The sequence below is a fragment of the Hippoglossus stenolepis genome, chromosome 12 (assembly GCF_022539355.2).
Source record: "Hippoglossus stenolepis isolate QCI-W04-F060 chromosome 12, HSTE1.2, whole genome shotgun sequence".
Lineage (NCBI taxonomy): Eukaryota > Metazoa > Chordata > Actinopteri > Pleuronectiformes > Pleuronectidae > Hippoglossus > Hippoglossus stenolepis.
Window position 1 is genome coordinate 8871069 of NC_061494.1, and position 1097139 is coordinate 9968207.

General features: G+C 42.4%; 32 protein-coding genes and 1 pseudogene across 57 annotated transcripts; 20 read left to right on the forward strand and 13 right to left on the reverse strand.

The window, feature by feature from the left end:
* Positions 1-64591: 64591 nt before the first annotated feature.
* Positions 64592-79075, forward strand: LOC118118639. Its single transcript, XM_035171789.2, has 16 exons — positions 64592-65483; positions 66423-66473; positions 68417-68511; positions 68794-68917; positions 69019-69068; positions 70220-70325; positions 70987-71145; positions 71257-71374; positions 71454-71515; positions 72078-72203; positions 72299-72393; positions 72501-72659; positions 72793-72989; positions 73825-73948; positions 77154-77347; positions 78079-79075. The coding sequence occupies exons 1-16, from the start codon at positions 64634-64636 to the stop codon at positions 78302-78304; spliced, it is 2736 nt and encodes a 911-aa protein (XP_035027680.2). The 5' UTR covers positions 64592-64633; the 3' UTR covers positions 78305-79075.
* Positions 79076-109778: 30703 nt separating this feature from the next.
* Positions 109779-117108, forward strand: btbd3b (BTB (POZ) domain containing 3b). The gene is made up of 4 exons (XM_035171698.1): positions 109779-110789; positions 111968-112058; positions 113981-114099; positions 114725-117108. Exons 1-4 carry the CDS (start codon positions 110479-110481, stop codon positions 115755-115757), a joined length of 1554 nt encoding a protein of 517 aa, XP_035027589.1. The 5' UTR covers positions 109779-110478; the 3' UTR covers positions 115758-117108.
* Positions 117109-175095: 57987 nt separating this feature from the next.
* Positions 175096-197006, forward strand: sptlc3 (serine palmitoyltransferase, long chain base subunit 3). Its single transcript, XM_035173386.2, has 12 exons — positions 175096-175425; positions 178618-178809; positions 180389-180543; positions 181539-181687; positions 185235-185359; positions 187218-187311; positions 189320-189425; positions 190683-190902; positions 193272-193398; positions 195220-195355; positions 196397-196526; positions 196619-197006. The coding sequence occupies exons 1-12, from the start codon at positions 175297-175299 to the stop codon at positions 196730-196732; spliced, it is 1677 nt and encodes a 558-aa protein (XP_035029277.1). The 5' UTR covers positions 175096-175296; the 3' UTR covers positions 196733-197006.
* A 4670-nt stretch (positions 197007-201676) lies between these two features.
* ism1 (isthmin 1) lies at positions 201677-212742 on the forward strand. The gene is made up of 6 exons (XM_035173481.2): positions 201677-202601; positions 208203-208403; positions 209263-209524; positions 211113-211256; positions 211367-211456; positions 211769-212742. Exons 1-6 carry the CDS (start codon positions 202464-202466, stop codon positions 212284-212286), a joined length of 1353 nt encoding a protein of 450 aa, XP_035029372.1. The 5' UTR covers positions 201677-202463; the 3' UTR covers positions 212287-212742.
* Positions 212743-218352: 5610 nt separating this feature from the next.
* Positions 218353-244297, reverse strand: tasp1 (taspase, threonine aspartase, 1). Of its 2 annotated transcripts, none has more exons than XM_035173139.2 (14): positions 244110-244297; positions 242793-242997; positions 242268-242335; positions 241312-241380; positions 240861-240981; positions 240110-240194; positions 239956-240035; positions 239735-239841; positions 236545-236664; positions 235994-236072; positions 230974-231084; positions 228570-228677; positions 227529-227602; positions 218353-219729 (listed from the first exon to the last, which is right to left on the reverse strand). In XM_035173139.2, the coding sequence occupies exons 2-14, from the start codon at positions 242953-242955 to the stop codon at positions 219637-219639; spliced, it is 1278 nt and encodes a 425-aa protein (XP_035029030.1). In that variant the 5' UTR covers positions 242956-242997; positions 244110-244297; the 3' UTR covers positions 218353-219636. The 2 variants fall into 2 exon arrangements, with proteins under 2 accessions (XP_035029030.1, XP_035029029.1); XM_035173138.2 differs by having other exon boundaries at positions 239723-239841.
* A 9612-nt stretch (positions 244298-253909) lies between these two features.
* On the forward strand, positions 253910-667034 carry macrod2 (mono-ADP ribosylhydrolase 2). Of its 2 annotated transcripts, XM_035172644.2 has the most exons (19): positions 253910-254148; positions 259040-259141; positions 261387-261500; positions 377505-377534; positions 427438-427554; positions 539937-540058; positions 569538-569568; positions 580150-580223; positions 631707-631785; positions 638724-638762; positions 640386-640445; positions 645755-645793; positions 646219-646263; positions 646482-646526; positions 647514-647648; positions 649051-649116; positions 662665-662703; positions 663250-663321; positions 665718-667034. In XM_035172644.2, exons 1-19 carry the CDS (start codon positions 254112-254114, stop codon positions 665738-665740), a joined length of 1269 nt encoding a protein of 422 aa, XP_035028535.1. In that variant the 5' UTR covers positions 253910-254111; the 3' UTR covers positions 665741-667034. The 2 variants fall into 2 exon arrangements, with proteins under 2 accessions (XP_035028535.1, XP_035028536.1); XM_035172645.2 differs by lacking the exon at positions 638724-638762.
* Positions 324355-335501, reverse strand: flrt3 (fibronectin leucine rich transmembrane 3). Its single transcript, XM_035172643.2, has 3 exons — positions 335207-335501; positions 329352-330070; positions 324355-328359 (listed from the first exon to the last, which is right to left on the reverse strand). Exon 3 carries the CDS (start codon positions 328317-328319, stop codon positions 326367-326369), a length of 1953 nt encoding a protein of 650 aa, XP_035028534.1. The 5' UTR covers positions 328320-328359; positions 329352-330070; positions 335207-335501; the 3' UTR covers positions 324355-326366.
* A 23313-nt stretch (positions 667035-690347) lies between the features above and the next one.
* On the reverse strand, positions 690348-713662 carry LOC124854570 (kinesin-like protein KIF16B). Its single transcript, XM_047342391.1, has 17 exons — positions 713495-713662; positions 713294-713410; positions 711763-711860; positions 709781-709896; positions 709652-709695; positions 709042-709147; positions 708731-708900; positions 708550-708615; positions 708430-708468; positions 702213-702326; positions 701436-701496; positions 699030-699054; positions 697495-697584; positions 693984-694160; positions 692666-692756; positions 691349-691951; positions 690348-690530 (listed from the first exon to the last, which is right to left on the reverse strand). Exons 1-17 carry the CDS (start codon positions 713660-713662, stop codon positions 690348-690350), a joined length of 2268 nt encoding a protein of 755 aa, XP_047198347.1.
* Positions 713663-714905: 1243 nt separating this feature from the next.
* Positions 714906-719609, forward strand: LOC118118612 (MAD2L1 binding protein). The gene is made up of 3 exons (XM_035171752.1): positions 714906-715339; positions 716467-716753; positions 717414-719609. The coding sequence occupies exons 1-3, from the start codon at positions 714934-714936 to the stop codon at positions 717954-717956; spliced, it is 1236 nt and encodes a 411-aa protein (XP_035027643.1). The 5' UTR covers positions 714906-714933; the 3' UTR covers positions 717957-719609.
* Positions 719610-721105: 1496 nt separating this feature from the next.
* Positions 721106-722948, forward strand: LOC118118786 (cystatin-C). The gene is made up of 3 exons (XM_035172106.2): positions 721106-721424; positions 722218-722328; positions 722564-722948. The coding sequence occupies exons 1-3, from the start codon at positions 721224-721226 to the stop codon at positions 722636-722638; spliced, it is 387 nt and encodes a 128-aa protein (XP_035027997.1). The 5' UTR covers positions 721106-721223; the 3' UTR covers positions 722639-722948.
* Positions 722949-723094: 146 nt separating this feature from the next.
* Positions 723095-728070, forward strand: si:dkey-76k16.5 (uncharacterized protein LOC566887 homolog). The gene is made up of 8 exons (XM_035172105.2): positions 723095-723823; positions 724259-724331; positions 724623-724721; positions 725853-726018; positions 726103-726210; positions 726283-726403; positions 727127-727259; positions 727347-728070. The coding sequence occupies exons 4-8, from the start codon at positions 725944-725946 to the stop codon at positions 727744-727746; spliced, it is 837 nt and encodes a 278-aa protein (XP_035027996.1). The 5' UTR covers positions 723095-723823; positions 724259-724331; positions 724623-724721; positions 725853-725943; the 3' UTR covers positions 727747-728070.
* A 500-nt stretch (positions 728071-728570) lies between these two features.
* Positions 728571-730716, forward strand: si:dkey-76k16.6 (uncharacterized protein LOC566817 homolog). Its single transcript, XM_035172104.2, is given in 6 exon segments — positions 728571-728755; positions 728903-728928; positions 728930-729011; positions 729317-729425; positions 729967-730093; positions 730194-730716. Coding segments are annotated over 6 exon segments (828 nt in total). The 5' UTR covers positions 728571-728683; the 3' UTR covers positions 730606-730716.
* mgme1 (mitochondrial genome maintenance exonuclease 1) lies at positions 729911-732806 on the reverse strand. 2 transcript variants are annotated; one of them, XR_004698003.2, is made up of 6 exons: positions 731836-732806; positions 731487-731724; positions 731266-731398; positions 731015-731145; positions 730764-730861; positions 729911-730521 (listed from the first exon to the last, which is right to left on the reverse strand). XR_004698003.2 is itself a non-coding variant. In XM_035172103.2 (5 exons), exons 1-5 carry the CDS (start codon positions 732350-732352, stop codon positions 730822-730824), a joined length of 1059 nt encoding a protein of 352 aa, XP_035027994.1. In that variant the 5' UTR covers positions 732353-732806; the 3' UTR covers positions 729911-730821. The 2 variants fall into 2 exon arrangements, 1 of the variants encoding a protein (XP_035027994.1); XM_035172103.2 differs by having other exon boundaries at positions 729911-730861.
* Positions 732807-732920: 114 nt separating this feature from the next.
* snx5 (sorting nexin 5) lies at positions 732921-739997 on the forward strand. The gene is made up of 13 exons (XM_035172102.2): positions 732921-733082; positions 734170-734274; positions 734400-734510; positions 734789-734910; positions 735036-735159; positions 735537-735632; positions 735738-735843; positions 735949-736024; positions 736143-736182; positions 736291-736377; positions 736925-737084; positions 737183-737268; positions 738715-739997. Exons 1-13 carry the CDS (start codon positions 733047-733049, stop codon positions 738763-738765), a joined length of 1200 nt encoding a protein of 399 aa, XP_035027993.1. The 5' UTR covers positions 732921-733046; the 3' UTR covers positions 738766-739997.
* Positions 739998-744089: 4092 nt separating this feature from the next.
* rrbp1a (ribosome binding protein 1a) lies at positions 744090-758643 on the forward strand. 5 transcript variants are annotated; one of them, XM_035172774.2, is made up of 27 exons: positions 744090-744320; positions 746598-747501; positions 748564-748718; positions 748840-748962; positions 749735-749887; positions 750093-750211; positions 750410-750563; positions 751533-751671; positions 751908-752089; positions 752184-752218; positions 752307-752382; positions 752504-752541; positions 753017-753098; positions 753195-753232; positions 753337-753415; positions 753506-753604; positions 753710-753796; positions 753907-753996; positions 754600-754692; positions 754802-754852; positions 754944-755024; positions 755832-755915; positions 756157-756234; positions 756869-756952; positions 757059-757157; positions 757826-757969; positions 758127-758643. In XM_035172774.2, the coding sequence occupies exons 2-27, from the start codon at positions 746616-746618 to the stop codon at positions 758163-758165; spliced, it is 3288 nt and encodes a 1095-aa protein (XP_035028665.1). In that variant the 5' UTR covers positions 744090-744320; positions 746598-746615; the 3' UTR covers positions 758166-758643. The 5 variants fall into 5 exon arrangements, with proteins under 5 accessions (XP_035028665.1, XP_035028663.1, XP_035028666.1 ...); XM_035172772.2 differs by having other exon boundaries at positions 744091-744320; positions 753192-753232; XM_035172775.2 differs by having other exon boundaries at positions 744091-744320; positions 753509-753604.
* Positions 758644-762422: 3779 nt separating this feature from the next.
* cfl1l (cofilin 1 (non-muscle), like) lies at positions 762423-765475 on the reverse strand. Its single transcript, XM_035173324.2, has 4 exons — positions 765327-765475; positions 764082-764368; positions 763209-763285; positions 762423-763084 (listed from the first exon to the last, which is right to left on the reverse strand). The coding sequence occupies exons 1-4, from the start codon at positions 765327-765329 to the stop codon at positions 762966-762968; spliced, it is 486 nt and encodes a 161-aa protein (XP_035029215.1). The 5' UTR covers positions 765330-765475; the 3' UTR covers positions 762423-762965.
* A 3152-nt stretch (positions 765476-768627) lies between these two features.
* Positions 768628-769400, reverse strand: LOC118119144 (calpain-1 catalytic subunit-like). The gene is made up of 3 exons (XM_047342464.1): positions 769223-769400; positions 768984-769100; positions 768628-768887 (listed from the first exon to the last, which is right to left on the reverse strand). Exons 1-3 carry the CDS (start codon positions 769260-769262, stop codon positions 768811-768813), a joined length of 234 nt encoding a protein of 77 aa, XP_047198420.1. The 5' UTR covers positions 769263-769400; the 3' UTR covers positions 768628-768810.
* LOC124851131 lies at positions 769341-775374 on the reverse strand (annotated as a pseudogene).
* Positions 775375-775900: 526 nt separating this feature from the next.
* Positions 775901-782180, reverse strand: LOC118119434 (calpain-2 catalytic subunit). Its single transcript, XM_035173428.1, has 21 exons — positions 781798-782180; positions 781476-781545; positions 781152-781270; positions 780582-780715; positions 780326-780494; positions 780157-780240; positions 779993-780078; positions 779828-779902; positions 779453-779613; positions 779197-779366; positions 779086-779097; positions 778714-778925; positions 778489-778525; positions 778267-778332; positions 778123-778180; positions 777970-778034; positions 777334-777402; positions 777157-777235; positions 776447-776563; positions 776280-776338; positions 775901-776192 (listed from the first exon to the last, which is right to left on the reverse strand). Exons 1-21 carry the CDS (start codon positions 782032-782034, stop codon positions 776169-776171), a joined length of 2103 nt encoding a protein of 700 aa, XP_035029319.1. The 5' UTR covers positions 782035-782180; the 3' UTR covers positions 775901-776168.
* Positions 782181-785530: 3350 nt separating this feature from the next.
* On the forward strand, positions 785531-795294 carry LOC118119433 (calpain-1 catalytic subunit). 2 transcript variants are annotated; one of them, XM_035173426.2, is made up of 23 exons: positions 785535-785684; positions 786902-786919; positions 787759-788005; positions 788513-788582; positions 788671-788789; positions 789525-789658; positions 789779-789947; positions 790404-790487; positions 790581-790666; positions 790756-790830; positions 791657-791817; positions 791997-792166; positions 792274-792285; positions 792401-792612; positions 792699-792738; positions 792846-792911; positions 793156-793213; positions 793389-793453; positions 793587-793655; positions 793738-793816; positions 793915-794028; positions 794181-794239; positions 794319-795294. In XM_035173426.2, the coding sequence occupies exons 3-23, from the start codon at positions 787760-787762 to the stop codon at positions 794343-794345; spliced, it is 2115 nt and encodes a 704-aa protein (XP_035029317.1). In that variant the 5' UTR covers positions 785535-785684; positions 786902-786919; position 787759; the 3' UTR covers positions 794346-795294. The 2 variants fall into 2 exon arrangements, with proteins under 2 accessions (XP_035029318.1, XP_035029317.1); XM_035173427.2 differs by lacking the exon at positions 786902-786919 and having other exon boundaries at positions 785531-785684.
* A 247-nt stretch (positions 795295-795541) lies between these two features.
* mrpl14 (mitochondrial ribosomal protein L14) lies at positions 795542-797447 on the reverse strand. 2 transcript variants are annotated; one of them, XM_035173430.1, is made up of 3 exons: positions 797309-797447; positions 796757-796856; positions 795542-796000 (listed from the first exon to the last, which is right to left on the reverse strand). In XM_035173430.1, exons 2-3 carry the CDS (start codon positions 796834-796836, stop codon positions 795634-795636), a joined length of 447 nt encoding a protein of 148 aa, XP_035029321.1. In that variant the 5' UTR covers positions 796837-796856; positions 797309-797447; the 3' UTR covers positions 795542-795633. The 2 variants fall into 2 exon arrangements, with proteins under 2 accessions (XP_035029321.1, XP_035029320.1); XM_035173429.2 differs by lacking the exon at positions 797309-797447 and adding an exon at positions 797075-797245.
* A 68-nt stretch (positions 797448-797515) lies between these two features.
* On the forward strand, positions 797516-815768 carry LOC118119432 (CSC1-like protein 2). 4 transcript variants are annotated; one of them, XM_035173421.2, is made up of 25 exons: positions 797516-797813; positions 802460-802678; positions 802973-803052; positions 804586-804627; positions 804910-804972; positions 805744-805834; positions 805942-805979; positions 806103-806245; positions 806466-806517; positions 806645-806753; positions 806840-806910; positions 807518-807598; positions 807692-807815; positions 809114-809247; positions 809356-809493; positions 810296-810449; positions 810587-810693; positions 810802-810888; positions 811006-811071; positions 811707-811869; positions 812734-812839; positions 813007-813174; positions 813296-813411; positions 813525-813596; positions 813923-815768. In XM_035173421.2, exons 2-25 carry the CDS (start codon positions 802484-802486, stop codon positions 814100-814102), a joined length of 2580 nt encoding a protein of 859 aa, XP_035029312.1. In that variant the 5' UTR covers positions 797516-797813; positions 802460-802483; the 3' UTR covers positions 814103-815768. The 4 variants fall into 4 exon arrangements, with proteins under 4 accessions (XP_035029312.1, XP_035029315.1, XP_035029314.1 ...); XM_035173424.2 differs by lacking the exon at positions 804910-804972 and having other exon boundaries at positions 797517-797813; XM_035173423.2 differs by lacking the exon at positions 804586-804627 and having other exon boundaries at positions 797517-797813.
* Positions 815769-816745: 977 nt separating this feature from the next.
* Positions 816746-820101, forward strand: LOC118119203 (zinc transporter ZIP9). Its single transcript, XM_035172939.2, has 7 exons — positions 816746-816993; positions 817183-817288; positions 817527-817697; positions 817784-817852; positions 818669-818754; positions 818834-818968; positions 819063-820101. Exons 1-7 carry the CDS (start codon positions 816898-816900, stop codon positions 819330-819332), a joined length of 933 nt encoding a protein of 310 aa, XP_035028830.1. The 5' UTR covers positions 816746-816897; the 3' UTR covers positions 819333-820101.
* Positions 820102-820271: 170 nt separating this feature from the next.
* LOC118119201 (coiled-coil domain-containing protein 177) lies at positions 820272-824755 on the reverse strand. The gene is made up of 3 exons (XM_035172937.2): positions 824622-824755; positions 823349-823443; positions 820272-822984 (listed from the first exon to the last, which is right to left on the reverse strand). The coding sequence occupies exon 3, from the start codon at positions 822842-822844 to the stop codon at positions 821156-821158; it is 1689 nt and encodes a 562-aa protein (XP_035028828.2). The 5' UTR covers positions 822845-822984; positions 823349-823443; positions 824622-824755; the 3' UTR covers positions 820272-821155.
* nsmce4a (NSE4 homolog A, SMC5-SMC6 complex component) lies at positions 824024-828805 on the forward strand. Its single transcript, XM_035172938.2, has 10 exons — positions 824024-825048; positions 825140-825220; positions 825763-825893; positions 826706-826854; positions 827620-827719; positions 827839-827929; positions 828015-828109; positions 828202-828247; positions 828338-828423; positions 828525-828805. The coding sequence occupies exons 1-10, from the start codon at positions 824838-824840 to the stop codon at positions 828588-828590; spliced, it is 1056 nt and encodes a 351-aa protein (XP_035028829.2). The 5' UTR covers positions 824024-824837; the 3' UTR covers positions 828591-828805.
* A 1158-nt stretch (positions 828806-829963) lies between these two features.
* tacc2 (transforming, acidic coiled-coil containing protein 2) lies at positions 829964-883343 on the forward strand. Its single transcript, XM_047342346.1, has 24 exons — positions 829964-830306; positions 839055-839293; positions 840585-840674; positions 842465-848605; positions 850230-850808; positions 855411-855707; positions 867259-867365; positions 867888-869304; positions 869500-869535; positions 871105-871162; positions 871243-871450; positions 872249-872298; positions 872392-872501; positions 873303-873456; positions 873821-873967; positions 874285-874377; positions 875226-875285; positions 877476-877619; positions 877717-877793; positions 879301-879344; positions 881218-881378; positions 881475-881581; positions 881813-881933; positions 882380-883343. The coding sequence occupies exons 1-24, from the start codon at positions 830196-830198 to the stop codon at positions 882443-882445; spliced, it is 10617 nt and encodes a 3538-aa protein (XP_047198302.1). The 5' UTR covers positions 829964-830195; the 3' UTR covers positions 882446-883343.
* A 795-nt stretch (positions 883344-884138) lies between these two features.
* ly6pge (lymphocyte antigen 6 family member pge) lies at positions 884139-889271 on the forward strand. Of its 2 annotated transcripts, none has more exons than XM_035172851.2 (3): positions 884139-885088; positions 887191-887325; positions 887808-889271. In XM_035172851.2, the coding sequence occupies exons 1-3, from the start codon at positions 885028-885030 to the stop codon at positions 887999-888001; spliced, it is 390 nt and encodes a 129-aa protein (XP_035028742.1). In that variant the 5' UTR covers positions 884139-885027; the 3' UTR covers positions 888002-889271. The 2 variants fall into 2 exon arrangements, with proteins under 2 accessions (XP_035028742.1, XP_035028743.1); XM_035172852.2 differs by having other exon boundaries at positions 884150-885088; positions 887191-887307; positions 887808-889270.
* Positions 889272-972577: 83306 nt separating this feature from the next.
* On the forward strand, positions 972578-1022321 carry unc5b (unc-5 netrin receptor B). Of its 2 annotated transcripts, none has more exons than XM_047342455.1 (17): positions 972578-973407; positions 1005937-1006167; positions 1006569-1006712; positions 1007155-1007258; positions 1008239-1008419; positions 1008527-1008694; positions 1009079-1009243; positions 1011640-1011672; positions 1013955-1014149; positions 1014583-1014951; positions 1015060-1015147; positions 1015419-1015593; positions 1015677-1015916; positions 1017648-1017797; positions 1018506-1018670; positions 1018770-1018948; positions 1019579-1022321. In XM_047342455.1, the coding sequence occupies exons 1-17, from the start codon at positions 973320-973322 to the stop codon at positions 1019742-1019744; spliced, it is 2841 nt and encodes a 946-aa protein (XP_047198411.1). In that variant the 5' UTR covers positions 972578-973319; the 3' UTR covers positions 1019745-1022321. The 2 variants fall into 2 exon arrangements, with proteins under 2 accessions (XP_047198411.1, XP_047198412.1); XM_047342456.1 differs by having other exon boundaries at positions 1014610-1014951.
* Positions 1022322-1027952: 5631 nt separating this feature from the next.
* Positions 1027953-1034897, forward strand: slc29a3 (solute carrier family 29 member 3). Of its 2 annotated transcripts, none has more exons than XM_047342459.1 (7): positions 1027953-1028085; positions 1029039-1029149; positions 1029587-1030021; positions 1030588-1030670; positions 1031080-1031306; positions 1032776-1032938; positions 1033647-1034897. In XM_047342459.1, the coding sequence occupies exons 3-7, from the start codon at positions 1029698-1029700 to the stop codon at positions 1034272-1034274; spliced, it is 1425 nt and encodes a 474-aa protein (XP_047198415.1). In that variant the 5' UTR covers positions 1027953-1028085; positions 1029039-1029149; positions 1029587-1029697; the 3' UTR covers positions 1034275-1034897. The 2 variants fall into 2 exon arrangements, with proteins under 2 accessions (XP_047198415.1, XP_047198416.1); XM_047342460.1 differs by lacking the exon at positions 1027953-1028085 and adding an exon at positions 1028358-1028666.
* Positions 1034898-1035281: 384 nt separating this feature from the next.
* LOC124854584 (prosaposin) lies at positions 1035282-1043771 on the reverse strand. Of its 2 annotated transcripts, XM_047342457.1 has the most exons (15): positions 1043613-1043771; positions 1040742-1040875; positions 1040463-1040537; positions 1040224-1040349; positions 1039435-1039650; positions 1039205-1039348; positions 1039061-1039117; positions 1038692-1038697; positions 1037900-1038058; positions 1037697-1037789; positions 1037396-1037579; positions 1036740-1036903; positions 1036568-1036648; positions 1036207-1036314; positions 1035282-1036040 (listed from the first exon to the last, which is right to left on the reverse strand). In XM_047342457.1, the coding sequence occupies exons 1-15, from the start codon at positions 1043644-1043646 to the stop codon at positions 1036005-1036007; spliced, it is 1617 nt and encodes a 538-aa protein (XP_047198413.1). In that variant the 5' UTR covers positions 1043647-1043771; the 3' UTR covers positions 1035282-1036004. The 2 variants fall into 2 exon arrangements, with proteins under 2 accessions (XP_047198413.1, XP_047198414.1); XM_047342458.1 differs by lacking the exon at positions 1038692-1038697.
* Positions 1043772-1044853: 1082 nt separating this feature from the next.
* mrps6 (mitochondrial ribosomal protein S6) lies at positions 1044854-1046831 on the reverse strand. The gene is made up of 2 exons (XM_047342461.1): positions 1046335-1046831; positions 1044854-1044976 (listed from the first exon to the last, which is right to left on the reverse strand). The coding sequence occupies exon 1, from the start codon at positions 1046671-1046673 to the stop codon at positions 1046341-1046343; it is 333 nt and encodes a 110-aa protein (XP_047198417.1). The 5' UTR covers positions 1046674-1046831; the 3' UTR covers positions 1044854-1044976; positions 1046335-1046340.
* Positions 1046832-1048036: 1205 nt separating this feature from the next.
* On the forward strand, positions 1048037-1056609 carry nolc1 (nucleolar and coiled-body phosphoprotein 1). Of its 2 annotated transcripts, none has more exons than XM_047342453.1 (14): positions 1048037-1048193; positions 1048486-1048541; positions 1050683-1050861; positions 1050951-1051051; positions 1051158-1051308; positions 1051420-1051544; positions 1051694-1051805; positions 1052229-1052366; positions 1052444-1052521; positions 1052612-1053463; positions 1053652-1055112; positions 1055207-1055328; positions 1055425-1055508; positions 1055599-1056609. In XM_047342453.1, exons 1-14 carry the CDS (start codon positions 1048083-1048085, stop codon positions 1055755-1055757), a joined length of 3729 nt encoding a protein of 1242 aa, XP_047198409.1. In that variant the 5' UTR covers positions 1048037-1048082; the 3' UTR covers positions 1055758-1056609. The 2 variants fall into 2 exon arrangements, with proteins under 2 accessions (XP_047198409.1, XP_047198410.1); XM_047342454.1 differs by having other exon boundaries at positions 1055448-1055508; positions 1055599-1055741.
* Positions 1056610-1059687: 3078 nt separating this feature from the next.
* micu1 (mitochondrial calcium uptake 1) lies at positions 1059688-1093707 on the reverse strand. Of its 9 annotated transcripts, none has more exons than XM_047342283.1 (15): positions 1093568-1093707; positions 1088558-1088722; positions 1086695-1086890; positions 1082595-1082757; positions 1080000-1080043; positions 1077385-1077396; positions 1071695-1071700; positions 1071324-1071332; positions 1070852-1070966; positions 1069370-1069452; positions 1068274-1068474; positions 1066790-1066927; positions 1064739-1064847; positions 1060792-1060881; positions 1059688-1060583 (listed from the first exon to the last, which is right to left on the reverse strand). In XM_047342283.1, the coding sequence occupies exons 1-15, from the start codon at positions 1093690-1093692 to the stop codon at positions 1060423-1060425; spliced, it is 1617 nt and encodes a 538-aa protein (XP_047198239.1). In that variant the 5' UTR covers positions 1093693-1093707; the 3' UTR covers positions 1059688-1060422. The 9 variants fall into 9 exon arrangements, with proteins under 9 accessions (XP_047198239.1, XP_047198247.1, XP_047198242.1 ...); XM_047342291.1 differs by having other exon boundaries at positions 1088558-1088727; positions 1093568-1093699; XM_047342286.1 differs by lacking the exon at positions 1077385-1077396.
* Between the last annotated feature and the right edge of the window lie 3432 nt (positions 1093708-1097139).

The following is a 1097139-nucleotide window of genomic DNA, read 5'->3' on the forward strand; positions in this document are numbered from 1 at the left end:
ATTTATACTATTATTTTACCCCATAAAGATTTATGTCAGTTTAAAAAGGTGGGCAGAACCACTTCAGCTTTTATTCTCGTCTACATTTGTGCCAAAGGGGTAACGTACTAAATCACCTCGGATAATAAAAATGAGCTTGCATCAAGGCCAGTAGCTGAGTCAAGGGCATTTTGTTAAATGCACGGTATGATAGACATCTTTCAACATGTAATGAAAGCCTTGGAGAAAGAGCATTGGATTCCAGAGGCGTAAATATTCAACAGCCACACATTTCCAGCATGTTGTTTTTTTTCTTCTGATTAGATACATTTACATTTTGATCTTGTGAAATTCAGATGGAATCTTTGAGTGTGCAAGTTAACAACATGATGGTGTCAGGAGTGCACACAACAGTGCCCCAGAGTGGCAGCCCGGAAAGTTTTATGCCTACTTGAGGAATGTCCCACATTCCAAATGGCTTGCAGTGTAATTCTGCTTCCAACAATCAACCTCCAGTTTTATGATTAATACATAATAGTGTGAGTGAGGCCGTTGCGGACCAGACTGACAGACTGCTGAGGGACGTTCTTCCCCCATCCCTATGGTGTCGGAGGGCAACTGCGACCAGGTGTATCGCTGCGAGAAGGTAATCTGTGAAGTGGATCAGTGACTACCATGAGAAGATGAGAACCTCCGCCCACCCCCGACCCACAAACCACCCCGCGCCCCTGTGGTTAGTGATTTGTGTGGACCAATTACACAGGTCATTCAATGGGTCACAATCAAGGAAACACAGTTGGGAACCGCGGCATTGCAGAAAGAGGAGTGTTATCAATGAGTAACTGCACAACATTTCACCATCACACTTTATAGCCATTTATGAGGGTGTCACACATCTCACCTGTATGTGTTTTTCCACCTGATAAGCAGTGAGGCCTTTTCTTTACTATTTTTGTGGAAACTGTTCAAGTAGCTAAGGTCTAGCTGACTTTTTTTCCCCCTGAGGCTGCAAAGGTTATCTTATCTTTAGTTTGGATGCCTCAGAGACACAAAGACGTAACTTCTGCAGAGATAGTCCCAAACATCCTCCAGTATCGGGCTGGAAAGAGTTTAACAGGTGTAGTTGAAGGTTGCTTGGTTGGCTTGTATGCATTCACAGTCAAACAGGGACGTTTCTGTGTGCAACTTCCACCGTCTTAAATCCCCGCTGTCAATATTCAGACGTCACGTTTCCTGTGGTTGAACTTCAAGATGAAAGGTACGGCTTCCTCCCCGCCCGCCTCAGTCGCTGAACTGATAGACATCTCAGGTTACAGGGCTCGCTGAATTGCTCTCTCTGTGTAATTAGGGTTAATTGGAGACGTTTTTAACCTTAGGGAGCATTTCTCTTTTTTTTGCCTTGATGGCAAAAGCCAAAATAGAGATTTTAGATGGTTTGGGGTGAGGGGGTGTGGGTGAGACGCTCCCGTCTCCCGTGACCTCTTGACCTGCCCAGAGGTGATGCTTGTGTTGGGATGATGACTGAGGGGGGGAGCAGTCGTGATACTGAAGTTCATTGAAAAGCAACCATGAGATAAGTGAACCAATTGGATCGTTCTAATTGAGGGAACAATCACTTTGACATCAGGCTTTTGGGTTTGATGGAAAATGTTTGATGTTGCAGTTAGTTTCAACTTCAAAATGTATTTTATTAATTTTGTAAAGAAACATTCCAAAAATGTTTATACATATTTAAAAGTATATACTTTAATAAAGACATCCTGTCCCTTTCGCTGTGAAACGAAAACATGTTACCTTTTCAGAAAACAGAGTATTTAGGCAAATAAAACGATGTCTCCTTTCTGTCTGCATCTCTACTACTTGACTGCCACCTTCCATGCTAATCGCACAGCTAATAGGTATCCAAGCAGCGTGTTCTCTGTTGCCTATAAGCATGGTCTATAGTTGTCATGGAGTACAGACAGGGTTTCTCCTCTGAGGCCATGGTGCTAATCTCCTGCAGCCTTAATGTGATTATGGTAATGATCACACAAATGACCCCTGGGCTTTGGGGGATCCATGGTTCACACATTCTCACACACAGATTGCACAGGCACTCTGACTCCAACTGCCCACATGCAAGACCACCAGTCTGAGCCGGTCCTGGTGGCCTGCTCCTGTTCTTCTGTCCTCGTCGGGCTTGGAAGAGTGGAGTGAATGACCAAATAAATTCCAGCCGCCAACAAAAGAGCTGAACGGCCATGAGAGAGATGGATATCTTTTGTTGTCTGACACCCAATGCCGTATTCCAATCCAATTACCTCAGCCTTTTGCAACCCCTGCTTTCCCAGTGCATGGCATTGAAGCCTGCCTGAATTCAGACTCGGACCCCTAACAAGAATGTGGTGGATTAGTGAGCGCTCCCTTCCCCCCTACCTTTACTCAAATCTGTGGCGCACTCTCTCCTAAAAAGATTTAGAAGTACCAGCCATCTATTCTAAATTTCATCCCATTATTTTAATGTCATTACTGTCTGGTTCAGAACAGAATAATATCCCCCTGCATTCTTGTATGTGTTGCTTTAATAAGGACTTCATACAACATAACAGAGTGTTAGGCACCGTGTGACAGAATACAGGTGGATTTACTCTCGGTGGAAGTTACGTGTACGTCAGCTGCCACACCTCTTCAGAAATGTGCTAACACATCAGGGCTATGGTGGCTACTTGACACCACAAGACTGTGACGGGTCATCTGGGGCTACACGAGTATTCCTCTACTTGTTTATGCTCAGAGACTGTTGATTGTGAAGGCAATGGGGAGCAAGTCTGCCTCCACTTCACAGATTTGTGGTTTGCTTATTGCTGCTCCATCTCCATGTTTGTCCATTACTGTGCAGAATGACGTGTCCGCAAAGATTGATATTAAAAAGTCTGTTTTCAAATGTATCTGCCTCAGAGATAGTTTCTCTGTGCTCAACTTAAACCTTTCTAGTTGATCATGTAGACAATTTGATATTGATAATATTTAACTTACATGTGTGATGTGAAAACTGCACACACACTAAGTTGGGAACCACTGGTATAAACTACCTAACTGAGTACAGAAGTTAAAGCTTGCTTGAACTCCACCGACTACAGCAGGTAAATGGTGCTTACATGAGCTGCTTTCAGGCATGCACTGAACTCCGAATAACTGTGGACGGGCTGTATGTGAGAACGCAATTTTCTGAGTCAGAGGCTCCAGACATTCTCCAGAGTTTCTCCTGCCAGCACCCTGGTAAAAACTCTGGATAATGTCCGAGTGAGCACATATGAGAAAGCAGCAGGAGGTCTGACCCGAGGATCTGTATTGTTCACATGTGAAACGCAATTTCCAGAGAAAGTCCGGACCCAATTGTGTAAACATTCTCCGGAGAGAACATGTCTGGAAAATGCTATATTGATGAATCAATATAAATGATGTACTTTATACAACATAACAGTCACAGGGGATTATTTTCTGCAAAACAAAGTTTTATAACTATAAGCCAATTTAGCAGATAATATTTAAGTACTTTCACCTATGAAGGATTTTAAAAGCAAAATTTCTACGGAATAATTTTTTTTTTTTTAATACAATGTAGGAATATCATTTACAATGCAGCCTTGCTACTTTTACTGAAGTAAAGCATCTGAGTACTTCGAGCAATTTGTCTCTTTCTATCACAAAGTGATTGAAAGAATGTAAACACAATCACTTCAGGTTTACAGTGGATGAGCATGGCCTTGTGCAGTTCAGCTATGTGGTGCTGTGGTGGCGCCATTGACGATCAACAGCTAAATAGCCATAAAGCCAGAGACGTGTAAGCAGAAAGAAATATGGCGAGTTAATGAATTTACACAGCAAAGTTAGACTATCTGCGTGTGAGCGAAACCACTACAGAGCCAAAGAGGGAGGATCTCTCTGTGCTTCAGTGTTCGGCCCATTTAAAAGCATCACATTGTTTACACGGTGTGTTTATGGGAGCGGCTTTTACAGAAAGTGTTACAGATGGTATCGGCAATCGTCACTCAGATAAATATTATTTTCCACTGTTAAAGGTGGCCACTTTGTTACTTTCAACAGTTATTCGAGAGCCTGTCCTGTGAGGTGATGGTATTTTGATGTCGGAGTGTGTATGTGGTAAGTACCTCCCTGCGGTTAGTGCACAGGCAGTCCAGCTGTTGTGTGGAGGTTGAGTATAAATTGGATTACAGTGGGTTAGGTTGAAGACATGGGTTTTGATTTTCATTGGTTCAAACTGTGCCTAATTGCTGTGGTGATGCTGTGGGTGACTCATTTATGTCATGTTTATTCTAGTTGTCTTTCTTACATGTTTTTTTCTGCCTAAAGTGATGCTGCGTACGTTGGCCACACTGACGAGCTACAGGCATTTGGTTACTTTTCACATCAATCGCATCCCAAGAAACGACTGAGCAGGCGCACATGTGTCAGGTTAAGAAGCTGGGAAAGGATCATCAGTCTGTGTGTGTGTGTGTCCTCGCACATCTTTAATGGCCGGGGGGGGTGTATGATCCTCTGGGGAGAGGTGGAGGCCAGAGGGCTGCAGTCAGTGAAACAAATCAGATTATCCCTGCTTAGGCTAGTAGCCTACTACTCACCAGCGTAGCATTTCCACCTGGTTAACAACACCAGGTCTCTGCTGCTGACCCTTGTGATCATGTGATTAAGTGATTTGTGCGTGAGTGCGTAATATGTCATAGCTGTGGAGAGTCAAATCTGTGTTTGATTAGATTGGTCCCTGCGGTGAGAAAGGCAACCTGAGAGAAAAAAAACTGGAATGCAGAAGGAATGTTTACAGCTTAAATCATTGATCAACGACACAATGTCTCAGGTGGGAGGATGCAAGCTATTCAGGCAGGAAGATTAGATCCCCTGCCCCTCACACCGTCCGAGGTGGTCTCCCAAAGTGAGGAGGGCCTGTGTGTTTGTGTGTTGGCCTCAGGATCAGTGGGTTAGAACAGTGCTCTCTTCAAACAGGATATTGGCCCTCGCTTGAGGTGAGTGCGGCTAATTACCTGAACTTCCTATCTGGAGGAGGTGACGCTGATAAAACTCTTCCTCTCGTTTTGTTTGTCGATCCCATGGAACCCGGGATCAGAGTACAGAGAGAGAGAGACGGTTATTCTTCTCATGGCAAACTCTCAGAAAGAAACTACCTGCAGTCTTGTCGAGAGGAACTAGAACGAGTCCATAGGAAGACGTGCATTGCCAGCCTTGAAAGAAAATATTGATGCTGGCAAAGTCCTGACGTCCCTCGCACCATGACATAACAGTTTTTCCATGACATGTTTGATGATTGCTTCCAAATGGGCCTGTCAGTTCTAATATAGGCGACCCTGGCATTTCACTTTCCTCTAAAGTAAACACAATCCACCGGCTCTCCCACACATACAGAATGTATGATCACACACCAGCACTAGGTCTTGAGATAGACCAGGCCTTCGGGGGTTGATGTATGTTTTCATGTTCAATCGTCTCACTCTCAAATGAAGCAGTTTGAATTGATGTTGTTTTTGAAAGCCACAATGTTATTTCAGGAAACTGGATGTCCACAATATAACATTGAAAACTAGTATTTGGAGGTAGGAAGTGTAAAAAAAAAAAACACTTTGAGATTTAAATTCGATAGACGAGACATGTCAGAATGTTTACCTTACACTTTTCCTCACAGTAATAAATTAAAATACACTCCAAGTGTGCATAGTTAATTTGATATCACAATAAACTGATTTCTTGTCGTATTCGGTGCTGGGCTCGGACCCAATGCCAACATTTAGTGAGTCAACATACTGACAATTAGATTATACAGTGTCAACTAACAAGGGAAGGACGAGATTCAGTTTGTTTGTGGACGTGTGTGTGACTGCGCTGCAGGAGAAGTGGAGCAGTCACAGAGAGCATGGAAACATGTGGGAACAGACCACTCACAAGACACATGGCCAAGCTGAATATTGGAAGGGTCCACCTCACTGGAGCATGTCAACTACCTGTTAATGTTGAACTAATGAGCCCACTTGTGAATGTGCTGCTTTTTTAAAAAGATCTGACACACTGTGTAAATCACATTTTTCTTTTTAATTTCCTTTTATTTTGCGTGTGGAGAATTGAGCTATTAAACACACTTGCAGCTGAATAATACACAGCCTCGGCCAAGCTCTAGAAGCCGCAGCACGAACATGTGACCGTTTTTCTTTTAAACTTGAGCCGGCAGACTTTAACTTTATATGTTGTTCCCATGTCCTGATGCATTCTGGACAAATTACATCTTTTTCAGACAAACAAAGAAAATGTCACGCTTCTGTTCAGTCTGTCTCAGCAGTGACACATGATCAATGGTAAACCCCAGTATGGTTAAATTTCACTATGGTTTAATAGGCAACAGGAGCGTTTTATTGCCATCTCTTTTTTTTTCTTGGCCATGACTCTCGATATGCTGTGTGAAGTGGTCATAAAACTGTCAGTGGGAGCAATATTTTCCACACAGCATAATGACAAATAGCTTGTAGGCAATGTATGTGAATGGGTGTCATACAGACAACATACTGTGTAATACTTTTTCTAATTATCGGTTATGCTCGTTGGATTGAACTCTGAATGCTGCGTGTTTTGTTGGTTTATGAGAAAATAACTGGTTAGACAATATGGAGCATTACATTGCTGCAGTGTTCTCGCCGCTGCTTTCTTATTGGCTGAGCTAAACTTTAGAGGAGTCAAAGGTTTCAGTGATTTAATGATACACACGTTCAGTCCAAAAGGCATGTCCTTAAAGTAGTGATTAGAGGTTAATAGAACTGGATACACAGCAGAAACTGGGCAAAAACAATCTGCATGAAAACATAACCCACATTCTTCTATCTTGTTACCTGTTCAACTCTTCTTTATCCAAAAGAAATCCTCCATTTTGTCTTCAACTGAACACGTGATTTGGTTTCCTTTAGCACATAAAGGAGGGGAAACTCTGTGCACAACAGCGATGCATCCAAGAAAACACGAAAAGTGAGAAATGGGAATATCCAGGCTCATAATTTCCTCCTTCCTGTACCTCAGGGCATTCCAGTGGTTGAAGTGGGAAGAAATAGACACTCAGACAGAAAAAAAAAACGCTGCATAGATTTGGCTCTTATGATACACAGGTACAAAAAAAAGACAAAAGTGAAGAGCTGCAAATTTTGATAGTATCCTGCTCTTTATAGAATTAAGATATGTTTAGACACTTTAACATGTTTAAAAGCCTAAAACATGTTATTATTTATTTATCTATAGCACTGTCAGGCTAAGCATCAAATCAGCTTTGAGTGTGAGAACAAGTCTTGCCTTCTGAACTGAGGTCAGAAAGAGGATACCTCTGCATGGTTGGCAGACTCGCGGCCCTTTGAAGAGGTGTCGGTTTGCAACAACCTGGCATCTCTGCCTGGTTCTGTCCTCTCGTGGTTACTCCGCATTAAATGATCCAAAACACCAAAGCAAAGTGTTCCTTTTAGCACGGAGACACAGAGAAAAAAAAATCTTATTAAACCGTTGATAAGCAAAGATAATGATCGGCATAACGTGACAAGGCCGCGCATGTTAATAGAAGGACTCAAGGTTTCAAATAGCACGGATTAAAGTCTAAAGTGAAAGTAGTTTTGGACAGAGAGGCTAAAAGATGGGGGCTGTAGATTCCACAGAGGACGGTGCATGGAGCAGCGTCACAAACCATTAAAACAGAATTAAAATATGACTGTTGAACGGGCTTGGCCGCTTTGCTGCTTTACACTGATGAGACGTATTGCTCTTTTAATGCATTGCATATGTTTTCATGCAGCAGATTGTGTTGTTTGGTTGAGTATGCGACAATGAAACTGCGCCTCGCTGCGTGCGTGCTGTCTGGGGGCTGGCTATAGACTGGCAGAGGCAGACAGTGTTTTGACATGAAGGTGCCTGTCTGTCACTGGCCGAGTCGACTCGTGCTGAAAGAGAGCGAACCGCTGGCAAGTCTCACAGGATCCGTGAATCAAGGTCGGCGCAGCAGAAGGGGCCCAGTGTTTTCTTAATTCACTGACAGACACAGCTAACTCTGTTTATGACGATGGCTAAACAAAAACAGCCTGGAAACCATAGGCTCCAAACCTCGCTTTAATTATTTTCAGTTGATAATGCTCTTCACTCCGACCTAATCAGAAACCCTGAATGCCTTTTAATGTGGTGTGCAGATGCCTGAATGTCTCATCTCCCTCGGTGCTTTATGCTTTATGTAAATCACCGAGGAGAAAAAAAAGAGAGATCTTTTGTGTCAGCACATCTGACATTCCTTTGTGCTAAGTTAAAGGCTTGTCTTGGGAGATCATGCTTCACTGCTATTGTGGATGTGTGGTTTGTGCACGTTCATTACGAGGAGCTTGCGAGTGACATGATGTTAGTTCTTAGGGGTTGAAAGTGAGAGGTTTTGCTCATTAACTGAGAATGGGACCCAGTCCGTCCCTTACTTACACTTACTCTTCACAATAATGTCTGCTAGGCAAAGAAAAAAAGAACAACATGGACATGGTTAGAAGACGCTACCAGCAAGTTTCCATGCCAACTCGTAAAAAAACGCTAAAAACTTCATATTAATTCTGGCTCAATTAATACAGAGTGCATTCACGTTAACCAGCAATCATTACGCTTCAGTGATCTAAAGGCCATTGTCACAAAGGCACTTGAAGAAGTCTTTTGTGTAACAGAAGAATGGCAAAGTGACCCCCGGCGGAGCGAAGCAAAGCCAGGGAGACGTTTCTTCAGCCCCACCGCTCCCGCTCCTCTCAGCAGCCCGGAGTAAAATTTCAGGGTCCGAGTGGCCATGAGTGTTGCTGAGTGATAGGCAGGGAGAGGAGACCCTAAACCCAATAGCTTTGATGATTGAAACAAAACACAGAGTCCCCCCAGACCGCAGCCTGCAGGCCTGTGACTAAGCAGGCCGTCATGCTTGCATGAGAGTCGCAGCTCCCAAAGTCTGAGTGTATGTGGGCCTTTTTCTTACTGTATGTGTTTAGTCTAGTTGTGTGTACACCAACAACTCACCCCCAAAAGCTACAAACAAAAATTGAGCTAATGAAGCCGCAGTGAGGGAGCATAAAGCACAGAGCTATTACACTAGTGACTGCATGGGGCTAGCGCTGTGTATTCCATGTGCTGTTAAATTTAGACTATAGTTAAAAAGATCAGTCATGCCTCAAATCAGGGGTTGAATCTCTTTCTATTTAACGAAGATCATAATCTTTTCTCTGACCTTAACCAAGTGCTTAAACCTAATCATTAACATGTTAATGGGACCAAGTAGAGCACATACCTCCTCCAAGGCCCAACAGTCCCCTTAAATTCAATCAAGCTGCACCAAAGTTCACACACTCGCAGTAATCAGTTCCCTAAATGTGAATTATTCTCTGGGAAAATGTTGAAAAATGCCAATATTTTGGCAAGGTTAAAAATAGTGTGGGGGGGGGAGACCCACCCTCTAATCTGGATCCACAACAGATTTTATGGGGTTCTTTCCTGACCACTACTACATCTTCCCTCCAAGTTTCATGGACAACCGTGAGGGAGTTTTCTGTAATTTTGCTCACAAATAAAAAACACAAAACAACAGACAAACAGACAGGGGTGAAAACATAATCTCCTTGTTGGAGGTAATTAGGGAAAATTGACGTAACACACTTTGAAAACTTACTGTGAACATTTCACTACAAAGATACGGAAAAATAGGTCCCTTACAGGCTGCATGACATAATGTGTCCGCGTAAATAATTTCATGGAAGTGGAAAAATAAAGTATCAGAAAGAACAGAAAGAAACTCTCATGCTTTTCAATGCTCTTTTAATCATTTGACTGCAACTCCCTCTGAATTGAACTGTATAGTCGATGCATTCTTTTGGCCGGTGAAATATTTGTTTATGTAACACATGAATGTGAAATGATGTTTTCAATATTTTGAGGCATTAACCATGTCCTGTGGGTGTGTTGCCTCAAGGTGTGGCGACCGGCAGTCTGGTCAGCCGGTTGTGGCTGTTGAGGCTTGTGGCCACAACGTTGGGAAATCATAAAACAATAATAAAAGAAGTTGAAAAAAGTTGAGAATGTCTTTATCTCAGTCTCATGCTGCTGGATGTTGATTCAAAGTTGACAGCGTTTCAAGATAACTGTGTTGGGCTGACTCACAGTGAGAAGTTCAATATTTTTATCTTGAGCAGTCTCAAAAAAATCATTGTGTCTCCTTCAGAAAAATAAAACTTGTTTACTGCCAGTGTTTTCAATTTTTGGTAATTTAAGGTAACAAAACACACAACATAGAAACCACCTTGTTAGTGTGGCTGTTCCTCTGCTTACATGTAGAAGGACTTCTGAGACACTCCTCGTGAAGTCGGCCTGTGTCTCTCAAAATAGATGCGATCATTAAAAAATGATTTACATGACTGTTTAATGATCTTCTATTCTACCTAATCTATCTCTAGCTTTCTGTTATAACCCGACTTGATTAATATGAGTATTAGTAATTATCCTTATTGCCTATTTTAAGATTAGGGCGAAGGTTGGCTGTTAAAAATGATTGGTTGAAAATGTTTTGCAAATGAATGGTTGGCAGGTACGTTCAAGAAACATTGCTATGTTGATTAATAAACCTATGAGCTCAAAGGTATCATCAATTATAATGTTCTTTGTAATTATAATTATAATGTTCGTTTTTAAAATTGTAGCTTTTGTCTAATGTCTTCATGCACTGTTATTAAATGGCACATGCTCGACATCAAAGCCTCAACAAATCCAAATCTCTGTGGTGGCTTAAATAGAAAATAATTCCCCGGCACTTTCGACTCCGCTGCATGCCTCACGTCTCCAGGATGTGTGAGAGAGAGTAAACACTGAATGGCAAAAATGTTCCAGTTTCGTGGGATGTGTCTAAATCGGCTGTTGCTCAGTCAAACAGCAGACTCCTTCTCGTTTTATTACCCTTCAGAAACATACTCGAGAGTATTATGTGTGTAATACTGGGAAAAAGGGAGGGAGCGCACAGACAGCTGAACAAAGGCAATGCAAACAGCTGTGCCAGTGCAAACAACAGGCAGATTATTTGCGAGTGAAAAGTTAGGCAGGCCACACTAACATAATACTGCAATCAAATCGTAGCGGCCATAAAGTGCTCTTCAGCTGTGGCTGCATGAAAACCAGTTAAAGATTAGAAACATTCATCCAGTTTTTAATGAAATGTCAGCAGTTCCAGTCCAGAGAATATTCGTAAATGGGACAAAGCTTTGCAGCGAACTGTCCAAGATTAAAAAAACTCATGTAAATGTCATAGAAAACCGGCTTTTTTCAGGGATTAAGAAATTGGTAAACTTACACCTTTCTGTGCCCCAACTTTTGTCGATTTACAGACCCCTTCTGATGCAATATCAGGACAGTACTGTACTGCAGGAGGTAGTACAGTACTACTGTGTCAGAACAGTGAGAAATAGACACGTAACAGAGTAAGACAGGCTGGTTGGACAGAGATTCCTTCTACAGCAACACATTGACCCCAAACATTCTGCAAACTAAAACCTCATGGAGCCTGTTTGAGGTAAACTGGACAAAAGGTGAAAGCAAAGAAACTTGCAAGCGCAACTTTTCTTTGGAATTCCTGCAAACTTTCTCAACAATACTTGATTTCCATGTCAGAATTCAATTGGTTCCTTGTTTTTTCTGTAAATCCTTATCCTTATCATTTTTTTCTTCTTCTATGCTTTATTTAACAAACTTGGAGACACTGAATTATGCAAATTTAAAAAACAGCTGGAAAAATGTGGGTGTTCTCCTTATTCTCTCTGTCCTTCACAGCTGCATTGATTTGAAATCGGTCATTTTACAAGACCATAACTTTCCCACTTCGCCGAATGACAATGTCTTTTGCCTCACGTCTGCTCAGACGAATATGTCCGCGCAGATCCAGGGTTGCACTTTTTCACAGCCTCTTCTCCTCGTTCTCCTCCTGAAGAAGTATTTACATGCATGTTTCTTTACTACATCTGAAAGTGTCACATTTCCTAATGGAGAGGATCATCTCCAAACTTGTCACCTCGTCTTTAATCTTTAAATCTTAAAACCGAGCAGAAGCACCGCAATTACACACTATTATCCTCCTATGAGCTGCACGTGATGAGAGACGGTGGGTTTTATGAGGCTGCAATAACAACAGATATGAGCATTGCTGCCCACAGTGTTCTGGGCTTTATAGAACCGACACTACCTCAACACCCCGGAGGCGTTGAAAGAGTGCCAGCAACAGTGGAGAGCAGTAATTTTAGAGTTGCGTGCAAAAGACAATACGTTGCGGAGCTATTGAACACCCATGTGATGGTTTTCCCCTCAAGAAGGTTTGATTGGTATCTATCAGGGGGGGGGGGGCAACACGAAAATGAGTGAAAGCATTGTTCGATCCCCTTGGCAGGAGTCAAGGTAACGCTCTCTGTTGAACAACTCTCAGCAGACTAATGTTACAACCAGAGAAAACCTTGTTACATAGCACCGTGAGATGTATTTAGATGCAACAATAATCCAAGAATTGTGGTATTGTTATTGCTTTATGATTTTTTAGGACAAATTGCTCTTTGCGTGTACTCTAGCACAATGTGGTTTGGACATATAAGACATTATTCAGGTTAGGTTTTTGCATGTGGTTGAAGTAATGATATTACCTCAGTGGTACATGAGGCAATACTGTATTCCTCTACGTCTTTGGAGGGAGGGGGAAGTCCCCTCGTCTGTGTGCTGTTTGACTGGCCTGGTTGAGTAATGCAGCCTGGGATTAGGTGGAGCAGCCTCGCAGCAGCAAACCCTCCCTCACACTGATCTGTCTGGTCCCACACAAGTGAACGGCTGGATCAGAACCACAGCTGGTCTACGTCCTTCCACTGTGTCAAACCATTCACACACCAGTGTGGAACCTTACATGTTTTTCAAAAGTGGTTAAGAATGAACAAATAATCAGGATTTCACAATACATCATCAACCCTTGCTAAGTATATATTAGATGACGTGCATTTGCCATCACATGTATGTTCACTGGGTGTGGTTTGTTCTGATGCAGGAGGTGTAACATTCATATACGATAAATTTCATATATCATAATGGGCATCATAAATGGGAACCAGAAGTCGGTGGTTCGATCCCCAGCTACTCCAGTCCACATTCTGTGGAGCAGAATTGACATTAAGGGCCTGTGCCTCTGTGTTTCAGTGTAAACATTTCTAATTCCCCCGTTGGTCACAAAATGGCTCTTAAATGAGCAACTTTCCACCTGTTTTATGAGCATTATATATTATAGAGTGTAAGAAAACATGGTTAAAAATACCTGTCAGCTTGTGAGGACAAGAAACCTTCATGTTAGAGAGAAGCAAATTAGCAAAAACAAATATTTGGGAGATAAGTCCAGGTTATGTTGACAGAATGATTGAAGACACATTTGCACTGTTTGTACAATGCTCAAGAGAAAAGAGCTGCATCTAAGTACAAGGTAAACTTACAAAAACAAAGATTTGAAGAGCTGCAAGAGCTCTGTGCACTTGCTGCAAAAGCCTTTTGCAATATTTGTTTATCCAACACTGGGATGTGAATGATGTTTTCAATATTTTGAGGTACAAACCAAGTCCTGTGGCTGCACTTCCTATAGGTGTGGTGACCAGCAGCCAGATGGGTTGTGGCTGCTGAGGCTAGTGGCCATAGCGTTGGGAAATCATGAGCCAATAACACATGCAGAAAGCAGTGCATGGCAGAAAAAAAAGGAAACCTCAACTTAAGTCAAGGTTGACAGCTTATCAAGATAAGTAGGATGTCGGAGTGGGGAGAAGGAGGGGAGGCGCTAATGATAATAAGGATAAGGATCTTGCTGACAGTAAAAAAAAAAAAAACGTTCTTATATCTTACGCAATCTGACTTTTGCTTTTTGTCAATAAAAATTACATTCGCTTTTGTTTAGTAATTTAAATCCCAAAAACCAGCCGCTTTGTGTTACTGGGGTAGATTCCCATGCATATTTTAGTGGACTGACTTTCCAGGAACACGGAATGTGCCCGAAATTCGCCATATCAAATCTAATATGACATGGAGCACTAATTTGGTTAAGATGAATTACAACGCTTGGTTGCATCAAAGCATCGGAATATATCAGTGGCAGAAAAACAACTCGCTGTGTAACATGTCCACATTAAATCATTAGACAGATGTTGAGGGTGGCAGTTTAAAGGAACAGTTAAAAGATGATTAATGCCGGGACTTGACAGAATGAGAATTAATGAGCAATCCAATCATACACGTGGTTAAAAAGAACTGCCTAAGACAGAAAACGCCCGTCATTTCGTGTTGAAAGACAGCAGCAAATATGTGACACCCCCCTCCCATCGTCATTGAAATCTTGCAACATCTCAATGGGAAACGCTGTACTTTGAAAATGCAAAATTGATTTCAAACGAAACGTATTTGCCTAATTAAAATGGAAACAATGATCAGTCTGTGAGAAGTAGTGAGGGCGGGGGGGAGGAAAAAAATGCGGAGCGTCTCGATAAAGGCCCCATGATTTGATTGTTTATACTGCACCACTGGGACTTGTCACATAATTTTCACGAAGCATAGGTTGATCCTTCAGGAGGCATGAACTACTCCTCTAACTCTGCACCAATCAGCTGCATGCAACTGTGTGGAAATTGGCTGTATGTTATCAAAAGATTACAATCTAAGCTGTGCGGTGTGTGCATGTAATTCATGCCATATCCTGTGAGGGCCTCGGGTTAAACAGGCAAAGTAAAGCTACATGAACAAGACTTCAATCACTGTGAGGCCCCTGTCAGGATACAGGGGAACGTTCATGGCTGGCAGTCGATCTTAGAGTGACATTAGTTTAGATGGAAATGAAACAGCACTTATTGAGAAAACGTGTTAGGTACATTATGTGGGGTTTCAGGTTTGCGAGGTGTTTTGATTAACAAATCACATTTTCATCTGAGATCTCATTGTAGCAAAGACGGAGGTGATGGATTGTGTGTGTGTGGCACACAGGTGGTGAGTGTGTGTGTGTGTGTGTGTGTGTGTGTGTGTGTGTGTGTGTGTGTGTGTGTGTGTGTGTGTGTGTGTGTGTGTTTCCTGTGGCGGCAGTGGCAGCCTCCCTGGGGTGTCTGCAGTTCAGTGTCCTTGGAAAGGCTCAGCTGGACTCCCCCATTAAGGTCCAGGCTTTAGTCCCAGCATGCAGCAGTGTGGAGTGAAAGATTGAAACGCTGAGGGAAGTGTTTAACCTCTGCCACCCCTCCAATTAACCAACTTATGTCCCATTTCCTAAAGGATCTTGAGAACATATTCATTGGAGAGGGGCCTTATTTAGGCAAGAAAGGGTGGGATGTCCCTGTCTAGTCCCAGTGTTGTACTGGATGCTTTGGTTTAGCTTATTTTTAGTTCTTAGTACTTGGTTATAAAAGAGGGGTCTGGCAAGGAATTTAAAAGTTTAACTAACAGGATTGTCAAGTGCAAGACAATATAAGATGATAGTAAATGTATATATTTTTCTCATTTTCAAGAGAGTATTTGAATATATTCTTTAAACAGCTTGTAGGCTTAATGCCTCTGGATAGGCTTCCTATGGCTGTAGATGGCATCTGTTGCGTGGAGACACACTGTCTACGTCCATGTTGTGGTACTGACTGAACACTATATATACCCAGTGAAGGGATTATTCCAGCATGCACACATAAGCACTGCCTAAGAATGGTTAACAGTTCAAAATGTCTGTCCCTTCACGGTGTGAAACATCTATTATCTTCGTATATCACTTGCAAAGAGGAGGCCAGCAAGCTAGCATTCTCTCAGAAAGTGGAAGCTAATTAGCCTCGCTATTAACATTATCAATGATTGCCATAAGATATTAATCAACCCCCCGAGTTTGACCTTTTAATTCATGCTATTCCAACAGTTGTTGAATGATTAAATAGATCCTACACACTCCTATAGATAGAAGGGGGTCTAGTATTAGCTCTCCCTGATTCCCCGTTTCAGATAAGGTGATGGTTAATTACCAAACTAAAAATCTGGATAGTGGGAGGAAGTGGAGATGTGTCGTCCATAGGGTTGCAGGAACGATGGACTTAAATATGAAAATCTGACCTCAGCAGTTTCCTCTATGTGACAGTATGTTGGAGATGAGTATTGGTGGTTTCTGAATATATTTTTACTTTAGTGGAAATGGATGTAAAGTGCAAAGGGGAAGTAGTTTTACACATAAACGTCAGTTAATGGGGAAGTAGTTCACAGGTGTTAAAGTTCACAGGAGAAAGCGATGCTGATGACGTCATCGACCATGATCAACCATGATCTTGGTTGTTTTAACCAAGATCATGCTGCAAGATCTAGAATTGCTAACGTTAGCCACTTGCCAGCAAGACAATTTTGTTCCTGTGGACTATAAATACAGTCACCTGTTTGCGTTGTCAATCAATAATGGATACTGCGTGCTTTCTCGGACAAGAGGACTTCGGACTTTCATTTGACACATTTGATCATGTCGGGTTGAGAGAAAAATAAAACAATCCATTAATTCTGTCAATTTGGTTTACAATAGCTAGCTACATCCTTTTCAAAGAAACAGTGTGTGCTGCATTCCATACATCTTTAAAATAGAGTTTTGAATGACATTTTTATTGCTCAGCCTTTAATTTGCGGTAATTACTTTTATTTTTGATAAGTAGCCCAACTCGCGCTTTTTTGATGGACCCCAACAGCCGCGAGTAATCGAGGTGATGGTGTACTTTTGTGTGGACATACATACATCCTACTCTCACTGCTGTAAAAAGTTAGCCTACTGTATACAAATAAACTTGGTATTAAAATGAACATGGCTTCAATGTAACAAGTAATCAATATGCTAGGTAATGACAAAGACGTTCAAAAACAACAGAAAGTCATAGGTTTACGTTTCTGGCAGACAATGTTCCCAACTAGCTGCATCGAGGTTCCAGCTGAGCTAGGCTTGCCTAGTCTTGTTTTCAACTACATTTAAGTTACCTGTTATAAGCTACCGTTTGCAAAAAAAGTGTCAAAATTTCCAAAATTCCCGAGCTTAACTTCCCATGGAAAGTTTCCGGAAAGTTTCCGGAAATTTACCGGAAATTTTCCGCCCCTTTGCAACCCTAGTCGTCCATCAGTCTATGGCGCAACCCTCAAAGTGGATATTACATTGATCAAATTATATCTTCAGTTGAAACCAAAGTTATAATATAATATAATATAATATAATATAATATAATATAATGTTCTGCAAATTAAATATTTTGGTCACAACATGCACCTAGAATATAAATATTGATTTCTTGGTAATAATCTATTTTATTTCCGTTTTAATTTAAAGTAACCCAAAACAACGAATGACAGATGCACTTTCTGCCCATGGAAAAAAGAAGATAAAGATAAAACTACATCTTTAAGCTGATCCTTGTGCCGTCATTAACAGCAGTGATGAGGAAATGCAGCGGTGTTCAGGGATAATGACCCCTTTCTCACCAGGCTTTCAAACATCTTAAAGGCTCCCAAGCTGCCAATCAGCACCTGATTAACACCAAAGGCCTCTCCCCCTTTCCCTTCCCGGCTTTCATCTGTTCAGTGATCAACCCACTGAGTGAAATGGAGACTGTGGACTTGTCAAAACCAAGTCTGCGGACAGTCTGCATCTTGTTATTAGCACCTCAACAGGTTTTTACCAAAGCCAAGAAGGAATAAAACTTGGACGCGCTCAGTCGTCTGTGCTTTCTCGCCCCTTTAGTCCTCAAAGCTTGCAGCGGCAAGGAAATGATCATTATGCTTCATCACAGCCCCGCTGTGGTTCTTTTGAAAAACGTTCAAACCAGCTCTTAAATTTGGTTATTTTCTTGGACCTTTCTACCTACTCTACATAATTGCTTTGAACTTGAGTGTCAGAATAAGAGAAATTCAATCTAATCCCCTCGAACGCTTTTCACTGACGCCTGAAGAAAGTCATCTCAGGTTAAATATAGGTCAGTGCTGAATGGAGGACTTAGATAGTGGGTCCTGACAGAGGGGCTGTCAAATGGTCCATCTGGGGAGCAGGTATTGGACTGCGTCACAGGTGAGCCACACGTGGTATAAATGTAAATATATGTCAGTATGTCTAAATCTTTATTCATAAACTGCTGTTGGACGGCTGTGGGCCTTAAATTTTAACAGACAGCTCACAGTACTTAACTTGCTCATTTATTTTCACATGAGCCAGAAATTATTTTAAATTGTACTAGAGTTCCGGTTACTTTTCACATCATAATTGTGCAGGAGGAAAAAGTAAAACACATATGCAGATCTGAATGCAACACATTATGGTGCAAAATACTACAACTGCATCCAGAAAGTACATATCTCCGTCAAGGCCCAACAGTCCCCTTATGAAACCACAATTAAATTCACTAGATCAGGATTTTTATTTGGATCTGCAACAAATTACACACACTCATAAATATTATTCCCCTCAACATGCCAGATCATTTTTTCATCAAGATCTATGAATATTTCTCTGGGAAATAAACAAAAATGTCCTATCCCCCAATGTTACAGAAAAATAAATCCTGCATCTCTGCCCTGATCTGAATCCACACGAAAAATAAACGGGTTCTTCCTCATGTTTTCATTAGTAGATAGAAACTATTGATCTGAAATGGTCCTTGAATCGCAAATGTAACTTTGGCTAAAGAGCAGCCACAACAGTGACCAGTGACGATTAGGGGATAAAACCAACAACACCAGTAGCACAACATAGCTGAGCTGAGCTGAAAGTGATACCAGAAAAGGAGATTTTCATTTGCTCAGTATTAACTACAGGTTTAACTGTGCTGCTCCACGCTCCTAAAGTGACATACAAGTCCGTGTTTTTTTTATGTTGTCTCCATTGCGGTATTTCCGAACTTCATAAAAACCTCATCAAAGCGTGCGCAAGGACGGAGAACACAGAAAGTGTGTGATAATTCTGATGACAAGGCCCTTTCTGTAGGTTTACCACATTCTGCTCTATTAGGAGCGTGTTTATTTGAGTCCAGCTCCACAACACATGCATATAGTATTTTATTACTAAAGCATCGCCATAGGACTTTCAGGGGAGATTTGGGGTGTGCTGTCAGGAAAACACAACCACTTATTAAAGTCTAGACGCAACATAAAACCATCTGAAGTCCTGGAGTAAGCTTTCACAGGCTCTCATGGAGAGAGCTGTCAGTGTCTGCTCAACCACGCTGGTTTTGTGCTGCTGTCTGTGCAGTGTTAGCAGAGATTTAGTGCAAACATCAGTGGGTCGATGATAATGCATAGTGACAGAGCAAGAGGAAGCCGCTCCACAACGTGGACGATACAGTTATTGGACAACAAGAGCACAAACAAAACCTGGGGCATTGTTTTATCCACCAGCAATTTGTGGTGATACTCATACTGTAAATGACGTAGACATAAGTCTGGAAAACCTTCAGCCTGCAAACATGGAAACATAAAACTGTTTTTCTTGAAGGTTACCCAAGTTGACATGTGCTATTGACAACAGTTTTTTTTTACTGATGGTTTCCTCCACAGTAGAGCCAAGACATTCCACAATATCCAAAGGTCTCCCACCTGTGGCACAGCGAAGATATTTGGGCTAGATTTACAAGCTCTGATACTGCATTCTGGCGGCTGGACCTGTATGTGAAGGGAAGTAGACCTGATGGAAGGGCTCAAGGGAGTGAGATACTTTTGGTTTTAAAACAATTTCCTGCCCCACCATCTCCCACAGGTAAGGACACAGAGAGCTATATCCTCCACACAACGGATTCTCTCATAAAGATGGATGCAGAAGTCTAAACAGATCATCCTAACATCATTAGAATTAGTTAGGAGAGCAGGAACTTATTTTTGGAGTCTCAGCAGAGAGTGCAGTCATTTATTTGTGAGCGTCTTGCAACATAAACACTTAGGTGTCCTTTTAGGTGATGCTGACACATTCCAACCTTAACTTCACCTTAAGAAGAGCAGAAGAGATTATATTAAGTAAAGGGATGAGACTTTGAGTCTTGTCATTTCGAGCTGTGACTCACTATTGCAATGATAACCATGACTTAGCGACCTTCAACAAAAGGGGGCAGAAACGTTGAGGGCGGTTTGCCTCAGCCTTGACGAGTATCTTGACATTCAAAGAGAAAACCGTGAGCACTTTTGGAATGAAAGCATTTCTCTAATCTTTTAGCGGGACATTGAGATAGAGAACATAGCAAGGTGAAAGGAATGGGGCTGCCTGTGTCTGCGCACAGGAACGGGTCTCAGGAGTCCGGAGGTCTGGCCCACTCTTCAAATGGCACAGTGTTTGTTGGGGAATGTGCAATTATGGAGGCCAGGCCTTTGATCCAGGTTTTCCATCAGGGCTAAATTGTCCTCACATTGAGCGCTGCAGTGTATCCTTGGGCACTCCTTTATATTCTGCTGCTCTTTCATGTGCACCCCTCTGGAACTCAAAGCATCCCCTCTTGAAAAGTGAGCTTTGGCCTGTCCATGCTCCAGTGCGGCAGGGGGATATAAATGGCCATTACCTCTATGTGTATGTGTGCACAAATGGCCGTACACTATGCAGCGAGTCATCTCATGGGAGATGAGTGAGGAGTTTGTTTGTGTAAGAGGCGAGTTGTGTGGTGAAACAAGATGTACAGTAAACGCGCTGGTTTATGTGGTTGTTTGGACGGATTGAGTTTCACGTTGCATGTGTTTAAGTGTGTGGAAGAAGTGTTTGTGACAGGAAGTTTGTGCGCCTGCGTTTGCGTGAGTTTGACTCTGTGATTGTGATTCTTTCCACATGCTCTCGTGTGTTATCTGTCCCCCTCATAATAACTACCACCTCTGTCAGATTAACCAGGGGGACTTTCTCTGTTCCTTTTTCCCTCTAGTGACCTCAGTTACTCCTGGTTTCTAACATCATGGTTGAATGCTTCTAACGCTCTCCACTAAAGGTCTCTTTCACACGCTTAATGTACTATGAGTTCATATGAGCAACCGTCCAGGCTAATTATACCCTGTGGACACCTTAGATAATTCAATCTGTCCCCTGCTGTCCTCTCTGTGTGTCCTCATGTGACTTAAATCATTTGACATGACACCACAAGTAACGCTCTATAATAATCTACCGCAAAGTGAGACCAGATGCTTTATAAGAAAGTAAAATGATCGTACCCATAGAGGTGTTTCACTGGAATGCTCTTCATAATGCTAAGTGTTGTATGCTTTCATTTACAATCACTCGCAGTCTAAACCTGCTGTAACCATGTGTTTGTTGGCATACTTTAGTCTGAACTCTACGTGCATCTGCGGAGGGATAAAAACAGTTCCTCAGCCCATCAAGCCACGAGTGAGGCAGGATTTGATTCAAAGGGTCCCTGAGAGGAATGAAGCAATGGTGTCTCTGCTGCACAAAAAACACTTCAGAGGATGGATTGAGTCTTAGAGGGAACAATCGGGCCAAAAGTAATAGCTCTTTAAGCAAAAAGTGTCCCGTCTCCGGACTTGCATCATTTACATCACAGTACTAGCAACTACTCTTAAAACAAAATGTCATCCAACTGAAGAAATGTTAGGTCTTATATTTGACCCTTTTATCCATAGTGTTTTGGGTCTATGGGTGGCAGATTCACTACGTATTTATATTTGACGCATCGCTATGACATTTTTTTAGCCTCAGGTAAAAATCCGAATAGCCTTGGTGGTCCTCAAGTTTCCTTTTAGGAAGTTGACATTTTTGGTTTTTACTCAGCAACTTTCTCTGGATTGTCATTGAATTTGGTACGGACATTTACTCTTTTAGTTGTATCGTTGAAATGGTGACTGTGGTAAACATCTTACATTTTCCATGCTAGCATGGCTGTAGACTATCAATCTTGTGTCTTTCTTTACTTTTTGAATAATGAACAATATGTAAATCTATAAGCCTCTACAAAGCCTACTTGTAGGCTGAAGTAAAAGTACAAAGAAATAGACTAAATTGTGTTCAAGTAAAAAAATAAAGTGCCACATTAACTGTTCTACTATAGAGTAAAAGTAAGTAAGTACTTACTTTTAAATATACTCAAATATTAAAAGCAAAAGTAATTGTAGCGTGTAGCCTATTCCTAATGCAATGCTCGAATATATCATTATGTCAGTATCCTCTTCCAAATCCATTTTAGGTGTCTCTTTACCAGTGATACTGGTTTGCTCCTGTTAAAGGAGACTGGGTCTAATGTTACCTGCTCGCTCTGATTGGATGAGTCGAACCAGTAATTGATAAATTCAAACAAAACTTTAAAACTACAAAACCAATGTGACCATGTAAGGCAATGCACTGTAAAAAATGTAGTGGAGTAGAAGGAACAGATAATTGCTGATCCATGTTTTGTTAAAAGTGAAAAGTACCTGAAAATAAATCTATGTAAGTAAAGTGCAGATACATGAAAAATGAACCCAAGTACAGTAACGGAGTAAATGTACTTTGATACATTCCGCTACTGTCAGTTACGGAGCTGTATCCTTTTTTTTATTTTTTATGTACGGAACAATAAAGAGTGAATGATGATGTTTTTCTAAAGGTGTGTCAATAGTGTAGCTGCAAGCTGAGTACACATGGCTCCAAATGTGACAAGCTTCTACTTGTCACAGACATAAAAGTTTGATACCACCATATGCCTACCTCGGCAATTTCAAGGATGAGGACATCATGTGCCTTTGTTTGGGTGTCTTTTCCCGTGGGATGTTCCTGTGAAGCATTTGTAACGAGCTAACAGTGATGAGTAAGGGTGTCTTGACAAATATAAGTTAGAGAGAAGAGTTTGGCTTGAATGCCGATGCAGAAACGCACAACCTCAACAGGTTGTTGGGGGGGGGGGGAATTACCAGGTTTCACATTTCATCTATTTCCTGTGGTTAAGGTAATAGCTTAATCCCACAGCCCCCCACATTGTATATCAGCCTCCGACACCCCGACCCCAACCAGTTCAACTGCTCTCTGAGTTTGGAAGGCCCCAGCTGCCGAGCTGTGTTGAGCCACTGTGTTAAAGAGCTTCAGGAATGTGTTTTAAGTGGTCTCTGTGTTTTGAATGAGGCGAGGCCAGGCTCCGCACTTAAAACCTCCCCTCCTCCCCCCTCCTCCGCTGGCGAGGTGCCAGGCACTGCGGCAGGGTGGTGGGTCCCGTCTGAAGGTGAGGGTGTGAGAGTGCGGGTGCGTTACGAGCATGTTGGTGAGGCCGGGCCTTCGTTAGTGGCTCCCGCTGTGGTGAGGAGAGCTCTGACGTGATGTCTCCCGTCTGTGAAATGTGGTCCTTTGTGCCGTGCTCACTGTCACTCAACTCCAAAATAAACTGTATCCTCAGAGTCCACGGGTAACCTGCAACACGTCTGAGAATATCCATTAAGCTCTTCAATAGATTTTTTACTGCTTCATCCACCTCCAACTGCTCATTACACTCTCCAGACTGTGTGCCGCAACAGAGGAGTCAAGACAGAGAACTTAATGTTTTATCTCTCAGGGGAATGAACCACTATAGGTATTAAATAACAATTAAAGTCTGGCATCCGTTTTCATCACATAACTTGAGTCACCGAAGATGACAGTGAGACAGACTCATGTTGTTTCGATTTACCAACGTAGCCACACAGACCAAAAGAAATCCTCGACATCTTTGATGTTACATTGGAAGTTTTAGGAGGCATCCGTGGAAAGAGATGTTTCAATCCTATGAGACACATTCGCCTCTGGTAGAAATCTATAACCACAGACAAAGGGAGGTGCTTGGTAGAGTTAGATCGGACTGGGAATGGTGCCGATGAGAGCTTGGCTGGCTGCCCTGAAAAGCCACACATGAGCGTATTTAATTGCCAGACAGACCAGAATAATTCTTCCATAATCTGAATTTATACAGATACTTGAGTTGGGCCATAACACGCCGACAGTGTGTGTTGGATATCAAGACGGAGTGCCTGGTGTACATTAGTAGAGGCAGAGACAGAGAAAGATGCATAATGTGGGTATTGTCAAGCCGAAGGGCCCCATCACTGTACTAGGGACTGTAATCGCCACGAACAAGCGCTCCTTCAGAGACGACCTTCCACGTCTCCGTCAGACAGCGACAGGGAGACATAAAAACGTCCTTCAGCCCTGACAGAGCGCGTTTGTCTGGGGACAGCTTTTCAGTCTGGTTATCTTGTGAAACGCAGACGTGCGGGGGCGTCTCTATGCCCTGCAGAGTCAGTGGTGGGAGTGAGAGCGGCCTTGCTTCCTCTCATGGGTCTTCCGAGTATCACATTCATTAGAGACCCCCTGTCATGAAAAGAGGACAGACAAGTGTATGTGTGGGTTATTTCTTTGTGCACGTTCAAGCATCTGTACATACGTGTGTGCATGTGTGTGTTAAGGTGCCAACATCTTCAATGAATGATGGATACCTCCGGTAAGGTCAACTCCCCCGCCCCCAAAGCGTCCCTGTGTTTTTCCTTGACCCTTTCAAAAGGTCGCCTTGCCTTGTTGCATCTGTCCCACTCTGGAGACACTCAAGGAGAGCGAGTGCTTTTTAAAAGGCAGGGTGCAAGGCTAGGCTTCTCCTGCAGTTGTAGATCTTTCATGCCTGCATGGCTCCGGCCTTGAAGAGCCCTGAAGGATTATTCTGTGTGGTCCACAATTTCCCCTGATGACAAGTCTGTCAATGGAACCTTAATCTGCGAGTTCCTTCCAAGTGCATCTCGACATGATTCTTGGGGCAAAACTTAAAAAACAATTTCAAACTAATGGTTGGCAACAGGAACCTGTTCCTTATTTAGATTAGATGATATTCAGAGATAGTCAGACTCCCACCTTGTGGCACTTCCGAAATCCTGAAAGACTTCTCAGAGGACCTTGGAACCTTATTTCTTTTTCAGCTTCAGTTATTTGCATAAAGGGCTGCAGGAGGACATTTACATTTAACAGTAAACAGTTATTTCCTTATTCCAAGTTTAGTTTGTTATGAACTTCTTTTAGCAAACTGAAAGGAAACCAAAGTGCTTTGAATATTGCATTACTGTAATTTTGATTCCTGTTTCCACTGCATATATTTGAGCTGCAGGATAAGTTTTCAGCATAAATGTGGCCAGAGACTCTTCTCCTACTGTCTTTGGCTTAAGTGGATTTGTTTTATATCATTTTGCCCTGTCATTTTTCAAATGTAATTTTACTGAACGTAGGTTGCCTGACAGTGCAATTGAGAGTTTTGAATTTGTGGGTAAATCTTGTCATCTGGAAAGTCCATAATAGAGTTCCATCTGCAGTTCCATCTGCTATCTACATCCAGCCCCTGCACGACATTAGATATTATCTTCCGGATGAGGTGGATGTGTTTTTGGTTTTGAGGCGATCTGATGATTTTTTGACTTACTGAATGTATTCTCTCCTTGGCCAGGGGGTATGTTTTCAACCGTCTCTTTTCTTTGCGATGAGTGGTCTGGCCTCAAGTGTGCAGTAAACTCTTCATTGCTCAAGGCAGAGCACAGGACTTACTGCAAAGCCCAGTATAACGGCTTTTCCTCAACACCAGCTTTTCTACAAACTGTATGTTAAACTGAAACTGAAGGATACACAAACATGTGCACACCTCTGCCCTCGTGCAATTTCAGCACTAATCTCTCCCCTGAGTATGAGTCCTAATTAGAGCTCGCTACCTCAGGTGGCAAATCAGTAACATAATCCCATCTAAAATCACGGCTAATTGGAGGTGGGTGACCAGAGGTGACTCTCAAGATCAGCTTTTCCAATAGAAATTCATTTAGCCCACCATTAAGCAATCGCATAATAAGAAACCCAACCTGGCCAACTCAATAATGAATTAAATTGGGAGCTTTCTGCCTCCAAACACTAGAGATACAACTCTGAAAAGATCGACTATACTCGATTTGCTTATTATCGTGGTTATAGCCCTGAAACTGCAAAATGTAAAATCATTTTCCAGGGTTGTGCAGCTCTATGATAAATGTGGCTGACACATACAATAGCTTAGCTCTTGGAAACTTCCATGCAATATGGAGCAGAAAGCCGAGGCCTCAGTTGTGAAGTGATGGGCTGGACGCTGCAGAGGAACCCCCTGCTTGGAAACAATTTAGGCTGAAGAGATGCTCTCTAAATCATTTGTCTTTGGCCCGCCACACAGGAGAAATGGACGTAGCAGCGATAGCCCGTCACGCGTCTGTAGAAATGTTGCTGACTTTCTTTCTTAAGATAATAATAACACAGAAAGATTTTTCTTTCCAGTATACAGAGTCTGTCATGAGGCTGCGTTTAGTCTGTATGAGTCAGCAGAATCATTCAAGTCGCTCGATGCTACAGGGATTTACACAGAGAGTGATTTCCATCTACTGTGCGACTAATAGCCTCTATTTGATTTGTCGAATTGTACGAGAGTCGGGACAAGAGACGGCAGCACATGAAGGAAAAAAATGACACATAAAGGAATCGTGGAATGTTTTAATTACAGTAATTCGGATGAGGAATTACATGTGGCTGCCGTACTATGGGTGAAATGCATTGTATGTACTCCATGTCTGGGCTATCATTAGCGAATGTGTGGGAGGACCTTCACAGCACCGAGCTGACCTCATACTGTAATCAAATGGATCCATAGGTTAATAAAAATTCACTGCCTCGGAGCAAAACAAGGGCGGTTTGCGAGCCTCTAAAGACACTTAAAAATCCCCCGCTTTATCATTATGGAAACTGTTTGGCTTTGTCTGCTGTAATATTTTTGCCGCAGTGTCTTACAGCCCTGACGTGTTGAATGCGTCGGTGTCAGTGAAGAGTTTAAAATCGGTCACAGGAAGTCGGGCTGTGAGAAATCTGCGTACGAGAGAATACACGAAAGCAGAGCAGGGCACCGTGGTTGACAAAACTACATATTGTGATAGAGATTGAGAGAATGAGGACACGAGCGAGGAAACGGGAGAGAGGAGGGGAGAGTTCAACAGTGAGGGAGTTAGAGGGGAGGGCCGAGGGAGGGTGAAAAGCAGGAGGCCCAGACAGGCTAGAACAAGAAAGCAAAGAAAAATATCTAATTGGAATCAAGTGTCCTGACAGTGTGCGTGGGCGACTGGATTCCGCAAAGCGTGCTGCTTTTCCACTTCCAAAAGAGAAGTGCGAGAGTTGAAGAGAGAAAAAAATAATAATTGAAAATCCCCTTGCATTTCAGTAATTTTATTTCTGGGCGGGTTTGGTGAGGACAAATGATAGAAGGGTGTGGAGGTCGGCCACAACAGCATTTCCATTTCAAACTCCGTTCTGCTAACAGGCTTTACACACTGCACCAGCGCGGTTGCCGTTCACACGGAGGAAATGGAACCCGATGAAAAATTTAAACCACAAATTAAATTTCCAGTTTCTAATGAATCCTAATTGCTAATGAGATGAAGGAGTGTGCGTTTCTGTGTGCGTCGAGAAGGGTGTTCCTACGAGGAAGGATGGAGGGGGTCAAAGGGCACTGCTGCCTTTTAAAGGGTCAGTTTCTGAGAGCGTTTCCTCTAATTTTATGCAGTGTGTTGTTTATCTGGAAAAATTGCTGAGGAGGTTTGAACTGTAGAGATTTTCCTGAACGCATAGAGTATATTTTTTGGATGAAATTCTTAACTGCAAGTTTAAATGAAACTAACCTGTGCACTTAATGGAATAACAAAACCTTTTTTTTTTAAGAGTTGAACCAGAAAATGCTCCTTGTTTACTCCCATGTCACAATTTGTGACAAAGGGCTTTTGCTTATAGAGCCCCCACCCTTTTGCGCTCTCTGCCCACTGACCCGACGACCGTCTTTTAAATCTTGTTTTTATGAACATTTTGGGAATGTTTGATTTGCATTCACCCAAACTGATTCTATTTGTTTTATAATTTTTTGTTTTATTCATTTTTACTGCCTTATCTCTTACGTGGCCAATGCTCGTAGTTTGCCTCCAAGTGCTGAGGAGGGACTTGGGGGCCCGCAGACACTCTGCCTGACCACCAAGCAGAACCACAGGATATAGCTTTACACATGACATATCGCAAAGGAAGCTGTCCAGATTCAAGCATGATATGCATGTCAGTGTTTTTCTTTTTTTCCCTGGGTCTGTGTTATAACTGATGAAAATCAATCCGTGGATGTTTTCCCATCACACCAAACTGTACTGTTGCTCCTGCTGTGTGGGCTTCCCCTTTAGTCCTCTGGTGCAGCACCGCGAATTTCTGGTTTAGGAGGCGAGACACAACGCTCCCTCGCTTACTGTCTGCGTCTCATACTCTTTTTCCTCTCTTGTTCTCTAGAACACAAAGTTCCTTGAGAGGGGGGTTTGTGTTCTCCTTTGGTGGCTCGCTGCCCCCCCCTAAATAACACATGTACTACAGATGAGTGTGGAGATGGTGAAGGGTGGGTGGGTGGAAATTACTGTATGCACCCCAAAGAGACCCCCCCAAAGCAATATGTGGCCACCCAGACTAATTCCAACCGCAAGGTGACAGAAACTGAAAGTGTTTGAACTTCAGTTCAGGTGAAATGATTGTAAAGCTATTTATCATCTTTGACAACATTCGAGATAAGATCCAAAGCTTCAAAACATCGTGAAAATTAGCATCAGTCTTTCTACAGAGTTCTATATTTACAAGATAATGTGTGAAGTGCAATATAATGACAGCCAAGTGCATTCTTTGGTTATGTTATGTGTTAATTAGTCCCACTTCTCCTGTAATTAGTGGTTAGAGGAGCAGAGACTTTGTGAGTGTGGAGTGACGTTGGTGCAGTCAGGAGTCACATCTGCGGCTATAAAAAAATTCCAAACAAATATTCCTCAGAGTGGGTTTTTTCCCCCCACATATTTCTTAAATGGAACACCAGGTTTTTGCCCCTCCACAAATATCCCACCACCTGTGGCAGGGGGAGTGATCGGGGACCACTCTGAGAGTGTAATTGAAAACCTAAGCTTCTCTCTGCGGCAGACACGCAATTTGAGACTCACAGGGCTCAGAGGGAAACTTAACTCCAGTTATTGTTCACTGTATAACCATAATCAAGGGAACACCCATTCTTACTATAAAGTCAAAAATAGTAGAATGAAGTAAGAGTCCTCTGCTGATATAAAAAACTGCCTGATGTGCGAAATATAGCTATTTGAAGACCTTGTGGGTAGTACCAAACTGGAAATATCGTGTATTAGAGCAGCTCTGTGGGGCCACTGGTGCTCCAGCTGCACACAGGAGGACATTTTTCATTAGACACAATGTTGCTGCTGCATTGTTCTGCAGCATATGTACACTTGACATTCAGCTCTTGCCGTGAGCCAGGGTGTAACTCCCTTTCTTTCAAAGAATCTCAGCGAACACTCTTATCCTGACACACCCCTTAAAGTGTAAACATTAAGGGCTTCCAGCCTGATAGCTAGACAGTCCCCTCTGGAAAGGCCATCCTTCACAGTTCATTCATCCTGTTCAGCCAAAGGTCAAAGCAAAGCCTTTGGAGGCCGGGTGAAGGTCATGTTATTTTAGAAATCTCGATGTGATGTGTCTGCGAGATGAATATGGCACTTAACAACTCATTTACTCACCAACTCACCATTAATTGGTTTGAAAAAAAATATTATTATACCGTACTTGTACAATAGAGTTACTTTTGATCAACTATGTTATTTTCTCTCAGTCTCTGAACACCAATTATTTTGTCCTTATAAGCCCCAAAATATTTCATCTTTATTTGATACATGGATTTGTTTCCAAATTTTATTTCAAGCTGACATACCCACTGACCACAAAAGCTGACAGTTGTTATTCCATCCCCTCTGGTCTTCATACGTATATTTTTGATACACACACTTAAAGACTACTAGAAAACTATTTTAGTTTTAGGGACTAGGATCCATTTGTCCCATAATCTCAGAGTTATGCCATCAAGGGACTTATTTAATGCACCATACTAAACAATTTTGAAGATCTTTTTAGGCCTGTTGAAGTGGCCTGCACGCAGGACACCGCAGCTTGTCACAGTGCAAAAAGATGTCTCCTATCGTGTGATGGCCTGTCATTGACCTCGATAATTGTCTTCAAGAAACTCAAGCAAGTCCAATTGCCTATGTACGCTTGTACAACTTCTGAAAAAGACCTGAATGAAACTTGTGAATACTATTTTCTCTTATAAATAGAGACTTTGCCTCTAATCATTTATCTGTAGTATGCCTTTCTCATTTCTATTGGTTAATTATGATGTTTTTCGGTATGTTGTTGGAATTCCGATAATTAAGTTTAGTACAATATAGTGTTAAAACACCTTTAGGAACACCTTACAGTCTACATCTTTATTTCAGTGACTTTTGTGGCAGATTTTTTATTTGTGACTGAGGTAGGATTTGGGATTCACAGTTTATAAGCCACTGGTTCTACTATGTCATCATTGCTGCAAATGTAAAGCTCATTGACAGACCTGTTGCACAGCCTAATATACAATATAACTGAACATAAACACAACATTTTCTCACATACTCATTCTGTGGAAGCTCAACTATATGTTATAGGGGGAAAAAGCTTTTTAGACCATCTTCTACATTCAATACAACTTTGTGCAAGCTTATTAAACAGTCACGCATCACCTCTTGAAAATTGTTAACCAAGCTGTACTCATCGTGCCGTGGCACATAAACAAGAATAATGTTTGTTTTCTGACCTCTGAGGAGAGCTCACGGTGTCTGTTACTGTAACTAATGGCAAAGAACTTGCGCTGCCTTGCCCCTAACCCTGTCCAGATGGGGCGTCTGAACGTTGGTTTGGAAAAGTTAAAAATAGTCCACAAAGTAACACTTCATCTATCATTCTTGGCGCAGTGGCAGCCAGCTGAAAGAGAACAAACCACGTCACTTTTTCTCAACAAGGAAGGAGATGCTGGAAGAGCTTTGACATTTACAGAGATGTTTTCCTTTTTGTGGAGCAGAGAAAAGGGATTCTTCAAACATTTAATTCAGACCATACCTCTTTTAAAATGTCACATTCAAGCATGTAGAACACTGCGGCACTTTTTTTCCCCGGGCGCAGTACAGTGGACTAATTCATTAAATCCAACATGGAGCTGGGATTATTCTTCCTTGCTGTTAACACGGACAGCTTTTAGGGTAAAGCTCTACTGCCAAGCTTATTATATTTGAGTAACTGTTGAATTACATGATATTCTGTAAGGGAAAGTGAATCAGTAACATTTTGTCCTTGACTTGGCTTGTGAGAGGATTCAACGGGGGTGCTGCGTTCACAGGGGTTTTGCAGAGGCTCTGTTTTTGCTCACATGTTAAGGTGATATGCGCCTGGAGCCTGGAAGTATGCTACTTTCAACAGCATGCATGTCGTGACATATTTTTAGTACATGGCTGCTTGGATGTACATGCAAAACGTCTGCTGCAGGTGTGTATGTGTTTAAACGTGTTATCTCGTGAGAGCGAACAAGGGAGGAGAAAGGAGGAAGAGAAAAAAGGAAGTGAGAGAGGAAAAGCAAGAGTCGGATCAAGCTCAACACAGTTCGCCACAGATGGTTATTGTTTAGAATTCCAGGGTCATGATCTCATGCTGCGCTCTCCCTCTATCTCACAGACCCTGTAGGCTATGAATTAATCAAACGAAACACTAGCCTTGATATTGTAACTCTACTATCAGATTACCTACTACAGCCCCTGTCAACAGAAATCGGATTTCTCCAGCAATAGGTAGAGACACTTGTGATTACAGTCGTAGCCAGCAGTGCTTTGGAGTAGAATGCCAGCCCCGCCAAGGTTCAGGAACTTATCTTTTATACATCGAAGGACATCTGCAAGCACCTCACCTCCATTCTGTGTGATAGACGTAGACTTCCTTTCTCTCTCTTTCTACTCTGTTTACTTTGCTGTTAACCACAGGGGATATCCTGTCGGTGCACACTCGCTTTCTTCTTTCTCTGTCTCCTCAGCCAATCACAGCCACGGGTGCACAGGGGGATGTAAGCGGGAGAAGCCTCTGATAGATAACGCTCCAAAAAAGCCTCTTTGTTTGCACAAGGCGACCCACAAAAAGCCTTTGATGGGTTGAAGTGTCCTGCCTGTCACCCACTGCCTTACACCTCCCATTATCTCCATCTCCTTCTCCCTGCGTGTGATCCCGGTGCACAGCGACGCAGGACTGAAGCATTTAGCTGCTGTCAGTCAGCGAGAACACGGCTGTGGAAGACGACATAGAGGAGCTGTCTTGGCTGACTGCTGGCAAACGAGCCACAGAGGCCCCATTACTTTCCCTGCTTGTCAGGAAGGAGTTAACCCCAGGGGGGGAGGCCAAACATTAGGCTCAATGGTAACTGAGTGTGTAATTAATGCCGCAATGTGTCCAGTCCCCAGGACCTTCTCAACCTTGGGACCCTTTCTCAGAGTCTGGAAGAGAGAGAGAGGTCAGCAGGAGGAGAGGGGGGCATCCGGGCCCCCCTTATGCCACAGCATCTGTCCAGAGAGGGGATATAGTCTCCGCTGGGGCCTCAGGCGAATGACCCTTGTCAGCCATGAAGTTATGGGAGACAACAGATTGGTCTCTGATGACGGATGTGTGGAAGGAGAGGGCATTTCATAGTTCCATGATTTACATTGACTTTGTCCCCAAACTAGTGATGTTTGGAAAAAAAAGGGATTCAATAGCTCCACCACAGGGAAACTGACCCAATTACATCACTTTGGTAATTGTTTTCTTGCAGCTTTCGAAAGGATTGCCACATTCCAGCCTGTGTATTATTTGTGCTGGTATTTAATGAGTTTCAGAAAGCTATATTAAGGAATACGCATCATTCACTTGCAGAATGATTAATAGGTCAACATTTTGGCACAGTTGCTGAAGGTAACCAATTACTTTGGCTCTATTTCTCCGGACTATTACATATGAATAACTTGTAATATTAAACTAAACGACGGCCCAATCACTGCAACATTAATCAGGATGATTGTTTTTCTTGGTGGTGAGGAACCTGTTCCTGCTGTGCATCAATTAACACATCGTAGATTTTGTTAGTATCGTCAGACTTGGCCAGTTTGATGGAGTAAATGAGTTTGGACATGTTAAAGTCTGTTATGGCTGAGGGGGAACAGGGCATGTCCTGTCCAGTTACATCTGAGCACCTGAGGAGAGCAAACACATGAGGATTGTGTGCAGGTAGCTGGTGGGCATTATGTGTCTGAAGGGTGTGGTTAGTCTAGCTGGTTCTTGGGTTTGAAACGTCCGATTGATTAATGTTTTCACAGCTAAGACTGATTTAATCGTTTAGAATTACGAACTCATTCCGAAGCGTCCTAACGTGTTCACTTGGAAAAGATGGTTACGCCTCAGTTAACTTTGGCCTCACAGAGGCTGTGAGAGAATTTCTGAGTTGTATAAATAAATATGCAAAAACATTCATAGAATTGCACTTGATCTGGGAATTGTTGCCGTCAGCCATGTCGTTCCATGTTTGCTTCAGATGCTGGTAACCGGTGATTAAATGCATTTTTGGCCCCAACTGAGATCAGTCAGCCAGTAAACAATAGTGTAATTGGCTGGTTCATCGTAGGTCGGCGTAAACAAATAACACGCTTTAGTAAGAGACTTGAGCTAGAAAGGAAACTGGCATCGGCAACCACGGCCTCATGTCTTGAAGTCGAATGGCCTCCTATGTAGCGCTCCCCACCAGGAATCTTGATGAGCAAAAAGCCATCTAGCCCTCTTGTCAATGGTGGTGAGAGCCGCTGCACCACATGTGAGCATTCCTGGGGCACCACGGCCTCGCCACAAGATCATATTTATCGTGTGTGGTTGAAACGCCACAGTGGAACCCATAGCCAACACATAGCTCAAGGAACACACACACACAGTGTATACTGTCTGGCCTCGTTCTACAATGTCTGTCCAGCTCCTCTCCTCTGTGATATAGACAGAATCAGCAATATTGTCAATGTCAGCACTCCAGCTCACAGGCTCAGACGTCTGGCAGCTATGAAGTCATGATACGAGCCGCCTCCCATCAAGATCAGTGTGCTGGAAGTCGCTTAAAGGCTGACCTACCAGGATGGCACAGGGTAATTACTGCTCCTCTAAGTCTTTTGTATTTTAATTAACCCAAAGTTAATGGAGTTTAATCACTAACACCGAAAAAGTTCCCTCTCTTTACAATGCACGGAGTGTGTGTTATAGGAGATGTAACGACTGTCAGATAGGTCGTCTATGACACACACAGGCCATTAGCAGCCAGTAAGAAGTGCAGGGAGTCCTTCCTCTGGGCCCTTTGATTGTGGACTGTCTTAGTAGTTTTAGTGGTGCTCTGCTATTATCATCCTCCAAGGTAACATGCAACGGTGCTTTTATGTCTTCCATGAACTTTGGACCCAGCTGGATGTGTTTAGAACTGTTATAATGTAACAGAGGTTCAAAAGATTTCACTGCCTTCCATTTAGCTCTCCTGCTGACACTGTTGGGCCACTTTAATATGCTTCCACATAGGGTCTGGATCTCATCATGGCCATATGAGGGAAGGGAGAAAGGTGGGTGGGTTGACAGGGGGGCTGGCCTTACAGGGAGAATCAATGTGATAAAGTACGGATCCATTAGCCGCAGTGGTGGTGAAGCCTGACAGATACAACTGGTTTGTGGGTTGATTAGCACAAGTCAAGAGGGCAGCATTACATGTAGGGACATGATGTTACATTACGTTGGGATAATTGTTATCAAATGGGCCACAGTCCTTTGATTTGGCAGCACTTCAGCAGCTTACTGCTGCTTTTAAGGTGTCAGACATCGACATTTATCGAATATCGAAAAACCACACAGAGTTTGGAGATACCACACAGCCCCCGACTCTACCGCACGGCACAAGTGTCGGCCCAAGCATGAGTACAGAGTATTTTCCGAGGCTATGGCGTCACTTTCCCCTGGCCTCTCTGGAGAGCGTGGTGGGACGCTGTAAAACTTTACTGACGGGAGTAGTGCGACATGGGAGTGTCTCACCTCCATTAAAGTCCGTGCCAGGGTGCTGTGGCATTTTAACACTCATAAATAAATAACGGTGAGATCTAAAACCCCTAATGTGGAGTTCCCCACTCTGCGAGGGGTAGAGCAGAGAGAGAGAAGGGTCAGTGAAGGCATTGCTGGTCTAATACCAAACTGAATGATTCTGAAAAAAACTTTACAGAAACCACTAATACCCACTGGCCCTCTGCATTCGCACAGAGCCTCAGCCAAGCCTCCGCTCCCTGGGAGAACCAGGCCACCAATATAGTCATCATAACCAGGGTGTTTTTCTTTCTCTTGTTTTACAGGCGAGGGGTTAAGTCACCAGCATCTGGAGGCCCATGCTGCATTTGAGGGAAGGTCAGCGCAGGAGCAGGCTTTTTTTCAAAACTATGAAATAAATTGCTGCAGCAAAGAGTAACATTGTAGTGGGTGAGGGCAGCTTACAAAATATAAATTTCAGTCAGGTGTGACATTAATAGGCTATATCCTGCTCTTGGCAGCGCGAGCTTGTGCCTGTTGTAGGGAAAGTGATGAGTGTGTGGTGGGGAGCCATGTATTAATCTGCTGGCAGGACTTGGGAGAATTGGGAGAAAGTGGCAGAAAGCTGTTAGCACCAGAGCAGGCTGACATCACCAGAGCTGATACGATCAAAAGTTCTGGTTGTAAACGAGAGCCTCAAGTCCAGACCGGAGGGGCTGAGCTCTGTCAGCCTCCTGAGGTAATGCACACTGCTGCGAGCCCTGCTTGCTCTGACATGGGGAGGATTCGGAGGGATGTGGGGTGGGCCTTTTTTCGTCGTGGCGTCGCTCCGGTGTCTGGATGGACAGAGCTGGTGAAGTGAGATTGATCTGAGGTTGGAGCCGAGCCCTGGGAGCCTGACAGTGAGCAGAATGAAGGACGAAGACAAATGAAGGCTACAAAGGGCCCGGCACTGAGAGACAAGCGAAAGCGAACGGGACAAGAGCTAGAGCATAGTGTGTTTACCCAGGTGTGTGTTGTAGCTTGCCAGCTGCTGTGGAACAGTTCTGTAAGCAGAGCAAAAGCTTAGCTGTGTGTACAAACCTGAGCAAGAGTGTGTCCTTCACAGATATGACTCGGTTTATTATTATTTTCTGAAGGAAAATCAAAGCTGGGCCCTCCCCTGTCTTAAAACCCCTGAACTGTATTCCCACACACACGCACACATCTTATCTAGGAAAAGGATACTTTCTGGAACAGAGATGAGTTTGTTATGTATATGTCAAAACTAATTACGCAAACTAACACAGGTTCCTTTTAAAGTATTCACAGGGGTGATAAAGCTGCATTGAAATTACAGCTAACACAAGCACTTGGGCCTCTTTTGCAGTTGTCCCTTAACTGTGTGATACTTTTCCACAGAATGTGTATTAACACTTAAAGCTGAACAGTGACTTAAATAGGAACAGAGATGCAGAGGGGGTTTTGGAGAGAAGTTTCTGGCTTGCCTCCTTAGTGTATATCTGTAACACTGTGGATTCATATTCCCTGACCCAAATTTTCACTCTGCATGAGACAAGTATTGCAACAGCTATTGGCAATAGGGCCCGACTACAAGCTCTTTTTTTCACTTCAGTGTATGACAGTATTAGTATGGTAGTCATGCCAGGAAAAGTAAATCCTCCAAAGCTCCGTGCATGCACATACAAATGTGTGCATGTACGTTTGCACATGCACGACCGTGCACTTATGGATGTGTGTTTGCAGGCGGAGACAAAATCAATCTCATCAATTCAATGGGGTATTTCCAGCAAGTCCACTGCTTCTAATTACAACAGACCTTGCAGTCATTGTCTATGTTCTCTTTCTTTCATTTGTCTGCCATCAGCTTCATATGGTTGTAGTTTGCATTAATTCATATGTGGTCCACATTTGTGTTTGTATCCTCGGTAGTTTAATCTCAGCCCAATCACAACAGAAAGGTATGTTCCGGATGCTTCTAAGAGTGATCCCATCCCTGCCCCCTGGATATAAAACACTGGCTATATTCTCACATGCGATAAATAGCATTGCTAAACCATCACAAGAACCCCGTGCCCGAAAACACACACATGCACATACACACACGCTTGAGAAAAACAGAACACTTCAATATGACATTGTTTAAAATGCCAAGATGAGAACTTGAAATCAGAGCAGTTACGGTTTGCAAAGTGAAAAAAAATACATCCATATGGTACATGAATGCCGTCTTTATGTTAAAGGCAACAATGTACAGAATGTTTTGCATTGCAGGGGGTTATGAAAGCTGAACACATGGAAGGAGGTCATGCCATTTGCATTCAAAGGAACCTACAAATTGAAAACAAACTTTAGAGCAGACCGTTTATTCTAAAATATCATCGTTTTTACTGCACTTTACATACAGTATTTGTGTAACGTACTGTCCAAAGCAAGTAGATATCCCTGCACACATTACATGCGGTCCTGTTGTCCTTGTTCTATACCATAAACTCTCCGCATTAACTCTGTATATTGCCCATCTGCCTCTACAATAGGCGCTATGGTCTTCAAATTGTGCCAAACCAAATTTATTTCTGTACATTTATTTGAGCAAAGCCTCTTTATTCAGAAAGTGGAAGTCATTGCAGTGACGGCCAAAAATTGAATTAGTCCTCTGGCCAACAATCAAATTTGACAGCAAAAAATAATAATGTAATATCTCAATGATTAGCTGGATCACAGGGGAAAGGTCCATTATGTTGCTTTGGTAATGAGGGTCAATCAGGGCGCTAATGAATGGTCCTGGAGCTGGTGTGGTGCCACACGCTGCAAATGTGACAAATTGGCTCTTGTAATCAGTGTGGTTTTCCACAGAGCTGATCTGACTTGACATTTGAGGGGGTATTCCTCCTTTGGCAGGGCCTGTGGAAGATAATGGCAGCCATATTACATCAACATAGTGCCATGCCAACTACTCAACTGGTGACACATCCCATGATGCAAAGCCCTAATGCGCTTCCCGTCAAAGGTTGTCATACGACTCTCAGTACCGGTTATTTCTCAAGCTGTGTTTGCAACAGGCAAATGCACAAGGATTCTATTTAAAGTCCACAGAACAAGCTCCAAAAGGATTACAGAGACAGAGGCATTATATATTTGATATCTAATGATTTTGTCTTTGTTAAATTAGGTATCAAAATGAATATGTCAGTCGTCTAAATCTCCCATGACAGTGTCTGCATATCGAATTATCTCATGTGTGGTCCAACATGAAAAAGAAACTTCAGCAGTGACAGAACTAAAAGAACTCACATTTAGCTGAATAAACTGAGATCCATGTTGTTTAGGAAAGAATTTCTGTTTCGCTGCTGAGGTTCAATGAATCACTTCAGCCAGACAGCAAAGCATCAACATCAGGAGCAAGGCTATCATATAAGATATAGTGGTAAATGTATGAATTTTAAAGGAGGCGAATGACCCGCTTCTGTCTTTCATATAGTCCCACTTTATGGCTAGTTATGGGAGAAAGCGTTTATGCTCATGTGTATTGGCACAGATTCTTTGCCTGTATCTACTTCAAAGTCCTTGTCAGATAAAAAACTAAGCAGAAAAAGTCCTTTGCTCTAGTTCCCTTTGTGTACAGGAACTGCACTGCTGTAACGCTGGTAAACAGAATCAGTCCAGAAAGGTTTATTCAAGGTTTTGTTCCAAACCAGAAGAACTATGCAAGAAGATTATTCTATTTACTTAACCACATTAATCATCCCAGAGCCTTTTGTTGGAAACTGTCTGTCAATCAGCATCTTGCTTCTCTCATGAGCCAGACTGCCACGTATTGTTTGGTGTAGTTAGAGCAAAAATAATATCCCTCAACTTTTGCGGTCGGGTCTTCAATAGGTGTTCCGACTTTTCAAGAGTTTGTAAAAATCAAAAAGCAAATCCCTGTCCACTTAATGCCTGTTTTTTTCTATTGGATATTACTCTGGAGTGTCAGGAGTGGGTGGGCTTGGCTGTTCTTCAGCCTATTAGCTTCAAGCCACAGATTCTCATCTTGCCAGTTTATAAGTCACAGCCAGCCAAGACAAGGTGGTGGTCTACATTTCCAGAAATCAAAGCAGATTGTTGTAAATCGTGATCATCACTTCCTTTCTGCATCCAAGGAAAGCATTTTGGAGGTGGTAGGAGATTATTCTACCAGACGCTGGTGTAATGTAGTATGTTTGGCTTTACCTATTCATCTGGAACACATTACACAACACAAAGTACACACTGTCATGGCAACATGGGCAACATAGTCCCAGGACCACAGCCAGATCACTGAGGTCGACATTCAAAGAAAACAACTGATGTCACTCAAAGCATCGAGTGCAGACATCAGGTACATTTTATATTAGTGAAAAGATCAATAGTTGTGCACCATGTTATCCTATATGCTCATACAGTAGATGCATGAAGCCACTGCACAGTTGCATATACTGTATATTATTGACCACAGAGTCTTTTGGCTCAGTGGCTGTGGTGAGCAGACTCCCTGCTGGGTGCTGTTGGGAAGGGGCCACTCTGTGGTTAATTAGCGGGCACTGATTTGGCCCCAAGAGGGCCAGGTCGGCCCACCAGTGAGCTCACTTCCCCTCATCTTCACACTCACATGCACGGCCGCTCCCCAGCTATGAGTCAGCCCGTGGAGAGTGAGAGAGAGCGAGAGGGAGAGCGAGACACAGGAAGTCATTTTACCCGCACCGGGCCCATCTCCAGGCTCATCGCCTGCCAACTCCGAGTAGTGTGATTACAGGCGAAACTGATTAAAACAAAACAACTTAGCCTTGTACCCCCATCCTCCTCCACCCATATACAATAGACATGGACTGTGACACCCCCCCCCCCAACACACACACACATACACAAAAAGAATAAGGAGAAACAGGATGTTAGCAGGATCCTGGACGTGATCTTTTTAGACTCTAATGGCATCCTGATGGAACACAGGTGCCTCCTGGGAGTAGCAGCACTTGCATTGAATACACGAGATGACTCAGTGCTTGCTTTCCTGGTTTAATCATTTAATGATTATTATGTCTGTAGGTATTTCCTCATGCACATGCTTTGGTCCCGCTCAGGAGCTTCAGTCTGGTTTTCTTAAAGACGGACTTAAAAGACTTGATAATAAAGTGATGGGAATGCAGGTCTCCGCGGCAGCCACATAAACTGCCTCTGACTTTTAAAGGATTTTCCCTGAGACATCGGATGCAGGTGCTCCACCAAGATCAAAGGGCCAAGTAAAACCTACTTAGTTTAAGAATTCCAAGAGAGCTGATTAATTCAAGCGGTCCCACTGTAAAAAGGTCCTGTAGTTTGTTTGAGAGCGTACAGCTAATGATGTTGTATTCCTTCACAGCAAATAAACAGGATGGAAAAGAAAATTGCAATGCGGAATATGCGTCTTACCTGTGTTACATTGCACCATAATGTTTAGGATCAGATCAGAAGCCTTGTTTTGTCTTATATTGTTTTCTTCTTAAATACAGTGCACCGTGGCACGTATGAATTTAATTATAGGCTATGTGGTACTTGGAGAATGCATCAATATACTGCAGGACCTATCATGGCCATGTGTTCCAAGACCTTTGCATTTCGGAAAGTTAAAGGAATGCACCCAATGAACGCATAAATGTCCCATTATGTCTCCAGTGACCCTGCAACACAGCTAAAGTATGTTGTTTTTTAATATGGCATTCTAGCTTACACTGTAGACCAAAGAATTGGGTCAGAAATGGGCCGTTTCCAAAAGTGAACATTTGCTGTTCGCTCATCAAATCCACCAAATATGCGAGTCCAACCCAAGGCGGTGATCCAGTGAGGGTGAGGAAGTCATACGGAAAACAAATAGGGCTTTCTCTGCAGAGCCCCTCCATCGCTATGGAAACTGTATGTTTTACTGTGCAAATCAAACATAATAAAGTATAATGAAGTGGGTTAATACAAGTGTACAGTACTGCAGTGGATCAGAATGCATCAGAGCAGCAGAGAAGGGACAAGGGTTTGGGTTTAAACACAAAGTCAGAGCAACTTCACCCAAGCTGAGGATCATCCAACCGTGTCTGTGTCACTTTGGCCTAAAAGTGGACTGCAACATTTCTAATCAACCAACTATGTTGTAACCCTTTGTTATGGAAGTGACCAGACCTCACAAACTTCCTGTTACATGTGAAGTTTAACAACATCTGATGTCAACACGACATTTCTACGTAATCAATACTAGCCTGGTTTTCCACTGAATAGGTGGGTTGACTGTCTCATTGCATCATAGGCAGTTTAGCTTCAGCCAATAATGGCAGGCAGCCGCTTGGCTAAACTTTTATTTTGACCAGCCCACTGAAACTCAAAAAGCTAAAGGGGTGTTGACTGCCCCTTTGAATATTTCTATGCTCTCTACTTTAGTTTTCAACAACCTGCTCATTGACAAACTTTCTGTGTAATTCAACATTCCTTAAAATATTCCAAACCATGTCTCTCATTCTCTGCAAATGAGAAATCCTCTCACTGCAATGTTAAGCAGCCTTTTGAACTACGATTTATCATCTTGGTTTTGTTTATTCCAAGTACTAGGAGTTGGCTTCCGTGTGCTTAGTTCCTGTATGAGCATCTGTCAAAGTGGCCATAAATAATATTTATTCAGTACTGAAACAGTTTTTCCTCTCGGAGGCTTCCAGTCGGAGATAAATGCTTCTCACATACTCACTAAACAGTGGCATGTACAAACACAGATATGCACACATGCAAACAAACGTTTATTTCACCTGTTAGATCTCCACCCACACCACTGTGCGCTGGCATATTTCACTCACTCACAGATCTAGATACACCCTTCTTCTCATATCTGTATAGTAGCGATAATGATGCTGGACAGATTCCAGACACTCCTTCAACAATGCTCGATATTGTTCTCAGCGCTACTATAGTGCACATTTGAGAACATGAAAATCACAGAGTTAAACGGTGCAAACATAAATGCGATCAGTCCCTATGGATGACATGCACCCAGTCATTATGGAGCTTATGGATCAAAGCTTTGGCTTTGTTCCCCCGTCATGGTGTTTTAAGGCTGAAATCCTCAGGACCGTGAGTTGTGACTTCTGATGAGGCCTCCTCACCTCAAACACCACCCAGCCCTCATGCCAACATACCACATCTAATGGTCACCTCAGGGATGAGTGGATTTTCTGCCTGGTTTATCCCCAATGCAGCCTCCTGTAACCGCTTGTATCCCCGCTGAGTGATTGTTTCACAGACATCCTTACAGGGAGTTGACACGGGACGACACGGAGCTCGCACTACAACACTTGTTTTGCTTGGAAGGGCCAACCTGAGGTGAAGCGCTGCTGAGAGCAACAAAGCAGCAGCTAACAGTGTAAATATAGCGATGGGAAATAAAAGAAGCTCACAGGATCATTACCTGTGAGGATTGAACTTCTTGTTTTGACATGCACAACACAAGAAGGAAACATGAGGGCAATGGCAAAGGGTGGAGTGATAGAGCACCTCAGTGCTATGTACAGTGAGTCACCTGAATATACACTCAAAGCCAGAGTAAGCAGTAGCCATCTATTGACTGTCTATTGTCGGCCCTTTTCTGCTCATATTGCACAAGTTCATTAAGGTTACACAAGAGCAGCAATATTTGTTTTGAACAATGTTCATAAACTTTGAATAGATGTCTGCTACTGCTGAATACAACACATGAAGTACAACTCAAGAAAAGCTACTAATGGATATGAAATATGATTGTTGGTTCAGCGGTGGGTGGGGCAAAATGAGCACTGAAGCTCGACTTTTAAGGTACTGATCATTAACTTTTTGTTACCTGTCATTTCCTGTATCTCTCTCTCCTTTAACTTCCTGTCAGCTATTGGTGTTAAAAATGGTGTTAATCTCTCCTGCACAGTTCTAGAGACTGATGCTGTTCAGCCTTATGAAGACACTTTATGTTGTGTCTTATCCATAACCTTTTTCTTTGGAGGGTTGCAGGAGGCAGGGTACATCCTGGACAGGTTGCCATTCCATCACAGGGCTGACAGAGACAAACAACCAATCGGCAATTTATAGTCTCCAGTTCACCAAGGCTGCATGCCTTTGGACTGTGGGAGGAAGCTGGAGTACTCGGAGAAAACCCATGCAGCCATGGGGAGAACATCCAAACTCCACCCAAGCTGTTATCAGACATTAGTTTTTTTACATATGAAGAATGCAGCAGGAGATGGTCTGAGTCAGATACATTTGCAACAACAGTTAAAATAGCAGGAGCTTTCAGGTGAGGGGTGGCAGCTGCGTAGAGCATGCAAGGGGCAGGACATAAAATATAAATGAAAGTCACATATTTTAGTAAGTATATCAACACCGGCATTGATTGTTATCACCAAAAGCTCTTGAATCTTTCAAGTTGACATAGAAACAGCATCAACATGCCCACTTGGTCGCTGTGAGTTCTTCAGAAATTGTCCTGCTGTATTCTCACATGGGCACACAAACAACCACACAAAACACAGCATTGTACCTTTTAGGTGTAAGGTATTCCTGGGACTGCACTGTCGTTTTGGCCCTAATGCTCCTGTGCCAAGTACATGTGGTTTCTCATACACAGTATGTGTGTGTTTTTGTGCACTTTAACACAAGTCACATTGCTTGTAAACGGGTACTTGGCAGATAAAGGTGATGCATCAGACACAGATCCTGCATCTAATGAATTTCACTTACTCCATGGTTTAACCAGATTACCGTGATTCAGTTATAACTTCACAACCGTGAAGTGAATATGAATAAAGGGGACTTTATGGCCTGAATGACTAGCGGCCTCAAATGGGATGTAATGACCAACACTCAAGCATGTTTCTCAGTAGTGAAACACAGATCCTGAGGATGCAGACCAGGCCCTAATAGCTGAAGAGACTGGCTTGGCCACAGCCACTAATTTGTAGTATAGTGGTCATTACTGAGAGACAGCAGCCAGCTGTGGTGTACTGCTGCTTATCTGGAGGTAATGAGAGGTAACATGGGTGTAATGCGGTTCCATGTGCACATATTTGTCTCCACATCCAGAATGTCTCTTAACTCTCCCTCTCACTCTCGCTCTCTTTTCTCCCTCTGTCAAATAAATCCTCTGTGGCTGTTTTGAAAAATCCCTCCACCTTTTTTTTCTGCCAAACATTCTTTCTCCCTCTCGTTCTCCTATTCCTCATTAAACTCGCGAAGAAGAAAGCGTGTTAATGTGAGCCTAGGGGCCCCCCTGGCTCTGTTGTGGGAAGGGAACTGTAATGGTTAATGGAGGGAGGTCTCACCCAGGGAGAGAAAACACACACACACACACAATCAAGGACCAGCAATCTTTTTTTGGGTGATGTCAATGGCGGCAGATGAACAGAACATGTCAGCGGGACCCCTGATGGGACTCAGGTGATGGAGGGGAGAAGAGGGGAGGAATAGCCCAAGGAGAGGTGGCGCTTGTCTGGCCTGTTTCCCGGCCTCCCGTGTTGGAGCATGAAAAGGAGCAGGTCGTTTACACCCCAGTGAAAAAAGCCACCATGGCCACAGCAGCACCTGGATGTTATTTGGGCTAATGGACTTGGGGCTTACTCAATAGTAATCAACTTGGGGGGGCTTGTCGCTTTGTTTTTTTCGTGCACCACCTTTCTCCAGCACTCCCTTTCTTTGCCTTGCACAACTTTTCTCTCCACTTTTTTTTTGTTCTCCCTCCTACCTGCTCCCACCGGCTCCCTCCCTGTCCTTATCTCTCCCCACCCTCTCCTTTCTCCCTCTCGTGTGTTTATTTTATTTTGCGGGGAGCTGTGTTATGACAAAGACTTCACTCCCCGGATGTATGCAGTCAGTGCATGTGTCATGCCCTTATGAGGTATGGGGGCCCTCACAGCTTTGCCCAGCCCCACCCGGCCCGCTGCCCTGGGAGGAGGAGGTGCTGGGCAAGGGTGGAGGGGGTGATTCCCCTCCGCACCCTGTCATGTCCTGCCCGATGTTGATGGAAAGGCACACACACACACACACACACACACACACACACACACTCATAGACGATAGCTAGATTCAGGCAGCAAGAATTCATTTTTTTCTTTCTCTTGTTCTCATGGACAGTTGAAAATGCTGACATGGGACTTCCTGGCACAGTCCATTTTCCTCTCTCAGTTGGATTACCTCATTCATACAAGCTTCATATGGTTCAGGATTGTTTACCATCCATCACAAAGTCCCACGGGGCTGAAACCTTTAGCTGAAGTCACATAAGGCTCAATGGCCCTTTTCTTTCAAATCACCGGTGGATCATTTTTGAGCTAGGTTCACTCTCTCATGTCCATTTTCTTTCATCCCCCATAACAAGAATGACAAACACATTTCTTGCTTCACCACGAAAGTCACTTCATTTGTCACTTCATGTAAGAATCTCTCACCCTGAGCGGCAAAGGCAAGGGGGATTTTTGGTCTTTGAAAACAGTGGCACATGAACTGATTCAAATGGAAAGTTGTGGTGAAATAATGGTATATTGAAACTCGGCTGTAAAAATATTTTTGTTTCTCACATCCTCTTCACTTTACTGGTCAGACAACTGGTTGATGTCAAAACCAGAGATGACACCCAAGATGTACCACTGAATGTGGACTATGCGGAGAGCTGGTTAAGGGTTACATGGGAATAAACATTCAAAATAAGTTGTTGAATGTGTTTCCATCGGTCTCATCTTTTCTCCCTTTTCTAAAAAACTTGAATTTGAAAAAAAATGCCTAAAAGCTAAATGTTACATTTCATCATTTTTCCATTCTTTAATTTTCACCGCAAAGCCTGACATGTTTTAAGAGGTGCAACCTAATATTGCCTGAACTCCAGGACCTACCACAAAGATCTCTGGGTAAATGGGAGGGAAGGAAGTGCACAGACAGGAGGATGGGCGTGGATGGAAAAGTGCGCAGTAACTTGGCTGCAGCACACCCTTAAGTAACAACACATGGCAGTGGAGGAATTCCTCATACGCGGACACTCTGCATGAGCAAGGATGGGAAACGCTGTCCGGTGTGCTCGCACCGAGCGGCCGGCCGGTTCCGAAAGGGAAGCTGATAAGGCTCTGCCATACCTAATTCCTTTCCATGTTCTCATCTTGAGTAGGCATCACAATGGGCATGATTCATGGGGTAATTCCACCAGCTACTGACTTGGCTCCTGCCTGCATTTGGGAAGAATGTGACCTCACAATACGTCTCTTTCAGGCCCATCCCTGTCTGACTTCGACCAGCCTCTCCTTGAAGCCCTCTTCTGTTAAAGACTGCAGAGTGAGGACAAGGGAATGCAGCAGAGAGGCAGGGAAGAGAGGCTAAACTGAAGGGGGATCTATAGCTCCTCCTTCCCCATCGTCTCTCTTCGAACATCACTCTCCCGCCTTGTCTAATAACTAAATGATGTGCAGTGAGGAGGGGAACCTAAAACAATGAAATTGAAAGTCAACCACCGTGGCGACCACAGAGACGAGCCTTGATTGTGCCCGGGGAAGTCGTAGGTGTGATGCCTGTTTTATGTTTCCATATATCAGCCACAGGGACTACCACAAGTCTAGCCGAAGTGATGATCTGAACGAGAACACGTGACGCAAAACAGTGTTTTGTAACACGAGACCCCCGAAGCGCTCTCTATCTAGCGCTTAAACAAACTGCAATCATCATGGGTAATTATTTAGCCGTATTACGCCATTTGAAGCTCGGTTAATTCCCGGTTACATTCCATCTGTCACAGACACAAAGGCCCTTGTCTTTATCTGCAGTCAGTGCTGAAATATAAATTACACCGCGGAGTGGCTCAGGCAAAAGTGAGCTTACAATGGATGGAACATAGAGAGAATAATCACGATCACTGCCAATAGTTAGTTAAGAAAACATGTGGTATACAAATGCCTTTAAAACGACGAGGGTATTAGTGTTCTTTAATGGCCTGGACCAGCGCATTCTTCATTTGTAACAAGATGAATCGAGCAGCCAAAAGACCTGAATTGGAACAACGAATATATTTTGTCTCTGCGGGCTCTATGGCGTAATTTGAGGTAATCACAAGCAAACTAAATTACCCTGAAAAACGAAGGGTCAAGAATATATCTTAACGAGGGAAAGTTTTATCATCTACTCCAGAATGTATGTATTTCGCGAACACATTAGGCATGACCCCGGTCATCGACGGCCCTTGCTTGCACGTTGATCTCTTCTTAAATATGAGTTATTCTACCTCTTTAAAGAGTTCACAGAGAACAGAATAATGCCTCAGTGGTCCAATAAATCTCTTTTTTATTCAAGCAATTCACCTCTGCTCCATTTAACTTCACTCCAGAGGAAAACGACCGTACAGAGCTGCACCGTCATCAAACACTGAACACACATGATCATGAACACATTCAATTTGGCACATGAACCCGGCATGCCCGCACTGGCACACACACCCACACACACACTCTCACACCACACACATAAAAAGGGCGTTGTCATGTACACGTTCGCAAGCAGAGGTGGTTCTGTCATGTCACCCTCTTTAACATTGTGCTGCAGACTGCCTCCTAGGAGAAGAAAATATGGTGTGATGTCACCCCTGGCATGGCCGTGGCGTCTGAAAAACTTTTCATGCGCCGCCCCAATGAATGAGAGGCAGACATTACTCAGAATAAGAGTGGAGACTATCTGTTCTCCGCAGCTAAAGCTGGTATTTGTTAGCGTGGAGTGCTGCCAGAGCCGGGGCACTGCTGTTGACTGCAGATCAACACAATGCAGGATCAAATCATTCAGACCCCACAAAAACATCCTCAGTATGAAGCTGTGCCACTCACAAGTCTTGCCCCTGTCACTCACACTGGCAGGGCCACTCCGCTCCACCAGCCTTGCTCGCACCGTTGAAGCAGCCTGGCGGCACTGTCTGAAAACCACCAAGTGGGGTTAGTCATAATAGAGCTTCATCTGGCCATCAATCTTCATGCTCTCCCCCTGCGAGCAGCGAGGACCGCGTCTTGTGTTGCATTTAAAAGCTTTGGCACTAGCTCTACCGGGCCTGTGATAAATTGATTGCTCCACGAAGCCTGTGGAGAATGTTTGGAGATCCCGATCCATCCTCGCTGTTTGTCACTGTGCATTAGCAGTGAATGGGGGGGGATTCCTGAACCCTGACTCATAACTCTGTGGGCAAGCACCTTTAAAATACAATTTAGCGAGGAACAGTAAACTGGAAATGTAAATTGCAAACCCATTTAGAACCTTGGGCATTTTTTTCCAAACATTTTGAGTGAAAAACAAAAGCCAGATGCATTTTGGGCAAACAATGTGTCAGCAGTTAAATGAAATAGACTGTTAAAGGACCAATAAAATAATAGATTTTGGGCAATTCATCAAATGCATGCACTCCCTGCATTTCATCACCCTGACAAGCAAAGGAAAAATGCTTCCCCAAGTCTGCTCCTTTCTCTTGTTTCTGAAATCAGTTTTCTTCCAGCTATTGTTCTCCAAGTAAGTGATTTTCTTATTTGGCAAGAATACTTCCGAGTCAACACAGAAACTATTGTGGCGACATTACAGTTCTTTGTACGCGCAGGGCTCTCTGAAATGTCACAGCTTATTTTAAGTGTCCCACACAATCAAACACGTGAAGCCTTTATTTTTGTGTGAAGTTTTTCTCTGCTTGAATTTAAATGAACACCACTTTGTTGTCCTCAATAAATATCTGCATTCGGTGTTCCGTGCCTGCAAATCTAGATCAGATATCAATGTTATCTCACCTGTCCTTATGGCTGTGTCAACATTCCTGCTCCAGCTGACAGCTCTTTTGAACTGTAAAGTCAAACAACAGAATGAGGGAGAGCTTTTTTCCCCACTCATGAGAAAGTACGCTCATCGTGTGGGTAGGACAGAGTTGACACTCAGCTAAATCCATTCAAGTGTTTCTATTTTTGAGCGACGTCTAGACATAAAAACATTTTACTAGAGACCAAAAGCCACAGCTTGCTGCTGCAAATCTGGACTGGGCTCTGATTGGCCAGAAAGCACTGTACTACATATCGGGAGAAAGCAAGTGCACGCCACCGCTTTTCTGCCAGGCACCTTGCAGTGTGCGTATTTTAATTCCAGAGATAAAATATAAACGATGACGTCATGTGCTCACTTCCTATACTGCCTTTGTGCTGCGGAAAAGATTGTCTGCAGTCATAAAATGTTTATATTAGTGTCTTTTATGGGATGTTCCTTGTAAACATAACTGTTTGTAGCGTCATAAAAAATAAGGCCGACAAAGTGCAAATTAAGGAGTTTGTGGGGGTACTGACCACCTATTTTCTCACTCCAAGTCACAACATCTGCAAACAGAGTAAATGTGTTCAACCATCAGCACCCACCCAAACGCGTGACCACAAAATGATGTCATTCCAGGGTGATGGATAATTGGAGCCGAGAAACAAAGACTGCGCGTTCAATTAAACATATGTTTTCTTATTATTTCCATTTAAAACTTTTCCCTCCTTTAAATGTATTATTGGCGGAATAGACACAATAACTACGCAAACTACAGTAATTCAACTCGTAATTGTAGCATATAGGAGATTTTGAGTAGCATGCAATAGCTCATACTTGTGAAATACAAACAATCTCCAGCGGTAAGAGATTTTTTTGCACCTGCGCTATCACAAGGATCAGCAAACACTATTAAAGAAAAACAAACTCATTTACACAATTAAAAGCTGATCTCATCGTGATGATGAGATTGTTTAGGTGCTTTCTTTTTGTGTAACAGACTTTTGTGAATCATCAGCGTGATTATGCCGACTGCATCACTTCCCTTTTGGGGCTTCCTCTGCTTCCTGCAGCTGCTGAGTGGATCTCAAATGTCAGCATCTTCTGAGCCTTGACTGTAGACTTCATCATGAAGGCGTTCGTAGAGTTTGATATGGGCCATTACAGAAGGAGGAGCTTGGAACACGTCAGGGCCACAGTTTACTTCAAATTCATTTATACGCATGCACGCACGCACGCACGCACACACGCACGCACGCACGCACACACACACGTCTAACAATGAATTGCACTTCCTTTCTGAGCTCTATCTTTATACAACTACTTCCTTCACATTTTGCTCATATATCGAGGAGAAAAAAGAGAAGAGCATGCCTCCCCAGTTGTGAGGTAAGGCAGTTGGGAAGAGAGGGTGTGGCGTCAATGAAAACAAATCAGTGAATTGGAAAGAACAAAACATTATTTTGTTATTGTTCCATAGTGTCTACATTCTCAAGCACAAATACACACGGCCACACCTCCACACACCTCCGCACAGCCCTGCACAACCGAGCAGGGAGGTGCCGCATTGGTGCCAGATTTTGTGTGAAGGCAGCTGAGGCCACTGTGACCTCTTTTCTCTGCATGTGTGTGTGTATGTGTGTGTGTGTGTGTGTGTGTGTGTGTGTGTGTGTGTGTGTGTGTGTGTGTGTGTGTGTGTGTGTGTGTGTGTGTGTGTGTGTGTGTGTGTGTGTGTGTATGTGTTTGCGTGTAGCTCAGCTCAGTGTGCAGCCCCCTCATCCTGAAGGGTACACATGAATGTATTTATGTCTGTGCCAAATTTCAGAGCAATCCTTCCAATTGTTTTCAAGACACTCAACACTACATGGTGGCATTAGAGGAAAAGTCAGGAGATCACCAGATACGTCATCTGATAGTCGTGAATGTTTGCACAAAATATCAGAACAATCCATTCCACAGGTGTTGAGATATTTTAGTCTGAACTGACTGACAGATGGTCATACTGTATCTAACAGTTTTTAGCTGCTAACAAACAGACAAAACTATACTTCATATTATAAATTCACAGAATTTTTGCATCAAGGCTCGTCTAAATTTGGTTGATTCAGTGTCAGGGCCATTGTTCTTGTTCAAACTCTGGATATGGTAAATTAAACAAATTACTTGCAGCGCTACTTCTGTATTTAAAACTGAACACAATAAGCACTTTGACAGATTTTTTTCTAATCTTGCGGAAACATATTGGTGCCAGCAACCTGGCTGAGCAGAACAATCAGGACTGAAAGGCCCGTCTTGATTAAAAAAGACTAAATTAAGTCAAACCCTGATACCGTAAATGGGAACAAAAACACAAAGAGCCCGCAGGAGGAAAGAACCTCCATTAGCCTTCGCCGTAGCTGCTGATGATTGATATGATAGCAAGCCCATTCAAACTGCAAATTTTACACATGATTGAGGCTCTATTGGATGTAATGAAATGGCCTTCCTGAATATTGCACTTCACTGACTGTGTGACCACCGGCACAATAGCTGCCATTATAGCTTCGGGCGCTCTCCCCATTTCTTATTGTACCAGGCCCACCGAGTTATTATCGTAGAACTCACAGTGAACTCGCGGCTTTGGTTTCTAGCTCTTGCGGATGTAACCTTTTCCCCACTAGGAGCAATTCGGAGTGTTAATTGACCACCGCAATCACTCAGCAGATTTATGGAAAGTCTGCAGGGTCACAGGAGACTTCCAAGGGAGGCTGTCCAGCGCTGCGACTGGGGAATTTCTGGCTTTTGTAATTGCGCTACAGGTTCATAAACTCCCTGCCTTGCCACAATGACCTCAGAGGCAATGTAGACCCTGTAGAAAATAATATTTGATGGAGCTACAGAGGAAAACCAAATCATCTTGTGGGTGTCCTTGTGTTTTTTTTTTTTGCATTGATAAACTTCTGATCACATTCTACTAATTCCACAGCAATGATTACGATGTATAAATCTGAAAAAACACACCGTACACTCACAGATCTTGTCTATTATCCTTCAAAACATGACATGACCCAGTTTGTGTCTCTTTGTCAGCCACTCATACAGATGTGTCTCATCCACTGGGGGAGGAGTCGTAGCACAGAGAGAGAGAGAGTAGGCGTGGGCACTGGTGTCCATCTGGTCCCTTCTAATCAGCTTTAAACAACAGATCTACAGACAAACAAACGATTCAAGGCACGCATGTGTGAAAACAGAGATTAACTCTTAGCCACAGTAGCTAGTATGCAACTATCTATTTTCATATTCGTGGTTGGATAAGGTGCAGTATGCAAATATTCATATGACAGCCGCATGAGACGGGTGCCAAGTGATGAGATAACCATGATAACGGCTGAGATCACTGTTTAGCCTTCAGCGCAGTGTGTCAGTGTGTCACTGTATTAGTTTGAACAACGGCGCATGTGGCCCTGCATCTGGACACTCTTAATACTGTTTAATCCCCTTTTTGTCAGCCAGCCAGGCTTGTCCTCATGCCAACACACCATCTACAGCGTGTCACTTACCTTCAAACAGAGAAAGTGAGTATCCGACAGTACTTTAGCTCTATGGAATATTGACGCTCTAGGACATATTTTGTATCCAGGTGAGCAGGAACCTTCTTTTTCCCCGATGATGATTCATTCACCTTAAATTCAGCCATGACATGCACCATCGTTGACTATTGCGTGCTGTGAAAATAGGTCAAGGCAGTGCACTTATTCTTATAGTAATTTAAAAGTACTGGCCCGGTTTTGAACGTAATGGGCCATCGTTGTGGACAGATTGATTAAGAAATTACTCACATGGTTTAACCTGAAGCAGTTGAGAGTAATTGCCTTGGGCATGCCAATACTTTTACTATGATTATGTGATAAGTAGTATCATTATTGTTTAGAGAAAATATGTAACTGCCTGTTAGTGTGAGTTGCCAAGACCTTATAAGGGCTGTGAGACAGTGTTTTGCTGCATAAAATTTGCATAGTGCATGCAGTCTGCACGCCATGCTCACTTACACAGCAACAGAGCACTAATGGGTTTGTGTTACATTGCAAAATCAACTCGAGCTGTGAAGCGACTCCCAGCAAAACCTTTATGATCCATTAACCACCAGGCACAGTTTTGCCAGCGCGCCTGTGAAACTGACAAGGCTGTATCGCGAGCAGCCTCTGCCAGCGATAGCTTTAGTGAGGTTTGCAGAATTCCTCCCCCCGTTCTCTCAAGCTGATTACATTCATGTTGTTTTCTCATTAGCCGAGGCTCCTCGTGGCTCTGTCTCGTGGAAATGGTTGATGGAACGAAGGTAAAACGCAGTGTGTATAGTACGGTAGACTCGATGTCTGCAGGCAAGCTCGGGAAGAGAGACAAGTCTGTGGAGTGGTTTGAGTTTGGGTGGAGACAGCAGCATTTACTGTAGAACTGCAGACAAATATGCATGGACCCCACCCTAGGCTAGTGATCAACTCCTCTGTCATCAGTGTCTGTATCACGCAGACAGAGATTGATATCCAGGGATCAGATTCCACGGGATTCTTCTTGCAAAAGAAAGTCCCATTTTTCAAACATTTGGAAACTTGAAAGGGCTCTATAGTGCTGTTTGACTGTTTTATTGTGTTATTCATGACGGCTGGCAGAGCTCTGGAGTATCTACACACAAACAACCTCCCCATTTTCCATGTTGCCTCTCGACAGTTGTCAGTGCAAAGCTCATTTCTGAAAACGCACAATGAAATTTTTATGACGTTTGGTGCAACCGTGTTGTTATGGGGCTCTTATTGCTAAATAATACAGTAATATTTGCCAAGCTTTTATCCTAAGTACACTTGTAACTAAGCCCTTGGTGGATGAATGATTGTCTCGTGTTTCATTGCTCATGTGTAATGGGAGTGGAAATGTGAGGAGAAAAGACGACTATACTTCAAAAGGCATGTATGCAAAGAGCGAATCTATAGGATTTTCTTAAATTATATTATTTGGATTATATGTAATCCCACTTTTGTAGTATCTGATGCCTAAATCCTGTTTCCTCCCCTGAAGTGAATCTGACTTATTTTCACACCAGTGGTTTTCAGACTGCAACTGTCTTACTACTTTGCAGTCAGATGGATGAAAGGGAATTCTGAGCAGAGTTTCATCAGATTAAAAACAGTAGTGTGCCAGTATGAGGGTTGTTACATGTATTCATTGAGCGGACATTCTTATCTAGGTCACAGGTAGATGAGATAGGAAAAGGGGAATTTTACTCCTCCTCTAGAATGCGGCACTTTCACTGGGTCGGAGAGTAAGCAAGGTTTCAGGGGCGGAGGAGAGCAGAGGGTCATGGTGGGCATGAGCCATAGAGAGAGAGAGAGACTAAAAACAATAGTTCAAAGCCTCTTGGTTTGTATTTGATCCATTGTCCCCGTGGTCTTTGGAGACCACCACCAACAAGGCATCGTCTTACTCGGGTTGACAGGGTTTTGTATAGCTAAGATGCCCTGGGAGATTAGGTTCAGGTGAAGCCCAGGTTGAGAGAAGAGTGGGAGGAACGGTGCTTCATCATTGTTTTAGGCCGTTTGTGTGAAAATCGCAGACAGTTTGGACAAACTGCTCATGTTAAAGTGATAGATTTTCAGTTTAATCTGCAACCAAAAGTTTAATTATACATACGTCCGCATGTTAGATGGTTTGAAAAAAAGCAAGATAAGCAAATGGCTGTTTCTTTATCCAAAAGGGACTGTAAATCCCTCATCAAGCTTTATCACAATGGTCCATTTTATTCCTCACCAGATTTCCCTCCTGTGTAATTACCATTTCCCTGTATCTCGCTCGCAGTGGCAAAATTGATGGGTGGAATATCTTGAGAAATATGCAAGTAAAAGCCAAAGAGGGAAACATCGCAGAGGCACACCACAATGAATGAGAATTTAGAGGATGCTAATTAAACAATGTCATGATTTATTGTCTGTAACAAAACATTTACAGTTTCGGTCCCAGAGGCATGGCTTCCTGGAAAATGTATCATCTGGTCACAGCTCTGTAAACTTCAGCTCTTGTTGTAACTGAGAGTTTAGAAAGTCAGGACCTTCTATATTATTTGACCTTGACCGATGTATATTTATTTAAACAAAACCTGCAGTGTAAGATAGATTATAGTTCCAGGTGCGCTGTTGCCTTTTCACTATTAATAACTTTTATCCTCAGGCAGTGTTTGGATGATGAAAACTCTGCGAGGTAAGAGAATTAATCAGCAGCCACAAGAATCCAAACCAGTACAAACAGCCAATGAGTTCATTACAAGATGTCAATAGAGATTTCTAATCTTTCCAAACTCTGAACATGCTAACATTGGTAAAACCTTTGTTGAGTGGCACAGATTTAAATTGAAAAAACTTCCTAGAAAGCTTCTCTGCATCAACATGCGCTGCACTCCGACTGCAGGACACAGGCTTTTGGCCGGCTCATGAATGGACGGGACAGAGATGTTATCTGGCCTTAGGGAGGATGTTTGGAGAGTGGGAGTGGAAGGCAGTGGGGCTTCAGTGTGCTAATGCAGCTAACAGCCAGGAAGGCAGAGTGTTGACTCTGCAGATTTCAGCCAGCTACCGATCACGATGGGGCTAAATACTGACCCCATGGACTAATAAAGAAAATCACCTCAGGCACGAGCCGCGGGGGTCAGAGGTAAAGGCATGGCTGGGAAAAACACAGGCCGCGGCTTTCGATCACTCCTCTGCCTAATTGAAATGACAGTTGAAGACCAGTGGGGGTAACAGTGTTTATTTACGTCTTTGTTACATGGTGAGCAAGCACAAAGATATGCCTGGCCCGACCAGTGATGACATCGCTCCCATATGCTGTCTGGCTCCGGGATCTCTGCACTAGTACAATAAGGACTTCCTGTCTGCCATCAGATTCCGCTGAATTCCGCCCAAGCCCGGGATGAGGCGAGGGGGATGCTGGGGACATGGTCTTTTTGAAAGGGTCCTGATCAAACGGATAATATGGACCCGGTCCCTTCTTTTCACCACCGACCCTCGGTCTGAGCCGCTCAGGGGCTGGAACAGGCTGTGATTTGCTGAAGCTGTAGCGAGGTTTGTTTCCTGTGCTTAAACCGTGATGGCCTTAGGGAGACGCTGGGTCTGACTGTCAGCACCCTGCTTCACTGTGCTGATACCAGCTTTTTCTGTAAAGACTCTGCACCCGCTGTAGTTGCAGGTTTCTGTACGGCTCATAATACAAGTAACAAGTACAGCACGATGTTAAAGTACATTTAACAACAACTGAAATTACATTTTATGATTTTTTTTAATATTTAGCAGCAGGTCAACAAAATAATTATATTTTTTATTTTATTTTTTAGATCTAATTAATTGTAATTCAGTGTGGCACAAATAACATCAATATATTATAATTCATGTTCAAGTTAAACAATGTAATCTTTTCAAGGATAGATTTTGGTTGTCAGGAAATTACAGCGTTGGTGGTTTTTCTTGTCTGCCTGGTGATGAACACATGCTCCAGTAGCTCTTAATGATCCAGAAGTAGATTGCTAATACAACAAACAGTGGAATACAAGTAGACGACAGCGAGCCAGAGGCTTAACCCTGTATTGCCCTCAATAACAACCAGAGAAAACCGAGAGAAGAGGCAAAATATAAGAATGGAAAGAACAACAAATAATGGAAAATGACACATTTGCAGTTAATGTTATTTTAAGCTCTGCTGAACACACAGGAACAATTGCTTTCCGGTCGACTATAGTGGTGTTAAAAGAAAACCGTGATGTTGCTATTTGAAGAAATGGGGGAAGATGGTATTCAAGCTCTCCTGTTTCAGTCGGGGTCAAGGTGAGAGAGCAACCTTCAGCAACCTGAGTAACAAAACAGCCTGCTGCTGTCTGGCGTGACTAGACATTTGGCATTAATGGCCTCCTGAGAGGATCGTCAGCACAGGAGGAAAAGAACACAAATACTCCCCTCTTACAACCGAGCAGTACAGAGGACTGAGGAGATTATGTGTGTGTGTGTGTGTGTGACAGCAGTCTACAAGAATGTGGTTTAAAGGATTACACCGATTTTAGATCCAGTGCAAATTTATTCTTAAAATTAGAGCACAGACACGAAAGCGATCCACGTCTCCAAAGTAGATCCCTGACCTAGATGCTCCACACTGACTCTTTGACGGAAGCTATTATCTGCTCAATGTGTAGTGCACATGGATTCTGACACCAGCGATAAACATGAATGGGATAAGTCAATGGTGCTGAAGTAATAAACCACCAGATAATGTATTTACAGGGGTAGTAATTTCCTGTGTGAAATGACAGGAATGTCAAATTTAGAAAAAGAAGTTCCTAACAGGAACAGCCCTTTGTGTCATGCAAATTCCAATAATGGTAAGAAGATGAATAAGCCCGTGGTCAGCCTATTCAGAGCAGGAAATGAGCAACTATTGTTCCGTCTTTCCTCATTTAGCCAGTGAGAAGGCTCCGGTTTCTATCGACACCTCATTCTGTGAAATTAAAGGATCGCTTCCCTGGTTTCCTCCAATGTTGGTGACATGCATGAACTCTGACAGCCGTCACAGGTGATTAACAAGCATAGAGTGCATTCGAAGCCAATGCTCTTCCAGGTTTTTGTAAGAGACACTCTCTGTGCGGGTTACTTACTCAAAGGTCTTTGTGTCATCATGCATCAGCACTTCCAGAGCTTCATAAATAGTTTACAGTGAGAGATGGTGGGAAGAAAGAACAGTTGTGCGTGTGTGTGAGCGGCGGAGCCCCCTCCCTCCTCACTAACTTACCAAATACAGTTTTTGTCTAGGGCTTTGTTTGTTTTTCAGCCTCAAATGATTTCCATCACCCTGAGATACATAATACACAAATATGCAGACATTACAAATTGTGTATGTGTTTCCAATAATGCGCCCAAAGAAAGGGGGGAAAAAAAACTAAATAAGACATCAGCGCCACAGCGCCTTCTGCATTTAATCTTCACAGCATAAATCATATAGCACCAGTCAGACAGGTTGGTACAGTGACGTGGATAATCAGGCTCCCTTCCCTGACGTTTGAGCCTTTATTTTTAGATCTGGTCTGATTTCTCCTGTGAACAAAACAGTCTAATCAAAACAGACAGCCTATAGTTTACTCATCACTCCAACTGTAAACACTTCCTCCTCTCTCACACAGTTTTGTTAAGCACGCACACACGCACGCACACACGCACTCACGCACGCACGCACGAACGCACGCGCGCACACACACACACACACGCAAACACACACAAACACACACAGTTCAGATAGTAATTACCCGCACAATCCAAATCCAAATTATTTTAATCAGATTTTCCATACACTGCTTTTTCTAATTTAGATTAAGTAGGTAAAGTACAAAGGTTTATATATAGACTATATAGATGAATATCAGACAAGACTTAATATTTCCTATTAAGACATATACAGACAATATATAACCTTCTTAATGAAGGTGACTACCAATAAGAGTGGGGACAAATTAGAGGCCTTCTCTTTGACTTCCCTGCCATCTGCAAACCCCTCCCCACTAATCTACAAACGGTACATATGGCAGTGTAGCTACGTCACCGAATGATGACAATAATGAGTGATTATCCACAATAAGCACTCGACAGGGAACTGGTGCACGGGCTGCTGTTTATATTTCAGCCACTGTTTATCACTTAAAGTGTTGGCCTCATGTTAAAGAAATACCAAAAACAAAGGGAGCTATACAGTTACAGCAGGGATCAACGCAGTGTTGTTAATGAATCGTTCTTTTCTTCTTAGTCGATAAAACCATCAGGATTTCTTCCCGAGTCCCATCTGTTTAATTCATGGTCGTTTCCAAAAAGTAAACACATTCCCTTCTCATTCAGCCATGGCATGAGTCTAATTAGAAGTTTAGCCCGTGCTCCCAAAAAAGGGTCACCAACTTTCAAAAAGATCAGATTTATGTACCCTTACATGGAGGTGATTTATTTGTGTTAAAAAAGAAAAAAAAACTTGGTCATGATTCAAATATGGCTCTCACTCTGCTCCCATAGTGGCAGCCAGCAGACAAACTCAGACTTGCCTCCAAGTCTTTGTCGACACAAATTTCTCCCATGAACTGTTTAAACTACAAATTAGTCATCTCATGACCTGATCAAAACCAATCACAGACCCTGTGATACTTTTAAACGGTTTGCCAGTATTTACCTTCCCTTAGATTAGGATTCGTGGCATGACAGGGGATAATTTCCCCTGACTGACCGACATGTTGATAAGTATAAATGTTTGATGACCATGTCGATACTTGTCTAAGATGAAATGAAACGCAGTAAAGGAACTTAAAAGACATTAATCACATTTCCTGTACAAAACAAGAATCACTTTCTCCCCCAAGAATCAAACTGACAAAATGAAAGTAGACAAAGCAAATCTTTTACGGTGTCAGGAGGGGTTTGCGTAAAATATTCTAAAGCTTTGGACCTCTGTCATGTCTCTGATGCCATTGCATTGACCTGTTGGCAAGCGTCACCTCCTAGTGCAACACTTCAATGAAAACCTCATGAGGCCACGGTAAATTTATCCCAAAGAAAAGATGTCCGTGAACAGTGCTGATTGTGGTGAGGCCCGTGACCATTGTTGCCATCTGCTCGCTATTTCCTCATGCAAAGAAGATAATTGAATCTGAAATCACTTTTCTCTCTTGGTTTTTAGAGTGAGGGTCATGTTTGTCACTGAAGTCTCCGCCACAATAGTTTGGGCAGTTGTTTGTGTTCTTTATAGAGCTATTTCCCCCCGTGGTTGTGTCTTGCAACATCTGCCCCTGGCCCCTCCAGATCAATATGGACCATCTAATAACCTGCCACACTTAATTAAAACCCCATCACTGCCTTTATGAGAGGCATCAAAGGGCACCGTGCCCAAAGGGGGTCATGCAGATAAGACTTCAATGGTGTGCTTTGCAGGGCCTCTGCACAATAGAGGATGCTAAAAATCTTTAAGCTGGTTTGGTGAAAATAGGTCAATGTTGGCAGCTGTGGGTAATGTGTTTCAGGCCTGGCCTGTGGTCCAGCATGCTGCTCGCCATATTTAACACCCTTTGTGCCATCCTCTCGGCACTAATCTGTCTTTTCACTGAGTGTTAAAATTAATTTGCAGTGATTTCTATGAGGGCACAGGCATCGTTAGGAAACCTCAAAGGGGCTACCAAGTGGACAAGTTGCCAATAGTGGGCCTTTGTCTTTGGTCTGCCCCTTTCTAAATGCCCATGACAGCAGCTTTGAAATGCCTGATGAGGCTCAGATGCTCTGGCTGTGGACATCACAGTGACCATACTTGTCTGGCTGTGAAAAACATCTCATGACAAAGACAAACCCAGCACGGCAAACAATACCACGGACTGGATTCCAAAACTGCCCGAGTCAGAGTCCAGCCTGCATTGCTCAGCGATGTGTCATGATAATCCTTGTTGGCCCTGAAATTTAAGATAAACTTAATTTGATCTGACTTTATTTCCGCGCAGATATCTCAAGTCCCGACAGAGCACATCAGGGAAAAAGAGATAACCACATCACTCAAGAGTGCTTAGGCATCTACATAAAATGGTGTTCCCATGGGAAAATTGTAGACAAAAGTGTTTAGTCGAAGCTTTCCAGTGGTGCTCATGATTCCATTAATTGTGTGCGGGGACAGTCAGAGAAAGGACTAGCCACGGAGGAAGCCACATCTTGTAAAGCAGGTCTGTGTGAGCCCGCTGCAGTCTGCTGCGTTGTATGGAGTCAGAGCTATTGTGCCCGTGTCTCTCATATCTTGTCTTTTAATCCATCTCCCTCTTTTATCTTTCTTTATTTAATCTTTCTCTCCACGTATACATCTCTCACTCTCTCACACATAAACTGTCTGTCGCCGCCTTGCCCCTAACCATTAAACAAGAGGGAAGAATTAATGACACAAACATCTCTGACGTCTGCCGGAGAGTGCACCCCCCGCCCCCCACCCCCACTCTTTTTTCTCTGTCAGCCTCACTCTCACTCTATAAAAAAGATAAACCCATAAACTTAAAAGAGAGACACAGAGGAATCAGAGAGGGGGAGACAATCAGCAAAAGAATACAAGTTAAAGGAGGGCAGCTGTGGGTGGGTGGGTGGGTGGGTGGGGAAGGAGAGTTCCTCTCATCAAATTAAACTTCCAACACTGTCAAGTCAGATTCCAGCAAACCAATCAGCCAATCTAAGACAAATGATTTTGTTGAGCTTTCCTGCCACACTGGGCGTGGGAACGGCACAGACTCTCGTAAAAAAAAAAAAGAGCCAGTAAATTATTTCCCTCCTGCTTCAAAGATCTGAACAACAAAAAAGGTTTGTGTTTATGTGTAGCGTTTCTGTTTTGTTGTCTGAGCCCGTCGGCCTCGGCTGGTTTCTACTGTGCGTGTGCGGGTGTAAACAATATTTGGGATCTACAGTACAGCTGCCTGCTCACGGCTGACAGGCTGAGAGATCTTTCATTCTCATAGATAAATAAAACTGTTCAAGGGTCATTTAAACCAGGGGGGGTCCCTGTTGCGCTTTGCTTTTCTCTAGGCGGCGTTTTTGATCAAAGTCCTCTGTAGGGCCGCTTTCCTCTCCCTTCCTCCACGCGCCACCCTTTCAGCCTCCCCTATCCCCCACTGCAACCCCCAAACCACGTCTGCCTTGCTGCTGCTAATCATTGGTGGTCTCCTGACTGCCAACAGTAATTGATTAGGGAGCGGAGGACTGGCGGGTGAGGGAGGGCTGGAGGGGAAAGTTCAACGCATAAGTTCTCAAGGTCACTGCCCTCTCCTTCCCCCCCCAGCCAAACTCCTTTTCTCATGCTATTAGGTATCAGCCACAGGGTAACTGCAAATATTTGGTGCACTTGGACTTCCAAGGGGTTTGGTGGTGGAGAGTGCAAACAGGAAGGCATGTGTAAGAAAAATGGACGCATCTGTGCAGGAGAAACTCGGCGGTGAGGAGAAGACTCCACTCCCGATGTGTTGATTACTCTGTTGAATGAGGAGATCAACATCCTCGGTTGAACATGCTTATTTTTGCAGACCCCCCCTCGCTGCCCTGAGAATGCCGCCACCGCCACGTTGTTTGGCCCTCTGCGGTCGCTCAACATCCTTGACAATATGAAGAGAGTTGTGGATGTTATTTTGAAGTAATAACTCCCTCCGTTCCCCCTAGTTTCACAGGAAGAGGTGACATTCCTTGCCTCCATGGAAAGTGACTCATGCTGCTGTCTTGTTTAGCATTATCCTCTTCTGTGAATTGAAGCAGAGAAGAAAAAAAAAAAGCCTCCATTTCTTTCTTCTTTTTTTTTTTTTGTGAGTGCAAGTTCTCTGTATGGCCAAACAGGGTCATGTTCACAACAGGACTTCTGACTAGCCCGGCCCATTGCCTGAGCATGGACCCAGATTCTCGATGCCTACGGAAACATGACTGTCGCAGGAAATGTTCAACATGTTTCACGGTGCAGCAACTGAGCGAGAGGTGCCGGTGTTTTTAGGAGCCCTCCCAGGCTGGTGTTGACGTTGGCTGCACAGCCGTCTGGGGGCTGTCCAGAATGGACCACTCTCTGGGTGTGAGAGCAGTAAAAACACACTCGGAGCATGCTCAGATACTCACAGACCTATGCCTGGACATGTACACCAACGTGCAAGGAAATCCAGTGATGCAACTTCGTGAGTGCGCAGAAAACTCAAACCAAATAGGCAAAGTTACAGATAAATGATTTGAATAGAGTGGGAAATATACCTCGTCACTAAGTGAGTGGAGACTAGTGGGTTTCCATGTCTGCCTCAGTCACTTCTCCCTCAAATGGCCCCTGGCTATGGCAGCTGTGAAGCATTCATCTTTGTCTGCTCCGTCACTTACACTGTCTCTCAGCATTTATCACAAGGAACTCGTTTTTTTTCATAAATCTGCCAGTGAGGTCACAGATTTTCAGCAAATTTCCAACACAACCCCTGTGAAGAAGGAGACGGAACATTAATCCTACAAGCATCTTTTCCTTCCCCTGCAGCTTACGTGTATTCAAACAGCATGTAAAAAGGATTAGGACAAAACCTGATATTCTTGCAAATTCAAGATCAAGATATCTTGAAAGCTCGACTCACTAGGCTGCGAATGAAAAGCACTTGTGTGGTTTAACTTTATCCAGACTTGTGAATACCAGAGGAGGTTGATCTAAGAAGTGGTGGTTTCTGTTTTATGTCCTTTTGGTGTTGTGCATCTACTCTCTGCTGCCTCCCTTTGTTGGGCATGCAGTATTGACCAGATGATGTCAAAGACCCATACTGCACAATGATTTAGTAATGAACAAGTAAAACCATTCAGCCTGCACACATAATATACGCCATTTTAAATGTATTGAAGTTCATTTGGTTTACAGTTGTTTCTAATTGGAAGTTTGGTTTCCTTTTTGGTTTTGCTATGTCACGCTCAAATCCAAGGTAAACTGAACCCAAATAGTTTCTCATCTGCCACACATTTTCTCCCAGTGGAAACCATCATGTGTGTCTCTGAATGGCATTGGTTTAGAAGCTCTTTGCATTCTACAACAAAGAGTCTTTAGCCGTGCACTACCAGTCTGTCAATAGTCAGCTGGACTCCCACTGGAAACACCTCGAGGTGCTGTAATTTGTGCCGAGCAACAAAATCTCCCTGGGACTACCTGAAGAGCCCAGTGCAGCTAAAAACACAGAATGATCTACTTCTCACTTAAATCGGTTGCCAGTGTGCTGAAATTAGGCTGCTGCACGCCAACAAATTGTTTAGCCTAATTTGAGATAGTTATTGTGTCTGAGGTCAGCTTTTATTTGGGAAAAAATAGTCAGTGTTGTTGTAACCCCCAATTAACACAACCTTTGTGGTAGGTTTTAATTAAAGCATAGAGCTGGGTTTTCCATATGAATGTGACACTTACTTTTATGGCAGAAGAAAGATATGTAGAATAACTTTAAACCCCTAGAAACTTAATCTGCCAGGTAAACGCCTTGCTTTTGAAAACTTGATTGTAAACACAGAAGCTAGAGGGGGAAAACAGGGGGGGTGGGGGGGTAGTAATGGAAGAAACGGAGGGAAGTAAAGTAATGGCAGAGTTAAACAAACAGAAGCGGCTCGTTTTTCACTCCAAAGAGACAATGCAATGTAAGATGGCGAATACTGCTGGAGGAGTAATTATTCCCGTCATTCTACTGTCACTTTTGGGTGTGAGAAGAAAAACATGGATATCATCTTTTTGTGTAAGCCCTCAATGTGGGTGGTGTGGTGAAATGGTTTCGAGCTTTTTCTGGATGACTTATCATGTAGCAGAGGACAGGACTGGGCCTGTGGAATGAAGGAAATGTCATCCGATGCCGTAGGGGTTGTATGAGCCAAGCATCCGCCAGCCCATATTCTCACCTGTTCCCAAACATGCTCTAAGTCCCTGACAGATGACCCGCAAAGGAACTGAGATCTGACTTGTAATAATATCATCATATGCCCTGACACGCACACACACACAACTAGTTTTTATAAGTGTTATTATTATTTATCATCATTTTGTTTTTTGTGTTGTGCCAAGATTGTATTTTGGCAGGGTATCACTGTCTTATTACAGCCCTTTGAAACCAGAGCTGTGATGGTAATGGTGCTGCTTACCATATCAAAGCATGCTGATTAAGCCCAGCATTCATTTCAAGTGTTCATCTGACCCTGCAAGCATGAATTGGTCCATTTTATTCACTCCTCTCCTAAGCAACGCATGTTGCAGATGAGTGTGAACCAAAGAGCGGTGTGTTCAGCAGTATAGCCGGTGTATGGTCGGGCAGCCGCTGCAATGGCGAGTGCAAACGCAGAGACGCTGCTGCATCGTAGACGCCCCTGGAGAGAGCGCACTCGTCGTCTTTCGTGCAGGCTGTTCTGCTGCTCGTGTTTGCCATGTGAGGAGAGGGATTCTCTGCGGGAGCAGGAAATGAAGATTAATGGGGGCCCTCAGCATCCACACTTGGATCAACGGGGATCAGGTGAGAAGGAGGCTATCCAGATTACAGTGGAGGATCTGGGGATAGTTAACACCAGCTTCAGCCTGCTTGACGAGGACCCCCTGACCTCGCGGAACAGCATGGCCCGCTCAGCGAGCTCTGTGTCTGTTTGCCCAAGGGCTCTGAAAAAGAAAGGGCTGAAGCCTCTGTCTTCACTCCCTATACAGCTTCAAAGTGAACCAGCCATGGCTTCTACTACTGGAGAAGATGATGAAGAAGATGAAGAAGACCCACTGCTGTATGACAGTGGCACTGACAGCACACCGGCCTCTGGAAGTCTCCTGACACCACCTGTCATTAATCTGATTCCACCCAGTCCCTCTGACGTCGTTGACGACGACCAGTTCTTTGACATCAACTCGGAGGAGAGTGTGGCACATACATCTGGCTGTGATGGGAGCTTTGCTGCTGGTGACCAGGAGAGTTATGAGGAGAAGATGGAGAGTGTGGAAGCAGAGGAGCCGAATGAAGGACTCCCAGTGGATGAGAATAAGGTCGGACTTGATAACGCAGCTGAGCCGGAAGAGGGCCCAAGTGGTCGGTTTGAAGAGGAAGGAGAGTCCGTGCCAACCAAAGAGGAAACAAAGACCAGGATCTTGCGTAGCGCCTACCAGGTGGCTCCACTCCCCGAGTACCCTCAGAGAAGTGAGTGTAACAGTGATAACATCTCCAGTGCTGGTTCACTGGAATTCACATGGTTGTTTACTCAAATTAGCTTCGGAGGTACCTTCCTAATGTTGAGCCAGGTTTATCAGCGGAAGAAGCAAGACTAGCTTTATCAGTACTTTCCAACATCTCCATCATGGTCCTGTTTACTGTTTGTGTGAAATAGAAAATCAGACGTTGTGGTTTACCGAGAAATTAGTAGCAGCTGTGCCTAATGACTGCATGCTGCAACTATTTTACTAATAATAAATTCTTGGGGATTCTTAAATGTATTAGCAGCGTCTAAAAAAAACACAATAACACATGTTAATTCAATTATTTTGATCTATCACAGAGAATATTTAGGACAGACACAAAAATAAAAAATAAAATCTCCCTGTGAAAAAGTAGTGACACACACGTGGAAGACACTGATGAAGATGTCAAGGTGTCACGATAGCGTCAGGGTGCTAAACAAAAATCACGTAATCTTCGCAGCAGAGTTAATACGTCACTTCCTGCCTCTGCCTGCTGCTCCCGGCCGCTCCACCTCTCGCCTGAATAACGTGGAGGATTTGATTCTGTTGTGAACGCGTCTGTGCAGAAAACCTCCCACTGTGTTGTGCATGTGTGAAAGGCCAACTCTGGGTAAACTTCTCCAGATTTTACCCGGAGGTCATGTCTGAAAACGGCTACACTGTCATGGCTTAGTGGGACAATGAAATCAACAGAGCCAATCTTAATGTTGACAAGTCCGCTGAAATGAAAAAGTCGTATCTCTTGACTTAAGGTACATTTGATATTGTATTCTCTGTCTAGCATCGGGTAAAAGAAATCAAGCATATTTACAAAAACGTCGAAGTATATGTTTGAAATTCTTTTATGTTTCAAAGTAAATTTTTGTCACAATGGTTTTCTTGGTTTCTTTCTCCGTCACAGGAAGCTTCAACACTGGAATAAATCTTCTGTCTTTTACTGAGCACAACTTGGGTGAGTTTTTTTGAAGTAAGACAAGATAAGATAAAATAATCCTTTACTTGTATCACAGTGGGGGAATTTGCAATATTACAGCAGCGAGAGGGAGGGCAGTCAAAACTGAGCAAACCATTATAATTTAAACCCTTGTTTCCATTTAGGCAAACTCCAGGTGAGAGGTAAATAGCACCAGACGATGGTTGGCTTTATCCAGCTCATGTTGAGCTCATGTGTTGGCTCTTCAGTTTGATCTCAGTCCCCATTCAGATAAAATTGCGGTCATTATGTGACATGGCTACAGTACCTCGAACGTCTCCGTTGGGAGTTGCAGAAGTTCCCCTTTGTTGGAATCCCTTTTTAGCCATTGTGTGTATTCCCAGTGCGTGGCTGGGCAGGCGGTTCCCAGGTTTTGGGTTCCTGTGACTCAGCATGCTCTCCTCTCTCGGTCGTCTCTCAAAGAGCTTACTTTCTTTTCAAACAGAAGGAGGACAATAATACTGGAAACGATAAGCATCGCATTTGCCTATCCATTACATAAATGTGCTGAAAAGTGCTGACTCTAAAGCTCTGCTTTGTCGTTAACCCTGTGTGTGTCGGTGTGTGAAGAGTTGTCAAACTTAGTCACGCACCAAACCGAGCAATCTCAGTTTGGTGCATGACAAACGTCTGTATGTGTGCGTGCCTGCAGGGATGAATGTTTGTGCTAACCAGTGAAGGGTGAGTAAACTCACTGACACTTTGAATTGTCCAGACTGAGTCGACTCAGACTGGGAACGATGTCCGTCTCTCCATTACTGGTGATTTCACCCTTTAAGGCAACACCAGACTGTGTCCCTCAGCCTGCCCTAAATGTCCTGTCGGTTTTTTTGTTTTGATTGGGCTTTTCCTGGAAGACTGTAGCAGTCTGAACATGGCTGTGACAAGGTAGGGTGGGAGTATTTCTGTACCGCCATTACCATTCTCAGACAGCTGTCCATCCTGTGTCCAATGAACGGAGGAAATAAGTCACAGGGGCGACTGGAAGGGATTTTCTCAGAATTTCTAAGACACAGTTATGTCTGAGGTCAGCTAGAGGAGGGTGCTCTGACATGTCCACACATCTAGCCAAGACGCATCACTTCTCTCACTTGGCTGTTCTAGTTGTATTTTACATGGAGAGTCTTCAGAGTTTGCTATCCGTACGCCAGACTTTATGATCCTCCACAGAGTGACTCACAGGGCAGCCAGGTGATGAAGAGAGTGCCAGCTCGCCGCCCCCCCTCCTCCTTGTTCTCCACTGTCTCTCCAGGACCCAGACAAGATTCCAATGCTGACACACATAAACCAATTACACTGTCTTATCTGATTCTGACTCCATCTAAACTCCCATCCATGTCAAACTGGCCTTTGAGAAACAGGCCCCTGAAATGAAAAACATGTGTTTAAGAAATTAGGCAGAATTTTTTTGTTTGTAAACTATTTGAAAAGACTACTGTTCTTTAAAGGGGGGCCCCTGATGCTTCAATTTGTGAAGGTATAAAAGTTAAAGTGGTTATAACTTAGAGCCACAAAACATTCCAGCATCTATCACGATCACATCACAGCGCTGTGTTGCCTGAGAAAGCTGGGGCCCAGCTCGGATGCCATATTCTCAGCCTCATTCGTCTTGCTTGTTATGATAGCAGTGAGAAAAAAAAAAGATATCTGCTCGCTGACCAAATGACATTTGGAAAATGTAAGAATATGTGCTTTCTGTGGGAAAGAACTTGGATTGTCAGAGAAGTATGTCATCAACCAGACAAGCGTTAGCGTGTCTGACAGGTTGCCAAGCAACCCGGTCCAGTATCAGCACCAGCTAATGTGCTGCGAATAGACCTGATGACCTCTACCCAGACAGAGGCAGATTAATTTGAACTAAAAGGAAACTATAGGATGTGTTCTAATGCCTTTGTTGACTTGTTTTCTCCATCACTGTGCAGATGACCCGAGCAACAGAGATGTGAGCTGCTCTGACGTGCTGAAGGCCGAACTTCGACCTCACGCTGCCAACATGGACACAGTCACTCACCGAAGGGTATAAAGACCACTCAATGGACCTTTTTTGTCCAAAAGGTTTTCTCATGATCTCACATATCACATGCTCCATCTATAGCAAACAAGGCCCACTCTTGCACTTTTAATGTATTTAAGAACTATCTCCAGCAAACTCACTACACATTCCTTGGTGCTTTATCTGATTTAGACTGTGACTGTGTATTGCAACTCATTAAGTTAAAAATACCGACGGACTGTAAATCGATTAGACCGGGCTGGATCCTGGTTCGAGTTTTTAACTGAAATGTGTGTTACGTGACAGAGACCAATAACTCGCTCCTGCAGTCTTGAGGACACAATAACCAGGAGCGCCACCTTCCATGCGTTCACCCATACCACGGAAAAGGATGAGGAGGGGTCGCCGCGACAACGACGCAGAACCATCGGTGAGTGTGGTCTTATGTTCCAAACACGGCTAGTCTAACATTTCTGATTATGGTTGAAGTATGATTCAAAAAACAATTTTACAACTCTGTTTTTCATGCAGCATCAGTTCTGCCTCAGTCAAAGGATCAGAATGGAAACTTCCCTGAGAAGGTACTGTAAACCATCAAAGCCGGGCCTTCAGGGTGGCATCAGCGCACAGCCCAGAGCTGCTGCAATTACTGAATATGCTCTGTTTATATTTCCCAGCTCCCTTGATCTGTCAAAGCAATGACTCTGCAAATAGTCTCAGGATTTTAGTCTTTTTGTCCAGGATTTGCCAAGCAAGATTGCTCGTATCCTTAGCAATCCAAGTGTTAGCTGAAACACAAAACGGAAAGAAAAATAACTTTCCTTTTCTTTTTTTTTAAAAGGCAAATTGCTCACGTCCTGCACTTATTATCTCCATGCATTATCAGCTGTCTTATTTTTCTTCTGGTACCCCATCAATTACATATGACTCATGTATGCAACATGTAGCTTATGCAGCAACGCCTGACTCCAGAGCCCCACACTGGGACCCCAAATTAGATGAAATGACTGAAACGAGGGATTATTGATGTCGTTTTTCTTGAATTATGATCTAACAGGGGTTTTTTTTCTCAGAGTCTCTGTCTAATAACACATAATAGTAAAACAATCTGTAAGACAAGGGAAACCTCTCACCCCAATTTATCTAATCACTCCAGAGTCACCTTGTAAAGCCTCCTCTGGCAGCGGGGATCTCTACTTTTCTTCCCATGAACACCATAAACAAAGAATCTGTGACTAAGGCAACAATTACATGGAAACCTGTGTTTAGGATCCCTACCAAGATAAACATGTCTTTGTATTTTTTAAACATTTGTTTACGGTTGTGCCGAAACATGGATATCCAACATAGTCATACTTTGAATGAATCAATGACGCAGACCAACTGCCTTGGAGTTAAACCATGTTATGTCTTGATGTCTTTCCGCCCACTAAATAGGTTTTTGCATGCAGGAGTTAGAGTCTGAATCATCTCCGTGCATCATGTTTCGCTCCCTTTGCAGTCTCCAACCGCCGCTTATGTTTTTGTGTTGAAAATACGTATCACATCTCTTAACAATGGTATAAAGAGCATGCTGCCTGTGTGTAGAGCGCTATGGTAAAACAATATCGGTCATGACACACGTTTCAGTGTAGTGTGGTGTGCAGAAAAGCTGTTATCCCCATGGCACTCCCTCCATGGCCGAGCGGAATGAGGTATAAGCAGCAGGTATGTAACCGCTCCTTCTCCCCAGGATGTGGACAGGCAAGTCGCCAAATGTCTCAGGGAGCTGAACACAGAAGAAGTCTGCCAGTGGTTTACCAATATTGGACTGCAGAAATGTCTCCCCTGCATCAAAGGTGAAACTCATTCTTCTCTCTCCTCTCCCAGCCCCGTGGCTGCCTATCTGATTCAGATTTATCTTTACCTCAAATCAAATAAACTGTTGTTTTCCCATGAAGTCAAAGGAAAACGTGATCGGGAAGAAATTAAAGCTGACACCTGCACAAGCATAAATCCATTTCAGTCTCAGTATGCCAGAGGTTTATGCAAATGTATTAGTCTTACTGTCTTTAATATCTCCTGCAGTCTGTGCTTTGGGTTAAAATATTCAGTTTTTCCTTCAGTTGCTTTCAGACGTTTCTAAATAGTCCAGATGTGTAAAATATCTGATAATATTTATTGCCTTAGTAATTCTGACACACTGAGTAACCTGAAAATCCTAATCCATCACAAACTGACACCATTTTGAAAAGCTGCTAAAAGCTAATAATATAACACAGTAAAACTTAATATATTTCTCTAAAAGCTAGCAGTTAAATTTTAATGTTCAGATTTTTTCGGCTTTCTGTTCATAAAAATGTCACCTGTATATTACTGCCAGTCCAGTTTCCACATGCTCTCAGACAAAAACTAGCTGTCAGGTCTTTTTCATTTGTTTTCTTTAGGAATTATCGTGCCTATACAGTACATGTCTTGATGTATGTGCTGCAGGTGTGTGACTAAATGTTTCCCTCTCAGACGCAAAGCTGTGTGGCGCAGACATAGCTTCGGTAGACGTGAACACTTTGGACATCCTCCACGTCACCTCACTCGAAGATAGAGAGCAGCTGCTGTCGGCTATTTACAATGAGCTGCATCCTCCCAGCACCATCACCCAGAGACTGGACTCTCTGCTGGGTACACCTCAATCTTTACAACACATACACATTACCCAGATATTGTGCAAATGAAGATTGTTAAAGAGATGACGAGTGTTTTTTTTCCTTTTATTTTGGGTAAAAAAAAAAGAATCCTCAGGTCCCAATAATGTTGAGACGTTCACTGCAACGTTGGTTTCAATGAGCAAGTCTACGTCTGCTCCTCACATGAGCTGCCTCAGCATGAATCGACGTTCCCTCAAACTCAGGTGCAGCCGCAGCTCTGACACACGTACATACCAAATGTATTACACAAATAATGACATCAGCTATTATTTCTCATTGCAGAAACAACAGCCAGAACTACATGGTGCAGAAGAATTCTCAGCTCATAGAGATCACTATTAATGGTGAGTAACATTTAACTAGAATGTCGCTAAGTAGAGGTGCATACCACCATCAAGGCCCAAACAGTCCATTTATGAAACCACATTGTAATTCACTGGATCCTGATTTGTATTTGGATCTGCACCAAATTCCAAACACTGATAAATATCAGACCCCTAAATATACCTTCAAGAAAGTGAAAACAAATCTAGGATCTGCCCCCTGATCCAGATCAACACCAAAATGTAATGGGTTCTTACTTCTGCCAAGTTTTGTGGTAATCCATTTAGTAGTTTTGGCATAATTCTTCTAACAAACAAACCCAGAGGAAAACATAATCTCCTTGGTGGAGGTAAATACATGCCTTGTATAATGAGCTGAGAGAATGTAAGAAAATGTGATCTATGGGATTTTATTGCATGTGGTGGATGTGAACATTCATGTGAATGCAATGGACTATGCAGACATTGTGTGTGCAGAAATCTGTCTGAACATATAGGTTTACATTGTATTTAAACTATCCCCTTGTGCATACGGTTACCTCATACATCATGGAGCCTAATGGATTGTCACGCTGTGTTGCAGCATCAGAGCGGATCGTTCATCTTAGAACCCCAAAGGAAACAGCGGTGGGGAAAATCATGGATTCCTGTATCAAAATGCTGGGCGTGACAGAAGATAAAAGTCTATTCGCACTGAAGGAAAAGCAAGGTGCTCGATACATGATTTACACAACATAATATAGTCTTTATCACACGAAAGACATTTACTCTTTATGTCTCCTGCATCTATTCCCTGATTTTAAGGCTCTTCAGAGGAGCTCCCACCAGATCAGCAGATCGGGAGTCTACTTACATCGACGTCAGAGAACAGACAGTTGGAGCTGCATTTGTGTAAAATGGTAGATTTCTATGATATAATACACAGTAGACAATTACACTGCCTGCTAAATACCAACCCACAAAAACAAAGAGAGCCTCCTCACAAAGTTATGCTTTTTCATTATAGGAGAAACCAACCGCTGCCTCCCCGAACAGCCCAGAAGTCGGCAACTCCAATGGAAATGGTAACACCAACAAAAACATCCAGGGGAACCAGCTGGCTAAAGAGGAGAGGATTAGAGAGCTAAACCAACAAGTGGACTCACTACAGAACGTCATCTTTCAGGTAAATATTTATGTTCTACTACAGCTACAGCTACAGCTACAGCTACAGCTACAGCATGAGCAATAGACTGCACCTAAAAACACTGTAGTCATGTAATAATAAGTATCATGACTTGAGTTCTTTGACCCCCAAGGTCCAGGAGCTCCACCACGGCCTGGTAGCGTTTTGTTCCGAGTTAAAGAACATGGATGGAGATGTGAATGTGGACAGGCTTGGCTCAGTCGAGCTGAAGCAGAGGCTGGAGTCGCTCAGAAGTAAACTGAACGACAAGAGGCAGAGTCTGCAGAACCTCAGAGACAACATTAATAACTCCGCCGCTCTTAAGAAGAAGTAGGTGGACCGTCTGTTATTTAGTAGCATGTTTGATAATACAGAAAACGTTATTAAAGAGTACGGTCTGGGTATTTTGTGGTTATTTGAGTTTCCCCTTAAATAATGAGCCATATCTGTTTTCAGGTGATATTTTTTACCACTGCTTTGTTGGTTGGTTTTTAGAATGCAGTGGGAGGATGCAGTATGGGTCAGTTAAGAACCCAATACGTTTTGGTGCGGATCTGGATGAGGGGGCCCATTCAGGAACCTTTTACCACTTTCTTTGACATCATGAGATCGGCTGTTTTGCCACATTTTCCTAGATTTTTTTATAAAAATCAGACATGTTGAGGGGGATGATATTTATCAGTTTGTGCATTTTGGTGTAGATCCAAATACAAATCAGGATCTAGTGAATTTAAATGCGGTTTCATAGGGGGACAGTTCTAGTTTGTTATATGGAATAGAAAATAAAAAGTTTGTCCATTACTGACGATCTAAAAGAAAAACTGCTGGGATTTCAATTTTACATTTATTATTTTCCAATAAAAACATCTAATAACCACACTTATTGCCTTTAACAACTTGTTTCAAAAGATAAAATTAAATGATCAAAAGATACACAGACTGATTACAGACCCCAAAATACCCATTGTTCTGAACATAATGTAAAATGTGACTCTTTGATGGTTTGTGTTACTTGTGTTTTATCTATCCATCCACGCTTAACAAGTTAAGGTGCTGTAAACATATAAAGTAATTGGCTGTAAACAAGTACACATGTAGCTACAAGTTTCATAAGCCACGTTATATGTTCTCAATCTTTTCTGAAAAGTGGCCTCTTGTCATTCAGACAGCTGGAGGTCCGTCTCTTGGAGAAGATGAAGCTGAACTGCCAAGTGTTCAAGGAGGAAATCTCCATGGTGCACCTCAACCGACAGGTGGCTCACCTGCAGAACGCTCTGCAGGAAAGCAAGGTACCGCTGATCCAAATGAAGCCACTAACATCTTTCCCACATTATTTGCACGGATGCCGAATTAACCTAACAAGCGAAGGGGTCTGGTGCTCAGTCAGCAGAGTGTGATCAACAGCATGTGAAACACAGTCACACCGAAATGTGGGAAAGCTGTTTGGTCTGAGTCAGAGAATGTTTTGACTGCTAAAAATAGACAATGAGAAACTGAGATTTGCACCAAAACAGCACGAGTTATCGAGAGAGGCATGTGTGGTATGGGATTCTAAAATCTTACTAAAAACCAGTTTGGTGTTTTTGGAACATAAATCCAAAGCAAATGCTGTTTAGATGATCTGTCTTTAGCCATATAAGAGCAACTTGTGTAATATAAACAGTACCACTAGTATTTCCCTGAGAAATAAAGTTCCCTTTCTAGAGGATGAAGAGAAGTATAGCATATATGTGCTCATTTAATTGTCCAGTGGTTCCTTCCTGATGTGTTGGGCCGTCACTTAACACTCACTCATCTTTGATCTTCTCTTCACTGTTCCCCTGATTGACAACACAATGCTCCTTTCAGCCCACTCTGTTCCGTTAAGCTGTGCCGTTGTGAGAGCGGGGCACACAAGAATGAGTGAAGTCCTTTGGATGAACACGCACTTTTTTCCGAGAAAATGATGTCTAGCGCCGACATCCGAGAGCCTGTGACCATACCAACAATGGAATGTGTGTGACAAAAGCCACTGGGGGAGCGCAACGGAGAAATGGGCCAGGGTGTGTAAAACTATCTGCATCTATCCCCGGAGGAGCCCACTTCTTTTTTAATGTGGCTCTTTTATCCCGTTGGAGAAGCCCTAACGAGGTGCCATGAAAGGACACACGCGGCTTCGGCTTTGAAAGGTGCCCCGTGTCACGTTGCCGCCCCAGGGCCACGCTTTTTTAGGTGCTGAGTTTGTGGGAAAAGCAGCAGCGCTAATGTTTATCATATGATCTAATCAGAGTTAACACACAGGTCAGAGCTGAAGAGCAGCCTGGGAACTGATGGAGCTGCTGCTCTAATAAGGAGCAGACCGCCCCGTGTTTGGTCTTGTAGGCCGCCCCGCATTACAGACAATAAGGAAATATTTCATCATCGGCAGACTAATCTCCGGGATCTATTGCAACTGGAGAGCATCAATAAAGCGGCCGAGAGGGAAGGAGAAAGAGAAACAGAGGGAGGGAGCAAAAAGGGAGGAGGGGAAGGACAACAAATGGAGGAAATGATTTAAAATAAGCAGTTTAGCTTGGACAACCCAAAAAACTTCAGACAGACTATTAAAGAGGGGAAATTGGAAGAATTACTGTTTCACCCACTTTTTAGTCTCACGTGTTCTTTGAGGATGGATTGTGGTTTAAGGGAAAAATCTGCCACCTCTTTGCCATGGCAGGCTCCTGTTAGGGTGTCTCCAGTTTTTATATAGAAACGATCATGATACGTGTTGCGGTTGATGGATGTGGTCAAAATTGTCTCCCGTTACTCCGTCCCCCATTTTCTACCCCGAGGTTCATTGTGTTTAAGATCCCTGCTGTCGGAGCAGCCAGTGCGTCTACATCCATTATGACAGCCCTGACTTTGTAACAACTAACACCCATCATCGTGAATGAAACGCAATCTCTTCCATTTAGAACTGATGGTGTCTGGCCTGTCAGAGAATCATTTCTCACACCGTCCTTCCAAATATCATGTTGTGGCTCTCTGTGATCGAGGGAAATTATTCTCTTTCAGAAATTTGCAATAAGGAAGTAACCAAACTCTTTTTCTGGTGAGCTTATATTTACTTTTCCCCTCCCGAGTTATTATTTCTGTCTTGTGTCACCTCTGTGATCCTCAGTGGTCGTGGTTTAATTGCCTAAAATCGGTCCACCAGGATATGTGCCCTGAGTCTGGCCCAGGTAGGTCAGGATTTGCTCGGATCTTGGGGATAAATAAGAAGAATATGAAGAGAAAATTCCTTGGGCTCTTGGCGTGTGTCCAACACTGAGGCAAACTAAAAGGGAAAATGTTGTGTATCAGAGCGGGCTTCTCAAGGGGCTTCGGACGCGTTTCCGTAGATATATCCTGTCTGGCCCACTTGTCTGAGCAGAGAGAAGCCTTCGCTTTGACCCCTGACCCCGGTGAGGCGGCATCTATTGCTGCGAGGCATTCACACGCCATCCAGGGAGAGGGGGGAGTATGCCAAGAGGCTGGATAAGGGAACACTGGAATTCAGTGGTCAGACTCACAAGTTTTTTCTGATCCCTGCAAGCTACTTGTGGTGTGATCTCTCCCAAAGCTAATCATTACATCTTGGTGGTCTCCTGGCTTCGACGCAGCCTCAGTCTCGTGGTCTATCGGGGACCTGAGGTATCTTTAATCTTTGAAGCTTCATTCTAAGAAGTATAGTTACAATTTTATCTCAAGAGAGTTTAAAAGGTCCTGGAACTTTGAAAGTTTTAAGGATCCTGACTCAATGGGGCACTGTTAAAAATAATAATATAACAGATTTCACTTGATTACTTTGTTTACGATTTGCCATTCACTATAAAGGAATCATTTGAGATTTTGGGGAAAAAAATGTTTTCTTGTTGATTGTTAGATGAGAAGATTCATATCACTCTCATCCAGTCTCATTTCGTGTTTCAGTATTTCATCTAATGCAGTGAGCTTGGCTCTGTCCCAAAACAAATGAATCTGCCTACCTGCACCTCTATAACTCACTAATTAGCATGTTTGCACATTTTGTTTAATCTGCATAAAAAAAGCCTATAAATAAATAACGTGTGGCCTTACTGGGAGTTAGTTAACATGTTGGAAACTCATGGTTCTGACTAGAATCCAAGAAGTCACTGGGTCACAACGTCACATTTGTACATTCCAGGTATTTTAAACATTAAACAAACAATGAATTAATTTTATTTTAGATTTTAGGTGAGTTTCTGATGTGCTGGTGGGTGGATATCTTTGGACTGAAAAACCAAACCGAAAAACTCATTGTAGGTACCATATTACAATATAGACTCTGTGTATCTGATTTCATTTCAGGCTCAATGAAAGCATGAAATTGGCCTATAAAAACACTAATTCGGTCACAGAGTATTTTCATGAAATCCACCACATATGGGAAACGTGTTAAGATCTGAAACATTTGCATTGTAGCTGTCTGTACCTCTGCATCTGTGAATGTGTGTGTGTGTGTGTTTCATTCAGGAGAAAACTCGGAAAAAGAGTGTGGCCATCGGCAGCCTGAGCCAGCTGGTGTCACAACAGTCTCCGGCCATGCTGCTGCTGGTGCAGGAGAACCAGGGCTCTGATGGACGTTATGGCTTCGCATGTGGCTACAGAGAAGGCAGCGGACTGGTGGTGGACAAGGTGGACAACACGCACCTTTGTGTAGATGACAGGTAAACACACTCTTTGAAAATCATTTCAAGCCAAGTAATTTATCCAGGCTTAATTTGATAGTGTTCACGGAGGCCACTTAGTGAAAGGCGTATTCGGTGTCTCACTCATCCCACCCATTTCTTTCATCGCTCCACTATTCTATGCTTGGTAGCTATGGAAACCCATCAGATACTGGCCCCAAAACAAACAAACACTGTAACGCAATACTTGAATGCAGAAGAGTGTGAAAACGAGCAGATAAAAGAACCTCATAAAATTGTGTGCACACAAACACACACACACACACTGTCAATACTAACCTCACTTATCACATCTGTGCCAATGCTCTTGACATCTTGACACAGCTGATGAAAAAATACAAAAAAGTTGCCATTAGCCTGTCACTTACTGTATATGTGAGTGCCTATGAATACAAACTAATGAGGGGATTCGTTTATTTATTGTGCTATGTGTAATTGTGATGTTTTTAATATTTCCCCAATGATTTGTTGCTTGTTGAATAAACATTAATAAGAGAATGCTGGCACAAGAAAGGAGTAAAGAGACAATCCTCCTTGTTGGCTTTTTAGTTACAAAGTTTAACACATTCTTTATGTTGTGTATGTTATGTGTGTGTGTGTGTGTGTGTGTGTGTGTGTGTGTGTGTGTGTGTGTGTGTGTGTGTGTGTGTGTGTGTGTGTGTGTGTGTGTGTGTGTGTGTGCGCGTGTGTGTGTGTGATTGGCCCCACAGACTGGTGGAGGTGAACGGTGTGCCGGTAGTCAACTTCACACAGGAAGAACTGACTGACCTCCTGCTGCAGGGACCCAGCGCTCAAATAGTCGTCCTCCGCCAGCCTCCGCCCACGCTCACCTGCCAGCCGCACCTGGTCCCCCCCGATCCAATGCAAACAGTCTGCCCAGAGAGCGATGTGGTCGCCATGGAAACCCCTCCACGACGAAAAGTGATGGCCATCTGATGACACAGCGGAGAGGAACGAACAGTCACGATGAGGATGTTAATGTTAAATTGTAAAAGTTAAACGGTTTAAATGAGTTGTCGTATTGTAAATGACATAATGTAAAATGCCATAGCATCTTTGTTGTTTACCTCCATATGTGAACTGGTTTATTGTATTGATGTTCTTCATAGATTGTTGCCAAATGTATTTTAGTAAGGGATGTCAAATAGTAATGCGGCAGTTTTGTGTGTTTTCTATCTTCCCCATATGTACATCACTTTGTTCTTGGTAGATAGTAATGTATAATCCACATTGGTTTAATGTATGTGCAGAGCAATGCCTATGAAAAACATGTTTTTGGAAAAAGAAAAGGAGGGAATTATATTCACTACTGCACTTTTTTCTATTTGGCTCTCTCCTGGCTCCACATCATATTTGTGGCATGAGGGAATATGAAAAGGAAAAAGAGGAAACACAGATGCAGATAGAGCTTCGCTCCCGTGGACATGTGATAAGCATCCAGCAGACTTCTTTTTAAGCATCCAGCAGACTTCTTCAACAACACCGCGAGCCTCTGCAACTTCTTAAAGAACTGGATAGAAACTATGTGACATACTGTAAAGACACGTCTGCAAAATCTGTATCATGTTTGCAAGCTCTCTCTTTGCAGAATAGACACCAAGATGGACTGGAGTGTTCGGAGTTGCGTCTCCCCCCTTTGCATGTTGTAATGTAATCCACAGTGCTGTCGGAATTAAACCCTTGGGCCCGGAAATGCCTCATTTCTCAGCCTTGTTCTCCCTCGTTAAGTGGCAGTGGATCATGCAAGTCTGACAGAAAAAACAGCACAGACGCTCCCAAACCCTGACCCAGACCCCGAGGTCCAAAGAGCCTGAGAGGAGAAGTGATGAGACCAGTTTGACTTGTCAGCTGATGAGAAAGGTCACAGATCAGTCAATACGTTTGCGAGTTAACGCTTTGTGCAATCGAAGGCAAAATAAGCTCCACATAATCCGCATGATGGGAGAGATGGTGTTTCCTAGTTGCCAAACAGACCCACTCAGAAAGAGGGCTATGATAATGGCAAGCTGCAGACTTAATTGCAGATATGTGAATTTCAGCCACGCCGCAACATTTTCTCATACCCACTGACACAGATGAACCATAATAACAAACCTCGGGAAGCGTGACAGTACAGGGAAGAGATATCCAAAACCACAAAATATTACAAAAGCAGGGTGTACACATGTGCAGGGAGAGAGGCATGGAGAGCGAGAGACGGAGACACATTTGAACAATGACGATCACGCTCATTGTCAGAATGACCATGCAGCAGGGACCGAGGTCAACCCGGGCTATTCATCCGGAGACCGGTTCACTCCCAATCCACAGCTCTGCAAAGTGGAGCCACACAGAGGCAGAAGGCAGAGGAGAGAATGTGTCATGGCTGCCTTTATGGAAATAAATTAACACTGGAGAAAATGAGACAAAATCCTATAAACACTGCTGCTGGCACGAGTAGAAAGACGCCGTGGGATTCCCGGTGACCAACACACACCAGAACACACACCAGCAGGGCTTTGATACTCCGGCTGTAAACCACTGCAAGCTGTCAATCTAAAAAGCAGAAGAAATCCGCCGGGGTGAGTAATTGCAGTGACACCATGCAACCTTCAAAAGCTTTCCTAAGATGCTGTCAAGTTTGAGAGGACCTACACTCTGCTGTACAGTGTGTTAGTCAGGAACATCTGCAGGGAGTTGAACTGTACACTGACCTCCTCCTACACTTCCAAGGCACCTCAGGTTGACTGGGGCTGTACCTGACACGTCGTGGCACAGAGCAACCGACGCTGCATCTGGTTTGCCTTAGCAGCCAGCAGCAAAGCTACATCTTGCAAAAGACTGATAAGCTCTGAGGCCGGCCCGGTGTGGCTGGATTTCTCTCTTCTTTTTATTTTTTTTGGGTCCTGTGAGCTCCAGCTTCTCACTGCTCCACCACTGACCCCCCCTCCTTCAACTCTCTAACCACCCCATGACATTTAAGGGTGCCTGGCATCCGTTTGAAGTGGGAGAGGGGGCATTAGCTCTGATTTCCTGCCCAAATCCCACACAAGCCAATAAAATGCATGCAGGTCAGAAGCAAACCAAAAGAATTCCTGTCCGCCGTACGTTAAACAAACAAGATTGGCATTTTGCCTTATTGCACAGACCACAAACTATCTTCCCGTTCCGTTCGGGTGTTTGCGACCATCTGCTCCACGAGACTCTAAAATGTAGTTAATAAGACGAAACAATCAATCGATCACATTTTTTGGGATGGCCCCTATTCATAAATCATTTGCCTTGTGGTGCTAAACAAGGTGCGACATCCTCAACAAGAGTGAGGAAAAACTAACAACAAAAACAGAAACCTCACAGAGAGAGTCACGAGTGAGAGATTCCTCTCCCGGGACGGACAGATGTGCAATAGATGTTGCATATAACGGAGCACAACAACAAACTAACTATATCTACAACACTAATGAGAAACAGACAGTGAAAGAGAATGTCTGACAAACGGTGAGGTGTTAATTAGAAGAGAATCCTTTTTAATATGTGTAAATCGCAGCACATTTGAATGTCCATGTAGCTCTGTGCTGTAAAGCATTATGTAGTTAACAGAGCCCCACACCTTCCAGCCTCTTGTGTTTCAGTAATCACTCAGCAGCGGTGAGGGCCAGGAAGGTCAGAGTCAAATCCCGGGGGGCTTCTGATTTCATTTTGCCGAGGTGGAAATGGGACTTCTGTCTTTTCCTCTGGAAAATCTCACTCTAAGTAGCAGCACTCTGCACTTGAGAAAGTCCCCAGAGATATCTACGTGTTGACCCTCTCCTGGTCAACGCCGCTGTGTTATTTGACCTTTGTCCCAGGTATATTCTCACTGCTGTTGCCAGTCAGCTCGGACAAGCTGAGGGAGTACTGCCATCTGCTGGAAGCCCAGCAAACTTCACACCATTGTCTAGTGCGTGCAGATGGATTTGCCTCTTGGGGTTGATTATGAAGCGAGTCTGATTAGATCAAACTATTCATAGCAGGCGATGTAAAGCAATTATCTTCCACGGATGGATTCCAAGGCTGGAGAAAATCACAGGCTCTGAAATACAATCAGTGATGTAATCATGTGGTAGATTAATGTGATTAATGTGCAAAACACACACGTCTTTCGTTTTCAGGGGCTGACCCACTGGAACTGTATTTTCTGCCTTTAAATGCTGTACTAAATACAGGAGAAGTACAATGTTCTGGTCTCAATAACGTTTCAATAAATCTGTGTTTAATCTCAAATCTTAATATGAAACATCTTCCTAGTCAACAAAGAACCATACGTCCAAAAATGAAACAGCTGATTGTATGTGATGTGTTTAAACAGCTTGTGCTTTCAAAATCCTGTTAATCTTAATGTAATTATATTTTGTCTCCCTCCAACCCTGATATACACACATGGCTATCATGTAAAATTGTAATCCAGAGCATTTTTCAATCAGCAGGTTATTTACATTGCAGCACAGATAGATTAAGAACAAAATGAGGAGAACATGTGTGATTGATGACAACCCACAGAGGTTGAGATGGGTTTAACGACCCGAAATGAATGTGCAAAGGTGGGATCTGACATGGAATTACTTTTTGAAAGCTGCTGAGAGACATTCTAACACTCCCCACGCAGCTCAATTAACAGGCCGATGAAAAGGCTATTAGGGTAAAGTCGAAAGTGCGCTTCGGATGAGATAAATATATTGGTGAAATTGCTCTTCGTAGCCTTGCCGGCGGGCAGCGATTGAGAAAGGTCAGCATAAGGTATTAGTCATTTTCGGATCCATTCTGTCTGAAACATAGAGAGCATAATGGCCCGTGTCTCTGTCCAACAAAGGCTTTAATTAAAACAAGATGAAAATGGTGATTAGAGGAATCAGCGTGGAACACAATCAGCACATAGTGGCAGGCAAATCATTGGATTGTGTGGTAGAGGCCCAGAGCAGGAAGGGAAATCCATAAGACAAGGAAGAAATCAAATGGAAAACATTAGATGGATAACACATGATAAGGGTTTTAAACCTCTGATGATCCTTGGCTTTCTCTCTTTTTTATGGAGCTGGTTTACTCATATAATAAAAAATCTTTCCACAGTCTGAATGACAGGTTGTTCATTTCTAGCGCTCTGGGCAATATCTGGCTCCAGAAACTCTTCTGGCATCATGTATGTGCAGCGTGGAGTCGGCTCGTCTAGGAAGGAGGTGGAGAAGCAAAAGCAAAGAAGGAAAAATCCACAAAACACAAAGAAAATAGACAAAAAATATTCGACTGATGAAGTGAACAGTATGAGGGAAATGGTGCCCCTCTAAGTTGTGACCTATGTTGTGCACATAGTTGAACCATATGATTCCATGCATTACATTCAAATCATCTTGTGATAGAAACCTCATCCGAGATCTCTAACCACACATCTTTCTCCCATGAACCACCTGCGATCACACTCTAGATGGCAGTATAAGTCTCAGCATTTCTCCCCGTCAGCTACACTCAACACTCCCGAAAGTCTCCCAGTGAAACCCAGCACTTGCAGAAAAAGATGTTTCACCAGTATCAACGTTTGAGAGCCTGCCATGCAGTTGCTCAGCCCGGGCTGATTATTTGCTCCTCGATGGTTTGGAAAGTAGGCCAAGGCACTGCTGACTCTCATTTTGCAATAAGGCTTTGATACAAGCAGCAGACATAAAATACAAACACAATCGTTCCCGTTCTGTTTTGGTGTTTCCTGTTTGGAGCTCCAGCTTGATCGCCTGATGGACAAGCACCTGTTCTGGCTTGCTCTGCTGACCCTATATAGACACGTCCTGTTTTCAGGTCTCTATCCTGATGCAGCAGCACCTTTGTGGTGCTTGGTATCTGCTTTTCATTCATGTTTCAATCTCTTTCAATAAACCTTACTGCAGTTAACCTCGACCCTAATGATGTGTCCATTATTATGTGTGGTGTCTGAGGCGACCGTAACACAGGAACAACACGTGGGTACAGAATATTAAATGCCACGTTCGCATGAGGAAAATGAGAACGAATGAGAATGTCACACGAAGCATGAGGCTCTTCATCCTCTTGCTCAGCTAATTTATTCCAGGGACAGTTAATGGAGCAGCTAAAGAGCGCAGTAAATGCTGTTTGCCCCCTGTTTGGGGAACATATTCAGGAGCACTCCAATTAGCAAACGATGCTAACGGCAGCGGAGGAAAAGTTGTCCGGAAAGAAATTCATGGTGGGGTTCGAGTGGCCTCCAGCACGTGATGTATGAAACAATAAATAAAACCATTATTTGCTGCAATGACATGATAATGTGCGAGTGTAGATATTTATTACTGAGCTCAGCTTATTGGAAACTAACATCACAACCTATTTTATTGCACAGTACACACTGCTTTACATGGTTTCTGTAAGATAGTGATAATATAGAGTCACGCTGACACATAAACACATAAACAAACAACATGTAGATGCAGGTGACATGTAAAAGTATGTATACCTGTATATATGCTGCAATAAATACTTCTGATTCTGATTCTGATTCTGATCTATCTTTGTACACTACAAACTGAGGCACAAACACACACTCGCCGACACAAATAAAAGGTTTTTACGGAGAATGGTTGATGCTGAGCGAACAAGCCAGAGGAGATAGAAGAAGCACACCGGGGGGAATGAGGAGAGGAAATGATGCGCATGATGACTGCTGAATGGTTGGCCAGTGGGACAGACCCTGTCAGACTGTCTGCTGAAGGGGTGGAAGACGGAGAGAGAGTTGAGTGCAGAGAGGACAAGAACGAGAGATAGAGCAGGAGAGAAATGATGATCAGTGTCAAAATACCGCGACCCCGTGACGACATGTGTTCTCCCTGTCTTGTGCTTCAAGTCCACGGAACTTCTGCACGGTTGTGCTGCGTCCATTCCACGCAGCCAAGGCCGACCAACGGATGATTCCTCACATGAAGAGCTCAGATATAGAAAAGCGGACCAGCAGCATGATTTATTCAGCCCTTATTACATAAATTGTGTGTTGCTGCTCTGATTCGTCCTTTTGCACGAGTATTTCTAAAGCCCATAAATGTCTACGGCTCCTGGTGCTGTATTGAGCATCGTTTGCTCCTCTTGTCTTCGAGCTTTTCATCTGCAGAGCGGGACCCTCACACAGAAACAATGATGACCCAGTTCTGAGTTTGTCTCTGTCTTACAGCCAGTTCTCTTCTGTCCTAATCATAGTCCCTCAGCTCCAAGAGCTGCCGCGCTACCAAGACAGGGGAGAGAGAGAGAGAGAGAGAAAGGGGGGGGAGGAGAAGACGAGGAGAGATAAAAAGAGAGAGACAGAGACAGGGAAAGAAAGTCAGCATGAGACGCAGGAAAGAGAGCTAATCTCTGAGGAGGAAGGAGAGAAAGGATGACAAAATATGAAGATGGATAGATACTGTACCTTCACAGATATAGATAGAAAGAGAGAAAGAGACAGAGAAGGTTAAACCACTGCACCCTCTTTGATTTGTTCCCTATGGAGAGCACATCTAAAGGCAGGATTGATTCCATGACAGGTTGCAGAAGAAGGGAAATAGAGTCCTGATGCACCGCACTCCTTCATCTGCACAGATGTCTCTGGAGATGCAGGAAATCAGGTCATTGTGTTCATCATCAGGTGTGACTATACATTTGTTGGCAGGGTTGAGGAACCCTGTTGTGCTTATGTAATATATATAGGTCCACACATTTCCATTAGCACGCCTGAATATTAAAAAGATACATCCAGGTAGCACACTGACTGCTGTTGTTTCTTTTCTTCTTCAGTTTTTTTTATCTCGAAATGGGTTACATTAATGGGTTACATACTGTAAGTCTTTGCTGATTTCAGTGACATATATTTCAATGTGGGTTGGAGCCGGGACACATAGTTAAAACTCCTCTATTCTAATGTGATCTATTGAAGCAAATCCACAGGTATAAATGACCAAACACTTTTAACTTGAGTCTCAAAGCTACGTTTGTAAAGTAATGGTGTTCTAGCTGTTCGGGGGTTACAATTTAGTTTTAGAATAAAATGAGTAGTTGAATATTATGGGAAATCCTCTTTGTGAATTTGCTTTCTTGCCCTGAGTTAATGAGAATCTAATTGACAAAGAAGTGGTCACAGTGGTGAATAAAAGAAGTAACTCAGTTGTCTGTAATTAAATATTTGAGTTTATACCCCCCCAAGGAGGTTATGTTTTTGTTTTGTTGTCTGTCTGTTAGTTATCGGGAAAAACCACGGGATGGATTACCACAAAGCTTGGTGGAGGGATGCTGTATGGGTCAGGAAAGAATCCAATCAAATTACAGCGGTTTCATATCAAGGGGGCCGATCCAGGAATTTGTCTTTAACATTACAAGATAGGGCGTATTTTTTAATTGAGTTCTTAGAGAATAATTCATGGATGATGAAACAAATTACACATGTTAAGGGGACGGATTTTTTGGAATGTGTGAAATTTGGTGCAGATAAAAATAAAAATCCAGATCTAGTGAGGTTTCATAAGGGGATTGATGGGCCTTAATAGAGGTATGTGCTCCGAGTTCCATTCTAACATAGATCTGTCGACAAGATTCTTGGTCGAAAGTGAATCCTAAACATCTCCAATCAAAGGGGAGGGGGCGGATAACAGTCTAGGTCACAAGAAAAGTTATGTCAGGATTTTTATTATCTTCTTGAGAATAAAGTCTCAAGGCACAAGCTTATCCCAATGTCAGGGTCAGGATTGCAATTTCTAGCACAAAACCTAAAACATGTTCATCTAATACATTCTTGCAGAGGTCTCCAAACCTCTCAACCACCTATGGAGACATCAGTTTGGTCAGGCATGATATACATAATACGTCAATATTTACTGCATAACACTCTCACGTGTGCTTTGCTTAGCTTAGCTTAGCATAAAGACTGGGGTGTAACTGGTCCAACATTCACCAATAACACCTATGTCATGTCTACACTACAAACATCATTCTGTGCTTTTATGTGTTGTCATGCGCTATAGGTGACTATTTTATGCCTGTGCTCCAGGATGTCACCACAGGTTATTAAGAAATAGTCATAAGACATAAGCCCTTGTAAAAATTCAACTTGTCACTGCATAATTTGACTTTGTTACAATACTGGGACACAGCCAAGCAAGCTGTTTCCCCCTGCTACCAGTCGTTAGGCTGAGCTAAGTGATCTCCTCATCTGACTTTCAAATGAGCATATTTAAAAAAGAACTAGTCCTTCAACAGGAAAAAAGGTTTAGGTTAAGACACAGTAGGGTTTAAGTTGGAGCGGTGATGAAAGGTCACACCGTAGCATATGTGAGGGTACGTGCTGGAGCTGTACATGCACATTGTGAAATCATGCACGCATTGTGTGCAGAATTTGGGAGTGGATTTCAGGGCTTGCCAAGAAAAAACTAAGCCGTGGCATTCTGCGACAGTGGCTTCATGTCGATGTCACTCAGGTCTGCTGTCAGTGATACAAATGGACAGGAGAGTAAACACTGGACCAATTGTGCATCCAGCCTGAAAACGTCTCCCTCTCCCAAACACCCTTGTCACTGGGGTTAGTGCCAGCATGGGGACTGTGGGGACGGGTTTGACCTTGCCTGTCTCCCCATATCTGGCACAGTATTCCGCAAAAGGATGATGATGATAGAGAAAATGTGGTTTACCGCAAACAAAAGAAAAAGGTTTAATATAATGTAACTCAGACCCCCTTTGCACAGCCCTGTCATCCATGTCATGTTACCAGTCAGGACAGTTGATGTCGAGGTGAACCATACACTGCCTCACTGTATGCCCCGTGTCTGGGGGAGGGGAAGGTGTGAAAGAGGGACAGCCAACGGTCAAGAGTGCCAAGGCTGGAGAGGCACAGATTTGGCATTGTGCTGGCAACTAGCCGTTATGCGGTGGGGGTGAGTCTTTGCCTGGCAGTGTCTGTGCGAGCGGAGGGACCACATCTCAATGGCTCCTAAGCTGTCTGTATTATGCTAAGACATGTATCCTTGAGGGAGCACGGCTCGGAGTTCAAAGTCACACAAGGATGGAGGTTTAGCAGGGGCCAATGAGAAGATACCAGCTCCATGTCCTGGATGACATACAGCGACGCATCTGCATAAATTAGCTCGTCCATATTGGCGGATAGTGCTTCATCGCTTTAACAAATCAATGCTAGGTGATGCGTGTGAAAAGGTAAATTCCCAACATAAGATTTACAGCAATAAACAGAATTGATGGTGTTTAAATGCCCGCTTTAATAGGCCCATAAATAAAGACATCTGCGCCGTGTTTGTGTTATCTGTGAGTTTAACTTCACACGTTTCGATTTCCACTATACGTGACATATATCGCTGACATGAAGAGATGAATTACACCCTCCGCTCATTTCCTCCTCCTTCCCAACCTTTACACAAGGTGACCTTGCATGTAACACAATTCACAACTGAATGACATGTTTGCTGTTCATGGGGCTGCCAGGCTGCATCAACAGTGCTAGTGTTGTGACACATTGCTTAGCCGCTCTGTAGAACTAAATGGTACGATTCGGGCGAAGGGTGGGAGGGAACCGTCTTTGCTTCCATATGCTTTCCATCTGCCTCGCTCACAGATCTTTTCTTTCTACAATGAGACTGCGAACCATTATGGCATGTATGGGTGGATAAACAAAACGCAGATGTCATTTCAGTGCGATCCGCAACCACACCAACTCATCTCCCTGTAAACTGTGAGCTGAACTGCCACAGAGCACAATGACCCGATGTGAGTGCAGCACTGAAAGAAGTGCACGGTATTTGGCTTTTGATTACCTCTGTATAATAAGTGCGCCATGCAGCCAGCACGCTCTATAAGTGGACTTCCTTGACTTCTCTTGCGGTCTAAATCACTGACAGTATTGGCCGCACCTCGTCACCCTGTCCCCCTGCTCCGCCAACCAGTGGCTGATGATGTAAAATATTGATTTGCATGTCCACCCATATCACCACGCCTTGGCTCTCGCTGTCAAGTTCATTTAGAAGAAGCCTCTTTAATGGCCCTTTGACGCCAAGCTTGTGGCAGTAGCCAGAGCAGTGGTGGAGAAAGACGAGGGAGGGGGGAGGGTCCCTCAGGGAAGAAAACACAATGCACACAACAAGGTAAAAAAAAAAGCATAATGCTGTGTAGAGAGTCTCGTAATCCAGCAGAGGGTTTGAAATGACCAAAACACAGGCTGAGGCGGTGTAAGAAGCTGCACACGAGTAAGGTATCTGGGGCATAAACCTGCAGTTATTCATGCAAAGGGAATAAGTTGCTTGGTGCATCAAATGAGGTTGTACACTATATTTCCCAATTAGTCATTTCAGCATGGATACACTCTTCTGCTTCATGTAAACAGCCAACAGCCTTGCCTGAACATAGACACACACAGAAACAGAGATACACGCACAAACCGAGACACACAGGCACACACACACACACACACACACAAACTCAGAGGGTAAGAAACACGGGTTTATGAGTTGCTTTAGAGACAGACTGGCCTTTGCAGAAAACAGGAGGTAAAAGGTTATTCTCCAATCACAGAGTGAGGGTCAGTGTTACGTCCCTGGTTCAGTGGTCTATGGACAGATTTCAGGCTGAAAACTAATGCCACAGGAGACCATGTGAGAGATAACGAGGTGACCTTTTCATGCACATGATCTACATGACAAATGTTAAAGCCTTGACTCAAACCCCCTTTAGTCCTCCTCCAAACAGCCAGGTCTCATTGGTCAGTTTCACTTCCCCTAACAAGAACGACTGCTGCGGCAGCCCACGCCGGACTGCTCAGGCTGTGAAAGTTTCACACAAATCAGCTGCTGTTGAGAGCTGATGGGTTTGTTTTTCCACTTTTTTTCTTTCCTCTCTCTCTTCTCCGCCTCTCGCGGGGAATTTCAGAGGGTGCTCCAGTCAGACATCGACAGTTCATCATGAAGGCGAGAGAATCCAGTGGCCTTTATTCTCACCGCGGCCGTCCCTGACACCGTCTGAATGGCAGAGTGGAGACGAAATCAACAGAGACAACAGAGAGAGGCAGAAAAAAACCCGAAGACAGACAGACATGAGTTGGGGACAGAATGAAGGAGAAAGGCCACGTCAGCGTCAATGAGACAAAGGCGCCGAAAGATGCCATGTGTCAGTGTTCTGGCACATGAAAAACACAGCAGCACATGAAAGCCAAGGCTCCCTCTGTGTCTGTGCCAGCCTGACGAGTGCAGAGAGGGGTGAGTCACAATATACACTTAAACTGGGAGTGGCCAGTTCAAACACAGCCGTGCTGGGGCTGATATTGCAGGCGACGTTGTGGGATGGACTGATTAAGGAGGACGAGGGAAGGAGTGGATGAGCAGACGAATAAGACAGGATGGGTCTCCATTACGCTCCCAGTGTGAAATCCAGAGTCTTTATTGTTATAATGTCATTAGCTCCTTCTGTGTCCCACTTCTGAAGATTTGCATCATCCTCCCTAAACCCCTGCTTATTTATTTATTTTCATGGAAAATATAGGTCACGCATTCATACAGACCATACATTTTTAATAGTTGTGCCGCTTTAATTCAAATGTCTGCAATCTGCCCCTGCGAGGCAATCTGCTGCAGACGCTGAGTACGATATTAAGCACAAACAACGCACAAGAGCCCGAGGTTTTCAGATATATACCCCTGCCAATACTTCTGGGGCGCGATTAAAAACATCCTCCCCAGAAATGCTTGGTGTGATATTTAAGGTGAACAGAGGACAGAAACCTCTGTTTATAACTGTGTCTGATGTGCAAGCCCGGGACTCTTACCCGGTGGTGGACATGTTTGTGCTTTGAGTGAGTCACTTTGGATGACAACATCAGACAAAGAAGAAAATAGACACAGAAAACACATATGGAGCTGTAGCAGACAAACCTGAGAATAACCCCGGGATCACCTGGACCAGAAGACATGGGTTTATATTTGAGACGCACAATTTTGGCACACAACCGGAGTGTTTGATCTGTGTTTGTGTTAATACGTCCAGCTCAGTTTCCAGGAGGCACAAGGGAGCCCAGAGGCTGAAACTGGCCTTTTCCCTCCCACAGCATGCTCTATCATTTTCACTCTTCTATCGCTGAAGAGAAACGGAGAAAGGGAACTGTCTGCATCTTTCAGTGCCAATCATCGCCACTGTGATTATACCAGTCTAACACGGATGCTCAGTCAAATAACCACTCTGAAATCGACCGAGCTAAAAACACTTCTGAAAGACAGTGTGAAGGACGAGCTATCTTTGAATGTGACTGCAAATTTCAAACTGGTATTAAAAGTCACGGAGACTTCCTCAGGCAAGGGGGTCTGCTTGGTCTATGTCAACCATAAAATGTGGGCAATGGCAAGAGGAGAAATTCACAAGCCATTTTCTTGCGGTAGATCAGACAGGATGACAGTTAGTGTTTCGAGCGTGAGCGTGAAGTTGGATGTTTGAAGCAATATCTCTGTGGTACTTCAGTGGAAAGAAAGGAACAGGGTGGATATTGTGTTTCCGCCGGTTCATTTTTACATCCATTTAAATCTGATTTGACTAATCTGTAGGCCTCTGTTCGACAAAGAAAGGGTCTTCAAAAGGGTTTCCTCTAGTAACTGCGTCTTGAATGATAACAGGAAATAAAACAACAGCGAGAGGAAGACGTTAAGAACTATTCGATTCCACTTCTCGCACATCAGCAGTTGGCCAAATGACACTGCATTTCAATTGCCACCATTTTCCCCTATGATTAAAGCCCATCGTCCTAAATGTGTGACAGATTGCCATTGTCTGCTTTTGTGTCTTGCTGTTGATGTCAGTGAACAGAAATTGCACCTGTGTCTATTGTCATCATTACTGATATTGAGCTGAAAATAAAGGGATGATAATGGGGCAATGCGAGCAAGCTGTTAAAGTCAAATATAATATATAATGCTTGTATGCACATTGATTAATTAATTCAAAAGTCTGTGTGGCATCTTTATGCTGCTGTTTTTAAGACAACCGTCATCCAACTGCAGCAACAATGCTCCAAATGAAATGTAAGCTGTTCTTTTATGCTTGATAAGAGAACGTTTGACAGGTTCCTCAGCTGCACGGAGCTTTAGCGTTATATCTCGAATGCATTAAATTTGCAAAATCAATAAATGTGTGCGCTGTCTGTCCGCCAGCCCGGAAAAAACACATTTTTTATTTCACGCTCTGTCTAAAAATGTAATTGCCAAGAAAACAGAAGTTAACCGTGGTTAAGACATTGGAAATAGTTTTTTCACCGGGTGGCCCTGCTCTCTGTCCAGCAGGCTTGTGATTATAACCTCTTGATTAAGTCTTTCAAGCACATAAGAGGATAAATATGAACACACAACATAAGACAGTTGCAATGGATTTCTTTGGGCGTTGGAAATTACAACTATAATAAATTCTGTATCCTATCGTACAGATATCTGGTTTGTTCGCTAAATATCTCTGGTACAGTTGCACAGTTTTTTTCAGTGTACAAAGATGGGAGGCATTAGCTGCTTCCGATTTTGTGCAGTTGAGGTACCACAGATAGTCTCAGTCACCATTGCATTAACTCATTTGATAACAGACACTGACTTAATTGACTTGTTGAATTGAAAATCGAGTGTATATTCACTTTAATGTAAGATACATGTCTCCGTTTGAAGACTCCACTATGTTGCATCACCATGTTTCTACAAGAGCAGAACAGAACGGACCAAACAAACACTGACCCTGGGGAGGGCCTTTCACATTTTATGTTCGCTGCACTCTTGAAACTGAAGTACAAATACAACACAGTACACCTTAATTTCTGACCATGGACTGTTCATGAAGATAGACAACATGGCTGCTTCCCAAAAGAGAGTTCGTATCACACTGATATGTGGATAAATGTTTCTTTGGCTGAGCATGTGTGTCGGTGGGACCTTGACACGGCAGCTCCATATTCTGCACAGACTCTGGCTCCAAATGTGCATTTTTGCTCCTGGATAGAGGGAGGAAGTGGAGATGCCTCAGCCATCTTTATGAGCAGTCTTTTATTCTGACAGATCATCCTAACACAAAACCCCTAAATTCTAACATTAATATGCAATGCTATGTTAGCATATTAGCCTACTTTAGCGTGACAGTGCTGTTAAAACTGTGAAGAAAGTACACCCTTGTGGTTTAGGTAACAACATAATTGTTCTTTTGCAAACTGCAGAATCTGAGGATAAATCTGTCCTGTCTCTGTTTTTCTCCCACCCAATAATTTAGTTTTGTATACTGGGAATGAATTACGGTGCCACAGGGCTCTGATCGTTGCCATAAACACTAAGTATTTACTAAATGGTTTGACACTATATTTACAGCTCATTTCAGTGGCATTAGTGAACGTGTCAATGTTTTAACAAAGGTGATTCCACTGGCGACCAAACAGCAGGAGCGTCTGTATCGTGCCCTCTTCACAAAACAGTACTCACATATTCAGTTTATAGCATCAAGTCGCAGCATCACTGGCAACTAGTAGGGAACATTTTGTACTGTGAGAGATCAGCATGTATCAGAGAACCAATGGGTTATTTACTCAAGAACATGCTTGACTCTCTTCTGGAAAAACCGTGTTATTAAATCCTTCTGTTATATTTTAAACATCAAACTACAGAAGAAGAACATATTTGATGTTGTTATCATCAACAACTAACTCAGGAGGGATGATACAGTTAATGTTTTCCTTTCACGCACATCACACATAGCATCCCAGCTGTTGTATGCAAAATCAAATTTAGCCCGCTGGGTTAACAATTCATCAGGCAATTGTATCATGTCATTATATCATAAGTTAGCAGGTGCAGCTGGAGAGGTAAGAACAGCAGAGCGAGAGACCTGCACTGATGTTTCGGTGAGTCAGTGTTCTGATTGTGTGCGCGCTCAGACTGAAAGAAGAACAGAGCACCATCTTGGCAAAGTCATTCACTGGAGAAGTTTCTAAGTCACTCAGCTAAAACTGTCTGTAACTTTCATATGCAACTTACACTTTAGGTTACAGGCAGTGAATTGGAGAAAAGGTATTGCTTAGCGCCCGTAATAAAAATGAAAGCAAACACTTGGGATGTAGAATTTGGGACTCTTATTATGAAACAGATTGTATGTATGGAGAATCATAAGTAAGATTGGGAATTAAAAGGTCTAGTGGAATGCAGAGCAGAAAGGGCAACATTTGGAATATTTTATATTATCTACACATGAAGCAATAACTGTATATGTCTTGTGTTATCACAAGAATATAATCATCATTTAGTGAATGTTCAAAGTCAAACCCAAGTGTTCATTTTTTTATTATTTTGGTTTTAATTGGGTATTTGACGCTATAAAAACATGATTGACAACTGAGACTGACTCGTATTTGGTCGAGTGTGTGTATCCGCGGGACCTCCATACCGCAGCTCCGCCCCCTGTTTGCTACTGTGCAGACTCTGGCTCCAGATGATGTCATTGGTGCAAGATGGCAGGGTTCGTATCCGGGATATTTTGGCTTCATTTCAGCAGGAAGTGGAGACACATTGTCCATCTGTACACACACTGTGTGGACTGGATCTTTGTCAGACACTGGTTAAGTAAAGTATTCTATGAGCTGGATGTATCAGAACATCTGGCAGTGACATAACCATAATAATCCATGGCCTGTCATTATCTCAGTAATTTATACTTGCAGCTGTACATTTACAAACCATAATTAACTTAAAACTCTCTCTCTCTCTTTTCAGGTATCTTTGACTCCAGAGCTGCAGGATAACAACTTTTATTTTTATTATTATTATCATTAATATTATTAACAATAATACTTATTATTATTAATTATTTATGAACTGTTGCTGCTATCATTAATAATCAATAACGTCTTTGACGAAAACTTGAAAAACAATGATGTATTTCATCTGGGGTTTTTTTTGTGTGTGGGAGCATACGTGTCAGCATATGTGATTGTGTGGGAAAATATATGTGTGTGTGTACATGTTCTCATCACTGCAGTAAAGCTGCTCAGCTGACAAGCACGCCATTGACCATCGGTGGCACATCAGGGACAGCTGGATGTTGTCATGCGGCCATAACGCTGATGGAAACGGGCTGATTGCGGCTCATGGGCCCCTCCCTCCAATAAATCACCTTCACAGCACTCAGGGGTGGAATACAGCAGCGGCAGGCTGCACCACACCTACTGTACAGTACAAGAAACCCTGCAGCAAACAGAATGTGCAAATGTTTACTGTGTAACTGCGTCATGGTAGTTTTAGTGGTGTAATTTGGCAGGAGGGAAAATTCCCTTGTCATGTTTAATGTTTTTAGCACCTTATAAATAAAAAAACAAACAAATAAGTAAATCCTATTCACATATTAATCCCTTTGAATTCCACCCCTTACTGTATGTGTGGCTCACATATTAAATCCCTTGTACAGTATCATTTAGTTACTATATAGTCATTTAAAACTGGATGAGCACGCTTTCAGCCTGGAGGATGAAATGTGGAGGTTATCGTGAAGGATTTAATCAACAGCATGACAAAAAAAACAAATACAAATCTTGTACCATCTTACACTGTGACAATGTTCCTCTCTTATAATAAGCATGTGCAGTCTTTTCTCTTGGCATGCTGAATGTGAGCTGCCAGGCTTTAACACCACCCACGTGGGCTGCACCACTGTCAGACAAATCTGAAATTAGACAGCAAAACTGCAGCATGCAGCTCTAAAAGGCAGTATCACTCTGATTTGCCAACCTTTGGCTCCTGTTTCAAAACAAATTAAGATGTGAAAAAGGTTGTTTGGGACTCATATTGCTGTTAGATTTAATTGACATAAGCACTTTAGAGAATATGAAGCTTTTATAGACCACAAATATGGCACCGCTTCAGGGTAAAATCACTTGTTATCCTGTGTACCTATGCATTACTTTGCAGTCAGGGGCATAAAAGAGTGTTTTAATGTGTATTGGTGCAGTCACTTATACCTCAGTGAGATGCATACAGCATAAGCAAATAGATCCATCCATCCGTTATAGCTATACAGCTTATCCTTGAGGGTGGTGAGGGGGCTGGAGTCAATCCCAGCTGACTCTGGCTAAGAGGCAGGGTACACCATCGACAGGACACCAGTCTATCACTGAGCTGACACAGAGAACAACAACCCGTCACACTCACATTCACACCTACATATATTGGAGTCACCTATTAGGCTGCACTGTTTCTTTACCCCTTATAAGTTAGAAAAACCAGAGTCTCCAACGACCAACAGAGTTATAGGGAGAACATGCACATTTCACACGGAGAATTTCCTCTAACCCAGAAGCTCAATGATTCTGTGACAAAACCACGTAATTAAATAGATCCAAATAGAGCCCGACATATTTATCCGTTGACCAAAAATATCTGCTAATGTGAGTCTTTCACAGACGTATCTGTATTTATGTTGCTGATATGAAAACTTGTATTTTACGTAAGAAACAATGCAAAAAAAGTTGTGCATTTAAATAGTTTTCTTTTTTTCTTTTCTTTATTCAAGTTCTATATATTTGGTTGTACTTTTTATATTTGATCTGTTTTATATACCTTTTTTCATTTTAATATCAAACCTCAATTGCATTCCTGTGTCATAGGGGTTTGAAAATATCATTTTAGGATTCATTCCCATCTAGTAAATCCCTTTAAGCATCAGCCCCTGAAAATCCATATCTGTCGGGCTTTAATCCAAACTATTAGAATATCTTGCCAGTCAAAAAGAAGATATTGAAAAGTATTTTTTGAATTTGCGTTGATTCTTTATCTCACATTGATCACAGAAAAAAATGTTTTAATCAAAACAAGTCATAATCCATCATTCACTGCTGACCTTTTAACAAAGTTTACGAAAAAATTAATTGTGCTGAGAAATTACCAGATGCCCCAGGCTCAGTACACACACACATGCACACACACACACACACACACACACACACACACACACACACACACACACACACACACATAAAAACAGAAGCAAAAACAACACAATCTCTAGTTGTCAGTGTAATTGGCACTCTGCATATGTTTGATTTGCATGCATGTAAAGGTTAGACTTCGACTTCCCACAGTGACATTGCTACTTCTGTTGTGGGCTTTTGGGTTTCTTGGGGCAGAAAACAACACAAGTGGGGCAAGGTGTGTACTGCGGTTGGATGCCTCCGCCAACCAGTGCAGTTTCCCTAACCTGTCCCACATTTGAGGGTGGCAGTTCAGAAAACACATATGGATCCTTTCTGTAGCAATGACATGTATTTTATAAAAACACAGACAAAAGATGTTGTCCTGTCCAATGAGGACACCAGATTGGAAGGAAATGACAATCACTTATTTTAGCATTTATCTGCAGGACGTGTTGGGAGTCGTTCTCCATCTGGGCACTTGGCCCTCAGGACAATTTAAGTGGCTTTGATAACCTCTGTTTCACCCCCTCCCTCTAGTACTCCACCAACTGTTCTGCTCTTAATAATCACATTTTTGTACTCTGCCTTGCACCGCCATTAAAACTGGCCAAAAACCTAGCAAGTCTTAGTTTAATAAATAAGATAATAACAGAAATCATTAAAAAACATTTTAAACCCGGGTGGTTTCTCTTCTTGTCACTTACCCTGGGTCTTTTTGTGAAATTGTCACGTATAGCATGACTCTCAAGGGCGCACAAGTACCCATTATTTTGTCTTTGCCAGGAGCAACAATCCAAAAGCTGTTTTAACTGCGAGGCTGGCTGGAGAGGACGAGTGAACAAAAGTGCACATACGCAGCAATCTCTGCAACAGGTTAAGTGCTTCAAATGTTCAATCCCAGTGAATATAGCACACGGGCCGGCTGACAGAGAATATGTTGAAGACAGAAAAAACTACCGCACAAAGAAAACATGTTTTGAAAACAAAGCCAAATATATGGTCCATTTTCATTATTGTCGTAATTTTTTTTAAAGATGCCAGCACATTATCCTTATTAGTGTCATTTTGCCTGTGTTGCTGATGATAAAATTGGAAAAGGTCAGATTTTCGCCCCATGGGGCTGCAGTGCAGCTTAGGAGAAATCATGAGAAATTAGCTGTGAGAAGGTTAAACCATCCACTCCCATCCCAGCAGTAGGTAATTAGTATAACTGAATAAATCTAGGTGGTCGTGGCGTACACTGGATTGGAATTGCTGTGAAAAATTTAAATGTTAATGCAGTGTCGGGGAGATTAAACTGGGGGAAGGAGAAGGGGGAGGTCTGGGGTACAAAAAGGATTAAGAATCAGCTTTGAAGGTCTTTTCCCATGTGCTCCACAGAACCATATCTCACTTTTTTGCTTTTCGTCAGCTTTCTATAGGGACTGTTTTCACTCAGTTCAGGAAACCCAATCTCCTCCCTGACCTTCTCTTGCCCAGCAGTTTCTGTTGATTAACACACACACACACACACACACACACACACACACACACACACACACACACACACACACACACACACACACTATTTAATGTTGCAATATGGAATACTGGGGTCACATGGCAGCGTCCACTTTGCAACAACCCACAGCAGCAGAATGCTAAAGCATCTCAATGTGAAACCAAATAACAAGCAGAGGTCTAGATTCTAACATGTTTATTGTATGTTTACATGTTATTTTTCTCCACTCACTCCCACTGTGTTTGTATAAATGCTGCGTGCTCTAGACGGCTGAGCACATCATCATTGTTATCCCACTGCCATTCTCCTCCTGCTTTGTTAAGACAGCAAGGAGACGTCCCCTCCTCTCTGTTGACAAAGGGACCCTCATTACAAACTGTCTCAGTATCTCTTTTGCATCTGTCTTCTCCTTCCCTCTCTCTCCCCCCTCTCTCTTTATTTCTCCATGCCTGTATGTGCCTGGTCAGCTCCTCTGGGGCTCCTTTAGTGCATATTTAACGCATAAGGATTCTGTTTAGATACTCATATACATAATCATCAAAATACAAGACAGCACAAGCCCTATGATCATATTTTGAAAAATGTAGAAGCTGAAGATACATTAAGGTGCACACTATTATGACACGGGCTTCTTGTGTAAATACACCGGTTCACACATCTGCCTGGGATGCAGACGTGTCAAGTCACATCCCAGGACGAACCATATGGCCGGCCTTATTTCCCAGCATCAGTGGGACTCCTGCCAACACTCAACCAGCCTCGTCAACACCTTGCTTTCCATATTCCAGGTACAGAGGAGCGTGGTGGTGTGCCGCTGGGATAGGTAACCATGTGTTGCGTGGGTCTCGGAGCACGCAGGCCTTCGCTAAAGATCACCAAACTGCTGATTTTATGTGACAGGCACCTCCTGTCCTGTCGACGTTGTGCTAATCAGTGGAATCGCCTGGTGTGGTTTGAATGAAAACCTCTGGTGAATATGATTCTGATCGCTTCATTGAATCAAACATTTTTTAAATTTAACAACTGAGTGATGCTGCGGATGAGGCAATGCAAGGGATGATTGGAAGTCAAATCTGAAACGAGATGATTGGAAGTCAAATCTGATGCTGAATCAGTCGATCTTGGACACTCGTGGGGGTGGGGACTTAGGTCTCACCAACTCCCCATCCCCCAATGGTGCGATGATAAGCATATAAGGACGGGGCATATAAATATTTGACAGGAAATGAGATGGAACTGGCAGCGACTTTGAATAAGCTCTACTGAAAAGCTGAATATTTTTGAAGCAGAGTGAAAAGAGCTGGACAGCCCCCCCTGTGGCCGCCCCGCCACACTTCAGTAGCATCTCCTCGTGGAGATCTCAGAGAGCACAGATCAAGCCAGACATCGAAAGTCATGTCAGCAGAAATGAATCCCTGCGGTAGAGTAGAAGAGCAGGGCAATCAATGTTGGTTATGTAATTTAGTACACTTCACGTGACTGATTTTAATGAACGACATGATCTCATAAACTCGAACTTTATTACTCTTCTAAATTAATTAAAAAAAGACATGCTGCTGCCAAAATTGTTTGTATTTTATGAATCACATGTTGATGGTAGGAGAATAAGAACGAATTAAAGAGAGACCCTGGTGTTTCCTGTGCGGGACTCCAATGTGTAATAATCATAAATAGCCTTGATCTTCACAGGACTGAACTCACTGAAAATCATTAATAAAAATCCAAACACCAAGATATTTCTGGTAGCACTAAATGCCATCCAGAGAGGACTCCAGGCTACAGCAGCTCCTATCGATTTTTCAAAGTGTGCATTTCGCCTTTTAAAAATGTCCCCCAAAGAAATTTCAGCACTTCCTCATCTCCACTGAGCAATATCCAACCGCCAACGGTTCGTTTCTCCTCTTTGAGGTTCAAAAATCAGAAACTAAAAATCATTTTCCATTGCCTCTCTGAACTCCTCCCACAGCTGAGCTGCCACCTTTGTAACAGCAGGTGCTCGGGTCTCTGTGGCCCGCCTGCTCCTGTGTGCTGATCCAACACAAACCAGAGTGAACAAGCCTCCATCCTCTGCTTGGCACTGGTGAGAGTCAGAGATGGCTGGAGTTTGTCTCAATAAAATAAAGAATATGAGATCAGATATTCTGAACAGTGGTTATTGTCACATGTAAAGCACACGTTTTGGGAGGCCACCGTGACCTTGACCTTTGACCTCCCAAATAGAATAATATAATCTATGATTCTAATTGAACAATTGTTCCAAATTTGTTCTAAGGTTAGTGCATTGATGAGGGAACATCGCAGCCTTGACCTTTGTTTATTTCCACTACCAGACTCTAATCAGTTTATATTTAAGTCCAAGTCAATATTTGTACCAACTTTGAAGAAATTCCCTCAAGGTATTTTTGAGATTTTGCATTCACAAGACAACTACAGCTTACATTGATCCAGAGAATCACACTTTCTTGTTCCTAACAGTTCATCTCTTGTGTTGTTGAATTTGAACGGCTAGAAAGCAGATTCAAACTGTTAATGATAGAGTATCACTCGTACTACAGCTCCCTGTACACCACTTCAGCATATTAAGAAATCCAAAGCTTGTCAGACCTGCCATTTCTAGTTACAGTTGTTAAGCTGTGGCTTTAGTGAGTTGTCAGTACTGATGACAAACGCTGGTGGATCTTCAATCTTCAGCCCAAGGTTTCCAATTTCTGAGTCATGAATGTGTGTTGCACCTGATTATATTGTTTGTTATGAGTGATATTTAAAATGATATTTTAACAAAGCTTGGGTACAGCTCCCAGTTTCCCAGCGGCCAATAGAGTAAATATTGTAATCTCACTGTAAATGCAGCATCCAACACAACTGGATACACCCCTGGTCCATTTCTCTGAAAAGTAAATATAAAACCAGCTTTATTTGATTTAAGCATGGCCCAAGAAATTCAAGCCAGTTAATTTGAGACACAGCAAAGTTTAGCAAATCCAGATTTTATCACCAACTCTGACAAATCAGTATACTCTTAATTAGTGACATTACATGTGGCTTTTTAAATGTAATTATCTGATATTTAAATTATAGATTCAAACATCTTGGGCCTGGACTACACAGGAGATGTTCCACCATTCTTCCAGAAGAAGAGTTGGTATTAATTTCACTTTGTTTGGGTCACCGTTTTCAATTGTTTTCTTCATGTGATTTTTACAGTGTTTGAGATGACTCTATATCCAGTTTTTGGATAAACAAACTTTTATTCTTCATGCCATTTATAAGTGTCATTTGTCCCTACTTTTGCTCTTAAGCGTCTTAATATCAGGACACCTCTACCTCCATGTTTAAAGGTCAACATTACGCAGTCACTGTCCGGGCCATGACCTGCCTTAACATGCTGCTCATCTGATCCCAGCTAATTTACTTTGGTGTCATCTGACCCAAGAGTGTTCTGCCAATATTCATCAAGGTTTTTTGATAATCCAATTTTAATCTTGTCGTTTTTTGCTGCTTTTTGAGTAATGATTTTTCTTCTTAGATTCAATCTTCTAGAGCTTAACTCCATGCAACGTCCTTCACACTTTCTGATCAGTCAATGAAAAATTAATTTCCGCATATGACCCTTGTGCCAAGTCGGAAGCACATACTCATCTATTTTTTAATGCAAGGTTACATAATTTAACCAACTATTATTGGAGCTCTGTTTAACCCTATATTCAATAGCTTAGAGATGCTCTCTCTCCCTTCTTTTTGAAGCTTTATTATCTGGTTTCTTATATGTCCAGACAAATCCTCACCATGTAAAGCTATGTTGCATGAATAGAATAGACGCTGGACTGTTCACGGCTTACTTTACACACTTGTTCATGCAATTAAACTGTACTGGAATAGCAATTGCAATCAAATCTGTTGCAGTGGTCAGAATTGTTCTCAGTTTTATTGCTAAGATCCAATTTCAACCTTACAAATAATACAGTTATTGTGAGATGGTGACATTGCTCAGACGTATTCTTAGTTTTGTTGTATAGTGTAAATGTGAAAGTAAAAGGTGAAATGGCCATTAGGTGTTATGCACATATACAAACCGAGACCAGGCTCAGACAACTCTCACAGTCAATGGTCAACACTCCACAGGGCAGATTATGTGATACATTTGCAAAGATCACCTCATACCACGAACAAAACATTTAATCACCCTGAAAATTACAGCTATCAAGTTGTATATGACGGCACAGAGAGGGCAATGAGTGAGCAGTGGTGGAAAGTGTGTAGGAGTCAGCGTGTGAGCATGTGGTGGGCCAGGGTTACAAGGTCTTCTCTACACTGTCATTACTGTGTCCACGCACTCTGCAGCACACACACATACACGCACGCAAGCTCGCATACGCACACAACGCACACACAGCTGCAAGATAGACAGATGCATCCTTACAAAAATAGACAGAAACTGTATGTGTGGGGTAAATGTGCCTATGTTAAAATGGCTACTCTTGTGCATGTAATCCAGAGGCTTGTGGCTCCTGCAGCCGTCCAACAGTCTTGTGCTTTTCTGTGCTCTTGAGGCAAGTAAAATTACCCCCATACATCTTCTGCCTGTGACATATTGATTGTAAACCAAAGGAGAGGCTATCGTCTCATCTATGGTGTTAGGCCATTTGTTGGACAAGACACAATTGGAAATTCATGTTGAACAAGACACGATTGTTGTTGGGTTATGTGTAAACATAAGTGCTTATCTCGATTACCTTACCTTGTTATTAAACTCCAATTTTTAACAAACGGAACGTGCAGAAAACACAGAGACACACTCAAGAGTCAGAAAGAGAGTCTGGCTAAAGTTTCAGTTTCCTAAACACATTCGCATGTTGAGAAAAGAAGAAGCTTAGTATTGGAGACAAGGGCGATTCTTTAATGACAGCAACAGCTATGGTGATCAGAGATACAGAACCAGAGAGGACGGAGTAGGAACCTGACGCCTGACACTGAATGTGCCTTATTAAAACTGGATAGAACACATTGTATTGATATCAAATGGTAAGTAGTTTCATTTTTCTAGTCTTGATGACCACTCAGAGCCCTTCACAGTACAACTTATGACATTCACCCATTCACAAACACATTGATACAGTGCATTTTTGTGCTGCACATTCACTGACACACATCCCTCAAACACCACTGGTACAGTAGCGTCATACACAACGGTTATTAACGAGGCCCCAGGTGTTTCAACATGCTTTAGTGAAGAATTGTTGAATATATGCAACCTGTGTAAATATTTCAATTACCTTTAAAATGTGTGTGTCTGGGGATCCCCACTTATCTGACTCTAAAGCTTTATTTTAAGTATACGAAGAAATCAAAAATGCATTTTTTTGTTGTTGTAAAAATGGAAAAACTGGAGCACCCAGGGTAAACCAATTCACTGACAGTGAGAAACTGCTCATCAACCTAGCATAAAAATAATAATAATAATAATAATAATAATACATTTGATTTATGGAGCGCTTTTCATAATACTCAAAGACACTTTACAAATGTTGAAATGTATATAAAAAAACTACACACACAAAAGAAACATAGAGCCCACAACATACATCAAACATTAAAAGCAGGTCTGAAAAGGTGAGTTTTGATTTGTGATTTGAACATTGTGAGATTGGAGCAGTCTCGGATGTTTTCGGGGAGAGAGTTCCAGAGGGAGGGGGCAGCTACGAAGAAGGCTCTGTCGCCCCAAGTCCAGTACTTGGTCCTGAGTGTATTGGACAGGAAGTTATCATCAGAGGAGCGGAGCCGACGGGATGGAGTGTGGTGGTGGAGTAAGTCGGTGAGGTAGGAGGGGGCCTGGTTATGGAGGGCTTTGTGAGTGAGGAGAAGGACTTTGTATTGGATGCGTTGCGGGATGGGGAGCCAGTGGAGATTCTGGAGAACAGGGGTGATGTGATCACGGGAGCAGGAGTGGGTGAGCAGGCGAGCAGCAGAGTTCTGGATGTACTGTAGTTTACTTAGGACTTTTGGATGATGTGCCATAGAGAATACTGTTGCAGTAGCCGATTCTGGAGGTGATGAAGGCATGGATCAGAATTTCAGCAGCAGAGGGAGAGAGTGATGGGCAGAGACGGGCTATGTCTTCTGGGTGGAAAAAGGCAGTTCTGGTGATTTGGTTAACGTGGTGTTCAAAGGAGAGGCTGCTGTCAAACATGACTCAGAGGTTGCGGATGTGTGGGGAAGGAGAAAGAGTGGAGTTGTCGATGGTGAGGCAGAAGTTGTGACTGGTTTTAGTGAGGGATTTGGGACCGATGATGATCATATCCGATTTGTCAGTTTGAGGAAGTTGATTTGCATACTTGATGTAATATCAGTGAAGCAGTTGGTCAGAGTGGAATGAGTAGCAATCGTGATGGATTTAGTGGAGATGTAGAGCTGGACGTCATCGGCGTAGCAGTGGAAGAGGAGACCATGTTGACATATAATATTACCTAGGGGGAGCAAGCAGAGGATGAACAGGAGAGGACCAAGCACCGAACCCTGGGGGACGCCTTGGAACAGAGGAGCAGTGGAGGAGGTGCAGTTGTTGATACTGATGAACTCTTGTCTTAGCTTCTCATTCCTTACGTGAAGTTGGATAGCTCCATCGGGGACACAGGGGACAACTGAGAAAGGTGGAGCGGGGGAGGTGTTCAGGTTGCTGTAAATGGTGTCAATTTTTGTTCGGAAAAATGAAAGGAAAGAGTTGCACTTGTTTACTGTGAAGGATTTGGAGGTGTTGTCTCTGGGTTTGAGGCGTTTGTTTATTGTGGAGAAGAGAGCCTTGGGGTTGGAGGAGTCAGGGTGTACGAGGTGTGAGTAGTAGGGGGACCGGGCTGAGATATGAGCATCTTTGTATTGTTGAAGGTAACCAAGCAATTGTGATATCTGTATTTGTGGTCTGTATTTATATAGCGCTTTCTAGTCTTGATGACCACTCAAAGTGCTTTACAGTACAGTGTTTTGCAATTTACCCATTCACACACACACACATTCCTACAGTGCAACATGGGCAGCCTTTTTTTTTTCTATGAGGGGAAATTTGGGGTTCAGTGTCTTTCCCAAGGACACTCCGGCATGCAGATGGGGAAGACTGGGATCGACCCGCTAAACTTTTGGTTGAAGAGCGACCACTATTCCTCCGTCAGCAACAGCTGCCCCTAATTGATCTAATTTACATACACTTCTGACAGAAGACACACAGGTTTTACAACCATATTATGCTACCGTAGAAAGCTGCCAAAACAAATATAAGCACAAATATTCCTGCAGCAATCCCTATATTGTCACGTAGGCGTCTATGATCAATGTAGTCCTTGATGTGGTTTTGAATATATGTAGCAATGGTGATCTCCAAAACTGGATCCTCTGACAAAATCCGATCCCTTCTTGTAAATGGATATTCCACCTCCAGGCGTTTCAGCACAGCTTTTGCAAAGGTTCTTGCTTTGTAAAACTTCATATGCCACGACCCAGTCCCTGAGAGTCCATCCATAATCTGGTCCACCATACGTAATGAATATTCCTTACACTTGTCCTTTCCCCAGACCTCCAGAGTGTGGCTTTCTTCCATCATCTTGAGTATCACCATGATGGCAAACAATCTGCACTGGCTCTCTTTCTGGTCTTTCGGATCATGGTCTTTCGGATCATGGTCTTTCGGATCATGGCCTGTTTCAGGCATACGCTGAATTCTTGAACTTAGTGACTTTATAGAAATCTTCATTGTTCGGTTTATTGGCTCTCTGTGTATGTACTTATACTTGTTCTTAGTTAGGTTTATTGGCGGGTGGCAAATTTAAACTCTAACCTATATAAGCTCAGATGCCTTTGATCTGAAATATCTTAGATGCCCTCCGTTTGGTCTTTGATGTTTCCTCTTCTTCTTCTTCTTCTTCTTCTTCTTCTTCTTCTTCAGATGCCAACCCAGTGAAACTGGACCCTGTGTATAAATACTGAAATGAATTCCAAGATTCTGCCTAGTAACTTGGTGTGGTGTGGCATAGCTCAACGGCAGAGTGTTGGCCTTGAAGTCACAACGTCTCTGGTTCGACTCCGAATACTAACCCCATACCAAATTACTAGGCAGAATCCTGGACTTATCCTCAGTACTTATACATAGGGTCCAGCATCAACGGCGGATAAGAAGATCCTGAAGAGACAATTGGGGAAATCTCACTACCCAATAACATTGGTTCCACACACAAACATCACACTGTTCTTGTGCATGACTGCCGGCTCTCTCCTGGACCCTGCTGATTAACAGCTCTCCTTTTCAGGAGTTCAGAGCCCCATCACTATGCAGGCGCCATTACCTCCGCCCCCTCCACCTGTCAGGTGTCCTTGCCTGCCTTAATTGTGGTGGAGGAGCATGCAGGTGGGTTTGGGTGGCACGTGGTGGGGGTGAATGCTGGATGAGCTGTTGGATGCTGTCCCTGCCTCAGTGTGCCAGACTTGCATCACAGCTCATTTCTCAGCCTCCTCTCTGCTCCACTGTGCTCAGCCAAGCCTCTCAGCAGGTGTCTCTCTCTGCAGAAGAGCACTGCCACTGCACAGGACGACATCTCCGCGCTCAGACTAGGAGAGGCAGCCAGTCACCTCCACAACATCACTACTGACTGTAGCGTTCAGTGGGATTCTTATGTCTGTTTATATCTTATCTATTTATTCAATATGTGTCATTTCGTTCAGTTGTGTTTAATATCCTAATGTCTGTTTGAACCATATGTTTACATCTATTCTTTTATACATTTTTGTAGGAACCGATAGCATTTTAAATTGCGTTCGTGAGCTGGATGCAACATAATTTAGTTTGACTGTGCACTTGTCGTATAATCTGCATGACAATAGAGTGAATTTGGAATCTTGATACCTGTGAGATTTGAAGAAGATGGCAACTTGACGGAGCCTGATCACTATTATGTTTGTTTTTTAAGACGAACAACACTTCACTTTTTTTTTCGAATTACAAATTGATTTAGTTTTGTGAGCACAGGCCAGGCCACATCCCATGTGGAATTTCTTGTACACAATATTTATTTAATTAAACTCCTTGAGCTTGTCACAGCTTGACAAACAGTGGAAACCACATTGGCATTTTGTTGATTGTTCCCTAGCGGTGGTGTTCACATGACTGACCATGATTAACACTTGAAAACCAACAATATAATCATGTATGTTCTCCCACGCTGCTAATGACTTCACCAATTAAATTTGAAGAAAGAAACTGCAACATAAAATATAGTATTTATTGGGCGATACAGTGGCCAGTGAATCTGGTTTAGCAGTGCCCACCCATTTGGGAATTGGGAATTCTGACAAGGTCATTTCACAAACATCCACTCAGGAAACAGAGCAGGAGTTTCGATATCACACACAAGCAGCCTGAGCGTGAGGAGCAGGACTCACTGTGAAGCAGCAACAGTTTTGAGCAGGAACAGAGTAAATCTGCACGCAAGCCGGGGCTATTTGAGAGAGACGACAGGGTTTTTTAGGTAAACGTTACAAAAACTGAACGTGAAATAAAGAAATAATGCTCTCAAAGTGCTCTTGAACTTAAATAGGAAACAGACTCCTTAAGATACGGGATAACTTTATATATTTGAGGTACCTGACTAATTCTATTTTATCAACTGTTATGGCTTTTATGTATTTCACTGTGACTACAGTTCCTTCTTAAGAGATGAAGGTGTCCTGGTGTAACTGCTTTCAAGATAAAGAGGCTGCACTGAGTACTGTCATCAAGAAGGAATCAACAAAGGCACAGCTGGAACTCTGCTGCTTCATCTTTTGAAGTTAACACGCTGAGGCTGGAGTTTTTCCGAGCAGTTATGAGGGAAATGTGTCATGTGTATTTGATGCAATATTTTATTTTGGTGTTCATGGTTCCAGAGCCAATAAGAAAAATAAAAAATAAAAAATATACTGTAATGAGCATTTCCAAATATTTCTGTAACTTTTGTGCACACATCAGCTTGTATTTGTGCTGATTTCTACATTATTTAATCATGAAAGATTAATTGAGGAGTAGCAGAGTTTGTCGACCGTAACGCTGATTGCTGTGCTACTACAGTCATGCTAATGTTTTCCTTTTCTGTGGAAATGTGTGACCACGCAATGACAAAGTGTGAGACAAAGGTGATGTTGACGCTGTGACAACACCATCATTACCCCCCTGCTCTCACTCCTACCTCTGATTGTGTGAATAACACATTACATTTTCTGCTGATAAATGGAGAGAGACTGTAATTAAAGAAAGCAGGAAGGCATTCGGGCTAATATAGAACGACATCCTATTTATCATATGGGCTGCTGGACCAGGATGGCAGATAAATCAGACAATTGTTGGTTTAACATGTGTGCTCTGTCACCAGTTGTCAATGTTGTTGTTTTTTTAACACAGCAGCTTCAGTCGAGTGCTTGGTAAACGCACTGGATGGCTTTGAAATAACAAAATATTCACAGCGTAAATGCAAATTAAATTTCCTCATAATTAATTGTTAAAAAATGTGGAGCAGCATTAGGACTTCTCTTGTACTTGTATCATCGTTTTTTTATGTCCATACACTAGATTTCTATCCCGCTGCTGCTTGTGGATGTGGTTACCAAGGTAACATCTCTAGTGGCCTGCAATTTGAGAGTATGGTGCCCTGTAATGTTGCCTCCATGTTACCATAGCAAATTTCTCTGTTCTACGGCACACACTGTATGTGGGGGCTTAGTGGTCCAGTGCTCCTCAGTGCAGCAAACACTAAGACAGTTAATTCAGGTTTATGGGAAAATCCATATTGTGGCAGTGGTTCAATGAAAGACTTTTTTGGCTATATTTATTTAATTCATTCAGCTGTTTTTGTCTTAAAATCTTTTCACTTATCAAAATATAATATGATGTTATACGCAAATTAATTATTGCTATTACTTTTTAAAGTAACAATAGTGCTACCTAAGAAAATACTGTTACTAATACAAGGTATACTCCAGCAATAGTAATGAAAACACCAACAAAACACCATAAAATAAGAGAACGAAAACTACCGTTGCATCTGACAGCATTTCATATCATTTGAAACTACTAGCAAAAAGCTAAATCATCCCAGCGCTTTAAATAGAATACCCACTGTGCACAGGCCCAACTAGACAAGGGGAGCAAAGGAACCGTATGCATTATACATTGTGCAAAGAGTGCATTACATTTATAGCCCCGTGTACTCTCCTGAAGAGATGACTTAACAAGAAAGCTTGTACAAGCATATATTCTTGGTTGGGAGTGAAAGCCGTTGGTTTTTCAAAAAGCGAGGCTCTGGGAAAACATCTCTGTTATTCTAAAGCAGTTTCACTAATTTGAAATGCAAAAATATGTATGTTAATTCAATCCGGAAATATTTGAAGATACAGGATTATCAGCTCATTGCAAAAAGCTACATTGTCGATTTGTAGTAGTATAAGAACAGCTGGTGTATTATGTGTTTGACATTCATGCTTTCGCTGTAGATCTTGCTTCCAAAAGGTTCCTTGAAACGCAAAACAGTCCCGAGGTCAGAAGTCCAATCAGAACGGAAAAGAGCAATGAATTGCAAATTCAACTGTGGGTATACATTTGTGCAAAGCTCATTAAAAAACGAAATATGACCGTCAGCAGATGCATGAATTAAGCAAATTCTGCCCTTAAAAAGAGCAATGCGACTTTGCATTGCCCTTTTGATTTAAAGCTCAGAGTCTATGTTTGCTGTGGTGCAAAGTGAATGCTGTGGTTTCAGGTAAAGCAAACAGAGGTAGTAAAACTGTGGATTAATATATCATTCCTTTGGAGCATGGCTGTCACTTTAATAGAGACGTTGACTATTGCATATTCAAGTATGTGCTGCACTAGGCTGCATTAGCCAATCACGAATGCTGCGTGCTGCCATTGGCTGAGCTTCAGAGAGAGAGCCGTGTACTGTGCTTTGGCTGACGGGTGGAGGAGGGGGACGGGGGTTCTGTATCGTCTCTGCACTCTCCCATTCAACCTCTGTAGTCAGCAGAACGAGCAGCTGAGCGGAGCGGCACAGCATCCACGGCTACAGCATCCTGGAGATGTCTGTGCTCAATGGAGGAGAGGGAGGGGGGAAAAAAGAACAAGTGCCAGAGAGAGAAGGGTAGATCCACACGTGAAGCAAGACTGAGAGAGGAACAGCAAGAACAAAAGTGGCACAGGAAAGGAATTGAGTAAACACGCGCTGCCCGAGTGAGGACCACTGCAGCTGCACTAAATCTGGGGCTGTCAGGCCAACCCTCAGCAGAGCAGTGAGTGAAAGAGAGAGAGAGAGAGAGCGAAGGAGAAGAACACAGGATTTGAAGAGAGCTGATCGCATCACTCTGGACAAGCAGGGATGGGAACCCTGAGAGCTTCTCCATCAGCAGATCAAACTTCACTCAGGAAAAGTGCCTTCGGATCACCAGTCTGAGCCTGTCCCTTCAGAAGACGGAAGAAAACAAGAGAGTTAGTTCCCCGAAAGGTGAAACCTCGCACAGGATCTCTGATCTACTGCTCTGCCAAGTTCAGCTCAACTCTCTGCCGTCCTCTTCCCAAGTCCCCCGTCGGTCCTCCCTCGCACCTGCCTGCTGCCGGTGAATGTCTTCTCTGCATGAACTCCCACTGCTCGGCAGTTGAACACACTCATGGTCGATGCCAAGGGAAGGAACATGAAATGTCTGACTTTCTTCTTAATGCTTCCCGAGTCAGTGAAAAGCAAGTCAAGTAAAAGCTCCAAGAAAGGGAATGCCAGCGGCAGCTCCAAGCTGCCTCCTGTCTGTTATGAGATAATCACTCTGAGGAGCAAGAAGAAGAAGAAGATGGCAGCAGACATTTTTCCCACCAAAAAGCCGGCATCCACCACCACGGTGCAACACTACCAGCAGCAGAACCTCAACAACAACAACACCATACAGAACTGTAACTGGCAGGGACTCTACTCCACTATAAGAGAGAGGTAGGTACAACAAACATCATTCTGCAGGCACTACAAAATAATTACTGTGGATCTGAATTGTTTTTTATCATCAAGAGTTAATTCAGTGGAGATGATTTTGAAATTGTAATCTGAAAAGTTCAAGCATATTTTAATTGCCAATTTTCTGATCAGAACATCCATTAAATCCAGAAAATGTACCACTAAACACTTAGTTAAGATAATTACTCACGTGTACTGAGTCTGTGTGAGATGTTGTGTGAATGTGTGTGTTTGTGGGAGAGTATGGGTGTGTGTGTCTGTGGGAGAGGATGGGTGTGTGTGTTTGTGGGAGAGTATGGGTGTGTGTGGGAGAGTATGGGTGTGTGTGTTTGTGGGAGAGTATGAGTGTGTGTGTGTCTGTGGGAGAGTATGGGTGTGTGGGGGAGAGTATGGGTGTGTGTGTCTGTGGGAGAGTATGGGTGTGTGTGTCTGTGGGAGAGTATGTGTGTGTGTGTGTGGGAGAGTATGGGTGGGTGTTCCCTCTGCCCTGCCCTCAATCTGCCGGGGGTATCTCTGTTTACACCCTCTCCCGCTCCTGCAGACGTTGCTGCTCTGACATAACAGAGGGCGGACAGGCACCGGGTGTGTTGGATGTGCACAACAGGCGGAGGCTGCTCTGTGCTAAAAGCAAAATATTTACCTTGGCCTATCAGTAAAAGACCCCAGCTGTCCAGAGTAAAATGTGTGCTCGCCGACCTGGCTTTGTTGTCTCTCCAGAACATCATGGGGCTGTTTACCCACCCTGTGACATGTTCCACCATTCAATAATATATGAACGCAGCTTTATTGTTGGTCCCATTCTTTCGCGGCGGGGATTTTCCGTTCAGTTCATTGTCTCGTTTGTCTGTCTTTATGGAGATATAAAAGATAAGGTTGAAAAATGATTTGGCTGCGCGCTCTGTGGGAGATTTATGAGCCAATAAAAAGTCTTTGGTCTTTAGGACACTTTGAAACAATCATGAAACTCTTGTCGTCAGAAAAGCAGGAAAAAGAATATGTATGTTTTTACACAAACAACATAAAATGTGTTTTATGGGCTTTGATCCTGCTTTAATCCCACCACACTATCTTCAAGATATGCTTTCTGCCTGTTGTCTTTTTCTCCTCTGAAGTAAATGTACACAATAATGGGTTTTTCTCTGTTTATCCCTTTGTAGAAACTCAGTAATGTTCAACAATGAGCTGATGGCAGATGTTCACTTTGTGGTGGGTCAGCCTGGAAGAACCCAGCGGCTGCCGGGACACAGAGTAAGATTTCCATCCACCTGTAAAATCACGGTGTAGCAGGGAGGAAATGCATGTTCATTAACAGCAACCACCCTACTACACCCTGCTCATATCATATCAGCAAAAAAATTTAAAAGAATCTAACTCACTGCCGGCAGTAATGAAACTGAAATCCTTTGTGCTCCGCTCTCACTTCCGCACCATGTGTCTTTTTTCGAGACAGTCCTCAATTATTTATGTAAATGAGGCTGAAAGATAGAGGCACAGAGTGAGCGAAGGAGGAAGGGATATCCTCTTCAGCAGTCAGCTCACAGAATGGATCGCCTTTGTCTGGGCTTTAGCTCAGCGTTTTAAAAACCACACCGCAATTACTCAACTTTTAAACACATCCGACAGAACCCATTCACATTAATAAGGTATAGAGCAGGGTTGCCTTAGCGCTGCATTTCACACTCTTGAAATACTGTGGTACTCATTTACTTGATTAGATTGTGAATTTTGAAATTAATGTACAGTGAATTCCACTATTAAAATCTTTGGTTATCATGATTGGGCCCATACTCACAGGTTGATACCCTCTTATACACTCCTTTGTCTCTTTGTCTAGTCCATCCTCTGACCTCATAACTCTTTCAAGATGATCACATTAATGATTGATCACGGTTTATTGTTGTGATGTGATGTCTTCTCTAATTGAATATGATCCTGACATTCACATTAAACCCGATGGATGATTTGGGAGCCTTGAATTGGGCTTGGACATCCATTCCAAAATCTGCACTGTATAGCTCATCGTCTTTTTGTTCTTTATATGGGATCCAAATTTATTGTCTGTGATTGGAAGCTGCAGTGCATTTATAGAATGCCGTTATGGAAGGTCATTCTGGATGACTCGACTGCACTTTATGCTGAGACATTATGCCAATGGGATATAATGGCATCCGGCGCAGCAATCTTTCTTGTGTCCACTTGGCAGGAAGTCAGATAACAAAGTTGCAGTATATCCTTCCAAAAAGGAGGATGCAGCCAGCAGCTAAAACCAGCGATATACTGTATATATATGTATATGTGTATAGCTGTAAAACGCAATGGGTCAAGAGGTGGGACTAATCTTACTCAAATATGTTTCATCTATATACTAGTCTCTTAATCCCAAATAAAAGAGGAACTGTCATTAAGAAAAGAAAAGAAACATGAATTTCAGTGAGTAACAACAACAACTGCATTGTTTTCAGACTAGAAAGCTTTAGAATGGATTCACTGCAATGCAATCACACAAGAGAAACTCTGTGTGCCTTTTTGAGAAAATATTTACCACCCACACACCCACCTACACATGCACATGCACACTCGTAGGCACACACACACACACACACAACCATATAAACTAGACATGCGCACAAAGACCTAAAACACCAAATGAGTACAATTACAGGAATCACAGTCTTGTATACAGGGCTTAATACTGAAATAATTAGGGTCCTTATGTTGCATCTGATTTCATCATGAATTCAGATTAGTCATTAATTTCTGTAAATTGAACTTTTGTTGGACCCGGTTTCGGTTGTGTTATTAAGATATCCAGTTTTTTTTCCCCCCTTTTCTTTTATCAGAGGCAATATTTTTTCATTAGAAATCCGCCTCCTCCTGCTCCTCGGGCGAAATAGTAACTGACAGAGCACTGCTCATTATGTGAGAGACTTAACAGGGTCAATCTCTCAAGTGATTAGAATTGAAGGGTTGTTCAATATTCATGAAGATATTAGTGTTTTTATGTTAAGAGACAGAGCTACATGTGAACTATTTGGATTTACTACCTACTTCAAACTACAAATGCTTTTGTTGAAATGTCCCAAATTTCTTATGGTTTCCATGCGATATTGGCACCTTTTGTTTTTCCTCTTTTCCCTCCGTCAGTTTGTTTTCTCTTCTTCTTCCAACAGTATGTTTTGGCTGTGGGCAGCTCAGTGTTCCATGCCATGTTTTATGGTGAATTGGCTGAAAACACGGATGAAATCCTTATTCCAGATGTGGAACCAGCAGCATTTCTGGCAATGCTTAAGTAAGGATTCGTCTGTCTTAGCTCTTTGGCTGGCCCCGTTCTTGTGATGTTACAGTGCTTTCTTCAAAAGCAGTTTTTTTTTTTTTACATTAATGCTCTTAAAATTCCATGTTAGTGAAAAAACAAACTTTGATAAAACCGGTCTAAATCTATCCCTAACATGTCTTGGATAAGTCCTTACCGACCTTGTCATGTAGTTTATTCCTGTTACTCAGAGATAGAATCTATTTTTGTCTATTTTCATTTCATTATACATTTAACTTTTCACACTGAATTTGTCCATATTGTTCTCCACCTCCTCCTTGCTGTTCGCCATCTCTTTTTTAAGTAGTGTTTCTCTGCGTCCTTGCAGACAAGCTACAGTAGGTGCTACACCATTCTGTTGGCTGCTCTGATTTGCAGTGATTTCACTTTTTATAACAACAAATTGTCTTCAACTTGGTTGTGACCAAATCCTGTAATTTGGTCAGTTATTACAGTTATTTCATATCGATATTATTATAAGAAATGTCAGCCAACATGCTCACACTATATCGCTCTGCATATGATATGTTTTTGCTTCTTGCTCTTTGGCGTTTAAACTGCTGTCAATAAAACTAAGAAAGTAAAAATTTTATGTCAACAGGTACATTTACTGTGATGAGATTGACCTGAGCGCCGACACAGTGTTGGCCACTCTTTATGCTGCCAAGAAGTACATTGTCCCTCACCTGGCACGTGCCTGCGTCAACTTCCTGGAGACCAGCCTGAGTGCCAAGAATGCATGCGTGTTACTCTCCCAGAGCTGCCTGTTCGAGGAGCCGGAGCTGACACAGCGCTGCTGGGAGGTGATTGATGCCCAGGCAGAGCTGGCGTTACGCTCGGAGGGCTTCTGTGACATCGACGCCCAGACCCTGGAGAGCATCCTACAGCGAGAGACGCTAAACGCTAAAGAGATAGTGGTATTCGAGGCGGCGCTCAGCTGGGCCGAAGCTGAGTGCCAGAGACAGGAACTCACTTCTTCAACAGACAACAAGCGCAAGGTTCTGGGCAAGGCCATGTTCCTGATACGTATACCTACAATGGCTTTGGATGATTTCGCCAATGGAGCAGCCCAGTCGGGCGTGTTGACGCTTAATGAGACTAACGACATCTTCTTGTGGTACACTGCAGCCAAGAAACCCGAGATGCAGTTTGCAAGCGAGCCCAGGATGGGCCTGACACCCCAGCGCTGCCACAGATTCCAGTCCTGTGCCTATAGAAGCAATCAGTGGCGATATCGGGGCCGCTGTGACAGTATACAGTTTGCAGTGGATAAAAGAGTTTTCATTGCTGGGTTTGGACTTTACGGATCTAGCTGTGGCTCAGCAGAGTACAGTGCCAAAATCGAGTTGAAACGTCAAGGAGTACTGTTGGGACAAAACCTCAGCAAGTACTTCTCCGACGGCTCCAGCAACACCTTCCCGGTGTGGTTTGAGTATCCAGTCCAGATTGAACCCGACACATTCTACACTGCCAGTGTGGTTCTGGATGGAAACGAGCTGAGCTACTTTGGACAGGAGGGGATGACAGAGGTGCAGTGTGGGAAAGTGACATTTCAGTTCCAGTGCTCCTCTGACAGTACTAACGGCACAGGGGTGCAGGGGGGACAGATTCCTGAGCTCATCTTCTATGCTTGACCAGACCTGTGCACATGTATGACTGATTTTCAATGCACTTATGGAAAATTGAAAACGATCACTTTGTGAAGCGTCACTTTCTGTTATTTATTTTTGGTCACTACTGTGCTTAAAAAAAACTAAAACTGATTTGAGAAGTGTGAAAGGGTCTTTGTTTGGTTTGGGATTTTGTAAACGGACCACTTGAGTAAGACCAGGTCTTTTTCAAGATGTGGGATTGCCGGATGAACAAAAGTTCTAAATGATGAAAAAAATATCTTGCACTAGACGTGCATGTACATATGAACATATGTAAATTCTGAAATGTATATGATGCCACAATTGAGGCCAACGCTGGCCACAAAGATATCTTATATGATGAATATGCTACAGTATGTTTATTATGTCTATGCTTGCATAGAATGCACATATAGAGCAGCAATACTTCACATTCTATAATCTTCAATGAGCATTTCCTGTCATGACTCAGTCTGGTCCATCAGTATAAAACAATAGAAGTCAAAAATGGCTGTATGATACTCAAAGCAACATTTCAAGGCCATGATTACAGTCAGAAACACTGTTTGTCCTGTTGTAGTGTGCAATACCCATTAGACATCTGTATTTGAGTGGTTTCAATTGAATCTGCAGCTTTTTGATACTTTGAATCTAGTAACAGGACACTTAGAGAGGGCTTGAGGGGTCTTAGAATAGGGAGCACTATATATAATGAGACACACAACCCCTACAGTATGTCTCTGTAGCATGTCGCTCTGCACTACACTCATCTCAGTCCACTCCAGTGAGGTATCATTTAGCTCAGTTTTATTATGTTAATGGCTATAGAATGAACTCAAAGTGACCATTCACCACGATGAGGTGGAGCGAAAGATTCCTTTGGTTTTCCGGCGTCTGTCTGCACTGCAGTACTTACGGCATGGGCAGATCAGTGCCGTTTCATCTGACGTGTGCTACTAATTGACATTGCGCCCCGGTTTTGTTTACAGCCAAAAGATCAAGGATTGATTTAATGTTAGATGCTTTTTATCTAATGAACATTCCTGACTCTGCTTTAAAAAACCCTGTGCACTCTGAACTGCTGAGCACTCCCTCCCAATGTGATCATACCGTGTCAGTATTTGCAGGAGCGTACTGCACATGCTACAGAATTGCACTGATGTTGGTTTCGTAATTGGATCAGTTTTGATTTCCTTTGTTATTTTCGAATTCATTTTTGATTCAATGTTGGCCGACGACAATAGATGGGCAAACTGAGTGTTCATGTCCCGTGTTTACGTGCTACAGTGCTGGGAGACCAACGAATGTGTATGATTGTTGATGATGCAAATAAAAAAAAACAATACAAGTGGTACATATTGGTTGTGTGCACCATCTGTAAAGCACAGTGCTACATACAGTGAAATTAGATGATGGGGACAGATGATGCCCTTCAGCACTGCAGTGATTTACAATGCCAAGGAGACCTGCCTGTTGATTGATGATTGCTGTCTCGATGCAACTTCTACAACATGAGTTTTGTCTCTCAAAAACTAACTCTATTTGCATCCCCCTGAACTATACAACCCGAACACACACCCCCCCCCCGCGCTCCCTAATAAGAATTTTTATAGGCTACAGCTTCAAAGAACGGCTTCTCGATGTGCAATCCCTTCTATGATAAACAAGCTTAGCAAACAATCGAATTGTTGAAACAACCTTGAGTTTTTACAGACTGCATTCATAAAGACCGGCTCCTAGACATGACCATCCAGTTTCAGGAGACAGAGAAAGAACGATATTAGGATCCCAAATGTCTAAAAAAAAAAAAAATTAAGTGGTGAATTCCCAAAATACCACACTGGTTGTTTGACTGGCTGTCTGACTGCTGATAAGAAAAAGACGGGAAAAAAAGAGAATTTCATATCTTTGTCTCACAGACACCACTTACAAGTTGTGCACTTGTGTTGCAGCCACAGTTAAAAATTCCAGTCACAGACACACTTGCCCAAAAAACGGACAAAACAATAAATTAAAAAAGCAACTTCATCGATTTTTTTAAGTTTTACCTTATCTCAGCGGCTGATGTGCTGCAAAACTCGTGAGCAGGACGAGTCATTAACTGAATCTCATATCTCTTCATGAACTGTATGTTCAAAAACATGATCACTCTTGAGAGTTTATGGCAGGTACTTGATTACAGAGGCACTCAATAAGGCTGAAACCAAGTTTGACATTGCCAATGAGCATGAAGCCCCTTGATGAATTGAACTCAGTATGTTGGGGGACTTGGTGCTAGAGCACGATTTTTCATGATTGTGGCGCTAATGTTGTAAGCAAGATCATTAATTGCACTGGAGGCAGCAAGGGACTAGAATATGCCAGGAGTTAGAGTCAGGCCTGTTTTCCACAGACACAGACACAGACACATGTTTTCATTTTGCAAATGTAACTGATCTATAGCGGGAAAAATTACAATTCAGGTAGAGCTCAGATACTGTGAAATGTAAAAGGACAAGACACTTTCCCTCAATTTGTTCCCTCAGAACAATTCCTACACACGTCTACCTGACCTGACATTGTTTTGGTTTTGGTCACGGTGAGTTCAGAGAGGAGGGGTGCCGCCAGAAGCTCACTGCCAGAGCCGAGGTGGGAGCAGCTCTGCTCTGGCAGTGAGCTGTACAACCCCCTTCCAAAAAATACTGTTGATATAATACTTAGATTTCATTCATCATATGTATAACCATTCATCACAAAGCAGTATTATTCTTCCAAAACACTCTAAGATATCAATCTATCATTGACTAAATATGTGATGAGGCTATATACTTAGTGAGAGATGACAATTATTGAGGGAAACCAATTTTTAATTGCGGTGATGGAATGCAACTGAATCCTACAGGGCTAAAATGCATGATTAGGTAACTAATTAGAATTACTTTGTCAAAATAAGGAAACAAAAGATTTTGTATAATGAATTAATAATATAATAATATCATTTTCCTGTTTCATTTTACCACTCAAACTAGCTTATAATTCAACTGTTTACAGTATTACAGCTGTTATATTCACAATTAATCTTAAATGTAAATGGATTCTTTGTACAGTATAGAAACCTTGGAATAAACATGAGGAGGGAATAGGGGGGAAATGGACATGGCGGATACTGACTCAGACCGGGAAAATATTGCACAGGAAAGTCTCATTGAGGATTTAATTACTGTTCAATAAGAATTAAGGATGAAAAGATTCAGTCAGACTTGAGGGAGGACTGTGGATTACCACTGATCATCATTCCTAATGTCCTCTGAGATTGATCGCTCCAAGTGCAGATGAGTCTGTGAGCAGAGCCAAGAGGTTATGGTATCTTAGAGGGATGGTGCGGTTTCCTTACCCTGTGGTTTACATACTTTACACTCACATCACTGACTGCTTTGTGGGGTGCAGGGTTGAATTAAAGGGAATACAAATTCACCAAACTCCACCAGCACAGCTCCAACAACAGGGGGGAAAATGAAATGGTGAGAGGAACCACGTTCTGTTTTTAACCATATTAGCCATCAGTCTGATCACTGCAGGCAATCCCAGATCCACTCCTCAACATCCCGATAATTTCCATCTGAGCAAAAATGTCAATGAATTAATAATGGCCGAAGAAAAGAGGAGGGAAACACAGCTGTGGGTTTAAAGAATTCATCAAAGAAAATAATTTAAAAACATGTTTTTTAATTCAACAAATCTCACAGGAAATCTCCAGGCCCTTTCCCCTTACTTCCCCTTAAACCATATGTTTCCTCTAAAGGTTTACATGTATCCGCATACTGTGCAGCGGCGATAAAAGTACAGGTTATGTTTCATACTGTACTGGGGCGTTCTAGGTGTAAACCCAGCCCATTAACCGTTACGAGAGCATCTGGCTCGGGCTGCTCAAGGTTAAAATGAATTGCTGTAATCCAGTCAGATGAAAAAAGGTATATCGGAGCCCCCCCACCACTCTTATGGCACTAACCTGAGCCCACTGGCAGCCAGTGCGGCAGGAAGAAGGCAGGGGGTGAGAGGAGAATGGGAAAGGGTAGGATGGGGGGAGCAGAGTTAAGTGGCAAGCCTGGCCTGACTAGAATTCAGACGACACGGCCATTCCCTTGATAATTATCACACAGGTGATTAGCGGACAGCCAGAGTCAGCCATTAATCACATGTGAGAATTGCAAAAAGGTCACAGGGATCAAATCCAAGGTGCAGGTGGAGACAGAGAGAAGACACGAGTTTGACTGATTACAGCGGCCCTCCCTTCCCTGTCATCCACCATTTTTTTAAACCTGCGCCGCTAAAAAAGACCTGCGAGATGTAAAGGATATTATTTCAAAATAATCTCCTGTCTCAAAGCTTCTGCCTCCAGTCACATGCACGGCTGGGATGCACTGCGGGGAATCGAGCCCGGGATTGTGCGTCTCATTTATCTATTTATTTATTCATTGCTACCAGGCAGAACTGAATCGTTTCAACAGGCTGGAGAATTGAGGGGGCCAGCTTTTATGTTAGATTAGCCTGTTTATGGCGATGTTGCTCGGCTGCAGATGGATCAATACGGCTGGGATTTCGGGAGGTAAGCGCTCCGAGTATCAGGTGAATTATGATTGCTGAAACGCAGGAGAAAATACGCTACTGGAGGACAATGGGTGCTGTAGAGCCTATTCAACCCCCCCAAAAAAAGTATTGGACACACACTAACCGTAAATTGTATTATCTTCCAGTTGTATAGAGGTAAACACCCTGTTTACATAATTGTGTGTTTGTCCTATGAAATACGATCCCAGGCGGTGTCTGAATGCCGCACTGAGGCAAAAAGTAGTTCTTTCACGCACTGTGAAAACTGAATTTGTTGGTGATGCATTATGCAAATCAAGCTATTTATTCCCACAACTACAGTCTTGTATATCTGTCACCCACAGCCAATACGGGCGAGGCTTGATCAAAACCTTGAGTGTTGGCAGCTCCCCACTGAGAGAGGTGATGGGGGCTGAGCATGCTACTTTTTGGATGTATCGGGAGCCTCTATTCATACTGAAGCATGTCCTCTAAGGCAGCACCGTGGCTTTGATAGTATGGAGAGAGAGGTCCTTTCTCTCCCCGGGGTCTGATATAATGAGAGTGAGCTTACTAAACATGAGCTGCAGCTCCAGCCTGAAACAGCACAACAAACAGCAGTGAGTCAGTCGTACACATGCTCTCACTCTCTCTGGGTGAGCTATGCTAGGGGGGCTAATGGGTTTTAATGTGTGATGGAGAGTGATACAGAGATGAAGAAAGAAAGCAGAGAGGGGAAAGGGCCGCGGTTTTTACGTCCATTCATTCAGAACTCCCAACACAGGACATCCTTCCAGTTTAATTATTTCCTGTCGGCTCGGACAAAAGTGACTGATTTGAAACGCTTGCATTCAACTGTTTGCATTTGTAGGAATTTGAATAGGAATGTATTATTTGGTCACTGCCGGAATAATGGTTCAACTGCGCCCATTTCTCATATTGAGTCATTATCTGCTTTGGGATCTTATCACATGGCAGCGAGGTAATCAACAGACAATGCTCGCAACAAGGTGTTCCTTTTGTCAAACAAATGAGCAATATCAACTGGACGGACAGTCAGCACAATTTAACAATGCGGCAGTACAGAAATGCATCCCCTGTCCCCGAATACACATTTACAAGAGGGAATTTCATTTGCCGAATGCCCATTTTCGCTCAGTTTAACCTTAAAGTGACCGAACAGTTCCCCACCCTGGCAATTTCTGTCTGAATTATTGAGAGGAGTATAATAGCATCTATAGCGGAGCACTACTGCACCTGAGTTCTTTGAAATCCGACTGAGCTCTAAGAGCCGGCGTTTCTGGCCTAATTTAAGAGGTGGAACGCTGTCTCCTGTTTTCTCTGCCCTTTTTTATGTCCTGCTTACCACAGGGGGAAACCAGCCCCTGTGTCTAAAAGTTCAAACAATTAGCATCGTTCCAGAAGGCATTACCTAGGCAACAAAGCGTAATGTAAAAGCGCCACACAATTAATTACATCTCTGAAGCAGAGGCTCTGTGTTCAGGATGGAGGATACAACACAGCTCCACATTTCTATGATCCGTCTACATGAACCACCCAACAGCTGCACGATGAAGGCCTAACTGTCAAGAGGATGAAAATGATGTTGGCGAAGCACATAGTTTCCTCTCGACTTACCATTAACTCAGATAATTAGCCACAGCCGCCTCAACTGTCAGAGCTAAAAATCGGTCTCAAAGTCATCCTGAAATGTCCAAAGTTATTTCTTTATGTTCAACCAGGTAAAGTAAAAAAAGGCAGTCCGGGTTTACACACGGTAACATGAAATGACTGCCCTTCAACATTAGAATATAGCACATATCTTCTCTAAATGGCAGGTGAGGGAGTGGACTCAATGCTCTGTAGCTTTAGATATTTTAGGAGATTTATAGGAGCTGCCATCAGTGTTCATCTAGCCTAACTAAAACTGTCTCTGCCTATGCTTTTTTTTCTGAGCCGGGCCACACTATTCCCTCACTGCCCTCAATAATGGCCTCAATTTAAGCTTTACTGTGCCTTACCGTCCCCTTATTTTCACTTCCCTTTTGAGATACCAAAGCTTTTTCTCTTGCTCTGAGCTGCTGGAAATAATCACAGGACACGACATGAATAAAAGTCCTGTGTTTTGGGGAAGATATCTTCGTTTGTTATTGTGTGTTTTTTTTAGAGTCTGGCTCTAACCTTTACCACGAGACCGTTACACATGCTTTGTACAGAAGAAAGCCAGGTGTCAGCTCTGATAAACGCTGCCAACTCTACTGTAGGTGCAATGAAAATAATGAAATTATGTGTGAATGATAGATAAAGCGAGCATCAGACATTTGTTTGAAGCGCTTGTGCCAAACAAACCTGCTATCTGTTTGGCTGTGAGTAATGTGTGTGTGTGTGTGTGTGTGTGTGTGTGTGTGACACTGGCAGGGAGTCATACATGTGCACAGGCGTGGGATAAACATTATGTAGTAATTCAGGGCAGGTAGAATATATACGCTTCATATGTTTTTTTCTTCACATGGCTGTGAAGGGAGGGGGAGTCTTTGATTGACAGTGTGTGGGCAGATGTCATTTCAGTGGCACTTCCACTGAACCCATCATGCTGTCATGTTTATCCGCTGAATGGTAGTGGTGGGATGAAAAGTGTTTGTAAACCACAACATAACATTTTTTTACATTTTTGCTTTTATGTATTTCATACTAAAATCCGGGCTTGAAGTATTTGTTGCTGACACATTTTGCTTTTCATTTTAGAGTAGGACCATTCGCAGGCTATACACAGTGACCAAAACTGAACCCGTTGGATTCTCTGACAGATAACAAGAGCCCGATCGTAGAATGTGTATGAAGATAACCGACATGACAGCTCCTCAAAAATGAAGCCAAAGTATCTGGGTTGGCTGCAGTTTAGGTGATAAACTCCGCCTCCTATTGGATGGGACGTGGACCAAACTAAAAAGACATAATACACGTCAAATACATTTTTCTCAGAGATGGTTTCTGTCATTTTAGGGGTTTCTTATCACGCTAAAGTATGTTTTTGTTTTTTTTCACAGTAAGTTTGATTTTATTAGTGATGATATATGATGATGTAAAAACAACGATCGATCTGGTCCGTGTATCCGCGGCTCCCCAATTTCACGGCTTCATTTCCCGGTCGCTCCTAGTTCTCCAAATGACTCTGCTCCAAAATAGCAGCGTTTGTATCTTGGGTATTTTGGCTTCATTTCTGGATAGTGGAAGGAAGTGGTGACATGTTGTCTATCTTTATTTACAGTCTACGAGGCTGAAAGATAAGCTGTGATTGACTCCAGTTGCCCCTGCAACCCTCAAAAGGATATACAGTATAGATAATGGATGGAAGTTCTATACATTTGGCTGTATTTGTTTTCTTTTTATTGTGATTTATAGTACATATTAAAGTAAAACTGCAAAATTTCAAGCCTCAATTACAAGGTTTGACAACAGCACCTAGGAATCATTGACAAATTTAATTTTTGTTTTATATATATGTCAGTCAGTCTGTAATTTTTTACTCCCTGGTGGTTTCTGCCTCGGCCCCAAAACATGGGTAAGGTTCCACAGATAACTTTTGTTCTTGAAGATCTTTACCACCCCCAAGGCAACTAGAGTCAAACGAGAGAGGTAATATTAACCAACCAGCAATGCTGGATAATTCTAACATAATTCCTTTTGCTATTAATTATTCTGTTGTCACCTAAGGCAACACAGAGCAGATAATGTAAGAATGGATTTGCAAGCAGCCCCTGCTAAAATACAACTGTTTGCAATTCTTGCAGAATTAGCATTCATGAATGGAAGGTAGAACAATAGAAGGTAGTTAAATATGCTCAAAATGTGCAAGGTCAGGAAATGTGCACCCGTACAGTTAGCAAGATACTATGTGAATAATTAATATCTTTCATCAAAGTACCAACAGTCGGTTCATTGAAAAGGCAAATCCTGTAGTTTCCTTCCTCTCTCACACATCTGCAGTATTCTCAGTTTACTGGGGAAATGAATTGGTTTGAACACAGGGTTGCCAGCTCTGAACAAGCCCCCGACCCCCCCCCCCACCCCCGCATCACCCTGCCCATCACTCTATTGCATAGAAGAGGCACATGAAATATCAAAAGGCCAAGTACGTCAGAGCTCAACAAGATTGGAGTGGAGGGGATTTTCCGCCCATGTGCAGAGCTGCACCTCCAGCAACACTCATGACCAAGGGGAGGAGGGGCAGCTGGAATCCCATTTCTCAATGATGAAATTCTTTTCATCATGCCTCTTTTGCATAACAAAAGGTGCATAAAATGCATTATATATTACAATGTGTAACTGCAAACCGCCGCAAGAACGCTGTCTTTTCAACGCAGCCCTCTGTTTCCAGGAATAGAAGTAAACTAGTCTGCACAATATCTGCCGCTGCCTTGGCGAGGTTCAAAATATCACCTCCCACCCCCGCCTCGACAACAAGTGTACACGAGTCTTTAACATTTAATGTGATTAGAATGCTCATGTAATTACAAAAGTAATTTATCCAATGACACATACAGTGTGAGGACTGCAGACAGTCTGCTGTTTCCTGATGTTGATAATTCCCATTTGAATGCATCCTTTCAAATTGCTGTAGCATTTAACTCTCATGAACCCATAACTTGTTTCTTCCAACCCCGCACACAGTTCAATGAAGCAGAGAGAAAGAGGGGAAAAAAGGGTTTGTAATATTTCATCAGAGGTCTATTATGCTGATAGAGGGGATGGGATGAAAAGAAGGGCCATTACAGCTGAGGATCCATGCCAGGTGTCACTCTAATTTAATCGAGCCGCTAAAGACAAAGAGGCGGCCTGAGGGAAGCCTCTCAATCACGGGCCTGAATGCAGATGACAAGTGGCACAGTAACCTGTGATTGAAGGGAGAGGAGGATTTCTGGCAGCATCACCCCGCACAAATTACTAGACCCAGTGGATTAAGGAGCTCAAAGACACCGAATGTGGTTTATTTTCCAGAATGACTAGAAATTAGAAATTAAATGTTCAGAGTAACACATTTGCACACGACAAAAGCATCAACTAAGAGAATGTAGATGTCATCTTCCCTCTGAAATCAGCACATGAAGTACCACAGCTTCTAAACAAAGAGAAGAGACACTTTGTTTTCATGATACATGTAAATTTAGGACTTTTTCTTATATTTACTGGTACAGCTTACAAACTGAAAGCTTTTATAGAGTACCTTTACTCAGGATTGCCCACTACTACTGTAAGGGTAGATATAGTATCAGTGTCATTCTCGGGATATGAGATTAAATAAATCTGGGTCACTGCATTAGTCTTTTACAAACATACCCAGATTGAAGTAATAGTTAGTTTCATTACTTCAGTTACCACAATCTTTACAGTGGGGCTGCACAATATATCTAAAATGTACAATCATCACGATATCAACATGTGGGATATACGTATTTGCATGTCAATATATTTGGCCAATCAGATGGAGCCCTACTGCCGTATAATAAATGTAAGATATTTAGATCACTGAAGTTCCTGTCCAGGGTTTTTCCTGCATAGAGAACTGTGAGCCGCCGGGCTGTGGAGCTGTCCATGGTCCCTTTTTTCAAAATCCATGCAAATAATGCTTCTCATTTGTTTTTGCAGTGTCTGCATAGGCTCCTCACTGTAGGCTCCTCACCCAAAGCAGAGAGACTTTAACACCGTATACTTAAGCATTTGTATATTTATCGCAAGTCATATCGTCATCGCAACATTCAACAACGTTATCACATGTTTTTCTAATATCGTGCAGCCCTAATATACAGCATGAAAGTAAGCTTTCCTTCACTGTTAAGAATACAAGCTCTGAAGAAGACTTGGAGAGACAGCTTCATGACTTAAGTGTCTCTTTGTGACAAAATATTTATGACTAAAGTTTCATCAGATATAGGGATGAGGACCCTCCTATAACCACTTTAACTCTATTGGCCTTGTAGATGCTGTGGCTCAGGAGGTAGAGAGGGCCATCCACTAACCAGAGGGTCTGTGGTTTGACCCTCAGCTCCCCCAGGCTGCATTTGGAAGCGTCCTTGGGTAAGATACTGAACCTCAAATGGCTCCTAACGGCCGTGATGAGAGCGTATGAATGGATGTGATACGTATATGAGCTGTGTATAGTAAGTGCCGTGAATGGGTTAACGCGACTTGCACTGTTAATGGTCAATACGACCGTAAAAGAGCTATATAAATACAGTCCATTCACCATTAGTAGATTGCAGCTCTTGAGTATTGAGATGGTTAGGCCACTATTGAGAAGAGGAGAAAGAGATTCTGCATTAAATGTGTTTACATACATGCAGGCCTCTGCTAAGGAGGTTATGTTTTCACCTCTGGTTTGTTGATTTGTTTAAGGAAAAAATAAGGAAAAACTACTATTTAAATTTCAATGGAAATGGGTGCAAGGATGGGACATAGGCCAAGAAAGAACCCATGAAATATTGGCGAGCATCCGGACAAAGCAAGAATTTTTTTAAAACTTCAATTTTCACCAATTCCCAGGTAATAATGTATGGATCTTGGTAAAAAGAATCAGGCACATTTAGGGAACTGATCTTGTTATTGTGTAGATAAACTGGTCAAATGTCTGTTTGTGTCAATAACATGAAACAATATATTTCTTCTCATGTCTGTTTTTCTTATATTTGTCTTATGATGTTGCTTTAATGATTTGTATCAGCTGTTTATTCATCCCTGCAGGTCCCTAGCTGCTATTTAATAAGGGTCACACCCACGTGTCTTAAAAGCACTGAATAAAACTAAAGACTGAAACACGTCCATTTCTTTCTATCGCTGTGCATCAGCCCATTGATAGTGTTATACACTTATCTGTGAGTGCAAGAATATTTCTGTTCTGTTTTCGATAGGTCTGTAGGAGGTAGAGCATCCGTGAAGGCTTCACTCAGCTCTTGATAAAGGAGACGTTATACTTTCTCTGTGCCATATTGGATTTATCAGTGGCTGAACCAGCTGTAATCAATCGCCTCAGATGTTTCTCTATCTGTAGCTGTGTATCGTTACTGTTTAGATCAAGCTAATCCCTGATAACGTCTGAGCAGATCAGAGGCTGCTGGAAACAATAGTCTCGGCGAGTAGCAGATAAAGAAACACGGGCTCCAAGTTTTTTGTGCCAAGGCTCCAGTGGTCACTGCAGCTAAATGTATCTTGATTGGAGAAAGGTCGGCTGATCTTGAAAAATTGCCGCGCACCGGTGAATGTGAGTGGAGTGAATGTACACACAGGCAGATACATTACATAAATTATGCTTAAGCAGTGCTATCCCAGTAATTCAGATATTCAATACAGCACTTCAGGACCTCAAGAAGATTTGCAGGATTAGAGGTTGTAAGCCGGGCCAGCTCGATATATCGATCCCCTCCCTCACTGAGAGCTGCATTCAATTTCCCAACAATTAGATGCACCTGAAGGTTAATATGGTGCTTTGTTAATCTCTTGTGTTGTGTTGTGTTGTCTAAAGCTAACTCCCTCTCTGTCCGTCTCTCCCTGTTTGTGTTTTTTGTTTTTTCTTCTTCTGCATATGCTGGTGCCACTCTTCCAATCTGTTTGGCTGAAAGGCTCGAAATCTCTGGCAAAGCACTATGATGCTGCTTCCACAGAGGTCATTTAGCAATCAGTAACGATACTAATGCATGAGAGGAGCGACTCTCTCCCTCAATATTGCTAGGTAAGTACTCTAGCACTCATTTCGAGGCAACATTACTGGCCTAAGTAAATTGCGTTGGTCTCCACTACGACCTTGTAACCACACTGGCTCCTCCCATGACCGCAGTATGCTTTTAATAGGGCTGCCTATTACACCCAGTGGCAATTTTGCTTCCATCCATTCCCGCTGGCGGAATTCATATTCTGAGGATGTTGCCGGACTTACGGCTGTGTGAGAATGAAATTTCCCCCATGGGATCTGGGGGATATTTCTCTGGCGTGGCATACATTGGGCTTCGAGAAGTAGAAATGACAGCAAAATTACATGGTTGAAATGAAAACCCCATAATGTTATCCATTTTTATTCATAAGACGCGGTGACATGCCTCTGAGTGGTTTCTGTGTATATGGATGCCGAACGGTGGAGGGGATTTCGTAGCAATTCTCACTTATAAATCATGGACAACTGAGAATTATGGGGTCAACAGAAATATAAAGTGATGGTGCATCCGTGGATGTGTAGCACACATGTCACGATACAGGGCTCACATGTTTTCATTTCAGAAAGCTACAGCCAGGCCAATGAATTTATACATCCTAATCTCGGCTGAGAATAAGCGGCACAGCAAGGAAGGGCCTGATACTGACCAACTAGGAAGGAGATTAGCTTCAGAGGATTTCGCTGCCGTCTGCTATTTTAGGGGGGAAACTACCGGCAACTGAAAAGGGAAACAATGCCTGCAGTTCTGGACTAAAAGTAGAGCAACATGGGGAGAGGAAAAATCCTCATTCAATCCTTTTCCAGGTGAAAACGTAAGATAATGCCTGTAGTTACTGTCAAAAATGCTCTTCTCTATAATTCCTGCACTGGATGCATTATTACCATTAAGCCAAGCACACCTAACTTTTCCATTAAAGAGTTCTTTTCCATCAAAGCTGATATTTCAGTCAGTAGGGACTAATCGAGTGTAATAATTGGCTGTTTTAAAACGGCACAGGAAAAGGGCTTCACACGGCAGCCGTACAGAGGAGACAGTCATCTGGAGTTCCCATGCTAGCCGTGCAAGCTTGGAAATAATGAAAAAGCCAGACCTGATGGAAAATCTATTTTAATACCTATCTTTTTTTTTGTTTGTTCTTAAAAGCCTCGTGGTGCGACTATTCATGCTCCCTCCATCTGCTCACACTCACACATCCAGTGGTCAAACATTTTCAACCGCTTCCCTCGCACGAAAGTCACAGTGCTGCATATTTGTGCGGTTGCTGTTCATGACGTTTTCCTCCTGAACAATATCAACCTTCGCTTCAATCAAGTGGGAAAAGGTGACACCAAATCCAAATCTCTGGTCGACTCCCCCCGGCCAAGGTTCCCTCATTTTCACCTGCCCCCCTCCTCCCCTCTGCGCCATCATATTGTCACCTCTACTGGAGCTGATTCTGCAAAACTGAGAAATGAGATAGGCTGTGGGGGCTTTACTGCACATGCGTACATCTGTGTGTGTGTACGTGGCAGCATCCTACCATGTGTGTATACAGCCGTGGACGTTACAAACTCAAATGTCTCTGATCCAATAATATTTCAATTAGATGGATTTTGCCATTTCAAGGCTGATGAGCGATAATCCATGATGTCGTCAATGACTCATGGAGAGAAGTGTAAATCCTACATGGATGTACAACATCTATACGTTCCCTCAAGGATGCTGATTCACACCATATCCTGCTTTAGTTGATGTCACACTGCCATTTTTAGGGAGCACAGTGAGACGTCCCTGAGGGAAAATATGTTCCGCAGCGTATGTTTGTCCGTGTGCATCAGGCTGGCAGAAGGAACAAGGGCAAACAAAAGCAAGCTCCCTCACCAACGCTGTGAAGTGCATATGGCAGAAACCACAATGCAGATATCCCTCACCTTCAATTTGACTCCATCCTGTAGAAGTGCTAATTTAAACCATTAGTTCAAACTCACACTGTTCTCGGAATTATTCCATCTCCTCTCACACACCCTCCCACTTTGCCTGCTGGTGGCGGTTGGAGAAGCGGTTGGGGGTACTGCCTCAGTAATTGGAGAAAGCTTCTGAAACATGCAGATGAAGCGGGGTGAGAAGGAGAGGAGTGAAAAGTGGAAAAGGAAAACGAACCAGATTCCTAATTATCCGCCCCTTTACTCCTATTCCCTCTTTCTTGCTCTGACAGGGTTGGAGCGGTGGAGGCTCCTTCTACTTCCCATTTTGGCCAAGACATAATTAGGTGTGGTGTACAGGGCTGAGCGGGGGGGGACCGATGCTCACATAAAGGCCTGAGTGAGCAGCGGGTTCAGAAGGAAGCCGGGGCTTTGAAGAGGGGGTTAAGAGCACTGTCAGCGCACTCAATCTTACACGTTATAGAGAAACACCCTGTCAGCTGACACACATGTAGCATCCTCACATGAGCCCTGTGTATACAAAACACGCAGCTCGCACAGAACATGGTGTGACGCATCACATGCATTTTTTGCATTTTGAGACCCGACGGTAAACAGCCTGCGCAGTTCAGTGCGTTTTCAAAATACGGGGGAAAGAGGAGGCAGCACCAAATAGCAAATATTCATCTGAAATAATAGAACTCCCCTGCTATGAAATAGAGCCAATTTCAATAAGGTGACATTCATTTCCTTTCAGGTGGTGAGAGGAGGATGAGATAGGCTGTCTGCTTTTAATATATCTAAAAGTGTCAGAGCCCCCTGTAGGAGAGGCAGCGGAGGCAGGCACATGGGGAGATATAACGTAGATGACGACTGTGTTGTTTTTTTTACACAGCACAGAAATTGTTTCCATTTGCATAAACATAAAGCCCACAGTTGATAAATATCACATTTTGGCCCAGGTGATTGTGTCTCAGCGAGTTGTGTTTCTCCCATTTGTGTGCTTGTCTCGGTGTGTGCAAGGTCTACGCATGCATATGTAAGTGAACGTTAAATTCAGGATGTAAATTTTCTTCTGCCTTATGAGACAACCAGCATGCAGCAGCTGTTGCTACAATTCAGTGAGTCGGAGGGGAGAGGGAGGGTTCTGCTTGCACTTCTGATTGTACATGAACGAAATGGATTCAGAAATGAATTGTGGGCATAAATAACCCAAAAGAGACTTTTAGGACAGCGGTTCTCTTTCTGAAAGTGAAAGTGTAAAGACCCCCTGACTGTGACATGGTTTCCAATAGGCTTCAATTGAACTCACCTTCCCTGATATGATATTAAATAGTCTTTTGTTTTAATAAATTAAATTGCAGTTCTGTTTTCCCTACAGATGTCACAGGACTATTTCTATTTCAATGTTTCTTATGTTACCAACGATTTGACAGCCACATCCTGGTTTATTTATCTCCAGGCAATTTCATCTTTAATAAACACACACACCTCTTTGCAAAAGCTAATTCTCACTGAAATGATGGGGGGCAAAAAGCTCTGTGGAGCATTCTTCCCCCGGTTAAACCACCTACCGCAGCTAAAGGAGGCTCAGCGCTACACCTCTTGCAGGATGCCGAGCTGCTCTTATCGCCCCACCACGAGGCTGTAGAGGGGGTAATAGGATTGTGACTCACGGAGGAAAGTGCCATGCTCACCGAGCAGGGGAGGGCTGAGGCACAAGTGTGAAGGGCCTCTGCGGCTGTCCAGCATCATGAAAGCAGAGAGGAGCAGGCAGGGAGGATGTGTTCTCCTCGCTCCATAAATAACCCTGCTAAATTGCAGGCTTTGGAGGGTCAGTGGGACACTGGTCTGCCACTGCCAGTGTATATGTGAAGGCCTGGATATAACCGGTAATCCTGTCGCCCCGGGAAAAAAAACGAACAGCACAGCAGTTATGGCAAAATGTCTTTTCTGCAAAATGGAAGCCTGGATGTTTATGAGCTTGGAGAAAGAGAGAGAAGAGTGTGAGAGAGGGTGGGGTGGAAGGACGGGGGTGATTTTATAGTTTGTAGTCAGTGTCTGAGTGGTAGACTCCTTCCTTGGCTGGCTGGGTCCCAGCAGCAGCACAGCATTCACTTTGTAGTCGGAGGAGGAAGATGAAAGCAGCACTGGGTCAAATAGGGATGGAAGGGGAGGGGGAGGGAAGGCAGATGCACGGGGCCAGATCACTTTGGTTTCGGATGCCGGCCGGGTGTGACTGTTACCATTCAGTGGGAACTCTCAGGCTGAGGCAAGCATTCAAAGATTAAATACTGACTTTAAAAGTGGCACTGATTGTCTGTGATGGCGGGAAATGAGAACACTGGGGCACCAAAGTGAAACAATGTTTTCCTGTTTGCCCCTCAACAGCGCTTTCAGGGCTGCAGGGAAAACCATTTCACCTGTCGGCAGTTAGGTAAGTGGATGTGTTTTTTTAGATACATCTGCGCCCCGGTGCTCATGGGGAAGGGCAGTAAAAGGCACTGCAGGTGGTGGAAGACCGAGGTGGCCGTGCTGGTTGTTTTGATAGAATATAAGTGGCCTGAGGCAGTGAGTGGTGGATGGAGGGCTACAATGAAGATTTAGGGTTGTTATTGCGAGGCAGAGGTGGTGTAACTCTGCAAGATGCAGACGGGCACAGGCCTGGTATCTCCATCAGACTGGTGAGATGGAAATGATTACTTCATCCAGAGGACCATAAAGCATGCAACAGGTAAAGACACTGCACACAATATAAATGTAAATATCGCCCACATGAAAATCAAAGGTGTCGTACATTTTTAATACAATTACTGCAAATAAAATCATGTTGGTTTACTCTTACCAGATAAGAATGAATGCACTGGAAAGATTGGAATTGATTGGCTGTCTGGCATCCACACAATTACTAGTGTGCAATCTTCATGCACACACAAGTATAAGTGAGATTTTGATTATGCTGTCCGCATTCTGCCATAAGCTGTCTTATTTAGTTTGATTGATGGTACTGTTTACAGCTCGCACTAGCGTCTGAGCAGTTTCATTCATATCACACACTCCTGGTGATGGTTGGTCACCAGCCGATGTTAGCTAGAGTCAATGTCTAGATACTCCTGTCTTCATGGATTCAAGTACATTTTTTTTTTTGCTTCTGAAGGACTGCACAAAACACACGTCCCTCACAGAGCAGCTGAATAAATAGGATTTGCAAAATGCAGAGAAGGAGAAAGCTAAAGAGTCTGTCACTGTGAGTTTAAGAGTTCAACTGTGTGGGTGTCCAGGTTTGCAGAGCTGTAGGAAAATGGCTGGAAGCTGCAGCGGTTGAAAGGAATCTGTAGATTACTGTACTGGAGAAATCTACAACAAAATCTTCAACAAATATCTTTGAGCACATAGAAGTTACATCCAGCACCTTCAGATATATTCAAGAACTGCACACTGTGAGCTGGGTTCAAACTGTAATTAATCTCAAAATGCACGTGCACGAAATAATCGAGGCATTCACGGCTGTCAGACTGTCAGCGAATGTCTCGTGTGCCACAAAGGGCACGGCTTCTGTTTTTCTCTGCATTTGCTATATTCCACTTTGTTTCTCGACAGGCTAGATGAGATAAAGCGATGAGTGGTAGGAGACGGTTGTCAGGAGGAGACGGGGGTCTTTCTTCTCTGGACGCCTTTTGGTGGCTATCGGGGGTTTGTGATCTGGCTGAGAGCACGCCTGCCACGTTGAGAGGGTCAATGGCCGTCACGCTGCAAACAAAACCTGTCTTTGTTCTGTGACTGACGCCCATTCAACACACATATGATTAATCTTAAGTGTGTAAATGTCTTAATGGAGGGGTGGGGGTAAATAATATATAATTATGTATTATATATAAGTATAACTGTGAGATGATGAACAATGGGACAACGGCGGGATGGGTAATATTAAAAGATACCGTCATGGCGACAGTGATTCAGATGCAGCACGTGAGCTTCCACCGTTATCAGTGAACACACGTGTAGCTCTGTGACAGGACCTCCAATACAGCGGAGGCAGGAAAACAAGACTTATGTTTATTACGTGTCACATCGAAAATGTACACTGCTACTGGTGGGATTTATTCATTCACACAATTACAAGTGAGCCTGCGAAAGCACAATGTGTCACTATGTATATTCTGCCATGTGTCATGTGGTAGCCACTGTCGCACTCGCACTTTTTTTCACAGTGTATCTTTGTTTGTAGTTTGTACATCTCACAGAAGATGTTGGTCATCTGACAGCGTGAGGTATATTTTTGTCTTCAAACGACGGTTTCCTTTGCACAAAGATTTTCCCCCCTCTGTTGTCATGTATGGATAACATTTTTCTCTTTTCATTTATGTCTCCTAACTTGTCACATGAAAGGACTTTATCTCTTCCTCCTCTAAAGTCTCCCACTGTCTGATGTCTGAATAATCCACTGGTCTGTTCCACAGGGTTACGGTATGACTTTGATATATTTTGTACAATCGGATATTTGCGCTTTATAGTGAGGTTCCTCTCAGCACGCTTTTCTCGTCGGCTCCCTCCGTTTCTCTTTCGTCTTCTATGTGCAAGAAGTCGAGTACATACTGTACTTTGTCACTGGGTGAGTTTATGCATCAAGACACACAATCCTGTTAGGAATTGGCACAGCTATGTCCATTTGATGCCAGTCAAAATATGACAGTCTGTTCAGCGATATAATGAGCTATGGGCATAATGCAGCCCATAATGAAGCTTGTTTATATGTCTACCTGATGCAGTAGCTATATTGGAACAATGCCATGTTGGTTAAGCACCCAAATCTGTTCATAGTGGCTCACGGTGCGTGCATGTGTGCATGTGCACGTGTGTTTGATCCTCAGCAGCGAGACGGGAATGCTACTGGGTCAAATTGATGGTTTTAACTAATTTGATCCAACGGTCTGATCAGGATTCAGCAGGTGTTCTGCGTGGAGGAGACCGACGTCTGCTCGGGACCATCCATCAGAGCTAAATGGCAGATGGTCCTCTCTGCGGCCAGGCAGGAAGTGCACTAACACAATCGCTGCAGAGACACAGGGAGCACTCTACCTGCTGATAATCCACTTATGCACGGACAAAGCTGCTTTAATCTCCCTGCTCCTTTCCTGCACAGCCCCTCGCCACACGACAAGGCCAGGCTCCATGCTGGTGAATCACCACTGATCCACTGCACACATGTACGCGACCTGAGCATTGATGTTCTAATGAATCCCCGATCACTCTCATATGTGAGGAGGAAGATCACGTACATTACGTTGAAATGCTCACGTTGTTGTTTATTGAAAACCGGTGTTGGTTCAAGGAATAAAAAAACTGACAGTAGATTTAGGGCTGGGAAATAAAACAATATCAATATTATTTTTATCAATGGCAATATAACAAAAGTCCAATACATATATTGATATTAGGCTTATACATTGCGTAAGCACAGTTATAAGGTATAACCATAGACTGTATGTAAAGATATATTATATATATTTAGGGTATAACACATAATTAATCTACTGTGTTATTTAGTGTTTGTCATTCTCTGCTCACAAAGAAGAGTTTCAAACCACAACCTTCACTCAGGGAATAAAATTAGTCTTTCAACTGACTAATTATCAATATTGACTGATATGGAAATTTTACTCTTGATATAATTTTGGGCCGTATCGTCCAGCCCTACCTGAGGTGGATTGTGTCAGTTCTGACCAACAAGAGATGAAGAAAAAAAAGTACAACCTACAGGAGTAATCAGGTACAACCCATATTGTGAATAAACCCTGAATTAAGTGGCCATCTGCTGTGTGCAAGCACTAGACCCCATTTCAGATCATTTGAAAACTACATTTACAAGGTTTCATGTAGAATCACAAAGGTTGATGCGCACTGTGTTTGTACACCAGCTACACAAAGCTTGTACTTGTGCGGTGCTTGTGGAACGAGCACAGAAAATAAAAACCATCGTCTGTGTAAAATTTCATGATTGAAATTTCATTATTTATAGCTGCAGATGACAAAGTTGAGTACTTGTGTGTAAATGTTGGAAGACTTGCCACTGAAATGTGTTGTAAACAGAATAAAACTTGGAATTATTTTTTTATGGATCACATATTTCATGTTTTTAATAACTGTTTGTTATATCCATTCAGTCAACTAACTAAGATGCTGATGCTGATGCTGCAGTTCATTCACGTGGGTCAGAGAAAAATCAACAGTTAGGTACAATTACACTACGAGCTGCCACACTATGTCCTAATTCAAACATCTGACAGTTTCTCTTTAATATATCTCGAAATATCATCCGAATCTTCTGTTAACAATCAATAATAATTTGCTAATCCTGAAATCAGACATTCAATACCAATACACAACAATGCAAAAACAACCACCCATCCATCCATTACCTGTTCATCCTTTGAGGGTCGCGGTGGGGGGGGGGCTGGAGCCAATCCGGACGGACATTGGGCGAGAGGCAGGGTACACCCCAATTAGGTCAATACAGAGACAAACAACCATTCATGCTCACATACACACCTACGGTCAATCAATAGTCTCCAATCAACCTAATACCAAGAACATGCAAACTCCACACAGACACTGGAAGAAGAACCTTCTCTTTGTGAGGTGACTGACTCCGTGAGTGCTTACCACCGTGCCACCCAGAAATTGAATAGGAGTATGATGTATGTATGAAGCATTTCACCAAACCCGTCTGATTTTGTGTCTTCTAATCAGTAGAGATTGCCACTTTACATATTGAGCCAGGATTATTATTAGAAAAAGGCAGTCCATGAGCCGGACTCCGAGGTGCATCAGGCCAGGAACCTGGAAGTCCCACAGGGAGTCATTAGATAAGAAAATGAAGTTTGATTGAAATCTTTAGCCAGGTTGTTCCTGCTGATTGGACTTCATTAAAGGACACAGACTTATTGAGGCTGAGCAGGAGGATGTTCTGTTTATCATCCTGGCATCAGAGAGGTCTGCTGTGCTGAAACCCTGCCCGGATCAAAAACAGATTTATAGTGGGTGTCACTGTTTCTTTATCCCGCGGTGCAGAGCCGCTCTTGCTTATGAACTCATCTGTTTAACAGTTTGAATACAGAGTTGTCCTCTTTTTCTCAAGGCGGGTGCACTGGAGCTCTACAGGGAGAAGGTGTCAGAGCGGAATAAGAAGGAGAGAGAGAATGAACAATTAGTGCGGAGTGGTGGAACGGCTCCACTACGAGGCAGAGACGAGGCGGGGAGTGGAGGGAGGGGGGGGGTGCCCTGAAAGAGGCCAGGTGCAATATCGCATCCTTCCTGTCAGAGGGCTTAAAAGGAGAGCGGAGGAAGAGCATTTAGCTCCGAGGGATGCATGCGGAATGCTGACCACAGGTTGTAAGAATCGACTATTCAGGGAGCGTCTCTTGCATGTGCCCTATCGGGTCGGGGGTATCTGCCAAGTAAAAACTGCTGCCAACGTCTTCTGAGGTGCCTGGAATACCGACAAGGAAAATCAGGTCTGGAGGATGAGAGCTGACCTTGATCACAGCAACGGTGATACTCTGCTGAGACTGCATGGTAGTAGAAAGAAGCTTAAGACAGCATGAATTTGTCTTTTAGCGCTTTGAAAATGTTTTTGAGCAGCAGTTTTGTCCTTCTGTCTTTTTTCCTACACTCATCTCATTTCTCTGTGTGACCGCTACTGCTTTATTTGCAATGTATTTCACAAAGATCGATACAAATTGCATTTCCTGTATGTCAGCAGACACGCTGTAAATATTTTTTTCGTGCCACACAAATAATGAGGTAAGTGCTGCTACGCTCGGCAACTGTGCGTCTCTGCTCCTGCTATCTGCCAGACTATTGTCATGCAACGGATATGAAATTGATTACATGAGGGAAATGTTATTGTTATTTCATACATGTCATAAAACGTGAATTGAATATCGATGTGATGCATTCAAGTAAACAGCTGTCAACATCTGGTGAGTCAGGCAAAAAAATTCAGATATTACTTGCCTGCAAATGTTTTCCTCATAATCTTTATCTCCTTCAGTTAAAGTCATCCTGTCGTTTCTTGTTTTTCATGCTTTGTTCATGTATTGTAAAAAAATATGACTTGCCCTCATTCAACTTTGGATGTCTGTCTTGCTTTTAGGGGGGGGCTCTATATACACGGTATCAATTTGTTTGGGATTACACATCAGACATTCGAGTATGGTACATAAATCAACAGAGAAGAAGCCATTTGACTGTTGAGCAGGAAACTTGACTTAAACATTCTCTACAACATTTCCCATAAAAATTGCACCTCACTGTTAAATTAAAAATCTCTCCCCCCAGCCAGTCTGCAATGGCTAAGAGTCCAAGTAAAGGCTGAACCTTAATGGTCTTTTAATTCCTGACTGCTCGTCTCTTTGATTGGCTTTAAGTGCCATCCAATCTACCTCCAATGGTGATTACTATCGGGACTTATTAGACTGGTTAATTGGTTCTATTAGTAGACTTTTTCTTGAAAGGGCTTCCTGTTTCTCCCAAGGGCAGCAGGTGTCGAAAGAACAACACTTCAGGCTCTTGATGTTTGAGGGACCGCTCCAAATTACTCTCATTACGGCAATTCAACCACAAGGACATTTACATAATTATGCGCTATCACAGAAGTCAAACAAATTTGACATTAGTTTAAAAAAAGACCAAGTCAGACTCACGGCTGCTGCAGAGTTTTGATTGCGCTCTCAAACTGGAAGACGAATTAAACGAGACAAAAGGAGCAATTTTGCCTTTTTATCTCTGTCAGTGTGCTGCAAAATGTATCTTTTGTTTCCGCTCAGACAGACCACAGGATGCCCTTGCTTGGTATTTTTCTGAAGCAGAGGAGAGTCCCTGCTGAGAACTCATGATGTTTGTCCATCATTGATTAGGAGGTCTGTTAACAGCATGCAGCAGCATCTCAATTCTCAGGCAAGATGAGTGCCAGATTCAATAACCACCGTCTGCTCTAAGTGTCCTTTTGCTTGTCACAAGTATGCAAAGCACAGTCTTCAGTCTTCATTGACATTTTTGTTCAAAAGTCAATATCAGCCACTTATTCACTCAGTCACAAGTACAGAAACAGCTCTGGTGGGTGCGGGGGAAAAAAGCAAGGACATAATGTTCTTTAAAAGTTTTGCCTTAAAGGCAGCTGAACAGTTCTTGTCATTTAAAAAAAAAGCTTTTCTCCTTCATAACAATCTCGGATAAGAAATAGAAAATACTGTTACTTTCTACAAAAGAAATGTCAGCGTCACGACACTGAACAGGAGAAATAAGAAAAAGAGGCCTGTACTGTACCTTCTAACACAGCTGCTTATCTTCAGAAAGACTGAAGACCGATGGAGGCGCGGGTGAAGTTTCTGAGTCCACAAAACACTTTTGGAGTTTCAGTGATAAACGGCGTTGCAGCCAAATCCAAATCCCAGTAACTAGGAGGATATCAGCGGACAGGGTGTCAATGAAGCTGCTTCGAGTCAAATTTGAATATCAGGGCTTACGGACAGTGGGATCACACCACAGGAGCAGTATGGAGGCATTTTATATTTTGTAACATTTGAAGAATCGTTCACCATTTACTTCAATTGTATTGGATTTGGCTGCGACGCTGTTTACCCTTGAAACTCCAAAAGTGTGTTGTGGACTCAAACACTTCACCCACCCCTCCATTGGCATAGCGGTGAGGAGATAATGAGAGGTTTTTCATTTTGGGGTGAACCATCCCTTTAATGTAGCTCATTAGGATACTACTTTAGACAACAAATGCACCTTCTGTGATGCCTGTTTCTCCTCACATTGGTTTTTACAACAAACTACTTTGAACTGTGGCCCATTAAATTCAATACGCCCATGATGGTAACAGGGCCATACAGACTAATGACCACACTGGCTTTAAGTGGGACAAAATCAAAGCCCGTTTTTTTTTTTTTACAATTGGATTCTATTTCGGAAGAAATCTTCTTGGATCCAAACCTTTACGAACATTTTTTGGAGAGCGCTGGACATATAGCTTGGACATACTATGGGTAAAAGAGCAGATGTGTTAAGTCCAATTATGCAGTTGTAGTGACTGAGTAGAAAGAGAGAGCACTTCATATCCTCCGCAGGTAGGCAGTTAAATGCCTTTTAGGACAACTGCAGCAAATGAGCTGTTGCTGTAGAACCTCAAGTGTGTGCGGTGAGCACTAAGGACCTTCGAGGAGAGGATCAGTAACACATATGGCACACTACAGAGCAGAAACTCACACTGCACTGTCCCTTACAATACAGCTTGTGTGTATGCAGCTATTCCACTATGAAACTCAAATATGTGAGACGACTCGAGTGTCATTCAGTAACTGCATTTAACGAGCGGGAAAACAAAAAGCAATTGAGGAGCCCACTGGTGTTCAATAGGGCTCTCTGATGAATGAATGGTCCGCCTTACAGAAGCCAAAAGTACAATGAATCACTGCTGAGGGGAATGATATTCCCTCTGTTAATTTATGGTCTCTCCACAACTGAGACCTTGAACTAACATCATGCCTCTCCGATTCTGTATACTGCAGCACTTAGCGCCAACAGCTCCTGAGGCACATCTTTAGCAAGTTTACACAGCAACAACAGGATGAGCTGTACATAAACAAGAAAATACAGTGTGGCTTTATATTAAAGTGCTTGAAGCTGTCAATCTGCTCTCCAGCCTTTTTTTTAATCCATCTATTTAGCCAAACTATCCTTTCCTTTACCTATTCAGAATCTAAAACTATATGTTTATATCTTTATTCAAGAGCGTGATCTTTTAATTTGAAAGCAGGACGAATGGATTACATAATCTTATTTTGTAATGTTTTCACTGACACTCACACAATGTCAATGTCAATTTTATTAATAAAGCACATTTAAAACAACTAGGTTGACCAAAGTGCTTCATAAGTATAAGACAGTAACACGCAATGAATCAGAGTAGAAGCAGTAAAATAAAATAAGATAGAAAGTAGAATCATTTAAATTAAAATACAATTAAATAAAATATAAGATATGCAATAATAAAATAAAATCTGCTGGGATACACTCAAATAGCTCTTGCTTGTGCTTAGTTTTGCTCTTCTTGTGCTCAAAATGTGTGAATATCTGCTCTCAAATTCCTCCTCTACTCACAGAATTCCTCCTCTGTCTTTAGTTCCTTTTGTAAAACAAGTCATGCAAGTTGTACTGTTGAGGAATGAAATGGTCCCGCCCTCATTGTAGGTAGCTGTGTGTGTAAATAGAACAGTAGAGGGCATGGAGGGCGGGAGTGCATGAACCTGGTTAAGGTTACCGCTTATATACGGGACTCTTAAAGAAATAAAGCAAACACACCCACAACAAGGGTTCTGTCCAATATCGGACTGCAGTTTGAGCACAAGCAGAGCAAATCTAAGCAAATCTAAGACTACGAGCGTAGGGTTTTGAGTGACAGCATTACCAAATCTGAGCGTGAAATCAATAAGTCCTGTTCTCAAACTGAAAGACCACATTTTAAAATAGAGCTAGATCCTAGAGAAAGGAAAGAACACAAGGTAAGAACTAGTTGGTCAATGTTGGCGTACGATAGAAAGACCAAAGGCCAGCATAGTATGACAGAATAAAGAGTGGTATATAGAACCAGCTTGGCACGGGGGAGAGACAGCTTTTAGTCAGGAGGCCCAGCAGAGGATCAAAGTGAGCAACGACTCCTCTTAGCCAGGTCTGATCTGGGAACAGGATAGTCAGCTCGCCTCGCAGTCTGAACATGACTCATGGTATGGTGAATATTTCATGGCAGGCATCACCAAGCTGACAGTGGTGCTGGCCACTGGGCAGCTCTGATAGACAGAAGAAAAGTGTGTACAGTGGGGTGTAGGCGGGGGGGCATTAGTATTCATACAGAGGAACCTGTGACATATAGAACCACGAGTGCTCACTATATAAACTGCAGATAGACACATTCAGCTATCACACATATAGTCATGCATAGAAGCTCAGATATCTTAGTTTCTCTCCCTGACTTTATAGCTCAGCTGGGAGGTTGTGCAGTGACTTGCTGATAAACAAAAATCCTCCCTTAGGCCTTTTAAAGGGGCTCCTCTTGAAAAAAATGTCTCTAGTGAAGCAGCGCATACATATTAACAGTGTATAACACAGAGATGTGCCATATGTATCCGGTTAATAAGCTCACTGGCTATGTACTATTTCAACGTGGCACATCCATTTCCTTTTCTTTTTTTTTTAAACAGAGCTTACATAACTGCACTAGACTAGACAAAACCATGAAATGCATTGATGCTCTTTCAATAGTTTTAGAGGGCAGAATTCTGCATTGACTGCTCTGTGACACGCTCTCTGGAGAAGTGAAATCATGTAGTCTCATTACGGAGGAGACAAATCATGTGTACCAAAACCCTTCCCTCCAGCCCTACTTTCTCAAGGTTATTTTCAAAGATAGCTCATGTCTTGGTACAGTATGTGGGTTGGGCTTTAAGTAAGCCCCGCCACTAGAGACATGCTGTAACCATATGAAGTAGAAGTGAGGGGGCTGCACAGACCACAGAGAGACATGGATGTGACTAATTTAAACCCATGGGAGGCCATGATGGGTGCTGGCTTTTGTCCCGGCAGAATAAAGTCAGGCCACTTCGGATCTGGGAGCGCTGCGCTTCGCACACAGCAAAGGCACCGATGACCTGCATATCAGCATTTCAGCACTTAAAGGTAATGAGATTTAGGCTTTCTGCCTCATAAAGTATGACCGCCTCTAGAAACCCTTGAGACAACGAGGCCCATGTTCTGCCTAGAAGCACAAAACAGACTTACATCATATCAGAATTGCCACACTCCACAGCGAAATATGATTATGGACTCCAGAGAGGCATATTCCTTCTGTCAGTGATATTGTAGCCATCCCACATATCTCTCCACAGCATGCTGACTAGCTCCGCCTGCAGGGAAGGACTGCCACTTTTACAAAATCCAAAGAGAGGGAACTCCACAAACACTCACATTAGGTTCTTCTTATTTACTTTATTCATGAGCATGCATCAGCAAAAGGCTATGGACGTGAAAGTGAGTACTTTACAGTGTTGCGTAACGAGCTAGGTCAGTTAGGAACACGTTACAATGCATTACTGTCTAACCACACTAAATGAAAGCTGTGCAGCCTTTCAGGAACTTGTATGCCTATTTAATGCCACCCCTACCCTAAATGACTACCTGCTGGAAAACCGGCTCAGTGGGCAAGCTGCCTGCCTTCGTTGGGCTCAGATGCTTCATCTCATGTGATCAATGTTCCTTCAGTTCTACTTTTCCTATTTGAGCATGTTAAATGAGCTATTTATAGAGGAAAGCGGTGATTAAGGGTGGCCCCTGACGGTAAGATGAATGTCCTGATTGCTACATTATATATAATATATATAAGTTTAGGGTCTGAGCCTGAGTCCTACAGTTGGAACATCTTTCCTCTGAACACAAAGCATTTTCCTGCAGCAGTATCAAAATGTCAAGACCTGAATATATTACCTTTTTCTTTCAATATAATTTATTGACAAATTATCATTCATGTTTACTTCCTCCTCTTCACTGAGTAGACATCATCTTCCTTTTTTTTTCTCTCCAACAAATGACTTCATCCAAGACTGGAGAGATGAAGTCACAAGAGTTGTAAGAGCTAGAAGACCAAATAAATGTGGCCTAGAAAACGATGCATGCATTAGCATGTCATCAAAGCAGGCAGCACAAGCTTGCCAAATCTGACTTATTGAGAACATGACTTGGTGCACAGCAGCTCCCTTTTCCCAGGTCTAGACTCGACTATAAATATTTGGATGGTTACACTTTTATTTTATCCTCAGGATCTGAAGAACATTACGTCTTGCTCCGAGTTGATGTGAGTTGCTATTTAGATTAAGAATGAAGATGATAATAATAAAGCAATTAGGCGACAATCTATCAGAGAGATATCAAAGGTAGTAGGTTTGACTGCCGCAGTGGCACTTGGTCTTGTGGATGGCCAGAGAATTATTTGCATAGTGAAGGTAAAGCCCCTCTACAACACCAGAGCGAGTCAATTGTGTTCTCTGAGGTGAGGTTTTCATGATTTCTTGTTAACAATCAAGAACAGACTTTATAATGATAACCTCACCACAAGATACAAACCCACGGTAAACATAGAAACTCCAGACTTCAGTTAACAGAAATATTTTTAACTGATGATGGACAGAGTTAATGACCTTCACCTACTGTTCTGTCATGGCTAGGGCCTGTATGGCTCCAATTGAACTCGCACAGTCAATCACCTGATCTCAAAATGAAGGAGCAGCATGTCACTGAAGACCAGAAGGCAGAGACACCCCACAACCTGGGAGACCTAAAGGTGGCTGCAGTAGAACTCTGGTAGAGCATCACCAGCAAATCTGGTGATGTCCGAGAGTCAATGTGTATCTATTCAACTTATGAACTGTGTTAACAGGGCTATGTCTCCTACACAGTTAGGGTCAGGATTTAATTAAACATATTTATATTTAAGCTTAGATTTGGGACTTTAGTGTTCTATCCACAGTCATATTTCTATTTGAATGTGCTGAAGTAGAGAAGAGTCAGGAGACCAGGGTGTCCAGGGTGTGTATTTGAGAAAAAGTAACTTCTCCTACATCGTGTGAACACATCAAAACTGAAAGTTCCAAACTGTGGAGGCAATAGGTTTATTGAGTACGTCTGTTGTGTAACTCTTACATAAAGAACAAAACCAAACTATACAGGATCTACGTAACAGCAGGGCAGCTCTTCACATCAGCCAATCCTGCCCGAGGCTGAGATAAGAAAACATCCAGATGCCAAGTCTCAATCTTTGTGTGTGTGTGTGTGTGTGTGTGTGTGTGTGTGTGTGTGTGTGTGTGTGTGTGTGTGTGTGTGTGTGTGTGTGTGCAGTGTGAACTTGTACAGATATCTTTGTGAGGACCATTTTGAGCCATGACCTTATGGAGTGAGGATATTTTGGGAAATTGAGGAAGTTTTGGCCGGTCTTCACTTTCTGGCCCACTTTCAAATGGCTGTTTGAGGGTTGAGATTTGATTTTTAGCGCTTTAGGCATTTAGTTGTGATGGTTATGGTTAAGGCAAGGGGCTAGGGAATGTGTAATGCCAATGTGTCCCCACTTAGATAGAAGTACAAGGTTTTGTGTGTGTGTGTGTTAGTGCGAGTGTGCTCACTGCTGTGCTCAGTGTCACACATTACTTCCACGATCGCACACCATTATTAGTATTTCGATAAGTCTATATATAGAAAAATAAATACATAACAACATGCTATGTTAAAACGGTATAACAGCATGTATAACAGCAGTTCAGTGGTTAATAATGTGTGTACACACACCGGTGCTGGGTTTAGCAGCAGATGCACTGGCCTCTTCACGTGTACGCACTAAGCAGGACTAAAGAATCATCATCCAGGCAGGTAATTGGCTGCTGTTTACATTGCCGTTGGCACACCCCTCCTCCCCTGCTTGACACATCTGTAGTGTTCATTAGAGCCGAGGAGCTCTGTGCTACACCGTGTTATCAAATCTGGCCTCTCAGGCTGTTCACTTTGGAAGTTTCCAGTTTTAGTCTTCAGATCAGTGCTCGGTGCTCACACTCATGTGGGGGGAATCAAACAGTAAACACACCTCGTTCCATAAAAGCAAACGTAGCGTAAATGTATTAAGATGTAACATATGGAGCTATTCAGATTTCTGTTAAACCCACAGAAATATGTGCTGGTGTTCATCAGAGTGCTCACGTTTTTTTACTGTTTGCTTTTGGTTGTTGCCGTTGTTCTTTTAATTATGTTAAGTGCGTGGTTGAAATCGACACACATGGTTGGGAAGTAGAAGACAGCGGAGAAGCAGATGAAGAAGGGGGGGAAAACAACAAAGCGTACAAAAATGGAAAATCTGTTTTACACAGGGAGAAGATGGAAAAGGCAGGGAAAGGCAGTTTGCAGAGGAAGGCTTACCCCAGGTGCTCCAATGCCAGATGGAGAAACAGCTGAATCAAGTCCTGGGAAATAGACTCGTCATCCGCTCCAGCCTCTTCATTAAAACCTAAGCCAAAGTGAGATAGACCACGTGAGGGAGAAGTGTAGATGTAAACTCCAACAACAGCTCCTGAAAGGACAAATTGAAATTCAAAGTGGTTTCACGGCAGAATGATTTGACTCTGAAATCCAAGGCTTAGTAGATTAAATCGCAGAATTATGTGCATGCCAACCTTTCTATTAATTACTGATTTCAGAACATATTAATTATACATCCACAGTTTATGTGCACACGGCAATTGGAGGAGAAAGGGATGAGTGCTCTTTATTATCTTCATTATGGAAGTTAGAATATTATTCAGCAAATGCATCCTTTTAATGAATTACAGTGTGTATATCATATCATTAGGGTAATTTGTCACACCACAGTTCCTCGTGCCTCTCTGAGAATGCAAATTACGCTGCTTTGGCCCCAGATGTGGCAGTAATTTACTCTGAGTTTTGTTTTAATCATATCTAGATTGTGCGCTTAGAAACATCATCATTTTGCTAGTTGGCTCCATTTGTAAAAGATATCAAAGGCTATTCTGTCCTGTCTTGCTTATTGTAGTTTATCTGAGCTGAGTAATTCACTGCGAAGGTAATTATTACCACAAAGGTGATGCAAAAGGTATGCAATGCAGACAAGTACTGTTAAATATATATTGTAGCTAATACAGTTATGGGAGAAGGTAAACTAGAAGGGCACTGAAGTGGACAAACTCATACATCTCAACACTATGAATATGTTTGTATTGTGTTGTTTTTTTCAGGTTTAAAACATTATCTTGAGAAATAAATGAAAATATTGAAAATGTCCTATCTTGAAATCCATTTATTATCGATACCGCTTAATCCTTCGAAGGTCAAAGGGGGTCCCACTGATATTGGGCGGGGTACATCCATGAACCGGTCTTCATTGTTTCACATGCAGAGACCAACAACCACTCACACTCACATTCACATCTAAGGTCATTTTAGAGTCTCCAATTAACCTAACCCCATCAGCATGTCTTTGGGCTGTGAGAGGAACACGGAGTCCCTGCAGAAAACCCACACAGTCAAGGGGAGAACATCCTTTCTCGAAATGTTGTAAGGAAATCATTTTTTAAAAATCCTGTATACCACCCCTTCAACTGGATAAGTGCCAAAATCGAATGCTTATTTAAAGGCTTGTTCTCAAGTGGAGGGATTTGGCTCGAATCTGTTCTGTAATTTTCTCGCAAACAAATAAACAAAGTTGAAAACATAACCTCATCTGTGAAGCTAATAAAAATGAAATGGGATCTAATATAGATCTCTCCACTTACCACAATTTAATGAGTGCATACTGCAGAGTGAGACTGACCCACGGTCGTACACGTATTTCTGCAGGAACTCAAATACAGACTCCAAATAAGCAAGATGGTAGCATTTGGGATATTTTGGGTTCATTTCTGGGTAGTGGGAGGAAGTGGAGATGCATTGTCAATCTATATATACAGCTATATTTACAAACTGAAAATTCTCCATCATACACGAGAACCCTTTAAACACAGCGCTATTTTTTTTTCATGTCATCCTTTTCCAGCGACAGTGACTACTTCGTTTGATTTGCTTCTCCTATATGCCAAGATTTATGAAAAGTACTTTCCACACTGGCTTGAACGTGACTCATTATGTACTGTTCGAAGGTTACGTGGTCCCCTTAACTTCTATGTCTCTTTTTACGCTTCTCTCCAATTTAAGCAAAAATTATATCCAACAGGCCAGTGGGAAATCATTTCACTTGTGCCTCTGGGAACACAAGAATGGACTGTAATAACACATGACCTGCAAGGTGTGAGGTGACAGCACAAACCCCTCTCTGAGGACAACCAGCAGCAGCCAAATCAGCAGGTGTGTGGGTGTGTGTGTGTGTGTGTGTGTAAGAGAGAGTGGGGGGTGCAGGAGAAAAAAGAGAGAGATTGTCAGTTTTAATTATAAACAGCACAGTTGCTTTCCTATTTAACTTTTTTCATAAAGATGCATCTTGAAGGCCTAACAAAGACATTTCCTACCTCACAAAGCAGAGATGTTTTAAATGCTCCAAACTCAGTCATTTGCACTTGCTTGCGGTCTTCTTCTCTTTTATGGGTGTGTTGCTACTTTTAGCAACCATTACTGTTAACACCCTTTGCAGTTGGAAGAAACGTCATCCGGTGCATCATCGTGTTGTGCAGAAGCATTCTGCTCTCTTGTAAAAGACTAGAAGAAGAAATGATTCAAACAATGAATTATTATGCTCTACGGCCACAGTAATGATCATGACGTCCATTGGGATCGATAAACTATTAATCTATTTAAAATGAAATTAACAAAAGTCAGATTAGCTTCTAAAGGGACAACCAACGCAAGTTTAAAAATATGTAAACAAATTATAGTGCTATTAAAGGATATATGCAGAGTAACTTATTGAATGCAGATTGTTTTAAACACAGCACCAGTAGTGAGTGGCTCAATAAGAATAGGAAGGATGTGAATCGTGTGTTATGGTCACAAGATCTCAACCCACTTAAAGGGTTTGGAGCTCTCCTCCATCACAATCACAAAGAAAAGCTGCCGTGAAGATGCATCTGTAGCCCGACACCTTACAAAGACAGATTAATCCCATCTGTCTCTGTTGTATCCAACCATCCAAAGTCCAGCCTTATATGTGAACAACTTTAGTAGATGCTGTTGTCACTCTCCACAGGTTTAACTGCACATTTTTCACTCCTATTCCTGCCAAGGATCTGCTCATTAGTGCGACCTGACCTCCACAGAAACCAGCATGTTATCGATGCCAGTATATTGTCACTTGCCAACAGACTGTCTTTATTCTATAATAAATAAATATAAGGTGTAACTAGTGCAAGTTCATTAATGATATATCTTACAGTCCTAATGAGAAGCATTTTGTGTGTTTTTTTAAAAAATAGGCTGATTTCTAGCACCATATATGCTGCTACTATGTAGACATAAGTTTAACCCATAAGTGTGTGAGATCATGTGAGAGGAGGCATCAGAGACTGTCCCTGAAAATGGGTCACAGTCTGGCCCCATCACTGCCATGTCAGGGCCGGGACAGCCCCACTCAGGGACCTTGCACTCATTCTATTGCCTCCCTGATTGCCGAGGGAGATTAGCTGACCCCAGGACCTGAGAGGAGCTAGTATTACTCACCTTGACCATCCCCTCTCTGCTCCGCAGGTTTCCTATCAGAACTGGTGCCGAGCTCCCATTTCCCCTGCAACCACACGTGGAGGTCACGGTTCTCTGAAACATCTGCTTGTGACAAATGGCTGCTGGAGAGTTGGTCCACAGAGACAACACTAGAGGGTCTGTGTAATGGAGACAGGCAGAAAAGGTACAGCAGTGAAGAGGACGGACCTGTGCAATGGAGACCCCCCCCCCGCCCCCAGGCAGGGGAACTATCCTTCAGGCAGTCATTGTACAAAGCGTCAGCAGAGAAATAACATATGCAGTTCTTAGAGAGAGAAAAGTAAAATGCAGGATGCAAATAAAGTTTCCCATTTTTCAAATAATATATTATGATATGATCGTTATTATATGTTTTGGGGAAGAAGCTTTAGAAACTAAAACACTGAATTTTACAAGCAAGTAGGTCTATAATTACATCATCAACAAGCGTTGAACGATGATGATGATCTTAAATCTCTTTAATCATGCATGCATCGCATATAGTCACTCCTGAGAATTACTGGTATAGTCCATTCTGATTAGCATCTTAGCATGTCTTACCTTCAGTTCACCTCAAAACTTTCAGAAAACACAATTATGGAAGTAGGCAGGGAGAATGTACGAGGGGGCGAGGGGGGTGAGAGAGAGAGATGGCAAGTCCAAAGATGTTTTAAACATGAGCGGGTTTTGTTGCCTGTTTTGCTCTCAACTATAATTAAATTCTTAATTAGCAAGCGCTCAGGAAGAAAGACATGATACTGGAATTCAATTTAGAGCCCTAACTCAACAGTAAAGGCGAAGGGAAGGGGGCGTGACAGCCTGGCGGTAGGGAACCCAGAGGGAACGAACGAGCACACGAGATTTATCTTGAACTTTCTATGTTTATGCTCCTGTTGCAAATAAACATGTTTCTGCTTTATCAGGGGTGGGGAAACCATTTCACGTTTTATCCTTTGCAGGACATGCATTTTTTAAGTCTCTGTAAAGTCTCTGTCCTTATTTTTGATGATTTTAATTATTATTTTGACCTTTGCCTTTATATCTTACTGTGTATTTATTTATTGATGTAAAGCATTTTGTGTTTTTGTATCTGTTAAAGGGGCTATACACCTTTTGGCCAGGTGTCTAATGTCAGATGCTGGTTTCAGCTGACATTAGTCTACTATTGTTATATATTGTTTCTGAGTTGCTTGCTTATTATTTATGAATTGTCTCATAGATGATGTACGACCCTGAGGGCCTGAGGTTCCCGACCCCTCTATTAAATGCTGATGAAGATCTCAGTGAGCCTCTGTTATCCATATTGGCTCCAACTGCACCAACCCAAACAGAGATAGAACACAGACTGAGGACGTTATTATTCAATCCTTGGTCTTATGTGTCATTACAGTGCTACATAGATGGACTACTTCCTGTGCACCGGGCCTGTTCTGGTGTACTTACTGGCCTGTCTGGTTACAGACTTCACAGACAGAGAACATGGTGAAGTAAAATCTTCAGAAAACTAACTTCAGGCACAAAAAAAGTAATCTGAAGAACTGTTGCACTTTAACTTCACACATCTACATTCTTATGATCCAGATCATCTCTCTTCCTTGACCCTCCGAGGTAACCATGCCACGCTCAACCAGGAAAGCATCACGCTCTGCCCACCGGCTGCACTGAATAACTTTAACTTATTGAAGTAGGAAATAGAGACTCCATTTTTTAATATGTCTGCTAAGGTCTTCAGTCATGCCTGGCCTCCCCCCCGCGCCTGTCTGGCCTGCGCCATGAACGGCTGTGACATAGCTGTGAGGCTCCAAGGAGGAGGGTGGATTTGCCGCAGCCCTTTGATGTGTCAGCAGTGCGTTGGCGGCACACCTCTGTGCAATATTGAAATGTGATGCAATGACGATAGGTGTGGGTAAAGAAACTGCCAGTGGCTAACTGAATATGCTCCCGCCTGTGTTCCTTGGTTCTAGGCAGGATTCATTCAAAGCACCCCTCCTTGAAATGGCAGATGTGCGTGCGTGTGTGTGTGTGTGTGTGTGTGCGTGTGTGTGTTTTCCTGGTCTAAAAATAGCTGATTAATCAAAATAGACACATATGTTTTGAAATATGCTCACTCCAGTCAGAAGGCCCGACTCCATGAACTGACGATGGGCAAGAGGGTCAACTCCCAGATGATCCTGTGTACACGGAGGCAAGCTGACAAAGTTACTCATGGTCCGACCTTTGCGGGCACGGCAGAGCTTTGCTGATCTGGAAGTAAGCGGGCGGCATCCTGGGAGAACGGAGGCCCCATGGCCGGTGGAGCTGCGAATGAGGGGGTGATTGTGCAGTCAGATCAGCTCTGCAGAGGCGAGGGTTTAGAGGCTTTAACATGTACGCAGAACATGTAATCCCCGAGCCCCAGGGTAGGACTGTGTGCAAGCAGGATTCGCAGCATCACAGCCATCGTGACAAGGACAGAGTAAAGATATTTTATCATAACTGTATTCACTTTTTTACTTGAATTATTCTGGGAAGCCCCAATCTTCTTCTTGTTGCTCTCGACAAATTCCAACAGGCAATGTTTTATTTTAGCTACATAATAAAAATACTTCTAGGCACAGTTTTCTAGTTGCATATTTTGTATGAGTTTGCTTGGATTCATTAAACTAAATCTAAGGTTTAATGAGCGTGTGGGGATCTGCATGATAACTCCATCATCTAATCAACTATTAAAAACACTATTGAGAACGTCACGGGTAATGGATTATTAATGCATCATCTCCTCCACAGAAAACTGGAAACTCTGAGCCACAGAACATGGAGATGAGAGCATTGTGTTTATTGAAGTTCAATACATTCTGCATTCCCTGCCTCCTCTTTTTCCTACGTCTCTTTCCTCCCGTTCTCTTGGTTTACACCTCCCAGAGGGAGGTTGGGGAAACTATGCATCAGCACTGCCACGCTGTGCAGGAGAAGAGCAGGAGGAAAAAAGGCTTTTTGCAGAACAATGCTGTCTCGTAAAGGCATAAGCTTGATAAGCGAAAGTCAGAATTTTGTGCAGAATCTATGACAAAAAAGAGACTAATCTGCTACTTAGTGCACTTGTTAAACTTAAAGCTTAGCTGAGAGGCCACAAAATGAAGCAAGAGGCCTGTTTCACTAAAAATAGGCAGGAGCTTGACCTTGACTTCAGTGCAATGCCGTTTCTGTTACATTCTGTACTTGGCCACAAAATTCACATTAAATTTCAGTACTTGAAATGAAACATGTCAGAATACCCGATGGTAATAGCCTATTTGTAAAAATCTGAACTTTTCCGCCCACTGTTAACACAAGAATATTGTTAAACTATTCTTAAACTTCCAAACAGCCCCCAAGTCGGATCCATTTTAACTTTGTTGTGTAAAAAAAAGAAAAAAAAGATAACTTGAGATGGATAATATCAACTGAGCTGTGCTGCTGGAAATCCTGTGAATTTTACCTTTGTAATTATGTTTAATCATTGTGAGGAGTTGATCATTTCCTTTTCTAAGTGGCATCACTTCTCTGCCTGTAATCACATCAGTCTTCATTTCATGTCCTTGAATTAATTTTCCCCTTTTCTGACTAAGCAGCCACTTCTCGACGTCTTGTGAGATCGAGCAACAGATGATCCATCTCATAATCTATGAAATTAGATTCACGCACGAGCTACTGAGAGGATCTTGATCTTCTGAGAAGTCCTCAGAGGAAAAATATCTCATGAGAATGTGAAAAACATGAACACTGAAAAATGACCGATCAGATCACGTAGGATAAAGAATACAAATGGGCTAATGTTGGCTTGTTATCATAATAACTACAGCATCCATGAGTCACCCTGCCATTTACACACACTGTATTCTATAGTGATATGCATGAACAAATGAACAATCAAATCAAATCAGATTATCATATTAAAGGCAAAGTGTAATCAGGTTCTCACGCGTTGCTGAAGATTCTTAGAAGCAGCATGTGATGTGCGTGTTCATTTAGCTCGAAGGAGATGAATGAAGCTGTTTAGCCAATGGAAAATCACTCCTTATGATTTCTTACAATGGTTCAGCAAGTAGAAATTAAATCTGAATCCCTCTCAAGCACCTTTGTGCTGCAGATGCAAAAGCTACGGTTCAGGGCATTAATTGTTTCTCTGCTCTTCAATAAGCGATTCCTGTGTTTTGCGTTAAGTATCTGTCAGACACGAGACTGCCTTGAGACAGGCTTACTCCTTCCATCACCTCTGAGCACCTGACTTGTGTGTTGACATACCGAGGGGAGTCCGATATCTCCCTCTGTACAAATAAACCCCTCAGTGCTGGGATACAGAACAGGCGCCGTGCTTCTGTTAAATACTGTTTTCTGTGAGTTTGAGGGGGTTAATTATATCTAGGTCACTGTTTTTTGATGAGATCTGAGAATGTGTACCAGCCAACTCCAGCAAAAAAAAAAGGAAAAAACCTGCATACAAGCAAAAACCCCCAAAAAGTGTTTGCATGCATGTGCAGGCAACATAAATACACTTGTGCACGAACACAAATACGTACATGGTGCATTGAGAATTCACAAATACAACATTCGGAAGCCTCCACAGCATCTGAGCCATTGGATGGATGCCTGGAAACTGGGTCATCCAAAAGCCTTAAATGCAGTCTTTTTTTAAATTCCAAGTAATTCTTTTAATCTTCAACATCTTACATTTGCGTCCGCCTTAGATGCTGGAGAATATGTTGAGCGGCGTAACAAGCAAAAAAAAAAAGACTGTCCCAGATTCCAGTCGGAGCAGAACTGCTGGTGGTCACGCTGTGTGACAGGACATTGTGACCAAGCAAAAATCTGATCAAAATGTTCCCAGTCAAGGGGAGCAACTGGACATCACACTGAACAGAACAGCCAAAAGGAAACAAGAGCATCTATTGTGTTAGCAAGCAGCCTTCGTCGTCCTCGCAGTACTGCAAAGAAATATAAAATATTTTACGTGGAGGTGGAGAACTCTTACTTTCTTCATTAATAAACTTAAATGCATCAGACAAGTCTATCCACATGGGTGTTTCATCTATAAAGAGGCAAACTGTGCAATCGGAGGTGGTGGTACGACCCCTCATGCTGTGGCCATCAAACATCTCAACCCCTCCTTGGTCAGTTAATTAGGTCATTCTCAGTGGGAGTTATTAATATAACCCCTTGATACTGTCATACAGTGTAAGCTTAATACTTGCAATCTGAGCTGTGCAACTGAGCTAAACCTGTCTAACGGCATCAACCGTGTTACATTGTGCTGAACTGTCCTCTTGAGGTTTACGTGTGCTCTTGAAAATACATGTTTGTTATTAGACTTTGTGGGTTATTGCTCCTGCACTGACGCCACCAAGGTGAAGCCAAGTGCATTAGTCATACTTAGCAAATGAATTCACATTCTGTTTAAAGCTAGGGTTGGTAATCCTGGAGCTAGCAAAACAATTTTTAACCTTTAATTAAAGTGAGCACTTTTATGTCCAACTGCATGATTTTATAGGAAATTCCTCCAGCTATAAGGACAGTAAGGACCAAAAAAGATCTGTCCTTTAAGACAGCCTGGTATCAAAGGTCATATTTTTTCACATGTTTTCACAATGATTCTTTTTCTTTTCACGTTATTTCATGTTTCAGGATTTTACAGCTAACCCTAATCCAAACACTGTTATATGACACATGCATGACACAAAGAGCATAAACGTGTAGACTAGAGGTCGGTGTGTTATTTATCCTGTGAGATTGTGTCCATTGGTGAAAATAGAAACCATCTAACTAAAACTTCACTGATATGAAACGCCTTCACCCATCAAATTGTGTGAGAGCTCTGTGCTAAAATATATTACTGACGGTGCTGTCAGTGGAGAAAATAAAAGTTGAAACAAAATGTTCTGGATAAGGGAAGTTGGTTCTGCTCGGAAGAACTTGCAGGAAGATTTTTTTCATTGTTCTCAGAACAAAGACAAAGAAGTCAGTGGTTCATTTTGTTATGAGTCCAAATCAGAACAATAAGTATATTGACTAATTAAGAGAAGCCTTTGTGCACAAGCTGTTGTGGATATTCTCAGACAACAGTAACTTCTTATGTTTGGAAAATGCACAATTACAAATACTGAAAATCACCCAGAGCCAACTATATATATATATATATATATATATATATATATATATATATATATATATATATAAATATATACAGAACAAGTCTAACAAGGGTTGTATTTGCAAACTCCCTCAAAATGCATAACTGCCACAAACACGACAGAAGGTTAATCGGGGGTGCAAACAAATCATTTTACTGCCTTTAACCACAGTCTGATCCAAAGACAAACAAACTCTAAGCATAATTCAGCCAACACAGAGAGGCACAGCCAAACACTTATTCTTCTCCTAACAGAAACATCTGAGAATTTAACTTCACAGCCACAGCAGCCGCTTCCCCAAATACTGATCACCAACTTCATCAGCTGGAACATCATTATGCAGATACCGTTCTGAACCCCAATCTGCAATTTGCAGACACACCCTGGAGTGTTGCATTATTAGGTTGCGGCTCTGATTTATTCTCACAGATGCTGTAGATCAATCTAAATGATGCCTTTCATTTCATGGGTTGTTTGGAATGATGCATGTTACCGCTTTCTAATTGAAATGTTCAGCCACTCCCCAGTGTCTCTGCCTGACATTTAGTGGGGGTTCCCATGAAAAGGGGAATTTGCATATCAAACACTGGTTAAACCATTCTCCCGGGAAATACCTTTTTTTCCCCCATATGGCTTAGTTATTTCCTCTGTTGTTTGTTTAGCTTATTTTTTTTTTTGCATCATGATTATTTGATTATTTGGAAATGAATGTGTCAGAAACATTTACTGCCTAAGATTAGGTGATGTGAGGAGCTGGGACGATCTGAGGGTGGCTGTTTTGAAGCTCACTACACAGTGTGCAACACATGTTTGGAAGGTGTCCCTGCCGGAGTCCAATGTTAAGAGGTTGAATTTAAAATCTGTATCATAATATTTGAAAGGACAGATTACAAACATTTCGGTGCCTCTGCGCCTTTACAGCTAAAAAAAGTCAAGCCGTTTCTCTTAAAATAAGAACGCCCCCTCGCATGTGGTAACACCCCCCCTCTCTCCTCCCATCACCACCACTATGGCCTTCATAAATAATTAAAGATTTAATCTGTGATATTTTCAAAGGTCAGATGCACAACAAAGAGAGAAATGCCATTCCTTCCTCTGCAGGAGCGCATTCAGTAATCACTCCGCACTGGGTTTGTGTTTTCACCTGAAACCTCTATCTATTGGGCGAGCAGATATGATGATGCGGTGTGGAGGGGCGTGGAGTGAAGTGAGGAAGACAAACGTGCGGAGGCCGCCACAACCAAACAATATTAAATCTACCATTGTTGTAAAAGACGTCTCATGAATATTTCGACGGATGTCCGGGGGAAGCTGCTGCGTCCCTGAGACCCGCAGCTACTGTACAAGGTGACGACCCGGAGAGGACCGTCCCCACTTAGCCTGTGGCCACATGTTTGGAACGAGAGGCCACGGGCACTTTCATGCATAAATGTGCTCCTGATGGATTTCTTTTTCTGATGCATTATCAATGAGAGCCACTCTCTGCATCACACCCCCCCAGTCCAGACAGAAGGGGCTCTATCATCTATTTCCCTCTTCACTGCTTCTGTCACCTAAGAAGTAATGGGACTTAGGGGAGCTGATGCGGCCTCGAGATGAGGTTTGAGTCTTTCAGTAGTAGAGATAGTTTAGGGTAGAGCTGGGCGACGTGGCCGAAAAATATATCAAGATAAAAATTTTGAGAGCAGTAGATATTCATAATTAGGATGATAAATGTCACCTTATTATTTCGTTTAAGTTTTACTTTCTCAGCAAGATATTGATATATATCGGACTTTTGTTGTATTGCTATATGCCAAGTCCTACTTTAGGGTCTTATATGTTCTGCAACTCCAATGTTTTGTGCAGTTTGAAAAATAACTGCCACTCATCATAATATAAAAAACACAAGAAGTTGCATCTGACCTCCAGAATCTTTTCCTCTTATTGTTGTTTCACTTCCTACAGTTTGACAGATATTGTGTTTAAGTTGCAAACTTGAGTGACCACTGAGGGAGTACGCAGGAGTTCTACAGAATATGAATATATAAAATCGTATTCACATGCCATCCACTGTGCAGCCGACTCATCAGCTCGTTCTTTCCCTCAGATTTTCAGCTCAGAGCCGAAGGTTTCATCTTGTCATGCCACCCCGGCAGTTAAATGTAGGACTTCAGTGGAGTAAAAGTTTCCCCACACTTCCATGGTGTTGAAGGCAGTTTAAGTCTCTCTCTCTCACACATATTGACACTTCATGACACACTTGACTGGTATTCCCTTTGTGCTGTCTCCATCATAAAGCTGGAAGAGTGGGACGCTGTCCGACAGATATGAGGAGCTGATTGTGTTTATCTGGCAAGCAGAGAGTAAAGGTCTGTTGTTTGTTCATTTATAGTCAAACAAGGCATCAGCAAACCGTTGGATGTGTTTTATTTAAATAAAAAAAATGTCTCACTATTTCATTTGAATCTCAGTTCGTTCTCAAACCCAATTATCTTTCCTATCTTTTAAGATTATCACTACGAACTACTTCTTGCTTCTGTCTTCCATTCTATTTATTTCAAGGTGTTTTATGAGTAGCGTACAAATGATTGTGGTAGTGGATTCAGACTATGGGCTCAACAAGTAATTCTCAACCCACACGGGTTTGCAAGATAACTCCTGGGGGGTCGTCAGATGGTTGTGGAAAAAAATATATAATATTCAGAACAAAATTAAATATTTTAGACTGAGATTTGTTATTTTAGGATAACATTTTCTGTACTGGTGAGAAGATCTGCTTTTAGATGGATGTTATTGAGTATTTTTGTTAGAGTCAAAGTCAGACCCGAAGCCAGAATCAGAAGGTCTAGAGTCAGGTTAAAGAAGAAGTTGTTGCTGTGCACCAGGTGCCTGGCGGTTCAAGGGAAGAAGATTTAAAAAAAGAAATAAGAGAATGCAACATGTTCCTACGGACTCATTTAGTCTGTACAGGAGAAAACCAGCCTGATTATACTGGAGGGTTGTGACTGAAAGGGTGAGAACCACTGGGCTGTGGAGAACACATTGTTGCGATGACACCTCCCCAGCAGAACATCCTGTTGTTCCTGTTCTCAATACAATGTCCCTCCCTCTCTCTCTCTGTCTGAGCTTGTTATTTGTCATTCCAGTTATCAAGCCTGTTATCTAGGTGGTGTTCTTCAGTGATATCTGATGGCATTAATTCATGGGTCGCAACGCCTCTAAAAGCTGAACAAGGCCACAGATCCCATTTCAATAGATAACATGTGAGAGGAAAATGTGCATGTGAGAGGGAGACAAAGTGAGAGTGGGGCTTTGTGCGTGCGTGTGTGTGCCTGCATAATTGCATACCGCCCACATCTGACACTTGCGTGCTTTCTGCGGGTCTAAGGGGTGTTTACTCGTCACAGGTTGTGTCTGGTGTCCTCTGGTTGTAGCAGCCCCTGTTTTTAACCTCCACTCTGCCTTGGAGTTAGCATGTTTCTGTCAGGCAGCAAACATAGCTTGGCAGGCCCCCAAAAAACAGCCTGCCTTTTCCATTAAACATTCATGAAATGCAGTGCAGTGGCACCAATGCAGAAAGGTCACTCAAGTATAATCGGTTTAGTCAGGTATAGCTCAGCGCATAAACACGCCTGCCTATAATAAATAAATTCATTCCCTACAGACGTGCACCTGGTAGCCTGCTCCTTTCGTGATGGAAAAAGAAAATCCCATTGTTGCATGTTGTTGCTATTGAATATGAGGCACATGATACAAAGCCAAATGCTACAGGGCAAGTAATGGCAGTAACTAAAGATATCATATTTCTCCCGTATTGGCGTCTCTGCATTGGCTCCTGTAAAATCCTGAGCAGAATTCAAAAACAGTCTCCTTCCACAAAGCCCTTAATAACCAAATTCGGTTCTATCATAAAGAGCTCATGGCTCCGTATTAGCCCATCTGAATGCTCTGTGCAGGTTGGTGGTTCCTAGAATCTCCATAAGTAAGGAGAGAGGCAGAGCCATCATCTACCAAGTTCCTCTCTGTGTATCCAGCTCCCAGTTTGGGTTCAGGAGGCAGACACCCTTTATACATTAAAGGTCAGGCTTAAAACAACTCTCCTCTTCCATAAAGCTTATAATTAGGGCCCTGAACCTATGCTGCTATAAGGCCTGGACAGCTGGGGAAGCTCACATGATGCACTGAGCACAAGGTCATGATTTTGAAACTAAAACTTTTATACAAATGTCAACACTCTTGTATTGCGACACAGCCTAATGGAACCATGACACCCCAACCTGCAGCCACCACTGCCAGCCTGTTGAGCTCTCATTCATTTCCTAATGTAACAAAAGAAGTTTTCGTTTTACACTTAAACACATGTAAATCCCAAGAATTAGGGTTTGGTAAAAATGACACATTAAACTTATCATAATTGTCCTCCAACAGTCTGGGTCGTGTATTTTTGTTTCAGTTATGATCAAGGGATCACACCAGTGGTTAAAGTTAGGGCAGTTTAACAAGCTCAAGCCCCAGGAAGGATGGGGAAAATGTTGGTAAAAAAAAAAAAGATTTATGGAAATCAAAAGTCTTAAAATATGGTTTTAGCTTCACTATCAAAACAGGTCTTGTTGAGGACAGATAGCAGGTATGATTGGTTGAAAACATTGTTGTATTTAAGAGATCACAATAACATCTGTGATTTACTTTGAGTAACTCTCATTACATTCGGACACAGACATGCAGGCGGACTTTTTCTATTCTAACTCTAAAGTACCTTAAGGGCTAAAAAATTACTTTATTCGACAATATCACCAAACTCTTCCAACAGCTCAGCGCATGACAGTGAGTTATGACCACAGGCATTTAATGAACTTTAACAGAGAACTCTCAGTGTATGTCCTTCAAGGAAAGGTTTCAGTGTGAACTTCTCACAAGCCGTTTGTTGATTGGTTCCTTACTTACACAACTTCACCTGCAACACTCAGTGGATCAAATTATTACATAAGCAAAACAAAAAAAGGATGGACATGCACAAGAAGCAAATGTTGTTATTGCAGCAGCATCGGCCCTTTGTCTTTGCATCTGCCTGAACAGGGTTCTTGTGTTTACAGACAGTTGTCTTAAAGGGGACATAGCATGCCCATTTTACCACAAGTTGATATGGTTCCTTGGGGTCTTAATGAAATGTCTGTAACATACTTTGGTCAAAATACCACAAGGATCATATAAAACAGCACCCTTTTTACCCTGTATAAAACAGCCCTCCACAGAGTGACCTGTTTTGAGTGCCTGTTCCTTTAAATGCTAATGAGCCAGCTCCCCCTCCCCATGATTTTAAACGATATAAATTACATATTTTATATGATATAAATTATCAAATATGCATCCCATACTTTGTATTCCCCTTCTGTTGTCCTGGAGTTTTAATTTTCCCAATCACATAATTAAATGTCCCCCTCTGCCCATCCACTACAAGCACACAAGCAGACAGACAGAGAGAGAAAGAGAGGTGGGGGGGCTATGAAGACTATCATTTACCCCGAACCCCGACATTCAACGGGTACAACAACAAGCGGAGAAAGCAGAATCGCGGGCTGACCTTATATATACAGTCTATGGGGCTGACCAGCGGAGAGAAATGCTCGTCCGCGTGAACAGCCAGGCGGCTGCGTGCTGGAGAACGGCGCTGCACTGCCTCGCAGCGGCGCTTCCGCGTCCGGTCGGCGTAACTACTGTAACCCAGCGTAACTACTGTAACCCGGCGGAACTACTGTAACCCGGCGGAACTACTGTACCCCGGAGGAACTACTGTACCCCGGCGTAACTACTGTAACCCGGCGTACAGTAGAGCTGAACACTGCGGAAGTCTTCCACACAGCTGGCAGTGTGGAAGACCGCTGCGAGGCAGCGCCGTTCTCAAGCGCGCAGCCGCCTGGCTGTTCACACGGGACGAGCATTTCTCCGCGCTGGTCAGCCCCATAGACTGTATATATAAGGTCAGCCCGCGATTCTGCTTTCTCCGCTTGTTGTTGTACCCGTTGAATGTCGGGGTTCGGGGGTTACAGTAGCGCTGAACACTGCGGAAGTCTTCCACACTGCTGGCTGTGTGGCGCTGACACAAATTCCAGCTCACGCACGGGAGAGCGAGCGGTCGCGCCCGAGCAGCTGCTGCAGCCTCCCAGTCCCAAATCCAGACAAATGCCACATGTGAGTGAATCGCGAGCTGACCAGCGGAGAAATGCTCGTCCCGTGTGAACAGCCCGGCTGCGTGCTTGGAACGCGCTGCGCTGCCCAGTCGCAGCCGCCGTGCCCTGGTGTAAACCCGGAAGAACGAGTGTGGGGGGGGAGACCATGTAGGAGACTTCCAGTTCCTTGTTACGACACAATACCCAGGAAGCGCAATCGAGTCGCTCAAGCATGACGTTTCTGACTTAGAGGAACTATAACAAAACGCGCGAGTGTTTTTTCCCCAGAGTTTTTGGGTTGGTAGACATGCCAGATACCCACATTAACCTGTAGAAGCACTAACAAAGTGGAATTTGCATGCTATGTCCCCTTTAAGTCCACTGCAGTGGTGCTGTGGACAGACTGTTTAAATTGTTATTCACTTTGCATAGTGTCATTGCAGCATTAACCTTATAATTTTATCTTCTGCAGTTGTGGGTTGTTTAAAGCACACAGACGTAACTGAGGCCATTAGAGAGTAATCGCAGGGGACCTGATTCAATGGACTGGAGAGGGCTGCGAGAAGGACCAGCAAAACAAATCACATTACACCTCAATTAACACCAGGGAGGCCTCTGGAGTCCACTTTCCATCTCAGCAATAAAAAACTCTCTGTCTCGCTCACAAATAACAACAAATACAAACATCATCTACACACTGGACACATGATGGAATCAGAGCTAGCGCAAACAGGCAGGAGAGGAGAGACACATTTGCTGTAAGTGTACGAGCGAGGCTGCTGCAGAGCTTGTTACAGCACTGTCTCTCTGACCCCGCTCATCTCACTCGGTTAATTATGAAAATGTTACATCTGGCACCGGGGGCAGCGAGCCCCGCTGAGCGGCCAGCGTCCCCATCACGAGACAAGGACAGTCCCACAGAGTTCTACTGTACAGCTCAGGGCCAATTACCCACCTGCTTCATGACGGGGGGTGTCAGGGGTGTCACTTCATGCTAAAACCAGTCCTATAATTGATGTTGTTTTCCCAGTTAGAAGGTTATGGAAATGAGATCTTAACCGGTCTTAAAAGCCATTTAAATTAGACCCTATAACGGGCTGGTTTTGTTCGGATCGTTAGATTCAAGAGCAGGAAATACCAACTGCCAGTAGTGAACAGTCATTAAAAGAGACTGGACATTTTTGGTAGAATATGAATCTAATTATATGGTAAATTAAGCTTAATTATACAAAGAAATGTTTAATTTATATTGGAAAAGAGTATAATTCATTATGTTAAATTAAATCATTGTGTCAACAAACTGCAATTATCAACCACAGCTACTGTGTTAGTTATTCCACTGTCAGGGAGGATTGCAAGAAAGAGCACCAACTACTTCATTACCTGCTTTGTTATCGCTGTCACTATCTGCTCTTCACATTGGCTAAGCAGCGCGGGATAACGGGTGTCCCATTAATTTCACAGTCAATTCCAGATGCAGGCTTCCTGCTCCCCCCCTCTTCAGCGTTATTTCCCTCAGGACGTCACATGAAGGGTTCTGAAAGAAGGGAACAACTCAAGGTCAGAGAGAAACTGTAGATGCCGGAAGGCCAAGATCTGTACTTTATTATGACCATCATGACAATCCATGACATTGTAATTATTACCGGAATGGTGCACTGATGGAAAAAGAAGAAAAACATATCAATCCAAGGATCCGGTCTCACAGGGTTGTGCTATGAATAAATGTACAGATGTTGAGTAATTAAAGCAGACAGCCTTGTGTTCAGCGGCACAGTGTGGTACCATCAGTACGAGCTACACCCAAAAAACATTTTTGGGTGGAAATGCATCCTTTCCCCCGACTCTTGACTAATCACTCAGCTCTATGCTTCAGCTGCCTTTTGCCTCCAAACACATTAGTGAAGATGATGATGATGACTGACATGAACTTTTACATCTCGCCCTAATTAGCGAGCCACGCATGTCCCCACCCCCCCTCAACATTTACTATAGGATTAGGGTTGACACATGCCCGTCAGTCACTCACCTCTCCTTCTTTTCCCCCTCCTTCCCCTAGCACTCCACCCTCCCCCCTTTGCCTCCAGACTCAGACAGACAGGCCTGTTGCCACCCGTGTCACAGCCAGCCGCCATCAGTCTCAATGTCTCTTGTCCTCTTTTCTTCACTGCAGACTGAAAGGCAGGGCAGAGAAATCAAGAGTGTAAAATCCAGCTCATGCAAGAATGCAATCAGCACTTATCAATACTGGAAAATATTGCATTCAATCGGTTGTTAACAATTGTTATTACGAAATCAATTCAGCCAACAGGTTGACCAAGTATCGGTCTGGCATGTCGATATTAAGCATTTTTAGGATTATTGGAATCCTTGCTTTTATCCGTCTGTGAGATCATCAAGAAAGTTGCTAAAAGAAGGAGCGGGCTATAAGTGCTTCTATAGGTGGTAGTCTGAGTTTAAATGAACAGCAGGTAATTAGCTGCTGTAATGAAAAAAAGAAGGTTAATTAACGGCACAGTTAGAGCAGCAATGTCACACAGAAAAACACCAGCAACAGGAAATGAGACAATACGCTCACTGCAGCGCCTCAGGATGTGAATCCTCACTCACTACTGTTACTCGACTGATATATTAGTCCAGTAGAAGTAAAAAAATACTAAAATAACAAAGTAAGTCAGATAAAATGAACTAAGAGTATGTTTTTAAATGGGGAAGAAGAGAGGTAAAAAAAAAACACAAGATGATACCATTCATATCTGATGAAACTATTAAAATCCATAGATATTTTAGATTACCATATATTTATTGTTATTTCAAAGCACATGGTCATTCCCAGGGGAGATCTGTCAATAAGTCAACCAATACATTCCAGAGAGATACTCTGCAGCCTTTGCTCATAATTACAAATATATACTCTAGGTGGTAATTCATTATTAGGTTCATCGCAATGACTATATGAAGATGAACGATGCAGCTCCACTTCCTCCCACTATACAAAAATGAAGCTGTGATTTCCCAGGTACTAGTGCTGCCATCTAGGGCAGGCGATGTCATTTGGAGCCAGTCTGTGCAGTTTATGATCTGGAGACCCAGTATAGAGGTCTCGCTAACCCTAACCCGACTGATTGGGACTCATTTGCGGATTCACCAGTGAGACAAGAGCTACCTAAAATTATAGAAAACATCATTGGGAAAAGTTTATTTGTTGTGTACTTATTTTGCCCATGTCTCATACATCAACATGAAGGACGTGGGGTTTATGACCAATACTGCAGCCAGCCGTTTTGGCTTCACTTTCAGGGAAGCTGTTAGGTCATCCATCTTTTTATATAGTCCTGAGTACATCCAGCTAAAACTAATTAAATGTAGTAAAACAATCTTGCAACACATCCTCCGGTAAGGTTACAGTGGTAAACTTTTATGTTGAACTGTATTGCCTTTGTGATTAAGCCGACCTTCAATGATATAAATGGGGTAAATAAAATAACAGAATCACCTGGACACAATAGCAGGTGTCCAAAGACTTTATAAAACAGTAGAGTTTGTGTTATTCTTAATTTTGACATCAAGATCTCACTTTTACAGCACGTACATACAAGTATATCAGTTTGATTCAACAGTTAACAGTCTAATTGATTACTAATAATTGGTATCAGTGATGAGATCAGATAAATGTATGTCAATCCCTAATTTAGTCTTCCCTGACCATTGAAAAGGTAGGAAAATTCTGAATTGGTGCTCATTTAAATTCACATTGTTTCCTGCTCGATATCAGTGCAAGGAATATAAATAACTTTAACCAGATGCCCCTGGTGATGTAACATGAGCAGTCATTTCTCAGATCTGAGCACAAAATGCGCCACTACCCAATCAATATGTGTGGTTTTAGCACTCCAGCTTTTAGCACCAAATCAGAGGCAAGAGAAAAATATCAATTGTGAGAGATTTTCATTCACGGCTTCACAGAAAACTGTTTTAATTGATTCAAATAGGTAAACATCAGGCCCATCTCCTATTAGTTTTTTTTAAAGGGCACGACAGACATTGGAGAAATACTGTATTGAATACATCCATGTGTTTTATTGATCCTTTCTTTCAAAGTCTTAAAGTAAACCATTAACGAATTTCCTTGCTTTGGGAGTTTCCTGTATTGACCCATTCTTCTCTGGGACTCTTCCAAACAGAAAGTACATTGAGGAAAGTGAACAGTAAACCTCAAAGACCACAGAGAACGTCATGTCTGTGTTCTAATAGGTCAAATAGACTATCTGTTGCTTTTAGGAGGACACGAGAGGAGCTGACTGGCCTTTATAGAGCTCAACATCAGCCACCATATTGGAACTATTTTACACTTACCACAAACTACGAGTTTACAACAAATAAGAACGTTATAACTGTAGAAGCCACAAGTTCATATGATATCTACTACGTTTTATACCAAGTCGAGGTACTACCCACAATCCTTAGGTAAAGTAGCAATGTCTCTGATTGGTGGAGGTCACTGTTACCATGGAAATGTTTACCACAATGAAATACTACAAACGTTTCAACATTTTATTTACAACAAGGTTAAATTCAACAAGAAACCTCTGGAAGTCGTTGGAAAGGGGTCATTTGCAATGGTTTATGGGATGTGTAGATCCTTTACTCACAAATAATTATGTACAGAGTCTTGTATCTTTGACTTTTTTCTCTTTTCCAATAAATTTTTTGCTGCAAATGTTTTATGGTTACGATTCATCTCGTAGCTTGTGGGCCTGGTTCCAGACTTGAAAACTCTCTTTACAAGGATTATCTGAAACATCAATTGAGAAATGAATGAGAAATTATACTTGCGGAACCAGAGCCTTTCTAAAAGTGGGCTGTCACTGTTCCGATCTATTGAAGCCCACCAGAACTCCTGCTGCTGATAGTGGTTCTAATAACAGAGCCATCCTGCTCCAGCCTCTTCCGCGCATTTTGTAAAATTGGAATAATTATTTGGTTTAAAGCCTGCGCCCCAACCTTGCACGACTAGTTGCATTTACACCCAGCTTTCGGAAAAATCAGAGGCCTGAGACTCGAGCTCCCACCAAGCATTGACTCACACAAGCCGGGATAAAACCTGCAGTGCAGTGACAAGGAGTTAAAGCCCTGCATGGCTTATAAAGCTTATTAGCATTCCTCTCCAGTGGAACCTGGAAGAATAACAAATATTGAATGTGAATTTTAAATACAGTAACTGTGATATTCCCATGTGAGGACTGGCAGCAAGCTGTAAATGAATGGAACAGCAGTGTGTCGTAATGTGGATTGATAATCTCATAACGACTGTGCTCGACTGAGCGGGGCTTTCAAGGAAGAAAAAAAAGCCCCTTCAGCGATCTGTCTCTCTTGTTCTTTTTTATTTCTCTTTCACTTTAAGTCGTAATGCCAATTTGACAGCATGGCAGACCAGCTCAAAGCACTACTGGTCCCACTTCTCTTGTGGGCTGACACGCCGATATGCATGGCGGTGGATGATTATACATAATGGATCTCACTGGGTATGATTTATCATGGTTTCATGTTTTTGCATGCTATGTTCATTGTCACTTTATTGTCACGTTTTAATTAACTTCTTCGAAATCCACAATGGTGGCATGTTGCGCAATTAACAACAATCTTCAAGCCTGTTCCGCTGATAAATGTCTGATTATTTCATCTTAGTTTCAAAAGCCACGGGTTGATTTGAGATGTTTTCAACTTATTTTTGGACAATAACCTAAAATAAAACACTAAAAGCCACTCAGGAAAGCAGCACCTGTCATCATCAGCCCTTCTCAGCCTGAGATGGTTTAAATCTCAGTCATGTCCTGTAAAAAAAAAAAAAAGACCTTTTCAAAAGAAAGCCAGAGACATCCAATGAACTGAAATGTTTGTTACTAAAATTCAACTATGCGCTCAGTCAGTCAGTCAGCCTTCTACATCACAACTAGATTTGTTAATGAACTGTAAACAACTAATTTAATGCCGCGTTACAGATAACCTGCATCCCGGATATTCCGACTTGAAATTTCTGAGTTCCGACTTCCAAGCGCTCCAATGCACGGTGATGGCACGACGTCAAACATAAACATAAACATGTCTGACCGTGAGAAGATGATGTTTATGTAGCTCATGATGAGAGAATTCAACTGTGACCAGTGCAGCCTCCGCTCATACTTAAACAAAGCAGAGGAGGGAAAAGGACGCATGAGGCAAGAGACACCATTATGCATTTCATTTTACAGCACTTTTATACTTGGAAACACCATTCCAATACATAACTGGGAGAGAACACATGCACAGTCACTGAATCTCACGAATGAGGAAACAAGAGTCCAACAGAGGGTAGACGGGCGCAACCGTATCATCTTCTCCATGAGTGCCGCCATTGTTGTGTGACGTCAGACAACTGCTTCTCTGTGAAGTCGGGGTAGATAGATTTTCCCAGAGTTCACAATTCGGAACTTGGACTTTGAGTAGCGTTTGCATTTTTTCAAGTAGGAGTTGTCTGGAACGCAGGAACAACCATCCACGTACCCATCGATCATGGTTTGTTATATACATTAAAATATGGTCAAAATTCACGACTTCTGGTGTCTTGTGCTGGGGTGATGCCACGCGGCCGGTTGGCATGCGGGTGGTTCACCGTGCCGCCTAACTCTTGGAAACGCCTGCTCAGACGACTGACTTGAATTGGATTGAATAATGGACATTCGACTCTGCCGACACTGCTTCTGTTGACCTTCCTGCAATCAGCATGCCGACCGCACGCCCCCGCACGGCTCACGGCATCTGTGGCATCTTGACGTTCGACAAATTTTGACATCTTGTTGTGGCTTTTTATTGTGACCACCAGCCCAGGGCCCACCTGTGCAATAATCACCCTGTATAATCAGCATCTTCTTACGCCACACCTGTCTGGGGGATGAATTATCTTGGCGAGAGGTGCTGCTTATTAACACGTTCAAACTTGAAAAAAGAAAATGTGAGAGAAAGTATTTTGTGTGCTTGGAGATATTATTAAATCATCAATTTGCAATGGGCAACTACAGGTGTTGGAGCTATATCGACAACATCTTCATGGCATAACAATCATGGATCAAACTAATAATAATATACATACAGCACCTGCACTCACCTCATCCGAGCTGTGACCAACAACTCCCTCCACATATCCTTGTTTACACCTTTTCATGACAGCCCTGAGTCTAGAAGCTCCGTGTCCCTCGTCAGCCGTGTGTCCAGAAAGCCGACATTTTCTCCACCCTATCGTGAACACGGCAAACTCCCATCTATTCTCCCCCGGACACGTTCGCCCTGCGTGACAATGACTTCAGAAGGCCCCCGGTGTGGGAGGCAAGACCATCCGTTAAAATCAGCCCATGTCGGTCCATATATCAAACACCCTGGAGAGGAGCTAGCTTCCAGGAGGCCCTGCCTTTTCCTGGCTGCCCAGCCACCTCCCTGGATGGCCGACTGACAACATCAAGGAGATTTAGTGCAGCGTCTCAGTGGGCCTGGTGGGGACAATCCCAGTAGATAGGAGATAGTAATTACAGCTGGGGGCGCTCACTGGGACCCATAGCCTTGCAGAGATGTGATGTCATAAGGCCAATAGATTCCCGGGTGCCTGGAACAAAAGGTTCCCTCAGTTGTCAAAGCAGAAAGAGCGAGCTACCGATTTGGTTAAATTTGACTGCAGAGGAGGTGATTTAGTGGTTTAGCTGTCTGCTTAGTGACAATAATTCTACCCCGATGGGAATATTAAGACTTCACACTCTGACTTATGTATGAGATATTCAACATTAATAATGCTTCAGAAAAAGCCCATTTCACTTGAACTGGTGATGCTAATAAACTCAGATACCTTTATTAGTTCTGCAGTATATAAATATTTCAGATTCTGCCATGGTATTAATAATCTGTTATTAGCATCAGCACGGTAAAGCAGATAGACTGGGAAGGTTATGACGCAGTCGGGGGAACAATGGGAATATAAATGCAGGACATACCCCAAGAAGATATTTTCTCCAGCCCTGCGGTGACTCATTCACAATATCTGCAGGACAATTAGGATCAGCACAGACAATAAAGAGCCAACCCGACCTACAGAGACACATAAATTTACGGCAGGGTCCACACAGCCTCTGGTAATGTCTGCAACATCATCTATTTCTGACTCCTCCCGCTTCATCTTTATTCTCCACCATCTCCCCGTCTCACACGACAACTCTGTCACTCTTCTTCCCTGTCATTCCGCCGCTCCCTCTTACTTTAACCTTTCAAGCCACAATCTCACTTTCTCCCACTCTCTCTATAAATATCTGTCTTGAGTCTGTCTTTTCTCTCCTCCCCACCCCTCGTCTTCGGCTCGCGTCTGAGGAGAACAGGGGAATCTTCCACCCCCATGTGGATGTGAACACCCACTCAAGGTTACGAGTGCTCAAACTCACTTATCAGCTAAAGGAACCTAAAGCTTAATTGAATTTTATGGTCTATAAGGCCCTAATACAAAAGATGTTTCAGTGTGTTCCGTCTTCCCTCAAAACTAATACAGTGAAACACAATTAAAGTTGTATATCCTATTTAGCTGAGGGACAATACTTTCTGTATTCTTATCACCAGCAAAGAAAAAGAAAAAAAGAAAAACATCAATTCAGCCATTTTATGCATCCGAATCCAAATGGTATGAGCGCTGTGCAGAGCCACACACACCCTAACACTTACACATGCATGTCGGAACACGTATTATGATGCACCTGTCACTCCAACATCAACACATAAAGAGTTTGTAAACGTCTCACAGGATCAGAATGTTTGAAAAGGGGCTCCAATGTAAAATGTAAATTTAAGATGGCACAGCAGATACAGAATTCAATATTCCTTTTCTAACATTTCTTCTTACAGCTGTCTGATGTGGTTATTAAAATGAGGTCAGCCAGGCCTGACGAAGAAATTACATGATTTAATGGCACCCCAGGGGAAGTTTAAATATAGCTCTGCATTACAACTGGCTTCAGCACAGCATGACATGAGTTCCCCCATAAGCACGAGTATTACAGTGAGCAAATTCTGCACGTCAATAAGGACCTGTCTGTCTCCTGAAGGACACATATTTGCTTCTAATCAAATATTTGGGCGAAGGCAAACCATGGGTGGGGTGAGGGAAGTGGGGATGGGGCCATGTAAGTGTGCTGTCCTTAGCACTGCCACTAGGTGGAGGGACAACCTGTACTTCTTGTAGGCCAGTCATAATAGACATGTAATTGGTGTGGGCCTTCTGGACTCTACTGAGAGTTTTCTAAACACACATAACCTTGTTTTAAATTCAATAAACATCCGAACACAGAAATCAAATATGCGGCACATAAATGCATACAATAATAATCATCTATAAACATGCAAGCAGATCACATATGGATTAGTATTCATCGTGAATTTAAGGAAAGTCCATTTTATATGACATTCACATGAAAGCAATGGAGATGGAGATGCCCCACTGAGAGCTGTGGGCAACTTATTCCCTGCATACACCGTTTCCCCATTCATCTGTATTCAAGGTAGGAAATGTCTTTCATGGAGACTTCAAAATAATTTCCCCCTCATATCTTAAAAGGGGAAACTGCATCTAATGATATCAAATTCAGAGGAGAGACGCTAAGGTGAGAAATACAGGGATTAATCCTGTTCGGAAATTAAAACATAAATCAATATCAAACAGGATGCATTTCAAGCAAAGGAATGAAGTCCCATCTTCAGTCGCGTTGAAAAAAACATGAAAGATGCTTGCCGAAATGTAAAATGGAGAATTTCCCTGTAGAGACAAGCCTGATTTTGTGATCCTCCTTAAATGACTGATCAAGTTTAGTTCAACTCATAAAGGATGGTTTTAACTTCAGTGCTGGGAACTTCAAATTGCAAAATCGCAATATGCCTGAAAACAGGCATTTGGAAAGAGGATTTAACAAAAATAAATAAATGGGAAGCTGCTATCCAGACTGACTTAGCTAATGAAGCCTGGCACATGTAGGTTACATCTGGTCCCATTGGCAGAAAGTAATCCTGCAGCGAAGGCAGGGGGACACGAGCCGCTGTGACAGCTCCATTCAAGACTCCGAGTTGAGCTATGAGGAGGTGAGAGCGGTGAATACCTTTAATTAACTAAGACTGCGGCATGCTCCCCTCCATTCAATCATTCTCCCGGTAACAGTTGGATGCGGGCCGACTATTCCACATTCACGATGCGTCGTTTTCTCTCTGTCTCTCTCCACACGTGATCTCCCCGCACTCGTCTGTCAGCCTTCCTAGGTTACCCTCGTGCAAGTGTCAGCCTGAGCTCCCCCTCCCTCTCTGACAAGGGTTTTGAGTTATTAGACAACACCAACCCTCATCAGTTAGTGTGAAGCGAAGGCAGCTCTGAAGTGATGTCAGATGACATGTGTCATCCCACAGGGCCCGAGTGTTTTCAGCCAAAACATCACACAATGCATTCAAAGAAGGCCTGATTCTACCAGCTTTGCAATTTAAATGAAGACTTAAGACCTCTAGACACATGTCAAAGAGACAGCACAATTTCCGATTCTGGTGGGCTGGGTAAGGAGGAAATGATGTCTGTCAAACGGTGAATGGTTGTGAGGGATAGTCTCGCACCTATAGTGATGAATGATTTGTGTTAAAATGACACGGAGACGGAAGATAACAGACGGGTTGTAAAATGTCCCACATTGCAGTTCTTCAATCAAATGCGCACATGGAGCAGCAGATCAGCCAAACCGAGAGTAAGTACACACTATATATAGTGAGGAAAGTACAGCTATTGAGCCAGATGTGGTCAAAGAGACAATTCATATTAAATACAAAAGCAGGTCACGGTCGGGGTGAACCTAAATGTAACGTGCATGTATCGGTTAATATCACCACAGATAAGAAAAGGAATTTAAAAGAAAAAAAGTAGATGTGGAATCTTGTGCTTTCCAAGAGAAAAAGAACAGATTTGTTTTTTGTTGACGTAAAACCTACGGTGCCAAGTTTACAGGATTTGCTGCACTGGCAGTGATAAAAAAAGTCTGCTCTTCAGTGTCATTGCAGCTGGACACAAGGGGCTAAACTGGATGAGCTGCAAGGACAAATACTCTTAGATAAGGTTAACGCTCTGTGGTGAAATTTAGATAAAGTTAATAATGCTGTTCTGTGAAGTTTGGGTGGCAGCTTTAATAAGATCTCATTCGGAAAGAGACAGAGGTGCACAGGAGCGTTTTGTGGTGAGAGTTAATGATGAAACTTCATTCAGATCGAGCCTGGTTGCTTCTGCGGAGCCGATTGAAGTGGACAAAGTACAATTGTTCCGAATTGTCGGTTTGTCTCAGAAGAGCTACAGCTGAGCAGTTTAATGATATGGCGCAAGATATTGAAAAAAAACATTGAAGGACACGGCAAGAAATCTCTTTTTCAGGGTTCGAGGGAGGAATCGCTGTCTTTGCAAAGCCAAGCAAGCTGTGGCAAGTGCAACAAGAGAGAGGGGGGGGGGGGAGAACAAAAGAGTTGCTATGACATCTGAAAATGCTGGCGAGTTTGCAAAATTCCTTCAGGCATTTAGCAAGAGGATTGTGTTTATGAAAAATAAACAAAAGGTATTGAACATATTTGTGGAGGCAACTGATGTAATGATGAGCTCGGAGTTAGGCACAACAATCTCATTCTGCTTGAGTTCTAAAGACATCCAGAGGAGACGTGCACTGTAGTTTGCATCTCTGTTTGGAACAACCTACTGGTTTGGGCAGTTCCTCTCAGAAGTGACTCCTCCAACCACACCTGCTAAAGACTGAGTGATCCAAACCGGTAAAACCAGTAAGTAGTATCATCATCATCCCTACCATCTGACGTCAGACACCTCACCAACCATACAAGTTCGATAACTTAGAATGGCCTTTCGAGGATCTTAATTTCAAATGACACTTACTAAGAAACATGTTCACCGACCCTGATATAACAGATGCTGTCCTCCAAAACATCCCCTAAACTCACAGCATTGTGTTCAGACATGCACTCGCATTCCGAACTTCAACTTCCCTGCAATATTCACATTTGGCTTATTCCATTAGTGCACGCCCACCAAGAGACAAGCTCTCCAAAACAGGAATAGGCCAAAGCCAATAAAAAAAAACGATTTACATTGAAACAACACCTTGCCTTCTCTGATTTGCTCTGCAACCACAAACTAAGTGCACCACAAGACCAATGAGCAGGCGTTGACCTTTTTACAAACGCACAACATCTTTGTGTTTGCCGAGAGGGGGAAATGTGAACAATGCAGCAGACGCCAAATTGTCAGCAGCCGGCATACAGAAGTAAGTTTACAGCTGACTTAACCTGTGCCATTAACAGTACCTCATTTATGGCGCTTGGGTAAATCATCAACTAGAAGGACTTAATACTACTACTGCACACTGTGCGCGCTTTTGTGCTCTAAACCAGGAGTGTGTCTGTGCCTGGCAGATACACGGCCACGGTGTGTACATAGAGGGACTCTCACACATCACTGCTTAAAGCTGGAACAATAAACGTAACCTATTGGGCCGCATGCATGTGTAGACATCTTTCTCTTTTTTAACTCACTGTGAATCTGGGACAGCAGTTCAGCACAGTGAACATGAGTTCAAGCCCCCACGTTAGTTCTCAGGATTCCCTCAGCCAGATACTGACACCTCCTCAGCTCCAGGTGGTAGCTGAGCCTGACCTCCGACCTGTGTGTGCCAAAAAACAAAGTTCAACATCAAGAGCAAGACAAGTAGATTAAATCAAATTATAGATCACAGTGTTCAGCTCTTCAATTACTTTTGTTTAAATAATGTAATCTAAATGCCATTTGAATGTAACTGATTTTCAGTATTAATTTGTAATCAGATTACTTCAGGAATCAAACCATGCACACTGCTGGTAAATGCACGGCACGAAACGACGTACACTGCTAATGTATCCCTGGTGGACTAACCATATCTAACATAAGATTAGATTATGTCTGCAATCAAATCATGAGTGCAATAGGTGTTTTTTTACACTCTCCAACTGGTGTATATATTAGTAGCAGTATTAAGTACACACACTCAAGTTTTATCAAAAACAAATATTTTAGGTATTAAAAGTCATATTTGCAAGAAACTAGCTCCTGTGATTGGCATGTTATCCTTTAACAGGGTTGTTGACAGTGATGCATTGATTCTGAGGTGTATCTGTTTCAACCCCCGACTGTGCATCAGATTTCATCAACTCAGTTTTTTAATGTTAAACAAGATCGTAATGAGTGAGCGACAAGTGACAAAAGGTGTCTGAGAATCTGCCTGTGAAGAAGTGAGGAGGAAGTTACAAAAAAAAGCATTCAATTGAAAATAAACCACTTTAGAAAAGCACAGTACTTGAGTTAAAGTAAAATGATGAAAATCAGAAAGACTAAATGTAAAAAATATATATATATATTACATCAAAACATATGATATTTTAAGGCTGAGAGTAGATGCACAGTAAAAGTGAAGTGGATCGTTTCCCTGTGCTCTAAAGTTTCACATGGGGGGGTCAACAAGCAGAGGAAGTTGGCCCATTTACACGATATCGAAACAGTGAAGTGTGACTTTCCCTTGAACTGTCGTTGACTGAGAGGCTGCGGGCGAAGCCGCCGCCGCAGCAGAAGAAGGAGGAAGTCACCTGTCAAGCTCAGCGCAGGACACACGCGCTTCACCTGACACCCAGACACACACACACACACACACGGAGCAGGTTGTCGCTGCTCCGCTTCCAGGAACATGGCAAGAGCCGCTGCTGCTAGTGCTGCTGGTGCTGCTGCTGCGAGCGGGAACTCACACACACTTCTCAACTGTAATGGACTGAGGAGCGAGGATGTGAAGAGGAGCGTCTGTCACTGCAACGGAGAGGTGGGTCTGCCAGCGAGCGGCCGGATTTATTTACAAACTCATTGTGAGCGTGTGTGTGTGTGACAGAGAGAGAGAGAGAGAGAGAGGGAGAGTGAGTGTATGTGTGTTTGTGTGGGCGCACGCTTCTTTCCGGTTCCTGCTCTCAGGTATTTCACCACTTTTAAACCACTTTTATTTTGAATGAAAACCGTTCAGGTGAACACAACCCTCACTGCCAAACCTGCCGCGTAATACATGTGTTTTATAATCTCCCACACCTCCGCTGCCAGGTTGGCAGGTTGGCAGGTTGCTATGAGGCAAACCCCTAAATTATAAATGCTAACAACACAAAGTGGAAGATGTCGTCACCCTTTTTAGAAGAGGTTTGGGTAATTTACCCAGAGCACATCGACGTGAACACCGGTAACGAATAAATCGCCGAGGACCCGCCCTGATATACTTCCTCTAAGTTATCTCTGCCTTCAGGCCACCGAGGTGAGGAAGGTGCGGTGCCTCTGTGCTTTTGTTTTGAAAATGTCTGTAGAATGTAGCCTGTGCACAGCTAGGTGGTTGGACTAGCTGGTTAGCTGGTTAGCTGGTCCAACCACGAACAGATTCATTTGATCGTTAAATGGACCTTTTATAATATTTACTAGCTGTGATAAAATGCAACCTGTAGCTACTTCAGTCAATCCAGCATTTAATTTCTGAAACATGCGATGGGTTTATTTATTATAAGCAAATGAGGCGGATATTTACTCAAATAATATGATAAAAAAAATAGTGGGTGAGTTTTCTCCATGTTGACCCCGTTCCACACTTCAGGCAACAACAATTCAATGACCAAGTTTTTTTTAATTAGATTTAGTAAGTACACAGCTAACTGTTAGAATGCTAGTCTTTGAAAGGGACATTTAAATGGTGACATTTTTTTTTTAAAGCCCTGACAGCTACTTGCAATAACACTCACCGCAGCTCAAAAGGTACAAGTCTTAGTACAAAGTAAACAATAAGTCAGTCTACAGCACCAACCGGTTCATTAACCAAACAAACATGGCTATCACAAGTGTCATGGTGGATGCTGCAATGCAACAGAACAAATCATGTACATGAAGGAATTGGACAAGCAATCAAACATGAGAAACATTGTGCTGAAGTTGCCCTTCAGGCTTCGAGAACATTTGAGAAGCTCTGCCTGTGATCTGCAAGAGCGCCGAGGGCAGACGGCCATGTTTTCCGACCTCGTCAGATTTATTAAAAAACAAGTCAAGATTGTATCAGATCCCCTGTTTGGCAACATTTATGATACACAACTTGTAACCTCAAACAAAGGTTTCACGCCAAAGCAAATAAAGGAAACAAAAGGGCACAAAGGGAGCAGTTATGCCACCAATGTAGCCAAAAGCATCTGGGAATTCTCCATATTGTGCATCAGGATAAAGGAACATCCCCAGAACAGCCAGCTAAATCAGCGGTGAGCACTGCAACTGCTGCAACACAGACATGTGGCCATTTTGGGGCCGGTTGTGAGGACCACTGCATCTTTTCAATTGTCCCAGTCAAAGAGAAAAGTCAAAAGGGTGACCAGTTATTGCAAACCTATGCTTTTTTTGACCCTTGCAGTTCTGGTACGTTTTGCACAAATAGTCTGGCGCAACGGTTGAATGCGAGTGGACGAAGAACCCACATTCTGCTACGAACAATGGGTCAAGAAAAGAGTGTGGACAGTCATGTTCTCATGCAAGAAGATGTTGATCAATGGCCATATTTGAGGGACTGAACTCCATGAAATTGACTCTGACATTGACTTGCTCATAGGAACAAACCCATCAAAAGAGATGGAACCGTGGGAGCTGGTTAATATCCAGGGAGGTGGACCCTATGCGGTGAGAACCAAAGTGGGATGGGTTCTTAATGGTCCACTTCGCGATGGAAACAACAGCAGGAAACAAACTGGCTGTTAAGCTGTAACTACCAATCAAATTTCCATTGCAAACATAGGTGAAATGCTGGTTAATCAATATAACCATGAATTCAGCTAGAGGTCGTCAAGAGAAGAGTTTCTGAATATTGCTGACAGCTTAGCAGTGCTGAAAGATGGCCATTACTGCCTTGACTTTGCTTTCAGACACAAATTCCATCTTACCAAACAACCGCTGTATTGGGGAGCAGCGCCTGATGAGCCTGAAGAGGAACTTTGGAAATAATGAAACCAGGCGTTTCCACACATTTGTTGCAAATAGAACAGCTGTCATAAGAGAAGCAACTGATGTTGAACAATGGAGATATATTGGTTCTAAGGAGAATCCAGCTGATGAATCATCCAGGGGAATGAGAGGGGATGATTTCCGGGCGAACATTTATGAACCAGAGTTTCTCTCTATCCAACATCGAAGAAAAGAAAATTCAGTCAAGCTTAAAAACATGAGACAAACTTTTGAGAATATGAGTTTATTCACTAAGCACTAGACCAGGTAGGTTTCACAATAAAGGTAGCAGGTGTGTTGATGAGGGGAAGCACCAGGAAGGGAAATGTTTTTTTTACCGGAGCATGAGGAGAAGCACATGTCTTTGTTTTCTAACGGGAAATAAATCTACCCAACCGTGAATTCAGCGTGGACAATGGACTTCTGTAATTGCCTGAGTACAACCCAACTAGACTGGTGGCTCAGTGGCCTTTTGTTAAGTTTATTTTGACAGAAACATCTTTTGGACAAATAGCCACTACAGTAATGTTAGCCAGAGGTTGCTCAAAGACATTTAGTCCTTTCACAATAGAAAGTACTTAACAATGGAACTGGCCATTTTACCATTGTAATATGATGCTCGTGGCATTTTCTATGAGATCTCTGCTTCCCAAAGACAAAAAATAAGTTTCAAGCACGAACTGGATTTTCTCAGGTACAGAGGGATTAGTTACGTTGGTTTATTCACTTAAAATTACCCCTCAATGTAAATATTCATTAATTTTCAAGTGTTTACAATGTAAAATGCTATTTACTGTGGATAGTCCTCCAGACTTTCTTGCTTTAGTGTTGAATAATATGTGTTAGTGACTTCTGAAGTCCACCAGCAGGCCACTTTCTGTCTCCTTCTTATTCAGGTTAATTGGTGTGTAAACTAAAACCCCTTGCCTTTATTCAGACAGCATTGTTTTCTCTTGTTTTCGTCATCTGCAATGTAAGACAGATTTTCTTTTTCCCTCTTGTACAGAAAAATGGCCCCCGGACTGGTGTTGCCTCCAGGCAGCACAGGCAGGAACCCTTTGAACAGGCACCCATGTACGTGGCTGTCATGACATACCTGGGCTTTGGCATCGTCACCCTGTTTGGCTACTTCCGAGATTTCCTCAGAGCTGTGGGCTTAGAGAAGTGCCACCAAGCTCAGGAAAGAGAGGAACAGAAGGTGGGTGAAACTCAGCAATCAGCACAAACATACGCATATTGTCAGGCATTTTTTGGGGGCGTGCACACATACTGCACACGCACATATGCAGCTGGGGGAGAAGAGCATGCTTGCCTTGGGTGTTAACACATTTTGTTTTCCCCTAATTATTTCCATTTCTGCTCCTAAGCTCTCCCTGTGCCTTCTTTCTTTGTGTTCTTCTGCACTAGAATGTTGCCATGGGTGAGACAGGACACCACAGAGAATATCTGTTGAGGACCTAATTAAATCTCAGAGGATTCAACTTCCTTCTTTGTTACTGTGCTTTAGATTCTAAATAAGGCCAGACACTGCCACATAAGAGCTGCGTTGCCATAGATTTTATTTCTTTTTTTAAAAAATTGCAGTTAAGATCACTTCGTTGTTAATTGTTTTTGTTTTGTGCAACTCATATTGGGAAAAAAAAGCTTAAACTGTGAAAACAGCAACGTTATCGCAATGTTCTGTCATTATTTTGATAAGTTAGTACTGTATGTCTGTCTGCAGACTAATACGAGATTAGTGTGATATCTTCTTGAGGTTTTATTGAAAAATACACAGTAATTGTAAGAGCTACAGTTCCTTTGATCCAACTCTCCTACCAAGGCAACAGCTGAATTGGCGTGAATGATTCTAAGTTAAATACAGAAGTCACCTACCTTGATGAAGTGCAGAGGTGGACACAATATAATGAGCACGTTTATGGTCTTAGAGGGCGTTCTGGAAGTTTTCTGGAAGCTGGTGAAAGGAGAACTCAGGCAGCAGCTGATGTCTTCTGCAGAAGATTTTAATGTAGACTCGATGCATCAAGGAGACCAGAAGGTGAAACAATATACAATCGCTAACAGAGTAATATGAGCAGTTGTCACCCCCGAGTCTGAAGATGTCTCCCACAGCCTCCCAGTATATCTCCCTCGTCACCCATTCCAACAGCACATCCATGAATGGCTAGAATTGCTGTCACTCTTCGTTACATGTAGGTGTTTACATTCCTATTGGTTAGTTAAGCCTGAAGCATGCATTCCTAAATCACATTGTGTACTTGCGTCTTGCCACTGGTGAAATTCGCTGAAGCGTTGAAGTTGGTGTCTCTCTGTCTGTAGCATCTGAGTTAGATATGAAAGTCAATGAGCGGAGACACAACAATGTACTGTTGCTTGGCCCTTTATCTATAACCTGACCTCGGGCACTGCGAAGAGAGACGGGAGTATCTGTGGAACTAGACAGGCACTATTCTCTTAATGGTGTACAGATATAATGTGTAATATACACTATGTACATAATATGTAGTGGAATTTACAGTAATGTGTGACAATAGTCAAAAATTGAAGTATATATCCAATGCCGCACAATAAGAATGCGCATTACAACTTAGTTTTAAAGACAATAGTTACCAAGGAGGTGAGATAATTTATCTAAACACAACATCTATTTGAGTTTGTTTGATTTGTTCTAGGTCTTGGCTGGTTTGTAGTGTGACTAATGGGATCAGAATTCTAGTTCTAGTGATCCATCACTCTGTGACATCCGAGTTAGTGAAGTTGTTTCTCTCTCCTTTCAGGATTTCGTACCGCTGTATCAAGATTTTGAGAACTTCTACAATCGAAACCTGTACATGAGGGTACGAGACAACTGGAACCGTCCAGTGTGCAGCCTGCCGGGACCCGTCTTTGACCTGATGGAGAGGGTGTCTGATGACTACAACTGGACATTCAGGTACCGTAATCGAGTATCTATGATACACTCATAATCATATATATATATATACACAATTCAACTTAACTGTTTTTCCAGCTTCAGACAGGCCAGCAAATGTTTTTTATATTCAATCATATCTCTTCTGGATTTAATTGGACAGATCCAGCTCCTCTCCAATGAGGTAACAGAGGAAGACAGGACCTTTTTTATTTGTTATTAGGAAGGGTATGTGAGAGCTGAGCTTCTGGACCACAGTTTAGATTCCTCTGTGCTACTCAGCGGGGTCAGGTGAATGTATTATAAACAGGAATGTAAACAAAGCCACAACGAGGGGAAAGGACATTATGAATCTGGAAAGAGCGGTAACCATGGATCACAGGCTCAATGATGTTTAAAGACTGGAAAAACTAGAAATGGGACAGTCAGTCAGGCTGCCTTTGCCGTCATTCCTGTTTACTTTGAAAACATTGATACCCCTGCCAAGCAGATTGCTGTCTGTGTGTTGGTTGGTTTTGGTTGTTTGTTGGCAAAATTACACAAAAAGAACTGAATGGATTTCCAGGAAACTTGCTGGAAGGATATGGTATGGCTCAGGGAAGAACTCATTTAGGTTTGGTGCGGATATGGATCAGGAGGCGGATGCAGGATTCATTTTTCACTTTCCTTACCTTTGCGAGTTAAGGCGTTTTTCACAGTTTTCTAAGGGAATAATAAATAGATCTTGATGAAACAAACTAATGAGTGTGTGAAATTTGGTGCAGCTTGATTGAATTTAAGGGAACTGTTGTGCCTTGGCAGAGGTATCCATTCTACTGAGTGCAGTTCTAGTTATGTATGCACTTGTTATGATCAGAGCTCCACTGATGAAGTTACAAGTTTAGAATGATCAGTGACATTTAATTGAATGTTGATTACATTTTTTTTACTTTTTTTAGAGCATCTACATAAGTAATTTTCAGTATGCGTACGTATAGAAAGGCTGATTGATTCCTAAAATGTGTTCATGCTTGCAGGTTCACAGGCAGGACTATACACAACGCCATCAACATGGGCTCCTACAACTACCTCGGTTTCGCTGAGAACAATGAGGATTTTCTGAAAACTGTGGCAGACAAAATAAGCCAGTATGGGGTCGGGGTTTGCAGCACAAGGAAGGAAATAGGTGAGTTCAGTGTTGTAATATACACGTGAAAAAATATCATTTGTGGCACTTGTCCTCTACAGCCAGTTTCAACAAGAGCAATCATTTGATGTCCACTTCACAATTGAAGTGAGTCGCATCGGCGGCGTCCCCTTTTAGTTCAACTGACAGCGCTTTGATTTGTTACATCTGCATCTCTTTTAAAAGTCTCTGGCAGGCCCCAGTAACACTGACAAGGCCGGGTATCGAACTGGAAATAAAACTCCATCTCCCTCATCTCAGATGCCATCATTTATTATCTTTTCTTGTGAATTATACTGCCCACATGTTTAATTATCTTTCAGTGGCTGCAATGCAAGATGAATAATTCAGCCTTTGTTAAATTATGTACCGTTTGGGCATAAGCTGAGATCATTACGTACCGGTCCACGCTGAGAAGTGCTGGAAACGATATCATAGTGGAATTCAACATTACGAAACACCCTGGACATTTGGAAGGATGCAAAACGAATATATGTGTGATGGAAGTGTTAGAACAGCAAGGATCCGACAGCGGGATCCCGGGCTTCAGATGAATTTTGAATGTGGTTTCATCCTCTGAACTTCAACCCTTCCTCTGATGGTGTTTAAGTGGTCGTGTATGTCAGGATCTCATGCTGCAGCATAGCAGTGGTGCAGGCAGCAGTGCAATCAGCTTTGTGCTTTTTTTATCAAAACCTAATGATGGGTTGATGTCACGGAGCTTATTGAACAGGCCACACTTGGAAAAGTTAACTCCACAAAAGTGCTTCCTCTCCTTGCTGTCAGTGATGTTTAGTTTAATGTATATTTATTCCTGACACCGGTATCTACAGCGTGCAGACGAGCAGAAGGTGAGCTGACACATAGGCTCAGTTCGAGGTGAGTCGCAGCGGCGTGTTGCATGATAACAGCAGTTTGACGAGAACTGAGGAAACCAGAGGAATTAAAAGGGCATGTGATCATTAGTTGTACGTTTGTTTGTCAGAAGTCAAGGCCCCCCCCCCACCACCACCACCACCACGCACACACAAACACGCACACACTCACCACTACACTCCACACCATCCATTATTCATTTGTTTCATTTATTTATATGTTTATTTCTCTTTCAAAATGGGACTGTTTTTCCCTGGGTTTGCAATCTGTGTTTCAGCTGCCTCACAAAGAGGGTTAAGGAATAACAAGCATTTCTCCCAGGAGACCTTATTAAGCATTCATTATTAAAGACCCAAGTGTCTCTGTTGTAGAGGTGACACCATCACCGCCAGTGTTTCAGTTCACACACAGCAATTTGTATCGGGTGGAAATCTTCAAAATCAAAATTTCCTGGAGGTTCTTTCCTTTTTATTTAGCAGCACTTAATCCCGTTTATTCAAAACAGAAATCGGACTTAAAAATCCCATTTTACACCGAAGTCTTCTATTTGCCGCTCACATCTTCCTATTGTAGATTTCAGTTTATCAAGGTCAAAAGTGACTGGAAACTTATAAATCATTCTCCCAGTGTAATTTGAGTTTTTTTTTATTATAAATGGGCAAGAGTAAGTAGATCCAAAGTTCACTGAAAGGAACACCTTGTTAATAAACACATGTCAAGTATTCATGGGTTTGTATGAATAGATAGCTCCCTGTTTCCACCTTTCCTCCAATCATTAATAGAACAGTAAATTAGAAAATGATTACACAATCAAATGGCGATGACAAATAACAAAGAAGTGTAGCCGCCAAGCATAGTAACCTTGTAAAAAATGACAAGGAAAGGAATGTGGTGCTTTTGTCTAATGATTAACTCTTAGCTCCTCTCCTGTTTTTGTTATGTTGTAAAGGCTTTGATAAAAACCCTCCGTCACACATTTACAATTATATTGATAAGTTTGAGCTGTGAGGTTTTCCTTATCTTTATTGTCTTTCCAACCCCGGCAATAGTTATTGAGTTATCGCGTCAACAAGCCGTGATGATTGTGGTGGCAGGAAGGTGACCTTGGGAATCCAGAGGACAGGTGACCACACTTGATGAGATGCATACACTCATGTAAGCAGAGTAAGAGATCTAAGAAGGACTCCGCTCTCTCTTACCTGAAGAGTATGCAGACGTACGGCAGCCAACATGAGGTTAGCATATCAATAAGAAGGCTGGGCACATGCCTGTGATTCCAGGGCTAAGTACAATGCTCTATGAAGAGAGAGCGAAATGCCAGTGCAGACTGATTAAAAAAACAACTGCACTGGCCAGCAGGGGCTGCGAGTGGTGGAGGACATGTATGAATCGATGGGACTTGGCGCGGGGCCTGATGGAAAGCACAGAACGGGGAATCACCATACAGACAAAGCTGCTTCACTGCATTACGGCTCCAAACACATCACTCAATGCGACTTTCCCTGTTGCTGCTGAAGCATTCAGTATGTTTGAACTGTCAGCTGTCATTGCTTAGTGACTGATTGTCATTGATTAGGATTACAACGGTAGGCAGAATCCCATGTGTATGAAATTCATGTTTCATTGTCTGATGAGGATTCCCTCATTTACATCACAAGACCTCAAGTCATTTTCATTTGCAATCAGGATGGTGTCTCAAATCATGTGTTTTCATCTCACAGATTTAAAAGTATTAGATATGAATGTGCGTAAATAGATGTACTTACTGACAATTTACTGTATTTCTTTTGTAATTTTGCAGTTGTATCTTAAAAGTAACAGCCACTGAAATAATAAGAATGAATGGGGTAGTTTATTGTATTATTAGTACACTCATTAGCAGTTATTAGCTGCATCATTAATGAGATGTAATTCTAGAGCAAGTTCAAGTCCACGCTACAGTAACTTACAACTCCTCTACTATAGTATTGTAAATAAGGGTAAAGTATATTAAAGTGTATTGAACCCATGTGTTATAGTATATTTCTACCATATATAACATTGCCAAGAGCCAGCAAAAATAAAATGCAGTATATGAGAACCTTTCACTGCGTCCTGCTCTGAAGCGCACAATTTTAACAGTAATTCTTTTTTCTTTCTTTTTTATCAGCGGACCAAAAAGGCATCGCTGAAAGCCCACCAGAGCTACCTGAAAATCCCATTTTATTACACAAAATAGAAAAACACAATGTCTGGTGTCAGATTACAGTCTGATAAATGTACTAAATGAATTCAGGTCCCTGCACCTGTCACGTTGGGTTACACAACCAACTGCCTCAGCCCCAAAATGTGCTGCAAAAGCATTTTACACCTTACAAGACAAGCGTTGATATTACCTGAGATGAAAAAGTGTAGTTGAACCAAATTACGAATTTACCGCACCTCGGAAATCTTTATAAACCCCTAAAATCCTCAGAGAGTGAGAGACGCTGACACTGTGCGTGCTGGAGGTCCAGGTATTTGTCTGGGGGTGTCTCGCTTTTTTATCAAGAGGCATTAATCTCTGTCGAAACTTGTGATTGAATGACAAGGACCCAGCGAAGCCCAGGGTCTGCAAGACAACCAGATAAATAAACAGTTAAGGCAACCTTGTCCCAGGGTGTGTAATCCTTTTATGATCCCTGTCTTGCAGGTAACCTGAGCATCCACGAAGATTTGGAGAAACTTGTGGCCACTTTCCTCGGAGTCGAGTCCTCCATGACGTTCGGGATGGGGTTCGCCACAAACTCCATGAACATTCCAGCACTCGTTGGCAAGGTGTGTGGTTTTCTTCTTTTTTTTTTACAAAACAAATGGCTTTAACTGTATGTGGGAAATCTACCAGATATGGGTGTAATTGTCACAGTGCAGCAGAAGTAAATCTAATTAGCTTAGCTTTGTTCCTTTTCTTAGACATGGCCTAATGAATGAAAAACAGTCGACTAAACTCGGCTACAAACAACTCCTGATCCACCCCCATTAATTAAAATCATAATTAAACATTACAGTCGCCTAGAGGACAAGGCTCTGGGCACACATAGCTGCTCTCAGACACATGGATAAGGAAGGGCAGGTTCTTGTTCAGAGCAACACTCAAGGGGATGATTACCCATGCGCTGGCCTGTCGGCAGACCAGCCGGATAACCAAAGGTTACCAGGGGCAACACGCAGCATGAATATCTGTGATTGGACTGGACAGGAGGAAGGGGAGGTTGATGGTTTAAGTGATAAGAATGGGGTCATCTATGCAGCTCAAGAGGTGCAGCAGCCCCCTCAGGCCACAGCGCCCCACAGTAGTCCTGCAGGGACTGGGGTCAGCCCATCCTGCCAACTCTGTCCTGCAGGGACAGGCTTTTCCAGGACAGGCCGTGCTGCGCTGGCAGACTGACAGCTGCTGGTAGACCAGGGACCGGGCCAAGCTGCACCCCGGGCCAAACCGAGGGTATCTGTCACCGAGACGGTGTCAACATACTCTCTACAATGGTTCATTCAAACTAATGCACTCAAATGCTCGGAGCTTGCGTGTTAAATATGTTAATGTTCCGCAGAACTGCTGAATTCATTTGCATGCTGATTTGAATGGAATGTGAGGCACCATATTCTCCATTATGAAAATTGGGATGTGTTTGGTTGAAACTTCATCAGACATGAGAGGAGAAAAAAATGACTAACATATGCATTACATACATCTATTTCCATACATAGAGGATCTACACAGAAGGGATTAGCATGAATGGGGGTGGGGCAAGGGGAACGGGCTGAGAGATAATTAGCTACTAGCATACAGCACATTAAGGAAACGGTCAAGGACAAAAGATCTGTGGAAAGACATTTAGAAAACAAATAAAATTGTATGGATGGGTCGCACACACTGATTTTCATCCACATCTGCCTTTTTCACTTTTTTGATATGTCACTGTAGGAAACGCCCAGGTCTTACAATCTGAACGGTCCCGATATCCATTAAAACCACAATTGGAGGTGGTCTGGGAAGTATACAGCCACAGTCTTATTGTGAACGCAAATCTATCCTGAGCCATATATGAAGTTACCTCCACTCCGCAGAATTCGGTCTTCACAAACAGAAATGTTGTACGGGTTTATTTGCATAGAGAGCGCGGAAGTGAGATCCGATGCTGTGAAGCACATATTTAACACGCTCCACTTGTTATCCGATCTCTCAGGACAAATGTTAATACCAGGTCTGAAGTTAAGTTCAAGTGTCCTAACAGGACATGACCGAGCAGCTAAATGGAATTCAGAGAACATTCGTGTTATTTGCATCTGTGTTCTTCCTCCTGTTACATGTTGAAATGTCAGCTGTGAAAAAAGCCCTTACTGTAGTACTGATGTTTGTGTTTACTGTTTACAAGCCAATTATTTTCTCCCTCTTTTTTTTTTTACCCATGGGAGAATCTAATTGGCCCTCTCATTAAACGCAGACCTTTAAATCCAAAACACCATCATACACTACCTATTCACATTTCACCCTCATATCCATAATTGAAGATTAATGCCAACTAGCCTGAAATGTTGTGGAGTTCCCCAGAAAAATTATGATTTTCAAGGATGCATGAATGTTAAAGCTTTCTCCAGGATGTGTGAACAAAGTTTTCTCTCTCTGCTGGTTTTTCAGGGTTGTTTGATATTGAGCGATGAGCTCAACCACACGTCTCTCATCTTAGGGGCCAGATTGTCAGGAGCGACCATCCGGGTGTACAAACACAACAGTAAGTCTCCGAACTGGTTCATTAGAGTCAAAGCTTCTGGTTAACAAATAAACAATACGCAGCATCGTTTATGTTATTAAAAATAAGAGCCGTGATGTTTTATCGCTTCAATATCCTGAGTTTATCGGTTGATTCAATTAGATTTTCTCTCTGTTATACTGCTGTTCACTATATTCAGTTTTTCTTCTATTCCTTCCAAACTGTTGCCACCGAGAGAAACACATAACTGTCTTTGCCTTAGGAAATACCTACTTAATATTCTGTGTTTAGAGCAGCAAATGTAAAAGCTTTAATGAAACGGGTTCAGTTTACAGTCACGACTGTTTTATCCAAAGGCAGCAGGGCATCAAGTTTTTTTTCTTTTTTAGATTAAAACGTCATCTTACTTTAACTTTCAGTTCTCTATTGAAGTATCAAATAACATATTTTGACTATAGTCTAAGGGAGGATTATCAGGCATGAAAGATACAGCATTCATTGTGCTTGCACAGGAAACATTCCCTGCTCTTTCAGGAGACAGGACAAATGAGCCGGTCCTCTGGCTGCAAATGTGTCCTGACAGGTACAAGCAGAGTCAGTTATGGGTCCTCTGAGCAGATCCCAGAGGCCCGTCTACAGGCAAAGAACCCTCAGGCACCTGAGCAGTTGACCCCTCCCTGTCTCTGTACCTCCACACTCAGACACTCTTTGATTAGTGCAAAGCCAATATTTGCTAAAAGGGTTATTCCAGTGAACTTAACCACTACAAAGGATGTGGGAACATTGAATACATTGTAGCTTCTGCAGCAAGGATTAGTGGTGGAGTCCCTCTAAAAGTTCTGTTTTATAATATGAAATGTTTTAGGTTTTTCTAGAGGCATATATTTAACAGAGTTGGAATGTTGTCTGGCTGCTATGTTGAAAACTATTCTCTGATAAAGGACACTCCTTTTTGAAGGTTTGCATTCTACATTCTTTCATATAATGACAACATTTTCCTTGAAGGTTATGCGTTGCTTATTAAGCAAGTAGCATTTTGTGCAAGCAGAGTGTCAGTGCAGAGATAGGATAATGACATCGTCCTTCCTCCTCACCACGGCGTCTTATCTCAAATCAGTGCTTAACTGTGGAACAATCTTTCCCTCGTTCTCGTCTGTACACACAGACCGAGCCACCGTGGGTTCCTTTGCTTGTCAAGTTGCCTCCTTGCTGATGGTAACATTAGATTTGCGGTGCTCTGCTGAGCTCTGGGTGTGTTTTTTATCAGAAGAGCATCTCCCGCCTCTTAAGCAAACCTGTTTTTGTGTCGAGGCAGCGATATCAATCAGCTATGACAGATTATTAGCTATGACAGATTTACCGGCTGCTCAGCTGGGAATGGTTGGATTGCAGCTGCTTATTAGCTAAAGCTATTCAATACTGCCATCTGCTGGTGTGCAAAGGGATCGTTCCTGTGACCCACTCTAAATGCCACTGGGAAATAATTTTTTGTTGAAGCCAAGATTTCAGTTATAATCTTAAGCAACCGTGCAGACTCTGCTGAGCAGACCTTTGGCCCAAACTATATTTAGCTCAGTTAGTAATCCTCTGCAGGTGCCCATTAGCATCAGAGTGCACAGCTATTCCCTGTGTGTAGTTTGTGGAAGGTGTTTCTCTCAGATAAAATAGTGCCTTGTTTACTCTTTGAACTGCCCTGCCCTGTGGAAATTAGTACTTTACTAAGTGTTGTTTGCTCGTAGTTGGTGTTCCTTGTATACTTAGATTTTTAGATTGTAACATTTAATATTAAATATATATATATATATTCTTTAGTTGCATATGATTTCTTAGTACAAACCTAAACTACTAGTTCAAGAGTTAATGTGCATGAAGTTCTTTTAGATTCGATTCTTGAATTCCTTTGTGTGTGTGTGTGTGTGTGTGTGTGTGTGTGTGTGTGTGTGTGTGTGTGTGTGTGTGTGTGTGTGTGTGTGTGTGTGTGTGTGTGTGTGTGTGTGTGTGTGTGTGTGTGTGTGTGTGTGTGTGTCAGACATGCACAGTCTGGAGAAGATGCTCAGAGAGGCGGTTTGCTCAGGGCAGCCTCGGACTCACAGGCCTTGGAAGAAGATCCTCATCATGGTGGAAGGCATCTATAGGTCAGCTGTCAACCTACACACACATTTGTATCGTCTCTCACTGTCTCTCTCTCTCTCTCTGACACTCACTCACTCACTCACACACACATACACACACACACATATCTCGGGCCAGTTGAGCTATCACTCTTTGTTAGTTCGGCCGTCCAGGAGGTTTTGAGTGTTGCCAAACTCAGGTAAGAAATCTTCATTTGTAACCCGAGGAGAGCGTTCAGCCTCGTGTTTAGTCGTCCCTGTAATGGTCTATTTTTCCGTTGTGTCCCTCTCCACCCTTGAATAATAGAGTGTGTGAGAGTGTGTGTGTGTGTGTGTGTGTGTGTAAGCATGTGTGGCCGGGTACCGTTTAATTACTGGAGAGAGGAGAAAGGTAGTGTGTGTCTCTCCCGGCAGTGAGCTGTCCCGAGTCCTAGTGACCCTCTCCATCTGCTCATTAGCTCCAAATCAAGGCCAAATGAAGCCACAGAGATTGACTTGGCTACACCCCCAACTCCTACTGTTTATCACGGCCATTTTCTTTTCTCCTTTCTTCTCTCGTCTTTTCTCTGGATCACACCTTACGTTTCAGGCCTTCTAAACTAAAACATGACATATTCACTGGGCTTTTTGCCAACTGTATTTTTTAATAAAAGAGGAAAAACCTTAAACATGGCCATCCGTTGCTATTAATGCACTAAGTTCCGCTGGTAATTTGAGAGACCACTGCATTGCACATTAGTACGGCACTGAAAGAACTAATGCTCCATCTATCATGTTCCGGTAACATCAAAAAGCCTGGATAAGGAGTGAGCATGCTTTAGCTGTACCCTGGGTCTGCTTTGATGTCCACAACGGCCCTGGTGAAACCCCCTGTCTTATGTCATTTGGGCTGCAGACGTTCTCAGCCATAGCGAGGATAGCAGGTCTGGGATTGCTCCGTTCCCCGGCCATTTACCCACCGAGGTTGTCTATTTGTAGCCTTAAAAGGCTTGCATCAGTGGGGAGGAAGACATTTAAGAGACGTGGGAGTAAAGTGAAAGAGGCCCGCAGAAAGATTCTTGGAAGATTGGGGCTTGTCAATTTATGTAATGTGAATTAACGGGAGTACAGATGCTCTTACGTGGATAAAGTGAGGTCGGGGTCACGTTCTGTTCCTTTTAAACTTTGTCATTATAAGAGTTTGTTGTATAACTGATGAAATATATAAATATATATATATATATATATGTGTGTGTGTGTGTGCCTAGTCGTTCCTTTGTAAGTGTATCCTCTTGTCATTAGCATGGAAGGCTCAGTGGTGCGACTACCAGAGATCATCGCTCTGAAGAAGAAGTATAAAGCGTATCTGTACCTGGACGAAGCCCACAGCATCGGAGCAGTGGGACCGACAGGCCGGGGCGTGACCGAGCTGTTTGATCTGAACCCAGTGGACGTGGACGTTATGATGGGCACCTTCACCAAGAGCTTCGGGGCTGCAGGAGGCTACATCGCGGGGAAAAAGGTTTCTGTGGCCCTTTTGGATTTTCTGTTTTCAGCTTTATCTGACTTCAATTCATCATTTGCAAAGGATAGTTAATACATGTATATCACGGTTTTATCATTATGAATGCATCCAAACATTTCCATTTGTTTTTTTTATTGTATCACTTTATATGTTCTGAGAAAATAATTTGTATTTATTATCAGGGGACGCCTTTTCTGGTTATATTTTATAGTCGGCAGTATAGAGTGAAAAGACGTTTGAGTAGATGAGCACTAGTTGGGGCTGACCTCCGGAGAGAGGAGGTGACCTGCACTAAAGGCCTTCAGCAGAACGCCATTAGGGGGAGTTGCAGCATGAAGGCCGCTGGCTTACAAGGAAATCCTCGACTTTTACAGATTTTAACACACAGGCTACTCTGAGAGGAAACAGCTACATGTCCTGTCATAGCACAATGTGATAGAAGAGGTGGTGAATTCCCTTGTTACACGACAACCACCCAGCTTTTCTGAAATCACAACACATCTATCATCACTGTTTTCCCATCGCTCTGGATCACCAGTTCATAGCTCACCTGTAAAAGACTGAACTTGTAAACACACTGCAGTAAACCAGTCGGGAACTAGTTGGTTGCTATGGAAAATGAATCCTCCTGGACCAAAATTGGGTCAAGATAAATTTGAAAGAAACATTGGTCGGGGAAATCACTATCAAACAATTCCAGAAGTCTTGAGTTGACTCTCTGAAATGCTTTTTTTAAAAACCTGGCAAAGCAGGTTAAAATACATTATACGCAATTATTCCCATGTCTGTTTTTTAAAGAGGTTTGGGACATCCCACCTCTCTCGTCGCTCTCATCTGTCTGACAAATGTTTCCCATGTGACTCCGGGCCTTTGTAATTCCTCTTTACTCCATTAAAAAGTACACTTTAGTACATAACCACATCGGTTTTGTGGCAGTTGATTAGAAAGCAACAGAGGAAACGGCCATGTTGTTTGAATTAGGTATCCAGTGAGGGACCCTTCCTGCTGCTGCCTCATGTTGGCTCAGCCCTGCTCCGCCATAATAAGAAGGTAAAGCTGGCAGAGGGCCAGCCCCTTCTTGTGGCAGGCGTCGGAACTGCGCTCCAGATTTAACGGGATGACTTTTAACAAGCATGATAATGTTTGAAGTATGAACACTCTGCCTGGTCTGACAGCTGGCTGTAGTAAACTCCTGGAAGAAGCGGGCCGGAAAAGAGAGAGAAAGCCTTTAGATTTGATGCATTTGTTGTTGTGGCGAATTCCCCAAATCTTACATTAAGTAGATTCGAGCTGACCAACAAAACGCTCCGCAGATGTGCTTCTGGAAAACAGTCATGTTGTAGCTATTTTATGAGAGCACCAAAAATAAATACCCCAGTAACTACACTCCAAGCTCCTTCTAATTCACTGCAACCTTGCATGAAGGAGACGTAATTAATTCACCCTTTACTTAAAGCTCGGATTGCACTGGAAAAGGTTATTAAATGCATCCAATGTGGAACCACGTGTGTGGAAGTGTGTGTGTGTGCTGCTCTGGCCCAGCCCCAGCTCTGTGGCGTTGTGGACATGTATCGCCACGTCAGTGTCGCAGCCACATTGTGGCTGAGGAAACACTGAACTGTCACTCCACGCCACGAGATGTGAAATGGATTTCGGACATGTTCTCTTAACTGGTTTATCTTGGTCTCACCGAAATCCTGCAGGGCCCTAAAGCGGTGAAAATCCCCCGCCTTAAACAAAAACAGATGTCAGGTTGTTTCAGGGTTCTTATCCTACATTCGAGCATTTCCCCTAAGATCCCTTCCCGTCATGTGTGTGAGGAAGCCGCAGCCGCCGCCCAGTGGGGACAGATGGCAGTAGAGTGGAAATGGTGACCAGACAGCATCTCCGGCTACGTGTCATCACCCTGCACCCGCTGGCCACCACGCAGCAGCCCATCACAGCTCCAGGCCCACTCCCAACCCCAGACCACTTACACACACATGCTCTTGGGACCCCGTGACCGAATCGGTTTCCTGAAATCCTGCTCTTCTCCTGACAACCACGAGCAGAATTAATCTCCTGCTGACATTTAGGAATAATGAGCATGACAGTCCTGATTCTGGCTCATTTCAGCACCGGCTCTTTCTCAAATTAGTGCAGTGGCTCCTTCAGAGCGGAGAGCAGGAAAGGATCCAGAGCTATTTTACAGTCCATGCCAAGGAGGATGACTTGAGGTACTTTAATTGACTCTCAGGTGTTAACTGTACATGAGTGCTCTCTAGTGGTGGGAAAAGAAAAGTGCAAGACCACAGGCTTCTGTTAATGTGTGTGCAAGTAACTGCACAATCTTTTAATTATCTGTGTGACACTCTGCCGTGTTGCAGGAGCTGGTGGACTACCTCCGCACTCACTCCCACAGTGCGGTGTACGCCTCGGCCATGTCCCCTCCCATCACTGAGCAGATCATACGTGCCATGAAGTGCATCATGGGAAAGGACGGGACCACAGAGGGTGAGTATCCGAGCCACACTGGGTCTCCATCAAGTAAATGTCGCCTCCAATCTCGGCCTCACCATCCACATACCCGTCGAGCCCTGATTTTTCAAATATTATGTCTGGCTTATAACATTTTTTACACCTTCATATAATCTTTATGGAAAGAACAGCAAACCAAATACAGAGGACAATACCAATGTTAACGTTAGGAGTAAGTCCAGACCTGCAGGGAAAGACAAACAGCTGCTTGGTCCGAAAATGTGGTAGCAATTAGAGTGGTCTGCAGCAGTAGAGAGAGAGGAGGGGGGGGCATGCAGTCCCTGAGCACACGTGACCCCAGCGGAGAGGAAATCATTCTCATGTGTGTGTTGTGAGGAACGCTGTACCTCTGAGAAGTTTCTGCTTTAATGACATCAGACACCAGGGCAGGGAAGTAGTCATTACCGGACTAGTGGCGATACCACCAGAGCAAATTCTTGAGTTATTGAAGTTGTAGTTGTGGAAGGAGCTGTGGTAGCCAGAGTGTTATTCAGAGCAATGTTGGTTCGTCTTATCCAAAATCTACGAGACTGGAACTGTGCCCCATAACACAGGAATAGGTGAAATTGTAAATTGTGTGACGTACATGAATCCCGAGCTGCCGCACGGTTCCTGGAATGGGTTAATCCCTCTCGCGGCTCAAAACCTGGGGAGCCGGTGTCTCATGGCTGAGGTGGATTGTAGTTTCACGCGGAGATGAGTAACTTTCTCGTCTGGCTCTGAACCAGACATGCCTTGGATCTGACGTAGCCCAGTGAAATAGCTGTTGTGGAAAAATCAGTCTTGACCTGTCTGATGGAGGAGAGGGAGCGCGCAGCAAACAGTGCAGCCTTTCAAAACATCGGCCCCAGCGTCCATCACAACGCTGCGGCAGCGCCACGGTGACTAGAAATGTCACATCATCCTGTTCGCAGATAGGCCTGAGAGGTTTTTAATTCCTCTTCTTTCCTCCGTTCCCTCTTAATCTTAAAAGAAACGCGACGGCAACTGCTCTGAGATTAGGAGAAACCCTGTGACATCTTCTCACCTACTCACGAGATTTGTGTCTGACAGCAGGTTTCTGACCTCCTCGCTCTCTATTTTAGCAGAGAGGAATAATTTGCGAAATGGGGGGCCTGTGCTTTTTGGCAGATGCCTGAATGTTATGGTTCATTTCTGTCTCCCTCTCTGCTGCGATAAGGAGATTTAAACTGCTCTCTTACATCCCTTTGAAGGAACTGCCAACCTGTTCCCAGGTAATCAAAGGGAAACAGAGCCGCCTTCCAAGGCTGCGCGGTGCCAAGCTCTGCCGTAGCCGCGGTATAACCAGGTTCCCCATCGATTCTCATTGCGAGGGAACACAGGGGTTTAGCACAACAGACCGACTCTGCTGACTTTGATTTGTTTTCTGGTGTGTTTACAATATCTGTAATACATGAGATGCGTAAAGCATTATTCGTTTTCGGTTTCAGTCAGGGCTGCGCTCCACTGACGGGCCGCAGTCACTCATTTTGTGCGAAATCCATGTGTAAACCCTCGATTTGGCACCGTGCATTTTGCATTTACCAGTCACTCTGACAAAACCCAACCATCTGCCGGTGCAGCCGAGTTTTAATCTCGAGCAAGTTCACAGTGGAGGCTGGAACGGCCCAGATGGAGCAGGCAAACACAAATAACACCTCACACTGCATTAGCTGCTACTGGCAGGTGACGTCCCTCCATGCAGGGGACAGCGGGAGAATGAGGGGAAACAGCAGTGAGTCGGTGCTTTACTCATGTACATCTGGTGCTTTCTCTTTTCCTTTTTGTTCATCGCAGGCATTAAACGGGTCCGCCAGCTGGCAGAGAACACCAGATACTTCAGGGCCAGACTGAAGGAGATGGGCTTCATCATCTACGGCGATGATGACTCGCCTGTGGTTCCGATCCTGCTCTACATGCCAGGCAAAGTGGTGTAAGCACATTCAAACTCTCACTGAAAGCACTTAGAGTTCAAGAGTTTGAGGTAATCAGAATATTTATAGTGTATAATCAATCAATATCCATAAATATTCACTTCATAAGTTGTTGTAACGAGTGATTTCAGGTCAGATCACTGTGTGTCGGAGCCATTTGGGCGGCTGCCATCTTACACACTAACGTTTCCATTAATCACTAGTGGAGATCTGTAACCACTTAGGAGGCAACATCAGGTATTGATCAGTTACAACCTGGGATTGTTAGAGCCACTCAGGTCTAATCAATTGGGTATAAAGTGTCTTTCAAAGCCGGTCACCATTGATATCCATGACGTGGCCGATTCAGCCCAGTAACCACCACAATCAGAAGCTACGAATATATATTTCACCGCCAAAGTAGCTTCTGGTTTTATATAACAAACATACACATCAGTATTCATGTGTGTTGGAATATACAAAACTGTACTTTTCAGAACACAGTGTTCAGCTTGACCTCTCCGAACTGTCGGCTTGGCCACAGAGCCAGGACTCATTCTTTGCTCGGCCTCAGTGACGTAGAAGGCATCACGGATGTCACTGCCTAAACCTCAGAGAATTGATAGTTATGTTTATGTTTTATTTATCGTGCTTTGCAGAAATTATCACAGGTCACTCGCGCCGCACATCACGACCACATGATTATGGATTTTGAAGAATGCGCAGAATTCTTAATGAGGTTCAATGTGATGAGGAGAAGCGGTGAATGCTCAATCACTCCGAGGTGGCTCGTGTGGTCTCTGCACATTTTGGAGGCTTCAAACCTCAGAAATGTAACATAAGTTGTTGGAATAGTTTTCTGGTCAGTTGCACTTTGCATCGTGGTTCGTGCAGATGAATTTTTTCAAGTCCAGGATACTTTAATGAAGTAATTTCAGGGAATATAGTCTTAACGATACTACAGGGGACTGTATTTCCTTTAATTGAATCCAGTATATTTGTGTACTAGATAACATATAAACAGAACGTGTTTTTTTTTTTTCATTTTTGTTTCTGAACAGGGCTTTCGCTCGAGAAATGCTGGAGAGGAAAATTGGCGTAGTGGTTGTAGGTTTCCCAGCCACACCGATCACAGAGGCCCGAGCTCGCTTCTGTTTGTCTGCATCACACACCAGAGCAATGCTGGACCAGGTACAGCTTTAGTGGCTTTAGTGAGTATATGTTGTGACGCTTCAGTGAGTATATGTTTTGAATCAAACCTACACTTTTCTCCTTCTCCTCAGGTGCTGCACCATCTGAACGAGGTGGGAGACGGCCTCTGTCTCAAGTTCTCACGGCGGAAATATTCCTCCCGGCCCGGCCTCTGCGACAGGCCAGACTTTGAGCTGGACAGCTGATGTGACCCTTGACACCTTCGCTCCACAGTGTCAAAACGAAGTCTTAAGTGTCCACGCCACAGCAGACCCTTAAACGCACGCAGCCGGCAACACCCGCGGCTCGCCGCAGGAAAAGGGGCCAAATGTTTGGCATCTGCGTTTGGAAATGTTTGTAAAAGATTGTGATTTAACAGGACACATATTTATGCTTCCCAAAAAACTATATGAACTCTTTAGATGCTTTATTTCTGAATGCGTTGATTTGTGAATACATAAATGAATTTATTTCAATGAATTTCAAAGAACTGCTGTATTTTTCTCAGAACTTGTTTATCTTTTTTTATATTGAGACAAAGTTTCTTCAGTTCAGGAGTTCAGTTCCTCTGCACGTTTGGAAACAGTTTTTAAATGTTTACATCAGTTGTTGATATTGTCTTTATTTAGTCGTTGAAATCTTTTTTGGTGGAGGCATTTTTTGTTTCTCATGAAATTTTTATCTGGCACCATATCTTTAAAAAGAAAAGCTGTTTGTTATTATTAGAGAGTGATGCACATTCTCAAAGAACTGAGAAGTAAGGATCCCATTTACTTCCTCAGCATGAAGTAGTAATAAAAGAGGCATGTGTAGTTCTCCTCTGGTCTACGACTGCATTGCTCAAATTTTAAATACCTAAATACCACACATGTAAACTTCCTTTATGTGTTTTGGAATAGGAAGGATGATAAATTATCCAAATGACAGACTTCAGAAAGTCCCGACCCTTCCCTCGTGGAATAGTGTACATTCCCGGCACGTGATTATTTACAAAAAATGACGAAGATGCCTTTACTGCGTTCCACAGTGAACTGTTTTCATAAAAAAAACATTCCTCAGTGTATTGCCTCTTTCATCTCCGGAGTAAATGATAACCTTCCTTTAACTAATGGATCATGCGGCAATTACTTCTTTGACGTGTCGATAAATCCCGACAACAAAAGAAAAGGTGCTCCGGCTCGTTTTGTGGAGAGTCTTCACAGTTTTTAATCGCTGATGTTTTTAAGACCTGCTGTTCTCGCTCACACACACAAACTGCAGAGCGGTTGTGAAGGTGAGAATGCAGCGGGAGAGCGGCACCTGAGCCAAAAGCCTAACCTAGCAATTAGCACTGAACTCTAAATTCTTGTGGTGTGGGGTAGTCATTTGATTATCGCACAGAGGATCATACACGGATGATAAATGTGCTTTTTGCAATGTGTCAGATTGGGTCTAGTCGACGCTTGTTCGCCGGGTGGATGTTACCATGTTTGTGTTTCTACCTCCTCGTCAACAATGCAGCATGTACATTTTGTATGATGGGATCAAAAATACAAAATGCAACCCTCTGGAAAAATATGGTAAATGAACTGCAGACACATGAAGAAAGTTATACGTTTTTTGTTTTTTTTAAAATGTATTTTCCCCTAAAGGAAAGAAAAACAATTGAAATCTACGCTCTATGGTGGATCACTTTGTTCTGTAAGTGAATATTCACATCTGGCTCCCATAGCCAGAAACAATACAAGCAGTTTCTTTAATCCTCAAATCTGTGATGTCATACCAGTGTTCTGTTCCATACAGATCTGGAGGAGACGGGGGAAAGGTGGCCTCAAATGTTGCACCGACGCCCTCAGGATGTCTGCTATTAATTTGTGTTTACTTTCACCTTTCGTCAAACTGCGAACATTGTGAAATTCATCACAGGTTTATGGCAGAGGACAGATGTGGGTGAAGAGGAACTCTGAACAACACGGCGTGTTACAGACGTGGTGTTTAAGTGCTGAACTCCACTGTGATTAAAGGCAAAGTCCAACTTGCTGAGATTTACCAGCGACATTGTTGTACAGTTGCATGGCAGGAAAAATGTTTAGGAAAACTCAGCTCTGAGGATGAGTTTCAAGAATGAAACTCATTTTGAAGAGGATATTATGTTGTTTTTGCTTTAGATGATATTCAGACTTTGCATTTACAGTAGGAAACTGAATTTGAATGCAGTCTGGAGGACAAAATTGTGTAGTAACACTGATGGAAGCTTTATGAAAACCTATAACAAAAGGTTCAAGAAAACTCAAACTTTCTCCAGTTCAGTGTGTATAATAAAAACATTTTAAATGACAGAACAAAGTGGTTGTCAGCAAAACAGAAAATTCACATTCACATATATCGTGATACATTCATATCCTGCACGTTACAAAATCCATGCTGGCACTCAACCCATTTCAATCTTTTAAGAAATAATGTCAGAAATGATTTAAAATATTTTCTCTGATGGATTATCAAAGCTGGAGTTATTGGAAAGAATAATGGAAACGCACGTTTGCTGTGGGGCAAGGTGGGGAGCACATGTCCTGCCAAAGCTCCCTCCAGTCACTCCTAACTGCCCTCGCTTTCAGCAGAAGTGGCAAATGGCCGGCGCTGGCATTCGAAACATCTGTGCGGCCAGACTACTGGTGGAAAGGCCCCAGAGACCTGCCTGCCTGCACCAGCCTCTTTTGAACTGCAGATCCAAATACACTGCGCTTATTGGAATGGCATGTAGCTGCTATTCTGAAGGGGGATCCTCCGCCACGACCCTTTGATGTCCACCACTGTGTCCAAAGCAGCCGAGGCCGTTCTCAGCGCTCTCTGTTTCCCATTTGGACAGAGATTTTTCTATTCTGCAGAGTGATTTTTGAAGTGAGGCAGACAAAAGACAGATTTACATGGTTTGGACAGCTATGCCCTGCTCGGAGTAGAAAGACTGTAACTGAAGACTGTGCACTGGGACATGCATGTTAACAGGGGGGCAGAATAAAGATGGCAAAGATAAACCACCTTTGATTCAAACAGAAAAAACGTCTCAGTGTGTTTGCCTGATCAGAAATCTGCGAGGAACCAAATTTACACCTGTCACATTTCCTTCTGCCAAGAGATGTTAGTGTTTATATAATAACAATAATGATTTAAACAAAGTTTGATGAGTATAGATGTGATGATTTTTGAGTTAGCTCTGGTACTTGATGGAGAAAATGAAGTGTAACAGATAATGGATAAATATAATGAATTAAGAGTCTCCATGTTAAAGGTTCAGTGTGTGGAATTTAGTGACATCTAGTGGTGAAGTTGCACGTTGCAGCTGAATACCCCTCACCTCACCCTCCCCTTCCAAACATGAAAGAAAACCTGTAGTAACCTTCAGTTGTCATTAAAACTCAAAAGGTGTTTAGTTTGTCCAGTCTGGGCTACTGTAAAAAACATGGCGGCCTCCGTAGAGAGGACCTGCTCCCAATGTAAATATAAAGTATTTAAATATAAAGGGCCCATTCTAGGGCAAAACAATTTGTTTTAGATGAAACACACCAGTGAAAACATTACTAGGATTATTTTATATTCAATTTCTGCCAAAAGATCATTTCACCTAAATCTTACACACTGAACCTTTGATATTTGGCTAACCAAAGAACAGTAATTTCTGAAGATGACCTGGTCGACTATGACCGAGATTGAGAAAATGCAACGAAATCATTAATTTGTATCTGTTTTTCACATGTAGAATTAAGCCTCATCAGATATGTGTTAGATGAACTGGTGAAGCTTTATTTACGACACAGAGGCTTTAAGGACTGAATGAAATATGAAATCTGGCAACATTTATCAAAAAATCTGCACCATCTGCTGCCAGTCACTGACTTTCTTCAGAGTACCAAAAAAAAACTAAGCTGCCACTCAGGCCAAGTTGGCTCACAGGACCTTCTGGAACACATGGGCATCAGATGGACTCATGGCAGTCACAGGCCATCTCGGTCAGAGGTGAACAAACTTGTCAGGATTATTCTGAAAGCTGCATTTCACTGAAAGTCGACATGTACGACACCTGGAGCTGTGCTGACTCTTAGCGGGGTTTTCTTTGGCTTGTATTCTACATGTTCAACACGCTCAGTTGATATTGATGCTAAGTGACGCAGCAAAAACGGCACCAAATGCAGAAATATCTCACATTCACTTTTAAGTTTATTTTTTGATGTAAATAGGCGACAGACGTGTAATTTGGACGATGCTCTGGCTCTGCTGCTGCCCCAGAGCTGTGCGTCATGCGTCATTTGGCTGTGACATGCGCAAAAACCAAATGATCAGTGTGTTTGAAACATCCCCTCCACTAATCCTTCAAGAGCAAACCGTTGGGACGCTGCAGAATCAGATATTGCGTGTCAGTGTCTCTGAACATTATTGTTCCACAAACGGAACGCGCTGACTTCAAAGGTGACAGATGATATTAAGAGGGCTGGGTGTTCTCCTCTTGGTTCAGTCTCCCCCAGCGGCAGCATCCCTGCTTGGTGCATAATTTGACACTGCAGCGATCTGCCCTTTGAAGAGCCGGGGCAACCATAAAAAACAAAAGTCTCACGAGGGCTTAATCACATTAGGCACCATTTGTCTTGCTTTAGTGGAGTGTCACAGCACCTTCCGCACTCCCGAGTGTTGTGGTCGCGGGCATGAGACGAGGCTGCTGCTGCTGCTGTACACATGTCAACAGGAGAGGCGGACCTCCTGGAACGCGCCTCCGGGTGTCTTCCTCTGCGCGGCGGCCTGTGCGCACAGTGCGCCGGAGGGGACCACCAAGGTTCGTTGAGTCCTTGGGGTCCTTATTGTGCCTAGTTGCTTTCTTTTATTTTTTTTTAAAATAATAACATGTGTAAGGATGAGTGGTTTACCACGAGTGATCTAACGCGGGTTTAAAATAGGGAAATAATGTCTCCCTAAGATATTTAATAAAAAGATCATGTCATTTTGGATCATTTGACTTTAAAATGACTTGAATGTGGAAGTGGAGCATTATCAACATTCGGAGTGTTCCTCACCACTTCAAGAGCAGTGAGGCGGACTCCAGCAGTTTAGGGAGGACTGGAGGAGGGGGTAACCAGGGGGAGGCGCTGGCAGGGGGGCGTGTGGTATAAAACCACCTCAAGAGCGCACAACAAGAGCAGCGTGTGTGTCTCATGAGCCGCGGGTTGGTGTGGTTTGACTGGTTTCCTCCTGCAGGACTTGTTGATTTCGGTGCGCTCTCAGCCAGCAGCAGAATGGATGAATACCGTTTTTGAATCACAACTCCACCGTGAAGTGAGATTCGTGTTGCTTTTTTTTTTTCCTGTTACCTGCACTTTCCCCCTTCTCAAGTTGAATCTCAGTCGAAAAAGCGCTCTGGTTGGATGGTGCAGAATGTGGACAGCCAAACAAGACGTGCGTAAAGCGCCTGAAGTGGACGCGAGGAAGAGCGTGGAGGTGTGGGGCTGCTGAGAATGTGGCGGGGACACCGCGGGGCGAGCGGGCTGCAACTTTCCTGAGCTTGGAGAGGTTTTTTGGGGGGGGGGCGCAACAAGAGCGGAACGTGTCCATGCTGTGCGTAAAGGTTCCGCACCATCCAGCGCATGAAGTCACATCATATGAATAATCATTAGAAGAGGACAAATCCACACTTATGACACAGTTTCAGAAAGAAAATCCACTGGATCCCATTTAATCCATCAATCTTCGCTCACATTATCTGACTTCCCCCCCCGCTCCGACCCTTTTCCCTTCTTCTCCTTTTTTTATTTTTTATTTTTATTTTTTGCAATTCTGATTCCCGAAGTGGCTCCGAAGTGGTGCTGCGGCTCCTCGTCCCCGGCGGATCCGGAGATCGGAGTCTCTGCACCGGGAGGAGGCGGAGTCGGAGCTCCGGCCACAGCGCACGCTCCCAAGAGCGGCCGCGTCAAGAGGATGGTGCGTCTGGCGGCGGAACTGCTGCTGCTCCTGGGACTCCTTCTCCTCACCTTGCACATCACGGTGCTGCGGAGCAGTCCGCTGCCGCAGGGAAATGTCACCCTGAGCCTGGATCAGGACACAGCACTTACAGAGGTGAGTCAGGGAAACACACCCGCACTGATGGGATCTCCTTTATTACTTCTTCAGGGGGGGGGGGGGATTTGTTGCGGTGTCTGTGATATCTGAGGGGTCTCATTCGGTCACAGATGGGCTTGATAAAAGTGCTCACATGAGCCATTGGCCCAGGTAACTTAAGTCCTCCATTCCTGGGAGCCTGTGGGGATTGTTGACATACACGGATGTGGTCTCCCTGGGGTGTCCCCCGGGGAATGGCAGGGAGCCGGCAGAGGGTTGGAAGATGCGGCAGGGTCAGAGATCAGCCCCCTTATACCAGACACACCTCCCTATTGTTGGGGGGGTTAAATGCTTATAGCTGCAGGCACTTCTCTGTCATCATTGGCTCATCACTGTCATCCAAGTGCTCATTTGAAGAGCTGAACCCCTGCCTGTGTGCACCCCCCTGACCACTAACACACATTCCCTGTAGACAATAAATAGAATCATATCAATAAAAAAAAACGTTTCGGATATCATTTCTCATCTGTGTTGTCTGGAGGTCCGGTTTAGAATGTGTCCCCCAAAGGAAATTAACAAGGGAGCCATTTGTCAACGTGACACCACTTAAGACAGGTTTAATAGTTTAACTGCCCATTTGAACATCAGCATAACGCACCCAGACTCCAGCAGAGCCCCCGATCCTGACCTGGGGGCTAAGACGGGTGCAGGATCAACAGGCCTCTTTAGAGAGTGTTAAGCATATCCTTCAGCTGCTTTTTGATGTATATTTAGCCTGCTACTGAAACACTGTCTTCATTTCCCTCTGTGATAAATGGGTATTTATATCAACTGGAATGGTGTCCCTTCATAAATGCTTTATTGGGGCTTGGTTGGGGGGCGAGTTGAATGGAAAGAATGTTTACCTCAACGGAGGGTGACGACGGGTAATTCTCTTAACTCCACTGTGGCGGCCCTCGCTGTCCACTGACCTGCAGCGAGCCCTGTGTCCGGTTGGATATCAGGACTATGCAGAGCTGAGGAAATATTCCAGGAATTCATCAAATGTCTGTCCCGCAGCCAAACGCTGGACGGGGACTGGCAGCATGAGAAGCGGGAGGCAGCTTCTCCCGAGGAACATTTACAGTCCAACGCAATACCGAACACATTCCATCCATTCCAACCTCACTTTTGTCATAAGTTCACAATTACATAGAGATCCTGGCTTGTGATGAAAGGGCCCCGACGCTGCCCACCACCCATGCCCCATGTCGAGGCAGGCGCTGAATGTCTTCTTGCTCATGAATGCTCTGACTATGAGCAGACATGCTTCGCTGGTCCGCCATTGAGCACGGTGATGTCATCTTTCAGTCATGGCTTGTCACGGCCCAGGGGGTGTATTGTCATCCCAAGGTGTCATATTCGAAATGCCATTCACAGAAACACACAGGACAGGATGCGGCTCCGTGCACCTGCAGTGTGCGGCAGAGGAGGAGACTCTCTGATCTGCGGCACGGGACCTGAGGTTCCTCCTCAGTCTGCAGTCGGTGTGATGTCAGACCAGAACTACTCAAAACAGATTGGATTAATAATGTGGTGAATAATTAATCCTGCTTTTCAACATTTCTCTTAACAGTTCCCCACCATGCTACGTCTTTGTTTGATGGGGCAAATGAACACATACACACAGCCAGTGTGAGGCGTGTGACAGGGGAAGGATAGTTTTCTCCTCCACCTACAGAAGTGCAGCGCTGAAAAGCATCTGGCACAATGTGCACTGCCTTCATTTCCTGCCAGCGTCCCCGGGGGGAAGGACCCCTGAGTTGCTCCCAATTGAAAAGGGAGTCATGCCCCTTTAAGCAGCCCTCACAAAGTGAAAAGGGGGAGCGGGAAAAGAAGAGGAGATACTGTGAGGAGGGAGGGGGGTGGCTTGTGTATGCAAGTGTTCATTCATGGCTTTTTGAGAGAGTGGGGGGGGGGACATCCTGGGAGGCCCCCAGATGAACTGAGGGATGGTGTGTCACTTTTGATCTCCAAATTAAAGCGTGCTCGTCGCTGAGGAAGATCTCAGATGAGTGATGGGGACTGTGGAGCGGCCGCCATCAAAGAGGAGCACTGCTGATTGTTTTAACATTTAAATGAGTTACAATCCGGAGTACTGTTTTCTCAGAAGGGACAGAAAGTGATGTTTATGTCGACATTATCCGGAACCGACTTTACACAACCGCCATTCCTTTCTGATGAGTAATTCCTGCATCGCCTGTGCATTCTTTCCATTATGTCCAACTCAACTCGATGTCCTCATCCGCTCCACTTGTGTACCGCTTGAGACAAAAACAAAGAGTCAGTAATGGACGTATGAAACACCACAGTTTGTCCCAAAAATATAGAAATAGAAATATAGATTATGAGAAATCTCAGCGCTCAAGGGAAGAAAAATCTGTTTTACTTTCCCTGGTTCTGTCCAGCTGATGGTTTATAGACCACACAATCTCACAATTTTACTATTTGCAATTCAGCTCAATTTACGCTTTATATTTTAGGCAGATATTGTTCTATATTTTGGCAAAATTGTGTTATATTTACTTCCAGTGAGAAAATTATCACATGTTAAAGAAAGTGTGAGAATAGCATGTGAACAATTAGACAATTCCTGTGGCAATTTCATTCGAGTGGCGGAAATGTATTTGACATAAAATATTGAGGAAATATAAAGATTAAGTTCAGTCTAAAGTTCTTTGCAAATAATGATCTAATATAGACTAGAAAAATAATCTCTAATTAAATAAAAGCTTCTAACTCAACAAATGTGCCTGTTATTGGCAGATGTCACATTTGGGTTTCGGACAAGTAAATGTGGAATACGGCCCGTTACAAAGTGACAACTGGCGATTGCATTTTCAGTTTTTTTCAAATCTTTTATGAATGTGATGAGACATTATTTATTTGCAGAGAACTGTCTATCAGACAACACAACCGAATATATACCTCAACATCTGAGTTTGTGTTGGGATGTGATTTTAACAGTTTTTAACTGCAAATACAAGTTAAATTTGATGTTGTTTTTCTAATTTCTTAGTTTTAACCCCAAAGCAGTTTCATATCAAATTATTACCACTCTGCCATATTCAATATATTTGTTTAAAACTGAACTCTTCCTCCCGCTATCTGCCTAATAATCTATGACCTACAAACAAATCAGATTTGTGCTCACAAACTGACGAATCCCTCGTGTTTACCAGCGGACTTCAGCTTTCCCCTCTGATTGAAATATCATCACAAAGCGACGCTCCGGGATTAATCAGAACACTTTGAAGTTTGACTTTGAATAAACCAAATTTGTGTCAGGATTAGATTATCGGCCCGCCATGTGTAATACAGCATAATATGACTCAACATAAGATTCAGATGGGATTAGTCGGGATAATGGGGGATTAATCTGGAAAATACTGTGACTGGGTTTTCCTGACAACGCAGCGCACATTCTGAACCGATTGTGGCGGCATCTGCTTTGCTTTTAATAGACCAACTCATGGAGAAAGTAGTAAATCGTTGCTCAATAACAGGGATTTTTTGTTTTTGTTTTAATCAGTAGCCAGAGCATCGTTGGATGAATTTCCTTAAATGTCAGCTGTTGTGGATGAAAACAAATGCCACTCTTGTAAAGGCCAAACAAGAGAAACGCTCTGTGTTCAGTGTGTCGTACTTACAGTGGATTGAAATCCCTATTTGCAGTATCAATATCATGAAGTAGGCAACTTGTGTGGGCTCTAATTAAATATAATCCAGGAAAAGAAGATCTAATCCACCCAGAGGAGGAGATCAACCACATCTGTTTACTCCATTTACAAGTGTATGTTTTTGTACGAATATATTTGCATTGTCACTGAAGCTGCAAGTGCTGTGTCGAGGCTGCTCCGTCGCTGGAGCTCAGTTACAGCCACCGAGTGACTTCTGAGGGCAGGGAACTTGAAAGGCGGGGGTTATCACATGGTCATCTCAAAGCCAAAGTACTTGCCATAGAACTATCGGGGTCGCGCGATGTTCAGATAGACGGATGATAGCTGATGCACAGTCAGTGCGGCTGAAAGCGATCTTTCCTGTGTCCTGACCTCTCAGCCATTATCATGCGGTTGCGGAAAAGACATTTGCGGTTTTAATTGGAATCAGTTTTTTCCCTCAAGTTTGAGGATTTTTTAAACATAAATTATCATAACAAAAAACATTATCTTATCTACAGTGACCTCCTCCTCTTTTTAGTTGGTGGCTACAGAAAAATTTCAGAACCGTCTGCTCTTCTTCCTCAAAATTATGGGCAATTGTGTAATCATTATAATTATGGCGGTTTGTTTTTTTAAATTCTTTGAAATGCATCATGTTATCACATTGACTCCATCTGGTCTCTGGGGTAGTAAAAAGTGAAATCCAAATGGACAGGGAGGTCTTTCTGTGCAGCCGGCCGCGGCCCCCCTCCCCAACTCTGTGGCTGAATTCAAGTTACATTGTACATTTATAATCCTTCCTCCCGTGCTGCGCTGCCCCATTTACAGCGCCTATATTGTCCCAGAGTGCACCTTGGCTGGACACAAACAGCTCCGCTGGGGGCTTTTATGCCCACCACAATGTGGCTGAGCTGACACTCTGCCTGTGACTGGCCACCGCAACTGTACAGCACTGCTGCCATATTCTCAGGCCTCAGCCCGGCCACAAAAACACTATGGAGGGAGAAAAAAGGGGACATGAAAAAAGAAAACAAGGAACATGATTGATGGTTCTGTTTGATCTTATTTTCTGCCACCCCTGAACGGATGATTGCTGACTACTTATGTCTACGTGTCCAATTGAGGAGTAATTGTTCCTTCTGTGCATACCTGACAGGGGACATATGGCTTAACTGTCCCTTTGGGACAAATGAACGACCCCCCTCCTCCCCTTTCAGAAGACCCAATGTTTTTCTGTCTATAAGAAGGCAGATGTGATTATTTTGCAATGTTTGCTTTGGTTTCTCCGCGAAAGAAAACCATCAGTCTTGCGGAGCTTCTTTTTTTCTCTCCCTGCCAGCCAGCACCAGAACATGCTATATATGCCCACATCATATTGCTATGGTAAAGAAGCAGCAGTTAAAAACGGAAAAAATATAAATACACTGTGGTGCTCGCTCTGAATGCAGCCTCGAGATGCATTGTATTTTGGAAAACGCAGACAGAAGTCAGGGCCATGTCTGTCCCGCTGTTTCAGTGGCTCCGTCTTTCTGGGCCCCAGAACTTGTCTGCCTGACAGGAAAGAAACAACATAAGAGATCAGTCTAATGTTGCTTGGTGGAAGGATGCGGTGGAGTTCAGAATAGAACCCATTCAATTTTCGGGGTAGATCCGGATCAGGGGGCGGATCCAGGAATTTTTCCCACTTTTAAATAGTGAGATAGGGCATTTTTTGACGTTTTCAATTTCCCAGGGAATAATTCGTGGATCTTGATGAAGAAAAACAGTCGTGCGTGCAATTTGGTGCTGCTGGGGGACTGGTGGAGTTATGATCTTTACTGAGTGCCATTTTAGTTTCATAGGCATTCTAATAATCCTTTATCGTGAATGCACAAACCAATGATGAATGAATAATAATTTTCCTTCCTCTCCTCTGCAGAACAACATCAACGTAAAAAGCAGCTCCTCGGCCCATCTGGCTCCTGAAGACCGGAGGTCCGGTCCAGAACACCGGTTGGCGCTGCCCTGGGCACAAGGCAGCAACGTACACAGGGACGGCGCTGGCACTTTCATCCTAGATCTGCATAATTTCCCCGACCTCTCCAAAGCCGACATCAATGGACAGAATCCCAACATACAGGTGATCATGTGTGTCTGTGCACCTGCCAGTCGGCTTTGATGCTTTTCACTCACTTGTAAGACATGGCTACTCAAGCACACAGGACAGGAAGAGCAAACAGGAAGAGAGAGAATAGTTTGGTGCACATCACTACCCCCTTTTTCTCCCACCCCTTCCTCCTTCCTTCTCCCCCTGTCTTCTTTCACACCTCCTGGCTCACAGTGAAGCCTAGAAGATACATACTGAGGTCTCGCGTCCATCATAATGACAGCTAAAAGGCAGATGCTAACCACCAATGCCTCACTACTGGTATGTGCAGGCAGTCTGACGACAGCTTATGTAAATGTGTGGCAAGCCCTTGCTCATAAGTCCCTTGGTGGTGCAGATGGTCGAGGGAGCCGATGCCATGTTTGAATCATTCTCCTGTCTAATCCAGCGAGGGGGTCTTTCCATCTATGAGAGCATCACTGCTAAATCCCAGCACGAACAAAGTGTATTAACATCTCAAGATGTGGGAAGAGAGCGGAGCAACCAATTGAGCAAGGGCGTGAGGCTGTGCAAGAAGGGGGGGGGGGTTGTCTTTGATCCCAGGATTCATCTGGCTTTCATGGTCTGGAGGAGGCCGAGTAGCCCTTTGAACTTTGTGTTTAGGTGGAGAGGGGCCGAGAGGTGGGAGGGTGGCTGTGGGGCAGGGGTGGTGGTCCCCCCCTCATCTGGGAGGCACATGTGTTAGGGCCGAAAGGGGGAAGGGGGTTAATATTGTGTGTGGGGGTATCAAAAAGTGTCACCTCACAGAAACCAATTGACCAATTCTGCCCTAAAATTATATTTAAGTATCTTCTTTGATGAATTTAAAAACGACTTCTGATCTTTAATACAGGTGACCATTGAAGTGGTGGATGGACTGGAGGGCCATGAGCCAGAGAAAGGCCTCCGCAAGGAAAGCAAACCCAACTGGGCTTCTCCTAACTGGAGAAACTGGTGGCCTCGTACTTCGTCTTCCACTACCACCACACATCAGGCCGAGGAGCACGAGCGCTCCTACGGGAGCAACAGCGAGGACAGTAACTTCCTCAGGCCGCCGGCAGACTGGGACAGGAGAGGAGGCACCGGGGGAGGAAGCAAAGCTCAAGCTGAATATGGTGAGAGTGGCAGGAGGGTGTGTTCCCGCATTTGCAAGGAAATGAGTGCACAATGCGTATCGCGGAATATTTAACAGGACCCACACGCCCTTATTTGAGCCCTGGTCGTTTCCACAGATGGTCATAGTCCGATGTGGAATCTGTAATTTGCAGATTTGCTGATTTAAGCTGTCACCATAATAAGTGCACTCATCCCAGGCGAGCCTTTGGGAGCCCCTGATTGAAGCCTTTAACACTCTTTTATGAGACAGATTCCTCTGTGGTGTGGAGCGAGCTACGTGACACAGTTTAAACGCATTGCGACATCAAAGTTCAGCGGCAGGAGTGGGGCCAGAAGTACTGTTAGGCTGCCACACTGTTCTCACAACACTCTCCAAAACGTAAGCCCACAGATAAATCTTCTGCGGAAGAATTTACACCCGCTGTCATACAGTGTGCGTCCGGCCCGTGTTGTAGCATGCCCAAACCAGCATGGTCGAACAGGAATGCGTGCGCTGTGGAAAATATCATTTTATCCACTTGCACTTGAACTCTCGCGGTTAGGAAGGCGATTTTATAATCTTTTTTTTTTTTTTTGCCCATGTTTCATGTTCCTGTCTTATCACTGCGGTCAGCGCTCATTCATCCTTTATTTCATACCACACTAATGGAAGAGGAAATATTTTATCATCATTACTGTCCTGGTTTTAAACCGAAAAGTCATAATTGTGGACAGGCAGTAAGGGTCATCCATCACAGCCCCCCCCTATGATGCATTCAGTTGTGGGCTGAGGGAAGGTTATTACAAAGTCTTCTTGAGGAGCCACCAGCTCTTTGGCTGTAATAAGCCATGAAAGGGGGACAGGGGCAGTGCTACACAACTATCTGGCTTGTATTCATATAAAATGTTTATAATGAGGGGCAGATGGCAGGAGGGGAGTAGGGGGGGGGTACTTCCAACCCAACCTGCCCACATATATTCTCCTCATTGATGGAGCGCTGCTTTCAAGATGCGCGTGTGTCTGCGTGTGGTGGCGACGGGTGACGGTGGCGGTTGGGCGAGGTGGTCAGAGAGCCTAGTGTTTCCATGTATACCCAATTACAGTGGTCTGCTCACAGATAATTGGAGTTAAGGAGGATTTCTCGCCATTTCACTTCCCATTTTCAAACCAATGAATCACGGTCAGAACGGGATGGCGGTGGGATGCTCGAGTGGCGCTGAAAGTTTTTCTATCTGCAAATTGCCTCCTGCTGGATCCGCAGTAGCTTTGTTGGAATTCTGCAAAACGCTTTCCTGTTACTTCACTTACAGAACACACGTACTGTGCTCTTAGCCTTGGACTCTTTGGCTCAACAACTATGTGTCAGCATGTAGAACAGAGTATCTATATGTGTGCATGTGTGCGGGTATGTGTGTGTGTGTATGCAGGCTTGCGTGGTATCTGCTTTGAGGGGCAAAGTCAAAGAGAACTTTGAGCCCTCCTACTTCCCCTTTCATGTACTCCCCCCACTTATTATTAGTGAGGCATGCTAATAGGCCTCAGTAAGTTGAGCATGTGGCCTGCATCCGAGCTGTGGATCCCTCGCTCACCCTTTCTCTCTGATCTAGACTATATGGAAGGAGAGGGTGACTGGAGTAACTGGTCGGCGTGCAGTGTGACCTGCGGAAACGGCAACCAGAAGAGGACCAGGTCCTGCGGTTACGCCTGCACGGCCACCGAATCCAGGACTTGCGACATGCCCAACTGTCCAGGTAAAGTCTTGATATGGGATCACAGAGCAAAACATTCCTCACCAGTAAAAAATAGCCATATGTGTAGTTTTCATCTTTTCACCTTTCACTGTTAATTCATCACTTTAAAGGTATCGAGGATGCCTTCAGGACAGCAGCGACTGAAGTCAGCCTGTTAGCCGGAACAGATGAGTTCAATGCCACAGAACTCTTTGGTGTCGGTAAGAATCTGCCTACTCTTGTCTTCTTGCAGACGATCCTTCATTCAGATGTTCTTACACTATCAAAGGTAGTTTATCCATCTGGCAGCAGACTTTCCCGCACACACTTAGCATTCCTCATGCTGCCCGGGCTGTGGTTCATTACTGTGCAGAGATGAAAATGAGCAACAGGGTTAGGAGGAGCACAGTGTGCCGCTGTCCACTCTGTCTTTATCTGTCTGCTCTCGATCAACCCAGTGAAAATGCGTCTTCTTTTCAAACATTACGCTGGTCAGGAGCTGTAGCATTAAATAGTGTCTTTGTTCCTTCCAGACACCGACAGCTGTGAGCGATGGATGAACTGCAAGAGCGAATTCCTGAAGAAGTACATGACCAAGGTGGCAAACGACCTTCCCAGCTGCCCTTGCTCTTACCCAACTGAGGTGGCTTACAGCGTAGCGGAAGTACACGATGCCCCCACCCGCAAAGATTTCCGTTGGAAAGACGCCAGCGGGCCGAAAGAGAAGCTGGAGATCTACAAACCCACTGCGCGTTACTGCATCCGCTCCATGCTGACGCTGGAGTCCACCACGCTGGCGGCGCAGCACTGCTGCTACGACGACAACATGAAGCTCATCACCCGCGGGAAAGGGGCCGGCGCGCCCAACCTCATCAGCACAGAGTTCTCAGCTGACCTGCACTATAAGGTGGACATCCTGCCCTGGATCATTTGCAAAGGGGACTGGAGCCGCTACAACCAGGCCAGGCCGCCAAACAACGGGCAGAAATGTCCCGACAACCCTCAGGATGAGGACTACTCCAAACAGTTTGAAGAAGCAAGGGAATTCTAACCCAATGAAGAGTGAAAGAAAAAAAAAACAAACACTGCTCAAATGTTCAGCTAAAATGGGGCTGAAGCCTTTTCTTTATTTTGTCTTAGGTCAAATAACAAATGAACTTTTAGGCTCTGAGGAACATGGCGTCACTGCCCTGATGAACCGAGAGGAATAAAAACACAACAGAGTCAGAAACCTTTACTTTGTCACAAGGAACTTTTCTTGACTTAACCAAAACAGGCACAAAATGTTGCTTTGTTTTTAACCTTTTTTTTAAGATAGTATGTCTCTGAAATTTTGCAAGTAATTGTGTTGCCAATTATAACTCAGATTTGGTCAATAAAAGGGAGAAGCGATTTTTGTATTCTTAAAAAAGGGAAGCGTATTATTCTAGGAATGTCCGTTTAGATTGTGTCCGTGTTTCGATGAATCTGAGAGGCTTGTGATTATAGAAAATTAGAGTGTGTCAGGAGTGTGTTGGGTTGGGAGGAGGGGGGGGGGTGGGAACAGAGAACAGGGTATGAAACTTATCCCCTTTTCCTCCTGTTTTTGTCAATAGCAATATCCAGGTTCTCATGTAAACTTGTGAGTATGTTTATTTAGCATGCACATTTTTTTAACAACCATGGCAGATCAGAGGCAGATCATTGTAAAAAGCCTGCATTATTTTTGTAAAGTATTTATTAAGCTGTAGCTGCGTCTACGACTGTGGTTTCGGATTCACACACCGTGTGGCCAAACGCCAACTTGAGATCTCTCGCTAGCCCAAACGTTGCCATCGATGTGCATATCCCCGTCTCAAGTTAGGATTAAACCGTGATTGACCGTAAAGAATGTGTGAATTCAACTGTATGGAAAGATTTTTTCAAAATATAAATCTATGAATAAAGATTTTTTTAAATGCCTATGAATATTTTTGCAAGAAGAAAATCTGTGTATGTGTGATCTTCAAGGTAAACATTGATAGTTCAAGCAGAAGTTGTATCAGCTGCTATCTGATTCCCCCTCCTGCTGCCAGAGGAAATTCATCTGCAGGGGAAAAAACACACCATCTCATTTCATCAATTAAACTCCTCTAACAGGCTTAAGCCAGCGCACAAGACTTCCATTAGTTCCATCCAGTGGGGCTTTCAGGCCTTTTGATGGGATTGTGATATTTCTTCAGAGGCATGGAGGGTAAGATTCCCTTGAATGCGACTCAAATTATTTGTCTTTGGCATGTATCCTCACATTCCTGAGTAATTTCTCAGTGTACGCACACCCACACACACACACACACACACACACACTGCTTCAATGCTGCCTGCCCATAGCGGGGGACCTCTGACCATTCCCTCTCCGCCGAGTGCTGGCAGTCATTGTCACACAGAGAAAGTCATTCATGATGCCCTCATTCCTGCAGTCTTGTATACGCCACAGCTGCCCGGGTGCAGGGATTGTCTTTACAATGAAGCAGGCCCCAGCATGTCCCACATCCCCGAGGTGCTTACATGCAACTGCCTGGTTGCTTCACTAGTCATACAAAATTCCTCCGCCCGCGTCATTCGGCCCATTTGTCCCCAAAAAGCGCCCTTTAATCAAGAAACCGCCCTCAAATGCTCACTGTAAATCCCTCAGGTGCCCTTTGTAGAATGTAGACGTGCGTCTCCCTCAGAACGCGAGTAAAGCTCCGTTTTCAAGTCTTGTGTCCGTCTCTTCAATAAAAGCATGGTTCCAGGCTAAGATTACAGTAACTGGCACGGATCGTTATCTAAGCGGACCGTCTGCTCAGCAGGCCACGAAGATCAAAGCAAGGTGTCCGTCTTTATTTTGAAACATTAAGGCCGAGCTCAAATTGATGACATACGTCCACCCCCCCCACCCCCGCCGTCGCTCGCTCCCTCCGAGCCCAGTATCTCTTCCCCAGACAGGCTCCACGTGTCTCGGGAGCAAGCAATTACTCGTATACCCTCCTCACTTTTCATCTCTCATTTCTTCTCCCCCTCCCTCGCAAACTCTGGCACGACTTGAAATGCGATTCCTGGGCCGGGGCGCAGGTAGGAATAAGGGCACGAGATTTTGAGTTCTGTGCATAATTGGTGTGAAAACGCACGAGAGGGCAGACCAGCGAGTACAGGGAGTACAGAGCAAAAACCAGTTTGGGTTGGCGGCTGGATGCCTATGAGGCCTCACTTTTGTGTTACTATTTCCAGGGCTCCACTCTGGTATGTTTCAAAGGATGCAAAGCACCATATTAGTGGTATATTGTCAAGGATCCGAAAGGGCTCATTAAGCATCACCAAGATATGATTGTTGGTATTTTGCCTCTATTTTTGTTATGAGAAGGAAATTGTGTCCAACGTCCTTACACTGTTTTAGACCGAGTTTGACAGGGCTGGCTCTGGGACTTCTCAAATCTACACACAAGAGCTAACTGTGGGAATAAGAAAACAAGAGGAGCTCAGAAGAGGAAGAACGCAGTGGAAACTTGGATTGGTTAATGTAGCAAATGAAGAGAAAGCTCAGTTGTTCTCCGGCTTATTTCACTTTTAAGAAAGTCCAGGTGGTTTGTCGTCCATGCTGGAGCTTGGTGTTCTAGTAAGTAAACAACCGGGGTTGCTTGGTGGCAATGAGGCATCTCTTTTGTTTTGTGGCGTACGCGGTCGCAGATGTGGCAGAACCATTTTTAGCCTCACACCCTCGCTTTCTGTCACTCGCTCACTCCCTCTCTCTCCTCCTTTTTGGGTGGTGGAGCACAATGCAGGAAGTGTCTGGGCCGCAAGACCACAGGGCCCTAACTGCACGGCAAAGCTAATTAAAAGGTTTTTCTTACGTCTTCTAATCTGGAATAGCTGACCTGGACCAGGAGGCTTCTTATCTAGCCGCACTGTCCCTCCCTCTCAACCGTCACCACCGCCCCCAAGGTCCTACCAGCAAAACAGGGGCGGGGCCCGCTGGCACTACTTCTGCCGCGGGCTTGCATCTTTGGCACAGCGAGTGAGGGGAGGAGGAGAGGGTAGCGGGGGTAAACATGTGCCTGGGTGTGCAGCTGAACAAACAGGTCAAGTAGCTGTGGAGCATCTGAGAGGGGCAGAGTGCCTTACTTAACCCCGGCTGCCAGGACATTGCTGAGATGCTGCAGGGACAAAGCACATGACTAAACGCTCTGATTCACTTCGACATTCAGATTTACCATGCGATGAACTTCAGTTTGTTAGATGGCCATCGAGTGCTGCGTGGTTGGATAATAAATGGATCATGGATAATAAAACAAAAACAATGCAGCCGCTCGTAAATTCATACACACAAAACTGTCGGATAAATGAAGACAACAGAGGGTAAAAAATCTGCTTCGCCTCCTCATAAAATAATTATAATATATTTAGTCATGCTTTTAACTGCGCTGAACATATGTTGACGGATGTACCACCGCGTTTTATATGCTCTGCTTGCATCATTTGCCAATAGAAGTGAGAGGAAATCAGTTTCACCCAAAAGAAAATGGACTTTTAAAAGAGGCAAACCTTATTTAAACAGATCATTACATGGTAAAGTACTATACATTTTGATTCCCCATTGAAATACATTGATTTCATGATGAGATACTAGAATGTCCCTCGGTAGAGCACAAACCTCCACCAAGGCACCAACAGTCCCCTTATGAAACCACAATTACATTTACTAGATCCAGATTTTGAGTTGGATCTGCACCAGATTGCACACACTCATAGATATAGGTCCCCTAAACAAGGGAAGTGAAAAAACCCCCCCTCCTGGATCTGACCCCTGATCCAGATCCACACCAAAATCTAATGGGTTCTTCTGTGGACCACCTTCCACCAAGTTTTGTGGAAATCCTTTTAGTCGTTCTTCTGTAATGCTGCTAACTAACAGAGGCAATGAAGCAAATGCAAAGGTGAAATTCTGCATCGTTCAAGACCAGAGAGAATGATCCACTACGTTACACACACGGAAAAGCTCAACAAATATATATATATATACACCCTGTCTTGTGTGTTTGTGTCTATTTGTTGTTAGACACTAGCACAGAGCGGGCTGTAACAGTGTGGAGGGGGTTGGTGGCTTGGGGAAATGGGGGTGTCAGCGTGAGCACGGAAGCTGCATGGCCGTGATTCACTGTGACAGCAGCGCTTGGCATGTGAGGACAGCAGGCCAGACAGGCAAGGCTGCTGCTTTGATCTTTATTTGCTCCACCGTCTGTTTTGCATTTAAGAGCCTTGCTGAGCGCGAGGCATTGGATACACCTTGAATGGCTCAGGACCCCATCCACTTTTTAAAGACCCGAGATTCTTTTTCAAAGCTCAGGGGGATCCAGGACAGAGAGCGGCGATGTTTAAAGGGGACGGTTCTGCAGCTGAATAGGGCCCAGGGTCTCCCAGCAACACAGATTAGCTCCAGAGTAGAGGGAGGAGGAAAGAGGAGAGTGCTCTGTAATAACACATAATCAAACTAATGGAGGATGGTGTGAGTGTGGGTGAGGGGGGGGGAGGTAAAATACATCTCCCTTCAGATGGACCCTCAAGATCAAACCGGGGGTCAGGCGGGCTGTGGAGCTAAAAAACAAACATGGCCAGCACCTCCCCTAGCAACGCTCGGCCACATCTTCTGACCTGTCAAATACATTTTGCACGTCAGGGATGTCAAAAGACCGTGACATCTTACACCTGAGAGCTAAACCAGCTGGATATCATCAATACTATCCCGCACGCAGACGTGATGCACTGACAGGGAGGCATCCCTCTCTTCAAACAGTGAATATATTTATCTTCCTCAACATCTCTATTGCACATTCCTCTCAAGACCCTGCAGTGGTCACGATCCAGAGCCAGCAGCTGGACTAACTCTTACTGCAGAGCTTGATATTAATAACTGCCCTCTCTCTAATCTGGAAACCTGTAAAAGTGTATTTACGAGGAGTCAGATCAACACAACTCACAAGAAGAGAGAATTCTGGACAGGAATTGAAAAAACAGTGGTTATGTAAGACACACATTTTAGGAGAAGAAAATCTGATGTCAAAAAACAGTAGCTCAGAAAAAAACCTTGTGTGAGTGTGAGTGTGAGAGAGAGAGAGAGAGAGAGAGAGAGAGAGAGAGAGAGAGAGAGAGCACACATTATTAATAGTCTCCAAAGTACCTAAAGAAACACAGTCCAACATTTCTCCTCTCGAGCTGAATGTTCACAAATCCTTCATCAGAATTCTTTCTCCACTTCAGTGACTGTCCAGTGCATCATTTATTCCCAGACTACACATCTTTGGCAGTACACAGTTCAGATTATGATATTTATGCCATCTGTTCAGGTTTACACTCACCACTCGTGTGTCAGCTGGAGGAATATGTCTCATGTTATGGACTTTAAGAGACTAAAGACAGACCCAGAAATGTAGTAACATAGATTTTATTTACTTTTTGAGCACTGTAGACAGCGGTGCACATCTTACCATTTCCATAGCTTATACTATTTTATATTAGTTGCATTTTCAAGTAAAGAATATTTGTTGAGACTGTATTTTTTGTTTATGGGTGAAACGGCAAACCAGTGAAACTGATTATCCAGACAGAAGAAGTCAATTTAGGCCATTTCTCCTTTCAAGTACAATTCTCAACAGCACCATTTCATGGGCTTGATGCATAAATTAGTTTAGCAAGAAAATACATGTCTCTGTCAGTGTGACTATACAAATATAAACTGTTATCTGATATAACTGATGACTAACAGTCATGTCTGACGGTGGGGTCAAATGCTGCTACCTGAGCACTATACATATGCACTACATACATACATATACCCACATACACACACACACACACACACACACACACACATATATATACACAGTGTGTGTGTGTGTATATATATATATATATATATAAATGTACTTTACAGTTTGTGTATATACACACACATGTATATATGTATACACACAATATATATACTACATATATATAGTGTATATATTCTGTACACACACATATATATTCATATATATATATATATATATATATATATGTACATACTGGTACACAAAGATGTGTGTATATATATATATATATATATATATATATGTATTTACACACAAACAGTATTCTGTATACATACACACACACACACACAAACATCCACACACATATGTGCGTGTGTGTGATATATATATATATATCCAATAGCTTCCTGCTTCTTCATCTGTCTCAGTTGCGTACTGTAGAATCCATACATGCTATACTTGACCTAAAATGCACATTATGCTACAGTATGGAGTAAAGCTGCAGGGTTAATAACAATATGCCTTCACGAGTACATGGAAGCTGGTCTGTACATGTTAACATTGTAAAAATGCTGTTATCATCACTAACTGTCGCAGCTACAAATGCTTCATTCGTAACAATTGTTTTGAGTAGCAGGCTTTCCACAAGGTGCAATCTGACATCTTTTTTTTAACCATGAAAAGTATTTTGAGAACAAAATACAATCTTGCTTTTGAAAATAGTCACATCTGCTCAGCGATACAAAATAAAACGAAAAAAATCCACCCTGTTTTCCTAAATCCTCATAGCTTATATACAAAAGGAAGGACGTCACTTTTAGTTGGAAAAGAGTAACAAAGAAAGACATGGTGCATCAAGTCTAATCCAGGTGACACTGAAGAGCCTGGGAGTAAGTTGGCATAGAGTACATGCTGGAGGCAGACAGTGGCAAAGGGAAGTCCCGTAAGTGCACTAAATAGAAGCTAACCCCCCTCCGTCCTTTCTAGACACCTGTTAGAACTAGAGCCCGACCGATACGTCGGTCAACAGATCTTATCAGCTGATATCGGCCTATCACAGATACTGTATCCTGGCAGACAGGGCGTCTGATATGTGCTAATGGGAAAATGTATTTTTACAAAATGTTATGCGGAAAAAGATGCTTTCGAAAATTTTGAAATAGTGATCTGAAAACTTTGAACACTTCTCATAATGACATAAAAGAGGAGCATTGCTCGCTCGCTCTTTCTGTCTGTCCGTCTGTCTCTATCTCTCTCTCTCTGACCATGTCGGTGATCGGTCAAAACAACCATAACGTTTTTACCCTCCTCTGCATAACATCTGTATCACTTTCACTCTTCGCGCTGCTGGGACAAGCGTCCGTTTGTCCAGCAAGGACCTCACACTCGTCCTACTGTATATATAAAGTGTATAGCATTTGTAGTTTCTGGGCAGGTGAAGAGAAACAATAAAACTGTATCAGTCTTAACATCCAGTATTGGTCATGCTCTAGTTAAAACAGCTAAAGCGGTGGGGGTGAGGGTTGTGTGTGCATGTGTGTGTGTGAAAGGGTATGTTTTGGAGTATTGCTGAAGAAGCCCAGGAGGGCGGATGTGGCTCACTCCACTACGCTCATCAGTCGGCACACACCTCCCTCGATGGCCAAAGACTGTCCAGGAACAGTCCCGGGTGGTAATCTGGATATGTGTGTCTGAAAAAGGAACACACACACACACACACACACACACACACACACACACACACACACACACACACACACACACACACACACACACACACACACACACACACACACACACACACACACACACACACACACACAATGAGAAACACATCCATAAAAGCTGTATATACAGAGGCAGGGCTACACAAGGGGAAGATAATGCAAACAGGATGGTGATCTGTTTTTTCACATTGTGTGTGGAGCTAAATTAAAAAAATGTGGATATGGATGATAGTGGAATATTTAACTAATATTTAACTTCATTATATGAAATAATTGATTGTACATGAAATATTCATCAGGTTCATCAGGTGCACGTCACAGCAGCTATCAGACAGGCTGTGGTTTCAGTGTAAACATTAGAATAATACTATTTAGAGTGGTGTTGTTCCAGCTATGGGCAGTTGAATGCTTAGCCATTCAGTAAGAAAGTGAGTCATGTTTGTGCCGCAGGAAAAGTTGAATCACATCTAGACTCCCTGCTTGTGGAATCTCACTGCTCCAACATGGTGGCACAATGGGGCTCTGTTTGTTAGTGTGTGTTATAGATAATGTCAATCAAACACAGCCTTACACGACTACTGTATGTATAGATGGATGTGTCAAAAAGGCTTTATAACAATTCTTACACACAACGCTAACGTTTAGTACAACTACTAACTTTTGGTCCAAAGTGCACGTGCCCTTGTCATCAGCCTTATGTCCAAGCACGGCTTAATGCTCACTCCATGGCAAGTACACAAAGTCTCATAAGAAACCTATGTTCAGGTTCTGATCAGGCAGGTTGTTCCTCTTAATAATCCTATGTCAGGGTTCAATGCCCTACGGAGTCCCACCTCCAGGACCCCACTCAAATAATCCAAGAGCAACCCCACAACCACAATGAATACCTAAGTATTCGTAAACAGATACTGTATGTTTTGTGTTTAAGGATGAATCCTGGTATTAAAACAATTGAAATCTCATTTAAATAATATCACAGATGAGGGTGATGAATACGATGCAACCAGAGACAACAAGGCCATACATAGGGACTGCTTCTGCTGCGTCTTGAGCATGTACTCCTGAAGTACCAAGATGCCATGTGAGTATTTATAGAGCGAGGGTGTCAGTGGAGAAAGGGAACACACTGCTAGTGTTTTGTGCTCGAGCAGAGACAGAGAGGAGTAAGATGAGGAGGGCGAGGGGCAAACACAGCTGTGAAGATGGGAGTGATACTTCCACTGGGGGATCAAAGGTGACTGACTCTCCCTGTGCCAATAATGGCTGTCATCCTCCTTCCTCTCTCCACTGAGGGTAACACAGACTCCAGCCTTGAGGGAAGAGTCCTTCCACTTATCCACCAGACCACTGAATTGGCCTGACATCACTCCTTCACATGCAGGAGCCTTCATCTCTACTGGACCTCTTTTTTTTTTTATTTCTTGAGGAGGCCTGAGCTATGGCCCCTGGCAGCCCAAGGGCAACTGCTGTCACTACAATGGGACAACAGCCAGACAAGGCCATGCACACATGGCAGCACTCTCGGGGGCTATTATGCCTCCAGAACCCCTTTCTGTGTTCATCCTCTCCCCTTCATCTTCTGAAGATGAGGTTAAAGAGAGGCCTTGTTTAATCTGTTTTGAGTGAAGCTCCATAGCTGGGTCATACTCGACTAATGGTGACGTCCTAAATGTTTTCCTTTTGATGTCCGCGGGTAAGAGCTATGCAATGTTCTTTCAAAATTCCGACCACACTGAATTCACAGCTGAAAATACACCACTAGGCACAATTAGCGTGGGGCTGTATGACTTCATATATTTTGCAAGAAAACTGTGCCTGTTAGTGACACCTACGTGCCCTGTACCTCACCCCTATATGAAACCTTGCACCATATGTTCAGACCTTAATTTTTTTCTTCCGGTCCGACAGAATTGACAACATGAGTGAGTAAGCAGGAAGAGTTAAGGGCTTACTAAGCCAAACAAGGGAGTAATTACACCACCACGGTGCTAAGAGCAGTGCGTGCCTTTCACAAACTGTGGCACAGGTTCATCACTCCAGGTTACTGGGGCACAGGAGTGAGAAAGTGCTTTAGGCTCCGAAGTCACACGACCGATGTCCTAATGTTTCTGTGGCACCACACACGCTGGAGCTGAGCCCATGGGTATATAAACTAAATAGCAAATCATTCATAGAGGTTTTTTGTGTATTTTATTTGATTCAAATGAAGAAAAAGCCTTTTAAAACCAATTCTGCTCAATGTGATCAGAAATAAAATATAGTCCTTAGTTTGAAACTTCTTGTTGTGTTCGTCCCAGTAAGTGAGCAAAGAGGATTATTACCATACCATTACAATCATCGTTTACCTATACTTGACAGTGGTGGGTTTGTTGACAGGCGTGCGTCTTACGTCGTCATGTCAATTCGGTTATTGTATTCGTAAAATGTTTGGATTAAGTACATAAAAAAGTAGTCTTTTCGTTTGAATAGAGAAAATAAATTAGCCAGTTAATTTAGTTATTTCCATTGCCACTGTAATATCGTCATTATTATCATTACTAACAGAATTACCAAGTTTAGTTCTAATGTGCCGTTCTGTTCTTGTCTTAAACCACTTCTGCTTCTTTTTGCTTCTCTCAAACTCCTGCAATTGGCCTGAAAGTCCAAACTACCAATAAAAGTGTTTTCACAATGTAAACAAACCGAATCAGTTTGATCTGGAGTGAGACCGCTTCTTTTGGTCTCAATAAATTTGGATCCATGTGCAGACCAATGGAACCAAAGCACTTTTCACACCTAAGATTTCGTAATTTCTTGGTGGTTTTATGAACATCTCATTCACAAAGTGCTGCAGCGTTACATGTGTTACTTGCTTAATGAATCTTTGTTGTGGAACCCGTGTTGACACAAGCAATTATACAGTCAGTGGGAAAAAGAGGGGAAATATAAAAAAGTTCAAATATATTATAACAGGGCTAGATGAACAGCAAAAAAAAAAGAAGACACGGAAACCTACAGTTGTCAGCTTGTTAACCCAGGGATTGAAGTGACCACATGACAGCAGTACAGCTGAGTCAAAACATAACGTGACAAACACAGTGCCATTGTATCTTCCGGAGAAAAACAACATTCTTTGGTGATATGAATGTGTTTAGGAGCTCGAGAAGCCACAGATTAACACCACAGTGTAGGCCAAAGAATAATTTTAGCTCCATGACTATGCTGCTGTTTTTCTGATGTGGTTTTGACATTCTTCCTGTTTAAATAAAAAAAAAAAAACAGTCATACGCTATTTATTCTCGAGGCGAGATTGGATAATAAAAACAAAATGTACCATAGTAAAAAGCATTTATCATGTAATAGACAAAGCAGACAATAACCAGGAGTTCTGAATTGCATGCCGTTTGATTCTCTCTGGCCTCACATGATTGGAGTGGCAAAAGCTTTGTAGTGGTAATGATGTCCAGGAGGCGGGAACTGAGCCGTGGTGGCAGTGCTGAGTATCCTACACTTCTCTTTCATCTGTCCAATCATGACAAACAATAAAACAATAGTCTCGCTGTACCAGAGGTGACAGAAAACACGGCTGGATGTTCTGATGTCCTATTCAGTGCAGACGCAGGTGAGCGTTTGAATAAAGCCAGATGCCCTCCCTCTGCAGCGCTGCTATATTACAGTGTGATGTCAAAATAATTACGATACAGACTAAACCTTCCCCAGAAACAGCGTCCTTTTAAAAAGTAAGAAAAACCTAAAAGGAGATGACTACAGTGTCTGAACAATGTACCTGACGTCCAACACATTTCGGACTGAGCTATAACAAGCGTCAGTGTCCTCCTGAACTTATGAAACTGTCACTTTTTGAAAAAATAAAATACATACAAGGCTGAGAATTAAAATGTGGGAGAGAAGAAATGGGCTTAAATACAGTATCCAGTCTGACCTCTGTCCTAAATACTGCTGCTGTGTATCGGCCCGTCTGTGTTCTTATCACAGAAAAGCAGTGGAAGATGGACTTGACTGGCTGGTTAGAAACGCCCAGTGGGATGCTGATAGGAATGAGAAGAATGTCTGTGGAATAGCAGCTGAGGCGGTGGATCCCTCTGCCTCTATATGCCTAACAGTCTCAGCCACTTAATGCACAGAACATTTTTTATATGTGCTTGAATATAGATGTATAATCATGCAAAATGAAAGTGCAACAGAAACAATACTCCTAGTTTGGTTTAAGAAGTATTTAAGACAACACAGTTCAGAAAGTCTTGTGGTTGCCATCTCCTTTTGATCTTTAAAAAAATACAGATGTTTCTCCTATGGCTTCCCCTCAGTAGACGTTAGGTTAGTCGTGCACGAGGTCCAACTCTGGGCCCAGCAGCGCAGCAATGGAAACCCTGTTGTGCACCCGGTCTGAAGACATGAAGGACAGAGCATCTAAGATTCTCTGGTATGCAGATGGTGAGAGGCACAGGAGGCACACGCATGCTTCGTAGCCTCTGCCCCACAACAACTAGCCACTGCTCCGTCTCTGATGGAGCAGTGTGAGGTTCGGTGGAGCAGCTGTGTTCTTGGCTGCACTCTTCAAAAATCACTGTGCTACCAGTGGCCCCCCTGGGAGGAAGTGATACCCACTCCCGGGAGATCCAGAAACCACAACTGACAGATGATAGTCCCGGATCAGCACCCAATGCGCACATTCATTTTATAAAGAACACTGTTCATGCGCATCCTGATGAAGTGATGCCGGGCAACAGTTTAACCAGAATAGATTTTTTAAAAGGTGCTTACTTTGATGCCCTTCGTGTTTCCCAGAACCCACACTTGAAATGTTAAGTGACAGACTGCGAGTGCTATAGTTTGCCGTCCTGCTCCTCCCTAGTTCTTTGCACTATTTCTGTGTTTGTCTGTGGACAAAGCAGCTTGAGCCCCTGTGGCAAACAGTACATTTGCAGAAGAGTGGAATAGCACAGAATTTGAATCTCCCTCTAATGACTTCTTCTCATCTAAACTGTCTAGTTCTATTTCTCCACTATCATCAAGTTAATATCACACAATCGTCTGCTGCACCAGTCACATCAGTGTGGTTCAAGTAATAATCCCATTTATTTCATGAAACGTTATTATCAGACATAATATTGTAACCAAGGTAGACATCCCACAAGCTACAAGATTAGGAAACAATGTTATATGTTCCTGTCGAAGTTCAACTGCATTTTAAGAAAAACATGTTTTGTTCGAAATGTCAAGGACAAATACTAAATTACCCACAATCCTCAGGTGTAATAGCAACATCTCTGATCGGTGAGGACATGGAAATGTTTACCATAACCGCGAAAATCGTGCAGACTACGATCAGCTCGTTCAGTGTGGACACCCGAGTGGTGATTGCAGTCCAGTTTCACTACCACACAAGGTTACAATTCAATACACTATATGAAAAGAAGACGAGCGCTGAAAGGGATCATTCGCAATGATTTATGTGATGCATAGTTCTGTTACTTTTGAAATAATTATGTACAATCTTGTACTTTTGGCTATTTTTTCATTTTCCAATCAAAAAATGTTTTCCCTCCAAATCAAATGTTTTATGGTCACAATTCATCATGTTGCTGGTCGACCTGGTTTCAGTTTAAAACTCTTTTTCTAAGGATTTTCTGAAACGTTAATGGAGAAAATAAATGTGAAATATACTTCCCGAACCAGAAGTGTTCTGAAAGTGGCCACTGTTACGCTCTCCAGTACATAGATACAGTGTGTGTGTGTATTTTCCACAGTGTAAATCATAATTTCAATTCCACACTGCAGGCACTAGGTTTAGAAGTTATACAACAGCAGACATAATGTAGAGAAACTCACTTCCAAGGCTTCTATCTATACCACCAGTAATATCACCTTTCACTAATGCCTGCTGAACCTTTGACTAAATTATATAAAACCTTTGAAACAAAAGCAGTGTCTGGTGATTAAAAAGTGCTGTACACAGTTCACTGTGCTCTGCTTTACACTGGCACAGGCGTGAAAGGAGAGCTTGCACGCTCACATTCCACCACAAAGCCCCAATACACAGAGCACATCTGACAAATATGCAGATTGATACTGATATCCCCAGTGGTACATGACTTTCAGTAAACTTTAGGATACTTTAGGACCAGGTAGGGGCAAAGAGGTGGGGGGGTGACGAGAGAGATAGACCAAGAGACGGAGGGAAAGAATGAGTGAGGAGAACGGGGAGGCTGGACGGAGGGCAAAGACTTTGAAATGTGAACCAGGCTTGAACAACAGTGCCCTCTCTTCATGCAGAGTGACAGCGATACATTAGCCAAACAAATCAGTCTGAGCAGTGACTCCACTTAGAGCCAGGAGACCAGAGCATTAAGCCCTGTTGCTTAAGAAGCCACACAGACCCCGACCAATCACACAATGTCTGTTGTTAAAGGTTTTCAGAAGAATTTCTGCTTCCTGCAGGAGGATGGCAAATCCAATCCCATAATCGAAAAGCCCAAAGTTACCAGCAGACTACATTGCAAGCACAGGTGGTGCAGGGGACAAATTCCTGCCAATGACCACAGGAGCCTTTAGTTTGGCTTGGTTGTGTCTTAGTGTGACACATCAACCCTCAGTGTTTGCAGGAGGGAAGGCAGTGATGGATTAAGTACCTTCTAGTTAGGAATAAGGAAGTGGGATCTGATGCAGATATAGTGTAAATCTGCACATCGCACCCCTGTGGGTAAAATCTAGTGCCATCAGGTGAAAAGCAGCAGGCACTTATCTACTTTTATATCAATACTCCCACCAGGTCACCAGTGGAGTTAGCTGGGGTAGGGTCTGTGGTTTAACAGGGCTTTGACCTTCCAAACTCAGAGGAATAATGGGGCAACTAACTACACAAAATCTGCAGGTGAAGAAAAGGGACACAAAAGACTAAATCGCTAAAGTAATAGGTGAATAAAGAACGAATAATTGGTAATCTACATCTTCAACGCCGGAGCAACACATTGGCAGCTTTTATCAGACATTATGTTATAAACCATGAACATGAAGTTCAAAAGTTATCACTAAACTGGATTTTAAAAGAATAAATCATGATTTTAGTATATATTAGGTGCATGACAGAAGTAAACAGGGGGAAAACGAATGCTAACATTCCTGAGGAGGAAAAAAGAGCTTCCTATTTCAAATATTGTGCCACGTGAATTTCCAAATTTCTTCCTAGTTACTGTTAAAGGGAGGGTTGGTAATCCTGGAAAAGCGACAAAAGCAGGCTACACCACCCCGTCCCATTGTCCCTCTCCTCCAAGCTACGCCCCCATTATACATGAACATGCACTGCCTGACAAATGCTATAAGACAACTTTTCCTTGACTAACTTCTGACTATGTACAGTATGTCTCTTCGGTTATCCCATTTATGGCCGTGTTTATTACAGTCCTGCGAGGGCCACACACAGAGTTTTTTATTTTTTTATTTCTTGATTTATTGATGGCTATCGGGAGATGAAGAGGATTTCAACAGTTAAGAAAAAGTCTGATCTATGGCTTTGACTGAAAATCAAAGGGGAGACAAAACTAGTGCTCAAAAGGAGAACATTCAAATTCAAACCACTGGCACTGATCAGTGAGGCATAAATATGAGACTGTACATCGTATGATCTCTATAATTGATAAAGACTCAGGAATTGTGTTAAAGTTTTGTTAATGAAATAGGGATGGTTACATTCCTGTATCATCTCAGTGTAATTGAAACTTAAAGCAAGACATTTTGCTCTTCAAGCTAGTCGGGAATCTCACCTTAGCTTTGCCATCTTGGGCCGACATGTAGCCAACACACATGCTCTCTGTGGTGTGACTCCATAGGAACTCCACTGTGGAAATAAACACATAAAAAGGTTCATTACAGAGTGAAGTTCAGCGTCACAAAATCTGAAATCAATAGATTTTTCTTCTGCCAGAGGAAAAGGGTTTGGCAGGTGACTCCATTTACTAAACTGCCGTAAACTCTGAGCTCTGACTTGCAGTTGAGACCACAGAGGAAGGTAGGACTTGTGAGTTGGATTAGAAACTCAAAAGGATGTGGTTGACAGAATGTTTATCCTTGCAAATCAACACAGATCCCTCTGCAGGCCACAGTAATCTGAGGTTGTCCACAGTCTGCTGAAACAGATTCAAACAGGACCCGTACACCACAGAATAAGTGGGACTTTTGGAACATTTAAGTACTCGAGCTGCCATAATGTATACAATATACAGCCCTTCACTTCATATTCGCCATCATGTTTCATTTGAGATTAAGATGTCATCTCCTCCGACACTGGAGAGACATCTTTTAAGTCAACCCCTTGTTCCCATAAAACTGAGGGTTCGATATCTTGTGCATCAGGTTTGAATTAACACAGAGGTCAAAAGATAGAAACCCACCAGCATTTCATAAGAGCTAAACTCAAGACAGAAGTCAAATTCCATGATGGCGGCTTTGGGAAGAGAAGGAGCATTCTCAGAAGCTCCAGGTAGAGAAACCAGATCCGCCACTACAATCAGCCAAGCTGGGCAGTGTTCAGACGGCCTCCGCTTGTCTGAAGATTAGTGGTTGATTCCATAGTGGGAGGTCTCTGTTTGAATCTGAGATGAAGGGTGTGAAACCAGAGACTGATTGTGCGAGTTAAAACGCAGACCACCCGCCAGGAAAGCCACAGCACCTCCTCCCCCTCCTCCTGAATATCAGAGGAGGGATTTTTAAATATTAACAGAATTTTTTTTTAGTTTTTATGCCTACTATCAGCTGTAGCCTGGATGTTCTGAGTAGGATGAGGCTTGAAACAATTAATGTCTTACCCAGTATACCCTGAATATTTGGAGATGGCTGGGTTTCCACACATCTGCAGCACCGCAGGACAATTACTCCTCCCAAAACACGGTCTTCACTGGCCAGAAAGGGGGAGCCTGGACGCACAAAGAAAACAACACTTGTGACATGACTAAAAATAGCATGAATATGGTCAAAATGACAATCAAACAAACCTCTTGTATACTTTTAATTCTAGGATAACACATGACAAGAACGGCAAAGATGATCTATGAGAAAGAAAATCCTCCCATTCAAGCTGTTTGCCTTTTTGCCCAAGTTAAACAACTGAAAGCAATTATTGTGTCCTGATGTATTTATTGTATTTAGCAGACTGTTGAATAGAAATATCAAATTCCATTTGTATGGGCATGTTTTAGGAAGAAATATGTCAATGACAGATGGTGTAAATTTGAACTCTCCACACTGAAAGCATTCTTGGAAAAACAAACTTTACCTCAGAAGAGGCGAACTTGAATGAGGTGTTGTGTGTATGAAAACACTTGGATTGTCTAACTAGTGAGGGCAGTAAAACAACAGAGGGCTCGGGTTGGAAAAGAACAAACTAAAAACAGCTACAGCGTGTTATGAAATGTCTCCTCACAAAGAAAAACACGACCAACTGATGAGCATGTTTTTGCGTCTGCCTGCCATTTGTTTCTTTGTTGTAGTTCAAACAGATTTGGGTTCCATGTTGTAAAGGTAGCTTCACTCTATAAAGCACTTTGTTTAATGTGTAGACGGGAAATTATCCACACAAAATCCTGGTATTCCTTCGACACTTCATAATACATAATAACTACCAAACACACAACAAGCACTTTATTAGGAACACCCAACATCACACTAATATTGGACAGAACCTCCATTTGCTCTAAAATGGAATGGATTCCACAAGATGTTGGATACAAATCGCACTTTAATGTTGCCAATCTCCTCTGACTGTGGAGGCCAGTTATGTTCACTGAACTCATCGTAATATTCCTGAATCCAGTGTGAGTCATTTGCTTTGTCACATGGTGCCTTATCATACTGAATGTAGCCTTTAGAAGATGCTAAACTGGGGCCATAGATTGAAGCACATGTGAACAACAATACTAAGATAGGCTGTGACTTGCAAACCATGACTGGTTGGTATTAAGGAATGGTTCATCAGACCAGTCTTCATTACTCTCAGTCTTCACCTGTTCCATTTTGGTGACTTAGCTTCTGTTCTTGTCTGACAAGAGTGAAACCAGACGTGGTCTTCTACTAAGTTGGACATGTGGTTTCTGAGATGCTTTTCTGCTCACCGCAGTTGTAAAGCGTGGTTATCTGAGTTACTTTCTGTCAGCTCTGCAGAGCTCCCGCTAACTATATGCTTTTTTTTTGTTTTTCAAAAATGGCTGAGATGATAATTTAAGAGGAGCATTAACTGAAGCTTCTGACCTTTATCTGTATGATTTAATTAATTGCACTGATGCGACTTGACTGGCTGATTGGATAATTGCATGAATAATCAAGTGTTCCTAGTAAAGTGCTTAGTGAAGTGGTAAACAGTTCAATTATTGTTTACCCATAACAAAGGAAGCAAACATTAATGGGATTAAACTCTTTGAGTACGCAGGGTGTATGTGAGAGTGTGAGTGTGTGTGTGTGAGTGTGAGTGTGTCTTGGAGTAGCCTACTGATGGTGTTTTCATTAAAAGAAATTCCATTTAGAGAACCTGACTCAAATGTGTCTTGGAAGCGGAGTGAGAGGCCTCCACATCACAGACGCTGTCATCATTGCTTCTGCTACAGCAGAATTTATGGAGCTTTGTTTAACTTAATGTGCACCTTGAAAGGAAACAACAGAAGAATTAACTTCAAATTGACTTCATTCAGCCTGTCCACATGTCTTGGTGCTACAGATGTCCATGACAAAGCCAGACTGGGACTGACTTCTAAAGGAGGCCAGGACAAGGCAGAAAAACCACCACATGTTTCCACATGTTTCTTCCTCCGCTGTCTTCTGAGCGATCCCAGTGTCCATTCACTGGCACAGCAAATATAGTTAACTAGACTTTCTAAAACTGACCACTTCTGAGAAAAAAAAAAATATGACATCTTCACATGAACTTTCAGCAAAACAAATATGTCTTCCAAAATGATCCGCGGCTGTCAGCTATGATGTGAGGAACATTTTGAAGTCGCTGTTTAAACAGTGACGAAGATCCATAAATCAAAGGCCGTCTCATCTGATTCTATTATTTCCAATGTTTTCCAGTTGTTAGCTCATTCCTCATGTTTTTCACCATCTGCTTGTCTAGTTTTGACTCTCTCTGTGCGCAACTGTTCGTACAAACACGTTCTTGACTGACAAATTCATGTGTGTAAGGAGTAGTATGAATGAGGCTCCATGCAGGTGACTCACTGATGAACTTGTTTTGCATAGCATCCAGCAGTGCTTGGTGGGCATCATCAGACTGCATGGCAGTGGAGCATTCCCGTGCCAGCATGGTGCGAATCAGATGCTCTCCGCAACCTGTCCAAAGACACAGAGACACAGCTGACCCTGTAACATTAACTTTGCAAAGTTACAAGATAAAGGTTGTTAGCGTGCATGTCTCAATCAGAACTGCCCCAGGTCTCCAGTGATTTACTTGGATAGAGTTGTAACACATGTACGGACCATTTAAGCTCAAGAATCTGAAGCACATAAAAAAACTTTTAAAACTCACATTTGATGTTTAAAAACTATTTTTAAGGGATCAGTGTTAACAAGCACCTCCAGATTATCATTTGTAGTTGATCTTATTAATAGCTTCCATGTTATTAAGTTACATAGTGGGAAATAATGAAAATGAAAGGATTGGTTTTTTCAGCTCATAAGAAACATTTTGTGCTACTGCAGATATTTTTCACTTATTCTTTTCGGTGTAATTGAGATTTAATATTTCATTTAAAGTTGACAGGCCCCTGAAGGCTGCCAAGTACAGCTGCTTTGCTCAAGGGCACACTGACAGTAATTGCTGAAGGAGGGTTTGAGTTTCTCTTTCAGTTTCCCTGCCCAGATTCCCAGCTGGTCTGGGAATTTGAAACAGCAACCATCCAGTATTAATTCCACTTCTGTACACTCTCGCTGGCTCACTGCAGAGTGTGCATGCATACCTGCAACATGTATCACCATGACACATTTATGAATCGATTTTACGGTAATAGGTTTTAGTTGTACACTTTACCATAATATGTATTTTTAGAAACAGGATTTTCTCTCCTGTGCTTTAATGGACAAACACCCAAAAAATAATGTTAAATTAAATGTGTAGGGCAAAGTAACAAGAATAAACTGTTTTCACGCTGACAGTAGGGAGTTAAGACATGAAACAGTGGTATCACACAAGTGACGGCAATCAAAATGAAACGCAAATATTTTTAACTGAACATTTTCTGCAGCACAGAGAAACAAAACTGCAACATCCAAGTTATCTATGTGTGATCATTATGTTCATGCAAAAAACTAATTCTCCAATTTCATTCAAATGCAATCAGAGAAGTACCAGCACACTTTGCTCCACTGGGCTTCGATTAGCACAAAGTCCAAGGAGTGGAGCGAAGCATTTTGTCAAAGCAGACCAGGAACCATAAAAGCTCGGGCAGCTTTTACAAATGTCTCACCTTGCCCCCTCAACCACTTTTAAGTCAAAACAAAGCAGGTGTGCTTTTTTGGATCTTAGATAACAAGCTGCATATTTTTCCTCAAGGACTACATTTAAAACCATTGTTGCTAAAGACAAGAGAGGTATTGAATGCACGCTGCACGTTTGCAATATGATCTTTCTGACAAGTAAACTCAGTCCATACTTAAGAAATCTTAAGGTGAAAACAAATCACATCTGGCACGAGTTCCTGTGAAAACCCATAAAGACTTAAGGATATAGCCTTGTTGTTTCTGTAAACACAAACGAAAGCCCCATAAAATATCAGGTAACTACAACAAAACTGAACGCAGGTCGGTAACTGTGGAGACCAGATGCCCGGAGCAATTTGAAGTTCTGTTTTAATGAGCGCAGAATGTCGGATTGGTCAGATACTGTGCCATTCTGTGCTGCGTTTGCCATAACATAATCTGCCTCCGGGGAACTGGACATTACGGCAGCATGAACACATTACAGCACAACGCCAAGACTGAAGCAGCAACGCAACAGTGGAGAAATGTAACAACGCAACGGAGATACGATATGTGACAGCCAAAAAACACCAAGAGTACATAGTGATGTACAAGAGCTGTTCTCTCATGGCCACAGCAAAGAAAAGGCCAGATGAAGCAGTCAACACGTATAAGACAAACATCCACATGAGTCGCATATGACAGAGGAGACGAGAATGAGGGGTGAAGAAAGAAAGAGGGACATATAGGGTGAGGATCATTCTCCTCATGTCAGAATGAAAATTTATGTTTTTCTGCTTCTTTTGATGGGGATGGCTTTCATGTTAGGAAATGAAAAACAGGTGTTGTACTGGAACACACATTATGCTCCCTATAAGGAAAGTAACATCAAAGGTAAAACCGCAATATAGAAAGACAGGATGAGGTGAAAGTACAAACAGAGCGAACACATACACATACACACAATAATTGATGAACATGTTGTTCTTCTACTGCCTGTTTAATGAAATGGATACACAATAGATCAAATGAGAGCAGGACAGACTACTTATCACTTTTAAGCTGTGAACTATACCATTAATACCAAACTGGCATCTTGTGTGGTCATAGATATAAATGTACAGAATTAAAGTCAGTACTTAAAACACGTTTTACTTCTGAGGCTGTGTCAAACACAGCATATACAGTAAAGTGATAGAAACCATCTGGACGTAAAGAATATATAAAAATGATTTGTGACTCTGTTTCAATGAAATGTGCCATAGAAAATAAATATATTGAGGCTCATAATGGTCGTTCTAACAAACACTGCACTGGTCATTTCAGGAATGCAGATGTGATTTTCAGTACAAAATCCTGAGAATATTTAAAGTAAAATAATAGGTTTGATATGACTCTTCTTATTGTTACACAAACCTATTTTTCTGAATGAAGCTTTTTTTTCAGACAAGAACTCGTGAAAATGTCTAGAAATTGGATCTGAACATCTTCCAGTGTTTGCTTTTTACATATGAAGCTAACTAAGAAGGAGAGTTTCTGGGTCAGACACGTTCACGACAACAGGAACATGTTCACGTGAGGGAATGATGTAGACATTCTGCTGCAGAAATCATGTGTTTTTGTTTACAGCCCCACTAGGCATCGACCATCGAAGTCTTTGTCTGCGTCTACAACATGGATTGATCCCGAGATATTTTGCGTCCATTACATTACGTCATCAGCAGGCCCACTTGCTCACAGTGGATGTGTCAGAAATGTTCCTGCTGTATTCTCACATGGGCTCACTCGGATATTTTCCAGACATTTCAACTCACTCAGACATTAGCATTAGAGTACTTAGAGCCACTCTGGGATACTTCAGGAAAATGTCCGGATTTCAATGCATATCTGAAAGCAGCTTGATTGTTCATCATAGAAACAGGTCTGCCGTACACTGCAAAATTCTGACTTTGTTACTGGACCAAGTCAAATTTCAGCCTGTCTGATCAAATCAGCTCATCTACACTGAGACGCATTAGGCTTCAGATCCACTTCAAAAGGTTTTTAATTTTCCCCAGAAGCTAAGTCGCAGATGTCCTCACGTCTGAAGGACGTGGGCTGATATACTATAGCCTCTCTACCTCACTTACAAAACAATGCAGCTCACAACCAGCGGTGTTGCTCTCAGCTGAAGGAGACATGCACTTTCATTTTTGGAAACACTGAGGTATGCCATGTACAAATATGTTCAAATATGTTGGTCTTGAAAGGAAATGAGGTCATTGTCCACTTGACTCAGCACATTGCCCATTCTCTCAACCCTCTGCTCAATCACTTACACTTGTCATTGCACCTACCTCAGTGAAAGCAGGTGGGAAATGTAGATTGCTTTTTTGGACCTCTCGTTTAATAAGACTAAGGATTGTAAAAAGGTCAGTTTGTCCAAATCACTCAGAATTTCTCAATTAACCCTTAGTGCTTTCTAGTCATATTTATTTCACTTTCATCGAACGTTATTTTTTACTTCCAAAGATGGTACTTACAGTCAGATATGTCTTACTACAGGTTTTGAGAATTTAAGTGTGACATCCGAATACAACAATGATGACTGAAATTCAATGCAGGAAACCAAAAACGCATTTTTCCTTTCAAGGGAAAACAATCTCTTGATAGCACAAAGACCAAGACCCTTCCCAGTTGAATATTTTGACATCAAACACCATCCACAATGAGCTCTTATTTCCTCATTCAACCTTAAACCTTGATGACCGCTCCCAATCACAATGGAAACGCAGCGAGATTGCCAGTTGGAGTAGTTCCTGTCGACCTCTGCATGAGGACAAACAATAGCAACCACCTACTTCCTACCACTCCTCCTCCTGACACTGCAGACACAGCAGAAAGAAAGAAAGGGAGGACAAGCAGGGTGTGACAGGTGAAAGCTATAAATCACCACCATGGCACAATGTGTGTGGGGTGGGAGGTGGTGGCGCGAGGGGCTGAAACGAGAGGCACGGCTGATGATCTGAGTTATGTACCAACTATATTTATGTCATACACAGTTAGATATAAGAGTTATTACAGACAGCAGTAAAGAAATGTATGTTGAGTGTAGATCGAAGTAGAGTAGAGAAAACTCCATGAATTCAACTCAAATTTAGAAGCTTAGTGAAAACTGTCTTTTTAAGTTCTACATTAATAGTTACTAATTAATGAGTGAGTGTGGCTCTCTTGCAAAACACCAATGTATCATTACTTGATTGCTTATGCTGGTGATTTTTTACCACAAGCTTTATTTGTAAGATATCTTAAAACATAAGGAATACAACTTTTTTAAAAACTGATGATGGCCTGACGATAAGAGGATAATATTTCAGATTTTTAACCATAAACATTAAGCACATATTGTGAGGCGATGTGAATTTGGTGACTCAGAGAGGAAGATTTAGCATGACTTACTAATCCCAGCAAAATGATGCCGCGAAACTCGATGACTGCACTTAAGGCACAGAATATACCATCTTTCTCCTGCACTCCGGGCAGTTCTCCTTCCATCATATTCACAGCAGGTGTCCCATGTCAAATGTCATTGCAAATCCAAAGAGCTTTGCGATGCACCTGGCCACGCAGCTGATGAACAAAGGAGCGGCAAACAATGACTCAATCATCTGAGGAAATGACTGATGAGGCTTTCTGAAGCTTGACTCACTGAGGCTAAATATGATGCTCACATCAAATATTAGTATTTGTATATATATTATATATTAGTATGATAGTATGTTGTAGAGAGCGCGTGGTGGTATACCTGAGGTACTCACTGCTGTGGAGTAAGGGTTCATATTACAGGCATTTTCAGCCCAGCAGCCACATCCGTAGTGGGCAGCCTGAGGAAAAAAAAGGAAAAAGAGGATGTTTCAGATAAAACATAGTTATACAGTTGTTGTAATTGTATACACTCAAATAATAATTTGGAGTAAGGGATGATAATACATGAATTTAAAAAAAAAGAAGAAAAGAAGCTATGCTAAGAGCTGGGAACGTTCCACAGGACATTCCAACACACGAACCAACAGCCATTCTAGCTACTCTATTGTTCTGAGCTACAGGTTTTTAAACATGTTTTTTTTTTTTTTGTTGAGCTGTTGTTATTTCAACCTCATAACTTCCTACAGCTGCCTCAAAGTAAAAGACTTCAATCAGAGAAGTGAACGGGGTCTGAACGGGGTCACACATTTGAACTGTGCTTGGGGCCCCCATCATGGCTCCAGCTGTCTCTAACTGTCTCTTCACTTGAGTTACATTCAAAATTACTATTTAATTAAGTTGTGGATAAAAAAAGGAAGAGAGTCCGACTACCTGGCCGACCCTGCCAGGGTGTTTCATCGCCAGGCCTCCACTCGACACTGCTGCTGCTACATTCCCTTCCAGGTCCACCACAACAGCTCCCACAGTGTCGAGACACCCAGAACCATTCTCCTACATCACAGTGAGTAGAGGAGTCACATCAACAGAAACACTCAAATATATATTTAAAATATACACAAATATATCCGCGTTTTCAAATGAGAAATTTAGGCAAAAAATACGATGAGAAATCCAAACATTCACATACTGAAGCAGAGACACAATCTTTGACTGAGGAGATTCCAAAAATTTGGAGCATGCTTACATATTTCATGAAAAACGTGCTTTTGTGATTTCAATCGGCTTCTTCCCTGATTGAGGTTTGTTTTAATAAGTGACTTGTAACCATCTGTTAATCAGAGTACATGATAAATTCAGTCCTGAAGCATAAATATGCAAAATGGCCTTATGATAGATGATCAGAGCTCCACTCCTACCAGAAACTGAACTTCATTGAACCCTGAAATAAAAAGGCAGAGTGAAAAAAAAGGAAATAGCTTTTCTCATCTGTCTTATGTTCTCCTAAATCAGCGCTGTCTCCAACAGTTTGGGGCCAAAATAACCAGAGCCAACAAGTTTAAAATCCGACTAAGACCATCATGTCACTGCTTATCAGTGTCCTTAAATGGAAACCCCACAATAGATAATGACTGCAAAACTTAGAGGAAATCTTTTGAATTATAATTATATCCTTTAGGTTTTTCCAAACAAATGTGGAACGATCGTGAGACAGGTGCCTTTGCAGCACTGGAAAAAAGATTAAAAAGAAGAGGCATAAGAAGAACAATGTATGAAAATCAAACCGTTGCTGCAATGAGGTTTATGTTCAACCTAAATGTCTTCAATGGCATTTTGGTGCGGATCCAATTAAATCTGCGAATCCAGTAATTTTGTTCACTTTCTCTGCAACGTTTGCCACAGAATTCATTCATTCTATGGCCGTAGTGGGGGAACGTCGTTTTAACGCACAACAAAGTGACATGTACACAAAATCTGACAGACAAAGTTTCGCCTGAGAGAGTGGAGAGTGCCACTTGTTGGTCTGTGCACAACTGCTGCTGAAACTATGAGGTCTACTTGCACGGATGGTCAAAACTTTATGGACGATAACGCAAGTAAGCACGCAGTAGCCATTAACAGCGCAGCCCACAAGTTAGAGTACCCTTGTGTTATTAATAGAAGTGTCATATATGACTATAGGACAAGATGGTGAATATCCATTGACAAAGTTTTGGTTCCAGGACAAATGAGAATATGGCTGCTGCCACAGTCTACATAATTAATGGCAAACACTGTTTTAACATTACGAGATAGGGCGTTAGCTTTGGCAGAGGAAAGCACTCAGAGCGCCCCTTCTAGTTTCCTCTTAATTGACTTAATATGTAAATGTCCAAGGTCCTGCAACATATAAAAGTCTGAACATGACATGCATGTGAACCGTCATAGTCTGAATATCAGTTATGTCCAAGTCCGTGGGAGATTAACTGCATGAATAGCTGCATTTTAATCATTAAAGGGTCAAGCAGTAAACATGTAGGAGACAGATGAGAACAGAGGGCAAGTCAAACCCTCAACTCTCGTGAGGTAAACTCGCAGAAATCCATCATTTATCACTTGAAGATGCGTAAGTCAACAAACAGTCCGTGTAGTTGTTTCTTTTGATGGATGTACCGTTAATACTAGTGAGAACTGATGTGACTCAACTAAATAAATAATAATGCTGATGAAAGCCAGCACCACTGAAGCATGCGGGCTGTGACCGTTTACACGTTTTACTCCATTTAACACATCTCACATCTGAACCAAGATAAACTCTCCCACCCTCCTCTGGGCTGCTGCCACTGCTGGTGACCGTGGAGCAGAGTGCGAGTCGGCTCTCGGCTGCTTTCAGCTCGGCTCATCGTCAGGCCTCTCGCTCTCCAGCTGTGCCGCTCAGGGCACTGAAACTTTGCCCTTCCTCTTGTCAACACTTTAATCGTTTCTTGGAACCGTCTGTGCAAACTGGTAAAGCCCTTTTCTTTGATGACCCTGTGAGAATGTGAGATCATAAACTGTCAAAACGGATCTTGACTTCTTGCTCATGGAAGATGATCTAGTTCTTCTCTTGTGTAAAATACCATATTCTACTTGATGTTGCTTGCCTTGTTTTAAATTCAGCTTGATCGCTTATATATATTTCCTCCTGGAGAAGAAACGGATCTGGTTTGGAATCGGCTGAATGGGCTGCAAGCTTGATAAAACTGAGGAGCATGTCGATTTCAGTACCAATAATAGACCAACTGATGCAGCCAGAGGCTCATGTGCCTCTTGTGCTAAGTATTTGCACTGTTGTTCCTTCGTATCTTTATACGCCTTAAATATTTGATATGTAACAAATTTTAAAAAGGCTAAAAACAACTAATCTTATATTACAGATTTTGTTGACTTGTGTAATTAAATTATCCAAAAGAAATCCCAAATTTTATTCAAGGTAACAGGACCTTTTTATTTTGCTATCCTTTTATTTTCTCTACTGTAACTTCCAGGGCAGACGACATACGAGGAAGGAAAACAACACTGTTAGCCAGTTAGCTGTTTTTTCCTTCCAGTGTTTCTATTGGTCCTTCTTAATGAATCACTTTGACGTTTGCAGCGTAACGTCGAGACAATTTTAATACATTACCCCATCCGTGAACATGATTTGCGCCTGAGTTGCAGATTTTCATCAGTGATGGTGGTGAAGACGTTCACTACTATGATCCCACACTGCTTCACAACGTCATCAAACTAGGTCCTTTGTTGTTGATTTGATTCAACACAACTTTCAGCTACATGTCTCCATGTCAAGGTATTTATTATCAGATGGAGTGGTTGTGCTACTTTTGTTGTGATTTACATGGATTTTCATTGTTTTATAAACAACACTTTTCTGAAAAGTTTTTAATGTTCTGATGAAGTTTCGGCCTGATTTGATCAACATATCACTTTATGCTGATTCCTCCGGTCACATGGTCAGATCTCAACCCGTTACAGCTCACGTACAACAAAGACAAAGCCTGATTTTCACTGTGAGAAACATGACTATAAAATCAGCAGGAAGAGGTGGGTCCACTCTGACTGATTTGAGTTTAAAATAGGTTTTCTTACTCACCACAGAACTCACATTTTCACTTGATTGTCTTCGTTTCTTTTTCGGATTCTCTCCTGTGTCCATTTTCTCTGCCAGCTCCATCTTCCGCTTGTTCCTCTTGTACGCAGACAAACTGAATTCTGTTTGAAGTTAAAGTTTATTTTAGTCTCAGAGTTCTGCTTCAGTTTCACAGCTACAGTTAATGCATTGCTTTTAGATGAAGAGCATTTGTGAACCACTGCAACAATACTCACTGGTGGCCATTTTCTCTGAGGGGCATGGTGGTATTCCATGGCTGACGGCCCAGTCGTGTGCGCCTCGCCCCACTAAAAAGCTGACAGGAGGAAAACATTTACAAGCCGAAATAGTGGCTTTAATACCGCATTAATTAATAACCATGATAATCACCAGGGTGGTATTCTGCCAGCTGAGAGTTTCCCTTTCTGTGCTTCAGTCATTAGACGGTTTGCAATCAAGACTGGGTTCTTAATACCTGAAGGAAAAGACAGAAGTATCACAGAGGTGGTACCTGATTCCACAGGGATGCAGGTAAAGAAATCATGATATCCAACTCATGGTTACATTTAGCAAAAACAGAAATACTAACATATTATTATAATTTACTTCAATTAGGAAAATTGGAGACACAAAACACCAAATTGTGTCCCTCGGTTTTTTTGCATGTCAAGTTATATACTTCAGGTGAACTGAATATGATTTTTATTTTCTATGTGGATTTAGTTTGTATTGCATGGGCGCAGTTTTGCACATTTTCCTCATAATGTCATTGTTACACATGCACACCTGAATGCTACGTTGCTTTTAGCCTATTTAAACACATCTTACTGAATTCAGAGACTTTATAAAAATTATACGTTTGTGAATACACATTTCATATCTAAACCAAAGTTTTTATTCAAACATAAATTATACACGTGTTTTGTGTACATATTCATATCATTTATTGGTTGTCACCCATTGTTCAGGTTCATTATATCAGTTCTCTCCATCAAATCTCTAAAAACTCTGAGATAATAAAATGTAAATCAGTAAAACATATGACGTTTGGCTTGTTATTATTACTTCCACGTGGCTGAACTTCACTGCTACATTATAGCAGTGCATGTGTATAAATATCAACACATATGTTCTCACTCACCACTAATAGCACCAACAGCTCCATAATGTAGCGACTTCCCATCCATGATACTTGCATCACATTCAATTTCCCCTGACAAGTTCAGGTTGGAGCCCATGCCCGCGTTTGTAAAAGGAGAATCCTAATATAAAAACACACAGGATCTCAAATTAAAAACTGTCATTGTTAATAGAAGAATAGAAGAAAAGGCATTCATTCTTTTCATGTAGTTTAACAAATACTAATTCACTCTTTGTTTTGGTCCTGAATGACGTTTTTTACAGACAATACAGAGTCAGTGCAGACATCAAACAACAACACAACACATGGTTATTGTATTATTATTAGAATACTGCACTTACAGCTACAAAGAGTTAATCAGAGTTGTTATTCTTTATTTCAACCCATTTCAACTCTGCCCTGAGGAATTGTGAAATCTTGAAATTGTGAAATTGGATCACAATCAGCTCACCTCAAGTTCAACCAGCGCTGCAGCCACTGCTTCCACTGCAAGAGCCCCAGCTTTGAGCTGGTCCACAGCCTGTAAGGGACAGATAGAGACACAACAGCTGTGATTTATACAATACTTCATTTCATACCTTCTTCAAAGTCAGATAAGTAACACTAGGATGTGATATGGAGAGAAATAAACTATTTTACTTTTTCTTTAGCACTTGTTTTTGTATACCCCCCAAATAGTCACACTACAGTGCATATACTGGAATATCTATATATTCTGCCACTAACTGACAGAAAATGTAATTGGGATTTAAGCCTCAACAAATGTTTAAACTGGTAAATTAAACTATTGTTAAGTACAAGTGATGACAACACCATGAGGTTGTTTTGCAGTTGTAATGGTGTGAAAGGAACTGGAAACAATGGAGGGAACAATGATTGAAAGTAAATATGAAGAAATTCTAGAGAAGAACCTGTCCGACTGCCAAAGAAAAAAAACTCCCTTTCCAAAGTCAAAATGATCTTAACAGACCCAAATGAAAACTGGAATTACATCAAAACTACAACACAAATAAAGTTTTATTCCATATTTACCTCATAAAGGAAAATACTCCTGTTAGATACATGGGTCTCAGCAGAATTATTTAGAACTGAGATGTTATTATTACCCAGACATCTTGAATATTTTTAAACTACATTTACATTTCAATATAATGGTAAAGCAACAATATAACATTATTTAAGGAAAGCTCTGAAATGCTACTTTAATTGGTGACTTGTGCCAATGTTCACAGATCAATTGCTGTGAAATGAATACGGTGAAGAGACAAAATATCAACACTGAATTAATAATTCCCTTTGCGAATTAGACAGAGTGAGACACACTGTGTGCACAAGCAAAACAAGGTTGTGTTGCCTGCTTGTAGACAGACACACATTACGATGGCAACATCCCTAAATTGAACTTACTCGCTGGCATGCTCTTTTGCACACATGCTTGTACTCCTTGGCCTTGGATTCAGAGTGGTATCCTGCTCCTGAAATCAGATGGGGGGGAAAAACGACAATTCATTAAAGGAAGAAAGGGATGCACTATTTCCAATCTGACATACCGTACGACAATAAAGTATGCTTACTTATTAAGAAATGATGCTTAGAATTTCTCTTAATTACTCCCATCAAGGAGGTTACGTTTTAACCCCTATGTGTTTGCCTCTATGAAACTTGGTGGAAGGATGAAGTAGAGATCAGGGAAGAACCCATTAAAAATTTGATCCAGATCAGGGGGCAGATACAGGAATTTCTTTCACTTTAACATTGTGAGACAAGGTGTTTTTCAAGATTTACCCAGAGAATAATTGATGGAAAAAATCGGGCACATTTGTGGAACTGATATATATGTGAGTGTGTGATATTTGGTAGAGTTTAAGGGGTTGTTGGGCCTTCACGGAGGCGGCCATTCTAGTTCTACTAGCGAACAGTGTGCACACTTACCTGCATGCACTAAAACAAATCCACCAACACCTTTTGGCTTTGGATGCTTGCTCGGTTCCTGCTTCTTTGACAATGCCTTGGCCAGGGGAGAGGAGGGTTGCTGCTCTTCAGCAGAATTCATTAGACTTTCCATAACCCCTGCATAACTCGACAAGCCTATCATGGCCTATCAGACAGTGGTGTGAGCGGCATTTCCATGGCACACCTGAGACAGAAGAGAGAAAAGAGACAACAATTCTCAGCGATTATAGAGGACATGATCATTTAACATCCACGGTGTTGATTCCACTTAACACCAGCACACTGTTGATGCAAACTTCATGTCGATTCAGAGTGAATCCGACGTGAGACTGTCTCCTACAGCAGTGACCCAAAGAAAACTTTATGTATTGTTGTCAGGAGATATTATTCCCCCTTTTCATATTGACAGCCACACCCCCACACACACACACACACAATCAGGCATGCATTTGAATTAATCGGCACACCCTTGATTTTGTATTGACACTAGTGTTGCTGGTTTATTTATTGGGCTATACATGTTATTGTTAATTAGCTGACTCTCATACTATTTTCTGCATGTGAACTTTGTATTGTCTAATTTTAACAGTATTCATGTAGAGGCTTCAAACTACACCCCTCTGTTTTCAGCTTCCCCCTGCACTGTGTTTTTTATGTATTTTGTTGTTTCGTGCTAAATAAATCTGATCTAATCCAAAAAATGCTAAAAATCCAAAATGAACTACTTGAGGAAAGAGAAAATGAAGCTTTTGGAACACACCTGAACCTCATTAGAAATATGTGGGTGGACCTTTAAACATGCTGTTTGTGCAAGATCACCTAAAATGATCTGAGCACCTTAAAGTGATCAGCAGTGGAGAGTGAGAGCAAATGGCCAAATGAAAAGCAGCATCTCTCCTGCAGAACCCAAAGTGATACCTGCCATAGTTACAGGCCTCGTTAATTTGCAAACAACATTTCATTTACTTAAAGTACTAACTAACAAGTGCACAAACTATACATCTAAGTCTAACTCGTAGCTAGTGTCACAAATCTATAGTCCTGATGCACAACTCTACATTTCAAAGCTTGTCCCCAACATTAAGAACTCACTCATCCCGTCAACTTTCCAAACAATCCTTTATAATGTATCGCTACACGTGTTATTTTAAACTGTATTCACCGGGCCCCCTTTTGATTTGCATTAAGTTTAATGGATAAATAATAGCAGCACAATAAAGACGACTTCAAGTCAAGCTAGCAGTCGTTAGCATGTTAGCTAACAGCTCGCTAACCATCCAAACGAGCTGCTCTTACAGTTTCCCCTCGTCTCCTCTCTGCGACGCAGCTTCCTGCTGAACACGACGTCCCCTCACGTGTGTTAGAAACACACACGAGGCCGCTGGACGCACAAATGTTCTCCGTGACAAAACTTTGCTGTCACACACTCTCACTGCTCTGCGCTATCCGGGGCTGTTAGCTGCAGCGAACCGAAAGTACTTCCTGGTTCAGATACACGTTGCTAAGGAAGTGCGCTCGGTGCAAACACTGGTACACGTGGGTGAGGCTGCACAAAATAAAACAGAGGAAAATAAAGCAGAATAAAATACATTTTTTTATTTGTTTTCTTTTGCTGGTATGCATGCACACACACAAAAAAACTGGATAGAAAATATGTAATCTCAAACTTGATGACATTTTCACTGAATTCTCACGTGGCCCTCATGTGATCGGCACACTCTTAGAAGAAAATTAAAAAAGAAAGGGTCAATCAAATTACAAAGAAATACATATTGTCCTGTTTCTCACACTGCATATATTAGTCTTGATTCTACTGATATTTTACCATATTTTGTATCTTCCATACACTTCAGTATGATTATCCTTGCACTTAAAGGTTCAGTGTGTAGAATTTAGTGACATCTAGTGGTGAAGTTGCATGTTGCAGCTGAATACCCCTCACCTCAACCTCCCCTTCCAAAGATGAAAGAGAACCTGTGGAAACCTTCAGGTGTCATAAAAAATTAAAAGGTGTTAAGTTTGTCCAGTCTGGGCTACTGTAAAAAAAAACATGGTGGCCTCCGTAAAGAGGACCTGCTCCTGATGTTAATACAAAGTATTTAAATATAAAGAGCCCATTCTAGGGTAAAGAGACAACAATTCATACAATTTAGATGATAAGACACTAGTGGGATTATTTTATATTCAATTTCTGCCAAAAGATCCCTTTCACCTAAATCTTACGCACTGAACCTTTAAGTATTGCATGTTACTTATTACTTACTGATGCCTATTTTGACTCTTGCTGCTGTAATATTGCTAAGTTCCCCATTGTGAAACTAATAAAGGATTATCTTATGTTATTATCTTACCTTTTTTCATTTGCCCAGGTTTTGATATATCTGTGTCTACGTTTTCTGCCTCCTATTAGGCCGCTGATTGCCATGAATGACTCAGTACTGTTTTAGACTCTGAGAAATACGCAGGCATTGTGTGTTAAAAGTAATTGCTATGCAGTTAGAAATCTCCAGCCATTTGCCTCTTTAAGGAAAACATGTTTCACCATCGTGGCCTGAGAAAACAGAGTAGGATACACAGCATTTCTCTATGTAAATATTGTTGCTCCTTTCATGAGATTCTTCAAGGACACAAAAGTACAAATTTAAGATATTTAGCTGACCTGTACTATACCCATTATTATATTTTCTATCTAAGACACTTCAAAACTTGGCTTTCTGTAGGTCTATGTTGTTTCACATTACAAAATGCAACAAAGTCATATAAATGTATATATTCAGCTCATGACTCCTGGTCATATAAATTCAAAACTATAATTTTTGATCTGAAACAGACGCTTTTTAAATTCGTGGTCCAAGCAGGAGTTGTATGGGTGGACCCGAACAAGCACAATCTTTAATCATAATATGCAGCGTAATGTTATTTGCTTTGGATCAAGTCAAAGGAGATGAAAGAGTGCTGTTGAGCAATTAAAGGAGTGAGAGAGAGAGAGAGAGAGAGCTGGGGCCGGGGTGCAGAGTGCACCCTGAGGGGCCAGCAAGCCTTCAGGGGGTGGCTTTAGTATCGCATACCATCAAATCTCTGTGGAAACAACTTCTTGCCGTTGTTAATGGTGTGCAAGAGGAAAGTTCAGTTTTAACAGACGTGTTATCTGCTATGACCACACAGACTGCAGAAATGATTCAGACCCTTTTTTCCCCTTCATCATCTGGAACCTATAGCAATAAAATGACCCCGTCATAACCTCTAAAATCAAGCGTCTTAACATTTCTTTTAAATGATACTGATATTTTGAGATCTGAGAAAATACATCCATAATCCTCCCACAAAGTAAAAGTGAGACCTGACATTTGTTTGAAGAATAATTTCATCTACGAGGGTCAGATTCCCGAAGCAGAGCCATTGTGTTGTAGGGTGAGCAATGTAGTTTCTGTGATTGCTTTTTTTCCCCTGTGGAATTTCATCTGGTCTCAAATTTTCTGCTCTGGCATCTAGCAGACATGGCAGTTGCTCATTTGGATGAGTAACTCTGTCTGGCAGTAATTGTAAAGTCGGAAGGGAACACGTGATAATTTGATGTGTTTCAGGACACGCCAGTATACACTGGATTAAAGAGTTTTCCACCTTTCTGTTATTCTGCTACACACAATAGAATCATACATAAAAGAATGATTGTGCTGAAAATGGAAAATGTAGTTCAACAGATCTTACATAATCAGAATCATCATTCAAAGAAAATTGATGATACATAGAAGCCAGGACCTTTTGATCACAGATTGTGGATACACTTTGAACATCTGAACGTCTATCGGCACCGAATCCATTCAACTTGAGTTCAGCCAGCGATCAGGAAGGAATTCCTGCTGCTGCGAGCAGGCAGCGAGCAGGCGTGCTCTGGTGTGAAGAGACATGCTGGATGGCTGCTTTATTAAATAGAGTAAAATAAACAGAGGGAGCCGTTGCAACACATTTTGCCAAAGCTACAACCCACAGGAATCCTGCAGGAAAAGAATACTCACAGTGTGATGCTTTTTTTAATCCAACCCCAGAGCTCATTCTGAGGACCCAGACTAAACAGAGCACCACTCAGTAAACCACCATTTTCACATCCATACATCACAATGCATCTCATGACAACTTGCTCATTAGGGTGAATAACAGACTAGTGGCGACTGTGATTAATAAAAATAGCTCATAATCAGGAATAAAAAGCCAAAGTCAGAAATAAGAGATGATGAGGAATTGGATATATTTTTAGTCTTGAATTATCAGATTACAGGACAGCAGCCAAAACAACAGAAGCAACAGGAAAACAGACCATAATATGATAAAACAACATATAACTGTGTAAAAATGCAAAAACACTCTTTCGTGCAACGTGTATCTTCATCAGCTGTTAGTTTAGTAAATGACTGGAGCTTTTGTTTCGTCTAAAATTGATTACATGAAATTGTATTCATTACTCCCTTTCTAGATGAGACAGAGCAAATGTGCATATACCTTAAAACACGCTGAAGCTTAGTTTTAACTTTGTAAAGTTGAATCTTACAAAACTTCAAGAAGAGAATGATACTTCCACAAAGGTCATTAATAAAAAGTTCAATTACTTTCATATACTCATTTGAAAGTATTATTTGTATTTTTATGGGAAACTGCACAGTAGATAATGAACTCTTAACAAGCCTGCAGACAGGTGTGCATCAGATTTAGTCCGTGCACACGTTCGCTGGTCTCTCTCTCTGTTCAGTGACTCGATGACAGTGTCGGGCTCTTTTTTGATCACAATAGCGAGTCGCCGCTCACATCTGTGGAGCATGTGAGCACAGTATATGGCCGGACACAGTGAGTAATCTGGGCAGACAAATGTTTGATTGAGAAGGTTGAAAAGAGCCCGCACAAACCACCACACTGTATAATGTTTTCATGTTGAGGGGAGGCAACGGCGTCAAAGGAGTCAAAGTGATCACAGCACATATTTTATTGATGGGAGTGCCACCAAACAATTTCCTCCTCTATTATTTTAGGTTCATTTATTTTTCCTTTGTAGTTTGCATTGAGATACAGTATCTCCTGTAACATAGAGTCATGCTCAACATACAATAATTAAGTGTATTTTCTAATTTAGTATGTTTATAGATTTATATGGGGGAAATAAAGTGATATGTCGACACACGTGTGAATGCAATTTGACAGAGGAATTGTTACGGCTCCCAGAAATCACCTTTAGAAATCCTGAACAGGCTTTGACATGCGTTTTATAGAGGCACACTGTCAAACCTTATCTAAGACTGTTTCCTGTAACACTTTTATTGTCATTGGCAAGTTATTAAAATGACGTATACAGCGAATATTTCAGGGCCTCGAGGACCAGTTGCAACAGGCACTGACTAAAAACAGACATTTATAAAACCATCATTACTCAAACCCATCACAGGGCTCACGGATATTGACATAAGAACACATATAAACAATTACCATTATTATAACCTCTATAGCCTCTGGAGACACTTAAAGTGAGGGATCGCTTTGTGTGTTTTTTCTGCAGATAATTGTCCCGCTTGCTGTAATTATGTTGCTGTGATCATAGGTGGAATATGAAAAACATACGTACCAAGCCAACAACAGATCAGACAATGCTGTGTTGTTGCCAGTGACTTTTAGGTACACAGCCATTGGCTTAATCTCCTTCTTCTGTAACCATGACAATAACAGTTGCCTACGCAGGCTTACACAAATAGATCCTCCTCTGTTTGCAGTTTACAGTTCGCCCCGCAGAAACAACCACTCACTGGAAATAGGAGGCCAAGTTTTATTTTTGTGCTGCTCATCAGACATCAGAACAATGACTAAGCCACAATGATTAAATAATAACATACAATATCTCGCGAATGACGCTGTATGTATGTATTTCAAATCAATCCCAATTGAAACACAGCCCAGATGACACACTATCATTGCAATCATTGTTAACTGAACCCAGGAATCCACAATATAACATTTAATGACATTTAATGACTGTGCCAAAATCTGACAAGGTTGGTCGAGCTCCATCGCAGATTTTGTTCAGACCATCAAAATCAAGGCCTGTTGAAATATTTCTGTTTAAATCCTATTTTCTCTCGTATATTCAACTCTTCAACATTTCATTTGTATTGCTACGAAAGCACCTTATCCGGTAAACACATGTTTGCATTAATATCTTGACAACTATTACTCTTTGCTCACCAAGGAACATGCAAATGTGTGTGAAATGTTGGTTTATAATACACATAATTCTTGTTAAGGCCTTTTGTTTGCACCTTTTCCCCCCAAATCTAGATTTGACCTGGAGTGACCCAACAGGATTAGACCTTTCACAGCCACACAGTGTTTTCAGTCACTCTGGATGGTTACACCTCTATGCGATGCCAAAGAAATCTATGGACCAATGCAAATGGTAGAAGGGTCATGACATCCCACCCCAACACGTGCAACAATGCTAACAGGAGAGTGAAGCAGGTCAATGAAGAATATAGTACACAGTCCCAAGAAAAGGTCTAATCAGGCAACATGTGTGAAAACATCTCTGTGAGACGACTATGAGTTTCGATACAGTAATCGCATGAAAAAATATATTTGAATTAATAGTCATCAAGATAAATATACGATTTTTCTCCTATAAAGGAGTTTGAACCTGGGTTCTCTGATTGGATTGGTGTCCAATCTCCCACTTAATATATCCCACATTACATTTACAATTATTTTATGGTATCTCATTGTCAGGATTATTATTTGCTTTGGCGTATTTTCGGCTCATCAGTCAAAATCAACATTAAGCTTTAGTAAACTGTATAAAATGAGCTATACAAATAATTTTATTGATTCAATTTTGAAAGGTTAATCTTTATAAGATTAGTTATGATTCACGAGCCTCTTCTAAGACTTTGTATGTCATGACTTTCCTCAGTGTCTAAACAAAATCACTCACACTGTAAAGTGCTCCGGATAATGTTGCAAGATTGACATCTAGTGGTTTGGTTTGAATAGTACAGATGGAAAACTGCAACTGTCACATTCAAATCAGACCCTTGTTTACAGGACCAGAGAAGGTGCTTCACAGTCTTATGGGCTCTGGCTATAAACAGAAAAAGACATGAAAAATTCTATTGTGGGTTTAATAAGAGCAAACCCACAAACTCTATTCTTATATTTTGTAAATCTTAATGAGGTTGTTCAATTGGAAGCTAATTAAAAAATGTAATTAATTAATTTAATTAAATATAATAAAAGGGCAAATTATGAATTTCTGTACAAGATAAGAGCTGATTACTAGTTTTAATTTCCTTAAAAGTGGCAGCCGCTCAATGAGATAAGAGATCTTTAATTTGACTATAATATGGGATGACTGGTGAACACTGTAGGAGAATTTCACCACAGTGGTCCAAAATGTAAATTCTGCCCTTTGAAATATAAGTTTGAGATATAATAAGCCCAATGAGCCCAAATGGAAAAGAGCATAGCTTCCACCTATACTGACAGTTTGCTGTTTAACTGTCCGTGGACATTGCACTGATGCCATCGTTGTTTTTCTTTCTTGTTTTTACTAGTGTTTTGATATGCTCGATGTGCCTTAGAATTGCCCTCTGGGGACAAATAAAGTTGTTTTGAATTGAATTGAATTGTTTAAGCTATAAATGTAATTATACAAACATTTTCTCTCAGTTGTAGTGGCTGAACTGTGTCAGTATCATTAATCTCCATTCTAAAAATCTGGATGTGGATCAGTGTACAGCTTGGATGAAATACATTTTCCACTCTGAGATAATGTCAGCGGTTTCAGGAGCAGATGGGTCTGAACCGGAGCAGGGCGAACACAACAGATGACAGACGGTGGTCTCTGGAACCAGACCCTCACATACGACAGCCTTACTGGCTTACTGGTCTGATCTGGTCCATTCAGCCAGATACTGTCTTCTGCCTTTAACATGGACAGGTTAACACGCCTCTGTGTCCATTTGTGTCTGTTAGAGTAAATTATTTTAAACGATTGTAAAAATAAAAATAAAAAAGTAGTCAAAACTGTCCATATGTGGCTAAAATCCAAACAATCACACAGCAATTATGAGCAGGGGTCACAATAAGTTGCAAGCATGACAATTACCTAGTCATAAAAATTTAAAGTCAAATCTCACCAAGTGAGATCCTGTTAGAACACTGAGAATGTTAGTTCTTATAACGAGTCAAAACATTTTATTTCAACTAAATGCCAACAATTCTTGGCAATTTCATATGAATGACCACCATATTTCTTTAATCCTATTTCAGATATAATTATAATAATAATAATAATAATAATAATAATAATAATAATAATAATACAATATTAATGTTATTATTGTTGTAATGAATATTTCTTTTTAGATACATTGTTTCATATTTCCTTGCGTTTACATTAAATGTTTATTTATCATTACTCCTATTTTTCGTCTGTCCTCCTTGCTGCTGTAGCACAGCACATTTCCCTGCTGTGGGACTTTTACTTATTTTGTATACCTTTTGCTAGTTTTATGTTTTTATTTTTATTGCTAACGTGTTCTAATTGATCTCATATTTCATGTCTTTGAATTTATTGTAAAGCACTTTGAGCTGCATTTTATGTATGAAAGGTGCTGTATAAATAAAATGTATTATTATTATAATTATTATAATTATTTTATTTATTATCATTATTATATAATGAAGGATTATCTTATCTCTTATTATCATGTGTCTTGTACTTTCCTCTGCATGAGGATCAAAACTCTTCTGCTGTATATCTACACACTGATTTCTATATAAACGCAGAGAACCGTTCCCTGTCTGGTTCTTGGTCTATGTCCACTTGCAGAAACAGAAAGTAAACCTGCAGCTCTGTGTGCAGACCTATGGTCTTCATCTGTGATTAAAGGAATCCTCCTTTGATAGGAATCCTCCTTTGATCAACTAGTCATACTAGTGTTGTAGAATGAAACAGATCATAGCAAATTAGCTCACCTATTTAAGAGAAACATTTGTCAGTGGAACCAGACACGACGACCGTGAGCCAACGTCAGACACACGAGAAACTTCTCTCCAGTGACTTTCGACCATCACAAGGCAAGCGAATACTCTGCAAAAACTTTTGTACACAGCTACAGAAGAAAGTACTCTACAGAAACCTTCTTGCTACACTGCAGCACCTGTTAATCGACATGGAGAGGATCAACAGCTCAGGAGATGAGCAACACAAGTGCAGCATGAAGAAAAGGCTCCGCCGAGCCCTCCAGGACTCGCAGAGGGAGATCCAGGTGCTGGCGGCTGAAAACGCCCGTCTGAAGGAGCTGGAGGCTGAAAGTGCCCGTCTGGAGGAGCTAGAGGCTGAAAACGCCTGGCTGAAGGAGCTGGAGGTACCAAACGGCCGACTAGAGGCTGAAAATGCCTTGCTGAAGGCTGAAAATGCCCGGGTGAAAGACCTGGAGGCTGAAAACCAACGGCTGGAGAAGCTGAGGGCTGAAAACGCTGCTCTCAAAAAGCAGATCACCATGGAAAATATTTCCTGGGGAGAAGAGAGGAAGAAGATGGTCGAGAAGTTGGAGTCTTCTGCCTCACTTCTGTTGAACTCCAGAGACGACCAGACCAGCTTGATTCAGCTCGTGGAGTCTGAAAAAGCCAAAAAGAAGGAGCTGCAGAAGGAGCTCAGAAACATGAACATGAGCTTTAAAGTAAAAGAGGAAGAGGTCGTCTCCCTGAATGCAGACCTGAAGCTCCAGCAGGACAAGCTGCAGCACTACATCCTCAAAAATGAGGGCAGGTCCGAGGAAATAGAGGAGCTGCAAAATAAAATTAGAGACTTAGATGAAAGGTGGGTCACCGAGCACAAGGAGTCCCTAGAAAAGGAAATCAAGCTGGAGGACGACATAAAACTCCTGATCCAGCAGAACATTGTGCTTCAGGTACGTTACACCAACTCATTCTGATTGAATAATATTGGATTGTTGATTTGTTTCCGATTCAGACTTTGAAAAAGAAAAGAGTGAAACTTATGTTGTCTCTGTCTTTTCAGGAACAGGCCTTGAGGACCGACAGCTACAAGGAGAGGGTCAAGAAGGAGAAAGAGGAGAAGAAAGAAAGGAAGAAGAGAGAGAAGGAGGAGAATGAGGGGACGACGAGGAGGAGGTTCCCCTGTTTTCTCTTCAACTTCTAACCCTCCTAATCTCCTCTCCCATCCTTTCTCTCCCTCTGCCCTGTCAATCATCCCCTCATCCCAGCTCCCCCCACTACCTTACACCTTAACCCCCTACCCTCCTTACCCTCTTCCCTCCCCTCCCCTCCTCACCCTCCATCTACCTGTATGTGTTAGAAAATGAAAAAGAACGATCTATCAATAACAGTGACCTTTCCTCTGTCTAGTGATTCCAGAAAGCTCTGTCAGTATGTGACTTGTATATCTCAAGAACTGTTCTTCTTATCAGCTACACACATGTTTATTCAAAGGCCGATTGAAGAGCAGTTTTTGTGACTGTTGTGATTTATTTTGATTAACCAGCGCTGTGGCTGATGTTTGGTCCACAATCAAAATGATGAAAACCAAACATTTATATGTAAAAAACCCCGAAATATCTATTTATATTTGATTCCTTTGTATTTTAGCTGGAAAACACACATTCTCCGCAGCACTATCCTTTTATTAGATTTAATGATATTATTTTGAAAGACACTGACAGACTATGTATCTACTTAACTAAGGTATGTTTACTTAGTTGTTCTGCTTATTATTCTGCGTCAAAATATACAGAGGCTGGACATCACGTAATAACTCCGCTGCAGAGATCACATGGTTTTGTTGACACCCCATCGACACCGGGTGTCGGCTGTCCTCACCACAAACTCTCTTTACGTCTTCACCCAGTCTGTGGCGCAGACCCGGCTCCACCAGCCTATCCCCGCACACGGCAGGAGGACGAACCGGCAGCGAACAACCAATCACGCCTCCGCTTTCTGTGGCTGCCGTGTGACTGACACCCTCTTCGGACCAACCGCACTCGCCCTCCCCCGTCCTCGCCAGCCAATCGCCGGGGCGGGACCTGTACACATAATGTACGGCGCCATCACGGTAGGTTGAGCCCGCCGAGGTTCCACAGAAGATTATCTGACAGGTGAGACCAGCGTCCGGAGGCTGTTTCACTTTCACATCTCCGGCTTCTCGCGGTTCTTTTTTTTTTGTCTCCTGGAGCACTACTCTCTGTGAGCCTGGGGTTGCCACAGTCAAAAAACAACCTCTCGAAGTCTAATCACTCCGGCAGCATGAGCAAAAAGAAAAAGGACTGGAAGACTGAGAGAGGTAAGGCTTGCTTCAGATGAGGAGGAGGAGGGGGGGATGAGTGGGGCTATCAGCATCTCCATGGCAGACAACATGCATGCTGTTTTAAACATGCCGGGAGACTGACAGCCTCCCTGACGCCCCTCACTCTGCACACTGTGACTGTGCACATGTTAACATCATGCTACCACTGTGCTTCCTGCTGTGCTGTCATGCTCCACATCCGCAACAACACAGGGATAACAGTCCACACTGCCCCCTGCTCGTTAGCTTGGACTCCTGTGTGGGGGGGTTCTACCTTCCTGCTGTCATTTACCTGTGGCAGCAGCAGCACACACGCACGCACACACACACACACACACACACACACACACACACACACACACACACACACACACAGTCCACCTGTGTGATACAACAACAGCAGCAGCAGAGTTGCAAACAACTACAGGATTCCTGTAGCCACATTGTCACACCTCGGTTTGATTAACAGAGGGAAAGGGTGGTAAGGCAGTGATCTCTTCTGAATCCCTTGTTTTATCAGAGAGCCTCTCCTGATTTTACGTGACATTTAATTTGATTTTCATTGAATTTTATTTAAAGAAAAACCATTTAAAAGAATTGTCTGTCTTTCAGAGCTCTTATAAATGAATATCGTCTTTTAATATTTGTGATTCCTTAATTTTTGCAGTGCTCATGATTTCATGACCTGTCTGTTTTATTTTGTAAAGCACCTTGTTACTTAGATTTTGACAAGTGCTCTATAAATAAAGGTATTATTGTTATTAATATGTCATCCATAGATCCATTCCATTAATTCCACCTCATCCATTTATGTCAGAGAGCCAACACACGCCACACAAGGGCCCTTGAACTTGTAAACCTAAATGGAACGCAGCCATCAGTGATGACGCTCAACACGCCTGTGCTTTTTGACATGCCAAAGTTTATTTCATTTTGGAGTGAGTCAAACAAACATGGCTGCCTGGGATTGCACTCCTCCTTATTGGCTGCAGGGGAGACCCACCAGCAGGGACCTTTCCTCAGTTAATGACTGAAACAAAGATGGTTTCTAATCACTCCTGACATCCTTGGCAAGTTGATAATCAGAATCTCAGGGTGGGTCAGTTTTTTTTGTGTGTGAAACGCCACAGTTAAGTCACGAAGCTCGCTGACTCACCACTTATTTTTCTGGAGAGAGTGGGGAACCTTTTTTTAATAATGGTTATTAAAATTCTCTGAGCAGAGGTAATAATTAATCTTAGCCTGTCATTTCCAGTTTTAGCCAGGTGCCAGCAATAGAAGGAACGCCACTAAATCACATTTCTTATTCTGAGCATACACCCCTCAAACTCAGATTGCTTTAAGAGGAGATCAAGGCAAGTTAAAAATGTGAAAAAAGACCTGTAGGCTGAAATCGTTATATGTTGCACCGCCAAAGAATCATTATTGTGAATCGTGTTGGCGAATATCACATGCAGAATTTGACGTGGTAGTGCTGTTGTTCGAAGTTGAGCTTTCTTAAAAAAATCCATCCATCCATTATCTATACCGCTTATACTTTAAGGAGGAGCTGGAGCCTGTCCCAGCTGATAATGGGCGAGAGGCAGGGTACATCCTGGACAGGTCGCGAGCGCCTCGCAGCGCCAACATACAGAGACAAACAACCATTCACACTCGCATTCACACCCACGGTCAAGTTAACATCTTGAAAAACCTAACCCCAATCTGCATGTCTTTTGTCAGTTGGAGGAAGCCAGAGTTCCCAGAGAAAACCCAAGCAAACACGGGGAGAACTTGAAAACTCCACACAGACCAAACCGTATTCTAACCAGGAACTTTCTTGCTGTGAGGGGACGGTGCTAACCACTGCCACACCGTGCCACATTCCTTTCTTGTACAAAAATGCAGTAGACAAGGAATTATGAAACAAGATTGTGGATGTCTGTGAAGATTCTCAGTCATCTAGGTCGTAGTATCTCCAGAAGTTGTACTAGTGTACATAGGCAACTGGACTTGCTCGTGTTCCTTGAAGACGTTTCACCTCTCATCCAAACACAAGCAAGTCCAGTTGCCTGTTTATACTTGAACAACCTCTGAAGAAAATCTTGTTAAAAAGGACTCAACAAAATGAGATTTTATGTGACAAGCAGTCGTATCTCCTTTCTACTTGTTATGAGTAGAACTTGGTCCAGGGAAATCCACAGCATAGCGAACTTGGCCTTCCCTTGCAAAAACTCTTCAAGTGGAGAAAAATCATATGGGACTTAGCATCAGTGATGTGGTGGCTCCAGTACAACACAGCCTTGCACACACACACACTCATTTTGAGTCCATCCTGTTCTCATGGCAATTAGGCTTAGCTTCGGGATTCTTCAGCGACTAAAGGTTCAGCAGAGTAACGAGGCGTTTTAGTGTAAGTCCGGAGAGCTTTGCTGTGGTCAACCTCAGAACCGCCTCTCGATTCATCCATGTAGAATAAAAGCAGCCTTGGGAATGGCAGGAGTGGGCAGGAGGGAGAGAGAACACATAAGGGATAGAATGGATATTCCCCCTCTGTAGAAATACCTTTTTTGATGTAAGTCTGACCTACAGTGGAAAGTTGCCAAACTGATGTCTGTATTTTTTTTTTAACAAAACATTGTCGGCCCCCGGCTGCCTGAATATTGAAAAAGTTTGTGTTCGAGCCAATTCCCATAACTTGTAAACACAGCACAGAGTTTCCTGTGATGTAGGTTTTTTGTTCTAAGTGAAGCATCAAAGCCTCGATCTCACCGTGTAGTAAGAAGACCCCAGTTTGACCTGGTCTTGTTAGCTGTTATTGTAGGTGCTGTATTTTGCTCTTGTGCGGCGTCATATCACATCCAGTTTACTCTAACTGTTCTACAGAGGAGATGTTTTCATTCACCTACACTCTGCGCTGTGTGCACTGGGGTATTATGTGGCAAAGAGAGCACATAATTAGGACGAAGCTTGTTTTGCAGAACAGCCCAGTGCTGTCTGGAGAAGCAGTAGAAAGCTGAGGTCCTTTTTTTTTTTTTCAGTCAGTGGAGCTGAACACAAGCTGTGAAGAGTGATTCCAGTGCAGAGGTGAAACATAGGACTGGACGATATAGACAAAAATTATACCACGATTAAAATAGATATCAATCAATAGTGATAATTATCACGACCAATGTCACATTTTAGTTTCCTTGAAGTTTAAAAAAGGATTTCTGCTCCTGAGTGAAGGTTTTGGTTTCTTTTTTTGAGCAGAGAATGACCAGCAGCGTAAAAATTTATGAATCTGAGGGAAATCAGTTACATGTATGTGTTACACCTCCTAACTGTCTTCACACTATGCATTTATATCGATATATATAAATTGAACCTTTATCATATTGCTATTGATGGAAGTGACATTGCAATAATTACTGTTATTGTTTTATTGCACAGCCCTAGTTAACCATCAGTTGTGTGATCTTCTAATGTAATGTAATGCAAACTAAAAACAAGAACAACTGAAACAGCACAGTTCAGTTCAGTTAACCAGGAGCGTAAATATACTTCATTATGACAAAGTAAGTTTCTCATTTTTCAGTCCTTGACAATGGGGGAGTGAGTCACTGCAAAACGATTTCAACAGCAGCCCATTAAAGTTCTTTTAGCAAACTATTTATAATAAAGTCACGTAAAACACCTGGTGCTGGGGCAGAGCAGTTGTAACAAGGAACGACAAACAGTTCAGAGTGCGCTGAAGCTCAAACACAGTGTAGTGCTTCTCAGCTGAGAGTCGCACAGATACAGTTTCACTCCAGCCAATCCAAACAGCCACTTCCACTAATTAACAGCCGCAGCCTAATGAGTGACACCAGCAGGGGGTGTCTGATTGGAAGGGGAACTTGTTTTGAGTCTGCGTGGCGGAGAACACTGATGTATACAGTGAGCCGGGGAGACGCACTGGTGTTCAAATGGTTCGGATGGAAAGCAGCTACCTTACTGATGTGTGTTTGTGTAGATCTTAGAATCCCATCAAGGATTGATGCACTGTCCACGTGTTTTGTAATTTGTTGTTGTGTTTTTTTTTCTCATGTCACTCTACTTGTACTATTTGCACTATTTCTAACAGATAATAACTATTGCACATTTGTGTCATCTGCACATCACAATATTTATGTACAGTTTTTCTACTTGCTCATCATCCTGTGCCACTGCACTTTACTTTATAACATTTCTATACAAACCACTACAGTGAAAGGTGTATATAATGTACATACTCATCATTTTTTATTACATATTTTATTCTTATTCTCTTATCTACCTCATTCTGACCTTCCTGCTTCTGTAACAACTGAATTTCTCCAGTGTGTGGGCCAATAAAGTTTTATCATATCTTATCTTATTTGCTGTTGTTTTTTCTTTTTCTTTGCCATTGTACTTTGTGGTTTGTTGTGTTTTTTTTATTTGCCATTGTTATTTGCAACTAAGGGCCACATTAGTCACATTATCAAAGATCACATTATTAAGGATAACATTTTTCATTTAGTAAATTTAAAGAGGTATGAAGAAGCGAGGAGCAGGACATGACAGATGATAGTGATGATGATGGTGGCAGTCCCTGTTCAGTGGAGCAGGATTGTGGGGACAGGACCAGTGAGTTGTACAGGTATGGATAGTGTGGATCAGTTAAAGTAAAGGAGAAACACTGAGAGACAGTTTGATGTGACATTAAGAGAAGAAATTGAACAATCATTCATTCAGGAAACGATTCAAGTGAAACGTTCGTGACCTTCACTGGAAAATGAAAGTTACACGTGTTATTACCCGTCTACCCCGGCACCAACTTTATTCCCACCTTTCTTTTCTCTTTTATACTTCACTTTAATATGCCAGCGTTATTCTTGCTAAAATTTATGGTTGCTCTCCTCCACAGAGAGACTGCTCCGTCTGGATCAGGAGGAGAGACGCAAGGAGTATCGTCGTCAAGATTATACATCTCTGGACAAGATTCCATCCTGGAGAGAGGAGAACACAGGTAAGGGAGACGGCTTATCTTTTCGGTTACTTGTCTCTAGATTAGTGTTAATGTCTCATCTTAAGTATTTTGTTCATTCTAGTGCCTGGCAAACCAAAAACCTCCAGGCTCTGATCTATGGAAGAGACATGTGTTCTGTATCAGAAAGGCTGAACGAGACTCGTATTAATGTGAGATCAGGGTCACATGGATATGGAGCGATTCCCCTAGTTGCAGAGGAAATGAGGCAATAGATACAGAGCAAAGGAGAAAAGGAAGTGTCACAAGACAGATCAATCTGAATAACGGCCCATGGCAAAAATGTAAAATATGTCTTTCTCATAAATATTTCTGTAGACAAAAAGAACTTAGTTACTTAAAAAAAACTATTTACTACAGAAAACAAACGTAACCTTTAACCTTAACGTTTTTAATGGCACAAAATTTGCATATTTCTACAACAGATGTTCAGTAGAAATAACCAATTATAAGTATTTATTTTTCTTAAAAAACATTGTGAAATGTGATGAGCAAGGTTTTAAGAAATATGATTTGGATGATGGGAAAAGATGAATTGTTGATGGTTGTAAAAAGTAGAATACGATCAGATAAATGATGTATTGCTCACAAACTGGTTTAAATTAATGGAGGAAATACCCTCAACCCTGTATATTCTAACCTGAATTAAAGCTAAGTGTTTTCATAAAGGAAGCCTGTGACAGAAAAGGGTCACAAAAAGTGTTATGAAAGCCATGAGCAGGGTTTGAAAACTCAAAACTGGTAGGTTACAGTATTATAGCAAGGTTACTTTCAGGGTACATTAAAAGTACATAGTATTTTTTACATTGTCATGTTTCTATTTGTAAAACATAAACAGTGATGCTACGAGGTTACTTCAACTTTAAGTCCGTTTTTTAAGGAGGACTGTCCAGTAACATTACAGCCTGTGCAGTAAGAGAGCTTCACGTCTTAAAACAATCATCTACACTTAAAATACTGGATTGGATTTTCTTCAGGTAGCAGCATGTTTTTGGTTTCGGCAAACACGTTTCAGTAAAAAATAACCTGAGAGCCTTCGATTTATTTGATCAGAATTCCTCTCACCCACTGTCCCCACACACATCTTGGCAGCAGATGTACTCACAGTTTTTCACAGCCTTACCTCTATACTCTTCTTAACATAACATGGTATTAGAACTGTGCACCTAATGCTGCAGGGAGATGATGTGTCGAAAAGAATGAGAGCTTTCAAAACATACGGCAGTTTATGGTTGTCGCAATTTGTGTGACTCATACAAAACCTGCCCAAGCTGGTTGCTGTTCAGTGGAATTAAGTAAAATGGAAAATTGTTTAGAATGATGTTGGTGTTGACACCTGCTGTTGTGTTTTTCTCTATTACATTAAACAGGATATGACAAGTTTTTGTGGCAGCTTGAGAGGCTCTGAGCTGACTGTCATTTTGACTCAGCTTTTCGAAGAAACGAAAGATGGTCAAAACAAAACTAACTTGGCTGGTTATCCACAGTTTTACTTTCACTTTTACGAAGGAGGGACTTAAAGGGATAGTTCCCCGGAAAATGAAAAGTCACTCATTATCTACTCACCACTATGCCGAGGGAGGGTTGGGTGAAGGGGTTTCAGGGGTAAACTTTGTTGCAGCCAAATCCAATACAATTAAAGTAACTGGTGACTCCCTCTTCAGATGTAATAAAACAGAAAGAAAAATACAAATGTTCGGAAGCCCTGACATTCAAATTCAACTCGAAACGGAGTCATTTACACCAAGTTTTTAGCCTGAATGTCCTCTGATGTCCTCCTCTGGAGCCGTGTTCACGTTCGCACTCACACACCGGGATCCCACACACACTGCACACCGGCTCGCGCCCAAAGGCACGCACGGGGTGTGTGTGTGTGTTGGCATCGCTACATCCACTAGCAACGACACTTCCAGTAGTGGACTTTTAGGTTTAAACCTGGTGTAAATGACGCTGTTTCGACTTGTATTTGGGCTTCAGGACACTTGTATGACACCACAGGAGCAGTATGGAGGCATTTTTTCTGTAGATTATTCTTGATCTCCATTGTCAGCATCTTCATCACATTTAACTGAAGACTTTGTCTTTCCGAGCACATGTCCGAACATTTCATGAACCCTCCGTCTATTCAAAGAAACATATATTGTGAATATGTGTTGAGAGACACCTCTTTATGTTTGTATTCTTTCTTAAATTAATGCTACAATCAAGTTAACTTTTTGTATTTCAGCCGATGACAAGGATGAAGGAAAGGAGCCGACGGGTGGAGGAGGGCTGAGTGATAAAGTATCTCTCTATAAAGGAGACATCACCGGCCTGGAGTTGGACGCCATCGTCAATGCTGGTAAGAACTTTACTTTGCTCTTTAACCAGCTTCAAGGCAGTTGAGCTGTTAAACTGTCCTTTGCTGCCCTCTGCTGTTAAGATTCAGAAAGTGCCGGTTCATGAGGCAACGAACCAATGTGTTAAACTGGCCGTGTGTTCTTGTTGCTCTGACTTCCCATCGACTGAAATCTATTGGATGTATAGATAAAATAGTTGTCTTATTAATTCTTAAACTTGTTTGCAGTCCCACATCTTTGTCCTACATTGAGCCAGAGGAGCACACGGTTAATGTCTGAATTCATTTGACTTTTCTTTGCAGTTCTGTTCATCTTGTTTGTCATTACCGTGGAATATGCGTGCCGTAAAAGATTGCTGGTCTCATATCCACTGCTGCTGTCGTCGAAACCCGGGGAAGGATGTAAGAGAGAGGGCTAACAGAACTGCCTTTTCCCAGAGATTTGTGCTGCAGTTATGTCATCTTCTGCAGTCGGCTCACAACCTACACACATAGTCAGAGGTGTTAAAAGATTGGTTTACCTGTTGCTCCTGCAGCCGATGCTCTGGACTGATCGACAATCCTACACCATAGCAGCAGTATATTAACACGGTCTACTTCTGCGGTTTTGTTTGAGAATTTTTCCTTCCTGCTGCAGGGTTTTGAAAAAGAAGGCACACACATTAGTCTACTAAGAACTGGGAATCTTATGTGAAATTGAGGCTCTGTAATTTATGCAAAATTAATAGATGTGAAAACCAGACTGCTCCGTCAGATGAGGCTATTTGAATTTATTCTATTATGTAAAAAACGCAACATGCTGAGGAAAGGGTGACATGACATTCTGATTCTTTGTAAGTGTTATGTAAAAAAAGACAAAGACGTGTGATGTAGGACACCGAAATGTCACGGCAATCATCTGACTTTATCACTTTGACCTTTTTTGCAAATGAAGCACTTGTAGCGGTTATTATGAATTTAATTAAGTTTGTTTGTACTGAGTTTTGTGATAACTGCTACGTGTCTTAACTGTATTGTTGTACGCTATTTAAGTATGCATGCACTATAGTCACAGGTTAATTCACTGTTTGTATTTTTTATGGCGGGAGTAATAGTGTGTGGCAGGTATGACCGACACCTTCTCCCTATATTATTGCAGACAAACAGTTTTAGTGCTTCTCCTTTTTAAAGTCAATGTTTTAAATCAAGGTTAAGGCACTGGTATAAGGCAAGCAGCGTTTTATATCAAGTTACTGGAGAACAGGGCGTCTTAGAATGCAAATTAGGTTCATGAGGGAGCATTGCAGGTTTTTGTTTAAACTGTTGAATACTATTGCAGCAGAGGCAGGTCCTTTACTTCAGCAGTTAATGCTGCCAGACGTCCAGGCTCTGATTGAGCCACGTATTAGCCGGGAGGCAATTCGTTCTCTTCAGCCGGCTGTCAGAGCGACTGAGAGCTTGGGATTTTAAGAAGGTTTTAGAAGGTTTCAGCAGTGGGCACAGCTCATGTCTTCAAACTGCAGGGTTAGTTGTCTTGGAGGAAAATTTTAATAAAAACATATATTGTCGGACTTTGTTTCCCTCTGTTGTGTTTGAATGTACATTTTAATGGGAATTAAATCATCTAGGCTGTGTTTTCTGGGTCACTGGTAACAAAAGACTTTGCAGCACGGCAGCGTGTAACATTAATTATGTTGCAAACTATTTGTTGAATAGGCTGGACATGCTCCGGCTGAAGTGGCTGTTGTCCAAATTTTTAGTGACTAACAGGTCTGAGCTGCATGTGAACAAACACTGCGGATGTTGAGCAATGCACTCGGATAAGATCTCTGGATGGCGTATTCAACTTCTTTCCTTTCATCTATTCACTGCTTGCAATCTCCAGCCTGCAGTACTTCCATTTTTCTCATGCTGTTTTCCATTTAGGTTTGGCGCACGCCACTAGGAGACTGCTGCGTACAAAGTGTGGGACTTTTTAAACACTGTGAAATTATTAGTTTTAACTTTAATAAACTGTCAGAACGTCTTTCTCTCACAAGTCATACCTGGAGTGCAGGGATACTAATTATGCAAATTGTAGGTAAATGTGAAGGTAGGTGTGAAAGATATATGGAGACTTTGAAGGAGTCTTTTCCACCGTTTTAGGTCATTGTTCCTTTTGTATGTTCAGTGGATATGATATGGACAAACACAGGGGGAGGTTAGGGCTTTAATCCTCCCTGGCAGGTTTTGATAATTCAGTATTTGTATAATAATAATATTGGAATTTGGTCATTATGTTTTATGGCACATATGAATTGTTTTCTTATCTTAAAGAATGTGTGAAGATCACTGCTTTTCAAATGAATTAAGCATAGCTCATTGTACAGAAGTAAGAAAATCTTTGTTTCTGCTTATTATAATTATCAAATGGCATTTTGAAAATATTCAATAAGAAAATTCTGGCCCATGGTTCTGTCACAGTAGTCGTATGCAGGTTGCAAAGGAGAAATGTCTGTGATGTTTAGGGGGAAATGGGCCAGCTTGGTTCTGCTGTAATGGGGCCTGCCTATAGCTTTTAGAGGGTGTCAAGTTGCTTTATGTCCCCCATTAAAGTTTAATTATTGGGCTCATTGAGTTTTTAATTCTTCCTTAATTCTGTTTGGCTGGAGGTTGGGCAGGAGGTGCTCAAACTGTCACCTGGGTGAGAGCCTTGAGAGAGCGGGACAGGAGAGGCTGTGGTGACAATCACTGATCTGCAGGGTTGCAGGGCAGGATGGCCATATCATGGGAGGGTGGTCTGGGCTGCAGCATCCACCCCCAGCAGATGGTTTAACTCACTGTCTGTACAGGTCTGCCATTACCCTGCATGAAATGTTAGACCCACTGTGCGTATTTTCCTGCTCTTCCTTCTGTTTTTAAAGGATGAAAGCAACAGGAAAATGGAAACTTTTTTTGTCTTTACATCTAAAAGACTTAGGATGCATTTCTATATTTTGAATAATAGCTGTAGTATGTTGAGTATGCAGATGACAATTTTGCATTGCTCTGTGCATCGACTGTATATAAAGATGGACCACACGTCTCCACTTCCTCCACTATCCAGAGATGCTGCCATCCTGAGCCGATGACTTTATTTGGAGCCAGAGTCCGCGCAGTAGCGATTGGCAGATGGAGGCTCGATAACAAGGTCCTGAAGATTCATGCACTTGACCGATTGCGAGTCAGTCTCAGCTGTCAATCATGACGTTTCACCCTGTTTTTTATATAACATTGAGATGAGGTTTATGAGCTTTACTTCAGTTAGCCACCAGGGGAGCAGTCACGTTGTCCATCTTTATATAAGGTCTGTGGTTCTGTGATATTGACAAATGCTCAGCAGTTTCAATTTGACTAGTATCTTTGGTAGGTTTTGTACAAGGGAAGATGGAAAGAGCTGATTAACATAGTCTGTTTCATCATAGATGTGTTTTATAGAAAATTGTAGGGTTCAATAAAAGTTGAAAGGGGACTCGAAGTGGGTTTTAAATTTGATGTATGCCTTTTACTGTTACTATAACATGGCAAACACTAGGTAATGTCCTCCATTTTTCACTCTGCGCGCCGAGTTCATGCGAGTGTCACCATCCCTCTCAGATCAGAATGAGGTTGTAAAGATACGGTGAGAAGTGGAGAGGTCTTCTCTTATCGTGATCACTATGGTAATTATGCAGATCGGTCGCCTCCTAATCCATTACCCACTGTAAACCTTTCCCATCTTTCGTTATTAGATCATTTTTTACAGGAGCCAATTTAGAGTCCACAGGGAATCTGGTTACGAACACTATAAAGAATCTGAGGGGGCTGAGTGTGAGAAAGGCAATTGGTATTCAGTCGAATGGAGTCACTTCTGCTGCAGTCATCACGGGTTTGATGAGAGTGGTGACCCTCGGAGGGCAGAACAACATGATCCAATGGAGATTAAGTTTGACTTTTATACGTTTTTTCTTTTTGATATGCAGTCGATTCAGACAATGTTTGCCTTTGGGGTTGATTGGCACACAGGCAGAATTGTTTACCTTTATGATCAGTCATGAATAATGTTCAGGTCAGACGTCAACATGCTCCGGTCTAGTCAATACTGATTAGAATAAAACATTATTCTGCGGTCAGAGCAAGGTGACATGTGGTGCAACTCTTGTTATGTTGTTATGGCTTGTAAGTGATGTCAATCATCATAAAACTCAAAGTTAAATCCTGACCAATTTGTTAGCCAACTATTGGACTGAACCCTTCTTATGTGTAATGGAGACATATTATACTTTTGCACTTTTTCTTTCCTATATATATCGGCATCATCGTGATTTCAGGTGTCTTCTGCATAATGCACGTCTAGTGGGAAGTCGAGCACAAACCTAACAAAGCCAGTGAGAGCAGAGACCGACATTTCCTGAAATGTGCTGGAAATAGATGACCATCATAACCAGCTAGCCAATCAGAGAAGACTGGGCTTTATTGGAAGTGGGCCTTAAAGAGACAGGAGCTAAAACCAAGCGTTTCAGACAGAGGCTGAAAAGAGGAGCTGCAGCAATGGACAGAATGAGGGAAGTGATGCTTTTTCTAAATATTAGCATTGGGCTGCTTTTAAAGCTCTACTTACTAATATGTGACAACGTATTCTCCTTTTTACACTGTGCAAGCCAATACTCACTTGTGAAATCGATTTGCAGGGGTCTAAAAGGTTGATGTGTTACTACATTAATGCTAAGATATTTGAAAAATGATTACTCACCAACCTATGTGCTAAAACTAGAATGTGACTTGACATGCAAAAGAATGCTGTGGAAATTTAAATGTACCTCCAACTTGTTCATTTCCTGTAGTGATTGATAGACTTTTTTTCTTTTTTTTTTTTCTCCATGTTTGGGGATCTTGTCAGCGTAGACTCTTTATTAGATTTTCTGTCAGGCCATGGATGTGCTGCACAAGCACTCAGTCCCTGGAGAGTCTGGCCTCGACGGGTCTATTTGTCTCTCTGCAGATTCACACCCTGTGCTATAACCTCCCTGAGTGATGCAGCCACGCTCGCAGCAATATGACTGCGATTCAGGGCCTCTCACTCTGTTCTCGCTTTCACTCGGCTGCCAGGTGTGCAAAGTACACACTGAGACTGATGCACACATCTTACCATAACCGTGACCATCACGACCTAACGCCTAACCACAACCCCTATCCTAATCGAAACCTAAATCTAGCCGTGGCCCTTAAACCAAGTCTTAGAATGTCCTCACAATGTCGGTTTCGAACAAAAATGTGTACACACACACACACACACACACACACACACACACACACACACACACACACACACACACACACACACACACACACACACACACACACACACACACACACACACACACACACACAGTACATTAGAAACCATGACATGAAGACTGTAACTTCTTGGGCAAACTTGTGATTGTTGCACTGTCACAGCAAGAATGAAAATCAATGCTCCTGGCTGAGAGAACTTGCTGCTCTGTTGAACAGTGAAATGACTCCGGTGAGTGGGCTGCATTGGGTCCTGCACTAAAAGGTCCAGTTAATCATATCAGGTCTGAGAGAGTTACAGCACAAGGACAGAGGTTTTTCCCCGTCATCAGTGTGCGAATGTGAACTGAGGTGACAAACCAGCTGGAGAGCCTCGTCCCAGTGTCCAGATTGTGTGCAGCCCCGCAGCCTGTCTCTGTTTGGTCAATGCCAATTCTGTTTGCCTCTTCTCTTTGGCCTATCTAACGCCAACATCACCAAAAGGAAATAATTTTTCACTATGTGTGACTAATGGAAAGTAATCATGGGATTATTATTGTCAGTGTGTATCCAGCTGGCACTTAGAAAAATGTCTCCCATTGCTTGGGCTACTTATAGTCTATGACCATACTGAGGGTTGGGGAGAATGAACCCCCCCTTCCTTCACAGTCACACATTCAGAACGCAGCTGACCCCCTCACTCTCCAATGCTCACACCTAAAACACAAACACAGCCGCACAAAGCGCCGTGTAGGTCGTGAAACCGACTTTGTGTCTTCAGAGACAATTGCCATTGCTCATGAGGAGGCCCGTCATTCAGGTCAGGTCCTCGCTCGTCTGCCCGGGCGACAGAGCCCTCCATTGTTGTCAAGGTCACAAAGTCTGTTTGCATCCGTGTTTCGCTTCCTGCCCCCTTCCTCCTACCACTGTTCCAGCACCCCCCCCTCTACCTGAAACAATAATTTCTAAACACCCTGCCCTACGCTGCACACGCCAGATCCCATCCATCACTCCTGTGAGTAATTGAGAGGGTATTCAGATGGGAAAGTGGAAAGAGTCTCTCACCACCTTCTCTTTTCTTTTTTCCCACACAAGTTGAGGAAATAAGCTGCAGAGGTCGTTTATACAACATGGAAAGGAAAGTAAGTAGTTAAAACAAAGTACAGACTGTGCCAGCGACAGGATGGGTTGTTGGTAGGCGGACCTTAAGGGAAATTCTTTTGGCACTCTAGGATGAACTGATGGATTTTGGAAGTCAAAGGTCAAGGTCACCATGACCTCACATCTGGCCAATTCTTTCAGATGCAATATCTCAGAATCTATTGGAGGAAATTTCATTACCAATACGATAAAATGATGACGTTATAGCATTTTATCCCCAAAAGGTGGAAGGTCATCTTTACTGTGACATCACAAGGCTCTGTAAAAACACTCTTCTGGTCATTATTCAACACAGTAATTAGATCGGATACTGAATTAGTGACCCTAAACTTCGGTGCCCCACTTGAAACTGTGGTGATTTTATAGAGCTTCTGCACTTGAATAATCTCCACTTTAGATTTTATAGTTTCTCTTCTGCAAAATCCACAGTTGAAGCTTTGTCTACCAAACTTTGTGTTCTCTCAGAATTAGATTTACTGGCCAATCATATGAACATGTAGGTATTTAACTTGCTTTTGCATCTCAGTGAACTGCAGGACTATATACAGAACAAAATTGCTGTATCACATATAACAAAAAATAATAACACTTGATAAATTTAGGTAGTCTTCAACTATATATTAGGATTCTGGAGAGAGAAATAGATGTGAGCTGCATCTTGACCGGTTGGTGGATGCATGCAATCATGAGGTGGTTTCAAAAAAATAAAAAGGGTAAAAATGTTACCCTAATAATTATGTTAGTGGTTTCAAAATGGCCATTATAAAAAATCTTTTCGAAAAACAAAGCAAGATAATGGTTTCTAAGTGGGTACTTAGTGGTGGTGGTTGCAAAATGAATCATGTCTTATACTGGTCTGCGTGCGTGCATGTGCGTGCGTGCGTGCGTGCGTGCGTGTGTGTGGAAATGGTTCACTGCTCTCAAGCAGAACTAATTTTTGTAGCAGTATAAAGCAGATAAAGCTTTAATTTAACAGGTTATATAGCAGGCAGACCTTTAGCTGAATCCAATGCATAAAGCTATTGTGTTGATTGACCTGTAGGGGGCACTGTGGCTCCACCCTAGTATCACTGACATGGCTCAGTTCAAGAAGCAGGATGACTGAGCTGGTTCTGCATTTCAGATGGATAAATCCTGTTTTTCTACTCCCTCTTTACAGATGTTTCTGCAGAGCTGTTTGCACCGACAACTGGAAATTCCAAAAAAAACCAAAATGTAAAAAAAAACGTGCTTCTTTTGGAGCTCAATTCATGGTTTTAGATGTTACAGTATTATTAGCATAGAGGACGTGAGACTGGCTGTGAGCTGCTTCTTTTTGAGTTGGAGATGTGCAGATATTGCAAGTGTGCAGTTGCATGCATAAAAGAGGGGGAGAGTTCTTTTATCTGTTGGAGATGCTGGTTGAGACGAGCTCTCCACTGACAGACTGGAGTGCGGGTGAGGGTTGTCGAAATCAACCCCTGACTGCTGACTGTGTCTCTGCACAATGCCGGGGCAGTGTGCTCTGCATGATCGTCAGCAGGCGATTCACTGGTCTTCACAATGCCCCACTTTGAACGCCAGTTCATTCACCCCGTTCCTGCCCCCACAACGTTTTTTACTTCAGCTCCGTCATTTCAGTTTCAGTCCGTCTCAGTTTATCTGTCGTCCTCTGAATACTGTAAACCTTAGCAGGAACAAACGAATGCAAGTCGTGTACACAGAGAGCCCAGGAAAAGTGTGCACCTTAGCAGAAATACTGATGAGCTGCTCGGTTACAGGCCTGCAGTGGCAAGGTTTTCTATAATGGCCTCCTATGTATAATGGCTAGGTAATGGTAATGGCGCAAGTAATGAACAACATAATGTTACAAGTAAGTACAGGAATACAAAGCACACATTTTGGCGTGGGCGTTTTCCTTGAGGGATGTCACTTTCTTTCACCAGACACTCGATTTGATAATTTTATGCTTTAGCGTCACAGTGCTCATAGCTTCAGAGGGGCTGCAGTGGTTAAAATGAATCCATAATTCTGGAATATGCGGTCTTGTTGCCGCAGAATTAAAATAATCCAGTGCAGCGTTACTGTGACTAAGTCTCTGTCACATTTTCACCTAGGACATTGCTTTATTGTGCCCCCCCAACCTATTTTTCCTGTGTACTAAACAGAAAAGTCACTCCAGAGAAGAAGGCCCCTAACCAAGTGAAATGAAAGACCGTGGTGTTTGCTGAGTAGCTTTAAATGAGAATACAATTCCTATAACCCAGGGCAGTTCATTCAATATTTGTGAGCATTCAAGTTTGTCTCAAAGCTCAGCAACCAGGGGCTGTGTTCATAAAAGCAGCTCTCAGCTGGCCATTTGAATGCGTTTTTAAAATAACTGATGTTTCTCCCCCAGTTTTAAAAGTTTTATTTCAGAGGAATTCTCAAAGGGACACGACGCGGTTACATTTCCAGAAGCTTATTCATAAGTACTTCCAAGGCGAAAGTTTGCTTCTAACTAAGCAATTAGGGAATAAACACGAAGAGGAGAAGCAAATTTTACCTCTAATATACAAAGTATTTCTCTCAAAAGACTTTTGAAGACGTTTTGCTGGAAGTATCCAAGCATATAGGGAACATCTTGGCAGTGTAATAATGTAATAACAACCATGATGCTCAGAAGCCTTTAAGTCAATATGGTGAATTTAAAAGAATCCACCAGTGTTTGTTCTTATTTCCTCTAATCCAAGACTCATCTCTTTAGAAAATCTATACAGGTATACAGCTTAGTGTTAATCAAAGAATTGTCTTTTGTGTTACAGATATTTTTTAAAACTGGAATGCATCTTATCACATACATATTCTTCTGTGTATGTTTTTTTTTATTTGTGTTTTAGGAATTTTACTTTACCGTCCTCAAGTAGTGAGAAACAAGTTCCAACAATTTCCTCCAAAAATATCCATCAAATTATAGTTGAAAGTAGTTTATATCGATCGATTTTCTGCTAAGTTAGCTGTGAATAAATACTAGATTCATAGATATTTAGATTCATTATATTATAACTGGTATATTTGTAACTCTAACTTTATTTTTATTTGTCACCATAGGTTTAAAATCATACAGACAAGCTGCATCTTTTAAAGAAAATATAAAATACAGAGTGGCTATCAATTATAGGACCTTTTAAAAAAATAAATATTAAGCTGGACATAATGTAGGTGTCGGCTGCTTGAAATGATATAATGTCAGACAGCCATCAGTGATCTGTTAAAATGTCCATCGTACTAGAGAAATTTATCGGCTCTGAATATTTTTACACTGTTTATATCCAAATTATGTTTTATAGCAGCAGTACCGAACCAGAAAACATACACATTATCCAAGGAAATCACCCTTAGGCCACATCACAGAGACCCTTTCCATCTCCTATAATGATCCTGGTTCACAGCAACAGCAGCATTTCCCATTAAAATAGAGAAGTCACGAATTAAAAACAAAACAACTTTTGCAATATTGTAATAATACAATAAATGTGAGGAGAACATTTTCTGTTTTGCCTTTTGGGGAAACAATCAGTCTAGTTGACAGTGACAAAGACATCCTAACTGTAATGGCCCTGACCTAAAAACAACTGCATTTTATACGTATACGTTTATTTCTTGATCTTAATTTCTGCCAATTAATGTGGATCTTTTATAAGACATGAGCCAGAGAAACCGGAGAGAAGTGTACCTCTCCACCACCTCCACTCTGAAACACCCTGCCAATGCTATGATGCAGTGTGTCATTGTGATGAACTGACCTGTGATGATGCTTTAATTGAGCATGCTCTATCTATTGTTGTAGTCATAATGAAAATACTCTCAGCAAACGCACTGACTGACAAATGTTCTCACCGAGGCTACGTGGCTGCACAGTTGTTGCCCTCGCGCATGGTAATGAAACACTGACTCGACATCCTGATGAAATGGATTTCCCTTCTGTTAACACAAGTGATTGTGTGGTTACTGTAGGGCTTGCGGAATGTGGTCTCATTACAAAGACCTGGGTTCAGCGGAATGGTTATAGAAAGGAGGCCGGGTCCTGTTGGCTATGATCAACGGAAAGCTGCATCTGAAATGCCTGAGATATGATTCTATTAGGCCTGATGGAGTTATTATTTTGACAGGTCTCACAGCTTTACAAGTCACTGTTTGATTCCAACTCCCCTGCAAATAGTGAGTACCAACGAACAAAACCCATTTGGGCTCATTTGTGACAAAATGATCTCAATAGTCTTTGCCTTACAGCAGGTACTGTACGCTGCAGGGTTTTATTAATTCAGTCGGTCCCTTTAAGACAGTTACTAGAGCAGCAAGGCCTCTCACACTGAGAAGTTTGACTTGTCACACTGTATAGCGCCAAATCACAACATACATTATCTCAAGGCACAGAGCTGTGACGAGAAAAAAACTCCAGAACCAGACTCGGCGTGGGCGGCCATCCGACTTGACGTGTTGGGCTGAGAGGAGAGACATTTGGGAGAGAGGAGAGGTGGGTGGAAAAGGGGGGGAGGGAGAAGAGCAACAGGTGAAGAGAGAAGAAAAGCAAGACCAGGAAGTTGCTCTGTCAGACTGGTTGTTATCATGGAAATAATAAGTGATACTTACAGATGTAACAATGTTATTAATGATAGCAGCACTGGTTAATAGCATAGACAACATGACAGCTCCCCAAAAGTGAAGCCAAAGCCACCTGGTGACTGGCTACACTAAAGGTCAGAAATCCTGCCTCCTCCATGTTAATAGATGGGATATGGACAAAGCGAAAAGTTTGGTCCCTGTCATTTTAGGTAATTCTTATCACACTGATGTGTGTTTTCTTGTAAGTTTGGTTTTAATTAGCTATTTAATGCAATAATAATGGGGTGAAACGTCATGATTGAAGTATGAGACCGACTTGTGATTGGTCGAGCGTGTGTATCGTGCGGGACTTCAATACCACAGCGTCATCCCCCAAAGTGTTTGTATCTGGAATATTTTAGCTTAGTTTCATGATAGTGTGGAGAAGTGGAGATGCATCGTCCATCTTTATATACAGTCTGTGGCTGGTAGTAATTATAATAAGAAGAATGATAATAGTAAGAGAACCGAGATTTATAGGTTGAACAAGACTTTAGACTGGTTTCGTTTCAATACTAATACATTGGACGAAAAGTACAAGAAGGCACTGAACACATGCCTTGGTTGGGTGAAGTGGTTGTTAATGCAGCAGGGTTCAGAGGGTTGCTTCTATAGAGCAGCTAAAGACAAGTTGATGATTTGTTGTGATGTAAAGGGGGAGACCTGCCTCGGAGATTGTGTGACCTCAAAACAAACTGCATTTGTTCAACCTCGCTCAGCTGTGGAGCCGTAATGGGATGATGGCCTCTGCCATTAGCATGATGAAATGGACAAATAAGTGACTTTAGCGAAACCCACTCAAGTAAGGGGCTGCAATTTGGTCGGCCTTTGATGCTTCAGTTGGCTATGGAAACAATTTAATCTCTTTAATAGAATCTTCGCCCACCGCTCCCACCCCCCCGTGCACAAACAAAGCAGATTATGGTTCCCAATAAGGAGGAGCCAATGTAGTCTGTGTGATGGAAACAGAATACCCAATGCTGTGGGTGGTATTGGGGGTTTTGTCCCCTGTGTTCCGACACCGGTGAGAGACGCCCTCAAGACAAAACCAATCCTCCAGATTTGCCGTAACAGGGTTATGATCTTGTATCTGTTTTACAAGGGTGACCCCACCACAAGAGCACATCACATATTACAGTAAGCCATTGAGAGAAAAGTCAAAATTATATGTGGCTTAGACAAAAGATAGCTGGGCTGACAGATAGAAAAGAAAGATGGAGAGGACATAAAATCCGTGATACTCAAAATAGATTCATACCCATTAAATTAGCTTGTCTGCAGTGCAGTGAAATCTCTGTGTATTATAAGCTATATCTAGGTTACTGCATTATTGTGTTGTGCTTTAACATGATGGTGAAGCTAATTTTATCTTGAGTGGCTGAAACGCAGTCCTGGCTTTTTGATATGAGCACTAAGGAAGTGATCTGCCATCCTCGCTTTCTTACCTCTCCTGCCACGAGCAGGTGTTGATTGATTTGTGCGAACATAATTTGCTGTGGCTGAATGTGGAAGATGAAAAAGTAAAGTAGCGTAAAGGAGAAAGTTCTGTGTTTGTCATCTTGAGTTTTTTTGTCATGGGGTGCGCCATTAAGACAAACATGAAGACAAGGTGCAAAGAGGATTGTATATTTATAGGTATACTTTGAAAAGCTGCCATGTTTGGGGGAAAGAATAGGACGGACGAGAGATGGGAGGAAGTTATAACAGGCAGGAGGCACAGAGAAGAATGCCGTGTACTCTCGGCAGATTTAATTTCCCATGTTCCCTGGATAATCAGGCACCACATGGCCATGCTCCAGCCACCGCAGTTCCCCAGAGGCTGTGCCGTGTTGTTGATGAAACACATCACATTACGGTTGATATAGGTGTGTTTATCATGGCTGGGTGTCTGGACGAGTGCTGGAAAAAAGATGGAACAGAAAAAGTTAGCTCCTCACTATATATCCAAAGGCTTGGAATCTTTTTCCCATTAGACATAATTACCCCTTTAATCATAGGGTATGTGTTGAGAATATAAGGACACAGGGAACAAAAGCATGTTCTCGTAACCCAAAAACACTGATTAAACATCTACCGATACTTACAAATAGAACATTTTTGATTTGAGCAGTGATTGTGATTATTTCATCAGCTGCTTTTACAACTAGACCACAATAAAAACGTACCACTGGTATTTTAAGAGTTTGTCCTTGTCTTGCTATCACTGTCACAGTTTTCTTTCATAGAGCAACAAGTTAAAGACTCATGGATAAAAAGCCTAAACAGAAAGGGACAAGGCAGCATTAATATTTGAACTTGATGTTGTTGGATCTCTGCTCAAATGAGCATCTTTATTTTCTCTCAGTAAATGTGACTTTATTTTGTATTATAGATAACTGTAGCTCATTGCAGTAACAGGGTTGGAGGGTCACATATGGACTCCTGCATTAAATGGTGGAATGAATTATTATACATTTCATTCAGTGTATTTTTCAACAACAGATTCATTTTTGAATGAAAACAATTTGTGTGCATGAATAATTTCAGTTTTAGTACCGTTAGATAATGTTATTACTTGCACTCAACTCTTTCCACATTAGTTGCTATTAGGGCACGGACATTTAATTTTTTTGGGACATTGGATTATTGTTGTGCACTCACTCATCAACTCCACTAAGACCAATAAAACAATTTATCAATAGGAGAGTGTATTCATAGAAAAGAGCAAGGTCTTCACTTTGCAATATATTTGACTACTGACTGACTCGCTGTTCCCTGTAATTTAATCATGAATTGCAAACTGTAGTAAAACTGTTGAAATAATGCAAAACACCAGGAAAGAAATTCTACTTTTGCATATGGAAAAATAACTTTTCAGACCGTATCATCTGATGCAAGGCCATTGCACATAGTTACAGAGCAGGTAAACATATAGGAGGGTATATGAAAGTTGAGTGGCCTTTGAGCTTGAATGTTAAAAATGACTCACATTGACATCTCCCCTCCCTCTCTTCCTTCATCCTTCTGGAGGTGCTCACTTAATTCACAAAAAGAACTACACATCATTCCGTCATTCTCTGCAACTCAGAGGATGATACCGGTGTGTGTGCACTACTGAGCACATCATACTGAAAGAAGAGTCGTCTCATCTCAGGAGCTGTTTAGCTTCTCACTGTAGGTGTAGTGGCCAAAAGCATTTATCCAAATGTGTCCTGTGGAATATCACTGCTACACCGGCTACACTGTTGTGTTTGATTGATTTTATACTGAAATGCATTTTCTAATATCACGTCCACTAATGCGTGTAAATGGGGGAGGAAAAGCAAACACCTCTCTTTATACTGCAATGCAAACAGCACCGTTAACTATATGGTTGGAAAAACAGCCATTGAGTTGAATCAGCACCTCTCTGACACATTGTCCACAACAACTGACCATTAAAAGTTTCACAAAGCTTTTATTACACCCTTCTTTTAGTGGACTGCCATGCACTGTTCAGAAGTACCCTAATAAAGTAACTCTGTGTACATACCACTGCATCTCTTAACTTTGTTGCCTTCGGGCTACGTGGGCTAAAACAGGTGAACAGATGAGTCACCCGACATTGCAGAATTGAAAGGGTAATGTGAATATAGTGACCTACGATAATTGTGTTTCGAAGGGTTTTCTATTACGCAGGACCACTAGCATGTTAATGGAGCACAGTCCTGAAAACGGCTACACAGTGATTTCCATTTAGAAGACAACTCAATTAACTGTTGGCCAATTAAAGCTGCCCGTGCTCCTGAAATTAATGAAGAGGCATGTCAGCGCAGACCAACAGGACGGAAAGAAGCAAAAGGTCAAACAGCGCTTTCATTGATGATCTTGTCTTGTGCGATTCTTCCACCAACACGACTATGACATTTTGATTACTTTTACTGGAGAAGAGATTGTAAAAGGGAAGCAAGTGACGTATAATGCTTGTGATACAGCAAAGTAATAAAAGTAGTTAAAGCAACTATTTTACCTTTAAAATAATTGCTGTAAAACCCAAAGAATTGGCTACAGAGTTTGCTTTTCACACATGCACAACACAGCGGGAGGTTTTCTGCAAAGACACGTTCACAACAGCATCAGATCCTCCACATTATTCAGGCGAGAGTTGGAGCAGCCGGGTGCAGCAGGCAGAGGCAGGAAGTGACGTTTTAACTCTGCTGTGTAGATCACGTGATTTAGATTTTTGCGTCTGTCGCGTGTTAGAACCGTCATCAACCCCCCACTCGCTCGTGGCGAATCCAGCGGGGGATCCCCTGCTGTGTTCAGACATCAACTTCGCCTGGATTTCTACCGACGTGCCTGAAAGCAGTGTCTAATGCTGCTTTAAGACATCTACTGAACTCCAGATAATATCCTGAAATTATCTGGAGGGGCTGTATGTGAGATAGCAAATGTCAGAGTCAGTTGCTGTGGAAATTCTGTGGAGTTTCTCCTGCTAGCCCCCTTGTAAAAACTCTGGATAATGTCCGAGGGAGCCCATGGAAACATGCACTGCTCGGCCATGTTTAATTTTAGGACTATGAATGCGATGCATTGTAAGGAAAAAGGCAGAATATATTAAACTTCCAACACAGAGGAAACAGACGGCATCGGGAAAGAATAATGAGAACAACATATAACTTGAAAACAAACACCACTTCTTTTACAGTGCTGAAATTTTACTTTTTGCTTTGTTCATATTGTAGGTGTGTGTGAAGAAACGGAATCCCATAGTTTGCCTGAGGCAGCTTATAGCTCAAAGACAGTATCTCACCGACTCTTCAGTGAGTTACTGTTCTGGGATTTACTGCTATGAAAAACCACAGATCTAGATTTTGTGTCCTGGGACTTTACAACTTTTAGGCATTTTGCTGATCTTGTAAATTCTTAATAACATCTTTCCGTAAGAAGCTTAGCGTTGACTGACTGGCAGGCGTCCTCCACCAAATGAGAGGCTTGGCTTTTGGGGCTGTGATGAGGTCGGAAATGAAATAGACCTGAAGTGGTGAAACGCAACACTTGAAAGCAAGTGAAGGTCGTCAGCAGGGAGAACAGTGATGTGAGGCAAAAAAAAATTCCACTGTCCCTTTTGTGGCAAGTTGGCACAGCCTATTGAAGTGTGAGTCGAGGGACACAGTCATTAAGAGCAGAGAGGAGCAGGGCATCATCATTTTAGAACAGATACTGTAATGGTTGCCATTAACCACAATAAGAAGATTTTAATTAATTTTTTTTAATTTTAACTGTCTTGGAACAGACTTTCTCCTCTGAAGAAGCAAGCCATCAACAAACAAACAAACAACTTCCAACAGAGCGAGGGCAAAATCATGTTTACCCATCCTCAGACAGTTTGGCACCGCGGATCGCAGATTGTTTTGGTCTTTTGTTTCCACTCATGCAAGTTGGCATCAAATCGTCAATCTTTTTTCTTGTTTTTTTGTTTCCTGTGCACTTTTCTCAAGCTGTGCAAACACAAACCAGTGCCACTTTGTTGCAGCGACCGGGGAGAGCTTGTGTTTCTCCCAAAAAATCCATGTGTGTATGTTTCAGGTTTGGAAGTGTTAACAAGCCAAGTAAAGCAGCGTGATACGAGGAGTGCAGCGCCTCCCTCTGAGAGCGTCATTATGGTAAACTAGGTTTAGGCTTTCACTCTAAACACCAGCTGGTGTCTCAATCACAACCGTCTGCTGTGGTATGTCAACATACTTCCATGTTAACGGTATCTTTTTTTTTTTTTTACATGAGGTTCTTTCAAGAGAAGAAATCCCTGCTTAGTCTAATTAATCTGATTTACCGTTATTTTACATTTTGTATTTTCAAACAATCAGTCAGTTACTTAAAACTCCAGACAGCATCACTGACAATATTTCTAATGCCTGAATCAGCCCAATTAGTCCTAGTGGTGAAGGCAATTACCTTGTGTGTCACTGAAGAAAAGCTGTTGCTCCATCCAATTTCAATTGATATCCCTATTTACTTTTCTGATGTTGACCCTGCTGAGTTCAGTATTGCTGTTGTTGGAATGAAACTACACCTCCATCTCGTATCCTGCTTTTCTTGAAGCCTCCCGCGATGACGGGGGGAAATGGAATTTTTATGGTTACTAACTTTGGCCATAGTATTTCTTAAGATACTATCACCTGAGTTAGTATCTCATCAAAACTTTCTCAAGCATTTAAAGCTGTGTTCCATATGTGATTTGTTTTCACTTTTACCCCCGTCTCTCCAACCTGTATTTGCTTCTGTCGCCTTTGAAGAATCCACCTCAGAGCCTCGTCCTTGTCTGAATCATGTTCCTTTTCCCGCAGGGTGTTACTTATGAGGAGAGTGAAGATACATGTGTACACGTTGTTTTTCAGACTCACTCCTGAGTTCCTGCAACCAGAGAGTTGATGGAGAGGCCTTGAAAACCTGTGTGCCTGGAGATTAATCATCATAAAAGACAACAGGCCTGTGCCTCACACTGCCAAATGGTGCATGGGACAATTCACCGCTCCTGCCTGCATTCTTAGACTGCGTGTTCCGTTCACTTCTTCTCCTTCCCCACAGAAAAGCATTTGTTAAAAACTGCTTTGTGGGTTAAAAAGAATGTTAATAATTCAAAACAAAGGATTATGTTGGCATCTCACGCCAGCAGTTACAAAGGCCAAGACGTTCGCATTAAACCCATACAATATTTTTTTGCGCACAGGCAAACATTAGGGTCAGGTCTGGGCTTCATTAGGGAAATGCACTCTATTGCAATTAGCGGTAAGCATATTCTTCCGTGCACTTACCCTTTGATTGCATTGTTATTGCACAAAGGCAAGATAGATGGCTATATATTTGACGCTGGGTACTTTTTCAATTAGCAAAGTTTTCTGGGTCCATGGCGATGTGTCCCACGGGCACAGTACACGAAGCAGGCAACCTGAATGGAGCAAAGTTAGGTTTGAATTCATTAACAATTAGCTGAACTAAAAACACATTGGCTGTTACAAATGGATATTGGATACTACAAATGGAGGATTCTGTGTTTTCTCCTTGTCTTTTTAGTACCAAACTCACCTGCTCCCTATATAAGCAGCCTTCAGGTCTGAATAATTGAACATATATAGGCTTGTCTTTCAGACTGAGGCAAAGTGGTAAATCCAACAGTTTTTGACAAATTTGACGTGATTATTTCATTTTCCAGAGGACAGGAAGAAAAAAAAAACATTCAATATCGAGCAATTTCACCGGTGGCACTGCTAATAAAACAATTTGTCGGAGTAGTGGTGGAGCGACAGGAGGTTTCTCCCATTCATTTGTACATTTATGACTGTGAGGCAGTGTCCTCCCAGTCAGGGCCACAGCAAGAGGCCAGGAGGCGGAAGATGAATACATGATAGTTACACTCCCCAGACATTACTAAATGAGCAAACTGGCAGTTTACAGCTACCTCTCAACGTAACCTGCATGTTTTATAGATGAGAAGAATCTCACTGACTGTCAGAGAAGGAAAGCACCTCTCAGGATGGTACCATAATGGCCTCTCACTAAAACGAGACAGGGCTTTATGGGTGTTTATCATTGCACATTTCACCAACTTTCTTTTACGGTCCCAAACGAGATGGCAACAAAGCTTGAGAGAACGTTGAAGCTTTTATTTCATTAGTCGATATGTCAGATTGATCAGAGAGCAAGAGGAATGTTCCAGTGCTTTATTATTCAGATGGCAATTAAAGTGAGAGCACTACTGTAAAAAGATCAAGTAAGTATCTACTGGTGTCTACTAACTGCTCCATTCCCCACAGGACATTTAATGTTATGCTTGTTTCATGTGCTGTTTACGTGTTCTTGATGAGGAGCCTTGGTGTTTTCCTGTTTATGTTGTGTTTATCAGCCCCATCTCTCCTCACTTGACTTTTCATTTACTTGAGATGAGCAACAATTTGAGCGTGCAAGCAGCATTAGTTAAGGGCTGATGCCAATAAAAGTGTTTTTAGGGTAAATTCAGAGAGAATTGTCAGTAATTGAAATCTTTTAATATGACTATTTGCATATCCAGTATGTAAATTTTGTCCCTGAGTTTTTTTTGTTGGTGAAAAAAAACTGAAAATGCATTAAATAGCTCTGTTCATTCAAAATCCTGAAATAATTTCATGGTTATTTATTTCCGAAGAACGGGTGTTTTTCACAAATATTCAAAAAGTTTTTGAGTCGTGAAGCATCTTTTCAAGATACCTCCATGGCAGTTTAACCTCCACTAGGACCCTGTGTGTTTCAGAAACAATGTGTATCCAGAGGTTACAGGATACATGGTCCCAAGATCTCAGCCAAATCACAAGGATTCCCTGCATTCTTCTCTTTACCACTGGGAGGTCATCAGGAGCTCATATGCCTAAGAAATGCTGAATTAGCATTGGGTGGCCAAAGATGGAGACTCGCAAGGAATTAGCAAGCAGGTAGAACAAAAGGGCTTTCTTGGAAGCTAGCGGGGTTCATCAGTTTTCTCAAGTAGTTGGATGCAAGGAGACAATGACAGAAACAATTTTGGCAAAGAGGTTTTACTACAATATCCAAGAAAAGATGGCCAAGAAGGTGGGCATTAATAAATCCTCTATTATGGGATAATGCTGTAATAAAAGCCTTATCACTGTGATGATATTACTGTGATCTAGCATGTGTAGTAACGGTACAGCAAGTGGTGGCCAATGGGTTTGAAGGCTGAAAACTCCGATCAACATTCGTCTTTAAGCGTCGTCTTAGAGTCAGGTGAGAGGCGCCAGATGTCACACGCCTGTGATACTGGCCAGGTTCCTTTGGGAGAACGGGTAGAGCTGCCGGCCCTCTTATTGCCTTGCGAAGGCCTCGGGCCCTACAGCAAACATGTGCCCCATCACAGTAACTCAATAGCTCTTTCCGCACCACCCTTCAACGTCTCAACACCTTTGCAAGGTTGAGAAATGCCTCACGCCAGTTAGCTCCCCAGGATGTTGACCCAGCAGCGCAGGTCATCTCGATGGGACAAAGAGATTCTTATCAGCCCGGTTGCCTTCTCCTCACCCGCCTCCATCTTTCCCCCCTCACGCGCTGAGCGATGACTTCTCTGAAACTTAATATCAGTGATATCATCAAGGTGCTTCTTTACTCCTCTCTTAGGATTGAGAGGGGTGTTGTGAAAAAATGCCATGAGGCACTTGGCTGACGGAGGACGCCTCCAGGGAGCGCGGGGCAGTTCGGTGCCATTAAGTGGTGTGTAATACAAGACTGAGAAAGAGACAGAGAGTGAGAGGGAGGAGGATAATTGTGAATGAAGAGGTTAATGCTCCATAACTCATTTCCCTCTTTTCTCCCCCCAGTAATTCAACAGCAGGGAGAAATTGCAAGCTACTCAATCCATTATGTTTCTCTTTGAAACTGCTTTGCATTTTAGTATAGTGCTTAGCTCAGCCACTCTTTTTAAAGTAGAAAATGGATATGAGCATGTTTCATATGGAGTTTCCCAGGATACATTAGTTGAAATCCTATATATTTACACAAAAAAACCCTGCAGAACAAGTTTTTCATTGGTTTCCTTGCTCACAGTATTTGGGAGAGCGGATAATGATCCCTGTACACGAACTAACAAAGTTATGAAATCAAATTGTGCTGATCAGACACACCGCAGTAATTGAGCCTATATAAGCATTTACACACCTCAGAATAACAGATAATAACCTGCTTTTTATATTCACGCTTCAAGCAACTGGGATATGATCTTAACTGGGTTATGATAAACAGGACATGATGGTTGGCATATGTGAGCATCTTGGATATTATGGAAATTCTGCAGTGCATGTAAATGTATCCACCAGACTTCCATTAAAATGCATTTTTACGAGGGTTTTTACCCTGTGGTGCAGCTCAAATTAAATTATTTCAGCTTTACATGACTGAGAAAAAATATGTGTGGACATAGAAAAGCATGTGAAGGTTGATAGTGATGAATTTGACTGCTTTTTTATTGGATTTGAAGAAAAGGTTTATTTCAGTGGGGCCAAGGCTCCTTTGTACTAAACTCACTTTGTTGTTCCTGGGCTGAGAAAGCGAAATGCAATTCGCCATTTTCTTCTTATAAAGATAAGTTGTGTGGGTTACCTGCAAAAAGGCACATTTCTCTGTCTGCTTTCTTCTTGCACTTATTAACACTGAAGTCTTAGTAATTTGGATGATGTAATCATTTTAATAGCGGGATAATATGCAAATATTTGTACTCGGATTCATCCGTCTGCCTCCGCTGTTCACTACCTCCACAGAATATGCACATTTATATTCAGTCCCTCAGAGTGTATTCATAAAGTTTTCATGAGGGGTGAATTAATTTGATCCTTGAATGCTTGGCTATTACAACTCGTATTGTGGCTGTCAACATGCATTCAAAGGCTGGACGGAGGAGATGTCTTAGACCCAGGCAACCTCATTACGTACTGCTGAGAGCTCCTTTCAGAGATATTGTCTTAATTGCAGTCTTTCTCAGTTGCTGCATGAGGCCCTTATGTGTTTTTACATGATCTTTCCAAAATGTACAAATTATTTGATTATATATCTCTCCGATTGTCGACGAGTGGCTCACCACAAGATCAGAATGAGCTTCCTCATCTAATCTGATGAATCCACTGTCTTCCAGTCAATCAGCCAGGCTCACACAGATTGCACAGCCAATATCCACTCTGCTTATCAACTAATCACAACCGAGTGCTATAATCAAATAATCAATGAGCCATTTGACCAGAGTCTGCATCCCACCTCCCAAAGCTGCCAATTTAGGTTTCCATTTATCAGCCTGATCCGACACTTAGGTCAATAGAACATCCTATCATACTATCCAGCCTCATTACATGATCAGTTTGCTTTAATCCAGCCATGTCTGCCAAACAGATCGCTGTCATTATTTGACCATGTTGTTCTCTGGAGAGTTTGGAAAATGTACAGTGTGTAAAAAAACTGACAGGCTATTCTATTTGGCTAACATTTACCTCCGAGGATCAGTGTGATATGTGGGGAGAATGAACGTCGTCTCCATTTTGGGCTGTGAGCTGTCGCACTTATTCAGGAAAACAAAGAGCACGAGCACAAATGCCTTGTTTACCGCCATTATGAGCAGTGCGGCATTATGAGAAAGAAATGATCAAAGTCGCAGCCCTCAAAATATAGATCTGTCACGAATCTGTGTTGCAGTATTCATGTTGAATGGAACGCGGAATAAAGAAGAGCCAGGCAGAAAAAGTGATGTTATTCCTTGTCTTTTATCTGTAGTGGTGGAGAGAAAAGTGGCACAGGACATCAAACATATGGCTATTATGTCCCTGAGGCTGTAGACAGCTCTGAAATTGAGGAATAATAGCAGGCACCCCATCACTGAGCGCTCGCCTCAGCTGTCTTCTTCACATGGCAGGTCTTGACATTAGGATGCTTCCACTCCCTCATAATGAACATGGCTGTCTGCTTTGGTTGTGGGCCAGAGGTGGTGTGGCATGGACACGGAGCCGGTTTCATTAGCCGGGGTGAATAGTCAAATTTTAGGTCTTTGAAGGACCATGACGTGGAAGGCCAAGTTTTTCTTTTGGGCCGTGCGGAGTCTGAACTCTGTGGAACTAAGCTGCTGTCCGTCCAGATGGGGTCTGGCCACAGCAGATTACCACTCCTTCACTAGAATGCCATTGGCTCTGAAGAATTATTCAGAAAGTAATACAGTGTAATCCCTCACTTCACCATGACATTTGCCATTCATGGCACACAATCCCTTTGACACCTGTCAGCGATCCCCAAAACATGGCACCTGAGGGGTTTGACATTAGTGTAGTAGTATAATATAAGGAATATAATAATTAAATAAACAGCGTCGGAAATATCACCGGGATGAGATCATCATGGAAAAAGCCATTAAATTGTTTATTTTTTTATTTGAATTATGTTTGGATTTGATCTAAAGCATGCCACTTAAGTACACTATGTACATATATACAGTTATAAAACACAACAAAAAAAACCTAATTTAAGTATTGCAACATGGATGTGATGAGACATCATTGTACTTTTCACTAGTCTGCCATTTTACGGTCAGTGTACTACTAAATGTACCCAAGGTTCATTTATGAGATTCAACGAATCAATAATCCTGCCATACACACACTTATGTATGCAGCCAGCTTAATTAGTCTGATGTTGGGTTAAAAAAGACAATAATAAAAAACATATCTAGTTTTGTTACATTCACTAGATTCATCCGACAGGTCGATTCGTTCACAAGGGAAACTCCCACCACCCCAGATGGCCTGTCCACCCCTATTCAGCACAAAGTGAAACAGGAACTTTGAGACATATGGGTCCTCTGTAGTAAATACACTAGGCAAAGATTGAAGCATGGGCTGCACATCCCTCATTGTTGAGGTTGTTTGGTTTTTCTTCCTGTCACCAAACACATCCAGACAGTGGAAGACTCTCTGAGGTTAAGCTCTTCAAAACAGATGGCTGAAATCTGCTCAACTCTAGGGTTAAATACCCTCTTTATTTCATCAGGTACCCTAAGTGGCATTTGTGTTTTACAGAAAGCTAGTGACATCAGGGTCAAACAATTGATGAGTTGGGTGTTTGTAAATAATCTTAATCTCTGTATTTACCTCCACTCCTCTGTGTTGCTGCAGCCATATGGCGAGGGAGAGGCATCTGAGCTAAAGCCACATACAAAAGTGTGAGGATGACTTGTGCCCTGAATAAATACTGCCCATAGTCTCATGCAACTACATGTCTTCAGGGAATTGTAAGAAAGGAGAGGAGGGCAGCATGGAAGGGTGAGCAGCCCAGAGAGCCAGGGTGGGAACTAGTTAAGGGGGTTAGAGCACAACGGAGGAGGGAAGTAACAGAGGGCGTGGATGGACTGTTACATAGCCTGGGCTTAAAGAAAAGAACCTGGAGGATTTCAAAGAAGCTCCTCCACATTGAGCGGTTCAGTGCCTCTCACTGCATCTCCTTGTCATTCACACAGCAGAGCAAGTCGATGGACAGCTGGGCTTCGTCTCAGCCAGTAGCCGGGAATGAGATGGGCTGTGAAAGGGACGGGCTGAGTCAGAGTCATGCTGCGGTAGTGGGAAGAAAGGGAAGACGAGTAGAAGAACAGGAGGATTTGTCCAGAGTGGCCATTAAGCCGAATTTAACCTTTAGTTTGTCAATAGGCTGGACCCTCGAGCAGTGTGAAGTGACAGGGTCATGAGCGGCATCACAAAGAAAAAACACAACCGCGCACATTCAAAAAACAAAAACAACTTTCTGACTTTCACAGTTATGTATAGTAACTAGTCAAACCAGGGGTTTTCCTGAACAGAGAATTGGCAGGCCGCCGGCCCCATCAAATTTCTAGTACCGTGTAAACCGCTTATAGTGATCATGTTTGTCCCGGGCCAATTCATCACTATAAGTGGTTGATTACTGTATGATAGTCCCAGAATTTTAGCCAAATTGAAAACTGTAAGCAGTCCCGGGCTTGGTGGCGCAGTGGCCGGGCAGACCTCTGCCCGCACAGAAAATGAGCCGGAGGCAGAGTTTCGCCCAACTGAAACATTTACATATTCCTCAGAAAGAAAGCTGCAACTAGCACTACCACAGGCCAAGCAAAGAGCCCATTCCAACACAGCATTTACTATATACCAATATGGGATTTCAACCTTGTTGATTATTAGTTGTAGGGGTGGTATGTCCAAAATGTTTTCTGTCCAGGCGTAGCAGCAGCATTCCTTTTACCATCTAATTCAGATATCATGCCCTAACAAACATCTCAAATCCATCGCCATCTCACTATTTACGAATGAACTCCTGCTCCTGACGGAACAGAGGAACTTCTTCAAAGATTACACAAAAGAAACGACTGCTGCCAAAGACAACAAACCAGTTACAGTTCTAACCGGGTGTTTGCTGTGTTTTCATGCAGTACAAGTGTAGCTGGCATAGCTTCCAGGGCAAGAATATATGAATATATTACTGGGCCAATGAGGTGATGTTTTATTATTCTATTTGCCTCCGATCTCGCAAAAATATAAATTATTTTGTTGTGTTTTGTAACAGTGTATGAAGTGCAGTTTGTTGTGTAGCAAGCAAATAGTTTCTTAAATGGAGTCACAACATTTCGAAGTTTTTGTGCGTACACAGAAACAAATCATCTGAATAATGGTCAGATTTATCTGTGCATGTAAATAGAGCTATTAAGGATTAAAACTATTTCAGGGGAGACTCAAGCAAGCAGAAAATGAGCATCGGCACCTGCTGCAGATATAATCAAGGAGCAATCCGTGTACAATCTGCACAGACCCCCTGCTGTCAACATGCCCATCCACCTGTACTGAACACAGAAAGGAAAAGGATGCCACCAAACTACAGTCCCCTCAGAAACTACTGGAACCGCAAGGTCATTTCCTTTTGTTTTTGTTGTGCACTGTGGACATTTGAGTTTAAGATCTTGAGATGCATATCAGACAATTTTCAGCTCTAATGGCTTTCTCGTTTCCCATAAACAGCTCACTGCTCTTCATGTTGGTGTATCCCACGGTGAAACTCGAGGCTGAAACCAAGAGTTCACATTCAGAGCTATTTAATGTTAAAACAATTCATCGAAAAAGAAAAACCTATGCAACAAGAAACACCTGTTGGTAAAAAGTTCCAATATTTCAGTTGACTTGAAAAATGTGCACTGTGCTAAATCCTACAGTGCCACTGAAGTGCCAAACAAATCACACAACACTACAGCAAAACAAAACCACCACGGCAAATAACAAAACGCTGCTGTGTCTTTAAATATCTAATGATTCAGGATATTGATTTAGTTTTGCTATTGGTTTTTCTCCCTGTTCTGACTGTCTAGTTCAAAGTGAAAGAGAGAAAGGTAAACTTAAAGAGCATCTCTGCACCTTGTAGGGATGTGGTACATTTACAGACTCATTAAGCAATACAGACTCTGGCAGATATGAACCCTGGTTTCCCTCCTCACTACCCACCAGTTCTTAATTAATTTGGTCCTTTTTACAAATAATATGAAAAAAATATCTAATTAGCTCACTCCATTAAGAAAGTAAATGAACGCGTTAACTAAGTGTCCAAGAATAGAGCATTGGAATCGAGGTGGAAGTTTCACTGGCAGCCAATGTTTCAAACAAAATTGGGTCACAGAGCTCGAATTTCTCAAAGGTGAGATGCACAGTTTCCTTAAAAGCAACATGCAGTAAAAATAAAAGCCCAGACAGGCAAGATGGAGGAGGATATGGGTATAAGCACAAAGCGTGAAGTTCAGAAGCATTTGTTTCTTTTCTCTCGTGAGTCCCTGTGGTAGTACCTGTAACCCACAACACAGTGCAGCACGTATCTGACAATTCTTATTGTTTGCAGATGACAAGTATTTGTGATTTATCAATTGAAACCAATTAGTCTGTCTTATGAGAGCTGAACATGACATAATAAAACATAGTCTAATAATAAAGCAGCAATAAAGAAGGATATATCATAAATTAATTTGCATTCCACCCTCACACCTCTACTGTGATCAAACCCAGATTTTAAATTGACTAAAAGATAAAGCTACATTTAAGAAAAGCCAAATAAAAGTCAAAGCAGAGAGGGAGAGAGACTGTTTTGTTCCAACACAGAGGAAAGGTGAAGAAAGAAGCACAAGAGACGCATACAGTATACACTTAAAATGCACTTCTAAGAGAAGGAGGCAAATTAACGTGTTTCAAAATGCATGCAAATATATGCAGATTCCTTTTTTATCAGCCTGTGTTCTCTTTTTTTCCTGAACCTTTGGTCTTTTAAAACTGCAGGCGGACAAACAGTAAGCTGTTTAAAATTCATGAAACATTTATTTAATTCAGCGGGCAGGGACCTTTCCTGACAACCTTTTACTTCTCCCTCTCAAGCTCCAGTCTGACATTTGTCAGGACCATATTGGACATGATGTATGTTCCATGACAGACTACTTTGCTGCATCATCCACATTGCTCTCTCGGGGGCCTGCTTTGATCAGAGGGATAAGCATTAGTGTCACCTGCATCATGCAAAATTCCCTCCAACCACTTCTGATATGCATGATGGACAAATTGTTGCACCTGAATAACACATACACAACTGCAGAGAGGAATAAACACAGGGATGCATGCACACATACAAGCACAAATCACCGGGACATTTATGATTACCAATCTGATCCTGGGATATCACTTTAAACCGTAAAAGCAGGTTTGCAGCTATAAACAGCCGGCACCCGTCTCCCGAAGGTGACACTCAGTGGTTGAAGAAACAGGCTTGTGGCCAAAACGTAGCTGGTTTGATCTCAGAGTGGAAGGATAAATCTGGCCAAGGATTACCTCTATTGTTCACTTAACCTCCAACCTGCCCGTGGTCAACAAACACCGTGGATTTACTTTGCTGCCTCTTGGTTTGGAATTGTTTGAGAGAGTAGAGTGGCGTTGCTACAAAATAGCATTAGTGCTCAACACACCTACCCTGATTAAATAAAAGCGGAAAATTTTGTATGTTTAAATATTGACTTAAGAAACACCCAGAGGAAACCAAAGAGGTTTCGTTTGGCAATGCATGCTACAAGATAGTGAATGCAAATTAAATAAGAGAAACCAGTTTAATGTGGTAAAGGTGAACTGTATTAATGGGGCGTTTTCACACTTGAAAGTTGCCAAACCAATGGGAGTGGTTGTCAACATTTGCTCAGGTTAGTTGTGGTTTGACATTACAATTTTAGGAGCAGAATAAACAAAGAATGTTGTATACATATGTCTTGTCACCATCACCTACGTGGGCCTGCCCTACCTACATTTGGCGTTGATTGGTTTGTAGACGGGCAGGCATCTGACATGTGCGTGTGGTCAGTTTGGTGGGTAGTTGTTTTTCCGTTTAACGGAGAAAATAAATGAACCCTTTTTAGTTGCCATTGTAATATAATCAAATTACGGTATTACTACCAACATCAGATGCAGTACTCAACACTATTTCTTTTTTTCTTTAAGTCCCCCTAATGCCTTTGAAACATTCATGGGCCTGGCATCCTTAAATTTACCTTCTGCCCTTTGTAAAGTTTATTCATCAGATACGACATTAAGTTGTTTTCTTAGTATAATAAATGTTTAACTCAAATTGCCTTATGAGCTCATATGTTAGATTTCCGCACCGGATTTGAAGTCACCTCCTTATCCAAAGGACGGAGGATGAGCCTAAGCCACATTAAACCCTGACACATCTTACTCTTATTGGGTAATGGCTTGAGACAGGCCTTATTGACCTGCCTGAGTGATGCAGCTCCACAAGGGTTTCATTACAAACCTCCCAGCTTCCTCAAAGGTCTTTTATATGAGGAGGGACTCTATCTCTATTTCAGAGACATTTTCGTAATAACTATTTGAGGTGAAATAACATTACTTTATTGAAGCATGGGTTAATTTGATAGCCGAGTGTTGACAGAGCCTTTAACTCCTGTCTGCTGACGGTCTCAGACTGAAAAGGCTCTAATAGCATCCGACAAGTGTTGGCATTACAGTAGCACAGGAAGTAGTTAACCATTGAGTTGGTCTTTTGACCACATCAATTTGGTCGTACATTACACATTATTAGATTGAGTCAGTTTGTGTTTCATCACATTCTCTATTGGATACCTCGAAAGGCAAACTTGGAATAACTCAATGAGTTTCAATTCAGCCATGGCTCAGAGAGATGGGATACATTACAGCATGATTTGGTTAATGGCGTCGCGGGCGTCGCGGGCATCCCAAGCAAATACTCGCATGTTGTTGTTCAAATGGTTCCGCTGTCAAATTGATTGATTTAGGAAAATGTCAGTGGACTTCAATGAAAGTCGTGGTCAAAATAGTGAGCAAATTTACCATCAATCTGTTTGGTTACTGGTCATGTCTATCTGTACATCTTGCTATGCCTTCAACTTTTGCACAAATGTTCATGTGAAGTTAAGAATTTGGTGGTCAAAAGTTAATATCACAGCGACCTCTTGTTCATCCCTTTTTTTTTTACAGAATATCTTAAGAATGCCTGCAGAGAATTTCTTCAAATTTGGCACTAACATTTATTTGATCTCAAGGATGAACTTAGATTGTGGTTGTCAAAAGTCAGTTTTACTGCGGCCTCATGTCCATTCCCATTTTCCATTGCATTAATACAGGGACACCTGAAGGGAATTTCTTCAAATTTGGCACAAATATTAATTTGGACTCAATGATGTAATGGAAATTTACTTAATAACTTCTTAGTTTATGCTTACAGCAGACAGTTCAATCTAGGGTACAGCTCAACATAAACTTTACGGTGCACCCACTGTCTAGCATGTGAGCCCATTGTCTATTCATGTCTTGCAGAAGTTGATCCTGAGATCACCTGAATTCTATAGTGACCTTTTGCTCTACTCTGGTTTAACTGTGTTTGTCCTTTGTTCTCAGAACTCAGCTGACTGACACAGCACCCTAACCATACATGATACTATTTCCTCTCCAACAACATTTAGGATGCAGCCTATCAGTCACACCTTTACAGACGATATGTTCCAGACACAGAACAATACATTCACACACCCCCCTCTGCGTGTTTTGGGTCAGGAGGTAATCCACACAGAGACACTTAAATATGAGGACAGACACTTCCCTTCTCATCTCACTTGCAGCCTCCACCTGGCCTGTGTAAACTTACAAAGACGACCTGTCTCAGAACCTCGTTTATTGACCAATGTCCACCACAATGTTGAACTGATACAACTTTGGTAGTCAAACGTCAAGGTCATTAAACATGAGTTTTGGCCATTACTCAAAAAAATTCATAGTCTTATTATGACTAAATATAACACAAACGTCTAATACCATAAAGTTGTTAAGTGATGACATTTCATATTCAAAAGGTCAACTTCATTACACCGTAATGTTCTGAAAAGGTGCAGAGACACAACCATGCTATTTGTAATAGAAACAACTTTGATCACAAATTCCCAGGATTTTTTGTGTAATTTGTGTAACCATTCAAACATTGGACAATGACAACATCTACGTTTTATTTCCTTTTCATAATGAAGTCATTAGAGCGCTTTGGTGGACAAGCGGATATAACCCCTGGGACATAACACATTTTGATTCTGACCTTTGCTGCATGTCATACCATTCTCTCTCTCCGCTTGTTTCTTTTCTAATTGTGGTGTGCAGAGTGTGTGTGTGTGTGTGTGTGTGTGTGTGTGTGTGTGTGTGTGTGTGTGTGTGTGTGTGTGTGTGTGTGTGTGTGTGTGTGTGTGTGTGTGTGTGTGTGTGTGTGTGTGTGTGTGTGTGTGTGTGTGTGTGTGTGTGTGTGTAAGATGTCGAGCAGAATTGGAATTACAATCAAATGCATAGTTCAATAATGTCTGCTGTAGTGTTATCTGTAAGGTTGATAAGCTTTTAGCAATTGTGATTTCAATTGATCTATTCCTGACATTACTCTTCTCAGCTGGTGCATTACACACAGGCTGACAGTAATGTGTGACATAGCCGTAGCGAAGCGAACCTCAGATGAAACTGCAGACAAGGCATGAGCGTTTTAATGTTTAATGAATTATTCCACATTTGCGTTCTATACAAGTTAAAATGCAGAACAGAGATATTTGATATTAATTAGACACATCTAAAAATATGATCTCAATGGTCTACCTGAAACAAAATGCTGAATATTGACTCTGTTAAGTCAATTTTAAGAATATAGATATATAATTGTATTCTTCTGCATGGATTACAGTAGCTCTTGTGAAGTTTTGGGTTGCAACCTTCAGGACGGCATGAGAAATTTGCAGCCACTGAGTTTTTCTCAGGAAGACCTGGTACGACAGGGGACGGTGTTTTAAGCCACATCTGGTAACAAGGGTGAGAGACAGCAGGTGTTAATGAGACAGAAATGTGTCTTGTCTCCTCTGCCTCTCGGCACCGTAATTGTAGGAGGCCTTTTGTTGACACTCCCTGGAGGAAAATTGCAAGCACTCTCTGACTCCTGGGCAGTGTGATCCTATTACCTGCCTCCATGTTAACATCAGCTCCAATCAGCAGGGAGAGCAGCACCACATTCTCCCCTCATTCTGCCTCCTTTTTGTCTGATGGGTCTGATACAATGTGCAGAGGAAGAAGAATTCGGAACAAATAGAGCCAAAGTTAAATTACAACTCACGAAACCCGCAGGTATAGAAGTTTTACTCCATCAGGCACGTTTGCTCCTTCTTGTGCATGTCAATTTCCAGATAACAATTATGTGTTTCCCCGACCCAAACTTCTTCTTACTTCAAACTTCTTACTCACTCTGTAGGTGTTGTTGTCATGGTCACGACTGCAGTGCTCCATAGTCCATACTGTCATATTTCCCTGTAAATTATATGCAATTCACATACTATGAGTTTTAGACATACTAAAACATTCCACCACACTGTTAAAATGCTGAACTGATGTCTAGCAAGACGGTGAAAAAGCCCATTTATCTCCAACTAGCCAATTAATTACACGAAGATTGCGATGAAGTCGTAGATGCCTCACTATGTCCATGGAGGGTTCAACTTCCTTGGTTGATTTTTGCCTGCGGCTGCTGTGTTTCCTCTGGTTATACATGTTGCTCAGACTAGCTTTACCTTTCACATCATAATTATTGCATTGTCTGCATTAAATTCAACAACGCTTTTCCTTTTGCCTTTGGCCTGACTCACAGTGTTCAGCTGCATTACTGCCACCCACTGATCTGGAGTGTGGGCTCACGTCAGTCTTTCTCTCTTGCTGTCTCTCTACGGTGTTAATCTCTCACCCAGATACACTCTCAGGTAGCAAAATCTGAAATCAATATGAGTCGGTCCTTGGTTGTAGCAACGTAATTAGATTGGTACCCTTAAAAATATAACATTATTATGGTTGGGTACCGATCTTTATTTCTGCATCAGTAAAAAAGTATATGATAGATAAATACATATCTTGCTGTGGAATAAATTCAAAGGTGATTGATAACTTAAAGTCATATTTGATTTCCTGATAATGACATAATCTCCGTAATGGGGATCAGCTAACCTATGGAGTTGCTCTAGGTTCAAGGGGTAAATCGTTTTCAATTTTCTGCAAACTGATTTTGACTCTTCAGCTGTTTATATATAATATATGTTACCTTTGGTGAACTTATTTTCTGAATCACTGCCTCTATCCTCTTCAGATTGGTGAAAGTTTGAAAAGTTAGAAAGCTGGAAAAGTTACTCAGGACTGAATAACTGAGTTAGATGACAGTTTCCCTCATTTTCTCTTCCAGCTGCCACATTTGATTTGTCAGACTACTCCAGAAAAAGAAAAATCTCAAAACACTTTCTTATGTAAAGCTTACATAATAAAGGGATGGAAGAGCCTTGTCTTAGAAGGTATAACTCCGCTCTGGGATAGGGAACAATTTAAATGCCCCTCCTCATCACTCTTTCAAAATCCCTCCATTAATCTTGAACTCCCTCCTGTAAAATATTAAATCTGGATGTAGCTGTGTGTGTTGAACTGCCTGGCTCTCCCCGAGCCCTCTCCTTTGTTATCTGGTGCTTACGAGGCATAGACGTCCGAGATGGTTCAAGACAAATGGACCAGGAGGGAGGGCCAAGTAATCAGCCATGAATTTCAGGTTTGAAAGAGTGAGCTCTAATTAAATTTGACTCGACCTGATAAGAAGTTCAAGTCCAAGGTTAGCGTGAAGAATGAATGGAGTTAAAAAATAAAACTCACTTCCTCCCAGAGGCAATTTTAAATAGAACTATGAGACGTGTGAAAGGTCCGTTTTTTTAAATCATTATATTAGATATTTTCAAAGATCATAATAATAGCAGTGTAATGAGCTGCATTGCGATAGTCCCCATTTCTTCTCAAGCATATTTTTTAATAAACTGCATCCGGTGGACCATTAATACACACGCATAGGCCAAGTCAGAAACAAATAGCTGGCTTGTGGTTATTAGCTAGACAGTGTGCTGTATGTCATGTGAAAAGCCATTTGTCAGATGGGTTGTCTCGGAAATATACGGCTTCTTTCTCTCTGTGCAGCGATGAGTCAGTTAGAACAGTAATGAAGTTATTTTTCCACAGAGTGAGAAATGGGAGAAAGAAAGGGAAATCAATAGTGATATCTTGAAGCCAGACTCTACCATTTAATCTCTCAGTGGTATTGGAAGTGCTTCATTTGGCCTTTTTGATGCTTCCCCCGCCCACACTCAGCTCACACAACACCTACTCCCCAGTGTTTCTCATAAGTAAACATGCATAAATGGACCTCCTACCAGTTTAAAATATCAGCTTTCCCATGCACTGGAAATTTCAGGAAGTGGAAACAAGCTTCAAATGGAAGAATTCAACACCGACTGGGTGCTAAAATATAAATTCTTATTTCCTCCTCTGTTAATCATATTTTATTCAGCTGCAGTGTTTCTATTTCATCCATTTCAGTGCCCAGCTGCAAAATGACCTAAGTTGCAATATCCAAGCCTTTTTACACATTCAGGAAAAAGAGTGCAGGGAAGTCTTGACGGCGGTGGTAAGTGACCTGGCACAAACATGTAGGTCCTGTCTGCTGTATGTTGATTAGCCCCCCGTCCCACACATGGCAGCGGCTGCTTGTGAAGAATCGGCACAGCTCTAGTTACAGCACCGCGTTAGCCGAGGAATGTAAATCAGGAGTAATGGATGAGGGCCCATAAAAGCACCTGCACATGTGATGTTAATGCTCTGCTTCACATGATCTAGCATCTGAAAGGGTGAAGCTAAAGGCCATGAATAAATCACACGCTCTCCAGCGAACAGATCTTTTGCTTTTTCACATTTGCTTGCCCTTTTTTCTTTCATCGCGAGAAGGGGCAGAGTTGTTTTGGTCGTCTGCCTTTCGCACAAACCATAAAGCGGAACCGCAGTCTTGGTGTGAGTGTCTTGGTTGAGCTGAGGCAGGCAGGCAGCACCAATGTAGCCTTGAAGTAACACAACACAAAAGATGAGCTGATCTTCTCTTAATCTGTGTGGCAGGGCAGGGGGTGGCTGCGGCGTTGGGAGACATCAGCCACCATATCACAATTGGAAAGCTTTCTGAGAGGCTGATGTTTTCTTTTCAACAACCTGTTTCCACTCAGGCACTTCTACTTCTGAATTTCACTCTCAGTTTGAAGGCACGCCACAAACAACATGTTTATACTATTAAATATCATATTTAAAATGCTCAGAGTTTGGGTTAAAGAGGTCCGTGTCGTTTTGTACTTCAAATTTTCCTACTTGTACAGTGTGTTAACTAAAGAAGTAAAACTCTTGCAGAACAGGGTAAGTCAGAGAGCTGGTTTAAAGGAATCATTCTTTTCTGTCTGCTGATAGAAAAATAGGTCAGTGGCTTGTTCATTTGTGGTGAGTCATGGCCACCTGTGCTGAAATGTGCCCATTAGTGGTGTGTGGGCTCACTTAGGGAAAAAAAGGAAGTGGTATATATCACAAAGGCTGCCATCATGTCAACAGACTTGGGTAGAAAGAAGGGAGAAGTTAACAAAAATTCAGAACCAGTTTCTTACTTATTTGTTCCTTCTCTGTTGCAGCTGCTCTAATGGTCATATTTCATGGATGTATGTCCCTCTCTCTGCTGGATGTGGAGACACTGTAAAATACTGGTCGTCGAAGAGACTGGGAAGAACAGTTATTTTGTTTTTCACCAAAATCAGTACAGATACTTTACTCTGAACCCATTTTTACACTTGTGAAGCTTCAAACTATGTGAGACTAGTGTCGTCACAATATTGTCAAGGTAGCATTGTCATTGAGTTCAAATTAAAAGCAACAAGGCCAACGTGATTAAAGTCAATTGTCAATCTAAAATCAAAGCTTCGGGAAGATATTTGAGCTTCATTAGTTGGCGCACAAACGTTCGGCCATATGTAACCTCTGTTGAACAGAGATTAGTTCAGTGGTAGCATGACAGACGCTAATCGCTCACGGAGAGATGACATGATGAAATCTATGCAGGAAAGGGGGGTCTTTGCAGTGAACACAAGCAAGAGGGCTAATCAAGACTTATGTTTTCCATATTTCTAAAACACTAAAGTAAGCAGCCTGGGCATGTGTGTGCCACACAGACTTCACCTGGTATTCGTTTATTCATATCTTTTTCTCTATCGGTACATGTAGAAATAATAAACTCAATGACATGACATGCTGGTTTTTAATTTCCTGTGTCATAAAGTAAATCAATACTTGGGATTCTGGCAATGTATTGCATTGTATCTCGTTGAATTGCACGAACTCCTTCTATATTAAAAAGTATCTACCCTGAATGCACGCCCCCAATATTCACAATATTTACATCAAATGGAAAATTAAAAGATCTCATGACTCGATCTGTCTCCGTATAGGACACAGTTATAAGACTTTTCCTTTGCTCAGTCTGAGGAGCTTTTATTCAGATTTCAGGTAAATCTGATGTTCCATTTTGTGCTGCTTAATAGATCCAATAGTCAAGAAAATCAACAATCTTTGTTTAAATTGTTTTTCTTAAGGTGTTATTCATGTTTAGTAGATAAATCAGTTTCACCTGAGTTCTATAACGACTTGGATTATTTTCTTTAAATCCCATTATTACCATCAGAAGTGAATCACGCAGAAGAAATGAAGAAATGAAAAGAGTATAGAGTTGAATAATGCACATTACTATGTGTTGGTCCTCTGCTAAAGCTTCATGCCCAAGGGAAGATTTCAGATTTCAGAGAAGTGAGGTTCTCGGTCCCTCTTCTCAAGCTCCCACTGCAAGCTCCCCCACCTCCTCGGCTCTCTGCCTTCTGAATTTTTCAACCACTCCACCTCTACTCCTCTCTGGTTGCTTGCTCTCACAAAGTCCCCAGATTCAGGTCAGAGCGAGCTGACAGTCTGCCTTTAGCAGCTATTAAAGTAAGGTGCAGCAGATAAAGGCCTCCTTGGATGGCCATCTATCCGGGTACATTAGAGTGGGAAGAGTCCGGTTTGGGGTCTCATCAGAAAGGTGATGTTGGCAATCACAAAAAAAGGAAAGAATTGTTCACTTTAAATGCTGTGACCCCCAGAGTTTAAATATAGAAAACTCAAAAATCCTAGATTTCTTCTACAATCTCCATCCCAGTGAACTATACATTTGAATCCCATTATGGTCTGATCCCCTGGGCTCCACATCTCAGTCTCTTAGGGGCTATATGCCTTAACTGGAGTTCTTCAGGACTTTGCCTCTCCACCCACGGGACCGAGGTGACTCCTTCTTTTCCTCCAGGCCACATGTTAACTCAGCCTCTCTATCTGACTAAACTCAATTTCCTCCTTCACTGCCTCAAACCGCATCATCAGAATAGGGCGCAGTAGAGCCAGAGTATATTCCCAATGGAAAGATTTGCATACGTGCCCCTGTACAAAAATCCACTCTCTCTGAGAGTTGTTTCAGTGGCCTGTGCCTTGTGCTGCTTTCATTCCACTAAGCTGTCTTTTTTCCTTTTGCTCCTTCGGCTTAAGAATGGATAGCAGATTGTGCACGAATTTAACATTCGTAAGACTTTGTATCTGATGCAATATATGACTGCATCACAATGTCTACCACAACAGGAAGGAGACTGGCAGGCAAATGGCAAAACAGGACGTAAGCCAGTGTGAGTAAACAGTCTTTGCAGGTGCCGTTAGACGGAGAATGTCTGCTGGCCACATGCCTGGGAAAGCCCCAATTAACAGCTATTCTTTGTGTGTGCCTCAAAGTGGTTCAAGTCGACAGGCCTTTAATGGAACAAAAGAAGGCCAGGTTACTACCGAAGGCAGCATCAAAGGCGAACACTGATTCCCTTTTAAATAACGTCCTCGTAAGACCGAGCTGCACATGTTGTGGAGCTGATCTGCCAGTCAAACCTAAAGAACTCAACTTAGTATCGATGGATCATTAAATCACAGTCTGTCAGTAGATGATTGTTGACTGTCGGCGGCAGTTTTTTCTGATGCCAATACCCTGTAAAGTCATTTGTACTTGACTGTTGTTTTGATCCTCTCCTGCATGTGTCAAATATAATTTAAAAAAAGGACAATGCCTTTTCACGAGGCAGAGAGGGATCCATTGAGGTAAAATAAAATTTGATAGAGCATAAAGGGTAATGTAATTTCAGCTTAGGGGCTATCAATTGTGTTCATCTCTTTGGAGTATGTAGCTTTGAGAACCCTTTAAGTGGCTGAAGCAGATATCTTTAAAAGCAAACAAAGTCCTGCTCACGGTCTAATTTGAAATAAGTTTAATTAAAAGTTCAATATAAAAAAAAGATGGTCCTTTTTTAACTTTTGATTAATTTGTCCACTTCCTACACACATGGTCCATAAAATAGTGAGCGTTTTCAATCAAATTTTATTTGTATAGCCCATATTCACAAATCGCAATTTGTCTCATAGGGATTAACAAGGTGCGGCATCCACTGTCCTTTAACCCTCAACAATAGTATGGGAAAAACTACCAGAAAAACCCTATTAACAGGGGGAAAAACACAGAAACCTCAGAGAGAGCCACACGTGAGGCATCCCTCTCCCAGGACGGACAGAATAGTACAATCAATGCCGCGTGTAACTGAGAGCATCAACAAAATAATAGTATTTAAAACATTGATAAGAAGAAACAGTTTGTAACATAATGTATCATTGTTTAATGTATTTGTACATAAGGAAATGTCTGATCGAGATGAAGGGAGCAGCAATGACAAATGAATTGAGCAGTTATTGTCAGTAATGGTATGTGAGTATTGTGTGTGTTGTTGTAATCATATCATCAATCAATCAATTCCCCTGTTCTGCAGCACAGATCTCAAAACAAAAGTGCGTACTTTGTATTTGCGCCCAGCACAGCCTGAGCATGGGAAGCGTCGAGCATCCAGATGGGCCCATGTGTGATGTTTGGGGTCTTTGGTGTCGGACCTCACAGAGTGAATGTATGTCTGTGTGCAGTGCAGAGGAGGGGGTGGTGATGGGATACGGAGAAGGTAGCAACGGGATCAAGCTTTGACTAACACACAGACACACAAACGCCCACAATGCTCGCTGCATGGGTGGCAGTCCCAGATGCACTCATATTTTTACAGCTGGACCCACATCCCATGGCGTCCACAGACGCTTCAAAGCCTCCGTTGAGGACACAATTGCATGATTCACTAAAGGGACATTTTTGGACCGAGCGTTCCTACAAACTGAATGTGAATCATTGTCACTGTTGATTACTGAAGTTGGATCATTAAAATACACGAAAGCATATGTACATGGACCGACTTGAAGTGCACATGAGTCCCATGAAACGAATGCTTAAGCAAGTGGCTGTTGGCCATTTTATGTAGTTACATTTCAAATTGCTTAGCGAGGACACATTTGATCTTAGACCTGTTCATTGATTCTCTTGCTGCATCAGGCTCTTTGTGTTTCCTCACATCCGAGTGTGGCTGTGTACCTGGCTGTGGCCTATTGTACTTACCAAACTCCCAGGCTCTCTCCCTCTATGGGATTTGGGTGCAGACAGGGGAGACTGAGATATGAGCTCATAAGAGATTAAAGTTTAGTATATTTGATTGTTTCTCTTGTGTGGCACGGTTTTTACAATGGCTCTGGTCCGACGATTCAGCCTGAATTAGCCTTAGCAGGAGGGAGAGAAGGGCTGCTGAGAGGGGCCACAGCTAATCCCAGGATATTGAGCAGGATTCCTAGGATGAGGCTTCGCTCCTTTGCTTTCCCAAGTGTGACGCTGGGGTGTGCAGCGGGGGAACGAGGGAAGAAGGTGGATTTGGGGTCTCTTTCTCTCCTCAGTCCCCATTGTTCAGAGAGTTTTCACAGTTTAGGGGCACAGTGTCTCGGATTCTCTGTCCACTGAAGTGAGTCTTTTTTGGGGGGAGACGGCCAGGCAGTGCCGGCCTCTGAGGATTAGGCCCACTGGGATAATCAGGATCAGTTCCCACTGTCCCCAAAGGGGGTCTTAGTCTATGTCCATTGGAGTAGGAGAGGGGACGCCACTGTCCTGTTTCTGGTTCTTCCCACATCCCCCTCAAAACTTAATGTCATCTGCTTCCCTTTTTTCCACTTCACTGGGTTCATCTCCTCAACAATACTTGTTTAGGTTCTGCATGAAATCGAATCTGTTTTGGCTTCATAATCAATATTACTCCAGTCCTCCAGTGAGTGAAAATTACCAAGTAAGATATGTTAAACATGATCATTTTTTATATTTTTTTACTTACATTTCTTAAATAATAACAGGTTTTTTCCTTTCGTGTGGAAAAAGAATGCAACATTCGTGTTATGACTTTGGGAAAAGCAGACATCCTGTCCACTCCTCTGATTATGTTTACACATGTAGCCTTTGTAGTTGTGTGGACCTAAAAACAAGTAGCATGAGTAAAAGGATGCCATTTTGTTGGTAGCCCACATCTGTTTTTCATATTTATCCATACCTTTTTATATCTTCTGTGAAAAACTCGGACAAAGGCCTGGGAAATGGGTGGAACTGAAAATGACAGTCAGCCAGCTTGTACAATAAAAGGAACGCTGACGCAAACGGATACCCAGGTGGTGCAACCATTCTTCATTCATGTAGCATACACATTTAGAAATAAAGCTGGAAAGTACACCTTTTTGTATAGCGCCATTGTTTTTCATTCTAACCAGAATTTTACATACACGCACACGGCGCTTCAAGTCGACCGGACGTTATATTTTCACAGGCCCTTTTAGGTATTTTATCAACAATTTGATGGAGAGCAGACTCGGCTCTTTGACTCCGTTGTGCTCAATTATTTCTACAGTACGATTCGTCACTAATGTTGCTCGCCTTGTTCTGTTACTAAGATACGGGCGCGAACAACCGCAAGTATGTGGGTAAGCTGGTGAGCAACACCAGCACGCGCGCAGACAGAGCAGTTCACTGCACAAAGGCCAACAAATAAGGGCTTTCATATCTACCCTCCCCCTCCTGTTTGGGACAGTTGAGGGGTTGAATGGAAAGCAGGGTTCGGGGTGTGTGTGGGGGGGTTCACGGGGTAGTATAGGGAAACTAGTGTTTAGAACATTGTGTTGTGGGATTTCATGGCTCTGTGTTCATCCTCTCTCTGTGGTTGCGTCTCTATAATGATGAAAGTTGTCTGTTAAGTCTCGTCTGTCTGCTGTACATCTTTGTCAGCGTTCAGCTGCCGACATTATTCAGTGCTAATCATCACTTTTCACAACTCGAGGAGTTAACAGCGCCACACTTAAATGTGTTGGGTCTCTGTGAGGGTGACAACACTCAAAACTTGTGCCGTTTTCTGGTTGTTCTTTTGTCACATAGCAACAGTGATGTTTAAATTAAAACTGTAGTTTGGTTTGTATTGGATTTTTACTCCAAAACCCAAACTAGGGCTGTGTGATGTGATCAAAATCTCACATCCAAGTTATAGAGTTATTTTATATCCAGATAACAATACATATCTTGATATTGAAGATTTTCTGTAAATTCAATTTGTACCTTCTATAAAATAACCAAATGGAAAAGTCAATTTAAAAGGCACTCTTCATCTGCTCTCTGAAGTTTTGTTGGAGCACCCCACTGTGTCTTTCTTTTTATTTAGAACCTTTGCAAATTTTAAATTAAGTATGAAATATAATATTGTTCGTATTCCAACTAAATAGAAAGTCTGTTGTGGGAATCAGGCTTTGGCATGATATGTAAAATACAGTTTTCTGGTCCATGTCCGACTTTTCAAACCATGTCCATCACAACATAGGTAACGTTTCTGTTTAGTACAAGCTCCGTGTTTTGTCTTGCTTGGGCCGAGTCGTTCTCCTGTTCAGAATTACCCAGTTCTGCGAATATTCATTGTTGGTTTGTGTCACCTTCATGCAAATTCCCGCCTGCATGTGGAATAACAGTTGAGCATTTTTCTATTTCCAAATATATAGCGTCATATCGCACAGCCCTAACACAAATCACGCATGTTTGTGTAAATGGTAAAGAGAGTGTATTTATATTGCATTTATTTCCTATTTTACCAACCACTCATAGTGATTTACTTTACAAATCCCATTCACCCACTGGGCAGTTGTCTTTAACAGGCAGTCAGATAAACTATAGCAAAAGGCAAAATCCCGGAAATTGGGCAGGTAGTACAAAAACATGCTTAACCGATCAGAAAGGCTGGAAATCGCTGTCAATCTAGCAAGAAAATCACGGAAATTAGTCTGTATATATTCTTGGAGCTCATTCGAGCAGTGGGGAGAGGTGAGTAGGTGGGTGGGAAGTCTTGTGACAGAAAGGAGGGGAAACCAGGGTTGGTATAGTTAGTTAGTGGAAAGGCAGATAATGAATAAATGAACTGTGACATTTAGCGGCTTTAAGCTAAATATATCTTTACCTGCGTTCAATAAGACTTAAATGAATCTAAACTAAACCTAAAATACATCTCAACACAGTAAAAAGTGAGGTTATTCTATTTTCTTTCTAATTTCCAATTTCTCAGTACATCACACGGGTGCACGACTTGTTGCCGTTGTCAGTTTGTGCTGCATGCTGTGCTAAAATGTCACAACAGCACATCTTGTGGTGTAATTTCGAAGCAGTGGAGCCGTCCTTTGGGGCAGGTGTAACAATATAAGCAAAAATGGCAGCATGCTATTAGTCTTATGCTCTCCTGGCAGGCACTCTGTCTCAATAGACCCCACTGCAGTCAGACAGTGTAACTTATGCAGCATTGAGAAAAGGGCTGGTGCTCCCCCAACACACACCATCTTTTCTATTCCCTCTGCTCACAGGACCAAACCCACTTACTGGATGTTGTCAGACTCACAACTCAGAGCTTTGCAAGTTTTTAAATGCGGCACTTTTTCATAGTTTTGTGTAATTTCATGATAAACAACACTGCCAAGGGCATTAAAATGAAATATTAGGTGTATTACGTTTTTTTACTTTAACATGACAAATTGAATTATATTAACCATTGCTCCCTGGGAACAGTATTTGCTTCTTAACTTTTTGTTCCAGCCTAGAATTCATATTATTTTTCCTGCGTGTTGCAGATTGAAAAATAATACCTACACCCTTCCATTGTTATCACTCCTGTCTCTGTGCTTTCATGTCCTTTTCATCTCATTGACTCTCATGTCTTGCATGCATCCTATGTTATTTGTGCACATGTAAACAGGAATGAGATGGAAGCAAATAAGATGAATACAGTCCACATGGAAGTATTTGTTTTTCAATATCATGTTGATGGCAATGACGTGAGAAATGACAAAGTTCGGTATCTGTAGAACATGATTGGGCCTTGATGTAAGTTTGTGTGCAACTAATGTGATTGGGTTACTGTACAGTAATGTCTGTCATTACTCCACTTCAGAAAAAGTAATGCAATTACACAAATTCTTCTTGTGTCATGTTACCCTCCTTACTCGGATAACTCTCCTCCCCACATCAAACAGTTTATTTTTCCTTCTTCTCCTTCAATCCCTCAGCATGAGATTTTATATGTCATCACTTATTCGCCACATAATGTATTTTCAGTCTATGTTTGTGGTGTAGGCCTCCTCCCCTGCTGAGTGCACACTGTACTGTACGCTGCACATATGCTGCTTTTCATTTTGTCGATGTAGTTTGGGATTGTCATTCCCATCCTTTCTCCCACGGCGGAAATAACGGCGAGGGTCAGCCTCAGCGCTCGGCTGGTCCATGATGCACAGCGGGCGCAGCTGTACTGCTGCTTTATTAATGGGATTTAGGAGCTCATCTGAGCGTTCCGATAATGGAAGAATGGAGGACCCTGCTTTGACAATCCTTCATCTCTGAGATGCTACAATTGATCACCAATTCAATCGCCAACTGTAGAAAATTGAATTTCTGGCCCTAACATTGTTCGTTAACCACGGTGCCGATGAGATGGCCATCCAGATTAATGATAATGGGAGGCTGAGAAGCCTTCGGAGACGGCCTGTGAATTTGATTAGCTCCAGACGGCTGTGGAGACAGAGCAGCCAGTCAGACTCTTATGTGGAAGTACTTAATGAAAACCCTGCATGGAAGGTAATTGGGAAATGTTTGTCTGGCTGCGTGCTTCTCAACTTACTGTACGCACTCTTTAAACCTATCTCGCTTCAATCTCACTTGCTGCTGCTTTTAAACGCGCGCGCGCACACACACACAATTCGTCTTGCTTATTAAAATAAAGATGGCACTTAAAAAAAAAAAAAATAGTTCAGAAACCAAACGGTCCTGTATTATTTTTTTTTTATCTTTAGTTCTGTTGATGGTTTTGGTTTTCACGCTCAGTGGTCACATTAATTACGATGCCATTAGAATGGATTCACTACCAATATCAAGATGTTTTACAAACCAAGTGTGGTTTTTCATACATATTTGAAATAGCACTAAAACTTGTGCAGTAATAATAACAAATATTTCATGTGCGCTAGTAGTATTTTCTCGTCTTTATTGATACCAACTGGGGCTGATGGAGTTTTCTTTTCATGGCTTACCATTGTTACTAAACAAAAATAATATTTTAATTCAACTAAGGTTTTTTCTACAATTTTTTCACTTCTCTCCATTTTTTTTCTTTCACAGCAATTGGGAAATTCTGCATCAGTGTGATCTTTGTCACTGCTGTCGCTCTCACAGTGATCAGTCCTCCACCTGACAAACATGAGTTTTAATCCTAATTCTCTTGCTGCACTTTATCTTTGGAGATATAAGATATTTTCAACTTTGGGGGAACTCTGAATCAAAATTCATATACTGGAAAAACTGATCAGAATAATAACTTTGGACACGAATATCAACGCACACCAACACTGCAACCTCAAGACAATTCTCGTTACACTTAATTATTTCAACATTACCAGAATAAGTCTGAACTCCTTTTAGTTTGTGAAGTTACCTGTTTCCCAGCCGCTCTCAATTAATTTAATTTGTGTCCGAGACAGAAACAAGAAGAGTGACTCATGACCAGGACAGACTCAGCCGCTCTCTGTGACAGTCCCACTCAGCACTGACTGTTCTTCCCCCGGTGTCAGCGGTGCCAGTCAAACATGGCCAATTAAGCAGTGGTGGAAATGGCTCATGTTCCCTTCCCGAGACGCACTCATTTAGACCATCGAACAGAAGCCCACTGTTTAATATGATAATTCCTACTGCTGTGTTTGACAGCGTAATGCACATATCTCCAGTGTTTTGATGTGATCTCAGTAGAGTGTCATTTCACTCTCTCACAGACATGTGCTCTGTTTGAGTGTGTTCATTCCAAAAACCCTGTGAAGAATAATGAAATTGAACGTACTGCAGCAGAGATTCCCAAGTTTCACAGTCTTGGCTGTTACATGCTTCTTTGACCCTTTTATTATTAGAGGAGACTGGAGGTTCTCTGCATTGGAGATTAATTGTCTTGTTTAATTACACCTTGGCGATTAGAGGAGGGTGAAATCTCCGGCGCTGATCCTGCGTAATGTGCGCGCCCTCAAAGCTAAGGGCTCTTTGATGGATGTTGTCCTCTTGAATCTGCACTTAGACGGAGACAAGGCTGCAGTCATCACCTCCGAGGCCAGAGTGACACGTAGCATGTGACTTTCGTTTGTTTGCATGACTGTGTGTTCATTACGTGCGCTCAGGCAAATGGCCATTGCGGAGGGAGTTGAGGGATGTGGAGGAGAAGGGTTAGCAGTCGAGTCCCCTCGCTGGTGATGAATGCATGTAGTTAAATGGGCTTTTTGCTGAATGGGATTCACTTGAGCTCTCCGGACATTTCCCTGAAATTTTAAGGAGGGTCTGTATGTTGGAACTCAAATGTCCGAGTCAGCTGCTTCAGACATTGGCATGAACTTTTTCTGCCAGGAAGACTGATCCCTTATGAGAATGCAGCACGAAAATGTTCGGAAAATTCACATGGAGCGAGTGGGCGTTTTGATGACGTTTCTAACACGTGTCGGAGGCAAAACTAAAAAACAAAAAGAACACAAATAGCGCAGAATGAAAAAAGAGCTGACAAAGATGTCGACTTTGAAGGCAAATGAGATTCAAGAGCTTTTGGAGATAAGGGCCGACACTGGTGTCGATGTGTCATCAAAGAACACTTGTCTTTTCCACAATGGAATTTATACGTTTTGTTGTTATTTGATGTTGTAAAATGCGTCTGACCCGGACAATCTCCTGCTGCGTTCTTCAAATGTAATAGGGAAACTCTGGGAAATGCCGGGACCCAATTTTCCTGACATTTTCTGGAGTCCATGTCTGAAAACAGCTTTTCATCGGGCATCTTTTAAGATGCGACACACTATACATTGTTAAGTCTGTGTCCGTTTCCTCTGATACTGGCTGCATGCCGGCTTTATTTTTGACAATTGGATCGTTCGACTTTCTGGGCAGAACCAAGGGATTTGTGTCCTGACAGTTTCGGAGGAAAGTGTTTAGTGGTTTGGAGAGACGTGTTCAGCTGCTTTGTAATCAACTCAAGTTGAACATCTTTGTTCTCTAAGCTTGTGAATACTTTTTCTGGAGCCAGAATTGATCACAAACCTGTTACATTTTGGGTGCAGAAGGCAGCCAAGGTTAATTTACTGGATGAGAAGGCCGTTATAACCCTCCCTTTTATCAGGTCGCTTCATTGGCCTATTTTAAATCCCCCCTGAAAACAGGACTTAATTAGGAAAAACAACTGAAGAAAATCCAAGACAGGCCACAAGCTTTTATTTAAGACTTAAAAAGCACAAATGCATTTCCATCAACACGCAATTACTTGCCAATAATTTGTTCTCATAGTGCCTACCTTGGACAGTGTGTTTTTTTGCTAATTCAGCGACACAGGGCTATATTATTAAAAAGTAAATGGAATAGAAGCTGTTTCTGAGGTTAAACCTGCTTCTAATTAACAAAGAGCAAATTTGAAATCAGAATTAGTCTATGAAAGGGAGCTTGTTAATGAAGTGTGTGAAGAGAATGAAAGAAGAAAGCACGCGGCCTTCCCTGCTGGAGAAAGGTTAATGACTGCATGGAGGAGACCAGGCGTGTTTTCTTCTCGCCGTGCGCTGGGTCCTTATCCTCACGGCCTCCGTTCATGTTGGACCTTTGTTCTGCACAAAACACCACCATGTCTAATTATGACCATCTTAATATTAATAAAAATGGCTTTATATCTAAAATATATTTGTTGAGCTATCTGCTTTTTATGCCGTTATGTAAGGTGCATATATTAGTCAGTGATATCCTGATATGCTGGCACATCAAGGTTTTCACATTTGGATTTGGATGTGCTGAGACAGCTACCCTTAGGACACAACACCACATATGGTATGTTGATAGTAATGTGACTCTGCAGATGGCAATGTTTGTTGATCAGCTCCCCCTTTGATCCAGCCTGAAATAGCTCATTCTCTACCATTGATCATTTCTGTGCCATGAAATTTTGTTGAAACATTCTTGGTCCCCAGATGATGTGGCATACTGACTTTAAAGATTCACTGATGAGTCACAGCACCACCGTATTAACATTTATACTTTTTTTGTTTTTTGTGAAACGTCTCTATTGGGTGAGATGCTGTGAAATTAGATTCAGACAATCATGGAGGAATTGTAATGACTTGATCATTCCTCCACTTTCCATCTTATCCGATCATCAGGTCAGAATTTAAATGTGTCCAGTACTTTGGTCTTTAATTAAAATACCAGCCAAACAAAACCGTCTCATCAGGCTCAGCTCCACTTTGTCTTTAATGCTGACAAACAAGTATCAGTATGGCTCCAACTGAGATTGGTGAACATGGTAAACATTACACTTACCATCAGCATCCTTGTGACCACGTCAACTTGCTGGTGTCAGCATGCAGCTCCAACCACTGCAGCCCCACTGAGGTACAAGCGTGGATATATCTGTGCTGTGTTTGAAATTCAGTTCGAGGAAAAAAACTGAAACGTGACGGTCCCCCTTTATCTGTGACGGTCTGAAACTGCATGAATCCAAACAGCTACTGCCCGCTTTCTGACACGCTCCCATACACGCCACCACATCACTCACACGCTCCCATTCAGCTCATGACACAAAGACGATTCATGGCTCTCACACTCCCTTGACTTCATTATGCTCATTTGAGCGCGTTACAAATTCTTATTATGTAAATGTAGATTTTTCCAAAAGTATGAAAGTTGTTAATATTGCCGAAGCTTGTGAATAACACCAGCGTCGTAAATGAATTACCTTAACGGTCCTTGCAGACATGAAAATGCCACGTCTGTTACAATAAAACACCGTATGAGGCTAACACTGCTTCTCCCCACATTAAAGGCACAGTTCTGCTTTCCACAGGGGATGGTGCGTGAGCTGACACTGAGTCGTGGCAAGAAAGCGCTAGGAGTTTGTTTTTTTCAATCCGTTACCGTGGCGGTTCGGATTTCTGTATTTTTGTCACAGCTGGCACCCGCAGCTCCTCACAAGTCTTAGGAAATGTCTGATGTGCGTGAACAGGTGAAAAACCTGCTGCTGGCGGACTCTCGCGGATTCAGCAAGCGTTAATCAAATTTAATACTTGGGCTGCTAATATGAGATTGTAAAGAGAAAAAAGGAAATCGAATCATTATAAGTAATGGCAAGACCTATTTTTGACATTTGGGGCTGCATATGAATGTTGGCGGAGTGAAGGATGTTTTCATGCTCTTCATGAACATGATATCTCAGAAATACCTTGAGGGATTTTTTTTTTCTTTTTTCAAGTTTGGCACAAACGTTAACTTGGACTCAAGGATGAACTGAGTAGTTTTTGTTCAATTGTCATATATCAAGGTCACTGTGGCCTCAACAGGCATTTTTTTTGGCAACACAAGCATTTGTGTGCTACTTATAACAAACTTTCTCACACTAAAGTGTCACACTAATGGGATGAAGTGACGGCATTTCATTTTGAAAAGTTGAAGGTCAGCCTCACGTTGACATCATAATGCTCTGCAGAAACACCTTCCTGGTCATTATTCAACGCCAGAGCTCGGGAACAGACGGGGCAATTGTGATCATATTTCACCTGAGATTATACTGAATAGGTGACACTAACCTTGAATCTGTGCTGTTTGTATAGATTTTCTGTGCTGTCGGATCGAAGATGTGTGTGTGAAGCATCCACGTTTTTTAGATTTTCTTGTTTCTCTGCAGCAACATCCAACGCTGGAGTTTTTGTTTCTCTCAATGAATTCAGACACTAATACAGTGGAAATCTGGCAGAACAAGAACGACAGAGTCAAGCAGAGTTCAAGGGGAATCTTTTTTATTTATATCCCTACATACTTGAAAAAAAAAAAAGAAAATCACATCACTACATACAGCCTGGATGTAAAATGCAATGACCAGTTTTTGAAGACGTACAACTGCAAGATGTTAATTCTAGTTTCCTATCACCAGAGAGAGGCTAATTTAGGTAAAATCTTTACCCTCAAAACTTTGCTCATTTGACCCCAACCCACTCTCGGAAGTCACAGCGATTGATTTTAATTGTCCGTGATTTGGAGATGAAGCGGAACACAGACAAAGTACAGAATTTTCATCCTTAATTTCAAACAGTGTAGTTTTCATTAGGCTGGTGGACTGAGTAAGGGCACGTGCCACAGACATAGGTGAGGACTTTACTTCTGCTTTACTAAGAGTTTTACGTATTTGTGCAGTCGTTGTTGTAAGTATTAACTTTTTGTATGTTCCTCTGATTGTTATACATTTGCAAACACGCCCCAAATATTAAAATTTCACTGATGTCAGTACAGCACATCCTAGCCCATTGTCATAATCCCCTGATGACTGATCAGCCCTTTACTGGTATTTCAGCCATTTTTTGTCAGGTTTCACATCTTGCAGCCAAAGCCTCTTTTGGATTTTATCCATGTGTAAAGAATTTTTGAAATATCCATTTTGGAAACTTGTAGCCCCGAGCTCAGTTTCTAGTCTGTATGAGATTGATTTGCATAGCCGGTCACCGTTGATTTACCACTAAGGACTGTATCCTTCCCGCGATGCGATCATAATACTTTCAGAAGAGTGATGCACTCTGGAGTTGAAAACACGTTTTTCGAGTTTCTTAACCCGTCAAATAGACCTTTTATGGACAATTTTTGATGCCAGAGATTTCGTCTTGAGATTGGCTCAGTGTCCTCGCTGTATTTATTAGCTCTTGCATCAGAGTATTAAGTGTAACCGTGAAAAGTGCATGCATGCTATTTCCACACACACGCTATGCATGAAACGTCATAGTGTCAGCGGGAACACCTGTAAACCTTTGCTAAGGATCTTTTTGTTTGTCCTCTCTCCAGTTGGCCGTCATAGTCTTGCTGGGGCCAAACACACTCTCTCTCTCATGTTTTCCATGCTGGCAGGGACGTCTCGTTGCCTTCGGAGGACACGCTCTTAAACTATGGCTTGTGGGGCTCAAAGCTTCTGAGGTTTCACTTGTATCTTGGCCCACTTCCTCATCAACCCCGTTGCAAACCAAAATAGACTCCATAATTCATCCCAGCCAATCCAGGAAGAATGTAAATAAAGAACAAAAGTTGCCTGTTCTCCACATATCAGTGGGCCTCTCTGGGAATAGAGCTTTCTTAAAACCGATCCTGCTGCAGGCCTGACCCTGGTCATAGCTCCCCCCCTCCATTTTTCTAAAGCAACAGTGCAGGGCAGTGCGCTACAGTCTCTGTGCTGTCCTTATCGCACGTTGGCAGACACTTGGTCTCCCCATGAGTCTGGATTTCCGTCTGAACCCGAGCTCTTGTGGCCTGGCTGCTCCGCTCTCATCTGCTCGGTCATCTCCTCCTTCAATCTGCCTCAAACTAATTGACTTTAATTTGTCTTTTTTGCCCTCCTACAGTGGAGTGTACCTTATGAATTCACCGGTCGTAGCAAGTGTCAATTAAAAAGGCATCACCCAATAAACTCTGTGAACAACTGATGTTAATTAATATCAGAGGTTTATGGTGCATGGCACAGGTCCCCGGTATGGCTCTTAGCACTTGATAACCATTTGGCCATTCAGTTTGAGTGCCATTTTGGTGGCTGAGTCTAATGAAGCTTGCCGGCTAACGTGAAGCCGGACTATGAAATGGCCTCATCAGGTACATTATCTTAACACAATCGGAGCATTAGCACCTTCATTTGGAGGCAGTCTCACTTTCTTCCCTTTTTTACTCCCTAAAGTCACAGGGCGCAAATTAATAATGGGAATATAAAGAATCTGCATTAAACATCATCGAGAATTGTAATGCGTACTGATTGCGTGAAGTTTAGACTGACGCTTATTTAAATCCCTATTGTTACAGTGATTACTCTTCTCTGCAATACAATACATTACATGTAATTTATAAATTTATTATAATGCATTATTTCCTGGTATTTATTTTTGGGTTTTGCAAAAAGTCAAATTTTATATATATATATATAATAATAATAATAATAATTGCTTTAATGTAACACCTTAAGAATATTACACTATTATTACAACACTTCTTGAATTCATTAGTAATATTGTAAGGATTATAATCATATTTCTAACACTACAAGGCATATAATTAGAATTGCTGCTAATGGTGAACATACTGTGCTCTATAGGTGGAAGTGCTTGACAAAGAGGTCATGTAGAGAATTCAATCTGCTGCTTGTATTGAATAATTGAATAACTCACTCTGTGGTCTGACACCAATTTATGTGAGGATTTCACTTGATAATTTGCATCTTAGTTTAATTTCAGCTGCAGTAGACAACACACAGCCGTACTCTGTTAATATTTACTGTGGAAATATACAATCCAACAGCTAAATCGAAAAGACACAAGACATGATCCTGCACACTTCACATATAAAGAAATGCCAGAGCAGCACACTTTAGGGAGAGTGTGATTACGCCTACATCGAACAGGAAGGACGTGGTGATCCAGCCTCGGTCCAGTTCATTAGCTCCTCACCAGCAATTCTCTCTGGGTTTTTACATTACAATAAAACCCCTGCAAACAGTGCAACTTGCTTGAAGTGTTTTAAAAGTATAGTTTGCATTGATTTAGATTCAGTAACATTGCACTTTTGATAACGCACTGCTTTGAAAGTATTGTATGTTCCTGGATTCATGGCTGCACTGTTCGAAGCAGCTGGTGCTTAAGATATCGCACATGTTCCAGTAACATGACATCTTATTTGTGACCAAGGCAACAGTAATTACATGTTTCATTATACTTAGATTACCATGATGAATTATGAATCAGCCACTGAGGGCATAATGAGAAAGTCCATTCACGAAGCACAATGTCATCTGCAGAGACAAGGTCGACCGTTTCACTTAGCTTGGACTTGTATTCACTCGGAGTTAAAAGTTGATCTCAGCAGCTTCGTGAATAGGTCAGAACATGGAGGAATAATGGAGGGATAACAGGGGAAACTGCCATTTAGCAGAGCTCCTAGTGGCGAAGCCGAACCCCTGGAGTTTAATGCATTGCCATCTTAACATTTTGAAGTGTGCATGCCTGGGGGGGTGAAGGCAGAATGACCGTCTCTAGGGACTTGTTTCCATTATTCTTTAATTTAACGTATCACACTTTGCTTCTTGGGAACATCACCGTGTGTGATTTCACAGGTTTATATTAATGATGTGTCGCTGCCTTTCTTCTCTCCCCTCGTATGTTTGTTACAATATCCATATTACGCCTTCCCTTTCTATACGTGGCGGCTGCTGTGACTGTTCTCATCCGTTTGCGTCTTTTTTCATCCTCTCACCCTCGCTGAGTGTGCGCTCACTTCTGTGTGACAGGTGGAGTCAGGAAGGCTGTTTATAGTTATCAAACTAATCTGTCTTTATTTTAATACTCACATCTTTTCTCGTTGTTTTGTCCTTTCTTTCTTAATATGCTGTTTGTTCACCCTGTGACTGCACTCCTGGTTTTAATAATGCTTTCATCAAGACAGAAACACCACTTTATATTTTAATTTGATTTGAAAAGATCAACCCTGGGCTGTGTCTTAATAACGTTTTGTATAATTAACAAAGAGGTCAGTCTTGATGACTGAATGCATAACAATCAGATGAGTAATTAGCAGCTTGTTTGGTATATTAACTTTGACTTACCAGCAGGTTGTCATGGTTACCATAGGTGGACATTCATTTGTAACATGTACACATTATTTACAGATCAGATCTTGATTAATTCTATGTAACACGACAGAAGTTAAATTAATTGGAAAAAATTGTTGACATTTCATTTTAAATCCCTGCATAGAACAAGTAGCTTTTAGATGTCTTCCTCAAGTCCCTGCAGCCCATACTTCTTATTGCCCAAATTAGATTTTAAATTTACAGTCTTTGTTTGATGGTCTGCCTCTCTATCCATTTTCGTTATTTCTTTTCTTTTCTAATTTCCCCTGCCCATGTTGTACTTAGGTCTCCCTTTTTCTCCTCTTCCATAGCTCATAATCCTGCCGTGATCGCGTGCTCATAGAGAACCACTCAGACTGTTTCGTTTTAGTTTTTTTTCAATTCAAGCTCTTGAGCCTGTGGAGAAAAAAAGAAAAATCCTTTACCACTGTCATTCCTCCGCATCTCTCATCTCACAACAACCGAGTGTGGAACTTTGCTCCTTTTCAGCAGCCTCTGTGATTTGCAATGAAACCAGCTAATTGCTGTCTCTTAAATGACAGGGTATCCAATGAAGCCCATTGTCTTGGTCAGGCATCCAGTCAGTCAATACTTCAGCCATTTGTTCTGCTTATTGGCAGTGTGGAGCAGTGGTGTCATGCACCCTGTAATATTGATGCGTTCTTCTGTTATAATCACTGGCCTCATTGCACATGACCTATGCATATTTCAATCTCAGACTGAAAGACAGGCGAACCAGCATTGAGAGCTGGCGGGGCAGATGTAATACATCCGAGTACGGAGTGTGCTTAGGGGGAAAAAAGCATCGGCATTCATGCACTCAATTGCAATAATTTCAGATGAGGCGTAAGAAAAGTTCAAATAAACTTAATAGTAGGGTTAATACTATTCTGCTTGGGTTGGTATTGCTCTGCCTTTTAGCACAGCGGATGAGTTCCTGTTGACCTTATACAGTGTCTGTACATATACTGTTGACCGTTACGATTTCTCATTTCTCCACAAAGAGATATTTGTCACCAAGACCAATTCCTTGGCATTTCTAGTAGGTATAATTTAAAGTGGTTCTCCTTTTGACAGTGAATTACAATTTTTCTCATTGGGGCATAGTCACACTGTTCACCTTCACAGTATTTAGGATTGTGGCCGGACATGATTAAGCATGGACAAGCCGACCCGCAGTGGTGCCGCCAACGTGTGCAGCCGCCCACCCTGGCCCACTCCAGGCCATGAAACAATGGCCACCACACATTAAAGGTTTCTATTAATCACTCTCAGATTTGCATTTTTCAAGGGCGTCTTAAGATGGTTTAAATGTATGATCAACTTTATATTCAAATCACACTTTGTGTGAAATGTGAGCTTAAATGGTCATTGAAATGACAAATTTCCCTAAGCAAAGAAACCGCCGGTGATAATACATCTTCTATGCCCTGTCAAATTCACATTTAAGCCGCTCAAATTAACTGCACCTCAGGACAAGAGCAGGAGTCAGGGAAATGAGCAAGCAATCTAAGTAAACCCCCAACTGGTGCATTTCTAACCTGTAATAGAAAAGGCTCCAACATAAGTAAATATTTGGTTTTATTGTAATCATTAAAAATTCATCGCACTTACCAGGGTCAGCTCAGGCCGTGCGTTTCTCCATTTCTGACCTTGCGGCGTCCGACTTGCGGTGGCAGACGGTGGCTTTGTGCGGTTGGGGAGTTGGCGGCTGACCCCAGAAGGAGCACCTGTCCAAGAGCGGACCTGCTGCTCGCTGTATTGTGCCTTTGGGTGCGTTTGGCATTAACCCCGCTGTCATGTTCCTCTCTTCTCGCCACCCTCTCACCCCAGCCCTTAGACATACATAAACTGCCAAATCCACTCTGTCAACGTAGGGTTAATTAAAATGCTATATGGCAAAGGCACCGGATCACTTTGGGACTTTGGGGTATGCGTGAATGACACACACGCACACACACACGCACACGCACTGACCTAGTGCCCGTGTTGTTGTGTTTAGTCACCTCAGGGGACACACATAACCAAATGATCACCTCGAGTGATGGATGGACAGCTCTCACCTCTGCATCCCCCCCCTTTTTTTTTTTTTTTTTTACATAGGTTGCCAAATTGTTCATTGACCATATTGATAATATGAGACATTACCAATGCCTGACTAAGTGAATTTGCCCAAATCTATGACCATCTGGCTCATGTTAATGATTTGCATTTGCATAGTTTTTCTTGCCGTGACAACGATGTCATCAGGGTTTTTCCAGATCACCTATGCTCGTAATTGTGGTGTTTAATTCATTTCTCTCACGAGACAGCCTATTCATTTGGAGGGAGTGAGAAGAAAAGGGGGGTTACTTATTTATCCCAGCCCCCAGTGATCCCAGTGATGCCCCCCACACAGAGACAATGGAGGTGAGGGATACTAAATGAATTCTGTTGTCCTGTGTGCTATCCCTGGCTATCAACATAATTTGATTAGTGACCTGGTGACTATGAATGTGTGGAGCCTCTTCATTCAAGGCCACTGGGGCTCCCGGGGCAAGGGTCCATGTTACAGGGCTCAACCCCCTTCCATTATGACCCTGCCCCCGTGTCATGTATGCACACAACCGGGCAACTGTGTGATTAATGGCCGAGCCCGTTGTGCCATTGACAACTTCTGGTGACTCTACACAAAAGCCATCACCCATGTCACATTAGCACCAGTCTGGGAACATTTGGGCCTTATGCTTCTGGCCTGAAACACGAGGAAATATGCAGTAGACAGATGTATATGCATAAAGAGCGCGTCTGCCTCAAGCACAGCATTGTCGTCGTAAAAAATAAATAACGTGGTTCCTTTTTCCATTATTTCAGTTCTTTTGATGTATATTCTTAGCTCAGAGTTAGCCTCTGCGCTACAAACGGTAGAAACCCTTCATAATTACATCATCTCCGCAGCATGAATTTCCTGGCATCTCCTGATTTCATTAGTACGACGACTTCCATCAATGTACGTCTTCTTCGTCAGTTGCGTCTCCAGCTAATAATAATCCAGCGTAATTAGAGAATGAAGAATGGGCCTGCCAGCATTCCCAGCAGTGTTTTCTGAAACTGTAAACTTTCCTCTTCTGCCTAAGTTTTTGTTTAAATGAACTGTCTGCATATTAAAGGAGATGAATAATTAGTAGCCTTAAAGCTTCTGGTTGTATTAAATTTTCATCTGACTCCTGAAGAGCTTTAATTTGTGAGGTGCTCACAATCTCTGGTTTATTAAGGTAGTAGGGGGAACAGTCTCACAAGCATGGGGGGGAAATTGGATATCATTAAGTGGGTGTGATTATTTTTCCCTGATGAAACTGCTGCCAAACCGAGGTCACGCATATGTACATTTTCCAAACTTCGTGTGTGTGTGTGTGTGTGTGTGTGTGTGTGTGTGTGTGTGTGTGTGTGTGTGTGTGTGTGTGTGTGTGTGTGTGTGTGTGTGTGTGTGTGTGTGTGTGTGTGTGTGTGTGTGTGTGTGTGTGTGTGTTTTTTACATCTATGTGCCTTACAGGAAGAGTTAAGTGTCAATTAATAAGCCCCATTGCTGTCTCCCACATCTACAGTATCCTGTTTTTACCACAGCTATCACCTCTAATAAGAATTGTTGTTAATTACGTCTGTGGCTGGGGTGTAACCTTTAGCACTGCAGCCCGGTACCTTTATGTCTCACTCTGACAACACTTAGAGCAGGTGGGATATCTTTCAAACTTCACCAAGACATTTTAATTTGACTCTTCATCAGTGTCATGAATGTATTCACAGTAGTGCTTGAATCTGACAACCCACATGATCCGCCTGTATGTTTTACAAATTGTGATTATTATTATTATAATTTCTTTACAAAGATATCGCATTTTTGGTGTAATGCCACAACTTCATGAACCATTTTGGGAAGCTGCCGAAGACACAACATGACAGCTCCCCAAAAGTGAAGCCTAAGTGATCGCCCCTAGTGGCTGGCTGCAGTATAGGTGAACCCTGCCTCCTCTATGTTAGCTGATGGGACATGGACCAAACCAAAATGTCAAAGTGCACGTCAAATAATTTTGGACGTGTACTGTTATTTTATGCAGTGTACTGTCATTTTATGCAGTTCTCATTATATTGCATCGACAAGTCGCCCATCTTAATATACAGTCTATATACATTGAGGTTTTTGAAATATCAGGATCATTACCAACAATCAATGCAAACATTAGATCTTTATTTCTTTATTATCTTCAAACTAACTGTCGGAAAACAAGGAACCATAGCTGTTTTGATTTCGTTGAACATCAACAATTATAATTAAATGTCATTCCCATGGTTTCAAGGCTTTATAGGAAATGTATTGACTTATATAACATATTACAGTGCTTTATAATGTGCCTGCTTCAACTCGATTCTTTTAAATATTCAGATATTCGAAAAAATAAATATTTTGCATATTGTGTAATTTTTTTTCATTAATTCATTGAAACTCTCCTAGTGACAAAGATGACCCTTTCAATTTTGTTTGTTTTTTGTTTGACACTGGTCCAAAACCCAAAGATGTAAAACATTTTGATGTTAGAAAAGGTAGAAAAGCTTGGAACCAGAGAATATTTTATTTCTATGACAAAAATTGTTATTGCATTTTCAATATAGTTAACTCATAATCATTCCTGCTTTAGATCAAGAGTAAAGTCTTATTTTGTCATGCATGCGTGTTTTGTGATTCATTAATTGTTTCGGTGTCTTGGTTGCTACAAAGAGATTAAACATCCCAAGAAATAAGTGGAAAGTTAGATATGGTAACATTGCCAGATGTTAGTTTAAGCTGCATGAGTGTGATGGTGTCTATAGACACACACATATCCCCCTGTGTTAACTTGAGCAGGTTTTAAGCAGCTGCAAGCTTAGGATTACAGTGGCTTAGATCCTCTGACCTCCCCCTCCCACCAGCCCAGTGTACAACTCGATTGAAATAGATTGAGGAGATTTTTATTCAAAAAACAAAAGAATTTCTCCTCATCCTTTCTCCCACCCCGAGCCCTTTCCTTCCGTTTGGATTCTCAAATTCCTCTAAATGAAAAATGATTCTCTCTTTCTTAGTATTTTGTACAACAGAAGGTCCCATTTTACCCCCCCCTCAGTGGGGAGGAAATGAGTTGTGGGAGCAAATTCTTCTCACACAGAGATCTCAGTAATCGTGTGGCTGCGTGTCACCAGCACACCACAGTGACAGCAGCTTTTAATTAATCCCACATCCCTCCACCCCGCCTGGCCCACTGGTGGCTTCTCCACCAAACTTTTCCCTCTTTACTTTTATTTTGTGCACGTTTGGGTGAGGCGGGGTGGCGGTGGTGGTTCTTTTACTGCAGTCTTTCAACCCGCTGCAGGGTTGTGTGCATAACTTGTATAGTTCCAGGATGACACCGCTGTCACTTTCCTGCACGTCTGAAAGCGGGAGATAGCCCGCTAACTGCATTCACGTGTTTAAACCCGCTGACGTCAGCTCCACCGACTCTGTCTGCAAGAGTTTGGTAACTGTGACTGAACTATGTGAGTGCACCAGGTCTTCATGGGATGTTAATAACCTTTTGTCGGCCTAAACTGGATAAGGGATGCCACCCCGTTGCTGCACTGCAGTGATCTTATGTCGAGTCGCTTGACGACAGTGAAATAATGAGGCCTTGAAGTGTCTGCGTTCTCCTTCTGGTGCCCTGATGAATGGCGACAGCTTGTATTTACAATCCTAAAAGGTGCTGACGCTGCTGAAATCTGCACCTCTTGGAGAAGTACCAAAACATTGCCACCCTTAAGCAAATGTCTATGTGTGAGCTGCAGCTGAGATGTGCAGGATGTCTGAGTGAATGAGGGCCAGGATGGACTTCTCTGAAGAGATGGACTGAGCTTTTACCTGAAGGTCAAACTGTCAGAAGGTTTATATCAGACCTGCGGAGGTATCGTACCTGCCCTGCTCAGTCTTCATCCTCGGGAGAACAGAGTCAGGGGTATGCGGAGAAGAATCAAAGCCACAACATGTGATTTATGTAAATTGTGTTGGTCGTCTTGGTACATCGTTGATAGACGAAGGTGCTGCTTGACGGTCAGCATGGGACATTTCCTGTCATTACAGATGAGCTGATTATACCCGGTTGCTGCCTTTTCTGCGTCTCCTCCCTGATTGTCCAAGTGAGTAAGGCAGCTACGGGCAGAACGAAAAACCTTGACTTGCCGTTCAGTATGACTTGGCGGTAGCAACCATTAGGTTAGCAAAGTGGGCTAAACTTGCATGCGATTAGGCTGTCAACATCTAAAAATAATGAGCTGCAGACAAGAGCCACACTGGCATGCAAATACTGTACTGACATTTAAAGCTGGCTTAACATAAATGGGAGAAGAGAATGGATCGAAGAGGAGCGTTGGCCTCCCACTGCAATGCTGCAGATCTGCTGTGGGTAATGGACAAGTTGGACCCCTCAGAACCGTAAGGAGTGAAATAATTATTCCTCCGCATCCGACTTCACGGACAAATGGGGCTGAGGGTCGATTAAGTTCTGAGGGGGATGTGGTGTTGATCTCATAAAGGGCATCATGAGATGTATGGCCTCTTACAAGATCATTTAAACCACTTAATGGAGGACAGGAATTAATGGCTGCCATACAGCAGAGTCAATTATATGGATATTTTCATAACATATTGTGTATAATTCATAGTGTAATGGCACCAGCACCAATCAGCTCCTCTCCTTTTGTTTTGGTTATAGCCTGTTGTAAATGAGATTATTGACTGCATTTCGGGCTATATAATAAGTTGCTGTCTTCTTACAGCGATGTAGATACATCGTCATTGTCACGCCATTGTGGGGTGGCACAGTCTTGATGGCTGTGGCTGTTGTTAATTTGTATTAATGTCAGTTAATTTAGAATTGCCGTGGATGTATGTGCACGGCTTGTGCTCTCAGGCAAAAAATTGGATTCATTAAGAAGACGGAGGAGCTGGTTAGGCTTTTTTGGCCCTGTGGTTTCAGGTCACTGAGTAATGTGAAGAGATGGAGAGGGTCCTGGCCTGGTGGAGAGGGGGGGGCTCATCAGAGACAGAGGGTGGAAGACAACCCCCCACCACACACACACACACACACACACACACACACACACACACACACACACACACACACACACACACACACACACACACACACACACACACACACACACACAGAAGCACATCACTCACAGTGACACATCTCTCACTGGACACACTGTTTTCACCCCTACGCGCCTTTATAGCTCAAAGTATCAATCTGTGCTTGTGACTGAGAGCGACAAAGCCACAGACGTGGGACCAACTGTCGGAGGAAAGGAAGGCGACGGCTTTAGGTCACTGTGCTTGCATGCATATCAATAAGTACCATGGATATGATCTGTTTTTGTTCATCGGATCACGTGCACTGCTTTATATGCACAAGTAATCACAGCCACTATAACGTTCACAATGACCCTACACAGTATATGTAGACTCGCATATGCAGACGTGCGTGGGTTCGCACGAGCCTGCCGTCAAGTTGAATCATGAACGTGTGATGAACACGGCTTGGAAATCAAAAACATCCTGTCCCTTTTGTTAAAGACTCAGATTGTCAGTATTCCCCTCCTCTTCTTCAGCGCAAAACGTACAGGAATAACTAGCAAATGGCAGGCAAAAGCCTCGTTTGTTGACTCGACTTTGAAGAAGCGTCCCCAGTCTGTAATTCCCAGCATAGACACTCATTTGCATGTATCTCAGTGACTACAACGAGATATTCACAAACATGTTTGCATTAATAACAGCATATTTGAATGAATGAATATAAAGAGCCAAAAAGATTAAGATGAATGTGAGTGAGCCGTGCACGTTGTGCCAAAAGATAAATGTAAGGAGAAAGTACTTCGCATCAATAGTTTGTGCTCTGTTTTTATAACACACACACACACACACACACACACACACACACACACACACACACACACACACGCATACAAGCACACACAGGCGAAAGTGCAGACTTTGTGGGAGGCCCTGAGCCTTGGTTTGCCGTCTGACCAAAGCACACGGCTACTCAGCGTTTAGAGGCCATTAAACCATGGGTCTGTTTGATGTGCAAGCTGTGTGCAACAGGATGTGAGGGAGAGGGAACAGCAAGTGGCCCTTTTTTATTTCTGTTTTGAATGTGTGTTCGTTTTGGGGTATAGTCGTATGTGTTGATAAAGGAGACGTTTTGCAAGATTTTAAACCATTAAAACAATGGGCTTATATTCTTTATACATTTTTCTAACAACTAAATGTTGAATATACTTACATTTTGTAAATTATCCCCTTTACTGTACAATCTGGCTATTATGTCGGAACTTGTAGGGGTGTAATGATTCTGAAACAGAGACCACAATCTCATGTCAGCTGACAGGACGATGGAACTGGGATATGGAAGCTGCTGCAGCTATTACTTAACTGATGGAACAAATCTGTTTTGAATTAACACTAAAATACAAATAAACCTCAAAATGATTGTTCTTTTTAAAGTAAGGGCAAGCTGTATATATTTTGTTAATGTTACACGTTAGACTGTTATTGTTTTCCCGCAGCAGGTGTCAGGTAATTTTATTAGTCCATGATTGAGCGATCAGGCCTGCAGTAAAAGTTAGACTACTTTAATAAGCTCAAGATGGATAATAACCCTGATATTGCAGATCCCTCCCAGGCACATTTAAGTCAGCAGCTTGTGGGGGGGTCGGGGGTGGGGAACACAAAACAATGTATTAACTGAACCGTGGCTCAAAAATCTAGGTTGAATCAAGCAACTGTGGATTTGGAGAGTCGTTGAACTCCTTAATTCCCTGCATGTTATTTGATAAACCATCTCACTTAGAAATCGCTGAGAGAAAAAACTCCCAGTTGGTCCTCTCTGTATCAACTCATTGGCTTAACCTTATGCTGTGAGTCGCTTGTGTGGCTCTAAAGGCAAATTAAGCCATTAGCTAAACATCTGACCTTTTGTTCCAAGTGTTTTTCCTCATAATTTCTGGCTTTCATGAAATGAATACCAGGGGGTTTCTCCGGAGCAGCGCATCCTTATGGTGGGCAGGTTGCCTCTCCCTGATGAGTCCCCGATGACTGGCTTTACTTTGTGGGCACTGATATGCATCTATTTGTCATCTCTTGAGATCCTTGAACTAAGTGTGACCTGACATGCCTGACCTCTAATCAGTCATTGGGTCGCATGGCCTGTGCTCTTTTTTTTTTTTTTGTGGATCCTGCTAATGGTGCTGATGGAGAAGAACCGGGCGCAGCCACTGACCACGATGAGGTCATCCAGGGGTGCTTTGATACGAGCATCTATAGGAATGCAAATGTGACCGGCTGCCTGACCAGTACATTACAATGGGAATAACAGAGGCTTGGGGCAGACAGTGCAGCTGCCCCCATTAGTTCTCATCTGAGGGTTAGATAAAAGACAAACATAATTAGGGTCTGTGTGTGTCACTTAGGAGACAAATGCATGTGGCATCTTGGGTTGTTTAAAGACTTGTATGACCCCACTGAGAACATGAGAGTGATTAAGGAATTGTTTAAAGGGACTGACGGGTCAAGGGTCGTGAGTGATAAGTGAGGTCACTCGGGGTCGTGAGCAGTCTGGTTCATCAATTTTGCCTCAAACTTGGGTCAAACCAAATGCACAAAGCTGCTGAGTTTAATGTATTGTTTTCAGGGAATGTCACAACAATGGCACGCTCCTTTCACCATTTGGCTAAACTATAATTTATCAGACAGGTGAGAGAATATATAACGGCAGCTTGCTCATTCTCTGAGCTTTAAAGCTGTCAGTTCTAGTGGTCATACTTCAACCACTACAAAGCTCTGTCAGTGATTAACTTTATCTAAAAAAAAAAACACAGATTATGAAATGACATGAAAGATGACTGTGCTATCTATAGTATCGCAGTGAACTCATCAATATAACAATTGAAGTCTTACTGCATCAAAAATAACACTTTAAATTTAAGATGTTCTTGCCATTACTGGCGATATGGAAACTCTGCAATAAAGAACTATCTACATTTGAAAAGCCACCTCATTCGTCAGCGAGAAGCTGATCCTGTGAAGCCAGCTGAGATCTCTGCTTAGTCATCTTCCGCTAAGTAAATAATATCAATATGAAAACCTTACAGCCTGTTTTTGTTTGTTGTAATTTGCCTCAAAACAGATCATAGCACATCCCATTGTTTTCTTTGTTTCTGCAGAAGGCCCCCATAAACAGGTGATAAATGTGTCCTCTGTCAAGGATGCTTCGAGCACTTCAGCTTGATGAAAGAAAAATGACTAACATTCCTAGGTTTCCTCGTGTAGTTTCCTGAAGTAAGATGGGACTGGCGCTTTACAGTCAAAGAACCAACCCTGTTGAAAGCGTTCATATGGAAACTATTACTATTCAGTATTCTAAAAGTAGACCCTCTGTTTACTTTAATTCCAAGTTAATGTGATTTATATTTAGTGTATAGGGCAGGGTTAGTGTATACTTAAGGTTTGGATCACTTGTGCAGCTTTTAGCGGCTCCCCTTTCTGTAATTAAAGCTTTCACTGTGTTAAGAGCTTGTGGGTGTGTGAAAGTGGGTCTGCAGTATTTTTTGTGATACACACTGAATACATGTATGCTTTTGTGTAAGAGTTTGGTCAAGAGAGTACAATCTGAAAAGCATTGACTTTATTTTAACCTTCACAAAATATTCTATTGCATGCACGTGTGAAATTGAGAAACAGGATATTTTACTACTTTTGCATGTGTACCTTTTGTGGGCCCTTGCTCGGCTGAGCTGCAACCATGTCATTAAGTGTGCTGCCTAAAGCCCGGAGCCGTGTATATATACTCTGTCCTCTGCAGGGACGGGCATCCCCAGCAGGGTCTGCTTGTCCCACCCTCCATATGGTGGCTTGTCATTAGTTTTCTGTTGCCCTGGTGCCTCAGAGGGTCATCAAACCCCAGAGTCTAATTTCTCCACAGCCGTAGTTCTACTCTACTGTGATATTTCTCTCTCTGGCCAATCGGATAAGTCACACATGGCTTCACCGCACGAAAGAACAACAGCAGCCTCAAGCAGATGTTGCTGTGCTCACTGACCATGGAGTGGAAAACTGGGTTTTCAAGACCAGTATCTGCGTTATTGTTAAATAGTTTACTGTGTCTTGGAAGGGGAGATTTGGTTTTAAGGCTATGAGCTAAGGCTTCAGAGTTCAGATCATCGTGAAGGATACAAATTCAGTAGGTTGTGTTTGAAGCTCTAAGCAATTTTAGATAGTGTGTCTAGATAGTCATTTTGAGAAATGAATGAATAAAACAGGTCGGCTGTAGCCCTCTCTTTTACCCCAGGGGCTTTCACTTTTGTGCAAAGATAGAACTCTCAATAGTAGCAAAAATAAATTTAGCAATTATATCAAAGCATGATGTGATTATAGTGAGAACAATAGAAGTTTTACTTTAGTAGGATTTGTTGAACTCAGGGTAAAAAAGAGCAACATTATTTTTGTCCACTTTTATTTTGTAATATGACCAATATTTTTCATATTCAAGTGTGTATGAAAAAAAGTCACTGGTTTCTTAAAAAGCTAAATACAATAAGCATTGGATCAAGGCACATACAAGACTGGCCAAAGGGCATACAATGCACTTTGGTTTTCAATTGTAAAGAACAGTTAACTTCAAATTGTGGCAACATAAAAGTGTGTTCATCTGAAAAAATAATACAAAATAACACTCATAACAAGGACTTTCTGACACTGTGGTACTTCTACCGGCCAAATCTGTCTTTTTGGCCTGGTGACTAGAATGACGTATGGTACATGGTACTAGAGAACGCCGCCATTGTTGTCCGGGCATTGTTGGCTTGTACAAATAGAGATAGCAGGGGGTCCTCTGTGTCAGCCTGTCCAGTCTACTTGTTTGAGGAGCAGAACGCTCCTTAAGGTCGGTGTGCTTTATCTGCCCTGTGCTGTGGCCTACAGTCCCATCAGAAACACTGGAGCCCTGCTCGGGTTGCTTTGCTGTGTTTCTTCTTCTTGCGAACAGAAAAAAACACACACTGAACAAAGCAGAGAAATAAAGCATGGCACCTCATCTTTAGTTATTTGTACTCAATACCAGGTGAATACTAGGTCAAGACTCTTGGTCCATCAAATGAGGAGACCGCTAATGACTGCTCGTTCTTTTAGAGGGCAACATGCCTACTTTGCAAATTAGTTGATCAGCTGTGCCTTGAGTTTTACGTCATGTCATTTTTTTTGCCTTTTTGTTTTTCAGACAGCCACAAAGTTAAAAGAATGAGCTGTGCTTATACTACAAGGTTTCCTAAAGTCTGATTGTTCAACACAGCAATGAAAACCCACTTTCACAGTTGACAAGTCATCATATCTCAGTAGAACACAGAGTTTCTTTTAGTAGGTTGATAACCTTAAGCAAAGGAAATACAGTACAAATTACTACAAATCCCTAAAATATAGAATTGCAGTTAGTTACCATACCCACTGATGGTTCAGTGATGGCCTGCAACTGGAACGTTCTCCGTCTTCATAAAATGTCCTTAAATATAAATTATATGGCAAATGTACAGTCCATTGCTTTCTTAGTCTTATAGATCCAGTGTTTTGTGAAAGTCTCACCACTCTGTTGAAGTAACGCACGCATCATGAGTGTCCATGCGCAATATCATGAATGGGAATGGTCTGAATCTGGTATTCCACTGTCTCTGTAGCTCCTGTTGTTAATACTGTTCTCGCTATGTGGGCTTTTGTATAAACTCAGGCCATTAGGTGGGAAAATCGTGTGTATCATAAACTCCTCCTTGGACACAGGCAGGTGATTTATTGGAATCATTTGAAAAGAAGTCTCCCGTATTTCAAGGATGGAGGTGTCCTTCTTTGTGCCAGCCTCAGCATAGTCATCCTTTCTCCGACGGCCTTTGTTGTAGGTGCAGTTCCTGGAAAAAAGTGAACCGTTCCTGTGGACATACCAGCACACTAGTGCCAACATGATTATTGCCAAAAGAGCCACAGCCCCTCCAATGATAGCAGCCAAAGGCAGACTGGAATTTTTGTAAGGCTCTTTCTCCTGCTCTCTGTTTAAAGTTGTGGTTGGGTTGTATGATTTGTGAGAACCGGTCTCAGTCTCGATGCAGACAGGGGTCTCGTCTGACAGGTAAATGTTGCTGGTCTCCATGGGAACCATGCATATCCTATAGGAAGACTCTGGCTCCAGCGCAGTGAGCAGGTACTCCGTCTTCTCCCCCTGCACAATGGTCTCAGTGATGGAACCAAAGGCAGGGCTGTGTCCCAGCTTTAACCAACTAAGCCGTAGGGCAGTCATGGGCTGTGACACCCTCCATGATATGTGAATTGTATCTGCATTACTTGACTTCACACTGATGGTGATAATCTTTCTGCCTGTAGAGGTGGTAGAGCTGCGGTGATTCTTACTGATGTCGGGCCCTTTTATTACCGGCCTTCTAGTCACAAACGAGGGCCACTGGGGCTGTGAGGGGCGCACAGTGTTGGAGACCGTGCTTGTCTCATACATTGGGTTGAGCTCTGAATCTGAACAGTCAAACATGTCTGTAGTGAGATCTTTAATTGCCATGCCTTTGACTTTATCCGGACCCTGGCACATGAAGCCACGTACATTCACCTTAGTTGGTAATGACCGCAACCAGTCACGCACCCATTTCATCCTGCAGGTGCACTGCCAGGGGTTGTTGCGTAGCAGCAGCTGTGTGAGATTGTCCAGATCTTCAAATACACCCTGTGGGAGGCTGCTCAGGTTGTTACCGGACAGGTCCAGGCGATACAACTGCCTAAGGAAGGCAAACGCCCCAGGCGGGACCCGATTAATATGATTATCTTGTAGCTGCAGCTTCTCCATACTGGTGCCAGGCAGGTTGGCCGGCGGCGATGTCAGGGAGTTCCTCACTAGCGAGAGCTCAGTCAGGTTGATCAGGTTGATGAAAGCCATCTCCCCAATCCCATGGTTGTTAAGCAGGTTACCATCCAGGATTAGCCGCTTCAGGTTGATGAGATCTTGCAGCGACTGCTCTGAGATGGAGGAGATGCGGTTGTCATCAAAGCGCAGCTCCTCAATACTCATGGGGAGGCCTGAAGGGATGGTGCTTAGGTGGTTTCTGGAGAGGAAAAGTAATCTGAGGTGAGTACTGTCCCTGAAGGCCCCCTCCTCTATGCTGACTGCTGATACAGAGTTATCATCCAGGTGCAGCTCCTCAATGTAGGGAATTTGAGCTAAAGTGTCATGGGTAATCATCCGAACATTGTTCTCCTGAAGGTGGAGCTCTTTTAGCCCAAGAGGAAGGTTGGTCGGGAACTGATCCAGATTGTTGCAGTACAGGTAGATCTTCTCCACGTTTACGAGACTGCGTAGTTCTGTAGGTATGCCTGCACTCTTAATGCGATTGTTTTGCAGAAAGAGCACTGTAGCATCCAGGGGTATACCAGTGGGGATGGAAGTCAGGCCACGGTCATTACAGTAGATAAAGGTCCCATCACAGCGGCAGGCCGAGGGACACGATGCAGAGGTCACCAGGGGGTTAGCAAGACCCAGCAGCAGCCCAACCCTGATGAGGAAGAGTATAAAGGCCTTGCTTTGACGCACCATCTTGAAGCTGTTGCCTGGAAGTCTAATCGCTCAAGAGCCCCTGGGGAGAAGACACAAGGGTACATTTAAGACAAGATTTTTAAAGGAGAGACACATTCCTGTTCTCATAATTGCTGGGTGTTTGAAATGCTGCCTGTAACACTTTCTAGATTAAGTAACAGTCAAAGAATTTCTATTAAATTGATATGAACCTATCATTTGTATTTTTTAGACGGTGAAAATACAATGTAACTTTTTTTAAGATAAGGTGTTTGCTTCAGAGATAGCTGTTCATCACCTACCGGATTAAACATTTCCTAGGATTAAAAGTTTTAAAAATAGCCTGCATTAGAAAAAGAACTGCTTTATTTTCCTCTTCTCTTTGATGAGACAGAATTGAATTGAATCTCTGTGCTTTCTGTGCTTTTTGGCCCTGACTTGTGAAATGTAATAGCATTCCCTAGTTGTTTTACACGTTTCTGTATCTCAAGGCTGCCTTTCATCGCTACAAGACCACGAGGGTGAACAAAGTCAGGCTTTGTTGATGAACTGTTGTGGAAGCGACATACTCCTAAGTCCTGTTCGACCATTACCCATGCCTTTCACCATTCAAATTGTGGGGGTTTAACTAGCTTATACATGTAAGGGAAGAAATATCTCTGAACAGAGACGAGATGGACGTTTTCAGTACATTACAATCCAAGGACGTGTTTTTTTGTTATTTTTATGCTGTGGTTACGAAATGCAATTTGTCATTCTCATTTATCCTTGCACGAAAAATGTGCATTAAATGTTTTAAATAACAAGATATTGAATTTTAAAATCTAAACAGTTACAGTGGATAATCTTCAAATTAACTAAATAATGCAGAGCAGAGGGGGCCAACTGGTTGTCTGTCTCTGTCAGTGTGTAGTTCCCTTTTAATTAGGCTAAAACTAATGTATTGCTTTACTTATGCATTCCTGCCTTGACCTCTCTTCCTACACGTCTCATTAGAAATTGTGGTCGGGTCAGCGAAGTGGAAAGAAGCAAAGCCGTCCGTATTTGTCATACCTGATGTATACGATGTAGTAAATCCTCTCCAGCCTCCAAAAATCCAATCAAGATTTCCTCTTGAATTTGCTCTTATCCTTCCTGAAAGGAAAAGTTTGTCCAAGGAGTTTCTTGTGATATCCTGACCTGGTCAGTGTTTGCTGAGCTGATCCTTGTTTGGACGATGACCTCCTCTGTGTAGTCAGAGGCTCATGCTTTCAATGCCTTTACCATGGCAGATAAGCCTGTAGAAAAAGCATCCCCACTCACTGACAAAGCATGCCCACACAGGTAATATTAAAAATCCTTATGGGTGTGGAAATTGTCAAGCTCAAAAGCCATAACTGCAGATTACGTTTTTTGGATGTTGTATAGTGATCCGTGTGCAGGACGGGCTGCGCTTTAGCAAAGGCTCCTTTCTGCAATCAGGCCCGGCAGGCATGATGAGTTGACACAAAGCTGGTCTGAGCCATGCCAATCCCCTGTGCCACAGGCTCAATCCAAGCTTGTTCACTTGTGTACTCCAGGTCTACAGGTAACCCAGAATCCTCTGCTCCCTTGTCGAGCCTGTATACACATTAATCCAGGCCTTTGGTCCCTTTTCCTGAAGCAGATAACCAATGTTGTCTTCTCCTCTAAGGGGCAAAACAGGGCAAGGCGCTTATCCTTGTGGACCCAGCCTCCTTTATGCATCTGCAGCTTGACTCATCCCGTGTCCTCCACACACCTGGGTTTGTGTTCTGGAAAAGGAGCAGAGACAAACACATTTAGTGCCAACATTCACATATTACAAAATGGTGCATTGAAGTGCAATAAAACGTTGATGTAAATTGTAATAGTTTTTGTATTATTTTGTTTAAAATCAGGCCATGATTTAGGAATATATTCCCCGCGCCCCAGTATATTGTCATAGATTTGAATATATATAAATTATATGCATTTTTGATCCTGAACTCTGGCCTATTTTACACTGTGAATACTTATTTAGAAATGCCCTTTCTTTTTGGCCACGATTTTGCCTGTTGACCTTTTGTAGCACCGTTACTCGAACAGACCACGCTTCTTTTCTATGGTGATACAACAAAGAATGTCTATGCATACGAAAGACAACAGTGATCTAGGCCCCAACACAATGGCTGAGGGGTGGAGCCCATATGCCTTTCTCCGTCCAGCTCACTGCTTGGCTGATCTTTTGGTGTTTTACATGAAAACAAGTCCTGCGATTAAGAAATGTATAGCATGCGAGTTTAAAAACAAGACCAGTCCAGATTTCCACATTCGAGAGGAAAAGTAGATCCAGTCGGTGATTACTGAATCACTCACATCGTTTAAAAGCACTTTGTGACAGATGAGGCTCATTATAATTTCGTATTGGAGGAAAGGATGGGCAATCTGAACTCCTCTCTGACCCCGAACCCTCATCCTTTCTCCAACTCTGTGAGTGCTGTTCCTGTTTGTAAAAATAGAATTTCCTTTGCCAAAGAAAATTTTATGTTTCCTCAAACACAATAGCTTTCTACCCTTACATGTAACCATCCATGAGCCGAGCTGGCAGCTGCTAAGTGCTGTAAAACATGGAAAGGTAAATTGGGAACAAAGGGCCCAGCCATTTAACAGTTGTAGTTCATGACAAGGAGAGGATCAGGGAATTGAGAGGTTTGTAACTTGATTACAACTCCTGAGATGCTGTCTAATAATAACGCCCCCCCCTTCCTTCTGTTCCATCTAAACACAAGCTCTCAGTCCAGTATTACATTAGTAGTAGATTAGAGTCTGGGGGAAAAGCACCAGATGTGACCTCTACAACTTCTGGAATAAAGGAGTCTGAGAAAAAAAGAAAAAAAAAAGAGATGAAATTCAGTAATGGAGTTTCACAAAATGGCAGGATGATGGAGGGATATGTGCTGTCTGTCTGTTGGAATGAACTTTTCATGCAGCACTTAGTCAAGCTATTTCAATTTTAAATGGCTCTTTTCACCTCATTTTGCAACGTTCTCCTTCCTCTGAAAAATGTTAAGTGTGTAGCCTTGATTTAAATGCTTGTATTCTTAACATTGCATAAAAGAGTGTAATTGTCTCTGCATTTCTCATCAAGAGACATATCTGCACTCAGACTGTCTTTTCGGGCTGTGTGAGCCTCTGCATGATGAGCTGCATATGGTGCAACATTTCCAGTTCATATCGTCTTTTTTCTTTAGGCCACCACAACCGTTACCTGCAAACTCCCCTGTCCAATAGAAGGAGCAAGGGGGGGGTTATTCATGTATGAACGCTGATGTAAATATAGTCTGATGGAACTAAAACATAATGTAGCACATGGGGTAATGGCCTCTGTGTGTTATGTTATAGTGAAGGTGATTTATCTGAAGTCTGCTTTGAACAAAGAACGTCATGCTTGCTTTACGAGCAGGGTAGTCAGTCCGAGATGCTTTGCTATTTTTCTCCCCCTTTTTTTCTTTTTCCACTCATCGGATTTCAGGAGAGTGGCCCCTCTCTATTGTCTGCTGCAAGGCAAGCTTGTGGACCTTGTAGCCTCAACAGAGGGGGTTTAGGTATTAAAGCATTTAATTCAGGCAAATTAAAAATGCCTCTACTTAACACGTCTTGTTTTGCAAGCCTTTCATGTTGAATTGACTGAGGATGTATACCATGCAAATGTTCACACACACACACACACACACACACACACACACACACACACACACACACACACACACACACACACACACACACACACACACACACACACACACACACACACACACAATGTTCATAAGCACGTACTCGTCTTGAGAGCAGTGGGGGGACAAGTTAAACATTTTTAGTGATGGATGTCTTTCTCCATTGCTCTAATAAGCTCCGCTGGTCAGACAGAAGATTTCTTTAGCAGTCATCGTGGCTTCTGCTTCATTTAATCTGAACTGACGAAGTTAAATTGAGCATCCTGGTCGAACTGTGTGTGTGTGTGTGTACAGCTAGTTACCTTTCAGTGGCGAGCGTGGGAGGCTTACACAAAGCTGGACACTGATAGCCATTGTGAGCTCAACATGCATAAATGCACATTAGTCTGCAATAACAGAGCCTAAGACTTTGTGCCCCCTAGTCATACACTGCAGAAGAAAAGCTTTGAAAAAAAAAAAGTCAAACTGAAACAATTTCATGCCTGTCAAAACTATTGCAGATTATAATGACTTTTTAGTTCAGTAAAAATGCAGAATAATATTACTTGGGCCGCATTTTAGGGGGGGCAAGAGCTGTAAAGTAGTATGGCTGACTGTTCAATTATTCATGAGCCCTGAAATTAATTTTGAACCACAGTGGAGCTCTCCATTGGGAAATCAATGCTGTTTGTATCTGCTGTTGATTATTTCTTAAAATTCATATTATAGTTTTGATTTATGAATGCAAACAACATAGTTACTGTGGATTATGTGTTTTCCGATTTTGGTCTCAAAAGATGTGTTTAGTCTTGTGTGTCACTTGTCAAGGCCTGGTAGGTTTCAAGCAAACACTCAAATAAGACTGGAAAACATGAATTTGTACGATGATGCAAATAAGTTAGTTTAACCTGATGTGAAAACAAAACAAAATGTCTGTAATCGTTTGTATTCCGACCTTTTTTTGGTTTGGTGATTTTCTGCTGTTTAACCGAGCTGAGGTTTTTCTACGTTGTCGTGTGCAATGAAACCGTGTGTCTGTCGTGTATTTACATGTAGGTAAGTTGTGTGTCGGGACGTCGGGGCAGCGGCCTGCTCTGGAGCCGAGCTATATAATGGAACATTCATGGTCACATCTGACTTCACGGGGACACAGCCTCGAATAAAAAAAATTGGCAAATATCCCCGATAGTTTCAGAGATCTGCGGCCTCCTGGTGCTGCCCTTTACATGGGCTGAACAGATGATACTTCAGCTGACCCATTAAGAGCACGGAGAGGCCCGGGACAGACGGGGGTCTCTTTTGTAACAGCCTGAAAGGATGGATCTGTAGCAGCTGCAGTGGATTTTTCCCCACATGGGGGTGGTAGGCACTACAGTTTTTCCTGAGTCATATTGTTTGCAAAGGTTTTTTTTCCTGCAGTGTTTATGCTTTGCAGCCATGTTTTACACCTTTTAATTCCAGGAGCCATTCTGAAATTATTTGTCTAAAAAGGACACAGATAAGTGAGTTAAATAAATAATGAACAGAGCTGAATTAGGCCTCGTCAAAGTGTCTGAAAAGTGTCTTGGTGGTTATGAATGTCTATTTGTGGACGTCTTATTTCTTTTTTCCGAACATGTCATTCCTATTTTATGCTTTAACGTTTTTTTTTTGCCAATAGGAAATTGTGTCTGTGGTGACCTGGTTAGTTGTTAATCTGCAATGTGAATTCCCTGTGAAACCAATCGACTGGAGACTTTTTGCCTCAGGCAGTCATCAGTGAAGACAACTGGGTCTGTCCTCATGTCTACCATGTTTAACAGGCTATTTATCCTTTGTCCCGATAACAAACCATTACCAAGTGAAGTCACATCCAGCATTAGTGATTTAATGAAATCAGACTGTAGCCTACACATACACCAGTCCTTGTATGAAGCCTGGATGCCCTTATCATGTCATGGAGATGGCGTTGAATTGGATTAACCACTGTCCCTGCCCGTGGTGTTGCCACTAACACATGCAGCTTAAATCGAGTGCATGGAAGAGGCCACTTTATATTGCATTTAACGGGATAGATATTCGGTTCGTGTGGAGAGAGGCAGGGAACGGAGGAGTTTGGTTCATTAGCATCATCATCAGGGTGGACGTGTGAGCAGAAGGTATTATCTTACTGTATAAAGCGTGGATGCTTATAGCTCCCACTGCAATGCAATGTCAGGTCTCTGCTTCGAGACGGTGCTCGCCACACGTCCAGTGCGCTTCTCTGTGCGTACAAAATGAGCTGCGAATATGCAACTTAAATGCATTCGATTCTGTGCGTATTCCGTGCGCCCCTGCAGCGTGAAGCTCTGGCTCTATGCTGCTGTGTGTTTTTTTTTTTTAAAGGGTGGGTGTCCGGATGAGACGAGTAGTTTACAGTCGCGCACAGTAGTTTTCAGTGTACTGGGACATGAATGGGAGCTGGTCAGAGCCGTGCGAGGCTGATGCTCCTCCAGCTGCCCCTTCGTGCCCAAACTCCGCGGGATCTGCGCTGCGATTCCAGCTGCACGCCGGGGTGTCTCCTCGGGCTGCGGCGCCCCAGACTTAACGCACACAGTCCCCCCCCTTCCCCTTCCCCTTATAATCCCATCAGGTCTGCGTATTCACCCCTGTTTATTCTCCCACCGCTTCACGGCATCTCAAAGAGCCGAATTAAGCACCGAGGAGATCTGACGCGTCCCTGTTGCTCTCTACACTTTTCATGTGCGGCGGAGTGTAGGAAATGGGACCGAGGAGGGGGATTTTAGTGCGCGTCGCAGCCAGAGCTTCATGTGCGCAGAGAAACAGATCTGGTTGTTTGGGATCAATGCTCGAATACAATTTAAAAAAAAAACAGGGTCGAAAAGCAGCAAGTTGAAGAGAGGGACGCAGAGACAGATGATGCCATCTGAGCAGAAGAGCTTCGTTTGGTGAAAGGAAAGAGCACTGACTATTTTTTTTTTGGTTTGGTCTACTAACCCTCGGAGAGACAACTTCCTCGGGGGGGGGGGAACCCATAATTTTTTTCGGTTAGGCCCAGTATTAAATAAAAAAATAAAGAAAGAAAAGGGGAGAGAATCTGGTTAACTAGTCGGATCTGAACTCCTGAGTAATCCTCGAGACTTTTCAATTCCTTCTGCCAGAGAGAATATCCAAAAAAAGGGAAAAGAGAAAAGATGGAAAGGATGCATTCCCAGCACACAAAAAAAAAACACTTACCTTTATAATAAACCCTCAAAAAAAAAAAGCAACGTAACAGGTATCCTCTTAAAGTGGACTTCACCGAGGGGGGGAAAAAAATAATAATCCAGTCCAGGCTATGAGGTTTTTAAAAGTCAGATCCCAAAGAGCTCCCTCCTCTCTGGAGCTATTTGGAGTTTATCTGTAGCAGCACTGCTGTGTTTGCTGGTGCCTCTCTCTCTCTCCCTCTCTCTCTCTCACACACACACACACACATAGACGATCTGTGGACTGTGCCAGGACATAGGTGCACGGCTAGATCTCAATACAAATGTGGAATTGTGTTTGCCTCTAGCTTTGCTTCAATAGAGCACTGATGTCATCTGGAGGAGGGGTCTCTCTCTCTCTCTCTCTCTCTCTCTCTCTCTCTCTCTCTCTATCCCTCCCTCTCTCTCTGTGTTTGGGAGATGCGCAGGGAAGATGCAGTGCTGAGTGGATCCACTAGGGGGAGTGGAAGAAAGGGGAAAGGCTCTCTCACCCTTCTCAGATGTGAGCACTTAGAAGAGGAGTGAGGAGTCACTGATTGGAAAGCAATGCTCACTAGCAGAAAGGAAAGGAGAGAGGGGGGAAAGGTGGAGATGTGTGTGTGTCGTGTGCGTGCGTGTTGGCGAGGAAGATGCACACAATCTTTTTACATGTAATGGTTTGTTTTTGACAGTTTGTGATTTTCTGAACTCTAGTAAAATTAGGATTCATGCATTTGTTTGCGACGTTTATCAGGGGACGTTAATCATAACATTACAGATGTTATGGTTCGTCAATTATCTCTGTTGCAAGATTACAAAAAAAAAATCTAAACAGAGTAAATGTGTTTTCTTTCTTTTCTAAAAGTTTCAGTTTTAAAGCAAATCAATTTAATCTGTATACATTTCTAATAAAAACCCACTTTCTTGTGGCGAATGCACATAGAGATAAATTGATTATATCGTCACAGTTGACTAGAATCATTTATAAGAACAATATGTGTTTTTGTTTGTCTGGCTGCAACCGTGTGTATACATACGTATGACATAAAATATTCACGTTTCATCTCGTGGTTTGTACAGAAACGCTGTATCATTTTATACAATGCATGAATTAACTTACCCTTTACCGCCTGGTCGATCGCCTTCTCCGTGGCTTCCAACAAAGAAGGGGCTGTATCTTTAACTAAATTTTATCGTTACGGCGTTTCCAATTTCGCTCTGATTATTCTCAACAGCAAAAATACTCAGGAGAGCCTGGACCCCTTTGTCGACCCATCTGTCGTAGTAGGTCTTCTGTGGTTCCATAATGTTGATACAAGAGAAGAGTATATAAGATGTTTTTTTTTTTATAGATTATGGCTGAAATAAAATGCTGGAGTGCACAACCAATCGGGTATGTTTAGCTCAGGAAGCCACACCCCAAAGGTTCAGATACTTATGTAAACCCCCTGACCAGGGACTTTTTGGGGGTGAAAAGATTGACCCGGAACTTTATTTAGACCGTGCTCCCTATCTGGTGGAAACACAAGAACTTCCTGCAAAAGTTCCTTGTTCTGGAGAAAAGTTCCTGTGGTCATAACGCAGCTGGTGTTGATACAGGACAGAAATGAGAGTCACTGTGACGTACCTGAACCTCACTGACTTTTAACCCCCCCCCCCCATACTTTCTGTTTGACCCTCTTTGGCCCTTTTTCTTTTTATGTTTAAAATAAGCCAGTGGGTCTGCTCCCTTCTCGGCCCAAAGCAGCAGTGAGTCAGCCTGTTAGTCAAAGAGTTGTCTGGCGGAGCTAACCCAGCCAACACACCCTCCTGCTCTGCGTCATCTCCAGTGTCTCCCTGTCCAGCTACCTGACGAGGCCGACACCACCACCACCCGGAGCACTGAGCTGCAGCGGAGCAGCTCTGCTCAGCTGTCGTTGGACATCAGCTTCGTGCTCATGCCAGTTTGCCAATGATCCCATAAAAGTGACACAAGCAGTTGCCTGTAAGGCAGGGACATGAAATTCATTATTCCAGAAACTACTTTTAGTTAAATACATCTAGCATATTATGCTATTCAGTAGACTCTATATTCACTGGTTGTGGGAAACGTTATAGCTGATGTTTGTCAGGAGAGAGCAGCTGCCCTGTAATAAGTAATGACAGTTTAAAAAGCCAGTAAACTAGCTTTAGAGAGCTAATAATAGTGTAGTCTGACAAGTGAGGTGAATGAACACGTCACACTTTGCAATATATGTATGTGTGAATTAATATGATATTATTAATTTAGCATGCTTAATGCAAATGTTACTCATGCATGCAACCTCCTGACATGCGAACAGCAGCACAAGCCATTGCGTATCCCCATCTACACTCCATATCTGTTTCCGTATGCTGTTCTCCTGATGCCTGCTCATTAGCTGATGTGGACTTTTACTGAGAGCGCTTGATGTGGCCTCATTAAGACTGGTGCGTACTCCACAAGAGTGACTGTCTGAGTGTGCGACGACAGCTGACATCTCTTGCCCAGTTCTTTTTTTTCCAGGACAGAACGTGGTCCAGCTTCAACACATGGTCAAACCATGACTCTCATCTAAACTGGAGAGCCTAATTGAACGGGCTCTTAAGCCTGCGGCATCTGCCAAAGCTACTTCGACCTCCAATGGAGTTTTTCGGATTTGTTTGCTTTCCAGCTGGAGCACCTCTCAGTTTTGTTCGAAACCCAATGGGATTCCTTGACAACAATTAAATGGCCTGCCTGTGTGCTGTTCGTTTGGAGGCAGATCAGTGGGCAATAAAGCTACTGCAGGTTTCACAGAGGCTTAATGTTTTGCAAGTGGGTTAATAAGCTCAACTACCTTATCATTTAAGTCCAGGTGTTGTAAGCCAAAGACAGCAAGGTGTGAAAAGGTCGGGCTCGGACATCCTGACTTGATCCTTGTCTTTCCTCCAGAGGAACCTGGGCCTGACCTCACTGTGGCTTCCTCTCCTAAATCAACTGCAGACACATCTGTCAGCGGCTGCTGATTGACCCTCTCTCAGACGTACAAAGAGCCCCACTGGAGGACAACGGTGTTGGGTTTCTGTTATCTCAAGACCGGGGGAAAATCTGTTGCCTTGTTCATCTTTTGTTCAATGGGATAGATGCTCTCCTTTCCCAAGGATGCACTCCAGTCTGTCTGGCCAATTTCACTGTGACAACAGACAGGTTGTGTCTTTCTCCGTCGTGTGTGTTTGCGAAGAGGGACAGCATAGCTAAATATATTAAGCCACTTGATTTAGTTAAGTGCTGGCTAAAGTGCCTTTTGGCTCTGGTGGCAACAAAACAACTGTTAAGTGTGCACTTGTTCTTGTTCGGTATCAGACCGTCCTGCGCCCCGTTTTTGTCTCATGACAGACATTCGACCAGATAATCGATTTACTACATTGCTCTTGCTGTGGTCAATAGATACTTGCAGTTGGCAGGCTGCGGTGCCCTACTTTCTGGATTGTTAGCCATAACGCACCGACCCAGTCTGATTGGTGCTTTGTAATCTAGGTGTTACGGACATTATTTTATCGCCTGCAATTTTCCGTTTATCTGTCACTTAAGCTTAGCGCGTGTTCGCTGAAAAGCTGTGAAATACAATAGGCCCCAAAACTGCTCTGGGGCTCGCAGGGGGAAAATGGAGCCTGATTTCCTCTCATGCCTCCTTCCTTGCTCTGGCTGGAATTCATTATTGATAGACTCTCCGTGTTCTTAACTATTGCCAAATTAGGGGGAACATGTTAAAGGCTGCTGCCTAAACCCTGCTTTGTTTTTCATTTACCTTGTGCTTTATTTGCATATTCATCCTCTACAGGCAATCAGCAGCGATCTCTGCTGCGGGCCTTTCATCTCCGCTCTGCCATCCTGACAGGCAGCTTTTCAGTATCACAACAGTTTAACTAGGATTTGTAGATGAGAGGTGCTGTTGCTATGCCTAGACTATTCACATTTTTGATTTGCAGGGGATGAAATGTGTGTGACAGGGATAGAAAGAGGGTTTATGGGAAGAAAAAAAAAATGAATCGGTGAATGGATAAATATGTTGACGGATGATGGATTTCATTAGTGTGGGTTTGTATAAATGTAAATGTAGGCATCATGGTAGTGCCCAAAAATGGAAAGCTTTCACTGATGGATCTTTATGCATATGAATGCAGATGTCAGTAACTTGAAGCAGGCCCTAGCTGTAGGCTGGATTGCAATTACGCCATGCAGTATAAGGTACTAGTCTTTTCTGATGCAGATCCCAGATGTTGAGGGATGGGTTAACCCCTTCATCTCTTGGGACTAGGATGCAGCCCAGAGAAAGAAAGAAAGAAAGAAAGAAGCCAACAACAACAGAGACTAAAGGGGCCGACATCCTGCTGCTTAGCCGAGCCCAGGGGCCCCGGTCAGCAGTCATTTGGGCCGCGTGTTTGTGGAAGAATGACAAGCAATGCAAATGGCTCCGTCGGCTGTTTTCTCCTGCGTCTTTTGTTTTCTTTGGTTGTTTTTTTGTGGCCACTGTTGTGATGTCTGTGGAGACGGAGGAACTCGGGGATGACTGAGTTCCATAAAAAGGTACAGAGGGGGGTTGCGAGCTGACTCGTCAACCTCAGGACCTCCCATAGGTTAATGACCCCAAACACAATGCTGTGTGATCAGATTAGATAGAGCACTCTCCCCCCACTGCACTAATCAGCACAATAAAGGAGATAAAAGATAGAATTACCATTCAGTGTTTCACAGTCCAGCATGCATCTCTCATGAAGCTAATTGAAGCCCGTCTCTCTTGCTTTGTAACTGGTTTACTATTCCTGCATTAAATCTGTAAATAGCCAATTTAGCATCTTCTCTCCAGCCTTCGTTAAATGACAGCGTTTATCTTTACAATGGGCCACTCATGCTTGTTTAGGTTACGACAGAACCTTTAAGACAAACATGCACCTTTTTATTCCTTGACTCAGCAGCACATTCCTTCAGTGTATGGACGAATTTAGTTCTTTAGGAGTTGGAGAGTCATACAAAAGGGTCAGTCAGGGGTTTAGATCTGTGAAGAGAGGAAGTTTGGGTTAGCGTTATCTCGTAAAACAAACCAAGTCCAAATAAGATAAGATAGATTAAACAATACCTCAAGGTCTGTAATGGCCCAGTTGATTGGAGCACATAGTATTTCGGTTGAAGAGAAGAGGGGGGAGCACTAGAGAAGAGATTTCTCATCACACAGACCTGCCATCGTCCTGATCAAAGCGTTCGCTTATCTGTGCCAAACTGTAACTCTGACGTGGTTCTCTCTGTGATCTCAGTGACTTTGTTTACTCTCCCGAGTCATATCTAAAAATTACTTCCTTTTTAATGACTTCTCAACAACAAATAACTGCTCAAATAGTACAAAAGCAACAGAGATATATGTTCATGAAAGCCAACTTGACGCCATCACCGCTCTGAACTCAGGGCTGCTTCTTCAATCACTAACTTGAAATACATGCTCATTATTCAGTTCCACACGTATGTATGGTTGTCTAATGTAATATAATCCATTTTGAATCATTATAGCCGTTTTCAGACTTGAACTCTGGGTAAAATCCGGAGTTTACCCAGAGTTGACCTTTCACACATGCACAACACAGCGGGAGGTTTTCTGCACAGACACGTTCACAACAGCAACAAATCCAGACGGAGACAGGAAGTGATGTTTTAACTCTGCTGCGTAGATCACATGATCATGTTTACAGCATCGCCACCAACTCTCTTTAAATCTTCGTCTGTGTCTCCTACGTGTGTGAAGCCGCTTTTTCACCTGGAGATATTTGTTTTGTTTTCAGTTTTGCATCTGTCGAAGCGTCAACAAACCCCACACTCGTCGTGGGGGGGGGGACTTTATACCAGGAGGTCAGGCGGATAAAGTCTCACTCTGACATGTGCGTTCACACATGCACCTCCTCTGGGGAATACACGGAGGATCTGCGGAGTCCGGTGCATGTCTGAAAGCAGCTTATCTCTTATCTGTCGATGCTGGCTCGAGTTATGTTGACATTTTGTCACTGCGGGAGTCTTCATTTAAAGCTGTTGTGAAAGCCGAAGGAACCAGAGCCACTTAATTGGTATTCAACCCCACCAGAAAGTGTTTTTAAGTAACGCCTCCAACCGTCCCAGCAAACAGGAAGGTGTCTACACCTCAGCGTCTGACACCAGCTCTTGATCCTGAGAGCCTTGGTTATTGGATATCTTATTCCTCCTGGGAGCCACATTCAAAGGAAACCTTGAGAGAGTGATGATTGGGGAATAAAGGGGTGGTTGAGACGTTTATGACTTTCCTGAAAGAATTGATCCTAGACTGCCCACCCATCTATTAGCGCGAGGGCGTAAAGTGCTTGTGGTGGAGTTGTGAATGACATGTTTTAGGTCAAACTGGATGTAACCAGAGTAGACCCTCGTTACCCCACTCTGCTGCTGGGGTGTTTCTGAGGTTAACCGCCAGCAACAAGAGGTGTGTGTACGTGGAGGTGTGTATTACATCAGTGGAGATGGGAACGAGGTGTGGGAGGATTTCACTGTGGTGGATTGGGAGTTGTAATGTTTATGAAGGACATTGCTCTTCCATATGTGCATAAAATTTACTGAACCTTTGGACATTTTTTATCATTATGTCATTAATGCAAAGCGAGACACTTGTTCTCTTCCACTTACTGCCTTGTAAATGGGTCATTCAAGGTATAATGAATTTAAGTTTCATATAAAATGTCAGTTTTGTACACAAAAAAACTCAAAGGCAAAAGGGACAAAAAACCCTTCAAAGAAAATACACCTAAACTCTTTTCACAGAAGAAATGAAGGGGGATGTTGGGAGAGCATCACAGGAGGGTTTACCACACTTCAGTGCTGATAGGTGCCAGTGGCACAGCATGATAAAAAGCAGAGTCATTGATATAAATTAAACATGACGACAAGTGTGCTTGTATAGACATGCAAATAACATTTTGCTGCTTGCTTGTATCATTTAGAAATAATCAGCATTTCGAATTTGTATTGCTTATGAATATAGAACGTGTTTTTTATTTGTGGAAATTCTTCAGTCTTTGAGGTATAACTCTGCTAACAGAGAGACAGACGTAGACAAAAACATTTGTGGTTATTTTAAGGTCTTTGTCCGGTAGCAGAGCTTTTCTTCTTGCAGATCACGGCCTTGAAATATACCTCTCTTTGCTCCAATCTCACAAACCAACAATAAAGACAAAGCTGTGATATTTCACAGGGCAGTAACAACTCCTTTAAGCTGACCCATCAAAGACCAACAGTAAAAGGTAGAGGAAGTCAACCAGCAAATCACAGACAGAAGACCTGGGTAGATGTGTTACCCAGGTCTGGTAAATAGAAGTATTGTCATTATAACCAACATAAATCACACAGGCAATAACAGAGATGTGAATTTATACATGGTGATAAGGGAAAAACACTGGGGGCAGGAGCTGCCAGACGTTGGCAGCCGCTGATGTTGTCTCAGTCTTGGTGTGAAAATGGCTGCAATTTGAAATGGTCTCTTTCTCTGGAGAGAGTGATTGGTGAACAGTCTCTGGGCTGATTGAATTGTATCTGCTTGCATCAAGTTTCAGCATAACGTTGCCCCAGCCTCTCGAAAATGCATTCCTGTCTTTGCAAAGGTCACAGTTAATGCAGGAAATGCCAGCATTTCCCGTTTGGAGGCATCCATCACTGTGACTGTATCATTTGCAAAAGCTATTCTTTCTAGATCCACTTAAGCAGTTTACAATCCACATTTCCACGATCATGTGACCCGATAATGCATTTCATCGCAGCTGCACACCATGTTCTTTATTCTTTCATATAGCATATCTAATAGCAGCAAACAGGTATTTGCTACGTTCTCTGACTGTGTTACGTCCTTTACTCTGCCGCACTGTTGCTGTATCTTTTATTGTTGCCTGCTGCAGTGCTCTGTTCTTCTTTAAGTCTTCTTATCGCAAATTGTTCTATAACAATCTCGCTGCTGCTCCAGTGACCCAATTTCCCCACTTTGATCATTAAAGTTTAATCATCATCATCATCATCAGCATTTCTCATATTCATGCCTTTCACCTGTGCATCTTCCATAGAACGCCTTGCATGTAAGCAGGCAGAAACCTTGCATGACTTCAGTGTTTAGCTTTGCATAGTTTTCAGATTGAATTCCTTTTCGCGGAGTTTGTGAAAGTTGAGCCAAATTTCAGCCAAATACATGAAAGTGGAGTGTAGCTGCAGCAGCCGCCCCCAGCTCTCTCAGGATAGGGAAACCCCAGAGGAGGCTCCATTTAACCCCTAAGGATTAGTGCTCATGCCTACTTTAGCATTGGTAAAAGGGAAAACGTCTCAGCACATTGAGTCAATAGGGATTCAGGCCCGCTCTGCTGGCTTCCCACACAAAAACGGACAAAGAAAAAAAAAAGTGAAGCTCCAGCTCAGAATTGAATAGGGCGAGATGTTTGCTCAGCCTGCTTTACCGCTTGCCCTTCTGCTGCCTTCACAGTACATTACCAGACCCAAAATATGAGGCTGTAATCTCAACAATATATTCAAAGCGAGTACCTGGAGCTTTCTTTGAATATTTTGTCTGCATCAGTTATTCCACTTAAAACGGACGGAAGAGTTCTAATTGTGTTCTTTCGTTTCTTTTTTTAAAACAGCAGCGGCGTATGGAAATGGACATACTCTAGTTGTACTTGTTCACTGGTGTGTTTGGACAGTGTCTTCCCCCGGCCTTCTATAATCCTGTGAGCTGAGCGGACTCGCCTGCGCTGGGCAAAGGGGGGGTGGGAGAAGAAATAAAAAAGGAAGCCTTGCAGTGCTTCTTTATGAGCTTGTTTTTTGTCTCCTCTCTCTGTCTCCCTGCCTCCCTCTCGCTGTCTTGTAATTCACATTCTCCTCACTTGCCTCTATACTGTATCAGAGAACATAGATGTGCCAGTGTTGTGTGTCCTCCTGTCCTGCTGGTGAAGGTTGCTAGAGAGGAAGAGTGTGTGCGAAGAGACGGTTCAGTGTGATGTCGGAGGGCGTGGCCTCTCTCACAGGGGTCCCTGGCAGAGTCGAGGCTCTGTCTGTTGACTCTAGTCCTCGGCTGACATTCCCTCGTGTTTGTCTAAGCTTTCATCACGGCTCCATTCAAACAAGTGCCAGCAACTGATAAAACACATGCTCCCACTAATTCACATTGAAGCGTGCACACACACACACACACACACACACACACACTCACACAGCATGCACGCTACACACTTCAGACTTCAATTTGACTTCATAGCAACAGGTGATGCCCCGAAATGAAGCCATATCTGTAGCAGCTGCATTGTGCGGCTCCAGGACACTTGTAAAAATGACATTGGACTTGTAAGTTGGAGTGCGTTAACAGCTGTTCATAATGTGGAATGATATCTGTCCCCAGCAGTTCCTCCTGCTGCCAGGAGACAGTGGATGTTTTTGCTTTAAAATAATTCGATCCTGGAGAGTACTGGAGTACAATATCAGAGGACTGGTTGTGTCTTTCAGACTCAAGGAGGTGGAAAACAGCTGTGTTTTCACATTTGGCCCTCTTACTCTGCCTTGCACATTTTTCCTGTCTAGCATTTGAAGGGTTGGAGCCAGGCAACAGGGATTCATCTGCCAGTCAAGCAGGAAGAGTGTCTTCTCCTGGTGTGGATTGCCGTCTGTTCTCTTGTGTCGATGGCTTCCCGATCCGCCAAATTTCACGCCTGCAGTGGAGCCTCAGAGGTGCGGTGGGAGGAGCGGGGGGTGCACGGTGCTGGGCCGGCAGCAGCAGCAGGGGGTGGGGGCCGAGAGTGACGTCACAGACGCAGAGAGGGAGAGTGTTATCATCCCAGCGTGGCTGCGATGTGGAGAAGCAGGGGTTTGAGAAACCAGGTGCAATCCACACCTGCCTGCATTCTTCCCACCTCGCTTAATTAGAGTTCAGTATCCTCTCAATAAATATTCTTGCTCTTGTCTCTCCTGTGTTTGTGAGAGTGGGTGGGAGGCGATGGGCTCAATTGGGAATTATCTAGTATTCCCTAGAGGAGGCCTCTCTTTTCCTCCTCTCTGCTTACCCACGAGAGCGTTCTCACTTCTCAGTTAGCCACACAGTCTCATCGCTGATCTCCTGATTTATTGTTCTAATATATTCTCTGTGAATATGTCTGCATGTTTCCTCTTAGGCTACATCCATACTACTAAGTAATTATTTTCACGATCTCTGTCCAAATGAGCGTTTTTCCTCCGTATCAGTTACTCGTCCATACTAACACGCCTAAAATGCGTGTCACGTGACCACGCTGGGTGTGTGTGTAAACAGGAAGTCAAGCGCATCCAACTGTACACAGCAACCGCTCCAATAATAGCTTGTCTCCTACACATGTAAGCAGTTGTGTGTGTGTGTGTGTGTGTGTATATATAAATACAGAATTTAACTGTCCAACAGCTGTTAGCAAAGACAATGGGGCTAGCTATGCTTGCAAGTGATTATCCATGTTGTGTTCTACACTGGTAGGTGAGGCTAGCTGGTTGTTTTCTTCTGGAAAGGAGTCATGTGATGGGAGCCTGACAAATCAGCGAAGGCTAAGTTTTGACCATATAGACCCAACCAGCAAGCAGTTGAGTGTCCACATCATCTTTTCCAAACATCTCAGTTTCTGCTCGTCCAGAATGAAATGGAGCAAAGTTTGCAAACTTCTCTGTTTTAGCGGCTCTAAAACTCTGGATAAGTGTGGATGCCAGGCGTATCCACAGCAGAGTTAAGGGATTGAAAATATAGTAGTTTAAATGTACCGTTAATCCTATATTTCTTGTTGAAACACAATCTCGGACTATGTTAGGTTACTAATTAATACCTGACCAAAGTGAGTTACAGTTTAATCTCCTCTCCCTGTTTGCTGTGCCAGCAGGAGATGGGTATTCTCACACAAGTGCAAGTGAAGAGAGAAATGGTTATATTCTGTCATCAGAGCTGTCAGCGGGTCGGCGGGGATCAGTCACATCATTTGTCACATCTGAGTCAGAGTGCTGCAGAAGTAAAAGAAGAGTTTTCGTTTCCCCCCCCCTAATTGTAGTGTAACGGTGCTCTGTATGCTGTGCAGTCATCTGCTGGGTTATAATTGGCGCTAAGGCTGTTGAACCCCTGCGTGGTGCTTCCGAATGCAGCACCGCAGAATACTCCATAGAGTCTCAGTGTGTGATTTCTCTCGCAGCCTTGACAGGCATTTGAAGCTTCCCACATACCCAGCAGCCAGTTTACCTGAGCAGCTCTTTACATCTGTTTTCATCATTGTGAGACCTGACTGTGGGGACACAAGTGTCAAGCACCAGTTTACGCCACATAAGGTCTGCGAGGTGCTCTGCTCGTGACGTCAGGTATTGGCAACAAAATAAAAACTCTCTTGCAGTTGCTCCCCAGCTCAAATTCAGTAACCGCAACACAAGGTTATCCAGTCAGAGAGGTTCTATTATTAGTTTCATACAACCAGTTTTTCCCTCCACCTTTTTACCACTGATTGTTGCCGCTACCACCCACATCACATGGCCGCCTGACCTTGCCCCCGCCATGTTTAACAAACTCTGCTCATTCAGCCGTGTTACTATGGTGACCAGGCTGAGGCAACCCAAACACAACGGTCAGGCAGGCTCAGCGGGCTGAGCAAAAGTCCATATTTCACAATATTCTTGTGACGTGGATAATGTGCGCAGCATGGAACCCATCAAAGAATTGCAGTGGAGTCCAACAGCACTGAACATTCTCAGTGACGTCCTTTTGCTTTTGATTGTCGTTTGAAGACCAATATGAAGGTCAGCACTGTTTTTAGAAAAACGAACAGCTAAAGCCAGTTGTGTGTTTTATGGCTCGCTAAGTGAACAGTTGCCAAGTCATTTCCTTCCAAATGGGGCTACTTCTTTCTGAGCCAGGATTTCTCTAGTCATGCGAACGTCGCCTCATTTGCACTATAACTTCAGCCTTTCAGTCTTCATCACAGCTGTCTGGGTTATTTCCAGACAATGATGCTAATGCTGCTTTTAGACATGAACTGGACTCAGCAGTTCCTCCGTATCTTCTCTGGAGGAGGTGCATGTTTGAACACACATTTCAGAGTGAGTCGCTCAACAGTTTCTACAGACTTTATCCACCTGACCTCCTAATATAATGTCAGTAGAAATCCAGTTGATGTGTGAACACAGCAGGGGATCCCCCGCTGGATTCACCGCGAGCGAGTGAAGGGGCTGATCACGCTTCTAACACGAAACAGATGGAAAAAAAAAGAAAAGAGAACAAATATCTTGCAGTGAAAAAGCGGTGTCGTACGCGTAGAAGACACCGACGGAGATCTCTAGAGAGTTTGTGGTGATAAGAGCCAATGACGGTGTCGGGGGGGCTGTCACGTTATCTACGCAGCAGTTAATATGTCACGTCTACACAGACATGCACACATACACACGTTAACTTAGCAAGCAGGAAATGTATGGCCGTCAGTTGGACCTTACAAACATGGACAGATATAAAAATGTATGTCATGCAAACCCTCAACATTATGCAGACATAGGAAGTGATCTGATCTTTATGCCTCTTTGAGACATGGTCCTTAAATGCACCATCAATTTCATAAAACATGTCTGCGTCATGTTTGAAAAAGACCTTGATGCTGTTCTTGTGAGTAATGCAAGTTGTCTGACTCGCAAAGACCTTTCCACTTCAACACGGCTCAAGCCTCTATCGAATGCCGCAGCATTGACAGAGAGGCTACAGCAAGCACAAGGTTAAATGCACCTATGAAAGAGAGATTTTTTACAGGGCTATTTTTCCTGTCTTGCCACAACACTGTGATCAAATTCTCATTTGTTATCGTTTGGAAATAAAATCTGTTTAATAAACCATGGAAATGGTTTATATGCAAATGAGCCAAGTTTAAGCTGTGGACAAATTATTCTCGCATCGGGTGAACCTATTTTTAAAAATGTGTTTTGATTTGGGTTGTCTTTCTCTCTGTTTTGCAGGGCGCTCTCACATTAATCATTAGGCAAGTCCTCCGAAATTAGAAAGTTTTCTTTATGCCAGCCACCTGTACAGTATGTGAGCAAATATAGAAATTCACCCAGAGCAATAAATAAAGCTTGAGCCCTGGTTGACTTTGTAAAATAGGAAAATAATAATTGTCATAATTACTAAATTATGAAATTGATGAGAGAATGATCGGTGGGATCCACATGGTTGATGAGAGTGTGAGGAGGTGTGCGGCGCCTACAGGGCTGACATTGACTGTTGTTCATGGAGGTATAAACAGTTGAACTGTGGAGTAACTTATAAAATCCGTCACTGATTGGCGGCGTGTGAGAGAACCGGGGACACTCTGCTTCTTTGAAATCACTGTTGTTTTCAACTCACCGCTGTTCACCTTAAGTGCTGCCACCAGAAGTGGATCGAGAAAGGGCCCTCAGCACTCTCACATGCCAGATACTAAATATCATGCAAGCACCTCTGTTCTCTTCACTTCCAGCCATCTTCCAGATTCCACATCTGAAACGTTCTTTTTTGAATCTTCATCTGGATTCTTCTGTTTTCCCGACGCCAAAACTTACTAGTGAGTTAGTTTTGTTTCCATGGATACATGGAGGGGTAGACCGTGGACAGGTCGCCAGCATATCACACGACCAATTTACAGAGTCACATTAGACAGACAATTTACTGTCTCCAGTAAGGAGGAAAATCCTAATATAGTGACTCTAAATGGTAGTTACATAGATTCACTTATTTATAGAAAAGTAGATCAAGCTTCATGTAAAACAAAATGTCAGTCTGTTGTAAAAAGTACATTTATACTGCACATTAGTAAAGGATCCAGGTACAATTATTTGCTTTTCCGTGTAATAAAATTGTCAATAAACTGTCACATATATGATAGTCAATATTACAGAAATGTATAACAATTATCTGTTGCTCAGGTTAATGTGATAATTAAAAAATCGTAGTGTTTCTTCTTTCTCTGCCAATAAAAAGCTTAGTTTTATTTTGAACTAACAATATTAGCTGTTTTTTAAAACATCATTGAAAGACAAAGTTGAGTAGATTAACTAAAGGATTTGAAAGTAATTAGATTTAATATTGGACTCAGTTTTGATAAGATGCTGAAGCCCAAGTCTAATTGTCCTCTGTTGTATTAAATAGGTGAACAAACATGATGGTTGTCACGGTAAAAAACGATTTTCCATGACTTGTTCTGAGATGTGCATCCTGACTGTGCTGATGGACCAATAGCGGGAAACACTTGTTCCGGATTTACACTCTTTGGTTGTGTTGGCTGTCCGCTTTAATTTCACCGGGTTTCGCATGGTAATTGTAGAGGAGACTGTTTTTCTCATTAACTTATCGGGAGTTAGTGCCGCGCTAAACTAGCTGTTTGTTTTTGGCGCTTCTGCAGGTGTGTCTTTGGCTTCACGGTGGTCGTGGGGAGATTGGCTGTGTGACCGTAATTACTAATTTAGCTAAAGTGCGGGGGAAACAAACAGAGCAGGAAAAGCTGGAATGATCAGACGCTGTCTCCCTCCAGCTGCCTCCAGCTCTAATCTGCTCAGGTAATTCCCCTCAAACCCATTGATTCCATGCAAGAGATTGGATTTCAATGCATCTCTGATGAGATGGGGGACAACCTACCTGAGCACTCAAATGGATTGGCAAGCAGATGCTCGGTCAAAGTGACAGGTGATAAGTGCTTTGCCAAGCTTTAAGTGAAATCTTTATGCATGTCTAGCTGTATGTATCCGCGCTGTCACTGCCCATCTTTTTTATGGTTTGTCTCGTTCGCGGTGCCTCTCGGAGCATTTTCTTGGATTCGGAGCGAGCAGCCCTCACCGTCTGATAAGCACATGTGACCTTTCAGATGAAGTGCTCGGTTTATTTAAGTGACTACTTCACAATTGTCTACTTCACGAGATCTTGTATAAAGAGAGATGAAACAAGCAACTCCCCTTCTTCTGGTACTTCATCAGCAGCGACCACACTGGCTTCAAAGGGAAAAAGTAAAATACAGTTTGATTACAAGTGGTTGTGTTGGTGCCAAATGAGAGTTTACTGTATGGAACAATTAACGGAGCCCTGCATGTGCCCAGCTACTAACCTAGATGCTTGTTTTGTGCACCTTGTTTAGTTCCTGCCCTTGTCAAGCAGCCTCACACACTGTTTACTTTCTCATCATGTTGTGCAGCAAACAGCACAAACAATGAAGTGCCTCTTCTTGCTATCAGGAGGTTGCCATCATATTTTTTCCAGTGCAGCTGTATTAAATGTCTTTGCGTCCTCATTCCCCCGGTTGCGGCGTGAATAGAAGTGCGTCTGTGTCCACGTCCGCAGTCTGAGAGCAAGAAGAAACCATGAACCGGCCTTCGTGCGCCACGTGCTCTTTATATTATGCAGCTAGAAAATAAATCGAAAGCTTTATAGGACCCGTCCTCATGTAGCATCTGCAACGTGTTTTTTCTAGCCACAGTTCACACATTCCTCCAAACCCAACAAGCTTAATTTGTAGGTGCCCTGACTTGTGTTTGCTGTGAGGGGTAAATGCAGCCCTTTATCTTGCAGTGGTACAGCTTTACTGCTCGTGCATACACTGTACAGTATGTTTGGCCCTGTGCCTCAGGATTATGTGTTGGAACAGGCGGCGTTTTATCGTAACTGCTGCATCCCGTTTTTATTAGAATGCAGAGCACCTGCCACATTTTACGCCTCCTGCAGAACAGTGGTCAGTTAAGATAATTTCGAGAAAAAAAAAAAAAAGGTTTACTTATTGGCACGCTGGCTTTCATCCTTGAGTGTAACGTGCTGTGGGACGTGTACTCAAACAGCCACATGCCTGATAAACTGTGCTCTTCCTGTCATCTTTGACCATTACTTTCCTTTTATCTGCGCTCTCCCTGGTTGTGGTAATAGTGAATCTTTTTGAAACAACACCACTTTCCGGAGGCTTGTTTTGAAATATTTAATCACCTTTCTCACTGCCTTTGCCACGGACGCAGCAGGCTATGCAGCACATGCAGAGCAGCTTAAGATGCTTTGGCCTGTATTTAGCCTCTTGTGTATGGCAATTTAAAGCCCTTCTAATTGGAATCCAAGGGAGAATCTCTGGGAGCGCTCTCTAAGTACTGCCCCGCAATTGTGTGCAGGTCAAAGGGCAGCTGGGAGATTTGCATGAAGTTCCATGCCAGAAAGCACGTTTTAAGCCAAGCGTTTCATTTAAAGCAGCAGCAGCCGAGGAGGTTGGAATGCGAGCGGGAAAACTCTTCATTCCTCACACGAAATGGCCTCGGCCACCTTCATTTATTTCCCCCCCTCACTTCATCTCACTGTATGCGTTTTTTATCCGTGGATCAGGAGCAGTCGGCGCATTTCACCCGGAGACTCCCACACCAATCACATCGTAGCAAAACTCCGCAAAATGGACAACTCAAGGTGCTGTTTCAACATCTGAAATTGATGGCAATCAGTAAATTGCCGTCTTAAGTGCAGTAATGCATTAGCAATGGGGTTGTGATCATAACCAGAGCGCTGTGGATCAGAGGAGCTAAGCCTATTGTCTCTAAGGACAAAGCTGGGGTTGGAGCAGGCATGGGTGACTATTCTAACTCCTTTTACCCAAGCCCGCAAAGTTGAATTTCCCTGATCCCAGGGTCTAATCCCCCTTTTGCCAGTCTAGCTGTCATTCAGTCGGCCATCAGGCCTTCTTTTTTCCTGTGTGCTCTTGCGCTCGCAGAGCATCATTAGCTGAGGCTCAGCCCTTCCCCGTCTTTAACCCCCTATGTTGTCCCTGTTGCTCTTTTTAGAAACGGCCAGTGTTTCCAGTAGCATTAAGTCTTTGGCTGTTGGACTGTAAAACTCTAATACCACCATCTTAAGGAGTTTTTAATCCTCTTGAACAAAGACCCGTAAAATGGTGATGGGACAGGCCTGTGCATGTGTCTCTCACAACCAACCACATCCTCTACTGTAGTTAGCACCATTAAGGATTGAAGACCTACCAACCTGTTTCTTTAACTTGCATATTGTCAAAATACAAAGTCAGGTCTTTTTGGAATTAATACACAAGACATTAACACGACCGTTTAATTGTTTTTTCTTTTAATAAAATGCAGCAGGAAATCATCTGTTTCTTATTGCTGCAGGAAAAAGGGAGCGCGTACCTTTTGGGAAAAGAGCAAAAGAAAATCTGCTGTGTATCAGGTTGCATGATACTAGTAGTTAGTATTGAATTTAAACTGATGGAAAATTGGATATGACATGTTTGGATAGAAAAAAAACAATATATAGATCTCACATGTTCTTGGTCTTTTGTGGATTTATCCATGTGGCTTTAATGCTCCTTACAGCAAAGAGTCAGGATTTCGTGGAGGGCATTAATGCTGAAGAGAAATCAAATTTAACAGCAACACAAAGATGTTCTTTCTGGACAATTAGGGCTGCAGCCAGGCATGGTGTCCTGCTACACTTCACTATTAAGTGTGGGATTAAGCCACTCAGACCCTGCACATACACGATTTCTTCCTCCACTGAAGAGTTTTTGGAATACCTCCTCTTCTTTCTTTGATAAGGGGTAGGAGCATGTTCCTGTCCGAATGAGGGTGGGAATGAAAAGTGCAACACAGAACACACAATGGTTCTTTTAAGTGTGGAGCTGCTGCTCCTGAATTCAGTTATCAGATTTTGGCACTTTGCAAAGTGATACTCTCCAAAGTTCAGCTGAGAGGGGTCACAAGACACCGGTAACAAAGTAGCCATTCATATGTCAGTGGTAACTATTATTATTCTGTAGTTTGTCCAGATTTGGTGGTGATTCTTCTGGACTGTTCAGGGAATCTCGTTTATTTGCAGTAGATGAGTTTTTAACTGGTGCTAAGAGCTCCTATTTCAACACCTTGGTCAGGAGCACCAGTCTTCTTCATGAGGTGGCGAGAGTCACATCTGTGGAGAACGCAAACAGTGAAGGTCATGCGTTTACTGTGAGCTGAGCTGTAAATAGCTCAGCTCGTATTGGAGGTGGAACAAATGTCCTGTTGTACTAATTCAGACTCTGGCCTAAAGCATTATTTATGCAATGCAATCATTCGGGAAACAAGGACGCGGGGCGTGCGGGACACTGCAAAGCTGCTAGCCGCACAAATCATTCAAACGACATGGCAGGAGTTATGTAGTCATTTATGATTTTAATAATTTTGAAAAATCCATGGCATATTTTGGGGAAATGTTTGAGATGTAGCCAGTGTTTTGTTAGCAGATTGATGGAGAGTAGTATATTTTGATGAAGTAAAACCTTTTAAAGATCTAAAAGGATAATGTACTCTATCATACATTTGGCGGTATACATTTTCACATTATTACAATATGTCTAAAGACACGACTCATTTAGCTGTTTTCACATGACACTCAGACATTAGCAAGAAGAAATGTGAAACAATTTGCCCTCTGATCAAGTCAGTGAGTGATTGCACTGTGCCACGCACGAAACAACGCCGGTGAAAGAAAGACTTGTAGTGAATGGAATGAAGTTTTTCATCCTGCCCTAGTCACCAGACCTCCTAACCATGTTTGGCTGTTTGTTTGGTTGGCCGTCTGTAGACAGCAGCTCACTGTCCCAGTGGTCATTAGACTGAAATACTGTTGCAGGCTGATTCCTCTCTCTCACTCTCATTCCTCTCACATAATTATTTTTCTCCCGCTCTGAACATTTTTCACCCTTCAGTCCTTTTGAGCTCATCATCTGTGACTTGATTCTTTCCCCGTTTGACAGATTCCCTCAGTTTCATTTTTGCAGTGAAGATTCTGGGAGACACAAAGAACTTGTTTTCGCCCAAGATGACTCGAGTTCTTCTGTTACAGCTGCTCACAGACACTCCAGCAGTTTAATGAAACACTTATAAGCATGATAAACTCTGAAAGACTCGCTATAAACAGCCTCAGAACGCTCACCTTGCGCCATCAAGGCTGCAAATCGCCCATAATGCAACACTCGAAGATGCTGTTGTTGTGTGTGAAACTGCACTCAGAAAGAATATCTATTGTTATGAATGAACGTGTACTCATTAAGCCCTGAAATATGTAGATATAAGGTAAGCTATTGTCTTGAATTTAGGCCAGTATGGTTCCCTTTCTCTCCAGAGTAAAAAAGTCAGCATAGTTTTATTTTTTTAATTCATTCATTTTAAGCGCTGTGCAAAATGTTAGGTATCGGGAAAACCCTGACATCATATAAAATCACACGTTTTGCCATATCACACTCCCATCACATACCCATCTAAGCCCCTTTCATCTGAAGAGAAAACGATATGCAATGCAATCAATTTATCCAAGAGAGAGAGTGAACGTAGACTTGCTTGTGTTTTGTGTTGCCTACGTACACGTGTACAACTTCTGGAGATACCATCACCTGGATGACTGAGGCTCTGCAGAGATGTTATCCAAGATATGTTGTTTATTACTGAATGGGAAATTGTGGCTCCATGTTATCACTATCTGCACACATGGATTTACCACTAACAACAACGCTACTGCTGGTTCGACAAATTTGATAAATTCCACAATTTGCAATAACAAATATGGCCTTTTGCAAACAGAAAGCTGCTGTGCACTGTGTTTTCAAAAATAGTTTCTCACCGCCAGACTAACCATCTTTCCTGCCTCTCTGTAATAAAGACATGGTATAAAATAAACAGCCACGCGGCTCTCAATTTTCTTCCTGCTTTGCATTGATGATTCTGTTAAAACCCAACTCCTAAAATCTATGGGACAGAATTCCACACAGGGCCCGTAATATGGTTCTGTGGTTAGGTTTTTCTTCACCCAGTAGAACAGAAGCAAACGCCTCTCCTGTCCATCTTGCTTCTGTGCTTTGTGATGGAAAACAATTTATGTGGCACTTTTCACCCTGACGCTTTCAAGCACAAACCCTGCTCCGTCTCCAAACAGACCTTGAGCAAGTGAGTGTATTTCAAAAGTTTAAACCCCGACGCAGTCAAACAAGGGCAATAAGGAGGAGAGAGGAAAATGCCTCGGATGCTGCCCCATTTTGTTGAAATTCTGTCATGATTTTAGGAGGCAATTAATCTCAGAGGAAATAATTGAGCTTGTTCTGCCAAAAAGACTTGAGCAGGACGTGAAAGATGACAGCTTGGTGGAGATAGCGCTCCTCAGAGTAGGGTAAACACGGAAGCTGATGGCTCGTATAGTCATTATTTAGGCAACACGCTCTTATGTTACCCGAGCAGCAGGCGTCGCTCTGATTTATTTAAAATCCGAAATTAGACTCAGGATATTATAGGACATCGAACAAAATGACATGACTTCTTTTTAACAAGTGACAACGGAGCAACATAGCATCCTGTTTCAGCTTTAACATATGTGAATCATTTCCATCTATTTAGATAACTACATACAGTTGGTGGTCATGGGGAAACCATTGGACTGTATCACCACATATAAAGCTCTTATGCACCCCCCCCCCCTTCCATTGAAGCCCCTCGCTCTCTCCAGGTCTTTGATATCCTATGTTCAAGCCCCTGCCCGATCAGTTCTGCTAATTTAATTAGTGTTTGTACGCTCCCGCTATTATTGCCACCTTCAAGTCCCCGTCCCACTTGTTTATGTTTGAAATCTACGCCTAATTATCCTCACGTTGTTTGAATTATTCCCATTTCATTGAGCTTTGTCTTTTTACACAGCTCTTTTGTCAGTACGCCCCAGCTGACGGGCTGCGGTGGTGGTGGCCTGGCATTATTGAAACAAATGTATGTGTCAGATGGAAATCACCGAGCCACACCGTTCTTCAGAATTACAAATATCCAGAAAGGTCGGCTAAATGCAATTTACTTTATAAAGTGTATAAAATGTGAGTGTTTTAAGCAGCGGGCTCTGCACACACAGGAGGTCACGCTCTGGTCCTTGTTTTCACACATGGTATAGATATCGAACTTGGTGTCTCAAAGGATTTATGTCTCAGTGAATACAAATAAATTTTATTTGACGTTTGTTTTACTTTGGAGTCTCAGTTGTCTTGCCATCTGATACGTACCCGTTTCATGAATGAGGCTGCAGCTGTCAATTTCGGCAGCATTTGACAGCAACATTGTTTCAAAGGACACGTGGACATTCTAGTCCAGTCATTTAACACTTCATGCTTCTTGTTGGTGGATGAAGTGGCTCCTTTTTTAACGTTTAAAGATCCCCTCCAAATCTAGACTGCATCTCAGGGAACGTATGGCTGCCCTTAACCACATGATCAAAGCGGACAGATCTTCTTTCTTCCCTAATCTAACATCCCCCTACAAAGAGAAATCCTAAAATCCTGTTTGATACCGCAAACTATATCGTCTCCACTGGCACTCCAAACCTGTCAGTCTCCTCCAACTGTGACTGCAATAACTTCCCTGAATATTTTATCACAAGGTTGTAAACGTAAGGCCAAACATCTCACCCTCACCCATTCGAAACGCTTCCTCCAATGCCTCCATTTGGGACGTCCTCTGCAGTGTGTCCAGGATATTGCAGCCCATTGTTTTTAAAAGGTCTCTCTACATCATAAACTGCTCAATATAATCAGGCTGCCTCTGTTATTCAACCTTTATTGATTAAAACCAGCTTGGACCCCCCCCACCCCCCTCCCGCCAGAGAACTGCAGACCTAATCCTCCAATTCTTTTAAAGATTTTACAAAAGGTTTAAATACAAGCAACCTCAAATATTGTAGTTGATAAACTTCAGTCTGGCTTCTGTAAACTACATTGAAAATGATTTCTGATTTATAAGCGGATGAATCCAGTGGTATTTAAACCTTTAAGCCTCATGAGATCCATTAACGTTCCGCTCTGAACGAGCAGTTGCAGTTAGGAACTCGATGGCAAACAACAATTTGCAGTCAAATGCAAATAAAAGCAAGTTTTGATCATTGCCCCCTCAATCAGCGTTCATGCAGAAATAATGCTATGAATGAACGTTCTGAATTAATGCTAAGAATCTTTTGATGGTTCATTGGCCCAGTTATGCAATGCCCTAGTAGTAGTAGTAGTAGTAGTAGTGTATTTTATTTTGGGAGCACTGTGAACCAGAGAACGGATTACTAGATTGAAGACTGGGACAAATAAAGTGACTGTACACATAGTCCACTAAGTCAGAAACGATGATATAATCTTAGATTACTCTTTAACATTAGTTGTGACTCACTTTATCTTGTGCTAAAGTGGCTTGGATAATATAACACTGCATCACATGGTTGGTTCAGGGCTGTTTCCTCTGCATCGGTGTGGACACTAATGCACACTGGGAACCCTGTGCCCTGCTGAGTGCAGGATAGAGACTGTCGGGAAAACCTAAAATCCAGTGCATATGGGGTTTTACTGCATTAACCACTTAGATCTGAACCCTGTTTGTCTGTCGCATGTTTGGGAATCACAATGTCAACAATGAAAAATCTCAACTCCACAGGGTTTTCGTCTACATCGAAATAGTTCAATTATTACACCTGCTAATGAGCAACGTTTTACCAATCCAAGGAAATGTTTAGCAGAGAAATAATGATCTGCTGACATCAGGATTCCTGTGTTTCTGCATACTGTAATCATTGCCTTGGTGTCAGCTGCACCCGTCTCCAGAAGCCAAGTTATTTCCCTGACAGACATATGGAAATAGCAGTTTTGTGATAAACTGGATTACCAATACCTAATATGGGCTACCTGAAAGCTGCTGAGAACGCAGACTGACCAGATGCTTTCTGCTGTTGTTTTTGATGAGTCGGTGCCTGTGTACAGCTGTGATAAATCAGGCCAATATACTTGATAATGGTCTGCGCATTTACTTGGAGGCAGAAGGCACAACAAAATGTAGCATGTATAGGAATATGACATTACCATATGTATTGTGAAAGTGCGACACTAAAGCCGCATTGGGGGAAAATGGATTCTGCAGATCATACACGTGTCCGATAGAGAGTGGATTTCTTTTCAAGTCACCTGAAATTGTTTCATCTTGGTGTCACAGCTGTTTCATCTACTCATAGTTCAAGGTGGAATATGAAAACAGAACATAGGAAGAATCTGCCCACATGTAGCACAAAAGTGCAACCAATCACATGGAACTGTCAACCAATGGCAGACAATGACGTACAAAATGAGATGGCAAATGACGTTGCGGACATTTTAAGGGGTTCTTTTTTTAGTAACAAACCAAACATCTTGCCAAAAAGAGTATTTGCAATTTTATATACGATGCCTTGAAAATAACCTTGAATCAGCACAAAGAGTCGCAAGTAAAGAGACTCGTACTTCAGCTATAACGATTAAGATAGATCACAAATCCTAATAATAATATAGTTTTTTTATATTTGTTTTGTCGGCTTGAAAACATTTAGCTCTCCTCAGTTGTGTTGGGATTATTAGTTCACTAGGTAGGGATGGGTGATGTTGGCTCAACATCGTGATGCCTGTCAGCCATTGTCCATCAGCCTGTTTACCAAATACAAGTCATACCCCTCACTCCATTGAAGAGTAGTTGTAAGTCCAAACAGGAGGGAGTTTTTGGCAGCGTAACATTTAACAGAGTGTGGTCTGGAGAGTGAGTTTAAAAAAGCCAATAGTCTCTGTAGCTGGTAAAGTAATGATTTGTCATTGGTATTGATCAGCGACTCTATCAACACCCTCAATTTACTATCAGATATAAAGTGCCTCCGAAAAATATTTTGAATTGCCCTCATGCACCGAAGTCCCAAAGTCATCCAGAAGTCTATTTCAATTTGAGTCTTCTAATAAGTTAACATCCAAGCATTGCTGGATGTTTGACTATAAAGTGACCTCATTGAGACACGACACGATGGGTATTCACAGCTCGTTTTGAGAGTGATGAACATGTATGGCCAGACTTCCTGTTGAAAGCCACTGAACAATGGAATTATGTGGTTAGATTTGCTGAAGTGAACATCCTTCCACTGTCTTCCTAAGCTAATGTCGTTTTCAGTTTTTTTTTTTTTTCCTGGACCTCCTGTTCTCTCACTTGGCAGCCCATTTCCTGGCTGCATGCACTGCTGTTTCCTGTTCCTTGAATCAGATTGAGCAGTGGTGTGTTTCTGTTGGACCCACTGCAGAGAGCTCTGACAGCGAGCTGCAGGCTACCGGCCCAGAGAAGTAACACAAGTTAAAGAAAATCACAGCTGAGTCCATTTGAATAGCTCTGGGAATCGCACCAAACACTAATACAGAATTAACTTGGGCTTTCTGTCATGCCTGGGTTTGTAAGTTTGCAGTTTGCAACATGGACGACTTTAAAACTTTCATCACGTATTATTTACGTGCAGAAATTAATTAATTATGTACACCATACTATATGTTATTAACAACCAATCACCTTATTGCTGTGATTTGGTTGCGAGCCAGACATGTTTATTATTGCAGCTGCTGCTCAATAATAGAACTTTCATTAACAGTAGCTGTTTCTTTTCCCATATATTGATGTTTACAGAGTCCTTTTCACCTCCTGTGGTTTTCCAGTTAAGCCTCTCCTATATTAATTTGACACTTTATATATCACACACATTTCTGTGTGGGTATTTTAATGGCGGATGCACTGAATTGAACCTGATTAACAGACTTGTTGACCTCAAAAGGCGAGTTCACGAAACATTCAAAGCCAGCGGTGTGATTTTTGAAACGAAAACAAAACGAGTGTCAGTCCATTGTGTGAGTTGGGGACGGAGTTTTTGCTGCATGGCTCCAGATGGGCAGGGTTGTATCGGCTGTTAGTGGGCTCGGAGGCATGAGGCCTGCGTGCAGCGTAAACAGATGCTGCTCTTTAAACGAGACTTCTGACATTAACAGCGGTTAGTGCACTCCTGCGAGGCCTCCCTTTACAGCTGTTCTGAGGCCATTTTGTCTTTTAATTGGGAAGGGAGAGATCATAGATTACATTAGCCGAGCAAAAGACACTGCGGGCCAGTGGGCTCCCACAACGGGACCCCTCCCTTTTTTTTCTGGTCCTTTGGGCTGCTAGCTTGAACGTAGCCTCCTGCTTAATCAACCCCCCAAATGGAGCATAGGCCCTCGCAGACCCACAGAACTGTTAGCGTGCAAGAGACGACTGTATGAGAAAGTCTATTGGCTCCTGATGTATGTGTATGTTGGCCAGAAGAGATTACATGCATTTGTTTTTAAAATATATTACTGGACTCATTCGTTTAGTTCCTTCATGTTTCTGGTCAAAAAAGAGAACACACATAAATACATATCATTTTTCTCAAAGCCAGTACGCTGCCTGTCTAGACTGGGTGGCTGTAACCAATACCCGCTGTCTGGCCAGCAGTGACACATTATATATTTGCAGGAGACAATCGCTGTATTTATGTATGAGTTAAAAATGCCCAAGAGACACCACTGGAGATTACATATCTGCAACCAGAGTGCCAGAAAAGAACGACACACGGCTGTTAACTCGATTCAAACTTGATTAGGCCAAATTGGAGAATGAATGCTCCCTTTCTTTGAGCAGTGAGGGAGAGGAAAGGTAAAGAGAGGTATTGACAGGGTATCAGTGCCCACTGAGCCGCCCACACAGCTTGAAGATAATGTCTTTTTTTAACCCTCAAAAGCTTCAGGGAAGGAGGTCGGACTCGAACGTACAGTATATCCACCGAGGTTGTTGCTTGCACCCTGTTATGTTAAAAGAAAACATTTCATTATATGTAATCCCGTCAATCACGAGTGTATCTTTCCCAGTGCACACACACACACACATGCATGCCACACAAAGCGGACATGCTAACACAATGGGGAACACTGACCAGACCACAGTGAATTTGGCACAGTGTGCTTGGGAGAGGTTAATCCTGCACCACTGGCATCGCTCTTGAGTTTCCACCACCCCTGTTTTCTGCTTCCACTTATATCATCTTTCGCTTTCTCTTTCTCAAATCTTTGGACACAGCTGACCACTAAAAAAATAAAATGAGTTGCATCCCCTAATGGTTTGTGCATATCACTTCATCACACAGCATTACCATGTGCACTTTGGTGGGGCCTGCCTTGTGTTCGAGCAGCTACCACAGGATCCTGCCTCATCCTGCATCAGCTCCCATTAAAGATTGAAGTGAAGATTAAACGACATCCTCTTTTGCACACTGCAGCAGTGGGCAGGAGGCATCCGCTTCGCTTGTATTACTCATAAATAAGATTGAACAGGCAGCTCCTGCAGTGGCTAAAAAAAAAAAAATACTTATTTGTGACACCAGTGAAGGGTTTATTTCATCAGACAAGCTGTCATATGCTCCAGACGCCATTATTAGGACTGTACTGTAGCCACCCAGGAGAAGGGTGGATTTTCCTGAGACACAAAGTATGAATCACAGAGGGATGTAAGGTTGTGGTTGGGATTGTATGAAGGATACATTTGAATACATCTTTAAATCATACTGGTCTGAATCTTAACGAGATATTTTGCCATCTCCTTTTCCCAGTGACTCCTATAATGTTAACTATCATGTCTTGCTGATAGGCTTTATGACTTCTCTGTGTGTGACGCGGACTTCTGCGGGTTTGTCAGACGGCGTTCCCTCTGAAAGAACCGTGTTTCTTTTGTGTTCCTGTGTGCAGAAGAAGAGATAAACCAATTAAACACTTTGGAGACGTGGAAGTGTAATTCGGCTTCATAAATGATGAATGCAGCCGAGAACTAGCACCGGCCCCTTTACTGGTGGCTCCTCAGTAATTAGAACTTCCATTAACGATCACACAGTCTCTCTTCTTTGAAGTGGTGCCTTAATCCAGGCAGTGTCGCATTCTTTGAACGTATTTTTGGGGGAGAAAGCTCAAAGACGCTAATCTGATGCCAAATCTGAATTTAGCAGTGCAGTGGTTATTAGGCTGTAAAGGGATGCCTCCGTCTTGGCATTTAATTAAAAAGATTGTAAGATTTGGCCCCGATTTTGAAAAATCATGTCAGCTTTTGTTAATATTTTGTGGTGTGCGTTTGTACCCAAATACCTCACTTACAATGTGAAATCCATACAGCGGTTGCATCTTTGCTTTAATCGTCTGCTTAACTCTTGTCCGATTTTTTTTTTATTGGTGTCAACTGGGATACTATGGGAGAAATCGAAACCCGCGGATGTGAGTCAAACTTAGTCGACCTGTGCAGCTGCCGATTCCACTTAGGTCATTCATCCATCTAACTGAATTGCATTTTAATCATGTACGCTTTTAGCCATCTGTGGCTTCACTTTTCTCTCTTCTCTCCACAATGCACTCACATTTACTATTTTGGAGACACATGGACAGGAGCCCTTTTGCTCGCTGACTGGACCGGCTCCTGGTTGAGGTTACCTTGGAATACAGATGGATCTCTGCCTTTTTAATAGAGGTCGCAGAGACATTTCCGTGCCTGGCAATTCCAAAACCGAGTTTTTCATGCAAACATTTCTCAATTAGATTGTATTTGTCAAACGTGCGGTGAACTGACCTGCGCGATCTTTCCAGCAATTTGTCACGTTTGCCTCTCGTCCTATGAGCTGGTAAACACACAACAGGCAGACAGAGAAGTGCTGTGTATTTGTGTGTCGGGACTTGGGACCTGTCCCTGCTCATACTCCCTGATTGGTTGGTGACGGGAAAGACTAGCTGAGGTTAATTCTGGAAAAAAGGATAGATCACAGCAGGCACCCAATGCATTTCAAATGATGTGTCCTTGGGATGCAAGGTTACTGCTGAGTGCTTCTCTTCCCAGGAACAGCCTGGGTAACTATAGGTATTATTGAATGAGCCTGACGACGAAAAGGTCTTGTTGACTTGTGCAGACTGTGTGGTTACACAGAAGGTCTGTCTGCCCTCTGACATTATTGTTGGCATGAATTTTACCAAGCTCATTTTCTGTGCAGCCATTTGCCTTATTAAGACTTCCAGCGCAATAGCTTTCATGTTCCCGGTAACAGCTTTCAGAGCAGCAATCTGAGGGACAGCTGGTTGATTTTGGCTTCTTTGACCATATTAAATACTAGGACATGATAGAGAAGTGCACTAGTTACTGGCATGATTGATCTTGGGTATTATCCTTGTGGACATATTACCTTTATGTCCCCCATCATAATATCCCTATCTGTTTCATGCCTTTTTTCCATTTCCCTCTAGCAGTTTTAAAGTTGTACTTTTTTGATATCTTTCTGACAAAAATGTGTGTGTGATGTCACATGGAGTGTTACAAAATTATGTTGCACTAGTTTTCTATCTTATGGATTGCAAATACAAGTTGTGTAAAACTTTCTCATGAAATAATACAGAATATGACAGGCTCCATCGCAAATATTTTCAATTTCCAAGTTCTGTGATAAATTAACAACTGAACAAACAACTGACCAATATACAATATACAAGTCCCATTGCTCTGTGTTGTGTCAAACAAATAACAACCCTCACTGACTCGGGTTGGATCGGTGAGGGCTGATTACATTTAGTGATTGGCCAGTGAGGACAGTCTCAGCACACACCATGGAACATGGTCTCATACGAACCCTGAATGACAGGCACTATGACAGGGCCCTGGAAATTGACTGACAGTGATGCTATAAACATTATTTATCTCAGGTGTTGTCATTTCATCCTCTCCCACGGGTTGCTTTTTCAGGCCAGATCCAGGTTTTCCTCATTTCCAGTTTCCCACCTGCCAGGAGTTTTTGTTTAGCACGGTGTGAAGGCAATGATGGACTCATATTATTTTACTCTGGGTTCTCTGTCTCAAGGAAATGTCCTCTGATGGCCATTCAAATTGAGCTATATTGTTGGATTAGTAATGCTGATTTCGTGTTCCACACTGTGGCACGTTTCCATCTATGCAGGGATAAGGAATTATTAAGTGAGTTAAATTCATAACCTAACCTAACATAACCTATTGTTTTTTCTGTATATATTGTTGTTTTATGTCCGATTTGTTGTTTTTATGTCCAAAGGCACCAACCACACCAAGGCAATTTCCTGTATGTGTAAATATACTTGGCAATAAAAATAATTCTGATTCTGATTCTGATTCATCTTCGCAGGGTGCCTCCCCACGTGTTCCCCTCAACTTTAACATTCAGCTCTCCAGTCAGCCTCGCACTTTGTCTTTGTATGTGTGCGTCAAATTGACTTTTTTTTCTTCAGCATGTGTAAAAGCCACATGAATTGGATCTGTAGCGACAGGCTCCTCACAATGTAGCTAGTGTTGTAGCGCGGTTTAGTGTTTGATTGGTGTTTCTGGAGCTGTCAAAGTGAAGCAGTCTGAGTTCCCTGCCCCACCCCCTATCGTAGAGGCTCTAACACAGGAACATTAAAACTGACAGTCTCACGTAAAACCGCCGAGGTTTGGCTGGAGGTGCCGCAGGGTCTCTTCCCGTCCTTACCCGTATTCTTTAGCTGCTCGTCTCTAATAATAGAAGTTGAACTGTTTGAGAAAGACACAGAGGCGTCTGTACTGTCGTCTGTTTGGGCTGGCATCCTCACTTAAACTTTCCTGGTGCTGAACAAAGGCCTTTGACTCTCACAGGCGTTTTCAAAAGCCAAAAGGAAATCTTAAAGCACCACTAACACGAGCTTGTTTACTTTCCAAGCAACGGTTAATGTACATGCTTTTGATCATTACATCAGTGGGAGAAAAATCATGTGTAAATCTTGGCTTTACTACACAGCCCAACATATAAGATTGCTACCTCGGTTGTGAGTTGGGGTGTATAGGGAAGAAATAAAGAGCTTGGAGGCAAGCCAACGGCTGCAATTAAGCAGCGCGGCGAAGTTCAGCAGGAGGACGGCAATATCATTTAGAGAGATATAACCATTGCCAGTCTATTCTCCTAGTTAAGTATCCCCAAGATGACTGTTTCACTCTCCCCGCCAGCTACACATCTGTCAATTATTTAGTTTGATGTGGTTGATTATGTGTCCCATTCTCCTGTGTGTATGTAAGCGGAACACCTTCTGATGGAAAAAAATAGTTATGAGATTTATGCGCTGAAGTGAAATGCAGGCTGTGTAAAAAAGGCTGTGGTTGTGCTCACATGGTTTATGTGGAAGCCAATTCCTGGTCACTCCTAGATTTTGTTTTTTCAAACGTTTGATGATTTCAGTTCAGGCAAATGTGGATGAGAGGAGACTTCACGTTACTCTCTGGCTAATATCCTCCGACGGGTTAAAGAGGTTCTATTAAGCCGAACCGTGTCCCCTGTTTAAATGTCATTAAAAGGTAGTCAGAGGATGACAGGATGCGGGATGTTTACAGACAAGTGAGAAGCACTGTAAACCTGATTTGAGAAGACGGATGCATCAAATCAATTCAGTTGACATGAACTGAATGAGTCTTTAAGCAGAACATCAAGAACCACGGTGGGAAAAAAAATCCTGAAAGATGGAATATTTAACTCTTTAATGCTCTTCGTCTCGCCAATTCGATGATTTATTCATGCTCCGGATTATTTGGAGAGGCTGCCAAATGGAAAACACTCTTGCCTGTCTGATTGTATAATTCTCATGGCGTCAGCACTGTGCTTTACTATTTCACAGGCTGTGTATGTTGTTTTTTTTTTCTTCTTCAAATCTCCTTGAATAAGCAATTGTACCAGGTTGTCTTGTTTTGCTGCAACAAAAGACTGCGGAGCAGGAATTTATCCACTGGGATTCTGTGTGAGTGTGTTTGTGGGTAAAAGACCTGTTTGATGCGGAGATGTGAACAGCGTGTGATCCATACGTGATACAAAGAAAGAAGCTCAGAACACCGTTACGCTGTTATTGTTGGAGACCATGACATCTCTGTTCCTAAGATAATACCACTGTTGCTCAAAAGGCAGCGACTGTAATTGTATAAGTGAAAACAGCATTTTGCCGTTAGAGGAACAGTTTCCCGTTTATTACCTCTTGTACCACATAATTAATCCAATTCTGAGGCATATGGCATTTTGTATCTCTGTATGATATCTATACTATCAATACACAATATTTCATTTGTGTCTTGCTCTTTAGGCTTAAATGAATACAGGGCAGAAAAGCAATACCACTTACAGCTCTAGCTTCCATTTCATTTATAGATGTAGATATATAGACTTTTCTGAAGAATGTCTAGTCTGAAAATGTGGCCTGTGATATGGGACCAGTGGACCTGCTCATGTCTGGTTTGAACACGCATCTTGAGTGATCCAATCACTTCACTTCATACCTGGCATTAGAATGTGTCTCCTTATGCATCTCAAGATACCACTCGCGATCGGGATGTCTCTTCCCCACGCGATGTTCAAATAAACATTGTTGCCGTTTGCAAAGAGCGTATGCATTCTTGTTTTATAACTGAGGACAGGCGGCAGTGCCTAGTCTGCTGGGAAGGAGGGAAAGTAGGGGAACGAGGGGAAGGAGGGTCTATTCCTTGGCATGTTCCAGACAAACCAAATGTCCCAACATATTCGACGCACTCGCAATATATTCTGTATGGGCAGAACCCAAAATGTGTCAGTGTGGCCCAGCTCACATTCACATACACACTGCTTGAAGAATGTAGCCATATGCGACTCAGACCACTTTCAAATCTGGTCTCAGTGTTCAGACATCGAATCTGTCCTCAACTGATCGAATTACTCATAATAGTTATTACTAGGTGTGAACAGGGCCTGAGTTAGAGACGGCCCGTTAGGACATTTCTTTGAGGTGCAAAACGTATTTATTTGCATTACAAAGTACCAGAAATAAATAACTGTCTTCAAGTAAACGCCTCCCATTATGATCAAACTACAGCTGTCACTATTAATATGAATACAGGTATGATTATTTATGAGATCATCTCTTATCCAAGAGAGATGGTCCGATATTTATACAAGCTTTCATCTTGAGTAGACGAGATTTAAATGTGTTCATTAAGACTCTGTTAGAAGTGATTTAGAAGCAACTTCCTGTGCTGTGCATAAAGAGTCAAACAATGTTGGATCTTTTTATATTTTGCATTACGTACTGTATTTAATGTATCATACCAAATTCCGACCTGATTCCAGAATATTGGAAAGCTCTCCAAAATCTACATGGGATTGTTAATATGCTGGTTTATCTGTTTCAGTGTAAACAGGTAATGGTGGCATGATGAAGGGTTCTTTCTTAATGGCAAGGTAGCGGGATCTCTGTATGAAGGGGGCTTCTGTGACATAAACGTGTACTTCTGAAGCCAGGGCTCGGTTCACACATCACCTCAACACTTGCACACCGCTATGATCAAATAGACGCTGGTGAGAATGGATTCTCTTAAGTGCCGGTTAAGTGCATTTTGCTAAGGAAGTAAGAGAAGTTCAAATACATTTAGTGTTAGAAAGACAATGCTCTCCTCCGTAATGCTGGTGTTCTTTAGCTATATGGACTTCTAATTCGGAGTGTGCATCCTTTGGCCTGGCTATCAAGGGCGAGACCCTCATTCCCAGACTTCTATTTTCAGCAAAGAGAAAGCAGTGATATGTAAAAAGGTGTCGATTCGAAAATCACACTTCAGTTACTGTGGGTCTCCAATTTAATGCTGTCCTGGCTCTTCCGTCCCAGCCATGTTATTTTGGATACAGTGAGGTGAACTGTCTGGCTGCCTCGCGGGTACCTAGCTGGGGGTAGTGGACTGTGAAGGGCCCTGAGGAGCCATGCGGGTCTTTACCATACCAACAAGCCTGATCACCAGTAAGGGAGAGAGGCTACGTTAACGCAGGCCGATAAATCCAGAAATGAGACTGGATAAATCCGTAATATGCAGCTGCTGGTCCAAATCCCACCAGTGCTCCGCAGTGACGTGCGCCCAGTGAAGTCTGCAGATAACCTATTTCATCTCAACCAGAAAATGACTGTGCCTCTCCAGAGTCGGCACACATGCACAGAATTGGTGAATATCAGTTGAAATATCTTGCTGTATTATTTAAGATTTTGTATATTAAAACTTTATATTTTTCCCCAGTGAATTACGCCCCGGCTTGATTTCTTCATGCATTTTTTTCACCACATATTCCTCATCAACAGTTACATTGTACATTCTGTAAATGTCTCATGTATTTTTAGCTTTCTGGAGGAGTGCCTTAGGCCTGTGAGCAAATAGCTGCTCTAAGATGGGGAGACATACATTCAAATATGCGAGAATATTCTAATATAAACTTCTATACGTGTCATTAGCCGGTTTAATTAGGTTAATTTAGTCTGCGTATTTGTGTGGATATTTGTGACACTTTGCTCTCTCCAGACGACATGAGTTCATATTTCGATTTAGGTTGTTACAGATTTTCCTGCAGGACTCATTTAAAAAAAAAAAAAGGGACATTCAGTTTCTTATTTCTAAATTCAACCACAGCCCCTCTCTCCTACTGTGGCTGAAATATAATACAACAAATTAATAATTGAATGTGTTGTTTAGTTTGTTATTTGGCTTGGGGTTTCTCACCACAGATATTTTTTGGTGTTGTTGTGACAACCACGGTGCATTTGTGATTCAAATAATGGGAACGGATTGAAACAACTTAATTAATTAGCCCTCTCTTCGTGGAGCCTTCAGAGCACTTGCGGTGGGTATCTCTCTCTTTCGTGGGCAAAGGCTGTGTTTTTAGTGTCGAAAAGAATTATGAAGTAACACTTGAGCACGTAGAAAGTTGTTTTTTTCGGTGTCTAACTTCGGTGGCATTGACTTTCCCTTGGTGTCAACTTCAGAAGAAACACAAACGTGCGCTTTGCCGAGCCCACCTACAGCTTTATTTTCTTGTAATTTCTCCAAGCTCCCTTCCCAGGATTGGGGGGGGGGTTGAGCAGATGCAGGTAGATGTATATTTATGAGGGGGATGTGTATTTCAGGGAGAAGCAGGGCTGTGAAAGGTGACCTTGTTAGATAAAAGGAGGGCTCGGAAGCCAAATGATGAAAGAGAATGGGATCATCCTGGGCTCATTAATGTGGATTTGAAGGTCAGGTAATTATAACAATAGACGTGTGGGCTGGCTTTGGCATCTGGTATTGTTGCTTTGTTATGGAGGTGACAAGCCTGCGGAGGAAAGGGATTAATCACAGTGACACCAGCCTGTTGTCACATGGATACATTCAGACATCACAACAGTACCGGTGTAGTACTTGGAGGAAGCTGCAAAAACAACATAATTTCAGCCATCAACAGTATATGACAAGTCCTATTAAAACATGAATGGGTCTAAGAAGCCACTCACAGTCTCCTCATATTGTAATGAGTATTTAAAAGTTAAATCAAACCAAAATACCGTCGGCATTATTCTCAGTGCGTTGATTTACACACAAACATGTCTGTTACGTAACTGCGGACACTGTCACGGGTCAAAAGCTGCTTCACACGGCAACGAATCCACATGGCCGAGGTTGGTATGGCAACACACAAAGCATTGTATTCAGCGGTGGAGGAATCTCGCAGACATCAAACCGCATCTTTGAGCCAGACGAGCTTTTAAGTGCTTGAACTGAAAATACCAAAGAGCAGCCGAAAGTTCAACCCATCATGCAACTTGGATGGAAATTTAGTTTGTGCTGGAAGCGGACAGAGTATCAATACACATGAGTAATGAGTCCTGCTTTCTGGTGCCAGCACCAAATCAATTTAACATAACAACCCAATAAATGGGGGGAAAAAAGGGTTTGCGACAAGGTCCTCCTAAAAGTTGTCAAAGCAGAAAAACACTGACAAATCATGGTTAGCTGATATGAAAGACGGGGTATGTACAGCTCACAGTAAACAATGACTGAAGTTTAATTTGTGTGTTCTGATGTCAAACAGTGCAACTCCATTCTAGAGATGTTCCGATACGGATACCAGCATCGAAATGCCTCAGATACGGCTTAATGTTATGGCAATTATGCACAAATGCAATACCACGTCTTTAAAATATACTAGTTTCACCCAGGTAAAACTGCATTTTAATTTTTTCATGGAAATGGCAATTGCACTTCCACTGGCTGGAGCTGTAGAGCGGCAAAGAAGTGATTTCCAGCGTTAGCCAAAAAATGTAAGCCAATTGGCAATATTTTATACATGAAAGCCCCACAAGTAAAACAGTGACATGTACCATATGCAAGACTTCAGCTTCAAGGGGTGTTGTGCATTCCTAGATTTATTTATTTCTGTTCATTTTCAGTTATGACTGTCAAACTAGATAATGAATTAAGTTTCATGGCTTTAAAGTGTTAAACCTGAGCAAGGCCATACAACAATAACAGCAATCATCACTTCCATGCAGGTTAAGTAGCATACAAGTACTAAAATATGTTGTATAAATTATTTTTTTAAATGAACTTGTGTCGCATTGCTACCCGGCACTAGAAGAGTTTTCTTTTCTCTGTAGAAACGGAGACAAACTGCTTCAGTCAACTCAGTGAAATGTGGATAATACTTTGACACATCAATATTGAGATAATGCTCTGATGGTTATTGTGAAAATAAATTGTTGTTATTGCATGCTCTTGTGTGGAGCGCAGCCTCTCTCTCTTGGTTCAGCCACAGTTGCATCATGCTGACACCCCTGCATTTCAGTCCACATGAAGCATGAGCCAGGCTTTAGGCTTTATTTTCCTTGGTGTGTGTGTGTGTGTGTGTGTGTGTGTGTGTGCGCGTGTGCGCGTGTGCGTGTGGACGTGGACGTGGTACTGGGATCGTGCCACCTCTTCCACAAGTTTGTCTGGCTCAGGCTGGCTCCTTGGGGACTACTAGAAGCTATAAAGAACAAAAATGCCAACCAGTATTATCAGGCGAGGCAGCATGTGTGGTGTAGCATGCATTTTTAATGTGCCACATATAAGAAATACCACTGTTTCCTCGCTTCTCTCATCGCACAACTAGTGGCTCGTTTAGGTTTTATTTCTATTTGTGTGAGTTTCGGCAGCTACTAAAAGAAAAAAGGGTCCCCCTCGTTAAAGGTTGGAATTGCTCCGATTTAACACGGAGTTCCACAGTCATGAGATCTAGATTTCAAATCCGAGCCTGAGAATTTCCATTTGTGTAGCGTTGTGGTAATATGTGTGTACTTACGCAAGTGATTTGTGTGTGTGCGGGAGTGTGCATGCGTGTGTGTGCAGGCTGCAGTGGCAATGCTTGTTAGGGAGACTGGTGAAGTGGAAAAGTGTGTGTGTATGTCTGTGTGTGTGTGTGGAGCAGCACATTATTCTACTCAAGAAGAATTTGCCAAAGTCTTTCACTCCACTGGCTCCTTGAACGTCGACATTCAGAGCCGACATGTTCGACATCAGGACGCTACGAGGAGGAACATCTAATGACCATCTAAGTGTCAACCAGCTCCGCACATGATCGTCTCTGTGTTTCTCTCAGCAGTTTTTCTTCAACATTTCAGGCCTTGCATTTTTCACTTGTGTGGTAGATGCTAATTTGTGCCTGTCAAATAAGCCGTGAATGCGAGTTGTAGTTAAAGCAGAATAATAGAGGGAGAACAAGACGTGACTTTAGAACACAGACTCTTTATTGACCTAGTTTGTGCTTTTATTTGGTGCAGTTTGTGTGTGTGTAAATTCACACTTGCTTAAATCTGTATTTTTTATTCACAAAGCACCATTCAGTCACAACACAACATGTTTATTACTCTATTATGCTACATCTATTTGACTATATTTTCATTTTAAAACAAATACGCCTGCTGTCCACACATCTCCGGAGTTTTAGAGACACTAAAACTGAGAAGTTAGGAAATGCTGCTGGCCCTGTTTTAGTCTGGATGGGCGGAAACAGAGATATTTGGAACCTATAACATAGACACTCCCAGCAAACAACGGTGTAGAACGACAACATGCATAATCAATTACAAAGCTTTTCTGACCCTGTAGTTTTTGCTAACAGCTGTTGTGCAGTTAAATTCTGCGTTTTACAATGATACAGCCTCTCACACGCTTAGGATAACTCTTATTTGAGCGACCTGCAACAATTCCCGAATCCAGTTGGATGCGCATGCCTTCCTGTTTACGACTTGAATGGTCACATGATATATAGTTTCCTGTGTTTTAGTATGGGGGGGGTATTAACACTGATGAGCCAAAGCGCTTGCGTGGACATAGATCATTTTTGTTTGAAAATGCTGCTTTCAAATGAAAACAGATTATTATAGATGTAGCCTTAAACTGACACACATATATATTTTTAAAATCTTGATAAAATACCTGTTACATCAACAGACACAGATACCATTATATTGCAGTGTCAGCCGTGGTTGATCTGAAAAATTGCAACCCGCTTTTTTTTTTTTGACTCAGCAACCTAAAATCTATTTGCAACAGAGCAAGCAACCTGAACCATAAAACTTTTTTTTTTATTAGTGTCTGTACCAGACTTTTATGCCAGAGTCACAGTACACTGTTAACCTCTGAGCTCGTGGAGAGGCATGTGGGAGGCTGCTGAGGAATAGGCTGAGTGTGTATTCCAAGGAGCCATATGTAAAGGGTTCAGCTAAGGTGGCGGGGACCAGAAGGTAGAGAGAGGATCTGTTTACTGCCTTGAGGTTTCGCGGTTATGCACTAGCACTTCCCATTTAACTGCATGATCTAGGGCTCTGCTGACGACACCAAACACGCAACCCAGATCCACGCCTCACTGCCTTCTGCACACACAGGGCTCGCACGCCGAAGTGCACAGGACACTTTTATGAATGCTCTGCAAATATATGGTCACACTGAGACAAGGGGCCGGTTTCACCGTTCCTTTTTTTCCCCCACCGTGTTTGTGTCTCTGCTGGCTCCTTGACGCAGTGCCACAATTCATACACTGGAGCTGTCACGCTCCCTGGCCCGGCTTCTCTTATCAATATTTTCTCGCTGTGAGAATACACAGCAGAGGCCCCAGTGCGCTGTCATTGGCTGAGGGATATATGAGGTTGCTGTGAGGAGGGGGGGTTAAGGAGTTCAAAGGGCAGGCAGGAAGTAGGTGTTCCCGTAGTGACAGTGCAGGCATGTGTTTGATGGGCCGGCCTAATGCCGTGGACCAGCAGTTCCTAATGACCTGCCATCTCCGGGCCGTCTGGGTGCCCTTCCACTGAGATTTATGGCCCATGTTGTGGTTACTACTGGGAGGACTCTCAGCAGCCCTCCTGACAAACTCCGAGTTACGGCCTCCTCCTTATAGGCTTTCCTTTTCCTCCTCATTAACCCGATCATTACAAACCTTTAAGGCTCATCTTTACCACTACAAGAAATATGCAGCTTTCTGTGAAACATTAAAGCTCAAAGATCACTGCAGCGATAGCATCTATGTAGAGAGGTGGAGATGTAGTCTGTTCTGTCCTTGAAGCAAAGAATTGATTCCTGGGAATTCTCCCGGGGTCACACACACACACACCGACAGGCCTTAGAAAAAGAGGATGGTAAAGTGAAAAACCCATTAAACACACATTCAAAGAGACAACTCCACGTGTAGGCGCTCAGCCGCTGTAGAAGAAACAGATAATGGTCTTCTGATAATACTAATTGTTGGCTCTCCCACTGTTTCCCTATTGGCAGAAATGTGTTGATCCACCACAAGATAGCCAAACCGAGCCCAGGGCAAGCACAAACAGGAGAGGAGGAGAGCTAGTTTATAATTAATACACACTATAAAATATGCATCACTCAGGATAATTGAAGCACTTTTCAGGCAAGTCATACTGAATAAGCTCACAACCTTTGGTAGGAAGAGCGTAGCGCTGCTGCTGGAGGTCTGCTCTTCCAGCAGCTGTTTGCTATTTGTCTTGCGTTTGAAGACAGATTGTTAAAGTGAGTGCCCGACCACTTTTAGATTTTAATGTCTCCCTCGATATGTATGGCTGTGGGCTGAGCTCACTGACTCTGTAGGCTAGAGATGCTGTGCTCGCGCGCCGAAAGATAAACTGCCAAAACATGTGCCATGACATTCTGATCATTAAAGGAGAGGATGCAGGGAGAGGGGGAAATGAAAAGGCATAAAGCAGCGTTTTTTCCACCCCTCCCTACTTCCAGATTTGTCAAACCCACTGCAGAGATGAGATGGCTGTCGAACGCTCTTCATCTCCCAGTGGGCGATCGCCGTGAACACACCGAGTCAGATGTGGTTAGAAAGCATCTAATATCTCAACCTGCCGACAACCCCATCCACTACCACCACTACCCCACGTCACGCAGATACACGCGAGCGCAAGGAGAGTTGTCAGGCTGATTAGCAGCCACATCTCCAATCTCTGATTAGGTGTGGAGTAAATGAAGCGCCCCCCTCAGGTATACATTTCCATAATGTCAGGTAATTAAACCCCAGTGTTTTAATAGCTCAGGAATAGAAAGTCTCCCCAGGAGACTTGACAATGATGATAGACTTTGCTGGAAAGTAGCATATTATTAGCTTTGCTTTGAACTGGTACTGAAACTATAACTTTTATTGTACTGACGGATAGATAAATAACAAGCTTAACGCATCATAACAAAACCACTGCTGAGCACATTTGTAAGCATTTACTTTCAAATAAAAGGTACCTGTGGTAACAAAAGCCTTAAAAACCCTATCAAGCAATGGTTTTATGAAATGAATAGAAAAACCAGTTAATACAAGGCTGTTGTGGACATGATGCCCATTTGAGTGGTGTGTTTGTGTGCTTGCTGTTGATAGCTGTCAGATTCCAGAGCTCCACAAAAGCTGGGTGAGCACGGGTGTCTTTTTCATCACAGAAAAACCTGGAGAGGTGCTATTGTAAACATGACAGTGGATTGTCAGTACACCCCTGTTTGAGTTGCTGTTTTTTTTGTGTGTGTGTGTGTGTATATTATGCTCATACTGTATGCATGCGCACACACACACACACACCACACACACACACACACACACACGCAAAACAAAAGCCCTTTGATGAAACAAAATTCTGCAGTGGGAAAGCTTTCTTTGTCTCTCGGTGCCCACTCATACGTGTGCTGCTCAAACGAGAACAATGCGACGCCATAATGGTGCCGCACAAAGGTGTGGAAACTGAGTGAACTCCAGTAGGTCCACACGTAATCAGGGGGAAAAAAATAATAATAGCCACAGGTCTGCGGTGCGATGGGAGAGCTCCCCCCCCCCGATCCACACGTTCACTATCTGTTGCGTGTGCACGAAAAACGTTTTTGAGAAATAATAGGCGTTTAAAAAAGGGGCAGCGTTCAGTGCTAATGATAGCCAATCCTGTTGCTGGAGCGGACGATCATTAAAGGCGTGTTGCAGTGAATGAATGATTCTTCCAGTGCCCCCTGCGTGAACTAGACTTCAAACACACTACCTACTTTCAGCAACACCCAAATTAACAGATGTACTTTAAATCCCCTCTAATCTTTCTCCTCTTATGTGCAACGGATATCTCGAAGTGACAGATCGGGCAAAATGAAAATAGTTTCATTTTTAATGATGTGCTCTCCACTTGGAAGAGCAGTCGGATGTTACCTTCTGTTGAACTGGTACACTGTGGTTAACGTAGGGGAAATGACATAATGGTGAATACTTAGTGTTTGCGAACTAAACTGTCTTTAAGCCGATAACAGACTGACAGTGACGTTCCTATGGCCTTGTTTAAACGCATATTCTTTTTCTACATTGCTATTGCGATCATTATTCCAGCTTTGCTTGTTTGCTCTGAGCCGAACAAAGCCAGTGCATTGACACCCCGCTGTGTGTGGTTTTTCTAAACGTAGCATGCTGGAGTTCCTGAATTAGAGGCGTGACGTGTAACTCAACAGTGTCAGCATCCGCCCTGCCATGCTGGCTCCCCCTTTGACACAAACATCGATCCGTCTCTGTGACCACCTCTGCTGTTGGCTTATTACTGGCACAACAGTGGCCCGTCTCTGTGTTTGTATCTTTTTAATACAGGCTGTGTGAAAAAGGGCTTATTTGAGAGGGAAGCTTCACTCTGTAAAGCCGCTTTCAGACGTGCACCGATGTCCAGACATTTCCCAGAGGAGCTGCGTGTGAGAATGCAAATGTTTGAGTCAGTTGCGCCGGATATTTTCCTCAACTTTTTTGTGCCAGCCCCCCCCCCCCAGTAAAATGTCTGAGTGAGCCCATGTAAAAATACAGCAGGGTAATTCACAGTGAGCGAGTGGGCGTGTCAGTAGAAACTAGAAAAAACACTCAGGATGAAAAAGCCAAACATGCAGAAGATGCCGACGCACATGTCAAATTGGAATGACAATGGAATTCAAGAGCTTTTGTTGGTAAGGGGTCTTTGTGCGGTAAACAAAAAGCACTGCTTGTTTACCCCCCCGCGTCCTCTACTTATGGGTGCCACCCCTCGACTGAATGCTTCTGACATTTTCCCGTTGCATTTTCCCCTGCTGCGTTCTTCATATGTATACGGCAAACTTCAGAAAATGTCTGGACCCTCATTCCAAGACATTTTTCCGAGTTTAAATCAGAATGCAGCATTAGATCGGTACAGTAGAGTTCCTTTCCGCTCATGTCCATCGTCATGTGTGACATTTCCGTCAAGAAACAAGCGGACCCCATGGAGCGATGGTGAAATCTGGATCTCTATGTTGTACAGCAGTATCCAACTGTCTCAGTCTACAGGCCACTGTTAATTGTTTTTAATGGACCACATGTTTTATTGAGCCATACCCTTTGTCATGTTGCCAAGAAAGAAATCTGCCAAGGAGCGTATATTGAAATTAGCTGCTGACTGGATCACACGCTTGATGCCAACTTGCAAATTTAATAATAAAAAAAAATAATTAAAATAACCCTCCCCCACACACACACACAATTGTGCTATCCACAATGATCATCTCTGTCTATGGGAGATGTGATAAACAAACTATTGGATTGGTTTCTTGTTACTTGGTACTGCTGGATGACTGAGGTGGTGTTGTTGGGAGCAACCGTTCAAAATGCTGAATCTTGTGTTGCTTGACTCAGATATCCAAATGTGCGATCGCACGTTTATCTGAGAAAGTGTTGAATCTGTTACATGACTGCATATTCATTCAAGCCAATTTCAGGTTCTTCTTGGCGCTTCATACCAACACTACACCACCCCCCCCCACCCCCCCCCTCTTCTCCATATAATCTCCCTTGCAGCTACTGCTTTGATCGGGAAAATAAAACAAAGCGATAAAAGAAACTTCTCCAGTTTTCTTTTCAGTGCTTTGAAAATGTACTGAAGCGACAGAGTGCTTTTTTTTTTTCATGGGTCTTGTATGGCTTCAGATATTCAAATATGTGTATTTCTGAAAAAATCCGACTTGTACATTTTAAGCATTTTAACTACAATAGCCAGATATTGCTGACTGAACATTTCTCCACTCTTTGACGTTTACTGATTCATGTTTTCTTTCCTCTTTTCAGCAAACTCCGGTCTTCTGGGAGGAGGGGGAGGTGAGTGAACGCCTTTTTGATTTTCATCTTATCATTTCATCGTTTTGTTCCTGTGGCATCAGAGCAATTAAAGTTGTGCTCATCAGATCTGGCGAATGGCACATGTATATTCTTCTCCGGGTTTGTGGCAGACATTAGTGTCTACTTAGTTTCAAGTGTCTGTGTTAAATGTGGCTGAACGTGAGGCCAAAACATTAGAGCGTAGTGCGGAGCAACCTTGCAATGTGCCACACTGAGAGATGGTCATTACTTTAGCGGCCTGCCGGAGAACATTATCATCAAAGCAACGGAGGAAATCTGAGGCAGCCGACCGTGGTGTAGGAATAATGGGTAGGGAACTCCCGGAATAGAAATCGACTGCCCAATCCCACTGTTCTTTTCCTCGGAAATTTGACTTTTACAGTGACATGATTGAAATAATCGTTCCTCAGCACACTGAGATGAGTTGGGGTAAAATGCACCCACTTATAAATGTGGAATGTTAATTTCCAGTGTAATGTATTTTTTTTTTTATGGTATGTGGGAACGGTAAGACAATGAAACAAGGTCACTGCTTCAGCCGAATCTGCTTATCCATCTGTGTTGACTGTCACTTTGAATGCGTCACTGTCTCCTGGGAGCTTCCAGCTGTATAGGTTGATCCCACCCACAATATTAGACATCTGCATCAAATAATACAGCATTTTTTGTTTTCTTTGCTGTTGAAATGATTATTTTATGAGTTTGATGGTTTCTTTACGGTAAAAATAAACACAACCTTCACCAACATTTACATCGTGGCAAATATTTATGTGTCTATGAATAAATCGTGCATTCATTTAGCCAGTAGTTGTTTTTTGTAATCATAAAGCTGAAAATAGCTAATTATGTTATCGCTTGGTTGAATTTTATACAGTAAATAATTTTATTGTTCACATTTTCCTTTCAAATTACAAAGTCTCTCTATACAATAGTTCCAGATATTTATTTTACAAAAAAAACTGCATGTTGACACAGAATAATGCTCTTTACTGGATGCCACTTCCTTCTTTGTGCATGTGTTTATTTATTCATTAGGATGCGAACTCCTTGCATGAAATGTGAGTCATCAAGGGATGGACGCAAAGCAACATCAAAGCCACAGCATAGTTAACAACGGCGTCCATTAGAGTGCACACAGAGCTGTTGAAGTCTTATTCACATCTAATCATGGAGCCCGGAGTGGCCCTCATCTTGTCTGACACATGGTTAAGACTGCAAATTTTCCAGCCGTTGTTGCATGGCAGTGCGGCATCCCAATCTGAATCAGTGACATGAAGAGGCCCTCGGCGCGCCACCGCAGAACTTCTGTGATTGAGATCAGAGGTCACGAACAGTCGTCTTCATAAACAAGCCAGGGCCTGTAAAGCTGGGTGTACTGTCCCTCTGATTGTCTGTCAGTCTCCGCCGCAGTCAACTCTCCGTATTGATTTACCACGTACAGAGAGACGCAAGAAGCAATTTTCACCGCTATTATGTTTTCATTATTGTTATTTTTTTTGCCAAATCACCTTTTTTTACCGTCCTCTGAATAGACGGCGTGGCTGTGATGATTGATCCAGGTTCTTCTTCAACTTATAATAGGCGTTAGGTCAGGTCGCTCGGTTTCAACACAGCAGCGACCAAAATACACATTCGCTGCAACACGAGATCTCGCGCGTCAATTAATGTCAGATTTAGCAGGCAAACATTTTGAAGTTGATTGTGACCTGCAGCTGTGCTTATTAACTCCAGAGGAATTCTAATTGTCACTGGTGCCATTTTTGGGAGCAAAGCCTCCCTTCATTCTTAATTGACTTCCAGCGAGGCTATTCCTGCCAAGTTCCTGGCACGAGACACGAGGTCAGTTAACTCTAAAACGTTAAGACACTTATTACGTCGTGTTAATCATGACCACAACAAATGTGTGTTATTTTATCATTTCTCGCGTGCGCGTTCTTCTGCAGCTTGTTTTTTTGTTATTTTGACAACGCTGAAGAATGAGGAGATAATTATAACCAGGAGAGAGGTTATCAAGCAGAGAGCTGAAGATGTTATTCCTTCCTCAAAATAAAACTCTACGCTGCCTGTCTTTTACACGGGGCCAAGATGGGGTTTTATCTTTCAGTGTCTTTATCACTCGGAGGTGGCTGCTAAACCTGCAAAAGTGTTCTCTCTGCTCTCGCCGCGGCCCTCCCTCCAGCCTCTATCAGTGGTTTGGCATGTGAGGACCTCCTGCCTTGGTGGCAGCGACGATCGATGTGAAGTGGAGATGCGTTTTCATATAGGGCCCTTCCTTATCTCCCCAGCTGTCTTCTCTGGGCTTTGCAGAGGGGCAGCTTCACAACAGGATGATCCATCATGCTGGCCTCACGCACCTGAGCCGGGTTTAGCTCTCACGGCTGTGGAGGTGGGTCTCCCCGCCGGTGTGTGTGTGTGTGTGTGTGTGAAAAAGGGACAAGGTCTTAAGTTTGTGTACGGAAAGTTAGTTTACCACCTACGCACTTTTGTGAGTTGCGTGACTTTACATGGCTTGAAGGATTGTTTGTTATTTTGCTATTTTGCTATCTTTTTGCGAGAAAGGTTTCTCCTCTCTGCATTTTTTATCGTTAATTTAAGTGTGATACGTGGTCACAGTGTTTTGTTGGTTGTTAGGCACAGCAGCACGGGTAGGGTGAGACAACCTCCCCACTCCCCCAATAAAAAAAACAGAAAAACATTGTTATGCCCCGATGGTCTATTAAATCCTTCGAAATCACGGACAGGAATTCTCTCTGGGTTGTATCTTCAGTTTTATATACACACTGGGGTTAACTAAAATAGCACTGTTATCTGCGTTAGACGTGTTGGTCTCACTGGGATTTCTCACATACATGGCGGGAAATAACCATGATCTCTGATAATAGAACGCTAAACGAGGCCTCTGTGAATAGAGGGTAATTATGAATGGCACGGGGTTGCTCGTGTGATGTGTGTCACAGCATGGCTGGATGCTGGCACAGTCCCAGAAGAATAGACCTAATGTAAACATCATGTTGTCTCTGTCCCCCCCCCCACACACACTCCCACCCCCACGTTTGTCTCTCTCTCACACCCGCTGACACACATGCACGCACAAAAACACAGGCACTGCGAGCGTACACCGAGCCATGTAATGATACCATGAAGCCCTGTGTAGCCAGAGAGAGGCAGCTCCACTTCGCTTTGATGTCTCCATCCAGGAGGGGAATGGTCTCATTAGCATTCTAACCAGAACCATTGCCCATTTAGCACTCGGCTCTAACTAGACCACCCAAACAAATAGCTCCTCTCGTGGTGGGACTACTTTCTCTGCTCCAGTCAAGCAGCGGGGCACTTGCATGCCTGTTTTGTACATCCTGACTCCGGCTAATTTAGCCACGGGCCGCTAACGCTCACTGAACTCACAAGCTTTTTGTCATTGCTTACATAACCTAGGCTGTGGCGCTGTGTGCCTGCGGCTCTCCGGGCCTCATATGTTTCCTAAATAGTGGTATGAGTCATAGCAAGTACCAACACATTGTAATATATGGGATTAATTATGCTTGCTGTGATTATGCCTGGCTGTGGTGGTGGTCATATGGTCGCTTGCCCTTCTCTGCGACTAAAGATATCATCGGACGTAGAGTCGAGATGACATAACAAGGCAACGTGGCTTAGTTGCTTCGCCGAGAAAATCATGTGCACACAAATGCTTGTAAGTTACAAATCTAATTAACAGAGGGAATACAACGTGCGATCTGTGACCTTTTGGTGAAATGTAAGAAGACGTGCTTACAGTCAATTTATTTGACCGCAGAACCACAACATCAGCACTGGTGTTTCAGCCGAGCTGCGCAGTAAGTGTGGCGCTGGCTCTTACTACAACAGAGTGCTCCACCACATTTAACAAAAGGAAATGTTTCCAGTTTTGGACATCTGGGTAATCCTTTGTCAAGATTCCTAAGTCCTTCACTGTGCTTATCTCTATCGCCATTCGTTATGCAAAGAGCTCTGTTTTCTTTTCCTGTCACCTCCAGGTGAACCATTATCCTCTGTCTGGCTCCTGCCTCAGGCTTGTTTATTGAGTAGATTGGAGGGGGCCGCAGCCTGGTGTCTTTGCAAGGGGGAGGGGAGGTCGTGATGTAGGACAGTGTTATGTGACAGTTTCGGCATGGTGGCCTTATGTCCCTGTTGCAGCCCTCTCCGCTCTGTGGCAGCACCGGAACTTCCCTTGATGATCAATCCCTCAAAGATGACATATTATTCTCATAACTCATAAATTGCACACTATGCTTGACTGATGGTCCTCAGTTCACAGATGGTGGTAACCACCATTAGCATAACTTATGATAGAGATAGCGTATTTCCCCACGGAGAAACCTAAATAATGTAGAATGATAGATCGAATGCAAAGATTCCTCAGTCAGCACCGTGCGCTTGGGGTTTATTTATCTCCACGTATTTAACCAGCAGTTAGTGACACTCTGATCTAGGTCCAACTTGTGCTGTAATGTTCTGTGTCCTTTTAAAAAGTGTGCTTGAGACAGCACTGATATAAATGTGTAACCCTGCTGTTAGAAACTATTTACTTTCCCGGAGCATATTGGATTCGCTTTCTCTGTCTTTGTCTATGTGATTTAAAGTTAACGCTGTATATTTACCTCTCTATTTTCAGTACGTTGTGTTCAGGACAAGGTTTTTGCAATTGTACTCTTTCATGGTTGCTTTTTATAGTGCCGTCCAAATATGGGAGTGCCTTCTTGAATTGGCTTGAGCCAGTGATATTCATTTAAATAATTAAAATAAGAAAAAAAAAGGTATTTGAATTGGCCTCGTTCTTGCATAAGCAGAGAAGTCATTTTCTAAATTGCACTTACTTAGTAAAATTGTAAAATAACTTAACGCCACACATCCCAAGTGTAATGCACTTCTAAGTGAGTTTATGCATTAACAGTGCCCTGCAAGCTTCTACTCAAGTGTTGCCTTGCCTTTTATTACATGTGTACCCCAGTATGCAGACTGCATTGGGAGGAAGCCTATCTTTGGCAAGAATAAATCTATTTATCATTCGTCTCAGCGAAATGTCATTCTCTGTTGTTTGAGCTATAACATTGCTTTCATTTTGAAGGGTCGTGGGTGCAAAGTGACTTTATATGCAATTATGTCGAGCACAGTGACATCTCAGCGGACAGCTAAAGGGAAACATCAGTCATCATATCGGAAAATGATTATCTGGGAAGTACCCCCATGCTGTCAGATCATTTCACCCAATTATTACACAGATGACGTAATTTAGAGGGCATTTCACTGAAATTAGCAAGACAAGGTCGCCGGGTGGACTGCAGTTCGCCGTACCCAAATAGTGATGGAAATTGCATTTCAGTGTGAAAGTGCTCTCTAATGCCGTCCCTCTCTCTCCCTCCTGCCACCACGAGCGGCCCCGCCCCCCCACCCCACCAATCAGAAGTGATGGATGGACTAATTGATGCAGAATGAGTGGGCCATTCATTTTGGCCTACAACAGTGGGTTCCATATTCAGGATTAGCGTTGCATCATAATGGGAAGGGAAGAATAAATGGCGAGGGAGCCGATGATCGCCAAGAGGGAGAGAGGGACAGTGCGAGGAAGGGTTATGAAAAATGTAGAGACAAAAGGAGGCAGAGAGAAGAGATGATGAGCGGTGGTAACAGGACTGGTCAGTTGTGTAACGCTGAGCTTACGAGACATGAGAGAGCGCTCCGGGGGATTTATGGAGAGGTGTGTATCTGCGGACATGAGCGGGCGAGAGGGGCATATAGCTGCCACATGTCCTGGTATCTCTCTCTTAGTCTATGAATGATTCATCTCTGTCCCCATGTATAAATCAAGCTGCCGGCCGTCGCCCGCGGCAGTCATGTCATTAGCTAGTTGACGGCATCACTTGATCTCTGGCACTGCAATGTGGGCGAGGAGAAAGGGCCTAACTTTAATAAGGAGCACAGATAGGAATCAGCATATGCGACTGCACAGAGCTTTCTGTGGTGCAGCCTTAGTGGGACTAACCAGGACGCACTTACTCAAAAAGACGTTTCTCCTCTGACACTCACTGTGGCACTTTGCTACCAAATGGAACGTTTCCTGGAAACCACGAGAGAGTGTGTGTGTGTGTGTGTGTGTGTGTGTGTGTGTGTGTGTGTGTGTGTGTGTGTGTGTGTGTGTGTGTGTGTGTGTGTGTGTGTGTGTGTGTGTGTGTGTGTGTGTGTGTGTGTGTGTGTGTGTGTGTGTGTGTGTGCGCAATGCAGAACTTTCACAAAGTATCTGTATTATGCAAACTGTATTTTAAATTGTTGTTGATTGTACTTGACAGCTGGATTTTCTTGCATGTGTAAAACAGTTTTAAAAACTTTATAGCTACACAGTTTGAATAAATTAGCGATAATGCGAATTGCAAGTGCTTTTGATTTTTAAAAACATGAGTTGACTTTATTGACAGAGTGAGTGTATTTTTTTTTTCTTCTTCTTCTTGGATCAGACAGTGTGCAAAACCATGCAGTTTCCAGCCTTGTCTTAGCTGGTAGTAATGTGTATGTGTGTCTGCGCTGGAGAATTACACCCGAAATTCTCAGTAACCTACCCACAGACTTTCAGTATAATTTTCAGACTGACAACGGAGTCACGCAGCCTTTCGCCACTGAGGGGTCCTTTGAAGTCCTCCACCCCTCCAGAATCTCTCCCATCATATATTGAACCAGAGGACTGAGATAGTCGGGCGGGCCTTATCAGTTTGAAATGCTATAGCTCTGCCAGCTGCAGCTCAAAACCTCCGGGCAATAGTTGAGCCTCGAGGCAGCTGAGGCTCTGGAGTCTGAAACATTTTTGCTGCGCTGTAACATTTTGTCTTTCAGTCTTAGGTACAAAGAACAGTGTATTTTAAATGATCATAAAACTCTTGTATATGTGATTGTAGTTGTTTTTAAAGTTTCAGTATGTACTCTTTCTGCATTCATTTTTAAGCAAGCGTTTAGATGAAAATAAATATATGTGATATTGCAATCAGGTCCTCCCCTTCCCTCTGGCTGGCTGTTGTAAACATATTGCAGCTGGTTGTTTTCCTTTGTGTTTGACCTCTGCAGCCCCTCTCTCCATTCTGTCCTCTCTCTTCTCCGTTCTCTGAAAGGAAAATAACGTGACCTTTGACTTCAATCAGAGGACGGGACGAGCGATATTCTGCGATCCAACAGTGCCCTTACGTATATATCAACCACTTAGTAATTCACTTGCTTTTCCACAACAAAGGACCAGCTCCCCATTTTAAGGACTCTCCACCTTGTTCGGTTTCTCCCCCCCCCCATTGTAGACAAAGTGAGAACACCCACCGCTGGGCTCGAGAAGTGGGCAAGAAAGTGTCAATTTAGTTCTCATCCACAATGCCTCACCCGCAACCCCCCCTCTCACATGCCTGGAACAGCATTTCTGGGTCAGTTGTTGAGATTTTAGACAACTCAAAGCATTACCAACCCCGGTGTCAGAGCAAATTTGTGTCCAACACAGGCTTTATCGTGGCTGTTTGGGGGTAGATTGTGCATTTGGTCTGTCCATTTTCTTTTGCATTTGGTGTGTCTATTTGGTATATGTTTGTATGCAACTGTGTGTGTGTGTGTGTGCTAGTGTGAACGTGTCTGTGCATGCATTTGCTCACATTACGACATGTCAGTGTGTCCGTCTCAATCTAAAAGTGTTTGTGTTTGTGTGCGTGTGTGATTCTTATTCTGGGATAACTGGATGCTGAGCCGTCTTGTCAGTTGACTCAGTGGTCAGTTTTGGTCCCACTGCCCCCAGCAATACAGAATGGAGTGATGAGATCTGACAGACGGGGACAGCGCTTAGCAGGGCACTACCCTGTCCCACAGTCTCCACCAATGGCAAGGCTGCTAGAAGAACATCACAAGAGGATCTGAGAGCTTGGCCACATGCTCGCCAATGATTCAGAGCAGGCCAATATACCAATCATACCAAACCCTATTATTTTCAAAGCGTTTTCTCAAATTGCACTCTGGAGAAACTCTTGCAAAATATATACTACTAGAATGACAGGCATCTCGTAACAGACATGTTGGACACAAGGTAAACAGAAATCAAAACATACACACCCCATTGTTTATCAAAATCTGGATTTTCATTGGACACCCTGAACTGAGTAGTGACGCTCTATAGCCCCTTTTCCTACGGTCTAACAATCCGACAACATTTGGCCTTTGTGTGGAATATGAATGGATTCATCTTGGGAACAACGTGCATGAGCTTTTTTGGTGTTGTTTTTTTTTGCACATCTGACAAGGTTTCCGGTGCATTTGTGGTGTCAAACATGACTCACTGGGGAAAAAAAACAAAGGTACACTTTTACTGGCAATGACAAAGGAGTTCATTTTCTTCTTTTAGCCACATTTACAAAAAGCTGCACTAACATTTCTGTGCAAAAAATGAGTACGAAACATCAAACATCAAAACTACTGATTTTGTTTGCTTTGCTTTCAATACGATTTATTTCCTGAGATCAGGGGCTCCCTCCTTGCCATCCACTATCTATATCTGGGAGCGCTGAAGGTAATTGAGGAACCAGTGAAGATCAATGGAAGAAATTAGCAGGACGTTGCCATTAAGCAGAGCCAGTAAATCAATAAGCAGCCACCAGACCAGGCCGAATAACCTTATTCTGGCAGCCGTTTAGTTTGGACAAACTCATTATTTTTACAGTTTTTATGGACACTGTAAACAGCCCACACATGCACGGACACACACACACACACACGTACTTGTCCTCGCTCTGGGTGTGGATGATTTATAATTCCGCTGCATTGTTGTTGTTTGGTGTTAATTTGAACATGTGGTATGTGCCCACACACGGAATATGTGCCGGGAGCTGGGTGTGGTTGTAACGGCTCCTAAATTGCTCAATTTTATCTTAAATGTACCATGTATAATTATGGTATGTTAACTATAGTTGGCTGGTTGAGTTCTATTGTGCTGCTTGCTCTACAGCTGAGGCCCACACGCACACCGCCAGGCTCTTGGGGTTTTGCGCTGTCTAAACAGTGCATGCCATAATGCCACTGTAACCACTACGCATCAGAAAAGCACTAATTGCTCTCAAGTACCTGGTGTTTACAGTAGCATTGGGGGGTTGTATGGATCTTAGGCCTGAGTATGTGGCAGGTGCACTGATAAAGACGGGTGTTTAAACCTGCAGTGAGCGTAGAGGCAGGAGAATATTCACGTGCGCATCTCCAAAGCGCCGGTTGGTGGCTGATTGGTGGCACTTCTCTGACACTTTCCGTGCACAGGCTGACCTGCTGTGGTGGCCTTTTGCCAACTAGTAACAAACTGTCAAGCTTTCTGCATCTCTCATGGGGCAGCCTAGTTAGCTGTGTGTGACAGGCCACTTGCCTACAAGTGAGGTTTCAGCCCAGGGAGGGCAGAGCGAGCTCCAGAGGGAAGCTGTCATCTTTTTGTCAGACCACAGGGAAGAGGAGGAGTTTTTCTCTCTCCCTCTCGTCTTCCATCTCTCCCTCTCACCCTCGATCTATCTTTCAGTCTGTGTCACCCTGTTCCCATGGTGCAGATCTTCACTTTCCCAGTGTCTGTTATGCTCCTCTCAGCCTAGCTGTGCAGAATAAACAGGCGGGTGTCAGTGGATGAAACGCCATGCATCCCCTAGGAGCTGGGCCCGTAGTTATGCTAACCCCCCCCCTCGCTGTTGCCTCCTGAGGGCCACAGCAGCCATCCCAGTATGCTAGCTGAGAGTTACACGGAGATAGCCAATTGGACTGGGGGGAAAGGCGCGCTATGTGTCCTTCCTGAGGGAGAGGTGAGCGTTTATACCACAGGGATGATGCCCACCCCTCCACCTAATCCTCTTTTCCCAGACACTTCATTATCACTCACACTCTGCAGCTGGAGCACGTGTGTGTGTGTGTGTGCAGGAACATCTCTGAGGAGAGCCACCTAAGCTTCACGTCAAGGCGAGATAGAGAGGAAGAAGTTTTGCTGAAGAGGGGGAAAAGGTGTGGAAAAAGGAGGTAGGGGGAACATTGTGTGGGGTGATAGGCAGAGTAAAAAAAAGTACGCTGGAGGTGGAGAACAGATGTCAGGCATAGCGGGTGGCAGCGGGAGGAAAGTATTGCATAGAGTCCCGCCCCCTTTTGCATATTCATGAGTTTTCACAACAGAGTCAAGTAGCAGGTAAACCCCCCGAAGGAATAAGGATAGAGCAGATCCTCTCTTCATTAAACATCAATTCTAATCAAAAATATTACACGACCTGCCTTTCTCACTCAGTGAAATAATACGCATGATGGGAAACACGTCATCTATTTCAAGAAATCTGTATATTTAAGGAGAACATCTTCAGGAATGGAGGGTTCAGAGATTGAGTTTTCGGTTTCCACAAACCAATTAATGCCGCTATACATGTTCCTTTGTGTTTTGGGCATGTGCAGAGATGTCTGCTGAGAAGAAGATTAATTTCTGAGTGCGAGAGTGCAGCAGTGCTATTTGAGCCCACTGAAACATGTTGGCACTCCACTGTGAGACTCGCATTAGCACATGCCATAATTGATGGAGGAGCATACTTAGCAGTAATAATGGGCATTATAGGGGGTGGTATCAAGACATTATTTTCAGAAAGCTCTAATTAAGCTTTTTTGCGGTGGCTTTGGTGTAGAACTGACTGTCCGGTATCGTCAGGAATGCTTTCTAAGCCTCGGATAAACACCGTGCTTGCCAATCAGTTTGGTCCGGGCCTCCCATGTGCAGGGAAAATAAACAAGTTCATCAAACAGTGAGAGACAGAACTCCTCTCCGCTGACTCCAGTCCTGGCCCTGATGAAACAGCAATCAGCTCAGTACCATGGGGAGCCATTGTGTTTGCAGTGGGTGGGTGGATAGACTGCTGCTAGCAAGGGGAGATTAGACCTTTGAGACCAGCTGGGACATTCCCACCACCAGCCAGTTCCACCTGTGAAATTGCAAACAAGACCGTGTCCCTTCCCGCCAACCTCCATGGCCGTTGGAGTGATCAACACCACGCTGACACTTTCCCAAGGCACTTCAATCACGTGTTTGGGGGGGGGGGGTGGTTTGAATAAGGCTGAGGGCTGGTATGTTACATGTGGACATGTGACTACGTTGGTGGTGGAGGTACGACAAGCACACACAGCTGTAGCGCTGATCCCTCTCTCTCTTAAATGTGATTTACCCCCCCCCCCCCCAGATGTGGGTGGGAAGCAGAGGAAGTGGTCAACCTGGATGCAACTTTCCCAACAACTTCACCTCCCAAGTTCACTTCCTCCCGTGCCAATTGATTGAAATCCTACACTGACTTCTTCAGATTTCACTGCTAGCGCCTCAAAGATTAGGCACACTTGTTATTCCAAAGTAGCTGTTTTTCAGACACCGTGTTCTGTGTGCCACATAAAACAGTAAGCCTGAAAGAAATACTGCAGGATAGAGTGTGAATACGAGTCTCAGCTGACAGCCCTGGAACGTGTTTCTCCCCCTTGGTGGGCAGCGGAGAAAACCTCACCAAGCGTGACAATAACAGAATGCCAAAACATGGATTGGGCCAAATGAGCTGTGAACGCAAACAAAGTAGTGAATTTGTTCTGTGGTTGTACGGGGTGGACATGTGTCCCCTCAGCATGTTAAATACTGCACACAGTATTACTGACAGACGGGCAGCCCGTGAAAAAGGAAGAATAATTACGGAGCGATAAAAGACGAGACAGAAAGACAAAAGGTAAAGAGGGCTAAAGAAAGCACAAATGACAACCAACCCCGGGATGTGTATGTTAATCATCCCAGCACTTCAGCGTTTGAGAGCTTTTGTGTGGGAAAGCTTTTCTAGGTCCCACCTGAGATTTGTCATGCTTTATGGTAAATTATTGAGGCATGAGCAACAGCAGTGGAATGGCTGTTTTGTTTTGTCATCCTCCTGGGAAACGTTCTTTTTCTGGCCTGTTTAAAACTTCACATTAACTTATGAGTATTAATTTGAATTTGTCTCCGTCTTGTCTTTGTTTCCATGCGCTGCTCGTCCTGGATCAGGCAGAATGCCCGCACCGTCTCTGCAATTCTTAGTCTGGCGCAGCTGTTAAATGTTTTATTTACCGAGCCTTGATGAGATAAGAGCCGAGTGTTTGGGAATGTCTGTCTGAGGACATCAGCATGGCTCTCTGTGTGTGCAGGCCTCCTTTAAGTGCTGATTGGTCATTTGGCTTCAGTCCCCCAACACCTAAATTGACTTTTAGAGCAACTCAGGAAGACCATAACCGCACGCAGCCGATGGCACGGCTGGACTGAAAGGAAACAAACAAACCCCCCCAAAAATCCTAATAATACACAACCCTTTTGAATTGTTCCGCTGGGTTATTCTACAAATAGGATTGTCAAACTTTTAAGTGTGTTGCTGTTTAGCTTGGAGCTGCACAGCTTGTAGCGCTAGGCTGTCGTGTATGTAGCATTGTTTTACTCGCTCACTTGCTCCATGTGAGACGGAGAACGACCAGTTAAGGAATCAAAAGGGCCAAACTGCATGGAGAATGGATCTGTGCTGGGTGGCTTGTTAATTCTCCAGCGTGCCTCCTGAGGTGAATCGCTCTCGATGCGGACGCTGCCTTTGATCATTCACAAAGCATGTTGCAGCAAGGTCTGCACCGGCACCCGACAGATGGTCATTAAATCATGCGTTTTATTTTAATGGAGCTTTTTAAATTCCTGCAAGATCTGTGTGCGCTTTTATTGCTGCCACTCAGGATGGCTACCATGCTGATTAGGAACACGCAGAGCCTTTTTGCGAGTACGCCAGTTAGACCCGATAGGAAAATAAATGTGTGTACTAACATTTCATTAATTCTAACTGAACACATTTCCCCCCCTATCACAAGGTTTTCTGTTACTCTCAGAGCCCACTGCGGCGTATAGGTGTTAGACAGGATTAGACCTTTTATTGATTACTGGAGGTGTTCTCAGTACTTAAATGAGTTTCCAACATTTAAAAAAAAAAATGTGTTTAAATTCTATTCAAAGTTCACATTTAAAGTATGAAGTGTGGTGTGCTCTGAGGAAGGCCACAGTTTCAATGCCATCAAACCTTACAGAGCCTAGTTCCATGAATAACGACAGATTTCTTACCTCCAGTCAACTGTGCTCCTAAAGCTTGTTAATCTTCGTGTCAGTCAGCATCATGGAGGCCGAATTGCCTAATTACCCCTACATGATTGGTTGGTGTGCAGAGTAGGAAATCCATGCCATCTCGTAGGCATTTAAATCTCTGACCTCCACCGGCTACCTCAGTATGGAAAGAAACAAATGATCACATCTCCTTTGGGCAGAGGAGTGGAAAGCTTCATGGTGCAACTCAGACAATTCAAGGAAACCAGTGCTGTTCTGAACACGCTTGTTTAAAATGGACAGTTTTCTCGGCCTGTGGTAAAGCTTCTTTCTGAAACTGTCAAAGCGTCGTGCAGTAACTGAGTCGTGTAAAGATCGGCTGCAGGACTCTGCAGAAGCCTGAAGCCACACCACCGCGACTGCACAAAGAGTTCTTCACCTGTTTATTCACTTTGGTGAAGCTGAAACCATAAACATGACAATAAGTTGTCATTGCCGTCGTTGTGAGCGCGCTGTTGTCGTGATCGACAACGCCACTTGCGTTGATGTGTCCCAGCTGCTGCTGCTGCTACAGAGCGCAGGTCGTCTGTTAATTCAAATTATATTAATACTGAACATATATCGTGCCCAATTCAAACCAAATTCCAAACAGCACTTCCCTGGGCCCTTACCAATACACACACCAAGTGTGAATCCGATAAGCTCAACGGATCTAGAGATATGCGAGCCAATGCAGACAGACAGAGATTTGTGGAATTAGTAGATAGATAATGAACAACTGGTGATACAGAATTAATAACAATTTGTGTCCTGATCTACAAACTGATCCGTTTGTGGTTTATTGAGATTTTACTGCTTGTGTGATCAAACTCGATATTTTCACTGGGTTTCCACAACGGAGCTGTTGATCTCGGCATATATTCAACAATTTGTTTTCATCTGCTCCTCAGTGTCACAGCAAAGCATAATTTTCGGCTTTCCTTTTCACAAGGTATTTGAATTATTTAGCATTGGTTGTGTGTAACCATCTGTTTATATTCTTGCTCGTCCAGAAGCCGATGCACGTGTGCCCCCCCTGATTGAATATGCATTAATTTGCATCAAATGTAATTCTTTATAGCATTTCAAACTGTTGCAAATGAAACGTTCTGAAGCAAACACCCACACAAACTCGCGCACATCAAATGATATTGTTGTTATTTTGTGAGTGAGAATCGAGCTGCACCATGTACCCTTTGCAACTCCTTTCATATTAACAGGCAAGATGAGGGACAAAGGCTGTGTATTATATTGGCATGGGGGCCAAAGTTCCTGACATGGCAATTTGCTGTCTTTTCTTTTGGGTGAGAGGTGACAATAGGACCGGCGAAGCCTCAATTTTGGTCCCCGTGTGCTGCAGCGTGAAAGCAGCTTGGCTTTTTGCCCTTGGGGTCGGTGCGGAGATCTCAAACACCACGACTGATGAGCACTAATCTGGCCTCCTCGGCAAACACAAGCCTTTCTCTGTAACCTTCAAGCCGTGAAACACAATTTACAGAGGCGGCAGGGGGTCGAGGGTGCCATGATGTCAACAAGCAAGCGGGGGAGGGGTTCTAACAGTGTACATCCAGAGCATTTACATGGACTGTATGTGATGATTGTTGCTTTCGAGCGTTATCTGCTTTATTGTCGATGTATGTTTCATTTCACTTTGGCAGGTTAGGGTATTAAGTAAGCTATATATACCATGTGAAGATTATTTTCGGAGAGAGCTGTTTAATTGACCAAAAACTCATATAAACTCTTAACTTTGCGTTTTTTAACACATCTTCTGCATGAACGTCATTTTGTTTGTGGATCCCTTTTAACGAACCTTGTTTATCAGTTATCATGGAGCAATTATTAGTCATTTTCAAGATGTTAGCCAGTGGTTTCTGATTCGTGGGGACTAAACATGATTGTTACAGAGGATAAACTCTACATTAACATGTACAGTTAAATACCAAAGCATGCAATGAATACTAATTTTAAGTTTTTGTTAGTTACGTGAGTCCAGTTGTCTTTAAACAATGAAAAAGATTTTGCGTTCGTCTCTGTGAATGTTTTTTGGGCCGCATATTGATGCTTTATTCATAGCATTATATTTTTAGACCTTTTTAATATGCACTTTCTCCACTTATGCAAATAAAGGGTGGATTTTAGAAACACCTTAACTTACACAGTATATAGTGTATACTGTGTAGTCAAATTTAACCCTATACAGTACAAGTATAGGGGTTTCACAAAAGCAGAAATTATGAAAGGTCTTTCGTATTTTGTATATAGATTAAGTCATACAGCAGTGTTTCCCATTAATTGTCTAGACTGTGGCGACCCATCACATTCTACAGTTTCATAATGAACCACTTTTTTAAACTTCTCATATAACACAAGAGATCTCTTACTTAGTGTTTTGCTATGTTGCTGCATTGTGTAGCCGTGTGCACTGCTATTTGTCGCGTGCTGGCTTGCGTGCGCGTGTTATCGTCCATAAAGTTGGTACCATCCATGCAGACACACAGACCTCATAGTTTCAGCTACAGTTGAATATGTAAATGACATGCAAAGCAATTATCTGGCTCACGTGAGCTCTTCTCTTTCACTCTCTCGTCTCTGTACCTGTCAACCTCTGCTACCGTCTTTGATTACTTCTTCGGTGTCAGTTAAATAACTAATTGAATGACGAATAAATAAAGCAAATGGTGTCACTAAATAGTGTTAAAGAAATTAAATCTGTTTTATTTCTAAATATCAGTTTAATAGATCTAACATTTACAAATAGGTATCATTAAAATGCAAATTGTTGTTCCAACGGAAACTCTTCATTTGCTCTCGGAAGTTTAATGTTGAAAACGTCTGTTTAATGTTTTTTCTTGGGACCATTTTGGGGAGAGCTTTGTGTTAACTACTTATTTGATATTCATGGAAATCGTCCGTCGCCACATATATCTGTTCAGCACTGCACTCCCCTCATGCAGCTAATACAGAAGTTGATTAAAGAATTTAAATGGTCCATTTAACCCCTAACACAGGCGAGTCCTACCTGTGTGATAGTACCATTAGTTTGCAGTAATTCCTGCAGGCGGCAGCTCGAATTGATCCCCTCTCAGCCATCAGGAAGTTTTAGTGCTGCTATGTGTGTGTTCAAAGCCCAGTTTAATAAAGCTAGCCGGTCACGAGCTGTTAAAGCAGAGGAGAACAATAAATAAACAGACCTGCTCTCTCTCTGGCTCTACTCCTTCCCCCATTTCCTTCTGCTCCGCACCTCCGTCCAACCACATGGCGGATTTGCTCCATGTGACGTTCCGCATATCAACACGACTGGCTTACAGCTGGATTCCGGCACTGAACCCCTAAGTGCTAGCGCTTGGCTAGCACAGCAGGGTGCTCACCCTTGATGATTGTTTCCCTTGGGAACTAGACACACATCATATTCTAATCAAATGTTTGTTTCTTTTTTATCTAAAATTACATGCTGCACAGAACATCAATGTTTTTATTATTATGCATGAGCGGGGTGGTAAGAATGTGTTATGAGACTGCCTCAACAACACAGGCCATCAGCAAGGCAGATTGATGTTGAGGGGCCTGGCCGATGGAGATAGAGTTTATCTGCTGCAGGCGGGGATATGAAATCTAATCACGAGTGCCATGTGAGGAAGTGCAGCCACTAACGCACACCATCACACTTGTGTTCAACAAATGGCAAGGAATTTCTCTCTGCAGGGTTGAGACGGGCGATAAGACGGCCTCAGACAAGAACTCGCTGGCTCCATTGATCTGTCTTTTTCAGGATGAGCAAAGAGAAATAGAATGAAAGAGGACAGTGGGAGAAAGCATTAGATAGAGGAAGAAATAAGGACTGAGAGAAGGTTAGCAATGGAGAAAAAATATCTAAAATCAGAGCACTTAAAACTGAGCAGGGCTAAATAATGAACATCCTTTAGCTGTGATTTTGCATTGTTGATTCTCCACATTGTGACTGTAATGCTGACTGCTGCTGGTTTTTTCTCTTTGCGCTCCGCTGTGGTCAGTGAGTGGCTTCCAAAATCACAAAACCACACAAGATAAGTGAGAAAACATTCTTCATTGTGGAGTAATGGATTTTTCTTTTGCATTGTGCATCCTGCCCCAAATACACAAAGGTCTGTATACATATGCGTTAACCCGAGGTTCCCCCGCAGCTCAGCACAGCTGCAGCTGGAGGAGCTTCAGTCCTGTGCACTTCAGTTATATTGACAGACGGATGAGAATTTAGTGCTCTTCAGTCTCTCAAGTACTTTGTCTAGCCTACTGCGTGAATCAAACAATGGGAATTGCAGTAGTAGTTTTTCCAATTGCATGTACTCTGTGCTGTGTATTTTAAAAAGACACTTTAACACTGCGCCTTGTTAGCGAATAGCAAGTAAAGAGTTTGTGTGGAGAACAAAGGGATGAAACGCATTGACCAAAATGCATCTATTATCGGGTTTTTAAATTTACCTGCTTTTGTATGCAGAAAGCTGTTGATAAAGATCCGCCAAAATGCTGTCTGGAGCTAAAACACCTACTAAAATTATCACGGCCTTGTGTTGAGAAATGTTCATCTCGTGTGATAAAAGAAACTAGTCTGACTGTAAACAGGAGACTGAGTCTGGGCCCAGATATCAGGCGTCTACATCAGAGGCTGCATTCGTTGTGAAACCATGGCCGATGGGCTCTGAGATTGTTGTAAAGCCCACTGTAATCCATAGTAATGCATAGGGCAAAAACATGCAGAAGAATGAAATGATTTAATTTTCTAGATAAGTCGATATGAGTTACGACCTGCTAGTTATCTGTGCATTAACATAAACCCTAGTCCTGTGCTTGGCGCAGCATACAGGGACTGGTCATACATTAATAATCTTCATTTAAAGCCACAACACACAGTTTTAGCTTCATCAAATGAGGTCTTAATGCACATAGAGGCGGACGCTGTCTGTACGATCCCACTGGCCTCTGCACAGCCGCCCTGACCGAGCAGCGATAGATGCAGCGCAGTGCCAAGTGCCCTCGCTGGCTTCCCACCCACAGACACTGCCAGCTGTGGAACACCCAGTCAAGCCAGAGGCAACGAACTCAGAGTTTTAACCGCACTGATCCCTGGTTCTCCTCTCAGACCTCTCTGTATCTTGAAAGTTGTTTATTTTAAAGTGAACTGGTTTATTAGCAGACGCTGCAGCCCCGCCCTTATAAACCCGATAGTGAGGCCTGGCAAAAAAACGTTTTCTTCTCTCGCAGATGGTTAAAGGAAAATGTGAGCTGCCACTCATGTTCATTTGCAGATTGTATGAAGACTGTCTGTCCTGGAATCTTAATGCATCTATTCTTATCATCTCTGGCAAGGAGGTTATACTTTCACCCCTGTCTGTTTGTTGGCTCATTTGTTATTTAGCAAGATTACACAAAAAACTAGTGGGCGCCTTACCACAAACCCCTTGGTGGAGGGATGCAGTATGGATCAGGGAGGAACCTATAAGACTTTAGTGCAGACAAGAGTGTGGGTCCATCAATTTCTCTTGACTTCCTTTTATATTGCAAAATATATCAGCATTGTCTCTGATCTCCCAGAGAATAATTCATGGATCTAGATGAAAACAATTAGGTACATTAAGGGAACTGATGTCTACGAGTGTGTGAGGTTTGGTTTAGATTGATCAAATTGAAGGGGACTGTTGGGCCTTGGCGGAGGCATGCACTCTACTGAGTGCCATAGTTTCATCTTTTTATTAAATTCAGTTTTTATTAAATCTTAATGCATTTATTTGTAGTGCATCTTTGCTTTATTAAAACTTAATAAATGTATCGATATACCTCCTTATCAAAAACAAAATCATAGCAGAAGTTATTGCACTTACACGTAGAACAGATCAATACCTTACTTTTTATAAAACTATTTACAGAGACCCAACCCCAACAGCGGGCAGGAAAAAACGTCCTTTTAAAAGTTTGAAACTGGACTCAGGGTGGGCAGCCATCTGCCTCAGTAGTTGTTTTGTGCCATAAAAATATCCTTTCCCAAGGAAGTCGGATAATGCGATAGGCTGTTGGGTGAAATGTGTACTGTAGCATCTCACTAAGCACCACTTTAATATCCACAATTACAATGGCATAAACACCTTCTTATGTCTTGGTGCTGTAAATCACTGTCAAATAACCATTGCGTTTATTTGATTTTAACTGGGAGATAGCACATTATTTCGAATTGCAAATATGCCTCTAGATTACAAAATAACAAATGACAAAATACACAGTAAACAATCATTCCCTCATTTACTGGACCACCATATACAGGAGGTACATGGGAATCCCAGGAGCAGCCATCATCAAGGACACTTTCATTCACTGAGTTCACCTCTCGCTGAGGTTACTACTTAAGAGGTTTTGAATCTGATCCCATGAATATCATAGTGGGACTATTTATAGATGGACCACGAGGCTACGGAAATGCTGGAAAGCGCTTACATAACATGAAACTAGGTGAAACATTTTTTTGGGTAAGGACAGCGGTTAAAAAAAAAAAATTGTACCGGTCGCTGAAAAGTTGGCGACACAGATGTTATGCAACCAATTTCAGACTTCTCAGTTAATGACGGAGCGATAAAAAAGAGAGATACAAAAACGAGAGATGCAACGACGGTGAAACATCCAGCAAATGAAAGAAATCTGCTCTACAGAGGCAGAATCATTTTAGTTTCTCCCTGAACCTTAGACCTGTGGCTTCCCCATGAAGATATGTGGGTTTTTTTAGCCTTGAAGAAATTTCAAAATGAAAAATTTATACCAAAGGAATTATTTAATGTTCAGTGTTGTTAGGAAGTTACCCTAAAACTAAAATTTCAGAGACTTTCAGTGACTAATGTGCCTTGATCTGAATGGTGATGTTCATCCTTCACGTGCTTTATGTGCTGCCCTCTCCATCTGGCTGGTCGCTGTGTAACGTGAAGCTAGACTCGACGGAAAACAACACACTACACAAAATGTAGCCTCGTTGTGTCTAAGTGACTGTGACAACTTTCATGCCATTTTTTCGTAGAGATGTTTTAGGTCTCACATCCACGTCGTTGTCCACAGTACCTCCGTGCCGGCACTTTGAAACTGCAAACAGGGGAAGCAATAAAAGGCATTACTTACACCACATCCAGTTAGTCACCTCTGTTTCTCATAATAAGAGCGGGGGGAGCCCCGGGTGTAAACTCATGTTCATCACTTGCTGCTGAATCTGTAAATCAGGTCCGACCAATCTCCTTTATCCACTTTTTTTCTTGATGGGGTGTTTTTGTGAGGAAATGCCGGATTTGCCGCAGTTCAAATTGAAGTCTCCACAGCTTTGCCGGTCAGCTCTCAGCGGAAGTAACTCAGGGGTCAAACAAACACGTTAGATTAAAAAAAGTAAATCAATACCTACTGGCTGTAAATAAAAGAGGGATTGTCCGGGGTGCAGAGAGCTGCCTCCCGTGGAAAATCTGCAACAACCAATTAAAGAGCAGCCTCAGGTCCCATGGTTGCCACAACTTTTAGGACCCCCATTCTCTTCCATTTGGCCGGCGCCCCACAACTCTGAGTATTAGGTATTTAGACAGAAATTAACCAAATACAATTTGAAAACAACTTATATTGAATGCTCACAGGCGCTTAAGGTCTACCAGGAGCATTGTACGAGTAAACTATTATTATCTAATTAAATCATGTTTAACATTTGTCTCAGGCTTTTTTGTCTCAGCCGCTGCTGATACATTTGTCGGAACATGTTGCTGTGTACCGTGGTGTGGAATAGCTGCTAAAAGTTTAATCCCACTTGTCCTAAGTTACTGTATATAGCGTGTACAAAGTGAGGGAGTGTTAGAGGGCGTGAGAGTGAAGATGACCTCTTCACCTTGTCAGAGACAGCGCCATCTGATCTGTTAAGGGGAAACCTGCCGGACACATCTCTATCCCCCCCTGTCTGTCCAGCATTCCTGCCCTTCACCACGCGTCCACACGTGCTTCGGGCTCTCGCTGAACTGATGACCTCAGAGTCGGGGTGCTATGCCATCCATTTGCCAACAGGGAGATTGTTTTCCAGCTCTTCAAATTTCAGCCCAGAAGATCAATGTTGCAGCTGGCTTGACAACTCGGGACACGGAGGGCCAGAGGGGAGCGAGGTCGGGGCCTCCTCCTCGGCTCCCTGCGGTGTGTTTAGGGAAACATAGGAAACTCTGGAAGCATTATTTTCATTGACAGCTGAGGTTTACAGTCCTCAAACAGGTTAATATACTTCCTCTAGTTATCAACTATTTACCGTAAATGTTGGCTCATGAGAACTCAGGACATCTTATTTTGACCAGCTTTACTGTGTTGGCTTTCAAATACGCAAGTTAAATAATTTATTTTTCCCATAAAATACTCCGTACACACACATGGGGCACACACATTATCTGCAATTATAAAAACTGAACTGAAGCAGAGCGATTTCATGCTTTTAGCTTAGTAATGGTATTATGCAAAATACCATTACCCTGGAAAGGACACTTCAATGTGTGGAAGCAGGTCAAGTGCTTATTTTAAAAAAGGGAGAATCTGTGGAGTTGTACAAAACAACACAAACAGCCGTGTCGTCTTACTCTCAGCGCAGAGAGCCATTTCGGATGAGACACTTTAGCTAGAATGACGGCAAGCAAACGTTTCTTGTAAATAATATTCATTGTTACGTTTAAAAAGCACCCTAGATGGAAACAGCCAGCGCTCCCATACAATATTTCACTTTCTTCGCTCAACCCCCTTCCCTCCTCTCAGTGTCACACTCTCAGCGTGTAAAGGTGCTGTCGAGATTTTGGTGAATGTGGCATAATGGAAGCTCTTTGTTTGCTCAGGTGCCGATCCTTCACAAAGGGTGGATAATGGAGGAACACTTTAGAGACAGATGTTCCCTCTTCATCGCGCTCCTCAGAGCAACCCTCTTAGGGAGCAAAGGGAAAGAAACAGAGCACAAGATCACTATAACCTGCTCTGCAGTTCTCAGTCCTTTTGCACTAAAACAATGCATTTACGTGTGAAAACTTTAATCTGATGTAGTTGTTTGACGTTTTCAGAGAGAGTATCTTAAAAAGGCTGCACGTCGACTGCACTAACATGCACTTTAATCAATCAACCTTTGTTCAGCACACTAAATCAAACGCATTCCAACAGCTCAATGAATGTCCGATAACTGAGCGTAAACAAAAGTAGCTATTGACCTAGACATGAGCAAACAGGGCCATATTCTGAGGTTGTTGCATGGCATACTTTTCCGGGAGTGTTTATTAGTTATGGGTCACCTTGAAGGCAGAAGAGTGGATGGAGGGCAATCAATAGCTAAGCCAATAAGGAAGCAAGAGGCTAAGGTTAAGAGGGTAATCCTTGATGGTAAAGCAGGAAATCTATAAAATAAATGATTTCTCCACTCCTGCAGGGTGGAGGAGGTTATTTATTGGAACAAGTTTGGGCACACAAGGACTGGGCTGCACCAGAGTGAAAACAAAATAGACAAAAACCGTGTAATTCACTCTGAGCACATGGCAATTTGCAGGAAACAACACAAAAGCCATTACAACATGTCTGTCTAAATCCTTCACTAAAGTTTCAACAACAGTTGCTGAAGGTAGCAAAAACTGGAGGGTGGTTGGCTGTGGTGGTTTGATGTGGGAGGCACTGCCTGTGATTCTGCAGGTTCCAATTTCAAGCTCCATGCATGTCGGCTTAGTTACTTTTCACCAGATTAGTTAAGTGTAACCATGAAAAAAGATGTTTTATTTTAGTGAAACAAAACATTGAACCGTATCTGTCTCTTGGCAACAGTGTCCCTGAACTGATGATGCGATTATTACAAATGGAGATTAGGTCTTTATGGACTGCTTGATTCAGATCTATTAAAGCAAACAGGCAGTGCGCCTTATTTTGAAATATGGTTCTATGTCAAGTCAAGTAATACATGAGGTTGCTCCTTCAATATTGGTATTGGCATCTTCCATTTAAAAAAAAACATATTGGTCAACCAATACTTCGTAGAGAGTTTCAGTTTCATTATTTCACTGTTCTGGTTTTTACTTTCACTACTTTCATAGCTTTTTGACCTCTTATCTTGAAACTGAAACATGCCAAAGGTGCTCTTCTGTGTTTTTACGCCTCTACGAGCATTATTTTTTGATGCCAGCATGTTTTGTGGAAAATTAGCCGCATCTAGCTCCACTTGTTTCCGTAAGTGTTGGTGTGTGAACTGTTTTGACCTTAACACCAGAGTTCATGAGCTAATTGTGATCAAATTTTGCACACATCTCCAATGGAATAAAATAAATGGAATTACGTGGTCAACTTCACTTCACATCATAAAGATCTTCATGGATGTAAACTGCAACCTGACTGCTTGGACGGAGGCATACAACCGCTAGGCAGTAATTCTTGCTTTTCTGCTAAGGATGTTGTTATACTTAGTTTTAATTGCACAGCTGGGATGCGGCACTAATGTTTTTTTCAGCGGCATACGTTAAGTGTCTCAGCATTTGAGGTCTGACCTGTCAGTGAAAGCAACAGGGCCACATTTTCCTCTGTAAATAATTAACAATCCTCCATTCTCCCTTTCGCTGTGCTCAATGCATATTGATACAGGCTATTTGTTAGCTCCTCTAAGCACTCAGGTTTCTTCTGCCAGAGGAGCACATGGCATACTCAATGCATAATGACCACTGCAATGTCTTGTAAGTGTAGCTCCAGAACCTACTTCCCCCCTGTTTATACAACACTTTTTGTCGTTAGAAATGGATATTGTATCCATTGTTACGGTAGTCTAGAAATAAAAAAAAACTTTTATTGTTCCTTGACTGGCTTTGAAACAACACTATTGCTGAGGATAACTAAAAATGTGTTTTCACAGAGAGACACCATGAGTCACAGCATCTCGTGGCTGCTTCAATAATCAACAGGAAGAAGAATACCATATCTGGACAAATCAACACAGGCCCACCAGAAAGAGGGTAGAGGTCCTGGACGTCAGAAATTATTAATTTCCTATGATAGGAATGTGCACAGTGTAATCCACAGCGTTGTTTCCCCCCATCCTACCATCGCACTCAGAAAATTACTTCTGGCGTCGACATGTCCTCTACTGAGAGAAATCATCAGATAGTACCAGCATGCCGGCATCGATTTCAGTTCTCTGGATAGTAATTAACAACTCTGAAATTACAACTATAGAACCAAAGCACTGCAGCTTTTCCTCTGTCTGTCAGACAAGGACAATAGATGCCAGACAAACCTTGTCTCTACATGGTTTTTTGTTAGATCCCATTTTTTTTTACTTCTGAGCTGACTGTCAGCTCGTGTCAGTCACTGCGTCAGTGACCGGCTTGGTATCTTTTTCGCGCTCTCGTCATCGCAACTGTTTGAGATGGCTGCTTCCACCGCGCAAAGCCTAAGCTCTCAAACATCCCATTAGCACCTGCTAAGTCAACCTGAAACTTTCTGAGGCCAGCCTGACTTTGTGCATGTAATTACTCTGTGTTGCCGTTTAAACCCACGTTCCTCTTGTTCCCCGTGAAGGCAAGTGGCGAGGTCATTGAAGATCACTGACTCAACTTTCTGTCTCATTCATTAGCAAAGTCATTCAAATGATACATTCGAGGCCACTCAGGCCCGGCACTATTTCTGATTTAATTTTCCCAGTCGCTCCATTTCCCAAAAAATCTATTCAAACCTTCATTCATTTCAACAGGCAATCAATTGCTTTTACACCTTCTATTTGTTTAAATACAAACACTGTGAGATGTTCAGCAGCATACCAAAGACGTGATGTCAACTTGTTCACCGACATATTTCAGTAGCTCTTTTGCAGTGATGTGGAATATTTGCCTCTCTGCACACTTAAGGTATTTAAGCCTGTCATCTCAGCCAGTCTGTCGAATGAAAAATGGATGAAAGAAATCTGATCTGTCTTTTTGGCTAGTCACAATGCTGTAATATTATGCATTTATACACCATAAGCTTTGCAGGATACGGAGTTGTAAGTGTTAGGTATTGCATAGATCTGCAAAGGATGAAAATATAGCGGGGACCACCTCATTCATGTCCCTTAATTGGAATAATTTCACAAAGCCTATTTGTCACATGTAATGCGACAGAGGAACACAAGAGAAATGTCTCAGAAAGATATTAGACATATAGTAAAAAATATGTTCACCATGTTATAACGTAAGAATACCCATACATGATAATGGTAATGGATGAATTTGCAAACTTTTTATGGACCACCTGGTACCTTTGAGAACCACTGACATACTGAGCTCTACAACAACGGCAACATTTGCAGTTTATTATCGTCCAAACAGCATTTTTTACTTTCAGATTTTGATTCAAACATTACTGAAGGTCTTTATTCCCAAATGTGGCCTATTTAAAGCACTGTGATGCAACATTTGAACATCTTTGCATGCATTATCTTCATTAAGCAGTTAGACCATTCGGTTAATGACTGCTGTTTGCATGCACGAGAATGTTTTATCTTTCTCTCCTGAATATCCCTGTGTGCTTTGGAGCCTCCAATCTACTTGTCACGGCTATTTTTCCCCCTAATTCTTATCTCGTTGAAAATAAATGCTTCCCAGATGCTTCCACTCTTTTGACACATGATTTCAAATGATGCTAAATGACCTCATGGGCTGATGTGTCCAAGGGTTAAGCAGGGTTGTCCTGATCAACCTCTGACACCGGGGTCACTCATAAGGTTGTGCTCCAGGCACGGCTCCATTGTTAAGGGTCAGTGGAAGGGTCATCCTCTTTCCCTCTTTACTTCAATCCAGTAAAGCATCAGAAGCTGAATCAGTTCCTGGTGCTCATTGGAACATTAATTGCGCTCATTGATTGGCCTGTAGTTCAACTAAGTGTCCTCCGAGCATCACACAATGACAAGGTTGTTTTCTCATCGGGGCCAATCGGCTCTGACGTAAAGGAATGGAAAATGACTACTTGGAAAAGTATGCTCTAAATCAGGTGGTTGTTACTCACTGCAAAACATGAGGACACACTCAGCTTTCAGTCTCCGCTTAGCCGACTATTAGAGCCCATTTCTTTAGTGCAGGTGAGGGGTTGTCTGGCATCACTTTGGAGGGATTTCCAATCATCCACTCAATTTACAGGCCACCTCACTTTAGCACATATGTAGACCATTTTTGAAAAAACAAAACAACTGGTTTATGGTATTGCATTTATTATGATATATGCCATTTTTCCAAGTTCCAACCAGAGTATGTCCCTGCCTTTTCCCGAATTGTATTTTTCAGGACTTAAAGGATTGTCATGAAGAATGCATATGGGCAGAAATACGTTTGACTAGAAACTAAATTTAAAAATCAGTTACATCACAATTCGAATCATATTTGTATTATTTAACTCAAATAACTGCATCTATTATTTCTAACATGTTGAGAATGTTCGTATGTAAAAGGGAATCAATGCGGCACAGATATCAATGTTGCAGTTTTTCTTGTAGCATAAATACAGTACATTCTGTTACCCCGTGGGACGAGCTAAACACTGATACTTAATAAGTTATGCAGTCTATAAAAAGTAATTATTCTTTCCACTGACATTCAGATTTAATATGAAATGAAGATATTTGTATCAGTTAAAGTAGCAGTTCAAAATACTATTAAAATACACGTTTATTAAAATGTAAAACATCATTCAGTCCTGGAACCAGTCTTCCATCTGCATAGTGGAACATGAATATCTTCATACTCTAATACTGTTGCTGATATATTTTATAATAGATATGAAGAAGCTATTGTCTCTTAACATTAATAACGTGCTGCGGCAACATGGCAAGAGCAGTGAAACCTAATCATACAGTTTATGTTCCAGTAGATGCAGGGCTGTAAAAACAGGGAACAGGTTGGACAGACATTCAACAACAGCTGGGGATAACCGGGTCTCAGTTCCTCCCTGCCGTCAAGTTTGCAGCAGCAGTGAGCATCAAAGCTTGGCAGTAAACCAATACTTGGAAGATATCAGCCAATCACAGGCAGGGAAGGGGCGGATCTGCTTCTACTCCCAGAGGGAGAATACAATGCGAAGGCAACAATTGTAAGATTAACAAATCCTGTTAATCTGCAATCAATTGCTCTTCCTCAGAGACCTGCATGTGTGTCTCAAATTGAATTTCAAGAAATTTAATTCTTAATTCTGAAAACTGAATGTGGAATCATATCGAGAGTTGAATTTTCACGAAGAATCATACACATGTCCAAAAAGTCAATTTCCCTTTTTCTTGCAATCATTCGTGTTGCGTAAATCAAATTAAAATGTAAACGTTTCAAACTGAGTTGAGTTTGAAAATATTTGCCCATCTGCCAATGCATGTGCAGATTAGTAAGAGTTTAGTTAACATCTGAATGATATGATATAACTTTTACATTGTTATGCCTCCTCTTTTTTCTGATTTAGTCATCAGAACTACTCATTTGTGTTTGTAACTACAGAAAAACGTAACTATTAAAACTATTTGATTTGATAACCCTTGATTTATACTATTTATAAGATCATATGCATGTGTAGTGGTTGCAGAATAACATTAAACAGGATATGGCTGGTGTATCTAATTGTTCATGCAGATGGGTTCCTTTGTCTCACTTAATAAGCTTCTGAAGCTTATTAAATTGCACAATTATCATGTATTTTACAGTAGCCTATGCACCCGAGCTTTGTAATGCAACTTCACAAAGACAGTTCAGTTTCAGAACTGGGACAACACCCCCACCCGTTTGAAAATCTAATTAAACTAAACTAGTTTTTATCTGTTCTAAATGACTTCAGAGAAGCCATTCATTATGCCTGCCCTCCAGTCCTGTCACAAATATACTCCAATATTGCATTTATTTAATAAATAGGTTACTAAATGTTTTTTTCCTTTTTTCCCCCTTTGTGTTGTCTTCTCTTGGGCATGCACAATATTTCTGGCCTCATAAGCACATAGGAGGTGGAGAGTCTCACCCTTGATGTCACCAGTTTTATTGAACCTTTTAATCTGGCTTGTTGTGGGGCCACAATCCAATAACACATTTCACCTCAACCACCAGATATGATGAAGGTATAACCAAGTGATCAATGATGGGATATACACTTTACCTCCCATTTTTGCTGCTGCACTGCAACCATAGCAACAGTACCAGGATAAATCTACTATTTAGTGAAACGACACAAGAATTACCCTTGAGCCTCTGCTCTATTCGGTTTCCCCCTCTGCCAGGCTTCAGCAGAAATGATCTGAGAGACAGATAGGAGAAAAAGAGAAATGAATCACTTCCCTCATACCTGGCTTTAGTAAATGCAATGTGAATGGAAATGCGAATGGTTACGTTCAGCATGTATCCAGGAAGCCGGGCTCATCTTTTGCTTTGATGGGATGGAGAAGGGTATGCACATCATTTCTTAGGATGAAAACCCTGCGGTGGGGATCAGGGCAGGTGTTTTAAGTGTGTTGTGAGTGGCAGACGCACATAATCCCATGAAGAGGTGATCATAAGAGGCTAGAACATAAAGTGTCATGTCAAAAGAGCCCATGACTACATGTGTTTATTCATATTTCTTTCTGAGTAGCAGAAGTTGTCTTTCAGAGCCAAAAGCTAAACTTAAGCCATTTTTGGGCACAATCCTGATTCCTCTACTGCTCCACAGCGTCAGTTTATGTAAAACTGTTCTCCTCTGAGCAGTGTACTCTTAATTATTACATAATTCCTAATTATGTACATTATAAATAGTCAGTAATACACAAGTTCTGCTAAAACTGCTATCCAGTTTACTTGACAGTACAACTAGGACACATTTCATGTATATGCCACTGCAACCATTATGGGGTTCCAAAATCTACAGTAGAAAGTTCATGAAGCTTCAGTCTATTATAGTCATACCTGAATATAATAAATGTTTTTACCTTTTAGTGGGAAACTAGTTCTGAATAAAAGTGTAGTAAAGGAACTACCTTCTCTGTTATTGGCACGTCAGTCTTTAACATATTCAGCATTGTTTTACCACCTTTTGTTGTATAAACGTACCAAAAAAAAGTTGTGTCCCGCCGATCGAGATGGTTTCGTAGTTGTGTTCCTGTCTTCCATCATGGTCCCTTCCAACGGGGACCCCCATCGAGGTAGAGTGATGCAGATGAGATGGCCACGGCACCAGAGAAGGATGACTAAAAAACAGATTTCAACACTGACTCATCCGACTCAGGCTGTTTTTTGCAGTGCTGCTGCAGCGGCCACACGCGGATGATTGATTTGCATTGCAGATTACATAGACTTGGAGAGGACCTGGCTAGCTCTCCTGGCTGTCGCTGTTTTAATCCCATCATAATCCCTGGTTGGAGGCCCAGTATATTGCTCACCCTTTCATTAACAGAGGAGAACTATAGCCTCCTAGCCACCTAGCCACCAAACAAACATTCCAAACAGCCACACATGAAGTCAATCGCTTATGGCATCTCACCAGTGCTTTTCATTTCCACACTATTCATTTTATTTAATTTTTTACTTGCGATTTATATGGCAAATCAATGATTATTATTATTATTGGCTCCCTCATAAAAAAACTGATATTGGCTACTCCTGCTCCCATCCTACTTTTACTACTAGTTACAAAAAGGCAAAACTCTTTAACAGTTATAGTGTTTATATATATACATATCCCATTTGATTATTGTTTTATGAACATCTTAGAAGTAACAATATGTGAAAATTGTCACAACGGCTTGACATCTCAGCCTTTGTAAAAAATACAGAAAAAGAAAAAGACACCACAGTATCAGATTACCAAGTATAGGAGAGAATAAACAAACAAACAAAAAAAAAACATATGCAGTTTGTGATGAATATATGTGTTTTAGGCAGCTTTGTTTAGGTGTGGTTTGTGTCGAGTGGCTCCTCCTCACCTGGGGTTTACAAAGCTGAAAGTTGATAGGTCAGAGCAACGGGGGAGACTGGCTGAGGTGGAGTGCAGAGGGCGAGAAGCAAAGTATACCTGGTGAATTCATGATTAGATCTACAGTCTCCACACACTTGTGTATCCTTAAAGAATAACAATAGGAGAGATGTCGTTTGGTGTCGGTTTCCATACAATATTGATGTTTGGATGTACATATGCACTTTATACTGTTTATTACAGTTTCACCTTGTATATTTTGTGTCTATGCCGCTGAGAGGCTATACGCTTTAAGAGTCAGAGGGAGCTATTTGTGTTCATTAGGCAGTGCTGCAGAGCTGTGCGATTGCAGTTAGATGTAAAGCACTTGATAATTAAAATAGATAATTTTCTGTCAATGATCCTCTTGACATTTATATTAAATCAGGATACTTTCCCGGTGTGTATGCCACTTCTGACAGACCCACTTAATATAAAGCCTACTTTAAAATGCAAAGAAAATATAGACGTTCCTGCTTATTGGATGTAAACTGAAAGGAGAAATGTTTTAGATTAGTGCACTATAGTCAGCAACTGACATCAATAATAATAGATGTAAAGCCATGGCTTAATTACCTGGTTTGGGGGGAAAAGGAAAAAGGCACAGTGGTTGAAATACATAAGAAATGACTGACAAATAAACAATTTTGGCACATACATTTTTTTTGTGTGCATTTGCAATCTAGTAAAGCTCTAATCTTTGCGTTGTGAAGCTGGCAGGATGTGTTATTATTAAGCAATTTTGATCACATTGTTACCAATGTTGTTGTTTCCAATGTCTTGTGCCATATCAATAACCTGCTCTGCAACCGCTCTCTGCAACGTCATTAAGTTTAGAACTTTGTCCCAGTGACGCAAACTGTACCAATTTGGAGCTATAACTGAAATTGAGGTTTGTTTTCTGTCTAATTTGATGGTCTGGAACTGGCCGAAGGGGCTCCTGCAAAGTGCCATTGTTGGGCTCTTGTTCTCACTGACTAATTAACTTTACAGTTAACATCTCTGGAGTCTGTGCCATGTTGGACGGTGGGAGAGTGAGACAGCCAACGATGTGTGGAATAGTGCAAGCACTTACATCTTTAGTGACTTTGCAGGAGATCAAAGTTTAACTGGATCTGTGTCCATCTATGCAGGAATTACTTGTTTTGCGAAATCACAATTTCTCTTGTCATAGAAACAAATTATATATGCAAGGTTTGAAATTGGGAAAGAAATATAGGTGTATATGTGTGTACCCTAGATTGATGGGATTGAGATTAAGCGGAACCCAGGGAACACCTGCATCTAAGGTTTTAATGTGTGTTGTCCAATGTGGAAGTTATGAGCTTACGAGGTGGACGTGTAATTTTTGTGCAATATTCTATACCTACTCTTGAAATTAAACTTCCATATTTCTTTAACAGGTAGAAGAATCAACAAATGTGTGTATAAACATGTACTTGAACCCTTAATAAAAAGGAAGGACCAGTTCCAAAAAAGTATAAAACGCGGAAAGCTGCAATGTGAAGAAAATAACCTTGAGATCAAAAACCCGAGAAAATGTGGATCGTCAGTTTAGCCTCAAACATGTTTATGGAATTGGAACACTTAATTGTACGTTTTGGAGGTTTACAGAATGAAAAGCTATACAGCCTCCTCAGGTCTTGACCAAGGAGCGGTCAGGAGTCCCTACACATACCTCTTTCCTCTCACTCAGTTCCTTTAGTTTGCCACATCTTAAGATTAATGGCAAACTAAGATAAACTGCTTTATACACACGGCTTTCATTTTAGCTGATGCGTGACACTTTGCTATTAACTTAACAAGCTCGTTCTTGTTGGGTTAAGCAACTGCTGCGTGTGGGCGTGTTGAGCGTTGGGAGCTGAGCCCGGCCCTCAGGTAGAGGAGACGACAGAGAAGTTAGCATGACCCTAACTGACGGCTACACATGGTGAAAAACTTTCAGCACACCTTTTTTTGGCACTATGTTTATGTGGGACAACCTTGTCTTCTACATTACATGCTGCGTTTTAATGGTAAAAGGAAAGCATTTATGTAACACCTTTTCTAGTCCCAACCACTCAAAGCACTTTACACTGTGAGTTACACTCACCCATTCACATACACATTCATCCACCGGCTCTCCATATATGTGGCGCTTCTCTATCATTCATGCATTCCATTCACACAATGACAGCAGCCGTCTGGGGCAAATCAGGGCAAGGCCGTTTCAATGCGTAGACGAGAGGAGCCGGAGTTCAGACCGGCGACCTTCTGATGAGTTGACGACCTGCTCTACCTCCTGTGCCGCAGCTGCTCCTATAATAATAACCAAATAGATCTCGCAAATAGACAAATAGACGACATGTAGCTATCACAGAATCATTCAGAATCAACAAGACCTGGGATATGTATGGCAATAAAGTTGCTTGTGCTTTAGCATTGATTGATTCACCAACACAAACTCCCAACGTAGCTGTGACTGGACCACTGACTTTCAGTGGGACTAAATATCTGCGGTGTTGTGAGATGCTAATAGATGATGTCACACCATAGCATTTAGCAGTAAGCTTGACATGGCTTTAAATGTAAAGCTATTTAATACCATAACATCAGGTTACCACACACTCTATGTGGTGGGCCCCAAGGTATCTTTTCAGGTTTGTGGTTTTTCTTCCTGGTGGGTTTGTGGCTGCAGGGCTTCTCTCCCAAACAGCAATACAAACTTTCTCTTTTACGCTGTGTTTTATTTCGAGTGCACCGAAATATTTTGTTGCACTCATGTTTTTTTTCGCTTCACCGTATGTCATCGGATCTCCTACAGCCATAGAGTTAAAGTGCATAGCTCGGTCCATTCCAGCACTGTTGTCAGTGAGTTCATAGTTGCGCTGCTGGTGTGCAGAGTCACTGGGAAGATGATTTTTGAGCTCACAGGTAGAGAAACATGCAGTGCTGCCTTTCAAAGAAGGTTATGCCACTTGTTTCTTTTTACACCAATGAAAAATATAGATTGATAGTCTTTTAACTACCTTTTGGTTCAGTCTATTTTCATTAACAGTATTTTGTCTCGACGTAGTCACAGCTAGTGTTTAACAACATTGATGCTGTCATGGAAAAATGCCAATGATTCATATATTTAGTCATAGTTTTTGTCAAAGAAATAAACACTTTTCGAGCAGGAAGGCTCACACAGGTGATTACAGAATCTCATACCACAAGCTTATTTGGGTGTGACCAACAGATTTAGATTTTGCGTTCATGGGTTTTTTGCCACTCAGGTTGGATGAGGAGGAATAAAATAACAGGTGGTGTTGTAGTGCCTGCATAGCATCAATTATGCCCAATCAAATTATATCCTGTCATCCCTTCAAAAGCCGGGCTCTCACCTCAACGCTGGCTGATTTAAAACTCCCCTCAGCTGCATTCTGAGTAAAATTTAATAAAATTTGTGAAGAAATGTAGCTGCACCCTCCGCTAAGCATCCCCAGTGAGAGAGAAGGAAAATAAGCCAAACCTAGGGTCTCTGTCTGTGAGCTGCACTGGCACTTGCAGTCTGATTGGTGTTTCCAAGGCTGTGCCAAGTGCTCGCCCCCCCTTTCTCTATTGACTAAATCCCCAGTTGTAATGCCAAATGTCCCGATCATACACTGACAATGCTTGTTGCCTTTGCTATAAGAAGCAAAGCTACTCTCCTACGGAGTACTACACGTATTGTAAGGTTGAAAACAAGAGGCAAAGTCTTGGCTAGTGTCCCTCCTGTCACCTTATCTGTCAGTGTCTGTCTGTTCCTCCTCACCACCTGCTCCACCAAGTTTTAGGAAAGCGTGTCCAAGCCCAATATGGGCATCAGATCACATTGCCACAGCAGCAGATGCAGAATATCAGATGGTAATGCACAGAGGTGATCACAAGTTGATTGTTGTCCAAGAAGTACATTTGGATAGAGGTCGTACTTCACTGCCAGATCTACACAGCATCAAACATTGAGTAAGCACACTGGCAGTCTTGAATTATGGTTGGATCACACTACATTGACACTTCACTCTGACAACTTTCCAACCAAATTCAGTATATACCTTAAAATGCTTTCAGGCATGCACTGAACTCCGGATAATCTCCTGCAAATATCCAGAGGCTGCATCTGCGAATTCAAAAGTCAGAGTGAGAGTGTCCGAGTTTTTCCTGCCAGCCCCCTACAGTAAAAATGTTGGATTATGTCCGAATGAGCCCATGTGAGAATACAGCAGCAGATTGTACGGATGAGTAATTGTGAGCGAGTGGGCAGGTTGATGACGTTTCTAATATGGGACAGACGCAAAACTGAAATGGAAATTATCCAAACAGGTGCCATACACATAGACGACACCAACGAGATTCAAGAGCTTTTGGTGACAAGGGCACACGCCGATATGTATAGTGCTGGAAACAAAAACGTGATCTCTGCAGTATAATTTATACGCTATTTCCTGCTTCCTGCGTCTCCAGTCCCACCCCTCATCTGAACGCTCCAGGGACTTTTCTGTTGTTGTGACCAGCGGATTTCCTGCTGCGTTCTTCATATGTAAAAGGCAAACAAGGCAAGTTCATGTCTGAAAACAGCTTTAAAGACTTATACAGTTTTCTGCAAAATGTCCGCAATGCACCAACGTGGCTGTACTCTCACGGAGGTAAATTGGCTCATCAGTCTTTCCCTTTTTTTCCCCTTCCCATGCGTGTCTTATTTCTGAGGTACATTCAGCCTTGATATGTGAAATAATCTGATTTTAATAATATCTTAAGCTCTTCCTTAATAGCATCAGCAATTGTGCCATAAATGGATTTAGTATATCTTGTCTTCCTATACAAAATGAAAACTGGATCATAACCTGCTTAAGAGGCTGTAAGGAAATTATCAGATTAGCACCAAAAACAATGAATGTAGCCCGCTATTCGCGTGACATCCATCACCGCTGCTCTGCCGCTCAGATGACATATATGCTGACCTGAGAGATTTAGAGTCAGAATTGATAACTAATATTCTCAGAGGTGACAGTGCACAGGATTGTAAGTCTACATATCATCTCGGGAAGGTCAACGGCTTCCATCATAGCCTCGGTAACTGATATCCAGCTTTCTCTCAGAGGGTCGTGCGTGATGCTACGTTTTCAGTCAACAGTGCAGTTTATATGTATAAACGTCGCCATACGACGCCTGTAATCCACAAACCATGGATGGAATGAGAGTACGTATTGCAGACCGGAAAATAATAAATTACGATATAATGTCATTTATTTATTGTTCTTACAAAACGTTTGACTTGGAGAGTATTGTTGTCCATATCTATTGTTCCTGGTGTATATAACAAAAGCGGTTTGGGTTGAGGGGTTGTGCTGGTGCGTGGTTTCAAATTAATGGGCACCAAGCCGAGCTGTGAACAAGCAGCTATCTGAATGCTGTCACTGTATTGGCCATTATAGCGTTCCATTTGAATTATAATACTCCCTTGAGCAGGATGGGTGCTGCATGGCTGCGTGACTGCCCACCGGATCGCGGAGATAGGTCCCTTCAGTGAAACGGCTGAGCGGGAGGGTGACCAGGCATCTCCCTCGTTATGAGACTTGTCACTGTCACTCACAAAGGCATGAGTGACAGAAGACCCTATTACCCTACGAGATTCACCTCCATCCTTCGGAGGTAGAGCAGCTTTTACACCCGTCACCGAGAAAGGGGAGACAAAGCAAACGCTCCAGCGGCTGCATTAACATACCCCCCACTGATTAATGTTAGTTGTGATCACATGCAGTTCTGGCATACCCACAGATGTGATTTTTTTTAAATTTTTGTATTAATTCATAACAATTGATAGTCTTTATGGAGAAGATCTTTGCCACAGTTCTGAGAAAAGTCTGGCTTTTGAAATAGCCGGTAAGTATGTTAAAGCTGGTCTTCCCCAGAGACAAATTATCTACTTAATTAAAAGGACCAGCAGGAAAGGCCTGGAATCATGACGGTATAATTATAAAAGCCCCATTTCGGTTAATCCTTGGCTCTGCAGCAAGGAGCCTCACATGGTGGAGCCAGGCCACGGCCACTAGTTAAGCACTGAGACCACACAGGGCTTTTTCAAGTAGAGGCAGTGGGAGGACGACAGGCCTTTAACTGAGGACACACGGAGCTGAGAGCGAGCCTAGAGGTCCACTAGAAGCTTTTTTACTGCAGCAGAGCCCCCAGGAGAAAAGCCCAGGAAGATCATTTAAGAAGGACAGGGAGTCAAGAGGCAAATCATAGCCGTGCTTAAAAGTCAAGACTATGAATAGTGTGCATGCCGAGTGTGGATTTGCCCCATACGGGGACAGAGCTGCTCTACTGCAGTTGTGGATGTCGTAGAAATATTCTCTCCCTCATTAGAATTGGCCATTAGTAAGGTGTCAAAATCTATCAGATTTGGTAAACAGTCACAATCATGCTTATTTACCAAACAGTTCATCACGGCGGTGCATTAGTGCAGAGCTTTGTGTCAGTCATGGAGGTGGGCTCCGTGTTGTGCCGGTTCAGCTCAGTGCCGGGGCCTTTGATTTGTGTATCACAGCTGGGCCCGAGAAGACGTTTCGGTGGGCAGCTGCGGACGCTTAATCTCCCCTGTGCTGACACGGGCTCAATTAATAGATAGCACACTTTGGGAGTCTGCAAGAAAGTTGTCAGGGCCCCGTCAGATAAATCACTAGAGAGGATTTCACACTGGCTATCACAAGCTCTGGCCCCTGTGGCCTGCTTCTCTTTGTTTGCTTACTTTGAGTTGCAGGGGGAGTAATGATTTTATAGCAGCGAGGCACACTGGGGCTTTTTACAAGTGCTTTGATGACATCGAATTATAGGCTACAGTTAAGGAAATCTCCATAATGACGGTTTTGTTTTGGATGCCAAATAAATCAATAATTTGATGAGTAACACTTCATAACCTAATATATTTTGAGTTCAAACTTAAATGCAGTCATTTTAGACTTTAATAGCTCTGAAGTCAACATGCAAATCTGCGGAGATCATAAAATCCTCTCACAACGAAAATACCACTTCTTCGGTGCTCATGCGACAAATCATCACGTTTTACCCACCAGCAATTTCCACTGATTATATTTAATTTTCACTCTTAGATCAAGTTGTTTACAATTTCACTGTAATGGAAAAATGGATAATCATCTGGAGAATTCAGGTAATCGCCATTTGAAAGACGAGAAAAACACTTACCTATGATTGTATTGATTTTCAGGCTTAATTCTATCAGGCAGACATTGCTGTGATTTTTATAATGAAAGAACCACATTGATTGAACTTTTGCTCATTTGTAAACCAAGGGTCTTTTCCCTACTGGCTATGCAGATAAAATGTATTTAAAATCAGAGCAACTTGGAACTCACCTAAATAAATAGGATAAGGAGGCACTCTATTGTTAGATTGTGGTGAAATTGAGTATCTTAGTTCGTACACTCTAGAATTACCTTTCTTTACTCAATCAATCATCAAACTTTATTTATGAAGCATGTTTCATAACAAGCAATGCAACAAAGGGCCTTTATAGAATAAAATCAATATCCCCCATCCACACAGAGCTAAACACTATTAACAGTTACTGAGGAAACGCTATGGTGAATCTCATAAATTTGAAATGCCGAAACCCCAAAGGCAGGTAAACAGAGATAAAATGATAAAGATAAAATACTTAAAGAGATTATAAAACAAAGATAAAATAAGAAAATATAGTCAACATTTACACTGGCATTACATTAACAGGTTTATTGTCTTGATTGGGATTAAATCTGCTTCTTTTCTCTCCGTTATATGATGTATTATATCATAATACATGTGTCTTAACAAGCTTAACAAATATTGATGTAATCCTATGATATGACAAATATAATCTTCATATGTAAAAACTGATGTTACTGATACCACAGACACATATACTGCCTGGACTCATAGAAGAGAGACTTTACTGTGTTGTTACAGATGCAGCTGCCAATATCTCACCTATTTAGAAAATGATTAAAGGCAGCCAACTGACCCATTGTACATAGTTGTTCAAATTCAGCAGAAAGAAGTGATGGAAGAAAAATAAATGTCAAAATAAATATAATAAATGAGGATTAATGGCACAACACAATTTCCCCATTGCTTTCCACCTAAGCAGTGTAGGTATCAGAAGCTTGTCTTACAATGCTTACTACAATGGGCATTTTGTTCTGATAATTATAAAAATAAATAATCTGTTATGATGAAATGTGACATTTTCCCTTCCCCGTATCACCATGTTAGCTTCAGCTCGCCCTGTCCTGCACTTCCTCTGATGCATTAAACATTGTCAGACATTGCATGTTACACACATTTTATGGTAGGGAACAACGGAGAGGAGTGACGTGAGTAAAAAGAGGTATATGCTTAGATATTAATCCTGGTTTTAGTGCCAACAGTCAAGAGCAAATAGCATTGTTATAAAAATGCCATTTGGTTTTACGGTTGCACAAATGTTTATCGCTCCTGGTTAAACAGCCATAGAAACTTCATTACAATGCCTGATATCTCAGTTCCTAATCTAAACAGTGATATTTTAAGTCAGTTTTCCACTCATATTACAAGAGCCCTCTATTTCCAGAACTTGAGCAAGAATTTTAAAACTTCACATTCTCTATTTCTATACAGGTAAATAAGCTTAATAATCCAGAAATAAAATACAAAATCCAGAACTATGGCGACCTTTTTAATTCCATAGTCCTGTGTGGTTTTGACATGCTCTGCAAATGCTAATGCATTGTACGAGGCTGTAGGCTTTGCTGAAGAAGCGCCTTGCACCAGCAAACCCAAAGAACCATGCATAATAGCAACAGCTGTTCATGCATTTTAATCCAAAGCGGTGGCCATTCATTGAATGTTTCCATCTTTCTTCATTTCTGCAATTACGGACTAGCCAGAGAGTTTGGCCCTGAAGATCGGTGAGTGCGGAGCAGCAGTCCTGCTTGCTTTCTCTCCTCGCCCGGCCTTAAAGCATGCTATTCAAATTGCTCAATAATTACATGCATTTGTCTACTCCTGTCTGCAGTTGTTGCTTCTTAGAGCGGTGTGTGTGCTTTGAACAAAGTGCTCCTGTTCCAACTCTCACCTCTAGCCAGGTTGTTCTTAGGGAAGCCATCCTTTACCATCATGCAGCGGGCTCTCTTGGGTGACTCGAGTATGAACTCTGTGCTGGGAAGTAATTTATGATGAAACCGGGCAGGATCCGCTCTGGGGGCTGTGTTTTCTAGCTGTGTTTTCTCAACATTAGTGTGTCCCTTATTAGCCTAATTTCTCAAAGAGGGCAATTTCTTCAGGGGGCGACATTTAATTATGTCTGGATGAAAATTTGTGTGGGTTTTATTGATTCCTAATAGTCCCTCACATGAGGCGAACCGGCTGTATGTTGTTCAGGAACAAAAAAAGATTCATCTGGCTGATATAACGTCTGATCATCAATATAATACAAAAAAAAAACCATGAAAGGCGCCAGTTGTGATGAAAGTGTTAGATCTTCATTAATGTTAATTAAAACATGATGTACATAATAAATAATTCACATCCGGTTCTGACTCTCGATCTAGTCTGAGGGGAGCCCTTAGTGGTCAGCGGTGGGATTATCCAATTCTGTTTAGTTCTTTTTTTTTTTTGTCAGGCAGCAGATTTGCCGCTCTCCCACTGATATAGGTGGCGAGCTTATTAAAATGAGATGCTTCCTGATGGTGGTGGGTTTACGTGTTGACCACCTTTGTACCAGAAATATGCTGCTCGGCTAAAATCCCTGCTATGAGAGCGCTTTGATGTCAGAATCTCTACCAGGCAGGAATTAACCACATGTCATGTTGTTCTTGTTAATAATATTTCAAGTTGTTCAGAAAGGCTTTGATTCCCCCCATGAACCCAGAGAACCAATGGTGATGCGTTTTATTTCATAAACAATTTAACACATGTATGACCAAGACGGGAAACACGCTAATAAGAAGTGACGATTTCTGTGGTCTGATGCCGCATTCACAAGAGCCTAAGGTTACGCTGCGAGTGAGAAACACGCCGTGCCCAAAACAACACGTAAACACACATTGCACTTCAGATTGGTTTTTACTGAGGGGAAAGAAAAGATCTGAGTCTCTCACACCGTACTGTTTACTGACACTCTCCTCCACTCCCTGTCTTTCCTGAGGCAGTAATAGTAGAGCTGGGGTGCCAAAGGTAATCTAACCTAGGAGACGAGGCGATAATAGCCACATTGACGGAGTGCTTGTTTGTAACGAGAGACTGGATGAGGAGTCAAAGGTGATATTGAAGGAGGGAGAGGAAGCTGTAAGAGGAGGTTTGTGTTTATCTGTGATTATTGGGGCACCTCACGCACAGAAATGAAAGAAAGTTTTGAGACCTAGATGGAGTAGAAGACAGGAATTGTGGATTTCCATCAGGAAGGAGACCGATTCTGCGATGGCAGTCTGTGATATTGGGGCGATGCAGACGGTGCTTCTAAATGACAGGCCTCTGATCTCGGAAGATGTTGCACATGATGGTAGTTTGACAATGTGCTGGTCACTGTATTTCCACAGATATTCCACCATTTCAGTACATCTTTGTCTCAGGCAAAGAACACAGTGCTTTCATGTTCTTTTTAGTCTGTACAGATTCCTCATGCTTTGAAGAAAAACAAATCATTATAGCTAAGCAATGCAAAGTACAAAAAAAAAGAGAAAAGAAACCTGGAAAGCATAGCAACTAATTTTGAAAAAAAACCTTTCTTCATACTTCTGCCCTATCACCTCAATTCAATTTTCACTAAAAGATGGAAATTAAATTCACATTTTGTCTGTAGATGTCTGGGCTCATTTTAGGGTTTGATTAAGGATTTAAAAGGGGGACAGGTTTAGAAAAACTTAAGTAACAAGGACAACTTGGATGATTCAGGACAGGAAAGTCAGCAGTGGCCTATCCAAATAAAGTATTGCTAACCGCCTGGAGTCGGGCTGTGAAGACTAAACAGTGCCCCGTCACGTAAAGAATGCAGACGGTGTACTTCTGGTTTTCTGTCGGACAGAGCGACTCCGCTGCTTCAGACAGCGAGTCCTGCAACAACAAGACCGAGCCGTTGAAACAACATCTTTAAATGTGAGGTCCAGGGTCGTCCCAACTGTCTTGGGGAGTTCAGCACGGCCGGGGTTTGGCACCGAGTCGTCCGCAGCTGTCGGCCGCCAGGTTTCAAACGACCGTGTCACATGAGCTTGGGTAACCAAACCTGGCATTCCTTTACGGCATGAAGAGCGTGTGTTCCTAATATGTCAAACTTCACCTGCTGCTCCTCAAATCCAACTGTAGTTTTGAGTCCAGTTACTGTAAGTAGCAGGAATAAAGTCATGAAAATAGTTCTTTATTGTTATGAATGCTAAAAAACATTTCATTTTCTGAGCTAAATCTGTCTATAGTGAGCTGGATACTGAAGGTTTGATCTCAGCATGATCTGCATATAACATTAAGTGAACTGGGTACCATGGTAACATTAGCACAACCGTCTTTTTTAAAGTTTTTTTTTTTTCAAAAGCAACCGTGTTATAGCACACTGAAATTTAGTTTGACTAACGCACAGCCCAGGAATTAGTGTCAGTGGGAGTTCAGAAGGTGCTGGGAAATCTGCCAGAGGCTGTTTTTGAAATAACTGCAATGATCCTTGCTGTTTCAGTCTTATATGTGTGATGAGATAAAGGAGACATTACGAGCAACAGTGGAACATTGCAGATAAAGAACTGTGAATTTAACATTGTCTTTTGAAACTATGTTTGTTGGGAAATGCAACCTAATTAAAATCACCTTTAAGAGTTGACTCTGGAGATCTATTTGCGGACTGCAGGACGGTGGCAGAGCATGCAGGGGCGTAACTCACCGCAGGAGGCGTATCTGGTTCTTTTCTAAATCACACAAAAGAACCCCAACCACAGGCATATGGAGACTAAGACAAATCCACGTTTGACATATTTAAAACTCCTTTTGCCAACAGGATTATTTTCCAGCATGTGAATAATTCTGCTCAAATAGCCGATCATTGATTGACACTGCATCTGGCAGCAATGAAAGTATATTAAACTATTGACATGAATCATAAACCCTTGAATATTATAACTATTGTATGTAGATGTTAAAAGTGGTCGTAAACGTAGATCCCTCATTGACTGGTATGTGTTTACAGGCCAGTCTTTCCCAGTCCAATATGGCAGATGTGTTGATACATCGTAGCAACACCTACTAAATTTGCATGTTTGAAATTAGCATTAGAACGGACTATTGGTTCCTGTCCAGTGGATGTATTTTGTATATTTTAGAATGCAGATGGTTGCAGTTGCAGTTTTTGGTCATGATGTCTTTCTCTTATTCATCATTTTTCATTTAAGCTAAAATCAAGCAGTGACCATAATGACTTTGTGATGTTTAAAGGCAGGTCTGCTCTACAATCATGGGCTATGCTGGAGTCTTGCTTAAGGGTTACTCGGCAGAGAGTTCTCTTTCACCACTTAAAAGTGTCTGCATTCAAATATATTAGTCTTCAGCCACATGTTCAGATTTCTAAACTAGAATGGCCCTCGTTAGAGCGTAAACCTCCGCCATGGCTCAACTGTCCCATTAAAATCAGTCAAGCTGCACCAAATTACACACACTTATAGATATCAGTTCCCTAAATATGACAGATTTCCTTCATCAGAATCCATGATATACCCTGGGAAATTAGTTCAAATGTCAAAAAGTGCCCCACATCGCAGTTAGGATGTTCCTGGATCCGCTCCCCTTTTGTCCAGATCTACGCCAAAATTTAATCTATCCTTCCTTGGCCCATGTCCCATCCTTTCACCAAGTTTCATGAAAATCTTTTTCCAGCAGTTCTTTAGTAAACCTGCTGACAGACAGACAAGCTGCAATGAAGCCACAACAGAGGTGATTAGGCCCTATCTCTGTTATTGAAATGTTCTGCTGAATGTTATAATAGTTAATCCTGAAACTGTAACCCACTGGGCTTTATGCCATTTCCTGAGAAAAACACTACAATCTTCGCTGACATATTTGTCAACTTGGGCCAAACTGTAGCAATAATAACAACATGGTTTCCACCGCGTTGTTGTGGAACCTGTGATTCCCGTGTCATTTATTCTGCTTCCTGCTTACACAGCAGTGTCAGGGGAGCTGTGAGTCATGTAAGCCTGAGGTATTTTATGTCACTTTGGAGAGTAACATCTGTGCCTATCTGCCTCGCATTTCATTAGTCCAAATCCCCTGTTTACCGAGGTATTATAGGCAAAATGGAGATTATTATCCCTTTCCTGGGAACTTGGTTACAGTGGAGAGCGAGATCTGGCTCCCGTTGCATCCCAAATTGCGGCGATTAGGACACATAATCCAGTTTCACAGGGGAGTAAGCACAATAGTTTGACGGTATTCCACCTGACATTTAGTTGAGCCAGATCTCTGATTGGCACATGATTAGCAGCTAATCCAAGTCATTATCTCCTTCAGTGAAATTAGTTGAGTAGAAAAATGCTGTCGTAAATCACAGAGGTGGAATTGCGGAGGGGCTTTGATCAGTGTACAGCTCTGAAAGCGCTGTGAGGAGAGAGGGAATATGTTGTTGCCATGGATACTGCAAAAAAAAAAAAAAAATAGGTGAAAGGGGATATATGGCTTAATAGTTTCAGGGATATGTTTTGGTTTGTGCGGAAACCTCGACCGTCCGAGTATTGATAAAAGTTTTCCTGCTGCCCGACCCGCCCACAAGAGCGGTGGCTGTATGAGATCTCAGTGGATCAGCAGGTAGTGCACACTTAGGCACATAGGTTAAAGTTAGGGCCCGCCTCGATACAGACGACTACCTATTCCCCCTTTGTTAGATTATGGGCTGATAGTCGGACCTGTCCACAACGCGCCACGGAGAATCCAGCTCGGCACCTCCTCCCTCCTGCCCAGCCCGCGCTGCCTCCTCTGGCTCCAGTCCTGAACCCAAACCTCGGAGGAGCAGAAAATAATTAGGAGAGAAAATTGCAGCTGACACTATTTCTGAAAAGCAGGGTATTGTAATGAGAGCAGAGCAGGTATTCATTGTGTCTGAGGGAGCGATTGAAAGCCCTTGGTTTTGCGGGCTGCCTGGGAGACGCCCGGGGAGAGCAAGCAGAGCTTTGCCGAGTCCCTTAATGCATGTGGGAACGGAGCCTTGAGAGGACGAGGCAGAGGTGTCTTCAACAATGGCAGGAGCCAAGGTTACAGCTGAGTAACTAATTCAAACTGCTCTGGACGGACACACACACTCATACACACACACGCACTTGTCGTCTTTGTCTCTTTCAGTATGTCTCCCCCTCTGTCTCTTGCTCTCTCCTTGTTCCCTTTATGAGTAGAGAGGGATAGCGTCCAGCCACCGCTCAAAGTTATCTTCATTAGCAGCTCGGACCTGCTGGAGTGGCTGCGCGGGGAAGCTTTCTCTGAGCAAGACACTCAGAGAAAATGAATAAATGTTTTGTCCCACATAGTCCCAGCCTAAAGCAGTGGCTGGCATCGAGGAGAGATAGATGAGGTATTAACTGTTATATTTTTCAACAGCGGCTGAGGAAGCCCAGTAGCGGGGTGGACAGAAGCAGATGCTGCTGCCTGAATATTAAGCCTGTTAAATGAAATGTCCTCCATAAAGAAGTCTGACCAGGAGTTGAAATATAGCACCGGGTACCTCTGATTGAGAATCACAAAGCCGAGCACATGTTCATCTCAGGGCTCTCGCTTGACACGGGACTCGGGGTGAAAGCTGCGAGATGAGAGAGAGCGCGCTTTGATCGCCTTTCAGATCTGTGATGTAGTCTTTCTCTTTTTTTTTCATGTGAATACAGTTATTGCCTCCAAGTATAAAGGAGGGACACCGACATAACGGTGTTCAGGAGTCCTTTTGAAAACTGCAGACACATGGCTATGGATGCAAAATGAGTTCGGCTTTCACATACGTAGAACGCAGCAGGAGACTGTCCGTGTCAGACGTGTTCACAACAGCAGGGAAATGTCCGGAACATTCAGAGGACGGGTGGCGTCTGGGCAGACACGGCACAGATTCCCCTGCAGAAATCTCCGTGTTTTTGTTTGCACCACATTGACACTGGCGTCGGCCCTCATCCGCAAAGGTTCTCGTATATCATTGTCTTTTCAAGTTGACATCTTCATCCGGTCTTCTACGTGTACGGCTACTCTTTTTCATCCTGAGATGTTTGTATTCCTCCAGTTGTCATATGTCAGAAAGGTCATCAACACAACCGCTCGCTTGTTTTTATTTTTCCGGACTTTTTCCTGCCGTATTCTCACATGGGCTTATTTGGACATTTTCCAGGCCATTCTAGTAAGGAGCAGGCAGGAAAATGTCAAAAAAAATGTCCAGAGCAACTGACTAGGACATTTGCATTCTCACATACAACCCCTTTGTAAAATGTCAGTGCGTGTATGAAAGCAGCCAACGGAATTTACAATCTACAGAGTGGTGTATGTTGTTTAAAGTTTCGGTTTCTCGGTGTGAACAACTGGAGATGGAGCCGACTTGTCCTCCTTCTTCGTTAATGAGAATCTGAGGCTGCCTTTGTGATGTTGCAGGCATCCATAATGTAGAAATCTGCAGGGAATAAAGCTGAAATCCCACTTAAACGAGAAAATAAATTGGTGGCCAAATTGCATGTGGGTCATATCTCCACTTATGGAACAAAGATCTGCTTTTAGTTGCCTAAATAATGGACAAGGACAAAACGTAGTCACAATCAAGTCTGATCGCCTCTCAACCCATTCTGCTTTTTGATTTGAAATTACAAAGTACATTTTTATTACATACACACCCGTATTACGATGCTTTTGTTCTGCACCACCCATTCCGTGAAGCAGTCTAAGTAAAGCAGGTAAATTAAATCTTCAACCGAGATTCTGGCTATCGGCCAGATCCGTTCAGCAGCCTCCTCGATTTACGGGCACCGTGTACAAATTTCCAGGCTTGTAGGGACTCGCTGACATGAGATGCACAGTGACACACTCAGTGGCATCAGAAGAAAAGAAAAAAAATAGAGCTTCACAGTCACAGCAGCTTATGCAAGCACGGACAGGAGGAGTAGCGAAATGGAAGCGGAGACTATTATCTACAATCTCATTCTTCAGTTACTGAGATGAAACACAGAACCCTGGATGCTTGTGCTCGTCGGGTTCCTAAGGTGCTCGTAGGTAAGACATCAGCCGTGCCTGGTAGCGATGAGAGCAAATGTCTGGGGAGGGTGGACTCCTGCGGGAACACTGCAAACTGGAGGAGGGCATTATTACATTTTCCTAACCTGGCTGGCCCTATATGACCAGGAAAAGATCATAGCTTGCACCTGTTCGCGGAAAGCACTGAGGGTATCCTCCTGCTCCGTAACTGTCCGTCAGGCTTTATTTTAAGTTGGAAGATTTACAAACACATGCAAACTGAAACAGTCTCTGTATTGAACACAGTCTACAAAGATTGCTTCATATATCATCCTCTTTTTCTTAAAATATATTTCCCTGCTTGACCTTTATAGTGCAGCTGAGAGATGTGCATCCTCCTCCAACTCCCTACACATCTCGATGCACAACCACCGATCCAATGCAATAAAGAACGATCCACATCATTTTTAGTTAAATTCAAAAAAAGTTTTATTCAATGTAATATGATGGGACGGAAACAAATATGCTATTTAACTCACTACTATAGATAGTGTGATTGTATTTCCTTGGTTCGTTTGAGGCTAATCGTAAATCAAGGGAAAAAAGGGCCATTTTTATTTCACCTATTTTCTCAAACGGATCATAAGTACAAATATAAAACAAAACCAAGCCTGGACCTTGCCCTTAAATCAGTTACACATATTTAACAGTTTAACCACTTAGTAATGATCAGGATTAACAATGAAGCATGGTACAATTTGCTACTACCTGCACTTTATAAAGGTCTATTTTTCAAATTACATGCATCTTGTCAAACATCTTAAAGTGTCACGAAGCATTTCATATGTGGCAATTAAGAGGAATGTATAGCTGCTCCTCCCCCATGACAATCTCTCCTAGGCGAGCCCACGTTTAGAGAGAAGGAATTCATAATCTATTATAAATGTAAAATTATTTGGCACAAATATCATTTCTAATAACAAAAGATTTGAATACAAATAATTAGCCTATAGACGATTAAATCCGATTTCAGTGATACAAAGACCTTAGAAACAATGCATCCTGAATGCATCCCTGATTGTGTCCTGTGCACACTTTTTAATCGGGTCAATAGCATCGCGATCCTTTATGCCAATGTACTGACGGGAATCTTCGAATAAAACCATAACCCGGTTCAGCTCTCTCTATATATACTTATTTTCACATTAGCGGAGCTTAATGGAAGAATGCTAGCTTTGTTGAAAGACTGAATCCAGTTGGCATGTTGAAATAGCGGATGAGCCAGCTAGATTAGCCAATATAATTACTGAGGATCTCTAAGCAATTAGCACTTAAAAATCGCCAAGTTTTCATCCGAGATGTAGCCGTCATGTAATGTGCAACTCTTGGTGTCTCTCTTTTTTCATATTGCTTTCTGGTCTGCTTCAGTTTAGTGGCCAAATGTGATGGAGCCAGAGAATGCAACGTGTTGAATATACTCACAGAAGCATCTGTTAAATAGCTTTTTCCAAATGTTACAGGCTGCTAAAACCTACAATATTAATAATAGCCCTTGTGTGAATCTTGGGCTTTTCATATTCTATATCACGCTGTAAAGTGAAAACTGCATTTCAATAATATATTCAGAAGCACAAAAATCTATACTCAATACTTAGATTATATAAAAACAAAAGTTTTAATGTACAATGTACAAAAAGTATGTTCAAACCAGACATAATGAAAGTGAAGTATTTATAAATGAAGAATTGAATTCACATACTATAACTTCACATGAGAAGTCAAACTGAAGTAGCGCTGAAGCCCGGGGGGGAAACGTACCTCACACTGACTAAAATGCCTCTGAAGGAATCCAGATATTAGAACATATTGGCTGTCCTGTCACCGCTGTGATGCAGGCGCATTATCAGGTGAACACATTTAGGTGCTTGAATCTCATTGAGTCGGTGCAGTAATAGAATGGAAAAAGGTTTTTGTTCGGCTGGAGGATTGTGCTCACGCGTGTAAGCTCCCCGAGCTTTCAGCTCAGTCTGTGCATTTAGCAATTCGTGTTTGCGAGATGTTAAGTAGCAATTATGATGGCGGCTGATGATCGTGGATGATCTTGTTTGCACAGTGCGCATTATAAAAATGCCAAGCTTACAGCTAGCGCCACATCCTCTCTGTGTTGTGTTAAATAGCTTCCATTGTCACCGGAGCGATCCCCCTCCTCATATCCACATCACTGTCACACTCATGTTACTTTTTCGAAAAGCCATCAGGATTCGTCTCTGTCAGGCGCCTGTCCCTCAGTCCATTAAAGATGATTGATAGAGCTGGAAAATCTTCCGCCCAGCTGTTGTCGTTGACTCATCCCTGAGAAATTGAAAGGAGCTGAGGAAAAGGACCATCCCTCATCAAAAGACCTTTTGTCTGCGCGGATGATGTGAAGCAAGCTCCACTTTTTGAACATAGCGGATAACTAATCTCCAGCCTGTTTTCATAGTTGTACTCTCCTAGCTCTGCATGTGCATAATTATTAGAATACAGGTGGAGAAAATAATCAGTCACATTTTGTCTTTTATCAGGAAAATATATTCAGATTTGACTTTATCTGTTCCTCAGTTCTGTTCTTTCATCAGTTGAGAATAAACCTCGGTTATCCTGGTGATCATCTTAACTCCCAACCGTTTTAGCTTTGATGGATGAAGCTCGTCTGAGGCTTTTTCTTCCCGTCGGCCGAGTTTTTACAAAGAGACGCCAAAGAAAAGACACGTCTGTTTGTCCAACTGCTTCTGTTCCTCCTCCTGCCTCTGTTATCCACTAATGGCTTGTGAGGATTTTTACAGGACAACTTGAGGAGGATTTTATGATGTTTCAGTGTGATTGATAACATGCTCTTGGAGGGATGTCAGGCTTTCAGAGACGGATAATGTGGATTTCTATCTCCCTGCCTTCTTGTGTAAGACGTGCCATCAATCAAGTGTATCGTGGCCTTAACCCGGTAAAATTAAAACCTTAGGGGGGGGGCGGGGTCTTTGTCGAAAAAAACCGGGGCACACGCATCAATAGGGAGTGCGACGGAATCGGAACGCAGATCCACATCATAACAGGCTCACCGCAGAGAGCTGCACAGATATAAGATTACCACCACCGGGTAGCAAATACAGTTAATGATCGGACTGTATATCTCTGTTGACAGTGGAGAGGGATTACAGGAAGAACAGTCTCATTTTCCCTGCGTGTGGAGGCGGTATTAGATCCTCGCCCGGCTAATTTCATTCCAAAGCTCGTCAATATTTACCAGCAACAGGCGCAGCGCACTATGGCAGACCCAATCTCCCCCCAGACAGACGCCGCAGAGCGAGGGAGATCATTTCAGAATGTGGAGATTCAGTAACGAGGAATCAAACCCACGGACATCATTTTCAGCTTGTTTCCTGTTCACGTTAAACAGCTGCTTGTTTTGACACGATAAAGCAGACAAACTGATAATCGTCCCATCTGCTTTGCGATATGCCACGTGTCTGATTATATGCATGTTTTCTCCTCAGGTCGTTCTTACCTCTCTTTGTGCATCTGTTTGTGTTTCAGTCGACGGCTGCATACACAAAGCGGCGGGGTCCTGTCTGTATGATGAGTGCCACTCACTAAATGGCTGTGACACCGGCAAGGCCAAGATCACCTGTGGATATGATCTGCCGGCAAGATGTGAGTACCATTAATTCATTTGTTTTGCTGCTTGTTCTGTAATGTGTCCTCCAGCGGCCCTGCAGGGATTCCCTGCTGCCATATGGGGCTCCATCACCTGAACACACTGGGAACGTCAATATTTAGGTGGAAAAAAATTGGAGGGGGCATTAATCTACATTCCTTTTTTGTTTTGTTTTATGAAATGGCCTCGTTTATTGAAACCCAAGGCTCCACAACCACCAAGAAAATCACTGTTCATGAAACAAAAATGTGTTTTTTCCACGCATGCTCTTGATAATAAATTGAGGTCATAGTTCCTATAAAGTTTGGACAAACATGAACGAGTTACAAATGAAACTGTGCACACCTGAGCACCTGCACCGAATGACCAAAACAGAGTGGGGTGCCATAATGTCCAAAATAAAAACATTTTAATCGTAATTTATTAGTTGTGAAAAACTAATTTGTAATAATATGGGGAGTTGTTGTTTGGAGGATAATGAATATGATTGGTGTTTGTTGTATGGCTGGGTGATGGGAGTGTCACCCGCACACAAACAAAGACATTAAGGGAGCTATTAGTTGCTTAATTTGATTGATTTTTCATCCCTGATTTATTCTGTTAACGGATCACACAACTCCTACTGTCAGGCCACGACTGATCAGAGGAGGGACTGCACTGCTTCCCTTTGTTTTCTATCTCCTGTCATTGATCTAATCTTTTTTTAGCACGTCTCAGAAAGTTTGTGCTGTGTGTGTGTGTGTGTGTGTGTGTGTATGTGTGTCACCTCCCCTCCCGATTGACTTTTGTAATCATTTCTGAGCTAATTTTATTTTGGTAATTGTCGGTAACACATTTGCGTCACTTTCAAAAGTTTGCTACAAGCTTCTCTCCTCTCAGACTGGGGACGAGGCAGCACGATGGTATAGAAGAAATGTCACTTGGTGTAATTCGGTCGAGACGAACGTCCCAGCAGTCCTAACCTAACCCTGAAGGATTTCCATGAGACAGCCAAGAGAAGACATTGAGGCCCAGATGAAATTAGGTTGTGTTAATATGGTATGTCGTAAAGATGTCAAACAAATGGAGCAGATAAACTGTGAGTCAGTCTTGTGGGCAGCCGGTTCAAGTGTCTGCGCCGCCAAAACAGGGTGCACCATGACAATTTAATAACCTGCAATGTCATCTGGGAGCAATCACACTGCCACTGGGTACCGTTGTTGTAATTATCTCCGGGCACAACACCTTCTCTGTGCTGATAACTCGTTATAGATTGTGTAGTTCTTTACTGGGAACAGTCAGTTCTTTCCTTTTTTCTTCTTCTTTTACGTGATGTTATTTCATATTAGAGCTATCTTTACTCACAGCCGGTATCAGCCTCTTATCTTCCAACTCTGATCACTGTCATCATCAGCATTGTCTCTCTCTCTCTCTTCTGCTCGTGGCAAACTGACAGCCGCTTGACATTTCTCTGAGTTTGTACGTTCTGACGAGAGATCTCACTCGCTCCCGAAATCTACCCACTGTTTGGACTTTTGTTCTTTTCCCATTAATTTCCATCTCTGTCTGATTTGTTCCACCTACACACGCATTATAAAGCTGCCGCGACTGCAAACAACAATCTGTTTGGTTTATGAAATCTCAAATAATAGTCTGTCCACCCCCTCACCGCCGAACAAAGTAAACAGACATGACAACAGACAATTTCCCCATTTTTGAATTTCCCTAAACTCAGTGATGTTACATGTAGGCGTAGCAATGCAGGTTAAAAGTTTTCAGTGGAATTGAAGTGTATATTAGATTAATTGAAAGTTAATGTGATGCTAATAGCTCTTGTGGATTAAATATAAAGCGTAAAATGAATAAAATGGACATATAATGAGCGTTGATATTTGTATCATCAAATAATTAACCTCAGCAAAAAGCCTTTACGCCCTGATTCCGAATGGATGCAGCATTTTATTGTGCTTTCACAGACTGATTTGAGGTTGTCAGATGCCAAATGCAAATGCACACTGGACCAACTTGTGTGCAAGGAAGGTTTTAAAAAAAGAATAACTCTTATCTTCATTTGAACAATTTTAAATCACCAAGCGCATTGATATTTTGAGACATGTATTCACAAAGTTGAAGGCATCTGTATCTGCAGGCCACGAAATGCACATTCTCATCGCATGCGGAATCGCTTCTGCTGACGCATATCTGCAGATGGTGGCTCGACTACTCTTCCAAGAGCGAGGAGCACACAGACAGATGGACCGTTTACTGTTCACATGTTGGCACAGCGCACCATTTCCAACGTGGGCATTCTCTTCCCAGTTTCGCCTGAACATTGTGCTGCTTTTCACAAATTTTCTGTAAACACATAAATCTCTCAGAGGATATGACTCTTCTTCGGGGACCCCCCCTTCGCTGGACTCAAATCCATTGCATATAATTGAAAATAAGTAAGTCTAAACTCAGAGTAATGGAGAACAAACTGTAAACGGCTTCACGCTGCACCTCCAGCTGACATCTTCTGACTTTGCCAACAACGCGTGGAAATAAACCATCCATCGCACTATGAACTCCGACAGGATTATTTGCAGTCTGAAGTGTTATCACCCGCAAGGTATTGTGTGTCATTCGACAAGGAATTGTTCTGGTAATTTTTGTTACTTTTTCAAGAACTGGAAGAAAATAGCAATTTATAGCTAATACTCAAAATAAGTGGTAAGCAATAAAACGCTTCCTCGCGTCCTGGAAAACCACTTACTGCCCACAGGGAAAAGAGCAGTTGATCTGAAATCAGAGTTGCCCTTGTTTTGAGATTTGATGTGCTGAGGCAATGGAAAATGAACCCACCCCATCTCAGCCTTTTTTTTTCCTCAAGACAAGAAAATTGCTCTCCATTACATCCCACTAAGCAGTTTAGGCTGTGAATCCCAGTGGCAAATGAGCTTTTCCTTGAAGAGGGCCGAGCACATGTGGGACTGATTATTATGGGGCCGGCCCAGGATTATTAATCAATGACAGTAATTACCCACCTACCATAGCGGAAAGCCTAAAAAAAACCTGTCTGTTACATCAATCTGACAAGGAAATTGTCTATTTGCCCTCATGTTAGACAAGTTACTCATCTGTTCGTAGATTAATGATCAAATGAAAATAACGTTGTCGAGTGCAAGGAGCTAAGTCGCACATTTAGGACTATATGAGTGGAAAGATGTGTTGCAACATTGCCCATGACTGTTTCAATATCGCCATTTAAGTTTGTTTATGAACTGAATATATGAACTTGTGATCATATGTGACAACTGGATAACACTTTCCCACAAAATATGCACCAAGAATGGAAGTTACAAGTGATTGTAAGGAAAGATACAAACACCTCCACATGGTGTGTTCTTACATTATTAGAGAAATCCCCAGTTATATTCAAGGTAAGGGGATATTTCAATATGGTCGCGTTTTAAATTAGTCATTTCCTCTTTACCCGTGGAGTCCGTTACTGCCATAACTTTCTGGGTCAACGACATATGTCACGCACAGTCGGCTGTTTTTTCCTCCCACTGTTTGTATTGGTCACTGGCAATGGATCAGGATTATTCATCGCCCCTTTGCTGCGTAACATGAATACAACTTTAATGCAGTTCCTCATCCGTGAACATGCGTTGAGCCTGAGTCACGTCAGGTAGATTTTCTTCTGCATCTCTCATGCTGCTTCACAACATCATGAGAGGAGGTCCGTTGTTATTGTTTTGATTGAGAGACGCCTAATGGCCGAAGTTGCGTTCTGTACATTTAACAATCTTACTATAATGTTAGTATAATGCGAGGAAACACTGTCTGTATGCATGTACTGTTTGTAATCTCAAAAAACTTTCATCCTACCTAACTTTGTAGTGTTTCTGGGGGCCCACGGAGGTGTAGTTGTGAATTTGGACACACAAGACATTCAATACATTCTGAATTAACAGGCGATCGGTGTTCTGCGGCAGTGGGGATTGGGACTCACTGTAAATGCATTGATAATGACAATAGAGCTTTCACGGCAACAGTGATGACAATAGATCCTCCAGTTCAGGGCTCTGTGAACTGAGCATGGCCTCACTAAGTCCACAGCTGGTCCTTACTTGCCATAGCTTAATTAGTGCAGGAAACTTCTGTTTGAGAAAGCTGCACCCAGTGAAGCCAGAGGCCAAGCAAACGGCCCTCTCCAAACCTGCATTAGTGACTATTAAAGTAAAGTATTTTCTCCAAAGTTCAGGCTTTCTATCGCACATGTACTTTGTCTCTTTACCAGCTACATCAGTCTTTTCGCCACTTAAACCGCTGAAATCTTTGCAACGGTGTTTATCATACTGTGTCTCAGTATTCTCGTGATTTCATGTCAGACCTTATTTTCTATAAAGCTTTTGGCTAGTGATGCATCTGATGAAAAGATTTCCAATCGTTCAAAAAGCATCTTTGTAACTCTCACCTGAAGAGATGCTAGAAATGTTGAATGCGGAGCCCACGCTGGCTCAGTTACTTTATCTGAAACGCACAAAAAACAACATGTTGCCTGATGTTCTTATCTGTGGCATTATTTCCATTTTGTGTGTTTTTCTCAGGCCAGACATTAGCCGACATTTAACAAACAGGGATGTTGTTTGACGTTTTTTTTCTGGAAAGAAAGGGAAGCAGAATCAAAAGAGCTCTCTGGAGAATTTTTCATATAATCATCCTGAATATCAACCTAGATTTTAATATACTGGAAACGTTGCTGTTTATTCAATAAAACTAACAGGACACACTATGTAAGTCTTTACCTTTTTAATCAAGAAGAACCAATAAATAACTGCAAAAAAAAAAGAAAAAAGATAGGTGTTTTAAGCTTTTAGGCCAAGGGGGAATTAGAACATGTTTTTCTGTTTTAATTTAACAATAAATAATATATTTCTTTATTTGCTGAGGATGATCTGCAGATAATCTTATCGTTCATTTCGCTGCTCCACAGGTCCACACTAATAACCTTAAGCAAAGACCTTGCAAGTTAATCTTTACTTGCACATTTCAGCCCTAGCTGTGGACCTAGAAGGTATCGAGAGTTCAAACTAGAGGTCTGCTCGAGAAAGTTAATGTCCCAGAGGAACTTTTTTTCAGATAGACACTGTTTATTTCCCCTCTCCAGTTTCATCTGAAATCTTTTACCCAGTTTTGTTTTCCTCCCCGGGGTTACTTTAGATTGACAGTTCAAAACGTCTGTACTGTTTATTGTTTGTGTTGCCTCTCTCCCCCTACCCATTATTGCTTGAGCTCTAAGTATATGCTTTAAATAATGAATCATATTTGGATACAAACAAGAGGGGCCGACATTTTGTTTTATCGTGTTGCTGTCAGCAGTGTCCTCTTTCCATTTTAATCTCGGTGCTTATTTCCTTGTGCCTCAACCAACAGTGACAAAAAAAGAATTGCCTCTACCTTTTAACATGTATGGATCCGTTACTTCCTCATGTGCTGTGTGGATACTGTATCAGTTGTGTGTAATGTCACCGAGCAAAGAAAATACTTTTACTGGTCCCTCCAGAGAAATAGTGCTCATTGGGATTCACATTGGCACCGCGTTTCACTCCAACTTATCAGTTGTAGGGTTATAGATTTCAGCCTTTGGAGTATTGCTTCCACCCAGCCCACTCTGATAGTGTGCAGACATAACCTTATCCATGCTGCATCAAAATGCTGGCAGACCTTAGATTACTCTCTAATCTAAAACTAGATGCTAACTGTTTCGAGAACACTCAGCCGGCTCTCCCGTCTACAATGACCAGGCACTTCACCGCACTTCTACAATTTGCACTCAAGCTTCACAGGAACAACTCACAGCTCAGCCATTTGTTTATTTTGTGCTTGCTGCTGCTGCTGCTGCTGCCCCACGACCCTGCAGGCCTCCTGTATTCAGTGAATTCATACGCGCCATCTGTAACTCCTACAACCAGGTGTGTTTTCTCTTTTACGTATCTGCTTAACATGTGCACAAGACATTGTGAATGGGCAGCATTACAGCAATATTTCAATGATCTCTCATATACACTGACTAAAATATATATACATAGTTTTTTGTTTATATAAAACCTTTCATCCTATTGTCCTTTTCAATCTCTAAATAAGAAGGTAGATATATTGTGTATTTATCCTCTTAGGAAAGACTACAACCTATACTAACTATAGTATTGTGTGTATTCTTAGTGAGAGTATGCATTGTATTGCAATAGATTATATAATTTGTTTTCTTCTTTTACCTTTATTTGCTAAAACAGTCTCCTGTTTATTCATATTAAGCTCAAATGAAGATTATCAGTGATAATCACACTAAAGCATTCATACTAAATGTATGAAGGAATGCTTATCATGTGACCATGCGACATCAGACTTAGTAGATACAGTTTCATAACTTCATTTAGTTCAACATTTCTAAGGATATGATTCTTGAGTCATCCTAATAATTTAATAACCTATTAAATAGCTCTTGACCTTAAAGTACTGATGTTCCTATTGGTATTACACAGATATTATCTGTGGCTCACATATCTCCAGAACCCTTCTTCTTATCGGCTTCACACTGTGCATGGTCAAGGGTCCATGGAAGTAGCCTTCAGTGTCAACATGGGATACGTTCGATATTCATAAACCACACGCCACCAGCAGCAGCATCAACAAGAGTGAACACAACAGCGGCGCGTTCACACCATCGGCAACAACAACAACTGATTCTCCACATCAAGGTTCAAGTCAAGGTTCACTAACTTTGCATAGCAGCTTCAGGCTCCTGCAGACTGAGTCCTGCAGACTGAGTCCTGCAGACTGAGTCCTGCAGACTGAGTCCCGCTGCCGCTCTTTACTCGGTGCGGCTGAATTACTGCAGGTCACTTTAAGAGTTCCAGGGAGAAAACTGCAACCAGCATCACCACAGGCCAAACAAACAGCCCGTTCCAAACAGGCAGGTTCAGAACGGGCACTGCAATAGTAACTAATGACAAAGCTGAGCAGCTCAATTACAGACTAGAACTCATTTGATAAGCATGGCAGCTGTACACATGCCCCCCAACAGCGAGAGATCCAGAGCAGATGTTGCAGCAAACTTCCCGATGGCTGGTTCAAAATGTGCGCTCAGCGGCAATCGGATTTTCAGTATTTTTAGTTGCAAGCAGTGGAACTTATGGGACCACAGACACGGCACCTTTGGGAGACGCACCCTCGCTCAGCTCACCTCCTTCTTTATCTAGTGCTCCCTCTCAGTACGAAACGAGAGTCCCGGGCATTAACTGTAGCTGCACCTGTGCTAATAATACTAATCATCAGCCCGTGGTCAATTTTTCTCCCTGATAGCGTGAGGAGTCTTTCCCATGCCCTATTTACTGTGGGAGAGCTGGCCGTCTGTTCCGTCTCCCTCCACTCGGCAAACACCGATAAATCACAGCAAAGTACCCACTATTAGTAAATGACATATAGCTCATTCTGATTAAATTACCCCCAGAACATTATCATTCTGCCGAGCTTGTTTATTAACTTTGTCTCCGGCCCAATCACATGCAGCCGGGGCCGACACTTCCAGGCGGCCATCAGACGGACCATCATTTGTAATTTGTGTAAAACTTGCAGTGTACAGGGAAGGATTTAGTCAGACTGAGGAGACGTTTCACTGTTTTGCTTCAAGCGTGAATGGATTTAAATGTGTCCTGCAGCATTAGCATTTGAAACACACTAGGCTTGGAGATTTAAAAATAGTGCAGGTCTGAACTTCCTCTTCTGGGTTATTCCTGTGGTTTTCATCACTATTTTAGGACCTTTATTATGATTGACCACCATGTAGTTTTTACTTCTGTGCAACAGCGCTGCATTGTTTCTCATTGTTATCCTTGCTCCTCACAAATGAAACGGCCGACGCGGCAGGCAGCTGAACAGACTGTACCTTATCTCAACATAATGGATCAAATGGAGACAGTGTGATTGTTACAAGGTGTTTCCCACCACCTCCCCTCGTTTTGGATTCAAGGCTGCACTGAATGAAATCCTTTGTTGTAGTAGATAAATTAGCGGGGCTAAACTCGACCCTGGTGGCCATCGCAGTCCCAACCACACACACACACACTCACACACACACGGTGCTAAATCAACATCGTCTCTACTGCTCACTGTTAGCACTCACATCATAAATGTCACTTCATCACTTCACGCACACTCGGTCCACCAGAGAGCCTCCACCTCAGACGTTCTCAGGCAGTTTGGGTTGTTTTAGTGTTTTCGTCTGGTGGCCCTTTCACAGTCTATCAGTTATTATTAAGCTGTTAAGTTTTCAACGAGAAACCTGTACTTTGTGATGTGGCAGTTTCTGTTGTTCCTGTTTTTGTTGATAAATATCAAACAAAGAATTTAAGGAAAGGTGAGAAACATTTCTCTTATAAAGTTTTGTGTTAAAAAAAGTAATAAAACTTTGATGCATGGAGGATAATGGTCGGACCTCACTTTTGGGATGAAAGTTGTTTTGAGTTATACTCACAACAATTTCAAGATGAATTAATGATTGAAGAAGATTGAATATCAAGGAGAGGCCCAATGTTTATTTTTTTTACATTATTTATGAGGGAAAAGAAGCTGCATCTGCTTCTCTTCCCTAGACTCATCAACTCTCAGTGTCTGGCTTCTCGGGGACTATAATAGATGCACTCTCAATGAACAGAGCAAACCTAGTTTCACTGCTCGTCTGTAGTAGTCCTCTGTGCTCCACTCTTTTCAGATATTTGTGTTTCCTTTGTTGGCTGGTCTGTCAGTCACCCAGGCCTCTTGAGGACTGGAGTAATTTGGTAATTTTGCCTAAACGGTGATACTGTAATTATGTGGCATCAGCTGCCGGGCTGTCAGTGAGACGGCCAACGGTCATTCATCACCAGGAAACTAGAAGGGGCGAGGCATTGTGAGTGATTGGGTAAACACTCGCAGAAAGAAAGAAAGGGTGGTGGTCTTAGCCATGAAAATGGCAGAAAATAGGAGGTGATGGGCTTTAGGAGTAATGGGGTGCAGGAGCAGCTACAGCCTGTGTGGCAGGCCGGTTGTTTGGTTGAGATGGGTGGGGGGGGCAGCAGGGTCTTAAAATGACAGTGATGCATCAGGAGGGGGCTTGTGGGTGGCAGATGAAGTGGGACCACTGGAAGGTCAGGTTTGAAGTGGAATGTGGCAGCAGCTCTGATGCAGTCCTGCCTCCCCATCACAAACAGCTCCCATCTGTCCATGAGTAAGCCAGGCCTAATGAAGGCTGTCGTTAGAAAGGACTCATCACCCAGTGGTGGCACATTTACCCACGGAGAGAGAGGCAGAGACAACCATCACTGCTGCAGTGCTGTGGCTGCCAAAGCCAGTTAGATTTTTATTTTAGTTTTTTTAATGTGATTTATTGTTGAATTGTATTTGTTCATGACATAGATGATCGGGACACATTTGTATAAAGCCATGATTGTGGATGGATGTAATACAAAATAAAATCCAACTATTTTACCAATGTGTATGCATAATGTCACCTCGTCAGATTAAAGGGCTACTTCACCAATTTTATACCTGATTTTCAACTATTCTGTAATTAAAATCCTTCAATGGCTGGTGCAGATGCTGTAATATCATTTTAACGATTAACAATTTGAAATGGATTTGAAATACTAAATATCTAAATAGCCAAACATCACAAAATCCTTCTAAATTCACCACACATTTTACTCAGCCTGTTTAGTATTGAATATGGAGTCATTGCCTTTTTACATTGTTTTTACTATGCCAAGTTAGAGTAAAGAAAGTAGCCTGCGCTTTTACCTTAAAAGATATTTCACATTTATTTGATATTTTGTTCATAGCCTCGTAGGATTTCCTGAGCAGTTTGATCTGAAATCGATGGATAGTGAAGTCTTACACAAACGGCTGCTGAGTCAGGAAGTTCAATGTGATGTTATTCCAGAAGTAGATATTCAAACCAATGCGTTTGCACGGTTTATTCACAGATTGTGTTCATATTGTTGGATGCTAAAAAAAAATAATTCTTTGTCTTTCGAGATGAGGGTTTTCTTTGTGTGCGTGAACAATTTCTCTCATTAACTCGCCGTCTTAATTCAAATTTAATCAAATGCTCCATTTTAATATTCGTCTGCCTTGCTTTGCAGCATTGCAGTGTTTAGCAGGCGGATGTCACAGACTATAAGGCCAATACAGAACACTGCCACTGATTCCCTAAGGACAACAGAGCACAGTTTATGGTTGATACTAACACGTCTCCATTGTTGACAGGGTTGTTGTCTGGAGAAGAGAAGCAGAGTTTCAATCTGACGCCTTTGTTTACCTCTCCTCCAAGAAAAAGGCTAAAAACTAATTAAGAACAGGGAGTAACAGACTCCTGTTGTGCCATTTTCACAGCTAATTATGCATGAATACAGCCTGCCTAAATAGTTGCACCCCGGTCTTTGATGTTCTTTTCCCTAAATTGCCATGGTTACTTCCGCTCATTAGGCTTTTAGGATTGTAAATGTTGACAGGTTTTGTCTCCTGTTTTTAACTTCACGTCTGAGAATCCCTCTCCTGAAGGATAGCGACACGGGGGTTGCCAGTTAGTAAAGTATACGCTCCTTTATTCCTAAATATAATCGTGTGACCTGTGTGTATCCCCGTTTGCCATTCTCGGGTTTAATGCTGTGGATTTAGACCTGCGCTGCGGTCCTTAAAATCCATTAACCTTCCCGTAAAAGTGCATATGGCTCTCTATAAAGCCTAATGGGTAATGGGACCAATACACAGGAGCTTATATGTGCTTTCAGGGGCACCACTTTTGAGAAATACGGAAATGAGACTCCATAAAAAAAGGCAAATATAACTTCTTTTTGATAACATTATGGTGTTCGGGGAGTTTCCCACAGTTGACACTGCCCCGGCTTAAGTGCCGTCTCAGTCAATATGCTCCCAAGAAATTAAAGTTTGCATAAATGTGTGTCGATTTTATAGTCCAATTTTCTAACCTGAAATTTCTAATTAATTTCTTTATTTCCCTGATCCTGTTATCGCTCACACCACAAGGCCAAGTTTTACATCTGTACAGCTTTATGTCTTGAAGTTGTTTAGTTTTCAGAGTAATTAAGTTATTCTCTGTGGTAATTCAGCAATTTATATAACAGCCAAACGCAGCATGGGGGGAAAATCATCAGATATGATACGGAGGTTTTATTGCTGATTGTGTAATATAATACTTTCCATTTATGTAAAAAAAAACAAAACAAGAGTTCATATCCAGCGATATTAAGAGACTTGATGAAGGTCTTATATTTCTCATATCTGCAATAACAGGATATACTCTGGTTCATACAGGCATCCCCTTGTATCCACACTGAACAGCATTTCATCGTCGCTGTCATAATCACTCATTTTTATTTTCTTTCACCCGTTGTCCACAAACCCCCGGGACTGTGACCCATACCGCTGATCTGTGGCCGCGGTGTAACATGGTGTGCATGCAGAAAATACATTCACCAGTTCAAAAGTTGAGAAATTGTAGTGCCAAACGAAAGGGCTGTCTGACGTCCAGATAAAGTGGTGAAATTATTCAAAATTAGCACACAATTAAACTACTATTAGTTTTCCTAGGTGGATATACAATTATATTTTTGCTGCTGGCCCAAGTCCTAAGCACTACACGGCTCAGCAGCACACTCACCCAAATCTACTGCACGCAATAAAAACTCATTATGCACAAATACCTCAAACAACCCACTTCAAATATCCCTTTGAACAACAAACAAGGGAAAATGGAGAAAATAGTTCAATTCCGACTTTGCCTCTTCGCCCACAGCAATTAAACCTGTAACGGATTTTTATATATAATCAAATCAAAGATTTATTTAGCAATGACTTCAAATCGACTTTAAACCCAGACATGTTTGCTCGGGCCAACATATGTCATAAAAACAAATGTTGGCCTGAGGTGCTGCTGTTCCTGCCATCATGCTGCCCCTGTTTCCCGGGTTGTTTTAAAGGCATTGCAAGGTGAGGAATGGCTCAGCGGTGTGGAGTTTTATGGTGATCACCTTGAGTCGTTGCTCTGGCCAGGAGACCAGTGAGTGTAATGGATCTGCTGGGAGCCCTCGGTATGGATTTATGAAAGTGCACGGCTGGAGGGAAGGATCAGTCACCTGCCTCTGTTTTCCACAGGCCGAGAGACAGCAATGAATAACATCAGAAAGCTAATCCCGGACAACAGTGTTTTGACAAACAATACACAGGGACTGTTTCTGGCAGTTGTTACTGATCCGCAAAGTTTGCTTATCCAGCACTTTTTGGTCTGGAACTGTTAGGAACAAGCCACTGCTGCTGCGGCGCCGTGTGAGAGGTGATGTCCTCGTGGAAGTGTGCAATCTCCTCTCCAGATAATTGCACATACACAGACAAACATGCACACATACACATATTCACACACAATTTATCATGTTATGCAGCACATGGCTGTGCGCTGCAGGGAACCAGGACAGGCCACTAAAGGTCCCCTCCTTGTGTGCGGTGGTTAGGTTGGCAGGGCAAGCAGGGGAGCGTCCGGATCGAGTTTCCCCCTCCTGCTGTCTAATTATTGACCCATCTGGTATTGTCTTTTCAATTGTTTCAATTATGATGGCACTGGTGTTGCTCAGCACCCTGGCGTCAAGGCATGAATAATTCATGTGCAACACCCTGGACTCCACTCAGAGCTGTGGGTTTGAGCTGAATGTCAATACTGCCTCATGCCCCCGGTCGAGCCGAGGGTTGTCTGTATTGACAGCGAGGCAGATAAGGAGAGCAGCAGCAAGTGCTGCCAAAGACAGTGGATAGTGATGCTATCATGGAGTGTATAGGTGAAAGGAATGTGTGTGTGTGTGTGTGTGTGTGTGTGTGCGTGTGCGTGTGTGTGCGTGTGTGTGCGTGTGAGTAAGCTGTCCTCACAGCCTGTGTTTGCTGTCGCCTGATATGTGACCTCATTATTGTCACCCCCAGACCTTAGAATCAATACTGTTCAATTACGCATGAACCACAGACACAGCAGTGTTTACCAGGAAATCAGAGCCAACCAGGGGTTAACTCTCTCATCAAGGGGGTTTGACTTCGGGGGCCCAAACCACGGCTGCCATCACGCTACTGTACGGAGGCTGGGAAAATGAAGAAGTCAATCAAGAGGAAAGAGTTCCAGGAGGAGATGGGAGTGACTGTTCATTAAGAGGTGTGAAGATGAAAGAGAGATGGGGTCACATTCTCGACACCCCCGCTGTAATGGATGTGCTTTTGGGAAGGTGGCACATGGCATCTGTAAAAAAGTGTCATTACTGGGAACCACTGGCAGTTGTTTACCCACAGATTGCAGCTCAGCAGATCATCAAAACAAGCTCATAATGTTCACAGTGGTCGGCGGATCCACCACTGTCTTCTGACAGGAAATGTTTGTTAAGACTCATAAGATGTAGGAATTATTCCGCACGAGCACTCATCACTACCAATGCCATCTGCAAAGCTTTTGAATCATTTTTTAAAAGCTCAGTTATTTTTTTATTTAGGATTTTTTTGCTCTGCTGTATTTGAGAGTTTAATGCATGTATATATATGTTTTCATTGCCATCGTCATGGTCATGAAAGTCTCATTGATTCAGTGCTGTGTGGACCCGTGTGACTCATTCAGTATTCATACAGTGACCTCTCGCAACAACTCACCTTCAGTTGCTGAGGTGCTCTCATTCACACCGGCCTGCTGGCCCTCAGCTGTGTCTCCGGTCCCCCTGCAGTCACAGTGGATGCGTACAGAATAAGCTGTCACAGCCGTAACAAGGCAGAGATTTCACTCTGCTAAATGCATCCCTCAAGACCTCAGCCTGCACGAGCTAAATGACGGCCCAGCCTTCAGGGGGAAACTCCACCCTGGGAATATTAACCCCCCGCACCTCATTCAAGGGCATTTGTTTAAGTGAAAAATTCATTTTCAAGTGTGCTGACATCAACAGACATCGCTGTCCGTGATAAAGGAAATGGGAAATGAACGTTAATGCATTTCATTCTATATGAATAAAAAAAAAATTAAGACATTTTCTGTTACAGCAGATCCTGTTTGCACCAATTATAGTTTTAACCTTATCGGTTGTTTTGCTGCTTGTCACGTGGATCCGCCCATTTTGCCGATTCTGCCTTCGTGGCCACTGTCACTCTGTTTATTTTTCCGTCTCAAAAGGTTGTCCTGAAGGCAGCGTGCTGTATGCATTGTAACTAGCGAGGCATATTTTTTATCTTTTTCCCTGTCTGAAAAATCTCCTTGTGATGTTAAGAATGTCTCCAGCCAGGCTTTTTCACAGATACAGTATGTGAAAGACAGACTTTAGTTGGTGTGACATTTACAATATGGGCTGTGTGGATGTAAAAAAAAAAAAAGAATGAGAGGAAAACATCCTGCCTGTGACGGCATCTTCTGAGCAGATCTGCCAGTGAAGACTGTAATAAGTTTTACCTCAGTAGTTACTCATGACAGTGAGGCGCTGACTCTCCACAGGAAGGCAGAAATAGATAAAATATGGAGCCAAGACAACTATTTCTCAAACCTGTGTGCTCACTCCTGTGGAAACATTATTTTCTTTCTGTTGATGTAGGACACAAACCCGGGCTGTTGTCACCCTCTCCTGGCATGGCAACACACACACAGCTGCACTGCCCCCCCCCATCCGCCGCCTGCTCCGGGGCCGATCGATCGGGAGCTGTCATGCTCAGGGGAGGAAGTCGTATGGGGCTTCTTCCCTGGCACAGCACTGCCCTTCCTAGGTAGAGTCGCAGAGCAGCAGGGGGGCGAGGGGATTGGAAGCTGCAGTGACTTGTAGGGGTGGGAAGGGGGTGTAGTGTGGCGAGCAGCTGTTTTCCTATGGATCACTTCATTAATATCCCAGGGCAGAAATTTGAGGGGCCGCTGCAGACTAATTAGCCCCGTCTGACCCTCGCGTCTCAGAGAGGTCGCTCCTCTCCAGTTCCTGCAGAAGCAATCAAAAGCTAAGTAACCCTCCACCTCCCACCCACCACCCATTCACTGTCACTGTCATTCTCTTTTTTTTAATAATATGGTACAGCGACAGAAAAGTGTACCCGCCACCGTCTGCTGCGTCGCAACTTGCTGATAAACTTTTGGGTGCCTCTTGATTCTTGGCCAAGCATCAAATCCTTAAAATTCCTATCATGCTGGTAAACGGTCCCGTGTCATTGCGTACCTGTCTTTGTCCATCACTGTGGTTATGTTTGCGTAATGAGAGGTGCCTGTGACTCCCGGGGGTGGCAGGGACAGTGTAGCACAATGGGAGCTGTGTGTGTGTGTGTGTGTGTGTGTGTGTGTGTGTGTGTGTGTGTGTGTGTGTGTGTGTGTGTGTGTGTGTGTGTGTGTGTGTGTGTGTGTGTGTGTGTGTGTGTGTGTGTGTGTGTGTGTGTGTGTGTGTGTGTTGCCAGGAGACAGGGAGCCATCCCACATTAGTATCATCTGTTTTCCCAGATGGCAGGGTTAGGTTAAGAGGGAGGCTTGATGAAAGGACTTGTCCTGCAGGGTGACACTCGTTCTGCCGCTCAGCACTCACTGTGGCTCCCGGAGCCGAGTTCCCAGCTCTCACAGGTGATACCAGGGCTTTAGTGGGATTCACGGTCAGAGAGGAGAGAGAGGGGGGGCTACGTGTTCTCAGTCCCACTGTATAGCCTCGCACCCATGCTGCAACCTGATGAGTTTAACTGAGAGGATCTGAGAAGAAGAGAAAAGTTCACTGAGGAAGGTGACATTTCAACTTGTTATTTGAAAAGTGGGAAGAAAAAAAAAAGTGTGAGAAAAAGGCAAGTACATTGACACCTGTTATTCTCAAACACAACTTTACTCCTCACCTAAAATATCTCCACATAACATGCTGTTATTATTTTCCGATGGCTCATTAGAGTGGAGCCTGGGTCCAACAAAAAGCCGAGAAGCCTCGTGTCACGGCTCAACACTGAACCAAGGCCGAATATATCTGCGCCGTGACCTGCAAGGCAGCAGCAGCTTCTGCGAGCAGGAAAGAGGATAATGAGTGCTTTCACATTTTACCTTGAAAACTCACCAAACGGCCCATATACCAATTAAGAGATTGTTTTTCACTGGAGTGGCCATTATCAAATCTGACCTTCCAATTATTTTTCTCATTTTCCTCCTGATTCTGTCACCCCAGTGTGTCTGGTCTGCCCTCGGAGCCTGAGAGGATGGACAGAATGGATAATGGTTCTCCAGGCTCAGATCCAAAAGACACTGCCACTGTAGTGCTACTGTCTCCCTGCCTTGTTATCTTTATCCTCTCCCTATGGTCAAATGAAGAAAACACACTTCGCTTGTCTTTTCACACATTCCATTTTGGACGGGATTTTTGATTGTTCCACAGTTTTTTCAAATGCCGACTTCGACTCGAGATTTGGCTCAAAGATTTTGTGCATTTTTCGTAAACGTTTGGACCTTTTAATTGCTTCATCTTTGCAGAAGGCAGGATTAATGAACAGTTTACGAAGGACAGTGAGCTACGATACACTACAGGCCAGACTAGCCTGTTTGTTTCAAATCTGTATATTTCTCTCATGTATGTCTTGTATCTTAAGTCCTCACGGTGTCTGTCATTGGATATTCCCTCTTAGCCCCACTTGTGAGTCTCCATGCTGGACGTCATGGTGGAGAAGCAGTGGGGGGAGAGGAATGTTTATAGTAAACAGTATTAAAGACCTATGGGTTAAATCCAAGCAGCAGGGATTTCACTGATTTGGCATCACTTTTACTGCTTTAATATTCATTTTGATCTAATAACACACTGATCATAGCCGGGTGTCATGCTGAGGGTTTCATGCCACCTTTTCATCTCCAGTTACCACTGCTGCCAATCTTATGATGACATCCCCGGTTATTTATTTTTAAATTGTGATGAAAAAATATAAATATGTGAATTTTTTTCTGTTGATACACCAGAGCAGTTATTTCAGAGTCATCTCAATGTCTGATGATTTGGACGCACACATAAATAACGTAACTGAGCCAGGTCAGGGTTACTTCATTCCACATTTCCTGACATTGCATTTGAGCACTTTGAGTGGGATCTGTTCATATTCCAGACAACACTAGGAACCTGTAGCAAATACAAGTTCTAACTGTTAATGCCTCCTATAAAAAAGTACACTTCATGGTGTGTGGGTTGATATATTTCTAACATTGATTTAAAACGAGAGAAATAATGATTTAATCCTGTCATGAAAGTGAAATAATTCAAAGATCACGGTTGAAAATCAGCCCTGGAAACAAGGCTGGGCGAATTATATAGGGAATGACTACAAGCCAATAATGACTAGGCCTCTTTTCAAAAGCTGCAATTAAAACCCAATCGCAAAGACGTTCATAAAGCTGCTCTAACCACCTGTTTCATTCAGGAGTTTAATTCAGACACGGGCGTATGTGACCGAAAGCATGGAAATTAGATACAGCAAAAGGACACAGAGTAAATATTTAGCCTACAAAACAGCCTGCAGGGATATTGAAATGGTCAAAACATAAACATGTGTAGCGTCGGTGACTGTCAGATTGAACCGTGTCGACGAAGTTTCCCTGAATAAACTGTCAAGTTTCACATCAGGTTAACTATCACTGAGCATGCATGATTAATATCCACACCACAGAATGACAAATGACTTAAAGTAATGTATGCATATCTCTCTGCACACATTGTTACTGAGGATGTAATTAACTTTACTTAAATAGCTAATCACGTCAGGACTCACAAACAAGCCACAAAACACTGAGCATCACTTTCAACTCAAGTTCAAATATTACCATATTATTGACTATACATCCCAAACAATCCAAATTATACACCACAGATGTCTATATATCAAATATATTGTTTTTATCCAATTTAACTGTCAATTTCAAATCCTTTGGATCCTCATTTAAACCACGGAGATGTATTATAGACATATTTCCTTGTAGCCCTTGATTAGGATCAGTGCCAGTCATTTTCCAAAGCAAATGCTGTCTCATTCTCAAACAGTTTTGGCTACAGGAAGAAAAACAGCATCCTAAATTTAGTATTCATAGCCTTTTCAAGAAGATAATATTTGTCGTCATCAGGTGCCCATCATAACAAATCTGAAAGCACAGAATCACGGCAGGTAATGGAATTAAAGATACACTCAGAAGACGTCGATATGAAAGGACTGTAAAATCGTCAGCCCAGTAGCTAGATTCATACTGAAGTAGACTGAAGCAACTGCTGGTGAGATGAGTGGCTCACAGTGCTGATTGTAGTGTGTGGGAAGAGGAGGAGATTTAATGAAAAGGTCTGAGTTTATTGTGAGACGCGTGTGCTTGAAGATGTACCTGCAGGTATTTATAAGGATGTGTTTCTAGTACAGAGCAGTCATCATTGTGCATGGCTACTTGGAATTATGTGTACGATGGCCAAGACGGAACACAAATACACAAGTGACAGCACGACTGCAAAAGCTGCAACACGAATGCAAAAGCCACACAACGGAGAAACATAACCACAACGGACGTTAGCGACAACGGATGTTTACAATGAAACGAGCAGCTGCTGTGGTCATGTCATCGATATGTGAATCAAGTGAGCTGGACAAGCTATTCGGTGCTCAAAATTTGATGCTTGTCTATTTGAGGTGTTATGGTAAAGGTGCTAGGAGAACCTAACAAAATGTACCTGTACTGTAAAACCTCAAATAGACAAGCATCACATTTTAGTGTTTCTGTTTTTGTTGATCAAGTGTGGATCTTTAATAAGAACTTAGCTCTGTGTGTTCATTTGTTTACGTCACTCTTCCTGCCATGCTTATTTCTCATGGAATATACAGTATAAAGACCACTCAGTCTAAAGGAAAGGCCGAAGTTTCTAAGATGTATGATTTCCCTGAAACAAAATAGCACTTCTTTACAGTGTGTGGTTGAACGAATGCAACATTCAGACGGAGATATGCATATCGGGTGGAGGAACAACAGCGTCTGAGCTTGTTCTGCTATATGTTAAAGGAAGTAACACACCGGCTCGTCTCTGTGAACCAGTCGCTGTGGACCATCTGCTTTAGGAAAAGTACCAGAGAAGAAGGAGCCATTCATGGTACATGTGTTAGGAGGACAAAATAATCATCCTAGTTGGAAGGAGCTTTATAGCACTCACAAGCTGTTTGCTTATTTGTGTTTCATTTTTTGCATTTGACAAAACCCCCAGTACATTATTTTTGATGAACACTTGAAATATTTAAAGCTGAGCATGCCCAGATTTGGGCAGCTTTATAATTCCGTTGCATATGCACCTGCATTCCAATTCAGCGGAGTACATTATGAAACAGATGGTCCCTTAGCAACCAGACACTTTGATGTCAGATGATGTCTAGTCTCTGACTAGCTTTGTCATTTCAATGAATCTACTGATGTGAAATGCAGCAGGGCCCCCTTAACTACCTCGTTCACAGGGATCGCACCTTCTTTTTGACTGAGAGGAGAAGTAACTCAGGCAGAGAATAGGTGTGCACACTGCACACGTAGCGTCTTATCGTATTAGTGCATTTTACACTCCATATTGTTCATTTACAGGCGTCTGAGGATGAAATTAATTCAACAAATGAGGTCATAAAATGCTATTTTTACTTCAACTGTGACTCAGTAATTCTTTATGACCGACCTGGTTTTACAGGAAAAGTAACTGAAATCACAAAAAATCGCAGTGAAATGGACAGAACAGATTGTAAAACCCCCAAAATGTGGAAATAAAAACCTCAATAATCATGAAGCCAGTTATAATGGTGTTTAAATTTTCCCAGTATCATGCGCGTCAAGTATAAAACAGCGACAACAATAACCTCCTTTAGTAAAGCGGGTGAAGATGAGATCAACATTATTTCTGGTCAAAGCACTTCCCTCCAACTTTTATTTAATTTCCCCCTCAGTTTTATTTAGTTATTGATGGAATCTTATGGAAGCAAAATATCTCTCTCCCTGAGTTCCTCCTGCGGTCTTTGTGAAAGCTGAGCTTGTGGCATTAAACCCACCTGTTCCGCCTCAAGTCAGCGTGCATGTGGTGTGGCTGCCGCTCCCTCCGTAGGCACACATGCATGTGTATGTATTTGACTGTGAGTCGACATTAGAGCAGGCTTGAGTGTGAAATTGACCTCAGCCACAGGGAGCTCAGTGTGGATTATTTGCCCCCAGAGAGACTGAGTGGCCACCCACAAATCGCCCCAACTTCAGTGTGGGTATTTAGTCGACAACAAAATGAGCTGTTTAGTTTCGTTCAGTGACTCAACGCATCCACTCCACCTCGACCTTATCATTAGTCTGCTACTGCTATCGTTGCATGGAAGGGTTTATTTGTTGCGTATATATTTTAGGATTGTACTTTTCCTCTCCCTCTCCTCTGTCTTAGGCTCATATCACAATGTTTTTTCAATCAGCTCCATTGATGAGACAATTGTAAGCTTACAAAATTCCATCAGAAAGAGCAGGAGTGAAGAGTTTGAAGTGTGAATACTAATTATTTTGCCCACTCACCCCCATGGCACTGTATGTTCATAAGCAACAGTATATTATTCTTCATAAGCCTAACCAATCCTATGCACATAAAGAAACAAGCATGGCAGATATTATTACCCTAACCCTGCTTTGTTTGCCTCTGTTTCATTTTGTTCTAGGTAGAACTTGAAACTGTTTTCGTGCATATTTTTAGAATTAACAGATTGTGGATGGTTTGAAACACTCTCTCAGTAGAATTCAAGTAAAACCGTGACATCCTGGAGTTTTCTAAGCTGCGATCAATGTCTCCGGTGTCGTGGCCTTTAAAGCTGGTGAGAACGATCAATCCTGTTGTTTTTTAATAGCCTATTTGTTGTTGATCTGCATCACTTTTGAACACCCTCTCCCTCTTTTTTTTTTAAATCATGCTACTGTCTATTTAAATCAAAGCATCAGATACTCAGAAATCAGCATTGGCACACATGCGTGAATGTGAGTTTTGTGCGGTAATGTCATTGTGTTCAGTCCCAGTGGAGCACTGGCGGCGTGTTTCTGTGTCATCTGTGTTGATTGCATGTGATATTCATCAGCTTCTAATCAGATGATGTTGACCTTTCATTAATCCCTCAAATTGAACATTTTACCTCAAGATGTAGGTGACGCCTTTAACCAGATCACTGTCGTTCTAATGCGGATTTATTAATTCAAAATCAAGCTGCTGTAGCTGATTAGTTGTGTGTTTTTGATGGCGCCCACATGTACACGTGCACTAATTTGTTAGACCAGGATGAGTTTCACCAACAGCTCGTGTGAATTATTTAATAATTCATCATGTGGACTGTGCCTGAAGCAGGGTTACATCCTCATTTATAGTATTCATGTTTGCTTTACGTTCATTTGTATGTATCTGCTTGCCTGCATGTGTGCTTGTGTGCACGTATATTACCTGCACAATACAAATGTAGGGCCCCTGTGATTAATAAAAAACGGTTGCGTTTCCCTTTTATTGCGTATGATTTATGTGTTAACTTATTTATGCGCAGTGTTTCAGATGTGTAATCCGTTCAGTTCAATATTGCACATTTGTCACCCAGTTCAGTTCGGTGCCTACTCTGAGTTAACAAGCTTCTTTTTTACGATATTTAGGGCCATTTCTTTTATTGCCTTTCATTACTGTGTGAACAAAGATGAAAACAATCCATTTTGCCGACACTGTCAAGATTGTGTGTTTTAAATTAGCTGACTACACACCGGCTATCGATAATTCATGGGACATTTCCACTTAGGAGAAATCACGTTTAAGATTACATAACTGCTCTTGGACGAGGTCTCCGCCAAAAAGGAAAGCTGTTGCTCTGTTTCCGGTAGATTGCTGTGAAGATTATATATTTTCCATCAGCAGCTCTCATGTGGCATATTAAGGCAATATCTCGGATAGATGGAATCGCTTATTTCTCTGATGCTATTTTGAACACAGTAGGATTGGCCGCGTGGCATGTTGCTGGTTAAAGAGGCGGATTACCCGTGGAGGTATTTCTGTGTTGATTTCTCCTCCATGAGAAGCCATTAGCCTCTGGGGCCAGCGACGAGGTCTGCCCATTATTCAGGGACAAGGTGGTGGAAATGGAGAGGGATAAGACACAATGTGCTCAGGGCCAAGCTGCTCACTCCCCTGACCTGCTTCTCAAATGGCTTTTCCACACTCTCATAAAAGCCATTGCGTTGCATTTTAAAGAATAATAGAATCGCTGCCTCCTCCCCGAGAAACTATTTTAGCTTTGTAATTCCTTGGCACTGGGGCATTTCTTTGAAGGTGACTTCACAGTAAGTTTTCTTTTTACACCTTGCAAATGCCTATAAGAAAGAAAAGAAAAAAAAAAATCAAATGCTCTCTTAAGCAAGGGCGCCGTGAGCAATGCTGCTTTTGTCGCGACGTCAAGCTACGAGAATGAGGCTGTGGAGAGAGCGAATTGCATTTATGTCTTTGAAACACTGAGGTCTGCGAGGGCCATGTAGAGGAGTCTCGGCATCTTTGCGAGGCTTTCATCGCTACTACACTTGATCTTTGTCTGTCGGTATCCATGTGCACTTGAACACCTGAACATCATGTTGTCTTTAACCAATGTTCATTCCACTACAAGATGCAGGAAAAGTTCCAGACACACAAATACAGGAATACATGTACGATGGGATTTTTGTCAGACTGTCTGTGCATCCTTTTTTTTATTTTGGACTATAATTAAACATCGCGTCAAACTCTGCAAGGCCTCTGTTCACAAGGTTACATGCAGGGACACCATTTAAGAACAACACAGTTCTGTGTTTTTCTCATCTCATCTGTGTTGACTTGGCAACAAGTACAAAAATATTATAACATCTAGAGACAGATGCTCTCTCCTGCAGTCTATACTTTACTGTTATTCCTGCCTCTGCTGCTGATGCTGTGTCATCATCCATATGTTCCTGCGTATTGTCTGCTTTAAACGACTGATCATTGTGTTAGAGACTGCTTTGTGTGTGTGTGTGTGTGTGTGTGTGTGTGCAATGTTTGGCCAAAAGAAAACCATATTACCCATATGGCTGATTGACCACAGTTAAAACAGTAAATACCCAACTGCTACGTAAACTCTGTGCAGGCCGTTCCTATTGGGAAGAATAGCATTTGGTCTTTTCCTTTTGCATGGCATCATCTGCTACTGACCTGGACTGGCACGCTCATAACGTTTTTTTGGATATAGCTTTGGCATGGGGGAGTTGTTTATTTTTCTCAGTGTGTGTGTGTGAGAGAGAGAGAGAGTCAGCAGTTCATTTTATTGTCACCACAGGACTAAGCGAGGGAGAGAGTGACAGCGAGTATTGACTGAACACTGCTGGTCGCAGGTAGAGGTTCGTCCACACACTATAACAGGCTGCTGTTATGTTGTTAAGACCTAATTGTTTCCATACTGAAGCTCCACAGTCTCACTCTTTTTCTCACTCACACTCTCGAGAAAGTATTGTGGGAAATATATGGTGTCTCTATAAAATTTTTGTTACACCATCTTTAAAAGAAAAAGTCTGAAAATGTGAATCGATTCGTCACACTCCGGGGCCGTGTGAAGAATTATCACCATTCTGTGCGGAAGATCACATACCTGGGTGCATTCATTGTCAAGTATCGGTGGGTCTGGACCGGTTCTTCACCACAGAGATATGTTTTATTTATTGAGAAATTATTGTGAAATAATTTCTTAAGCCCTTAAGCTGCAGGCACTTGGATAAGGAGCTTAGGCAAATATCACCTGCTGCTTTCCCTCCTTCTTTCTATTCTAAGTAGCACACTCACTGTGTTTATAACAGAAAACACACCACTCCTTTTTCCCCCCTCTAATACCAGGGGACCCTGAAATTGCTCTTATTAATCAGAGCAGTGATAATGAGCAGTGAATAATAACCATGGGTGGAGGCCTACTGAATGCAACGCGATGGGGGGAAAGAAACAACACTGCCCGAGAGAGGTGTTTATTTGAGATTTTGAGGATTTGAATGTTTCTGCGGTCGTCCCTGGAGACTCAGTGTGGGTATGCCACTGACCTTATCCCTCACAAATGCACTACCAGCTGCCATTCCCCTCCTCCGCCTTATGCAATTTCTTTATTCCTGTACTGGAGGAAGTAAGTTAAAAGGTTTTACAGTAAGACTCCCATGCCTTTTAACCTTTTAGCATTAATATGGCTGCATTATGGAGTCACTGGCAGACAAGGTGTGGGAAACAAAATGTCATAGGTATGATGGCTCATGGATAGGACATAGTGAAACCGTTGCTAGTTAATTACAGGATGTAGATGTCTTAGTATAAACTGAAGAACTATATTCATTAATGACCTCCTGAAAGTACTAAAATAAAAATACTAACCTTTAACAGGATATATAAAAAAATGTTTTTACTGAAAAATAGTGTATTTGAATAATTTCTCATGTTTTGTGTAAGCTTTAAAGGTATTTATAATAATAATGAAGATGAAGGTGCCTCAAACGAAGAGCAATTGCTCACTGGAAGCGTTAGAGAAAGACCTTCTTTTTATGTTTCTATGTTGATTAATAACAGGGCTTGATGTGTCAGCGTTACCCATGATGCATGAGGTAAACTTTGGCCCAAAACAACCCTCTCCCGGTTGCAAGGGATTTATCGATGGTATTTAGAAATCTGGTAAAAAGCGAGAAATCACTATGTTACTCATGGACGATGATTGTTTCTGGCTCTTGAGGTTTCAAAGCAAAACACATTATCCTTTTTCTCTATCGCCCAACGTGAGTGGGTGAGTGAACTTTTCAATTCCTTTTTTTTTTTTTTGGAGACTTTCATTGTAAGGGAACAAAAGTCAAAATGCGCTGGCCACAGTGTGTTTTCACATGTTGGGAGTAAGAGGGGCTGAAAAGAGTCATTCAGTACTCTTGTCTAAAACATTATTGGAGACCTTTTGCCTCAGTTTGCCTCTAATGTCTTTCAAATTGAAGCTTTAGAGATGGTAATTGTTATAATAACCACTCTGAGCAGCAGTAGTCCTGAACATAGAGAACCACTCTCTCATCAACTGCCGTGCCTGCCTCAAGATAAATGGAAATCAGAAATCATACATGCAGAAGATCACCAGGAATCCCTCTGTAAAATTAGTTTTCTACCTGATTTACAATTTAATCAAAACTTCTGACACTTTCAGCAAAAACTAAGTAATACAGACATTATATATATCATATTAAATTATACATCATTGTAATGTCAGACCTTCTATGGCAGAACTGTTGTATTAGATTGTATTATGCTGTAAAGTTGGGCCTAATGCAACAATACTTTTATAGTGTGCATCATATAGTGTAACAATCGTACAAGGCTTATGACCTAAATACAAAAATAAATACTACACTGAATTAACATATGCAGCTGACACCCACCAGCTATTTCACATAGACTCAGAATACCTCATGTCTTTGTATGATGTTCTGGCACTTCAACTTCTTCAACACGTATTTTTTTACATCCTAAATTGCCCTCAGCCAATTCTGTTCCCCATCCGTTGTGCTATCACTGCTATAGTTTACAGTCGTCAGCGCCTTCTTTGTAAACCCCCCGCTGGTGTGAAATGTGAAGAAATAAACCTCACAAAGCTGCCGTCACTATGCACCAAGTTATACCGCATGTGGTAACATATGTGCCTGTTGTATGATCAGTTGAAAGTGTGACCGGCCAATTCATTAACCCATTTGCACCTTATAAAACGCAATATCGCAATCTAAGTGTTCATTTGCCTCAGTGTCTTATAACCCACGTTGTCCACAGCTGTAAACAGCAGCAGATCCTTACAATGGAACCGCCTCAGTCACCACTTTCCATAATTTGCTGCTTTTATTCTATTTGTCGAACGCTTTCTCGACCAGATGAGTGTGGTTGAACACACCCACCGTGTCCCTTCAGACGATTCCTCTTTTAGCTGGTTGAATGGTTTCGTCAAATTACCTCTGAAACATCTGATTATCAACAAATGAACCGCTGTCACACCACTGACCTGTTACCTTGTCCTTTTATTTGTATTTACCCACGATAGAGACACACGCTATATATAATGTGGCCAATCAGCACAGCCATCTTGTTGTCAACCGTTCTGTTGGTTTGTGAACGTAGCACGAATACATGTCATTAGCATAGATGGATTACAGTTGGTAGTGGCAAAATGTCACAGTCTCTATGATTCACTTGAAATGTAGACTTTGGTTGTTTGCAAGATAGATCATGGTCTGTAATATCGTCAGATCGCCCACCCTTCACTGCTGTGATGACGAGTGCTGTCTTTATCCTGGCAGCTTGTTTGTTTTTGATAGCACATGATTAAATTTAGCTCAGATTTGCACCGAGTCGCTCTCTTTTCACCTTTCTCCTTTTTCTCGCCAAGAGCCGGGCGGCGCGTGAGGCTTTTTTAGATGCAAGTTGTGATTGATGAGCTTTTGATTGGAATCGGGAATGAGACACTTTCATTACTGTCTGTCGAAGTGCATCCTGTTAGGGGTAGTAAAGTCTATGGATGCAGAGTGTGTATGTACCACGCTCGTGAGTGTGGGAGAGTGAGGAAGAGAGAGCGAGCATGTCATCACTTAATGATGAGACCCACTTAATGACATTTCTCATTTGGTTTCTGCCAAAGCCGCGGCTGCTCGGAGCCTGGGGATCTGGAGGCCCAGATCACTTCCGTAAATGAGACGTGTGATGACTGAGTTCTGACGAGCTTTTCCTCTCTTATATAGACAGAAATCTGGCCAATTATCTCCCCTTCACTCACACTGAATAAAACCAGTATGAATAAAGTGTGCGCCCAACAGGTGGATGGGTTGGAACTGGATCTGTTTGCTGGTTGTGCAGATGTGCTGAGAGTCTAAACAGCAGATTGCCATAAAGCATACTGTGAAGCTGGGATACTAGGAGCAGGAAAGCTGTTTGTACATGTTGCTGCCTTTACTGTGTTAAAACTCCATTTTTCACTTAATAACTAAACTCAGCTTGTTTTCTGAAGAGTCAGGTAAGTTAGTTTGACCCACAGGGACACTTTGAGAAGTGCAACTTCCTCAGTCAAGTTGCATGACCATGCATAAAAGTAAGAGTGGACAGGCTATAATATGATGGGTTGCTTTTCAGATCTAATTTGATTATGCTTTGTAATTAAATTAAGCTATAATGCAAAGGTCCCTTGATATACCCCCCAGTTTGTGTAAAGCATTTATTATGCCCCTTGCTGTGATCAATTAGGTTGTCAAGACGAGTTTTATGAGATGTGCTCACCTCATAATCACCTCCACGGGTAACTGTTTGCATCTGCTCACTCATCTATTCAGAGACCAGTCGCTAGTTAGCAATGACACAAATGCATTGTTGGAAAGCTATTGATTATTTTCCACATTTTGAATAGTAGTGGTTCCGGATTTATTTGCAAGAATAGCCCTCATCATTCCCCTGTATAGAGGAAGCGTGACAGACTCAGTTTGCTCCTGGCAGCGTCCCTATTTCATGTCACATTATTTTGTGTTTTGTTCGGGTCACCTTGGCACTAAACAGGGAAGCAGTGCCTGCAGCAGCTGTGATTAGAAAAATGTTTATCGGCAAGTGATGTTTCTTCAGCAGAAACAAACGACACATCACGATCATTGCTCAATTAGCAGGAGCCAACTCATTTATTTTCAGGTTTCGCCTCAGGTTCTCTTCTTCGTCACTTATTAACATCGGGGAATAAACAGCCTAAACTCTAGTATAAGCAGACAATGAGTGTGTGCCAACTCCTTGCTATAGATGCATAAAGCATCATCATACTTTGTGCATATCTACATTTTGACACCTAAAATCCAATAAATTAACCTATAACCCACTAATGCAATAATGTGCAGTCAAACTTGAAGGAGTCATTTTTTCCGTTTTTTTCTTTCCGCTATTGTTATATATTTTTTGCATGTAAAATATATCCCTTTACATAAGCCCCAAGTAAAGGGAGCTATCCCCCCCACAGAAAATATAGCTCTGAAACACATCATTACTAATCCGGCTGATACTACTGGGGAGAGCAGAGACCGGCCTTTCCCTACATGCGCTGGAATCAGTTGACCAATCACAAAAGAGTGGGCCAGCTCACCAATCAGAAGAGACTCGGCTTCACGAGGAGAGGGGCTTAAAGAGACAGAAGCTAAAACCCAGTGTTTCAGACAGAGGCTGAAAAGAGGAGCAGCAGCAGCATTGGACAGAATGAGGAAAGTGAAAGCATGTAAACCTTTTCAAGTAACAACACAGATTACAATTAGGAGCCTGAATATCAATAGTATGTCTCCTCTCAACATCAAACGGAAAAAAACTTTGATTCAAACTTAGCTACAATATAATCATCTGTCCTAAAACAGATTTAACAAAATAATTAATCTTATTTGCTGTTGTGCTCGCTAAGTAAGCTGCCAATTGGCTGAATTTCTCATATTTCAAATGTGTTACTTTGTAGGACAGTGTTAACACTTCAATCAAAAATCTGGCAATCTAAGTAGGTATGTTGGCAGTTTAGCATTTACTTTTGGTGCTGAAATACTACATTATACTACTTTCTCTTAACACAGGTAATATCAACGTGGTATTAACAGGGATGCAATTACAACCACAGATGCCTGTCACAGAGTCCTCACATGGATTACAAAGATTCTTATTCCCAATCATCCTGTGAGCAATGCATGATAGACACAGTCTCCTTTAATTGTTACTCAGTTAATATTTGTCTCAGTCTGATGCTTATTTGAACAACTTGGCCCCAATCAACAGAAGATTTCACATCAGAAAGACACAATTCCCTCAGTGCTAAATTATACCTGCAGCATGATTGGATCGGTTGATTTAGATTATACTACTACTATGGTTCAGATCACACACGCACGCACGCACGCACGCACGCACACACACTGACTGACTGACTGACGTTAACTTCACATTCCCTCAGCTTGCTCTCACCCTGTTTCATCAAGTCTTCCTCTTCTTTGTGTCTGATGCACTCAGACTCAGTGCCCTTGTGTGTGTGTGTGTGTGTGTGTGTGTGTGTGTGTGTGTGTGTGTGTGTGTGTGTGAGGACTTTTTTGGGAAAGTGAGGACATTTTGGAATTTGAAAGTTTCGGTTAAGAGTTGCTTTTTGGGTTAGAGTTAGTTTAAAGTGAGGCATTTAGTTGTGATGGTGGAGGTTGGGCATGAATTGGTCGTGGTTAGGGATAAGGTTTTGCTTTGTCTGTCCACGATGAATGGAAGTCAGTGTAAAGTCCTGATAAGAATTGCTGTTCAAGCCTGTGTAAGCTGAGTGGTTAGATATCCAAGCAGAAGTGACCTCCATCAACAACAACCATTTTGTGTGTGTGTGTGTGTGTGTGTGTGTGTGTGTGTGTGTGTGTGTGTGTGTGTGTGTGTGTGTGTGTGTGTGTGTGTGTGTGTGTGTGTGTGTGTGTGTGTGTGTGTGTGTGAAACTGAGACAGTATGCATTATTGAAACTAGCTTTGTGAACCTGGCATCCAGCCATGTTTGTCTGTGTTGGATCTGTGGCGGGACAGTGTCAACGGGTGCAGTGTATGACCTGCATCTGTGTCTGCTAAAGACAAGTAGCACCCCAGTGGTCCTCCCAATCCATAAAAAGCCTATCTCTCCTGCTATCACTCCACAGTGACAGAGCAATAAGGTAATCCCTGTTCATGGATGCTAGATCCCCTTGCGTCATGCGCATATAAATGATTCCATTCCCCATTTTTTTCCCCTGTCCCTCTGATGAGTTGTATGACTGCAGGCTCCTATATCTGCCTCTTGTCGTGTCGCAGTGATGCAATTAGGTTTGTATTCTCCATGGTCTCTGTTCTTTTGCAGAAGAGGACTGCTTATGAAATACCTGTCTGTGCACGGCGCTCCTTCTGCGCTGTGAGCGGAGAGGTGACATTTTTAGCAGAGCTGACATCTCAGTGACAGATAATTTGCATCTGTTTTATTAGAAATATAGAGCTAAACAGTATGTGAATGCTCGGTTGGAGTTGGATGGATAAGAGATGATAACAAGACCACAAATACTCTTCATGCAGCCGCTCCTGCAGAACAAAATCCACTGAAGTCTCAGTATAGCTCGTTTCCCCGTTCTCTGCTCCCTGCCTTAACAATGTGCGGACTGCCCCTAAACTAGCCTCAGAAGCATCCTGCCAGTGAAGGTCAGGGCTGAGGGGCAGCGTGTCAGAGTTTAACTAGCTCATGGCCTAATGGGTCTTCTCTGCGACTTCGCTTTAGAGGTCGGGTTGTTTAGCATTCCCTGAATGTTGGGAACATGTCCTCCTCCACAGCCAAAAAGGCAGTGCTGTTAAAGAAGACAGAGTGCGCTGGGAAAGCGCTGCAGGGTCACAACTACACCAGCGTGTGGAGATTAGATGCTTGCAGATTACTCTGTAAACAGCGGATGACAAGACACTGCTCCTGACAAGTAATGATATAAAGTGTGAAAGACAAGCGCTTTTTAAGTGTCTTCAGAGTTCACCCCCGCAGTGGCTTTGTGAAACACCAGCTTTGACTCTTAGCATTGTTGTATTACTGATGTGCAGCGCAGCAACAATATGACTCGAGTTGTCACACTCCACCTGAAGTGGCAAGAGCAATCCTTTTTCTTTCTTTTTTTACCAAGTGCTGATGTATTATACAACACGACCAGCGTTTGTGCACCCGCTGACTTTTCCCTATGACTCTAATTCTTTACATCTACAGGAGGTTGGCACCCACTGTGAACTCTCTCATGCATGTGAACTTTATCTCCCATGTATCCTCTGCCTCCTTCTCCCCCGTCTTTCCTCTCTCCATCCATCTTTCTCCATTGATCTTTTTTCTCTTCACCTGCTCGTGGCACCGTTTTTCTCTTGCTCCATCAGACCGTGTCTGTAGGTGTGTTGTATCATGTTATCGGATAAATCGAGTATCCTACTGCACCCTGTAATACCTCGTTTACAGCTAAATTAGCAGGGATACGCGGGTTATTTAAATGCGGGTATTAAACCCAGTAAAGAAGGTGATTGACTCCTCTCCCACTGCCAGTAGAGAAGTTTGCTGCTCTCTCACCTCTCTGTCTTGTCAAATGAGTGCGTTCCCCCAGTTGTCACGATTCCATCTATGTCGATCGGAGCCGGAGACGGAAAAAAAAACCCTGTGTCTACTGCAGAATAATTTGCCAAGGGAGTGAATGCAGATTGAATCCCATCTCATGCTGACAAAAGCCAGATGTTAGCGTGTGTTAGTGGATTTTTGACCAGTGGAAAAGGGAAGTCATCAGTTTCTTGCCTGTATATGCATGGCTTGATATAATTGCTTTTAGTTAATTGATACTATGATCAGAGCCTCGTAATCATTTAATGAAAGTAAAAAAATAAATGATCTTCCAGTTGGCCGCTCGCCCTTTGTGACCTTCTGTGGTCACTTCTTGTGTGTATATAGTTGCTGTGTGTAGCATGTTGTGATAATATGCTTTGCTGAGGGCACCTCAACCGAATTCCAATAAACCGTTTCATATGGCAGTACATTATTGGATCTTGAATCTCGTAAATGCGTCTTTACTGTCCACATAAAAACCCCATATCTCCTAAGCTGGCTCTTTCTTTATATCTGGCTCTGCAGAGTCCTGCTCCAAAACCCCCCTTTGATAGTGTTGATTCCCCAAATCCTCCCAAATGATATCATCTCCACTGGCCCCTCTTTTCTTTTTTTTTTTTTTTTACAACCTTTTTCTTCTGGTCAGCACATTGCTCTTTGCCCAGAGTGGAAGAAGCCATTCTACTGGCTGTCACCTCGCAGACAGATTCTGTGCTGCTCTTGTCCGGATGATGGATCTGGAGTAGTCAAAGAGTGCTGACTCCTTACTGACCACCTCTCCCTCACCACCACATGTCGGCTCCTCGGCCCACCAGCAAGGGCCGCTGTGATGGATAGGGCATCCATCGCTCAGCTGAGCCCCAGCAACCCCCCCACCTCCCCTTCATCTCCACCCAAACCCTGCAGAGCCTTTGTCAGTCAGGCCTCCAGTGGCAGCTCAGCGGTTTGACACAGCAGAAAAAAGACAAACAGGAAAACACAGCAGCCATATTGTTCCTCTGTCATCCTTCCGAGGTCATTTACAGTTTACCAGCAGGTTCGGGGGGGGGGATTTACAGATGCCTGCTGATGGATGCAGCTTTCCATCACTTTTCTCATGCATATCTTTCATTAACTTTCCAAAGATAAGACTCTTAAAAGGATTTCTATTAGTTTTATAATATGGCTCTGATTAATGCCGTGTTTAGATAGCAGGAGGCTTAATGAATTTTATAGTGCATCTAAGGGCTTCTGCCCATGTCATGCCCTTTAACTCAGCTTAGTCCTATCATCAGTCCTATCGGTACCAAGCGTTTTTTCTTTAATCTTTCTTTCTCTAAAACTAACCCACCCAGAAACACTTCAAACATTCAGGATGTTTTTGTTTAGTCTCTTAAACTTAAACATATTCAAGACGGTAAACTGATTTAGTTTGTTCAGTCTTCATCCGGAACGCAGGAAGAGGCAGAACTCCAAGAGGGGCCCTCAATGAAACATGTCTTAAGCAATTAAGTGCTGATAAGTAGCCCGATGAGCTTGTTGCAGTAGGTGTTTTCCACTGGAATTGAAAAAGACCAGAACTCATCACCGCGTTAGTTACAACTGAGAACATGATGTTGGCATTTTTTGCCTCAGAGGCTGTTGCCGAGAGGGATTCTGATAGAATAGCTGCAATATCTGTTTAGAACCGTCTCTCAGTATAACATCTGTAAAGATTATTTCATGGTTATACAAGAAAAGTTGTTAAAGTCAACTGGGCCATAGTTGCGTGTTGATACTTGAAGACGTTTCACCTCTTTTTCCGTTCTCACCATGAGACCCAGGTATTTAACCTCTGTGGGATTGTTCTTAAGGCCAAAGACATCATGTTAGAGCTCTTGGCTGTTGAAGATACATTAATATCCTTGGACGTGGGAGGCATCAGTCACTGTTCTCCCACTGAAGACCTTTAATGAATCCTAATTCTGGTCCTGACTGAGTTTGCACATTTTCCTCACACCTGCTCTCTGTTTTCTATATTTCTCATATATCACATAACCTTGGAGATGATAGTGTTGGTTTTCAGTCATCTGTCAGCTTACTTAAACCTGGGCCTGAAATGATGACTGGATGTTTTGGTGTTATATACTAAACTTCAGCCATGATCAGACGTTTTATTTTCCCACTGCATCTAAAACTGCACCTGAGATGTGTCTCATTTGTAGTGATGACACGATTGCATGAAGCAGAATTTCCTTTTCACTTGAGCTGGTGCCCCCCAGAGTGTCTCCCCGGGAGATGGTATTCTGCCGAGGCGAGGTAGATCTCAGCACCTCCACTCTCTTGGTTCAGTACAAGCAGCCAGTCACAGTGATGGTCGAACACAAAGGAACTCGTATCCCCCTGAATTTATAATTTAAATTAATTATACTCAATAAATTAATGTGGAAGTTAAAGTGACACTTAAAAACTCTGCTACCAATTTATGGTCGTCAGCGTCAATTAATTGGCAAGAATCAAGACCGATTGATTCTTTCTTGCTCTCTTTTTCAAATCCTGACTTCGACAGTGTAACAGCTAAGGGGTCATTGTGGGAAACACCATCCCAGTCTAGTAGATTTACAAGTTGAACATGCACAAAACTATTTCTTGGTTTTAAGGTTTAACACAATGATCAATAAACATTATAACAATAAGTAAAAGTAGCGGTCAGTTTGACAAAATGAGTCTCTTTGTGTTGTAGCTAAAGACTTAAAGAATACATCTCTGTGCTTTCAGCTTCGGTTTGTTCATCTTGTTGTATGCTAATCGTTTTCAGTGCAGTTTGCTTACTCTTCAGTTTTCTACCTTTGTAGTTCTGCTGCAGCTGCTACTGTTCTCACACACACTTAATGTAAATGTAGATTTTACCAGCTGGTGACAAAATCCTGAAAACAATAAAAAAACAATGTTAACAAACCCTCGAAAAATCTGGCAAAGATTGTGGATCACAACATGTTTTCTTAAAAGAATAAAGGAATCTTTCGTATGTAATGTTTCAGTCACTATAGAGTTAAAACTAAACTGATAATCTATGAATCCTTTACATTCAGAGTTTTAATTTCTAGGTTACCAGGCCATAGCCGATCTAGCCTGAAGCTCTGGATGTAGAGAGATAATGAAAGGAAGAGACTCTGACAACTGGCTGAAACAGCACAGGCAGAGAGGAGGTAAATTGCACACCCGAAGACTGGACGTTTGCAATAAAGTTGCTTTTAATATAAGGAAACAGGCTCACAGTGAGGTGGCTGGGAAAACAAGCTGACAGGCAGAGGAAACAGGGCCATATACACTGGTAGCCAGAACGCAGGGGGAAACACAAAGGGATACGAGCAGGCGCAGAAGCATTTGATCTGAACTGGTGATAATGGCAGGTTGAGATAAATTTAGGTCTTTGAATGGGTGGGAAGGAACAAGTTGAAGGACATTATAAACATGTGAGCAGATGGAAATGAGAACAGAAAGTAAATGTGGTCAGCAGAAGAAGGTTTCGGGGCAGACGACATGGTCTAGGAGGTTTGAGAAGGTGCTGGGGCTGTTTCCCCAACACCAGCAACAACAAAAGCCAGATTCCACACATCCCTAAACAAGAGTGGATAAAGTCGAGCAGGATGGGTGGAGGGGGTCTGGAGGTGGGATTAGAGGACTCAGGAAAATGCTCGACGTCGCCCGTGACAACTATCTCAGGCAAAGACTCGGGGAAAGGCGAGATATCCAGGGACATCTGGTGGGCAGAAGGAGAATGGCAGGTCGAGGGAGACAGCATGAGAAGTGGCTGGAGACGGGGGGGTGAGGGGAGCTGAGAAAAACAGATCATGGCAGAGAGAGACAGAGTGAGTGAGAGAGAGATTTTTTGAAATTCATTTGTATTTTCCTTTTAAATAAAAATGTAACCAGTTCATATTTAACAAGAATAACATGCTTCTTTGTGGATAAGACCCATTTAAGAGCAGACAGTAAAACAAAACCTTACAACTACAAATCTGTATTCACTGCAGTGCTGTTCAAACTGTGCCCTGTTGATGATATCCAAAACAGATGAAATAATATTTTGTTAGTTAGGATTTGTTTTCCTGTCGGCTTACTGTTTCTTTCAGAGGAAAAACCAAACCAGGAAAAGAAAAATAAGATTGTGCTTTTATTAAAAAATGTTCATAGAAGTCAAATTACTATCCGATGAAATTGTTATTCTAAGACACCCACGTGTTTGGGTTGATTTGGAGTTGCCCTGGTTCTCCCAATCAGAGAAGGCAACAGTGGATGTTGAAAAAGTCTATGAAGTGTGTAATGAGGTGACATCTGATATTCTCTGGGGTCTGTGTTGCATCGGTCTGCAAGGCCTCCATCTGTCGGGGGCCACCAGTGGCTAATCTCTCCCTGCATACTAGGAACTGATCCCACTCACCTCCAACCTGAATTATTCATCATTCAAACACACACACACACACACACACACACACACACACACACACACAGGGACACTCACAGGCTTAAACCCACACTGAACTCTATTTAGTCGGAGGAAAACGTCCTGCTCTGCAAGACAAACAGGAAGACTTACTTAAGGGAGGTGGCTGTTTTGGCTGTTCTGTCCCTGTCTCACTGCACTTCTTTACATCTCATGATAATTCACACCTTCTGCTGCTCCTTTGTGCTGCTCAGATGACTAAGTGGGGAAATGGGCTGTGGAAAATGATCATCAATGCAGCTGGCCCGCTGACAAGAAAGGAACATTTTCTCTTCTGCTCTTAAGAAAAGGAACACCCATTCAAGCACTGCATGATTCATTGCACTCTTTATTGAATACGTGCTCCGCTCTACACTTGTTCAGATATATAGAAATCATGTGTGTTTTTTTTCTCAGCATTTTTTGGTCACTTCATGCATTTTTATTTCCCTCTCTATGCTTTAATAATAGTAGTGTTTCATGTCTTATGTAGATACCTGTAAAGTGCAATGATTTTTATGAATAGTTATTGTTAAGTTACTGTGGCGTATAAATCCTGCATTCTGAGGCTTTTCCCCTCGAGCTCCTCATGGGAAATTCTACATGAATACATATCCTGTCCGTTATATTCAGAAATCCCATAGTTGGTGATTGGACAGCGGTGTTGAGGGTATTGTGGAACAGTTTACTTTTCAGTTATGCTGCTGCTGCTGCCGCTGTTCGTTACCAGAGACAAAAGGAGCAATTTAAAATGATAATGAAGCATTTATTGTCTTATGGGGATGGGAAATGTGGTGTGTGGCACGCGCCGGCTCGTAAATCTGTGGATGTCACCCGCGGCGTGTAGATGGATCTCCTCTCCTGTGGTTGTCTCCAGCGCCATAGAGCGCAGCTTCGGCAGACTAATGAACACAGAGAGCCTTGAGAATGGTAAACAAGTGCCTGATTAATTGGCCCTCCGCTTCTATTATTTTAGCAGTGGAATACAGAATGTCCTACAATGGACCATTCCTGATCCATATTCATTTTCTTGTTGTAAACTGTATCTGGCTTACTTCCCTGGGAATGCGGGTGGCTTCGCTGTGAAGTAGCCTACTGTCTCCCAGTACTCTCTGTCCCCCTCAAAGGGAAAGGGAAATACACTCAAACTATTTCCATTCAATGAAATCACAATGGCAACCTTGGTATTTTAAACTGTATGAAACTTATCCCACTTGGAAAAAAACAGGCAATCTCGAAAAACAGCCAACTGATTGTAGTTGTTTTGTCAAGAGTCCTTTAATCAATTCAAGCCCCTTTTTTTTCAAAGGCAGCACTTGTTACTAAATTAAGCAATGAAGAAATATTTGAACTGTGAAATGTCCACCGCAATTATTTATCACATCAGTCATGCACAGCAACTTTGAAATAGTTGGAAGAGTGATGAAAAGACGAGCCACCCTGGAAATGCTTGTTTGTCAGAAAACTCTGGGTCGTGATTTACTAAATAATCGTTTGTTTTTCATCATCTCCAAAAAATGTTATGTGACCAACTTTTTCAGCCAAAAAATAAGTCCTTGCTTTTCCTTGTAGTGCTTACATAGCTGGCCATGCTGTATATGTATACAGAAGTGGCAAGCAGTGAACACACCATAATATAACTTGTCATATCATTGCGCGGCGACCAGAGCAGTGGAAAGATAGGACCAGGGTGTCCGAGAGCAGGGTTATCAAGGCCAGACCTGTAGAGCTGCTTTTAGACGGGCACTGAACTCCGGATAATCTCCTGAAATTATCAGTAGCTGCAGACAGTCTGCAGAGTTTCTCCTGCCAGCCCCCTCGTCAAAACTACGGATAATGTCTGTGTGGGCCCACGTGAAAACACAGTCACGTTGATGACATTTCTAACATGACATGGATGCAAAACTGAAAAACAAACAAATTAAGAAAGACAACAAATACCTCCGAAGGAAAACGAGGTGGCATAATGAAGATAACTTTTGGTGATAAAGGCCGATGTTGGTGTCGATGTACTGTAAATACAGACGTGATAGAATGTATACATTACATCCTCCCCCCTGCATGTGTCTAACCGGAGAATCTCCTGATGCGGTCTTCGTATGCGTATGGAAACCTCCAGAGAAAGTCCGGACCCCATTGTGCAGACATTTTCTGGAATTCATGTCTAAAAACGTCTCATTAGATTCCCGTCATGTGTTAAGAAGGTAGCACTGAATGGGTGAATTACACTGTTATTCGTCTTTACTATATTTGACAGCGGTTGTTGCTGGTGGACTAGAATTATGAGAGATAATTTCAGTGAGCCGGACCAGGGCATCTGACAGCAGTGCGAGTACAGGAACTTGTTTAGGGGGTTTCAGGAGTTGAAGCATTAATTAGCTGACAAATAGCCTAAACTCCTCACACATTTCACTGCTAGTTCACACAACTTTACCTCTCTCTGGTCCAGTCGCCACTCTCCTCCTCACACGCCCACTGACTTTCACCCACTTGCTATGCACACGACACAGAGCTATCCCTTAAAGGGGCCGCACTGCTTGTGTAACAATGTGCTTATTAATTCAGTCCTCACAAACTCATTGCAGATATTACACAGTCATTGTATTATTTACCTACCACTGCTGCTTCCTAAAGCTTAGGAAGAAAATACTGTTGTGGTTATTTTTGAATATGCAAACACACTTTCCACACACAACTGCACATGTGTGTAATAATGCATGTATGTACTGATCCCAGTGAAAGCTGAGTCAATGGTAGCTTGCAAGCACACTTGTCTGTTGCTAGCTAGAGACTTTAACCAGTCAGAGAGGCCATAGATCCCATCATCTTGACAAGCCCCAGGCTTTTTCTAACAGTACATGGTCACACCCACCAAAATGATAGAAATGTTGAGTAGCGTCAAGCTAGCTGCCGGAGAAGTGGGCAGTAAATTACAAAATAATGCAAACAGGCAACATCAGATCCTTTATGAGAAAAAATTGCTTTTCTGAGAGCAGATGTAAGGAGATGTATAACTTCCAATTGGATGTAATTTAGATCAAAGCATACATGCACACAAACACATGCACACATAAGCTGCTTTCAGACATGCACTGGACTCTGCAGTTCCTCTGTATTCTACCTAAAGGAGGTGCATTTGTCAACACAGATGTCTGAGTGAGACACTCCGCAGTTTCTACAGACTTTATCCCTCTGACCTCCTAATATAAAGTCCGTAGAAATCCAGTAGAAGTCGATGTGAGAACACAGCAGGGGATCCCACCCTGGATTCATTGTGAGTGAGTGGGGGGGTTGATGACGCTTCTAACGCGCGACAGAGACAAAAAAAGACAACAAATATCTCCCGGTGAAAAAGCGGTGACCCACACGTAGAAGACACCGACGGAGATGTCAAGAGAGTCTGTGGCGATAAGAGCAGACGCCGGTGTCAGGGTGCTGTAAACAAAATCTTGTGATCTACGCAGCTGAGTTAATATGTCACTTCCTGCCTCTGCCTGCTGCACCCGGCTGCTCCGTCTCTCGCCTGAATAATGTGGAGGATTTGATGCTGTTGTGAACGCGTCTGTGCAGAAAACCTCCCGCTGTGTTGTGGATCTGTGAAAGGCAAACTCTGGGTAAACTCTGTGGGCAATTCTCAGGATTTTACCCGGAGGTCGTGTCTGAAAATGGCTTCGATTGTGTCTCATGCCGTATTTCTTGTCCAAACTCGCGTTTCCCTGTCCCTGACACACATGGGTATTCCTTGTTTTCCCTGATTAAACACATTTGCAATTCAAAAAATCGAATATACTAGCCCAGCCAATGTCACAGTACCCGACCCAAACCACATTATCATCTTTTTTTTTTTCAAACCTGGCCTAGCCTGGCAGGACCCAGTGGGGGTAGGCTCAGGTGAGGCATCCACAATCTACTACACATACTCAGCAGTTGGTAAACTCTCACAGATTCCACCCAGACGTCAATGTCTTGCTCCCTTATCAGTAATGTGAATGACTTCATATGCAGCAATGTGTTTCAGAGATGGGGTTGAAGAGGTGAAGACCGTGGCTACCGAGACCCCGATGCTCCAAATCCTGCTTTACTGACATTTTTAAAAGAGCCTGAGCTCTTGGCTGCCTCTTCCCACGCTGCATGCTGAATCATTGAAGGGCCATTGGATTATCATTGCATGAGAAAGTCCTTAGTACTAGCACTTTAGAGAAAACCTTTAAAAAACCCCATTCAATATATAAACAAGTGTGACTCCGCTGAATACGTCTCCAAGAATAAGAGTGTACATCTCTGAGCTTTGAGGATGCTTCTGTGTCACAGTGATCTGACAGCTCCTGTCAGCGTAAAGCCTCCAGCACACGCATATTATTCCAGCGTCGCTGTTCGGAAGTGCCTCTTTATTTTATTTCTCCTTTGTTATATTTTGAATGCTCTTGTTTTTACAGCGGAGCTCGGTTACGTAAAAAAAACAAACATATAGATTAGGATGTCAGAGGCTTCTGCAGACAGTTGGATCGGCTTGAACCTTCATGAGCTCCCTGCCCGGCTGTGACAGGTGGTCAGGGTTGACCTCTCTGCTCTATACCTCAAAACTGTTATGTCTTCATCTCTGATTGAGAGAGAATGTGAGCCTTTCCAGACGGATCATTTTTCAGCTTTATGTCTTGACATTCCAGAAAGTGAGTAATTCTCTTTCATATGGACATGATAACACTAAATCTCTTTTTTTTTTCATTCAACAAAAGCAGCTGCACCATTGTAAAAAGCTTAACAGGTTGTCTGTGGTACAAAGGATTGATGTTGGAAGGAAAGAACGATCAAAATACAGGCTCGCATTCGAAGCTTTCATATTCATGTTGGCGACAAACTTTTGGCAAAGAGGAGACATTGTCTTTCAATAACACACTGTTGTAAAAAAACAAAAATCACGTCATTACTCTAATTGCCCATGCATAATTTATTGGAGGACACAATGGGCTGGAAATGCCATGCTACTATAATCATTATTTTTTTTCTGATTCAACATCTCATCTCTGTTTGCATGAATAAATTTAGTTAAAATAATTAATATTTCCCATTTATTTATTTAAGATCTGAATAGGAGATAGTAAAGCAATGCTGCTTTCAGACATGCTCTTCTCCTGAAAATGTCCGAGTGAGCCAGTGGGCGTGTCTATGAAGACGTTAAATGGGAAGAATACACATCTCCGGATGAAAAAGAGGTGACATACATGTAGGAGACCCCAGCGAATATGTCCGCTTGGAAAGACAACAAGATGTAAGAGCCTTTGACGATAAGCTGTGATGCCAGTGGCGACAAATACATGTGATGTCCGCAGAGGGATTGATACATCATGTCCTGCCTCCTGCACGCTCCACCCAGACGCCACCCCTCGCCTGAGCGTTCTGAACATGTTCCCAACCCAGATAATCTCCTGCTCCGTTCTTCATATGTGAAAGGCAAACTCCGGAGAATGTCCAGACCCAGTTTTTGTGAGTTGTGTCTGAACCTGGCTCAAACATGCACCTGGATGCATTTCACCAGGATGTTTGAAAGAGTGCCTTCCTCTGCGGATCAGGCGTGTCTCAAAGGAGTAAAAAAAAATAAACCTGTATCTTGTTTCACAAGACACTTTTTTTACACCACTGTGGCATGAAGCCTGCATTTTATATCTTATTGCAAAAGCACAGCTTCATCAAAATCACAGCAGACAGACTATGTAAATCAAATATATCCAGCATACACTTACGATGAAATCATAAATCTTCCCGGGGCTTGTAAATAGCCTAGTTAGGCAGCTGTTTGAAATCATTTTGTCTTGGGACCCATCCCTCTTCAACCTACCTTGCTGCGTCTCCAGCACAGACGACTTCCTTGTTCCCAGCGAGTTAAACATATTGTAAAACACTGATTATTGTGTGAACTCCTGGTGATTCGGAGAGGTTGAGCGATCCGCCGGGTATAACTCACTTCTCAACAAAGCCACCAGAACAAGGACTTATGGTTGTTCTGTTGGGTTTTACGCTTATCTTTTGTACAGCCACAGAAACAGATTTCTCGTGGGAACCGGCGTTTCATGATCTTCAACCGGCATCTGAATGTGACACTGAAGGAAACAAGGTGAAGTCTAAATGCAATGCAACATTTTCATAGCAGGTGTCTTGAGTTACACCTCTTGGCAAAACACAGCGTCTGGCTGCTGAACATCTCAGATGGATGGAGAACAGAAGGTTTTGATGTCTCTCTTGCTTCATCACCCTTTTTTTTTTTTTCTTCCTGAGAGTTTGGGAACAATGTTTGTAATGCAAAAAAGGACACTTCAAAGAATGGCTCATTAGCATTTTCAATGGGAGAAATGTTCTATTGTGTGGAAAATTCGATGATTCATTTCCTTTTGTCATGTGTTTTCATTTTGCTCGTGGATCTGGCACAGACACGCAGTCTGCGACTTTGTTGAATGTGTATTGTATGACCTTGTTATCCCATTACCTCTTATCTCGTTCTTTTGCTCATACACAAGTATTAGCGCCGTGCAGATAATCAGCCATGTCTGATTTGGAAGCACAGAGATTGAGTGGTGCTGTGTGTTACTCAGTGTTTTGGCACCTCAGGCCATGTCTCTCCCTTTGTGCTGAGGGACCGAGCTTAGTATCATTATTTAGTTCTATATTAAGACTATTGATTGCACTGTAACCGAGCCAGTGACGCTGGAACAAGTGACAGGCTGGTGGCATTATTATTGTATTTGTTTGGGTTTTTTTTGGTCAGATGTACTTGTACAAGTTCTGTTCGGTTAGCAAATAACAGCCTTTTTTTTTTATAAGTGTGACATTTCAGTGACACTGTATAAAAGTACAAAAATGTCACACAGTCGTTCGTGGTCTCTCACAGCACCACGACTGGGCCCAAACATGTAGTGGAATGTTTGTGTGTGGAATATTAGCCCCAGTCCGCCTGTGCCGAGCAGATGCCCATTTTCCCTGCAGCCCCGTTGATTATGACTGGTGTCATGGTAATTGAGTTGCTGTCGCACTGTTGCCTATGCTGAACTTCACGGCCTGACTGGAGCCCGCTCTGTCACGGAGCCTCGGGCAGGGGTGTGACAGCTGACAGGAAAGACCAGAGCAACTGCCGCGGCACATCAGAAGGAGCCAATTAGGCTCCTTCTGAAACATTTATGATCCCCATTGTTTTCTGAGAAAGCAGGAAAAGTCCACACAAACATTTCACATCCTCTCTAATGTGTTTTTTTTCCCGCTACTTCCTCAAGTTAAATGCGACTGCTGCTTCCAGGAGACGCCTGGACAAAAGATGTCATGCACTGCCTCTATGCTGATCTCCCTCTCTTGTTCCTCAAACAGGTGCCTGTGAGTGAGTAACCCCTCTTGTGTGCTCGACAACATTTTGAGGGGGTAATGGCTGTTAAGAGCTTCACAAACATATGCAATGCAATTATGCCCAATTACGGGTGATCAACATTTGCATAGTCTTTATCCCGGCTACTCCTTAAGAACCAGTCAGACGTTGTTTTTCAGCATGGAAGTGGCATGAATAATTTATATCAGTAAAATATATCTATTCCGTGGGTCCCAGTGATCTGAGTGGCTATTCAGCCTCCTCAGTCATCTATCATTTATGATAGAGAGAGTTAGGAAGGCTCCCTGATTGAGCTAATGAATGCAAATGCAGTGCGAGTCTAGCACGGGTCAGCAGCCACACTCGCTTCTCCTCGTACCTGTTTTCCTCACTATCAATTCACTCTGAGCCCATAAACAAATGTGGCATGTCATTTACTATGGCTGTGAAACGATTAATTTTCATAAAGAAGGGAAGAAATGGCCTTCTCTTAGGTACTTGGGGAACCAGGTTGTGTTTTGACAGTGATGATAAGCGTACATGGCAGCTCAATTACATTCTCAACACTCGTTTTCTGTTTTATTTAGGTGATGGGAATCCTCTCCGTGAGCGACTCTTTGTGGTTAAATGCATAGAAAGCTGCATTTATGGGAGCAAGTGTGCTGTTGCTTTTCTTCATTTGGTACCCATGTGGGTCACATGACACGGAGCCGGTCGCCCACATACATAAAGTACAATCTATAATATATGGAAGGAACATGGTCACACTGCTCTGCAGGATGCTCCATTCATATGGGCCATCACTCATCTGCACATGCATCGGCTCTGGTTCACAGAGGAGATGATAGAGTCACAAATCAACAGGATTAAAATAAGCAAATGCATTATAACAATAAGCACATTGTTGGATAGTCAATAAGATATTTAATTTATAGCTTAAGTCGTGTATTGCATGTTCAATGCCTGTCAGTTAAGTTGTTTGAGTTATTTATCATTTGTTTAGCACATCACACATTTTTTTCTGATGCAAAATGAATTTCTCATTAAGTTAAACATTAGTTCAGATGCTCAGTTGATTGTTTACAATGGCAATTGCATTAATTAGGATAAACGTTGAAATTAAACCGTTTATATAAACTGGCATAACAAGGATCTGTCCTTTCAAAAGGAAACTTTTTGCATGACTAATTACTTGTCTTTCATATATTACCCCCTTTTGTCTGGGTTTTATAAAGTCTGTGCTGCCTGTTTGTTCCTGTTTGTTTATATTCTGTATTTAAACTTGCTGGATAGCTTGGTATTAGTCTGCTCTTCTAAAAGCTTCTGAGTTGTCGTATATGTTTTTTTTTTTTATTTTTGCTTTTAATGTCTACATCCAGGACATGGTCAAACGTTACACCCCAGCCCGTTCACTCCGCTCTGCTTCGGCCAATCGGCTTGTTGCTCCCTCACTGCGAGCTAAACACTCACTAAATGTTGGAATGAGCTCCCCATGGACATCCGGACATCAGAAAGTTTACACATCTTCCGCCGCAAACTAAAAACACACCTCTATACCTTGAATAACATTTTTAAACTAACAATTTAGTAGCACTTCAATGGCACTTACTTATAGCACTTTGTAGTTTAGCTTTTTTGAAGAAATGTTACTTTCTTGATTCTTGTTGTTCTGGGTTTGTACCCTCATGGTTGAATGCACTTATTGTAAGTCGCTTTGGATAAAAGCGTCAGCTAAATGAAAAATGTAAATGTAATGGAGGAAGTAAAATGGCAGCAGAGGCTTTAAACCAATAAATGTTTGCTCTGCGTTATCCACAGTGACCACAACCACAGATCAGGAGCAGGAAGATCTGTTCTTGATCTCAGTGTCACATGAAAATGAGACAGATAACATTTCTTATTTTGTATCATCATCTTTATGATCAATGGTTTTGAAACAAAAGAGAAAATAATGAATCTGCTTTGTGTCTTGTGCTACCTACATCATATTGTGTTTAAGGATGATAATGACTGCGTCTAATTGTTGTGGCATTTACCCCTTTGGTCTCAGTAACAGATTGGTGTGACATTCAAGACAGCACAGTTTGTGTCAGGGATTTTTAGTTGCCAGGAAATAAACTATAATAACAATAAATTAATTTTCCATATTTTTCTTTTTCATATTTAAACTTCGACATATTTTCTGGCATCGTATTACCCTCTGTGTCAAATAACACAGAAGCTGAATCAAAGCTCACAAACATGGCTTGGCCCTGGGTTTTGCTCTGAAATTGCATCTCAGACGGTAAATTCTCGGTGGAATTTGCTCCGTGAGATCAGACTCGGCTCTGACCATTACTTCTCCTAATGCTGTCATCACAGTGGTACGCCTCACGTCTGTTTAATATAGGAATGGTGGTTGAGGAGTGATGGTCTACTGTCCTTCATGTGCCTCTTTGATTTCGATCAAAAGAATGATTATAGATTGAAAAAGCTCTGCACAGTGCCGTACAGCTGCGCAGCACACTGGCTTTATTCTTCCTGCCTCTTTTGGAAAGGACACATAATGGACAACTTGAGGACACTATTTCTTCACTCTACATTGCAGCAATTTTATGCATCATGTTCGTATATTTTAGCCAGCGCTGAAACACCCATTCCTTAATACAAAGACTGAGTGACATTATCTGCTGGCAGTGGTTATATGCTCTTTTTTTTCTTTCATCCAAGGCTTCATCGGCTTTGACGGCACAAAGCACCACTCCACACACACACAAACACACACACACACACACACTACAACACCTCCTTTTCCACACGTCCAAATGTGAAGCTTTATCAGCGTTGTCAACTATTGCCAACATGGCCCTTGGTTTTTTTTCCTTTGCAGGCGGCCATCAGAACCTGTTCTGACAGCTCTGCTTCTGATATGTATATGTCCACAGAATTTTAATTACCTCGTGCTTCATCTTTCATGTCTCTCCGTCGTTGGCATGTCACTGCGACTTGCGGTTGTGCTGTTTTACAGTGTGGCTCCCAGATATTGACTTTTCCATTCTTCATCACACGCATCCTTTTTTTAAAGTGTTTTCCCCGGGGCATGTTGTTTTCACCTGGCTATAACAGGACGATGCATGGAGCTCTGCAGACACGCACAGCTTGCTCTTTGACAATTTTTTTTGTTTTTTACTCATTTCCTCGCTCTCCGGCTGGCGTGCAAGTACAGACTATGCCACTGCACATGAAGTGCAGACACTGTTTGGAGCAGTAAGTCTGATTTTTACCTGTATTTTTTTTTATTTATTAATGGTCAGTGTCTGACTTCCAACTATTGAATTACTGCTATAAAAAAGGGACAATCCACTACAAGGGTCTGCTTCAACGGCACAATGCAAAGAGACAGTAAATACACATTGTGAAGTAGTGTGTGGTTCTTCAAATATGTTGTATAGTATTGCATTTTTGACTTCATTATTTAATCCTTTAAACATACCTGGAATATCCTGCTTACACCACAATCCCCTGGCCAGAAGAGTTGTTATTATCTATGTTACTATTTATTGTTGTATTATTTTGAATTGTATTGGAATCAGAGCAATACACGGAACAGTATCGCAGTGTTGATTCTTAGCTGCAGGAGAAGCAAAGAAACGAATAATATAAATAAATAAATACATAAAGGAAAAACTTCCTAACAGTGTAAAGGTCTTAGAAAGGACACATCCACTCTCACTGTCAGTGTTATTTTTCTGTAAAGGCAAATTCCTCTCTGATGTGTTAAACATCATATAACCCCTGCAATTTGTTTGTTCCTGTCTCAACACAATCCTGTGATTACATGTGATGATTATTAGGTGTATCGCTGATTTATGAATTTTAATGAGCGATTCAATTAGATTCAACCACAGTGTTAAGCAATAAGAAATCCCACCCGATCAAACACATGTATAATTCAGACACGTGGTTTCTGATGGATTGCTTCTTTCCTCAACCGACCTCAAGCGCAGCAACGATGCTGCTGTTTTTCTCAGGATGTTTGTCTGGTTTCAGATGTTTTTTGACCTTGTCAACACAGCTTGACAACAACTCACTGAATCAGGATAGTGAATCGTGTTTTCAACTGTGGCAATTCAGGCAATACATTGATTGTGTTGTCCCCCTACAGGGGAACTGCGAGTTAAATAAAAACATATAATAACGCCAATATTACCCAGTGGCCAATCGAAATACTATCAATAAAAAGAAAGAAAGAAAGAAAGTAACGCTGAAGAGCCCAATACCTTTAACAACTTGAAATGAAAAGGAGACTTTCATTTTAGGTTTATTTTTGATTGCCCCACTTAACTGTTGATTTGCAGTTTACAGTTTGTTGAATTCAGCTCTGTGTTGTCAATAATTGCAGCGAACTGTAATCACAACAAGCCAGTTTATGACTTTTGTTGGGTGCCTGTGTGCTGATGTGATCAGCCTTTGTATTTTACTAATGAGTGAAAACAAACATAATTGAACCAACGCTTGAGGAAGCAGATCAATTCCAGCTTCGTATCTCTGTAGAGTATTCCTGTGAGAAAACACTTAATTGTCCCCAAAGATGTTCTTCTTTTGTCTCACAGCATTTGTTTTGTTTAAATCAAAGGTGGTTAAACTTTAACCTGCATTTCGGGCATCATCAATAGCCCCTTTCACACTGGATGAAATAACAGTGTTGATGGTGGAGGAGGTTGTGACACTTTACGTTTTAAGAAAGAGGCAAAAGCGTCTGTTTGTCCCTGTTCTTCCTCGTGTCTTGTGGTCGTTTCAATCAAACTATTGACTATACTGCCCCCCACGACTTCCTGTGGTACTGCTCTGTTTTGTCTGTTTAATCATATTTTAGAAGACATGGATGAAATAAATGCATATAGATGGCTCTGTACATTCCTGTAGACATATGTAATGTTGAGCATTCATCTACACACAGCTTTTGTCCACATTCATTAACTTCCACAATATGCGTAAATTCCCAGGTCAAATTACTCAATATATAATACTTTATATATTTATGACTCACAATATTTATGGGATGCAGCTCCCAACACCAGAGTGGACACGAACATGTTTGCCTCTGTTCTTGCACGGTGCTATCAAATGCGTCATGGAGGCAATGATGACTTGGTCCCTCTGCAACTTTTTTCCACTCTTTGCTCTCTAAGCTCCAAATTCCATCTTCCTCCGTTGAAGAACTGATTGAATCGTTCAGGTGGTGCTGTGTAACATAGTCACCGGCCTCCATGCTGCGTTCTACTGTTTTATTAACCATTCTGCTGGGCCTGTGTGATATTGAACCTAATTTGAAAAACAACAGAAAAGAAATCTTGTCTACGGGGGGTGTGCCTTCTTGGTGGGGTTAGCCACATTTGAAGAACCTGCATGAAGTCTCTAATTACTGTGTAGGAAGGACCGCATTTGTGTTTCTTTCTCGCCGTCCACATCTATAATCCTCAGCGAGAATGTGTTTAAAAATCAAAGGTGTACAGGGAAGATGGAGTATGTTTTCACTCGAACAAAAATAGCATCTCCCAAGAGAGAGTCTAATGCGCTGCCCTACTGAAAATATATATAGTAAGTCAGGATTAAGTGATTATGAGTGGAAATGAGTGACCTTTTTCATTTGAGCACAAGTCCTTGCCGTTTGTCTAATATAGGGGGGGGAAATGGGGTGTTTATCATTTCTCTAATCGTATGCACAGTTTAGTAATGTGATAAGCATGTCAGTCAGCCGTGATGTGATGGTTTGTTTTTAGAGACTAAATTCCCAGACAACCCTGTGGGTGGACGTAACGGGCCATCAGATCAGGCGTGCATGGTCACAGGTCTGTCGTGTCAGAGTACATTGTTTGTGGCAGCTCGCTCCACTTCCCCTCATGGCCACACTCAATCCCCCTCAGTCCCTGGTGAAATGTTCCTCCTGCAGTCTCAGGCTGCCTCTCAAGGGAAAACTATCAGGAGAGCGTTGAGCTTTTCCATGGAGTTCCATGTTTTTACTAATAACCAGGGAATCTGATGTGGATTTTGTTACTCTATTTGCGATTACCTCCTTGTTAATGTTGCATGTGACCTGTGAAATTATGTAAATGCTAATAGAAGTATTTCCATGGACAAAATAACTTTGCATTTTTAAACTGCAATTCTATCCGGCAACATTAAAACAAAAAAGATCTTCTACTCAACCTCGTCATCGGGTCACGATTAACTTGGACTTCAACAGCAGCAGAGAGTAGTTCATCAAAAGCTGCTTCCAGACATGCACTGAACTCCAGAAAGTTGAGAACGCAAATGTCCAACTCAGAGAGAGTCGGTGGACATTCTCTGGAGTTTTATCCTGCCAGCCCCCTTGCAAAATCTCCAGATAATGGCCGAGTGAGCCCATGTGAGAACCCAGCAGGAAATCCTCCGGAGGATTGACCGCGATCGACTGGGCATGTTGAGGACATTTCTAACAAGCGACAGGCAAACAAGCAGAATACAAATATATCAGGATGAAAAAATGGTGCCTTTTTAAAAAGAAGAAACCCAGGAAGATGTCAAGAGAGTTTCTGGTGATAAGGGACAACGCCAGTGTCGATGTGTACAAAGCATTTGATCTCAGCAGCAGAATGAATACGTCACGTCCTGCCTCTGCCTGCTGTGCCCCCCCCCCCTCATTTGAACACTCGGGAGATTTAATTATTGTTGTGAGAGCTTCTGAGCAGAGACACTCCTGCTGCGATCTCCATATGTGAAAGGCAAACTCCGGACCCTATTGCGCGGCCATTCTCTGGAGTTCATGTCTGAAAACGGCTCAAAAGTCAGACATCGGTTGTGTGCTTACGGCGTCCTGCAGGAATTGATGCTCGGTAGCTGCGGGCTGAAGGTGAAGACAACAAGATGGCAGCCTCTCGCATGATTTTGGCACAGCTTCCTGCAAACAAAAAAAACATCAGGAGAATATGCAAAGCCATTTTCTCCTTCCCTGACAACTTAAGCAGAAACATTAAAGATTCATTAACCACTGTCAACTTGCAGCTTATTTTAGAGTGGCATTCTGATGTGTCTCTGTACAGCTTCATCCTGCAACAAATTCACACTCTCGATTTTTCCTTTAGTATCTTTACCCGATATATATATACTGTGCAGCAGCAGCATACAGGGATCTACTGTACTCTGCACAGAAACGTGATGAAATGCTAATCAACCAAACCGTATTCTCTACATCAATTAAATTTACACTGTGCATACAGATGTGAAATTCAATATTTAATGTAAATGATTCAATCGCTGATTATTCTGTGTTTTTCTTATTGTTCATGCATGTGATAGTTTCAATCTACAGTCCAAATGCACTAGAGTAATACCTCTGCATTCTGATAAAGATGACGTCTCCAATAAGAGCTGCGTTCACAAACAAAAAAACTAAACATTTGTGTATTTTGCATCCACACAACCTCATGTCCTTCAAAAGTTATTCAGAAATTCGCAGCATGCCTAAGCTCTGCCTCTAATCATGAATGATTTTTTTTTTTTTTTTACTGTATAATTGTGCAAACAGCTACAGTCGAGATCTTCTCATTATTCAGACAAATGAGGATTTGGATTTAAAGAGCTGTTGTTTTTTTCCCTGGCACTGTTACCAGCCTCCATCCTGTTTACCTTCTGTGTAGATAACATTTTTTTTAGCCTCTTTTTCAAAGCTTTTACTTGTTTCTTCTTTTGCTTTTGTCCCTCGCATGAATAATTGAAGGACTGTTTTGAATAGTTGTGTGTTGCAAATGAGAAACTGCTATTTTGTATCAGGCAATTAATACAAATTTACATGACAAGGACGACGTTTAGATCCAAATCCCTATTCTAGGATTAGATTTGTGTGTCAGTAAATAATTACATTTTATATCATTTTCTTTTTATGTTTTCTGAAATATAGAGCTATCAGCTATACGTTAAAGTATAGAAAAGGTTTTTTTTTTTATCTACGTTACTTTCTATGGAAAGCACAGAGCTCCTAAACACCTCACCACTTGGACACATTGAAAACGAAACATGGAAAGACTTTTGTGGCAAAACATTTCATCAGATGTTCCCTGTCATCCGAGTCATTTTGCATCTGGGGCCTCGCGGGTGCAGAGGAGAACACACTTTGCATTATTTAGATGGGTGATCACTCAGAAATCCCTCCGTGTTTGGCCTGGCAAAGAAGCACGGGTCTAAAAATACCACCTCAGCAACGGGTGTTTTTGTGTCATATCAGTGGGACCTCCAGGTATGTACGTTGTCTCTGAAGCCATATTTCAATGTGAAAGTGGCGAAGGGATAAAGAGAAGATGTGTGCTGTAGGTTTCCTCAGGAAGTGTCCTAGATTCCCCCGCTCCACTGCAGTAATTTGTTTGATGAACAGAAAGACAATTATCCGCGGAAGAATTGTCAAAGTTGCTGACGCCTGGTCGACGCGATCATTTGTGCCATGTCAGCATTATCATACGATCACCACCATAATGCGCCATCGGTCTTTGAAGAGAATAATGAGAGTGAAAAATAGTGTCCCAAATTTGTGGGCGCAAGATAAATTTGGAGAAAGTCTGCTCCACAGCTAAATGTCAGGCGCTGCATATTTACACAAGAATTTATTATCCTCATCAGCACCATCATCACAAAGCCATTTTCCTGGCACATCTGAGTGCACTTGTGTTGTAACAACTAATAACTTGGCAGGGGAAGTCGCACAAGTTGACTAAAATTCACGATGTTTCCCAGTGTCATCTGTGATTCATTAGCATAGAAACCGTCTCATCCAAACCCCTCAGGAGTTAAAACTGTTTGAGCTGGATGGCTTTCAAATAAATAGCTCTAATATCATGTATCAACAGAGGAGGAGAAGGAAATTAAAATTTAATTTTCTTGCATTTTAATGCATTCTGCCTGTGTGACCAATCATTTAAAATATTTGTTTGAAAAAGAAAATTGCTCTTTTTATTCTAAGTGGAAATCTTTCCAGAACAAAACTTTCGTCCTGAGAGGCTGTTTCGACGATACAAAAATTTTGAATGAGAAAAAAAAAATCTGAATGAAGATGAACTCCTGATTGGCAAGCTGACTTTTGAAAGTACATTGTTCTCCATATTTCTATTGTAAGTGACATGGGAGGATGAACAGAGTGCGAGCAGAAGTGTGCGTGGGCTTTATAGAGAAGCATGTAGCCCCCTCTGAGTCCTGCTTTTTTTTGTTCCATGGATAAAAAAGATCCGCAGCCATGTGGACCACATCTCCAGACACTTTCAAAGAGCAACCATCTCCTCTCTCCCCCTGAGCCCAATCTGGCCTTAGTCGTCAAGACATGTTTCAGCAACGTACCCTCTGGCATGTCCCCCGCTGCTTCAGCCCCCCGCTATCTTGATGGAGCCACAGCCGCCGTTTTCCACTTGACTGTTTGAAACATGAGGAGGAAAATGTAAAGAGACTGTGAATGCAAAAATAATATAAAAAAAGGAAAAGAGAGATAAAATGACTAAGAGTCAGCGACAGAGAACGACTGGAAAGTAACAACATCATTATCGTTCCCTCGACGCTGGCCTTGTGAACTGGTGTTTGCGCGGATGGTTGTTATGGTTGTTTCTTACAGTGTTTAGACAAGGTAATTATGGCGCACAGCGACAAACTTACTTTAGAAGACTCCCACCTGGTGCGCTGCCTGGATGAAGGAAGATGCAGATGCACCCACGTTTAATGCCTGAGCAGCGTGATGGTACGAATTATCCCGTTTCAGTGCGCGGCCGTCAGTGTGTGCTGAAACACGAGTTCCTCTTTCTGCTCCTCCACTTTCTACGAATATGTTTCTAGCATTTATCATCAAAACAAATGTTAAGCTGGAGTACATGCAGCATACATGTCACCGGCTGGTAAACACACAGCAAGGGGGGAGTGTCCGGATAGCTTTCAGCCACTGAGAAACGCACGTTTTTCAATTTCTCTGACAGAAATAGGGCTTAAGAAAGTGCGAACTTTGCAGAAATACGACAGCAGCCGTCGGAGAGGTTAGAGGGCAGAGGCAGAGAGGAGCAACAACCCTCGGAGCAAGAAGGGCTTCGGTGTCTCTGTCAGAGCTTATTTCCCACTGATGGATTCCTTAACCACAAAGCAGCCAGGAAAAATAAACAGATGAAATATGTATCATTTAACATATAAAACACAGTTATCCCCATGTTTTCCTATATAGATGCCACTTCACAGTCGCCCCTAGCTGTAATGAAGCTTATTATTCCACATAGAGAAAGTTGAAGCAGATGCATCTGATCCCCAACACCTCATCTGGGGGCAGACTAAGTTATGCCACTGTCTACGGGTCACATGTACTATTCTCACACTCCCCTCCCCCCCCCGTGGCGTGGGTGGGCCATTTTAATGTGACTTTTTAATTAACGCAGGCATTTCATGGCCCCGCGCTTTGCGGTGCACCGTTCGGGGTGCGTCTCGCTGCCTCTTCCTTAGCCCTTGGCCACCAGGCAGATGGTCAGTTATTAGCAGTAATTAAAACTCCATAATTGATCATGATTTGTAATTGTATTTAATTTGAAATGTATTAATGATTAAAAGCCGCAGCTGCATGGTGCGAATGTTAATGGGGACGGGGACCAACAGAGGGATACAAAGTGTCAGTGGAAACATCTCATAGGGCTCACCCTCTCTGTTACCGGCAGACTATTCCAATTACCTGCACGTGGCACAACTTCTGTCCCGGAGACGGAACAACTCGTTAGCCGGAGATCGTTTCGCCGCTCCTGATTTGTTTATTTGTGCGGCTGATTTGGAATTAAGGCGGTAAACACGTTGTAGACAAAGCTAATATCATTTGCAGGCAAAATGCATGCGATGACATTTTCATGGATCTAATGAAGACAAAATGGTGTCTTTGTTCTGAAGGGGTTCTTGAGGGAGCTACGAGACCTTACAGAGAATAAAGTAGGTCAGCCGGCTGACAAAGGGTGCCTGTGGACATATTCTTTATGCTGCTGCTGCGTCGCACACAGCAGCCCAGCACAGACGAGAAGGAACCATAGTTAACATTGGTAACAGCTTGTCATTAGAGGAAAATAGCCCAGAGCTACTTATTTGATCATCGGAGTGGTTCTTGTCCATCACATTGTGGAATAACACAGATATTAAGACAATATGCTGAGTCTGTGATGGTGTGTGAATGTGTGATTCAGTTTTGGCATCGAACCTGATGCAATACTAGAAAGCAATTGTACATCTGGTTTTATATAAGTTACACTAGATTGACACATGTTACAGTATAGAACATGAAGTGATGAAAATAGATTACTGACAGAATCACGTTTTTACCCTCCGTCCTCTAGTCCGAAATTATTTTTGACTCTTTTATCGTTATTTGTGTCCCGGAGGCTCTTGTTTATTTTCAGTGCACATTTATTTTTATCAATACAAATGGTAATTCATCAGCACTGGATTACTTAGAATTAGTCTGGAGGTCTTGCTCTGTCTCTCTGGAAAAATAAAAAAAAGATATCTAACCTTTTTGGCCTTGTGAGGGCTATTTTAATAAAAAATCTGTTCAACAGAGTTAAAATATATTTGGCAAATAAAATGTGATGGCCTTGTAATTGTGCGATGTGATTAATTTCAGCAGTTGTAGACGTCATAATCATTTATTGCTCGTTGAGAGATTTTGAGCAGCAGGTTAGCGGAGTTAAGATTTTGCCACAGAATGTGTCTTGTCGTCGCTGCCGGGGGGGGGGGGATCGTGAACAGGGCTTAGTTTAGGAAAAGACAGATTGACAGCCACAGTTAATAACAGGAAATCTCTCCCACTGCTCAGACTCTTGTTTATTGATTTGTTGTCAAGAATATTATAAAGGAATCTGCAAAATCCTAGTGTTACTGTTGACCGCATGCTATGAGTGACAGTCAATTAAAATCGGAGTGGGATTCTTGGAGCGACAGCATCCAGATAAAGGCTCTACGTAACAAGAGCGGCAGTCTCGAGGGTCAACAACAAAACGGATACTTGGACTCTGTCTGAAGCTGTTAAAAGAGAAAAAAAGCTTCATTCTTCTGCAGCAACAGAAATATGTGGTATTCATTCTTTATAATTGTTCGGTAAACAACGGTTAGTTTCTGCGTTCTATTGTTGCACCCTGTGCTCAAGTGGAAGTTTGGATTTAGATAGACAGATCAGGGCTGATATCGATTGTGTACTTTGTTATTTCATCAGACTCTGTTAGCAAATAATTGTCTGGTTTTCAGGATCATTTTTTTTTGGCATTTTTATTGAAAAGACACGGATTTATGTCTGCAGCAGGTTGTTTATACGCTAACACCAACACTCACACACTTAAAGTGCTCAGCAGTGGAGTTTGGTGGAGGAAGCAGAGTATCCTTTCACCCTTGTGGATTTCTGAGGAGAGGGAAGGCGAACGAAAGGCAAGCCTTTGCTCGTCTTCTGATATCTCTAACAGCCACATGTTTGTATTGAAAATTATTTTGATTTTTTTTTTTTTTTCTCTCCCTCTCTGAAAACACTTGCTTCTGAAAAGCAGCAATCCCCTTTACAGCCTAGTTCTCCACCGTGCAGCACTACTGCTTTTGTGCGTCGATAAGAGTTTGCGAGTGCACGCGTCTTTGATCTGCCCTACCGGCGAAGATGTTGACGGTTTAGCGGAGAGATGCCGGCGTTTACTGTTGAGCTTAGATATCGCACCCCTGCGTGTTTCCACACGGCGCGGCTCTGTGTGCTGCTGCACTGCGGTTAGCCCTTTTTTCAAGCATGTCTCCAAATGCTGTTGACTAGCTTGTTCTCTTTTAGAGAGGAAGCTTTAAACACAGACAGGCGCATCACGAGAATAAAATGATTCAATGCAAAGTAATACCCCTTGGTAATTGAAAAGTGATGAGGCCTTACCAGCATCCTCTGCTAGGACGCCAGGCAGTGAACTTTGAAAGCAGACACACACAGAAGGCCTGTTTACACTCAAGGATATTGATTAAATTATATTTATACACCGTTTTCCAGTATTGTTTACAAAGAAATGCAATTATTTTTATTTTATTTAGCTTTACATTCTTGGAGTAACTGACAGATTGAAATGCAAACATAAATGAATGCTTTTGAGTAAGTAATAATTAGTAATAATTCCTCTTAGCGGACACACACGCAACCTTAGAGAAGAACAAGCGGAGCTCACAGCGTCAGGAGTTAACTACCCGGCTGCTTGATTTGTTTTCTGTGTCCAGTCAACTGCTATTTCAGTATGACAACCATTTCACCCAGTTGCTCATCAGGGTTATACTGTATTGATCTGCGTTGATGGCTTCCTTGTGTTCCCTGCTCTGCACCACGTGACCTTTGAACGACTCAGGCCCACACAAAGACAAAGGGCACGTCACAGCAAATGAGATATAGATTATTCGCAAATGTGCGCAGCAAAGCATGGATTATTGCAGCATCCCGGATCATGTAGTTATAGTTCTGGTGTCCATATTTTTTTTTTTTTTTTTGCGGGAAGATTACTGACCACCAGTGAATGTGACCTTCACGAGGATTACAGAATGAGGGGATCAATTCCAACAGTTTGACAAGTCAGTTGTCTTATCGTGATTAATATAGCCTTGTGCCGACAGCGAGATATGTGGGATCTGAGGAGCTCTCATTACAGTCAAGTCAAGGTCCCTTTGAAGGTACCAACAAGTAAACAGTGTGTGCTCAGTCGCCGCCACCATCTTTCACCTTGATCCTGTAACTACTGTCATCAATTAGTGGTGGTACTCCTCCATGTTAGATAATCTAATTTGCTGCCTTTTGAGGTTTACTGATAAAGAGAGAGAGAGAGAGAGAGCGGGGATGCAGCTAACTTCCTTTGCACTCATTTCTGCTGTGCCCATGATAATCGTGGCAAAGAAGCCTCAGTAGTTAAAAAGTGTGCCCATCTGGTGGGGAAACTGGGACAAAGTGTACTTTAGAGGGAACACAGGATAACTCTCCTGGCCTTCAGGGCTCGAGCTGGGGAGAGCCAAGTGCTGTGGAACAGTTCGGTAAAGATGCTTATTTTATAATTTGTTTTATTATTTTTAGATATTCCTCTGGGAGATTACATTTGTGTTGTTGTAGCAAAGGTCATCAATTTAATTTCCCCTTTTACTTTTTAATGAACACATTGTGAGGAGAGCTGTGACTTTACATATCTGTGGTCAAGATGCAGAGACCCCTTCTTGAGAGGCTGCGCACGGTTGTCAACAGTGTTCAATATTAATGACGTCTTGGCATCAGGCGAGGAGTCCACAAATTGGCTTTTCAACTTCTGGACCAGTCCTGAGCTCTGCCCCTTCTCGCAGTGCCCAGTGTCCCAGGAACCGGGGCCACCCCAGCTGAAGTCTTCAGGGCATCATTAGTCTTGCATCTCTTATCTAGAGATGGGATCAATAAATCTATAGATTCTTCCCCGATTGGACTCCGGTGTCCACGAGCCTCCTATTTCCCCCCCCGGTCAATCCATGAGAACACTTATCTGCTGGAACACGCTGATGCATTGTGTGAAGCTTCGGCGACTGTTCTTTAGTTGTTTTTAAATGAGAGGTTGGGATCAATAGCATACTGTGGTGATTCATGCACAACGACCCCCGATGAATCTGTGTCAGAGTCCAAATGCCGGAAGACACAAATAATACAGAGTCAATTAGTGGCTCATGAAATATAAATGATAGTGCAGGTCAAAAATTGCTTTTAGAATTTCCCCAAATGCAGTTTAAAGTTTCTTCTCAAAAAGCATGAATATAGTAATAATGTTGCAGTTGAGCTTTTAAAAGAATTAGTACCGATGAATAATGTATCCTAATGTGTTATAAATGAAACAGACATCACTTCTTTGTTGACTGGTTTGTTATAAGCCCCTAAACATTATTCAGCCTCTGCTGCTACACATATAAACACAGAACTATAGTAGACTGCTAATTCACAGTCCTGGCAGGCTTAACAGGGTTTTCTACTTATGTTATAAACACAGCACAGGCCCATGGAGCTTTAAACCAAAATACCCACATCCTGTTTTTTCCTCTTTCCTTTATTTTTCCTCTCTTTCTGTTTTTTTCCTCCAAAATTACATTTGAAATGTTATCAAGGTGAACCAATCGATACTTTGCCAACTCTGTCTCACAAAACTCAGTTCAGGCTTGACAGGAAAAAAAACCTTCTGAGAGTCCACAGTTGACAAAAGCGTAGGCCCCCTTTTTTTTTTTTGTCAAATGATAAAACTATTCTGTTCACGCTGACTCACCTGCAGCTCGCAAAACTTCGCCAGGAGGAATATTGTTCTGTCATCAAAGCAAGCGGCATTACAACCTCATTACATCAGCCTCAAGATGCACTTGTTTTAACCTCCCACAGTCAGTCTCTTCACATTGCACCGGTGATATAAACATCCAAGTAGAGTACAGTATGTCTCTCTCTTCGAGGTATGACCAGCATTTAGAACAAGCCTCTCTCTGTTCCCGCACATGTGCCGTGTTGGATTAAACACTCAAAACACGTGTAACCTATTTGTGATTGCAAACAAAAATGTGCAGTCAAGTATCTAGAGCTGCATTGTAAATCTGCTTAATTGTTGTATTCGAGACAAATCACTACCCTTTAGTGCACTAATAAGCTGGGATTTTATATTGTTTTTATGGCAGCCCACAGTATAATTGAATAGGTATTGTATGTTTGTTTTATTGTTACCGAGTCACGCTAGGTAAGAAAACAACAACCAATATATTTTTATACGTCGATTTGATGTGTAATTTGTTTGAAAATGAACATTTATGTGGAGCCGTGTTGGTGCAGTGCTGTTTGCTGTTTCAACCCCCACATGCTGCACAAAGTATGCACAGTATGGCATACATGGTTGGAAAAACCCTCATTATGGAGGGATGCCAGTTGCAATATGTGTATTTTTCAGAGAGGATGGTTTACTCCATCTGTCAAATGGTATGAATCTGGGACATTCTCCCTGCTCCGTGGTCTGAGGTGCACACCGTTTAACTGTGAGGTGGAGAGTGCGGATGGGGCCGTGAACCTTTGCCATATGTCATCTGAGTCTGTCTCTTTCCATATTTTACTGTATGTTGCCACTGTCAGCCTGCCAACTTAAATCACCAAGAAAATAATCTTTAAAATGTGATGGATCTTAAAGCATTTTTGTTATTTCCTTCCCTGTGATTTGTACTGGTCTTAGAGAATTAAAACAATCAGTATTTGTGTTATTTTGTACATGTAGAGAGCATTATACAAAAGCAGTGTTTTATTGGACTTTCTTCGAAACTGTTAATTGTTTCCATAGTTGCATTACATAACCTTATTGCTTTTCAATTCCTTTGTCAAAGTGTTCGATTACTTTTGCTTGTAAGTGTGTGTACATATGAGAAATAGTTATATATTCATACTGTCGATATAACTAAGTGTATTCATATTTTTTATGTAGTTGTCACTGTACAGGTGAAACAGAACACCCACATTCACTGGAAATTGTCGATGACTGACTTGTATATAATATAAACTTCAATAGAAACACATTTCATTTTGTAGACTCTTGGATGTAAACACCCCTCTAACGGCTGCGATCCCTTATTTCTCAGAGGTATAAGTTCATATTCTTTGTTGTCGCTTGGTGAATTTGAGTTTACTTTGTGTATCCAGCGATGAGCTCAAAAATGCAACTGGACTCATTTTGCTGAGCAGCGAACGTTCTGCTCTCGCTCCGTATTTAACCCTCGCTGCTGGATCCTGGTGTGATGGGCCTGGAAGGTGGTGATGTATGGTACCAGTGAACCTGCTGGAACAGATGGGCCTTCCGAGTACAGCCGACCGGTGGGGTGGAGATCCACAGATTGCTCTTTGTTGCAACACAGCCGTGGAATTTCCTAATCTAGTGTAACTGATGACCGAAGACGTCTTCCTCAGCTGCTCCCTCTCGGGGGCTTATCATTCGCTCCTTCCTTGTATCAATCACCTACGAGTCAGGCCATTTGGTCACGCCTACACACCTACAACAGTGTGTCCAACCCTATGACACTATGCTGCGTGTGGTCTTCCACATGAATCATGTATCCCTCCTCCGCATGAGGAGTTGAAGTATGTGGCTTCATGCCGAACAGGACAAATGACGGAGTGGCAACGTGGTGAAAAAGAAACAGCAGGTGGACGTCAATCAGTTCACAGTTAATGCTAGTTTCACTTGTATCCTGCTACACAATGAAGATGAGGGATAAGCCATTGTCTGATCACCTCTGCTGTGGTTGTGTTTTCTATTCATGCGCTAATTTGTACATCCCCACTTACCTCTGGCTCAGTTTAGCAGGAACAGGAAATGATCGACCTCCCATTGCTCACCCTGTGGGACGCTGCTGACCACAGCACTCAGCGCTAACTGGCATTACAAAGACATCATTGCAAACAACATATGTGTGACTGATGGAGGCCAACTGCCTTTACTGAAAAGAAACCCCGACACGGACAACAGAGGCGCAACATTGTTTTCAGGTCACAGTAGCAGAGGTCCTCTGGGGCAAGCTGCAAATGCTCTTCAGTGAAAGGGATGAATGGAAGGGGAAGGTGGAGAGGAGAGGATGACTTGACACTATGATCTAATGCTCCGTCAATTTATGGATCTGCCTTTTAATGTAAAAGCTTGACTTTTTTTTAATCTCACACTCTAGGTTACGGCACATATAGTTTTTAACGGTGATTGCTTTTATTTACCAATGGCATATTTATGTGTCGCAAGGGGACGGACTCTGAGGAAATGCAATATGGAGTCTAACCTTTGAATGAGGTGCAGGTGTCTGTTTAAGATTTATGAAGTATCTCGCGAATCGTGTTCATCGTGAGTAGTTATTGACTCTCGGAGTGCCGGGCAGAGCGAGAGCGGTGTTTGGACCGCAGCTTGAGAGGACTGTCACTTTGGAAATAATTTGTAGTCGCTGACATCTGATGAAATGTATTATTAGGGCCTGTCTCCAGTGACAACGGATAAGGTGTTCATATTCACTGTTTGTCTGTATCGATTACAGACGGCCGACAAATTAAAGGAAAAATCTGAAAAACGAGTCGAGAAACAGAACAATTGTTTCCCCATTCATATGCTGTGGCCTTTACCACCCCCACCCCCAGATCTTCACCACAACATAACACCTATAGGAGATTTTAGACTTATTTGTTAGACAGTGGCCCAAAATAAATATAATAGGTCAATTAAAGTTCAAATGGAGCAATACATGTTTCCAGAAATTTATAATATAAGTTTCTGGGGTTGTTATTTGAACCCGCCTCTGCTCAACACACAATGCTATTAGAAGAATTAATAATTTGCCTCAGTTGTGGTGTCCTGGCCTCAATCAATGAGCTCTTTTTCTGGAATCACTCAGCGTATTGGAAATGTCAAATCCATCTTGGTGGCCTCTGTAATGAGTGGAGGGGTGCTGCCTTAAAGTCATTCATTTTGTTTTATTGACCATTGAATTCCATAAGGAAAATCACACTGTGAGCCCTCAGTCACATGTTAATGAAAACACGGTGGACCTTGAATATATAGCTAGAGGTCCTTCCACACTCACAGCCATAGAGCATATTTGGACATGGCTGGGCTAAATCAAATCAACAGCAATGTCATACGCCGGCCATATACAGTTGGGTTTGCACAGGAATAATTTGAACGTGTCCCCCTTGTGATTTTCCTGCTCTGGTCGTTGCTGTGGCTGGATTTCTGTTGGGACCTGGATCCTGTCTGTGAAAGCACCAATGTTAAATATGAGGAAAGTGAGTGTGTTTGAGTGGCTCTGCAGTATCTCTGCCATCTCTCTCGAAGGGCCTCTGTAGGAAATAATGTAAAAGGTAATGCAAGTGGTTACACGACAGATTATAGTGAAGCCACTGTTTTAAAGTGCAGTTATCATATTCATATGTGGGACTTCTCTCCACATACGCATGATTCAAGATAAGTGTGCTCCATGGGGGTGTTACAGCATATGGTCCTGGCATGTTGAAAGTAGACATAGAGATGTGCAGCACAGTATAGAGCCAGGTAATTCTATTTGCTACTGGACTTAGCCCTTTGCAGCAGTATACATGGCTGGAGAGGGGATCGAGTGTGTATTCAGCAGTAATCCTGAGGAGGGGAAGCGGACTCATGCTGTGCACTTAGAATTGACAGGACTCATCTGCAAAGAACAGCACGGTTCTTTCCTAATTTCCTCGTGGCTAAATCACGTCCTTGTCACTCTGCATTCAACTGTATTCTGCACGTGTGATTTTACCATCTCTATGTTACCACGTTGACTGATTTCTGCTTCATTTGGTGCAAATCACTCTTTTGGGTTGAGGGACGTGTGTGTAGCTCTCACTGCTCAGCCAGCTATGCAGCAGGTTTACAGCTATGTTGTCGCTTGCCTTTTGCAGTGACCCTGTTTTCTGCAGCCTGGGGCGATACCCAGGCTGTCCCTTAGATTTGATTTTGCCACAAAGGAGTCCAGTCAGGAACCTGGGGCCCGGAGGGGAAGCAGGCAGCGAGGCCTAATGATGAGAGGAGGGGATTTGCGGCCAACTGTATCAACCCTACCCCAAACCCCCCCCCATAACATACACATGCACACATCTCCGTGTAGCAGCACGGTGACAGTCGAAAGGCCCTGGAGTGTCAACCCAGTTGTCTCCGAAGTCTGTCTACAGAGCCACGGATACTGTATACAGGTCAACATGGCGGCTGCAGTCTCACCCATGACGCATGCATCGAGCAAAACTGACTGTGACAACATGACATTTAAACATAATCGAAACTTATTATAACACCATATACAATTAGAAGAAAATATGCACGTTACAATTAGTAAACACATAATACCTAACCAGTAGCTACAGTATATGCAGGTACCAATAATACAGTATTTGATATATTCAACAGCATTAGTCTATAGCAAAGACAGAGTTTAGCCAAATCACACACAGGCCCTTGGCCTCAGCTTCTGGTGATATTCATGATAGTGGTGGTTTGCGGTTGTTTTTGCATAGTGAAAGATCATTTAAAGTCATGGTTATTGAAGTACTGACATAGCACTGACTGAATAAATGAATGTTCAGGTATCTTTTCTTTAAGCCATCCATGTATGCAGTATATTTTATTAACAGAAATAGTTATGAAGGAAGCCACCTTTGCATGACCAGTATTTGGTGACAAGATTGAATTAAATACAAAACAAAACATATTTCTAATCGATCTCTCTATCACGTATATTTGTGTCTTTTTCTTGAAAAGGTTTACACAGTATAACTCAAATTTGCTAAATGTATTCCACCAAACGTGTCTTAACCGAAGGCTGAAAACAACTGAAACTGAAACAAAACACAATTGTCTTTTTTTATTTCGAGGGAAGATGAGTGGGCTTTTGTTGCCTTTGTCTGTGTTTACCAGAGATTTACTGTAGCAAAAAAAATTAAATAAAAAAACTCATCATGTCTTTAAATTGATGATTTATTTAGTCAGGTGATGGTGAAGCTTTGACTGGAGATGGAATTCTGTAGTAATAAAACAGGCATAGCGACTGGAGTAAACCATATGTTAATCTCGTGTTGCAGAGAGGAAGAGCATTCCCACTGTGTATAATAAAATGTTATAGGGCATTTCACCAGCCCTCTCAGGATTTAGCTATTACCTATGTGACACATGTGGGCTGGATGTTTTGTGTCTGTTTTTTTTAACTGAGCCATGTAATGCCATGAAAATAGCATTATCTGTGTTGTGTAAATCCTCAAATGAAGGCATGGTCACCAATGATCTTAATATTCCCTTGATTAAACTCGGCACCACCTGTCTTTCTGCATTGGGATTAAACTAGTTAATGGGATAGAATAGCCAAGAACTCTTTGTTTCATATCATTGTCAATCTTATTCCTCCAGGCAGTTTGACAGCATCTTAGTGTCGGGATTTCAAGAGTCCCTGGCTTCTAACCATCTTCACTGACAATACCTCCATTTCTTGACAGTTTAAATTCATCCATCCTGTGTCTGTGTGACAACAGGAATTTTCTCCCGCCTTCCCCCTTCGCTCATCACTTCCCTTCCCTTTTCTTCTCTTCTCTTGGATACGCCTCTCTGTATTCTACAATCAATTGTATTTAGTGGCATTTGATGGGCAAAATGAGGCATGTCAGAAAATGTCTTCCAGCTTTCACTGTCATTTCATCTCATTCCAAATGCAAACCGGGAAGAGTTTCTACTGTCGCCATAGAAATCCGAGGCAGGATTTGGAGGATGGCAGGCGTGGAGGCATCATTGTGTTTAAAGTCTTTAAAGAAGCTGCCTTGCTTATCTGCGGACTACAGTGTTAATACAGGCTCTGGCTGTTGGTGTTGTGTTCCAGCAAGTCCTTCAACCTCAACCACAATATATGCTGTTCATTCCTACACTCTCATACAACCCACAGGAGCATGTCTGGAAATTGAGCCCTAGCAACGGTGGGACCTTGTGCGGCAAGGTTACAATAACAGAAACAGAAAGTACCTGGAACATCGTACTGCACCTTTGTGGCTAATGTTACAACATAAGCCAATGGAATAGGCATGGACTGGTTATGTATAGGCACTAATTTCCCTTGATTAGGTTGAGGCAAAAAAATTGTGTTTCCATTAATTTAGATTACTTACCTAAGGTTGCAGGACATCCGTTGTCATGGTTGCAATAATAAAATCGCAAGTAAGGTTTTGGAAAATGTATGAAAAACAGACCGAGCATAGCATCGGTTTCACTTTGGCATTGAGCCGCAGTATCCTGTGTTGAAGTATGTGTTTTGTTGATGCTTTAATCCATGCATGCAGTTTTTTTTTTTTTTTTTTTACAAGACGTCCGGCTTTCCTTTTCACACAGAATGACTCATTTGGCACCAGAAACAAATGGCCATGGCTGTCAATGTGTAATAGTGAGAAAATATATTCATCTGCTCCCTCTTTTCACCTCAGCTTGGCTCAGCCGCTGTCACTTTTTTCCGTCCATCGTTAGAGGCTCAGAAACCATTTTCTTTCCCAGGCTCCGTAGGTGTTAAATTCACTGATGGTACAGGAATAGTGTTTTGAATATTACCTACAAAATGGAACGCCATGTGGTGTCAATATTGCTTTTCCGATGCGGAGGAGAGAGTGTGAGCTTCCCCGCAGATTCACGTCTAATTGGCTGGCTCCATAGTTTGTCGAGTCCTGTCCTGTGGCTGTTCTTCAGTACCCATTCACACCTTTCCCCGGCATCCCTGCAGGTGGAGTGTGAAATCCATTTGTTTCCAGGCAGGAACCAAAGTGCTCCCTGCCCCATGAAAGACAATTTGGTCTGCGGCTCCAGACAGTTCCCATTGAGCTTAATAGGTATAATTCAACGGTCTAAGTCAGGCGGCTAATAGTAGGTCATTAGAGGAACTTCAACCTAAACCCAAAGTGAGTGGGTCTGCCTTGATGCAATAGCCCCCCATTGTTCCCATGTTGTTCAGGTGATAAGCAGACAATTAGTGGTTCGACTAAGCATCAGCAGGGGTCATGAATCACGGAGTCGCATCATGTCAACCTGACTCAACCTGGGCAGTAGAAAATGAACCCCTGGTGAAGCCAGTTTAAGAGCAGTGCTTCCACCGCGTGCCGTGGCTTTGTAGGAGCTTCACGACTGGAACTGACATAAATAGGTCTTTACCCAACAGTGAAGAAGGGGCACTTAAGCCGTGTTCTGTTCTTATGGCATGGTTAATGACTGACCTTTTGAAAGTGTGCACAGGGATAGCCACTGAGAAATGAGTCTGCCAACCAGAACCATTGATAACCTGCAAGCTGACCTTGACTGCAGGTAAACAGCAGGGTTTGTTTGTGACTTCTTGTAATAGCCACAACCATTAGCATGTTCTGAAGACACTTGGGAGCGGCATGTCAGTCCTCGGAGGCTCCGTGTGGAGATTTAGTGTCTGGTGCCACAAAGTTTACTTCCTGACTGAGGAATAGCACAGGCCTAATGAGAATGAGGGATTCAAAATGCTAAATCACCACAGTTAGGGCACCACCTGTCTCTGGTGTGCCCTGGTAATTATCTTGCATCACTACTTTCTCATTTCTGCCCACCGAGATGACATTAGCATAGAACAGGAATGGCTCTGCATACGCGAGATGAGGCACTTGGCTGATTGCGTGCCTGTCCTGACCCCCGTGTCCAACACACAACAAGCGGTGGTCTCTCCAGATCCTAATGAACCCATAGGATGTTTTCTGGCTCCTCACAAATAAACAAAGGGCTCAAATGTTAGACTTTGTATAAATTAGCATTAATGACTTCATTATGTTTCTGGACACTGTTCTGTTCCCACAATCAGCACTTCATTAAGTGGTGTTGGACGCTTAATTGAAGTTCCTGTTCTGTTGAAAAGGTAGTTTGACAAGTTGCACAAGCGAACACCTGGCCCCGCTTAGAGCAAACATAACAGATAAATGTTTATGAGCGCCATGTGTCAACTTGATTTGCTCGAACCAACAAGGTATTTTATAATGTGTTTCGTAATCTTTTCATATACGTTCTCTGGTGCTGATTCGTGTGTGTGTGTGTGTGTGTGTGTGTGTGTGTGTGTGTGTGTGTGTGTGTGTGTGTGTGTGTGTGTGTGTGTGTGTGTGTGTGTGTGTGTGTGTGTGTGTGTGTGTGTGTGTGTGTGTGTGTTTATTACTAAAGTAGCCAAGAGCACAGAAAGTTGCCTGAGGACTGACTAAGATTGCAGATTAGATTTTGATCTTTCTGCGAAATGACTTGTATGTATTTCATGGACTTGCTATTTGTCTAAAATTAGCCTGGGTACTGTATTCAATGATTAATATCACTAAATCATGTATATGTGGACGTGTTTGTCTCAGCGATGACGATAACGCAGAAAAGAAAAAAGGCAGTAGATAGGCTCAGGGATTGAAGCTGCCTTGTTTCGCAGCCGGCCAATGCTGTTGGGATTAGCTGTCAACATTAGGAAGTTGTCAATCTTAAACCACTGTGTGATGGTGAGACAGCTGAGGAGTGAGGTGCAGATGAGACAGCTGATTATAGGAATACCTGTGATCAGAATACATGATTTGACAGGATTTATAAATAGTGTGATAGATGTGTAGCGGTGCTCGCCACATCACAGCCTCGTGCGTCCAGAATGATGTGATGGATATGAAAAAAGTAGAGCTTTTAAGGCCTAACGACAACTTCTGTTTGTCTTTGTTCTAAAATAATATTAAAATGTCATCACAATCTGCCTTTACATGTTTAGCTGCCATCAGTCGATCATTATTTTAGGAAAAAAGACAAACAGGCACTGTTACTATGGAGAAGGTAGCTCCATGGTAGCAATAAGAAAAGGATGTTTATCCATTGTTGACTCTGGATGAATTACCTGGACACTTTTCGGCCTCTTTAGTCTTGCCCTGGCCTGAATTCTGTCAGATGAGCCTCTGGGACTTGGACCTAATAGCCTGTATCGATTTAGGCAATAGCAATAAAAACCTGCCTTTCCCAGGTCTCATTTTAATGTGGCTTTTGCACCTATGCCCACCAAACTGTCAATTGGTTTCTGCCTCTTTATGGAGCTGTGGGGGGGAGTTAGTTAATGATATCACCACAGTGTGAACATTAGAACTCAATTATCTGCCTGTGCCAGGTTCTGGCTCACATATTAATCATATTTCCTGATAGAGCTGCATTAAGGTGGAAAAGAGGCTCCCGTCCTCATGAAAAAGGAACTGCTGTGCAGGAAGGAAGAAAAACTTTTACTTTCTTTCTCTATAGTGTTTTATTGAGAATATTTCCGTCTTGCTTACATTGTTGCATACACACTGTCATGCATTAGTTCTTCACTCCTGTCCATGGCAGTTTTGGCTCCAGGACCAAAAGCTTCCAATTATTGTAAATCTTGTCAAAAACCTTTGTGGACTAATTGAGCCCTGCAGTGCATATCCAAAGTTTAATTTTTAATATTCAAATCACTAAAGTGTCCTGAGGCTCCTCATATAGTTCGCTCACATTAGAGTTGTGCTTTGAAAAGACTATGAGAAGAGAAACGCACTTTACAAAGCAAGCTTTAAAAGCTTTCGCTCAAATTGACTAACTTGTAACATTGGAGCGGAGCTGAATACCAGGGGATGGAGTCATTGTGGATGTGTTCCTGGAGCAAGGCAAAAAATAGGTTTTAACCAGTCATTTACACTTACACGTCTTTTAACTTCCAAAAATATTTCTTTCAACATGAATAATTCTCTTGTGGGGGTGGAACAATGATTTTGCCTGTCTGAGAATTCTGCAGCATTAAATGTCATATTCTTGGTAATAAGTGCAGCAATGTGCCTCATTCTTCCATGCTCATTTGTATTTTTGTTTTTTTATGCAAAACTTGAGAGCTAGTGGAATTAACTCACCAAACATTGGAAAAAATATTAACAATTGTAAATTAATAGTTCAAGGAAAGTGTTGGTCAATAGCAGATTACTAAGCAGCTTGCCAAGCCATTTTTGCATTTGTTAATAACTGCGATAATATAAAATCATAGTTAAGACTGAAACTTTGTGTTAATGCTGTGTACAGAGAGTAAATAGGGTAGTGGTTAAAAAGAGGAATGGTATTGAATAAATATCACAATGCTTTACAAAAATATTGTATGAGAACCTTGCATGATAACTTTTCATCATGGAGTACACAGAGGGAACAGAGGCAGAGGAGCACTTTTCTTCTTCTTTCCCCAATATGAATTTAGATTTGTAATCTAGCTCCATTACTATTCTGCTCATTCAACTCTATGGATGCCTTTGTTAAGCACTCACCTTGTATTTTTTACTTTTCTTTCATCATCAGAGATCATGCAGAAAAGCCTTCATATGTTCTGAAGGTCAGTATCTGCAGCAGTGTGCAGTCAGAGTCAGTCTAATGGAGGTACGATTCATCAGAGGACTCCTGTGCTTCCTGCGAGGCACATACAAGATGCACTTTTGATGTGGTTTTCTTTTGAGAAAGCTACAAGACTGGTGATAGTAATGACATCGCCCGCAGTCCGCTACAGATGCTGATTGAAGAGTCTAGTTTGGCTCCAGGAGCTCTGTCAGTGGGACGCACGCCCCAGGAGCAGGTCACTGTGATCTTTCTGGCACCCACTGGAGCTCACAAGCAGCCACCAACCCCCCCGCCACCCCTCTCCCAGTCTCCCACCACATGTCCTGGTAGAGGGAGATGTGAGTCCCCAAGGGAGGCTGCTTCTCAGCCAGATGCCAGCCGACGCTGCCTCCTACTGCTGCAGCACCTTCATTAACATACTGGCAGAACTGACAAGGAGAGAGAGCTTTATAAAGCAATCATCCCACTCTAGGCACCAACAGAATAGCTTCTGTTGAGCGTCTACAATTCCACTATTACATTACTTTTTCTGATGTTTTCTTTCTGATGTGTCCGCCCTGCTTCCCTTCCCCTGAAGCTGTGATGAGATCAGACAGGGAAATCAATAAAGCAGACATTGTGGTTTGACAGTGACATGAAACACCCCAAACTCATGCACGTCTGCAAATGTGCCATTTGTCAGAAAAGCTCTGCCTGATAAAATAGCTGATTTGTATTTGCTTTTTGGAGGAACACACCTTGTTGTGGCCCATTGCAGTGGTCGGGTCAGTCACAGATCATCAGTGACGTTCATGTCAAACGGGGATTGATTATGTTTCAGATGCAATCAAAGAAATTCAGAAAACACTGCCAGTACAACGCGCGACAAAAACAGTGACGCCTTGACAATTACATTATGCTATACATACACTACATGCCGCTGTCAACAGGGAACGTCACGTCCCCCGTATCGTTTACGCATGCAGTGTTTATCTGTATTTACAGATGTTTGTGCCCCTGACGCTTTGTTAAATTACGCAACAAGAGCCACAGTGCTCCATCTGATTAGCATGTGTGTCTTGTTCTAACAGGTGTGCAGCATACTGCAGTGCTACCAACAAAGAAAGTAAAAGGCTTCCCACCCACACAACAGGGTGACTTTCAGACCCACAAAGCTTTGAAGTCGGATTCAAAGCATAAAACACAGAGGTTGGAATAGATAAGGTAGCGATTTTTTTTTCTTTTTTTTCTCCAAACCATCCTTTCTCTTTGTGAGCGAGTGCAAGTTCACTCTCTTTCTGGTCAGAGCAAGTTCACTTTTCATCACAAAGCCTCTGGTTTTCTCTCATCTGCCAGAGTGGGGGGAAAAAAGGAAATATATGAAAGTAGTGGCACAGGCTGTATTCTAATCTAGGATATTGTATAATACAGTAAAAATAACAATATTAGTAAAAAATTATATAAATGTACTTATTTGACTGGAGCCGCACAGATGACTTTCCTTTACTATGAATCAGATGAAATAAATGGAAGTGCTACACTCTTGCTTTAACACGTCGTCCGGCCTGAATTCTGTCTGACCATGTAGCTCTCGCATGCCGGTGGTTTATATTCAGCAGAGTGTTTGAGTGCCTCTGTGTCAGGAGGTGAGGACAGTAAGAGGTTTGTCAGGAGGAGAGCACCTGTAAATAATTTAACTAGTCGGGGAGGACAGGGTCACGGCTCCTGCATACATTGGAAGACACGGTTGGAGCTGCGGGCAGGCTTCTTACTTCTGCTCGCGTCTGAGAGATACCAGGGCTGAGAGTTATTTCACCGACCCACAGACTTTGTGTTTTTGTTTTCCCACATGCAGTCCCCGCAGAATCTCTGGACTTTTGAATTGATTGGGCGTGTTGGCATGTCTGTCAGGGAGAAAAAATTTCACATCTTCACATTTGAGTTTGTTTCTTCAAGCACAGCGATGTGCCACAGAAGTGTCACGACGAGAGAGGCGCTGTGGAAACCAAACGATGTTCTGTGACGCAAAACATCTCCATTAAGTGACTAATTACTTTAGATGTGTAGATTTAATAAACACTGTTGGTTTGTTTGAGTGTTGCAGAAAGCCTCTTGAAGGCTATTATTAGACAACTATATTCTGCATTAGTGGCATCTGTTATTCCCGTGCTCTCTGTGCAGGCTAATAAACCACATAGCAGTCTGCAGCGTCCCTCAGACGGGGCCATAACAACACCAGTGCTGATACAGACACACACCTGTGTAGCAAACTGACGCTCCCTGTGATCTCTTTTTTATTTCACTCCAAACCTCTACCCTGCAGCACTCAGGCTTACACAAATGCAAGTTTGTGTATTTAGGAAATGCTGCAGTGTTCGGAGCTGTGGCAAATTGGTATTGTTACAGTTCCTCATTTTAGCCTGCTTCGCTTCGCTGTGCCATTGCCCTGGTGGACTTTGATGGTGGAGAAGAAAGCATGGGGCTGGGATTAGTTTAATGCTACTAATTAACAAAAGACAGAGGAGAGGAACATACTATCTGGTGCTGGATGTCATGCAGCCCTTCAGCACCTCCGCTGCTGTTAATTACCTCTGGCGTTTCAGTATCTCTCCCAGGAATGGACAGGGCTTGCATCTCTTGAGCTGCTGCCTGCATGGTCATTAGAAAGAATAGATTCATCCCAACCAGCGTGGAGCGCATGTGCTGTTTTTTTGCCTGCAGGATCTCAGGATTAGGGCGAGTGTCAGTCCCACGTGTGTCCAGTTTGAAAAAGGAAAACAACATATATAATAATTGTTATTTCTGGTATTAATGTGAGTTTTCTTCCACATTTCAGATATTTTTTTTAAATCCCTTTAATGGAAAATTGATGAGGTGTGTGGGGTCTTTCTGACAGAGAAAAAAATCCAGGATGATCCACGGGGAGCTCGATATCCAATCAAGATTGTATTTGTATGGAAGCAGATGGATAGTGTCATGCAATCAGCCTTTCCGCTGTGGAACCAGCAGCAGGAGACTTAAGTATTGTCCAGCAGACCTAAGTTAAGTCCTGCTGTTCAGTTACTCTGCTGTGTGTCTGAGGCTCTAATGCTACTTCCCTCTCCTGCGGATTAACCACATGGAACTATCCACCACTGCACATTTATTCCATATAACCCGGTTAACAATGCTACTATAACCAAAAACTGCTGATATGGATAAGGCAGCAAAGAACGCATACAGAGAAAAATTCTACAAAGCAATAGCAATAATTTAAAGGCTCAGTGTGTAGAATTTATTGACATCTAGTGGTGAAGTTGCATGTTGCAGCTGAACACCCCTCACCTCACCTCACCCTCCAGTTCCAAACATGAAAGAGAACCTGTGGTAGCCTTCAGTTGTAATAAAAACTGAAAAGGTGTTTAGTTTGTCCCGTCTGGGCTACTGTAAAAAGCATGAGGGCCTCTCTAGAGAGAACCCGCTACTTAAATATAAAGTATTTAAATATAAAAGGTAAATAAAACAAGAATTTTTACAATTTAGATGAAACACACTTTGAAACATCACTAGAATTATGTTATATTCAATTTCTGCCAATAGATCCCTTTCACCTAAATCTTACAAACTGGACCTTTAAGCACTAATAGGCCCCAGTTAGCATCTCTGTTAGCATGCGTTGGTATAAACTGGATGTAAACTAGCAGTAGCTGTTAATAGCGACCACATTATTTGACAAAGTCAAGACTTTAATAATTGTCTGTGTTAATTTGTGATCGCTATGCTAGTGTGCATCTGTTTCTAAGCCTCATCTGTTGTGCCAAGAACAGGAGGATATGAATTAAAATAATTACTGCAAAACTTTCTAATCACCACCCCTCAGAAGTTTTCTTTGAAGGTGTAACACAGCCTTGGCAATATGATGCCAGCATTTCACAGCTTTGACTCATATTTCTGTGACAATGACTTCTCTGCATGCTGATCACTGGAGAATACTGTGTGGCCACAGGGCCTAATCCAGTTACAATATGTGCATCAACCATACTTCATCACAGGCAACAGTATCTACCTCTCCTCAGGCTGTGAGACCACACTCTTGAGAAAAGATGCCTCCGAGCTCCACTGTAGTCTTGGATCACGTTGTCCTAATCCATTCCAAAGCATAACCACTACATCCTAGGAGAACAAAACTTGCCCTTGGCCAGGGCTGAGGGGTAGCTCACACCTGTCTTCTTGGTATGGTCTCTGTTCTTGTGTTTCCAGGAGGGAGAGCTAAATAAACAAAAGACACACCATTTCTCCATGAGTCTCGAGTCCGCCTGCAGAATGAATTCATCTCTCCTGTCCCTGTGAGAACCACCGAAAACATTGTAGATTATTTTAGGAAGGCTTTTTATTATATCAGGTGTTTGCAGAGTTCTGCCTGCTTGGCCATTGCAGGAACACACGCAGCTAAAGCCGAAACTACTTCTTCTGAGTTAACACCAGCTGACAATGCTGTCGTCAACCCCAGCATGAGAGACACTGTGGTGCGGTTGGATTTCAGATGAGCTACGACCTTGTCAACTTTATGTCTATATGGGGGAAAAAAAGTTGAAATCCTAGTTGAATTTGCAGGTTTGCATACACATGCACAGTTCAGCCAAAACTAAAGCCACTGGATTTTCCATATGTTCTCACGTAGCCTGTACAAATACTAAGAGAACTACTAATATTTAAGCATTCGCAAAGGAATACACTTTTTTCTTAAGCTTTTTTAACCATATGAGGAGTTGCTCACTTTAAACTTCATCACCATAAACCATTTCCACAGATTGTTCTACTTTCTGTTCTGTTTATTTATCATTGACTGCACATATTGATCATGGTTATTTATGTTCCTAATGGTTACACAGAGAAATAAGTGTGTATTTAAAATAAGTCCCTTAAAAACTAGCCTGGTATCAAGTAACAGGAAGCTTGGAAATTGAGGACAAGCATTTTGATGATTCCTCCATCTGTGTTGAGTTTTCTCGCTTATCAGAGTGGACGTTGATCTCAGTGTCTGTTCAGGCCAGACACGGTGGGGTAGATGGTACTCAATCAGAAAGAGCCATTTAGGGATTTGTTTTTCTTACCCTCAGGCATCTGGTGCCAATTTTCAGAAGGGTTTGAACCAAATTGTGGCTGGAATGTGGACGATCATTCAGCACACTGGCCATTCATGTCCTAGAAAATTAACCTGTACTCTAAATACTGAAATAAATTCCTCTGGAGCTTATTTATATCACTGCTCTAAAGTTTTTTTATAGTTCACATATTCTCCTTATAACCACTCAGAGCCCACATTTCCTTGCTTGCCGTTACCACAGAGACGACGAAGGGCCACATCAGGAGAAAAACACTGTCCTCAATTGTCCTTCTCTTTTCCCTTCATCCAGTTGGCCCAGTCGACTCTATCTGGCATCAAACCTTTGAAGTTGTACACTAGCTGCAGTGTTGATGTTTGTTGCTGGGTTTTTTTTTCATTTCACATGAAAATTATCTGGGGGAACAGCTCATATTTTCTAGCCACATTTATTAGGTTGATGGAATCACTTCTGTTGCCATGTCGATGGAGCGGCCGTGCAACAACTACCTGTGATAGAAGAGGCAGGGAAAAGAAAAAGTTACATCATTTCAAAGGAATGTAATTGCAGGGGAAACAGAGAGAGTCCTCTCTTCCTCCTCTCGTCTCGTCTCGTCTTCTCTTCTCTCATCTCCTCTCCTCTCTTCCTCCTCTCGTCTCATCTCCTCTTCTCTTCTCTTCTCTCATCTCCTCTCCTCTCTTCCTCCTCTTGTCTCCTCTCCTCTTCTCTGATCTCCTCTCCTCTCCTCTCCTCTCCTCTCCTCTCCTGTTTTCTGCTCCACTGAGGTTTTGTAATTAGATTGTCATCATGCTCTTGGGTTTGCGACAGTTTTAAATGCAGATGACTCAAATGATTTGTCTCATGATTCCGTTGTCAGTGTTTACTTGACTTTGACGATGTTGACGTGACAGTGTTGTGGCTCAGGAGGTAAGAAAGGCTTCGGGGAAGTTGCAAATCAGAGAAAAATAAACGGTGTTTACACAAGAGTGCTCTTTGATGAATAATTAGTCCTTTTTATGTTCTTAGAAGATAATCCAATTAGACTATCCAATAATGATTAACTGACTGTATATTAATCAGTTGCTGTCACAATGGCACTCCAATTCTTTAATTGATTGCCAGTGGGACTCAAAACATCTCTGTCATATGAAGGATTGTGGAAGAGCGTCAACTTTTATTCCATCGTGTATCCTCAATAAATACCCTTACTTGTACATTCGTGCTCATGTCATATTTTGACAGAGGAGCATCAGACGCACAAAGCTCCAGGGGAAGTTAAAAAATAGGGTTTATGGGTTGTACATATCGTGGGAATGACCTTTTCTCAGTGTTCTAACCGACCCGCCGTCCAGAATTCCAGTCCCGTTCCCACATTTAATTCCTGCCGACAGTACTTACAGAAAAGTCTTGTGTAAAGTGGTCTGGCTGCTGTACAGGCGTGTTTGCTAAAGCCCGGCCAGATCGGCGCTGTGGTCCAGCGGAGTGGGCCAAAACCAACAGATGGGTAGAGCAGAGGAAACGCTGCTGCTGTGTTTGTCCCGAACACCACGCCGAGCGGGTGTCCCTCCTCAGAGACTGACCACTTGGCCCTACATCCACTGGGCTGAGGCCAAGAGAGTCAGAGGAAAAAGAGGGAGAGAGAGCGAGCAAATAATAGAGAAGCAGATGAGAGCAGACCCTGACCTCAGTGAAGGAGGATAACCTTGTGGCTAACCTCTCAAACAGTTCATACCTGCAAAATCACGCAGACGAATGCACACTCAGACACACACATTTTGAGTTAAACAAGGTGCAGACTTTCCTCACCGATGGAAAGACGCTTCTTCTGAGATTCATACTCGGCGTCGTTCTCGTTCCACTCCCCACAGCCCACTGTGACCGGAGTCTGCGGGTCAGTGCTGAGCCATGCGAGTCGAAGTATTGTAAGGGGAACGCTAATGCTAATACGAGCTGCCTCCCCTCCCGCTGTAAACAGGATATAATATCTGCTCTTCATTAATGATGCAGGGCCCATCCCTGTGCAGCAGAGTGCAATAGAGCTTTAATCAGCAGATATGATTGCGTTGCACTCCGTCTGACTGCACCAGGGGGCCTTGTAGGGGCTTGGTGGCAGTTTATGACAACTAGCTGTCAACAGAAGAAAAGAGAAATGAAAAGAAATAAAAGGTTTAATGATATGCAATCCAACAGCAGAATGGTTTTTAAAGGGAGAATATAATCTTCCTTTTTTTTTTTTTCTTCCATAACTTTAGAATTTAAATACAAGGGTGTGAAGAAGTGCTTAGTCAGGATCAGCATCTGTTAATTTCCTTCACTGGTAGGTGTTCTTCTCGTTTGGCCTGAGAAACCAGAATTCATTCCAAAAGCAATAAAAAGATGACAGAAAGAGTGAGAGGAATCCTCAGTGGTCTCTTCAAAAACTCTTCCCTTCCTTTCCTTGCTTGCCCACGTGGATACGTCCTGCTTGGTTTTCAAGCCACATTTAATCTTTCTTCTCCTTCTTCTTTTTTCTTTCTCCTGCCATTAATTTCCATGCCAAAATAATGAAACACAAATATTTGTCATCAGCTCCCTGGGAGCAGCCTTGTCACTAATTAGAGACGGTTTCTGGGACGTTAAGAATCCAACCAGGGACAGGATTTCTCTCCCTTTTGGGACTCATCTAGTTCCCGCTGTTATTCTTGTACCACATACTCACTGGAGGAGGACTTTGATGTGTTTTTTCTGGCCAAAATGTGCCCCAGCTGTCTTTGCTGCATATATTGAACCATATCTATATCATATGTCCTTCATATGTTTGAAGCCTTACTCTCCCTTATTACAGGGTCTAACTTTTTTTTTTAGATTCCTTTATATGTGAAAGGCAATACAATGCAATGGGTGGAAAAAACTGGCTCTTAGACACCATTATGTCTTTGAAACACTTAACAATCACACACCTCATGGGGTTATTTTTATTGACTGCTTGGAAACTGCAGAGGTAACGGGCTGATTGTCAGATGCTTCGTAGCAAAGTGTTTCAAACAAGGAAAACAACATTTTACCCGATTTAAGTGGGTCCAGTTTGAACTGCAATGTATTTTGATACCACTAAAGAGTTTTCACTCTGTGACTGTAACACACATCTCCTTATAATTGGCCTGTGCAACAAAACCACCAAAGATGCATAAATTGCTCTCTCTCTCTCTCTCTGCCTGTTTATTCAAACCGACTTACGCTTTCATTTTTACTGCCTTTTCCCACTACGCTGTGAGGAGAGTTGGACAAGTTCCACAAAAAACTATTCAGTGGAAGACATATCGGTTTTCTAAAGTTATTTCCAAGATACTTACTGAACTGAATTTAAGGGGGTTTCTTTCCAAATAAGGCAGGGAAGTTCTTATATCCATAACATGTCCATTATCAAACTGAAGGTTAAAGAGTGTGTGTGATAGCTCGGTAGCTAAAAATGTCTCATGCCTTGTCTACACCACTTTGGATATTTTTAAATGGCCATTTCCCCCTTCATTTTTTCATTAATCGCTGTCCACAGTTCATTTAACAAAATATTCCCATCCAGACGAGAACACAAAGCTGTTTGCATGTGGACGAGAGGCCCAAACACAGAGGAAAAAGTTAGTTTTGTAAAGTATCTGCAGTTTTGTAGGCAGGGTTGTAAGTATAGTGTAAGTGTCTTTAGAGGCCCCCGATTTTCAAACATGCAAGAAAAAATGAACACACACACACACAGCTTCTCCACTGTTTGCTTGATCCACAGTACTATGGACCACACAAACACTTTTTACAAATCTACCATCTTCTAAATGTGCCGAGCCGCTCTCGTCGTCATCACTCTTCAGTCGCAGTCAAAAGAGATGCAGGCGTTTTGGTACACTTGTGTCCCGGAGTGAAGAACTGCTGAGACGGTGAACTCGGAGGCAGACAGCTCCTCACCAGACCGGAGTCTCGAGCTTCGGTCCAGGGTGAAGGATCAGAGCTGTCAAATGTGGAGCTTGTGCGTGTCACAGCTGTCTTAACACAGATCAACCTCGCCTTAACCCAATCATGACATCTTCCCCTTCCCATTCTGTCTCTACCTACTTCTCCTTCTACACCGAAGAGGTTTAACCATTGCTAGACTATTGGTTCTCAGTCGTGAAAGCAATAACATATCATGCAATCCCTAATTTTTGAATGTTCTGAATGCACTGTAATCCATGAGACCCTACTATGACTGTGGTGGTCACTGATGAAGTATTATATTGCAGAAGTATGAGGCTGTAGTCTGGATAGATAATATTATTTAAGGTTTGCCAACGTTTTTGTTCACAGACAAAGTTAAGTAAGACATTTTAATGCACTGGGGAAACATCAATCAGGAATCTACTACAAATGTCACATCCCATTGAAGAAAAGCTCACAAACCACGGCTAAATGCAAACGAAGTGCGTTTCTATTAAAACTTGCACTTGCAAAATGTTAAGTCACTGTTGTAATGTAATTTATTAATGTTAAAGAATCCTTTTGACATACTCACTTATTTAAAAAAAACTGTGAAATTGCAGCCAGCGCAGTGGAGATTAACACAAATATTCTCCTAAAGTTGTATTCAGAGGGTGTAATTGTGTATCTGTTTGATCTAGAAGTACCTGATGGAACAGTGTTAGAGTTAGAATTTCAATTCAATTTACAATTGTGTCAGCTTGGTAAACTGAGGCGATCTGTTTTCGATCTTCTATTCCATCAGGATCTCTCACCTGCTGTCGATAACGGCATTAGCCACTATACCACACTTCAGTGCCTTCAGTCCTCACTACAGCCGGAGCTGCTGTGGGTAGGACACTTATGCAAAAAGCTTTGGCTATCAAACTTGATATCACATCATTGTTCTGTTATTATTTTAATCATAAACAGAATTTAGCATGTCACTGTATCGTCATAATTGAAGACATTCACTAAAAAAGTAACCCAGATACTGACAATATGGCTCATTTCACACATCTAGAAGAATCGCTCTTTGTGTTTGCACCCCCACTGCCTGACATGGTACAGGGCGACCTCTCCTTGATATTTGTTTTTTTTAGGATGGAAATTATCTGGAGTTGCTTTTTTGATTCACTGCACAGGTCTTAGTCCATGTCAAGAAGCTGTTATAGGTCAAGACACCAATGTACCCCTCTCTTTTGTGGAGGACATGCTTCTTATTGAGATATCACCCATAGTTGAGGTAATAGCCCCTCAAGGCCCCCCTCTTAAACCTTCCTTCCTGCTGTCAAGCCCGTGGTTTTAATAGCACCTCTCGACAAGATTCATAAAACACCCCTGGAGTGTTAGGTGGACATGGAAGGTGTGAGGTACAAAGTAGAAGTTAAGAGCATCAACGCTGCACACTGTACCTGGCAAGGCAGAATTCATTTCAGTCATACACTTGGGTTGCGTGGACTTAGCTCAGAAATCAGGTGGCGATTTTGCCTGGCAACACGAAACTGTGTTTGTTTAAGAGCTCATCGGAGATTACCGCCTGTCATTATGTCAGTGGAATTCATCTACCTGGGGTGGAAATCGCTTAAATGGCTTTTGTTCATTACCAATCATGAGGGAATTAGGCAATTGGTATTTGATGGGTATGGTCAACACAGTTTTAACCAAAGGGGTTAGTCTGCCTTATAAGACAGCCGCCTGCAAGAGTTGAGATAACACTCAACATGGAAATCCCTCACTTGTCCATGCTCCCCCTATCTCTCTTGTTTGTCCCTGTGTCTAAGCAGTCCTGTCGCCTTTCCACAGACAGGGTTGGGCCGATACTGTTTGTTGTCATGAAAGCATCTTATTAGTTGTGACAGCTCGGGTCTGTCTCTGTACACAATGGTGATTTGGCCTGAGGAGGTTACAGGGTCTGCTGACTGCTCGTGCTTCTCTTTATCGTAGCACCACCGGCTCCTTTTGTCAGATGTTCCTCTGTCCCGAACGCGATGTGACACTCACTTTTAGTAGAATAAAGTTTTTATTTGAAGAAAAGGCAAAAGTCATATCATGAGAACAAAGAAAATAATGTTCTGGGTGAAAGTAGCAAGGAGAAATGATGCCTGTCAGAGTTTCACTCCCTCTGGATCCAAAGTCTCGATTACCAATCTCATTGTTTCTTGAGAAACTATAAACTCCCTTTGAATATCACGCAGATGTAACAGACAATAACTTCACAGTCAACCACTTCCACCACAAAAGAGGCAATTTCCATTTGGTTTTTTCTTCAGAATAGACACAGTTTATTGCATAATGTTTTTAAAGTGGTGATGTGACAAAATATTAAGTATTTCCTTATTTGCAAGACCTAAACTTAAGTATTACTGAATAATATGCTCCACATTCCCCATTGTAACAAAGCGACAGGCTGATCTTCTGATATCCCCCCTCTAAAATAACACGCAGCCTAAAATAACAACTTAATTCTTGTAATAGTATGTCTTTATTCTATAAATCTCAGATATTGTTTCCATTTGAATGGCCTTAACACTCCGTAGCAAGATGCCGTTGAAGGCTGTAACACTGGAATAGGTTTTATTGCAAGTGGCCTCTTCCAACACCCTGCCAATCAAACTGGAGGAAACACGTTCCTAAACAGTGCTTCTGGCTTCAACTGCATGGGTCACTATAGCAGGCTTTTATTAGTGGGTGCATGGGCAGGTAGTGCTACAGCCACCCTGTAATTCACCTGCACAGGCTCAGCAGGCAGCCAGGTCCTCTTCCTGACGTCAGAACTTTGACTGACAGGCAGACAAGAGGATGTGGAAGTGCAGACAGAATAAATGGGGGCAGTTCACTGAACACTTGAAACCACACTGAGCTTCCCTGTCCTGGGACGAGGCTGCTCCCACAGAGGAACGCATGTCAATCATGCAATTTAAAAATCCCCAGTATTAAAAACATATATGGATGCCCTGTTTCTTGTTTGCTGTCAAATAAGCATGCACACAAACACACACACACACACACACACACACACACACACACACACACACACACACACACACACACACACACACACACACACACACACACAGAGCGAGAGAGAGAGCTTGCCATTGTTCAGCGCAGTATTTATTTCAGTTCATGAGATTCCTCTGTCTTCCTGAATGCTAAATGTAGATAAGCTAATTTTCCTGAGCCGATTATCAGCTCCACAAACAAGTGGGCCGACCACAGCGAGCATTCAAACAGAGAATAAATTGAAAGAGCAGGAGAGGGGAAGAGGACTGTTTAGTTCCCCTCCTACGTAGCTGCAAATGGATCTCAGCAGTGGCATTTCTCTCCGGCTCAGTCCTGCAATCCGCCCGGCTTTTCGAGCCGCTGCTGTTTGCCATACTAAACGCCTGGTAATTCATTTGTCCTGTAACTCAATAGATGGGCAGCGGATAGGACGGCTTTTAGAGAAAATCATTGTAAACAAAAGTAAAGTCGTCCCTCTGTGGGGATTCGGGCGGTGACCTCAGCAGCTTGGATCACCAGTCAGTTCTTCTTCTGCGTTCCTTATGCTGCTGGATCGCTCCTCTGTTTGTATATGTAAACCATTACACTGTTGTTGCTAAGCAAATGTTTTTATAGCTTATGTATACGGCACAATTTTCAGTCTGCAGAGTTTAAAACTTGGAAAGGAAACACAAGAACATTCCCCCTAACTCGGTTTATTACATTAGTCTGGAATGAAATGTTAGACTTTACTTTGACTTTAATGTTTCCATACAGTAGTCTGTTAAAAGGCCTCAGTGCTGCTGGACTTATCCACCATTAAGCCTGTCGTGCTGCCGCTCCACCTCCACTTTGTAATGCAGTTTCTCTCATGTGGTAAACGAAGCATTTTAAACATACATCGTGTGGAGGTCGTCATGACCTTCAACTACTTTTGCAGAGCAAGTATTCAAATCTAGGCAGCATGGAGACAAATATGACTTTAAGTGGACCCGCTTGCTTGTTTTTCTGTCAGACTCACTGTTTGCCCGACGATGACTTAATCCAGGGGACATTTACATGAGTAAATAGCACAAAAGTGACAGGCTCCGCTATAAATGAGCGAGTGCGCTGTCCTATCAAACACCATGATGGCTGCTGGTTGGGAAATGGGACGTGTTAGGGGCATATGAACTGGATATGCCTGCTGACAATGATGAATGTTGGCTCCAAAATACAGTAGAAGTGATTTACCTCGCTTTTTTTTATTTATATACCCCCTGAAATTGGGGCCATTTTGGCCCAATCTGATTAGCAGGCTACCGTAAAGGAGGGAAAGGAGAAGAGGGGGGGGCGGCTGCCGAGAAGGACGCTCGCCTCATGTGACCGGTCTTTTACAAATGTGCTTCTGTTGGAGAGCCTCTAACAGCACGACTGAAGTGTAAACAGTGACCCTCTGCGCCACCAGGCAAACTCCTCCAGAGTTATTACAGAAAAATATTGAGTGCAGAGACACTGTTAAACTGTGCCGACTCTCAGGGAACGATAACGACAAGCAGCGTGTCCTGATCCAGGAGAGAGCTCTGTGTTTGTGGACATCAATACACATAAATCATCATTACCTAATACATGCACACTTACAACATGTGATCATTAATAAATGTTAAGGTATCTAATATTCTCCACTATGAACAGATTTCTGTGAAACTGTCCCGTTCTCCGTTCCGGGATCAAATGGAGGTTGCAGCAGTAGACACGTCATCGTCCAAATCCCCTGAAGTTTCCCTCTTTACTTCATAAAAGTGTTTTATAGGCCCTGATGTCTTAATGGTGTTTACAAGGTTTGGATTAATGCGGGCTCTCTGTCAGAGGTGCCGGTGCTGCTGAACAGGTTTCTTCAAAGCTGGTTTATGCCCTGATAAAATATAGTAATGTAGCAATTATTCGCATATTGAGCAGAGTTTGCCAGAGAAGAGCAAGAAGAGGAAGCTGCAGCCTGGTGTGGATGGGAGTGTCATGAATGAAAATATCTTCCTGCCCCATCCGTTCTCATTTATGGTCCACGGAGGAGTGTTAGTTACTTGTAACACTGGGTTCAGTCTCCCCTCAGATTTCTACATTGTGTATAATGTTGTATTTAGAAGGTAGTAATTATTTGGTATAACACCTTTTTCTCTGCTTATTTGTGTTGTGTAATATGTTAATAGAAGGTAATTCTTAACAATTACAATTTGTTAAATATCAAGGAAGGTCATCACCTTAATCTATTGTAATCTATTTCATTTTTTATTTAAAAAGTAGTTAATATCTTTTAGTACTGTAATTGTGAGGAGGGATTTTCTTTCTTTACATTTGTGACAAATACTAATATACTTGTCTTACTGTATTAACTTAGTCATTAAAAAGCAGCAGTTAGCATACACAGAGGAACATTGTGAGTACGTGAAATTTATTAAATTGTATCATGCACAGCATAAAAGCAAAGGCAGGTATTGTTTTTGTTTAAAAAATATAATCCAAGAGATCATGACACAAAAGAAAGAAAGTGGCAACACAAAGTTAAATGAATAAGTGAAACCCATGGAATAAATAAAGCAGTATAAAATTTAAAGCGAATGTATCAGCTACAACAAGAACAGCTGGATGTGAAATAAGATGAAATCAAACATTTCAAATGCCCTCAGGATAAAACATGGGTTAGGCTTTAGATTGCTCTGAATCTTATTCCAGGTTTCAGGTGCAGAGTGAGGGGAAAAAATGGATTTTCCACGTTCATTGATTATTTTTGTATTAAATATTCATGCAGTCTAAAGTGTTCATTTGACATTCTACATCACTAATCATTTATTGGCTGTGCATTTTCTAATACGTTCAGAAGTGAGCAAATGTGAGTCACCACAGTCAAACCGCTGAGTGGCAAATACGAAATAACAGCATCTTCAGTTACATAGTTATATGGAACAAAACAAGGAATGTTGTGATGGTGAAGGGCTCTGCAACTCACAGCACAAATACAATGTAAAAAAAAAAGTCTCTCTACAATTTAAATATCTTTTGAAGTCCTTATGTCCTCAGGCAGAACAATCCTGCTCTAAAATCCGATCGTCTTCATGCCTTCAGGCTTTGTTTAATATAATGTTACTTCCTTTGAGTCCGAGCTGCTCATACTGTTCCAGTCAGTGTCGGGTTTTACCTTGATGACACCTGCTCTCAGGCAGTTTAACCTCCACTGAAAGTCCAGGACTGATCAGTTCTCACGGGCCTAACTTTTTAGGATATTCATGGCAGCTCTCCTGATTCATTGTAGCCGTGGGGTGGTTAGGGAGGCAGCCGGGTATATGAAGAAGTCAATCGAACCCTCTTTATTTGAAAAAATCTAAATAAGATTCATATTTATCAAGCCTTGTCCCCCTGCTAGCTATTGTAAGGGAAAGTTTGAATGCTGCACTATTAATCAATGTGTCAGAGTTGCTATGTCTGTTTTTGGAATAAAACAGTGAAAATGCACACGCTGTTCTTAACCTTTCCTCATCCGCCTGTTCCCCCACTGTGCTGTTTGTGCGTCACCAGTGGCCTATTCATCCTTTGACAGCGTCTGACACCAGGCTCTGTGTTTATATACATCCAAAACACCGTCAGTCTGTGCGATGATGTGCTGTGCCGCTCTGACAGACGGCCATGGAGCGTGTCCGTCCCAGGTATGGGCCGCCATACCTGGAATGGATATGCTCCATAGGCCCAGTCCATTAACACATCCAACACTGAGCCATAAATCACTGTCCAAGGCCTCCACAGACATCCCCAGCCTGTTGGAACATTTTTGGCCTCCTCCGCTGTTCATATATGAACCATTGGAGATAAATCAGCTCCTTCTCTCCAACAACTTTCATTCATTTCCCACTCCCGCTATTTATCTCCTCTCCTCCCTCTGACTGAGAAATATTTTATTTTCCCTCAGAACATGATTAAACTGTGCTGTACTTAAAAGGTTTTTTTTATCGTATTATCTTTGTTTTGTTACATTTTTGCTTTGCACACTGTGTTTGTCCTGCAATCGGCTCTGCTGCAAGAGGCAAATTTCATGGCTGGGCTTTAAAGCAAGCTCTCGTTTCTTAATTCAAACATTTGCCCATGCTTTGCTAAAACAAATGTGGAGATAATCTGCGGGGTTTGGCTTCTTTTTTTTTTTTTTGTGATCTCAATGAGGCCAGAAATGAGGATAAGAAGTGTCTTTAAAATCTCCGTTTCGGCCTCAGCAAAGAAAGCAGTGTGCAGTTAATTACTAGCACGAGGTTCACAGTCCCCGTGTCAGCGTGTCTCCTGAAGTGCTACACGTGCGGTTCTCAGACACTGAAGCTGCCGGACCCTCTTACACTCACGAAGAGGCAGTCAGTCAGCCGTCCCCCGTAGTCGGCTCTGGCTGTCACCGAAATGGAGTCGTTGTGGTCTGTGTGATGAAGCTTTATCCTATCCCCCCGACAAATTAACTCATTAATGATGGATTTAGATTGAACATGTATGAAGAACCCATTCATCTATTCATGGCATCTCATTTGTCCTTTTTTTATGAAGTGATGCTTTTGACAGGAAGAAGCAAAATGGAAAAACCCAATCGTGCAGGAAAGATAGGCTTCTTTTTTATTTTATTAATGTCTCTTTCTGCGGCTGCCTTACAATCCTCCAACACAAAGAATTCATTTGAGTTTTTTTTTTCAGCATTAAAACGGTGATGGGCCCTGATTAGAACTATTCTTGTTCTTGAATAAAAATGCAGGATATGCCATTTTAAATGATTTGATTTTTTTACATATCTGAATCGCAACTTATGCAAAGTTCTTAAGCTTCTATTCACTCCATTGTTACTCCCATTAAAATTTCGTTTTATTCTTTTTTTCTTGCAAACCTCATATCTTTGGCATGAAATGTGGGACATCGAACGTGAGCACCAAGAACGCAAAACATGTCTTGATAGTACGGGATGGAAGTGTTCCTCGGTCCCTTCTGGAGCATTGTGAATGCCAGAAGAACATTGGATGAGGAAGAAAAAGAGAAGCAACAAAATGTGAGCTCGGGCAAGTAGGGAAAGTGATGGAGTGGAGGCGGGGGGAGGAGGAGGAGGAGGAGAAGAAGAAAGACAGGGAGAGTTATATAAAAACTGAAAGAAAAGATGCCAGCTCATTAAACATGTACGGTTGAGAGACGGAGTGAAGACAGGGGTTAGAAAAGGAAAAAGAGAAATGTTCTCTCCTGGGCTCCGAAGCAGCCGTTCCTGGGCACAGCCGTACCAGCTCTGGCCTCATGCAGAGCAACAGCCCTCTTTTCTGTCAACACTAGTACACAGCATGTCACCACTGATAAACTCCTCTGTGAAAGCGAACACAGTTTAGTTCATCGGGAAAACTGATAATGTGGCGGCGGCAGGATCAGAGGAGAAAAGGGCTCGGCTTCAGAGCGCTTTCGTGCGGCGCCGCTGATTGCTTCCCCCCTTCTCATGTGTTTGTAAAACATACATTAAGAAGAAATGCTGTTGCATTTGGATGTGGTCTTTTAATGGAGAGGACCCCATTATCTCGCTCTACAGAGGCAATGGGAGATAATATCAGCTATTACGTTTTCTCAGTAGTCGTAGAGGCCCTTTGCACAAAGAAGAGTGCCTCTCTTCTGCAGGCGCTGAGTGTGTCAGTCAGGCTGTTATTGGGCCATCTGGGTCTCCACAACAGGTGATGGAGAAGCAACATGACAAGATTTGGCTTAAATAGAAGTTTAAACAAAGTTCATCTTAATTATTTCGCTCATAATAATAATTGTCAATCTTTTGTTTCCTCTAAATTTAGCAGTGCAGTATATGTGTTGTGTTTTTTTCCATGATAGTTGCAAGGACACGTTACTCATCATAATTTTGAGGAAGTAAGCTCGGCGGCTCTGACAGTCTAAGGCCTGTGTAATGGCTCATTCAGATTCAGACATGATCTTTTCAAAGCAAAATGTGTTCTCATAAGTCTGTGAAATAAGTGCCCTACTAGGACTGTAATTACATTGCTGAGTCATTATCAGCTGGCAGGTTTCCTAGACAAGCAACTGTCCAGTGATATGATCCACTGCTCTGCCACACTGTATTCCACCCAGCAGTGCTGTGCATTCTGGGATACAGTGTGGGAGCCATTTCATCACCAAACTGCATAGATAAGTGCTATTCTCGTCGGACCGGTGCATAAGGATCACATGCTGCCAGGAGTTTTTTACTGATGACGTTAGTTATCCTCAAAGCACTTTTCCTTCTGCAGGAACTTAATAAGTCAATGTGTCTGTAAACTGGAAAAGGAAGCTTCTTGTGCAAACAAAAGAAATGTGTTACCCCTGCCAATGAGGTTATGTTTATGTCTGTTTGCTTGTTTGATTAATTGTTAGTCAGAAGGATTACACAAACACTACTTGACCGATTTCCAGGAAATTGTGTGGAAGGGTGGGGCTTGACGCGAAGAAGAGCCCATTACATTTTTTTCACTTTGTTTAACAATGCGTTTTACAACATTTGAGTTGATTTCTCAGAGAATAATTCATGGATCTCAATAAAAACAATCATGCACATCCAAATAAAAATCTGGATCTCGTGAATTTAACTGTGGTTTTATAAGGGGACTGTTGCTCTCTGTTTGCCATTCAAGTTTAGTGTGTGTCAGGATTGTTGTCTATCTTGGTGACTGCAGCAAGAAAGTTTTGGATTTGTATTTTTTTGGAATCTGGCTTTGATCCTTTTGATGAGGCGTCTAAAGCCTTGTGGGTCAGGGGAAGTGAAGACCACATTGTCTCCAGAGTTAAGTGTGCGGTCGTCTGTGCACTTACATGACAGGACAGCGTGTGTTCATGCCTTTTTTTTTTACGTAACTCCTGCTGAGGTGAGCTCCAGTCCTCCCATGATCCACGATGATCGAGCTGCAGCTGCACTGACTGCTATCATCCAAATCTGCATTTCCGCCGACGGCATCTCCCTCCGCTGGTGCGGCTTTTCCCGTTATCATAATGAAGGAATGAGCCGAAGATAGGACTCCTTGTAGCCTTGCTTAAGTGTGATATTCAGCTGCGTGGGCTGAAGAATGTGTGTTACAATGAGTTTTGACATTCACTTTGCTGCATGTCCAAACTGGTAGCACGGTGCATTATTCATTCATAATGCACTCTTTGTGTAATGCTAATGCCCTCGCCCTGTTCCAAATGCCAACAACATTTTAGCACACTTGTCACTGCGTAACCCGATTTAATACCAGTCAAAATGTTGGTTTCTTGCAAAAGAGATTGCTGTAATGCATGTGTGTGTGTGTGTGTGTGTGCTTGTGTGCATGCACTCTATCTGTGAGAAAAAACACTAAAAATGTTGGAGTAAAAAATCCGTACACATGTGAATTTGTGTGACACACTATAATTCATGTCCGTGCATTCTTTGATGTGAATCAGTTTTGCGACTACATCTGGGGCAGTTCCCAGGTAAGAAATGTTAACTGTGGGACATAAAGTTTCACTCCTGACTGATTGCTGGGTCAATAACAGCAACGCAGGGAGCAGCAAACAGATGTTTGGCTGAAAAAAAAAAAGTAGCCCGGGATTTAGTGGCCAGGAAACACTGCATGGTTCTCACATTGTGAGGAAAACACTTTCACATTCTCCCTCACATTATCAGCATTCACATTACAGGCTCATTAACAAGAATAATGGAGCTCAATAAAAGCAATCAGCCTCTGAAATAAACTACAATTAAACAACCTTATTTTTCCCCATTAGATGAGGAGCCCCCCTCTGGGCTGATGTAGAGGGATATTGCTCCAGTCTTTTTTCCATCTGCTGCAGACAGACACTCATGACAGCCACATACTGTAAACATCACACAGGGCAAACAGGACAGAGAGGGTTTTCGAGTGTTTCGGGTTGTGTAGTACTTCTGTCATGCTAAACAAACACGTTTCCAAAGCTTTTAATGTCTAGTTACGCTGCGCAAACACATTGTGTACTGTTGTCTTTCTGTGGAGTATCATTCCCTCCATAAATCCATCCAAAGCCCCAGCATGAAGTGCAGACTGTCGTGTGCAAACATGTCGCAGGGCTTTGCTTTCCCGAGCTGCAGCCCCAGGAAAGGCCTGTCTGCTTAGGAGCTATAATTTAATTGAAGGATTAGCATTACTGTGCAGGGCATAATATACTTCTTTCAGCACCTGCCATTTAACCTTGCTGGTGGTGAGCAGGACTTGCAGGAACAGAGAGAGGGGTTAGCTTTAATCGTCAACATGCTGGAGCCCTGAACGGCGGCTGGGGGCTTCAAGCCCCCCTTATTGATTCCAACAGATGGCAGAACCAGAGAGTTTTTCCGCTGACTCGATGCCCAGATGAACAGCAGTGGAGAGCTTGCCACGGCTTCATTAAATATTCACTCGCAGCGACAACACACCAAACATTAAGCGCACACAGGCAAGGCACAAAAGAACCACAATAAAGTGAACTGAAGATAAAGTCATAGATAAAGAAAGGGACTTTTACCTCCTTCCCATGCCTTTGTGAAATATTGAATAGCCAGAAACAATGGCTTCCATAGCTCACTAAGCTTGATAATACAATTCTGAACTTATTGGTAATTTCTTTCTTTTAAAGTACTTTCTGTTTCTACTTGAGCAAAATCATGCATTCGCCATCACATCATATTCCCAACAATTATCATTATCGTTCCGTCTTTCAGTCACGCTGTTTGAGAGAAACTGTAATTTAGCACTTCATGAAGCAGGAATGAAACGAGTTGCGATGAGTCTTGACGGCCGCTTAGTCTTTGCTACGAGGCTGCCGTGCTGCATGCAAAGCATTCCCTATGAACTCGGACCACCTGAGGATTTGTTTATGTTAGCAATTAACTAGAGGAAAGATGATTGTTGGGCAGGTCAGGAAAATAATTACAGGGCTTAGGCAATGTCAGGCATCACATTAGGCCACATCAAGACCTGTCTCTGCCGTCCGGAATTAAATATGAAAACATGCAAATGAGGCTTCAACACTTTGCAAGGATGTGCAACCTGTAGCACTGCAATAACAAGCTCATTGGGATGCAGCGCCACTAGGTTGTGATGGATTGTATTTATTCTTGTGAAATACCCATTTCAATATGGACCGAGATTTCGAGGCCACCTCACGCTGTGGGGCCTCAAAATGCTAAAGGTTTAAATTGCGATAACACTTAGAAAACGTATATGGGGTTTTATTTGAGCTCAAAGAAGCCATTTTTGGATTGCGTGTTTACTGTGGTTAGGGGCCAGCGTGTATTTCATTTATACTCTAACATAAAAGTACAACACAATTGGTCGGCAATTTGATTCCTGCAAGCAAGTGTCGATTCGCTTTCAGTGTAATAAAGCAGCAAATTGCATGTTTGTTAAGCCGTTTTTCAAACATGATCTCGGGAGGACGTCCGCACAATTGGGTCCGGACTTTCTCAGGATTTAACTGTCACACCTGAACAACTTAGTTAGGAATTCTCCTGGAGCGTTCGGATCAGGGTGTCATGGCAGGCAGGACGTAACGTTTTTATCATCCTGAGATTTATGTATTGTTTTTTGTATATTTCCATTTTGCATTTGTCTCGTGTTAGAAACATCATCAACTTGCTCGCAGTGAATTCTGCTAAGAAATTCTCTAGAGGTTTTTCTAGGGCACTGGTTGTCTGGAGTCTCTAGGAAATTTTGCATTCTCACATGCCCCTCTGGAGAATGTCTGGAGATTAACCGGAGTTCAGTGCATGTCTGACAGCAGCGTTAATGTCAGTATAGGCACGGTGTGGGCTTCCACACAGATATATATAAGAAATATCACTTCATACAACTCATACAATGTCATTATTAACATTTATGTAACAGCAGGTCGTTGAATATAATCTTCTATTCAGTGATCTTTTGGGGACAGGATGGATGTAAAGTTGAAGATGTACAGGTTGTTTTCTCTGCGTGCCTTTCATTTGGCAGATGGTTGAACAGAGCTCGGAGCTAATTTAATTGTGCATATCTGTTCATGCTTGATTTTCAAAGTGTGTTTGAGAGAAAGAGAGAAAGAGTGGGAGAGAGAGAGAGACAGCTTTTGGAGACACAAGCTTTGGTAAACACATACATCCTCTTACAGCGCAGGCCCTGTGGCTGTCCCCTCTTCTTTTCTGTGTGTAAGCTATCATGTATTTCTGTCATGATAAGGGGCAATGAAACTCAGGGCTTGAACAGCAATTATTAGTTGTGCTCCACAGTTTTCTCTGTGCCTTACCCTCTCTCTGTTCCAGCCCCTCTTCCCTCGTTTGGCTGAGGGGGAAACATATTTCATATACCACCATTGTGGTGGAGGCTGAATATGATTAGTTTATGTTTTGGCTTTCTTTTCTTCTGAAGTATGTTTTGTTTCTCCTTGAGTCCATTGTGCTGCAGGAGCAAAGACTAGACACGAAAATCAATGTCTTGTATTAAAATGTACCGTCGATGGTTATTGTCATGCTCATTATTCCGAGCTGTGTTTCTTTGTGTTTATTCAAAGCCAGGACTTTGTCATGCTGCACTGGATTCTGTACAAGCAGCTTCAGTCTTAGGGAAGCGTTCCTCTCTTCCTCTGGTTATCTTGGTTTGGATGTCTCCCTGCAGGATCACCAGACTGTGCAGCATAAATCTGATTGGCAAAGCATCGCTGCCGCAATGTGTTTTTCTCTCATGCAGAGATACTAAGTGCAAACTGCTAAAGAGAGACACATTGAAAACGGCAAATGTGAGATGAAGTGGGATGTTGGAATTAGTGGGGGATTCTTTTGAAAGGGGTTGATCCATTCACTGTAGTCAAATATTGGATCTTAACTTTTTGGTGAGCCTTTTTCCACAGTGTGAGACGAGACAGACACTCAGGCTGCTCAGCTCAAACTATAAGCATTAATTCCGCCATGCTGTGGCTTCTAGTGAGTTATTTCAAGAGTTTTATTAAGTAACTCTGACCACTAGAAATCGAAAAACACAACAAAGCTTTCATTGACCTGTTTTTACTGTCATGTCAAATGATGTCTAATCTAGTATTCAAAACTGAAATTTCAATATTTAATGTTTTGGGAATAACATTTTTACAGATCTATATCACTATAGATTACCGCTTTTTCAGATTTCTCTCTTCAATCGAGTCTAGCCAAATTAAGTAATTCTTTGAGTTAAATTTATCACAAATTACCAATATAAATCTTCTATCTTTAAAACCTTGATTGTGTCTGCTGCAGAGTGACTTTAGCAGGTTTAGTCTTACAGAGACGTCCTCTATAAAAACGACTCTCGACTTGGGCAATGAAGCCCCAGCAGAACCCGAAGAGATTTGCATGGGATACAATTGTCCAACACTTCTGTATTTTTATCCTGACTTAAATAGAGAAATGATGTCGTCTTTTTCAACGCTTCATTTGTCCTAATGCTCTTTTAAATAGACTCCCGCTATAGCGATGGACAAGTATTCTTGTGGAACTGTTATGTGCGATAAGTAGCTTCCCATTTGACCGCCCTTGCAGACCAATTATAAAGCTGTAACAGGGCAACACCTCTTCAGTCTTTCTGTTATTGACTCTCTCTTGTCCCTCCCTCAGTTTCCCTTTTTGTCTCTGTTTCCCTTTCGCTCCTCTCTGTCTCCCCCCCCTGCTCTCTCCCCCTGCAGCAAAGAACAGAGAGGGCAGGCGTGGTGATGGCCAGCCCCAGTGTCCTTTAGTGTCCGATAACAGAGCCTTCCCATCAGCTGCCTGTCTCGGCCAAGCAAGGCCTGGCTAATGGATTTGGCTGGCAGGCATACATCCCTTCATCCCAATTCAGCCACCCTGCTCTCTCCCACACCTCTCAATTATTCAGTCTCCACTTCTATGCAAATGGTTTCCTATTGAGGAAAAACCTGCAATCATTTTCATCTGGTTGTTATGTGTGCTGATGCGTGGGACTCCGGAGACTTGTCGACTGTGACATATGGTATAGCTGGTGAGATGGAGCATGCTGCCTGCTTGCCAATCCCTCATCTCCTTCTAGGCGAAGCTCCATCAGACCCGAACCATTAGAGGCTGATATATCGAAGCGCCGCTCACAAGTGGTAACACTCTCTAGCAGTTCCCTAGCAACCGCTGCAAGCGCTGCTCTCTTCCACTGTAATGCTCAGTTGCTTAGCTACAGACACTAACAAAACTACACATGGCTGATCTCCGTATGGAGTCAAGGGCCAAAAATCGGAGGTATCATTCAGAAAGTGGATCAATGAATGGAGGCGCACAGGAAGAGATGTCACAATGCGCAACTCTCTGGGAAATTCCACGTTGGATATTCACTGTAGACGAAATTCCACTTATCTCTCACATCTCCATGTTACACAAGGCAACACCTGACGTTTGAATTGAAGCGATTACATGGTGTAAAACGCTAGCACGTGCTTAATTATGTTTGTGTATGTGTGTTGCTCCTCAGACTCAGAGGGTGAGTGAAGGGCAGAGGGTGCAGGGGAAGAGAGGATGGGGGTGAAGGTTTTGGTAGGACTGTGTAATTAAGGCACATAAAACAGCCAGCATCACCGGCAGCAGGAAGGTGTGCTGCTGATTTAGCCCTTCCCCTCCATGCTGGCCACCTGTTAAAGGATTTATTTCCCAGGTCACTGGTGGGTGCCTGTCATCATCAGGCAACCTGCTTCTTCCTCGGGCACAGGTGGAGGCCGGCAGAAGAGAGGGAGAAGAAAAGGGGGTCGGGCTTAGTGCATGGCAAGAAAACTTAGCAGCTCTGTTTTCGCCTTTTTTTCCTCTTTTGGGGTTGTGCTTCACAGTTCAGAGCAGAGTTTGGAAAACAACTTTTGTCTTGAGACACATCTCGAGAGGTGTTGAAAGTTGTAGGAAATGTATCGTTCCCCGCTGTTTTCCAATCGTGTGGAGAGCGATGTGTGAGAGAAACTTCCCCCTTAAGTCATCAGGGAGACGTCGTGCCCTTCCACTAGCCTACCTCAGCAATGTCACACCCCACCTTAGCAGATGCTTAAAGAAAATACCAGCAAGCGCATTTACCCCCATTTCACACTCTCATATTTCATTTTCACGTCCACAGAGGTTACCTCTCCGTTTTCTTTTCCACTGCCGATGCCGCAAAGTGAGCGTGGTGTGTTGTCTGTTTATTTATAAGATCTGCAGTGAGGCCGATGTATTTACCATAGCCACAGATCTGTGTGTATTTGGAAGATGTCTCTGAGGTAATTTCCTGAAACTGTAGTTAGGTTTATGCTAACAAGGCCGGGGTAGACACGCCCCCAGATGGCGGCATGTCTCTGCCCCCCTGAGAGGAAGGCACCGCTGGGCACCACCAGGCAGTGGCAGGGCCTGCTATACAGCCAAAAATAATTAAGCACGCTGTCATGGGCTTTTTGCTGTAATAGCACAAAATATTCATCCAAGTCTCAACATGGGAGAAGGCCCCTGCCTCCAGTCTTTTCTTTTCCAGAGACTTGCACACACACACACACACACACACGCTGCAGCACTCACTGTTTACACATGATGTCACTGTCAGTGCAGAAGCAGTCGGCTTTGATCAAGTGCCTCAGAGGAACAGCACTTTGTAAACAGCCAATAAGATAAGATCCTCACAGGGCCCTAATACCTCATTTATTATTGTATACTTTATCAGACACTGCATAATAATACAAATGATGATTGCAGTGGCTCAGCCTGCGAGGGCTGAACATACAGTACAATTCCTGCCCATGCGCTATATATATACATGACGACATATGTGCAGTTGCATCCTTGCAGCTTCATGCAGATCAAAATAATTCACCCAGCAGCCCACATGAGGTATGAATCCTATTTCTTAGTTGTATGTTGGCAGACTGATTTCTGTGGCCCGCTGTTTCTATGACAACATGGTAATCAGTGCGAGATAGATTGTGCAATGCAATGCTAAACAGGTATATGTTACATTTATTTTGATGTGTACAAATACATATCCACCTTATTAATTGTAATTGCCGTGATGGATGTAATAAACAGAAAAACAGCTTCTCCCTGCTCCTGCGTGCTGACGGGTTGATGTCTGCCTCGAGCCTGTGGATTTATCTTCATTGTTTATGCCGCGTTCTTTATTTATTTATTTATCTTTTTTAAAAGGCAATACACTCGTATTGAGTTTTACCATCAAAGTGTCCTGGACGAATCTCCACAGTATTCCAGTGGAGCATGTGGCACAGCGTCTGCGCGTCGCTTTGGAGATGCAAAGGCAAATATTGTGCTTCCCCTAAATGCAAGTCGCAGTGAGTCCTCATCACTCATGACAAACAAGGCAAGAAAGTTTAATTTGTGCTGGGGGTTTTTTTTCACACCGAGCAATAAAACACGATAAAGATGAAGATAGTGAGTGAAACATGTGGCCGAGTAAACGCAAACCGTTGCTCATGCTGCAGGTCTGACAGGTCGAGCTCGAGATCCACACAATTTACATCGCCTGTGACTCTCACAGTTTAATGAAGTTGTAAATGTATCCGTGCCTTATTGCTTGCATCATCTTTACCTCACCTGTGCCGAGTTATATAATTGTGAGCTGCAGGGCTTTGGAGTGTAAAAGCCGTCTGTATCCATCATTTATCCTGAAGTGTACAGGCAGGCCGACATTTGCTGTCCAACCTTTAGATTGTCTCTGTCTCTCCAGTCAGGTGTGGAGAACTATTTTCAGCTCTGTCTGAGCGGCAGCACTGATGTGTGCAATGTTTTTCACCTGCTCTTCATCATTTCATTTCATATCCAGAGCGGGTTTGCTTTGAAGAAGCGCTATCTGGCTGTGTGTGTGTGTGTGTGTGTGTGTGTGTGTGTGTGTGTGTGTGTTTTTCGGCTGCTTTGGGGTGGATTTAGGAGGTTGTTTTTATTTTTTTATTTTTTTTGCTTCCCTGCTAAGAGACAATCCTCTAGGTTTTTACAAGCCTTCTGTTCCTTGTGGTCGTACCTGAATGAAAGAACAGCGGCCCATCCTGATACCTGACAAATAACGGTTTTAATAAACTGCTACTGTTTGGAAGGAAAAGCTTTTGATAACATGGATCTCAGTTGATTATCCCTGGATAATAAAGGTAGTGACGGTTATGTAGAACTCAATAACCTGATTTCCTTCCTTTTTTCTTTCTTGTATCTATCCTTTTTTATCTCTCTCCTTCCATTTCCCTGTACTTTATTTGGTGTCTCTTTATGTTGGGCTTAAAACTGAAATCAGATGGTGAGGCATATTTTAAAGGTCACCATGGTAGTAGTAAGCATCTGCTGGATCTGGCAGAAATGGGAGACCTTCTTCTGTGCTTTCAGGCTGTGGGCTAAATGATTTCTGTTAGCTGCACTGAAACTGATGGCTGATCGCTCAGCTCACCTTGTGCAACCTGGAGGTAAAAAAAAAATAAATAATACATTCTGGCTTTTACACTGGTGTGTCTTCCATCCACCACTAAGCTCCCATGATCATATATCTTGCTCGCCGGAGTATGCGTCAGCTAAAAGAGGCAGCCTTCGCCATTTATTGTGCCCCGACTAACAAGTTCCCATCCAGCTGACCTGCACTCTTGTTGTAGAGACCACACATTAAAGCTCTTCTGCCACGTCAATCTAGCAGCGTACCCCCAAATTACCTCACTGATCCCACATTTTTGCGTAAGTAAGATAAATGTCCCTGCAGCATGTGGCTCTGATTGCCAAAATTCTCCAACGAACAAGACACCGTTGTGCAAAAGGCCGGGACTGCTTTGAATTATGTGGGCTGGGGGTGCAGAGCGGGGATAGCCTCCCGTCCATCACGCTGCTGCGCTCGGGGCCAACGGTGCTCACAGCACTTGTGTCTGACCCAGCTACGTGGGGGCCTCCCGTGTTTGTTGAACATATGGAAACATCACCCAGCTGCCTGTGTCATCAAAAGCTCACCCTGAAGTGCACTCTGCCATTAGTACCATTAATGCAGGCCTGCTGAGAGATGTAGCAGCACTCTGTTATCTCCTGTTTGCCTCCCTTATCTGATGGCTCCGACGGGTGCAGCTGAAAGGCAAGTAAGTTGCTGCCCCCCCCCCCCTTTAAACGAAGATCAGACAGCTCCAGCAAATGTTTCTATTTTTACATGTAAACTTTCCACCTAAACTTATTTTTTTATGTTATGTAAGAGTTTTTCTATTATACAATATTCCACAATGTACCCTGTCTGATGACATGAGCAGATATCTAAGCCACTCACAGGAAAGAGAAAAGAAAATTAATTATCCATTGTTAGAAATTGTCAATTCAGCATTTTTGGAACAGCGTGTGTAAAACAGAGGCAAGGTCAAACCCCGAGCTTAGTGTGGCGCTCGGAAACAGACCCCATAAATGTATATATTCCAGCATTTCCCATGCCACTAAAAGGAAAGAGTTTATATGTGCTCCACTAAAGGCTTCTCCCTGGTGAGGCATTTCTGTCGGGGGTAACAAAGTGAGCATATGCACAGCGTGGCACAGCCCTTCGGTGCACAAATGGCTGCATGTGTGATAAATACACGCGGCAAACGAATTGCAGTAAAGCAGGTGGGGAGCCGGGCCGATGCTACGCGTGACCTTGCGTTTTCTTGAAATAAACCTTTGCTCAATTCGGCAGGTCAACAGATTTCATTTACGACACTGCTGAGAGACAGATAGGCCGAGATATAGAGGAGGAATCGGTGGGAGAGAGAGAGAGAGAGAAAGAGATTGGCAGAGGCAAAGAGAAAAAGTGGGAAAAGACAAAAAGGAGGGAGGATTGAAGAGGAGAGAGTGCTGGGCCAGGATCCAACACAGCACCTAATGAGATTCTACTATACCATCAATCCAAAGCATCAGCACTCAGTGCATTTGTTCTCACCGTGCGGTAACTTCAACTGCTTTCCCCGCATGTTTGATCTGCACCGCACAATGTGGCCATGTGTTATACTCTGAGAAGCGTATTCCCATAAGAGCATGTTTCTTATACCTGGCGGTTGTGTTGCACAAGCGTTCAGCACACGGTGTATGTGTGTTCTCTGCCCTTTGAAGTATTATGTGGCAGGTGTACCGCTGCTAGTTGGTGCAGTCTTTTTTTTTTTCTCCCCGAGGAGTTTGGCCGCAGTTCTTCTTCATCCACATGGGGCCCTGAAACTGTCTCCGTGGGTGTTTGGAGGGAGGGGGCGGGTGAGGAGGGCCGAGAGGCGAACGAGGAGTGCGAAAATGACCTCTATTTATTTCGATGGGGCCCTCGAACAAAAGTTGTCAGGCAAGTTTTGATTCTGTTGCAGATAATCCGTCTTTGTGTACGTGTGTTTGTGTGTGTGTGTGTGTGTGTGTGAGCTTGTGGAGGGATGTACCTTTTGTCCTGGGAGGCAGCATCGGCTGGATCGGCCCTTGTCACAGCTTCTTCAGTGGAGGCAGCTGAAACAGGAGCAGATAAGAGCCGTGCTCCGGTGGCCCTCACAGATGGAGCCGTAATGGGGCCATACCCCAGTTTCACTGACTGAAGTCTCTCAGAAAAATAGGCCCGCCGTAGTCATCTCAGGGAGGTCATCCTCTGAACTAGCAAAGTGCCCACAGGTGATGCAGAAAAAGAGAGAAGGATTTTCTGAATGCTAGTTTTGTGGGGAGCTGCTTCGCTTCAAGATCCCAGGAGGCTCAGTCGTATAAATAGTGAGTTTTTAAATGTCACTTGGTGTCATGTAGCTTTTGCTGTTTTCCTGTAAACTGACCAATGCTGCAAAAAGGGACAGTTGATTATTACACCGGCGAGGAAGCGGCCTTGTTTTCTCTCCGCCTGCTACACATAGAAATTAGCTGGAGTGCTTTTTGCTTCTCTAATGCGTCATGACATTGTTTGTCAATATTAGATAATGCATAGATTCAAATTCCACGTATCTGTATAGCGGTAACCCAGAAGAAAAACAACAAACATCGAATTGATTAGCTGCATCCAATCCCTCAGGGCCACAGCTGGTTCCGTCATGAAGGAGATAGTTTGTTGTGATTAGTCTCGTAATTAAACTGCAGTGGCTATGAATACATGAGTAATGAGTGGCACACTGGATGTGAAAGGAGGTGATAAGTGGGCTGTCTGTTTGGTGGAGAGAAGTGTCACCCGCTCCTGGCAGACAGAGTGCAGGGGAAAAAGGCTGACCATCTTTTTTTTTTTTTTTAGAGAAAAGTTGTTCCTGAAGGTCACTGCCCACGACTTCCTTTTTATACACATGTAACTGTGTATTCTTATTGTGAAATTGGCACATTTGACCAATTGCGTAGATTTTTCCACCCCTTCTACACAGCTTGTCATTTGAGGGTCGCAGTGGGAGCTGGAGCCAATCCCAGCTGACATGGGGCTAGTCATGGTGCACACCGTGGTACAGTTTGCCAGCGTATCACAGGCCCAGCATACAGAGACAAACAACCATTCGCACAATTAAGAGTCTACAATTTCAACCAAAGCTGCTGATGTCATTGGACTGTGGGATGAAGCCGGAGTAGCTGAAGAAAACCCACACAGACACGGGCAGATCATAAAAAAAACTCCACACACAATCACCCCTGGCCGAAGCGGGAATCGAACAAAGAACCCTCTGCGTGGCAAGGGTGATACTGTGGTCCACCAGATTTTTATGTTTCCATAATAATAATTCAGCAGTGAATTAATAGTGCACCTTCTAAAACTGAGCAAAACATATTTGAAATGTGTCCCTCTCCTTCCCCTGCTGAGTCACAGAAACCTCACAAGTCTAACCAGCGTTATTATTTATACAGAGAAGACGCTCGTGTACTTTCCGGAACACGGCCAGATTAAATAACCATTTCAAATTCTCATGAAGACAGGCCTCAGTCCAGCCCCAGGGAGAAGAGCAGCTCTTTCAGCATGAGATGATGCAGCGCCCCACAGTTCTTTCCCTTATTGCAGCCTTGTGAATGTCAGCATGTTAGCAACTGTCTGACAGGTTTTCTTTTCCTTTTTATATGTAGTTACAAGATTTTCAAAGGCCTTTCAGCATTATCATATTACTTTTAACTCCAGATATAAGAAAAACATGTCCCCCTTCTCAGTGCTCCAGGGCCACACTTGGGTCGACACATGCCGCGATTGTAGACTTCCTCATCCAGTTGAACAAGCAGAGGGTCAAAAGTTGTTATCTGATTAACAAAAATATTTATTTTGCTCCAGGCTATAATAAAAAGCATCTCACTTTTTAGAAGCAAATGGGAGCAGGAAAGTCAACAACACTGAAAGCACAATGAAAACAAGACAATCCAGTGGATTATTTTTGACAGTTTCCCTCTATTTTATATTTATAAACCAACAAAGTTGTCATTAGAAGACTACACAGTCATCAGTAGACACACACACACACACACACACACACACACACACACACGCGCTAACACTTGCCTAAGTAGTAGTTGTCTTTCATTTTAGTGTGTGACATTGAATAATATACAGTAGGTCAATGGGTTAACTTTATTCATTGCTTATTAGCAATCATATAAAAGATGTGTTCCTGTCCTGAGCTGATTTGTGCTGTTGCTGTTGAAAGAGAGAGAAAGAACCAGCTTTAATTCCCTGTACTTGAGATGTTAGATTTTGATTTCACAGCATGGGCTTTTATTACCTGGCTGTCGTCATTATTATTCCATCACTTGTAATTTTATTTATTAAGTTGTATGTATTCAATTCGCAAAACATTTCATCAATTTTTTCGAGCAGCAATGATCCTCAGTGTATTAATCAGCACAATATTGAAAAATCAAGTAAAAAGTCTGTTCATAACTTTTGAATTTGGTTTTAAAGTACCTTCTTTGTGTGTAGGAGAATTCAGGATTAGAGCAACTCTTCTTAATATATAAACTTAACTCGCAGCCTGATTGTCTATTTGTGTGTGCGACATACATAATTGCCACACAATACTATTTATTCCCATTTCCTAACCCTTACTTACCCAAACACAGACGTGAATGTGCCTTTGTAATTACCGCCATTAGGATAATTTGGGAAGCGTGTGGCACAAGTTGCTGGAATGAGAGCGTGCCTAATCTCTCCACCCGCAGTGTCTTTCTCCATCACATCCACGTCGGGCGAATTGAAATGACGGGTAATAGCATCTGTGAAGGCCACATCGCTTTTCCGTCTTCCCTGCAGCTGCGCCTCCACAACTTTGTGTATGAATGTGTTCAGAGGGGGTGTGTGTGTGTGTGTGTGTGTGTGTGTGTGTGTGTGTGTGTGTGTGTGTGTGTGTGTGTGTGTGTGTGTGTGTGTGTGTGTGTGTGTGTGTGTGTGTGTGTGTGTGTGTGTGACATTTGAAAGATTCATGAGGCTCAACTCCCCAGTTCAAGGACCTGCCTGCACAAACCCCTGTAGAATTATGATGTACTGCCCTGGCTATTTGGTGCCCTAATCAGAGGAATGATGAGATGCAGTTGAAGTCAGGTAACAGCATTGCAGTCTCATGTTCAGCGGCAGACACGAGAGGCCATATTGAAGCTGTATGTGGTTTGATTGTTTTTACATTTACTACAAAATAAACGGACGCTTTTTAAAGCTCTGCCGTAACAGGGCACCTTGCTGCAGCTGAACCAGAAAGTGTGTATATATATATATATATATATAGTACTGTGTAGATTACACACCTGCCTGTGAAATTCAAATGTTGGCGACCTGTTTGTCATTCACAAGCCCCATCAGATTCCTCATCGGCATCTCTCAAAGATGTTTCCATGAGAGGGGGGGGGTCCATGTTGTACAAGAAACGGGTATTTTCCTCACAACATGAACCGAGTTGATGGCGCCCAGCGGGCCCGCTTCCACTTACACACAACAATGTCACCGCACGCTGGTTCTGGGCAACATCACCGCGTACGTGGCCGCGTCATGCCTGCAGAGTCACTGCAGCCAAATACAGACCAGTGGACGCAGAGTAAGTGAGATGCCGTGGATGGAGTTCATGTGACAGTTGAGCTAAAATGGCCTCCGGTTCGCTTGTTCGGTGTTCACTCCCAGTTTCCCCGGCCTGAGCGCTGAGGATAAAACCGTTGATGGAATAAAAGTCCTGCTCTCTTACAATGTTGCTCATACTGTATAGGTCGTGTGTGTGTGTGTGTGTGTGTGTGTGGGTAGATTTTTTTTCTGTAAAGCACATTATTCATGTTTGTGTTTCCTTTCACATTCATACTTCTGACCCTACTGACTGGTACAGTATGAAACAGTGTGCTCTGTATTCCCCTGACACCTGTGCTGCGTGTTGCACCGTGTCGCCTTGGTGTTCTCTTTGAGTCTACAAATGGTGGGTGGGGGACTTGTTTTGTGCATCCGCAGTCTCACCTCGGGCACAGGCATGGCAAAGCTACTCTCATATTCACACTTTATTCCAAAAAATGCAGAAAATACTTTAAGAACCTGGGGGGGGGGGGAGGAAGAAAAAGAGCAGAGCGGCAGAAGTAGCGGGCTCTTTTGAGAGCAGTGTCACCTGGCAGCTCATTCAAGCTTAGAGGAATGTTATAGAAAGCCCAGAGCAGTGGAAACAGCTGGCGGTGCTGCTCAATGACTTTCTCCCTCTGTCTTTACTCTGGGCCTGTCGTCCCTGTAGACACTAGCAGGGGCCATTCTTGCAGCATGTGTACAACAAAACTATCATCGCCCCCCCCCGCTGTGCCTGTCCTTCAGTTCGGTGTGGGGCAAATGCATCCGGTGGCACATGCACACACACACACATGCACACACCCTCTGCTCAGTACAGTAAAGCAGTAGAAATGTCTGCCAGCAGGCTGAGAGATGGCTTTCAATCCTTTCATTCACTGAAAGAGCTTGTTGACATTTTAAGGCAGCGTGGCTTGTATTGCACTTGCCTGTGTGGATCTGTGTGTGTGTGTGTGCGTCGTGTACTGCTGGGTGTAGTGATTGACAGTTCGGGGAAACGGTGATCGGGGGTTTTATGAAAATGTCATGCTTCTGAGTCACTCCAAGGATCACCCACTCTAACGGCGGAAAAGTGGTTCTGAAGGGGGCTCAGCATCCTGCCCATCAAAAGGGATTGATTTGTGTAACATGAGCTTTTCTGGTTCTGTACGGACTCTTGTATTGAAACAATTATCACTCACAATCAGCAACAACGTTCCTGTGATATTGCACATGTGCACGCCGCTCTGTCGTCACCCTCTGTGCCCGCGCCTCTCCTGCTCTTTACCCCGTAGCCTGTTTTAAGTGTGACAGAATCTCAGTGACACTCACAATGGAAAAGCTCTTTGAAAGCCAGGCGTATGAATAATCAGTAAGACGCCCTTAATCCATTTTTAAAGAAGGGAATATTAATGCACTAACAACTGTATCTGCTCGGCATGAGGCAGATGATTCCAGGTCTGCAAAAAGCCCCTCTCTCTCTCCGACTGGAGCTTCACCGAGCAGTGGGGGATCACTCTGCACTCTCTGTCACCATGACAACACCAGTTCCGTGTCCGAGTGGGTGTACACACTTCATTTAGTAATCCTCGGCGACCGACATGGGAACAGCTGTGTGCATGCTGAGGGAGTCCGGTCTAGCAATCACACCGAAATACACTTAATTACTGGAATTAGAATTTGAGTGGCATTGGTTCTACTATACTATACAGTACATACCATTTTAAAAGAGCATTTTCTATGGAGTTGTATTGATTCCTAATTGTAAGGACACACTCAACTGATTAAGCGATCAAACAACCACAATAGAGCCGTGTCAACCTGCACTTGGTGCCTGAAACACACACTTAAACATATACACATTCTTCATGCTGAAACTCAGTTAGGGATGCAACACTGTGGTAATTTTCCCACCGGGTCATAATCACATGACAGCACCGATGTTACTGGTTACACCAGACGTTTTACATAAAACAACGCATCTCACCTCAACACCTGTAGGGCTCTTACTTTGATCCTTAACTTTACAGCTTTAGATCCTCTCCCTAGTTTTTTGAAGGAGACGAATTCTCCTACCAATGTCCTTGAAGGAGTGTGTGTGTGTGTGTTTGGACTATAAGTGCGGTCACCTTCATCAAAGTTTGCAGATTGCCTCATTAGGCCCAATTCATACTTTTGTGTGGAAGCTACGCCATAGCCTACGAGTAGCCGTGTACCCTAGGCAGAGCCCTGACGTGCATCTCCCCAAAAATGTAACTATACCCCTCGAGACGAGACGAGCTGTGATTGGTCCACTTGGTAGGATCGCCTTTCTCTCAGACTCGCCACCATTTTTGAATTGAGTTGAAGGACCATACGCAGACGACATCTTTCGTTGCTAAGTTGCTCGTTGAGAAAAAGTAATTTCCCTTTAACATCTATCAGCTCCATCTCCGACACGATCCGCTTAGTAACCCTCGCCATTCTTCTCAAGTAAACAGGGATGCCAGAGAATTTGTAAATACGCGGACCAGAAACCGTAAGACACTCAACACCAGCATAGAAACTCTACCGCCACTAGTGTTTCGGCAGTGTTGTTGCAGCGCAAATCACACAAACCTATAACTGCTTGGCCCCTGTGTGCAGGCTACGGCATAGCTACAACGCAGAAGCATGAATTGGGCTTTAATGTTATCAGGTTCCCTTTTGGCAATGCTTTTTCACTTTGACATCAAACCCTCCACCAATTTCTCATTGTTCTCCTCTCATCATGTGATAAGACTCCACTGCTCTGTGAAGCCTCGCAGCTCTGCTACCGCGAGCAGCAGACACTTCCAGTTTATAATTGTAGTGTCAGATTTAGTGGGTTTTTTTATTTGAGAAACGTGGGCACTACCGCTGACACATGAAAATGAACCAAACAGGTTTTATGTCTATTAATATAATGAAAAAAGACATTGGGGCCAGTGGGCAAGTTATGCAATCATTGTGTGCCTGCACACCGTGTAGCATCGACTACCGTGACAAGCCTGGACCCAGCCATCTCCCGCATGCTCACAGTCAGTATGGGTACAAACATTCATACATCTTTTAGTTAATGTTTGAGCACATGCATGACACAGCTCTGATACACTATACTGTATTTTTACGTTGCACTGTAGCGGAAGAAAAACTGGGTGCACGGTTGCTCTGGAAGTCTAAACTGCTATGTATGTGTTTACGCAGGCGGATCCTCACCTGCCAAACTCAGTAACATGCCCTGTACCCCTCCGACATCTGACAGTGATTTACATGTAGAGATGAAGGAACGGGAAATGCTGGAGAATCCTTTGAAGGAAGATGCCATCTCTCTCTCTCTCTCTCTCTCTCTCTCTCTCTCTCTCTCTCTCTCCCCCTCTGTTTCTCATTCTTTTTCTCTCTCTGTCTCTTTCTCTTATTTTCTTTCATGGGCCATTGAACACTTTGAAGAGTCAGATTCATGATTTACAAAAGACAGACATGCCCCTTCTGTTCACAATGACTGACACTTATTTTCTGTCATGTGTGGAAGCAGTCATTAGTAATAATAATAATGACAATATGGTGGTACAGTGGTGCGGTGGTTTGCAAGAAGGTTCTTGTTTTGAATCTCGGTTCGGCTGCGGCCTCACTGTTTGGAGTTTGCATGTTCTCCATATGGGTGCGTGGGTTTTCTCCAGGTACTCCAGCTTCCTCCCACAGCCCAAAGACATGCAGATTGGGTGTTAGGTTAATGGACGACTCTAAATTGACAGAAGGCGTAAATGTCAGTGTGAATGGTTGTTTGTCTCTGGATGTTGTTCCTGTAACACGCTGGCGACCTGTCCAGAGTGGACCCCGTCTCTCACTCAATGTCAGCTGGGATTGACTCCAGCTCCCCCGCGGCACTGAAAGGATCAACAGTGTAGAAGATGATAATTATTATTATTATCATAACATGCACTGTAGGTGTGTGTATTTTTTTATGTAAACTAAAAGAAAACTGCTGTTGTTGATAGATGAAGCTGGAAGTGAAACGGGTACAGCAGTATAGCAACAGATTTATCTCTGTTTATTGTTGTGTGTTAGGGAGAATCTCCTTATTTATAATTTCCTCTGATTCATAAAGTAAAGTTATAAAGAAACACCAAACATCTTCTCATTGATTAAAAAGAAAATCCCATGGTTTAATGCTACATCCAGCTGTGATTCACTTTCCTTTCGGGACGACCTTTGTCATGTCGCTTTCACAGATATTGTTATGCGAGGAACTTTTCCCTCATAATCAGGGGACTATATATATATAACAATATGTTTAAATGACTTCAGCCTTTTCCTTGTGCTAATCCAGCCTTAACAATGGTGACTGAGCTACCTCTTGGCTCCAACACGTTCTGAAAGCAGCTCAGCCTCCACGGTGAAATCCAGAGTGCTGTGCATCAAATGAGGTCACTGATTTCCAGCATCAGTCATAAGAACTTTATTGCGTCCTGAGCATGGCTCGCACACACTAATAAGCCTGCAGTCCACTCTCCATACAAAAGGGGGCTTAACAAAAAAAAAAACAGTGACTGTATTTAAATTCAATTCTGGTTGAATTTCCTAATGGACTGTTAATCATTATGTGCTTTGTTGATTCTGAAGATAATTGCCATGGGCGGCACAAAACTGGTTTGGTCATTGTCTGCTGGCTCTTGTGAATAATAATGGTCCTGGATGAGGCTCCTATAACTACACACATGTCTTTGGTATTCATTGTGTTGATACATGCACTTCCAGGGTTGTTGGTGAGAATGGGAGCATTCAGGAGCAGCCGCACCATAGCAAATGCGTTCAGGTCTTATTGGGATTGTTATTACGTGGAATGTTAAAGGAGCCTCAAAGTCAGCGGAGGCAAGTCAAAATGAAACATTGATTAGACTGTGAAGTGCTGGTCCCCCTCTGAAATAGCACAGCACTTCTCTCCTGAATGAAGTCGAGATATTTCAAAAGATTTTTTTTCGTTGCTGAGAAAGTGGCGGCTTTGAAGTGAGCATGTCCCCCTTGATAGTTATTCCCCGGCAGCTCTCCCCGAGATGAGTAATATTTTAGTAGGCTAATCTAAGATGTTCACACACTTGCTCTACACTTGGTATATTAAGGGGTCACAGTGTGTCCGGTCCATCCAGAGCAGCCCAGACGTACCAATAATCACTTGCATCTAGAATTATTTCAATCATTTATGTTTTTATCTTTATTTTTGCTCCTAATCTAAGCCTTTTATCAGCAGGAATGTGCCAATATTGAGTACTTATCTGATATTTATATGTCCTTACGTAATGCAGCGTCACAGTGCACAGAAGGGCCATTGCAATCTGCAGCGATATATTGAGATATGTTCTGAATAGGTCTGTATTAAGTAAATACAACCTGCATTACAGTTGCCTTTGAATGGTTTCCTGTAGAGTTTGGATGATGTTTTTTATAGTTTTTGTTTTGCGATAATATTTGTTTCAATCTGGAACTGGTTTGAACAAAACATGGACATCCTCCCTTCATCAGACAAACATCAGTGGAGTCTCAAGCAGGAGAGTGGTGATTGGTAATTGCAGGGTGGCCCAGCGCAAAACCACTTTGGGTCAGTCGTGTTTTTCAGTAATAGGAACACATTTTTGGAATTCTCCAACTCCAGAGAACACAAACTGATCTGAAAACATCCAATTAAGAGGTCAAACGCTGGCTGAGACAAAACCAAACCTGCAATCACTGATCATGCAGTTGTGCACATGTATTTTGATAATGTATTATCTGTGTGTCAGGTTAACTTGTATTTCCAATGGCCCAATGTATTGTGATCTTTTTAGATTAGTAAATTGTAACCAGGGACAAGGATTGCAAATCATCTCCGGCTAGAAATCCTACATCCAACTAGTTATAATGTTTCACTGCATTTTCCCATTGTCAAATAAACAAATAAATAGAATAATAAAGTGCAGTTTGAAACCGAGTCAGTGACAATACATGGAAAATCCCTAAAATGTAATCTATATGTAATATATGAATAATTAAATGTGTTTGAATACGCTTTTATCAGTGCTAATTCAAATACTGTACTCTGGCATTGTACCATCATGTGAACTGGATCAGCTCCACTGCAGATAATGGTGATACAACTGTGTAATAATCTATTGACGTATGGCTCACTGAACAAAACCTCTCGTCACACTGCATTGTGTTAAAATTGTGCAATGTAATGTGTTGATGTGCTCAAAACGATGCTGCCACCAGTGTCTGTGTGGTTTCTAACGCACAACAGTAGTCGAGTAGTTCACAATATTTGAATTTGTAGAACAACACTCTCACACCCTGAATTCAATTTCTTTCTGGTTTACATAAAGTTTATTATCAGTCTGACTGGAGGAGGGGGTGTGGGAGTTCTGTTTTACACTTCTGTTGTGATTAAAGCACCCCTGTACCTGATGGGTAAATATTTAGGAGCATCTTCGCCTTCATACAGTGTTTGCCTCATTACTCTCTAGGGTCCCTCGCTGTTACAGAAGCCTCACGCTCTCCCGTACGAACTGAGGGGAAAGAAAAACCACACACTGGGGCGGAGGGTGTTCAGACAAAGGCTGTGAGCACTTTACTTTAACCAGGAATGTGTTTATCCTGTGATTTCTTTCAAGGACGATTGAGGTCAAACAATAGCAGAAACACTAGTAGGGTCAATATACACGCTGCATACATACAGCAGTTTTTTTCCCTATTGCGGGAATGGGGCAAATGCAAACACATCATTTCTTGGTATTCGTCATTTTAAAAAGGATCAAATCAAAACATGTCTGTTGGTTGTGCAGCCTGATACATGTTTCACCATATTGTATTGATTTCCAAGCACTGACAGCTAATCATGGCACATTAGAAAACTGAAACAGGCTGAAGAATGCCATGGCACAGCTCCTCCATTGCATTAAAAAAAAATTCACCAAACAACTGAAAGACTTCACTGCATCCGTGTTAAGAGTTGAAGGTTGCAGAGATCTGCTCATGCTGAGTGGTCGCAGAATAAGAATAAGAAGAGGTGTGGTTGTTTGCTTCCTGTACACTCTGCTTGTTACCCACACTAAGGGTCTGCTCGCACACTTTCCCTTTGCAAACTTGTAGATTTGTTTCTTCTGCAGAAAACTGCTCCCTCTTACTACCTGGATAATCCGGCATCGTAGCCAAGGTGCAAGTTAACCTGGCTTTTAAAGGGAACGGGAGATTGCACATTGATTGGTTTACTGCACGTTTTACCCCAAACACACCCATGACAAATTAAGAGACTCAGCAAAACCCTGTTGAACCAGGCGCCCGGCGGAGGGACCTTTTCCCTCTGTTGTTATGCTGCAAAATGCACTTACATTGTTAAAAATAAAGCGTCATCCCACCACAATAGATGATGTCAGTCAATATCAGTCTGCTTATGGTATTTAATGGGCTCCTCGCACCAGGAGTCCTTACACCTTTGACATTCATAATAAGAATAAACCTGCAGGGTTTTTACTTTAATTTTTTTTGTTCCATTGCAGAGCCTATATGGACTCACAGGGAAAGAAAAGTCTGCTTTGAATGGAAATCATCATTCTTCTCAGGTTCAATTGTGTTACTGACCTTGCAGCCCCAAGCAAGAGACCACAATAAACAAATCCGGTGCAGATATAGTGGTTGAAAAAGTGCTGAGGAATAAAGCTAATTAAATACTGGAGGAATTGGCAAGGCGAGGGACTTGGAGGAAGTGGATGCAGCCGGGGTATTGTGTTATGTGTGATAGAGTGTGAGTTTCGTTAAAACCCTTCATGACTTATTTCATATTCTGAAAGCAAACTATAGGCTGCGGCGTGTCTAGTAATTTAGCCTCTGTAGTTCCGCTCTGTTCTAACTTTACAAGGTAATTCTGAAATTCTGTCTTTATTTTCAACAAATGAATTCCTCCTTTTTCCCCACTTTTGTGATACTGACTGATTAATCTCCTCTCAACATACTAAACAAGAGCTTCCCTTTAATGGACTCTGTTTCATCAGGACATTTTCTGCATTTTTTATCATCCCTGCAATTAAGCCCAACCCCGCAATTGCTCGAGGACCGCTAGTAATCATCTCAACCAATCTAAGATTGAGATTTATGTGCCTCCGGTATGAGGGCTGCATTCAGATAATGATATATATGTGTCGGTATGTGCCTCTCAGTAAGGAGAAATAAATAAATAAAAAATACTGATACACTGAAATGTGTTTGTCAGGTAATGGATGCAAATAATGATAAAAGCTGAGGCGCTCCACCAGGAGAAAAAGAACAAGGGTGATAAAGACGCACGTTGGATGGATTATCTGCCAGAGGTTTTCAAACTCTTATTGCAAAGAGCATCTTTGTATAATTTATGTATCGAAAAACAGAGCAGCCATAAATAATCATAAATAACCCCAGTCTTTAAACACATTGAGGAACAAAGTAAGAGGGAGTCTTAACCTTAAGGAAAGAGTGTATTCAAGGTCAAAGTGTCCTTAACTGAAGCACTATGCTGACATTTATTTAGTGTTTGTTATTATTGCAGATCTAATTATTTAGATTTGAGTATCTCTGCTGGACTGGATTTGTTTCAGGACATGCTCACTAGACTTTAAAAAATTAGGATTCAACAAAAATCCTATAATTTCACTGCAGCTTAATGGCCTACAACATTGCACTGCAAATAATCGTTGGATTTTGTTGGATTTAGAAAATGGCTGAGCCTTTTCCCCCCTGAACAAAATAAGTAACCTCAGTTCCTCCACGTCCAAGGGCAGGGAGGTCGTTTTTTTGTTTAGCTTTTACGGAAGATGCTGAAGCAGCTGTTGAAGTGTTTCGTAGCACTCCAGCAACCGGCTGTCCTCCCTGTAATATCCCTCCATGGTTACAAAGTGGATGTGTCTTTCACCTTACAGAAACACAGCTGTATGAATATTTATTTGATGTGGATGTGTTGAGGAAGCGAGCAGAGACATGTACCGGTGCTGGTGAGAGGAGCACTGTTTAACATTTCATGAATTCACCAGTAGTCTGGGTTTTTGGCACTTACCCACACTCTAATTGGCATGTTGCAGTTCTTGTAGTGAAAAACTTCATGAATTATGCACTAAAAACAACTCGCCACGTGTCCCATTATAACCACATTGTGCTCTGCAATTTTCGGCCCGCTATTCTGGAAAAAGACTTGGGACAGCTCCATTCTCATTACGGCCCAACCTCAGCCTAGCTAAGGATCACTCACGGCCCTTGTTTCTTACCTTTCCCGAAACACAAAACCAGAGCCCTTAAGCAATACCGCTGAACACCACTTGATTACTGCAGTTCGGCGTGCATTTTATCATCCTGACCATTATGCACCCAGACATACAACTCAGAACTAAATGTAATCCATAAATGATTTATGTTAAAGTGGAGTAGTGATATAGCTTACATTTGTTATTACTGTGGGAACGTGAGGCTAAGTGTTTCATATTAAAAGTAAAAGTGAGGTTAGATGTAAGAAAACACACGAGGCTGCTGCATTTTAAATCACAGGCTGTTGTGTTGTCCCCGGGTGCTCTCACCTGAACCAGGTCTGAATCCCCGGCGCTCATACGTCAACGAGCTTTAATATTTCACTGGACAGAAATGCAGACTTGATGCATTAAATTACAAATGTGTTAGTCACAGTTGATCTATATTTAATGGGCCATGAATTGAGATTTACCAGCAACCACTGCTGAATCAAGTAAGAGAGTGTTATTCCGTTCTCTGACACAGTCTGCTTTGGAAAGAAAAACAGAAAAACATTCATCAATCACTGCTTCATGAATTATTATCAGGATATTAAACTCAAGCCTTAATAACCTGTTTGACGAATGAACAGGCATACATGATAATAATAAAAACACACACGCCCGAGAGAAGTCGTGTTTAGTAAAGTTGCTTTTTGCCGTGTCACTGATACCCTTGTGGTTAGTTTGCCTCAATGCAACACACGTGATGAGCCGCTCTCTAATGCTCTGTGGGTGATGCCGACCCGGTTGCATATTGACTTTGACCCGTCCTGTCCAACACTGAGAAGGCCAAGGGCAGTCAGGCCGAAAGCAGAAGATTTCTGTTTCTGTCAAGTCACTGCTTACATTCCCTTATTTTCCTGTCATCACTCCTATGATTTAATTAAGATGCTGCATTCCTCAGTCCGGCCAGGCCAGACAAGGAGGCCGGGGATTGACAGGTGAAGACATTACTATGCGAAGGGGAAGAGAGTACAGGGAGAGATATGAATATTTGAGTAGATGGCATAAAAGAATCTTGTAATTGATTTTCTATCTAAGCTGCTGTTTCATTTACTGAATAAATTCATTCATTTTGGGCTACTGGGTTGTTATTGCTGTCCCCATTGTCTCATTGTGACGACCGACTTTATCATATTTTGTGTTTGATGATGATTTTGCAGATTGTAGAGACTTTGGCTCCAGTGCTCCGCTGCATGGCAGGCGGCTAAAAATGTTCTACAGCTTTGTACTTATAAATCCTGACACTATTAAAAACACTGCCAACTTATTTAACCTTGCTCGAAGTAGGCTGTGCTGAACGGAGCTTTGTGTGTTTGTCCCCTTCTGACAGATGTGATCCACACTGTGGGCCCGGTGGCCAGAGGTCATGTGGGCCCAACCGAGACCAATGACCTCACCTCCTGCTACCAGAACTCCCTCAGGCTGATGAAGGAGCACAACCTGAGCACTGTGGTGAGTACAGGAAACGCCACCGCACTCGCACTCATCTGCGGAGAAATGTTTCTCTCTCATGTGCCGCTTGAAAGAAAGAAATTGTATGCTCTTGTGTTTCGGTGCGACAGTGAGTAAGCCTTCAGTGAGGAAAGCTACGTTTGAAAATTTGTAGGAAATTGGGAAAAGGTACAAGAACAAAAGGATTTAGCATCTTTCATTTCAGATACAGTTTTGAAAAAGCCTTAATCTTCTTTATTTAAACAACAACAACAGAGAACACAACAGAATGGTAACGTTCCATGTTTGGCTTCTTCATGTAGACTACTCTGTTTTGTGTTATTAAATGTAAGGGGGGGGGGTCTTTGTATCCGACTCCACATCTTGGCTCGCTGACAGCAGTTTTTCTTCTGTTGTTGCTGGGGAAAACATTTTTAGGTTAAAAAAAGCTGTGATCAGTGTTGTTACTTGTTTGTTTTTTTACGTTAAATGTCCAACACCGGAAAGCATGTGTGCCTTACTTTCATCTTAAAAACACTGGAAGAGCTCAAGGTTTAGTGAACAGGGCTGAATCGTAAGAGAATGAGATGAGACAATAACCACAGAATCCACAGCTGGCAGCAGCCGATCATTCACACACTGTCCCAGCCTCAAGTCTGCTCTGGACCTTATGCCTCAGTCTGCTTCACATGATATATGGATCGGCCCTGCCAGCAGAGGGTAAACAAATCAGTATCACACCAAATAGCCACAAATCACATTTTCTGCACCAACCTATACTGTCCTGCGGCCTCATCAGAAGCCAATCAATGCAAGTACTTTCCAACAGCGAGAGGAAACGTAGATAAGCACCAGCTCCATTAAAGATGACACATTCCTGCTCCGATGATGACTTTTTTTGAGGGCAACACACTCCTCTAGGTAGCAATTAAATAGATTCTGAAGCCAAATGACTTAAGTAGTTCTGGTAAGTGTTTTGAAGTCATATGAAAATCAGCAGCATGCCTGCTGATCTTTAAACTTCCCTAATAACAGTTGCATCTATTAAGATATGATGATTACATTTGAATGTCATTTGCACAACAGAATATTAAGCTGGTGGGTTTGAGGCTTCATGGGCAGAGGGAACACCAGAAAGCACCGTGCCCCTCAGGCCTCGGTGATGGCGCACACCACCAGCTTGCCTGCTCCTCCACAAGCGCCCCGATCCTTGCTTTGTGTCTGGCACATTACAAAGATTTATTTAGTTTAGGCCTATCTCGGGATTTATTTATCCAATAGTCCATGTATTTATGAGAAACAGAGTTTCTGTTTTTACTGGGAGCAGGCCGGATCCTGTCTAATGTATTTATACAGCTGCTCTGTGTTGAGAAGGCCTTCAGTGAAACCAGTGGTGTTCTGTGATTGACTGGCCTTGTAGGATGAGCCCAGTCATTACATTATGTTCTGGCCACAGTTTTGTCTCTTCCTGCTGCAAGGACAACGGAAGCGAAAAGCAAAACGGAAGCAGCAGTTTCTTTCACCAACCAAGGATGTGGCCTTTATTTCATTTTACTTTGCCTTGATATAAGAGTGGGTTGTAGAGAAGCTCTGAGGGTTATCTGGTGCTAATTCTTTGTTAAAGGACAGACTTGCAGCCCCTTGGTGCAGAGCACATAGAGTCCACATTTTGGGCTTAGCTGATCAGGACCAAACTCATTTTGACTCATCTGAAAGGACTCAACTCTGAGCTTTGCTGTGTTGGAGAAACAAGAGATCCCACAGAAGACGGGCACCCCGCCAAGTGGGTCTACAAAGTGGGCAAATGACGGGGGGGGGGGGCTACATTAAGGAATCCTAGACAGCCGGCTCCCTAATGGGGATTCCAGGGCATTATAAAGGAGTAGGAGTCAAAACAAAGCCTAATACAAAATAAACTTGAGCATGAGAGATTAAAAAGAACTTGAGCTGGGGAGTTAATCCCTGTTTCTGAGGGCTCAAAGCCGCCCTTTAGGCCAGGAAACAGTGCAGCGGCCACAGTCCCAATCTTATTCTGACTGCAGCATGTCAAGGCAGCGAGTTTTCAGCTCTGAAATGCATTTCCTTAACTTTAGGGCAGCTCAGCGTGCAGGACTGAACATTTACTGTTATCCCCAGAAGTCAGAAATTCGATAGAAGAGCTTTCCCTGTCCCTAAGTGATGGTATACTGATTTACAGCTCTACTGGGACAGAACTTGGGAAGATGGAAAATGTTACTTTTAGACAACCTGAGGCCATTCCTGGCTCAGTTAAGGGGATGCTTCTGAGTTTCCGTGTTGCATCCTAACCATTACCATAAAATAACTCATTTGGAAATAACAACTTGAATGAATAGCCATAAGTCTGTGAAGTCATAAAATCTTCCTCGTGAGGCAGCTAAGACAGCGGATCATGAGGGCACGGGATTAGACTCTTGTTTCTTTGTTTTAGTCTTCAGAAATAATTGAGTTTATTTGCAAACGTTATGTAAACAATCCCAGGCGAGAATTATTTTTATTTTTTTTTATTGATGTATTTTTTTTTACAGATAATAGCCTACTTCAGGTGGCATTATAGGCTGCATTAAAAAAAACTATCAACACTAAATTGTAGACGTACATTTTTTTTTCAGTCTGAAGTTGTTAAACTCATGCTGGATACTTTGCCAAGCCCCTGTCGGCTGAAATGTCAAGGTAAATGTGCTCAAATTGTTTATATGACAACCCCTGGCCCCGCAGGGCAAACTGCAAGTATACGATGCAGTTCTGAGCCTGACTGAGGGATGGCCTTCAGATGAAAAATGACGATCAACCTGAGCCAAGAAACCTGCCGTTTAACCCCCACACTGAAGTTGAGAGCAATCTGGAACAGCCCAGGCTGTAACACCCTCACTCTGTCTTCGTCGCTGGATAAATATCAGATGGCTGGATGGCCTATTGAGCTGTGTTTTTCCAAATCATTTGGCTGCAGTCAGTGCGTACCGGAAAGTGATAGTGTGCATTTGTGCCCACGTGCATACATACTCTATGTCTTTCCATGTGTATCTTCCTTGGGAATATGCGATTGTGCCTGTGTTGGTGCAATGTTCTTTGCTCATTTCTTCTCCGCCTAGAGGTCTGTTATGCTTCAGTGCTTTTTTTTTTTGCTTTTTTGCTGCGGTTGAAAGAGCAGCAGGCTGTCACAGCTCCCTGGGCTCTGACTGACCACAACCAGAATGCCAGCATCGCCGGCTGGGCTCTGCAACATCACACAGGGGAGCCGTGGGAGCTGTGCAGCCTGTGAGTGGAGCTGCAGCTCTGGCCTGATGAGCAGCACATTGTCAAACAGCCCCCTCCTCTGCTCACTGCTTGTTACTCTACAGTATGTGGTCTGCTTCCGAGGGGAGGCTCAGGTGAGGGGCCCGAAAAAACGTAAATAGAGGCAGAAATATGGATTTTTGATGGATTGATTGTCGAGAGGAATGTGATAATAACATTGCCTGGCGGGTCGATACGAGTGAAGATGCTTCAGCAGGCTATTTGCTGGAGCCGGGACATGTTAAATAGGTCTCATTACGTTTGCTGTGATATATGGAGCATGCCATGTTATTACATTCTATCTGGAAACAGCAGAGCTTGTTGGGGGAAACTGCTGCTCAGCAGTAGCACAAGATTACACACAACAGAAGATTGATGATAGTTTGTTTGTGTGTTAAGGTTTGTATGATGGAAATTCACCACTGACTTAGACCTGCCAATCACATTATCTGGTCACTGAAAAAATTAATAAATATATAGTTAATTTTTTTTATCAAGTAGTGAAATACAAATTATCCCCCTGTGTGTATGTGCGTTTTAACAATGCACTCCTTGGTGTGTGTGTGTGTGTGCACTGTATTTGTGTACAGTCAGACCCCGGGGGACCTCCTCTCCAAAGAGCTGAAAACTATACAGTACATGTGACTGAGGAGACTGTTAATGCAGGTCCCCTGTCTTGGTTAGTCATGGAAGGCTGCTCAGATTCTTCCCTGGAAGCCAGTACAGCATCTGTCAGGCAGAATCCCACAGACTCCATGTGTGGAGGGGGACGCCACCTATCTGGAACTATCTCAGTCGCAGACCCTGTTTCACTAGAGACTATTAACAAACTTTTACCGTGACCTTAGAATAATAGAAAACCCCTGTTTACCCAAAACATCATTATTGTTTAATTGAATTTAGCCTGTCTTTTGAGTCTTTGGGGAGGAATCTATTGAGACAAAATAACAAGGATCTTAGTCTCGAGGGGAAGTGACATCCACATACAATGAGCGTTTGAGTTGTTGACTAATGATCTTGTGGGCAACCGAGCCTCATTTTTGCTCCTAATTTGACGCTGACAGGCCACAATTTGATGTTTTCCGAGAGTATCTGTCATTAAGCTTTTCCTGGCAGTGTGCAGTGGGTTGGCAGCTGTCATTGTGGACAGTGACGGGGTGGCAGACTGCGTTTAGTGGCCTCCTCTCTGACTCCCAGGCAGCCCTGGAAGTGTTTTGTAGTCATAACACGCTGGCTTCGAGGAGATCCAACAGGGAAGCCACAAATTGCCCGTTGAGAAAAACGCTGAAAGCCAAGTGGATTGGAGATGAATGGTGTAGAATGATAGGATTAGCCACCCTTCTCTGTGGGCTCATTCCAAGGCTGCTAGGAGCATTACCTTCCCTCTGCCCGAGCCTGTTCCCAAAAAGCATTCCCACAAAAACAATATCTTACGCTGACACATCAGCATGCGAGCGCCGCTTGAAGTTGACAGCTGATAGTCCCTACACGATCGGCTGCTTGACTTGACAGGGGCAGCAAGTGAAGAACAAACAATCACTGTATGAAAGAGATAAGTGCCCGTGCCCCCAAGGTGTCTTTGAGACAGACGACACGCTGATGGTGCGGGCCGCGAGTTGACTCTAACCTCATCTTTCATTGTGTTTTGGCCGACCAGGTTTAAAAGCACCTCCTCTGTTCTCAGGAATAATATAAACTAAGCTGTAAATAACTTTTACTGTTCCACCTTTATTAATGTAGGTCGCTGGTGATATTTGAAAATGTGTTTTTTTACTGCTGTATTTAAGTGCACTGGAGGATCTTTTCATTATTTATGTTGCCAAATACTACCGTATCAAACTTAATGACTTTGTACCCCACCCTCTTTCATTTTGGCGTGCCGACTCCCCGAGTGATAAATAAATTTTCATTTATGCACCAAATAGATCGTGTTCAAGCCTTGCCTCTTTCCGCTTCTCTCCCCCTTTTCTCGTAAATTATTGTCCGCGGTTGCGAGCGATTCCAGATTTAATTATATAATGGCTAAAAGAAGGATAGAGGCTTGATTGTGTGTGTACTTGGCTTCTGATCACAGCAAAGTAAACTGTGCCATTAATTGGGGTAGAGGGATGAGAGGTTCACGCAACATTTTTTTTTGTTGTATCCCACAGTATTAAATTTAGTTCATACTTTGAAATCCTTTGTAATAGAAACAGAATCCGAGACAGTTTTTCTTTATGACATAATTTGGTAAACTTACATTCACAGTCCTCTGCAATTGTGGGGTAAAGTGAAGGGAAAATGTGATTTGACTGATGCTCCCCGCAGACCATCCATATTTTAATGCCATTTTTCACCAGCCTGTGCTCTTCTACCATATACCTTTGACTGCGGTGCTAAGCTGCATGCAGCTGTGCTTTATAAAGATAAAGCACCATACGTCACAGCGGAGTACGATGGCTAAATGCTGTGACAGAAAACCAAAAAAACGCTTTTGCTTCTGATGTCAGGTGAATATGTTTATCTTTTGTCTCGCATCTAAAAGTGGGCATATTTAATGCATTCTAAAGATCTAGTTTATTCATAAATATGATATTTAGCTCTGCAAAATAATGCCTTTCTTCTGAGGTTTGTTCCATTTAGTCAGATATAGGCATTCGAGTGACGTAATCCAGAAGAATTATAATTCAATGTTTAATTGAATTTCTTAGTTTACTGCCAAATCTCAACATCTATATTTCAAGGCACTTTACATGCAAAATTGTTGAAAAACCCAACAGTTCCCACCATGACCAAAACTCGGCAATTATGGAGACAAAAAAAAAAACCTTTTAACAGGAAGAAACCTCAAACTCATTGTGGTCAAGCATCTGCCTCGACCGGTTGGGGGGAGCTCAGAAAAATGAGAAAGAGAGGAGAGGTGGGTTGAAGAGGGAGAGGAGAGAGAGATACATACACGAGGAAGAGTGATAATTATAGATGTAATGATACTAATACTAAAAGTACTACTAATAATAATAATTACGAGAGAGAGAGAGATAGAGAGAGAAAAGCACAAACTATGGGAGGGAAAAACTAAAAGTTAGTGGGAAGCTCTGAGGTAGAACCACACACTTAGCTGAAAAAAATCTAGTACACCATGTTCCGCAGAGGATTTGACCTGGTGTCAGTACAGAACCAGTGATTACCTACAATATGTGATTATAACCCAGCCCTCCCTGTGGCCGGTTGTTGCTCATGGCCCACTTCCTCATACAGTACCTGCATGCATCGACAAAGGTTAATTAGACTGAAGCTTTCGAAAGGTCATGCAGCCATTTAAATTACTCATTGCTATTTGTCTGATCCGAATCATTGGCAATGCTGGGCCAATTAGACCCAATTACACTGATAGTGGTTGTGGTGGTCTGCCACCTAGTCCAAGTTAATGACCATTGGAGCCCCAATTACCCCAGCGCCCTGATTCAGGGGGAGGCATCCACAGCAGGAGGGGCCAGAGATGTGGGTTAAACTGGACCGTCCTGCCGCGTCACCTTCCCCTGACATTCCCCCTCGCTGCCGAGAAGAATGCAGAACTTTATGTGAGGTGAAATATTAGGATATGTAAAATGTGACATTTCCACACACCTCGAGAGGGGTAATCACATTTGATGGGGATTGAAGAGGTAATCTCCAGAGTGTCTGTGTGGAGTGGGCTGATGTGAGCATGCTAGCTTTTTGATTACAAGCACAGGAAGCCCGTAGCAATAATCAGAGACTAAACCACGCGTTCCACAAAAGGCTACTGCACCTAGATGTTCTGTGAGGGAAATGGCAGCAGTTTCGTTCTAGATTAATGTGCTCCGACAATAAAAAGGGCTCTTCAAATAATTTAAGCACCAAAGAACAGCCAAGCAGTATAAGACCCGGGCTCAACACTTCGCCCCTTTTTTTTATCTGCTGCTGTACCTGGCAGTCCTGGAGACAGCTTCCTGAATTTCTATGAGGCTCATATCCCTCTGCGGTACCATCTGAGAATAGAAGCGACAGTCACACCCAACTGAGGGACTGTCAGAGGAAGTTGTTGATTAAACAGATGTCTTTCCTGCCATTCGCCACGAGACAAGTGCGCCGCAACAACCATGCATTATTTAGACATACCTGAAGATTGTGGGCAAATCAGGAGAACAGAAGGCATTCCCGTCTATCATTGTCTCTGCTTCACAACAGGAACCAGGAAAGTGACTCATTCCCCCCCCCCGGTTCGACTAAGGGAGGGTGCGGTGGACAGGAGATAGGCAAAAGGAAAATAATTGTCGTGACAATCACGTCTGATTAGCAACATCTCCTTGAGATAAACTGCATCGTCGGAATGAGTCATTTGCAATAATGCTGATTTTCGAAGGAGGTCCTCTTGCCTGAGGGAGGCTACTTCTGAACAACACCGCTTCAAACAGGAGAGAAACTCAAGCGAAAGACAGCACATGGACAGTGGTGTCTTGTTTTGCTTTGAAGTCTCCTCAGTTAAACCGGTACATACAAAACGTCAACAAACATAACCTTGTCCTTGCAGTGTACCTGAAAGCTTGTTTTTCCTGTAGTATAGCCTCCCATCGTGTGGTGTTCGAGTCTGAAACACCAGTGTCATCAAACGTTTCCGGCACCACCTGAAAAAAATGCTTCGGCTTTGATCGAAGGAGCCGAGCACGAGCGGAGGACGTGAGATACATCAGATGCGAAGCGGGCCTCTCTCATAGCTCGACGGCTGCTCTTCAGCCGAGTAAATCTCAGCAATCTCACAGATACTGTAACAGATTGCTGCTTATCGGCAGCGGGCCTTCGCGGAATGAGTTCTTGTTTACATCATTATGGTTAATTACCATGCAGATTCAGTCCAGCCAACTGTGCCGTGTGTGTGTGTGTGTGTGTGTGTGTGTGTGTGTGTGTGTGTGTGTGTGTGTGTGTGTGTGTGTGTGTGTGTGTGTGTGTGTGTGTGTGTGTGTGTGTGTGCCTGTGCCTGTGCCTGTGCGTGACCCCGTGTGTGTGTATCAATGAAGCCAGACAGAGCTGTCACACTCTCAGTCATCTCATTACCATTGCAGCACTGTCCCCAGTGTAACAACTCATGCTGCTCCGGTGTGTTTGGTCAGTCTTGTGATCCCTCAAAGTCTCTGCCTGTGCGTGGGACTTTCCAAACAGTGTATGTGCATGAAGTGCCAAGGAAACCCTTCGTTTTCTAGCCATGAACAAATCATCCACTCATCTTCTATGTCCAACTGGTCCACAAATCTCAGTGACACATTTTGCTGCAATTGTGATACGCCTGGCAACACATTCAAATTTACCTCTCTCAGATGGATATTTTAATTATTACAGAATGAATAGTAATGAGAACTCTGCACATTCCTGTTAATGCGCTTCAAGTTACAAGGCATGGCATTTAATGTGAGAATAATTTAGTATCACGAGAGAAACGTGCAGTTATTTTGAATATGGGATGTACAGTATTTGCACTAGTCTGGTATTTGCATTAGTAGCTCCACCACAGGTGTGAATCGTAGCTTGACACCAGTGTTGACTCTAGTTCTTTGGCCTCACAGCTCCTTCCCCTTTTCAGTTGTCACTTTTATGAAGCCAGGTGTTTGAACCCAGCGTTGACCTTGCCAGGCCTGTGTCCATGAAACTGGATTTTTCCAGTCCATCGCAGGTTTCCATTTCAACAAGGTTGCACCCAATTATCCTTCAATCATAGTTCCCCGGTCTTACAGATGTGTTTGGTCGGAGTACAAGGTCTCTCCATCATACTTTGATACACAGGAGACATTGTCTCTCTGGCTGTACACATGAAATCCTTTCAAAGGAAGAAATCAGATGGCGGCTCAGATTAAGATGAATGTCACCCCAAGAGTTATTTTTCGGTTTATTTGTAGCTTTTGGGCTGAATAAACAGCAATTATGTTCATGTAAACAGAGTGAATGACATTAGCACCTCCAGAAATACAAATTAGAAAATCTGTCACGCTGTGAAAAGGTTTGCTCTCTCTTTAAAAATGTTGATCTTATCTCCTCATGTTTTATTTAATAAAAGCTGCACTATCAATTCTTTTAATAAAAAACGATCATTCCAGTCATTGATTGTGATTGGCTGAGCCATGGTCAAATACTCTGTTGACACTCCTGTGACCTCATTACATCGTAATTACTGAACCGATCATATAGTTTCAAACCGTCACATTTTTTTCCCACATATTTTTTGACGGAGACCAGAGAGAGTGACAGGTTCGGCAGGAGGGAGAGAATGGGGATAACAGTGAAGTGAAGGTCCAAGGCTGCATGTGGTCACTGCAGTTTCACCTTGAAAGGGGTTTGTACGATTTATAAGGTGACCTACTAAGGCACCTCTGAAAGTAAGCTTTTATTTTGATCTGATATTTCGATAGTCCCGGAAACAGCAACATACATGCGAAGCACCCAGCACTGAGACAATCTACACAAACCCCTGCTCGCAAATCAGCCCTGTGCAAACTGTGTGATGCTGGCCTATCGGAAAAGATGATGTTATCCTTGCTGCTGGCGCCACGCAATTAAAACACACCTGTCCAGAGTCAAACACTCCTGCAGGGGTTGACGCGCTAACATAATTGAATACTAATATTCTGACATTTGCACAAGTAATGGGGATATCCAGATAAATATTAAGTGTTGTCGAAAACTACAGTGCAGAGGATTTATTATGTGTTATTCTTACATTTTTTGCCGTTTTTGCTGCCTGGAGTTTATATAATGAAACCTTGCCAGTTTCATAGTAACTATGATTTTGGAAAATCTTAACTCTTATAAAATGAGTGTATAGCATAGCCTATTCTATTACTTAAGTATAGTCCATTGTGCACTGATATTAAAAGCTACATCTTTCCAGTGATAAGTAATTTTTGCCTTTACACATTTATAGAAATTATATTTTGCAACAAGTCCTCCAACCCTAAAGGACCCTAGTGGTCTCTTGTCCCTGCCGCAGATACATCCCATATGGAAATAACAGTGGCAGTTAATTTAATTTAATTGACTCATATTACCTTAAATATGATTTAATCTTCTATAACTGTATTTTGTTCTTACTCATTTTTACTCTCGCTTTACTTTCTTATTGTGCTTCCTGACACATACAGCCAGCTGCTTGTCTCTGCTCTGAGACTATTTACAGTTTTTCACTGCATGTTTTCCTCAGATTTTTCATAGCAAGCCTTTTTCTTACACAAACACAGAGCACAAGGCTTTCCTGTGTTTTGTTAATGCATGGGTTCCTTTGCTTTTTACCAAAGAGAATGCATAAGGAAGAGCGCTGACAGGTATTGGGAGCCTTGGGAACGTTTGTTAGGATTTGTGTGCTGGTTCAGAAGTGCACCATCGCTTCTCTAAATCCAGGATATGTATAAATTCAGAGATTAATATTTACCACCATCCCCATCTGCTTGGTGCCATGTGTGATCGGCTTTGTGAGGTCTGATGACAGCCAACTGGGAACAGTGAAAGAAGTGTTGACTATATATGTACATATCAGGACAGTTGTGAGACTTAAAACATTAAGACTTAATGTGTATATGCAAACTATTGCGAATGTACCCTCCGCTCCTTGCACCCTCATCATTTTGTTATCAAAACAGCAGCCGTCTTCCCACAGGCGCAGGTGAAGAACTGTGTGCATTGGCAGACATGCCAGTGTATGTACGCTCCCACATAATTATTTAATCATGGTGCTATTACCCCACACATACACCCAGTTTAGTGCTATTATTATCTCCCAAGGTCACAGCTAACGAGGGCTGACGTACTGTGCCTGGCCCGAGCTGATTGACTCACACTTTTAAACTGGCTCAATGTAAGCCTACTCAGCAATTCAGGAGGCAATGCTGCGCCCTGTGCCGGTTTATGAGCTCTAGCACAGCAGGGTTGTCTTGCTTTGATGCTGGGGATTGCCACTGAGGTGTTAGATGCTTCTTTCTGGCCCAGCAAATCGTATATCCCATGTAGTGGCAGTGACTGTTGTGTTCAGACTGAAAATACAAATTCACTCACATGATAACTTTACTGGTCATTGGCATTGTGGCCTCATTGTTGACCCTATGCCTGACGTTGACCTGAATGATGTGTGCTAGGAACAGGCCATGTCTCTGTTGGACTGTATTATTCGAGAGTTATTATTATAAAAAAAAATTGTGATCTATTTTGCGATAGAGGAAGCGTTTAGCAGCTGAATGTCTGACACCTGATTTTGAATGTGCAGCTAGTCCTTGAGTTACACCCCCTAACCCACATTTTCTCCTGTTCTGAGTTAATTAAAAATTATACAACATGCTAGCAGTACATCATAATGAAGTAATGAAGTAATCATTTCATGGGGTAATTTCGCAGATTAAACATTTCTTTCATTGTCAACCAGTGACCTTAATATCATAAATGTCACTCGCGCCTTTTATAAATGATGTCACGACTGTGACTGGGACCAAAGAATGGATTTAAATTTAAATCAGCCGTTACTGTATCTACCTTTTTCATTTAACATACAGATGACTCTGAAAAGCCCAAAGATTTAGTCACCATGCCATGTGCTGAATGGAGTACCTGCCAGACGGAACACAGCAATGAATCCTGTTTCATGGTTTGACTTTTCACACGCGGCTTGGAATACCAGATAACCTCCAAATCTCACCCGGTGTATTATCTAATGTCACATCCATAAACCCCTGGTAATGACAATATGCATGGAATGAAGTCTGGGGCTCTGTCGTTCGGGTCTTTGCCTCCACACAGGAGAGCAAAGGGTGTGAGATGGAGAACATGTGCATACACTCACATTGAGATATATCTAGTAGAATGCCAATAACAAATGTTGAAGAGATTTAATCCATCACGTGTAAAAGAACATGATCTGAAAATCCCATACTCTAATTATGTTCGTGAAGGTGATGCATGTATGTGATTTTTTTCTTTACATATGTGTGTACAGTATGTGTAGCACAGAGCTGGACATAGAGAGGGAGCACCAAACTCTCTGGAGTAAAGCCAGAGGACACCAATCAATTTGGATATTGAGAAAGCACTTCATCTCATAATTTCCCCTTACAGGAAGTTTTCTTTTTTTTATCTGGACTCAGCACTGCAAAGTCATTGAGCAATTAAAGAATAAGCACACTACAGAATTTCCCATTCTGCGATGCAGTGAAGAGTCTCTTATGAAATTGGAGCAAAGTGAATTGAGATAAGTGATCAGATCACTTTGGCTTAATCAAGGCCATCAGGGCTTTAGATACCTAACACAAGAACCCAACCTGCTCCTACTTCGGCAAATCCGGTTCCTGTAAGAAAGAGGAGAAGAAAAGAAAAAACTATGTGTACATCACAAGGTGCAAGGAGATCCGAAGTTATTCAACAAAAAAAAGCCTGCACACTTATACCTCCCGTGCCACAGAGAGTTTAACTAAACAGCGTCTCGATTCAGAATGGGATCTTTGTCAGGTTTTTTTCCAGTACGAAGTTCTCAGGATGTGTGTGTGCGTGTGCGTTTGCGTGTGTGTGTGTGTGTGTGTGTGCGTGCGCGTGCGCGTGTGTCTTTGGCATAGAGCTCCGTTAGGCATAGTGATAATGACCTACATCACCGGTCTCTTACCGTCAACATGATCCGCACTAAAAATGTATCAGCTGTCTATTGCTTGTATTGAATTATTGATAGAGAGATTTTATTGGAAAGTATACCACATTTGGCTCCAGTGTTTCATTTTCACTTTTATTTTTTTCCTAAGAACAGTAATTTCCGTGAGTGGCAGAATCCTTTATGCTGTGAAGTGATGCAGTACATTTTTGCTCCAAAAACACGTGATGTATTTGCTGCAGAGAAAATGGTTTTCCAGTTTTAGTAACTAATTAATGCTTTATCAATATTCATGATGAACTCCACATTTAGAAAGCTGTAATTAGCTATATTATCCTCTGGCCATTTGTGAAAAGTTACCCATATAGTTCAAATCAAACCACAGCAACAACTTGAGTTTCGGACCAATCGCTATCCTCGGCAGTTAGGTTGTAAGGAGCATGGAAATCAGATATTAATTCAGAAGCAGGCAGCATGACAGGACCACTTAAATCCAGCGCCTGACACGCACCTTCTTAGTAACTACATGACGCAGACCACGACAACTGTGATTGGTCCACTGGTCTATGTGTCACAATGTCCTCTGCTTTAATTCAGTGGTCATACACTAATCCCCCTCAGCGTCTCCTTTCTGTGCTGCAACAGTTTCAGTTAAAGTAACAGTTGTTCAACACCATCGCCAACATGGCCGTGGCAGTTTCAGTCACCATTGTTTGAAGCACACACAGCAACATGGTAACAGCAGCAACTAGTGGTTTGGCCATGTGATTGCACTGCGACACCTCAGACTGTATATAAAGATGGACGGCTCATCCAGATATGAAGCCAAAATGTCCCTGGTACAAACTGCCATCTTTCTCTGAAGACGTCATTTGGCACAAACGTCATTTGGCACAATCTCCTGTCCTGTCTCAGCTGTCAATCATGACAAAAAATTAACACTTGAATATACATTGGTGTGATAAGAACAACAACGACAGAAATCATAGTTGAGAAAAATGTAATGGATGTGTACTTTGGGTATTTAGTTTGCTCCAGGTCCCATCTGCTAAAATGGAGGAGACATTTTTTATGACCTGTACTGCAGCAACCATCGGGGGATGATCGAGACGCTTTGGCTTCACTTCTGGAGAGCCGTCCTGTTGTCCATCTTTATGAACAGTCTGTGGCCCGACACAGCACACAAGTGTAAATGACATCGGTAATGACATCGTTCCTTCACAGAAGTATAACCCAGGCTTTAGTCTTCATGCGAGATAGAAAGAGCTGGAGAGACAGTGTCATAATTCACCGGAGCCGCCTGGCGATTCCCTCAGTCACCTTCCTGTTTCCTCTCTGCCAGCTGCTTCCTGTCCTCCCAATCAATCTGCAGTGCCACTGCCGCCGCAAGTCACCATGACCTTGAGTGACATGTCCCCTCTCTTTTCAATCGAGATGCTGGTGGGCTTTGGGTCCGTCCTGCCTCCCTCCTCATTTAGAGTCGCACCTGTGCTCGGACCAAGATAACAACACTCTGAAAAAACAGCTCAGGGATTTGACTACGTTCGACAAAAGCCTTGTACACACAGCTAGAAGCAGGCAGGCTGAACGCTCCTCTTTTTGTTACTTCTGCCTTGTGCTGCATATTAACAGTGTTTAAGAAAAAGATTAAAAAGACAGCACCTGCACATCTTAGTGATATCCCCAGTGTCTCTGTTTTCATTAACTGCCTGACTTTTTTTGCTGTAGATATTTCAAATATAAACAATGTAATTGCGTTTAAGAAGTATAAGCCTTACATTATTTTATCATTATTTCTAATGATAATTGTTATTTTGAAGCTAGATCAACCACATCACTGCGCTGCTTGGAAATAACACTTAATGTCTGTAAATTCTCTCTCTGAGTCGGGTCCCTTTTTGTGTTTTGTTTACGGCTAGAGGAGGGGGTGGGGGATTTGTTGTTCTGCTTGACTGACTGGAGACATGTATGGTCTGGGCCAGGCCATAGTGGTTCCCTTCAAGGCCCCGGTGTGACAGTGCTGTCGCTACATGAAGGTGACCCTCTCTCTGGATCCCCCACTCTGCCCAGTTTGCCTGTCAGGTCCTAGAGGCGACACGGTCTATTAAGCACTTTAATGATCACCACAGCTTCATGTACTCACACGGCAGACCCATACTCCTTCATATCTCTGTGGAGATTTTCAGTGGTGAATGTATCCGAGTGGATCCGCATGTTTTCTCTGTACCACCATCCTCGTACAAAGGGATCTAACTTGTGTCTGAGGGGAGAATTTGATTAGATCGTGACTGTTGGTGAAATACATCTCCTGTTGGATTTAAAGGTGGATACTTTGAACAGGCAATCCCTTCAGAGGACTTTTACACTCAGTAAATCCACTGACGCCCCAATGTTTCAAAACACTGCTTTTACAGCCTTGTACTTTATATCCATATCTTGCTCTGTAGTGTAAATGTGACAGGACTACTTGAAGATGGCAACAAGCCTTGGGGAGCACGCCTACAAACACCTCCACATCTGTTGATCCCCCCCATAGGCCTGTACCTGCTATGAATGCAGGTAGTATGCAATGTGACAAGGAAGCTGTATTATGTGCTCTCCCCTCGAGCTTGGCAAGAGGACACCATGAGGTTCAGATAGCTGTCACAGGGTTCTGTGTGTTTATCCCATCGTAATTACCTCCATACAGTGTTTACATCCGGTGACCACCGGGAGTCTGTGTCCTCCTGATTCTCAAACAGGCTGGATTAACAGCAGGTGGGGAGCAGATACACATTTCAATGGTACAATTAAACTGTAACCACTCAGAGACACACCATGGCCTTAACAAATACTCAGTAATCTGTGCTATGTGCTTTCACAGAAAACGTAATAAAAACCTCCATGGTAACCTATTATTATTGGACATTTTTGACTTACTGATTGTATTTTTCTTACACACAACAGCAATTTTGGACTATGGCTTGTATAATATGGTGCTAGGACTAATATTATATTTTTCACATTTACGTCACCACCATGGCTAACAACTAAAGCTAAAAGTGATTAATTACAGGCATAGCCCACAGGCCTAGTGGCAAGGAAGCTGCCGCCACAAGTACATTCAATTTATACAACAGCAGCTAACCAGGCATGTCAAACAAATTGTATTGAACTTTGATGATTAGCTTAATAATCAACTTCAAAGTAGCTGAGGTGCAGCGTGTGCGTCGGTGCTGCTGATTCTCTGAAAATGCACCCACACAAGCGCGCTGTTTTACATTAGAGTATTTATTCTGTTGACATACCTCGTCACCTCACATCAAATATGCCCCCGTTACTGAATTCACATTCTGTCTGCAATGATGATGATTTTTGAGACAGTTGTGCTTTCATGTAGCTTTGTACCTTTCTAGACCAGCGAGACAAAACACCCATCAAAGAGAGATGCACAAACGCGGAATGTGCGTTCACACTGTCACCTTTCAAGAGTCTTTCCCATATGGAGACAGGAAGGAACAAGGCCCTTTGTTTTTTGCCGTAGGTATGAATATCATTAGATCTGCAGTGAGTGCAATAAATGTGAGTAGGTGCAGTAGCCTTTGCCCAAGAGACAATAAAACACATATGGAAATAAGCCGACAGCATGACTAATAGCTTGCAGTTTGAACCACGGACCCATCTCAGCAAAACGCCTGTTCTCTTAAAGTGAGCCATTATACAGTTATCAATGAGCCCGCTGCCCCTGCTGATCTCTCTTTTTGAGAGTTGAGGGTTTTTACAGCCAAAAAAAGGAAACACCTTAGAGAAGCCACTGGTTTGCATGCCGTCTGCCGTTCTGCCCAAAATGAGGATAGAGTGAATACAAAGGAAGCTGTCACTCCCTGTGTCCCTTCTGTCCCTAATCCCTCCACTCCCGAGTCTCTGCCTGCCACAGCATCATCAGAGCTCGGATCAAAGTGGGAGAGAGTGGCCCACAGGTTCACACAGTGGGGGGGCTGACCTCCTCAGAGCTTACTATGTCCTTGGACCAAAGTCCTTTTTAAGAGGTAGACATATTCATTGAAAACCGATTCTGTGCAGTAGGCCTAAATTCAGCTTTACTTTCGGATCAGAGATGTTGCTTTGTGTACATTCCCTGAAGCCTCCATCGCATCCATAGTGCCAATATAGTCATCTCATTTGAAAAGCCCCTTATGTTCATGCATGCAGCTGAAATGAACTGAAATTGGAAACATTGTGTGTACAGTAAATGCATTCTGTACTCATGCCCATGGTTTACTGCAAGCTTGAATTGCCATCACTTAAAATGCACCCGGCCAGTATACTGTATATAGAGTAAATTGAAAAATAGTGTTTTCTCATGCTAATACGACAAAGGCCTTGACCTCTCATCCTGCTACTGTTAATTAGTGTTGGTTGCTCTTACCTCTGGGCAAGCTCAGATTTATGGCTTTATGTTGTGTGGGGGTTTAAAGCGAAAGTGTTCTGCTGGGGCCTGCTCTGCCCACAGAGCTACACGGATAAACAGCCTTTCATAATCAAACCAAAGTGTACATATTTATTTTTTAAACGCAGATGTTTGTGCTGTGTGACACTGAAATATATCTACAGTATAATTCTCAAACAAGGAAATACATTTTTTCAATAATTGTGTAATGATGTTCTAAGAATACAACTTTTTTTTAGATATGGTAGTATTTCATATTATTAGTTCCTTATATATTTAAGTGCATATATGGGGTAATTTATTCAGCCTTTGTAGAGATATTCGGGCATTTTGTGATTAGTTTACTGAGCATTTTATTAGAAAATCATCATCAGTTTCTTCCCTGCATGTTTGGTTCAGAGATAGATCAGTTATGTGTCCAGCCAACCCTACATGCACAAACACAGGCAGCATAGGGAAATATCCAGCCTCCAACATGGTTGTAGTTATTTGTCTACGTAGCGCCACAATTTCTTCTTGCGGCCACTCATCTCATCCCAGCCTACCCTGGCTCACAGACAAGCGACAGACCGCCTCCTATTCCCCTGTAACACTGAATCACAGGAGCTCACGCAGGCTATGTTTCACAGGAGTTGTGCAAATGGGATGAGCTATCACCAGCGTTGTGGAACCGAGTGCGATGAAGGCAATCACGGAGCACCCAGAGCTTCCGTTAACAAAGAGAGTTCATGAAGTGCGTTAAATTCCCACTGGACAAAAACATTCCCGGGCTTCGGGTCTCAGAGTAATTATTCCCTAAAACATGACGCTGATGAAAAAATCCGAAGAAATGGACTCAACCGATGCCACATTGCATGTTGTGTGGTACAGTATGCAGGAGAAAAACACAAACATTCACCCTTCTAATTGGAAAATGTATCCCTGTGATTCAATAATAATTATGTACTTACCACGCTTCCATGGGGTCACCGCTGCACCCGTACAGAGCGCTCGATTCGATTTGCAGTTAATGAGCTCGGGACTCTCAACGAACGTTAGCTTTTATTTTGTATGTGGTGCTTTGGGAAATGTGGTTATGTCCTATTTTATCATTTTCTTATGATTCTGTGGAGATCTCCTACCCACATTCCTGTGGGTCTTATTTTACTTATCTTTTCCGTTTCATACAATTAGACAGGAATTACGAGGTCCCCAAAAAATTAGTTATGGAGTCTCTTAATTGGCTCTAGTGTTAAGTGTGCAACTCTGTATCATTGCCGAGAATCATTTTTATTCATACAAACTTATCTTATTACTGTTTCTATCACTGTTTGTAGCACTTACTTCAAAGTGTCTTACTGAAATAGAGCTTTAGTGTTGTCACTCAGCTGTGAGTCGCTTTGGACAGAGGTGTCTGGAAAGTTAATACAGGTTATATATCAAAAGATCCCCACACAATCAGTCAACAGATGAAGGCTGTATACAGCTGTAATAGTCTAAATATCTATTGGGATTCCAGTTTTCATATTCAAAGTCTTGGTGCCATTGAGGAATACCCTTCAGTGAAGACCCTCCTCTGTTCTGGGTGACCACAGGACTCCAGCTAAGAATAATCTCCACGTTCAGATCAACCACATTAATTCATGCCGCCCTGCTGAACACATGCTAATGTCTTTTCTCTTTTTAACCCTAAAACACTGATTCCACAGTAACAACGGCTCAACGGCTCTCAGCCCACTACAGCTCCAACCGAAATATTAGCAAAACCCCCTAGCCACACTTATCCATAAACCTTTAATGCTCTAACTAACACTGGGCAACAAACTATGGCGATTTAAATCATTTATTACCCACACTCTCTTTTAATTGCAGCTGTGGTTCCTTAGTAGCAGCCTTAGTATGGCCGGGCCTTTTCTTTTTTTTATTCGTTTTTCAGTGGCAGGCGTTACTATGCAGCATCAGTGTTGTCTCACATCCGACCTGCCATGAAGGCCCAATTCCCCTTTGGCATCAACATCCATCACAGTGATCTGATCACTAGTGGACAGCTTTAAGTACTGTACACAGAAAAGTACACCAAAGCTCTTAGTACACAGTACAAGTACACCAAAGATGAGGAGGCAATTGAGATCTGTTGACTAAAGCAACATTTAGAGGAGCCCTGAGATGCATATGAACACATTCTTTTAGTTGTTGAATGCATATGTGTCCTGGGCAACATTGAAGGGCCACCTACTCTGTCCTCTGACAAGCTTTAAAGAATTTTAAACAATTTTTAGTCAATGTTATTTCTCTTAGTATCTTCTCTTTACATATCTCTCTCTCTCTCTCTCTCTCTCTCTCTCTCTCTCTCTCTCTCTCTCTCTCTCTCTCTCTCACACACACACACACACAGTGAAACAGATCTGTCCGTCATAGTAACATTTGCTCTTAGGGAACATAAACATTGCACGTGTTTATTTACATTTTCAGCAAGGAAGTGAGATCCAATCTCTTCGGCCCCTTCAAAACACATGTGGGGTAGAGAGCAGCTCGGGCTGCAAATTAGCCCAGCCCGACCCGATCCCCATGTTTTCCCAGATTACAGGCATGTAGTGTAAAAAATCAAGAAGTGGGGCGAACCCGACACAAACCCACTATCATTCCAACATTGTTGTCGTATACCGGGGTCAATACCCTGACGGGACCTGTCGGGTTCAGGTCAGGTGTCCACACTCTTGTGTGGAGAGCCGTTGTAATGCCACGTATTACCTGGTGTACCTAGAACTGTCCACTTCTGATCAGATCACCCAAGATTCATATTAGTGCCGGGTATGAGGAAGGCCAAAGACAGTAGCCATACAGCAAGTCACTTGTCGTTTAGCTGTACTGTCACGTCAAAATTCAGAGTGAGGTTTTGACTTTGAAGCCCCTTTGATACGGTGCTTTTGAAGTGTTGAAGGACGCCTTGAAAGCAACCCCAAAAAAAAAGTTTAATTAGTAATTCTGGACTGGAAGGATACCATAGGCTTTCACATTGCAAGACCCGAAACCCCTTTTCTTCCTTTATCTGATTAAATGTGCTATTGAAATTGATTTATGAATGGAAATTTGAGTAAATGTCTCTAAGAAAATGCTTTGTAATTATTATTTTACTCTCGTTTCGAACATGCGGGAATCTGCTGCTCTTGTGGTGCGAATCATGGGCTATATTTTAGGATTACTGCTAATTCTAACCTCCCCACTGCATATGCTGGTTAATCTCTTCAGAGACAGTTTGACATGGGCTATGGATCTTGAAAAATCCATATATGCCCTGGTTTTACCTTCCACCGAAGGATATTTGGCTTGTCTCTTTTTCTCCATTTTGTCTTCTGCATTTCAGAGGCATTCTCACTTTGAGGCACCTTATGAGACATAAGTTTGATAGATTCCGACAGAATCCTCATATTCTCTGCTTTGATCATTTTCTTTATGCCCGCCTGTAATTTAGGGCTCCAAAATGCAAATGGTGTCTAATGCTACACGCTATGCACACATGCTCCACATTTCTTAAGCACTCTTTGGAATAATCACAGGCTTTCGAGGCCCTGGGGCACATTGAATGATGTCTTCTACACCGCTGAGTGCTGAGGTTAAAAATTTCAAATTAAACAGTTTGCTCGGGAATTACCGCAGATACCTTTTATTTGCTTCTTTCTTTGCTTCCATTTTGGGATTTCAATCAAAATGCCTCCCACAGTTTATAATGTCACGGCTCTTGTGATAAATATAATAAAATTTTCATAAGACCTTTTCTAATCATGTCAGGCTGAGGATCTTAATCAAAGTAAAGTTCAAGGCCTTAAAGGAAGCGGATGTTGGATGCCATAAATTGTCACATAAAATGCTTGTATTCCATAAATAGTTAAGGCTGGTGGCCTATGGAACAAATTAAGTTTTGTAGTCAATGAATGGGGGGGGAATTACCGAAATTATGTTGTGAGCTCTTGATCGTAGAGCCCATCATTTTCCAGCAGAATTTAAACCTGTACAACAACAAAGTCATGCCATGCTTTTGTTTTATTGGTTCATTTTAACTGAAATATTTTTTGTGATTAATAAGTCTTTGTATTCACATCAAATACCCACATCAAACGGGTATACAGTTAATGTTTAATAACCACCTCTCAAATACAGCCCTGGTTTTGTGTTCAGTTGGGGTAAATAAAAGCCCCAGTCTGTATACTACATTTCAAAATGATTCCTGATCAGAAAACCTAACCACAGGTCTGTTCTCCTCACTGTCAGTCTGAGGCTCTCTCAGCTCCACACCCTCACCTCAGCCCCACAGAGCAGTCTTGATTTCATCTGCCACCAGATTCTAAACTCGCAACTGGCATTCTAAACTAATCAATAAGTCTTGTTTTTGAAAACAGAAAATATCTGACTCCAAGTCTTTTTGCGGCCGTAGAGAAGTGGTTGAGCTGCAGGAAGATATTTTGTTATTGAGTTTACCTGGCATGTTCCTCGCCTTCTCATTTGAATTCTGTCAATCATGGGCGGGTTGTGTGGAGGTCAGACAGTTTGTCTCGCCGCCGTGGATTTCTTTCTTTTGTCTTTGCCTCACTCCTGCACAGTGGTCAGTGATATAATTTCAACTGATCCCGGGCAGGAGCCCCTCATACATAAATATGAGCAGACGTCTGGTTGCATGTGCCCTCGGTTCAGAGTATTGTCATTTTCGTGCCGGTCTAAATGCTCCGTCTTTAACACTGAGGGAGCCGGTGTCACCAGCGGACCTCTGTTGGAACTCATGGTGATATGAATAATAAAAGAGAACAATTTGAACCCAGAAATGGATGTTCTTGCAAGCATCCCACGTTACTATGTTATAGCTTCAAAGTTTTAAAAGTTCAATTCAAGTTTTCAATAAAAATTCACCATATTTTATTCAAAAGAAGCGTCTTCGTTTTACCTGTGCACTGCAGCTGTGGGCCTCAGCTTGATCAACCATACCGCTCGTCATGGACCAATGAATCAAGCAGCCATCAGTCCAGTATCTGCTTGTATTTGCTCCACTGCTCTGCCCTACCCACAGGCTGCGGCATTTACACCTTTTTTTTTCTGCCCATTCATCTCACCCCTGTCATGCTGCAGCCTGTCTTTTTTTTTCTTTCTGCCTGCAACACTGCATCCCCAGCATGCACAGAAGGAATGAGTGCTGTGGATCTGGCTGGGAGACGAAGGAAACCACAGAGCATCCCGAGCTTCAGTGTACACAAAGAGAGTTAATTACGCTCTGATCTTGTGGACTTACAAAGTTTGCCTTTCTAACTAAGTCAGTAGGGTCTCAGGCTGGTCCCTCTGTAGAAGTGGCCATGTGCTTATGGGCCCTCTTGTGAATGTTTGTTCCCAACAGTCCCCTTATGAAGCAATATTTGTATTCACTAAATTGATTTTTATTTGGATCTGCACCAAATTGCACACACTGATGAATAAGATCTATGAATTATTCACTGAGAAATCAACAACAATGTTGAAACATCTTGCAATTTCGAAGAAAGTGAAAATAATTCCTGGATCCAGACCCTGATCAACCTCACCAAAAATTAAGTGGGTTCCTGCCGGACCCGTACTGCGTTCAAGTTTTGTGGAAATCTGTCCTGCAGTTTCTGCGACAACAATCAAACACAGATGAAAACATAACCCATTAGTGAAGGTATTGCTAACATTAATTACAGGATGACAGAAACAGTAAAACTAACAAACACTTTACATCACAACGTCTTAACACATCCATTAAAAATATTTAATCTAAAAATGTTTCTTATTACTTGTCATGTTTTTGCACATTGCAATTATCTTGCCAAGTTTGTCTACATGCACAGAGAACTCTCTTTGAAATGCCACATTTTTACATTATGCTGTACGTGGATTAGAATAAGTAGGTAAACCTAACACTGTAATTATAAACGACCAGGTTAAGTTGACTGCCATTCTTCAATATTTAATATTTTACTGAGATAGGAACATCATACCCCCTCCACAGTTTGTTTTCATTACTGCTACACACTCACTCAGCACAATAGATATTTGTTGATGTCAACTAAAACACCGTAGTAAGCACTATGTACAATTTTTTTAGTCTGGATTGTGATTTATCTCTCTTCCAATAGATGTTACTTTGTGTTGCTTAGGGAAGGATTTACTTGTTGCAGCTTATTTTCATACTTTTATTACGGACAAGGGCCCAGAGGAGAACAGGAATGTTCTGTGCGGGTTTATTCATAACAACAAGGATTCTCCATCATTGGGTTGCAAAGGTGTAAGCAAACAGCTTAACATAAATAAGCTGTTTTCCACAGTGTTGTGTAAGTGACTCTGCATGTAAACACAGCCAGTGGTGCCGAGTCCTTAATGGACGCTCAGATATTGTTGTGATAATGGTTTCATGTCATCATGGCAGCAGATATAAAAACAGCTGGTGGGATTCGGGCAATTAGGTTTCAGGTTCCTCGCCCTCCGCATTTCTCCATCCTCCATTTAGCATAATGACACTCAAACAATCAGCGCTCACATTAGAATATGGAGTGTGGCATTATGCAGAATAAAAGGGTGTAAACGTGTCATATTTGAATACGCTGATCTGTAACCATGACATGCTCTTCCAGCAGCAGCAGGTAGCCGATTCCGACAGGCATGACCTACATGCTTAAAGAATTACAGCAGTCAACAAAGGGGATTGTCTTGGATTCAGGTTCCTAAGCCCACACTGTGGCGACAGTTGTGAATGGTAGCGTACTTCTGGTCGCATTTGCACAAGGTCTCCCCTCGCTGCTCTGATTTATAAGCATAGCTTCCATCTGCAAACAGGCTAGGAGGCTTCAAGCTACAGGGGGCAGCACCCCAGGTCCAGTGCTATTTACTCAGCCAGCCGAGACGAGGCGCTCCCCCAGCAGGATCCTGCTGTCGCCGTGCCCGTGCGTGGTTTCCTTACCTTTACCTGACTTCTCGTGGCAACATGGGAGGGTGACAGCTACAGCAGGACGGCCTCGTTTTGCCACAGGTGGAGCCATCTTTACTGTGTCATTTCCTGCTGCTTAACAAATGACTGAAAGCTGCGGGCCATCATGCTCTCAGTGGAATAACAGGGAATTAGTTTTATGAGCTACTGTCTTTGCAAAACTCTAGTCACACTTTGAAGTCAATAAATCATTCCATTAATAAGCCGTCTTATAAATATAAAAAATCGAAATCCAATTCCACGAATACATGTTACAGTAAATGCACGTGAATTATAATTAACATCACTTTCATTAAAAAGCAGCGTGAATGTAACAGAAGTATAAAAAAAAATTTGAACGATAAACACTGTGGCCTCTCTGTGCTGTGTTTAATATACTCTGGGCTGAATAAGTCTGCAGAGACGCCGAGAGGAAAGGTGCTCCACTTTAAAGCTATGTGATAGATTAGGGAGGAGCTCCAGCAACAGAATAATTTCCCTGGTGACCAATTTCTGAACACTCCCTAAGCAAAGAAAATCAGCAACAAGCCAACATGTCAGACGCGGGGCGCCGGCTGGACATGCTGAATCACTTCTAATGAGCAGCCAGAGATAGAAATAATAACCTAAACCAAAAATCATAGGTCATGACTGCAAATATACGGCTGACTGTCCTAATTAACACTAGACCTTATGCGATGTAAGTCGATGCACAGGTATGTATACTAACAACTATCAAAATAGCTTCTCAGGTGGCTCAGTGTTGGGGGGGGGCGGGGGGAGAACAGGAACTACAGGCACAGCTTTACTGGGCTTACACTGCTGTGAGCTGCAGCTACTTATGAAATGTTGCTGGTTTATTGCATTCACTTTGAGACTTTGCGACAGGATACTGGACATCACGTGTTTTCTGTCTTAAATGAACAGTGACCGACCATCACTACTTATCTACTGCTGGAGTAAACTGGTAACTCTACCTGTGTTCACCTTTACATCAGACAAAGTTGCATATCATACATCTAAAGCTTCCAGTCAACTTGATGCTTGTTGATATTCACAGACATCGATTAGACGTAAGGTTTAACTTTGTTCACACCTTCAAGTAATTTATTGCTTGATTTGTAGCTATTTTATTGACGAAGAGGAGACGTGTCTGCCAAGATGCTCTTCGGGCCTCACTGTTTTATTGGATGTTTTCCTCTCTTTCCTTTTGGCAATAACTGCCCTTTAAACATTTGCATGTGCCACTAAGGTGTCAGATATTTACAGCGTCCCGTTAAGTGATTACCTGATGCTTTTTTCGCACCCGAAGAGGTCGATACCCCTTAATGGATCGGCCAGGGAACAAATAAAAAAAGATTTTAATTGATTATGCTGATGCTGATAGCCTCTGATGTGCTGAGGTTTAATTGCAGAAGTTCAACTTGAAGAGAACTGACATCGTGGCCCCTGAGCTGAGAGAGGATAACAAGGCTGCGACTGACACTGACAGGAAATAATGATGAGGATTCAATTAATTTTACTTATTATAATTATTTCACAGCTTTAAATATATTCCTCTTGGTGAAGATGTTTTTATTCCTATTTATGTTGACTGTTAACAAGTGTAAACTGGCATAATTTAGAGAGTCCCTGAAAGTATTGAGCTTTTTACTCGTCTAAATGTCGAGATGCTGCAGATGAGTCAATTGAGTATAGGTGCACATACAGTGTATGAAGCACCTCGTTGTTTTCTGCACTTCTTTAACCCCTGTGTGGTGTTCAAGTTTTTGTTCGATCACATTTATGAATGTGTTTTTTGTTTTTTTGTGATAAAATGCAATAAAAAAGAATCAATTACAATCAAGATATGAAATAAACCAACCAAATATGAAACAAAGTTTTTACATCACTATTGATTTTTATTACTTTGAACTTAATTAGAAATTGAACACCCTCATTTCTGTCTGCACAACACATCAGCCCCTTTGAACACAGACTATTCATGCCAGCCTATACAACACATGTAGAGCAGAGTATTACTTTGTCTATAGTTTTACATCTGTATTTCTTGCACTTGATGCATGTGTACTGTGTCTTCCTGTCCATCTTGGGTCCACACACATCGCAGCTTTTCTTTTTGTTGCTGGTTTGGTCCATTTCCTTCCACCTCTCTCCAAAAACACGCTGGCCCCTCCAAATTAGTGCAATCCAGAATGATTTTCTGGAAGGCATTCTGGATGAAAAGTTCAAAAGAAGAGTTGATGTCTTGCACATGAGTGACCTCCATCCGTGTCGGCCCTGGTTGCATCCTTATCACGTTGGCAGCCATGCGGGGTGGCTCATTCCTGAGGCAAAAAAAAGACCATTCAATTTCACAAGTTTTTACATCCATATTTCTCCACTTGCTGGCTGCTGCGGGGCTGTGCCTGTGGCTGGCTGCTCTTTTTTTGGAGCTGGCTGATGTCAATCTCATCCTCTTCTTCAAGCTCACTGTCAGAGTCTGAATTGACAGAGAGGTGATCCTCATATTCTGAAAAACTCTTTATCGTCTTCCAAAGCTTCTCTCTCTTTGTAAAATCACGTCTAAGGGCCTCTGTTCTATCTTGTGTTCTTCACAGAAAATGAGCCAAGGCCACGGAATCCGAGTTTGGAAAACTAATTTATCGCATAAGTTTCGACTCTTTTCTTTTTTTACCTGAAATTCTGGCAGTTATCATTTATTTTATTAATCTCATCGATCTTGGATATTCGACCATTTTGTCATTTCCTACCTCTGTGTGTGCCATGGACACAGCTTGGCACCAGACTAAAAATGGCCGTGCTTCTCCACGCTTCATCATCTGCGGTTTGTGTCAGACGCAGACAGTCATCTGGAAAGGTCAGAGCTCCGGTAAAAGATTTAAATCACCCCACAGAAGAAATATTCCCCTTGACAGGCGGAACCTGAAAAACTGGTAAATAAGAAAACAAACAGAGAGTCCTTCCTCTTGCTTTAAAGCAAGGACAAACTGACCATTGGATTTCAAAGCGGGTGTCGTGGGTTGTGATGCATTAGAGAGGAAAAAGTATTTTAAATCAATACATTAATCATTTACTTTCATCTACGTGCACTTTTTCTATTATGTATCGTGTCAGTTGAAGATAAACAGAGCCACAGAGGATTAGAACCCTGACTACTTATTTGTATGTTCATATGAGGTGACATATTTCCTTTCATGCAGATCTATTAATTGTGTTTTCAGTTCTAAAATGAAGTGATCTTGGCACAGCTGCTAGTAACAGCATGTTTCTAAATACAACTTGACAGGGTCAATATGGCAACACAAACAGTTGGGCTCAGTTGCGGCTCTGGTGGAAACTGACATATGGGTGTTATTCTTTGATGAATCTTTGTGGTGCTTTTGTTGTTCTATATTCACCCAGATGTGAGTCGCTACTGAAAATGTTTTCCTTCTTTAAAAGAAAATAAATCCATCTTATTATATTAATGTTGTGGCCACGCCTGTTGATGAATGTAGGAACTAAAGCACGTATTCAGCTGCTTTTCAGGACAAATGGGACCTTTGAATAAATCCTTTCTCTTTACTGTTTATTAATATGCTTAAAAAAGATGAATGTGAAATAGGGACGCTTACAGCAAGGGTGATGTATCATAATATATTTGCTCACAGGAGTAAAGAATAATGAAACTATTTTCAGCTATAAAGCCATGCGTGTATAATATATCTGCTTCAAAGTGCTACAAAGCAAGAACTATTACAAGGTGGTTACTTTTTATAATGTTTTGGGAAAAGACAGCCATAAATACATGTACGTTTTTTTGCTCTTTACTCCATAAAAAACATTTAAGATATTTATTCTGATTCTCTCTCTGTTTTGTGTATGTGTGGCCTTGCACTTGTTGGTGATTGGTGGGAAATTATTGATTCCTGGTATTGATCCAAATGCGGGAGCAATGGCTGTGATTTTGTGTTTGGTTTTCTCATCATTTGAATCAGATTTACTGAAAAGCCCCCCCCCGCTGCGATGCCCTCATTGTTATTGAGACACACTGTCGGCAGTTTGCATCAACTTTACACAGAGTGAAATCTGTTTATCTTAGAGAACGCTCATTAAATTAAAGACGAGCATCAGAAGGCTGCGACAAAATTTGATCAGTGGGGCGGCCTCAGCCTTTGGGGTAAGATCTATACCCGTCTGTGGAAGCGGAGGTCTGTGTGTGAGATTGGGCTGTAGGCTACAGACAGGATCAATCAACCTCATTTGGATATTCATGTGTAGACGACTATTAAGCAGCGAGCTCTTCATGCACCTATGAATTCACATGAATCGAATCCACTGTGCCCTCAGGCAACATATGCAAACTATGACTGTTATGAGCATCAAGTATGAGCATTAAGTACTAATACGCCATCTTGTTCATTGGGGCAACTGTATGAGATAGAATATTGTCCAGCAGCCTCTTTAACACAGCACACGTGATCTTGATGATCCATCTAATGTGTGCGTAAGTAGGAGTGTTCAAGTCTAGGATGCATTTAATTTGTTGCGGGAAGGCAGCAGTTAAGTACACAGTGTAAGTGTGTGTTTGTGTTTCTGAATTGTGCATGAGAGTTACAATACAGCTGTGCATTATTAGCATTGCAGGGGTTTCAGGAAATTGCTCCTCTTGGGAGGGAGCAGCTGAAGCAGTCGAGGTAAACAACAAGTACATATGTAACAAGTATGTGTCATACAGTGGCTAGAGGTGAATGCAGATTCACTATATGCAGTCATGAAATATTTACTGTGAGTCGTTGACATTTTCATTTCTCTGCTGTGGACTTGAATCATAAGTGGAGTGTTTGTCAATGAAGAGAAATACATGATTCAATTTCAACAACATGGTTGAAAAGATAGTGTTTGTGGTTTATTTAGCTCTTCTCCAAGACTCAGAAATAAGTTATTGCTCAAGAAAGAAAGTAGTTCTCCTTCGTCTTCTTCTTTCATACCCTTGACCTTCTTGGTGGAAGGTGCAGTCTCCCATTATGCCAATATTGTTGTTGACAGGCATTTTCGAACTTGTCTCAGGAGTTCTTTGAATCCCTGGTATTTCTTTTTGACCCTCTATCTACTGGGTTCTTTAAGTATATATATGTGTATATATATGTTTGTCTTATTGTGAAAAGGTTAAAACAGGATTTGATTTGTCACATTTTATTTGTGATCATGCTTTGACTGTTATCTTTGTCTTTTTTTTGTACAGGCCTTCCCATGTATATCCACAGGCATCTATGGTAAGATTAATCTCTTATCTACTTTTTTCTCCTCTCACTGTTTACATGTTTTATGATGTGTACACAGTATCACTGGATGCATGCTTGTGTGTTACAACTAGTGGCTATATGCTCAAAATCTTGCCATCAAGAGCAGGGGCTACACAAAACTAATGGAGCTACTATATTTGCAAGGCTTTGACTTTGAAGAAGAGCACAGTGTGAAGAAACATGCCAACCAGTTCACCTTGAACCACGTTGCATAAAGACACGACCTTGTACGAGGTGAGCAAAACCTAGACCCTGAAAAATGCCCGTGCTCTCTTATGGGACCAGGCCTGAAATTCAACAAGACATCGCTGGCAAAGAGGTGATACACTTATTTAGAGTTAAACAAAGTCACATTGAAAACAAACTCAGACAGCCATCTCATCGGAGTCATTAGCTGCTCTGATTGCTTTTAACAGCCAATTAAATGAATACCGTTTTACAAGACATGGTGCTCATGGTGCAAACAGTTAAAATGCATTGTGGGTGATTGAATTGCAATGGGAAATAAATCACAAATATAAAAGTGCCTTAGACATGTGGAGGACAGATTGTGATCCTAAGGCCGAACCAGCTCGCGAGGTGGTCAGGGACACATTGTGACCACATTGAACTCGTGTTTAAATGTTACTGAGTTGTCAATGAACACACGACAATTACTTGGGCAAATGAAAATTGAGCAGGAAGCAGCAAGAGGGCCAGCAGCCATTAGCCAGTGAATATGTGCAGATGTCCTCTCCTCAGTCCTCGACGATGTTATTCAATAATGGCTGACATCTTCTGATTATAACAATAATGAGTGTCCCTGTGCACAGTGACAATTAACATTAAATCTTCACCTAGTTTCCAGCAACACTGAAAGAGCTGCCGACTTTCCTTCAGGGAAGATAATGAAAATTACCTCTTTAAAAAACATGTGATAATGGAACCCTACTTCTGTACACATGCTAGACAATTCAAATCCCTCCTATCATTAGTGGACTCCAACCTGCCTTCAATTTAACTTGGTACTTTCGTGCGATGATGGTGTAAATGAATGCAGCCACAGTTGAGTTATTTAAATGCACCGCTGCTAATTAAGACCTGATGCCAGGCTTTCCTGCTGAATTGCAAATTGCCTGTGAAACATCAACCATAATTTAGTCTCGGTTTGACTTCACAATCACCATGCATGGTAGCCTAGAATTGTGTTGCTCCTTTTGGCAGGCAAATAGTACCATACCTTATATCTGTGGTGGAGCCAGTCACATCCCCTTAGTCCAACAAAAAACATCAGTCTGTTTTTGTAAAAAAATAAAGGTAAAACTCAGTGGCAGTTCTGCATTTCACCTATGTATTTGCACAGCGTCTTACTGCACATGTTCTACAGCTTAACATAATACATTGGTTGGGAAAACTAATGAGCATATTCTGGAAATGGAATAATGCTCTCCTCATCCAACAAGAAGGAAGTTCAACTTGGGTTTCAGACTACGAATGTGCAGATGGAACATATGGAACGCACAGAATACACCATGTACCCTATGTCTGCTGTAAAAGTTCATTGTGTTATATACGTAGGGTTGATTTTTACTGATTTGTTAACCGTGTATGCAGAAAAAACAAAAAGCAACAATTTATCAGCCACATGGAAACATAAAAAAAAAAATGCAGCACACATGTGAGTTATTAGCCACCTTCCATCTGTCCTCTGAAAAGTACCAACAAAGTGAGGTAATTTCCATCCTAAGACATCACTCTGCCTCCTTTCCCAAGCCTTTATTATGACTAACTGGCAGCTGTCAGCAAGTTGCATGCTGAAATATTAAACATAATGTTACTGATTAGAATGCACTGATTATAGAGCCTGGCAAACTGTTGCTGTGCTCATTAGAAGAGCATTAAACACGCACCAGCAGTGATTTCCTTCCCGCTATAGTTTTTTAGTCACTCACCACATTCTGGACAAAAAGTGTACACCGCCTCATTAAAATCCAGGCTGCTGATATGATCTCGGATCGAGAGGAGATTTTCCTGTGACAATCTCACTGAATTAAATATTAATACCTATTATTAATATTAAATTAATATCCAATTATGGTGCACTATAGTTAAGAGTATTAGGTGCTATACCGAGGAAAATCACTGGAGATTCATGCAAACATTTCACCTCTCACCTCGAAGGCTTTTCCGATAAGAGGTGAAATGTTTTCAAGAACCTCCCGCAAGTCTTTTTTGCCTTCGACCCTGACCTATGACAGAGACGCTTCAGACAGTTAGAAGTTCAACAAGCTGTCTGTTTATTCAACAGAATGTGAAAAGCCCACAGCTGCGGGTCTTCATGCAAATTCTCCCCTCAGCAGAGTTAAACTCCCTTGCACGCAAATGGATACAATATAGTCCAAGCGGCCAAAAATCCTAATATACAACATATCATCTACTTTATAGTGAGGCCCAGTGCGTGCAGTAAAACGAGCCTTTATGCTTATAAATCACTCAGTGTTTATAATTATACACTGTGTGCTGGATAGAACACTTCCCTCTTGGGATATTGAACATTTTCCAGCCATCATTTCTTTGTGATTCGCACAGTTTACTGCACAGCGGCTCACCATTACCTCTCACCATCTCTCTGTCTGTCTATACCAGCCTTCTATATACGAAATTGGGTCTCAAAGTGTCAATGACAAGAAGGGGTTGAAATTGTTCTACTTTCCTATTCTTTTTTTCCCCCTCTCAATCTCTCCCTCAACCTTACTGGTTATTTGCCTGCAAAATCATTCTGTAAAATGAATTCCCTCTTCTCATATTTCCCTCTCCTGAGCAGGAAATTCCTACAGCACATTGTGCTCGAATTAGAACGTGTATTATGTGGCATTACCATTTTTCTGTTATTTTGCCAACAGAAAACTTTGGTGCAGCCCCGCGGTAATTATGAAAACTCGTTAGTTACTCATTAGTGCCTGGAAACGGCTGCAGATCCTCACTATTCTTGTTAGTCCCTGCCTCATTAGTGACTTAAAAACGGTTGTAAATCCTCAGGAACTCCACTAACTATGACGGACAGTTAAAAAAAAGAAAGAAATTCGTGCTAAAAGTACATTTTGGCTTCTTGACGGACACTTTTTACTGGTTGAGTAAAAGCAACACGATGAATAGGTCTATTTTCAAAATTGATGCGTGGCGTTTTGGAGTGAAACAGCTCAATTGTGGCGACACAAAGGTAGCCCAAATGAATGAATGGGGGGTGGGGGTCTCTGTTTGTAAGACGCTGATGAGGGCACTGCTTGTTGCTGTTCACCGTGGTGCCGTGGGCCGCATTGCCAGTGGGAGCCCGACGTAGCGCTCCACCCGGCAGCCCCTCACTTCAAAGCGTTAGGCTGTACGGAGCCAAGCATGCAGCAGAGGAGGGCGGGGGGGAATTTAACAGCCTGTTCAATAAATAAACAGCTTAGCGCTCCCCATAACTGCATCTCCACAGAACAATACGGCTGATTAAGACTGAAGATCTTCGCACAGCAGAGGGCAAATAGAGGAGGGACTTTCAAAGGAACTACCGTAAAGTGCAGCGCTATGATGTTATTCTCGACGAGTCCTCCCTCGTGCCCCCTGAGTACAGCCATGTTCTGAAAGGGGGCCCTGCTCTCCTGGCAGGTGTTTTGACATTTTCTGTACATTCTAGATAACCTTTAAGGTCAGCTTTCATTTCAGCTATGTAAACAAGAGCTTTTTATTGTGAAAGGCGCATCTTCCCGATCTGGCCGTCTCTCTATCTGTCGTTCTGTGCGTCTCTGTAGAATACACCCATAGCTTTATGTATGTGGACATAGTCATTCACCCAGGTGCTAGACTCACACACGTGTGTTTGACCCATTTACACTCTCATAGTGCAGTTGGGAAAAAAAAAAAACTCCTGCGCCCCTAACATTGTGACAGAGAGGAATCAGGAACAAGTTATCCGAGGCCTTTGTCCGGAAAAAAACAGATTTGTCAGCACAGCTAATGCTAATTGACACTCTCTCTCACGCCTCCATATTCCAGGAGACTCAGTCACTATTGACAGATGATGGGAGAGCAGGGAGGTTGAGTGTAGCAGGGGTGCGCAGGGGGTACCTGAGACGCGTGGAAAGAAAAATGAGGGCTCACGCGGTGCTGACAGTCCAATCCCTCAGTCCGGCCCATTAGCCACAACAGAATTTCTGCACGGATGGTGTGTGTCGGAGGTACCACCCATAAACAAACTGGTGCCCACCGAGGGCCATGGGGTCACCTAGCATGATAGAGGTTATTAAGTGTTGCCCCTGTTTGCGCATCAATCACAGCCATGCAACCCATGGTATAAATGGATTATTCCTTCCAAGGAGGAGACACCTCTCAATGTCTCACAAGATCAGTGCCAAGAGTCCAACTACCTCAACTTAGAGAGGTCACATTCTCTTTGTATCCCTCTCTCTCCTGTCTTCCCTCACATACTTTCTGTTGTCTCTTTTAGTCCTTTTTCTACATCGTACGTCTTTCTCACACTGAGACACAAACATGAATGCTGACACAAAGGCAGAGATACTTGTGCAGAGCCACATAGGTAAAAGATAATCCCATTTCATGATGCATTGTGGACAGTTTAGCCCTGTGGAGATCTCATCTTAGCCAGCGCTGAAAGAGCACTTTGCTGCAGCATTGTAATGAACTACAGTTTAGGAGGCGTCTGCAGAGATCAATCTTTAACAGGGAGCAGAGGGCTCACTGGCACGAAGCACAAGCAAGGACACGCACTAACATTTACCTGACTGATGCCATTTACAACGCGTGCATTTTAACCCTATCAAAACAATCCGAGGCTCTCACACAGCAATGCTGCTGCTCAGGACAAATATCTCTCTGTTTCCTGCTCACGATGCACCTTTGACTCGTCTGTCTCTGTGACGGATCTGAGGATTGTTGACAGAGGAGTTTTAACACTCACTGGTGGCTATGGGAGATATACGGATGTAATCCACCCAAGCTCTACTGGTTTGTCCACACTGCCATTCTACTGTATTGTCCAGATCAAGGGTGTCAAAGAGCTCGGATATTTCTCTTCAGCCAGCATCATGCTCGGCCTCTCCTCATCCCTGTCTGGGATTAGGAAGGTTGGAAACATTCGTGGTGCCTTATCTCATGACAGTGATGGCTTCCTGCGAGCCAGCCAGAGATGGCCTGTAGGCAAGCCCCACTCCCCGTCTCTTAAAACCTAGGGTTTACCACAGGGAGCTTAGCCCAGCTGGGTCGGGTATTTCAAGGTACATAGTGGCAGCATGCTGTATCAGTGGGCAGCAGAGTGTGTGCTCAGAGGGACCAGGAGCTTCGTAGCCCATTTAACTAAGTCACACACTGTGCATTGTACTCAACACTAGCCTTGCTCTACCATTTTCATGGATGAAAACCCAAATGTAAAAATACTTCCCACCCACAGGACGATAGATTTAGGCCTTTGAGCAACTTGGTTGAGCATTAAACTTTTGTATATCACACACTCTTCACAAATGCTTTTAAAAAGTGAAATGTCAGGTGTTAATTTTAGCATGTAGGACAAACCGTGGCGTCACCTACATGGAATGTTTCCAAGGAAGGTCATCATCTGTTGTGCCACAGAGGCTGCTCCCTTTCTTCCTACCTCTTGTTCTGCTTGTCTTCCTCACCCAGCACCCTCCCATCCCTCTTTGTCTCTGCCTCCTTCTGTGGGCTGCAAAGTCGGTCATGGTCACAGCCCTGCCATGTCCCAGTGTTGGTGTAGAGAGGAGCTCCAGGCAATTTGACACCCACGCTTTGGCATCTAGAGTCCTGGGGCACAACTGTGTCCTCCACCCCGGGTCACCTCACCTCTCCTCTGGGCCCTAATAGGGTGACAACCTTCTTCCCCCTCCCTCGCCTCCCTTTGCAGATGAACACCTAGCAGTGTGCCCCTCAAATAGAGCAGCTCAACTGTTCTGCACTTAATGACTTCCCCCTGCTGCCGAAACCACAATTATCTACTTTGTGATATAATGTATTTAAATGATTCCACACTGCCTTTGACATTTGTCAGGAGGGCAGCAGAAATAAAATACTATATATTATACATTTACTTACAAAAATTACATAAAGACATTCTGAACACAAAAAAACAGCCGTATGCATTTAAAAATATTCGGAGTCTCATTTTTATGTTGTGTTTTGTGTGTTTTTTTTTCCTACCCCAGATTTCCAATGTTTATTGTGCTATTTCAACACCTGTGGGGAATTTACAAGTGTCAGATAGCGCAGCCCCAGGCTACTCACTACTTGGAGGTAGACAGCTCATCAAAATGAATGACGAGTGCTGCGACGTGAACTTGACCAACTGAGGGGGAAGAGGAGTAGGACCGGCAATATGATTCCGGCCTCAGGGGAATAAAAAGCTGTACTGTGTTTTGTTTTTTCAAGCATTCAGTCAGCACATGTTTGTCAGACCTGGGCCACATAAAAAATCTGTATGTGTTCAAAAAGAAAAACTGGGGAAGTGAAAAAGCCCTAAATAGCAGCAGTGGTATCCTCCTCACAGTATAAGCCCACTCAGGAGAAACTAAAGTGGTGTGGTGTGCAGTATATGCTTACCCATACATTTGCAAACAAACAACGGGAATGTATCATAGCGCACAGACATGTTTTCAACTTGTTGACACACTTCTACTTGCTTTTATCAGGTGCAGCTCCTTCTCACTCCTTCTCAGCAGAGTAAAACACCTTAGCTACACAAGTTTGTTGTGAAAGTTAGGATATGAAATAGTTGCCATGTTGGCAAAAGGCAGAGCAATGGGCTTGCTTGTTCTCAAAGCAAAAAATCCCCCTAAGGCAGAGAGCACATTTATATTATTTTTCCTGCGCTCCAGTTCAGTGGATATTTTTGAACACAGTCTTCTCTCTCCAACTTCCAGGGAGTCACGACAGAGTTGTCTGTGATGTAGACTTGGAGCTGATTCATTATGAACGGAATAAACTATGTATATTTGAGGCTTTCACATCCAGAACATCCAAAGCAGCTCTGGTTTCTAGTTCCATATCAAACCCATAAAAGCGTATTCATAAAAGTCGCCAGGCTCGTGTACAAGCGTCGATAAAGGTGTTCCGCTGACGTCTAAGAGAGGGGCCAGAGACTCTGTCTCTAGGTTGCGTCAGAGATTAGAGAGGGCTCTCTTTTTCTTCTTATTAACAAAGGTCCTACATGCCCGAGATCATAGGAATAGAATATGTGAATTCTGTTTTAAGATGGAGCTTCCCTTTGGCGTAACTCACTGTGCTGACGAGGAAACTTAGATGAAAATGTAACTTTCATTTAAAAGGAAATTACATCATTTTTGAATAATACAATTATTCTTGTGTAATTAAATTGTTATTTTTGATTGTGACTTAAAATTAGTTAAAGGGATAAAATGATTGGAGGAACACCAACTGAATATACCTGGTTTAAGTCTTCTCAGGTCAGATTTAGTGATTATCTTTCTCTATAGATTCTCGCAAGACACAAATTTGTTGTGGTGAATCCATAACTGCTATTGCATCATCATTACTGTATGCAAATGTTATTTAAACACATTGTGCCCTTAACCCTCTTAACCCTTTGTTTACAAAATACGTGCCAAAGCCCCCCATGGATGCTGTGTTCTGCCCGGTGATGAAGTAGAGGAGCCATCAGCAGAAATAACACTGCACCACCTGAGTCCTCATCAGTGGCACTGCGCTGCACACATCCCATCAGTGCGCCTCACTAAGACAAATCTCCCTGAGCCGTCCGTATTCCCAGCATAACAGAGTCAAGCCCAGCAGTACGGGGACCCTGGAGGGTCTCCACCTCCTGAAAGATTAGCTTTCACTGAGCCCTCCACACAGCGAACGGAGCAAAACAGAAAGAAGAGCAGGCGTTGAGGGCAGAAGATAGTAAAAGTAAAACACTGAACGTTTTCACCGCATGCGTATGTTAACATATAAAACAGTCAGCTCACTCGGCTCTTTTCTAAAGATTATTTTGTGAACACATGTAAGTGGATTGCGTTATCCGTGTTAATGGTGCCGTAACAACCGTGGCCAATAGAAGAGGTGGGGTAGATAGAGTATCTGTTTCTGTTTCTCAGGATCTAAACATACTTGGTGGAGCTGACAGGGACAGAGCGGTGCTAAGAGGAGACGTTAGGGGAGGTAAAGGTAGAGGATACCGTCAAGGAGACAAACGATGAGAGAGAACTGCCGATGCACTTGAGCTGCTGCTGTTGACCTTGGGCCAATGATGTTGCTGCTGAGCAGAGTTCTTCTGGCAGGCAGCCCCCAGCTGCACTGACCCCCTTTTTCCAGCTTTCCATCCGACTCCCTTTCTTTTGTTTGTATCTATCATTCTACTTTCCTGTTATCTTCTTCACTGCCTCTATAGCTCACCTCCTTTCACCTCTTTCCTTTTTCAGACCTGCTATGATTAATAGGCATAGTTCTCAAATCAATAGAGCATTTGTAGAAACTCTACACTGAATAGATTAAAAGGATTCAATGAGGTCTAACCGCTGCTGGTACCATATTATTATGAATAAGGTCTGTCCTTATCTTCGAAAATAAATGTGGCTTCTAAGAGAACAAATTCAGGTCCTTGCTTCTTTAACAATTTACTAATTTATTCTATTTGTCAATGTGCTTACTTCACTGACACCTCTCACATTATACATTCTCTTCCTTAACAGCTGGCCCTAGTCTCCACGGATCTAGTTTTCTCCTTCTCTTCATCTTCCACACATCTGTTTGTCTACATTACCTGATGTGTGAGCTGAAGTGTCGCTACAGCTGCATATGTGTGCAAACAGATTTTAAAAGGAAACATCACCAGACAGAAAGTGATATCACTGCAAAGGCTAAGTGTGTTTGGGAGACAAGAGGAATCAGGTGACCTGCAAACTGATTTGGCATGCTGGATTAGGTTCTGAGCACGCAGCTCTCAGGGCAGCTTTTGAAGGGCAGGGGCCGTGAACTGGCCATGCACTGTCTGCAGATACTGCCTAACAGAGCCGTAGGAGCAGACTGGCTGTCACCGGCGGCTGGTATGCGGCTCACATCTCGCTTCAACCAGAGCTTGAACAGGAGCTCAGCTCAGCCCCTCTCCTCTTCTCAGTGTAACTTAGCCACAAGGGGGAGGAGAAGAAAAACAGAAAGAGAGAGACATCAACACAGGAGGGGAAGAGGGTAGATACAGTATATCTTGACTGCCCAGGCAATAGTTATTGAGAGGCTTTGGCAGAAGATGGTCTGAATCGGGAAATGTAAGGCTAGATCCTTGTGGCTCTTTATTTTCCTTTACATCCGACTTAAAGGGGAGAGGTCGTTGCAGTACTTGTAAGCCTGTTTCATAGGTCATAGAATGTTACAGTTGTGGCAATGACCCAGAAAAAGAAAAATATTTGAGAATGCAATAACCAACAGGTTACAACTGAGGCATGGCCCTTGTATCGGTTGATGTGGGTTGAAATTGAGGTCTCGACCTCTGTCGTTAGAGGAGGACTGTGTCTGCTGCAACCTGCGGCTCCTTATGGAGGTCAAGGGTCACAAAATGGTAGAGTGTCTACTTTAAGATCCTGAACCAGGTCAGTCATGGGCCGTGTTTGTGCGCTGGCTTGTTTGCATAGGACATGCAGTGTTATGGATGTACTCGTAAGGCAGCTTCAAACTTGCCCCAGGATTTATACAGAGTAGAGTAAACTGCTGTCATCAAGTTTTGTGAGAGGCACAGAGGACCAGACGCAACTATAATTACTCTGAAATGAAAACAAGTGAAACACTACTTTGTGACAGAGTAGCAGATTGTCAGCGCTTTTGGTAATGGCATATATACTCCCGAATGTAGCAAGGCTAGCCTCAGGGCTTTTATAGTCAATAGCTCACTCTAAGTGTTGGGGCTTTGGAAGTTCACCACTATGGCTGCAAATGATCTCGGCATCAGCATCCAGCCATCTCTCCTTAGCTGGCCTTATTAAAAATTAATCACATCACAATCTGTGTGTTTGCGATCGATACCTCGTGTTGGAGCAGTGTTCGGGTTCCTGGACTGCCGCAGCTGTTGTGATTAATTCGGTCATTAGCCACACCACTTGTTAGCCACACTAGCTTCACTACATTTTAACTTTGGCAAACTGATACAATTGGACAGTGTGAAAGATCCTACATCCAGTGTACTTTTCCTCGTAAAGGCAACAAATATACAATTCTACCTGAGGTGGTAATGAACAAGGTGTAATTACATATGTGTATTTATATATGACGGGTGTGTGTGTGAACACCTTGTTCCCCGGATACACGTGTGTATGTGTCGTGTTCACACTGTGCATCTGGTAGCTCACGTCTACAGCGGCTTATCAGACAGCTGGTCTCATCTCCAAGAGACAAGCAGCTTGTGTTGCTTTTCATTGATTTAGGAAAAATACTGTTACCTGTGGAGAAATTGGTTTGTCTGTTTGTTTGCCTGTTCGTGTTTGTCTCCCTCTTGCAGCTGCATGTTGTATACAACTGGTATTGACAGTTTTTTTCCTTCTTTCTTTCTTTGTATAGGATTTCCCAACGAGCCGGCAGCTGAAATCGCTCTGAACACAGTAAAAAGCTGGATTGAAGAGAATCCTGATAAGGTAGGACATGCCAGGATCATGCGTGTTCAGAACAAACCACTGTCGGAAACGATGCATTTGTGCAGCCTCCGTGCATCTAGTACTTTTGTTGATTTGAAGTAAATGGGGATTATTGGACCACAGCAGAAACACAGAACACTAATTCCCCAGGCATCTCCGTATCAGACCTGCCTCGGTTGATCAACCACTTAGTTTGTGGTCTGCATGCATATCAAATTAAAAGCCGGTCTGAGACTAATCAGGCCTTAAATGGTCTGTTGACTGTTTAATTGGCCTATGCTGAGGAGAGCTATTAAACCCAGAAGAACATATACACATGAGCTGAAAAAGTCTGAAATTGTTTTTTGTATACGACAAATTGTAATCGTGCCTTCTGAAGGCTAAAAAGCTCATATAGCTTAGAAATTTCCAGTCATCATGCTTGGTGATGCGTTGTCGCAACACAATTTACTTTGCGAAAAACATGCATAAACACAATCAAGTGAACAGCAGGAGAGTTCATGGAATCTGACAAATAGACAATCATCTTAAATGTTAGTTATCAGGTGAGTTGCCACAGAGTCATCATTTGAAATAACCATCACAAAGAGACGAGATATATCCATCTCCTTGGTGGGGAAAGTGGAATGGACGTGAACATATTAATTTCAAAGCCACTTTTGCAGAAGATTAAGCTGCATGCTGCTAGAAGAGTCTTTACCACAATGAAAGCAACATCACTGTCTTATTATCCAGGGAAATACAAACAGTGGTGCACAAGTTTAAAAACAAAGTTTTTAAGTTTAGTGGAAGGATGTGGTATGGGTCAAGGAAAGAAACCATACAATTTTGGTGCAGATCCAGATCAGGGGGCAGAACCAGGAAAGGTTCCAGCATCACTTTCTTTAACATTGCGATACCATTTCCCCAGGGATTATTTTCATGGGTCTTGATAAAAAAAAAAACAATTCCGGCATGTTTATGTAACTGATATCTATGAGTGTGCGTAATGATTTAGTGCAGCTTGATTGAATTTAACAGAGACCGTTGGGCTTTGATGGAGGTGTATACATTCTTATCATGTCTAAACAATAATTGAACAGGTTAAACCCATCATTAAACTGTTATCATGACCAAATTAAAGCTAGGGCTAATTTGAATCAGTTATGAGTTACATGAAGCTTTTACCGCAGCATGATTATCCAACACAACATTAAAACCCCATACTGATCTGTAATATGCTTTAAAATGGGTATTTATCACCTTTATATATTTTCATTAACCGTTGTAATGAAAGAGTTTTGTCCAGTGGTCAGGAGGCTGTTTAAGACTCGCTGTTTGTGAGTCCTTTTTTCTTGATGGTTACCTTCAGGGGTCACCTCTGTTTACTGTGCCACTCTTTATATCCGTCACTGTGGATGGAGGTGTTTTTAAAGCTCACAGCTTGATGTGCTACAACATCCCTCAGCTGGTGTTATGGATGCTGTGAACAGACAGCCAAATGATACCGAGCTGCCGGATGACTTTGCAGTGGATGTGCCGGGGTTTTTTTTGCCACACTCGCTCTCTGCCTGCTTATTGCTGTAACATGCACTTGGGGAATCCATCAACACTCTGGCGTGAAGAAGGATTTATATAGCTTATTGCTGACTGTAAATAACGAGCTAATGTGCAAAGCTGACTTTTGTGGTTGTGTTGTTTCACATCCAAGATTGCTACTTACCATACAGAGGCTGCACTGTCGCACATTAGAGACAATTTTGCGATGCGCTGAGTGATAGCTATCCCTGGTGTGGGTAGATCAAGTGGAACGTATTACAATTCATGGAGTGGGGTAGACGTCTGTGGAGGCTTCCCTGAGCACTGTTTGGCAAAGCTGTGGCAGCACGAGCAGTTCATCCTCAGCTCTAACTAGACCAGGAGTGAGAAAGCTTTTAACATGATCAAAGAGAATGAAGTGATACATTTTGCCCAGAAGCACAGCGATATTTCCCGTAACATTGGAAAAAACTTCCAAACAACACACTGAAGCAGGAGGTCCTCGCTCTAATTTTTCGGTTCATTCGCTGTTGCTTCGTGCTTATTTACCTCTGGTGCATCCCGAAACAGATTTATAAAAAATAAATAAATAAAAGATTCACGATGCTTAAAAATGTGTCAGTTCAGTTCTTATCAGACAGAAATATGGAATTTAAGGAGGATTTAGATGAACGTCTGGTATCGTTTCATAATGCCTGAAGGAGCAGAGCGATGCCTTCTCTGTCAGTTATGTTAGCATTTTGCTGCGCACTAAATGTTAAGATGAATGCCCGCTGCTTTGTTTGATATGTTTAGAAATCCAATTTATCACTTCAGCGTTTACTCAATTGACACATCCGGTGTCGACATGATTAATAACTGACACGTTTCTGTTTCAGCCTGCGTCAACTCAGTGTCAAATTTATCAGCCGACAATTGTTTACTGCGTGTTCTGGTCTCACCAGGAGCTTACAGTCAATAAAGACATCCATAAAGGCCGCCGTTGCCCGTACGGTGATGTGCAAGCTGTTGTTTTAAACCATGGCTTGCAAAATGTCAGTATTGCTGCAGCAGCTCATATCCCAGATTGCACACAGCTTTCCAAAGATAGAGGCAGAATGAGAGGTTTGAAGCCCAGTTTATCGTGCATGCAACAATAGGACTAGATTGCTCCACTCGCTCACCTCCAGCTCTTTGCTCTTGGCCCCGAGGAGCCGGTGTTGTGGGCGTCCACAGAGGCGAGTCATTTCAGGGCCATGATAAGGGCTCTGCTTTGGGGAAGATACTGTGCTATTGTGGCTGAATTTCAGCACAATGGCCTGGCTGTTGATCTAACACACACTGGGGTGGCAGAGTACAGGCCACGGGCCCCCCCTCTCCGCAACCCCGCCCACCCCAGAGACACACACTCACTGACATGGTAGCATTGTCCGCGAATGTCCATCTGTTAATGTCTGTGCACGTGTGTCGCCCAGTTGAGATACATGTGCATCTGGCAGGTTGTGGTAGCACACAAAGCGATTGAACTGGAGTTGTCCACTGATTGAAATGTGTTCACAGGGGGGTCTGAGGTCTGCAGACACTGGCACGGTGCGTTTGTGTGTGTGAGAGAAAGATGGAGAAACGGGAAGGGAGAGAAAAAAAGCAGAGGACACTGTGATTGATTAGCAGTGAATTTATCTCCCAGGCCAGCACATTGTAGCCCTGATGCACTCACCAGCGCATAAAGGGCCCCCGGTGCCGGCGTGAAATTTACCCCTAAAAGCACCTAGACTTCCATTGTGGAAGAAGAAACAGCCTGGCCGTGGTCAGGGAGAACAGATCCTTTAATCTAGAGAGACTCGAGCACAGGAATCATCCTTCAGATCACAACAGATGAAAGAATAAGGGAGGTCAACCTCTGCTTCCCTTTATCCTCTGCACGAACAAAAGGAAAAGAATATGTGGGCATGTGTAAACAACAGACCAGGAGGCTCTAATGTCTTCAAAAATGTATAAGGGCTTGCAGACACAGAGCCTGTGACAGCCCTACACACAACCAGCCCTCCATATGGTGTTGCAGCAGTTGCCTCCTGGTCACAGGATACTCGCCCCTCCACTCTTCTGGCTTTGGTTTATTTCTCATTTTCAGATCTAATTTGGTTTAATTCAGGCTTACACAGGTTTAATCTGCAGATGAAAAATGTGGTCTGACACTTTATTTGGCTGCCACGGATGTGCTCTGGATGGCCAAGCTTTTTAATGAAGCGCTTCGAGGGCCAGGGAGCCCGGCATTACTGACACAGACTGAACACTTGAGACAGATTGGGAGTCTGTAATAAGCTCTGCTGCACTGCGCTGCTCGGACAAAATTGATGTGTAGAGATTTCACCTTTCAACATCTCTCTGGTCTGGGCTTTAGTATTAAGCACTGCGGTGTGCCGATGACACTCCCAAAACAGGTGTTTACAGCCCCTTCGCTCCTCTGTGAATGATCTGTTTACCTTCGTAGCATTTGTCATTTAAGACGCCGGATAATAAATTCTATCTCAAGCCAAGTCTGGAGACTTAACGGTGATTTGTGACAAATGTCAAGTGACTATTAGGAATAAATACAGTATGCTGTGTGTTTTTTTTTTTTAATGCTTGTTTTTCTGTGTGGATGAAAATCTGTTTACGAGGCCGGGGTTTGGCAGCTGCAACGTGACAGCATTGAGGCATTCATCGTCATTCAGCTGAATAAGATGGATGTGCGCCACTGTCAAGGCTATATTGTGCAGCTCACCTAAAGAAAACGTGGATTGCATTTTTTGTCTATTGTGACCGGCTTTATCTCACAGGCATGGCAAGCAAACAGTGAACTACGCATGTGCTCCCTCAGCTTGTTTATCACCTACTATACATGGTGGTTAAAATGATGATGAATTACCTCCGAGACCACAAAGAGAAAACCGATTCAAAGTCCCACTGCTTTTTCAAGCTAGTCTCCGTTCCAGTCGCCTCGTCTAGATGCTGTATTTTTTTAGTTTGAGCTTTATTTTACTGGTCCTCTGAAAAGTCTGACACAAGAAAAATCTTGTAATAATGCAAACGTCCTAATTACAACCAAGTGACCATTTTGTTACTGGTTAAGTACTTCTCTCATGGGCTTTTAACAGCAGCTCGTGGAAGTTGTTGAATTAATTTTTGATGTGCATGTTTACAGCACTTGTTGTATTGCCTTGCACCAGAAAATGTCTATTCAGTCCCTTGATTACATTCAGAATACAGATTTCTTGATTACACTGCAAACATGAATAAATACCATTCCACTTGAGGATTCTTCTTTAGCGCTGAAGGATGTTTAAGTATCATATCTGTGGGGAAACCAGACATGATGCTGATACCTAATACAAAACAGTGCCATCTTGATTTATTTAGATGAGAAAATCTTGTTTCTCACCATCCAGGAGACTGTGGTCGCGTTTTGAGAGACTTTTGTTTGGCCAACCTGCCTTTAAGCCCTTAACTGTGGAGTGCTGTAGTGTTGGTGGTCCTTCTGAACGTTTCTCATTGGGTTCTGTGTCACCTCTGTTACCAACGCTCCTCTCCCCCCCAATCGCTCAGCTTGGCCAGACGCCTCGACAAAGAGTGCTGGTTGTTCCAGACGTTTTTCCATTCTAGCCCCATGGAGGCCACAGTGGTTTGGAAACCTTTAATGAAGGTGGACTCAAGACAATCGAGGTGTAGCAACAACTCAAAGATGATCAAGAGAAAAGGGAGGCACATAGTCATAGCAAATGGTCGAGATAATAGTACACACACACACATCACACATATCCAAATACAAAATTCGATTAGAGTGTGAACTGAAACCTCAGTAAGTTCAGCTTAAAGTGATGAAAGAAGTCCTCCGTTGGAAAACTGAGAGCTATTGGAACAGAAGTTAACACTAAGTGGGGCGGCACTTCAACCCTCTGTTGCTGCGTTGCCTCTTCATGGTGTTTTTGTTGTCTAGTATCCAATGCGAAGACTTTGCCAAGTGTTGCATCTGCAGCCGGGAGAGGCACAAATTTGCTCCGCGCGTGCCTCAAGGATGCTGATGTGCCGCTGATGGTTTGTGCAACTGGCATGGTGTTCAAAGCCAGCACTCGTCTTTTGAAGTCAGTGTCTAGTCCCTTTGAATCGTTTGCTGTGACCGAGAGCATCAGGGAGATATGGCCGGATCAGGAGCCGAGAGCATGACTAAATACTTGGCTCTACATGCACAAACCGTATTGTCTGGTGTCAATGGAGACACACAGTTTGACCCCAGAGATCTGTGTTTTCTCTTCAGACTCTGTCAGACACCTTGCTGGTGCGGCCATAGAAAAGCCGGTTTTAATGCTTTATTAGTTTTTCTCTGTCAGAGAATTACTTTTCTGGCACCAATGCATGCCATGTAGTCTAATACATTAGCGGCAGCCATTTGGCCCAAGGCAGCAAAATGGGGATTTTATGACTTTTATGATCTGAGGATTTTATTATCTGGCTCACTCTGGGTAATGTGATGTGTGCTCTTTGATTCCTTTAATCCCAGGTGGGTGTAGTTAAATACTACTAGTTTCAGTGTTTGAGATTTAAGATGATTGGGATCCATTTTCTGAAGTGACACTAGTGGAAGGTATTTCTTATATATTACATATCCCGCTATTTGCACTTAATGTTATCTGCAGAAGGAAAAGCAGTTTTGATTGACTGTCAACAATAAAGATTTTTTTTTATAATGAGCAGCAGATGCTACAGTATTTTCAGTGTTTATCTTGATAATTTTGTCCGACCTCTTCAGTGGAATCCTCTGCATGAGTAGGGATTAAGCCTATCATCTCCTTATCTTCTCCAACAACTGGTGTTGCTTTACTCCTGGCAATTGTGGAATGATCACCTCATTCTCTGATGTAAGGTGACTTTGAGTCCTCAGTTCTGAACATTAAACGCTCTTTTGTGGTAGAGTACTAAAATATAAAGCTTTGAATGTTATCATTGTGGCTGTTATTCCAGAGTTACCAGACACGCACCAAACACTATAAAACAATGCATAATTTGTCTTTATAATACATATTTCTGGTGCTTTCTTGAGACAGTACAGGACTTTCTTCATGGTGAAAAAGACCCTGATGTTTAGCTGTTAGAATCTGATCTTTCTGCCTCTCCAGGTGCTCTTGTGCCCATGCACTAAGTGCAGCCACTGTGCTGCACTCTAACACCTGGACAGTGAGATATGATGCCCTCTGAGTTGAGGTCTCTCTGTTGGCACAGACACTATAGTCCCACCTCCATGCTTACAGTGCTGGAACAAGCTATCTTAATGACATGCTAATTGATTTAGTGTAGCACAGATAGCGCCGGGCTGGCACACCGTGATAAAGCGAGAGTGGCTTTAGCTATAGTGTTTCTGAAGAGGACAGGAGACTCATCAAACTACCACCTTGTTCTATTCGCTCTATTTTAGCACAATTTTACAGTGTCACACCCCAGGCTGGAGCATGGAGACCTTTACCGTGAAGGTGTTTTGTGTGTTTATAGTGTTTGTGTGTTCAGACTGTTTGGTATATGCTCTTGTAAGCACAGTACATGACCCAGTAAGCTCATTTTAAGACTGCCACAAGTTCAGACAACACACACACAAATGCACACACTCACGCACACAGACACACACATACACATACACAGACACACACAGACATCACACACATACACAAAATCCTCTGCTGTGTTGACACAAGAACATTCATCACAGCCATTAATTATGTAGTCTATCTATGGCCTGCAGAAACAGATAGTGATGAAAAACATTATGACTACTCCACTGTCCTCTCACTCACTTGTGCTGACATTAAGCCATAAAGTCCGGGACACTCAAATAACCTTGGTTACTATTTCGACTGTAATGAGCTGCTTATTGATGACTAGGCGCAAAGAACAACACTCGTTTATGAAATGAATATGTACAGTTCATTTTATTTCCTATAAAAGGATTGAATTGGCTCGCAGTGATAATTTATAACATCCTTAACCAGAACCAAATCGTAATCACCAGCTCTATTTGAATACCTTATTTACACATGTTTTAAATGTTTTAAACTCATTTTTTAGGCTTTCTTTAAAATTGTACTTGTTTTCATTTTTGTGTGTTTTTCAAGAAATAATGCACAGATCTTGATGAAATCAGGCAGAGGACTGATATTTATGAGTGTGCGCAATTCCTTGCAGCTTGATTGAATTTAAGGTGACTGTTGAGCTTTGGCGGGGGGGTTGCCATTCAAGGTTCATTTAGTGCTGAGTTGCTGTATTGCCCACAGAGAGAGAATTAACTACATTAACAGGAGAAACGTTTTGGCGAGTACTAATAGGTAAAACATGTTAAGCCTTGGCTATTTATGTCGCATTCACTCAATAAGCAACATGATAACCCAATAACCAGAAGTCAATTTAACGTACAGCTTTTTGACCAGAAAACGATGGGTTATGGGTAGGGATGCACCGATATGGAAATTCTTGACCGATACCGATATTTAAAACAACAATCTAGCCGATAGCCGATACCGATATTTGTTTATTACTTGCATGTGGCCTTCTTGGTGTGTAACGCCGGGTTTACACCGGGCGCTGAAGCGCGCGCCAGCGCAGCGTTATTCTGCCGCGCAGCCGCCTGGCTGTTCACACGGACCCGCATTTCTCCGTCGGTCAGCCCGTGATTCTCCGCTTGTTGTTGTATGTAACCCGTTCAATGTCGGGTGTCGGGGTAAATGACGTATTCTCCAAGCAAGCCTTTAGCCCCCTCTCTCTCTTTTTATCTATATGACTGCTTGTGTGGCTGTAGTGGATGGGCAGAGGGGACATTTAATTATGTGATTGGGAAAATTAAAACTCCAGGACAACAGAAGGGGAATACAAAGTATGGGATGCATATTTGATCATTTATATCATATCAAATATGTCATTTATATCGTTTAAAATCATTTTTCAGTCTGTTTCCTGGCGCGATACGCTCGCACGCCGAAACCATCGGTGAAGGGCGCTGAGGTGGCGCGGCGCATCGCAGCCCATGTGAACCGCACAAAGGTTTAACGGGGGGAGGCGCGCCTGGCGCTTCGGCGCCCCGTCAGCGCCCGTAAACCAGCGTCAGTGTACCATAATCTGGATGCCAGATTGGCAGGCTGCAGAAAACATACCAATGAATATCGGCCAATGTTATCGGTGAAAGTCAAGTTTACCGATACGCCGATAGCAGTAAACGAGGCGAATATTGGCCGCTACCGATATACGGCCGATACATCGGTGCACCACTAGTTATGGGTAGTTGGTAAGCTTGAATGTGAAACAGTTTTTACTGTAGCTCCCACGCTTTTCTTACCAGTGCATGTTTTCTAGCAAATGCAAAACAGTCCCAGCTTTCTTATTTTCTTATTTTCATTTGAAAGATTTTATCTGAAAAGTCAAAGACACAAATATTTCAAAAGTAAAGTTGGTTACATCCACCGTTAGGGCGACATATGGGGCAATAGACTGTGACATAATAAAAGGCAATAAATGTTTAACCTTCCTGTTCAAATATTTGTACCTGCCTCAAGTCACTGTCACATAGTTGCAGCTTCCCTTTCCCCCCTCAGTTGGTTATTGGTGCCCTTCTCATCAACACACTTGCTTACACTGTGAATATAGGGCTCAGCGCCACAGGCTACAATGTGCCTGTTTCTGTATGGGGAGCACATATGCAGGATCTCCCTGTGCTACCCATGTTGCAGGATTGAGGCTCGGTCCAGGGAGGAGGGGTGGAGACCACCAAAGTGATTACTTTAGCTGTTGCTGTGTGATTGCACGGTCTCTGGCATGTGATTAGGGGGAATGGGACGTATCTCTCACCATCTCAAAGTGGGATCAAATCAGCCTCAAAGCCTGGCTTCAGGCGGTGATGCATTTGAAAGTCAATCTTTTATTTCTAAGCATAAATTACTTGATCAGGGCACATTTTTGCCCAAGGTTGTATTCAGAAGTAAGGGCTGTCACAGTTAGAGGGTAGAACGTCACATATTTGCATATGTCATGTTGCCCATGTCCCACTTTGGTTCATTAGAGTTTCAGGTTTCCATCGAATATAAAAAAATGCGCCAAAATTTCTGACACAAATAATTTGCCTGTGTTCTTTAGGCTCATTTATGCTGCGTTTACATACGTGAGGAAATATGTTTGTTTAAGATAATGAAACTGTCTTTGCCCTTGCGTCTTTTAAGTTGGTACGGTTGTTAAGCAAAACATCCAATAGAGGGCAGCGCAGAGGCAAGAGTTTCCAATATATTCGGAACAACGAACATGGTGATGGTGGATGAGGTTGTGATAATATGCTGCTTTATAAAGAGGCAAAGATGGCAGCATTGTAAACGGCGGGGGTCCAACTTACCAATTTTTCTTCAAATAGTTTGGCCTTTGTTAAGATTTCTTCCTCATGTCTTATGGTCATCTCACTGAAAATATTGCCTGCACTGCCACCCCATGATGTCTGTTGGTACTGCTCTGTTTTGTCTGTTTCAAACGTATCCGTAAGATGTGCACAAATATGGAGTACGGGCAGCAGGCTCCATCCATATCTAATGTTGCGCATAAATTATCCTGTAGTCACTTGCCTTTTCCATGAGATTCCATTTTACATCTACATTAAACCATGTGAGCTATTAACCTCTGGTAAAGTGTGGTCATAGTCCTAGAAATGTTCAGAGAGTTGGTTAAAATAAGACAAAAGGAACCATATTTCCAGTGATGCCCAGTTGAGTCAGTGAACCGTAAAAGGGTGTAAATGCTCTTCAAAGTTGTGTGAAAGGTTAGAGCTGTGGGTCAGTTGGAGTCCCGCTGAGTTCTGAAGAGCTAATCCCCCCCCTCGCAGTTTGCTTAACCTGAGAGAGCTTTCTATCGAGCTGCAGGAGTAGAGATGTTTAAAGCTGTGGGTCAGTGCGTGTCATTACCATGTGTGATTATAAACACACAGCTCTAACCTTACCTCCCCTGCGTCTAACAAGCCTTAAAATGTCGCCATTGTTAATCTTCTTCTTTACTGATCATCTTCACGGTGCTGACTGACAAGAGTTTCAAGCAAGGCTCGTACAGTAGGAGCGGTACAGGTTGTAACTCTACAGGACTTGGGGGTCAGCTACAAGTTAGAGCAGGCTGGCAAATATATAACAGGAGGCGCTTGCTGCAGTGTGAAAGCTGTAGGGATAAAATTTGGAAAACTGGTATTGCTATAGGCAGGGGTGACAAGGCTTAGAGACAACCAAGTGTGTTTACGCCCGCATTACTATGCAAATGCGGAAAATAATTAAGCAAAGCGGCTATACTTTTTCTGAGGTTTGTAGTAGCTGTTTATGTTAACAGCGTGACCCAAGCTTGAACCGTCATCCGAGCTGTCTCCCCTTCGCCTTGTGCGCTGGTCCCAGACTGGATGCTGTGTTCCGTTTCCCCCAGGCTGTCTGAAGTAATCAAAGGAGGGCAGCATTAATTGCTTGACCCTGGCAGGAAGCCAGGTGGTCTGGGATGGGTCTACACCTGCCTGGGGAAAGTTTGGCCCTCAACCTCTCATGGCCCAGACTCCTTTCCTTTCCCCCCCCCCCACCTTCTGCCACAACCAAAATACCAAGAAGTTACTGTCCATTCTCTGAAGGGATGCTGCAAAGTCACCCCAGCCAAATGCCCGTCTTATTTCCCAAGCAGCAATGCATCTAAACTCAAAGAGTAATAACTTTCCATTTGGAATAATAGCTAGAATTGGAATTGGGCCTGCCCGCTTTCCATAAACCTATTTCAGACAATGGTCCCATTCCTATTACACAATGTCTGTCTCTATACCCCGACATAAACATCTTAGGAGGTGCTGTTCCAGGAAGGGCAGGGGTTTGTCTGACTTATGGCTGATACATTCATCAAGCCCGTGCCAAGCCAATATCACACTGTCAGAGGGGACCATGTGGCATTCTATCACCATGAGAGGCTGTGACAGAACAAGTCCTTTTCCATTACACTCTCTCAGGGCAATCTCTGATATTGCCTCTCTGCTCCTCTGTAATGCTGTTTATTTCAGTATGTTTGCACTGGTGCATTCCACATTGCTGGGTTTCCCTGTCTGGGCTCCAATCAGCGGGAATCTACGTGAACTTGACCATTACGATATCAGTAATGTGAGAGTGAGGACTTCCTCCCCACATTTTTTTTTAAACTGAAAGCGACATAAATGGCAAATTTTTTGCATTTATTATTCCCTGTATTTCAGCGTGAAATACTTTAATAGGGTAATAAACTGTATTACTATTTCAAATCGATAAATGGGCCTGCATAAATTCCTGTACACTCACCTGCTTTCTCATTACAGGCAAACTGCAGTGCAGGGCTGGAGGTTCTTCGATCTGTAGCTGCCTAAATTCCTCTTTCTCATTTAATAGGCTGACAAAGGTTTCTTCCTCCTTATCCCAGACATATTAAAGCGTGCACCCTTTTCCTATCGCTCTGTATTCTCTGCCGCGTTTTTTTATTTTTTATTCAGTGGGGCCGTTAAGAAGCTGTTGTCCTGTAGAGTGGTCCCCAGTACACTCCTGTGTTCTCCTAGCCTGGAGCAGTGAATCACTATTTATGTGCTGAACTTTGACAGTACACCAGAGTCTGTCCCTGCTCGCCCAGCATAACTGAAGCAGGGCTGCTATGAACCTTTATTTGTATTCTCGTTCTATGACTTTCTCTTGGCTGAGCAAGAGGCGGACTAGAGTAGAGTGAAGTAGAGTAAACTGTGAGACAGCATCATTATCAAAATATTATCAGGGGCTTCAGCTTGGTGAAAATGCACAATGAAAACCAAAATATCTTAATACACACTTTCTTTCAGCTGAAAAAAAACATCTATTCTCTGCTGAGTGCTAAAATTAAAACCTAGCCCTTCATGGAGTCATCGGAATAGATTTGTTTGCAGTCATGTGATGAAAAGCTCTCTGTCATGCGAACATCACAGATAGAGATTTTCCCTAAAAGCTTTGATGGACATCAAATCAAATCTGAAGGATACAGAGCCAAAGTATTCTGGCAAATCTGGTGTGATTTTCCGTCTTTGATGCAGAGTAATTCTGCTTTCTCATCTGAGGAGGGCAAACCTCAAACTGAACAGACAAAGAACGAGGTTGCACTGCAGAGACTCATCCTCCAGTGGGAACGCTATTGATTATCTCACATGTCTGTCTTGCAATGGGCTTTTTCTTCACATTCATACAAGAGATTTCTGTCACGTTTTTGTCCTAACTTATAAAACCCTGAAGTTCATGTAAGTTGTATCTTTTATTACCTTTTCCTTGTTGCTATGGCCCATTAATGTAATATATTGTTTTCCACTTGTCTCATACATTTTGGAAGTATCACAAGAAAATCTAATATAAATGAGTTTTTCAATGCTCAGCTCCATTAAAAAAAACCCATTTAAAATCACAACCTTCATGAAAATAGCTGTCTTCAAGGAACACCTATTCTATTAAATGCATTGACAAGACTTTTAATGATGTTTGAATATGTAATATGTCCCATCAGTTTTCCTAAAGAGACTCCTTGCATATTCTCCTTTGAGGTCTTATTGTTATTAAAGATTACCACTAAAAATTACATTTGTTGCAGTGGGTGATAGTTGGAACCACGCCGCTGCTCTATTGTGTGCCCAGATGGGAGGTAAAACACGACTCACAACAGCTGCCAAAATAAGTTGATGTAGTCTACATTATCTTTCTCAGCAGTTCTGATTTGCAAGATATTTCAGCGTCTTACCATCCTTGGTCTTTGAGCCCAGTCAATCTCGATGAATTTCGTTATTTTAAGATGAGCATTTCGGGCATTTTGAATTTGCTGTGTTACCAGTGCTTGTCTCATATCCAGCGTTTTGGCAAATCACAAACAACAGCAGCACAATCTGAATCTCCTACATGTTCACTGTGCTCTGTTTACGTAGCATCGTTATGGTATAGTCTTCTACATCACTGCTGCCTGGTGGACTGGAGTGTAACTGCTCTTTGAAGATGTCAGTTTTTCATGTGTCAGCAGGATAATTTGTCTAATCTGCCCTGGTCTTTGGGCCGCAGTGGAAACACACAGGAACACTGGTCAGCTGGAACCTTTTAGTTCCTCGTATAAAAGGTCCTGGGACTAAAAGTTCTGAGTACTTCACGTCAAAACGCAGCAGTATTGTGTTATCATTGATGTGCTGTAAATTGTCAGCCTACTTTAAAGACAGGATTGTGCTGCACTGCAGGAAAACTATAGAGAAAACAAGTTTTGGATATCGCTCCTTCATCATGACAAGTAGAAAATGTACACTGCTGAGCCCAAATGAGTCATAGATATACTGATGATCATACTGCGAATTGAAATATCCATTCATTAGCAAGGCTGTGGTCATCAGGTGGAGTAATGCCAGTAGTTAATGCATTAGCGCAGCATTATAATGTGGCTGACGTCAATGAAGAGAAGTGCAATCACTCACAAGTCAGGGTCTAATACTGTTACTGAGGGGTAGTGAAGGTCCCTGTCACTACATGCTGTGCTGCTGTTTGTGAGACCCCTGCTCGACTGGCCTGTTAGTGCAAAGTGATGAAATATTGTAACAGGTTTAGCTTATTCTGGCTTCTGGCAGGGAGGCTGAATGCAGCCTGTGCTGAAGTTCAAAGCGTAACAATTATTAAATATGCTGTCAGCCGGCCTCTCACACTCACAGCCGAGCTCTTGGTCTGAGATGTTGTCCTGTATATCACAAAACAAGATGGGATATAATGAAGATAGACAGACTGTCTGAGCGGTGACCTTCAGAGTGCACTTGAGCTCGCCTCACTCTCCAAATACCGAGAGTTTTTCTCTCTCCGTGTCTGATAAATCCACTATCGTCAGATGTTTTTCAGAGCCTGCGGTTTATGTAATACTGGCTGCGGACTTTAGAGGAACAATTTATGCACGCCTTCAAAAAAACAACAAAAACTACAATGCAAAATGAACACCCACTTTGTGTCTGCCACTGTCAAGGCACACGGCATTAAAGTATGACCAGCGGGTAGCATCAGCATTGTCCCTTTCATCCTCGTCCGACTGACAGATTGAGGGAGATCTCTGGAAGGCTTTAAGCTGTGTCGCCATTTGAGGTCTCTCAACACGACCTGATAAGACCCCATTCATCCTCACTCCCTTGATCAGCCGACCAGGGGTTGGACCATAACCAGATTCAGCCTGTCACATCATGGCGGGGACTTCAGAAGTGCTTCTGTCTAAACATGCCACTGACGGAGTGCTCAGTGGCAGCCTGTGGTCCGGCTCTAGCAGGGAGAAGATTCCTTAATGGAGTTCACAAAGACATCCTTCCAAGGCTGGGGTTAAGTATAGATTGAAGACGCATGTACAGTGTGTATGTGCGTGTGTGCCTGTTTATGTACAGCACATCAGGATACTGCTGTATCACATTATCTGGCATTTATCGATCCCCATTTGCAGTTGGAGTCGATTCTAAATTGTCTCAAGCTAGCGCGGCGGCGGTTTTGAGTGCTCCAAACAAATCGTTTCTCTCTGGGCGCACGCTGGGCCCTGTGTTGCTGGCCTGAGAGAGCTGCGTCATCTGACAGCTTTGTGGTTTCTTCTGACAGAGCAGACTTATTTATGTCTCTCATCCTCCTCGCAGCCTCTCTGAAGGTCTGTGCTACAAACCACCGAGACTGCACGGCTCTTGACAGGGTGTAAGACTACAAAGCCCCCCACACTCGTTTATGACTGGCAGCAGCCAACCTCCGATTTCCATGTTTCTGCCGCCATGAAATCTGGCTCTTAGCAGGTTCTTGACGTGTTTGATGTAGAGATGTTATGGTTTTATGATGAGTCTGGAAGTAGTGGGGACTAATGTTTCACTCTGTGCTTGTGAATTTCTTAATAACTCTTTAAATCAGCAGGGGATATTTCTCTCTAATTTATCTTTTAGTGTTAACTTTACAGCACAGAAAAAGTTATATTATTAGCAGTCTTTTGCTGCACCAGACTAATACGGTCATACTGTATAATTTTATGTGTGTAAATCCAGGATAAATTGGCCAATATGCCAATTAAAGTCTAATATATCAGACAAAACATTGGATTTGTTGAGATGTTTAATATTCCATTAATAATGGTGTTTAAAAATAGGGCTCTATGATGGCATGGCAAATGGCTTAGGACTAATAAACTGTGTCTCATAGTCATACCTCAGTCTACCATTCATCTCGGGATTGCAATTCCGGGAGAGGTTTTGAGGAGAAAATTAAAAAAGAAAATTGAAAGAATTTCAATTAAGTAATTTGCTGAATTGGAGAGAAAATGGCAGTGATGTGGAAAAGGCTTTTAATCTTGGTGAGCCACCTCTTGTTCCATTAAGCTCATATCCCCTGCTTATCTCACTAATCATTCCTCCCAATGCCAGCAGTCTTGATTTTTAATGAACCCATTATATGTCCTGATTCAGTCCACCAGCAGTGGCAGTGTGCGTATGAAGTGGGCTGGAAACAATCAGAGCACAATCAGGCCGTCGCGATGTCACCACGGCCCAGTTAGAGATGGGGATAAAAATGACACAAGAAATGCCCGGTGTTGCTTCAGGGAGGCCGAACAGACCGCAGCCGGGACGAGAGAAATAAATACCCTGCTAAGAAAACTCCACGGAGTTCCTCAGCCTGTGAGAGGAGGCACGGTCTCAGAGGCGTCGATGTCGAGCTGTTTGCATCATTACGATGTCGTTACTGGAAGATTGTCAGTGTTAGAGAGGCCGTGTTGAATCATCTCTGTGAGTGGAAAAGACATGAGACTACAAGACAGCGGTTTAGAAGCACAAAGAGAAAGTCCGGCCAAACGTAGCCGCCAGTGCAAATATTTCCGCTAACTGTATAAAAATAGTTTAGTGTGTCATGAACAGAGATACAGCTGATGGACAGAAAGAGACCATTGGCTGCTGTTTCCATTTCAATGTTAGGGCAAAATCTTTTTAACACTCCATGAAATTTTAAATGTAGCATTTAGTTCATTTTATAACAAAAAATGAAATTCACAGTTGCTTCTAGTGGAGATATCCCCGACTCCAGCGTTTGACAGTGTATCGTCCGTTTCAACATCCCCACCTCTGTGCATGGTCTGATCTCCTTTGTCCTCCCCCCCCCTCCTCTGTGCTGCTGTGTGGGCCCAGCCGCACACACTTCAGCTGACCACCTGCAGTATCAAAAGCTAAACTCATCCTTTGTTTTATTCATTCATCCCTTGTCTCAGCAGACTGCCTGTGAGAGAATCGTCTTTGTTGCGTCGTGCTTTTGGATTCGCATTCAATATGTTTGATTCCCTGCTCTGATTTTAATAGATAAGCGCGGCGAACTTCAAAAGGCTTTTGATGAGGCGTTTTTTGCCGGTGTGAGCAGGGACTCGCATCCGCTCCTTTTCAGTGTCAGGGCTAAAACAATTATGGAGGTGTTTTATAAAAACAAATGCTTTATTTCATTAAGGTCATACAAGAAAAGACAAAGCAGGCAGTGATGACTCAAAGCAAGTGCTCCCACCTCATGAACCTCCAGCTGCTGTTGTAGTGACTGAATGTATATATGCATGTGTGTAATACATAGCCCTGAAAGTGTTAATTGTTTATGTGCTTGCTTTTGGTTTGACCATGAACTAAACTAGAGCTGAAAGAAGTAGAGTAATCTATAAACACTAATTGATCACAGAAAACACCTTTAATGAAGAAATTCCAGTCAAGGCTATAGGAGAGAAACATTTAATTTAATTCCATTTAATTTTCTCTGACCTGCCAACTGTGCTTAAATCTCTGGACTTCAACACTTTGTGGTGATGGTTAAATATGTTCTGCTCTGGAGAGCCTCTTTGACTTACTTCACTTTTACAAGGCTTTTTAGATTATTTCTCTCTGAGTGGGAGAAAACAAGAATAATAACCACATGGATTCCTCTTTCTTTATAACAATAAATTTGTTCAATGTGCTAAGACCTCCTAATTGCTTGGTTACACAAATCTGTTTTTTCTACTGCAAGCTCCCATGTAGAAAAACAAATGTGTTCATGCATCACATTAGTAAAATATGAACAGATTTTTTTTCAGAAATAATAATAATATTGTTGTTGTAATATCATAATCTCCCCTTTACTTTCAAGATTATTATACAACTTAAATTGAATTGTAGGCTAAATCTGCATCTGTACAATGTGCATTTTGCTTGAATTTACTTTTCTGAAGCGACCTGAAGCAACATCTGCAACTGTTGAATACCATCTGTGTTTAGAGACTTTCAAGAAACATGTTTATAGTCAATTTAAAAATTAAGATTTGGATATTATAATAGACTAATCATTTTTGGGGAGTTGTTACCCAACATATGTCAACTCCTTGAGTGCAAAAATGTGTCTGAAACATTTTAAAGGGAACAGAGCGTAGGTGTCAGGACCACAGATGAGGAGCCACATGCAGACACAGTCTTATATCTGACTCAGTGGTACAGTAAACAGGTGGACAGATCAGGCAGATGTATCTAAAAACAGAAGTGCTCTGAAAGGAGAGACAGTGCCGAGTACAAAATAAAACAGGAGATAATAAACTCAAAGTGCAAACAACTGAATCACAAATCCAAAAACCAAACCCGAGGACAACAACAAGGCCAAAGTCCAGAAACACAACAACGAGTCCAACAAAAAGATCCATAAAAAGAAAGCAGCAGTTCTCGAACCACCTCGAAAGTTCACAAGTCTTTTCAAAGGCTCCAGAGAGGAGTGGAAGAGTAGTAGTTCTTTAAGTCACACATATTTCACCCTTTGACTTTATCCACTCATAGTTACTGCTCCACATCGACAACTCTTTGTCCTGATGAGGAAAACGACTTCAGACCACATTACATGGGTAGATTTATTTATAGCTTGAGAAATTATCTTTGATCATCTGCATTTGACGAGACCATTAAATTGCTACAAATGTTTAAAAGTAATCACATGTACAGTGTGGAAGCATGTGGTGCAACCCGAGTGCTTATTTACTGTGGCACATATTGAGATTGATATGCTTTTTCAAGCTGTGATAAGAAGTGGTGCTGCGCCGTCTGTCCTTTTTCACGCTTCCCAATCGATTCTCCACTATCCCATCCAATCGGGTGACTTGACTTTTATTCATAATTAAAGCTATCTAGATGCAAATCAGGGGAAGTCAGAGGGCAAACTGTGCTATATGCATATCAAATCTTACCATCCAAGGATGCATCATTTTTTAATTTCTGCTGCAAATGCATACAAATACAACATGCACATGGCCTCATGCACACAGATGCACTCGTATCCCATTTTACTTAATGTCAAGAGATTAAACAATGATAACGCTGATTAGGATTTAATGTAAATTGCCAATGTTAATGTGATTACTTTTTTATGTTAATGCTCTATTTTTTACTTGCCCATTTCCATGTTAAGCAGCCTTCATTAAAAAATTCGCTCAGTCATTTTTCTAGGTTTCAAGGGGTTTCCCACCCACAGACCCATTACTGTTTATATCATTACAATCAACTATGATTTTGTTCCTCATCGGAGTGTCTGCTAATGGCGACAAATTTAACATCATGTGGCCTGTATGGGGGAAAAAGTTGCGGATTGAGTTGCTCAATTTCAAAACACATCTCTTTATACAGTACATTCAGCCAGTGGGCAGTTTATAGCTAAAACTGAGGCCATCTCCTGCATCAGCTTTGAAATAAATGTTACCTTCTGGAAGTCTATAATGTTCCGCCTTTGATAGAACGGTTTCAGATATGTGTTGATTCAACTCAATGATCTTTTTGGAGGCTGTAGTTTGTAGTGCCATTTAACTGTCCAGAAATAAACAGAGATATATATATATCTGTTATTTACCCCCCAAGTAGTGTGGAGAAAAATGATAAACACACCTGTTTAAAGCATCACAATTCAGCAGCCCTGCAAAGTACATCTTTCAAAACAGCCATAAAGTTGAATCAGCAAAAACTGAACATTATGACTGAGGATTTACAGTAGAGCTGTTTTATTAGACGGCTTTAGCTTGAGCAAGGTGCCAACAAAGTGTACATCTTTAAACAATAAACGAATAAAGCGATGCAGCACCTGCGCATGTTCCTCTCTCAACAGTAATGTTTTTTTCTGTCAAGAGAAGGTAATGGTAGTTCACACTTTCATGTATATTACCTACATATTTTCTGTATACTCATGAAATCATTTGATAGCATTCAATGGTGGCGCCATATCAGCTTTAGCCATCTTGTTGACACTGGTGCGATACTGAGGGCTCACATACTGTAAAACAGGTGTGTGTAGGAAGATATCATGTAAACATGATGACATGTGGATGGTTTTGCTTCATGAAAAGCTCACATCATCGGGTTTTCCAGATCCCACGTTGTGCAGTGGGCTGAAGAATGAGCACAATCTACCAAGCACCCAAGTGTGACTGAAGTGTAATAACCCAACACGCCAAATCACGCAGTCGTGTCAAACCCAAACGGGATTGATTAGTTTGACAAGTGAATCTTTTTTTTTTTTCCCCCACTGTTTCACACCGAGAATATTCCGCCTGCCAAACGGATGATAAGACACTCGTCATGCTAAACTGTACGGCACGTTGCAGCTCTCGAACACCAGCCCCCTTTCTATGTGTTTTCCTTACATGAAAACATATGCCTTTTCAATTTCCGTACAGCATAACATGCAAAGCTGTGAAGCGACAGCTGCGCTTATAGCTTCCACATCAGAGGGAAACCTGGAAACTGCTGATCATACACATGTTGATGGGAGACTGCTTGCAGCGATATGGAACATGGCCGTTTTGGCGGTCAATCTTTGGAAGCTTACGTCAGCTGTTTTAAAACTTTAATTTGATTCTTTCTCATTTTTGCATGAAAGCGGATCTTCTAATAAAGAGAAGTAATTGATTTGCCTGCCCATGATCTAATAATGCATCAGGGGAGTAGAAACGCGGAACCTATGAAACCTCTCCAGTGTTCACAGTCCAGTATAGGCGCTGTGTTACCTGAATAGTTTATTGTGTGATCTGTATCTTCGTGTGTGCGTGTGTTTCAGTGTGTGTGCATGTGTTTCAGTGTGTGTGTGTGCATATTTTATATTTCATATTTCTATTTGTTTGTCTGCCTTATCAAGTGTTTACTGTCAGCCTTATCCATATTAATTTTTGGAAGCCGATATTGCAGCTCATTGGAACGTGTGGCGCGAGACAAGGTGCAGGAGCCTGTTTGTGTGTGTGTGTGTGTGTGTGTGTGTATAGTTGTCATATCAAGGTCTGTATGCTCACAACACACAAATTACGAGATGCATTGAAATAGCACAACACGAAATCAGAAAAGACTATAATTAAGTGCGAGACCTGAATGGGTTAATGAGTCATTTTTCATTGCCACTGAGGTATTTGCATTATTGTGTCAGTTTAAAAACCCGTCCTCATTCAAAACTATTGACAGGTTAACAAGTAACTGTGCCCCTGCAGGCAACAAATACAGTGCTCTTCCTTTTTTTCCCTCTGCGCTTGTTACAGCTTGATTTCTTTCCACATCACATCAGTGTTAAGACCGACCGCAGCACCGGCAGGGAATGTTCTGAGAGGTCTCTGAGCTGAGATGAATAGCGTGTCTGAATAGTGTCTGAATTAACAAGGCAAAGGTTAATGTTATTGTAATTATCAGTGTGGAGACTTTCAGGAGATTATTTCCTCGTCACTGGAGAGCGTGTGTGATCTCATCTAATGCATTAGACTAATAATTAGATTCAAATGCTGCCTTTTTCATACTGTATTAATACCGTTGCCACCCAGTTTGTCATTGCTATGCCTATTTCAGGGGTCAAAGATGGCACCAGCCGGCTAAATGTGAATTGAGTAATGACAGACGCATCAACACGGATATATCAACATGCATGCGGAAGCGCCATGCTTACTTAACAGTGTCCCTGCAGCTTGTTGAGTCACACGTAATTATCATGCATGGACTGTCTCATCAGGCCAAGGTGTCGAGGTGTAAAAATGGCCCTGAGTGAGACACAGCAGCGAGGCAGAGACTTCCCAGTTGCCCCAGGGGAAACAGAGAGGAACTAGAATTACTGTCCAACACAATACATCATCTTGTTATGTTTACCTATCGCCCTCAACTAGTGCGTATGGTTTAGGATTCGAGCAAGCCTCACAGTCAGGAGTATAATGGGGGAGTCTTGGACATATCTGTCACTGCCCAGGAATTTATGGCAAGGAGTTTTTTTTTCTGTACAAGATGGAATTACACTCAGATATTTATTTGACAGTCTTTGGCCAAGCCAATCTGTGTCTCCCGCAGGAACAATACCAGAGGTGCACATATATCAGTCTCAGGACAGAAGTGTGTCTGGCCCCTCTGGCACTGACTACAGCCAGATGGGTACTATGTGTTCATCAGAGTTTGTGTGTCAAAGTGGTTCTGTCACAGAGACAAACTCAGACTGGATCGCTGGTAGTGTTTGCTGCAGATGCCCTATCTGGTGTGTCCATCATCGCCTCCCCTCCCTGTGGGCAACTGAAAATGCAGAGTCTGCAGAAGAAAGAAAGGCCTGCTCTGATCCAGAGCTCCAGACAGAAGCAGCTGTGATGGATGAGGCCTGAGGGCCCAGGCCTCAGTAGTGACCAAGACCAGACCGCCACTCTGGACCTGCTGCAGGGATTCTGGGACCAGGCTAAAGAAACAGTATGAAACACATATCTGTGTGAGTGTATATCTGCATTTGTAAATTCGAAAATCAGGATGTCTCCCGTGTGATGGCACATCAGAGAATGTGCGGTAATGTTTGCGATTAGCCCAACAATCCTATTCCCAGGCGTCTGACGGAGCATCAACTGTATCAGTACAGTAGCTCTGAGCCAGTTGTGTTCAGCTAAATTAATTGGTTCATAACTCACGGAGGAAGTACACTATAGAGCAAATAATCTCATACACTGTTTTAATTTTCATCACGCTGGGATTTATCACCGTTACAGATGATGCTGTGTGAAACCACCAGAGTCTTGTTAGGTGGAGTTGTGTGAGGGCTGACACGATTTGCATTATTCAGAGCTTGCCGCATAAGTGTGTGTTAGCTCCTGTCACTCCATGAGGACCTCAGGTGCACTCCCATGGTGCACTGGGGGCTCCCTGTGCAGAGCCTCCACCAAGGCCAGCTCTGCTCTGGTAGACAATTAGAGATGACTACTGTTGCTTGTGGAAGGGAAAGATCAATTCCCCCGCTTCTTACAGGTGCTTCTCCATGTCACTGAAAGGCTGGATGGAGGAGAGTACTCTTGGGTGAATCCTGCCCTCAGTGCTGCTTTAAATTCTATTTTCCCTCATAATATGAAGTGATTTCCACTTGCTCACAGGGCCCGTTAAACATAAGAAATGAAGCTAGCTGCAAAGGGCAATTGTTTTATCACATCACAATTAAAGATGTCTTCTCAAAGAAAAAAAAAAGAATGAAAAGGCACCGTGCTGGCATGAACCAGTCTGTCTTTTCCAGTTGAATCGCTACATTAGCACGATATTAGCAGCATCTCCGTTCACACATTTTCACCTCAAAAGACAAATGGGTGACGGAAGAAGGATCCGGTAGAGCTCAAGCTGTCAGAGAAAGTTGTGTGATTAACCAATCCAGCCTCTTATCAACATGACCCAGATGTCAGGAGTGGCCCTGGGGCTGATCAGACCCGAGTTAATCCCAAGATTGTGACAGAAGGTGCTGCCTCTACCTCGCTGCGAGTCGAGCCATTGACACCATCTTCTGCTCCACCTGTTCACACACTTGGCTATAGCGGGAAACATATGCCAAATTACATCCCTGCAAATTCGGTGAGAAACGGAAACCAATCAGGAGGCGTGTGTGTGTGTGTGTTTGCATGTGTATGTGTGTGTGTGTCTTTGAGAGAGAGAGAGAGCGAGAGAGATCTAGGTCTGGTCCCCTTTCCACATGACGCTCACCTAGTCAGCGTGACTGAATTAAAACTGTAACCAAGGTGCGCTGGCCTCCTTGATGTGAATCACAATTGATTCACATCACATTGATCATAATTACAACAACTAGAAATCAATTAGGGTAATTGGAAGTGATCTGTTACCTTTGCCTTGCTAATTGCATTGTTCAAAGGCAAGGATCCAGCCACCATAAGCATTAACCCCTCTTTGAAGAAAATCTATAAAACTATCAGAGGAAATAGGGTTCAGACAAACATGTCTTTCATCAATAGTCTGGCATCAGCTCCCCCTTGTGTTTTAGCAGAAGCATCTGTGTATAGATTCTCCAAGGACTCGAAGCAGCTGCTAATGATTCATTTATCACGGATTCTTCTGAACTCGTGCTCAGTGTAAAAAAATATCCCACGACGTCTAGTGTGGTGTATCTAGACAAACATTAGAAGCTGCCCAAGGTCGTCCTCATATTCTAGAGTTACTTCAATACATCAACCTGGCTTTGGCATCATTGATTCTTTATTTTTGATATATATTATTGGCATTCAATCAATCAATCAAAAGGATTTTATTTGTATAGCCCATATTCACAAATCACACTTTGTCTCTTAAGGCTTAACAAGGTGCGACATTCTCTTTTCTTAACCCTCAACAAGAGTAAGGAAAAACTGCAAAAAAAAACTATTAACACGGGAAAAGTGTGTTAATGTTTAAAGTATTTGTACATAAGAAATAAGAAAATGTCTGATCGAGATGAAGGGAGCCAATGACAAATGAATTTAGGAGTTAATGTCAGTAATGGTAGAATATGTGAGTAGGCATATTGAATATCAGTGAATAATTATCAGAAATAATAGTCCATGATCAGAATCCTCCACCACAATCACTTTCCACCATAATCCACAATTTAGCCTTTATTCAACCGGACAGGATTAATTGTAAAAGAGGTAGAGGGAACTGAACCTGCGGCCCCTTCAGGAGCATGGCATTATAGTTTGTTGTTGCCTTTTCACTGGCTTTCACTAGAACTTCCTCCATCTACATCTTGGTCTCTCACCCTGACACAAAAGCTAAATCGAGGCCTTAAAGCGATGCTGTTTCTAATTGGGCCACTAATCGAATGTCAGTGTGGAAAGCCACAAGGAGCTGGATGGATTAAACTGCCCTGGACACAGGTGAGACGGAGATAAAGAGAGAATGGCTGCCACGACAGCAGGACCTGCAGGCCTGCTCTTGTCTTTTACTGTTACTCATACTGTCTCCCACAGAGAGTACAGGATAATGCTTCCTGAATACTGCTAGCTGTAGAATACAACAAGCCAGAACTACACCTCCCTCACCACACCTGCTGTTTCCACTTCTTGCTTTTGAAACGTTGTAAATCCTCCTCACCTCATCGGGCCTTTGTGCCACCAAGGAGTTCATGTTTCTGTCTGTATTTGTTTAGTCAGTTTTCAGGATAACATAAAAACCACACAATTGATTTATGAGCGTCTGCAATTTGGTGCAGATGGTGGATCTAATGAATTTTAATATGGTTTCATAAGGGGACTGTTTGGCCTTAGCAGAGGTATGCATCAGCGCCATCACGTAAAAAAACTTGTGGACAGATTACCAAGACAGTCAGTGGGCAAATCGAGGAATAATTATTTTCGCTTTCTTTAACACTGCAGCGTTTTTTGATGATATTTGTGAATTTCTAAAGAAATAATGCAGAGAGAAAAAATCTGACATCTAAAGAGTGCTAATATATCAACAAACTTTGTGCAGATCTGGATAATGATCTGGAACCTGTGAATGTGCGGTGACAAATATTCCTTTCAGCCCTATTCAGAATTGATATTTTGCCTGCATTTATTGTTTGCAGAAACTTTTTCTCTCTGTGGTATTTGTATCTGATCTCTATCAGATACAAATCTATATATCTATATATGTAATATGGTGATGAAGTGGCTAATCAGCCTTGGTGGAGGTATTTGCTCTACCAGTGCCATTCTAGTTTCTAACATGATGCACTCAGTTTTTTTAAGATAACAAATCACAGATTGCCATAACATTCTACGTATGAATTCTTTGTCTAGATCTACAATAAAACAGAAAAAGATGAATGTCAAGGTTGATAAGGAACAGGCACCAATTCTATTCACTGCACTAAAAGCAGAAGCAGATAAATGCAATATTTATTTTTTTTGGAATGCAGTTTGTGATGCGATTAACTGTGTATTCAACAATGATCATGAGCAAATGTTTGTCTCTTCACAGTTGTAATTGTGTGTACCAATATTTGTTCAACACTTATTAGAAAGAGTTGATGAGGAATTGGATTTGCTCATGCATTTGGTCAAAACTCCATCTTTCACTCATCCAAAAATGGATACACAGTACATACATACATCAGTCACTGAGCTGAAGTGACAAATGTGATTTCAAATATCACCTCCTGCCATCGTCATAGTAAAAGCTCTTTTCCTGTGAATGTCATTGTATTTCCAAAGTTTGCCTTTTGCGCTGTGTGACTTGACCGAAGCGATTAATTTTGCCCTGTTGTTGTTTTCCCCGCTGCCAGCCTCCGTGCCCTGGCACAGAGTGTGTTAGTTCAGCTGCCTTGGGAGCCGAGCCACTCCATCAGCCAGTGCATTGGTTCCTGAGCTTCCAGCATCACTGCTGCAAACTGTATCAGAGCCACAAGAGCTGCTGTTAAATCACAGCAAAAATCAGAGACAGAATTGCAGACGACATCTGAGTCTTTACCCCCTTTTGGAGCTGCAGAACATTTGAAATAACAAGATCTGCTGTTTTGAATGGGATACAGTTGTTTTTATTGTTCCACCCTTGAAAGACAGACTATAGGTGCTAAAAATCATTCACAATAAAAGATTTGGTTCTTATTGACATTTTAGAGGAGCAGAGTTTTTCACCAGCTGGATCCTCAGCAAACCCAATGCACAACGATGCTGAACTAACCTTTAATAAACATACCAGAAAATCATTGGATGAAACATCATAAGAATTTAATGTTATTTATCTGAACTTGGTGTCTTTTCCAGAAACAGTTGTTATGTGGAGTTGTGCTCACGGAGAAAAAAGGGGAAGAGATATTTAGAAAAACTATTTTGCAAATGTTTCTTGACAACTTCGACTGCTAAACCCGAATGGAGTACAAAACAGAGCTACTTTAACTGGCTACAAAAAATAAACAATTACATAAGCACTGTTTAGTGCTTGTTCTACTTACAGAAACGATAATAATCCTAATAGCTGTGTAACTGAGAACCGTCGTGTAACTCTTGCAGTATTTCAGTCTCATTGCAGCTAACGCAGAGCAGTGATTCTCCAGCCCTCCACAGCTACAAGACACTTACAAGCAAACAGTGGCTCCAGTTCAAACCTAATATTGTAGCAATCACACAAAGTTGAGATGTGAACATGTTGCTCGGTGTTGTCGGTTTCTCTAAATGTTTGTTGTTTTGTCTGGAATGCTCTACGAAGAGGGATTTTGAATATAAATATAAAATATGCAGTTATTCATAATGCCATTTGCTCTCACAACTGAGCAGGCCCACCACAACACTGCAGACACCTGCTTAAACTAATAGGCTTCATTATAAAAGGCTTATTAATGATCCGATGTTTAAAAATAATCTTCTACCGCCTGGTATCAGAGCTAAACTCAGTCTTCCCTGGCTCGCCTCCATGTTAACAGTTAGGAATGAGTAGCCTCTTTGGCTCCGGCGCAGTCAAAGTGATCAAAGGACCAGCAACTTGGTCCTGCTGCGATGCCCGGGGCAACATGGCAGTGATGACAGCCCCTTCAGCAGCAGCAGCTCAGCTGGGAACCAGGCTGCCCACCATCCCCTGGACCATCCCCTCGAGTGGCTGGCACTGCCCTCACCCTCAGAGGGGGGGGAGAGAGAGGCGGAGAGGGACAGGGGCTCTGCAGGCAGGACGAGCCCTGTGGAGCATGTGGTAGAAACTGGGGCAATTTGGTCACATCTGCGAGAGCCACACTCCCAACTCATTTTTATAGTCCCCTGCAGAGGGAACCGCAGCGTCTCAGTGCTGGACAATAAGACGAGCTGAAGGTATATACAATGGCAGTTATTCAATACAGCTCTGTGAAATTATACTGAACTCCTCTGGCTCATGCTCTGCGAGCCACTCCACCGATTCAGAGGTGGGGAGAAAGAGGTGGGGGTGATTCATCCCCGTTGTGCTGGGATGGTGTCGTCCTCTGGTGAGCAGCCCTGTCGGAGGGTTGTAAATCTGTGACAGCGGGGAAGGTTATTTGTTTGGATTTTGTTCAGGCTGACCAGCCAGGCCGTTGGACTGTGCTCCGGTGTTGATGTGGTGGAAGCTCTTCCTGACATGGTTAAAGCTTTATTGACAAAGTGCTGTGACCAGGGCAAGAGGGAGTAAATCAGGAGGTCACCCTCACTGTGAGGGGACACTAGACTATTGCCTAGTGGGTAGAACACACACTGAGGAGCCCGTTTTTTTTGGGGGGGGGGAGGGGGTTCGATTCACACAATTGTAAGATACATTTCTTCTGTATAGTCAATTTATGTTAGGCTGGCTTTGAGTAGAAAGTGGATTAAAGATCAGAGCCTGGAGAGGAATGGAAAATCAAACAATGTGAAACAATGTGTTGAGTCAGAGGCTGACAAAAGATTATTGATCCTATATGTCTGTCACATAGACTCAAATAGGTTCAAGTACTAAGGCACAAATATAAATACACTACCGGTCTCTTACTCGAGCACACGTGACATTCTCTCTATGTTTGAAATGAAACATCCTTCAGAAGCTTGGTTCCAACACGGCTGCAGAAGTTCCCACAAATCTTTGCTTTCACCTTCTGTTCAGTTCATCGCAAACAGGCTCCATGAGGTTTTAGTCTGGCTCCTCCATCATGAGAAGCCACAGTCTATTTTGTTCTGAGGTTTTGGGTCATTGTGTTGCTGCAGAAGGAGCTGAGGACAAACCGGTCCGTCCTTCTTGGCTATGTGTCTTTCTCTCACCGTTACAAATATACAGAACAGACTAGAATTTGCATAGCTCTTTACTGTCATTGTTTAAAACAAAGAAAATCAGTTTAGTCTAATAAACAGTTGTACTTCCTGCAGTATTGTCTTGATATTGCATCACAGGGTTCAGCTACACATTTTATTCCTGCACAAAGGGTTTGTTAGAAAAGAAAAGATATAAGTTTTATATGAAGTGTACATGATTTTTCAGTTTTTGGGGGGTTTGTTTACTGTTTACCTTTGTCCCGTTATAGTTTATTCTCTGCTGAAATATTAGTTAAACAGGAATAATGGGGTTGATCTAAAACTTTGACTGGTAGTGTTTATTAAAAAAACAGCCGTCCTATAGAGAGGGAATCGTTTCCTGTCAGAGTCATATCCCCTTCAAGGTCAGGGAAAATGGCACAGATGGCCTTTTGCACTAAATCAGCAATTTTTATGAAATGTGGTCACACATGGAGTTAATTCACACTCTATAACCTACTTTCACTATATTCTCCAAACGCCATGTTCAGCCATATACATATCAAGAGAACCCAACATAAACACATGCACGTCCCTGTGGACGCACAACCTTCCACAAGCCTTTGACTTTCTATTTCTCATCGTGAAGATTGGGCCAAGAATGAAAGCTTTCATGAAATGAAATTCACATATGAGACCATAACTATTGACGTTTGAAATGTTGTGGGGCAAATAAAAAAAGAAACCTGCACCTAATGTTAAAAACATTCTATATTAATAGTTGGCAGGTATACATTACATTTTAAGGTTTAAATTAAATTCACCCACTTGATTTTAGGTTATTTACTATATTCACATCAATAAGAATATTCAAGTTGTGTAACCAGTCGTGCTTGAATGACAACGTATTGTTATATTCATCAGAATAAGAGAATACTAAGAATTTGAAAAAATAAATAAATATAAAGGATAAAACATCAAATAAAAGATATATATACAAGCAGTAAAATGGTAAAATAGGTATGTTCATTAAATGTAGAATGTTTATTGATGTCTGAATCACAAAGTAGCATCATGCCTGCTCTTTTAACCAGGCCTGGTTGTCTCTCACCGTGAAACGGGTGTAAATAATAAAGAGCAGTTTTGACTGAAGTATGCCGAGGTGCTGTGAGGCCTGCAGGTGAGAAGCTTAGGTGCCGTGGCTGAGTGCGGATATCAGGGGAGGAGGCGTCATGGCATCATGGTGGTGAAGCGAGGTGAAGAAATGGAGTGTGACCGGGTGGATATGACAGAAAGTCTAAATGTCACCTGGTGTCCCCGCGGCCCAGCTGCTCCACAGCTGGAGTTTAGAAGACAGAAACAGTCATTAACCCTGTCACATTGATTCAGCTGTTAGCTCGTCTCTTCTGACCCATACTGTGGAATAAAGCGACTGAGGGGCTGTAATAATATCCTGTTTTTACTGTTTTTGCACCGTCTGAAGTCTGTTTTCTGGGTGGCGTGCTTGTTTAGAGTGTCGTCAAAAGCCCAATATCTGCTGTTTTGGTTTCACTGTGACATATTTGATTTTCTCCTCCCCGCATGGCTGCTCAACTGCCTTTTGATTTTCTGACACCTGGGATTGTTAGGAAATACTGATAGAAGCCAGTGTTGTGTGATAATGAACGAATCCGCTGTCAGTTAGCGTTAGATCTCTCCACTCGTGTTGTATTGTCTGTCAGTCAGGATGTGTGCAGGCAAAGATGCACACAGAAACACACTTTTGTGCCTCCTCTCTCTGACGCCGCCGTTTTCCTTATATTATGAGGATGCTCTCGCTTCTCTCTTCCTCTCCATCGTCCCCATGCTGTTTGCTCATCAGACGAACCATCTGCTGAAGTTGTGTGTTTTTCTCTGCACGCCGTTCCCTTGGCACGCCACTTCATGTGTTGGTGCTCTACCAATTATCTGATGCATGCGGGACGCCCAGCGTGAGCCACTGCCCACTGCACCGGCATGAAGCCTGTGTGCTCACACCAGGCCGCCTCTCTGCACGTCGCCAGATAATGGGGAGAGCGGAGGGGGGTGGGGGGCGATCCTCAGCTCTCCTCATCATTCATTTGGCGAGCTGATTAGCTCCTCTCTGTGACCAGCAATAATCTATTCCTGTGTATTTCATGGCCCATTTCAGAATTAGTGCATCTTTAAATGTTCAGGCGGATCTACACCCGCAGCAGTGTTTGTCCTGTGTTTTAAACATTGGCCCTTTGTGTTGTGTACCATGTAAAACAATAATGCTGGAGCTGTGAGCAGTTGTAATTACACTGATGCCTTGTTGTTTTACTCTGTAACATTTGGGGCGACTTTTTGTAATATTTAATATATGGAGTTAATGAAAATTTAATTACCACAAGCATCTTCAAGTTAGGACATGACCACTTCATTTTTATTCAAATTAAGCATTTATTGTGAATAATAATGGGAAAGCATTGAATAGATGTGTGGAAATCTCACACAACCAGATCCCATAGACAGAAAATAATGAATTTCTTCATTAAGAATTCATATTTGAACATTTAGATCTTTCTGTCTGACTGCGGTCATGCTGACTCTCATATCTCCCTTTGTGTCAGAAGATGAGAAACTTTCCTCCTTCATCATCCACTGCAACACTTCCCTATGCCCTCTGTGTATCAGTCACCTCTTTTCCCCCAAACCAGCGCTTATCAATACTTCATCTAAATTGATTTAGATTTTGCTTTAGAGCTGTGAGAGTGTGTTGTGTTAAGCCCGCCGTACAGCATGTCAGTAATGCTGTTTGGATTGATCCTTTATTTAGTGATAATTGGGAGACTTGAATGGGCGGAGATAAGCACGGCTGTGTTGTTCAGAGGGGTTTATCTGGCGTGCAGTGCCGCTGCAGTCTGTGCACATGTGGTACGAGTTAGAGGGGTGAACCCGTGCAGTTTGCTGAACACTGACTGAAACATACAAGTTCTCCTTCAGGGGATGGGGGGATATTAGAAAAAGCCTGAAATTGAGAAATGTGATATGAGGGACTCTGTGGAAGAAAAAGCAGAGCTCTTTAAGCTGTGAGCCTTTCCTCTTATTAAAATGGCATCAAGCTTTTATTGAATTTTACATGTTTATGCTAGGAGCTTGTGTGAGTGTGGATTTAGCTGCGCCTCTGAGATGGTCGTCTTCATTCACGTTTTCATGCAAAATGGGACTCACCTCGTTTAGTTGTGCACTTGCGCTGAACATACAGCATGTTAGGTGTTAGTGAAGTGTGTTTTCCCCTCTCACACAGAACTAGCTTTCCAGTGCAGTGTTCCTGTTATTTTTAAGGTTTTATATCCACGACCCCTTTCTTTGGCCATTACACTCTCACTCTCTATCCAATAATCTTGTCATTTTCCAGTACATTTCCTCCACTAAGCAGTCAATTAGTGATGCAATACTTTCAGAATCCTTTGAACATCGTGTCTAAAATGGTTAATGTAATTTCAAAAGCGCAAAGTGTACGTAATGGCCTTGATGTGTGAAGTGTCTTACTCGTGAGAGTTCATCTCCCGAACTGACTATCCCTCACTGGAATCTGATGGAAAACAAGCATCAGTGAGTCAAACTAGTGTAAACTCCATAGCATTTGCTCCATGTATAATTTATATAGAAAAACAGCATATAATTATTAAAATATATATATATGTATCTAAACTGTGGTATTGCAAAAATGCACGGAGCAGTATATTCCAGTTTGTCCTGTGGCACCCTCTGGGAGTTTCTGTTGTTTCAGCGGAGCCTGCAGAGAATGTAGCCATTATGTTCTTTGCAGTTTATGTGACATTTATCAACATCATGTCTGACAATAAAAGTTGAAATGTTATGAGGATATATAATTGAAAGGTTAAAAGGTAACACACAAGAGATCCCATGTCTCATATCTTATTTAGAAGTATCTATCGGCGGCGTGACATCCCTGCTACGGCTGCTACAGTTTACAGTAAAAGATTTGGGTCCCCGAAGGCTCCGTGTCTGTATTTGTTATTTTTAAATTGGCACGGTTGCTTTAACCTGGAGAGACCATAGATTCAGTTTCCATGAAAAAGAAGAAAAAGAAAAAAGGTGTCTATTCTTTTCAACTGCAGCAGCCTCATTTTACACTGTGGAGTATTTGTAAATGGTGGTAAATGTGTGCGCGGTGTCAGGGAATGTCAATCAGTCTTCGAGTGGTTTAGATTGTCAGATATAGTGTGACCCGTCACATGGGATTAACTGCTACATTCAGAAAACCACACATAGGTTGTAATTATTCGAGGTTTTGTGCGGTGACACCCGGCACCATTTGAGTCACTTCATTTTGTCGAAGAGCACTTATGAGAGTTCATACAGAGAGCACTTGTGTAAATGTTTTTCAGATGGCGAATGCACTTCTCCAGAGGTTAACTTACAAACTCAGCTGTAGAAAAACAGTAAGGGGAAGGTTTTATTTTCATAGGAATCCATACTGTACCGTGCAAGGCTGCACAGAATGAGCAAAACCACATGAACTGGCAGCTGCACATATTTACATCAGGTTTCCCCCGCAATCCACTTCTAAGGACTGTGCTCGCGGGCATCTCTCAGGGAACGGGGTTTGTGATTCGTGGCGTACAGGAGGGATCTAAAGCGCGACTTCAACATTTCGGTAACAGGCCAAGAACAGAGACCGAACCCCGAACCTCCCCTTAATCGCTGGAGCCGCTGCTTTATGTCTGAACGTGACAGGTCACAAAACCCTGGTCTGGGCTGATTCACTGCATCCAGCTCGAGTTATCATCAACATTGATTCATCTCCAAATGTGTGTCTTTGTACCCCTTATTCTGCGAGCCCATTGGTTCAAGGGTACACCCGATTATCCAGTGTTAGCACGAGAGTAAATACTTTCGTCCTCCGAGCTCACATGTATATCCAAACAAAGATAAAGGCACAACCTTTGTGATAGGTTTAAAAAGCATCAGACGGAAACTGATAATAAAACAAACTTGCGTGGCATATTTCTGAATGCAGCCCTGAACCTTTGACTCACTAAAGCCTTTTACAACCTCCCTTTGAGCAAAAGAGTGATAAGATGTCTCATTTCCATTTAGTTCTCAGCATTATTCATGGTTATGGAGGTGTTTTGTCGTTTTTTCTCCCAGTGCATCCTCAATAAGTCTGTGCCGAACAGCTTGAGAGCCACATGCTTTTATCTGGAAATCAAACATTTTCTGTTAGATACTGTATTTTTCTGCTCTCTTCTGAGATCATCTCTGCTCCGTTGATTTACAGAAAGAGCAAGATATTACAAAACGGGGCCACTTGCTGCATCACATCAGTGAATCAATTCATATCGTTAGACGTCACCGCCGCATGATTAGACTGTCATGGAAACCAATTAACCTTGTAACCTGAGTTGTAGGGCGGGGCGGGGGGGGTGGGGGGCTGGAGGGATGGGAATCACACAGATGTTTCCTTGACTGGAAAACAAGGATGCGTTTGGCTTGAAAGACCTGGCGTCCTAATGAGTTCCCCGACGTGCATGTGTCCAAACAGATGAAAGTGGCGACACCTCAGGTTGTGCCGCGGTAGCATCGAACACCCGAACTCAGACGGCCAATGACAGTTTTGAGCGTTATTTTTCCGCAGCGTGTCTGGATGTGGCGCTTATTAGTATTTTTTCTCTCATTTTGAAGAGAAACTTCAAAAAGCCGTCCCATTTTGATGTCGTGCCTATACTGCAGCGAGTTGCTGAAGCAGCCACGTGGGAGTCGCTCTCTCTCCTCAACAGAGCAATACAGACTGGTGTTACATCCATGAGGCACATCAACTGATATGAGGCAGAAGCCCATCCTAGAAGAATTAGGCGCTAAATTAATCCATGTAGCTTTCACAGAGCAGACATGTGAGTGATGCGATCCCTGGCCTGATTTCTGACCCCCTAAGTCTGAGGTCGCTGTGGAGACTGGGGGCTGGAGATAGGATGTCTGCCTCTCATCAGCAGAAAGCCAATCAGAGGGAGACAGCCGGCGTTAGTCTTCGCCTGGCTCACCTCGTGATGAAACAGCATGTTGGTGCTTTTATTAGCTTTTAGCGGATTATAATTGTCTGCTAAGTACTCGTCTGTCCATCACACAGATGGAAGGTGAACCGTAATCCTCATTCTGGAAGCTTTCCGGCAGTTCTCGGGGTAGAGAGGTTTTCCTACACATTTCCTTGTCTATTCATGAAATTTTCCAAATCCTCTTTTCTGTCACAAAGCCCATGGGAGTTCAGTGAATGTCTCCTGACACCTGGAGACCTGGGTATTATTTGAACAGGCCGTAACCTGGGATTTTTTAATGACACTGTCCGAAGCACATCAACCATCAACTTAGGAAATGCCTTACAGATGTCTGAATTTTTATTTTTTTTCAGGAATGTTGGCAAGTGAATCCACTAAGCGCTGCTGCTGAACAACTCTGAAGTGTAAAACACGGGAGACGATTTATTATTCACTACAAAACGCACACGGTCCTACATATGGGCTCGTAGGCTTGTGCCGGTGGGACATCCACAGCTCCTTGCACCTAATCTGAGCCTCTCATATAAACCATCTAATTAGAATTAGTTTGACTGCACTTAAGCTCTTGAAAAGCATATCATGGACGTTTATCCAATGCTTAATTGACACGGTAAAAGAAATCCATATTCATAAACACACGCCACTGACTGCTTAAAGCTGCCTCGTACAGAATGTCAAATTTAATTGCGAAGAAGCTGAACGATAGATGTGCCTGCTGATTTGAAATATAGTTTATCCTATGGTGACTTTGTACATTCGTATTCATATTCATGCAGTCACCACAGATACCTAAACTGTGCCAATTATAGCATACCATTGAGGAAAGATGAATTTCAATAAGTTTTTAAAAAATGTAGATTTGTGTTATCGTTCTGGCTAGTGACGATTTCTACTGCTTCAGCGCTACTGCATTTGCATATTCATGACATACAGTAGACAAGTTTCGTTCTCCCTCAATGTCCAGATTACAAACAGCAGCAGAAGCCTATTCCCTTTTTTGTTTTTACAGATCCCACCTCAGCCATTTTTTGTCCATTTCCTATGGCTTATAGGTGTTTTACTTCTTCAAAGTGAATATTCTGGGGGGAAACAAGGATTTTTGAATCTCTGCCGAGCAGCACGGAGGAAGGAGTGAGACGCAGTGTTTTCCAGTTTCAGAGATTAGCGAGAAACTAAATCCCTTCTTGATGGTTGCTCCCCTGTTTCACGAAAGCTGCATTTTGCAGTAGACTGCAGCTACAAAAGCACGAGGACTTCAACATGTCATTCTGAATCTTAATTAGAAAAAGGTACAGTGGAAAACAAAGGGACGTTATCCACAAAATCCCATTAAAGCTCAATCAAATGAAATAAGCAAGTGGCAGAAATGAAAAGCGCTGTCGGGCTCAGTGCCTTATCTGGGAGTGGGTGAAAGCAGGGGCGATATACCTCCGGGTCTGTATTCCCCCTGTGCCGCTGTGATCTTTCCTCAGCTGCTTTCTCAATATGTCTTGGTGATAAAAGAGTCACCCGCTCTCTTCCTGTGGCTCTAATCTCAAAGTTGTCCGTTGAACCCGCCGACCTGCAGTCTGCGCGAAGCCCCCTAGAAAGTCTCACATGTGGCCATCTGCTTCTGTTTTTTAAATGCGACTATAACCCCACCAAACCATCCCACGCCTCCATATCAACCCCCTCGCACCCTCCCCCCCCCCCACGTCAGACAGGCAGCCATCGGCCCAAACAAGGCGAGGCCCCGGCACAGGCGCAGCGCATGAATTAAAGATTTAGTCACAGCACACAGGACAGGATGCACACCGGACACCGTGTTTCTGCTGTGTGCGCACTATTGTTAACATGCGCCTCTGTATGTTTAGGTCGCGAAGACAGTGGGACACTGATACGGCGTGTGTCAGAACAGAGCCACAGCCACATCCCCGTGGAGAGAGAGGCAGCACAACACGCCACCGTTACTCAGAGCTATAAATATCTGATTAAGAGACGTGCTGCAGTCATTTCATCCCCATCAGAGTTCCGCTGTTTATTTAACCTACTTCAGTTTTCTCGAAACCTATTTTTAACCATTAAAGCGGAATTGCATTGTGTTCCCGTCTTGGAAGAATTAACAATGAGATCGGAGTGGAGATAAGTAGATGAGATACGGCAAGCAAAACAAAACCATTCCAGGAGAGAGCAGATATCAAACTCGAGATGCATTTGGGGAAATAATTCCATTTTCCCAGCGCGGGGAGATAAAACGAGACTGTGTTTCGACTACAAATGTGTCGTGGTCCTCTCATTAGCTCGCCATGGTTCCAGTAAGTGTCCTAATTAGATTATTGGAGGAATTGTGGGAAACTTGTGGCTCCGTTTGCCTTGGGCTGTTTACTCTTGGTTACAGAGTGTTTCCAGTTAATTGTTTTGTTTTGTTACCAAATCAGAGCTGCCTGATATGATACGGGCTCTTCTGTGGTCAACTGTAGCTCGGAAAGATATTCTCTATTTCAGCCGTTTTATTTTCTTAGATGTAAAAACCCCAAATTTGGAGGGAAGTTACGTAGAATGTGATGCCCTGTGGCAGTGGAACCACAATTAGCTGTCATATTTGTACAGAGCACAAGGCTATTGGTAGTGAAGGTGCTACAACACAGATGATTACACTGTATATTTCTGGTCTGAATGGTTAAATATTCTTTGTTGCCTCTGCTTGAAACCCCTATGAGCCCCTGTTATTCCAAAGGCCCTCACTACCTGACATCCTGACAGCTTTATTCATAATCTACAAAGAAAAAAGAAGACAACTGCAGGCTGCTTTATGTTTAGACCCTCGGGTTAGCCCTTTATCCTCGGGCCTTACTTCTGGCTTGAGCAACAATCTTGCCAGGTGTCAGGAGTTTTCAGTTTTACCAGATCAAGCGGTTTCCATCGAGATTTTCACTCATAAATAAGCATCAGTTTGAAAGAATCTACATTTATATTGGTCAGAGATTATTACAAATGCAAATGTAATTAACGAACGAAGACAAAAGCACACATCTCTATTGTAATCAGTGAACACATTTTGGCCTATTCTCCTCAGCCCTGTGTTTCAGATGGCCCCCGCACATACCGCATGTCACATCCTGATTAAACCTTCATGTGCTGCTGAATAACATTTTCACCTCTCGCAGAGCGACAGGTTTACTTCTTAGAGATTCCTCTAACCAAGCATGGAAAGCTTTTCAAAGTCCTGAGCGGTGGAGCGCTTCAGCTTGAGGAAGGGTTCGCGCAGCGAGTAGAACAGAGTGGTGTGGAGAGCAATGATAAATACAGTTCTTTTAATACAAAAGCTTTGTAGGTCAGTCCGTGGAGAGGCGAGGTGCGCTCGCTCCCTCGGCCGACTGTTCCTGCGGAGCCTGCGCAGCCCACAGACTCTGCAACGCGCAACCTTTAAAGAGGGATTTGAAAAGGTCAACGCACAGGCACGTAGAATGATAATATAGGAGTGCGCTTCCAGGGGTCGCAGGGTCAAAGTGGGTTTTATTCCTCTCGGTTCTTCTCCTTCTGCAGAGATGGCTTCATGGAGTATGTTAAGATTGATTTTTTAGCAGCGTTGGCCAACACTGAGTTAGTCGCTAACCAACATAACAGCTTCTTTCTCAACTGCATTATCCTGTGTGTCTCCTTGAGAGCTCTTTCCCCCCCTCTCTCCCGTTAGCTGACCCACTTCTGAGGATCTGGCACTGAAGAGAGAATGAGAGTGTCCACCTGGACCTGGTTAGAGGTGCGGTGAAGACAGGCTTACTGGGGGCTGGCGTGTCCCAACACACCAGCCCGATGTTTTTCTCCACTCCCTCCAAGGCCCTGTCCCTGCTCCTCTTCACGGCTCAGACGCTGTTTTAAGTGGCCGTTTGCCACGTAAAGACTTATCACAGTTCATTATTTTTGCATCTGTTTTTTTTTTTTCACTGGTTGTTACTTATGGATCTCAAGGTATTATATTAGCCCTTGGTTTCCTCTTGATGGAGCAGGGAGGATTTCCTTTAGACGGAGCCAGCTGGGTCTCCACCGCATGACAGAGTGGGTGCTCTGCCTCTTTACTCGACAGTCCCATGTGATACCACTGCATGCTTAGCGACTCTTCTCCCACTGATCTAATTAGTCCCTCGACACATCTTTAACGGCCCGTATTTATCAGTAACATTAATTAGTACCTAGACTGGATATATTACTTTGAAAATAGTAGATGTCCTTGTTTATTAACGTATTAACAGCAGGGGGGAAATACTCCCTCTTATCCCCAGTCTCTTAGTGGGCCTGCCCATTCATCATACCCTTTCTGCAGTGTTTTCTTCTCCTGTTTATCCTTGTTTGTCTTTTTCTAAGAGCACATATAAAGTGATGTTGGATTAGCATTATTAATTACCTCAGCGCTCCGCGGCCCATGTTACACAGATGTCACATTAACAATCTTTTAGTAGATAGGCACTTATCGATATGAGGCTGGGAGATAACTAGCTCTTGCTTCGGTTTCAGTCAGGTTTTATTGTGGAGGACATCTTGCTCGGTGTGGCACAAAAACAATAGTTACATTCACTACTTGGTTTTCTATAGCTCAGGGCACATAAAATGGAACAATTTAACTCCTACCTGCCTTAAAGATCTCACAGTCCGAAGTAGGGGATGGGGAGACGGGTGGGGTTAGGTTACCTTGGTCAAGTCAGCCATCATTCGTATCTCTGTGGTCAAAAGCAGCCGCCCCTAAATTTGAAGTGCGCCTGTTTTGTTTTTCTTACTCCACAAAGACACGTGTTGCAGTATCAGAGACTTACCTGAAGGGAGGCAGTGAAGTCCTCATTGTCCCTGAGCACAAACCATACAATTTGAATACACTGCAGGTACCACTGCAGGTTCAAGGAAGCTTACAGAGGGGAAAATGGGGAGGACATTGATTTTTAAACGACAGCGAGACTAAAACAGATACCATATTGTTTGGAGTCTTCGTTGGGATGCAGTCCTTGTCGAGAGTTGAATAGTGTGGAGAAACACTGTAGCCTGTGGAGCTGTGCGGTAAATGACTGTCTATAATGCAGGTCACAGACGACCTCAGCACCTCGTGGCTGCTGCATATAAATAAACCCTCTTCTGTTTAATGGCTCTTTACCCTCCAGCAAAACCACTTTGCTATAATTCATGTAGATGATTTTTTTTTTTTTTTTCAAAAGGTCATTGTGTCTTCTCAAGCATGACCTGCTGCGTCTCCCAACATAACAATAATCACATCATGTCAAGTAACACTGAATAATTTACTCTCTGCACATATCTGCAGCAGCTTATATCCTCTATTTCCTCCTGTCTATTACATATTAGCCCACAGTTATCCCTCTAAAGTCAACAAGTCATTGATATTTTTACATTTTTGATGTTTGTATTTGATCTGCCAACAAGTGGAGCAGTTTGATTCATATTCAAGAGTCGAGCACAGAGCTTTCTTCCACTAACCATGCTAATTAGACCCGCTTTAACTGTTCTATTGTTACTCGAGGGGGTCTTTTGAATGTTTTTTTTTTTTTTTGTTCTTGTCGATTGCTGTTTGAAAAGCGCAGTGCTGCCTGTTTTAGAAACACGCCACACTTATGAGCACCCTGATCGGCCTGACTAGATTGTGTTCCTAACATGAATAACCTGAAAGACCCTTGAATGGCTTTCACTGGGCCTTAGCAGCATCTAGCTCTAGCCCCAGGTGCCGTACAGCAAACATCCGTGAGGACACTGATACTAATAATGATATATGACAGTCTCTTTCAGCATCATCATCAATCAGGGCGACTGGGGAGAATTACCTCTCTCTGTGCGATGATGCCATAGGGTGGAGATGATGACAAAATCTTTCCTTCATTTCACTTTCATACATTTAGTGATTGATCATTTCCAACAGTCTTTCTAAATAGTGAATTTTCTCTTAAAATCGTCCAACTCTAGGCCTTTGTAGTACAGTGGCATGTTTTGTTGTTAGTTAGAACCTGAGCTTGACAGCACTTGCCTAATTAGAAGTCTTCTTCCTCCCACTGCAAACGCTAATCCTTATTTAGATGATCTCTCCCATACATGTGTTTTTGATCCTTGTTGCACCTAGCCTCGAAACCAAAATGGGTAATCAGATTATACTTGGGTAGAGCAAAGATGCAGCTAATCCGTGAACGAGATGAAGGTTGATCTCGAGGCTGCCAGAGACACATTTGGTTACATTCACAGGAGCCTCCAAATGACATTTAACAGCACCTATGTGAACACAATTAAGCTTTCACATGTAAATTCTAGCAGGGTGCAGGTAGCGTGGGCCGTAATGTTGCTATTGAAGGCTCATAGAGATACGGTACATGCTGAAAGGGAAGAAGCAAAAAACGACATAAGAAACTAGAATACCTATGCCAAGGCCCAACAGTCACCTTAACTAAAATAAAGCTGCACCAAATTGTATACACTCATAGATATCAGATTCCCAGGGGATCATGTGCCATGAATGATTCCCTGGGGAAATAGTGAGAAGCAAACAAACGTCCTATCTTGCAATGTTAAAGAAAGTGGAATTAGAAACGCCTGGATCCGCCCCCTCACCGGGACCAGCACCAAAATGTAATGGGTTATTTCCTGAAACACACTATATCTTTCCACCAAGTTTCATGGAAATCCGTTGTGTTGTTTTTGTGTAATCTTACAAACAAACACACAGATGGACAGAGGATTTAAAAACAACAAACGCATACAAACAACACATACTAAGAATCAGATTTCAGAGTATGTGCTTGTATATAAATGTTCCGTCCGATTTACAATAAATGGACTCCAGATATTCCGATGTGATATGTGTGTGAGCCCAGCTGTTAATGTAACAACTGGGTCATGATAATATAACAGTCCATAACTGTGCGTTTGACTCGGTCTACTATTTCACAGATGTTTGTTATCAACAGAACAGAAAAAAAACTTCTGTGGGTGACACTCATTTACACAAATCTCCATTGTTTAACCCTCCTTCAGTTGATTAACCTGCTATAAATCATGTGAGCAATCAGCTTCCCATCTCCTGAGCAAACACACCTCGGGCACCTCCTATCAGTCGGCTGCTGCCAGTTAGTCCAACACAGAGGAAACTAAAGCCAGACACTTTTAGAGTTTTATTTTCAATCCTGGTACCACATCAACGTACATGCTTTTCGGCTTTGGTTCTTGCAGCATTTACTTTTCAACTGAGTAGTGAAACTGCCATTAAACATGTTTTGGTTTCCAGCAAACATTCACTTATGTTGTCTCTCTGTAGTAATGACTTATGTAGGATGTAATGTTTTACTATATTCTCTGCTTTTGTGGTAATCCTAATCCACTGGCCCCTCGAAGAGCATTTTGCCTTCTGCCGTCCTGTCAGGGTAAATAAATAGCCCCGACACTCTCTACAATTCACATGGGACGAGAGACTGTGAATTTGCTCGGTACATCTGACAGAGTCCAGACCAGATCTTCATTCCACTCTGTAAGTTATGTCAAACAGCACCTCTGCTTTGAGGCCTGCCTCCCTGTTTGATGTCGCCCACACAGCCATATGGTATCGCTCTCAGGATCAGATTTTCTGTTTTTTATTTCCTGCCATTACACTCATCCTGTGCTATATTCAGCAGTGTGTAAATCTGCCGTAACCCTCGCAGTGGCCATTGTGACAGTTTAATGTGAAAAGGCTCACCTTTTTGGCTGTAACACATGTTCATTGATAGTTATCTTAATTATAGGGCTGTTTCTTTATCCTTTTATTTTTATTACCCTGTAAGATGCCTTTATGCACCTAGAATCTACTCATGGCATCACAGGATGGTTTTATGAATATAATGAGAGTGTGTCTCTGCATGGTAAAAAAAAAAAAGAAAAGTTTCCTTTAAACTTGAGATGAAATAATGAGTACTGCTCAGTTGATTGTGTCACTGTTTGGATTTCAAAGCAAAACAGGGCTTTAATGAACCTTTTCCTCGAGGATTTGGTTCCAGCTCTAAAGCAGACGGTGCATGAGCAGTAAGAAAAGGAAAAAAATAGCTTTTCTGCCTGAACATTGCGTTGGCATCTTGTATGGACCCTGTTATAAAAGTAACAAAGGGGTAATAGCATTAGTTAGAGAAAAGTGGATGTAAAGCAGAGTACTTTCTAATGAGTGTTCCTCTTGACCTTATGGCATTAAGCTCCACAGGAAAAAACACACACCAGAAGTAGGTAAAAACATAGAGAACTGACAAAGTTATTATCATTTCTGTAAGGGATAGCACCGCCCACACACTTCCTATCTCATCTGCATTATCTTGCTCAAGTAGCGACTGGGTTGCGAGGCTGGAGATCATGGTTAATAAGAATGCACAGCGGCTGTAGCACATCCGTTCTGAAGGAATGTGGGCATGTTAGTGGGTTTATTGAGTTGCAGGTCACAGGTGCCTCCTCTCTGTCTCTCCATGTGCTCTTTTAATACATGGCAGCCTCATCCAGGCTTTGTATGCAGTTTAGGTAACTTCACCATGAGAAGCTATGATTGGATTCTCCATCCGCCTGGCAGCTTCAGTGTAATACTCAAACTGGAGAGGATCTGGCTGGATCACACCACATATTTCCTTCCAGTAACCCCCCCCCCTGAACCAACTCAAACCCCAGACAGGGCAAACGTGCAGCTGTAGAGTGAACACTGTTCCTATCTGACAAATAGCACACGTTGTGTAATGACTTCATCAACATGTGCTGGCCGTAACAGGTTCAGTTTAAAGGATGTCTATAACTGGCTGCACACCACTGGCCTTCCTCAGAGAGGGCTGGGTTGGCCGGCTCCCAGAGTCTGGGCAGGTATTGACTAAACAGAAAAAGGAAAAATGAAAATATTAGTGGATTTGACAACCAAGGCAGGATAACCCCGGCATGATTCTGGAGAGCAGATGAGCAGACACAGAGCCTGACACATCAGCACGAAGCACCAATCCGTCAATTTGACATGTAATACTGCATATTGGCGGTCAATAAGGGAATTGCGAGTGCAGCCAACGTGTCAGAGGCCAGTCACTGCATTAAAGGGACTCAACAGGAGGGGATGAACTCACGCTTATGTAGACTGTGGGATCCTGGCATCAGAAAACATTGTGAGGCAACAACATATCTGGTTTGTTGATCTAATGATACACAGTGAATTAAAGTAGACATACACCCTGTCCACACCAATGCAGATATTTTGCAAAACAAACTTTTCCCTCTGTTTTTGAGTCTGTTTTCCACATTCAAATGGCTTTTTATGTCACTAAAACAGACACTTCTACAGACTTCTTCTAAAACTCCAGTTTCTGTTTACTTGTAAAGTTGAGCATTTGGAAATCACAGCTTACCAACTTATTTTCTGTAATGAGCATGCGCCAGAAACAACAACAATGGTGACTCTATACTGGTTTCTTTACATTATGTTAGCACTGCTTGGTTTTGATTACAAGTTTGCAGCAAAATTTAGCATGGCTGCACCAATCTTAAGCATCTGCCTCGCTCGATACTACTCGGACCACATCGTTCTTCTCCGGTATTTGAGGGATCGTTGATGTAGGCTTTATCGCCACCTACTGGCACAGCGTGCGTGTTTGAGCATTAGTAGTAGTTTTATCTTTTAAAATGTATGGGAAGTAATGTAGATATAAATTTGATTCCTGAGAAATGCTTTTGACACGGGGGCCCCCATATTGCTTGTGTCATCAGGAGCAGGCAAGAAGACACACACACACCCTGAGCACAGAGTGACGTGCTTTTTCATTCAGTCTATCGTGCTTACATCTCTGCCAATGCAGAGGGACACAATGCATATTAATTGTTGGTACTGGCCATAAAAGCTACCAGTGAACCAATAAAAAAGGAAGAAAAGGATTGATCGCTTTCAGATCATCCAAAAAAAAGGTTTAAGGTTGAAAATGCAGTCACTATGTTTATGCCCATAAGAAGACAAACATTTAATTTCAGTGAGAAATGTCAAATGTGAACAAACAGCTCCTGAAATCTCCACAGGATTCTTTTAAGTAACGGCAGACAAACTCAGTGATGACATTTCCACGGCTCTGCATGCAGTCCGAAGGTAGATATACACCTGAATATCATAGCTCAGCTGAGTGATATTTGATCTAGTAAAGGTAAGAGGCACACACTATTACGATTCTCTGCAAATATTTAAGAGGATGTTGTGGTCGTTCTAAAAAGATTAACTGACCTGTTGAAAGATGGGTTAAAGCTAGGGTTGGTAATCCCGGAAAAGTTAGCACGAGCAGGCTACAAAACATGCACACACATCCCACCCCCTCCCATCGGCCCTCTCATCAAAGCTACGCCCCCAAAACACATCACCAGCTTTTTATCTTTTTTTTCTGACAACTTTTTTTTATTGATGGCTATCGGGAAAATGAAGACGATTTCAAGAAAGAAGATAAAAAAGTGTTTAAGAAACAACTTATCAACACTACCTTTAATTTGGCTCTGTAGTGAACAGCCCGACTCACTCAGGGTTGGAACTCACATTTCTTATATGTATAATTGAACAGGTTTTAACCCTTCACACACACACACACACACACACACACATATATGCACACGCAGACATCCATTCACACATACTTTTGCCTCATCAGCAGAGGTTGTTACAGACCAGGGGCTGTCCAGAGGTCAGATCATTACCAATGTGGCCATGGATCATAGATACAGCCCTCATATTAGTCCTTCCTTCATCATTCCCCTCTGACCTCGTCCGCAGCTGCACTACCTCTCATCTTTATGATAGGAAAATTACCCAATCTTTCTCTTTCACACATATTCCCAATAGACTCCACAATGATATTCTATCATTATAATTATTTGACCGTCCATATTAATTGACAAATTTGTGAGTGGAGTCTGTTGCGTCATTGGTCAAACACTAAAAAGATGCTGTAGCAATGTGAACCTCAAATCTCCAGTGACACCGGTGGCACTGACATTTCCACTAGAACTCCTCTAAGAGGCTGACACTCTGATTGGTGAGGAAAGATTTCCACTTTTCTAACTGTTAATGTGCTACTAACCATTTAGCTGCTGTCAGGTGATGTCACTTACTGTTTTTAGAATTTACTGTGCTAAAACACCTCTGAATATTTCCAGCTGCTGTCAGGTGATGTCTCTTGCTGTTGCTCTTGGAGAAATTACTGTGGTAAAACAATGCTGCTGTGCATTGTGTTCTTATTGCAAGAATTTACTGGATATTTTCGAGTCCATAAAGCCTGCCCCTCTCTTTAGAAAGAATAAATATCAAAACAATACAAAATACAAGGGATGAATTGTTGCTTTTTCATCCTGAAATTTTGTCCGTGTTTATGAAAGAAATCAGATATCGCAGTTGTTCAGCTGCTGGCAGCAGAAACTGGCTCAGACAACTCAAAGCCTGTGACAGTCAAATACTGAGTCTTTCAATTTTTTTGTAAATGTGTGCTGAAATGCTCGATGCCTCAAGCGTGCTGTACTGCAGTTTTCGTCACGCACCTTTGAGGCTGTAGTTATACAGTATTTATTCAGGTCTAATGTGTAAAAAAAATGTGAGTCACGTGCAGCAATTGTTGAATTAACATACAAATTGCTGATATATTATCTTTTCGATTTTTACAAAGGCAGCGTTTTCCTGTCAAAATGTTTCATATTCTGCACTGAATGTGCCTCACAAGCAGCAAGGTGATGTTTTACACTAATGAAATAAACAGGTAGCTTACTGGTTTCTCTTCTATCTAGTCCCACTGTGCCGAGCACTCATACATAATCATGTTCATAACCATTTGCTAAAACTGCCAATATTAAGCTGACTCCACTTACTATTATTATATTGCTCTTATCATGATCTACAGCCTTGGAAAGTAAGAATTTGAGCTCAGCATTTTCTCCCAGGCTTTGGTTGGAACCAGCCTCTTCAGAGCACAATGTCAGGCTTCTCTTTTGATGTATGGATGGAGGCGTTTCGTTCAAAGGAATAACCTTTTCTGGGCCCTTCTTTGAAATGATAATTCACCAGCCTGCTGCAGGTGGAGCTGCAGCTCTCTCAGGCAGACAGGGTCAATCAAAGTCAAATGGAGGAGCTGCTCGCTGCTTCACCAGGCTACAGTCGGTGCCAGAGCCTGGCCGCCGCTGTCAGCTCCGCCGCCAACATAATCTCTTCCTCTGGTAGAGAGCATGGTCACCAGGGATGTCACGGTGACGAGCGCGTTTTAAAGCAGCCAAACGTGGGCTGAGTAGTTGTGCTGTCGTGGCCATGAAGGATGGACAATAGCATATGTGTGTGTGTGCGTGAGGGTTTGCACAGCTCTCTCTATACCTGTCAGAGCCGAGCTGAGGTTTTCGCCTCTTTCCCCCGAGCTGTGTAGTGGTGAGGGGGACGCAGGTGTGTGTAATTACATCAGTAATAAGGCCTGGATATGGTCCACCTGCCTCAAAGTGAACCCCTCCATCCAATCCTGCGCCGCTGACAACAAAGGAGATGGGCACTCGCTGATTATGGCTTTGATGATGCAGCTCGGAGGCTGTGTTTTATGGAGGGGGGATATTTCTGGCTCCGGAATAATTCGCTGGAATTATTCAATCTGTCGGGAACGATGACATGTGCTACCCGTGTGTATGCTGCACACACAGCACTCATATGTCAAATACAACATGTCGTGTCTGAGATGAAAAGATCCCAAACAAAACAAACAATTTACCTTATGTCCAGTGTGTGTGTGTGTGTGTGTGTGTGTGTGTGTGTGTGTGTGTGTGTGAGAGTGTGAGTGTGAGTGATTTATACAGTTCATTATGCTCAGCCACTGTGATGGGTTGGTGACTTGTTCAGGAACCCTTCATCCACCACTGGTGTTGTCTCACGACGACACTGAACATGAGCAAATGAATGAATCATTTCATCCAGTGTTAATATTGTTTCTGTCTGCTGTCGCTGTCGTCCATCTGGATTCAACCGTTCAGGGTTCTGCATCAGCCGGTGGCTCGGTAACGAGGCAGCGCAGGACACATAGGCTCACATCTCCCATGGGTTCAGGCTCCAGCTGGAGCAGACATGTTAGGGCAACCTGTCCCTATTATTGTTTGTGACAGAATCAAGAAGGAAATGCAAGTATAAAAAAGTGTGTGTGTTGTGCTTGCACGTCAGATTCTCCTGGCAGTGCCCCCAATGTAATTATGGGCATGGGTGGCCAGCCATGACAGCTCATCTGTTAGTCAGCCAGCAGAAGTCCGGGGCACCTGGTGAGCCTTGCACTAGAATGATGAGCCACAGATACACACAAATTAAAAATCACATACAGTATTTCACCGGAACAAGGGATGTGAGTAAAGGGCACTTTCATATCTTTTAATGCTGCTCATTAACACTGGCACATGCATCCGCCGCAAACTGACAGAGCTAGCCACTGCCAAGTCTTGTTCTCCTGCACTTTGAGTCTCCTGCAAATGAGTTACAAAGGCGTAGGTTGAACCCCTGGCATTATCATTTTAATTAGTCAGATCTCATCATATATTCAGAACTCAATTACAACTAAGAGGCATTGGTTTTGAATGATTAGGCGATGTGCAAAAGTGTTGTGCAGAGGATTTAAATGAAATAATTTAAATCAGATCTTTAACCTGCATCATTAAATATTTCACAGTAAAGCATTAGTGTTGACAAATAGTGAGACGGTAAAAGAATGCCTTTACAGTTTAATGGAGAATAAAGTATTCCCTCGTCACAATACTGAAACTCAAATGGAGCGAGTGGCTCATCCAGAATGAAATTAATACATGGGCACATTTTTGAAATATCTCTTTGATGAATGCATATAAAATCAAAGCTCCAACACAATGTCTAATGCATTGTAATGTTCCTTTTTCGCGGAAACACACTGTTCCTGTCAAAAAACCTTTGAGTCAACTGAACTCTAAGCTTCCCCGAGTTGGAAACCCACCAAATACAGATCAAAGTGTGTCAGGTCACGACAGCTACACAGTCTCACATCTTATTGTGCAGAACACGTCTCTGTCAAAAACGACCAGGCTCCCTAAGTGCAACCAGGGGACCCAATCATATTGTCCTCACCCCTTTGGCAGAGGGCCTCCAATCAGGGATGAGTAATGACTAGGCAGGCTAGCATGCAGTGATCCCAGCTTTCTAATTAGTCTTCCATTAACTTGTTCAACCTTGGCGACTGCAGGGTGCACATTCAAAGCACACGTGCACACACACACACACACACACACACACGTACCTCACAGCCTCAGACCAATTTATTTGGCCTCGTGTCCAAAATCATAAAAATCCAAAATTAAGTATTTAGTAACATTTTCGACTCTGCCGTGCTGAGTTTGGTCAACTTAATGGGCAAGAAGAGTGTGTTTTGTTCCGTTTATACATTTTTCCCTGTGTTTTTAATTAATATCTTACACCTTTAAGTATGATTACACAAATACAGTGTAATGCAATGTGGTGGATCATCTTTCCTTTTGTTTTGTTTGTGTAATCTTGCAAGAAGAAATCAGTGTAAAGCAGGTGTGAAAGATAGTTTTTACACCTCATCATATGATAACTAGGTTTATGTTACAGTGTTTATTATTAAAAATGACTGGTGCATGCGATCTGGGTTCAGACGATTCAAGGAAACGCTCTTGTGGATCCTTCGGTAACAACAGGGGTGTTTGTGTGCATTCAGGAGATAAGCTGTCTCTGGTTGACACTGAAAGAACAAGCTGTTTTAAGTGAAGACCAGTGGAATTTACTTTTACAAGGAAAAGTGGCAGATCACCTTCTCTGTTGTCTTTGATTTATTTCCCAGTGTTTGTGAAGCCTCGGCCAAGAGTGTTTGTGGGGATACAGACAGAACGTCGATGTTCTCTGCTGGTATCTGGTTTCATTTGGCATCCTGGTCGGGATGATATCTGCCAAAGATCATATGATGTGTCTCTTATCTGTAGAAGAAAAGCAGTTGCCCGGGTCGTCTGCAGAATCCGGAGATGCTGCAGCAGAATCTGGACAAAGAGATTGACGGAGAGGGAAAGGGAGCCAGAGAGACGAGTCGACATGACGTGGATACTAAGACTTCTATTCGGTTTTGTTTTGCACCAGTTGTCAGTTAACTCAGAGAAATACTTCTGCTTTGCCAGGAAATGCATGGGCTGGGTTGATCTGGCCAATGCCACGCTAGGGAACGCCATCAACATGAGTGGTGTCCGTGTATGTGCATGCACATGTGCACTCTCTGTGTGTTTCAGCACTGTTCATGAATTCATGATTCATCCTGATTCACAGTGGGAAGTCAGTTTCAGAGTGGAGCTTCATAAAAGAGTAATGGAAATTCCTGGGGAGCGGCTGTCCTGTGGCCTTCCAGCACCCAGTGGTACACACTATCTTGGAGTATTATCACTTTTCACACAATCTGATGTCAGTGAGCCCACGACTTCAAAGGAGACTTAAAGCTTGCTTTCATTTTCTGTTGGGGGTTGAGGGGTTGAGAGAGGGAGTCTACATTTTATGAACAAGGCCCCCCCCAAGACATCCAGTGAATTAAAATGTTACCGTCCTGGTTGCAGCTCCTAACATTTACTCCAAAGCATAGATCATAAACTATTAATAGATATATGTCTATGAGCACCAGAGGGGTGCCTCTTTGAATCAGATCTTTGTGCTGGGCACGGTCAGGAATGGGGCTAAAGCTGGCGAGCTCCCTTTATTCCCCCATAACATCCTCCTGAACGGAGGAGGACACTGGGCAGATAGCTAGCATTATGGCTTTTGTGTAAAATTGCCATTATTCAGTCAACCGATAATGTGCTGCCGTGGTGTGTAATGCATCTCTGTGACTGATGTCTGCACATCTAAGACGCCACTGGAGAAGAGTGAAAGTGAAGGAGGTGACCTCTTTCTCTGTGATCGTTCAACAGCTCAGTGGGTGACTCCTTTTAGACACATGATTTCAGTATGGAAAGTTCACCTTCACGAATGGTATCTGTATTATTTGCTTTCTCGTTGATTATCAGTGACATTTTTAAACATCATTTATATGTTTGATTATTTGGCTGTGTCTGGGGGACTGAAAGCACTCGAGACCATGATGCCGTCCAGCTTTATCATCCTCTCGGGTCAAAATCGTTCCCGTGTTCAGTTTAGTATGCAGGGGCCTCTGTGATGTGCCAGTTTCCTGTGGCCTGTCTGGCACTCAGCATTTGGAGGGTAATTCCAGACGCGTCACTTTCTTTGACATCTTGTTAGCGCTGTCGAAACTTGCAAGCCTGTCACGTGGAAGCGTGAGGGCTGTGACGCAGAGATTACCATGGCAACCATCAAATCTTCAAAGCATTTGCATTATCCCAATACAATTCACTGATTGTCACTGACATAACTTATTGTCACTTTACGACACAGAAATGAAAGGTAGATGTAATTTAAGGTCATCAATGATCACCAGCTAATGGTAGTTTCTGCTAATTCCTTATGCACAAACTCTATTGAGGTTTTTTTCCATTTTGTCCTGTATCTAACTCTGGCTTTTATTACACTTAGTGTTGCGGTGAAATCACTTGTTTGCCATTTTCTCTTGTAATTTTCAATTTGAATTTACATTGCTCATCTTTAATGTTCCACTTTCATGTCGTTGCGTTTTCCATGATTCTGAGGGCGTTTTTTTGCTCTGCTCTAACCAAAGAGTCCATTCAGTAATGCCTCTACACTGATGTAACGTGCTGCAATATTCTTCTAAAAGCTGTCTCAGAGGGAATCGTTGGGGTGGTCTTCATAGAGGGCAACTCATTAGATTTTTTAGATTTCTGAATGTCTATGGCTGTGTCCAGCCGACAGGTCTAAACATGTCCGGTTCGTTTTTCTGTCATCTCCTTCACTATAGTGGAATGAGCCTGTCCACTAATTGCTTTCCCATCTCTTTTTTTTTTACCTTTTCAGATTACACAGGTCATTTTCTGCGTCTTCCTCGAGACCGACTTCAACATCTACAAGAAGAAAATGTCCGTCATGTTCCAAGGTAAGTGTGTTTACTTACAAATGACTCCACCACATATCGTATATACTGAATCAGACCAGTACATTTATTATCACAATCTGATTAACAGGCCTAACAACCTCATCAAGTAACAAAGGGAAAAAAACAAAAAAACAAAAAATAAATAGATAAAGAAAATGCATCAAGTATTATTATTAGGAAAGGAAGAAAAGAACCTTTTTTGGTTAAATAAACATTGATTTTAGCCGTCAGCTTCAATAAACTACTCTCATTGTTCCCAATAGTGTTTTTGTTCATCATTTATGATTTAAAAATATTCTTAAAAAGTAAAGTAATATTTATTAAACAGGCTAAATTGATAAATGTGCAAAGAATACACATCCTTCGCTTTAAAAATAAAAATAATTTTACAACCAAATGAATCATTGCATCTCCTCTGCTTATGGACAGATTAACGATTCATCCATTCAAGGATTGTGTGTATTGTGTTGCTGTCACCAGACACTTAAGTGACCATCTGTACATAGAGCGAGGCAGCTCTGACTCGTGTATCCCAGGACGGCATCTGCAGGATTAGATACATGTGTCATGCCTCTGGAAGCAGCAGTATGACGACCTGTCAGGACCCCCCGTGACACCTCCAAATGTAAAGACAATTCAGTGCTACCGCAAAACCATTTGGGAGATTAACAGTGAGAATTTATGATGACAGCTGGTAAAACAAGTGTCAGGCCCTCTATGGATTGCCTTAATAGGATTGGAATAGTCAGGCTTCTTGTCAGTGAAGTAGCGAGCTGATATTTTACATAATTGCTGATATTCTGATGAGACGTTAATGCCAGTTTTGATTGACTGTAATACCGGCCCTCAGGAGTGACTGACTTCTGCAAGAGCCCAAAAAAATTCATGGATGCATAGCAACCACTGTTTATCCTTGGTTACTGCTCCTCGATTCCGTGTGCGAAATAAACAAACAGCCATTATCTTCCGCTCCCACTCTCTTTTCTGTCCCTCTCTCAATTCCCTCCCCCCTTTCATGCCATCATCTTTTTTTTTCGCGGGGCCAGGAGCAGTCACCGGCTCTGATGGGGGCTCCACCGAGGATTGAGTTGAATAGCCAGGGAAGCTGAAAGAGGCTGGCTGGCTTCACCATCCTAGCATTACCTCCATTTACCTCACTTTTCCCTCCCCACCTCCCCAATGGAATACCAGCTCTCCGGCCTACATCTCGCTGCTCCCAGATGGAGAGTGTTTTGTTTCCCCGCGCGCTCCTGTCATCTGTCCCGCTCCCCGCCCAGGCTCTTCCCTGAAAGATTACATTCTGGGGAGAGACCTTAATTATATTGCCTGCCCTCGTGCACCCAGCGCCCGTCTCATCATATTAGTGCTCTGAGATGAGAATCTGGAGCTGTTGTTCTCCAGTTATCACTCTCGCCATTTACAAGTGCTGTCAGTGGATAAATGCCCTACATCGCTCCATGACTGGGAGCGGGGAGGAAACTAAACAACAGCCTCTGTGAGGTTTAGGAATAGAAAGAAGAAAAGTTTTCAGAGTCACGTTATAACTCTTTCAAAAAATGCTGTTTACCCATAGTCGACATGACAATGGGTTGCTTGTGAAGAAGCCATAGGTCAGTTTTTGATTTAATTCGGGCTGGTTGTAGGGCGACCACAGCCCAGTGTGATGTCATCCCTGGTGCTTCTCCACAACACTGTGTCACGTCTGCCACGTCACATTTGACCTTTAGAGTCAGGGCCACTTTTATCACTGTTCTGTGTGTATGAGTGGGCTTGAGAATATTAGCTCCATTATAGAAGATGCGGCCTAATAAGTGTGACATTCCCACTCAGGGTTGTTGTCTGGAGTGAGGCAAAAGTGTTTTTTCAAACCATTTACCACACTCTCTATTAAAAAAATGTTCTATTCTGTTCCACGAGGAGGATTTCAAAGATAACATAATTACTGGTGCTGTGATTGTCGACTAGACGCCCAAGACAGGGAGTGAATTCATGTGTTTTATCCCGCCAGACTGCGCCACGTAGAGGGGTTTTAACAGTGGTTGATAGATGTGCTTTAAAGAAAGACACATTGATTGGTATGATTGCACCATGAGGGGAATGCAAAGCCTCATGTTGTGCAAAAACTTGCATTTCGCCTCCCCGGAATCGTGGGAGTGAATCAGAGGCTGTGAATTAGCTCGGCAGGTGTGCGCCGGCGCTTTCAGAACATCTCATCATCCTCACCGCCAGAGACAGAGAGGCAGGTAGAGCACTGAGAGCATCACACAGAGGCCCAGGCCTATTCTGTCTTCTGCAACATCCTCTCGCTTTCAAAAGCCCTCTGTCACACCGCCCCTCCCCATTCACTCCCCCTCTCTTCTTCACTTATTCTCACTTACACCTCTCCTTGTTTCCATGCCGCCAATTACCTCATCCCTCCACTCTCTGTAACTCTTCCTCATCCTATCACGTAAGAGCTTCTCCATCACCTCCTCTCTCAGCAAGCTCTTATGCAGTTGTTGTGCGAAGCTGCCTTGATCTTTCTGAGATCTGTGTGTGTGTGTTTGTGTCTGTGTGTGTGGTCAGGTAAAACTCAGTGACATCTGTTACAAACATGTGTAGAGCTGAGAAGAGGCATAAAAGATTCTTTATTGGAGGCTTATTGTTCTCATTTTTCATCATATAGCTGCTCATATTCAAGCAATCTGTCAAGTTACGATGACTGGAGCAGGAACGGGTAAACAGCACATTTGCATACAGGAAATTGCTTTATCACACATGCTGTCACTATTAGGCAGACCCAAGTATGGTCACACCTCTGCAGGATGAGGCAACTGAAAAATGGCCTGTGCTGACAAGAATACCCACGCACACCTTTAAACAGGCAAATGACACACAAAAAACATGCATATAACTGGATCCGTGTGCAGCATGCGACGGCTGCGTTACTGATCTGCTGCGTCTCGCAACCATCTGTTGTTCACACAGGGAGCACGTCTGCTGCGTACCTATAGCGGCACTAGAACGTGAGCTTTCTGGTATCACTCCTGTATTTCCTAAAATATAAGTAGCCTATGTACTCAACTAAATACCGGGACTATGGTGTGAAGCTGTGCATCTTCTGGTTCTGCAGTAATAACAATAAAAAACATGTCAAAACAAATTAATGATTTCCGTCATCAGAAAGCCTATAGTGCTTTTACTTTGAAACAGGCAGAGGAAGCGTTGCACGTATTTATGCTGTGACATATTCGACAGATAGACATTAAAACTATTGGAAGATCCTTTTCACTGTCTATTTGGCTGTGAACTACATGTGGTGGGCAGAGAGAAAGGACTCCAATCTTCTACCGTGAGAAGCACAGTGTGGTTCCTCTAACCTGATAACATGGGCTCCGCAACGAACCGCTAGGTGTTCCGATGTGCCGCTCATGCGTCCAATGTGGCCCCCGTGTTTCATTGGGTGACCCTACAATGAAACATCAGTAGTAGTCAAATGGTATGTGCCGCAATGTTCAAGAAGACGAACAAAAAGAGCAGCTGTTCGATGAGTAATGATGACATTCGCAAAGACAGACGATGGTATTTTTATGCGTTAGCGGCTCAAGGAGCTCTACAGATGTTTCTATTCATATATTTGTTAGAGGAGGCCTGTTGAACACACATATGTATATGTATATATATTAAAGTGATTCATATTGATATTGTATATATACAATATCAATATGAATCACTTTAAAAACTCATAAACTGTAAACATCTCAGAGGTGTGATGACAGTGTTGCTGTCCGCTTGGGAAGACCAGCAGCGTTGTGTGTGAACTCACTCCCATAGAAACACTGAGAAATTCCAATCAGAGGACCCCCGGTTCTATTTTTAGAAATGTAAAGTAAGTAAAAGCATTAATTGATTAAAATATAGAGCCTAATCAATGCAGTTAATCATATGACATGTTTCAATTAAGTATTCACATTGGTTCATAGATCATGATTGACCACATGCTTGCCTTGGCACACATTATTTGGAGGCATGGAAGCAGTCAGGCTGCTGCGGTTGTGGAGAGTAAAAGCATGTTGAAATTGATTCTGGGTACACTCCTCCACTAATATGATCCGGGTGGCTGCCCACAAGCTGGGCTCCATCTCTTCTTCTCCTCAATCAGCCACAGTGCTGACAATATTAACACAGCCCGCAGATCTGCAACGGCTGCTGCATTCTCTCCAACTGTTTCACTGACTTTCCAATTGACATTTATTTACATGGCCCTTAATACACTCCATACTCCTACCCCCACACACACACACCTACCCCCAAAAAAGAAGTATCCCCTGAACCCCCGACTGCTGTGGAAGAAGTAGCGCTGTGGTACACGCGCTTCTATCACACACGTGTCATTTGTTGAGGATATGAAAGGCTACAGGAAGTCTGTGAGGGGTGAAAATGAAGTCTGTGTCGGTTTGGTGAGGCTTTCCCTCTGGGCAGGGAAATGAGGAGACCACGGTGTGTTAGTGGTGTGATTGCCTGAAAGCACCGGGGCTCAGACTCCGTCGGCTTTAGCAGACATGAAGATCAACTTTAGCTTGTGAAATGTGAAAATGTTCACAAGTTTGTAGAAAATGTGCAAATACACCCTGACTACCTGCTTATCCACATGTACAGTATTGGCTAAACATATTATATTTTGACAATTTAGAGGTGCAAGACTTTCCTGGCTGTTTTGCACTTCAGTTCATAATTTCATATCAAACAGTTTCCACGACACCTTCACATAATGGGAAGCTATAACAACGTGGGAGAGAAAAATGCATCTTAAAGGAAAAGTACTTTCACTTTCTCTCCAAGAAATTGATGAAAAGATCAGTCATTCTTCTCAAGGGTCCGATAAAAAAAATTAAAGGAATTCTGAATAGCAGCACTTTGAAAGCTCATTAAATCCGTTCTCAGACATGAACTCTGGAAAATGTCTGGATTTGGTCCGGGCTTTCTCTGGACTTTGTCTTTCACGTGTGAAGAACGCAGCAGGAGATTCTGTGGGTCAGCCTCGTTCACAACAACAGGAAACACTCTGGAGCGTTCAGATGAAGGGTGGCATCCGACATCCCAGTGTTTTTGTTTACAGCACACTGTCATCGCCCTTATCACCAAAATATCACTCATATTCTTCCCAAGTTGACATCTTCTTCTGCGCCTCTTTCATTATATAATAGAAATGTCATCAACATGCCCACTCACGCGCTGTGAACTCTGCAGACATAATTCTGCTGTAATCTCACATGAGCTCACTTGGACAGTACCTGGGGGTTTTTATTAGGGGATTGGCTGCAAATTATTTTAGGAGATTACCCAGGGTTCAGTTTATGTCGGAAGGCAGCTTAATAAACTCAAAGTGTTTATTTATACGTAAAAATGTATACATTTTACAGGGGTTTGTGGGAGTTTTTCTTCACTTGCGGGAGAAGACTAAGATGTTGATTAATGGGCTGTAGATGGGTGCAGTTTGTATACATAACTATGCTAACCCTCTCCTATACTTAGCGTGCAGACATGAGTGCGGTAAAGATCCTCTCATCTAACCCTCAGAAAGAAAATGAGCATATTTCCCCAAATGCCATCAAACAGCTGATCATTTCTCATCCGCTTCATATAATACGTTGTGAAGAATCCTTTTGCGTGAATGCAACTGTGCGATTGCATTGTCTCCACCCAGGCAGAGAGAAGACATAAAAGAAAGGTGTCACATATTGTTACTCTTGACTAAGTCACATAAATTCCCCTTTGTTGACAGGAGTGTTGAGGAGTGGTAATAATGTTATAGGATGTGGCAGCAGCAGAGACTCTCCATGTTCCATTCTTGTGCTATTGTTATACTGTATCAGTGGGCCTTTCTTTGTTTCCCCGAGCAGGGTTAGATTAATGCAGTGTACCCTTTTATTCAGTGTAATACAAAAGAAAAGCCTGTCGCTGGATCCACAGGGAGCTCTGATGGTTACAATTCCACAGCTCAGATGACAACAGCCTTTCATCAAGCTAACGCCTGCCTTTGCTTGTTAACCACAGTGCAATCATTGCTCAGTCTCACGCACCGCCATACACACACATACTGTAAATCATACGTGTGCCCGCGCTCATACCGAGCATTCAACTCATGCCGTGTGAACCGTGCAGATTAAATAGCATAGTATATATATTCTGGCATGACTCGAAGCATCTTGAGGTATGCTGAGCTGTGGAGATCTGAGTGTGTGTTTGTATGATGGGAGCGTTGAGCAGGCATCCTCAGTTCCTCCCTGCTCGTCTCTCGCTCTGCGGTGCCTCTCCCGAAGCGGCATTCAAAGCTTCCGTCTTATCTCCCACTGTGCGACTCGACTCATCCACCCAGAAACACCTCCAGTTCACTCAGTCTGTCTCACACAATAGGCCGATGGAGAAAATCAAAGTGTTTTTTTTCTCTTAAAGGCACGGCCGTCCGCGGCAGCCCGCAGTCCTTGTAATTTGAGGAATTGGGAGGTTTTTGTGTCATTTATGCTGAGCATACCAGTACAGCTTTAATTGAAAAAGAATGCCTCATGAAACGCACACCCACATACACAGTCAATTGGCGTAATAACTCACTAGATCCAAGGCCGTCCGGTGGGGGAATGCAGGGAGGCTGTGAAGGGTTGTGATGTGGTTTGATTTGGGAGCATGGCAGCTGGTGTGATGAGGAGGGAGGAGGTAAAAGGCTTCTAGCAGTCATGTAAATAAGAATTTTTTTTTTCTTCTTCTTTTCGTACCAGAAGAAAACCAAGTCATATTTCATTCCCACTCTGAGGAAACCCTTCAGATTCTAGCGTCACTGTTGACTGGTTTAAACAGACACACTGCGCTCTAACGTTATAATCAAGGAGATGATAAGCGGTTATATCATACATTATGAAACAGCCCAGTTTGACACGCTGTCTTTTTCGCCCCTCTGCCAGACAATGACATGGAGGTTACCGAGGAGCAGCTGAAGGGAGGTGAGTGACAGGATATTTCATGGTTGCTTTTTCACCTCAACACTTCCATTAAAGCGCACAGAGGCTGAGTGAGTGGCGGAGCTTCAGCTCGTGACAGTGATTCGCGGGGTTCTACGCGGCACATGGAATTGAATGTTTATTCATTTGGTGACAAGTTGAATCCCGGGGCCTGACACTTTGCAGTTAAAAATACGTCACGTCAGGCACATTACTGTACAAGAGCTTATGTCCACAGCAACGTTCCACAACAACCCATTCTCTTCACCCAGCTCACTTCCCCATTGGCTTCAGACCACCTAAAGCAAGTGACAAAGAAACAGCAGGGAAACATCCCTCCGCAGTATGTGCCGGGCGATATCACAAACACAACTGTCAGCGCATAATGCTTTTATCACTGCACCATCTTGGCACACAGCCTGAAACTCCCAGATACTGCTTATCGGGATAAACTATTGACATTTGTCTGTGCAGTGATGTCCTGAATAAGCAATGACGCGAACAGAAAGACTCATGGGAGTGTGTGCATCGGTTGACTAGCGGGAATAATTCATCCCAGGGAGTTTAGCAGCAGATACTTTTTTAAACTTACTGGACAAAAGAAAATTCATTTTTCTGAAATGTTCTGCCTCGAGCAGTTTCCTCCAAGGTTCAGTTGGTCTTAGGAAACACTTGGTGGCAAGTCTTTCTTTCCTTGTACGAGGAGATTCAGAGCAGGGGCTCTCCAGGTCTAACTGCTTCCCTCGCAGACGTTACAGTACACATGCAACCAACTAAGCAGAGAATAATGTTAGTTTTACTGTCAGTCGAAGGAAGAGTTCAGATTACCATAGATGTAGAACCCAGGGTGCTATCAAAATGTTTTCCCTCCCAAAGTCACCCCTATGATTTGCCAATTACACGCATCTGTGTTTTCAATGAGATTCTATTTTAGGTGAACATAAAAGGGCTGTTTCATAAGTGCACTGTAAAATGTGATATTCCAGAGTGAAACAATGTGCGCGTAATGGCTCAATCATAAAGACTTGGCTGAGAGGAAGTGCATTAGAGAGTTTGTCCTATTGTTAGCGCCTGAGCGACTGTGTTGTTTTCTGTCGCTATTTCACACCGCATACAGTATACTAACACAGCACTAGACCATATCACGCCAACAGAAATAACCCCTGATAATTCCTAGCTCTGTTGCATCATCTTGCCAGCCGTGCCCTGGTCCAGTTTGGCCTTGTTTAATGGGCCTCTGCACCAGTGCCAAGGACTGGCCTTTATTCTGCTCCACCAGCCAGAGTTTGAATCAGCGCAGCCTGGAGCCTATTCAAAGGTTCAATTGACTGCCATTCTCACATGGAATAGTGCTTTTGTCCCAGACTGTGCTCTGGAGTTGGTCTCAAATCCTCATATTTGTCCATTTTTTTCTCACGGGAGTCTCTTTTTTTTTTTCTCGGGCAGGTTTAAAATCCAACAACTAAATGCTCTGGTAGGATGGTCAGCAAAAGTTAGAATTATCACTGTTACGATGAGTTTGACTCCTCATGTGTTATGTAACAGTTGCATCCTGATGATGTTAGGGGGATAAAGATGTCACTGCTACGTCTGTAAACCACCGTTTATTTTTATGTTGATTCACAGATACCACACCGCCGTCTACAAAATCTGCAACCAAGGAGGAAAGTGAAGAGGGCAACAGAGGTATGTCTGCTACTGTGGGTGTTTGTGTGTGTGTACATGTTTTTATTACCTCTTCAATCTCCTAATAAGGATAGCCGTGCATCCTGTGTGTGTGTCTGTCTGTTTGTGTGTGTGTTGTTTTTTGTTAATAATGACAGCTTGTTAGAACATACCATTACTGGCAGAGAAAACATTGATACGTGTGTACAGAAAATGTTGTTTAGTGTATGAATGAAGTGTGTTCTCGGTCAATAATCTCTTGCTCTCTGTTGCCAACCTTCTCTTTGGGGAAATGAATAGAAGATGAAGCTTGGTCTTTTTTAAAAAGAATGTTTTCTTAGAGGCAAACTTGTTTAAGAAGCCATTATCTGGCTACTCTGCAGTTTCAGCCCCTTTGGATGTGTAATATTGAAACAATTATAGGCTTCCCCGATACGATGGACCAAAGATAATTAGATTCTTACACTGGAGGGTGTTACTAGGCAATTAAAATCGTACACCATCCATTTGTCTTCAAGCCTTAAGGTTGCAGGGAATCTTTGAAGATAGCAGTCATGGTTGTTTTCTTTAGGGAAACGGTTCCTCCTGCTGATTGTATGAGGCTGGACTAGATAGCGCAGTCACTTCAAGGGCGTCAATACGTTCTGTGTTGTTAAACAAAGCGCCAGACGTCATTTCTCCCACCCTATTCAACATACCTTTCCATAATCCACAGCAGTAATTCAATATGATTCACAAATTCAATCACCAGCATTAGGAGGGCATAAGTATTTTGTAATAATCTTTATAAATCCTAATTTATCAGGCCTGGCAGCTTAATAGTAACTAATCCATTCACAAAAGGCCTTGGCACAGCTTTGTAGCATGGGAACACTCAGTCCTTGAGACAACCTCTCTCACAGGAAGAGAACAAAATTATTTTGTACTGCCTGCACTGTAAAGGTTAGGTCTGGTTCGATGTAGCACATAAGACGGATTAATCATATAAAACACTCTGATGTCAAGATAGCATGGAGCGGGGGATACTCAAGCTGCGAAAACAGACTGTCAGGGACGTTAGACAGACACGAGAAGATGCTCGAGAGTCTCACACCACATTTGTATACCTGTGTAAGATCCGCCTTTATTAAAAACACACCATATTTCACCGGCGTGTCTATAGAGTCAGCAAAGCAGGTCATCTATTCGGGATAGTCAATATGTGGAGCACTTTTTCAAATAAATTACACTCTGCAGCAGAGTTGGTGGAGTGGGTCTGTCAATATGCCTCAGAATGATCCATCACATCCATCACACTCCTCGGGGGATTCACTCTCCCCAGTGCACGGGTCAGGCATGAGGGGCTTTTAGCCACGACACTGATGAAGAGAAAACATTAAGGCTTTCTATTGTGCCATGATAAACACACTTAGTGGACTGGAGCTAATTATAGAGCTCCTCTGTCCTTCACATAACAACTGCTACCATTTACAGTTGTTTTGTCACCACTCGAGCGCGATGCTTCGTCAGCCTCTGTGGGCTGAAGGAGGAAAATAGCAAAAAGCACAAATTAGCACAAACGCCCGAGATTACATAACCTGTGATGCAACTCAGTTTTTGTCTTCTTTTGGAAATCAGACAACATCAAAACCCATCTCATGCTCATCTCTTTTTCATACTCATAATCATACTCATATTCATACTCATTCTCATTCTCATGTCAGGTAATGCTCATTGCCATGTCATACTAATACTCATCTCATACTAATCTCATTTTCATACTCATATTCACACTAATGTTTCTACTTTCTCCTCTCATACTCATCCTCATCCCATACTCATTCTCATACTCACACTCACACTCATCTCATCTCATACTCATGTTTGTGTTGTTGTGTGCAATTTTAAAACGTTATACAAAGGTTTTTTTAATAAATAATTCTATTCACTTGAAGACCAATGCAACTGGTTAACGAGGGAGCTATTCAGATTTTTAAAAAACATTTCAACTCTTCTTCAACAGAGGCCAAACCAAAATCCTCGCTCAACTACAAATAACCCTGAAGTGTGTTTGCAAAAAAAGGGTCACAGATTAACTGTGTGTGTGTGTGTGTGTGTGTGTGTGTGTGTGTGTGTGTGTGTGTGTGTGTGTGTGTGTGTGTGTGTGTGTGTGTGTGTGTGTGTGTGTGTGTGTGTGTGTGTGTGTGTGTGTGTGTGTGTGTGTGTGTGTGACGAGCTCTGCTGTGATGTAATCCTCATGAAACAGAAGCACAGCATGCAGATGCTGCGAGCCATAGAAAGAAAGAGTAAAAGAGAGACAGAGAGGGAGAGGGTGGGTGAGACACGGAGGTGAATGCTGGTGCAGAGGTCCAGGGCGGAGCGCAGCCTCTTTAGAGCACACCTGAGTTGGCAAGCAGCCGCGTACTGTCTATTATTTGGTATCAGATTGGTATTATTGAGATTAGTGGATGTCACAGGGCACAGTAAAATGTGAACATTGAGCCAGAAATCAATGCCTGGCTGGGTCTGTGTCTGGCATGCTGGACGTTTTCTGGGAAAGACCTTAGAGAGAGAGAGGGCGCGATAGTGAGAGATGGATGGATATTTAGATTAATAACGCTACGTGTGGACAGACAGAGAGCTTCTCCATACCGGCCATCCTTCACAACGTGGCACCCTGTCAAGCATCACTCACAAACACACATGCACTTACATAGACACACTTCACATGCAAAAGGTCTTTGAGTGATAGCTGTTGGTTATCTCAGAGCCCGTTTTCCTTTACACATGTCTCGTTAATTTTTCATGTTCCCACTTTTTTTTCCTTATTTGTCATTTGCTTCAGTTTGCTTTAATGGAAGAAGGAGGCAAGACAAAGCTGGGCAGGGAGTCAGAGTGTGTGTGTGTGTGTGTGTGTGTGTGTGTGTGTGTGTGTGTGTGTGTGTGTGTGTGTGTGTGTGTGTGTGTGTGTGTGTGTGTGTGTAAACTTGATCACATCTCTGTTCGTCCCTGAATATAAAATTCAGCTTTTTACGTCCTACAAAATATCATGTGTAGCTGATGTTTACTCAACGGTCATGCAAGTAGGACACACCAGGAAGGTTGTATATCAGCCTCTAAATTGTTTATGACCTTGTGATACTGTACCCCTGAATCCGATGCTGACATAAATAATTTAAGTGTGTTACATTTTATTCAACAAAACACCACAGCGCTTGCCATTCATTCCACTCAAGCGCAGCTCAAGTGCACATTGTGACCAAAAGGACGTGAAGTGTCCTTTTTTGTTTCTGTATTTCTGAGAGAGGAACTCAGTGGAGATTTGACACTGACAGTATCGAGGTGTGGACATTGGCTGGAGCCCCTCTGTGTGAAGAGTGTCAGACCCTGATTCATGGTGAAGACAGTTTAGTACAGGGAGTAGGATACTAGGTAGGAAAGCTGGGACAATGCTGCCCCCTGCTGTTTGGATCCCAAGTGACCGGCCTGGTGGAGATGCTGGCTGGGTCTTTACTTTGAGGAGAGACGCTCTTGTAATTGAACTTAACTTGAAGCCATTATAAATCTCATCTGCCTCACATAGAATCTTCTGTTGTCTGCTCTGTGCATATATGTGTGTGTTTACCCACCATCCGTCCCCTGGCATCCTTTATCACAAATTGAATACTGTTGGATTCAATAAGCAAAATACGAATGATCAAATAATAGGAAGGGAAATTGCATTCAGCCTTTTGTCGTATCTGATATATTGTTGTTTGGGATCACTTTAGACAGATACAACAGCCGCGCATAATTTTTAAACGCAGAAGAAAGGTTTTGGGTGACCTCATAGTCAGCGAAGCATCCATCTTAACCTGTTTTTCCCAATGAAGTATTCTTTTCAGCCCCCTGTCTGTGGCTCCATCTCAAAATGCCAGTCATGATTAATAGAAAGGATTGCCATCTACTGTGTGTCACCAGCATTCTGCGTGATGGACAGAGGCACTCGAGACAAACATGCAGCACTGGTACAACTGGCCTTTTTCCCATTTAATAGAGGCTGGCATTTTTATTGTTCTGAGTGCAGGGCAAAATTGCATAGATATGAAAAAATGGTTTCTCTCTGCAGCTTGTTAAAAAAGCAATTATGGAAGCTGCACAATAGCCATTGTAGAGCATGTTCTCTTATTGGTGTCATGGCTTTCATTTACTCAATTTGTCCCAAATGTCATTGGTTTGTGTGTGTGTGTGTGTGTGTGTGTGTGTGTGTGTGCATAAGAATGTGTGAGAGCGAGAACGGGGTGGAGGAGGGTGGGGGTAATAGATATGATGCAGGGATTACAGATGTCTCATTGTCACTGCTAAAATCAGTGTTTTGCGTGTGCATCACACATTTTGCTGTGGTGTTGTCAAGTGGGTAGATAGTTGTAGCTGCAGATGCTCACATGACTCTAAATGTAAGATTTAGTAGCAGGTACAATGTCTGTATGTAGAGTATGGTTATTCTTCATTGGTATCTGTAGACACCAATATACAAGTACATGGTTTATACTTAATTATGTATTATTATGTATAATAATAATATCCACATTTTGTCTTAAAAAGATGAAACATGATATTTCAGTATCATATTTCATATTATAATCGTGATACTTCTAAGATAAACTATATTTCTATACTTTAAACACAATTCAGTGTTGTAGTATGCCATGATGGTTACAATTTCTATTTCGCCAATGCTTTGATTTATGCTACGTTAACTTGCTAGCTCTCGAAACTACAATGGTGTACATGTTACACACTATAATGCTACCTTTAAACTGTATGCATGTTAGAATTCTTAGCATTTAGCTCAAAGCATCTCTGTGCCTATGACAGAGCTTCAATAGTACAACTATAGCTAATCTATATCCAATACTAAATAGAAACCCATAAATATATTATATTGATTACAGCATGTACTAAACATGATATATTGTAACAACATACTGCAGCAATAATGAGTTTATGAGCCTTAAACAACTGAAGCTTAAAGCTTACATGTAAATGACTAAAACTAACAAATTAGCAGTGACATTTTAAACTAGGTTTTATCCAGATGTTATTAGGATTTGTCCGGATGTTATGATAACAACCTGTTAAATGAAATAACCCCTCTGTAAAAACACATTTGAAAGTGAGGCTACAGTAAAACAGGTTCTTCAAATCGCTGTATTCAAAACGTGTTTCCAGCTCTCACAAGACAAATCTTTTACCTATGAGCCGTTGTGATCATTAGTATGACTGGTAGCTTTGTTCCTCAGAATTAATGACTGGCATTATTCCCATGCATGCTTGCATTTGGCTGATGATTCCTTTTCCTCCCTTTTCAGGTATTGTGGAACCAGGTGATGAAGAAGAGGGTGACAATGGTAATGTGGCTCCACGGACCATTAACACATGTTCGGAGCCTCTCGGCTCTACCAGTGCTTCTTGATGTCATTTGTCATCAAAAAATTGAATTTTCTATTTGCTCTAGTTCAGTCTTTCCATCCTGTGTGCCACTACTCTAACAAAAAAAAGTTTTCTTATCACAGAAGCTTGGAAGAAAGAAATCCCTCAATTATGTATGGCTTTAGAAGTGACATTCTTTTCCCCTTCTTTTCTGCCACTTAATTTATGCATGTCTTTGTGGTTCCATTGCGCTCACACTGCACTACAAAGACAAAGCTACACAAAGAGATGGAATGAAAAGGCTGTTTGAGGTGATATCAAAAGCCAAGTCAATTCAACTCCAGGGTCTCGCACTAAACTCCAATGTTTTCCTCTCGTTTGAGTTCCTCCTCTGCTTTTCTAGATGCTGCAGGAAAAGAAGACGTAGAGATGGCGAGTCAAAATCCAGGTACAGTGCGATGCCACAATACTCTACACATACAGTAGCTCACTGAGAGGGACGGGGGTGCGGATTGATCTGACTCTCATCTCTAGAGGAGAAAGAAATAGTCCCAGCTGAGTGACATGTAGCTCACTGCTCTGGTTTTCACTTCAGCTCAGAGTTTGATTTAATGATGTAAACTCCAATGTTTTCCTCTCGTTTGAGTTCCTCCTCTGCTTTTCTAGATGATGCAGGAAAGGAAGACGTAGAGATGGCGAGTCAGAATCCAGGTACAGTACGCTCTGCGGCGTGGATGACACAATACTCTACACATAGCTCACTGAGAGGGACGGGGGTGCGCGTTAATCTGACTGTCATCTCTAGAGGAGAAAGAAGTAGTCCGGGCTGAGTGACATGTAGCTCACTGCTCTGGTTTTCACTTCAGCTTGTTGATGTACCCTGATCAGTCTGGTTAGCAGCAGAGGAATAACTCACATACAAAGCTCTAAATGCATCTGTATAACAGATCCGAAGACTATGGTGTGTTTTGTGTGTGTGTGTGTGTGTGTGTGTGTGTGTGTGTGTGTGTGTGTGTGTGTGTGTGTGTGTGTGTGTGTGTGTGTGTGTGTGTGTGTGTGTGTGTGTGTGTGTGTGTGGTGTAAAGGGGCAACCATTACCTTTGAGCTATAACCATTTCTCTTTCTGTGAATATCCTCTCTACTGCTGTTGTATAAGATTCAGCATTTGCATACTGGCAGTGAGCAGCGCCTCGCCTCGCTTCTGTTTTTGTTTTATTCAAATCCCATCCCATTGACAAAGATTTGACAGATAGAGCCTCTCTGAACATGAATTTTATAGATATTCTGCGCGAGAGTTATAGCAAATGCAGCCCTGGGTTGCTATCCAAGACCTGAGATACATAATTACTTTCTCATGAGACACAAACAGCGATGTAGGACCTAGGAGGGGCAAAGATATACAGTTAAAAAACAACAACTGAAGGCTAATTCAGCCAAACACGCCACAGAGACCACAGATGTAGAATATTTAATTATGTGGTCTTGGTTATTTTGTAAAATCTAACCTCGTTTTACATCCTGCTTTGTACTTTCCCTAATCACTAATACTACACTATAATATGCTATATTATACTGTACTATTGTAAGTGAAATACTTGTTTTTGTTGTTAACATGTATCTGAGATAACTGTCAGCAATAATCACGAATTACATGTCGAGGTTTTACTTTTTCATATTTCACTGTGTGTGTGCCTACAGATGAAGATTTAGGAAACGAGGAGGAAAATCAAGAGAAGACCACAGAGCAAATTGAAACCCAAGAGAAGGAGGTTGTGGACATTCACAGCAACAAAGCTGAAGACAAAGGCATCGAGAAAGAAAAAGGAGACAAAGGTATTCACAGGAGGAACAAGTGTTTTCAGGTTTCATCATAAACTTTGAAATACACAGTCACAGATATTAAAGCCAAAAGATTCAGTGTGTGATTCCCTTGTATTTTCTCACAGAATGTGCATGTGGGCGCAGAGGGAGACAGATAGAAGTTAGTGTGATGCATGAAACCATCATGGTTGACTTAATGATAGCATAAGAGTATAAAAATGTGCTTTACCAGCAGTCCTAAATTACATGGTTGGGAGATGGAACACTATAAATGCACAATAGGGGTGTTATATTGAGTTCAGGTTTGGACATGAAATGCAGAACACAGACCAGAGTGCGCCAGGTGGTAGTTTGAGAGTGGTTTTACTGCAAACTTGTGGAGGATGGAATGATTGGGCAGGAGTTGGCTCGTCGGAGCGCCTGGTTCGGTTAAGCGGGACAGCCTGGAGAGCTGGGGGGTGGCAAAGCTGGAAAATCGGGCAGACTGGAGCAGTGTCTCAATTCAGGGGCTGCATCCTTTCGGAGGACATGGTCTAACCAGCCAGCAAAGACCGCCTCCTTCGTGGGCCGCGTAGACTGTGAAGGCCGTACAGAAATGAGACGGTCGGGTCTACAGAGGCGTGATCGGCTTCACCAGCTCGTCCCGCCCTTATTGCTGTTTCCTAGCAACAGATTCTAACTTGGACACACCAAGAAACTTTTTATTGCCCCTTTGCCTTTTTAAACATGTGTAAAGCTTGATACTGAATCATTGGACATCTTGTTGCAATGAACCCTGGGAGCCTTCGTTTCTTACAGATGAAAGTACAAATTCGGAGGAGCCTTCGATAGGGTTAGCACGAAGCAAAACGATTACAAAGGAGCATACAGATGGAACCAGGAAGTGAGCTGTAGTTTTTGTACGATGTGGAGAAGATTGGAGGGACGAGTCGGGGCTTATATCCTGCAATTGATTGTAGGGCTGATAAGGTGACCACTAGCAGTTGTTCAGGTAGATTGGTAAGGGAAGCGGATAGACACGCCCCAGCACACACACACAAATACACATAAGGAATGGACCAGACCCCAATTGGGTGAGGGAGAATGAAATGAAAAATGAAAACACATGGAGAAAGGGGGAGGCCACAGCCTATTCCAGACAAAGGGTTTCCACACTTGAGTGTTATTTATTTTTTCCTGTCAGTGTTCGAGTCTTTGCAAATTTATATCTTAGCGCAGAATAGGCGGAACCAAGAGAGGAAGATTGTGTGCAGTTGTACAGATTGGACTTGTGTTCTATCGCCAGAGCCTCGCTGTCCACACACACACACACACACACACACACACACACACACACACACACACATACTAAGGCACTGATGTCATGTTAAGTTGCAACAAGAATCACAGCTTTGCTTCCTTTGTTTTCTTGCAGAGGAAGAGCAACCTGCTGCAAAGATGGAAGACGGCGACACAGCCAAGTCCACTGTGGATATAGAAGGCAAGATCTGATTTGATTTGACTTGATTTGCCCTGATTGAGAGTCTGACTGACTGGCTTTGTATCAGTGTGATTGTCTTGTCTTGTTTGGTGTATTTGTATCCTTGTGTATTGAATTACTGTGGTCAGATTTGTTTTTGTGCTCTGACGTTTGTCAAATTGTTTTTTCCCTGGAATCAGCTTCAGTGTGTACAGGGAGTCCTTGTGCATGTGGTCGAACACATCCTGGAAGCCATAACAGAGGTGGCATATGTTCCCCATAGGGTTGAGAGGGGAACTTTATGTTGTGTCTAGTTCTCCTTACCTGTCATGCTTGTACCTTTTAACCCAAATAGGCTATAGTGTAGCTATTTCTCTCATATACAAATCTTTTACTGGTATATGGTCTGTATTTATATAGAGTCTTGATGACCACTCAAAGGGGTTCACAGTAAAGTTTTGCCATTCACCCATTTACACACACATTCAGACAGTGCCTATGTCCAGCACTTTCGCTATCACACATCACTCACTCACTGTCGCCACAGCTGTCAAGGGGATCGAACCACCGACCCTTTGGTTAGTGGATGACCCGCTCTTCCTCCTGAGCCAAAGTCACCTAATGTGGGGTTACTCCTAAATGCATCTATTTTGCACAAGAACTTAACATAGTGAGTGGCTTGGATTATTATCTGTGCTTCAATAATTCTTTGTAAAGAATAAGAATTTACACATTATATGAATTTTGTATTGTCAACGAATAATTTATTTTTGCCTTTGAAGTCACTCTCCAATTTAACTTGACAAGGAAAGCGGCCATTTTGTTACAATCCATCCTCTGCCCTTGCTGAGTTGTGTTTTCATTGAATAGTCTGACATTATTCATCCCCTCTCCTCTGTGCGTCACCTGGTCGCTGGTTAAGGTTATTCTCTGGAGAGGTCAGGTGTTAAATTTGTAAACCTCAGCCTCTCCCGACGCAGAAAAAACACACAAAGGTCTGAGTCTCTCTTTTTCCCCAGTTTCGTGTTCTCTTTGCCTGACATTCAATTAATTTAGGGTGAGAGTGAGAGTTCCAGATAGATCAATCTAAGATAGATCCCCTCCATCCTCCTGTGAAAAGCCACAGGAAGACGTCCCTTCCATCACTGGAAAGCTTCACACCAGCCTGTTGATTGTGTCTCGCCTGTGCCCGTCAGTGCCTGTCACTGTCTTGGGTTTACCACGGGCTGTGTGCTGTGTGGTGCCACTGTCAACCAGTAAACTGGTGTCATTCCAGATCGCAGGCAGATTGCATTTTGTTTAGAGGAGCAGGGCCTGGGACAGAGCGCGCATCCAGACTGTCTCGGATATTGAATCTCGTGCAGGCCGACACAGCCCGGCTTAGACGTGCGTAACCAGTCATTCGCAGGACAAGACCAAATGATTCCAGAGCCAATACCCTTTTATTAAAAATAATAACTGTAATCAGGCTGCCTGCTCATGTGCCATAGAGGTTAAATCTGCTCCATTGAAAGGAGTAATAAAATGGCTCATAATGATGAGAGGAAGGAGTAATGAATCAAACAATCCGAGGACACACACACACACATAGTCAGAGTGTTGGTGTATGCTTTGGTGTTTTACTTGTTCTTGACGGTGTCGCAGAATAATTTTAAAGCGAGAGATGGTGATATTTGATTAGGATTCTTTCTGATCTTCTTCTCTTCATACCCTCTGATGTCGTTTTTACGGATACAGAAAAGACGCTGAATCTGATTCCCCCCCCCCAAAATAAATAATAATAAAACATTTTCTCAAAATCGTTCAAATTTAATTTACATTTTTTGGCAGAATTATATTTCCCTCTTTGTCAAGGCAATTTACCTCCGACATCATCCCTTTAGAAATGAGCTAATTGTTGTCAATCACAAGCTAACACAGGTCAAACAGAGGGATAAAGCTGATGCTGTGATCTGAGCGAGGTCCTTGTACCGTACAGTAAACCCTGTTAGATTCCTAATTTGTTATTTGATTAATTGATCAGCCGTGTATTCAGTTCCCTCCGAACAGTATTTACAGAACTGTCATAAACATCAAACCACCTGTGGTTGCTGATGCATTTGATTTCCAAATTACCAGCTCGGCCCCCTCTGGTCCTCTGAACACTGTCATAGCGCGAGGCTCCACTGATTAACCTCATAATCAACGAGCCCCACTGTACGTATTAGCCACCGCACACTGCTGGATGTGTCTCTGCAGTGTTTTAACGCATCATCCTTCGCATTTGCACATTGACATCCGTGTGCTCCCAGTTGTCGGCAAAGTCTGTCGACACCCTGCTGTTCTCACATACCTCCATGTTGCACGTATATGGAAGTGTGTTTCACAGCCGAGCATCGTAATCCCACTTCAGTCACATGGAATAACACAAAGCTAAAGAAAGCGGCGTTCTGTTGTATTAATTTTCACTCTCATCATCATTATAACTTGTTACAGTAATAATGTATTCAGTCAACACACATTCCCCTATATTTTATGTATAGTATATACATTATCCAGCTTTACCATCTGTTGTTTACACTGCAGGTATGCTCATATAAATATGCTTATGTTTAAGCTTTTACTCCTCTTGTTCTTTGTTTTACAACTGACTTTAATTGAATGAAAGATAAAACAGAAACCAGGAGCTATATGAACAATAATATAATATTGTGGGGATTTATTTGGTTCTCCAGGGTATCAGTGTGCAGAAGAGATATGTGTGGAGGTATAGGCAGAGGAAAGATTTTGTATTTTAAATCAGGCTGCGCCTCCACCATACAAATATATCTATGTATTAGATATCTCCCTGCACAGGCAATGAGATTCGCACTCTGATATGGGAAGTTATAAAGGCTCCTCGAATTGAAATAGGAATCCAAGCAGCCTTTATTTATGAATATTCATAACATGCTTTAAAATGGAAATGGAGGGGACAGTTTATTGTTAATGCATTTGAAATATCAGTCCACCAGCCTTGTTCTGGTAACTTGTGAGAATGGGCCCGCGCTTCAGTAAGCTCACGGAACACCCATAAATTAAAATGAGACTGTCTTTGCCTAAAGCTAGGAATAAATAAATCTGAGTTGTGAACAGAAATTGTTTTTCCTTCATGCAGCGTGATTCTCCTACAGGAGTCGATAGTTATTGTCTTGGTTCCAAAGGTAAGATTTAACGGCTGCACACGTTCAATGCCATTGAGCAAACAGCAGCTCTTCCTGCGTTCCAATCAAACTGGGAGCGAGTTTTGACTGTTTGTCATGTCGTGCAGTGCACCCACACAAACCTGAGTCAGGCTTCTGATGTGCACGAGTGTTCTGTGATAGAACAGCGTGTTCTGGGATAGATCTTATTCCACTGCCTCTCGGCTTAGTATGTTTCTATTATCCACACAGCCTTCTTTTATAATGTGTCCTAAACACAGTCCTGCTTCTCTAATTCTGCTCCTGTAAGCCTGAATATAAAGTACGGAGCACCTTCAATTTAGGGCGTCTGACTCTTCAATGCATCAGAGTTCCTTCTATTTCTCAGTCTTTGATAAAGCTGACCTCTGCTAGAGGCTGACTGTGGGATGAAAGCAGCTCCTTGACTATAGGGAAAGGGCGCTACAGAGATACTTTAGAGGGGTGGCCTCTACCTGAGCGTGGCTGGGTGCAGAGCAGCGGACGAGTAGGACTGTAATAGCATACTAAAGCCAGGCAGGAGGGACCCTGCAGGGGAGAGGGAGAGAGAGCGGATGGAGAGACAGACAGACAGACCCAGCAGGCCATCACAACAATCTCAGTCTCAGCACAGCAGAGCGACAAGCCACCATTACATCAGCCCAGAGGCAACCGGAGCCGACGTCCTCACTGCTCAGGTTCCCCCTGTTTTCTTTCCTCTCTTTAGACCTGTGGTGAAAAAAAACATCACAGCAACTCAAGTAAACTCCACTTCACCCTCATTATCCATGAGTTTTCACTTGTTTATGGGATTGTCTTAAATTTCACGACTTTCTATCCCCAAATGTTTTATTTACCCTGGTGGGAAAAGTATTGTTGGCTCCAACTGCTTTATTTAGGACTGTGACTCTGCCACAGCCGCTCACAGCTCAGCGTATGTGAGGCCCTAAGCAGAAAGCCCAACTGCATCCACAAGTGCCATATGGTGCAGAAAATACCCACATGCACATCATGTATCGGTTTCTCCCGTTTTAAAATCCACAAACATAAAAAACAAATACGTTAAAGTGAAGGCCCGACGAATCCCTCTCTAACAACTGTCATCAGAGTTGTTTTTATTCTCTTGTTTGCAAGTGTTATTTAAGGGATTTTATTGATTTCTATGTATTTTAATGCCCCAGTGGTACAGCTGGAGTACATCAGACAAACAGCGCTACAAATGGCTCCTGTGAAATTCAGCAGAATTGCCATTGGCAATGTGAAGGTCCACAAAAAAACAGTGCTTTGTAGAAGCATCGAGTACAGAGTGAAATCACGTATTATCCATTGCAAATCAAAAGATTTTTGTCTTCCTCTTTTAAGCAGCTGAATAATTTATCCCAGAATTCATTGGTATATTCCTCGCAGAATTTGTTGTTGAAGTGCGCTTTGCATTTATATTCTTTCATTTGTGATAGCGAGGATTTGAAGCTTTGTTTAATTGGCTGTTTTGTGCCCTTTTGTCTTGGTCTTTTGTGAACTATGGAATAATGGCGATGTAAATCTCAGTCTGGAGAGCAATGCGCTCTTTCCCGTTGCTGTGAGTTGTCAGAACACAATTAACTTTTGGAATAACATTGTATACTGTAGCAGTGAGTGGCTCCTCGGGGAGAAAGCTGCCACTGGCTGAAGACATTAGGCCATGCTTGTGTTTTATAGCTTTTTACACTGACTATAGTCCAGGAACAGCAGCTCCTCTAATCACAGCCCTGCTGAGGCATTGTGTGTGAATGCCATGAGGAGAAGTCCAGCAGTCTTATTTGTATTAAAAGGTTCAGTTTGTGGAATATAGTTACATCTAGAGGTGAAGTTGCATATTGCAGCTTAATACCCCTCACCTCACCCTCCAGTTCCAAACATGAAAGAGAACCTGTGGTAGCCTTCAGTTGTCATTAAAACTCAAAAGGTGTTTAGTTTGTCCAGTTTGGACTACTGTAAAAAACATGGTGGCCTCTGTAGAGAGCATCTGCTCCCGATGTAAATATAAATTATTTAAATATAAAGGTTCCATTCTAGGCTAAAGAAAACAACAATTTGTACAATTTAGATGATCACACACCAGTGAAAACATCACTACGATTATTTTGTGTTCAGTTTCTGCCAATAGATCCCTTTCACTTAAATCTTACACACTGGACCTTTAATGCAGCTTTTATCATGGAATTCCTTCTGGCTTTGCTCCTCATTCTTATTCCGAGCTTGACTCATTGTTTTGACTTGCTTAGTTAATTTTAGGTCACTGGATAACAAGTCGAGTCTGTTTCCTGGCGTTTTTTAATATGAAAAAGTTTCACTTTTTAAAATAATATTATTTTCAGTCTGATGATCTCTTGAGTGAATTTCATTCTTTGCCATCGTTCCTCAGCACGACGGCAACCTCCATCATTTCATGATGTCTTCCTTCTGATGAGAAACCCAGGATCATTTAGCTGGAGATGGAGAATCGACAGACAGTGTGCACAATGTCCATTATGTTGGTCACCTCTGGCCCAGCAGCCGGCTTCAAAGAGGGGGCCTCATCTAACAGGCTATAAGGGGACACACTTTTTCCGTCCTTCTTTGAAGTTCCTCTTTTGATCAGCTCTCTCATGCTGTCCCCACCCCTCTGTTTGGTTCACAAAAACACCAAATGAATGAGGGTTCGTCAGCCAGCAGAGTTGCGTAGAACAACTGCGTGTTTGAAAAGTCTCGAACATATTGTAGAGATCGGTGAGCCGGTCGCTCTATTGGACAGCATGTTGCAAAGGCTCATGGGACTGTTAAGAGTTCTGTTGAAATAAAGCTGTTTTGTGGTAATGTTCTGACTTGGTTCATGTGCAGTATTATTATGTTTATGTGTTTGGTTGGGATAGTTTTAAGTTAGTTAAGTTTATTGGGAAATGCAACCACCACGACTGTGAGGTGTGATGGGGTCCAGTCACTGTTCATGTGGAAAATGATTGTGTATAAGTTTATTAAACTTGCTTGCTTGCAAGTGTGATATGTTTGAGATACAAGTCAAGTGTTAAGAGAAAAGTCTCTTCTCCAAGTCTTTTATTCCCACACACGCTCGCTACAATATTTTAGGCTCCATCATGCGCACACATCCACACACTCACACACATTCTTTAAGAACACACAGATACAAGGCACTGTTGGAGTGATGAGTGATCTCTGCATGACTTGTCTGTCTCCTGGAGGCAGCGAGGACGACTTGATGGTAGCGGCACTTCACTCAGAAACAGAAGACGAGATACTGACAACAACAGTCTTTGAGACGATGACATGACAACTGGGACTTTACGACTTTAACCCTTCCGACTGCAAATGTATTCTGCACTTAACTCCCTGGTATTGTTCAGTCCCTTCTCTTATCTCTGCAGGTTCACTCAGAATCCACAGAGGGTACGGTGCTATAATAACAACAGAAATGGATCGGTCACTTGAGTTCATGTTTGCGTTTGTTAGTTTGCAGGATTAAAATAATAAAAACTACTCAACCCATTTCCATGAAATGTTGTGGAGGAGTGGATGATGACCCAAGGAAGAACTCGTTCAATTTTAGGATGGATCCAGGAATATTTTTCGCTTTGTTAAACATTGCGAGATAGGGTGTTTTTCAATAATTTCCTGGATTTCTTGAGAATAATTCATGGATCTTGATAAAAAATTCATGGGTCTGGATTTTAAAAAAGGCATGTTTGGGGGGCTGATAATTATCAGTTTGGTGCAGATCCCAATAAAAATCAGGCTCTTTTGAAATGAAATGTGTTTTCATAAGGAGACTGTTTGGCCGTTTCTTATGTTTATGGATTGTCCGTTTGCACATACTTATGTTTGCATGTAGGAAACATCCCGTTCTACAAGATATCTCTGGAACACCTTGAGGGAACATTTTTTAGAACTCAAGGATGAACGGATTTGGTTTTCTTAGCCAAAGGTCATGTTTTTTGCCTTAACTCAATAATTTATGCATTATCCTATTCATAATTGAAGAAATCGTTTTGCTACATGTTTCACATTAGTTGAGTGAGTCATGGAAGTAAATTTCAACTCGACTGGTTGGCAGTTGCGTACAAACAGGAGACTGTAATTCCAGTTTTAAATGACAATTACCTTATAGTTCCAGCTTGATGTTTTGTTGACTGATTACATTCATTGTTATTGGTGGTGCAGTGGTAAGCACTGGCGCAAGTTCGAGTCCTGTGTTTGCATGTTCTCCCCTTTACTGCGGCTTCTTCCCCCCCCCTCCCAAGACATGCAGACTGGGGTCAGGTTAACTGAAGACTCATATTGATCGTAGGTGTGAAGGTTAAAGTAAACATTTGTTTGTCTCTGTATGTTGTGGTATTTGCCCAGCGCCTTCTGTGACCTTCAAAATATAAGCAGTATAGATAATTGATGGTTGGATGATTAGTTATACGTCTAACAATATGATACCATCCAGACTATTGTGTCATGATTTGTCTATGCTGTGATTAGAAAGTAAGACATCAGAACAAGTCATCAGAGAAAACACTGCATTGGACAAAACACAGCAAAAAATCTGCAATCAGTCAGGATCGCAGTATCTGATACAACTGCCTCATTCCGTGCAGTTACAGTATGTCTCCATTAGTCCTATAGCCGTGCTGCTGACACACACACAAAAAGCTTCTACTGAATTCCACCAATCAAGCTGCTCCCCCCCCTGACCTTTAGATTATAGACAGCTACTCTGCCCGGGCTCCTGGTTTTCACTGCAGTCTAGACGAGCCCTGTGATTGTATTGACTGGTCTGATCCACGATCTCCTGCGGAAAACCTTAAGCTGCCTAAAAGAGGCATCACTTCAACTGTTGATCAGTCCGCTGGCCCGAGCCGTGTCCTCGGTGGCTCGCAAACATCCAGGCCTCTGCTTCCACGTCTCCCTCAGCTCTGGCCTTTCCCATTTTAATGCACTGTGAGGGTTTGGCACATCGCTTTGTGTCAGACCCGCCAGTCCCCCGCATGTCTGTCGGTCCGTCTGTCTGGGCCTTGATATAGTAAATCACAATAGGTAATGAGGAAGCGAGGTACTGAGGGAGCGTCTAAAGATTATGTAAAGTAATTCAGCGAGTGACGAGAGAGGAGCAGGCCATCACTGACAGCTGATTTAGCAGGTATGTAGGTCACACAGGGGGAGGCCTCTTTTGCATTTTCTCCCTTCCATGTCTATTTTTATGTTGGCTCCTTCTCTCACTTCTTAACTTAATCAGTTATTCATTTACTTCTTTCATCTCCATGTATCTCAGTGTTCCTGCTCTTTTCTTATCTTCTGACAGACCACTGTGACTGTCCCACGCTACCTAGACAAAGTAGGCTAATAAAAAAAGACGAAAAGGAGAGATCACGAGTGAGAGACGTTGTCAGTGGAGACAGCGCATTTTACTTGTTTTTCCTGGAACCCTGTGTCTTTTCAAAGGTTTGCAAGCGGTCATTTTCCCTTCATATGTTGTCACCTGTGCCCTCTCTTTTCTCTTGCCATCTCTGTCTGCCTTCTTATCATCTTCACTTTCTGGGAGCTGTCGCTTAACCCCAAAGCAGATGGTGTCCTGTTCTCTTTTCAGTCGTTCGGAGTACTTTGTGTTTTTTTTTCGTCTCGTCAAGCGTGGCCCAGGCCCGTGTAATGAGCTTGGGCCTTTTCAGTCTGTTTAGAAGACCCTGACCCAACTCTGAGCCGCCCCTCCACATCCGCCGCTGCAAGGTTACCCAGACCCCGCAGGGGAGCACAATGCTACTTAGTGTCCACAACCCCTCTGCCCTTTTTTTTAGGAAGAAGAAAGGCGGAATATTAATGAAGACTCTTGGCTTTTCAGGAGGATAGCACTAGAGAGGGGCGGTCATAGTGTTTGCTGAGCAGGCTTGTTTTCGTCTCCCTAACCCACGGGTCACAGCTCAGTGCTCGGTAATTGGCTCAGATTGTCAGACAGTGTTCCATCTCATTGCAAAGAAAACTCCGACTATCAAAGACTGAACCCCCTTTCTCACAAAATCCTTTTTTCCCCCCATGTTTTTTAGAGTGGCAGCTCATGCAGTTAAACTATTTCCACAAGCCTGCTCTATAAAGCCAACATTAACATATGAAAATGGGCTGCTTTCCACATTTACCAGCTCATTAGTTCTTTTGGTCGGGCACTTGTTGAGGTCTACACGCTCTTGTTTTGCCTGAGCAGGGAGATGTGTGTAATTATCTTTGCAGTAGGCATATCAGGCTCAAAGCTATTAGTCCATGCAAAGTTCAATGAGGGGCTGTTTGATACTTGTTTAATATACATGGCCCAACGCGGACCAGGCTCAAGTCCCTCATAGGCCACCCAGTTTGTACTCTGCTAAAATTAATTCTGCTCCCATCTTCTGAAAGGAAATGGAGCTTGTCAGTGTTCTGATGCTGACCTTGACATTTTCCTAACTTGTTTTCTCAAGATGAAGTGCTATTGAGCGAGTACTGGCTCTGCCTGCTTCATAGAGACCTTTCATAGAAACTAACAGACCTCGATCAGATCTTTGATCAACTCTAGCAAAATAGAAAAACTTTTAATAGATGCAGTCAGTAAAGGTTTTTCAGTTGTGATGGATTTCATTCAGGCCTACTTACTAGTATTAGTTGGCCTGTGTACCTGTTGGGAATTCAAACAGGGTTTTCAGTGTTTTCAGCAGCTGGACAGAGTCTCTGATAGGCCACGTCCATTGTTTGAGTGGGAACATCTGGAAACCTGTGTGAGATCAAAGCTCCAGGACCTGCTCACACACAGCGGAGCAGCTCGCCACGCTGCGGTTTGGGGATCAAATGAACTGTAGAAATTCTCCCAGGGAGCTTGACACTGTGGGGCCAGATACTTCCCCACCTCCACGCGTCCATCGATTTGTATTCTTCCACTTGCTGAAGAGAAAGAGGAGTTGAATAAAAGACAGGGAGATGTCCTGTGGCCGAGGGACAAAAGGAACCTCCTGTCCTGCTTAAGGCTCCTGTCTGGAACATTAAGCAGCGCCGGTTCCCATGCTGCCATGTGGATGACCCACAGGGACTAGCTCCCCCGTGGGCTGACTGAGATAAAATGACAGGAACATTAAAAGTGGTGCAGAAGCAGAACTGCTGCCCATCGTCACAAACACTGTTCAAGAATCATGGCAAAAAAATTGGGGGGGGGGAGCTACAGCAAATGTCTATTTCTTTTTATCTATTTGATGTTTCGAATCTGAAATTGTCATTGTTGCTCAACACCTTTTCTATTAAGGCTGAATATTGTGCTGCATTACACTAATGCTGACCAACACAACGCTAACTACCCCTTGTCTAATAAATGAATGGAGGGTCGGGGGTGTAATTTTCTGCTTGTCTGCATACAAGGGTGACTTATGCCCAACTCTCTTCCTTCCTCTCTTCTCTCTTATGTGTGTAAACGTGAGTGCACATTCTCTCATCCTCCCCAACGATAGGTTATCTCTCTGCAATGCTTTCACTGCAGACGAGATGGGGAAAGATAAAGAATGAGAAGGTTTGACAAATGTTTGAAATGTTTCTGATCTCTTGGGTGGCCTCTCTTCATTTGTAAATGAATTTGGCATGAAACCTTCACTGAAATTTTTTTAATTAAAAGTTGACCAAACAGATTGAAACCCTCACATCCAGTCACCTTTGCTGATGTTCATAGATAAATGCTTTGAAGTTACAGTTTCATACATAACCAATCGACCTTGTGGATGTTTTAGTGTAAACCAGTTTATTCCCTCTTTCTCTATAACCCAAGTTGTACACAAATTCTCTTACCATGCCTAATAGTAAATTACATACCAAAATAGAGGGTGGTAGACACTGTTAAGGACCCCTCAGGGTCTTGGGTCCCGGCTTTAAGAACCACTGGTGTAAGCTGTCTAGTTTCCTGCTGAGGGAGTCAGTTCCTGCCACTGTTTTTCTCCTCTTTTCCTTATCAGCTCTCTGTGGACTCTTTCTCTCCTTCACCAGAACCTTGAGAGAGGCCTGTTTTTCTCTCTGCCCCGTCTTGTTTATGTGTTTGCCACGGCACACTCACATCCCCCCCTAAATGATAGCCCCTCTACTGTCAGCACACAGGAGTCAAATTAGCGAGCGAGACAGACAAATGTTGCTGCGCCCTCCGAGCTTCAGACCGGCAAGGGAGGCTGGGGCGGCAATCAGTTGAAATTCTGAGCTTTTGGCTTTGTTTTGATCAGTGCGATGTAGTGGAGGAAGAGGATGCTACTCCGGGACAGGGTTGTTATTACCTGAGAGAGAGGAAGAAAGGAGCAACTGGAAGCAGTCCAGTGCTTCAATGAGCTCCTGCTGCTATGCTAGCTCCAATAAAAAGGCAGACACGATAAAGGCTCAGTTTCGACACGAGTCGTAACATCAGGCACATTTCACAAGTCCTGCCATCAGCCTCAATATCCATAATGTAATTATGTGGAAAAGTGTTAATGCATGGCATATCATTTCAGGGCTATGAATAATTTATTGTATCGCTATTGAAAACATACGCCTGCCTCTTGCTCATGTGTGGTGCAATCTGTGTCTATGTGTTTCCTGACAATTTATTCCATTACAGTCGGCAACTGAATAAGGTGGTAAATCTGTTTCTTGTAATTAATTTATACTAAAGCATGAGACATTAAAGGATAATGCAAGATTATTACAACTTGGTTAATATGCTCATGGTTTTCACCATTTCTATTGGTTATGGTAACAGGCTGGTCAAAGTGGTTTCTGAGTTCACATCACAACAGCAGGGAAAGAAACACAAGACGTGGTATAAATCATATTATTGAGGGGGCTTTCTCCCCTACCCTTGTTTGGTGTGGACCCTCAGCCCAGACCAAAATAACAGGTGTGAAAGGTTCTGCAGACCAAAGTCTGGGCCAACGGAACAAAATTAGATCTGACCAAATAAGGTGGTCTTGGTCTGGATCAAACTGAACCGTAGTGTAGTTCATTTGCAGTGTGAAAACATTAGTGATGTTAATTTGGCCCAATTGAACAAGTGACAAACTCTGCGCCTGCAGTTGGTGATGCTGGTAGTAAAACCATGATGATGAGAATGAAATCAGCAAAATGAACCGGTTCACTCATTTTAAATGGAAGGACTACGAACCGCCAAATTGACAAGATGCAGACATCAGATTCACGCCTGTCTACACATCAATCAATGTCAAGTACACGGTAGACACAGCCGTAAGTCACACAAAATTCTTAAATGTGTTCCCTATATTGCAATGTGAAATCAAATCTAACCAGATCAAATGTAAACACTGTAGCAAAGACCTGAATCTTGGTCTAAACCTTCAGCTGTGAAAACCCCTTTAAACTGATATTGTTTTCAGTTGTTGAGAATTATTCCTTTTCTTGCCCCACTGGACTTCCTTGGGGATGTGACCTTGTTCCTACATCTCAGCAGTGAGCTTACTGATTATTACTGATGACAATTTTTTATAGAAATCAACTATCAGATCAGATACAAGTTGTGAATAACCAGAATGATCCTTTAAATAGTTTTCGCATTCATAAATAATGTATTTTCAACCCCTGGACAGTTCCACGCCTCAGATACAAAGTGAAAAAAACAAGAAATGAGGGTGAGATTGTTGTTGCTTCATCCTTCCTGCTTCGCAACAGTTCGTGAGTCCCAGCGGTGTCTCAGGGAGGAGAAATCTCCGTCCAAAATGTTGCAACAGATTAAATCAGTTTCATGTTGAAGCAGCAGTGAAATATCCAGTGTGTTCTCCATTGGTGGCTGCAGCCTACAGGCCAGTGAAGGAGTCAAGATGTAATGTCTAATCCATCTACTAGCTTCAAGAAATGTCTCCGACCTGACATGTGTATCCAAACCTGCTGTAAGTACCAGGGGTCCTGCCTTTCAATAATAGATTGAATGACTTTGACCGCAGACGTGTTGATGTAAATATTCCACACTCGCCTAAGCAGTTGTATTTGTTTACATCACTGCCGGACTGCCTGGGGAGAGCGGTTATTTTTATGATGTGCTTTGTTTGGATGATTGTTGTTGTGAAGGGTGAAGCACGGGGCTTTTCTCAGCGAGTGACGAAGAAAGAGTTGTGTGAGCGCTCGGTGGCGAGGGGTGTCAGGCTGCCTTACAGGCAGGAGTCGCTAATTAATTTTGCATGAATCTTTCCCTTCTTGCATTTGTTTAGTTTCTTCCTCCTTTTTTTAAGTGGAGCTCTTTAGGAAGGCGCTGAATTTTCTAGGCACGGGAGACAAAGGCAAACAAAGCCGAATCATTTTGCAGAAATGATCACTTACACTAATAAGTAAGCCTTTATCCGCTTCTTTGCACATACGAGTCGAGTAACATGTCCATATCTCCATGTGCTCCACATTACAGATGGCCCTGAGATCAATGACACTGGCACCAGCAATGGAGGTGAGTAAAGAGCACGTTCTTGCGCGTGAACTCGCCACTGGTGCCCGCCCCCCCCCCTCCGTCTGCTGCCCCCATCCTTTCCTCCATTTCTTGCTTCATGCTCCTGTTACTCACCGGGGATATTTCATCAACACACCTGCCCACGTTCATGAAATATCACAGTACTTGCTAACACTTCTAATTATGTGTTGAATGCATTTAAACTTTGGTGGTTTCAGCTCCAGTAATCAGAGCTGTAGAGCAGATTCTTACTGGGGTTTTTAAAGAAACACTATTCTTAGACATTCAGATGTTCACAGCCAGTTCACTCCTCATGTCAGAAAGTTCTTGTTAACTGCATTATATTTATAAACCCACTCAGCCTCTCTCTCTAAGGGCTATATTCAGTTTCTCAGGCTTGGCAGGACACAGAGATTGTTTAGGCAAATTGATGCTTTTCTGCACAGGATAACAGAACAGATTGCTTGATTATCGTTGCCCCTCTTCATATTTCCCCCTCTTTTCCTTCTCTATTCTTCTCTCTCTTCTCACCCTCCACTTGTCTAGAGGGGATGAAAGATCCCGTTGAGAGCTCAGAAGAACCCGATTCAATTCCAACTGACAGCAATCAGTCCAAAGGTAAGGGCATGGAGAAGGCACTCATGCCGCGCACTCATCCCACACTCATCCCTATTTATAAGCAGATTCTTATTAGTAGTCACAGCTGCTGATTTAAAATCCATTCCAACCGGAGAATCCTCAGCGCTGTGCAGCCGACTGTTACCCAGCCTCACCGGCTTCGTCTCAGCTTTCTCCCCCGTCTGTTCCCGTCTCCTTGTCTCTGTAGGGGCAGGTCGCAGGCACGAGCTCCTCCAGGGCCAAATGCATTTGTAAAATCCTCTCTACCCATTTCAGGTCTGCAGCTATGACCCTGATATTTTGGTATAAACGTGTCAGCACGTCTTTGGAGATTGAGTGTGATGAATTACCCGCAAACTGAACTATCAGACTTTTCATAAATCAAGTGTGCAATGCATATTATTCTAACATGCAGCTAACACGGACTGTGTGGGGGCAATAATCATGCCAATAAATCATGTTTGATAAGGATACCCACACTGTTGTTTCACAGGTCTCCATTGAGACTTGGAGTAATAAGGCCGCACGCAATTTGAAAGTAGACATCAGTGGAGTGTGCCGTGATTTTCTATGTCTGAATTTGTTCCGTGTTTGCCCCTACAGAGCTGTTAAACAAAAGAATGAGACTCTGATTACTTCATCATACAGATTTCAGGTAGAAAAAATTCATTAAGCAACTGTTGTAAACAGATTGCCTGGGTTGAATAAATAGGATTCATGAAATAACTTGGGAACAAAGCCAGATAAAGCATGAACACTGTGGGGATGATGGTTAAATGTAGAGATGCCACCATAACTGTGATAGTTTGTACAATACCAAATTACATGATTCTCTATATACCAAAGCAAAATGTAGCAAACAAAAGAGGCTGCTGCCCACACACACACACAAACACACACCTCCACGTAATCATTGTGCAAGCAGTAGTTTAAATTGAGTGACATAGATACTGATTTAAAAAGTCGGTGTTATATTTTGATGCAAATTGCTCTTAATGGTAAAGGGACTGTATTTATATATGATTTTTCTCATCTTAACCACTTAAATCACTTTACAGCCTCGGCACATCCGTCACTGGCAATTTGGGGTTCGTCATCTTGCTCAAGGACACTTCAGCATTCAGCTCGTACTGCTAAATGTATACGCCTTCTCAGCCATGATTTCCTCCATAGTTGTTTTTTCCCTTTTTTTCACTGCAAAGCAGAACACACAACATCGGTCCTTCTCCATGTTTGTTTTCCTTCTGAAGTCACGTCCCTTTCTGTAATGATCCTCCTGAAACACTAAATATCTCCGAACACAACCCTTACTAACGTGCCTTCCTTCTTCATCATCATCATCATCATCATCTTCTTCTTCTTCCCTTCAGCCCATACAGTGCTGTTGAAAAATCATCACGTTTTCAGAAGTCAGGAAATAGGGATTCTCATCACATCTGTAGTTGGGATCTGTTGGAGGGAAGCTGGGTAGCACATAGTGTGCCTTTTATAAATTGATTCATATATAGTATAAGAACTCACGATGTAGGGTTATCACAAACAGACCTGAACAAAGATGGTGGGTTATTTGATCTATTTACCTTTATCTCCATCTTCAGCCTCAGTGTTCAGATCCTTTTCCTCCTCGTGCCAAGTCAAATGTCTCATAATTCATTTCACTGCCCTTGATGAAATGGGGAAAAAATCCATGACATTTGTTGTAGATATTCATAATGTTAATGATCTTCAGAGCCGAGCTTTTCTCTGCTGCCAGCATCACAGATATTTCTTTATGTGCGCCACCTTCAGGCCAAAATGGCAACATTGCATTTCATACACATTTCATAGTCTATGGGGTGATTACTCTGAAATGTCTTGACCAGATTTATGAAACCAACAAAGAAAAAATCCATTTTGATTAATGACCACCGTCATCCTCTGAAGCCAACATTAGGATAACCTCTACATTTCCCTGTAACTTCCAGCACGGCTCTGAGAATATACATGTTGGACTGCAGCTAAATGTTGTTGCCTTGAATAGTCCTTTGGTCCATAAGATATCAGAAAAGAGTTCAAAATATGTTTTATTAAAATGCCATAAAGCCGAAGGCAGTGTCATCACACTGCACTTCATGTCTGACAATCAGTCCAAACCATTCCGATTTTCAGTTTACTTTGACACATGACCGTGAAAAGCAGCAAATCTCTCAAATTCATTTCGTGGGTGCAATGATCACTTCAGCCGAGCAGCGGTTGATCCAAATGAAAGTGCACAATCTTTCATTTCACACTCATTTCATCCGCAGAAGTCAGAGAAATGAGACACAGATAGAGCAGATGCGTTATTGTGTTCTCTGCGTGATATTATTATTCTTCAGAATTTAACTTCTACACCCTGGATTTTGTTTCCCACCCAGACACTGTTGAGAAGAAGGAATGACCTGCTGAGGAACGGACAATCAACCTCATCTGACAGCCAGCAAACTGTGCGGAGGCCAACCACTCTGGTGTCAGACCGGCCCATGTCAGGGGCGGCTCTGACACTGGCCCCAGGGCAACCAGTTACTCACAAGATGCTCACATTCCCAACTTTATTTCGCTTTTCTCCCCCTTCTTTAAGAAACTACTCACCCCTGAAGTATGTATGTACTGTATGTATATGTATGTATGTATGAATACAACCTTACTATAACAACTTGAACATATCAACCAGAAAAGATGAGCCATACCTCACTGTGTGTTACAATCATACATCATTTCCAAGGCTGGGTGTGATGAGATAAACCGGGTTAGCTTCTCTATTTTTTTTTTCACTTTTAAATGTAAACCCACTGTGAGAGCATGGCGAAGCTGTCAGAGGACAACAGACACAGCTCCTACCTGTCCACACTCCCCCCCCTCTGTTTGTTCTTGACACCCAACGGTGACACCTGCCCGCCTCTCGTGAGCCCCTTTCGAGTGCGACACACTGACACCTGCCGTGTCTCCTCGCACGCTCCTGCACGTCCAGCTCCATTGTTTAGTCAAATCCACCGATACCTTTGTTCAATAGGGCGACGTGCCGCCTCCCCAGGCCTTTCATCTACCAACATCTCTGACAATGTCTTATCTCCACCGCTGCTGTAACTGCAGCTTAACTCGTTTTTACCAGGAAACTCTTCATCAGCGCCCACGCACACTTAAAGAGGATGTGAGTGTCTTTTAACAAATCGATTACGCCCTCCCCCCCACTCCCCCTCTCTCTCTCTCTAAGCCATTTGCAGTGCATGCCAGAAAATTGCTTTGAACTTCCCCAACATAAACAGGATTTACTGTCCTCTTCGCTTTCGCTTGTCTCCTTACCAGATTGTCTATAATTGTATCGAAGGAAATTTGCCTTATTTCATATCAAGCGACAAAATCACAATCACAGACCTAAAGAGGTGGTCAAAGTATGAATTCTTGGTTGTGCATTGCTTGCTGATGATTTGTAATTTTAAGTTCGTCATGTAATGGCTAATACCTGTTGTTGCTTTTATCGTTTATTCCTTCAGTTGATTTAAAAAGAAAAATTGTTTTGGGTTTCTTTTCAGTGTCGGTATAATTCATGAATTCTTTTCAGTGGTGCCATAAAACAGATGAGATGGATTTAAAGTTCTATGGAATGATGCCTTCATACTTTGATGTTTGCTTTGCTAAGCTATAACAGAAACAACTAATAAAGTTTAAGTTGGAAGCCACGTCTCAGCTTTAAATGTGTCTCGTCGTGTGTCTTGTTCTTACTCGCGTCGTCGCAGCACTTAATGTTTTATTTCATTTCAGCAGCAGCCGGCACACTTCATTTCCCCTCACTTCATACGTGTGAAATTGAACAACTGTAGCAGAGCGATCAGTCACGTGTGTCTGGGTCGACAGAAACAATTAAGTGTGTGCTGTGATCACTGGCGTGCTGCCTCTCTGGCCCTCAGGCTCCATCCTGTATGAACTGAGAGGAGATATGTGGCAGACCCTCTCTCCCTCCGAGGCCCCGCTGCCTCTGACAAACCCACTAATGGCCTCGCGAGACCTCACAAGGAGTTTGTTATCAGAGCCTCAGCAAGTCTGCAGACCAGAACCTCTCTCTGCCACCTCCCTTATCAGTGAGGAAAAGGTTTTCTCTGCAATGTTTTAAATCTGAGTAGGTAAATGTTTACTTCTGTTCATTACTCATAACTAACATGAGTAGAACTGTGTTTAATCACAAACCACATTCCCGGGAATCCAATCCCAAACTGATTCCCTTTGCCCCGAGAAATATAATAACAGGATACCGAGAAACAGTTCTATTTCAGGTGTAAACCAAACAGGCTGATACATACAACAACATTCCATATCCTCATTTCCTACTGTAATACTTCATGTCTTTATGTAAGGCTGTTACATCCTCCGACGTGGTTTACACAGTGGGCATTGATTCATAACTTAAAAGTTCACCAGTATAAACCTAATTAAAAACGGCAAATGACTTATTTCCAATACATGAGTTTGCCATAGATGTTGAACTTTCCAATTATTTCTGATGGGATTCGATTGTCCTACAGGTTAGAGTGGACTACAAGTTTTGTTTAAAATTACTTTCTGAAAAATGTAATCTGAACGTTTTGCTGCATTGCAACAGGGACTGAGATTGAGCTGCCATGTAGACTAGTAAAATTGATCAGCCGCATCTCATCCACAGGTTGGCGCTCGTATCAGAGCCTAATCCTCCATATGAGACACGTCAGTCAATAAACGTGTGTTTTTAAAACTTAATTCTGAGCTGTCTTATTTCCATTACTGCCAATGAGAGCTGCAGATTGTACCCTCAGGTGTAGGTGGGTGTTAGTGGACTTTTTGTCCGTAATATAGGGGCTTTGCTTTGCCAACTTTATACAACTCCACGTCTTCCAACATCGTTGCATGGAAATAATCCAAAAAAAGTTAATGAAGATGTAAAGTGTGCGCTCTGTGAACAAGTGATAAAATGTGCCAGAGATTCAACGAGCAGTTTGACTAAATTGAAAGTGAAAGCCCACCAACGCATAAAAGCAGACTGGATTCATATCGTTATCCACTGGGTGAAATACTGACAGAGTGGGGAGATGCATCAGAGCAGCACTGAAGAAAATCATAATCTCCATATCCCTTCTCGCATCTTTAGCAAAGTTCAGGCTCTATGCAAAGTTTATATTATGTTCATTCTAATGTCATAAACAATAAAGTTAATGAATTTCTTCGCTTATTAATCGTACCACCATGTAATACGCTGAAGAGGTCAGGTTGGAAACCCATGGGTTTATGCATATTTCTTCTTGTTGCGTTGGGTGTTGTTTGAAATCTGTTGTGATGGTAACTGAAGTTATAATTTAACAATAAGACCATTTACTGGGATTCAAATCATCGACTAATGTATAAAGTAACTAGAATGATACTCATCAGAGCGTATAAGACCCAACGGTCCCCTCAAATGCAATCAAGCTGCCCCAAATTTCACACATCGATGTCACTCCTCTGCCCGACTTACATCAAGATCTTTGTATTGTTTCTTGAGTTAAATAAAAAAGAACTCTCAATTTTAAAGAAAGTTTTATAAAAATGTTGATCTGCCTCGTTAGTCCAACCCACTCTAAAAGTTAATGGGTTCCCGGCCCCCCCACATACCCCCACACACCTTCCAACTTTGATTAAAACAATTAAAGCCTCTGTATAGAATTTGAAAAGACGTAACTTCGGAGCCCCCAGTGGCACAAACAACAGCCTACACCAAGTCTGTCTCATCATTCAACAAACAAAAACTTTTCCTTCAGTGTATATTCTCTATGACAACTTTTTTGCACCATCGCCGACAGATCTATTCAAGTCTCACAAATCCTAAGAAGCACATATTTAGTGTCTCATGTACTGTAAGTCTGATCTACTGAGCGGGCCACTTTTCATAGTGCTGCCATATACAAGCCATTAGCCAGTCAGATTTACCTTTAGCCTCAGCGTACCCTCAAGTTCGAACTGGATCACTGATTACAAGGCCAAAACACTTGATGCACACTATGGTGCTAAGGGAAGTTATGTCCCTAACATCCGCTGGTGGAAACTAACACCTGCAAACATCTGCTGGTAGTTGGTACAAGGGAGATTCAACATGTCGTCCTATATTCTAATAAAATATAGGCCATACATTGGGCAGTATGTCAGTTCTGATTACAGTTGTGTTGCAGGCACTCAGAGAGGACACTTGCTGTTGGACAAATCAAGGTGTAGAATTTGCACAGGGAATCATTTCTGAGTAGGACTTTGGCCTTTGTTTGATAGAGTAGAGATGGACCAGTAACACAGGGAGAGATTGTTACTTGTTTCTATGGTTCCCAGCTAGAATCCAAGCAGCTGGGGAGGCGTGGTTACATGGCATGTATAAGACTACCAGGATTTTATCATTCATATCACAAGACAAGAGATATTACTCTAAACACGTGTCTGTTAGTAATCTAAAAGTATCTCTTCACCAGTGAAACATCAAAATAGAGAACATGCTGTTTTAAACTCTATCATTTCAACAGAGTCGTTGATAGTTGGTGATGAAGCCATTTTTAATAATGGCAAAACTCAACACATCAACAGGTTTCCCATGTGTCGGTGTGAGAAGCCAATGGAAAACCAGGTCCCCGTCACTTTAGCAGCCATGTTTACATTCCATTAACGTGTCGCATGCCAAGCAGATGTCAGCCGTGATTGTCCCTGGAACGGAGACGGTTACAATTTTAATGACTTCATTTGAATGTGGCGTGTCAGAGCGATGGGTTCCCTGAACTTGAGCGGTAGGTAGTGTCAGGGTAAACAGCCTCAGCGCTCGTCAGGCTCGCTGCTGTGCTGCTCGGCATACAAAGCCACTTCAGTGCAAGAATAACAAACCGCCTACTCCAACAAAAAAACAGCCCGCCATCCTCGTTTACTCCTAACGATGCTGGAGTTTCTGGCTTACATCAGAGTTTTCAGGCTGAAATTGTTCACTCACATCCTCAGCAGCACTGCACAACATCACACAGACACTGCATCTGCGTGTGCAACTTGCAAAGACACACATGACAGAGTATTTATGTATGTGACAGTGGTGATGATTGACCTGTGTGATCGTCAGTCTCTGTCTGACAGGTCTTATCAAGCAGCTGTGGGCTGGTACGATGCGCTGTGCTCCGTTTATTCCATTTTCCAGATGAAAGCCCTGTGGACATCTTCCTATATAAACATGCGTCACCATGCTCCCTCGCTCCTTCCTTTCCCACCACTCTCCTGCTCCTAACTCCTCCCACTTTCCTCCACCAGCAGCCCCCCCGCCACGCTACTGCGACCCGGCGCCACACAAGCTGTTAACACAGCGCAAACAAATTGGAGAAAAATAATTCCAGCTCTAAAGCCTTAAATCCCAGCGCTAGATAAGCTGTTTTTATCTGAAGTACAGTGTTTGCCCTTCATAAAAGTTCATCTCCCCCACAAGAGGCGAAGGCAACACTATAGGTGAACTAAGCCGAGATAAACACTCTAATTGGGATGAAAATTGACGCCATTCATTATGGATGCCTGTCTTCAAAGCAGCGAGAGCCACTGAAATGTTGAAAGGAAATTGACTTGCAGCGTTGCCAGTTTGCTTTGAAGAAGTGGGACTGCGTCGATTAAACTCCGCCGGCACAAGACGGTTATGAAGATTACATTTGTTGTCTGACTAGAAAAGCATGTTTGTCTCGTGCTGATGGCCCCTCATGACAAGAGAGCTGAGGAGAAAGAGGATTAATAAACTCACTCTATCGCGCTCTGTTGTTGCTCTAATTATCAACTTGATAATGTGCTTATTCAGGTGATATGGCCGATTCTCTCCATTATGGCAGCTATGGTACAGATAAGGCCGGATGGAGGCTGTTAAGACTCTAACATACAGTTTATAGTTATCAAAGTTTTTTTTTACATTTTCTGCTGTTAATCACTGAGCAGTAAATGAGGGCTGAGGAGAGCAGTTCTCTAATGGCTCTTTCCGTCCATTTTCTCAGAATAACAACTTGGCAATAATTCACATGAGTGACATCCACACCTGAATTCACTGCTGGCTTCAGAACAAAACAGAAACAGCTCGTATAAAATAAGACATTTTGCTGGGTTTTGAAACTGATGTGTTTGCAGCGGCTGTGTTTTATGGGTTGAACTCCTCAGCACCAAGAAAAACAAGGAGCTGCTGGGACCAATATACGCTCCTGTATTTATTTTAATTAGAGACCCATCAACGTTATCTGTTGATAAACCTCGGAGAAATTGGCATCATTAGCTGCGACTGTCCTTGTTATTTATTATTACAGGTCAAAGCTTTTATGTGAGCGAGCAGGCTTCCATTCGGATTTCGTCTAAATAAATAAATGCATGCAGTGTGTGTGTGCGTGCGTTTGCGTGCTTGTGCATGCGTGTGCGTGTGTGTGCAATGTGCCGTTTTTTGGGGAGAGATAAAACGGAACAGGAGATTTAAATGATAACATCTCTTTATGTAACACTAATAAACTGAGTGCGGTTGGGGAAGGAATGGAAATGTGTTGCTCCCCTTGTTAATGCATTTACTTTAGAAGTCATTAAAGTTTCTCCATGTTTTTTATTTTCCTCCAACAGGAGAAAACACCCGGAAAGCCTAATGAAAGAAAATGAAGAGCAACGTGTCGAAAAATGCTCGGTAATCAAATTGGACGTTAATAAATGCATTAGTCTTATTTAGCTGTGACTTTGGGAGCGTTGTGGTTATTTTGGCTGATGTTCTCTAAGTCATTAGAGCAAAATGAAATGTCACCTGGGTCTTTGGTTCCCAGGTTTTTCTGTGGATGACTCAGCGATGCATTTAGAGATCAAGGACTTACAAGAGGAGCTGTGGGGAGTGCAAGGTTTCTCCTGAAGCCCTGCTGCTTTTCACTCCATCCATCTGATGCGAATGCACTTAACTACAAACACTGAACCCTGGCGGAGCAGTGGGGAAGCTGGAGTCAATTGTTTAAAAAAGAAGTCTTTCCCTCCACAGGTTTTTAAAAAATCGGTAGGAGACTCTTTTTAAATTAATGACAGGTTTAAAGATGAAGAGCAGAATCTGTTTTTGGAAAAGCATTTGGTTCAACTTTAACTTGAGTTTAACGGTGCAACTACTGAACCTTTCTAAACACACATCAACGTACAAGTGCTCAAGGAAAATAATCTCACCCACTGGTGTTTGCAGTGGCTCTGTGGTTCTTCCTCACACTGGTGATGTATTGTTGAGACCTGCCAACAGTTTAGATAAGTTCCCACTTGAAGTAAGAGGTTATTTAACAAGCTTATTAATTACTTATCCAAGAGAGGAACTCATGTTTAATGCATTAGTTTGCACATCTCTCGTGAGGATCAGTTTAGTTTTAGTGACAGCTATGATAAATCAAACTGATCAAAACACAAGGCACAAGCTAAGCACATTAATACCTGAGTGTGAGCAAAGCTTTCGACATCACTCAACTCTGCCTCCTGTGAGATGTCATGTCATGTCATGTCAGGTCTGTCAAATTGCAGCAGTAACACCACTCTTTGCCTTCAGCTACTCGTAGGAGTGACAGAATATGTAACTATCATGTTATTTACCCTTTAAGGCTTCGTTGAGAAATATCTCTGTTTACTGTGCTTTCCGATCTTAACACCTTCTCTTTAGGGAGAGTTTGACCTTCCTTTCTGAGGGATAAACATAGATATACTGCAAGGCACTTTATCTCTCTATGTTAAATTCACTGAGCAAAATATCCAAACAAAAAGGGGAAGGGTGGAGCTGAAAGGGGGGTTAGAATGGCTGGTCTGGGTGAGAAAGTCCAGGAGTCCGTCCCCGTCTGTATCATTGTCAAACTTCATGATTTATCCTGCTATATTTTCTCCCCAATACTGGCTCTCTCTGTGCATTTGTGTGTGTGTGTGTGTGTGCGTGTGTGTGTGTGTGTGCGTGCTGCCACAAAACTTGAGGGACAAACAGTAAGAACATATGTTTACACGTGGGACTCTAGTGGAGTCTGTGATTGTCATCCATGGTCATCTGAGAGTTGCACCACATGCACTATTATTTTTGTGCACTTAATTTCAGGTTTTGTTTTTGGCAAGTCAAAAAATAGTCAATAAGTGCCCAAAGCATCATGGGAATTTAATGCCTCCAATTTGGCAACATATATTCCACTTAGTGTTTTTCAACTGTTACAAGTAAGTTGATCATATATTTGCCAAAGCTCCAGGAACCTTCAGGGAAGTGCTCATATCATCCTAAGCTCCGTGAGTATTTTAATCAAATTAGTGTTTGCCAAAGGAATCATTGTGTTTTACATATGAACTGCATGAGGTAAATCCCCCGATGAAGTGGTTATGTTGAACTAGTTTGTCCAAAAGAGTGAAGCAGCATCACCAGACTGTGTGGTTAATGGGTTAATATGAGTTTTGTGACTGGGGAAGCAAACTCACAGCACTAATCAAGAAAGTCTGAAGAAGTATTCAAATGAATCCTGTTCCTGTGTGATGAACGGAGACTGGAGGAAGCTGCAGCCAAAAAAAAGTTCCCACAAACCTGAAGCAGCAGACGTGTTGAATTCAACGCAGATTTCGAGTCGTAAAAATCTGCTGCTAATCTGCAGATTGTTGATGTTGACGTTGTGAATTGACAGTGTGAAGAATTACATTTACTTGATTCTTTTTTGAGATCTTCACGAGAAGAGAGAGAGAGCCTGATTGCTTTTGCATTTCAGCATCTTGCCTGTCAGAGCCAACAGAGCCTTTGGGGTCCTCCAGTGCTTTGGAGAACCGTTGCCGTAGCAACAGGCTGTACTAAGTGAAGCCGTGTTTGCATTCACAATCAGGTGAAAGGAATTTATCCATTGAGCAGAGTGGAGGGAATGGATTCTCCCGACTAGTGTCCACTTCACCATTCTCCAATTTAGTTTAGCATTTGCCACGAAAACATCTGAGGTCAAGTTATGATTAGTTGATTTATTAATAAGATATTTCACAGCATCACATGTGACGGTGAACAACAACAACAAATCTGATTTCCCAGGTGAGCTATGGTGCTGTTAAGTCCCTGCTCCTGATCCTGGTAATGATAGCTGCTGGCTGGTGGTCTTTATACCTGCGCTACTTTGCAAGGCAGAGCAGGGATATGAGACCATCGGATGGTTGAGGTGACACGCTCCTTTCAGAATCCTCTCCCGAAAGACCACCGCTATCTATTACACATGTGCCAATACATTAATTTCTGTGTAAGGAAAGCTGTCCATTAACAATGAGCAAACGGCAAGCATACGCTGGAGTGTACATGGTGTGACCCTTAGGTGCCGGCTGTATGTGTATTTATTGATTCGCGGATAAGGCTGCAGAGCGCTGCTCCTTCTCACCAGGATTCATTATTTCCTGTGCCGATCTCCTGCTGGTTATGTTAATGTGTCATGAATTTCCATAACAAAATAGGCATCAAGGTAGGCAGGAAAATCACTTCAACACAGCATGGAATTTAAATGTGCCGTTTCACAACCAATCATTCAGCAATGAAGTGTGGATGGGTGCAGATAGACACGCTGTCTGTGCAAGCCACCGCAGGACAAGTGGAGGGTAAAGGACAACATGTATGGAGATTTATTTCGACTGTCCCCTGCTCCGTCCTCGTCATCCCCTTCACTCTCATTAAGCTGAATAATTCAATATATTCCTCACAAGCCATTAAAACTGAGAATTTACACTTGTGTTTACTATGACAGTAATTGGAAAACAGTTGAGAATTCATAATATCTGTGTTGATTTACGTTGATGATACATGGCTGTATGAACTCCATTAGAAGACATGATTCATTTAGCATCATTACCAAATTGCCTGAGCCTCCTCGAGAGGTGTTAACAATTCAAAACGAGCGGATAGAGATGATTAAAATGACACCAGAAACACTTTTGGGTTCTTCCTGTCACAGAATGCCACAGCTTCCCAGCGAGATGCAAGTCACAAAACACAACATACAGGGACATTTTCTCATTCACTTTTAATTGGCTCATTTATTCCTGCGTGCGAGTGTGAGAGGGGGAAAAAAAGAAGCTTTGTTGAGCTTAAACTTAACTAACAAAGTTTTTCGAGGATGTCTGAGGCGAGTTTTGTGGATTGGAACAGACACTGACATTAATGGAGAGAGGCTGGAGCGTCTGCAGACAGTCCACGCCACACACGTCTCCCTCGTCTCCAGGCTAAACACCTCTTGCCACAGCTGTCAGCCCCTGCAATTGATTAAGTCAGTCTTTCTGACAGGAAGACACAAGGTCACAATTATGATGAATGCTCTGTTGATTCTTTTGATATCACAGAGGCTTAGGAGAAAGACTGTAATTTACTTTTGTTGAGCTCGTAATAATTAGACTGGTCCGTCAAAGTGGGATAATACTGATGGCTCGGAGTACATTTAGAAATTCATTCACTTGGATGAACCTCAGTCGCGATGCCCGAACATCGCAGCAACTTTTTCCTCCGGCTGTTGCAACAGGAATTTAAAAAAATTCAATTTCTGAGGCCGAGTCACTTTATTCATCGCACCATTCCGTTGTGCATCTATCAGCTCAGTGATCTATTAATGTAGCCTGTCAGATCTGAGCTTAGGTCCTTCTCACCTTCAGCGTCTCAGCACCTCAATATCTGCCTTCTCTCCAGCTCTTCACGGCTCAATACTCTCTGCTCTAATATATATGACCAATCCTTTCAGAAGCCAATTCAGAGGCTAACCACCACATTCCGGACTTCTATCAGGGCCTGATAATGTGAGGTTTGACCATCTGTCAGTGCTGTGACTGTTGGCTATAAACTTCACATTCTGTCCTTTTATTCATCTGCTTTTCTTTTTTTTTGGAGGGGAGATGCAGCCAGTGCCTGAGAGCCACAGAGAGAAATCAATTACTGCTTTTGCCTCTGCCTAAAACAACCCATGTCAAAGACCGTCCTCAAAAGGGAGGACAAAAGGGGCCGGTGGCCCCTCAAAACTCCCAAACCTCTGGAGACGGGGCGGAGAGCATCCTGTCACGAGCTCTGACACGCAGCCATCACTGCCACCAGCACAAAATAGGCCCCTGTCACACCTCAAAATGGGATCCAGCAACTTCATGTGCAATCAGGCCCACATCAGTGATTGATGACCACAAAGTGAAATATGAGGGAAGACAGCAGAGAAATGGCTATGGCAGAAAAGTGAAGCCATTTTGAGTAGTAACCTTTACAAAGCTCATACACTTCAGGATCCATAATGGTACGATGGCCGATCGAAACTTTCTGTGATTGAAACAAGTGACTGAGATAATAAAGTACTGTGTTAGAGGTATAAGGAAGAATATAAACACTAGAAAGAGAGAAATCTATATGCTGCGTGAATGAACCTTCCTCACATGACTAGTCATATGTTTGATGATTCAAGCTACAGTGCACGTGCAGTGACAATGATTATCTGTCAACACTGAAGCCGTTACTCTTTCTGATAGTCAATCATTCTTATGCATTTCAGTGATAATGACATATAGTCAGACTTCTCAAGAAAAGTTTGACGCTTTATTTTGTCAGTAGGAAACACAGAAAGTGTCATGAGTGACTTTCTTGTCAGTTTTGTGTTTCTTAGAACCTCATGTCTCTGAAAGTCCCTGAGTTGCAGGTGAGGCAGCTGAGGCCTTGCGAGCCCTTTGAAGCTTTATGAAGCCATTAGAAAGAAAGAGAGAGAGGAGGTCACTTCAAATCACTAATCTTTCTTATTGAAAATAATCTCTCAAACTCATGAAATGACCTTCGGCTGTCACTATTTACTAAAAGACTTTTCAGTATCGAACTCCCGTGAGTGATGTTAAATGCTAAGTGAGTGAATATGAGGCGGGAATGCTAAACTATGTCAATAATACAAGAATAAATCCACATTGAAAGAGAGAATAGCCTAATTCCTCTGTTACCGCATGAGCTCTAATTGCTCCAGACAGTTTGAATCATGTTGAATCCCTTCCTGCCACCTTGTCTCTAAAGCCAGAATGTGCTTTGAGGGGGTGAGACTGACGCAGTGTCGTTTCAATACTATAGTCGAGCCACTGAGATGTGAATTCAATAACAGGCTGCTTTATTTTCTCTAGCCTTTTGGTCCAAACCAGCTGGAGAGGCCAGAGACAAAACACAGCATCTGGCAGGGGAGAATGTGGGTCTCCTCACCGCATCGTGCTTGTGTTTGTCTCTTTGGTATGTGTGGATGCAATGGCGTAGATGTGCACGTCTGGTGTCCGCAGAGAGAGGACGTGTCACAAATCGCTGCTTCCATCCCACACGCCGGGGACAGCGTGCCCATCAGCTTGGCATGATTATGGGCGTGAGAGAGGCTCTGATTGTGAGATGCTGGAGCGTGAAGCCACCGGAGAGGAATAGAGGGGGACGTGGCAGGGCCGGAGAGGAGGGATGGAAGAATGGAAGGGAAGCCCAGCTGGCGGCTGCTTCTAATTGGGCTGAGCAGGTTTCCATGGCTGACCAGACCCATATGCAGCGTGGATCTAGAGAGATGGAGAGAGAGAGAGAGAGAGAGAGAGAGAGAGAGAGAGAGAGAGAGAGAGAGAGAGAGAGAGGGCCACCAGCAAAGTTGCAGGGCAGGCCAGGCTGCAGGAGGGGTGGAGTGGGGTGGCGGGCATGCGGGCGAGAGGCTGGTCACACTCCAGCAGTCACAGCCTCATTGTGACAGGGGGCAGAGAGAGCCAGCTGTCACCCCCTGACAACAGCACACAGACACACACACACACACACACACACACACACACACACACACACACACACACACACACACACACAACACACACACATCCTGACTCAGTCAACACACATAAAACAGAGGCACAACAAAAGGGACACTCATGAAACAACTACTTTAATCAAGCCATCCGGCACTCGGTGAGCGAGCGAACTGAATGGACCAAAAAACAAAAAGCACGAGAGACAGAAAGGGACCTGATGAGATGAACGAGGGGGTGTGAGGGTCTCGCACTCACTGGATATTCCCATTGGATATTTGCTGCGCGCCAATGGAAACAATTAGAAGTGATTAAAGCGGAGGTGAACTGACAAGGGGTGTGTGGATGCAGACGCCACCACTCCAGCCATAGCCCCCGCCATGCCAGTTAGACGAGGGTGTTAGTGCGTGTCGTGCTCAGGGGCCGAATCGATTCACTTCACACTCGCAGCAGCATTAATTAATTATCTGTTCTCTCTATTGTACAGTGACTGGCTGTCACGCCATACTTTCTTTCCCAACTTCACTCTGTCCTCGCCCTCCTGAGTCCTCTCCTCGTGCGTCCTCTCCTCATTTTACCCATAACACAACACTGATGCACTTCAACATAAACGCTGACACAAACAATAAATGTACCAATAAGGATTATAATATTGGAACAGAATATATGTTTGCATGGAACATAAATTCTTGGAGTGTCATTCATAGGGCCTTTGTTTTTATTTATTCATTCCATTTACAACCGAACAGATGTCTGGAGGGCACACCACAATCCTGTTTATGAGAGAAGAGCGAGGGGGTAGGAGAAAGGTAGCAAGTCAAACCTGATGTTCAACCCACGGCTCACTGCTGCCCCCTGTTGTATTCATGGTTGCACACTACACAGGATGCACTACACAGGTTTATCCTCAAAGATGCTTTAATGCAGTCAGGGACAAAAAAAGTTGGATCCTTAATATTTTTCTTATAGCCTCAGGTCTCAAGTTTGATTTGATTGAAGTGTCTACGTTTTTGTGTGTGTCTCTGTGTGAGTGCAATAATTACTCATCCAGAGAATATGCACAGTAACAGCAGTACTTACTTGTGTTTGTTCAGTCTACATCCTACAGCAACCTGTTTGACATTTTTATTGAGTTTTTAAATGTCAATAAATCCCTGCAGATTTTTTTTCACACCATTACTGTTAATTGTATGTAAAACACCTGTACTGCCGAATATTTATGCCCACTCGCAGCGACGTGTCTGCATAGCGGGGAGTTAGAAAGATTGGAGTGACTGCGGGAGTCTCCAGGGGGCTGAGAGAGACAGTAAACTAAGCCATGAGAAAAGCAGATCACCTTGAATTTGCATAAACAGTCTTCAAATGGCTGTGCAGAGGGTAGAAGTGCTGGCAATCCAAGCCTGAATAACACCAGCCGTGGATTAGTATTGGGTTCACCCAGGTCATTTAACTCTTAAGACAGTCTCCAGGGAGCCTATTCATGTTGGACAAATTGTTTTGCCTTTACGGCAGCGCTGTGCTGCACAGGGGTGTTAGTGGAGTTCTGAGGAGTAATTTGCCGCCTGTAGTGAGGGACATTTTGCACCCTGCTCCCTTTGTTCGGAAAGCACGGCCATATCAAAAATACTAAATGGAAATAGGAGCGACATGAGCACCAATTACATGGAAATAGTCCCTGTCTGGGTTAAGGTCCCGAGGATGGGCTAAAGACGTGCGGGAATAATGAGCGAAAACTGTTCATTTCCGCCTTTTTTCCTTGAAGCAGAACAGGCATTTTAAAGGGCTCGGATGAAAAATGGAGCACAGAACTTCATGAACTGGAAAAGAAAACTTTGGGACAGTGGACATAGCTTGAAAAGTTATAAAGGGAGTCAGGTTATCAAGTGTGCACGTGTGAGAAAAAGAGAGAGACCTGAGGAAAATTGCTTTTGTTGGCTCGGAGTCAGTTGAGTGTGGCCTTGTGACACTGAAGAGGAGAGAAGCGGCAGACGTTCCTACAGCATCCTGCCGAGACGGATTCACTGAGTGCAAACCTCCCTCCTGTTCTACATGATGCAGTCATTTGCACACGGAGGATACCTGAGAGGGCAAAGGGACGCTGGACAGTCAACAACATGTCTATTTCTCCACTTTCGGTGTCTCCCGTAAGGCGTCCTATACTTTCCCACTCGCATCAGGTGAGCCAGCACCACTCCTGATCCAAAGCAGCGATTATTATCCCTGCAGACAAGCAATTGGAACAAAATGCATCCCCAGCTGAATACAGCATGACTGTAAAATAGATTTGTTGCAGACTAATTATGCATTTCCCATGCAATTTATAACACAGCAATGCCTCCAGTAACACTTAACTTCTGGAGCTTGATTAATGACAGCCCGCTGGAAGCCTCGAAATAGGAGGTGTGGAGAAGGAGCTCACATCGGCAGCATCAGCAGTCCGGACCTGCTCCGCCTGTCACCGCTCTCACCTGCGTGCCATAAAAGTAAAATGCAGCAGGTTTGGAAAACAGCCTCGTCCTGTTTGTCAGGGGGCTTAAATATCGGGCTCCTCAGGCCCCAGAGGAGGGAGCTTTGGTGATGGCACTCATCACCACCACAGCACTTCATCTGCTGGTGCCAGTCACACTTAGTGCAGAGGACTGTTTCAGATGTAGCGCTAATTTGTTGTGTCGTAAGGTGATAATTATTTACTTGCAGCCTCAGTGACTTTTTTTTTTTCTGTCTTTTTCTTTTTTAAATTACCATGCTGCATCAACAAAGTTCTGTTAAGTTTGTTGATCAATAGCAATTATGAATGATTACATTAGGCTCTGGGATTTCAGGCTTTCATAAGTCACTCGTTGTTCTGTTTTGTCGACGAAAAATCGAACTAATTCACCTGCTCAGTGATGGACCTTGCTACACAGCATCACAGTGTTTATTCAAACTTAATGACAAAGTACTATTATTACAATATATATATTACAGCTATTCCTCCAAGTACCTCACTCATATCTATTGTGAATATATGGCTTTACTATTAGTTTGAAGTACAAGCTTCTGTAATTTGTTGCAGACCTTTACCTGTGCTGTTGCAATTTTTTGGTGAGTGATTTTTAAGCATTAATTACTTTTAATTTCTATTCCTCTGTGCCGGGGACAGCCAGTGTCCAGAGGCATTATGTTTTTAGATTGTCCGTCCGTGTGAACACGATATCTCAGGAACACCATTCACTTGGACTCAAAGACGAATCGATAAGATTGTGGTTGTCAGAGGTCAAAGGTCAAGGTCTTGGTGGCCTCTCAAAATGTGTTTTTATCGACTTGAACATGATTTCCCCAGTCTGCCTTTCAGGAATTCCTTCGAATTGTGGCCAGTTGTCACTTGGATTCAAAGAGGTAAGGTTGGTAAGTGGTTTCTGAAACACTTTTTCTCTTATTTGTTGAAATCCTCTTCACGTCCCATCGATAGATGAAGTTGGCAGTGCCTTGGCCCTTGTAGGACTGTGATTAACATGATTGGCTGGCGTACCTGTCCATCTCTAACCGACCTGCCTACCTGCTTGCACCCTGCCCATGCTCTCACTGTGAATGACTGGAGTCCTCAACCGGAGAGACGTACACCGCTGAAGCAGAGGCGATCGTCAGGAGTTAGTGAGCAAGTCATGGAAATGTCTTCTAGCAGTTGTCAGGCAGCGCTCGTTCATGTGTTTCGGGGGCGTAGCTTTGACAAGAGGGCCGATGGGAGGGGGTGGGATGTATCGACTGCATATTTTCAAAATGTAGCCTGATCTTATTGCTTTTCCAGGATCACCAACCCTTGCTTTAAATGATTGGATTTAACCGGTCAGAGATCGTGGTAACTTCATCTTCATCTAGAAATAATGATGAGGGCATGAAACTACAGGGCGGTAAGGAGGGGGCCTCTAATTGGTATTGAAAAGAGGACAACTCTGACTATTCTTATGGACAATTTACTGATCCAACTTAACACCGCTCCACTGACTTGAGCCCAGATTGAGTATTAATCATTGCAGACGTTTAAACCCAGCTGCTCCTAAAATACAAGTGTGCCAGACAAGTGTGTTCTCAATGAACCGCGCCCACATGAGCTGCATTTACAAGCAGCAACAACATTTGACTATCAGCCATAATTATCATTCACTTTTCCCTCGACCTATTTATAATGAGCCGACTTTTGGACTAGAGACTCATGAACAATAGTCAGGAGACAGGGGTTTAACAAAGGCAGGGCACAGATACAAAGTGCTCACATTATATTACAACCACAAAAAGGCTATTTCACAAAAACAAGTCAAACACATTAACACTTCAAAAGCATTTCCTGATTGTTGTAAACTAATGTAATTCAACGAAACCCTGCATGGTTCTTATTAGTGGAATGTGCAGCCTTTAGTTCCTTTACAAGTTTATTTTGTGGAACATGACGAAAGCTCTTCCCCTTTAGCGCTGCTCATGAATATTTGAAGTTGCATCCGTTTCTCCAACTTTTATGGGAGTCTCGAGCAGCAGCCCCTCGTGTGAGCGACCTGCTGCACAGCGTCGCTATCTGTTTTTAGTAGAGTGTAATCAGCAATACTGGAGGGATCACAGGACTGTAGCAGCCTGCCAGCAGCACAGGTGTGAACTGGGCTGCTGTTTGAAGGTGTGAGATTGTGTGCTGCACATTCAGTTCATGAATTAAAGAATTACACAAAGGCAGCCAGGTGAGTCATTTAGTTGAAAACTAATTAGCAGAAAATGTCTCAGAAACAAACAAACAAAGGTAAAGGACCCAGATCCCTGAGCAAAAATGAAATAAACAAGACAGTTGAATATCTTAACTAAACTGAGTTAAAGTCTCACTTATATCTTTGCTCCTGAGCTCTTTCGCGTTAGACACTTCTATACATTTTATTATCTCTCTGTTAGCTCATCAGGATTCAAGAGACAACATCTTCGTATCGTCAAATCAAATAAACTGGAAATTTTCACTCCTACTACCCTCAGGAGCCAATCATTTATCAGACGGCTTTTTATTAAACCAATCAGAACCCTCATGTAACATCATCTCAATCTTAACCAGCGCCCTACGACAATCAGTGCAGTGACGGCCAAGCCTTGGGCATTTATGTGGTGAACAGATTAAATACGTTTAACCCAGTAATCAGTCTCAATCTTCCCTCCATACACATCGATAAACAACTTTAACAGCTACTTCACTGAAATCCATTTGAAATTAAATGTCTTCACTCAGCTGCCAATTTTCTGAACTTAACACAAAGAAAGTTCTGGAGTGCAACTTGAAATAGAAGCTCTAACAACAAAGTTTAAACAATGCATTGAGGACTGGAGCTAATCTGGAGATTAAAGGTTGAATCTGACAAAAAACAAAGATGCTTGACATCTAAATAACTTTGTATTGTCCTTCATATCCACCAAATACATACTTAGATTAAAACAAAAATACAGTAACCTTTTTACTTCCAATTCTAGGACGGACATATATCAGATAAAATATGCATCTCTTGTACAGATACCAGGATTGGCATGGGACTGTCAGCAATGGCAGGAAGGCGGCCTCTTATGAAAGTGCCGGGTACAGTCACAATCAGCAGATGGTGAGCACTGCCCGCCCAGGGCAACAGTAAAATTGAGCTCGTGAAATCTGTCACTATCCATGGTGGTAAATGTCTCGCAGTTCCTGCAAACGCTAATGAAGCTCATGTGAGGTCCAAAACCGAGCAGGGGTGAATGGAGAGAGATGGAGTCCAATTTAAAAATGACACTCTGTGACAAACCCATCCATTCAGAGGGCAGAGAGTTTTCTCTGGCCTGTGGACGGACGTTCACAAACGAGTGCCAGTGACATTGAGGTCGCCATTGTGTCCGTCTCCTGGGATCCAACACGTTTCATCAGAGGCGTGGATATAACCTGTCCTGGCTGGCTAACACGAGCTTTCTTTAATTGCGATGTGCTGCTTTTGAATGACGTGAATTTAAAACAGAAGGGATGGCACAAACTGGACATTTAGAAGACTCTTCAACTGAGCCGGAACTGAACTTAAAAACACGCCCTTGACATAAAGCCTTCAGAAAAGAGTGATGAGACTTTGGTTCGTATCTGCTAAGGAACAAATCCTACTGTGTCACGTCACACACATCACACACATTGAACTCTAATAATTAGCACCGGTGTTTTAGTCACTAGTTCAAAGTGTCAGATTAATGCAGGATAGTTGCTTTAATCCTGTAATATAATGTTCAAGGAAACTGAAGTGTAAATGTGACGAATTTTTATAATCAAAGACTAGATTACAATGCAAATATGTTCAAAGTTGCTTGAATTATACGCTGCTTCCAGACAAGCAGTGAACTCCTGATAATCTCCTAACCGCAAGTGTTTGAGGTTGTTGACGGACCCAAAACTGAAAGAAAAACAAAACAAATATCTCAGGATGAAAAAGTTACACCGATGAAGATGTCAGGAGAGCTTTTGGTGATTGGAGCAGTGAACACGTGTGAGCGCAGAATCTCCTGCTGCATTGTTCATATGTGACACCAAAGAAAGTCCGGAAACCAATTGTCTGGATAATCTCCGGAGTTCATGTCTGAGAACGGCTTTGTCACTCCCTCCAGAAACACCTCCCTTGGCACAGGAGAGCAAGACACACTCTTAGCGAGAGACAATGACAAATATTGTGAGTAATCCTCTCCTCCAATCACTGAGGTTACGATGGATCAACCTAAACCAAACGCTCCACCTGATATGCAAAGGCACAGAAGCAGGTACTTCCTGTATTTACTTACACATCCCAAAATATCAAATTAATAGGCCGGGATAAATTATCTCCTCTTGTGAAAATTCATGTTGCGTGATATACAGATAACCATCAGTACATGGGTATATGAGCTTAAACTGGTAATTGGTGCAGCTGAGTGTAGCAGCAGCATGGATCATAGAACAGGAGGGCAGCAGTTTAGATGCAACAGAGGAACGTGGAGAAAATGTGAATATAATGGTGTGTGACTAAAGCCTTGATGACTTCTCGCCTTCATCCTATGAGTACAGGGACATAATTATGTCAATGGCGTGTCAGCAAGACGACAATGTTTAGATCACAGCTTTGAAAACCCTCAAATCAGCAGCAACCTTCAGACGGAAAACAGTGCGTCACAAAACCAGTTCAAAAGCCCATTATACTCATTCGTGAGTGCACACATTTCAATTCAGGAGCAAAAGAGCATCGTAATGCACATGCCCAACAACCAGGAGAAATGAGATCTGCTGCTACAGTAATTCACAATTAATATCATTACCAATATTGCACAGAGCTAGCTAAATACAAACTGGCCATCAGCACACACCATAATACTGTCCACAAGCTAATGTGCAGGCAGCAATAACACACTCAGCAGCAATGACACATTGTTAGTGAGCTTTTAAATTATATTATTTGTCAATGCGCAGGAGTTTACAGTCAGTGCCCCCAAGTGGCAAATATTGTCAATGGTCAGATGTAATCCAGTACATTACTTAAGTAGATTCATTTTCAGGTACTTTTCAGGTTCTTATACTCCTCCTCATATAGCAGCAAATATCTATACTTACCACTCCACTACATTTTTTACAATGCATTGTGTTACATGTTTTTTTTATATTTTTTAAATAATCATTAACGAGAGAGGAACTATTCCACTGATCCAATCAGAGTGAGCAGGTAACGTTAGACCTCCTGCAGCATCACTGGTGAAGAAGAACCACCTGAGGGAAGCCACCATTCATATGATGATGAAGTAGACTCTTGCATTGGGGAATAGTACTCGCTAAGTACTTTTAATACTTTGAGTATATTTAAAAGAAAGTAATTACTTATTTTTACTAAAGTAGAGAAGTTACTTTTACTTGAGTACAGTGTTTGATGTTAGTACTTCCTCTTCATCTGCTGTATATTTGAAACAACATATCTGACATGTTTTAGCAAGAAAAACTGTATTCAATAATTCATTATTAACTATGTATCAGTACCATCACTATCAACTTATGTCCATTCAGCTGCAGGCTCAGTAGCATAACTCACACTTAATTGATCTGAGCCACCAGTGATGTTATCAAACCCACTTTTGATTTCCTGCAGTGGCCAGTGGAAGTCTAGTCAGCAGGTGATTTGAGGAACAGCATCATCTGGAGCAGCTGCAGTGCAGGTAACAAACAAACCTCCTCCACACAGCTGTCCAACGAGACTGCCGGTGAAACATGCTCATTCTAACAGGAGATTTGAATATTATCTGCAGGGTGTGCAGAGAACTGCAGCACAGCTTGGAATACACCAGACCATTATGTAGTGTGTGTGCATGACGGGCAGCTCGCACATGTCATGAGAATGCAGCAGACTAACATAACAATGAGGACAAATTTAGGCTACATCCAGAAAGGTGACAAAGACAGAAAAGTTTGAATAAATTACTTTAACAAACAGATGCAGATGCTTCCCCAGGAGGCACAATAATCATGTCTGATTAATCTCCCAAATCTTTTCAGGATTAATCATTTTTCTTTTTATCTGTAAATGTCAAAAATGTCAAATTCAAACACTAAGATGTTCAGTTTACCATCTTGGGTGGAGAAAAGCATCAGCTCCTTACATTTCTAATGATGTAATGAGAAAATATTGGGTATTTTCCCTTGAAAAATAATTTAAACGATTAATTGTACAATGGTCTCAGAAAGTTAGATTTATTTGCTGAAATGTCTTAAAGCATGGTGTTTGCTTGGTCATTATGGATTATGAAGCATGTATTTACAGAAAAATGTAGATTTTATCATTTTATGTGGATAAATAAATCATGTACTGATCTTCTGCCCTCTTCTCCAAAGACCTTGAAATATGAGTTTACGAAACATTAAATAAACATAATCAGGACGGATTCACTCCCTATGCATTGAATTGTGGATTAGCCTTCAAAAGAAAACATAAGTGAATCACAGAATGTTTGTGACACTGTGGGCTACCAGAATGATAAAGATTGGCATACAAAAGAGAAAAAAGCAGCTAAGCATTTAGAGACATGGCCAGGCCACGTTCACATGCTTCCAAAGGAGATGGTAAACAAATTATCCTGTTATATCCTGTCAATGTCTTTGCGTATAAGGCCTGCAGAACCCAGTGGGAAATCACACAGAATAATGATTATAGATTCAGAGCCTGCCAGGGGGCATTTATATCTGCACTCTTAGAGTAAGCACTTCCCCTTTACCAGGCTGAGTCCGACAGGAGCTTGTGTCAGTGCACTCAATATGAGAATCAGCAGTTTTTCAACAGAAACACAAGTTGCAATAAGTGAGATTTACTTCCATAAATTAACGTTTTCATTTGTTGAGCTATAATCACTGGTATCAAAGATTTCTCACTACCCCGTAATTTGCATTGCCAATAGATGACCTCGTAGAAAAACAACAAAGTGAAGGTGTCATAGGATTTATAATAAGAATAAATATTATTTCGATGTTAGTCAACAAGAAGTCATGGGCTCCCACAGCTAGAAATGTGCAGTTATAAGGAATATATAAAGGAATATAAATATAAAGGGATAGGATAAATGGGACTCAAACCCAGTCATTTACAGGAAAGGGTTATATTTTTCTTGCGTAAGCTTCGATAGTTGGAGTGGACAAACATCTTTTATCATTCATTCTGCTTTTAAGCCTTGGTATTTTTCACTGTCTGATTGTGATTGTGAGTGAACAACACAATATGACAGTGCTTTGAGTCCTGAATGGTGGGGAAAGTGCGAAGCACAGACGGAGGTGGACCTCCACTACTCAGAGATGTTTTATACCAGAAAATCATATATGAGGCGTGTTTCAGTAGCACTTGTTCATAATCATTGAGCCGTGTTGTTACTCTCTGTCTTTAATTGTAACATCTTTTCTGGGGTTGTATTAGTCTGACAGTTGCCACAGACTTTCTGAAAGGATAGTAAAAGCAAACTGAAAACAAACTACAGAAGCACGGTGGTGCAGTGGGTAGGTGCAAGGTTCAAATCCTGGTTCAGTCTTTCTGTGTGGAGATTACATGTTCTTCTCGTGTCTTTTCTCTGGGTGCTCAGGCTTACTCCCACAGTCCAAATACATGCAGCTAAGGTTATTTGGAGACTCTACATTGCCTGTAGGTGTGAGTTTGAATGGTCTCTATATGTTAGTCCCGTGATATGTTTCTCTTTCTTACCCTCCAAGGATAAGCAGATAAAACCAAACTAACTGTTTCCAAATGCTGCCAAAATGTATGGACTTATCTGCAGGACACTTGCAGGCTCTCATTTTGTCGTTAACATGTCCTCCTTTATAACCTCCAAATAAATGTGTGATCCATTGGCATTGATGTAATCTAGAAACTGTGTAAATCAACTCATGGAATTTTAAATGCATATAGCTCTAATCTTTTGTCCTGCACACCAGACTGCCATCTTCATTTTAATATACAGTATCGGGCTGCGATCTGTCTGCCTTTTGTGTTTTATCCACAGGAAGGCATGATACACAGTGGAAGGCTTGAATGGTAATTAACTGTCTGAAGCAGAAAAGGAGAAAAGCAACCCTTTCACATCCCTGAGCATTCACCCCCGTCTCAAACCTCACAGCTCCAAAGTGTGATGTGTCTCTCCATTCAAGGCCAAATCTCCATCCTTCATGCTGGAGCAGACAAGAGGTCTGATTGCATTACATTGCCCCTGTAATTTGCCATGCTGGATGGGGTCACTCAGTCAAGGCACGGAGCAGACACTCTTTAGCTTCAACTCTCGAGTTGTGAATCAACCTCAGGTTCGTTCTCAGATGCAGCTCAGATGAACCTCTCCAGAATTTAGAGCCGCTCCTCCTGGAGAGGACAATGCTGACTGGCAGGAGTAAATCCATTAAGCCATTACACAGACAGTAACTGTGTAGTGGAGGTTTAGCTTCACCTCAGACAAGAATACATCTTTAGGCAGCGCAGTAATAATGAGTACAATATATATATATTCTCTGTAGCATCCTAGACAGTGAGGAAGAGGCTGAGAGTAAAAAGGAGTCTATTCAAAGCTAACATCAGACAGGAGGGTAGAGAGAGAAAGCCTCACAGAGATGATAGGAAAACAAAATATTAGACATTAGAGAAAGCAGTGAAATGCATCAGACTCTGAATCCTTTGTTTTCCAAAGCTAAAAGCTCACCTATCAGAGCTTATCTGCATCCTAAGTGGTAAACAAAACTCCAGAGCCGCAGTGGATTTACCTTCCTTTTATTTTTTACAAACACATTTAAGCATATCCATTTCAAAAGAGATGTTTTTTGTATAAAATATTTAAAATGTGCCACAACTTGACATACCTTTAAAGTAATCATGACAGTGAGATAATTTGGTCTAAAATCCTTCAAAAATATTCAGGCCCTGATTATTTCAAATATTAGATATTAAACCTCTTAAAATAATGGGGAGGTAGGAAGACAATATATTCCTAAAGTACTAAAGCCATGTAGGCTGACGTTAAAATGACCAAAACTTGTAGAGAAACAAATCATGCAGAAACTTCAAAGTAGGTCATAGTTTCCATAGTTTTTTTAACAGTGAAGTCGTTCTTTGAACTGTCTGTAGGGATGTACTTTTGCCATTGCTCCCTCTGAGTGAGTTTTCAAACTGGGCTGTTCATTACAGGCTGTTCAGTCCTTGATCAGACATTTGACAAGTGATTAATCAGGCAGGCAGCCTCAGTGGAGCAACTGAAAGTTAATTTCCACACTTCTGCATGCAGAGATGAATTTGAAGCTTGTGCAGGCGGGGTTTTGCCGTAGTCACGCTTTCAGGGTGACCCCTGCCCCTCACATTTGCTAGGATTACATCCAGCCTGACAGCTCCACGCTTGTCTTCATCATGCACCAGCACGCAGCGCACATCTGAGCGCTGACGAAGAGTTAAGTGGTGGAATAGGGGACGGCAGGGCTGCACGGTGACACAGCTTGGAGTCGGGAGAAAGACAGCATCTTCCTGTACCAGACCAAGGTGGGTATCAGTCAGTAAAAGCTGGGCAAGGGGCTCAGTGCGGGGACTGGGGCTGATGCACACCTGTACACTTGTGTACAGTAGTAGCTGTATTTCTCCTAGAGGGACCATTTCTTGACCCATGTGAAAATGAAGAAGGTAAACAAGAGCAGCAAGACTCTACTGAAACTGGCAGCAAACTTTAAATTCAGCCTCCATCAGCAGGTCAGGTAAGGTTAAGAGTCTGCCATTCTGGAGACATCCTCATCAAGTCTCTGTGGAGCAGTGCTGAGAGACCCTGCTGTCCCCAGGGCAGATGGCACAAAGTATGGCCCAGCATAGCTCTCTGGTCAGCTTCTGGCTGCGAGTATAGACCCCCAGGATGCTCTCTTCTGTAGAGCCCATCAAACGCAGACTCTGGCCTGCTAAGCCTTTGTGTACCTGCTTCAGCTGCAACAAGGGGAGGTGATGGAACAAAACCAGGGGCTCAGAATCTGTAGTCAGGGTATAGAGGCCAGTTTCTGCCAGGATCAGGAGAGCAGGACAGGGCTCAGGTTGGCTGCATTTAGCCACAATGAGCCAAAAGAGAGCTACAATCTTCTGGCAGGTGATCACTGGTGTGGAAATGAAAGAATGTAAAACATTCATCATGTCTAGCAGAGGAAGGGGTCGCAGATTCCAAAGGGTATCAGGAAATTCAATCAACCTTTGACTGAACATTTGGAAATCCGTTTATTTCGGCACAGACCTGAAGTTCTCTTCGTTTTCAAATGCAGAGGTAACCTCCAGCTGACTGATATGTTTCACTGGCAGCAGCTCTGTGATCCGTTTATCTCCATGGTTTGTATCAGCCATGTCTTGAGGCAGATTCCCGATTCTCTCGTTCTTTGTCCCGATATCTTCTGGGATTAGCGGGGCATCATCTGGAAATTCTTCTGCTTTGCTAATGGTTTGTGTTGGTGTAAGGACTGGTAGTTGTGTGGTGTCAGGGTTAATAATCTCAGCTGCCTCATCAGTATATGTGGTAGCTATCCAACTGTGGAAGGAATGAGACTATGCTTGAACAAAGAGAAGACAAAGCTCCCTTTTACCATTGAGAAGACATGGCTGTCCTTCACCACAGACACAACATTACTGTCCCTGGCCAGAGAGACAACATGTCGGGCCCCAAAGTGCTGAAGTCCCTCTTCCCTGACCTGCTGCAATACTGTGTGTGAGCTCCAAAGGAGACGCCTCGCATCCTGGACCATCCACGAAACTCTGCCAACCAAAGAGCCCAGTCCTGAGTTGAGTGCTGTGGCTGCTGCAGTCTCAGTTGCACACACTCCCGGGATCTCCGCCCAATGTCCAGATTCATCCATCTCTCCACAGCGAAACTGGCCCTCGAAGACTGTTTGCTCGGGTGGATGGCAGGGCGCCTGACTGCTAAGAGGCTTTTTGTCGATTTGAGATTGAGTGCTGGTCTGGGGTAGGACAGACATGGAGCTGCTTCCTGTGCTGCTCTGCAGGTGGGACGTGCTGCCTAATGAGCTCCCACCAGAGCCGGGTCTCCCCTTGTAGCCGTCAGCCACAACACCTTGGATCTCATTAGCATTCCCCTCTGGCTTCATGACACATCCATCACCCGGGCCCAGGACACTTGTCTGCTGGAGGCTGGCATCCCCTGACCAAACCTCCTCTCCCTTATAAGTTGAAACTCCAGCCCCAGTCTGAGCTTCTCTCCACGGCCTCTCAGACATCAGCTCTGGCCTTGATTTATGACACACCTCCCTATCCTGGTCATGGCCATCCCTGGTGTTTACCCCACCCTGAAGTGTGTCTCCATCCAACTCAAAACAAGTGTGAGGGACAGGATATTTTCCAGGTATGGCCTAGTTTACATTGTGTAGGTGGATGAGAAAAAGGAGACACAATGAGTGTAAACCATAATTTCAAAATCCTGTTGGAATGGAATTATACTAAACAATAATTGAGGTCACTGCTAAGAAGCTAAAGTAACTTCTTCAACCAGCTCCCTTTAAAAACATGAGTTTGTTTATGTATTCAATTATTTCTGAATACTCCAAAAACATTCATTATATCCATTTTCATGTGCATGCATGAAATGGAGAGAGGAACAAAAAGGTACATGTGAAAACAGAGGCATTTCCAAAGTGCTCTCATTGTAATATGCTTTCACAAAATACGTGTAATTTCTTTGAAACCCCTACAGGAAAGTATAATAGGTTTAAATGTGTGCATAATAAACAAAACAAACAATCAAAGGGAAAAAGGTATTTCATGCCCCATAAAAACGTGTATTGGGCCTGGCTAGAGGGGCAGAGGGGGGGGGGCTGATGTAGGTATTGACATTTATTCCGTTTTTTACAAAGACAAAAACAATTAACACTACAACTAATATAGTGTCTTGAAGGGAAACTGTCGAACAAAGTCCCACTATATGCAAACTGTGTTTCAGCATAATTTATTTCTAAAAACACATTAAAAGCTATATTTAATTGTAGGGAGTTATTGATTTCATTTACTTTTCTGTTATATTTAAATAAAGGGCTTTTAATAACTGTATAAAAAAAGTGAAATCATACTGTAGTTGTGAGCTTCTCTGTTGAGGTGGATGTAAGACAGCTACTTGGCACTTTGGGCTCTGCCGTGCCTGCATCCAGCTTATCCATCAGACTGAAACACACAGTGAAGAGACAAGAATGAAATAATACATTTCATACTCAGGAAATAAAAACTGCATCTTAATAAGGGGAGGCATGTGCACAATACAGTCGTGGTTATATGCTCGCACATGCTGCCAGGCTCTTTGTTTTCAGAAGCAGATTTAATTATTTACTGTGGAGTGACACTGGAGACTTCAAACAGTTTGCCAGCAAAAGACTAGACTGCAACAGCCCCCAACCCCCTCCTTCACAAAAGTCATCCATTAGATTTGAAAAGCAAACAGTCCAAATGGCTGCATGGGATCAGAGCCACTCTACTAGCTGTGAAATTAAATAGAATCTGTGCATGTTGATTTGGGGATTTACATACAATGCTCGGCACTCTGGAGGGGGAGCAAAAAACAAATATACAGCTCAAAATCATTTCTGACAGTAAACTGACAACTACAAGAGGGACACAGTTCAGGTCCTAGTGATGCTTCAAGGGATTTTTGCAGATCCTGAGGATCAGTAGAAAGGATGTCCTACACTTGTCAGCAAAAGGCCTGTGATATACTTGCTGTTTAGCCACACGTATCCATAGGCAACCATCTGCATCATGAAATTTATTGTTCACATACTTGCTTACTATGCGTGTTACTGGAGGATTCCAGTGGACGGCACATCACAGAACTTAGACTAAAGATTGTAAACGCTCTGCTCTATAATCTTTGAATCAGGCCGATCTTCCTGGCACTTCAGGATTGGTGACACTCGAGGAGATTAACATTTGGCTAATTTTAAGACAGAAAAAGCGAAAAGCAAGGAATTGAAGGTGTTATGTGAGAACCCTAAATCAGACACGTGGACAATTCCGGACATGGTCACATGGCTTGTCTTCAAAACTCTCTGCCATTTTTGTCACTGATGACATGTCCCTGATGAGGACTGTCAAGGACTCGCTACTGCCCCAACCTTTATGTGGCATTGAATTGCGTACATGTCAGGGTAATTTCTGAGGACGTGCACAACCCACACACCAAACAGACAAAGGATATATGCAAAGCAGCCATCTTGCGCATGCATACGACAAGTTAACAGCAAGTATTCCTACTGTAAGATGCTGACCAGATTTTCTTGATACCGTTTTTCCGTTGCATACATCAATCACACAGAGGTTTGCAGTGTTCTTGTTGTGGAATGACTGAGGTTCATTAACGTCACCACAGGCAGCACAGTTTGTCTCCCTCTAACTTACCCATTACCAGATTCTTCCATCCTTGCCCCCTTTTTCCTCTTTTCTGCTCTCTGTTGATGTGGAACCCTACTGCTTTCCTCTGGAAGTCTTTTCATGTCCTGGTTACGTCTGTTCAGACTTTCTTGGACCTGCTGCTGAGCTACCTCCTGTTGGCTGAGCTCCTCTTCCATCTTCGCCCTAGTCAACATACCATGTACACACGAAGAAGTCCTACAGTGTTTCATACCTGTTAAAAAACATCTAGTACTATACTTTCCAACATTTCCAGTTTATTTAGCTTTTCCGTTTTATGAAACTCTAGCTAAGATATTTGAGAGAATTACGACTGACAAAAAGAGACAGATATAATATATTTTTTTTTTCGTTCTCACTTTAAGCTGTGTGGCTGCACTATGACTTGAGGCAGGAGGTGGTAGCTGTCACATGAGTTCCTCGCCTGATGGACGTTAAGAAGTGTTAAAAACGCTATTTTAAGAGATCTAAGTACCTAACAACAGCCTGTTGGCGGCCGGAGAAGGCAAATTGTGAAGTTTTCACTGGCTTTCTGGCCAGAGATGGAAGATACTGTGAGGGATGTCAGATGAGGGACTCTCGGAGCCAAGGAGACCATTAAAAGCAGCATGGAACAAATACCAGCTGGTCCACTCTGGAAGCTCTTAGTGTCCCGACTTGCCTTGGGTCCAGCGGGTCTTAAGGACACTCATGAATTTATACACAATACACAAGCATTGGACCCTGCCATTACAGACAAAAGGTCATTTCTTGCCCCTGCTGGGAGTTTTCAGCATAAAAGTTGCCAAACTAAAAGCTAAGAATATGAGGATAATTTAATGTTTCCCCAAAATGGTTTTCACCGTAAACCAATCTATAAAGTCAAAGGGGAATTGTCCATTGACATATTCTGCAAACCAGCATATTTATAAATGCCACACTCAGTGACCCAGCTACATTACCTTGCTCTAGCACGCAACCACTAAAGTTTGTATTTCTAGATTAAACACATCATAGCCGAGGAGCAAAACCCTCCATTTAACAATGTGAATGTACTTGGAATTTGAATTATTACAACAGAATGTGGACTTGTTGCAAGGCCAGGTGAGAAATTCTGCATTCAGCTGACATCAATGCAGCTGGATATAACATACATATAGATTTAATCTTAGATAAATAAAATGTGAAGTGGTCTCATGCATTAAGTTCAGGTCAGTGCAGTTAGCCTCTCTCTGTCAAAACTCTCAAGTCATAAACTTTGTGGTCCAGCTGATGTAGCCGATAATGGGTAGGTTACTTTTGTTGCTATGGAGCGGCCCCTCAAGCTACTGCAGGTCAGGTCACTGATATTGTGTCACTCCCACAGCTGAACGGATATTCACAGCTTCCGTTTTAATTCACTTTGCTCCTATTTACTACTGAGTGCTATTTCCAAGATGATGGGCAGACCATAACATCAATTATGCCCTTGCAGCAATTGGGACGTGAAGAACAAGCTGAACAAGGGTAAAATACATATCTCCCCCCCCCCGTGTCTAACACGAGTTACTGCAAAGATGATGGTGCAAAGTAAGAGGCTAAAAAAACTGGATATATAAGTTCAATGGCACAATTAATGACCTCGGCCAAGAAGGTTTTGTTCTCTGTTTGTTTGTTTTTGAACATGATGACGCTAAAACTACTGGATGGATTACCACAAAATTGGTGAAAGGGTGCAGTCAGTGAAAACCTGCTTTTGGTACAGACCTGGATCAGGGGGTGGATCCAGGAACTTTTAACATTGTGAGATATTTTGAGATATTGACTGATTTCCCAGGGAATCATTCATGGATCTTGATGAAAAATAAATAAATCAGGCACATTTATGGAACTGATGAGTGTGTAAAATTTGGTACAGATTGATTGAATTTAAGGGGATTGTTGGGCCTTGCCGGAGGTATGCGCTCTCCTGACTGCTATTTGAGTTTCGTGCAACATTTTTCAGGAAAAATTTAAATAAAGCTAATTTTGCAGTGTGCTGTGCATATTCACCTCTGTATATTTTACTGTCCGTTTCGTAGTCTGACAGTCCTGCTACTGATCTGCCATTAATGCCTACAGACTTGAGTCAAACTCTTTGTCCGACACTGACACTCTCGGACATCCCTTCTCCATCTTTCACCTTTACCACTTAGAGAGTCTAATAGCAGCCTCGTATTAATCCTCTACACACACACACCTGGATTCATTTATTCTTTAAAACAATGTCAGGGTTGCAGATATCGCACTTAAAGCAATGTGAACTACCTGACTGGAAGCACTGCTTCTCTGAGGGATACAGCACTGTGAGGGGAAATTACAGGTCAGACAGCTCCACGTGACGTAAAACTTCAGGCATTTCCTTTCATTAGAGACGATAGGCGTGTCTCAAATTACTCACCACTTCTTCAGTGGATGGTGAATCACCAGGGAGTCAATTGGATTTTGGGCACTGATTCAATGAACACTGGGACACTAACAAATCAATGACCTGTCACACAGTTCCAAGGCAGTGGCAGAGAATAAAGATGTCACATTAGCATATGGCTCTCACAGTTTGGCGATAGTGCACAGTGTCTTTTAATTTATCCTGATGGTACATTTTTAAAGAGGAACTAGACAACCCAGGTGCAAACTGGTGAAGTCTGTTTTTCTCTATCAGTCCATTCATTATCAGTGTTGTACAACTGATCTAAATAATATCATTTACCAAAATAAATGCTTTCATTGTTGTTTGTCTTTTAGCAGGATTACGCAAAAAATGTTGGGCTGATTTCTATGAAATTTGTGGCAGGGTGGGGCATGACCCTTGGAGGAGTAACTGGCCCAGTTCATTTTGGAGCCTGACACTTTTTAGGTAGGCCTGGTCAGAGGTATGCACTCTCCATACTCCTTTCTAGTTTTATCTGTAGATGCAATGTCCACCTGTTGTGACAGGCCTTTCTCCGTACACAGTGGGCTACAAGTTTCCATATTTGTGGATAACTGCTGTTGTGTGACAAATAAACTCAACTCAAAATTCATAGTACTAGATTTTACAGAGCTTTCAACCATGTTATGACTTGCAGTCAACAGGCACAGTTGTAAACCTCATGATGTGAAATTTAACATCACATACTAAACCGCCTCTCTTCCAATCAGTGCTTATTTTTTTACAAAGCACAGTGGAAATTTTCCATGAAGCTGAACTTCAGGTGCACTGCAGTGATTTTGGAAATGGGACATTGGGCAGTTTACTACCTATTCAACTAGAGGCCATTTGGGGACATTAAAGGAGAAATGCCTGCTGTGATTTCCACTGGCTCAGCATTAAACAGTTCAGAATGGCTTTTTGCATGTTCGCACCTCTCCACACAGAAATGCTGCCCTGATTTATGGCTTTGATTTGGTCCACGCAGCCGATAAACGCTGCTCAACAAGCAGGCGTATTATGGAGATTGGGGTGGAGGGAGCTCAGTTGTACTTGAGTCCCAGAGTGCACACATGTCTGTGTAAGTCTCACCCTGGTTTCTGCAGCATCACTTTGTACAGATTCTCTGTGGATTTGGACATGTCAGTCAGGGGCAGGCTCAAGGCAGACAGCAGCCCCGCTCTGCAGACGACAAAATGAGACAGCACTGTGAAATGAAAGTCTGATGGATGTTTCAGTAATGAGTGACAGCTGCCTATGGTAGATTTGCAATTACAATGGTTTAATTATAGTATATTCTGTATGTCATCAGTATTCATGACGGTTTTTCGCGGAACATAAGAGGGGACACTGAAGGACTTAAACGGCATTTGGAGAATTATCAAAATCTCATATCTGGAACAATCAAAGCCTTTTCAGAAAATGAGGATCAGCAGCATGAAACTATTATATGTCCCTAAAATGAAAGGGTCATTCATGCTGGCTGGCAGGAGAGCAGCAGTGACACAGTCTGGTCCATTCTGGTGGAGTTTTTAAAGTCTTTGTAAAAGAGTATCTCTACAATACAAGAGGGGAATGTCATAGAATTTGATACTACTGAAATAGACTTTTAATCGCCACTTTTCAGACATCACTGTAGTCTGGGTGTGCTCACACATATTCAGACTGAGCCAATGTGGAAGTGTTTCATTTGGAATAGATGTTAAAAATTAACAGCAAAGACTCTCCTCAGACATAGCAGGGCCTAGATGTATGTACTTCACTCTGCTGTTACAGCCATTTTTAATAATGCAGAGCAGGAAGCTGCAGAAGTAGAGCTGTGAACTATACAATGGTGTGTGAATCCATTTTACAGCATAACATGTTATGAAGCACAGGAGGAAATGTCCGTTCTATAGTTTGTCTATTCACTAACCAAGTCCTTTTCTTTCCGAGCTGAAATTATTTATATATAGCTCACTGAAAATGTATGAGACCAGAACTTCATTTGAAAATACAAAGAGTAGTATAGCAGTAGAAGTCATGTATATCCGCACATCATAGTCACTTCATTAACAGAGGTTTCAAAACATCAACTTTTGATAAAGTTATCCAAAATGTTAACTTTCAGTTTCTATTGCAGAAGCTGCTAAAGTTGGCATTTTTCTGTTGATCCATATTAAAACAATCCTAATTACATCTGTGATTTGATGCTGTAAAATGAGTATAATACTTTTTATAGGCACTGTATAAAAACTCTAGACTGTTCATTATTGAGATGCATTTTAAATGCATTTCTCCATATCTCTGTAGCTATGGATGACAAGACAGGAAAGGAATTATATGTAAAACTGCACTAAATTTGCCATTTTCAAGTTTACATGTTTTCCAGGGATGGACATTTTAAGCATTATTTACCCATTTTAAATGATAGAATTAATTTCCCAACACTTTTTTCTCAAACCCACTCAGGCTTGGCAGCACAAATTTCCAGACGACTTATCGGAGAGAAACACTGGTTGTGCTTTCTTCAGGAGCAAGTGTGCATTCACACAATGGATCTTTAAAAACACATAAAAGTGAATGAGAGCCAGGAGGGAGCTGCTGCAAGATGGATGAAAAGCTTCTGGTTTTGAAAGCCGCTGCACCTGGCCTTCTCTCTGAGGTCGAACACTGTACAACAATGTGGAGAGACTGTTCATGATGTGCTGGTCTGCTGCTTTTTTGTGAGCCAGTTAATCAGAGTTTCATGCTCAACAGGCAAAAACAAGCCATAGCAGCAGAGACCGGCAGTGATTCTTATTTTCATGATGATAAATCTGCACTGGTTGTGTTTTGTGGAGTGTGAAGCAGAGCTCAACCCGAGCAGTGTTTGCTAAAGGAAGCAAGTATTACAGTCGGTAGTTATGGAAACAAAGTGTGTGATGCTGACTTGCTTGTGCAATATTAAGAACAGATAATGCAGCTGTGGCTGAAAGACAGTACCTCAGTGTGAAGTTCTGTCTGTACCTGGCGTCTCTCTCTCTCTCAGAGCTGGGCAGCTGCAGTCGGGTGGTTAAACCTGGTTCAAGTTCCCGAGTTGTATGATGCTACCTGGAGCAAACCAAAACCATTTAAAAAAAGGTTCTATTTAGTATAAAACTGCCACATCTACTGAATTATGCATCACGCAGCGAGTATAGGCACCTGAGCAATGAAGCAAGTGGAGCAACTGCATCCCCATTATTCAATTAAGGGGAGCAGAGTTGTGGCTTTGCTGTACAGACTACTTTGTGTTAGTTTCAGTTCTAGTAAGTCAGACCGTGGTTATAATTATTTTTAAATTCCAGGACGCATCGCTCCGTGTAATGATCTCTCTTTTCATCCAGCCTCCCTGTGCTGTGCTTTCATTATCACGATTATTCTCTCATTCTCTCAAACAGGGTAAATGAGAGGCGTAAATTTAATCTAAGGGGCTGGTTTCACAGTGCGTTCTAGTCCTCGACAAAAATGGTCCTTTAAATCTTGAGAGGAGCAAAAGTCACCTAGTTAGGGATGGGCATTAGTCCTTGGTTGGTGATAATGTTAAGGTTAAAGGGATTTGCTTTTAAAGATATTATTATTTGTTCCTGGTTACAACTACAGCAGCTAGTGGTGCTACGAGAAAAGCCACAACTTGAGCCTGTGTGTGAGATAAACAGGCGGCACTGGAATTATATAGCTGTGAGCCCACTTCACAGATTCAATAAATTCTACTTTAATAATTTAGAAGGCAGTGTACTGGAGATATGGAGTGGGGAGGTGGAAGTTGGCAATGTTTCTTGTAAAGTTTAAAAACATAACCCGTAAAAAATGGTAACGGTAAAATGTGACAAGTTTCTAGATGGATTCAAGTGATAGTAAAGGGACAGAGTTTACCATTGTCAGTGTGGCACAGTGTTTATAATGCATACAGAAGTGTGGAGCAAAATGCTTTGGCCACGGGAATGTTCCCGTCATTGTGGGATTGCAGCAAACTGTCTCTGCACTGAACTGGTGAAAACTTAAGAAAAGTCTCTAAAGTTCTACAATATCCTCCACTGCTGAGGTAAAGTGAATGAATTGCCGTGAGGAAGACAATCTCCAGTGAGATTGCCGGGGACCCGGACCCGAGGGATGATTTACCCGGAGAAAATGGTCCGAGGAAACTTTAGAAGTCTTGTAAGGCTATAGAACTGAAGTGATATTAGGTTTTATATATCAGACTCCCGTTCATATTGCCATATCCACAGATTTTCCCGAGGTCTCGTCTTCATTCTCCACCCCCTCTCTCACCACAGCAAATACTAATCTTGCTGCTACTAATGACTTCTGACGAGTGACAAAGCACCTGAGAAGACACTCTGTAATGGATCCCAGCTGCTTTTGGACTGAAAATTACTATCATTTGTTCAAGAAAATGGCTTCGGATGCAGCCATTTCTGAAGGGGATATTGGATAAATTGAAATGGTTATAAAGAGACTAGCGTGCCCGGGCCCTGCGCTGCCTGGCTCTGAGTGCAGTTTTTATCTTTGGAAAGCAAAGCAGCGTGGATGAGGAAGCAGTACGAAGTGAAAGCTCCCAGCCCCGGTAAGCAGGGTCGGCTCAGGGGTGCAGGAGTTTCAGCTCGGCTTGGCTCTGTCCTTTGAAAGGTTAATGATCTGGCCCACTTCAAACCTGTCGGCCCTATCAACTCCATCTGCCAATTAAATGGAGGGCCTGGGGCTTTGTCTGGAGCTTTGTCTGGGGCCTCTCGCCCTTCAAAATGTTTAGTAAGAGAAATGGCATCTGCCCTGTGGAGAGCTGTGTTCACAATCCACTCATGTCCTGAGAGCGCTGCCGTGGGGGAGCCAGGGACATAAAGTGGATTTCATTTGCAGATGCGATGCAGTGATCTCATATAACTGCATTCCAAATGGATGGAAGTGTTATTGCCTCCCGCTGACGAAATAATTGTGAAGAAGAGGGAGAGAAATCTTCATTATTGCAGATATGACTCCCCCCTACGTTCATTATAAGAATATCAAAAGCATATAATCTTTGCAGAAGTGCTTACCCTGAGTGAGCTGGCAGGGACCGGTGACCACAGAGCCATTGACTGAACACAGTGCACCCTCCTGAGGGATCAGAGTCACAGACCCAGCACGGTTATCAAGCACACAGTGTTCACTGAGGAGCCCATGCCCATGAAGCACTGCAATTAAATATGAAAGCATACAACGAAATGCTGCTTATTTTCAGCCCAGTGGAAAACACAGCAGCTCGGGATATATCACAGTAACCTTGACTCATCAATATCCTGACTGCATGATGCTTTGTCTCTCCCGACCAGGGTTATCCCTTCCTGCAGTGAGGGTTCAAAGGTCATAACCCTAACCCTAACCCAGTTGACAAAGTTGAAAATGATTTGGGAAAAGCATTGATATCTAGAATGGCACTCAGGCTGTATACCTCCACCAATGGCCAACAGTCTCCTTATGAAATGACATTTAAATTCACGAGATCCAGATTTTTATTTGAATCTGCAAAATGCACACACTCATAAATATCACTCCCCTAAACATGTCTATTTTACCAAGATCAATTATTCTAAAACGCCCAATCTCGCAATGTTAAAGACAGTGGAAACATAATCCTGGATCCACCACCTGATCCAGAGTCACACCAAAATCCCATTCTTCCATGGTCATGCATCACCCCTCCACAAAATTTTGGTTAAGTCTATTATTTGCGTAATCCTAATAATATACAAACAAACAAATGCAGATGAAAACAAAACCTCCTTGGTGGAGGTAAATATGTGAATTATATTAAGTGCAAATGTTGCATTTACTTTCAAATAATAGAGGATGATGGCAGTGCTGAGTAGATTTTTCTCGATGCCGATTAGATGAGGTTGCTGACAGTCCAGGACCAGTCCACTCCCCTGTTTCCTCAGAGCCTCCGCCTAAAAGACACATGAGAATATACAGTTAGTGGGTTAAAAAAAATAGAATGTAGTTGAAATGGCACACAATAAAAAACAAAAATGCTGACAGACATTTAATGGCAACCAGCAGAAAACTGAATTCTTTATGACTGCTCTTCCTTCCCTGAAGGCCACATAGCATAGTGGCGTTCCAACCATGTGTCGCCATGAAGCAGCAGAGTGGCTAACGGCTAGAGAGACACCATAAATCATTCAGATCATCGTGATGAGAGTCAAACTGTACATTGTGTTCAGCGAGTGAAACAGACTCAGTGCCACCACCCACACACACTTACACACAGGTGGGTTATATACCACGAGCCATTGCCTTTATTGATACATAGCTATCAACGTTGTATGTTGCAATAAAAACACTCCCCAGCTTGTGAAGTGTGTCAGCTTCAAAGAATATCAACAAACTTCCGCGAGTTCCATGTCATTCACAATGTGGCTGAGTGGCTGAGTGTCTGAGTGTCTGAGTGCATGAGGTCAAACTAAAGTGAAATCCGGTGCATTATATGTGGAAATGCCACCGCTTAAACACAGAGCTACAGAGGCCTTTTCTCCTAGAAATAATGCTGCTATTAGATGAGGAAAGTTAATAACTTGAAAAATGAATCATCATAAGTCTCTTTCATAAGATTAAAACACTTCAACTATTGATTCATACTGTACTTTAGTGTCACATTAAAGCTGCTTTCAGACATGCACTGAACTCTGTATAATCTCCTGACATTATCCGGAGGGGCTGTATGTGAGAAAGCAAATGTCGAAGGGAGATGCTCCGGACATTCTCCAAAGTTTCTCCGGCCAGCCCTCGAGTAAAAAGTCTGCAGACAGATGCAAAAATAAATAATCACAAATAAAACAAATATCTCAGGTTGAAAAAGTGGTGCCGTACGAAGATGTCCAGAGAGCTTTTAGTGATAAGAGCCGACACCAGTGTTGATGTGTCGCAAACGAACACGTTATTTCTGCAGCGAAATTAATATGTTACGTCCTGCTTCTGTGCCACCCCTCCCCCAAACGCTCTGGAGACTTGTGTTGCTGTGAACGCGTCCGAGCAGAGAATCATTCTCCAGAGTTCATATCTGAAAACACCTTGAGAAACACTACAGCTAAATCACAACTCAAAATTCTGTCAGAAATTAATGTTTACATTCCGCTTGTCCAGGAATCCCTGCTAAATATGTATTCAACGTTGTCACAGCACCGCCGCAGAAATGCGATAAGAAGTCGAGAAATTGATTTAATCTTTGAAAGCCATTTCTAAAGCACAGGACAGCCACACTTAAACCTCTGATCTGCTCCATAAACTGCTTCACTGCCTCCAACAATTGTTGCTGAGGAAATATAAAGCATGAGTCACACCACCTTGTCGTGTGTCCGTCTGGAGGTGATATTGATTCAACTTTGTGTGAAATGTCATTTTAGTATTATTTCCTTCCAGACTAAAAAGCTATGAGTTAAGCTTAAGAAAAAGGCCAGACAGGCTGCAGATGGAATGATTTTGGGGGTTTTTTTGCAGTAAAAACTCAAATTATTCAACAACAAATGAAACACTTGGCCTGGGATGACCTGCAAAGTTCAAAAAGACACACTGAAACACGCCATGAAGAGAAACCCAACTCCCGAGGGAAGTGTTAAAGGCTGGTAACCTTTTCCTCCTCGGGCACCAGCTGAGGTTCAATAACCCAGAGTCTACTCGAGTATGAGAGGCCCCATCAGAAGTATTCTTCTGCTAAGCTGGTGGACTAATGCTTCACATTGCCACGGATTATCTTAAGTACCTCCCCATGAGGCAGAGCAGAAAATGTCATATACTGTATGGAGGCTTCACAACCAACACTCTGCATAAACTAGTCTATTTCAACCACCTCCTGCTCGGTTTCATATTGGACTGGAGTGAGAGATGTGTCCACCAGCAGCAGCACGTTGCTCACTGCGAGATGGGAGAAATTTCTTTTTTTTTCTAATAAAGGAGGAGAGGCATCGACCCCAGACCCTGTACTTAATTAAAAGGGATTCTTCACAGACTTCATTAGAGGTGAGGAGCAGCCGGGCAGATAATGCACTGTGTCACTTTCCTCAGACACCACGAAAAGATGAGATCCTCTTATTTTCTCCTCATATTCACTCACACACATACCAAAGAAAGTTGATCCTCACCACACCCACACAGTTAGTCATTCAGTCTCTGTGTGTGTGTGTGTGTGTGTGTGTGTGTGTGTGTGTGTGTGTGTGTGTGTGTGTGTGTGTGTGTGTGTGTGTGTGTGTGTGTGTGTGAGATGAGAACAAAAAAAAATCTGCGTGCAGATTGAGGCAGCTGGTGGACATACTGTAATTAACTGCGGCCTAGACCGGCAGCCAAGCTCATAGCATTTGGGCTTCCATTAAAAGCCATCATCTGTGGTTGGGCAGAATTTTTAATGGGTTTTTCAGCACACTTTGACAGCACAGGTTCCCGACTTGGTTAATATGCATTTCAAAACACTGCCATACAAGGCCAGCCATTGATTCTTTCCCCGACAGCCCACCAGCCTTGTCAAGTAGAGTAACTTACCAACAGGAAAGATGAGCAGGTACTGAATTCAGAACAAGAGGAAAAACTTCAGCGTGTGAATTGCTCTGTTACATTTAAAGGTTAATATCCTTGAAAGAGCTGCATTTATATCCCAGACTGGTACTCTTTAGAAAAAGGAGAAGGTTGAGTGAATAATGCATAAAAAGGTGAATGGGAATTACATGGCCAGTTTTCAGGCTTTTGTTTGTAATGATTGGTTATATTCTGTATTCCATTATTTTAATTTGTAGAAAAATGAGCTGAAACAGTGCTTTCCGTTTCTTATTCTAAACTTTGTTATTTGCACATGTGCTGCATGTAAAAACAGCCTAGATCAGGTTGTTGTATTCTGGTATTCTAATATGAATGTGCTGTGTAATCAGCTTGATGCTGCAGCCATAAGCCTTTATATGCATCTGGAGCTCTTCTGCTACACGTCCCATGATAGTTGTCATTTTGCACGTGCGGACAATATATCCTGAAATTCCAAATATTTCTATAACTTGTGTCTATACCAGTTGATTTTAAGGCTGGAGCAAGTAGAGTTTAGTCCTTGCATGAACACGACACCTTTAACATGTGTTCCCAATGTGTGTTTCAAACAACAACGCTGAGCAATAACTCATTTTCAAGAATTTAATGAAGAAAATCAAGTTCATCTGTTTTGGAGCCAAGATTTCCTGTTGTGGGAATAATCAAAGGCAACCTGTTGATAACAACATGTAGAAGTCCTGACATCGTACACAGACTGATTATGATGTATGCAACTGCTGACACTGACATTAAACAGAACAAGCCTCAGAGCATTCAGAACTTAAGTTGTGCCTTTGTGCCGATTTGTACCGGGTTTGGGAAATACAAAGACGACCAGGATCAAAGAACCACTGTAGTTCATTTTATCTTAGTGAAATGGAGGTTTCTCCCCGCATGGTTTGTTGGAGGGAGAAGAGCAACTCCACACGTGAACGCACACATCTTTGTGTCTGTATATATATATATATATTTATATAAATACCCCTGCAGTAGAACATTTCACTTTACCCTCTTCTTGCCTTATTTTGTTTTCCTCAATCTGTTTCCGCCTCTGACTGGTAAGAGGCAGCTCTGGAATCCATCTCATATTAATTACTTTCTCTTCCCCACATGCCCTGTAACCAATCTGGGAAGCTGACGATGAATAACTTTGCATTCTAAATCTGCTTTGAATACAGAATTCAGAATTCTGTTTACACCGCTCTTGGTCAGCTCGTCTTCGTACTTGTCTCTTTACAGCCCAAGCAGAAAATTTCATCTCGCTCTCAGCAAAAGAATCAAATGAATTAAACACAAAATATATAGAGAGACGAAGAGTTGGAGAAGACTGCTCTCAATTTAAAAAGCATGTGCTGGAGATGGAGAACGTGCACTATGGGTAACACTGTAAGGATCATTCCTTTTGATAAAAAACTTTGAATGCCATTTGTTTAAAAAAAAAATAGCCAATTCTGTACTGAACCAAGTAGAAACACGACCTCTATTGTCTCTGCAGATTTCCGTGCAGGAATCCCACTTATCATTTTTCACCTGACCAGAATGCAAATGCCCATGAAGACAAATGTCAAATCCATGAAGTCATTCATCAAACACTTCAGGTTCGGCAACACCAGTGTAGTCACCAGTACAGTGACCCTTTTTTCCTGGGTGTCACGTCGTATCATGCATCATATCAGGTGCATTTATGGATGGGCGCAGATCTAAATAAGGCCTATTTTTCAGCTCTGCCAGCAGAGATGGACGATGCCTCAGAGCGTAAAATCATCACTGGTTGACCATGCAAACAGATTTACAATACAGAGACTTTAATTAATATGCCAGACAGTCAGAAACAAAAGTGCCATATGTCAATAATCAAGACCTCTTAATTAGGAGCAGTGACAGCTGCTAATGAGTTCCAATACACTGTAATGAATAAAGGGCTGTCGAGCCACTAAATGTCACCTAACCACCATACAGAGTAGAATGTTAATTGCCCGCCATGCACATATATAACCAACATTCATGTATAGAGTATTTAAAATTCTTACACGTCGTCCTCTTAAACGTATGGCTTCATAAAAGCAATCTGCCTTCTATTACTCATCTCCTGACCTACAGGATCACTACTGACTGCTACAAGCCAGGAATACACAAATCTATTCAGTGTCATCTCTCAAAGGCCACATCAACACAATACTTTAAACCCATGCAAATACTCAGAGAGACAGAATGCACTGCTGGCACGTATGATAGAGACAAGAAGTAACTCCGTGCCCGTCATGACTGGCACGCCTCACGGCTCAATGCATAATGCAACAGGCTACTTGGCTGAACAGGATGAGACCCAAACAGATGACATTTGGTGTTATTTGGGAGGTTGGGCACAAATTCAACAGAGGAAAAGTGTTCAGTGTAAACTGTGTGGTTGCAGCTGGAGTTCTTGCGTGAATGCTGCCACCCTGTCCTGGCCTCAGAGAAACCAATGGGTAGTAGGAGAAGGTGCGCCTGTTTTCTTTCTCTTCGTCACTTTCCCCAAACACTGTCACACACTAACTTCACCATCATTACGCAAACAGGGCTTTTGAATGCATTTTAAATCTGAATGGATGGAAAATTAAATTAAATGCCAGGTTGACTCTACTCCTATTAGCATTTCCAGTCCATGAATTGGCTGCAGCTGTTCACCAGACCTGCAGTGACACCAGCTGGTAGGATGTCCTTACTACAAGCAGCAACCTGTCAAAATTGCTGCTGGGAGCTTACTGGTCAGTTGATTGTTAGTGTTAATATGAATGAAACCTTTACAGTCTGTGCACTCAGTGGGCTTCTAGTTTCTATATTTCTTTAAATATCCTTCTATATCAAGCTTCAAACAGCATCATTTTACATCATTCTTTAACTTTTTCTGTAAATCCAACTTTGCATGTTGGATTTACAGAAAAGTTTATGACATATTGCTAAATGGAAAATGGTGGCATAGAAAACAATGTAGGAAAGAAAAACCTACAACAGGTACACAAACTATTGTGGCTGTACCAAAGAAGAAAAATCATGACAAACAGGGTTTTACTGTAAGTATATGGTTGACCTTTAAATACTATTTGATTAAAGTAAAAAATTACCACTGGATCATTGAACCAGTGCTTTGTTATCCTCTACATCATGTCCAAAATTTTAAAGATACAGCCGCTAAAATCTAACCTATCTTAAACTGGCTCCAGAATATTTACACAAAAGCTCATGTGGCCTTTGTCAGAATAACTGGTAAACTAGCTCCTATTGCTGGTCTGGATGAGGCCACAGGCACATGCCGGGCTTAGTTATTCACGTTAAGGATTAGGAAAGCATGACAGATGTCACAATTAAATGTATACCAAAAAAATCCATTAATTTGTGATCAACTGTGGTTGATCTTTCAGTGTTAAAACAAATCAAAATCACAGATTGTGCAGCCACTGTGCATTTGTCTGGTTTGTTAAATATATGAAATAATAATTGTTGTACCTGCAGGATACTATACCATTCCTTGGTCAGTACAAGAACCTGGTGGAGCAACAGGTGCATTATTTACAGAGTAAGACACCAAAACACCCCTGTGCTCCATTCGCACAGAGTATGACTCACCTTTGCCTCATTCTGATGCAGCTCATCTTCTACTAGCACAGAGGAAGACAGCTCCCCACGGGAGACCTGGAGTAGTGAAAGACAGTCCAGCAGACAATATAACCTTTGAATAAGAGACCGTCAACATATATAGTTTTGTGTACTTGTTGGCCTTTTAGGTGAGCTTGAACATATGCAGGACCTGATTGGTTTCTTCCAGCAGCCTTTGGAGCCTGGCTACCTCTGCCTGCAGCTCTCTGATAACCTTGCCGTCTTCATTCACTGTGGGAGAGTTCACTATGTTTTTAGCTCGACCGGCGTAGCGCAAAGTGCTCAGGGTCTCATCGTGGTTCACATCAGCAGGAGAAATGGCTGCTATTACAGGTCACCAGGGAGAAATATGCACATATTGATTCCAAGAGGTGGGAGGACGTATTGCGAAAAACAAAAAGAAAAGAATTATGTGGTTCACAAAAACGATAAAAAGATGATGAACATCTATAAAGTACATACTTGCAATTATAGTAGTCATAGAGTTTCCACCCAGGCTGTCTTTAAGTAGCCGTGTCAGCACAGAGTCTCTGTACGGAATGAAGATCTGCTTCTTCTTCTTTGTCAACTGTCCACCCACGCTGAGGTCAGCTGGGGAGTCACACAGAACGAAAACACTGACTCAGAAAAACTCCCTGTAATAAATGAAATGTTTCATCCAGCTTTAGGTGAGAGCAAAAGTGTCACTAACAAATATTAATCCTCAAAATATGTTATTGGTTTGCACTAAGACTTTGAGCTTGTTAAGATCCTGAATAAAATTCAATACAGAGTTTCGTTACAGTCATGTCTTTTCCAATCAGATCAGACTTTTTTTTTTCTTCAAATGATGAAAAAACAATTTGGATTTGAAGCAAATATCTGATTGCAAAACCTATCATGAAAAATCAAGTGCAGCAAAGTGCAGTGACTTATTTTAAACAGTTGGAGTGACTACGCAGCAAACATCATGGTACCCACATTGAATACAATCATATTACAATGTATGTCGCTGTCCGGGCATTAGAGTCTCGACATTCTCTGGACTTCAGGAATCTGAATTTCAGGAGAATGTCCGGAATTCAGTGATCACATCCTCCACGTCACTGTGGTTATGCATCAAGTGCTTGGACAGATCTACACACAAGTTGTAGTTTCCTGTATTAGATCATATGCATTCAAGCTCAGCTGGGGTGGTTGTGGAGTATAACTGAATACTTACTCTGAACATAGGGGCCATCCCTGGGGTGCTCTCTCACTCTCAGACCTCCACCATCCGTAGGTGTAGCTCTCTTCTTGAGGAGGTGCTGCACACGTTCATTATAGATCTCTAAATAGCTGGTGCCGAGACAGAAACACAGAAATCCGATCCAAGATTGCACCAAGGCCACAAAAGAACAAATGAATAAAGTGTCTGAATGCAGATATGTGAATGGCACAGCACCAGGTGGGAACAAAACAAGTTGCTATTTACTACTTACCATGAAAATAGAAGCAGCGGGTTTACGGACAAAAATGTGCTTGCATTCTGCTTGCATGGCTTTGAATAAACAAACAGCAGAGCACCTCAATCAATACTGTGGCGGGTGCGTGCACTGAGCAAAAGGACTAATCTGAGTCGCTGATTTGAAAATAATGCAAAGCATGAAGTAATTAGGCTTTAGGAATGTGTGACAATAATGAAATGGCAGGAACCTTATCCTCTGGATGTAGCCACGCAGGTTGTTTTCTGGCAGTGTTGACAACTCAGACCGGTTGTGATATTAGATGGTTTCTAAATGACTAGAGGTATAGCTTCCATTATTACGATCTTTAAACTCGGGGGGGATTATTAACATAGATACTTCTGATTCTTCTATTATAATCTTTATTACAGAATAAAAAATGCATGATGAGGTTTAACAGCGGTGGAATTAAATGGCACAAAGACAAAAGACAGTAAAAGGTTTCAGAAGAAAGCAAAACTAAATTACAAATTTTCATTCCTGTGAGTAGTGGAGCCGTGACAGAGAAATGAGCAATTAAGTAATGAAGGAAACTACACTCTATGAAACCATAATCTATGCTGGGTGCATCGGGATTGTTAAAGAGTTTTTAATAATTAGTATAACCTGTCTACCTGATGCAAACACTGGATTTCTCTGCTGTTGCCTGGAACACTAACATTAATTTACCTGATGACAACACGTGTACAATCTATTTGGAGACTGATGTGTGAGCCACACTTTTGCTGGGTACAAGGAATCCTAAAAAATTACAATTCAACTGTGTTACTTGTCAAACTTGCCATCCCTCACTCATTTTCGAGCTATTCAACATCTTCTGAAGCGAGGCCTGGCAGGGCCTGGCAGATAAAAACCCAATTCTGGAGTTGAATTAAACCCAAATAATGTGCCAGCAGCACAGATGAAACCAAATGGCTCAATAATGTTTTCACAGTAGTTTGACAAGATTCACATCTTCAATTTTTATCTGCGAACAATAATCATTTAAGAGCGGAGCTGAGACCTGAAAGAGATATTATAATGAGACTGTGATTGTAATCGATCCTTAATGTTTTTCTGCCTTTAAAAAGGGCCGTGTTACAGTTAGGTTATAACGAAAAACAGAACAACGCACTAACGGAAAACTGCCTTATCATTGTTATTTCTGCCCGAAAGGCTAATCACCGTCAGATAAAGGGAGTAGAAAGAACAGGGTGTGCTTTTTTATTCCACATGTGCATTCAGTTTGGTTAGTCACATAGCCTTTGGTTACACTTAGGAAAAGGTGCTGTAGCTCAATGAGTAATTTCATAATAATGAAAATAAGACTTCTACTTGTTTCTTGCATATATTTGCAACATTGCTTTCGGGCAGTTTTCACAATAGCATGAGACAAACCTCCACCATGATGATGAGGCATCATCTCTGTTAGCTGCTATCTCCTTTAGCATTATTCGTATTTTTGGTTTAGTAATTTAAGTATGGCAAGACTATGCTATTTTTATATTTAATCTACGATCAGTTAATCACTCTGTGTAAAGCAATAGCTTTGGATTCAGTAGTGTTACTGGACCACACCACCTCTATGTGCTCTGTACCAAAAAAAAGCTTTGAGTGTTTGACAAGTTTAACACTTAATTAAATGTGTAAATCTGTAACAGCCCTGCACCGTGACTTAAAGATAAAAAGAAATATTGCTGTGTGTGTGGTTGTCCCTTACCTGACCTCTGTACGGAACGACACAGCATCACTCTGGCTTCTATTAGATATCTCCCGGAACAAGCCTTCGCAGATCCGTGGGATTAAACCTTCATCTCCCTGACACATCAAAAAGCAGAAAATGTCGCAATTAGAACTCTTATCACAAAACGATAGTGTTACAAATAGTGTACTTTTACATGACAATTTAATTTTGCTCCCATTGCATTCTCTTAATTTGAGTGTTTATGCGAGGCTGTGACCACTACTCAGCACATGTAAAGACTACTGAACAACACAAACAACCGCTCATCTGATATGGAATTACTGAAGCATAAAGCAATTCCACTCGGAGCTGCACGCCCTCTTGTTTTAATTACAAAGTAACAGATAGTGAGCATTAAGAGGCATATATAATTATCTGCGATGTTGACAGCAGCGCCGCTGATGACCTTGCACAAGCCTCCTGGTAGATAAGCACGAAACCTCATTGGGTAATGTGAAATTTCCATGGCTGTGCAAGGTGAGGAGAGAAAAGCTATGGGTTGCTGCCCTCATCACATTTTCTGATTAGTGGGGAGAACACATTGAGATAAATGGAGAGAAGGGGAGGGAAGTCTGATGAGGCTGCCATTAGTCCGTTTCTAATGTGGTGTGGAGGAGTCGCTGCTATGTGCACATTGTTTTAGAGCTACGATGCAACCTCCTCAATGCTTGGAATATTCCTGACCCCTTGCATGATGATCCCTGGTGTTTGAAGGGCTGTAACCTTAAGGCCACAGTTGAGATTCAAGGTGGAAAATAGAACAGCAGAAAGAGCGTTTACAGCTCGACCAAGGCCCAACAGTCCACTTTAATTAAATCAAGTCGCACTACATTTCACCCACTCATGAGCTGTGTCTCATTTCAGGGGCCACATCATTCGGAGGCTGCATTTGAAGACTGATTGCCTCACAGCGGTGCGACTGGGGCCTCCAGGCCAACAAAAGTGCCTTTCCATCCCGGAGAAATTAAGTCTCCAACAGGTGGATCCTTCCTAGCTCAACCTATCCCAGGATTCATTGCCCTTCAGGGGCTTAGCCGATCCATGAAGACCGCCTCCTTCGTTAGCCGGGTAGACCGCGTACTCCGAAGGATGCAGCCCCTGAATTGAGACACTGCTATGATATCAGGTCCCTTTTTGTGCCTGATTTTTTTTAATCAAGATCGATGAATTGTTCTCTAGGAAACTGTGTTGAAAATGTTCCTATTTTGCAATGTTACAGAAAGTGGAAAAAAAAATCCCTGAATCTGCCCCCTGGTCCAGATCAGCACAAACAGGTAATGAATTCGTCCCTGATCCAAATGGCATCCTTCCAACAGGTTTCATGGAAATTGAGTAGATTTCGTGATCCTGCTTACAAACAAACAAATCAACCAGAAACAAATGGACAAGGGTGACAACATAACCTCCTTGGCAGAGGCAATAACCCGATAATGTTCATAAGATGGCTACAGGGCAAGTTGCCACTTTAACCTTCTAGTGCTGAGAAAGCTGACAGTGCCTTACTTACCGTGTGACCCATCATGGTGTAAGATTTTCCTGAGCCTGTTTGGCCATAGGCAAACACACAGGCGTTGAAACCTTCAAATGCAGCTTTCAGCACATCAGAGCCCAAGTCATGAAAAATCTGAAGCAGCAGAGGAAGGGGTTAGTAAAAACACGCAGGTAAAAAAAAAGCTTACAGGACGAGAATCAGGTAGAAGTTATATACCTCGTCCTGGGATGCAAGTGCTGGGCTGTCTCTGTCAGTGGAATCATATGAGAAGTCAAAAGAAAAGGCCTTTCCTCTGTCCTTTAGTCCCTGTCCTCGAATAGGCAAAGGCTGGAATTTGAAAATAACTTCTCTCTGAGAACACACACCTGCCGCGTGTGTCCGCATGAGAGTCAACGTGCGGCCTGTCCTCACTTCCTGCACGTTCCGATTTAAATACAGTTCTTTTAATATTTCATACTTTTCAAATTTTCTCTTTTTTTTTATAAGATGACATTCTACACGAATAAACTTGTCTCAGGTTTGTTAACATCATTGATGACCAAGTACACAATCATATTCACTATAATGAAAATGGCAAGTCACTTTTATGTTACTAAATATTTTTGTTGTTACTTTGTCGGTTTTTTTCTTCTACTTATGTATGTCTACTTTAGGATTATTTTCTCCAACAAATGTATTTTTATGAACTTAATTCGTTTGTTCCAATTTTATAATATCGGAAAGTTGTTTGGTACAGGAGCCCTACGAGTTGCTGAGTCGCTGACGTCATATAAACCAATTGACATCATTTTACAATCTAGATAGTAGTTTTTAATAAGAACTTGAGAAATGTCGTACTTTGGTGTACGTCCATCCATCACAAGTTTTCAAGTTGTATCTCCACATGTAAGAACAATGAAAAGTTTCAACAGAGCAATTAGAGCATTGATCAAATTTAAATAAAACATATTAATATAATATAATTAAAATAAAATAAGACAAATACGATACTATAAAACTATATACAAATATATAACTATATACACCTAGCAACTTAGAAACTAACACCATACTGTTTAAGCCAATACAGATGTTTTTTGTCTTTTCTATGTCGTTTAAATACCATGTTATTTATATGCCATGTTATTTATATGCCATGTTATTTATATGCCATTTTATTTACTTCACAGTGCACGTGAATGCTACATGTGCACGTGAACGCTACATGTACTTTATGATGTCACTATGCTGCGTTTGGAACACGTGGGGGAAATCACGCGTCATGTTGAGCCAGTGTCTCCGATACTAGGACGTCAAACAACTAACATTTTCTTTGAAGTTTAATAAGAAGCCATTTTGTCATCATCGGTCTTACATTCTAGAAAGTGCCTAAAAATAACAATGTCAATATGTTTATTTCAAAGTACAGAAGTACAGAAACAATCTGTTATGTTTAGTCGGTGGAGTTCGAACAAACTTTTTTTTTTTTATGTGAAGCCCTTTGTAACCTTATTTAGATAAGTGATATACAAATAAATGTAATATTATTATTATTATTATTTAGAATACAATAAAATACAATACAATAGTATTTTTTTAAACACAGTCTATGGATGAACCTCGTTTTCACAAAGGGAAGTCTATTTTCCGAAGGGTCATTGAAGTCCACGTTTCCCATGATGCAGTGCGGCACAGACCCGGCGGAGACATTCAAAACTATGGCTGAAGAGTCGGATGTATCTAAACCAACTTTACGCTGTGAGGACACAGAGGACACGTCCATCGTTGGCAGCGGGGACAATGGGATAAAGACACGTCTGAGGTTTTCTCCGGATAAAGATACGAGCTCAACTCGGGAGCACGACACGACGAGTGAAGTCCCAACTTTACACCGTGTTCCCGAAGACTCCCATTCATACCGAGCGTCTGCGGAAACAGCCGAACAGCTCTCGGGCGAGGCCGCACACACACCTTTACACTCGGAAACCGAAAGAGACTTGAAAGACGTCTCCATTGAAAACAGGTTGAATTCAAATGAGCCGAGTGTAAACAACGCGGAGGAGAAGGAGAACATCGCTGCAGGTAGATCGTGTGCGTGTGCGTGTGTGTGTGGGGATCATCATGGCTCCGTCCCTCACTGTTATAGTGTATCTCTGGTTCCCTGTCAGGAAGATTGATTGAAGTGTTTGTTGCTGCATTGTAGACACACTGAGTGAGCTTATTTCCACACTCTTTGGTAAAATACATTCTGCAAATCATGATAATAAGAAAGTTTCTCAAAATAATGACTTATACCACTGTCTCAAAATATCTTAAACTTTGTGACTTATAATTTGGACTTACATAACAGCAGTAGTTCAGATTCCAGTTTCTTAAATGTGATGGTTTGCAGCTTTTCTGGGTTTATTTGTATCATTGTATTCATTAGTAATATAATAATAATAATAATACAGTCAAAACCATATGAAATGAGGAAAAAGGAAGAAGGCTTTAGTTAGTAAAGAAACTTCCCATAATGCAGGTTTAAATGAACACAACTAATAAGTAAATAGAATGTTCAAAGTTGTGCTTAAAGTTTTCCAAAAGTCTAATAATATTGATTCATTTCTAAGTCACTTCAGAATATCATAATAATGCTCAATATAGCGTGTTTCATTTCAGCTCGGTGTGAGTCTGTGCTGCAGTTTACCCATGATTTTACATCATTCACATCATTGAGTTTCTCTCCAAGCAGAGGAGACATTTGAAAGTCAGGACAAAATATTAGTGTTTGTTAAACGCACACAATTGGTGACAGTGGATGGTCAAATCACCATAATAATCATGGTAATTAAACATTAAAACTATACAACTAAGTGTTGGGAATTTTACTATGGTATACCATGGTACCAGCAATCGTTTCACCCCTTGAAGCACAATATATAAGGCTGAAAAGAACGATTCAGAATCACAAGTACTCTTATTTCGATGCATTGAGTACATATTTCTGATACTACTTGTGTAGTCTTGCATAATTTTTAGTATTTGCCACATGCTTAAGCAAACACTAATTCTTCCACCACAACTGCACAGTTGCAATGTGGACAAAGGCTTCATTTGAAAACAGTCTCTGCTAGATTTCATTCACATTTAATTTGACTAGTTTAAATTGACCTAGATGGGTCCATTACTCACTCCAATGACATTATTCCTTGTCCCTATTTGGACAGATATTGGCCAGGAAGAAGAGGAAAACAGGCCTGGTCAGAAAGGTTTGAATGATTCCAGTGTGACTGCCAGTAAACACAGTAACACAGAGGACAATGATGCTGAGGTGGCGAGAAGAGCACGGGAGCAAGGCTATGTGAGCGTCGTCTTCCCTGGCACGGTGACTCAGGAAGGCTGCTGCCGCTTTGTCAGCGAGATCCTCAAGTGCATTCTCTATCAGAGACAGCAACTACCCATGACGTATGACCAGCTGGTTTATTCCCAGAAGAAGCAACAGGCCTCAATGCAGGTAAGCAGGAAACATTATCTTGGTGCACATCAAAATATTAAAGTGAAAATTAAAAACACTGTAATTGCACTCGGTAGAGCGCTAACCCCTGTCACGGCCCAACAGCCCCCTTAAATTCACCAAATTTCACACACTCATAGATATCAGTTCCCTAGATTTGTCAGATTTTTTTTATTGCTTGAGATCCAGGAATTATTCTTTGGGTGAAAATGTTGAAACACCTTTTAATAGATTTTCTCCTACCCACACTGCATACTTCCACCAAATTTCATGGAAATCTGTTCAATTGTTCTGTGTAATCTTGCTGACAATCAAACAAACATACAAATCAACCAACAAACAAATGTACAGGGGTGAAAACGTAACCTCCTTGAGATAAGTGATTAAGAAATGTAATAATAATAACTTTATTTGTATAGCACTTATCTAAACAAGGTCACAAAGTGCTTCACAAAATACATGGCAATAAAAACAAATTATAAAGAAAGAAGGTTAGCGTTATTAGGGGCATATTAAATTCATTTTTAAGCGCCGGATCATAACATATTGAGGTCGAGACCTTAAATTTTAGAGATAAACCCAATAGTTTTCACAACGAGCAAGCACTTTGGCAGGTTGTTGATTCAATTAAAGGTTTTAATCAAATGTTTGGCTTTTCAGGATAAAGACCCAGTGATTCGCAGACCAGTGCAGTCAGCAGACATGGACTGGCGCAAGTCTCAGCAAACCCTTCAGGATCTGGAGGAGTTGCTGCAGCAGCTGGAGGTGCTTTTTTCCCTGAGCAGGGTGCCCCGCGTGCTGCTCCTAATGGGTGGCTCCCTCATCCTGCCCAAAGAGCTGTATGAGATCAACCTGGAGGGGCTGGTGTCGGCTGGTGGGGATCAGTGTCTACGGGTGTCCTCGTGCTTAAGGCAACTCTTCCGCACGCTTTTCGTGGCGGACCTTTTGTCTGACACCAGACCTGTTCGTTTAATGCCCACCACAGTCTTAGTGCTCGCTCACAGGGATTGCGGTGTAGGCTGGTTCCGCCCTAAACTACAATTTAAAGTGCCAACTCGTGTAAGGAACCAAGTTATTGCTCTTTCCACTGATCCCAGCAAGGACACAAGGGCAGAGGGGTCAGACTGGCAGGATTATGTGTGGTTTCAGGCCCCAATGACGATCAAGGGCTTCAGCAACTCACCCAAGTCGGGGAGCAAATAGTCTGTGAGATTAAAGCTCTCTTTCTTATACCTTATATTACATTTTAATGGTGGTTCAAGTGAATTTTGAATTGAGCTGTACATGTTTTATTGAATTATGAGGTAAAACTTTTTCTACTCATGATTAAAAGTCTGTTAGCTCAAACTATAGTGGGTGTATTGACACAAACTTTTCTCTTACTGTCTTCTGAAATATTTAGAAAATTTGTTCTCAAGATGCTTTGTTGGCATTTGATAAAATCAGTTGGGGAATATTTTATTTTTTTATATTTATTAAGAATGTTTTACATATTTTGTATCACTAATTTGTAAAGATATTAAAGGGATAGTTCGCTGAAATATGAAAATTCACTCATTATCTACTCACCACTATGCCGATGGAGGGGTGGGGGGGAAGTGTTTGAGTCCACAAAACACTTCTGGAGTCTCAGAAGTAAATTTTGTTGCAGAAGGGTCCAATACAATTGAAGTCAATGGTGAACTACACTTCAGACGTAATAAAACAAGCCTAAAAGTCCACTACCGGAAGTGGTGATGCTAGCGGACGTAGCTACACAATGTATAGATATCAGCGGACATTCAAGCTTAAAACATGGTGCAAGTGATGCCGTTTGGAGTTGAAAATGAATGTCGGGGCATGCAGGCACTTGAATGACACAACACGAGCAGTATAGAGGCATGTTGTGTGTTTTCTGTTTTATTATATATATGAAGTCCAGGTGTTTTGTGGACTCAAACACTTCACCCACACCTCCAGCGACTTAGTGGTGAGTAGATAATGAGTGAATTTCAATTTTTCAGTGAACTATCCCTTTAAACACAGACCAAGACGCATAATACTGGTGCAATATCATTCTAACTTACTTAACATGAGAGGTTTAACACGTTATATTGCTTTATTTAATACAATCTGTAGACACATTGGATTGCCAGTATCATCTGTGTACATGTTTACATTTATCTAAACCTTCATATGATTTCAGCAGTGTTGCAATTTTGTGGACACCTTGAGAATTGGATGTGTTGTTGTGTGGGAGGGATCATAGACACAAAGATTTGTTTATGTGTTCCATCATTAAAAAGACATGTAACATAACATTGGTCTGCGAGTGCATTAAGTGGTTCAGAAAACGAAACTGGTTATAGGAACCAGCAGCTGCTGTATGGAGCCAAATCCAGGCCATAGTTCTGATCATTTGAAGTCTGAAACTGAAAAAATACGATCTGAAACTGAAAAAAAGATCTGGAACTGAAAAAAGATTTGAATCTGTAAAAGAATAAGATCTCAATCCGAAAATATAAAATCTGCAATGGAAAACCATAAGACCTCAAATATCAAAATATATATGAAAATAAATATTGTATTCAAAACTATTTAACACCCAAAAACGTTTTAATACATTGTTGTATTTTTCAAAGTTCCAGATCAAACCGTCCTTTTTTAAATTGTTTAAAAATGATCAAAACTATTGGCTTGGATTTGGCTCCATACTTGGGCTCCACAAAAAGCTGCAAATTTGACAATGATCATGTCCAGAGGGAACATGCTCAGTCTAGTGGCCACAGATATCCCTGTTCTGAATACAATTTAAGAAATGTTTGGGTCTCAAGGGATGTAAAGGTCAGATTAGCTAAATAAAAAAAATACAGTTTGGACATGTGAGAACTTGGTGCTTTGATCCACTCGTTTGTTTGGATTACTCAACTATTTTGTCACCCAGGCTGTTTCCTGCACAAAGTTATTCATGATGACTGCAAGCAATCTGTCATAATGCCATTCTATTCTGGCCACAATAAAATTGAGGATCATTCTCTCCAAATCCAGTAAACACTATTTAAACAACTCTATGACAACAGCTGAACTAACAGAATAATGAGTTTACAAAATACCGGTGACATTTGAATTGTTTCAGTTTATATTTTCTCATGAATTGTCTGGAGAACATAACAGAGTTTGTGCTTAATCCATTAACGGTGTCAATATGATCATCAAAGTCGGTGAGATTATCTCTTGGTTGATGTCCCCACCTGCAGTGTCTGGTTTAGTGGCCTGAGTGTGAAGGTGGCCTTATTCCCTCAGGATGTCCCAGACATTCTTCTCAAAGAAATTGAATAACGGGTAGACATCTTCCCGCCGTTAAGCCAAACAAGAGAGTAGATTAGGACCAATCATGAGGGCCCCTTCATTCTGCACCTAGAAAGATAGGCTGGGAAACACGTCAGTTTTTGTAGAGTATAGGTCATAATTTAAATCCTTTAGTCTGTATAAAAATCATGTTCATGTTTTTCTTTTTTTTCTTTTTTTTTTCTTTTGTATTTGCTCTGGTCTCCAGGAATTTGCTGTGTCAATGGTTTTTGGTCATCGGTGCACTTTGTCCTCTGCAAACCCTAACCCCGGTCACCTCACCAAAATTTTTTAAACCAGACGAGCTACTTTACCATAAGGATGTTTCCCACATAAGAGATGACGCTGTAAATATAACTAAAACAAAAACAAAACTGTGTAAATATATGCAAATGTAACATTCCCCAAAGCTTTTAGAAAGAGAGAGGTTTTGAGAGGATATTTAAAAGAAGCTAGAGAGGTATGTGCCACTCCAATTATTTATAAGAGCACATGAGGATATTTCTAGATGTTGGCTTAATGAGTTCATCTATATCAACACTAGATTACATGCATTGTAAAACATATCGTCTAACCATGCTCAAAAATATTTAGAAAATAAACCACACAAGCAAAAAAAGAATAGAATATCAAAACCAAAACTAAACATATGGAATAAAACTAAAATAATAAATTGAAATATAAATTATAATAAGATAAATAACTATGTAGATAAATATAAAATAGAATGTACAGTAAGTAATACTGTTAGTGGTAGTGCAAATATTACAAGGAAAACAAGCAATACAATCACAGACCATATAGAATCAAACTTATTAGGTTTCTCATGAGAGGTGAGTGAGTCTTTCAGGTTATTGTAGTTTAACACTTATGACTCAATGCCATTTTGACAAGTTCATTCGTCATCCTTCATGAGACTGGACCTGACGGGCGGCACTGGATGGTCTAACTCCGCCCTCCCGCGGGGTGCAGCCGTGGAAAATATCAGCGCATGTTTGCGCTGCAGAGCTTTTTGATTGGCTGTGGAGATGCGTCCCTCCCTCCGCCGTGACGTCGCTGTTTAGATAAAAGGGTGCTTACAAACCTGTGTTGTTGTTTTGTTCCTCTTCTGCTAGACTCCGTGTTTTCATCGACAGAAACGCCATGAACCAGCTCGTCTTTCCCGTGCTCGCGGCTCTGTTCGCCGTGGGCTTGGCCGGTTTGGGCGGGATGGTGGGGGCGCCCGCAGACGTCGACATCAGCGATGCGCAGGACTTCCTCGACTTCGCCGTCGTCCAACACAACAGAGGATCCAACGACATGTTCCTGAGCCAGGTGGCTAAAGTGATCAAGGTCCAGAGACAGGTCAGTGGCTGCTTAATGTCTCCCTGGATGTCTGCCCGGGGAAACGACGGTAATCCAGTGTGTGTTTAGGCCTCAGTGCCAGTAGGCCTTTACTGGAACAGACGAGTCCACACTGAGTGTTCGTGTGTTTCTCTATTCGTGTATTCACATGGATTCCTGAAGATAATCACATAGGCCTGGATGTAGACACCATGATCCTGTCACACCCCGTCCTCTCTTTCCCAACTCATACCTCAGTCCAATACGCCTTTTCTTGTTTATCATACATTTCATACATTTCTGTCACACAGCATACACTGTTTATATATATATCCCTTAGCTTATATCTTTTATTTTTACTTCTTTATTACTTTTACTGAGTGTGTTTTTTCACTTAACCTCTTGCCGCTGTAACTCTGCAAATTTCCCCTTAGCGGGACAAATAAATATTATTTTATTGTATCGGACATTACCATGTCTTATTGTATGATTTCTCATCATATCTTGTTTTTTTTCTCATTGTATTGTATCGTAAGATCAAATATTATCGTATGTTATGGTGCCCTACCTTATATCATATTCTACCATATTTTATCGTATTGTATCACATCTTCTCTTATTGTATCTTATCTTAAGTTATAACGTGTCGAGGCAACTGCGTGGAGCTGCATCAGCTCATTCCCTGGTGTTCGACTGACACCAGCTGATAATAAGTGTTTTGTGTTCATTTAAGTCCTGAAATGTGCTCTGTGTTAATGCTTCAGTGCTTTATTAATGAAAAATTCCTGTTTTTCTCACCCACGTCTTCCTCCAGGTGGTCTCTGGGTCCTTATACATCATCACTGTGCAAATGGGCAAGACCCCCTGCAGAAAGGGCAGTGCGGATGAAGTGTGCGCCATCTACCAAGACCAAGCCTCTGCTCGGGTAAAGACCTATTAACTGCAGCTTTCATTCATTCTTTAAACGGAGAGGTTTTAGACACATGGGTTGGATGTTAATCAATAAACTTCAAACCTTTAACACTTCAACAATAGATCATGTTTTTCATCAATTGAACATTAGTTCTTCTGTTAGTAATTGAAGTGCTTTGTACAGTACATATTTTGATTCAATATTTAAATGTGACTTCTGGTGTGTGTTCTGACCTGTTTCCCTGCAGCCTTACATTTGCACATTCAAGGTGTGGAGCCGCCCATGGCTTAATGACACCCAGTTGGTGGGTGAGACATGCTAGACGGAGAACTGCGAGGGAAACATTCAGCGTTGGCAACGTTTGCAAAAATAACCTTGATGCAAAAGCAATACTTTGTACTAGACAACCCACAAATGTATTAACATTTCCACTTGCTCCTTTGCTTATTCACTCTATGTTAGATTGATTGACCCCTGAGAGTCGTATTGCATCAAATTACAGAACAACCTATGCAGTATTATAGTGCAGGTAGTTCTGCATAATCATTAAATCAAGCAAACTACAAATAATTGTGTGTTGAACTATTTTGTTGTTTCATAAAAACCTAATAAAGAAATGATGATTAAAGCTGCACCTGAACTCAAATGATTGTGTCCCTATTTGAGTTTGTTTTTGCAGATTTACCACTGGTAAATCCAATCAGGTATTACAGCATCATTTGTTGTTCAAATGTCACTTTTACTTTTCTATTTGTTATCTGGCATACCATACAAAGTTAATGTTGGCTGTTTGAAGGTTTCAATACAGGCAGGAATTGATCAAAATAATAATTACCACAGCTTTTTGTAGAAAAAAATCTTCCTATTTCATACATTTGCCATCTTTCTGTTCTTTCCATTCTGACGTCTGTAACAATATAACATGTATTGAGTAAGAGTAAAGGAGCAGCTACAGAGGAAAACTATTTCGTTTCCTTCCCTCGATGACATTTTCTGCTGAATACAGAAGCTACTTTGAAAGTCTAAAGAAGAGCACGTACTCCTCTGAAAGTTTTCCCTTTGAATTCAGTCAGGAGACCGCTTACTGACTCGGGTTTCGGGCCATACATTGAGAGCCCCCTAACCCTAACCCTTAAATTCTACAATAAAATATTATTTAAGTGCTTTTACTTCAAAATGCTGTGTGTTATTTAATCTGCTACTTGAAGTTTGTTAGTAATTATAAATCATCATATGGATAAGTAAATGTTATCATTCACGCCAAGTAATATTTACTACCCTTCTGTATTGACTGCACGACCAGACACAATGAAGTAAAGTTTACTGGGGTAACTGGAGTGAAATTCGAAAACCTCTTCCTGCTCAGCCAGTGACGTCCGAGGACAGTTAGCGCTCCTTTCAGACAATAGGGTAGACACTGACCAGAGCAGCAGCACTGACCCAGGAGGACAGACAGCACTGACCCAGGAGGACAGACGAGACAGTTCATGGATGTGAAGCCACTGGGGTAGGTTTTATGCTTAATTTACTTTGTACATTCATGTTAGCTCATCTGCTAAAGTCAGTGTGTGAGTAGGCCACAGACTACTTTGCTAGCATTAGCTTAGCTTGCTAGCTATTATCATTCTGGCACACACCAGCTCATTTTTGTGGACATTCAGTTGCTGAAGAAGGGGTCCCAATGGTGTAAGCTATGTATCTTCTGTTGGTCAGAATGTATTGTGTTGTGTTTCATTACATTACGTTACATTACATTTATCTTAGTAAGTTGGAACATATTGTATCTTTCATTAAAATTGTTTGAAATAGGTATTGGTTAAACTGTATGGTAATTATGAAAGCAGCAGTTAATGTTGCTGCTCAATATTTCAAACTGAGAGAAGTGTTGTATTGTTTTAGCATGGTGGTTAACTATGTTGTGTGTGTTAACCTTTTGTTTTAGAACAAAGAGGAGTTAAGAAGGATCACATCAATAACTTGGAGAGTCTGGAGAGGAACTCATCAAGGACTACCAGGTAAATTTGTGATGATTATTCTGACCATAATAAAAACCTAAGACTTACTCATATCTCCGTACAAATACTTTATAGGCAAACCACTCATATCCCTTTTGTGTGGTTTAAACATTTTCTTTTTATTAATTTGCATTCTTCAATAAGATATTTACTACAATTGACATTTAAGATACAGTACCAATCAAAAAGTTGTTCAGCCAACTTTTTGATTGGTATAGTCAATAGTTAAAAACAGTCGATAGTCCTTAGTCTTCTAAGTTCTGATTTCAAATGTTTTTGACATCATTTCAGCAAGGAAGCCAAAGAGGACTTCTCTCATCATGACTTTAAGATCTGAAGGAAATGCAGCACAGGAAGGCCACAACCCCTGACCATCACAAGGGAAAAGAGGTTCTTCATGACTGTTGCAAATGTCTACCTTTTGCGCAAAGGCCTAAAAGAACAGAATTTGTTGGGAATTAACTTACTGCATTTCTGTTCTGTATTTCTTACAAAGCTATTGCACTTTACAGTGATACTTCATTGAAAATGTAATCTTTGTGTTATTGTGTGACTTTGGGAATCTGAACCGTCCCTAAAACACTGTAGTCACACAATAACACAAACAAACTGAGGATCTAGGCTGGCACTTTTTTAAAATGTCTAAAATGCGTTTGTTGCTGACCCCACCCAGAGCAGTTCATTACTTAGCTTCTGTGCTGGTGCCCGTCTCTGCTTCTTCTAACTGGCGATGTGCCGACCGCCATATACTGTAGCTAATACACTGACTACACAAAAATACCACATACAGCCACACATTTAATAATCCTATCTAACTGTTTAAGAGGTAAAATGCATCAGAAAGGTCACATGTCCTATTTGAAAATGTTTTAGTCTGACTAAGTGTTTCAAATGAAAGTCTGCAGTACTGCTGCTAGCACTGATTTAGATATGTTTTAATGCCCACCAGATTGTATGTGTAAAAAGCAACCTCTTACATCAGTGTTGAAGGTGCTGTTTCTGTAAAAACATCTGTTATTTCATGTTTTATAAGTCTTATGTTAAAACAATCGTATTGGCAAAAGTAGCTCATGTTAAAAATGCAACAAATCCATAGTATAATAGTGCTGTAAAGTATATCAAATAATATGTAAATATTACTTAGAAATGTCTGGATATAAAGTAAATAAAAGCTAGTTAATTTAAATATTTTCAAAATTAGATACAAACTTAGTTTAAGTACAATTTACTAGCAAAATGTGAGTATATTTTACTCACATTTTGCTAGTAAATTGTATTTATATTTATATTTTTATACATTTATATTTTATAAAATTGCCAGTAAAATCTACTTAAGTATTGTTTATCTACCAAGTCTTAATAGTAAGTAAACTTTACTTGAGGATTTCCCCAGTAAAAATTACAAAGAATTTCTGAGTGAGAATTGTTACCTAGCTTCTGCTGAGTAAATGTCACTCCAAATAGATATAAACACCAGATATAAAGTGTGTGAACCTGATGACACTGTAAATGATTTAACAGGTACTGGACTCTGAAACAGTTTTTACTGGAACAGAGGAGTTCAAACTGGCAGGCAGATCGAACTGTATCAGTGAGGCTCCACCAGGCAAACATGAAAGTCCTGAACAAAGATGAACTAAAGGTTGCTGAAGGAGTTCTGTTCAAACACCTACCAAAAAGTTCTAAGGTATTTAATCCTCAACATGTCACCTTTTAATCGCAGTGCACCTGTAAACAACTGAGGCGATTTGTTTTCCTCCCCCATTTTAAGGTCTATGGCTTCCTCTATGGTATTAACAGGAACAAACCAAGTACACTGGAGGTGGTTGTTGATTCGTGGCCTGATTTTAAGGTCATCATTTGCAGACCTGATCCCAAGGTGAGTTCATCTACTAGGGTATCTGTTGGGTATGCTGCCACATGGTTGTTTGATTTTGTGTTCATTTTCCAGGTCAAGCTTGCACTGCAGCTCAGGAAAAAGGTGTCATACTACAGCATGGATGCACAGGTTTTAAAGAAATTGTTTACAGAGGAGAATGTACTTGACTGGAGTACCGATTTCATGGTTGGAGGTGAGGTCAGAGCACTGCAGAGAGCAAGTGCTTTCTTGTTCAGTCATGAAAGTGCTTCAAGACAACCCAGGTTCATAGTTCCACGTTATTGTAGCCTGGTGATTTCTGTTTCATGCCACTTTATATTCCCACACAGTTCCAAGGTAAATGTTGTACCTTTTTACATCGCTAGTTATTGTAGTTTGGACTCAACAATTTGATACATTAAACATGTACTTTATGAAATACGATCCATTATTATCACTGAAAATGGATAATTATACATTAATGCATCAGTAATAATAATCTATATAACATAACATATAGCGAAATGTACACTATTCATAAATAGATCTCCAAGTAATGCTTATCAGAGATATCCAGACATAGAAGAAGTTAAAGGAGACATCTTCTCCACACAACATATTTATTAACATGAAAAGATAAAATCAGGCCTGAAGCATTTGTCACAATCTACATTTGCTATTTTATTCTCTCTTTTGTAGAAGTCCATTCTAATTTTCATCTGTGAATTCACAGCTGGGATCTCCCGTGTTGACCATTGTTTTGACTGTCAAGACACTTTGCTAATATAATATTTCAACGCAGATCATTTACTATAGTAATTGATTATTCGTGCACGGTTTTCTTATTTTTCCTGAGTTAGGGATGTAAATACTTACTCCACCACTTGTAAAGACAAATAGCTCAATTGTAAAAACATAATTTTTTTTTTTCCTTAAGGACTCGACAAATCCAATGAGCCCACTCTCAAAGAAGTGTCTTCTATCAGACAAGTTTCCATCAGACCCTTTGTATTGGTGCATCTTCTGTATTTGGCAGACAGCAGCCATCTTCTCACACCAACAGTCGGCAGGTATATACGCTCAGATCATTAAAAGCACTTTATCTTATGTTTCTCTCCTCTCAGATCTGAGGTTATCATAATATTTTTTTCATGCAGTGAGCTTGAATCAAGGATCTCATCTCTTAACCTTTCCCACGTTGACTTGGTGAATAAAACCTGGAAGTTTGGAGGAAACGAGCAAGGTTACAACATGATTAAATACTACATTGGCAACTTTCCGACATGCTGCATCACCGACAGACAGGGTCAGCCGGTGTCCTGGATCCTGGTGTATGATTACTGTGCCATGGGCATGTTGTACACTCTTCCAGAGCACAGGGGGAAAGGATATGCGAAAATCCTGGTCAGCACCATGGCCAAGAGACTCCATGATGAAGGCCACCCAGTCTACTGCTTCATAGAGGAGGAGAGCGTGGTCTCCTACAGGCTTTTTAAAAACCTGGGCTTTACTGAAGATCCTTCATACAGGGCGCAGTGGTTTGACATCAACGTTTGATTTCAAAAGTTTTGAATGTGTAGCTGATACACTGTCACAGGAACTTGTATCTGTATGAATAAAACAGGAATGGAATGTAATGGTAAAAAATGGAAGTTGTTTAAAAACACTTTCTGTCAATGCTGTTGCATATTGTGCTTTTTAAAGATTTTTGAAATAATTATCTTCTTGAGCTTCAAATTTATGTAAACTTTTACTGTTTCTCCAAAGCTATGCATCCAGATGTGTATTTTAATAATAATAATAATAATGAGGGACATACTGTAAATAATACTATTTCATTTTTATAGCAGATTATTCAAATAAAAGTGATCTATCCATCCATTCAATCTCATCTCATCTTATTAGATATTTCATGAAAAAGTTGGTGCATCAGTCTAGAAGTCTTGTATTACTCATTACTCTATTACTAATTTTTTTGAACTCCCAGCATACTAACTTTATAGTTGGTGTGTGCAGAGCAATGCAGAAGTAATAGTATAATGACCATAACACGTGATTTCTTGGTAAACATGAATCATGTGGTCACACCATGTGCAGGGGAGTGGAAGATAAATGAATCCTATTAGCAGATAACATGTGATCATCAGTATTTGTGTGGAATGTCTATAGAAAGCAAAATAGCCAGTGGATAAGAAACAATTGGACCACAAATCACCCTGTCTAAACTGAGCATAGTGACAATGAGGAAAATGGCTTCCAGAAATCTGTAGAAGGGTTTAAAAATATTAAGACTTGTTCGATACGTGGTAAACTACAATAAACCAGATTTTAGGGATTCCCCCTTCAAACTCGCTCTCGATCTTCGTGTCGAAAGTGCGAATCACTACGTCAGCCTGTGTCTCCAGCACAGCTGATCTCACAGAACCATAAACATAAACTCGTTTACTGCAGGTTACATGTTTGTACAGTTCAGAGAATATCACCAACATTTACCATGGAACTGACCGGAGAGCAGCTGAAAGACGCAGAGACCCAGCTGAGAAGACATCTACCACGATCACTACTGGTTTGTAAAGTCAGACTGAACTGTCAGATCGGAACTCATTGATTCGTGTCGGTCTCTTATAGTGTTATCTTGTCACCATCTCAGTAACAATAAGTGAATGTATTTAATTAGCTGGATTATGATTGAGCTGTTTGCGTTGTTTTCAAGGTATACGGTAATTTGGTCCTGTTAAACAGTCAGCTCAGACCCTGTCCAGGTGTTGGTGGACACATGGCCACACTTCACTGTGATTGTCTGCAGACCACTGCATGTGCAGGTAACACACACACACACACAGATGACAATTATAATGATGTCACTGATTGCTTTGGGGACATGATATAGACTTACATTAACTTCCTGTCTCACCCTAAACTTTAACTTACCTTAACAATTAACCCCAAAAAAGCAATCTGTAATAGTAGTAACAATAATGATAATGAAAGACACTTTACATTGCTTAAAAACAGAGAAAGCTATTTAAATTAATTAGTCTGTTTTAAATTTGTCACCAAACGGTAGCCTATGACAGTTTCTGTGTATTTCTGCGCACAATATCTTCACATTAGATTTTTCTTCCAGGAAGGTGATCTCTTCAAAGATATACTGTTTTTTGCGACGGATGAAGCTCTTATGGAGGAAACCATACGAAAGTCCTCTATTCTTGATTGGACCAGGTTTCTTTGTCTTGGTAAAAGAAATAAGCTTTTTTTTTCTAATTTATTCCTTAATTTTTTAGCACATTGAACAGCCCTATGTAGTGACTGAAATACTATCATGACATTATAATGCACTGATCTTTGCATTTTTAATGAAAGCATTTTCCATTAAATGACATATGAAGACAGATCAATAAGAAATAAGTTCCAAAACCCAGACATCTGATTTCTGTTACATTGCTGCCATTAAGGTTTAGCTGTGTTTTGAACGTTGCTTCTCCTTCCTTACTGTCAAAGCCCTCCCACTGTCATTTAATGATCTGAGAAAGATATATCATTTCTGTCATATTCCGACACCTCAAAAGGTTATGAGGTCAAAGATCAGTAGCTTAGTTAAAAGCAACGCTCAAAAGAGAAATGAACATCACATCAATGCTTTGATCTTTCTGTCTTCTAAATATACCAACATTTGCATAATTAGTTTCAAATCAAGGTGGAAATAATTTCTGACACTGGAATCCTTAATCTTGTTTTAATAATACAAAAAAATAAACGTATTTTCTTCTGTCCAAGCAATCAGTCTTCGGCACATGGAGATATTCAATGCAGTGGCATCAGAAAAACGTGTGTCCAGCAAGAAACTGGCAGTGTGTCACATGATGATATTAGAGGATGTATCCAAGCTTCCCTCTGTAGCCAGGTAGGGCCTATCCAAGCAATTACATCTTAATTCTGGAGACAGGTCATCACCATCACAGGTCTTATAGGTTGTTCATAATTCTGCTTTCTGTTGTGTTCAGCTCAGGAATCTCCCTCGGCTCTCTGGATGAATCCCACGTTGGCTGGGTGAGTCAGACATGGAAGTTCGCAAATGATGACGAGGCTGTGGGGATGATCCGCAACATGATCGCAAACTTCCCCTCCTGCTGCGTGCTGGATGCACAACGAAGGCCAGTGTCCTGGATCCTGACCTATGCGTCGTGTGCCATGGGAATGCTGTACACCCTGCCAGAGCACAGAGGCAAAGGCTACGCCAAAGTCCTCATCAGCACCATGGCAAAGAGGCTCCACACTCAGGATTATCCAGTCTACTGCTTCATAGAGGAGGAGAACCTGGTCTCCTACAGGCTTTTTAAAAACATGGGCTTTACTGAAGATCCCACATACAGGCAGGCCTGGGTGGCATTTAATGAACAGATCAGTGTATGGTAACAAATAAATAAAATATATTCTAAATAACTGATGAGGTCTTTAGAGAAACAAATTAAGTTCAGCTAATTAATTTGCATATTTAGCACAGAAAAGGCAGGTAAACAAGTCGATTAAAAGCTGACGGTTTTGTCCTACAGCATTGTAAGAGGTTTAGTTACCTTAAACTGAAATAACCTGCTTCATGGAAATACACTCGCATATCTCTCTTCAAACACCTCATTTCTTTTCTGAAAAAGCTGTTGACGTATGACCGGATCTGGAATGAAAAGAAGAAATCGTAATGTCAATAATATCTGTATATACCTGTTTAATTACATTTGCATTTTTATATTACATTTATTTCTGACTAAAATCCATCATGCATTAAAAACTGAAATTATTTTGAATGGAATGAATCTGACTGCTTCACCTCTGTTCTGTGAACTTTTCAAGTCGCAGCAACCAGGTCCTCCAGTACTGTAGCATCAGCTCCGAGCTGAGCTGGTGAGCGTGGGCAGGCGAGCCGTCCTTGTAAGCCACTACAATGAGGCCATGATCAACCTGCAGTGAGAAGAGATCGGTGGTGTATGAAGTTTTGAAGGTGTGTAACACTGTGGTAGTAAGAAATCATAAATAATCTGAACTATAATCAGAGAAACAGCATCTATGTCTATAAAACACCTGGTATTTGTAGTTTCCATCATTGTTCAAAGCCCCAGCATAGGCTGCCACTTGAATAGGGTTGTCGTATGTGTTGCTCAGGAATGGCTTGGGCTTCTCTGAAGTCTTCCAGTCAATAAGACATAGAACACCTCTGCAAATAAAGAAGGCTGGGTGTGAAATGTCCACTTTGCTTTGGGAAGAGTACACCGTACTTGTGTCTGCAAATTGACCGTATGTACCTGTAGCGAGCGACGCAATCCACAATTCCCAGATAGTCCAGGGTGTCGTGATGTACAGTGCTTTCAATCGCTCTCACTGCACTGACGTCTTCCAGTATGTGAGAGACGCTCTCCACGTATCCCTGAACCTCAGCCGGATACTCTGGTGTCTCCGCAGGAGGCTTGTTCTCCTGTGTTGCTCCCGACGCCATGATGTCATCCAAAGTGGAATGGAAAAGCTTGCCTTGCCTGAATAAATCTGATTGAAAACAAATTTCGGATCACACGAGAATCTCACTTCTGAGCACAGATGTCACAAATAACAATCTGAATTGAACACAGACACACACTGTATGTTAAACGTACTTACTCTGAGAGTAGTCTTTGAAGCCATCTTCTCCAAGCTCTTCGATCATCCTCCTCTTCCACCTCTCCAGGTAGAATCTCTGATCTGGGGAGAGGGTCTGCTGAAGGATGCGGGTCACACTCGGTGCCGAGGACCCTCCTTGGCCCCTTTTCAACAGAATCCGAACTGGAAGTCCTGACTCTGTCTCCTCTGTCTCTAGAGTCTTCTCAGATAGTAAGAAGGGATGAAGGGTCTTAGGCTCCCTCCTCTCTGGTTTAGATGAGGGCGTTTGAGCTTTGACAACAGGTCCATAGATGTGCTCGTCTTCCGCCTGGAGGGTGTCTGGGGTTTGGGAACTGACCCTGGAGGACATGACGGACTTCACCAAAGAGGAGTAGCGCTCACTGACCGCTAAACTGTAGGAGCTGCGTCTTTTAGGGGAGTTCAGGCAGCGACAAGCGGAGAAGTTCCTCACAGGGCGGGAGGTGCACTGGATGAGCATGATGCCTCCAACACACACCACACGTTTAACAATGAACATTCTGGCAACTTCCACACAAACAACCTGAGAACAATGACTTATTGTCTACTTAGAGGCATCCAACTACACAAAACCACGGGGTTTACGAGGCTTTACGGTATATTTTACGGTCACGTACTTGCCCCAACATGTTCCAAAGTTACCGCTCCACACAAACACAACTGTTTCCACACGACGCGTCTTTTCAGTTGCACAAACTTCCGCCTATGGGAATTGAAGTTCTGATTATATTTTCATTGATGCCTTTGTAACAATAAAAAACTACGTTACCCATAAGGCGCAAAACTACGTTACCCACAATACGCGGTGCATCATCGAAATCCATCCGTGTAGCCATCTGCTCCGCAGCGGTACTAGAGTTTCGCTTACTTTTTTTTCCACTCCATGTTTTTACTAACGACAAACAACAGTTTACATTAATGTTTAAAAAGAGCGCATCAGAAACCAAATGCGATAAAAACTCGTGCACAAATGCAACATGTCTGATTGGGTTAAACACCAATCGTACCTTCCGTGTATTTGACACCGTCCAATCAAATTCAGTGTAAGGCGGGGTTTATCGCTCATCACCAGGAAGTGGGCGCAGAAAACGGTTTGACAGCTCGTCAGTGAGCGGAGGGAGGGCTTCCTGCTTCTAGTTTTGTTATTCGGGTGGTTGGCCTGTTCTTGCCATTCCGTCAATTTCAGTCCCACCATGACATCCTCTTTAGACGAAAACAGCAAGGAAAAGGTGAGGCGAAGGGCTCCTGGCACGTGAGCCCCATTAAAACTCAGCCCCGGGAGTTTGAAACTTGCTTTGTGGCAAGTTATTGCCGCTAACTTTTCCTGCCCACATAACGCTAGCCTGCGGCTAAAGCTAGCTATCGTGTCATGGGTAAAGCTTTCGGGAAGTCTGTTAAACCTTCACGAGTAAAGTCAGTTTGCATGTAGACTGAGAAAACTGTCGTTCGTTCATGTTAACTAACTTGGTCAACTTGGTAAAACTAGCCCAGTTTACGCTAATTGCTCATAGCTACGTCTTTACTCCATTAACTGTGCAGCACACTGGCCCGCAATAACTCAGTCCACTGAGCTAAAATGACTAGCATTCTGACAAGTGTCAGAATACACTACGATATCTTTACTCTGACCTACTTTTAATGCAGCTGCTTCTGTCTCTGAGACCTTCTTTCCGACGGGTGTGCTCTTTACACAGGCAGCTGGGTGTATGATTTGTTCTCTAACCAGCACGACAGTAAATAGACAAGTCCGTTTGTTCTCTATCTCGTAGTATAACAGATCAACAAGGGCGTGGAGCTGACTCTGAAACCAAAAGGACTGGATTCTGTGTTTACTGTTGGATCACAAACTTTACTGCCTTCACTGTCCAGCACCACCGAGCCACTCACAGCTCTACACCCCTGGATGATTTGCATTGCTGTAGTTTCTTTGCATGTTTGGTTATACAGAGGAACTCTTTGGATTGACTCTGAGCTGCACAGATTGAGAGATTGTTTCCTTATGGATTCTCTAAATTCCAACCCCAGTTTGACGTCATCTTGAAGTTTCAGCCAGTCATGATGGGAATTGGACTGGATTTAGGATGTTGTAGATGTTATTAGCACATTCCTCTGAACTGTTTGCATATTGTCAAGCTTTGGAAGACTCCAGTCACTGAGGATTTGCATTGTTGCCTCATTGGCTAAGATTTAGCTGATACCGTTGACCCATAATTACAATTAAATAGCATTAAAAATACAAAAATATATTTTTGTCCTCACACATAGGATCGGTCAGCTAAATTTTTGGGATAACCCTGAAGTGTTCTCTCTCCTTAGATGCGCTCTGTTTCTGTGGATCTGAACCACGATGCTTCTCTCCTCATTGACATTCCTGACGCACTCTGTGAACGGGACAAAGTCAAGTTTACTGTCCATACAAAGGTAGAAAATAGTTTGTACACGAACAAAAACCTTACTCCTAATCTTAAGCATATTCAGTAATAATATTTTCTAATTAGTTGACAGTTTTCCTTTAACATATTCTATTAATGTAACTTTGTTCCCAGACCACCCTTAGCGCTTTCCAGAAGCCAGAGTTCTCTGTCCCCAGGCAGCATGAAGACTTCATCTGGCTACATGACACTCTGGTGGAGACCGAGGACTACGCTGGCCTGATAGTGAGTTGGACGACTTGCACACAGGATTCACACACGCAAACATAGACAGATGATGTAATATCACTATTTCTCTTTGAGCTCTATGTACTAAATGACAAAAGGATAAGTTCAGATATATGTTTTGGTTTGTTGTTATTTGTAAATCTTAAAAGAATCAAGCAGTTATCCTATTGAAAAACTATTTCCCCCAAACTTCATGAGTATGTTACAAATAAGAACATTATCCGGTCATGAATGAATGAAATAAAGTAAATTATATCCTGCTTTATCCGTCATAGATTCCTCCAGCGCCCCCAAAGCCTGACTTTGAGAGCCCAAGAGAGAAGATGCACAAACTGGGGGAAGGTGAAGCCACTATGACCAAAGAAGAGTACGCTAAAATGAAGCAGGAGCTGGAGGCGTGAGTGTGACTCTCAGTCAAAACATAGATATATTGTATTGTATGTGTCCTTTATGCAGCATCATGTCCTTTTGAAAGCTCTTTTATTTGTGTAATCTGTGGTGTTTGTTTTTCTTTCTGTTCAGTGAATACCTGGCTGTGTTCAAGAAGACTGTCCAAGTGCACGAAATCTTCCTGCAGCGATTGTCCTCTCACCCCATTTTAAACAAAGACAGAAACTTCCAGATTTTCTTAGAGTATGACCAGGATGTGAGTTCCTCATACTGCTGACTTCCTTTTCCAAATTGTCTGTTGGAAAGAGAGGAAGTAGAGTGTACTGGACACTTGTGACACATGGCTTACATCCTGCTGTGATCAGCAGTTATGCTGATCTATGTAGTCTTTGTCAGTCGCTCTAACGTTTGTTTGCAGAACTAGCTTTATATATTTAGGTAGCAGTTTGATAAAAGAGCACTGGCTACATGTACGTGTGGATCACACTGTGATGCATAATGACACAAAAACAATGAACTATTGGTACAAGCATGAATGTTATTTCAGATCTTACTTAGTTCCATTACACAACAAATGAGTCATATTCCTCTTAGAGATTTGATAATTCTTCTTTCTTAATTCTGTCATTTTAGCTGACTGTGAGAAGGAAGAATGCCAAGGAAATGTTTGGAGGATTCTTTAAAAACATGGTGAAGTCAGCTGATGAGGTCCTTATCTCAGGAGTGAAGGTGGGGCTTCTGCATGATCTGCCTACAGTGTTTGTACGACAGCCTTACAGATTCAGTGTTGTCACCACTTCCCCACTTACCTTCGTTTGTTTGTCTCCTACACAGGAAGTCGATGATTTTTTTGAGCAGGAGAAGACATTCCTTCTCGACTACTACAGCAAGATAAAAGATTCCACTGCCAAAGCAGAGAAAATGACCCGTGCACACAAAAGTATTAGATAATTATTAACTGGAAGGGGACCTGTCCTGCAATTAATTTATTTCTATTTGGGATTTAGTTTTTTGTAGTTTTGATAGATCATTTCTGTTATTTCAGATATTGCGGATGATTATATTCACATCTCTGCCACTCTGAACAGTCTCTCAGCTGATGATAGTACAGCAAATAAGAAGTGAGTGTCATTTCATTTTGAACATGTTGAGTTGTGATGTAAATTTCATGCTTTATGTATTGACATGTTAATCAAACATGTAATTGCAGAGTTTTCACTGTTATACTTATTTTGTCAGACACCTGGAGAAATTGTCAGATCTGTTTGAGAAACTCAGAGTAAGTTGAACCTCATGTCTCAAAAAAACTGAGACTTTGTAAAACACATTTGTCTTGATTCATTAGTACACTGTGGTTGCCACTGTGTGACTTTGCCTCTGAATGCAGAAAGTGGAGGGAAGAGTCGCATCTGACCAGGAGCTGAAACTGACTGAACTGCTAAGATACTACATGAGAGACATTCAGGCTGCGAAGGTGGGACATGTTTATCGTGTGCTTTCATACAAGGTCCACAGATTACAATGGTGTCTGGTCGTGATGCACATCACAAGCAGGCAAAACGCCAACATGCAGTAACTAATGCTCTGCTATTTACCACAAGTAAAGTTGAAAGATTGAAGAAAATAATCTGCATTCGATAGAGCAACAAGCCAGGCATTTTAAGTTATATTGGAAATTTAAACTTTTGTTATATTCAGCTCAAGGACCAAATTATTATCTATTCTAATTTGGGAAAAAGGGATTTTAAGGAGCCATATGAAACCCTCATACATAAAACAGAAGCACATGTATTTCTGGATCATTATTATTATTATTATTATTATTATAATAACATGTTTTTGTAAAAAATCAGTCTTTCGAAAACATGAAATTAGATATTGACTTATTGGATTCTGTGCACCATTGATTGCTTGTATTGATATTTTGAATGTGCTTCAAGTGAAGGTTCGCTTTAAGTATTTCTTTAAAAAATGTTATTAGTTTATTTCTTATGTTCATCTGTGTGGATCATGTCTGTTAGGACCTTTTATACAGGCGAGCCCGGGCGTTAGCTGACTACGAGAACTCTAACAAGGCTTTAGATAAAGCTCGACTGAAAAGCAAGGACATTCCCCAGGCAGAGGAGCACCAGCAGCAGTGCCTGCAGAAATTTGACAAGCTTTCAAATTCTGGAAAGAAAGGTTTGTCAATCCGGATAGATTCAGGCAGATTTTTGTACTTGTGTATAAGATGGAATGCGCTATGTTAGCCCTTAAACTGCTCAATGTTTTCCTCCTAGAGCTCACTGGTTTCAAGGGGAGGCGTGTTGTGGCCTTCAGGAAGAACCTCATAGAGATGGCTGAGCTCGAAATAAAACATGCCAAGGTGAGAAGCATAATACACTCTGTCTACTTTGTTATATTTTCTGGTAGTATTGAACCAATGAGAATACTTTCACAACATTCCCATGGGAACATACACTCACCAAGCACATTAGCTGTATTCGTCTTCAGTTCTTGTCTGAGACAACTTTTTCTTTTGGACATGGTGCAGAATCATGCTGGAAGTAGCCATTAGAAGATGGTAAACTGTGGCCATGAGGGGATGCACTTAGTCAAAAACAATACTGAGAGAGGCTCTGGCTTTCAAATAATGATTGATTGGTATTTAGGGGAGCCCAAGGTTTGCCAAAAAACATTCCTCATGCCATCACAACACCACCAGCAGCCTGACCTGTAGGCATAAGGCAGGTTGGATCCATGGATTCATGATCTTGATGTGAAATTCAGACCCTACCATCTACAGCCTCAGCAGAAATCCAGATTCATCAGACTAGGCTTTGTTTGTGCTGTCGTGGTGAGCCTCTGCCCACTGGCACCTCAGATTTCACTTCTTGTCTGACATGAGTGGAACTCGACACAATCATCTGCTGTTGTAGTCCTCTCATCGTTAATGTCATACATTCTAAAATGCTTTTCTTCTCCCCTCAGTTAAGACTGGTTATCTGAGTAAGCAACCAGTCTGGTGCTTACTGAATGTTTTGTTTGTTTGTTTCAAACAGCATTCTGAGCAAAACAACAGTTAAATACCATCAAATACTCCACAGCCTGTCTGGCACCAACAATTGCTGAGATCACAGTTTGTTGTGAACACTGAAGCTCCTGACCTGTATCAGCATGATTTCATGCATAGCACTGCTGCCTATGTTTGGCTGATTGAATAATTACAAGTAGCAAGTGTTCCTAGTAAACATATTGGTGAGTATACATAGCATTTTAGACCTGTGATGGTGTTTACATACTATAGCATCACAGTTTGTTTTCAGAACAACCGATCTGGCATATTCAAGTTTCACAAAATCCAGATAATGATTCTTTAAGGTTTACATGTTGTATACACATGCAAACACAAGATAATAAAAAGCTAATTATAACAGGGATACAAGTGTGCATATAAGTGTTGTAAACCAACAGTTGGTATTTTAAGTGTTTTTAAAGAGAGAGAAAACTAGATTAAAAGCAGATACAGTAACTCGGATGTCACTCAGTAGAGGTTCAACAGTCCCCTTATGAAGCCACATTTAAATTCACTAGATCCAGACTTTTATTTGGGTATGCACCAAATTGCACACACTCATAAATATAAGCACCCTAAATATGCCTGATTGTCATGGATTGATCAAGATCCATGAATTATTCTAAAAATGTGAAAAACGCTCGCAATGTTAAAGAAAGTGGAAAAAGTATTTCTGGATCTGCTCCCTGATCCGGGGTCTGCAACAACATTAAATGGATACTTTCTTGAAAAACTTGTTTCCTCTTGTCTCCACAGAACAATGTGACTCTATTGCAGGGATGCATTGACCTGCTCAAGAGCAACTGACATGTTTTCAATTGGTCCTGTCCATACCATCACCAGTATAACCTGGCGTCCCCAGGGCCCCTGCATGGACATGAATCCAAGACCTCTCTCTGCTCCCACCCTGGGGTCTGATGCCACTTTAAAACCCTGCACGAGAAACACCAGTGTCTCGTAAGACGAATGTGTCCATGTTTACAGAGTCCCTGTCCTCTGGTCTGTGGTCCATCCTTTTCCATTATTTATGGAAGTCAAACTCAATGTAATGCCTTTAGAGAATGAGGCCGCCACCATTAAGGTCTTCCATATTTTGGCAGCGCTAACAGAGATGAGACTTCTGTTTTTTTTGGTAATTTCTTAATTTCTCCTTTTTACATTATGCACATAGTATAAATCTTGCCTTTTTCATTACGTTTCTGCCTCCATGAATTTGAACTCTAACCTCCTCCCTCATGTAAATACCTTTTTACCAAAAGGCTTAGAGAACGTCTTTTGTATAGCCAATACCTACATTTTACAGGTCATATGCTTAATCTTTTGGGGGCTTTTTCCTTTGCTAATGGAACAGTTCGACTGATGCAAAACTAGTGCCTGGGAAAAAATATCCTCATACTCTGCATTCCTGGCCTCTGAGATTAGAGTGCATTCAAACCACGCTGTTAGAAGACAAGACTGATCATCAAGTGTTCAAAAATAGCTGCACTTCACCTCAGGAATTCATCCCCATTTCTAAGAAGTGGCGTCAGATCCCACAGTAATCAGAGACGTACATATGGATGAATCATAGAGACCGGTAGAAGAATAAGTCAAACAATGTGCAAAAATATTGCACAGGGCACCCACAATACCCCTGTACCACATGTATTATATCCTCAGCTGCTTCTTCACCCTGGCCAACTCGGTTTATTCACTCTTCCCTTTTTAGTTTGTAATTATTGTTCTTTTTCTTTATTTTGCCCTAAATTGTTAATTACAGGCTCTCATGTATTGGACCTGATATATTTTACCAGATCTTCTAAACACTTGGTTTATCTCAAACCGAAAAAGATGCACTAGGAAAAAAATGGAGAAAAAAAGATACTTTACAAGCCCGACCAGGCTCAGTGGAGAGTTAAAATACATTATAGTTTTATATGAAATTGAATGTATTTCTATTGGATTCCAACTGTGTGAATACCTTTACATGATGCTTTTCCTACAGAACAGCATTTTATAAATTTGTAATAATTACATTAAATAAATCCTGTTTTTCCCAAGTTTGATCTTTTGCCGTTCTGTTTTTTGTGTGACATACAGGTTTGTATTTGAGCCACCCATCATACCACTAGGTGGCAGAATCCATCTATCCACTAACTATATTCAGTTTCCACCAAGCTTCAGTGTGTGGGCCCATGAATTTAAACACAGCTGTACACATGTTTGTGTTAAATCCATTGACCACAGTACATCCTGGGATGGGACAGTGAGAAGTATTAGGTAAGCTTTGAGGAAATGCCATAGTGCTCATGGGAATCAGCACTGCACCACCAAAATGCACATTTCATGCCTTACTCTGACCAGCGCTAACCAACGTGACCCATAATCTGCTGCAAAACATTACAGCGCATGCAAAATTATTTTTTATTTCATTCTGCGTTATTCATCAAAAACGTTCTGCCCATGTCAGCATTTTATTCACTGTATTCTTAACTATAATATTTATACAAAGACCATATACAAACAGTTATACAATTCCACACATACAATAGAGAAAGGAACTTGAACGAGACATGGAGAGGGAAAGTTGTATTGTTTATGTCCATCATGTACATTATATATAATTGTCCATAATGGATACATGTGTCAATGTCACTAGTCGTGCAGACACTGATCAAATTGGTTGATTCATTGATTTAAGGCTTAGTGGATTTCTGTCAGGTCTGAGCTGAATCAAGGGCAACTGGACTTAGTTGCAGATACTAAAGATGTTTCACCTCACATCCAAGAGGCTTCCTCAGTATTTCTGCAACTGAACACTTGTGAAGAGGAATGTAGAGTAAAAGGGTCAGAGTTTAGCCTGACGTGTCAGTTTGAAAGTGACACGATCTTTCAGCATTTACTGTACTTATAGAGTACGTGCTGTCCAACGACTAATCTGATCAGTATCTGTGTGAAACATAAATGTCCCTCACAACTTCAGTCTTATGTGCAGCTGATGTTACACTGATAAAGAAGTCCTTTATAGTTTTTTACGCTAATCTCAGAAACTTCTGAGGCAATGATATTCTGTGTGAAATTTGTCTGTGGCAAGAAATCTGCTGGCTTCAAAGAATGACTTTGCAGATTTTATGAATATCCTTATCTCCTCTAAGGCACACTCAGATTTTACAGGCTTTAAATGCAGAAGTGAAGTTTTTTTCATATTTGAGTCTTTTAAAGGCATTATCACTGATTGCTCATAAACTTTTGCCTTTATGGTAATATGTCAAAATCATCCACCAAACACACATCAGTCAGTTTCTTCTTCTGCTGTGTCATGTCATGAAATAAGTGTTTCTTTGAGTATGAAACCACTTTGGTCATGGACAGGCGAACTGCAAAGAGCCAACGTCTTCTTTCTGCTGACTGACCCTGAACACCTGCGTAATGTCCCACAGCTCTATCACTGTTCAGCTGAAACATCATGATAAGTGCAGTCAGTGCGACAGGAGAATGACTGGAGCCATAAAGCATGAAGGCTGCCTCAAACAGAAACTGTGTCCTCTGCAGGGACTCGCTATAGAAAAGTGCACCTGCACTTTGGTGAAACTAAACTGTCACCTCTTCCTTAGTGAAACAGAGCAGGAGGCTACTTCTTGGGTCTCATTATGTAACAGTTGCACCAATCTGCCAATTTATATACCTTTTTAATCTTTTGCTTCTACCTTCTGAGTTAAAATAGCAACTTGCAGGTTTTAGAGGTCACTGAATTATGTTGAAACTTGGTGTATACTTCTATTTGCACTACAGTGACTGCTGAGAGAGGTTTTCTTCAGCATTTGAAAAGGAAGAATTGGGACAACAGCAAATTTAAATAAAGTTTACATTGCTAAATATGGATTCCAATGCTAGTTTTTAAAGGGAAGAGGCTGAAAACGTATTAACATATTGCATAACACAGCCACCAAGGCCATAGGCTAATACAGCATATACCTCCAACACCCCGCCTTCAAAGAGGCGGATATCATGACGGTTTCTTACAATGTTGTTTTTCTCTGGTGTGAAATGTTGCAGATTGCAGGTTCAAATTTAAAAACAAATAAAAGCTATTATATTCTCCGATGGAAAACCCTATTGACATTTTCCGTAATAAGCAAACAAGCTCACTCATATTGGCACATGTGAGATTCAACATAAAACTGAGGGGATTCACAGATTATTTTCTGGAATATCACTGATTTACATAGTGTCATGGCCAAATATCGTCTCTCCTCCCTAAAACAATGAAATTCTGCTGTTGACACACAACATTGAAAAGCTCAAAAGGTTTTGTAAGTTGCTGTGGCCAAACTTTCCCCAGGTCAGTGCGACTTGCCCTGCTCAGTTGTTTTCTCTGGTGCAACCAACACAAATACAGAATGTCAACCCAAATTCAGATTAATACACAGACCATCAAGATTATTTTTTATCTCATCCCACAACAGAATTATTTTAAATTTAATTACCTTTGCTTTACAGCTGTTTGATCCTGTGTCGTGTAAGTAAAAGGCCAATTATCATCTTGATCGTCACACTGTACAAATATTAGCAAAAGAGCGAACAGGAGCTGCACACGTCACATGTCCAGGTACAGCAGCAACACAAGGGGAAGTCAAAATCACCCACTGTGGTTTTTTACTTGCAGAAGATGAAAACGCTCCAATGTTTTGGCAGAACACTGGTTTGGTGTGTCAGTCACTTGGTACAGCAGTGTATAGGAAACAACACTTTGCTAATCATACTGTCAATGAGGCTTATTTGTATGTACAGGAAAGACACGTTGAAAATTTAATTTTTTATTGTTATATTTTAAAGCTGATGGAAATGAGTAGATCTAACATGAGGGAGTATTTAGAACGTTTTTTCCTAGGTGTTTTTTACTTTAAGTTTTACAAGAACATTTGTGACAATAGCGACAAGTGCTCAAGGGAAGCTTGTGTAAGGAATGTCTATGAATATACATATGAACTAGGGTGTGGACAGAAAACTGTTCCATTATAAGTGCGTCTGACCTCCGCATTTCACTGGCAGAACTCCCAAGCATCATATTTTAATAATCACTCACAAAGGTGCTCATTGTGCCACTTAATTGCATTGATACAATTTCATTATTATTCCCCTGTGATACTTTTTTGGGCGTTCAAATAAAGCAAGGTGTGGTTAACAAGCTTTTCAAGATGTACTGTCAGAGCTTCAGACGTCACTAATGCTAACAATCATATCCTGCAGCTTGACCTTTCAGGTGTGGCAGGCGATGACAAGTTCTGAAAGGCCTGTTGCCTTGGCTGTAAAGCCATTATTTGAGTGTGCAATGATGTTAATTATCTGATCCGGCAGGGAGACAAACAAAAAAACTTAATGACAGTATATTAGGAAATAGTGAATAAAAGCATTGCTTTCAAGAAATATTTATTATTCCTCTCCCATGCATTTGTTTAATGTGTTTGAATGTGTAATTGCCCTTATAGCTAAATTAAATATAATTGGGTCAGAAAGTGTGTAATAATATGATATTGTATATTTCTCTCAGTGCTGGAACAGAACTGACTACTGAATATACAAACAGACAGAAATACTTTTTACTATTGTTATGTTGTTATGTTACTATTTTTGTTACTATTTTCTTTGAATAGTTATTCATTTACATTCCTTTTCAAAGTATATATATACTGAGTACAAGCCTATTACCTTGATAATGTACACACCTTGTTCATAAGTACTATAATTATTTAATTTGTACATATTTTTAAATGTATTTATTTGGCATTGTGGAAACTAGCAACAAAATGTATGTGTAATTGTCCTTGGGTAAATAAAACCTATTTGAGACAGAAGGTTTCTAGTCGTATATGATTTAAACGACCGAACTGCTCCTGTAAACATGAAAACCAGTGAAATGTACCTGGTTAAAAACGATAAAGAAGGATCGGTGGGCCCAGTAAACAGATTCACTGCAGCACTTTACTCCAGTAACTTTGCTCCGTTACTTCCCAGATCAAACAAACCACCTTTGTTTGAAAACTCTCTGACTCAGAGAGTTCGCTTTTCGTCGACGTAGACGACTACAGTTCCCGGCGTGCCCGCTTCCGGCTCCAGCGGGCTCCAGCCAATCAGAGGCGCCGTCGGTCGCTGGTCGCTGTGTGGGGCACGGGGCCAGCACGTCTAGCCAGCTCGAAGTGCCACGACTTCACAGCGGAGCACGGATTCTCCAGCGGAGCGAGAGGGAGACCAGTGGAAGAAAGAAAAGGCAACTGAGCCACACAGCGGGACCAGCAGGTAGCTTCACGCACAAGTCCCTTCGTCCTCCACACGCAGCTCTCTGCCCGCTCTCCTTCCCTTTGCGCAGCTCCATCACCGGCGAGGTAAGTGTGGGAATCCCGGATTTTTCCTTCTTATTCATTGATCCACCGTTAGCTAGCCCGGGAAGCTAACTCCTGCTAACTACCAGGGGGGATGGAAAAACAGCGGAATAAAGTTACTGTGGAAATTATTCCACAGCGTTTCCGTGCTAGATGTTTGCTCTCCGGTTTTATTGTAGCGTTTGTAGTTCATCTTTTGTTACGTAACCCGACACTTTAAACCATAATGTGCAGGACGTTAGCCAAGTTCATTGATTCACAGTGTTAGCTTAAAACGCTAGACCACTAAAAGCATTAACATATAAGTAATGGCACATTTACACACTGAGTGTTAATGCACGTCTGAAAGGATTACGATGTGAGGTGTCCTCCGTGTCTCAGTAAGAGTCGAGGCCTTTTCCAGCTGTGGTCTCGGTTTTATTCATTTCATGTTAGCTTCATATTGAACAAACTGTCATGCAAGTTGTTGGAAGTCATTGTTTTTGTATTAAAGTTTGGAATAAAAAGTGTGTGGTTTTGTACGAACATTTCTTATTCTTACCGTCTTAACACCAAGCATAATGAAACATGTGTATCACCCCGAAAAGGAAAATCAAATCCAGCAGGCATTCATGAGTTTTACCTCCCATGAGTAAAGTTGATATTTTCATTTGATTTTATTAGAACTCTATGTCCAATGCCTCGCTTGTAGCTGGCCATTGCACACTAATGAAAGCCAGATATTGTAGTTTTGAGGGATCTATAGTTTAAAAGTTGCTCTATAGTAAGTTTCATTTTATAGTCCTGCCTCTTATGAACCTTGAGATCCATTTTCATCTGCAGAGAGTCTCCCTATAATTCAGTTTTTCTTGAAATCATCTTTGTCAGTTAAGTCGGAGTGGAGATACAGTGACGTGTGACATCACAGATTAGGAGGCAGAACTCTCTGTACGTGGCTTTTAGACCCTGCTGTGAACAGGGACTCTGGACTCATGTTTCGATTACACTTGAAGCAGCTCAGCAGTTCTCTACTATACCACGTCACAATGCTGGCCTTTTTTTGCTAAGCCCCCCCATTTTCTCTTTTTTGCATTTGTCCCTCATTTGAAATAAAAACAAGGATATAACTAATAGTGTTGCAAAAAAAAAAGAAAAAAGCTTCTTAAGTGCCCTGAGCAGTCGACTTTCCTCTCCTGCAGGCTAGACATTCTGGTTTGTGACTGGAGCCTTTAAGAGCTTTAAAGGGATAGTTGAAAGACCCTTTAAGCTACGTCTTTTTTTCTTTCTTTTTTGCAGGGCAGGAAATTAACATTAACCACCACCCAGTGGTTGGTAACTATGTACTTTTGGTCTGTAACCATTTTTTTGCGTCCATGGTTTGGGTTTATTTCTCTGCCGTAAGTTCATTTCAGTGTTTCACTCATGCACCAAACTCTATTATAGCTCTGATACTTTTTTCATTTTTATTAAATGTGATTACATGATTTCCAGTCATTTTTCAGCAGTGTTTGCTTTGGCAATTTGCCCACAGAGGCTCTATGAAAAAATGGGGCATTCTGCTGATTTGTAGAATTACATTTTCATACCAAACCACTGTATTCTATTTTATTTTGCACGATGATATAATAATAAAGCATAACCCTACAACCTTAACCACAATTTGAATGTGCAAATAACTTCAATCATTCTGTTTAGTAAAACACTGATAAACAAATACGGAGAATTACATGTTTGAAGTTGTAAACCATTTTTTATGACACGTTTCCTAAATGATCGTCAACATTATGTGTTTCGGGAATGTTTTTTTTTCCGCCTGGGACTGTTATATATGAGTGTTTACTTTGGCTCAGTTGGTTTCAGTGCTTGTGCTGCGCCAGAGAGCTCAGTGTTGGACTTTAAAATGACGCTGTGTAAGAGATGGAACATTGAGTGATTTTTTTTTTTTTTTTTTCCAGCTGTATTAGCACATGTTTTACCATTGATAAGAAGCCATATGACAAGGGGCTTTGCACTGTTTGCTGATAAGATAGGCTGTTCTGCATTATGTAGCCTGCCTCAAGGCAAAGGTTAATGGGGTAACAGAGACACCTTGAGGCGGTTGAGGGTAAAGTCTAGATGTGCAGAATTCATCACAATTCTCTCTCACCAGCTGCTCTTAATACAGCAGCTGTCAGTTTTCATTTTGCCTAGGCACAGAGGAATGTTGAATTACTTGTATGAACTTCTTCCTCAAGTTGTTCACATTTTTTCTTCACTTTTTACTTTGCAAATATGTTAACAAGTCTACCACTCTATTTTTAGGTTTACTAAAATTGAACAATGGATATCTACGACCCCCAGACCCTTGGGATAATGGTGTTTGGTGGATTCATGGTGATCTCGGCTCTCGGGATTGCCCTCGTCTCTACCTTTTCCATGAAGGAGACCTCTTATGAGGAGGCCCTCGCTAAACAACGTAGAGAGTTAGGTAAGATACAGTCTGGTCGCTCAGACAAAAAGAAGAAGGACAAAGTGTCTGAGAAGAAGAGCCGTGGAAAGAAGAAAGAAGACAAGCCCAATGGAAAGATCCCAGAGCAAGAAAAAACAGAAGAGGCTACTGATGCTGAAGAAGTCATTGAGCCCGTTGTTGCCCCAGTTGTAGCTGCTGCTCCTGAACCTGTCCCAGAGCCTGTCCCTGCTGTTGAGGTTAAGCCAGCTGCTGCCCCAGCACAAGTAGAACCTGAGCCCATACCTGCCGCTGAACCAATTCCTGCTGCCGAGCCTTCACCTGCACCCTCTCCCAAAGAGAAAAAGAAGAAGAAGGTCGCCAAGGTTGAGCCTGCCTCAACCCAAATAGCTGCCCCTGCCCCAGTGTCTACCCCCGCACCAGTCAAGTCCTCTGCAGCCCCTCCATCAACCCAGGCCCCTGTTTCTGCCCCAGCCAAGTCTGCCCCTGCAGCTAAGTCTGCCCCTGCACCAGGCAAGTCTGCCCCTGCAGCTAAGTCTGCCCCTGCCCCAGCCAAATCTGCTCCGGCACAAGCGAAGGCCGCAGCAGCCCCAGCCAAGTCTTCACCAGCTCCATCCAAGACTGCCCCAGTGCTGCAGGCTGTTACCAAAGAGGTCCCAGTGATGGCAGTGCCCCCTGTGGGATCACAGCAGGCTCCTGTTGTTGAAGCAAAAGCACAGGAGCCCAAGAAGAAGTCCTCTAAGAAAAAGAGTGAGCCTGGTAAGCTGATGTTGTAGAGATGTCACTTACAATTTTGGAGACAAATCAGTAACTGTATGTCATTACACAACTTGCCATTTCCTTCATTACCAATATGCTGAAATTACAACTACATGATTTCTAAGTGCTTTATAACTTTCCCCTTGTCATCATTTTTAGTATAAGCATTCTTACTCATTTATGAGGCTTTTTAGACCAATAATTTCACAGCATTTAAGAAAAAAAAGTTTGCTAATGCTGCTGCCAGATATCCTCACCTGTTGTATCTCATTGTTTCTTTTTGATGCACAGGACTGCTATTACTTGTCACATTCAGCTGGGACCCTCTGCAAGTCACTGCAAACTACAGTTACCCACAATCCCTTCTCCGCACAACAAGGCTTAGATTAGTCTACAAAGTCACTGTAGTCTATCAATATGTTGTCAAGCAAGAACCAGCATTGTTTAAAATTAGCCGTCTCCCTTGAATTGATGGAAATGGTTGTCAAGGCAGGAACTACATTAGCCATAACACTGGTGATAGTAGTCAGACTTGAATGTTTAGAGCTAGAATGGGGGCATGTCTGCACAGTTGAGTTACTTACTTACTTACACACACACAACACACATGCTCACACACTCAATCTAAGGCAGTAATACCCTGTCAGTACTGATGAACTTCTAGGCCCGTATCCGTGGAAAGTTGTGCCAATGGCAGTAGTGGGTAATGTCTGGCACTCAGTTCTAGAGGGCATAGAGCAAGCCAGCTTGTCCAAACATCGCTGCCCTGTTTTGTTTGCTGACAAAGGCTCTCAGTGTCCTGACAATGGGTAAGAAGGGGAGGGGGGTTGGAGATCTCACTTGCCCGAGGCTTGGCTCTGCCTGGTGCCACAGTGCCCCATCATTTTGCTAGCCGAAGCTGCACGGGGTCCCAGAGCTCTACGACAAGTCACAACCTTGTCCTTTTCCTGACGCCATGTGGGAATTTAGATTTAACTGTGACTGCCTATCGCCTTTAAAACTGCCTGCCTCAGTAGTTTCAAACTTTAAATAAACTGTAAATATTTGTTTTTGTCGCTTTAGTGGCAGTGGTGGATTCTACTGATGCTCCGCTGTACCTGCCCTACAAAGCTCTGGTGTCCACTATCAGTAGCATGGTGTTCAGTGAGGGGGAGGCACATAGGCTCATCGAGATCCTGTCCGAGAAAGTTGGCATCATTCAGGACACCTGGCACATGGTATGAGAAACTGCTGTGATGAGGAAAAATACACCCACAAGACCTGGTTAGGGTGCAAAGCACGTATAGCTCACTGAGTTCATTTTTCTCTCTCTCACTATCTGTACATTCATATTTTCAGGCCGCTCAAAAAGGAGACCCAGTGGCCATGCTGAAGAAACAAGTGGAGGAGCGGGAGAAACAGCTGGCGGCAGAACAGGAGGAAGCTTCTGCAGCAAAGAACCGTCTTAGAGAACTCACCAAGGTTAGACTTTGAAGTGTCACAGATGGTGCCAAATTCCTGCCACAATACACATCTGGTGTACGGCCATACTGGCAGCCCTGCGAGATTCCCCTACTGTCAGATGGATGCAAATCTCTTCTGTTCTTAGATCCTTTCTGCCAGTGAGTCAAAGTGTAGTTTGACTACACTTTGTGGCACAGGTGGCAGCGGAGAAAAAGACATGTTGGTGCCCAAATTTGAAAGTGTTAAGTCTGAGTTGAGCATGAAAGTGTACAGACAATTATTGTTATCTTTTGTCCTGATAGTGTCACTAAAACAAACACGATTATCATAGAACACAGTAAGCTCACTCAATTTCACTGTAACCCACTCATTACATAAGATGTTACATATCTCATGTAATATATATGTCAGCCTATAGGTGGCAGTAGAGGAGAGGTCATGGTTTATCACAAGAGCATCTTGTCCTGTATATTTTAAGATATTGTACATAAACACTATGGTTGGTGCTCGATGTAAGGACAGGTGGTTATTGTATATATATTAAAGAAAAAATTAGATTTTACCCACTCTTTATTTTATCATGTGGTCTTGTCCTGAATAGTAAAAAGTGAGAACATTCGTGTCGTCAGAAGCTACATCGTCCTCATCAAACTTTAAATTCCTCTTGTGAGGAATGATACATTCCTGTACTATAAATCAAATAGTTGTAGAGACATGTCACTTCATGAAATACTGGCTCTGTAGCCACAGATATATTACGGTGAGTCTGAATATGCTGTCTGTTTATCAGGAGCTGTCTGCTGAGAAGTCCAAGGTTGCCGGCGTTGAGACAAGGCTGAGTTCCCAGCTGAGTAAGAGGGAGCAGGAAATGATCGCCCTCCAAGCTCGCATGCAGGCCAGTTACCAGGACCATGTAGCCCAGACTCAGAAGCTCAATGCAAAGGTTAGTACTATTATATTTTCTTAATTTACAATTCAGATAAATACATTACAGTTTTCCTTTTTTCTGTTGCCCATAATCTGACTTATTATTAAGGGTTTTTACTCTTTTGAAATTCATTGTTCTTGAGATAGATTAAATGCCAAGCAAGGAACGCAAGTCCAATATTTCCAGTTGTTTAAAACACCTTTTTTTTAAACTCTTCCAGGTCCTCAGCCTGCAGGACCAGCTGGAAAAAGGCCCCAATGCCCAACTTGCCCGTCTACAGCAGGAGAACTCCATTCTCCGCGATGCCCTCAACCAAGCCACCAGTCAAGCAGAGAGCAAGTGAGTATCTCCCTGTCACAATAACGAATGACGAACAGTGCTGAATGACATGTGTGTAGCTCTTCATATTGATATCAGTAACACTTGAAAATGTATTACAGTATGTACAGATTCTGAGTCATGTTTGGAGTAGTTGGCCTGTATGGTAGTCAGTCATGTGTTCTGACTCTCTGTATCTCTCTTTTTTGTCTGCTGCAGACAAAATGCAGAGCTGGCCAAGCTGCGTCAGGAATGTACAAAGTTAACCAAGGATCTCGGAGAGAAGACGGAAAGTCTGCTTGCTGATGAGCACATCAGGAAAGGGCTGGAGGCCAAGGTCTCCGCTGCTGAAAAGCAACTCTCCCTGCTGCAGGTTGGCATCTGCTGTGGGAATACCACATCATCTCCATTATAAATTACTTTGGACGTGATCAAGTTTCCACAACTTAATCTAGTTTTTCGAATGCCGTATTTTCATTGAGTGGCCATTCAGTTGTAGTCTCCAAAAAATGCAAGCATAGTTTTTTCCCACTTATCCCCCAGCCCTGTAATGTTATGGTAAATTTAATTACCTTGTAATCACAGCGCTCAGGGCTGGGCTGGAATGCAGCCATACAATAATGGGCCTGCAGGGAAAATGCTTCAGAGCACCAGCTGGAATGCGTGCGTGTCCGAGCATCTCTCCTCACCCGCCCGCTCTAACGGGCCGTAAAAGCACAAGAACAGTGTGATGCTATTTACAACTTGTCTTTCTGATGACTTCAAGACGTGCAGTGCATCCCTGTCTTACATTATCTGTTCATTTACTGTTCTCGCTTTTACACAATCTCATAGTAATGACTGCCGTTGGTCACGAGTTATGTGGCGTAAGTGAGTCAACACTTCCTGACAGTTAGTCCTCATTTGGTTTAGTCATTTACCAACATCCCTTCTGGCAGGTTAAGGTCTATAAACACATTATGCAATCACTCAGGCCAACAGTCTGTGATCAATCGTCAACAATTTGCAGATTTGAATTTGTTGCAGAGGTTAATGCAGACTAATTATCTCAAAATCTTCAAAGCACTTCATACAAAACACTTCCTTTTTAAAAAAAAAAAAAATCACTTCCTTGAAAGAAATCCAAACATGCTGTTAAAATATATTTTGTCATGTTACACAGCCTCGACTTTTTTTGGTTGCCCCTTTGTTGGAAAATCTGTGAATATACTATTATCTTTGTCTTTAAGTGTGGAAATAGGACTACAAGCACTGATACTGTGAAGTAATGCTTTATAGAGGGTGATTCAGCGACTCTTTGCTGCCCTCTGCAGTTTGACTTATATTGCTCATTTTATTTCAGGCTGGCCATGCAGAGAGCGAGCAGGCGTTACAGAGGAGGTTGGAGGAAGTGTGCGAAGAGCTCAGAACAACACAAAGTAGAAGCAGCAGCCTGCAGGCCACTTTGGACAAGGCTCAGCAGGAAATCAGCACAATCTCAGGTCAGATTCTGTCTTTCACAGGAATTATTACTGTTGTGGAGCTTAAACACTTGTATGGAAGAAGATCGTTGTTTTAAAACTAAAACCTATTTGAATGGATGGTGCCTCAGTTTATTTTCTTGTTAGTTAAATGACAGCAACAAGTAGAACAAATAATACATTATAGACATTTAGGGTATTTTTCTGTGACCAGTGGCTGCATCATAAAAGTTGAGTGATGTGTGTTCTCCCTGCAGATTTCCAAGAGCGTACAGAGAGATTGGAGGCTGACGTCAGGGAGCGCTCTGCTCAGGTGGAAGCCCTTACTGCTCAGCTGGAGGAGACCCAGGCAGAGAAAAGCCAGCTCGGACAGCAGGTGGACTCCATCAACTCACTGCTGGAAGCCAGTCAGAACAAAAAGGAGGACGAGGACAATCAGGTAGAACATACTGTGTCAATTTTACTTTTAAATGGCCAGACAGCTGACCCCACATAGTCACTCCTAAGGCTTTTTGTCATTTATGATGCTGCAGGTGAATGCTGCAGAACTGGAACAGCTTAAGCTCAGGTAAGGGTTTGATCCTCCTCCTTTTATCAGAGTTGACATTAGATCCAGAGCTGTTCCGTTGACTTTAGATTCTGTGCCCCCTCTGCAGCCTTCAGGAAAAAGACGGCCAGCTGAGCACGCTTCACGAGGAACTGAAGCAATTGCAGACAAAGCAGGAAGCTGGCGTAAGTGTTACAAATATCTTTTGATTAAATCACTTCTATATTACTTTGGGAGATTTTTTTTATTCATACGAAGATGTGAAAATTGTAGATGCTAATCACAAACAATCTTGTCTTCTTACAGGAGAACACTATAGCTGAGCTTGAACAAAGAAACCAGAGGTAGGTTACTGTTTTATCCCACTCTATCTCTTATCTCTCTAGCTGTAGCTACCTTTCTATATATCGTCTTTATATCTTTCTATCCCTGTCTATTTCTGTATCTTCTCCATCTTTTTTCTCTAAACGTGTATCTCGATCCCTCCATCAATATCTCTCCATCTCTCTATATCTCTGTCTCTATCCACCTCCATCTATCTCTCAATCTCCATCTCTTTATCTCTATCTCTGTATCGATCTCTCTCTCCACCTCTGCCCACCTATATCACTCTTTCTATGTTTCCATATCTCTATCTATCACTATATCTCTCTATCACTCCGCACCATCTCTCTCTATATCCCCATCTCTGTATCTCCATATTTCTCTCCATCTCACTACCACTATCGCTCTACACCTTTTGTCTTTCTATCTCTTATCTTAGTCTACATCTATCTATCTATCTCTCTCTCGCTGTATTTAATTTGCATGTGATTTCAGTGAGGATGCCAGTGTCGTCACCTCGCTACAGGAGGAACTTCAGAGCCTTAAAGAAGAGCTGGAGCAAATTAAGAACTCAGCAGTAAGTGTACCTCTGGCTATGTTGCTTGATTCGGCTCCTTGAGGTTCCCTGCAGAACAATGAATAACTAATTTGCTTCTTGTCTCTGTTTCAGCAGTCAGATGGCTCTGCAGAACTCACTCAACTACAGGACAGGTAAACGACTGAACACACGTAAAGATCCATCACACGCTGTTGTTGGTTCTGTTGTTGGTTCTGTTGTTAAACAATTTCTGCGTCTGTTTTGGTTCTGCCACTAGTCTGAGTGAGAAGGATGTTCTCGTCACCTCATTAGAAGAGCAACTGAGAGAAGTGAGAGAACAGATGACCACTGATGGAGTAAGTGTGTACACACTCGTGGCTTATCAATCAAAGACTGCTTTGCTCTTAATTAACTTAATGATTATTGATTGTCATTCATTGTTTTAGCAGAACCAGGACATCATGGCACAACTGACTGCTCTTCAAAGCGAAACCAAAGAAAGTCTCCAGACACTCTTCCCACAAATACCTTTAGAGACAGAGCAGGTAAGAAAAGGGTTGAGTTTCTGAATAATCTTCAATCTCTAATTTATTCATTATTCTGCTGAAAATAGCTCAAGTGATATATTCCTATCTGCTTTTCTCCTTTAGTCCAACTGGTTGCAAGAATTTACACAGAAAGCTCAGGAGGTTCTGAACCAGCAGAGCCAGAAGGTAGATTCGAGCACAGAGTTGCCAGTAAGTTTTTATTTTTTTTTTATTTATTTATTTTTTTTAAATTGTTGCTGTTACCTTGACTGGTTTGAATTTACCTGGCAAAATTCTGAATGTGTTTTTTTTTTTTTCAGGCATTACTTGAGAAACTGAAGGAGGCTGAAGAGAGCCACAGCTCCCTTCAGGCTGAGTGTGAACAGTACAGGACAGTTCTGGCTGAAACAGTACGTGACTGACATCATGATGTTAATGATATAAAACAAATCCGTCTCTCAGTTGGGTGTTGTGTTTTCCGTAGGGGCTGTATGTGAGAATGCAAATGTCTGAAGCCCAATTAATGCTTTCATGACTTGCACCTCCCAAAAAATGTACCTACCTGTCGAGTCGACGCATACAGCTAGAGCTGTGATTGGTAGCATCCCATTTCCGGTAGCCTAGCTGTCATTTTCGAGCTGAAGGAGGAAAACGGACGACTTTTCTTCATTTCAGTTCTTTAAGAAAAAGTTATGCTCGGCCCGTGCGTAGGCTACTTGCGTACCGACAGCGTAGTTTTGACGCAGAAGCATGAATTGGGCTGGAGTCAGATGATCCGTATATTTCCGCATCTTTTCCTGGCAGCCCAATTGTAGATTGTCTGGAAACTGTCAGAGTGAGCCCATGTGAGAATACAGCAGGAAATTATCACGGCGAATGAGCATGTTGATGACGTTCAAACACGCAACTGAACTTAACAGAAATCAAATATCTCAGGATGAAAAAGAGGTGCTGTACACCTCTTATGGAGAAAATATATGCAGCTCATTTAATCCTGGTGCCGTCTACTTTAGGAAGGAATGCTGAAACATCTGCAGAAGAGCGTAGAAGAGGAAGAGCTGGTATGGAAGTCCAAGATGGCTGACTCAGAGGAACAGCTGAGGGTGGTAAGTTATATCTCTTTGAACTCACTTCTTCTTTTAAATGTTTCTTCACCACTTGTGGGTCCACTTAAATTATTTCTTTAAACTGATGTGTCCCTCTTTGCACTACCAGGCTTTGGAGACAGTCAGCAAGCTGGAGGCTGAAGATCAAAGTGTAGATAAGGTGGGACTTTTTTTCACACCCACACAAGTTTAAATGGTCACTTGAGGTAACAGTTTCTAAATGTGGTGTTTTTTCTTCTTCTTCTGTGCAGTTGAATGAGCAGATGATGCTTCTGGAAGCTCAGCTGGAGAAGCAGTCAGACAACCAGGGAACCTCAGAGGAGATGGAGCAGGTACATGAGAAAATTAAATCTACAGATTACAGCAGCGTCACTGAAACGGGCAATGCTGATATTACAATTTTTGTTGAATTTTTATGTGCAACTTCACCTGTTAAGGAGGTCAACTTGTATATTAATACAATTTTAGACCTGTATTCCCAAAAGACATTTTAACTAAAATACAAACTAAGGATAAAGAAATCTGTTCTTTAGCAACACAGATGGAGGATCTTAAAAGAACAGTCCATCATTTTAATTATTTTCCATATTTGTTCATATCAGAAACAAAATTTCCGCATCACAAACAATGAGTATTTGTGTGTTGGACTTAATAATACTGTATATACCTGTTACTGTTGGATATGTGGGTAGTTTGAGGCATTAATAATAATATGATAATAATATACTTTATTTGTATTGCACTTTTCTTAACAAAGTTACAAAGTGTGTCACAAAACGATAAAACGGGAATATAATTAAATAACAAATTAAAATTCACAAAGATAAAAGCATTTTTAAGAACATTTTAAGAAGGGATTTAAAAGCGGCAACAGAAGCATCATTATCGTAGCTGGTTAAGTCATTCTGAACTACCAGAAGGCCACTATCAGATGATCTAAGATGGTGTGCAGAATCATAGGGAATTTGTAAATACTTGATATACATGAGGGCATAAACATTCCGATTCAGACAAGATTTTGTGTTTAATAAATGAAATGTTGTAATTTGTGGTATTCTTTCTAAGGTTCAGCCTCGTGGTGCATGTAGAACAGTATCTGTCTGACATCTGTTCATTCCTCTGCTGTGCTCTATGTTCAGCTGAAGCTGCAGCTGTCGGAGTGTCAGAGCCAGCTGGATTTGGCCCAGAAGGAATCCCAGGCACAGAAGGAGGAGCTTTCACAGGTGACTTTTACTGACTTAAGCTGCTTTCCCATCATCTAGAAAGTATTTACTTATTCATACACCAGTGTAACGGAGGTCAGATGGAGACATTTTTTTTCCTGAGATGTCACATGCCAAGGAATTTGTGTAAAATCCAGTGCTTTGATGCACATCCAGCTCAGTAAGGTTTCAGTGACATGTAACACAAAGGGGACCCATGGAGGTTATGTAACCAGTGACGAGTGACGGCTTCCTGTTTCAGGTCAGAGAGCAACTGGGCGAGGTCACGATGAGGGCTCAGAGCGAACAGAATGGCCCAGCTGAGGCTCAACCCAGTCAGGTCAGGGTGCAAACGTCACAGGGCACCCTTAACTTCCTGTCAGAGAGTACTGGACAGTGACTCGGACACTTGTGTTTTTTTTTTTTTAATAGTTTCTTAAATCAGCTTGGTTCAATTTGATAGAAAAATCTAAGACACATTTTATTGACTTGCCATTCCACACTTTGTTAGACACGTTTTTGGTGATCTGTGTCATACAGACACCACAAAGTCCTAAATCAAGGATGTGGTCACAATACACCGATACTAAGCAACGGATGATAAAGCGTTTTTTCCAGTCCGTCCAGTTCTCCCAAGACACAGCAACTGTTTGTGCTAACCATTATTTGCGTTGACTGAGTGGATATAACTCTAACACTGCTCTTTCTCACCTTTTCTCGCATGCACATCTCTCCTCCTTTTAGTTTTTTCAATAATTTCAGTAGGATTCTTAACAGCAACAGAAATGTAACATTTGTCTTGAGCCTTACACCTGAAATAGTGTGAAAGGAAACTAACTTGGCACACTGGCAGAACAGCTTCTGTGTGTGTGAGTGCATTGTTGCTGCTTTGGAATGAGAATGCTTGCGTACACACATGTATGCGTTAATCGTTTTTCAGTGTGTATGTTTATTGTGTGTTTGTCTACCATCAGGTGCAGAATGAGTTGAGTCAGACAACTGAGAAGCTGCATGGGGAGGAGGCTCGGGGGCAGCAGCTCTCAGAGGAGTTTGAGCAGGTAGCCATCGACGAAGCACTTTTTTTTGGTTTCTAGTCTTGTCACACAAGAAAGTTTTTAATACACTCTCATTGGATAACATCACTGTGTGTTGTCTAACTTCCAGGCCCAGAAAACTATCACAGACTTTCAGGCTCAGCTGGATCTTCTGAAGGTTTCTGCAGAGTCACCACAAACTGACTCAGAGGATGTTGCTCAGGTCAAGGTGTGTTGACATTTTTTAGTTTTTTTTACATATCTAAATCTCTAAAGCACACACCCTCACTTGGTTTAATGGAGACCCAAGTTCAATATTAAATTGGGTATAACATAAATAATTTATTGAGCATGGATAAAACAATCCACTCAGCATATTACTATTATTATTGCCTCACTTAATTTTACAATAGCAGGTTGATTTAATGCAGATTTTAATCTCTCACCATTGTATTTCATGGTGACAGCCGACTCTGCTATTACAAGGGGCATCAACGAAGAAGCCAAGTGAAGCAAATTAACAGTATTTTGCAAGCTATGGTAGCTAAGTCAGAGCTAGTTGATCCATGACAATTACTTTTCTATGTTTCAAACATTTGTATATTACCTACCTAAACAGGAAATAAGCAGAGGGTCATGTGTTTGATGTTCTACAAGCACACGCCTCAGCTGCAGGTAGAGGTAGATAGGGTTGGCTAATTTGCATATTTACAGATCTGAGAATACCAAATGAGCCCGAGGTCTGAGAGTTTCAAAGTCATTTGAAGGCCATTAAGAGATTTTTTTCATGGAGTTTTGTCAATGCAGGAGAGGAACTTGAGTATTAAAGACGTTGGGTCTCCATATATTCAGTGTCAATTTTAGCTTTGAAGTAACTTTCTGCTGCTGTCCCCACAGGAGCGCCTAGACAAGGAGAAGAAGCTGTCCAAAGACCTGGGCCAGGCGGCCACCAAGCTCCAGCAGCTTCTCAAAGCAACACAGGAGCAGCTGACCAAAGAGAGAGACACAGTGAAAACACTACAGGAGCACCTGGAGGGCAAGGTGAAAAAACTTATACCTGTTTTACAACAGCAGGTATATGCTGGCCAGTAGAGGACTCAGGGCTTAACACTGGCAAGACTACAAATACACGTTTCTAGCTGAAATGATTTTAGACTGCTTGTTTATTGACTCTGATCTTTTTCTTTCCACTTTGAAGGGCGAATATGTGGAACTGAAGGAAGGAACGTCCGTCTGACAGAAGTATACCGCGGACATTACACAAAACTGCCAAATATGCCTTACGATTACCGTAGTTATGCATTCCAAAACAATTTATTTCTTTTACTGTAGTTAATTGCATTTGTTGCAACTGTAGGAATCATGTTTGATATAATATGAACTTTTCAAAGTAAGATTGGAGGAGGGAGTCCTGCTGCAGTCTTTCCTGAAACACACATTCCATCAACCATTCTGGCTATGTCAGAAGTTATTTATCCCCCTGCCTTATATTCCAAACAATTCCCCATAGTTCAGTGTTAAAAGGGAAACCGATTGTACGTCAAACGTACATCAACCTGTGCAATTACTTTGTATGTCTTTTCTATGTGGTCGAATGATGGGAACATTTTATGGTTCAGTGATGCAGTACCTTTTAGGGCCTGCAGTCCTCTGTAGCTGGCAGCCAATAACACATCAAATTTGTATGAATGAATAAACTACAGTGTCACCTGTCATTCCTGTCCTGTGTCTTTGTTGCTGTAATGAACCCACAGTGAGGCGAGACAAAAATACCTGTTGCGAGATATATTTTGACACAGTTTGAGATCTGGAATGAATCAAACCGTTAATCTAAAAGTTGGTGCACCATACATCTGCCTCTTGCTTGAAAGTTTAAGGGTTGCTGAGTTGTTTGTTAAAATCCTCTTCACGTCGGGATTTTTCTCAACAAATAAAGTTGTCTGGAACAAAAAAAAAGGAAAATAAGTCAGTCTGTAACTCACAGTACTATAATGCACAGGCCACACTGGGTACATCAGTTTCGCATGTGTATCATGGAGAATGTTGCTTTTCGTTTCAGCGCCCATGCCATCACGTTAGAGCAGCCACACTGCCTGTGTGAGACATGTTCTTCCAGAGAGTCAGAGTCTCGCTGAGTTTCTCTGTGTGAGGTTCACTGCAAAGTTGACAGTGAAAATTATCTTTCACCACAGTTTCAATTTTGATATCTGTCGACTATGACACAAACCCCTTCCTGTACCACTTCCTGTACCCATTTCAAGGTAAAAGCACTTGACTGAATCAATTCATTTGCTTTAACAAAGTTTTGGTTACTATTTCAGGACTGTTGCAGAGCTACCATAGTGCCTTGGCATTTAGTTGAGTACATAGGCTACTTTTATTCAAGGAAATACAGTAGTTATACCAGAGGCCGGGCCCAGATCTAGAATTTCTAGTCTGCCCACCCAATTGGTCAACTTTATTCTGTGCCATTTGAATTTGCCCTTCAAGTTTATTTCATTCGCTAGTCAGAGTTTCCTGAATTGCTGGTTGGACATTGGGCTGGTTTTTAGCATTTTAGCGAGTCGTGTTGAATCCTTAGGTAGCATCTCTTCTCTCCTGGAGCGAGGCGGACTGCTCACTCAATCACTCACTCACACATGCACGTCTCTCAATAGTTGTGAAGACACTCATTGACATAATGCATTCCCTAGCACCTTACCTTAACCTTAACCAACACAACTTAAAGCCTAACCTAATTCTTACCCTAAAACCAAGTCTGAACTCACGAACAAGCCTTTGAAATTTTGAGGACCAGCCAAAATGTCCTCACAATGATGCTATTCAACCAAAATTGGCCCTCATAACTACAGACAGGCATACACACAGACACTCACTCACACTCGGGTCCCCAGGGGGGTTTAGGTGCTGTTGGAAAACCAAAACACTACTCAAAGGACAACCAAACCAAATCTCCATGTCTTCACAGTTTGTCCATTTGCTAAAGCAAACTGGGCTGTTGAACTTGTTTTAAATTAACTAAACCTGTCCCCTGCATGTGTGCTTCCGCACAGGCATAAAAATGTTTGGTGTCACTAGTCGGTGCGTGGCAGGCTGCAGCCTTTATTTTTTATTTTTTTTAAATTGTAATTCAAATGTCAGACTGTATGTTCTTAAGAATTTAAAGTCCATTGCTCTTTGTGTTATTGTCATGCTATATTATTATTTCAGTGGCATGAAGTGGTTCCAAAAATGATACTATCATTTATCACAATAATAACATAGGTTTCCTTGCAGTTTACAGATTTAGTTCTTTGAGAATTTGTTTCATTTTCAAGCAAAATTGTTATTGTACAATGAAATATCCTTAACTGAATCGATATTGAATCAAATAAAATCGGAAATCGAATTGAATCCAGACCTTGTTCATCAGAGTCGAATCAAATTGGGAAATCAGTGGCGATACCCAGCCCCAGTTGGACACTATAAGTACAAAAGAAGCTATTCCCCAGTGTTCATTCTGCATGCAAAGCATTTGTAGACTAATCATATGTGACAGGGGAAGCATATTAATATTCTTATTAGAATTCTTCATCTTATTAAAGCTTGTTTTTGTTTTAAAATTATTGTAGTGTTGTGTTAAAAAGATGTTGCTTAGTCACTGCTGGTAGTTGTTATATTTTACTAGATAAATAGCTAGCAAGCACAGCTATCTACAATATTTAGCATTTGACTTTTTCCCAATGTTTATCAACGCTCACTCAGTATCAAGTTAATGCACTACTATGTAAATTCTTAAACATTACCACTATACATACAAGTGCACCCAAAATTGTTTACACATGAAGAATAGGTTAAGAATTTAATAGAGAAGTAAGCCTATCTGGTGTGAGCAGCACTACACTCAATTCTTACTTTGAACAATTTTAACACATTTTCATATTTCATGTTGAACTGTTTGTGAACTCTATATAGGCTATGTTCTTCTTGGCTATGTTCTCATAGTTATAATCATTTTTAATTGAAAGAATTATTATTATACCACAGCTTGGTGTAATTTTCTATTGTGACAAGTTCTTTAAAACTCGGAAAAATGCTCACACTAAGTCTACTGTGGGAAAAGGTGCCCATCCCGAATTTCTAATTGCTCCCCCTCCCCAGTCTGAGTAGTCTAGAGCTGGGCCTGTGAGACGCAGATCAGTGACGCAGATAAGTGACGCAGCCCTCAGGCGGAAACATACCTGGCTGAGGCAGAGACAATAGCCAGGAGTTAAGAAACGAGTCACAGAAAAGTCGTCTTTATGTGTTTTGGGGGTGTAGCTTCGACGAGAGGGCTGACGGGAGATGGTGGGATGCCTGCTCTAGCTACCTTTTCCACGATTAGCAACCCTAGCTTTAACACAGTTAGTTTACGAAGGCAAAGGAAAAAGGTTTTAAAACCTGTTTCACCTGAACCGCATTTCATTGTGGTCACTTCCAAACTAAGCATGTTGAGCAACTGTAAGCAGAGGTAACAGGTGGTGTGAAGGCACAGGCTTGAAGCTGAAGGGAGGAGGTGCTGTGTCCATGCAGATTTGCAAATGGCTTCCAGGCAGATGACACTCTGAAGGTAATATCTTCAACAGTCAACTATTTGAGGATGTGAAATTAAACAATAAAAAACTAAATTGTCTGAAAACACAGGGAATTATCTTCATTTCCTGTTGTGTAAAATGAAATTGACGCCACTCACGTCTTTAATAAATATGAAACTGGATCCACTAAGTTTGAATACAGGGAAAGGGCTGGATTGGTTTGGTTTGAAGTTGAGTCAGCATAATCAGCATAGCGTAACATACTGGCTAGGGACAACAGATGAAAATTGGGTGTTTTGTCTTTCAAATAATGAGCACTGTTCCTTTCAAATAAAGAAACAGGAAGACCTCTATGCAGCTTCTGAAAATGTTCTAATGACTCTCGTCCAGCCCACAGATACTGAAGTACCTCAGGACCAGATGTAGCTGAGCCTGGCCTGCAAAGCAGACATCCCACTTCCACCGGCTCACAGCAAGCTTTCCATCCGTTCCTCCAGCACTTAGCTACCAGGTCAGCATACTTTGCTCGCTTTCTTTACTAGACTTCCTCAAACCGCGGTCTTCCCACAGGACTATCTAGCGCACACACGCACACGCACACACACACACACACACGATTTAAACCTAGTTATAATTTAGAACCTACAAGCTGGCGTCATTTGGGTAACCCTCTAAATAGAACCTGAAAGTATAACACCAAAAGGCCTAAGGTTTTGTGAATGGAGGCAGAATCCTTGTGCCAAGACCCTCCCCCCTGCAGCCATCTGCTAATTATAGGCTCCATTTTCACCCAATAACGAGGCACCAATTGTAATTACAGCGGGTTGTAATGTAAATGGGAGACTTGCAAAAACAATCTCAGGAGGGCTGATCAAAGGGCAGAATACCAGCAACATTGTCAATCATGAAATCATCAGGTAAAGAACAACACACACACAGACTTAATTGATTGCATCAAATTTATTTGACAATACTCAGTGCAACGACTACTGCATTTTCATTGAAATAATTTTTCTTTGTAAAAGTCGTACTATTATGTATTCATTAAAGTGTAACAGTCTAGAAAAACAGATATCAGAGTTTTAGCCCGGCTATTTTGACCTGGACACCTAACAGGGTGTGTAAGATATAGCTGTATGCAGAGAAGTTATTAACCAATCCCAAAAGCAAGCAGATGGAATAGGCATGGTTCTAACATCATGTATGTACGGTTTGTACATAACAGCCATCACTTGTAATTGTTACCAAGAGTCAAGTGACAGACAATAGTATCAATGCATGAATATGTCCAATCATTAATTAAATTATGTCAACAAGCTGGTGTGACTAGAACGTGTAGTAGAGCACAGACCTCAGACGTTTGTGTAACAGGAATCTAATTCAATGCCCAACCCTTCCCTTTAAACTGTGACGACCCAATCCTTAAAACAGAGGTTAATTTAGAAGCCCTGGTGTCCTCATCTCAAATCCCCTTTTATGCTTTATTAGTTTTTGCTTGCAAAAGCGTGGCCCTCAATCTTCGAAATGTCTTTCCCAAGTTCTTTTGCAAAGGCATTGATCTCGTAGTCTGATTCGTCATTGAACTCCATCGTGTGCTTGGCACCTGTGGAGGACACGAACAGGGTGTTACACACAAAGCCCCAATGCAACGTGCGCTCTAAGCTTCTACCAGAATCAGTTTTTAAAAAAAATAAAAAAGGTATTGAAAGAAGTGGAACAACACGTACCTCCAATGGCATGCTTAATGTATTGCTTTGAGCTGGCGTAGATCATTTTTTCTTTGCATGTTGATGTCTCAGGAGTCCTGATAGGAAGAGAAATCACCATTGACATAATTATTCACATACATAAACAGGAAAGTGTCACCTTAGTATAAAATTTGTAAAATACCATGAGATAAGACATAGGCTGAAGGCCTCTTCGAGGTCCTAGTTGGGGGAGACGAGCACAGTCTCAGATTTGTGGCTCTGATGTCATCTTGGCAGTGACACAAGCAGAAATAGTATGCATAAGCAGAGATAATATATAGTGTGGTATAATGGTATCATTTTCCATTACACTAGCAAAGAAATTATAACCGTTAAAGAAATAACAGGTAATAGGAACAGTGGAGGCCAAGTCGAGGATGGGAAGAACAAGAAAGGTTTCTGAGTAAACTGCTAGAGGAAAATCAGAGCCTGTGTTTGACTGCAGAAGACCTTCAGGAGGATTCAGCAGACTGGAGTGGTGGTGCACTGTTCTACTGCGCAGCCACACCTACACAAATACAAACTACATGGGGGAGGTATCAGGAGAAAGCATTTCCTGCATCATCACCCACACCTAAACAAGGCAACCTAAAGGCCGTCGAAAAGAGAGCAGCGCATCCGAGACGGACCAAGAATCTCACTAAACCAGTTATTGTGAAACTGTGAAATAAAAAAAACAATCTTGCTTATAAAATGAAAGAAATTAGGTCATCTCTTATTCACTTACTCGACACTCGCCATGCCACAGTATATTGCTTGTTGACTCTGTAGTCTGCTACAGGTTTAGGGTGCAGTTGGAGACAATAATTTAACAATAGTTTCTTATACTTCCATTGCAGTGCAAGGACTTACCACATCACAAGTACAAGTTCTTCTTTGGGCGAGTCCTGTGTTGTATAGTGGCAGTCATACAGGAGGTAGCGGCATTTCCCCTTGGGCATCTGCGCCAGGAAAACCTTGTAGACATTCTCCTCGTCATTCAGATCTTTTTGCCTCAAAACTGTGGTCGGTTCGATGAAGCTGCCCTTTACCTCAAACACTACCAATCTGATGCGTTCCTGGTGATTTGAATCATTTTTCACCAGTCTCATCTCATTGTAGAGGACCATCACTTCCTCAGAACACTTGACTCCAGACGCCTGTTGAGAAAAACACAAAACGTTTCAAGTCAGCATTGGTACAAACAATTTAAAAAGACAATCAACACTGTTGTCATGGCTTGATTTGTGTAAAATCAAGCCAAATGTATAATGATTGACATACTAAAGCTTGAAGGCAGATCATAAGACAAATGCAGCTATAATTGTTATATAAAACAATGTCTAAAAAGTGCAAATGGTTCAATCTCATTCATATCGTTCAAAAAAGTTCTATTTCCTCAACATTTTGAATATGGGATTAAGTAAGTTCTACACACAAGCACTTCTCATTTCTCCGTTAGGTGTATGATTAAAGCTCCAAGATGGAAAACTTATCACAGTTTAAACACTTGGGGAGGATTGGCTCATATTCGAGCAGATGTGCAGTTGTGCTTTGGTTTTCGAGACCGAAAGCAGAAGTGAAAAATGAAGAAACAGGAAGTTCTTTAAAACTAGACTTTGTCGAATAGTGTTCATGCCATTTAGACACTTTATAAATATTGTGTCAGCTTTATCGTGTCAGCTTTCTTTCAGTAATGTGCCATGAGCTTAGCTTCCCTGTGAATCTTCAAGGCCTCGGTCACATTCCAGTCATTGTGGAACAAGTTGGTACAAGAAAGACACCCCCGGAGGACTCTCTCAGAACAAGTTTCAAGCACAAACAAAGCTCCCTCCATTTTGGAGGCAAAACCACACCTTGAACAAGTCAAACACCAAACTCTGTGTTCACTTGCAAAGCTTTTTTCCACCTCAAATAACATCAAATGTAAATCTTATACTCAGACATAATGTCTGAGTTAATCTTTTCATTTTCAGATTTCATTAAAATGAAGATATGGCATTTCAGAGTGTCACCTCTACATTGCATGTCCAGTGGTGCACACACATCAAAGAGAAAAAGTTATTCACTGACACAATGAAAGTCAGTCCAGTGAAATGCTTTGAGGAAGTTACTCACCATTTTGCTTCAGATGTGTGAAGGAGCAGGCAGCAGACAAAAATGGCAGCAGCAGCCTCAACGCAGAAGGGTCATAAGTAGAGAGAGCAGGTTGACTCATGGGGGGGGGGGGAGGGCTGTGGTAAATGAGCACACCTCCAAAAGTTGGCCCAGCCTCTTCCCAGGTGTGACAGTTTCAGCTGCTTGCAACCTCAGCAAACTCTGTGCATTTATTCTCATTGCAGTCACCGTCGGCGTGTTAAATCACAGTGAAAATATATGCGCCGCTATACAGGGCAAGCTTCTATTTTTTTTGGTCAGCGTTTCCATCTGCTTGAGTTCAGTATTGTAGACGCCTTCCTTTTGAGGTTTTGAAAGCCTAGGTGAGCTTGAGCCAGTCATGGGTGGGTGCGGTACATGACACCCTTATATGGAGAGCAAACCTGTCCACATTTTTAACTTATCTGCCTGTGGGACGCAGCTCAGTGGCCTTATATGGTAAAGGGTAAGATGAGTGTGCAGATGTGCCAAAAGGATTTACTTGCCCTACCTGTGGGAAGAGAGATGTGCCTATCCATCAGATTAGTCAGTAGTCAGATGTTAAAGCATATACGACATTCAGTTGGTCTGGCTATAGTAAAACTGCACCAAATCAAAGACTGTACAAACCAGTACAAAAGACAAGGGTTCACCCGCAGTCAGAACCCCATCAGGTCAAAGAAGGAAACAGGAAGGAAAAAGAACGAACGCATTTAAACTGAATTAACCTTATATATCTGTCTTTATGGTGATACAATCTGTAAAGTCCAGAAGTGTAAAATAAAATCCGGGGCTTAGTTCACAGGAACCTCCTCTGATCTTACATCATGTTTTTCCGATGGTTGAAAGTATGTTTCTCCATTCGTTAGTTACTTAAAATGTTAATAATACAAAAAGAAACAACTACTATTTTTATTGCATAAGATAATATAAATATCTTGTGAGTGGCACATGGATAGGCTTGTAGAGATGTAAAACAAGTGAGGAAGTAGAGCCCCTCATCTCTGTGTTGTGGCAAAATATCTGAATTACAGCAACTGCCAGCGACAAAAACAGTAACTTCCTGTGTGAACGTCTGTCCCGGGGTATTGTAAAACGAGAGAAGAATAATCTTCACCTACTTTTTGGATGATACACATAATTTAGTTCCCCTTGTTGTAGAATTTAGAACATAATAAACTCCACCTCTACAGTGACTGTTTTTGAATACAGATACTGTGCTTCAACATCACAGTAGCTTGGCTTCCTGTGAGGATTTGTGGTTTACAGAGTCAGAGGCCCGTCCCACATCCTGTTCCAAAAAGCAGGGTGTCTAAATGTCAGCATGTCAAAACTTACACTGGCTGACACTTGCACTGCGAGCGTCGAAACCAGTTATTTGTGAAGAAAAAAAAGAGACATTATCATATATATCAAACTGTTGACAGTCCCTTCAGCAAAAGTACAATAGAGTTATCCACTGAAAACTCTCATTTTGTAGCTCGAGGGTTGTTTATTATCATAACTGTGGTAAGGCCTGCCCTACCAGAGCTAATGGCAGCCAGCACAAAGTTTTCAGAGTTATAAAAGAAACACAATCTTGAAGCACACAGGGCAGGAAATGGCTGCTGCATAGCGCTGTGTGAGTGAAAAACTGCATGCTGCTGCAAGCACACAGCAAGTCCGGCCACAACCCAGTCAGTGACGTCAAAGCCGCACACCTCTACTCTATAGGCACTCTGACATCTGCTGGTTCATGTCTGAACTACCAAATATATTATACGGAAGTGTAATAATAACTAGAATTGTTCTCAATAGAGCACATACCTCCACCTAGGCCGCTCTTGTGCTAAGACATTACATTTCTCAGCTACATCCACACCAAATTGCACACACTCTTCTATACCAACCCCCTAAATATTTCAAGATCTACACATAATTACTTGAGAAATCAAAGAAAAATGTGCCCTATCTCACAATGTTAAAGAAAGTAAAAAAAAAAAAATCCTGCAAATGAACAGACCTCCTTGGCCGAGGTAGTAATAATAATAACATCAACAACAATAACAATCATCATCATCATCATCATAATAAGCAGCAGAAGAAGATGTGTGTGAGTCAGAATTCTTAAATGCATAAGACAACATGTGGAAAGTCTTACGGATTCTATAACAGTTGAAACTTTTTCAGGAAAGTGTTAATTTGAACTACTGTTTCCTCTGTTTATGAGAGAAACAGCATCAATTAAACCAAAACCAACACAAACGGAATTTTAATAAAGAACCTCTACAGATGAAAATGTTCTTCCTTGAAATGGCTCCTATGTCCTTGAATTATTTGAAAGGTTTTCAAGAATAGTTCCCCACAGGTTAAAGGATGGCTTGTATACCAAACATTCATATTGTCAACATGTGTTTTGTGAAATATCTACAAGCATTCCTCTTGCATATAGTGCGACATATAGAAGAACAATGTGCATACAATGACAGTGTCAGGGTGTGTATGAAGAATACCTGCTACATGCTGAGTCATTAGTTTTTTATATAAGGCTTTAGAAAAGTGTTGTGACTCATAAGTTAAAATAAGATTGTTCTTAAGACCATGTTTAGTTGTAAGCCCTGACTTCATCCAGACCTCCTCAAACATTTGCATGGAGAAAAAACATTGTTGTTCTCACCTCGGTTCAAGTTTCATGTCTGTTGTATGACTATTGTTGGGTGTGGTCAGATATGTTTTCAAAGTTGGCTCTTCTTTTACCTGACATTAACATAGAGACAGGGATCAGGGGGAAACAGCTGACTGGGCTCTTATGTAAATGTAAAAATAATCTTCCCACCATTACCTCTGAGGCTGAATCCCATTGTTATCTCAGTAGTATGATCTATGCAAAAGATAAGTGTAAAACTGACATTTGACAAATGAGATATAGAGTGTTGCTTGGTGAGCTTGAGAGGTGCTAGTAGGAGGATATTAGCAGCTGTTTGGAAACCAAAACTGTTTCCTATGCGTTCAATCTAAGCTAAGCAAAGTTAATCGGCTGCTGGCTGTTGCTTCATATTTACCATACTGGTTTGAGATCAGTATCAATCTGCAAGAAAACCAATTATTGTGTTTCGCAAAATGTCCAACAAAGTGATTGAGGTTACTTCTTGAAAGAACAGCACATACAAACTGTGTAAATCTATATTGTTTTCTTGAATACCAATTAAACATTATTATTTGACTGTGGCATTATTTTGTTAATGGATAATCAGACAATCGGGAATAGTTTTCACTGAAATTTAATATCCATTCACCGCAAAAAAGACATTCACCAGAAAACCTGCAGCAAATACCCAGATATGATGATACTTCAACACAAAACTGGATCCTTCCCCTGTAAACAGTCCTCTACACCATCGCCAGATACAGCCACTGTGGACGACACACATAAACACACTTCGCTCTGCAGTTTATAAATCCCCTGTTTTATGTTCATGTTTCATGATCACAAACGGGCTCTTACCTGAGAAAAACCCAGCTCTATATGACCTGTCCCATCCCTTTCCAGTATCTTGAAGGTCTCTGGTGTCAAAGAAAATTCAACATCAGAACTTAATTGACATGACGTTTGGGTGGGGCAGAGGGATTGACAAGACGGTGACGAGGACAAAAACTCACTTAAGAGCAACTCCAAGCGAATCAGGCAGCACACAAAATTGTCAAAGTCGATGGAGAGGTCTGGTTCACTGTAACGGGCCACAATAATCTGATGCATAGGGTTGTTTAGAGAGAAACCTGCCCAAATTGGAGAAAAACACAAAAGTAAAGAAATTCACCCACCAGAATATGTCATGCATGGATGTACAGTGTTGAGAAATAATTTTTAAAAAATGTAATCTGTGTCACAGATTTCTCACCAGCCTCCTCAACGGCCATCCGCATCTCAGAGGAACTCATACAGCCACTTCGGTCTATGTCTTTCTCTTTGTAAAGATCCTAATAGAGAACCCAGCATTAATATTATACAGCACCAGTCTACTCATGTATGTATGTTACACATTGTATGTTAATGTCCACACAAACAGATAAGGAACACACCAGGAACTTCTCAATCTTTGACCACAGGATCTTAAATTCTACCAATCCCAGCTTGTTGCATCCATCTTTCTTTGAGGACTATGTTAAGGATAATTGTGACAACCCAAACCCCCACACAGAGTCATGTGTGGCAGGCTCTGGTCCTCTAACACATGAATTTGTAGGCGGGTCAATCAAACCTTTATTTTTTGAAACATTTTCAGGAAACACCCAGTTATGTTATCTATGAAACCAGAGGAAAGTAATCAGCTAAACTTCAAGCATGTTTTAAACCTGGATGACCAACAGCTTATCTCTTATTATAAATTGAACTCCTAATACTTAACGCCTCAGAGATACATTATCTAAGATATAGCTATCACCCTTGCCTCCAGTGAAACCATCAGAAATCTTTGTTCCAGATTTGTCCTTTGATTTACAATTAAAACAAATAAAAAAATGTACAAGGACAAAAACATTGGGCACGTCGGGCACAAAAAGATGCAAAAAAATTACTCCAGATCTTTCTTTATCTCCAGACTTGAACTAAGCCTTCCTCCTTATTATCAGGCTGCACCAGTAAGTCTTTAGAGCAGGCGTCTTCAACGTTTTTCAGGCCAAGGACCAAAGGCCAAATTGGTTGAAAAAAAATGTTTTTAATTAAAAAAATTGTAGTACCTCCGCGGACCCCCTAGGGGTCGCGCACCCCCTGTTGAAGACCTCTGCTTTGCAGCTTTGCAGCTTGTCCAAACTGCTGCAGCACATGTACTGACACGAACCAGGAAAAGAGATCACATTTTTCACGTTTTCTACAATGCTGAGTAAGTGTGAATAAATCGAATAACTTGAGTGCTTTGATTCAATAAAGTTCACTTATACATAAATATATACATGAAACATTAAATATATATATTAAACATACAAGTATTACTTCACTAAATGTGACCCTTTACATTGAACTTGTGTGATAAAGTTACATGGAAGTTTAAATATATAATCAAAATACATAAAGTAAGGATTTTATGAAAATTAATATTTTGAATCTAGTACCATATCAACCCACACTGCACTGACTGTCAGAATGTGCATTTCCCAAAAGGTAGACTCTAAAAAATGGAATAAACTTGATGCTAAGATGTTAAAGATTTAGTGTATTTCTTCTGACACACAGTAACTTAGAACATGAAGGCAGGATACATCCAGCAGGTTGACCATGTTGCGGCAAGTTGTCAGACTGAATCCACTGGTTTTGATGTCGTCCCCTGAGGGTTAGAATGAATAAAACACAGGCATGCATTGCTTTACAGTGTGAGGTGCATATTAATGAAGGGAAAACTTTCTGTATGTCCAGTTCTCTCTCACTCTCCCCACCTCTTCTAATCAGCTGACTGTTCAACGGGTGTTCGTGGTAATCCAATCAGATTTTGCCATGATCTCATTTAGGAAATCATGTTGTTGCTGTCAAACTATAAATCTCTTCTCCTGTCTGTCGCCATCAGGTGCCATTTCAGTGATTTGCTGCGAACCTCCTCCTCGAGTCTCCATCGTCTTCATATCCAGATCCCGCGTCGAGCCCAGCTAGACCCCTGTGGGTTCCTATACTGTTCAGCCACAACCCCTTTCAACCTTGATGACATCGCCAAAGCGCCAAATAGACTAATTTATATAACATCACCTTGAATTCTCTCCTGATGGAAATAGCTGAACCATAAGAAAGAAATAAAGTCTCTTACTGTTCATCACCGCTCTGTTGAGGATTCTCTGCAGCTCGAACACACAAATCTCCACATCCTAAGAATCACATGACAAAGACTGTAAATCACAGGAACACTGACTGAAAACCTTTACGATGACACTTTAAAATATTGAGCCTGCTTACGTGTCCGGCAAACTGTCCGAACAGTTTCCTGAAACCGTCACTGATGTCATCTTCATCAGTATCAATCTATTGATGACAAAATAAAAATGATTTCTCCTCTGTAAAATATTCATATCACTATACATCATATACAGCATACATCAAGGGATATGATTTACCTCCTCGACATGGCAGTCCAGGCAGGATCATCAATCTCCCTGAAAGCCAAAAGTCACATCATAGTGTCATTTTGAACGCTGTGATTATAAATTACATACTCTTCGTTATCACGAAATAGCTTCCTTTTTTTTAATGAAAGGAGCGTACTGGAAATCTGCCCCTTTCTCACAGAACACCCGCATATAGAAGTCTCCATTTTCGTCGGGCTGGAAGGTGGAGGGGATGATGAGGTACTCTCCAGGGGGAAGACAGCAGCGGCCACACACTTCTCGCAGGTTGACGAAGGTCTCGGAGCGCGCTGCTGAGCGGTTGTCCTGGAAGAAGTCCCCCTTCAGGTGAACCTCCCTTTTGCCAGAGTACTGGAAAAAGACATGTGCAGTTTGGTCACATGAGGGCACTGCATACACATCATCCATTGGACCTCCTTGTTTTTATATTTTGAATTGAACACTATTGAGACAGTTGCTTTGAATGCTCATTCTTCATGAAAAATGACGGCTCCAAGCAACAGCAAGTGTCTTCATCTTTGCTTACGTACCTCCTCAGGCAGCTAGAAAGATAAAAACGAATCAAACGTAAGAACATCCTCTACTTTTTCCTCCTTTTGTGTCATTAGAGATTTTTATTTGTTGTCCGGACAATATATATGTTTGCTGTTTGGAGACTGTTGAAGTGTTTTCAGTGAGATTTACCAGAACTCCCCGTTCTCAGAAGGGTTGGTCAGCCTCTTCATCTTCACTCACGCATCTCCAGTTGCCAGAACTAGAATTTGAGTGTAAGTAAGTTGAATAGTGTTTTGCACAAATAAGCAGCCCCGTGAAGTGAACGCCACACAACTACTCCACCCACACCTCGAACACACAAATAAGTCTGTGAAACAACAGGAGTTACCTGCCACTGGGTGTATACACATTTCTCTGGGTTACACGCATGACAGAAGAGTACACACTTAACACCCTCATAAAAACAAAGGATGAGTCAATAAGGCTGGGTCCTCTTACAGGTGTGATTCAACAAGGCCAGGGGCATAGTGCCAATTAACTGCAATAGGCCCACTAAAAAATGAATTAAATTTGTATTAATAATATTATCACAGTTCCACAGCTCAGTCTAAAATGGAGCTGAAACACATTCTTGACATGATAAATGTTTTTTCAGATAAATATATCTTCATATTCTACAGTGGATAGTTAGTCAAAGTGCTCATGTGTCTACATCCACTGGGCTGTGAGGTTCAGTGCTGATGTTAGGGATGCTAACATGCTGGTGTTTAATAGGAATAATGGGTCCATGTTCACCACATACTGTATATTAAATGAACAACATCACTGCTCCCTTGCAGTTAAGCCAAAGCGCCTTGAATGCCCCCTGGTGGCAGGCAGAAGTATAGGTTACAAATCAGACTCGCGATTGGTGAAGCACTTGTATCAGTGGCACTTCGTTACAGTGGCTGCATCTCAAGATCTCTACTGTCCAGACTGTCTCCAAACAATGTCATCGGTGCAAGATGGCAGCCTTTGTATCAAGGATATTTTGGCTTTATTTTTGGATAATGGGAGGAGATGGAGAAGCGTCCACTTTTATATACAATCTATGGTTAACCATAGTTGGATTGTAAATAGTTTTGCAGGCATCTGGTCCTAAATCAAAGTATTGGACTCAATTAAAAGTTTAAACTAATGAGGACACAGAGTGAAAAGCTAAAGGATTACAAGAGTTGTTATAAATAATCCTGAACATGAGTGTCAGTTCCAACTTCATGGCAATCCCTCCAATGGTTATTAGGATTTTTCATTCATACTTGGCATAGGCCTTCTCTAGCAGTGCGCTCCAAAACTCTGATCCCTCCTCTGAGTGAACAAACAGCAGCTTTCCATCTTTGGTGGGCAAACGCTTCACCGACCACCACCTCCACCCACTCCCCAAACTGCCAGAACTGAACCACAAGAGAAGAGAAGAGAACACAACACGTAAAATCAAACCTGTCTGCAGCACTTAAAAGGAATGCAGCTGTGGCATGTGTCCATGTACTGAACCTTGAAGTGAAAGATGCCTGCGTAGTTCTCGTCAAAGCTCTGGTCGTGGGGTTCAACCCGAGTCAAAACCTGTTTGTTGAGGGTCAAGGAAGCGATGGCTGCGACGAGCCAGCTGTTATCTGAACACAAGTTGACAAAGTTGTAAAAGCAAAGGGAACTCTTGTGTGGAAAAAAACCCACAAAAAAATGTTATGTTGCAAACTTTTATAATCCCTACATCAGTATGACACATCTGTATGCAGTTTGTTTGCTCTCTCACACACACACACACACACACACACACACACACACACACACACACACACACACACACACACACACACACACACACACACACCTCAGCTGTGCACAATTACTGCTCGCTCACATTCTCCGCATTGCTCAGCAGCAGCAAACAGTGAAGACGAGAGAGTTGTTGCAAGAGGCAATTTGTGCACAGTGACTATGTTGATGTCAATGCACAGGAATTTACTGAGAGTCCTGACGTTTACATGGGATTTTTCAATGTAAAGTTAGAAAAAATACAAGCAAAAGGATCCAGGATAAGCATGATGACAGTGACGGACGGAAGGAAACATCAACATGACCTCATCATATCTGACAACTGATGTGCATGCAAAGTCATTGAAATACTTTGGAGTTGTTGAGGATGGAAATATATGTAAAATAAATACTGTAAATATCAAAATGCATTTCTCACCAAGCCCTCCTTGGCAAATGTCAGTCCGGTGGCATTTTCAACTATGCATTTTGGATTGGAGCTCAACTCCTGAAAGAAAAGAGGTGGAAATGAATGAAGCACTTTTTTCTTATTCCTAATTATTTCTTACTAGTATTTGTGGCGTATAAAAAGTGCCAATTTGTTGACTATTTACACTGTTTCCATATACCACAGCCTTTTACGTTTGTCTTACCCTGTATGTGTGTTTGAACCTACTTGATCTATCTATCTATCTATCTATCTATCTATCTATCTATCTATCTATCTATCTATCTATCTATCTATCTATCTATCTATCTATCTAATATTATTTTAAGATCTTACATCATGATTCATTATAATCATGCATTTCTTTATTCTTAAAATACAACACGCTTTGGATGTTGACGCACTGCAGGAAAATGGTGCAAATACATTGAATTACACCCTCTCTCTATTCTGCACAGTGTATGATCACACCCATATTAATATTATGAACAAACTGCAGGTTGAAGCTTTTAGACAAAAGCACTTGGCTGTTGATAAACAGGAACTGGCTTTTATCACTGAACAAAGACTGCAGCAAAGACTGACTGTAAAAACAAGGGTGTAGGAAAATATGAGGAAAATAGTGCATATAGCCCCTAAACCAATATTTAGAGTCAACACATGAGTGATACAAATAATGTATATGTAGTTGCATGGCTTCCATGAAAACTAGTGCCCAGAGAGTGTGTTTGCAGAGTTTTAAATAACTGCACTTTTCTTGTTAAAGCACATCGTGTCTGCTGCTGCTCCTCCACCCACCGTGGGTCTCTTCCAGGTGATGCCCTGCACCCTGTTGAAGTTTGGCCCCAGCTTGTCGTCGCCCAGGGATGAGGGCAGAGCCTCGAAGCAGTCATCCTCGAACAGCCGCCCTGTCTCCAGGCAGCCCTCCCTCAGAGCCTCGTAGTCCTGGTCCAGGTACTTCCCCGCGTGAGAGTTGGTCCCGATCCAGTGTGATCGCTCTCGGTTGTGCGCAAGTTTGCTCGCGATGCCCGACATATTCAGCGGCTTGTGACACGTCCTGTCTGCCTGTCTGCCTGTGAGTCTCCTCACAGGCAATCTCCTCATTATTTGAAAGACAAAACACCCAATTTTCATCTGTTGTCCCTAGCCAGTATGTTACGCTATGCTGATTATCAGTCAGGGTCTCTCTCTGTTGCATTTGCAGTTCAACTTGTCTCCACACCCTGATCAGGCTGCCTTTTATGGTTCACCTGTTTCCCTCTGTGTGTCTGGACTGGATTGTTGGCTCGTGATTGGCCCAGATGTGGACCACAGTCTTTGTAGCAGAGGGATTGAATCTCTAATATATTTCTGTATCATTTCTGTACACTCACAGAAATGTTTTGCCTAAAATTAAAACTTTATCTATTACAATTAAATATAAAATGTTCATGTAATTTATCGTATACGTTCAATGTAAAGGGTCACATTTAATACGAGTTTGCTATCATGTTGAGTTGATGTGAAAAATAACGTAAATCAGACGACTTGAAAGTAATTTGATTAAATGAAGTTACACTTATTCATAAAATGTAATTTCATAAATATGTGAGTGTATCATAGAAAACACCACAGCTCTTGTTATTGCAGGAATAATTTCTTACAAGGAAAAACAATGAAAAACAGAGGGGCAGACAATATTGGAATCATTTAATCTGTGTGATCTGTGCAAGATTAAATAAATAGGAACAGTCAAGAGGTTTCTTACTTTTTTTATTTTCTATCATTTGACATAGGTTTTCCAAGAGCAAAACACCATTTTTAATAAAAGTAGAAAAAAAGAAACATGCGTGATAAAACATGTCTCGTATAGGATTTCTCCATTTATATGTAGGCTACAGCAAATACAATTGAAATGTGTAATATAGCATTTAAATGTGTGATAAAGTGTATGTTAAATGCTTTTCTCATTGGGTTAACTGGCTAATATCACAAAGGAATCCCTGTTTGTGTTGTTTCCACAGCTAGTTCATAGCCAGGCACAGCCACTGCAAAGAACAAAAACAAGAAGTTATGCAACAACACAGTGTCTAAAGTGGGAGTGCCTAAAAAAACAGACACTCTTTTTTCCTCACCTGTTGCATGTCCAGCTCGATCTTCCCTGAGTCATCTCTTTCCAGAGACTTGAACATTTCTGGTTGAGAGGAAAACACACATACGGGTAATGTAAGCAGGCCTCAGCTCTCTGATACACATCAATGTAAGATTAAGAGGTATTGAAGTTGTATTTGCTGACACTTACTGAAGAGCATTTCCAGTTTAATGAGACACGCCACAAAACTATCAAAGTCTATGGCGTACTGAGCATCGGTGTACCGATTGACTATGGCCTGCAGCACGGCACTGTTGATATGGAAACCTGTGGAAGAAACATAACGATCATCAACTTCCTGTAAGATTGCAGGGTTGGTTTCATACATGAGGATAATTTCTGATCCTGGGGAAGTGTTTTTCATCTTTAGAGAGGTGTCAGCTATTAACAATGGAAGAGTTATGTTACACAGTCTTGCCTGTACTCTTCTTGTTCCTGTGTAAAGCATACATGACAGACACCTATGTGCAGGGAGGGAATCAAACTGGCTTATCCGGTCTGACAATTTCTGGTAGCAGTAATTATACATACAAACACACCACCTGCTATGCCAACAACTAAGGATGCTTTATTTTCCTGTGCAGTTAAATGATATTTTACAAAACAAGTCATGGGCTTGACAATGCTGTAACTTGGTCCACAGGTATTTCAGCTTTAGTGGCATTCTCAATTCAAAGACCAGCAGAGTCTGAATGCAGTACTACTACATCGCTGATATATCCTGGAGCCATGCAGCAGAGGATGACAGCTTTGCATCGAAGCATTAGCAGAAGCTGCATGGTCCTTTACACTGTCTACACGTCAATGCCATTTCTTGGACATTAGTGTTTGAGGTTCCTCTCATGATCATGTCTTTTTACCTGCTTTAGTGGCGGCGCCTCTCATCTCATGGGAGCTCATGGTGCCAGAGTTGTCTGAGTCGTGATTCTTAAAGATCTCCTGTGTGACCCAGGCAGCCAGGATTTGTGTTAGCAGATGCAGACAGGTGTTCCTACCATGATCATAATTCATTTCATACCAATTTAATCGCAACTTACCAAATAATTCTGTATTTTGTTCCAAAGTACGTGGAACTCCACCAGTCCCAGCTTGGCACTTTCATCTTTCTGGTGAATGTTAAGGTATCCACCATGCAAAGCCTGTGACTAATCATGTATTAGTCACTTACGTATCTAACATTTGTGAATAGGGATATTAAGTCATCCTCACTTCAAGGATAAGTTGGTGCAGATGATAATTACATTAATGAATCCTAAAGAGGGTATTCCTTATATTTTACAATACATTAAATCATTCAGTAAAAGTTGGGGTTACACAATAAATTGGACTAAAAGTGAACTTAAGTTTATTGGAGAAAATACAATTCTACATGATTGCCCTGTTAGAGTTGTTATCTAGGACTATAAATGATTGGCAGAGTAAATGCCTTTAAGATATCTATCCATTTATTTTTCTAAATGTGGAATATTGACATTATCATGATCTGGTTTCACATCGTTTAACTCTGCCCCCCTCTGGATAAGATCAGAACTAATGTCATTTACGGACCTTAACTCCAAAGCTTTAGTGCAGTGAGATCCTGCAGTGTCACAGTGGAAGGACATTTGTAGATTTAAGGTGCTATTTCACAACATTAAAAAATCAGTGTCTGTTTAATGTTTTAAAGAGGATACATCCAACAGACTGATAATAAGTCGACCTGTGTCCAGGCTGAATCCATCTGTCTTGATATCAGACCCTGCAAGAGAGTGACAAAACAAAGTCTAAAGTCAATGAACATAAAAGTGTTTGTGCTTAAATTAATCACCTTTTTCAGAAGCACTTACGGTGAGAGACAACGTTGTTCAGAAGTGCAATCAATTCAAAGACAGATATCTCCATGTCCTGTTTGGAGCAAACATTGCATGAATTTTAATTTGTAAACCAGGATTATGGCGGTTTTAGCATTTTTGTCACTTCCTTCTACCTACATCGCCTGCAAGCTTCTCGAAGATTTGCTTGAAATGAGGATCCACATCACTCTCAGATATCTCCTCCTGTGAGAGAAAGATACCAGCAAGTGTGAGTCATGATCTCAGCATGTTAAATTTAATATATATTATATTGACAAATGTGTATTTAAAATGTACTGTGAGACTTTTTTCAAACTCAGTACTGTGAAGGAAAGAAAATGACTTGGTGGATTTTCTTACCTCCTCTATCTTAGCATCAATGTCCTCCTCCAGTGGACTGAAAACAGAAATGCAGAGTGTGAGCACTCTCTGTTGGTTTGCAATGAAATAACAAATAGTTATTTGTGACTGAAGGATCTAGCGACTGACTTTGTCCACTAGATGGCTGTATGAGCCAAAGCTCTGAGCTGTACTGCACATGACCCTAAACATCATGTAGTCTGCCTGTTGCTGTAACACAGATACCTGGTCGCAGCCTGTTTCTCTGAGAACACCCTGAGAACGAAAGTGCCGTTCTTGTGGGGTGCGAAGGTTGAGGGGACGATGGCGTATTCCCCTGGAGGGAGTTTGAAGCGGCCACACACTTCTCGCATGTTGATGAAGCTGCTGCTCATAGCCACAGCTCTCTGTCGCAGCAGAACCTCTGGACCCAGATGGACATTGCTGCGACCTTTGTACTGAAGGTTGACAGCAGAGGAGTCTTATTAATGGAAAGTTGTGCGAGAGCCCAGACATCCACAAGACAATCAAACAATCAACTTGATACTTGTGATGTAATTTTAAATGTCGATTTTAAGTTGAAGATCATTACTGACATGTACCAGAACACATACAGACCTCATCTGGGACCTGTAAAAAAGAAAGACGCATATTTATTGCACATCAGTCATAAAATAGTCAAATACAACAAACTGATTTCATATGAAATATCATATTATTGTCAGACACCTTATAAATGGCAAAGCCAATGGTCTCAATGTCGCGGTTAAGCCTCTTCTGTTGTCGTCCATTCTTCTGCATCAGCCCCACCAGAAACGTGCATCCATCCTCGCCATCCAGAGGATCGTCATCCACGTCCTCCAGACGCACCACAAACTGAGGGTTGGACGAGAACGTGGCTGGAACACATTCAGAAAGTGAGGTAGTGTAAACTCAGAACGTCTTGCTCAGACATAACTGTACAAATTATTTTCTTTTCCCTCACCTGCATTATTGCGGCAGCCGCCAGCTGTGGAGCCGGTCCGCCACATCCCTTCAAACTGGTAGTGGTTCCAGTGGCCCACTGTGTCGCTCATGAGCGTGTCCGGGGTCAAGTTACAGATCTCCATCCTGGAGAAGTGCCTGATGAAGTCAGAGTAGGACATCCTGGCAAGAGGAAAATATATATTATATAATAATATATATAAAAAAGTGTTATTTATCTCAGTTTGACTTCACTTCTGAGCCTGATTCTGAACCTATACAGTTGCTGCTGGAGATACAGAAGATTATGATTATTAATCCATATTCTACCATCAACAAAACATCCCAAAATTTTTTTTTTGTGATGTAATTGAAAGGATAAAGTCAGCAGATTTACCAGAACTCTCCATCTTCCGCCACGTGGTTGAAGTTTGTTTTCTCATCTTCGCTGATGTATTTCCATTCAATGGATCTAATAATAGCAATTAGAAAACATCATGCTTTTAAAAAATGCCTTGAATTATTCAATGGTAGCCGATGGTTTCTTCATACAGTTATTTACCCATCACTCCAAGGCCCCGTCCACTCCACCTGACCCCACGGGTTCCTGATGCGGACCAGCTGAACCACTTTGCCTTGGTAATAAACCTGCGGAAAGAGCAAGAGTTTAATATATAGGGAAAATATGCATGCTGTTAAATTAAATGGAAAAAAGTGAAATAGTACCTTTTCTGCTCCGGTGAGTGAGTATGCATGTCCTTTCACAAGTTTCAGAGATGTGACTGCCTCCGTCTCATAGGCACTGCTTATCTGAAAGCACCAACAGCAAACATTGATGGCATTAGTGCTGTTGTTTGCAGATAGTCATGCAAATCAGTAGTAAAATAAGATTTACATCAATAGAGCAGCCGAGCAGGGAACCCAGCTTCAGTGCCCTCCGTATGATCTGGAAGAGATTTGCTGGAGCCTTGTTTAAGGAGTAAATCTCTGCAATTCCTCCGGTGAAATCCTCAAAACCTTCAATAGTGTTTCCACCTGAAAGAGCCTCATAGCAACCGGTCACCCTGTCAGACACAGAGAGACAGGAATACATTACACATTCACAGATGCCATAATGTTTCGATTGGAGATAAAAGAGGGGTAATACATACTTCGCATAGGCCTTCTCCAGTAGAGCGCTCCAAAACTCAGAGCCCTCCGCTGAGTGGACAAACAGCAGCTTTCCATCTCTGGTGGGCAAACGGTCGTCGACCACCACGTCCACCCACTCACCAAACTGCCAGAACTGTGCCGAAAATATTTATATTGTTCAATTAATTAGTTCTTAACCCGCCAAGTTCATTCGCCTGTCCTACAGGCAGTTGTGTGAGCCTGTGATTGGATGTTCTGTCTGCGTGTCAGGTGATTACATATCAAACACAAGTGTCAAATATGTACACTGTCTCATTGTTTTCATATTGTCACAATGTTTTTTTATTCACCATGTATTTAAGTTTCAACTGGTGGTGGCGCTAGAGTGAAAAGCCAGTTGCTTTTAACATTGGTGAGGTATTGATTGCCTTGCGGACATGTATAACGATACGAGTTTTCATTAAAAAACCCATGATTCTATGGTCTAACATGGCAGGAAAGAAGACAGTCTAAGAAAGAAAAAAGACTGGAAACTCAGAGGTTATGAAATTCAGTGTTAGGGGTCAGATGAAAAAAAGCCTTTGTCAGACCTGGAAGTGAAATATCCCGGCGTAATCCTCTGTGAAACTCTGTCCAGGAGGCACCACACGAGCCAGGATGCGGTGGTCCAGAGTCAGAGAGGCTATAGCAGCCAGGAGCCAGCAGTCACCTGTAACAGAGCAGATTCACACTCGGAGATTGGGCAACATGTGGTGTTTACCACAATGCAACAGTGCAGTAAGTAGGCATGTTCCAACAAACTTCCTACGGCAACCTCAAAAGACGGATGGGTGGAGTGTTTATTCCACAGATATTTATGGTCTTCTTCTAAAAGCCATTACAGTCGAGCATCCATTTTCTTTTCCCTCACTTACCCAGAGCTCCCTGGCAAATGTCCGTCCTCGTGGCTCCATCGTCAATGAACTTGGGGTTGGAACACAGCTCCTATAAAGAGCAGCAAACACTGACAATGAACTTTTCATATTAGTTTTAAGAATAATGTAATTAATTCTGTTTATTTTGGTCCACATATTCAGAAATTTGGCACAAATGGATTGTCCAGTGTTTTCCTAAATGTTGATATCCAAATCCCTTTTATTTCCTCCAAACACATGGACCATGTGAGTAAACTCAGCAAAGTGGATTAAGTCGTTATATTTTAGTTCTGATTGCTGTGTCTCTCCACCAGCTACATACCTTTGGCCTCTTCCAGACCAGATCCCTGGTCTTTGATGAGTATGGTCCCAGGTCATTGTAGCCCAAGGATTTCCTCTCAGCTGGAAACAGGTTGTCCTCGAAGAGACGTCCACTCTTCAGACACTGCTGCCGCAAACTCTCATAGTCCTGCTGGGAGAACTTCACCGCCCGCTGGTTGGTGCCAATGCCTTGCTCCCTCTCCTTCTGGTGGGCCAGTCGGTCTGCCGTGGATGTCATCCTCACCTTGGACAGTATCTACACTCCCTGGGCCTGGATTTTTCTCTTGTGAGAAGAGCCGGACACAAAACAGACGTGTCTTTGTCCCAGCTTCCTTGATAGCTGCCACAGGTTATGGAAAGACAGGGATCACAGTCAGGGAGGGGCCACCAATGGACAGGTGAGGCAAACAACAGCAACCTTAGGCAAATCACCTGAGAGATGGCTCAGTGGCCGCAGCCCAAATACAAACAGGGACACACCCTCAAGCGACTTCAAGCACCATTCTCATTGCCACATTTGTCGACTTCCACTTCAAAAGCAAAGGAAACCAACTATTTAATCGGGATGGAATTTAAGTAACAGGCATAAAGTAACAGCCCATAAAATAATGTATAATAATAATAATAATGATGTTTTCCCCAGGTTAATGTGAGGGATTAAGTTCACACAACGCTTAGAATTGAGACATGGAAGATTAAATGGTTGTAATGAAGTAACAGTTGAGCAAGACTCAGAGTATCAAAGTAATGACATTGCAACACTGAGCCTGGGGGATGTCTATATGCAGTCAGCAAATACATTATGATTCAATATGGCTATAATGTAATGCCCATATCAATAGAATACATTATTACTGGACTCATACTGCATTACAAATAATTAATTATACATGTACTGTTGTTTTTACCAAACAGCTGACAGACATCAACCATTGACTTTAAGTAAGTACCACGTATGCCTTGATGCAGCAACTGTGATTTGGTTCCTGTTCTCAGCAGTTTTAATTAAATTAGCAGATATTTAACATAGTGGGACATGTACTGTTGCTCTATCTTCCTGGATTACAATAGTTCATAGGCACTTGTACACTACACACTGGCCTATAGGGGATTTCTAATGAAACACTGATTGATTTCAAAGTGCCACCTTTCAACTTTAATTTGAGGATGTTTACATCCACAATTAATTTAAATCACTTTTTTGGGGGACCAAAAGTAATTGACCAAATAATGTTATGTTAATGTTATTTTTGTTCATGTTAATGCAAATGTAAAGTTGAATGATATTACTTGATTACATTTTCTTTTCCAGCTGGTACACATTTAAACTTCACATTAGCTATGAGGCTCTAATTTCCCTTTCAGTCTAACAGTCCATTGGGGAGCTGTTTCTGCCCACTTGTTGCTAACTTTCTCTAATTGCCTTCTGCTTGCCTTGTCATTTATCGCAGATTTTTCATTTTGAGAGCGTTGGGAATTAACACAAACATTAAAGTAAAGCTCCATAGGGCAACAATCATTTATGAGCTTTTCATTCTGAGTGAAACTCGTGTTCTACTCAGTTATACAGTTATATACACGGAGTATCTAGAGTTTAATATAAAAAACAAAACGTATCCAGTCTGTTTGGGTGTGGCTTGATAATTGACAGTGATTTAACAACCCACAAACTGTCATAGATTGAGATTCTATTGAATCTTTTTTTCCACCAGATCTACACCCACCTCGAACTAGCATGAAGAGCACAGCGAAAAAACCCAGAAATAGCCAAAACTAGTTCATATTTGGCTAAAAATGTTGCTTTCATGTCAAACCCATCCCTAAAACATAAAAAGTTGATTTAGAAAATAAGATTTGAGTACTTTACCATAGTAATTACATATCTCTATGTTACAACGCTCTGCCAAGCCTATGTTTTTTTCTATGTTGGTCTGTGTGGTTCAGATGGCACAGGCACTTACTCCAGGATAAGGATTTAGAGAAATGAATGCTAATATTTACTTTTGCAGGTGGCAGGCCATATTATTTATTCAGCTGTTGTCAATTCAATAAGCCCCAAACATTCTGAGATAAAGACGACAGTGGAACCGTCACTTTCCCTCTGATTAAATCAGAATGCACGCTCAGTTTAAAGCAACGTGTATATATTTAATTCTCTAAAACTGTCACTGTCAAACATGCGTACGCCTCTTGAACATAAACTTCTTGATATAGTCAGTGGAGCCACACTAACCCGTGGCCACATTACAAAGTAATACAGGAGATTTACATATGTAGCTGGTTTGATCTCTTGGCTGTCAGTCTTTGATAGATGCGGTGGCAAGGTGACCTTTAACCTCTGCGCTGATTTACTGCAGATAGGTGGCTCACAACTGTTTCAGTTCACAGTCGTTATCAAGAGGATTGACATAGATGAGCATTGGATTTCACCTTAGTAACCATATCACATGAGCAATATAGTGATAGAATTTAATATTGACCTGTCAACAACATAGTTTCTATTTCAGCGAGCTTTGCTTTCTAACCTGCACATGTGTATTGAGGACAACAGCAGTTTAAATTGACACCTCTTGTGATATCTGCTACTTAGGAAGCGGCAGTTATTTCAGTTTTATTTACGATGTGTTTATTAAACGCATCTATACATAGAGCTTAAACTTTCATGGTTCGTCCATATGTGGTAACCTCGTTTCAGAGCAGCTCAGGACAGTTGGTGTATTTATCCAAACACAGCACATGATGAGTGTTAAAAATCCAGGCTACACCAGGACATCAGGCTTCTTAATTCATAACTCAGTTAATATCCAAGTATTCCTCTACATATCCTCTGAAAATGCACAACAACTTGTATCGACTTGTAACTTTGGTTTTACACTGGTTGGTTTTACTCTCACACTCTGAATGTACTGTACAGTATATATTGTATTTGATTTGATTTTTATTGAGCTCTATTTTGTTGACCTGACCTGACCTGACCTTCTCGTCCAACACCCTTTATTGTACCTTTGACCCTGTGTTAACTTACATATGACAAGTAAAACTTGAAATTGCATTATTATGTTAAAAAACATGAATCATTAAAAGTAATTCTTTGAATTTTAATAGGTTCTTTTCTGATTGTATATTTCTTTAGTTAATATCTATGTTAAGTAAGTATTATATATACTTACCTAATAATAAGTATATCTTCTTACTTAAATACTTACTTAATAAATTCTTACTTTATATTTTTCTATGACATTTCTCTTATTGCTGACCTGACCTGACCTTCTTGTCCAACACTCTTTATTGTACCGTTGACCCTTTGCTAACTTAAAAATGACAAATAAAACTTGGAAATGAATTATACTACTATATAAGTGTGTGTGTGTGTGTGTAGGTGTGTGTGTGTGTGTGTTACATACATAATTCAGTATACATAATCATTTTGTTGCACTAATTGTGTATTTGTTGCACCAGACTGAACTGAAGGATATGGCAGTGACTACACTGTGCCGCACTATTACAAAATATCCAGTCTGTCTGTAATAAGAACTATGATATGATATTTATATTTAGTATTACCCTCAATCTGTGCTCTTTTGTGGTCTATTAAAAACATTTGGTCTAAACTTCATTTATATGATTGAGCTGTATTTTAACCTCATTGTCCTGAGCACCTCTAGTGGCAGTGTTTGTTACTGCTGGGTGTGTGCCAGTGGCTCCTCCTCCACTTACTGTAGGGGTGTCTCCTGCAGTGTGTGTGTGTGTGCGTGTTTGCGTGCGTGTAGCGGAAAGAGGTGGACCTGCTCTACTGTCCACAGAGCCTCTACCCCCCTCTCACAGATTTGCACGATTGTCCCCTCACGACTGTTCCTGTGGAGCTTTGAGTTGCCATTTAAAGCGGTGGTGAGTGCAGCCGTCTCCTTTCTCTTTAATTAGAATCAGTGCGCCGCGTTAACCGGCTTAAGGTTAACGGTGCTTCGTGGTTTTATTGTAGTGTGTAGGCCTCTGCGCTGCGTCTGCTTTCACGCACTGCATGTTGTGGCGTTACCAACAGTCTGCACGGATACAGCCGTCACACTGAATGTGGCAGGTTCATGTGTGACCTGCAGGTACTGGTACAGAGGAGAAATGTGTGGCTGCAGCCCACTGCGCACACACACTGTAAACACAGGCCTGCTTATTCTACTGAACAGGTGCTGCTCACAATCCAAATAGGAGCCTGTATTAAATGCCTGACATACTGTGACTTTTTTTTTAAATAGTGGAGAGCTTATCATCATCTTCAATTCATAAAGCTGGGAACACATGCGCGGGATAATTCAGATTTTTACGCGCAGGCCATGTTTACGCTGAGAGGGTGGTTGATTGGTTTTAGGTTGCTGTTGAGGGTTGAAGTCCCATGGATGACATCATCACCGCAGGACTGCGTGGATCAGCTTTGCTTTGTCCACTGGGGGTGAAAAAACCTGAGAGAGATCCTTTTGGTCATTTGACAGCCCCTCTCTAGCTGTTTGTCAGAGCACAGGGACATTCCTGCAGACTCTACAGGCATGTGGGGGCCCTCAGGGTTGCGAGGGGCCGGCCCTATAAACACTCTCCCTGCCTGCAGAGTTGTTTCTGCCAAAATAATACACTGTTTTGCACAGCAACACGTCTGATTTCTTTTTTCTAACGCCATCATCAGTCTCATATCTCTCTCCGGCTCTTTCACCTCCGCAGCTTCATCCAAGTTTTCCCTGTGAATGCCTGCTCTGTTAAATGAACTTGGCTCATTATTATTCCCCTCCAGTGGAGCAGAGGGGCATAAAAGACCATCCCGTGTCCCAGTGTTTCCAATTCTGATTCAGACAGTTCCAGCCAAGTGAAAAGGTTCAATCCAACAAGCAGCTTCTTGATGCTTCACTGACAGCTGTGAACTTCTCTGACATTTTAAAGCATTCGGGGGAGAGAAAAAGATCCCCACTGAGTTGTAAATTTTCCATTGGGGCCTGCTTTTCCTGCCTCACCAACTAATGGCAATCACAATTATTTGAAAGGAGAACACTTTTGTTTTCAAACCTGTGTTTAAAAAAATCAGTAATTGACATTATCTCTCCTTTTTGTCTCATTCCTCCCCTCAGCCCGCCTATACAGTCAAGGTATCACGTTTCTAACTCGCTTTGTTGTCCCTGTGTTTGCCGTGTTTAAGGTGGTGCTCTGCTCTTCATGTCTCACATTCCTGTCGTCACTTTACATCTAAACAAACTCTCTGTATTTCTGTTGATTCTCTGTAGTTTCTCACTGAAGCTTCATTTGCTGTTTTTGTTTACGTCACCACTTACCATTACCCTCCTCCACTCACCAGTATTGTCAGCAAGAGGCCTGAATTATTGCTGATGCTCTTTTGCAGAGCTGCTGCCTGGACATTGGAAATGCTGAGGTCATGAGTCAAAATAGTACTATACTCTAAATAGGACCCCTAAATTATTTTTTTACATTTTTATTAACTGCTTATTCACATTTTTTTGTATAGGTTTTTCAGGCAAATCCTCACCAAACTGTCAGAAACAAAAGTGTTGGGGATCAAAAGCTGAATTTTTCATTCGAATTTTTTCATTCGAATTTTGTTTTCCTAAAAGTAGTCAGAAAAATCTGATAACTCACCTTCTAAACCTCCACATTAAGTGTATAGTTTTAAATTTGCTTTTATTTACTACATGAATGTGATACCAAGGACCTGACCTCAGTTTCTTCAGTGGCCTCTTGTTATAATTTCAGCTTCGGACTAGAATCCACTCTAATCAGCTAATTAATCAGCAGAAATGAAATCCTGCTTAATCACTAGAATAAACATTATTTTTCTACACACACACTCTTACATCTGATTGGTTTCCTGTAACTCTTAATACAAGAGCATGCCACGGTTGAGCTTTCTGCTATTTATAGACAGCTCCGTGAGTACCCACCCAACACTGCCATTATTTATATCTTGCACCAGTATGAATCCAGCTGGAGGGATATCTGCTACGATATACGCCAACAGGCTCCGCGCAGAAGGCATGGGCTCCAAAGACCAGGCGGTGCTATTCAACAACCAGGACTATGAGGCACTGAAGCAGGAGTGCGTGGAGTCGGGCGGCCTCTTTGAAGACCCCTGCTTCCCCGCCGAGCCTCCATCCCTGGGCTTCAAGGAACTTGCCCCCCATACCTCCAAAACTAGAGATGTGGAGTGGATGAGACCCACGGTGAGGAAACTGAGTGAGAGAGTTGATTATTAGCCTATTTAGCCATTTTTGATATAAAAACACCATATTTACGCATAGATTTTTACATATGTGGAAAAGCTTGGAATACCTGAAAATACCCCTCTCATTATTTTGAGGAAAACCTCTTTCACAAGAGCAATTTCCAGGTGACTCAACAGATTATTGTATATAAGTAAACATATCAGTGACACTATCCTATTTCCAGTCTGCAGTCTTAGACAGAATAGGACAAGTAGGGACAGGAAGTTCTCGGACCCCCGTCTGCAGCTGTCGTCATCGCATGTGTCTCTCGGACCACTCCCTGCTGGGACATTTGTTTACAGTGCCCCATTAAAACACAAGCCATTGATGCATAGGTGGAAAGAATAGCAGTGCTTTGAAAGATGTGTCATGTTTCAAAGCACTGCTACTGTAGATCCCAAATCACATCACATCTGTTGATGTAATTGTGCATGATTGATTTAATTGTATTTAATTTCTCCATAGGAACTGAATGAGGACCCTCAGTTCATTGTGGGTGGTGCCACCAGGACAGACATCTGTCAGGGAGCGCTCGGTAAGTCCTTGTTGGTCATTAATGTTTAAATTATCCTGAAAAAGAATTAGGAAGACATTACTGGATGGAGGCTTTCTCTCTCCCGCAGGTGACTGCTGGCTCTTAGCAGCCATCGGCTCTCTCACCCTCAATGAGAGGCTTCTTCATCGGGTTGTCCCCCACGGACAGTCGTTCCAAGATGACTACGTTGGAATCTTCCACTTTCAGGTACTTCACCTTCTAGTCTTTTATATATATATATATTTTAGATATTTATTCATGATTGTGGTCTGTAAGCTTGAGAACAGGATTTCACATTTAAATTCTGCAATGATTCTACTCAAAACCCTGCACTCACAATCAGTTATACCCTGCTTGTGCTCAGATTTGCTGCGCTCAAACTTCTGTGTGTGTGTGTGTGAAACATCTGCTCTCAGATGTCTCCTCTGATCGTGGATTTGAATTTTTTTAATTCCCCAACATATAGAACACCAGCTGCAGGGTTGACGAGTTAATATGTCCTGCCCTTGTTGTGGGTGTGTTAGCTTTATGTCTATGAGTCCTTTACAGGCAATGAATTATCCATATACTCCCAGCCTCCTTCAGTTTCCTGTCAGTCTGCTTTAAGTAAAAACGGCAACCCCCTCATGTAACAGGACTCCAGCAGATCCCTGGTCAACATGGAGCGGCCAAATCAAGGATCTCAATTAAATGTGTATGTTATTAGAACACAGTTGCTAGAAGAAACTACAAAAACAAAACAGACACTGCCCTGTTTCCCTCACTTACGGGAACATTACCCACAGCAAAAGTAACCAAAATGAGGGTGGGACAATTTCATTCGTCATCACTACACCTGGCATTCTATTAGCTGGGGAATTTTGACAGACTTCTTGCACGATAAAATCCATGAGTAGTAAAAAAAATCTGTCCTGAGTCGTCAGATGTTGCTCTGTGTTGCAGTTCTGGCAGTTCGGCGAGTGGGTGGACATCGTGATTGATGACAGGCTGCCTGTCAAAGACGGCGAGCTTATGTTTGTCCACTCTGCGGAGGGCAATGAATTCTGGAGTGCCCTCCTGGAGAAGGCTTATGCTAAGTAGGTATTGAAAGAGGCCAGCAGCTGAATTATTCATCATGAGAAGCTGTAAAGCACGTTATGAAATGCTGTTGAGGTTGACAATCAAAGTGGTGTGATGTCTTTTTAATGTGGCATCAGGCTGAATGGCTCCTATGAGGCTCTGTCCGGAGGAAGCACCACTGAGGGCTTTGAGGACTTCACGGGTGGCGTGTCCGAGATGTACGAGCTCAGCAGGGCTCCCAAAGATCTGTACAGGATCATCGGCAAAGCGCTGGAGAGAGGCTCTCTGCTGGGCTGCTCTATCGATGTGAGTGCTGAACATGCTGGCACAGCACCAAGATGTGAAGATCAAGACTGCACCATCTTTAGAAGGCCAATAACCTTAAAAGCTCTTGTATTTATTTAAATGCCAGATCAAGGATTCCCAAACCTTTCAGTCCCTGCCCTCCAAAATAATGATACCAGAGACGTTGGACCCACAGTATCCCAGAGGATACTGATTTGAGCTAGTTTGTGGAAAAAAAATCTTTGTGCACATATTGGTGCTATAAATTAACCTGCTGCAAGGGACACTATGGTCATAAATATTTTTAATTCACATTTGGTTTTATCTTAAAATGGAAATACGAATTGGTTTTAAATTGTACTTGATTTATGAAAGTCATTTTCCGACCCCCCAAGGGATCCTGACCCTTAGTCTGGCATCCATTGTGTTAGACTATTCACACTCAGTTGCAGTTGTCATGTTCTTATGTTGCTGCAGATCTCCAGTGCCTTCGACATGGAGGCTGTTACATTCAAGAAACTCGTGAAGGGCCACGCCTACTCGGTCACTGCGCTGAAGGAGGTCTGTCTGTGCATGACTCTGTTCTCTTTAATAAGTCACCATAGTTAATAACAGTAAGAGTTATTCATTTACCGTCTCCCTGGTGTTATGCAGGTCGATTTCCGTGGCAACATGACGCGCCTTATCCGAGTGCGTAACCCTTGGGGCCAGGTGGAGTGGACTGGTGCCTGGAGTGACAAGTGAGTACATGTCTCTGATGTACTTTCATCCCTAGTTTCTTTTTCTTAATATCCTCTGTTAATTCTCTTTACTCCCGTGTCTTTGCTAGTTCACCTGAATGGGATGAGATTGACCCTTCTGAACGAGAGGACTTGCATCTTAAGATGGAAGACGGGGAGTTTTGGTAGGATGTCGCAGTATGGCGATTTGATGAATTTAATGTTTTGATTTTTAAGTAATGGTTAGGTTTATTTCGGGCCTTTTTGTAAGATGAGAATATTGATATTGAGCTCACACACTTGTACTCTAAATATTAAAGGGTAATGCCAATATCTTTCAACCTGGGCCCTATGTTTATGAATGTGCGACACAGCTACTTATTCTGGACATTTCGTGGAATGTCGCAGTTGCCCCATCAGTTTACATTGTAGCCTCCGGCGCCTGGTAGAGACCATCTACTGGACTAATTCTAAAAGTTGTCGTAAGTACCATTCGATTAAACATCCACATTTATAAACACAGGGCCCAGGTTGAAAAATACCAGAATTCTCCTTTAAGCTACAGCCAGGAGAAGCTCAGTTTAGCTTAGCACAAAGATGGAAATGGGTCAAACGTCTAACCTGGCTCTGTCCGTAGGTAACAAATCCACACATCAGCACCTCTAAAGCTCTCCAATAAATATATATTCTTGTTTGTTGATTGTGTACATATACATTGAAAATGGGTTCTTCATGTGGGGTTATGTGTGAATATTTCTTTTCACTCAGAAGCAGTGACTTCTTAGTGTTTCTTCATCTCATCACATTAACAGCAACTTGTTGTTTTTACACTTTGTATGGATATGAATTTGAGTTTGTGCTGAACTATCAACCTGCTGGCTCCAGCTTCATGATTAAAAGACATATATGTGAATATCCCTTTGAAAAAGAACTGAATGGACACAGTGTGAAATATGCGTGACAAAAGTTGCACTCAGGATTTTTGAATCAAAGCTAATCTTAATCTTCCAGGATGTCCTTCAGTGAATTCACGAGGCAGTTTTCTCGCCTTGAGATCTGTAACCTGACTCCTGATGCTCTGAGCGAGGACAGTCTCAGCCACTGGAACACCATCAAGTTCCACGGCACCTGGAGAAGAGGCAGCACGGCTGGAGGCTGCAGGAACCACCCCAGTGAGTCCCATCTGTGTGCTCACAGGAAAAATCCCTTTCATGCACAAGTGTACACTCTGACATAGATAATATTACTGATAAAGTAATTGAGTGGTGATATCTCAAACAGCGAAACAACCAGGTCCTCTCGTGTTACTGTGACTATTAAACAGGCTGACACAAATGCACTGTCTCTGTAGACACGTTTTGGATCAACCCTCAGTATAAGATCACGCTGCTGGAGGAAGACGATGACCCCGAGGATGATGAGGTGGCGTGCAGTTTTTTAGTATCTCTCATGCAGAAGGACCGCCGCAGACATCGGCGCCAAGGTCAGGACATGCACACCATTGGCTTTGCTCTCTATGAGGTGAGAACTGCTAAAAATCACTCAACTCTCCTTGTCAATCTCATGGTTTACTCTTCTAATATTATACTATTTATACATATTCATTTCTTCCTTTATCTTTTTTTCAGATACCAGAAGAGGTAGGTTCAGCATTAAAAAATACAGAGAAAATACTCCTGTGTATTACATCCACATAATCTAAGGTGAAGCAAACAAATTCATCCCAACCCATGTGTTATTTCCTCCTGCCCTTAGTACAGAGGCTGCCAGAATGTCCACCTGAAGAAAAACTTCTTTTTGAGCATGTCGTCGTGCGCACGCTCAGAGACCTTCATCAACCTGAGAGAGGTGAGCACGCGACTGCGTCTGCCCCCTGGAGAGTACCTCATCGTTCCCTCCACCTTTGAACCTGGCCAAGAGGCCGACTTTGTCCTCAGGGTCTTCACTGAGAAGCAATCTGAAACTGAGTATGTGATGTTTATGTAATTTAATGTATTTGTGATGTGTGAAAGTAAAAATCACATATGTGTATATATGTTTTTGTCCATTGCAGAGAACTGGATGATGAAGTCTCTGCAGATTTAGAAGATGATGTACGTATAAGTGACTCATGATCAACACTGAATTATCTACATTATTAATATCATTAAGAAATAGGATCCTCAGTTTAAGTCGCTGCTTTTTCTTTGTTTTCCTACAGGAGGAAATAACTGAAGACGATATTGATGACTCCTTTAAGTCCATGTTTGCTCAGCTAGCAGGGGAGGTATGTTCTGAAACACCTGTCTTACTGTTTTGAATCTCATTTGTACTCGCTAACACTGCTTGAATCGTTTTGAGATATAAATACAATAGTGAAAACAGTAATTATAATTTTTAGTGGTGTTTTAAATGAATATCTTAGATCCAAAATGGCATCACCCTTGTTATAGAATAAATACAGTTACAAATTCTGCTTTTATTTGAATCGTATGTGTAAATTCTCTTTTCTCGTCTGCTGTGTTTTCCAGGATATGGAGATTTCCATTCGCGAGCTTCGGACCATTCTGAACAGAGTCGTCTCCCGGCGTGAGTTTTATTTTTAGCCAACAATTCTGAGGTGCTGGAAAGTTTACATACTAGTAATACATCTACCAGTACTGTATCAGATTCCACTGCAGAGTGTAGTCTATTTCCCATAATGCCTCTGTAACTGAGTCATTGTGGACCAGCCTGTAAAAGACAAGTGTTTTTGTTATTTCAGACAAGGATCTGAAGACTGATGGCTTCAGTATAGAATCATGCAGGACCATGGTCAATCTAATGGATGTATCCTCTTTGAGTTATCAGGCGTGAGCTGATCAAACATTTTATGACCTGATTTTCTTGGAAACAAAAAAGACTATTTAGCATTTAGTCATTTTATGTGTGTAGTTTCTTGCCTTGACACCATGGCTGTCAGAAAGATGGCAGTGCCCGTTTGGGACTGGTGGAGTTTCAGATCCTCTGGAACAAGATCCGTAAATGGCTGGTAATTATTATTGAAATATGTGCCAGGTTAAATAAAACTTCAACTCTGCATTTTTACTTACATTTCTGCCACTGTTTCCCAGCTGATTTTTAGACAGTTCGACCTCGACAAGTCTGGGGCCATGAGCTCCTATGAGATGCGTCTTGCTGTGGAGGAAGCAGGTATAATTCTCAGGGTATCATGTCTTCATTTATCCACGTACACTCACTCCCAGATGAGAACTGCAGCTCTCTCTCTATTTTGTTGTTTCCTTTTGTAGGTTTTAAATTGAATAACAGACTGAACCAGGTCTTGGTCGCCCGGTACGCAGAGAACGAAATGGTTGACTTTGACAACTTCATCTGCTGCTTGGTCAAACTTGAAGCCATGTTTAGTGAGTAATAATGTTGTAGATGTCATTAGAAATATATGAACCAAAATTTTACACCATATTATCTGACGGAGTATACATCGTAATAATAAGTATGAATACAGCTGTAATTACAATATTTTGACAAATAATACCAATGTCTAATTGTTTAACAGGATCTTACCAGCAGTTTGACAAGGAGGGATCAGGAGTGGCTGAGATGAACGTCACAGAGGTAATTTCTGTTTTAAAAGAAAGCCCCGACAGTTTTTCAATCTTTTCTGTTATTCTAACTTTATTTCTCACGTTGCCAGTGGCTTTACCTGACAATGTGTGGATGAGGAAGAGACGTTACTGGACGAATAGTGTAAAGGTACAGACCACCGCGAACCGGGACCCTGAAGACCCCTCAGCCTTAGTGACCTGCTGATCCTTTAACACATCCCACATCAGCACCTGAAGTAGCAAAAACAAATGCTGTGTAACAAATAACCAAAGTCGAACCAAGACGCGTATCCCGGCTGAATTTAAGAAACTATGCAAACCTACAGTAGGAAGCAGTCATTGTGCTACATAAACTGTCTTCTCGAAATAAACAGCATGAGTTTGTGCATGACAAAAATCACTAGCTATGATGTGCACTGTAGCAGTTGATTTTACACTGCTACATTTTAGTTTTGTTGTCTGTATGAATTAACTGACATACTAACATTTGATCTTGACATCCCACTGAAGCAGGTTAAAAAAAATAGATTGATTTTCAGATGTTAAAGTCTGTAACTGTAGTGCTTTAAATAGTTAAGTCTTATAGTTTTGCTCAATCATTCTCGTTTCCATTTTGACCAGATTTTTTAATCACTGAAATATTATTTTAAACAGGAAATTCTCACCTCAGTGAAGAGTTGGTAGTTTTAATCTTGCACCAGTAGGTGGCAGTATAGGCCTGGATCTGATGTCATTGAAGTTTTGTATTAATTATTATTTTTGGCATTGATACTGAAGTTTAGCCTGTTTATATATTACACCAGTCGTCTTCAGTTGACGTTAAAAGTCCAGCAGCTAAATTTGGTTGTTTTATTTTGCACTTGGATTTTAGTAAGCGGTTTCGTGAAGTTGCCTCACATTGAGAAATAATGTATTAGTTCACTCAATTGACATATGCAGGGATCACATGATACTGAATGCCTTATAGACGACACCATGATGTTGTTAACAGCTATTAAAAATGTGCCAGTCATATGTTTTGTGTTGTGAATGTATGTCGTGCCTTCAATAAATATTGCCCTCGTAGTTATGATTTCTCTATTGTGTTCATGACAACATAATCTTGCCCCACATTTGGCTGCTCCTAAAAACTCCTATGCATTCACGGTAAAGGTTATATTTACAGTAAGCATAGAGAGGCCTCAGAAAAAGTCAAACATGTTGACAAAGACTTGAATCTACTTCATGCATTAAGTAACAAAAGGAATACCATATAGAGGCAATTTGTGTGACTCAGTGTTTGCTCCTTTTAAGCTTTACTGAAGGGAAAATATACAATTATGAATCGTCTTTTATTCCCCAGCAGATGGGAAAATGTACAGATTATATATGGATTTCAAAAACAACAGCTGGCTGATACAGTTATCAAACAAATGCACTAGCAATTGCCAACACTTTAGAGTAGTCTCCCTCCAGTTTCCGCAGATGTGTTGGTATAGGAACTTTAATCCTCGTCCCTGTAGGGTTCCCGTTTTCCTCAATCAGAACGACATTGTTCGAGTCAAAGCGTGGACTCATGCGATCTCCAGGCATTTTGTGTCCAACGATCAGCGCTTTCTTCTTCTGTCCCTTGATGGCAAGCAGCACTCTGTCACCAACTTTTCCTACGCCATTCTTGGTGTAGACATGGATTACTCTTGGCGGACGGTGATGCGGCGTATTTCCAAGAGAGCTGTTGTCCACCACCCGGACTCTCGACATTTTCTGAATGGCTGCTGCAACAGCAGACACACTGGCAAGAAAAATAGTAAATATAGTAAATCAACTAATGACTGAATTTCCTTGAGAGCACCCCCCCCCTCAGTCAGCTGTCATGCAGAATAACTGAACAAGTTAACTTTAGTATTTCACCCCCCCACCTATTTCTGAAGTCAAACAAATTGTGACAGTATCCATGTTGACTTCACTGGGATATGAAGATACAAACTTTCGAGACATTAAAGTTTTGATATTTCAATATACAAACACAACGTCCACCTAACAAAGAGTAACAGTTACCTGGTGAGTATCATCCCTTCGATTCATGCAACAAGGTTATTTTCATCTGTGTTGTTTATTTGTTATTTGATAAGGTTAATCAAAATCTACTGGTCAGAGTCCCATGAACCCTGGTGGAAGGATGTGGTGAGTATCAGGGAAGAGATCATTAAATGTTGATGCTGGTCTGAAACAGTTCAGTCCAGATCAAGGATTGTTTTATCACTTTTGTCAACAGTGCAACATTTTTGTTGATTTGTCAAAGAGTGTGAATCTTGATGAAATAATTCTGACATATTCAGCGGATCAATACCTAGGCCTGTGTGGTTGTTTTAATTATAGGGAACTGTTGGGCCTTGTAGTGAAGTATATTCTGTTTCTTGGCTAAATTTAACAGCATGTTCTATAGTTTAAAAGCACAATTTTTTTTCACATTTTCATAACTGAAAACAATATAAAATATAAAATAATGTAAACACTTGGCTCCACACCTGAGGGATAGACCTCTTACCTGAAAGTCCTCTGGCGGATTACGGACGATGGACCCACGAGGAGGCCAGTCAGGGACCTTGAAAGTTGGGGGAGAGCCATAACTACGAGAACTGTGTCAGCTGGAGAGAGAAAACATACAACAGTTAGCTGCTAATAAGCTAACGGGTTTGACGGTATCGCTAGCATTAGATTCTAAAACAAGGCGGATTCTAACGACAGAGACGAATGATTTATGGTTTAGCGAGTTTACTCCAAACGATAATAATACAAATGCAAGAATATTTCTTTAAGAAAGCAGCAACGGTTCAGTTAAAATCATGTGTCTCGTTAGCTTTACCCTGTGATCACGCTCCATGCCAATGTCAAAAGTGTGACGTCGGTGAAATGCGACCGGCTAGCTTTAGCCGAGCTAGCCGATAGACGCAATGTTCATTAGCTAGATAGATAAATATATAAATATTTCACAATGTAAACAGTTTGATCCGCTTTATTTTGATGATTATTCTTGAATCATGAACAATGTGTGCTCGTGCAAACAAGAGCACCAAACAAAAAGCACAAAGGCGGCTACCGGCGTCAGCTAGCTTGTTTGTTAGTCTGTTTACGTCATCCGAAAGCGCTGAGGGAACACATAGCTATAGAAAAACATAGAAGCTGCACAACGAAGACCCTACGAAGATCCCGTTCATGGCCCAGAAGGGCGAGTCGCCTCTCTATGTCGTCGCCCTCTAGGTACGTCACGCTGATAACCCTCCGCTGGCAGACAGACTGGTTGGGTTAGCGCAGACTTGTCGAACCGGCTGACAGACGCAGCCGAGACAGCGGAGGATTGTCCGTCATCACGAACAGTTACACGGCCTCACCGACTCGCTCGGATTCAGTGTTGTGTTTCACAGAGGCTGGTTCGAAGCGGGAATTCGGCCGCCGGGCGTTAGACCACCTCCACCTGTTACTTTGCCCACCCGTGTTGCTACATCGAGGGGCTAACTTAGCTAACTTCAACGCAACTACTGAGTGCTAGCTCACGTTAGCTATTTGTAACAGTTTCTGCTGCTGCTGCTGCGTATCATAGCAAGGTAAGTTGTTTTGCTCGCTTACATAAACGCCCTTGTTTTCGTTGGTTTTCGCTACAGACGTGTTTGTTTTTCTCTCTACAGTCGTGGCAGCTAAATGCGAAACAAACTGTGCGCTACTTCTGTAACTTAGCTGTCAGAACAACCAGTAAACACATCCCGTTAGCATTAGCGCCAGGCTAACTGGGCTCCAGTGAGGTCAACAAGCAAGTGAGACCGAATAAACAAAGACGCTTGTCGGTTGTGAGGAGTGTAGCTTTACATTAAAGTAGATGGCTGTGTCATTCATGAATTATTTATTATTTGCCACCCTCGAGCCCCAAGATTAAGGTCGCCTGTTCTCATCCGGGGATGTTAGGTTTGGTTCAACTGATCATATTCTTTTGTTCCGTATGAGAATAACAATACATTTTTAATGAATCATTTTTAAAACTGGTCACACTTGGACCACCACAATATCTGACACCCTGTGGATGGGATAAGATACTAGGAGCGGTGTGAGACAATGCAGCTGCAGTATTAAAGTCTGCCCATCTGTCTGTAAGGCTCCGTACAGCATGTCTCTACTCAATATAACCAGTGGAGGATCAGTAATTCCTCACATATCTCAGCTATCTATGTAACGATAGTGGTTGAGCAATGCTGTGTTTCGAGAATCTCTGGAGTGTAACAGGTTTATGTTGCTGCATTCACTGACTTGGGTTTCCACCGGGCACTAGTCACAGCCTGTGACCAGCCTTTTAAAGGGATAAAGATTAGATTAAAACCTGACTCCTCACCATAACCTGAGGGTATTGGTTTCTCTCTTACATTTATGTTTTTTTAATATTTACTATGCTGTAAGCCATGGGTAACTATTTGATTCTTTGATCCATCATTACATCTGTTACTGTGTAAAATGATGATTAATGCCCATCGCCAGTTGAATGTAAACGGACACCCTATTATTACCTGATTAGTTTGACACCCTGTGTTCATCTAGAATTTGAAACGGTGACACAGATAATAGAGATTAGCTCCCCACATTAAACTAAGCCTCACGTACATAGGACTGTAACCACACAGTGTATGCCATGATATTATTGCTTATTGTTACATATAACTGCAAGTGATTGTGGTCTGTTTGACTCAAATCAGTTCAGGCTTCCCTTGAAAATGAAAAGATGGGATGGAACACACACTTTAGCCTTTTCAAGGTACAATTCAAATACAGTCGTGAGATTACTTAATAGAGAGAATGTAATTCATTCAATTTTTTACACAATTATGGATACGTTTCTATGTTATGTGCTGTTTTCCTCTATTCAATGTAATAATGTGTTGTCATACAGAATTAATTGGAATTTGTCTTATCTTAATCTTTGTATGATCACTCCTCTATTATCTATTATTGAATATGTGAGGTTTCCGTATAATAAAGTTTAACTAGAAAATACCAATTATATTTTAATGAATCTATGTCAACAGTGAACAATACTTATATTTAAGTGGACCTTAGGTACCCTAATCTACCCTGGAAGTTGTTAATGCTAATCCAAATAAATTAATTGATTAATTATGTTTGAACTACAACATTTATAATTTTTCCTTGAATTCCTTGTCTTTGTATTATGTGTAGTCTTACATTGACATGCATGTTGTGACATGATTATGAAACTGAACTCTGACATCACAATCTGTGATCGTCAACACTCAGCCACGGGGAGGCTGTCAATGATTTACATGCTAATACCAACAAGGCTAATATGTCAAATCAGAGTTATCAGCCAGCAGCATTGCAAGAGCCAAGTCAAAAGTTATTGTGAAGCAGAACACACACACGTGTTTGTGCTTATTCTTTAACACCAACCCTTAAAAGCATGATGATGGAGACATGATCGAGAGTAGTTTATTAAGTTTATAGGTTATATGTTTTATCTTGTACTGTAGATGTGTGAATGACTTGTGAATAGAAACTGCACCAGGTGCTGGTTTTGAGTTACAAATTGTCTATGCAGGAAGTACAAGTGAACGTCCTTGGAGAAAAGAGTTGAGCAATATAAATTTAATTTAGTCTTGGCTCCTCTAGTGTGTCCCTCCCTTGTTAAATTCTGGTTTTATTTAGTTGTGCAAGCAAGGTGATCAGACAGTTGGTGTTGCTTGACTGCTGCCAACCAAATTCAGAACCCTCTATTAGTATTAGACACAACCTGTTTAAATATTTAACTTTGTAGAAAAAAAAATAATGACTCACATACGGATGGAAAACAATTTTTTAATGCACAAGGTTATTAATATCTGTGCTGTAGATGGAAAACAGAAGTGCTGTAAAGTTTCAAGGTGGAAGTACACTTACCGCAAAAAGGTAAATGCAGCTGCCTGAGGAAAACTGAATGATGCACTGATTTGTCCCTGGTAGATGTTTCGCTCTGGTGTTGTTTGTCTTAACTAAAAACAAAAGGACATATGTAATGATAATCCCTGACAAACCACATTGTTTTGACTGCTTAAACTGAAGATCAAATGCGAGACTCTCTCTAGAGTGAGTTTCTAAGTGCCAGGCATGGTGTTTTCTCCCTCACAGCAAATACATGCTACGGCAGGCTCTCGTGTATGTGCCATCAAAGACTACAAAGGAGTAGAAGACTGCATGCACACCCTGATGTAAACAAATTATGATTTCAAATATTTTTAAGAATCGGCTTTGCACTCCGTATGGGTGTGTTGGTGACGAAGAGAAATGTACACTTAACTTTGTTACATGGCACTTTAAACTGAGACAAATGGCGAGGAAAACAAAATCAATATTGTTATAATCCTCAAAAACATGCAGAGATGAAGAGTTTGTATTGCAGTGCTGTTGCATTATATTATCAGGTTGTGTGGTTGAGTCCAACCACTGTAGATCACAACAAATACAAATGACATAGAAATGATTGTATAGATACATGTCCGACACATTTTAAGTAAGTGTGCCACTCAAGAGATATACAGTTATTTACCTCACTATTCCTTAAAAAAACATCTATAACTCACATGAAATAATAAGTTGTTCTTGACTTGAAGTGTGCTAAACTCCCCCTTAAGATGTTGGTGTTGAATCCTAAATAGCTGGAACTGTGTCAATGGATCCAGGACGTGCAGCAGTGTTGCTGAAGTGGCGGGTGTGAGTTGTGTCCTTCTTGGGTTGAGACCGGTCCATTTGAACCCTGTGGTCTCTATCGGCTTATTGTTCAGCGCTGGCTGCGTCCCTCTCCACTGATGTCACAGCATTCCAGGGAGCGGATAAATGAGTTAGTGTTGGGGCAGATGAGCAGCATCGTGAATGCTGCTGCTAATAGTGGGTCAAAGGGCACGAGTATTGCAGTGCAACTGCAAACACACTCCAGCCCTCTCTGTAACAGCTACACACCCTCTCCAAACCCTTTGTCGATCAGAATGCGTCAATTTTTTATGAGATAAAGAAGTACTGTAGTTTTCAGAGGTTGTTTTGTCTCAACACCTTATAACATTTTTTTTTTTTTTTTTTTAAAGCTCAGTCAGTACAATTCAAGAGGGTTGTGTTTTTATCAGTGTTTGTTAGTTAGTAGGATTACAAAAAAACTACTGGTTGGATTACCATGAAACCTGGTGGAGCGATGCATTATGGGTCAGGGAAGAACCCATTACAATTTGGCATTGATGCAGATCAGGGTGCAAATCCAGGATTTTTTTACATTGTGAGATCTATGTATTTCGAAATTTACGTCAATTTCTGAGAAAATAATTATTGGATCTATATGAACAAATTCTGCCATATTTAGGAGATACCGTTCACAATCCGGTGTGGCTTTTGATTTAATTTTTAATTTAAATTTAATTCAATGGGACTTTTGGGCCTAGGTGGAAGTATGTGCTCTTCTGATTGTTATTCTAGTTTCTCTCATGTTTTGAACCTCCGTTGAGGATGTCACAACTGGTTTTGATTGGATGACTGCTGTTTTTATCTAACAGCTTGTGCCCTGCCTTTCATCTTTGTTACTGTATGTATGAATGCTGACCTTGGTGTCAGGATGACTTGCCAAAATGTTGCACTTAACTTTGGATGTGTGCTTGGGCAGGAGAAAGGACTGTCTAGCCTTACCCAGGATGATAAAGATACATGTCTCATATGACTCATTATCCCTCATACACTATTCATGTTTTGTCAGTGTTGACCATCAATAAGCTTAAGGTAGATTGTTCGGTCTGCTGTTTCTTGTTTCCTATTGAATTATGAAGATAGCCAATGTGAGAAATCTCAATAATATGTAAAATACTAGTTATCAATACTAAGTCTGACACTGCAGTTAGAAACCGAAACAGTAGCTTGATTTATTAAACCATTTGTGCAACTCAGCATTCCCACAGCCTTTTTTAAGCTGTTAATGCATTATCTGGTTTCCCTTGAATTCAGAGTAAAGTTAACTACAGTTGGACATGTGGTCAAAAGCAGCAGCAGAGCTTGTGACTAATGACAAGACAGAAGCCTCAGCAGGAAGGGATGGCAAATTTATGTCTCATGCTATTTACCCCTTCTCTGCATTTATGTCCATGTACTGAAGAATGGTCCATGATAGACCCATACAGAAGATGAGTGTAATAGTAATAGTCAGCTTACTTGGTGATCTAACACTTTTGCCTCTTTTCAGGTTGTCAACATGCTGCAGTGAGAGATGCATCAAGTGTTGATATTGATAATGGCCATCGGGGGGGTTCAAGGATGCTCCAAGTCAGAGAGCTGCCCAACGCCTCAGCCCAATTCCACCAGGGACTACTGTTACTCAGCCCGAATTCCCAGCACAGTACTCCAGGGTTTGCCTTTTGGAGGGGTACCAACTGTCCTCGCTCTTGATTTTATGTGCTTCTTGGTGAGTACCTTTGTCCATTAAATGAAGTGCCCAGTTACAACAGACGATGAGTGTAGCTTTCCAATAGAGCATGACCGATTTGTTGGTTTGCCGACAAAATTTGGCTGATATGAGCATTTCACCGACATATCAGTCTCATGTGTGTCATAAGGGTTTCATATCAACATCTGAGCAATCACTTTTAAATGATAAAAAAAACCTTTTGAAGTTATGTAGCTTTTGTTCAGTACGTTTGTGTAATGTAAATAAAGGAACTAGAGGTGCTGACAGCCGCTGTTCATTTTGTTCTTCTAGGTGCTGCTGTTTGTGTTCTCCTTCTTGAGAAAAGTAGCATGGGATTATGGGCGCCTCGCTTTGGTGACCGACACCGAAAGGTAATCAGAGTTCACAAATCCACACCTCAGTTTTAAGCATCATGCACTGAAAGCAATGAGATTATGTATATATACACACTATGGTTGAAATTGTATATGTAAACATCACAATGTAATATGTTTTTAATACACTGCAGTGGTTGATGGTCAATATTTGATACAATATTAACAATTTGGCACTAAATTACCTTCCAAAAATATTTTTTGCAGCTAGAACAATCAATTTCACAAATATTTAACTATACAGTTGACCCAAACTTTACTCAAGAAGTTGCAGTAGTGCAAAGAAATCCATCTTGGTGTGACCAGTTAAGATTAGATTAGATCAGGAGAAAAAAGACATTGCCATGGGTTTGGCAGCACTTTTTAAAGAGCCAGTGTAAAAGGCAGCAAGTCATGAGCCTGCTCTAAACAGAGCCACTGTTAGACATTGATGTGATTTGCTTACAGTTCAAGGGTGTATGGTTTGTCCGCTAAATATCTGGCACTAGCATGTAAGTTAACAATTAAAAGTCGTGTAATCTTTTTCCAAGAGTGGAGTTCACTTGGTTTTCTGACAGAAGCAGACATCACATGGATGGTACACCAGACAGGAAGTTGGCATCAGCAGTTTTCCTTTTAATGTCAAAGTTGCTGGCAATTTTCATGCTTTGTTACATGTTTAACAGACAGCTGTTTGAACAAGCCTGAAATGGAGGAAGAAACTCAAGATTATTAAATATTAACAATTTTCAAAACCCCCTTAAGAAGACTGTCTGCATCTAAGCCACATGGACAGAAGTTCCCCGCTATAAATTGATGACATCCTGACACTGAGGATAATAAGAGTTTGATGTCATGTCTGCAGAGTGATAATGAAAATGGAGAATAGATGTGGAAGCAGCCAATGAGACACTGGACCCGTCAACATGGGCTGATACCATTGCTCCTTTTAAACCACTGTATCATGAGATGAAACACAAGGACTGATGAAAAGAGAGAGAGAGAGAGAGAGAGAGAGATCAGATATCACTACAGGCCCATTTGACTGTGAATGCTGGAAAGTGCATGACACAGTGCTCCATCACCTACATCCCCCTGCTGTGTTTGTGTGATGTTGCAGATACACTATTTTTTCAGCTGCATGTGAGCAGAGAATGGGGTTGCAGCATGGTGGGAGGATGGGAGGGGGGTGGCAGCATGAGACACTTTTGTATCTGACAGGAAATGTAGTTTATTGTCTCATGACTCTGCTGACTTAAGGTCATTGTCTGGCTATTCAATTTTAGTAAAATCTGAAAAGTAAAAGATGCCTTAAGTGAAAATGTGGGTAATCATCAGAAAGATGGGGTATAAATTAAACATGTTTGTGGTTCAAGCTTCGTAAAAGAATGAAAGGCATATTATCAAATTACAGGCCATTGCTTTATATCTGTGTATACAAGGATGAACCTTTATTGATGTACCACTGGTGTAATATGTATTTCCGTACTGGCCAAAAGGGCCATTATCCCTTAACTGAGCTGAATGGCTTTGTGTTGCTTCTCATTTTAGACGAATGGATCAGCGGTACAGTCGCCTGGATGATCGGGAATAGTATGTTATTTCTCCATACAGTAGACTTCCTCTGTCCTTTCCTCTCTCTCTAGATAACCTTATAACCCTCATACTGTCCAGGCTGCTGTGGGTTTCAATCTGTTTGTCACTCTTAATGGTTTCACTTTTTCCTTCCTTCTTCAGGTGTCTGTCAGTGCCCGGCTCCTAATCATTCTCCCTCTCCTTGTTATTCTTGTTCTTCTCTTGTCATGTGTCCCTGTCCTCTCTCACCATTCTAATCAGATCTTGTTTGCTAATCTGTGTATTGACCTCTTTATGAAGCATGGACTTCCTCTGTGTGAGCGCATTGCATGAGCCGCACAGACAAGATGCTTACAGGGAGAGGTAATTCTTCACTGATCTGTGGTTGTTCATAGACTGGCCCTAACATGGTGCACCTACAGTACATCCAGCCTCGTAGAGCTCAGTTGAGCCATTCCTTCTTCTCAGGAATGTAGGAGAGGAGAATTGACTGTGGATTACAGCCACAGGCTCTCGCCCCTCTTCTTTATAGATCTGTGTGATGTTATCCTTACATGTTGTACTCACTACACTGAACCAGTGCTGGAATTCCAGCAGAGCCTGGCTAATCTTCATATTTTCCAGTTATGTATAAATTTAACTGACATGACCTTCCTTAGGGAGTGTTATCAACATGGTATACAGTAAATAATAAGGTCTTCATCATGTGATCTGTCGAAGAGAAGCTGTGGCTCTGCTGGAGAAATTCCATACATCTGCCTCTTGATAATCACTGTGTTGTTTTCTTGGTGAATCCTCTTTTGTGTAGAGCTTTGTCTTCTTTTAATTACAACCTGTCCTCTGGTGGTAATGGTGTATTCAACCTCTAGTAGGCTCTTAATAATGCATGAAATGTGGCTGTAGAGAATCTCCCTGTGGTTAACTGGTTTACCAACCTAAATCCTGTGTGGATCCCACAGGGATGACTCTCCTCAGTCCATTTCAGGGCGTGTGTGGGTGTGTCAACTTTTCCATACTGGTGGTAATCCCACTTTCCCAAAGGTGTGAACAACTAACATCCCTTGTAGTTCATGCTGATGTTGGGTAGTTGTGTAACATCATATAAACACTGTGTGTTGTGTTTTCTGTATACAGTATGGCCTCTGCGATGACATCAGAGACACCTGAACGCTATGAACGCCTCACGTCAGTTTCCAGCTCTGTGGACATTGATCAGAAAGACACAGTAAATATGCCATTTCTTATAAAATAAATGTGTTAAATCATATAAACACTATATGTTACATGAAAGCTGTTACAACACATTCAGTTATCTGCTGTCTTCTCTCTTAGGGTTTCTGCTCCTGGCTAACTGCTATCTTCCGCATCAAGTGAGTCTATCTACTTACAGCAAATTGGAAATAAGAGAAATTGGAGTAGCACAGATTTAAAATGGATTGACTGCTTTGAATTTATCTTAGGTTGCTGATTATATTGGTGTGTTCTCTCTGTAGGGATGAGGAGATACGGGAAAAGTGTGGGGAGGATGCAGTGTATTATTTGTCCTTTCAGCGCCACATCATTGGCCTACTGGTCGTAGTGGGCGTGCTTTCTGTGGGCATCATCTTGCCCGTTAATTTCTCTGGAAATCTACTTGGTGAGTTTATTGATATATAGGTTAGTCTTTTCTTTTAATCTTGTTTGACCAGTTTGCATTGACTTCTATTTAAGCATACTTTTTATTTTGTGAAGTCATTCCGAACTTACAAATGTTTTTCTACTTCTCTACCAGTTTAAACCATGTCCCACATTCTTTGCTGTATTAAATGCAGTGTAATACAATACTATGAATAATATTTGTAATATTGTTTTTACAGAAAACAACGCCTATAGTTTTGGGCGAACCACTATAGCAAATTTGGATGCCAAGTGAGTAGTACTTATACCTTCACTTAATTTAGCATATACTCAGCTTTACAGCATTTTGTTGCACTTTTATGTTGCCCTGTTGTTTTTAACCATGTCACTAAATCCCCTTTACCCTTTATTTCCGAAGTAATACACTACTGTGGCTGCACACCACCTTTGCATTCCTCTACCTGTTACTGACAGTGTACAGCATGAGACGGCACACCTCCAAGATGCACTACAAGGAGGATGATCTGGTCAGTGGCATACTTTCAGAAAATCCTCTCTTTGCTCACATATGTCTGAATGTTGTTGCTAATTACTTTCCTTTATTTCCATGCAGGTGAAACGCACCTTATTTGTCAATGGAATCTCCAAATATGCAGAGGAGAGTGAGATAAAGCAGCACTTTGAGTAAGCTCACCTCAGGACCTCTCTTGCTGCTGTCCTGCTTCCACAGATAATATACCATTATAAATCTGTCCACTATAAATCTGTCCGGTTGTCAAAATGGTCCATCATCATGGGTTAAAGCTGTACCGCAACTGTAATAGGATGTATGAGAGCCGTGCCTTTCCCTGTTAAGAACAGTTGTTTTGTCCTCACCCTTATGGCCAGGATCAGACAATGACTGGCCTATATGTGTAATTGTCCATAATAGAAGCCAGATGAGCAGGATTATGCAAGTCATGTGTCAAGACAGGAGGGGATGTTTGGCTCAACTCCTACTCAGCCCAATAGTATTAACAAAATGTTTATATTTGCTCCTGCACTCGTACACGTTTTAGTACACACACACACACCATCAATCACCCCCCCCCCACCCTTCCTAAAACCTTGTAGAGAGAGCCTTTACAATTTGTGGCGATGTTATAACTTGGTGTCACATGAGAGATGTCATGTATGGTAAATACACGGATCTTGATATTAGGAATGCGTAATTAATGCAGACTGTGTACATTTGTGATTCTGTAAATGTGTCCACTCTCTCACTTTCTCTCCTTCTGTATGTCTTTCATAGGCAGGCGTATGGAAATTGTGTCGTATTGGAAGCTCGAATCTGTTACAATGTGGCCAGACTGATGAATCTCAACTCTGATCGGTAAAAGTTTTTTAACCATTAGTGTGAGTGTGTGTTTTATCTTGTTTTAAATAATTTCTTATTTGCTCACATATTTAAATTTTGTGTATACAGAAAGAAGGCAGAACGCAACAAGAAGTTCTTCATTGACCTGCAGGAAAAGGAGAACATAACCACCATGGTCAACCCAAAGCCCTGTGGTCACCTTTGCTGTTGCATCATCAAAGGCTGTGAGCAGGTCAGACTAACATGTTGCAGGTTTATCTCAAAATAATACACTCCTTAAACTTGTTTTCACCGTATTTCATTGAAAGATAAGAAAAACATTTATCTAATTTTAGATTTGTGAATAAGCAGTGTGACGTAACCTGGTATTTTAACCCCTCAATAATCAAAGCCATCCTATGCACTCCCTCCCACCATAGTCATACCATCACGCTGAGTGAAAAATAATATTATAATACATGATAAATTGGTTTTATTTCCTGATTCAATTGAGCACAAACAAAGAATTTATTTTTTCATCGTTTTCAATGCCAGAAAAGTTGTGTCCAAAACAGAATCACACTATGTGTTGGATCAGTTACCCCCAGGATGTGACAACAAAATAGATAATAAGAATGAAACAAAAATCTTAAACCAAACAAATAGGAGCAAATGATGAAATAATATTATAAATAATATGAGGAATATACAACTAGAGAAAGATTTTTTTTTTTTTATTTAGCAAGGGGCCAGAGTAAATCATATCCATACACAACTATATAGAACTTCTTTCATAGTGTGTTTGACCTTTTTATACATTTGTTAAATGGAGAATTATTGATGCACTCCACAAAAAATTTGTATTTACTTCTGATGGTGATGATATTATGAACCATAAGTTCAGTAAGCTTGTTGTTCAACATGACTGATGGAACAAATGTGAGGGAGAAGAAATCACCATGCTAAAGTTACATTTATATCAGATCCGAGAAGGTGAAGGTAGCAGCAGGGTAAAAAGGGCGACTAGAATTTAATTCTAGGTACATCATTTAGGTGTGTTGTTCGCCGAGGTGGAGGCCCTAAGTGACCTCTAAATCAACATTAACAATCTGATAAAAAGAACCTTTCGACTTCACAATCGAATCACAATAGTCTGTTCAGCCTGCTGCAATTTCACATTGTTGAACTTGTGTTCTGCACTCTGTTTAACTAACTACCAACTGATATTTATATCATATAAATAATCACCAAATGAACTCATTTCTAAAAAGTTATCAAGTAATTCCAGAGGCTGTTGAGTATTACAGATTTAAATCTACTTAAGGTTGTATTATTGTGTGCATTCTGTAAGTGTAGTGTCTTAACTTAAGCTATTACATATAAAGGGGCAAGTTATAGGTTGACATTTACTTTATATTGTTATATTAATAGCTCGTCATGTTTCCTGTGTATTAACTGAGCTTCATCATTTGTGTATTGGCAACTAGGATTAAAGTAAGGAAAAAACATAAACATCATAGACTCTTGACTGTATTATTGTGTCCTTGACAGGAAGAGGCAGTGGGTTACTACACCAAGTTGGAGGGACAACTAAAAGACGACTACAGGAAGGAGAGAGAGAAGGTCAACAGGAAACCTTTAGGAATGGCCTTTGTCACTTTTCAGAATGAGTCGATAACTGCCATGTAAGTACATTTGCACATGTTGACATAATGGAATGTGTACCTCTGGAGATTGTTTCTGAATTGACACAATACATGGCTCTTGACCCTCCTCAACATCTATGTTCTCAGTATTTCGAAGGACTTTAATGCTTGCAAGTGTCAGGGCTGTCACTGTCGTCAGGAGCCCAAGAGCTCTCAGTTCAGTGCCAAGCTGCACACACACAACTGGACTGTCGGCTATGCCCCAGATCCACAGAATGTCTACTGGTAAGAACACTTTCAAGTCTCATATTCTTTCATTTATCCATATATCATAATTATAGTGACCATTATCACGGTATTGTTAAAATGTGCTGAAAAGGTTCATAATGCCCCTGATACACACTGATGTTATTTCATTCATGTTATAATTACTAGTGCAGTGCCTGTTCTAAACCTGCCTGTTTGAAATGGGCCATTTGTCTGTGGGGAGGGTGATTGCAGTTTTCTTTCTGAAACAGTAGAGTGAAGTATAATTGAGCCACGGCGAATAAAGTGCAGACAAAGAGCTGTTCACCTGTTTATTCAAAGTTTGGTGAAGCTCGACTCAGTACGCAGAACCCTGAACTGGAAAATCAGTTGTCCTTGATGTGAATGCATCAGTTGTCATGATCGACAATGTCACTTATGTTAATGATGTTCTAGCTGCCGCTGCTTTAGAGTGCTGGTTGCCTGTCAGAAGTTTATTATCTTTAGGTTGAAAATTCTCTGAAGAGCTGTCACTGCAAAACAAACCCACATTGCATACTGCATCTGGAAGACTTTTGATAACTTTGTTTCATGCTGTAGTTTAGTTTTTCAAAGCTCCTTAATCAAACATGTATTTAATGATAATAATGAAAAGTTCATTCCCATATTCTTTACTATGCTGTCACTATGATTGAACTTCATTCTACTTTGAAAAGACTTTCTCTCACCAGATGAAAAAGCGTCTTTTAAGCTGCAGTATCAGTTTACAGGCCAGCTGTGTCCATAAAGCCAGGTCACCACCCAGTGTCGGTCTAACCACCAAATAACCTTTATCCCACAGGGAGCATCTGTCAGTGGGAGGATTCCCCTGGTGGATCCGCTTCTTCATCATCAACTGTGTCCTCTTCCTCCTCCTGTTCTTCCTCACCACCCCGGCCATCATCATCTCCACGATGGACAAGTTCAATGTGACCAAACCAGTGGAGTACCTAAATGTGAGCTCAGTTCAGCCATCTTTGTCACCATACTGAAAAATGGCCATCACAAGTCTGCATGCTGTTACAGATGCACAGAAATTTAGCCATCTGTTTCTTCACATAACATGCCTGTTTCTTTCTGATCTGTCCTCCAGAATCCAATCATCACCCAGTTCTTCCCCACCCTCCTCCTGTGGTCCTTCTCTGCCTTACTTCCTACTATTGTCTACTACTCTGCCTTCTTTGAAGCACATTGGACCCGGTATGAGTCACATTTTCTGCAGTCAACAGTTATATTGTAATTGTTTCCATTTGACCTTTAAGCCGGTTGTGTGTTCTTGATGTCTAAATGTTTCATTTGGCCTTGTAGCTCAGGAGAGAACAGGACAACGATGCATAAATGCTACTCTTTCTTGATCTTCATGGTCCTGTTGCTGCCCTCCCTAGGACTCAGCAGGTATAGCATGTTTTTTATTAATTTCCTGCAGCGCAATTGAATGTTTAATTTGCACATTAATTACCTTGTCAGCATAAATAGTTTTAATAATTCCTTTCTTTCCTTGTATCTTTTCAGTTTGGATGTTTTCTTCCGCTGGCTTTTTGACAAAAGCTTCTTGGCAGATGCTGCAGTGAGATTTGAGTAAGTAGAATCATTTTATGGCTGTTTGAATTTAAACAGACAAAAGCAGAACAGGATGTTAACAGTTTATTTGTCACCATAACTAGCGGAACTAATCTATTTTTTAAAAATCATTATTACTTCCTTCAAGGAAGTCATGTTTTTACCCCTGTCCACTTGTTTGTTGGTTTGTATGTATGTCTGTTTGATTACATAAAAAACGACTGAAAGGATTTTTATGAAACTTGATTGAAGGATATGGTCAGGGAATAACCTATAACATTTAGAGATTTGCATAAAGGGGCAGATCCTGGAATATTTTGTCTTTCTATAACATTGTGAGATTTGGTATTCCATTGAATGATTCATAAATGTTGATGAGACACATTTAGGAACCTGATATCTATGAGTGTATGAGATTTGGTGCAGCTTAATTGAATTTAAGGGGCTTGTTGGGCCTTGGTGGAGGTATGTACTCTACTAAGTGCCTTTTTTGTTCAATATTTAATTCAGTCATTTAGAAATAAGATCAAGTCTCACTTAGTTTATAGAATTAACTTGAATTTAAATTCTGTTAGGCTCTAATGTGTTTTTAAACTTAAGCATGAGGCTTTTTTTAGTCTTAAATGATACTTACCTCTTTCTTTACTCTGTAGGTGTGTGTTCCTTCCTGACAATGGAGCCTTCTTTGTGAACTATGTCATTGCGTCCGCCTTCATTGGAAACGCAATGGACCTGCTGAGGATCCCGGGTCTGCTCATGTACATGATCCGCCTCTGCCTGGCCCGCTCTGCAGCTGAGCGACGGAACGTCAAAAGGGTTTGTTCCTTCCCTGGTTACCAAGCTTAAACCATCCATGGGTCCATGTGAAATAAGCTGCTTTCAGACATGCACTGGACTCCACAGTTCCTCCGTATTTTCTCCGGAGGAGGTGCATGTGTGAACGCAAATGTCTGAGTGAGACGCTCCGCAGTTTCTGCAAACTTAACCGCCTGACCTTGTATAAATACCGTAGAAATCCAGGACAAGTCAATTTGTGAGCACAGCAGGGGATCCCACACTGGATCACCAGGTCATGTCTGAAAAACGGCTATAGTTTAAGACTTTTTAGATCAACATAAAAACATTTACTTTTAAACTGAACGGGGAAGTGACTGTGTCATTGCCGTGTGCACGAACAAGCCATATTAAAGGTTCAGTGTTTAGAATCTAGTGGAGAAGTTGCATGTTGCAGCTGAATACCCCTCACCTCACCCTCCTCTTCCAAACATGAGAGAGAACCTGTGGTAGCCTTCTGTTTTAAAAACTCAAAAGGTATTAAGTTTGTCCAGTTTGGGCTAATGTAAAAAACATGGCTGCCTCCAGAGAGCGGACCAGCTCCTGATGTAAATGTAAAGGGCCCATTCTAGGGTAAAGAAAACAACAATTCGTAAAATTTAGATGATTGTACATCTGCCAACAGATTCCTTTCAGCTAAATCTTACACACTGAACCTTTTTAAGGGACTAGAAATCAGAAACCCAGGAATTTTATGTCATATCATTTATAATAAATAATAATAAACAGTTTTATGATTTTAGGTTGAAAATATGTTTATAATGTTTATTAACTGTTAACTGTCAATGATATTAGGATTTTTAGATTTAGAATTTTCTTAAATATCCTGTGATTGTGTCTCTGCAGCACCAAGCCTATGAGTTCCAGTTTGGGGCAGCTTATGCCTGGATGATGTGTATCTTCACTGTGGTTATGGCCTACAGCATCACCTGCCCAATCATCGTCCCTTTTGGTGAGTTCTACCATTTATTATCCCTGATAGTGCGCTCATTAAATGAGTGCAGAACAAACATACAGAGGACAGGCGGTGTACAGTGGCTCTGTTCTCTATACTCAAGCTTATCAGCAGGCCTAATTGGATTACCTCTGTTGAATGTCTTGTCTTGTCTCCCTGTGCAGGACTGATGTACATGCTGCTAAAACACTTAGCAGACAGATACAACATGTACTACGCCTATCTGCCATCCAAACTGGACAAGAAGATCCATTCTGGAGCTGTCAACCAAGTGGTGGCTGCTCCTATTCTCTGTCTCTTTTGGCTTCTCTTCTTCTCCACTGTCCGCTCGGGTAAGAGGAGGACTCCATCTACTGGCCACTCACGTCACTACACATGCACAGATTTGTTTACTGTTTATCTGTCGTAAAAAAAACATGTTAAACAAGTTTCCCTCTACTGTTATTCCCCCAGGATTCTCAGCTGCAACGTCCATGTTCACATTCATAGTTTTGATCATCACAATCATCATCTGCCTCTCTCATGTCTGCTTTGGACATTTTAAATATCTCAGTGCTCATAACTACAAGGTAACTAAAATAATTGCACCTTTTTCATAAAGATGTTTTCTGAATTGTTCATCCCAGTATTTGAAACCAGCTTTATATTCAGCTGCTGATGTGAAATGTGTTTTTTATCCCAGATTGACACCCAGGACATTGATGGATTGGAGAATGGGCGTCCAGTGTGCACCTCTGCCGCAAACAAGGCAGCGGTATGTACTCAGTCAGATGTACTGCTAAAGATTTTAGAGGCTACCCATGAAAACAAGAAAAATGTTTTTTTCAAACTTTAAGTTCCTCTGCTAGAACTAGGTTATATATTTGGTTAAATTGTGTATTTACATTATCCAAAATGTTTCCCACAATGTTCAAACCCAGAGAAATTCTTTTTTATGATTTATCAGTAGAAAAGAAAAAAGTGCAGGATGTGTTTAAACCCATGTAAAAAAAACTTTACTGTCAAAGAGAACTTATTCTGAGTTATGATCTAGCATTCAGACTTCAACATTTTTATTTGTTTTTGTTTTCTCCCCCACAGCAAATGTACATTGCTCAGGTACTTCAAGACCCAAATTCAGAGGAGGCTGGTTCAGGAAGTGGTGAGGACGACGGCCAGGGATCCTCGCAGGACGAGGAAATAATCAATGTGGAAAATGGCTTGAATGAGGACTTCCAGTCTGGTGAGGACAGCCTCATCGATAATGAAGTGCGGCACTGACACTGCCTAGAACAGAAATTGAAAGACCGCCTGAGTTAACTTGAGGAGTGCACTGATCTTATGAACTAAACTAGGAACTGGACCAACAGTTCTCCAAAGCATCTCAACCTCCATCGAGGGACTTTACACTAACGTAAGCACACTGTCTACTGAGCATTACATGGATTGCTGCTCAAGGATACGTCCTCCACTGGGTCTCAACAAACGTCATCTTCTGTGGGAATGTACACTGACAGCGCATGGCCGATTTAGCTGAGGCCCGCCCTGAAACCCTGCACATAGACCCATGAAAGAAAGAAACCAATGCACAGATGAAGAATGTTTTGCCTTGACCTGTAAGGGGTGTGATATTCTGTCTGTATTTCCTTAACAATATTGCACTTCAAAGAGAGGACCTGTCCTATACGAGCGAGTTTCACCAAGGTACCGTAGTACAGCATGCCTGGAGGGACTTTCCATAGTCCTGTGCGAGTATCTCTAAATGACTGCACCAGGTGCTTCCCCAGAAGAAGCAGCTCATGAGAGAGGAGAGCAAGATAAATTTTCACACCAGCATAAAGCTTGGTCTGTGCAGAATGTCATGGTCTCAAAATATGTTCTTCCATTACTATGTCCAATTCTAAGCTTTCATCATCAATACTAACAGCCGCTTTGACCCTGTACAACTCTAAAACTTTGCATTTGTTAAACTACCTATTTTATTTATATGAATGGGATTTTAAATGCTATCAAGATAGATACATCCCTACACTGAGGAATAACAGAATTCAAATCACTACACTGGTAATTATCTTTTTGCCCTTCCCATCCCTGAGCCTCTGTCTGTACTGCTGTTGGACTGCTGCTACTGATGCTGCCCCCTGTAGGGATAATCCTTGCATGGCTGCTGCAGGAGGACTGAAGGTCAAGATCCTGCTGATCCTTTTTCTGTTGCTCAGTGGATGGAGAGAGAGAGAGGCCATGTGTGGGTTTTTTTGGGTCAGTTTCAGATGATACCCTTTGGCCTCGTTAAGACCTGGTATTACCATCCACTCACAAGTGGGCAGCTCTAACTTCTGCACCCTGAATGCGTCTCCTGTGACCACTTGAGATCTGATCTCGCTTCTCCACTCTATATGCAAATAAACATAGATGTCATTTGTGGCCATGTACGTCATTTGTGTTCACAAAGACATTATGTTGTTTTAAGTCTGTTTGGGTGTGTTTAGTTCTCTAATTGGTGCTGATCACTTGTGATGGGATCACTGAGGACAGATGCTGATACCAGGTCTGAACGGGGTCATTGTGACTAGTTCTCTTTATCTGTTGTACCCACGGTTATCTTTTTCATGGATTGTTGTATTTTTATTTTTTTCATAAGATCGGTTTAGATGGTGGGACTCACTGGAAATGCATACATGTTTTTTGTTAACAGTCAAACAGTCTAATAGAAGTTCTCACCTTGTTTCCATAATGTAACAGTAAAATGTCGCTGCACCTTCAAACTGCAAAACTAGACTGTTTCTGTGTGTTTTGTCTTTTTTTAGATTTACATTCTAGATAGAGAGATGACAAATATCACCATTTGTCGTTCTTTCCAAAGGGCCGTTAAGTACAACAGATTTCTATTCTGTACATATTTACTTTCCCACTCAGCTCTTTGAACAATAAATCTGTATTTAATCAAGTTTGTGGACAATCAGAGTTTCTGTTTAACAATGACAACATATGAAAAGTCACATTATGGCGCAAAACATCATCTCAATTCAGTTCAATATGTTTTTGCTGTTACAGACTTAGCTCAGCTAATGTTAGCAGTCTTTGATAAATGCTGCTGTTTGACAGACATAACTTAGTTTGCTGACCCTGAACTTGCACAGCAAGAATTTATTGGGGGAATACTTTTGCATTCTCACACAATATGTTTCGTGTGCTCTCGCACTACTTTTTTCGTGCAATACTTTTGCATTACCTCACAATAGTGTAGTCCTTTTGAGCCATGTGGCTCGCGGAGAGCAGCTTGGGCCGCAGTTTTCTGTCCGAACCCCTTTTAGCCCCAGAGAAAACTAACCGAACCCAACCCAAGCCTGATGCAATCAATGTAAGCCATACTCAGTTTGTGTTACCCCAACATGCACTGTTATTGCTTTTTTCCCCCACATCCAGACATGTGCAGTATAAAAATCCCCACCCAACTTCTCCGACTCCAACAGAATATCATGTAAAAAATGTTGTCCAAAGTTTATCTGAAGTGTACTTTGATTTATAAGTTTGGTCCATGTCCCATCCTCTAACACGGAGGAGAAGAGGTACACTACAGCCAGTCACCAGGTGGTGATCGAGACACTTTGGCTTCACTTTTGGGGAGCCCTCATGTCGTCCATCTTTATTTACAGTCTAGCGTTGATATAGAAGCATAATAATTTCGCACCACCTCAATTGAATCGTAGGCGGGCTCCTGCAGTTTGGGGGCACACTTTCTGTCTGGGATAACTCCCTTTGACACAACACCTACCCCGGGTCGAGCATTTCAAATGGTACTGTAATGGATCACTGACGCAGACAAATAATGGGGGGTAGGTCATTGGGCCGTATGTTGACGGGGGGCGGGGGCTGCAGTTCTCAGTGTCCGACACTGGGTGCTGCTGCTCGGCAGAGAGGGGAGGGAGGCGCCGTGGTGAGACGTGGAACAGCCAGACTGTCTCTGAGCTCCGTGCCATCCAGACGCTGATCCACCAGGACACACTCAACACCATAATGTAACACAGCGACACACTCAGCCGCCACGTGTTGGTCTATAACACTCCGACGTCGCCATGGAGGGTGGGCTGATTATTACTTTGATATCGGTGGCGATGTTTGTCGGTTGTTTCCTACTTGGATTCATCCCGCTGCTGTTCAGACTGTCCGAGGTGAGTGTTGATCTTGTCCTGAAGTCCCAGATGACTGTAAACGCATCAAAATGTATCTCAACCTGCAGTGAGAGTCTTGCTGATGATGTTATGTGTGTTGACTGAATCTGTTTTGTGTGTAATTACACTGTGGAGGAGGAGGAGGAGGAATCTCACTGATCAGCTGACATCATGTGTCCACTCTTTCAGAAAAGCCTGCAGCTGATCACTGTCCTGGGGGCTGGGCTCCTGTGTGGCACCGCACTGGCCATCACCATCCCAGAGGGAGTGGGTTTACTGGAGGAGTCGTGGAGTGGTGAGCGGGGCGCTGTACCCACCAGCCCAATTTACAAACTGAGCTGAAGGAGATAATCCTGCAGTATTTAATCTGCACAGCTGATCACACATGATGAAGTGAATGTTTGTGATTGTGGCCCTTTGATGAAGAGGGATGAAGCACATAGTGATTGAAGTGGTTCAGTCATTCTATGCATGTGCACCTTGTCTTTGTCTGTGATCAAAAGCTCTCCCTGTCCTTCATCTTCTCCCTGCAGCATCCTCCTCCTCCTCCTCTGATGTGCCGTCCTCTCTGAATGGCAGCGACAAAAACACAACCTCCACAGAGAGAGGCCGCCCGCCTCGCTTCCTTATCGGAGTGGCCTTAACGCTGGGTTTCACCTTCATGTTTGCAGTGGATCAGATTGCAAGTTACATCTCCACCCGTGGCAAGTTGGCTGACCTCTCGCAGCTTCCCTTCATGTGCACAAGTGTCTTTATTCATCACCACAACATGTGCGACGTCTCATTTCAGGCCAAGCAACTCAGCTGCACAAAAGCGTCGGCGTCACAGCCACGTTGGGGCTGGTGATTCACGCTGCAGGTACTTGTACTGCAAAATATTGACTGCACTTTTGTTTATCATGACTTGTGTTTTTGCCCAAGGTAAGTAAGATGTTTCAAGGATTTCCATGTAGACCCAGAAGCGAGGACGATTCCCAACAAAGCTTTAGAGTTGTTCGAGGCCTCATGTGACTCAGCATGTGATTCTGTCACTGAGTCTTTTATGTTGAAGGACATTTTCCATGGGTTTAAACCATGACTTGGAAGCTTTAGCTCATTTCAAATCTAACTACATGTAGCTTTTTAAAAATTCTTTCTTTTCTGGGGAGTTTTCACGGCCCATATAAACAATGAAAACAATCTTACAGAAGCTGAATCTCTCTGAACCATCTGTTCGAATGGTGACAAAGAGTATAGTGTACATGACATAATATTTAATTTCAGTATATTTAGTTTAGTTCAGTTTCTTTTGAACGTTTGGTAAAAGGTCAAATAAAATACGTAAGAACATAAGAAGTGGAAAAAAACAAAAAGCATGACTATTCAGTAACTTTAATGTTTAATGATTCATGTTTTATTTTCTTTAAACATTCGGCTTAAAAGGAGTAGGAGGAAGCTTCATGCCTCAAATAGATTATTTATACAAAGAATGAAAAAATAAAATGGAACATACAAAATAGAAAACCTAACCTGGCAAATAGATGAGGGTGTGGGTGTGTTTTTATAATTGAACAAACTTCATCAGTTTCATGTCACACTTCATCAGTTTCATGTCACACTACAGAGAAGAAGCTCAAACATCCTCTTTAGTCGCAGCCTTTTGTAAACATTAACATCTTTTTTCTTCTTTGTACAGCTGATGGATTTGCTCTCGGAGCTGCTGTGGCCACGGGTCAAGTGACCGTGCAAGTCATAGTATTTTTTGCTGTGATTCTACACAAGGTGAGTTTCTCAGAGAGAAAAAGAGGGTGGTGATGGTTAATAAGTTGTAATAAAGCGGACCCTCCCTCTTATCTCCCAGGCGCCCACAGCTTTTGGTTTGGTCTCGTTTCTGATGCACTCAGGACTCGAGAGGAAGTACATCCAGGGACACCTGCTGGCCTTTTCAGCTGCGTCACCTATAGTTGCCATCACCTCTTACTTCATATTACATGCAGTGAGAACACAGCTTTATGTCTTGTATCTCAGTTTTACACAGTTTCAGTCAGTGGTTTTGTTATTAATTTGATTTCATGTGTTTGTGTGTGCAGTCTGGCAGCTCGCCTCAGAACCAGCTCAGTGCCACAGGCGTGGGAATGCTCTTCTCAGCTGGGACTTTCCTTTACGTGGCCACGGTGCACGTTCTCCCGGAGATCAGCAGCGGCAGAGCAGACCGGGGCCAACCCTCCTCTGACCCCCAGCAGCCCACCGCGGGAGCTGAGACCCACCAGCGGCGCTACGTGGGGCTCCTGGAGAGCCTCACTCTCATCTTTGGGGTCGTGCTCCCCATGGTGCTGGCACTCGGGCTGCATGACGACTGAGAAGAGGAAAAGAAAGGGCACAGTGCCACCGCACCTGAGGGGAAAGGCTGTGAGCACCTTTCTAGCATACTCTGTAAACTTTAGAGGAAATACATTATGACTGGGACGGGAGTTTACTTTGGTGTGTTCTCTGTGAAACTGCCCTTTGAGTCCAGCTTTTGTTTGTTTATCAAAAGACCTTTGCAGTCAGTATAAAGAATCTGATCGCAAATATATCGTCCTCGTTGACTGAGTTTCCATTACAAGAAAACATAATGGGAAACGGGATAGGCTACATTTGTTGCCAAAGCTGAGGACAGGGCCTGTTCAGCGGTGAAATCCCAGTAAGTCAATATATTTAAAGGAACGACCGGATCACATGATACTGTCTGTTACACCAAAGATAAGAGATCTGGGCCAGGCTATTATATTTTTTGTTTCTTCCTTGTCTGTGTTGTTTAGTCTGGAGCTCAGTTTTTCAGTTTATTAATGTGCAATAATAGTCTACACGTGAGAAAGGATGTGAAACTTTCGTGTGATTAAATAGGAGTTATAGTTTTTAACTTGAGATTTGTAACTGACAAAGCCTCTTGGACGCGTGTCGGAACATGTGTATTAATACGTATGAAGTATGTAGGTCTGCTAGATGATATGTGAGTCAGCTGGACACAACTCTCGCTGAATTTATGATCATGTTACTTTTAGTTTTTGAAATTTTGATAATTCCATCTAATTCTTCAGTGAGTGCAGAAGTTTATATGAAATAAAAACACGTCTGGTTCTGTTATAATGATGCTTCATGTCCTATTTTTTTTTTTTTTTAGTCTAGTGCACTTTTTTTGATGCAGACGTAAACTATCTGATGCTAATTCATTATTTAAGTGTCAGGTTGCACCCTTTTCATCAACTGCCTCTGAGACCTGGACATTGAACAATCAGGCTGGTGTTAAACACAATAACAACATTAAGACATTTTGCTTTTAATTTCATAATAAAATTATAATAAAGCATATCCAGATACAATAAAGTCATGAGAAGGTGTGAAACATACAAAACACTGTGCAATACATCATCACTTCACTAAGCTGTTTCTAGTCTACATTTATATATTTCTTTGGTTCTGCTTCAAATCCTGTCATTTAGGTAAATGTTAATCTGCTTAATTCACATAAATGTATATAAAAAAGGTTTCTACAGAGACACAGTGGTGGTCAGACACAGTGGTGAGCTGAACATTACCCAGAGGTCAACGCTGCAACTTCTGGCTCATCTTCAACCTCCAAACATTCTCCTTTAACCCCTCCTCTCCTCTCTGTGCTCCACTGGCTGTGAATGGCTGCTTATAGCAAATTCAAAACACTGATGCCAACTCCTTCATGTACCACCAGAGGCAGTCTCACTTACCCATCAACTCTCCACAGGCAGGAATATGTGTAAAACTAAACGGTGTCCTGCTGGATCTCTCAATACAAACCCCTCTGCACTGTTAGATCTTCCTGATGGGAGGTCACCACATGGTCAGACCTATAACTCCAGGTTCATTCTTAACTTTAACACATTTAAAACAATATATGGCACCACCCTTTATGTTGGATATCCAATCGCACTGTCCCTTTGTGTGTCGTTACACAATTAAAATCCTGCACATCCCTCATTGAGCTACTTTGAGCCCATTGAGAACAACTCGGACATGATAATGATCCATGGTGTGTTTAAGGGCCCTCTGTGCAGCTCGGGGCCCCAACATGTATTTAAAGCTGCAGCTGCAGCCCGGTAACAACACATTCATCGACATGTATGACATGTCCTTGCTACATTTTCAGATTGTTGAGGCAGACTTTCTTTCATAGTTTCATGTGGCTCATGGAGGCCGTCAGCTCAGCCTGCAGAGCCATCTGGGCAAAGGTCCGTCTGTGTGTCAGCTGCCTCGCCCTGTCCATCAAGTGAAAGGAGGCCCGAGCCAGCGTCTTGGCCTCCTCCTGTATTTGGTCCCGTTGTCTCCGCAGCCTCTCTCTCCTCCACTCCTTCATGCGGATGTAGCTCTCCCTGAGCCTCCTCATTGCCTCCTCCTCTCTCTGCAGCCTCTCCCAGAGCCTCCGGTGGCAGAGCTGCTTGTGTTTGTTGCGCTGCTGCGTCCGCTGTGCTCTGTCCCTGTGCTGGGCGGAGGTGTACCGGGCGGCCCGCTCCATGCGGCGCTGGTTCAGTTGGACCAGGATCTGCTTGTGCGTGAGCTGCTGGACGCTCTGCAGCTTGGACCTCAGCTGCGCCCTCTGAACCTGCTCCTCCTCCCGGGCTGCTCGCCCATGCAGCTCCTTCAGCCGGGCCTCCACGGCCTGGGCACGTGTCTCACAGGAGTGCTGCAGCTTCTTCTCCAGGGTGCTCCTCATCTGGGCCTCCTCTTCCCCCACACGCTGTTCTATCTCCTGTTTCAGAAGGATGTGTCGAAGAAGCTCCTTGTGGTTTTCCTCCTGCAGCCTCTTCCTTTCTTTCTTCTCCTGCAGCTCTCTGCTCCTTCTGGCCTTCTGCTCCTTCTCCACTGCCACCTGTCTCTCCTTCTCCTGCACCCTCTTCTCCACCTCTTGCTTCTCCCTCAGCAGCTTCTCCTGGTAGTGTTTGCGTCCCTTCGCCTCTTTCTGTGCAGCCTCCATCTTTTCTCTACGTTGGGCCTCCACCTCCTCCTTCAGCCTCCTCCAGCGGTCCTCCTGCAGAAGTGCCTCCAGCTTGAGTTGTACCACTTTCTCTTTCTCTTGACGCTCCCTCAGCCTCCTGCGGGCCTCCAGATCCTCATGCCAGCATTGCACACTCTGCCTCAGTTTCCTCCTCCTCTTCTTCTCCACCTGAGCCCGCTGAGCCTCCACCTGCCTCTGGGCCTCCTCTCGCTCCTGCTTCTCCTGCTGACAGTGCTCCAGGCGAGCCTGCTCCTCCTCGTGCTTCACCAGCATGAGAGCAGCTATCTTGCGGTCTCTCTCTGACACCGTGACACACATCTCCCTCCTGATGTCCTCTGTGAGCCTCTCCAGTTTCCTCTCGGTAGCTGGGGAGTGTCTGAGGTCTCCCAGCCTGTAGCTGCAGACTGTGCTCCTGTCTGGCTCTCTGGGACCAGCAGCAGAGCCGGAGGACCTGCTGGCTGGTTTCCCTTTAAGGCACAGGTCTGCATACGGGATGGAGTGTCTCTGTGTTGACTGATCCTTCACTTTGGCGACGGGCACCTCCTCCAGGCCCGGCCACCTGTCCCCTGCTCTCCCCTGGATAATCCTCTCCCGCTCCTCTCGGCACATTTGCAAAAGCTTCGTTCTCTCCCTTTCGTAGGATTCGTGCATAACTCGCACCGCCTCCAGGGGAACATCCCTCTGTTCAGCGATCCGCTCGTTCAGGGATTTGATCAGAAGTTCCACGGGTTTGATGCCGAGACGCGAACAGGACTGCAGAGAGCGGGGGCTGGTCAAGACATAGCGGCTCCTCTCCGCCTCCGCCAGGTCGAAGTTGTCCAGGTCCAAACGAAGCACCGGGAAGGTGGTCCTCTGCTCCCCCATGACTCGGATAAAACCAGTCCAACCCGCTGGATGTAAAGTTCAGCTCCTTAAGTCTCCTCCGCTCCCTTGTTCCAGCTCATTCTCTCGCCCTCTCGACGCAGGGAGGTCATGGAGGGATTAGAGCTGCGTGTCCTGCTGGGCTGTAAGAAACCACAGACAGGGGAAAGTCCAGACTAGAAATGTTGTCTGTAAATATCTAAAGTTTGTCTACACAAACCTTGATGAAACGTGTAATTACAGATTGCACAGAATAATGTAGAGAACTATGACCTCATGGGAAATAAACAGGAAGCATAAAAACAATAGCAAAGATCCAGAAAGACTCAACAAGGGAAATGTTTTCCTTAACGAATCTTTTAATCATTAAAAATCATCCTTTATGCATTTTTTGCGCCAAAATGATTTCAAATCAATGTAAGGCCAATATGAGAAGACTGACATCTTTACGTCATATTCTTAAACTTGCTTTAATTATAAAAAGAAAACAAAAGAATGTCAACAAACCCCGTCAGTGATCAGTACAAGAAGACTGGTAACAGCTGGAGGTGACGCTTCAGGTTACCATGACGACGAAACAACGACTTCACAGTGAAGAGCGGCTGTAGAAAGAATCACACGGTTAGAGGGTTAGAGCGCCATCTACCGGTACGACTGTCCACCATCGCTGAAGTTAGTTCCACCTTCGTTAGACGATGTGACGCCTTGAGAAAATCGATCCGAAGTTTTATGAATAAACGTGAAAACAATGCACGTGATGCTTTTAGATACACAAAAGAGTGTATAACAACTTTTCACTCACAGGCCACCTTTGTGTAATCTGTGTTTCACTTGTTGGAGGTATTATTTGTATTATTTATTTGTTTTTCTAATTGGCCTGTGAACTAGGACATTTGTAGTTTTCACCAAACAGGAGTTATTTTCTTTAGTCATTGTGAATTACTCTCTGATTTTATTGCTCTCATACCTTTTTACAATTAAAAAAAATTATGCATTTATGTGAGGCTGACATAATTTGTTAAACAAGCTTATTATTATTATTATTATTGTTATTATTATTATTATTATTATAGTTGAGTTTCCACTTCTTGTTTCCTCTCTGTAAAGACAGTACCAACACAAACCTAGCTTCATGTTCCGCATGGATATTTGTGGCGCCCTGTCAGTACAGAGCAGGTTGGTGGAAGTTTTCGAAATCATCTCTTCTAGACTCAGTAGAACAACAACAGAAACTCACTGGGACTTTTCTAAACGTGTCCTCTCTGGGACGAGAGCATCGGTGGTCTTAACTCTCGGCTAACTTACTAATATAACTGATTTTGAAAGACAACAAGGGCTAACGTTAGCACGATCCAAAGATAAGTGCAACAGAAACGAAATGGGAAACTGTTCAGCACTTCCGTTTTGTCCGGTCGTGGCGGCTCCAGTAGATATTTGCTTCTGGATCTGGTTCTGGTTTCATTTGTATGGTTTTTTAGCTGCTTCTGAATGTTTGTTAGCCGCAAACGAGTCGATCCTATGTCCATGGTTGGTTCATATATAATGTAATGTTCGTCAAACAGCTAACACCAGCTAACTCTCAAAGCAGCAGCATCGTCCACAGTCTCTGACAGTAGCTGTGGTTAACTCTCATTAATAACTTCAGCAGACGAACACTAACGAGTCTGATGCCTTCACCACTTTTAGCTTCTTCACTTTTGTTACGACTCCAGAGACATTAAGCACTTGTCCATCTTGTAAAGGAGCTAAAGCGGTGGATTTATATCTTGACTTTTATTACGTCTTTGGCTGAATTTGGAGAAGCCTTCTGTTTGTTGTGATCCGTCTCCAAACATCGTTCAGCAGCTGGAACACATCCGGTCGCCCCCATTGTTGTTTCCACATTCTTTGTCTGTTTGGTTTCGTCGCTGCAACATTCTGAGCTGTAGCCGTTTTGTTGTTCTGCGGGCAGCGTGTTTCCCTCTCACCGCCACACTCGGCTCCTCACTGACCGAACATGAAGAGATCCAGGGGCGGCTCTGAGGACGACCCTCCCCGGGAGAACGGCTCCTCCGGCCGCCGCAGGAAAGCGGAGCGACCGCAGAGCAACGGGGACGACAGCGACTCTGGCTACGGTCCGTCCGACCTGCGGGACAACGGGGACAATGACCCGGCCGCCCGGAGGGAGATACGGAGCAGGTACAGAGACCTGATCTACACCGTGCAACGTGAGTACAGACGGGACAGGCGGGGGGGGGACGACGACTCATGTTGTTTATTTGTTGACACATCTCTGATGAACGTGTTTTTGTTTTTCAGAGAGTAGAGAGGACATGCTGAACCCCTCCAACAACAAGCTCACTGAAGTTTTAGAGGAGGCCAATAAGCTGTTTGAAGATGGTATGTCAAGACACGTCAAAGTTTATTAATATAGATCGTTTATAACAACCACAGGTGACTTGAGTGCTTAAAATAGGAAAATAAAAGAATATACATTATATACTTTTTTTAGAACATAGGATAAGATGGTCAATATTCCCTTTGAGTCTGAGGGTCTTCTACACAAGTTTGATAAGTTGCCAACCACCAGCAGATGTACGGGACTTTAGTTGTCACCAGACACCCCCCTGCTAAGGCAGGCCCACCACAGGCTGATCAGACCTTGGTGTGTGTCCCCAACATCTTGGGGCCCGGTTTGGGTCTTTCCTCCTGATCCAGAGCCAATGTCTGATTGTGTTTCCCCTGGGTGCTCTGGTGTCCCACCCACAGTCCAAAGACATTTGAGTTTGATTAATTGACGACTCTAAATGACCCGTTTCACCTGCTCTTTAATATGTAATGTAATTTTGCAGAGTAGCAATTCTTTTATGAATCACAACTGCAACACTATGCAGCGCTGCAGCTCTTACACTTTGAATTCTCTGTGAAATGATCTTTTGCAGTTCGACAGGCGAGGGAAGCGGCTCTGGATTCCCAGCTCCTTGTCATGGCCACAGACCTGGGGAAGGAGAAAGCCAGTCAGATGTTTTCTGAAGGCACCGCTTTCGACCCCACCGCCTTTGCTGAGCATCTTGTGAGTACATTTATTGTGTATTCTCAATATGTCTACATCTACAACTGAGGGAAGTGTCCTTTAACTGACATAACCACGCAGTCAAAGAGTCATGCCTGCTGAGGCCTGTATTATAATGTTACTTCACCCTGTGTGAGGTGGAAAGACAAGAAGGTCAAAACAGAGCTGAAAGAAGAGTCTAAACTATAACACATCAGCCATCAAAGCTTTATAAGTAGTAATGAGTATAACATCCAAACTTACATCGTAGAATCACAGTCTAATTAATGTGATTTGTTTGTTTCTGTTCGTATGTTTAACAATTATTGTATCTTCATGGTACATAGTGGAGATATTTTCTATTCCTTATGTGAACAACAGCAAATTATGTAGCAGTAATACCTGCTATGTTAATATATAACATCAATATAACATATACTTTAAGACAAAGCTGTTACAGTAGCTAGAAACACCAAAACCAAAGATATGGCATTAACACGGTATCATTATGGATGACCTCGTTGTTCGAACCGGGGCCACTTGCTCCTAGAACTCAAAGATCCCACTTAACTGTCAATTTAATTTTCTGAATGATGAAATGATCCCAACATCTTGCATTATGGCTTTTTATCATAGTTACAGTGTTTCTTTAGATTTCATTGTCGTTGGTTTATTTAACCAGATTGGTGGAAACAAATAAAGCAGCGACATGATAAATATATAATATAATACAATGTAAAAAAACAACCGGAATCCGCTGTTGTTTTTAATGCAAGCACCATGGGATCACACATTGCAGTAGTCATGTGGAGATGTGTCTGCTTCTCCAACAGTTGTCCTTCATGGGTCTGAACCGACTAGAAGACGGAGAGGACGAGCAGAACGGGGGCACAGTTGAGGGTTACCTTCCCCAGGATGCCTGGCACAGAGTGGCCAGGAGAGCAGAGTGCTGTGTCCGGACCGCACCCTCCTTCCACTACATGTGAGAGCCTCTAAATGTTATGCACAACCACTGTCAAGGTTTCAGCACGGTTTTAAAAACTCTGAAACTCAATAAGCTTAATTATAGTACTTGAAAAGTCTTAAATATGTTTAATAAGTTTTACATAGTAGGTCTCAAATGCATTTAGATAGACCTTAATTATGTTACTTTACACTTATCGCTACTTCGGTTGAGAAAGATAATTTTTAAAAGACATAATGAAACTAGAAAAAATACCAATGTGGAAATGATAATTGAGTCTCCTAACACCTCGCTCAAAATTGCTCTAAACTCGGTTTGGCTGTGGGAAAGAATATGGATACATAAACAATAACGTATTGTTCAAAATGGAGAAGGCCACTTGGTGTCCTCCATATGATTGTCTAGTTCTTATAGTAGAAAAATTTTAGAAAAAAGTAAGTGGTCTGATGACCTCATTGATTAATTTTCATAAAACATAGTAAAGAAAGTGGGCTCTTCCCAGGCCCCATCCCTCCACCAACTTTGTTGCAAATTGGTTTAGTAGTTTTTTTCTATTCTTCCTAAGAAATAAAACATCAAACAAGACATGAATGAAACCTAACCTTTTTGTCGCATGTCCAAATCCCAGAGCACAGCAAGTCTTAATTTGAAAACACTTCACTTGTAACAAGTTTGTTATGACTCTATTATTATATTTTTCTTATTGCATCCCCCTGGTTTCTTACCATTTCCCTCAGTATTTTCTTTTATTAAACCTTTTTAAAAAATCTTCTTTTTCATCAGGATGGGCTCGTTCCATGCAGAGCCACCTCCTCCAAAGCAAAAGATAGTGCGACAAACTAAAGCAACTACGAAGGACACCCAAAGGATCATGCCCACTCAGGTAACTGAACTTACACCTCATGGCTCCAGGTACCTGTTCTCATGTGACTGTGACTTTGCAAACAGATCCAGGTTTGAGTATTATCTAAACTAAGAAACACCTACTACTCTCTGCCTCAGCTGAAGAAAATGGAAGAGTCCCATCAAGAAGCGACGGAGAAAGAGGTTGAAAGGATCCTAGGATACCTGAAGAGTTATTACAAAGACGATCGTGAGTTCAAAGTCGACCTTACGGACATTAACGGTGCATCTTTGTGTTGTTATTATTTTCTTACGTGTCTCTGTTTCTTTTTTAGCAACGTCGCCGATTTCATTCTATGAGTTTGTCATTGACCCCAACTCGTTTTCTCGGACAGTAGAGAACATTTTCCACACGTCTTTCCTGATCCGGGTAAGATGCCTGTGCTGAGGTGTATTTAAGTTGAGCTTCTCTGCCCTCTAGTGGCTGTTAGCAGACATTACAACATTGTCTGTGTGTTTCAGGACGGTTTGGCACGGATGCATCTGGATGACGAAATGCCTTGTATAGGTGAGAGAATGTGACATTTAGTTGAAATATTCTGCCTGGGGAACAGGAAAGAAAATGTCTCCTGCTGCATTGTTGTGTGTTTTTTTACAGCACCTGTAGAGGAGGGCGAGGCAGAAGCTGCAGGATCAATCAGCCGTAAACAGTGCATCATCTCGATAAGTCCAAAGCTGTGGAAGGTTAGACTTAATTTAGCAACAATAAAATATCTATTATACACATTAAAAAAAAAAAATTCTGGTCATAGTTTTCTTATTATAACTGGTTGTTGTTTCCCCAGGAGCTCATAGAAGTCTTCGACATCACACGCACGATGATTCATCCTCCTAACACACAGAGCGAGTGAGGGACCGCGCCACTTTTTCTTACCTGAAACTGAAATTGTTTTTTAGGTGTGTTGATTTTTTTTTTAGATTTCTGCATAATACAGATAAATTCTTTGAAATCTTCTAAGAAATGTAGATCACTTTTTGAGTTCATAATAACTCAAATGAACATTTTATTTTAATGTTTGTTTTACTGTTTTTAGAAGTTTAAATAATAAAAGACAAAGAAGAGAAAGCTGGTACTGTTTTCATTTATTTTGAGCACGTTTGAATAGCAGGTGTTGAACATTACTCTGATACACTGGTCCGGTCCTAACACGGTATTTTCTGTATTGTTAGAAAATGAGCAAATGCTGTAATTTGAATAGTTGGTATTTAAATTTTATGGACAGATCCCTGCAGCAGAAGGTAAAGAACAAACAGCATCTGTGTGTTTAAAGGTCACGACTCACTTCCAGGCAAAATGTTAGTCTACTACTACTTTCTACTCAGTCCCCTTATGCAACCGCATTTACATTCACAAAATCCAGTTCACTCCCCTAAACATGACAGATTTTTTTCATCAAGATTTTCTTCTCAAAAATGTCAATAAATAAGACAGATTCCTGGACTCCAACTAACAAACAGACTGGGGTAGAAACATAAACTCTTTGGAGAAGGTAAATATGTATCTTACACAATATCGTAGTTTTTTAAAATGTACTAGAGTATTTTTTCTTATGATTTACACGATGATTTGCTTCCTCATATTCTCTATAATTATTTGAATAAAGCAGGAAGGGGAAATGGCTCCTGGTTGACCTTTAATAACTCACAGACGTATGTAACTGGTGTCAGGGTCTAGTGATGAGTCAATGGTGTCACAAGCTTAAAAGATCGGAAACCAAGCGTAACAACGAGGCACAACTTTAAACATAAGGGCAATATGGGGATAAATAATAATATATGACAATATTTTTGTTGTTGTTTCTTGAACTTGGGTGTTATGTCTTTACCCAAGTTACTGTACAAACTGCAATATGGTGCTCAGAGTGAAGCCTCTTTTTGTGCGAGATGCGGTTAAAATTTGCCAAATTTACCCAAATGACAAACAGAGGGAATTTGAAGAAAGGGTCATTTTCATTTCATATTTTTTCACTGAACTAATTTCCCTCCTGCTCTACTTCAGCTGAGTGATCCCCTCCATGTTCAGATTTAGTTGGATGAACACAGTGGTGTCTTGGTGCGCTCTCCTCGTGACGATGTCGCTCCATCCTCATCATCTCCTGGCTCTTTTAAAGGCACAGGCACCGCTTCCCATCTCTCCCTCTCTCCCTCTCTGAGCTTTTTCCTCCCTGCAAAGCTCTGCTCACCCATGTATGCAGTGGTCTGAGCCTGAGCTGCATATGAGCAGCTCCCTTTTTCACACACACACTTTGCTCAGGTTGGATTCCTTATGTAATGGAGATTTTTTTATATAGCAATGGCTTGAGAATATATGTGACAGCTGCACCACGGGCAACGCAGTGCAGAGCATTTCTTAGTCACTGAGGCACACACTCCTACAGACACAGAGGCGTGCACACACACACACTCTGTCAGTAGAGACCTGGCTGCATTGGCAATGCTGAGTCTGACCGATAACAATGCAGTTCTGCAGAAAGGTGCTGTGCCAGCCATGTAGTGCCAGGGTCACTTCACCACAGGAGGACATGGAATACAGGATGGGGAGCTGCATCGGAATCTCACACAGCCAGGTAAACAGAGGAGAGGAGGGAGTGTGTGCTCAACTGAGGCTGACTGCAGCGTCGCATCACTGTGTGTGTGTGTGTGTGTGAGAGAGAGCAGGCAGAATAGATTTCAACTGGTCTGGAGCTGAAGCTTCTTCTCCCAGGGAAAAGGCTGAGAGAGAGAGTCGGTGCTCTCCAGTGGTGGAGGAGGGGCGACGTCAGCTGGGAAAAGGAGCTGTGGAGAGCAGGGGGGTGAGGAAGGGAGGAGTGTCAGGGGGATGCTGATCGAAGTGGAGGAAGGTGGAAGGCAGGTTGACAAATCCTGAAGAGAACAGATGATGTTTTGAGAGAAGCGGTTGAGAAAGACGAAACGTTCAAGGCAAAAGGGATGTTTATGCTGCGAGTGCTTTGATCTGTCAGAGACAGAGCTGATCAAATCAGTGTTATTTATAGGGATGATAAGCCTGTTCTCTCCTCACACTGAGCTCAGGGTGGCCTGTGATGATGGCAGATAATACCTGATCCAACATAGATTTGTAAATGTTGCTCCTGTTTGCATGGTAGCTTTGTAAATCTGTGCCGCAGCAGGTTTGTGGATGCAGGAGTGTGTTTCAACGGCTGTCCATACATGTCAGTCACCACAAAACCTCAGAGACACACTGTGTTCCCCAAGCTGAAGGTGAGATGATGCATGAATGTAAAAGCTGTGGAGCAAAAGTACAAGTGAGATGAATATCAGAAAGGCATCTGCAGCCTTTCAAATGATCAGTCATGGGACGAGGAGGCCCCACACCTTGACCTGCTGTCTGAAGCGTGCCTGTTTGTTTACAGCGTTGCCCTAGTTCCCCCTGCAGCTGACTGACAGGCCTCCTGAGCCTGTCAGAGCAGGTGACACCCCTCCAACGCTCCCCTTCCACCCACAGTCCACCACCACCGTTACTCCCAGACATGGCCTCCCCTGCTCTGGTTCGGTCTCCTCCCCTCTGCCCTGTCCTGTGTCCACCCTTCGTCCTCTCCTCCCACCCAACGTGTAATTCATAAATATAGCAACAGGCTCCTCGGACCAGGGGGGGCCAGAAACAAACATTGGCCTTGGGTCCGACAGTAAACACAGTGAAGCGGGTTTGTCAAGAGGCAGACGCTGTGTCGGGGAAAAGTATCTTGTTTGCTGTGGTGAGTAGTTCACTGTGTGTTAAAGCGTTGATTTTGGATGATTGGTTTGGTTTATAACTGATGAAAGAGTCAAAATATGAAAATGGAGGATGAAGGGGTGAAGGGGGAGATTGGTTAATGCATGCATTGGAATTTGCATGACTTTTCTGTATAGTGTGATTATTTCAATACACTTACTATAGTTGCCATCGGCCAGGTTGAAGAAAATGGTTTAATCTACAACTTCATCTCCTGCATAGTGTGTTCACCTGTTTTCCTTGTTCCCCACCTTACTGAACTGTGTTATCTTCTATTATCTGAGACATACTGCATTCTATGTTGGTTTTAACACATTAGAAAAACAGTATTTGGTTTAGTTTGGAGGCTGTGCTGCTGCTGCTGGGTCTTTGTGCCAGCGGGGGTCAGGTACGGGGCAGGAAACAGGGTAACCTCACACTCTGGGTGTCTCAGCAGAGACATGCGGTGCTCATCCAAAACCCCAAGAGCTTAAAGGATCATGTTGAGTGATGATGAGGTGACAAGGGACCTGGCAACAGTCTGATCATATGATTTCCCCCCATTACCTGTTGGTGCTGCCAGAAAAAGCCCCAAAACACTGCTGCCAGTTCAAGTGCACTCACACACTGACACACACACATGTACGCAGAGTGCAGGCTGAAATTACACCCCATTCACACAAATAGCCGGCAGGCAGGCACTGCATGGAGAGGGGTGACCACGCTGCAGAATATAAAGAGGAAACAGACTTGTTCTCATGGCATTATCACTGACTGGCATCACAATATATAATAATTTACAAGTCAGAAAATGGATAAATTGTATATTCATTTGTTTATTTGACAGTGACAATGCACAGAGTAGCAGAGATAGCTATAAATTCATTTTCATCTGGAGTCCCTGGGCAAGAAGCAGAGAATAACATCTCTGCCAAAAGAGAAACATAACACTGTAGCATAAACCCCCCCAAAACACTAACACACACACAACCCCACTAACACATTGGTTCACAGCCTCATTTGTTTGGGGATGAAGTGTGAGGGAAAAATTGTGCACACGACTGGAATAACGTCAAACAGCAGTGGACAGCGTAGATTTCTATTTATACAGTCTTACATATCCAGGTCAGTGCTTTCTGACTAAACACAGTCCCTACAGTCATATGAGGAAAAGCATGAACGGCCTCTGTGTGGTGCGTGTTTACTGCTAAGCAACAACAAAGATATGTGCATGTGAGAGGAGGAAAGAGGCCCTCAGAAGCAGGGTAACGACAGTGGCCCTACTCAAATTCAATGTAAAAGGCTGCTGTGCTTTTCTTTGAATTGGTGAAATGTCTATATTTATTTCAAAATGTTGTTTTATGTGTTAATATAGAGATGATTCATTTGATCAGAGAAGCTCCTGGGTATTTTGAATTGTCTCGATCCTGATGTTCAATAAGACGAGTGCCCACTGGTCGGAGCCAGGAGATCTGTCATTTACCCAGTTAGGATTAATTCACGGGATTACACATCCTCAGTCACTGTGTCAGTATGCTGCAGTCACTCAGTCACATCACACGCACAAAGTGACACACCACATGTGTAGGTGTTGTTCCAGACCTGAGGGGACTTGCTTTTTATAATTTGTCCTTAGAGTAATACGTGAAATCCACTTCTGTAATTACATGATAGTTATTAACTTCACCAAGGAGGTTATGGTTTTGTCTGCGTTTGTTTGTTTGCAGGATTACGCAAAAACTACTTGACCCAAATTTTGGTTCAGATTCAGATTGGGGGCGGATCCAGGAATGTTTTTTTCACTTTCTACAACATTGTGCTTTTTTTAAAAGCATTTTCCTCAGGGACTAAGTGTGTGAAATAAGGTGCAGATCCAAATACGAATCTGGATCTAGTGAATTTAAATATTTGTGAACAGTTGGGCCATGGCAGGGTATGAGCTCCACTTAGTGCCATTCTACCTCAAGAAGTTAGGATGCTGTTTTTCCTGCCTTGAAGCTCACATCATTGGAGGTAAAGCCTGCACTTTGGTCCTGGGGGGGTGGTTTTGCATCCCAGGCCCCCTAATCTCTAAAAGAACACATGCACTTACACATTCTCTCTCCCTGCTACTTCAACCTCATACCAAAGAGCTTTAATCCCACGGATTGTGGGACCACAGCACCCCCATTCCCTCTGTCCCAGTCTCTTTTTGTTGAACCTGGATGTGGCTGAATGCTGATGGTTCTTCTGTGCCAGTGTCTTTCAGCCAGCTGATGTGAGCTGGTTTGGGCAGTTGTGGCCCTGCAGCTGGCTGAGTCATGGGGAACGAGACCAGCACAACCGAGACGTTGGTAAGAACGAGTTTCTGGCAGTGGACGGCTGGTTTGCTACTTGCTACACTGTGCATACCTTGAACTCTTCCGTGCACGGACGACTAACAAAACTAACTCGCATGATTACAAACTGTCGGCTTCACGTGGGAAGTCTACAGAGCTGCAGACTTTGTGTACATTCCTGTGCTTAATTTGAGGCTTGTGTAATAAGCATTCAGATAACATGCTTTGTTCTATTATGTGGTTAACCTGTGTAGAGCAGACGTTAACATTAGCTGTTTATGCCACGACTCACAATATGTGCCAGGATCTATGTTCGCTCTCACACTCTGATACTACTGAGCTTGCTTTCTTGCTTCTTCAGTTTATTAAAATCCATCCCTCCTGTGACGGGTGGAAGGCCTTGTCTTGGTATCCAGATATATTGTTGCAGTTAACTTGTTCTTTTTAAATCTTTTTTTTTCTGTAACAACAATTAGAAAAATGACACCGATAGAAAAATGTGCCCATGTGACATGAGGTCTCCAGCAGTGGAATTCAGGATTATTCTAATAGGATTAACATAAACATTTGTCTCATGAGTTATAGACTCTAGAAATCATGCACACTGGAGCTGACTGGATGTGATTGTAGACTGGGTCTTAAACTAAAACTTCAAAAACAAGGGGGATTTGTTTTCCTTGCATTAGTACATACCGCTACAGCTTTATAATTTACTATAGATTGTCCTCTTAAAGATCTCTTTCATTCCCCATTACAGCCAGAAGAGGGCGCTCCAGAGAATGTTGTTCTGTTTCCACCACAGGAAACTCAAAATGACAGCTTTCAGGTACAACCGTGTGTGTGAGTGTGTGTGTGTGTGTGTGAGAAAGAGGGAGAAATGTTTGCTGCATCTTTAAAAAGTAAGTGTATTCTAGTAATTATTAAATAAGTGCTAATTAAGAATAACACCAATTTAAGAGAGAAACCTAACTCTCCAAGTCATTTCATTTCTCAAAAAAGATTGATGCAAACAATTGCATCGATTATTTTGTTGTTGAGCCAAAACATTTGTTTTTAGAATACAGTCAAAACGAGTAGATTTCAAACCATGTTGTATCATTATCCCTTCAAAGGGCATATCTCTGACTGTACTGGCTGTGATGAGTCAGTTGGAATTGGTTTATTTTTATCCCCTTGGACGTCAACCATTGCAGAATGCATCTTTGATGTTTGTTATTCACTCTAAATGCAACACTGATAAAAATAAAGCCCCTCTCAAAACAAATTTACGTGCGTTACAATAAAACAGATGTCACAAGTAGATAAAATTCGAAATATCTTTAACTATACCAGTAGTAACGAATATGCCATACCATTAAAATGAGTCTTAAGGGAATATATAAACAAATAGTGACTTTGCCTGTCAGACATCTCCACTTCCACAGCTGAGAGGCTTGAACAACAAAAGTCTGGTCACCATAGTGACGAGTTGTGATTTAAGAACAGTTAGTAAAGGGCCCTGCTGGAGGATCTCAGGCAGTGATCAGGCTCGTAGGGGTTATAGCAGATAGAAGCAGGAGCCTGACCGTTCTAAACAAGCTGTAAAAAGCTTCAATTCAATTGAAAAACACACCAGTGAAGTGCACCAAGGGTCTGTGTAATGTGATCACTTCTCTTGGTACTTTTTTTTGTCTGGTTTTATCACCTGGGTGTGCATTTTCCTGGTGTTTGAGGATACAAATGAGAAAAGTGGCAAAACAAGAAAATGCTTTTATCCTAAACAGTTTAACATCCTGATGTATTTTTACATCATGTTTGTGTTTCTTGAGAGTCGCCTAAGTATAAAATTGGCTTAAATGTCCACGTGTACTGATGAACACGGTGATGATGTCAGACCTGAGCAACACAGAGAGGTCAGAGCAGGACGAGAAAGGTGTTTGTTGGGATGCAGCAGGATGTTGTGCGTCTCTGTGCGGGTGCATGTAACCAAAGCTTGTTGGAAGTGTAACCTGATCCTCTCCCAGAGGGTCACTGCAGGTCCGACCCTTGGCCTAATTCCCAGCATTCACCTGCAGAGGCACTGTCAGGCAGCCAGTGCAACCGACCAGGCATGAGGCACAGCAGCAGGGGAAGGAGGGAGGGAGGAGGAGGAGGCTGAAGGAGAGGTGGATAGAGGAAGAGAGAAAAAGAGGGAAGGGAGATACAGGAGGAGGAGGAGGGGATAGAGAGAGAGAGAGAGAGAGAGCTGTGTGGAAAGAGTTTACAGTAGAGAGGGGGAGGGAGGAGAAGTGTCAGCATAGGCCAGCCCAGTCAAGTCTCAGCAGCAGGGACTGTGTTTGCCAGTGTTTGGTAGTGTAGTGTTTCTAGACTCCACACGCACTAACGCACACACACTTACTGCAAAAACACAGAGGAGGCTCACGGAAATTTAACAGGGGAGCGGCTGCAATAGAGGACAGAGGAGGACAGAGGAGGAAGAGGAGGAGGAGGAGGAAGTTAGCTGAGTCAGTCCAGGAGGTGAGGAGAGGAGAGAGAGCGTCAGCAGCAGCATGTGTTGCGGCATGTTTGTGTCGTCGTCTTCCCCCATCATCAAAACACAGAGGCTGCCTGTACAGTAGAGCAGCAGCAGGGGAGCTGCACTGAGAGAGGAGAGAGGAGCACACTGCTGGGTGAGTGTGACACAGAGGTGATGCTGGTGGGATGAAAGTTGTAGTGACAGACGTGTGTTATTCTGCACAGGATGGTGTGTGTGAGTGTGTTTGTAATGCGAGGGCCTGCTCCTGCTTACCTCTCTGTTTACATGTGTGAAAGCCTTGAAGTTTAGCACATGGACACTGACACGTTCACTTATGAATGACTGTTGGAGGGTTGAGTGGCAGTTTCCAGGCAGCCTCAGCTTGCTTTATGTTTTGTTTGCGCGTGGGTTAATTAATAACAGACAGCTCTTTCTGTGTGTGTGGAGTCAAACTTACTGAGACGAGGCCTCCACCTGGTTACACACTGACCCCATAATGACCTTTGAAATGGCCAGTAACATGGTGAAGCGGTGTGAGGTGTAAATGTGAACATTATCTGCTTTCTGGTGTTGTTTCTGTATCAGTGGAGAGGTTACACACACGTCTAGTTTCCACTCTGACAAGAACAGGAAACCCAAGACACGTCAACAACATACAGCCGTCTTATGATCAAACTGTTCATCTCTGCGTGCATGACTTTGAAGGTGTGGAGGGTTTTATTTGTATCTGATTGTGTAACATCAACAGAGAAGGTAACAGCAGGTATTCAGAGTGACACTCGTACCTGCAGATTCACTTTTTTTGGATTCAGTTTCTTCTTTTCTGTTTTTGATTTTTACATTGAAATCAAATGTGGGGCCATGTTTATATATATATTTTTTTTTTCTACAAGAAACATATCCAAAATAGCACCTTTAAAAATAACTCTGTCTATATATAGATGAGATGAGAGAGGTTACATGTAATTGTCCAACAATTATCAGTCTTGGCACGGCAGAGTTTTGAAGTGTTTTATTGTTCTTGTGTTCGTGTATGTGAAAGAAAAAAAAAAAGAGATTCTCCAACTGTGCTGTGGGTGTCACACAAAGGAAGCTCTTTGTACCGGTGACACAGGTGAGACCAGTGTGTCAGAGACGCACACACACAGGTGACCATTGTTAAGTCCATCTTGTAGTACAACATTTGATTGTCTTCTTGTTCTAATATATATATATATATGTTTTTAATTTAGGTTCTATATATTTGATTGTATTTGCATTTTCTGTTTATTTATAGATATTTTTAAATAGTTGTGTAAAATGTCAAGCCTCAATTAAATTTCTCTTTCATAAGGATTTAATAATTATATTTAATTACCACATTTATATATGTATGTATTGACCAACATATTAGTATTGGAAATTTGTTTAACTCCCCAACATTGATATCTGCCCCACCCCCCAACAATCCACATCTATCAGGTTCTAAAAAGGATTATTCTAGAAAACAAAAATATATTAAAATGTATAACAAGTAAAAGTAAAATGTATGTTCTGTGTATTTGTCTCTAAAGAGGGTTGAAATAATTGATCTAATCCATTCGTCATGACAGTCATCTCTGCGTGTGTGCAGCCATGTTGTCTACTTCATACATAATGAATGAATGGATTGGATTCTGAATCTCAGCACCTCCTCGACATACAGCCACGTTATGTCCTTCTGTGCTCACACAGTCAAGTCAACTCACATCTTAATTCAGATTAAACTCTCAGAGAGAAACGGCTCACAGGTACACACATGTCCCAGATGATCTGAATGTTAAAGGGCTGCGTCACATTGCCTGCACTTGCACACCTTCGTACAGAGCTGAGTCAGTGAGGGGGAGATAAGGGAAACATGTCCACCTCTGCAAACCGAGGCTTCGCATGCGGGAGAAATTCCATCACAAGAGTCCACAGCTGAATGTTGTGTGTTGTGGAGGCCAGTGTTGCTGCAACATGAGGCCACAGCCAAGTGTTGCGGTGTGTGGCTGCGGTGTGGGAGACAGACAGAAAGACAGGTCACAGTTTGAATGTTTTCTTTTCAGGGGAGTGACTGGCAGAGATCAAGGAACGTCTTTATCAACCTAAGTTAGTGTGAAGGATTGAAAAGTGAAAATGTCATCTAAATGATACACTCTGGAAAATGCTGAAACCACATGTGTGATTATGCTTGTCACAGGCAGCAGAACTGGTTTGTCTTTAATGATTATTCATACTCGCAGGGCAAAAACATTTTTTGACACCCTGGGAAAAAACATTGTACAGCAGCAGACGTCCTTATGAGGTGATTCTGAGGTGGAAGACACCATACAGCCAAGCAATCAATTAAGATACGTTAAAATAATTACGTTGATTAATCAACAGTTATTTCCTTTTCAGAATATGAATCATGCCAGGCTCAACAGTAGAGTGCAAACAACGCTGCAGAAATTTGTCCCATGTTGTGAGCCTGGAAATAATCCTTTAATTTCAGTAACAGCTAAATTAAAAACAAGTTGAGAAACAAAGACGGCATTTGAAAGAAGTGGTTTAAAGGGCATCTTCAGTCTATATGACTTATGTATTATACAAATAACCCCTTGGTTAATCGTTTAACACATGGGTGGAGTTATTTGCTCATTGTGTTTGGCTTTGAGCCTTAATTCTGACGGCGTTCCCATGTTTGCCTGTAACATGCTCACACTTGTTTAAATACACACTCTGTCATGCATAATCCAACAGAGACTCCAGCATGAAGTGTGCGTCGCTTCAGCCATGTTTCTCTGATCCACAGGCTGAAGCTGAGAGTTTGACCCAGAGGGACGACAGGACGCTGCTGACCGAGGTCTCGGCGAGCCTGCAGAGTCTGCCGCTTCAGCCGGTGTTCCCCGACGTCCCGGTCATCACCGGAGTGGAGGAGAGCGGAGGTGCGGCTGCAGACCAGGAGGACAAGGATGAGCTGGAGTTTCCACACGACCTGCTGCCCAGTCTAGACTTCAGCAGTGAGTTCAACATCTGGGGGTCATCGCTGGGGTAAGTTCAGGGGTCACACGCACACATACAGTCACATATATGTGCATGAAAGATAAAAACAGGACTTGATATCACATAGAAAAGAAAGCCTACTGTCTACTTGGTTTTTGGTGGCTTTGACAGTTACAGGAAGTGTGGTTCATGTAAATTAACTACAGTTGTTTGCGTTCCTTGTCCATTTCCTGAAAAAACAGCAACTCCAGGGAATTTCCGCACATGGGGTCCGGCCTTTCACGTATGAATAACACAGCAGGAGATTTTCTGCTACGCATTCACAACAACAAAGAAATCTCCAGAACATTCAGGCGAGGTATGCCTGAAGCAGGACGTGATAAATTAGTTCCGCTGCGGAGATCACGTGTTTTTGTTTACAGCACATCGACTTATCCCAAAAAGCTCTTCTGACATCTTCGCCTGTGTCTGCTATGTGTATGACACCGCTTTTTAATCCTGAGATATTCTTATTTCTTCAGTTTTTTCAGTTTTGCGTCATTAAAAATGTCAATGACAGGCCCACTCACTCGCCATGAATTCTCCAGGCATTTTCCTGCTGTATTCTCACATGTGTTCACTCAGACATTATCTGGAGTTTTTACTTAGGCGACTGGCAGGAGGAACTCTAGAGCCTCTCTCTCGGACATTTACACTCTCATACAAAGCCCCTCTGGAGAATGTCAGGAGAGTTCAGTGCATGTCTGAAAGCAGCCTAAGTAGCATTTGTACTTTTAAAGGCCTTGAAAACGACTTGTCTCAAACAGAATCTTATAAAAAGCAATGAGACGTATCTGTATTTAAGTTTTTTAAGTGAGTGGGGAAAACTGACATTCCATATTTTTATGCACAAGTCAAATCTGAATCTAATGATAGTTTTGACATTGTTTTCGGCCATCGTGGGACAGGAGCCTATCCCAGCATGCACTGGGTGAGAGGCATGGAGAGACCACCAATAGATTGCAGGACTAACACATAGACAGATAGTTACAATGTGATTTAGTTTTAGTTGTAAAAAGTTTTCAAAAGTCTAACTTTACTTTGACAACACACACTTTATCATACTTACAGCTTATAATCAAGTATTTTTTTCCAAACTAATAAAATTATAGTGTAGTAATGAGATACTCTGGAAGGTGCAGGGTCACCATCAATAAAGTCTCATATTATAATCACTGTGTAATGGCATATTTATATATTTGCTTGATTTATGGCTGCAAGGGAACGGATATTTATGAACAACGCAGTCAAGGTGAATGTTAATCTGATATTGATTTGTTGCTTGTGTGAATGTCTGCAGAGCTCAGACGAGCTCAGGGAAATGTGAGCAGGTGAACCCTTTGCAGCATCACGTTGAAGTGAGTGGACCGCGGGTGGTTCTAGACACAAGGTACCTCAGAGACTCAGCATGGGGGGGGGGGTCTGCTGTGGGAGAGTGGTCAGCAGTATACTGTATAACGATTAAAACCAGGGTGCTTGGAGTGTTCAGGTATTTCTAACCAGTGTGATGGATGTCACAGTTCGGGTGAGGTCTTGGCTTGAGGTGTGGTCACTTCCTTTGTTTCATGCTCTGGTGATTTAACTGCGGACTGACTCAGTGTCACCTGGCGTTCTGCTTTTGTCTCAGTGCTGAGATTAATTGCACTAATATGTTGAAGGCCTGAATGAGTTCTGTGTGACGCCCCAAATAATATTGCTCCTTGTGTAACACCTTGAATTCTTAAAGCATTTGCAGGGCAGATTAAAACCTTAAGAAAAGATGAATAAAAAATAGACAGAATTCCTGCAAAGTACCAGGACAAACATGCACATAGTGTTAAAATGCAAAACTGCAAGAAACACCTATCGTGGTAAAGCTATTCATCAGCTAACTTGTTGAGTGTGTCTTGTTGCTCCACCCTTTAGCAGGATGAGTGCCAAGTGGATTAGATTCAGGCCTGTGTGGCAGGCTAGTCAGGTGAGGTAGGTAGGGGTTTTTGTTACAAGGAAATGACAGAGCTGAGGAATCATATCAGGTCAAACATTAACCAACCACATACACTGACACTTATAAAATGATAGTATTTACAACTTTATTTATTATCTTATATCTGGACATGAATAATGACTCGAGTAGGAGTGTAGATTATGTTATATATGTTACCTATATAATAATGATCTGTACATAATGGGACTTAGAGATAAAAATGAGCCCACACCATTTTCCTGTAAGACAGTGGCTTAGCAGTGACTCAGCAAGTACAACTGGAAGAGAAATAGCTACCCTGCTCTTTAACTTCTTAATGCTAACTGTATACATTGAGACGTGTTATGCAGGGTAATGTCTGCTCTGATATAATCTTATATTAGCGTATAGGTTTATGGTAAGGTTTTTATTGGCAGGTTTGAATTACTTTTAATAATTAGGTCTATTATATAATTATATAATAAACAACATGGTGGTAATTAGCCTGGTTTATTAACTCTGAACATAAAACAAATAACATAAGGTACATAACAATAGACACAGAACATAACATGTGTGTTCTAATGTCTAAACCAAGAGACTCTGCTTTATTGTGATCAGGATGGAATAGACTGTGTTGTTATGTATAGTACGCAGCAGTCAGCTGCTGCATTGGAGGGGTAAAGACTTTCCACTTGTCCATAATAGGTTCCCACTTAAAAAGTTGGCATGAACAGTACAAAGTCATAATTCCAATACATTATTAACCAATCAAATAATTTAAACCAATCCACTTTTTAATGACTAAGATTTTGGTATTGGCATTCAGGGGTGTTGCAACAAAGTGTTACAAAGCAGGCGATCAGCTGGCACTCTAAACCATGAGGAGGCCTCCAGGAATGGCTGATTACATTACTTAACAGCAATGAGGATTGCGTAGGGCACACAACTGCCTTTGAAATCTGCCAAAGTGCTTCTGTACGTGGTGTGTATCCTAAAACGTGTGTTGTGCTGTGTATGAACATACATGCATGTTCATTAACAGCCATATGCATAGAATACACCTGTTATTATGTCTTGTAGAGGAATGCACATCTCAGAATAGGCATCCTGAGGTTAGTTGTGTGTGCAGTGAGCATGGGCTTCAATTGCAGCGCTCTGTGGCATCGTGGAATGACCAGCTGTCTGCCTGACAGTCCTAACTCCTTCACTCTGTCACCCTACCCTCGACTCAGGCCTCATGACAGCGACCCAGTTCCCACAGGTGCCAAGCCTCCACCTCAGCCCGCTGCCACACCTCACTCGGGTGTCCGACCCCTGACCCCTCCCTCATCTGCGCTCATAGACAGGGAGCTGCAAGAGGCCTTCCAGGAATGTGAAGAGCAAATGGCCTCACTGGGCCTACTTAGTCCCACAGAGCAGCCCGGCATCACGCAGGAGACTGTTCATGATGAAGGAAAGAAAACTGTAGGCGTGACAGTTAATAAGTCCAGTGAGTCATCGTCACTGTCTCCAATCATAGTCCAGCCAGGACAAAGCAGTGGAGGCCATGGAAACAAGGACACACATGGAAACAGTGAGGCAGCAAATACTCAGAGAGACGTACTTGTGTTTAGTTTTAGGAATTATATACTGGGCACTGAGGATAGTGCAGGAGCAGCAGAGACAAAAAATGAAATAAAAGTAACAGAGACCACAGATGGATATGCAGAGATTGAGTCAGAAAAAGAACGAGAGGTACATGAGCAGAAGAAAACACCCTCATCAAAGTCAGATTCATGTATAGAAACCCCAAAGGACGTCGTGTCCCCTCAGCAGAGCGACAATCTAAAAGAGGAGCGTGTTGATTCTAATGCGGCCGTTGGGGAAAATGGCAGATTAGATTGTAACACAGTGATTAGGGACAAAGGCACAGAGGTAATAACAGAGACTGCAGACATAAAGAAAGAAAATAACAGTGATGAGTGCAGTATTAGTGTTTGTATAGCTGAATCTGAAAAGAAAGATGATTCAGTTAAGGAAATATTGGGAGGCAACAGACTTCATTTAAATGATAATGATGCATTTTCTGAGTTGCAGACAGGAACAGGCTTTGAGGAGAATCAGTCAAAAACCGACAAGCAGATGAATTCAGCGAGTGACAGACAGGCCGGGCAGAACAAAGAGACAAAAAAGAAAGACAAGAAGAAACAAAGGAGGAAGAAAAAGAAGAATGCAGAGACTGAACAGAAAGCAAAGGCAGTAGTACAATCGGACAATGATTTTCAGGCTGAGTCACTCATTCAAGCAGATTCAGAGGCAAAAGCACAATCAGTGTCAGGGGCAGACCCTGTGATTTGCGGGGAACAGCCTGATAATGGGTTTGATTACAAGCAACAGCTGAGTCCTGGAGGACAGCCCAGGCCCCATCTATCACCCTCACAGAGCAGAGAGGATCGTCTTACTGACTGTTCACCTGCGTCCAGCCGGGGTCCTTCTCAGAGGCCTCATCTGTCAGATACCCTCAGCCCTGCAGATGCCGCATGTGGCGAGAGCTCAGACAAGAACCCGCAGAGGAGGCAACATGCAACCGGAGGTGTCATCAACAACCAAAATACACCCGGGACACATGTCCAAACTACAGTTATCGATGCCTGTGCTTCTGCTGATGAGAGATTGGATGCACAAACACAGGAGGTTATAGTTGCCACAGAAGCAGCGATACACACACAGGAGAAACTGAGCCCACTCACCAACAGTCAAACTTGTGTGGGAGAGAGTTACATGGAGAGTGCACTTGAACAGGCTATAGTGGTGGTAGCTGCGTTGCCACTGACAACACCCACGATGCCAGAAGTGATAAAAAGCAAGGGAGAGGGAGAGAGCGTGAGTTGTAATTCACCGGAGAGAGTAGCTACTGTAGCATTTGCAGAGAGTGAGAAAGCAGGAGCAGAGGAGGGATTGGAAGGAAGAGAAAAGTGCCTCAGCTCTGCAGACGGAGAGAGAGAAGGGCTCCTGGACAGCCCTCCTCAGCTCCCATTAATCTGTTCACAGGGAAAATGCGCACTTGCATTCTCAGCCAAAGACGGACAGTCCGTGTCTGAGAAAGGCTGCAGCGGCAAAATGCCACACAACTCGGCTGAGACGGAAATGAAGGGACTGCGAGAGACCACCCTTTATATGGCAGACGCAGAGAGCTCGCCAGCTGAAGAGGGAGACAGAGAGAAGGAGACGCTCCTGTTAGAAGCGTACATCAATAATTCTCCCCTAGGGATACTTACTGGTCCTGATCGTCAGGCTCACAGTGCTGTGGGATTGGAGGGAGCAGGAGAGGGGGGAGGAGGACAAAGAAAGGAGGTGGAAGAGAAAGGAGGGCTTGCTACAGACCACAGTTCATTCAGCCAGCCAGAAGGCTATGTTACTGGGGTGTCATCAGCTGAGACTGAGAAGTGTCCGCCCACCGATGTTGCAGAGTCACAGCTGAAGTCACAGAGCTGGAGTGAGCCGTTTGCTGCCGTCGCTGAGAGCATCCACACCGAGCAAGACCATCACTCTAACTCTGCACCGCACCCCACTCAGCCTGAGCAGAGCTCCAGCAATGCAAACAAAGGGGTGAGGGCTGATCTCAAACTGAATTTGATTCCAGGCGAAGCAGTGTCTTTGGGACACACTTGTGAGGAGTCATCCATCACAGAGACAGAGAAAAAGGACAGCCAACTCCTGCTCAAACCTCCGCCTCTGACTACTTCACAACGAGCCCCAGTCGAGCGGCAAACAAGCAACGATCAACAGGTACAGCCTGAGAGTAGCACCACCGAAAGTGCAGCTGAGTTCCAAGATCAAGCCCACAGCAATACTGGTAACCCTGCTATGTCGGGAGTGGCTGTGTTTGTGTGTGGAGGCAGCAGTGGAGGCAGCCACAGAGTTCACTTTGCAGACACAGTGAAAGGAGAGGGCAGTTCCTCTGTGGATCTAAGGAACAGGTCAGTGCTGGCGATGGACTGCGCCTCTTTGCCTCCCCTGATTGTACATGAGAGTTTGCATCATCCCGTGGTTGAGGCCAGCTACATCTTCCCAGATTTCCTCAGCTTGAAGAGGCCAGAAATCCCCACCAATGCAGCTTCTACCAAGGATGAACCAACAACACAAAGCTCAGCAGACCTTCCGAAAGAGCTCGAGTTGGATAAAGGAGATTTGGCGACCAAAGATACCAAGGAGAACGTTGCAATAGATCCGTCAGGTAACAAGTCAGTGACTAACACTGTGGATTTACAATCAGCGACCGAAGCCTGCACAAAACAGCTCCCATGTTCTACAGAGACGGATCAGACTGGTAATGAAGAATGTTTTGACCTTTTAAAAACAGCAGGAAGTGCCATCTCTAACCCTGATCTTGGAACAGCTGGACAGGTGTCGACAAAGGTGATCAAGCAAGAAGAGGCGGAAACAATGAAGAATCCTTTAAATCTGTGTTTGTCAAAGGAGAACGATATGAATAAGTCCCAGGTTGACTCTATAGTTTCAGTCAAGCCTGACGAGTCTCTTTCACTCAGTGATGCCGCTGTCATTCGTGAAGAAAAAGAAGGTAACCAACCCCCCCTCTCTTCAAGTTCTGTATGTCCAGCTGATAATGTTACCTGTGAGCCTCTAAGTGACATCTCTGCTGAGGTACCTGTTGGGACGATCTTTACTGACTTTGACCCCAGTTCAGAACCTGAAACTGTCACCTTAACGTGCACTGCCTCTCTTCAGACGAAGCCCAGTGACCCCAGTCATCAGCCCCCTACCCCTTTAGATCAAACACCTCCTTGTGGAGTAGCTACGACCGATCCTTTGAATGATCAGCAGAGTGAAAATGAATCAGGGACTTCAGAAGTGACAGTCTCTGACCAGTCGATTCCTGCTATAGAGCAATGTGCCAGTAATCCTGCTTTTGTGCTGCGGCCCCCTGGCCCAATGTTGAGTCACTGGGAGTTCATTAATGACTGTGGTATCTGTCTTCCTGAGGATACAGAGAAGCGCATTGCTGATGGTGACGGCACCAAAGTCTCCGGAGAGGTGGAGGACAGCAAGAGCAGGGAAATGACACATATGTCTTTAGCGCTGGACCTGGAGCACACTGATGTCAGTGCTGAAGCAGATGAGACAAAACTGGAGGATAGAAATTATGCCACAGAGGCTGAGATAAAAAATAATGTGATTGATGATGTAAATATTCAATTTTCACAAGAGGGAAATCTGTTTCAGCCTCTTGGTGCAGTGGGGGCTCTTGCAAATGATGAATATGATAATTTAACTTCTTTATCTCAAACTGACCCTGACTCTATTGCAATTAAGCCTGTTATATGTGAAGCTTCCATTCGGAATGACCTCATAAATAATGTCTGCCCACTCGGCTCTGACCCGCCTACCAACGAGGCTTCTGATGACGTGAAAGAAGACAATATAAAAGAAAAACGCAAAATGGAAGGTCATCCGTCATCTGTACTGTTTGAAGGAGACAGGAAAGAAGTTGAAGAAGCAACAATGGATAATCAAAAGGAAAAGGAGAGCAGTAGGGAGCTGCTGAAAGGAAAACCACAACAGAATAATGGACCAGATAAAGAGGCTGAAGGGGAAACTGGAGACCTGCAGCCACCACATAAACATATAGTAGAAAACAATGAGTCACCAATAAGGGAGGAAGGAGAGGGGAAGGGTGGGACTGCATCTGAAAGTGAGACAGAGGCTTCTTGCTTTTCCCCAGACAGACCTGCAGGGTCGTCTAAATACACGCTCAACACAGAGACTGTTTCTGATCAGAGTTTGTGCCAAACTGCGACAGCAACAGTGGAATGCTGCTCTGACAGGAACCCGGTACCAGGTTTGAATGCAGCCTTTGGCCAATCACCAGATCCAAACTGTTTTGCTCAGCAACAGGAGCAACGGCAACAGGAGCAACGGCAACAGCAGCGTCAGGGATGCAGACACCCCACAGAGGAGGTATCAGGTGGTTGCCTAGAGGGGGGAGAAAAAAAGGAGAAGGCCGAAGCACTGGTTCCAGGGAGAAAAGAGGCAGAAGAAGAAAGAGACGGTGCTGTCGAGAGTTTGTGTCAGTCAGAAAGCCAGAAGGAGTTGATACATGATGACAGCAGAGGCTCAGAACAAGTATTAGGTCTAGAGAAAGAAGACGGAGAGGGATCACAAGCTGTAAAAGGAGTTGACAGGGTTTATGTGCCATTTCACACCAGCAGTGATGCAAATGAGAGTGGAGGGGCTGCTGAGAGAAACACACCGACTGACATAGTGACAGGAACGACTTGCTCTCTTATAGGTGAGACAGGACAGGTGGTGGATGGGAATAAAAGCCCTGGGTTAGTGGCAGTTAGTTCAGATGCAGAGTTAATGCCAAGCTCTGAGTCTCTGAGTGAAATGGGTGGTAAAGGTCAGCAAAAAGGAAATCTGTCAGCTGCATGTCAAGACCAACAAGAGACCTCAATGAACACTGCTGTTCCTCCTGAGTCTGCATCACAGGAGCATGAGACTTTACCTTTCAGGATACCGGTTTCATCAAAGGTCAGCACAGATAGTCATGACATTCATACCACTGTTATTCCAAGTGCAAGAGAGGCTGAGGAACTTAGTACAGAAACGTTCAGTGCCCTGCCTGATCCTGATGGGCAACCAGAAACTGTGGAAAACGATTTTAGTGCTGCAGTAGCAGTGAAAAGCAACAGTAGTGAGACTGAGGAGTGTGAAATGCTGGATTCAGTGTGCGGGTCTCTTGAGCTGCAAAGCCCCAATAAAAGCTCAGCCACACAGAGCAGCCCAGTAGTACAAACAGCCATAAAAGGCCCTGATGTAGAGGAGATCACAAGGGAAGATAAAGCAGCTTTGGACGGAGAGAAAGCCAGCAGCCAGGGGAACGGACAAAGTGAGAGAAAGGCAATAAACAACGAAGCCAGGGAAAAACAAGGGCTTGCAAATCAAACTCAGAGTCGTTCAGAATCAGTTAAGGCTTCAGAGCCCTGTGAAAGTGGGTTGTCAGACGGCAGCACTGACAAGACTGTTTGTCATTCTGAGGGCAGCATTGCTCTCCATGAGTCAAAGTGCCAAAAGGATTCTGCCCAATTAGAGAAGCTGCACGATCAGGTTTCCTTATCAAAACCCAAAGATGTCAAACATGACACTGAGGTGAAGCACAGTGTCGCTGCTTCCCAATGTGAAGGTAAAACACTCGATGAAGCTACTGCCTACACCTCACCTGTTGAACAACTGTCTGTGGATGTAGAGGCTGCTGAGAGTCCTGATCCTGGACTAACAGCCCACGAACCGGATACTGACTGGATAAAAGCTCTAAAAGAGGCTGCATCCTGTTCTCAGAGTCACCAGAGAGTTGACTCAGTGGAGACCTCAAGGTAAAGACAACAACAGCATGTGTGCGAAGTTATTAAACATACAATATGTAGCAATTCTCTAAAAAAAACCGCCTCGACCTATGTTATATATTTTGTTGACTTGTGCACTTACATTATTGAAAACGTTTCCAACTATGTTTAAGCCCAGGAAATCAAACGTTATAACAGAATGGTCGCCTTGTAATTGCATCATATCATCTTTACCCGTGACTTTGCCCGTCTCTGCTATAACTTCAGAGGTAAACAACGACTGACAAAGGAAAAACACACTGCTAGCCAGTCGTAAGGATCACGTTTATTCAGTGCAATTTGCTACGTAATGTGAATAAAACCGAAAAATGTACTTAAAACTAATATATTACCTCATTCATGAACATGATTTGAGACATGTGAGGTAAATTTTTAATCGACGATGGTGTTGAAAACAACAGCTCCCATCATCCCAATTTGCTTCACGTCGTCATCACTCATTCGCTCACCCCTACTTTACTATATAGGGTCTTCTATTTAGAGGACAATATAGTGAGCCCATCAGCAAAAGAAAAAAATGTTTTTGGACAGTAACCGTCACATTTTCTCTGGGCCGGTTATTATGTCAGTTATAGGATAATGACGTACAACAGCATCGGCCGGTGGAAAACAGTATTTAAGTTTTAAATATTTATTTTACACTTAGTTTGAATACTTTTAGGTAAAAACATGGTGAATGATCATCTTTAAATGTATAAATAAACTTGTTTGTCTCAGTTTGTGCTGTAATATGGTTGTGGACTCCACATCATGATGCCTTGTGGGAAACAATGAGTGCACTATATAGGGTATAAAGAAATTCACTAAACATTCGGACAGCACTACAAAATGGCTAACTCACAATATAGTTGACTAAATCGTGATTAGTGAGTGTTTTCGAACACTCCCCAGATCCCCAGTGGCACATGACACTTCACTGGGATACAACTATATTAATGGAAGCTTCATGCCTTGCACATGTGTCTAAAAAGGTCAGTGGAGGCCATTATGCACCCCCCTCTTTATGTGTTTCACGTAGCATGTTAGCTGGCTGTCACATATCATCTGCTCATGTATATCAAAGGCCCTTGCGTAGTATGTTCTGTATTTTTTACAAGTCAGAACCTAGAAGAAGGATTTCTGACTTCAGTAGATCAATATCTTTACTTTCATTAAAATCTCCACGTTGCTGTAAATCTGCGATGTTCAGCTATTTATCCGTCATTTCGTATTCAGAGTACTGCAGATTTTTTCGCCCTGGACTTGTTGGATGTACAGAGAGCAGTGTGACAATGAATATGAATGAGGAGGTAAACACAGAGCTGCACTTTGTATTGACTCCAGCTCGGGTCAGATGACTGTGCCTGTTGAAGTCTAATGGAAGTAATGCAGCCCTTTATATTCAAACGATGACATCAGCTGTGACATCGTCCCTGCTCTCCAGGGCAAGAATGAGCCTTATTTTTCTACACAAAACACACAGCTCAACAAACACATGGACACAAGCCCCCACAGCCACACAAACACACACATTTGTCAGTTGTCAGTCATTCCTTGTGCATATGCTGTAAACTAAAACAACAACCCCCCCTCATCTCTTGAATCTTTCTTTCAGAGCCCTCCCATCTCTGGAGTCTCCTCAACTAGAGTTTCTCACTCCGACCGAGGAGTTAGCTGCTCCTCTGAAACAGGAGGAGGTCCGACCACCAGACTTGGCAGCGGAGAAGTCCACAGAGATCCCACCTCTGAATCGTGTGAAAAAGCCAGTGGATTTTCCTGAACCTTTAAAGAAGTCAGTAGATCTCCCAGAACCAACACAGCTGACAGTCCGGTTTTCCGAACCAACACAAAGCACAAAAGAAGAACCCTCAGAACCAACCAAGAAACAAGAGGAGCCTCCTGAAGAACTTCCAGAAGCCAAAGCAGAGCCGCTAATTTCTTCAGAAATTGAAGAGGGGACAGCGGAGCTCCTAGAACCAGCACAAAGCACAGAAGAGCTGCCAGAATCTACGGAAAATGAGGAACGAGAACCAACAAAGGTGACAACAGAGCCCCGAGAACCTGAGGAGAAGCTGTTCAGTGAGCTGTCAGTGGAAGAACCTGTGGAGACCCCACCAGAGGAGCCACTGAAGGAGCCAGCTGAGGCAGAGACAGAAGCAGTCCAGGATCCTGCTGAGGAGCATCAGGACAGCAGGTGAGTGTCTCTGTAAAACCAGAACATTTATAAGTGTTTTCACTGAGACTGGTTCATCTTTACATCTGATAACCATGATAAGGAAATTTGAATTAATGAACCAACTTCCACTCATTGTTCTGCTTGATCCTGAAGGATCAGTTGTTACCTCTGCCAAGGAGGTTATGTTTTCACCCCATCCCTGGTTTGTTGGTTAGTTTGATTTGAGGCAACATAACCTAAAAAATTTTGTACGGATTTTCACAAAACTTGGTGGGAAGAACCCATAAAAGTTTGGTGTAGATCTGGAATATTTGCTCTCTTCCTTTAACATTACGAGAGGCAGGTGTTGTGTTGCTGTGTTTTTTGACATTTTAACTGATTTACAAGTGAATAATTCATAGATCTGGATGAAAAAAAACAAACATATTTAGAGAATTGATATCTATAATAGGGCTGAGCGATATGACTTCAAATCAATATCATGATTATTTCAAACTTTTACCTCGATTGCGATTAAAGAGCGATTATTTTATGCCCCAGGGTACATGGGCCCCAGCTGCTAAATGAACATAGCAGACAACCGACAGTTCGTGAATGCGCGCATTGGGGAAAGTACAGAATTAACCGACATCAGCAAGGTTAAGTCGGTTGAAGGTTTTATATGTCGGTTTTGATACATTTTCGGTTGATTGCCCAGCCCTAATCCATAAGTCTGTGCAGTTTGGTACAGCTCGATTGAATTTAAGAGGACTTTGCGGTGGTATGGGCACTACAGAGTCACATTGTAGTTATTGCTGTTTCCTGCAGTCAAAGTTATGAAATATACTCTGCAATGTCCAGTGTATGTTTGCCAATAAAGCAACTGCCAAGAGTCTCAGAGCTCAGTCAGAGTCTGGATAAAAAAAAGCCCTTTTTACTTCTTCTGACCAAAATCTGAGGTTTCTAACATTTAAACATGAACACGTTCACACGGAGACTGGTCATTTGTGGTTGAGTGGTTTTCCAGCCGGCAACTAGACATTAAAATGATTTGTAGAAGACCTTTATTAATGTTTCTACTACACTGATCCAAACAGAGACATTTTATTGCATCTAACTCACGCGTTGTGTGTGGGCAGATCACACATTGCGATGCCCGAACGCACATAAATGGATTTCCATGTGCACGGAGCCCACTTGGTGGCTTTGTTTGCCTTTCAGACACCTCGGGGGGCGTCTGGTTGGCTGTTGTTGTCTGCGGTGGCTTAACAGTCTCAGACTGGACGAATGAAAAGGCGTCGCACACATAGGTACTACTCGATGTGATGGCAGTGAACCCTTTATGCTATTAAAACTCCTGACTTGGTTAAATACACACAGTAAAGCAGTTCAGCCGACATGTGGAGATTCAGTATTTATTCAAGCATTTTAACAGCTCTAGCTGGACTCTCTTTCCATGTAAGTCACTGTTTTACTGAAAAGCTTCATCACCAGCCTCGACAGTGTTCATTGTGTATATAAGGATGTGCTCATGAAAGTACAGTGAGTCTCTCGTGCCGGTTGTTGCAGGCCCAGGAGCCATCCCCACATGCCAGAGTAGCACTTGCCACCTGTCAGTCACAACATTTGTCCCATCACTGCTGTCGGGACAAGGTTTGCTCAGAGGAGGAGTGACGCTGCTATTTCCACTATAGGTTTCATCAATGGATAGAGTTACACTTGCGTATATGTGTGGCAGAGACAGAAATGTGACTGCATGGTCAATGTGGAGGTGTGTGTGTGTGTGTGTGTGTGTGTGTGTGTGTGTTATTTTCCCCGCCCCCCCAGAGGCAGTCCTAGCTGTCAGTCCTGCTCAGTCTGTGCGGCTTTGTGAACTGAAGCCTGTAGTGGGAGGAATTTGGGCAGGCACTCAGCCCCACTGAAGTCATTTGCACAGAGCAGACAGAGTGGAACAAAAGCCAGAGTTCAGAGGAAGACTGGAGCATGTGCCGGGAGTGAGTGTGTGTTTATGACAGAGTCGGTGAGGAGTTACAGACAGAGGGCAGGAGGACTGGGACGAACAGTTATTACCGGCCTCTGGTGTTTTGGATCGGAGTCATTCCCATCACTTACTGAATTTACCTACTGAAGTCGTGTGATGGTTTCCTCTATGGCTGGAATCTGGGTGAGTTGGTGAGAAGTAGCTGCCCCCATTTTCCCTCTGTGCATGTGTGTGTGTGTCTACAGTAGGAGTTTGTGGTTAAGTCCCTCCAGGTGGATGCAGCAGATGGTCTGTAGGTAACAGTGCTAATAACATTCTGCCGGCGCTGACCTCACCAGATGGGCAGAGGGGGGGACAGGAGGTGGAAAAGAAAGAACAAAGTTGCGAAATAAACGGTTGTATGCTAAAGAAAAATCTAACAGGTTATAGCATGTTGTGCTCCCCTCCCCTACATGATTGACAGTTGCCGAGATCGTCCCTCAAAGGAAATGAATATTTACTGTCTTGAGAGTTTTTTCAGGAATCCTGTTGGTATGTTAGACTTTTAAAATTAGGATGTTAATAAATAGATGACTTTAAGCCTAGCAGGAACTGGGCCACTGACTGGTTTGATGTATGACAGATGGTATAAACACGCCATGAAACTTTTCTGGAAATTTTACACTTGATACAAAACAAAACATCTTTTGCAATCTTATTTTTGCTTCTTATGGAACGTTAGGGAATGATGGTGACTCTTGAGCTTGGTATGCAGGATATTTCTCATCCGTGTTGTTGGAGTAAAAAATGAAGTAGGATGTGCTTTAGCCCACATTGGACTGTAAATAGACTAGTTGCCATGGCGATTGTAGTTTCATATGTTTCGCCCGTGCGAGTCAAGCAGATTTCTTGTCATTCATTCAACCACTGGTCTTTAAATGATGATTTGATCAGAGTAGTGGACGGTGGAAACAAATTAGTGGGTTATTTATGATGTCTGTGTTTGTAATATACACAGTCAGTGTGTCCCTGAGTGTGCAGAACACGCACAGTGTGTGGGTCAGTGTGTGTAGGAACAGTATGAGCAAGCTGCTGGCTTCATGACAGACATGGTCCTCCCATCATTGCGGCATTTACAGAAAAAACGCTTTGCTCAGGACCTTCAGCTAGTTTTGTTTACAGCTTTGTTTATCATTTAACACCCGACTGTCTTTTTCTCATCCAGCTGTTTCCTGTAGATTGCATGTGTTCGGCTTGAACACAGTTCAGGACATGTCCCTTTTGTTTGCTTAACACTCAGTCAATAAAGTGGAAGTTGGAGAATCAGGTTTTGTTATCTTGACTTTATGGTGATTTTTATGCGTCTTGTCTTGTCAGATCCTGATTAGCTTTTTCAAGATGTGCTCACGAGTTACCCTGCACACCGCTCAGTTACCAACAGTGAACGAGGGAATTGGGCAGCCTGCAGGCATTGATTACGACAGTGGAGCTATGCTGACATGAAGAGATGTGTTGCTGAAAAAGAGCACATGTGCACCCTCTGACTTGTTGCACTCATTCCTTTATGGTAATAAAGACCTCTGCTAGTACATACACATCATATCTGGCAGCAGCTGTTAATCTGAGTGGGCCAGCTGACATTATCTCCACATAAAAGCAACCGAACCAGTAAATACTCCACACGTCCTCGGTGTCCAGGGGGATATTACTTTCTACTCTCTGCTGCTTGCTTCTGTTCTGCTTTGACTGCAGCAGTGAGTTTTGGTCTATGTTGTGACTTGTTTCTATTTCCAGGTGGCATGTGCAAAGTTAGCCACAGATGCTTACGACATGTAGCTCTGAAACTGCAGGGTAAAACACACTTTAAAACTTTTACATATATGTTATTATAGCATGTTTCCTCTTCATGCAACCATCCTGCATCAATTAAAAAATCTGTACCCTCATAATGGGATGATAGGAACCAGGCCCCCGTTAAACTCTAACTTGTAACGCCCTGTAGAAAAGCACACGCCCTCATTAAAGGTTATTAAACTCTGACTTTACTCGAGAACAGAGTTTCAGTTTCAGTCTGAAATGAGCTGGTTGGAAAGTGCAGCTCAGCAGACAGTTGATGCTCCATCACTGTGAATGGGCTTTAGTTTTTTCCCAGAGCTAATTGTTGACGCTCTGTTCTGCAGAAAAGGCTGCTGGGGGGGTATTTTTAGAGCTAAACAGAAGGCATGCCCCAAGTGGGTAACAGCTGCACGGGGCGTCCGCCGCAATGCCTGTCAGATTAGACTATCCCTCCTGATAAGACCAGCCCAGATCTGTGCCAAATCCACTCCACCAATGATGACGGACAGTGATACCTACGGACGGGCTTCTTCAATGCTGAGGACGAGTGGAGCAAAGAAGGGAAACATGGGCTGTCACGTAGAGGGATTGATGAGTGGAGTTGCACCTTCAGTTTCATGTAATTTAAACGTCAAAGCTTCCTTTGGCTGGATGAAGTGAGCATTTAGTTTTTTCAAGTCACTGCTGGTTTAGGGGCAGAGCAGAGTGTGTTGTCTTACTCTTATCTGAGGTAAGTTTCCTTCATGGGAAACAAGAGTTTGTCCACCGAGTTCTTTCCAAATAACCGTACTCGGCCGCCTTATTTCAGTCTGTGTGTTGATGTTTTTGCGCTCCCTCCCCTGCAGGCCCACCCTCGCTGAGCAGGCACAGAGAAGTGGCAGTCCCCCTGCCTCTCCCCTGCCTCCTACTTCCCCCTTCCTGCCTGAGCCCCCTCCTCACCTCCACGACAGCGCGGAGTTCCCCACTCCTCCTCCCACACCCCCGGAGAGACACACACCTGAAGTAACCCCACCTGCATCCCCCAGCCTTCCTCCTCCTCTCCTTCCTCCTGCAGCCCCTGCATCCCCTCCTGCACCTCCTGCTCCTGCTCCTGAGTTTGAGGACCCCTGCCCTGCTTCTGCACCCTACCACCAACACTTAAGGTAAGCACATGAGCTCCGCCTACCTGTCACTGGTCCCGAACCTGTTCTGTTCTCATTTCATCATCATGCTTGTCACGTTAAAAAAGGTGATGCGACTGAGTGAGTGGTTTCTTGCGTGCCTCTGCTCTGCTTTAGTGGTAAGTCCAGTATAGATTTGTCCTGGGCTGACACTAGTCCTTTTAGCCTCCTTGACAACAAGTAGCCACGTCTTTATCCCTTCAAGTCCAGTTCATAGTCAAATTAACACATTAAGTCGACATCTGGTTCACTCATTTACCTGATACGTTTTAATTCTTACAGCTCCAGACATTTGGGGGAAATGTGCTCATTATCTTGCCGGTGGTTACATGAGAAAACTGATACCACTACTCCCACAGCTACGTGGTAAATGTGTAGCTGGGGTGGGCAGGTGGTTAACTTGGCTTTGCATAAAGAGCGGGGAAGGAGTTACCCTGGCTCTGTCCAAAGCTAATAAAGATCTGTGTATCTGCACCCTTCATATTTCTTTAAATGTTGAATAATTCCTAGAAAGCAGCAGTGAAATCCAGATTTATTACCCCAGTCACAAAATTACAGTATAGTATTGCTCTATGTGTCTACCACATGATTTCAAGGGAAATAGGATTTGCCAATTTATGAACTTAGTGGTCATGGAAACTCTAATGTAATGTGTATGTATAATTGTGGCTTTCTAATAGTTGATATAACAAATGCAGAAGGAACAAATGTTTTTTGTGGCGCACTTTAGCCCCATGGATTTTCTATCATAACCACTTGGCGTATTATGACTGCTTGTGCATCATGGCACACGGCTCCATTTCATTCATAACTTGCATGCTGATTATATTTAAATGCTTGTCATTATTTTGCTATAAGTACTTAAAACACTAAACATTCTTTGCAGGGTGTTTGGTCCTCGCTGTTTATTTATTTTCACAGACTTGATTTTGTAGGAGGGTATGACTCAGCCACATTCACAATGCAGTGTTGTGTACAACCAGCAGAGGGCGCAGAGTCTAGTGCTCATGTTGTAGTGCTGGCCTGTGTCTGCACTCTGTGGTCTGAATGCTGCAGTCACCTGGTGTTTATAAATGAATGAACACTGGGAGACACACCAGCTCTCATGTATCTATACATCAGCATTTAATCAGAAAAGACTGTATTATTTTCTGTGTAAAATGATATACATATATATAAATATTAGCTATTAACTCGATGCTGTTTGGCTTCTAACCTCCTCTCGTGCTCAGAGAAGACCAGAACCAGAAAGAGGGCTTGGAGAACGTAGTGTTGTTATATTATTTATGACATCTGAGAGGAAAGCAGTGGAGAGAAGAGGGGTACCAGCATAGTAACATGGGCTGAATGTTCTGATTGGATGTCACACATTGTTTGCCTGCAGAAATACAGAGGTGCAACAAAGCCAACATATGTGCAGGTAAAGACTATACTTCCAATAAAGTGCATTAGTTTGAGTATGAAAGTCATAATGCAGAGAAAACTGATATTTACTGGTAACTAAGTGATAATGTATAAGCCCATATAAGACTAAACACCTCCCTCTGCTGTCAGACATTTATTATCTTGCTCAAAGGCACTTAGGGATGGTAAAAAGCTCTTGAATCTGACTCCTGCAATTGAAACTCTGTCTTCTTCATCATTGAAGTCAATTCAAAAACAAAACATTGTTTATGTGCCTTTTCCTGAGGGATTTTTAAAGAGTTGTATCATGAGTAATAATTACATCTCTCTGTGGAAAAAAAAAAAAGTCTTCCTTCCTTTTTTGAATATTTAACTATTCAAAAGAGTTAACCCACCAGTGACACACATTTGTTGACAAATTGAGGCTGATATAGAGCACTGCATTTTACAAGCTGCAATTATTTGACCTTTAGCTGTGACAGGCGTTCTCAGCATTAACTTATCTGATCACAGTGCTCGTCTGCAAACGAGATAGTGGGCTGATGGATGTCTGAGCTTTTTATTTCATTGGCTCTTTTTGAGATGTCACACTGAAGTGCCCTGATCCCTCCACCGGCTGATTGTGGTCATTTTCTTATAAATCTCTTTTGTATTATTCTTATAATAATACAAAAGAGAAAGAATTCGTCTGAATTTTGTAGACATGATTGTTTACGGGCGGCACGGTGTTACAGTGGCGCTGTTGCATCACAGCAAGAGGGTACCCGGTTTGAATCCCAGCTTGTTTGTGGAGTTTGCATGTTCTTAATGTGTCTGGCGTGGGTTTACTCCCGCTTCCTCTCACAGTCCACACACATGCAGATTGGTTAATAGGAGACTCTAATTTGACCATATATGTAAATGTGAATGTGAGTGGTGGTTTGTTTGTGTATGTTGGCTCTGCAATACTGTCCAGCGTGTACCCCCATCTGCTGCCCTATGTCAGCTGCTCCCTCCCCCCCCATGACCCTCAAAGGATAAGAGGTATAGAAAATGGATGCATGGATTGTTTATGCAGCTTTTTCTAAGCTTCAGGTTCTTAACCTGCCTGATCAGCAGCTGCTCAGCTGGATGATCAGAGGAGCAGATCAGCACAGATATCCAAAACCAGGATTCCCCAAAACATGTTTTTAAGACTTACGGAGCTGCTTTACTGTGTTTTCTATATTCTGCTTATTGTATAGTATTTCCAGCCTTTACTATAGCAGAGCATATTTACACTTAGCAGCAACAACCTGTCTTACAAATTAGGCGTTAGGCGCCCACTTTGTTGTAAATGTGTGATCACTGATGTGGTAAGAGCGATTTCATGGTTTACAACAGAGTCAGTTTTCTATTTATTTTAATTTCTAACTTTCAGAAGAATGAATTTGAGCCTGTACCAGATTGAGCCTGTACCAGCCTGCACACTTTCACTTGAACTGCTTTGAGAATTAAAACCCAAATTTCACTACGGCACTTCTAAAGATGCTTTTGGTGATAATCCGTCAACATCTTCTGTCAGTATTTGAAAGTAAGGCTTGATAAATCTGTAACTAACAGCAGCTCTATATGAACTCTTAACTCTATGTTTTATTTAGCGCAGCTAAAACCCATTTAACAGACACAAAGATATTATGAGTTTTCTTCTAAGTAAAAAGTAATAGGAGTCTTGCAGGCTACATTTTGGAGGATGGCAGTGACCCTGATTCTTCTTGAGTGCCATTATGAATCTTTCAGAAAACCCTGCCACAGCCATAATTTCCAGTGCCTGAGTTTGCTGAATTTTTTATTTCTTCATGTTCTTCAGGCTGCAGTTGAAACTGCGCGGCGAGGCCAGACTCTCAGCAGCAAAGAGAGGATGTTGATGCTGCTCATTCAATAGAATAGGAACTTGTGATCGGCACACACTGAACAAGCTCTGCTGCCCTACATACGTCTGTGAACTGGTTTGGGGTCTGCACAGCAGCAGTAATCAATATGTGTGCTTTAGCAGGGGTCTGTGTTGGGAGTTGTGAGTGGGCAGCATTTTTTACTTGTCCCCCCGGGCTATGAAATGTCGAACAACAGGCTCATCTGAGACTAGAGATACATCGATATTCTTTGCGAACATCTGTTAATGGACTTCATGTTTACATGCAAACAGTGACCCCTTTGCAATGTGGTGTTAGGTTGGATTGAGCACTGGTTAGTGTGTATTATGATGTGCAGTGGAACTACATACCGTTGTCTTTTCAGCCCAAGTGCGACACCTGATTCCCACTGCTGCAGGTTGAAGTTTCTATTGTTGGGAGCCCTCGTTTTCCTCGCATTCCCATGAGCGAACAATAGATTTATAGCTCTCATATTTCCACCATGCAGCGAGTCGTTTTCCCACTGCTCCTGGACGATCAATGGGAAATTTGTAGAACCTGTTCCTGCTCCTATTTCCATCCCACAGGACACATTCTCTGCGTATGACACACAGATAACCGTGTCATCAAAAAAATTGGAACAGAATATCATTATTGCTCTCCCTATATTTGATGCAGTTTAAGATTTGGTGAAAGTGCCTGTGAAATAGATGTTTTTTAAATTTCTTATTGGCTGAAGAAAATCTTAAAATATGTCATCTTTCTTTTTGTTGATGCTGTATTGGCTGTTTGGTTTATAGTGATTCTGAGTCACTGCTGGAGCGGCTTGAATGAAATCTAATATAATAGGGTCAGAGTTGAATAATGCACATACATACTAGTTTCCCAGAATCTATTGTTTACCTCAGGCATAACTCTGGTTGGCCACGCGGAGTCGTGGAGGCTCCCATTGTTAGAAAAGGAGGCAAAAAAAGATGATATTTTCTCTATGCATCATGCAGGGTAAGAGAGGGGGATCCTGGGAGGACAAAGGCGATGTCGAGAGATGAGTTACTGTGGAAGAGAGGAAGAAGGGGGACTGACGGAGTAAAGGGAAAGCCCTTGTTATGTGGTTTCGGGGGTCTGCTATTGTTTGGCTCCCCTGCATAATCGAGGTAGTCGAGAAAAAAAAAAAGCTGCTTGTCTTTTTAAAGGCACAGGAGGCTGCTGTCAGGGGAGAGAGTGGAGGAGAGAGGGGGAGGAGGCAGTGAGAGCAGCAACAACACAGCTCAGCGATATCAGAGACCAAACACAGAGGAGGCACCTCGCACACTCACACAGAGAAAACAGGATTATCGTTTCGCCCCATCTGCTGTGGATGATTTTCCTCTCGACAGTTTTGCTCTTGGAGATTTTGTTTTCCTCCTGGTGCTGCATCATTTGAACCTCCAGATGAGACGCAGGAATATTCCCAGTGTGTAGAGGAGCAGAGGTTTGAGGGATGCTGTGCGTGGAGTGAGGAGCCCTGAATCACCCACGGCTCTCCTCCTGATGCGAGCTCATCCTCTGCACTGCAGCACAGTCAGCTCGGCCGGGGCTCTCCTCCTCTTGCACAGGCTGCCTCCTCTGCAAGGATCGGAGTGAGAGGCGAGAGGAGAGGGGGAGCAGGTGAATGTGGAGGGTGGCTGGAGAGCTGGAGCAGGCAGGGGGGACAGGGGGCCGAGCTAGCTAAGGATGGGAGCCAACGAGTCTATGGAGCAAGGACTGACCCCCTGTCCCTCTCAAGAACACATGTGAGTTTGACTTAAACTGCATTCATGCTCAGTGTTCTGTCTGGAAATGGGCAGACTGAGGCAATCGAGCTAATTAAGAAACTATCAATTATGAAAAATTACTTAAGCTGCTCCAGCGGCTTCTGCGTTGCTCTAGCATGTAATGATTTATTTACTCATGGCTTTACATTGGCTACCCATGCAACATAAATGTTATTTGTGGGTCCAGACTGATTTATTAGGCATCATGCACTCACGTGCAGAATTAAGTCTTTCACACATTTCTGTCTCTGGGACATTATGTTTTGCTACCGCCTTCGGTTTTTGATCCCTTTTTGCTTTCTTTCTGCAAAATATCAGCAAACCCCATCACACTCTGAAATCCACTGTGAGCGACTGAGCGCGTCATCATGTTGTTGTTTTCTTTTGTGATGTAAATAAGGATGAGAGAATCGGAGCACGTGCACAGGCACAAATGCATCAGTCCTTCTCGACTACAGGTACTACACGTACGGATGAGATGTAACAGAGCATCGGGAAGCCTGTGGGAACGAGAATGAGGCAATGAGTACAGTAGGTGCCGCTGGGAGGCTGGTGGGGTGATGTTTTGTTCTGTATGAAGCAGGAAGCGGCTGGTGCACTGGGAGCAGGAGCTGGTGACGGTGTTGAAATAGAACACGCTGTGTGGGGGCAGAAGAAGATAAGTCAGGACTGTCAGTGGAAGACAGAATGAGAGAGAGAGAGAGTTCGAGAGGGAAGGCGATGGAGCAAGAGTGCTCCACTTTGCTGTGTTTTATTTATATCGCAGACACACTGCTGCACAGGGGAAGAGGGACCAGGGGAGGAAGACGAGAGGGATGAGGGGAATGGGATAAATGTGTGTGTGCTGTGTGTAACGCAGAAATGAATGATTTATAGCATTTTTCCTGTCAGAGCTCGACTAAACTCAGAGCTCGGTGGACTGAAAGTGCAGCAGGGAGGTAGATTTTGTAGCTTTTTTTCTCCCACAGGTGAACAGAATAGTTCCCGCCATCCCAACCATAACTAACAAAGCTTTCACTCCCTCAGTTGTGTAACACTGTCAACACTACTCATGGTGTATGTAAAGCCTTCACACATTGAAGCACTGCAGGGCTCTGATGTGGAACTGCTGAGTCTTAAGTAATGGACCAAAAGTCTGTTTACGCTGAAGGGAGTTTTTATCCTTTTCATTTTCATTTCATCTTTGGTTTTAATGGGTCTATTGGGGGATAATATTCATAGTAATGTTTTCATTATTTGATCACCTGAAACTAAGAGTTGTTTTATTTTGTGACTTGAGAATCAGATCGGTGTCTCTTCCACTGAGTGTCTCATATGTTCCGAGGCCGTGGTGATTTTTAAAAGCAGCAATGTGAAAACAAAAACCACTTCACCATTCTAGCCCAGTAACAAAATCCTGACAGAACAAGCTGGAGCTCACTTCTCTCACTGAACAAGAAAAGTGGGGGTGGGATATAAGAGGAAAAGTAAAGTAGATGTTAAAGATGTTAAGATGTGTTGAAATTGTTAGAAAACTTGTGACTGTTGTTGTGAGTTAACAAAAAGAAGAAAAAGTGAAACTTGATTATCACTATTTATTATTATTTATTTCATTATTTCTAAAAATTAAACATGTTTTAAGATGCTCAATTAAAAAAAGCTTTTTAAGTATTACATTTTTTACTTGGCATGAGAAAGGATCATTTATTTTTTCATTATAGCCCTTATTTGTAATCCCTCCACCTCAATGTGAAAACTGACAGAAATAAATATTATTGTGTCATAGTTTGTTGTTTAGTTGATAACACTACACATACTAATGTTCAGGATCTTTTCTTTGAGGAAATGTTCTTGATCTGCACAATTTCATTTAAATACCACTGTCCTATATCCTAAGGGGAGGGTGAGGTGAGGGTGCAGTTGGTTGTAATATGTAATAATTATATGTAACATGTAATACTCCCTTTCGGCTCTGACTCACAGACCTGACCTGACCTGTTGTTGTTTAATGTGCCATCTGCTTGCAGTCAAAGTCTCAGATTAGGCTCGATGAGGTATTACTCTTGGAGATTATCTAAATCTGTCAGTGGCTTCTTTGTTTTGGAACTGGATGAGTGGGTTTCTTGGACAAAGGGATACCAGACTCCTGAGGGGATGATCCAAAACACTTTTGTACCAGGTTCTCTTTATGACCTGCAGAAAGTGCAGAGTGATTCTCCATAAGATTTCATTTCCTGAGATTGAAGAATCAGACAGAGCTGCTTTGTGCTCTGTGTCCCATTAAAAACAGCCTCTGCAGATTGCTCCCTGCTCACTGCACCACATCTGTGTAGAAACTGGGGAGGCTCTTGTAAAAAGATAATAGGCTGATGTGGAGCTTCACAGCCTGTACAGTGGTTATGATGTAATACTTCATAACCAGACACATTCATCAGGGGATAACAGCACAGGAGCTCCCCCTGTTGGTCTCTTCATCTCAGCCTTAGACCATAGACTGCACAGCGTAATAAAGAACAAACGCAGATACAATACAGAACAAAACAGACATTTACCCTCATACAAAGACATTTAATTATGGTAAGCATGTGACACAGCACACTTCTTGCTGAAGAAAACCTTTCCCTGGTTCTTTAATTCCCCAAATTGCAAACAGTAAATCACAAATCAACCTGTGCTCCAAAGCAGATGTGGGAGACATGATTGCTGCATCACGAGAAGATTAAAAAAGAGGTTGATGATTTGTGGAGATAATGCAGGAGGTGACGGAGAAAGCGAGGGATGTAAAGGTGGAGGAAGGGAGGAATAGAAAGAGAGAGATGAGCGTGGGTGTCCAGACAGAGAAGGGTGTTTAAAGGTGTTTGACAGGCACGAGACGGTGGAGGGAGCTGTTTGCGGCAGATAATCCATTGGGGCTAATCACACAGCTGCTTGCAGACCGGGAGCCAGCCGCCATTTATCCATCGCTTCTCCGTCTCTTTCCATCAATCATCATCAGTTGCCTCCTCCTCCCCCATCTTCCCTTTGTGCTGACATCATTTTTTTTATGCAAAACACAAATGCTCATTAATAATCACAACATCTTCTGTTTTGGAAGAATATGGAGGCTTTAAATTGACAGACAGGAGGTGTTGGGTTTACGTGTGGTGTCAGTGTAGCCCAGTTTCTCCTACTTCCCCGGGGCTTGGCGATGGCTCTCCCTCCAGCTCTGTGAAAGCTGTCGAGACAGGTGGAGTTGGATTTGGAAGCAGAGACACGTCTGGCTGTCTGAAATGCAGCGCCTCCCCTGCCTCACGCTGCACAGACTCTGTCTCCAGGCAGTCGTCTCAGCATCTGAGAGGCTCCTATCGCTTACTGCTGCTCTCTTTGTTTCTATTCAACCTCATACCCCGACTGCTCATCCGTGGTCACGCAGCATTTCCTCTTTCTGTGTTTTGTCTGCTGTTTGGTAACATAAGAGCTGCAGAAGATGCGACTGTGTTAACACAGACGGCAGATTCATTTATGATTTTAGTCGTTTGAAAGCTAAATAAAGATGATTGATTCTGGGAGGTTTAGAAGAAACCAGCTCGGGTGATGTGAGCAGAGTGATGCTGGTGCAGCAGCACTTCGCGTCATAAATGTGCAATGTGCAGATCCTGGCTGGTTATAAGCCTCAGTTGTGTGTGTGTGTGTGTGTGTGTGTGTGTGTGTGTTGGACCGTGTGCATCCTGGACCGTGTGCATCCTGGACCGTGTGCATCCAGCCACTCTGCTCTCGTTTTTTCTGCCAACGTGGAACATATGGCAGCGACAGCCTCCAGTTGCCATAGCAACACAGTGTTTGCAGTTGCATGAAAAATGGCCTCTGCATGGAGAGAAACTGAGCACGTTTTTTCTTTCTTTTTACTGTTTTCAGTTTTCTTACCATCTATCCATAACAGCATCATTTTTTCCCCCATATATTACATTTTGTGTGCTGGAATCTTTTTTGTTTGTTGGATAAAGCATTAGGGTCCTGTTTTTGGAGTAGTCTGCTTCACTGCCTGTCTTAAATAATCTGAGAGTATATGATCCTGGTTCCCAGTGACCGATCCAGATGGATCCCCAGACAGACTCATCTCATCCTGCTGGGACACACCGGGCCCTCGAAGAGATTATAGCTCTGGCTCCCTTCTCAGCCATGTGCTGTTTCATCTCACATCACAGCACCATGAAAACACTGTGTGTGTGTGTGTGTGGGGAGGTGTTTTCAAAGCTGAGGAAATATATAAAAATGAAATAAACAGGTACAATTTATTATTGTAGCCCTTGCTGGAGCCCTAACATGCTGTCCAAGGTTTTTGTGTAGCCTGATGAGTTGTGTAGATTTGACAGTGGAGTATGTTGCTGTGCAAGGAGACTTTGTACTCCTGCCATATTGTTGGCGTAGAAGAACCTCCCTCTCTGCTGTGATATGGCCCCAGGGATAGAGGACATATTGACCATGACAGCAAAAACATTTACTACCAGCCTCATCTATAAACATTAAAGTCTCAGCTTTGGAATTTCGTTGCATCGGCCGTATCAGCTGTATTGATAACTAGCTGGTGTTTCAAGCCCCCATGTCTCTCACACTTTACTGGCTTTTATTTGAACCATATTTTGTGCGTATGGTGTGTGGGGATGTGATGAAAGAGCCCCACAAGATGCTGACTGGCCTCAGCAATGCCTTCAGGTGAGCCTCTATTGATTGAATCAATACATTGTGGACACATGAGTTGTCATTTAACTGCAATAACCTACAATAATGGCAGCGCTACCTCGAGGGATTGGGTTTCTCCTCACCATTTTTATCGTTCATTGTAAAAGACTAATTTCATGGTGCTGTCCAAGAATATGTTGGAGAAGCCATCTTCTCCACCTGCACACAGTAATATCTTTTTAGGTATAAGCAGATATCAAAAGATATGTTTTTTCTTTTAAAAGTTAAAATCTGAGCTTGTCTTCTGCATTGATTAAGACAGTGGTTCCCAAACTAGGTGAAAAGCTAAAAATACTTGTAACATTTCAAATAGAACCATGCAAGTAATCATCAGCCTTCTGAGCAACATGTTCTCTGGTATATGGCTATTTTGGGCTGAAAAGTTTGACCCCTGGAATAAGAAATGTGTCCATTTTCTTAATTTTCTAATATATAAGGAGACTAAAGTAGAAATAATGAGACAGGACATAATATTGTATATGAAATGTAGTGGTGTTATATGTAATGAGTTAGCTGGTTGTCAGCAGACTGCCTTCCCTGTATGGATACAGCAGAGTGGCTCAGAGGCAAGAGAGGAAGAGAGAGAGGTAGAGGGAGGTACAGTAAGGTTTGGCTAGAGAGAGAAAGAGAGAGTGAGGCAGGGAGAGTTGTATGCAGGCGGTGGGCTTCTGCAGCCAGTCTCATTTAGTCTCATCTCCTACTGGGGAGGAGTGGAGACGTGCTGATATGGACACATAAAGAATCGTACAGGGAAAGGACTGTCGATAGGAAACAAAGAGAGCTGCTAATTAGACTATAGAGAAAGGTAGAAAGAAGAAAGAGGCTGCGTTCATTCCGGTGGTCTTAGTCATCATCTGAGGACGAGTCAGTGGGCGTCTACCTGTGTGTCAGGCAGGAGCATTGTGGTGCGGAGAGGGGTAGCCAGCCCGGTAGCCATGGCAGTGAGTGCGTGGCAGGCTCTGTCTCCACTGCAGTGGGCTCGCTGGGGCTGGGACACGCTGCTGGGAGGGCCAGGAGACGGGGACAGCCCAGACTCGGATCCGGCTCTGGGGCTCCTCCGGAGTCTCTCCTGGGGCTCACGCCATGATGGCATGATCAAGGCTGCCGGGGGGCCGGTCAGACAGAGGTGAGAGACAGGATGGGATGATGGGCCACAGATGAAATTAATAATGACAACACTGGAGGATGGAGATTGGTATTCAGGTTGTGTGCTTATCGTTGCTACCAAATGTCTATGAGTGTGTGTGTGTGTAATGCAGAGGAAAAATCAATGCAGTGTTCTGCTTAGGACGATAATATTGTGGTTATAATTTGCCATTAGCCATTTGTGGCTTGATGTTCTCCTCGCTCAACCTCCTGTCTATTGTATAGCTGTCACATCTTTGGATGTTAAGATGGTCTCCTGTCTGTGTGTATGGGATGTGTGTGTGAGGTGTGTGTGTGTGTGTGGGGAAGGGGATTTTATGTCTGTGACGATTAGTCCATGAACAATTAAATAAAAAATGTATATTGGTGTGGTTCCTACTTGATGGACAGTACATACACAGCAAACTATTCTATATCTGTTACATAATAACTCAATAAATTACCTCAACAAATGATAATCGACCTGCTTTCTTGTCAAAATGTGTTTGTGTTGTGGAAGTGGAGACAGATTTAGCTCTGCCTCCTGTGATGTTGATGCCAATGATCCTGATTCAGAGTCATCGTAGTTCAAGTCTGATTCCCAGCATCCTTGACTTAGTTTGTCCTTGTCTTTTGTTAAAGGAGCTCAGATTCGGATGGAGCGTTTGAGACCCCTGAATCTACCACTCCAGTCAAGGCTGTTTCTCCTGTAGACCTCCAGACCCTGCTTCTGACATCTGATGACAAAGGTACAGTAAGAAGTAGATATTGCACTGTCCGTGCTTAGCTCAGTAAAATACTCTGTGATAGTATACTGTAGCCTGAGGAGTGCAGAAAAAAGACCATGTAAAGCAAAGTCATGTTGCACCATCTAGTGGAAAGAAGCGGTATCCACATCTGGCTATTTGAAGACAAGAATCTCCACTGCTCAAACTGATGGTTTTGGAGTATCTAGGAAAGCTCGACCAATCAGTTGTGAATATTTTTCTATCCAGCAGAGAGATTCACTGAATTCTTTTTAACATGTACATTTTTATCATTGCATCTGAACAAAGCCAGCCTGCAGCTTTTAGCTACATGCAGGATTTCTTTGTCACATCGGAACTCACTCACAACTATATTCTCATTATAATGTAATTCATAAATTTAGATTTAGATTTTGCATTTTTAATGTCTCGATAAAACCTCTTTATATGTCATGTAAATTTCCCCATTGTGGGACTAATAAAGGACTTCTTATCTTATCCAATGTGATTCTTTATCTTTTGCAGTAGCAGAGACCTCAGTCAGTGACCCTGCCTCTGACTTGACTTCAATTGATGAACGATGCCATTCTCCATCTATTGTTTTTGATGAAAACAAGCCAATCGCAGCCAGTGGCACATACAACATTGCGTATAATGCTACTGATTCAGCAAGTAACACACTCGCCCGATCCCTCAGCCTACAGGGAGGAGAGCTAGACAGCAGTGGTCTGTTTGACGGATCCACAACAGGAGGTTTCCAACCAAATTCAGAGTCCTTCAGCGTAGGCACAGAGAGTGCCCCAGGTACACTCCACAGGCCCAAGAAGGTCCGTCCTGGTTCTGTGAAGAAGAAGCCTGTTCTTAGACAGAACTCCAACCCAGAAAGTCCAAGGCCTGCCTCATCCAGCAGCACTCCAGAGGTCAAGAAGCGGGCAAAGCCTCGAACTGCCAGCCCTCTCCAGGCTCAGGAGGAAGCAGAAGGAGGATCTGCAACACCGAGCCCTGGAGGAACCCTCCGCAGAACCAGGAAGAGCCGTGTTGAAACTCCACCTCCTCTCCCAGAAGAGACCAATCACACCAGCCAAGAAGAGAGCCTTGTCATCCCTGCCTTACCCTTGTGCCACGAGGAGACACCTCTCCCTGGTAGTGCAACAGACCAAGAAGAATCCCCCATCCCCCCTAGTACCTCCTATAAATGGGATCCAGATAATTTTGACAACATCGACCCTTTCAAGACAGGAGGTAGTAAAATTGCCAACTCCCCAGAACTAGGACGTAAAAGTCCAGTGTGCGCCTCTATTGCTGCGCCTGCAGAGAGTTCCCCTGTCCCCGCTGCAGACCCACATCAATACAGCCCTCCAGCTCCTGTTCAGGAGCCAACCACCAACCCTGAAGAGCAACCGATCATCCCCAAGCGTCAGGCAGTAAGGCTGGAGTTTGACTACTCTGAGGAGAGCAGTGAGGTGTCACACCAGGCCTCACCCCCACTCAAGAAAGTGGGCAAGAAACCCGGTGCCAAGATGCCTCTGAGGAAACCAAAGCTGGGGATGAAGAAGGCTCCTCCAGCACAGATGGAGCAGCTGGACAACGACTCTCCAGCAACACACAACGGCAACGACGATGAAATCTCTGCTCCTAAAGCATCATACAGTTTTGAAACGGACAAGTGGGAAAATCCAAATTTCAATCCATTCACCTCCAAGACAGGAATTGGCAACTCCCCTAAATTGTCCAGGCAGTCTTACAGCTTTGACCCCACTAACTTAGACGACTCAACAGACCCATTCCAATCCTCCAATAAGATGGCCAACTCTCCACCGAAGGCCTCTACCTCTTTTGAACTGTCATCCAATGACTATGACAATGAAAATGACAACATTGGGGAACTGGAGGACCAAAACCAGAACAAACCTGCCAAGAAGAAGAAAACTCCTCTCAAATCGTGAGTTCATGTAGCTCCATACAGACATACACAATATCGCATTACAGACATTCATGTGTAGGAACATCTGCATCTCTGTGGGTGTGGGTTTTTTAGGTTAGTCTGTGTGTTTGTGGTCTAGTTGTCTACTATGGCTTGTAGTGTCCTCTGTCTGTCTCTCTGTCACCTGTGTCTGTGTATTCTCGTATGTCACAGGAAGTCCAGGGGTGGGTCCTCTCTATGTTGTTTGTTGTAAGTACAGGGGCAACACAACCATCCACCATTTGATCCTTAATCCCATGTGACTTATTCTAAGTCTGCATGTTGCCCAGGTGTCCCTCCTCATATTAACAGAAACATCACAATCCATTATTATTATTAACTACTATTAAACAATCCCATTTAAACATTTTAATTGCAGAACAGATGTCTTCACTCATTCTGTATTATATACAGTATCTACATCAATATACACATTGTTTCAGTGTGGTCTGCATCATGAAGAACTTGAAACCTTCTACCAATAGAGGTCAGTGTAGCTGTGCTTAAAGAGGTTCTGTTAAATGATGAAGAATTGATTAATGCAAACAAAACACAAGGAGATGTGTTATTTACTTCAACAAGGAGTTTATGTTTTCATTCGGGTTTGATAGTTCGCAAGATTATGTAAAAATTACGATTTACATTAACTTTGTGGAGGGGTGGGGCATGACCCAAGGAAGAACCCATTACATTTTGATTTTTCCCCCCACTTTTTTAACATTGCGAGATATGCACGTTCTCTGCATTTACATTGATTTCTCAGACAATAATTATTGAGTCTTGATGAAAAAATCCTGCATGTTTGATATTAAAATTTTAGTCAATTTGGTGCAGATCCAGATAAAAATCCGGATCTGGTAAATGTAAATATGGTTTCATAAGGGGACTGTTGGGCCTTGGTGGAGGTATGCGCTCTACTGAGTACCAATTGTGTTTTTGTGTTGCTGCCATTTTTAAACAGAATCAAACACTTTTTTTTCAAGATCAAAGATTCTGTTATATGACAAAATGTTCCATTAATCTTCTCTATTGAAACTATCTATTTTGTATACCTATGTCTGTCTTTGTGATAGATATTTCAGTGACATGCCAGAGTGAAACAAAGGAGGTACTTGTGCTCCCTCTTGTGTTCACTGTTGGCTATTGTTGGCTGAAAGAACTAAAACTGTAATGTAACGGTTCTATTTTTTTATAAAAATGTGTCGTTTTTGGTAATATTTTTTCTAAAATGAATTTGACATTTAAACCATAAAAAAATGCTTTAAATGTTTTTGACTGGATGCAGAAATTTACAGACCAGCTCAGATCTATCAGATTTGTCTTTTACATTAAATTCACAATACAAAACAGGGTTCACCCTTATAATTTTGTGACTTGCTGAATTCCAAGGTCATCCCAAGATATACAACCAGTTATTGAGAATTCCTGTTCACAGTGAAATTAAATACCAGCCTCTAACTGTTAATCCATAGTAATACCTTATGTTTGCATTATGTCCTAACTAACCTGTTACATCCCTAAAAGCATTCCTGTCTGGTATCTGTGCTATATGTCAGTATGTGTACAGCCATTGTTTGGTCATTTCAGCCTCACATACACTACAGTAAGTAGCTCTGTTACACATGGTAATGCTGCTCTAAGCATAAATGTTATTAATAGATGATAGCGTTTGTGGTTTCCCATGTTTGAGTCACACTTATTATTATTCAGTGAATATTAGGGTCAGTCAACAGCTGTGGACTCTAGACAGTGGATCTTAATTACTTTTCTTTTTCTCAGTAATACTTTCAGAGTGAAGAGGTCGCCAAAGAAATCCCCACTGTCTGAAACATCACCGGTGCGTACCTAATGCTGACCTAACTATTTCAGGTATTTCCTCCTCCTCCGTCTGACGATATCATTGTTTTTGTGTTGCAGGATCCTACGTTCACAGATGAACCCTCCTCCCTCCACCCACAGGACGACCACGCCACAGACGAGGAGAAGCTGGCCTCCTCCACCAATCACAAGTGGGCCGCCCTGCATGACATGGATGCAGAACTGAACTCTGACCAACAAGACTTTCCTCAGCCGTGCGACCTCACGTCCTTTGTTAATGAGAACAGTCTTCCTCATCCGAGTCTAGGTGAGCCATTGCTGTCTTCCACCCTTTTCAGACCGGGTATTAACATCTGTCCTGAGATCCGATCACTCAGACCACATACGGAGGTGGTCTAGGACACATGTGGACACATTCTTTTGTGTGTCCTGGGCCTCATATCGATATATAGCCTACTGACATCTCTGACTCACTACAGTTTCACTATGAATCAAAAGTATTTAAACATTTGTGTGTCCATATGCTGATTTGATGGGTACAAACAACATAATTTGTTAAGGTTCAAATTACATATAAATAATTTTTTACATACAGCTGGAAAGTGAGATCTCATCACATTTTAATACACAGGTGGGATCACACAAACTTACACTTGTGATCAGATCTCTCAGGACAGATTGTACTACCAGGTCTGAAGGGGGCCTAACTCTCTTGGATCCCTGTTTGTACCTTCAGCCACCTGTGTCCCAACAAACACTAACAGCGATCACAACATACCACAGACAGGCTTAGAGCTTATGTTTGGATAAACCCTCGTGTACAACAATCAGTCACTTTACTCTTCATTCATCTGGCAACATTATTGATTTTTCTTGTACAATTGCAAAAGGCGTGCTGGCCCAGTTCTCTGCTGCCCTCTGACCTCTACATGAGCCACCTCTTCCCAGAGGCTGTGGACTCGACCCATCTGGGTCACAGATGAAAGCGAGAACAGAGAGCGCTGCCTCAGCCTCTGATCCCGTCAGTCCAGAGCTGAACACTGGCTAACATGTCTCTCCATTTGCTCCTCTGCATCACAAACTTGGTTTTGTCTTTCTGTGGCAGTGCAAGACTATGAAATCGAGTACATGGAGAAGATTGGCTCCTCTTTGCCTGTGAGTATTTGGCATAATTCTGAGATTTTGTTTGCGATATGTGAGTAAGGCTCAAAAATGTGTTAATGTTTTAATGAATTGTGTGTCTCGTAGCCACCCTCAGTGAAGAAGCCATCTTTGTACCTGAATCTGGATTCAGTGTCTGACAAGTTAACCAAGAACATGGGTGCACATGGATCTGAGCCCAGCTCCCCCTGCACAGGGTACACTCTATTACTACTACTACTACTACTACTACTACCACTACTACTCCTATTACTAGTACTACTAGTTGTTTTCATGATTTTGCTTTGATGACAGCCAATGGCCATAGGCATTATGTTTTTGGGTTATTAATCCCATACAATTGAAAATAATACCTCAGCAACAGCTTGAGGTAATTTCTTTAAATTCACTTGGACTCAAAGATGAACTGATCAGATTTCGGTGGCCAAAGGTCAAGGTCACAGTCTCCTCACAAATCCCTTTTTGCCTTGTGAATGACTTATTTTAAGAATACCTCAGTACCTTCCCTTATACTCATGGATTAAGTGATTAGATTTTGGTGGTCAAAGGTCAAGGTCACACTATGTTTTTGACCTCTTGAACAACATATCTCATGTCTTCCTGTTGGGAATTTCCTCAAACTTTGATCGGTTGCCACTTCAACTCGGAAATTACCTGATAAGATTTCAGTGGTCAAAGGTGTAAGGTCACAGTGACCTGCACTGGCTAGTGGAGGCATTCACCTGCAGAGCAATAATTCTAGTTTTGTAAATGTGTAGTTACTCTGAAGTATTTCATAAGTTGTATGTTCACTGTACAGGAGGATATACTGGGCAGTTTTAGTTTTACTTTACTGGCATATCTAACATGCCAAGTCTAAACCACAATGATTTGGATTGCACAATGGTTGCATACAGCTTCATGATGTTTTTAATTAACACTCTCATTCATCAAACCCAGTGCATTACATGTCATGAGCCTCTTTCTGCTCCTCTCTCTCTTCCACTCATTCTGTGCAGGAGCTTTGAGGAGATGGAGGCCCAGATATCAGCAGGTATAAAGACACCGGTGCTGAGCTCCCGGCCCGGACCCGAGGGCTCTGCCGGAGACAAGGGCAGGAAGAGAGAGAGTGAGTCTCTCAGCCGAACTCAGAGCTCAGAGAGGGATGAGCAGGTGAGTCAAACACATTTTTATCATCCCATATGTCATTTCTGTGTCTCGTCACCATCACGTGAGGAGAATCTGTCGATGTTGATTTCATAACATTCGCACCATGTCATTGTTTAGTCACAACTGAGAGAGCCACAGTATGCTTTATCGCAGGCCGTGACTTGGCCCTCCGCCAGTCGTAATGATTCTCATTAAAGCCGAGTCACTGATGACAGATGTCCACTTCGCCACACCAAGTTTCCAGCTTGAACTCAGTGACCTAGCTCCCAATGCTGCCACTCAAACGAAAACTCAGCGCTTTGCTTTGCCATGCTGACCCCTGCCCTCCTCCCTACCCTTTGCCTACTCCTCCTGGTGCCCTTCTTAGTCCCCTAGCCAGGGCCCCATGGAGGCCCCTGCTCCTGTCCCGGCCATGCCCCTGTTAGACAGGCTGTCTGAGTGTGACGACCCTCTGCAGTACCTGGAGCCTGACCTGGCCGAGACCAACCCCACCGCATTCGCCCAAAAGCTACAGGTGTGTTGACAGCCCACTCATGACCTCTATTGACAAACCTTTCAGGCCTTCGGTGGCCCATTGTGTGGCCCTGATGTGTGGTTTTGTTGTTCCCATTGTGTCGCCTTATCACATCCTACATATTCATTTTCCCATTTTTTCCTCCTTACTTTGGCTTAAGATCAATGGTGTGTGAAATGTAGACAGCAGGAAGTGTGTGTGCTGAACTTTCAATATGTTTTCCCCTTTGCTCTCTCATCCTTGGGCCGCAACCCCCCGCCTCCCTTACCCTTGAAATCCATCAACCCCCTCCCAACCCCCCCTTGAGTGCGGCCCAGGAGGAGCTGGTGCTTGCTGCCCTGAGGATAGAGGCTCTGCAGGTAGCCAAAAACATCTCTCAGTGCCCCTCCCTCTCCACTGTAACCCCCCAGGTACTGCGCTGAGTCAGCCTGCACCTGCTCTATGTGCGTATGTGTGAGTGTACGCCTGTGAGTGCGTTTGTGCGAGCAAAGGTGCATCTTGAATGAGCGATTGCATAATAGCAGGTGTGTGTAGAGGCACACACCTGAGCGACTGCAGTGTGTGTGTGTGTGTGTGCATGAGAGTGTCTCAGCCTGCCTACCCCTCTCCCTAAACACACCATTCTGAGTGTGACTGTGAACCCATGGCCTTATCAACATGGCGGCTGCACCACCACATCCGCAGTCCCGCCACCTCTTCAGTCCCCACATATGAAATCTCTTATTAACATGGCTTAATGCGTCCCGCTCCCATCCCCGACTAGCAGCTAGCTCTTCCAGGTTGACTCCTCAGGAAACAAGAGTGCTGTGCCTTCACAGTCCCTTGCCTTTACTATGCATGCTGGGCAACATCCATGTTGTCTGTTCAGGCTTACATGAGCATGAATGTGACTGGGAACGTCTCACACTCGACAGCAGCTGAAGAGGTATATGGATGTGACTCACACAGATGTAGTTGTTGATGCTTTACTGTCATCATCACCTTGAATCCCAGTCACATTCTTGTTTTGTGATTTGGTTCCTTATCCCAGACTAACAGCACTAACAAACACTGGGTAGGTGTCAATGAGAATAATTAGGTTTGGGTTGAGCACCTGTCTAGACATAGGAAAAGTATTTTTCCTTCTTTGCGGAATGATCAGTGGTAAATCTGCAACATCTAGTAAGTGGAACAACTCTTATAACAGTTGGAGCAGGGCAGGCGCTCTCCAGTCCTCTTTCCCTCCTTGTCTCATGCTCTTGTCCCACACATTTTACAGTCTCGACTCAAGAAACCCAGCACACGGCGGTGGAATATCAACGGTTCACCTTTACTGAAAGTAAGAGTGACATCACACCCCTGTGATCTGTCCACGTTTTGATCCGACTACAGTGCAGTCCTTGGGTTTGGTCGTGTCTGGCTCAGTGCACAAGACCACTGGATGTGAAGTGTTGACTGCAGGGATCACAGCCCTTGATCGATAAATCAATCAATCAATCATATTTTATTTGTATAGTCCATATTCACTAATCACAATTTGCTTCATAGGTGTTACATCCTCTGTCCCTCAACCCCTCTCCCAGGACAGACAGAGGTGTAATTGATTTCTTGTGTAACAGAGCAACATCAACAAAATAACAATATTATATACATAAATATATGTATTGTGTTTAAATTTATTCAAAATTAGAGAAGACAGTGTCTAACATAAATGAAGAAGTATGTGTTGTTGTGTATGTGTAGTAGCCCCAATCTTTGAACAGTTCAGCAAACGATGGGACTACAACTCTTACACTGTTTGGATATAAATTGAAATTTCTGAGGATTCCTGAGCCAAAACAACCATCCAGATACCTAAAGACTGCACTGTATACTGTTGACCCTGTAGACCCCAGAAGGTCTCCCTACATTTGCCTTCTACCTTAGCTGTAATTTGTCCCTGTGAGCAAATTTGTCCTTGTTGTAGTGTTCATCCATCTATTACCGCACCATTTACAATGTGATGATTAGAGGTTGAAGGATTCTTGAGTCTTAGTTGCGTTGTGGGGAAGCTTCGGACCCCTTCAGGACCCTACAGAGAGGAGGAATAAAACCTGGAGAGAATGGGATGGCGGGAAGAATATGAAAAGGGAAGAGAGGGAGAGGGTTAGGAAGGCATTTATAAAACGGTGAGAGATTCGCGGTTGAGGTTTGGTCTTGCTCCTGAAACTCTGCTGGATAACTTCTGCTGGATACAGATTTTTTTTCGTCTGTATCGTTCTTAAAGCAAAGCTAAATGTTGGCAGTTTATTATAGACGTGATGATTTAGGATGATGTCGAAATGAATGGTGCTTTTAGTACAAGGCTTATCTACCAATTAGGCAAAGTGGACAACTGCCCCGGGGGCCAAAGATTTTTAAGTTGTGTGGCAATTACTTAATGGCACCACCAAAGCACAATTGCTCATTTTGCCCCAGGTACTTCTTAGGGATTGTCTCTGTAAGACGGCACTTTAATGCAACTTGAATTTTCTTTTTAAAACGTCACTGAACTGGGAGAATAAGCCTAATACCAAGCTAAAAGCAAAAAGAGGTCCATGGTTACATGAACTTGACCAGCTTTTACCTCCGGTGGAATAAAGGAATTATTGCCTCAGCCAGACCAAACACTTTACTCTCTTTTCTACGAATTAGTCTCAGTCTCCTTGTCCCCCACGAGCCTCGACCATTTCATCAAATCCTTCCGTAATCCGGCTCTCCCAAGGATGACTTAATCCCTTTCAGAGCAGCAAACAGAGTTTGGAGGACCAGAAATGGCTTTAGAATTTGGATTGTTTAGGGATTTGGGTTTTGGCCCAGTGTTTTGTTTGATTGGAGCTGTTGTTGGGGAGAGTATTGTCCTAAGTTGCGATGGTCATATCAAAATGTGCATATATACTTTGGTTTGTTGTGTCTTTCAGTGCACTTCAACGCTATATTAAAAAAAATTGTAATAGTAAATCCTGTGAATTTTCTAGTTCACCTCACAACATCACAACAGGTAAGAACAGTGTAGCATGGGGCTGAATGCTTCAACAAGAGACTAACATCTATTTCCCATGCTGCCCAGTTTTCTACCCCACCTCCCTCCTATATGATGCAGTCCTCGCTGTATCAGCTGCTGCCTTCCTTCCCCTCGGCCTTGCCTCGACCCCCCCAGTTACATTCCAGCGCCCACGACGAGCAGGAGATCATGACTGCTCGGCCGAGGGCAGCATCAGCCAATCACCTGGCTAATACTGTGGCTATGAAGACTGTCTCATCCAATCATGCGGCGGCTGACCAAGTCTTCAGGAGCATCACTACCCTGCCTCATTTACATATTAATTTTTTTTGCTGCGTGGTACATTTTGATATCGTTTGATGCTGCCTTGCGGTTTGGTCCAGTAATCTAGTTGAGAATGTGCGTGTGGACCCTGAGGGTGAGGATGCCCCGTCTGTAGCTCCGTCTGGTTTGTTAATGGTTATGTTTCCTTTCCTCTCCATCCTCTCCCTCGGTTCCTGGAAGCAGCACAGAGACACGTCGTCTCCGGTTGAAAGTGCTGTGTCCAAGAACTCGCTGTACTCCAGGACCACCACCACCAACTACATCGAAGGGGAGAGTCCCCACCTGCCTGGGGATCTGGACCACTCGTTGGGAATTGCACGAGAAGAGGTACCACAAAACAATTTATTTGATCCTATTAGTCATAAATACTGTGTATAGAGTAAGATATCACTCTTTACCTGATGATTTTTGTCGCCCTCCTCAGATTGTGACGAAGGAGAAAGAAGTCCTGGAGTGGCAGAGAAAGTATGAAGACAGCCGACAGGAAGTGGGGGAGATGAGGTAAGACGCAGCACGTCGCGTTGTCGTCACTAACATCACTGCGAGGTCACACCCATACGTGTGGGTGTGGGTTTAACACCTTCTGTTCTACAGCAGTGTCATGATGTTTAGTGTCTTTATCCATTCTCTGCATTTAACAAGTCAATTGGTTTATCATGCTTAAACTGACAGACCAAGCCATGGTTAACAGCAGTGTGGCGAGCTCTTCAAAGAACTTCATCTTATTATGAGCGTTAGTGATAGTGCTGGAGAAGAGAGAAATAGATGTGGTTGATAACCAGAGTAAAAAAGTTTGATCTCTATTAAAAGATAAATTTAGGGGCTTTAAGTTGCTGTCATTTGGATGATTTCCCAGCGATTGATTGACCGCATCTTAAAACTGGGATTAATTCAAGTCGCGTTTACATCCACAAACGATCGATCTATATCGGACAAATAGCTGCTAATGGGGGTTAGAGGAGAAGGAGATAGGCTGCACTGACACCATGTTCTCTGCCAGCAGGTGGTGGGTGTGGGTCCAGCTGGCCACAGCCCAGTTAGTGTGGATAAGACAGAGCTTACTTCATTTGACTTATTGGGCTCAGGATAAGGAGGAGCTAAAAGGCTAAGGACGAGGCATGGCTAATCAATCCTCTTACCTCGAGTAACCTGCTTTTACCAAAACAAGGCTTCTCATTGGGCCCTGCTGCTCGGCTCGGAGGGCAAGGCACTTCCAACAGTGAGATTCAGGTGGACAAGCAAATACAAACATACAATACTACAGGTGGATAGTGTAACATTTTTGACTAGATGATTAACACTTTTTATCACAAGTTTTCAGAAACGTTAAGTGTAAATATGCAAATAAGGTTTTCTATTATTAAAATGTTGCTAATTTGCATACATTAACAGGACATAAATCTGAACATAGGATGAAGCCAGGTTCAAATTTATTTATTTGAATTGATATGTTATATAGAGTCACAATGGTTTTTACAGAAGGAATTTTCTATGTCCGTTTTTATCACTATATAAATCAGAAAATAGTGTTAACAGCCTTTTAAAAAATCTATTTTCACCATGTTTGAGCAACAATATGTTCTATAAAGCAGGATGTGAATGATAAATGAACAAACCTTCACCACACAGCAACAAAAAACGTTCAGAATATAGGCATAAAACTCGAATGTTTGGTGTATGTAAATGCATATTGGACTTTTGAATGTCAGATATTGCCAGACATATATGATTGTGATTTCAAAATTATAACCAAAAGCCCAAATTGTTTGGCTGTTGTACCAGATCCACAGCTGTCATAGAAATATCCACCCAATCCCAGCCACGTGTTTTCATTTGGAAATCTTGGTAATGGGCTGACAGGAAGCTCTATAAACAAATGTCTGTGTTCGTTGGTGCAGGCAAATATATAAATTATTATTAGATACTATAAGATTGTTTTAGAGACATATATATTTATACTGATCTAAATCTATCCATATTCTGATGATGTAAACTTTCTCATCCATAGGAGAATTGTTGCTGAGTATGAGAAGACAATTGCACAGATGATTGGTGAGTTCATTTCTAAATACAGGTTTACATGAACAAAGTTCTGGTCACGTGGTTACTGATCCCTCTGACTTTTATTTTCAATGAATTACTTTTGCTCCCCAGCCTCTGCCACCACTTTGTGCTGCACCTGTTTGATTTGCAAAATGAGCAAAAACATAGAAGGCCTTTATGTTCCCGAATACACTGATTTCAGGGCGCAGAGAGTTTTTAAATGCTCTGACACAAGCTAGCTTTGCTATGTGCTTGCTTTCTCATGTTTGATGGATATGAACTGAATCCTGAAGTCTTTGGTCGGGGCCGTGCTCTCACCTTTGCTCCCTCGTGTTCAGCTTCTCTGGACACAGTAAATTCCACCTCGGTCCGACTCTCTGCATCATTCCTGCCCTCACCTACATCCTCTCCACCACCTCTGGACATTCTCAGAGATTTTGCTTTTTTCGCTGCTGTATAATTTCATTTCTTATTCTCATTAAAGCACTGTCACAGAAAAGAAACTACCTGTCTCTGCCTGTGTCTAACACTCGGCTCTCTCACGTGTCTTGCCCTCCCAGCTTGACTTAACACAGTCCCTTCTTTTCTGTTCTGCTCCCATCTTTGCCCCTTACTGTTTGATAACCCTGACAGGCATGCCAGGTGAGTAACAAGGACTCGTCCTTCACTTCTTTTTGTGTCAGCTCACGTCTCTCCATCCGTCCGTCAAAGAAGGGGCGCAGATGCGCTCACTTTTTTCATTGCATCCAATGACAACTGTTTGTCCATGTTGTTGTATTTCATTCTGTATTTTGAGACATTGTATTTTAAACAAGGACATAATTGTTTGTCAGTTTCTATTCAGCTGCCTTTAATGGGATTTTCAGTTGTTGAAATTCAGTGCAACATCGTACTTACTAGAAACTTTTACGTGCACATCTGCACCTTATTTCTTTACTATGGAGGGTTCCGTCATTCATAGAATTATTGAGTTAAGAACACTGGTCATATAAGCTTGTAAGAGGAAAGGAAAGGGAAAGATGGGAGGGGGTCAAGATACTGTTGAAGCTTTGTCACATAATACTGAACTCAAAGAAAAGCAAACCAGAGGCCTCTATGGTTCCTCTATGGTTTGCAGGTCTCTTTATGTTTTCCATTGTTACGTGTTTTTGTTTGCATGCTACACTGGTTTATCAGAAATACACTTGTAGTGTAGTATAGAGTGATATTAACTCATACAAATTCACAAATCCATTTTGATATATAGACTGTGTCTCAAGTCAGGGAATGCACCCTTCAGAGAACGCAGTCTAACCGGCCCACGAAGACCACCTCCTTTGTGGGTTGTGTGGACTGATAAGGCAGAACTGAAATGAGTCTGGTCTACAGAGGATTTCTGTCACCAGCGTGTCCTGCCCTTATTGCTGTTGCCTAGCAACAGAGCTGAAGTTGGACACGACGAGAAAGTTTTATTGTCCCTTGTGGTTTTTTGACATCTCGTCGCCTGCCGGTTCCTCAATTCCACTCATTACCTCTTCGTAAAAGGTTTTATCAGTAAGGCACAATGGATTCTGAGATAGGTCAGGCTAGGGAGGATCCATATGTTTAATTCTTTGTTTCTCAGGGATGGACGGACATATTTGTCAGGTGCGTTTGAAGGAGCCTTTGAAATGGAACAGTCTAATCACGCTCCTATCGAGCAATCAGACTTATAATGCAGCCTCTGAAGGATGCAGCCCCTGAATTGAGACACAGCTATAGTCCAAATTAAAACATTTGTTTGTACATATGTGTGCTGCTGGGGGTCTTTAGACCGTTCATGTGCCCACTAGTACAGCAGACTGTTCAGCACATACTGCAGACTGATGATCTGAGCTACCGTATGTTTGTGTGTGTCCATCAGAGGATGACCAGAAAGAGAAGTCTCTCTCCCACCACACCATCCAGCAACTGATCATTGAGAAGGACCAGGCCCTGTCCGACCTCAACTCCGTGGAGAAGTCCCTGGCCGACCTTTTCCGTCGTTACGAAAAGATGAAAGATGTGCTGGAGGGCTTCCGCAAGGTGACTAATTAATCATTCACTAAACGCAGACATTTGTCATATAGTTTTTTTGTGATGGCAAGAGATTAAAAGCAACTACTTCTCACTCCATTTCAGAATGAAGAGGTTCTGAAGAAGTGCGCTCAGGAGTATCTGTCCAGAGTCCGTAAGGAGGAACAGCGCTATCAGGCCCTGAAGATTCATGCAGAGGAGAAACTAGACAAGTGAGTCTACGCATACTCTCATTATTTGATGTTTGCTCTTCTATGACTGCGTTTTCCCCCTAAGGGATATCAACACAATACACTAACTACACAGTAACTCACTGTCCAACTGAAATATGTTTGGATACAGGCCAATGTAATTAGCTGGCAGTGCTTTTACAGGACTCCCCAAGCTTATGGGAGCTACGCAGACTTGACTTGATTCTCATTGTGTGACTTGTGTGTTTCCAGGGCCAATTCAGACATAGCTCATGTGCGAGTCAAGGCCAAGCAGGAGCAGGCCGCACACCAGGCCAGCCTGAGGAAGGAGCAGATGAAAGTGGACTCTCTGGAGCGCACTTTGGAGCAAAAGGTCAGTTGTGAGAAGCAATTAAAATGGAAATGAAATCAGAAAAATCGATTTGAATAATCCCTTTTTCAGCAAAATAAGCATGAGTTTTTTCTAAATGTGAGTAAACCTGCAAAAAAAAGAAGGCAACTGACTCCTTTCCCATTGCCAGTGGAGGAGTTTACATTTCTGTTTGTTTTTTTTACCCGTGTGTCGCGTTCGACGTCATAAATGCACCGAAAACTGAGACGTTCTCTCACCTTGCTGTCTTGCCAAATTATCGCGTTCATTGGGTGTCACGTTTCAATCAGAGCCGATAAAAACCTGTGTCTACTGCAGAGACACTTGACCTGGAAGTGAACGCAGATTCAACCCAAAAAAGCCAGATGTAGCCGTATGTTAGTTGGTTTTCTGACCAGTTGAAAAGAGGCTTAGGTATATAAATTGTTATTTTTATTCTTGTTTTACAGAACAAAGAGATCGAGGAGCTGACAAAGATTTGCGACGAGCTGATCGCCAAGATGGGGAGGAGTTAGCGGCTGCGTCACATCCGGGCCAAGTCTCACAGAGAGGACGAGTGGCTGTGGAAAAACTACTTAGAAAATGAAGCAGATCAGTTTTATTTATCACTCCACCAAGGACTAATGGAGATCATAGCCCTGAGTGGTTTTGCCGATTTTATTACCTACTGACTTTGTCTACACAGGATCCACAGGAATGGCTTCCTCTAAATCACTCTGTACATTGTTTTGATGTGTCAGCGTATCGTACCGTAACAGAGGTCTGGTTTAAAGATTTAGAAAATGTACCATATCACTAATGAGTGTGTGTGAGTGTGTGTGAGTGTGTGTGAGTGTGAGAGTGCTGGTGTGTGTGTCGATGAGAGAGTGAGAGCATTGTTTGTGGGTGAAAATGATCTATAATGTTGTTGCCATGACAGCCATTGAGGGAGAAGACTGTTTACCCGCTCCTGTTGTCGTCTCAAAGATAGACTTTGACAAAGAGTATCAGAGAGTTAGATTCATTCATAACATGTTGATACACCACAAAGAGAACTCAAAGTATCACAGTAGCTTCCTGCATGTGAGAGAGAAATGTTAATGTTTGTATATACCATAGGAAATTCCAAGTATCTGCATTTTTGATAGTTATTCTGTCATCCTCAGTGCGCTTTTCCTCATGTAACCTTGTAGATATTTGTCATACTTGTCATAGCTTTCTCGATGAAATCGTGGGGACTTTATTTTTTTGATTTTATTTTGATATGAGGCAAACTAATCGTGACTGTATTCAGTTGTGACAAGGAGTAATTTAATTTTGGATGGATATGTCCTCGTCCTGCTATGGTGGTTGTGTCACACTGAGGAATAACTTTCTGCACAGCTACTGTACAGCGTCTGCTTACAAAGTGCAATAAAAGATGGCAATACAGCACACTGGTTTCACTCTGCTGCTTTACCTGCACAGCATGTTTTCTCACTAACTTCAGATGGGTCCGCATGTAGAAAATCAAACTCAGTGGCTCAATTTGTGTTTAGCTGGAAATCTGGTGAAAATGAGTTTAGTTGACCTGGCACAACCACTTATTTGAGGATGTGCTGCTTCCTGTCAGTGTCAGAGGAGAAAATAAACACAAGCACAGGCGATCAGGCTGTTGTGTAAATGATGCACTGATGCATCATAAACTTTTCCTGTTCTATTACTTCAGATCAGTGTCAATTAGGGATTTATGTACCACAGGGGGTCATGCTGCCATTGCAAGGGAGTATGTGGCGAGAGGCTTTTTTGAAAGAACATGCATATACGACATATTTATGTTTACGATGAAATAACAATTCAAAAATATAATAAATAGAAAATGATAATATACAAATATTAATAAAATTGTTTCTGTGGCTGATCTATAGAATTTTACAATGTTGCCTCAGTGATCAATTAACCAGCTACAATAACCCAACTGCACAGGAAGTACCTTTACACCAAATGACTGGGCAAATGACAAATGATTGAGACTGGGTGAAAACTAGCTTGAGTGAAAACATAGTTAACCTCCCCTGAGTAGGTTTTGTTTGTTTGTCTGTTGTTTTGCTGCATTATACAAAAACTACTAAATGGATTACCATGAAAGTTGGTGGAAGGATGTAATATGGATCAGGGAAGAACCCATGACATTTTGGTGTGGAGGGGGCGGATCCAGGAACTTTTTACACTTTCTTTAAAGTTGTGATAAAGGGATTTTTTCCAACATTTTTCTCAAATCTTGTGTGAATCTTAATGCAAACAAAAACCTGACATATTTAGGTGGCTGTTATGGTTTCGTGCGTACAATTTGGTTCAGATCCAAATAATACAACTGAATTAAATTGACTGTTGAGCCTTAGTGGAGGTATGTGCTCTATTGAGCGCCATTCTAGTTTGAAATAGTTCACAGAAAGTGTTATAAATGGAAGAAACTGTCAGAAAAAGCTTTAGATTACTGCAGTATTTATAAACCTTTTGACAAATACAGCAGTGTTGTATCCTGACAGCTACTACCCTAAAATCTGTAGACATTCGGTATCATTTGGACAGATGACACCCAACCTGAAATGATTCACTGCCATCCTTGCAAATGCATTGCACAATCTCTGATTTATAACTCTAGATACAGAGTTCATCTTTCCAAAAGTCCAAATGAAGAAGCTGCAACATTTACATCAACTCCATCCCAATGGAATAACGACAAAGCAAAATGTTCTTGAATACAGATCTCACACAAACAAATGTACATCAGAGGGCAACACTAGAAACCTCAGAGCACCTGGAGTATCAGAGTGATAAAGTGTGAGGGCTGGGCCACAGGTGGAGACAGGGACAGGAAAGGGAAGAGCCACACTCTCGATGGGTGTGGCCACATCAAGTGAGGATAAGTTAGGTAAAAGGTGCAGCATGTGTCCCAGTGCACATCTTTGACTGAAGAAGACACCGCTGACACTACGTACACAGACTTGCGGGCCCCAGTGGAGGGGCTGCTTGTCTCCTGGTCAGTGCAGGAGGGGGTATCGGCTCATCAGATAGATTAAGCTCAGGGGGCTTTAGGAGCAAACAAGCTGCTTTTCACAGAAGGACCACCGGCACCATGAGAGCTGTCCAGTACTGTCCACTGCTCCTGCTTACCCTGGTCCTGCTAACAACCAACAGTAAGGACTTTATTTTCTATTTCCCACCATTCTATTTCTTCTAACTGGCCTTTCCTCTTATTGGATCATCTGTCAACTTTGAACTTGGTTGGTGTCTCCCTTCAGACAATCTTCGCATTTGTCTCTCTTGAACTTCCAAGAATAGATTTTACTAATTGTTTTCTGTAAGAGGCACAAAGCTGTTGACTGTCCATAAAGACGGGGCTTTCCGCATCAGGACAAGAGATGACACAACATCACTGCATTTCTTTATTACTCAGAACATCCCTGACATGTTTTCTAAACCTATTAAGTAGATTCCACTGTAAGACCTTATGATGACTCGTATTTTATGCCAAGTCTGCTAATTGTTGTTAATTTCCATGGTAATTATCCTGCTTTTTGCCTCCCTCCCAACTGTCATTGTTGGGAGGGAGTTAATCTCTTAATAGGCCTGCAGGCTAATACTTAAAGCATGTGTGTGGAGCGGCTGTGCTGTGGGGATAGATTGGGGTCAACAACAAACAGCAGGGGATATTTATATGGCATGTCAACACACAGAGGAGCACACCACCAGTTACCGAAATAGACCAGCTATTCAAATTCACGCAAGAAATTATGATTTGCTGTCATTGTCATCATTTTACTGCTTAAGTTGTGATTGGGTCAGTTACAAGGCTGACATTTCTACACTTTAAGAACTTTTGGAAAATGTCTCCTCTCTGATCTGTATATGTAAGGAAACAACTCTTTGTGCACCTGTGCAACTATCTCGTCCTCCCGCCATCACAACAACGATAAAAGGGCACATTGGGGGTCGAATGAGGTTATTTTGATTCGCCAAAGCAAGAGATGTGCTGCTGCAAAAGAATGTTTGAATCTTTCAGTGATTCCTCTAAGTCCAGCTTTGTTCGATCCTCTTAGGACGCTGCATTTCAGGCGGTTTCTGAAGGGCCATTTTAGAATTTAGGAGAAAGATAGAGGTTTTCAAAAGGAAGCGTTAAAGTGATATTTCAAAGGTCAGCTCGTTCTCGAACAACCACTTCTTCCTCTGGAGAGCTTTAGAGAGACATTTAAGTGTTTTATGTGCTGAAGTGGACTCCTCGAGCTTTAGCTGAAGGTTAGGAACATGTGTTTTTATATCTGAGTTTAACTATTTGCTTTGTTTGAGAAGACAAAAGGGAGTAATTAATGCTTTGTCTTGCCTTGACTTTACTGTCATTGTAAGGTGTGATTTACCACAACTGTGTGTCCATGCTCAACAAACCCTTAGATCCTGTGTTTTTAAAGGGCATAAATCCCAGGCCCTGAATTTATGATAAATGGGACTGAGTTAGTTTAAGTGTGCCAAAGTGTAATGCAGTCTTTACCACGCTAGAGCAGCTGCAGCTAGCTGTCTCAAGATTTACCAGAGTCTAAATATAGCGTATTAAAGGACAAATGAAGCAGCAGAAACCGAAAGAACAAGACAAGACGGCAAATACGAGACATTTCTGAGGAAAATAATGCAAAAGTTTTATGTACAGTATCAACCAAACCATCTAATTGAATTTGACCACGCTATACCCTGAGTCCGGTAACCGTTTCCTCCCTGTATTAGAATAACATATATATATATGGTTTCATGTAACTTCCATTCATTCAAAATGTGTTCACATATTCCTAATTGTTGATTACTACATTATATGCTTGTATTTCTTCTTTTGTTTTGCTTTATTATGCGTTCTATTGTTTCCATAAGAAATACAGCAACCTCAACCATAGCAAGTATTGTAATGTGTAGTAAAAAACAAGGGTGTACAGTATAATAGACTATAATAAACAAAGAAAAAACATATATACATATGTATATATATATGAGTTTGTAAATTTACACAACACATTCCCAATGTCTACCTACGTCTGAGTGATGCGTCTCTGGAACAAAATGGAGACTGTGTGTATGTTTGTATTTTATATAAAATGTTTTAGTTCGAAAAAGATAGAGCCATCCATCTCCCCTCCACCAGGATAAAACTATATTCAAGAGATCTCTGAGTTGTTGAACTACTTTACTTAGTGTATCATGCATGCACGTGTGTGTGTGCGTGCATTAGCAAACATTTCTTCTCTGTGTCTGTCAGGTGAGGCTCTGCGATGTTTTACCTGTATGGGCTCCAACAACGAGGACTGCAACCGACAAGGCTCCAAATCGTGTCCCAGCTACTCTGACGCTTGCGCTGTAGTGGTGGGCCATGACAGTGAGTCCAACCGTGACAGTGTAGTAGCCTTTTCTTTTACTAGTTTATCTTTTCTATACCAACAATAATAACTGTTAAAACTATATTTGTATCAGCGTGTGTGTATTGGTGTGTGTGTGTATAATTTAATGGAGGACAGGCTGCTGCTGTCTGGAGACACGTCCCAGTCAGCAGGGGGTCTGAGAATGAAGAGCTTTGTTTCTCCTGCTCGATCGATACCCTTAATTAGGACACAATGTGTTCACGGCACCGAGACAATTCCTCGTCATGAAATTAATTAAATTAATTAAATTAATTTAATTTATATTGAAAAAGTAGGGCAACAGCAGAAACCATCATCTTGTATGTAAGTTAGTTTCCTCACATAAAGTGTAATCATAGCCCATCTAAATCAGTCCACCAGGGCAGTTTTATTATTAGAACTAAGTCTATATCATTTGTTCCATGTGAGACAGCTGCTAAACCAGTGTACCTGACTTCTATTCCTGTGTGTTTGTCAGGTGGGGTGATGAAGTCATGCTCCTACAAGTCTTTCTGCAGTCAGGCCAACAGCCAGGGCTACAGGGCGCCGGGCGTCAGAGTCAACTGCTGCTACAGCAACGACTGCAACGTGACAAGCTTCGCCTCGTCACTGCAGGGACTCAACTATCTGCTGCTGCTCCTGCCTCTGTTGTTCCACTGCTTTTTCAAGTAGATGTTTCGGCACAACTTCATCGTGCCAACAAGTATCCACCTGAAAGTCTCAACGCCGACCACTGTTGTTCTCAGTCAGTCCCCCCCCTCCAAAAAGCCAAATAACGCTGCGTAATTTGAAGCTACACCTCTTGTCCTACTTTCCACCACTGCACTCCACTCAACGTATACACTGACATCCCAGAGTTGCTGAAGAGCTTGAGGTGCTAGGTGTGACTGCTTGGATTATATGCACCATGTTGGATTGAATCCATTAAGCGGTGCTCAAGTAGATGCGACTTTCAGTGGATTTCGCTAAGCCAATAAGTAGAGGATCCTGAGGGAAGTGCTGAAATAACAGGCAGAGATCATTTATTATTTGCTTCTTACATTAAAGAGAGGAGAGATGCTGTTCGAGTTCTTTTAGTTCTTTTCATTTGCTCAACAAACCGTTTGTGCAGTTACAGAACAATAGGCTCGAGAATCTCATTGACTTTTCGCTTTTCACCTTTAAAGTCACATTTCTGCCGAATCTGTTGTCTCTTTTCTTACCAAAGTACCCACATGCCAAAGTTATTCCAGCAGAGCTTGTGCTGTAGGAGATGCCAGTGCGGCTAAATGTGGCACCAATAGTTCAGTCAGCATGTCGTTACATCATCAGCCCCTCCACCTGTCAATCACACATCTGACGAGCAGTGCAGGATAACTTGGGAGGTTGCGAGGAAACACTTCTCACACTCCGCAAATCCACATAAGCCTTGTACATGGCCAGGCACGTTACACTGATGAGGTTAGTCCAGTGCGTTTGAAGTCACTTAAAGAATTACTGAGTTTATAAACAGAGTGAGTACGAGCACACCTCAACACAGGTTGAGGCCTGTACTCTATAAGTTGAGGCTACTGTACATATTGTATAGAAAATGTCTGTGAATGACAATCCATACTGTTTACTGAGGGTTTTATTTTTTTGGGAAGTTATTTTGTGATATACATTAAATCTATAACCTGCAGAAGTTACAATAATCTATATATCGTAATAAGTTCTATAGCATAAACTGCACACTCTAATCTTATAGTGTGTGCCTTCTGTTCCTTGTTTTTATGTACATTTCTCCTTGTAGATTAAATTTAAAATTCTAATGTAATTTGAACAAAAATAAACTAAATGTCCATATTTTGCCCATTGTATATATGAAATTGTAGGTAAATGTATTCGACTACTGAATGACACAATGGAGTCAATGTAGGATGTGCCGACTAATTCTTTTTAATTCAATGTAAATGCAAACAATATAAAAGACCTTTTGTAACTGGATTTCTGCGAATGTCCTTCTTTCACTTCTAAAATTAGTACAGAAACTGGTTAGAGGTTGATTCAACATTTAATCCATATACTAGATGTATATAGAATAGCTAGAGTTATTATTATTATTATTATTAGTATGTTGTTATTATTTTATTTGTGTGGCATTTATAACAATTTTTCATCTATTACAATTATAAATCCTGATGTTGCAGTTGAAGGTGGAATTACTTGACCTGCATGCTTCTTGTAAGCTTGTATCCTTATGATCAGTGATGCTTGAGAGCTAAATAAGAGCCTATTTATGGATTGAGCAAATCAATAACCAAACTGATCAATTATTGTGACTTAACAAAGATTTTGTGAGTGTTTTTGTCCTAAGATCAAAGTGTTTTTATATGGTGCATACAGTAGTTTGATATCAAACTTAAAGCTACTTTTGTTGATTATAGTTCAGTCAGGAACACTTTGTCATAATTTAACCATTTATTGCACAAAGGGGAATACAGTTATGCTCGGTACGGATGGCTCCATTCTTTGGATGTTCCCTGGATTAGCCATGCAGCATGCTAGGATAAAACAGGGAACACATGCAAAAAATCCATAACAATGGAAGCCTACGCCAAGCTAGAATGATAATATCTATATGTAGCAGCAAGCATGCTGCCGGCCCTTTTAAATAATACTATTATATGACATGAATAAGTGTAGCAGCAAGTATGCTGCAGACATCTAAAATTATTGGCTAAAGAATGCAAGTGTGCATCCTGCAAGAGGTCATACTGCTGTTGTGTGAGATATCTATATGTAGCAGCAAGCATGCTGCAGACCTGAAATTGTTGACTGAGGAATGCAAGCATGCATCCTGCGAAAGGGCATACTACTATTATGTGACATAAGTAAGTGTAGAAGCAAGTATGCTGCAGAACTCTAAAATTATTGGCTAAAGAATGCAAGCATGCATCCTGCAAGAGTCGAGTTGAGATTATGTCGTCTAAGCCCAGGCAAACTTAATGCCGATGCAAAAGGAGTGCGAGGTGTACCGCTGGGAAGGGAGTCCGCATCGTTTGCAGAGTAGTCAAAGACGAGACGTGAACCAAGATCTTGACATGGCCTTCCTTTTGTCAGTCGGAAACAGGTTCATCTTGCTTCGCTCGAGGACGCCATTGGAGATATCTTGTTATAGAAAATAGGGGACAGAAAGCAGTGTTAGTTTGTGATATGACAAAAGTTGAAGCTTTTTGAGTGCTTTAGGTGGATTGAGAACATGCAATTGTCGAAGATGAAATTGGATATGGTAAGATCGTGCGATGGGTCAAAAAGGGTCCGAACTGGTAGTGAATTCGCTGCACCTGAGGAACCCATAGAAAGCAGCCAACAATATGGCTTCTTATAAAGCATCTACAAACAGACCAAAACCCCAACCTTAACGCGCTTATCATTGCTTCCTGGATGCTCTTTTTATGGCCATTGAAGTGCAGACGAATGGAGGGATTCTCGTGCAGGCGACATACTGAAGGATCTTTGCATCTTAAATTAACTCTATTCCTGCTACAGAAGCTTTGATGGATGATGGTTGCATAGTTTGAGATGTAAAACAAAGAACAATAAAATCAAGGTTGCTTCATTATCGCAGAAAACTATAATTAGTTTCCTTGACCAAGAATTGCCCCAGAGAATGCATGCAACGACGATAGGAAACATAAATCTAACAGAGAAGTAGATTGAACATAAGAGGGAAGACCCAGCAGTTCTTTGGGCCAACATCGGCAAACCACTCGTTATTGTAGATTGTAGGCAAGTGATGTCTCTACTTTGTTGTTTTAGAAAAAAGGTATGCTATTCCACTTTTCACACAACAGTGACCAGGATACTTTTGGCAGAACACTTTAAACCAGCCAGAAAACCTTGGGCCAAACCAGTGATTAAATAGTTATCAAAACAACAATTTGGGTGCTTCTTTAGAAAGCTCCGATACGTTGACAGGTGTAGAAGGTCTAGTCACTTATTCTTTTAAGAGTGTGCGGTGAGGACACACAGACCTGGAGTGGCCGTCTCCGCAATAACTGCAAGGATTTGCTAGGGAAGCTGAGGAGACACTGCAGCAGCGGATGGGAAGAATGGGACTCCCGGTATAGTTGTAGGAACTGCAGTTCCCAGAGTTCTGTGCGGCGTGATGTCGATTGGCAGCGTGCTACCTGCCGGGCTCACACCGAAAACAGCACACGGCCCTGGAGGCGGTGTTGAAGTTTGTGGAGAGTTTTCTCGGTTCCCCCGAACATGGAGGCGGGTGTCCGTCTCGCTGAGAGAGGACCGGGTCTTCATCCTGCTGTCGGGGTCCAGCTCGCTTAGAGGGGGTGCTAGCGCTAGCCGGAGCAGAATCTGCGGCGCTGAGCTTCTTCTTGTAGTTTTCGTTGTAGGTTTGTTCGGGGCGGAGGAAGGAGTGACAGGAGAACCGCAGCCTGGTCCACTTCGTGAAAGTGTGTGACAGCAACAGGAAAAGTTCTCCGTGACTGGCTCCGAGAGGGACGGAGATATTGCGGAGTATCTCACTCACTGGCCAGTTTTTTGAATAAATGGAGGACTTTGGGCTGCCAGGCGAGAACTACGGAGGACATTGCAACTCTCTTCTGCTCCTTCCTTGCGACCCTTCCTCGTCATCCTGAGTTTCGAAGAGGCAGTCTTCTTCCATGAGGGATCCTTCGTCTGTCCCGAGTTGAGGCCCGATGAGCGTGGAGGAGGTGAGTGCCAGTGACGAGCCGACAGCAAGGCGTGAGTGGCAGTGTAGCTGAGCAGGGATCAGTGAGGAGGAGGTCATATTTAAAGATACCGCTTTGTTGAGAGAATGGGCTTTGATTGGGGAGTGACTGATGAGCACCCATAAACCAGTATCAGTAGACGTGATTCCATGTCCTGCATGAACTAATGCTACTTAAATTTAACTAATCTCTTTTTTATATAACGACTGACAATGGTACTACATGATTGGGACCAGCTGAACAAAGAAAACCTGAGTGCTCGTTCAGATTATACTGTTACACTTTCATGTAGTCATGTGATGCAGCTCCATAATTCCCCTGTCCTGGGAATGTGATGTTGAGTATCAAGAGTGGTGATATAACTTCCAAATTATGAAGCCAACATAATAAAGCAGAATTGCACTCGGTAGAGCTCATACCTCCGCCAAGGCCCAACAGTCTCCTAAATTAAAACCAGCCTTAAAGCTAAGGTCACATTACATTTTCTCAGCTACACAATTGGTGGTAGTTCCAGGTTTCTAGTCCTGTTTGTTACCGTGAATAAATCCTACACCCGTATGAAACCACTTTTAACCAGATACCTTTTTTATTTGGTTTTGCAGAAATCGAACATACTTATCAATACCCCAACCCTGTGAATGTATTTTTTCATTGAAAATGCAAACTTAAGGAAAGTAGAAAAACAATTCCTGATCTGGATACACACCAAAAGTTTATTGTTTCTTCTCAGACTCATATCAATAAACAAACAAACAAGCACAGATTAAAAACATATTGTTAAAAAATGAAAAAACAATAACTGTTTGAAATATATGTCAATAACTGAGAAAATAGCCTCGGTACAAGTTCAATTTAAAAGTGCAAAAGCACAAGTTGATCAAATGTATTTCATAGCTCTTCATTTGAACTGTCTCTTTCTCTCTTTTGCATCCTATTCTCCTATGCCTCTCTCTGCTCCTTCTCTCTGCCTTCAACTTGACTCCGTGACACTGCAGGTCCCTCTTGTGTAATAGGTGATTATGCTCTGGCTGTAACTCTTTGACATTTTCTCATTCCCTAAGCTGTTTCTATAAAAATTACGATAAAAATCAATACATAAGAGGCGGACCAGTAAATACTAAGAGCTGATTTGTTTTAAAAGCCCAAGTTATGAATTTGTGAGGCTTAAACAATCAGCCTGGGAGGGGAAAACATCACCCAGGTCCAGGCCTCGAGGACGTCACACTCGCTGCAGTGGAGGAAATAACATGAAGTACAAACCAGAAGCTTTGTGTTAAAACGTGTTTGCACCATAACAAGATGAAGTAAATCTTGTTAAAGCACAGGTTGTGTTTACAGCTATGTGCATCCCTCTGGTGAATGTTTTATGTGCACATTAGCAAACATATTTTCAAACAGCTGGATTAAACAGCTGCTCACAGGCTGAACCATGTAAACCTGTTATAGTCACACTTAAGTGAAGATATAAGACTAACATCTGTTGGACTGATGGCACTCACTGCTTACTGAAGAGTTATGTCAGACACATAGAAGCAGGTATAACGGTGTTGTGATAAATATTCATATGAGACTCAAAACATATTTACCAAATAAAAGTCCCTATGGTCTAAATAATGCCACATCCATTGCAGTTTTTAAAACCACATTTTTATTCACAAGTAGCTTTAACTAATCTATTATACAAAGTCACACCATTATTTAATTGTATCCTATTTTCATTTAAGATTTTACACATGTATATCTACTTTATTTGTATTATTTTTCTCTTTAATTATTTTAAATTTAAACTTTGTTTTTTTTTTACATCTTTCACCCCTTTTATTCTGCTCTTTTCTTTTGTTTTTGATCTAAAAACTGTGCTTTCTGATTTTAAAATGGATTTTTTCTCATTTTTTCTCTGTGTTTTTAATGTCCCCGTAGAGCCCTTAAATCTACCTCTGTGTATGAAATGTGCTTTATATGAGAAAAACTGCCTTGCCTTGTCTCATAGAAAAGCATGGAATATTGCACATTGTGTAAGTAAATGTAAACATGACCAGCTATCAGCTCTGTGGACTCATCTGAGTGTGTCGAATATGACAGCATCTTTTACCCCCTGCGCGTCTGCTTGCAGTTCACACAGCCGCCACCATGAGGCAGTGTAGCCCCACCTCTGACCTCAGCAGATGCAGTCAACTCTATAAGACTGTTGCAATTCATATTGACCAACCACGCCTCATGGGTACTGCTGAGATTGGCTTGAGTCAATAGTGATAATAATTGTACTGTTTTATTGCTGCCTGCTGGGGTTTGTGCTTTATTTAAAAAACGTGAAAACTCTCTCCCTCGGCTTCTCGCTCTGGCTCGTTCTCTCTCTGTGGTGATGTCCTGCTGATCTCTCCTTTGACAGGCAGGTGTGAGAGTGTGAACGGACTGCCCCAGAGGGGGATATACACTGACCCCAAACCGTGAGTCTCCTGGCCTGTGCAGCCCAAGCTTTTTCTGGATGCTCGCGTCCACAGACAGCCGAGAGGGTGGCCCCACGTCAGCCCTCATCAGCTACTTTTCTGAAAGGCCTCTTTCACTTTAATTAGGATGGGAGGGGAAGGTTTGCCTGAACTTAAAGGGCTTATGGGAGGGTCAACAGGTCAAGGTGCCGCTGAGATGTAGGTGGGGGCGTCTGAAGTTTGTCTTTTGGGGCTCAAACAGTCGTTCAATTCCAACTGTTCAACAGTGTTACGGTCACGAGTCACTCAAGTGGGAAAATTTGTGCGCGGCGCAATTTTCCCTCGACTGTTGTGTGAAATGTCACCTGCACTTTTCACCAGTAGACGTATTGTAGGGACAGAGTTTATCATTTGATGGAGGATTTGAAAGTGCAATCATGGCCAAAGCCCCCGCCGAAGTGTCGAGCGTCTCCGGACAATAACCCCAGTCACTGTATTCCTCACGTGTACCATCTGAGCTAAAACTGAAGGTTATCGCCATGGCAACTTTGCTGTTTAAATTGGAGTATGTTTAATCCCAATCCTCTGGCACCCGAAGACATTATCACCGCAAATCCTACTGTCAGTCAGCAAAGGAATGAGGCGGCTGCCCTTTAAGGAAAGCTGCACAAAACTAACAAGGCTATGAAAACACTCACATCTACAGTGGTTCCTAAAGTGAACCAGACAGGTTTCACTCCTCCAGAATGCCACTGAATATCCCACACGTCCACATATCTGTTATTATTTTTGTGCGCGTGGGATTGTGTGTGTGTTTTGCTGTTATCAGTGAGGGTTTATCATTGTGTTATATCTGGCGGTGTCGTGGAAAGATTGACTTTCGGCTCATCACAAACAATCAAGCTGACATATTTTTGCTGTGCGATTTTCTGTTAAGGGCTTAATTGCATTTCTTTCTTATGATATTTATATGCATGGTGTATTGATTGCACAGCCTGTTTGTAATGACAGCAGGCTGTAGGAGAACTGATTAGACTAATCAATATAAGAGTTAAGAAGAAACTCTAATTCTCAGGAAGGTAATTGGGCTTCGTCATGATAAATTTTTTGCAAGCACTCAAATCATTTCTAGATAAATTGGGTTTAAGACGTCAGGCAGATACTGTTGCTCTGATTGGATCAGAAGTGGGTCCAGAATGTGGCTAATGACTGTGCCAAGTAAAGTCTCCATCTTCCTGATTTTTTTTATTTAGAACTGAGATACTGTACGTGTGAAAATTATTTGGAGTGAAAAACTAGCGGAACCGATAGTGAATGTTAGTGTAGTTAGAAAACCATGCAGGCATATTAATTAACCAGTCACCTTGTTCCCATCATATGAAGTGAACCTTTAACTTAAGGTTTCTTCAATGATTCATCTGTTTCAAATAAAACTGATGTTTTCTTTTGATAATGAGATCGGTTTAAATAATAAATTTGAAAACTTATGGTTTAGCTTACATTAACAATGAGGTAAATGAGTAACTCCTCAAATTGCTACTTGAAACAAATATACTTCCATCATGGTGTCTATATTGTTATCCCATTTGGAGTTTGTGTTGTGCTTGTTTATCTTCCACCCTTTTCCTTCATCACAATGGACATTTCTTCTTCTATTGCTAGGTGAACTGCTGGTCATCAGGCTACTTGTTTTTTCAGCGCTAAGAAGCTGCTGCATGTGTCTGGAAAAAAAAAAACCCTTTTTCAAACAATTCAGCACAAAGCACTGAAACTAGCACATCGAGCCCTATTCTATACCAGCAACCATTGCACACAGTCCATTACAGAGGCACCCAAACTGCAGGACAAATACATCAAGCAACAACACTGTATAACTTGATGATAGCTCTTAACAATCCTGCCCACAGTGACCACACATCAACAGAAGTGACACTTAGAAGTTTTCTTTTCTTTGTGCTTTGGCCCAAATTCATCCTCAGACCTCAGCTCCTCCTGACGCCAAGACCAAACAAGACACAACTATGGATAGAAGCAGGACATACTTTAAGCCCCGAGCTATCCCTCCAGGTTCATGATCATCTAGTTCTAGTTCTAGGCCTGGCCCACATAGGCAAACCTGTTCATCTAGGACAGTTGCCTCCCGTGAGGAAGAGCAGTTCTCAGTTGTCCCAGGACGGGTCAGACTGTTTTGGCTAAACTCAGCTTTGGATACAGTCCCTCAAAAATAACCACCAGTGAAAGAAAAACAACACGAAGGCCCTATATTGTAGAAAGTGAGATTTTTCCAGTCTTTGATTATAAAGCAGGTCTACGGTGATATTTAAATGCTCAGTCAATGGACATAGCCAGTATTCAAAGAAGGTGCCACAAAATGAGCCATCAGGACCTCTGTAATTGTGTGATGTCACAACACAACAGTCACCACCATGCCTCCGTTATGGCCCACTTGAACCCAATGTCCATACATGTAAGAGTTAATTTCCCTGAGTGTTTATCTGTTATATTTTTTATTGTTATTTTGAGTTTTGATAGTTTCCCATTTTATTTCATGTTATTTTGAGTTGAACTGAAAACAGGATATTTGCTGTGTGTATGGACTGCAGACTTACTTACCTTGAAGGGGTCAGAAGTCCTGAAAAGGACAGTCTACTTCGTAGATTTGTCTCCCTGCTGCTGCCAAGGCAAACCATACATGGCCGCTGGTAGATGTCCCATCCATCCATTTGCCATAAAGTTGCTACTGATCGATTATCTGCAGTTCCAGTCAATTTGAAGTAAAAGCCACCAAGTGTGACCACATGTCTGGCTCACTAGTGCACCTATCAGTGAGTTTTACCAAGCCACAGTATTATGGCCCGGTCACACATTCGCGAATGTGAAGCGAATATCACGGGTCAAAGTTTTCCAAAGCTGAATTCCATGCAAAGCCACTCTCCGGATTTGCAAATGTTTTTCCCCTCCTCGGTCACACAGATTGGAAGTGCTTGTTTGTGAGACAGGGACCTTAAGCTACAATGTGTTACTTGTGTTTGGCCTGGCCGTGCATCACGTCCAATCAGAAGAAAAGCTGTTGGATCTGTTCTTGCTAGAGATCCACTAAGAAGCAAGAGTTTAGATGTAAAACTAAAATTGAGATGGTTCTTGGTATTTAAACCCAACAAATAAACTTGTCTATGGATGTCACAACTTACAATAAAGCCGCAGAAAATTGCAAAATATGGGAGTTTTAATGATTTGTGTGTCAAGGGAAGCAGTCACCTTTAAATCATCGATCAGCTGCTCTCAGTGTCCGCCAATATCACTGACTCGGATGAACATGCTGAACATTGGATGCAAAAGCAAACAAACACATCTGAGCTAAAAGATCACACGCTGCTCAACATCCAGTGCTTGTGCCATTGTGAGGAGGGAACAAAACCACTTGGGGGGAATGAGAGCGTATGAGACGATGGCTATGTTTACAAGCATATGGGTCCTGGCTGGTCGGCCCGGGTTCACGCAACGGTCACTGGTTCTGAGGTCTCCGGGTCTTGGGTCTTTTTGAAAAAGATCTGTGAAGCAGAATTAAAGTGATCTACCTCCGGACGGAGGACCATGTGGGCTTTTGGTCTTTGGAACGGGGAAGAGGAGAGATACAGAGAGCGAGAGGGGGAGAGTGGGGCGACTAAAGAGGGAGCCGGGGGGAGAGAGAGGAGGAGAAGAATTATGTGTAATGAGTGTGTTCCCCTGCCTGAGCTACTTTGAAATGTGACTAAATGGCCCACCTTCTGTGAGGCCGGTCCCTGGCTTGAGGGCAGCGAGGAGCCCACTGAGGGAACCTGAACCTGACAGGAAACACAGTGAATAGACTAAAGTATACAGCATGTTCAGACATTTGTATGATATTTTTCTCTTTATAAACCGTTCTCAAGAGATGTAAAACAAATTGATTAGCATGGATGTAATGTGCTGGAGGTGAAGTAAAAACACAATTTTCTTTAGTGAAAGTTGCCTTAGGTTCCTGCTGTAATGAATTTTCTGCACATGCTGATCCACTCAGTTTTTATGTCTAAAAAGTTGATGATAATAATTTAATTGTGATTAAATCAGTTGCATTAAAGAACACTGTTCTGCAAATAGATGAGCAATTTTCCTCATAAACAACATACTTCAGATGTCGTGATTATTCTTCTGGGGATAAATCCCAAGTTAACTTTGAGCCAATATACAGCATCAAGAGATTGCACCATATGTTCTCTGAGGTTTTCACCTCCTGCTCCATATCCTGTTCTCTTGAGAAAGCAGAGTTTGCACCATTTCTGTTTCAGCTATAGCTGTGGTACTGCCTGTCTATTTTTGTGATCTCCCACAGGATGAACAAAGGAGCAGGATTACATGGAGAGACGGCTCGTATGATGAGCTCCTTGCCACAGTTCTGATGGTTCTTACAGGAGGAACCAGATCTGCATCTCCTGTATATGAAGGGGCTCTTAATGTGGATCATGTGGGCAATTTCAAAAATGACATACACAAAAGGTAAAAACAATATAATGGAAGTGAAGTGTAGAAAGGCTGCTGAGGGTTGACTGTGTTGAATTAGTGTAGAGGAAAAGGAGGAGGACAAAAGCGAGGGGAGGAAAGCAGACCTCAGAGCCAAAACCAAATCACATCAGTAACTGCTGTGCCCCGGGGTGAGGGCAGGCTCAGTCAGCTGTACCATGCAACTGGGATAATTAGTTTTGGAAAGGAATATCAACTGATATAATTGAGCATTCTCCACTAATGAAGATCCTCTGTGTTGTCACTGGCGAGGCGCTAATTGACGGGAGAGGGGTGGGTGCAGGGAGAGGGTGGGGGGGCTGCCGTGCTGTGCAGGATATGATGGTGGAAGTGCCGCCTGTGCTGGCAAACAAAAAAATTTCAGCTTCGATGATCTTTATTAGACAGGTTTTATTTACCAGTCAGTGACTCACTGTCTACTTCCATTCGCACAAACGCCTGTAAGTGTGTGTATAACAAGCTCACTCGCTGCTGTTTGTCTGTGTTCCCTCTGAAGGTTTGAAATGAAAGGAAACTCGCCGCGCTGTTTAGAAACCTAAGAATGGTACAGAAGAGGGCGGGTTTAAAAAAAAAAACAATAATCACAGGAGTCCACACAGGATGGGGGGTGGAGGGAGTTTAGGGTTGCACAGGTCGTGTTGGAAGTTTCGATTTAGGGAAGCGGAGGGTCGAGGATTTGCGGAGGGAGGGCTGCGAGGAGGGGTCATGGTGAAATCAGTTGAGGGAATAATAGGAAAGCAAATTGGTTTTGACAAGTCTGCGGAGCTGGAAGTAATTCAGTCATTTTAAAGGGGAGATGAGGGAATAGCCAGCAAGACTATGAGATAATCAGGGGTACCATTCAGCAGCGGGGTGAGGGGAAGGACCCAAGCCAGAACACAGGGTTTGCTGATGACCCCAAAGGGCCCATGGAACGGGGTCAATGCTAATGTGCAGCCTGCAGGGGGCGACAGGTTGAAAGCAGAGTTATGGAAAAGTGAAAGTCGTGTTTAAGCTTTCACAGTTGGTGTAATCCTCATCAGACTTAGAGCAACTTAGATAACTTTCACGTAAACATCAGGCTTCCAAAAAATCTTCAGGAGATGAATTTTGTATTGATGATGAATATTTTTAGTTATGAATAAATCAAGACAAGTGCTTTCCAAACTGGCGATGCTTTTTATCAATATGCTTAACGCATTTTTATCATTCCGATAACAGCAAGCAGAAAGACAGGTGGAGCGACAGAGAAGAAGATATGCACATTAACAAACAGAGAGACAGACAGAGAGGCAGGCAGCAGAGAAGACAGACAACACCGATTCACTATCTGCTGTCACACATCTCTGGAATCAGGCATCGTCCCCAACAGCAGGCTGCCTGCCAGATCAGCTCCACTGGCAGCCAGCTAGACAGACTGCTCACAGCAGCCAGTGTGGAGACAGACTGACGCACAGCAACCAGCTAAGGTGTTTGAACACAAACAGAGGATTAACAGAGTTCTGGGCATGGAGGTGACGGTAAATAAAACACCAAACAGGCCCACTCCACAGGAGAGGAAGTCCAAACAGACAAATGATTTCACACTCATTTCAAATCAATGTCACTGGATAATGGAGTAACGGTTCAGTTTTATGCCGTCCAATTTGCTGGGCTGATTCGATATGCAGGGATGGAGGGAACGCAACCTGTTAGGATTGTGCTTTTAAAAAAAAGAGGAAATATTGTACTTTCCTCAGCTAGACAGGAAAGGCAGAGAATGATATTTTTTCGGGGCTGAAATTGAAAAGTCCTGATAGGGTCAACATAGAAGTAACAGTTGAGATAAAGTAAAATATCTTCTGTGCAGCTGCTGACATCTTTTCAGATAACATCACACATATATATACAGTGTATATACCACTTTTGCATTCACTTTAATAGGAAATGACCCAGGAACTGATGAGGATGATGCCTCAAACCTTCAATCCTAAAGTGTCTGAATTAGAATGAAAATTTCTGAATGTGAAAAAAGCACAATACATCTCAGCATGCAGCTTCATCTTCCTCTAGATTATATCAATCAGTCAATCAATCAATCAATCTACCAACCAACCAACCAATCAATCAATCAATCAATCAACCTACCAAACAAGTAAAACAATCTTCAAATCAATATAAATTAGAGGCAGCCAATGTAAGAAGTGACAAAGAGGGGAATGATAAGATATCTTTATCTGGTCCTGGTCAGCACTCTTGCGCCTGCAGAATTATGAATGACATTTTTGATAGTAGGCCATTAGAGTCAAATCTGCTCAAAATAAAAGCATGCCTCATTTTTTCTGTGTCACTCAGAGCGAGAATATTCAGTCACATATTTGCCAAAAGTGATGTTGATTGAGATAAGCTCCTAGTATACTAGGGAAGTACAACAATGGAGAAAAGATTAGATTATTCTAACTAGCATATTCTGACAATTTTCATTTAATAGCTAATTCTGCAAAGTTAACATTCTCTAGCAGGCATTTACTTTCGTTGCTGTAAGGAGAGGATACAGTAATGAGTCCTGATACCTATGGCTCAGTAGTCAGGAGAGGTTTGCTCCTCACATTCAGGGCAACAGGCCCCCTCTCCGTGTTTTCCATGTAACTCCATATCCCTTCACATTAGTGCAGTCCGCCGCAAAGTAGCTGCAAGAATCAGCACGCGGTCAACTGTGGCAGGGGAAAAAAGACGGGAAGAAAGAGAAAATATTTAAGGCCTTGCTCCCTCTGTCAGCCCTCACCTCCTTTCCCTCCTTGTTCTTGTTTTCACAGCCCTTAATCCTGGCGGCTCCACTGCGGAGCGGTCACAAGTTTTGACAGCAGACTGTAATGACCTAAGCTGTTCTCGGCTGGGGGTGAGGAGGGTAGTTGGGGTAGGTGGATGAGGAGGGGGAGGGAGGAGCAGAGGAATGTTTAATGAGGGGTAACTTTTATTTTTAGGTGTAATACAGTTTTCACATCTTGGCCACCAGGGGCTCAGAAGACACGTGTATGAAACTTGTCTGAAGGTAGGCAAAATCCTCAATTCAGTATACAATAATGTGCAAGTCATCCTGAACAAACATAAAGTCAACACCAAGGGTTTAGTAGGATATAGTTAAATGTTATCTAGTTAACTGTCATCTAGAATGTAGTGTTAGTGTAAGTTAAAGATAAGAAATAAATAGAGCGTTTTCAAGGAATACAGAACTTTTTTTCCATGACCCTTTTGTCCCTTCCTTACAAGTTGTGAACAAAAGCTTGAGAGGAAAGAGAAGGGAACATGCAACCATACTCATGTTCACTGGCAAGTCTTGTAATGAACTGATTACAACGGTTTATTTAAACACCAGTTGTTTATCACCTAATTTACTGTGAACCGGACAAGTATAAGTGACACAACATCAGATTGATGAATTCATTACATTCAATTTATTAGAGCTGCATCACAGACCACAAGGGATATTTTCCTGAAATGTTCCAGAGGGACTGTATGTGAGAATATATAAATATCAGAGTCAGTTGCTCCGAACATTTACTGTAGCTTTTCCTGCCAGCCCCCTTGTAAATTGTCCAAGTCTGGAATGTATGCGAGCAAGTAAATGTGTTGAAAAACAAAAATGTTAAAATACAAATCGAATACATATATTTCGGGATGAAAATGAGGTGCCATACATGTAGAAGATGCCGAAAAAAATCTCAACTTGGAAAGACAGTGGGATTTGAGAATTTTTTATGATATGGGCCGATGTCAGTAAAAAAAACATTCAAAAGTCAACAAAAACTTGATTTTTGCAGCAAAATGTATATGTTATATTCTACCCCTTCTTACCCAAACAATTGAATGTGTCCTTCATGTGTGAAATGCAAACTTCAGAAAATGTCCAGACCCAAATTTACGGACATTTTCTGGAGTTCATGTCTGAACTACTATAGTGACTAAAGTGCATTAATTGCCAACTTACACATTCAACGGACCATTGACATCCAATGAAGTCATATTTGTGGACACCTGATGAATGGAAGTTCAATATTTATTCACCTTTTAGCTCTTGTTTGAATCACACCGCTGTTGCTGTTTGACACGTGGAACACACAAAATCTACATACGAAGTTGAAAAGAGCCGTTGAGTATATTTCATAAAATGTAAGTTTTAAAATGTCAACACATTTATGATCACCAATGGTGAAGTTTCCCCTAGAACCGAAATATAATCAATCTTCAAGTGGATGAGACCTATTAAAACACTGAACTTCAACTACATGTATGGAGTGAAAAGCTTAAAACACATACTTCAATAGATAATATAGATATTAATTAAGTTCTTAAAAATTAAAGCGTAATTGCGTTTCTATAATTGTCAACTTTAAGTTGAACAAACTAAATTAATGTATGTGTTAAATAACTAGTTAATATCTTTTTTTAAGTGTTGCAAGAACTGCATACTTTTGTTTAAACCTTGGAATTATTCAGTTATGTTTTTTCCTCTTTCTTGAATCAATGTTAATTACTGAAAGAAAATGGTGTCGATAATTTCAATTATTTGTGGTTTTTTGGATGCGATAACAAAGGGATTTGTAAATCCAGCTACAACATGAAACTAGGGCTACGTTGTAGCACTGAACGGGCCCGAGCACACGCAATTTGGGACCTGTTGCGGTTGGTGGAGAGAGCGATCGGCAACCGGGCACACGTCTCCGCGTTGCATGCGTTTTGCGCACTGCGGCAAGGAGAAACGCTTCACTTCCTGCATCCGTCATGTGATGTCGATCCTTGCCTGCTAATTGCTCATTACGGTCCACGCTATCAATTGCAGATTACACTGTGAACATTTTATGTAAATCGAATGATAGTTGTAAAACAAAGCTTAATTCCTGTTGCCAGCAGGTGGCGTCATCACTATTATAATATACAGACTAATATATCTGTTCAAGAAGGGGCTCTGATGTAGCATGAGCAATTTTGTGTCAATTGGACAATGTTACAACAACTTAATTATCACACTGATCAGTAGGTGGCGCTATGACCCTGCACTAATATTAATATATGGAGCTGTGCAGGTCAGGATTGTGATTATAGGTCAGCATTTGGGGGCCAGTAGGATAATGCGGAGTGGATTCACAAAGTACTTCCTGTTTCATGGCGAATCAGTAGGTGGCGCTATGACACTGAGGAAATATTGACACATAGAGCTGTTCAGGCTTGGTCTCTGATCATGAGACAGAAGTTTGGCAGTGATAGGACAATGCACACTGTAGTTATGACAACATCGTGTGACGGTTCTGTACAAAGCTGGGACTCAGTTGCAAAAGGAAGCACGGGAGACAAAAAATAAAGTACAAAATAAAACTTTACTTTAACAATCCAGGGGTCATACACGGGTAGGCAGTCAGAGAAGCAAACAAGTCCATTCAGGGAAAAGGCACAAAATCCAAAGTCAGTAATCCAAGCAGAGTCCAAAACCAGGCAAGCAAACACACGGAACTTAACGCTGGAGAGCATGTACACACGAAGGAGACAATGACAATCTGGCAGAGGGTGAGGGGAAACACAGGGTCTAAATAGGGAAAGCTTAATGACAAACAAGGTACAGGTGTGTGGGGAAACCAACAGGAAGTAGAACGAGACACAAGAACCCAGACAACAAAATAAAACAGGAAGTGAATACAAACAGACACAGACTGAACAGATTGTTACACATCGTCTCCTTTGGCGAAGGATGATCCTTCGCCGCACCTCAATGTTTACACGGTTTGAGGAAATGTCACGATTCTGACCATGGTCCAATGACTTGACTGAGCTCATTTGAGCTGTATATTGTAAAGCAGCCAGGAGCAGTGCATCAAAGTATGAAACATGTCACTTCCTGTTGCCAGCAGGTGGCGCTGTGATTTTAAGTCTAGTTTGTACTCGATTGGACCATGTATGTCCGGGATACAGAACCTCGTGTTTTGATGGCGTGTAATCAAACTTTGACGCCACGCCACGGTCACACCGTGTGAAGAAAAATCGATCTTTGAGTTAGTTTTTATCTCCATCTTGTTGTGATGACTCTCATCTCAATTTGAAGTTGATCAGATGAAAGCCCTGGGACAAGTTCGTCAAAGTAAACATGTGGAATATGGCCAAAATGGCCACTAAATACAAAATGGTGGGCTTCCTGTTGCGTTTTTCATAATGCCCCTTGAGACTTTTTTGTTTGTCTGGTCATGATACACCTGGGCTATGATTTTTGTGAAGATCGGTCAAAGGGAAACCTAGGGGCTGCGTTCCAGGGGGCGCTGTTGAGCCATTTTGCCACGATACACATTTCTCTTGCTCACATGCAGGGTGAGATTGTGAATGTCATTGGCAACTCTGACAGCTCAATGGGTGCATGGAGCAATTAATCGTGCATAACTCTGGAAGGAAAAAACAAAACAAGAAGCACTATTTAATGAAGATTATGATCTATTTCACAAACCATATGAGAACATGTATTTGTATGAGTTATTATGTAGAAGGAATCCTGCTGATTTGAAGAAGAGAAATCCTTCACTGTCCAAGTATGTACTATATCTATATATGAGTAGTGAAGATACATTTAATGACTTGAGAATTTGACGTGTTATTCATACGCCATTTGGTGATACCAGGGTAGATGATGTCGCACTGGAAGATGGGTGATGTAGCAGCACAATGACCCCATACGTCATTGTAACCCCATGTAAGAGTGGCCTCAAACAAAGAAAATTCACCTTTTGAAGTGGTCCAGTCAGAGCTCAGACTTTAACCCAGGAAGTGGAATCAGAAGCTGCTCACACAAGGATTAAAACTTTCCACTGACACTAGATGTTCAATAAAGACAAGACAGATTACGATTGGTTAGACAAACACCAAACCACATTTTATGACCTATAACGGCAGAAAACCAGGGAATTCCAAAGTGTCCACAAAGTTTTTCTTGCGACTAAGGAGTGAGAAACTGTAGTGAATGTCCTAAGTACAATGTAGTGAGAAACCTATGGATAATGATTTCCAGCTCCTGCAGTTCTACTCCGCTCTACAGTTTTTAAAGGCTGCAACTTTATTGTTTTGCTTAACCTTCACTGCTCTCATAACGCCATCAGCCACAGTAGGCAGCTGCTTTCCACTAGAAATCTCTGATAAACTCTAAATGTGCAACAGCAAACAGCAGAGAGACACTGTGATACAGTGTTTTACCAAAAGAGAGCTAAAAGGTGAGTATAGGCTACTGTATACTGGATTTAAAATGGTCATATACTTTATATATTTCATATAAATGATCATGGTTCATGATTGCTGGATGTGAAAACAGGCAAATGTTTGCTAACACCATTAGCATTTCAATGTTTTCCACCTCTTCCACCACCGATATCATTTTCTGAATATCCCAAACTCTGCTGCTTTTGTTTATTCTTTCAACATTTCATTCAGCTTCAGTGTAAGTTTCTCCAGTATGGTATGAGTAAGTTCTCTGATCCACCGCTGAGGGACATGCATGATAGTCAAACTAAAACAAACCGGGGTGAAATTTGGCAAACTGGGGAGCAGCAATGTGCACAGTCCGGTGACAGTCTGCATAACTCTGTGCACAAAAGCAACAACAAATCCTGAGAAGCAACGTGCTGAGGTTTGCATATTTCATAGTAAAGGTAAAAGACTTAAATGAAGAAAATGCATCATACCCAGACTCCCGAGTGCTGAAAAAATATTCCAATATTGAAATTCAGACTTGTTCACCTTCAAAAGATTTGTTCTTCACTGCTGTTAATGTAATTGCTTTCTGCCCCCCAGCCACTGAAACAAACTGTCCAAGGTAATAAGGCTTGGTTTTCCTTCCATAGTGTGCTAGTGAGAAGTTACTGTGATTCAGCCTGCAGACTTATGCATTTTTGCATCTTTTCATCCAAAATATTAAAACCCTTTTAGGTCTGGATTGGTCTGTTTTGTTTATTATTTTCATTCAACCTTTTGTTCCTCAGCCCTTCTCCCTCCTCTGTTTCATATCCTCACCTCATTAGTTTCCATCCCTCTGAAGGATGACTGGCTCTCTCACCTTCTTATTATTAAGCCTTTAGCTTAAACGCCTATGCAAACTATAGCACTCCGTGGACCTGATGTTCAGATTATATTCCCTCAGGGCTGAAACCAGTCAACTCCCGATATGAGATAGAAAATCGCAGACTTAACCCTGTCCCTCCCTATATAACAATCAAGTAGATAAATAAAGGTTTAATTAAGAAATGCCCCACAATCGCTTTATTAGGTTTGGGGGTTGGTGACCGACGGGGGAGGGGGATATGAACAGCACTTTGGACACGAGAGACAATACTTGAGTTTCACCTATGGAATAAAGCACAATAAAGGGGGATATTTATTAAATATTCGAGAGCCCGCGGGCTATTGAACATCACTGACATCATAGGCCGCACATAATGGAAAAAACTTCATTAAAAGAGAAAACGATTATTGCTTGGTCATTACAAAAATATATAAAATAATCAATCCAATTATTTTGCATTTTATCACCTCTCCCAAAGAGCAGAATGCATCTTATAGGTGAGACATCAGGATTAATTGCTGTGGAAATTAATTTAGAGAGTAATTCTCATCATAAACAAAATTACATTTTGCTTTATCAGGATGAGTCAGTGCAGCAGTTTTTGTTGTGTGAATATCCTCTCGCTGTGTGCAGAGAGACTCTCTGACAGAATCTAATCTGTTCAAAAGCTCATTATTAATTTGGCTGTTTTGAAAGGCCTGGATGAAAAACTCATCGCGCTAACTCAGTCAGCCACATTTAATTAAAAACACAGAAAAGCAAACAAACTTAAAGTAAAAATCTCATGTTTACAAGGGGTAAAAACAAGAGACACAAATGTAAGAGCGCGGCACAGTGGTTAGCAATGTTGCTTCACAGCGAAAAGGTTCTGGTCTCGGATCTGCCGGCCGATGCAGGGCCTTTCTCTGTGGAGTTTATATGATTGAATGTCTGCATGGGTTTTCTCCAGTTTCATCCTGTAGCATGCAGCTTAGGTTAATCAGAGACTAAAAGTTCCCCCATAGCTGTGAGTGGGAATGTTTGTTTTTCTCTATATGTTAACCCTGTGGTGTACTGGCAATGTCTCCAGGGTGAACTCTCCCTCTCACCCAATGTCAGCCAGGATTGGCTCCAGTGCCTCTGTGAGGATTAGTGGTATAGAAAATGGATGGATGGATGGATACAAAAATTTTGTAATGAAATCACTGACTTGTTATGAATATGTGATATTGTGTATTTTACAAATGTAATTGTATTTATGTTTCAATTCAGGGTAAGGCTCCTACTGAGACAGATTACGTCACAGTGTTGCGACTCGGCCGTCCCAAATGTGGCCGACAAATGCATCCTTCCATTCCTGCGCAATGAAGGATCCATCGAAGTGTTAGACCCGATTATCACACCGCTATAACCAACCAGGCTTGGGACTGAGTTTAGGCTGCCTACCTAATTAACATATGGACACAGAAATAAATATATAACTGAAATAAATAATAATAAATAAATGTAGAAATACATAAAGAAATACATGAAGAAATACGCAAGCAAACTATTTTGTCCTTCATAGCCGTGCAGTAGATTTTGTAATTATTTATGTATAACCTGGTATCGACATTACATGAAGAGACCTACACGTCTTTTATTTTCCAGATCTTTTTATTTTATTATTTTATTCCTTCTTCTTCAGTTGGGTTAGCATGGCAACCATCTTATCAAAACTTAATGGTAGACTTCGCCAACCTCTCTGCCATTATAAAGTACTTTCCATAAGTAGAGGCTTTTTGCTCTATTGTGCTCAGTGATTACAGTGCCTGTGCGGTGATGTGCAATTGGAAAGATGTAGTTCTTTGCTACTGATTTAACTATTGACTGGCTCTACATTGCGACAGAAAAAAGATGTATTTTTAAAGTGCTGCGTTTCTTTCTGGTTGCACAGTCCTCAGACCTGTGATGAAAACATACCAGTGTTATGTGTTATGGATATACGTGTCCAAGGTGAAAATAACTTCCTATTGCATCATCACACATCCAAGCGCTCTCACCTATTTCCAATCTGGTAGCGATTGGATAATATAGACAGGCTGTCTGTCTATTTCTCTCACCCGCCATACCTCTGACCCACTCACATGCACGATGCATTCAATCACTCAAATGAAGATTGTGTGGTCAGAGCCCACTGCTGTGTGTCACGCAGTTTATGGGCTTGTGAGCTTTTAAGTGGCCTTTCAGAATGTTCTTCTGAGCCATTAGTAGCACTTTACCATAAAACTACATCATTTAGGGAGTGGACTTGCTGTGTTGTGCTTGTACCCTTAAAGACTGAGGTTGTAGGTAGGACTAAAAGTAGGTCTGTCCTTTCTGAAGACAGTTTGTTCCTGTGCATGCACACTTGTTTCTGCATTTATGCATATATATGCACCTTGTGTGTATGATTGTGAGTGTGCCAATGTGTAACAGAGACAGTGTGATGTGTTGTATTTATATATTTAATAGCAGAGGAAGTGAACAAATGGTCTGGTCAGCCTTTGCCTAAGGTAACTCTGGACTTCCATGCACAGCATGCCCATCTCCTGGCCCTCAGTCCCCGCATCATCTCCACCAGGGGCCCCTGGGGTCCAGCTGACCCACCTCCTTCATCCGTCCCTCCATCTCAGAGCCACGCTATACGCACAGCATACTCCGGCCCCGGGCCACAGCTGACTTTCTCTGCAGTTTGCCATGATGTAGCACGCGGCGCCGATAAGCCCTGTTTCTCCTCTCCTCCGTCCCCTCAGAAGGGAGGCGGGGGTGCGTATGCTAAGGTTGACCGATTTAACAGCTGCTGGGTAATACACAGAAAGTCATTTGTTAAAATCTAATTGATCGCTCCATTTCCACCTCTACACTCGGTGGATGTTCTCTGCTCTGTACAAGCGTCGCTGAACAACAGATGCTGTCTGTCCTATGGAGACAGGAAAGCGGAGCGCAGCAGTGGTGTGGAGGCAGGACGGGATGGGGTGAGACACTGTGTACATGTTAATCCTGCGTGTCCTCGTAACAGCCACAGCTCACAAGTATGCAGGGGCGGGTCTTCCATAGTGGCATGGGGGGGTCACTGGCCCCCACTGAAATCAAATTGACCACCACGTGTGCCCCCCCAATTGTCATTGGCTCATGGTGATGTCAATCATTGAGAAAAGCTGGTTGAAGCCACCCGACCATTGTATGATTAAAACAGAAGCAAAGCTGTGCAGAGTCCAGCCCCAAGATGAAGACATAAATGCATTGTAACCGTACAATCTAAGAAAAGTAAATGTTTCAATTTAGTAGTTCACATATTGAAGAGAGACGTTGGTGGCGACCTTCGCCCAGTTTAACTGTTGTTATCATTTAATACTCTCGATCCACCTGTGCAAGTATGAGCTTGTTTTTACAAATGTAATAATGGATCTGATGTTGAACAGCTTGCAACAAATGGCTTGTATGACCTAGTTTTCTTAAAAACAGCAGGTTATGGTGATTGCACTTTCTTGCAGCACACAATCTTATTTAATTTGTGTAAACTGTTATACTTTTACTTTATTCTAAAGGGACATTTCTTTATGAAGACGTGCCCTTGCTAACCTTTCCCAGGGACACCTTTCCTCTCTGTTTCATTTTCACCTCCTTGCCAGGACCAGGCCCTATTACCTGGAGATGCAAACAGCAGCTGTGTTCTCACTCCCCATAAACCATGTTATGTACCAACAGCTACATCGGCCCCCAGCCCTCTGCACCCTTGGGGGCAGTGCGGTGTGGCGCTGGCTAACCTATAAGTCCAGCTGACCATGTGACAACGAGACCAGGGCCGTGCCTGTGCTCCATGCACCTCGGAGCCACTTAAAAAGAAATCATTTGACATCAAAGCAATCAACCACCGGCCTCGGGCGCAATTCGCACCTGCTGAGTGGTGAGACGGCGAGTGCTATTTTACACGCGATTGCAACTCTGCCCGCCTCCCTCTCTCACCTTGCTCCAGCCTGTCACTGCGACCTCAGTCAACATATATACTGTGCACCTACATATTATCATCAGCGGTGACTTGCACATGCGGAGTGCTTGGCAACCGTTCACACTCACAAGGAGGCTCTTGCTCCCTGTACATTAGTGGCAGAGAGCAAGCAGCTAATTATAAAACCACTCCGGGTGCCTGGTTGTTCCTCGGCAGTGCTGCTGCGCTGCTCCATGCAGAGTGGGGAAAATGAGCCTGTCAGCCCAGTCCCAAGTTGCTGTGATGTGCGCAAATGAGGTAAGGCCCTGGAAACCTCTTGGGGAGCTTCATGTGGGGAGGTAGTGCTGGAGGGTGAGTAAACACACATGCACACAACCACACACGAAGAACATGGACTGTGATAGATCCCAGTATACCCCCGTACAGGAGGTCCTGACCAGCTCTCCATTTAAAGGGTCCAAGTCTCAGGCTCTAATGAGATTCACTCAAAAAGAGATTCACTAAAACCTATTTCAAGTTTTGGTGTGTAAGATTCAGCGGTGAAGTTGCATGTTGCAGCTGAATACCCCTCAGCTCACCCTCCCCTTCCACAACATGAAAGAGAACCTGTGGAAACCTTCAGTTGTCATAAAAACTCAAAGGGTGTTTAGTTTGTCCAGTCTGGACTACTGTAAAAAAAACATGGTGGCCTCCATAGAGAGGACCCGCTCCCTGTGTAAATATTAGGTATTCAAATATAAAGGGCCCATTCTAGGGTAAAGAAAACAACAATTTGTACAATTTAGATGAAAACCACTAGTGAAAACATGGGATTATTTTATATTCAATTTCTGGCAATAGATCCTTTCTCCTAAATCTTACACACTGGACCTTTTAAGCTTCTACCTGCCTTCATCAAAGCGTCTACACTGCTTCCACTGAAAAAGATTTCATTCTGAAAAGCCATGTGAGAAAATATAGTACGTCAGCCACGCCTGTTAACGTCCGTTCTCCTCTTATAATCTGGGCATTTGGAAGTTGCTAGGAATTTGTTCAGTGGTTTTGTAAGCCCCAAGGATCTGTTCAAAATAGTTGACTACAGTTACCGTAAGGAAGCAGTAAGTTGTAAAAATCACCGCAGTAATCCATTTACTGTCACGCTGAGAGCATTTGTCTACAACTTCTCTAATTGTCTTTTATTGTATATTTATTGCAATGATTTAGCAGAGGCACAGCATACAGCGTTGATTAAAATCAAATATAACATTTTTGATTTGGTTAAATGATGGATGAGGTTAAATGAGTTCAATGTATTGACCTGTTTTTCTGTTACTCTTTGTACGGGACATGCTGTGCTTCTGTGAGATTGCCCAACACTGCTAAATTTGTTCTGAAAAAGAGGAACAGTTCTGTGGGATTAAGGAACAGTTCCGTGGGATTGAGGAACTAGCAGTGTGCAACAGGGTGTGAAGCAGAGCTAGTAAAGGTTAAACAATGTGTGTGTATTGTAAAGACCGTTGATCCCCATGACAACAATGCTCCAGCAATATTCCAGTAAACATGTTTTGGAGAAAACATTTAAGGAGACAACTAGCAAGAATGGCTGTGATTTTTAAGCTGTCAGGAGAAGTGGGTCAATACATGACAAACAAGAGGGACTTTCAGATCATCATGCCAGCCAGCACAGTTCAACCAAAAGCTCTGTGGCACACTGGGGCTGGGTTCACACACCAAGAAATCCACAAAACATCAAGTAGTTTTAGGCTGTAATGAGATATTGTCCCCTCTCTCTATGAAATGTATGATATTAACACCCCTGCTGAATGCCTGTGTTGTGCTGCTGTTGTTCAAAAGAAAGGCAGTGTGAGCGTCCTGACGAAAAAAGAACAGTGCTTTGTCTGTTCCTTTGTCAACTGCGCCGTGTAATGATGTTCAAGTGCAGCTGGTCATTTTGGAAGCACACAGGAAGTCGCAACTCTGCCCCGAGGAGGCAAACGGGTGACAGGAGGCAGTGACGCACCTCTGTTGATGTGCTGGAACCCCGGCCCTGCCTTGCCTGTCATTAACTCCTGTCAGTGTCTGGGCTCATTTCACACAGACTGCCTGAGTGCCTGCCATGATCACAGCCTCACATGTGCACAAGGGCAGCCGGCTTTGATTCCACACTGCTTTCATTTATGCACTACATACTTCCCTATACCCTGTCTCTCATCTGCATTCCTCCGCTCCCTCCCTCTGGCGAGATATTATTAGCAGCTGTACAGAATTTTTATTTCATTTTGGTGATTGACAGCCAAGGTGATGCCTTCCTTTAATTTGCATATTACGCCATTTACTCTCTATACCTGCCCCTAATGGTGGTGATTCCCAGACTGCCGCTCCTGAATTAGTATGCTCCAGCCTGGGATCTGGGGCTGCTAATCAGATGCTGTGGTGAGAGAAGAAGGACGGCTTCAAATTACATCCTTCACAGTCAACAGGAGGTGCACATGAAAGTGCGACATCCCGCCGTTTTTCTCCGAGCTGAGGAAGTTTGCAGATCGACAGTGACAGCACCCCGCTTACCTCTGAGACACCCACTAGAGCATCTCCAATTAAAAGCCTCCTATGATTTCCTCTATTAATAATAAATGCCACTGAGCTCAGCGGAGCTGTGATTGGTACGTGTCTGTGAGGCTTTTTAGCACATGAACATGTTTGTGTGAGCAGTATATTTGCTCGCCAATGTGGTCGCCAGCTTGTGTGTGTCGTTCTTCCAGGGCCATCTTCCATGTGCTTTGCTTTTTAATGTACATTCACTTTGGTGTTTTATTTCATGTGGTGTTTGCGCTGGTGGTTACCTCATAATCATGACTGAAAAGCCATAAAACGCCTCTTTGGAAACTGAAGATGCCACATTGGATTTCAGCAGGAAACCCGAAGAGGTGTGGCTGTCCTCACCGCAGAGGTAGATGCCGGGAATTCAGAGACAGTTTCCAGGAAAGATGCGTTGCTGCGAACACTGTCTGTCCCTGTGACTTCTGCAAAAACATTGATCAGGTCCCAGAACACCTGGATTGCTGCAGCCCTTTGTCAACTGTGCTTTTGTAACCATTATTACAGATTATGGCCTTCATAACCACCTCAGGCTTATATTGAAAAAAGGGCATAATGCAGTTGGTTGAAGAGCGCTGATTGCCGCAGCACGCCGCACCTCATCACAATATTGATAATTGAAGAGACACGGACATCTAAGTGGAGGTCGAACCTTTTTTTCAGGGTGATTTGCAAAAATGAAGCCATTGAAGTGCATAAAAACGTCCCCATAAAAAAGTGGACAAAATGTTTTCACAGAGGACGAGGAGGCCGTCTTGTGAGGTCACGCCTTTAAAAAAAAAAAAGACTTATTCACCTGCTTGCAGTGTTTCTAATTTAACAAGCGCAGTCAATCAGAATGGTGTAGAATAGCTACTCAGGCTGAAGCTAATGCATCCTGAACGCTGGTTTATTTACATCTCCTATCACCACAGGACAGCTCTTTGTATTCAGATGTCTTTTAATCTTTCACTCACTTGCAGTCACGTTCACATTCTCCATTCTGCAGATTCAACTGATTTTGCTTATGCCTCCAGGACTTAATCAATATGCATGACTTAAGGTGTCAGTTATCAATACACGAGTGGTTTTTCAGGAAACATTATCTTTCTCCTCCGTTCCTGATTTGTACCTGAATAATGTCCTCGTTGGTTGTGAGTGCATGTGGCGGGTAATCAACACACATTCACTGTGGCTGTCACACTAAAGGAGAAATTTATCCCGGAGCACAGGGGTAAGATGCACATTCATGACCGTAGCTCGCTTCAGGACTGGGGGGACTACTGTGACAAACATCGGTGATGAATGGAGAGGGTGTGACCTTGGAGGAGGTCTTTCAGCATTTTCTGTTCCCCTCCGCCATCCTTTCATCCCTTACAAATTAATCCAAAATTCTGAAAAAAACTGGACTTCCTTTAAGCTCTATACCTCTTTTACACCAAAATAAATGGGTATATACAGTTTTTTTAAACGATGGTAAACCCGCTTAAAATTGATTTCTTTCCCATCACAGGAGTTTGCGTTTCAGTTTTTTGGGTTATATGTCATAAATGCAAAGATGACAGGCGTTCTCTCACCTCGCTGTCTTGCCAAATTAGTGCGTTCACCCGGTTGTCTCGTTTCCATCACTTCCATCAGAGACGGAGCCGACAAAAAACAGTGTCTACTGCAGAGTCATTTGACCTGGGAGTGTTAGTGGGTGTTTGACCAGTGAAAAAAGGGGCTTTAGTTTTAATTAGGGATGGAATTTGGGGCAAAAAGGTGAATTTCCAGACCTCAATTGCAGATGGATGTTCGGAGAGAAGGTAGATACGAGCAAAGAAGAGACAAAATTGAAGATCTATTGTTGCTTGTGTTTACCAGACCATGTGTGTATAGGCCGCAGACAGATTTAATCCTGAGTGTCACTGTTGATCTGTGTTAACAGGGAAACGCTCTTAGCAGTGTGATGCCGCAGTCAGCTGGGATCTGTGTCTGTGTTGGGCAAGACCCGGCTGGTCAAGCTGCCATATGTGGACATTAGACATAGTTTGGCTGCAGTAACTTGCACAAACAGAGGAAACTGAAACATAAGGGTAAAGTCCTTGTTTCCTTGGCAGAAAATCTTAAGGCCCCACAGATTAAGCCAACATTATTCATTAATGGAACTCCTTTTCACCCATGACAAATGTCCTGCTGCAACTGTCAATGACTGCGTAATTGCCTTCTACTTGAATCATGAAGTCTCCATGGTTCTGATATAACAGGTATGGTGAAGCAAAGCAATGACATGAGATTCACAAACATGAAACATTTGAACAGAGAATGAAGGAGGCAGCGAGAGGGGCAACATTTACTTAATAAAGATCAACAAATTATCATGCTGCTGTAGAGATGTGTCTGCAAGACGACTCATTACATTTGTAACCTTCATCACAGGTGTCTTGTAACAACTCCGGTCAGCGTAAGTGATGTCCAAATAGTCTAACACATATTGCCATTGAAATGGATAAGAAGATGCTGTGGATTTTAACAAGATATATTTGATTCAATGGCTAACTCAACAGGTACATTCTCGAGGATTCTGAAACATTAGGAATGCGTGTCTGCACATGTCGACCTCTGACTAAGCGCTCTGCGTTTGCAAGTCAGTTAACTCGCAAGCAGTTTTGATAACATAAATTATATTTGTAGTTTAAAATTGCCAAAACCTATGTAATGCAGTTTTCTAACACTCTCTTTGGGGGTTGAGTAGAGCAGATCTTGTATTGGCCTTTCTTCTACTGTTTTTTCCCAAGTGCCGTACAATGAAGTCAACCACAGAACTACTGTGTCTTGGCAAAATACATAAATGCAACTGGTAAGTCAGAGCTGAAATCCAAACAGCTGGTCAGATTCAGACTAAAATGCTCTGGCTGGATTTGTTGTGGAGGTAAACACCAAGGCCTTCGGCTTGGTTCCACTGCAAACTCCTGGATAATCTTGTGGCATTGTGGTGACCATCTGTTGCGTTTCAGCGTATAGGTTCAATTCAGAAATGGCAGAGCCCACTGCCATTGTCTCCAACTCACTGTCCTTGGCTGCAACACCATCTGGATGGAGTAGTGGGGGTATGGTTGTGACCATCAGACTTGAGGGAGTTGGGTGATTGGGCAACTGGGACAGCAAGAGTGGAGGACTGCATACAGGAAATATTGTTTCCCTGGGCAGCATCTATGGAGACAAAGCTAGCTTATCAAGCAAGCAGCTTCTGAGGTGTTCGGTCCAATTTAACACGTAAAACGGCAAAACTGATAAAACAGGAGACTTGACCCAGCAGGTTAAAATCAATAAAATGATTGGTAGAAGAATATTGTTAAAAAGCTTAAAAGCTCATTGGAGAGGCCAAACTAAACACTAATAAGAGTCTTTAATGAGATCAAAAAGGAAAATAATAAACAACAATATTGCAGCTACACACGCCACCCGACTGACAGAATGTAACTGTCTCTTTGTGACATCACAAAGTTACGTAAGCTCTTACGGCTTGTCGGCACAGTTTCCGAACACCATCTTTGTGTATTTCCTTCGTGGACTGAACTTTCTGATACTTTTACAGTATTAATATAGCACCTAGACCTGTACTATAACCAAATAAGACATGGAAATCTCTCTTTCTATAAAGGACTTTTAAGAAATTGATAGAAAGGATTGTATCTAGAACCAGCTTCCCCTTTAAGCCTATTTATCATCTACTGCAAACTCCTTTTTATTAGTTTTAATAGAGATTTAGCTCATCTTTTTGCAACACAATAAAGAAAGAAAAACATCATGACATATGAATACCATAGGTACATTTACAGTGTTTTCCTTAAACCACACAAATGCATTGCTGCATGTGTACTGTAGGCTTTGTTTGGTTGACTGAGCTGTCACAATGCTGCTGGGTTCCCACGAGCAGATTAATTAAATTAATTTCATTTCTTAATTAGCTCCATTTTTCTCATTGCTCTGATACTGTAGAATGCAAGTGTCGAAAATGAAGGCAGATTCATCTGATGCCGCTCTGCCTCACACACAACATTTTGTCAGGCAAATGTGATTTCATTAACATCATGTTGATTTGTCTTTTTTACATATGAACCCTTAGTGAGCGTTGGCAGTAAACAAACACATACATTGTATTCAACAAAACAAATAAGGATAAAACTACTTTCACACATGCAAAGACTATGGGAATTCAAATTAACAGCATCTTAAATCGTACATTTAAACCTATATAGATGATCAAGTTTGTACTAAAATAAACTTTCATGACCCTTTTATTCAAGTACTGCCAGATGGATATAGCATCTTCCTGAATCTTCAGTGTTACTGTTTTGTGGAGCCTTTAAAGGAGAAATGTCAATAAAGATGAGTTTGCTGTTTGAGCTGGGATTTTATCTTTATTGGCTGTTCACTTAAAAGATTTACCGTCACTCACTAATGAAGAAAAAAGGAAAGAGCAACTGAAAAACATATGAACTAAAATAAGAAACAACTATCATGGTGTGAAACAGTAGCTCTAAACATACAGTATAAAATGGTGTACCTGCATCATCTTGTATTTGACAGGTTTTCATTATTGGTTTTAGCTGATGTCATTTACTTTACTTTGAGAAGATTCAAAGGTTTTGCTACTTTTTGTGATCATCCAGTGAGACACTACACAGGAAGTCAGAGTTGCTGTTCGGGCTGCGGTGACTTTAATCTTTTCAGTGTCTGTTGGACAAACCTTTATATCTGCAGAACTCAGTGTTGAGAGAGCTTGCTGTGAATTCGGTATGACAGCATGTAGTATAATAGAAGTGTCTGCTCTTGTGGCCCTTGTTAGATGAAGAATGGCCCCCTCCACACGGAGTCCTTTGCCATCTTTTTGTCTGCAGGAGAGTAGCATGATGTGACCTTTAATGGCTGGCAGGCCAGAGGAGAGCGCAGGACTTATAAGAAATGGCAGATCTGCAGCTGACCTTTAAAAAACCTTCATATTGCATTAAGAGCCTTTGATCACTTGGATTATCCACTCACTGCTGTCTGAGACCTCAGTGGATCATTATGACCAGCCAGTCTGCGTCAAGGTGCCAAGAATAGACCATTACACTCATTACAAGCATCATGAAAAGTTTTCTTGAGTATTTAGATTTTATATTGGGTAAGTCTCTGAGCCTTACCATCAGTAATATATGTATTATGACAATTAGACATTTTTAGCTCTTTCTGGGTAAATGGACAGCTCCTCGGATTAAAACTGAATAATTCAGGATGTGTTTGTGCGTTTCGTACGCCTCAGATGAAGTTGTGGCACTTGACAGTTAATCCAGTCTGATCACACAAGAAAAAAAAACCCCAGCTGTGTGATCTCTGTCAGAGCAGCTGAGAAGATAATAGAGCATTATGTAAAAACAAAGTTAAAGGTCATTCTCAGTGACGTATTTGTCAGCAATTAAGCTTTCATGTAACTGCATCAAGTTCTTTTTTTATTGGAGGAAAAATATGTCTACCTTGTCACTTGGCACCAGTTGATGTAATGAAATTTATCACATGAATTTTATTTGAACACTTACACAACTGCAGAAAGAAATACTAATCTGAGATCTACGGAAGGGAAAATGTCTTCAAAACTTTTAATTAACTCTACCGTATTGAGATTAATTGCACCCAGTGTGTGACTAAACATAATGCATTTTTTAAACAAGTAAGAGGCATAAATGAGGGAAAGGCCTTTAATTTGTTTATCAGTTTATTACAGAATTCCACTTAAATATTGAGGATATGCATTGAGTGAATATTTTGTCAACCAAGATCATGAAGTTTCTGCTTCCCTGACATGTACAGTCATTCTGGGTGTCACACATCAATCAAATGATGGATACTATACTATACCCTTCACATGTCCCTAATGTTCTACAATGAAACAATTGTTGTACCGACAGTTCTGGGGGGGTTGCGGTGCCTCAGAAACAAACTTTGAATACAGCACTGACATATTATCACCTGTTAAGTTGATATTATTGGCATATAGAGGCTGAAAGATGATAAAATGGAGTGCAGTGCCATGGGGAACTAATATCTCAAACTTTTTTCCTTCAGAGACATTTTCTTGCATATCTATATGTAAAGGGACCCTGTAACATACTCTTAACCACCATGTATCTTTAGCGCTGCAGCAAGTGAGTTGTTATTTTAAAACACTGAGCGTAGGTGTCATTGTGCTGCCAGACACAACTGCGTTTTCAGAGGTGCTATAATGAAGTGAATCTAATGCTAATTATGAGAGTCCCTGGAGATGTTGACAGTTCTTTCTGAACCAGGTGCTCCATCTTCCATCTCATTTCCACCAGCTATACACTGACAAAGCTATCACAACCAGCGCAGCCCTGAATCAGAGTCAGTCAGGTGTTCATAAGTATAGCCTTAAGGGACACACGATGGCTCGGGGAGACCCCTTTGATACGGCCCCTTCACTCTCAACTCCGCCCGTCTTTAATATCCAAATCACCGCTGTCCCATATGGACGGGGTAATTGACTCCTGTGATTTAAAAGCAAAGTGACCACCTCCTCTCTCGGCATGCGTCTCTGAGATAAAACATTAAAGACTGCTCTGTTAATCTGTTCACAGACCTCTTCCCTCTCACTGTAGACATCCAGCGACCCGTCAGCAATTCCAGATTACTGTAATGTGAAATTCTTCCCATCTGCCATAATTAGCATGTTACAAAGGGCCGTCTTAAATTACACCAGAAATAATGGCTTTGTGCACTGGGAGTTAGAGGCACTGTCTGCTACCTGTGTGTGTGTGTGTGTGTGTGTGTGTTGTTTCGGTGTTTGAAAATGAGGACGCTGAAATAGCATGTGGGAGAGTTAATTCTCGGTCTGTTGTATTCATAGAAATAAATCATGGATTTATTTAAAGAAAAGAAAAAAATGTAGTGGCACAATAAGTTAAAGTCATATCATCCATTCTCAGTGCAAATATCTGAAACACAGCTACTTTAGACATATTTATATGGACACCAATATTGTCTGATGACAATAGTCTAAAAAAGACTGCCATGTTAACAATATTTTCTGATTAATTTAACCTGGATACGGTCATATTCAAAATAAGTAACAATCAAATTAAAACGTGTGAAGTATTCTGACTCTCCATCGTATTATTTAGACATGTATAATCCACTATAACATCCTTTTAGAGGAAGTTGCTTGACAAAGAAGAAACAACGATCATTGATTCAGGAGAGGCCACAGCCATAATGATGTAGCTGACTGTTACTTACTTTTACTTTCAATACTTTAAGTATATTTAAAAGCAAAGCAAGTACTTACCTAATTTTACTTGAGTACATTTCAATTTATTTATTAGTACTTTGAATGATTAAGTCTTTCCTGCACCACTGCATGTAAACATCATTGCCATTGATTATCATCTACAGACACAAAAGCAATCTTTCAGCTAATAAAGTTATTTTTAACGATACCACTTTATGAAGACGTCCAGTTGATTAAATCCAGTCAGGTCATTGTCTCTGATGGAGATTGACAGATGAGCAGTTGTTGGGCTAATTCTCGCTTCTCCCATTTCATTACAGCTTTGTGAAATATGATATGCAGAAAGACATACATTGGAAACATATAGAGTAAAGAAAATCCTGTGTCTCATAAATGATTATGTCTTATGAATGTAAAGAGTGTCATCTGCCACTCAGGTCTGTCTAATTTCAATAAAAAGCGATTATTCTGTCTGCAAGGAAAGTCCCAATCTATAATTTCCTCCTGCCTGTAATTTATGTGCTCCCTGTAATTCATGTGCTCCCTGTTTAATTCCAGGTTCCGGAAAATGCCCAGTGCTCATGGCGATTGGCATATTCTGACTAAATTACAGCCATTCAAAAGCAATGCATTTCAATCACCTTTCATGTCCACTCTCTAGATTGACTCTATGTCAAACATTTCAGAAAAATGTGGGTGCTGACATCGTTTATGTGGACCCGATTAATCAATCATTTAATTCAAGGTGAAAAAGAACAGGAACACTAATGCAAAGGCACACACACATTGTCCCGGAATGGATCTACACTGTGTATCATGTGTGAGACATTGGGTTTTAAGGTGATACCCCTCTGTTCCTCACCTTCTCCACTGCATTCTACACAAAAACTCTTCCTCATCTCATCAGTTCTGCAGAACTTAAACCACAGTTCTCTAGCCACACTATGCCAGAATCTTCACTCTACCCGTGTGGTTGGTGAGTAGGAGTTGTGTTTTCATTAGTCTGTACTTTGAATTTTCTATATCTCCTGTGCTCTAGGATCAAACCCCTCCTGTCTGGCTGCCTCCTGCTCAACATGTTTGGTCCATCATCTCCTGCCACTCTGCTATACTCTTTTCTCACCTTAGCTTGTTCTATCTTTGTTATTTTTTCTGCACAGTTCAGCCTGCTCATCTGAATGTGCTTTCTCCCTCTCAGTCCAAAAGCAGTTATCACATTAAGCTCAAACTTAAAGATATAATATGTAATAATTCTTCATTAAAATGTCTAAAACAAATTAAAATGACCTGAGTCATGTCAGGTAGATTTTCATCCACAACGGGGAAACTCCCATGATCCCACACTGCTTCACGACAACAGCAAACTGGGTCTTTTGTTATAGTCTTGATTGGGAGACCCTTACCTGCCGACAGTGTGATTTTTGCTCTGTCCCATTTGAAAGGAATTAATCAGGAAATGGAGAAAACTGTTATTCATCCTTCTTGTTTAATTTTACTTTTACTGATGGTCTAATGAAAAGAAATTCAATTGTCTCAAAAAAATCAGAGATGGCTTTTTTTTATAGATACATAATCATGTAGCAATGTTCAAAAATCAAGAAGATATCTGTTGTAAAATAAATGGATTATAGTATCTTCACTTGACAGTATTAAATGATGAAAGCACCATGGGGCCACGAGACATGCTTTGTGTTTATTAAGGTGTTGTTACCTTTGCATTGCTCGCTGCATTATCTCTCTGATCATCATTCTTTCAACATTAACATGCAGTAAAAACTGCTGGAGCTATATGCTGTTTTTCATTTGTGTCAGCCCTATATGATGTCACATTCCATATTGATAAAGGCTGTTCTCTTTAAATTCATAATCCACCATATAATCGGAATCTGGATATCTGGAAGCAGGATGTAAAAAGTCCAACACAATTGAATGTGTCCAACACGTTGGGGAACTTGCACCCTGAATAGTTATTTCACTGTGTGGTGTACATACTGAAAAAGGCAAAGAATCTATAGCAACCGTGAACTTGTGGCATTCGCAGGTTTAAATTTGTGTTGTGCACCCACTCAGCTTGGTGTCAAGCCTCAGGAAGAAAAGGACAGTCTAGCTGCTCCGAACTTGTGTTGTTTATACTGACCCCCCACCTGTGAGATTCTGCCAAACACGACAGAATAATGCTGGCTCTAAGCTCTTAATAAATCTCTCTCCTGCTTACAGATCTGTCTGGTAAGAATGACCCTTGGTGCGCAGTGGGCAGTAAAGCCAGGAGAGAATCTCTGCCTTGACTGTTAATGACACTGCTTAAATCAGTCCCCTGTGGAGCTTTGTATTTTCCTCCTTCGCTCTGTCATTCTATGTTCCTCTTCCTCTTCCTCCCTCGTTCACCTGTTTCCTTGTCGATGTCCATCTGCAACCTGCCACTGAAATGTGCTCCAGCTGAAGATGTCCTGTTGACTCCCACTGTTCATTTTGCTGCTTGCAGTTCCTTACAATCACACCGGCTCTATCTCTGTCTCCAGACAAATCGAATGGGCCAGCTTGTGTGCAGTGCTGAACGATCGATGGTCATCACAGTTAATACCCTCTCCCGTTTTTGTCAAGTTGTGGAATGTTTGTTGCTGATGGACACGCCCACTGGCTGCTTTCCTCTCCGCACGATCAAGGCTTAGCTCTGCCTGGGGACGGGTTGTCGATCCCTGGCTGTTTAAAGTGATCAGAGTCACTGTCCACAAAATCAATAGGCCTCTCCTGCAACCCCTCCTTCTGCCCGTTTAATATCTCCTTACAAGAGTGGACAAAGTTTTCCTGTACTTCCTAATGGAAAGAACGTTGGTTGGATCAATAAATCAAATAATCAATGGGCTCAGGGGAGCAGGCAGAGTAGAGTCCCAGGGACGAGCAGCCCAGAAGAGTGTGGTTCAGTTTTCTCAGAATGCAGGTCATCAAAGATCATCAAGAATATATACATATACAATTTGAGTTTGGATTTATTTATAATCCAAAGACAGACATGATAATAAAAAAACAGCACCACACTGAAAATCCTTGCACTGCCTAGTTTCATATATACATTCGACAAATAATCTTTATAAGATTCAAATTAGGTTTTAACCGATAATCCATCAACCTGTGTTAATGTCGACAATAACTGAGTCATGCATTATGGTGAAACAACAGAATCACACAAACAAGAACACAGTTATCTGCTCAGGACGGAGGCACAGAGGCAGAGAGAAATGTGACGACCTCCAAAAAAGTGTTATCAAGCATAGATGGGCAGAGGTGTAGTGAACTCTGCTCTCTTCCCTCTGGCCTGGCAGAAAGAGATCTGCAGAAGCTACAGAACCTCTTAGCAGCCTTTTGTTCAATCAAATAATGACTCATTTCTTACAACGCACTGTTATTTTCACTGTTTTATTTCAGTATTATTTATTTATGTATTTAACGCGTTCAATTTTATTATATTGTTTCATGCTGCTTTAACTTTTTATTTTATGTCAAGCACTTTAAATTGCCTTCAGTTTGAAATGTTTTGCACAAATAAACTTGCCTTGCCTTGCAGACGTGTATGTTTCAAACACTGTGGAAAGCCTGCAGAGGGTCACATTTAATTGTATTTAGAGAATATATGGAAAGAGTATTAAGTTTTCCAACAGACTGTACATACGTTAAATACTGCACCAGTAGAGCAACATATGTGATGCACAGGGAAAAGAATAGGTTAATTGTGTAAGTAGATAAACTGTTAATCAACACCAACCTGCTTTGACTTTCTTGTGAAATCCAATGTAAAAACCTGAAACCTAGAAATAATACATATGGATCAGGAGAGTTGAATTAAATTAAGGTACTGGATGTAAGCATACGTATTTATTTTATTGGGTCTTTTGGGAATCATCATCAGGCACCTGTGGCAAACAAATGGATGCAACCGCTGTCTGTGTTTTTAACACAAAGGATTAGGTGACCTTTCCAGTGTAACTACCTTTAATACAGCACTAATAAAGAGCCCCATTAGGAACTGAAAGCGTCCCAATCAATAGGTCCACACATTTAACGTCTGTGGTGGAACACTCAGCAGTCATCACAGGGGGCCAGTGACAGCTGGGAAAAGCAAAGGAAAGGAAAAGCTATTTTTGCTCTGAGGAAAGAAAGTATTGTCTTACAAACTTAGAGTATCCTCGAGTGCTGTGGGTATCAAAGGGATTCTGGAAACTGGGGCGAGCACAGATCAAAAAAGGTCTCACAAACCTACTGTGTAAGGTCTGAAGCAACGTACAGGCTGCAGTGTTCATTGCACAAAAGTTTTGAATCGTGGAAAGTTTTATCTTTTTGAATGGCTACAAAAAGGGTTCTTCCTCTGAGGCGTCATAAAGGAGCTCAGTAGTGTTTATGTCAATTTATTCATTAAAGGTAATATTTCTGCTCCAAGGGTCCACAAACATCAAGAATTAACATCTTGGGTTCATGAAAATTCCCAGGAAATTTCAATGAAATAAGGTTGAGTCACTAAACTGGACGAAATTGTGGACAAACAAAAAACAATGAAAAAACACTGGTATCTCATTTTCAATTCTATTAATCATTTCGTCAACACCTTCCTCTTCAGGCCCCACAACTAGTGGGGGCAAATCATGGAGATAATACCAGGATCAACTGCAAACCAAATACACAGGATGCCGTCTGCTGAATGAGCCTCATTAAAGTGATCAATATTGAGGCCATTTCCATAGGCCATAAAACAGACCTTTAAAAATTCTCAGTTCACTTACTGTGATGGCCCTGTGTCTGCAGGCTGTCCTGCTCTCTGTCTCGGGCTGTGCTCCATCAGGCTGCGCTGCTTGTTAAGTAGCGACGAGTGCGAGGAAACCCAGATGGCAGGTCTGACACATCAGCAGAATCCAATCATTTCATCTTTGCACAGCTTTTGATTGTTACCTTTTCCCACTTGGATTCAGCAGCTGCAAGTCCCGTGGCATGTTGTTACGTTTGTATTGTTTACAATGATCAGCGTTGTGAGATGTACAATAATTAGCAAATTTGTATGATATTTTTGGCACTCTGAACAATGATAGCGCCAAAATTCAGTATTAGGAGTTATACAATGTGAATCCTGCACCTGTCTTGATTGTTGTGATGATGAATATGGACCATGCACATATTTTGTATTCATTTCTTCTATGTGACGTCTCCAGCCAATCATGCTTGGTACATCGGTGGAGGATGTAGGGGACACAGACAGCGATTCAGAGGTGGAGCTTGAACTTTCTCACTAAGGTGACCTTAGTTTATTTACTCTGTTTACATTATTGACATTTAAGTTTTTTAACGTGGCTAGATTTGTAGCTGGTCTCAAAAAAATCAATACACGCTGGCTGTGCTTTATGAAAGTATTGTTTATTCATTAACAATTCATTTATTGCAATAGTTTTCTTAGATATAAGTTATTTATGATCATTTCTGCCAAAACACAATAATTTTGAGCCTTTCTTTATTCATATAACATTTCTGAACCTGGCAGCCCTGATTATGATGTTGGTGTTAGGAATTGAAGATAAGCCCAGAAGCCTGTGTGTAGGTGTCTGTTTTGCGTGCGCCCCTGGTTTGGCTGGGTGTGTCGCTGAGATTCTCTGCTTCCCCCCACAACTACCTGTGCGCCTAATCCTGTTCATGTAATCCACTCCTGATTTGCTTCCTGTATTAAAGGACCGGCTCAACCAACCACACTCCAGCAGATCGTCATACAACGTTCGTGGTTAGACACAAATGACTGCTTCTCTGCTCGTCTCGCTTAAATGCTTTTTGTCTCTGCTCAGGACCACCAAGCCATCCCTCTAATATCTCTACGCTCAGGCTGCTGAGTTCTGCCCTTTCTGCCCTGTCTGCCCTCCTCTGTCCTTGCTTTCTTTTTTGTATATTGGTTTGTTGATCTGGACTTTCGGATTGGACCCTGGACTTGTCAAAAGGACTTTCGGATCCCCATTCTAATAATCATAGTCTGTCCTTCACATGAAATATTTTCTTTACCCTGAGCTCAGGCTCTCCGGCTTATGCTGCCAGGCAGTTTAGTTTGCAGTGTGCCAAACTTGCTGTAGAGCCTACACGCCACCAGGCAGCAGAAGTGATTTCAATGATGAGATTTCTGGGTCAAAGTTGTTGTAGTTTTGCTGCAAGAAGGCAGATCAATGTGTCTGATTATCTGCTGTGAGAACATGTTGAACTTACAAAAACTACATTTTACCCTGTGTAAATAGTTAAATAGTAAATTAGGGTTGGCCTGTTGAGCAATTCAAAAAATCTTTTTTAACTTTTTCCCAATGCGTCAATATATATTTAGCCTTTATGTGCTTTTCATGTCATTTGAAATAAGATTAGGATAATTTTATATCTACAAAAGGTAACACTGAATATACCTGGAAATGCCAAAATGGAGTAAACACACAAAAGAATGAAAAGAATTCTAAACATTTTATCCATCGAGTGTGTGTTACATATTCTAACAACTATCTTCAATAGAGCCAGACATATATGCTGACAATATAATGAACAATAATTCTTCATTAAAATGTCTAAAAACAACTAGACCCATGTTATATTTTTTGTTGACTTGTTTACTTACAATATCCAAAATGTTTCCAACGATCTTCAAACCCAGAGAAATCCAAGGTAATGTGTCATTATGGTCGTCTTTTAATTGCGACATATCTACGTTACCCGCGTCTCTGCCATAACTTCCGGTGCAAACAACATATGTTGAAGGAAAAAGGCCCAGCCAGCCAGTTAGTCAGCTGATTTTCCTTCCATTGTTTGTAATGGATCACAATTATTCATTGCTGTTTGCCGCATAACGTGAATAAACCTTTAATAAATTACCTCATCGGTGAAAATGAATTGTGCCTGAGTAGATTTTCACTGAAAATGGTGGTGAAGACGACAACTCCCATGAATCCCACGCTGCTTCACAATGTCATCCAACTAGGTCTTGTGTTTGTTTTGATTGCGAGGCCCCTAGTGGCTGAAAGTACATATTATCTTTCTTATTATCTTTTATTATCTTTGTAATAATTGTCTCAAAATGGAAAATGATATGTCACCAGATGTGTGACTTAATTATCAGCAAACACTTAGTGCAGTGCACGTCTCTTGGAAGCTCGCCACCACTCCAGAGTGTGTACACCACTTATCTGCTGGCTTGTTTTGCACTGTGTATTGCTGATTGCATAACATTAAGTGAGTAGAGGTGCTATAATGTAAAGGGCTGGATTTAAAAAGTCTTATAAGAAGTCTTATGAGAGGGTTGACAACAACACGAGACCTCTGTGTCCTTATTAGAACGAATTAAGGATTGCTAATGCATCAGATTAAAGAAAGCAGCAGAGCCTGCAAATGCTCTGGGATTTAGGGCACACGCTGAACTTTACTCTGCAAAAACACATTATACCTCTGCAAACAAACAGCAAAACAACATCATTCACATCAGTCTTTCCCGCTGGATTTTCTCTAATAATTCTTTCATCTCTTTATTGGACTTTCGCATCTGAGTAACTCCATTCGTGGTATAAAAAAGAAATCCATCTGTGGTGTTTTGGATTTGGAGAGCAAAGAAAATGGCTCTTGCTCATGCAGCTTACCTTGCCGCTACCTTTTCCACAATAAAACATTACTCACGCTAAAAGCAGCTTAGAGAAATTAAATCACCATGTGTCCTGACAGCTCAATAGATTTGCGTTTTCACTCAGATACACAAGACGACACGATTAATCCTCTGATGTTTGGGCGCAGCACAGAACTCTAAATCACAGTAATTACTATCATCTATGCCAATTTACACCACATGACAGTAGAAATCTAAAAAAGAAATTAAACTACTCAAGTATCAACACACCAACCCCATCATGCACACATGTCCTCAGTATTGTGTTATATTGAAGAGAATGCCCTGGTGTTTGAGGCAGTTTTCAGGCCCTACTAGAGCGTGTGATATACTCCGGTTAACGTGTTGGTGTGTGTATGGTCAGTCACCTGCCCTTACTGGCATTCTCAGTGTCAGTGTTGTAGTCATTCTGGCTACAGGCATCCTGTCGCTGCGGTGGATTTACTGGCAACATGCCCCCCTCTGTCCCCGGCCAGCTCTTTAATTACCCTGGCCTATTGATCCTCCCAGGGACACGGCACTCTGGAGCTGAAGCTGGGCCTGCACCAGTTAATGACTGATTATTCTTCCGTGGGCCCTTGGGAGCAGGCAGGCAGGCGGCGTGGGGACAGTGCACCGAGCCTGTTCCGCTCTGCAGCAGCATTCGCACTTTTCGCCAGCTCACCTGATTGCAGGGCTGGCTCAAAATAGCATTTTGTTCCTTTTGCTTTCCACGAAACACGACGTAGGTTTAAAAGTATACATCAAGGTGAGGGCCGTCTGGGTTACTACTGTGTATTTGTGACAAAATGGTGGTAATAACTCAGAAATGTTGCAGAAACTTTTCAAATGTTTAAACCTATACTGAATATAAACACACACTTAGCTTCAGTTCTGTTGGGGAAAAAAGGGAGACAGAAAGACATGGAGGACTGATAACTGGCAAATCATCTCACACTGCATTCACACCCCAACACCCTCAACATACTCGTCTGCCTCCTCAAACAGAGTTGCACAAATAGCATTTGAAACCAGAGAGAGAACTAATCGTTGGCAGAAATATTTTACGTTCAGCACTGAAGAGCTTAACTTTATGTTTGCTTACTCGCCCATTAGTTGAGTAGCTGACGGAGCTCTGAAACTTGTCTTCAGAGGAGACAGTTCTGCGGTTGGGTGACAATGACAAGTGAGTGAACGCCAGTGACTGATTTCTGACTGATAGAATGGATAATATAGTCCTTCCGTGTTGCTCTTTTCGTCATCTCTTTCTCATTTTTATCCCTCTTTTTTTTCTTTTTATTCCCCATAGGCCAACAGACGTGTCTATTCAGTTATTTGGGTTTTTTTTTCTCACCTCTGAGAGATCACCTGAGGGGGAATAAGGTGGTGTTCATGAGAAGTGAGGTTTAACCATTACTCCTCTGGGACTGACACATGAGTGAAGAAGATGGAGGGATGAGTGCTGAATAATTCACAGGAGAAGAAAGATGAAGGGGGGATGAGTCCATTAGGTGACCCTATCCCATTCTCTGTAACCCCGACCACCATTGCCAGGGACTCCAATACTTTGATTTTAAAATGCAGGGGCTTGTCATGGTATATTCAAAAATGTAATATATTTATGCATTTAATTCTTTTCCTCAAACTTAAATGGTGGAACTGAAATGATGATATCATTTTTTAGATATTAGAAATTATTTGCATACTGGTGATTGCCAGTCCTGACCAATCACTGTTATCCATCTAGTATCTCCCTGATTGCCGTAGCCCCAACCTGCGGACATTTTTGAGAGGTATCTAGGTTACAGGACCAGCTGCTGTGGTGAGTTTTCAGAATTTGGTCTTTTTCCATTACCACAGATGGGCACATAAAATAGAGACAGCTAAAGCTTGCAGTGTGTGGAACATCTGGTGTGAACTGCCAATGTTAGCAAGCTAGGCTAGCTCATAGAATGTATATAAAGATGGACGACGTGACAGCTCTTCAAAAGTAAGGCCAAATCATCTTGATTGCTATCTGGTGGCTGGATGCATAGCTCATAAATGCATGGGTGTTGGCCTCCTCCATGTTAATGGATGGGACATAGACAAACGTATTAGTCAAATACATTTTTCTCAAAGTTGGTTTATGTCATTATAGTAAGTTCATATCGCGCCGCTGAATGCTCAAACGATCTTTTCCCGGTAAGTTCGTTTTTAATTAGTAATTTGATGCTATAAAAACAGGTTGGACTAATCTGCTAGCAGTCCAGATGTAAGTCAAAACCAATGGTCAGACCATCACGAGGCTAAAAAAGGCAACAGCAGACTCTCCTTCTGACACTAGTCTCCAGTCTACTTGCGTGACTTTGGCCTGAGAAGTGAAGCTGAGAAACCAGCAAGATATCATTGAGGTATTGATCATGTGTCTTTCTTGCTGAGAGGCAACAGTACTGTCATGCAAGATGCATCAGTTAGAAGCAACAATGATGGTCTCCCTGGGTTTGTGTACCACCCAGGTCAGCGGTAGCAGGGGGCTAAATGACACTGCTCTATCTATCTATCTATCTGTCTATCTGTCTGTCTGTCTGTCTGTCTGTCTGTCTGTCTGTCTGTCTGTCTGTCTGTCTGTCTGTCTGTCTGTCTGTCCATCCTCTTGCATCTCTTTGAGACATTTCTATTTTATTGTATTTCTTCTGTTCATTCCATTTTGGAGAACGATGCACTACTATACGAATGTTCTGTTGGGCAGTAAGTTGCTGACTTTGTACGACGCTGCCCTTGTTTTCGTCGCTGCTTGTCTGTGACTAAAAGGGAAAAGTAAAGCAGGCATAGCAGCCCGGCGGCACAAATAATAGAGGAACATTTTGCAAACACATGCATATGATTAATGTTCCTACACATATCATCCATCCCTGCCTTCTGCCGTTGTACGCTACACTACCACAAAAACCAAGGCCTCACAAGATTGAGCATTCTGTAGAGGAAATATGTCTTTGGAGTTGCTAGAGTAAATTAAGAATGAACAAGCTTTAACAATTACTTGAACACCAGAAGAGTAACAACAATTTAATTTAGTCCTAATACGTAAGGCTATGAAGTGTGTGTTCTTTTCATCAGCCAGCAAAATTTGCGCACATGAATTATGTGATAAGCAAACAGTGGTTTGCTGTGCTGTTAATTGTTGATTACAAGATAAATACTGCTGTGTTAATATAGTTTGTTTTCTCCCTTGTCTATGAATTTGTAATTATTGTGCACTTTTCTTAATTCTCATTAGTCACAAACAAAATAGATTAAATAATTAGCCGTCCAATCTTGCTTTTCTCCAACTTTCTCTTTTTCTATCACTCTCACTCACTCTCTTCTTTGTGCTCCCCGTTAGGGTAAAATACTCAAGAACAATTTCCGTCCAGCAAACTAATTTATATGTTTGTTCTTACAACCCCCCTTATATGGCAGCTGCTTCCTTTTAGCTGTGAGAGCAAAGTGAATAAAACAGTCCTTAAATTAAAACAGGCTGCAGATCAACTTGTCGTGACAGGTTAGGCTAAGTGACTCATAAAATCCATTTGCAAGCACAAAAGAAGTGTTAGAGCATTTCATTTCAAGACCATCTGACAAATCAGTAATCCACTTGACAGACGTCTAAACTGAGAAATTAATACTTCATCTAATGCTATTGTAGATTTGGCATGTGGAACACCACACATTGAAAATAATGGATTTAAACTGAATGCAATAACAAATCTGAAAGCAGACTTACTCATTTATTGTCTGCAGAATAATTAATAGAAAAGAATCGAATCAAATAGGAACACACAGTAATAAGAAACTAAAATATCCATTTAAAATTAAAATGATTTCCAACCTACATTGCTCCACCTTTAGCCTCAACAATAAAAACAATACATTGAGACGGTATGTTAGATTTTTGCAGTGTACCTCTGTGCCTGTCTCCCTCATCTTCCTCGGTGATTCACACTGACCGGCGGGGGAAGCGACGCACAGGCTGTGCAGATGGATGGACTTTTAACAATTCTGTGTGTCTGAGGAGTGATGTGAAGCTTGACAGCACGTTGAGACGACCTCACTGAGACTAACTGGACTGGCCAGAGACACAATGTGTGTCAGTGCTCACTGACAGCTGTCAGCCTCCAGTAGTGTAACCGGCAATGTAGCGTAAAGTGTGTGAGTGTATTTGTTACGATCTTCTCTTTCGTCATGTTTCACTTTTGATTGTCAAATTATTTTGACACTGCTTCTTTCAGTGACTCACCAGTGTCCAGGCAGGGCAGACTGATATAATGTCTCTATGGGTGTACAGACGATAGTAGACTTCAGCCTCCTGCATATTGTAATCCTATGGTCTGAAGAGGAGCAGGAGATGTGGATTCACTTCACAACTAAATGTTTAGTAAAATTGATTGATCATTGCAGTGGAAGCCTTGAGGGGGAATAAAAAGAAATCCAAAACCTTTCATTTCATTTTAATAACTATGGCAGTCACTAGAGCACAAACTGTATCTCCACCAAGGCCCAACAGTCTCCTTAAATCCAATCAAGCTTCACCAAATTTCACACACTCATCAGTTTCCATAAATATGTCAGATTTTTCTCATCAAGACGCATGAATTATTTCCTGGGACAATGGCGAACATGTTCAAACACTACTTTTGTAAATTTTACAGAAAGTGAAAATAAATTTCTGGATTAGTGACGTGGAAATCTGTCCAGTAGTTTTTGCGTGATCCTGCAAACAAACAAACAAACAAACAAAGTAGAATGGCTGCTAAGGCCCAATAGTCCCCTTATGAAACCACCAACTATCTACAATGTTAAAGACAGAGAAAACATTTCCCGGTCTGATCTGCACCAAGATTCAATGGGTTGTTCCTCTGGTCATGCACCACCCCTGCACAAAGATTCATGGAAATCGGTTGAGTAGCTTGCGTAGAACCTCCTTGGTGGAGGTATAAGCAGTTAAATCAGCTCAAGTCACGAAACACCAACCGCCTTTCACAATAAAGTAAACATGCACAGATACATTATTGATTAAATAGGCTAACCCCAAGGATATTGAGATGTAAAACCCAACAGAACACTGATCACCAACACCTAAACCTGGTTTATACTTATGCTTTTGTCTGTGTCACTCTGAAAAATACTACTTATTTGTATTGGAGTTTCTATGTCACTGTGTGTGTTCCTCAAAAGATGACTACGGAAACTGAGTGAATCAGGTTGGAGTTGGAGCTAGATATTGTTGATCTACTGTTGAGTACTGAATTTACTTCCACATTGAAGAGATGAGATGTCAGAGGAGATGATGTGTATGCCCACTGAAGCGACTGAGGCAGAAGGAGGGAGAATTTTCTGTGCTTGTCTGGCCACTGAGAGACATGGATGAGACATGCTGTCTGCGTCATCGCAATGTGTAATTCCATTTTTACGGAGGTGCATGTTATCCATCCATCCATCCATCCGTTGTCTATACTGTTTATCCTTTCATAGTGGCGGGGGAGCTGGAGCCAATCCCAGCTGACATTGTACGAGAGGCTGGTTACACCCTGAACAGGTTGTACAGCATAGGGCCAACATACAGAGACAAACAACCATCCACATTCAAACCCCAGGGGCAAGTCTCCAATTAACCTAAGCTGCATGTCTTTGACTGTGGGAGGAAGCTGGAGTACCAAGAGAAAACCTACGCAGACACAGACTCCACACAGCAACAGGCAAACTCCATATAGACAGGCCCCCGGGTGGTCCAAACTCAGAGCCTTCTTGCTGTGAGGCGACGGTGCTAACCACTGCACCACTGTGCACCTCAAGCAAACATACAAGATAATTAAAGTGACCATCATCCTTTCAGGCACCACCACGCTGCATGCAAGGAGGAGTGAATATACTCCAGGTCTTTCGAGTGTATCGGGGAAAAAAGACAAAACCAGATGATATAGTGAGATTCAGTTGGTTCAGGTTCACAGGAGTTGAAAAAAAAAAATCTGTATTCGGAGCGCCATTGTAAAACAACCGACAGTTTGCAACAATTGGAGATTAGGTCCAAAAATTGCTCACACTTCTATTTCCTAAACGCTAATAAAAGTGTTACAGTTATTCAAAACCTTTTCACCCATTGAGGCTGTGGGAAAACAGAGAAGTTAAAGACTGCCCTCTCTGTGTAAACAATATTTTATATGAAGCTGTTAATTTTATATTTCATCTTGTTTACTGGTTTTCGGAAAAATATATGGTCACGGACAAATTGCATCTTCATCCTTTTGACACGCCAAACAATAAACAACACCATCAGAGTGACTCCTGGGTTCAGTCTACTTTGAATGACTCTCTGAACCAGTTGGTTTCAGACTCCATCCTGATTCAGCCGGGTCTGCTCTGATTGGTCAGCTTGCCCACTCATTCTATTGCATTGCGAAAATGTCGGACTACGCTCCCACTTTACCTGGCTTTGTTATGACTAGCTGCTAGCCGTGCACTATGCAACTGTGGGGCACTGTGTCACATGATATCACAATGATGTGGAAATATCGGACTGACCACTGACGAGACGCTACAGAAGCTTCAGCAACAGTGGGGGGAGGAGGTCGCTTTGGGCGCTCAGCTTTTAAACTTTGCAGACATTTGTCAAACGTTGTATAACACACCGGTGGAAAGACAAACTGAAAAAGCATAATACGTCTCCTTTAAGTGGATGCATTCAGTTATCTGTATTGAAATACATTTTAAAAGTCATCCTCTCAACACTGTACATAACCTGCTGTAAACTTGGACCCTGTGCAATAGCTGGAAGCAATATCTTCTAATGAGTCATCTTTTACCCTCTTTAGATTCTGAGGAAAGATAAACGATGCTTTCAACCCACAATGTCTGTTGCCGACTGTTAAACATGGCAGCAGAGCTGTAATAGCAGGGACCGCCATCTACTGGGGATCATTAGGTCTGATGATTGCTCTGCATGATTGCATAACAGCCACTGAATATGAAGCTATTTTACAGAACCAAGTGCACCCTGTGGTGCGAATGCTGTTCCCTGCTGATGCTCCCATATACCAAGATGAAAACGCCACGTTGCACAGGTCTAAATAAATTAAAAAGTGGTTCCGCAAACACCACACGTCTTTTAATTTAAAAGATCTAAACGTCATTGGTATTTTTGAGGAGCAGTGTGTGAGGTCTGTTTTCACCTCCTCGATCCCTCACAGACTGGATTCTATATTTTTTGAAGAGTGGTTTAATATTGCAGGGTATGATGCAGTATGACACAACTTCAAGGAGGTTTCATGCTGCTCTTAGGGCCGGGTGCCTGCCTTAAACGCTACTCTGCTTCTCTTTGCTATTCAGTGTTTCATTTATTTCTTTTCTATCTTATTTGTCAGAGGCATGTTGTGAGTTTCAGTCTGTTACCGACGGATGGAGGCTTATTCCGCAAAGAGCAGTCTTCCCATGTTCCCACAGCCTGCGTCTGCCTCCAGAGCTTAAATACGAGCAGGTACCTGTCTGCTATTGGTGCATGATTTATGATTGTGAAGTCTCATTTGTGCTCTCTATGCAGAACAGGTGCACTTTGTTTGTACCTCTGTACTTCCCTGGACTTGTCACTTGGCAGTTCTATTCTTTCACTTATTTTCCATTAAGCCGCCACTCTGACTATGGAAGGCTGCAAGTCACTGAGCCGATTCGCACTTCTGCCTCTGTCTCTCTCTCCTTCTGGAAGAAGGCTTGGGGCTATCATAAGCAAGAATTCTTTCATCTCTAACCCATGGGTGATTCTTTAAAACTCAACCAGCTCTTTGTTTCCTTTTATTGACATAATTCACTCAGACCTGCAGTTTGTTCCCTTTAAATGTTTAACAGTGATTAAAATAATTTAAGACACCTGAAGGCAGAATACATTTCTTTGAGACAAGCAGCAGCTCAATTCTCCTGCTGTTTCCATTTGAAAGTGAAAACCCATCCAGTGTTGATGGTTTTCTCAAAATTGTAAGACTTCTGTGACTCTCAGCCCCCAAGTTGATTTGTTCCTACTGAGACTTAAACCTTAAAAAAATATTATACACTGTATATAAATAAAAGACTCGGTAATTTCTGAAAAGAGCTGGGTCCTGTGGTTTTGCTTTTTGTTACTCAAAAAGAAAATGGCTCATTTTGTAGGGGACTATTTTCAGCCATGGATTAAAACACTAGTGAGTATTTACAGCAGCAGGGCGGTCTATGATTGAGTTGAGTCAAAATTATGTGATTATGTTCTTTTGGACAAAACAATAGAGATTTATAGCAGAGAGAATAAAGCTACGTTAAGCTGTGTAGTGGACTTAGTGAGTGTATTGTTTTGGTCTCGTCTCTTGACAGTAAAAAAAAATTGTGTATTGCCTAACTCTGTAACTGGCTTGATTGGTTGGGTCATATTAAATGAATGTCCTGTGTATTTATGGGGTTGTGTGCCCTCCCTGGACACCCAGAGGTGAACAACTAGTACAGCAACAAACTCACGAATCTTGAATTTTTTTATTAATTCATTTATTTATTTATTTGCTGTCAGCATTGTGGTAATTGTTACTGAACAGAGAATGCCATCACAACACTGTCGACCATACATCAGGGGCTGCAGTGAAATATAGGGCTACATTTTGGAGGTCTCTGCCGCTGTTAGATTGCAGGGGGCGTGGGCTCTACCATGGCAGCACTGCCTCCTAACAGGAACTTATCATGTTCAGACAAAGCCTCGCTGACAGGCAGTTCAGGGTTTAGCGGCAGCCTTGCTGTGCCAGGCCTCCCCTGGGGTATTTCATCAATGCCTCCCGTAGAGACACCCAGTGGCCATGCAGCCGATCCCATATTCTAATGATGGCACCATGCCGTCCTGCGATTGGTTGCGAGGAGGCTGAGGTGAGCTCGCCAAGGTCCAAGTAAGATCAGCGTGGGCGCGGCGGTATGTGGTTTGGAAATGTGGTGGGGGGGTTTAGGGAAATGGGGGGGGTTGTTGTTGGGAGTGGGTATAATTACACTGCTGGGAGCCATGGTGATAATGGCCATGCTCAGAGCAAAGGAGCACAGGGAAAGCACTTTAATTGAGATATAAAAGACTTGGTTCCAAGGGCACTTCACAGGAAAAGAGTTGCCAGCTACAAATGCTTGCTCAGTGTAAATACTACACAATGACGCACGGCCCTTTGGTCTGTATTTAGAACAACGCTCACAAGACAGCGTGTAATTAATTCCTAATTGGTGTTAACAACAAATGCTAACTTTCTTAATGCTGCAAGAGAAGAAAGGGAAACAAAACATGATTCACATTCGCCTGGCGTCTTAATCAAAATTCTTCCAGTTGTGGGCAACCACTCCTGAGAGCTACCGTGGATCTCACCGACAAAGTCATGAATGAAAAGTATGAAAGGTGAACCAATCAAAGGCTTTCTACTGCGGGTGTGCGTTGAGGCGGCAGATGGGCCGTGCCAGAGACAGCAGGACGGTGGGTGGGGTGTGGCACAAAGAAAGATTTGCCTGTACTTGCAGATAAACAGCTTCGGTCCATGACAATGAGCCATGGTACATAAGAGAAAACTGGACAATCATAGCTGCAAGTTGGTTTAATCTGTAATTCAAAATACAGTACATCCAAATCTATTGATTTTGCAAAAACTAATGACAACTATTTAAAAAGACTTCTGCATTTGCCGTTAGGCTGGAAATGCATCACGTTCATGTCACCTTTTAACATTTTCAGCCAGTGCGTTTTTTTTTTTCTGCATTTGCATATGAATTTTGTCTTGTCCTGCCTGGGCACGACTTTTGGAAATAAAGCCTAATATTACTTAATTCCAGCTCCAATTTGAATATCCACAACAGATAAATTACAGCTGAATAATAGAGCCGTGTTGGCTGACATAGATTTACATAAAGTACAGATGTTGCTTGGATACAAACATGGGTTGGTACATTTACAAACTAATATTACAAGATCAGATCATGTAAGGTATTCTCTGTGTCTTTCTGTGCCTTCCTCCTTTCCTTCTTCCTGCAGACACACACAAACACACACACACACACACACTTAACACCACAAGTCGCCTTTAAACACGCATTAACACATGCAATCACAAGCTCTCTCTTCCTCTCCATCTGTCTGTCTCTTTCACACACACACACACACCTGTAGACACACTTACCCTCACTTTTCTCTGAGTCACTTTGGTTCAGGACTTTGTTGTTCCATTGATTGAACAAGGCCATCAATAGCTTTCAAATACAGCTACCTGTCTGAAGAGGAGCTGTGAAGCATGAACGGTGGCAACTCAAAAGATTTCCTGCTAATACCCTCTCTTTCCCGGTTACCCGAAGGAGCCCCGCTATTATTTCCAGCCTGGTGCCTTTGGCGATTTCTCTGTGCTGAGGTGAGAGGGCTTTGTCGCGCACACAATTGGGAATCCGTAAGTCGCCGCTCAATCTATAATGTTTGTTTCCAAATGATAGGGAAAAACTTTAGCTCAGTCCTTTTTACTAACGGGTAGCAACCGAGGCGTTGCGTTCTTGAAATAACTGACGTCAAACATTTGCACGGACGCTGAGCCACCAAGACACCTCCTAGAGTCAAGGTAGAAATGTTTCCATGGTACCCAGCTCAAGGTCATCTGGACAACAATATGAAATTAGCCCTCCCGGGACTGAGCCTCCTCTGACATCTCCGCTTTAGCGTCCAATTTAGCCACCAGTGCTCTTTCACATTTCTGTTCCGTTCACCGACCCCTCTATACGCACAAACACAGCGAAGAACGGGGTTGACTGGATGGATTTTTTTTATTGTGCTCCAGTGGGAACTAGCTGAGCAGAAGAGTTGGCACCTGCAGGGGGAAGAGAAGAGGGGGAGGTGGTATGGGCGAGATGGCCAGAGTAGTCTGAAGCTTGAAGGAGAGTGGAGCAGCTTGGCAGCGGTGGCTGCACGGGTCTCCAAGGTCTGGTCTAATGGCCCCAATTGGCCCAACCTACTGCTGGTGGTCAGATGGCCTGCTCCACAACGAGGCGACAAGGCTAGGGGCACGCTTTCACATTCACTTCAGCCTGTCTTTGTCAAAGACTCTCAATGACTTTCCAAAAATAGGCAAGTGGGAATTCAATAGAGGGGGAGCAGAGTGTGCAATAGAGGGAAAAGGGTGGAATAAAAGCCAGTCTTAAGAGTCGAGGTGCAAGAGAGCAGCATATGTTGTTTTAATGTTCTCATTACAGACCCCCCATTCTTTCCCCCAGTGCCCTCAGAAGGGTCTTTTAATTTACAACAAGCTCCAAAATGACAAAGAGTCCTGTTTTTGTCGTGGCAGCATTTACCTACAACACTCCGAGCAGCAGCAGCAGCAGCAGTGACTAGCATCATGGCCGAGAATGCAGAATGAAATGAAAGAAGATAAGCAGCAGGGCATTCTTAAGCCAGTCACATGAAACAAAAATAGTGGTTGCTACGTCTCAAACTGTGCTTTTTAACTGTGCATCTGACGTTTTGTCACACATTTGCCTGGCAGGCACTGTTTATCTCAATGTGGCAGACCAGTTCAAGATAGAGACATTACCCTTGTGACAACGAATGCATCGCTACCCCCTCCTCTGCCTCAGGACCCCCTGTCCTCCATCAGGCCCATATCCCTGGAGTACAAGGCTGATAATTATTAGAATTCCCAGCAGGCGGTGGTAGTGGTTTAATCTAGCGTGGGTGTAATCCTGGTGCCCTATCTGGTAGCGAAAGGCCCTCACCACACCTGGAGCACCCCAGAGTTTTCGTAATGAACCATAGGAGGGAGACAGCTTTTAAGTTACATGGGAGGGTGAATCCGCTTTACCCAAATGTGTGTGAGGGAGAAATGAAGGAACAAGAAGAATGGGAACATGATACAGGAATAAATGGAATGGAAAAGGGGGTGCTGTTGAAAATGAGGATGCATATTTTTCCTGAGGATATGGGACATGGGATGTGGCTCCATACTCCAGCCAGCTTGGAGCCGAGCCTCCCCAGGCTTTGCCCTAAGGGCTGGATAAATGTTTGCTTTTGTGGGCTCAGCGGATAGAATTATCTTGGGTATGACCAGATAATGAACGACTTGTTAGAATAGCTGCAGTTTTTTCAGAATCTATGCCAAATACTCTTGTGCACTTCTTGTGCGTGTTCCACTGCCGGGCTCCTCGCTGTGTGGATGAATTGACAGCTGGCATGGAAATCACACAGGATTCACTTGGATGCACATGCATACACAGTCACCTCAGTCAGCATGTCAGTTTCCTTCTGCAGTCAAATTCAGTTAGCGTTAACAAGCTTGAGGGAACCCGCCTCTACTCCTCTTACGCTCATTCCACAACAGCACAAGAGATTCTATTTAAATGGCCTGGGTTTTCACAGGCAGCTATTTGCTATCTGTTACAACCATTTTCTTGTTGACCTTCAAATCTCCTGTGGAGACCCTGCACCATCATTGTGTCAGTGTGGGCAGGCATTAGTTGGACTCTTTCCTGGATCCTGCTTTTCTAATGAGGGATATCAGCACTTTGGCACTGCTTACTGGCAGCGTGCATAAAAATGGATGGGGATGGGGTGCAGCTCGACAGACCTGTCCCACAGTCTTGGTCCAAGAAAACTGTGCCCAGAAGGATTGGGTTGCCTTATCATATTTTGAAATATGCCCATTATTTTTGTAGTTATATTTATTCCAAAAGCACCTTTGGGATTCTGGTTATTTGTAGATAATAGAGGCCACATTGTTTATAGAAATGTGTTTTTTTTTTCAATGTCACAGTATGCTTTAGGTATCATTTTCTGTTGTTTTTTTTGCCTCCCCCTGTGTTAGTCGGCACAGAATATCCCCAAATAGCCTCTTTTGGTTTTAGACATCATCACATCTAAAATTGAGGTGCCTTTGAATGGACATCTGGCGTCAGTGTTCAGGGTGAATCTTAAGAAAGAATACAGTACCACTCCTCCACGGAAAGGATACACAGGGATAATACACCTGTGGGGGATGTATTCAGGGGTGCTATAGACTCATTATCTTGTCACGTATCATAAAAAAGACAACAAAGCCCAGCGTCAGGGGGCCTTAGTGAATGTGTGTCCGTACTCCCCTGGCTCTTCTTCAGCTGGGCTCAGCAGCAACCTCCCGCGCCGTGCATAACGAGAGATGGCTGTTGACGCACACCTTGGTGAGCAGTATTGATTGTCTCCCCAGCACCTTCTGCTGAGAGGTCTCATTCTGTCTGTCACACTCCCACACAGGAGAAGTGCACACACACACACACACACACACACACACACACGCACAAACAAACCTGCACATACATCAGCGCACACACGGTCAAACAAACGCGTAACTTATGAAACCTATGCCACCCCGGAGGACTCTGCTGTTTGGCATCTTGCTCACCGAGTGCTCAATTAAAGAGTGAGAGTGTGGCATTAATGTCTTAAACCATTAACAACACTACAGTCTGTCAGTGAAAGATGGCTCTATACAGCACCACTCTCCGTCCTGCATGACTTTGTGACTTTCTCGCGGGCCTCTCTTGTGCCCAATCTTTGTCAACAGAGAGCAGCGAGGCCATAAAACACTGTGACTTTACTGGTCTCTGCCACTCAGAGCGAGTGCGAAATATCCCCCTGTTAAATAGGAAAGAATGGAGATGATGGAAAGTTTACCACCCATTTTCTCCTACTCTCGTTTCATCGGTCACAGGGCTGTGGATATGCACATGGGTGCTCTCAACTGATGACAACAGAATCACTGGGATTTTTTCTTCCACTATTAAATCCTCATTTGACCATTGAGCTTCCTTCATTCTGCAACAGTTTACCCTCTCAAATTAAGCTTTTACTGCTTTTGTGGCCTCATAATTCCACACATGCCATATTGAATAAGTATGAAACACACACACCGCTCCCCTTGTCTGATCCATTAATATTCTGCCGCGTGATTTTCATTTATCTAATGTGTGCTGACTAATTCATGCAAACGAAATAAATTAACACCTTTGTGAACCATTGTACAAAGGTACAACATAAACATGTGCATACAGATCCAAACACGTGTGTGGTTGTGTGGGGGGCGGGGTGTTAATTGACCAACCTGCCAGACAATTATTGTCGGTTGACCTCATAACCAAAATGTGTTTCTGATTTTCATGCTTCGGAGGGTCTGTTGTCAAGGAAGCCATGTTTTAAACTGTTTAGACAGCACCTTCCACAGTCCACAGGGGACTGTTCTCAATCAGGCGAAAATGTAATCTAAGCTGCAAACTAATGAAAAAAGAAAACGAATATTATTTATAATTTTTTTAGTATTTGGATTTGATTCATTCTAATCAAGGGAATGAAAATGGGATTTGCATGTAACCCAGTCGTTTGCCTTGTGGGCCACAGTCACTGCCATGACTCAAAGATATTATATCTAATTCCATGTTCTATTTCCCTAACTGTGAAGTGATTATTACATGTATTTGTGAATGTCTAAACAACGGCATGATAAAAGCATGATAACAATTAGATAGGATTCAATCGAGAAAGGAAACTGATGGCTCTGCCTTAATACTCTGTGTGGTAATTTATTCCCAGTGTAAAGGTGTTAGCAGCGGTGGCTCCGCAGCATGAGCCCAAATGTCCTCGGCCCAGACGGGCAGGTGTTGAGCTTTGTGAGATGAAGATAGCTCAGGCAGAGTGGGAGGTTGCAGTGTGTTTGGCCAGGAGATTATTATCTCCACACACACACACACACACACACACACACACACACACACACACACACACACACACACACACACACACACACACACACACACACACACACCCTGGGGGATAAACACAGCCATGACAGCGTTCTAATAATGTTTCACTTTTATCAGGATGCACAAATGTGCACTTAGTGTCCGTTTGCTTTCCGGGGCTCAAGACGTACCACAAACGAAGACAAACATCAAGTGGTGCAGTAAATTGGAAATTCTTTCTTCCCCATATCTAAATCCTTTGAATTCTCCAGGTCCCCAAAGTAATTAGAGTCTCCGGCGAGTGGGGCTCATAGGGGTGCCCGGAGTCCCTCTACTCAAATAGAGGGAATGCCCTATGCCTGGCCATAAGAAAATGATGTCCCAGCCCTTTTCCATCAATTACCCCCTCGTAACTTAAATCTACATTAGCTGCTACTGGCTGCATTAAAATGTTGCCGTCCTGTATTTGCCTTCAGGCGTTTCACCAACTCAACAAAATGCATGATCGTTTATTTTTAAGATCAACCTCACTCTGCAGATAGTTATATATTGCTATATTTCCTATAAGCAACATTACCGGCATGTGTGATAAGCTTGATACAGCTGTAGGCTCTGTGTGGATGATTTGTCCAGACTGGGTATAGACAGTGTCCTAAACCAGAATGCCTGCAGGGTGAGTGTTATCTGCTTGCAGGGTAGTAGGCTGGTGTTTAACAGGTCCCGATTGCCTCTCCTCACCTGGCCTGAGGCGCCGTATCAAACTCCCTGTCAGAGAAAGTTGAAGTCTGCGCAGGCAGTCTGGCTCGGGTTAATAGCACTAAAAGTAAGGGTCGGGACTTCTATTATGGCCTAGTGCCTTATCAAACTTAGACCAGTCATCTGTCAATCACCTGACTTACCTGCTATCCATCTGACCGAGTCTTCAATTAAGAATGACACGTGTGTACAAAGGAACGCTATATCTTTGAGGTGCAGCTGGTCATTTTTCACTTTTTTTTTGACAACCATACAGATGTGATGGTGCAAGGAAAAGATGACAGGTGAAATGGACAAATGTCCTTCGGGGAGAGATGTTTGCGCAACCTTGTCTTAGCAAAAATGGGTAAAGATAACAATAAAAGTAAAAAGAAATAAAAAACTGCGATATTATAATTTTTCTTTGGCCTCAGCCACTTCACCCCTCTCCTCAGTTCACTGCTCCTCTATAGATCACACGTTATTAACTCATTGTTACTTCCACTAGGTCTCTTACACCCTCATGCCTCTTATTATCCTCAGCTGCTTTTCTCTTTATAGGAAAAGCTCCATGTACATTCAAGTGGACCATGAGCATATTTGTTTTCGTCCCCTTCTTTCATCCTCCAATCTCTTAACCCACCCCTCCTTCTTTGCCTCTTTGTTCCTATTTTCAATTCTTCCTCGGCCCCATCCCTCTTTTCCTATTTTTCTGTCAATGGACTGATTTCTTTTTATCCAGGAGCGCAGCAGATTAACAGATATTGTATCATGGCCAAGACAGGCAAAGCCCCTCTCTGTCCCTGACATCTAATTAATGGTAATCCTTTAATCTGCTGCTTGTAGTGTAGACCCCTTGGTTGCTGTCCCATTTGCAGCAACAGAAGCGGGTCTGAAGAAGGGACAGAGACAGAGTGGGGAGAGAGCGGGTTTGCTCACTCAGCAGGTCGAACCAGTGGGCTGCTCTGGACAAAGACACATGAAACACAATGTGAATCATTGTCTTTTTATTTCTATAGATTATACATAATTAATTTCTACTGTACAACTCATTACCTGGCTGTTCCAGCAGCTGTTTTTCCATCATATACTTCGGTGACAATGATATAACCTGTGTTTGCATATACACACTCATGCAAACATGCAAACACATGCCAAGCTTAATCTCTAACGTTGGCTGTGCAAGAGATGACATCTGTATTTACGGCATCAACCTTACGCTGTAGACGTAGATGTAATTAACAACAGGGGCGCGGGAAGCAAATCCTCTCATCATAATTAACTTAATTAACAGATATAAACAATCACCTTCAGCCTGTCTTCATTTGTTAAGCAATAAAACCGGGTATTAAAACCTCATCTTGGTTCTGTCATAAACAATATGCAGCCTCTCTCCCTCATGGTGACACCGCAGATGGCGTTTTGGCGTCATCTAATGAATCTGTACTCCAGCTTTTAAAGCGGTGCCACCGTCTTGGACTTTTCAGAAAAAGATGCTACAGCTCCCAACAGCCAAGTTCACGAGACAAACTTATGTGCCACCAGACTGCAATGAGTAATCAGCGGCAGGAAAGTCTCTTTCCAAAATAAATATATAACGCTCGTACCATCTGCATTGCATTAGTCATTTGCAGAGCCAACAGGGCAAGCCCCTTCGATATGGAACACAGCTTGGGTTTTTTGGTGTTTCCTCATTAACAGCACGGTTTGATTAATCAATTAACACCAAAAGTTAACGATCAGACGGAGAACAGATTCTTGTATTCGTGCCAAGTCCAAGCACCGAGACTTTTACTGGCAGAGCCACAAAGGTGGTGGACCACATCCAAGGGCAAACACAGAGGACAGTAGCACCTTCGCCGTGCATGCCGCAGCTATTTCCCTAACAAATACACAAACATACCCGCACATCAAGACCAGTCTGCACACATCCTGTACATCAACAAAAGGCAGGCTTGCACACACACACAGCAACAGAGAGGGATCAGATACCCACAGACAGCGGCTGTGATTAATGCATCAGGCGCGGGTCCCTGCTGTAGTAGGTGTCTGTGTCTTAATCACTCTCTCAGTGTGTTTCATTAGCTCCTGATGGTCTCTGATGAATGGACTTGCCCTGGGTGTCCCGGCGTCTCTGGTGGGGCTGTCACCCAACAGGTTTTGATCGATCCCACTCCTCCTTAGCCAACCCCCCTCGCCACCATGCGGAGAGCCCCGCCTCAGATTGGCAGGTACGTCTGTCAGGTTGTTCAGGATAATGACGCTCATGAGCACAGCCTGCTTCTGAATTCATTAACCTACATTTGAAGGATAATTCAGGCACTGGTCACTGGCCATATGTGCTTTGATTGTTGGATTCTTTCCCACTGTTGGGATTTAGTGCAAGGCGCTGGGCAGTTTAATAAAACATGCAGATGGGCTCTGGTGTTTCTTCCTTCTTACTACTAGTCTCTTATCCTCATCTCATCTGGGAATGCTGAACTTATGTTGCACTCCTTAGTTGCTGCACTTGCTTCATCGGTAGTAAATCCCTACGAATATGCCACCAGATATTCTGCTGAAGCCGTGAATCCAATTACACAGCACGTTGTTATGTAATAGGAGTAAAACATAATTGCCAATCTGCTTGATTTGCATAATGTGAAAAGATAATAGTTCTGAGGGGCGAAATGCATGTATTTTGTCACATTTAATTCCACCAGAGAAGGCTGCATCCTTGTGTGATATCTCCTTCCTTTCTTTTTCTTGATTGTAAACATGGCACCTGAGGACTGTAGAGGCTGTGTCAGCTAAAACACATAGGGACCTGAGGGTGAAACACTAGGAGCAAAGAGATCTGTTACATCCTGACTCGCCCAATGACTTAGGGTATTTTGAAATCTAGAAAAAGACAGAACGAGATGTCGATCTGTTGTATTCAAAAGTGCCTACATTATCTGAATAAATGCAGCGTCAGGGTATGTTGTGGGCTATTACCTCCTGTTCTAAATGCTGTTGCAGAGATTGTTGCTGAGGCAGGCAGTGCAGTGTTGGTGCTTGGCGGTGGCTTATGGGCGGCAGAGTTTGCCAACTCGTTCTCTCTTACTACTCTCTCAGTGCATCATGGAGGATGCGTGGAGCCAGGACAGGGATAGAGGAGAGGGGAAGCCGCCAGCTGGGGCTCCAGGAGGCTGTGCCGACTGTGACGCTTAAAAAAGAACCAGGGCTGCGCCCTCTTCTCCTCCAATCAGAGCAAAACATGGTTATAAATGCAACCATCCTTCATTAGTCTGGGCCCAACCAAGATGTATGTTGGTGTCAGAATACACAATATCAACCCGACCTGGAAGAAGTTGGCCTGCAGGTGAGTTCGGAAACTAACAATAGTCATTAGGCGCAATCTTTTTAATCGTGTTTGGCGTGTCATGGATGACAACCGACGCCGTATCTGGGATGCCTCACAATGTCGTGAATGAAAGACAAGCATGTTTGAATTTCTTTTAACCTTCCACAGGTTTCGTCACCCCTGTGGCGTTGACCAGTAGAAGCAACAGCGCTCTGGCGAAAGAGATTAAACTGTGCACTGATAAACTGATTCAGTGGTTGAAAAAACTGATTTGGCATCAAGAAATTTCCTCTACTTCCTGCGGGCTAGGCTTAAAAGACCACTTCCTGCAGGCTTCAGGCCTTTTGCCAGGGGAGCTTGGTGCAAAGAAAGAGTAATTGTTATTTCAAATTAAAGAGAAAGAAAGAATAATTAAAGAACAAGACAGAATATTAGCTAAATTGTCTGCACCCAACTTAGAAAATAAACTATTAATTAAATGAAGATGTACTATGATCAAAGGACTATGTTTAATGTTTTTACTGGAATGAAATGTAAATTATACTAACACTGAGCTGATGGTGTTACCGTCACAGCCCTGTAAGACAGGTCAAGGCACAAGACACAGCAGCCCAGTTTCCCTGGGAATACCTTCATATTGGGTGATTCCAGACCTCACAATTTATGAGCAATTCCTAAATTCAGTGCCAACACAAGAAGCACCGTGCCTTTTATTTAGAAGGTGGAAATGAAGAGTGAGTTTGAGGTGGTGGATGAGTTTGCTGCTACACTCTGCTCTTAAAATATTTTTTAAAACCATTACCACATTAACCAAGCAATTTTAATTTCCTTAACCATAACGCAACATTAAACCTGCAGTTATCAATTTTTTGAATTAACGAATGGATCAGATGACTAGTTTGTGGAGATGAAGCCACAGGTAATTATCGCACAATTCTTCATTTGCCCAATGCTCAATGGCACTTTAGTTTCTTCTAGTTGATTTGTATAGTTCATTTAGTTTTTTGCCGATTGCAACTTTACTGTGATGATTCCCTCTTACTGTTCACATCATCATTGTTTCTAGATAAATGGGCTTTACATGTTTGCTACATTGTTTACATTTGATCCAGTTAGTTTTGGTTCCACATTGCAGTTCAGGGAGCAGACTAAAGACGTGTGTATAAAATACATATGTCCTACACGGGTGTGTGGCAATTAGGCTATAGTACTTCAGAATAATGTGCATGTAAAAATGTAGTCTTTCTGTTTGAATGGAGAGAATGAATGAAGAAGTTCACTTGTGTTCATTTTGTTGCCACTGTAATATCATTATGGCATTACTACCAGCAAAATGAACATGTTCATCATTCTAACATTACATTGTTTTATTAGAGGAGAAGACCCAATCCTGCGAGCCGCTTCTGTTTCTTCTTCTATTGTTGAATGCTGTCTCAACTTCCTGCAATTGGTCCGAAGGTCTGAACAATCCGTAAAATGTTTTCACGTTGCAAAAGAATCTGAATCATGGTTCAGATTGATCCAGACCAGGACCACGTCTTTTGTTCCAATTAAATGTTGCAGCACCTTACACACCTGTTGTTTTGGTTCGGACTAAACTGAAATGTCTGATGGTCCGGGCCAAACAAGGTCAATGTGAAAGCTCACTATAAGACAAAGAAAGCAAGAGAGACAATGTGCTGTGTGTTAAAACACAGCTATACGGGGGGGGGGATAGGCTGAATAAAAAACAATCTTGTAAAATGCTCTGTACTCACCACCTCCATGTGTCTCCTCCATCCTCTTGCCTCCCCCCATGCATTTCATGTTCTCTTCTGCTCTCTCATCCCCATCACACCTCCTCTACACTCATTTGCTTTCTCCTCTTTCTCGTCCTCCTCCTCTACCTCCCTCCCTTCCCCTTCTGTGCGCTCTCTCGCTTCCTGGAGTCTCACCAATGCCTTGTGTTGTTTCACACCAGGCCGTGTAGGATAGACTAAAAATATATGTGTTTGGTCCTGGCGTCCCAAAAGACAACTTAATAGAGAACAAAGGAGATAGCAGGACGGCTCAGATAACTCATAAAGAGGGAGAGAGAGAGGATGCGACTCTTGGGGCTCTGTTGCCCACTGAAGAACATTATTACTAGATTATTGATTTACATGGCAAAATGGATGGAACATAAGTAGGGATAAACTCATTAATCCCTCTCCTGCCTCTTTTATGAAAATGCACTTGTTATCAGTGATTATTTTAATGGCTTGTTATGATCGAACGCTTACTGTACTGCACTGCACGCCTGCTGCCTTAGCAGAAAACGCAGAGCGCATGCAGGGACAGCAAAGGTGAGGTTTGGGGAGGTGAAGAAAGGATGACAGGGGAAGGGCAGAGGCAGAGGCATATCTGCTGAAATGAATGCACCAAAATAAAAGCTCAAAACAAACCGTGGAATTGCTGACATTCTGGTGACATTTGGTGCATCAGTGGCATTTCGCAAGACATACGAGCACGTAGCTCAGTTCTCATCACTCCTGGCATGAGACGGGAGCGCACACCTTCTGAAATATTCAAGCTGCCACACAGGAGGGCTCATTAACATATCTAAGATGACTTTTTTACCTCATGTCTGCTGTTCACGCCACAAATTGCTCTTCATTATCCCTTGTTTTTACATGTTTTATTCTCTTATGAAGCTCGACAAGTAGTTTAATTTACAGTAATGAAAACTGTAAGACACCCCGACCTCAATCTTTGTCTTGCTCCCTCTCGCTGCCTCCCTCTTTCTCTCCTCTCGTGGCTCCGTGTACATCCATCAGGGAGGGCTCCAACGGAGCGCGGCAGGCCCGACGATTGTCCTCATAAATTGTGTGTGTGTCGGGGTGCAGAGGGGCTAAGTGAGCAGTAAATAACAAAGGGTCCTGCCGCCATCCGCTCACCGTCGCCACGTTTCCGGCCACGCAAGATTACCCAGGATGCCCCTGGAGGGGTGTCTTCTTCCTCTGTGTGATGAATGGACAGGAGGAGGGAAGAACATGCCTCCGCCACCCGGCGTCTGACAGAAAAAAGGTGAGGTCCAGGAACCCGGCCGATTTAAATTGATGAGTGTCTTTATTTGGCCGTAAAAAAAGAGAAAGAGGCTGTTTGTCTCCCCCTTTCTGTAATAACAGATCGCTCTGCAGATATCTTTAACTGCCTTCATTCTTCACTGTCAGTCGCTTTTTTCTCTGTCCCACTCACTTTCTCTTGCTCTCTTGTGTCCTTTTCGATTTTTCCTCTCCTGCCTATTCACTGTCTCTCTATTGACTGTGCATTCATAACTGCCCCTGGTCACTTATTTCTACTCTGTGTCTGTACTTTTCTACATCCCCACACTTCTCTCCAACATCCTGCTCCCGACTCTATTCACTCCACCTGCTGTAACACTCCAACATGCTATCAAAAACGCCATCAAACCTGAACATGCCACTCATAGCTCTCTTATTCACTACTCCACTTTTGATTGATGTAACTCTTTCACAGACTCAATTCCTCTTTTTTTTGGTTCTCACCCATTATCATAAAGCTATATTTTATTCTAGGTAATAACATTTTATTGTGGTACCTGCCAGCTGACTTTTTCTGGCACCTGATTCTTGACATTTTGCCTCGCCTTGCATTTTCCACTGTGCCTCTGCATGCTGTTACCATTCACCTTGATACTCAATATCATTCCATCTATCTTAGTCACCCTTGCCTCCCCCGCACCCCTTTCTTCCCCATTTTCCAGATTTAGACCTGACAAACTAAGGATCTGCATCCTAAACAACACCTCCTTTGTTTTTTTTGATTCCCCATTTTCAGGTTGTGACAGGTTTATTGTGCATTTTGTGATTTCACTGCATCTGCTCCGTTTAGTTGAATGGCATGCAGCCATCCTGCGAAAAAAAGAAGTTAATGTTAGGTTTTAAGATAGTTGGGTTTGATGAGAGAGATTCTGCATGACTGCCTCAGCCTCTCGGCTAGAGGAGCCGTCTCTCCAAACGTTGACAGCTGTAAGAAAGGAGATGAATAGGTTCAAAATGGGATGTTCAGCCTGTTCTCTGAGATATTCTTAACAAACCTTATATAAGGGCTGAGTTATAGGTAGCTCTGTTTAAATGTTACCTTCCCTCTCTCTGTTTTTTGTTTGGATGAGAACATCATGTCGGAAATGTTAAACTGTCACATTTTGGCAATGACTTTGACAGGATGTGCTTAAAAGAGAAAATGTCCGTTATCAGGCCATGTGGCTAACAGAATGATAATTTTGAGTCTCCCTCCCACACTAACATTACCATGTGATACTTAACGAAATCAAAATGATGAGATATATGTCTTGCTTCTGTGCCATAGGACAAGAATAACATATGTATGGATTTCCATATAAGCACTGCATATCGCATATGGATCAATAAAGTATTTAATAGTTTGATGTGTAACCTTTTTAAGTATATCGATTTGTGCAGTGGTCTGCATGAGGGCTCAATTTGGAGTGTATTGACTGTGGTGTTGTTGTGATATGTAGAGGGAGGGCCTCGGGCTCCGGGCAGACGCTCTCAACGCCACAGTTATTGACCCTCTTGACCTTCTCCCTACAAAGACAATATAGGCATCTCTATAGTGGTCCTATTATATTGTATCAACACTGCAGTGATATAAACAGAACCAGTCAGTCTGCATTTGTTAGAAACAGGATTGCTTAAAATGCTTCTACTTACAGCCTCTTAAACAGAGTTCCCAATAGAGTTTATCGAACCTCAACACTGATAAAGAGCCTTCTATTCCTGTAGCACTAAGTATTGAAAGTTGTTAAGTATTACACTGAATGCTTGGTCAGTCTCTTATTTCTAATTGTTTGTATTCTTTTAAAAATGCAACCTGACTTATGTATATCAAGGCATCGTGTTCTCAATATTTCATGAAACTGCTTATTGGCTATATAAACACACATATTCCACATTGAAAAATATCTAAACATAAGTTGTAACCAGTTATCACGATTTAAAATGGATTGAGAAAGTCTATTTAGACAGTGACTAACATTACAGACAGATCTAAGTTGATGTTTTCTGAATCATCGAATTATGAATATTTGCTTAATTTGATGCAACAAGATAATATAAAGGTTAAAGAGGAGTAGATCACTAGTTTGACAATGTTAATGTTTAGTTTCTCTGATATTTCTCTGTGGTGTCTGGACACAGGCGCTAGAGGTTTTTAGCTCGAAGTTAGCAATGGTTAGCTTGATACATGACGTTTGACATGTTCTCAGCCTCATCGTTTTCTGATGATCAATATTTTGATTGATTTGTTTGATTTATTAATTTCATTTGTTCATTCAATCAGATTTAATCTAACACTCAACAGGTCAAAATAAATGAATGCAACGGGTTCATAATCAGCATTACTGCATTTTTCTCTATAAAAAGGTTTTGCAAATTCTCTAAGAACGGTTGTGCAATGTTCTTCTTAACTGTTTTACATTCTCACACAGTTCAGTTCTTCAGTACTAGACTCCTGATGCCTTTAGCTGTGTGCATCGATCACTTGACCTTCACCTCGGTGGTCATAGCAGTCCATCAAGAGTCTCCTGCTTTCCCCGGCTACTAATCTTTGTCTCCTGGTTAACTTCGTATTTAACAAACTTTTACAAACAAATGTATTTCTGAAACACATATTGGACTTTTTCTTCTAACACCCCTGCATTTAAATAGTTTGGTTTATGTTGTTGGATAAATCTATATTTTATAGAATAACATTGTCATGTGTGAAAAGGTTTTAATATCAGGTATCTCAGAAATGTATAATCTTTTATAAAAAATCTGGACGATCCCAGTCCCACTTCCCCAAATATCCATTTAATTTTCATAAAATTTGAAGTTAGATTTAAAAGAAAGTCCACTCTATCTGATCTTTATCACGATAAGTGCTACCACTTGTTGAACTTGTGACTGTGCTGCAAAAAGTGTTCACATGGTTCAACTTAAGTTCAATTTAATGTGAAGAAGAACTTTGTTTCAACTTGAAATTTAATAATAACAATTAATCATTTATAAAACATGTTTAACTAAGGAAATTTGTCAAAAATACATTTCCACACTATTCTAATTACACTTTAAAGATAATATAACTATATATCAATGGCCATGGTCATGTTGGATTAACTCAGATATATAAGGCAAAAACTGTACCTATATTTTTAACTTAAATGCCTCAATGTTTGATTAATGGTTTGACAGTCATTTCCAACCTCAACTCTTCACTGTGTACAGTTTCTATATTTCAGTTTCACCGAGAAGTAAAGACAATTTGAAAGATTATTCGCAGCATCTTTTATATATACAGATACAAATTTAATACCTTCTTGACAATTTTATTATTAGTATGAAGATCCATACATGGTTTAAGACACACAATGAGTTTTAACTCTCAATCAATGCATGCTGGGAAGAGGTAATACCTTAGTTTTGTTTCTCTCTTCATTTAATGAGTTAAGTGAACCTTTAGCAGTTCATTCATTCAACTCATTAAAAAGGCTTCAAGGTAAAACAACTCTTGTGTAAATGTTAGAAAGTAAACGAGACATGATACATTGAGCTAAGTACATATTTATTCAACTATATTTAAATTATGTCAATGAGAACATAACCCTAACCCATAAATGGAAATTTTGAATTATTTGTAAATTATTCTAGACACATTTTAATTTAACTTGACATGTTTGATATCTTTCGAGAGCTTGACTTCAATTTCAAATAAAAGTTTATAGGTTTGTGTGCAACAAAGGGTTGAAATAATGGACCCACCAAGAGGTCTGTGTAGTGGAAAAGGCAACATGTCTGATATAATTTCCCCAGCATACCCTGTTTAAACTGTGCAGCTGTGAGAAAGTTGAGCAGCTGGACGAGATGGGAATCGGTGAGCAATATCGCATCTCTTCAATTCTCTTATAGCCCTTTCCTCCCATCTCTCTCTCTCTGTCTGTCAGCCTTCATGGTTTCTTTCTGGCCTCCCACTGCTGGTGTATCAGTGCAGAGGTAAGCAGCGTCGCCTGGCTAGAGGTGACCCCCTGGACCTTATTAACATCACACATACTCTGAGTGGCCAAAACACCAGCCCCGAAATGAACTCCCCTCTGCCACCATCGTTGCCAGAGCCCACTGCTGGGTGAATTAGATTGCAGGCTTTTTAATACAGCTTTTAATGGTTTATAAATTGCACGTAATGATTCCTCTTTTCCTCTCTCTCTCTCTCTCTCGCAGTGCTTTTTATGGCCTCTTGGCTTTCTCAGGGAGTGGGTGGGATTTAATATGTGGTGGAGGAGGCAGAGTGAGGAGTTGAAACTAGACCTGCTCGGCAGAACTCTCCCTGCCCTTAACGCTTCCCCAGGCTACGGAGATGGGAGTCTCGGAGATAATGCTGGACACTGATACATTCTGGCTGTAGCACATAACGGCTGGGACATGACAATACCGCATGACGGAGTGGTCACCAGAGAAGTGAGAATTATCCGGACTTGTGTTCGGTGGCAGGTAGAGAGCGGGATCAGAGGTGCGATTTGTGGGAGAGGCCTCACCTCAGGGAAAGACAAAAATATGCACATCCCAACCAGACTGCGAAACCAAAATATGAAAAAGGACAGAGCAGAACATTCGTAATATTACCCAAGTGTAAACATTAATGTATTTTTACACCTTACCAGTGCAGCACAACCACCGTACACCTGAGTAAAATCATCCAGTGCCATCCAATATTTTGTGCCTGTACACCCTCTCCTCGGGGATGTGTACCTGAACTCCCTTTTGTGCTGCTGGAACAGTGGATGTTCTCCAACTACACTTTTTCCCCCACATTGTCTTTGCAATACAATATTTTTCTTTTGCAGCATTTTAGTGTTAACTGGTTCTTTTGTTATTGCTCCAGAAGAAGAAACATAAAGCAATGTAAAATACAGTGATACTCTGAGAATAGGTTGTAATACATTTAAAAGTAATCAGGCATTTATCACGCATATCAAAATAGAATGCATCTTCTAATGTTAAATTCATTCCAACACTTTCCTTCACTGGCAAACATTCGGCCTCCCTAACAGTCTAGAGACTGGTAATTAGAGCAGTGTGGGAGGTTTTCAATTCCTAATGCGGCACAATATGAACAGTGGCCAGCATAAACCCAGTGCTTTCCTTGATGGTTCTTTGGCACTAAGTGAAATTCCAATTAACTGACCTAAATGTCTGCAGGGAGTGTTTGTCTGAGAGTGTGGTGAGAATGCAATTATGTTTTCCATTTTGTGCTCGGACGTCATCTGTCTAACAGCAGCAGCAGGAGCAGCGGCAGCAGCAACTTCTGGTGGGTGCACGTGTTTTAGGGGCAGTTTTGTCAAGCTGTACTTTCACTTCTCCTTTCTGCAGCTCTGGAAGCGTAAAATGTGGCTCATTATGTGTTTCCAATGGTCCACCGGACTGCAGAACTGAGGGAGCAGTTCTGAGAGAACAAGAGAGGAATCATTTACATTGTGTGCAGTGAAGCCCTCAAGGTAGCCAGGCTCAGCCAGACTCCTTGTCACGCAGTCACTGTCATATTGAGGTGTAACATCGCTAACGACTTCAGTCCTATGAGCCTCTTAGGAAGCGAGACAACAACATGGAGAATATGAGAATATGCCCCCGCCCCCGGGAAACAAATTAATGTCCCTGATCTCCATATGTGCATTTTAAGATGTTTGGAGGTCAGTAATCCATGAGATTCAGGTTAAATGTTCCAATTAAGTTGGGCCCATAAGTTCCACTGTAATTACCGAGGAACATATATCTCAGTGGTAATCAGGCCTGCATTGTTTTAAGAGCACAGAGACAGAATGCTCCTCCTTTCCTGGGCCCAGCTCTCAAAAACAAGACAAAAACAGAGAAAACGTTACCTAAAATAAGCTAAATTGTCTGCCAGCTGATCAGGAAAATTTTATTTGACAATTACAAATATAACAACTGCACGAAAAGCATATATTTTCATTATTTAAGGTATTTCATCTTACTTTGATATAAAGTTTTTGCAGTGTACCTGCTCTTCTCCTGTCTGCATCAACTTCTCCTGTGTCTCTTCTCTTCCCAAAGCCGAGCTTTGATTGATGCGTTTTCATTTTTCGCCTGTGTCAGTGAGGAAAGTAATGACAGGCTCAATTCATATTTATATGCAAACTTTAGCGGCCTCCACTAGGAAATTCTTGCAAGTAAAGTCAAAATATAGAGCAAAAAAAATATACCTCATGTTAACATACATTTCAACTGTTTACACCAAATTAATTGGAAAAACATGTATTTTAACTTTTAAAACAAAATTGAAGCCTGATCATCCCACATTCAGGGGCTGCCATCTTGCCCCGGTGATGTCATTTGGAGCCAGTGTATTTACAGAAGTGATTGGGGAGTGGAGCCGAAGTATCAAAGTCACTTACTCAACCAATAACAAGTCAGTCCCACCTGTCAGTCATTACATCTCACCCATAGATTGTACATAAAGACGGACGACATCTCAATCGCCGCCTGGTGGCTGGCTGCAGTATTGGTCATAAACAGGTTATAAGCAGGTCAGGTTTATGAATTGTACTGCAGCCAGCCACCAGGGAGCGACCAGGATGTTTTGGCTTCACTTTTGGGGGAGCTGTTACATCATCCATTTATTATAAACACTTATACAGTGAAGCTAACTATGTGGCATTGTGATGGATGGCCACTGTTTAATGTAGCGTGACTGCACAGGGGCTATTTGTCAGCTGATGTCTGGGGCTGAAAGGCATTGAACTACAAGCAGTCTGCTAGTGCCTGTTCAGTTAGCTGACATAATCAAAGCCTCATTGTGTTGAGTAAAGATTTTGTAGAAACAACAACATCATTTATAGGGTTTTAAGCCAACTACTTCACGATTTTTACCGTATAAACCTTTGAAAAAATACCAAGGTAACCTCATTGGTGAGTATGGCCATGGGTGCCATGGGTAGTGATGAAAAAATACCTGCTACCAAACTACACTATCCAACTGAGAACAGTTGGGAGTGCAACGCTGTGTAACTGCCCCATGCTGTGCTTTAAAGAATGGTTCAAAACAATTTAGTTTATCAAAGAGAGACTCCTGCCCTACTTTCTCCAGCTTTCTCTGAATTCTCAGCTATTACCAACGCTGCCTGCAGACCTTTGCTGGGATGAGAACGGCTCCAGAGACAGAAATTTGTCTATATAAATAAATACCCCTGTGTTTAAATTCCCTGTTCATTTTTAAAAAACATGTGATTATCATATTGTCTGACTTCTAATAATTGTACAGGCATAGCAGGGATTTGAAAAAAAAAAAAATCAAAAGACGGGAGATGAAGAGGAGAAGGATGAACACAACGACAAAGGGGGATGTGGTTTCCAAAGGGCAGACAGCGTGGATAAAGGTTAAGGAAAATAGGAAACACAGAAACACACAGGTACACTCACACAAAAACATGAAGAGAGAGAGATAAGGAGCGGTGAAAGAAAATGCTGATCCATGCTCCCTGTCTGGGAAGGCAGAAACAGAACATTGATTCTGCAAGATCCACAAATGAAAAATCCATGGGGGTAAGGAACTCTTCGGTCCTGCGGCAGAGACAGGGCACCAGCGGTCAGGTTCTTGTATCGCAACTGACACCGAGCCCGGGCCTCTCACTGGGTGGCAGTGGACAGTGCTGGATCAGCTGGACAGGGGCCAAAACCAACCAAACCAGCAGGACGCCTGCTGAGAACAAGATAAAAAGAGGAACATTTAGTTTGGGGCTTCGAGAAGAATTCAAACAGAGCTTGTCTTTGTGTTGTTTGAATGAAACCAAATTAGTGACGTAGTTTGGGGAAAAATACAATTTAAGACAACAAAAAATGTAAAAACATACTGGCAATTAATCATAATCGGTGTCATGAAAATTCTCAAGCTAAAGGCATCTGAACCAAAATGTATTATTTTAGGTACAACACAATCTGTGCTCATATTAGAAAAAGACAGATACCTACCCAGGATACTTAAAATTGCAGTTCTACATTCAACAACTGGAAGTCAAATATCAACACTGTTATTATAGAAAAGAATAACCTATAAATTCATAAATCAAGAACTGAAATATATGAATGATTGAGTAAATGTATTAAATATGAAACACAACGAAATGATGAAACAGAATTCTGAAGTTCTGTCTGTTTCATTCTAAATTTATAAAGATGCAACATGTATGATGATGCAGTACATGTATGTGTGTAGATGTATGTATGTGCATGCACGATCATACTAACTTCATATTTCTGTCATTCCTTTTTTGTTTCTTTGTTATTATCAGTATATACATATATATATATTCTTTTATATTTTATATATATTATATTTATTTATTCACAAAAAAAATGAATAGTGTAAGCCTTCTTTAAGAATGATAAATATTATAATAGCAAATGTAAAATTGTGACAACACTGGCACTCCCACAATAAAGTATATATACATATTACATAATGAGCCTGATATTTGATGTTCTTGTTTTGGTTGCCTGGCATTTTGATCACATTAATCCCTAACTGTGCATCTGACCATTGTTCCTAAAACTGAAGAAAACATGGTCACTCCCTCTACCTGTAAAGAACTGATAAAGAAGCCGTGCGTCGTTATCTGTGGTTCCATTTGAACTCCCCCCATTTAACCAGGGCACAGGATTCAGGCTGGGGTGAGGGAGGTCCTTTTTTTTATCATTACAACCCACTGTCAGTACACGTACACACCACAGAGGCACTAATCTTTACCCCTGATATGCTAATATGCCGCCACCCCTGCGCCCCACCCCCGCCACTCAGATGGCAGCCACACCTAGGTGCAGAGAAGGGGGAGGCGAGAGGAAGTCATTAAAGCACACCCTGCAGGAGCCTGCCTGGGCCTCGGCTGGGTGAGATGGGCAGCAGCACTTTGGTTGTGTATTCACAGGGGGAAGAAAAAGAGGAGTCTCCGGGGAGCGCTCGATCGCTTTAGTTACTGGCACTGCTCTGGTTCCCCCTGGGGTAGTCCCAGTCCCCAGCAGACAGGATAGCAATCAGACACGCAGGGTGTGGGGCAGGAAAGAAATGTTGTAGTCCCAGTGTGTGTGTGTGTGTGTGGATTTGGGAGATTAAAGGTGACAGTCGTCGCTTTGCTTAGACCTGCTCACCTGCCACAAACTGTCAGTAACCAAATCTGCTCAGTGAAGCGTACTGCACCTGTCAGCAGTTAGTGCGCGTCACGGCGTGCGTGTGTGTGTGTGTGTGTGTGTGTGTGTGTGTGTGTGTGTGCAAGTGAGGAGACTTTGAGGGTGCACGTCTGGCTCTTTCTGCCATCTCACCTGCATTTATGCTGATGGATGTAGCCTAATGTATATCTTCTCAAAAGAGGTACTCGTTGCGTCCCTGTGCCGCTTTCGGGGGAGCCACACTCCGTCGGTTGTGTGCTGCTCTTACGCATGAACCACAGTGAAAAGCAACGATGTGCGTGTTTGAATTCCTGCATAATCATTTCAATTGATGCTGTGTTTTGTGGCACTTCAAAACCTACAGATTAACATACTCTTGAACAACATCTTCCGACTGGTTATGTATCGGTGTGTGTATTTACATTTATGCGGGGAAGCGAACAATCGATGACATTGTTTGTAGCATTCTTTCCTCCCTACTTCAAAAACTGCGGATTAACATAATTCAAATAAATATATCTACAGTATCTGTGGTGTTACTGCGAGAGGAAAAGAGACAGAGACGGACACACAGCATTTCTCTGCCTGAAGCACCTTAACTGATCATATATGTCTCCTATCAAAGGCTATGAGCTGTTTAATAGTTTGAATATAACCTCTTCATTTGTCACAGGCAATAATCACATTGTAACTCAGCTTTAATGGTGATGTGCAGAACCATAATGTGAATTCATACTGATTACTGTCTGCGCATGTGTGCGTGCATGCGTGGGTGGGTGAATTTCCGCGAGACAAGGATCTCTGCACATCCCTTATTAAAGTTGGATATTATGACAACTCAGTTTTTTGACACATATTAAAGACTGTATCTCATCTTTAAAGGCCCTTTGTGTTTTTGGGTTGGGTTGTTTCTATTTTTTCCCGTGGAACAAAGTTACTGTTCCTGACGATCTCAATCCAAGAGAGGATCCTTGGAGGTGCAAAATTGCACTGAAGACAAAAGGGGGGAAAAAATGTTTAGACGAAAGCGATGCAATACATTCTAATGAGCTAACAGGAGATGAGTGTTGCATTTATATGCCCACTGCATTCAAATCCCTACCTCATAACTGCATTCGTTGTAAATAAATATGAGCAATCAGCTAAGAACGGCAATAAAGAGCCCATAAAGTGCTGCAAACAGTGCGATGGGAGGAAATTGCATTTCAGCACAGACAGACGGACAGAAAGAGAGAGAGGAGAAGAAGGCAGCAAAATATACCAAAGAGAAGGACTATAATCTTTTTTTCTTTGACCTCTGTATCTAAAGACTGAGTGGAAGGTCAGAAAAATATAAAAAGGTCATGGTATTTGGACCATTTGAGCCCAACCCTGGTAACAAAGAGCTAACAACAGGCAGCAGTAGTGGTCCTGGAAACAGAGAGAATAAGGGAGTCAGAGAGAGGTTAAAAAGAAGTGTTGTATCCTCGGCTTCCTCAGCCCTGCGGCGTGGGGTCACCTCAGAGACTGGAGACTGAATTACCCACCAGCCCCGGACGCTCGCAGGATCAGGCGGACAAGGGGAGAGGACGAGAGGAGTTAATGAAGGGAAGAGACAGTTCAGGTCCCCCAAGGGCCCCGAGGCACCTGCCCGGCCAGCTCCCACCAGCCCAACCTTCTCTGATTGGCTAATTATCAACATGGATTTAGCCCAGAGTCAAATCACTGATTGATTGGAGTGCTCTAAATCTCTCTTTGGTCTCTCGCTGTTTCTCCTTGCTATCGCGCTCCCTCCGCGGAAACACTCGGCCGCAAGAGTCCCACTGCGGGGACGTGCGGCACAGCGGTAGCACAGCAGCAGCAGGTGACCGGTCCTTCTGCAGTGTTGACACATGGCCTCAACTGCGGTGATTTCATACCTCTGTGGACACATAATTAATTTGTTAAGTGCTCAAAAAGAAATGATTTGACTCTACAGATAATTGCTTATCATAGCCTAATAACTGACAGAACATTTTTCAAATGGGAACGAGGGAAGAAAGGCCACAGTCTCACTCATCCTGGGTCGACATAATTCCAGTAATAGATGTTATTTGCCTTCACCACGGAGGAGGTGTAATTACATAAGTGTTGTTATGTTTGGTTATATTCATTCATCAGTGATTAAGTAGCGCCTGGTCCGATTGGGATCTCGTGACGGGTTCATTCAACTTTACTTTAAAAGCCAAAGGGAATATATATGCTGTGCAGCTTATGAGCGTTGGCATTAGTCATGCCTGTTAATGCGGCTGCTGTTTCTTTTTTTTTCCTACCCAGCGGTAAACTTGTTGAATTCTGCATAATCATTCTAAACCTGATATGCTCGCAGAAATTACTCTTCTGTTTGGAACTGAAAGTCATTTATTCCGACAATGTGAGCTGACATGGTTTATATCAGAAGGCACACGACAGGAGTTTAAATTTGGATATTTGAATTGTGTCTATATGAGAGTGTGTAAAAAGCTTCCCTTTTATTTCCTTATCTGCCTCCAGTTCAAACTGAGAGCAGGAGATGTCGGGTTCCTCTCGCTGAAAGAACAAGAGATGAAGACGTAAACAAGCTGAGCACAGGTTGCTAGTAGGTACGTCCCCCTATTTTTCCATGTGTCGGATCAGTCAGATTCTTGGCTCTGAACGTATCTCACAGACGAACGGAAACACTTTGCCCGTGCACAAGTGAGCTTCACCGGGAAGTCTGACTCCTGATTCCCAACAGATGCTGACTGGCTGAGAAAGAAGAAGGACGACGAGAGGTGATCGTCCGCACAACTGGTCAGGATGTTGCTGTGGTGCATCCTGGGACAGGACATCTATAGCAGAGGCCCCCGGGGGAGGCTGGGGGGGATTAGTGGCGGCCTATCTCTTTAGAGCTGGGAATTAATTAAGTAATTATGACAGCCAGGCGGCAGGATGAAATATGCATGAGCCTTGATTGGGACTTTTGTGATTGTGTAATCTAATTTCAACCGGCAGACCGTCCTTGTCAGCCAGGTAGAACACACACACACACACACACACACACACACACACACACACACACACACACACACACACACACACACACATGCTATTACACACAGAACAATATTGCTTATACGAAACCAAAGATCACACTCACTGCTGGCAGAATGGGTAGTTTGAGTATTTCATTATGTTAATTAAAATGTAGTAATCAGTGTGGATTAATCACCAGAGTAACGAGGACTGAACAGCAGATTATATCTCTTCTCTCCTAATCCAAATAATTGTATTTCTAGAGGCATGAGATTAATATGTCAGCATCCAATAATTGATAATAAAATAAAAGAGATTGATTACGCATGTGTTTCACTCTGGAATTCTTCTGGAATGTGACAAACAGAAAAGTCTTTCGGTGTTTCTGGATGCCACAGGGGTTTCTGTTTCACTGCCTGTCTCCATTTTCTCTTTATTGATGGAGTTGAAGATGTGCGTGCAGCAAAGAGCCCCCCCCTGCTCTCCTGAAAAATACTTCCTGTAGAAGACTCAATAGTCGCCACAGGATACACCAAAGGAAAGACTGTCGCACTCTCAGCGCACATGTGCAGCAATACAGGTCTTAAATGTGACCGCAAACATGCATGCGATGTAAACACGCACGCACACAAGGCGCAAGGAGGCTCCCATTTCCTATAAGTCACCTGCAAGTCTATCGATCCAGGTGCATCCACCTTCCTTTCATTTATTTAGTTTTTTTTCATATATTGATTTGTTCATCGACTTATTTGGTAAACTGCATCACACAGAGCTGGAATATCATGTTCTAGGTTTCAGCCTTTGCATCCATCCAGCACTTCCCCAGTCTTTGATAGTCTCTTCTTAAAATTCTGTGTATCAGCGTTGCCTTTAATATGCTTTAATTAAAAAGAAAGGGAGAGTATTCGTATAAAAGTGAGGCTAACCTAAAATAAACCTGAGCTTTTTATGTTTCACTATACGCTCTAGTTCACTGGAGCTGTTGCAGAGGGAACCTGCAGTTTTTAAACTGGTCCCGTGTGTTTGAACTCTGCTCAGAAGGCAGAACATATAAAGCAGAGAGATGAGAGGGTGGATACAGACGGGAGCAGAGATGAAGGGCTGCCGTGTGCCCTCCGAAGGGAACCTGGGAGCCCGGGAGAACACTTACTCTACAGCGTTAGTTGTAACATTGTTCCTTTGTCTTATTAAGTCGCAGATCGGAGCCGCTTTGACGCCTGAACACGGGAGATGTGACAGGAGAAATAGTGCAGGTCTCGTCTCTTCAGTTTCCTGCTGCTCGTCTCATTGTGGGATTATTTTCTTGAATTTTGTGTCGTTGAACTTTGTCAGATTGTTTTGCAGAGGAGGTCAGAATTCATAGAGATGGGGTTTCTGTTTTTTTTTGTTTTTTTTGCCCAACTAACACCTACACTGCCTTGTGATCCTTCAAATAACAATCATGTAGAGGATGAGAGGAGCAGGTGCAGCACTGGTAACAGATGTCCACCTTTTCAACCCCTGTCTGTTCCACATAAGCAGGTGCGATACTTGCTCATTAGTTTCATCGTGGGTTTTGACCTGTCTTACACTATAGTGGCAGCCATTTTGTTCTGTCTGTGCTACACTGTAGAATTTTTCGAGAGATTAAGATCAATTTTATAACCTTTTAAAGATAATATTTTTAATAATCTCCATGTGGCATGAGAAGTGCTTTTATTTTTTTTTTGTAATAGATGCTATGTTTATTTTCTCAAAAGCCAACTTGATCCTACACATTTCTTATTTACTATGATATTACAGTCAAATCAATCAATATCCACGGTTTGTCTTTGGGCTGTTTATATCACACAATTTATCATCACAACAATTTGACCTTGTTCAACGCTGCCTAATCTCCGCTTCCTGATATGAGGCTTCTGTGGATTCAACCTCAACCGACTGCTCTGCATGGATTTGCCTGCACCACAAACGGATTTGCATCCCACAAAATGAAAAAAAAAAAACTCTACTGCCCGAGCACAAAGGTCAGAGGGAAAAAAAACTTGTGCATGGAAAGAAGATAAACTCATTATTGTCCCTGTTGCTGCTGGTTACTCCAACAACCTGCCAATACATAGATTACACCCTCCATTTACAGTTGTTGGTTGGTTGCAGTTTGTGGAAAGGCGGAACGCTGCAGGATGCACTGTTCTAATGGATGATTTCCTTTCATTCATTTCATTTTATTTAATAACAAACGTGTAATATCACTGCCGAGTGCAATCATACTCGTCAGTTTATTAGTGCTGGAAAAAACTATTATTTCCCTGCTGCCTTTTTTCCATCTCTTTCTCTCCTCCTCACTTTCCCTCTCTCTCCCTGTCTCCCTCCTCCCTGCCAGTGCCGGCTCCCTCCTCCAGATATGAGGTGATATTGGTATGATGAGAGAGCATGTCCAGGCAAACAAAGCACGCCCACACCTGAGCTTTTTATAGGCTAATAAGATGACCACCGGCTGGCCACACTGCAGGGTCAGCTCCTGTGTTATCCACCCTCTGTCTGCAGAAATCCAACCTATTATTATCAACTTGATTGGTTGTCTAGTCAGACACCTAATAATAGTGTCCATTCAGCTCACATGAGGAATGTGGAAAAATGGTCACTTGGCTCTGTTGACTTCTAACTGTCCTTATCGCTGAGTGGTAAATCATAGTATTAAAGTCTTTTTGACTGACTGATGTTAGCTGTGTCCCAATTAAGGGGTCGCCTCCTTCAGAGGACGCAGTAAATGTGGCCCACGTAAGACGCGGTATTCGTGGGCCACGTAGCCCGCAAAAAACGAAATGAGACGATCTAGTCTACAGAGGAGGTCGCCTAGCAACAGACTTGCAGTTGGACACGATGAGAAAGTTTTAATCGCCCTTGGTTTTTTCAACATGCCCACCTTTAGCTGTCCGTTTGAGTTGAAGCCTGATGTGTGAGGATCGAATATTTTTTGGCTTGACAACGCCACGGGATCCACTCGTTGGAGCCTTCTTTTCTCTGCGATAGAAGCACGCATTTGTCCGCAGCACTTGGAGGAACCTTCAAAATTGGACAGTCTAGTCGCGCCGCTGTGATGCAATCGGTCTTCAAATGCAGCCTCCGAAGGATGGCACTGAATTGAGACACAGCTATTGGGTTTTGAGCCACCCCTTTGTGCTGTGTTGCATCGTGGGATGCCACCGAATCCTGTCATGGCTATACATGTGATGAGCCAAACAACACGTTGTGCAATGCAACAATTCACTGTGGGGATGTGTGAGTGAGGGTGATATTTCCTATTTTTGTCAGAAAATCTTGCAGTTTTCTCAAACATGTATAACACTGCTTTTGTTTTGTGGAAAGCTGCTAGAAACTTTTCAGGAGTGTCGCTCCAGAATCCCAGAGATCTCACACCTCCCAGTACTGAGCAGTTCTTATCTAGCATGCTAACCACCCCCTGCTCTGTCTCACTAACAATTATCTGCTCGCGCAATTATATTAATCACCAATGACATACATATCATGCCAAGGCGGTGTTTTGTTTCCAGGGGAATGTTTTGCCTCAGTCTCCACCCATTCACCGTGGCAGGAAGAAGTGCAGTGGCGGCAACTCTCGAGTCTTATTTCCATCCAGAGCTGTCAGCGTTTCCCACCAGATCAAGGCTGTGATTAATAAAATGGGCCTCCTGTTCCCCTGCAGCCTATTCTCACCTTCTCCCTTTACAGTGCCTTTGTAGCACATGTCTCCTAGTGTCTGCACCTCTGTCACCTCCTCTCCTTATTCTCATTCTCTCCTTCTGGTTATCACTGGTTGCTCCCTGTCAGCCTTCCCCATCTGCATGAATAGGGAATTTCTCTTTTTTTCGACCCGATACTTGCGTCTGTTTTGCTGCCTCTCTGGAACTCCAGGTAATTGATGCATGGCAGACTCCCAGCCGCTGAGCAATCATTAGTGAGGTGAGTCAGGTGAGCAGCGGCAATGGATGATGAAGAGAGGGAGGGATGGAGGGAGGAACAGAGGACAACAAAAGTCATGTTTCCGCCCCGAGGCATTTCCCCTCGTATTGTCACAAAACTAGAAGGTGTTTGTGTACGACGCCAGTTGGTGGCATCTCCTGTGTCGGTGGTCATTAATCTAGACACATAAATGCACACGCCTACACACGCATTCAAGTGCATACAGAAATTAAGCTATAATGTTGCTCTGAAGTCTGGACTCGTCTCGCACAGTGAATGTGCTGAACCACCAATATTATGAAGTGTGCATAATGCTTCCCCCGTGAAATATCATCACTCAACAGTGCCCCGACGCCCCTCATCAAAAGCAAAATTTAGGTTTATAGTTCACATCAGGAATGATAAACTGACCAAGGCCCACAGAGGGTAGCAAACTCCCACATGTGAAGCAAACTGGAGGCTAGACTGGTGTACAGGATGTCTTTTTCCCCCTTGATCAATTTACTAAAAGTAGTTAGTTTAATATGAAACGACAGTAACATTGTGATTCCTAATAGCTGATGATTTGATCATCAGCTCCGTAGCTGCCAGTGCCTCGACTTCCAACAGATGTTGTATTTAATTAGTGTTTACACCCACTCCTCACTGCAGCACCAAGTCTCAGCACCTCATAACACTTCCGTTTACACACATCTTCCCCTCTCTCTGTTCCTCACAGCCCACGCTTTATAAACACGTACATGATTTCAAACACTCTTATTCCCTTTGGGGTGTTTCAAAAAGACTATGTGTAAAGTAACACACACAGAACAGATGTCAGCTGTGGGTGGTGAGATACATGTTGATCCATGCTTCTCAACATGCATTGCTCACTTTCTAGTGGACGACCCCTCATGTGTGCAACTTGTAGTCATAAACATTATCTAGGGTCGCTGGGGGGAATCTATATGTCCCAGCTGACACATATAGAGACAATCGACCATTCATGCTCTCACTCTCACCTACGGTCAATTTAAAGTCTCCAATCGATCTAACCCCAATCTGCGTGTCTTTGGACTGTAGGAGGAAGCCGGAGTAAATGCATACAACCCAGGCAGACATGGGGAGAACATGATACTCCACAGAGAAAGATCCCGGCCGAACCAGTATTCATGTGAAGCAACAGTGCCATCCCCCGCACCACCATACTGCCCATAGTCATACCCCTTATCTTAATATGAGTGGAGATGTGAAACTGTTGCCGCCTCCTCAGGGACTGGTTTCTCTTCCTTCACTCTCGCCCCTGTGTTCAGCACAGACGACCATCACGTTGCTCCTTGGTCCGCTGTTTATGAATGAAACCTGTGTCGGGCTGAGAGGTCATGGCCACTCTACCTAATTTAAATGTAAAAAGTTTTTAATTAATTTGGACGTAACAGATCTATTTTATTTAGATTTTTTTTTTTAATGTGCTGCTTCTGTAAAGTGTGGCACAGTTCTAAAAGATGTTAAAATCAGCTTGCAGACATATTGTCACATTTTCCACATTGTTCTGACACCTTTAATTTTGTTAACTTTGTCCACCCCTGAAGCAGAGGGTGAGCAGGGTTTCTAGGGCAACAATCAGTGTAATTGTCCTAAGTCTGACACATGCAATCTGCTAAAAGCCCTGAAGCCCAAAGGCCCAGGTGTACCCAGGGATTACAATGGTGGAGGACAGGTGAAGTCAATGCACACTGACAGGGACACACACACACACGGACAGACAGTGTGCTCAAATACACATACAAGTACAAACTGTGGCACAACCACTCTATCTGCACATGGTTACGTGTTATCATAAACAGCTGAATATTGGCTAGTTTCATTTTTACTCAAGTGTTAACAAGCTGAAGAAAGCTCATACCTTTAAATATTAAACGTCGTCCAAAATAATAATAACAATACAGAATAAAAATAAAAATCTGATGTTTTCATTGGTGTGTATTGATATAAATCATTTAGAGCATGGTGGAAAAGGTATTTGTGCATGATAATTTTTATTCTTATGGTAAATGGTCTGTATTTATATTTTTGTAAGTAAAATGTTAAAATGTAAAGTAACAACTGCAGCTGTCATTTATATTAAGTGAAGTAAGACATGCAAACATTTCTTACCGAACTGCTTAGCAAAAACAAAGTAAGGTACTGTACTTAGACTAGTAAATAAATAAACAATTGCTTTTTTGCAATTTTTTCCAAGCAATTCACAAGTAAAATTCCATTCACCTCAATTGGCGGTGGAGGGAGATTACTAAAAAATGTATTACGTATTTTTGCATGTCTAAGGAAATATGTCAGAAAAATTGGAATATTTATGTGCTTTGGATGACCTGAACAAATTTAAGGGAAGAAAGAAAGTGACAGACACAATTCATAAAATACTGCATGATTAATATGCAATCACCCCCTATGCCAAACTGTAATGATTGATTTCATTAATTTTTCCATAGCATGCATGCTGTGTTCACGGTCAGCAGAAAGCCTGTATGTTCGCTGCTTTATTTTGCTTTATTCACTGCTAACCAAGATCTATTAAACAAGTTCTCTACTGGCCTGCAAGAAATAATTAGTCTACTGGATAGGTCAACTTAATCATTCCTGAAAATAATATTCAATTATCTCCACAGAAACTTCTAGAGCATGGCTCCTATTTTTAGCCCCCCTCTGTTTTACAGAGATAGGCAGCTTGATCTTTTTTATGTCACGCCTGCAACACAAAGCAGCGGAGTGTCAGCAGTGCTAAACAGTCTTTACTGGATAAACTATTATGCCTTAATAAAAGCCCCAGCATTCTCATTGTCGCTGCCTGTGTATGGTGCATCACGTATGAGTCCCATCCCACTTGATTAGGACTCTCCTTTTCCCCCTGCTTCCCTCCAATTTTCCATTGGATGCCCTTGACTTATATCTTCAATTATTCTTTCAAAGGGCAGAACAAAATAATAATTTATGGCAAGTTCAACATTGTCATCATCTCAGTGATAATTGGGAATATGTACAGGAGAGAAGGAAGAGAGGGCAAATCGTCTAATTAGAGCTTGCAGAGTGTTAACATCCTGTATGACCTCATCACAGTAGATGTGTCAGATAAAAACTGTCGGATAAGGTCCTCGCCCCAAAATGTTCAGAATAATTGTTCAGTGACAAGATTTGAAAATGACTGGGGGATGGTGTCATGTATGGACTCAATATAGTTATAATGTCGAGTACAGGGCTATTATGTGGAGGAACAGACAAGTTAAAATGGCTCAGGAACACAATCAGGAAGTACGGCATGCACAGACATGTAAACAGAAAATGCATTTGCAGCTTCAGGAGGCAAATCTGTCTCAAACACAACCTGCGAACTCCATTTCACGCATAACTTGTCCCGCTCTCACTGTCTCCATCAGTGTCTCTCGTCTCTTGTCACTCTCCCCCTTGCCTCTCCTGCTCCCTCGCCAGTCACAATAAAGACTGGGAGAATAAATAAATAATCCACAGTGTATTCTGTGCTCCAAGAAGCAGCATAATTGTTGTCGGAGGAGGGAGGCACAGGGAGTCATCACTTGTCCAGATGGATTATAACCTTTGAAGTTGGATTTGAGCAAAGTATAGCAATGCTGTTCTGTTGCCAGATACTGTCACATCTTAGGAAAGGGCCTCGCTTTTGGCTCAGCAGCACTCATGCATATACATATACTGGCTCTCTGTCTAGCTTGCCCCACGCTCAAAACTCCATGCTTCACTCTGTTTTACTCCTAAGTATCTTATTAATGATTTTACACTAAAGTGTTAATACAATCTCAAATTACAAGTCACACAAGGATAAACCTTTCCCTCACTGACCATCAATGTGACTCAGCATCAGAAGGAATACATGTTAGAGTCGGTATGAGCTATGGAGTGATAATGTCCATAGAGAGTAACATTGGGAAAAAGGCAGGAAGTAATGATGAGTGACATTTTCTTTCGGGGAAAAAAAAGTCTGTCTTTATAATCTTTGTCGCCCAATTATACAAAATGAATTGGCTACTGTTGGTGACATATAGGAAAACATCCATCCATCCATTATCTATAACGCTTATCCTTTGAGGGTCACGAGGGGCGGTGGAACCAATCCCAGCTGACAGTGTATGAGAGGCGGGGTGCAGGTCATCATCATATCACAGGGCCAACAAACACCTCTATTATACCGAAACTAATGTCTATGCGCAGGTTATTTAAATGGTAAAAAAAGGTCATTGACTCATTTCCTATTTCCAGTAGCAAAGTTTGCCATTCTGTTTTTTGCGTCATGTTGCGTCATGTTCACCGTCACGATTGTACCAGAAAACGAGGCACTCTCACCTCGCTGTCTCGCTAAATTATTGCGACCGCGTTTACGGGGCCGAAGCTGATAATAACCTGTGTCTACTGCGGAGTCATTTGACCCAGAAGTGAATGCTGTGAATCCAGTCCCATTGCAGACAAAAGCCAGATGTTAGTGGGTGTTTGTGAGTTTTTTGACCAGTGGAAAAGGGCCTATGCAGTCACACACAACCATTCACACTCACATTCTCACTTACAGCCATCTAGAGTCTCCAGTTAACCTAACCACAATCTGCAGGTCTTTGGACTGTGGGAGGAATCCAGAGTATCAGGAGAAAACCCACACATGTTGCTGGAAGAACACGCACTCCACACAGGAAGGTCCTGACGAACCGGGATTCAAACCGAGAACCTTCTTGCTGTGCCGCCCGAAGCCAACATTGCATTCCCAAAACAGCTTCACTGCTATAGATTCTCAGTCTTTTGAGTTCCACCAGGATGATGAACAGCCTACATCCAAAAAAAGATGTTCAATCCTCTGATGTTTTGATGATTGAGTGCGCTGTTGTCCCAAAATCTCCCCTACGTGTTCCTCTGGCTCGCGGTCTGTCGACTATGGAGGCACACCATTTACATTTTTCTATCCTCATCAAACCCTCTAATGAGCCCTTGTGTGCCGTGTATGCAAGCATCTGCACTTGTAATGATTCTCCACGCATGTATTTTTTCTTTCATTTGTCACCCATCAGCACATCATATGCCCATTTAGTGAAAGCATTAACATAGATTTGTTGCTCTATAATCTAATGCTGTGTGGGCGTCTCAGGGGGGAAATCTTAGGTGCAGGGGAAGTGGCGCTTTCCCAGCTCACAGAACAGTGTTTGTAATAAACTGCAGAAGAAATTAGCAGTTAGCAGGATTAGTGATTTTCTCCACGGCTCAACACACATAAAGGACGGTCACCTGAGGAGAAGGGAACTTTGGCGACATCGAATACATTCAGGCGCTGTCTTAATTTGGAAATGTGGAACAATCAATGACTCTGTCAGTATTAGAATAAAACTAAAACACCGGCTTTCCAATGTCAAACTAATAGAGGAGCCTTAGACTTTCATAGTTGTTCTTACCTGCTCAATTCAACATTAAAGCACCTGACTTCCAAAGCAATAATCACCTCTCCATCATGGCCCCTGTGGTGTCCGCTCGCCAATCACACACCATCAGCACCATCCAGGCAGACAGGAAACGACTTTGTTAATGAAGACTTGCTGCAGGAGACCCAGTCAGCTCCTGTCCTCACTGGAGACATGCTCGTTTATGAAAGGCTGCTCTCTTGTGGCCACCTGGAGTAAAAATATGATCCAGGGGTGAGGGGAGGATGGATTGACAGGAAATAATATGCTCTCATAAAGAAAGACTGGTGCTGCATGGACTCCTTTTACACACTCAAGACAGCTGTCCACAGACTGCATATAACTGCAGGAAAGAAAATGTCAGTTGCTATATTTAATGTCTAGATAGATGGATGGATAGATAGATAGATAGATAGATAGATAGATAGATAGATAGATAGATAGATAGATAGATCTTGATCATTTACAACTTGTTCCTAGATACTTTATAGATTTATAGATTATTCTCAGGTGAATATGTATAAACCTTGTTCCTAGATAATTCCTAGATTTATACATAGACATTGTTCCCAGACGATTATAGATAAGCCTCGGTTGTTCCTGTTGAATCCACAGCGGTGCTGGGCGATCTATGGTCCGGGTTTTCTGTCTCTCCCCTCCCATCTATTTCCTCCTCGCCTGCCTCTAGTTTACCTTCTCTAGTTCAGCCTTCACTCTGAGGAGAGGAGGAGGATGGTGTATGATTGGCCGGGCGGGGACTGGTAGTCCGGAGGCTGGCGTTGTGCTCCGCGTTGATTCTTGTTTACACCTTGCGGACGGAGGGGGGACGAGACAGGACACCCAGGGGCCCATGCAGACCAGGACCCGGGAGTCCAGTATGCAAGTGTGCGCGGCTCTCTGACACCATCACCCCGTGGTTTATTGCATTTTATATGGTCAAGTTTGTGTTTGCTGGGGATCGGACTTCCCTCGTCTAATTGAATCCCTTCACGGCAGCGATGCGTAAAACTTTTTGGTGACTTTTTGTGTCACCTTTTATTTGCGCTCATGGTTCCCGGTCAAGCGCGGCACAAGTCGAGCTGGACATGAAATCCAGCAGGAATAGTCCCGACAACTTGTTTCTGTACATCCACACGGTGTGACATTTACGGACCTCTTCAAACTTTGATTACTGGCGGAAATTACAGCCTTTCTCATCTTTCTCTGCCAAGTTGCTCGGGGATGGATGTGTTGTGAGTCTGTTTGCGTCAACAGTCAGAAGAGTGAACTATTTACCAGAACAGCGTCACACGAAAAACAATCACTGGACTCGTTAGTATTCAAGCCTGTCGTGGGAAAAGCATTCAGGGATAAAGACATTTTTATTTTGGGGACGAGAGCCACCTTGGTGTGTCAGGAGCGGCGCAGGTTTCCCTGTGCGGACCAACCCCGGGACGTTTCGCCACGGCGTAGCCGGAAAAGATGCTCTCTGCTCGGATGCAGCGCGACCAATGTGTCGGTCCTCTGGTTCTCCTCCTCCTGTTCGGCGGATATGTCGTGTCTGGCAGTGGTAAGTTTTGGAAATTAAAGATGAATGTAGAGTAAAAAAGAAAACATTTTACGCATGTGTGACATGGAACAATATTTACAAAACACAAACATTACGCGCGCGCTCATACGCACGGAGAGTACCTGTTATTTATTTATTTATTTATTTATATATTTATTTATTCATGACCAGCTCAAGTGAAAATAAAAAATCGGACTTTTACTTTTATTATCCAATCTTGAAGTTACCATCAGATCCTAAAACTTTTGATCCATGGGAATTTTAAATAGCCTCTGATTGCACCAGTGGTGTGTACCTGTAACAGTGCTGACCTGCTGACCAGCACTTTTTTCTTATTTTACTGTCAGCAAAGTCTTCATCCTTTGAGGAGACCCGAGCTCAGAGCACTCCTTTCTACTCGGAGCGGAAAAATCTAACTCCCCCCGGTGTGCATGCAGGGAGTAATTAAGGTTTTGCTCCATGCCTTTTTGGCCTCTCCAAAAACAGAATAAGCCAAAGCCTTGCTAAGAGTAATACCGAGCATTGCAAGGGCGCCACAGATTCTCCTCATTTTTCTTCTCAATGCGAGATACAGCATCTAACGCCGCCTTGGTTTAAGCGTGGGTGTGCGCGTTGTTTTTCAACTCTCTCAGTGGATCATAAAGCATTTATGCGTTTTTTAAATCATTATTTTTGTTCCACATAGTGTTTTTGGTTTGAAGAGAGCAGGCTTTGATGAGAGCAGACTTTTATCAGTGGATTGCTCAGTGTTAATGCCATCAAAGCCTGCAGCCAGCAGCCCTCAAACACATGAAATCACTTGGCACACAGGACCATGTTATGCAGGACCTGCAGGCAACCAAGGTAACACTGCCCATCTCCAGTGTTAGATTAATGATTTGCCTTAGTGTGACCCTTTGTCAGGCCAGCGTGGACATCCCCCCCCTGCCTGATCAGAATGAAATACAAGGCAGAAATCTGAGGGTTTAGTGGATTGTGGATTAAGGTCTGTTTACAGAAGGAAAAGGAGAACAATGTGGACAACAATGAGCACACGAACTCTGCTAAAAGACCACTCCAGTAAATAAATCTGAACCTCATTTTATTTCTTACTTAAGGACCTTGACCGTCTGTCCAGGTCTGTGTGGCCACTTCTTCAAATGCCAATAAGATCCCCCCCCCGCTGTACCTCCTAAGGTCCTGTGTGTCCTGTGTGTAGCCTATGTATTATTCCCCAAACAGTCAGAGCAGAAAAGCAGCTTACGTTTATTAAAATTGTGGACTGCTCTGAAATCCTTGCATGAGAAATGAGAAACGTTGATATAAACAGGGTTAAACAGGGAGGAGGGGGACACCCGGGGACAATGGCTCAGTGTGCCCCAGTAAAGTTTCTGTCTGGGAGAGGAGAAGAAAGTAGAGATATATTTAGGAAATCCATGATGGGACAGACAGATTGCATTTATCTTCTTTCTCTCTCTCTCTCTTCTCATTGTGTATCCCACTCGCTCCCAACCTTCCTGGCTCGGTCTGTGCCTGTGTTGTGGATGTGCTGAGCTCACATTTCTAATGTGGAGCTCCTCTTTCTGTGTTGATGTACACATTAATTACCAGGACTGCCAGGAACACTTGTCTGGAGTAACTATCCCGCTGTCCACTGTCGGTCTCTGCATGTGTCATCATTAATGACTTCTTCGAAATGAGAGAAAACCAACATATACGAGAAGTGTGTGTGTGTGCACTTTTTGTAAAACACCAGGTGCCCAGTGAACTCAGTGCATGTGTGTGTGTGTGTGTGTGTGTGTGGAGGGCGGTCACTACAGTCCTGAGAAGGTCAAGACAGGAGCAGAGCAAGGGCGAGGGTAGCGAAGAGGCAGTGGAGTGTTCAGAGTTAGGGAGCGTAGCATGTCAGACACTCCCAGTGAGGTTTGGATGAATGGGGACACTCTTGTCTCATTTGTGTTAAGTGTGGGAATCCTCCTCACTCCCGTATAACAGTGCAGCGGCTTCAAGGAGACTCACATCCTTCAATATTATGTGTGCGCAAGTAAAAGGCTGCTGAAATATTATTTTCCCTTCTCCTGACACGCTTTGGTCAGAAGAAGGGACGGATTAAATATGATTTTTCGATGCGCGGAAAGAAAGGAATGTGGCGACAAAGCTAGCCTCAAACAAACAACAAAGCAGATTTGGCTTCAAAGACCCTTAACAGATTGAGATGTCAGATTAGATTAAAGTGGCTCTGAAACATGTAGTCATAACATAAGTGCTGCCAGGCTGTTGCATCTGCAGAGATGTGGACAGGTGGTTGGGCACCGTGATAAATAAACACACAGACAGCTCTCTTTGGGCAAGGCCACGGGCCAGACAAGTTCCCCGGGCAGGTCCTGCTGGCAGACCCGACCAGGCAACATTCTGTCCTGGAGCAGTGCATTAGTTTTATGGCCGTCAGGCGGCAGGGGATGGGATCGCTGGCCAGCCACTGCCCTCTCTGCTGTATTATTCATACGTGCAAAGTGGTCTTTGTTAATATTTAAAATGTGCTTATGATGCTCAAATTCTTGACAGCAGAGGAGAAGGAGGTGGGAGGGGAACAGCTGCTCGGCTCTCATTGGCGTCACTGACCCGGGTGGCTGTTGGGGTTAGTGGAGGATTTTAGGGCAAAGATAGGCATTTATAGACTAGATAAAAGAGTGGCAGTTAGAGCAAGTGTGCCAATTGCAGCTGGGGGCTGTTGCAGAGGATGTGTGTGCACCAAACAAGGAGAGGGGTTACACAGGGTCATGCTATCCATCTGATAGTGAAGGCAAAAAAAGACCAGAAAGAGAAGATGGAAGAGAAATAGATCCATGAGGGACACGTTCAGACAGATTGATCTCAGGGCATGGCTTTTGAATATTCTTTATGAGAAAAGAGGGAAGAGAAAAACTCCATTTGTCAGTGGCATTCAAGCATCATTAAACCTCTGGCACAGGCCAGAGAATGAGGTGTTGAATGGGTGGAGAAAAAGGTGGAAAAGCCTGAGAAGGCGGCAAGCGATGTGCGCGGCAGGAGCCATGGTTAAAACTCGCAAAGCAGCAGAAGAAACAGTGGTTAGGGAAGGATATTCTGGAGGAGGGAGGCGGAGGGTGGAAAGTGAAAAAGAGACACAAATCCACTTGGGGGATGTTTTTATTAAGGCTCTTATCGATGGAGAGAGCTCACAGTATTAAGAGTAGACATGTTTAATGCTTTGCCAATATTGTACATGTTAGATTGGACCATAAATCTGCACCAAACAGCAAGGTAAATGGAGGAGGGCGCTGACTGTAGAAGAATGGAAAGAGGAATTAGCAGCAGCAGAAAGTTTCGAGCGGAGATTGGCAGACCTAAGATGAATATCATTTTTAGCACCGGCCATTATTTTCTTTCTGCAAAGAAAATCTGCTCCCGAGGTGTTTAGAATGCTGGTTGATAATGATTTGATCAATACTGCAGAGCACGCCAGCTATTTCAGTGTGAATGTTATTCAAAAGGAATACAACAGAAAAATCTGTACATAATTATCATCAGCGACTCTGGTTAAAAATGTTTTGTTAAACTCACACCAGATGGTCTCTGCTGACTGCATGAAATAAAATACAGGAATGTTTCAATTTAATTTAAAGCCATTGAGGTTCGAAAAATTTTTTTTTGGACCAAGCTGTTTATACCAAGGTCAAAGTCATCTTTTTAATAATAATTATGTAATTCATTTAATTCTGTCAGTGACCCCTGAGGGCGATAAATACAGGATTTTGGCTTGGGTTTTGAAATGGTTAACAAGTTAAAGAAAAAAGTTGGAGGCTGGAGTGAGAGAAGGGGGATGGATAGATGGATAAACCTGGGGTGGAGGAGGGAGAGTTTCGGTGGCAGATGGGAGCTGAAGTTGCTGCTGGGCCGGCAGGACGGGGTACCCCCTGCCCCTCCATCCTGCCCCTGTGGGGGGAGATGGGTGGAGCAGACAGGGAAACAGGAAGAAAACCTCAGTGGGGTTCCATTGTGCTTTAGATGAAAAGGAGACTTTGGAGAGCTTTTTCTGCCCCTTTTGTGTTGTGGTAAGGGGGGTGGCAGCAGCAGAACACACACACACTCACTCATTTACACCGTCCAAACTTACACAAGTGTGTGTGTTTGCTTCTCCAGAGGTGTGTTACTGTTGCATAACCACCCATGAATAGGAAAAGACCACATCTGCTTGTTTTAGCTTAAAAATCTCTTGATGATTGATGTGCTAAGATGCTCAGTGACATCATACACACACACACACACCCACCCACACACTCTCACAGTCACACATATGCAAAGTGCGGCCACATCCTCTGATGAAGAGGTAGAATTTACGTGTATAATGGCTGAAGACCTGCTGGGTGACTTGGGAGGAGTGAGCGAGTGAAGGAATTTTCATTTTAGATCTCAGCAGCACTCTGAGCATCGTGACCAATAGGATCAGGATTCACTACAGGGGGTCACGCCAGATCCTGAATAAACCCCCTATAGACGCATGCACACACACACACACACACACACACACACACACACACACACACACACACACACACACACACACACACACACACACACACACACACACACTTGGTAAAAGTAGTTGCGCCGAGGTCCGTGGATCAGAGGCAGTGTCAGCACTTGATTGGCTGTGCCGTGGTCCAGCACTCTGCGTGTGTCCTCGTCTTAAAAGGGAGGTTTTTCAGGCCATGTAGATCCCCCCTCATCTTCTTAGCGGAGGCTTTTTTGTCTTCAAAAGGCAGTTGAGCCAAGTCCACTCAGCTTAGACCTCAGCCGATCCGTTAATGCCTGTGTTTGTGTGTGTTTGTATCTGAGTGCAGGGTCATGTGGGCCTGGAGAACTGGTGGAAGATTCTCCCCCAAAGTGTGTTAATAATATACTTTCCCACCAGGAGAGGAGATGTGCTGCATTGGAGCAGGCGACGGCGTTATTCTGACTTCTTTTTTATGAGTTTGGCGCACAAATCTACATTCCCCCACATCAACATTAATAAATTGCCTCCACTTGCCTCTATTTCCCTTTCCTCTTCCTTCAATCTCTTGATAGTCTCATCAGGTGTATTTATAGCTTCATAGTTTCGCTTATACCAACCTCTGTCATCCATATCTTATTCACTCCATCATTTTCTTTCCTTCTCCCAGCCAGCTCTCCGGTGGAGTTTGGGAATTGCTCTTTAGAAGCCACTGTGAAGAATCCTATTTCTCTGAGTGTAACGCTTATTAGGGTCCCATCTGTCCTCGGGGTACTCATGAATGTGGGGGGTGTTTGGGTTGTCGAGGGCTAGGTAAAGGAGGGGAGCGAGGGAAGCTTTGTCATGCCTGCGTGTAAGTGGATGTGGGTGCCACCGGGGGCTTGTGCGAGGTGGGAAGGGGCTCTTAACATTGCAGAGCACACACACTGAGCAGCTGGTGTGTCTAAAGTAGGGGAATGACACACAGACCTCCCCGGAGATCCAGGCGTATTGAGCGTATACGTGCACATATCTCTGCCGGAGAGAGAGAGGAGACGGAAATGATCCCGCTTCCTTCTGTTTGCATGGCAGGCAGCTAGGCAACAGCAGGACCCTCAAACAACGTGCACTCTTCTGTTGTTTTTTTTCTCCCCTGTGTTTTAAATCAAGCCGATTGATGCTTAATGAGCATATCTGTGAGTTTGTGTTGATTTTGGGGGGGGAATTAAGTGCGTGATTGGCTGCATGTCAGCAGAGTGATGCTGTGTTATTTAATGTAGTGACTGTCGCTAAGTTAAATCACCATGTTTGTCTCTTAAGCTCATTGTCCCTGTCAGTAACTGAGAGTGATTGGCCACTTATTCAGAGGTCAACAAGGGCAAGTCCTGCCCTATTCTGTCCTTCTCCTCTCTGTACCTTCTCTTTCTATTCCTGTTCCACCCTCTCATTTCTTGCTTTTCCTTTCCTTTCCAGTTTGAGCTTCAAAGATCGCGCTAAAGGAAATGGTTCTGCGGTTCATTATCAAGCTCCCGAAAACACATGCAGACACATACAAACACGCACAGTAGGGGCCATAATCCCAGTTTCTGCTTAGAGCCTCTTGGATCGCAAACACAGCAAAGAGAAGAGTGCAAGAATGAGATCTGCCCTCATCCACCCTTTAATTCCTCTGCTCGTCTTCAGCTCCAGGACTTAATTCTTATTTCCCCTCCAGAAGCTTTGACTGGGAGCATACAAACACACAAGTAAAGATTCTCTCTTTCTGCCTGGGATGCGGGTCTTAATCAAGGGCTGTCAGGCTCCTCTTGGCGCAGTCTGTGCTTGGCATGGGTGTGTGATGGGTGCACGCTGATGGGAAGTCAGCCGTATAGGTATTACTCCCTTTTCTGCATGGGTCACAGTGGGGTCACACTCCCAGTCTCATTCAGCAAACAGCCCTCGTACACGACCATCTCTCTCTCTCTCTCTCTCTCTCTCTCTCTCTCTCTCTCTCTCTCTCTCTCTCTCTGGCAGCCATACTGATTGCACAAAAGGAAAACCTGTTTTGTCCTCCCAGTACGTCTGCCGTGCCAGGTGTATGTGGCGAATGCCACAAAAAATGCCACAAGTCGCCGAAGAGTTAGGAGTCGCTTTAAATGAGTGCCATGTGCAAAGTAGTGGGACAAGGTCTGGTCTAATGTGGCAGATGTACCTGCATGTAATTAAGGTTAGATTTAAGAGTGTGTGTTTCAAGCCTCTTACCTGCTGCTGACCAGATGGGCTCAACAGCCGACCTCATGCTCACCTCACCCCGCCATTCTGCTTAGATTAGCTGGTGAGCTGGGCTAAGGCACACAGGCATTATAATGGACACATCAGCCCCCGCCCTCCTCCATCCAACAACACCCAATGCTGTACACACACAGACACACACATACACAGGGACATGTACAGTCCTCATTTGTCATACAGAATATTTGGGATGACGATATACAGTTTTTTGTGTGTGTGTGTGTGTGTGTGTGTGTGTGTCTAGCTGGTTGGGCAGAGCCCCTGGCCTGCTGTTTATGGGGATTATGAAAGCAGATGGACAGCCATGCTGACTGGTGAGGGTTCATTAACTCTGGGTGTCTCTACTCTGACTCTGTCGCTGCTCTAGCACAGCTTCACTTGCCTACAATCCTCTCAGCAACAAGATGTGTGTTTGTGTGTGTGTGTAACTACAGCAGGTATGGAAAGCGTGTTGCACAAACAAAGGGAGGCCATATAGATGTTTATCGATCACGAATAGATCGAATAGAGCTTAAAATTTGCCATTACTCTCTGCCATTTCCTTCCAGATTACGTCATTCGCACTGAAGGTTCCCTGAGCCATTTTGTGTCAGAGGGAGGCTTTCATACATGAGAGGCAACATGTTTCATATAGTATGTTTTCAAACTGGATTAGGCAGAAGACTTGATATAGCGCTATGCAATATCTTCAGCAGAGTGCCGTTCACATGGCATTTCACTGCTCTGCCATGGGAGATGAATAGGTATAGTTATAGTGGGTCATTAAACACTGAGCGGTGTCTCTCTGTATAGCTTCAACCTTCACGCTGCAGCCAGCCCCTGCCCTCCTCTTCAACTGCTTATTAAAAGAAACATGGATCACGTAGGGACCGACAGACGTACCTGTGGAGAGACAGACTGACAGACGGAATGGCAGATTCCTGGGCAGATGGGTGGTTTGTAGCCCTCAGAGGCCTTTGGCGCCATTCGACAGACAGACAGGAAATGGTAGTAGTCTGTCACCTGGTGCCAGTGCGGCTTGGTAGGGATGTGACCATAAAACAAAAAGAAATAAAAAACAAAAGAAGAATATATTAAATGTTGATTATTTTCATTATCAGCTAATATATGTATTATTATTATCATCATGATTACTGGGGCAGCATGCCAGGATGGTTCCTGATTTTAATCCTGGTTTGTCCGAGGTCTGTCTATGTAGAGTTTACATGTTTTCCCTGTGTTAGCATGTGTTTTATATCTCATTATATCTCATTTCGCGTCTTGATCTGTTCTCACATGACTGTCAGACGTATGATGAGCACTTTGCTGCTTTGGAACAACAGATGTTACCAAACGAATAAAAACAACACAAAGATTATTAGGTCAACACATCCTCAGAAGCAAGAAGGGATCATTAGCAGCCTGGTACCTTTCTGGTGCTCCCCCCTGTGCCCTTGAGAGTAAATAAGGCCTGTAATGGAAAGATATGGGAGTTGTACAGTGGAGCAGTGATAGATTGTAACTTCACTGCTGCTCTTAAGCCCTTAGTGACGAGGTGAGGGAGGGTTGTAGTTCGATTTTAACAAGGTCACTATGAACAGCAACAGGAAATGTAACATTTTTAGGTGGATGTCAAGCTCCAGCCACACCTCTGTCAGCGCCAGAGTTTGTGTCTGTGCATGTGTGTGTCTGTGCATGTCCGCGTACGCATGCACGGTCTTGTGAGTGTGAGTGTGTGTGTGTGTGTGTGTGCGCTGAGTTGCTGTCGCTCCCGCCGCCCTCTTCATGCTCCTGTGAGCGTGAGTTTGTGAGTGACAGTTATACAGTGGTGCGGAGTGTGTAAATCTCCTTGCCTCTAAAGCTCTCAGCAGTGGACCTTACATTAGCACAACAATTTACACATCTGTCCTGAGGCAAAGAACGGGCAACTCTGAGAATAATGAAAGCCTCTTCCAGTGTGTGTGTGTGTGTGTGTGTGTGTGTGTGTGTGTGTGTGTGTGTGTGTGTGTGTGTGTGTGTGTGTGTGTGTGTGTGTGTGTGTGTGTGTGAGAGAGGGAGAGACTCTGTAAACAAGAGACGAAGGAGGTTTATTAATACCCCACCACCTCTCAACATCCTTTTGTCCTATTCTCTGTGTCCCTCACCTCCTCTCTCCCTCTCCGAGTCAGAGGAGCGATTACATGCCTCTATCTCTCTTGTCTTTCATCTCCTCCCCGTGAAGAGGAGAGGAATGAAGGTCTTCTGTGGCGTGTAATTACACAGAGACATCCTGGATGAGGGTGTCTGTCTCCACAAAAAAGAACCCCCCCTCTCCTAAATACCTCTTGATGGGGGGTCTAAAATGAGACATTTAACTGGCTTTCATCCACCCCGGGGCCCTTGTCTTTACCTGCCACGTATGGAGCTCTAATAAGTACTATCACAAGTCTATTTATCTCATTAGAAGCGCTGACACTAACATATGCGTGGCTCAGCTCCAGCGCCGTGGGAATGATATACTCAGCTCCTGCGTTCATTTTAAGCACAAAGTCATAATCGTGACACATTTACAGGCCGGTGTTCCAATCTCACCCATGAGTCATATTGCTGAATGATTATGGAAGGGCGGATTTTTATGGGCTTACATTGGTATTGGCTCAACCTTTAATTGGCCCTAAGCACATTTGCATTCTGCTAAGGTAATAATGGGGCTCTTTGGAGACACTTAAAACGAGAAAGTCATTGCACTCTGACTTAATTCTGCACATAGAAGTGATGATGCCTCCAGATGGCTTTTTCTTTTTATTGAGTGTGATATGGGCATTTTCTGTGCATAATCATACACCCAATACTTTGCAGCTAGCTGACTTCCTAGCAGCGCCACCTGTCTCTTGTTTTTGCATCACAATGTTTTTATTAGTTCATTACTTATTTCATACATCTTCGCGACGGAAGAGTAATGCAAACAGAGACATCTTTCCTAAAATAAATAAAAGGTGATAATGCTAATAGGTTGTTTGCCATGAATCTCGTTGACAAGTGTTGTAGAGATTCTTCTTTCCCCCCTCATCCTTTAGCATTTTTCTGTTTCTATCTGTGTATGTTTGATGGTCATGCTGGGAAGCAAACAGAGGTCATACAGTGTGGTTTGACATTCTGCAGAGGTCACCGAGGTCAAGCATCTCCCTGTTTGAGAGTAGGAGTCGGTCTGAATGTGTTTGACGTGTCTTTTTTACTGCTGTAAATCCGCCCCCCATTCACGGAGACTTAACTGTTTCTCTGAACTCGCTGGGAGATGAAGTGAGCGCTCTGGCGAAGCTCAAACAGACGTGGCACCAGACAATAGGCCGGGGTCTTCTATTGCACTTAGCCGAAGCTGCTGAATAGACTCTGAATAGACCTGTAGTGTTGCGGCCACGCAGCTGCCGGACAATAGCCTGCTCAGCAGAAAGGCTGCCGCTGACCTCGAGGTCTGCTCCGGCCCTGTCCGCTGTGATCCCTGAACCCTCGGGCGCACAGAGTCAGCACCGGTAAAGGCCACGGCAGAGACCCTGCAGTAAACAGAGCAAATCAAGCGTTATCACAGATTAGAGCTGTGAACGTGGTTGTGCAGTAGGCGGCTTGTTGTCGCCGGTAAAAACGTAAATCGAAAATACGCTTTTATTTGCGGAGAGTTAGATGAGCAGATCAATTCCCCTCTCATGTCTGTGCCCTAAATATGCAGCAAGAGGCAGCAGGTGTTGAGTTTAGCTTATCACAAACACTGGAAGCAGAGGAAAACAGTTACCGTGGCACTACTAATGAACTAATTAGATATTTTTTGGCTTGATCCATTCACAGACAGGGATGTAACAGTGAAAAGTTGTAGTTTTATGTGTGGTTTTTACATTTTACATACAGGACGGGGAATTATTTGGCCAGGGGCATTGATTTATTGGAGTTTTGTCACAGTGAAGTTGGCACTGAATTCTCTAAAATGTCAAAATAGTCTTTTAATTTCAAACAAAGTTGTGGCTCCTCTTCTTTGGGCATAAAATCAGAGTGACACTACTCTACAGTATGTGCTTAAATCTTGCCTATACCTTCTAGCTAAACTGAATCCATTGATGTACTTATTTTGCATTTGGATGTGCAATCAGAACTGAGTCTCAGGCAAACACCCTTAATTCCCCTCAATTCCTTTACTCCATCTTTTCTTTTCCTAAGGTGGCAGGAGAAGTGTTTACCTACCCTAATGAGCTTCTGAGGTCTTTGTCTTTCGTGTGATGATTCATTTTAATAAATCCGGATCCCATTTGGAAATGATTTCCTTCGGTTTGGCTGTGAGACGAAAGAAAATGTTCTGGAAACCATCACACAGAGGGGATCTCTCCTTGTGTTTGAGGAGGGAATGGGAAGCGTTTTATTCAACTTTAATAATAGCAACTCTTTGAGCTTCAGACATACTCTCATTTCCCAAAATAAACACTCCTACACCCAAAATCTAACACAATTTTCCACAAATCCCACCGTCGGGAACAAAAACATCACACACGGGTGCGACGCAGCTCCCTGCATTTGATCACAAGCGGCCTCCCCCTCCGCCCCCGTTTGTGTTTATTCTCTGGATTATTCTGACCTAATCTCTTTAGAGCATAATTCAGATTAGATTTGTGTTATTATTATTGCTGTGTCCATTCCCCCACTGTCCTGCTGGGATTTCCTGACTGCTCTAGTGCTCCTGTGTTTGGAAAATTGATTAAAACTGCTGACCACTGCCCTAGATAGCGTAGGCTTGGGGAAAGTGGATGAAAATAAGATAGAAGCAAACACAAATGATACACTACGGCATTTTCGAAAACCATGTACTCTCTTAATAGAACAGCGAGAGGACATACTCAGACGGTGGCAGACAATGCAGAAATCCCCCTCTGATTAAAAATCTAACAATACACTGAAACACAACTTGTGCCGCAACCAAGTAGTTAACAGGAGTTTGCTTTGAACTTCATATAGCTATAAAGAGAACAAAAAAACACACCCAGAATCCTCTGCTAATCACCTGAAGCGTACGTCTGTATGTGTGCAATTAGAGCTGGGGCTCCATCTGTATTTGAGCTGCCTACAAGTCGCTCAACAACTTGATGTGTTTAGTCTGCATTTTCAAGATAGTTTTAAACACCATCTGCCTTTTAGCTCCTTCTCGAAGTTTGAAAATTTGGCCCCGAGAACCCTTGAATAAATTACAGTATATATGGTAAAATCACAGTGCAGAAAAATAAAAAATACATTCCCTGTACCTACAGTTCAAAGGGGTCTAATATTTCTCTATTTTCTTTCCAAAATAGCATTTATAAAAATTATACGAGAGTAAAATATTGCCTCAATTATTGAGCCAAATGACAGTGACTCATGAGATGAAATAACCCCACTGTATATGTTGTCCCTTGTCCCACCGCATCGTTTTTAAAAACTCATTAGAGGAAAAATACATTTTTTGCAATAGTAAGCACCTGAGTTCACCTTTCACAGACACAAAACATACAGTAGATCCCTCAGGGCTGTGACCTGCATTTTTCTTCCCACCAGTGCTCCCCTTTGCTTACTTGTTTTCCTCAATTAAGATGAATTATAGAATTGCATAGGGGAGCAGGGACAAGGAGCACTCACTGTGATGTTACCCCAAGGCACTCACTCAATGAGCTGCGGAGAGAGAGAGAGAGAGGGGGACAGAGTGCTGTGGATATTTTGGTCTACGATATTTTGGTCTTTGTGCATCACACCCTTCATATTCCTAACAGATATGCAACTTTCCCCAAACATATGAGAGCCCATGCATGTGCGCAAGAAGGAGAGAGGGTGGGAGGAGGAGCTGACGTTTAGGTTTATTGCTCATATGTGGTGATGGAGGAGATGAAGGAGGGAGACGGGTGAGGCGTAGGGGGGCAGGCTGTGTTTGTACTAGCTGTTGGGGACTATAGCAGAGAGCCCGGGCAGCAGTGTACATTTCATTACTCTGTTCTCCTCCCGGGGCCCCAGGTGTGTGTCACAGCTTCTGTGGGAAGCAAAACGCCATATGATTAGATGAGCTGCAGTAAATGGATACTATTGATCTCCACAACTTGTTATATGGAACCCCAAAGAACATGATGAGACCAAGACAAGACGGCGCGTTGAATCTCACGCTGTACAAAATTGCCTCTTCTGCTGAGCTAACTCTTTCTCTTTTTCATCGTCACACTCCTTAAGTACACAGGTAGCTTCGCTGTACGCTGTCCACTTTACTTCCCTGGGTCTTCCTATCCCTCTTTCTGGATTTTTTTTTATTTGCTCCACTGATTGCTTTCAGTGTCTCACCAGCCATTAAAATGATTGGAGACTGTGTAATGTATATTAATGTGCTTGTACTTAGAGTAGTTTCGCCGTGCATGCCATAATATTTCATGGGGAGAGAAAAAACTTAGGGAGCCTCTGTGTCAGGTAATTAAATTGAGATTGTGATCTGTTGTTTTTCTACATGCAGAATAGTCATGATGTCTCTAGCCCTTATTTCACATTTATTCACCTTTTTTTGCACCTTTATTGCTCCTTGTAGTTTTGTATAAATGGTACATCATAAACACAGATTGGAAGGGCATTGTTTTTCCACCTTTAGTCTGGCAGCAGAGGTCGGCTACATTCGTACTGCTGCGTTTTAGTTTGAAAATGCATCAACCCTGCTATGGATACGCCTGGTGTCCACACTACTCAGGAGTTTTAGAGCTGCTCAAATGGAAATGTTTGTAAATGCTGCTGACCCCATGTTGGTTTGAAAACTCTGGGTCAGCGTTTAAATCTGGACGGGCAGAAACTGAGATGTTTGGTCGATGACGTAGACACTCACAACCGCTTGCTGATTGGGTCTTTTCTGTCACGATGTAGCCTTCGTTGATTTGTCAGGTTCCTATCACATGACCCCCATCCGAAAGAAAACAATCGGCGTTAGACTGAGTGAGTGAGTCACATGATACACCACTGATTCGGGAACACTGGAAATTCTTTCTAAAATCCTTCACTGGGGCGTCAGTGTTTTGTTCATCAGGGACGGAATAATGAGGGTTATTTTGAATGACATTAAAACAGGATCTCTGTATAAAATGGGATTGTGGCTCAGAGTGGGACCACCTGTGGGTAGTCCATTACAGATGGAGGTGAGAGGTCAAGGGTCCCAGAAAGGTGAGGCCATAGCACAGGCTACGAGACCCTACATAGGCCAGTGCATTAAGCCCTAATTGCTGGTCAGGTTTTATCAGTGTGGCAGTATAGTTCTTACTGCAGCAGAACCAAAGAAGCATGGGATTTGGAAGGCTGTGACCTCTGACCCACAGATTTGCACTAGAGTGTTGAATTATGAGGGCACTAGCACGAGCTATGATAACAGAAGCCCCAACATGAATCCTGAATGTTATTAACTAGTGTCAGTGTGTTGCCGAGTTGATAAAGTCATGGCATAAATTTTCCATAATGCATATTTGCAGGGTAGCTATGTACACACAGCATCTCATTTTATTCACATCAATCATTTTCTGTTTGCTTTGTAGTCTGGAGCCAGAGTGTTAACTATTGAAACAGGCCCAGCCTTATTATTGTGCATGATGTAATTTGTAATATTAACAGAATAGCGTGCCACATATCGCCCATGGTTTCTGTAATTTGCGATACCAAACATCAGTCACCGACATGTTCTCTAGCACATCCTCTCTACACTCACTGCACACACCGGTACACAGCAAAAGCCGGCCCTCTGTTGTTGTGGAAAATGGAAGTTGTGAAGTCAGTCATGCTGAATAGATTGTAAATTGTGGGAAAGATATAAACACCTTTCTGTTTGCAGGCTGCCATTGTGCTTCACAAATGACCCGGCTGACCGCAGCCATATGAGGGTCAAGCAGTTCTATTCAAGAGCCGCTGTTGCTCTGTGGACCATCAGTATTAGGGGAGTTTGAACTATAAGAGACATCTCGAGAGAGAAAATAGAAAGTTGAGAACTGAATCAACAACACCACCTGCAAACTCTGAAGTTCAAACTTGATCTATTTAAAGTGACTGGGTTTCTCATAATGACAAACCCACAGGAAATATTCACCTGAGTGGAGTTTCCTCATTAGCTCTACACAGAGCATTGTTGTTTCTTTAAGCTTAGTGTTTTGGTTTTCCACCCCACTGCTTTAATACAATTGCTCGGCATTACTGTCAACATTTTCAGCTGCAAGAGGCAGCTGTGAGGAAGCTCTGAGGAATCCACTGTACGCCACATGTTCAGCACTAAACTGCAGAAAGATGCAATTAACTGTTAGCTAGTGAGCGTTGGCTTCATGTTCATAATGGAACAAAACAGCTAAAGATCCAGGTCTTTTCCTCAGGAGTTGGTGAAAACCCAAACAGAGCTAAAAGGAGATTTAGGATTGGACTTATACTTAACATTAGGTGGCCAGAGGTGACTCTATATGGATACAAACATTGCTCTGCATCTGTCTGATGTGTAAATAAGAAGCTGTTTGTTGACGATTAGCTGCTAATTAGGCACAACAGCGAAAAATCAGCTAATGCAGGATTAATACGAGAATCTGTTCAGTGAACATACAGGAATTTGTTTGGGTGATTTTGTAATAGACAGATTAATATTGGAAGTACACAGATGATTGTCCAATCAATGAGAATTTGGTCAGATGAGAGAACCCAATCGACCAGTCAACCAGGAGACTAAAGACCTTAAATGGGTATTAGCAGAAGTGCTGGTACCGCAGAGCTCTTTTATGTACGTGTTTATACCAGATGTCTTTAAGTTAACATTAATGCTTATCTATTTGTTACTGAAGAGAGTGCACTATTTGGCAGGAGTTTACATTGTACCTGGGTTTTATTTTCTTTGGGTTGCATTATTGCTTTAAGCTCAGAATTCCCAAAGCGATTATAAAAAGCCAATCTACGTGGAGCAAAATAATCCAGACTTCTAAAAGGGAGATGGGCCTCTGTGTTGTGTAAATGAATGTGTGTGTTTGTGTAGCTTTAAACTCCCATACATCATCTATACACATTCCATAGATAGCCCCATAAATCCCTCTCAGAATAAAATTTAATCAGATCATGTAGTCTCCCATATGCTGCATGAGTGCTCTTGTTAATGTGGTTTGTGCCTACACACAGATAGTTCCAGACCATCACACAGATTTTTTTTTATCTATCACACTGTATCTTCCATCATAGCAATATAGATTAAGGAGCGGACTTGCTTCCACCTTGTCAGATTTAAGGCAAATCAGCGTACCTGATTAATGTGCTCGCCCTGTGCACACCTTTTGTTTTTTACCTTCACCCAGTTCTGTCTTTCCAGGTCTCTGTGTGTGAGATAATTTATCTAGTCTCTAAGCAGAACTCTTTCCTTTGTGTTTCATCCTTAAGTAATCAATACCGGTCCTATGAATCCAGGTCATCTTGGCTCTTATGGCTTCTCTGTCTCCAATTCTCTCTCCTGCACTGTCTTTATCAGTCTCTGTCTCTCTTTCTCCCTTTTTCTCTCTCGCTTGTACTCTATTCCTGTCACTTCTTTTTTTTTTCTCTTCCGTCCTCACGTTCTGTCCTCTTCCTCCTGCTCTTCCCCTCCTGAAAAATTACTTTACCCATCTGGACGGAGGCTCACACGGCCTTACACTATTAGTCCTCTTGTGGCAGTGATTAAAAATAGATCAGAGTCAGAATTAGTCCAGACTCTCCAGCCCCCTCTTGTCTTCCCTCCTCTGGCACAGAATGCGATTGGCCGCTGTTAAAATGGATATAAGGGTGAAAGTGAAAAGTTAACAACAAAAAGTCTCAGTCTTACCTTTTTTCTCAGCTCTGAGTCTGTATGTGCGCATGCGTGCATGTGTGTGTGTGTGTGTGTGTACCGCCTGCGGACCTCTTCGCTGGGTGCTGTCTCACGTCAAGCGATGTGTTTGAGAGGCTTGTCGAGGTAAAGCTCCTGTCAGCGCCTGGCCTGAGGGAGTGTACTGATGAAAGGCCTCTTCATCATCCTAATGGGCTACACAAACCTCTTAACCAGCATCGCTGCCATGGCATCAGCTGGGTGAAGCTGAGGAGCGAGACATAGAGAGTGGGAGAGAGGAAGAGAGCAAGAGAGAGCTCTGAGTGACTAGCCGGGGCCACACACACCAAGGACCACAGTGAAAAAATATACACAAGTGCACAGGTCAGAAAAACGCACAGCGTAAACACTACAGTGCTTGATGGGAGACGGTGCAGAGGAGTAGTGGTGGCTCCGGGCAGCCGTGGGTTTGTGAGAGGTTCAGTGGGCCAGAGTCATTAGGATCTAGGACAGAGTGTTAATGCCCTTCTGTCCACTGGAGCCACAGCCATGTGCCCCCTCTATCCACTGGCAGAGACCCAGCGTAAGAGGGCAGGGCCCAGAAATATGTCAAATTGTACTTTTGATTATGTCAGTTCATTTTATTTCATGATGAACTTGAGTTTAACATATAAAGACAACTAAATAGGAACACCAGAAAAGAGAAAAACACCTAAATATCTTAAGAATTCCGGTCAATTTCTCCTCAGTTTCTAAAAGCTGCTCTTTCTACTGAACCAGATTCACACCTGGAAGCTGCCCAATAAATTCACAATGTAATCTGCTGACTTCTGAGCAGCTCCACTGGGGCAGTTGGGGGTGAAGGGCCGTGCTCAGTAGTAATGAGAGCAGGGTAAGTTCTGCTCTCTCATATTCCCCAACCAGATTTCTTTAGCTTCAGATACTGAGAACCCATTTTTCCTAGGCCATCGCTGTCCGGACCATTTTGAAGGGATGGTAACACTGGTCAGTGAGGTGATCTGTCACTTGGTTGATCCACAGGATTTCTGTAATATGTCTGTAATGATTCAAAAGCAATTTGATGGATCATCATAGACATTCACGTTCCCCAGAGAATGAATCCTACAGACATCGACGAGAAATGTCTCCGTAGCCGTTGGACAGATTGCCATGACATCTGGTACAGTACGTCAATACGTGCCCGGAGGATGAACCTCAATGATGCTATCATGAGGCCGACATTTGTTTGAATGAAATATTGCGTTGAATTTCATGAAATTTAGATGACACATTCACGCCCATTTAGGATGAAGTGTTGTGACTTTTGGTCATTCCCTGACTTATTCTGTTCCATCGTCATTGGGTCAAATTCTTAATTTTTGTGTTACTGTTGTTTATGACCATATGTCTGTAACACTAAAGACACTGTCCTTTGTTTTTAGTGCTAGTTGGCTCTCAGATATTTTGGAGTTGTGATTGTCCGCTCAGGGCAAAACCACATAATATTACTGGCTTATGTTACTGATACCTCAATAGGGTATTGGTAAAGCTGATAGGTTTGTTTGATAGTAAGCAAGTTCAAACAGAACTACTTGACAGATTACCATAAAACTTGGTGGCAGGATTTGGTATGCGTCAGGGAACCCATTCAATTTGGTTGCGGATTTCAGTAAGGGACTGGCGGAGGTATGGACTCTACTGAGGGCCATTCCAGTTCCTTCAGTTTTTTAAATACGTAACATCACACATTTTCTTCAGATCACCTTTTGGATAGTTGAACAATCAGATAGAGAACCCTTTTTTTGATTTTTTTCAATTCAGTGGGGTTTTCAGGATCTGGATTTAAGGCTTAAGGGTGTGGCTGAAAGGAAGAGCCTTCTGCTGTGGGAGACAGAAGGAGGGATGCAGGGAGGAGGAGGAAGATGAAGTCAGGGAGAGATTGGGAAAGAGTCTTTCATCATTATTGTCACAGTGTCACACACTCTGGCCACTCAGTGTCACCATCAGTCTGCACTGGCCCCGGGCGTCTGCCGGGTGACACTCTGCCTCTACCTCCTTCCATCCATCCATCTCTCCCTCTTTGCAGCTCTCACACATACACCAGCACATTTTCTCTCTCATTCGCAGCCTACAATTTTATTTGCCTATGCCGAGGGGATTTCGTCATGCTCTCTTCATCACTGCTCTCCATCACCACTCCATTCCTGCCAGTCCAGTCATACTGGTTCTGGCCTGAGGCTCCGGGATGTCCTCCTTTGCGTTCCAGCCCAGTCCCCATCCTGTCACTGGTTCAAGGACACGTTCCGGTTGCTGCTCAGTGAAGAGCAGCTAAAACAACAACTTTGACATCAGAGAAGAACCATAGCATCATGAATGATTGATGCAGAAATGCTGACTCAGTACACTGGGGAAAAGAACCAATATTTTGACATGAAACATAACACGATTTAGGTTTGCAGAGTGAAGCAGTGATGCACGCAGTGTGTCTTTGCAGTGATGGTGCCAGTCCCTTTGTGCAATGAAGAGATTTCAGTTCTCAGTGTTTCACAATCTGTTATCGGCTGAGATTGCCTGATATGGAGAAGTTGGCCTGGCCTAAAGTGATAGTCTGTGAGATGCTTGTGCTTTAGTTATTACTTTTATGTTTTGTTGCTGCACTGCGCTGAGATTACCTGGCAGTCAAACAGTGTGGTGTGTTTTTCCCTTCCTATCTTGAACTGCACATTTCCTTCTGAAGTTTAACTACCTCTGGGTTCAGGATTTTTCTTCCCCTTTCTTGCTGTTGAATTGGGAAAAAAAGGCAACACTATAACTATTGTAAAGCAGCAAAATGAAATCTTGTTTTTAAAGATTTACGGAATAATGATTGACTATCAAAACACTCAGATTGAGATGTGGAACACGCTTGCATGGAAATTTCATCTTTCTCCTTTGGCCTGAGTCGAGGCACGGAGGGCAATTTATTTTGAGAGAATGATGAAGTGAGGTGTAAAGGGAGATCAAAAAGGATAAAATAACCATTAGCCTCTGCACAGGACTACTTTTATTTACAAGCCCAAAACATTTTGCAGGGTGAGGAGAGTGAATTGCACCTCTATCTTCAGCCTCTCCATTTGTCCTCCCCTGCTATCGCCACATCACCTCTCCTCATCTATCTCCTCCAACATGGATTTTCTGCCTATTAGTGCCCTAATCTTTCCTGGTCCTCACCTGCCTCTCCATCTTGTCTTGCTATCTGGCCATTTCTATCTCTGTCTGTCTCGTGATTTTTTTTATTTTTATATCTTGTTAAAATCATGTTTTTTACAGAGTTCCTGTTGCTGTTATCCAAACCCTCATTTCACAAACATTTTTATATCATTATGTACAATATTTAAAATTTGGAGAAAAGGGAATGTTTGCTAATGTTTTTGCTTGTAGTTTGTTTCCAGAATATTAATGCAACTATATTTCAATATTTGTCAAATTTCCAAAGCTCCCCAACCATCTCTCTGGCTCTCTCCCTTACACACACACACACACACACACACACACACACACACACACACACACACACACACACACACACACACACACACACACACACACACACACACACACACACACACACACACACACACACACACACGCAGAGGCTAGCCTACAGCATGTTGCTTGTTATGTACTGCATATCTAGGGATTTCTCTGATGCAAGGGGACGCAATGGAGGAGCAGAGTGACGCCAACCTCTCTTTGTTTGTGTGCGGTGTGATCATGCGTCTGTGCATCCGCATTATTATTTTTTTTTCTTCATCTCAGTATGTTTGTCCATGTGCCATCACCTCTGTCACACTGACTGGGTAAAAAGTTATTTGAGCGGAGACGTCTGCACCAGTATGTCATGCAGTGCGCACATTTATGACAGCGAGGTCTACTCGTGTCATCAACATGTACACCGGCGTGTAAACCCTCTGTCGTCTGAGTGTGCGAGGAGGAGTCATGTGCACGGCCCGTCGATCTGCTGTCAATCCGGCTCATCTCCTCGTCCGTTCATTAGCATGACAGAGGAGCTCTCCTGCCAAAGCAGTTAGTCACAAGAATCAGCCGCTGTCATAACACATTACAGCAGCAGGCATCTCTAATAGCACTGGCAATCGTGGCAACCATAGCCAATGCCACACATTACGCACACACACACACACAAACACACATACACGCACTAATCAAGAGTTGCACTTGATCTGCACTCAGGGAGTGTTTCTGTCTCTCTCTCCATCTCTTCTTTCTCCCTTGCTCTTTCCGTTCCCATTTCCTCCCTCTGTCTCTCCCCTCCCCATTTAGCATGGCTACCCACACACAGCAAAGCTCAAAAGCCATGTCATTGACTTCCTTCTTTTTCCTCCCTCCCTCACCCTCCATCATCATATCTAAGTCACCTGTACTCACCCCTCCATCTCTCCCCATGTTCAAGTTCTCTACACGACTAGCTCTATTTCTGTCTCCCTCCATCCTGCTCTCTGTCTTCGTAATGCTCGAAGAGAGACTTTTCATTTTTAATCCATCCTTCTCCTTCCGGTGATGTTTTAGCTCTCTCTCTCTCCTGCTCTTTCAGCCCCTCAACACTCTGCTCTCTCTTCATTATCACCTGCTTTAGATGTCTGATGGGATTTTTACAGGAAGCTTGATCCGGTCGTCTTCCTGTCTCCGGGGGGCCTGGGTTGTCATATCAAATAACAAAAAACACATGTTGTGACGCCTTTTGCCGAATCTTCTCACGATCACAGTTCGTGTCTCATGAGTTAACACAGAGTCGCATGACAGCACCAAATGACAATATGTCAAACATCAAGTGAAAAGTTTTACACAATGAGGGTGTTGAAATACAACTGTGCATGAGTTGCACGCTGAATATGTGCTTGAATGTAAATGAATGGGTTGCAGGGACGCAGACTGTTGTGTTGTGCAACAACCGAGGGTGTTTGGGGTGAGAGACGTGTAATTTAAATGTTTCTGTGCCTCCAGTTTTACCGGAATTCCAGTCTGGGATGGACTTACTGGTTTTGTTGTGGTTTGTGTTGTGTGTGAGGTCATGTGCGCAACCCCACCCATACTGTGTTTGTGTTTGTGTTTGTGTGTGTGTGTGTGTGTGTGTGTGTGTGTGTGTGTGTGTGTGTGTGTGTGTGTGTGTGTGTGTGTGTGTGTGTGTGTGTGTGTGTGTGTGTGTGTGTGTGTGCGTGCGTATGTGTGCGCGTGCGTGCGTGCCGTGTGTGTGAGGGAGAAAAAGAAGTATTGTGACAGAGAGCAGGGATTTACCTGCAAGGCAAGAGCTGTCAAGACTGAGGGGCATTTTGCATTAACCGCCTTATCTATACACACACAAACACACGGCAGCAGTGGTAGTGTTAGTTGTCATAAAGATTTGACCAATATGGCTGTTTAATGTGCACTGAACACAAAGTAGACTGTTCATGTGCATAATGCAGGATCCTGTCTCCTATTTTCAGAAGTTCAAAGACAAGATGCATGATACAATTTAATGGCCCTGTGCACTTTGTTCATGACGCCACATCTGCTATTTGTCCTCTGAGGGGTGTGTATGTGCGCACTTGCGTGTGTGCGTGTGTGTGTGTGTAGTGAGTTGTAATCAGTTCGAAGAGCAATGAGAGAGGACAGGAGAGGGACCTGGCGAGGGGACGGGAGGTGGAGTGTTGTAGAAGTTGGGGAGAGAGCGGAAGAGGAGGGGGGGTTAAACTCGCCTGTAGCCCCGGCGAGGCTGAAGCCGAGCAGGGTAGAGTAGGTAATTACAGGGGCCCGGAGAGGAGAGGCCTGTAATCAGCCTGCCCTCAGGAAGGAATGCAGCTCATCTTCTCATGTAATTACTGCCATTTAAACGGCCCCAGCCTCCAAACACTCATCCCACTGTACTGCTCACCTATTTACTTTATGTATGTGATGTATGTGTACATACACACACACACACACACACACACACACACACACACACACACACACACACACACACACACACACACACACACACACAGTCACACAGTCACAGTGACACAATCAGCGACAGAGAGGGAGAGAATTTCAATAAGACTTTCAAATGGTAGAGGTGAGGTGGCAAAGGACAGAGCGAAACAGAGAGAGAGACTATAGGAAAAAATGTGTGTGTGTGTGTGTGTGTGTGTGTGTGTGTGTGTGTGTGTGTGTGTGTGTGTGTGTGTGTGTGTGTGTGTGTGTGTGTGTGTGTGCGTGCGCACCCGAGCTAATGGTTGATGAGACTCCAGGCCTCTAGAGGTGCCGGCTCCGTGTGAATACCCACCATGGCAACCAGTCACTCCACGTAGATTTGCGCAACTTTCATGAAGCAGCTGCACAGTGGTGGCGCAGACAAGCAGTGGCGCCCTACACTCAACACGTACAGTTAGTCTACACAAACACACACGCACGTACACACGCATACACACACACGTGCACACACACAAAGGAAGGGGAAAAATGTCACTCCACCATATGAGTTTGACCTCCTCCAAGTAATAGTTGTGACATTGGTCTGTAATTTCAAGAAGATAATAGGAAAACAACTTTGTCTCACCCACTCTGTCTCCTCTCCCTCCCTCCCTTCCTCTCGCTCTGTCTCCTCACCCCTCTCTCACCCTCTCTCTCTCTCTCTCTCTCTCTCTCTCTCTCTCTCTCTCTCTTCTCTCTCCTCGCTCTCTCTCTCTCTCTCTCTGTCTCTCTCTCCACCTCTGATAGTGATTGATAGTGGTGCTTGTATATGCCCGTGTTCCCATGCAGTAGGTGGTCGTGGGGGCACACACAGGCAATACAGGGCCACTTTTTTGATGGGCTATGATTAATGAGCACCGTGGGGGGTGGCACCCCCTAGCTGCTACGGAGTACACTTTCACCCGCGACACATCGGCCCCCCTCTTGTCTATTCAAATGCACCAGTAGCGGCAGTGGGATCACAGCTACAACACAAGCGCAAATCCCCTTAGCGCTCCCACTCTCACAGTCACACTCACCCACACATTTAAAAACACAGTCACAGAATCTCACATGGAGTAGGCTGTCCCCTGCATACACAGTGGGTAAATATAATCCATGGTCTGCTACAAACACAGCCGCCCTACCTCTCACACACACACTGTAAATGGTGTGGGTCCGTGTGAAACAGCCTCAGAATTCTCCAGGATTCACCCAGTTATCAGTAGAAAACACTGACTGTCACTAGGTCTTACTTAATGTCTGGAACACTTACGTGTGTGTGTGTGTGTGTGTGTGTGTGTGTGTGTGTGTGTGTGTGTGTGTGTGTGTGTGTGTGTGTGTGTGTGTGTGTGTGTGTGTGTGTGTGTGTGTGTGTGTGTGTGTGTGTGTGTGTGTGTGTGTGTTTCCCACATTGGGACTGATTCAATGTCAGTATGATCTGATGGGCTAATGGGAAAAAAGACAGAAGATAAGTCCTTCATTACACCTCATTTACTATTAAAGGGGTTACAGGGTAACACACTTTGCAGCTGAGAGTGCGGGATAACACTCCATTTATGACCCAATCTGTGAAGGAGGTATTTCCAAGTGTCTGTATTTGTTATGTGTGCCTGTGTGTGTGTGTGTGTGTGTGTGTGTGTGTGTGTGTGTGTGTGTGTGTGTGTGTGTGTGTGTGTGTGTGTGTGTGTGTGTGTGTGTGTGTGTGTGTGTGTGTCTGTATGTATGTGTGTTACCATGTCCTCAGGCTTGCTTTCTCTCCTCCTGCCAACTGGACATGCTGGATGGACAAGCGAAGCATTTCTGTCACTCTGCATCCCCATCACCTGCTCAGTCTTCCCCCTCTGCCAATCAGCCTTCTGTCACCTCCCTCTCTCTCTCTCTCTCTCTCTCTCTCTCTCTCTCTCTCTCTCTCTCTCTCTCTCTCTCTCTCTCTCGCTTGCACAATCAATTATACACTCAATCATACACTCAATCATACACGCTTGTATCTTGATGTAGCACGGGAGGCTTCACACTCCATAGAAATAGCTGCTCTGCAGGCGTCCTCACATACTGGAACCAATCAAATGTGTGACACTGCTGTGATCAACTTCCAACATGTTGCAGCTCAAAAGTTCCCGCAAGAAACGCGATAATGCGATTTTTAGTCGACACCATTTGGTTAGGATTTAGTTTAGTTTTATTTTGTGTTTAGAAGTCAACAATTTCACCTGAGTCGAATGAAACATGGTCTGATACGTGCTAACCTACCTACACAGTCAAGATGGAGATCGCAGCTTTCATAGCACAGTCATTAATGAAATATCTTTAAGAATAATTGTAACTGTTAAAGAAGTTTAATTCTGAAGAGCTGAGCAAATTGGGTTGTGCATTGTCAAACTAGCTAATCATCAATTCACAGGAGAAATTTCAGCAATCCCACTATGAAGGACTTTGGAGATACAGCACAAGTTCTTAAGTTAAGCAAACACATCTTGGACCTGTTGCTATACTAGACTATAGACTGGATGCTATATAAAGATGGACGACACGTCTACATTTTCTATTGTCTGTGCATATAGCGATTGGGGGATGGCGGTATCACGGCCCCACTGACACGCCTGACCAATTGAGAGTCAGTCTCACTTGTCAATCGTGAAGTTTCACCCTGTTTTTAAAGCATCACATAACTAATTAAAACCAAACGTACCTGGAAAATGGACACTTGAACATAAATCAGTGTGATATATCATCAGGTCAGAAACCCTCTTAGTGAAGAATTTATTTAATGAGTACTATGACTTTTAGTTTGGGTTTCTAACCTTTATTGCAGCCAGCCACCAGGTGGCAATCCAGATCCTGTTGCGTCATGTTCGGGGAGTAGTCATATCGTCCATCTTTATACTATGTATATGTACTGGACATACGATCTTATTTTTTTTTTTTACTCAAGGCAAAATAGTCAAGTGGATTTTTTAATCATGATATTTTTCATTTGCTCTTGTCACTGTATCTTTAAAAAAAATCTAACATTGTCTGTTGCTAGTTATTTTGTGAAAAAAAACTTAAAGAGAGAGAAAAAAAGGTAAGAATGAAGTGGTACCTGAAGAGGAATGTGTGTGAGAGACGACATCCGTTAGTTAGAGTGTCACCATGGTGAGTGCAATGAAACAGGCTGCAGAGCCATGTGGAGACGCTGCAGGTGCACGTCTTGGTGGTAGCATCAATTTATCCAAACAGGAAATTTCCAGACTGTGTCAGAGGCTTTATGAGAGAGCACACAGAGTCGGATCTGCGTCGCACCTAGCAGGACGTCAAATTTGGCTTCCTGTCTCCTGTCGCTAAGCTACCACAAAGAAATGAAAATAATGGCTTCTGTTAGTCACTGGGGAATTAATGACATCCCCCTTTAAAAGATGACCAATTTGGCCCCTCGCGCTGCTTATTCTGGAGGTGTTTGTGACAGTGTGCGTGGTAAGTCAGATGGGTGAACTGCATGACTCTTCACACTCGGCCTGCTTTTGTTGATGTGAGAAGTGATGCTGTGTCGCTTCGACCTGTATACCTATCTAATGCCAACACACACACATTGTTTAAAGGTATTTGTGCAGGACTTGTCATTGGCGTAATGTATTCCTGGCCTCTGACCTAAACCTTAAACATCACAACTGAATGCCAAACCCAAAACTAAACCTAATTCTAACCCTAAAGGCCTTTGCACATCAATGGCAATGCAAATAAATGGCATACAATGACAAAAAAAGACAAAAAGTAAAAACAAGCCTCGGGAATATGGAGATGGAATCAAGGGATGATGACCTGGTTCCTTTTACTTAATAGGAACAAAAACAGACGAAACACCTGGGCACATCTAGTATTGACATAGAGAAGAGAACTTGGTAAGTTTCACTGCTTGGAATCACGGCAGCTTCACGATGCATTTCAGGAAGTCCATGGGACAGTTTGAAGAACTGCTGCAACAGGTGGCATCAAGATTATAGTTTTTCTTCAGTATTTGATTTGATTAAAAGTCCAGTTTGTATGTAAACAGTCCCAGCTGTGCACATTTGGTTAATTTCTTTTCGTCAACAGGAGTTTGGTCGCCTTTTACTTCAAGGCTACATAATATCTTTTTAAAAAGTAACTTTGAGCATCTGATTGGATAGATGTGCCCATATCAGAAGCGATATGGGCACTGATGTGAAAGCTTGTATTGACTAGGTACAGGTTAGAAAAATATACTTGTGTGCAAAGAGCTTTAACCTTCAAACATGGATTTTATGGAATCCAGAATTTTGATGCACACATGGCTGTCAGACACCACAGACACTGTTGACTCCCAATGTTCAGACCCCACTAATAAATTATCACAAGGCCACACACACTCACACGTCCCACTCACACATTCAGTGATTTTCCATCAAATTTCTAAATCGCACGTCTGTGCACTTCATCTTCTCTCTCCTCGCCGGGTTCTTCTTCATCCTCGTGCAGCAAGTCGTTTTCAGGCTGATGAGGATGAGGTCAGTCTGAATATCAATCACTCAATGTAATTGTCCTTTTAAAGAAGGCAAGGAGAGATTTTCTCCCTCCATCCATCTCCTTCTCTTTTGACCTGCCTCAGTGTGTGTGTGCACATGTGTGTGTATGTGTGCGTGGCGTGCGCGACTCTACCTCAGTGCTTCCTCGCAAGAATGATGATAACGAGCTAAATTGGGTGAGGATGATGAATGTATGGTCAGCCGCTCAATGTTACATAATGGCCACTGATCACTCCATTTATTGGCAGTGTTTCCTATTACCAGCAGTGTTGTTATATTTGACTGACTTGCGGCTGTCTGTCCTCTAGTGGGCTCTGCGAGTTGGTTGCGCTCCGGAGCCGCAGGCTATCGTTCTCTCTCTTTGCGTTCAAGGCTGGATGTCATTTGAAGTTGACTGGAGCTGTACAGAGTGCCTCGTATCCAGGAGGCGGGAGGGAAGGAGGACTGGAGTCAGGGAAGGGCAAGAAGAAAAGCCCTTCCATGTCAGACACCGAATTGGAGAGCGGAAGGGAGGAGGCGGTGCTATGTTGTTTGTTCGTTTTTTTGGCCTCATAGGACGCCAAAGAAAAATAAAGCAATTCTCCATCTCGCCAAACCCAGCTGGACCCTGTGTCTTTTGTAGTGTTCCTCTGTTGTTCGGCTGCTTCAAAGTATACTTCTCCCTATGCTTCTCACTGGCTCTCCTTCTTTTTTTTCACCCCACTTCTTAGAGTTGTGTTGGGATAGTGAGGGCACTAGAGGGGACAGTAATGACTAACCCTGTAAAGGTAATGATAAAGTACAGACGCTTTAGACTCCACTCTGGCTAGAGGCACTGGGGCTAAGAAAATTACAGTGTGTGTGTTTGTGTGTGTGTGTTTGTGTAAGAGAGAGAGAGAGAATGAGAGGCAAGAGAAAAGAGGGTGGAAAAAGACAGGGGGCAGAAAGAACAACAGAGACAGGCTTTAGACTAAGACTGTTATTCATCATCCTTCCCAGTTATTATAGCAGACCGGTATTCTGTGTGTGTGCGCGTGTGTGTATGTGTCGGTCTCCCTCCTCTCCACTTGTCTACAAGTGTCTCTTGACCTGTCTTTGTCCAGCCTTCCTGTCGTCCCATATTGTCACCTCTTTCCACATTCCCTCTCCCACACATTATTGCCTTCTAGTGTGGCCCCGCTCCGCCACTGTCACTCTGACTCCCAGTTACACTGTCGTGAAGCTTCGCACTCCAGCCACACGGTCACTGAAAGGACTTGCCTCCTTCAGTTGCTCTGTTTGAGCTTAGCACACACATGTATACGAGTCGGTGAGAAAGCACTGCTTAATGTCATCTCGTCTCTGGGCCCCGTGTGCGCGTGTTTGCGCGTGCACGGTTGTGTGCTCCAGAAAAAGAATACCCAGACGCTTGTGTTTGCTTTCGAGCCGTCTTATGTCTATCATTAGAGTAATAAAAGACTTGCTGCGCTGCACGGCGAGGAGTTCTCTGTCTATAAGGTTCCTCCATTCCGCACAAATTGCCGGCTGCTGAGTTCTGATGGATGTTTGTATGCTGGCCCAAAAACACAGATTCCACTTTAAACCTCCAGCTCCATTATCTCGGAGGGAGACAGGGGGAGAGAAAGAAGCTGTCTGTCTCCTACCTCTGTCATGCAAAAGTGTTTTAATTAAAGTGCACACTCCCCAGAACACACACACACACACACACACACACACACACACACACACACACACACACACACACACACACACACACACACACACACATACACACACACACACACACACACACACACACACACACACACACACACACACACACACACACTGCACAGAGAGAAAGAGAGAGAGGTTTATCCCAACACACAGAGCTCTCCTCCCATTCTGTCTCTGTCTGAACTGCTGTCTCTCTCTGTTTGTCTGTCTCCGCTGCCATTCTTCTCCTGCCTCCCTCCGTCTCTCTCCCTGTGCCCCCTCTCATCGCGCCTGAGGAGTGACAGGCTATGTTTTTCAGCCAATGTTTGAACACCGGGCGATCAATGCCGGACAAAGGAGGGAGCGGGGGTGAGGGGCGGGGAGGACCGACACAATTGGTTATTGACAGAGAATTTAAAGTCTGAAAGACTGGAGGCGACAGCTTAGTAAGAGGAGAGCGAGGGGAAGCGAGAGGCGGGGAGGAGAGGATTGGGAGAGAGGCACGACGACGATGAGTGTGATTCACGGTCACGGCGGAGCGTCACTTTGAGATGTGTTAACTTTCATTATTCTTGTTTGTGTTACCTGCGCGAGTACCCACTCACAGTATAGTGCATGCTTAATTAAGTGTATGCAAGTGACAATAAGTGTGGAACCTGCCTGAGTGTAAACTGTGGGAGCAGTAACAAGCGTGTGTGTGTATTGTGAGTGTATGCGTTTGTGCATGTGTGTGAGTGTGTGTGCATGGATTTGTTTGTTATTATCTTTCACTATACACAGAATTTCAATGCTAAGATGGGCACTCAAGTATTTCCTAACCACTCTTGCAACATATTCAGTAGCTGAGTGATGCTCTCATAAACACTCCCATCTTTTCTCGAGGTACTGCTACTTCCTCTCACAGTCCAAAGACATGCAGCTTCAGTTAATTGGAGACGCCGAATTGCCAATCGGTGTGAAAATGAGTGTGAATGGTTGTTGTTGGTCTATGAGCACATAACTGCACCAAGGGAAACGCCATATCTCACCATGTTAAAGAAAGTTCCTGGAACATCCTGTTTATCTGGATCCACTCCAAAATTGAATGGGTTCTCCCTTGGCTCAGACACCACCCCTCTACAAAGTTTCATTGAAATTGTTTCTGTAGTTGTGTATAATCGTAATATACAACCAACACACGAACAGCAGTGAAAACATCCTTCTTGGCAAAGGTAACAAATGCAATCAGAGATCACATGACTTAAAGTCAGGGCAGCTGTTACAACTCCTGTAAGACTGGGTTTAGAAAAGCTGCAGAATTATTTAAACAAAAACATGTATCACAATTTTGTGTTTCTGCAATTTTGTGTGTCCATGTGATATTAAAAGTAAATGGAACCAGAACGTCATGCATTTATTTTCCCCAAGACGTTATCATCTGTTATTCTGATCAGTGCTTGTGATTGGTTTAACCAGTTGATGATAAATTATTAGTTTTTGTGTGTTTGCAAGTTTGTATTGTGTTTCTGTTTGTGGCATATCTATTGCAAAACACTTAACAGTAAAAAAAAAATCTTCTCTTCAACTTGGGAGACATCATGATATTTTGTGATTTTGTTGTTATCATCACCAGATTAAAAATGTTCTGCCTTTGCAGCAGTGCCCAGTGGGAGAGAGCGTGTGCAGAGACGAGGGTTCAGTTTGGGGTCACGGGTTAGAGTATAAATATAGTCAGCGGCAGGAGAAGTGACGGGAGAAGAACAAGGATGTGTTTGTGAAAGGGTCGAGCTGCAGAGAGGCAGAGACAGACAGAGGATGACGGGTGCATCCTGGGTGGCTGTCAGGCCTGGAGCAGCTGTTGCTCTTTCTGTCCGTCCTGCGGCCACAGCGCTGCCAGGCTCCAGGCTGTGGGCAGCGTCGCTTCAGACTCTCATCCCCACTGGCCCTTTCAATGCTGGAGGAGACTTAAACCCAATACCTGACGATGGCACAGCCTCTTGAATCTCTGTTGGCCTCAGTTTGAGTCCTGCCACAACTTTCTCTCCGACTTCCTTCATGCTCCGTGTCCTCTTTGCGTTCCCATAATGTCTCAGACAGAGTGTATCAGGGGAACAGCGGGATGGGGGTGGCAAAGTGCTCATGTTCCTAAAATAGGCGATGCTTTCTTTCTAAGTAGTTTTCCCTGTTCCTTGGTTGTGGCATAACTGATTTGAAAACTGAACTCTGCAAATTAGCCTGGTTTAAATCTCTAAATATTCTGGAAAAGCCGTTGCAGCTGCCCTCACACCCTGCTCTCGAAATTTGAAAAAGTGCAGTGTTATGAGAGACTCCCTGTGTAAGAGAAGAACAATTACCCATGTCAAATGAAGAAAGTGCACAAGGCTGCTGACTGGAGCCGACCCTGTCAATCCCCTGCTCTCCGCTCCAGTCTTCCATTTGATGCATATTGAATTCAGATCATTTTCCTACGCAGAACAAAGTTTTTTATTAGAAGGTCAGACCCATTAACAATTCATAAGAAGTTGGATTTACCCAAAATGCAAAGTCTGAAAGTGATGATAAGAGTTAAATAGTTGAAACGTTGCTTAAAAAGAGAGGAAACATTTAAATGTTCACACCCTGACAAAGTGTGTATGTGCCAGGGTTCACGCAGGTCTATAGATCTATTGCAGTCACGTCATTCTTCAGGGCAGAGGAGGCTGCAGTCCTGTTGTCTGCAAGTGATATACGACAGGGTCCTCTCCACTCTGTCGGTGCTTCTGTGTTCTGCTCAGGTGTCCAGTTGATGGACACATGAGTTGTGGTAGAGCTTGCATCATATTCTGTCGCCCTGACCGACAGTCTGACGGATATGATAAGTCCAATGCCAGCATCTGTTGCCCGACACTCTCTCTCTCTCGTTTGTGTTGGAGAATTTACTGTTGACCTTGGGTGCGATAAAAAGAAATCCTGTCATGTCCGTTACTTGGTGGACGTCTGATGTCTTTTCCACGCGACTTGCCAATCGTCTTCTTATCATAAGTGATCTCGTGTGTTCGACAGCTTATGTCAATACATAGTCAGCGGTATTTATCGTGCCAACCCTTGACATTTAACAAAAACAACATAGCACATGGCAAAGTTATTAGTGCGGACACATAAATCTCTCTGCTGCTGTGAAAACAATAGAAGCCAGTCACACTGCAGCATTGATATACTGCCCGGGATCTATCCGTCATTATTAGAGAAACAAGTCAGAGTGAAGAGGTCAGAAATATTGTGTCCTTCCTGCCAGGAGAAGCTCTTGGCGGCATCGCTGCGAGGGAAGTGTCACATCGTAAATGTCAGGGGATAAATGTGAGATCAACAGGACCTGTCCACGGAAGGTCAGCGAGCTCCTTCCCCAGCTGAGAGGCGTGGACTCATCCAGGGAGACCGGAGCAGGGGGCTGCCATTGACCAGATTACTGGAAATACAGGGAGGCGAAAATGTCACTGTGCCGCTGCATTTATAGTGAAAAACTATTAGCTGCTTAAATGTCTTCTTGAAATAAAACTAACTTGGGTTGTCTTAATGTATGCAGTGCAACACAGCTGACAGAACTGTTCATTCATTCCCTGAAGCTGGATTGAGACGCACAAGACAAGCTGTCACACACCCGCACAGTCGACCCCCTCCAGTTATGTGATAGCAGATTGATCGCCATGGGATAAATTTGTCATTTTGTGTAACTCTGACGTCCCTGTTGGGGAGGTCAGAGTGCAAGATCAGCCATGGAGCAGACATCCAAATACTGAAGGAGACTCGTTGCACCGCCTCCAGCAGGAGGGCACTTTAACTCAAATCTTTCCATCCTCACCACTTCTGTTTTTCTTCGTTTCCAGAAAGCAGCGACTACAGCGAGGCCGAGGTGCTGCCCGACTCCTTCCCGTCAGCGCCGGCAGAGCCTCTGCCAGAATTCCTGCTGGAGCCAGAAGATGCTTTCATCGTGAAGAACCGGCCGGTCCAGCTGCGGTGCCGGGCGTCGCCGGCCACACAGATCTACTTCAAGTGCAACGGGGAATGGGTCAATCAGAACGATCACATCACCAGGGAGAACCTAGACCAGATCACAGGTAATACTCATGCACACACACACACACACACACACACACACACACACACACACACACACACACACACACACACACACACACACACACACACACACGCACACAGACACAGATATGTACTGTAAACACAACCCCACACAGTAATGTCACCTTGTATTTCACAGACATAAACATCATACTCAATTACATACATAATTTTCAACTACATAATCCATTAGCTCCTATAGGGTTTTATGTGCACATTAACAGCTTTTGGCCTGTAGCCAATGCATTATTTATATGCACTGTCAAAAATACTGCCCACTACTCTCTCTCAACCTCTCTCTCTCTCTCTCTCTCTCTCTCTCTCTCTCTCTCTCTCTCTCTCTCCCTCTCTCTCTCTCCCTCTCTCTCTCTCTGCTCAGGACTGGTGGTGAGGGAAGTGGACATCTCTGTGTCGAGGACCCAGGTGGAGGAGCTGTTTGGGCTGGAGGACTACTGGTGCCAGTGTGTGGCCTGGAGCTCGGCTGGCACCACCAAGAGCAACCGTGCCTATGTTCGCATTGCATGTCAGTATTGTGTGTGTGTGTGCGTGTGTGTGTTTGTGTGAGAGAGAGGGAGACAGAGAGAGTGAAAAGTGGGAAGCGAGACAGCAGAAGGGCAAATGTTTCCGACTTTTCTCTTGTCAGCTTTAGTATATATGCAAATAAACTTGCTGTTGCATTCCGTCTTAGTCCCTTGTGGTAATGTGTGCAGGGTGATTGACACTGTGCATGCTTATGAGGGTGTTAAGAAAAAACACGACAGAGTAACAGAGGCTTTTTGGAGCTTTTTCTTGTGTGTGTGTGTGTGTGTGTGTGTGTGTGTGTGTGTGTGTGTGTGTGTGTGTGTGTGTGTGTGTGTGTGTGTGTGTGTCTGACAAACATTGTCACCTAGATAAACAGGGTGTCACACTGCTGTCGTGAAGCAGGCTTCACTATTCACTGACTACACTTGTGTTGCCCACTGCAGACCTTAGGAAGAACTTTGAGCAGGAGCCACTGGGGCGGGAGGTGCGGCTGGAGCAGGAGGTGCTGCTGCAGTGTCGCCCCCCGGAGGGCATGCCAGCTGCTGAGGTAGATCTCCCCCTCCTCATCCCCATCCACTCATTTAACCGCTCTCATTTCCTCTTTCACATGTTAGTCTTCCATCCCCATTGGGGTTAAATTAATGCTCTAGATATAAATAGGCAGTAAATACATCAAATATATTTATATCTTGTTGTGTCTTGCGAGTCCATGTGTTTTAGGGAGACAACAAAGCAGAGAGCTAACTAATCAATAATCGATCGTGCTAATTTATGCTCTACAGTTTACAGCAACATAAAGCAAGAGCTAGGAAAAGGGCAAGCTACTGAAGTTTGAAAGATTTAAGAGCATCCAGCTACGTGACACCATCAAGAAAAAAACCTCCTTAAACCATAACGCGATCAGTAATAATACGCTCAGTTATTTGAGCAACAAAGCAAAAAAAGGCAGAACTTAAATCCACTTTGTGTCAGGTTTTAACACTAAGCTTCTCCAACTGTACGACACGGCATCACACATTTTTACTTCTCTCATAAAAGGCAGTGCAACAATATATATTTTAATAAAAAACAAATTAGTCAGAAATGTAGGTTTTTATATCTATGTTCTGCCAGGCATTGTTGCATGGTTATTATGTAACGTAGAAAGTCCATAGCATGAAAGTGTTATGTGATCACAGGAGAATTTAAGTGGGATTTAATCATGATCACTAATTGTGGTTGTTTTCTGTGATATTATTCCCATTATTATGGAGTGTGTGTCAAAAAATATAAAATATTGAGTCGTGGCTTTACACTATACTGAATGAGTCTGTGTATGTTGTGCCGACTCATGTTTATGCATACACACCTGGTAATTTCTACAATGATTTATGGGAAGAAATATCTGCCAAAGGGATTAGTCCATCCCTCAGTCCGAATAGAAAAAACACAGACGGTTGAGAGTGTGTCTAAACTACACAAAATTCTTCCGACAAAGTTTTTCATTAAAAGTTTTACAAGAATGTGTCTGTTCCTGCTTCTTCACAGGTGGACTGGCTGAAGAACGAGGACGTCATTGATCCGTCACAGGACTCCAACTTCCTGATCACCATTGACCATGGTCTGATCATAAAACAGGCCAGACTCTCAGACACGGCAAACTACACGTGTGTGGCTCGTAACGTGGGGGCCAGAAGGCGCAGCAGCACGGCGACTCTCATCGTTTACGGTAACACAAACCTGCTGCCATTCATTATAGATGTCAGCCATGATACAAAACTATGAAATTATGGTTTTTGGGTATATTAGCCATTAATTGATCCGTCTCTCTGGCAGTGAGTGGAGGTTGGTCTTCTTGGACTGAATGGTCAGAGTGCAATGCTCAGTGTGGGCGGGGCCAGCAGCGACGGACACGCAGCTGCACCAATCCTGCTCCTCTGAACGGTGGAGCCTTCTGTGAGGGCCCGCCCTTCCAGAGGGTGACCTGCACCACACTGTGTCCAGGTGAACATCTGCATTATTTACATTTTAAATAATACATGGAATATTGGGATTTTTCCAAATGGGCAAAGAAATAGCTAAATAAACTTTAAAACTTCATAATATCATTTGTTCATGCAGTCATGTAAATTCTCTCATTTCCTCATGTTTGTCACATAGATCAGAAACACAGTGTTATCATTTGCTGTCAAACACCATTTTGGTTCTTATTGCTTTGCCCCTGTGTCAGACAACCCTGACTCCAAAGTCCCAAAAAGTTTTGCACTTCCAGTCATTACATATGCATCGTCCTACACTGTAATGTCACGCCCAATTCCCCCTCTACCTGGAGTGATTTAGCTGTTGGCTAGCTATTAAATGACTTACATCTGCGCTGTATCATTCCAGTGGATGGAGGCTGGACAGAGTGGGCAAAGTGGTCTGCCTGTGGTACAGAGTGCACCCACTGGCGCAGCCGCGAGTGCCAAGCTCCCCCTCCCAGGAACGGAGGAAAGCACTGCAGCGGCAGCATGATGGAGAGCAAAAACTGCACTGAGGGGCTGTGTACACGTAGTAAGTCACCAGATCAATTCATGTGAACTGGGGTGGTTGTTAAATGTCAAGAGGGAGTAAATATTTAGCTCATATATATAATTCCTCATGTAATGTCTTCTACTTCCTAAGTTGCCTATAGTAGAGATCAGCATCTGGTGAATTCAGTTCACTTCAGATAATAGTACGTTTTTTGAGGCAGGGATTTCTTTGCTCATGCTTCAGTTTTATGCAGTGGATTTCATTGCAAAGCTACTTTGTATAGAACTGTATTCCCGAGGTGCTTTAGTAATTGCAGCAATGTGAAAGTGCAAATGTTGTGAGTGAGATGAAAAGAAGATCTCAGACAGATGTTTCACAAGGGAGAATTTAGGTTCACAAAGAAAAAGTGATCCACATCTAAAAAGCACAGATGGAAAAGGAGAAAGAGAGAGAGAGAGAGAGAGAGAGAGCGAGAGAGCGAGAGAGCGAGCGAGTGCACACTAAGGAAGCGCATGGAGTGGGAAGTGAGCATGACACGGCCAAGTCGAAAATTAGCGCAGGGAAGAGCATATGAGAGTGAGTCAGACTCACACTGACGCCCAGTGTGCAGCCTGTGATGAGCTCAGAGGAATCCAACTGACAGCGCATTAGAATCTTAGAGACGCACATCCACAGAGGCAGTGAGATACGTTCAAGTACACACTTATGCACACACAGAAACCAGCACATCCGAGCACACACACAAACCTTGTAAATGCACGAGTGACGGTGGGGGGATCATATCCACATTAAGTGCAGCGGTGTGGCTTCAACTCCATCAGACCTACACGCGACTCCTCACATAAACAGCTTCCACGGAGCAGACAGATTAGACAAATACATTTTCTGATTTGGCTGCAGAGAGCCCAGCGTTCTCGGGAGGCCGTCAGGAGAACATGCGCTCGAGTCGCTCTGACAGAAGGGGGAGATGGGAGGCACTGCGCTGTATAAAATTCTGTGAAGGTGTCACTCTGCAACCTGCAGGTTACTGACTGACTTATTCATTTCCCACACTAAATGTGATTATCCAGCGGTCACAAACATCCCGGAGACATCCTGACTCTGACAATCAAGAGTTTCACTTGTTGTTAATCCCTCTGGGGATCTGCTAGAGTCGTAAATGTAAAATACTCTGAGACACCGCAGACCATCCTCGTCTCGTCACTGTATCCTGGCTGAGTCTTAATTGCTGCTGGATGTTTGCGAGATCAGAGAGGAAACATTTAGGTGTTTTGATGATGCTCGAGCGATGAGATGTTTTTTCGACACTCACTCAGTGATGATTCATGTTGCTCTTATGTTGGAAAAGACTGTTCCTGTCAGGATGAGGGTGATAACATACCCTGTGGGATTTACATCAGAAAGATATGGTTTAAAATCAACGTCGTCACCACATGTACCACACAACACCAGGGCCCACGCTCGTTCACGTCTGTCTTTATCTTTAACCGCTCTCATCCAAAACATCCTAAACGTTTTCACACCCATTTCTGATAGTATTTTATTCTCATTTCCTCTCGTACTCGACGTCATCCATCCATCCATTGTCGAAACCGCTTATATCTTTTGAGGGTCGCAGGTGGAGCTGGAGCCAATCCCAGCCGACATTGGGCAAGAGGCGGGGTAAACCCTGGACAGGTCGCCAGTGTAAAGGAAATTTTAACTGTCTGCTATACCTTGTATGTGATGTCTTTCTACTCCATGAACTTTCCATGAACTTTTTTTGTGCATGAACCTTCCTTTACCTTGTAAGAAACAAAGATGCAGAACTGGCTATGATCCAGTTCTGATTGCTTTAACGGAAGAGTCATTCAAAGTGTTTCCTCTGTCTGACGATAGTTGTATCACTAGAAAATCATAAATATCCGAAGGAGTGAACTCCTCTCTGTCAGACCTCTGCATCACATTGTGGTATTGAGAGCTCTGTCCTATTCAGCTGGATATAGAATCTGATAGATTTTGATAGATTCTTGATTATATTCTTAAAATATAATCTTTTGTTATTTTTTTTTATATTCTCTGTTGTATTTCCTGCTTCAATAAATTAACAAACATGCCAACTCACATAGAGACCCTGGCCAAACCTGGACTCGAACAGGGCGACAGTGCTAATCACCACAACACCTACTCTACATTATGTAAACAATTATTCCACAATGCTGCACATTCTGTAACACATCCCCAGATATGGGCTATTTATTGTGTGGGTTTAAAGTCTGTTTTCTTGCTCTCTGTATGCCCTTTATGTTAACATTTGTATTTTCATATTTTGACGAGCTATTGTTTACTTCCTGCTTTGCATTATGTTACTGTATCTTTCATTTGCATAACGACTAGTCCATCCATTTTTATGTTTTTATGTTTTTCTTCCTTTCTTCTCCTGTTTTTTCAAACAGATAAAAAGATTTCTATTGAACATGCAACCCATCGTAAGTTCACCTTCCCATGACTTCACTCTTTCTCTACCTCATACTGTTTGTACTGTACGTGTGTGTGTATGTGTGTGTGTGTGTGTGTGTGTGTGGGTGCTCATACAGGTTAGGAGTCCTAGTATCTGTGTTGGCACGTGGATGTGAGTGTGTGCATCATTTGTGTGGAGTCTGCCCGTCCACACTTTGTTGTCATCTCAGATCGAGCTCAAGAAGCCGCGGCTCACCTTCTTGTCCAGCTGGCTCACGATCGTTGTTTACCCATCCTGTCCATTACGTTGAGTAAGCGTAGCATAGGTTCCCGAGCTGGCTTCATTTTTGCACATTGCTTCACTTACATAACAGCTGGCTGCAACTGTAGCATGGGGGGGGGGTTACAGTAATATATAATACATGTTCTAATTTGTTAAACCTAAGAGAACCAGTTCAGCTCCTTCTGACCCAACATGACGCAGAGAAAAATCTGCAAGCTCTGTGATGGACGGAGCTAAAGGACACGTCTATAAGCTGAGACTCTGTGATTCACATGCTATGCAGTGGAGGCGTCGTAACTTCCTGGAGAAAGGCAGTTGATTTCTGTGTGACTTTCCGTTAATCTGTGATATAGTTTACATTTGAAGTGATGGTAATTCCTCTTGCTCAATGTGACATGGGCTCAGGGGAGAGCAGCCACGGTAATGCACCTAATTCGCCATTGTTCCGTTTCTGGTAATAAGTGCGGACGGCTGTCAGATTTGGTTCCATCGCGCCACGTGAGCATGGGAGCTCTCCTCTGCCAGCCTGTCTGCCTCTGGCTTTCCTCTCCTCCTCTCCGCCCGTTCTTCCTTCCTCGCTGCTGCTCCGTAGTGTCGACGCTTCCCCTACAACTTCTTCCCCACTCTCCCCTGCTCAGTTAACACAGGCCTCTTCCTCAAGCACTGTTATCCTTATCTCCTTTCTCCTCACCATACTTATAATCCCTCTGTCCTCTCAACAAATCACAACCTTATCAGGCTTCTTCCTCTCCCTTTTGCCAAATTGCCTCTCCTCTAGCTCTCTTCTCCTCTTTTTTATCCAGCCTGTCTACTCTCTCTCTCTCTCTCTTTTTTTTTTTGCTTCTCCGGCCAAACTCTCTCCTTGTCTTTTCTGCTGTGGTGTGACTGGCTCACGTGTCTGGGTTGAGCCTGGCTCTGCTTGTGTGGAAGAGGAGGCCGCGGTGTTCCTGCTGACCACTCACAACATAGAGAAAAAGGATGGAGCCGGCTGCCATAGTTAAAGAATAGCTTCACATTTTCAGTCTATCTTAAAACAACACTCACACGTCCACACGTACACTGAAAGAGTCATCCGTCACCGTGATTGTGGCTCCTCTCTCTGCTGGCGGTGGAGCGATTTCCTCCCTAATGCAATTCCAATGTAACAGATGGTTGGACAAAGTCCACTGTCCTAGTTCTGTGGAAAAATGCATTATAAGGTTTCAGCTGAAGCTCGTTTTCTAACTTCCAATGCCAATAGCTCATCACAGGGGGTCTTACTTCACCAGGGATCTCTTTCCACAACTTTTTAAATTGGATGTAACGTTTACCCTCTGCATGAAATTCAAAACGATCTTCATTTTTGGCAGATACACACTTAATCCGACTTACTCCGACTGCTGAGGCCTCACATCAGCTTCAGCAAGAACTTCTGAGTATTTTCACATAGAACAAGCACTCTGAGTTTTGTCCTTCATCTGCTACATAGATATCAAGTATGAGGACGGATCTCCTCGAACTCGGTGTGGACATGACGAGAAATTAAAGCAACTGACATCTCATTTAATGCCCGAGTGGTCTTGTCAGTGTTGTCTCAAGATAGACATGAAAAAATATGAACCTATCTGTAAGATAAGGGCTGGAACCATTTTCATCGCTGATTAATTTGTTGGTTATTTTGGGGGTTTAATCAGGAAGTCAGACATGTCAGACAGTATAGATGAGCAAAATATCCCATTGTGCAAGATGATGTCTTCGTCTCTTGATCTGTCGCATTAAAGATATTGATTTAGCATTGATACGATGATTTGAGGAGGAAAGTTATTTATACCCTGTTGATCGACTAATTAATTAATTGACTAATCTTGTCAGCACTAGCTAATACCCTAACAACTAATTTATACTATTTCCAGCAGCAAATCAGATGACATCTCATAAATGAATTTTCCTTTCCCCTTCCTTCCTTCCTGAATGGTTTTCCAGTGCATTTGTGTCTGTCTGTTTTTTTCATATGTGTCTCCTAACTCTCGTTGTTGTCATTCTTTTCAGCGCTAGCTCCAGGTATGGGTGTAGCAGTTTACGCTGGTCTGGTGGTGGCCCTGCTGTTGTGCGTGATCCTGGCGCTGTGCGTGGGAGGGCTCGCTTATCGCCGCAGACGGCGCCATCTCCACGGAGACATCACGGATTCCTCGTCCGCCCTCACCACTGCTTTCCACCCTGGCAACTACAAGCCTCCCAGACAAGGTAAACACACACACACACACACACACACACACACACACACACACACACACACACACACACACACACACACACACACACACACACACATTCATTCAATCCATTATTCTTTTTTAATCATTGTGTTTGTTTTCACAACTTTTCTTGTTTTCACTAATCTTCTTCACTTCTTCACAATTAATTTAATTATCACGCAGCTATTTATAGCAGCCCATAAATTAATTCTCTTTTATCTCCTCTCGCTTCAACACGTCTCCATTCTTTACTGCATTCTATTTTTTACATTCTAAGCATTTGCTATGGTATCACTCCACTTGGTCTTGCCATCAAATATTAATTAGCATTAATCCGTTTCACTCGCGTCACTCTCTGCGCTCTCCGTCCTGCCTGTGTCCTTTCTGGTGATAAGCGGGCATCTCCTCTCCTGTGTCCGCAGATAACCCTCACCATCTGCATCCCTCAGCTCCTCCGGATCTGACAGCCACAGCCGGGACTTTCCGTGGGCCGCTCTTCTCCTTGCAGCACGTGGTCAACGACAGCCCCCACAAGATCCCTATGACCACCTCGCCCCTGCTGGACGCCCTGCCCAGTCTCAAAATCAAGGTGTACAACTCCTCCACACTCTCCTCCATGGAGCTCCCCGCCGACATGGTCATCAGCGACGGGGAGATCCTCAGCCTGAAGTCGGTGGGCACTGTGGGTAGAGAGCGAGACTACCACAGTCACACGCTGTCCAGAGAGCCCGGGCTGAGCACCAGCGCCACCATGGGTAACCTGGGAGGACGCCTCACCATCCCCAACACAGGTAACAACTGCCGTTTCATGCACAAATTGGAAGATTTGTGTGCTCCTGTTGTTGAGCAATGACGTGTCACACATAAGACAAGATAAGTCATGACACCTTCTGCCTCAGGTGTGAGTCTGCTGGTCCCCCCTGGCACAATCCCCCAGGGCAAGTTCTACGAGATGTACCTCATTATCAACAAGTGGGACAAAACAACGTGAGTGCCGTCTGTTACATTCATTTCTTTTGCAACCACGAAGCAGAATATACTTCATTCTCAAGCTTTCCCATGCAAGCCTTGCCTACTGCAAATCACGAGACAATTATTTGGAAGTTATCCCACTTGACTTGAATTCTACATGGATATTTGAGTAGATTAATTTCTTGCCAATTCTCTGGAGTTCTGATATTCCCTTTGTTCTTTTGTAAATGAAGTGTGATGTTTTCTCCAACTGTTTTCTCCGTGTGTGTGCGTGGGACATTTACAGGCTACCCTCAGAGGGCAGTCAGACTGTACTAAGTCCTGTGGTGAGCTGCGGTCCGTCCGGCATGCTGCTGAACCGTCCTGTGGTCCTCACGTTGCCCCACTGTGCTCAGCTAGACACGCCCACACCCGACTGGACCCTCACACTAAAGACGCAGACGCACCAGGGGGCGTGGGAGGTCAGACAGCTTAAAACTGGAATCAAATAATGGCGATCACGTTTAGGCTGATGTTGCGTCACTGAACCCTGCTTCTTCTTCAGGAGGTGCTGACGGTGGGCGAAGAGACTCTGTCGTCTCCTTGCTACCTGCAACTGGAGGAGGAGTGTTGTCACGTGCTCATGGAGCAGCTGGGGACGTACGGCCTGGTGGGTCAGTCCTGTCCTCCACAGCCCGCCTGCAAACGCCTGCAGCTGGCTCTGTTCGCCCCCCGAGCACCGTGCCTCTCGCTGGACTACAGCCTCAGGATCTACTGCATCCATGACACCCCGCATGCCCTCAAGGTACTGATTTTGTGTTTGTGTTTCTTAACCTTTATTCTTCTAGTGTGTCTTTCTGGGTTTTTTATTGTGTGATGCTGCAAATTCTGTAGCTGTAGTTAAACATTTCAAAGGCTTCTCAACCCAATCAGCATTTCACTCCTGTAACAGTATTGGACATGAAAAGGATCAGAATTAATGCAGCAGAGCCAGCGATATTGTCTTCTTTTCTTCCACTCATTCCTCTTTCTTGTCAAATCTTGGCACCTACATTACTCACAGGGTAACTGGTCTGCCAACAGTTCTGGTGGAGATTCAGGTGCGTTGAGCTAGTGGCAGCTAATGTATCTTTGTGCAGCAATTCTCAAAAAGAGGTGATCAAAACAAAGATTTTTTTTCACTTGTACCCCCAACTAAAGCAGATTCAGATCATTTTTGACTGCTCTGTCTGGAGCCACAAAGGCTCTGGTGTCATTGGCTCAGGAGGTAGTGCAGGTTATCCACCAGTAGATCTGTGGTTTGATCCCCGGCTCCTCCAGTCCGTGCTGCAGTGTCCTTAGGCAAGACATTGAACTCTGGTTTGCCCCTGAAGGCTTTACCGCAGTGTGTGTATAGAAGCATTGTAAGAATGTGTGTAGCCGTATAGCCGACATGTCCTCCGGAACATCTACAACGCAGCAGGAGATTCTCCAATAAGACGCATTCACAACAACAAAGAAATCTCCAGAGCGTCAGGTGAGGGGGGGTGGTGCAGCAGGCAGAGGCAGGACGTGAGGCATTGATTAATCTGCAAAGATCACATGCTTTTATTTACAGCACATCGACAGCGGCATCTTTTTATTCCACACATGCTCTGGACACAACCAAGGAAGCGTTTACAGACATAAATTGGTTAAATTTACCTGCAGTACCTTAGATTAATTTAAAGCTGCACTGCATGTTGCCTTTAAAATGATCAGTTATAGCTGTGTCTCTATAGAAGAGCCTGGTTTGGTTCTATAATGTCACAAACAATTTATGTATGTATATGTTATGTATATTTCTGTAATTTATCTAAAGGGTTAAAAAATGAAGGAAATCCAAATAAAAGACAGATAAATCTACGCAGAGGTCCGGGACATGCAAAACCAATAAGTACTACATGAAATATAATAAAACAAAGTATAAATAGAAGATAGGTGTTGTGAAATTGAAGCGTGACACATGATAATAACAGTAAAAGTTAATATAGCTTATTTCTACAGTGGTTCAGGGATATAGAGGATCACCCTCCCGTTCAAACTGATCCTGCAGATTCTTCAAATTACATTCTGGTGGCGTCACTTATTGGATCTTTTCGGTCCCAACAGATGCCTCAAAATAGCTCAGCACAATACAAGCTCCATACCAAACAGCAAATGAGCATCCAGTCAAAGTTGGAATGACTGACGTTAAATATTTTCCCTCTCGCGGTCCCTTTTGTGTGAAGTGTTCACAGACCAGCCGGGGTAGTAAACACGAGCGTGCTGCGTTCAGTTTTGCTGGCATCACATCACATGGTTCCTGGCTGCTGGAGTTTAAACAGCTTTCAGACTGTTAGCTCTCACATATATCCATTTGGGGACGCCGACTCCGAGAGTGCACGACACATTTTAATTTAGCATTTTAAAAAGTATGCTCTCCAATGTGTTAGAATTATAAACCCATAATAAAAGTGATCAAATGAGCATGTTCCTAAAAGCCCGTCTTCTCCTCTCCTCTCCGCCCCATGTGCAGGAGGTGCTAGATTTGGAAAGGAGTCTGGGTGGAGTTCTGCTGGAGGATCCCAAGCCGCTGCTCTTCAAAGACAGCTACCACAACCTGCGCCTGTCCATCCACGACATCCCCCACACCCACTGGAGGAGCAAACTACTGGCCAAGTACCAGGTGACCTAATGCACCAAATTTCACATACTCAAAATATCAGTTCCCTTTTTTGGTTAATTGAATCAGTTCAATTAATTAAGCAGCTCATGTCCAATTTTTTTTACTGTGACAAAGAGGCCACATGTTTTTTGTGTGTGACTATTTTAAGGTTAAAATTATAATTTCTTCTTCTTATTCAAAAAATGTGGTCAGAGCATGTTACATGAAATATATGACATGTTATTTGAGTATTATATTTGTTAAATGAAGCTTAAAATTTCTACCAATGGATTGTCAGTGTTACTTTAAAATTAGCAAGCAAAACATCCTGTTTTCACTTGAGCAGAATGGTTTATTTTCTCAGAGAAAACAGCCTGTGGACTTTATAGAAGTCACTGCTGTTGTAAACATGGAAACTCTCTGCTGCATTCTCTTGGCGGCAGAACTGAGATTGCAGTCGGAACCTTCTCTGAATAAACAAACGGCCAATCTGATAGTGTTTCTAATTCATGGACAGTGCGCTTTAGAAATAAATTGTGCTCTGACACTCCGAGACCCAGTTGCTGGAGGCACCCAGTACCAAAATAAAAATAGTGCACACTCCTCGAATGGAAATGGTGTTCTAGATTGTCGCTGATTGTGCTGTTCACGCAGGACGAAGGCACTTTAATCACCACGTAGACCCTTTTCGTCCGGATTCTCACTTAACCGCTTTTCTTAATGTGACAGGAGATCCCATTCTATCACATTTGGAGCGGCAGTCAGAGACCTCTGCACTGCACCTTCAGCCTGGAGAGAGGCAGCCTGGCCGTGTCACAGCTCATCTGTAAGATCTGCGTCCGACAGGTGGAAGGGGAGGGACAGATATTCCAGCTGCATACAGACATCCAGGAGGTAATGGTGACAGCTAAACACAGATCTAGATAACTGCTATGTGAAGCCACACAGTCCTGCCAAAAAAGCAAACAAAACAAACCTCCCTTTTGTTTCCAGACTTTACCGCCGCACTCGCCCCTCCCCTCAGGAGGCACCTGCCTGCACTCCTCTCAAGTGGGACCCTATGCCTTTCGCTTGCCTGACTCCATCCGCCAGAAGATCTGTGCCAGTTTGGATGCACCCAGCGCTCGCGGGTGTGACTGGAGGCTACTGGCACGCAGTCTGGGCTTTGACAGGTCAGATCAGCCTCACAGGTTTAATGTGTGAAAGACAGCATGGTCAGGCTGGCAGTGATAGATCCGTGTCATGTGTCTAAAGTTTGGCGTATGGTTTTAAAAGGGCTAGAAGTTCGGGTTGTTGGTTAGGGTTGATGAGCACAAATTACAGGCAACTGTAAAAAAAAAAAAGAGTTATAAGCTGATAGAACTGGATAGAGGCTTGAAATCAGTCATTGAATAAATGTATTTATATAAACAGAGATTTTAATATTGATGTTTTTAATAAAATGAAACTGAATTTGTTTTATTACTGTTCACATATTTGACTTATATATAAGATATATGGTGTTATTTGACAACTTTTCAACTACAGAGCTACAGACCGCTGGTTGCCTGATTATTCAAATTGTATTAATGTATCTTATGTTCAAATCGCACCAAATTCTACACTTCACTTCCTTACACCATTAACAATAATGTGAAGCTGATAAAATGAAGGTAGCAAGATATGCATTCCTCATACAGACGTTTGTGGAATTAGGGGGTAGATATAATAGTTTAAAAAATGAAGTGTAGCCAGCAGTATTATAACATAATGTGCCTCCTCCACTTTGCCCATACAGCTCTTCTCGTCTTTCTTCTCCTCAGGTACTTGAACTACTTTGCAACAAAGCCCAGCCCCACAGGTGTTCTACTGGACTTATGGGAAGCCTGTCACCAAGGTGACGCAGACCTGGTCTCTCTGGCGACTGCACTGGAGGAAATGGGCAAAAGTGAAGTGCTAGTTGTCATGACAACAGATGGGGATTGTTGATTGGGCAAGGAACAAGAGAGCAAACAAGACTTTTTTTTTCCTTTCTTTTTTTTTACCACCTTGATGAAAATAAGAATACCTGCCTATGAATATGCACACCCTGAGCGTTTTGGTTTCCACACGTACTGTGTTACCTCTGTCTCATCTCGCTTTCTCTCCACTGGCCCTTGATCAGCCACCGTAGCTGCATCCACCATAATCCACCATAAACCATAATCCTCAGATAACTGATTCAGTTTGAATCCACCAAAGCAATGTTGCATATTATGCAAGAGTTGAAAGTCCGAGGGTAACAAAGGTATAAAATAGGTGTGAAGTCACCTGTTGGTGTTATTTCAAAGATTGAAAATGACACTATTCTTTTATATTATACAAAAGAATCCATGTATTCAGCACGCACAATAACCCAGTCAGACAAATGCTATCATGGTATCACCCAGGTTTCAGGGGCAGCATGAAAGTGCATGATTTATCCACCATCTCACCTCATGGCAGGGGCCTTTGTTTTCTCCACTGTCGCTCTGTGTGAGCAGTGAATGACGGGCAGCACCGACCCGTCCACAACCTCCTCAGGCTACAGACGCACGTGGACAAGCTGGTCATTAATCGCCTTCAAATCAGACATCCTGGGATTTCCGGTCTAACCGCTTCAACTGTCACGGAGTTCTCAATGGTTCCAGACCTCGAGCTTAAAGCTTTGGGCTGATTTTTTTTAATTTTTTTAACAACAGGTGCCTCCTCTTTGTGGTGGGAGGGTGAATTCTGTTGTTTGAAGTGTGCTTTAAGAATTGGTGGATAACTCGACCGGCTGACTCTTTATATTGTACAGCACCAACAAATGCCTCAAAGCCTTGGCACATCTTTCCGACTCACATGGGCGTTCCTCTTTCATCTCTCCTTGCGTTCCTCTATCGCGCCGCCACACTCCTCCGATCTGTTGAGAATAAACTGCGGGAGAGCATTCTGGTCATCTCTTAAAAGTTTCCTTTGGGGAATGCTCTATAAGTTATTATCCATTTGTGGATTTTTTTGTTTTTCCATTGTCATTACTGTCACGATCGTATAGACGCAGTTTTATCATTTGTGCTTCTTTAGGCTACTGAGCTGCTGTGTGTTATTTTTATTTCTGCCGGCCAAATGGGAGACGTGGGGCACAGTGGCTGTCTCATGTTTATTTGTTATTAATAAAAATGTGTATCTATTCAAAAAGTAAAAATATGAACTGTATAACATGATTAGAGGTGGTCAAATGTCAAATGACGTCACTGTATTTTATAGGCGTTTTGCTTTCCTGTGACTGAGGGCGGTTTCCACTGCTCAGAGATGAATATTGCAGAATAGATTAGCCTCGCCTTGAATCAACTAGGCAGCAAGGGCCCATAAAATTTACCTCAACACTAACTGAATTATGTTTCCATCTATTCTCTGTACGCCATTTATCTACGCGTGTCCATCTGTCAGCGCATCGCCATGACGCTCATTATGTCTCCCGCCTCTTAATCTGATAACACATTGTTAACCTCTTTACTAAGCCGCCTGCTTTGTGGTCAGGGCCCCTCAAGCTACTCGCATTATCAATATCGTTCTGTCAGTTTATCTTGGGTCAAGAATTGAAAACGCTGTCGTCAGTAACATCATCGTCGTTAGTTAATTTGTGTGTGTTATTGAATCCTTTTCTCCCTGGAGAGCAAAAGAGAAAAAAAGTGTTCATGTCTTTGAAACCACTAAAACCAAAACACAGGCAGTATCCCTCCTCTCCAGCAGTGTCACAACACTGCTTAGTGTGAATGGACTGAAAATATATACGTGTGTGTGAGAGTGTGTGTGTGGGCAGGTGGATGTGCAAAAACTGTGTGTGCACACACTCAAGGTCTGTCATTTCTCTTTGTAAGTGCTATGCAAGTACAAAAGAAAAGCAAAGCATTTTGAATTCTTTTGTTTCCTGGAAGAGTAATTCTATTTTTTCAGCCCAGGGCAATGACAGGGTTTTGTTTTTGTATTGTGAAAAGGTTTAAGAGTGCTGATGGTAAATGTCTGTGTGAGAATCCTCCATCTGGATCAACCGACGAAGAGAGCAACTACTGAGAAAGGAAAAAGCACACGTGGAAGAAGAAAACTGGTGCAATGTCCACAGCACAAGTTTGTGACTAACACTATGAACTCGAGCCCTGCTGATCTTTGCCTGTGAGGAACTCAATCTGAACTCAACCAGTTCAGTACTTTGGATCCCTGAACTCTGCAGGACTATTTTCTTTCCTCGAATCTTGTTACAGAGACTTGCTAGCTGTAGACCGCAGTGTTTATTCGTCCGGATTTCTTGAGTATCTGTTGGATTTTTCAGCCATAGCTCTGGATCGTTCGTGCTGGAACTAGGACTGGATTCTACCATGTTCCCGTGCAAGAGAAAACTTCAGCCTTTTGTTCAAGAAGTCAGACATTTTTACAAAAAAAGAAAAACAGAATCGAATCAGTGACATTATTTTATCTCTGTAAAGTACCAATTGTAAATAAACGTCTAGCCTTCTTACTTGTAACTAAATACAATTTTTATGCAATAAATTATATTTCTTAGTTTAACAACAGTGTTTGCATTATTACCTCTGCCCAGTGTGTCATGTTTTTAACCCTGTTTGTTTGTTTGTTTGTTGGTTTGTATGTTTTTTTGTGATCAAGATTACACAAAAAACAGATTTCCATAAAACTTGGTGGAAGGATTCGATATGGATCAGGGAGGAAGCCGTTAAATTTTGGTGCGGATCCAGATCAGATGGTAGATCCAGGAATTTGTTATCACGTTCATTATCATTGAGAGATATCGCGTCTCTCATTTACACCATTTTCCCAGGTAATAATAATAAATGATAGAAATCTGGCACATTTAAGGTAACTGATATCTATGAGTGTGTGAAATCTGGTGCAGCTTGATTGAGTTTAAGGTGACTGTTGGGCTATGGGAGAGGTGTGCCCTCTACTGAGTGCCATTCTAGTTTCTGTTTGTTGTCATTTAAGTCAAACTTGTTCTTACAAAAAACCAAACAATGTCGGGGCAGCTTCCGGTGTTTCCTGCTTCTTATCAGGGCAAGGTCACCGTTAAATAGAGTCTGTGTTTTTATCAATTACACCACATTTTCACAGAAAATGTAGAGCTGCTCAACCTGTCCCCTCTTTTCCTCACACCTCATTGGGAAAATTCCCTGTAGGACCATTTAGCTTTGAAAGCTTTTCCCTGGCAAGCTGTCCGGCCTTCAAATTAACAAGGTTTTACAGACACTAATAGTGGCCTTTGAGGAGCGACTCTGGGCCTTTAGAACTGACTTCAGCCTGTTTTTATGACTGCTGAATGTGTGGGGATTTATCAGATGAGGCTCTTATATCGAGGACAAATATCCCAGTAAATCATCTGAAGCGAGTGTGAGCTGCACTATGCTCTTAATGGCAGGCGACACTTTGCACCTGCTTCATTAGATGCACTGCTAATTGAGGACTGATGTGCCACCCTGCAGCGCATGACTGAATTCATCCTTTTATTCAGGCAGGGGTCGTATATAAGAGCTGCTTCGGCCCCTCCCCTGTACGACATGTTTCTGTTACTTTACACGTGAATAAATCAACTGTGAGACCAATTTAAACTAATCTGAGAACATATTGATGCCAGATTATGCAAACACACACATTTTCATCACAAATCCTTCTTCTGCATTATGACATTACACTGGTAATCAATATAGCTCATCTAAAAGTCTGCAGTGACACATTAAGTATCGAAGGTTTACACTGTGATGTTATGAATTCCCTTTGTGAAAGCACTGTTTTAGTTTTACAATACACATTCAGGGAGGATGTATTTGGTTTTAGGCTGCAAAGAAAAAATATATTTTGCAGTACAACACTTGTGCAGATTGGTCCTTCACAATAAGATGTGTCGTTGCCGAGGGGAAAGAACAGTTAAGCAGCTGTGATTTAGAAAATGGCTCCATGTTTGGACAGTGTCTCATTTAACAGGGATTAGTTCGGTGGTGTCCACTCATGTTACTCAGAGAACTGGGAGTCTGCAGCTTTTCATTCCAGCCTAACACAAATTCATTTGGTGTCATGTTTCACAGTGAAGAATTATTTTTTAAAATACTTTTCATTAAATATTTTTCATAAACCAGAGGGGTGCAGTGATTGGTATTTAACATGCTGCCCTCTAGTGCCCCCCACTGGTACATATTAGTACTGCACACCTCTCCACTGTCGATGAGCCTGTACACACAATGGTACAACAAATATAATAAACAGAAAAATACTTACAACGTGAGGGATTTTTGTATACGCTAGCTAGATTTTAATTGCCATACATTAAAAAAAAATCATATCTCAGTGTGTTTTTTTGTCAGATTAATAAAAGACAAACAAAAACAATATCAATAGAAAATAACTGACAACTTTCTCATGAAGAAACATAAAATAAATGCTCTACAATTTGTAACTATTAGATTTGTGCATTTCTCACAAAGCTAACTTTAGATGAATCAAATCTCTGTATTTAGATCAAATCAAAAACCATTGACATTTCAATATAGAAAAAGTAAAGCCAACAAACAACATCCTATAATAAGCACAGTTTCTCATGGATATGTATGTTTTTAATTCTATGTTTTTAACTTTTTTTGGTGTATTGTGTTTTTTCATTTCATGAGCTTTGTAGTAGCCAAAGTTCAAAACAAAACTCAGTTTGACTCAGTTAAGTTTCTCCAATATTTACATTTCTATTTCTGAAAGTGGTAGCCCATTCATGTAACATACTTTTTTTGTATCAGATATTATTACTCCGGTGGGAGGCCCTATTGTATTTCGAAGGATTTGTATTTCCCTTTTGAGGCTTTTTCAGGGCCTAGACATGCTCAAATTGTTACCAAAGTTTGCAGGGAATTCAAAACCCCAAAAAGTATTCTGGAGTAATTTGAAATGGGCGTGGAAAAATGGCTCAACAGCGCCATCTAAGGAAAAGCCCCTCAGTTAGCTTTCACCGATCTTCACAAAAATCGTAGCCCAGGTGTATTATGACAAGACAAACAAAAAAGGTCAGAGGTGCAATGGGAAAAAAGCAACAGGAAGCCCGCCATTTTGGATTTAGTGGCCATATTGGCCATTTTCCACATTTTTACTTTGATGTACTTGTCCCAGGGCTTTCATCAGATCAACTTCATATGGAGATGCATGTCATCACAAGAAGATGGAGATGAAAACTACCTCAAAGATCGATTTTTCGTCACACGGTGTGACCGTGGCGTGGCATCGAGTTCCAAACTAGACATGTAAGACAAGAGTCCCGGCCTGGTGACATCTACAAATAGAAATCTTGACTTAAAATCACAGCGCCACCTGCTGGCTACAGGAAGTGACATGTTTTTACTTTGATGAACTGCTCCTAGCTGTCTGTCTGTCCGTATATATATTTTTTTTTGGGACGGACAGACGGACGGATTTTATTTAATTTTTTTTATTTCAATTTTATTTTATTTAATTCTTTTTTTTTTCGTCCGTCTGTCTGTCCGTATATTTTTCTTTTTTTGGGACGGACAGACGGACGGATTTTATTTAATTTTTTTTATTTCAATTTAATTTAATTTAATTTTTTTTTTTCGTCCGTCTGTCTGTCCGTATATTTTTTTTTTGGGGGACGGACAGACGGACGGATTTTCGTCCGTCTGTCTGTCCGTATATTTTTTTTTTTGGGACGGACAGACGGACGGATTTTCGTCCGTCTGTCTGTCCGTATTTTTTTTTTTTTTTGGGACGGACAGACGGACGGATTTTATTTTATTTTTTTATTTCAATTTTATTTTATTTAATTTTATTTTTTCATCCGTCTGTCTGTCCGTATATTTTTTTGGGGACGGACAGACGGACGACATTTTTCGTCCGTCTGTCTGTCCGTATATTTTTTTTTTGGGACGGACAGACGGACGGATTTTGTCCGTCTGTCTGTCCGTATTTATTTTTTTTTTGGGACGGACAGACGGACGGATTTTATTAAATTTTTTTATTTCAATTTAATTTTATTAAATTTATTTTTTTTTTCGTCCGTCTGTCTGTCCGTATATTTTTTTGGGGACGGACAGACGGACGGATTTTCGTCCGTCTGTCCGTATATTTTTTTTTTTGGGACGGACAGACGGACGGATTTTATTTAATTTTTTTTTTTTCAATTTAATTTTATTTAATTTTTTTTTTTTTTCCGTCTGTCTGTCCGTATATTTTTTTTTGGGGACGGACAGACGGACGTGATTTTCTCCGTCTGTCTGTCCGTATATTTTTTTTTTTTGGGACGGACAGACGGACGGATTTTATAAAAATTTTATTTCAATTTAATTTAATTTAATATTTTTTTTTCGTCCGTCTGTCTGTCCGTATATTTTTTTTTGGGGACGGACAGACGGACGAATTTTCATCCGTCTGTCTGTCCGTATATTTTTTTTTTTTTGGGACGGACAGACGGACGGATTTTATTTAATTTTTTTATTTCAATTTAATTTATTAATTTTTTTTTTTTCGTCCGTCTGTCTGTCCGTATATTTTTTTTTTGGGGACGGACAGACGAGGATTTTCGTCCGTCTGTCTGTCCGTATATTTTTTTTTTTGGGACGGACAGACGGACGGATTTTCGTCCGTCTGTCTGTCCGTATATATTTTTTTTTTTGGGACGGACAGACGGATTGATAAACTGTCTGTCTGTCCGTATATTTTTTTTTTTGGGACGGACAGACGGACGGATTTTATTTAATTTTTTTTTCAATTTAATTTTATTAAATTTTTTTTTTTCATCCGTCTGTCTGTCCGTATATTTTTTTGGGGACGGACAGACGGACGGATTTCGTCCGTCTGTCCGTATATTTTTTTTTTGGGACGGACAGACGGACGGATTTTATTTAATTTTTTTTATTTCAATTTAATTTTATTTAATTTTTTTTTTTCGTCCGTCTGTCTGTCCGTATTTTTTTTTTTGGGGACGGACAGACGGACGGATTTTCGTCCGTCTGTCTGTCCGTATATTTTTTTTTTTGGGACAGACAGACGGACGGATTTTCGTCCGTCCGTCTGTCCGTATATTTTTTTGTTTTTGGGACGGACAGACGGACAGATTTATTTATTTTTTTCGGACGTCTGTCTGTCTGTATTTATTAGTATTTTTTTGGGCGGACAGACGGACGGATTTTATTTAATTTTTTTATTTCAATTTAATTTAATTTAATTTAATTTTTTTCGTCCGTCTGTCTGTCCGTATTTTTTTTTTTCAGACGGACAGACGGACGCTCCATATATTAATATTAGTGCAGGGTCATAGCGCCACCTACTGATCAGTGTGATAATTATGTTGTTGTAACATTGTCCAATTGACACAAAATTGCTCACGCTACATCAGAGCCCCTACTTGAACAGATCTATTAGTCTGACAACAGGAAGTAAGCTTTGTTTTACAACTATCATTCGATTTACATAAAATGTTCACAGTGTGATGTGCAATTGATAGCGTGGACCGTAATGAGCAATTAGCAGGCAAGGATCGACATAGCGTGACGGACGCAGGAAGTGAAGCGTTTGTCCTTGCCGCAGTGAGCAAAACGCATGCAACGCGGAGACGTGCCCTTGGTCATTGATCGCTCTCTCCACTAACCGCAACAGGCTTCAAAATGCGTGTGCTCGGGCCCGTTAGTGCTACAATGTAGCCCTAGTTGTATGTGATTTTCATATCGCAACCATTTTGGGGTTGTTGTTTTTTATTGCTTTTCAACAGGATATTTAAGAACTGTAGGTCAGTAGCATCCACTACTACAGGAACAGCATATTTTTTGAATAACAATTTAGCATTATTTGTGCAAGTAAAATCTTCTACGATAATTGAATGAACTCATTTATACTCTATTCCAGCTGTGCCGTAAATAAAAGCTTCCGGTATAGCTTTTATTTTGGAAAGGATGTACCGGAAAATTAGCAAACTGATGATAATAACAGCGGTTCCGGTTTGTGGGTCTGGCTTTCAGATTAATAGAAGTAGGTAACTTTTATTATTTTATTTGTACTTTAAAAATACACAAATTCTCTAACTATATAAATTACTGGATAAACACGATGGTTCAATTCTGTGAAATATACGTTTTTAATCAGTCTGCTTTAGATTTGTGCAGACGACGCTTTTATTCTGAAAGGCTCGCCCCGGATGTGTCACTGTTGTTACTGTCGGGGCTGGAGAGTCAGCTGACCATAAAATAAAGTCAGGTCGTGAAATGGATTTAAATGTCAGAGTAAGTCTTCACGAGAAGACAGAAACAACAGACAAGTCCCCCCCACCACACAGGTACGTTTATATTTGACTTCTTTAGCTCCAGCAGCTCGGTTACGTGGGTTGGTGCCTCAGAGCTTAAGTTAGCTTAGCTTCTAATATTTGGAAAAAGGAGTTTGGACTTCACTCTAAACCTCCACATGTGTCGCCTGAGGATCATAACAACGCGGACTGCGGCAGAATTAGCGCGTTTCTTTTTGCGTGACGTGGTGTGAATTGAGTAAGTGAGAGCAGCTGTCTGCGGGGATAGGGATCATACTTCCTCGATCCAAACTGTCGCCGTGACGTTTGATTGTTTTCACATCGCGTAGCTACTTGTCCTTCCACTGGTTTTCTGGCTGACCATCATGTGAACACTGGTTCCTCATTGGTGACGCACGCGAGGCTGTTTGGGTGCCAGATCAGCGTTTTTGTTGTCATGTCAGTCAAACCTTCACCGCCTTAAATAGTGCAGACTATCGACATCTCATTGTGCAAGAAAGTCTTGAGTTTCTTTTTGCTGTCTCGTCTCGTGCCTGCACCAGCCCAGCCCTTAATTTCCAACATGTGAGGGTGTGGAGAGGAGGCGCAGGATCAAACTGCTGTGACTGCACAAAGTCAGTATAACGAGTCGATCAAGCGCATGCCTTAATAAAGGACATGTGGTTGCATTTAACTTCCAGGAATACGCTGGTGTATGAGAACGGACAGTCCGTGACCTGTGTGGGAGCAGCGGGTTCACATCCACACACTGCTGCCAGATACTAATGATGAGCACTGTTAGTGCAGTGATGTCACATTCCTCATCAGCTCCATCACCATGGAGATGATGCCACTGTTTAATCCTGTAACTTTCTGATCCCTATTTAAACAACAGTGTGTCATGTTCTCGGTTTTGTGCTGAGCATGCAAGTCTCGCATTGTCGTAGACACGTTTGGAAAAGACTTGTTTGTATCCCCAGAGGCTAATTATCATCCTTGCATTGTAGCGTCGCAGGATCTGAACATCTGGACTGATCTCTACCAGCTACAGTTTGGAAATATATCCAGACTATGGCTTCAGAACAACCACTGTCTGTTGTGGACAAGCACAAGTAAACGTAAGTATAATCCAATTTCAATAGTAGCGCTGAGTAAAGTGGCTAAAAATGATGTCAAGATAAAAAATATTCATATAAGTCAATATTGCTTATTATCATGATAGATGTCACATGCTCATTACTTTGACTGATTCTTGCTCCTGATGGAAGGTTGTGGTTTTAGACTATTGTCTATGAGCAGAGAATGAAAACTGCTTGATAAACAGCAAAGTGTTTTATAAATCTGAGGTGGATCAACTGTGTGTTGTACATCCTCACTGAGCGTACACAATACATAAGTAATGTATTGATATATATTTGACCTTTGTTATATTGTTATTGATAACAATATATTTACCTTGTTTTACTTTACAGCCATATGCAATAGTGTTATAATGTTGCAGTGATTTTCTTATTGAATTTTTTTTTTAAACTTGTGGTTTTCTTCTCTTTCCCAGGTCTCTGTTTAACACCTCCTGTCTTGTCTCCTGTTCTTCTCACTACCTCAACATTCCCTGTTCTCTCTCATCTTTACGTTCCGAGTCTCCTCTATTCTTCTATCTGTAAAAATGGACGTCCCAGAGCCGGTGCAGCCCAGTCTCAACTCCTCCTATGTTCCGACTGCTCTCGGCAACCACAACATATCTGAGGACGAGGACAACGAGGACCAGAGTCCCTCTGCGTCCCTCCTGCCCAAACATTCGTCAGTGCCTCTGGCCGTGCGCTACAGTCCGGAGGACTCCTATTGTCTCGTGTACATAATCTTCTTTCTGATGGGTATCGGCTCCCTGCTGCCATGGAACTTCTTCATAACAGCCAAACACTACTGGCTCTACAAACTGAGTAACAACACTAATCCCAGCAACAGTGAGGATCAACGTTCACATCTCAGTGTGAGTGGATGGGACGACAAACTAAACACAAAGTGGTTTTATTGTTCACGTGTGAACACAGGAATCGTGTGACAGATGTGAGGACTCAGTGTCCTTTCACATTTGTCATCCATTCCAACCCAATCACACTATTAGAAATGCCAGAGGCTTGTCAAAGAGGGATAAGTTAAAGTCAGAAATGGTCAAAGAAAAGTATCTTCCCTCTATTGATTTAAATGTCTTCACAGTTAATTACCACGGTTGATTATGTGGTTTCTGTTTCGCTCCATCTGTACAATACAGCTACTGCCACTTCCTGATGGGATGCAGAGATAAATTATTGATGACATGCACTATGTTGAAATAGTTGAGCAAACAACAGCCAAAAGACTTTTAGTCAAGATTTGCTTTTCTGTAAAAAAAAACAACAATACAATGTTCAGATTAGAAAACGACTTTTATATGAGTGAAACAAATATGACAAAGAAACGTTTGTTCTCCTTCTCCTCTCATTTCCTCTTTGTTTGAGATGATATTTGAATACATGGGTGTGTGCTGTTGTGTTCAAGAAACTCTTCTGTTCACAGGACTACTTTGAAAGTTATCTGGTCATTGCCTCCACGGTTCCTTCTGTGCTGTCTCTGGTACTCAACTACATCCTAGTTAACAGGTTGACACACACACACACTCACACTCTCACAGCTCCCTTGTTGAGTCTTGCTGAGTTCACCATGACAGATAGTATTGGGTACATTTCGCACAGTTTCACTGTGTTTACTTGTTACAATGGTACATTTGTCCTTTTCTACATCCTTACAGCTTTATTAATCCTGTGTTTCTTTACATTCTGTCTGGAATTAGATTAGTCTGTTCTGGTTTGAGATCATTTTAGGGGTTGATAAAGGGATGTTTCGTCAAATCTCTGCAGCAGAATACATTTATATTATTTGTGTAGATAATCAAATCTCACCTTTTGTGTGGAGTCAATATAGTTCATATCTTATCTTTCACAAAACATCTCATATCAATTAGAATTTCTGCCTAATCCATGAACATCTGTGGGTTTTCTATGCTGGTAGGTTGTCTTCCAATGTCCGGATCCTGGCGTCTCTCTTTGTGATCCTGGTGGTGTTTGTGGTGACCACGGTGCTGGTGAAGGTGGACGTGTCAGACAGCAGGGGGGAGTTCTTTGTCGGGACTCTAGTCAGCGTGGCTGTCGTCAGTGGGGCCTCCAACCTCTTCTCTGGCAGCGTGTTTGGCATCAGTGGACATTTCCCCATGAGGATCTCTCAGGCTCTTATATCAGGTACTGTCCTCATTCAGGTGGGGAATGTCGTTCAGTGTTTTTGTTATAGTATTTACACAGAACCACAAAATGAGTGCTAGCGCTGCTTCAGACCTGTGCTCACTTTTTAAGAACCTGTTTCTTTTCCATGGGCTGGAGCCGGCTTAGAGTCACATCATTACGTCACCATATAAGTCTCTGATTTCCCAGTGGGCGATTGATCAGTTCATTTGCTGATATAATGGTCTGCCTCCTCAGGAATTGATTCAACTGGGTATACACATTATCAACACTGATCCCAACATAATGTTCGATACTTTTCTTAAATGGGTCAAATCTTTTTTTCATAGCTGTGCACATTCATTCCTTTATTCAGCCCCCCCTGACTCCGCCCACTCTCTTCCTGTCTGTCTCGCGCTGTCACGCAGACAAACACCAACACACAGACACGGTGTCATCATACACATCTGTAAAGTCAGACCGGGTAAAACCAACATATTTTGGTCTTCATCAACACAAATGTCAGGTTTATGTGCATACAGAGCTTTGAAGTGAGATCGATACAAGTGGTCACATCAAAGTTGTGGTTGATCTTGTTAGTCATGATAATCTCGTGCCCAGCCTCTGGCGGAGGCGGTTCTTACTTCTAGATCAGTTGGTGCCACTCTGGAACCAGTGTTTCTGGCTGAGAGGCAGTTCTTTGGCTGTGGAAACACAAATAACTGATTCCAGACAAGCTACTGGCTCTGAACTGCCTTTGTGGAAAAGGGGAATAAATGATCCAGTTTTGGAACCTTGTTTTCTACGTTTTGCATATTTATGCAACACTTCTCTAATGCCTCAAACTTTAGGTCGAGTGCACTGTCTTCTATATTTGTATTATGCAAGACCACTATAGTGGCACATTAGACTTGTTTTTCAATCAATTAATATTTTTAAATTTATTCAAAGCAACACTATACAACTTGTACCTTTAAAATTGCAGCAGACATGCACTGAACTCTGCAGATCCTCCGCAGATTCTCCAGAGGACTTGCATGTGTGAATTCAAATGTCTTCAAGAGTAATGCTGAACTGTAGATCAGTTAAAAAGATCTAGAAGTCATTAAAAACCAGCGTTCATCTCCCATATTCACAGAGGAACCTTTTAAAATATCAAGAATTCTAAACAGAGTTTGATGTATTTGTTGTATCTTCTGATTCAAGAAGCCGGGGATCATGGGTAATATCTACTGCTCAGTTGTTTCAGTTCGGTGAGTGAGACAATGCAGGCGGAGCTCCACTCAACACATTGAGATTGTTTAATCTCTACATGAAAACCAATTAATCGCTTCGACATGGAAGCCAACAGAATAAATCACCCTGTGTGGCTGTTGCTCGGTAAAACTTGCATAGTGTTGCTTTAACATAGAGGTAATTATGGCAGGTAGTTCAAAGTTCTATTCTTAAACAACTGCACAATAAGCTGATTCTCATTATTTTTGTCTCAGGTCAGGCTATGGGCGGCACGCTGAGTGCAGTAGCAGCAATAATGGACCTGGCGCTCACAAAGGACGTGACAGACAGCGCTCTGGCCTATTTCCTGACAGCTGACTTCTTCATTCTGCTCTGTATCATCACATATCTGCTGCTGCCAAAACTGGCATATTCAAGGTCAGATGCAGACCAGGATATTGTTGGTCCCATTTAGATACATATACTACCTACCAAACCTGTCAGTTACTTTCATCATAATGAATATCATAGATTTTAAATAGTTACCTCTGCTAAGGAGGTTATGTTTTCACCGCTATCTTATTTTATGTGTTTGTACACAGAAAACCTTTCCACAAAACTTGGTGGAATTATGTGGTAGGGGTCAAGAAAGAGCCAATGTGTCATTTTGCATACTACCACCAGATGGTGCCCAAAGTTAGAAAAGTTTAAATCCCAAACAATGGGTTTAAATTGGTAAAAAAATAATTCTACTAAATATTCCAAATTTACATGCATCAGTTATTTTGTATGTGCAGTTAAATTTTACATCTATCTAAAACTACCATTTAGATCAGGAGCAGTGCACATAATAAACACTTTTTATTTTCATTTTTCTAATGTACTTAACATAATGATTTTGAACTCATTTTAAGTTTGACCTGCCCCTTTAGTCAGAGTAATAACGACCTTATAATAAAACTGTCAGACGACTACATCAATACATCTTGTTCAAGTGCAGCTATATTATAAAATAATGATTCATTACATTAAGAGCAATTTAAAGCTCTGTTGCAGCTGTTAAGACTTCAGATAAAATTCAGAATGACATCTCACTCTTCAAAAGTTATTGGAGCATTTATGCTGCATCCCGCTTCTTTCCCCTAGACACTACATGCTGGCAGCAACATGCACCAGTGCAGGAGTGATGACAGAAGATGGAAGTGACGGCGCAGTGAGCAGAGTCTCTACCCCACCACTGCGTCCCATCCTGAGGAAGACGTGGGTGCTGGGCTTCAGTGTCTTCTGCGTCTTCTGCATCTCTATAATGGTGTTCCCTGCAGTATCCTCAGGGATCCAGTCTGTTAACAAGGACAGCGGCAGCCCCTGGACAACCACTTACTTTGTGCCCCTCACCAGCTTCCTCCTGTACAATCTAGCAGACTTCTGCGGCAGGCAGGCCACCGCCTGGCTGCAGGTCCCAGGCCCCACCAGCCGAGTCCTGCCGGTGCTGGTGATGTGTCGCACCATCATGGTCCCACTTCTCATATTCTGTAACTACCAGCCAAGGGACCACATTCACACAGTGCTATTCAAACATGATGCTTTTCCTGTGCTGTTTAATTGCATGTTAGGCCTCTCCAATGGCTACTTAGGCACTCTACCAATGATCTATGGACCAAAGGTGGTCCCTCGGGAGCTGGCAGAGGCCACAGGAGTGGTCATGTCCTTCTTCCTCACTCTGGGACTGGCGGTTGGCTCTGCATTCTCTGTGCTCATCGTGCACTGCATCTGATCATGCTGTGAGGCAATCGCCCTGTCATGTCCAGTGGTATAATGGAGTAGGACAGATGAGGTAGTTTGCCCAGTGCTGATGAAAAACCAGGGCTTCAAACCAAAGCACATCAGTACAGCCAGGTGTTTTATGTGGAAAAACTGACAAGCTGCTCATTGCCCCTCTTGTCTAAAAAGCCTTAACTCCTTCATACCTCACATTAAAAGCACAGAGTTTACACTGATGTGGCTCATTATGAGCCAGAGGGGCCGAGCCTACATCTATACATGTTTGAAATGAGGAAATGGCTCCTAGAGCGAGAGTTGCAATCTATGCAGTCCATAAGGGACAATTCATTAAACATTTTTTTATTTCATTTTGGAAAATGCATGTTGTAGATATTTCAAGGTGATATAGATGCCGGGGGTGTTAAATATTTAGTTCAACCTAAATGAACAAACTTGCCAGTGGTAAGGAAAGACCACATCTTTCTGAGGGACACAGGTGGGAAAATGTCTGTGTGCTCAATGAACAGGATGTTGATTTGTCTGTAACTGAACTTGATCACACAATGATAAACTGAACATTTCCAATAACTTGTGGATTGACTTTATCACGCATTATAAACTAAACAATTCCAACAACAGCTTGTGGATTTCAGTTATTTTAAATGACTAAATTGATCACGTGCACTGCAAGTTGCAAGGGTAAAGCATTGTTGTAGCTTGGGCTTAAACTGGTGCTTTTATCACAAACGACACATGTTGTCATTCTCCTGTAGTGAAATGGAGGAAATCAAATGACTCCCCCAGAGTTAACCTAGACACCAGTTGTCTATAATCTTTAGAAAAAAGTCAGCTGTTACATTTGCAGTTTATGGACCCCTTGTTAGCATCACTGATCAAAAGTTAAGTGGTGTGGTTTAATGGAGTTCTTCACCTGACTGAGGAAATAATTAAGGCTCCAGATTGATTCATTTTAACAATACAAGACTTATTCAGTTTACAGTAAAGGAAAAGAGACTGAAGTGTTTTGGGATCACTTTAATTGTTAAAAATGTACAGATTTTATGGACAGTTTACTCAGGATTTGAAGCAGACAAACCAAATTTGAGATGCTTTTTGCACATTAGAAACGCAGTGATTTACAAACAGTAGGAAGAATGCAAACAATGGGAGGTACAATCTCAGACGAATCACCTCCATATCAGCGCCTTAAAACAAAATCTAACATTTTGTCTGCAAAATAGAAACTTGTTTCAAAGATCAGACATCCTACTAAAATTAATGCCAGTCATTAACACACTGAGCCATCTCTCCGGTTTCACCAGGGAAAATGATTAGAACACAGCTGGGGGGGGGGTCTGAAGACGCAGCAGGACAGCAGCCAGCTGATGCATAGTCAACATTATACGACATGTGAAACTTGAATTTGTGTTCTCACACACAAACCTCTCTCTCAACAAGCAATGTAGGGAAATATAACAACCAAATGTGCTCAGTGAGGAAATCACAGGCTTGAGCTGCAGGCCACTATACACAAATCACTCCTTCCCCGTCCCCCACCCCAAAAAAAAAAAAAAAATAGTTTAGTCCCTTTCCTCCATGACATCATTGAAAATATCAAAAGTTTAAACAGAAGTCATTTAAGTCTATTAAAAAGAAACAGGAACAAATTTAAAACTGGGAAGCAGCACTACCATATTATTTCTTTTTAAATTCCCTACAGGTTGAGTTGGTGCTGATCTTCCTCTATACCCACACATGACGTTTGCAGTGATCCACAGCCTGAAAGACAGAAACAAGAGGTTGGCACGTGCTTATTAAAAGAAAACCTGTTTAATAGTTTACATGAAAGAAACTAAATTACGCTCTTTCATATCTTCAAAACAGAAGTCAAGAGTACCACACTGGAGACATATTTTGGTTTCCAAATAGAACTCAAATTACTCACATTGCACCGTGATGCTGTCTCCATGTTTTTGCACCAGAATGCAGGTCCCCAGCTGCACTGCTCTGTTCCCAGCAGCCTGCGCACAGCTTCAGGACAGGCTCCCATTTTCTGTTAGACACACACAACTCAAATATTAAACTGGGCTGCAGGGACTGAATATCCAATTTAGTGTCTATTCCCAATAATTTAAAAATAAAAGAAACTAGCTATAATAGTAAGGAACGACTTAAATTCTTTGAAAATCTCCTGGATTAGGAGGAATAAAATGTCTTGGTAAAACCAAAAAAGTCTGACTCTTCACAATGAAGATTACACATTGACAACACTTGATATTTTGTCATGAATAAATATATATATTTACCATGCACACAAAGTCTGGGTCGAGCATCTGGAGCAGCAGCTGGACAAGCATTGGCTCGTACTGTACAATCATCTGGTCACACTGTAGACACAGACAGACACACAGGTAAATACAAGTCTGTCACCTGAGGATGGGTAAAAGTTAACCAATCTAAGAAGGTGCAACTTCTCACCTCAGCCTGGAAAGAGTCAGGCAGGAAGCTGCACACTTTCCTCACAGCCTCCTTTATCTGTTCCTCTGTAGCGTTCTTCTCCAGAATTCGGTCAATGTAATTAATGGCCATCTTGCACACCTCGCAGTAACCACCAGCCTTGAAGCGAGTCTGGTCGAGTGCAGCTGGAAAGAATTCAAACAGAAATCAGTGTTGTACTACATGTGTGGGAAAAAACCTTGGGTTTAATAGAGGTAATTAAAAACAGATTATACAATAAGATCTCCCTAACATCTGTGCTGCCAGCAAAGCCATTGTTGGCAGTCAGCTTGTGCTTAAAGGGTTCAGTGTGTAGAATTCTAGTGGTGAAGCTGAATGTTGCAGCTAAATACGCCTCACCTCACTCTTCCAAACATTAAAGAACCTGTGGTTTTTGTCATGAAACTCAAGATGTTTAGTTTGTCCAGTCTAGGATACTGTAAAAAAAACAAAAAAAAAACATGGCGGCCTCCGTAGAACACCTGCTCACGATTTAAATAAAGGGCCCATTCAAGCGTATATAAAACAATTTATAAAATTTAGATGAATATTAGACGATTACTTTATATTCAGTTTCTGCCAATAGATCCCTCTCACCTGAATCTTACACACTGAACCTTTAAAGAGTGAAGACTTACGGACATATGCACGGTTGGCATCATTGCAGAGAGCCAGCACTGTGCAGATAGTCTTGGGGTCAGCCTGCTGAACCAGCAGATCAATGATGGCCTGGCCATAGGTCTCGATCAGGTCCTTACACTGGGCAGTCAGAGTGCGGGGCAGGTATGTGCACACCTTCTCCACAGCGTGAATCACCTCCTCCTGAGACAAACACAGATGAGTCAGCCTGATACTAGAGCAGTGTCTGAATACCATTAGCTTCTTTACAGCAGTTTCTATTGTTATGGTAATAGGTGTATTTTGTTGCATGTGTCGCACCTCTGTTTTCTGATCCTTCAACGTGTCCTCCAGCTGCTTCATCACAAACTCACAGATGGTGCATGTTGGGGATTCGCTGACACGCACCATGGACTGGAACACACAGAGGCAATGTCTCATATGAGTGTGAAATACTGAGCTACAGATGGTATATTTTTGTCTTCCATCAATAACTGCTGATATGTCAGCCCACCATAACTTACAGACTTAGCAGACTCCATCTTGGTGGCAGGGACCATCTTGAGAGCAGGTAGAGTCTTGGCCGCGGACAGAGTCTTAGCAGCATGAAGCTTCAGCATGGGAATAAACTTCTTCAGAGCAGCAGTACAGAAGCCAACATGGACACAGATGTCCTTGGGTTGCTGAGGACAGAACCAGAAACGTTAGGCTCCACGGCAAAAGGTCCGTTGACAAAACTGGCGACAATGCATGCCATTACCATAAACCAAGTGCTTCTAGTCTGCATATCATACCACAGCATTACCACCCATGCAAACATCTATATTAACCCCCCTCCCCAAAAAAGACAGCTCAAGCAGTTTTCTTTTAACTGTACCAAACATAGCGTAACACACATCCCTACAGGAAAATAATGTTTCCTTCTGCTGCTCAGAACTTAGTATTTAAAAAAAAAAAAAAAAGATTAGACATTCAAAACATGCCGTTGGTTATAGGCCCTTCAGTTCATCTCTCATTTGACAGATTCATCTTTTAAGTCAAAAGATCCAAGCATACTCTAAACATGACAGTGTTGTGTACCGTGAGGGGATGTTAATGAGGCCCTTTGCTGCAGTGTGTTCCAACCAGCACTTGGTTGTAAAGTCATTAGCCAAACAAACAGTGTTTGGGTAGTGTCTAGTGGTCTCACTCATAATTAGAACATAGTTGTACATGTGTCTCTACTGTGCGAGGTGAGTATCTCTAGTGGAGTGGACAGCACAAAAAGCAGGAGCTAGTGGTTAAGAGGCTACAGGCTGAACACAAAGGAGACCTACCTGTTCCTGGGGAGCAGCACACAAAACCCAGAGCGGGATGAAAAAAAAAAAAAAGAGCAAGACAACATGAATGGAGGGATGAAAGAAAAGAAGAACACATGAAAAAAGATAAGAAATATTTTTTTTTTTTTAGGAAAGTAAGGAATCCAAAAGATATGAATAGATTCAGTGAGCAAGCCAAGGGGTGGTGGATATGACCTTAGCACCACCAACAATTACAACGTATCAATCATTAGCGTTGATGAATTGTTTAATAAGCTCTTTATTCAATATTAGAATATAATGGCCATTCAGGTTAAAATGGGACAAAAATTAAATTAAAAAAAAATTGTGTTTCACGTCATGATTCGGGAAAGTTAGAAGACTCACCATGGACATGAGCTGCTCAACAACAAGGGTGCCATACCTGGAGACATACTGCTTGCACTGCAATGAGGAAAACAGTTAATATACAAAATTTTTTGGAAAAGAAATATTTTAAAACCAAACCTCCTGCAGTTTTGTGAGTCTTACCATTTCAGACAAGCCTGGCCCCAGCTGGTCACACTGGTTCTCAATATTCTCAATGAGAGAGTCTGTAAATGAGGAGTTGGCCTTAGCTTCGGCTTGAGCGTCAGTCAGGAACTTGATGCAGTCTTGGCACACCTCATCGTCATTCTACAAGAAACGCAAGATTCAGAGCAAAATTAATACAAAGTAAAACATAATGTCCCTGTGGATGAAGAGGAAAGTTATTTCATTACCTGCTTTGGAGCCTCCTGTTTGACGACCTCCTGCTTGGGACTCTCCTGAGGATAGAGGAGCCCGGGCACATTGAGGAGGAAAGGAGTCAGTGGCTGGGCAAGGTCGACCTGAGGGATGTCATTGGACACAAGCTGCTGCTGGGCCTCAACCTTGGCCAGAGCTGCCTGCTGAGAGTTACACAGCCCGATGGCACCACACGCTACACTGGGATCCTCCTAAAGACAGAAATCATCATGTTAAATTCAATAACTGGTACATTTTAATTGACATTTTATAGGGAAGTGCTATCTGGAACAAATTGTTCCTTTTTGCTCCCATCGTGGTAAGAGCAGGTGAAAGTTGAGACAAAGAAGCCTACACTAAATGGTCTCCCAGTCATGGGGTTTATACAATGACTCGTCTGTCCCCATTTAGACTTGGGACTCACTTCCCCATCAATAGCCCTCATTTAGCTCACTGCACTTTTTCAGACTCCAAGGGGCAGATGGACCTTTTTGAAGAGTCTTAGTTGAAGCTGAACAATAAACTGACAAACCAAACATGAATAAGACCTCGGGTTAAACTTGGTTGTAGCTCATTTGTATGTGCTGGATATTGTTCTAAATTCAAACCTTGACTAACGTGTACTGGCAAAATTAAAAGGCTAATTTGCTGTGGCCTTAAACTAATTTATTATTACTTCAGCTAATTATTACATTCAAGGACGCTCGACCAGTGAATCCGTATTTAAAAATACGGGGGGGGGGGAGACACAGCCTATGGCTTGTTAATAGGTTGACAGTGCTCACCAGTTCTCCAGTAAGTATTCCCACGATGATGGGATAATAGGCATCCACCATCTCCTTGCACTCAGCAGTCAAACCTTTATCAGGGATGAGCTGGCAGGCCTTCTCCAGGTACCCAAGGACCTCACTCTGCAATCACAGATACAACCAGACATCAGTCTTTCAAAAGGAGTTTATAAAGCTAGGTATAGTCAAATAAAATCATCTCCTAATCACAATGATTTTTGGTCGTTATATCTTACCTCAGTGGCATTGTCCTTCAGTATCTGCTCCACCACCATCAATACCTCTTTACACAAGTCACATGGCACAGTTTTCTGAAAATACGCAAATGTGTAAAATAAATATGTTTTTCTCTCATGTTTCTAAGTTTACAGAACACAAATATAAAATACATGAAACTGTGAGAAAGGAGAGCATGCGTGTTCTGTGATACATTTCAATACAGAAAAAAAACAAGATTACATTAAGAATTTCTAGAATAAAAATAATGATGGCACTTGTCACGTTCTTAGTCTCACCATCTGAGGCTTGTTCCACACGTTCTGCCGGCAGTGAGTAACAGCTCCACACAGAGACGCCGTCTTTACATTCTGACACCAGTAGGGGGGGCCACGAGCACACTGCTCAGTGCCCAGCAGAGGTGTTGCTGCAGCTGCAAAATGGACACAAAAAAAATACTGATTTCACACACTTTTTTTTTTAAATTTTACCACAGAAATAAGAAAGCAGGACCCATGGCAAAACCATATTCAAGGATACCTTGTTACTGTTAAGAATATTTACATTATATCTGATAATAATACTAGATATCATCTCATTTAGTCTAGTTTTACCTAATGCATTCAATTACCTCCTTAAGGAGGTCCTGCAGTTTGTGGTTTCACCCAATATTAATCAATTTAATTAGAGATAAAAAAAAATTGACAAGTCACCTAGACTGCAGATTATCATAAATGTGGTTGTTAAACATTGAGATTCCCACCTATTTGCATATTGGTGATCACATGAGGAAACTCAAGACTCAAAAGTTCCTCATCTTTACTGGAGGAAGTGTGTTTTAATCATTGTGACTGTGTGGCAGGCTTAGTTTAAAAAAATAATAGAAAGACAAAAAGAGTTTCAGGACATTTTGTCCTGGACAACAATAGGGGTTGTTTGTTCATTTATTATGAACTCAGAGCTGTGTCTGATTCAAGTAATGTTTATTAACTATTTGCATTTGGCATAGAGGAGCCCAAATGTACAGAAACTGACATAACTGGGGATAAATGTGATTTTTCTCATGCATGTCTTTCCAGTTTGGGAATTCTTCATTATGACAATTAAAATGAACATGTCAGTCAACTATGAAATAAATAGACAGATTCAATCCTCTCCCATGACAGTTTGTTCCAGCCTCCCTAAGCCAATTGAAAATAGTTGAGAATAGTTGTGCTCCGAGAGGATAGAACTCCCTCAAGCATTGTGGATAAATAGCCTGCTTAACTGTTTTATAACTGCCATCAGGGAAAAACCCTAAATCCTATGAGTTCAAATTGCTGTATAAAGTCTCATTAGTATATGCCTCGAAGTCTAGCATAATTTCCCACCAACTACGACAAGCCAGATATAACCAGTTCACATAAAGCAGAACAAGATGAGAGAAATGTATTATTTAAATTTGCATCAGAGTTTCACAAATGAGAAAGAAGCGGTAGCACAAAAAATAGATTTTACTGAAGTGAAAGGGTGAAGTGAAAGCAACTTCTACTCTGCAGCCCTGTTTTCACAATCACTTTATGAGTGACTAACCTTTGGCGACAAAGTCTAAGAAGTTTCACAGCAAAGCACAATGATAAACCTTCGGTCTCTGAGCCCTGTGAAACCCCTCCTCTCTTCAACCAGTAGCAGTCACAGTACAGGCAGGGCACTCCCACCCTCCGACTGGAGTCACATGAGCTGTCAAACAAAATCACAAGCTGTTCCGGGAGAGACAGACTGTACCAATGAGCAGGACATTGCTGGATACTACATAGCAGGGGGAAAACTGCTGTAGGTTCCTGTTGTCACCGGTTAGATAAATAATTCAAGTTTTATGACCAAAAAGGGCTGTGGTATAAATTGGCCTTTTTTTTAATTTAACTTTCTTTGACTGAAACAGAGATCATAAATTTACTGTAAGTGAATGAACTTAATCTGACACGATGGAGAGCAAAAAGCTGTGCAGATAGGACTCAGTTTACATTGTTCAAAAACATGTGACGGCAAAACTATTTCAGTGCAAGAGGCCTCACATCACCCTAACCACTTAAGATAAGTAGAGAGCATACACAACAGTCTTTGATCAATAAGTTTTAGTCCTAAAGCCTAAGACAGGGATTCTTTAGGAGTGTCTGCAGCAAACGGGAGCAAAGAACATGGAAGAGCAAATAATAATAATCAATAATAAGAAGATAAGGACTAAATACACAAAGTCCTGATATGACTTGAAGGAACTGATATCACCATTGGGCTTCGAGAAACAAAGCTTCAGTTCTAACAAGAAGCAAACAAAATATATTGATCCTTAATGTCACAAAGCCAAGCCAGCAACATGCCACATGGAAATAGCCTGATTGCATTACCCCATGTGTTCATTTCTCTTTGACTCAGATTTGGCTGAATAGGAAAGATAAGAGGGTGAAGCTGTGAGTGACTAAAGTGCAACTAAAACAAATTCAGGTTTGATAAGAGAAGGGGACCAAAACTGAAAACACACCTTAAAAAGTTACTGACATTTAAGTGAAAAGCTAAACTCAAGGTTGATGCCTGAAGGGAATTACTTAACTTCTTTGTAACCAAACGAAACCAAGGTCTCATTCAGCACAAAGCAGGCTGCACTTATCAGCCCCAAGTGAGTTTCTTAAAAAAGTTAAGTTATTTTATACCGACTTAAAATATCATCCAAAACGAGCTCTAAAGTGCATGTTAGCTAATGGCTTTGTGTACATGTCCTGACCCAGTGCTAGCGTTCGAGCGATGTTTAGCTAACCAACTGCTGCTAGCTGGCAGGCTAACGCTTCAATAACAACGTTGGCCGAGTCTGTTTCTAACAAAAACGCGTTTAAACAGATAAGACAAAAAGCCTAGATTCACTGAACAGTCTCAATTAACTAATTCAGCACCCATCCTGTATCAAATTGCTTTAAAAAAAGGACAAAACGCCCGACTTGTGTGGATAAAAACATGCGCACTACAAGCCAGTGTTAGCAGTTGGAGTTAGCATTGGCCGCTCCGCTTCATGCGTTTCCGCGTTCTGGTGTTGACGAAACGCACTTTAGTTACACAACGTCTGAGTCTTTATATGAGCTGACAGCTGTCGCACAATATTCACAATAACACCGTTCACGTAGCCGTGGCTCGGACCTTACCTGCGCACACGAAGAGCAGCGTTAGAAGCAGCATGACTGCGTTGTTTTCAGGTGTTTCTGTTCCTGTTCCTCCGGTGGGTGAAGTTGACTGGGGGAGTGGAGATCACTGCAATGCAGGCGGCGGAGCTGCGTGATGCTTTTATGGCGACTCACAGTCAGCTGACTACTCAACCACACATGTGACTGTGTGATCTCATCATTCGCCATCAGACACCCCGAGACTCTTTCAAAACTTAAATCGCGTTTTAAAAACTCAGCTGCATCACATTATCCAACCTGGATTCACGAGGTTTGACTCAGATGTAGAATGGATTCGTATGTTAGGAGAGAAACACTTTGGTTCATTATTCCACAGCTTCCCGTTTCTACACTGAACACTGGGGTTTTTACTTTGCAAAACAATGGTGGCTGTTTATCTTATTGTTCCTTATGTCAGCTTTTCTCAGTATCTAAACAAATAAATAAATATCTGAACGATATGAAGACTAATTGCTAATTTCTACAGATTAGACAAAATAACTCTTTAAATGGTCTGGAATTGTATGATATGGACATTATTGTATGTTTGGATCATAGATGGTATATACAGATATAAAGACTTACATACAGTCTCTGCATGATGATATGTGGACAAGCACAGGTAAACAACTTTAATGCCATTTCAGTCAAGAAGGTCCTTGAATAGCATCGTTAACCCTGACCTCTTATAATCTAACAGGGCTTTTTACTGTGATCAGGTGAGGGCAACTGACCCACATTTGGCCGCATCATGGCCTTGTCTTACAGAACTTTGTCAGATGACAGTGATCAAGGCTTTATGGTATCAGGCAGGTGAGTTTTCTATCTTAAGTTTGTCAAACAGCACACATTCAAAATGACCACTGGTGATTTCACAATGTGAAATTCAGACCTCATATGAACTCAGAAAGATGGTTTTCAAAAGTGGACACACTTAAAAATCAGCCTACAAAACATGCCAGATTTTTCCCCATCAAGATCCCTGAATTATTCTGAGGATTCAACAAAATTGATAAAAAATGCCTTCTTGTGCTATGTCTAAGTAATGATCCAGATCACCACCTAATTCCATGGGTTCTTTCTTGGGTCATGTCCCACTTGCTTAATCCTGCTATTTCTTTCAGAAATAAACCACCGCAAAGACTGAAAATTAGACCTTTCACATGACTGAACATCACAACTTCTAAAATGTTTTCATAAGAAAATGATGAAAAACGCAAAAGTACAATTGAAAAAAAAAAAGTTATTTATTATAACACAACATCCAAATGCTGGTAATCAATTGTGGAAAAGATAAAAGATGGAAGCATCACACTGTGTGTCCTCTGGAGACGAGCGGTGAAAACCTGAAAAACAAAGGGAACGACTGTTACATGGGGTCAAGATACAGCAGAGTCAGCACAGTATGAGCTCCATAAACAGAAGGTTAAGGACACAGACTACATGGACACAGTTCATGAAGTCAGAGCTGATAAGAACGATACTAATATCGGTATGTGTTGTTTGTGAAAAAAAAGTGCACTGATCATGACCTTTTAAAACTGAAAAATAAACTTGTCACTGCTCTCTGGTGGACAAACTCTACAATGGGTCAATTTCTCGTCAATCAAATAAATTCAAAATGTGTGACAAACGCCAACATATCGGTCCGTCTCCACCACACGTGCAACTAAAACATACAAATTGTCACTAACCAAATGTGTATTTCCAACACTGGTGGTGCAGCAAGTCTAAACTATGTAAGTGCTTGTATTTTTAGACAATTACCCACCTGTGTTAACCACAAGGAGGCCAGCACCTTTAAATCGTACACTGTTACATATGTTATTGACCTCTCAGGGCTACTTATATAAGTAATACAGTATGTGTTATACAAGCACTGCAATTATTGCTTCCTATAGGTTCCTCTGAGCAGTGACCCGATTTACACCCTTCATACCTTTTAAGCTCAAGCTGACTTTAACATATAAGAAGACAGAGCACCACAGTTAACGGCAGGGCAGTGTTTGTATTTATTATAATATAAATGCCAGTCTACGTCAACCAATATCAATATAGATCCATACTTTTGATGGGGTGTTATTAAAACTTAGCAAATCTTAACTGTAAACAGTAATTGACTTGTCATTTTACAACATGGGAATAGGTTTTATAGTTTTGGGACATCACTTCTGGTTACAGCATTTTAACCAACAGCTTAATCGATACTACTCAAGAATTTGGCTTAGACCAAATCCACAATCTGTTAGTTAATACAAAATGCAGTTAATGCAGCTGTTCATTTACAGCCTCATTTTTGAGGAACAACTTTGCTGCCTAATATCTTCCATAATGATTCCATAAAGCTGCCCCCTTAAAATATATGATATTTCATCAAAATAGTGTATGTAGGGTTTAAGGGCCTTGTAAGTAATTTCTTCTCATTAACCTAAGTTGTATCAGTCATGAACTGGTTAGTTGACTGACAGGAAATCCATCAACTCAAATAAAATTAATCTATGGACCGAAAAATCGTAAATTACACAGCAGCACAAATGCAATGACACTTGTTGATCTTTTTGGTTTCCAACGACCCTGAGGTTTTGGAGACGTGTGCACACATGTGGATGAGAGCATCACTCCTGCTCATACACCCGCTGAGGGTTTCATTCATCAGATGCATGGTGCTGCTGCACTTTATCCACACCCGTCACTCCTTCCTTACATTCAGTCACTGTTGGGGGCCGCAGCAGCTGCTGCCTGGAGCCTGGTCGTCCTTCTTCAGCATGGTGGGCCTCACCACGTCCACATCCCGCTGCAGGTGATTCAGGACGCCCGGGAGGATGTCGGGCGCCGCGTAGAAGTCGAGCAGAAAGTATGATCCTCGGCTGTGCCTCTCGTTGTGTTTGGTGATCTTGTAGGGCAGCAGTCTCTCTCCCAGGTTCTCCAGGCTCCTCACCACTGCGCCCCGCTCCATCAGACTCTCCACGGTCCGCCGCAGAGCCGCCGCCGTCTCCGGCCGCTGCATCGCCTTCAGGATCAGGGCCAGCTCGTAGCGAGGCATGGCTCCGGAGAAGAAGTCCCTCAAATCACACGTGTTTATCTCTGCCGGCTCTGGAGCTCTGTCATCGCCTTGTTATTCCTCTGAGAAGACGACAATGTTGAGACATGAGGGACAACGAAGGTCTTTGGTGATGACGTATAAATCATGCGCCGCACGGCAGGGCTCCACTCCTCTGGCTAGGAGAGAACATTACGTGCTGATGATTCAGTTTTCTGTTCAACCTAAAGCTAAAGATGTGCAATTTACAACAATGGATGATATTTGTACCTGCAACGAATGTTTGAAACTCGTGTTCAGTGTTGAACCTCATGAATGTGCATTCAGTAAAACAGAAATACAAACATCAGAATATGTAATGTTCTCTGAATGTATCCACTTTGTTTTGATTTTCACAATTGAGTATAAAATAACAACTTGTTTTTTGACAGCTTTAATCTCAAGTAAAATTAGATTTGGTCTCATAATGGATGACAGCAATTGTATATAATAATAATTGTATAAAACTCACCAAGTTTTTTGTGCACAATCGTCATTTTTTAAAGAGCCACCCCAAGATTCAGTATATTTTTGAAAGAATATTCACTTTTTTCAGATTATTTGAAACTGATAAAAACTGGAAAAGCCCAACACCAAATATATTTGTCAGCAGTATCGCTTAATTAGTCCCCAGGCAGAAGGTATATTTATTTTCATTTTTAATGAATTTTACCTTTGAATTGTCTCACCTATTTTGGGTTTGTGCACGTGTATATATTTTATTATTTATATATATTATATTTATATTATATTCTTATAAATTGTAATCATTTTATTATCTTCAATTTATTTCGTTTCAGTTATTTATCTTTTATTATGTTTTATTCAAGCTTTCCAATGTGCATTGTATGTTAGATGGTGTTTATATGATTCCTACGCCATGTTAGTAAATGTTTCTTTTTCAATAAAAAAAAGAATCTCAATATACCTCCCAATAAAATATTCTAAAAAGGAGGATTGTTACATAAGATGTGTCGTTAAACCAGTACAACTTTAAATATACGTATTATGATCCTGTAGTGATTTAATAAACCAACACGTGTAAAACGTCGTTTGTTCCCATTAAAGTAGAGGTCTCACTCTGACTGGTTTTCCTGACGCCACTGGACAGAAATAATGTCCACTGCAGAGCTTACCATTACAAACCATTACATTCTTATCGATCGAGGTTCGTGTTTATTCTGGATCATTTATATTTAATTTCTTTATCGGTCGACTTTCGGTTAAATTAACACATGAATCCTCTTCAGAAACTGTGCGATGTCCCTCAGAGGAGTGAACCATCTCAAGTCTCGAAGAGTGTGTCTACGTCATCATTATGCACCGGAGCTGCGCTCACTTCCTTCCTTCCTTCCAGAAGGAGCGTGGTAAAGATGGCGGAGAAGAGTTCTGTACCGAGTGATCTCTACAAGTGCGTTTATTCCTTTCTGCAGGAAAACAAGTTCACCAGGGCGGCGCAGCAGTTCCTGAAGCAGACTCAAGTGGTAAGCGGCCCTCGTTGTGCGGTTCGCAGACGCGTGCGCGCGCCGTCTCCTCCGCAGTTGTCGCGAGGAGAAGTAGTCCAGACATGTCGCACGAGGAGGCTGCAGATACAGATGGAGTCAGCACGTGGAGGCTCTCTCACCTGCACGTTTCGTGTCAGCTGCCTCTTGTTGTCTATCATCGGCTGATTAATGTTTCAGATAATCAATAATGAAGATCAATGTGCTCTGCTCTGCAGGAAAAACACACGGTACAAAGTGTCCTAGTTAAATACTCCACGTGTTTTCTCCACAGACTCCACAAGACGAAAATGAAGAAAACCTCCTCAACATCTACAACTTCTGGGTGAAGTGAGTTGTGGTTTTTCTTTTTCAACGTTTTTTCTTTATTTTCTTGAGGTTCTTCAAACGATATTAACGATCATCCCAAATGTCCAGACTATTGCAACCAGAATATGTCCAAGGAAACACACGCCATTGAGCCATTTTGCCAAACCGATTTCAAATTACTGTTAAAAGTTTTTTTTTGTAGTTTTTCCTTACTCTTGTTGAGGGTTAAGGGCAGAGGATGTCAAACCTTGTTAAAGCCCTATGAGACAAATTGTGATTTGATTGATTGATTACTCCAGAATATGTAAATTTGAACCACTTTTGAATTTTCTGCAAAGTTTTATGAGTTAAGCATAATTGGGCCCTCAAAAAGCCAATTCATTTGCCTGAAAAATTATAATTACAAATTCAATAGGGCCTCCGCACTGTAGGTGCTTGGGCCCTAACTAGATACAATAATCAATAGATACAGTCCCACTACAGGGATATTTGCCATGTTGCAGCAGCAAGAAGCAAGTCAAAAAATAGACATCAGTTAAGTAATGTGTAAAATTATGTTGTTTGGTTTGAAAATATGAATGGAATAGAAAAGATTTATACAGTGTAAACAGAATAAATACATTGTTAGGATAGGTAAGATAAGATGGACCACAAATGGAGGTGGGAGGTCTTGAGGATAGGTAGACTATGAACATGTTTTATTCATGGTCCCCAGGTTCTGAAAAATGTCTTCATAATGCTGTTGAGAGTGCCACTAACTTTTGTTCTGCATCACATCTCTGATCCACTGACTGGTTGTCACATTTTTCCATTTAAGCAAGATTAAGCACCGAGCTAACAAAGAGGAGAATGCAGTGACCCAAACCAAATATACCATTAGTTGAAGAAATGGTGTTTGGCAAGACCACAGTTTATGATAGACTGTCGCTGGATCTGTTTACACCTGTCACAAATGGCACTTAGATTTGGAAATACTTGTGCGGGTTTAGCTTGTGCTAGTGTTGGCCATGTAGCACTTTGAACTGAATTAAGTAATCTCTTGAGCATATAGATGAGTGAACCCTGGACAGTCATGTCCCACTTGTCTGATAGTGGGACCTCATCATTTCCCCATTGTTCTCGAATATGAGAGGTAGGATTGTTTCTGTCCATGATGTCATGACAAGTTGACAAACTTAAGCATTGGGAATGCTTAAGTTTAGAGTTTACATCATAGTTGCAATATCGATTAACCAGGAAAATATGACCAAGCTAGTATCAGATGACACTGAAACCACAAACATTAAAATGTGTTATTGACTATTGGGCTAAGCAGGTTTACATTTATGAAAAGAAAAATATCCCCTCATCAATTTACAATATATTTTAATATGTAATTTAACATGGACAACAGTTTAAAAACTAGCAGTTTGACTGACTTAAGATATATTATGATGCTATATTTTCACCATGAAAACCAGTCAGACATTCACCACAGCTACTGTCCTATGTGTAAATAGCAGGTCATGTACAAAACTAAAGTACAACTGTTAGTATTTTACACTTGACACGTGAATTGTATTTTAGTTGTTCCAGTACCATTTTTTTTTTTTCCCCTTCCAGATTCCATACCAGGACTTTACTTATCAGCTGATACGATCTGATACGATTCATAAAATACAAAAACCTAACTTGTATACTGTATTTTAACAGCTGTAAATTACTATCCTTGTATGGATGTGATGATTGCTATCATTGTTGTGTTGCCTGGCTCAGGGGTTAGGGTTAGTGTGCTGTGTAACCCTTTGAAAAACAAATGCGTTCAGAGAATGAGGCCATAGAACTTCTTTTATCTAGTTTTTCCATTTGCATTTGTGATGGTTTGTCAAATGTTTATGAGATTGCGAGTGTAACTGGCAACACTAGTGCCGCCCCTCGAAACTGAAGTCTTGTATAAAGTACACATCCCAGTTTAACTTGTGGGACTTTCCACTGACATCTTAGTTAGCTCTGGCTAATGCTACACTAGCGTAAATAACTTATTCTTTAGTTCTCTAAAAGAAGTACTTGCCAGTTGCAGTACAGGGCAGCTGCTGTTTTGGAGCGGTGAAGAAGTGATTTCCAGGAAAAAGAAAATTGCAGTTTTATCTAGGTGAAACTAAGTCTTTGATTTCCCTTCCTAGGTCTCCTGAATCCAAGAAACGAAAAGCGCCTCCTACCAAGGCTGAAGCTGGCAACGGTCCATCGGCCAAGAAAGCAAAGCCGAGTACAGAGACCTCCAGCAGCGAAGAGTCGAGCAGTGAGGATGAAGAAGCTGCTGCAAAACCAGCTAAGGCAGTTGCTGCAAAACCAGCCGCTGCAGGTAACATCATAAAGGCTGGTTGATTCTGTGTGAACTGTGCCATTTAGAAATCTTCTGCAGTATCAAATTCCATATTGTGTTTGTTTTAGCTGCTAAGGTGATCCCTGCTAAAGCAGCAGCAGCTACTAAAGCTGCATCCAGCAGCAGTGAAGACTCCAGTGACTCTGAGGAGGAGAAGGCTCCTGTAAAGGTTGGAGGAAACATCCATATTAAAGATGCAATCTACATCCTGCTGTTGCAGCAATATTTAACCTATTGCGGTTGATGCTGGTTTTAAATATTGTTTGTGCTTGTAGGCTCCTGTAAAGAAGGTTGTTGTTGCTGCTGCTCCTGTAAAGAAGGTTGCTGCTGCCACTGCTGCAGGTAGCACAAGGAAGAAAGACAGCAGCTCAAGCAGCGAAGAGTCCGACTCTGAGGAAGAGCAGCCGGCTAAAGCCCCTGCACCAAGTGAGTTTATTGCCACTGCCATTAACTCTCCGCAATGCAACTTTAATTGGAGCCAAAATAAAGCTGATGAAAATGTTTAAGCTAATTTGCCTCATTTAACTCTGATAATAGAACCCAAGCCGGGTGCAGCCACAACATCCAAACCTGCTGCTCCTGCTAAAGGTGCAGGTCAGAAAAAACCGGAGAGCAGCAGTGAAGAAAGTTCCTCAGATTCTGAAGATGAGAAACCAGCTAAGGTATCCCAAAGAATCTGGTCATATCTTAATATTATTTCATGGTGTTGATTGTCTTTTTCCAGAGTCAGTGCTCAATCAAATACTGATTGATGTTATTGATTATTGTGGACACAGCAGACTTTAACTGCTTATGTCATGTGTCCTGATAGGCTCCAGTCAAACCCACCCCAGTAAAAGCTGCTGCTGCTGCTGCAGCGAAATCAAGCAGTGAAGACTCTTCATCTGAAGACGAGGCTCCTCCCAGTAAAAAACCCAAAGCAGGTGTGTTTTTATTTACCTTTTTAATTATTAAGGCACAATCTAACAATGTCTTACTAGTAAAGATATGTGACAATGTATTTATTATGTAGGTTAGTGCCATATTTGTTTTTTTGAAAATGGTCCAGGCATCCTTCCTTCTTTCTTTCGTTTCCTTTGTTTTGCTGTTCAGACCAAAAATGAGACTGATACTTGCGAGCACCACTGTGACTATAATTTTGCCCCCCCCCCCTCTCACAAATACAGCCCATTCCTCCCCAAGCTTGTTTTGTTCCTGCAGTGCCTTTGCTGTCCACCATGTGTCTATTTAGACAAATTTGTCAAGAACTTATCACCTTGTCCAACCTGAAATAAGTGATGATAATATTAGTTTTCTGAGGCCCTGTCTTATGTCATGATGCTGATTGACTTCCTCTCCCCTTTTAGGAGCGTACAGTGCCGTACCACCTCCTGCATCAGTCCAGAAAGCACCAGCCACACCGGCAGCCAGCAAGGCCAAGGAGAGCGACTCCTCAGACAGCAGTGATGACAGCAGTGATGAAGAAGAAGAGAAGAAAGTGGCTGGTAAGGGGTGACCTCCTTCTACAGCATGAACTGTCAGTGTTTTTAATCCGTGTCTAACAGCAATGCCATCCTCACAGCGAAACCTGCCCCTGTAAAGAGCCCTGCTGCAGCCAAACCTGCTGCAAAGAAGCAGGAATCCAGCTCTGAGAGCTCAGGTAATGATTGGGATTTCAGATGGTTACTTTTTACTGACCTAATGACGAACGCGCAATAAACATTTTCATTTATGCCAATGGTCTTTCTAGATTCTAGCTCAGATGAAGAGGCAAAGAAGACCCCCGCCAAAGTCACCCCAGCTAAAGCGGCCCCAGCCAAGGCTGCACCTGCTAAGAAGCAAGATTCAGACTCTGACTCATCAAGTTCAGAGGATGAAGAGGAGGCGAAGAAACCTGCAGCAAAAGTGACCCCCGCTAAGGCGGCCGCAGCTAAAGCTACACCGGCTAAGGCTACACCTGCTAAGGCTACACCTGCTAAGGCTACACCTGCTAAGGCTACACCTGCTAAGCTACACCACAAAGACTCCTCCTCAGAAGAGTCCAGTTCAGAGGAGGAGACGGCAGCGAAGAAACCTGCAGCAAAAGTGACCCCCGCTAAGGCGGCCGCAGCTAAGGCTACACCGGCTAAGGCTACACCGGCTAAGGCTACACCGGCTAAGGCTACACCGGCTAAGGCTACACCTGCTAAAGACTCCTCCTCAGAAGAGTCCAGTTCAGAGGAGGAGGAGACGGCAGCGAAGAAACCTGCAGCAAAAGTGACCCCCGCTAAGGCGGCCGCAGCTAAGGCTACACCGGCTAAGGCTACACCTGCTAAGGCTACACCTGCTAAAGACTCCTCCTCAGAAGAGTCCAGTTCAGAGGAGGAGGAGACGGCAGCGAAGAAACCTGCAGCAAAAGTGACCCCCGCTAAGGCGGCCGCAGCTAAAGCTACACCAGCTAAGGCTACACCGGCTAAAGCTACACCAGCTAAGGCTACACCTGCTAAAGACTCCTCCTCAGAAGAGTCCAGTTCAGAGGAGGAGACGGCAGCGAAGAAGCCCACAGCTAAACCTGCACCTGTCAAGACTCCCCCAGCTAAAAAAGATGAGTCCTCAAGCTCAGGTAAGAGATGCCAAAAGTAATTTTCAGAATAATGCGTCAAGTTTGCTGTCATTTTGTAAATCTCGTCGCTTTTTCTGGACAAAGGCCAGAATTTTAGTTGGTTGAGATTAAATATAATTTCTTTCTGGCACAAGCATTCATGTTTATGTGAAAAAAAATTCTGAAGGTTTCTTGTATCTTGGATTCAGATAGCAGCTCTGAAGATGAGGCTCCTTCAAAACCTGCTGCGAAAACTGCAGCCCCACCGAAACCTGCTGCTGCTTCCAAACCCCCAGCCAAGAAAGCTGAGAGCAGCTCTGATTCAGACGACTCCTCCGAGGATGAGGAAGAAGCAGTTAAAGCCAAGCCTACAACAACTAAAGCAGCGACTTCAGCCTCAAAGCCTGCCACCCCTGCAGCTAAGACTGCTGCAGCTAAGACTGCTGCAGCAGCAGAGAGTAGCTCTGACTCATCCTCAGAGGATGAAGAAGAAACGGTCAAGTCTAAACCTGCAGCAGCTAAACCAGCTACCCCAGCAGCAAAGCCTGCCACTCCTGCTGCAAAGCCTGTTGCTGCAGAGAGCAGTTCTGACTCTGACTCCTCTGAGGCAGAGAAGGAACCAGCTAAAGCTAAGCCTGCTGCAAAGCCTGCCACTCCTGCTGCAAAACCTGCCACTCCTGCTGCAAAGCCTGCTGCTGCAGAGAGCAGTTCTGACTCCTCTGAGGAAGAGGAGGAACCAGCTAAAGCTAAGGTGCTACTCCTGCTTCAGCCTGCTACTCCTGCTTCAAAGCCTGCTACCCCTGCAACTAAGCCTGCTGCTGCAGCAGAGAGCAGCTCTGACTCTTCTTCTGAAGATGAAGAACCAGTTAAGTCGAAACCTGCAGCAACTAAACCAGCTACCCCAGCCTCAAAGCCTGCCACACCTGCTGCAAAGCCTGCTGCTGCTGCAGAGAGCAGTTCTGACTCTGACTCTTCTGAGGAGGAAGAACCAGCAAAAACCAAGCCAGTAGCAGCAACTAAACCTGCTACTCCAGCAGCAAAGCCTGCCACTCCTGCAGCAAAGCCTGCAGCAGCAGAGAGCAGCTCAGACTCTGACAGCTCAGACTCGGAGAATGAGGCCTCAAAACCTGCAGTCAAGAAGCCAGCTCCAGCTAAAACAGTGGCTAAGAAACCTGCCGCTGCTGCAAAGGCCACCGCAGACTCCAGTGATGACAGCTCCAGTGATGAGGAGGAACCCAAGAAGGCGGCACCACTGACACCCAAACCTGCAGCCACAAAGGCAGCAGCTGCTCCACCAAAGAAGACTGAGGAGAGCAGCTCCGACTCCTCAGACAGCTCTGACTCTGAGGCAGAGACCAAGTCCACCCCTGCAAAACCTGTGGTCACAAACGGCAAGGTGGCAACACCCAAGACCCCAGCCAAGACCCCAGTCAAGACCCCAACAAAGACCCCAGCAAAGCCAGAAGAGTCTTCATCCAGTGACAGCAGCTCCGAGGAGGAGGAAGAGGCCAGTAAAAGTACTAAAGTAAAAAAAACTGCGACGCCCGCTGCAACAGCAAAGACGACTCCAGCAGCTAAACCTAAAGAGAGCAGCTCCTCAGACAGTTCATCAGATGAGGAGGAAGCACCACAGAAAGCTGCCACAGCACCCACCACCCCCACAACAAACGGTACGTCTCAGTTTCACTGGTCTGCTGTGTAATGTCATGCGTCTAAGCTTCTTGGAACTGTTGTAGTGTTTACTGGTTCCTCTGATTCATGCAGGTACCAATGGAAAGAGAAATAGAGAAGAATCAGAAAGTGAAGACGAAGAGACGGCGGTCACAACACCAAAAAACAAGAAGAAATCAACCACACCTCAGACTTTCCCTAAAGCCAATAAGAAGGTAAGAGCTGAGCAGGACTGGAACTCTGTAGAACACATACAGCTGATGACGACTGGATAAAAGTGATGGACTAAATTTGATAAATTTGTCTCTCAGTCTTCCAACATACCTTTCCGTAGAATAATGGAGGAACAAGTTGATGTGGATCCCCGTCTTGCAGATAACTCCTTTGGTGCAAAGGTGAGTTCAGTTATCTATCTCATCAGCATTTTGATTGGTTGCTGAGATCACCAAACAATTAACCATTACGCTCATTTGTCTTTATTCCAGTCTGGATCCAGAGGTGACTGGGGCGAGAAAGCGAACGATGTGCTCAGGTTCACTAAAGGCAAGTCATTCCGCCACGAAAAGACAAAGAAGAAGCGGGGAAGCTACCGCGGCGGAGCCATCTCCACCACTATCAACTCCATTAAGTTCGACAGTGATTGATCACCTTCTCTTCCTGGTTCCTGATGCGATCAAGACTTTGGACTGTCTGCTCCCTTCCCCTGTATCAAGTCCCTCTGTCCTCAGCAGATCAGCGATGGAGGAATGTGAACCTGTAGAGCCGAGCTGGCACTTCAATTCAGCTTGCTGCTCTAAGATTGTAATTGAGACAGTTAGTTTGGTCTGAGGCAGCAGGAGACCGATGGACCCAGCTGTGCTGCAGACTGTACTGGTTGACATCTATGTGACATTACACTTATAGCCACTAGGTGGCTGCAGGCCGCCTGTTAATGGTAAAAAGCCAATGAGTGTTTGGCCCTTTTTTTTGTTTTGATTTTGTTAACCTGTATTATTCTCAAATAACAAATGTCCTGTCACTTTGTTTGGTAACATGAATTTGTTCCTTTATCTGTGTCAGAATTACAGCCAGCCATCCCACCAGGTTCTTCATTATGTGATTGATTTTTAATGGATCAAATGGTTGTTCCTTTTCCGTGAGGCCACATTTAAATAGGGAGAGGGTGTGTTCTTGGGTTTTTTCTCTTAACATTACATAAAAACATTCAGCGAGTTAAACTGAGTTTTATACTGTATTTATTACGTTTTATTCCAATTTGACCTTTAGGACCTCAGACGTTTCTTTCATGCTGTTTCCAAGCCCTTTTGCTTTAAGGATGTTTCTTGTGATGTTAGGATGCCCCTGTCTACCCCTCATTCTGTTCATCAGTGGTATGGAATTAATGGATTGTTACAAACTTAACAGAGCCATAATTATTTCAATGATTTTCATTTACTCTATGAACTTGTTTTTTTTTTATTACCTGTTGTAGCTGTGATTAAAGACCTAACAGATTACATGTTGGTGTGACTGGAATCATTACATTTCTCCTTTGAACATATATTCACTTAGAACAGACAGAAAATAACCTTGAATACCTCACCACTAGGTGGCAATGCAGCACGTGAAGTTTCACTGCCTTGGTGTTGTGGGGCAGTTTAGAAGTAAACACACCTGAAGGTAACTGCAAAGATATTTGATCGCTTTTTTTCAATATGAAATATGTATATCTTTAGGTTTTAAAATTGTTGGCTAAACAAAACATGAAAATGTAGCATTGTTCAAAAAACGTCTGCTCCTTGAGATATAAAGCAATAGAAATCGTACAAACTTATAGTTAAAGCATTCTTAGTACTGTAAATGTACTTAATTACCCCCCATAACTTTGTGTTGAGATATACATACTAGGTTTGTCTGCTGTCAAACAGCCGACTAAAACTATTTTCTGCCATTTCAATGCGACTAAAGTCGTTTTTCTTCTGCAGTGTCACCTTTCTCTTCTTAAACCAGCTGTGGTTTGTGGCAGGTAGTGAAGAGTTGGAAGTCGGTGGAGAGGTGTCTCATCAAAGTGGGGTGTCCGTATGAAATGGTTTCTTTAGGGAGTGAAGTGGTATTTGATACATCAAACAAAATGTAACAAATCCAAATGTTGAACTTGAACATCAGAGTTCTGTGTTCACTTCAATCACTTGATTGACACACACATACGTTTGTACTTCTATCTTAGTGAGGACACTCATTGGCATAATGCAGATATCTGTACAAGAGCACGCACACACACACAAACACCCTTCCATTCCAGTTTATTCAGAATGAATGAATTGATATATATATATATCTATAATCTATAAGTGGGAGAATTGTTTGTTAGCGGGACCAATGAAGGACCAAGTAACCAGGTTTGCTTTAGAGACACTGAATCGTATGTCTTCTGAAACAACACAGACGTGGTGGATTGAAATGACTTGAACAAAATAAAGGTGTTTTTTCAAAGTGACAGTAAAGCAAACTTAACGTCCCCTGAAACTCCCTTTAAACAGGCCCGGGCGAACACCATTTACCATCAATGTACGTACATAAGTTAATTATTCTAGTACAAGCTCATCATACATGACATGGTTCAATGAAGCATACACTCTGCATTCAGTGTGAGGGGAATCTTTAATACCTATGCACACCTTATAAAACAGCATGTGCACTGTCCAAACAGTTACACACTGAGGATATGTTGTGTATGTTTCTGAGCTTACACATAAAGATGTGTTGACTTGGGGGTCTGCAGTCACGCTAAATATAGTTTCCCTCCCAAGTCTGACTACAGTTAACCATGGAGCGTTGCTGCAGAGGAATCTGACAGAGCGTGCAGCTCGGGGTGTAGAGCTGCTGAGGGGGACTCTAGAGCTGTTACTGGGCAATTTTACACTGCACACATTTGGAGACTGTGCTGCTTGGTGTCATCTCTTCAAAGATGCTCTGGGCCACATGAGCCTTCATTGAGCTTTTGAATGCATAGTTACCAAGCAACTATGTGGTGTTTTCATTGCTGCTTTTCTGACTGAATTCTCAAACTGATAATTAAAAATCCAAGGAAGCAATTTCTTTGAAAGTTGGTGGAACGGTGGGACGTGGGCCCTGAAAGAAACCATTACATGTTGCTATGGATATCGACAAAGGGGGGGGGGATACAGGAATTCTATTTTTAATTAGTCTTTAACATTGTTTGACATTTTCACTGATTTCCCAGGAAATAATTACTGGATCTTGACAACTAAAATTCAGTCACATTTAGTGGACCGATTTCTATAAGCAATTTGGTGGAAGTACAATCTCAAAGTGTTATCCTAGTTCATAAAAGTTTCTTGGATAGCTCAATCACTGATGCAGTAAATTACTATTTATTCTAGGTTATCATTTCTTTTATAAATCCCCGTTAGAACAATTACAAAAATTCAATACTGGTTCTGTCTGCACGCCGGCTGCTTTTCTGTTTCACAGCCTTATTAAATATGTAACGGAATTATTTGGTTGTTGGACTGACACCAACTCCAGCTGATGGCATCCCTCACCATGTTCTGTCACAGTATTGATCAGTTAATTAACAATTAAACAGATCAATGGTCCATGAGAGGACCTTGCAGCTCTAGTTAGTATTACGCACCTGTGAATGGGTAAAGCTGTACAGCTGATAAAGCAAGTTTGTGTAATGGAATTAACTTGTTGCAAACAACCATATCCAAACACAACTCTACATCTCCACATTAGGGGATTCTGAATCTGCATGAATGATATTAGGTTTAGACAATGTTCCAACTTGTTTTGCTCTTCAGCTAATGAATCGTTTAAAACCAGTTGGATTAGTTAAAAAGTGCATTTTCACAAAACTGAAGATGAGTTGTTTTCCTTGCTCAGGAAAAGTACTCATGCAACTGTTGCAGCTGTTACGACAGTGAGGATAAAGGATGTTTTTATGTTCAGTGTGACCATGGAGCCAGATTTACATTGAGATCTAGAAAGAACATGGGTGAAGAACAGCGATGAAGCTGAGCAGTTAGTCCTGAGTACCACTTCCTGTCTGTCAGTTGCAATGTGAGCAAGCAAGAGAGGGAGCAGCTTGTTTCATGCCACTGCAGCACAGTGTGAGTGTGTGTGTGTGTGCGTGTGTGTGTGTGTGTGTGTGTGTGTGTGTGTGTGTGTGTGTGTGTGTGTGTGTGTGTGTGTGTGTGTGTGTGTGTGTGTGTGTGTGTGTGTGTGAGAGAAGGGGCTGCAGGACAATCTTTTAATGGGTAGCAGAGGCTGAGGCCTGCCCATTCTGTCCATTTCAATTAAACAAAACTGCTGACTACTCTTGCACACTAACACACATTCCTCCTTTACTGGTACCCACTCAAAACCATTGTACACAATCAGCAGTGCATTTTTGCCTTAAAAATGTCACAAGCCATCTCATTACATGACAAATGACTTCATGGTGCCCCATAGTTTCGCTAATCCTCCACTCTCCTCTTCACAGTCAGAGGGAGAAAATGAGAACGTGGCAGAACAATCCAACTTTGAAGTGGAGCCGAGCAGTCGTTAAGAAAAAAAGCTTAATCCGCTTTACTTTATTAAAACATCTTTAATAGAGCATTTCTTTAACCATCCATCTTATAAAGTGTTTAATTGAGAAACAATAATTTGAAGAATACCCACTTTGAACAGGACATTGTAAAACAGAGACAAGCATCTTTGATCATTCATGGAAAAAAAGTAAAGCTGCAGTTGGAGCCATCAGGCTAAATGAAGAGGTGCTAACAAGATTACAGACGTCTGCTCTGCGTCCCACCAAAGAAATAATTAAGGGTCTGTTGTCAGAGTAGAACAGACATACTGCAGCGTTTATACAGCTGAAGGTCAAATAAGGTTGATTCAACTTCTTCTCTTCCCTTTTGCAGTAACACGTGTTTAATACGGATATCAAAGTGCTGTTATTAGCGTCACACAGAAAAATTGTGAATATAACTTCTAGAATATGGCAAAAATACACATACAAAGTTTGTGTGTATATTTTAAAATATACAAATACCCATGATGCCTTGGACAGGCACACCAGAGACACATCAGGACACACAGCGCTGTGTCAGCATGCTTCAGTCACTGTATTGATAGCTTGAACTACATCGGCATGCGCTAATGATTAATGATGCCCCTCAGAGCTGACGTCCTATGAGTTCATTGCACTAATTGTTTTTGTTGTTATTCTCAAGACCTGTGGAAGGAGAATGCGTTTGATGCTTTATGTGTTGTTGCTTTATTCATACAGTGTCCTTCTCTTTTCGCCCAGACTTTGCTTCCTATGTCTTGGGCATGGCGAAGTCCCAGGCAGTGTCCTGGGCACACTTGCACATGGCCCGCACCAGCCGAGTGAAGCCCATGTCCTTGGGTTTCTCCAGCCCACGCATCAGCCGCTGCTTCATAATGGCTATGAACTCCTTATTACTGAGCTCTCCGTTCCCTGAGGAGGACAGACGGGTCGGGGAGCAGCAGGAGAAAAGGAAAGTGATGGACACACGGGGTGAGATGAGGAAATTATAGAGGAAGAGCAGGTTCCAAGGGGAGATGACTTCTATTTATTGACGATTTCCATCTGTCAGTGGGGAGGTTATTTTCTTCCCATAAATATTTGCAGTGAGAGCGATATGATGAACCTGTCAGCTACTTACCATCACAGTCGAACAGAGCGAACACCACGTCGCACACATGGTCTGACAGCTCCACCTTGGCCACGGTGCGGGCCACCTGCTTCATGGTAACTAGGAGACACAGTAAGACAAACTTGAATCTTTTGTACTAATAAAATTCAGAATGTGCAATGTCATCTGAAAAAAAATAAATCACCATACATGTCACTCAAAGACAAAGTATGTGCTTTTACTGGAGCTATATCTACATGTAGACAAAGTTAGAAGCTCATTCATGCTTTCGTCAGCTGGCATGTGGCCACTTGCGTGAGACATGGGCTGTGTCCGAAATCACTCACTAAAACCATGTTCACATACTACATGGTGAGTTCACCATTTTGTAATGGTGCCCTAATATTTAGTAACGTTTTTTTATACCCTTTATTGTGCACTCATTGTTTCCCACAATGCATCGGGAAAAGTAGTGTACAACCGATGGTCACTAACCGAGTAATATATACCAATACTGTGGGAAACAAGTTTATTTCTATATTTTAAGATTGTCATTCAACATGTTTTTAACCCAAAAGTAATACTAAGTGTAAACGAACATTTAAAATTGAATGTGAGAATTTTCACTGGCCAACGTTGTCGTATGTCATAATCCTACAACAATAAGTTCATTGCTGGTGCAGAGAAAATGCGCCGAGTAGTGTCAGAAAGCGTTTTCTTTTTCTTTTCCCGATGAGCTCAACATATAGTCCTCTATGTAGTAGTCACTATATAGTGAAGTAGGGCATAGTGAGCGAGTGAGTGATTTGAGACACAGCCCATGGAGAGGTGATCCTGCAGAGGGAAAGCCTGACTTCGTGCTAACAGGACAGTACTGGTAACTCTCTTCTACGCTATAAAAAGGTATCCGAAAAGTTGCTAAATCTAGCCACGCAATAATTGCAACAGTGCCTCTAACTTAATCACTCAGTCAGTCAGTCAGCGACAGTCATCAGCATTTATAGAACTGGGCCGGATTGGGATTAGGACAAAGATTTGGAAATTATATTCGCTTTTGGATAATGTTGGCTGGGCTGTTTTTTTACACAGCACATTTCTGTAATAGGGAAAAACAATCAATAACCATCTGTAACCCAAAGTCAGTGCAGCTTATATTAACTGCATCAGCCTCAGGTCATATTCAAACACAAAAAAAGAATGTCTGTCGGGTTCGGTAACTCAGGCAGCTTTGAACAGAAGATCCCTGCTGGACCCTATTGCCATCCAGCCAAAAATGATGGAGGGTGTGAGGATGAGTACAGTGTAAGAAAGTGTGAAGGAAGAGAAGGACTGAGCAGAAACAACACCATTAGAACCACAAACAGATGATTAAAAAATGAAAAACTACTTAATCTCAACCAGAATTATTGATCATCAGACAAACAAATCTGAGATTAAATACTTGGAGAAGAGCCAAATCAGTCCAGCAAGAATCTCATTAGTGGGCTTCTTTGCTACATTTAAGAAAGACTATGCGCAGTTCCAGATAACACACACACACACACACAAATGAGGCACTGTGCTCAATTAGTGGGAAATCATTGGATTTGGGCAAAAAATTACGGAAAGAACAGAAAACGATATACAAGAGAAGAGAGAAATACAAAACCTCCTTAAGTCTTTCAGCGAAGAAAGAGGGTTTCAGTGCATGGACAAGGGGGAGGATGGAGATAAATTACAGACGCATGCCTGGCAGCTCTCCACAAACCCACAGCAGCATAATGTTGTCTGTATCTCTCCACAACACACTCATGCACAGCTTGTTAGTGTGTAGACATGCAGCCTAAACAGCATCCTAGAAACAAGCACCTCAGGGTTGACCTGTACTAGCTGCTTCATCTGTGAATCAGAACTAATGGACATACTGACATGAAACATATGGAGACATATCGAAGGACTGAATCACTACAGTAAATGAAGGAAACACAGACTCATCAAACGATTGACATATATTAAAGGCTACAGGTCCTCACTGCTTGCACTGCCTTCGCTTTTAATTGGCTTCATTGTTAGGATCTGAAAGACTAATTAGTTCAGTTAAAATGAATGTGCTGAGGAAGATAAAGGAAATATGACTAATTTAAAGAGTGGTCTGACACTTAAATATTCAGTTCTCTCTTTCATAATCATCACCCATCCATTTTCTGCCACTTATCTGGGGTTGGGTTGGGGTGACAAAGGTCAAACAGTGTATAACAAGTATTCCAAACGTCGCTCTCTCCAGTGATGTTTTCAACCTCTTCCTGGGGGATCACAGGGCGTTCACAGGCCAGACGAGATATGTAATCGCTACAGTGTGTTCTGGGTCTACCCTCAATGGGATCCTTGTGATGCAAAGGTGCAGTGGCTCTACTCCAAATGTTGGAGCTCCCATATCTCTAAGGCTTTGCCCAACTACTTTGAACATTCAGCCGCCCGTATCCACAATCTCATTATGGCACTCTATCCTGACCCAAAAGGAAGCAATCCACCATGGTGATCCACGGTCTAAGACTTGAAACTGCCAACGCTCATCCTATCCAACCAAATGTGGACACAACTCTCACCTTGGTTATACAAGCACTGCATTGCTCTTAGCAACAGCCCCAGGTCCACATATAACCATAGTCCCCCCAAGGAGATCCCATTAAGATCTCAGTCCATCCTCATGAAAGAGAATACAGACTGACACAGTCAACTCTCTGTACCTGAGATTTTTATGACGTCAAACTACTTTGATGCTGTTATTTATGGTCAGTATTTTTTCTACATATCAATACAATTGATTTATAATCAGTAATTACCTCTTTATAGAGGAGTTTACATTTTTAGAGGCTAAAATTGCAAATAGAATACCCAACTGCTGCTGCTTCACATAAAAAGTGTTTGACTGGCAAAACAAGGATGTTTTTTATTGTAAGGAATCCATGGTACAAAAGCTGCATCTACAACACAAGATGAATAACTTTCTGTATTTTTATATATATATATATATATATATATACACAATATCAGTTTTGTGTTTGTAAAGGAGTAATGCAACGAGAGGTTGGGAAAATAAAACAGCAAGTATCGATTCCGATACAGAGGGCTGTGATTCGATTATAAAACGATTATTATACCTCGATGCATCAAACAATTTAATTTCTAAACCGTATGAATTTTGTATCCCTGTGTGACTACTAGAGGTTTGCATCTTCACTAGCCTCATGACTTGTGCTTTAAAAAGTTGCTTCTTCTGCCTGTCTCTGTTGCTCACAGAAAATTGAAAACCAAATGTATTTAGTTATTAATTGATTGTGTTGGATCATGAATCCCGGTCACTTCAACCCTGATGTCCTGGCTGTGATCGACTCGTGTTGTGTGTAGCAGATAAACTACGTGCCTCATAATTTTTAGTAGCTATGATGGGTCAAACCTGGTCTCAACCCTCCTCTCTCTCCCTCAGTCATGATGTTGGAATGTGTCAGTGAGCATCAGTAGCCTGCAGTCATGTGAGAGGTGATCTGTCATGTTTGCATGTTTGTGATGCGTCATTTTTTTCCCACCTGAGGCACTGAGATCCCATCTCACCCTGCCTCTGATAGGCTGACCCTGATTCTTACTGCAACCCTAACCAATCATCACACTCCGTGCCTATACTTAAGCAACCCAACCGACACAAGCAATGAGTACTACCCAATCCGAAACAGGCATACTGTTAGTGACAAAAATATGGTGTTTGTGGTCCTTAAGTATACAAACGGATGGATAGATAGATGGAGAAACAGATGACGAATGGCTGAGCTATAACTGGGAGCCTAGCCAGGGCAAAGGGAGATGTGGGAGGCGGATATGGCCGGATGGAGTGTTAACTGCTCTGAGAGACAGAGTCTGAAAGTGACAACAGTTAAGTCTGTTAAGGGGAGTAATTAGGAGAAAAAGAAGCATGTCAGCACAAAAGGGCAAATGCAGTGTACCTTTATCTATGGAGGCTCCGGCCATGTGGTAGAAACTCAGAGCTGTGTCCACGTCATTCACGTTCTTTAAGAAGGTAAAGAAATTCTCCACCTCCTCAAATGTGATGCCCTGAAAAAGTGGGGAAAATATGAAAACAAATAGGGTCAGGACCAAATCATTGATGCACTTTTACCTGAGCCGTGACATTCCTGTGATAAATGGGCCTACTTTTGCCATGACAAGAGCTGCGACTGCACAATGCCATTTTTTGGAGCAGCTCAGCAGTGTAATACAAATGACAAGAGGAAGTGGGCAGAGGAAATCGTCACACATGAATGAACAGTGAGCCGCCGACAAACAGGGGAACAGACGGTCTTAGACACATATGCACATATACACATAGACACATAGACACACAGTCACACAGCTGCCACGCTGCTGATGAGCTCATTTGGAAAGTAAAGTAAGCAGCTGGTCTTAGGCAATAAATAACACTTTTCTCATTTACGTTGCAGGTTATGCCAAGGCTGAGAGACAGATAGTGGGACGGAAAAAAAGAGGTTAAACAGAGAAAGAGGGGAAAAGGGAAAGAGAGAGAGAGAGAGAGAGAGAGAGAGAGAGAGAGAGAGAGATTTGCAGCAGTCTAATTCCTTGGAGAGGGAAAACTCCAGCCTCATCTTTTTCTAATGCCTGGGAGGAACGGCAGTGTCGCGGCTCTCTGTTTCCTTTTCTCTGCTAATCACTGCATTTAACCATCACACTTGCTTTATCATTTCTCAGTCTGACAGGTGCTTTGTAGTATACCAACAAGCTACTGCGTGATTCTTGTTAACTTAAAAAAAAACAAAACAGGTAAATGTTTTTTGCTACAGCACCTCTGAGGTTACAATATGCATGGGTGTAAGTGCAGTCAATTGACTGATGGGGCTCATTACAGTGTAGCAGAACCAGCATGAACCCAAAGTTCATGCTCAGCAATGGAGAAAGGTATAGGCATATATTTAAGTTGGCTTCAAGCCCTCTACATTTTTCTCCGGTTTGGTCCCAGTGCAGCCATTGTTCTGCTTTATGTGACTGTGTTCGGTGAAGAGTGGCAGGGTTAAGAAAAGATTAAACTATTTTTGTGACACACAACTAAGCTGAGTAAGGAGAACTTGACTAACTGAAGAGCAAATGAGAAAGAGCCAGAAGCTAGAGCCATACCACTTAGTTTTTGTTTGAAAAAGCATCAACTCTGCTACAGATACGCCTTGTGTCCACACTACGGAGTTTTAGAGCCGAGAAGTTAGAATATATATAGAAGTTTGGAAAGGCTGCTGGAAAACTCCAGAGCAGCGTTTTAGTCTGGACAGGCAGAAACCAAAATGTTTTATCAAATGACAAAACAACAGACATTAGCCTCAGCTACAATTGTAGAATATAACCTGGATAATTACAAGCATTGCTGAGTCGTTGGTTGTCTGTACTAACAGCTGTTGTGCAGTTAAATCCCTGCTATTAATTTTCGCAATTGTTGCTTCTATTTGTAGCCTAGCTCTTTCTGCAACTAACAACCAAATACTTCCTACGTGCACTGGCACGTCATGTGGTCATGTGTTATGTGTTTTCAGGTGTGTTAATATGGACAGGGATTAAAACTGACAGTTGTGTGGACAGAGATCATTTTACTTTGAAAACGCCATTTTCAAATGAAAATGTAATGGTGTGCATGTAGCCTGAGGCAAAATGTGAGGCAGGGGAGACAGTGACTGAAACAAAGTTTAAGGAGAAGCTCAGAGAGAGATGGACTAACTTATGTACCATTGTCAAGCACTGACTGCTCTATGTTTGGTCAACACAGAAACAATGGAAGGTGGTGGAGTGTGACTGAATGTGTTGTCCTCTCCCAGTAATGTATTACCTCTCATCTGTCTCTTTCACACACTCACCATCCACAATCTCCTTTTCTCTCAGGCACACTTTGTCTGTCACACATCCTTGCATGTAGGCCAACACACCACCACATCAAGCACCATATATGACCACAGAGTACCAATCACTTTGAGTTCCGTGCGAGCATGAGATTTATTACCTGTGCATCCTTAAACATCTTCTTCAATCCCTTCTGCATCAGCTTGAGTTTACGAGATTGGACGCCACTGTAGGCCAGCAACATACCTCCGAACTGTCTCTCTGAGATTTTGCCATCCATCGGATCGTTCCTCTCAAACTAGAGGAGGGAGAGAGACAAAGATGAAGATTGAGTGCTATGCAGAAGGACAAACACATGAATAGGAGGAGTAGGGCACATTGAGATGGAAACAGTAAATACTGGTGTCAGGCTTCAGGTTGAAGCACGCGTGGAGCTAGCATTGGTGACATAAATTCTACATGTGCTTTTTCTTTTTTCTTTTACAATGTTCCAACAGTGAGCCTCGGCTGTGTCAGGTCAATCCATTCGATTAATATCTGAGGGTGTTTGACAGCCACAAGGCTTCCTCTCTCCCTCGTCTTCTCTGAATGTGCCGACCTCTCAAAATGTTAATTTGTCCCTCTTGCAAGAGGCAGCTCATGACTAAGCCTGAATAAACCTGATGTTTTAAGTGGTGACCTGTGTATTCATGCAGCTCTGGAGGATCCAACGATTGTGAGGTGAAGTTTCTGGTTATTATGACCTTTATGTTTTTACGGGTGATATATTTGGTAAAGATAACTTCTGCGTTTAGAATATATATCATTTTCCAAATTCAGATTGCGATTCCAGCTTCACTAGGGAATTCACCAACTGTTAACTGAAAACATAAAAACGGGTCAGAGAAGAAGAGAAAATACGGAAGAGATTGAGTTTGACACATGCAGAAAAATTTCATACAGCTGGTAAAATATGGCATGGGGTGAAGTGCAGCCTCAGCAATCAAAGAAAAAAGTGCACACGCATAAGCTGACCCACATTAAAACAGGGTCACCCATATTTGTGGCATTATGGTCGCACCCTTGGAACATTGTGGTACCATCAACACTTGATAGATTGTGCTTTCTTTCTGGCAGATGCTCCAGCTCGTGTCCTATTCTTAGAGCTTCAGATGATGCTGCCCATTATGGTTTCCGTGTATCGTTTAGTCACTACCCACGCTAATTAAAAAGAAGAACCATATGCTCAACAACACTGATGAGTAGCTGTTACTGCAGAGACTGAGGAGAGGGTCACTCTGAGGAGGGAGATGACGGCTTTTATACTTAGAGTGACACTGACCAGTGCCGACAGTCAATGCACATTGTATGTCTGTCATCCGCAGCCCTTGTTTTCCCGTGACTCCCTCCTTTTAAATATTTTTGGTTTCCTTTTTTGTTTCTTTACTCTAGACATAAGGCAGTAAAATGTAAACCATTGGGTTAGAGAGCTGCTAATGTTAATGTGTAGTTTTTGAACAGGTAATGAGAGGAGACCTGGATCAGAGCATTAAATAACATTCAAATCAACTCATTACAACTGTACCCAACAGAGCAGTGAACCAGTGCATGAAAATTCTCAGTACAATACTCTTTCTCTGCTCATTCAAATTCCTCTTTCATTACCTCTAGTTTGAGCACATCGTGCTGCAGTTTCCTCTGAAACTCCAGGAAGCTGCCGATGGTGAGTTTTCCCTTCAGGTCTGCTCCAAAGAAGTACGTGGTGAGAGCAGAGCTGCAGCCTGCTGTCTTCAGGGTATTTCCTGTGGTGGAGCGGTCACGATGTCGCATGCCCATGCTGGTCTGAGAACGAATGATGCTCTGGACCTGAGGATGAAGAAAGGATGACAACCAGGATGAGGGTGGACAATGTTTTAGAAGTATTGTGACTCTTCACTTTCTGGAGTATATGGCAAATGAATTGTATTTTTATACATATATACATTTAGATACATTTTATGTCCTGCAGTTTTTTAATGCTTTTTAGCAGATGTTTTGATCACTCAAAGCATTTTACACTGCAAGTCACATTCACCCATACATTTGTACAGCGTTTATTTAACACATCATTTAAACACGGCAATTTAGGGCTCAATATCTTGCCCAAGGACACTTCAGCATGCCACCTGGAGGAAATGGGGATTGAACCACTGACCATCTAGTTAGTGGATGTCCCTCTCTACCTTCTGAGCCACAGCTTCCATAAATAAATAAGTCTCACAGTCATTGTTTTAAAAATTATTTCATCAGACAATGACCCATAACAAAACACAGCTTTGTGTAAGATGAGCTTGTTTTAAAATACATTTATTTGGTTACTTCATATTTCAAATGACTTAAATTCAAATGGATTTACATTTATTCTCTTAGATACTGAGGTTTAACTGAAACATATCCATCACAATAATACTGTAAATGTGCTAGTGTATATGAAAAACCCTATCATATCCAGTGGTAAGTTAGTAATATATTATAATATATCGTAGACTGCAGTGCAGCATTTATCTGCTCCCTCTGAGAAAATGTCACAGTGGTGCACAACAATGCAGGGACCTGCCTATATTGGCTGTCAGTTTGCATTACTGGTTACTGTAATGCATTTAGGAGCTACAGTAGATTAAAGCACAGACGTGTGCACTTACTGTTTTAACCTTGTGTCACTTCTAATATGCTGAATTTGTGCATTTTTGTGTGTGACAGCTGTTTGCAAGATGCTGCTCACCTGTTCAAACTCCTCCAGGTCCACCTCTCCGTCACCGTTGAGATCAAACATCTTGAAAGCAATTTCAAAGTTTCTCTGGGGAGCTGGACACCACAGGATACAAACACAAACAAAGAGAGACATTCTCACATCAGCACAGACCATATGAAAACCCCATGCTGCACTGGATCGACCCAGAAAACAGCCAAAGAGTTCAATACTGACTCAGTCATTACACATCAACTATGCAGCATCTTCTGCCTTAATCTCACCCCCAGTGGTGCAACATGAGGCAATTAAGTCGTTTTTTAAAGTCATCATACTGACAATGGATTCTTCACAATCAGCTGCAACCTTTTAATCCACGTGAACATGTTCTTCTGCATATTTTCAGTACATAAATTCAGCCCTCTGCAGTGTTGCAGTCTAAAAATAATGCACGTGTTACATACATGTCAGATATACAGACTATAAAGTCACATATCAAATAAAACACTTCTTACGTTTCATTGAGCTACACATTTGCTCATTCTACACTATTTTAAATTTGATTTGAATGTGGAAATACTCCATATTCTATCTGTGTAATTCAATACCATATGTGCAATCCTGTTACACTTTGTTTACATTGTATATATAATTTCCATTTTCTGTTTCTATATTTCCTTGTTAATATTTAATATTTACATTTCTGGGTGTCTATTTTTACTAACCCCTTTGCCTCTTTAACACTGTCAATTTCCTCTTATTTCCGAGTACTGCACAACTACTTTAACTATGAATTGCTTCAACAACCCAACTACTTAAAAAGAAAATGTGACGAGTTACTCTTTTCTTATGTAAGAAATAATTTGGACTACAGGAAAGCAGTAAATATGGGCAGTAACACTATGAGGCTTAAAGCAATGTGTGGGTCCGTTAGGCAAAATATGTCCCCATTTGTACTATTTTTGTGGCCGTGTTAAATGGATTGAAACCAAACATAAGGCACCCTGCCCTGCCTGCTTAAAATGACTTGTCCTTGAAAACTTCCCCAGAGACTTTCTCCATATGAACGGATTACAATAAATGGCCGAGCTAAGCTAGAAGAGAGACACTTGCTTGCCGTCAGTCAGAGCTTCATTTCACATTCGGAGATGAAGTATTCGTGTGAATCGACTCCATGCATCTACCACCAGTGGCAGATCCAGCTAAAATTACCTGAGTGTGTGATATACAGCATCTCAAAGGCAGCTAGCCTGGCAGACTCAAAGTAATTAACTTTGGCAGAATTGGAGATCACTCTGAATAGGTAGCCAGCTTTGTATCCTGAGTAATGAGATCATATTGGAAATTTTGTTTGACCTGATGCAGGAAGAAAGCAGACAGAGGAGAGCGTCTTGGCACTGATTGGGACTGATTTGTGATACGTATGGTGGATTTTAAAGATGAGGGATAGAATGAATTGGGTCACAAGAACCATTAGATCTCTGGGAACACTGTGTAGTTGAACAATGTACTTACTGGACAGCACAGTGGTGAGAAAGATATAGTCTGAGAAGGAGATAAGGCCACATTCTCCCAGAGAGTAAAATATGCTGTCCTCATCTGCAAACTTCTCCCTCTCCTGGGCTATTTTCTGCTCATCCAGGTCAGGAAAATGGGGAAAAGGGAAAAGGTGACATTAAAAACATTTCACATGATTCAGCAAAAGCCTTATTACGTCTTTACAGCTCCAGGTGTGCCTTTTTGTGTGTGTGCAATCAAGTGTGTGTGTGTCTTAGAGCAAAGCTCAATAAGAGACACGCAAACACAGAAAAACACACATGCCCGCACAATAAGTTGTTGAACCAGTATGAGTATGTATACACAGTCACAAAAACATTCATGCAAGTGCTGCATACACATGAAGCCACACAGGCAGGTGAGAGTGGTAGTAACATGTTTATGGTCAGTTCAGATACAAAACACATTAGTCACCAGAGGTTGTACTCACAGTGTGAAACTGACATAAAGAGAGGGAAAACATCACAAGAGCACAGACGCACACAATCGATTAACCATGTCTTTAACATAACCCAAAAGTATTAATCGTTAAAAAACACAAACTGACTTTATCTCTTTCACACGCGCACAAACGCACAGATATCTATCTGTCAGCATGTGTATACTCACAGCATTGCATGAAAAAGTGACCTAATCACATGCACACTACACAACTCAGTGATAAGACACTTGAAAGACAGTTTCCCGACTAGTACGACGCTCCAATTAAGAGAGTGGACAAGACGGACAGAGCATGCCTGAAGAGGGGTGGGGGGGGGGGGCTGCGGGAGGTTGGGCCTCGCCGAGCCCGCGTGGAGTTACCTCCATCTGCAAGGGTCCCATTTCAGAGGAGGAGGAAGGAGGAGAAAAAAAACTGTTAGAGAGCAGCACGGCCTCTGCTGTCTTTAGCAGGGCCTTGAACGACAAAATCACATTCACATTGTTGCACGCAGTACATCAACACACACAGCAAAACATCTTGTTCACAACAAGATAATTGGGGGATACCATTCAAATTAAGAATGCAATTATGTTTTGCCATCTCTGCGGTCTATAATTACAATTTTCACGCATGAACAACAGTAGTGCCGGCCAAAACTGGAGAGAATAAAGCAAAGACTGTTATTTGCCCAAAGTACAAAATGATACTGCTCCACTAACAAGGCTCTTATCTTAACCTACTGTGTCTCCTTTTTCCATCTTTCCAAATATTGTCCCATATTATCTTAAAAAGGAAATAAATAAACTGGGAAAACATATGTGAATTCTACAATTTGGTGGTCTCCCCTTTATAGCATAACATGAGCAAATTCTTATAAATCCTTTCCTCATGAACCCACTCCCTCCTCATAAGACACAGACCGCATCATGTCCGCTGAAGACAAATAGTGTAAGCTTATAAAATGTAACATCAATTTGTGTCTTTCTTCACTTTTACATACTGAAAATACAGTAAATTGTTATTTTTACAGTCACAAATTGTTTTTTACAGCATAAACAGAGAAGGGAGTGGGAGTGAGAGGGGTAGGTGAGAGAAAAGTTATTTTGGAGCAAGGATACTGGAGATGTAACAAAAAACACAATTAAAACTCTTGGTGTCATAAGAGTTGAGGCTTTTAGGTGTTACTAAGTGATAGTCTAAGTGGAAGAGAGGACTAGAAAGACAGATACAGTATGTACATAGAGGAAGGAAGAGCAGATTGATAAAGTGAGAATAGAAGAGGTTGGCATTTGCCTTAGTTTGGAATGACGACCCATAGACAACGCCTTCTGGGCCCGAGGTGAACCGGAGTCCAAATGTTATAATAACATTAGACATAATAACTCACTATTTTTTTTTAATCTTATCTTCCCCTTTTCTGTCATTGGTGCAAGCTATAGCTTCTAACTATATTGGATGCTCCAGCAATAAAACAGTACTGAGTAGTTAGACTGATCTCACCCATGTTGTTTTGTTATTAGAGTAGAAAAACTTCCAAAACAGATATATCATCCAATATATATATTTAAGAAAAATTGGCAATGATTCCTAGAATGTCATTGTCAAGCCTTTCTGACAAGAAAATTTAATTCAGGCTTGATATTTTACACTTAAACCATAACTGTTATATAAAAAAAGCTACAAATAAAACACCAATACAACCGAATATATAAACTTAAATTAAGAAAATGATTGTTTAAATGTAAAAGATAAACATAAATGCACATCTTTTCTGCATTTTCTATTCTGCTCGATACAAAAAAATGTGTATCAGCAAATGCCGATTCTGATATATCTGTGAAAAGCTCATATAAACCAATACATCGGTCAGGCTCTAGTACAAAGGTGCATATATAAAATAAATGCTTAAAATCTCATCCATAAGAGTTATTAGGTTACTTGATTCCCCAGACATACTTAGACTCTGTCTTATTAGTTTAGTGTTTCATCAGTTTCAATTCATCATTAAGTTAATTAAGATTCATTCTCCTGTCAGTGTGTATCACTTGGTAGATGCCCATGTGTATGAGTGCATGACTTCTTTTTTAACTTCTGCCTTGAGCCCACTCATGTGATCATATATGTCGTCATGTGTCGACAACGTTATGGCCGAGTCCACGGGCTGTGTCCAGATGACAGCCTAAACCATCCAACTAGCCTGTGAGCTGAGGCAGAAACGCAGTGCTGACAGGGCTGCCGGCTGCACGGTGCTGGCGGCAGGGCAGTCAAATGTGCTGCAGTCATATTACACACAGAGATGGGGTTAAGGGTTCGGTCAGGGGTAATCTCTCCACTCCATCAGGCTATAGCCCAATGGCTGCCTGGGCCAAATTTAAACTCACCCATGCTTTAACAGCCCAACAAATGAGACTCATACAAGTTAAAGCACAGCCAGGAGCTTGCATGCAAACGGGATAAATCTCCGTCTGCTCATTTCACATGAGAGGCTAAGAGACACTTTCTAAGCACAATACTGGAAAATGAGTTAAAAACTTGGACAACATAGAAGTTCTTTAGGAATCTCACATTTCACTGTTAAATCATCTGCTTTTATCAAATATCTCTGATGGCATGAAACTCAGCAAATTAAAAATGATTTTATTAATGATTTCAATTTGTTGGCTTTCTTTTACTACCAAACAAGCATATAGCCTTACATTATCAAATCAATTATATGGCACTGTTCTTCTGGCAGGTTAAATTACACTACAGCATTTCTGAAACCCTGCGTCATAATAAGCAGTAAATTGTTGAAGCGAATATGAGATGAGACATAATTCAACACAGTATCCTACAGTCTTCTAACATTAAGATATTAAAAATCTGTCATGTACCACCCATGCATTTCTGCTAGCTTTACTCTCATAATTTACAGTGAGCACTCTGTGCGGCCTGGCATTCAGCTAAGGAGCTGATGACAGTTCAGTCTTGGCCCTCTCTAATACCACTGTCCCGGCTGCAGTGCTCTGTTATTGATTAGACTCTGTCCAACACTGCGGCTGCAGACAACCCGATAACAGGACAGAGAGAGAAGTGGATGATGAAAGAACGAGATATAAGCCATGTAGTTTGTCAGCTTTCGCACTACAGAGACAATGACTTTTCTAGGATATTGTCATGAGTCTGTTGTCGGCACAGTCTCCTCTGAGTGCCACAACAAAGAGATGCCACCAAGGCTCAGGAAGCAAAGGGATGAAATCTGCTCCCATTCTCTCTGTCTATGCATGTGTGTGTGTGTGTGTGTGTGTGTGTGTGTGTGTGTGTGTGTGTGTGTGTGTGTGTGTGTGTTTAAATGATGCCTGTTCCCACTCGACCACTCATCTCTTGTACAGGTGAGTCTCAGTAGAAGTCAGTGTACTGGAGCATCACGCCAGTGGGGATATACAGATTTAAAAAAGCAAGAGACGAGTGAGTGTGTGAAAAGAGAGGGGGACAGGGGGTGTGAGACACATGCATTAAAAATGGATCAGTAGCTTTATGTCCTTTGTGCTGCTTTGTGTGCTGTGATAGCTGTGGGGTTACAGTCACTTTGACAGGTACAATAAAAAAAAGAAAAGGGAATTCAGTGTCTGACATTTATGAATGATGGCTGAAAGTCGTCAGTGCACTTGTCCTATACTGCAACACGGCCTCCATCCAAGCCTAAAAAAAAAAATCACCCACTTCATATAATTCTATACTAGATACTCAGCCTTGAACACCACAGTTAACTTAAACAAAACCCATCCTTGACCATCCGAATGGTTCTGAGTGAGTAATTTCTCCTGCATGACGACACCTTGGGACAAAAACATCACAGTGTGTAGGTGCGTGGGCAGGTGTGTGGGTGAAGAGAACATTATTGTATTAGCTTTCCACCTGTAGTCCCAGGGGTAGCTGCAGAGCAGGTGTACTGTTAATAACTCATAATTATTCTGGGAGCACGTTGAGAATAATGGGCCATGATGTGGAACGCTCAATGAACACATTTTTGTCACTGAGGACTGGCAGCTGTCTCATAAGGGGAGAGGGGGGAACCAAATTCGCTGACCGGGTGTACAGACAAGCCAACCTCTTCTTGATGAAGAAAGGGAAGAGAGAAAGAAATGGAGAGAAGAATTTGGTGTGTAAGTGTGTTTATGTGCAAGTTTTCTTAGTAACACCAAAACAGACAGAGAGGGAAAATAAATCGTGTGACAGTTGAAGACAAGACAGAGTAAAAAGAAAGAGAAATAGCGCAGTGACGGTCCAAGCAGCCGCCTCTGGGAGCTTCCTGCGAAATCAGAAAGAGTGAATATGACAACACTTGGTGTAACAAGAGGCTTGTTTCCATTCAAGTAGCCCCCACCACGCTCCATCTGAGTGACAGGTGTCTGCTCTCAGTCGTAACAAGTCATGTGGCAGATGCTGTGACCTTACAGAGAGAAAGGGCCACAGCATGTAGGAACAGTTTCGACACATATTAGATCAAGTACTGCCTAAACCATGCTCTACAGAAATCATGCAGCATTGACATCCGAACAATCCAGAGGATGGATTTGTGAAGGCTACCAAGCACATCAATACAGCCTCAATGTTAGCTAGAAGAGCCATCTCCTGGGTCCAAAACCACCCTATGATGCCACCATGCGCAGAGAGGGGGCGCCACCACCAACTACTTGCTCTGTGAGACACAGACAATAGAGCAGTGCATGCTGGGGAAAACGCTTGAGTGCCAAAGCAAGTGGGAAGCTAGAGGTGATATTTTTCAGAAGATATGAACGGATGAGGAAGAAAGGTGTGTTTAAAAAGCAAGACAAAGGGAATGAAGGGGAACAGCGCTGCTGATTTAGTATTGACCAATAAAGTTCCTGACAAGTGACTCATTCTAGCAGTTCTCTGCATCTCAGCTTTGCAAGACTTTACATTCTTCTTGTAATTCCACTATTAATGTAAGCCAGTGCAATTTGGGGCACTGACTAGTTTGTCCATTATGTAGCATTGCTGCAGTGTTTAATTATCCCTGGGCAGGTAAAGTATAAAGTATTCACTGTTAATAATTCAACAGAGAAGGCATGGCATACAGCTGCCTCAAACAAGCTATGCAAAGAGCACCAGCTCCAGCACACTGTCCAATAACAATGCAGAGGTTGTGTTTGCATATCTGTGCGCTCACAATGGAGTGCATGTCAACTTCAGTTTCTGACGCTCCCCGTCATCATACAGTGAATATGTTACTACTTGCCCTTTGCTGTGTTAGGCTTATCTTTGCATCATCTTGACTGAAAGAAGCATTCAGATGCACTTAAAGATCAAATCCTTTGGTAGATAAAGATTACAGGTCAATGCTACTTTATCTTCACTCATCAAAACAAATGTAAATATCATAACTATTGAATCACAAAAGGTTTCTCCAGTGCACTGGAGAAACCTTTTTGGGCACGGCTGGAAACTAGGAGCAAGCAAATCTAAAATAATCAAGCTCAAACACATTCAGAGAAGTCTAGGTGGTATTAGACTTTTGTATGTGAGTGATACAAGGGATTTAAAAGCTCTGGTATATGCAATTAACAGATAAGGTAGTGCTGGAGAACACCACAACAATAATTACACTAACGTTTCATCAAGTACATTTTTTAATTATGACATCTGGCAGTGTATTACTGTGCTTATCAGTGCGCACCTACTAAGCCCTAAACCGTTGATCAGCCAATCAGAAACATGTACATCCACTGGCGATGATGTAATCTGGTTTTAAGACAATACGTTACCATAACTGAGGCCATGTCTCTGGTTTCAACTTTGCTAAATTTGAGATGTGGTCAACACAGAGAAACTACTTACTTAGCTGTTCCCCTGGACTAACGACAGTGAATAGCTAGGTCACCCATACTTCAAGAGAAGAGTGACAGAGTGAATAATAGTAAGAAAGTAAAAAAATAAATACAAATAAAAATAAAAAAGAAGATAGAGACGGAAGAGGAAGCAATATAAAGGAGAGGGAGTAGGTTGTGACTACGAAGTGCAGTTTGTCATTCAAGTGCACACATGCTGCTTAGAACACACCCCATACCTGCCAGAAGTCCTGCAGAGAGGGAGGGGCAGAACCAGGGAGGAGATGGGGATTGGGGAGAGGGAGGGAGACAGCAGGGGAGGAGAGGAGGAGGAGGATTCGGGAGTTTGTGGGAAGAATGGGGGTTCAGTAGATGGAGGAGAAAAAGTGGGAATTTCAGAGGCGGGGAGTTGGCGATGATGGTTATAACCGAGGAAGAGAAGAGAGAGAAAATGGAGGGATTACTTGTTATGTGAATGAGAGAGAATGGCTGATACAAATTAATCAACAGTTAACAATGGCAAGGTCAGATCACATCAACATAAGATTACGGCAGCTAAAAGCAGGCCCACATCATGATCAGGGTGGGGAGGAGAACTCACATGGAGTGAATTAACAACAGAGAAAGATGCAGTCAAACAACTGGTTGAGCAAACAGAGAAATCCCATTTAAAGGCTCCTTAAATAACTGTGTTCCCATGGACAGGAGAGTAAAAATAAAACAAACAGTTTGAGTCAATATGGACAGTTGTTAAACAACCAAACAGGGCATGTAAAGTTTGCCTACATACAAACTGAACCTGGAACAATTGTGTGAGCAGGAGAGGGTGAGGAGGGGGATGTAGCCAGAGGTTTATAAAACGTAGTTTTATCTTCCCCTCAACTATGGACAAACATTATGCATGTGACAAATCTCTCAGTGGGCTCTGCTATTTTTAAATTAAACCACAGGAAGTGAGACATAGAGGTCTTGTAAGAGAGCTCTCGTGTTACTCTCACATAAATACTCTTCTCCTTTCAGCAGACAACCTTAGCCTCAATCATAGTTTACTCCAAGCTGAAACACTCCCCTAGCACTTCACCACACCCTCCATCAAATTCAGGATTTACACACTACGGAGATTGCGCCACTATACTCGCCGCAGCCATTTCATTTAGGTCTGATTCATGGCAGTTTTAAGTTTCATGTGAACTCGATTTCATGGCTTCTTGGCAGGAAACTGTAATGGTTCGTTCCTCCGCCAACTAGCTAGGGGTGCCCATCAAGCCAATGAGGAGGAGGCATGTGTCTCTGGGCAAAAAGAGTTGGATGGAGCCTGTGCGGGAGGGGAGCTCTCGGGCCGCTCTGACCATGGCAGGGAAATCTCAGGGGACATCCAAAGCTAAACTCAGTATCAGAGAAAACCATGTGTCCAGGGATTTGCCTGGCAAATAAAAGAAACACGAGGCCTGAAGATAGGAACAACATTTACATAAGCAGACAAGGGCCATAAATACACCCTGCTTCATTTCCATTTGAGGCCGCCACAGATCGTAATGTTTACATTAGATAAATATATTAGTATTGCACAAGATCTCCCTCTTTGTGACTCTCTAAGCCTTTTTCTGAGCATAAGAATATTTACAAATATTCAAGATATTCTGATTACTGACTTTAGTCTTATTTCATTATTTTTCATTCATAGTAACTAATAGTTGAGAAACAGGAGCTAACGCAAAAAAAAATACTAAAATGTATGTTCTGTTAAAGACTACGTCATTCCACTTCAATTTTGACTGTTGATATAATATATAATTTACATTTTTTCTATCAAAGTTGTACCTGTAGTGGAAGTATCACAGTGTGACATCAGGTTATTCACTTTCCAGATAGAAAGACAGTAAAATAAACAGACCGTAAAATACACCACTTGGCAGCTACACTTTTTATACTTTTTATGTTGCTGTAACCCCTCTGTCCATGATTAGTATTTATTTATTTCCATGACAGTGAGTTATTGCTTCAATTCATAAATTGTTTCTGTTTTATTTATCCATATATTTACATGTCATTTTAGCCAGAAAGATGAATGAATTTCGCAGTTTGATTTATATTGTACTTCATAGAAGAAGTTAATTATGCTATTATAGATCACTTATGAGAATTGAGATTCAGAAAAAGAAACATTTAAAATAAACTCAAACATATGCTACTTACTTATTACTAAACAATCTCAGGGAATTACATTTTAGTTTTGTGTTGAAAAGCAAGGCCCACTTAGAAGTTAGTAAACTGTGAGTTTACTGATGTTTTTCTTAAGAGATCATATCTGACTTCAAAACCTCACTTTCTAATCCCCAATTCTTTCCTGGGTTTGCATATTTAAAATCCACGGCCGGAACTGATACAACTCTGGTGTATTCTGGTATTATAAAGTCTAATTATCAAGTGCAAATGTAATTTGCTTAATCGTATGAAAGAAAGATCAATATTTCCGAGATAAATGACAAATTTCTGATAAGATTCTTAAATGATAACTTAACAGCCAAAAAAGAATATTCCAAGTTTAAATGATCAGTTTTCTAATTATCTGCATAAGAAAAATGCTGAAAAGTGAGAGCATTGTTTCTGGGACGACATTGGTACAGTTGAGTTGTATTGTAATATTGTGGTGACGGAAGCTTCAGACATCATCAACTAAACAAACATCAACAAAAAAATGTATTATCTGCATACCCACACACCATAAAAGATAATAGGTAAGTGGTAAATTTTATTTACTTTGGGATTAAAACATCTCTAAATCATAAAACTCCCTACAGCTGAACTCCAATTGACCTTGTGTCATTTTACCACCACAACGCCCACTTCTTACCTTCCCATCATAGCGCTTCACAATGAACTGATCAAGGCCTAGACCTGAAAAAGAGGGAGACAAACAGATTAGGGGTTTAATATAAAAACTTAAATGAGAGACAGACTAGTTACACAGACAAAGGCACAGATGAATGACATCATGAGCGCGACCAGATGGCTGTGTTTGTCAGACGTTTTATTGGCTATAATTTCCGATTCTGATAAATAAATAATAATATAAAATTTCCATTATATATCATGCATCCCTACTTCTAATCATCAGTTATTAGTTTATTATAAATTTTCAATCAGGATTTATTTTATAGATTCAGATCAGCAGCACAAAGATTGACTGTATATAGTTGTAAAATGTACATTATTATGGTTGCTTTAAACGGACATTTGGAGGTTATTCAAAAGTCAATGTCATTATATGATGCAAAGATAATCAATAATCACTTTAACAGAGCACATATGGATAAGAAAATTAGAGGTTTTCGCTGTGGCCCAGTTTCTGTTACTGCAGGTCTATTTCTGTGTCGTGTCTTTCTATGCAAATGTCATGGATTTATTTGCTAGCTAAATAAATTCTGCTCCCTGCAAGGAAAACATAGAAATGTGATTACTCACACTTTTCACTAAACTTAATCAAATATACTTTCAAAGATAGGTTGTGAATTTTGCCTCAAAAAGACAACCATACCCTCAAACTAACGTAATACGAACTAATAAACCTTGTTGAGGTGATCATTTTCTAAACTACTGTGAGACGCAGCAGTTGTCATCTATTAAATGGATACGTAAAATAAATCCACATGTATTTCTTCAGAGAAAAAAATCTTACAGGCTCTTGATCACACAGAAGCAGTAGCAGCACCACCAACTGACTGTCTTAATATTTAGTGACAGTTGGAGTATAATCTCATTAAACTGAACGGTAATTAGTGAGTATCATAATTCTGTTTGAAATTGGCTTCATCAACATTACAGAAAACCTAATCACACAAAAGACCTTCACAAACAGCCGACCACGTTCCTCTGCAGAAAAAATAATTCTTTAATGTTAGTTACTACAATAAACAGCGATTCATGGCCTGGAACTTTGAGCATAAACCCACATTCCTGAAACAAATATCATGCAAATAAGGTCTGTACCAATTCAAAGGCTGTTTCATATGAAAAGGGCATTCAACTTTTGCACAGATATGAAAGGAAACAGCTGGTCAATCCCCAGCAGCCCTCACTATTTTGCAATGTGTTATGAGAAGGGCAACATCCCAGTCATAAAATTCAAATTTAGCTTAACAAGTTCATAACAACCACTTGAAAGCAGCAATAATATCAGTCCCTGTGAGGCTGGACTTTTGGATTTGGGGAATGCTTTGTGTGATTGATATCTGTATCTCCCAATCCATTCCAGACAGACAATTCAAAATAAAACTCTTGAGTTATTTATCAGGTCTGGAGGTCGTTCATCATTTATCAGACAGAACAATTTGCTGAGTATTTAAGCAACAAAAGCAACTGAGACCAACACTTTTTAAAATTGAACAGGGAGTCTGTGGGTTAAGTCCACCTGGAGAAAGAAATGGCTGCCTGTAAAATAAACTGCAGTTTCTCCTCGCTTTTTCATCTGCTTTACTGTGCTTCTCTTATCCAATAGAGCTCAGCTCATCTTTACTTTAATTCCAGTTTAGAAAGTCAAAGACAGGACAATGAAATGAAGAGCTGGGGACTCATGAAGTGGGTCTTAGAATGGAAGGCCAATGGGGGCCAGGTCTTGAGCGTGGTTAACAGATGGAAGTGCTGAGGTGAGCAGGAATGGCAGGCCTGTATGTGACAGGCCCTGCTAAGTCCTTATTAAGTGCTAACTACGTTTCCATGACTGCGAATCCTCAGGATGAAACCGTTCTTACACACTGAGCATTCGACCACAGATCTATGATAGAGACGAATACACAGTCACATAATAAAATGACACATAAATCTAACTGGATTTTGGTTTTGAATAACAAGATTTTGGCAGATAGAGTCAAGACTTGGACTGAAACATGTGTATGCCAAGTTAAGCTCTCTGCCATCCCAATCCTCCCATGGCTCAAGATCAAGTCTCTCTCACTTGCTTCATGTGTGACGCCCAAGGTCTGCTCTGTTTTGAAGCTGTTAATTGATACACCAACTGCTGTGTCGTGATTCCCTCAACTCAATGTGATTGGACAGTTTTGTCGACCCCCCCTCTCCCCACCTCCCTGCATACTTGTGAACACAGTCAGTGGGATGGTTAAATAATGAACTATGCTAAGTCCTTATCTGCGATGTGTGTGGTACGTGTGAAAGCGTAGTCATATCTCTCCACCAGTGGGGCAATATGATCTCAGTCAGCACTCCTAACTGGAAACAACTCACCATGAACAGAGATGACCGTAAACTATCTGCATGCATGTAGTATGACACATGCAAGGCCTCCAGGGTTCATATGAGGCCAAGATATGCTGAAATATTGACTTTATTCTCAAGAAATAAATGAAAAATTTGTGAAACTAGAATATAGGACCATGCCAGTGAATGTTAAGAAATCAAAGAGCAAAGGTAGCAGGAAAGAAAAGAAACTCACTCTCAGGCTGCTTCTCATTGGGAGTGATGGAGCGTATGAAGTCCTGGGGCGTCATGTATACCTCAGCATCTCCATGCTCGCCAATGACCTTCAGGGTGGCAAAATAGCGGAAAATCTTGTCTGGAGTGGAGTAAGCCCTTATCCTGTTCTCATACTCCATCACCTGCAAACCAGACAGGAAGCATAATTAATCGAGCATAACTATAATATACAGTAGGGTGCAGAAAGTGACCAAAGATTTGGACTCCACTGTACCAAAACAACAACATCAAAGAAACAGCAATATTTAAATCCTGTGAGCAGCAAGGAAAATGGTCTGAGAGAGATTTAAGAGAGGGCAGAGTGGGTAAAGCAGTGACCAGAATAAAGAAGGTGGCAGCAGCAAAATAAGTTGCCAGTCCTGATGGGGAGGTATATTAACCCCGACTCAACTACCACATAATGAAAACAGGAAATGAACTATCGGGGGCCGTCTGACTGATGGGATAACATGAAAGGAGACTTCAAGTTTTCACAGCTTCCCACTTCAACATTGTAAACACATCTTTTAAGCTATGTTTATGTATGCTGTCCACACAATTCAGAAGTTTTGAGCCCTTTAAACCGAGACTTTTTAAAACACTTGTTTTAGTTTGAATACTGTAGGGTTGTGTTTCAGTATGTACGGGGGAAAATATGGACTTTTGGAAATGTTAACACAGTCACCCACTGATGGGTCTTATCAGTCTTGACAGATTTATCAGCTTTGAATGCTAAGCGTTTCTAACATAGTAGGGCCCTGCTCACTTCCTCTCTCACACACCAACACATTGACAATAGGACCAACTGTATAGTCAGCTGGTTAAAAACAACATAATCTGGTCTCCGCGAATAGAAACAACGTACATGAGTATTTGCACATAGAGCAATGACGTGAGATACAATCACAAGTGGTCACTCAAGACACAGGTGGAGACACAATTTTAATTGTTAGGTGTGAATTGATAATCACAGAGCTCTCCCCTTGTGCCTCAGATCACCTGAGGCAGCGTTTAATACCTGGTCTGAGCAGGGCCTCAACAACCGACCTTATGTAATCTGCTTTGTGTTTACACTGGCATGTGCATCACTAGTGTATTTGAATATTTCCGACTTTTTAGGAAATACAAAAACACATTTTTCAGCCTTGTTACTCATAAGCCATGTCAGTTTTTATTAAGTTTCAAATAGATGTAGCAAACCTGGGAAACTGACAGTCTGTCTGCGAGCAGTCTGCACAGGTGGCTATTTTATGTGACGCTGAATGATTGTGTACCCTAAACAAACTCCCTATGAAAAGGTAAAAGTTATTTTACAGCTTCAACTTTTTGAGATGATGCACCCACTTCAGTTTTAACATAATGAATGAGAATGACATACAGACTGATCAAACTAGATTTTTCTCTTGAGTTTGTAACTATGATTAAGAGCTAGGGCTGAATGATTAATTGCATTTGCGATAAAATCGCGATATGATAAAACGCGTTTTTCTAACCGCAACGTACTGACACAACTGAGACTTTAGTCACGAATAGGAACAGCACGTCGGTGGTGTGGAATTATTTTGGCTTCAAAAAAGATGATGCTGCGCAGTGTCAGGTGTTGTGCAGAGCATGCCGTGCTACCGTTGCTACTTCACGGGGTAACACCACAAACTTGTTCCAGCACTTAAAAAAATAACATAAAACCATGTACGACAGTTGTATGGCCAAAATGCCGAGCACCAGTGCACCAGACAAGCCAAATACCTCAAGACAGGGATCACTGACCGAAATGTTTGATAGTGTCACTCCATATGACCGCAATTCAAAACGGCACGGGGAAATCACTCGGGCGATAACCGAGTTCATAGCTAAAGATATGGTGCCTCTCAGCACGGTGACCAAGCCTGGGTTCACGGCATTGATAAATACGCTTGATAAACGGTACAGTATACCCTCCCGTACATACTTCAGTCAGACTGCCATACCGGAGCTGTACAAAAAGTGCAAAGAGAAAGTCGCCGCGGAGCTTAAAACGGTGGAGTTTTTTGCTACTACTACTGATATGTGGTCAAGCCGCACATCTGAGCCTTACCAGAGTCTTACAGTCCATTTTATTGATGAAGATTTCAACCTCAAAGCTCGCTGCCTACAAGCTGCGTACTTCCCAGACGACCACACAGGGGAAAATATTGCAGCCGGCCTGAGAGAGGGGCTTGCCAGCTGGGATCTCCACGAGGAGAAACACGTCTGCATCACGACGGACAACGCGTCAAATATGGTGCTGGCTGCACGGCTTAATGAATGGACGATGTGTTGGTCATATTTAAATCATTCATTACGTTTTGTTGGGAAAAAAAAAAGAGGATAAAATAAAAAAATCGCATATTAAATCGCAATCGCAATATTGGGGGAAAAAAATTGCAATTAGATTATCTTCCCAAATCGTTCAGCCCTATTAAGAGCTTATCCTGCTCTTTACAGAAATCCCTACAAGTGTGTTCGATAAAATAAGCAACCATCATTGTATGGGCGAGAAGGTACAGTCATGTGGAAATGTGTAGAGCGTGAGTGACACGCTGTCATCTCTCTCTAGCTCTCATCTCCTGAGATTTACAGGCTACTAAACTTGGCATCACCCACAATGATTGAGACTGAAGTTTGTTCTTTTGACCTTTCAGCATTTTATGCTCCCTCTCTCTCTTTCCATTAAAAAAATTGCATTTACACAACTGTGTGTGTGTGTGTGTGTGTGTGTGTGTGTGTGTGTGTGTGTGTGTGTGTGTGTGTGTGTGTGTGTGTGTGTGTGACTTATCTGACACAAGAGTGGTAAATCAGTTTAAAAGAAAGGAGGTGGAAGCACTGAATTTTAAAACACACACGGGGAATATTCACATTTACTGCATTGGATTCTGAATGTTGCAAAAACACAAATGAACCAAAAACTCAATGTTAATATCCTAAAAACATGCTAATGTTTAAGTACTTCCCACAACATGTATGCAGGACTCACACATATGTGTAGGAGACTTCAACTGAAACTCTGTTTATTCACTTTGAAGTGGATGACATCATGCATTGCCAGACTGCATTGCATAGCGCTGCTTTTGCTGTGCTCGGCAAAAGAGCTCAACTTTTCATGCGGCAACTGAGGCACCAGCCAATCAGATTGTGTTTAAACAAACACTAAAGCACAAGCCCTATCCAATCAAATCCAATTAATGCGAAAGAGGCCGCAGAAACAGATGGCTAACCTGCTGTGTGTTCATCTGCGGATTTTGTTTCCCATGCACTTCTCTTTAGAATTGCATTAATAGCTAGCATGGCACGAAAGCCAGCTACGTTGTGTTTCTCAAGCATGAAATTGTTGTTATGACGATCGTGCCAGCACCAAGAGTCGGGCACGCCCACCGTTAACGCAACGTGTTTGTGTGAGTCCAGCGTTACTTTAAACGTCTCTCAACACTTGAACATTTGGATGGCAATACCAGTTTGAAGTACGGATGCACATTAGGCACATGGACGGCAAGACTCTTTCTTTTATATAGTGAGTGAGCTGGCATAAAAAGTCAATTTTTACCAACACACCACTGAACCCTATGTTGCTTTGAACCAGTAAAACAGTTTGCTCCCTAGAAATACATTATGCTTTCAGCGCTGTATGGCTGCTGCAGCAGCAAGAGTGATTGCACAATTTAAACATCTGCACCCATTTGTAAGACTTACTATTGCATCATGTTGTTTGAAAAAAAATAATGCATCTAATGTTCAATGCCCTCCTTTCCTTCTCCAAAAACAATATGCAGAATAATAAACCATGTTGTTACAAACTTGGCATAATTTTCAAAACCCTTTGTTTCCTCTGCTTGTCCTCTGTGGCCTAATTAAAAGCAATAAAATCTTATGGGTGGTACATTTCTGTTATTTATGAAGGCAGAAACGTGCGCTGATTACAATTGTTTTTCTTCGTAAAATATTCTGTCAAAATATACTGACGTGTGCATTTTTAGCATTGATTGGGAGGGTGTTAAAACACCATTCTGGATGTGAATTAAATAGGGGAGTGTCTAAATGGCAGAATGTTTACTGTTTATTGATTACCTTGCGGTCACGGAATCCAGAGCGTGGCTTCTTTTTTTTTCCCTCTGCCCCTTCATCCTTCACTTCCTTATCTCCGCTGCTGGCCTCCACCGATTTCTCAGACTCTGTCTCAGACTCTGTATCCCTCATAAAATCAGCTTCCTCTCCTCCTGGTTGCTCAGAGTGTCGAACAGAAGACCCAGCGTCTGCATAAGCTCTTTTTTTAAACAAAGAAAGAGATTAGACAAAGATTAATACCTGAGGAATAGTTCGATACTGACTGTCAAGAAGGTTAAGTATAGCAATGTCTCTGTGTTTTGCAGTGGTACCAAGTAGAACAGGGGGAGTAGGTAGCTGAATAGGATTTTGTATGCATTTGTGTGCTGTGGGTATGATGCAAAGCAGAGATAAAAGAAGAGGAATGAGAGAGATTATCTGCTGCACTGCATTTTGCTTGTCTGTGCAATACACAGAGGTTTACCATGCCAACTCCAACTTGACTATTTTTCTGGCTAAATTGAAAATTGGAATAATAATAATAAATAGCCGGGTCTGTCTGAAGCAGGCTGAATAATTCAGTTTAATGAGACACACGGAGAATGAAGCCTGGGGTGAAGGCCTGGAACAGTCTCGTCCCATCAGTCTCAAATGCCCTGAGGTACCATCCATCACTCTGCCTACTGCAGCACAGTCACTGTGTCCCCATAGAGCTCTCAAGTCAACACGCTCTTTACCATTTTGCCTTAACTAAACACCAGCCTTCTTAGTAATGGATAGTCATAAAAACAATGTGACACCCCTGGGATGATGCTTGTGATGTCAACAGAAATGCAGGTAAGCAACTTTAATAGGAGGTTTCACTAACAATTGTGTAACGTTGGGGAATTGAATCTGGCATGTGCTCAAGAGTCAAACTAATGTTAAAGACTGCACTGCAAACAAATGCTAGTTAACCTACCTAATACAATGCACACAAAAGAGTGGAGTGTAAAATACAAATAAATACAGATAAAAAGCAATGTGAGAAATGAAAACAGTCACATGACATTATTGCAAGGAACACTGTATTTAAAGGTGGAGAATTAGTTTGTGTGAAAAACTGAAGGTTTGCTGGCAAGCCAGTAGCAATCAAAGACAGTTTTTCCCATTAATTACCTCTGCTGTGGTGGCCTGCCACGGTTCCATTATAAATCAGAATTTCATTTTACCCTCCAGAAAATATGAAAAAATCTCCATATTTCTCTTCATTTTGCTTTCATTTTTTGTGTTTTGCTTCAACACCCCTCTCCATTGACCTGTCATTGACTGGGACAAATCCTGCCGCCTCGATGGGCCAGTGGATCGTTAAAAAATCCATCAACGTTTTAATCGTCCTCTTTGGACAGACGGAGCTCAGAATAACATCCGTACCTTCTGCTTTAACTGTGCATGTTCATGTGATGGGCATGGAGCTCTCAACAGGCAGGCAGACCTCTGCATAACACCTGGTATCTATGTGTACCTGTCATTTGGATGTGCATTAGAGCAAACTGCATGGTTTTTCACTGGGCAGTCCCCCATGATCAAAATGCTCGTCTTGACGGAGATCGTTTAACGTATGAGAGTGAACGCCTCACGTGTCAATGGAAGTGAAGCTGCCATGCAAGGGAACTTGCGGTTGAGTGTCTTCCCCAAGGACATTTCCAAGATGAGGACATAAGAAGTCATGGATTGAACCGCTCCAACCCAAAATTCTGTGTGTGTGTTCTTATGTTTGCAAACCAGATTGTCTCAAACTGAATAAATGATAAATTATGTATTTCTTAAAGTAAGTGTCAGAAGGTCATTATTATTTTCTGAACAGTATGTAGAAGTGCACAAATGTAGTCATGGTATAAGACCTACCTTTTCCAAAGCAGCCCAGCGCTAGCAGACACACCAGTTACCCCAGCCAGGGCTGCCAGCATCAGCCTCCTCTGGCCAGGCCTTCGCACTGCCCCACTTTGGTAGCGTCGGGACAACTGCGCTAGCCCCACCGAAACAGCGGACAACAGCCGCAAGCGGAACATCCTGCACTGAAAAAAGAATTAAGAGACATAAAACTGACACCCTATTAAATTAGAAACACTCCAGGTTAATTTCATGTCAAAAAAATATTGTCATTGTATAACTACTAATGTGCAAACTGTTTAACTTGTATCTTCTTTAATTTCTGAAACATGGAGGGTTGTGTCCCTGATAAACAAGTGTTGGATAAAAATTGTGAAGTCAATTCCACCTATTAATGATACGTGCTTGAAATTTTCAGGGTTGCATTTCCATTTTCAAAGGTTGGCCTGTAGTTGCATATTTGATGATATTGCTTGCTGGAAATTGTGTTTAAAATCATTTTGGGATTTGAAGCCCAAAATTTCTTCAAACTGAACCATATACCTTTTCAATTTTTGTATTATTGTATGTTATATTGATGTTACAGGAATTACTTAGTAACTAGATGTCTGAAACTTTTTCAGATTTATGACGCATTGAAAAATGTATTTCATGATAGTATTGCCCATGCATAACAAAGTCTACCCTAAAAATCACATCATTACAAAAATTAGAAGTTGGAACCAAACTATAAAATATGATTTTCACAGGTTTTCTTTTTTTCTTGTTGTGCTATGGCTTTTGTTTGCACAGCTGTGTGCTTTTGTCATTTGTGTCCCTGTCCTCCCTGTAACCTTATTCTGGTAATTAGCTGATCATGGTCTAACACTGTTTTCACCTGTTCCTCATTGTGTTAAACCAATGATGTTATCCCTGGTTGGTTCTCAGTGTGTACTGAAGCCTTTGTGTGTGACCTGTCCCTGTGCCACCAGTGGTCTGTGTTAATGAACAGAATAAATCCTGGCTCTACAAGACTGAGATTGGAAAGATTAATTGGAAAAACTAGAAAATATAATGTTTATTTATTTATCATTATTTTCTTTCTCACTTGCATGGCCACCTATTTACTTGTCAGATTGACAGACAACTCCACCTCAAACTAAATGGCAAAACTAAATTTTCAGTGCATGAACTAACACAAAACACAGCTGTCCAAAAAACATTCAGTTAAGTGTCCAATTACTTTTAACCGTTGCAATTCGGGTACTATATGTTAAAAGGGCCTATATCTCATATACAGTTCTTTCAATATTAATGTTCACTCACTTGAATCAACTCTGACACTTGGCACTTTAATATAGTATCCATCATTGTATTGCAAATGTAATATTCTAGAGCTCAGAGCCTGAAAATCAGGAAAACTCTACAGCAGTACATACAATACTCACGGTCAGGACTGTATGCATCATCTCAAAATCACAGACATAGGCACACAATCCAGTGAAGTGCTGTCAAGTAAGGATTTGGAGAATGTGACCAATAACTAATTAGCACTTATCTCAAAGCTTAGAACAACTGCAGCTAACTCTTGGGACCTGTCATCAAACCTGCACTTTGGGCAAAGAAAAATCCACCCCCGACTTTCAATGTGTTAATGTCTTAAAATCCTCACACACCTCAATTAATAAACAACAGAAAGCCAGGGTAAAACTAATTGCCACCATTGCAGCTAAGCTCCAGAAATTCGTTTTTAAACCAGGCTGTTGCTTAATTAATCAGTGTCACGGGAAGACGATTAACAATTAAGCAAAGTGGGCTACTGGTGTGCATCTGTGGCTCATGTGTGTGCACTTTTAAAACACTGCGGGATGGAGGAGTTCATCTCACTGAGGCCTGAAGCTGCTACATGTCATTATGCTATCAACAATCCAGAAACTGTTGGTCAAAAAGACTCGACAGAAAGACAAAAGATGTCATTGTCTATGCGTGATTGTTCAGCAGGATGGAAAACTGACAGACTGAGACGGAGACCAAGTACACATGTCTGAGAAGCCTGGTCCTAAAACACATGCACCAAAAGACTACACAAACCAGAAAGACAAACACATATCGAACATGAGGTCAGTGGTTGGTCCATACACATGTATACTAAAAGTACCTAACAACAAGAACAATGACCCATATTAGTACATAGAACGAGGCCGTAACTACTTAATATTACATAATTTCTCAAATGTATCACTAAGGGAATTTGCCGATTTCTGCTTGAAATGTTTTTAGAGGTTTTATGTTCAACTGAGAAGATTTGTTTAATCACTGCCCCAACAAAACCATGACACAAACACATATGCCAGACAAGTCCAAATCATACACAAGAGGCAGAGGGCCAAACACAAAACACAGATTAATCTTTCTTGATCACTTTGGCCCAGAGCTGCCAGCTGAGGTCCGCCAAATTTTGGATAGTGCAATTAATGTCTGCCTGGAGCTTTGAAATATGCTTATTGAGTTTAAATGAATCATTTTCAAAGTGAGAGTTACCTATGATCTGTAAAATCCCCAGCTGGGGAGCCTGGAGCTTGTACAGAAAATATTTTTTACAGCTGAGGCATACAAATGCTTTTTTTCTAGTAAAAGAACAGTAAAATAAAAAACTGATTACAGATCACTGTGTTCTATAAAAGAATATGTTAACTCCTACATCAACATCAGCCAAATAGGACTTGAGTTTAACTACAACGCTGCCCTCCTGATAGAATAAGGCATGGAACTTTATTCAACATATGGATGTCTCAAGCTGTTCCGTTTCACACATTCAGTCCTTAAAGTCAGGTGACAAAGTTCAATTGAATCAGGATTTAACCTGGTACCTAGCAAATCAATATCCGGCTCTATCAATCTCCTCCACTTTACAGTCACATATACTGTATTTCAGTTGTGTGGATTATCCCATCTAAAAAAAAGGAGTGCCACCTCAACAGCAAAGGGCACAAGAAATGATAATTTATGTCTTCAGTTCAGACTTAGATATACATTATTCTAAAATGATAGTAAACTTAGCAGTTCCAAGATGCTAAATTCTGCAGTTCTTCTGTTGCGCAGGGATGTTTTCTGCCTCTGAGCGATAAACATAAACAGAGAGCGGGTATTATTGTCAGGGGTAGCAGAAGCGCTGAAGAAGAAAAGTTTTAATGTATACCTTCTACCCTCAGTGTCTCATGAAAACAACTGTCACCAATTTGGAAGATTAAACCTCTTTCAGACATGAACCTCAGAAAATGTCCATACAACTGGGTACGCCTTTCACATATAAAGAACGCAGCAGAAGATTCCCACAGTCAGACATGTTGGAAACAACAGGAAAATCTCCAGAGCGTTCAGGTGAGGTGTGGCATCTGGGTAGAGCATGCTGGAGGCGGGACATAAAATATAGATTCCACTGCTGAAACTTGACATGCAGACAGTGGGAGTCACCATGAACAAGAGTGAGGTGAAATATCTGTGTCACCTCTCAAGGATTTTTCAGAAATAATATATGAGCAAGTTATGAGTGCCATAATGAAAAAGATGCCAACTTTAACATTAATTTTCTCAGATATTCTACAGTAAAATCTCTAGAGGTGTTCACATCCACAATTTTCTATATTACTGCACATGGCTGCTTTTTCATCAATTAATACAATCAGTCAGACAAACATGAACTCTGTTTTTATTTAGAAAGTGCTTTAAAAAGTATTATAGACTGTAACTGTTGTGCCGTAATTTACTAAATAAGGTTTTCAATTCAAAAATCTGACTACAACAGTAATGTTATGACATTCATTCAGTTTAGACTTGTGTGCTGCACCAAAAGCTTAAAAGGACAAACTCTGATTATAGCCTTTACTGTATCAAGGTGGCCCCACCTGGTCCCCCTTAGCAGCGCCACTGCACTGGTCAACAAGAGACTCTGCTCCTCTGATGTTTTCTAATCACTCACACTTAGAACTAATCTTTATAAAAACCTGCTGAATTCATATTTTTGTTCCTGGTTAAACGGGGCATCGCTTCTTCTGCAACAATGAAGTTAAAACACTGCGTTACGTCGTCGTAATGATGCATCTAAGAATCGAGAAATTTCCACACCTCTTAAAATCACTTGAAACTTGAAATGCAGACACTGGGAGTAACCATGAAGAAGGGTGAGGTGAAATATTTGTGTCACCTCTCATGGATGTTTTTAAAATAATATTTAATATGAGCAAGTTATGAGTGTCATAATGAAAAAGTAGCCAACTTTCCCTATAATTTTCATAAAAAACATTTATATATAATCATTAATGAATTCTTGTTATTGTCTTGTGTGGACATCACGTCAACCATCCATAATAAGTGTCATTAAACAAATTAAAGTTTGTCTTCGGGTTGTCTTCCGCTCCAATAGATACACAGGGTGAATTACCTGAGAAGTTTATAGCAGAATAAATAAATGCAAGAATATAGCAGAGGTAACCTCAACACTAACCTGTCTGACAGTGATAAAGTTTTTATTCTTCCAGTTTTCACTCATACATCTGACCATACAACATTAAATAAGTCTTCTCAGGAGAGTTGGGGTGTTTCACATCAACATTTAACAGTGTCGTTAAAAGCACTAAACGTTGAACGGAAAATGTTTGTAAGTCAGAAATATAATGTTTAAGATGCGGATGTTGTCATGTTTGACATGATGCACAAGGAGCTCAATGTTTTGTTTTTAGCCCCAAGTTAAGCTAACTGACAGCAGACTTCTGTAAAACAACGTTTGTCGTCAGCTGTCTGCTCACCGACATCAACCGACATGTTTTCACCGTCAGTCCTCAGCATGTATGACGTATTACCATGATGTGACGGACTTAACTATCGAGTCCAGCCGTCACAGTATCGGTTCGTGGGGCAGCTAACGCTAGCTAGCCAGCAAGCTAACAGTGGACGTCAGGATTTAAATGACAACTGTTAGCTCCCGGTTAGCCGCTACATATCGACGACGTGCTGCTATATTAGCAAAGAAGAGACGTGGTTACTCACATTAATGACAACTTAGACGCCGGTCGCTCCAAATGTGTAGCTGCGTCTTCTGCGTTGGAGAGTCCGTCTGCAGAGATGGAGCAGCAGACAGCAGTTCCGTGTTCGGCAGCGGGGCGGGGCAACATCTGCGCCCCACGCCCCGCGCTGCTCAGCCGGGGTCACCCTCCCTCCCTCTGCCGCTGGAGAGGAGAAAGAAAATGAGCATTAAATGATGAAATTAGTCTTTTTCTGTTATCTCATCAATGAGGAACATTGTATGCCCTCATCCATTACCACATATAAGAGATACATGTTTTAAATTAGTCGTCACCAAAAGATAAAACATCTGTATATGGAGAAAATACTTGGGTATTATAAATGAACCATTGCTTCCTAAAAGCACCTCAGTCTAAACCAGTCCTCTCTGGTAATATTGTTTATTACTGACTAAGTTAGAAGGAAAATAGTAAACAAACCCAAACCAAACTCACACACTACAAGAAAAAAGTTATGAAGCACCCTTACATTATCTCCAAATGCTGTCTTCTTTGTATTTTTGTAGGGCTTTTTTTTGCATATCAAATAGGATAAGTAGCCTCTGACTAAAAACTTATTATGAAAGGTTCACAAATAGAAAATGGCGACAAAACCTACATCAAGAAAAAACAATATTGATGATTATCACATTCAATTTAAGTTTACAGGCTGATTTTGGTTCCTGAGTAAAGGTTGTGGTTTTAAACTGTTCTTTGTGACTAGAGAATGAAAACACAAAACATTTGACAAATCTGTGGTTGAACAATTATTTGTTAGTAAGTTTCAAGTTTTTATTTGTCATATGCAGTTAACACAGGGTCAACAGTACAATGAAAGGTGTTGGACTAGAAGAAACCGGTCAGCTCAGCAGTGCAATAGTTCAATTAAAATAAAAGCAAATTAGAGGGAGCTTACTATTAAAAAAAAAGTCAAATACAATATAATATGAAACTAAAACTGTATACATTCAAAGGTATACATTCTTCTTTGATAATAAATTACTGTGTTTACACAATGGATAAGCAATATATCGATATATACTGTAGCTCTGCTGTATTGCAATTGATGTTGCGATAATTGTTGATATTTTCTGCCCTGTGCCCTATGTTTAATAATTATCTGCATATTTTGAAATCTAAATGCTTTGATTACAGCTTTGGTAATTCTCTTTCTGCTTAAAAAAACACTGAGTTCAGTGACATAACAGAATTAAACTGGGAGGTGGGGAGTCTCTGCTGTCAGTCATGCATGCCTTGACAGAGCTCCAGCCAAATGAAATGTAACAGAACAAAATTGCCTCTTCGCAGTGTGCCAGTTATAATTGTTAACGTGAATACATTTGCTGGACTGAATGCATAATGTAAAAAGGAAAAGCTGCGGAGCTGCTGAGCTGGCTGGGGATGTGTCAGTATAGGGACTTGTCACATCCTTTGAAAGTGCAGGTCAGATTTCAGCTTGATGTGACTGTACATCGATGTTAATAGGGTTATGAATAAAGTGAAGATAGACTGCTCTAAAATGCTACACGGCCCTGACTGTTATGTTTAGTATAAACACCAGTTAGGTCTAAAGGGACCATGCTCCCCCTCTATACATCATGGTTTAATCAATTTATAGATTTATGTTTATTTCTTGCAACTATGATACCTATACTCATATTCATTAACTTAAAAAACGCAAAATAAGCTCTGTGACAAAGCCTCTCAGATAGATGTGTGGCCTAATGATTTTTAATATAGACCCACTAACAGGAATATTTAAAAAAAATTAAAAGTTGCATTGTCATTGTTCAGACCCAATCTGATAATAATTACCTCTTAGACAAAGTGAAATGACTGGAGACACATATTGTGTTAACAACAACAACAACAACAACAACAATAACAATAATAATGGAACATTTTTACAAAGTGCTCCACAGACATAAAAACAGAACAAACATGCAGTGCAATTACTAATTTCAACAAATGAATTCACGGTTATTGGTTGCATTAAACAATAAAACAAAAATGAATACAATCACACCAAAAAATTCACATTCATGTAGTCAGAAAGGTAGGAGTTCGATTCTTTGCTCACATTGTATCTGGGGCTCCTGTTCAGTGTGTATTGTGTTGCTTTGCATGCTGTTTACAAAGACACATTATTTATAATGTCATACCTCTGCGGTAGATTAACTCATGTAAAACTACAGGTTGTGAAAAAAAACCATCCTGTGTTATACCATGCAACAGATCATTAAATTATCTTGAAACTTTGTTTAGTGTGTGATGCATAATAAAGGGATGTTTCACAACACTAAAAATGAGTCACGCAATATAAATTGATGCAAATGGATGCAAATTCATTTTTCCCTGTGGAATTCAGGATATATTAGGGGGGTATTATTTAATTCATTTAGAAATGAAACACTTCCCTGACAAGTATTCAGGATCAGAATCTGGGGATTCTGAGCATCTGGGTAGTCTGTCAATATATTGATAATCAATATAACTATTACAATACTAAATTAACCTGTCGTCAGAAAGGTCAGGGGGTCATGGGCAGTTCTCTGGCAGCTCTTTGTTGACAGTTTGTAGTTGTTTCATGTAGCTAAGTCACAGGAGTTAATGTTATAAGTGAAGCTTAATCGAAGGTGCCACTTTAATACCAAACACACACACACACACACACACTGCAACTAATATCTCCGGTTACCTTCTCTATTAGAAATTATTATCTATACTAATCTCTTTGTCTTTTCCCATCATACTTTCTCAAAGCAATTTCCATTACCCCTCCCAAACCACCGCCACCACATCTCCCCCTTCTCTCTTTTTTAATAAGGAACACCATTTAACTATGCCTGCTGCCTCCAGCACAGGGTTCATTAATGCAAGCAATTTATCACAAGCACCCCACAATATGAGATTGCCCACTATTGAAATTATATATTGAATTTGAATAGCTCCACAACAATAGTTACATCAGCATGTGCTACGTGTCCATAGTGATAGTGGAGATTTATCTGTTGCAAAGAGGTTTTTTTCAATCACAAACACCATTTCAGTCTTTTATTATTCTCATGTACATGCGTTAACATTTTGCATGTTTTAAATTGTCCAATATTTGTGTAAGTTTGGAGCCTGGAACAAATCAGCCTCTCAATACCAAAACATCTTTAAGTACATGCTTCAATAACATGTAAATGACACATGTAAAATACTCCATCTCACATAGTTGGGAAGTAATAGCTGTTAAATATATAGCTCATGACCAGTGAGTGTTTTTAGATCTGTAACTGTGAGTGAGGTCATGGTGTAGAGTTCTGTGTCCTGGTCCGTTACCCAATAGGGATCAGGTAACAGTAGCAGCGTCGTTCTTAAAGCACATCACATGCCTTGTTTCTACTACCCACTTTCTAACTTCAGCACTTACCATCGGTCTGACTGAGTCTGTGTCTGACAAGTCAAATGTTTACCATGTACACTTTGTGTTGCAATGTGACAATAATCCATACAATAACAACACACAGTGACACAAACCTGCTATTGTGCCAGTGCGAAGGTGGAGCAGGA

Coding starts and splice junctions, on each gene's coding strand:
- LOC118118639 (XM_035171789.2), top strand. CDS start 64,634: ATGGCGAGTGCAAACGCAGAGACGCTGCTGCATCGTAGACGCCCCTGG. Junction 69,069..70,219: donor ATGGAAACTTCCCTGAGAAG/GTACTGTAAACC, acceptor CCTTCTCCCCAG/GATGTGGACAGGCAAGTCGC. Junction 70,326..70,986: donor ATGTCTCCCCTGCATCAAAG/GTGAAACTCATT, acceptor TTTCCCTCTCAG/ACGCAAAGCTGTGTGGCGCA.
- btbd3b (XM_035171698.1), top strand. CDS start 110,479: ATGGTCGATGCCAAGGGAAGGAACATGAAATGTCTGACTTTCTTCTTA. Junction 110,790..111,967: donor TACTCCACTATAAGAGAGAG/GTAGGTACAACA, acceptor ATCCCTTTGTAG/AAACTCAGTAATGTTCAACA. Junction 112,059..113,980: donor AGCGGCTGCCGGGACACAGA/GTAAGATTTCCA, acceptor TTCTTCCAACAG/TATGTTTTGGCTGTGGGCAG.
- sptlc3 (XM_035173386.2), top strand. CDS start 175,297: ATGGCAAGAGCCGCTGCTGCTAGTGCTGCTGGTGCTGCTGCTGCGAGC. Junction 175,426..178,617: donor TCTGTCACTGCAACGGAGAG/GTGGGTCTGCCA, acceptor CCTCTTGTACAG/AAAAATGGCCCCCGGACTGG. Junction 187,312..189,319: donor CCGGGTGTACAAACACAACA/GTAAGTCTCCGA, acceptor TGTGTGTGTCAG/ACATGCACAGTCTGGAGAAG.
- ism1 (XM_035173481.2), top strand. CDS start 202,464: ATGGTGCGTCTGGCGGCGGAACTGCTGCTGCTCCTGGGACTCCTTCTC. Junction 208,404..209,262: donor GACAGAATCCCAACATACAG/GTGATCATGTGT, acceptor TCTTTAATACAG/GTGACCATTGAAGTGGTGGA. Junction 211,457..211,768: donor CACAGAACTCTTTGGTGTCG/GTAAGAATCTGC, acceptor TGTTCCTTCCAG/ACACCGACAGCTGTGAGCGA.
- tasp1 (XM_035173138.2), bottom strand. CDS start 242,955: ATGATAGGCTTGTCGAGTTATGCAGGGGTTATGGAAAGTCTAATGAAT. Junction 242,336..242,792: donor ATTTGTTTTAGTGCATGCAG/GTAAGTGTGCAC, acceptor ATCTGATTTCAG/GAGCAGGATACCACTCTGAA. Junction 231,085..235,993: donor CACAGCAGTGAGTACCTCAG/GTATACCACCAC, acceptor GTCTTTGGACAG/GTTGCGGAGAGCATCTGATT.
- macrod2 (XM_035172644.2), top strand. CDS start 254,112: ATGAGCAAAAAGAAAAAGGACTGGAAGACTGAGAGAG. Junction 646,527..647,513: donor GATGGCGAGTCAGAATCCAG/GTACAGTACGCT, acceptor GTGTGCCTACAG/ATGAAGATTTAGGAAACGAG. Junction 647,649..649,050: donor GAAAGAAAAAGGAGACAAAG/GTATTCACAGGA, acceptor GTTTTCTTGCAG/AGGAAGAGCAACCTGCTGCA.
- flrt3 (XM_035172643.2), bottom strand. CDS start 328,319: ATGGTGCGTCAAAGCAAGGCCTTTATACTCTTCCTCATCAGGGTTGGG.
- LOC124854570 (XM_047342391.1), bottom strand. CDS start 713,662: ATGCGGACACACGCGGCAGGTGTGTGTTCTCAGAGAGAAGTTATTTTC. Junction 708,901..709,041: donor TATGACTACTATAATTGCAA/GTATGTACTTTA, acceptor CTGTAATAGCAG/CCATTTCTCCTGCTGATGTG. Junction 697,585..699,029: donor GACCTCAGAGAGAAGGCCAG/GTGCAGCGGCTT, acceptor TGTCGTCTGCAG/AGCGGGGCTGCTGTCTGCCT.
- LOC118118612 (XM_035171752.1), top strand. CDS start 714,934: ATGATGCAGTGCGGCACAGACCCGGCGGAGACATTCAAAACTATGGCT. Junction 715,340..716,466: donor GAAGGAGAACATCGCTGCAG/GTAGATCGTGTG, acceptor CTATTTGGACAG/ATATTGGCCAGGAAGAAGAG. Junction 716,754..717,413: donor AGCAACAGGCCTCAATGCAG/GTAAGCAGGAAA, acceptor TTGGCTTTTCAG/GATAAAGACCCAGTGATTCG.
- LOC118118786 (XM_035172106.2), top strand. CDS start 721,224: ATGAACCAGCTCGTCTTTCCCGTGCTCGCGGCTCTGTTCGCCGTGGGC. Junction 721,425..722,217: donor TGATCAAGGTCCAGAGACAG/GTCAGTGGCTGC, acceptor GTCTTCCTCCAG/GTGGTCTCTGGGTCCTTATA. Junction 722,329..722,563: donor AAGACCAAGCCTCTGCTCGG/GTAAAGACCTAT, acceptor GTTTCCCTGCAG/CCTTACATTTGCACATTCAA.
- si:dkey-76k16.5 (XM_035172105.2), top strand. CDS start 725,944: ATGAAAGTCCTGAACAAAGATGAACTAAAGGTTGCTGAAGGAGTTCTG. Junction 726,019..726,102: donor ACCTACCAAAAAGTTCTAAG/GTATTTAATCCT, acceptor CCCCATTTTAAG/GTCTATGGCTTCCTCTATGG. Junction 726,211..726,282: donor TTTGCAGACCTGATCCCAAG/GTGAGTTCATCT, acceptor TTCATTTTCCAG/GTCAAGCTTGCACTGCAGCT.
- mgme1 (XM_035172103.2), bottom strand. CDS start 732,352: ATGTTCATTGTTAAACGTGTGGTGTGTGTTGGAGGCATCATGCTCATC. Junction 731,725..731,835: donor CTTCAAAGACTACTCTCAGA/GTAAGTACGTTT, acceptor GTTTTCAATCAG/ATTTATTCAGGCAAGGCAAG. Junction 731,146..731,265: donor ATGGAAACTACAAATACCAG/GTGTTTTATAGA, acceptor TTCTCACTGCAG/GTTGATCATGGCCTCATTGT.
- snx5 (XM_035172102.2), top strand. CDS start 733,047: ATGACATCCTCTTTAGACGAAAACAGCAAGGAAAAG. Junction 735,844..735,948: donor AATGACCCGTGCACACAAAA/GTATTAGATAAT, acceptor CTGTTATTTCAG/ATATTGCGGATGATTATATT. Junction 737,269..738,714: donor TCGAAATAAAACATGCCAAG/GTGAGAAGCATA, acceptor TTGTCTCCACAG/AACAATGTGACTCTATTGCA.
- rrbp1a (XM_035172772.2), top strand. CDS start 746,616: ATGGATATCTACGACCCCCAGACCCTTGGGATAATGGTGTTTGGTGGA. Junction 751,672..751,907: donor GGAAATCAGCACAATCTCAG/GTCAGATTCTGT, acceptor TTCTCCCTGCAG/ATTTCCAAGAGCGTACAGAG. Junction 752,090..752,183: donor AGGAGGACGAGGACAATCAG/GTAGAACATACT, acceptor ATGATGCTGCAG/GTGAATGCTGCAGAACTGGA.
- cfl1l (XM_035173324.2), bottom strand. Junction 763,286..764,081: donor GAACTTGTACTTGTGATGTG/GTAAGTCCTTGC, acceptor TCTTCCTATCAG/GACTCCTGAGACATCAACAT. Junction 763,085..763,208: donor CATTAAGCATGCCATTGGAG/GTACGTGTTGTT, acceptor TGTCCTCCACAG/GTGCCAAGCACACGATGGAG.
- LOC118119144 (XM_047342464.1), bottom strand. CDS start 769,262: ATGAGTTCCTCTGAGATGCGGATGGCCGTTGAGGAGGCTG. Junction 769,101..769,222: donor GATGGCCGTTGAGGAGGCTG/GTGAGAAATCTG, acceptor CAATTTGGGCAG/GTTTCTCTCTAAACAACCCT. Junction 768,888..768,983: donor TCGCTTGGAGTTGCTCTTAA/GTGAGTTTTTGT, acceptor CTTTGACACCAG/AGACCTTCAAGATACTGGAA.
- LOC118119434 (XM_035173428.1), bottom strand. CDS start 782,034: ATGACATCCACGGCAGACCGACTGGCCCACCAGAAGGAGAGGGAGCAA. Junction 779,614..779,827: donor GCGGAAGATGGAGAGTTCTG/GTAAATCTGCTG, acceptor TCCTCTTGCCAG/GATGTCCTACTCTGACTTCA. Junction 776,193..776,279: donor TCGAGCTGGACATGCAACAG/GTGAGGAAAAAA, acceptor TGTTCTTTGCAG/TGGCTGTGCCTGGCTATGAA.
- LOC118119433 (XM_035173427.2), top strand. CDS start 787,760: ATGAATCCAGCTGGAGGGATATCTGCTACGATATACGCCAACAGGCTC. Junction 789,948..790,403: donor TGCTGGGCTGCTCTATCGAT/GTGAGTGCTGAA, acceptor ATGTTGCTGCAG/ATCTCCAGTGCCTTCGACAT. Junction 793,214..793,388: donor GAACAGAGTCGTCTCCCGGC/GTGAGTTTTATT, acceptor TTGTTATTTCAG/ACAAGGATCTGAAGACTGAT.
- mrpl14 (XM_035173430.1), bottom strand. CDS start 796,836: ATGGCTCTCCCCCAACTTTCAAGGTCCCTGACTGGCCTCCTCGTGGGT. Junction 796,001..796,756: donor ATCCGCCAGAGGACTTTCAG/GTAAGAGGTCTA, acceptor TTTTCTTGCCAG/TGTGTCTGCTGTTGCAGCAG.
- LOC118119432 (XM_035173421.2), top strand. CDS start 802,484: ATGCATCAAGTGTTGATATTGATAATGGCCATCGGGGGGGTTCAAGGA. Junction 803,053..804,585: donor TTGGTGACCGACACCGAAAG/GTAATCAGAGTT, acceptor TTCTCATTTTAG/ACGAATGGATCAGCGGTACA. Junction 805,835..805,941: donor ACATTGATCAGAAAGACACA/GTAAATATGCCA, acceptor CTTCTCTCTTAG/GGTTTCTGCTCCTGGCTAAC.
- LOC118119203 (XM_035172939.2), top strand. CDS start 816,898: ATGGAGGGTGGGCTGATTATTACTTTGATATCGGTGGCGATGTTTGTC. Junction 816,994..817,182: donor TGCTGTTCAGACTGTCCGAG/GTGAGTGTTGAT, acceptor CCACTCTTTCAG/AAAAGCCTGCAGCTGATCAC. Junction 817,853..818,668: donor GCTGGTGATTCACGCTGCAG/GTACTTGTACTG, acceptor TTCTTTGTACAG/CTGATGGATTTGCTCTCGGA.
- LOC118119201 (XM_035172937.2), bottom strand. CDS start 822,844: ATGGGGGAGCAGAGGACCACCTTCCCGGTGCTTCGTTTGGACCTGGAC.
- nsmce4a (XM_035172938.2), top strand. CDS start 824,838: ATGAAGAGATCCAGGGGCGGCTCTGAGGACGACCCTCCCCGGGAGAAC. Junction 827,930..828,014: donor GAGTTATTACAAAGACGATC/GTGAGTTCAAAG, acceptor TTTCTTTTTTAG/CAACGTCGCCGATTTCATTC. Junction 828,424..828,524: donor TAAGTCCAAAGCTGTGGAAG/GTTAGACTTAAT, acceptor TTGTTTCCCCAG/GAGCTCATAGAAGTCTTCGA.
- tacc2 (XM_047342346.1), top strand. CDS start 830,196: ATGCAGTTCTGCAGAAAGGTGCTGTGCCAGCCATGTAGTGCCAGGGTC. Junction 877,794..879,300: donor CAGGAAGTGGGGGAGATGAG/GTAAGACGCAGC, acceptor TCTCATCCATAG/GAGAATTGTTGCTGAGTATG. Junction 879,345..881,217: donor GACAATTGCACAGATGATTG/GTGAGTTCATTT, acceptor TGTGTCCATCAG/AGGATGACCAGAAAGAGAAG.
- ly6pge (XM_035172851.2), top strand. CDS start 885,028: ATGAGAGCTGTCCAGTACTGTCCACTGCTCCTGCTTACCCTGGTCCTG. Junction 885,089..887,190: donor GGTCCTGCTAACAACCAACA/GTAAGGACTTTA, acceptor TGTGTCTGTCAG/GTGAGGCTCTGCGATGTTTT. Junction 887,326..887,807: donor CAGTGAGTCCAACCGTGACA/GTGTAGTAGCCT, acceptor TGTGTTTGTCAG/GTGGGGTGATGAAGTCATGC.
- unc5b (XM_047342455.1), top strand. CDS start 973,320: ATGCTCTCTGCTCGGATGCAGCGCGACCAATGTGTCGGTCCTCTGGTT. Junction 1,008,695..1,009,078: donor CTGCACCACACTGTGTCCAG/GTGAACATCTGC, acceptor GTATCATTCCAG/TGGATGGAGGCTGGACAGAG. Junction 1,011,673..1,013,954: donor TATTGAACATGCAACCCATC/GTAAGTTCACCT, acceptor CATTCTTTTCAG/CGCTAGCTCCAGGTATGGGT.
- slc29a3 (XM_047342459.1), top strand. CDS start 1,029,698: ATGGACGTCCCAGAGCCGGTGCAGCCCAGTCTCAACTCCTCCTATGTT. Junction 1,030,022..1,030,587: donor ATCAACGTTCACATCTCAGT/GTGAGTGGATGG, acceptor TTCTGTTCACAG/GACTACTTTGAAAGTTATCT. Junction 1,032,939..1,033,646: donor CCAAAACTGGCATATTCAAG/GTCAGATGCAGA, acceptor TCTTTCCCCTAG/ACACTACATGCTGGCAGCAA.
- LOC124854584 (XM_047342457.1), bottom strand. CDS start 1,043,646: ATGCTGCTTCTAACGCTGCTCTTCGTGTGCGCAG. Junction 1,040,538..1,040,741: donor TGTGGAACAAGCCTCAGATG/GTGAGACTAAGA, acceptor GCGTATTTTCAG/AAAACTGTGCCATGTGACTT. Junction 1,040,350..1,040,462: donor TGAAGGACAATGCCACTGAG/GTAAGATATAAC, acceptor CTGTGATTGCAG/AGTGAGGTCCTTGGGTACCT.
- mrps6 (XM_047342461.1), bottom strand. CDS start 1,046,673: ATGCCTCGCTACGAGCTGGCCCTGATCCTGAAGGCGATGCAGCGGCCG.
- nolc1 (XM_047342453.1), top strand. CDS start 1,048,083: ATGGCGGAGAAGAGTTCTGTACCGAGTGATCTCTACAAGTGCGTTTAT. Junction 1,048,542..1,050,682: donor ATCTACAACTTCTGGGTGAA/GTGAGTTGTGGT, acceptor TTCCCTTCCTAG/GTCTCCTGAATCCAAGAAAC. Junction 1,050,862..1,050,950: donor TGCAAAACCAGCCGCTGCAG/GTAACATCATAA, acceptor TGTTTGTTTTAG/CTGCTAAGGTGATCCCTGCT.
- micu1 (XM_047342283.1), bottom strand. CDS start 1,093,692: ATGTTGCCCCGCCCCGCTGCCGAACACGGAACTGCTGTCTGCTGCTCC. Junction 1,086,891..1,088,557: donor GCTGGGCTGCTTTGGAAAAG/GTAGGTCTTATA, acceptor GTTTAAAAAAAG/AGCTTATGCAGACGCTGGGT. Junction 1,060,584..1,060,791: donor CGCTCTGTTCGACTGTGATG/GTAAGTAGCTGA, acceptor TGTCCTCCTCAG/GGAACGGAGAGCTCAGTAAT.